This window comes from Podarcis gaigeae, assembly GCF_964106915.1.
Source record: "Podarcis gaigeae genome assembly, chromosome: 9".
In the NCBI taxonomy this organism is placed as follows: domain Eukaryota; kingdom Metazoa; phylum Chordata; class Lepidosauria; order Squamata; family Lacertidae; genus Podarcis; species Podarcis gaigeae.
In genome coordinates, this window is record NC_139685.1 from 28492515 (window position 1) to 29524256 (window position 1031742).

Consider the following 1031742-nt stretch of genomic DNA (forward strand, 5'->3'; position numbering starts at 1 on the left):
CAGCTTGTGCTTTAATGAGGATTGTGCAATGTATTCTGCCATTTGTATTGTAGTGTGCACTGCAATGTAACTGATGGGAGAAGTCTTCCATCTGGTCAGGTAAAAGTTGAAAACTGTCACTGGAGAACTTTAACTGACACAGATGAGGAGGGGTTGGAGATAGAACTCTCAGTATGCAAATGAAGGATAGAATATGTGCATATTCTGATTGGTGGGTACAGGTTTAGAATTTTCAGTTATACCATTTGATTGGCTGGGGCTGGACTAGAGGGGGTCAGGAGAAGTGTATATATAGCTGAGTACTAGTCAATTTGGGTTAGTCTGTAGTGGCCAGAAGGAGGCAGCAGAGGAAGAAGGAAGAAAACCTGGAAGGAAGCCAGAGTTGCTCTGTTGTTTGAAGACTTGCCGGGGTAGCTGAATCACTTGGCTTAGGATGAAGAGATGAGGGGAAGAATCACAGAGAGAGAAATTGAGAGGCAGTTTGGAATACCAAGCTCTGGTGTCTGGTAGGAGATCCAAAGGAAAATTACACAACAGGGCAGCAAAATCAGAGCTGTGCTTCAGAAGGTGAGTAGAGGCAAAACAGAGGCCTCAGAAAAAAGCCAGGCGTAACTGGGGTGCAGTAACTACTACACCAATATGGCAAAAGAGTTTTAATAATGTATCTAAGTGCTTCTTCATAGTTGTCTTGGTGTACTGAAATAAGCTTTCATTATTTAAAGCGACAGTAACAAGTTAACAAAGTGCACACCCATTTCCAGAGTCTCCTATTTCAAGTACTCCCATAAACTTGTACAATACATAATCACGAAATAAATACATGTAGAAAAATTGTTGTGTATATCTGATCTTTTAGCATGATTTTAGTTTACAGTTACCAGGGGTTGGGGTTAGTTAAGGGTGCAAAGTGTATAAATGATATTAAATGGTGGTAGTGGTGTGGATTTAGGAAAATCACTGGAGAAGAGGTTGGGGAAAATATCCCCTTCCTTCCACAATCCAGGCACTCTTTGAGGAAACTGATTTTCTAGATCCACTTCAATCTGAGTTTAGGGTCAGTTTTGACAAAGAAACTGCTTTGTTCTCCCTGTATGATGAGGTCTGTCAGGAGAGAGACAGGGGAAATGTGTTGATGTTATTTCTCCACAACCTCTCAATGACTTTCAATACCATCAACCCTGGTATCCTTCTGGAGTGGTTGTCTCAGCTGGAGGTGGGTGGCACTGCTTTGTGGTGGTTCCAGTCCTACTTGGATGGTTGTTCCATCCAACCTTGCCTGGCTCTGCCAGGCAGAAGAGACATACTGAAGAGTGTCCTTATGTGGCTGGAAGCTACCACTGACAGCATCCAGCAGTAGCCAGTGTACCTCTTCCCCCACCCCCCAAACCCAATATGTTTCAGGAGCAGGGATGGTGTGTGGTTGAGTCAGCACTGCATCCACTCCTGAGCTAGCAGTGTTCCATCACTTGTTGGGTAATGGCATCTTTGCTGAACCAGCCAGGGAGCTGGCATTGTGAAAGAGATTTTTTTCTTTGCTGGCATGATTGGTGGAGCTGTAGATTTGGTTCCAGCTACACCATTCCATCAAGCCCTGCTGCTGTCAGCCAGGAGCTAGGATTGCAGCATAAAACATCAATCCTGAAGGCAGCAGTGGGGAGAACTGAATATGGTTGAACTCATCTCATCTAACACGTGCTAGTTAAGGTAAATCAACACTCTTGCACTCCTCTGCCCTTTTCTGTTTATTTTCCTCCCCTCTTTTCCATTTTACATTTTCCCTCTGCGATAAACTTCGAGGTAGCATGACCAGCTCTGGGTGATTTAAACCTTGTCACTGCCTGTCAGAAACAACTGTGAATTCAGGGATTTTATGTAAATGGTTAATTATATTCAGAAGCAAGGGCACTTTCTATTGTAGTGGGATTCATGTGGCCACTTATTCCTTGAAAAGGGAATAAATTAAAGATGAGGCATGATGGAAACAAAACTGTAATTTTATTAACAAGCACTCTTTGAGGGATAAAGCTTAATAGTTACACTAGAAAAGGCAAAATACTTATTTTTAGTAAACACTATTACAGATTCAGCTAAGAACTCTACTTAAAACTTTCCTCTAGAAGACTGTTTTTATTAAATCCTATTTCTCCTAGAATGGCTATCAAGTTTACCCTGACAGTAAAACGTCTCTAGCCCCTTTCTGGGATTTCTTCATTTCCCTATGGAAATTAAACCAGTTTGTCCTTCCTAACAATCCCTTAATCATCCAGCTACTTCCCTAGCCAGGCCCTATTTGTCAATTAAATGGTCAGATTCTACCTTTTCACGCTCCACTCCCTCCTGATTGGTGGTTGTTATGCCATCTTGATTACTCCATCCTGCCAGGATTGGCTAGTGGGTCTCTAGGAGGATGACCAAAGGTCTGTCCATCACACCCTTGCCATTAGCATATTATTCTCCCGTGTTTGAAGGGCTCTGCTTTCCTTGCATCCATATCTTCCCCACTCCAGCCATGGCAGAATCCCTTTGGAGTTCTGCTGACACCAGAAATCCAACTTTGGTAGGGCAAGGGCTGCAGATGTTTTCACAGATAGGGAGTGGATGCCCAACATCCCTCTCTAAGGGTAGATCTCTCTTTCTGCCCTTGGAGACAGAGATTTGATGCTGCCAATGACCCTCCCAAGGATCATAGCATTGGAACACAAATAAGATAGCAGCATAAAAGCATCCCAATCCAGACTGACAGTAATAATAAAACAGAGAGTAACAGCTATTTTAAAACTCCAGACCAGCTTGTGCAATGAAAAGAAAATTCCAACACAAAGGAATTTAAAGCCCATATAAAAGCATCAGAATGGTTGGTGGGGAGGGAAGTAGACCCTTTGGGAGGGACGGTGCTTTTTTCTGGGGGGATGCATACCCCTAAATATTTTGTGATTCTAACAGAAGAAACTAATTTTTTTTCTAAATTAGTTTCTTCTCTAGCATGGTGAATTGTCAGTTCCGTTGGTACCCCCGATGGCAGCCTCATTTCCTGTCACAGTGTTTCCTGAGTCTCAGACGGAAGCGGGCGTTTAATATGTGAAGTAGGAGTTGGAATCTAGCATGGTGATTGGTCACTTTCCTTGTTACCACCTCCAATGGTGGCTTCATTTCCTTTCCCAGTGTAAGGCATGTTCTTTGTATTTTTGTACCCCTGTATTGTACCCCTACACATTTTAATTTTTTGTAGAAAAAAATCACTGGGAAGGGGGATTTCACAGCATCAGAATACATGGGAAATGCCAAGACCTCAGTTTTCACTACATTGAAAAACACATCACTTTTTCTTGTTACTCATGGAGACTTAGCCTTGTTTTCTCCAGCAGCATTGCAGGTTTAGCAAATAAAAGAACTGAGCAAATCTATCTTTTTTTCATCTGATGGTGTGGACAAAAGTGCTTTGGGGTACATTGAAGCAGTATTGCAGCAGAAGAAGAATTTGTAGGAACTTCCATCCCGGCAGGGCCTCTTCCACTGTCTAAGTTCCACCTGCCTCTTTTTTGCTCTGCATCAGTGGCCTGATATCACTTATCCTAACACAGCCCATCAAAGTGACAGAAACTCTGCAAGACATATGATAACAACCTGGTGGAAAAGTGTCAGGAAATGACTTTCACCCTCCACCTCTCCTTATGCCGTGTGGGAGTGATGAGAACTGGAACAGATAAAAGGGCCATTTTCTTGCAGAACAAAAAGGGCTCACGTTTGTCATCTTGTCCAGACACATGCAAGCAACACACAGAGCTTCCTTTGACATCACAGTCATTTGTGCTTGGCGTAAGATGACCCAGAAGCCCAATAGCACACAACTATTGAAAGGATAGGAAGGAAGCTGGTTGTCTTTTGCAGCTGGTCAGTCAGTGCTGCAAACTGGGAGAAGGGATGAGTTTGGGTGCTGGATGTAAGCTACATGTAAGAGATTCAATGTTCCCTATCTCCTAACCATGGTTAAAGGATTAAGAAGAGACTCCTGTAGCTTCACACAGGCTTGGAATGACAATTTAGTACCCTCAGGCAGCTACCTACCTACTGGATGCTCACCAATGATGTCTGCTACGGCTTAGCATATTGATTAATAATAATAATTGTTATTTTATTAAAGCTTTTTCATAATACAATAAAAGAAACTAATATAAATAAAAACAAAAACAGAGAAAGAAAAAGAAAACACAGAAAATAAAGGGGTGGAGAAGAAAAAATTAAAAGGACTTCCAATTTTCTGTCTGTCATTTACATAAAAGAAATTATTCTGCTTTCTGTTAGGCAATAATTCCACAATCTTCAGACCCAAATGTCTCCAATACAATTTGCTTTTCACGCAAAAAGTCCAAATGAACAGATGATTAATGGGAAGGTACACCGCTCAGGATGAATACACAATGTCACATAACAGCCCTTCAAACACACCAGAATAAATGCTCAATAAAGACCATAGTCTAACCTCTGCATAAGCTTTGTGTGAGCAACTCAGGATAGGTGCTCCATAAAAAGTCATCTGGAGAAGCCCTTTATCTCTTTACGTGGGCCAATTTACACCATATATTTAAAACAAATTCGTTGTCCAATTAAAGCAGACTGCTTCTCCCAAAGCATCCTGGGAACTGCAGCTTGTTAAGGATGCTGTGAATTGCAGCTGTGGTGGGAAACTACAGTTTCCAGCATTCTTTGGGGGGAAGCCATGAACTTTAAATGTCCATTGAATGTGCTTTAAATGTATGATGCACATCTGTGCTCACTCTATCTTTATACATATACTCCCATATAGACAACCCATATCTGTAAATGTATATCTTTTTCCATAGATGTATGCTGATAGAGTTGTCTATATGCATGTACAGAGATGATCCATTTTCACAAAGTCACAGGTGAAGCAGACAAGCGAGTCAAACTAATAATCTAATCTGCTGTGAGTGCCTCATCCTGGCAGCCAAATGTTTCTTGGGCAAAACGATGGCGCCACAGCTGTTGTTTTCCAGGCCAATTATTGCACAGTTTAGCACATTTAAAGAAATATCTTCTGAATGTTTCACATATTGATTGTCGGGACAGGCGAGGCGGCATGCCTCCCTGTTGGCAATGAAGTGACAAGCGGAGAGAAATTCTCAGCTCTCCGGAGTTTTATCAGTCTTTCAGCTAAACATTTGATTGGGATATTTACACAGTAGGTAACGATTGAAGCAGTTCACACTGTGCATAAATACACAGCCCCAGTGACACCTCGGAGACAAGGGCAATGCCAGCGGGGGGACTTCACTGGCACTGATCTCAATCATTTAAAGGTACTTTTTTGCCATGAAGGGCTGAGTCAATTCCTAATAGGATTTCAAGGCTCCTTGCATCTCCTAAGAAACTTCAGTGGCTCAAAAGTTCAAAGTCTTCTGTGTCACGGAGATTTGCTAGCAATTTTCAGTTGACTTTCGAAAAGCCCGCAGTTCCATAGGGTGCCATGATTAACCTTTAACTAGCCTTGAATATGCCTGGTTTATGTTATTTGCTCTCTCCTATTGTTATACTGATGGCACGGATTCAGGGCCAAAGAAGGTAATTTGTCACGCAACGCATAAGTTGTGGAATGCGCTCCACAAGTCATGATGGCCACCAAGCTGGATGGCGTCAAAAGAGGATAAGAGAATTCATAGAGGTTATCAATAGCTATTAGCTAATAGGTGTCCTGCTCTACCTGGCAGCAAGTCAGTAAGTCCCAAGTTCAACAGGTAAGAAACACGGTCAGAGGTAAGTCCAAAGTCCTGTAGCATCCCAGCCCAAGGTCCATCAAGATGAGCAGTTGAGCAGGCACAGAACCTCAGCTCTGCTGCCCTTTTGTACTTTTATTATTTATTAATTGAATTTATATACTGCCCTATACCCAGAGGTCTCATACTTTGCATGCTGATTGCAGCATCTGGGCTTGATGAGTCATGTGCCCCTCACCAGTTCCCAGCCTTCTCCAGCTGAGGAATCACACCCCTCCTCTCAGAGCTAGAGAGCTGTGGACCCATGGCTGTCTCAGCCTCCTGGAGCGCCCCTTCCGCTGCTCACTATACCTCAGAGCCCATAGACAGAGGCCTCTCTGACTCTGGTGATGAGTCCTGCTGCTCTGGTTTCTTGGCACTGATCCCCTTGCCATCCTCCATCACCCTTTGAGTACTTCCGTCCCCATCCCTAGCTTGCCCCGGTGTGCCCCATTCATGGCTGGATTGCACCAATTGCCAGGACTCCTTCCTGTCGCCCTGCCAGTTTATGACAATTGGCTGTGTTCTGCCTCTGAATGACAGTTGCTGGAAGCATCTTCCCATTTGTATCCAGTTGCTGTGCCATGAGTTATTGCCAACAGATTTACATGCATGTTCATGCAGAGGCTTCAGTCCAAATACACAGTACCATACCCAGGAAAGCATCCCTGCCAGTAGGTCTGTTTCCATTGAAGCCTGATCACACCACTGGGCTCTACTAAGGTCCTGGATAATGTCAAATAGCTCTTTATTAGCATTTTAAAATTAAATACACCATGCCACAGTTTGCAAGCAATAATAGAAATGGAAAGAGGCAAAATGCTAAAAAGGAGGCTGAATAGAGATTGTCAGCCTTTGCAAAATCACACTATGATTACTCATGATATTAGAAGACTTGTCATTTCAAAGATCCCTGTGAAAGAAGGTCTACTCTAAATGACTGGCTGCAATGATGAGACAACTAAAATGTGACAAAATATTGAGACTGTCTGTATTCCACAGCTGCTAACTGTACGTTCCCAGCTGCTGGAACTAGGATGTGAGTGTGTGTAATTACTGTATTTACTCAAATCTAATGCTCACCATTTTTGGCCAAATTATGTTGCAAAAATTAAGGTGTGCATTAGATTCGATGGAACATTAGACTCAAGTGAATATGGTAGGTACTGCTGTCATTACAAGAAAGCCAAAAACAGCAATGATTTAAAACAACCATGAGAGTAATAGCCTTCACTATTCGTGAAGAAATGATGGGAGATGGGAGAAAGGGCAAAGAGAGGTCAATTCTACTGCAGGGACTCCTGGCTCCCTTTTGCTCCCTGCCAGCAGAACCCAGGCTGCTTTCTGTAGGGTCTGCAGCTACTTTTCCCATGAAGAGTCAATGACAGTGAAATGACCTCAAATAAGAGGAAATTCATCTGGGGACAGAACAGGCAGCAAACATGGCCCCTGATCCTAAAGTGAGGATAATGGGGTGAGGAAGCTTTGTCTGTAGCTGAATGGAGGACAGTGAATGGCTACCATGTACTTGAATGACAAAGTGTACAGCAAGGATCTTAACCATACCATCCACAAGGAAGCAGAACCTGTCCCTTGTCTATGATGTCTAGGCTTTGGTCCCAGCTCAGGGATGTCCCTGAGAGTCACAGTTTGCATTCTGACACAGAAATCAATTCCCCATTTACTTCTTTTCTTTCCCCATCTGTATTATCTACCCATCTGTTCTGGTGCTGGTGACACGGGCTAGTTACAGCTCACCTGGTCTACTGCAGTACCCTCTGCATGGGGCTGGCCATATTGACTTGGGATCAGATGGTCTGGAAAACTGTCTTCTTCCACATGAAGGCTTAAGAGCTCCAGGGGAAGTACTGTTGCTGTCCTGTAGGCATATGATGTGTTTTTGGCAGGTAAAGCACAATCTGTACATGGTACCCAGAGCTGAAGTGGTGATTTCCCCAAAGTGCCTCTTGGCACCTCTTTGACTCGGACACCAAAAAAGTGCCATGGACAAGTGTCTACTAGAAGTGAAACTGATCTCCCTCTCTCTGACCTTGCCATGGAAGGAAAATATCAGGGTGGGGGAAGGTAGAGGGAACACCAGCGAGAGGAGAGGGCAAGCTTGTAATCAGAGGGAATGATTGTGCTGGAACACTGCAATCCCAGTGCTTCAGAGCACAAAAGGAAATACCGTATTTTTTGCTCACTTTTTCCCTCCTAAAAAGTGAGGGGAAATGTGTGTGCACCTTATGGAGTGAATGCAGGCTGCGCAGCTATCACAGAAGCCAAAACAGCAAGAGGGATTGCTGCTTCCACTGCACAGCGATCCCTCTTGCTGTTCTGGCTTCTGAGATTCAGAATATTTTTTGTTTGTTTGTTTTCCTCCTCCAAAAACTAGGTGTGTCTTGTGGTCTGGTGCGTCTGGTGCATCTTATAGAGCGAAAAATACGGTACCTTTTAGTTCTCCCTAACCCCAAATCAACATGGTAGGAATGGTGAGTTTTGCTGAGGAATGCCGGCTGCCACCTCTGCCCATCCCAGAGGTATGCTTTTCAAGCATGAGAAATGGCAGAGGTGGCCTCAAACTGCTAAATGGGAAGGCCAAGCTCTGGAATGCTCATGCACATAAAGTGTGCAGGGTAACGCTGAAAGCATTAACCAGAAAGCATTGTCACAAATGTGAGATGCTCAGTAGTTGCCACTAGGACAATGGGTAAAAAAGAGAGGCTGCCATGAGGGCTCCCTCATCACAGGGAAATAGCTGAGCCATAGGAATAGAAGCACTTCACTATTGAGCAGTCTGGCGCCCTTGCCTCATGTTTAATATTCAGCCACAGAAGTGTGCAAAATAACTTAGACTTCCTCCATTATCTGAATAGGAAGCCTGTATCCGGAATAGCCAAGTGATCTAGTATTGAGTTTTCTTGGGTGATTAAAGTAAGCAGTCAAACCCCAGAGTCCAATTGAGAATTCACACAGGTTGCACAGCAAATAAATAAAAGCAAAACACTCTAAATAATCTTCTCCTACATAAACTTATAGGGAAGCAAAGGTAGAATGTGTTTCTTGCAAAACGCCAACTTGCAAACTTACTGCACAATGTGATTGTTAATGACAAAAGGTGCACTTTTGGGTAGGAAGAAAGACCCCCAGACAGAAGGAACAGTAAATACAGAAGCACCAGACGGAGGAGAAGCCAGCCGGCATAATATCCCAAAGAGCATTTAAACCTGATTTTTTTTAAAGCATCTCTATGAGCTTCAGCTGAAAAGTAATTAGAAAAATCTAATCAAATGCATTGAGCTACTCCATTAGACCAAAAGTTATCAAAAACGCCACAAACAGTTGAGAGAAAACAGAGCAGAGCGAATGCTTGTGGGGAAAGTACTGTGTTAGCATGAACATTAACTCAGCAGAGAGTGACCTACTTGGATATCCTAGACACCATCTGTTCCCACAGATTTTCTGTTCTCCTAGGATAAAAGTTGGGGGATTGTTCACAATTGTACACCACCTGGCCCGATAAGAGTTGGAGAGACCACTTTTGTGGTTGCTTTCATTTGCTTTCAGAAGGCTCAGGCAAACTGAATGTGAAGCAGCAGTTAACATCTTAAAGGGGAAATCTTACGACTCAGGATGACTAGAGAGAGAGAGAGTCACTGGCCACTTGGGCGAGAAGCATCATTCAGAGCAGATCTGTGCAGACTGGCTGTGGTTACCTAGCAGTCAGGTTGCTTACACTCAGAGCATGATGTGACAACATGAAGGATCCTCTGATTTATTCTAAGCAAAGGAGGAGGATGTTGCATGTATGACCTTAAGCAAACTACTTGAATGGCGGTTAGGAGCTGCCAGCAAAACATTAGAAACTAAACAAAAAGAGAAAATAAGTTGCAGTGTAATAAGAGGAGGGGGGAGGGGCCACCTCTTCCAGAATCTGAATAGCCTGCTTTGTCTCCTAGTCCTTGACACACGCAGGGACACACACAACCCTCCTGACAGCATTTTGGAGCTGTTGCAACTGACTGCATGTAGCTGATCTGTCTTGAGCTCAGCTGTGGCTTGGTTTTGCCTGATGTTTGAGCACGAGGCAGCACAGGCTCATTGAAAAAAGAGAGAAGACACTACAGCAGGATCAAAAGGACATGACCTCATCCTGATAGCATTTTGTGAATGGGGTGGCCACCATTGCACACATGCCTCTCTCCACCTGCACAGTGCCCTGGCCTCTCCACTTTCTCTTTCCTGCCATGACCTGGTCACTCTGCTCTCCCCTCCCCTCCCTCCTCCCCTCCCCTCCCTCCTCCCCTCCCAGCAGCTCAACAGGCAGGATGAGGTCCATTTTATCTTTCACCCCCCCTTTTTTTTACAAGGCAAAGTGATGCCCTGGCTGGGGCGCTACCCACCCACCCTCTTCACCCACAGCCCAGAGGCATTCTGGGGAAAAGCATGGCTAATGGAATGGTCTGGGAGATGCTTTAGTCCAGCAACATCTGGGCAGTCACATGTTTCCCATCCCAGATCACTTGAAGTAAGGGATTTTTTTCCAGTCTAACCAGATGGAAAACCTATTTTTTTTATTATTTTCTAGAATCTGTTATGACTGCAGGTGTCAGTATAACATTGTGAATGTACTTTGGGGTAGCCCTCATGACAACTGCAGGTGGTGCTATGGGACATTGAGAAAAAAAGGAATCCCACAGTGGGAAGTGACATGGAAAATCTCCAGTGGATTGGCTCTGAAAATCCGCAACTGGGTTGATGTCTTTTCAGATTCTGACAAGTGTTATAGATGTTTTTGGAGCTGTGAAGGTGTAAGAAGAATGGAGCAACAGGAATAGCTTATTCCAGTGGATGGGTGCCCACAAGGGGTCTCTTTCAATGTAAATTCAAACTGTATGTTCTTGTTTATTATGCAACCATTAAGCACCCGAGAGCTCCTCTTCTTCTCAGTCCTCTTAGCATGTCACTGTCATTAATGAGGAATCACATATCCGATCAGCTGCTTATCATTTTTAAAGCTGTGTTGGCTTTGTGGTTTTCATTCTGGGAGTTCTAGATGATCTGATTGAACAACATTGCCTCTGGTTCTCAGCATCTTGTCAGCATTACAACCACCTGAATCCCAAAGATTTAAGAACTCCAATCTATTCTATAGTTGCTGTGCTGCCACAGATGGTCCCCCCCCCTCTGCAAGCACTGTGTCTCGATGTGATGCACTTAATAGCAGATAGATAGATAGAACAGAAGGCAATGTTGATACTGAAGGCAAGTGTGCATATGCTACCCATTCACATTTTGTCACATGGATTTGCACACTCTTTGTTAAAAAGGTAACATAAGTTGTGCATAGCTCATGAAGTTTTTTTTTGTGTGTGTGTCTCCACCCTTCTATCTGCTAACATCTTCATTAAGTTGCTTGCTTTGTGGTTTACATGACCAAACAAGATCAGCCATGCAGAGATAACAGCACACAAGCAATGCTGCAGTATCAGGTGAACACAACAAGGGCAAAGCAATGACTAATGAGCACTGATAGTTAGCCAGGGTTGAGAGCAAGGAGTTGAGGCAGCAATAGCCTTAGGACTTCTTGTGCATCAAGAGAAATGAGAGTTGAGGGTTTTCCTCATGAGAATCAAGATTGTGTTAGTGAACAAGATGTTACTAGCCAATTGTAAAATGTCACTGGCACTGCCAAGTTATTTAATAATCTTTTTGAAGCATGTTGTTTTGGTACAAAGGTAGTGAGAGGGCTGTAGCTTGTGCCTAAAAGAAGATCCCAGGTTCATTCCCTGGTACGCAATGTTTTTTTCAGGGGGTACTCAAGGGTACACAGTACTGGCACCTCTTTTTTTCATTAAAAAGTGTGGCACTTAGTATAACATGGTGAGTACCAGCACCTATTTTTCTAGGAGGAAAAGCACTGCTGGAACCTTCCGGTAGGGCTGAGTCTCCCTGTGAGAAACTCTGGAGAGCAACTTCCAGTCATTGAAGGCAATACTAATGGACCAATGGTGTGACTCAGGAGGGGCAGCTTCCTATGTCATATCAATAGCATATGATAAAATGATGGATTCTAGCCCAGTTCTGACTTCCAACATTTGCCCTTACTTGGGGAGAACAGATAATGGGACACAAGCCAGATTCTGCTGACTGTGACAATCCACTCTGCCATTTCTTAGCCTGCATGCAACAGGTGGTGGCGGAAGACAGAACAGAAAAGGACCCACTAGGATTCTTTTATCCCATCTACAACTGTTCTTTCCTTGCAGGGGGACACTGGCTAAGGAGGACTGTGCTTCCATCCACTTGAAAATCTGAGAACTGGATGAAGTTTTCCTTCTTCTCCAGTAATGTCCTCTCCCACAGGTAGGCATTTCCCCATGTCTTTCTGAAAGCGACACATAGTTTTTCTCACATCAACCTGAGTGGCTGAGTGCCAACAGGATTGGAGCCAAGAGAGAGCCACTAAGAAACAAGAGTGAGGTACCACACACTTTGGTGACCTTTTCAATCTCACTGGTAAGCAACTGGACCAGACTGCATTTTTTTTTACTGGAACAGTGGCACTGCAGAAGAACATATTTAATCTTTCCCTTGCACTCCTATAGCACTCTTCTGGAAATGCTCTCTTTGGGCACTGCTACTCCACTCAAAGTCTGTGACTGCTTTAAAATGGGGAGGGGAGAGTTAGGTGACCCAATTACAGATGCCCCAAATTACATCTACCGTATTTTACTATTGGTAAATGTCTAGTGCTCTGTAAGACATGATTAGTCTATAAGTGGCTTTTAAGCTGTAGTCTAGAGACTTTCCAGGAGTTCCATGGATCATCATTATAATAATGAAGGAAAGTGCTGAAGAATCAGAGCTTTCATTGACATTTCCATCACATGCTGAAGAGGCAGCACCATTTCCAGTTTAATGTCAAATGAAGAGCATCTTGTCTCTTCAGTAGTACACTTGCTTGGACCACAAATGTTAAAGAAACCCTGCTGGGACAATGATCCAATCTGTACTTATTCAAAATTATTGCAAATTTATTCCTGTCACACAGGGGAAAAATGTCTTTTATGGGCCAAGGGCTGCGTTGATAGTCAGGCAGCTCTTCAGCTGTCACATACCAATGAAGGGCGTGGCCAACATATGTGCACAGACACACAAGATATTCTCACTATAGATGCACATTCATCACACATATCTGTACCCAGACATATGCAGCACACCCACCTATTACACAAGCAGTCTCATAATACTGCTAAACACTCATACACTGTCATACCCAGACACACAAAACCAGCATTTCCAGCTCTCTCCACCCCATTACATGGGTCGGGTTAGCTGGAAACATCGCTCTTGTATTTTCCACAGGATTTGTGCAAAGTTAAAAATGTGGTTTCCACTCCATCCACCCCACTTCAGTGCTGATGTGAGATGGGGGGGGGAATGCTGCCTTATACTCTTAAAGCCCACCCCTGCTCTTTATCTCTCTTATCTCAGCGCTGTGATGCTTAGTGCTAAGATCAGACATAAAATATCCTTCTACCTGTATTTCAGACAGCAGCCAGAGGGATCTTTTATCTCAGCACTGAGTGCCACAGCACTGAGATAACTCCCATCAGGACATAAAAGACCCATTTAGCTGCTCTTTAGAAAGGATATCTGAAGAGTAGTCAGAAAGATCTCTCATGTCCATTCTCACTGCTAAGCACCACAGTGCTGACACCAGAGATAAGCCCTCTGCCTGTTCTTTTTTTAAAAAAACAACCATTCATTCATTGGAGGGAAGGTGAGAGAAGATGCTGCTTTTTATCTCCATCTCAGTGCTGTGGTGTATTGAGAGCAGATCCTCTCTAAAAAAAGAAGATGTGTGTTTTACCTGATCCCTCTGGCTGCCCTTTAGAGATCACACTCTATGGAACACAGAGCTTTATCACTATATCAGATCAGGAGATAGTGCTGTGGGTGTTCGCAGGCCACAACCGGCAGTCTGTCAGGCTGGATTTGGCCTGCAGGATACCACCCTGGCTGTGAAGCAAGACCATGCGGAGAACTGCAAAGAGCAAAGAAGAAGAAGAGTTTGGATTTGATATCCCGCTTTATTACTACCCAAAGGAGTCTCAAAGCGGCTAACATTCTCCTTCCCTTCCTCCCCCACAACAAACACTCTGTGAGGTGAGTGGGGCTGAGAGACTTCAAAGAAGTGCGACTAGCCCAAGGTCACCCAGCAGTTGCATGTGGAGGAGCGGAGACACGAACTTGGGTCACCAGATTATGAGTCTACCACTCTTAACCACTACACCACACTGGCTCTCAAACACAATACAAACAAATGGAAGGAGCACTGCTCTAAATCTTTGCTGAAGCTGTGCTAAAATGCAAAGCACAGCCCCGCCTCCTTCAACACTGTACATTTTATTAATGGGTCTTGACTGCAAATTCATGGAAAGTAAGAACATTTTTCTTAAGAAACTGTGCAAGCTTTTCATCTTCCTCTGCAGTACACAGCAAGCATGGGTAGCTTGAAGATATGAATGACTGAAGCTGCCTTATGATAAATGGATAATCCACCCCTAAATTAGAGTCTTGTCCATTCTAACTGGCCTCAGCTTTCCAAGATCCCAGGAAGGATCTTTCCCCAGCATTTCTATTGAAAATCCTTTCCCTTGCGGGTAGTAGGGTTTGATCTACAAAGCATGTGGCTCCAGATGTTCACTTCAGATATCTTAGTTTAATTTCATGTCTTCTTTGTTCCATATTTGTGTGCATAGTGGTTCGTGGTCGAGAGCTATCACAAGTTCTTGGTGGGTTCCCGCAGAGGGTGAAAATTGGCACCTGGAGAGGAATAATTCAAAGAGAGAGAAATTTTCAATGGGGAACACCTCCTGGTAGGAAATGGCTGACAAGCGGCACAGAGATTGTCAAGGGTTGTAGCTGACATGTGTCTATTTTGTTATGTTTTCATCAGACAGGAAGCCACAGTTGGGTGCATGGGAGACACTCACAAAGAAAGTACAGTGGTACCTCGGGTTATATACGCTTCAGGTTATATACGCTTCAGGTTACAGACTCCGCTAACCCAGAAATAGTACTTCAGGTTAAGAACTTTGCTTCAGGATGAGAACAGAAATCGTGCTCCGGCGGCGCGGCAGCAGCAGGAGGCCCCATTAGCTAAAGTGGTGCTTCAGGTTAAGAACAGTTTCAGGTTAAGAACGGACCTCCGGAACGAATTAAGTACTTAACCTGAGGTACCACTGTAGTGGTGGGCTGAATGTGATCTTTGGGCTGAAAAAGCCCCCCCCCCCATTCCTGCCATAAAGGATGCCATCCTTTTTAATGACCCTTATAATTTCCTTGTCCCTGTTACCCAGCAGCCAATCCCTTATTTATGGATGATAGCCCCTGAGTTCCCTACAGAAATTCATTAGGTTACTTTTCTGGAACATCCAGCATGAGAAAGATTTCTGTGAAACTCAAAATCCCCTGTGACATCTTTCAGACTGACCAAAACCAGCAACAGTGGTACCTCGGGTTAAGAACTTAATTCGTTCTGGAGGTCCATTCTTAACCTGAAACTGTTCTTAACCTGAGGTACCACTTGAGCTAATGGGGCTTCCCTCTGCCACCACACGATTTCTGTTCTCATTCTGAAGCAATGTGCTTAACCCGAGGTACTATTTCTGGGTTAGCGGAGTCTGTAACCTGAAGCGTCTGTACCCTGAAGCATCTGTAACCCAAGGTACCACTGTATATTGTTTTGCTCATGGAATCACAGATTTGGAAAGGACCTTAAGGATCATCTAGTCCAGCCCCCTACAGTGAAGGAATATGCAGTTGTCCCATAAGGGGCTTGAACCTTCAACCTTGGTGTTAACCACACTCTAACCATCTTATTCCTATTTGAAGCATCATTTAAAGCAGCTGTAGTGTGACTCTTCATGCTCTTCCTGAGTTTCTGCTGGAGAAATGCTTAGATGAGAGATACATGCTTGCGCTTTTACCATCATAAGGACTAGATGCTTTCTTTTTTTAAAGAAACAGAAAGCTGTGATTCTCGAGAATATCACAATTTTGAGGAAGCTTTCTGGTGAAACCACTTAGATAAATCAATCCAGAAGAATAGTATTTGAAATCAAGCCTGAATCAATGTGGCACTTAGGAAAGCTGCTAGGTTCTTTCTCTGTTTTAATTTTCCAAAGGTTGGTTTAAAATAGCTTTGTTTTCTCCCAGCGCTAGACTGTCTGAGGATGGGTAATTCCGTCTCAGTGCAGTGATATACTTAGAAGCCCTTCAGTTTCCTTCTCATCATGCACTCCTATGACTATGTGATGAATACAAATAATGGAAAACTTTCCTTCTAGCATAGGGCACATGTTAGAGCACTGGCTGCTATTTTTAGCATAGCTGCTGCTTCTTTTTTGAACGAGTGGTGTGCCAACACTATGGCAAATAGAATGCTACTGCATCTTCTTAGATCCTGCTTATTTTAATGCCAATCACTCCCGACATTTTTTTTATTGTTATTCAGCTTGTTAAGCAGCTCTCTGGTTCATAATTATCTGATTCCCCTTCTTTATTCTTCCTTTACTGTTCATAATAGGTTTCAAAATGCCATTGTAATAACAAAACGGTACGGATCACAGTGTTCAGCCCAGAAGATTTTATGCCATTTAAGAGATGGCAAGGGTGTCCTTAATTGGCTAAAATGTTGCTATTTAAAACAGTGCTCTGTTAAACACTGTATGCCGTGCTCTGCATAAGACTTTCCTCTTCGTTTTCTCAAACAGACTTGAAACAGGAGAGAAAAGAGAATTGACTCCTTGCTTATTGGCTATCAGATGTTAGGGCTGTATGAATAACGTGAGGAGGGGGAGAATATGAATTACTGCAGTATTTAACAACACACACCTCTGGCAAACACAGCTGGCATTCTCCTTGAGTAGGGGGAAAAACCGTATTTCCACGACGTTTTAATGTCAACCAGTCTTTTTTATACTTCCCACTTAGCAATACACGAAGTGCGCCCATCTTTTCTACTATGTAAGAACCCCTATTTTACATTACACCCCTCACCCGCTCTGTCCCGTTGCTATTCTGGGTGGTGGTCAGAAAGCGGGAGGGGTAGCCTCTTTTCTAAGTTTCAGCAATGGAATCCTATTTTCCTTCGGAAATCTGGGGGGAACTGATATTAGAGAGGAAATGCCCCCAATATTATCTCCGACTTTGGGAAGTAGTTGAGGTTGCTTTCCAAAAGGAGGAGAGAGAAAAAGTCCGCCTTTCTCATATATTGTCGAGTCCAAAGGGGAGGGGGAGATGTAGAACGAGGCAGTCTTTTCTTGTCCTCCCCCTGCTGTTTTCCTCCTCCCCTCCTCTGTGAGGCGAATGCACGTGCTGCTCTGGGGGATTCGGGTCCCGAGGTACCTCCTTCCCACCCCCCATGCTGAGCAAATAACTGTACGAGGAGCTTTTAATAGCACAGCCTGATCAGAACTGACTGCCGCTCTCCTCGCTTCCAGGCAGCCCGTACTTCCTTCTGTAAAGCTTCCAGCCATCGAGATCCCATCCGGAAAGTGTTTAATTAAAGTGATATTTATCCAAAGTATTATTATTTTTTTTAAAAAAAACAAAAAAGCAAAAAAAAAAAAAGCAGCCAGGCAAACTTCTTCCTTTCTTCGTCTTCTTGACGCCACCCTTCCCAGTCCCGTGCACAAAAAGTCGTTTAAAATGCTATAAAGCACCGTCACATCTTCAGGTGGCAACGGTCCCTCAGCGACCTGCAGCCTCCAATCCGTGAATGAACCTGGCTGGTTTTCTGAATGAGCGAAAAATGAATGAGCGGACGCGCGAATGCATGAATGAATGGGGAAAGCGGGGAAAGAATGAATGGGGCTGCGCTGGAGGCGCGCGCGCGCGCTCACCCTCCCTCCTCCCCAACGTTCCAGCTTTACAACTCTGCCATGAATGGAGGCGCCAGTTCCGGCGAGCGCCTGCTGGAGGAGCTGTGGCTACGTCGCCCGCTTCGGCGGCAGCTGGAATCCCCTCGCAGCGCACGTGTCCGGGGAGGGGGAGGCCAGGCGCCAACGCTAGATGTCACCTGGAGGCAACAGTGGTGGCGGCGCGGAGGGGGGGGGGCTGCCGCTGTTTGGGGAGGGGGGCTGGCTATGTGGATGGCGGCTGCAGCTGCAGCAGCGGCGACGGGGCGGGCGATCCGCGCGGAGAGTAAAGGAGGAGGAGGTGGTGGAGGAGGAGGAAGCGGGGGATGCTATAAAAGTAACTCGCCGTGGCACATGCACACTTGGGCGAAACTTCCCCGTCCGGGCAAAGAGGCGATGGCAGGAGCTCGGGAGAGGAGAGGATCGACGGCAGCAGCGACGGGCTGGCCGCTTGGCATCGCGGCGGAGCCCGAGGGGGGGAAGGAGGCGCTTTAGCATCCTGCTGCCTCCCCTGTGCCCCCCCTCCAAGCAGCCCCTCTCTCATGCCGGCTAGGGCACAGCCAAGGTGACGCTCCCTGCCAGCTGGCGGCGGGCGCCCCGTCCTGCCCCGCATCACACCTTCCCTCCCCAAACTTCGCAGCCCCGGGACGTGCGCGGCTCCCTCCAGGCAGCATGCGAGGCAATGGGAGCGCGCTGAACGGCTCTTCCCCGCCGCGGGACGGGCTCACCTTGGACAGGCCCCCCTGGGTGGCTTCCACCTTGGCCGCCATCCTCATCTTCACCATCGTGGTAGATATCCTGGGCAACTTGCTGGTGATCCTGTCCGTGTACAGGAACAAGAAGCTGAGGAACGCGGGTGAGAATCGGGAGGCGAAGGCGGGGTGGCCAGGAGGAGGAGGAGGACAGAAGCCAGGAAAAAAGAGGGATGGAAGACCAGGAGAATCGCCTCGGACGTGCCTAGGAGCAGCAGTTGGGGAGGGGGCTGTGCTGGAGCGGAAAGGGGAGGGGGCAAAGCGGGCAAGAATGGCAAGAATGGCAAAGCCCTCCTATCTTGGTGTATGCTTTGGGGGGGCGTTGATGCACGACCCCCCCTTCCTTCGTTTGCTGTGATTGGAACGGCGAGTTTCTCCGGCGCGCCAGGAGGAGCCGTGCGTGCGCTTTGCTTGCCAGGCTCAATCGAATAGTGCGGGGCAGGCGGCGAGGGGCATTCTGGGAAAGCAGCGCTGTCGGGCAAAGGCAGAGAGCGAGCGAGAGCGCGAAGCTATCCTTGCCGGGAGATTATATCAGAATGGGCGCGCGAATGTTGGGGGGGGGGGGGGACGATATTGCCTTTCCTCTTTTGCCCATCCTCCCGGCTCCTCCTTTCCTCGGCGATGCGCCTTAGAACTTTGACGCGGCTTTGCATTCCTTAAAGAGTGACCCCCGCTGCTCCCCGGTTCACTGCAAGGCAACGATTCCAGCTTGTGACAGATGCCGAAAGCGGTGCATGTGATGGTTTCACCTCAGATCAGTGATCAAGAGGCAGCGTGTATTTTTAGTGACAGCCACACAAAAAATAACACACCACAACCTCAGCTGCTATTTAAAGTTCCGGCTCAATATATGATCTAGCATAGAGCAAGACAAGAATTGTTTTTCCCCCAACGATGCCAGAGGTGGGGTGGGGGGAATACTTATGTTGTCCGGAGTGGTGGAGTCTACGTTATTGTTTTTCTTTGGTAGATGCTTTTTAATAGATCTGTATTGAACGTATTTGTGCAGAATGAAGGCGTGATGGTTGTGAGATAATTCTGCAAACTCGAGGAACGTAAAGCTAGTGCTGAGGTAAACTCAGTGGCGATAAGCTCATTTTACCCTCTATCCACTTGTTATTTACTCCTTTTAACGACTGAAACCATCTGATAACTACAGATTTTAGGGGGGGGGGCAGGAGAAGATCAGTGATGGTCTCTTGAACAAATCTGCCTTAGTTTATGGATTATTGGTTAGACAGACAGGGAAATTCTCCTTCAGAGTCATTCTGCTTTATCATGTCAGACCAGCTGGTGTGCACATATACTAAATCTATGCACTCAAGCCCGCTTTTAAACTTTCATTGAGGGAGGGGGGAAACAACCCACAGAGAGGCGAAACACGTGCAGGGATTTGCGTCAGCAGACCGGGCAGAAAATTTGCTTCCACATTTCTCCACCCACCTTTCCGATATTGCAAAGCACTGGTTTGTAGTCTTTAATGGAATGGCAGGATTTTGTTGGACGGTAGTACCCGGAGACCTTCGTTTGGGAGTGTTTGTGCTGTTTTTGAAATCTGGTAAGACAAGATAATTAGATCCTGAGGACAACTTTGCAAAGCTCTCCTATTCGCCTGAAGTTTTTGTGATGGCCATAGGGCTAATTTCAGGACTCTCTGGTCTTCTAGAATAATTCTAACTTAAATGGTTACTGAATGAGTTTGTGGGCACTTTTTGCTGTGAAAATAATAAAGGGTTTTATTTATAACCCCCCCCCCCGCACATATATGTTCTTTAATTATGACATAGCCAGAATTTTGTTGGTTGAATAAAGGAGAATATATAAAGTTGGATTCAGACATGATCATGCTTAGATTTCTGTGAGTCTATTCTAATCATAACTAAGTTTGGATATAGTAACCCATAGCATTAAAAGTGTTGTCCTTTTGAGATCTGCTGGAGCTGTTCATTCAAGTTAGAGGGATTTCTGCACTTGGAAGTTGATGTACATGAAGGATGATAAACATTGTATTGTATTACATATATGAAATAAGAACAACAAAAGTGTTTGCTTTTCTCAGCGTTTGAACATTAATTTTAGATTTCATTGGGGTTGCTGCATACATTACATTATTTTCTACATGGAAAACACTTCCATGTTGCAAATAACACATGAACCATGTATGGATTCTTATGTGGGACAATGCAGTCTGTGCATTCCACACTAAGTGTGTATATGCATATCGAGAAACCATGGTTGGCTGCAGCTTCTCAGGGCATGCAAACCATATGTGAATGTGGGAAACATTAAACCTATGGGATCATTATGCATGACAATTTATGTATATCTTGCAAATTACTTCCTAAATGAATGTTCTTTTATTCTAAAGCAGATGACATATGAAATACTGTTGTAAGAAATCGATAGGCACATACACAAATGGATCACAGGTTTGAATCATTTGCTGCTTCTAATGTCTTGTTGAGTTTTTCTGTAGAACCCACCAAATCAAGCTTCTCCTAAGTGGGAGGGCCATAAATGAGTTGTAGTCAAATTATCAAATTATCCCCTGATTGTGATTCAGTAGATGATCATAGTGGGCTAGATGGACCAATGGCATGGCTCAGTTTATAGAATGGTATTTAAGTATCATGGTTCCTTGGGTGTTCTTTCCTAGAACTGAAATAGTCTTGATTATGTTGTGGCAACATAATCCTGGACACAGGGTGGTTTGACCCAAGAGGTTAATTCCTGCTGCTTCCTGTAATGCAATTGCAAAAGTTGCAAGGGCTAGAATGTGCAATAGTATTCTCTCCCTCATTTACAAGTCAGGGCCACTTCACACATTATGCTTTTCAAATTAAGATGATTTATATCTACATCTAACACAGGCATGTGTACTCTTTGGGAAACTCTTGTCTGGGAAATGTGATGGACTGCTGCTCTGTTAACTGCTTTTAGCCAGCAGATCGTATCAATCTTTTGCCTTTGACCCAGTGGGCAAGGCCACTCTGCCTAGTGTGTGAACTAGAATCCTTGTGTGACACAGAGATTACAAGGGAAACTTGAGTGCTCTCGAGTAAATATATATACCCATATATATTTGTTCTAATTAAATGCTGGAACCTGTGGGGTCAGGAGTGGGGTGTCATGGCTGGGAGATGGTCAGTTGGACTTCAGACTTTCCTAGAAAAAGCTACCACTGTTCAAGGAACAGCTCCCCCATTTTAAGAGACATGTTGCTCTCACCAATGACAATCACACACCTGTCTACTTGCTCAATAGCATCGTGTTTCTTTTTTCTTTTCTTTTGCAATATTGCAAACTACTAAAAGTGTAATAGTACACAACTGTGAGATACAAAATTCTTGGGATCTTCAACCACAGTTTAGTAGGTCTTGGGAAAGTGACAACCATAATTAACTTAATAAGCAGAACAGGTCCGTCTTCCTCTCCTCTAATATAGCAATTTTAACTTTTTATGTAAGTTCCAGTAAAATGACATTTAAAAGACTTTCAATTAATTAAGCTTTCTGAAATAATAACGATGTTCCCTTTTATTAAGACACTTTTGGTTTGTAGATTATTGAAAAGAGGGAAGTATTTAAAAGCAAATATCCACCAAACGGCTTAGAGCTTTTGTTACAATCAAGTGGTATATACATTTTGTTAAATAAACAAGCTATTCTTATCATGTGGGAGATTTGCTGTCACATTCTGAAATATAGTATTAGGCTGTAACTGTTATAAATTCTGTGATTTTGAAGTCTTCAGTCACACATGCATATCTGTGCAACTTTACACACTATTAAAAGATAATACACACTATTAACAGCAAAGCAAGTTAGGATTACCAATGTTAGTGAAATTGCACACCAGCTGAAGAGTATATTATCATTTTGTGGGTGTATGAGCAAGGATTTTCATTTGGTTCTGTTGGTGCTACTTAATGCTTTGAATAATCATAATTTTATTATATACAACATACATCTATCCTTTTATTTTTATTTGCTAACAACAAGGAAAATGCAACTATTTGCAGAGTCAAAATGGAGCTTTGTATATTAACCTGGCATTACCATTGTGAAAAACTGGACATTGGCTGGACTGGCCCACATGGATCAGGTGAGGGAGGAACAGAAGATGCCTCTTGAAGAAAATGTAACTCAGTGAAGATTGCTTTTGCTCCTCTGCCAAGGAAACACAGATTAAGACAACGTGGAGATGGTAGTGGTCAGTGGGGGATCCTTTTGTGTCTCTGTTGTTTCTATCTCATTGCAAAATGGTTGAAGAAAACGTCACAGTGGATATCTGGACTTCTTTTATTGACTTTGGATTAACAAAACAGAGAGACAGACAGGACTATGCACAGTAGAAAGGCCGTAAAAACACCTTGACAAGAATTGGTCTCTCCTGCCCGGCAGTCAGAACATTAGTAAGAGCCAAAATGTGCTCAAAACAGAGGAGTCAGTATTCCTAAGAAGTTATGTCCCAGCAAGCGAGGCGCCTCTTGATACAAAGAGCTCCTTCATAGTCACAGGCATGGCTTCAGTAGATGCTCTTCTAGACAAAGGAGCTGATGATGCTACTGGTAGGATCCTCTTTTATTTAATGTACTTGACTGTCAATAAGTTTCATCTGATCTCTTTTTGGATTTAACAGAACCCAGGAGAAAAGTCCAGTCCCTTTTGCTTGCAAGTGCTCTCCATGCTGTAGTTGCTTACACCAGAACCCTGTTATCGATGTGTTCAATGAGGTCTTGCATGTATGGGTTGCCCCCTTCATTTCAAATGGGGACAAGCAGATTTGCATGCGCACACACAAGATCTGCTGCCTCCGTTTACATGTATGGGATAGGAAGGGTTTTGTGGGTACATGGGCTTCCAATTTGATCTGATTTACCAGGTTGAAGAACTCATTTCCCCCCTCCATATCTGCTGGATTGTAACTTTTCTACAACTTGCAGAGGATACATAGAAGGCATAAGGATTTTTATGTGTGAACAAAACTGAGCCTAGAGGTCTTCAATTGATTTACCATTATTGATCCATGGGTATCTGTGGTTAGTTGTCTCTTTATCGCGCATATTTGCAAAATGGCATAACCCCATAGAACACAACACTTTCCTGTTATGCCAGAATGGAACATTTCTTTTGAATTCAATGGCTAATTTTTGTTTCACAATTACTGTTAATCATTTGGGCAATGCTGGTTGAAGGAAAGGAGGGAAGGGCAAAACCATATTAGTGTTCTTGAAAGTGTCTTTCCATCTTTTCTCTACTCCTTAGCCCAACACCAGAGAGAGAACCTGCAGTTACTTCATACCCCAAACCAGGGTTGGCTATCTCATGAAACAATCTGAGGCCTGGCCAGCCATGTGAAATTATAATCAGTAATAAGAAAGTGAAAAAAGTATTTTTTTTCAAGTGTGTGTGCGTGTGTGTGTGTGTGTGTGTGTGTGAGAGAGAGAGAGAGAGAGAAATTCCACTCTTGGAGTTCCATGTATAAAGTTCTGGGTGTATCCTGACACACGTACTGTGTGAAGTTCTCACAGTTAGTTGATGCCCAGTCTTTTTATTATACAGCTTTACTCCCCATGAAAGGGATTGGTCGCACTGCAGAATGTACTTATGTCCTACATGGGCCACCATCTTCAGATTGGAGTGATCTGCGAGTGTTGGACTACCATATTGGCCTTTCTGCAGCTCCATGAGCTTTTCCTTAGAATCAGGACAGACGTGACACCCAGACATGGCTGCTTCCTCCCAGAAGGCATCTGGGAACTGTTTGCTTGGGCAGATCCAGGTCACAGGAGTGGTTAAAGAGCAATAGGGTGGTCTGTGTAGCTCAGTAGAGACTCTGCTTTGCTTGCAGAATGTCTCTTGTTCAATCCCTAGTAACTCTATTATGGGGAATATATGCCCTGCCTGAAACCTTGGAGAGCTATTACAAGTCAGTGTAGATCCAGTATCTTTAAGCCTTTCTGACCTGGGACCCACCTTTAACTCAAATATGCATTTGGGGAACCAAATTCTACATTTTTTACCATACATTTCTATGGTGGCTGAAGACCAGTGGTGCAGGCAATACTGAGTGAGATGGACCAGTGATATAAGGCAACTTCCAATGTTTCTAATTAGCAGTGACGTAATCCTGTGCATGTGATAGTCCCTCCTTTCTTCCCTGCCAGAAAAGGGGACAATGGGAATGACTTTCAGATTGTCTGCCAGTCGGAGGGAAGAAACCACAATTCAGCACATGCTAGCTTCATCTTTGCTTCTTTTGATTTGGCATTCACTCTATTATGGAAATTCACTACTATGCAGATATCAGGCTGATAGGTTAAAATTAGATCCCTGGAGTTGAGAAAAAGAAAAGAGCAAATGAAAAAGAGCTAGGACAAGTGTGCACAACTTGTGGCACATCAACCTTAACAGCTGGCCCAACAATGTGTGGTGGCCTGAATCATAGAATTGTAGGGTTGGAAAGGACCACAAGGATCATCTAAGTCAGGCTTCCTCAAACTCGGTCCTCCAGATGTTTTTGGCCTACAACTCCCATGATCCCTAGCTAGCAGGACCAGTGGTCAGGTATGATGGGAATTGTAGTCTCAAAACAAATGGACAACCAAGTCTGAGGAAGCCTGATCTAAGTCCATACCCCCAGCAATACAGGAATATTTAGCCCAACATGGGGCTCAAACCCACAACCCTGAGATTAAGTGTCTCATGCTCTACTGACTGAGCTATCTCAGTCGAGGGCTAAGAAGTCTTTCCCAACAGCCTGGAATTGCAGAATTGAGGGAGGAGTCTCACTTTCAGGCTGTGGAGGGAAAGTGGGCTCTAGTATGGCCTGTGAAGATGTGTTCACCCTGGCGGGTTTTGTGTTATACGCCCATTAAGGAGTATTATCCCATGTACCTGCATGTTAGATGTCTGTCAGTACACTCCTATGCAGGCCTACTTGGAAGTAAGTCTCACTCCGTTCTGCGACTTTTGCTCCCAGGTAAGTCTGTATAGGACTGCAGGTTCCAGAAAACAGGAATGATGTCAGATATGCTTAAACACTGTTCATATTCTCCTCTGAATATTAATATCCTTATGCCTTCATTGTTATTCATGCAAAGTAAGCAAAACCTCAAGAACAAAGGAATGGAGCAAATGTACACCACATTCTATAGAATCATTATTCAATTATTATTATCATTATTCTTAAAAAAACATATTTGAAATATTAGTGACTAGACCTGCACACCTTGCACAAACAAAATACCCTCGTTTGGGTGAACAGGGTTCAGTCGTTTGGCATTTTATTACAGTGAATGGACTTGCTGCTTTCAGTCATAACGCCCCCTTTTGCAATATCTTGTGTCTTTTTCCTGTTGCTCCCATTTGGCACAGGCTGGGGGTGGCACTGGGCTGCTGTAATCTGCTGTTGCTAAATACAAAAACAAACACTCATCCACAGTACACACAAGATTGGGGAAATCCCTCTTTTTATATAATATCCAGATTAATTTTTGTCACACTAGAATCCTTCCATAAAGAGAACGCATGCTTTAAACCCATTCACAGAAAAGCTTTGACATACAGCAAAAAGGTTTATTCCAGGCTCAATCAGAAAAAAGAAAATATATTTATTTGAAATATGTTAATTTAATGTAGGGTTGCTTGGATTCCCCCCCCCCCCCAGTTTGGAGGGACCAAGCTCATTCTTTTTGCACACTCTTGATATGAAGCACAAAGCAACCCAAAATAGGTTTGTCCCACTCTCAGTTCCCAGTTCCCTTGCACCTTTTGACTGAGACACAGCAGCCCAGTTACACAATGTTGATTGCTTTAAACCTTCTCATTAACTATTGTCATTTGGAATGTCAATTGGACCAACTTTGTAGCCTATGACTCCATGTTCTTTTGAATGGGCATCACTTTAAGGTTCCCTTGTAAGTATATGGCTGATTAACCTCTCTGTGCAAGTCTCCCCCCCCCATCTTCACTTCCCTCAACCACCTTAACCTTGGTTTAGCATTGTATCTGCACCATTACTAACCATGGGTAATTGAAATCAAGGTTCCTTCCTTCTTCTTTTGAGGATTGGCTATGATTTCTTGGCTGTGATTTCTAAGGGCAGCATTAGATGCAGTGCTAAATGTAGTTAAGGCTGACAGAGGAATGGGAGAAATTCATGCCGGAAAGTGGAAGAAATTCTCAAGGCCTACCCTCAGTTTGCATGGCTTGCCTTTGGGCCTTTGTTTACAACAGAAACAGGCAAAGTGTACCCAAACTATAAGATCAGCGGGATCATGTAATACAGCAGGGCTGGGGACTCTGGGAACTTCCAAATATATCCAAATATATTAAAGCTCTCACCTTCAATGACCATTGGCCATGCTGGTTGGGGCTGATGCAAGTTGGGAGTCCAAGGAGGACCACAGATTCTTTATCCCTGCAAAGCAACTTTGCTGGATGGGACATTTTTTCAGGAAGGAGATTGCATAATTGAATGTTCTCCTATCTAATATACCTTTATCTCCTTTTTCGTTAACATGGGAGGGCATTTGAGTCTTCAATCTTCCATCTCCAACAGAAGGATAGTCTTAAGAGCTGCACTCTGTGATTCTGTTGATTATGGAGCTTGGCTTTCAGTTTATTCTAATGAACTGTTTAAAGATGTAATAAGATGCCCATGATGGATAGCTCAGGCGATAGAGCATGAGATCCTTAATTTCAGGGTCAAGGGTCTGAGTCTCACATTGGGCAAAAGATTTCTGCATTGCAGGGGGTTGAACCAGATGACCTCTGTGGTTCCCTCCAATTCTATGATTCTAAGTACATGCAAGTCTACATTAATATCCTGATTTTAAAATTAAAGACAAGCCTCTTGATTTTCTGGGCTTGTAGAATTGGACCTGGGTTTCTCTCTCTCTCTCTTTCTAAAATATGTGTGATATTTTGAATATCAGCATAATTAACTATTCCTCTGCATAGGTATTTGTTGAAAGACCAATGCCAGGCGCAGAGTTGAAATGCTATTGAAAGGAAAAACCACAAGCTGCCACTTTCAACCACATTATTCTTGATTTGTACTATGAGTACAAATTGAATTCTGTTTCTAGTCTTATATATAATATGTCTTATTTTTCATAAGAAACAGATTTAATTTATTTTTATTTTTTGCTATTGTTGTCTTGCATTTTGGAGTAAGTACATCCTTGTCATTACAGGTGCCTTTTGAACTGCTTCTGGAGATCCTCAACAAAAATGGAGGGTTCAAGAAACACCTGGATCATCAGAAACACCATTTTACTTACAGAGCACCAACTCCTAACATACGGACTCAGGATCTGAAGAGAAGCAAATGAACAGTGGATGGCAATGAGCATTTGTGTTTCAAACTTGCCTACCACCCAGTAGCATAAATGGTAAGAACATTGTGTATGTTTCCAAGGGGGTGGGTTGACACTCTGAGAGGTTGAATTTTGTCTGTGGGTAGACAAAACTGAGAATAATATTTTTTTATTTATTTTTACAAGTTTCTATTCTACATGTTTTTCCAAGAAAGACTCAAGGTGGCTAACAAATAGCAATAAAAACAGAACAATTGTAATCCCACTAACCCATGCATATGCTTTGAAATTTAATAAGTTATCAAACCTGTTTGACAAGCTTCAGTAGCACAAAAATGACAGAACTGAAGAGTCAAGGAATTCCAACAACCACCAGAAGCGTTAGAATTATGAGGCCTGATGGACTTTTCTTGGCAAGGGTGGCCTGAGACATTTTTGCACCTGATATGAAATGCCCTTGATGGGGGCAGCATGAGGCACCACAAGGACTTCCTCTCAAGGCAAAACCCTTGTAAAGCCTCACTGCTGGGTGGGTGGACAAAGCTGGGTGGTGGAACACCACCTCTCTTGCTGACTCTGCAAGAGGGGAGACATTCTGCAGAGCTTTGTTGCCAGCCTCTCTCCACCCCTAGGGATGGCAGGAGAGCAGCGGCAAAGCATAGCTTCTCCACTGGTGGTGGAAATGTTGGATGCCACCTCTTGCGTTTCTGCTGCCTGAGGTACCTGCTTCACACCTCCATATTTGTGGGTCGGTTGCACTACTTGGCAGGGCATCCCACAACAGAAAAGGCTGTACCCTTTGACAAGATTGGCAGATTTTCAGCATGGCCCCAGATGATGACTGGAACGTGCAGGGAGGCGCATACATAAAAAGGCAGATATAATTTATAAAGTGTGCCTGCTATTCAATTCTGAAACTCAAAGTCTTGTACTCTATAAAAAGCTCCCAACGCACAAGCGGTTAAATGTAGCATAAGATGTGCATGAAATTAGGCTGCACTTCCTTACGTCTAACAGTTTCTTTGTTTCTGAACCGAAGGTTAGATGAAATTGTTGCCATCAAAGGGAGCCAACCATTCTTTTTTTTTTTTAAATAATATTTATTAAGATTTTCAAAAATACAGAAAGAAAAGATTAAAGTACATTCAAAGCCTTATTTTCATACACCCACTTTCCGGGACTCCCTCTTTCCCCCACCCCTACCATATTCCCCTATCATATTGTTGGCTCCACAAGCTCTCAGTTCTAATTAAAACTTAATTTGTTTAAACCATTAGTCGAATTTAAATTTAATTTTGTACAATCCCCATCAATACCCTTACTAACAAAACAAAAGTTCTTTCCCCAGGGCCCACCCCCTTTCCATTCCACAATTTCCCTTTTTTTAAATGATAAAGACACCCCACACAATAAAAATATAAGAAAATGAAAAATAGAAAGTGTAGTAAGTAAAAGAAAACCAATTCAGAAAATAGTTGACAAGCCTTTGGATTCTATTTCTCTCCCCCCCCCCCCGTCCCCGGTTTAGTTTCCCCCTGACCACCAATCCATGTTGTCTGCCTGGAATTTTTAAAGTCCATAAATCACATTTTTCCCCCAACTCCTTGCTGGCTTTTTCTTTTTATAATTATTTTTAGAATTGTTTTTAAACCATTTAGCATCAAATCTTTAATAACGCTCCCCCTATTGTTCTTTCCAAGTTGTAGTCCAGTTTCCTCTTGTTCCGCTGCTAAAACGTTCTAGTTCAGAAATTTAGTAAGTCTGCAGGGGTTATTGTTATTCAGGAACAAAAACTTGCGTTCAGTCCCTTCCTTTCTTCAATAGAAAATTCTATTGTCTCCTTTAGCTGAACACCCTGTAGACACAATATTGTTTCCGTTTTGCAGCTTTCCCAGAAGATAACCAGTCCTGTAAAATTCCGATGGTATTTTTCCACTTACGACCTTCTTTGTAATGTCCCGAAGCTCCTCTAGGGGGATTATTGTAACTTTGTTTTCTCTAGTCCAAAAGTCCAATTGTTATCCATGTTTTCGCCATTTTGTATCTAAGTTTTAACGAGTTGTAACTAATTGTAACAAAATTTAACCAGCAAAGTCCTCGTATTAAAGTCCTCTTTGAATTTCCGACTTTGACAGCTACTTTGACAGCTGTCAAAATCTCCTTCGCTTTTCACCAGGCTCTCTCCTCAATCACCCCGGTTCCCAGGGGGGGGGGTTGCGTTTTCCCTCTCCCTCAATTCTTCCTCCAGCACAGTTCTTATAATTTCCCATCGTGGAATTCTTAGTTTTTATCAGCAATACAATTCTTTTTGGACCTTGGTTTCCCAGTCCTTGTTTTGGAAGGTTTACAGTAGGGAGGGGGACTGACTTCCTTTTTGGATCCCCCCCCCCGTTCGTATCAAATCCAAAAAAAATTTCTTTTTTTTTTCTCCTTTTAAACCCGGTTTCCAAATTACTCATGGGTTGTTGTTAAAAGTCCGAATTCTCAATGGAAGAAGTCAGCGCTCTCCGCCGGATGGCATGCGGCTTCGCTCGGCAGGGATAGCAGAGGACTCAAAGCACCACGCTTCTCCCCGGCACCCGATCCGTAGCCTTTAAAAAGGCTCCTTCACGAGTCGGGAGGGCGCTAGCGGTGCCAGCCGAGTCTCCATGTCCACGGCCTCCGTGGCCGTGGTTTTTAAGGGTCCCCGCATCGCCGGTGCGGTAGGACCCAGCCCCTGCCGAGCAGGCTCCCTCCGGAGCTCGGAGGGAGTCCGCCATTCGGCGATGGCGCCAACCCGGAAGTCTGGGGAGCCAACCATTCTTCCTTCCCTCCCCAGCTGTCACTTCATGATCTCTTTCTTTGATGCTCAATGCTTCCGAAATCCTTTAGCTCTTTACTATTATCCATTTCTCTTTCCATTGGACAATATTAACCATGGCATTTTGTTTATTTATTTGAAATATTCCATTCCCGCCTTTCTCCCAAGCTGGGATTCAAGGGGGCTTACAACATTTGAAAACAACATTATGAAATGCACAGTAATAAAAACAAGAATTAAAATATACCAGAACACCTTTAAGACCAGTAATTTTCCCTGTCTGCAGCCGTGTGATTGGCATCCCCCGAACCTAAATTTTTGAAGACCTGTCTGAATAAGAAGGTCTTAGCCAGCCAGTGGAAGGATGACAGTAATACACATATGTTTGTTGGGCAGTACTTTGGCTTTTATTAGATTTTGTTTGATGCGAGCATCATTTCTTTTAGTACCAATTCAAATCTTCATGTTCTTACACCTGTTCAGCCAGAACTGTGCCAACCACACAGAGGAGGATGGTTAATCCCATGGTATGCTCAAAACTAATAAAAAATCTACAGTGGCAAAAAAAAAAAAGCCATAAGTACAAGAAGCCCCCAAAGTGAATTAAATTGCTTAGTAGCATGGAATGTTGAGAGACTGGGGACAGGGGGACAGGTAGTTACTGTTCAGGTAAAATCCAAGGTAGATGTGCTTCATTGTCCCTCAATTGCAGGATGTAGGGAAATGCTCTTGGAAAATAGTGGCATTTGACAGCCCTACAGTAGCACACTAAGTCAGGGGTGGGGAGCCTGTGGTCTTTCTGATGTTTTTGGATTACAGCTCCCATCATCCCTCATCTTTGGCCATGCTGGCTGGACTGGAGCTAAGGGGAGTTGGGAGTCCACCAACCATCTGCAGAACCTCAAGTTTCTCCATTACTGCTAAAGGCATTTTACAACCCTGCAGTGATTCCTAGAGGTATTATAGATTTGGGGTGCAAGTGAAAGCTGAGAGGCTACCAACAATGTTACCATGTTATCCATTGCTCTCATCTGCTACATTTCAGGTTGGGCTAAAAGAGGACAGATTATAGTAGTCCTCACAATGTAGTCAACTGTGAATATTTCAAACAAGAGGACTACTTAAACTTTTCTTGCAGACATTTTCTGAGGCCCAATCACTGAAACTAGTTCAGATGAGTTTTACTCTTTTAAAATGTTCAAAAACATTTTTGGAAGGGTGGAGTATAAATTTGATTGATTGATTAATTAATTGAATAAACTTTAAAAAAAAAAATATTGCAAGACTCAAGTCGGAGCAGGGAATCCAGTGTCCCTCTCTCTTCCTGACTGTCCTTGCTGTCAGCTACAGGCCCAAATAATGTGCACACACACCAGGGATATAGTGCAGTGTCTTGTTGCAATGCCCCAACTGTACATTGTGTATTGCTAAAATGCAATTTTCTACTTGTAAAAACCCCAATAATTTTTCTTTTTGGCAGGGTTGCTCAGCCTCCCCCTTAATGGTTTCAATTCAGTGTTGGTACTGACTGACGTATCGAATTTAATCTTTTACTCCCAAGTGCTTTAAACTAAATCCTCTGTGTTATTTCACACACACAAGCTAGTGATATATTTTTCTGATCTTTTAAAAAAGCAGCTTCTTGTTCCTATGTATGCATTTGTCATTAACATTCTGTCCTTCTGCTTGCAGTCTGTAAAAGTAAGTGTGTATACAATTGCAATCTTTGGGTGGTTTTCAACTAAGTACACCCATTGAAATGAATGAACATGACCCACTGGCCTCAATCCTATGCTCGCTTAGCTGGGGAAAAAACCCTATTGAACTCATTGGGACTTCCTTCTGAGTAGATATAATTAGGCTTGTGTTTTTGGTCACTTGAGCCACATGGAAATGAAGACCTTCCTCTTTAAAGTTTCTGGAGACCTTTCAAAGTCTCCTGGAGGAGGATGTTAGCAAAACAGCTTTGGGGAATGTATCACTGGTGGGCTCAACACATGCTATCTGATATATTAATTCTCCAAGTACAACAGAGGCCTCCCTCTGAGTGTCTCTGCCTTATAGAGTAGCTATAGATGCATCAGCAGAAAGAGAAGAAATGTATCTCCACAAAAGTGGATGAAAAAAGACAGAATTGCATAAAATGTGCATACGCTAAAATAATAATAAACATCGGAATGCAATAAATTTCACAATCATGGGCTGCAATCGTATAACCTATGTGCTTGCTGCTCAGAGGACTGATGGTCAGTTTCAAGGTTATTCAGTAGAAGATGGTCCTTTATTTGAAGAGCTATCAAAGGACTGTTGTCTGTAAAGTAGGACACATGGCCACCCTAACCACCTTCAGGGTGGCTTCCAGAGACAGGGTCTTTTTCCTGGTGGCACCAGCTATAGAGCTTCCTCCCTGGGCAGGTGTTTCCTTTGGTGCTGTCTTTGAGGCCCCAGACAAAATCAGTCCTGTTACATTCTATCTTTGTAAATACATTTAAACAGTATGGGGTGCCCTTTTCATGAGCTTTCTGCTGTTCAACTGTCATTTAATTGGGATCTATATGTGCTGATTCTATCATTTTTATTAGATGCCTTCTATCCTACGGTTTTTATCTTTGTATTTTTGTTAGGGTTTGTTTAAGCTTCATTGTAAGCCACATCGAGGCCCAGTGGCGTAGCGTGGGTTGTCAGCACCCAGGGCAAAGCAAGTAATTTGCGCCCCCTAACCCGTGGATTTGCGCCCCATAACCCTAACCCCCAGATGTAGCGCCCGGTGTGGCCGGCCCCCCCTGCACCCCCCACGCTACGCCACTGTCGAGGCCATTTGGCAATAAAGTGAGACATGCATTTGGATTTGTGGAGGGACATTTTAATGCCTACATTGTGATGCTTCCCTCTATGAATGTAAACATTTGTAAACATGTTTATTTTTTAATGTTAACATGTTAACCTTTTAAAAAAACTTTTGAGAGTTACACTTTGCACAAGTGAGTACAATCAACAAAGTCTGGTTGTCATTTGAGTCTGTTGCAATCAATAGACCTTAGTAGGAATGATGTTTCACTCCCTTGCTTTCAATAGCAGTTAGTCACAATTAGCCTGAAGTGAATCATCCCCTTGATCGCTTTCCTACTTTTTATCCACATTTATGTTACCCTTTCTGCTTTTCTTTTCCATGTTTTGTTGTTTAAGGAAGTTTTTAATGTTTGATGTTTTCACGTGTTTTTAATATTCTGTTGGAAGCCGCCCAGAGTGGCTGGGGAGACCCAGCCAGATGGGCAGGGTATAAGTAATAAATTATTTTATTCATTCATTCATTCATTCATTCATTCATTCATTCATTCATTTTACCAGTCCCTGTTTTTGTAGCCCCACTATGCCATATGCTAGTAAGTGGTCTTTAAGCCTTGTAGAAGAACAGCAATCTCTTTGTTTACTATTTCCTAACCTACTAAGCGACTCAGGGGGCAAGGGTGAGACACATTTTATTTTGTATTTGGGTTGTGAACAGATTCAAGGTGGGAACTTGCTCAGAGTAGCTTGTGGCTGCCTCTGTTCTGCTAGCAACAGTTCAAACAGAGTGCTCACCACCAGTGGGTGACATGGTGGGGTGACAACACTTACCTGACCTTCTGGCAGATGAGTGATGGCCATGTATCAAGAGGGTGATGACAAGGTGACGGGGAGATCAGTGCAGTGCAATCATATTGGCAGGAGTGCCAGCTTGACTCCACCAGTGTGTTTGCACCATACCAGCCTCCTTGCTGCCTCTCCCCTCGCACTATGTAGCAGTGATTCAGCTGTCGGGAGGTCAGGTAAACCCTGCCACCCTATCCTACCATCTGGTACTGGTGCTCACCTAGTTGAGTAACACACTTTTTGAATTCTTCACCCTTCAGTTCAAAATATTTGTATCCCTCACACCATTGTAAACTTTTATTTTTAAAAAATGTTGCAGTTCATACAACCTTCTCATTAAAGAAATGCTGTGTATATTTCCAGGCCCTGAATGACATTAGAATCAATAAGGGGTTTCAAAATTTGATTAGCATAGCAAAGTTCCTCTAACTCTCTTATCTCTCAGTTGGTGGCGGTGGTTTTTCCCATTCCAAACACTTAACTTGTTTTCAAATGCTTAACATCATTTTTAACAACTCAGAGTCCAAAAGTTTATCTTGGGCATAAAATTTTGTTTGAAGCGCTTCTGTATATGTATGAAATGTATTACAGATGCAACTGATGCAACATCAGACATTAAAGACAATCTTTTCAAAGGTAGAAATCATTGTGACATGACTCTTTCTCTTTGACCCGTCCTCGTTTAACTAGAAGCAAAGTTACTTGGAAATGGATTTTCCCGTTCTAGCTGTCTTGAATTGTGTGTGTCTCGTGAGGTAATTGCTCTGCATGTGCAGTTTGTTAAATCTCTAAGTCAAGAATATCTAAGTCAAGAAGACACTTAATGATGAGCTCATAAATGTTGCCAAAGGGCCTGTGATGAGCCCAGCTTGTGGCAGCTTGTTCTTTTGTAGTCTTCTGTCAAGGGGCAAGGGGATTTTACCACACATCAGGTGCAGCTATGTGCTAAAATGTACATCTGTATCCGTCTCCTGTCTCCACAGTCACTGCGGCCCATTTTACATAATGTATTTGTGGTGTAGGTATTTTACCTTGGTTAACAGATTGTGTGAGAACTTTCCATGTTGTTATCAGTGGTCTTGATGGCATCGGCACGAGAGTGCGTATGTGATGAAGGAAATCCATGGATATAGTTCCACATTATGGAAAAGATATGTGTAGATGTAGTTTATTAATGCTTGGGCCATCGGCTATTCACATATAAGACAAATAAGTAAAGTACAAAACCCAACAGGATAAAATACTGCAAAAAAAATAATAATTAAAAATTGCTGGGAGTGGCCACAGTTGTTTTTTGTGGCAACGAAGGATACGTAAACTTTCATCCCAAGACCATGCTCGATCCTGTCAAAAGTTGAAGATAAAGGAATAAAGAAGGGCAATCTAAGTTTACCACATTCTTTAAGGCTTGGAGATTGCAAAAGTTTATGAAGGACAGTTGTGGTCCGCATTGTTCAACATGGCAGCCAAACCAACTCAAAAGATCATGCCAGTGACACAGGTGCTCAGTCATATTGCAATGACTGGAAAAGGAAGCAGCGTGGGAATGTACAATAAAGGGGATAGGGAATTTGAGGCAAGTGCTCCCATCTTCCCTATCTGCCTTTGGGGCTTGCTTGAGGTAGATTGATCTATGCACTTTGAGAGCTACAGTGGTACCTCGAGTTACAAACACCTCAGGTTACAAACGCTTCAGGTTACAATCTCCACCAACCTGGAAGAGTTACGTCAAGTTGAGAACTTTGCCCCAGGATGAGAATGGAAATCATGTGCTGGCGGCGCAGCAGCAGCAAGAGGCCCCATTAGCAAAAGCACGCCTCTAGTTAAGAACAGTTTCAGGTTAAGAATGGACCTCCGGAATGAATTAAGTTCGTTACTAGAGGTACCATTGTATTCTGTCTGGAGTACATGGTTATATGGTAAGCCATGCTTTAATTCTGATTTTTTTGGGTACAGTATTATAGTTAATTTATTCATACACTCTTAGAATGAGGAGATGCATTTAATAATGAGCTGTTAGAAACTTTTGGATAAATCCTATTGCTCCTATGCTGTATGAAAAATGAAGGGTGTGATTGAAGCTTCAGAGTTTATCATTATCACTGCACAATGGAATTTGGGAACACAAAATTCATCTAATTCTTACAAATGGCAAATCATTGTCTGTATGTCTTCTCTGCTGTTGCTGCTGCTACTAAATAATAGTAGTAGTAGTAATGAGCCTGTACTATGTGCTTTAGTATGTGAAGCATGCTGAACATTCATTAAAAGGTAAAGGTACCCCTGCCCGTATGGGCCAGTCTTGCCAGACTCTAGGGTTGTGCACTCATCTCACTCTATAAGCCGGGAGCCAGCGCTGTCCGCAGACACTTCCAGGTCACGTGGCCAGCGTGACAAGCTGCATCTGGCGAGCCAGCGCAGCACACGGAACACCGTTTACCTTCCCGCTGGTAAGCGGTCCCTATTTATCTACTTGCACCTGGAGGTGCTTTTGAACTGCTAGGTTGGCAGGCGCTGGGACCGAACGACGGGAGCGCACCCCGCCGCGGGGATTCGAACCGCCAACCATACGATCGGCAAGTCCTAGGCGCTGAGGTTTTACCCACAGCGCCACCCGTGTCCCAAACATTCATTAGATTGGCATAATCCTTACAGCAGCCCAATGTGTCAGTATAATTTTCACTATATTATAAATGAGAAGCAGAATAGCTTAAGGCCCCCTCGTGGGTTCACAGCAGAGTTGAAATATGAACGGAGGGTTCCCCAAATCATAGCTGAGTCTCTTAACTAAGGAACCATGTACCACTGAAAAATAACAGAAAGGTTTCTATGAATAAGATAATAAAAGGGAGTCTGTGGGTTGGATCTGAAGGTTTTCTTTCTCTATTAGAAGAGGTTTTCTTCAATGGCAAGAGTCTTCCATTGAGAGAAGGAGTCATCATGCTAAGAGAATGAGACCTTTTATCAGAGGGAAGACTCCTTCCACTTGAGGAATGGAAGGATGTATGCTATGAAGAGGCGTAGGAATGGTTGTTTGGAATCTCCTCTGTTTCTTGCAGACTTAGTAGTTATTTCAATTTCAGAATGAATAACTGCCAATGAAATCAGCCATCCTCAGGACTTGGCACAGATTTTTTTTTTTCTTGCTTACTGATGTTCAGTTTAGCTGATCAATACCATCCTTTTTGTTAGCAAGACATGTCAGCTGCATTCAAATGTTAGCTCTATTAGAGTAGGTATGGGAAATTTTTAGGTCCCCAGATCTTGCTGAACCAGAACTCCCATTTTCCCTGGCTATTGTCTGTGTTTGTGGAGGGACAAAGTTTTCTCACACCTGGGTTAGAGTGTCACGATACGAAATTCTGTGAAATGAGCAGGTATCTATCAATCAATCCAATCAATCAATTAAATACCTTTATTGGCATCACAGTTTCAAGTAACTGGAATATTAAAAAGACAAGGGTGAAGCTATCAAGGGTTATATGGCCACAAATGAGCAGGTATTTATTTGTACAGTTAGTATAGGATCGCATGCCTGGGTGTTTTCCTCAGCACTGTGTTGCTGTTTTAATGATGCAATGATGAAATTGTCTGACTGAATATTCCCAGTTCTTGAAATCAGTTGAAGTCACTGATTCCTCATTATCATTGCCAATGGCAAGATTTCACTAGTTTATTGGTCCTTTTATTTTTATGGGCATTTTTGCAGGTAAAGTTGGCTGTGACTGATATCAAGCATGTATCCAACCTGTTTCCTGACTGAATAACCAACCAAGAGGCATCTTGTCACAGGAGTAGCAGGCACTAGGCTCAGTTATTCGCTAGCTCTGAATTGGACCACTACAAATGAATAAGGTAGTCAATTCCTTAAGACCGCTAGCCATTTCCAGGTAGATTTAATCCTGTGCTTCACAAATCCATTATAATTCTTTTAAGGAGAGGTAACAGAAGCTTGTGGGACGTGGGTGGCTCTGTGGGTTAAACCACAGAGCCTAGGACTTGCCGATCAGAAGGTTGGTGGTTCAGTCCCCGCAACGGGGTGAGCTCCCATTGCTTGGTCCCTGCTCCTGCCAACCTAGCAGTTCTAAAGCACGTCAAAGTACAAGTAGATAAATAGGTACCACTCCGGCGGGAAGGTAAACGGCATTTCCATGCGCTGCTCTGTTTCTCCAGAAGTGGCTTAGTCATGCTGGCCACATGACCCGGAAGTTGTATGCCGGCTCCCTCGGCCAATAAAGCGAGATGAGCGTCGCAACCCCAGAGTTGGCCACGACTGGACCTAATGGTCAGGGGTCCCTTTACCTTTAACAGAAGTTTGGCGAGTGAGTTGGACACAATCTGTGTTCAGTGCTCCAGGATCTTCTCACAGCTTCAGCTAAGGTATATTTATTAAGACTTGTGCCAGAAAGATACAGAAATGAGACCTTGATTTTAAAAGGGAGGGGAGCACAAAATTACTTGTTTAACAGAAAGCCTAAAGTAGCTGTTTCACCTTATACAGCAGGGTATTTTTGCAGGCTAAGCCTGGATTCCATGAGTGGGAGAGGACAGCGTCCCTTTGGGACAACAAAGGTGGATACAAGACATTTCCCAAATCATGTTCTGTGCCAGGAGGGAAGGGTTGGTGGGACAGTGGCTGGATTCAAGAGATGTTAAACCATGCTTGGGATAACACTTACATAGGGCAGGGATGGGGAACTTTTGGCCCTCCAGATGCTGCTGAACTAGAACTCCCATCATTCCTGGCTATGGGTCATGCCCTCCGGGTTATAATTCAGTAACATTTGGAGGGACAAGGTTCCTCACACCTGACACAGGGAACCAGCTATTAGCTCCTGCAAATTTTACTAATCCAGGCAAAACAAAAGGAAAGAATCAGAGTATCCATCTCTGGGCTTCTTGCTAGTCAAGAGAAATATCTCTGTATATTTGAAAGAGACACACACACATTGTCTGTGTGTCTGCTCGCTTGAGAAATTATGGCTGAGGGTGTTTCTACCAGTTTTGGTTAAGAAAAGCTGGTTTGTTCTCCCCATACTGCATAAAAAAATGGCAAAGCCATCAACATCTCTTACAGGTTTACCTGAATAGATCAGGCCCTGAATGAATAAACCAAAGCCAGATGTAAAGTATGAGTCTTAAAATCCCTTAATGCTGAGTATTTAACTAATAACATCTTTAAGGACTCTGTTGTACTCATAGAGGGATTAAAGAGTTAAGAAGGAAATAATGCATAATTATGGGTGAAATGAGTCTGTGTTTGATGATTGAGTGGGAAAATAGAGGCAGTTATTCTGGATTAAGTAACGTGCACAAATATGTACAGTTATGATAGAATCCTGTGAGTGGAATTTTTCTCACAGTATGTTTATTTGAGTGATGGAGTTGTGACACACATCATTAAACAATGCTGTTCAAGATGAGAAAGAGATTTCTTAAGAAAGAAGTCACATCATCAAACACATAGCTTTCAGCAGCTCCAGCCTGGCCAGCTAGTTTTCTTCTCACCAGCTCTATAAATAACCCATTTGGAAATCAAATGTTCCAATCAAAACAAGACTTCCACAAAGCTTGGTCTTTGTGTTAAAAGGTTGTATCTGATTGAGTCCTTTGTGATAGAGGTCGCCCCCAGGAGAGTGCCTGCACCACTGCTGCTGTGCTGCCATGCCAGCAAGGACTGTTGAAAGTAACTTTAAATATTGCAGATCACTTCATAATGCTTAAGTATTTGCTGCACTGAGATCGCAGCAAAGCATTGAGATCACCAATGTTGCTCCTGAGAAAGAAAGCCAGGGGCCAAGGATGCAATACGGTGGCCTCCTGTCAGGGACAGTTTGGAAGCAGGGTCAGAAAGAGAAGAGGGAGAAGACTGGAAAGAGGAGGTGTTGGAAGATGAATAGATAACAGGGCTTATTGTGCTGGGAGAGTTGGTGGCAGAGATTCCAGAATCAGATGCAGAAGCTGAAGCAGGAGAGTGAAAGGAGGGAGGCCAAGAGGCAGAGATGAGACTTGCTGGTGAAGAGTCACAATGTCTCCCCCTCCTGCTGCAACAGGCTCCCCTTCCCTGCTGTCTCCCAGAACCAGAGGAGGTCCAGAGAGCTTCCTTTCCTTGCTTGACTCAATTGACTGAGACAGATAGACTCCAACTATAGATTCAGTCTATGCTCCCCACAGGGATGTCAGATACCAACTTTGCTGTCATTTCAGTGCCAAGTGACTATGTACTTGTTCACTTAGATACTTCAGATTTTCTGATGAGTGACTAGTTTTAGCTTCCCTTTGTTTCTTGATACTTTTAGAACAGGCATAGGCAAACTCCGGCCCTCCAGATGTTTAGAGACTACAATTCCCATCATCCCACCCTGACCACTGGTCCTGTTAGCTAGGGATGATGGGAACTGTAGTTCCAAAACATCTGGAGGGCCGGAGTTTGCCTATGCCTGTTGTAAAAACTTGCTTTTTGTTTCATTAATGGTTATTATTACTGTTTCCATTCCACTGGTATCAGTATTGAGCAGTGTGGCCTCTTGTTTATGTTTTAAAGAAATTAAATAGATGTTAATTGCAAAGATCAAATAGCTTAATTCAGTCAGGAAATCCATTTTTTGTTTCAAGGTTGTGTTATGTGTGTCTCCTTTCAAAGTTTAATATATATTTTTATTTCTGTAACTATATATTCCGTTGTGCATTCTGAATCACTTGACATCTTTATAGAGAAAACGTCTCCGGAGTATTTTCATTGGAATTATATCTGTTACACTCTTGGAATCCTACAATTCTATTAATCTGATACAGCAAAGTTGATCATTTTAGGAATGTAATGGTTAACAATAAGGCGTTTCAGATAATTGCTGCAAGCTACCCACTCATAATGTGATTACATTTCCAAATTGTTGGTGCTGATGAATATAAATACCACACGGGTAGTGATTTTGTAGCAGCACACCTCCAAGGATTTTTGTGTGTGCCAATTCTAACTAGGTCATCCTTTCTGTTATTGGCACCTAAACATATTTCTGCACAAAAATAATTAAATAAAATGTTTTAATAGTATTCTGTTTTCGAGTATGAGATTTTCATTAATCTGCTTCTTTAAAAATGAATGGCTCTGGCTGACTTTTAAGATTATCAAATCTGAATACTTTGACTGCAAGCGAAATTAGTCTTATAAGAGCTTTGCTTGAATCATAATAAATTAAGTCTACTAGGGTGGGAGTGGAAGTTCTTTAATATGCTTTCCTTAGCACATGTTTAGATTCTTCTCTCAATCCTGTTTTATCCTTTTCCCTTCTCCCACACCTACTGCCCTCACTTCAAGAATTTGTATACCCCAGTTACTTTGCTAAGTAGTACTGTGTTTTTACAATGCAGACATAATGTTTGTTAAGATGTTAAAAGAAGGCCACAGGCTCTATCCTCTCTTCTCTTCTCTTCTCTTCTCTTCTCTTCTCTTCTCTTCTCTTCTCTTCTCTTCTCTCTGAACAAACATCCTTCTCGTTGGTTTAAACCATAGTTTAGCATTGCATCTTCACTAGTATTTACCTAAAAAATATTGACGTAAGAGATCTTTCCTTAACCAGTGTTGGGACAACTTTTGACCATTTTGTGATATGCCATGCTTGCTTGGCAGCCATTTTGTGACTGGTGCTCAGGGCACTTTTTTAAAATTCCCAGATGTACCCATTCACCCAAAAAGGTTGGTGATCCCTGTTCTAAATTATGATTCAAGTATGCCAAGAAAGGAAAAAAGATTTTGAATCAGAAGAGATGGAGCCAGTGAATCTGAGCCCCCACCAATCTCTTAACGATGTTGAGAGATTACTAGCGTTCCATTGGCACCTGACGTGCCCCCTCCCGTCTCAAGCAATTTAGACATTGTGACTTGATGTCAGTGCTTGTGGGGGCTGGGCAGTAACAAATCATTGGCATTTCTCACCTTTACATTCCTGAGGCAATTATTTCTCTGCAAAGGACACAGAATTACACATTATTAACTGTGACTGGAGTCGGGGGGGGGGTGTTGTCTTTCAAAATTGCATCTGTAAGCTTCACATATATTTCCCCCAAATGGCTTATGTGTCAAATTGCTATATCAAATTGTGTAGGTCAAAACATAATCCCTAGCAATGATTAACTGTTTCCCTCAGTCTCTTCAGTGGTAATATTTCTAATAAGTGTTACCCTTAAGAATTAAACAAATGACTGTAAAAGAAATAAAGCAGGGGTAGTATTTTGCCTGAACAAAATGTTGTCAGAGAAAAAGTGTTTCTGGCCATAAACATAGAAACAAATTCAATTTACCTGCAATATAGTGTTATTATGACAGGACCTTAATAAAAGTGCTTATTGCTTTCTTTCAGTGAGAGGGAAAATCTGCTATAGCTAAGCTCTTTGGATATAGTAAATAAATAAATCTCATTGTGTTTAATGTGATTTACTGCATTTCCCTGAGAGTAAGTACCATTGAATTAAATGAGGACTTTATTCTGAGTAGGCAAGTATAGGGTTGTTCTGTTAATTTTGCTTTAAGACTTCCCTTGTCACTGGAAAAGGGTCAGAGTGGGAAGGTGAAATATTTATTTAAAAATAACCAATTCAGCTGACAGTGAAATATAGTACCAGCCTTGGTGCTGTGCCAATTCCTTTTTATTTAATAGTGACAGAGTGATGGCAATATGCATAATGATATTCCATGATCTGACGTGTTGGGATTTTTCCTATACCAAAGCTTGACAGAAAGCCATGTGTGGGCATGAAACTATTATCTGTCAAAATGTCACTGGTATTTTATCAGAAAGAAGAAAAACAGGTAGGTCCCATTAATTTTATATTTCTTTTTCGTGCTCCAGACTTTTGATCTGTAGTTCTATTATTTTGTAGTTGCTGTTTTTTAATTATGGTATGTTGCAGCAACCTGCCTTCAACATTATTTTTAAAAATGGAAAGGCACTTTCCATAAACACTTTTAATGACTAATACAGTTTTAAAAGGCCAAAAAAGAAGAAAAGTTGTCAGCTAGAGGACCATCAGTTGTGATAGTGGGGCTGCTGGACAACTAGAAAGGTCCAACCTACCAACTGGTTCCTCTCCTCCCATCTTCCACTTCTGCAAGCAGGGCTACATGGTATCATAAAGGCAAATATAATTTGCCCTAGAGCCTTGACACAAGTGCTGTTAATGTATAGGAGAGATCAGGACTGTGGAAGGTATTTAAGCTGGTTTGCTGACCATTTGTAATCATCTCCCGAATCTCCATAGTGCTTTCATTCCTGACGTGTTACTGAAGAGTTTTCAGCTGCTTTTAGGATTTGTGACCCCAGCGGAATGTTCTTTCATTGCTCATATTGGCAGGGAATTTCAGAATTCTCTTCACTACAGCGGTACCTTGGTTCTCAAACAGCTTGGTACTCAAACAACTTGGAACCCAAACACTGCAAACTTGGAAGTAAGTGTTCCAGTCTGCGAACTTTTTTTGGAAGCTGAACATGCTCCATTTTGAGTGTTATGCTTCTGATTTGAGCAGCTGGGGCGACCCGGTCAGATAGGTGGGGTATGATGATGATGATGGAATAGGACGTCCCTATTTTCATCAGAGAAATGTTGGAAGTATGAAGTCTACAAATATTCATCACTAGTCTGCTATATATAGGATGCATTTAGCACAATAGTAAGAGATATAGTGGCATAATGAAAAATACTTCCAAACATGCTGTGTCTGTTATATTTCCGCAGTCTGTAAGGAATATTTATACTGTCTCTTGAGATAGATGAAGCCTGAAAGGATTCAAGAGCCCAGATGGAGTGCTTCAGACTGAAATATTAAATGCAGCAGAACTCTAAATCTATCAGTCAATCAGAGTGATGTTTTATTTACATGAACTCAGGTCCTTTCTAGATCATCATTTTATGATGCAATGAATACATAGTTGTGAGTCAGTTGTTGTGAGAGATAATGCCTTTCCCTTGACTAATGCATTTGTTGGAGGGAAATCACATTTCCCCCAGCACTCAAGCTGCAATGAACTGTAATATTTGGGGAAAGGAAAAAATAGAGCATAGATCATCTATTTAGCCCTCTTCCTTGGCCAATTTATTGCAAGAAGTTGAGATATTATAAATTCCTGCTAGGTCCAAGTGAACACTGCTTTAGCACTCAGTAAAATCTCTATCTGTGTGGCTAAAGGGGCAAAGCAGATATAACCCCCCCCAATCCCTTTTTATTTCTTAGCTGTTGTGAATTCTTAATCACTGGTTTCACATCTAGAACAATAGCTTTTGATAGCACCACTGTCTTCAGCTGACAATTATGGAGCTTCTCCAAGCACAAATAAAAAATGTTGCTTTGTGCATCAAAGAGATGATGGGGGAAGAGGAGGAATACAAAGAAAATGAAATCTAGGGAATGTGGAAAAGACATCTTTCAGAACCTTCTACTAGTCATCAACATGATTATAATTCTGTGTGATTACATTGAAGTTGAAGAAAAGGAAGTTGACATGCTCCTTTTTATACTTGGTGTAGTATAGCTTTGAAAAATGAACAAGTTTTGAGCTGTAATCGGTTCGAATCCCCAAGATGGGGTGAGCTCCAGTTGCTCTGTCCCAGCTTCTGCCAACCTAGCAGTTCAAAAGTACATCAAAGTGCAAGTAGATTAATAGGTACCACTCCAACGGGAAGGTAAACAGCATTTCTGTGTGCTGCTCTGGTTCACCAGAAGCAGCTTAATCATGCTGGCCACATGACCCAGAAGCTGTACGCCGGCTCCCTCGGCCAATAAAGCAAGATGAGCGCCGCAACCCCAGAGTCATCCGCAACTGGACTTAATGGTCAGGGGTCCCTTTACCCTTTACCTTTAAGGTTGTCATTTTATTTCTGACTATAGGGCTTTAAAAAAAACACATTTCCCAAGCTGTAGTGTTTATATAATTTTAGTTAAAAAATATTACACTAAAACTACAAATGTATAAACCAACATGTACATGCAGATCTTGCTGTCAGAACCTTTGGAGGTTAACTTGTCATCCACTTTTCCATAGAAATGCTATTATCTACATTCACACAGCTATGAGGAGATGGGTAATTAGTGATTTACAGAGAATACATATATTTGTCCTGCCCCAACGAGAGATAATATAGCCAGATCCAGTTCAACTTTGAAATGTAAAATATCAAAAATTACTCTGAATACCTCATCCCAAAACTTATGAATATTAAGCTTTAATGCATTGCCCTCTTAACAAGAACTCAGAATGCAGCTTTCCCCACTGTCATGGGAAATAATACTTGTCACTGGAAAAGGAAATGTGAATTGAACGAGGTCATTGACACATTAGTAGAAATAAGGAAAACATTTTAGTATTGTTCATTTACAAAAGAAGGCCTGAGTTTGTCTTGGATATCTTTTGGGTCACAGCCTGCTCCAGCCTGAATTTGACACAAGTAGAAAGGATCTATTTCTCTGTTGTCATAAGAATTTTCTGCCCATAAGCAAGTTTGTCAAACTACCCTCAATAGTCATTAACTGGGTCTTTTAAGATAGATGTTATCTCTCTTAAAGCCAGTTATCTCTACATCTTCAGTTGAATGTCTGTTGTGTAAAGGTCCAGTGGCTTAAAAAGTAAAGTATTTCTTCCGTACTTCTCTGCGCAATATGTGTTTATGGCTTCTTCTTTTTTAAATGAACATTGTTTAAAAAAACATGGTGAGGTCACTATGGGAATAGTACAGTTCCAGCTGACAGTCATGCACTGCCCTCAGTCTGGTATGTGAAAATCTTGCTCATGGCAAGCAAACTATGCCAGGGATTCAGGGAATGCTCTGATTCTGCCATGTAAGATAATGCCGCTCTAATTCTCATTCTACTTACACATTCCAAGCATAATCAAACCACCCAAAAAGAAACATGATTATTTCGTGTGTGTGTGTGTTATACCCCACTTTTCCATGAGAAAGCCTATTCCACTCCAGCCTATAGGCTGAGCTCTGAGAAAATTAACACAACCCAGTTCTGCAAATTTCAGCTTGTTTCTGATGGATCAGCCTGTGTGATACCACCAAGAAACCTCCTTCTCTGTTCTTGTATTTCCTTTAAAAAAAACAAGTTTCCTTTAATAAAAGGCAACCCAACAACAAGCAAGCAAAAAGAATGAACGAACATTCACATGCCACATTTAAGACTGGAAAAGGAAGGCAGTCCTCCTGAAGAATAGTGGGCACAAGCAGGTGGCTGAGTCAGCACTTTGATTCACCGCATTGTGCGTCTGTTATTACCATTGTAATTTGAAGCTTGAGCTTTTGATGCGAACTCTGTTTCTCCCTTGTATGTCTTCATTCTTTGTCGATTTAAACCCAAGGGGAGTCTCTTATGTTGTTCAAGGTGGGGTTACCTTGACAACATCATGGTACAGTTCAGCGTTGCACTCCAAGTTTCTAAAGGCTGATTTGGTCAAAGCTGCAGTTAACTTTTTTTTTCTTGTATCTTTCTTCATAAAGACTCATTTTCCCCATTTATGTACATACTAATTTGCATTAATATGGCGTGTGCTATATTTGCACATCAGTAGCACCAGGGGAAAAAAAAACTTTCATGATTTTCCACTGGTTTAAATGATTTGCATACCCTTCAGCTAAATTCATTCCAAAGTTGTACAAAAAGAAAACAACAAGGTTTGTTTTATGTTTGATAAACAAGAGGCTTGCAGGGCTGAAAAGTGCTAGCCAAATCTGCAAACCCTTTCTAAAGAGACTGGAGGTATTCCATCACAACAAATGTTAGCAATGTTGACTTTGCCCCTCAACCCAGAAAACACATTTTCACATTTATATGTTTCTAAACAGTGCATGCACACACAAAAATAGAGTTGAAATGCTATTTCTCCTAATCCAGGGGTTGCCAGTGTGGTGACTGTGGGTATATTTTTTTGGTTTTATGCTGTGGTTTTATGTTGTGGACCGCCCTAAGACCTGTGGGTATAGGGCAGCATTAATAAATAATATGTTTTTATCAAGGCTCAGACTGATTCTACACTATCAGACTTTTTAATGTAGATCCCTTTGAAAAGCTAAGTGTCTGTGTGTGTTCATATGTGTTCTGTGTTTGTGGGTGGGGAAAAATAATCCAGGGGAGTGTAGAATGAAGTTACCAGAATAAATGGCACCCACAGCACTCATTCAAAAATCCAAATGTTCCCATGGGTCAAAAGAGCCACTAATCTGTGGTTGCCATGAGCCAGTTTGATCAGAAATGGACATAAGTGTATCAATGTCACATGTGCAAGAAACTGGGCTACCGTATTTTTCGCTCTATAGGACGCACCGGACCATAGGACACACTGGACCATAGGAGGGGGAGAACAGGGAAAAAATCTCCCCCTCTCTGCTCAGCACCCCTTTAGCAAAGCGGCAGGAGAAATGGAGCCCCTTCCATTTCTCCTCCCGCTTCCCTGAAGGGGCGCTGTGCAGCTCTTCCTCTCTGCTGAAGCCAGGAGAGTCTTGCTCTCCCGGCTTCGGCAAAAGGAACCCGAAGCCTTTGGAGTGTAGCGCGACTTCCCGCTGTGTTCCAAAGGCTTCAGGCAGCTATCCCTGAAGCCTGGAGAGTGAGAGGGGTCAGTGCGCACCGACCCCTCTTGCTCTCCAGGCTTCAGCGAAAGCAACGCAAAGCCTCCGGAGCACGGAGGGAGTACTCCCTCTGCGCTTCAGAGGCTTTGCGTTGCTATCACTGAAGCCAAGGAGCCTGCATTCGCTCCATAGGACGCGCACACATTTCCCCTTAATTTTTGAAGGGGAAAAGTGCGTCCTATAGAGCGAAAAATACGGTACATTTTACATGAAAAGAAAGCTGATCTTTGCGATAGTCTACTATTTCAGGCTTGTATTTACAAATCTGCAGGTCTTAGCTATACTGTGTTTCAGTTATGGTTGGAAGATGGCAGAGCTGCATAGCAGGAGGTTTTCAGAAAAGTGTTTATCGTTATTGAAGCAAACCTTCCCAAAATAGACATGTGATATTTAATTAACACATGCACACTTTAATTATGGATTTTTCCACTGAACACATTCACAATATGTGCAGTCCTGCTGGTATATTTATCTTCAGACAGGATTTTGAAGGGATCCCCACCAAGCGCCTCAATCTGTTCTTCCTCTTTGGTGCCTTTTTCTTTTTCCTTAAAAAAAAGAATCTATATGATTGAAATTAACAACAGCCTGCCAAAACTCTCCTTGAGTCTTTTCAATTTTTCTTCATTTAAATGATAGATTTGTCTCATTTAACTGTGTAATAATGGGTATTCAAAAAATAATGGTGCAGTGCGTTGGAGGTGAGCTCTTCTGTTGAATGTTTCGTCATACTCTCTATTCAGATCTGGCTTTAGATTGGGGTTTGTGTGTTTAGAAGTGTTGTGGCCCTATTTATTGGTGAGGATTCACCCATAATAATAATAATAATTTATTATTTGTAACCCGCCCATCTGGCTGGGTTTCCCCAGCCACTCTGGGCGGCTTCCACAAAGACCAAAAATACACTAAGATGTCACACATTAAAAACTTCCCTGAACAGGGCTGCCTTAAGATGTCTTCTGAATGTCAAGTAGTTGTTGATCTCTTTGACATCTGATCTCCCTTTGTAAAGGGAGAGACCCATGTGGGTGGATATAAAATTGGGCAGTGTTGCTGCTGACCTTTGGTTTTAAAAATATTGAGACTTCCTGGGTTGGGCTAGAGGCAGAGTCTAGGCAAGCTATCAAATGTAGTCAGGTCAATGAAGGGATGGATATGGCAAGTCATGAAACCTACTGGCCACAGTTCCATCATAGAGCACACATTTTTCAGGCAAAACATCCTAGGTTTAATCCCCAGCATCTCCAGGTAGGACTGGGGAAGACCCAAGGAAGTTTCCATCAGTCAGTGCAGATCAGCCCTGCTCAACCATTTGCCTTTTAGATGTTGATGGCTTACATTTCCCATCGTCCCTGACCATTAGCAATGTTGACAGGGCTGACAGGAATCACAGAATAATAGAATTTTAGAGTTGGAAGGGTCTGAAGTGCCATCTAGTCCAACCCCCATCAATGCAGAAATCTCAGCTAAAGCATCCATGACAGGTGACTATCCAACCTCTACTTAAAAACCCCCAATGAAGGATACCTCACACTTCCCGAGGGAGTCCATTTCACTGCCAAACAACTCTTAATATCAGAAAGTTCTTCCTAATGTTTCGTCGGAATGTCCTTTCATGTAACTTAAATTCATTGGTTCAAGTCCTACTCTTTGGAGCTCACTTCATATTCCATGTGACAGCTCTTTAGATATTTCAAGTTAACTATCCTATCTCCTCTCAGTCTCCTCTTTCCCCGTCTAAACATACCCAGCTCCCTCAACTGTTTCTCATATGGTTTGGTTTCCAGACCCTTGAACATCTCAGTTGTCCTCCTGCACACTTTCTAGCTTGTCAATATCCTTCTTAAATTGTGACGACCAGAACTAGACACGGTACTCCAAGTGTGGTCTGACTGAGGCAGAATAGAGTAGGACTATTACTTCCCTTGATCTGGTCACTATACTTCTGTTGATGCAGCCTAGAATGGCATTAGCTTTTTATCCCTGTTGTATCACATTGTTGTAGTCTAAATCATTTGGAGGGCACAACACTGAGGGAGACTGGTGTAGTTGCACCATTGGTCTGATATGATATACAGTGGTACCTTGGGTTACGAACTTAATTCATTCCAGAGGTCTGTTCTTAACCCAAAACCGTTCTTAACCTGAGGCACGTTTTCGCTAATGGGGCCTCCTGCTGCCGCTGCGCTGCTGGCACGCAATTTCCGTTCTCATCCTGGGGCAAAGTTCTCAACCTGAGGTACTACTTCCTGGTTAGTGGCGTTTGTAACCTGAAGTGTTTGTAACCTGAAGCATTTGTAACCCCAGGTACCACTGTAAAGGGAATCACCTGTGTTCAGAATGTGGATTTTACTGGGTTTCAGAAAACTGTAGCAGGACGTGTGGTTTGCCAACCTAGTAGGCAGGCTACAAGCAACTGTAGGTACCTGGCTAAAGACAGAAGGGTTAGGGAGACCCTGGCTCTGTAAGCAGATTGCACTCTTGATATGATGGTTAGTTTTTATCTTCTTATTTTATTTTCTGATTGAGTTCCATAAGCCCAGCAACTGAGGCCTTGTCCTGTACTTGCAGTTCTCTGAACTGGCATGCCCATATAGAAGCACATTTCTTTACATTGCAAAAAATAAAATAATAAAATAAAAACCATTTGATACAGCTTCTGTTTTACAGTCACTGGACAGCTGAGGCCATTATTTTTGCACCATTCAACCTGTCAGATTTCATTAGCTTACTGTCTACAGAGAACTCCCTCTACAACCAATTGCTTGTTAATTCATCTACAGCAAACTCTAAGGGAGTTCCCTAAAAAGCAATTTTAGGCAAAGTATTTGATTTATACATCCTTTGGCAGCACTTAGCCAAAGTTCAGCAAGCGTCAGATGTTTGCACTTGCTCACAAGAGCATTGTGAGATTATTTTCAAAATCGTAAACTGGGGTGTGGGGGAATCTGTTTATGGTCATTTGGAGTGGAGGATACCATGTTAGAATCTGTGCTTGCTTATGATATTCTGCAAGATACTGCACAGAAATCCTCTTTGTCCTCCTAGAGTACTCATCTTCTGAAAATTGTTCTTGATGTAATGTGACACTGTTAACTTTTTGTTTGAAAATTGTGTGTCAGACCCAGAAGTGATTCATACAGAGTGTATTATTTTGGATTGTTACAGAGAATCCAAATACATTTCTATTAAATAGGGCGTTGTTTGGGGTTTTTTAAAGCTTTATTTTTCATTATATCCGTCACAGCTGTCTTCTACAAAGTATACTGAATATAATGATAACAGATAGCAATTTGATTCTGTAATGGAAAGTTGAATACCAGAAATTGTTTGTGGCACAGAATCTATTAGTTTCATATTGTTCCTCAGAGTTCTGACTAGTTCCCAGGTTCTTGTTGTTTTTAAATTGAAATCCCACCAATCAGCTGCTGGGCAGGGAAACAGAAGTGGGGAGTGAATGATGTCCTGCACTTCTGCAATCCCTACCAAACAGCTGATTGTAGTTTGCTTCTTTTAAAGTGATAGATGACCAGGAGGTTTCTTGGACTTGGCTGAACTCTGTGTACACAGCATCCAGGATGTGATGAGCCCTCACCCTGCAAATGTGTGGACACAAATTTGTAGAGAATGTACAAATGCTAAGATACATGTATGGATGTAAATTTAGATATAACAACTATAATTTAAATAGAAATAATACAATACAATAATACCTCTCGCCCTAGCAAAGAAGACTGTAACCAGCCGATCTGTGTACTGTATCTGCTTAGTCTGCTGTCCACCTGCTGGCTACTGAAGGGCCAGTTGAAAGCCCCTGCTGTTTTTTCCTCTGATTTTTTTAACTGAATTTGGATTGGACAACTCTTCAAACAGAGCATGCTTCCAGGCAGATGACTCTAATAAAGTTGAATACACAATCACCCCAAGCTAAATAGGATTGCAACCTAATTCTGCCACTGAAATAAATAGCACTCCGGTTCATGTGGATTGTGCATTTATATTTTGCTTTTTATTAGTTCAATAAGTGCTTAAATGTAAAGGGACCCCTGACCATTAGGTCCAGTTGGGCCCGACTCTGGGGTTGCGGCACTCATCTCGCTTTATTGGCCGAGGGAGCCGGCATACAGCTTCCGGGCCATGTGGCCAGCATGACTAAGCTGCTTCTGGCGAACCAGAGCAGCGCACGGAAACGCTTACTTGACACTAAATACTTATCAATATCTTTGTATTTTCAATAGAAACTTTACAAAAGGGTATGTGCATCTGTCTGCTGTAAAATGAAATGAAATACTGTACACAGAATTAATCCTTTCCAAGAACATTAATATTAGCAGGAATATAACTGGAACAGTTCTAAATAATAATTTTAGGACAATCTCTCACTGATGTTCCCAGATTCCTGTTGAAAAAATGCAAGTCTTCACTGGCAGAAAGGGTGAACTAAAAAGAGAGTTCACTATATAGTACTTATTTAGACACATCACATGTTTGATATTGTTCATTGATCTACGGCTGTAGGGATCATTGAAAGAATTAAAACTCTGGAAATAATTTGTAGATGCTTGAGAAAATTCGACAAATAACTATAGGATTGTCATATATTAGGCTCTGATCCAGTAAATGTTTTCTACATTTTGCTTTTCTTGTTGTTTGATGGGTTTTGAAGATTAATGAGTGAGATATGACGGAACTGAATTCCCAGTATTATAATGACCAACACAACACTTTAGCTTTCAAACAGTTTCAGGGTAGCAGGTGAGGGTCAACAAGAATAGCATGGATCTGAAGTTGTTCAAAAGCATCCAGCTAATTATTATTTGTATTCTTCGAGTGCTGGTATATTAATGGTTTACTTTCCACATGAGTGGATGTTGTTGCCTCAATCACCTCAGAACATTAGAGGCTTATCTGAACTTTGCAATGATGTGTTGTTTAATTAGGTATTTCCATGTATATTATGCCCTCAACTGAACATCCAAGGGGGGAAAGGATCAAAACATACACAAACATTCACTTACAAAAAGCCTGGAGGGAAAACACACTTTATTAATCTTAGCATTATAGTGTGTGAGAAAAATGACACAGACTCTCTGAAACAGCAAAAAAGTAATCTGACCAATTTGTCAGGCTGCAATGGCAAACAGATGTTTAGGTTCATATAGGCTTTTTGGGACCCCCACACTCTACATAACCATCCAGGGGTCCTTTACCCATAACACCCCCACCCTCCTCATAGTAGCTGTTTTCTGACCGGTACCCCCAGCAGTCTCTCAAAATCTGAAATGTGCTCACTGGTCCAAAAGGTTTGGCGACCCCTGCTTTAAGCCACAATAGATATTTTTAAAATCTTGGTTTCTTTGAGGCCAGTGGCTGCACATTTGGGGCCCTCAGGAAGAAGATAGTTGGAGCTTAGCTTGTAGTTAAATCTGCCTTCTGACCTTTTCACAAAATTTCAGTCTTTAGAAAATCATTAAAATAATTGCTTAGAAATGCATTCAAGCAGCTGTAATTTACAGTATCAGTCACTAGAGGGGAAAATGGTCCACAGTTTTGGAATGAAGAACAATGCTCATACAGTGCTTTCCACCTTCCCCACTATTTCTATGAATAGCAAGCTAGGTATTTTAAATAGGACTTGCAAATGTTTTGAGACAAGGATGTCAAGCGATTGTTTAAATGCTTCATAACGTCGTAATAACGATGCAAACCTCTGACCACTGAAAATGAAGCCATGTTGGTGCTGAAAATGAAGCCATGTTGGGAAGTGGGCTGTGGGGGTTCTTGTAGTCTTTCCCTGTTCCACTACAAATCCCCCACTTCTCCTATTGGCTTTACTATAGTATTATGTCTGCCCCAGTGCTGACCATGGTTAACACTAAGCAGATACACTCTTATGGTTTGCCAGCTTGCTTCACACCCTAGTGATATGGTTTGCCAGCTTGCTTCACACCCTAGTTTCAAACTTTTGTAAAAAACAGCAACAACATGGGAACCATGGTGAACTTTATTATTGCTCACACCAGTGCAGACATGAAACCATAGCAAAAGCCAACAAAGGAAAGGAGAGAGGAATGCATACCAGAGAGAGGAGGAGTAGGCAGTGAGGCCATTCATGAATGCAAAATGAACTGTCATTTCAGCCTCTTTGTATATGCTGTGAATGAGCGCTCATCAATTTCTGCCTCATAGCTTGCGTAGCCTAAGTTTGAACCAATAGAATTTGGTTCAGTAAAAGGTGTGGTGCGAAATGGAACGGCATCAAAAGGACATCACCCTCCAAAACCTCCCGATGCTCCAGTTTTGTGTGTCCAATGCATTTCAGTGTTTTGACTTCTGTGTGGGTAAGATCATATTCTATTATCTTGGCCTAGCAGCTTCCAGAGGACACGTTCTTTCAAAAACTAAATGTTGATGAAAGACAACAGGAGTAGCTGGGCACAAGATATGGGCTGACTCTTACTCGGTGCTATCAGATGGGTTTTCCCATACCCACCAACTGTCCTGGAAAAAAACAGGACATCCCATTTTTTTCTCACGAGAGGATGGTGGCAAAAATGGCTGCTGTGATCTCACACAATTTTGGGCCTGACTCTTGCCCCCCAAGAAAATGCTTTGGGGGGGGGCAGCGATCTCATGTGGGTCATGTGACCCATGCTGGTGTGTGGCCCTGGAAGATGGCATCCCAGTTTGTGGACACTTTGTATTGGATGGTATGGTTTGCTCTATTCCATGGCTGATTTGCCCCCATATGAAGCAATGAATCACTTAGGTCCATGTACTACATAGTTTAAAAAGATGGTGGACCAGAAGTCATTAAATGCTATGCATCAAGGTTGTTTTCTCAATAGATAAGAAAGATTTCTTTTTACACCAAATTCCATTATAATGGTTGGAATAATCCCCTTTACCGGTCCTTCCTTTTTCTGTTTTATCTCACTTTTTGAGGTGTCTTGTGCCAATAGGATCACTGTGCAGTGCTAGATATCACCCTTCTGTGGCCAATATTGCCATGTGGGCATTATCAGCCGTTAGTTACTGACGTATTTTTTGCTTCTTTGCAAAAGGGCGAACTTTTCTTATGAAAAATCTTAGCTATCTTTATGGTATAATGCTAGAGCAATGCATGGTACAGTTTCTGTATTGTTGCTGGTTGTGGTGTGCACTTAGTTTATTGTTAAGCATAGAAATAGTGGTGTTCAAAAATGGGTTCATCCCACACAAAGACTTCCTGTAGCAGTTAGTGGTTTTTGTTCAGTGCACACATTCGGAGATTTTGATAAGGAGCTCTATTCTATTCCAGCAAATTATGTCCATGTAATCTGTAAGAAACTGGGAACATACATTTTGTTAATCTAGTAATAAAGATTAAGAGCAATTTAAAATGGATTAACCCGCATCCCACAAAATTGAACTCTTCAGTATGTGGTGTTGAGCTAGCAGTTTTATAGCATTGAGAGTAATCCTCAATCAGCAAAAATGTCATTAAAAGAACTAGAGAATCTGCTTTTATAGAAAAAATGAATATAACATTATTTGCAAAAATCTGCACTTTAATTCTAATTTTCCTTAATTCACAAATTAATACTCAGCCTTCCCCCTTTTTGGGTGATATGAGCTGCTAGATCTTGAACAGAAATCTTCAATTAATTGCCCAGACCAAAATAGACTGTGACCTCAGTGAAAGCTACGGGTTCTTTTACAACATACACACCAATTCAGGACACAGTGATGATTGAAAACACCATTGGGGATCCCCAGTATCCATGGCTGAGATTCTCACCTACTCACCCATGGCAGAGATCCTCAATTGCAGCTTGAGAACACGGAGGAGAGCAAACAGGCAGTTTCCCATTCAATGTGATTGTGTATGAATGGGGAGCATGGTTTGTAGGTGCAAATGCTGGTGTAGAAAGGAAGTAAGGAAAAAGCTTTGGTGTAGGTCACCGGGAGCCAATGTGGTACCCTATGTGATATCCATCATCCTCTACCATTAGCCATGATGGCTGGGACTGAAACGTGTTGTACTGCAAAACATCCGCAGAGCACCATGTTGACAATCCCTGACCAAAGCTTCTTCCTTCCTTCCTTCCTTCCTTCCTTCCTTCCTTCCTTCTTTTCTACTCTAGCATTTAGACCTGCCAACTATTGGTATGACTTTCATTATATAGATAAGGAAAGTGCAGTGCAACCCTACCTACGTTTACTCAGAAGTAAGTCTTGTTGGGTTCAATGGGATTTACTTCCAGGTCAGTGTGCACAGAATTGTAGTCTCAATAATCACCAATATATCCTAGATTCATATAGGTAGCCGTGTTGGTCTGACACAGTTGAATAATATATATAAATTAAAAATTGTCCAGTAGCACCTTAGAGACCAACTAAGTTTGTTCTTGGTATAAGCTTTTGTGTGCATGCACACTACTTCAGATACCAATACATACCAATATATCCTGTGAACTTGGGCCCAACTCAGTGCACCTGTCCAACAGTGGGAGGGGGGCTGTTGTGTGTGCATGACATCACATGCACAATGCCCGACCCTCCATCAGGCCACATCTGCTGGGACGTGCTGGTGCCTGCCAGGATACTCTGGCGATCGCAGCGGGGGGTACAGAGGGTGAAAATTGCCCTCCAAGCCTCCCTCCTGGTGGTCTGGCACTCTGGTAATTGCAGCAGGGGAGATAAGCACCCTCCGAGCCTCCCACCCAGCATGGTGTCACTCACCCAGGGGGCGGGATGGCGGCCACATCAATATTGGGGGGGGGGGCTTAGACCCCTGCCTCAAAATATTGAGAGGGCTGAAGCCACTAAGAACCAATGTCTGGCTATGCTTATGTAGGATTGCACTGTGATGCAACTTCATGGGCCTTAGTTCTGAATACACATGCATAGGATGATACTAATGATACTATAAGGATGGAATCGTATGTACACTTAACCATGGATTAGTCTTATTTGACTTAAAGGGACTTGCTTCTGATGAAAGATTGGACTGCAGCTATCTGTAGTTCTAAATGTCCTCTAGTTTCTAAGATTTCAGCAAAGCCCTATTACGTGAAGGCCATTTATCTGAAAATATTATATGTTCCCCCCTGCCGCTGCCCTTTTTGGGTGTTCCACACACTGCCTATTGCACATGCTCACTAGTTTAATGTTTTTCCATATCATTTTTGGATAACAACATTAGTTAATTAAGATGATCAATTATATAAGCAGCTCCTACCAAAAATACATCAGAAACGTTATACTGTTCCAGCAGACACACTCTCTCTCTCTCTCTATTCACACACACACAAACACACACAGCTGAGAAATAGCCTTTGTACAAAATTGCTGAGGCCACATCACAGATTGAAAACCCATTTTAACAGCACCCAGAAGTAGCTTCCAAATCCAATTAGCCCACTATGACCTAGCTAATCCAACACAGTTCTTTAAAAAGGAGTTGTGTACTTTTCATTATAACTTCTTATTTCTTCTATAATAATATACCATATTTCTGCAAGTCTGCCTGGTTTCTACTCCTGAACTGCTTTGCTGGTGTAGCTGGACGAATGCAGATTACAGCAGGAGGTGGATGCAAAGCTGATAGACTGCGTTCAGGGAACCTGTATCTTTTTGCCTGCAAAAAGAAACCCCCATTAGATCCTTTGATGTTATGCTAAGAACTACCCAGAGGAATATCACAGCCCTCCCCTACTATAAGGAGCCAGTAGGACTTTGACCTAAGTAGCCGTTATATTCACCCCAAATTCATCCCAGACTTCAGATTTATTCTAAAGACAAGTATCAAATTATCAAGCATCAAATCTATAGTGTCTAACAGGCCAGGAAATAAATGGTCTAGAATGAATGTGGATATATGAAGGCAATGGAAAAAAATATGTAGTTTCCTATCCATTCAGCTACTGTCTATCTTTGTATCTGCCAACATCTCAAAAACACTTGCAGTACGATATTCTGCTCCTCACTTAATCCAAAAATACCGCCTGAGCTTTTTGACAAACAGCCGACTATCTGCGAGATTCTTTGTACTTTTCAATTTCTGTAGCCTTTCAAGGGATGGTAGTTGCTTTCAGCTATGGAAGATTTTTTAAAAATAAAAAATAAATCACAGTTTAATATGTTGTTTACCAATTAGTCTCAAATTCAGTCTGAAAACCGCAAGCATCTTTGATTTAAATCAGGAGTAGGGAACCTCTTTTAGCCTGGCAAATCTTCCAAGGTCACATTCTGATGATGGGTGGGGCCAGAGACAAGAGGCAAGGCAAAAGTAGGTGGGATAATTTTCGTATTCTAAGGTATTTTATGTAATTTTATGTATTTTCCATACATTTTATGTGTTTTATATTGACTGCTCCATTAGTCTTAATGAGAATTGTCTGTAAAATATGTTAAATGCCCATAAAATACATAAAAGCCTAAGGAAGTGTGGAAAGTGTTGGAATGATAAAAATGATCAGTTATGGTTGGTGGATGGGTGGAATTTGCTAGAAATAGCCTTATGAACTGCTTGAAGGAATCTGGCAGGTCCATGAACTGGGAGTTCCCCAACACTGATTTAAATAACAACAAAAGCCTGTCTAGGATCATATATTCCAGCTTGTATAGTCAATGAGGATCAATAAGATGGATTTGTTAAAATCTTGTCAACTGTTATCTTGACCCTGGTTTTTCTTACCTTACTGCATGCACAACTTGCTTCTGGCTCTCTATTTACCACCTCCAGTTTTGACATACATTGGTACCTCGGGTTAAGAACTTATTTTGTTCTGGAGGTCTGTTCTTAACCTGAAACTGTTCTTAACCTGAAGCACCACTTTAGCTAATGGGGCCTCTCACTGCCGCCGCTGCACGATTTCTGTTCTCATCCTGAAGCAAAGTTCTTAACCTGAGGTACTATTTCTGGGTTAGCGGAGTCTGTAACCTGAAGCGTCTGTAACCTGAAGCATCTGTAACCTGAAGCGTCTGTAACCCAAGATCCCACTGTATGAGCAAGGGAGTGTGGGGTGGCTACACCTACTCTTGACTGGCCAAGGGTAAATGCAGTCCTCAGGCCCAAAAATATTGACTAGCCCTGAGTTAAAACTATTTCCAGTTTCTGATGAATTTTAAGAACATAATTATGACATCTCAAAGCATTCAGCGTGGTGGAAAGCCTATAATCTGTATCTGGCTTACTACAGATCTCAACGTTTTGTCCTAATGCTAATTCAATCTGTCCTCACATCACCTCCTCAATCTTCCTGCTCAGACTTTTTCTCCACAATGTCCAATTAAGACTCATTCCTTGTATATTATTAGAAAACTATCCTGCGGCATTAGTGTCAAAGCTTGTAGAATGCCAACAAATTCCTTTGGTCATTGCATATAGAGGCAGGACAGCTATTGAGCTCTATCCTGAACAGTTGCTAGCGCATTGATTCATATAATCTTAAAGTTGGAAGAGTCCTTGGAGTCACCTGGTTCAGCCTCCTGCTCAGAGCAGGACTTACAGTGCCAGATACAACTACAGTAAATCTGGCAGATGATCATCTGACCACTGCTTAACTTCTGCAAAGGTGAGACCACCATCTTCGGAGACAGTCTGTTCCACTATTGAACAGCTGATACATTCAAAGGATTATCTTGCCAGAGAGAAGGAATAAACATACCATACAAACCTTGTCCTATCAAAACTTGTTGCATAGCATGGTAATGCAATCCTGTGACTCTCCTACCTGATGTTGATTCTTCCTGTACTGAGTTTCTCCAAGGCTCACTAGCCATCATTGAGAGAATGTGTTGGACCAGATGAACTGGGTACCAGTTGTCCACCTGAGCCCATCTTAATTATTTGTTTTGGTTCTTTTTCATTAGCACTTTTTGTTATAGCTTCTGCCTGTGGGGAATAAGACAGAGAAGAGCATTTTGTCACTTCTGGGTTCTGTTTTATTTTCTCAGCAGAGAAAAGGTAGACCGGTCTATTACTCTCATTTCATTTCTTGTGTTAGTGGGACATATTCCTTTCTGTCCCACTAACACCAGGTTTACATCATTAATAATAATAATAATAATTTTTTTATTTATACCCCGCCCTCCCCAGCCAAGGCCGGGCTCAGAGCGGCTTACAAGCAATAATAAAAACAAGATGAATGATTACAACTTAAAAACAAAAATAAAATACAACATTAAAATAATGGAACATTAAAATATTAAAATGTAGCCTCATTGCAGGAGGAGAAGGAAAAGGAAAAAAAAGAAAGGGGAAAAAAGAGAGAGGGGGAGGGAATCAAATTGGCTCCAAGCCAAAGGCCAGGTGGAACAACTCTGTCTTACAGGCCCTGCGGAAAGAAATCAGATCCTGCAGGGCCCTGGTCTCATGAGGCAGAGCGTTCCACCAGGCCGGAGCCAGAGTTGAAAAGGCCCTGGCTCTGGTTGAAGCCAATCTAACTTCTTTAGGGCCTGGGACCACTAGGGTGTTGTTATTTATGGACCTTGAGGCTCTCCGTGGGGCATACCAGGAGAGGCGGTCCCGTAGGTACGAGGGTCCTAGGCCGTGAAGGGCTTTAAAGGTCAAAAGCAGCACCTTAAATCTGACCCTGTACTCCACCGGGAGCCAGTGCAGCTTGAAAAGCACTGGGTGAATATGCTCTCATGGCAGAGACCCCGTGAGGAGCCTCGCTGCAGCATTCTGTACCCGCTGGAGTTTCTGGGACAGCTTCAAGGGCAGCCCCGCATAGAGCGAATTACAGTAGTCAAGCCTGGAGATGACCGTCGCATGGATCACTGTGGCCAGGTCGGGGCGGGAAAGGTAAGGGACCAACTGCTTGATGCGGCGAAGGTGGAAAAATGTCGCCTTGGCTGTTGCTGTAACTTGCGCCTCCATGGAAAGGGAGGCATCAAGGATTACACCCAAACTCTTAACGGAAGGCAATGGCACTAATTGGGCCCCCGCAAGAGAAGGGAGTTGGTCCCTCATCCCCATGCCATCCCGACCTAGCCATAGGACCTCTGTCTTCGAAGGATTTAGTTTCAATCGGCTCCCACGAAACCATCCAGCCCCAGCTTCCAAGCATCTGGTCAGTGTGTTCGGGGCCGAGTCGGTGTGGCCATCCATCAGCAGATAGAGCTGAGTGTCATCAGCATATTGGTGACAGCCCAGCCCAAAGCTCCGGATAATCTGGGCAAGGGGGCGCATAAAGATGTTAAAAAGCATCGGGGAGAGAATTGCGCCCTGCGGCACTCCACACACCAAGGATTAAAGAGAATGCTTGTAACCATTCAACTATATCTATATCTTTATACCTTGTCTTTTGCCAGTTGACTATAATTATTGCTAATAACAATAAATAAATAAATAAATAAATAAATAAATAAATAAAAAGAATGCAGCTGACAAGTGAGGATGAATTAAAGTAGCCAACAACTTAACTGAAACAACCTTCAAGTTCAACCCAATAATTTTCTTTGAAAGCCATAATTAAAGAGACTTTAATGCCACAATTGAGAAAATCCTCTCATGTACCTCTGCCCACCATACTTCAGATGACCATTGCGGAGAGTGATTTATGCCATGCTGAGCTTCTTGGGGGAAAGCATGAGATATCAATGCCACACTTCAGATTGTTACTATGGCAACTGGTAAGCCCTGATGTGGCTAAATCTAAGACAGCCTAAGATATTGTAAACTGCCCTGTGATCTTTGCATGAAGGGTGGTATAAAAATTAATACATAATTGTAATAATAATTGAACTCTAAAGAACACTTGGAAAAAGATAAGCAAAGCCACTTAGACTGCAATTTTAAATAGACTTGCTTGGAACTGAAGCCCATTGAACTCAATGGGGCTTAAGAGTAAATCTGGATAGGTCTGGGTAAAAATGGATAACCTGATTTAAGTTATATTGTTGCTTTCAAATAGCAGTTTACCAAACTTTGGGACGACTAGAAGAACATCTCCATCTCTTCCAAATTTTGGCACCTGTCCCTTGACTTCATACCTGTGGAACATATCCAGCAACCTAATTTAGCCACATTATTGCTTGTAGCAATTAAAAACTGCAGTAAGCCAAATTATGATATATACTTTTTCATGCACCAGTCAGCATGGCAGTGCTAGCTTTGAAATGACTGTGTTTAAACTCCTTCCCTACTGTGCAGTCTTTAATTTGTTCCTATGGCTAAGATGATTATGTTTTATTTGTATTGCTACAACTGGAAATGTGTTCCTGTAATTAGGTGGTTGATATATTCATCAGTTTCACTGGAAGTTAATTTATTCAAAGCAGTCTCATTTTTTATTGCCCGGAAAAATCTATGTACCATATATTCAAATCCACACCCAATGTAAAGACCTATTTCTTTGTGGGCAGCTTGTGCACTAGAAAAATGAGCCAAAAGTGACTTTTCAGAAGTCAGTCACAGCCAGAGCCCCCCACATCCCTGGACCACTTCCAATATTATTTTGGAGGGTTCCTCAAATCCCCTGGAGCATCTTTTCCTTCTTCTTTCCGTTGGTAGAGTAAAGGTAAAGGGACCCTTGACCATTAGGTCCAGTCACGGACGACTCTGGGGTTGCGGCGCTCATCTCGCTTTACTGGCCGAGGGAGCCAGTGTATAGCCTCCGGGTTATGTGGTCAGCATAACTAAGCCGCTTTTGGCGAACCAGAGCAGCACACGGAAACACCATTTACCTTCCCGCCGGAGCAGTACCTATTTATCTACTTTGACATGCTTTTGAACTGGTAGGTTGGCAGGAGCTGGGACTGAGCAACAGGAGCTCACCCTGTCGCGGAGATTTGAACCACTGACCTTCTGATTGGCAAGTCCTAGGCTCTGTGGTTTAACCCACAGTGCCACCCGTGTCCCTAGTTGGTAGAGTATGAGACTCTTAATCTCAGACTCATGGGTTTGAGCCCCACGTTGGGTGAAAGATTCCTGCACTGCAGGCTGTTGGATCCTCTGTTTAGTTTTCATTGGATACAAAAAATCCCACCTCTGCTTATGAATGGTGTATGTGTGACGTTATTAACCCCCCACCCATCTGCAGCCCTGTGCCCTAAACATTGTCTCCAGGGAATCAGGATACTGTCTAGTCTCTAGAGAAGCTTTCTTTCTTTTATTTTATTTTTGCAGTGTATGTGTGTGTTAAGGGCAGCAGGAGCAGAAAAGTACTTCTGCTTCCACAACATAATGTTTTGGTCCAAGGCCAAGCCACTGAGAAAGCAAAGCAAAGAAATTTTTAGTGTATGAGTGGCTCTGACTGCTTCTCAGTGATTTCCCATAGTTTATTGACACCACCTTTGTATTTATCTGAGGATTTGAGTGGCTTCTTTGTCAATGATACCACACGGAAGGTGAATTCAATAAAAGCATATAACAAGAGGTTAGCACAGCTGAAAAATGTTCAGGTCACTTGGTGAAACAGGCTATTGTTGCCATGCATAGAGTGAGTGTTATTAAATGGATGAACCTGTTGAGCTATGCTTTAGAACAAAGGTTATACTGAAATCTAAATACAAAGCTATTTTCCATTCGGGAGGGGGTTGTTTAAAAAGTGTGTCAGTACTGCTTTAAATTTTGAGAGCATGCCAGCTATTAGTCTCACTTCAAATGAATGTCTTGGCAGGTACGTAAATATTGCGTGTAATTTATTGCATGAAGAAATAAGTGCCTGGAAGAACAATCTGCCTTGGCTTTTAACTCCTGGCTCAAAGCTGTTTAGGATTTAAAAAAATATATTACAGATGTAAATTAAAACTTCATGAAGCAGTCAGAATCTGTTTCGGAGAAAGTTATTCATTGAATTAATGACTGCTGAAGTAACTGTATCTATTCCTAGCAGTAGTCACTGTATCTATTCCTAACAGTAGCAGTGGTTGGTTGTGGGAAGAACCTTTTCCAAAGCAATTCGGAGTTTCACATTTTTCCCATGCAATTCTACCTTCAGATGTGCAAAGTAATTTCTCCAAATGTGACTTCAACATTTTAACTCACTGCTGCAGAATAGAATCTGATTGTTTTAAACTATTTGGTCATCAAAACAAACCAACCAGTACCAAACAGCATTTGCAATGATCATTAAAATTACATTCTCCCACACAACTGGTGGGATTTTTTTTTTTTTGGACCCAGTGCACTGCAGATGGATTCAGCCCTCCAGTGCGCTTATGAAAGAGGAAACAAATTTGCTGGTGCTTTGTAGCTAAAAAAAATTGCAGGTGGGATGAAGGGTCCAAAAATAAATCAGTGGCCCCACATAAATAATAAGATGTCTGACAGACAGAATGCCAACTGGTTAAGCTTTCAACATAATAGTATTTACATACTAGGCAAGCTTGATGTTCAATTTCTGCCTGCCACAAAGTTGTTAGTCGCAAGACCCCTGCTTTCCCCAAAACCAGTCCTAAACCATGCAAAGGACTTGCAGCTGTAAACCAGCTTTTAGTTCTTGATGCAAAACCAGATGTGGTATTTCAGATGGCTGTGTGTGTACTTTTCACAGCTTAACTGCATCCCTCCCCCTCAAAAAAAAAAAAATGCACACGCACCACCACACCAAGAGGCTGGATAACAACAGTGGATTATATTGTGGGGTTTTCATACACCGCAGCATGATCAATGTCATGCATTATGGGTGCTGTAGTCCAACATCTGGAGGCTACCACATTGGCTACTTGTAGCATAGACAATTCTGAACCGGTTGGAGCAAAAGTCCAACTCAGTGTAAATTTGCACCCTATGTTCCTTTTGGGCTGAGTAGACATGTATAGGATTGCATTTGTCCAGCATACCAAAAAGGAAAGGAAATCAATGATTTTGAATTACAGTACTAATCAGCCCTAAGAACAAGTTATTCTAGGTTGTATCACCATCTCTGTATTCAGTTGTCCAAAAGCTCTTATATTCAAGTGATTACTTTCCTTCTCTGCTGCATTTGCAACTACTTCAGAGTGAGATCTGGGTCATCCACAGGGGTTTAACACATGAAAGACCCCACTGCTAGTTAACTACTGTACTATAGCCACCACATGGGGATCTTTAGAGCACTTTTGTCTGTGTTAGCTTGCAGACAAGAGGGGAAAGTATCTGTTTTCATCCACTGAGTGTCATGAATAGAATGGTTAGCTGCCTGGGAGACACATGGTGTCTTAAAGCTTACTGTGTGGTCCTTATGTGGAGGAACGTGCCTCTGGCCTTTCGCCTCAGGATTAAGCCCTGTTTTTCCACCCACCCCTTTACAGCAATGTGGCTGCCAGTTGTCTGACTCTATCCTGCATAGATTCCAACTCCTAGGGGCCAAGGCAGTTCCAGCCTCCCCCAATGTATTTTTTGAGAGTTTTAGGCCCTCTCAGTTTTCAGAGGCTGTTCAGCTCTGCCCTGGTTCCTCGCGGCATCATGCACATGAGACCAGGACTTTGCACTATGTCGCATTGTGCTTCCTCAATCCTCTGGAGAAGCTGGCGCCTCTGCTATCCTGAGTGGTTGTTACCCTGTGTTGGAATTCACATCTTCTGCAAGTTGGATCTTTGTGGGAAATGAATTAATATAAATAGTTGGAAGCACACTAATGGTTTGTGGTATTATGAGACTGTACTTATAGCTGCTAGCTCAAGATTTGTATTATCTTCATAACAAACTGACCTAAAAGTATCAAACCAAATCTGAATTTTAAGCAAGAGTTTTAAGGAGCAAAGCACATGGAAATGAACTGATAAGTTCTCACTTTTGTTGGGATATCTAGAACAAATAACATTTATGGGTGGAAGTAGATGTTATAAGAAAAATAGCAATCTTGTCAAATTCTCCCATTCTTTCACTCTTTCTCCTGCATTATATTCTGCAACTTACCCTGTATCTTAATATTGTTGCAATGTGCTCTACTATAGCCCTGTTCAGTTTTATACCTGTGAGCATCAAATGCAAGAAAGTGTCATCAAGAATATATGAGATAGGCCTTTCTCCTATATGTGCAGACCAGCTATGCCCTTCAGACAATCTGTGATTGGCATCAGCCTGAAGGGGAATATAGAAATATATGTAGGGCTCCCTCAACAGAGACAATCATATTGATTGATCAGGATTTATGTTGACATGTAAGGAGACCTACATCTGTGCTCATGTAGGCACCCTCAGATTGCTGCCAATCACACATTGATTGGGCCCCCGTGTGGCATGTCCAGTCTACATTTCAGAGTCTGGGAGGGTCACATGATCTGGATAGTCCTTTCACATATCTGGAAACTATGGGTGTCACTTACATATAGGACATCTATATACAGAGCACATGTACGACAGCATGTATGAGGAGTGCACTTGTATCTGTTTTGCCATGCATATGAGTGCTAGGAATCGGAGACATGCTACATACTGTCTGAAGCAGACATGTGCATAAGTGTGACAGTGGACATGCACTTTGTCACAAATTTTTAAATGTGAGTAACATCCTTGAAGGTGATTGTAAAGCATGATACAATCTGTATTCTGCTTTTCCCCAGGGAATTCTCAGCTCTCATGGGCTGTTCCATCATTTGTTTCGCATGGGATTGATGACCAACTGTCCTGTGTGTTAGCTCCACAGACATCCCACTCCAGTTGTTGGTATTAATCTTTCCTCTGAGCATCTTGTGTCAGTTTTCATAATAGAAGCTGGACAGGATGATTCTGGTAAATGTAATAGCCAGGGAAATGCCATGTAAAAGCAACAATAACTAACTTCTGATTTCCATGATATGCTTTGCCTATACACATTTGTAAAAGTCCCCACCTCAGATCCATTTGTGTTAATACTCTGCATCTTCTATCTTCATCAGAAGAACATAATGGCTTCTGTTGACCATTACTGTGTAGTGGCCGGCGGAGTTCTAGTCATCAGATGACTAGCCCACACAAGGAAGTTGACTTATTACACCTTTTCTCCTCCCATATTTTTCGCACAGTAAGATATATCCTATGCTAGTAGACTACTCCCTGACTTCCTCCAAGGCCCAACAAAGGAACCAGACAGGGGCAAGGGTGCCGACTTGCCCCACACATTGTTGGGGCACATCATGTGATGCATCACGTTACGTGTCATGTGACACATCCCGCCCCCACCTAGTGCAACATCATCAGGGAGGCAAAGTGGGGCTGCCGGGGTCCACGCTCTGCCTCCTCCTCCCCACGTGACATTGGCAGGGAGGAGGTAAAAATGGGGTGGGGGCTGAAGACCCCTCAGCCCCCACCACTTGGCACACCTGCACAGGGGCTGTTCACAGACACCCATGCTGCCTGCTCCACTGGTTTCATTCCTGATATCCATGAGGATTCTATGTGCCTAGACAAACCTATAGAATGGGCATATCACTGGTTTCTATAATTATTTATTCATCTTATTGGTAGCTGTACCATTTATTGCAGCTCTGCAACTATGCCACTTTAAAATGATAACAGTTCCAGCTTCGTTCCAAATGAACTAAAAGGGATATAGTTTTCTCTGTATTTTGAGTTTTAAAAGTTGGTGAGGAGAAAATAACCCAGAGCTACTGTCCATAAATACATTTCAAATAGCCCTCAAGAAGATGAATGATATACTGGAACAAAATGGTATCATTTTAATTCAGTTTGCTTCCAGACATTCTGTTTTAATGAGAGGATCAGAGTTCAGCCTGACTGCTTTGGTATTGAAAAGGAACAGATTAAAAAGGGAATCAGGAAAATATACAAAATTGCAAGTTTTCTCATCCCCTGCCAGAGCTAAGAAATTCACAATTTGATTATGTGTGAGAAGAAAAAGGAAGAATAAATGTTTTAAAAGTGATATAAGCTTCACAACAGCCTGCATTTCTATTCCTCTTGGTACTATTTTGTGATTATAGATGCAACACACTGTACATTACTTTTACAGTAATAGCAGGACTATTAAAAACATGCATACAGGCAGTAACTGCAGTAGGAGTCTGCCTTTGTGTCCTTTAATTCTGTCTTATAACCCTGAAGGGCATTGTTCCTTTTAAAGAAGCTTCTTGCACCGCGCCCCGTTTTCTGTTGCAAGTGTACAGTGCCAAATCAAAGCTGCCTATTCCCATTGCCAATGGAGTAATTGCAATTATGCTGATAAGGAGCAAAAGCCCAAGTGCAAGAACTGTCAAACATAATTTAGTGTAACCAGTATGTGGCTGGAAGCAAACCAGGGACAGAAAAGCAAAGTGTCTGACATTATTTTTTCTGTGCAGAAGACATTGGAAGAAGCACTAGCAACAAATGTCGGAGGGACAATACTGGGAAGGCAATGGAGAGCACAGAAAGTCACAGCTGAGGCATCAGCTACTTCTTGCAAACTTTGAAAATCTGTTTTACTCCATCAACTTTTTTGTTGCACCCATATCATCCCACTTGCCTAATCTCTGACAACATTTCCCAAAGAAATGACATTGCCTCTTTGAGCTTTCACAATGTGTGACAGCTGCAGGACTTAAACCCTTGGTACATGTGTGCAGTTAATATTCCAAGTATTGTGCTGAGCTTAAAGAGATGAGATTCTTGCTCCTGGTTCACCTTTCCTTCATGATGGGATAACTAGTCAGTGCATCATCTTTACCCGTATTGACAGAATGTGTAGTTCTGTAAAGAATCACAGTAACCTATGAATGACCCATAGTGCCTCAAACATTCCCAACTGGTTGTTGTTGTTGTTGTGACATGGATTGATATCCCAGAATAGCAATCTAAATCGTATAGATCTTATCACATGCATAAGTAAATCTTTAAAATTACACATGCAAACTTAAACACATATAACTCATATATGTGTTTCATTAGTAATGAAGTCTATAATTCATTAGGAATGAAGTCTGAGTTGGTTTTCTAGTATCAGAGAAACACAAAACAACTTAAATAAAATTTATTGCATGCTTAAACACCTTAAACAAAACATATTCTAGTAACATACTCAATACAACTCCACCTTAAGTACAAATAAGAGCAGCAGTATTAATAAGAAGGGAAGGCTAAGTAATCAAGGTCCATCCACCGTAGGAAACAAAAGGAGAGAGTTGGCAGATCTTTCTCTAAAGCATAATATTCCAGCAAGTATCAAGTATGCATAGTATTTGACAGTTTTCAGAAAGCAGGAGTTCCATGTCCCATTTCCCACCACAGGGAAACCTGTCTGCTGGTGAGGTACAGTCAATAAAGTCACTTGAGTGTTGTTGTTCTATCTACCATTTGGATTAGATGTCAAAAGTGGGAAGAAAAACAAAAAAAAATCCTCTGAGAAGAACCTTTGAGATAAACATGCTCAGGACTTGTAACAGCACAGCCTCACTTTCTCATATATATGCACCACACTGTAATGTTGTTGAGGCCATCAGTGCTATTTATTGTATATTGATATTTTGGATTAGTATATATGTATAGTTTCTTAAATTATTACTTATTACATCACATCATATTTTATAAACATTTTTGCCTTCTTTGTTCATGTGGTTTGGTTCGTGGTTAATTAAGATGTGTTTTTTTATTTTCTGGAAAAACAGAGTGCAAAATGTTTCTTGGTGTAATACTCCTCTCTACACCCACACACATACTTGCAATTTGGAAGATGACTGCAATTAGCCAGTTTGTTCTAACAAGCAATGCAAAAGGAAGTGGATTGTATGAGAGCCTCTGTCCCATTCAGTTAAAGAATATTTTTGTCACTTCAGTATGCCTTAACAGCTGCTTATGCCTTAATGTTATATTGGAGTGAATCTCTGCAATCTATTGTTTAGCCTGTTTTAAAAAGGAAACCTGGCATATTGTTTTGAGAAGTTGAGATAGTGATTCATGCAATGGTTTCATGTCCAGAGCGGGAAAAGCCAACAAATCACTATGGTATTCCCTTCTCAATATACACCTGGGCAGGAGGTAGCCTGTACCATGTGAAGTTTGTTATTTCTCTCACACACCACCATTAATTCTGATTCTTAAGATCCAGTGTGGTGTAGTGGTTAAGAGCGATAGACTCGTAATCTGGTGAACCGGGTTTGCGTCCCCGCTCCTCCACATGCAGCTGCTCCTCCACATGCAGCTAGACTTTGGGCTAGTCACACTTCTTTGAAGTCTCTCAGCCCCACTCACCTCACAGAGTGTTTGTTGTGGGGGAGGAAGGGAAAGGAGATTGTTAGCCGCTTTGAAATGCCCTAGGGTAGTGATAAAGTGGGATATCAAATCCAAACTCCTCCTCCTCCTCCTCCTCCTCCTCCTCCTCCTCCTCCTCCTCCTCTTCTTCCGGATGCTCATTTGCATTCTGTTCCCACCCAAAATGTGAACAGTTTTATTTCTCATATTACAGCTCAAATATCACTGATGCACAGTGTACGATGATCTTCTCAGTGCTAACCTTAGCCAGGTCCATAGAGCAAACTCCCTAAAAGGACTCACTTATATAGAAACATTGGATGATGCCTAATATCAAAGCAGCCTGTTGGTTCATCTAGCTCAACATTGTTGACAGTGACTTGCGGCAGCGTGCTGAGATTTCAGACCAGAGTCTTTTCCCAGACCTACGTTGAGATGTCAGGGACTGAACCTGACATCTACCACCGAGCAACATCCCTTCCTTCTTCACCCATATGAGCCTCCTTGTAAAGATCTTCAGCTTTAATGTTTCGCTTCCATCAGAGATGTGGACAGTGACACAGGACAGCACTTTCTTGGCAGTAGCATCTAGGTTGTGGAACCTCCTTTCTTTGTGAACTCCATGCTATGGGCCTTCTAATGCTCTTAAAGACCTTTGGTTTTGAATGATTTGTTGCTGATCTGCCTTATTGTATTTGTTGTTGGAGGCTGTTTTCCTGATTCTTTGCTGTATTTTACACCTATTTTGCTTTGTTCAGACTTCATCTGTTTTTATCTTGCGTTTCACTTTGAAGGTCTCCGGGTGGAGAATCAGCCTAAAATGTATATAAGCAAACAAATACCTGCAACATGAGTATTCACCAGTGTTTTTTTTTCCTTAAGTGTTTTCAGTCTAAGCTAGGCTTGTCACCTAAGTATGACAAAAAAGAAAAAGAAAGAAAAAGGAGGACGATATGGAAGCTGAGGACTAGCTCAGTCGGTAAAGCAAGAGACCTTTAATCTCAGCCACATGTTGAGTGAAAGATTAGGTGAACCTCGTGGTCCCTTCCAACTCTACAATTCTATGAGTCTATGAAAGTGTGTATCTAAATCAAATTGGCATAATTCTATGTTGGAAGCCGTGGAAGCCCTGTTGGACGTTCAGCTTCCAAAATAACATTCGAAAACAGGAACAGTCACTTCCAGGTTTCGATCGTTCAGGAACCAAAATGTTCGATAACTAGGGTGTTTGAAAACCAAGGTACGACTGTACCTTGTTCACCCTTCTTAAGTTTTCATCTTCAAACTGACCTTGATAGCTCCTCAAAAGGAGGACTGAAGACTGACAACCCTTCTCATAGTGAACTATCCTTTGTAAAGTAGGACACTTGGGCATCCCAGATGAAGCTTTGAGATCCATGTGATTTGTCCCTTCCAGAGACCAATACTTGTAATTATCCAACTCTACACATCCAAGTGCTGTTTCTATCCTCTGCTTAACCTGTTTAGGTTCTCTATAGCCTAATCTTTTGTGAAGAAAAAGCTGGTAATTTTGAGCCCTTATTCTGAATCAGCTAGCTGAATTGAGTTGATTTAATATTTGAATCCAACTTTTCCAACAACAAATATTAAGCTCAATAGCATTAAAAAACCCAAAGAAAACATTGCAATCACTATAACCCAAACCTGTTGCAGTTCTTGGCAGCACAGCCTGCAAAAGCAGCAACTTTATATCTTTTAGGTTTTATTTTTTATGTCACAGTCCAGTTCCTGCTCCTAAGACCTATTGAATGGACTGGCCTTCATGCATTGTTCCTGGAAATGCTGCCAACTACTATGTGGAACCTGTTTTAGATTTGCATATCCTTAGGGATTGCTCTTTGAAATAAGTATTAAATCTTCATTGGTAACAAACATATTTACCAACAATGCAAACAAAGGAGAACCAGCATAAAAAGAGCATTGAAAGTTCCCGCCTCAGACAAATTGCTTTTGTCTTCCAAACGGAAATAGATGACTAGAATAAGCTACTGCAACATTCTCCATGTTCTTTAAAAGCAACAAACTATCAAATAGCAAAGACATGGTGAATTATCATTAAAATAATTTTAAAAAGCAGAGAACCACTGCATATTATGGCAACTGTGTCGAATCTACATTAAAGTGCTCCACAACTATTATCACGTGATGATGAGACTCCATTGTGGTGGCTCAATATGCAGTTGAGGCAATTTCCTCTATGCCACCACATAATTTTTAAGACTCTATGTGGTACATGGCGTGTATAGCCTTAAAAATTCGGTGGTGGCACAGTAAGCATCCGTATGATGGCCTAACATGTGCACTGTTAAGAAGCTGGTGTTTTACACAAAGAGATATATGGGGAAAAAACATTGTCCACTTACATCAGGGCTGGGAAATGCATGGCCCTTCTTGTTGAATTCCAACTTTCATTTGCCCAAGTCAACATGGCCAAGGTCCAGAGATGATGGGAGTTGTTCCCCAGCAACATATAAAGTGCCACAGATTCCACAATCCTGATTTACATGGAGGAGACTGTCTTCCTAACCTAGAAGGCCACTCAAGCTGCTGCTGGAGAAATGTCTGATATAATTCTGGATGGTTTCCTTTTCCTGAATCTTTATCAAGGAAGAATCTCATTGCCCCTCTGCTGTTATAAAGATGTTTAAAGATAAAATATTCTTGCAGCCCTGAGGCAATTACTGTGGAGGAGTCAAAGAGTGTTTGTTGAACTGAAGAAAAATAAAAGTACCTAGGAGACTAGCTGTCCATAAATCTTCTCCCCATCACCATCATATCAGATAGATGCCAACAAGAAATGCATTTATCAAATAATATTTGATGCCACATTGTTGTTATTATGTGCCCTTGGGTTACCTCCAGCACATTTAATGTCAGAATAATGCACTCACTGAGGTGAAACTCGCAGGGAGCATTATCTTATCCAGTTGTTTTCCATTTGATATCTTATGACCTGTGTTGTTTGAAGAGAAAATTGAGAGCACTAGGGCTCCAAAAGAGAAAACCCTCAGCAACGGATTCTGTGCTGAAGGAAATTGGAGGGTGTATATGTATGTTTGTGGAGTCCAATGGCCTTGATGGATGCCACAAAAAGGGCCTGGAGACAAAACAACCGCATCCTATGTCCTTGAAATTAGCTGTAAATGCAGTGGTATATTTTAAAATGCTCTTGCTTGTCATGACAACCTCCATAACCATGTGCCAGAGAGCAGGCCAGCAGTGAATCACACCATTCAAATTTGGAGTTAACTCTTTTATTAGCACACTTGACTGTCAGGTCTAATGAGCACAGCAGCTCATCCATGGTAGGCTTTTTCCCATGAATGAGTTGCTGATGTTAAAAGTCCTCACCTCCCCACAGCCATCTAAGTCCCCTCCTCTCCAGGGCTTTTCCCAAGCAATTGGAGACTACACCTGGTGAAGCCTGCCGCTGCTCCACACATTTCAGCCCTCTTCTGGTTCTGGGAGATGGGGGGAAGGGGAGCATGTCACAACAGGAGGAGGAGACACCCATGACTCTTTACTTACTCATCTCTGTCTCTTGGCCCCCTCCTCCCACTCTCCTGCTTCAGCTTCTGCCTCTAATTCTGGAGCTTTTTTCTGCCTCAGACTCTCCCAGAAAAAACTCACAGCTCTGGCCTAGCTACTTTCCCCACCTCAGCAGCTGCCACTTGAGGCAACTGCCTCACTCTGCCTCATGATAGGGCTGGACCTGGATCCTAGTGCTCAGTCTTATAGACCTGTTGCCTCAGCAGAGACAATTGGATCATTAGCCTACATTTTTAAAAATCCAATTCCATAATTGAGCATTGATTCCAACACTTATATAAATCATAGTTAAAACTTCACAGTGAAACTCTAGGCATGTCTACTCAGAAGTAAGTTCCATTGAGTTTAACAGGGCTTCCTCCTAGGTATGTGTGATTACAGCCTCAGGAAAATTAAAAATGAGATTGTAAGTAACAAGTTGCGGATATAATGTCTCTGAGATGTATTTTACTTGCTTCCTTGTTTATGAACCTCTCTGACATTTTGCTATCCCATTTTAAAATGTTCTTCTGTCAGTGAGCTGTTCTTGCTTGATTGTAGGCACATCACCCCGTAGAACACCAGCCAGTTCACTGATTCATATCCATTATCAGGTGTCTTGTATGTGCAAATGAGCTATTAAACAAAGCAAGCCATAATGGGGAGTTGGTTCAATAGAGCTAAGCTGACAGCAATACTGTAAATCTCACAGAAACACACCAGACATTAAGGGATGGATACAAGAACTCCTATAATTGGCAGCTCACTAACAGGCTGCAAAGGAAAATAAATTTCAGAAAATCTAGAAAAGAACTGTTTGAGGAATCATACCCACTGCTCAATTCATCACCCTGAGTGTGGTATCATTATTTTCTTGGTGACTGTTTCTTTGTTGTATTTTCATACTCTGTATGTGCATTGCTATTTTTTTATTCTATTTTGGTTTATTTAATTATTTATTATTAAAGGGAGGCAGCATCTTTGGTTGGCGGAGGCAAGAAGGGAAACTTTTGGAAGTTAAAATAACGTGTGAAAATTTGGAATATAACTAATGATGAATGAAAAAAAGAGAAGCAAACAGCATAGACACTACTTGTGTTATCACCTCTCATACCAAACCTTTTAACTGAGTCAGTTCACATGTTTAGCTTGTGAGGAATCTACTGGTGCACATGCGAAGCACCCGCATCTCAACTAGCACAGCAACAGCATGGAAGTTCACACAACCTCTTCCATGCATAGAAGGGACCTGTGGAGAGGGCCATGTGGCTGTGTGGACATGTGTTTAGCCCAGTCCTCGGCTGTGTTCTGATGCTATGCTTTCATAAGTTCTGCACATTTAATATACATGAGGAGTTATATGTGCATATAGAGTTCCTCCACTTGACCCTGGCCCAGTCAGGGTCTGTTGTCATACAGAGCAGCTGTATGCTCATACATTGGTATGCACAATTCTTCTCAGTGTGTATCCAACTCATGCACATTGAGGGAGCATTGCTGCAGTTGTGACAGTGGCAGAGAGGGAGGCCAGTGACTGTCTCTTTCTCTGTGTAGAGAGAGGTTGTGAAGCACTTTAGAATTTCTATTGTGCAGTTGTTGTTTTTAATAGAGAAGCAGCTCCTACATTTATAACTAATTTCAAACAGCTTGGAAGATATGAATGCAGCCTTTAGGAAGCAAGTTGTACCTGGCCACACTGCCCTTGGGCTTAGATAGTGTGATGAGTTATGTTCAAATGATGTGTATTTCAAACAAAACATAACAAAATGCATTGCCAGTCGATAGTAGCAGGTGGAACTTTGGAGCTATTGTCCCACATGTCACAATTACTTACAGATTTCAATTACATAAAAAGTTCAGACCTAGATTGTCTTCAATTTATACACAGAGTTAATTATCCCATATTTTTTCCTGTTGGTGCGTTCTTTCTATTTTTAGCTCCTTAAGTGGAGAATTTCCTTGTTGTTTTTCTGCTTTGTTAGATCTTCTTAAATAATAAAGCAGGTCTGGAGACTCTACATGTGTATCTAAAAAAAGGATGGTGAACTTAAAGCGAAGGTTCAGAGGGAGAACAACTGTGTTCTTACTGAATATTTAAAATGAAACTATCTTTAGCTGTCTATATATAGCCCTTCGGTTTATGTTCAAAGGCATTCTCCCCCTTGCATTTTTCTACTTGTATTTATTTTGAGAGACAAACTGGCTGATCCTGCTTTGCTTATTGAAGCAGGGGCAATGATATTCATGGGTTGCTGCACACAGCCTTAACTAAAGGTGCACAGTGTATTTTGTGGCCACCACCAGCTCAGAGTTGGGTTGACTTCTATAGTCATTGACTCCATTGCCGTACTGCACTTACCATCAATAGGTTTCTCCTAAAGTTTAGCCAGAATTCACCCCCATGTAATTTAACCCTTTAGATTTAATCTTGCTTTTCATGGTTGCAGAGAATAAACCTTTGCCCTCTTGGATGTGACAGCCCTTGCACATGTCCCTTCAGTTAACTCGTATCCAGGCTATGCATATCCAGTTCCATTAACGTTTTCTGGTAAGACAAATTTTCCATACCACTGACCACCGTATATAGAAAGCATTTTCAGAGCACTACGGACAGCAGTTTCTAATACAAGAAACTAGAGAGGTGTACAGATCATGCTAGCAACTATTGTTGTTATTAATAACAATTACAAGAACAATTAATATAGGCATTCGCACAGGCACGGTTGACTACTATCATGCATAATGATAGTAGTACTCTACTTCACAAAATCCACATGAAAATGTGTCAGGATAGAACTAGTCAAATTCTGATGCAGAACTGTGATTGACTGGGAATGGGTCTGTCTATTCCTGGTAGGGGGCTGGAAAGAGGGGTGCTTGGCAAGCAAATCTCTCCTTGCTGAGCAATAGTAAAGGTAAAGGGACCCCTGACCATTAGGTCCAGTCGTGACCGACTGTGGGGTTGCAGCACTCATCTCACTTTATTGGCCGAGGGAGCCAGTGTACAGCTTTCGGGTCATGTGGCCAGCATGACTAAGCCGCTTCTGGCAAACCAGAGCAGTGCATGGAAACGCCATTTACCTTCCCGCTGGAGCAGTACCTATTTATCTACTTGCACTTTGACGTGCTTTCAAACTGCTAGGTGGGCAGGAGAAGGACCGAGCAACGGGAGCTCACCCCGTCGCAGGGATTTGAACCGCCTACCTTCTGATCAGCAAGTCCTAGGCTCTGTGGTTTAACCCACAGCTCCACCTGCAATGCAGGCTATTTTTCTCCAAGTTACAGAAGCAGTGAGTCTAGGATAGCCTAGTAACATCACTGAGGCAAAACCAATGCCATGATTTAGCTGATGGAAACCATTTTTTCATGGCTAGGAATAGTGGTAGTGGTTTTTGTCTGGGTAGTTCCAATGCTTACACAAGGGGATTGTTCCAGTGCTTACCTGATCTCTCAAGTCTTTCCTCTCCACTGTATAGAGAATTGCCTTGTTATATTGTGTGTGGATTATGGCTTTGTTTGAGTTGTGTTTAATAGGAATGATGATACAGTTAGCAGAATCACTTAATTAAAGTAAATGGACCCCAGAGAGGAATTCTGGCAACATTTCACAGAGCAAACTAAACAAAGCAGTATTTGACTTGAAGAGAAAGAAACAGAGGGGTTTAGTCTTTTAGCGGCAGGCCTTGTTGAGAACTGGGTTAGAATCAACTAAATATTCACAGTAAAGCTCCCAGACACATACACAAGCACTCACAGCTACCTCACTAAGAATCATGCTACCTCCCTGGTTGCTAAGAAACACCTCCACCCCACTTCCTTTTGACCAGTTTGCTCACTGACAACCAGATTAACCCTTAAGCTGCAAACTGAATGATCCCTGAAGTTCCACTTCCAACAGATACATCAGTTATAAGATTTTTTGATATTTATGCAGTATCATCAAATGTACAGAATGCATTATTCAGTTATGCAAACAAGCACTGGCCTTACCCCTTGAGGGGTTACAAACTAAAACTGTCACTGAGGAAGAGAGCAAGGGAGGAATGCTGAAGATAATAATGTGAATGTGAGGAAACGCACCTTGTGCGCCTTGACTTAGAACAATATGTTCACCTTGACTTAGAATAATATCAGATTTGTCCAATGGGAAATGGAAATATACTGCTCTTGAGTACTGGAACAATTGTACACTGAAACAGCAACCTTTTGAGAGTTCTTTAGGCTTTCCTATAAAGAAGTATTCACAAAGTAGGAGAAGTTTCTATGGAATAAAGGAAGGCTCTCAGCTTTTTCCAGTTCCCAAGCTGGGCATTGAGAACCTCTGTGCATACATTTAGTAGTGCACAAGATTTATTCACAAGCACTGTTGAATGCATGTAGGCGAGAACAGAATTACAAGTGCATACTCTTCCAGGGATTCCAAAGCATGCCATGTTTTGTAAACTTGTCTATTGCAGAATATCTGCTATCTATCTTTATCTTTTGCTGTGAGTGGGGAAACGCCTGAAGGAGTGTTTTTGTTGGACAAATGGCAGAAAAATAAAGCTATAATGTACTCTTCTTACTCAGCCTAACTGTGATCTTAAAGTATGGTGTGTATTATCTACCACATATTTTAGAAAGTTGTCTGTTTGCCTTGCATTTGGGTACCTTAAGATATCATAACCCCATTTTTCATGGTGGATCTTGAGAACAAGGAGCAAGTTGTCCTCTATGGTTGGATGTAAGAAGGCAGACTGAACCTTTCACAACTTCACTGATTTAAGCTGCTTATTTCAAAACTGCACTGATTTCTTTGGTGTTTAGAATTCCTGAGCAATATAGGTATGAGGATGGTGTGTGTGTGTGTGTGTGTGTGTGTGTGTGTGTGTGTACATCACATGTTTTAAGCCGTACTGAGAACAAACACAATGTTGACTTCTTAGCATTGGATGCCTCCATATTGGTGACAAAAATGAAAATCTACACAGCTGTGAAATTCTCAACACACTTCCAAAATGATTAGCTGAGATAAACTGAGAAAGACAAGAAACTATTCATCTTAAATATCATAACAGATTAAAGTTTACACAGCACACAGTACTTCAAATATCTGCCAGACTGCAATTACATTGTGCTGTTTGTCAGTGATTATTGAAGATATTGAAATGAGTGGTAATATATTGCCAGCAGTTCCTGGCATCTGAAGCCTTCACAAGGCACCAGAGAATTCAAAATGCATTTTAGCCCATAGTTTCTTCCAAATCTAACATTCTGGACCTTATTCAACTTAAGATGCAATATATTTTTCCTTAGGAAGAATGGTGGTCAACACTTTGCAAAATTACAAGAGTCTTTGTAGGAAAACGATCAGACGTGTGGCTTTGATTTAACTCATGTTTATAAAGTTTTCCCATAATTAGACTTGCATAATCAACTTCCTTTCCAACCCTAATATTTACTCCCAAGAGCACACTAAATAAATCCTCAGCAAAGTCTCTAAAACCCAACACCTGCATGATTGTGCAGCATCTAATCCCTTTTTACTCAAGGGGACTCAAGGGGATCATGCTTTGCTCAAGACTGGCACTCCCTGTAATCTGTTCACAATCCCAGTCTAACGTTTCAAAAAGAGAAGGAAGGGAATATCTTCAGTGTGTACCAGTATATAAGGGTGGGCTGGGTTGGGGTGTGTGGGGAGGACTCTTAGGATTCTAGGGATCTTGAATGTTGGGTATCTCATAAGCAGCCCTTCTGGCCTCATTTTTAGCTTGATGGTCAGGCTTTAGCAGCTAGTCAAGTCTTGTTAGAAGGCTTTTGTCTGGAACAGTCTGCCCTCAAGGCTATCTGGGTCCCTTCCTACATGACTGGCAAGTTCCACTTGTACCTTCTGCCAAGCAGTCACTCTGCTGCCCACTAACGTGACTGCTGTACAACTCTCCCAGCTGAGCAACAAAAATAGAGCCTTGTGAAAATTGCTAAATAATGTAACATGTAAGACCTATTTTTAGATGGGGAGATATGTTGGAAGACACGTGCTTGAATGCTTGAGTTTGAAGCCATTCACATTCTCTTGCAAGGCCACCTGCAGCGCCAGATTTAATTTGTTAATCAGAAGTCAATCCCACAGGCCCCTGTCACATAATTAAAATTTAATATGCACATGGAATTTTTGATACAAGTCAGGTTTATATATAGAACCTGGATTCTAAAATAGGCATTCCACATCTGAGGGAGAGGTTATCAACTGTAAAATGAATAAAACTTCCCTAGAGTAGGTGTGGAGTTCATACAGTGTTTCCTTATCTCTTCATGGCTGGAGTGCCATTTCAGAGGGTGAGCTTGAAGGCTGGTGCCCTGGCCAAGCTCCAGTCATGCAGAGCTGTGTGCAACCAGCTGAGCCAGAGGCTGGCTGGCAATGTGGATACTGGGCGACTTGCAGTTGCTGACATCTCTCTGCATTGCATTGCTTTTCATTGGATGAACACCTGAGACAGCAGTCCTTTGCATGCTTGCTCAGAAGTAAAGCCCATTATGTTCAGTGGAGCTTACTCCCGGGTTTAGATTGCATTCTGATATAACTAGCTATACACAGCTATGCACAACTAGTTAGGAATAGCTACTTGCAGCTAGAGATGAATTTTGGTGTGTGATAGAGACTGGCTGGTTCATGAAGAGTGGCCTGTACAAGAGACCCCCCCCCCTCACTTCCCTGTGATTTTTCTTCCTCATCCTACTACTGTGGATTTAGACACCAGCATAGAAAACACATCCTGTGAGGAAAGGTCAAAGGTATTGTATATGTTTAGCCTGGAGGAGTAAGGAAGACATGATAGCACCCTTCACATACCTGAAGGGCTGTCAATAGAAGAAGACAAGAACTTGTTTCCTACCGCATCAAAGCGCAGGGCTAGATCTAATGAGCTTAAATAAGGTTGAAGAGTCTTGTTGGTTGTCCGCATAGTTCAGTAATGGGACTAGTTACCTAGAGGGATGGTGTGGGTTCTCCCTTGCTTGGGTGTTTTCAAGCTGAAGTTGGTGCAGAAGCTCTAGAACTGGATTCCTTGCACTGAGCAGTGTGGTTGGCTAGATGGCCTACAAGACCGCTTCTAGCAATATGATTCTCTGGTTCTATGAACTTCTTCTATTCTTAGAAATTGAACATCTCGGGCTGGATCTACACATATATCAGAACAGGGTGGTACAAATATTTTATGACTTCAGACCTGTAGTTGTTGGCAGGGCAGAGCAGACAGTGTGCCATAGCTAACCTGACATTGGTTGCCAGTTACCAAGAGGGAGGGGGCAAAGTGGTGGGGGACGTGGTATGGGCATGGTGGCTTCAGACTGCAGCAAAGGTGGTGGTGAGGACTTTTTTTAATGCACTTCTTTGTAAAAACAACCACATCCAAAAAAGTAAAAGGAAGAAACACCAAATTCCTTGCAAATAGCAAACTAGCACAGCAAGGAGTGAACTATTCCCCCCGCCCCGCAGTGAGTTTATAATATATGTGAACATTCAAAATGATACCCCACCCTCTCACCTGCAGTCCAAAGTGGAACAGCCCACTGTATCCCTTTCAGATTTTAACCCCTCACTTATTTATGTATGTAGGCAATGTGTTACTTCTGTCATGTACAAAAGCTGTTAGATAGATGTATGAAGTTGGGAGGTCAACTGGAATGTGCTTTGGTTAAAACAAACCCTACCGTTGTAAATTTATCAATTTCTGTATGCTTCATTTTCAGGCAATGTCTTCGTTGTCAGCCTAGCCATCGCTGACCTGGTTGTGGCAATCTACCCATACCCTCTGGTCCTGACATCTATCTTTCACAACGGATGGAACCTGGGATACATCCACTGCCAGATCAGTGGGTTTCTTATGGGCCTGAGTGTTATTGGATCCATATTCAACATTACTGGAATTGCAATTAACCGATATTGCTACATCTGCCACAGCCTCAAGTATGACAAGCTGTACAGCGACAAGAACTCTTTGTGCTATGTAATACTTATTTGGGTCCTGACATTTGTTGCCATTGTGCCCAATCTTTTTGTTGGGTCGCTTCAGTATGATGCCAGGATCTTCTCATGCACCTTCTCCCAGTCGGTGAGCTCAGCATACACAATAGCTGTTGTGTTTTTCCATTTCATGCTCCCAATAGCCATAGTTACATTTTGCTACTTGAGGATATGGATCCTGGTCATTCAGGTACGGAGGAGAGTTAAACCCGACAACAAACCCAAACTAAAGCCACATGACTTTAGGAACTTTGTCACCATGTTTGTGGTGTTTGTACTCTTTGCTGTCTGCTGGGCTCCTTTGAATTTTATAGGCCTTGCAGTGGCTGTCAACCCTGAAACAATAATTCCCCGAATTCCAGAGTGGTTGTTTGTTTCCAGTTACTACATGGCATACTTCAACAGCTGCCTTAATGCTATCATCTATGGACTTTTGAACCAGAATTTTAGACGAGAATACAAACGAATTATTGTGACAATTTGTACAGCAAGAGTTTTCTTCCAGGACAGCTCAAATGATGCAGTCGACAGGATGAAAAGCAAGCCCTCACCACTGATCACAAACAACAATTTAGTCAAGGTTGACTCGGTGTGAAAAGAGAAACCTTGTTAACTGACAATTTATAGACACTCTGATGTACTCAAATGTCAAATCTATTAGCCTCATGGTTCAAGCTCTGCAATGAGACACTGGTCCTCTAATGTACAATTGCACTCAGATGAGATTATATATATAGTATTTTTGAGCCAAAGTAACAGTTTTTAAGGTAAAGTTCCTCCTATTGCACTACATGCTATGTTTCAATACAGTGGACATGATCCAGCCAACGTTAAGCACCTCAGACCCATCAATGCCAGAGGGATAGTTAAGCATACAATTAATATCTGAAATTATTCTTTTCTTTCGGTTGAGTAATTCCTAGTGATTCGCTGATACACAACTGTAGGCTATTATGGAATTAAAGAGCAAATCATTGTAAATCTTTTGTTTAATTTAAGTAAGCACTAGCGATGGATTGGAACTAACAAAGAAATGTTACTTGGATTTTTAAAAAACAAACAAGCCAGGCACCACCCCAATCTTTGTAAACTATAATCTAATGCTGCACAGCATAAGCATAAGTACATGTAACTAGAAATAATAATTTTTAAAAAGATACAAGGAACTGCTGGTAAATTATCAGAGTATATACATCGCTGAACTACAGGATGAAAAGTTGTTGAAAAGAGTTCTGTATGACAGGGAAACTTAATTTGATGGAGGAACAAAGCCTCCAGAATCACTCAGGTGTGTGTATGTGTGTATAATCTGGACAATGAGTACCAAGGATGAAAGGCCTTTCAGGCAGGTCACTGAGTCTCACTTCAAAGAAGAAACCGAGGAGCATCTTCTCGGTCATAATATGGCTGTTGCCTGTTCAAATGATCTTTTGAAGTATTGAGATTAGAGAGATGCATACTAAACTGAATCCCCGTGCTATAAAACCTAGAGGACAGTCAAAAGACTAAATGAGCGTACGTGGATGAAAAACTAATATTTTCAATTTCGCATCTTGCAATATTTCCAAACCTAAACATACTCCTAACAGAAGGGGTAGAATATGAAAGAGAGTGCTGTTGCCCTTGCACCCTGGTTGCAGGTGTCACAGAGGAATCTGGTTGGCCACTGTGAGTACAGGATGCTAAATGGGTCTTTGGTTCAGATCCAGCAGGGCTTTTCTTTTGTTCTTAGGACTTGGCTCTTCCTTTCATCAACGAACCTCTCTTTTATCAAAGTGCCAAAAACTGGCAATGATCTGTTAGCGTACCTCGATGTTCCATATAGCACCTGTCGTTATCAGCCTAGAGGGAAACAGACATTTCTGGGAAAGCCTAAACCTGTGATCATCATCATCATCATTTGTAATTTGCATGGCAAAATAACCAAACAAAAATGACCCCTAAGAAACTAGTGGGAGCTTCTCTTGCAGTGCAAACTGCAGGCAGAAGGACCTTGATCCAGATACAGACAGCAGTGGGCAAGAAAGGGTTAAATCGCATGCTATGGTCTGGATCGGGGCCTCCATGCTGACAAGTGGTGTATTTGTTTGGGGGAGCTGCATTCAGGACAGAACTTGTCCCTACATGCAGTTTGTCCCTTCGTCACCCACTAACCTGTATCTTCAAGCATGGTCCATGATGCTGCATATAAGTTCAAACAATCTCTTAAGTCGAGAGGGGTGGGGGAATAGTTTGATTTTTTTTTAATTGTAAGTTATAATTGTAAAGTATAGCTAAACAGATTTATCAAATCACTTCTATATAATATATTCTCAATTATTTTGTTTCCATCACTAGATACAATGCCTTTTCAAGCACTAAATATTCATCATACTCTATAGAGCTCTGTAAGATCTAGGCATACGATAAAAAAAATATCTATTTCCTGAGGCATAATATTACTGCGCAATTTAATGTAGCTCATGCGGCAAATGAATATACGTTCGTACATACTTGAAACTGCCACATGCAACAAAATAGGTGTTTTTATCTTAAAAACAAGAGCCTTGTGTGTTGTTCTTAGCTCACTTTAAGTCTGCAACAAGAATTAACAAGAACTTTTCTAGGTAAGAACAAGCTGGTCAATGCATTTCTCAAGGCACTTGACTCACCATTGTTTACACTCAAACCATTCTTGCCAATCAAACCACTGTGTAAATAGTCAGTGCTCTCCTATTGTGACATCATGTGGTATGATTGACCAAGTAAATTCTAGATCACAGCTTCCTCCAGTGTGATTCCATCCTTAGAGGATGTTTTGTGGTGTATTGACATTGCTTTGTATGTAGTGATATCAGAACAATAAGGTGGCCAGACCATCTGATTTTCATCATATAAGAGAAATACACTATTTAAATTCTTTCAAAACTCTTGCCTTACTTAAACAATATTATGATTAATAATATAGTAATATTTTATGATGCATCTGACAAAGTAACATAAATGTAGTTTCAGTAGCCTGATTAGTATTTAGAATCTTTTCTGAAGAGCTGGTTTCTTTTTCATTTCCCCTGTAGAAACTGGTAGATCAAATTGAAAATGTAAATGCCCTAAAATAATTGCTAGGAGTAATCAGTGTAGAATATTGGAGGAATTAACAGTTTTGTTTTGTCCCTTTATATTTTGTCGGAAGCCGCACAGAGTGGTTGAGGTAATCCAGTCAGATGGGCGAGGTATAAGAAACAAATTATTATTAATGTCTACACAGAGGTAAGTCCCATGAAGTTCAATGGAACTTGCTCCCAGATAAAGAAGTATAGGATGGCAGCCTAAAATATGTATTTATTATAATTCTGAAAATATTGATTGCTATGCCAAAGGACTATATTTTGGGGGAAAGGTCAGTTATTAAAATGGTTAGCATTTTCAGATCTGTTACTTTAAAATATTTGTATTAAATATCAATTCACAGAAAATATGCATGTTGGTGATGTTAACAACCTGCTAAATATAGCAATAATTTTAAAGACGTATTCTGTTTTCTTTGCTTGGTTGTGTGTTAAAAAATGCCTCCAATTTAATGCATATGACCTGCTGAATGGAATCTTTAAAAATGTTTTTCCTGGCTTCTTTTAAACTACTTTCCCATTTGAAGGTTTATTTTTTCATTAAAAAAAGCAATACATTAACGAACACTTCATTAACCATTCATTTCACCACATTTTTTCTCATAATTTTTATTTTTATTGAGTGACCAGAGATGAAACTTTTGAAAGTGTTGTACACAATATATTACAAATTATGTGTTGGCTTTCTGAATATGTTTTAAACTTGGCTTATGTTTTTTGTGAGTGTCATTCCGGAAGGAATCTACCAGGCCTTTAACACATCCCCTTCCCGAGTTCAACATATACTTGAAATGGGAACCAATTTTCCTAGAACTCACCCTTAAATCTGAGTACAAACAAACTCTAAATGGCACAAATCATTTGGCTACACTGCCTGGCAGCAGTTCTCTGGGGTTTCAGACAGGGAGTATATTCCCTCTCGTGCCTGGAGTTGTCAGGGATTGAACCTGGTATCGTCTGCATGAAAGCATGTGTTCTGCCCCTTCCCCTGAAGGTCTACAATTTCCTTTGGTGCACTTGAAACTTCACTTTCTCCAAGTAACCCAACAAATCCACAAATGGGTTCAAGAGAATTGTATATTCATTATTGAACTTTGTAACAAACAATGCAATCCTAACCATGTCTACTCAAAAGTAGGTGCCACTGAATTAAATGGGGCCTACTCCCAGGTAGGTGGTGTTATGACTGGAGGCTCAAGCTGCTGGGTCTAAGTCCCACTGAACTTAATGAATAGACTTGTATAGGATTAAACTCAAGATCTACCCCAATATCTGATTACTTTCGAGCATGGCCACTACAGATGTAAACACGTTCCTCTCTCACCACAACTCTTCTAACATTTAGTAGAATGTTAATATAGTAGAATGTTAATATACTGTAATGCGTTTCTATCATGGCATTATACCCTTGTGTGATCACTGACAGTGAAACAAGAGGGGATGACTTCCAAACCTTTGCTCATATCTCCTGATTTCCTGCCCCCCTTTCATTCCTCATCATGGTTCTTTATCCCAGCTATTTGTACAAAGAATAGACAGCAACTTTGGAATAACATAAAACTTTCGAAACACACACAGCTCCTGCAGACCAACGCAATAACTCCCTTTTCAGTGGTAAGACATGAAAAGAAATGTTAATTCCTACCCTCTTGAATTCAAATGCCCGTATCAGATTGCATTTTACAAACCGTACCAAAAACTAGCACCCAAAGCCAACTTATTTGGCAATAAGCCATACACATTTATGGCATTTTCTCTGGGACACTGTTTTAAATTCTGTAGGATCAAAAGTTATCCTAACCATAGGTGACCTTTCTTAATAACATGGAAACATGGATGGTGGTGGTTGATGGCTAACTTTGCCATCAAGAGAGTCTGAAAAGATGAGCTCATGTCTTGTAGTTAACCTTGGATTGGTGAAGTATTCTGAGCCTGTTTAGGACAATTAGAAACACAAGTGTTATGAAGCTCCAACAAACCAGCTAAATAGTGTCTCTTTCTCCTCCTTGCAAGGTGTGTCTATATTCTTCCTGTTCTGCGCAATTGCATTTGACCATAAATACAGCACATGCCACTGGGAAAGGAAGGCGTTTTGGGGTGGGGGGAGAACTCATCCCTGACATCAGCACACACTGTTCAAGAAAAGCGCATGGTACAGTTTCCCTAGGACTTGCCCTCTTCTGGCTGCAAGGGTTGACTGCATATTGGAACACTCCATGCTGTGTTCTTAAAGCACCCAACCTCTTGTATCAGCATTGCACTTGCAGGGAGTATCTGAGATGGGCAAGCATGAAAACATTGCATGGCTCACCTGCTACCTGAACCGATACACTCTTCCTAGGATGGTGTTTCTCCTATATGTATTAATTGGTTCTGAGTGACTGAAGTTAACATGTCTTAGGGGGTTTCCAAGATCCAGGGCTTTTATTAAGAGCCAGGACAGCTGAATGCCTACACCTGACATGTGTGAACCCCAAGGGGTCTTGTGCTAGTCCAAGTATTGACTGCTGGTAGTTCAAACACATATTTGAGATGCTATGAATATCTAGCTTCAGTTCACAGCTTTGCTGATGTGTTTTTGTGTATGTGTGAAATGTGACTACTTTTGCATGGATGGCACACTGTACCAAAGTTACACCCACATGAAATGAACTCCTTCAGATCAGAAAAGCTTCCAAAGAGCACTGGAGCATTCTGAATGACTCCAAATGCATTCCACTCCCATTTCCTCCGTTTGCACTCAGTATGCTCTTACCAGATTTCCTCGCTCATTAGCTGAGCACAGCAGGCATTGAGCCGGCGCTATTATAATGGGTCAGGGCGTTCAGGAAAACACCTTTGACTTTGTCATGATATTCAGCATGATGAAGTCATAGCTTGCTGATTCAAGATGTCCTGACAACAGGAGGTAATTGTGAGGGTTGCTGCTTTTCATTTTGGCATGTGAGATGTTCCGTGATGGCTCCTTTTAAGGGAGTGCATATTTTAATATAAAAAGAACAAATAGCAACAAGGCTTCATCACAACAACACTCAAATGCTGCCCGGAACTTCTGTAACATGTTTGAAAGTAGCCTCATCTATTTCATTGATTATGTATTATTACTATTATTAATTGCCCACACTTCACCCCAAGGGTGGGTTGCAACAATTAAAACATAGTATTAAAAGCAGTTTAAAGCACATTACAAGCACAACAAAAGGAGGGTCCTGATACTGTACACCACAAGTGTCAAAAGCCAAGGTACATAGATGTGTCTTCAGCATTCACCAGAAACTGTATAATGAAGGAGCCAGGCACGACTCTGTAAAGTTTTGCCCAAGTTTTTAAATGTTTTCCCTCCCAGTGTTTCTAAGGAGAGGAAAGGAGATGGAAAGGTTTAGCCACACTCCTGAATGTCTCTCAATATTCCTTGCCTGCCCTGTCCCTTATCTGCCCTGAAACAACCTCTTTTTCACCATACCAGCACTGGAGCTTTGGCAACAGTGGAGTAGGAGAGTGCAATATCGGATCTCCCTCTCCAACATCAGAGTGGAACAGAAGAGCTATCCTATAGCCTCTGAGATGGCCTCTGAGGAAGCATACTACTGCAGCATTAATGAATTTTATCCCCAAGTATCAATCTTGAGTGCCTTTTAGTTCATACTTTGAGCCAAGAAGCAGATCATGAGATTCAGAGAACTGAGACATTTGAAGGATAATTTCTTTCTGAGCCACATATTTGTCTGGGAGATAAGGATCAATGGCATTTGCATTGGAATTTACAGAAGTTGAATTTCTCAAGCATCTCTGTTAGGAACTTGGCGCTGAGGATTTATTTTCAGCCTAGAGTTCAGCAAAATTTATGAACTAGTGAGACGCTCCCCTTTCTAAGCCAAAAGAGTCACATGAGGGTAATTAGTCATCTGAGGAGTGTAATGAGTCTGAATTACATCATTAGTTTATTGTGAGAGCTTACCATTTAGCTACTCAGCACCACCATGAAACTAGAAATTCAGTTACGAGAGAAATACTGGCAAGTCGATAAATCTGAAGACAACAAGGAGAGCAACATGAGCCAAGAATATGAAGCAGGAAGATTTGTGTCTCCACCCAGACACTCTCAGGATGCAAAAAAAGAAGAAGTCTAACTTCAAAACATTCAACTATGTAGTGTTCATCAATCATCTCTCTGTTTAGCACAACATCTGTTACTCCTTCCTTTTTTTACTTAGCATTTTCAAACAATTTACTGTGGGCCCCAGCAGAGTGAACAAATCAGAAATTTGTCAGACAAATCAGTTGCCTGCTGTGTAAATTGCACTGAGTTATGAGAGCGCAAGGGCTAAATAGGATCTCCATAAAAATGAATATAGCACATTGCGGAAAACTGTTCTTGCACATTTACACCCATGAAACACAGTGCTACGCTTCTTTTAGATGCCTTGCTTAGATTCAGGACATATAATTCTTAAACATTCAAAACAGTGCTGGAATGTAATAGCAGTGTGTTAATGGACAATTTTGTCATTTGCTATATGCCCCTCCCTCTCTATATCTGCACCTGTATACTGATGGGCTCCAATCCTATACCCACTTACATTGAAGAAATCCACTGTGATAGATAAGTGATGCTCTCTTAATACTCTGAAATCTTGCTTTCAGGGAAGAGAAAATGCTGACATTGTCAATTCGACAACTAATGGCTTCTATTTGCCTCAGGATTTCAGAGACTCAAGGTTAATATGGCCCCATGAGCTCTTCGTTTAAGGAAATAAAACTTCAGATTGGATTTTGTGGAATGTGTTCTCTCACTCTAATTCTGAGATGATGCAAACAATACACAATCAGTGACATTACATTTATTGGATGGTTTTACAATGCAGTCCATTTACACCTGCTGGAGAACTGTGAGATATTGATTTACAGTGGATCATGTGCATGTCTGCTCATGAAGTTAGGTCCTCCTTCATGAGTTAACTTGCACAAAGGGGAAGAGAATGTACAAGGGACTCCTGGAGCTGCATATCTGGCCCCACCTCTGGTGTCCCATGACTCCACCCAGCCTTGGACATCGAATGCTAAGAAGCCTTTGCACGTTGACCTCTATGCACATAGATTCTTTTGGCTGGTGACTGACCTGTTTGTTCTGTGTAAAATGCAGATGGGTACAGTATTTTCTGGCAGACAATGGCGTATATGCCACTCCAGAAATGTGATACTATATCCAATTGGGGGAAATGGCAAATATTAATTAGCTTTTCCATACCAGGATGTTTTTTGTTACCATCCATAGTGCTTGGGGTCTGATCACTGTAATTATCATTCTTACACCAAAGCTGGGATGCAATTTTCACGGTCTTAGATGTGTGCGCACGCTCACATTTCATTTCCTCTGAACTCACTGCTTCCACCCTGACGCTGTCCCCTGCAAACTCACACATGTGTGTTCACATACCCCTGCCAACTTAGGATATCATTTAAAACTTCCAGTGAAGGATACTGTAGTCCTCAAAAGCTTGTGCTATAATAAACGTGTGACAGAGCGATCCAAACCCCAACTCACTGCACAGGGAGGGGGATTTTGGAAGAGGTGAAGGTGCCTCTCTGCTTAGCTCTCCTTGGCTGTATTGGGCTCTCCAGTGGGAAGGCTCTGCTAGAATGGAGGGCCTGCTGCTGTGGAAATCCACATTCTGCCCAATGAAATCCCTAATGGGCAAAGCTGGTGGTGGTGTTAGGTAGCCTAAAGCCCTGAAGTGGGGCATTTGGGAGACAGGAAGGGATGGAGCTGTGGTGGTGAGCTCAGTGAGCTGAAAGTTAGGGAAGGGGAACCCAATATAGGTTCCTTCGACCTGGTGGGGGGGATGACAAGTGGTGCTGCTGTGGGTGTGGCAATAGCTGTGCAGTTTCACTAAGCTTCTCTGCTTTCCAGGTTAGGATTGTATCTTTAGACCTTTGAGGTACCGAATGCCTTAGTGTTTTGCAGAAGCAGACTAAGACACCCTTCAGACATCCTTTTCATCTTGCACTCGTGATAATCTATGCTTGTGGTGGTATTGGGGCAGTTTTAATATTGTTGGCGATTGCAAAAATTTCAGGGCAGATGCATCCTTTCATTTCGAATGAGCGCACATTCCTTAACTTCCTGCTGAAGTGTGGTAACCTTTCATACCACAAACGTTCTGAGCAGTTGCTGTTTTAATCCCACTTCTGTTGCATTATAGTGCAAGAGTGCCCTGTCCCACAGAAATAATGTAGATCAACACTGGGAAAACATTGCAGAACAACTAATAAACTGGAATGATGTGTGGGCAGTCCAGTGTCAATCCACCACTAATGCACTATTATTATGGCAATGACACATTGCAGTTAACACACACAAATAAGCCCATCAGTCTGCTGGGCTTCTAAGAGGGCTGTCTAATAATAATAATAATAATAATAATAATAATAATAATAATAATTATTATTATTATTTTATAATTTATATCCTGCACATCTGGCTAGGTTGTCCCAGCCACTCTAGGTAACACATATAAAACATAATAAAAGCTTCCAGATACAGGTTGCCTTCCGATGTCTCCTAAAAGTTGTGTAGTTGTTTAGCTCCTTGGCATCTGATGGGAAGGCATTCCACAGGGAGGGCATCAATGCTAAAAAAGCCCTCTGCCTGGTTCCCTGTAACTTAACTTCTCACAGTAAGGGAACCATCAGAAGGCCCTCAGAGCTGGACAATTCTTAATGTAGCGTCACCCCATGTCCTGAGAGAGGCATAAATGGCACGGGGAACATCAACATCAGAGCTTCCTCCCAGGTAACCTTGAGGTTTCCATATTACTCGACCATCATAGAGTACGATCAGATACAGTCTTACCTCGGGTTACAGATGCTTCAGGTTGTGTTTTTTCGGGTTGCAGACCGCCAAAACCCGAAAGTACCAGAATGGGTTACGTCCGGGTTTCGGCAATCATGCATGCGCATAAGCGCTAAATCGCGCTTTGCACATGCGCAGAAGTGCCAAATTGCAACCCGCACATGCGCAGATGCGCCACTGCCGGTTGCTAACGCTGCAGGTTGCGAACGTGCATCCCACATGGATCACGTTCGCAACCCGAGTGTCCACTGTATAGTCCTTAAAACATATTTGATCTGAGGGACACATCAGGACAGGTGATGTGAAAGTCACGAGATTAGTCATATTTCCTCATTTAGATTGGATGTTTACTTCAGCCAGCTTTAAAAGCTTCCTGAATGACTTACACTTACTCCATGACATGACAAAACAAAAAAAAAACAAAACAAAAACCCAGCACCCTTTAGTGTTTACAAATTAGTACGGTAATTCTGCCTCTCATAGGGAGAATTAATGAATCGCCCAGCTTCCTGGAAGTCATTGCTATAGCAACGGAAAGAATATACTGAGCACGTCACCCAGTCAAAATTATTCCAGGCATGTGACTCCACTCTCACATTCTCTCCTTTGCCTTAGTTTTTAGCCACAACAACCAATGGAACTCATTGTCTCGGCTGAGGGTACTTACAATTCTCATTCAGAAAAATGGAAATTACATCCCACAGGGAAATAATTGGCTAGTGTATTCAAAGTGATATTTAAAATTTCTTACTTTGTTTATTTCATTGCCAGCTTTGTCCCTCTTGGTTTAGCACCACCAGCAGCCATCTCTTGGCAACGTCAAGCATATTTTTATATCCAGACCCACCATTTCACACACAAAAAATTCTTTATCACCTTCACTTCATCCCAGTTCCTCTAGCCCAGCTAAATGCCAAATCCAGTCATGGGAAACCTGTAACTCCCCTGGTGCTATCAGAATTATGGGCTTCCCAATGGGGCATCTGGTTGGCTTCTGTGAGAACAGGATGCGGGACGAGATGGATCCCACTGGTCTTATGCTGTATGCTCTTCTTATGTTCTTGTGACTCCAACAACCATCAGCCTGAGCTAGCACAGCCAACAGTTATGAGAATTTTCATCCTGCTACATCTGAAGAACCACAGGTTCATCAGCCCCTGGTCTACTCTATGCTATTCCTCCACCAAACCTTGCCTGTAGGTCCCCTGCCCATGTAAGGGTCACCAGTGGTTAGTTCCTTCCCTCTGTCTCCATCCACATTGCCTGCTGGTGTTCTCCCTTCTGTGGGCTTACAGAGACAGGCAGAGGAGTGGATGGATGAGGTCGGAGGGCCAGAGGCTGATCTAGGAGAAAGGGGTAACCATTTATGGGGTTTCGTTCCTCCCAAGAAGCAGGAGTCAGAGTTGGAGGATGGTGAGGGGTCTGAACACTCGGATACCGGGGAGGAGGGGCAGGATATGGGGAAGGAGCCAGAGCTAGAGGAAGAACAGGACATGCCTGGGGTGGAGGGTGAGATTGTGCCTGCAGGGAGGATGGTGGCATCAGGGCTCTGATGAGTGTGTGGCAGAGCCAAGGGGCCAGGAAATTGGTCCAGGAGAGGGGACCAGCAATTTGGGGGGTTTGGTGCCACCTACAAGACAGGGCAGAGGGAGGTTCAGAGCAGTTTGAGGTGGAGGGAGCCTTGTTGGTTGTGTTGGAGGCAGAGGAAGAGACTGTTCAGGTGAGGGATGAGCCAGTTGAATCCCTGCCATTCCCCCCCTCCGACTGACTCCTAGAACCTGGAGGGGTTGAAGGGGGAAGAGCAACAGCTGCTTTCATGTAGGAGATGCTTCAGGTTGTGTGCATGTGCCTCGTCAGATGAGGGTACATAAACCGGTGAGGGGGTCATGGTCTCACTGTTGCTGCAACTGCTCTGCAGGGCAAAGACCTGGGAACAGCTGACTAAAGGCTAGAATTTTTTTGTGTGTGGGTATCCGGAGCACCATGGAAGTTGCTTTATTTTCTCCATAAGGATTAACTATCAGACATATACCTTCATTGGCTGGGGTTGCCCAAGACAGTGGGCAGCATCCCACCATCCTCACTCTCTTCCAGCACCAGGTTGGGTTGGCAAGCACAGCAGCAACTTTCATGTAGGAGAAGTTGCAAGGTGCTTGTGCTTATGCCATCAGACTAAGGTACTTAAGTTTGTAGCATGGCCACACTGTTGCTCCAACAGTCCAGCTCAGAGCACAAGCCTGGGGAGGGGTGCCAGTTGCCTAGACAGTATGTGGCCAGCTTAGCGCACTTCAGCACTGTAAGTTCATGCTTTGTCAATAAACAAACTGATGGTTGCTTATCCTCATGGATCTGGGTGTGCTTAGGACATGGGCTCCCTACTCAGACGTGGACTTAGGGAAGTACAGCCAGTTTGCGGTGTTGCAGGTCTTGGTGATGGTGCCAAGGTATGTCATGAGGTCCACGTCATTGCATTGACCATAGAAATGTGTTTTGAACTTGTCAGTGCTCAGCATAGGCAGGCAATGGCAGAGAGCATAGGCCTCGGACAAGATCTCGTGGCTGAAGGGCACCACCCCTGCTTCCGATGCTTTAACATACTCCAAGATGAGCTCGACAAGGCTGTGAAGCATCTTTATGGCACTGTGCTGGGCAATGAGATGCTTAGCCACTGTGGAGTTCTCGCCACTGCCCGTCGCTGTCATCCGTGCAACATGATCAACCCCAATGTGCTCGACCTCCTCTGTGGCCAGAGTGTACATCAGTTCAGCAAACAGCATTGTAGCCTCTCCATTGATGATGAGACACTGATAAGCAGATCCGGGTGTTTCGTCATGGGGTTCAGCTTGAGGAAGAGGGGGCTCTCAATAATCTCACACATCTGCACAGCGGGGGAATGGAATACTAACATCGGGTACCATGACTATGATGTGGAATGAAAGGCAATTGCTGGGGGGCACCTAATTTTGGCATCTCACAAGGCACTGCTGAAATTTGAGACCCCATGTTCCACCACTGCTCTGCTCCTCCCTCCCTTTTTATGTATAATCCATGCCATCATGCTAACAGTATGCAGTAGCTCCCCTCCATACGTTCACTGAATGCACATAAGAAGGAACAGAACAGTGACCCCAATCCTACCTCCATCTCGTTACAACCATTGGGTCAACCCCCAACCTACAAGGGTTTGGCAGAAGATCTGATAGGAGTCTCTTTGCACAACTAGCCCATGTCACACCCAGATTCTGTGCATGTGCATAGATGCACATGAGACCGTTCCTTATATTTTCCTGAAGACATGGAAGTTGGTGCACTTTACCCCATGCTGTGAACATTTGTGGGAATAATGTCTAAACAGGGCTACTGTGTCAGCCAGTCAGTTTCACTGCCATCCTTTCCATAGCTTCAATACAATAGAAATCTTCTTTTTAATTAAACACCTTCTGTTAGAGGGCTGTCTTTCAGAATTCCCATGCTGTAAAAAAAACAAAAAACAAAAAACCAACAAAAAACACACACCAAACCCATCCACACCACAACACTCAAGCCATTACCAATAAACACACAGCATATGTTTGGAATAAGGCTCCTTGTTCCGTTTGACATGCACTTCAGTTACAAGCTTGTGTTATGAATGATAGGAAATGCGTAAGATGCCACCATCACTAATTTACACCTACAACTTAGTGTAAAGCAAATGTGTTCTCATTTAGATTCCTGCCATCTTCTCAGGCTCTAAACTATTTCAGGCAATACAAAATGCAGGATCATAAGTGGAGAGCTTTCCAACAACTGACAAAATAATATGTTCTTCAGTTGCTATGGTTACTATCCATAGCTATGGTAACTACTGTATTCCAGGAAAAGTTGACATTTGGTAGATCTCGTCTGAAGTGCAGAGTTTACAGAAAGCCATTGCCTTCCAAATGTGATCAGTTACCAGTGGATCTGACTTGCTGGAGTTCTTGTTGTGGGCATTCCTCTCCAGAGCTCAGATACTTAACAGGTTTCAGGTAGCCCTCAGTGGTGGGAAGCCTTAGGCGTGCAGGGCCAAAGGCTAGCTAGAAATGCTCTTGGATTGCAAGAATCCCCTTTTCTTGATAGGATGGAGGGTGTGTGTGTGTGTGCGTGTGTAGAAACCTGACTTTTGCAAGGATGGAAGATAGTCTACTGTACAAAGGTCAGAGTCTCATCCATCACTTGACCCACCTGTTACCGTGCCCATTTTGGGCTTCTGACCACACCCAACACTGGTGTGTGGCCCCAGGGAGGCTGCACACAGAGGAATGTGGCCCTCAATGTAAAAAGGAGTCTCCACTCCTGCTCTTAACAGGAGCTCTGGTTAAATATGCCTGCCTTCCAGGTGCAACATATCCTAATTCATTAAGAGGAGGGAAGGAAAACTAGCAGCCTCTCCCTCTATGGGCTTCAGACCACATGGGTGCCTCTATTTCTGTCCAATTCACTTATTCTGCCCTCTGTGTGACTATTTTTATAAACAATTTAAAGATGCAATCCTATGTCTGTGTGAGTAGAAATGGGGGAGAAATTTGATTCAGGTCTTGTTTAAAGCTGAATTTATCAAGTCAGCCCTCTCTGAAACAATATGTGAATAAAATCAAAGGTAGCCTTTGAAATTCGCACTTCTCTGAATTTTGTGATGCACTTCGCCACCCAAACCATTTTTTTAAAAAAATGCATATATTAGGGGAAAGTTTGCATAAAAATAGGAGAAAATGAACTCAGAATGAGTCTGAAGCCCCACATAGGTCTGAAGGTGACATTGTATTGCAGAAAGGATCTACAAAGTGGTCAAATCTCAGCATTGGAAAGGCAGTGGCAAAACAATCTGAGATGCCCTGCTGAGGCAAACAAATCAAGGAAAAAGTACCTCAAACACTGTAATTTTCAAAATGATTCTGTGGAATTAAATTAAAATCTACTTTAAGTTGCATAGTCAAAACTGAAGAGAGTTGTTTCTTTTGCTTAGCAAAATACTAAGGAAAAAGGTAAAGAAAAAGGTCAGGGACTCTGGAATGTTTACTTTGTCTTGATTTTGGTGGTGAAATTAGGGAGGTGACAAATTAATTGTATCATATAGTGGCCGAATCTTTGTGTCTAGCTGACTATGAAATGATTGTTTCAGATGAACCAGATAACTAATTGTTTGTGAAGAAGCCCCAAGGAATTTGACAGCTGGGGGAACACAAAGTGAAAAACCTAAGACTGATGGAGGTGCCATCAGATTGGTACCAGTTTGGTGCCAAAGTGTCAATACTGCTGAGTGAGACACTCCAGGTGTGAAAAGGGGGCAAATCATTACATAACATTCTGTCGCCATGTTGTTGTTGTTCCTTTATTACAGCGTTTCAGATTTTTACAGGTATTAAGTTTGGTATGCTGAAATGTGCTGGGCTTTCTATTTCATATTTGTTCCTGACAAACCCACATTATTGTTGCTTTAAAAAAATAATCTTATTATATAATAGATTTTTGTATACAAAACTGAACAGATGTGTGTTCATCAAGAAGAAGTAAGGTATAAAAAGCCCAGCACACTTCAGAGTAGCAAACATGTAACGATAAACTTCTGAGATACTTTAATAAAGGAACAGTGACTTACAGTTTTTTTAAAAAAAGAATACCTTTGTTCTACTTTGCTTTTTCTTGACTTGCTCCCACATTTTTCTGGAATATGTACGGCTTCCTTCTGTTCCCCTTCATTATATGTATGAACCTTCTGTATGATTTTGACACTTTTTATGTTTGATGATACACTTAAATTTCTCTTTAATCTGTTTTGGAAACAGGAGTTCTTTCCACACATTTATTTTTAACACACTATTTACCCAATCCACTTCTGTAGGCATTTCTATAGATTTCCATTTCTAATCTGTGCATGTATCTCATAATGCACACTTTCTTTCTCATCACAACAGGGATTCCCCACTCTCAATATTTTTTGTATCTTTAAAAAAACAAACAATCCCAATAACATAAGGAATGTGCACATTAAGGACAGCCGAATGTTAAATTGACAAAACTGTGCAGTGTCTTTCTTTTATATCCATTGTCTTTCAACTATATCCCAGCTCTGTGATTTCATGGAGTCAACCTTCTGCCAACAGACCTTCTCTAGAGTTGCAGCTGAGTGAGGTGTATGCATAGATTGAAACAAGACTGCCGGTCCTTTTTTAAAATGAAAGTTTTCTGAATCAAGAAGAGCTTAGCATGATAAATGTGCAAAAGCGTGTCCGGATACAGCTGTTTGAGGGTGGCTAAGCCTATTTCCCCACACCCGAGGTTTAAAATAGCTACCTAGCATTCCCTCTCAAGTTTCTAGCTGAACGCTGCCTGTCAAAAGTTTGGGGGGTGGGGAAGGGTTAGTCATCCTTATAGGAAACCAGAGAAAGTAATTAAATCTGTAACATTTGGCATGAAATCTTTAATTGCAATTAAATAGGATTTCCGCCCCTTCCCCCAACACTACTCAAAGAAAGGGCCTAAAAGCTGATGAGGGAAGAACAGAAATTATGCACATTTGCTAATGCAGAATATGATGCACCCAGTCCTACAAAGCAGGGAATTAACTTCTAAATCGTCTTCTTTCGAACAATAAACAACTTCCATGGAACCAAGCAAAAGCAGCTAATGTGCCATCTTGCAGGAAACATTTCGCATTCGCCACTCCTGCTTCATTTGAAAGTCAAGATTTCACAACATTCATATCCCTCAAGTGGAAGAGCATTAACGCAAGGCTCCTTCACCTCTCAGAAGATAAGTGCTCCTCAACAGCTGTGAAAGTGTACAGAAGTATCTGATATCAACAGAGGCTTGTTGGAAGGACTTGTTTCCTATTTTGTGGGTGGAGTTCAATGTGTACTAGCAAATTCAAGTTGCACAAGTAAAGCGGATTTGGTGCTCTTCGACAACAAACCCACTAACATTGCCCTCAAATTGGACTTTTTGTAGTATGAAAAGTGATGGGGAAATGCAACGGAAAGTGGAGGATGACAATTGATGTTGTAGCACCTCCTCATGACCAAATCACAATGAATGCTCAGTAAACAGTTGGTGGTATATAACTTCCTTACAACACTGTAGATACAGCTCAGTACGAATTCTATATAAACATGTTGTCTGGGATCTACATTCTACTGTTTCTCCAAAGCTAGGCATGTTTAGGTAGGATCATGATAGGGAATTCCAGGTGAAACAGGAGGCCAAAAAAACAAGATTAGGTAGGCAAGTGGGATCTGCAACAAAATGTTGCAACACAGTGTGGCCATTCTCAGGGTTCTAGCCAGTCAACCAGCCATGCCTTTTTCAGGATGTTTCTTTCCAGTTCCCAGGATTTAAATTTTTTGGTGGTGGGGAGGCCATAACTGTTAAGTGGTATAAGAGTGCTTTAAATGTATGGTGTGCATAGGACCTTAGCCTTTCCCCTCTAAATGTTTTTATGTGTATGCAAAATTTAGGTTTCGCCCATTTGTGCTGATACCTTCCTCTTGCGTCCCTGTAGTCTCATTTTCACTGCATTGTTAACATTAGTCAGCACCAGAATTCATAATTAATATATGATACCTGGGGAGAGATGGTAAGAGAAAGGGCGGGGTAAGTTACCCTGAGTTCAAAGATGCAGGTAATATTTTTTAACTTCTGAGTTTGACAGGAGTTGTGAAAAACATCTCGGTAAAGTTTTCGCTAGCCTTCCAAGTTTTGAAATGAGCTTGCTTTGCGACAGCAAATCAATATCCCCTGCTAAGGATGTTCATGTTTTTGAGCTCCATCTTTCAAGCAGGGTCAATTGAGTCGGGCTGCCAAAGCCCTGCTGCTAGTATGAGTCCTGGCCCACTTCAAGACAGACAAATACCACCTGCCAACAATTGAGCTTACACATTTTCAACATGTCTCTTCCCCCGCCCCTCAGATTTGAACTTTGAAACAGTCAAGGGGAACTGCCTGGATCTACCTGAACATTCAGATTCTTCCAAGAAAGGGGAAAAAATAGTTTCTCTTTTCTACTGCCAAAATGTTGTTTCAAAAGTTGGGAGCCACCCACACTCCGCTGAGCGGTAGCAAGATGACAGGGGGCTCCGGGCGCTCACCCAGGGGTTGTGCTCCTTTGGAGAATTTAAGACATGGCAGACTGTCATAGCTTTAAGAAATATGGTTTATTCACCTTCAGTCTGCATGGAGGGAGTCCAGATCTTACGGTGTGGTCATTTCAAGAATTGCTTGTTCCCCACAGCAGTGCAGCACTGGAGGCAAAGGCATCTCTCCCAGCCAGCCTTCAGCCAGCCTGCCCAAGATGCAGCTCTCTCCTGGTTCTCCTCCTCTTCTTCCCAGCACACCTTGCTAAAGACATTCTTGGCAACTTCTGTCTGCGCAGGCTCAAGATTCCTCTTACACCAACCATCAACACCTTTTGTCATGTTAATGCTTCTATCCTAGGTGAGGCCATGTCTTGGAAAAGAAGCTTTGCTTGTATTTTTCCACTGGGCTGCAATCTTCCCTTCAATACTTCAGACAATCAAAATTATACCACTTACCAACTTCTAGGGTTTACCCCCCCTAAAAAAAATTACCTATAACAATATTTCTATAGTATGATGGGTTTGACCAAGGGGTTTTACAGGAAAAAATATACTTCAAATATTTTCTAAAGAAGCGTGTGTTTGTGAGGCAGGGGACTTCAGTGCTGGTCAGTGTGTGAAGTGTTTGCTGTGGGATGGGATGTGTACAATGCTGCATTTTAAAATCTGCTTTCACCCAAACTGGAAATAAAGATATAGAATGAGATTTTTTTAATTAACTGGAAAAAAGAGATTAAAGTGTTGATTTCCAGCACTTTTTAACTTGCTTTATTTGTGGAATTTTTTATTGGATTTGTTTGAAACTTGGCACTTCCATAGACCACATCACATAGATCATGCGCACCACATTTTAGATTATTAGCCCAACAGATACCTTTTTTAAAAAAACACAAGCAATTGTGTTTATAATGAAGGAACCTTGGTTTTGCTATTTACCTTAACTCTAACTGCAGTCCTTTAATTTCTAATTGGCCACAAAGACCACTGACATCAGAGGTGCTGTGTATCTCATGAATGGGCCAAGCAATCATTTGACTGAGCTGAGGAGCCAGTTTCTGTTGGCCTCAGATTCCCATAAAAATGCAATGCTTCACTCTCAGTCTTTGTCTGTTGGAGCCATTTGGCCAGAGGACCAAATATGTGCTCTCTCAGAACCTCTTTTCTGTAAGGAACTCCGTACATGATCTGAAACCCAAGACTCAAGCAGGTAACATGTAACAAGCTTTTTGCCTTTTTTATTTCACTGTTCATCTGTGTGTGATTCTTCTGTTCCCCTTCCCTCTTCTTTTTTCTTAAATAAACATATCCTTTTTTTTAACTTGCACATTTGATTTTCTTAATTTAAAAATGGTTTTCTCATGCTAAATTTCACAGTTGTTAAGCTATCATTCTCCCCCTGCCCCGCCCATTATTATTTTTTACAATAGTTCACAAGATTTTGTGACCACTGGGTTTTGAGGGAAGAAAACAGAAGCTCCTCTCTATTTCCCCCCAGAGTCAAGCTGAGCTAGAGCTGAGTCAGGCTCAGAAACTTTTCAAGCAATCTGTACAGCCAGGGGAATCTCAATATGTTCATCCTGACTGGTAGTAGTCTATCATAGTTTTTGTGTGTGGTGTAGAATACTTGCTAGGTGTGTGAGGGGATGGAAATAAGGAAAAATCTTTCCTTCTAGAGCTGCCACAGGTTGTTAATGTTCTGACCAGTTGCCGTACATAGCAGATGGGCTTAATTCTACCTGATGGGCCAGAAGTTGTACAGGTGTGACTGAGCTTACCTGTACATAGTTTTGCCGCTTGTTTGTTATCTGGGCCATAGCCAAAATGTTTAATGCAGTGTATGTGTAGGGTGAGTAACCAATTGTAAATTAATTGTAAAGGGCAGGACTACTCAACTTCAGTTTCTAATGCCAGCTATCCCCCCCCCCCAAGGAGCTATGTGAGATATATTGTGAAAGTGACATGGTACCCAAATCATTCTTCATCTCCCTTCTTCTTCTGTGCCCCAATGCAGAAATGCAAGAGAAAGCTCAAAGACAGCATGCCAACTGTCCCTTCCCCACCAATAGCTTTTGCTCTCATAATGGTCACTGCCCTTTGATGTTGCTCAAAGGCTCAAGCCTAGATCTGTTTCCTCTGAATATCTGCTGATCTAGTGTCTGCTCGAGCATGAAACAGCAGAACATGATGATCTGGCTCCAGTACCCGTCTGCCCTGTTCTAAGCTGTTTATCAGTCAGTAGCTGAGCCAAAAGAAGATCGAATTCCTTATTTCATGGGTTGGCAAACTAAGGGGCCCACTTGCCTCCTGGATCTGGCCTGTGGACAGTCTGGGAATTGCTGCGTGGATCGCCAGCACACATTCTTTCCCTCTCCCTCACATGGTGGTGGAGCCTCCTCCCTCCCTCCTCCTGGCTTCTCCCTGCCCTTCCTAGAAGAGGAAGGGGGCTGGGCTTTGTTGATATCAGCAGCAGCAGCGCTTGAGCAGCCGCCATTTTAAGCAGCCCCTCTCCGGAGCCCTTTCGCGCACTGCTCATCACCTCTCCTCTGCCGCCAGCCCCTGCCACTGGCAAGACACAGCTAAGCAGCCACTGGGGTTCATCTGGTGTTGTGGAGAAGGGAGGGGAGTCATGGGGGGGATGGCTTATAGTCTGGCCCCCCACAAGGTCTGAGGGACAATGGATTGGGCCCATGCTGAAAAAGTTTGCTGACCACGACCTTATTGCCTCTTCCAGCATTTCAATAGGAACAGGCTGATCAACAAATTCATCCACCTGCTCCTCTGATCTCTCCTTAGTACATTTCCATTTCTCCACCTAGGTTCAGAAAACCTCTCTCTCAGCTTCCTCACCTATCTGGCAACCCCCGAGGATTCTTACACAATATCTATTGACCTTGCCAGTGTGCTTCTTTGTAATTTATGCTGGCATACTGACACCCGATTCAGTTTTTCTCTTTTCCATTGTTCATTAGCTATTAACTTCCTGGCTACATTCATGTTAATGAACCAGAAAATGAAAAGGGAAATAGCTTGCTTTAACTTTATTGCTCTACCTATGATCCCTGAAGAGCTTTATGTTGTTATTGTTTAATAACATCAGTTGCTTTCCTGAAGGATTTATGAATTATTTCCTTTGACACATACTTAAACTGCAATGAAAATATGGCATTTAATTCTATCCTTTTGTTGAATCTTAGGTATGGCATGGCATGGAGAGAGGAGCCCCACATTCATGCTGAATGATTAAGGTGGACACTGGCATTTCCCATGCAGGAAAACAAAAGATATGTGGCCATTAGACACACTCACTACTACCACTACCACTTCTTCATCCATCCATCCATCCATCCATCCATCTCTCTTTCCAACCTTCTGTTCTGTTCTAATTTGTTACTTTCCCCCTTCCCCACCCCCAAATCCCAAGGTATGCAGTGAAAATATAACATAAGAACACATAGTCAGCACATGATATGGTTTAAAATAGAGCAACCAAAATCTCTGGATATTTGCTAAAGCTGAAGATTATTTTATTCTTCGTGTAATCAATAAAGTGTACCAGTCAGTTGTAAATGAGTCTTTGTATCTCTGTCCTTTAGCTAGTCATATTTTGGTCGATTTCTCTATTAGGGCCAAATGCCAAACTCTTCTTGAATTAAAACAATTCAATAAGAATGCCCCTTTCAAGTCATTCCCAAAACCCAGCTATAACAAGCCTAACTACTAACAATAAATAACCAACAAGAGACTTAAATGAAATATCTACATTATGAACCTGAAATATATTTAATAAAGCTACTGCAGGGGCTAAATGGCTTGTTGACCAGTGATATTGTGTATCTCTAGAAACTCTGTCTCCCCAAAGCCCGAACACCTTAACACAATGCTACCATTTCTGCTGTCAACATCCTCACCACATCTTTGCCAACAGAGCGAGCAAGATAAAGAGATGGGAGGTGCCATTTTTGTAATCCTTTCAAGGAGAGTTCCTTTGTAGACACTGGTGTAGATTTGAACAGAAATTTATCCTATATTGCTGCCCAGCTGTCCTCATCAATATGTATATTCTAGTCCATCATTCCATTGCAGAACTGACTCTTATAACATTAATCCCTGCTTCAGTACCCCTTTGGAGAAATGGGTTACTCTAAAAGTATTATGGCTGCAAGCCTTCGGCCAATGATATGCTCCAACTTCTGCACTTAGAACCAATCAAAAGCAAGCCAGAGTATCCAGGCCAAGTGAAGACGGGCAACTTAATTTCCATGACTCACACCACACTTCCATGCAAACTAACTCACTCAGAGGCACATATGCTTTCCTTTTAAACCCAATTCATGCAAGCCATTGTTCACTCACATCTCTAAATATAAAAACATTGGTTGCAAATATAAAAAGACTGGCTGCAGTTCAAACACAGCTTGCACCCATCGCTACTCCATTTTAAAAATAAAAATAAAAAGAGGTTTGGAAGGATAGCAAGCTTTTCCAAACTTCTCTCAGGCAAATGTTAAGTGACTCTTCTCTAAATATCTGATTCAAAGAGCAAGGAGAAGGAGAAAGATTGAGCAGTGATGAGCTGTGTAAGAAATTGATAAGCTCCATTCCCTAATCTGCCTTAATTTTAGCTGGATCTTGTTCTCCCACAAACGTCTATAAACATCAGCTCAGTGGACCCTATATAAAGGTAAGAATGCTAGGGTTCTCTCATATCTTTTTAATTTGAGCACTGGGACTGACTGCACCTGCCTTTCTGAATCTGAAATAATTAAAAGATTAAATTAAAAGGTCTGTTAAGGTGAATGGGGCACTGCCCTAGCAACATCAGTCTGCTCTCAGCCAGCTGCTACCCCCTGCCTTCTCACAACAAATCCAAGAGACAGCTCTGGCTATTAGCTTCCCTTTCCACAGTCTCAGTGTTATCATTGTCGAATTCAGTAGGGAAGAGCAGAAGGGCAAAATCAGGATTAGTTGGTTCTGTTTACCGTTAGCTTTAAAATAATAGCACTAGCAACATTGCATTTTTCCCCCTATCAGTAACTACATGTCATGTACAGCTGTGCAAGAAGAAAGCCCAGTGGCGTAGCGTGGGTTGTCAGCACCCGGGGCAAGGCAAGTAATTTGCGCCCCCTAACCCGTGGATTTGCGCCCCCTAACCCTAACCCCCAGATGTTGTGCCTGGTGCGGCCGGGGCCCCCTGCACCCCCCATGCTATGCCACTGAGAAAGCCCATTGTGTGGATTCCTGCTCATGAGCAATAGCTCTGTGGGGTCACAAAACCCAAAGAACCACGGGTCCTATTCATGCGGCTCTCCAGCTCATGTGCAGGAGACCTGTCAGGTTTTCTTTGGGCACAACATGCTGTTACTGAAAGAAAAATGTGAGTTCAGCTCTCTAACCATGTGCCAATGCAATGTGTGAATTGGGCTTATGTGTGTTAGAAACTGGGGTTGTATCCAGCAAAGTTATACTCAGAATAGACCCACTGAAATTAATGGACCCAAGTCATGTCTGTTATTTTTAATGGGTGTATTCTGAGTAGGACTTAGATTAGATACAGCCCATGGCACCTTTGAATGGGATTCCCACTTAGGGTTTGATTGATATATTGGAAGCCCAGGATCAAGGTGAGTCTACTCATATCTATGTTATTCTCTCCTATTCTCAGAAGGCAATAATCTCATGATGAACAGCAGGCCAAAGTATTAGCTTGCAAAGCTCCAACAATTGGAGAGGGGAACCACATACAGGATCTGTTGGGGCACACAGTTTCTCAACCACCTGGAGATAATCATGCAGAATCTTCCTTCCGTACTGTCTGTGCTCCCCAGCTGGATTGGGTTGATAATATAAAGTGAAAAACCTCTCTTCTGCCACATCCTTCTGTGCCATTTGAAGATCTATTGCTGTGATATAATTATGCTATCAATACAAGGCCACAGATGACTGCAGCCAACTTGTTCATTACTGCAGAAATGGGCAATAATAGGGGAATTATGCAGATATAGATGAGGTACTGTACCATTTTTTAAATTATTATTGCATGCAAAGTTTGTGCAGTAGACTGTGATGGATGTGTTATACGCAGGAATCAAGATAAATTGATGGTTGTTTTTTAATCTGGGTTTTGATGAACATCATCTGTTTTAGATAATAATCATGTTTTCACTGGGGTTTACATTCATCTTTTCCCTTTTCCATATCTAATTTCTCTGTAATTGCTCTTTATCATTTTGGGGGGGGGGGGCACTGAAATGTTTTCCAGTAGTAAATCAAACAAAAATATTTGCTTTGTTAAATATCCAGCGTGGAAGAAAATAATGCCTTTTCCCCCAAGTCATGTATATGATCATTCTGTATATTAACCAAAATGCATTTGTTACAAAAGTCTTCTCCCTCTCTCTTACAAGCCTCCTACTTTTCGTGCTTTTTGGAATTGTGTGCCTTTGTGTCTTCTGCATTTCACCTTTAAGTACCTCCCATCCATTTTGAACTACCTTCTGTTTGGGGATTTCTGACCTTGAGATCTCACCCGGTTGATGAGGACCAAGTCCAATATAAATGATCTCCTTCTTGCTTCTTCTGAAATTTGTCAGCAAGGCAAATGCCAACAGGAATCTGTTGGACTTTACATTCTTGGCAGTTTGAGTTACAGCAGATATTAGGGTAGTTGAAGTCTCCCATGGCTACAATATTTGTCCTTTTTGAATGTTTGGTAATCTGCTGTAGGAAGGCATTATCCAAGTCTTCAGTCTGGCTTGAAGGTCTCTAGCAGACACCCATAGTAAGGTCACTGTTGTTTCCCTCTCCTACAATTTTTACACATATACTCTCAATCTGCCTTCCATGTTCCACGCCATGAATCTCTTCACAAATGTACATATTCTTTACCTATAATGCTGCTACTACTCCTTTCCTGTTTGGTCTATTCCTTTTGAATAGGTTACACCCCTCAATTTCTATATTCGTGTCATAAATCTCATCCTACCAGGTTTCAGTAATGCCTGTTAGATCATATTTGCCACCCTGTATTAAGAGTTCAAATTTGTCTTGTTTGTTTCCCATACTCTGTGCATTGGTATAGAGATAACTGAAACCACGAGTCATTCCTTCCAGTTGCTTCCTTCTTGCAGCTTCCTGCCTTTTAACATTGCTGCCTCCTGTGCAGCAATGAAGCTATTACCCCCAAGACCAGGTGTTTCCCTGTCTTCTGTAATACTGTCTCTCTCACCCTCATGATTTAGTATAAAACTCTCCTGAACAGGTTCACAAGACTCTTAGCAAACATACTCTTGCCAACCACTGTGAGGTGCAATCCATCTCTTGCCAGAAGTCTTTCCTCAAGGAAGTGGCAACCATGATCCAAGAAGCCAAACCTTTCCTGCACAGCCAGTGTATATTCCTTTCTTCTTGGGCCACGACATTCAACAGGAAGGAATGATGAAAAAAATCAAAGTCAACAATGCTTGAAGCTTCAAAAGGCCAACAAACACTGGGCTGCTTTAATGCCTAGAGTTCCATACATTCATACAGCAAAAATGCCCCCTAGTTTCTCCCTGCCAGCCTCAATCAACCTCTCTTATTAGTGAATTCTGGAAATGGTAGTTCTGCATCAGGGGGATAAGGATCACGAACCTATTCTCAGCACCCTTAACAATATACAGTTCCCAGGATTCTTTTGGGGAAGCCATGACTGTTAAAGTGACATTAAATGTATGGAGTGGATCTGGCCAGAGTGCTGGAGATTTATGTTCACTGTGACTCAGCCAAAGCTACATCACAGGCTGTTGTGAGCATATAATGGGAGTATGGAGAGCAGCATATGTTGCCTTGAGATTCTTAGAGGAAAGGCCAGATAAATGAATGCAATAAATAAATATATCACTGCATGCAATAAATGCAATAAATAAATAAATATATCACTGTATGGTAAACTGGGTAAACTGGCTAAGCTGGTGACCCTACAGTTGTTGCTGAATTACAACTTCCACCAGCCCCAGCCAGCAGAACCAGTGGGCAGTGATGGTGGGAGGTGTAGTCCTGCAACATCTAGAGGGCCACAAAATTTCCACCTGTGCGCTACACTTTGGCTATTGCACTTGTTCCCATGATACCACCATGCATTGCTGTGTTGGGTTGGGCCAGAATGAATATAACACTCTTTAAACTAGGGAGAAAGGAAAACTGCATTTCTTGTCTCTTGCCATGAACCAAGGTCATCTCTACGAAATATCTGAAACACAATCCCAATCTTAACTAGGTCAAAGGCCTCTCAGGATCAAAGCTTAGTAGGCATGACTCCCACACTGAATTTCCTGAGCACAATGTCTAATGCTTAATATTAGCACCAGCATTATGAAGTAGGCCTGTTTGATCTGAATGGACATGATAAGGGGAAAGCTATTGTGAAACCTTTTAGCCATATTTTATTATCAGTGCTTAATAAAAGAAGAGGTTGATAAGAAGTCTAGACTCCAATTTTTACACTTTCAAAGGGGAGGCACCATTGAGGGTACGTGAAAGAGATCTTTCAGAGCAGACAACTCTGATAAATTAGGGCATTGGGATATAGTTAACAGTTTCTCAGTGGTGAAGAAATGTACCTAACCAAATAAGGACTAATAACAGGATGCACATATATTCTCAGGTGCCTTGGCTCTTGTTTAGATAGAATGGTGTAACATAAATCTCCATAATGAATATATATCCTAAACACTTTGGGATGGTAATATTCTCAGCTTGTAATGTTAAGACCTTCCAAAGAATATAATTTTAGATTTAGGCCTATTTTAATTTCAGTGAACTGCATTATGCTGAACTTTAATATTTTACTCATTATTTTCATTTTAAAAAATATTCTCCCAAAACTTGTTCTTATGTCAGTTTAATTATACACAAATAATCAAGGTTCATTTAAATGTAATTGGTCAGTTAATTAGATAAAAAGAAAGAAACTCATCAGCTACATTAAAAAAAATTCAAATTCTTATGTGTGCAACACCACACATATTGTGCTCATATTCCCGTGAGAATTCTAGCTGCTGTGTTTTGAACCAATCAAATCTTTCCCCAAAGCAAATAAATAAAGATTTGATAGCAGCTCCCATGTCCAGTCTCAATGCAAACTAAAGCATGCCACACTGTGGCTAGCTCCAACATCTCTAGAAAAGGTGCAATATTTGGTATGCCGGTCTAAACCGGGCGTCGGATTTAATAACAACAAGGGGAGGGGAAATATCCATTGCTGAAAACAAAGGATGGTCTGCAAATGTTAGATAATCATAATAATAATAATTAATAATAATTTCTTATTTATACCCTGCCCATCTGGCTGGGTTTCCCCAGCCACTCTGGGCGGCTCCCAACAAAATTAATGATAATAATAATAAAAAAACGATAAATATAAGACATTAAAAACTTCCCTAAACAGGGCTACCTTCAGATGTCTTCTAAAGGTCAGATAGTTATTTATTTCCTTGACATCTGATGGGTGGGCGTTCCACAGGGCGGGCGCCACTACCGAAAAGGCCCTCTGCCTGGTTCCCTGTAACCTCACTTCTTGCAGTGAGGGAACTGCCAGAAGGCCCTTGGAACTGGATCTCTGTGTCCAGGCTGAACTATGGGGTGAAGACGCTTCTTCAGGTATACTGGGCCAAGGCTGTTAGAGCTTTAAAGGTCAGCACCAACACTTTGAATTGTGCTCGGAAACATACTGGGAGTTTATAACTACCGTTCCATGAAGAGGAGATCCATACTGCTGACTCCTTTCTTAATTTTTGCAGAGAACTAATGAAGCCCAGTAATACCAGATGGAAGGAACTTTGCCTGGGGAAAGAAATTCTGGCATAACATTTTTTGGGGGGTTAGTGAGAAAGGGAAGTTAAAGTGTTGATCATGTATTCCAGGTCTTCGAAGTGTGCTTTAATGTAAGAACAGGTGCAGAGAGGGCACACCCTGGGAGAAGAGGGTGATGGTAGATGAAAAGGAAAAGAACCAGCCAAACCCCAGGGTGTGACTGCTCGAAACTGACAAAAAAATTTGGATCAACAGCTTTGATTCACAGTGCCTGGATTTGACTTTCCTTTGTGCTGTCTGCTTCTTCGACCATTCATGTGCAGAGAAGTGTCACCTACCTCTCTCCCAACTGTTCAAACCCCACAGGCCTCAACGAGCCTTCCAATACTCTTTGCAACATCCCTGAACTGGCCAGGGAGCCTGCTTATGAAAAAAGGAAGGGCTGGCATGGAACATTCACTATCTTTCCTGAAATCTGAGCACTGATTCAAAGTTCTTATTTGACCCCAGGTTGTTATTTAACCAGAAGTTAACCTTGAAACTATCGTTTAGCTTTCGGTGTGAAACCAATTGCTCAAATAATAGGGGCAATTGATGAAGACTGAACCACATTGCTATCCAATAGCAAAATGCTGTCAGCTTGCATGCTCTATATCAGAAAAACAATGCATCAGGTAATGTGGGGATTATTCTGTGCACTTCACATGAAAATTTGTGGATTTGATGGACTTTCGTATGTAGAACCCTGGTTCCCAAAGGAAGCACTACCACACCCGAGGGTGGGGTAGGATTACCTGGGGGTGCTAAGAGGCAATGAGGTAGCAGTGGGGGCACTGGGGGTGTAAATGACTATCTGAAAATTAAACTAAATGGTTTTAACAGGATTGTGAATAAATGTGCAATTGATTGGTACTGTTTTGAATTTTATTGTGTCGTTATCTTCCATCATGGCTTGTGCAAATTGCTATTCTGAATAATGTTTTTATAGGGTGAGGGACACTGGGGGTGAGCTCATGGAACCAAGAATGTGGTGGGCCCAGAAACTTTGGGAACCACTGGGGGGGCGATTTGCCCCTCACGCTGAGGGGGTACGCTCACCTGATGCATCACATGATGTGTCAAATGATGCTGCCTGGGTCGGGATGTGTGGAGGGTGATCTCCATGCCTGCTCGTCCCAGTCGCAGCTCAGCAACCTGGCAGCCCAGGAGCTGGGCTTCAGCTGAGACGAGCGCAGGTGATTGTTGCTTCACTTGTCCTAGCTTCTGCCTGGGTCCTGGGCTGCCGGCAGAGGGTGCCCAGCTGCAGGAGGGGGTGGCAGTCCCCTCAATATTAGGGTGGCCATTGCCCTTGCCCAAAAATATTGGGAGAGCTGAAGCCCCCTTTGTCCCATATACCTGGCACCACTGGGAACCACAGATCTAGAATTATCAAGATAGCAACAGAACATGAATCAGGACCTCCAATGTCCACTTTACATTAACAGCCTGGAGATACTCTGGAAGAGAGATGGGGAACCTTTTTGAAGGCTCTAGTCCCTTTCTGGGCAACCTTCCAGGCACTCATGCCAATGGAGGGTGGGACCTGAGGTGAAAGTGGGTGGAGCAATGAATGCAGATTTTATCTTTGCACTGTAGGTTAGCTTTTTTCACACACCCTTTTCTGTCCTTCAACCAGACAAGCAAGAGGCGTGATCAAAGTCCAGGGATACATCCCAGCCAAGTGAAAGAACCTGGGGTATGAATGAGGACCAGTGATGGGTGTGGTCCAGGAAGAGTTTTGAGGGTTAGACAGAAAGACCTGGAAGTCCACATTCAAAGCTTGCACCTGACGTTATCCAGCCCTGATGTAGAACTCACTTGTGAGATCCCACCCTATGATGACATTTTGGATTCCTAAAAGATTCCCTTGCTTTGCTGATTCCAGGCCCTGGTTCAGCACTAAAACCTCAAAGAAAGAGTGAGGTCATGTTTATCAAGCTGGAAGCATTAAAGGAAGGCTCTGATATATTTTAATGCTGATTTCTCTCCCTCAGGCAGAAAATATTCACTTAAGCCATTGATTGTGTTCCTTAGCATTGTGGCATTCTCATTAATATCAGCTACTGTACTGTGCTCGTATTGATGTATTATGAGGAACCATTTAAACCTAATAAGTTTAATCAAATATGCCATTTTAAAAACAAAAGAAAATAATGTTTGTTTGGAAATCTAATGCTTTTGGCAATGGAAGGGGAAAAATGAGGCCATACCTCATCTTAAATTCAAAAATGTATATAGCAGTGATTTCAAAGCCCTCAGCAATAACTGTGGAAATGAAAATGTTCAAAATGCAGTGAGCTCGACATTATGCAAAACTAGAGAGGCAAACAAAGAATGCTGCTTGGAAATATATTTATTTGTGCAGTGTTTTAAACTGACACTTGTAGGTCTGTCACAGGTAATTGAGTTATCTGCCATGAGACGGCAATTGCTTTAGGGACATGAAAGAACAGCAACAAAATACAGTATAAGGTTCACCAGTGGAATCTAAGGGCCTTCTTTCAGGTGGGCTGCAGGACTGGTATGGGGAATCTCTGACTCAGAAGCAGGAATGGAGGAGAGTGTCACTGATTCCACCTCTGTAAGCAAATTTGCACCTCTCAGACAAATAGATGGACTGGAACATTATTATTATTCAGATTTTGTATTTCTCCAAATTTTACTCTACTGTACTCAGCTCAGAAAATGTACCAAGGTGACCTGCAAATTCATGGAATGTTCCATATTTTAAAGAAAGAAGGAAAGAAAAATGTACCAAAATACCTGTGAACTTCTAGCTCATGTGTCTTAAAGGGATTTCATCAATTCACTGAATAATGAATGGAAAAACCTGGTGTAAATAGACAGGTGAAGTTAAGCTCTCCTCGATGGGTTTACGTATTTCAAAACACATCCGTTTGAACATATATTCACTGCCTTTTATGTACTGATTTTACACAACAGCACAACTTCTGAGCGCCTTTGATTAGGTGACAATTAACTAGTACCAGCAAACTCACACTTGCAGCCTTTCTACTCCCCAAGAAAGAAATATCTCCTTGTATAACCATTAGCGTTTGATGTGGATGTCATGCAATGCAGACTTCTCAGTACAATTAAGCACCCACTTTTCAAAGTTCAAATGGTGGCAAAAGCTCTACAAACTCAAATTGGGTTAGAAATAATCTAATAATCTTTATATCCTTCTATCCACCCACTTCCACAGAAAGTGACTTTTGCTTCTACCAGTTCAGAAACGGTGTCCCTATTTGTTGCTCAGCACAATGCAGCTGTCACCTTTGGTTTCTACATATGCCAAAGGATGCAGATGCCAACAGTAGCAATGTATCAAAGGGCATGACATGGCACTGGGTAAGAAAAGAATTATGGGCCACATCTGACAGTCAAAAGAAACCAGCTGCATGAGAATGAATGCTTGCAGCTGCAATGAGTAGGCTTCATAGCCAACAGATATGGAAGGGAGCTGACGGGAAGGCGATTCTTATAAAGATGGTGGGCTGGCTTCATTATTGTAGCTAGGAACAAAGACTTCGGCAGTGGGCAAAATAAGTGACTTACCTTTCTGAGTATTTTTGCTGCAATCAACAACAAAAAAAGAAATTGGTTTTTTCTCCCTTTTATCTGGCTTGTGGAAATATTAAAACATGGTAACTGAGAGATTAAGGGTTTATTTTTTTAAAAAAAGTGGTGATTTCATATATATATATATATATATATATATATATATATATATGCAGGTTTTGGTGTCCTCGGGTGTCTTCCCGTGTAAAAGTTGGGGTGTCTAGGCGACGTTTCGACGAGGTCTCACTCGTCATCTTCAGGCTGGTGCTTTCGGCTTCTTGTTACTGGAACAGAGCGGGATCTCAATGTTTGAGTTCCTATAAATACTGTAGAGGGGGTGTGGTGTCTAGCCTCCAATGTTCTGGGCAGAGAGGAAGTTCCCAGGCTAGTGTGCCTTTTCTTCTTTTGTTCCTTAATTACTTGAGAGATACCTTGAGTGATTTCTTGAGTGATATCCTGAGTACCACTTAGGTGGGTCATTAGGTGTGGATTAGTTGCTAAAGTCTTTGTGTCTTGACCTCTTGAACTTTGTGAAGAGTTTTCCTGAGAAGATGGCTGTATTGCACTTAGTTGTGCTTTGGCTTGGCTTCGTGTATAGGGGCGAGCTGTGGTTTTGTGGCTTGTGTCAGCCAGATCTGTGTAGGGATTGCAGGGGGGTGCAGCATCCGGAGGTGCCACCATGGATTGGCTACTGGATGGTGTCAGTAATTCATCTGTGGAGAGGGTCTGGGTTTGGGTCTGGTGTGGTTGATTGGTGTTGGCGTTCTGTGTGCCTCTGGATCTGGTGTCAGTTTTTGTGGGGAGGGCTAATTTCCAGATGTCTGGCAAGCGGGATGTGTCGTCACGCTTGTTCATGTTGTGAGGGTGTTTCTCTATCTCGATGGCTTCCATGATTATTCTCTTGTGGTGATGTTCCGTGTTAAAGAGCAATTTGGAATCTGCAAAATTAATTTCGTGTCCTGTTTCTTTCATGTGTTGGAAAAGAGAGGAAGTTTTTTCTTCTTTTTTGACGGCATTCTTGTGTTCTGCGATACGTGCATTTATTCGTCTGTTTGTTTGTCCAATGTACGTGGCTGGGCAGACTTTGCAGGGTATTTCATAGATCCCTTGGTTTTCCAACTGGATTTTATCCTTGGGGTTTCTGAGGATATTGGCTATTTTTTGGTTGGTGCAAAAGGCTGTTTTGATATTGTGTTTATGGAGGATTTTGCTAATTTTATCTGTAGTGCCCTTGATATAAGGAAGGAGGGCCATGCCATTGTTTTCTTCTGTGTCTTGGTTTTTGGGGGGTGTTTCCTTTTGGATTAGCTTCGTAATCCTGTTTTGCTGGTATCCATTGGCAATTAACACATTTGAGAGATTCTGTAACTCAGTTGTCAAGTGGTCTTTGTCAGCCAGGCGTTTGGTTCTGGAGATGAGAGTCTTGGCTACGGAGTTTATTTGTGCAGGGTGGTGGTGTGATTGTGCATGTAAGTAGCGGTTGGTGTGTGTTTTTTTCTGGTAGATAGTGTGTCCTAGGGAGCCATCAGGTTTTTTGTAGATTAGGACGTCAAGGAAGGGAAGTTGGTTGTTGGCTTCTATTTCCATAGTGAATTGTATTTTGGGGTGTAAGTTGTTGAGATGTGTGAGGAAGCTATCCAGTTTTTCCTTCCCGTGTGGCCAAATTACAAAGGTGTCGTCAACATATCTGAGCCAAAGTTTGGGTTTGTGTTCTGACTTGTCTAAAGCATTGGTTTCAAAGTGTTCCATGTACAGGTTTGCGATGACCGGTGAGAGGGGTGATCCCATAGGTGCTCCTTCTATCTGTTTGTATCTTTGTCCATTGTGGATGAAGTACGTGTTGGTTAGGCAGTGGTTGGTCAGGTCCAAGATGTATTCGGGGGGATTGTATTTGTTTTGAATAGCTGTCAAGGCTTCATTAATGGGCACTTGTGTGAAGAGAGATACAACATCGAAGCTCACAAGTAGGTCATTAGGATGTAGGTTTTGCTTCTTTATTGTTTCTATGAACTGGAAGGAGTTTGGTACGTGTGAAGAGATGGATTCTGCATAGGGCTGAAGTTGCTTGGCGAGAAATTTAGCGAGATTTTGTAGAGGTGAGCCTATGGAGCTGACTATTGGTCTGAGTGGTGTTCCCAATGGCATGGCCCTCCTTCCTTATATCAAGGGCACTACAGATAAAATTAGCAAAATCCTCCATAAACACAATATCAAAACAGCCTTTTGCACCAACCAAAAAATAGCCAATATCCTCAGAAACCCCAAGGATAAAATCCAGTTGGAAAACCAAGGGATCTATGAAATACCCTGCAAAGTCTGCCCAGCCACGTACATTGGACAAACAAACAGACGAATAAATGCACGTATCGCAGAACACAAGAATGCCGTCAAAAAAGAAGAAAAAACTTCCTCTCTTTTCCAACACATGAAAGAAACAGGACACGAAATTAATTTTGCAGATTCCAAATTGCTCTTTAACACGGAACATCACCACAAGAGAATAATCATGGAAGCCATCGAGATAGAGAAACACCCTCACAACATGAACAAGCGTGACGACACATCCCGCTTGCCAGACATCTGGAAATTAGCCCTCCCCACAAAAACTGACACCAGATCCAGAGGCACACAGAACGCCAACACCAATCAACCACACCAGACCCAAACCCAGACCCTCTCCACAGATGAATTACTGACACCATCCAGTAGCCAATCCATGGTGGCACCTCCGGATGCTGCACCCCCCTGCAATCCCTACACAGATCTGGCTGACACAAGCCACAAAACCACAGCTCGCCCCTATACACGAAGCCAAGCCAAAGCACAACTAAGTGCAATACAGCCATCTTCTCAGGAAAACTCTTCACAAAGTTCAAGAGGTCAAGACACAAAGACTTTAGCAACTAATCCACACCTAATGACCCACCTAAGTGGTACTCAGGATATCACTCAAGAAATCACTCAAGGTATCTCTCAAGTAATTAAGGAACAAAAGAAGAAAAGGCACACTAGCCTGGGAACTTCCTCTCTGCCCAGAACATTGGAGGCTAGACACCACACCCCCTCTACAGTATTTATAGGAACTCAAACATTGAGATCCCGCTCTGTTCCAGTAACAAGAAGCCGAAAGCACCAGCCTGAAGATGACGAGTGAGACCTCGTCGAAACGTCGCCTAGACACCCCAACTTTTACACGGTAAGACACCCGAGTACACCAAAACCTGCATTCCTGTACCCGTGAAAATCTACGAAAGCAAATATATATATATATATATATATATATTCTGAAATTCAGACTTCTAATCTAATCACAAAATTATGTATATATTTACTAATAAGTTTTAATGATCGGTTTTTGGAGAAGCACATTGTTGCAAAATTGTGCAAGTTTTTGGTTCTCACATTTTTCCTATATAAAATGTAAATCCAATATATGTATTAATTGATCCTTAATTTGCCAGTACAGTATGCAAGAAATATGCCTTTGCATATTGCATCTCTTATAGGAGCCAGATTCAGTGGCAGATTCTGTTTTGCTTCTGTGCTGTCTGTGAAATATAGGCCTTGTGCAAATTTAATGTGCCTTATAGTAGTGCCTAGGCTGCATATTTCTTTCCAGCACAAAGGTTTTCCATATATGGAAGCAAGTATCCTAGAATAATACTGAATAAAAAAAAGCACAACAATTTACTAGCTGTGGACCAGCATGCTCCACAGCTATACCAATAATAAAGACATTATATTAATTAAATGCAAATTCAAATATTAAGGCAAGCTGCTGCCCTCCAGCATATGATAATTTTTCCATCTTCGTTATTCAGGAATTAAAAGGAAACCTTCAGAATGCAAACTGAAACTGGTGTAATTTTGTTCTTTTTAAAAATGAGTTGATTAGCTCAGACCCAGTGGGGAACCCTGCTATTTTCCCTGCTGTCACACTTCTTACATTTAGGGAAGAAGGCCTCCAGAGTTTAAGAAAATACAGTCTGCTCATGCTCAAAATTTTATTTTTGTTCAAACTGTGCCTGGTACTGAAACAAATTTCTGGACTTGCACATAGGGACCCTGAAATCAACCAGCAGTGGAATCATGTTTATTTGTAAGTAAGTCCCATTGCATTTGATGAATTTACTCCCAGGGGAGCTGTTAAGTTGTGGGTGAACATATCAGACGACACAGTGATTCTTCAAACAGCTCTTGTTTATTCACAGGCCAGAACAGAACTGAACTGAAGGGTTCAGCCAGCCTGCTTATATAGAGCGCCACTAGAACACAACAGTAATCATTTTCTGTAACTATCCAATCACTGAACGTCACTTTCGATCCCTTATTTGCATATGTGGACCTGAACTATCTACAGTATCCCCCTGCTGGCCCACTTCAGTACATAACAGGAGCGTGCCTAAGAAAGATTGCAGTGTCATCTCAATATGCTGAAAGTATTTTTTGTCAACAGGCAGGTTGCAATTCAATCTGAAATGGGCTGCAGCACAACTTGTTCCTTTAAGAAACAAGAAACCTCTCCTTTTAGAAAAAAATTGAAATCTCTCCTGGATGTTGACATTCTGACTGCATTCTCTGTGACCATACTGATGGTGGTGGGAAGCGTATTTTAGATCCCAGCAGCAATGAATGTGCACTCAGCCAGAGAGGTGTGTCTCCGCTGGGGTCACAGGTAGTCCTGGCATATATGGACATCTGGGGTCCCTGATGCAGTCAAAGTTGTGGAAGTTGAAATGCGTCTTAGTATTATATCTAGCTGACACATTTCTAGACTGTCCTTCAACTGATCTTCACAGAGTGGTGTGCAGATTTTGTTAATACACAGAATAAAATCTCAATGATAAAACTGCAAAACCACAATAATGTGGAAATGCTCACAAGCAGCCCAACACTCAACTATCAGCAACCATTTAGTCCTATTATAAGCCGCCAAAGACAAGGAAGAGCAAATAAAATCTCCAGTTGGTAATGGAAATATATCAATGAGGAAGACATGCAATTCTCCACTGAGAAGGAATTCCACAACCATGGCACCAGAACTGGGTCACACTCATGGTGCAGGGCTACATCTTTATTATTTGTGCTATTATAAACATTAATCACTCATCCTTCATTTGCCATAACAATATGCAATTCCAGTGCTATTTTTCTAGGAAAAGAGGTGCTGGAACTCACCATGAACACCTCCCTCGTTTCTTTTAGAATGGCAGTGGTGCCACCTGAGAAGTGATGGAACTACGTTTTGGGGAGTTCCAGCTGGAAAAAAAAAGTCCTGTGCAGGGCATCTCTCTCTCTCTCTCTCTCTCTCACACACACACACACACACACACACACACACAACAACAACAACAACAACAACAACCTAAAGTGCCTAGTTGGGTCTGCAACAGGTAAAAAAGCACGTTGAATGCCTGCTAGAATAATAATGACTTAATGGCGTGCCAAAAAGCCCGCAGAGAAATGGCCCACCTCTGGCAGGAGGTTCCATAGCCTGGGTGAAGCCATGCAGAAAGCCTCCTCCTCCTCCTTTTTTGGGTTTACACAATGGAACCCATGGTGGAAGCAGCACACTCCAGGAGCCTCTGCAGCAACACAAGGGATGCTGGAGATTATGAATGGGACCAGAAGCTGGGAAAGAGGAGCACGTACCAGCATTCTGATATTGCCCATTCTTTGACTAAGAAGTCCTGTGGATACAGGGGAGGAGGAATATTCATTTGAAGGCATCATTAAATACTCTTTCTGAGCTGGGTTATGCTAGAAAAAAACCATTTTTGATTCTTTTGCCCTCACCTGCAGAAATTACACTAATCTTAAGGGCCCCATTACAGTTGTAGTTAGAGTTAGTGTATTTTTGGTCTTTGTGGAAGCCACCCAGAGTGGCTGGGGAATCCCAGCCAGATGGATGGGGTACAAATAATAAATTATTATTATTATTATTATTATTATTATTATTATTATTATTATTATTATGAGTTTCACCAAGATGGATTTAACCAATAATCCAATCAAGATTATAATAATGTGGCTGGACAATATGAATATATTTCATACTTAGAACAGAATTCCTCAGTTTGGAACAATCCTAGACTTAAAACTACAGATAGATCTTGCTTGAACTTCTATCCCCCTCCCCACCATAAAATAACCAAGATGTTCTTGCCATCCTTTCCCCTTCTATAATATTTAGATCACTTCCATGGGGATGTGGAAAAACTTATTTTGAATCTGAAGTTCAAACTTTCACTTTTCCCAAAATAATATGTGAACCAAAACACAGCTTTTCTTCAAAATCCACACTGCTCTGAATTTTGTGATGCAACTCTCCAAACAAATAGTATTATGGTACTAATGTGCCATATTATGGTATTGTGTGCATATAAATGCAACTATTAGTGAAATGCATTATATTCGGAGGAATTGCTTGCAAAAATGTGTATACTGTATTAGGAACAACAGCATACAATAATGTGTCTATTAGGAGAAATTTGCGCTAAAATGCTAGTGAATTTTCAAGAGGACTTTAAAGAATTAATAAATCCCAAACTGATGTAGAAACGTGAAGAATTTAAGAACTGAAACTGAGAGAAATCTAAATTGACAGATTTGTCCATCTTTGCTGCTCAGTCACACATTTAGCTGGAGACTTAAGCTACTCCTATAACCTCACAATAGCTGCATCTCACTGTAAATGCATTTAGTTAGTACGGAACATTGGCTTCAGTATATTGCAAGTTATTGTGAGAAAATTCCTAACCCCCACTTGATTCTCTCAGGCTAAGCAGTATTCTCGAGGCACAAATTACCATCCAGACTAAATAATGGCAGAAAATTCTGGCCTCTGTTCAAATATCCAATATTGGCTGCAAGCTAAAATTAATTCAAATTAATCTGCTCCACAGAATTTATTGGGCCTCTCCACATCACCTAATGTATTAGATTGCCAAACACATACTCTCTGGCAATGCAATTTCCCGTTGGGGAGAAGAGGATGCAAGATATGTAATCTTGTCCTAAGGTCTAATTATACCTTAGCTAAAACAGGTGCATGTGTGTTTTTGTGTGGGATATGATGAAGGTTTTCATCAACGGAAATGTGAAATTCTGCTTCCATACTAATATGGATAATGGAGGAAAAAATATTTGGTGGAGGTGGGCATGCAGCAACTATCATTATACACTCCAGAAGGTAGCACCTCTTTACTATGAATGCCTCCCCACCACCGCCAAGATGAGAGATCCTGAATAAAGGCCATGCAGCAATGGAAAGGCATAATGCATGCCTAGTGATCCTTGAAAAGCTTTCGGAGCTGTAGCTGCTTCTTACTGTCCCCTTTTGCTAGTGGCAATGCAGAACTGCAAGATTATTTTTAATACGTCTCCTTTCAAGAGCAGCTGAGTTTAGGCTGCATGTTTCCTTTTGTATTCTCTCTGAACGCAATGGCAACAGCATTACAGTCAGGGCTGCAGTACTCTTCTGCGCAGACTCTGCAAGTCCTGACAAGTACTGCTAACCATGCAACAAACCAAAGAATTGCCAAGCATGCAGACATTAGAAAGCAAGCATACTACAGCACTGAGCAGGCTTCAAAAGTGTAGATGAATACAGACATGGAAGAAAGTCAATTATGCTGTGTTTGCCTTTGCCTCACAACACGCTATTGAACCTCATCCATTCTTGGACTACCTCACTGGGCTATACCTCAGTTTCTCCTAAAGACCCTACATAGCTAGATCGTTTTGATATCTGACTTCTACCACACCAGCCTAGACCTTGCCAGGTGGCACTGTGGTCTAAACCACCAAACCTATTGGGCTTGCAGATCATAAGGTTGGTGGTTTGAATCCACGCGATGGGGTGAGCTCCCGTTGATTTTCCCCAACTCCTGCCAACCTAGCAGTTCAAAAGTTTACGAGTGTGAATAGATAAATAGGTACTGCTGTGATGGGAAGGTAAATGGTGTTTCAGCACACTCCGGCTTCCATCACAGTGTTCCATTGTGCCAGAAGCGGTTTAGTCCTGCTGGCCACATGACCTGCCAAGCTGTCTGTGGACAAACATCAGCTCCCTCGGCCTGAAAGCGGAGATGAGCGCCACACCCCATAGTTGAATTTGACTGGACTTAACCGTCCAGGGGCCCTTTACCTACCTTTTACCTTTATATACATAAAAACGTAAGGGTGTCATTGTGCAGCCCCCATTGGGGGATTAGTAGTGCACATCACAATCCTGGATTTGCATCAAGTCAGAGTGCAGCCCCAGTTAGAGGATTGGAGTTGATTTAATATTTGTACTCTTCTTTTCCAATGACAAATGTTGACCTCAGAGTGGCTCACAGTAATCACAACAGCATTTAAAAAACAACAAACATTGCAATCACTATACTATCAACCACATTAGCATATAAAGCAAACGGCAACATTAATCAAAACAATTATTACAATTCAATCAAGTCATAGTGCCTTATGGCAATCCTGGATTTGCCTGAAGTCAGGATGAGGGAGGGGATCAAGAGAGAAGGCAGGTTGCACAACAGCAGAGGAAAGGTGTAGCTTTAAATGACAGCAGAAGTTTGAAGAAAGCAGGGATGGACACATAGGGAAATGGAGGTTTTGCAAAACAGCAGAAATTAGAAAAAAAAGCAGCATGGAGGAGACACAATGTATGGGAGTAGGAAGATGCAGGAGGTCACCATGGGGGTTGTTTGTGTGCAGAGGGGATGCACAAAAGGAAAATGCATGTGGATGAATGTAAAAATGGGTGCAAAGTGGGGCTGCAGATTAGAATAAAGAAGTGGCTTCAGAAATGGGGTTGGGAAGGTGAAAAGTGAATTTAGTGGTTGTATGGGATGGGAAGAGAAAGCTGTAGAGGGTTAATTTGAGGGTGGCAGGGGAGTTGGCTAGTGGAGCGAGCAGGGGTGCAGCTGTATGTATGTATGTTTTTGTGTGTGTGTGTGCATTTATAGTGAAAACCCACCTTATGAAAGAGCTGGGCTTCAAATGTAGTGAAGGACTCACTGCTCTGTGCTTCCCCCTCACCCCATGCTTTCATAAATATTTTCATATAATTGAAAACTCAAATCTATTTCATTTCCCGATTTTAGTGAAATATAATTTACAACCAAAGATTGCATTTCTCGTGAAGTTCCTATCGATCCAGCGCTGCTGGTCTATTGGTGACTCACTTCACATTTATAAGAAGATACTATTCTTATATTACTCATATCCTCAACTGAGGTGTGAGCTCATAACAATTAACAACAAGAAACCTAGCCAGCTTTTCCAGGGAGGCTAGCATACTTCAGTCCTGACCAGCCTACATAAGGTTTCAGTTAGCTCTAGCTGCTCACAGAGACAAGATAACTTGTGGCTGCCTTAGCATAACCCTTTGGAGCTGTCCAAGGTCCTGTATTCTCTCTGCTTGACTCAGACTGGGGACTGGACAGTGCTTGTTTTCCCCATGAGTCTCAAGTGCCCACAGAACTGGTAACTCTTAGAATCACAGAATCATAAATTGTAAAATTGGGAGGGACCACCAGGGTCATATAGTTTAACCCCCTGCAATGCAGACCACCATCTTTGTGGCTTGAGAGCACACAGCATGTATGTTGCAGTCCTACATGATTTGGGGCCAGTTCTGGATAACAGTCCACCTTCTTTTTTATTTTAAAAATAATTTTATTTATAATTTTTCAACTAATAAACAGTTCGACAACATTTCAAATTTAGCAAGCAATCATTCCTCCTACAACTTCTCCTCCCTCCCCTCCATGGTTCCCTCAAATTTTCAATTTATGTTGCATATTATAGTTACTCTATTCTATACCTTTGTCTTATCTCACAATAAATAAATAAAAATCACCCACACTGCTGTTCTTACTCAAATCCTATTTCAGCAGCCATTCTTCTTGGGTAGGTACCACCTCAACACACCATTTTTGTGTGTATAATATTTGTGCTGCCATGGTTGTGTAAAGAAATAGATTCATCTGTTGGGGGGGGATTTCTGCTTCAGTTATCCCTAGTAAAAAAGCTTCTGGTCTTTTTGGGAAAGTTGCCTTAAATAGCTTTTTCAACTCATTATAAATCATCTCCCCAAAGTCCTTAGCTACTTTGTTACTCATTTGTAACATAAGTCTTCTTTACATTTCCAACAAAGATTTGACGTTGATTTATACAGTTTGGATAATTTACTTGGTGTTAGATACCATCTGTATATCATTTTCATAAAATTCTCCCTCAAGGTAAGACATACAGTGAATTTCAACCCAAATTTCCCCAACTTTTCCCATGATTCTAATTCTATGTTGTGCCCCACATGCCTAGCCCAATGGACCACAGTAGATTTAACCTTTTCATCTTTGATTTGCCATTCTAACAATAACTTATACATCCTCGATATCACTATTACTCTATTTTTAATTAGTTTGCATTCAAATTGGAACTTTGCAACACATCAAAGCAACACTTTTTATAGCATTTGAACATTTCATTCAGGTGGCTGTAATGCAACCAGCTCATTACCCAATTTCTAATATCATCAAACTTTTACATATTTTTCTGTAAAATCTAATAGGTCTCCGTATGTTTTTGCATGTTCAATTTCTTCTGGGAAATTGCTACTATGCGTGAAAGCCACATCTTTACTGCTGAGATTCTACCCAATAGTGATAATTTCACCCTTCCCCATATTTTCAAGTTCTTTCTAACCTTTTTCCATACTATGGCATAATTATCTTGGAATATATTGGGGTTCTTAGCAATCAGCCATACACCAAAGTATTTAATTTTTTTCTCAATCTTTATTCCACTTAACACTCCTAGTTCTGCTTTTAACTGTGGTTCTTAACTGCATCACAGTTAAGAACTCCACCTTCTTTTGAAGAAATCTTGCTGATACTCTCACCTCTCAAACATCTCCCTAATTTCAACCTGTGCTTTATGGCAACAAGGGTGTAAACTGAAGCTTGATTTTGTTAAGACAAATAAAAGACATAGCCATTTGCAGCCTAAAGACATCTAAAACCACATCTGTTCAAACACAAGTTTCTTGTTCTGCAGTGGGTCTCTTGAATAAAAAGAGAGAGATGTCTTACATTTATTGCAAGCAATGGCTTTATATTGTGTGTCCTTGAAAGCTCTTGGAGTTAAATACCAGTTAGGATCACAAGATGGCTGCAATTGGTATTGCTGCTTGAGTTCACTACTTTTGCATGTCTCTGTGTGTAACAAAGCAACAAACACTACACCTATTCTTAGCTCACTGAGGGTGCAATCTCATCCATGTCTCTTGAGATGTAGGCCATATTCAGTTCAATGGGAAATACTGCTACGAAAGTGTGTACGGCATTGCAGCCTGAAGCACTTGTTCCAGTTCTCCCTATTAGTAGCACAGAATTCTTATAACACTGTTATCCCACAGCACACATTGCACTTCAGCGCTGAAACAAGCCTTCAAAAATTAATTTAAACCCTTTTCTATGGTGGCACCTGATCTCTGGAATGTTTTCCCCCATCCCAAATTTGAGAGGCTCTATCTATAGTGCGTTTAAAATACTGGAAACGTACCTTTTTGTATAGGCATTTCCTGGTTGTTGATTGCTGGGTTGCACAGCTGGACTGAACTACTGTTTGTTCTGTACTATTCTTAGTATTTTTGGTGCTTTTATCTGCTGGTTATTTGTTATATATAGCTTGCACCCTGCAGGGGTCACTTCAGTGCTGCTAACACAGCATTTTGACTTCCTCCCAGAGGCACACTCCATTGTCTCTCAAGACAGATGAATGCTAACAACAGCAGCAGGAAGCAGTCCGTAAGTTGACTAAATAAATAATAATAATCACAGTTACTTACATACACCCTTATTGGTTTCCCCATAGCACTGTTATATCTATCAAAAGAGTCATCTATCCATTCATTTAATCAAGAACATCATGCGTTTGCTTTTAATAAAATTCCCATGCAAGAACAGTCATATTACCGATAATGTTAAACAATGAAAACACAAAATTCCTTTCTCTCCATTAATTTCATCCCTGATCTTATGACGGTGCTCCAGTTCTTCATTCTATTTAGTTCTATTCTCAGTTGGCCATAAGCACAAGTAAAACATTTGGCCTACAGTCTTTAACTTTCCAGTGAGGTCAATCCTATTTATAGAGAGTGTTTTTGTGACAGACAAATGGAAATGTTTTAGGAATCCATTGTTGCTATTGTAAAAAGTTCACAGAACCGCTCTTCCAATTAGACTAATAGTTCACCTAATCCAATATCCTGACTGTGACAACTGACCACGCCAGGTGCTCCAAAGGTACATTGAAGGCCATTCTTCACATGAGACCATTCTTCACATACAGCAAACAGTCTTGTGTGGCAGCCACACAAGTTTGCAGCAACACTGAAAGTCTGGATTTCTAAACCCATATACTAGGGAGTGGGATTTCCTACCCGAATAAAACTGTTTGAGATTGCACTGCACAGGACTTCGGTGGCTGTGCTTAGAAAACCATGATCTGAAATACCACACAGACATGGCTATCTGTCCTTTCCGATGAAGGGAGCTTGTACATGTTCAGGTGTCCATATCTCAGGGGTTTCTCATTGTATGTGGCACAAAGTACTTTTTTGATCCTTGAGGCCAACAGCAGGTGCTTAATGGATTGCTCCCATCTTTCTCATTTTTGCTTTTGTGCTGACTAACCAAATTATTTAGTGGATGTTTCCCTTGAAAAAGAACCAGGGAGAAGGAAATCCATGCATTCCTCTCACCATATGGCAAAAAAAATAAACTCAAGCAAGGCTCAGTTGTAATCTAGGGAAAGGAAGTCAGTGAATGACACATACATCAACAATAATGAGAATGCTCAGCTAAATGAATCATGAGTATATTGTGTCATATATAATCACTGACAAGGCAGAGCAGCAGGGAGAACAATATTTTATCGGATGCAAAGAGTTTTGCAGAGTATTTAATCATAAAAGCACCGTACAAAGGGGTTTCCCTGTGATCAACAGATCCTTTCATCATTAAGTGACATGTTATTCATAGGTTAAACAGCCAAAGGTAAAATGCTTCCAGATAACTCTCTTTTTTGGGGTCTCAGTGGGCTAGATTCAACTCCATAGTTTTGCTAGCAGGACCCTCTCCTCTCCCCATCCGCCTCCACTGGTCAACTCCCTTGGCAATGTCCCCCCCCCCCCCAGCCAGGATTGGCTAATTGACGAGGCTAAGTGGGAACCTCCAGGTATCCAGCTTGGGGGGGGGGGCAGCGAAGCCAGCTACCTTGCCGGAGGTCTAGTAGTCTCCAAGGGGTTGCTGCGCACGACCATGCAAAAGCCGCCCTCCAGTTAATACGGGGAGCGGTCATTCTGTCAGACAAGTGGAGAGAATGTTTGTTATAGCACTACATTGGATTACAATATTTCAATGTGGTTTTTTTTAATAATTGGTGAACAGCATCTTTCATGCTGGTTTATCTTCTGAAATGACCTGTCCTGATCATTTCAGAAGACACCCCTTTCAATATGACTCATTTGGCTTATGGGTTTGGATGTTCAAGCCCAAACCATTGTGTGTGTGTGTGTGTCCTCACAATGAAGAATAATAAAGCTGTAAGATGAAATTTAGGATGAATCTTCTTTTTTTTATATAAAATTTTTATTAAGGTTTTTGCATTACAAAAAATAAAGAAAAAGAAAAAAGAAATAAGATGAATCTTCTACAGCAGGGACAGATGTAGCCTGTCAGAGGTTATTGGAATCCACTCCTAATAGCACTAGCCACCAGATCCAGTCGTTAGGGATGATGGGAGTTGTGGTCCAACAACATCCAAAGGGTTATATGTTCTTCATCCCTGATCGTTTGAGTTTATTGAAAATGAAAATCATTTGAGTTTATTGAAAATGAAGTTCTCCCCTCCATTTGCCCAAGTCTACCTACTGTGATTGACAACTGAGTAGGGAGGCGGGAAGATGTGAATCTGAATTTCCCTCACAAATAATCACTATACTTAAATGTGGTAGCAGATCAGATAACCTGGTTACAGTGGATTATTTTAAGTAGATGTTTACAGAATTATAGCAAGTGTTATATCCATATGGATTAAGGTTTCATGTATTCCAGGGTTTGTGATGCGTTTGGATTTTTAGTGGGAACCGCCTCAGGGTTCATGTTAGGTCATGGACTGTTTACATTGCAAGAAAGCCTTGAAGATTTTGGTCAGAGTGGTATGATATTACAGTGGTTTTGTGGGTTCTTTGTGTGATGCCTGGGAACTTGCTGAACAACAACAGGATTTCAGATTAACAACACAAGAACCAGATGGTTGGGCTAATATGCAATCTTAAACATAATGAGAGAGATCTGTTTTATTTGTGATAATTAGAATGAGGATTTAATGAGTAACTAGGAGTTTTTCTTCTTCTTTTGATTACTTATTATTTTCAAGGAACAAAATAATTTTATGTTGTATTGAGAAAGTACTTAGTTTTGGAGCAGAAATGGTCTGGTCTGAGTATAATTATGTTTTTTATTTTATTTTAAAAAGCCATGCAACAAAGAGTTTTCTAATCGCTGCCTCAGTATCTGAAGACAGGCATGCCCAACCTGCAGGCCTCCAGATGTTTTCACCTACAACTCCCATGATCCCTAGCTAACAGGACCAATGGTCAGGGATGATGGGAATTGTAGTCTAAAACATCGGGAGGGCTCAAGGTTTGGGGTGCCTGATTTAGGATGAGAAAACATAGGTTCAGTCCTTAAAATGCCAGGCTGATAACTGTCTGCTCACTGGTGACAAACTTCCTTATCCATTTACAGTTCAATCATTTTCAAGTCTATTCGGAAGTAAGCCCCATCCAGTTCAATAGAAGTTAAACTTGAATAGGTGTGTTATAGACGATTCACAGTTATGTAGGAGTGGGGATGGAGAATAAATATAATTCAGTTTGCAAACCGATTTAATTCAAAAATAAATAAATCACACTTTCTGAAACAATACATGAGCTGAAACATAGACATTCTTCAAAATTTGCAATTCTCTGAATTTTGCAGTGGAATTCTCAACAAAGTATTGTGAACAAAAATGCATGTGGTAGGTTAAAGTGTCCATATTTTTGACATACATTAGACAAATACCATAAAAGTGCATTATATAAGGGGAAAATAATCTGCAAGAATGTGTATATCAGGAGAAATTCACTCTAACATGCTGATGAATTGTCAAGAGGGCTTTAAAACCAAATCACAAACTGATGTGGAAATGTGGAGAAATGAACTTAAGATTGGAAAAGTGAGAAACCAAGCATGACACAGTCACCCATCTCTACCTCAGAGTAAGTCCCATTGAACTCAGTGGGCTTACTTCTGAATAGTCAGGAAGCCTCATAAGTTCCCAATCGACATTGAAATATGACCTGAATGTCCCATCTTCTCTCTCCAAATACCATTGTGGATTATAGCAATATAAAACTAATAATGTCATGCAATGGGTCTCTGCTTTTCCTATCCCTTACAATCATGGCTGGGATTTAGGAACCCTTTATAGAATTTAGCCACCTGTTCACTGTTCCAAATTCCTAGCAAACAATGGTGCTGGTGCTTCCATACAACACATATGCGAAGCTTAAAGAGTTTACTTGTTGCACAGAAGTTTAGGTGGCAATTTTTGCTTTTTGAATAAACTTCTCTATTTGTGTAAGCAGCTCCTCTCTTTTTCGTAACCAGCATGATAGCACTATTTTTGAAACTTGACATGGATCCTATGATATTGTATTTTGAGTGCTATCATTGGCATCTCATTAAAAGGATAGAAACAGCTTTCTCATGTAGCAAAGCAATAATTGATTGATCATCTCAAGTAGAGCATCTGTGGAGGTGTTGTTAGTCTTAATGTCGAACCCCTCAGCATCCCCAAATCTATCTTGTTAACAAGCCCCTGCTGTGGGATCTTTTCTAAGTGGTCCTTCACTTTTAGCTTTGAATTGGCTCTGAACCCTGCTGCATCACAGGTAACAAGTCATTCTCAAATTGCCTCGGCCAGTGCTAAGACAGCCATGATATAATGCTTCATTACAAAAGCACAGCAGGCCTATAAATGAAGGCAAACAGGGCATAAGGGTAAGTTTACAAATGCACGTTTATTCCTTGATGTCTCCAACCTCAAGTGACAATCTTGTCGTGTGCAACAATTGGTGCAGAAAAGGTTTTCATATTGTCTCACCTCGTTGCTCAAAGCCAGGATTGGAGAGGCAGCTCACAGATTCAGTTGTCAGTCTTCAAGTGATACTCCTATGCATGCATTTCTCCTATACAGTGGTACCTCGAGTTACAAATGCATCAGGTTACAAACGCTTCAGGTTATAACCTGGAAGAGTTACCTCGAGTTGAGAACTTTGCCCCAGGATGAGAACAGAAATAGTGTGCCTCAGGTTAAAAACAGTTTCAGGTTAAGGATGGACCTACGGAACCAATTAAGTTCATAACTAGAGGTACCACTGTACAAGGGGAATGGCCAAGTGTGCCAACTTGAATAAAATATTGGGGGCAGATAAGCCCCCTACATAATCAACCACATGACATGGTGTACACACACCATTTGAATGGCAATGCCCATCAACTTGGGGGAGGGGCAAAGAACCCTCAGCTCCTAAACATTGGCACCTATGAGAATGGCATGGGAATAGAGTGGAGTTATGCTTTTATCCTCATCCCTGACATCACATGTGCTTATTGGAACAGCAGTATGTTGCATGCAGTTGTTTGTAAGGAAAACTCAGCATTTGAGCTCCTGCTTCTGTGCAAGAACTTAGCACAATCGGGACAACCAGTGTCACAGCTGCAGGAAGGCCCTATCACATGAGCAGGAGGGTGAAGGTTTCCTTACAGACAACAGGCAGTAAGGAAGCATGGGTGATTTGGGGTGGGGCTGAAAGCCTACAGCCACTTCCCCAACAACTTGCCATTGCTCTGCATACAAATAATGCATTCATAGGGCTGGTCCCTGCCCCCATCTCTCTCTCTCTCTCTCTCACACACACACACATTCAGTTAGGTTTTCAGGACAAAAGATACAGGCTGTCTTGATCTGTGTTGCTTTAACAGGTCTGGCACACACGGCAGATATGTCCCATGGCAGCCAGAGTGAATCACTGGGATAAAACTGCCTTACATAAACTCATCTAGAGATTTTTCAGAGAAAGCCTGCCAGATATTTGGCCTTTACAGTCAGCCACTGAAAATAAAAAGAGAAGACAAAATTGTCAGGCAGATGGATCTCATTCATTTTTACTCAGAAAATAGCCCCATTGTATTTCTTGGGGATTTCTCTCTCTCTCTCTCTCTCTCTCTCTCTCTCTCTCTCTCTCTCTCACACACACACACACACACACACACACACATATATGGAAGGATTCCAGCCTTAATCAGTTAATGTTTTCCTCCCAGAATATTTCATAAATGTCTATTCTAATCCCCCACTCACATTTTTACATTTTCTCAAAGAAAAGAAAAAGGTGAGCCTAAACCCAACTAAGAATTAACTTAAGTTTTAATTCTAAGGTTTTAAAAGTCACTTTTACATGAGGAAAGAAGAAAGGACAGCTGTGCAGTTTTGCCCCATGGTACAGGTAGAATAAGTTAGCATTTATACAGCAATCTAAAGCATGGGTGGGGAACAATGGCCAAATGTCCCTCTATGTCTCTCTACCTGGCCCTTGGACCTCCCTCAGTCATCCCTACTCTCCTCAGATTGCCAATCCTCAGTAGCCCTGCTTTGTACTTCCCTTGAATGCTTCTGCCCAGCAGAAATGTGTTCTTGAACTCTGTTTGCCTAGATGGAGGGTAGAGAGAGGGGTCTATGCAGAAAGCAGCCTACTATACAAAGATAAGAGTCTCTCACCCATGATATTACACCAGCTGTCAATAAACTATTCTCTCAGTTCAGACCTTTTTTGACAGCTCTTTCGTTATTCTGATAAACACTGAAGTTTCATTTAAAAACCTCCGCCGAGTTTCGAAGTGTCATGCCACATTTTCTACAACATTTAACAGCTGCTTATGAAAGCACTTCCTAATGATCACAGCTCATCATTCCTGGTGGTAGCAGCCTCTTCCTCCTCTAAAAACAAAACAAAAACCCAGAAGTGCAAAATTCGTAATACAAGTTCAGCATTTACAAGTCTCTTTGTTATTGTAAGCAAAAAGCAGTATATACAACTCTTCTAATTAAAAGAAACAAAGACATAAAGAAACAGATGTACTTAAAGATTCAAGTAGGGCAGCAACCTTCCCCAAACTGATACTCTCCATATTTTTTAAACTACAAATCCTATAATCTCTGACCATTGAATATTCTGTTTTGGGCTCATGGGAATTGTAGTCCAAAACATCAAGCTAGTATCAAGATTATTAACATATTGAGATGTTTTAAAAGTAGAGCAATCTGATATTAAGGCGGATTAAAGAAATACAATAAACATATGGGACTTTTCTTACTTGAAGGGCACAAAAACAGAGGCAACTGTTACCCCATATTTTTCTCTGAAGATTTAAGATCATCTTGGCTTTGAGAAAGTCCTTAGATTTTATAGAAGTCAGTAGTCAAGCCAACACTGGGAAACAAGGGGCAGATCAAAAAAGTTCAGTGTGCATATGTGTTTGTAAGAATGCATTGATGCCCTTTTCACCCAGTATTCTTCATATGCAACACTGTTCCCATTCTGCTGCAGCCTGCCTTCTGCACAAAACTATGTAACTTGCTTTACTGTCCAGTATTGTAAAATTCCATAATCTACATATTTTATGTTGCCATTATATTATTCTACCACAATAAAATGGGGTGGGAGGAGAGACATAATCAACTACATATCATTTGCAGACTAAATGCAGCAACAACAGCAAAAACTGATCGTATTTATTGGATTGATTTCCATTCCAGACATGGGACAAATAAGCAAAGATCAACAATTTCTGTTTCCATTAGGATTCACCAGCATTCCTAACTTGTGTATGTATGTGTGGATGCTATGTAATATGCCATCGCATTTAGTGTGAGCACAAATTGGGGTACACTCTTTGAGAAAGCACTATCTTTATTTATCCAGCTGAATATCTATGGCAACTTTTTATGTTCCTTGCATGATAGTCTCACTGCAAAGTCCTTGCTCCGGATCTCAGCTCGACTATGGGTGCACTGAATAGTCAAAGCTAATATTTCTGATCCCAAGCTCCATATTGATAATGCAAGGCTAATATCGGTCTCTCATACAGGGCTACTGTATGAATCACTTTGAACACCAAGAAACAGGAACTATTATGACAACAATGACTACAACGATGACTCTTACTACTACTTAATAATGATTAATGACCCCTTTTTGTCCTTTAGCTATACTCATAAGCAAGTTTATTTTTAATACATGTTTATGGATGAAATGGAGAATCTTATCCATTATAGGGATTGTGAATGCAAAACTAGTATGGAGAAATTCTTCTGAATCCATCAGTTTGCATCTTGTAATAATGCACATGGTGCCTGTGCCATTTAGGAGTTATCTTGTTGGATATCCTAATCCAGTCTAAGCACAGCCTATGGCCTTCTTTAATTTCAGACATAGATCTCTTTCTGCAGCCACCACCTTTCACCTATGATTGCTATTCCTTTGGCTGTTTGTTGATGCTTCTGGGCTTCAATAACCGACAGACTGGAAAAGGAGCAGTTCACAAATAATGGCATATGAATAATTCAGCGCTAGGCCATAGTACATGAAAATGCAGCAGAAGCAATTGAGTTGTTTGGGTGCATATAAATTGTCAGCCCTGTTAGGCAGGTGAGCTTAAACTCTGGACATTTTTTCCCTTTGCACTGCCCATAGGTAGGGCTAAATGACTGAAGCATTGAAAGAAAAATACACATTTTGAAGTGGAAATGTTGCTGGAGAGTGAAAGGGTTAAACAGCACTCCACATATTTATTTATTTTTGCCAATTAAATTTTATTGATTTTCAAAAATAATAATTCAGAATATTGTTTTCTCATTCCAAAGCAACCTCTTTCTTAAGAACTCCACACACCCCTTTACAAAACCAGCTATCTCAATTTTGTCAGCTGCAGTTGTGTGTCGCATTTCGTTCTGACTTTCAGTGTGGCATGCCAAAATGCCAAAAGGCTGCATTCGACATACAACTTGTGCCCCTTTGGAAACTGGAATGATTTGATGCAGTATGGTTCCATGTGAATGTTAGAATTCCTGCTCTGTGATTGCAGTCATGGGATTGTTGTCTATCACATGACGGTGTATGTTTTGACTCCACAGAGTAGAAAGTGACGGAGACAGGATGTTCGTGCTACTGTGTTCCGTGAAGTGGGACTATTGTCTTTTGTCCTTTTTCTTTTTGCTGCCTGATGCTAGAGAGAGAGGGAGTCATGTTGCAGTGCTCTGTGTGTGTTTATATGTAAATAAAGTAGATTAGCCAAAATGCTGAGTTGCTGAGGTCTGTTACGCAAGCTGCGAAGACTCTGCGGATCCCTAAGTGTGCCAATGTCTGTTGGCATCGGTTGCTGTGATGTTTGGGCTGAAGAAAGCTTTTGAAGCTTCCGAACGATCGACCAGGAGGGAGAGAACATGCCAGTCAGGCATGTGTCTCTACCAGGGTCCTACTCGAGTGTAGGATGAGCTCCTGACAGTGAATGCTGTCCTAGACATCTTACCTACATCCAGCCACGCACACACACACACAGCCAGAAGTATGCACAACAGGTAAGAATATAAGGAGAGCCTTCTGGATCATTCTACTGGCCCATCAAGTCCATCATCCTGTTCTCACAGTGGCCAACCAGATGCCTGTAAGAAACCTGCAAGCTGGATTCAGGTACAGTAGAACTCCCCCCCACCCTCCTGTGGTGTCCAGCAACTGATATTCAGAAGCATTCCTGCCACCAGCTGTGGAGGCAGAGCGCAGCCATCATGGTGGGTAGCCACTAATGGCCTTCTGAGAGCCAGTGTGATGTAGTGGTTAAGAGCGGTTGTCTTGTAATCTGGTGAACCGGGTTCGCATCTCCACTCCTCCACATGCAGTTGCTGGGTGACCTTGGGCTAGTCACACTTCTCTGAAGTCCCTCAGCCCCACTCACCTCACAGAGTGTTTGTTGTGGGGGAGGAAGGGAAAGGAGAAGGGTAGCCGCTTTGAGACTCCTTCAGGTAGTGATAAAGCGGGATATCAAATCCAAACTCCTCCTCCTCCTCCTCCTCTCCTCCTCCTCCTCCTCTTCCTCTTCCTCCTCCTCCTCCATCATTTTCTTTTAAGGCCATCCAAGTTGGTGGCAAATACTGCATCTTCTGGGAGTGAGTTCCATAAGAAGGACTTTATTTTATCTGTCCTCAGTCCTCCAACACTCAGCTACATTGGATGTCCACAGGTTCTAATGTAATGAGAGAGGGAGGAGAAACTGTTCTCCATCCCCATTCTTCACCCCATGCATAATTTTATAAACTTCTATTGTGTCACCTCTTACTTGAAGAACCTGAAATTTTAATCAGGTGCACTACAGTTCACATCATGCTGGCTAAGGCTTATGGAAGTTGTAGTCCACAGCTGAGGGGGACCATGTTAACTATCCTTCCTCTAAGTTCTAGGAGAGGCTTTAGGATCTTTACGATTACTTGCTACATTCTACTTTTGTTTTTGACATCTTAAAAGTTTAGCATTTTCCTTATCTTCTATTATTTCACACATTTTCCCAGCACATCAGAAGAAAATACTGGATTTCTAAAATATACTGCTTATAGGTTTGCCAAACTAAGATGATCATTGATTAGGATAAGAGAGGAGTTTATCATCAATTTCATAATTAAATTAAATAGTTGCATTGGGACATTTTATTTGGTACTGTACAGACTTTTTATATATTAAAGAAAAAGAGGGAGGGACAAATGAACCCAAGACAGATTAAAATGACATTTAGGTTTCTTATCTCTGACACTCAGATGGAAGCAAAGCAGGGAAGATTTTATACGATACAGGAATTCTTTGATTGCCCACCTTGAATGCTCAAGTGAACAAAACAAATCTCCATTAAATTATAATATAAAACTCAGATGAGAAATAGTTTATCCATTACTACAATTTATCCCATTTCCCCTTCTTAGTAGTGTTAGGATGCTAGTCATAATGAACACCTATTTTCCTACCTCTGACATTCTTACAAAAATGTTTGGTCCAGCACATTACTAGCCAGCTTTTTCTTAGGTGTATGTGGGTGCACTGGGTCCATGGAGTGAGCCTATCAATCCTGAAAGAAACAGTACAATATTTCAGTCTTTGAAATAATCAGATTGTTTTCCTTCTAAAGCACTCCTTCAGAGGGAGTGTAACCTCATCAAGAGCAAACCACCTCCCTTCCATGCAATCTAGGGAACCACCAACTAATAGTGCCCCAGTCTTACCTGGATTGAGCTTTAGTTTGTTGGCTCTCATCCAGTCCATTACTGAGGCAAGACAATACAGTATATCCACTTGCACACCTGCAGATATCAAGGAGAAGTAGAGTGTCAGCAGCATATTGATGACAACATACTCTAAAACTCTGGATAACCCCACACAGAAGTTTCATGTAGATGTTAAACAGCATAGAGCATAAAACAGAAGTCTGTGGAACCCCACACTGAAGGCTCCATGAGGCCGAAGAGCACTCCCCAAGCATTACCCTCTGGAAGCAACCTTCCAAGTAGGGAGGCGTGGTAAAGCCCTAACTGCTCCAGAAGGATACCCTGGTTGATGGTACCCAAAGCTCCTGAGAAGTTGAGGAGAATCAACCAGGACACATTTCTCCTATCTCTCCCAACAGAGGTCATCATACAGGGTGGCCAGAGTAGTTTCTGTGCGAAAACTGGGCCTAAATCCTGACTGAAGTGAATCTAGAAAATCAGTTTCTTCCAAGAGCTTCTGCATCTGGTTTACAACTACCCACTCAAGAGAGGAAATTAGCAGGTAATTACTTTGATATTCTGAATAATACAGGGGGAGTTTTTTGAGGAGTGGTTTTACCACTGTCTCCTCCAAGCAGGCAGGTGCCACCCCCTCTCACAAAGAGACATTAATCACCTCCCTGGCCCAGCCAGCTAGTCCCTCCCTGCTCATTTTTATCAGCCAAGAGCAGGGGTCAGCAAACTTACCGCACCTTGGGCCGGTGTCTCCAGCGTCGATTGTGTGGCGGGCTGGAGGGCAGGGGGGTACATGCCCATGCGCACACACTATTTCTGGTGCTCTTCCGGGTCAGAGGAGCACCGGAAATAGCTTGTGCACATGTGCATGGACCTCCTCCAACCTGGATGTGCACTGGAAATAACACTTGCACATGTACAAATAACACTTGCATATGCGCACAAGCTATTTCTGGTGCTCCTCCAACCTGGAAGTGGGCAGCTGTGCAGCACAGCACTGGTAAGAGCGGGCAGTGGCAGTGGGCGGTGGGGGTTGCCGCAGGCCAGATAAATGAGTTCCTCAGGCCTTATCCAGCCCACGGGCCTTAGTTTGGGGACCCCTAGCCTAGAGGAAAAGGGTCCAGAGCACAAGTGATTGCCCTGACCAGTCATCATTATAATCTCCCATGAAGATTGGCAACTTCTTTTGTTTTTGAGATTGCCACTAACTTGAACTCCAAAAACTTCTAAAATAATATGAAAAACTATCAAACTCCACTGTGGAGCAGTGAGCATTCTTTTTGCAATTAATTAACTAATTTAAGCACATCTTAGAAACAGTACCATGCTTAGCAGCTGGTGAGAGCTTATTATTTTTGAGGTGGAATTGGCTGATTCTACAGTGTTTATAACCATTGATCTTCTCGCTCCCTTCTCTGCCTGTTGGAAGGAGACAAGCGGCCAAGACAGACGGTCTGAGAGACGGTTTTGGCATCTGACATCAGTCACTTCTGACTTATCTCTGCTTGGGCTTGGATTAGCTAGCAACTGTCTCCACTTAGGAGCTCAGCCTCTGAATATGAATTGTTTCCCCCACTTCATCCAATTCAGAAACCCTACAGAAGTTAAACAACCCCACTGACCACTGTATTTCTTACTGACCACCAGACAGGAATTTACCTCACTGTTGGTCATGAAGATTTAGTGGGGAAAGCACAAGAGCTGGCAAAAACAAAGTCATTTATGCTTGTTGTAGTCAGGGATTCAAATGAGCATCCCGCTTGTGGACCTCTCAGAATTTCAAAAGGATTTTCAAATGTCAAATGCAGAAAACATGTCTTTAAAAAGCGCCTTTATTATTTTCTCCCTACAATACCACAGCCATAGATGTTTCTTTAATGTCAAGGAGGTATTAAGGCTCTGCACTGTAGAAAATTGCTCACTGGTCGTCTTCCACCCCCATGTACTTCTTTCTGAATTATTGTACCAGAACACAAGGCAGACATTGTATTGGACCACATTTGGTGCCTTTATGACATGTCTGACTTGTTTATTAATAATGGAGATTAAATTAATCCTCCTTGCAATCAGTGGTTTTACTTGAAAGGCTAAAAAAAAATGAAACAAATGAAAATGAAATGCCAGCAATGCATTTCACAGTGTCAGCTCGACCTCTGATTCAAATAATTAGGCAAAGCTAACTCTACGTTAATGTCCCTTACTTTAGAAAGCAGAGATGCCATAGTTGCCCGATTGCCTGGCAAGGCTATGGTGACTTTGAGGATATAATGCCTGTTGTGGTGTAAAGCTCTGTTTTAAAAACAACAACACTTAAATGCACAGAATTGTGACAGGGAAGGTGCTCAGGAAGTAGCAGAGGCTATCACCACACAAGATCAAATCCTCAACAGCTATTAAGTGAGAGGCTCTGTTCCTGTGAAGTGCTGTGCACCATCCAACCTTTTAAAAGGGGTTTTCATAGTTCAGAACCCCCAAAATAGCCCCTTAGTGTCACCTCCAAATTGTTTTGGGGACAGATCTGGAATGCAATGGCCCCCGGGCAGCACAGGGTGGCTCACCCTGAACCAAGGTTCACAAGGTGGATTGGAAGGTCCATTCACAGCCCTAGTAAATACCAAATTATTCTCACTTCTGTTTCCAAGGTGACTGGACATTACAGCTTGCTTACAGAAAAGGCAAAATTGTTGCTTGGGGTATGGCATTTACAGGAGAAAGGACTTTAAACACTTAAAAGGAAAAGCTGAATCAGATAGCATTTTATTCTCATCCTGCTAGCAGGTGTTGTGAAACATAATGTAATATGGAAGAAAAACTATTAACTTTAAAGACGTCTTTTGCAGAATAAATCTGGTTGGTTTCTCATATCACTAAAATGATGTGCACTAAGAGATTACTGTTAGTGATGTATCAGTTTCTTTCTACTGAAGGAAGGGAAAATAATATCATTATTCTTACATTACATACCTACATTTTCAGCCATTGAGCTTCCTCCATTTTTGTTCTTCAAAGGGTAATAAACTCTTTCAGGGAAATAAATGCAAATGTGGTGAAGAAGGCTCCTAAGATTTGGAATAAGGGAGTTTATGCTCCCAGTTGCATACATTGTTGAGCCTTGGTAATTCTGGGCGCTTTCAGTATTTGTAGGTTCTAAATGTTCTATCACTCTTCTACTTCTCATGCCAGGAGGACCTTGGGGTGTCAAATTTCAGTGGTGCCCTGTGCCATACCAAAATTCAGCATGCACACACCCAGTTCTCATGCTCCATTCGAAATCATAGTTGTGGAATCCCCTGCGGCGCTCCCAAGGCTTGGCACCCAGTGCAATTGAACCTGGTCGTGCTTCTCTAAATCTGCTTCTGCCTGTAGCCCCTGGATATCATTGGGCTCTGGGATGGCTCCAGGCCTCTGGGAGCCCTTGGGCACAAGGTACTAGAGGGCTCCCAGTCCTGTCCCTTTTATCCTCAGACCGAACTGTTTATTCACTCTTGGCTCTACCCTATGCCTTTTCATCTCTGCTTCTTTTCAGTCTCAAAGATTTACTCCAAAAGAAAAATAGGAAGCCTAAGGCTGTGGCTCTTTGGGCTGTAACTGTGGGCTCATGGAACTGAATGATTTATACCATAAAATAAAATAAATCCCTGCATGCAGAAAACTAGAATGAAGGCAAAGCTAGATGAGCTTGCTTCTCCCTGACATTTAGCTTTCTTTATCAAGGGGATTTTATTCTGTGAGGTAGCATTCTGTTATAAGACTCCCCACTGGCAAACTGATGTGATATTACCCAGATACACTTCAAAGGTGAATCTAGGGGAGAATGACCAGTTCCCCCTGGTCTCCCAATGACCAGTCACACTGGGCATGGAGATTCTGGGGTATCACAGCAGGCGCTGCAACGGAAGGTGAAAGGTGGGGTGTGCATGCCGGATTTTGCCATCACACAGGACGCCACTGTAGTTTGAGATGCCAAGGTCCACTCCTTTACAGCTTCATCAGCCATGTTCTAATGGGAGCTGCATTTCTGTGGACTATATTTTAGCATGGAACCAAAAGTTATACAGTGGTACCTCGGGTTACAGACGCTTCAGGTTACATACTCCACTAGCCCAGAAATAGTACCTTGGGTTAAGAACTTTGCTTCAGGATGAGAACAGAAATCGAGCAGCGGCAGCAGGAGGCCCCATTAGCTAAAGTGGTACCTCAGGTTAAGAACAGTTTCAGGTTAAGAACGGACCTCCAGAACGAATTAAGTTCTTAACCTGAGGTACCACTGTAATTATATTAAATATCCCCTTATTGCCATGTTTTGATAACATAGGAGCCAACTCCTAGGGGCCGAGGACCCTTTGCCCACCCCAATAAAATATTTGAGGGGTCCGGGCCCCACCAAAGGTGATAAGAATTGTCATTCGAATGCTGTGTGCGCACTGTGTCATGTGATCAATTATGGGGGCGGAGCTTACCTGCCCCCCAATATTTATTCAAGTTTGCCCCTCTCTTTGATAAGGCATATTTCTTTTCTGTTGTAATCTTTAACCCCATCTCTTTTGTGAATGACGATCAAGCATTGCTTCCTTTTCAACAGGTTTTTAAGATTCAGTAGCCAATCAGCACATTCTTCTCCCAACAGATGCAGCAGGGGGGGGGGGCTCCTTGTACTTCACACATGATCCACCAAGTTAGAAGACAACTTCCAAGTGTCACAGTATGTACAAGCCTATCTTCAAGGAAGACGTGAGTTGGTTCATAACGCTGGCTGGTGCTGGAGAAAGTTTTAAATCTCTAAATGCCTGGGGAGTAAGTGAAGTCTGAGCTGCACGTTCATGTGAGGGGTCATATTTTATGCATCAATTATGCAGTACAAAGAAACCTAATGGATGCAAAATCACTATGAAAATAAATTGCAAGTTGGTTTTAAAAAAGTGAGTAGGGGAATGTTATCTTCAAGTCACAGTTTTGTATGCAAGAAGAATGCAAATTGGACATTTATAACTATGTACTTAACAAGAGTTGCTTTCCTCTCATTGACTCCACCTCAACTTTTTGCATGGAGACACCCTAATTTTGCAGGACCTCTCTAGGGATGCTTGCCTGGTGCCAATATTTTTTTTCTTTCAGTTGCTAGACAAAAGTGTTTTCTCAGGTGTTTAAGGATTCCAAAAGTTTAGCTGATGGTTTTGTTTTATCTGCTGGCTTGTTTTATCACATGTTTATTGTTGTCAAAAAACCATCTTGTTAACCAGATTTACCATTTCCATGGAAAAATCTGGGAGATGAGAAATGCACAGAAATGGTAAATCCAGATTCAATGATGCCAGTAATTTGATGAGGACAATATCAAGTATGGACACAGCACAAAACTTGCATACATGATCAGCACCGAGTTTACAGTAAACTGCCACATGGAAGCACCATTAGCTGAGTGCTTCCACCAGTCTAGAAAAACACAGGGGGTAGCTGATGCATTTTTTATTTGCCAAAGAGCATCGGGGAAGCCATTGAGGTGAGTTCCAACAGTCAATAGATTACACAGGCTTATATAGACTCATTTCCTTGCCTTTGTTTTACACATGCATAGAAGTTGAGTCATGTACACAGCTACAGCAGAAGAAAGGGGTGCCTGTCTTATCAGGGCCGGATGCCTGGCTCATCAGGCTGGGCCTTATTCCTCACTAATATTCCAAATACTTGACCCTCTGTTGGCTGTGAGGAAAATGTGTCAGCCTTAGACCAATTAATGTTTATGTGGATAGCTTTAGAAGGAACACAAAAAATCACCCTTGAGTCTGTTTCTCTATTTATTTATGTTGACAGTCCTGGAGCTCATAACCGTAACTTAAATCCCATGCACGAATAAAATCATTTAGGGATTATTATTATTCATTAATTTTGGTGGGGCATGGCGGTTTTAAGCTTTTTTATTGTGTAAAATGCTATCATTTTATTCTTTTTGTAAGTGGGTTTGAAGTTTTCTACAACCAAGCAGTACATACATTTTATGAAATAAAATAAATAATAAATAAATCTTGCAGTGGCCCCATTAGGAATGGGCAAATTTCAATGTTTCTTTCTTTTTCTTTCAGTCTTAAGTTCTTGGCTCCACAGCCCTCATGAATCTTCATCAATGAATTTCCCATAATACACAAATTTCTGCAGAGCCATTTCCCCTAATACAACACATTTTTGTATGTCCCCCCCACCTCACTAACATAAACATTTTTGCACAGACTACAGTATATGCCTTTCTGTAGATGTTACTTGGCTGCAAAATTTGGAAAGATGGTTGCGTTTTGTTTTGTATATTGTTTCAGGAAGTGCAATTAAGGTAGGTTCACCTTTAAGTGCAAAACTGAATTGAATTCTGTCTCCATCCCTAGCATAGCCCATATGGCCAGATTTGCTTTCAGTGAAAACAAGTGATGGAAAAATCACTGATCTATATTTTCTCCTCTCTCTTTTTAGTTTCTAAATAACAAAGAAAGATGTTAATTGCCTTGCTTAATGGCTGCAGCAGCAGCTGCAAGCTACGTACAAACAAGAAGGGGAAAAAGAATAATTAAGACTGCTTCACTGATCAATAAGGGTTGAAGACACAGATGCCTTTAAGGAAATCAGGTTCCTACAGAGGTGTGCTAATTACTGTATTCCCGTACATAGGGGAGACTTCAGGCTGAGCTGAAGACAGCTTATTAGATATTCAGTCTTGGGTTGGATCATTACTGCTTTGTACGATTCAGTGTGCTCCAGGCAAATTAAGCCAGCCTCTTTTTTTATTAATGGAAGAAAGAAAAGAACACGTGTGTGTGTGTGTGTGTGTGTGTGTGTGTTTCAAAGCCACCTCAAAGCAAGGAGGAAACAAAAGCAGATCAAAATGGAAATATTGCAAAAATAAACCTCCCACAAATGTGGCCTTAATTCTTAGGAACAGATGTAGGCAAGTGAATATGTGGGTTTGTGGAGTTCAAAACAGGCAAAGTTAGTTTATGGCCTAAACAGTTGGCCAAGCAATTCCCAAACTGTGTGCTAAGGCACAGTAAGACCACTGTGCTCCAAAAAAGCAACTAATTCAATCATCAAAATATATTGTCAATACCCATCCACAGATAAGGCAGACCACTGTGTCTACCTGATTGATTGCTCCTTGCAATTGACTGCTCCTTCCCTCTATTGGGTGCCATCAGAGCATTTAAACACTCCTTGATACAGATAGTGGTGACAGCAGCACTCCACATCTTTGGGCAGCTGTTAGGAACCCCAAACCTCAATACGGCCATTCCAGTATTGACCCCTCTGACCCACCCATGTTCTTTGGCCTGATCTTGCCAAACAGCAACAGGAGGAGACTTAAAAATGATCATTTTGATCTTCCCACAAAACCTCAGAGCAGCTGTGGATGTATCCAGTGGGACAGATCGTTATCTCCCACCGCCACCACAAGCCATGTTTGACAAAGACACAACCCACAGAGCTCCGATGATCAGCTGATCATTAGTGCTGGTGAATCCAAGAGTGCAATGGTTTGGTGGCGCTAACTGCAAACAGATGCTTTATCTAGATGGAAATGCTGGACTTCCTTCTTCCAATCAAAAGCCCTGCCTAACAGTGCATCTCATGCAAAAACCACAGTAGCTGATCCCCTCTGAAGGGAGATGGTTCTTACAAAGCAAGCATCTTTGGCTAAAGGTGGAGCAGCCCTCCTCTTTTAGTTCAGAAAAATGTGCTTTAACTTTTAGATATTTTGGAAATACTGAAGCAAACGAAGGAAGGAAAGAGACAAAACTCAGCAGGAAGTTCTTCTGCTCAAGGTTTGAGGGAATGAATAGCAGCTGAGCATGAATAAAACCGATACTTCAATGGAGCTCACTCAAGAGAATATATTCACATGGGGCGGCAAAGCTACCAAAGTTCATATTTGCTTAGCTTGTCCCCCATATACATTACAAAATAAGCAGCTACTAATCTCTACAGCAGAGCTTTCCAAACTGTGTGTCATGACACATTAGTGTGTCAGCTGCAGTGTGTAGGTGTGTCATGCAAGTGCTGGAAAGGGGTTAGTTTAACCTCCAATTTGCTAGTAAAACTGAATTACTGTGTCACGAAATGATGCATGTCTAAAAAGTGTGTTGCCAACATGAAAAGTTTGGAAAGCTCTGCTCTAAAGTATTCTCTACTTCTTACTGAATTCCAGATGGAATGCACGCACCTGTCTCCATCCTGCCTGTAGAACTCTTGCAATCTATCTAATCCATATCCCTTCTGGGCCTGAGCCCTACCCCTTCCCACCAGCTTGTGGAAATCTTACTGGAGCCTTGGTGTAAGACTCCTCCATCATAAGGATAGTGGCATCCCGGGAAAATTAGGTTTCCCAGGGTCCCCACTACCTGTGTTGCTTCTGATGTAGCATTCCAGAAGAAAGGGGTGGAAGTTTCACACAGCAGCCTCCCATGACACCTCCCTGCTGCCTTCAAAGTGGGAGGAGACTTGGGGTGGAGTAAGGAATGTTAAAATTCTGGAGATGGGCTTCGAATTCATATTGGGAACAGCAAGCTGTCTTCTGATTTTTAAAAAAGGAGGCACTGCTTTATTGTACTAGGGGAAGACAGGACCATAGGGAGCTGCCTTATAACAGGTCCAACTATGTCTCCATACAGAACAGTATTATCTACTCAAGGGTGGCAACAGAGAGGTATTTCCCATCACCTGTTGCCTGACCTATTTAACAGGAGATGCCTAGGACTGGCCGTGAGACCTTCAGAATGCAAAGCGTAAGCTCTGCCATTGACTTGCGGACCAGGAGGGCACAAGTCCAGATGTGAATATGGAGCCCAAGCCAAATGCCTCCATAGCTAGTCATCTCTCCACTGCTGCAGATCATTCTCCCTCTAGTGGGTGGGAAGCTGTCTCCCCCCCACCCAAGCTTTATTGCTGGGGTTGTGCATACTGTGTGCATGTGCTGTAACTGTAGTTTGTAGAGGGGTGGCCACACCCCCTTTCCCCTTCCACATGCCCACTCTTGATGAAGGCTTCTTGCTCCTGTTGTAAGCCTTGATGCAATCAGAGCGAGAAAGCCTGGCAGGAAACTTCAGCAGACACTTTCAAATTAACTTTTTTTCTCGCGGCCTGGTTTCTTATGCACTTGCTTTCTCTGCTGGGGAAACCCTGCTTTTTGCCTCGTGCTGGCAACGAGTTCAGCGATGATTTGATATGCACGCCGTCTTCCCCCGCATTCTATTTTTGAAACCTCTCTCCTTCTCCTTCTCCTCTCTGCTGATGAGAAGCTTTGATCCCCTACTTACTATATTCTGGGAGTGCTTAGCAGTTTTTGCCCGTCAAAGAGGCGCTGAGCCGGCTGAAGCAGCCAAGAGTCACCAGGGTATCGTGAGCCTTTGGGCCTTGTTAGAGGGCGCTGGAAGAATCTCCCTGCCTTACTTACTACCTGCTGCAGTAAGCACTCTTCTGCAGACCAAATATTGATCAAAACCTTTTTAGAAGAGCACTATTTTACACCAGGATTTTGATAATATTTATCCTCCGGTAATTAATTCCTTAGAAGGAAGGATGAAGCAAATCATGGCTGACAGTATTCAGTCACACAAGCAGCACAATCCTATGCCGTGTATAGTATACCTGTTTAGACTGATGTAAGTCCCATTGGGAGAAGTTTACTCCCAGGTAAATGGGTAAGGGATTGCACCTAAAAACAGATTAAATAATAAACTGCAGATTAAGCAATGCTACTTTTCTAGAAAAAGAGGTGCCGGAACTCATCACAAACACCTCCCTTTTTCTCTTAGAACAGCAATGACATCCACCTGAGAGATGCCGGAATTGAGTTCCGGTGAGTTCCGGCTTTAAAAAAAGCTCTAAGGTTAAGTAAAGTGGTACCTTTGGTTACGAACGTAATTCGCTCTGGAGGTCCGTTTTTAACCTGAAACCGTTCTTAACCTGAGGTACCACTTTAGCTAATGGGGCCTCCCGCTGCCGCCAGCGCACGATTTCTGTTCTCATCCTGAGGTAAAGTTCTTAACCTGAGGTACTACTAGTGGAGTGTGTAGCCCATGGTGTTTGTAACCTGAGGTACCACTGTATTAGGAAGAAGAGGTGAGGTTTTGCTAGTGTTCATCACTTAACAGTTGCCGCCAAACAGTAGAGGCTACCACTGATGGCATATCTGCTGACAGTACAGGGCTGGACCTATACTGACTTGTTTCATGTTATTAGAAAGATATTAGATATATCGTTCTAAAATGTCATGGGGCATACATGTAAAATGAACCGTTTCTTACCTTGCAAAACACCATGAATGTGAAAAGTTGGATGTCATGTGTTCATATGGTTATCAAAACCCTTCCTTAACGTTAAAAACCATTAATGTAGATCTGCCCCAGGGCAGAGCTCAGCTAGCAAAGGGTTTTCAGTGGGCCTCCTCTGGGTCTATATAATAATGGGTGGTGAATACCGAGCTACATTTTGTACAGAATGACTGAAAACTGAATTACATACTGAAGTGGAAGAACAGAGATTGACACAGAAACAGATTGTATTTAAACACACACAAAAAACAGCAACAAAAAAGCAACCACAGACACAAAGCAAAAGTAGAGGCCCATGCACATCTGTAGCATATGGTGGTAAAGAAAGGAAGACATTTTTACAAATAGTCATTTTTTTAAACTCAACAATTAAAAGAACACTTTCCTCAAATCTTTAGGGCTTGGGAGATTACCCATTTGATTTTGCTACCTTTAGGCATGGAAGCAGAGAGCAGTCAATGGTAGACATTCTCACAAATTGTACATTCTCATAAACTTAGTATGGGTCAGTGAAGTGTGGACATCTCTTTTAAAAATATGTATTCATTTAAACCATGTATATAGTACCCTTCATCCTATTTATGACTGTAGAACACGACCAGCTTCCAGTTTCAGTGAATCAGGCTGAGCAAAACTAAAAACAAAATCATAGGTTTCCGCTCAGGGAAAACACCTGAGAAATTCTGAGGGAAGCAAAACTCTCTTCAATCAGCCTAGAGGAATTATTCATAGACATTCCAGCCGTCCCAAACTGCAGCTGTGGTTTTCAGCCTTTGAAAGGAAACTAGGCTGGGGGGAACCTACTCAGAAAAAAATAGTGGCAGCGGTAGAAAAATGTTCACAGAAAAAGGAACTCTCAGAACCAAGAACTCCAGCAACATTTTCCCTGTGCTGTAATACCAATTGCTTCCATGAAAAAATAATCAGTTCTCTTCTTCATAATGAAAAAGTCTCACACACCAAGAATCATTCATTTCTTTGAGCATATTCTACTCATACCTTTTATAGCTGACTTCTTAAAACCCAGAGTCTTGCAGGCTTCCTACTGAAATGAAGCATGAAACTTGAATAAAGATGGCAGAATCCCAAGACTCTATTAGCTGGACCACAATCACCCTCCCTTTGTGCAACAGACACAGAGAACAAAGTTGTGTGTGTTTTGGTGATGGGCTAAGATTAGATTGTGGTGTAAGACTCCGGCTGCTCACACACCATGTTCCCCACCCCCAAGGAATCCTGAGAATTGTATTTTGTTAAGAGTGCTACGAATTTACTCTTTGAGGAGTAAATTAGTTCCCAGGATTTGTTGAGTGGGTTTAAATGTATGGTGATCTGTGTGCTTGCCTGTTGCCTGTTATCCAGGAGCTATTGGTTAATGGGCAACTTCAACACTGCTACTCACACTTCTCATAGCTGCTGATCTTTATGTCAAAGCTGACTTCAACAGTCCTTCAGGTAGAGGACTCCTTCAAACAGACAACTGGACACACACCACTCTTTAAAAAAAAGTTTTTATTTGTACTTTTTGAATTTATACATTTCATTAATTTTACAATCATTTTAACATTTCAAACTCTGACTTCCTTCCTCCTCTTTCTGCGGATCCTTACATTTATTTTTTAATATCTTCTGCTTATCCAAATTCTTTTAATTTGCTCATTTAATTATCTACTTTCAATATAAACTCTTTTGAAAATGTGGGTTATTACAATAATCCTGCCACTGTTTTTATCTCTTTGCAATTTATCTGTAAATATTCAATAAACCATTTCCATTATTTTTTAAAAAGTTTGTTATCTTGATTTCTTATTCTTCCAGTGGGTTTTGCCATTTCTGCATATTCCATAAGTTTTTGTATCCAGTCTTCCTTTGCTGGGACTTCTGCTTCTTTCCATTTTGGGGCAAGCAGCATTCTTGCTGCTGTAGTAGCATACACAAATAAATTTCTATACAATTTAGGTAGTTCTGTCCCTATGATTCCCAAAACACATGCCACTCTTTATCAGGGAGAAGCTTGGACTGCCTTGGCTGAAATAACAACAACAACAACAACAACAACAACAACAACAACAACAACAACAACAACTCTAAATAATCTCACTTTATATGTATAGTTTGTAGGGGATTGGGGGGGAAACCACACTGCAGTATTTTGTCTGAAACAAAACTGATATACGAAGCATTTTGCTTGAAATAGTGCAAAGAAGCAACCAGGAAGATATATAAAAGTCTTCACAGCCTCAATAAGACACATAAAGTTCTATTTATTGAAAAACTGTGGTGCTGAGAGCAGGTCAAGAAGGACCGAGATAATGCACAGCAGAAGTTGCTCTGTGTTCAGGGAACTAAAAGAAGGCTTAATACAAAATATTGCATGCATTCTAAATATAAGCTTCTGGAACTGTGAGCCATGGGGCAGCTTGCATGTGGGCAAATGATAATGAAAATGAGAAATCTGGGGTGTATGGCATGATTCTGCCCTAAAATTAACTTCCCTCTGAACCGCTGGAAATGTTTCATCTGTCAGACAATGTTCCCCACTGCCAAAGTTGGATGTCAAGTTCCATCCCTAGGAAGTAGCTTTAAAAGAGCGGGGGGGGGGGCAGATCCAGAAATAGTAAAGAGAATTTGATAATGATTTAGGGCATGAGAGGGAGAAGCAAGGAGGGCATTGAGATTAAAGGGGGGTGGATAACGCAGGGCCCTGGTAAGAGCTGTAGCTGGGTGTCCAGCAGCATGTGTTGAAATTCCCTGGTGCAGAGGAGCAGAGAGCAGTCTTCCTTTCTGGGTCACATCCCATAGGGCGTACTGAGAAGAATACTGGGTAGTCGGGGTCAATGTGGAACTGGATGCAAGGTTATGTAAGTTATGAGGCCAACAAAAAATCACCCTGTTCAGAAAACGGCTTCAGCACTGGTCTAGAGCCAACGGAGAGCTTAAAAGCAGGGATAGCGAACCAGATGTTGGACTCCAACCCCTAACAACATGGTGGCCAATGGTAAAGACAATGCGAGTTGGATTTAAACAACGTCTTGAGGTTTTCTCCCCTGACTTAAAGCATCCTGCAGGGTGGAGTACATCCGAAGCCCCACCTCTTCAGAGAAAATCTGCTCAGGAACAGAGCCACGCTCTATTCTGCAGGTGGCTGCTCTGCTGCCTTTAGTCATGGAGCACGACCCGAAAGGTGCTCTTAAGTTGTAGGTGTGTTGGCCATGTCTTCTAGGGCCGATGGAAGTTGAAACAGGTGGGAGAAGCCATGTCTGTCTCCCACTGCATCAGGATATTTTATAAGAAAGCATCTGGTGTCTGCATTGTGATGTGGAACCAAAACTTGATGCAGAAAATCAGCTTTTAAGTTACTTGTAATCTATTTTTGCCCAAAGGTATATTTAGGGTTTTTTAAAAACAACAACAACAACACAACACCCTACTTTCATGATGATGGGATGCTCTTTTAAATTGTTTTAAGGGCTTGCAGTGGGGAGGGAGGGTGTAACTATTAAAAATAAAAAGTTCCCAAGTGATATGAGTGTATGACACTACTGGTTTTGGCCCCACTGTGGTCTCCTTGGTAAAAATTCTGTACTGTTTCAAAAGCCAGCAAAGCCATGATCAGAGATCATAGCAGGCAAGAAACCCTTCACATAATTTACTCTCACTACTTCCACTAGTTTAGAACCTTTGTTTTTAAAGATCGCTTCCAGCATGGTTCTGAAGAGTATTTAATACCAACAGTCCATCTCACCATCATAAAAAGAACATGGGTGATGCCCAGCATAGGGTGAATGGGCTCAGTTTGTGCAGTGGGGCTCCTCGCCACTGCAGCACAATGTGCAACCCAAAATCTGCTCTAGAGGGTTCAGGGGCGCCCTTGAGCAGATTGGGGGGCACACTGAGAGCAGGAGGAGAAGAACAGAAACCATTGCCTGAATTGATTTCCATAGTGGACACCTTGGATATGCTGCTTTTTAAAAACAACCCCCTCCCCAAATAGTCCCAACAGCAAAAAGACCACAGAATTTGTTCTTGAACCAATTAGAGTAATTTTTTGTTTAATGCTAGCACACTGAGCAACAGCAGGCTAGCTCACAAACATCCAGTAGCAAGAAAATAGCCCATATTTTATAGCAAAGTTCTTTCTTGGAGTATGTAGAAATTATAAGCGGAATATTCAAAATATTTTCTATTAAGGGTGGGGACAGCTCTGCTGGTGAAGGCCAATGCCTCATCTAGTCCAACATCCTCTTCTCACAGTGGCCAACCATATGCCCAAGAGAACCCTTCTGTCCCCTCTTCCTTAAACAAGAAGTTTAAGACTGACATTCTTTTGAGGGAAACCAATGGGGTTTTTGCAGTTCTTTGTTCTTCCTGGAAACACCACTTAAATTACAAGTTTTGAACCAGTCAAATGTAGAAGTTAGGTGGCAGCCATATCTGAAATGTAAACTACTACGGGTTTGCATTGAATTGTATTAATTGCTTGATGAATTTGTTTGTTTTTAAAGCCGTATTCAAATGCTACTGTGTTTTTGATACTATTACAGTCATTGTAAGTTTGCTAATTTTCAGTGCTGCTATTATTGTGAACTACCTTGAGCTCCACATAGCGGTTGGCATAGTGGGATACAAATATTAAATCAAATCATAGCAAATGGCAGAAATCTGTTTAACCAAACTATGGCAGCAGATTTCACAAAAACAGGGCTTGCTTCTCCTTCAGCAACCTTTCTTTATTCACAGAACTCTGGTCTCTGCAAAGTGCTATGCGCTCTGCTACATGTTCAGAGCATTTCCCAGCCTGCACTTATTCACCCAGAAAGCTCTGTTTTCTCATACGTGTCAAAGTCATGAATCTAAGCAAAACTGAATGCAAGTAATACATCAGAACACAAGAAGACCTCCTGAATCAAGGCAGTTTCCCATTTAGTTCTGCTTTCTCTTCTCACACTGGCCAACAAGAAGCTTGTGGGAAGCCTGAAAGCAGGACCTGAGAGAAACCCAACTTTCCCATTCTGTGGTTTCCAGCAGCTGACATTCAGAGGCATAAGGATTCTAGCCATGAAGGCAGAGCAAGCCATTATGGCCAATAGTTACTGATTGCATGGTTTATTGAATATTTGCAAATAAACTGTAAACAGAGAAGAACATTGGCAGGATTATTGTATTAACCTGCAGCTTTATAAGAGCATATATTTAAAGTAGATGAATAAATGAACAAATTAGATGTTTTTAGATGTTCCGAATTGTTTTAAATATGTTTTTATTTCACTTTAATTGCATTATTCTTTGTTGTTTGCCTTGCTGAACTTCTTTGGGTAGGATAGAAATTTAATAAATAAACCAGTAAATAAAATAAGTCGCCCTTCCACTATTTCCTGCATGCTGAATCCAAGCCATTTATTTCAAGGACCCAACCTTCTCCTCTTGGATAGTGAAACTGATAAGGTACAGTGAAAGCCGTGTCAGGTTCACTCGTTCCCACCACAATCACACCAGGTTCTTTAATTAAAGTATGATGTATTCAAGGAAAATGTAGAATTTGCATATATCAGTACAAGTGACAGCAATGTATTCTTTTTCTACCCCTGCATACAAGGTAGGATGAGTAAAGGAAAAAAGGACAAGGCATGTACTTTGCATTGCAATGAATTTTCATTAAACGTCTAAGGCCCTTTCAATATGCTTCTATTCTGAAACATGTCCTCTGTTTCTTTCCATGTGACTGAATTCAAAAGCCCACATTCTTGTGTAGTCCTTCCACTCTCTCTTTAACTAGGTCAAAATGCACATGTAACATTATACATTTTTTATCAACCTAGCTTTCTGACCTAAATGGCTTATAGTTGTTCTTGGCTTTGAGGCAATCAGCTGGGGTGTGCAAAAGAATCCTTCTTATAATTCACTAAGTTGCTGTTATTGAATGATGTCACAAGCATATGGCAAGGCTTCAATGAATGCCTGTGCTCCATGGTGACAAAACAAAAGCATAGCAAATACCCAAAAGGAATGTCAATAAATGTGTATATTGCAATATATAAAGAACACTATCCAGATATGCATTTCCACTTACCTAAAAAGAAAAAGAAAAATTAGCATAGGAATAGACAGAATTACATTCAATAGCTTTTATGGATTATTGGAGCACGAACCCAGTGCAGATAACCACCATTCTACAACCGTTGCCATAGGCTATGGTTGCCATATGTACAGAATTTCCCAGACATTGCCGGGATGCAGCCATCAGAAACAATGTCCAGGCAGAAATCTCTGGAATGTCTGGGGAAATCTGGATGTCTGGCAACCCATGGCATAGCCTTAAAACTCCTCAACGAAACTAAAAAAACCTAAAGAAAACTCAATAATCTTGGCAAAAACGAAAGCTCAGCAACTTTGCCCAAAAAAGCTCAGCAACCCTACCATGGCCTAAAGCCCAAAGGAGGTGTCAATAATTTGCCCATGATAACATACAGTGGTACCTCGGGTTATATACGCTTCAGGTTACATACGCTTCAGGTTACAGACTCCGCTAACCCAGAAATAGTGCTTCAGGTTAAGAACTTTGCTTCAGGATGAGAACAGAAATCGGGCTCTGGCAGCACGGCAGCAGGCCCCATTAGCTAAAGTGGTCTTCAGGTTAAGAACAGTTTCAGGTTAAGAACGGAACTTCAGAACGAATTAAGTACTTAACCCGAGGTACCACTGTACTTTAGCTAGGGGATTCTCGCAAGATCACCTAATTAGAGATGTGAGGCTGTAACAGGAGTCCTTCCTGCAAGCAGAGCTGAGGCCTGGCTCAAAGCATGGAAGACACACAAAACATTGATCCTTTTCAAGGACTGAGCTCCGCTTCAGGGTGACAGAAAGGAAGGAATCCCTAAATCAAATTCTAACATTGATCAAATCAGGCTGCAGAGTTAAAAAGAGATAAAACACAGGGAAATAAAAATCCTACTAAGCCAGTGTGTTACTAGAGCTGCAGATACTGAGAATCAAGTCATACCGCTTGTCAGTTGGAGAGACCATGCATTCTCAAGTAACAAATGTCAGGTGGAGCAGAAATGCAGAATCCACTGAGCTCTGCATTAAAGTGCAGTACTTGCTCTGGAGCAACAGGTTTCTCAGGTGTGTAGCCCAGATAACAACATAGTTCCAGGTGCCTAGCTTCAGAATCGCTGCATATTTGCTGCTCCGGAGCAGAAAGTTCTGGCAAGGTTGAACAGATTCTTTCTCGCTCTCTTCAATTTCCTTTAGAGACAGTGTGATATTTATCCCAGCTATTGCACAGAAGCAATCCGATGACTGGTGGCATTTTCGTTTGGTTGTTTAGATGGCTAACCTTTCTGCATAAGAATCAAATGAGTCGGGGGGCCAGTAGGGATGTCAGAGAATTACAATCAAAACACAAACAGGTGGGAATTGTTGGTGTTCTCTCATCTGTCCCGTATCTGGAATGGAAATCATGTCTGGATGTGTGATTGGGATTTGCTGTTACTTTTGTAAACGGTGGTGAGTTTCTCCCCATTTAAATTGTGTTTTCTGTGTGTTGAACTGAATGAATGGTGTGGAAATAATGACTTCATAAATTACATTAAATTTGCGACTTACACAGCTAATTATATAAATTTAATTAAATGGTAGACGGTGAGACAAATAACATAGTGTTTGCTGGAAACTGAACTGCAGTGGGATGGAAACAGCGCTGACTGTGGCAAAGAAAGGCTGGAATAAAAACCACAGCCTTCTTGCATCCCTACTAGTAGCTTCTAAAAGTACCCCTTGATATCCATTTGTATTGTGTATTCCATATCTTCCCAGCCCAAATTCTTTTACCACTACTACGTGCACTTGCTAGCATACCCAAGCAGCTCCCGAATGCAACCATCTAAGCCCCTTGGCAAATTTTTACCTTTCAGAAACCTCTCATGTTATAAAAGCTGCCAGACCAAACATTTCCATTACCCAGTGTTGTGCCTTTGGACACATGCTAACAGAAGCAAATGCTGTGGGCACCAGCCACAAAATGGCTCTGTGGAGACATGACATAATGTTTGCCACATCTTAAAAAAACCCCACAACCCATTAAAACAGAAAAAGAGGCAGGGCCACAAAATGGTGCAGGTATCCCCACCCATCAACCACCCTATCAAAGGGTGAAATGGTATCTATGTCTGCCACCACATGATCACTTAAAGAGGGAAGGACTTTGCACCTTTCGTTTGTAAAGAACCAAGGGAAGGGTAGGCATTGAATAAAATGTGAGCAGGTTTAAGGGGGCATGTTCAATATAGGAGAGGCTGAACCCTTGCAAATAGGAACTGGGCAGGAAGAGCAAACAGTCTTTCATGCATAGCGGATTTTTAAAGAAGATATTTACTGAGATTTTTCATGGTCACCATAGAAGTTCCTGGCAGACACACTGGTGCCCATTGGTACAATGTTGGCAACCCCTAAGACCAAAGACTGATGCCACCACTATGACCTATCCCATATGCTTCCCTGTTAGTTGTAACTGAAGTGTCATTTGCATTAACTAGCAGTGGCTTTCAAGCATTTCACATAGAGCCTTCAGCCTGGAAAAGCATGTGCACTAGCCCTAAGCTATGTTCTCATCCCATCCAACCCCTGGAATAGAATTGTAAACATTCAGCCCAAGACTTTCTGCATTTAAAGCATGTGCTGCTGCTGTTCCCACTTAGAGATGGAATAAAGATGCTGAAATAATCGGTTAGCTGTGTTTTTGCAGGGACCACCAGTGGCAGTTCCTTTGCCACCAACTACTGATGTGAGTCTGCGGCATGTGAGCTCTTGTGTCCTGAAAGCATCTGTGCAGCAAATAAAAGAGCAAAATAAAACCAGATGGACTAAATAGTGATGACACTTTTCTCTTGGGTTTCACTTATTCACCTCCCAGGAGTGTTGAAGGGTGTTAATTAATCAGCAAATGTTTATTCAGCACTTTCGATGTAGACATTCTAAATATTTTTATTTCTGCCTAATCTCAGCAACCTACATAGTGACTCATCATGAAAGCCCCCAATGATAGAATGAAGAATTGAATATTTACTATGTCTGCAGGAATGGAAGAATCTCTTCGGTTTCATTCCTACATGCAAGTAAAGTATCTTCTGTTAGGATACTTTAGCTTGGTCATTGCTAATCTAACAAGCCCAATCCTTTGTGACTCTGCTTAAAATTTGTTTTCTAGATCGCAGAGTAATTTAACTTCCGTCTTAATATTATAAATGTATCCAAATGGTTTGTGCTTTGAAATGGAAGATTATTTTATTTAAAACATAGCAGGAATTAGTAATGAGGTACAAATATAGGTTTTTGAAAAGGTAGATTTACAATGACAGTGCTGGTGATGGGGCTTCCTTGCTGCTTTGGGAGCCATTTTGTCCTTACCTTGTGGGGTGTGACAGCTGCCCATCAAAAAGCATGAAGAAATGCTGGCCATCAGTGTACCTGACCCCCCTTTAAATAAAACTAAAAGGAAGAATTTGTCCTTCAGCAATCTAACAAGAGAAACCCTTCAGGGATCAGGTTGGGGGGAAAATAGATAAATACATACACAATTTTGTATATATGTGCGTGTGTGAAAAATTGGAAGTAAAGTGTGAATAGTTTCAGCTCAGCCCTAAAATAATCAGTGGCACATTTGAAGAAAGGTCATGGTTTTCGCAGCATGGCTCCGTAAACTTTAATCGTTTCTGGACAAAAACTACATCTTCTTTGTGTGTACTGTGCTATAGACAGGCTCTCTGCTGTAGAAAGCCACTGCAGTACATATATTCATACAACTTGATTTCCTCTCCCTTTTGCAGAACAGAAGGGCCACTGCTTTTTTTTGGAGAAATGGTGCAAACAGCTCTGACACCAGTCCTTTCCCCTATTAAATGAGTTCTACTCTCAATGACTATTTGTTGTCCAAAAGAACAGTTATTGTAATTAGACCCATCATGAGAGCAACCTGTGCCACTATTGAACAGTGTAATTTAGACATGAGGCAGAGCTACTGGCTTCTGAAAAGTGCAAATTAACAATTACGCATAATAGTACACACTTCAACACACAAGATTTAAGGAACAGAGTATAATTATATGTGCCTAACATACTTAGGAACCAATATATCATTCGTTCCACTTCTGGTATTCAGGAGGCTTGAGCTATTGCTTATGAAGCCAAAATGACGCCACACAAAGGCAGGTTTCAGCAGACTTTAGAAAACCCTAAATGGAAAAGAACCCTCAAAATAACCTAATGAGAACTGAGCTTCTAATGTGACTATGACTGCTGACTATCTACATGGATGGCAAGGCGGGGGGGAGGACAGGAACTGTGTAGGAAGAGGAATGGAATGGAGTGTCAAAGAGAAGGGAAAGGCTGACTGACAGGAACAGTAAACAGGAACACTCTGGACTGCAACGTTTTGTTGCAGGCCCTGCTTGTGTTCTTCTCAGGTTGGCCAAGCCCAGAGCATTCAACCAGACTCCAAAATTGCCAAGGAGGTATAATTTTAGACATTTTCTAGAGTTTTCCAGTGCAGCAGGAACTTGGTTATGGGGTTGCTGCAAATAGGTAAGATTAATGGAACAGTGAATTATGAAGGTGAGCAAAAATACTCCTACCATTGAGCAATGGGCCCAAGTGACCTGAAAAAAGGAAATTTGAGATATTGCAAAAAACAGAAAAAAATGTGCTCAACCTGTATTTGGTCTACCGCTTCAGACTACTAGTATGGATTTGCATGAATGAATTCTCCTCTGTTTAAAATAATTCCCTGCATGCAGGAAGCTAGCTGGTCAGGGGAAAACCTAGAGCTCAAGGGAAACCTACAAGTTAAAAAAAAAATTAGAAGGAGTTTGTTTTTCGTTTGTACAGAGGAATCGTGCAAATCCTCACTGGCAGTCTGATGTGGAACTGTCCAGGAACAGTCTTGCCTCTTCAGAAGCTCTTTCTTAGAACTAGCTCTCAAATAAGACTAGGAACTGAAAGTGCAAGAACTTCAACCTCTTTGCTTTCTGTTGCTGTTGTTTGTTTATATTAAATTTGTGTAGCGAGTAATGTGCCGAGATTAAGGATTTCTCAGTTCCTTCCTCACATTTGCAGTCAACAGTTTCAGTGAGGAAATCATGTGGATATATCCTTGCAGTGTGGAATGAAGCACTTCAGTGATGTGAATAATTATATATTGTCTCCGTGCATTCCAGTCTATAAGGCTGGATGCAAGGGAGCACAATCATACGAGTGGAACCTTGCTTGTGAACATAGATAATAAAGAGGGATTGTTAAAAATGTTTAGCATCAGGGATGCTTTGTTTGTTTTAGAATTAAAATGCTCCCCTTTACACATAGAGGCGCATGATCCTCTCTCTTTTTTTGCATGCATAATGAAATAATATTTATATAACAACAACAACAATAAGCTCAGCTATAAAGTAACAGCCTTTGGTTTTACCAAAATCTAATGCTAGAGAAAGCATTGTGAATGCACATGTTTCATCTACTTGAATGACTATTATTTAGATTTTAGATAAATGATTTTATGGGATGCATGTGTGTATATGTGTGTGCATATTGTTAACTGCATATTTTAATAATTACGTATTTTAAAATTTGTTGCAATTTATATTTGAAAACAAATGCATGGAACATCCCTTTCTACCCAATTAAAATATATATTTTGCAAACCTGTTTAAAAGGCTTACTTGCCATTTTTTATCATACCAGATAAAGAATATTTCCACGTGATACTTTTAAAGTCATGGATATCAATATAGTGTTACCTCGGGTTACAGACACTTCAGGTTACATACGCTTCAGGTTACAGACTCCGCTAACTCATAAATAGTACCTCAGGTTAAGAACTTTGTTTCAGGATGAGAACAGAAATCGTGCTCAGGTGGTGCGGTGGTAGTGGGAGGCCCCATTAGCTAAAGCGGTACCTCAGGTTAAGAACAGTTTCAGGTTAAGAACAGACCTCCAGAATGAATTTAGTTCTTAACCCGAGGTACCACTGTATATTCAAGGTCAGATTCAACACCCGGTGACTTTTGCTGTAAAAGACAGTATCAACCTGTAAATAGACAGAGAGAACAATAGAGAATGCTTTCGCACACTCAGGCTGCTGTTGCTGGTGGCTGACTCGCAAAAAGGTCTGGGTCATTCATGGCCAAAAGGAGTGAGATGATGAGCTCAGAAAGAGCATGGTGTGAGCCTGAGCTTGCTGGCTTTGCACTGTTTATAAATGAGGATATGAGCACTTTAGGTGATAAAGCGACTTGCCTTATTAAGAATGTATAGCCCACAGGTATTTCACATGAAGCTAGTTCCTTGGCAGCTGCAATACTAGGCAGATTAAAAGAACTATGAGGAAATGAATTGATCCGACGGAATCCAAGTGGAACCAACTTTGCAAGCAAGAGAGTAATAAATTTCCGCATGTACGCCTCTCTTGCCTAAAGGTGATGAGAGGTACATGAGCAGCTGATGATAATATGACATTAATAAGGCAAAAAGCTTTCATGAGGGATGATTGGACTCTACTTATAAACAGCATATCAGCAACCCTGAATAAATGCTTACACCCTGAGCAGGAAAAGACAGACCAAAAAATACCAGTGGGGCAAAAGAGCATAGTTCTAATAGGCACATTAAAGAAGGTCACTGCAAATTGAATGCAGCTCCACAGCTATGCAGTACCTCAGTTGCTGATGATGTTGATCCTCTCATGTTCCATCTCCAAAGGTACTGGAAAAAAGTGAATGGAAACTCTCTCTTTTCTCAACTAGATGATTATGTAGAGACAATAGCAGCAGCGTCCAAGCCAAGCCAATTCCAGACATATTTCCAGAAACTTTGTTGTCGGAACAGAAATACATTAGCTATGTTAGTCACAGCAACAGAAACTATATCCAATCCATGGGATCTGTTGGTGGTGGTAGCAGCTGATATTGTGGAGTGGAGCCATGAAGCTGCCTTTCAGACACTGGTATGATTGCTGTTGACCTGGAGGGGCCTGAGAGTGGGGCAACGATCAGGCTGTACACATACACTGGTGGGACCAATTTGACATTCCTTCTGGGGCACCCATGCTGTCCCAACTTTGCCATTGCCCTGCTCCAGCACCAGTCCTGTCTAGGTAAGCTACAATGATGTTAGTGGTGGGAGAGAAGCTACTGTCTGTCACACCACAGAATTGCTTAATTTCACAGCAACCACTTTGGGTATGCATCAGGCTAGACGTCTTTAAACCTTTTTTTCCCCACCAATAATCTATTGTGTTGAGTCCAATTCTTCTATTTATAAAAATTAGCCTGCCTTTTTTCGAGTTTCCAATTTGCTGGATATACCTTTGTTGATATTTTGGGATGGGACTTTCACTCCATGATGTGCTCTACTGGCAAAATTGTTTACATATTAATTTACCGGTACCCACATAAGGAAAACACAAAGGCTATGAGAGCTTCTAAAATGGCCTCAGTTTGGGGTTTGAATTTCTAGCTTTTGTCAAGCCTTGATGGTACCTGATCATCTTGCATCCTCCCTCTTTTGAGATTACTGATGAATTCACCTTGAAATCTGATTTTCTGCATGTGATTCTCACATTGAATAAGTCTGGCTTATATTTTTTTAAAGAAACCTTTTGCACGCAGCTAGATAAAATTTCTTTATCTCACCTTTCTCATTCTTTCAAGGTTTTCTTTAATAATTTTATTAGCATACCTATCACGTGAATGCTCAAAATCAGATAAGCTTTTGCGACACTGCATTCTACATATTTTGAAGAGCGATACATTTTAATTTTTATTCTAAAAACACACCTCCAAACATTACAAAGCTGATTAAAATGCACACAGAACCCTACTCAGGGATGGCAGCTTCAATAAAATATTGGGGGAGGGAACCAGACACCATTTGAATGGCAATGTTTATTAACTTTGGTGGGGCCCGGCCCCCTCAAATAATTTAGGGGGGGCAAAGGGACCTAAGCCCCTAGGAATTGACTCCTATGACCCTACCACCACCAACATCCACCATTTGATAATACAGTAAGAACAAATAAATTATCATTTCATATTGATGGGGAACACACACATACACAAACACACAAAGCTATCTTGCTTGGAGTCCTCTTGGAAAAGTTTATATTGCCAGTTCTGTTTCCTTAACAAGCTTGATATCAACTGCATGTATCTAACCTCCCAGGGGTGCCAACTTGAATAAAATATTGGGGGGGGGGGGGAGCTCAGGTAAGTCCTGCTCCACTTACATGACAAGGTGCATGCACACCATTTGAATGGCAATGTCCATTAACTTGGCGGGGGGGCAGTCCCCTCCAATATTTTATATTGGAGCCCCTTCAGCCCCTAGGAGTTGGCTTCTATGTGGCTTACTTAGGGTGAAGTTGGCTATTTTAAAACAAAACAAAAAAACAGATTCTTATCCTGCTTCTGTTTCCAGCTGTACCAAAAAGCATGTGCACTCGCAGTTAATTCCTCTTCTGCTCAATTCCTGAGATACTCATAACATTTAGTTTAATCAGCCGATTAGTGGCTGGTGAAGTCTCACTCCTTTCAGCAGCATGCTAGGCCCTGAGATAAATTTAATTAAAGATGCTCATAAGTGTTCAAAGGTTCAAGACCTTAACGGGATATTTACTGAACAGTTACTATTTCTTTTCAGAGTGTAGTTTCAAAGCAGTTGCTTGTGGTTTTTCCTTTTTATTTCTCTTCTAATCCCTGAATCGACAAGTTCAGTACAGCAGAGTTGGACGTTTCACTACATGTGTAAGTCCAAAGTGTAAATAGAGTTTGAATCCTCTGGTACCAAATCTGGCCAGATATTTTCTACCACATTCTACAGATGCACAGTATGTGGACATGATTCTCCCACGAGTTGCCTCAGAAGCACTCTACAACTGCAGAAGGGAGCTATGAAAAAGATATTTGATAATAATCTTTATCTCCCTTTTTCTAAATTATAGTAAAAATATTCCCAAAAAAGCATCAGAAACTAGGAGGGTGATTTGATTTCTATCTGTATCCACAGCTTTGGGAAACCTACAAAGGTTTCAGGGACATCCTGTGTCCTTCCACTTCAGCTTGTTATTTGAGAGTGAATTAGATCTGTTACAAACTAAATTCTCTTTTTCCTGCATTCAGTATAATGTGGAATCTAAAAAAAAAAAAAATGTAACTTTTTTGAACTTTTAATAGAAGTGGATAAAATTTTCAGGAATATCAACCATTCCAGCCTGCCAAATGCAGGTTCTTTTGTGCAAGGCACCTTTTTTTAAAAAAAAAAAACTTCTAATGGAAACGTCTATAACATTCTCATTTTATACCCAAATTGGATGCAATTTGCAGTTGTAGTCATCCCTTCTGAGGGCTTGAAGCCTGTCAAATTTCTGAATGGTATCCACAGTGATTATCCGGCATGGGTGGGTGGGTATAATGGGAATATAGGGTGGGGGGAAATAGCAAGGATTTAAAGAAAATACAGGGTGGGTAAAATGTTGCTCCCAGAAAGGACCGTTTTACCACAAGGATTGCTTTTGGTGGTGGTTTTTTCTCCTCTATGGATTGTTGGGGCTAGATTCTTTTCTCCTTGGGGAGAGAAATGGCTTTCCTTTGACTTGCACAGGAATTCTGAGAACTGTAGCTATGTGAGGGAAATAAGTGTCTCCAACAACACTAAGCACCAGGGCTTTTTTTCTCAGCTGGAACGTTCCAGAACAGGTGGTCCCCAGAAGTGTGGGGGGAGAGATCTGACCAGCCTCAGCAAAGCTGAGAACTTTATATAGAAAAGAAGAAGCAATGTGCATATGGAGGGCATTTTCTAGTTTTACAATGCACTTACTTAGCTAGTCACAGTCACACATATTTAAAGTGCATGGTTCCTGTTATGAATGGACCTTGGGTCACTCCCCTGGAGTCCCTGCAGCCAATCAGGGCTGGGTGGAGTGCCAATCATTCAGGAGGGAGTGCAAAGTTGAAGGATAGAACCTGGCAGTTTACAGTTAGATGAGGCTTGGAAACTATTTAGATGGGACTGGAAAGGGCTTGGCTAAGGGGTTAGCTGGGTAGTCAGGGGTTTAAAAGGCAGGGCAAACTAGATTGTTTCCTTCAAGGTAAGGAAAAAATCCTAGAAGAGGGCTTTACTTGGTTAGCAGAAAAAATAGCCATTCCAAGAGGAATCAGATTATTTAGAAACAAGTTTAAAGTGAAAGTCTTAAACAGAGTTTTTAAAAAACTAAAAATAAAATCATGACATATGTAAAAGTGATTCTGACTGAAACAAAGTGCTGTCCCTAATCAGAACAACCATTAAGCTTTCACTTTCATTGAGTGTGCATAAATAAATATCCAGTTTTGTTTCCAAATTGCCTCAGTTTTATTATCAGTTTAAGGGATAAGTGGTCACAGGCTTACCTTTTACATCAATTAAAGTCTTTGTTGTGGAATATTAGTCAATGCTACTACATGCAGAGAATCCCAGACCTCTCACATCTCACTGGAAGGCACTGCCTAATTTTAAAACACCACAAACCTGGTACTGTTACTATACTCCCAACTTTATTGAAGAGGTTTGCCACATTCTCCCAGAATCCTAAGAACTGTAGTTTAACCCTCATAGAACAACTACTCCGAACACCCTTGACAAACTTCCTGATCCCGTGTGCATTTTCTTGACAGCAAGCCTCACTTGCTGCTTCTCTGCAAAGTGTGCAAAAGTTTGTCGTTTTAGCCTGCTTTGTAGATCTCTCTTGTCCTTCCAAAATGCCCTTCAGCCTAAAGAAAACTTGATGTGCTGTCCCTGCTTTGGGGATTATGCTAGGGGTTGCCATTTCTCTGCCAAACTATTAGGCGGTGAAGAGAATGCCCTCAGGTCCAATTCAGGAACCTTTCTCTCTCTCTCTCTCTCCCCCCCCCCCCACCTTACCTCAGCAGCTGAGGAACCTTGAAGGAAGGCTCATTTAATGCAAGACTGCTTTTGCATGCTAATACAAATTCTGCAAGACAGTCCGAATTCTTCTCTGAATCTCAAAACTTCACTACTTCAGCTGCGACCGTGCAAACAGACACTGCCTGAGGCATAGCAAAGGTCGCATCCTGTGGACCAGAGCCATGTACAGTGGTACCTCAGGTTAAGTACTTAATTCGTTCCAGAGGTCCACTCTTAACTTGAAGCACCACTTTAGCTAGTGGCGCCTCCTGCTGCTGCCACACCGCCGGAGCACGATTTCTGTTCTTATCCTGAAGCAAAGTTCTTAAACTGAAGCACTATTTCTGGGTTAGCGGAGTCTGTAACCTGAAGCGTATGTAACCTGAATCGTTTGTAACCCGCAGTAAAGGTAAAGGTACCCCTGCCCGTACGGGCCAGTCGTGTCCGACTCTAGGGTTGTGCGCTCATCTCTCTTAAGAGGCCGGGAGCCAGCGCTGTCCGGAGACACTTCCGGGTCACGTGGCCAGCGTGACAAGCTGCATCTGGTGAGCCAGCACCAGCGCAGCACACGGAAACACCGTTTACCTTCCCGCTATAAAGCATTACCTATTTATCTACTTGCACTTATGGGTGCTTTCGAACTGCTAGGTGGGCAGGAGTTGGGACCAAAAGACGGGAGTTCACCCCGCTGCGGGGATTCGAACCACCGACCATACAATCAGCAAGTCCTAGGCACTGAGGTTTTACCCACAGCGCCACCTGCGTCCTTGTAACCCACAGTACCACTGTACTAATCTGTTGCTTGATACTGTGCACACCTAACTGCACCCCTGTCCTGTTACAGGGATTTGTTGGGGTGGCCTTGTGGAGGCATTAGAGCATGGCAGGGCTTCTTATAAGCCAAGGGTCATTTGCATGCAGAGGAAGTGGGGAAACAAGAGGGAAGCGTAATTGAAGGAGGTTTGTGTGGTGGACAATACCAAAAGACTCACTTGCTGGTCAGGAATTTGTGTTCAAACCCCATGCTGGGGGTGGAAAGCCTCTCAGAGTAGCTGGGGTAACCCAGTCAGATGGGCGGGATAGAAATAGTAAAATGATGGTGATGGCGGAATGAAATGTTAGACAGTATGACAATCTGACATTGGAAATTAAGATAATGATGATAAACGATTATGTCTGCAAGAATGGCTAAGTTTGATCTCTGACTTAACCCGCAACAGATTTCCAGATGCACATGGCCCTTTCAGGTTTGTCCATGAGTTGCAAATAACTCATTTAACGTGTCACTAGAAAGGTCTCAGGGAACCAGGGAATGATTAGGATGGATGAAATGCAGTAAACAACTAGCTTGCCAAGTCAATCATACAATAGAAGGGGCATCAATTCCCCATTAAGGTGTGGAAGTTATTCTACCTCTTAAAAGAAAGGAAGAACCTTCACTGAATTGTAACTGGGTCACCAGTCCTTTCATGTGACTTGCGCCACAGTAGCTTCTTATAATTCTAAATAAAAGCAGTGACAGTTGTAAAATGTTAGCACTTACACATTTAAATTTGTTTGTTCCCTCTCACTCCCACATACAGTTCTTTTTATTTAAAGATTAAAAAAAAAAACCCAGGCCCAAATATGCTCGAGATATTTAACCTTTAAAATGCTGTTGCTCTACTTTTTGAGTTCGGCATGGTGTTTTTTTCATGCTACTCTCATTTTGCCTTCTAGTCCTTTCCCAAGTTTCCTACTGTGCTTGTGCTGTTGAAAGCTCTTGCGCTGAGCAGGAGACAGCAGGGCTCTTAAAAGCAAACTTGGGTGGTGACTGCCGACAGAAGTGAAGCCAAAATGGGGCCATTGAGAAACGAGATTGTTGAGTGTCACTTGGAAGAGATAATCAGAAAACTGATTATGTGGGTCCATGTTGAAAAGCTTTCCTAGTGTTTACAGGTAGGGATGTTGTGGTATAAATAGCATTGCTCTTGGCTTCTTTCTGTTCTTTGCTAATTCTGTCTTTTAAGCACAGTGAACATGAAACAGCTATTGCCCCAAATGAAGGTAGAAAAAGCAGCAAAGCATGGCCTGGGTTCACTCTGAGTTGCGTGTGGAGGTCCCCAAGCCACCCCTCAAAATAATTCACAAATCACACATAATTTTTGTTTAAGGTTTTTGGCATAATTTTGGCTACAACTTTATTAAAATACATAATCTGTGAGTGGTTGCTTAGGCATTGGTTATGACTATCTGTCCCCCCGCCTGGGACAGAACTGACTTTCCGAACTCCCTCGAAAGCCAGTGAAGGGGAAACAATATTGGGGATCAGTTGAGCTGAGTTACAGCCCCTCACCGCTCACCCAACCTGCTCCCCAAGGCTTGCCGGCCCTGGTCCCATTTCAGGGATTGGACGAAATCGTGGCAAACCCCAGGATTCCTTTAATGGAATTCCCTTCCACACCACCATTGGAGGGGCAGGTCCAGCCTATCCTTACCCCTCCTCCACCAATTTTTATAACCAATGCCTAACCGCAACCTTACAAGTTATGACGAATTGCTAAGTAGTGGGCAAAAAACAAATGGCACCAGCCAATCAGCCAAATGGACAAAATTCCTACTAGGCCCCTGCCCCAACAGCAGACGACCCCATGACAGGCATAGCAAGGTCAACCGGAACTCAGGGCCGGCGGGCGGGTGATCCGATGCACTCAGCGAAAGAGAAAGCAAAAGCTGAGTGCCCCAATATTTAAAGCCTTTGGTCCCACCCCCCAAATTGCTACATGCAATTTGCCCCAGCAACCCGGCCACCCCAGGCCCTCACAATTTAACCTGCCTGGCAACAGAGGGTTGGCCTGGCAGACCCCACCACAACATGTGCTCTCATTTCAGAGAGAACACGCTTTGGCTGAGGATCACATATATGCAATGTGTCTACATTGCAGGAAACAGCTGGACAAGGGGGATGGTTCCAGGGCAGTATATCACCAGCAGTTTTCTAAGGCACTTAAAAAGGCAGCCCCAGTCCCTCTTGCCCAAGGAGGAGTCAGAGTCAGAAAAGTCAAGCAAGAGGAGAACAGGGCAGAGCAAGAATCAGAGGTATCAAATCCAAACTACTCCTCTTCTTCTTCTTCTTCTTCTTCTTCTTCTTGTGTCTGCCTACTGCCTCTCCCTCAGCCACCCTACAGCTGAGGGGGAGGCAGTGGAGAGTCTCCAAGCATCGGAGAGGCTTGCCCCACCTCCATGGGAAGATTGCCCCACCCTCATGGGCACAGGTTGCCCTGCCCCCATGGGTGGATCGCCCTGCCCCTGGCTGCAGGACACGCCCCGCACCAGGCACCTGAGCGAATAGCTTCACCGCTGCGTACACAAAGCAGCTGCAGCATTACACTATGTGGGATTTGGGATGGGGGAAAATATGGGTCCACAGATGGGACATTTCCAGTCCCAACTCATCAATAGCACTGGGAAGCGTACTATCTTATGACAAAGTGCCTCTAGGAAGGCTGTTTCTGGGGGGGGGGGGATATCCCTTGCCCAGTCCAGCCTACTCTTCAAAGGAAAACAAGTTGCTTCATCGGTGTGCAGTACCATGCAAACTTCCGGGGGGGGATCACTTTTAGTTCCTCCCCCAAATCAGCTTTAAATGAGTCATTGAACTAAACCTTTGGGGACAATTTGAAAAATGGTAGCTTTCTTACCAAAAGGCATCTTCCTCTGCTCTGTTATTTTCAGACCAATTTCCTTCAAAACTCTAGAGATTAAGTGAATCTTCTTTTGACCCCAAACCTGTAAATGTTGCCCTTACAGCCTATAGGAAACCCTCTGAAGTGATCTTTCTGAAATTTGGCAGGATTCAGCCTTTCAGGAGGCACTAATATGCCTACTCATTCCATCCAATTCTGCCAAAGATCACAAAGTGATAAATGCTCCCCACCCAGTCTTACGGTTTTTAAACATTGACTATCAATCCCAGCTTCCAGAATGACTAATAATGAATGTTTCTAATCATGAAAGTCTGTTTCATGACTTTCAGTTTTTAATGACAGTTCAAGAAGACAGAGCACTTGTTTTGCATTCATAACGTCCCTTGTTCAATGCTTGACATCGCTAAATCTGGCTGGGGAAGACCTGTCATACTGGACTAGATCAACCAGGGATCAGATCTGGTACTATGTAGAATAGGATGTTCCAGTAAGTTGCCAGATGGAATGCTGGAAAGTTGTTCATAGAGGAGGAGTGCTGGAACTTAATACAGTGGTACCTCGGGTTACAGACGCTTCAGGTTATAGATGCTTCAGGTTACAGACTCCACTAACCCAGAAATAGTACCTCGGGTTAAGAACTTTGCTTCAGGATGAGAACAGAAATTGTGTGGCAGCGGGAGGCCCCATTAGCTAAAGTGGTACCTCAGGTTAAGAACAGTTTCAGGTAAAGAACAGACTTTCAGAAAGAATTAAGTTCTTAACCCGAGGTACCACTGTACACAAAAGTGGGAGCCTATAGTTTAAAGGTAAAGGGACCCCTGACCATTAGGTCCAGTCGTGGCCGACTCTGGGGTTGCGGCACTCATCTCTCTTTATTGGCTGAGGGAGCCGGCGTACAGCTTCCAGATCATGTAGCCAGCATGACTAAGCCACTTCTGGCAAACCAGAGCAACGCACACAAATGCCGTTTACCTTCCCACTGGAATGGTACCTATTTATCTACTTGCACTTTGACCTGCTTTCAAACTGCTAGGTTGGCAGGAGCAGGGACCGAGCAACAGGAGCTCACCCCGTTGCAGGGATTCAAACCACCGACCTTCTGATCGGCAAGTCCTAGGCTCTGTGGTTTAACCCACAGCGCCACCCGCATCCTCAGCCTATAGTTTAAGACCCCTCATTTTGGCAAATCCTTCCTGCTGCTTCTGAAGCTCTCACAAACTATCTATGGCACTTGTCAGTCAGCAGGAAACAGTGGTCTTTGATCAATGAAAACTGAGAAAACAAAGAGAACTAAGCATTTTTGAATTTGTCTCTGATAAGTATAGTTTGCTAACAGGAAAGCCGCCAAACCAAAACACCAGGTGTGAGCTCTGTAGCAGCTTTTAACAGGACCCTAGCAGCAATCTAAAATAAATGCAGAGTCGCCTAGAACAGTGTTTCCCAACCTTGTGCCTCCAGATGTTTTTGGCCTACAACTCCCATCATCCCTAGCTAGCAAGACCAGTGGTCAGGGATGATGGGAGTTGTAGGCCAAAAACATCTGGAGGCACAAGGTTGGGAAACACTGGCCTAGAATGCCTCAGGGAAGTGTCAAAAGGGAGTTGTGACTGTCTTGTTCTTCCTCTCCCCACATTTTCTAGGTTTGTCAAGCAGAAAGATATACATTTTCCTATGGCTACAGAACGGAATCATCAAATCGTCCCATTTTTGCAAACACTGTGAGGTTTCTTTGCTTTTTAAAAAATAATAATCAAACGGTATATAAATTTTATGATATTTTTTTAAAAAAAAAACCACTTTGGGTAAGATCCAGAAAAGTAAAAAATGTCTTGGACAGCACTTTAAAAACTACGAAAAAGTGACTCTATAATGAAAAATATTAGGAAGAAAGGTTTGGAAAACTAAACATGGCTAAGTCTATATACATTTTAGGACATGGTAATTTATGAAAGGTGGCGCCACGTTCAAACTTACCATGCTCCAACTATTTGGTTGCCCTTTGTGGCAACTTCCCAATGTCATCTCTAGAGTGGTAAAAACTACAAAGTATTCTTAATGCGATTTATAGTCTGCAGTTCTATTTTTATATTCCTAAATGTATTTATAGCCAATAATCTGTGCAAATGCTGTTAGTATTCTATCCACAACATTAGAACTGCTTTTCCCCTTGGTCTATGCCCTGTTGTAACTTCTGGTATATAGTTCAGATAGTTCTTAAAGTGAAAAATCTAATTTAATCACACGTTCAGGGCAGATTTGGACATTATGTTGTTAGGAAACTGCAAACTTGGGTGAAAATCAGTTGCATTTCAACTCTTAGGGTAACTTACAGATCACCAGTGAAAGAGTCTTCTTGTCTCTAACCTACTAACAATAAAGCTGGCATCATAAATGCTCTTTCTTGAGAGCAAGTCTAATTGAAGTCAGAAGGATTCACATCCAAATATGTGCATACTTAAGATCAGATGCATCCTCAAAACTTGGAAGATTTCCTTATGTGCCAACTGGAAGGGAATTTTGATGGAATTTTAATAAAATGGCACATTTTCCTGCTTTTTCTGTAGACCGCTAAAAGTGACTGCTTATTTTGTTGGATGAAAACTGACCACACATACTTGTGTGTTTGCTATTGTGACATGTACCTTTTTTAAACTACATGCAGATGCAAACAGGAGGCAATTTCGATCAGCACCACAATGCATAGGGAGGGTGAGAGATTAAATCATCCCTTGCAAGCTGTTATCCAAGTCTAAAATCCCCAACCCCACCTCAATGCAGCAGTTACATACCCCCAACATGGGACATCCCATTCCATTATTATTACTATTATTATTATTATTATTATTATTATTATTATTATTATTATTATTATTATTTTATCTCCTTGGCTTGGGGGCTGGCTTAAGGGGGCTGCAAATAGATTTTTTTTCTGGAATCAAACAACATGGAAACAAGGGCTAAACATCGACTATACAGTGGTACCTCGGTTCTCGAACGAAATCCGTTCCGGAAGCCTGTTCCGCTTCTGAAATGTTTGAAAACTGAGACGCAGCTTCCCATTGGTTGCAAGAGCGTCTTGCACTCAGTGGAAGCCGTGTCGCATGTTCTGCAAAATATTCGAAAAAGGAAGCATTTACTACCAGGTCTTTGGCATTCAAGAACCAAAACGTATGACAACGGAGGCATTCGGGAACCGAGGTTCCACTGTATTCCATTAGCTTTCTGGGACTGGCTTTAACTTGATGCAAAAGCTCAAATATAATGTGGAAATTAACCATTAGGGCAGTGGAATAAACTGCCATGTGAATGCAGCCTACGCCTAAGCTGTGGCTGTTTAGGCAACAGGATAATGGGGTCTGGAATGAGATTGCCTCTTTATTGGCTCCCATATAGCTGAAGTTGTCTTTTTGTTGTCTTTTAGCACCACAATTTCACTCTCGACATGGGGGAGAAATGAAAACAGCAAAGTGTACTCAGCGGGGAATACTGTGTGTCATCTTCCTAGTGCAGAGATTAAATAGAGTGAAGTGAGAGAGACTGCAGAATCAGCATAGCTTTCTGATTGTCACCACTTCAAGTCACCTGGGATATGGTATTATGTGTGGGACCTGCTTGAAAACAACCGTTTGTGCTGGAACACTTCAGAAAGAAGGTGTTAGACGGATTTATTGTAGCACACAGTGAAAATGAGTACTTAGCTCTTGGGATGCTAGATTTCGAAGCAATTTATTGCAGCATTATTTTCCTTTCAATTGATATTAGGGACATTTAGTATTGACATACACAACACTTAAAGGTGACATCAAGTCACATAAAAGCCAGCAACATTATCACAGAAAAAGACATCCCTCTCCCCAACTCATCATTCTCAATTTCCATCTTTTATACAGTCATTCTAAAAGTCGCTGTTTTCATACAACCCTTTCTTTAGTAAGTGCTGGCAATTTACATAGACAACACTGATTGCAGAAAATACTTCCCAGAAAAATCAGCTGCACCTGTTTGTAGCATGTGTTTTCTTTGTTTTCTTTCCAATTCAGTTTCCAGGGTTGGAATAAGCAGAGCGGCAGCTCACAAATCATGAGCAAATTCTTCCTGCCTCTACTGATCCATCCCATCAGGACTATGGGGAGAGCCCACCATTTAGTAGAAGGGTGTGTGGTTTGTGGGTACAAGGTTCCATTTTGACTCACATGCATTTCCAGTCAAAGGAGATCAGGTTACAAGGTGGCAAAAAGTCTCTCTCTACTTTGGAGAGCTGATTTGTATATCACCCTATACTCATAGGTCTCAGGGTGGTTTACAAAAGAAAACCACAAAAACATAAAATACATAATAAAAACAACCCAATAACCCCTCTCCCCAACACATTTTTTAAAGGGCATAACATTGCATGTGCTAATTTGATTTCTTGAACCAAGTTTATAAGCAGCAATTACTATAATTTGAATAGAAGTCCTTCCCATATTGGGAATACTGGACCTATGAGCCTGCTCAGGCTGCTACTGAGATGATAAATTGACAAGCTACTCTGTGAAGCACCTCTCAGTAAATGTGGCTGCAGCAGGGCTTAATAGGAGAGAGAGGTGCTTCACACAGTGGTTTAGCAAGCTGTTCTGCGAAGCACTTTAAAGCACCATTGCTTTAAAGGCTGTGAGGTGCGGGGCATGGGGTGAGCTGTGAAGGAGGGGTGGGGTAGGAGCAAAGGGAGGGGTCAAGTGGGAGGGAAAAGCAGTTGGTAAAGGGGTTGGCAGGCAGGTGGGGTTGGCAAGCAGAGTGACTAGGTGCAGCAGCCCCCAGTTTTCCCATTTAAATGTAATATTTTTGAAAAAGCTTATAACAGAGAGAAAAAACATTTTACAGGGACCCAATCTACTCCTGTTTTGCATATAAGATGATGTACAGGTCAGCTTCAATGATTCGAGGGATGCCTTCTTTTCACACAGGTCATTAGTGGTGTGTGAGCGACTGATAGCTTCTGTTTTCCCACTTAAAAATGTGTGATGCTTTCCGTTTGGACACATTCCAGGCCAAACGCAAAAGCGTCGGGATACTGTGTCCCTGACAACATTAGGCTGACAATGAATAATGCCTCTGTACTTTCCTTTTCTTGCTTTCTTTCCCTCCGAGGTACCCCTTCTTGATTATATTTCAGCAACAGATTAATGAATGACAAAATACATTCACAAGAAAAGAAAAATTCGTAGCTGAAGGAAAGGGTGTCATAAAAGTGAACGAGAAATGGGCGCGCCTCCTCAGGAGATGAAAGCATTACCAGAATACCTGAACAGTTTGGATATGGAGAACTCAACCCCATAGGCACCATAAAGTGACACAACCTGGGGGGGAGGAATATACAGTGGTACCTCTAGTTACGAACTTAATTTGTTCCGGAGGTCTGTCCTTAACCTGAAACTGTTCTTGACCTGAGGCGTGCTTTCGCTAATGGGGCCTCTTGCTGCCTCTGTGCTGCTGGCACACAATTTCCATTCTCATCCTGGGGCAAAATTCTCAACTTGAGGTAACTCTTCCAGGTTAGCAGTTTGTAACCTGAAGCATTTGTAATGTGAGGCGTTTGTAATTTGAGGTACCACTGTATGAATACTGAGAAGCAGAGTGCTTCATTAGAATTGCAAAGGAAATGCAAATATTATATTTTACTCATTTTACTTGTGGAAATGAAGCCTTGCCATAAATAGCAGGTGAGCAGTAGCAGCCGGCAATGCAGTGTGGATAGGGCAGCATTGCTCTTCTGGTTTTCCGACACCGCGGGTCACTACCAGGTACCAACAAGAGGAGGAGCAAAACAGCAGGGAGATCAGCCTGGGCGCAGCATTGGGTGTGTCAGATTGGCTTCGCCCCTCACCCTGTGGCCTCACTCCATCCCCTCCCAGGAACCATCGGACATGCGGGGCATTAGGAAGCCAGGAGAACAAGACAGCCCCATCCACAGTCTCCCGCCAGCTGCTACTGTGCAATAACTGTCCCGAGAGCTAGAGAAGTGACAGGTGGGTGTTGACACAAGAAAGAGAAATGGCAATTGTGAGGAAAAGGTCAGTGTAGGAGAGCTTGCGTGGCAGTTACGAGTGTTGGATTGGGACCTGGGAGACTTGGGCCAGTCATTTTCTCAGCCTAACCGACGTCACAGGGTTGTTGTGACGATATAATAGAGAGGGTGAGAACCATACAGTCATACCTTGGCTCCTGAACGCCGCAAACCCGGGAGTGAGTGTTCCGGTTTGCAAACGTTCTTTTGGAGCTTCCTGCAGCCAATCAGAAGTGACAAATTGGTTTTCGAATGTTTTGGAAGTCGAAAGGACTTCCAGAACTGGTTCCATTTGACTTCCAAGGTATGGCTGTATATGCTTGAACTCAGAGGAAAGGTCAGGTATAACTGTAATAATATTAGCATCCAATGGTCTTGGGAGACAATGGAAGTGTGTGCCTTCACTGAGAGCCAGTGTGGTGTAGTGGTTAAGAGCAGTAGATTCGTAATCTGGGGAACCGGATTCGCGTCTCCGCTCCTCCACATGCAGCTGCTGGGTGACCTTGGGCTAGTCACACTTCTCTGAAGTCTCTCAGCCCCACTCACCTCACAGAGTGTTTGTTGTGGGGGAGGAAGGGAAAAGAGAATGTTAGCCGCTTTGAGACTCCTTCGGGTAGTGATAAAGCGGGATATCAAATCCAAACTCTTCTCTTCTTCAAGGGTAAAGCCAAACCATTGGAGAGCTACAGTGCCTGCTGTGGCTGTAGAGACTGATATGGTAGAGATATGTTTTATTGCAAGTGAGGCAGGTGAAGGCATCCAGTTTTGCTGCTACAGGTGCATCAGGGTGAGTCTTCTCTCTGCTCTCCTCCCAGTGGTCATTTCTTCTTTAGTCACATAACCTGACTGTCTGCCTCCAGACACTCCAATCGTCTGAAGGGATTCCCACACCACAGAATTAAAGTTTCCAGCCTTAGTGTCACATTTGCAGACATCTTTGTAATGCAGAGTTGGTCTGCCAATGGCCTAGTTAGAATTGAGGGAATGGGAAAGTGGGGGGAGTGAGAGATTACCTCATTCCATCGGTGAGGTAGCTAAGGGGTTGGGAAGCGTTGTGTGTGCTAGACTTTACCAGCCAAAATGTGGCTACAGGCTTCTAGGAAAGATAAACAGTAACTAACAACTGGAAGCATTCAAAGTTCTTTACATATTAATAGGGTATTTCCTTCATTGCTTGAGAAGGCCACAAGGCTTTACTGGCTATTCTCCCTCAGGAAATACAAGACATTAATCCTCAAAGCACATATTGGCTCTTACTTGCTGTCAGGCACAACCTACAGAATGCATTTAGCATAATAACAGAAATGGTTGCCATAGTTACATGCAATCTGCACTGTGTACAGTATTATTTTTTTTACTGCGTTTTGATAAACATTGCCAATTTTTAGGCCATCCTTCTGCACTCGCTGCGTTTTCAGCTGCAGACATGTAAGCATGCATATAATTTTCCCTCCACCAAGGACTACATCAGAAAATACATGTACAACACTTGATTTCTCTACAGAACAAAGAGCAGCATGAAACACTGGACCCACACACTTCGTCCTCCTTCTGCCAGTTATCTACCTTGCCACCCACAGCCTCATTCATTTTTAGTGACAGAGGTGACCCCACTTGACCAAATAGTGAAGAAAGCACATTGCTTCATCAGTGGTAGTCAACCCCCATTTCTTAGGACAGGGGTGCGGAACCATTTACCAGCTTGAGGGCTACATCTTAATCCATAGCTGTCAACGTTTCCCTTTTTTTAAGGGAAATTACCTTATTCCAAATAGGATTCCTCACAAGAAAAGGGAAAAGTTGACAGCTAATGTCTTAATCTGAACAACCTTCTAGGAGCCACCTGGGCCAAAGCCACACATTGGTGGAACAACAAATGTACATCTTTCCCTTGTACAGTAGGCCACACCCTACATGCACACCCTATCATTGAAATTCTACTCAATATTGATCCAGAGTAGATTCCAATGTATAGTTAACAGAGTAAAAACTTAAAACATGTTGCAGGATTCCCAGAAAATAGACCAGAGGCAACCGTATTTTATCCAGCTGAGCTTTTCTGCTATTGAAGGCAAATGAGCATAACGGTCACAAATCCAATACATTCAGGATTGGCATTGACCATAAGAAATCCCGTTGCAGCAGACTTACCTTAAACTTACAATAACTTATAATAAGTCTAAACCTTAACACTAAGCATACTATGTACAGAACACCACACCTGAAGGAAAAGAGATAGAAAGAGAAAGTGAAACCCAGGCTCCTTCTGGCCTTACTTTTATAGTCAGCATGACCTTGACAGAAGAGAGATAAGAGAACCTGTTTAAATCAGCTATACTCAGCTTCTCTGAAGATATAACCCAAACATCATTAAGCTTTTGCTTGTTTCTCTCACACAGAGAAGCTTCCAGAACCCTCTTAAATTATTCAGAATAGGCAAGATCTCTACACATCAGATCAATACCTTCTGTACTGAGAAATGCAAACTGACACACACCCCTCTCCATCTACCATCCAGAGTTCAAGAATACTTCTAGCCAAACATAAATGCCTGGGATGCACAGCAAGGCCAGAGAAGGGTTGTGTCCTGTGGAGAGCTGTAAAAGCCTCACCAAAAGTCCTGAAGGGCTGTATTCAGTCCCTGGGTCTGAGGTGCCTCTCTCCTGCCTGTGGCTCAGTGGAGAGAGCAGATATAGTGCATTCAGAATGTAATTGCAAAAGTAAGGCTCTTAGGCTGGGTGTGAGCATCACGTAAGGCAATGGTGTGGAACCTCCAGCCCTCAGACTTAATTCAGCCCATCAGCTCCCCTCCCAATTTGGACTGTGAGGCCATTTTGACCAAGCCGCACTCACTTGCCCTCCATCCAGCAACCCATGTCACATCATGTGTGGGGCAGGAAAAGATGTGGCTGGGTCAAAAGGGGATTTGCAAAGCCTCTGGAATTTGTCCAGCCCTGTGCATGGCTTGCCAACCACTTTCCAGGCCCGGCCATCTGCTGATCACTGGTTGGATCCAGTTCCCCACCCCTGATGCAAGTGATTGGAGAGCATCCATCAGTCAGAGTATGAATACTTGCCTAAGCAGACCAAGGTCACATCTGCACTACACACTTAAAAGCACATATCACACATTTAAAGCACATGGTTTATCCCAAGGAATCCTGGGAGCTGTAGTTTGCGACGCACAGAGTCGCAATACCCAGCACCCTTAACAAACTTAATTCCAAGATTCTTTTGGTGAAGGCGTGTTATTCAGATGTGTATTAAGTGTCCCTTAAACGTGGCTCAGCACTGTCTCAGTGTAAGGCAGCTTTATTTGAATAACGCCGGCACTGAACACAGTTAAGTACTTTTAACTCCTACCCATTTCAGTGGAAGAATTATACAGATCGTTAGCTTCTGCACTGTAATCAAAGGCATGCTGAAATAATGGGGTTTCCTAATATAAAAATGCCACTGGGATTATTCCCACCTACTTAAGATCAAGCAAGAGCAGCCACATTTCTTTGTATCTCTGGAGAGATGTGTTCGGCATGCATAATTTTGTCCAATTGACTACAGTTTCGAAATGAGAGCAGTGCATTGCATTCTTCTCCGTGGAAGATGGACAATGAAATGTCTGAAAATCCTGATGCAGCAAGGACGACTATTCTGTCAAGTACCTGGCTTGTCGGTTATAGATTGGAAAACTGCTCAGCAATCTTGTCAGGCTGCTTGTACAAACATATTGATTGCTGTAAGTGGTGTTGAAGGTCCATGAGAATTATTTGCTTTGGCGGGCTTGGGTCAGCTTTGCTTGCTGTACGCATTATGCCCAACCATGACAGCTGAATATTTTCAGTCTCTGCTGTCAGAGATCTTTCTGAAAGATAATTCTTAGAAAGGAACGATATTGGTCTTCAGCAGAAAGAAAGTAATGGCATTGAGCAACAAACTGATATATTGTGGCATGAGCCTTCTTGCATCTGCTTGCATGATTAATATGTGCTAATTAGATGCTGCTGTTTAATTAAAGGAGCAGGTGCACAGTTTGGGATACTTCTGGATCCACCATTGTCATTGGAGGCACAAGTGGCACTCAGGGCTTTTTTTCAGCCAGAGTTCACGGGAGCTCAGCTCCGCCACCTCTCAGGTGGGCGCCATTGCCATTCTAAGAGAACAAGGGAGAAGTTCATCGTGCTATCTGGCACTTCCTTTTCTAGAAAAAAATAGCACTGGTGGCACTGAGTACCTTCCATCAGCTTTGGCTGGTGGCCCAGTTCAACTTGATTGGACAAAGAACCTGGCTTGTCTACAGAGGGCCTTCTCGGTAGTGATGCCCACCCCATGGAACGCCCTCCCATCAGATGTCAAGGAAATAAACAACTATCTGACTTTTAGAAGACATCTGAAGGCAGCCTGTTTAGTGAAGTTTTTAATGTCTGTCTAACTATATATGAACCTGACTTCATTGCAAAACATTACCTCAAAAGTGCATATATTGTCCATCTACCTAGTGCATATATTGTCCTCCAAGTTTTTCTACCTAGTGATGAGTGAGTTTCACCAACTAGATTAGTAATGGGCCTTTCTAAACCAAACTTGAGTATCTGCAACACTGTGGACTGGTATTAACAAGAAAATTCGGGAGCAGGGAGCCTGGTCTACAAGGAGCTATGCAGAAAGAAACTCCCGAAAAGGCAATACATATATTTACTGGCAAAGTATCTATTCACATGGAGTGGAATTCAGGGAACACATCAGGTAGAGATAGTTGCAAGAGAATGATGTACCAGGTAGGTACGACTTACATTATACAGCTTCCCATGCAAAGACCAAGGTCTGATCTGGAAGCATTTGTAGCTAGGCTAGGTCTAGAAAAAGCAAAGGTTTATCTGCAGATGTGGCCACATTGGGCCCTTAAGAGGATAGTTGTGAGCAGCTCTGCAAGGGGCTGAACTCATGCAGATCTTGAGAACAAATGCTTGATTTTCAGGTCATTCGGCTTATTATGCATCTAGCTTCTGTTAAAAATGAAAAATAAAAGTCACAGAAGGATATTTCATTACCTTCCAGTGCAACTCTGCTTTAAGCCTGAGAGATGAAGGCCTGAGTAGGAGAAAGGAGAATGAATCAGACTTTAATGTAATTTAAACGATTTCAAAGTCATTATGAGTGATGGGGATATGATGGAGAAAATCCATACAGTACGAAAATGTCAGCTCTAGCTGTAACTGTAAAATATCAGGCTGAAAATTAAAACGAAGATGTTTGTGTTTTTGTCAACTGTCCATTATTGAACAGCTTTATTTAAAACAAAACAAAATTGGCCCATAAAAATTAAATAAATGTTTTTTGAGTTTTGACTAATTTTTGCCTTTGGGAAGAAATTTACTATAGCTAGATTTTTGCAGAAACAGCGAGTGTATTACATTTGAAGATGTCATTTAACATTTAATAATGAATAAAGTGCTGGGAGCTAACTTACAAGGTCAATTATATCCTTTGGGATAAATATTGCTTAAAACAATAACCTTTAAAAGTTTTTTAGGGTTTAGAATGGGAGTCGGACACAACTAAATGACTAAACAACAACAACAACTGAAGTCTGTCTTTTGCAAAAAAAAAGAATAAATCTCTGTGAGAGAAAGGTTTACATTTGAATTTAGTACTGAAGAATGGAAATTTATCTGAATTAGATAGCTTACGTAATTGAATTTTAATTGTATTAAATGTGCTATTGATATATGTTGATTTGATTGTAAACCACTTTGAGAGCCAGTGGCAAAAATAAATAGCAAAAAAGCAAAAATAAATAGATAATAAACTCCATTCCAGTGGTTCTCAAACTTTTTTCTCTGGACCTGAATAAAAATTTGCCACACCATTTTTATTATTATTATTGATAAGAAATACTTTGGAAAACAAAAAGAAACAACTTCTAGCAGTGCTTGATTTATAACATAGAACTTTATAACATAGAACAAGTACTTTATAATATGATCATGAGAAATCCAGAAAGTATAAAACAATGCAGCTACATAAGAAGATAAATCATTCCCGGACTTCCGGAGGCGGCGCGAAACAGCAATGGTGGTCCTCTTTACTTTGTGAAGAGGGGCTCCGCGAAAAAGGGTCGTCCGCTGCGGCAAAGCGGAGACCCATCAAGAAAAACCGCAGGCAGAGCGAGCCTGCGGCCGTGGGACTCGGCGGGCGCCTTGAGCCCCCCCAGAAATGGAGAAGGAGCCTCGTAAGAGGCTCCGGAACGCGAAAGGGGGAGCGGCGCTGTGAGTTCATCGCTCTTTTCGCGGAAGCAAAGCCGCGCTGCTGCTGCTGATGAGCGCTGACCTTTCTTCTTGAAAATATCGGAATTGGAGCAACATACCCGTGAGTAAGGGGCTTAAATTTTTAACTAAATTGGAGAAATTCGGCTGAAATCGGGAGGCGAGTAACAGGAAGTCCGCCTCCCGACCCTGCTAATCAGATCAAAGCAAGGGCTCTGAAGCGAGCTGAAGTGCTTAAAAGGGATTGTAAAAGTGGAAGAAAGAGTGCATTGATAGATTTTGCATTTTGAGGATAAAAGGGAAAGAATTGTGAAATTTATGGACTTTTGCCCTCTGGATCTGTCCCCCTATTTTTGAGCTAAACGGAGTTAGAAGGGGTAACCCCGTCGTCGGGCTGCCAGCGTATAGAAGAGAACTGTCAAACTGCTGTCAAATTGATGACATTGTAGCAGAGACTTAAACTGTTGCATAGACTGAGATACTAACGTTTAACATTGTTGCTGGGACCTCTCTTGACACCTTGTGGCTTGATTATAAGAAACTGGAAGCTTTGGAAACCTTCCTTTTGTGTTTTGGAATTACAAAAATCTAACATGGGGAATATAGGAACTTCAATGGCGGAAAATAGTTCTTTCTTTCTTTGAAACTTTGAAATACCCCCCCAGAGGATTGTGGAAACATAGTGGCCTGGGAATTGAACTTTATTGAAACTCTTTGTGGTTTAATTGTTTATACTCTGGACTTGTCTTTCTCATGGGACAAAAGATCATTTGACCTTGAATAGAGGCAGGTGTGGAATGAGCGGCTCAGGGAGAACAAGAGCAGCTAAAGCCAAAGATAAAGAAAAAGAGAAAAAATCTGGGCAACTTATGCAAACAACTTTAACTCATCATCGCAGATCATCCGTCCCAACTGTGCTGACAGCACAGGAGGTGGAATTTGTACAGCCTGCTGCAGAAGATATGGCAACTGGAGGATCTGAAACAGTCTTGAAACAAATTTTGGAACAACTGGCAGTTCTAAATCAAAAAGTGGATAATCAAACATCAAAAATTGACCAAGCTACATCCTCTATTGGCAAATTAACTGAACAGGTTTCGCAGCACACCCAGGCAATTGAGAAACTGCAAGGAGCTACGGCTGAAAATTACAAATTAGTTGTGGAAGCCAATCAAAAAGCAGAACAGGCGAACATAAAGGTTGATGAGATTAAAGGGGAAGTAAGGCCTCTGAAAAGACAGGTAGGGGAACAACAAGCCTACCTGTCATTGGTTGAACTGAAAAGTAAAGAAAATAATCTCAGGATAAGGGCCATCCCGGAACTGGAGAAAGACAACCTAGAGGGATTTCTGACACTTTTGTTCTCCAAATTTTGGGGAATTGAGGAAGATAAGGACTTTAAAATTGTGACAGCCTTTAGACTGGGAAGATCTGTAAAGAAAGACAAGTCCAGAGACTGCTTAGGTATTCTGAGATCAAGAGAAGAGAGGGATAAGATATCAGGCCTACATTTCAAGAAATCTTTGGAGATAGAAGGTAAAAAGGCTGAAATTTACAGAGATATACCCAAATATCTCTTGGATCTTAGGACCACCTATATAGACTTGACCAAATTGTTGAGACACAACGGAATTCCTTATAGGTGGGAGTTTCCACAAGGACTATCATTTACTTACAAAGGAAGGAAAATAAAAATTAAATCACCTGAAGACCAGCAGAAGTTCCTATACGACCACGAGGAGGACCTGCAAAAAGGAGCCGCAGCTTCTTGGCCTCCACCACCACTGGGACCACCTTCAAAAGTTACACCATCTGGATCTGGACCAGCACTACCACCTCCGGGATCGGAGGGAAACCTAGATACCCCATTGTAGGACCTGCCAATTGAACCAGGATGTCTCTGCAGCTTCTTAGCTGGAACATAAATGGCGGAAATTCCCCGGAAAAAAGAAGAAAAGTTTTTCACATTTTGAAAAAAGAACAATTGGACGTTATTTGCCTACAAGAAACACATGTGACAAGGCTCCACAGAAAAGTGCTAATTAATAAAAGACTAGGCCAAGAATTTATTTCTTCGGATAAAGTTAAGAAAAGAGGAGTGGTGATATATGCAAAGGAGAGCCTGTCACCGAAATTTTTATTTAAAGATGAACATGGCCGAATTTTGGCGATTGAAATACAGACACAAGGAGAAAAATTTTTGATATTAGGAATATATGCTCCAAATGAGGGAAAATCGGAATTTTTCAGGAAGCTGCATGAGACTATGCTGGATTACTTGGACTACAATAACATCATTATGTTGGGTGATATGAATGGGGTTGTGTCTGTAAACATGGATAAGTCACAAAGTGTCAACATATCGAAAGATGGCAGACTACCTAAAACTTTTTTTGAAATGACTGACAATATGGACTTAATTGACATATGGAGGGTTAAGAACCCTCTAGGGAAAGAAGGAACTTTCTTTTCTGAAGCTCATCTGACATGGACACGAATCGACCAAATATGGACAACTAGAGGACTGGCACCTAAGACTAGAAAAGTGGAAATCTGCCCAAAAACCTGCTCCGACCATAATGCTTTGAAAGTGGAACTGAGACTAAATACAACCGGATCCTTTAGATGGAAAATGAATGACACCATATTAAGAGATCAGGAGATTGTTAAGAAGGCCCAAAAAACTTTAAAGGACTATTTTGAGATAAATTTGAATACCACCGTGGAAAAAAGAATAATCTGGGACGCAAGTAAAGCAGTCATGAGAGGGTTTCTAATACAACAAAACACGATTAAGAAAAGGCTCTGGAATGAAAAGAAGGAGAAGATATTGGAGAAAATAAGAGAAGGAGAGAAAAAATTAAGATCTAGGCCTAAGTCGAAGGATGTGCTAAGAGAAGTGAAATTTTTCCAGGCGCAATATTCGAAATTGATAAATCAAGAGGTGGAATGGAAAATTAAACAAATGAAACAAAGATCCTTTGAATCAGCGAATAAGTGTGGGAAACTGCTAGCATGGCAGTTGAAAAAGAGACAAAAACTTAATACAGTTACAAATCTAGAGATTGAAGGGAGAATGGTTCAGAAACCTGAGGAAATTAGAAAGTGTTTCCAGAGATATTTCAAAGAACTCTACTCACAAGGGCCGCAAAAAGCTTCCGAGGTGGATCAATTTCTTAAAACTAATGGATTACAAAAAAGAACAACCCTGAATTGTAACATCACACAGCAAGAAATTGAAAGTGCCATTCAGAATCTCCAATTGGGCAAGTCTCCAGGCCCTGATGGACTAACCTCCAAATACTACAAGGTTTTAAAGGATTATTTGATACAACCCTTGATGGAGGTTTGTAACCAGATCATGGAGGGGAGGAAGGCACCGGAAACGTGGAAAGAAGCTTTCATCACATTGATACCTAAACTAGAAACTGAAAAGACTCAGCTTAAGAACTACCGCCCCATCTCACTCCTAAATGTGGATTACAAAATTTTTGCAGATATCCTGGCAAGTAGATTTAAAAAAGTATTAAATGAAGTGATCCATAAGGACCAGGCTGGCTTTCTTCCTGGTAGGCATTTGTTTGACAATACAAGAAACATTATTGATATTTTGGAGCTTCTACAAACAAATCTTAACACTAGAGCGGTCTTAATCTTTATTGATGCAGAGAAGGCCTTTGATAATATTTCTTGGATGTTTATGAAGAAAAATTTGGAAGGGATGGGAGTGGGGCGGGGGTTTGAAAATGGTATAGAAGCAATCTATTCAGAACAAAAAGCTAAATTGATAGTAAACAATGTGGTGACAGAGGAGTTTAAAATTGAAAAAGGGACACGTCAGGGGTGCCCCCTATCCCCCCTATTGTTCATCTCAGTTCTGGAGGTGTTGCTAAACATGATTAGAAAGGACCGGTTGGTCCAAGGAATTGAGGTCGGAGTGAAACAATATAAATTGAAAGCATTTGCAGATGACCTGGTATTAACATTACAGGAACCAGTCTCTAGCACTAAAAGAGTGTTAGAATTAATTTCTGACTTTGGTCGGGTGGCGGGGTTTAAGTTAAATAAGCAAAAAACTAAAGTTTTAGCAAAAAATTTGACAGTTACAGAAACAGATGAGTTCTCTAAAGAAACAGAACTAAATGTGGTTAAAAAAGTAAAATACCTAGGGGTGCATCTGACCTCCAAAAATTTGAATTTGTTTAAAGATAACTACGAGAAATGTTGGTCAGAAATCAAAAGAGATTTGGAAACATGGTCAAGATTGAAACTTTCCTTGTTAGGCCGAATAGCTGCTGTAAAGATGAATGTATTGCCGAAAATGTTATTTTTGTTTCAGGCCCTACAGATCGTGGACAAGGTGGAATGTTTTGGAAAGTGGCAGAAGGATATATCTAAGTTTGTTTGGCAGGGCAAAAAGCCCCGAATAAAGTTTAAAATATTAACTGATGTGAAAGAAAGAGGGGGATTTGCCCTGCCAGACTTGAGGTTATATTATGAATCTGCAGCCTTCTGCTGGTTGAAAGATTGGATTTTATTGGAGAACACTGATGTCCTAGATCTGGAAGGGTTTGATAATGCGTTTGGGTGGCATGCATATTTGTGGTATGACAAGGTTAAAGTGCACAAATTGTTTAAAAACCATATTGTCAGAAGAGCAATTTTGATGGTCTGGACAAAATATAAAGACTTATTGGAGAGTAAGACTCCGAGGTGGCTCTCACCGGTGGAGGCCAAGGAACGTAAGAGACTTAACATGGAGGCCCATTGGCCTAAATATTGGGAAATAATCGAAAAAATTGGAGACAATTGGAGGTTGCTGAGCTTGGAAAAACTGAAAACCAAGGTGCGAGATTGGTTGCACTATGCTCAAATTCAGGAGGTCTTTAAAATAGATAAAAAGGTTGGATTCCAGGTGGAAAAATCGAAACTAGAGACAGAATTGTTAGAGCCAAAAAATAAACTACTTTCGAGAATGTATAACTTGCTGCTTAAGTGGAATACACAGGATGAGACAGTCAAATCCGCCATGATAAAATGAGCACAGGATGTGGGGCACAACATTATGTTTGTAGACTGGGAAAGGTTATGGAACACCGGCTTGAAATTCACGGCATGCACTGCCTTGAAGGAAAATATTATGAAAATGGTATACCGGTGGTACATGACCCCAGTCAAGCTAGCTAAGATATACCATCTGTCTAACAATAAATGTTGGAAATGCAGAGAGGCGGAAGGGACATTCTTTCATCTCTGGTGGACTTGCCCGAAAGTGAAGGCCTTTTGGCAGATGATTCATAATGAACTAAAAAAGGTACTTAGATTTACCTTACCTAAGAAACCGGAGGCCTTTCTTTTGGGCATTGTAGACCAGAGAGTACTTAAGAAAGATAGAATTTTTTTTATGTATGCTACCACGGCAGCTAGGATCTTGATTGCAAGGCATTGGAAGACACAAGATCTACCCACGCTGGAGGAATGGCAATCACAGTTGATGGACTACATGGAATTGGCCGAAATGACTGGCAGAATCCGAGACTTGGGAGAAGAAACAATCGAGGAGGACTGGAAAAAGTTTAAGGACTATTTGAAAAAACACTATAAGCTGTATGAATGTTAAAAAAAATGCACCTTTTAGGAAACTCTAGCTTCAGCAAATGTAAGTTAATGAAATGGAAATTAAGACACAAGAATTTAGAGGTAAAATAATGAAACAACTTTATTGTGTTTAATATAAAACGTACAAGAATTGAGTTACAGTATATTTGAAATTAGGGAACATGATAAAATGGAAGATACAATAAGCTTTGAAATAAGTTAACAAATTGCTGATGTTTTATATTACAGAGAATGCAGGGTTTGGAGGATGCGGGGAAGTCCTTTAGATTTGATGAAAAAAGAACATGGAAATTTGTTATTCTTCTATTCTATTTTCTTATATCTATCCTTTATTCTTTTTTCTGTATTTCTTAAACTCAATAAAAAATATTATAAAAAAAGAAGATAAATCATTCCCAAAATATAATGCTGATTGTCCTTGAATCTTCCCACCACATTTACCATCCTAACTTGCCACATGACACCAGTGTGGCATACCACACCCTTTCAGAACCACTGATTTATACCAGAGCAGTTTTGCATGACATTCTTATCAATATGAATTTATCCAGTTTTGATGCATTACAAATTGAGGACCATTCCTCTGAAGCTCCTTCCCGGCTTTAAGCAAGATTCTGCATTTATACTATCAGGACTGTCATGAAATTCTACTCAATATTGATCCAGAGTAGATTCCAATACAGTGGTGCCTCGCAAGATGAAATTAATCCATTCAGCGAGTCTCTTCGTCTTGTGGTTTTTTCGTCTTGCGAAGCACGGCTATTAGCGGCTTAGCGGCTATTAGCGGCTTAGTGGCTATTAACGGCTTAGTGGCTTAGCGGCTATTAACGGCTTAGCAGCTTAGCGGCTTTAAGAAAAAGGAAAACAACTCGCAAGAACTCGCAAGACATTTCATCTTGAGAAGCAAGCCCATAGGGAAATTTGTCTAGTGAAGCGACACAAAAACCGAAAAACCCTTTCGTCTTGTGTGTTTTTCGTTTTGCGAGGCATTCGTCTTGCGGGGCACCACTGTATATAGTTAACAGAGTAAAAACTTAAACACTTGCAGCATTCCTCCAAAAAATAGACCAAAGGCAACCGTATTTTATCAAGCTGAGCTTTTCTGCTATTGAAGGCAAATGAGCATAACGGTCACAAATCCAATACATTCAGGATTGGCACTGTCCATAAGAAATCCAGTTGCAGCAGATTTAACTTAAACTTACAATAACTTGTAATAAGTCTAAACCTTAACACTATATACAGAACACCACACCAGAAGGAAAAGATATAGAAAGAGAAGTGAAACCCAGGTTCCTTCTAGCCTTTCTTTTATAGTCACCATGACCGTGACAGAAAATATAAGAGAACCCATTTAAGCCAGCTGTACTCAGCTTCTCTGAAGGAATAACCCAAACATCATGAACCTTCTGCTTGTTTCTTTCACACAGAGAAGCTTCCAGAACCCTCTTGAATTAATTAGAATAGGAAAGATCTTTACACATCAATACTTTCTGTACTAAGAAATGCAAACTGACAAGGAATCTGCTTCAAAGGCCATTTTTTGCAGGTTCCAGGAGATGACGGAGTCCCTGAGCTATGACACCAGACCACACCTCATTGAAACTCTTGAGCCCTGGGAGTGAGAGTTTCATACTAGGCTCCCAATGAATAAACAGGGCAGGGCCATAGCTCAGTGGCAGAGCATCTGCTTTGCATGGAAAAGGTTGCTGGGTCAATCCCCCACATCTCCAAGGAGGGCTGAGAATGTATCCATTCTGGAATAGTGGAGAGCCTGTGCCAATCAGTGTAAGCACTATTGAGCTAAATGAGCCAATAGTCTGACTCAGAATAAGGCAACTTTCCTCTGTTCACAGGCTCCTTTCCTTTCTGTAAGCCATTTCCTTAAGGCCATGTGACTGATGGCAAGAGCTTCGCCCTAACCCCAAAGCTAGGAGTGTCTGAATGGATCCTGTGTGTATCCGCAACTCACCGAGCCCCCCATACAACCACCTCCTAGAGAAGAACTAAATCTTTTTTCTTCTGTAAAGGCAATGCACACTGTTCTAAATGTGCACAAGTGAGGTGTGACCCCAAATGACACGTCCAAACCAAGATTTGGAAAAGGGAACTTTCATCTATTGCAACTAAGTAAAAAAAGCAGATGAATCATGGTGCACTTACAGTGGTACCTTGGTTCTCAAACTTAATCTGTTCCAGAAGACCATTCCAAAACCAAAGCGTTCCAAAACCAAGACACACTTTCACATAGAAAGTAATACAAAATGGATTAATCCATTCCAGACTTCTAAAAACAACCTCGAAAACAGCAATTTAACATGAATTCTACTAACGAGATCATTGATCCATAAAATGAAAGCAATAATCAATGTAGTATAAAAAAATAAGACAGTATTATTATTTTCTTATCTGCACTGATGATAGTCATTGTTTGGATGGGGGGCTTTTTTTCTGCAGTCACAAAATCAATCAATCAGTAGCTGAAATGGGTTCCACACAGTCACAAAAACAAATTAACAAAAAAAATGCAAAATAAATAGCCATACGCAGCTTAATCATATACAGTGGTACCTTGGTTCAGGACTTGGTTCCTGAAGTCCGTTTGACTTCCGAAATGTTCGAAAACCAAGGTGCAGCTTCTGATTGGTGCAGGTGCCCTGGAAACAATAGCCAACAGCCGCATCAGATGTCCGGCTTCTGAAAAATGTTTGAAAACCGGAACACTTACTTCTGGGTTTTTGGCATTTGAGAACCAAGGTGCTTGAGAACTAAGGCATTTGAGAACCAAGTGTGATGGGATAATGAGCTGCTTGTGTGTAAAAGCTTGATCCCGCTGGGGTTTGGCCGGTCATCCAAACCCAGGCACTAACGGAGCCCCCAAAAGCATGACTCCGTCAGTCGCTGGTAGAATCTGACAGTGGGCGTCTACGGAACTTACGCCAACATAAAAGCTGTTTGACGGACATGCGCTTTCGTGACTCTCTGCGTGACAGTTTCCGGCGAAGGGAGGGAATTCCTAAAGGGGGTCTAGTTACCTCTTCACTATTCTCACTAGAAGCGTCTGAGAGCCTCCCCTCCGCTGTAACTCCTGCACTCCCCCTGCTGGTTCCTGCTTCTGCTGCAGAGTCTCTCCTACTCTGCTGGAGCCTGTCCAGCACCTCTAACTCCGATGGCAGTTCCCTGACATCCACCTCCCCCCCAGGCCCCCCTTCACCCCCTCCCGCCTCCTCTCCCACTGGCGGTGAGGGCGGAAAGCCCCTGAAAGAGCAATCCTCGTCATCAGAGGATTCAAACACTTCTAGCCACGGCGTCCCGTCTCTCTCCCCGTCTTCTTCTTCTTCGTCGGAGGCAGCTTCCTCACCCACCCCTGACTCTGGGAACCCTTCAAACTCTCCCTCCTCATCGGTGGTCCCAAAGTGTTCCCTTCTAAATCGTGCCACGGGTTGCGGTTTTCTTGGGAAACGCTGATGAAATGTTTCTATTAAGATCTCGTCATTCACTACCTCTGCTGGCACCCAAGTGTTTTCCGACTCTACTTCCCCCTCCCATTCTACCAGATATTCCACCTGATTCCCCTTCCACCTGGAATCAATGATTCCTGCCACGTTCATGTCACGCTCTCTCTCTTCTATCACGAGCGTTTGGGTGGCCTCTCTCTCACGCTCCCCCCACTCACGTCCCTCTCGGTACAGCGACAGTAATGACCTGTGAAATACTGGGTGTAATTTCATGTGACTGGGCAGTCTGAGTTTGAATGCTACTGGGTTGACCTGCTGTATGACCTCAAAGGGTCCCAATTTCTTGGGTCTCAATTTCTTACTCCCACCCTTGAACGGTAGTCCTTGGGTGGACAACCACACTCGGTCTCCCACCCTTATGATTTCACCTTCCCTCCTATTTCTGTCTGCTTGCTTCTTATATTTTTCCTTGGCTCTCTCTAAGTTAAGTTGAAGCTGACGGTGGATCGCTTCCATCTCTTCAAAAAAATGTTCCGCTGCCGGCACGCTCCACCTCTCCCCCCCCTCTCCTGGGCACCCATAGTTTGCCAGGAAAGGACTCATCCCTGTGGACACATTCTCCGCGTTGTTGTAGGCAAATTCGGCCAGCGGTAGCTTATCTACCCAATCATTTTCTCTGTCCTTTACATAACACCTCAGGTATTGTTGCAAAATGCCGTTTGCCCTTTCCGCTTGCCCATTAGTTTCTGGGTGTCGGGCAGTGGAGAAATTGAGTTCTACTTGCAGTAAGCTCATAAGTTTCCTCCAGAACCTGGAAGTAAATTGTTTGCCTCTGTCACTGACCACCCTCAAGGGGGCGCCATGCAACCTGAAAATATGCTCTACAAACAACTTGGCGGTCTCCTCCGCTGTAACCGCATGTGAACAGGCTATAAAATGACACATTTTGGTTAATAGATCTACCACCACCATGACAGCTGTTTTGCCTTTGGATTTTGGCAGGTCCGTCATAAAATCTATGGATACTGCCTCCCAAGGCCTTTCTGGCGTGGGTAAGGGTTGTAATAGCCCCGCTGGCGCCACCCTCTCTCCTTTTGCTCGCTGACACCTGTCGCAACCCCTAACATATTCCCGCACGTCCTCCCTCACCTTGGGCCACCAAAACTCCCTGGTAACCAACCACATGGTTTTGTGCTGTCCAAAATGTCCCGCTGTGGGGGTGTCATGCAACTGCTTGAGTACTCTGCCCCTCAGTTCCCCATCTGGTATGTACAGTGCCCCTTTGTAATACAACGCCCCGTTCTTTTCTTCAAATCCCCCTGTGTTCTCTTCTGTCCTCCTGAGTTCTCTGAGTTTCTCTTGGGCGTATTCATCGTTCTCCGTACCTTCCATCAGTTCCCTTTGCCCCACCAATGCCGCCCCACACACCCAGCGGTCTTCGGAGATTACATGCCTTGCCTCAGGCGCTCCCTCCCCCTCTAAGTACTCAGGTTTCCTGGAAAGGGCATCCGCTCTCACGTTCTCTGAACCTGGCACGTAACGAATCTCAAAGTGGAATTTGGAGAACTCCTGGGCCCATCGCACTTGTCTCTGGTTCAGGACACGGGCTGTTCTCCAATATTCCAGATTTTTGTGGTCAGTTCGGACTTGAACCTTGTGTTGCGCCCCAATCAGCAAGTGCCGCCATTTCCGGAATGCTTCATGAATGGCGAGCAGTTCTCTGTCGTACACTGTGTAGTTCCTCTCGGATTTGTTCAATTTCCGCGAAAAGAATGCACACGGTCTCCATTCCGACGTATCCTTTCCCGGCTGGAGAAGCACGGCCCCCACTGCTCGGTCTGACGCGTCAGTCTCCACTCTCATTGGTTGTTGTAGATCCACGTGCAGAAGCTGTTCTTCCGATGCAAACGCCTGCTTTAGGCGTTCGAACGCCCGCTGCGCTTCTTCCGTCCAAACAAATTTCTTTTTGCTACTAAGACAATCTGTGATGGGCGCGGTCAAATGGGCAAAGTTTTTGATGAACTTCCTATAGAAGTTTCCGAACCCCAGGAACCTTTGCACGTCCTTCTTGGTCTTTGGTGTTTTCCATTCCAGTACCGCTTGAACCTTGCTGGGATCCATGGCCAATCCCTTGTCAGACAACCGGTACCCCAGGAATTCCACCTCCCTAGTATGAAACTGACACTTCTCCAGTTTCACCCACAGCCGGTTTTCTCGCAGTTTGCTCAGTACCTCTCTTACATCTCGCACATGCTGCTCCTCATTCTCTGAGTACACCAGGACGTCATCTAAGAACGCTACGCAGTTCTTGTAGAGCAATGGCCCCAGGACGTGATTCATGAATGATTGAAAACAGGCGGAGCCTCCTTGTAATCCGAAAGGCATAACGAGGTACTCAAACGCCCCCAAGGGGGTGAACATAGTGGTCTTCCACTCATCCCCCTTCCTCACACGTATCAAGTTATATGCCCCCCTAAGGTCCAGCTTGGTAAAAATCTTCCCTTTTCTCACCTGTGTCAGAATGTCATCAATTCTAGGCATAGGGAAAGTCACTGGTTCTGACACTGCATTCAGGGACCTGAAATCACACACAAGTCTGGGCTTGCCCGTGTTTTTTTTGTCCACAAAGAACACTGGACTGCCCCCCACCGCTCGTGACTCTCTGATGAAACCTCTCTTGAGATTCTTGTCAATGAACTCCCTTAACTCCTGCATCTCACTGTCTGACATTGCATACAGCTTCCCCACTGGCAATTGTGCTCCTGGGAGTAAGGTAATTTGACAGTCAAAGGGTCTGTGCGGGGGCAATTTATCCGCTTCCTTTTCGCTGAATACGTCAATCAAGTCAGCGTATTGTGGTGGCACCTTCCCCTTGTCCATCACTTCCACCCCTGCTAGAGTGGCCCTGCTGCCTGCCTGGGCCTCTCCCTCCTTGCAGTGTTCTAGGCAATGTGCTGATCCAAAGGAAACCACGCGCTGATGCCAGCCTACTAGCGGATCATGTAGTGCCAGCCAGCTCATTCCCAAGATAATAGGGGCTCCTCCCAGGGTGGCTACGTTAAACGCTATCAGTTCTGTGTGCCGTGCCACCCTCATTATCATTGGTACAGTCTGTTGGCTCACTTCTCCTCCCAACAGCTCCCTCCCATCAATCGTGGTAACCTGCAAAGGCTTACTTAATGGGATAGTCTGTATCTGGTGCTCAGCTGCAAACTCCTTACTCATGAAATTACATGAGCTACCTGAGTCCAATAGCGCTCTTATCTTTAGTGGGTGTCCGTTTGCCAGTTCCAGCAACACCTCTATCACAAGTGCTGGTCTTGGGGGTTCCGGCGTGGGCACGTTCACTACTCCCTGGCCTGGCTGCTGTGCCCCGATGTTGGCAACCAGGCGTTGGCTTTTACTTGCTCCTTCATTTCATCCTCCTCCTTCCCCCCAACAGTTCCTGCCATCCCTTGCCATTCCTTCCTTTGCGGACAGACTCTGGCAAAGTGACCTGGCTGTTGGCAGAGATAGCATCTCTTGCCGCTCTTTCCCTCCTTCTTCCGCCCTTCACTGGTGTTTGAAACTGTGCGCGCGCGCGCTGCTCCAAGTTCCATCGGCTCTGCTGGCGGGAAAGGCTGCTCCGGAATCTCTGGAATGCGGAAGTCCTTCCAACGTTCCCCCTTTCCTTCCCGCTTTTCCAAAGCTCTAGCCTCCTGGCGTGCTCCTATGGACAGCGCTGATTTAGTCAGCTGGTCCATAGACTCCGCCCTAGGCGCCCGGGAGAGTTCATCTTTCACTGCCGGAGAGAGACCTTCTTCAAATAGCATTTGAATAGGTTCACTAGCAAGGTTCCACCCCAGTCTATGAATCAGCATGGTGAACTCAGTCCAGTACTCACGTACAGATCGGCTCCCCTGTTTACAAGCCATCAACTCCCTGCGCACCATCCCCTGCTCAATCTCGCTGGAAAACATCAAGTCCATGGCGCGAAAAAACTTCATTGTGTCCTTTAAGATTTCATTATTGGCTGCCATCAGGGGGCGAACCCAGTCCCTCGCCCCTCCCTCTAGATGGCCAATCACGTACGCCACTCTAGAGTTCTCATCGGGGAAGTCATCAAACAGTAGATTGAGAGCATATTGCATCTCTGTTCTAAAGGCTTGATAGTTCCTGGGATTCCCCCCAAATTTCTGCACCAATCCAGGCACCCTTCTGGCAAGTGGGGTGGTTTTCCCCTTATCTGCATCTTGAGCCCTCCTCTCCTCCAGCCTCGCCGTTTGCAGTGCGAGCTGGACCTCCAACGCCCTGTACCTTTCTTCCAGGCTTGGATCTGCTCCAGCTCCAGCTGCCCCGGTTCCTGCTGGTTCACTCATGATGCCCTCTGCTTGCACAAACAGCTTTCGGAGACTGTCAGATTGCTGTGATGGGATAATGAGCTGCTTGTGTGTAAAAGCTTGATCCCGCTGGGGTTTGGCCGGTCATCCAAACCCAGGCACTAACGGAGCCCCCAAAAGCATGACTCCGTCAGTCGCTGGTAGAATCTGACAGTGGGCGTCTACGGAACTTACGCCAACATAAAAGCTGTTTGACGGACATGCGCTTTCGTGACTCTCTGCGTGACAGTTTCCGGCGAAGGGAGGGAATTCCTAAAGGGGGTCTAGTTACCTCTTCACTATTCTCACTAGAAGCGTCTGAGAGCCTCCCCTCCGCTGTAACTCCTGCACTCCCCCTGCTGGTTCCTGCTTCTGCTGCAGAGTCTCTCCTACTCTGCTGGAGCCTGTCCAGCACCTCTAACTCCGATGGCAGTTCCCTGACACCAAGGTACAGTCATACCTCCAGTTGCGAACGTGATCCATGCGGGAGGCACTTTCACAACCCACAGCATTCTCAGCCTGAAGTGCCGCATCTGCTCATGCGCGTGACGCAATTCGGCACTTCTGCGCATGCGCATGATGTCATATTGCGCTTCTGCACATGCGGGAGCTCCGAAACCCAGGAGTAACCCATTCCGGTACTTCTGGGTTTGGCACACTCCATAACCCAAAAACACACAACCCGCAGCATTCATAACCCAGGGTATGACTGTACCACTGTATATGATTAATCTACGTATGGCAGCAGAGGCATATATAAGATTACAGGTGCATTTCATTGTAGTCCTAACACATTCATAACTCCACGCTAAAGAATTTGAGATTCCCTATAGTAAACAAAGGAAAAGGAGTACAACAGGCTGTCCTACAAATTCCCAAAGATAGAAATAGATTGTTAAATAATACATTTTTCTGGCTCAGATTGAGGAACTCCTTGTCCCTGGAGGGATGCAAAAGAGCTCTTAACCAGAAGCAGCCAGATCTTTTTGCCTCCAAGGTTTTCTCTCCCCCCCCCCCCCACACACACACTTTTTCAGCTCCAGCTCAAACATGCTGGAACCGCTCTAGAAAGCTTCATGACCTAAAATCTAACAAAAGCTTTCCTCACATGAGTGTAGAGTGAAAAAGATGCAGTGGAGCTCAAAAAATGGCAACCATTTCAGAAGTACAACATTGCATTGTACATTCAGGTATGTTACTGCTATGGGACGCCGGTGGCACCGTGGGTTAAACCACTGTGCCACTTGGGCTTGCTGATCGAAAGGTCGGCAGTTCAAATCCCCATGATGGGTTGTTCTGTCCCAGCTCCAGCCAACCTAGCAGTTTGAAAGCACACAGTGCAAGTAGATAAATAGGTACCACTCTGGTGGGAAGGTAAATGGCATTTCCATGCGCTGCTGGTTCGCCAGAAGCGGCTTAGTCATGCTGGCCACATGACCTGGAAAAACTGTCTGTGGAAGCGGACAAATGCCGGCTCCCTCGGCCTGTAGAGGGAGATGAGTGCCACAAACCCAGAGTCGTTCACGACTGGACTTAATTGTCAGGGGTCCCTTTACCTTTACCTTTACCTTTACCTTTATGTTACCGCTATTAAAGTTTAAATAGCATTTATTTATTTTTACCACTGTGGCAAACCAGCAGTAAACCAAGCACTCTTTGGGGGCAACCTCACCCACAATGCCCTACTCTGAAAGGACCGTATGTTTTGTATGCTTCTTCATCAGAGCAAACCATTGCTGGGTATGAGGCCTACAAAGACTCAGTATGCCTATGTTGTTGCAGCAGGACAAAGAAAGGAAAAGGAGCAGGAGGGAGGAGGCAGTGGCTCAGCCTCAGGCAGAAGAACATCTTGTGTTAAGCTTGATTTTTTCTTTTCTTTTTTGCTTTTGGAGAACAAAACGGAAATGTGTGCTTCTCCTGCTCCCTTCATTTCCATCTCCATGGCACTGCTTATGCATAGAGAGTTATTTGTATCTTGCAACGTTCCTGCAGCTGCTACCTACCCATTACCTTTCGCTGCATCATTACTATCCCTTTGCCAAAGGAATAATGAGAAATTCACTAAAATCTTTGCTAAGTATGTAAGTCGAACATTTATCTATAAAAAAGTAATTTTTTTAATCCCAGTAGGGATGGAAGGAAAATTTTAGATTTCTACTGTCCCATCTGCTCTGCATGTAAATTGTAGAAAACAGGTGCAACACTAGCTAAACAAATAAATAACCTTACAGTGTAGTAGTAATGAAGCACCTTAACTCTTGATTTAGGGTAACAAGTAAAAGGTAAAGGTACCCCTGCCCGTACGGGCCAGTCGTGTCCGACTCTAGGGTTGTGCACCCATTTCACTTAAGAGGCTGGGGGCCAGCGCTGTCCGGAGACACTTCCGGGTCATGTGGCCAGCGTGACGAAGCTGCTCTGGCGAGCCAGCGCAGCACATGGAAACGCTGTTTACCTTCCCGCTAGAAAGCGGTACCTATTTATCTACTTGCACTTGACGTGCTTTCAAACTGCTAGGTGGGCAGGAGCTGGGACCGAAAGACGGAAGCTCACCCCACCGCGGGGATTCGAACCGCCGACCATGCGATCGGCAAGCCCTAGGCACTGAGGTTTTACCCACAGCGCCACCCGCATCCCCCAAGGGTAACAAGAGTCCACTATAAATGGTTACACTTAGACTGAAATCCTGTATTCGCCTACCCAGAAGTAAGTTTAGAAATGGGGAGGTTTTCAATATGGGGCAGAGGATACAATCAAAATACCTGAGGGAACACAAAGGATTTTAACCTGGCAAGTAAAAGACAGGTGCCATTGGAGGGTCTCTGGAGAAGGCATTCCATAGATGGGGCACCACCACTGAAAAGGCTGTTTTCCTGGTAGTGACCCATATTAACCCACTGGGCAGATGAATATCTTAAGGCCCAGGCAGAAATATGTCAGAGAAAGGTTCCAAATCACATGTATGACTTTGCATATGCAGCTGAACACACAAAGGCCTCCTTGCTGCAGATATTCACCCTATACATGTGGACATCAATGGGCAGAGAAGATCAGCATGTGGGACGTCAGAGGCAGGGCCAATCGGTGCAGCGTGGCTCATACATCGATTCAGTGTGTGAGCCTTTTGCGTGAATATGGCTTGCGCTAGGCAACTAGTGCTAAGGAGCAAGCGACTGAACAAAGTGAGACACCGTAGCAAGAGGTCCTGTTGGTACGCATTGGGTTCTTTTGCACGTTTGATCATGAAGAAAAGCTCGTCCTCGTAATAATCTTGAGGAGTTCCGCTAAGAGCCACCAAGATGTTGGCTCCTTCTGTGTCATGAATTTGACACAGCATGTGCCTGGCACACCCTCGTAGTTGCCGATAACCTGTCTAAACACCTTTTCAGCATGATTGATGGAGGGAAGCATGAACTGCTGATGAAATTAAATCTTAAAGAACTCTGAAAACCTTTTGATGTTCAGCTCATTGTTACAATAAGTCAGGTGGTTCCCAAGATTCTGGAACAATTTCTGTGGCATTGACTGGGCTTAACCATTCAAGCTAGGCAGTGCTTTGTGAAACCAAGTTACAACCAGTTAACCACAAAGCTGTTATCCCAGTTAGATGTTCTCTTTTCACTACCTGAAAACAGTTGGCCCTTATTTCAAGCATACTATGGATGTGACGTCTATCAAGCTGCCTGTCAGGTGGGCAGCCAAGAAGCAGATAACAAGAAGGGTTCTTACTAAGTTGCCTGGCCAGGACGCAGGCCAGGACGGTCTTTCTGTTATATACTTTACGAGGCACCTGACCCTCACCTGAGGCCTACTGAGGCATCACATACCTATTTCCCAAGCTACCAAGCCCCACCTGGGCTATTTCGCTTTTCAGGTCAACTTTACAGGGTTTCATTTCTGTTCCTCTCACCAAACCTTTCTTTTATGGCAAGTCTATAATCCTGATTCTGGAGGAAAGCACACAACCCCCCCCCCATCCATTATTTTCAAAATTTTGTCCATACAAAACACCATGCAATTTGTTGTGATTCAAACTGACCTAAAATCTCTGAGCTTTCTGTTCTACTACTCTCAATGCACTCCAGGTCCTAGGAGAAGGGGGGTCAGGAATGCTTTCTAATGATAACGTGTTTCAAGCTTCTCACAGGCATCTGGTTGGCCACAATGAGAACAGGATGCTGAGGCTAGGTGGGCCACTAACCTGGTCCAACAGACTCTCCTCCTCTGAAACTGGGGTTTTCAAGCTGGGAGTTGGCACTGGATAAGCTTAGACCAGAGTTTCCCAAACTTGGGTCTCCAGTTGTTGTTGGACTACAACTCCCACCATCCCTCGCTAGCAGGACCGGTGTTTAAGGATGATGGAAAATGTATTCCAAAAAACAGTTGGAGAACCAAGTTTGAGAAACGCTGGCTCAAACAATGATATTTTCACTTGGAAAATAGAAAGCAGAGAATATTCGGTCTACCTCTGTCATGGTTTAATCCGCCTTGACATTTGATCTCAAAAGTGTAATGCTGATAATATATTTGCAGAGTAGCTCTTATCCTTTCATCACTTTAGTCTTGAGACCAGTCACATTCCCTTCTTATTAGAAGTACTTTTCCATGCCTATTAATAGGAATATGAGCATGGATGAGAATCACTAATTATATAGTTACCTTTTTTAGCATATAATGAAAAAGAGTGGCACAATTTTAAGCTTGTTATGAGTTTGTAGGTGCCAGACCCATTCTAACCTCTGAACCCAACAAGTGTTAAAATATAAGCCAGGCCTAGCTTCCTGTGTTTAGGTAAATTGCCTGGGTGATGGGCCATTTTAAATGTGTTTTGGGGAGAGGGTGAGAGGAGAAGTTATTGTTTTGTTTTCTTGTTCTTTTTTCATTATGTATTTTGTGGTTTTATTTTCAAGCTGTGAACCATGCTAAGATATACAGATGAAGGATGGTATACAAATGTTGTTGTTGTTGTTACAAAGGAATGGTGCTGGGCCATTAATAGAAAACAAAGGAAAGGTAATGGATCATTACGTAAGAAAAGGAAAGGTGGCTCTGTGTGAGACAGCAAATGAGGGGGGCTGGTGGGGCCCCTCCTTCAACTCCCTCCCGCAGATAGTGAGAAGGACAAAAGCCAGATCTTATAGTTGAAAGTTGGTAATGTGACCTAGAAGTAAAGCTGCAGACTGGAAGACCAGAGAGGCAGAGTACCATATTTGATTTCTGATTGAATCCAAGAATGCAGCTGTGTCCTGTTGCACCAGAAGTGGTTTAGTCATGCTGACCACATGCAGTGGCATCTTCCTGATGAAGCGCAGCCCGGGACATTCACAAATTAGTCCCAGTGCGCACTAGTGACACATATCATAAGACATGTGCACGCTCAATCAGCAGAGTATAGCAGAAACAATCGTGGAGCATGAGTGTGTGCATTCTAAGTATTTCTTAAGCAACATATGCAGGACAAAGCAATCATGGCATCCTCTCACTTCTTCTCCAAGAGAAAGAGGGAAAGAAAAGTGCAAAAGTACAGTACAGCGGAAGAGATAAGACTGGCTTCTGTTCTCACACTTTCCAAGCCTAGAAAGTAAACACTGATATGTGATGTAACATTCACACATCCAGCAACAGAGGAGTGAAATGCTGACAGAAGGGGGGTGCGGTAGGGGTGGTCTGCCCCAGGTGTCATCCCTGAGGGGGGTGACATTTGGCGTGCCGCCAGACCATGCACGGGCAGTGTGCTGTTGCCCCGCGCTCCCGGCTGGAGGAGGCAGGCAGACAGAGGAGAGGACAGGACAGGAAGGAGGCAGGCGAGCAAACAATGGAGGAGGTTGGGAAGGGGAGAGGAAGGAATCGGGATTGGTGGGTGCACCTTTCATTCCGCCTGGAAGACGAGTGCCTACAGCTCCATACGCAGGTTCTGTGCTGCCCAAATGGTTCGCCCGCCACCTCCCCCTCAGCTGTAGGGCAGCTGAGTGGGAGGAGACAGGCAGACTCCTTGGATGCCCCACAGAGCATCCTGCTCCAGTTTGCCCCTCCCCCGCGGGTGGCTGGCCCTGCCCCTGGGAGCAGGGCACGTGTGCCGCCCCAGGTGCCTGATCGACTTGCTCCGCCGCTGGCCACATGACCTGAAAAGCTGTCTGCATACAGACGCCGGCTCCCTTGGCCTGAAAGTGGAGGTGAGTGCTGCACCCCACAGTCAGATTTGACTGGGCTTATCCATCCAGGGGGTCCTACCCTCCCTTGTAGGCTCAGGTTGTATATATGTGTAAGCAAACCATGTATCATAAAGACACCACAGTCTCTGCTTTGCCTCATTTTCAAAAGGAAACACGAACCCAGGGAAAGTCCCTGGAATGCCTGGAACTTCACAGCACTTAGAGATTGGCGTGGCATGCAACAAGGTGTTACTATGGCATCATCCACTGGGTTAGGTATCTAGGAAAGGATTTCCGCAGGGTTAATCTACCAAGCTTTTAAGCCTTCCTTTGTCTTGTTAACTCACTCCGTATGCCACCGAGCTGATATATGCAATGACACATTTTGATAGATCTTCTGTGCCAGCTGCTGATTTTCTCTTAACGCAAGAACTAGCATCACAATTGGGAACAGTCAGTCAAGTTTGAGTTTATTAAACACTGCCCCCCTGTGCCTTACTGAGGAATATGTTCTGTTTTAATTTAAATGTTTAACTTATTAATGAACTTAAGTCAATACATTTGCAGTCGATAATGCACTAGTCCAGCACATGTGACTACTTCCATTGACCTAATCATCATTAAGCTGGTTAAGGGACGCCTACTGCATATCTGTGTAACCCCCAAGGATGGAGGTTTTGCATTCTTCGTAATGCAAAATAAGAAAATTCTACACTGTTGCAGTTAGATCCTGCTGTTAGCCTGCCCAACTGGCATCTGATTGGCCACTGTGATGCTGGCCTAGATGGGCCATTGGCCTGCTGCAGTAGTGTGTGTGTGTGTGTGTGTGTGTGTGTGTGGTGTGTTTAGACTAAGAAAAATACAATATCACTTTGGAAAGGGAAGTATTTCCACAAGACAGCTTTTTGGTGGATTCTCTAGTGGTGAAGATATCCCCTGAATTCCATCTCCAGGTGATGAAATAGATTTTTAATCACATCCTAGAATATGTTGCATTTTTCCATGGAACAGTCAGATATTGATCTCATGCAGTGGGTACATATTTCTTTTTAAAAAAATTAAAATCCTCATGAGTAAATGATGGAGAAGATTCTTAATATTTCTCTATGAAGCATTACCATGTAACTTCACCCTAAATGCCAGTATATGAAGCCCATGTTGTTTCTATCTGAAATGCCCAAGGTTATGGCAGCTGGGAAACAGCAACTCACAACACCGACAGAACAGTAGAGCAAAGGGACAGAAACCAGAAGTTGGAATAGTAGAGTCAAAGTTCTTGAACTCAAGTTATGCTATGTCCATATTAGCACTTCTGCTGTCTCATCTTCAGATCAGCCATTGAGATTTGCATGAGATTTGCAATGCAGCCCCACACTGTTTTCTCTTGGGGGGGGGGGCTACATTACTTTAGCACTGGTTTGTCACTCACCAGGCTGTGTTTGGTATTAGAGACAGAAAGTGTTCATTATTTCCTGTTGAGTAAGATGGAGTGGTACTGGAATTGTTTGATGCAGAGAACTTGTCTGTGAACTTGACAATTAAGAATTAATATTCTGGCTTCATAGAGGTAAAGTCAGAATGCATGAGCAGTTATTGTAAGAAGTGTCACTATTCTGAATTCTCAAATCTGCAGTACTGAATTAGTTCCTTATGAATGCAAGTAATTCACTGCATTTCTAATTCCCTCGTTACTTCAGCATTATAGGAGACAGGCAGTGCAGGAGGCAATGAAGTTCTCGACTAAAGTTGAAATTTCTCGTAATAATGCAAGGGGACTTCAAAAAATATATTTGCAGCCTCCACAAAATATCTTTCAGCCATACCCAAAATTACACTTCCTAGCAGTAATCAGCCATGAAGCATTAATTGAAGTGCAAATAATTGTTATTGATATTTGGGGGGCCTTTCTGCACTTATCATTTATAGTGGTGCAATTGCTGGGGGTTGGGGAGGTATTCTGCCATGTGGCATCATTACAGTGGTACCTCAGGTTAAGTACTTAATTTGTTCTGGAGATCCGTTCTTAACCTGAAATTGTTCTTAACCTGAGGTACCACTTTAGCTAATGGGGCCTCCCACGCCGGAGCACGATTTCTGTTCTCACCCTGAAGCAAAGTTGTTAACCCGAGGTACTATTTCTGGGTTAGCGGAGTCTGTAACCTGAAGCGTCTGTAACCTGAAGCGTCTGTAACCCTAGGTAACACTGTATTCAGCTAGTATTTCAGAATAATGTACTCAAAAAACTTTTTTCCCCTACCTCAAAAAAGCTGACTTTTATGAAAGATCCAGAAGGGATTCTTGATATTTTCATTTGTGTGGCATGTGTACAAGCATTGTCTTGGTTGCTGTATGGAGGGGCTTGGTGTTAGTGGGCATGGTTTGGGAGATGGTCTGTTTCGGGCCACTTCCATCTGACTGGTGCGAGCTGTCAGTCTGAGAGCATAGTTCAGAGGAAAGATGTGCCATTAAGGGATGATGGTATTGGGTTAAATTACTGCCCAGTCTCTATCTGCAGACAAACTCTCATCATAATAACCAAGTTTGCCATTTCTCAGTCAGACATATAGTTTCTCTTCTAAACTCTCATACTCCCACAAAATTAGAATTTTGTAATACTAGGCATTAAGAGCCACAAAAAGTCTTATAACTCCAAAACTTACTGGCTGGAGGAATGTGAGGGTACATAAGGAGTGTGACTACAGCCACAAACTCATCCTCTAATGACAATGACATGTGACTGAAAGTGCAGACAATCAGCTACAATTTTACTCTTAAAAACATTGTATCAAACAACAAGTATAAATGGAAAGTGTGGAAAGGCTCTAATACTGATGTGTTGACGCTAACATGTATTGGAGCAAACTCCAGATTCTTCAGGCAAATGTTAACAACCAAAGAATTCCAGAATCCCATAAAACTACCCAACATTTCAAATCAGCATCATATTACTATGAAAGGATATAAAACATCCTGGCATCCTAGTTGGTCATAAAGTTCCTAAGTCAGATTCAAGTCCAGCCACGTAGATTCTGGTTGTGACTCCAGGTTTGTCTCAGAACAACACAGAGAGATATGACTGTTTCATTTGTGGATATGGTTAAACTGTAGTTCTAGAGATGAAAATAGACCAATTTCTAGCAGCTTCTTCCTTCTGCTATCAATCTGCGCCATATATGTAGATAAACGGGGCTGGAGAAAGCAACTTCATATCATAATGTTTCTGTTCCTCTGTCCATCTGTTTTACAGTTCACAATCACGGGAGTTGGGGGAGTTTCCTCGAAAGGAAATACAGTATATAAAACAGCATGGATAATGAAGACTTCTAGTTTTCCTTGACTTAGTATCATCTGTTGTCTTTTTCCTATACACCAGCCTAAGGTCTGTGGCATCGATTATCATCTATATTTAAAACCATATCTCAAAAAAGATAATCCCAAAGTCATCACCCAGATGGCTGTCACTGTTCTGTCACATCTGTCTCTGAGAGAAATGTGTCCTGAAATAACACTTTCCAAAGTATTTGAGATGTAATGGAAACAAAACCCCCAAAATGAAAAGCTATCTGCAGTTATGTTACTTATAATTGCCATCCTTTGACTGTTTTGCTACGGGTTCTGTTGAAGTTGTAAGAGTGGCAGCGGAACAATGCACAAAGCCTATGTAGCAGTATAGAAAATAACACCATTGCAAAGACAGAAGCACATGTTAAGATCAAGAAACTAGGCCTCAAGGCAATGGGAATCTGGCACTTAAAAAAAAATGAAATGGGAAAACAGAACCTTTACCCACGATTCTGACTTCTTTAACCAAACTCTTCTGAGGTTATCATGGTAAAGCATATCTACCAGGGCTCTGAATTATGAAGGGAGTCAGGTTGATTTGGAGATGTTTGTAATATTTCCTAGTCACAGCATGCTGTTAACAAAGTTTCTTGAGGCGTATCGGGACCTCTCTAAGCTCCGGAGCAGGGGTTGGGAAGGGTCGACTTCGCCTGGGTCGGTTCACTGCAGCAGAGATCCCTCCGTGGGCTGTATTGCGATTTCTGGTGCTGCGGAAGCGAGTCCCCACACCACGCTGTGCTGGTTTAGCGCAGTGCGCAGGGACTTGCCGAGTGGGCGGCTCAGTTCAGGGGTGGCTCATGGGCTGGTTAAATGACCCCCATGGGTCGCTTATGGTTCATGGGCCTTAGGTTGCCGACCCCTGCTTCTGAGGCTCTCTGTATCTTTGGGTTTTAAAAAATGCACCATTGTCCGCCGCCACCCCACTTCCTGAGAAATAAGACCAAGACAAACAGGGAAATGCTCAGCTCTCGAAAGGAGAGGACATGAAGAGGGGAGAAACCAATAAGGATAAGGAAGGAGGTCAATTGCATGAAAAACAGCAAAGGTGTGAACAAAAAGGCACCAGTCAAACAGCACTAAAATGACATGAAAGTTCAGAGTGGGGAGTGAGTATTTTAAAGTATTTTTTCAGATGCTTTGAATGTGTTACTTTTGAGCAGAGTATCGTAAGAGTTTTCTGCTCAGCCCAATAATTTTCTTTTCTACTATTTTTAATACATTTGTCACTCCATAATACACTCCATGCCTTACCTCTATGTAGCAGCTCCCCGCCTCCAAATGTTTAACAAATATATATAACTATATATAAGGGTCGGGTGACTTCTGTTTCAGTGTATCTGAAGAAGTGTGCATGCACATGGAAGCTTATGCCCAGAACAAACTTAGTTGGTCTCTAAGGTGCTACTGGACAATTTTATTATTATTATTTTGATTGTGTCAGACAAGCATGGCTACCTACCTGAATCTAAATATATTTATGAACACGCAAATGGTGATGACCCAAAGGAAATGATATAATCACAAAGTCAATGCGGTTGGTTAAAGACCATTCAGCATATTCATGCTGCTCTTTAACTGAGTAACTTGATGGGTAGCAAAACCACCATTATATAAGATCTAATTCAGAAGCCATCCCAGCAATAATTTCTCTTTTGTCTGGCTGAAAGGAGACCTCAGCTTTAATTCTACTGTCAGCCTCCAGGAGCAAAGTGCAAATTGCACAATTTTGCTGCATTTCTCCCCCAAATCAACAGTAATGATACTTATTAGGAAAATTACAAGCTGGTAGCAGGATATCAGTTGAGCCTTCTAGAAGTAGAGCGGCAAACCTTCTGAGTCAACATCCATAGGACAGGGCTGCCTGACTGAGAAAGGATCCGCTTGGGATAAGGCGGACAATATGTCCAATTTATTGAATGAAATTTAACCCAGAATAACATTATTTGCATGACACAGAGATGAAAATGGTAAGAGTTTGGACAAAGAAGAACAATCGAGGAGTATGTGAGATTGCCTGTAAAACAAATAAGAGAAACCCAAAGCTCATTCTGAAAGGCAAGGAGGGCGAATTTCACCCACAGCTTCACCCTCTGCAAAAATGTGTCCCACTTTTCTGCTGGTTTTCAAGGGGAAGAGGGAACATTCTCCCATTGCAATGTAGCCAGATCAAAACATCCTAGTCATACTAGTTCACTGGCTGGGGCCAAATATGGAGACAAATTCATATTTTAGGCTTCAGTTCTGTACACACTGATGCAAGGAACTCAGAAGTTGATATGTAAGTTGTGCTGTGTTTTCAATATGCACCCCACTCTAAGTAATAATGTGATGGTACATGCCATGGGTCAGCAAACTAAGGCCCGGGGGCCAGATACAGCCCAATTGTCTTCTGGATCCAGCCCGCCAATGGTCCAAGAATCGCCATGTGGATTGGCATGGATCTGATTCTGATCGTTTGGGCTACGCCATTCCCCCCCACACACACACACACCGCGGTGGTGCCTCCTCCCTGGCCATGTGGTGTAGTGGTTAAGAGCAGTGGACTCATAATCTGGGGAACCGGGTTCGCCTCTCTGCTCCTCCATGTGCAGCTGCTGGGTGACCTTGGGCCAGTCACACTTCTCTGAAGTCTCTCAGCCCCACTCACCTCACAGAGTGTTTGTTGTGGGGGAGGAAGGGAAAGGAGAATGTTAGCCTCATTGAGACACCTTCGGGAAGTAATAAAGCGGGATATCAAATCCAAACTCCTCCTCCCTCTTCTTCTTCTTCTTCTTCTTCTTCTTCTTCTTCTTCTTCTTCTTCTACTACTACTACTACTACTACTTCCCTCCTCCAGGCTTCTCCCTGCCAGCAGCAGCAGTGTGGTCGCTCAAGCAGCCACCATTTAAAGCAGCCCCTCTCCGGAGCCCTCTGCTGCCACCACTGCCATCTGCCCCCCCCCCCGCCCAGAAGGTCTGAGGGACAGTGGAACCAGCCCCCTGCTGAAACATTTTGCTGACCCCTGGTATATGCCATCTCTCTTTGGATGTTGCAGCAGGAACCCCCCCACCCCAATCATTCTGTTTGTATAAACTTCACACACACACACTCACACACTGCATACGCCACATTTCTGTTATAAATTCACAGAAAATCAACCATACATCGGATTTGCACTGTTCCATTTTTATTTTACTCCATATGACAAGAACTAACAAAGGGGGGTGACTTAGTCCTGGTCAGCCATAATCCCTTCACCGTCTCAGCACATCCACACGAGCCCTGCCCATGCCAACCCTGATGATCCCAGACAGAAGACAATCAAGATCACAAAGAACTTGCATATGGGAGTGGATTCAGCATGGACTGAAACAAAGGACAATGATCAGATCTTCCCTCTGGGGGCAGGAAACTGCAAACTCCCCTTTGTCTCCTGGAAGTGACTCATTGTTGGTTTCTGCTTCCTTCACTGAGCAGCGAAGTGCTTGTCACAAGACAATGTTTACATTCCACAGTCAAGTGCTGTTGGGTTTTCTCACGGGAAAGGAGACTGGATGTGACGTACACTGGTTTCCTGTTTTTCACTGTTCTTTGCAGTTCAGTGTGATTCTCTCCGTGCTTTAGAGGAGAGAGGATGCCTTTCTCTGCTCCGGCAGAGGGAAGATGTTTTTCTGTAAATTACCAGCTTTGAAGTGTAAATAAAGTAATATAGAGCATGTTGGCACGTACTTTTCATCATTCCGCTGTGCACTGGACACTGCTTATCTCCAACATTTGGTTCCGGGCCCAGAAAAACGCAGTGTTTTGAGAATGGACTCCAGAAGTCGGGCTCCTGGCAAAGGAACAAAGGAGCAAAGAATTGGAGTGCCGGCAAAGGATCGGAATGCAGAGGGCCGGATCGGACGATATCTCTGCGCGTCAAGATGATTTGATGAGGTATGTGCTACAGCTCCGGGCAGCCTGCCAGCTTCTAATTAATGGCTTTATGGCTGGACTTTGAACTTTTATAGCCGGTTTTGCCGTGGCACAGGCAAAAGGCTAGAAGGATAAATTTTTCCTATGCTGGGGGAAATCGAAAGTAAAGCAGCTGCAGCAGTGTCGCAGCATGAATTTAAGACAGCAGAGAGAACTTTCACTTTTGAACTTGCCTTTGGAATGCGGTTTGAAGCAGCTGCAGATAAGCGAAGCAGTTAAGCAGAAAGGCACAGGTTCACAAAGCAGAGGCTGTTTTTGAATTTGCTTTTGGATTGAAGCAGCTGTACACAGACACAGCTTGTATGAAGCAGCCTGATTTAAAGCAGCAGAGATGACGCAGAAGGCTAATGCCAAAGTCATGATGGCTAGCTGCAGAAGGCTGGATGAGGCAAGTGGGGAATTTGATGCCAATCAGCCAAATGCTCAACTCACAGTAGCCAGTGATACTGCCATGATTCTGAATGAAGCAGATCGCCGGGGTGCTAGCTGCATGGGCAAGGGGGAGACTTCACAGTCGTCATCCCATAGTGCAGTGGAACCACCAGATGGCGCCAAAGCTTTGAAGGCAGTGAAATGCTACTCGTGTGGACGTCTAGGCCATATGAAGAGGGAATGCAGATATCCCAGGGCCAAGACAGAGCAGCGCAGCGAAAGCTCATCGCGTGGAAAAGGCCGAGGCAAAGGCAAAGGTCCGGTGTCCAGGACAACGCAGCACAAGGCAATGGTCTCACGCTTCACTCCAAAGGTTGCAGAGGTCCAGAAGACATCTAGATCTTTCTTCGTTGTTGATTCAGCGGCGACCCACCACATGTGCAACGATAAGCGACTGTTCGTGTCTTTTACACCGCAGGAAGGTGCGATTCACCAGGCGGATGACCACACAATTCCCAGTAAAGGCTACGGAACTGTTGTACTTCACAGTTTGGACTTATCGATACAGGATGTGCTTTATGTGCCAGATGCCAAGCATAATCTGCTCAGCGTTGGACAGCTGAATGAGCGGAAAATTGACGTTTCCTTTAAGAACAAAAGGTGCATCATCACAAAGAAAAATGATTATGTATTGCATGCTGAATATGTTGATCGTTTGTATGTTTTGTATTTTGATGATGTTGTGCAGGATGACACTTGTTGCATTGCAGGTTCTAACAAAAGTTTGCATGCAGAATGTATTCACGATTTTCATCGAAAATTTGGTCATTTGCATTTTGAGGCAGTATCTAAAATGCCTGCCTTGGTTGAAGGTATGACTATTAAACCCTGCAGGTACCACATGAAGTGCAAGGCATGCGCAGCAAACAAAGTGAAAATGGCTGCGAAAGGTAAGGTGTCTAGTAGGCAAGCTACAGAACCATACCAGGTTGTTCATGCTGATTTGGTTGGACCACTAGCGCCCTCTTTGGGTGGAAACAGGTACTTCATGGTTCTCATTGATGCATTTTCCAGGTATATTTATGTGTACAATCTCAAGCAGAAATCAGAGGCTTTTCCAAGGTTCAAGGAATTCTGTGCTTGGTTGGGAAATGTGCATGGTAAGAAGGTAAAGACTCTTTTCAGTGATCGCGGGGGAGAATTCACTTCTCAGCAGTTTGAAGCTTTTCTGACTGAGAAAGGAATTCAACACGATTTGTCTAGTCCTCGCTCGCCATGGCAGAATGGACTTGCGGAACGAGCAAATCAGACATTGCTTCAAGGGTTAAAAACCTTGCTGCATGATGCCAATCTTCCAGAGAGTTATTGGGCCGAAGCTCTCTCATGTTTCACTTACAGTTACAATCGCAGGTTATCTTCAGCGATTGGTTGTACCCCCTATGAGAAGATGTTTGGCAAGAAGCCATACATCAAACACATGAAAATTTTTGGTTCTGACATGTGGGTTCACTCACCACAAAGCTCCAAGTTAGACAAGCGTGGATTGCATGGTATCTTTCTAGGTTATCAGAAAGGGTCTTACAGAATAATGATGACTGACTCTAAGGAAATTAAGCTCACAAGAAGTGTTGAGTACAATGCCAAGTGGGGGGAGAATGTGGGAATTTTCCAATGTTATCCTGATGACAGTGATGAAACTGAGGATAGTCAAAAGCAACCGCAACAACCCACACCCACTGATGAAGGTTCTGATTCTGAGTCTGAAACTGAATCGGGTGATTCAGAGGATTTCAAGAGTGCGAAAGCCTCTATGCGACCCTCTGAAAGCTCTGATCAAGAATTGGAGGAACCATTGTTCACAATAGGTCACTTTTCTCCTAAGAAGGAAGAGGAGAGTGTTGAAGACTTAAGGCTAATTCGCAGGTCACAGAGAGCAACAAAAGGCAGACCTCCAAAGAGATTTGCTGATGAGTTTGCTAAGATAGCAGTAACAGCTGTTAAAAGCACCAAGAAGGTGTTTGAACCTTCAAGTTTCCAAGAAATCCAGGATTTGGATTCAAAGGAAGCTGAGCCATGGTTAAATGCCATGAAGGCTGAGCTTGATTCCTTGGAAAGGAACAAAACATGGGACCTTGTTCCAGTAGTTCCAGGAATGAAACTGCTTGGAAGCAAATGGGTCTTCAAAGCGAAGACAGATCAAAATGGCAAGATAGTCAGACACAAAGCCAGATTGGTAGCCAGAGGTTTTGCACAGGTACCAGGTGAAGACTATCACGAGACCTACTCACCCACCGTGAGGTATGAGAGCATTAGGCTTATGCTCAAGCTAGCTGCAGAAGAGAATCTACACATTAGTCACCATGATGTGAATACAGCTTTTCTGTACGGATCTCTAGATGAATCACTTTATATGCTTCCACCTGATGGCGTACAGGTAAAACAGGGATTTGTTTGTGCTCTGAAGAAGTCCCTTTATGGTCTCAAACAAAGTGCACGGTGTTGGCACACAAAACTCACTGAAGTATTGTTTTCTCTAGGTTTTAAGCAAGGGAAAGCTGATCCATGTGTATTTGTCAAAGAGGAGGGGCAAAAGAAACTGTATTGTTTGTTTTATGTTGATGATCTTTTATTCTTTTGGAAGGATGTCACAATGTACAATAATGCCCTAGCTCAATTGAAAGAGCACTTTGACATAAAAGATCTTGGTGAGGTAAACAACTACCTATCCTTGGAAATAGAGAGAGATCAAGATGGTAACATTCTAGTACACCAGTCACGTAAAATTGCTGATGTGTTAAGCAAACTAAACCTGATGGATGCTAACCCTGTAGACACACCGATGACAACAGGTTATCAGGTAGATGACACTGGAGAAACATTTTCTGATACTACACTGTACAGAAGTGTGCTAGGCAAGCTAAACTTCATTGCCAGATGTTCAAGACCTGACATTGCTGTTAGCTGTAATTTGCTAAGCAGACAAGTCAACAATCCTACTGTTAAGGATTGGAAAGCTCTGAAACGCATAGCACGGTATTTGAAAGGCACTATGCATTACAGACTGAGATTTAACAATCAGAAGTCTGGTGGTCTTGAGATATTTGCAGATGCAAGTTTTGGAAGTGACACTACAGACAGGAAAAGTACGTCTGGAGTTTGCTATAAGTACAATCAGGGTCTATTTGATTGGTCATGCAAGAAGCAAACAACAGTTAGCTTAAGTACTTGTGAAGCTGAACTGAATGCACTGTCTTATTCACTTAAGGATTGTGAATGGTTGTTACAATTGTGCAAAGACATAAAAATTCCTGTCAAATGTCCAATCCAGGTTTACCAGGACAACAAAGCATGTTTGGCTTTGCTGAATTCTGAAGGTTGTAAGCAAAGCACGAAGCACTTGCAATTGAAGTTGCAACATGCTAGGGAACGTATTCAAAAGGGACTCGTAACGGTGTCCTATATGCCAGGTAATGAAATTCCTGCTGATGTATTGTCCAAGATTGTATCAAGGGATCAACACTGTACCTATGTGCAGAAGTTGGGTTTGTACTGATATTGTACGAACACGCTGCCCAGTGATGTTCACAGAAAGGGGGAGGATGTTGGTTTCTGCTTCCTTCACTGAGCAGCGAAGTGCTTGTCACAAGGCAATGTTTACATTCCACAGTCAAGTGCTGTTGGGTTTTCTCACGGGAAAGGAGACTGGATGTGACGTACACTGGTTTCCTGTTTTTCACTGTTCTTTGCAGTTCAGTGTGATTCTCTCCGTGCTTTAGAGGAGAGAGGATGCCTTTCTCTGCTCCGGCAGAGGGAAGATGTTTTTCTGTAAATTACCAGCTTTGAAGTGTAAATAAAGTAATATAGAGCATGTTGGCACGTACTTTTCATCATTCCGCTGTGCACTGGACACTGCTTATCTCCAACACTCATGGGGAGGGGGGAAGGGAGGAACCAGCCAGGTGACAAGACACTCAGGTTACCACCAACTCCTCCCTCAACCCCTCCTTTCTGTAATGTATGCATGATGTTTCTGGGGGTGGGCTTGATCTAGAGGAGGGGAATTTCAAAAGTTTTTATAAGACCTTGCACACTATTCTTCGGGGTCTTTCCTCTCTCCTGCAAGTGAGGGGAATACCCTGTTGCAACAGTTCAATAAAGGCCAAGCCTACAGGCTGCTGTTTTGCTCCAAGTTATCCTGGTTGGTGTCTTTGTTTTGTCCAAGGGAGCCCTCGGATTTTTCCTGTAACAATGTGAATCCAAGAAGAAACAGATTTAGGGGCGCACAACCAGTTCAGTTGCACTGGGCACAAATCCTTGGGGGTGTTAAGTATTGTTGATTTAATTCACACTGAAATGGGAATTGTCTGTGTTTTGGTGAAAAGGTTTAACATGGGGATTTTCCATGGGGCTATATTAAAGCAAGAAGAGCTCTCTCTGAATTTCTTTTACAGGTTGATAATTAACTGGTTGTTGTTCTCTAGCATCTAACACTTGACAAAGGTATTGAAGCACCATTTTGAAGGGAGTTGCCTGTTTAGTCTTTATCTGAGCACCACAGAGAACAGAAGGAGGTGACAATGGCTCTTTCAAAGCTCACTCCAAGAAACTGCATAGCCTTAGGCAGGCTAAGGCAGGATGGGATGGAGAAAGAGAGTCACAGTTTTGATTTTTGGCGGTATCATATATTTCTAAGATGCTGAGCCTGTGTGGGACAGCACAAGACATTGTATGGATGTTTGGGATGTATCAATGTGTTTTGTTATGTTATTGAAGAAATTTCTGCAAGTAAACTTTGAATAATATTTTTATGGGTCTAGATAATGATTTATTCCAAAACGAGCCAGTTCTTATGCTTTTAAACATTCATTTTAACTGTTTTTAATTGAGAATTGTAATGTTTCATATTGTATTTTTGTAAACCGCTTAGAGATTTTCTCACAGTGAAGCAGTATGTAGATTTTGTTAAATGAAATAAAGGAAAATAAAGGAATTAGGCTCCATTCCTAACCATGTGCATCAAAGATGGGAAACCACCACACACACACCCCAGGAACTGGAAGCAGAAGTAAGAAAAACTTGCTATAAAGTGTTTTCATGATCCGTATTATGTTCTCTACTCTATTGCTGCAACACTGCTCAGGTATTCTCCAAAATATAGAATATTTTATTCATTCTGAAATAAATGAATAAATGTTTACACAGAAGCAAGTCCCACTTCATTCAAAGGAACAAACTTCCACTTAAGCATGCACATGATTGCAGCCTCTTAAAACAAATATACAGTGGTAGCTCAGTTTACATACGCTTCAGGTTACAGACTCTGCTAACCCAGAAATAGTACCTCGGGTTAAGAACTTTGCTCCAGGATGAGAACAGAAATTGTGCTCTGGCGGCGCAGCAGCAGCAGCAGGCCCCATTAGCTAAAGTGGTGCTTCAGGTTAAGAACAGTTTCAGGTTAAGAACAGACCTCCGGAAGGAATTAAGTACTTAACCTGAGGTACCACTGTACTCTGATTTTATTTTTTTTGTCTAAGAATCTGCCCCCCCTTAAAAAAAAAGGTTTGTAAAATGTCATTGAATAAATTGCATTTATATTCCATTCTTTTCTCCAAGGAGCTCAAGGTGGCATATATAGTTCTCCACGTCCTCATTTAATCCTCACAACAACCCTGCGAGGTGGGTTAAGCTGAGATGCAGTGTCTGGCCCAAGGTCACCCAGTGAGCTTCATGGCCAGGTGGTGGATTATGAACCCTGGTTTCCCATCATTGTTGTCCAACTCTCTACTGCACTGGATGCTAGGCAGTGATAACAGAACCCATCTTCAATAGCTTCTTAATGGCTATGCTGATGAAAGCACAGAGTAAATGAGCCTCCTGAGCTGTTCATTTTATGTTTGTCATGCAGGGATGGGTGAATCTGTCCATTTAGGTTTCTCTCTGTTTTTCATTTGTCCAGTTTTAGGTTCATTTCTCCCCAGTTTGTGGTTTAAAAGCAATAGCAGTCCTCATCAGGGTGTTAGTGCGAATTTCTCCTAATATATACATTGCTGCATGTGATTCTCTGTTTTCCCTAATGTGGTGTGTTTTTTGTATATTTGCAAATATATGCAATTTTATGCTTACTTTATCTTAGCACATGCATGTTTGTACACATTACTTGGCAGGAGAACTGCACTGCAAGGTTCACAGAAGTGTGGATTTCAAAGTGTTACATTGTGTATTATTATTATCTCCATTCTACTGTTCACACACTCTTCTGTGTGGAAGGTAGCCTCATGTTTTTCCAAGCAAATAATATTCATTCCCCCCCCCCAATATTACTCAGTCCTATACTTCATTGACATTTGATGATAAGGATTATTTGAAATATATCACAAAACAGGGCTGTACTAGCAAGCTTTCCAGCCGATACAGCTCTCCCACCCTGGCCTCAGTCCCTTTCTAGTCACCTCTTCCTGCCATTCTCTTTGGACACACCAAGTACATGCCCATTATTTATGTATTTGTTTCCTTGAATTATATCCCAGCTTGCCCCAAAGGAGCTCAAGGTGACAGACATGGTTCCTCCCCTCCTTATTTTACCATCACAACAACGCTGTGAGGTAGGTCAGTCGAAAAAACCATGACTGGCCCAAGGCCACCCAATGAGCTTCATGGATTTGAACTCTGTTCTCCTAGTTTTGAGTCCAACACTCTAAACCAGTGCGCTCGTTAATATCAGCATCAACATAATATTAATATACTATAATATTTTTAATCAAACCATTAATATTAATACATACTAATTTTCATTAATGTTCTAGAGATGAAGCCTAGTTGTACCATAGAAACCTGCCTTGTTTCAGTAAGCCTTTGAACTCTGTAACCTGAAGTGTCTGTAACCTGAAGTGTATGTAAGCTGAAGCGTATGTAACCCGAGGTACCACTGTAATCACAGCGAGAGAACAAAGAACACGGGGGGCCGCTAGGGGCGCCTTGGAAGATGGTGGATAATAACATCTATCCAGCCCGCAAGAGGTAATTTGAGGCTGATTATGGGGAGTAAATCAGTCTCCCTCATCTCTCCAGGGAATGGAAAGACGCAGTTTTCACCCGCGGATGCCATAAATCACCCCCGAGTTCGGAAGAAGGAGGGAGTGCAAGGCACTGGGTGCACAACCCTCGGCGGGTCTCGGCACTCCTCCGAAGCTGCTTCCAGGAGTGAAACTAGTTGCATTACTTAAAAGGAAAAATTTGGAGAAAGCTAACGCACATGCTTCGAGAGAGGCAGGAGGTTTTATCTGCTAATAATTTGGCCACTGAAAGGAAGAAGATTGAGACGGAAGATTACATCAAAGTACTACAGACATGCTGGTATGTGTAAGGCAACGGAACGGAAAGGGGGGGGGAATGACTTTTTATTTCTTGTTTCATGTGATTATCTAATAACACTCACCCTCCCTCAGAAAATCCGTCACAATAACTAATTGGCAAATAGGGTTAAAAATGAGCTGTGTGGGGGGAAATATGAATTTAAGGTTTTATTCTGTGAAGGACTTAGAAAAACAAAGGCTCCCTTTGTGACGCAGCAAGAATTGAGATTTGATACAGAAGGACAGACATCTGTTGCAGGGAGTTTGGTGTCTTAGGGAGGGCGAGCTGGAGATTTGTTATTTGGATGGAAATGTGAACTGGAAGAGGCAGCCCTCCTGGAAAAGACTAATTTACGATGCAACAGGTCTGGAAAGTTAACGAACGGACTTTTAGACTGTATTTCACCGGAACGGCAAGATGGCGATTGCCCGCTCGAGTGGAAACACCTGGACTATTGGATAAGAGTGATTCACGAGAGAGTAATACAGAATCCACACAGAAAAATAAATAACTGTTTTTTTAACCCACTTGCGGAGATAACTCAGAGGTGAATGAAAAGGAAAATGAGTAATGACAAGGACTGAGAAGAGGGACTAAAAATATCATTGTAAATATGAAAGCAGCAGAAATATTCGAGAATTGGACTCCTGCCGATCAAGAAGCATGGGTACCCCCCACAAAAATTTTACAATTGGGAAATAATTGGATTATATGATGTGTATTGTTATAATTTGGATTAATTGGTTTGATATGTTTAATTTGGTAAATGGAAACTTAATAAAAAATATATTTTTTAAAAAAAAGAGAGAACAAAGAACACATCTCCTATAATGGTGGTACTCCCAATTAAGGCTCCCACCCCTTCTGTCCCTATTAATCTACGCCACTTCTACGTTTTGTAATCTGAGCTTGTACCCTCTCTACTTTCTGTTCTGCCACTTTCTGAGCTCTCCATGACTTTGGAGGGGGGGTGAAATAGTACCTCAGATTAAGAACTTTGCTTCAGGATGAGAACAGAAATCGTGCTCCAGCAGCGCGGCAGCAGCAGGAGGCCCCATTAGCTAAAGTGGTCCTTCAGGTTAAGTTTCAGGTTAAGAACGGACCTCCGGAACGAATTAAGTACTTAACCCGAGGTACCACTGTATTAAAGTTTCTAACTGGTAAGAAGACTCCTTTTCCATTATTCTGCTTATCTACTGCCACGGAGGAGGAAGCCGATTTCCTGAAGCCTGACAGTTGCCAGCCCATAATTGTGTCCACCTGAGAGGTGCCAGAACTGTGCTCTGGCTGAAGAAAAGCACTAGTCTGAGCGCATCCCATAGTAACGTTACACAAAGTGGTCATGTTTTTCAAATGTTTAGTGTCAGAGATTTTTTTTTAAGCACTCTGGACATGCTCAGAGCAAGACAGACCTAGAACTTTCCAAAACAAAAAATAGCTATTTTTATTTTCCCTTCTCTTATAATAGTTGGCCTTTCACCCTTTCCCCCAGTTTTCTTTCTGATGCTGAGGAGGTTGCTAGTCTCTCCTCTCCATTACTCTAGTTAGAATTTACTCTTTAAAAATGGCAGCACCTATCGAGTACCAAGTGCTATCATGTTCAGGGACACATCTATTTTCCAGGGGAATTTTGGATGTGAGCGTTTCTGCTGCTTTCTGACAAAGCAAGACATCCCAAAGTGTAACTCCGAGAAGCTGGAGAAATGGGTGACAGTTTTATATTCTAAAGTTAGCCAATTTTGCCTGCAGGCACTTCTACTGCAGCTTTGTTTTTGCTGTGTGAAATTCACGGATACACATTTTCCTATCTGAGTAAGTCATTTTGGCACAGCGGTAGCAACATTAAACAGCACATTTCTGTACAGTGGCTCGGAGGCACTAGTTTTGGGGGAGGTTTTTCTTTTAACAGCTTAACAAAACAAGCATAGAAGTGTAAAGGTTTCGGAAGAAGGCAAAAGTCTCAATGAGTCGAAAATATGGCTGCACTGAAATGTATTTCAGAGCCCAGTGATATCTATTTAGCTGTGGAGAAGATAGTAAATCCTTTAGGTCTACTCAACATACAATTAACATTAAAACCCAATAGAAATTACTCAGTTAGGATTTTATTACAGCATAGATAAATTTCAGTGAATAATACTTCATGATACATTTTAAACAGAAGAAATCATATCTACACAGACCCAAGAAAGCTGGTATATTTAGGGTCAGATTTTTTTTTTTCCTGTGGAAATGCCAAAACATCCCTGAGAACCATTTGTTGGTTTTCAGCTGGGATTTTCAGCAAAGGCATAAAAGTATCTGGAGGGCAGTGGAATAGGATTTTATGTTGGCGTCTTCAGAAATTATTGAGATAACACTGTCAGTTTTATAATTAGAAGGAAAAAAACCTGCGTATTTCTGCTTGCCAGATAGGCAGAAGAAAAATACCATGGTCACCCTCAGGAGAGAGTGAGGGAATCAATGTAAGACTTAATTCAAGTTCTTGGGCTATTGTGTGCCAAGAACACTTAATGTAAGAGCTGATTATTTCCATAGAAAGCATTTTTTTTCCAGGCATCAAGCTGCAGCCTTCTCTTTATCAGGAGAGAAACAAACATCAGCATTCATCACCCATTTGTGTGTACAGCAAATGCCATGTTGTCTGAGGCCGCATTACACCATATGTTAAAGAGCTACCATCCCACATGAAATAAGAATGGCTTCTCCAAATTTCTGGGAACTGTGGTTTATTATAAGGTTGCTGAGAGTTGTTCGGAGGTCCCTCTTCCCCTCACAGAGCTACAATTCCCAGAGTTCCCTTGGAAGGGGGATTGATTGTTAAACCAGCTCTTTAATCTTAGTGGGTCTCTTTGGAATTTGTTCAAATGATGTTATAATTCTGATCTCATTATTGTTACCAAAAAATGCACCTGTTATTCATGGACCTTATTATGAAACATGGAGTAGTTCTCCAGAATTTATTGTTATTTCATGAAACAAAATCACCTTAACCTGGTCAAGCCATTTTTATTCCAAGAAGAGCCATGGTTTAATTTCCTTATTAAATTACAGTACCCAAAATGAGGTACACCAAACACATTTCCTTCCTTACATTTATCCCACTCTTTCATTATATCTTAAATACTTGTTTTTTAAAAAAAAAATGTGACTATTGGGGGCAGATTGACTTTTTGGGGTTGCTCCAATGTGTTGCTGAGAAAGGAATGGATGATAAGGTAATCAGTAGCTAGATGGTTGTTTTCTTCCTCCCCTGTCAGAGGCAGTATCCTTATGGAGACCAGTTGCTTGGAATCACAAAGGTCTTGCTTGTGGGCTGCCGATGGGCTTCTGGTTGGTCACCGTGCGAATAGGATGCTGAACTAGATGAAACAGACTCCATGTGAATTTTGTCCAATACAGTCATACCTCATGTTATGTTTGCTTCAGGTTGTGCGTTTTCAGGTTGCGTCCCGCGGTGACCTGGAAGTACCGGAAAGGGTTACTTCTGGGTTTCGCTGCTCGCGCATGCACAGACACGCAAGATGACATCACGCACATGCGCAGATGTGTTCTTTTCAGGTTGTGAACGGGCCTCCGGAACGGATCCCGTTCGCAATCAGAGGTACCACTGTATTGTTAAAATAAGGCTTTCTCACAGTTATAAACCAACTGTCTGAGATAATGTACCTTTAAATGTGTCCGAAGTGACCTCTTTACATCACAAGTGAAGGTGGGTGAAGGAAACTGGCTGAAGTTAAATGAGGGAAAATTCCAGTGCAGATTTCAAAAGGTTATTGGTTGTTTACTTGATTCGTGTATATTTGGGCTCTTATCTGCGTGTCATGCCATTTGCTCAATATAGAAAAAATAATGACTCACTTCCTTTCATATCTGGAGGGCCAATGTGGGAGGGGAAAAAACCCCACACTGAGCAAACGAAAGGCTGAGCTATTACAGTGCAAGGTGATTTGAGAAGAAAGGAAAATCAGCCTTTGGGATCAGTGCATCTCATCAACCACTGAAATAATCCTTTCTGCGATTTGTGGCTCATTGGAAAGACCAGCGCAAACCAGTGCTTTGGTACAAAATAGGAGAGTAAGGTTTGGTCATCTCAACTACCATTTCGTTACTCAGTTTCCAAGATATGCTTCTTGACTAACAGCGTTTCTCGATGAATTTCTGAATGAGTCTTGATGCTAAAATGGTAGGGGGGAAATATTATTTCTCTCTGTTGGCTGTCTATGCTTTTTAAAAAAACAAAAACAAAAAAACCAGAAGCCATTTGACCATATTAGGCTAATTTTGCTTGACAGATTCAGTTCATGCTTCAGCTGCCTGAGCAACTGCTGCCTTCATACAGTTAGCACATTCCTCTGACATTCCTTTGAGCAACTGAAATATCACAGATTCAAGGTAGCCTACATAATCGGAGTGCTTTATTTTTTGAATGAATTTTAATGTGGAATTATCATATAAATAAACATCTGTACTGGGAACCGTTTTGCTTGTTCTGTGACTAAAGTCAAATCAAATGACAAAACCCAAATAAATGTTAAAAGAAATCAGTATCAGATCTTCTGACATGTTGTATCTTGTTCATATTTGATATTTCTTCACAGCATCACTGAACTAATTTTCCAGGGTTCAGGCAAATGAAACCAATGAATAGAGGGAAGGAGGGGACAGGAGGGAGGAATACACACCACGTAAAGAACAAGATCAGAAATGTTCCATTTTGCTTGTGCACCAAATTTAAAATAGGATTTCTCTCACTGAGCTACTTTTTAGTGGTGGTGTTGTTTATCAAATTTATTAGTCACTATTAATGTCATGGCAACTCAAAGTGACTTACAATAAGCACATATGAACACATACATACATTAAAACCAGCATTAGAACAACCTAAAGGACAATTCAGGTTTTTCTAAATATAAAAAAACTAATATCCCACCCATGAAAAAAGCCAAAGGCCTGATAAAAGGCTTAGAGTTTTAAATGAATATGCTGTTCTTTTCTAAGCCGGGGAAGCCAATGTGATAGTTCACACTTGCTGTTGGACTCTGGCTTTCATCAACCACAGCCTCAGTGGCCAATGGTGAGGAATAATGGGAACTGTAGTCCAACAACATCTGGAAGGAACTACAGTGGTACCTCGGGTTAAGAACTTAATTCGTTCTGGAGGTCTGTTCTTAACCTGAAACTGTTCTTAACCTGAGGTACCACTTTAGCTAATGGGGCCTCCCGCTGCCGCTGCACAATTTCTGTTCTCATCCTGAAGCAAAGTTCTTAACCTGAGGTACTATTTCTGGGTTAGCGGAGTCTGTAACCTGAAGTGTCTGTAATCTGAAGCGTCTGTAACCCGAGGTACCACTGTACATTGATTACCCATATATTTCTGGGCTCCCCAACATGGTGCCTGGAGGCATCCATGTGCCTGCAGACACACACACTCCATTAGTACTTCCCAGTTTTGTTATATGAAGGGTTTTTTATTATTATTAATTTGGTTTTAGCAGCCTGCTGTGCAAATGTAAAATTTACACCCACTGCTCTGCCCACATTTGCCTCTGGCCTTTACAAAGTTGCCCAGAAGAAAGTACAGCTCCCCAGTCTCCATTGAGATCTCATACAGTATAATCCTTATTTTAAAACAGCTGTGTGGGTTGGTAGTTCATTTCTGGACACAGCTCAATGTTGGTGTTTAAAGCTGTAAATAACTTAGGCCCCAAATATCTAAAAGACCACCTCCTTCCCTACAAACACTCTTGGGTGTTGAGATCAGCAGTGGGTGGCCTTCTCAATAGTCTGACCGCCCTTAGAAGCTTCGGGTCAATAGTCTGTCCGGCCTTAGAAGCTTGGGGGCATGCATTTGTTTGCTGGATGGGGAAGACACGCCACTTTAGTTTGACCTTTGATACTCGCATAATCATCTATGGCCCCAGAAAAACTGGGACATCCCCTCCCCCCCCTCATGAGAGCACAGTGGCCATTGGGGGCGCCTTTGTTGTTGTTTAGTCGTTTAGTCGTGTCTGAATCTTCATGACCCCATGGACCAGAGCACCCCAGGCACTTCTGTCTTCCACTGCCTCCTGCAGTTTGGTCAAACTCATGCTGGTAGCTTCGAGAACACTGTCCAACCATCTCGTCCTCTGTCGTCCCCTTCTCCTTGTGCCCTCCATCTTTCCCATCATCAGGGTCTTTTCCAGGGAGTCTTCTCTTCTCATGAGGTGGCCAAAGTATTGGAGTCTCAGCTTCAGGATCTGTCCTTTCAGTGAGCTGAGGGCGTTTTGCTCTCATGCAGTTGCAAGTTGAGATCTCGCTGTTGCCAGTGTTGAATAGTACAAAGCACGTGAGGAACAGAAGTTGGAGTAATGTGATGGTGTGGTTAACAACCTCATCTATGAAAGAAGAAGATTTACTTTCATAGATCTATATATGAAAATGGCAGATAAAAGTTGGTATATATCTCAAGGGGGGAGTTGCCTTTGTGTCTGCCCATTCAATAGTTCTTTTAATGAATTCTAGGTTCCCTATAGGTGTGTTACTTGCACGCTGTGTGTGAATATGTAATAAAGTGAATCTGAACTTAGCCATGCTGTTCACGCCTTTAACTACAGACCAGAACAGAGGGAGGAAATTGAATCAAATAGCTTTTTAGGGTTTATTTTTAGCATTTTAAGAAGACTTTCTATATGTGCTGGAGCACCATGGATTTTCTTCCAAAGGACATTTTGTTAATTTCATGTACTCTGAAATGAATATCAGCAGAGACACATCTGTACCAAATAACCTCGCTTCACTCAAAATTTAACTTTTAATTCGCTGCTCTCTACAGCAGGGACTTTATTTTTTCTCCTTCAAGAAATCTGTCTCAAAGAGCTTTTCTTCCGGGGGGGGGTAGATGAAGGTGAATATGTTCAATTTGATATATTTCACTCCTGCCCTTGAACTAGGAGATGGTGCTTCAATTTGTAGCACAGGATAAAGTATATTTGGGAAGGCAGGAGTAGAAATCCAGCTGGGTTCTACTTCCCATCTGACCTCTTTTTCTTCTTCCTCTTTTCTTTGTGCCATTGTATTAGAACTTTCTAACACAAATTCCTCTGGGCCCTGAATTCTCGATGCTCAGAGGAGCCTCAGATCAGAAGGGGAGAAATTGATTACCTTGTAAGAACTCTGCAATATTTATTTATTTATTTATTATATAAATAGAGGAAACCATGTTTAAAACCAGGCTTGCAAGCACAATTGCTTAAAAATAAACTCCACTGAAATCTGTGGGAAGAAGGTTTCCAGGTTGCAACATGGGAAGAGTTTGTATACCTTAGATCCCCTGATCAAACAGAAACAAGGGGCATTCATTGACTGTTCCACCTGTTCCCTCCCAGTGTCGTATCCTGCTTCCTTCCCCACATGCTCTGATAGGGTAGATAGCCTCAGGCCCAGGGGCTGGGTGTGGCCCTCCGGGTCTCTCTACCTTGCCCTCAAAACTCTCCCTGGGCCACTGGCCTGCTCCTCAGGCCACACCCTTCCCTGGTTGGAAGGTGTCCTTGAACTTCAATAATGCCTCTTGCTTGTCTGGATACAGGATGCAGAGGGGTACATGAGCATGCATAGAAACTAGGGGGAAATTTGCATGCATTGCTGTGCCCATTGTTTCTCTGGCTCTGCCCACAACTGGCATGAAAGCTGGCCAGAAGGTTGGCCAGAAAGAAAGGTGGTCCTCAGATTGAACACTGTTTTCCAAACCCAATGCTATGGTGAGCCAGACTCTAGGTAGGAACAGACACAAAAGTCAGTACCCAAGTGGGCACGCACAGGAAAAGTCACAGCTGCCTTGTCTCCCACAACATTGGAAGATTTACATTTTTTTGAAAATCGCCTATATATCAGCCTACTGGCTGGGCACAGAAGAGCAGGAAGGTGGATCATTGTGGCTGTGAACATCCATGGAAGAAGGGAACAAAGGAACATTCATGAAGGGATTTCAGCAGAGCATTTAACATCCTGTCAACCATCCTTTTAGCCCCTATTTTTATGTATAGAAGAGCCACCTTGGCCCAGTCAACTTCAAGGTTGCATGAACTGATCTGCTTTTAGAATGCAGGTTAAAACATTCTAGTCTCAATGACATACCAAACCTTGAACATTGGGCATTCAGGAACGAGTTTAAAAGTTTCCTGAGCAACACTTTCATGAAGGTCAATCCTAAATGGTCTGCAACCATTAGTGAAAAGAAAAAAGAAAAGGCACACTACACAATACAGTAGTGTATTTGCTTAAAGTCACCCTCAGTTTAAAAATACGTGTAACCCTTTTCTCCTTTCTTCTGCTTGGGACACTAGTGTGTTATTCCTTGTTCCTCAAAGATACTGATCTCTAACTTCCTCTTGAATTATCAGTGGAGAGGAGTAGAGAGGATGAACTACCGGTATTTTAAAAAGCAGAGAGGTGCATTCAACAGCACACTCTTCCCAGACAGATTACTAGTGTCAGTATGCACATGGATCCATAATCGTGGAATGGAACTGGCACCAAAAACCTTGTGGCCCAAAGGCAAGACTCCGACTAACTTAACAATACTGACATATGACGTCAATGCACATGTTATTATGCAACATTGCATGCCATTCAGCTTGGCTGTACATTTATCTAGGAACAGCTCTCAGAATGAAATTCACCAGGAAAGGAACGTTTAAAAATCACAGCTAGACATCTGTATCGGACATGAGCCAGAGAGTTCAGTGCATGTGAAATATCTAATCAGCTTATTCATTTTTAAAAAATGAAATTGAGGGTTTAGAGGCATGTTTCTCTTTGAAATACAGCATGTTCCATATATAATATGCAAGCTTATGGGCAGCTACCCACACTGATTACTCTACAATAACTCTGTTATGGTAATTTTATTTTTTGCTTTGTACTCAAGTAAAAAAAATAAAGGGCATATGGATTTATTGTTCATCACATGTGAAAAATTAGATTCAGACCCCATTGTGTCTTATAAAGAGGAACACAAAAGAAAAATTAATGCATGTGCCCTCCGACTTCTGTGAATTTTAAAGCCAGGTATGCATGCCGGGACACAAGTTTATACCCCAAGATAAGCAACTACTTCCTAGAGTCAAGACCTGCTGGAGATGAGTTGCTGTTCTGATTAGGCCTGATTCTCCTGTGCAGATCCTGTTTTTGCTGGCTCGCTCCTGTCACACCTTTGTCAGAGCCCTGCCTGTCCTTGACACACTCAGTCCCAATGGGGCACCAGCCTCCATTGAGTAGGATCTAAGCATCTGTAATAAATATATAGAAACACTCTGAAGTGTCATAATATACAGTAAATTGGGCACTTGGACCATTTCCAATCTCCATCAGCTGGAAAGAAGAAGAGGGGAAGACCTGCAGGTCATTTGCCAAAGCTACAGGTGCAATTGCCACATGTGCTGAGCGTGTGAATCAGGCTGCTCAAACTAGAACGAGCCACTCCTATAAACTCCTATCTGTGCCCCATTTTGGTCAGTAGTGTTCATGAAGGATGAATTCAAATTGGAACAAAAGCAGGGGGCAAAACTCAACAAAATTGTGTTGACAGTAGCTTATTATGGGTTGCTGTGTTCTCTGCAATGTGTTGACTATTTAAATAGTCCCTTAAATAGCTGGTAGGGGGTTGCTCATTGCATAAGGGAACGTGTAAGGAAGCTGAGCAGCCAAACTTCAGCCAAACTTCTTCATTCTGTGAAATGTTATGCAGCAAGCAAAGCTAAGCCTGTCCATTTGAAGACAAAATCAGTGGGAGGTCAGCAAAGCACTGTATCCTAATTGCCTTATATTTGTGACAGAATTATTAAACAGAATGAAAGGTCTCTCAAGTCCAGATTGCCAAGTGGGTACAAAGCAGCAAGGAAACTTTCTTGCTGAGTGGCTGGAGGAATGAGGGTGAATACCAATAGCAAAAAGAATGAAGTGAGATGAAAGCAGATTCCAGATACACATTTGAGCTCTGCAGAAGGAAATGTCATTCGTTGTAAGGAGCCAACTTAGAGCAAGAAAATGTCAGGCAGAGGGTTAAATGCCCCTTCCCAGCCCCCAATTTCCCCACCCCAGAAAAGGGCCATTAAGCTGATATTGCACATGTTCCCATGTAATCTGTAGTCTGGCCCTTATAAAGACAGAAAAATTATTCTTATTCTTATTTATCAAATTTGTATAGTGCCTAACTCTGTCTTCCACAAACACTTTTAAAAGGACATAGAATGTTAATCAGACAAAGGCCTGGTAGAAGAGGAATGTTTTTGCCTGGTGCCTAAAGATGCTTATTGACAGTTCCAGGCAAGTCTCCCTAGGGAGAGCATTCCCAAAATGGAGGGTCACTGCAGAAAAGGGCCATTCCCACGTTGTCACCCTCTGGATCTCTCGTGGAGGAGGCACACAAATATATCTCAATAATTTTTAAAAAACAAAACAATAAAATTTCCACATTCAGCCCTGCTGCTCACGATAATAATAAATGTCAACGGTTTACACAGTATAAAAAATAAACATCTTGAAACTTTATGTCTTAAATGCAGTACATGCATAAGGCAAATGAAAACCAAATATCAAAATATATCAACAGCAGCAGCCATTATGCAACATAATCACAGAATATATCTTAAAATCTCTGTAATATTAAAAGGTCTCAGCATGTAATAATACAATCAGATGTAATGTCAAAAAACAACAAAAAACTTGTTCTTTCCACTCCACCTCTCACCTAAAAGTAAATGACCCCTGGATTGTTAAGTCCAGGTTATGTGAATACAACTGTCCTCATCTCTGACCAAGGGGCATTAAGTCCTTCCCCATCACCAGGCTATCATTTCATGGGTGTTGGGCACTGCCACCAACTCATCTGGTTGCTACTCCACCTTCCTATGTGGGAGGGCTCAGACTCAATGTTGATTTTCCACCATGATGTCATCATTGGAGGGATGCTAAAGCTACAAGGGATGGGGGGAAAGGCTGATATCAAACTACAAGCAATTCTGATGAAGGTTATCCTAACAGCTTTTGAAGTTGTTATAGGTATGGGAAGGGGCTGATTGACTTAAGGGGAATTTGGATCAGCCCCTGTATGAGTCAATGAGTCACAAGGTTTTTCCAAATCAATGTGTCACAAAAGACTTCTAATAAAGGCTCGGGGGAGGGGGATAATCTCTTTCCAAATCAATGTGTCACAAAAGACTTCTAATAAAGGCTCGGGGGAGGGGGATAATCTCTTTCTTCTTCCCATGAGAAGGCACTGCATAGTTTGTTATTTGGTGGGGGGGTTAAAAATGATGGAGATTTTTTCACTGTCCGCTTCCTCATAATACATTACATTTTAAAAAAACAAAAACATTGTCCTTGTTATATACTGCATTGTAAAAATGCATTGTATTGTGAATCCCCCATCTAAAGGACACCATTCAGGATGCAATATTCAGAGTGCGAATTTGAAACAGAATTTGGAAATGATGGACGAACTTCCTGAAAGCAGCTTAGCCAGTTTAGTTCTATCTTCCAGTCTGCTTTCAGCAATGTATGCCCAGGGTGGCAAACATGGAGAGAGCGAAAACCCAACCATTTAAGGTATCTAAAAACTTTTTAAAAAGAAAAAAAAATTGAATGCAGATGCAGAGTTGTAGTCAAGCAACACCTGGAAAGCCACAGGTCTTCCTGGCATATGATACATTTTGATTACCACCCTCATATCATTCTAAGGATAGCCATGTATATGCATAAATAACTCCAGCAGGAGAAGAAGAGTCAGAATGAGGCCCTCACCACTGGATTATCTGAGAGTCTAGGTTTCACTTGGTTTATCTCCTTGTTCATCCATCACCTCTTATTCTACCTGAGAAGGAGAGGTGGGACATCAGGGATCATTCCACTGTCTCAGGAACACTGAGAGGCCAGCTGTCATTTGGCTCCTCCCCTGTCTGAACTGTTTCCTTTGAAGCTAGTCTTTATAGAAACATCTATAAAACTGGTATAACATCTGAAGAAGTGTGCATGCATATGAAAGCTTGTACCAAGAACAAAATTAGTTGGTCTCTAAGGTGCCACTGGACAATATATATATATATATATGCAGGTTTTGGTGTCCTCGGGTGTCTTCCCGTGTAAAAGTTGGGGTGTCTAGGCGACGTTTCGACGAGGTCTCACTCGTCATCTTCAGGCTGGTGCTTTCGGCTTCTTGTTACTGGAACAGAGCGGGATCTCAATGTTTGAGTTCCTATAAATACTGTAGAGGGGGTGTGGTGTCTAGCCTCCAATGTTCTGGGCAGAGAGGAAGTTCCCAGGCTAGTGTGCCTTTTCTTCTTTTGTTCCTTAATTACTTGAGAGATACCTTGAGTGATTTCTTGAGTGATATCCTGAGTACCACTTAGGTGGGTCATTAGGTGTGGATTAGTTGCTAAAGTCTTTGTGTCTTGACCTCTTGAACTTTGTGAAGAGTTTTCCTGAGAAGATGGCTGTATTGCACTTAGTTGTGCTTTGGCTTGGCTTCGTGTATAGGGGCGAGCTGTGGTTTTGTGGCTTGTGTCAGCCAGATCTGTGTAGGGATTGCAGGGGGGTGCAGCATCCGGAGGTGCCACCATGGATTGGCTACTGGATGGTGTCAGTAATTCATCTGTGGAGAGGGTCTGGGTTTGGGTCTGGTGTGGTTGATTGGTGTTGGCGTTCTGTGTGCCTCTGGATCTGGTGTCAGTTTTTGTGGGGAGGGCTAATTTCCAGATGTCTGGCAAGCGGGATGTGTCGTCACGCTTGTTCATGTTGTGAGGGTGTTTCTCTATCTCGATGGCTTCCATGATTATTCTCTTGTGGTGATGTTCCGTGTTAAAGAGCAATTTGGAATCTGCAAAATTAATTTCGTGTCCTGTTTCTTTCATGTGTTGGAAAAGAGAGGAAGTTTTTTCTTCTTTTTTGACGGCATTCTTGTGTTCTGCGATACGTGCATTTATTCGTCTGTTTGTTTGTCCAATGTACGTGGCTGGGCAGACTTTGCAGGGTATTTCATAGATCCCTTGGTTTTCCAACTGGATTTTATCCTTGGGGTTTCTGAGGATATTGGCTATTTTTTGGTTGGTGCAAAAGGCTGTTTTGATATTGTGTTTATGGAGGATTTTGCTAATTTTATCTGTAGTGCCCTTGATATAAGGAAGGAGGGCCATGCCATTGTTTTCTTCTGTGTCTTGGTTTTTGGGGGGTGTTTCCTTTTGGATTAGCTTCGTAATCCTGTTTTGCTGGTATCCATTGGCAATTAACACATTTGAGAGATTCTGTAACTCAGTTGTCAAGTGGTCTTTGTCAGCCAGGCGTTTGGTTCTGGAGATGAGAGTCTTGGCTACGGAGTTTATTTGTGCAGGGTGGTGGTGTGATTGTGCATGTAAGTAGCGGTTGGTGTGTGTTTTTTTCTGGTAGATAGTGTGTCCTAGGGAGCCATCAGGTTTTTTGTAGATTAGGACGTCAAGGAAGGGAAGTTGGTTGTTGGCTTCTATTTCCATAGTGAATTGTATTTTGGGGTGTAAGTTGTTGAGATGTGTGAGGAAGCTATCCAGTTTTTCCTTCCCGTGTGGCCAAATTACAAAGGTGTCGTCAACATATCTGAGCCAAAGTTTGGGTTTGTGTTCTGACTTGTCTAAAGCATTGGTTTCAAAGTGTTCCATGTACAGGTTTGCGATGACCGGTGAGAGGGGTGATCCCATAGGTGCTCCTTCTATCTGTTTGTATCTTTGTCCATTGTGGATGAAGTACGTGTTGGTTAGGCAGTGGTTGGTCAGGTCCAAGATGTATTCGGGGGGATTGTATTTGTTTTGAATAGCTGTCAAGGCTTCATTAATGGGCACTTGTGTGAAGAGAGATACAACATCGAAGCTCCTAGACACCCCAACTTTTACACGGGAAGACACCCGAGGACACCAAAACCTGCATTCCTGTACCCGTGAAAATCTACGAAAGCAAATATATATATATATATATATATATATATATATATGCAGGTTTTGGTGTCCTCGGGTGTCTTCCCGTGTAAAAGTTGGGGTGTCTAGGCGACGTTTCGACGAGGTCTCACTCGTCATCTTCAGGCTGGTGCTTTCGGCTTCTTGTTACTGGAACAGAGCGGGATCTCAATGTTTGAGTTCCTATAAATACTGTAGAGGGGGTGTGGTGTCTAGCCTCCAATGTTCTGGGCAGAGAGGAAGTTCCCAGGCTAGTGTGCCTTTTCTTCTTTTGTTCCTTAATTACTTGAGAGATACCTTGAGTGATTTCTTGAGTGATATCACTCAAGGTATCTCTCAAGTAATTAAGGAACAAAAGAAGAAAAGGCACACTAGCCTGGGAACTTCCTCTCTGCCCAGAACATTGGAGGCTAGACACCACACCCCCTCTACAGTATTTATAGGAACTCAAACATTGAGATCCCGCTCTGTTCCAGTAACAAGAAGCCGAAAGCACCAGCCTGAAGATGACGAGTGAGACCTCGTCGAAACGTCGCCTAGACACCCCAACTTTTACACGGGAAGACACCCGAGGACACCAAAACCTGCATTCCTGTACCCGTGAAAATCTACGAAAGCAAATATATATATATATATATATATATATATATAATTTGTTAATAAAGAAATAATAATGCAGTGCAACATAAGAATACTGAATCTGCATACAAAGCTTAAAAATGTATATCTGCAGCCACAATATGGTTGCTGAAATGAGCATGGTCAGAAGAAATGCTGCATTATTTTGACTTTTCCATTATCCCCTCTGGGCTGGCATGCTGTTCCTGACTGCTCTGTTTGCTCAGCTCATTCAGTCGGACGACATGAGCCCTTGTCCGCATTACATGTGTCCAACAGTGCAAGCTGAAAGCACAGTACAAGCCTTGCAGAAATCAAGAGCAGCTTCTCCATAGGCATAACTGGCTCAATTCAGCTACGATGTAAATAGATGCAAGGCCATGGGAGGTAACTTCATACAGCAGGCCAAAATTAGAATCATTACACAGTTTTGGTGTGAACAGTGAAAGCACAACCAGTCCAACCAAGTCTTTGAACTTTTCAGAGATGTCCAAGGAAGTCGATAAAAATGTTCTTCTGCTATTAGCCCAAAGCCAGATAAGACATGACAGCTTGCAATGATCTATGTATTATGAGAAGCCTTTTAGCTAGCTAGGCCATACAAGACTTTCATAAAATGAAATGCAACATTACTATTTGAAAATGGATTAGTAAGGATTGTTGTTGTTGATATATTTTTCAGTTCACACACACACACAAACACACACACACAGAGAGAGAGAGAGAGAGAGATTCTTATATATGCTAATACATATATGATTATTAATAACCTACTATATTCTGTATAGACACATTCCAAATATCAATATATTTACCCAAACAAAGTCTCTGCACCTATAAGCAATCCATTCCTATGTTGCGAGTGCCGTCATGTCTACGACCCATTGATTAAAGGGGACCATATATTAGTTCTTCCAGTTCATCAGTACCAGTCTTTGGGCCATAGTTAGGGCACATAGAATCCATTTTTTGTTGTCCAGGTGTCAACTTCCATATAATAGATATATAGTTCAAAATAATGTTTTCCTCGGAGAATTTTAAGTCTTTCTGTACAGTCATATTTATACAGTCCAACACCTTCTTCCAAAACTTATTGAGAATAGGACACTGTAAGAACATATGTTTCAAAGAGGCGTTATCCTTATTATATCTCCAGCAAAAGGCTGCATTAGACAGTACTTTTCTATACAAAGGTAATGGAGTCCAATAAATTCTAAATATTATTTTCTGTTATTTAAATCTTAGTTTAAGATCCACCGATATCTTTGCTACAGAAGCTAATACATGGTCCCACTGTCTAGCTGGTATAGGCACATCCAGTTCTTTATTTCAATAATTTCTTAAAGTCTGCATATCAAACTTATTATAAACATTTATGGAGCCTATCTCTCTATTTGAAAAGCAGCTGGTGGAGTCCTCTATGTGAGTGTAGCACTGAATCCTTTGACAGGCAGCACAAACATTCTGGAATGGCCAGTTTGGGTATAAATACCAAAAACCTGATCTATACTTGCCTTGCCAACAGTACTATACAGTGGTACCTCGGGTTAAGTACTTAATTCATTCCGCAGGTCCGTACTTAACCTGAAACTGTTCTTAACCTGAAGCACCACTTTAGCTAATGGGGCCTCCTGTTGCTGCCACGCTGCCGGAGCACAATTTCTATTCTTATCCTGAAGCAAAGTTCTTAACCTGAAGCACTTTTTCTAGGTTAGCGGAGTGTGTAACCTGAAGCGTATGTAATCTGAAGCATATGTAACCCGAGGTACCACTGTATTATCAACAGTGTACTATTATCTGTTGACCAACAGTGATCCATAGTATAATATCTAGTACAGAGTTCTTCAACATTAGGTCCCCAGATTTTCTAGCACCACACCTTCCTTCATTCCCGAGCACCTTAGAGGAGAGAGGAGTGAATAATAGAATAATAGAATTGTTGAGTTGGAAGGGACCCTGAGGATCATCTAGTCCATCCCTCTGCAATGCAGGAATATGCAGCTGTCTCATATGGGGATCGAACCTTCAGCCTTGGTGTTATCAGCGCCATGTTCTAACCAACTGAGCTATCCAAAGGGGAATTCCATCATGTCCAGTGGCATGGTGTTAGAGCTTGCCCATAAATCTTGATGACAATGAGTCCAAAGTTTGCCTTTTTTCAAAACAATCTTTCTGATCTTGTAAAAAGATTATGTAGTTTTCCTGGATGTGGGGGGTGGGGGCATATGTTGTACAATATGAGACATATGCATGAACTTCAAAGTTCTGTTCCCCCGCCCCTTAAACCGTACCCATGTGACAGTGCATAAACCTGAATATAACCTTCTAGTCACTGTTTTCACATACAGCCATTCTGTGGCATCGTTATGAGAAATCAGATCTTTTGCTAAAACTATGTTGAAGAAAATAATTTGTTTAAGATGTTTAGCTCAAGACAACTTAAGATTTTTATTTGTTATATATACTGTAGCTTTTTAATTTGGAAAAGAATACTTGTATGTATTTGACATTGAGGCACTTTAAGCCATTTTGACCCTGGTTTTTCTGTTTCCAGACAGAATACTCTACTTTAGCAGTTGTAACTCAGTCTCATAACTGTTTTTTCTCTATATGCGGATGCTTTTAAAATGATGTTGCAACAGGTAAGCGTTCATTATTTCTCCTCCTCTTTTTAACTTTCATATAAATTCTTCCCTCACCTCATCAAGTCAGGGAAATCTAACATATTTTATTAATGTCTGGACAAGGAGCTCCTCCATAGAGGCTATTTTTGTGTTAAGCTGTTTCTAAATATGTAAAATACATGAATGAATGAATGAATGAATGAATGAATGAATGAAAAAGCTTTCACGTTATTGCCAAGAGGTACAGGAGCTCCACAAGTGTATCCCCTATAATATCCCCAAATCCCCCTACATTTAAATGAATGAAAAAACTATTTGGACTGGGGAGTTTTATGTCTGTCCAGAAGCCCTTACATGATGCAAAATCATTTTTTAAAAAAACAAACAAACAAACAAAAAATACCAGTTTGCATGATAAGTATTACCTTCCTTGCCCATTTCATGTAGAGATTCAAAACTGGAAGAAATGATGCAGTAAATTATCTCAGTTTTGTGTGGGTGGGAGTGGGTGTGTGAATACTAAGACAATTTATATGGCAAATATTTTGGGCCCATGAAGTATAAGCATATCAAAGGGAAGAAAGGGATGGGCTAGAGTGAATGTACCTGAGCTGTAATGATCCCAGGGAGGCAAGCAAGCCTTGATAAGAATTAATTACCCTTTTGCAGTTTTATGGCATGTTTATTTACAAATTATATCCAGAGCATGGCTCCCAGCTTGCTGCCATTGCAATGAGTTGGTCACTCTGAGTCTCCTTCACAGCAGGAAGGACGCCAAAGTCCAGCCCTCTCTCTTCTGCACTTCTGTTGCATTCTGACTTTCTCAGCTCTTCAAGAACTGCCCGCTGTCTCTCTGCTGGTTGCCTAGCAACCCTCCCACTGCCGTCTATCTCTCCCTCTTTTGCAAGCTGCCTGTGTCACTCTGAGTCAGGGAACTCTTGGTAAAGGGGGGTCGAGCCCATTTCCTCCTGCTCTGTCTGCAATCTTTTGTCTCCAGAGTCAGACTCTGTCTCTCTTTGTACTGGCAATCTTTCATCTCCTGAGTCTGATTCTTTGCTGGCACTCGATTTAGCCATGTCCCTGACATGAATCCTGCTTGAAAGGGTATGTTCACTAGCTCAAGTAGTTAGTGGAATTGGAGCAAGAGCCAGGCTGCCATGCAGCCAGGCAGGAGTATGGGATCTTTACACCAAAGGCTGAAGCCAATGGCAGAGACTGGTGTTGCCAGTGCTGGCTGGTGCTCATTGGGACTAGCGGGATGGAAGGTAGGAAACCAACAGTAGATGGAGCATCACTTGCTCCCTTGATGCACATAGAATTGCCAGCCTCTTGTCTTGAAAAGGGCCTCAGCTTGTAAGCTATTAGTGAAAGATGCCACACATTTAGCATTTGGTTCTGATGTGCAGGCAAAACATTTTCACAACAGCAGCAAGAAGTTATTTTGCCACTGGCTTTCTGCACTTATGATCATCACCATCTGTACCTCTTGTTAATTTCACAAAAAAGTCTCTCCCCCCCAACCATGTCTTAAAATTAGAACAGGTTAGAACTTTTGTTGTTTTCTATAAAGATAGATACAACCCACACAAATTTATCTCTGCTACTCATATCCCTCCACAATAACAGCACTACACTGGCAAAAGAAAGCCATAGTGTGGCTCTGGAAGAGTGTTTTAATTGCACCCACCACAGCACATAGTAGATCTGTATATATGCATCTTAAAACTAAGGATTTTCCTACCAGTCATACCTGGATTCTGAAACGTTAATCACTGCATCGAAAATGGAAATAATATATTCAGCAGGTTGGGCTGCTGTGCTAAAATCACACCATTGTCCATTTTTGTGTTACTAAAGAGCTGCTGGAAAGGTAGGAGGGGAGAAGGACTGGAAAGGGGAAATTTAATTCAGTTTGTATTTAAAGGTGAACTTACTAAATTCACATTTTCTGAATAAATGTCCCTACTGAAACACATTTATCCTTTGAAATCCATACTTCTCTGGATTTTGCAATGCAGTTCTTCAGCTATTGAATGTGTACAGTGGTACCTCAGTTTTTGAATGTCCCGGAACCTGAACATTTCGGAACCCAAACGCCAGAACCCCGGAAGTAAATGCTTCTGTTTTCAAATGCACCTCGGAAGTCTAATGGCTTCTGCAGCATGTACATGATATTTTTCCTCCAGTTTTCTGCAGACCTCCCTTTGCACCTCAGTTTTAAAATGTTTTGCAAGTCAAATGGTCTTCTGGAACAAATTATGTTAGAAAACCAAGGTACCACTGTACAAAAATGCATATACTAGGGCACAATGTGCTTATAGATGCATATATAAGTGAAAATAACATACCAAAATATCTACGAAAAATTGCATTTGTAAAAAAATATATGTGTATATTAGCAAAACCTATCGCTAAAATGCTGAATTTTCATGAAGATTTAACAAGCAAACAAAAATCACAAATTCTGAGATCTGGCAGAGTGATAGATCAGTGACAGCTAGACTGGGTATCAACAGTGAAGATTGATCTCTATGACAGCAGGTGATGGAAAGGTTTTACCACTGGGGAAATGTTTTAAAATTATTTTCAGATTGAGTTGCTGACTCATAACCCACCAAAATTTCAGCCAGTTGATGCCCTTTACTCAGTTACATATGTTTTGAAGCCACAGTGCTTCCATACATGACAGTATAGCTTTTTCTCTCCATGTAAACATGATCTTTCTCTCTGTAGGAAAAAAAAGTGATGTAGTGCTCACAGATTCATTACCTGGGTGGCTTTTAGTCAAGAATATTTCCTGAGTAAGGTCACAGATAAGTGAGCAGAATATTAATGGAGCCAACACTGTTTGTCTAGAATATTATATGCACTAATTAAGGGTCACGTTGATGTCTGATGCAATGGTTGCATAGCTTGTAGCAATTTAGAACAGTGGCATTAGGGTAATGGATACTTACTGTACCAACTTTGCCTTTATTAGCAATTAGGCTACTTGGGGAGGAGGAAACCATTAATTCAAACTTTTACAGTGTGCCTATTATCTGCTAGCCCAGCACTCTGAAATGTTGTTTAAAATGCTCTAACTGGCATAGAAAAGCATTGGGCTTTTGACACTAGGCCTGAAAGTCCCAATTCTGAAGGTCATTTTGTCTATCTCTCTCTTCACATCATATCAATCCCTACCTCATGTATATGTATATCCTTAGGGCTGCCATACTGTTGTTTTTGCAGAGTTCCGTACACAGCAGAAGGATGAGCAGTACATGCCACATGCTTATTTTTACTTTATTTACACTTCAATGCTGAGAGATTACAAGTAGGCATCTTGCCTCTGCGAGAGCAGAGAAGCAACTCCTCTCTCCTCGGAAAACAAAGAACTCCGAGAGAACTGTGAAAAACAGGAAACCAGTGTACGTCACATCCAGTCTCCCATTCCCATGGGAAACCCAACAGCACATTGACTGTGGAATGCAAAACAATGTCCCGTGACAAGCACTTTGCTGCACAGTGAAGGAAGCAGAAACCAACATCCTCCCCCTTTCTGTGAACATCACTGGGCAGCGTGTTCGTACAATATCAGTACAAACCCAACTTCTGTACATAGGTACAGTGTTGATCCCTTGATACAATCTTGGACAATACATCAGCAGGAATTTCATTACCTGGCATATAGGACACCGTTACGAGTCCCTTCTGAATACATTCCCTAGCATGTTGCAATTTCAATTGCAAGTGCTTCATGCTTTGCTTACAACCTTCAGAATTCAGCAAAGCCAAACATGCTTTGTTGTCCTGGTAAACCTGGATTGGACATTTGACAGGAATTTTCATGTCTTTGCACAATTGTAACAACCATTCACAATCCTTAAGTGAATAAGGCAGTGCATTCAGTTCAGCTTCACAAGTACTTAAGCTAACTGTTGTTTGCTTCTTGCATGACCAATCAAATAGATCCTGATTGTACATGTAGCAAACTCCAGACGTACTTTTCCTGTCTGTAGTGTCACTTCCAAAACTTGCATCTGCAAATATCTCAAGACCACCAGACTTCTGATTGTTAAATCTCAGTCTGTAATGCATAGTGCCTTTCAAATAGCGCGCTATGCGTTTCAGAGCTTTCCAATCCTTAACACTAGGATTGTTGACTTGTCTGCTTAGCAAATTACAGCTAACAGCAATGTCAGGTCTTGAACATCTGGCAATGAAGTTTAGCTTGCCTAGCACACTTCTGTACAGTGTAGTGTCAGAAAATGCTTCTTCAGTGTCATCTACCTGATAACCTGTTGTCATCGGTGTGTCTACAGGGTTAGCATCCATCAGGTTTAGTTTGCTTAACACATCAGCAATTTTCCGTGACTGGTGTACTAGAATGTTACCATCTTGATCTCTCTCTATTTCCAGAGATAGTTAGTTGTTTACCTCACCAAGATCTTTCATGTCAAAGTGCTCTTTCAGTTGAGCTAGAGCGTTATTGTACATTGTGACATCTTCCCAAAAGAATAAAATATCATCAACATAAAACAAGCAATACAGCTTCTTTTGCCCCTCCTCTTTGACAAATACACATGGATCAGCGTTCCCTTGCTGAAAACCTAGAGAAAACTATACTTCATTGAGTTTTGTGTGCCAACACCGTGCACTTTGTTTGAGACCATAAAGGGAATTCTTTAGAGCACAAACAAATCCCTGTTTTACCTGTACGCCATCAGGTGGAAGCATATAAAGTGATTCACCTAGAGATCCGTACAAAACCGCTGTATTCACATCGTGGTGACTAACGTGTAGATTTTCCTCTGCAGCTAGCTTGAGCATAAGCCTAATGCTCTCATACCTCACTGTGGGTGAGTAGGTCTCGTGATAGTCTTCACCTGGTACCTGTGCAAAACCTCTGGCTACCAATCTGGCTTTGTGTCTGACTATCTTGCCATTTTGATCAGTCTTCGCTTTGAAGACCCATTTGCTTCCAAGCAGTTTCATTCCTGGAACTACTGGAACTAGCTCCCATGTTTTGTTCCTTTCTAAGGAATCAAGCTCAGCCTTCATGGTGTTTAACCATGGCTCAGCTTCCTTTGAATCCAAATCCTGGATTTCTTGGAAACTTGAAGACTCAAATACCTTCTTGGAGCTTTTAACAGCTGCTACTGCTGTCTTAGCAAATTCATCAGCAAATCTCTTTGGAGGTCTGCCTTTTGTGGCTCTTTGTGACCTACGAATTAGCCTTAAGTCCTCAACACTTTCCTCTTCCTTCTTAGGAGAAAAGTGGCCTATTGTGAACAATGGTTCTTCCAATTCATGATCAGAGCTTTCAGAGGGTCGCATAGAGGCTTTCGCACTCTTGAAATCCTCTGAATCATCCGATTCAGTTTCAGACTCAGAATCAGAACCTGCATCAGTGGGTGTGGGTTGTTGCGGCTGCTTTTTCTTATCATCAGTCTCATCACTGTCATCAGGATAACATTGGAAAATTCCCACATTCTCCCCCCACTTTGCATTGTACTCAACACTTCTTGTGAGCTTAATTGTCTTAGAGTCAGACATCATTATTCTGTAAGAACCTTTCTGATAACCTAGAAAGATACCATGCAATCCACGCTTGCCTAACTTGGAGTTTTGTGGTGTATGAACCCACATGTCAGAACCAAAATTTTTCATGTGTTTGATGTATGGTTTCTTGCCAAACATCTTCTCATAGAGGGTACAATCAATCGCTGAAGATAACCTGCGATTATAACTGTAAACAAAACATGAGAGAGATTCGGCCCAATAACTCTCTGGAAGATTGGCATCATGCAGCAAGGTTTTTAACCCTTGAAACAATGTCTGATTTGCACTCTCGCAAAGTCCATTCTGCCATGGCGAGCGAGGACTAGACAAATCGTGTTGAATTCCTTTCTCAATCAGAAAAGCTTCAAACTGCTGAGAAGTGAATTCCCTCCCACGATCAGTGAAAAGAGTCTTTATCTTCTTACCATGCACATTTTCCAACCAAGCACAGAATTCCTTGAACCTTGGAAAAGCCTCTGATTTCTGCTTGAGATTGTACACATAAATATACATGGAAAATGCATCAATGAGAACCATGAGGTACCTATTTCCACCCAAGGAGGGCGATAGTGGTCCAACCAAATCAGCATGAACAACCTGGTATGGTTCTGTAGCTTGCCTACTAGACACCTTACCTTTCGCAGCCATTTTCACCTTGTTTGCTGCGCATGCTTTGCACTTCATGTGGTACCTGCAGGGTTTAATAGTCATACCTTCAAGCAAGGCAGGCATTTTAGATACTGCCTCAAAATGCAAATGACCAAATTTCCGGTGAAAATCATGAATACATCCTACATGCAAACTTTTGTTAGAACCTGCAATGCAACAAGTTTCATCCTGCACAACATCATCATAATACAAAACAAACAAACAAACGATCAACATATTCAGCATGCAATACATAATCGCTTTTCTTTGTGATGGTGCACTTCTTGTTCTTGAAGGAAACGTTAATGTTCCGTTTATTCAGCTGCGCAACACTGAGTAGATTGTGTGTGGCATCTGGTACGTAAAGTACATCTTGTATCGATAAGTCCAAACTGTGAAGAACAACAGTTCCGTAGCCTTGACTAGGGATCGTGTGGTCATCCGCCTGGTGAATCGCACCTTCCTGCGGTGTAAAAGACACAAACAGTCGTTTATCGTTGCACATGTGGTGGGTCGCTGCTGAATCAACAACGAAGAAAGATCTAGACGTCTTCTGGACCTTTGCAACCTTTGGAGTGAAGCGTGAGACCATTGCCTTGTGCTGCATTGTCCTGGACACTGGACCTTTGCCTTTGCTCTGGCCTTTTCCACGTGATGAGCTTTCGCTGCACTGCTCTGTCTTGGCCCTGGGATATCTGCATTCCCTCTTCATATGGCCTAGACGTCCACACGAGTAGCATTTCACTGCCTTCAAAGCTTTGGCGCCATCTGGTGGTTCCACTGCACTCTGGGATGACGTCTGTGAAGACTCCCCCTTACCCATGCAGCTAGCACCCCGGCGGTCTGCTTCATTCAGAATCACGGCAGTAACATAGGCTACTGTGAGCTGAGCAATTGGCTGTACAGCAATCTGAGTGGCAACAGACTCCCAACTTGAACCCAAAGAATGTAGTATCATGAAGGAATACACAGCCTCTGGAAAGGTGAGTCCTCTCTGTTGCAGCTCATGTCTCAGATTCTGCATCTCCATCAGATGTGCACGCACATCTCCACCTTCAGCAAGAGCCATACTATGCAGCTTGGCATAGTTTTCCTTACTGAGCCTAGGAATCCCAAAAGCATCAGCCAGCCTTGTGCAGCTACCCATCCCTGCTGCATTAAATCAAGCTGTGTCACTGCTGCTTCAAACCTCATTCCAAAGGCAATTTCAAAAATACTTTCGGTTTCCAGCCTCCCCAAGCCTTTGCCTTAGAGCCTTTGCCTGTGCCCGGCAAACGGCTCTAAAAGTTCAAAGTCCAGCCATAAAGCCATTAATTAGGAGCTGGCAGGCTGCCCGGAGCATGAGCACATACCTCTCATCAATCATCTTGACGCAGAGAAGATAACATCCGATCCGTTTCTCTGTTCCTTTGCCGGAACTCCGACTCGACCTCCGGAGTCCATCCGTCAGATTGATCGCGTTTTTCTGGGCCTATAACCAAATATGTTGTTTTTGCAGAGTCCCGTACACAGCAGAAGGATGAGCAGTACATGCCACATGCTTAATTTTACTTTATTTACACTTCAATGCTGAGAGATTACAAGCAGGCATCTTGCCTCTGCGAGAACAGAGAAGCAACTCCTCTCTCCTCGGAAAACAAAGAACACCGAGAGAACTGTGAAAAACAGGAAACCAGTGTACGTCACATCCAGTCTCCCATTCCCGTGGGAAACCCAACAGCACATTGACTGTGGAATGCAAAACATTGTCCCGTGACAAGCACTTCGCTGAACAGTGAAGGAAGCAGAAACCAACACATACATCTGGAATTTCCTGGACATATCCAGGATCCGTCTGGAATTTCCAGAAACCAACACATACATCTGGAATTTCCTGGACATATCCAGGATTCGTCTGTTGAAAATAGCACCTGGGTGAAATTTCAGGGGAAATGTCCTGGAAAATGTGGGTGTATGGATTTTCACTTATTGAAATATGGCATTTCTTCCATTATATTATTCAAGGTGGCAGGTTCTACCCAGGCACTGACCAGAATCAGACATTTTCAGCAAGGCAGCTGCATCATGTGCCCCTGGGACAATTTTTCTATCTTCATAGAGAATTCATCTCAGGCTTCTGTGTAACACTAAATTGAACAAAATGTTCATAAGTTGGAAATGGACATATACTTATCACAGATATTTGGCCTGATACAGCTTGACTCTTTTACTCTGTTATGTGATCTTCTGAAGGGTTTTGTTGTTGTTATTTTTAGTGAAGAGTGACATAGAAATGTGATAGATAGAGGATAGATAGATAGATAGATAGATAGATGATAGATAGATAGATAGATGATAGATGATATAGATAGATAGATAGATAGATAGATATAGATAGATAGATGATAGATAGATAGATAGATAGATAGATAGATAGATAGATAGATAGATAGATAGATAGATGATAGATAGATGATAGATAGATAGATAGATAGATAGATAGATAGATAGATAGATAGATAGATAGATGATAGATATAGATAGATATAGAGATAGATGATAGATAGATAGATAGATAGATAGATAGATAGATGATAGATAGATGATAGATAGATAGATAGATGATAGATAGATAGATGATAGATAGATAGATAGATAGATAGATAGATAGATAGATAGATATAGATAGATAGATAGATAGATAGAGATAGATAGATAGATGATAGATAGATAGATAGATAGATAGAGAGAGAGAGAGAGAGAGAGAGAGAGAGATAGATAGATAGATAGATAGATAGATAGATAGATAGATATAGATAGATAGATAGATAGATAGATAGATAGATAGATAGATGATAGATAGATGATGATAGATAGATAGATAGATAGATAGATAGATAGATAGATAGAGATAGATGATAGATAGATAGATAGATAGATAGATAGATAGATAGATAGATAGATGATAGATAGATGATAGATAGATAGATAGATAGATGATAGATAGATAGATAGATAGATAGATAGATAGATAGATAGATAGATAAAGATGATAGATAGATAGATAGATAGATAGATAGATAGATAGATAGATAGATAGATGGATGATAGATAGATGATAGATAGATAGATAGATAGATAGATAGATAGATAGATGATAGATAGATAGATAGATAGATAGATGATGATAGATAGATATAGATAGATGATAGATAGATAGATAGATAGATAGATAGATAGATAGATGATAGATAGATAGATAGATAGATAGATGATAGATAGATGATAGATAGATAGATAGATAGATAGATAGATAGATAGATGATAGATAGATAGATAGATAGATAGATAGATAGATAGATAGACAGACAGCATAATGACTTGCACCCTGATTCACTGATCAATGGACCAATGTGTGGCAAAAGTTTCACACTAATTTTCTTTGACATATCATTTCCATTTAATGTTGGGTGTCACACAGTTGATGTCTGTTCTTATTATGTTCCAAACAATTCACCCAAACCCAAGTGTAAAACTTACCTCTTTATATCAAATATAATTGGCTCATTCGCACTGACAAATGACGGTCGTATCTTGTGTGCTAAGCACACAAGAAATAACGCGTACACATAGGCCATAGGGAACCAAAGAGAACACTTCAGAGTTGGAAGTTGTAGGTAATGAGTGTGCAAAAAGACAAAAAGAAAAACTAAGAAAAACGAATCCTAATGGTATTCCACAAATGTAACTCATCTCTGTGAAATATTCTCTCTACCTGTGTTTCAAAGCTATAATCTGAGATTTGAAGCTATTAGGAAAGAAAGGTGTTGACACTGACTGCACTGCAGAGGATTTTTGTATACAAAAGCCCATTGGAACAAGTACCAGGATGATAGGCAAAGGAATACAACAGTTTAAGAAATCTCATTGATTTCATTGAGAAGTAACCTTAGCAGAAAATGTAAATCTGACCTCTGTAGGGGGAAAGTGAGCGATCCAACTGTTCTTGATATCAGGAGCTGAAAATAAGCTTACATAAAAGGAAGTGATTGCATTCCAAGCTAGAGAAGATTCCTTGGGGAATGACACATCATTTGCAATATAACTGAGTATTAGGAGTGGGAGAAGTTTGTATTTCAAGCTGGGTAATTGTGGATTTCAGCAACATCTCTGCATAAAATGCCAGTGTGGTATAATGGGCAGCGTATTATACTAGGTGTACTCTGATAAAATCCCCACTCAACCATGCTTCACGGAGTGCGCAGTTTTGTAACTGCCTCTTCCATTGCTACCGCCAGCATGAAAGATCAGGGTAGGAATGTCTCTTCACTCCTGCTTGTTATGCTGTGGCTGCTGTGGGGTTTACCTGCTGAGTAAACACACTGGACATCTGTGATTCCAAGATGGAATTCCTGGCATTTCAATCATCCAATCAGGGAAGAGCTGCCGTGTTCAAAGCTTAGCATGACAGGCTCGTTACAGCACTTGCTTGCTTGCTTTCCTTGGGCATGCAAACTGTAACCTCAGTACTGCTATAGAAAAAACCATTCATTTGATTTATGGCCACAGTAGACACTGATAAAGCTGGCTATGTCAGAATAATACAGTATTACTCTCCCATTGGTAATGAGTAGCATGTCCATTTAAAACTAGGTGAGAGCTCCTTGCAGTGAGAGGAAACCTCTATAGACTGGTTGGTATCACAGCAATATCAGCACATATTACTTCATCCCATAGAAATGATAAGAGCATGTTTCGAGCAGTCCTTGTCACCCACATATTGTAAAGTACACTGGTGATAATAGGATCAGTGGTATTAGCTTGTAAGGCTTTTGTTTTCTGTTCTCCCAGGATCAAAAGCAATGTGAATACAAATCTGGGGAATCAGTTGGAATACAAGCAAAGGCTGTGTTCGGGCTACCAGTTCTTGTAGAGATCATTATGGCTCAATAATAGCCAAGTGTCATCTGGATGTCTAAAAAAAGGGCAGAAAGAGAGAAAATGAATATAAAACTGCATATAATTACAAGCAGTAATATGTAGCTTGTAAAAGCTTTTTTCTGAGTCCAGTGTTTATATCACAAGAAATTAATAGAATGACTACAATAGAGAATGCCGCAAGATGGATTGCCTTAAATATATCCCTAGGATATTTTGCTGTTCTCAAAAAGAGTCTGTGCAAATACAGGGCAGAACAGATACGTTCCATTCTTAAACTTTCTAACACATACTTGGTCTGTTCCTGTTTAGGAAGAAATCATGTTTCTTCCCAACAAGAGATTTAAAAAACCAAACTCCTGCAACAATAAATACACATATTATATTTCCAATGTCCTGGTTGTATCTCCAGAAAACTCAGCACTAAAGTATTTAATTATAGTACGATGTGGGCTTTCTGTTTGTGTTGTGTGGAAAATGAATTCAAAGAACAGAATCCATTATCTCTAACAGCGAGGAAATATTTACCACTTCAAATCTTCCATTTTTGCCCAGTTTAGACATACTCTTTTATCCCTGAAAATAACCAGGGGAGAAAAAACTCTTGAGCAGAGTGACTTTGTCATGTCTAAGGCTCACTGGAAGGTTTTATGTATTTATCTTTTAAAACCATAATTGACTTTTTTTATTTAGTATATTGTGTCAACTGGGGACTCAGGTGGCACTGTGATCTAAACCACTGAACCACTTGGGCTTACCAATTGGAAAGTTGGTGGTTCAAATCTCCACAACGGGGTGAGCTCCCATTGCTTTGTCCCAGCTCCTGTCAACCTAGCAGTTCGAAAGCACAACAGTTCAAGTAGATAAGTAGGTACCACTGTGGCAGGAAGGTAAATGGCGTTTCCATGCAGTCTGGTTTCTATATGTGCCAGAAAATACACATATCATGTAACTATATAAGAAACATATATGTAGAACCAGTTTGGCGTAGTGGTTAGCATGGACTAGCACCAAGGGGACCAGGGGTCAAATTCCCACTCAGCCATGAAACTTTGGGCCAGTCACTGTCACTCAGCCTAACCCACCTTGCAGGGTTGCGGTGAGGATAAAATGGAGAAAGGGAGAACCATGTGCATTCTTGAGGTCTTGGAGCAAAGATGGAATAGTAGTAGTAGTAGTAGTAATACAAAACAATACACTGTATAATACAAAAAGCAACATCGGAAGAAATTGGACAACAGAAAACGGACAACCCAAAATGATGGGAAATTAAACAAAGAGAGCTGCAATGTACACTTCTCTACATGTATGAAGGAAATTGCAAGGCAACCCCTCACTTAGATTTTACTTCCTTTCAGGTCTTGAAATGTTTATTCAGTCCAAAAAGTTGGAAGGGAAAGGATCAGAATGTCGCTGTATAAAATAATCCCCCACAAGTCTCCTCTCATAAATTCCAGGCGAAGTCTGACCTGAAGATGCTACTGTACATTAATCTCTCTTTTGGCCCATTTCCAGCTAGCAAATGACCCTGGCAAAATGCACCAGCTAGGATTGATTTTGTAATTCAATTAATTTCAGAAACACATTCATTCTATTTGGGATTTACATTCAAGTGGACTATAATCCACAGCACTAAATCAAGTAATTTCCCTCAGGTCTTAGAGAGTTAATGCCCCAAACAATTTGGGCATGTCAATGAATGCAGAAGGCTAGGAATGAACCATCACTTAATGAGCTGTCTCTTGGCTATCTGGCTGTCTCTCAGGTTTTTTCATCAAGTGGTCTGCTTCCTGGACACTGTCACTTACAACTATCGTTATTATACAGTACCAAAGCATGGCTAAAGCAAGAGGCATTTACATGAATCTAAGGCTTCATAGGCACCATACATTTCAAGCGCATCCTCCCTACACTCAGGAATCCAGGGAGCTGTCCTTTCCCCCAGTCCCAGCACCATTTTAGAAATATATATATTTCAGACATTCAAAAACAACAACAAAATATATGAATGCAGGAAACACATTGACATAACACGAATGACAAAAATACAGGAAAATAAAAATCATAAAGAAAACTACTCAACTGCTATATACAGCTCACCTCTGTTGGGTCGTACACTTAAAGACAAGCTAATCTCACGTATGCAGTTCATGAAAAATACTGAACTATCTATTGCTTTGACCCTGTTAAGATTATTTAAAATTAAATAAAATCCATCTGGCTTCAAAGCACTTCCAACAGCAAATCTGGATTTGCATTTTCCTGTACAGTGGTACCTCAGGTTAAGTACTTAATTCATTCTGGAGGTCCGTTCTTAACCTGAAACAGTTCTTAACCTGAAGCACCACTTTAGCTAATGGGGCCTCCTGCTGCCGCCGCGCCACCGCAGCATGATTTCTGTCCTCATCCTGAAGCAAAGTTCTTAACCCGAGGTACTATTTCTAGGTTAGCGGAGTCTGTAACCTGAAGCATATGTTGTGGTTCGAGGGCCCAACCCCCGCGAAGTGAAATGAAGACACAAGGACACGTGATATAAGGTTAATGGGCTAGAAAAGGCCACAACTTTATTGATTACAGCAATGAAAAGGTATTGGCTTAGGCATTGGATCGAAACAAGTGGGTTTATTCACCAGTAGGTGGAGCCAGTTGATGCTAATCCAACTATAGGCTCACCCCTGCTGTCACCGAGGGTCGTGCCATGACCTTCCGCCAAGCAGGCATCGGACAGAATACACGACCGCCAGATTCCTTTAACGGAATACCCCTAAAAATTGAAGGCATAGGCGATGGCCACACCTAGCACTTCGACACACCACAACACATTATTCCAATGCCTAACGTACCCACCAATACCACAAAAGTTGTGACGATTGCTACGAGGTAGGCGAAAAAACCAAAAAGCCTAATGCCAAATGGAAAAACTCCTACCAGGCCCCCCCGGACAACCAGGGCGAGCAACCTAAGGTCCATAGCAAGGCCAATGACCTAAGCCCTAACTAAAAGGGAGTGGAGGGTGGGTGACTCATAACGGGACGACGATGGGGAAGGAATGAGGCCAGAGAGAGGCTGGCGCTGCAGTAAAAGGCTGCTGAACACGCCCCCTCCGCGGCACCTGGTTGGGTGGCCACCGGGGGGCGTGAGCGCCAGCCAGGTGAGCTGGAGGCAGGGGCAACGCACCCTGCTAGGCGGTGCTCGGGCTCCCGCCCACAACCACTCCCCTCTCTTTCAGGGAGGAGAGTCTTAACCTGAAACATATGTAACCTGAGGTACCACTGTACTTTATTTGCCTAGGAAACAATATAGGTGATCCATTTTTCAACAAAATGGTCCTAGTCCCTTCAGCCATGTCTCACCCATATCATATGTAGGCTACATCCCATGCCTTATTTAGTCAGTCATCTAATGTTGAAGACCAGGAGTTCTCCAAATTGTAACCAATTGCCATACAAACTGTGTTCAACAAATGTAGAACCTGTTGTCTGTTAAAATTGAGTCCTAACCCATAATTCCAAGAAGGCTTAACAAACTACAGCTCTCAAGATTCTTGGTGGGGGGTGCCATGCATTTAGACGAGGGGATATGACCCTGATGTTGGGTAGTCTATAATGCACACCCCCTCACGGGCTTCCTGCCACACACTTCTGATGTAACTGTAGCCATTTCTTTAGCTTGCATATAAATGCCATGGCACACTCATTCTCTGTTCCAAATTCACTGGCACTTTGCACACCCCCAAAGCACCAGCAACTAACCTGCCAGGAGCTCATGTAAGCATCTCCATCCCACTAAACCATCTGAGCCACAGTGAGTCTTTTTTCACTGCTTACCTACATGTCTAGAAAAGATTTGGCTGCATAATGCCTGTGTCAAAAACACAAGAGCAAAGACAGGGGAAAGGTGGCAACCCTCCTATCAAGGAAAAAGGTTATGCCCGAGCATATAACATTCTAATGGTGGCGTGTGACATATGCTAATTTATCTGTCAAAATTCAACTTGCTAGCGAGTTTTCAGGCAGGACTTCACTCTGAGTTATAGAGACTTTTAGAAATCATGACCTTACGTTCTTCCTTTTTATCTATTGTCTTTTGTGCCATTTGAGCCACAGCAACAGTTGAGGGTTCTTCACAGGTAAACATTTAAAATATCAAGCCTGATCTGATAAATTCAACCATTTATCTACACTTCAGCCATCTCACTGGCTGTCAGTTCTTCTGTTCTCTCTTGGGTAATCCACAGGTATAATACAAAGCAGCCTTCAGTGACTGACTGACAGATTAAAATATTAACAGTCATACTTCATACAGTATGTCGATACCTTACAATTTAGCCTTTAATATATGCATGCTTCCTGTAATTCTTTCTCATGTATTTTTATACAATAGTTTCATTGCCTACATTGACCTTTGATGCTGAAGGTCATTTGTTTTTAGAGTCAAATGCACAAATGGAGCCAGCTCAGCATGAAACCATATGTGATGTTTATCATAGAAATTGGCATTGAGTGCAAGGGCTTACTCTTTTGTCTCCCAGAATGGTTCTGATCCAGATTGTGGGCCACTTGCCCCTCAACTTTCATTGGAGTTCACAGAAGCTCTAGCTGAGAAACTTGTTGCCCAGTGCAAACTGAAGGCATGCTCATGACTGCAATTAAAGTCCCCTCCCTTCACAACAGGGTCTCAATCTGGATCAGACCGCATTCCTCACAACTGGAAGGGAAAAGCTTGCATGCATGCATAAGCTATGCGAACAATTTCATATGTGGTTTGATCCTCAGTTAATAAATCAATTGAGGCAATGACTTCATCTTAATGTACAAGTCCCTCACTCTTCTGCAACATGCCATAATGATTTTAGTGGCTTTAGCATCCATCCAACAAGCAGGTGTAAAATCAGTGCTGGGCAAACACAGACATGCTGAGCTTGGAATGCTTTTGTGCTCCTTGAATGTTGGAGTCGCATCCTCTGTTGTGTGCAGATCCCAATGGTCTAACCTCAATGTTCAGTGACTGCAGTGCTAGGTTTCGTCTTTCCTACATCCCTCATGTTCATCACCTGAGGTCCTTCTGGTGCTTCCTCTGAGGGAGGGGTGAAGGGTAGCAAAGAGAAGATGGGAGAAATTCAATTCAGTTAACATTTAAAGGTGAGTCAACTTAATCTGCACTTTTCTAAGCTATATGAGAAATGGAGCACAGCCATCTTTAGACATTCACACTTCTCCCTATTTTGCAATGCAGTTCTCCAGACATGTAATTTGTACAAAAATGCACATACTTGAAGTAATGTGCACATAAATGAATATATGATTGAAAACAACATACAAAAATTCATTGTAGTAGGGGCAACACTTTGCAAAAATGTGCATATTAGGCAAATTACATGCATACACTTGTCTATTAGGTGAAAATTGCAGATAAATTTTCATGAGGACCTTTAAAAAAAACAACCCAATGCAAACTGGATTCCACATTTCCCCAATGTGGAAATGTAAAGAACTGAATTAAAGATTAGGAAAATGGGAAAATGAGAGAAACTGAAATTGACAATTTCACCCATCCCTAGTAAGAAACCAGTGCTGTGGGGGTGGGGGGGAGATGACACAGTCCTTCATCCTGTACCTCAGCTGAACTCCTAACAATGGCTTGAATCCAACACTGCCATTTCACTGGCACAACAGAACTTCCCCATCTCCCCTCTCCTGCAGCCTTTTGTGGAACTTCAAGATCTGCTCCAGAGAGTTAGTGAACATCAAGATTAGGATAAGGCATGGGGAAAAGATCAATATGCCATTTATGAAGAATGCATTCTGACCACTGTGTTGGAATTCTGTGCTGTACTAGTAATTCTATTATCATGATAATCCATTAATTAATCTATCAATCCACCCATTAAGTGTTTATTATGGTTGACTAAACAAAAAGTGAAATGTGAAATATAAAATATAAAATACAAATCAAAGCCTAAGAAGAAACAATTATTAACCACAGTAGCAAGTCTAAGAGATATAACAAAAGTTATATATTCTGCCATCTGTTCAGTAATAGACTTATTAGCCACCTTAAGGAAGATACTCAAAAGCCTTTCTGAGGGCCAACTGGAAAACCTCCTGAATAAGAGGATAAACATTCTACACCCCCTTGTTAAAATGTAGAACAGGAGAGAAACTGTTTCAATCTTTGACAGCATATATCCTTCAATGAAACTTTGACACATTTACCAACTAGGATCTTAGAGGGTAAACCGTTAAAATGTGCCAATGAAATGTCACTTCTGTACTTAAGTTCACAGGTCCCTGTCTACCTTACCAAGAAGTGATTACAAGTCATGTTAACAGCAAAAAGCTCAAATGTTATAATGATGCAGCATGCAGCAACAGACCCAGAAGGACTGGATTATACTGATACTTATTAATATGCCAAATGAGAAATAGGGGGAATATTCAATATCCTTGAATATCTCATAACCATAAATACATTATTCATTAATGGAGATATGCTTTGTTGTGTTTGAAATTGAGCAGGCATTTCTCAATGCTATTCCCCCTCCCACACAAACCTTCCTCTCTTAAGGTGCAAAAGCTAAGAACTTTGCCAAAATCTCAGCATCTTTGAAAAGCAGAACATCTTCAACTGCACAGGGCAGATGAGTTGGTGACAGATGCTCCCATTCCTCTATTAGTAGTGCCAGATTTAAATATAAGCTAAACAAGCTATAGCTTAGGGCCCCACTCTCTTAGTAAAGGTAAAGGGACCCCTGACCATTAGGTCCAGTTGTGACCGACTCTGGGGTTGCGCGCTCATCTCGCTCTATAGGCTGAGGGAGCTGGCGTTTGTCCACAGACAGCTTCCGGGTCATGTGGCCAGTATGACTAAGCCGCTTCTGGCGAACCAGAGCAGCACACAGGAACGCCGTTTACCTTCCCGCCGGAGCGGTCACTATTTATCTACTTGCGCTTTGACGTGCTTTCGAACTGCTAGGTGGGCAGGATCAGGGACCGAGCAACGGGAGCTCACCCTGTCGTGGGGATTCGAACCGCCGACCTTCTGATCGGCAAGCCCTAGGTTCTGTGGTTTAACCCACAGTGCCACCCACGTCCCATCCCCACTCTCTTGGGGGCACCCAAAAATGTAAAGAAAAAACTGGATGTACATTTCCAAAATATAAGATAAAAATAATAAAAAATAAAACCTACATACAGCAACAGTGTTTTATGTTGTGTAGGCTCCTATGATTACCATATAGCATATATTCAACACAAAAAGCAGAGAAAATTGTTTATTGACAAAGGACAGCTGGACATATAAAGGGCACCATTACCTTCAGTAGCTTAGGGCCTCATCAAACCTAAATCCACCCCTGTCTATTAGTACATGAGTATTCCTGGCTGGATGAGAAATCATGTATGCAAAGGGGTACTGTATATGTGATTCATCCATTTGATCCAGCAAGCCCAGTCAAATTCTCTAAAGAGCATACAGTAGCTGGGTTTTCAGGGTAGGAAGAAAGGGGTTGTATTTCAAACCCTCCTGTTAACACATTCCATACAGAAGAGCTGGTCACTGCTTTTCAAATTATTTAATTTCAAGCTGAACCAAAGCAGAGGGGCTTTTTTCCTTGAAACATTTTGCCTTTTTCGCGCCGACCTTTCTTCTTGAAAACATCAAAATTGGCTGCTACATACCCGTGAGTAAGGGGAGTTAAACATCAGAAAAATTTGGGAATTTGGTTGAAATTCGGCTGAAAACGGGAGGCGAGTAACAGGAAGTCCGCCTCCCAATCCTGCTAACCAGATTAAAGCAATTGCGCAGAAGAGCGCTGAAGCGCTTAAAAGGGACTGTAAAAAGTAAAACGAGGGTGCATTTGACAGAAGTGAAAGCTGGAAATCTTTGCAAAAGTTGTGGATTTTATTTTTGGGACCTTCTTCCTAATTTTGAGCTATGTGGAGTTAAAAGGGACAACCCAGCTATCGGGCTGTCAGTGTGCAAAAGAGAACTGTCAAACTGCTGATACTGTTATTTAAACTGATACATTGACTGAGACACTAGAGTTTAAACATTGTTGCTGGGACCTTTCTTGACACCTTGTGGCCTTTCTTCAGGAGAAAGAAAGCCTGGGGAAACTTCCTTTTGTGCTCTGGAACAACTAAAGATTTAACATAGGGAATATAAGAACTTCAATGGCGGACAAGAGCTCTCTCCTTCCTTGAAATTTTGAAATACCCCCACCTAGAGGATTGTGGAGATATAGAGGCCTGGGAACTGTACTTTATTGTGATTCTCTGTGGTTAAATTGTTTACACTCTGGTCTTGTCTAACTTATGAAACAAAAGAAAATTTGACCTTGAACAGAGGCAGGTGTGGAATGAGTGGCACAGGGAGAACAAGAGCAGCTAAAGCTAAAGAAAAAGAAAAGAAACCAGGGCAACTTGTTCAAACAACCCTATCTCATCAACGAAGATCATCCGTCCCAACTGTGCTGACAGCACAGGAGGTGGAAATTGAAGAGCCTGCTGTAGAGCCTGCTGCAGAAGATATGGCAACTGGAGGATCTGAAATAGTCCTGAAACAAATCTTGGAACAACTGGCAATTTTAAACCAAAAAGTGGACAATCAATCATCAAAAATTGACCAAGCTACATCCTCTATTACTAAATTATCCGAGCAAGTTTCTCATCACACTCAGGCAATTGAAAAATTGCAAGGGGCAACGACTGAAAATTATAAACTCGCTGTGGAAGCTAGTCAAAAAGCAGAACAGGCGAACAAAAAGGTTGATGAGATTAGGGGGGGAAGTAAGGCCTCTGAAAAGACAGGTAGGGGAACAACAAGCCTACCTGTCATTGGTTGAATTGAAAAGTAAGGAAAATAATCTCAGATTAAGGGCTATCCCAGAACTGGAGGAAGGAAATCTACAGGGATTTTTAACACTTTTGTTCTCCAAATTCTGGGGGATAGAGGAAGATAAGGACTTTAAAATTGTGACTGCCTTTAGACTGGGAAAATTGATAAAGAAGGACAAGTCCAGAGACTGTTTGGTTATTTTGAGATCGAGAGAGGAAAGAGACAAGATACTAGGCCTACATTTCAAAAAATCTTTGGAGATAGAAGGTAAAAAGGCTGAAATTTACAGAGATATACCTAAACACCTTTTGGATCTTAGGACCACTTATACAGATTTGACCAAACTGTTGAGATACAACACAATCCCTTATAGGTGGGAGTTTCCGCAAGGACTATCATTTACCTACAAAGGAAGGAAAGTAAGAATCAAAACACCGGAGGACCAACAGAAGTTCCTACACGACCACGAGGAGGACCTCCAGAAAGGAGCTGCAGCTTCTTGGCCTCCACCACCACCGGGACCATCTCCAAAGCCTACACCGCCTGGATCTGGACCAACATTACCACCTCCGGGATCGGAGGGAAACTTAGACACCCCATTGTAGACCCACCAATTAGACCAGGATGTCGCTGCAGCTTCTTAGTTGGAATATAAATGGCGGAAATTCTCCGGAAAAAAGAAGAAAAGTATTTCATATCTTGAAAAAAGAACAATTGGACATTATTTGCCTGCAAGAAACGCATGTGACAAGGCTCCACAGAAAAGTGTTAATTAATAAAAGACTAGGCCAAGAATTCATCTCTTCGGACAAAGTGAAGAAAAGAGGAGTGGTGATATATGCAAAGGAGAGCCTGTCACCGAAATTCTTATTTAAAGATGAACACGGCAGAATTTTGGCGATTGAAATTCAGACACAAGGAGAAAAATTTTTGATATTAGGAATATACGCCCCAAATGAAGGAAAATCGGAATTTTTCAGGAAGCTGCATGAGATTATGCTGGACTACCTAGACTACAACAACATCATCATGATGGGTGATATGAATGGGGTTGCGTCTGTAAATATGGATAAGTCGCAAAGTACCAACATAACGAAAGATGGCAGACTACCTAAAACCTTTTTTGAAATGACTGACAATGTGGACTTAATTGACATATGGAGGGTTAAGAACCCCCTAGGAAAAGAAGGGACTTTCTTTTCTGAAGCTCATCTGACATGGACACGAATCGACCAAATATGGATAACTAGAGGACTGGCACCTAAGACTAGAAAGGTGGAAATCTGCCCAAAAACCTGCTCCGACCATAATGCTTTGAAAATGGAACTCAGACTAAACACAACCGGATCCTTCAGATGGAAAATGAATGACACCCTACTAAGGGATGAGAAGATTGTTAAGAAGGCCCAAAAAACTTTAAAGGACTATTTCGAGATAAATTTAAATACTACTGTGGAAAAAAGAATAATCTGGGACGCAAGTAAAGCAGTTATGAGAGGGTTTCTAATACAACAAAACACGATCAAGAAAAAGCTCTGGAATGAAAAGAAGGAGAAGATATTGGAAAAAATAAGAGATGGAGAAAAAAAACTAAGATCCAGGCCCAAGTCGAAGGAAGTGCTGAGAGAAGTGAAATTTTTCCAAGCACAATATTTGAAATTGATAAATCAAGAGGTGGAATGGAGAATTAAACAAATGAAACAAAGATCTTTTGAATCAGCAAATAAGTGTGGGAAACTGCTAGCATGGCAGTTGAAAAAGAGACAAAAACTTAATACAGTTACAAATCTAGAGATTGAAGGGAGAATGGTACAGAAACCCGAGGAAATTCGAAAGTCCTTCCAGAGATACTTCAAAGAGCTTTATTCACAAGGGCCACAGAAAGATTCGGAGGTGGACCAATTTCTTAAAACCAACGGATTACAGAAAATACCTCAGGAAATGAGAACAACCCTGAATAGTAATATCACACAGCAAGAAATTGAAAGCGCCATTCAGAACCTCCAATTAGGCAAATCTCCAGGCCCCGATGGACTTACCTCCAAATACTATAAGGTTCTGAAGGACTATTTGATACAACCTTTGTTGGAGGTTTGTAACCAGATTATGGAGGGGAGGAAGGCACCGGAAACGTGGAAAGAAGCCTTCATCACATTGATACCCAAACTAGAAACTGAAAAGACCCAGCTTAAGAACTACCGCCCCATCTCACTCCTAAATGTGGATTACAAAATTTTTGCAGACATTTTGGCAAGTAGGTTTAAAAAAGTGCTTAATGAAGTGATCCATAAGGACCAGGCTGGCTTTCTCCCTGGTAGGCATTTGTTTGGCAACACAAGAAACATTATTGATATTTTGGAACTTTTACAAACAAAGCTTAACACTAGAGCGGTGCTAATCTTTATTGATGCGGAGAAAGCCTTTGACAATATTTCCTGGATGTTTATGAAGAAAAATTTGGAAGGGATGGGAGTGGGGCGGGGGTTTGAAAATGGAATAGAAGCAATATATTCAGAACAAAAAGCGAAATTGATAGTAAACAATGTGGTGACAGAGGAGTTTAAAATTGAAAAAGGGACACGGCAGGGGTGCCCCCTATCCCCCCTATTGTTTATTTCAGTTCTGGAGGTGCTATTGAACATGATTAGAAAGGACCGGTTGGTACAGGGAATTGAGGTCGGAGTGAAACAATACAAATTGAAAGCATTTGCAGATGACCTGGTATTAACATTGCAGGAGCCTGTCTCTAGTACTGAAAGAGTGTTAGAATTAATTTGGACTTTGGTCGGGTGGCGGGATTTAAGTTGAACAAGCAAAAAACTAAGGTTCTAGCAAAAAATTTGACAATTACAGAAACAGATGAGTTCGTGAAAGAAACAGAATTAAATGTGGTTAAAAAAGTAAAATACCTAGGGGTGTATCTGACCTCCAAAAATTTGAATCTGTTTAAAGACAACTACGAGAAATGTTGGTCAGAAATCAAAAGAGATTTGGAAACGTGGTCAAGATTGAAACTTTCCTTGTTGGGCCGAATAGCAGCTATAAAGATGAATGTATTGCCAAAAATGTTATTCTTGTTTCAGACCCTACAGATCGTGGACAAGGTGGAATGCTTTGGAAGGTGGCAGAAGGATATCTCTAAGTTTGTTTGGCAGGGCAAAAAGCCCCGAATAAAGTTTAAGATATTAACTGATGCGAAAGAAAGAGGGGGATTTGCCCTGCCAGACTTGAGGTTATATTATGAATCCGCAGCCTTCTGCTGGCTGAAAGATTGGATCTTACTGGAAAACACTGATGTCCTAGATCTGGAAGGGTTTGACAACGCTTTTGGGTGGCATGCATATTTGTGGTATGACAAGGTTAAAGTGCACAAATTGTTTAAAAACCACATTGTCAGGAGAGCAATTTTAATGGTTTGGACAAAATATAAAGACTTATTGGAGAGTAAGACTCTGAGGTGGCTCTCACCGGTGGAGGCCAAGGCACGTAAGAGACCTAATATGGAAGCCAATTGGCCTAAATATGAGGAAATTATTGAAAAGATTGGAGACAATTGGAGGTTGCAGAGCTTGGAAAAACTAAAAAACAAGTTGCGAGATTGGTTGCATTATGCACAAATTCAAGAGGTCTTTAAAGTAGACAAGAAGGTTGGATTCCAGGTGGAAAAATCAAAACTAGAGACAGAACTGTTAGAACCAAAAAGTAAACTACTTTCGAGAATGTATAACCTGCTGCTTAAATGGAATACTCAGGATGAGACAGTCAAATCCGCCATGATAAAGTGGGCGCAGGATTTGGGGCATAACATTATGTTTGAAGACTGGGAAAGGTTATGGAACACCGGAATGAAATTTACGGCATGTAGTGCCTTGAAGGAAAACATTATGAAAATGATATACCGGTGGTACATGACCCCAGTCAAGCTTGCTAAGATATATCACCTGTCTGATAATAAATGCTGGAAATGTAAAGAGGTGGAAGGGACATTCTTTCACCTCTGGTGGACCTGCCCGAAAGTGAAGGCCTTTTGGGAAATGATTCATAATGAACTAAAAAAGGTACTTAGATTTACCTTACCTAAGAAACCAGAGGCCTTCCTCCTGGGCATGGTGGACCAGAGAGTGCTTAAGAAGGACAGAACCTTTTTTATGTACGCTACTACAGCAGCAAGGATCCTGATTGCAAAACATTGGAAGACACAAGATTTACCCACACTGGAGGAATGGCACACGCAGTTGATGGACTATATGGAACTGGCCGAAATGACTGGCAGAATCCGAGACTTGGGAGAAGAAACAATCGAGGAGGACTGGAAAAAATTTAAAGACTACTTGGAAAAACATTGTAAGTTGTATGAATGCTAAAAAACGCACCTTTTAGGAAATTCTAGCTTCAGTAATGTTAAATTAAAGAAATGGAAATTAAGGTACAAGAAGTCAGAGATAGAATAATGAAACAACTTTATTGTGTTAAAATGAAAACGTACATGATTTGGGTCATAGTATATTTGAAATTGGGTAACATGATAAAATGGAAGATACAATAAGTATTGAAACAAGTTAACAAATTGCAGATGTTATGTATCACAGAGAATGCAGGGTTGGGAGGACGAGGGGAAGTCCAGTAGATTTGGAAAAAAGAATAAGAAAATTTGTAACTTTCTTTTTCTACTTTTATAATATGCTCTTTATTCTTTTTTCTGTATTTCATAAAACTAATAAAAAATATTATTAAAAAAAAAGAAACATTTTGCCTTTTTCAGGGAGCGGGGAAGCGCCCTTCCCCATTTTGGAAAAGTTTGGGGGTCACACAAAGAGGAGCCAAAATATTTGTCTCCTTTAAAGTGGCACTTCCAATGTGTGCTGTGATCCTCGCCCTCTTCTGGCAAGTGAGAGCAGGGGGGCTGCACACCACTCAACATTGTAGGTGGCATTCTCTGAAATGGCTCTTGCCACTATTTTCAGTCTGGAAAGAGAGGGGAAGAATTGCAGTGTGTGTTGCACCTTGCTTAGCAGGGCTGACTCACAGATGAGGCAGGGTGGTAACGCAACCGGCAGCACTCCATCTACCCCCCCCCCCACCGGAACATCCCCCTCTCACTAGGTTTTGGCAAGAGGAGGGCATTCCACTGGTGGCAGAAGTGGCGGGGCAGGCAGGGCACGTTGGTGGGTGGCAGGACTTGGTAACCCCGGGGCAAAAGGTGGCACATTCCTGTTTTGCATCAGGTGGCAAAATGGGATAGGCCACCCCTGATGGTTGGCTTCCTTTGGCAGCCACTGTTGATTTCTAGAAGTGAACATTTTCCTCTGCAATGAGCCCAGCTTCATCCAAAGGAAACACAATAGGAGGTGATGTGAGGTTCGAAATGCAGCTCCTATAATTCTTATACCTTATTACTAGGTTTGTCTGCTTTTGACTCTGGCTTCACTTAGCTATGCTTCTGGCCCCTATTTGGTTCTTTGCCACCCCTCCAGTGGATCAATGGCCCTTTAGAGAAAAAGGTTTTCTTTTTCTTATATTGAATTTTTATTAAATTTTGGAATTTTTAACAAATTAACTTCAACTTTAATACATATTTCCATCAATAGTTTGACTTCCCACCTTTGCCTCCATGATGTTTTTATTCTCACTCTTTTTTTCCTGCTGCATTATGTAACACATTTATGTCTCATAATTATTTCCTCTATTACAATTGTCATCCTTTCCCTTCCACTGCTTAAATTTTAAATCCTGCTCACAGCTTCATTTGACTAGAATACTTCCTAAAATAATCCAAAAGGAGTCTCCACAATGAAAAAGTTCATCATTTTGCTCTCTGATTCTTGCTGTCAATTTTGCCATTTCCAAATAGTCCATTACTTTTAAGATCCATTCTCCCTTGGTTGGAACTTCTCCTTCCTTCCATTTCTGTGCATATAGGATTCTGGCTGGAGAAAAGAAGTTTTCTGACCCCACTACATTGGGTACTTGGACAGAAGCAGGCTGCTGGATCATATTCTGTGTGAAATAGCTAGCCATGCTGCGGTTTGCCTCATAGAGCATCAACACACTCAGCCAAGGGGCAGTGATGGAAGGACAGTTCTTAGTGGACCACTCACTGGAATACCATTTGTACATGCAGAACTATGTGGTTGAAAAGCCATGTGTCACTATTCCCATTTAAAAGAGAGTCATTTCTATCTCAAGGAGCTGTCTTAAATTTACCACCAGCAGTCAGTGAAAGTCCATTGTATTTCTACATTTTAATCTCTCTGTTAAACAAAAATAGATTGTTTCAACAAAGAAATAATAGAGCACATGCCTATTTTAGAAGGACAATGTTTCCCCACATCAAAGAAATTGTGATATAAAAATGATTAATGCAGATATATTCATCTGCTTATTATAGTTTAGAAAGGTTAACTTTTTAGATCTCAGTTTTGTTGTTTCCCAGTACCTTTTGCAATGCTTTACCACACTTTTCCCCATAGTGATTGATATGAGAAAGTAGCCATTTATAGCAACTGCTATTATTGCAACCTGCATCAGGCCCAGTGCCATCACATGGTGACAGTAGGGCCAGCTCAGGGTCCTGGGTTGATCCTAGGCTGGCTCAGCCCCCGACCCCCGACTCCACAACTTATTTTGGGGCATGCTGCTGGCAGGAAATCAGTGGCACATCTTCAAGTCCATCTTCAAGAAGGTGGAAAGAGCAGCTCTGCACCAGCAAAGTGATGCTGATGTTCTCCACCTGGTGTAGTGGTTAAGAGCGGTAGACTCATAATCTGGTGAACCGGGTTCGTGTCTCCACTTCTCCACATGCAGCTGCTGGGTGACCTTGGGCTAGTCACAATTCTTTGAAGTCTCTCAGCCACACTCACCTCACAGAATGTTTGTTGTGGGGGAGAAAGGGAAAGGAGAATGTTAGCTGCTTTGAGACTCCTTAGGGTAGTGATACAGTGAGATATCAAATCCGAACTCTTCTTCTCCTTCTCCACCTAATGCAAGCCTCCTCTTCAGCCCCAAAGGAATTGCTCTGTTAGTCCTCTGGCTGATAAATGGGGCAACATTCAGAACATCTGAATGGTTCAGATCATTGACACAATGAGCACCCCTCCCACTTCATGTCCCAGAGCTCAAGGCAATTAAACAAGCTAGGAGATGGTTTGAACACAAGTGGAGGACAACTCCAGATGAATGCCACTGAACACTGAGGAGAGCTCATTATCAGACCTACTTAGTGGAAGTGAAGACAACAAAGGAGCATTACCTTGGTATCAATCAATCAAAACTTTATTAGCAAAGCCAACAGGCCACAGCTATACAAGAATTAAAAATAGAAATAAGGATAAAAGGGAGAAAAGAACAAGCAAAAGGAGGTCCGTCTGATGAACAAGTCTGTCACTCAGATGGTGGCCCTCAATTTCATAGCTCTTTCGATGTACCTCGCGACCTTCTCTGTTATCTGACTATCCGTATCAGATAAGAGGAAATACAGTGTGATGTCTGGTGAACGGCCGGGGTTGGAGAGAATGAGTGGAGTAATAATCTCATTCCTTAGGTCTTTGTAAAGGGGGCAGGATAGGAAGACGTGGGACACTGTTTCCGTGTTACCATCTCCACATGGGCAGAGTCGTTTTTCAAATGGAGTCTTTTGGTAGCGACCTTCGAGTACGGCAGATACCAAATACCTTGGTATCCTTCTGAGTTGTGAGTTGGTGTCATTGCTTTCTCTTGGTTCCGGTCCTACTTGGATGGTCATTTCCAGAGGGTGGTACTTTATTTTGAGGAAACGTGACTAGTCAGTAGGTTTTTGCAGCAAGCAAAAATTATTTTCCTTTAACCCAGGCAGAGTTCTGATGAGTTAAAGCAGTGATTCATGTAATTTCAGCAAGCCAATTTAGTTATAAAAGAGGATTTCAAAATACTGTCTATGACCGCCTCTTTAACATTTTATCAATCAGTCAAGCACACTATTGCAGGACTCTGTAATAATACTTCAGCTTTATTAAGCAAAGGAGAATGGGTTAGAAACTTTGCTCCAAAAATGCATTTGACACCCTGGGAATAAAGCAAAGTTGTCTTAAGTGAAATGTACCATAGTATAATGATAGGTGTGAAATTCCCAAACCCTTCCAAACAGGGTTGATAGTGGTTTTTCATTGCCATTCCTGGCTTTTTCTTCTGGAACACAAACATGTTTATAATTTTTTGCCAATTTCTAATTACCCAGATGAAGGGAGATTAGGAGTACCTGAAAAAGACTCAAGAACTTGAGGAATACCATCATCTGTGTTGTTGCAATCCTTCCTAACATGGAAAAATGAAGTTTATTCCACTTACATAAATCATATTTAACATCTTTAAGCAATGGGATGTAATTTAATGAGTACAAGTTAAAATGAGTTAATTAAGTTGAACATCCAAATATCTGAACTCTGTATTAGAGATTGTGATATCAACAACATTCTTTAACTTCAGTTGACTTCTATTTTAAAATTGATATATTGAAAATGGGAGCATTGTCTAAATTAGTTTGAAATCCTATTTCTGCTTTTGAGACGGGGAGTTGAGAAGCAATGAGGGCTGCAGGTAGCAGAGAAAAACATGGAGAGAGAGGGAAATGTAGAGAGGGAAATAGGGTGGCAGAGAAAGAAAGAGCAAGATATTAAGACGATGAGAGAGAGGCAGATGGTGGCTTGAACCATTCTGGATTCTGGCTCCACCCAGCACTAAAGGTGCGTGTGAAGGTCCCCCATCCCTGGTTTAGGGAGTGAGATATTAACAGATTGTGTGCATTCATACTACTGTAATTATTTGAGGCTGTCTTGTTTTACAGGAAGCATATGACTTTCCATACTCCCTTCATAGTGTTGCTACCAAGTATTAAAGTCTGTAGCTGATGGAGTTACACTGTACTGTGTGTTTTACATTAAATTGTGTTTAAATGAAATACTGTTTTATTGCATATGAATGTTGTTCTTCACTCTGAGATTGTGTGAGCAATGAAGAATGGATGGTAAATAATGTGAATGAAGTAAGGAATCAGATTTCAAATTCCAAAGGAACTGTATACAGATGCATGCAAATTACCATTTGCATCAAATGTCCAGGGAGCTTGATGGAATTTCAAGTGCTAAAAACTGATGTTGATATTGTTATTTAATTAGTTGCATGTAAAATATAGCCTGAATTCACTCTCTCTGTGTGTTGCTACCATTGCCTCTTCACTTTTCAGATTCTGTTTAAAAATAATCCCATTATATCAACATTTATTTGTTAAAAAAAGTAATTATCTTGCTGTTTTCACGTTGGTAAAGATATCCCAAATCAAAACAGAATTTAGAGTAGTTCGATATATTTATATAGGAAGGATGTGTAACCTCATCTCTTAGGAAATTGATTGCTCTGACAAACATTTAAAGAAAAATAAATTATAATTTGTGTGAGATGATGACACACAATGAACCGTCCAGTTAGAAAAGATGGTAAATAATTTTTAATCTGCCCAGAATTTTGACTGTCATCCATTGCTGCTCATTAATACTGCCATCCTTTGCTACACAAAAATACTGCAATTTTTCTACTCTCTCTATGTTGCAGTGGTGACTAAGACTCAAAGACAGGTACAATGCCATGATCTCCAGGAGGGCATCCCAAGGACCATGGGATATTGTAGGCATGCACAGAAGATGTTTTGCAGGCAGAGGACATCCACCCCCACAGACCTCTTCACTTTGGTTGTGGAGACTTCTGTAGCTCTCCCTCCTCTGTCATCTGGGTTCCAATGTCAATAAGGAGGAGGAAAGAGCATGTAAGAGAGATTAAGAGAATGCTTTCCCACCCCCCAAAAATGGAGGGGATGCATGCCACCCCTAGAGCTGACACATGTGTTATTTCCCCTCCATCTGCCCCCTCTAAGAGTTGGTGCTGAGCTTTAAAGCCCTAAATGGCCTCAGCCTAGTATACCTGAAGGAGCAGCTCCACCCCCATTGTTCAGCCTGGACACCGAGGTCCAGCTCCGAGGGCCTCTTGCCAGTTCCCTCATTGCGGGAAGTGAGGTTACAGGGTGCCTTCTCAGTAATGGCACCCGTCCTATGGAACACCCTCACATCAGATGTCAAGGAAATAAACAACTATCTGCCTTTTAGAAGACATCTGAAGGCAGCCCTCTTTAGGGAAGTTTTTAATGTTTGATGTTTTATAGTGTTTATAGTGTTCTTTTGGGAGCCACCCAAAGTGGCTGAGGAAAAAATAAATTATTATTATTATTATTATTATTATTATTATTATTATTATTATTATTATCTACATGCTTCTGCTTCTGACCTGGCAGGCATAAAACCATTGATTCTCCTTCCTTCACACTCATAGTGTGAGGAATAACATTTTTAGCAAAAAGCAGTCTTAGGCTACAGCCCTATCCACATTCATCTCAGAACAGTAAGTCGCACTGAAAAATGGAGAACTAAAGGGATGAGAATATAACAGCTGTCTGAAACCCTCAACAGAATTGCACCTGTTTGAAAGTGAAGATATGCAGCAACAATTTGTTGCAGATCCCACTTGGGCTTCTGAACACCACATGCTGGGGACAGTCAACAAGCAATGGTTATTGTCACCATGTTAGATGACCCTGGGTTTCTTCCAGCAAAGCAACTCTTCTGTTCTAATGCTAGATGCAGACTCATAAAGTCTGACTCATAAAGTGACCTTTTCAAGGTATTTTCTCATATCATTTCAAGAGTTTGTGACTGAAGAATTACATTTCTCTTAGGTGATACTTGGAAATCAAAGTAACTGAATTTGGCTAACGAACTGTAGAAATGTTTGCCTATCAAGAGCCCTCCAGTAATAATAATAGATATATGACAACACATCATACACATAAAATTATCAGGGCTTCACCTCAATAGTCAATGAACATATCAATGTGTGTTGGGGGTTTTTATTACAAAAAGAAAAGAAATGGAAGTGCAATAAGCTTTGAAGGTTAACCTCAATGGAAGGAAAAGGCAAAGTGTTAAGCTTTCCTCCCCTTTTCTTTAACATTTATTATGCTGTAAACAGCTTTCCCTGTATGATCATCCAGACCCATGGGGGTTTCTTGCCTGATCTAGGAGATCAAAATGTACTGCAGAGAAAGTATGCTGAAGGCACCTAGTTTGGCTATTCAAATATAATTATTACGATTTTAAATTGCACATAGCTACATGTAAAAATATATCCTCAGATCATGCCCTTGGCTGATGATACTAAACAGTCCAACAAAAGCAGTCATATATTGGGAGCAATCCCCCCTCCCATCCTTGTTTAACATATTTTGCTTGGTATTTTACTGTTTTTGTAATCACACCCACCCACACACTATTCCCAGACCACCCACTCTCACTGTCACTTTGTCAGATGTTCTTCTCTACCATGTGTGCTGCCATGTGCCTGGCAGCCTTTCTTATCAGAGATGTCCTGTTTCTTGATTCATTGCCCTTGAGAGCAACATTGGAGAGATTTTCTGTTGGGACATTTCTGCCTTTCTCTAGGACCTCAAATACATAGCAAGACAACATATCTGCAGGTGCTGCTTAATGGCTTAACAGATGCAGCAAAGACTCTGATTTTTCCCCCAGCCAGAACTCACCTGAACTCATTTCCGGCATTTCCTAGGTGGGCGCCATTGCCATGCTAAGAGAAAAAGGGAGGTGTTCAAGGTGAGTTCCAGCACCTCTTTTTCTAGAAAAAGAGAACTGCAAAGACCTATTCAACAAGTTGGGGGGGTAGAGTTTGGTTTACATCGCTCACACAATTTAGGGTTGTGATCTGCCAAACCAATTTTGCCTACTATGACTGTCATGTTAATCACTGTATACTGGATATTGTTTGGTTCTATGTTGATAACTGCCCTGGGAACCCTTTGAGGAGGAAGAATATAAATGTCACCAATAATACATGAATAGAAACCAGTGACATTCCATCATGACATCCAGCCAATTCCAGAATTTAATTCACATTAAAATTGTTGCCTCCCCCACAACCTTGTAACCATTAACACCCCTTGACTTCAATAGCACTTCTGCTGTACGATCACAAAATAACTGAAACATTCTGTATGTTTTCAGGGACACATTTTAACAGCCAAGTTCTGTCTCGGTAATCTTTATATTTGCTTATCTTTTCCCCAGCCACTTCCACCTTTGACTCCTCCACTACTCTGAGGTTTTGCCAGTTTAATTCCACTGCTTGACATAACAGCATAGCTCTACTCAATGTCAAGTCAGTCAAGAAACATCTTCACCATCCAAAATTATTTCTACCCATGTCAATTTGATCTCTTACTTACAATTTCCTCAGCTCTACAAAATAACAAATTCTTAAATCTGAGAAAAACATTCCCAGAGTTTCTCTATCTTGCCAATACAGTCAAACCTCAGCTGTCAAACGTAATAAGTACCAGAAGCCCGTTCGGGAACCAAATTGCTGCTTCCGATTGGTTGCAGGAGCTTCCTGCACTCAAGCGGAAGCCACATCGGACGTTTGGCTTCTGAAAAACATTTGAAAACCAGAGCATTTCCTTCCGGGTTTTCGGCATTTGGGAGCCAAATCGTTCAAAAACAGAGCCGTTCGAGAGCCTAGGTTTGACTGTACCTTGATTTAAATGTATATATTTTCATTGTTACATTACTTTTAAGAAGACAGTACTCAAAATTTTCCTTATAATTATTTCTCTCTTCAGCAGACAAGTCAAAGGAGTTTCAAAAGTTTAGCATCGTCAGTGCATGCCACGTTAAGAAAAATAGCATTTTCTGCACATGTGGCTCAGCATCTAACTGCATTGCCAACAAGGAAGTTTGAAACTGTTGTTGTTGTTCTGGATGTCTAACTAGCACCAGCCAGGTGCGTCCTACAAAGAAACAGAATCCACCTGAAGGAGCATCAACAAAAAGTGCAATTTATATCAGTGCATGGTTCTGACAAGCTTAGGAATTCCTAGATAATAATAATAAAATATTTGGTTCCTATTGTTATTTATTTAATAACATATAAATATTATTGTTTGTTTGCTTGCTTGTTTGATTGATTGATTGATTGATTGATTGATTGATTGATTTATATACCACCCTTCATCCAAAGATCTCAGGGTGGTTCACAGAATAAAGTACAAGATAAAACGCAAGCCAAAACAAGAACCCCTCCTTTCCACAGACACACCTAGTTATTCATTGGCACCTCCTCCCACCACCACTCTTAACTGTGTGATTTATGATACTTTCAGTAAGCAGGGAAATTATATCCTATCCTGAAGACAGTCAAGGTGAGTAACAAGCAGGGAAGTTGTTAGTTATTAAGCTTTGCAGAGCTCTCTTATTAATATATGGCATTACTTAGACTTGTCCTTCAGAGGACACCCTTACTTTTTTATTCTGGCATGTTTTCTTTTCCTGCAGATTGTATTAGGGTGATCCCTAATGGACTTCAAGTAAAGCAATCGGAGAAGAGGAGCAGAGCAAATATCACAGTAACCTTAATAATCAAAGTACACATCAGGAGGGAACTTTGCTGAGTCATACTGTGATGAAAAGCAAGAGGTCACACAAAAGGCAGCATTTTTGTTAAGAAAAAAAAGGTCATAAGTAAATAAAAGATTTCAACAAAGCTTTTTTCTTACTGTGCTCGTAATTGCGCCATAGTCCCCATCACACCCCTTAATTTTAGGACTGGCTTATGGCATCCTAAGTCAGACTACGCAAGAAAGTGGGTTCCAATTATGCCTTCCTCTTCTTCATGATCTCAGTCACCATATCTCAGCCATGTGAGTTGTTAGATGAGTCATCCACCTCAGTGGTACTGCTTCACCAGTGGTGCTATTTTCCTGTCTCCTTAACCAAGGTAACAGTCCTCAGATTCTCAGTCCTTATGCGAACAATCCAGTGAGGAAGTGAACCAGCCCAACAAAACTGATCACATACCCTATTCTGGTGTCCGGGTGATTGTGTGCAGAGCTAAAGCAGGGATGGGAATATATGTAAGCCCCACTCCTAATTCCTGACTGTCATTAGCCCTCCAGCTCTGTCAGGATAGGCTTGGGTTGGCAGCCCCCAAAGCAGGAAGTGGGAGAAAACCAAAGGGGGAGCTGACTGGTGGGAACTAGACCCAGAGGAAGGGGCTCTCCCCAGTGTGCCTCAACTTCATCCAATTCAGAACAGACAATAGGATTGCTGTCTCCTCCCCCTGGCCTCCTGGCAGAGCAAAAAGCATCAGTGTATGCTGGGGGACACTTTGGGCAGCCAAGGGTGCATCATCGAAGAAGAAGAAGAAGAAGAAGAAGAAGAAGAAGAAGAAGAAGAAGAAGAAGGCGGTGGCATCTGGAGCCTGAATAGGAGGGTGCAGTATTTTCACCCACCCCATAGGAGTGCTCATTTACAAACCTGACATTCTCACAGAGCAAATGAGTCATGCAAATGAGTGCATCAGGCCTCATCTTTGAAGGTGGAGCATGGAAACCGGACTGTTTTCAAGGGCAGTCCCATGTAAAGCGCATTGCAATGGTCTAACCAGGAGGTTACTAGAGCATGGAATTCTGTGGCCAGGCTAGTCCTATCCTGGAACAGCCTTAACTAGCAAACCTAGCAGAGCTAGAACTAGGCATGTGGTTTCATTAAAACCATTTGGATTTCCAGTGACAAGGTAAAGTCTAGGGATGTCTAGGGATATTTGAAATCTAGGAGCGCAGCTCCAGCCAAAGCAGGCTACAGAACCAATTTCCAAATCCCAAACCTACCACTCTACCTATTTATAGTTAGGTGCAAGTTCAGGTTCTGGGCAAATCACCCTTGATCAAATAGCACCCTTTATTTGTATTATAACGTATTGGTATCTCCCATGAATTAGGCAAATCAATACAAATAACACAAAACAAACCATGCCTTGGGGATTTTTTTTGGGGGGGGGTTAAAGATTTTGTAACTCTAGGAAGGCAGATTTATCTTTGACAGACCCTTCCCCCCCCTTCTGTTTCCCTCTCCTTCAATTATACATTTCCTATCACAGCCGTGACGTTAACTACAAATAAACTAGGCTGTCAGATATCATAAAATCAGTGCATCTTAAAATACCAAATCTGACTATTAGTGGGACAATGGCCACCTTAGGCTACTTGCAAGAAAACACTTGCGCTGAGTCACAATCAGGCTAACACTCGCTTGGCTAATTTGGTATAGTATAGTTATGAAAAATCAAGTCTATGAAACAATGAAGGATGTCTTAATTTATAACCTTGACAAGTTATTGTGGGGAAACAAGTCAATTTATACTATATATTATTCCCTTCTTTTAAGAGCAGCAGCCTAAGAAAAGAAAGGAAAAAGAGAAAGGAAGCAAGCTAGCTAGCTAGCTATAAACATATATTTTCTCTTTCGTTTTTTGAAACATATATTTGGATCTTGGGGTCAAGTCAGCATTCTGACCTTCTGATAGAAATTATTTCATGACTGAAATAGCTGTAGGTCATATACATTATGCATCAGGTTGCCTAGGAATATATCCAATGCCTGTGCAAAAAATCCATGATGGCTCCTTCATGCTACAGAGGAAGAAAATATCAATATCCACTGGTCTGGTGTAATGGAATACAGGATTGAGCATGAATGTCTCCATATCTGGGAAGGGAGTATAGTGAATTTACCCAGTCCCTCAACAATGAGATTCAGTGCTAATTGCAAGTAATTGTCTGAAGGACACCCTTGCCCCCAGAGAAGGGAAGAACAAAGATGCTTATGAAACTGTCACCATCCAGGTCCCAATGTGACCTCTCCCTCTCCCAACTGTCACCACAAAGATGTCTGAAGGACCCTATTGCCCCGAGGGAAGGGGAGAAGAAGAAGAAGCAACAGCTTTTTCTAAACCAACCACTTGTCTTTTTCCATTATTTTGGAACTGTTAAAACAATTTCATGCTTATTCTTGTAATAATATTATTATGTGAACCATTTTCTGAAGTCTGCCCAGAAAAATGGTATATAAATACTACAAATAAACAAAACTTGAGTGTTCCAACACACTTCTTATAGTTTGCCTAGTAGTCTTATACAACAGATCTGTAAGGTGGGACAATATTATTATTTCCGTTGTGCAGCATTGACCATACCCTTAGGTTATTGGACTTATTCACTACTCACAATGGGAGGTATCTTGGTTTTCTTATGCTCAGATTTAGTGACCTCTCTCTTTTCTGGGGCAGATGTGCCAGTTCTTTGTGTGCAGGATAGCCTAGTCTGCTTGTGAGCCTTTGAGGAGTCCCAAATATCACAAGGGGAGAACATCAACATTGTTAGTAATAGTGTCATGAGCTGCATTGTGTCAGCAACTTATATGTGCCTAAGGGTCTGGGAATGTTAAAGGACACGTCCAAAAGGCTATGGCAATCCCCATGTGAGGAGTAGGATCATATAAAAAAGAATTTCTGCACAGTAAAGTAACTCTTAAGCTTAATTTCTCAATAGGTTTGCAGCAAAAGAGGAATGTTAAGTTTATTTTCTTTGGAGAGTGGGAAGTCTTCTAGCTGAGTGATGTGTTAATTTGCTGGTGTGAAATAAGATTCCAAAGTTCATTCAACAAATCCATCCCTACCTATTGTTTACTGTGGCACTGTGTGACATGACACACAGAAAATAGATTTGCTTCTGTCTGCTCATTAAAAATGAGGAAGATCTGCTGTGGGCAGTAACCATGATTAGAGGCTAAAGGAGAAGAGTAATACTGAATGTGTTAAATATGTTTCATTTGGATACAAAGGGCACATATCACCCACAATACATGAATACAGTGGTGCCCCGCAAGACGAATGCCTCGCAAGACGAAAAACCCGCTAGACGAAAGGGTTTTCCGTTTTTCGAGGCACTTCGCAAGACGAATTTCCCTATGGGCTTACTTCACAAGATGAAGAGACTCGCGGAATGAATTATTTTTGTCTTGCGAGGCACCACTGTACATGAATGGAAGAAGGGAAAGCGTTGGAATTAAACCAAGGAAGAAAAATGCAAGGAGTGGGTTCAATGTATTGCACTTTGGAGAAACTACAATTGAGGAAAGTGGGCACAAGTGGGCATTTTTAATGCCTGATGTTTTCCCATTTTTATATGCACTGTAAGCCACCCAGAATGGCTGGGGAAAAGCAACCAGATTGACAGGGGGTGGTGGTGGTGGCAGGAACACTGGATTAGCTCCACTGGTGAATGCTGGCCTCACCTCCCAGTGAGTCGTAGCAACTCAATTGCCAGGAGGTCAGATAAGCATCTCTGTCCCACCAAGCCTTCCACTACTGGTGGTGGGTGTCTTTATTTTTATCAAGTAGGCTCCTGATGAGGGTAGGTGCAGAGCTCACTCTACATCATGTAATGAAGGAAACAAGCTACATTGCTAATAGAATTGAGAGCCAGTGTGGTGTAGTGGTTAAGAGCGGTAGTCACGTAATCTGGTGAACCGGGTTCGTGTCTCCGCTCCTCCACATGCAGCTGCTGGGTGACCTTGGGCCAGTCACACTTCTTTGAAGTCTCTCAGCCCCACTCACCTCACAGAGTGTTTGTTGTGGGGGAGGAAGGGAAAGGAGATTGTTAGCCGCTTTGAGACTCCTGAAGGGGAGTGAAAGGCGGGATATCAAATCCAAACTCTTCTTCTTCTTCTAGAATAAAAACTGGGGTGTTAAAGGGTTTACAGGTTGTGACACACATAGACAGATTCCTTATCACAATAAAATGTCCCCTCTTCCAAACAATATTGGCTGAGCTGCTGTGATATCACAAATGCTCAAGATGTTTTTGCTGCTGATGGGGGAAAGGATTGATTCACATATGCAGTCACCCACCTTATAAGAGAACCATGTTTGGGCTGCTCATTGCTGTTATTAAAAGCAGCTTCCAACTTGATTTCAGTGAATCGATGCCCATTCTCTCTCTCTCTCTCTCTCTCTCTCTCTGTGTGTGTGTGTGTGTGTGTGTGTCATAGTTGGAATCTCCTAATCCAAATGAGGAGCCACACAAACAATCAACTTGCCAGGTGGAGTGCCTCCTTCACCCCCAGAACCCCTGTGATTCCTTGTGTGGCAGATGATGCATGTACACTCATGCTTTGTGATGAGATGTTTCAGGTTTTTCTGTTTTGGTTTTAATAGATTTCATAAGGCTAGTTGCCTGGGGAAAGCAGGGGATAAGCAAAAACATAATTAGTTGTGGGGTGAGACAGTTCTGGTCAGTCTTGGCAACTGTTACCAAGGGAAAGCAAAAGGGTCTGGCAGTCTGCAACACTAAGGAACAGCATGGGAGCATCACCTCCCAGGAAAACCCAGGCAACACCATGGCAACATAAAGGACTCAACCACAGTGTTGGAATGTTGGTTTATTGTACAAGAAAAGGTACAGACTTCTAATATGATGAAGAAAAGTTATTCCTACCCTCTTTTGTAATCAAAGTTGCTTCAACTAAGGGATTTGTATAGGCTTCCAACTTTCCTTCCTGAAGTATGACCTTGGAGCATGGCCTTGCGCTTGTCACAAAGGTTAAGTGACAAACTACTGAGATGGCAATAACGTGTGTGTATTATGAATTAGCCAATACATGAACCATCATGGGTAATGCATACTTCCTATCTGGTCAAAGCAACAAGGTGGCGGCACAGCTCCACTCCCCCTAATTTGGTTGTTGTTGCTGCTGCTGTTACTGCTACTACTACTAGTAGTAGTACTACAATGACTCTTTAGGGAGCACAGTCAGCTGGTCTAGGGAGGCAGGGCCTGCAGCAGAACAGACTTGTCGCCCTTTACCTGATACAACAGTGATGGCCAAACTTGGCCCTCCACCTGTTTTGGGACTACAACTCCCATCATCCCTAGCTAACAGGACCAGTGGTCAGGGATGAAGGGAATTGTAGTCCCAAAACAGCTGGAGGGCCAAGTTTGGCCATCACTGTGATACAATAGCCTTCATTTGCTTGTAATAGGACTGGGAACTCTCCATGGTCCTGAAACCCACTACAGTGGTACCTCTGGTTACATACTTAATTAGTTCCGGAAGTCTGTTGTTAACCTGAAACTGTTCTTAACCTGAAGCACCACTTTAGCTAATGGGGCCTCCTGCTGCTGCCACGCCGCCAGAGCACAATTTCTGTTCTCATCCTGAAGCAAAGTTCTTAACCCGCGGTACTATTTCTGGGTTAGCGGAGTCTGTAATCTGAAGCGTATGTAACCCAAGGTACCACTGTATAAGGTGACCTTAAGAGGTTGGATAAATTTCATGCATCCCTTCTGAGGTCATTATTAGGACTTGCAAACTCTCTAAAATATGAATCAATATGTTGTGAGTTGGGAATATGTACTCGGGTTACATATGCTTCAGGTTACAGACTACAGGTTACAGATTATTTATGCAAATTGATTTCCTCTGGAGTTAAAGATCTGACTGGGACAAACCTTGTTATGCTGAGCTCATATTTTGCACAATTTGTATATGGTGTCTGTTTGATAATGTGTGGTTTGTTATGCCTAATAAAGGGTATTTGTTTGAGAAACCCACTATATTATGACCTGCTCAAGATACATTTTTGGGAACCTGAAATATACTCAGAGTTGCAAAGTGATTTCATGCCCTTTATTCAGCTCATAGTGGTGAGGAGGAATGAATGAATGTCCCCTCAAAGTATCTGCTTTATATACATTCTTTACACAATGGGCTGCACATGATTGGCTAATTCCGGAATTCTACTGTAAGCCAATCAGGTTGTGGATTCACTTCTATCTGGAGCGTGATTGGGTGGTTCCTGCCAACCAATCATACTGCTGCATTGTTCTAGGACCAATCAGACTGCTTCATTCTGAATCCTATTGTTCTAGGACCAATCAGACTGCTGCAATTTGAATCCTATTCAACTCAGTACATAACAGAACTTCTCTTCATGTCACACCAGTTAAGGCCTTCTTTACTAAGACTTTACCTAGGTTGCATTCACACTAATTTCCCACCACAGGGAACCAGCAGAGGGCCTTCTCGGTTGTGGCACCTGCCCTGTGGAATGCCCTCCCATCAGATGTCAAAGAGATAAACAACTACCTGACATTCAGAAGACATCTGAAGGCAGCCCTGTTCAGGGAAGTTTTTAATGTGTGATATTTTAAAGTATTTTTAATCTTTGTTGGAAGCCACCCAGAGTAAACCCAGCCAGATGGGTGGGGTACAAATAATAAATTATTATTATTATTATTATTATTATTATTATTATTATTATTATTATTATTAATTTCCCTCATTGCTAATGTCCACATTATATCAGAGCTTTCACATGACGTAAAAGCTGTTTCCAGAAATCCAGTGGAATAAAGTGCGAGTTTAGTGCCCATTTCCAAGGTATTTGCTTCCAGAAAAAAATATATGCTTTTTAAGGCTGAAAACCCATAGTAACTCTCAAGTTCTTGATTATAACTTTCCCTGGTGCCTGCTCTGAAGCAGCCCTTCAGTAGAGGGTCTTTCTTGCCGCCTTTTCCCCACTCCCTAGTTGGGGCAAGCTTTTCCTTTGCTTTGTAGACTGCTGCTGCCAGAGGCCATGACTGCCATGAAAGTGAGAGGTGAAAGGCAGGACAAGCAGAAAAGGCAATGCACTTCTTTCCTCCCCCCCCCCCCCCAATTTAAGAGTTGGAGGCAAGTAACAAACTGTGGGAAATAGGAAGCAGTGGGGGGAAGGAGATCCAGAGGGCAGGAAAATGAGGAGGGGAAGCATTTGGGGCGTCCAAGGAGAAAACGAAAGGGGATGAGGAGGGACCATCAATCTGTACCAGCAGAGCAAAACAAGGAAACAGGGCAGCCTGAAGGCAAATACTGAAAGAAGGGAGGTGGGACTAATTGAGGTAAAACTTGAAGAGAGGCCAGAAAAACAGGAGCTCAGAAGCACCATGACTGTGGCAAGCAGACTGAAAAGAGTTTTAAATGAAGTAATCCATAAAGACCAGGCAGGCTTTCTCCCAGGTAGACACATGTTTGCTAATACAAGGAACATTATTGACATCTTGGAACTTTTGCAAACAGACATAAATACAAAAGCAGTGTTAATTTTTATAGATGCGGAGAAGGCCTTTGATAATATCTCTTGGAAATTTATGAAGGGAAATCTAAAAGAAATGGGAGTGGGACGGGGTTTTGAGAATGGGATTGATGCAATATATTCAGAACAAAAGGCTAAATTGGTACAGTGGTGCCCCGCAAGACGAACGCCTCGCAAGACGAAAAACCCGCTAGACGAAAGGGTTTTTCTGTTTTGGAGGCACTTCGCAAAACGAATTTCCCTATGGGGTTGCTTCACAAGACGAAAAAATCTTGCCCCCCGGCGGGTTTTTTTTTTTGCTTTTTTCGCCCTTTTCCTAAGCCGCTAAGCCGCTTGTCAGCTGTTCTGCTGATAAGCCGCTTAACAGCTGATCGCTGGAAGCCGCTTGACAGCTATAGCACTAATCCGCTAAGTTGTCAATGGGCTTGCTTCGCAAGACGAAAAAACCGCTAGACGAAGAGAATCACGGAACGGATTAATTTCGTCTAGCGAGGCACCACTGTAGTTAACAATGTGGTTACAGAAGAGTTTAAAATTGAAAAAGGAACACGACAAGGCTGCCCGATTTCCCCTCTGCTATTTATATCGGTTCTGGAGGTGCTCTTGAATATGATCAGAGGGGACCGGTTGGTGGAAGGGATCCAGGTCGGAGCGAAACAATATAAACTTAAAGCTTTTGCAGATGACCTAGTTTTGACTTTGCAGGAGCCAGAATCTAGTACAAAAAGAGTATTGCAACTGATACAAGACTTTGGTCGGGTAGCGGGATTTAAATTAAATAAACAGAAAACCAAGGTGTTGGGGAAAAACTTGACAGATACAGAGTCAGAACGGTTTCAGAGAGAAACAGAACTAATTGTGGTTAAAAAAGTAAAGTACCTAGGGGTAAACATTACAGCAAAAAATCTGAGTCTGTTTAAGGACAACTATGAAAAATGTTGGTCTGAAATTAAGAGAGACTTGGACAGTTGGACAAAATTGAAGCTTTCTTTGTTAGGCCGAATTGCTGCTATTAAGATGAATGTATTGCCAAAAATGTTGTTTTTGTTCCAAACATTACAGATTGTGGACAAGACGGAGTGCTTCCGGAAGTGGCAGAGAGACATCTCTAAATTTGTCTGGCAGGGCAAAAAGCCCAGAATTAAGTTTAAGATATTAACTGATGCGAAAGAAAGAGGGGGCTTTGCCCTGCCAGACCTAAAGTTGTACTATGAAGCCGCAGCTTTCTGCTGGCTAAAAGATTGGCTACTTCTCGAAGACACTGATGTACTGGACTTGGAAGGTTTTAATAATGCTTTTGGTTGGCATGCATACTTATGGTATGATAAGGTTAAGAGCAATAAGGCCTTTAAGAACCATATTGTCAGGAAAGCAGTATTTAATGTCTGGATAAAATACAAAGACTTATTGGAAAATAAAACTCTGAGGTGGCTTTCACCTCTGGAAGCTAAGGCCCGAAAAAGACCCAATATGGAGGCCAAATGGCCAAAATATTGGGAAATATTAGAAAAAGATGGAGACAATTGGAAATTGCAGAGTTTGGAGAAAATGAAGGATAAAGTGCGAGACTGGTTACACTACGCTCAGATTAAAGAAGTCTTTAAAAATGATAAAAAGCTAGGGTTCCAGGTGGAGAAATCGAAGTTGGAAACAGAATTGTTAGAACCAAAGACTAAGGTATTATCAAGAATGTATAACCTGCTGTTAAAATGGAATACACAAGACGAAATGGTTAAATCGGCTATGATAAAGTGGGCTCAGGACATTGGGCATAACATTATGTTTGAGGACTGGGAAAGGTTGTGGACCACTGGGCTGAACTTCACTGCATGTAATGCTCTGAAGGAAAATGTAATGAAAATGATATATAGATGGTACATGACCCCAGTTAAACTTGCCAAAATATACCATATGTCTGATAATAAATGTTGGAAATGTAAAGAAAATGAAGGAACATTCTTTCACCTCTGGTGGACCTGCCCTAAAGTGAAGGTCTTCTGGGAAATGATATATAATGAGTTGAAAAAGGTGTTCAAGTATACCTTTACTAAGAAACCAGAGGCCTTCCTTCTGGGCATTGTCGGCCAGAAGGTGTTAAAGAAGGACCGAACATTCTTTATGTATGCAACAACGGCAGCAAGGATACTCATCGCTAAGAGTTGGAAAACTCAAGATCTACCCACGCTGGAAGAGTGGCAGATGCAGCTGATGGACTACATGCAACTGGCCGAGATGACTGGCAGAATCCGAGACCTGGGAGAAGAGAGGGTTGAAGAAGACTGGAAGAAATTTAAGATTTATCTACAAAAATATTGTAATTTGGTTGAATGTTAAGAAGGATGCTAGATCATAAATAATTGCCTACCACTGAATTAGATCCGAATTTGACGATAAGTGAGATTAAGGAAAATATAATTTTTTTGGAGAACTGCTAGATTCTATTTAAATGAGCGGATATAAGATTGTAAACAAGATGGTAATTTGCTTAGGAAAACCTTTTTTAACGATGTAAGTGAGAGCGGGAGACGTGAGGGAGTCCAAAGAAGTGATGAAATTATGCTATGATATAAATAATGTTGTTTATTATTTATGCATTTGTATTCAAAAATCTTAATAAATATTTTTTTTTAAAAAAAAAGAAGAAGCACCATGACTGTGAATGACATTTAGCACAACATGGTGCTCTATTGGTTAGAAAACGCAGCGTGAACGGGACATCATAAATCAGAACAGAAGCCCTTCATTATAATCAGTGGAACTAATTCAATAAACCCCATGGGTGAACACACCCTTAATGTGACCTTACCAGAAGAGCTTATATTTGATGTGACCTTACCAAACTACTGTAATTATACTACCAATTCCTCTGCGGTTTTAAAACCCCAGAAGAATACCGTCCTGGGAAACAAAGGGAGTCTGGTAAAGAAAATCTAAAGAAGAGAACAAGCTACATCTGTTAAGATGAGGCACGTTAAAAACCTACACCTGGAGCAAATTAGATTAGCCACTAGCAATAATTAGTCAGGCCCAAGTAACCTAGTCTCTGGTGCTTACCATCTGCTGATCCTGCCCTACCCTGGCAAGGATTAACTTTTAACTTCAAATAACAAAAGGCTACAGCGAGGGGGGAAATCAGACTAATTTGCTATGCTGTCTGTGACAATTTTGCTGCTTTATTATAAATATATAGTTATAAACCATTCCGCTGTTGGAACACAGACCAATGAGTCCAGTGAACAATAGGAACAATGGAAAGCTAATCCGTTGCAAATAGTGAATACTAACACAATGTTTAATGTTCCAAAAGCAAAGAAAATGTGCATCTTCAAACATAAAATGCTGAATACTTGTGTGTGTGTGTGTGTGTGTTCTGCCCGCTTTTATCAATTTAGAAGAAATAGCTTATTTTTGGCAGGCAGCCAGGCAGGCAGCCATGATTACTGCACAGCAGCGCTCTGGGTCCCAACTGAGATCCTGGTAATGACAATCCTTATACTGAAGTGCTTACAGTTTGCCTGAATAATACACAGAGAGGATGTAAACATTGCCACCAATTTTATCTCAGGTGATGCAAGCCATCCAAAATTATTGCAGAAGCCCATGCCAGAATGGAGTGTCACCAAAGGGTTAGAGGACACACCAGACAGGAATCTAGACAAGAATATCTCTCTCTCTCCCTGCTATAGAGAATGTGGAAAACTCAGGTTTATTGTGTACCCTGAGATCCTCTCCCATTGTTTTTTTTTAAGCTGACTATTCTTTTGTTCTTTTGGTTCCCTAGTGTGGTGCTAGGATATAACTCTATGTGGCTCCTGAGCCCACTTCCCACTGCACATCTTTAATTTAAAAATAATAAAAATTTCAGTAGACAAACAAAACAAATCTGTCTGCTTCTGCAGATCCCTTGCTCTGATGTTGTGATGCCAAATGCTTTTTTGTGAATCCCCCAACACCTCTCAATTTGTCTTTTTAAATTTAATTTGTTCAAAACTGATCTTCATAAGAAATGATAAAAATTACGTAAGTAGTGCATTTGGCAAGTATTACTTGCACTTTCTTCTCAGGAATGTCATGGGCCTAGGCAGGCCGGGTCGTCCTCTTATATACCGGCTGGGATTGACAAGGCATCTGACCCTCACATGAATCTCATAGCTTGGGGAAAATAATTAGCATCACACGTCATGTGCATGGAAGTTGCCAAACCAATTAACCAACTAGAAGGATTACTGTTAATAGCACCAGTTTTCCTATAACTTGATATTGCTGGATAGTTTTGATGAACTGCAAAAGCATTTTTAGTTTGCTTTCTGTTGCCGCCCTGGAACTTTTCTTTATTAGTGCCACTTTGTTTTTTTCCGATTCCTTGCAAATGAAGGAAAGCAACTTTTCTGCTTGTATATGTTGATAATATAATTTTGGTTACTAAGGACAAACAAGAGTGTACAACAACAAGACTGGGTGCAGGCCTGGCCAGGACATACACGTCCTGACTGTGACAAACGTGACCTGCTTGCTTGCTTGCTTGATTGATTAACAGTTGTTGGGAACTTCAAGCTCCCTGCTCTCCCTTCTTATGGTCTTTTTACTGGGCCTGGAGACTCCAATAGAGAGCATTCCATTTCAAGAAGGAGGGCAAGTGGGCACACTATCAAATGACAGGGCAGGAATTACATGGAGCAGGGCCTTTTCACTGGTGGTGCCCATTGTATGCCTTGCTCTTCCCAGACCTGCTCTCTTTTGGCCTGTATTTTGGAGCTTTATAATTTAGGAAGACTTTGGAAGAACTGGTTGACAAGTCTTATCAGTTGCTGATGTATGAGCAGATTTTATTTGCTGCTATTCTGTGCTTCTGGTGCACCAGGGTTTACACCAGTGTAATAGAGTTCGCCAGGATGCCAGAAGAGATACAATTTACAAGCTTCCTCCATTTTGTGCACAGCAGGGGGTGTTCAGTCAACAGTGCAAAGGCTGAGCTGAAGCATTCCCTGCTGGTTACCTGCTTTCAGCAATAGGGGTCACTGTTTGGTAGTACCCAATTGGTTAGCTGTCAGATTCTAGAGCTCCCTATTGGTGGCTCTTAGGTAAATCACAAAGTACAGTGGTACCTCGCAAGACGAATGCCTCGCAACATGAAAAACGCGCAAGACGAAAGAGTTTTCTGTATTTTTAGTTGTTCCGCAAGACGAATTTCCCTATGGGCTTGCTCCGCAAGACAAAACGTCTTGCGAGTTCTTGCGAGTTTGTTTCCTTTTTCTTTAAGCCGTTAAGCCGCTAATAGCCGTGCTTCGCAAGACAAAAAAACCGCAAGACGAAGAGACTCACGGAACGGATTAATTTCGTCTTGCGAGGCACCACTGTACAGAGTCCATTCATAAAACACAGTGTTCATTCATAAAGCAGTAACATAAATCTCCATTGCTACATATTGGGTGTATATTTCAGCAGGTGAACATACAAGTTTATGGCCATGCTGCAGTGTAGTGCTTATGCGACTGTGAATAAAAGGTGCCTGGGCTCATTGTCTCGGGGTTTGGGGGGGGAGAGGTGAGAAAACTGATTTCCAATAAGTGCCTCACCCTTATTTCCTTAACAAGCCCTTGAGTCTGTCCTCTGAGTGGTGACACCACGGACCTAGAAGGTGCAGGGCTTGTCAGTCCAACCCCTGCACAGTCTCATCAGGGCTGACCTTAAGGCAATTGGAGCAAATGGGCCAAATTGGGCACTGCGGGCTGCTCCAAAGGGAGCCCCTGCACCAGGGCAATCTAGATGGATTTTATTTATATCTATAAGATTTTGCAGACTTTGGCTGTAAACTGGGGCCCTACCAAAAAAAAAAAAAATCAAGTTGTGCCCCACTGCTTCAAATTGGGCCCCACTGGCTAGCCCTGAGTCTAATAGTTGCTGGGCCTGGGTTGCCCTGCCCTCGCATGAAGTCTTGGGTTTGCAATTTTGGGAGAGGGGAGACTGCGACACTGGGGAATGGGCAGGCTGGCGAGGCCCCCTAGATTTAGAGACCCAAGTTGCCCTGCCCTCGCATAAAGTATTGGGTTTGCAATTTTGGGAGGGGGAGACTGTGGCACTGGGGAGAAGGCAGGCTGGCGAGGCCCCCTAGATTTAGAGGCCCTAGGCATCAGCCTACTTAGCCTATACATAAATCTGGCACTGGTCATAAATTTATTTTAAGTAGTCCACTTTCAGGACCATCAGAATATGATCTGAATTGCTTTATTTTTCCTTGTACTGGAGTCTTTTCACCATTAAGCTTAATATAAACTTTCCATCTTTCTCCTGGTTCAAAATGTAGGCATTGTCGCACTGTATTGCACTGACTATAGAACCACTAATGGGTTTTTTTAGGTTGGTAATCTGAAGAGGCATTTTTTCCACATCAAGCCCACTTTGGAATGAGATTCGTCTCTCGAGTCGGAATGGATGATTTGGTTTATGTTCCCATTAGCAACTCTGCTGGACTGTATCCAGTAGCAATCAGCAGCATCGACTTGTAGCTCAAAATACCAATTTATGGGTCATTGTGTCTCAAGATTTCCTTTATTATAGTCACAATATTCATCATCTACATTCATGAATTCAAAATCTCTTTGCGTCCCTAAAAAAATAAAAAATAACCACCCTTAACCTCATTTCATTTGTGTAACTTTTTGGTGTTGACTAGCCAAGGTAGTCTTGAATAGTTTTGTAACAAAAAAGTGATCACGCTGCAGTTTGCATGACCAGCAGCAGGTGGAGTGAGCTAGAGAAACATAACAGGCCAGCAGTAGAAGTGAGCAGACTGACAGAGCAAGCAAGTGAGAGAGCAGGTGGGGAAAACAGGGGGGCTTTTCCATGTACCCTCTGTCATTGTTGCTGCTGCCACCTACCTACCTACCTGCTTGCTTGCACATCAGAGAGAGGCATGCCTGGAGTCTGAGCAAGCAGGTGGCTCAGCTGTGTATGGGCCTTGCAGGTGGGCAGCCCAGGCAGGCCCTCACATGCTCCCTGTCATTGTGACTGCAGCCATGGTTTGAAGTCTTTCTCCCCTTAGTTTGGCACTGCCCGAAGGATCTGTACATGTGGTAACAGCTACAAGGGGATCTTGGGATTGGGGCAAGCTGTTGGGGGAAGGGAAGTTTGGAGCAAACTGTGGGGGAGGGGAGGGGGAGTTTGGGGTTAACTGTGAGGGAGGGGATTGGTAACAGGGGGTTAGGCAGAGGATAAAGGAGCTGTTAGGGTATGGGGGTTGAATGATATACGTGGGGTTGGGGGTTGGCAAGGGTTTGAGGGGGTCGACAAACAACTCAATCAGGGGTGGTAGCCCCTAGTTCCTTTAAAAAAACATCATTCACTAAGTTAGTAAAAAATGATGAATCATTATATGAAAAATAAACAGAACTGTGCCTCCAAATTGGAAGCAGTATTTTCTCATTCCTGAAAGATAATTTTTGAAATCTGGCAGCAAGGAAACAGAGTCTGTAGATTCTTCTTCCTACTGCTGGCTTTTATAAGTGCATCTTTAATCTATCATAATAAACTATGATACATGACATACTAGTGATGCATTCATTAAAACATCTAGTAGGAAGGAGAACCTGAAGGCTCTTTTTCTGCAATACCACAAGATCTTGGAGTGGAATCATCTAGGATTGAGGCGGGCAAGATTTTTGTCCCTGCCATGGTGGGTGGCTGGTTGGAGGCATGTGCCAGTAGGCTTGAAGCTGGTGATGGGCAGAGCTTGGATTGATAGTGGGTGGACAATAAATACTAATTGCAAATAGCCATATACATTCACAATCATTCACACAAACAGTCATGGGGAGGGCACATACTGGCAAGAGACATTAAGCTCTCCCCTCCTGGCACACCACCCTTCCCATCACAACTGCATCCCACCCAATCCACCAACCACCAGTTTGATGTGCTCAGGGAGTGCAATTTACATAGAAAGGATGTTGCATGGGAATGACCATTCTCAGTTGTCCTTCCCCAGCTCATCAAATAGCTCTTGGGTATATTGGGGGATCACTGTAGCACCTGTAGCACTGTGCATAGACTTGGGGTACTGCAAAATTCAGTGGTGGGGGAATTCTGCAGCAGAGCAAGGTTTTCACATACCTTCTGAAGGGCTGCAGTGAAGGCTCCTCAGGGCTGCATGTATCCAGCAGGTTACCTACAAAAAATATATCACCTCTGATATTGTTTAATCCTCTGTGATGCGGATCACACCATTCCTATCTTCCCATATGGATGCTTCTATGAAGCAAGGCAAGTGGGAAGGACCTGATCTGCACACTTCAGGATCAAGTGAGTTGTGGACAGGCCCAGAATAACTTGGCAGATGTGGGAAGCCAGTCTGGATCCAGACTGAACTCACTGCAGAACTGAGCCCCTTCCCAAACCCAGTGCTAATTTCTATTTTGACCTCAGCCCTACGTGTGTTATCAGACAACATATACATATTGTCAGGGTTTCAGAGACAGAGAGCGAGGGGGAAGGGTCCCAGGGTGATGAGGAGGAGGACGACAACGACCCGAGGTTGTCTCAGAGTCCATCAAGCGATTCGGAGGATTCCCAAAAGGGAGCCCCCCTGGCCAGGCCGAGGGGCGATAGAGGGGGAAGCAGTCAGAAGCAGGAGAGCAGAGGGAGAACCCCCAGTGGGAGTTGGAGATCGGGACCGGCTCCTCTGTTGGAACGGAGTGAAAGGGGTGGAGTTACCAGTGTGTCAGAAAGAGCAGAACAGGAAACAAAGGGGGGAAAGAGTTCGGAGCAAGACGTCCTGCCGGGAGGGGTGGAGAGTAGCACCGAGAGCAGCGTAACTGTCGAAAGGAAGGTCAGAGGCAACGTACGCGCACCAAGTTCAAATGTGGAGGCGCGCGGAAGTGAGGAGAGTCCTGGGGAGGAGCCTGGTCCCAAAGCGCGAAGGAGGGGGGAGCAGGCGTCAGAGGACTCAGCCTCTGGGGAGTCCCGGAGGGAGGGAACACAGGGGGGCAGGAAGACCCTGCGGAAAAGGAAGGAGAGGAAAAGGTGGAGCAGTACAAGCCTCTTAAACTGGTGCAGAGGCGGGACGGATTCAGAGGGGACTTCTACGATCTAAGAGTAACAGATCCGGAGCCACGGAGCTTGGATGTAATGCCAACAATGTTCTTCAATAAAACCTTTTGTATATAACTTGGACTGGACTTTGGTCTCTTGTGAGCTGGGACCACGGGTGGCCCTGACACATATACTTAAAGGTAAAGGGACCCCTGACCGTTAAGTCCAGTCGCAGATGACTCTGGGGTAGCGGCGCTCATCTTGCTTTACTGGCCAAGGGAACCGGCATTTGTCTGCAAACCAGAGCAGTGCACAGAAACACCATTTACCTTCCCTCCAGTGCGGTACTATTTATCTACTTGCACTTTGACATGCTTTCAAACTGCTAGGTTGGCAGGAGCTGGGACCGAGCAACAGGAGCTCACCCGTCACGGGGATTCGAACTGCCAACCTTCTGATCGGCAAGCCCTAGGCTCTGTGGTCTAGACTACAGTACCACCCGCGTCCCAGACATAGACATAGACACACACACACACACACATGAGCCCTTGACAATGTATGGGGCTCTGTATACAAAGCACTGTATGGGGAATTGTTAGAACTTTTAGAATGGAACACTTTGAAATGCACACTTTGTGTCAGGTATCAAGGTATTGCGTCACCGAATATTTATACCTCTCCCTTTCAAAGGTTCTTCATTCTCACTGCCTCATGCAGTGTGTCTTCTAGACAGACTTTCAAAAGGCACAATTGGCAACATGCTGAGTTTGGTTCAAAAAAAAGTCTATCATCTTTCTTGCGAGTATGATAGCCAGTGAATGCCTCTGAAAATCTGCAATCCATTGTCAGGCTTGTCATGCGTGCAAAGATATAAGGCTTTGGTGGAACAAAGCATACAAGTAGGGTAATAATGTTGTGTAATATGAAAGCTGTTTGGGTGATATCTATTTATTGAAGATGTTCTCATGCTGCCTTTGTTGAGACTGTTCACATTTTAAGGTTCATTTTAACATGAACCTCCTAATTCACACCTCCCAAATCAATATGCAAACTGAAGCACAGCTATCCTTCAAAATTCACACTTCTTCAAATGTTGTGATGCACTTCTCCAACCCCAGGAATGCATAGAAAAAAGTGTTTATTAGTATATGTGTGTGTATATATATAAATAAATAAATGGAAATGGCTTATTGCCTTTTAAAAAATATTGGAAACTACTGGTAAAAACATATATATTAGGCCAAATCGCATTCAAAACTTGTATTAGGAGAAATGCACATAAAATCGGGTATAATTTTTTGTGAACCTTTTAAAAAACATGAAATAAATCTAGAACTGAACTTAAGTATACTAGAATGAGAAATGGAGGGAAAGCAAGATTGACAGACCCATCTATTCCTAAACCATTGCTAGTGAACCATATCATCATGGTGTACAATAAAACACACAAATCCATTAAAAATACTCATAAATAAAATACTGGGAAACCAGCAACTGATGAAACAGACAGCCCATCCAAAATTACTTAAATTATATTTAAACCCAACAGCAAAAGCAGGTCATTTTTTTAACCCTTCAAGTGAAAGTCAATGGAAGGAAAAGTTAATTATAAAGATCTTTACAAGAAGCCTGTTTGCGTTTTGATTTGAGCAGATGAATGGCTATGTAATATGCTATAGAGTTCTCTGTCCTTCTGTGAACTCCAAATGCGCACACTCAAGATTGCCACCAGCCTAATGAAATGTACAATGGTTGGTAAAATGCGGTACTCATGCACTATAAGCTGCATCCCATAACTCTAGGGAAGAGCGTTCTTAACAATCGTTGCCTCCTAAAATCTCAGCAAGCATTTTGTTGCATTGAATATGGCTCCTTGTGCCCATATTCCTCACAATTAAAGGCCCTTGTGAAATATCTAAGGCTGAGGCAGCTAACCTGTGGCCCTCCCTATGTTGCTGGATGAAACTCTCGTATCCCCAGCCATCATGACCAAAGGTCAGGGATCCTGAGAGCTTCAGCCCAGCAATAGCAAGAGTTCCACAGGTTTCCCACCCTCCCTGCCATGTTCTGTGACCTGCAGGAAGCCAGTTTCCCATAATTTGTTGAGCTCAACATCTCTTCTTCACAAGTTAGCATTCTTCTTCACAAGTTAGCATTCTACCTCTGCCTTTATTAAAATTAAAGTATTTTGAATCACCAAAGCCTATCAAATTAAATCAGCTCCTCTACCTTTTGAGCACAGTTCTAGCCAATGGCCATGATAAACTTGCAGCAATAGTATTGATAAAATAATACACAACATCCATCCATAATATAAGTCTTCTCAATTGGTTATTGACTGAAAGAAATAAACACAATATCCATGAGGGAAGAGAGAGAAAACAGATACACCAACAAGATTAAATCTATCTTGATTTCAGATTAAACCTCTGAAACATCAAAACAATTTATAGCTATTGTCTCTAACTCCCTTTTCCTGATCCTTTCTTTCCCCCAGCCAGTACATAGAGAGCTACTCCTAAGCTTATGTTAGATTCAACCCATTAATGGCTTGGGACTGGTTTACTTGCTGTGTTTTCATGATGATGATTTCATGTATACCTGGGAGTGTGTGTGTGTGTGTTATCTACCATTGATTAAGCAGTTTATTCATCTTCCCTATAAGGGGCCAACTGGTAAAAGATAAATATGTATTTGTGGGGAGCCACCTAGAGGCTCACTTTGTACCAAGGAAATTGTGACCAAGGAAAAAGTTACACATTCCTTCCTCCCTGTCCACCACTTCTCTGCTCCAACCAGAGCCTTCCTATAGAGGGTCCCCTCTTTTAAAAGAGTCGTCACAATGCATGTGCACAGAATGTGTAGTTTGGCCCTGAACTCAGTCAACTAACTCCCAAAGAATATGATTAGAAATTGGAATAACAATAAAAAATGAAGATAAACAGAACCTAAGAGGAATTCTTTGCAATTAATAATTGCAAGCTGTTTCCTAGAATATATTATTAAAATCAGGTTGCCAGAAATGTGTTGCTTAGAACAGACCTTTACAGAAAGGCTGTCAAAAAATGTCTGAAATTTTCTTTATTGGTATAGTTGGTGTCAGAGAAACACAACAAAAACCATACTTTTAAATATTTAGCTGCATGCATGCAGATTCTTGCAACCCACAACAATATTTGCACTTATTTTAAAATCACTTGCAGCTTTATAAGGCTGATTTAAGCACGTCCCCATCTGCCCAACACCTTCCTTACTTTACAAAGAAACACCAGTCCTTGGAAGGTTGCTCAGCCTCATTATAATCCTCTCCCCGTCCATCGCCATAATCTTGCCCAACATGCAGATATCTTAAATATATGTATTTTAACCTCTTTAGCCCTTAAAAGCTGAGACACGTGTGCACAATGCTGCTTTTTTCTGTTTTGCATCTTTAAAAAAACTGCTTTGCAGATGGCTGGGGGAGGAGGAGGCAGCTTGTAAAAGGGATGAGAAAACACCCCTTTCTCTCAAGCCATAAGATAATGATGCAAAAATAAAACCATCAGCTTTCTTCCACATGGTGAATTTGGGGGCAAACCTTTTCCCTTTTTTCCCCAGTCCCACATTTTGCTTTGAAGTCAGAGCCTGATACCTACTTAGGTAGGTCCTTAATGTATCTGTTAGAGTAAATGTAGAGCTGTGGGCAAGGGGCCCTGGGTACAAAAAGCTGACCGATTGTGCTTTACTATTATTTGTTCTGGATATAACTTGGGCATATCTAGAGGTAATTTGTTGCTGCTATAAGCAAACCAAGAAAGGGGTCCAGACAAAATGCCTTGGAAGAGGCCCGACTTCCCACTCACTGGAAAGTTGGACCACTGGAGAAAGAGGGAGGCAGCAGTGATGCTCTGCTGCCTCCATTAAGCAACGCGGCACTTGGCATCATCTCAAATGGGAGAAGACTTAAAGGGTGGAACCATATGAGGGTGAGCCCAACTGAACAGCTGTTGTTGTTGTTGTTTTTAAAAAAGGCTGGCTGGCTTCCTTTCCAGGCAGAAGCAACCATGAAGAGAGATGCTGCCTATTAATTAGCATCTGACTCTCCTGGAGAAGATGAGTAGCAATACTTCAAGGATAGCAGCAGCAGCTACCACCTCCTCCTTTTCTTTTGCACTTTGGGCAATGTTGGTGATTCCTGATGTTTGGAAACAACTTGCCACTGGAGTCTTCTTTTGCTTTTCCTTACCCAGCGTGGATGGCGCTGTGGGTTAAACCACAGAGCCTAGGACTTGCTGATCAGAAGGTCAGCGGTTCGAATCCCCGCGACGGGGTGAGCTCCCGTTGCTCAGTCCCTGCTCCTGCCAACCTAGCAGTTCGAAAGCACGTCAAAGTGCAAGTAGATTAATAGGTACCACTCCAGTGGGAAGGTAAACGGTGTTTCCGTGCACTGCTCTGGTTCGCCAGAAGCGGCTTAGTCATGCTGGCCACATGACCCGGAAGCTGTACACTGGCTTCCTCAGCCAATAAAGTGAGATGAGCGCCACAACCGCAGAGTCGTCCATGACTGGACCTAACAGTCTGGGGTCCCTTTACCTTTTTACCCAACAAAAGCAGGGATCTAGGTGTAAAGGAGTTCAGGCAAGACCTAATTAAGCTTTGTTACAGTGAAGGGACTGGAGAAGGCTCTGCCTTTTCCTTTAGTTAACCAAGTATTGCATGTGTCACTTATATCTAGGTTACTTCTCCTGTGCTATATATACCTGCTCCTTATATAATACGGGGTCTGTGTTAATTACATCTGCTGTTTACATAAAGTTTCATTTGGGGCATATACTTTAAGGCAGCATAACAGGAAAGCAGAGGGAAGCTTCTGCAAAGTCCATCTCTTTCAGAATGTGTGTTTCTTAAAAAAGCTTGATGTGCCCAAAAGGTGACATGGGCTAGCCCTTCACACACTGCTGAAGCTTCTGTCAGCCATGGGCTTGGTAACAGTGAGAAGGAGACCTACATGCATTCAAAGGTATGTGTGGAGAGTTCCTCCATGTCCCAGGATGCCCCATCAGTACCCATGGATACAGAGGACCACAATCTCTACCAATCCTACCTAGAGATGCTGCAGTTTGAACATGGGAGCTTCTGTGTTCAAAGCAGATATTCTACCACTGAGCTATATAGTCCTTCCCCTAAGCTCCAGTTCCTACCTTTCTCAAAATAACAAAAAAACATGCTTTGGGTGGTGTGGGTGGCCAGTGGGCATGGATGGTCAGTGGGTCCTCTGGTAATGGGGAGTTAGAGCTAGTCCACACTACCCTGTGACCCCTTCACACGTACTTTTGACATGTCAGGGCTTTCATCTGAATCTCCCAAAGATGTTGAATAGGAAGAGAACAGGGTTCATTTTTTTGTTCCCCTAGCAGCAGAAGCTGGTGTGCTCTTTCACCAGGGAATCCTGGGTTGAGCTTGTCAGCCAGGATAGCCAGGCCCAGCCAATGTCCAGAACACAAAATGAGATCTCCACAGCCTCTTGCATGAACTGTGAGCTCTGTTCTGTTGTGATAAACACACTGAGGACCAGAATGAAAAAAAATCAAAGAATTAGAAGGGATCCCAAGGGTCTTCTAGTCCAAATCCCTGCAAAGTAGGAATCTCAGCTAAAGCACACGAGACAGCATACTTGATGCAGGCAAGTTACTGACATGGTTAAATAACTACATTTTCTATGTACGTAAATAGCCAAAATGCTGGCCAATTAAATTTCATTTTGAGATAAAGGAATCCATTGATGTTAAAGATCCATAATGGCCCCTCACCACTTTTTGGGGGTGGCGGCATTTGCTGCCCCCTTGCTCTCTGCCTCCAACCCAGGCAGTCAGAGACTGCTTGCTTGCCTGCCATTGGTCAGGAATGTCCCCACAGTCAGTGGGATTGAGGGGTGGACTTCTTGCCAATCAGAGGCCCCTCTTAGAGGGCAGAGCCTTGCTGACTGACAGGGCAAACCATTAATGTTAAAGATCCATAATATGCATTTATCATTTTTAAGTGAAATACTGAGCTCATACATTTTTATCACAGCAGTAAAAACGATGAATAATGTAGCCATTTAATTTAGTCTTCTTTGCATTTGTGGGATGCTTTCTAGCAGATCATTTTTTAAAAAATAAAAATAAAAACAGTTATTTGATTGAGTTGTTGATGTTTTTTAACCCAGGGTTTTGATGGATTTTTACCATTCTGATACTATTCATGCTGATAACAGCTTACTTATCACAATGAAATATTAAATAATCAGGTCATCTGGTGAATATAGTTTGAAGGACACAGAGTGGTTTGGAATGAATGTGAATCTTTTTTTTAATGCAGACCTCCAGGTTGCCACATTAAACTAAAGTGACTCTACAAAGAAACTTCGGAAGCTGCCTTATACAGTGGTATCTCGGGTTACAGACGCTTCAGGTTACAGACTCTGCTAACCCAAAAATATTACCTTGGTAAGAACTTTGCTTCAGGATAAGAACAGAAATCGCACAAAGGCGGCACAGCGGCAGTGGGAGGCCCCATTAGCTAAAGTGGTACCTCAGGTTAAGCACAATTTCAGGTTAAGAACGGACCTCCGGAACGAATTAAGTTCTTAACCTGAGGAACTACTGTACAGAATAAGACAATTGTTCCATCTCTAACTCAGTAAGGTCTATACTGAATGGCAGAGGCTCTTCAGGATTCCAGGCAGAAAATTCTCCCTGCCCTACCTAGAGATGCTATAACCTGAGCCTGGGGACATTTATATTCAAGGATGAAGCTCAGTCATCACTGAGCTATAACCCTTCCCCTAGAGAAGGAATATGGCCCTAGGGCAATGTGTGGCCCAAGGGTTGCATACGGCTCTCAGCCTAATTTCAGGCTTCAGAAAAGAGCAAAGTACCCTTCTCCTGGCAACCTGCTGGGCATGAAGGGTGGGGAAAGGTTTCATAAAGAGAAAGAAGAGAAGGAAGTGGAATGAGTAAGGGGAAAGTAATAGCTCCACCCACTTTGGACTCTGTCCCCCCCCCTCCTCATCAGCAGGCAACTCCTGAAATAATCCAGCCCTTGAGAGACAAAGGTTGTCTATCCATTCCATGGGGGGGGGAGCTTGTGTTCTGCTCTCCTTCCCATCTCTTGTGGCATGATTTCTGATCTGTTAAAAAGGTAAAGGCCCAGATCTGAAATAGTCAAGGGCAGGGGTGCCAACTTGAATAAAATATGACCAGGGGCGGGGCTTAGGTAAGTCCCGCCCCTGCATAATCGATCACAAGATGCAGCACATGCACACCATTTGAATGGCAATGCCCATCAGCTGGGTGGGGGGAGCTGACCCTCTCAAATATTTTATTGTGAGGATGAAGGGACCTTGGACCCTAGGAGTTGGCTCCTACGGTCAAAGGCAATAATTAGTTTTGTGCCGCATAAATAGCCCAAGAGAGTGAGTGGAGATGCTCATTCACATCTCCACTGCAATGTACAGTGGTACCTCAGGTTAAGTACTTAATTCGTTCTGGAGGTCTGTTCTTAACCTGAAACTGTTCTTAACCTGAAGCACCACTTTAGCTAATGGGGCCTCCTGCTGCCGCCACACCACCAGAGCCCGATTTCTGTTCTCATCCTGAAGCAAAGTTCTTAACCTGAAGCACTCTTTCTGGGTTAGGGGAGTGTGTAACCTGAAGTGTATGTAACCTGAAGCGTACGTAACCTGAGGTACCACTGTAGTTGGGAACAAGAGCCCTGCAATGCAGATGGAGATTACAGAGGCTGAGTCACAGCCAGACGTGCACTTCAGTATGGAGACATACTCAAACTGTGTCTGTGGGTCACTCTCAGTCTGGTAAGAGAATCTGCATGCCTGAGTCTACTTCACCATGATGCTTCCCCTAACTCGATCAGGACTTCAGGGGTCCTTTGCAAAGACACTCCCGGCTTTAATAACTGCAGTGAAGCCGTCAATGTGACAGTAAGGGGCCTGCTATGATTGTTCTCTCTTCCCTCCAACCATATCAATCTACATTAGTTATGACTTTCCTTGTTTGGTCTAACTATTCATGGTTGTCTGTCAGATGTTTTGTGATGAAAGGTAAAGATTGCCGGTGTGGAAAGCTAAGGATCCTGGCTACTATATGACTCTGCATTGATGAGCCTGGATTTGCTTGTGAAAGCAGAAATGCCATTGTGTTTCTGGTTGCCTGGAAACAATGCAGGTGAGCCAAGGCAGGTAACTTCTGATAAACGGAGGCACTGTGAGAGCAGCACATTTAAATGGCCATCCTTGGAATCATCATATCAGGTTGTCATGCAGCTCAGCTGGAATCTGATCATAATGGTTTCGAGGGAGATATTTGAAAGGACACTTTTTGCAGAGTTGTACAAATTTTGGAACTGAATGATAAGATGTTTGTTGGTGAGGTGGAATCATACTCCCCCTGAGATCAGTTTTTCCACACATGCACAAATCCATCAGAGTTTTATCTGACCATTTTTCACTGAACTAATTTTGTTTTATTTAAATCTACAGCGCTATTGCCACATCAAGGTCAGGACACCCTTCTCCAATACTTCCTCCTCCTCTCCCATCTAATACGATGAACACAAAGGCCGGCAAACAAAGATGAGTCATTTTTGGCATTGTCCTGTTTTCGTGAAACAAGGAGATATCTTTGCTGAGGGTATGTGTACTTGTGCATGAGAGAAAGAGAGATGACCCCAGGAAAAAAAGGAGGAGGAAGATGAAAAAAAGCCATTTCGCAATGGAATAATGACAATAGCTACTCACAAGACCCCTCTCCACCTTCAAATGTGGATTGCAATCTATCGGTCATTTTCTTTCAAGCATCATCTCCCATTATATAGCAGCACATGCCACAGAAATTAGCTGACAAGCAGAACCATTGAAACAATTCTTTCATGCTATTCCCTAAAGGTAAAGGTAAAGGTACCCCTGCCCGTACGGGCCAGTCTTGACAGACTCTGGGGTTGTGCGCCCATCTCACTCAAGAGGCCAGGGGCCAGCGCTGTCCGGAGACACTTCCGGGTCACGTGGCCAGCGTGACAAAGCTGCATCTGGCGAGCCAGAGCCGCACATGGAAACGCCGTTTACCTTCCCGCTGGTAAGCGGTCCCTATTTATCTACTTGCACCCGGAGGTGCTTTCGAACTGCTAGGTTGGCAGGCGCTGGGACCAAGCAGCGGGAGCGCACCCCGCCGCAGGGATTCGAACCGCCAACCTTTCGATCGGCAAGTCCTAGGCACTGAGGCTTTAACCCACAGCGCCACCTGCGTCCCATGCTATTCCCTACTTTATGGTAAAGTCTAAATAAACTATGAATCATTATTAAATAAATGCAAACTCTGCTGTGGAACATGAGGGCTGTGTGAAAAGCGGCCCGCATTTCTTCTTCATTCTTGTGGAAATTGCTAGTTGATGGGGGGAAAATGTGTTTTCTTAAGACTTCTAATGCTCTGACATGACACATAGCCATTGTAGAAGATACATTAAGCCATAGCTATCTGCACATTGTTATCTAAAAGGAATGTTTCGTGTACTATGAATTTGAGCAGATAGGAAAAACTTGGTGTTTTCCCAAATGGCAAATTGTGTGAGCTTAGCTTTGAGGAACTGACACAGCTTCAGAACTCACACGGCCAACCTATTCCATTCCACAAATTCAACCTCTTCATTTGTAAATAAACAGATATTGCAAGATACCAAAAATCTTCAGTATTCCTCAGAAGGAAATATCCTGGAACTGCCTACTGCTTCTCAAAAGTGGGGAATGTGAAGGCTGAAACAGCAGAATATATCAAATAGCTATAAAAGGATTGGTGAGCTGGGTACTAACTCTTGAATCAGTGTGTGGATAATGTCATTATATAGTTCAGTCATTAGGTGGAGTCAGGCATTTCCTGTACTGAGAGATTCAGTAAAGCAGTTGTCTAACTTTCTGACAAGGATGCCCTCTACACCTTCCATAACAGAGAGATGTGAGTAGAGTTTTTATCAGTATTTTTCATATGATCTTTAAAACTCTGAACAGTTTGGGTCCCAAGTACCACTGGGATTGTTTCCTCCCTTTATGAGCCTCCTCCATAGCTTAGACTTTCTGGCGGGGTACTTCCACTCGTCATTATGAAATTAGATTGATATCTATAAACAGCAGGGCATCTACAGTGGTGGCACACAAGTGTGGAACCTTCCCCCTACTAGGTCTGTGTTACTAGCTTCCTTCTGGTTTTTGAGACTAGTTTAAGAGCTTCTTATTCACTCAGGCTTCTGGGGAATAAACTTTTGTACTTCTACAGTTTTGATACAAAATAAGAAAAATGATTCTTCTATCAAGTCTATGCTGGATTGCTTTATGAATTCTATGGTGATTAACTGCCTTGTAGATACCATTAAAAGAAAATAAGGTACAAGTATGTCAAGCAAACCAAGTGGTTAAATTGGAATGTTCTGGGCCCTTCTAAAAGAGATCTTTTTTCCTTTTCTTTCAAAGGCAAAATTGTATGTACTATATTCTCAAAACTTTCCCTGACCTTTGAATAAGTCATGTCAGAAAACTAGCTAAAAATCAGAGCCAACAGGTTGCATTTGACAAAGTCATACTAACAGCAGATGCACTGAAATCAATCAACTTGATTAAGTTAGTCCATGGATGTATCTACTCGGAGTATGGTTGGATAGATCTAATCAAACATTTTCACATTAAATGCAATGAAACAACTATAAAAGTTTTCACACTCATTCATGTGGATATATCTCAGCTAATTTAATTTATAAATCTACTTAAGACACAGAAGAATAAATAGTTAATATATGGGAGTTTTTTAAAAAAAGAAAAAAAAATACATGTATCCTAGGACAAAGTGCTTCAGAATTGCAGCAAAATCCTATTGATTATTGCACACAGTCATGTGGCAAATATTTACAGGTTCCTCAAGATTATATATGAAAAGTGTTTCCTATATGAAAAGTGTTTCCTAATCCTAAAAACACTGCTATGGGTGTTATTTCTGGCCCTATGTATTGATATGTAGTCATTTTATGTGGACAAGTCAACCTATGCCATAGCCCTGCAAATGAAACTTCAGCTGTTAGAACCAGTAGCTTTTAGCACTTTTTCATGCAAGATGTTAACATTTGTACATAGATGTAGGAGGCGACATCTGAAATGTGAAAGACAAAGGCAGTGATGTATTTGGAGTTTTAGAACTGCGGTTGGTATATATACACATCAATACGTTTTGTATGCAATGACAGCGCAGTCACTTATTTGAAACCTTGAAAATCCAAAATGGGATTTCCCTTTTGATTCCCTTTTAATTTTTTTATATAAATATTTTTATTTCAGAATTTCCAAGACTGTCTGTACAGAAATGGCTTATCAGTTGGGGCAAAGCTGCTATGCTGGCTTCCTGGCAGGTGAGTCTCTTGCCTACTAGGAGAAAGGAAGGAAGAGGCGAGGTGGCAAGGAGGTCAGCGTTGTGCAAACACACTAGCAATGCTGCTGGATTGGTTCCTGCTGGAGCATTCACACCTTGACCACCTCCCTACCCCCTTGCCCCCTCTTTCCCAGTAAACAATAGTGACCTATCTGCCAGGAAGTTGGAGGAATGGCTCCACTCCACATGTGTTGTGGAATATACTCAAACTTTTAGAAGGCATCTAAAGGCAGTCCTGTTTAGGGAAGCTTTTAATGTTTAATCGGTTATTGTATTTTAGTGTTTTGTTGTAAGTCACGCAGAGTGTCTGGGGGGACCCAGCCAGATGGGCGGGGTATAAATAAATTATTATTATTATTATTATTACTTTTTAGGATCTTTTTTATTTTAAGATTGATTTCTATACAATGCAGTACAAAGCCCAAAGAAGTAAATCCCAAGAAAAAAGTCTAGCAGGAATAACTTGGCAGTGTTAATATTCTTTCTTATTTTTATAGCCCACTTTTCCTCCAAGGAGCTCAAGGTAGCATCCATGGCTCTCCTCCTCACCACGTTATCATCACAATGACCCTGCAAAGCAGGTTAGGCTGAGAAATAGTGACTGGCCCAAGGTCACCCAGGTGACTGGCTGCATGGGGATTTGAACCCTGCTTTCCCAGGTCCTAGTCCAATATCCTAACCACTGCACCACACTGGCTCTAAATTAATATCCACCATCAGGATGCTGATCAACCTCATCTCTAGTTGTCCATGGAAGGCCAAAGGTATTTGTGACAAACAGATGCAATAATATTTGGACCGGCATCACCACCAGTTGGTAGGAATAGTTACAAGAAATATTCATGATGGTGAATGGGTTTATGGAAGAGGAAAGTTTTACCTACTGGATGGCATCTGCCAAGCTGGAGTTCGGAACTGCAGGGAAACCAGGCATTCTTTTAGCTACAGGATACATTCGACATTCATTATTTTTGGCATTCCCCTCAGTTCTTGTCCTTTTCAAAGTACTCGGAAGAATTTGTATTAGTAATGATCGCCTGCACAGTCCCACAATATGAGGAAATAAGGACACAGATGAAGCCAGAATGATATCATGCTTTCCACGAACCAGAATTTTGCACTACATCTTTTTATAATTCAGCACAACGTCTTAACTTCTTGAAATCAACACAACCCAAAGAAAATCTCTTTAACCCTGAAGTGGGTTAAAATTAAGTACTGGCATTTTCAGTTTCAATAGCTCTGAAATATGACATCCTTTGGTTAAAACTGCAAAATGTTCCAATAAATATGTTCAGCTAGGATAGAATATAAATTAGATGAACATGCCTGACATATAAAAAAGTTTATACATTTTCTTTTAAAAAACTTCAATCCCTTTATTTTATTTTTCCTCAGAAAGAAACCCAAATTAGTTTACAACCAGAACCAGCTAGAACCCAATTGCTCCACCCCAAATTTATTGCAAAACTGATCCATCTCTAAAGGCATAACTGCAGCAGGTCATTTGCATATGATCTGTTGCTTGTCATAGCATCTCAGCAATTTATTGAGGGGTGGAGGGAGGCTATCATAGAGCCTTACAACCCCCAAGCTGTTTCATAATACATGGAGACATCTCAAGGTTACCCTCCATTAACTGATCAGGCCATCAGTGTTATTGGTTTCTAAAACTGATTGGTTTATAAAGGGGGCATTTCTGGGAAGGTAGGTACCACTACTAATGAATCCTGAAGGAAGTTCCATGAACATATATTGAGCCAAGATGAGCAGGCTGGAGTTACTGGGTGTAATGAAACCTGCTGGAGGGGAAGAACTAGTGGGACACTTATCTCCGGATGCAAACTCTATGGGAAGGAAAAAGAAGGGTCATAGAATCATAGAATTGTAGAGTTGGAAAAAGTTGGATTCCAGGTGGAAAAATCGAAACTAGAGACTGAATTGTTAGAGCCAAAAAGTAAACTACTTTCGAGAATGTATAACTTGCTGCTTAAGTGGAATACACAGGATGAGACAGTCAAATCCGCTATGATAAAATGGGCTCAGGATGTGGGGCATAACATTATGTTTGCAGACTGGGAAAGGTTATGGAACACCGGTTTGAAATTCACGGCATGCACTGCCTTGAAGGAAAATATTATGAAAATGGTATACCGGTGGTACATGACCCCAGTCAAGTTAGCCAAGATATATCATCTGTCTGACAACAAATGTTGGAAATGTGGAGAGGCGGAAGGGACATTCTTTCATCTCTGGTGGACCTGCCCGAAAGTGAAGGCCTTCTGGGAAATGATCCATAATGAACTAAAAAAGGTATTGAGATTTACCTTACCTAAAAAACCAGAGGCCTTCCTTCTGGGCATGGTGGACCAGAGAGTGCTTAAGAAGGACAGAACCTTTTTTATGTATGCTACCACAGCAGCAAGGATCCTGATTGCAAAATACTGGAAGACACAAGATTTACCCACGCTGGAGGAATGGCAATCACAGTTGATGGACTATATGGAACTGGCTGAAATGACTGGCAGAATTCGAGACGCGGGAGAAGAAACAACTGAGGAGGATTGGGAAAAGTTTAAGGACTATTTGAAAAAACACTATAAGTTGTATGAATGTTAAAAAAAATGCACCTTTCAGGAAATTCTAGCTTCAGCAAATGTAAGTTATCGGAATGAAAATTAAGACACAAGAATTCAGAGGTAAAATAATGAAATAACTTTATTGTGTTTAATATAAAACATATAAGAATTGAGCGACAGTAAAATTGAAAATAGGGAACATGATAAAATGGAAGTTACAATAAGTTTTGAAATAAGTTAACAAATTGCTGATGCTTTATAAGACAGAGAACGCAGGGTTCGGAGGATGTGGGGAAGTCCTATAGGTTAGATGGAAAAAGAATATGGAAATTTGTTATTTATATCTCTCTTTCTTATAACCACTCTTTATTCTTTTTTCTGTATTTCTGTACTTTTAAAAAAGCAATAAAAAAAATGTTTAAAAAAAATAGAATTGTAGAGTTGGAAGGGAGTCTGAGGATCATCTAGTCCAGCCTTTCTCAAACTGTGGGTCCCCAGATGTTGTTGGACTACAACTCCCATAATCCCTAGCTAGCAAGGCCAGAGCTCAGGAATGATGGGAGTTGTAGCCCAACAATATCTGGAGACCCACAGGTTGAGAACCGCTGATCTAGTCCAATGCAATGCAGGAATATGCAGCTGTCCCAAACAGGGATCGAACTTGCAACTTGGGCACTATCAGCACTATGCTCTAACCAGCTGAGCTATTCAGGGTGTATGAGAGGTGGTGTTACTCTGTACGAAAGAGTCCAACGAGCTATAAATACCAAAAGGTTCAGCCTCCTCCACAGAAGTGATGTAGATAATGAGACAGCAGACACAAAGAGTAATTTAGTCATGGAGAAAAACAGTTGTTCCCTTGGCCAAAGTACCCAGGGTGACCTTGAAATGGAGAATGAAATCAAGGAGGTATCAATGAGAAAGAAGTAAACAATTCTAGATACTCTAAATGATTATGCCCTAGAATTGACCAAAGGAATGACAGCTCTGGATTTAAGTGGTGTCCAAGATCTGGTTTAAGATGCAAGCTTCGTTGAACCAACTGGAAACAGTGATTAGAGTGCTATCAAATTCAACATATATGTAAGCAGACAATTGCCAAGGAACTCCAACTCAGTCACATTTGACTTCAAAGAGGGTACTTTTTAAAAAACAAGTGAATTGGTGTGTTTTTTTAAAAAAAGCAGCTGAAAGGGAAAACCAGCTTCTCAAGATGATTGAGGGGGCCCGATGTGATGTTGTGAGGAGCCTCTGAAAATTGAGGGGGCCCAGCACCCCTCAAAAATACATCTCAAAACCACGTGTATCTCAAAACCACGATAGTAGAAGCCCATCTAGAATGTATCCTGCAGACCAGGGCCATCAAGACTCCAGCGTGGTTAATGGGCAGAGTCAAGGAAGATATTAGAAGCAAGAAGGTTTCTGTCAGAAAACAGAATTCATGTCCAAAAGAGGAGAACAAAAGAGGATACAAATCTTGGCATAAAAGATGCAAGCATTGGGTGCACGCGCGCGCACACACACACACACACGCACACACACAAAAGAATACAAAGAGCAGATTGCTTAAATCCATAAAAGGCTAGCCTTCAAATACATTAGTAGTAGGAGACCAGCTAGGGAAGGATGTTGGGCCTTTGGGTGAAAAGGGAGGGTGTGCTAAATAAGGAAAAGGAGTGTTATTCTAATCAAACTGCAGTCCAACTTGGGATCACATGGTGAAGGGTAGGCTAAAAATTTCCTATATAAATAAATGCCAGGGTATAATTGCATCCTCCGACATTACTCTTAAATGGATTGAAATGTGCATATAATGTATTGGCTTTTATTATTATGTTTAAGCATCACACGTCCTGGAATCTTAAGGGACAAATAAATAAATAATATAGAAACCAACTTTAATTAATCTCCAGCCCCCCCAAAAAAAACGAGCCCAAGAAAAAATGCCTTGCTTCTGAAGGCTTACAATGAGGAAAGAATATTGTTGCAAAATATTTATTTAGTTCCACAAATCACATTTGGCAACCGCTGGTTAATAATAAATAAGGCCACTGACCTTCACATTGGACTTAGACCTCAGGACATCTTTTCAGTATGTTTGCTTTGTATGCATCAGCCCCAACCACCGCGAACAAGCAACTCGCTCACCACGGAAGGATCAGAGTCAGTACAAAACAGACTACATTATTATCAGCTGCATGGAAATGTAGAAATACTCCGTATTAACATTTCACAAAAAATACATCATGCAGAGGGAAAAAGACTAACAGTGCAATTTGAGGCATGTCTACTCAGAAGTAACTTCTACTGAATTCAGTGGAACTCACTCCAAGATAAGCATGTATAGGATTATTGACAAGGAAGTAAGTGCTGGATCAGGAAGGGAGGAAGAAAGAGGTGGTTTTGTTCTAATTCCAAATCATTCTACCCATTCTGTAGTATGCAGTGCTGCAGGTATTAGAATTTGGGGCTGTACCACTTCAGGCTGAAGGTGTGGAAGGTGTCATGGTCATATTCAACCACATAAAAAGCTCTTGATGAGTAGCAATAGGGATAACTCAAAACAGTATTAGGGCAAAATGAAAACAAAAATGTGTACACTAATGAAAATCTCATACAAAAATGCATTACATTCTCGGAAAATTTCTTGCAAAAATGCACAATACAGAAAATTGCATGGAATAACGTGTGTATTGGGAGACATGCATCTACATGTTCTAAAAAATTGCAGACTTATAGAGAAATTACTGAACTTCAGACTGGGGAAAAAACGATAAACGGAGAGAAACTGAAATTGACAGCTTTCCTCCAGTGTATTCTCCTATAATATTTTGGCACAGAAGTTGATTTTTCATAGACAAGCAATGGAAGTTTATTACACAGATGATGAGGCTCAAAGCACATTTTACAATGTGCAAAGCTAAAAGAATTTTTTATTTGTTGTTGCAGTGTTCTCACCTCAGTGTCTATTATGCTGCCTCTGCTAAAGAAAGCAGAACGAGATTAATAAAAACATTTTTCTTATTTAGTTGTACTTTAACTCTTGCTCCTTTAAAAAGAAAGAAAGAAAAATAGCTTTCATCTTTCTACAGAGTTCTTTGTAAACTGCTGTAATAGCAGACAGGCTGTATTCCCCCCCAAATATAATAAAAATGTACTAAACATGAACAATGTCTTAAAAGACCCAAGTACACCCCCCCTCAGCAATTCTGACCCGCCTATGAAGTGTTCCTTGGGGATAGCAAAGTCTGTGTGTTTCACTTTCTCTCCCCCCCCCCCATATATTTATACTGCCACTCATTCTTGATGCTACAGGGAGTAGGGATTATAAGAAATTAGAACAATAGCCAAAATAGCAATCAAAAGACCAATAAACAACATCTGAAACAAATCCAGGAGACCAAATCCACAGAGAAGGCTTCTGGAGAACTGGAACCTAAGATGCTGCTTTGACAGAGTGAAGCCCTTGGTCCATCTCTGTCGGAAATGGGGAGCTAGTAGCCTCCCAGGTAATGTGAGAGTCTAACTTCCACCGGTCCCCAGACAGTACCCTCAACCATCATGGATGTTGCAGTTCAACAACGTCTGTGGGATCACCAACTCCATGCTTTGTGGAAACTGCCCTGGGAAACTTGATTGATGGGTGGTACGTAAATACTTTTAATAAACAGAGCCATGGTTTTCAGTCTCAACTGAAAATGCCCACACTCTGATCACCACCTAAATCACCTCTGACAGTAAAGAGACCCCAGGAAGACAGCAATAGCAGATGACTACAGTGTACAGGCAAGCCAATATGGCAGCATGTCTTTCTTGAAGCATATATTATATCCCCTGCAAGCAGAAGCCAATGTAGTGGAGCAGTGGAAAAGGTCACAATGCAGTGGCATTGTGTCATGTATTTTGTACTCCTTGACATTACTGGAGAAGAGATAAGAAGACTCAGAGCTGCTGCTTGCTACTGAAAAGGGGGAATCACACCAGGGAGTTGAACTTAATAGATTTGATAAATGTGCTATGGATTTTTTTCCCCTTGCAGCTTAGTGGGGTTTTCTTTCTGCTGAGTAGGACTGATCTGCTGCTCTTTTTTTGAGAATTTAGGTTTCTTTCTTTTTTTATTGTCGCATTATGCTTTCAAGTTTCCTGGTTGCCTAAAAGTGTCTTGAGTAGATTCTAAACAATGCTTCCCAACCTCCTGGGGTCACATTTGAAAATTCGAGAAATAGTCCAAGAGCACTACCAAAAGGATCATTTTGTAAAAGGAAAGCTGGTGGTGATCAGACCTCTCCCCTCCCCCCGCCAAAAAAATAAACCCACTCAGGCAAAACATATGCACACACCCCAAAATAAGTAAAACACTGACCAAAAGTAGGCAACACTCCTCAAACAACAAAATTCAAAGAACCACAAATTTCTTTAAACAGTAAAAGGATGGAAGGGCAGAGATCTTGGGTGTCCCCAAGGGGATGTCTGAGGATACTGCAGAATGTTATGGACCAGATACAAAATATTTTCATAACTCAAACCCAAATAAGTCATACTGAATAAATAACACTAACCCATATTTTATCATTACTGTCTTGCATCAGTAAGAGACTTATTAGCCAATACCATGGCTTGCCCAGATTCAGCTAGCCATATTTGCTACAGAAATGTGAGTCATGCTGTCCAGAATACTCTGGCTTATCCCTTATCTCAGTGAACACACTGTCTTGTGGGAAATCCTCTTTCGAATGAGCCAGCAGCAGTATGCAACTCATAAGAAGATATACACCTTGAACAAACCCTTTTTGGAAACAACCAGCATATATTTATTCCATCTCTCTCTCTCTCTCTCTCTCTCTCTCTCTCTCTCTCTCTCTCTCTCTCTCCTCTCTCTCTCTCCATGTTTGTGTATTATGAGAAATAAAACACTTTTGAGTTCCAATAAAAGGGTTATATAAATTAGGAAGTGTCTTGCCCTGTTGTGTTCCCTTTACAATGCTGAAATTTAGGCATACACATTCCAAATATGTTTCTGATTTGAACTAAAACACTCTTTAAGCAAGAGATTATGCCAATGGTGCAGTATCTTAATGCACAGAAAATGTGCCAGCAGCATTATGCAAGTCATAAGAAGATATACACCTTGAACAAGTCATTTTGGAAAGTGACCAATATGGGCGGTGGGAGAGAGAGCATTACTCTTGCACATCTGTCTACCTCAGTGTTCAATGGAGCCCTTTCACACATTCAGCCACAATAAGAGCCAACTCCAAGAGGCTGTGGGGGCTTCGACACCCACAATAAAATATTTGAGGGAGGCGGGCCCGCACAAAATTGATGGATATTCCCATTCAAATGGTATGTGTGCACTGCATCATATGATCAATTATGCAGGGTGAGGCTTACCTGGGCACCCACAATATTTTATTCAAGTTGGCACCCCTGTCAGCCACTATTATTAACTGCAGAGAAATTGAATGTGACAAAATTATTTGGGAAGGCTAAGCAGAAGAAGCTGGTCGTCCTTCAAGGAAGACGCTCAGATTACTTGGAAAGCAAAAGAAGAAAGGGGGGGCGAACTTTGTTTGAGTTTCTTAGGTGAAAGTCCAACATAAAATATATTAAACCCCATGGAAATCAATAATCTTAGAAATGCAATCCGATCATCCGTAAATTCTCCAAAGTAATTTCAATTTGTTTCAATGAGGCATACTCATGAGTAATTGGGGTATAGGATTTCAGCCTGTGGACTTTAGTTTCAGCTGCCTGAGGTGAAGGACAAGATGCTGCCCCATTGAATTCCATGTCTTGGACTGGCAGCTGAATTGTCCTTCAACACTGATGAAAGGATAGCATCCTCCACCTCACCTGGGGAAGAAGACCAGATGAGGGACCCCAGGAGAGGCCATGTGGCAACAGAGAGGAGTGTCTGGGGGCTCAGAAGATATAGCCAGGAACTGCTACTGCCACCCCCTGGACATCAGCCTCCTGGTGTGGTTATCTGACTCTGTCAAATGGTAGAACTACTCCCGAAGTATCAACCATTTTAAAGCAAACAAGCAAAAGCACCACAAAAGACCTGATGCTTAATCCCACGTACGTGAACCATTGTATACCAATTACAATTCTCTTTTTCATGATGGGTCACGTGTTATACTGGAAAGAATTATTTCTGCTTTTGATACCCCCCAACCCCTGCCCTCACAGATACAGAAACAATGTGCCCCAGTGAGATGGTGTTTTTACAATAAATAGCCTACAGACTTTGTCAGTGGTTTTTAATCTTTCTTAATGTTACCCTTCTGCCTGTTGCTAAACCTTTTCAACCTTTTCTTCCTCGTTCTGAAGTTTGCTCTTTTAAAGTTCAGTGCCATTGAGAGGCTCCTCAGAGATTCATTCATTGTTATCTTATTTAATCTAATTGTGCGCAGAACGTTATTGGCCTCATATTACCTCTTGTTTATATTGTTGCACGCCATCCCAGTCTCTGAGCAGCGCGATATTCCAGCGGATTCCAGGTGCTAATGCAGGGTTTGTGTTTCCTTTGGAATGAGGGACAGCGGAAACTGTGGTGGCTTAATGATATATGGTTTATTTGCACACACCTACAACCTGAGTCTGCATTGGAGGGATTCGCAGCATTAACCACTCATCCTCCCAATTACCCCATGGGGTAGGTTGGGCCAAGAGGTGGTGATTAACTCAATGTCACTCAAGGAAATTTATGCCAGAAAAAATATATATGAATATGAGTCTTTCTATTACAATTCCAAATTCACTACATTACGTGGGTTCTCATACACTGAGTAGAACAAAACAAAACAAAACAAAACAAAACAACAACAACAACCATTTATTATTTATACCCCGCCCATCTGTCTGAGTTTCCCCAGCCACTCTGGGTGGCTTCCAATCAAGTGCTAAAAACAATACAGCATTAAGTATTAAAAACTTCCCTAAACAGTGCTGCCTTCAGATGTATTTTAAAAAGAAGATAGCTGCTTATATCCTTCACATCTGAAGGGAGGGCATTCCACAGGGTGGGCACCACTACCGAGAAGGCCCTCTGTCTGGTTCCCTGTAACCTCACTTCTCGCAATGAGGGAACCGCCAGAAGGCCCTCGGTGCTGGATCTCAGTGTCCGGGCTGAACAATGCGGGTGGAGACACTCCTTCAGGTATACAGGACTGAGGCCATTTAGGGCTTTAAAGGTTAGCACCAACACCAAGAAGACAAATACAAGGATTCTAACCCCTGGGTTGGCTTCATAACATCATTTGAAGTATTTGCATTTACAAAAGACAATAAGAGTATGGGGTTGGGACTGGATAATAGATTAACTCTTTGCTCCCACTGATTTTCCCCTGCAAATAACTCGCAGACTGTTATTAGCCAGTTTCCTCCCAAAAACCAAAAGCAAGTTGGGAGAAAAACTTGAGATATTCCTTAAGGGAACCTCAAGCACATGGAAAAGATTAAGAACATACTCCTCTAATCCTCTAATTTCCGCATACCAATGCCCTCCAGCCCCCCAATTCTATGACTTCAGGGAACATGCTCTGCAAAGGCATTGTGTAGCTTAACCCTGTGTTCAACATGGATGATACTATACCAACCTTGCACATACCAGCCTTTGTCATGCTAAGCCAATTGCAGCCATTCATTCATTCATGTATGGTGGCCCACTAGGGACTCCTCTTGTTTTGGTCATCATCCTTAACTGCAAGCACTTGGCACTCCACACTAAGGTTGATGGGCTGGACTATTCAGATTGGTGGGTAACAACCAGTCATGTAAGCTTTCCCTGTACATTGCAACATAACTGCAGTGCTATGCTTGGACTCATTCTTGTTGAACCAAACCAGCCAGCAAGCCAAGAATGCTTTGAAAACCAAGCACAAAATCCGTAAGGAAGAAGGAGTGAAACTGTTACACATCACAGCCTGCATGCTATGCCTAACATCTATCAGTGGTTCACACATTCAGCTGTGACTCATCAAGTGCTAAGTCATCGACTGACAAGATATAAAGCTATGAGCATGTTTGCGTGTATCAGCAAAAAACAAAAAGACTTCATCAGAATCTGTTTGCATATTTGCAAGCTGGAAGAAGTAGCATAGAAGCTTCCTTTACAGCAGCCAAACCTCACAACACATTAAACATCTCTGACTCTGCTTCTGAGAAACAAAACAATCACCAAGTTCAAAATATAAAGGATGGATCAACTGCAACCCACAATTCTGGTGGGAATAAGAATACTCCTGGCTCTTGCCCAAATGGGAAGGCCAGGTTGTAACATACATTCAGGTTATTTTGAACACTTGTTTATCTGAAACCACAATATGGACCTGTCTGTCTCTGTATTTTATAAATAATAAAATAATAAATAATAAATATTTATAAATAATAAATAATAAAATACACTGAAAAATTATACTTTATAGCCACAGCAATGTTTGTGTAGCAATACTAATATACAAATAATCAGAACTGCATAATCAGAATGTCAACAGTTATGCTCGCATCCTATTTCATACCAGAATGTACCCCCCCCCCCAAAAAAAGAAACCTCTTAGTTTTGTGCTTACCCTGTTGCTTAAATGGCAGTTTGAGGTCCTCTTAAAACCTCGGTCTACCTTTAAACCCCTCCAGTAAAGCAACGACTCATAAGCATGAGTCAGATAAGGAATTCAGTTTTATTTCCAGTAAATTTCAGCTTGCATCTTCTTCATGGCAGTCACCTATGGCTGACAGCATTTATTCTTTCTGTCGCATGTTACATGACTTTTGGACTCATCTGAAATGTCAGTTCACTCAACAGTGCTTCAGATGCACTTGTAAAATTTATCCTCTTTCAAAAACAAGCCAAAAGGCTATATTGTACATTGCAACCAAAGAACATTAGAAAGGAATGTATTTGGGACCCATTGGAAGTGTATCCTGAGGGAGTTCCAGTTCACCTTCAGGAGCACATGATTTTTCACTTGCTCAGTAGTGCCTACATGCTGTGTGTCTTTGTGTCCCTGTCAACGTGTCTGCTGCATGCGTTTTTCTTCCAGAGCAGGGGTGGGGAACAACTTGTGGCGCACCAAATGTTTTTGGAGTCTGACTCCTTGCACCCTTACCATTGGCCATGCAGACTGGAACTGAGGTGGGTTGAAGCCCAACATCTCCTAAAACCTGGAATAAAGAAATGCTGTGTGAGTTTTTCCATCTTGACCAGTCAGGTCCTTCTCCCTGCCTTGTAGGCCTTTTCCACCTGGCCTGGGAGGGCAGGGACCTGACCACCTCTAGCTACAGAAAGCTGAGGCTATGGGGCTGGGGTATTGTTTAGCAAGAGTTGTTGTTGTTAGTTTTCTGCATCTTTATTTTAGATCTTCTTGTGATTTGTGGGGAAATTATTTAGTTTGGTTGTGATTTTTTTATGTTTTACTTATTGTTCATGACTCCTTTTGATATGCCGTAGTTAAGTATTTTTTTCATGTTGTAAGCTGCCTTGAGCATGGTTCGAACTGTGGAAAGGAGCATGCAAATACAATTATGTATTTATCCATAGACTGTTTGGGAAATTAGGCTCCTCCACCCAGAACTGGTCAACAGAAATGCAAGAGGTAGTGCTCCACCACCTGCTTCACCAGCTCTGCCTCTGCTGGTGAGAGGAAGGCGCTCCAGTGTATGGCATTGCCCCCAGGCAGAGAAGCCGAGTAGCCAAGCTTTACAAAATGCCCTGGCTCCTGTCATAGGCACCAACTCCTAGGGGCCAAGGCAGTTTTGGCCCTCTCCCATTGTATTTTTTGAGGGGACTGAGCCCCCTCAATTTTCAGAGGCCATTGGGCTCCACCCACTGTCTCCTCACAACATCAGACACGCAAAATCAGGATGTCACACAATGTCACATCAGACCCCATCAATGCTCTGGAGAAGCTGGTACAGTAGACTTACTATGGATTTTTAGCTTCTTAAAGGGGTTGCTTGTGAATGGTCCTCCTAGTTCCATGTCCTCTCTGTTGGATTAGAGTGCATACATTTGATTTTGGAGTACAGCACAACAGGACAGAAATATTCCTTTTTACCACACTAGAGATGTCAATTCTAGCAAGTTTTAATTTACAATTATTTATTGAAAGTTTCAAGTTCCAATTATTACGGGGAGGGGAGTTCATAAGGACAACAGAATGGAAATTATGTTCTGACACAATAATACTTTTTATTGCTTGCTTTCCCAATCAAAGAAATGTACTGTTGTTCTATTAGCCTTAACTAATGGCACCCATGAATAATATAAAGTACACTGAAAAACAAATGAGCCATTTTGGATGGATTATTTTGCTTGGGCTTATTGATTAATGGAAGGCATTCAAGCAGGCAGTCTGGTGAAGTATTGCTAATTATTTTTTGGAGTTCAACTCTTTATTGATTTGATCCTATTAAGTGATATTAATTTTGTTCAGCCTTTGTAAAAACTGCATTGTTGCAGAAGATATTGGGAAATGAAAACATTATGCAGGGCTTAAAGTTGGATCGCACAAAGTAGAGTACAAAGACATATGAAATTTCCTTTTTAAATATTGTGGAGAGGAATTGGTATGTATTGATGTGAATAGCAACGCTGCATAGCTGGATTAAACCAGTAGGTTCCCTGGTCTCATCCTATGTAATTACACAGGATCATTTCTGTCCAAATAACCTAACAGAGTAATTCATAAAAGAGAGGTATTCAGCCTCAGACATGCTCTGTATACAACAATGTACATGCTCTGTATACAACAATGTTAGCATAAGAAATACCTTGGATCAAACAGTACAGACAACATGTGTACATGGACAGAGACCTGGTGCCAGCTTGGTTGTAGAACTTAATCTGTTCCAGGAGTCCATTCCACTTCTGAAACAGTTCAAAAACCAAGACGTGGTTTCAGCTAGGCTGCAGGAGCTTCCTGCATTCAATCGGAAGCCATGGAAGTCACGTCGGACGTTCGGCATCCGAGAAACGTTCACAAACCCGAACACTCACTTCTGGGTTTGTGGCATTCGGGAGCCAAGCCGTTCAACTACCAAGGTACCACTGTACTCAGGAAAATGCTGGGGCCACCACTGCTATGCTACCACTGTAGCTGATACTGCTCAGCTGTGTGGCTGCAGGGGTCTTGGGAGACAGCCTATCCAGCTCTGAATGCCTTAGCTCACTGGAGACACCAGGTTATTCATGCTGGCTCTGCTCTTAGTGTTCATGTACCATGTGTGGACAGTATCAGTGTACACGTTCGCAGGGTCATATTGCCCAGCAGGGACTGGGTGGTACAATCTGGCAGTGATGCTGAGCTCCTAGCCAGCACCACCATGTTAATTATACCAGTACAACCTCTGACAAATGTACATTGGGGGATGCCAGTAAGTGTCAGGAGCTCGTCCTACTCTCGAGTAGGACCCTGGCAGAGACACATGCCTGACTGGCATGTTCACTCCCTCCTGGTCAATTGTTGGGGAGCTTCAAAAGCCTTCTTCATCCTGAACATCACAGCGACCGATGCCAACAGACATCGGCACACTTAGGGATCCTCAGAGTTTGCGCAGCTTGCGTAACAGACCTCAGAAACTCAGCATTTTGGCTAATCTACTTTATTTATATATAAACACACAGGGAGCACTGCAACATGGCTCCCTCTCTCTCTAGCATCAGACATCAAAGAGAGAGAAAAACAAGGACAATAGTTCCACTTCACGGAACACAGTAACACAAACATCCTGTCTCCATCACTTCCCACTTTGTGGACTCAAAACATACACTGTCATGTGATAGACAAAAATCCCATGACTGCAATCACAGAGTAGGAATTCTAACAGTAAGTACAGGTGGAACATGGGTGTCTGGAATACAGGTACAACATGATCACTGCTACCACAGGTGGGTAGTCAGGTAGCCAACAAAAAAAAAATTCAGGAGCAATTGCCACTAGGGAGGGCATGGTGCTGCCAGGCTAACCTCCTGAGGGCAGCTTGCTCAATGTCCCCCATAACCTGTAGCCAGACCTCCATGTGTGGTGAACATTAGTATAACTGAGAAATATTCCTAATCTAATCCTCCATCCACTGTTCCACACACTCTTTAAGACAGCAGTTATCCCTTGATAAGCATTATTTATTGTTTATTTACTGTTTCAAATTTATAACCCGTCCTTCGGAGGAAGTGCAGGGCAGCTCCTAATAACATAATTATATACAAATGATTTTTAAGCAAGCCTATAACATATTGCAGGAGACAGTTAAAACCAGCAATATAAAAATGTCGTAAAACTATTGGATGTGCACAGCTGGGGATGTCGCTCCAGGAAAGTCAGTGAAATAAGTTTTTCATGCTGCATCGATTTGGGCAACATTTACAATTGGCAATATCCTTAGTCCTGAAAATTTGGAGCAGGGCAAAAAGCATTGCCTCTCCACAATTGTCACCTGCCAGTGTCAGGTGAGAAGGCTTACTCCTTCCCATCTGCTGTCTAGTGGAACTGAGTTATGGATACTATGTGACTTGACTGGTCTACCCATTCCTTTTACTGTTTTGATGCAGTTGAAATGTCATTCCTCATGACATTTCCAGCGCCCACACATTTTCCACATATTAGTCTGCAAAATGTGACAGTAAACAAACATCCAACATAAACATGGCACTCTCCTTGAGTGGGAAGGTTGGCTGAGAAGGGTAAGAATGATGCATACTGAACATATGTTTTGCCATCTACATCCGCCAAGCAGCAACTTCAGAGTTTTGTCATTGATAACAAAGGCAGTGAGAAAGACATCAGGAGACTAACATGAACGTGGCCCTTCCTTCGCTGTGCCTCCTGATGTCTGTCTTCATTTTTGGTCTCCCTCACATCTGTAAAACTGTAGCTTGCGGTACACATATCGCAAGGGCTACCAACCTTTTGGAGCTCACAGACACCTCTGGAAACAGGGAAACAGTTGTGGGCACATCGCAGGCTTTGCAACCAAACACGTACTAGGACTTATTCTACTGACTGTAATAAAATGCTTAACTCAAGCCTAATTTTAGTTGGTGCCAGGGAAAACCTGTGAGGCAGCATTTTCCATGGGTGCTGCAATGGACACACTTGCATACAGCATCTTTGTGGCTGCCTCCATCATCATGCCATGTCACCACATTGTCAATCAATTAAAAGTATGAGAACACCTCCTTATCTCTCTCTCTCTCTCTCTCTCTCTCTCTCACACACACACACACACACACACTTAATATTTATTTGGTTTTGTTGACCTTTTCAGTTCAGGTGTTCAGTCATGAAGTCAATGAGTGGATAAGATGGCAAGCCTACCAATATAAGGAATCCCAAAACTTTCTTCAAAAAAGGCAAAAGACCCAAATCTTCCATTGGAAATGCCTAAGGTCTTAGGCTTTCCTAAAATAGGATCTGTTGCACATTCCGGTCATGCAAAGCACTGTAACGTCTAATGCTCGCTAGCTGACCTGATTATTATCTGGTTTATGTCATGCCTCTTCCTTTCTTCTCTTCTTCATGCAGAATGAGTATGAGTTCTTAATACAGATTCATTTGCAGATCACACCAGATGCTGGGCTTTTCCTTATTAAATGTAAAACACTGAAAAGCCTAATGACGCAGAGTGGCAGCTTTCACTGGTATCTATCATGATTAGGGGGTAAGTTTGATAGCCATAATAATAAGCTCATTAGCAGAAGAGTTCATGATAGGTTGCCATTTATGACTGCTTGACCTGCCAGTCAGAAATCTGATTAGCAGTAAAATAAATCCTACTATTTTCCCTCCCACCCAAAGTCGTGTTGGACAAGGGAGATTTATATTGACCTTAAAACAGATGTGAACTTATCTTAGGTTAATCATTATACAGGGCCATTTATCAAGATGCAAGTATAACCCATGAAAATTCATGGAGCGGAACTGATGTTTTCTCTAACTGTACCTTGACTTTTTAGAGGACATGTTCTAAAATGCTTCAGTTGGGCTGGAAACAAACTAAGCAACAGTTCTTTCATTCGGATTCACACAAGCATGTACATGAGGTGATGACTGGTGCAAATGTGTTAGACCATCGCAAACATCACAACACTGATGAAACTTTATTCTCATTAACTTTAATGCCTTTCAGTGGGATCAGTTCACACATTCAGCTGACCATCATCAAATCTACAGCACACAGGTGTAGGAAAGTCATATATGTACACCTGTAACCTAGCCCTTTGCCCAGTGATATTTTTCTAGAAAAAGAGGTGCCAGAACTCACCATTAATTCCTCCCTTGTTCTCTGATAATGGCAATGGTGTCTACCTGAGAGGTGCCAGAACTGAGTTCCAGCTGCAAAAAAGCCCTGTCTTTGCCTAATTTGAGAGAAGGGGAAATAGTCTTAAGTCCCCTCCCAAAGGCTTTGAATCCACTGGTTCCTTTGCCCCAGGATACATTTCTGTAGCGAAGGGATGAGGAATCTGCAGCACTTCAGAGCTTTGTTGGACTCCCAAATCCAATCAACCACAGCCAGTATGACCAACAATTAGGGATGATGGAAGCTGTCATCCAACAGCATCTGGAGGGCAACAGATTCCCCATGCCAGCTATAGCAAATCCAGCATTTGACCATACAACAAGTTTAACAGGATTTGAAGTCCAATCCTCTTCCTGTCTTCTCAGAAGTAAGGCCTCCTAAGATCTCCAAGATTCAGTGTGTCAAAGTAGCATTCATGCCTTGTGAAACTTGGGACTTAAGTTTAGCAACATTTTTGTGGCGGAACTTATTGTAGACTCTGGTAACCCATTGGCACCTGTGTGCATTGTTGTTGGGGTTTTGGATACCTACCTGTTACTATTTGAAAACATAAATAATAAGAAGCCAAGTGCTTTAAGATTGCCATCAGAAAAACCTTGCTTTTATGCCATGTGTTTTGTTTTCATTCCTATTGCCAAGTGTTCTTGTATGATTAGATGTACAGATCTGAGAGAAGAAAGGTATGTGATTTTGATAACTGGTGTGTGAAAACAAGAAGATTGTTTCTGCAGGTGTTGCCTGAAGCATGCTCCTTGTCATTCAGTGGCACTAAAGGTACTTCAGTACAATCAATTGTCCCTAGAAGAACTCAGATCTGTATTTCTTCCTGCACAGCTTGTTGAATGGTAGGGTCAAGTCATTTGGCATCACTTCTAGTTCAAAATGCTAAAAGAGCTAAAATATTGATGGGAACACATCAGCACATAAAGTTGTTCCAGAAAATGCTGGTGTGGCAAGACTTCTGTAAACCTCATTTTTTTCCCTCAATGCTTGGGAAGAGTTGTGTTTCCAAGAGCAGACTGCATACAGATATCCTGCAAACAGTACAGAGGCCCAGTCTGGGTAATTATCACCATTTGAAATTAAGGAGCTCACACTATGCACAAAGTCCCTACTCTAATGAGACATCCAGGGTGAAAAAGTGAAAACCTCACCCTCCATCCATGTGGGGACATTTACAGTCTCCCTTGAGTAGAGTTTGATTCATGCTCACTCCCGCTGAAATAAGTGCACTCAGGGGTACCCTAGTGAAAGCTCAGTACATTTATATTTTGCCTTTCATCAAATGATGCCAGGGTAGGTAAACAATGTTAATTAAAACAACCATTAAAATTCAATGAAACAACACATCAATAATAAAACAGGTAAAATAGCAGTAAAGCCAAACATATCTAATGCATTAAAAGGTAAAGGGACCCCTGACCATTAGGTCCAGTCGTGACCGACTCTGGGGTTGTGGCACTCATCTTGCTTTATTGACCAAGGGAGCCGGCGTACAGCTTCCGAGTCATGTGGCCAGCATGACTAAGCCACTTCTGGCGAACCAAAGCAGCCAAAGCAGCGCACGGAATCACCGTTTACCTTCCCCGCCAGAGCGGTACCTGTTTATCTACTTGCACTTTGATGTGCTTTTGAACTGCTAGGTTGGCAGGAGCAGGGTCCAAGCAATGGGAGCTCACCCCGTCGCGGGGGTTCGAACCACCGACATTCTGATCAGCAAGTCCCAGGCTCTGTGGTTTAACCCACAGTGCCACCCACATCCTGTATCTAATGCATTAGGGATTAGCTATGGTGTCTGAGGGGGGGGGGGGAGAAAATGAATACAGTTGACTTAGGAAATCTTGGGATGGTTGCTAGATATGTAAACTCATTGGATGCTTCCAAAACCAGTTTGCTAGCATCAGCTTTGATTATGTGGTCATATGCTGATTAGCTGAGTGTGATAAAACTTCAGTAGCCAACTGAAATGGCCAGCAATCTGTTATTTGCAGCACATTTGGGAATCAAACAGCAACAAAAATGGTGTGAGAAGGGAAATGAACAGCTCAGGAGGCAACACTTTTGGTGTCTGGGCTCATTTCAGCTTTTACCAAATGGAGGAGAAACTGATAACATTTAAGAATGGCGAAGTATACCATGAAAACACAATAATTTATTTTATGGGGAAATGCTTCCCCCTCAGCTCTGTACTGATAGCAGTCAAAGTCACACATGAAAAGACAGTCACAATTTTTCCAAGGCTTGTAATGAGAAAATCAATAAGGTTAAATCTTATAGTGGTCCCAGCTGATGCACTTATCTGCCCTCAAAACATTAATTAATCAGGCTGTATGTTACTATAGTACTAGTTCACAATAATTAAGCCAATGCAGCAAGTGCCACTTTGTGACATTGTAAACTTCACAATGTAGCAGCACCTGGGAGATGATTTTACCAAATCTATTTCAATCAATGAATGCCAGTCTTCACCTTTCTTTTTCTCCCTTTTGGTTGCAGAATAATGTGCATATGCATGGAAATACTCCAGATGAAGATATTGTAGGATTTAGGTCATCTCTCCAGCTGTCCCTGCTTCACAGGGAAAGTTCTTTTATTTTTGTACATGTCACTAAAATATCGCTGGTCCTACTTGGTCTTTATTTTCATTAAATGTACACATACATCTTGGGGTTCCTTGCTAACATCATCCCAGAGTTTCAGACAGGCGTCTTTTCCATTCCTACCTGCTGATGCCAGGGCCTGATCCTTTTGCATGCTCTACCAATGAGCAACAGCCTACTTCTGTCACATTCAATCCACCAGACAAGGGGCCATTTCCTGCAAATGAACCACTCCCATTTATTCCACTACAATGTAGAACAAGGCACAGGGACCAGTCTAATGGTTCAGGGAAGGCTTTGCGGAGCTTTGAAGGACTATTGTGGCTCAGGAACAAAGTGTGGGGGGATATTGGCATGGAAGTAATATCTGTAAAACATAGCATAGATGGGAGGTTAAAAGAAAGGGGAAAGGAAGATAAGCAATAAATGATCTTATGAACTGTGGAGAAAGTAGGATGTGATTAAAGAGAGATAAGCTAGAAGTTGAGGGCTTCAAATGCCAAAACTTACTTGGGCTGCAATAATTTGAACTCTCCACACTAGCTGCCCTAGTGTGGTGCTAACCAGGAAAAGACACCGAAAGCCATAACAAAGGATCATCTCATGTTTAGTGCAGTATCTTTGATGCAGGGGTATGTGGAATTTTATTTGTAAACTGTAGTAAAGATAAGATCAGGTAGTTAAGTGTGGACCCCAAACATAAAAATACATTTGTATCATTTCAAGCATGCACATAGAAGCATATAATTACAGTGGTACCTCGGGTTAAGTACTTAATTCGTTCTGGAGGTCCATGCTTAACCTGAAACTGTTCTTAACCTGAAGCACCACTTTAGCTAATGGGGCCTCCTGCTGCTGCCACGCTGCCAGAGCACCATTTCTGTTCTCAACCTGAAGCAAAGTTCTTAACCTGAAGCACTATTTCTGGGTTAGCGGAGTATGTAACCTGAAGCATATGTAACCTGAAGCGTATGTAACCTGAGGTACCACTGTATACAGTTGGAAGGGACCCAGAGTGTCATCTAGTCCAATCCCCTGCAATGCAGGAATGTCAACATGAGAACCCATGCTCACAAAACCAGCTGTGCTTGCTCTTTCTACTATAAGAAAAGTTTGATTTTCTCAATAAGGGTGGGGGACCTGTGGTCCCCTCCTGATATTGCTAGAAAACCACTCCCTTCATCCCTAACCATTGGGTATTTTGGCTAGGACAGATGGGAGTTGAACATTTTCAGGGCCACAAATTGTCCTGCTCTACTAACATAAGGAAAATATCTCTCTTTTATGGCTGAAACTTCTAGACTTGTATTCGACTGATGTGCATTGCTAGGAATGGAGAAATATGCTTTACACTGAGTTGCATTAAAAGTTAATCATCATTTAACCTTTCAATTATACAAATCTAATGAACCATAACATTTTGATTAAAAGGCTTCCATTTAGCAGCCCCATTTGCAATATGTTCATGATCCCAAAGCAAACTATTTGAATAAGCATTTGCTTGAGTTGCTCTTCATCATGAAAATCAAATTTAGAACATTCTCCATCAATTAAATCATTTGTTTTGCAGGGGTTCTGCAATACACCAGCAATTAGCTATGACATGTACTGATGTACTAGTTATAAAGATAGTTGATACATGTTATAAATGTCATACTAAGGATCAAGAAGATAAAATGATCAAACAGGAAAATTGGAACATTGTACTCTGGACAAAGTAACATATAGAGTATTTTTAATTATTTATCCGAGCCCTGTAGAGAAAATAGTCTTTTTTAAAGTATTATTTACTGAGGTAAAAATAGTTTATTTGAATTGCATGGGAGTTTCAGTGTGTACAATGCAATATAAAAAGTTTACTTTGAAACACTAGTAAACACAGCTGGTGGCTGTCTGACTGGTTGTTGACAGGTACAGAACACCTGGCGAAAGCTATAAGAAAGGAGGGCCTGGATGTTTACACTGTGTCAGCGGACTGAAATTCAGTACTTTTGATTAGTCAATTCAGTAAATGTTCTGCCTCACCTTCATTGGATGTTAGAGCAGAGATGGAAATGGTGGAACGCCACTGGTTTGGTTACACTGGGTGCAGAGCCTCAGGAGCTCCACAGAGGGTGCCACAACTATGGTATAGAATGGAAGGCAAAAGGCAGGGAGCACCAAATTTTGGGGGTCACACAGGGTGCCACCGAAATTTCAGACTCCAAGATCCTCCACTGGTTAGAATAATAGAATCACAGAAATGGTATGATAGGGGACAAATTCTAGTCCTCTTTAAACTGATTGGCTGGAGGGAGAGAAAAACTGGAGCATAAATAGCTGCTCTCCGTGTGAAGAGAGCTTGGTGTTGCTGGTCAGTTAGTCTTGGGGGGAAAACTGAAGAAAAGCCAGTAGAAGCTTCAGCAAGGTGAGAGATAGCAGGCATTTGAAGAAGCCCAAAGAAAAGTCTTGAAGTACTGGAATCACTGGCTTAGAATGAAAAGGAGCTAAGGGAATAGGGAGATTTACTGAAGAAAGTCTTCAAAGGAACAGGAGGGCAGGAGGGCAGCAATGAATGTTGAGTTCCTGGAGCAGCTGAACTAGAGGGAGAACTTCAATTGAAGTCCTGAAGGGAAAGGCTGTGCCTCCGGTAGCAACAGGTCACCCTGAAGACATCCAGCAAAGCCCTCAAACCTTTGCTATGGTGAGATTAATTGGGGAGGAGTGGCTCAGGGTTAATGGCAGTTTGGTTTTGGTGAGGGACTGAACGTCTCCAAGTCATCTTTGTAAAACTGCAGTAGTGTGATGCCACAGTAATTTCAAGCAACAGCTACCTCAGTAAACATCAGTATCTGAAGGAACAGCAGCTTATTGAACCGCTCATCCACATTTCCATAGCTGTCAACTGTACCGCTTTGAATGGGACGTTCTGGAATTACAGAAGCCATCCTGGCTTCTGATTGGGATGTTCTGGTTTGGCTCCAGTGAGAGTGTGGCCCCCAAAGACACACTTTTGGTGGGCATGCTCTTACATGAGTCATGTGACTCGCTCAGGAACATGGCTCATGTAAGAGCATGTCCTGCTTTTCCTCTGCGACCTGTTGGAGGGTATGCCCTTCTACTTGTTCTGTGCTTGGGAAGCATGGGTCCAAGTGATTTTGCCTTGGCCTGTTCTGGGAGGGTTCACGCTCCCCTTCAAGGAACAGGTTCATAGTTTGGATGTACTCCTGTCACCGGAGTCCCAAGTAGCTTCTGTAGCTAAGAGTGCTTTGCTTAGCTACTGCACTGAGGTAAAAGGATTGAGAAGGAGCAAAGCAGCTAGCATTATGTGAGACCATGGCCAGCAAGGAAGTTGCCTCTCTCATCTAGGAATCAAGAGGTTGATGGGGCAGGTGCTGAGTGGTCTTATAATACTGTGAAGGTGTGTAGGGGGGGGGATATTTGCTCACCGTAATCCAGAAGTTGCACCAACCTTAATTTGGTCCAGAAAACTTTGTACAAAACTAAGCTAAACTGGGATTGATCTTATTTCTTTCCTTTTTAAGGTAGCTATTATGTAAATAAACTATCCATCATTTATGTCTGTCTTTGTGAATTCTTAAATATCACAAGTAGCAGACCTTAAATGTAAGGATTGACCTGAAAAGGTTTTAAAGTATGATTTTAGTTCACACGGGAAAATCACTTCTTCAGAAGCTTAGCTTAAAACTCATCTGTACAAAATAATGGTAGCTCCTAATGCATTTTTCTTTTCCAGAAGTTGTTACTTTGTGCATTAACCTTTTGCTCCCCCATGATCCCCTTGATCATGATGTGAGAACATATTTTCGTAATAAAATAGGATTACAAATTATTATTACATGTTATCAGTTCCCACAAACCCTGCGGCATGAGTAACCGAGAAAGGAATAAAGTCAAAAATTGATAGCAAAATCATTGAGATATTTAAAAAGCTCTTGCCCTAAATTCTATCACAATTACAGTAGTGTTAAGGATAATTATTTAATTGTACATCGAAATGAAAAATAACTCTGTAATGTCTCTATATGTGTACTGTGAAACATGGCATGGAAATCTCCATTGCAGCTAAAGGAGAGCTGAGAAGAGAACCTAACAGGTAATAATTAAATGGGAGTGTATCTTTGTGGCTAAGTCACAAGGGTGTTTAAATCAAATGAAAGATATGGTTTTACAAGTCTATGCATATGCTAATCTGTAGGTCTCCATTTCGGGTGTGTAAGTCTTTGTTTCTCAAGATACTGGAGATAATGGATGTGCTAATTTCTCCAGTCTAGGAAACCTAGTTGAGAGACGTGGGTATGTTTAGACTGGAAAAGAGGAGAGTGAGAGGAAATTGATAGCCATCTTCAAATCTCTTAAGGGCTGTCACATGGAAGATGGAGCAAGCTTGTTTTTTTCCTACTCCAGAGGCTAGGACCCGACCAATTCCAGCTTAACACCAGGAAAAACTTTCTGGCAGTTAGAGCCATTGGACAGTGAAACAGATTCCCACAAGAGGTGGGGGAACTCTCCTTCCTCAGATGTTTTTAAGCAGAGCTTGGACAGTCACCTGTCATGTATAATGTAGTTGAGACTCCTGCATTGCAGGGATTTGTAATTCGTGACCCTCCAGGTCCCTTCCAACTCTACAGTTCTATGATTTCTATGCATTTTAGCCACATTGCTAGAAATCCTGAAATCAATGAGGGACAACAGTGCAATAACAGATATTGTTTTCAATATATCATGTCACTTACTGCAATGTGAAGAATTAGGCTACAGGGAAATCATTTTTAGAAACTGCTTATGTCTCATCAGGAAGGACTTCAGCAATCAATATTCTTCTCTATAACCCAAAATCCATGCATCCTCTGCTCACACAACCTCAGGTTACAGCAGAGGCAGAAATCAATATTCACTAAGCTTTGTTGAGGAATGCTCTTGATGAATGGCTGCAAGACAAGAGAGAGCTGTGTCGCAATCTCAAGGGTTCAAAGAATTTCGCAAGAATTATATCTCAATCCTTACAACAGCCATGTCTGGGAAGTCAATATGTTATCCTCCATATTAAAGATATGGAGAATCACTTAAAGCACATTGATGCTACTTTAACAGTAATGGATCTCCACAGCAAGGATCTCAGGAACTGTAGTTTAAGGGTGTTGGGAATTATAGCTATAGGGGGGGAAACTATAGTTCTCATGGTTCTTTTTAGGGAAGCCATGACTGCTAAAATACCATAAATGTGCTTTAAATGAATGGTTTGGATGAATGGATCATGCTTTGCCCTCTAGCAATGTTCAACAGGTTCTAGGTAGGTATACTAGCATACTAGGCAAGTAGCTATGAACTAAATTTCCCTGGAGTCCTGGGAAATTTAGTGAGTGGGTTCACCTGAGGACCTGAGGTGCTCATTCAATTGGTCTGCATTTTTGAGGTCAGAACTGGGGTCTATCAATAGGTCGTCATCTGCCAAAGAGCTCATCCTTCAAAGTGAGCTACTCCATCTTCTGTAATGGACACTATTCTCCCTGGTCTTTGTGGCTTTGCCACAACCCAAAATTGGTATCATGTCCCTCCCAAACTACCATGCTCACAAATGCTAAAATATGGCCCTGCCACTGTGTGGTATTCATTCCTCGCCGGCCCCACATTAATAGGAAGTGGGCTGTGTTTAAAACAGTTCTGTAATGTAGTTTGATCTTCTGACGGAACAGTGTGTCCTTGCCTTTTTGCTCATCCTTCTAGCAAAATCTGCTCTGTGACATGTGACCCAGAAAAGCTCAGCGCACATCAAATCGACACAGTAAGAAGAGAAGATGCAAGCTGTGAAGGTTTAAAGATAAAACCTCAAGTGCATCTGCATGCATCCCTTCTCCTTTGTGCAACCTGATCAATGTGGCTTTGTGGTCTTAGTGGTCAAAAAGAGAAAGAAAGGACTTCACTCAGATCCAAGCAATCCCAATGTATGTCCATAATGAAGCAATGACCCTCTTCAGTGGAGTCTTAATTAGCTTCTAAGATGTGGGAAAATAAAGACCTCCCGCCTCTTTCTCTCACCTCCAGCATGAATTTGAGCTTGAAAGGTTGGTACCCAACATCTGCTTAGAAATTAGAAAGGTGTTTTCTGACATATGATTAGCACACTTGTGTACCCTCAAGTCACCCTTTGTGCTTTTAGCTTTTCAAGAGGAAGATTGGATGAGGGAGGTAATACAGAAGTAAACAGAGGAAAATGTGGTGATGGGCAAAGTAGCCTTGTGTTGTGCAGAAACCTGTCTTCCAATTTCTTTTTTCCTCCCCAACTTCAAACAATGTTTTTACTTGAAAGGGGGAGGCAATAGATCCAAATTTAAGTAGAACATCATCAGAATTAGAATAACAAAATATCTGTCAAATGCAATGCAATTATCTTTCAAAATGAATTAACAATAAAAGAGGGTAAGAAGGAGCAATAATCTATATCATAACCTTTGTCAATAGATTAAAAAATAATTTAACCATTCTTGCCAAGCCCGGCTTCGAAGCAGTATAAAACCACAACCTATTACTGTTTGATCTTTACTCTATTTAATAAATGGCTGCAAATTTGTTTCAGGGTTTTCTTTGCATTTCTTCTGTCCAGGGCATTAACGGAAACATAGAGAGATGTCTGCTTTTTGCCAGATGCAAAGCTGGTCATGGGATTCACCTGGAATTCACCTGGAAATCTAAAGGGGAAGCAAGATCTGTTGTGAGTGTTAATGCTGTGAGTCCCTCCCCCACAATCCTATGCTCAGGTTGTGTGTATATGTGTGTGTGTGTGTGTGTGTGTGTGTGTGTGTGTGTGTGTGTGTATAAACCACAGTGTCATGGACTGACTGGACACAGAGGAATGGTGGGAGGCATTAATTGGGGAATCCCCAAGGGAAGAAAGTTCAAATGCTGGGAATTGGCAGTGGGACATTGATGAGTGGTTAGAGGGAGAAGACTGGGAGGAAGAAGAGGAATCAGAAGCTGGAGAGGTAACAGGGTTTAGTGAGGAGGGAGAGTCTGTGACAGGGAGAAGTCCAGAAGCAGAGGTGGAAGCATGAGAGCAGGGATGCCAAGCAGCAGAGATCAGTCAGGCTGGTAAAGAAGTAAGGGCATTTCCCCTTCTGGTCTCTCAGGACCAAGAGAGGTATGAAGTGGGAGGAGGAAAGGCAGGCATGCCGGCATAGTCTGAGATTGCTTGGGAAAGACCCCAGAGATAAGGAGACTTAGGCAGCTGTGGTATGAGGATGACCTTCGGTCACCACAACTGCCTCATAGGGGCAAGGTCTACAAAAGAAGAGTTACTGTGCTCCCTAGGCCTGTTTCTTCTATTAAAGAGTTAACTTAACTGACCTTCAATACAAGGAAACCAAATCCTGGGGAAGTGCTTGGAATCCCTGGAGCCTATTGCTGCTCCAAGATTGGCATAGCATTCCAATTTTCCTTTTTGCTTTCCTTTAAAAATATTTACAAAGATGTTAATGAAAAGCACTAAACCAAAAAGAAGAAGGCAGATTTGCACCCCACTGACAGTGCTTTCATTTTTTTTTTATGACATTCAAATGAATAGCACCTACATAAATATGCACGGAGGGCAAGGATAAAATTTAAGAATGCTTGGCTGAATATTGGCTAACGGAGCTGGACTTTTCGTGATAAGGGCTGCAATCCCCCAATCACTTTCGAAGAGACCAGTTGGTAAGGTAAGTCAGTTAATAAGGATTGCAGGTGTTAGCTATATGAAAGATGAGAAAACCATTCAGAAACACCCCAAGTAGGATTTGAAGAAGAAAATGAAGAAGGTGCGAACAGGTGAAAAATGCAGATACCATTCTGATATTTGCAGACTACCTGCTTTTATGCAAATAATGAGCCGCTGGGAGGACAGTTGGTGACACACACACAACAATAACAGTCTTCTGTTTTGTTTCGGGAGAGAGAGCACATTGGTGGTGCCGTACAGATCCTGTTTGCCATCTTGCTTAAGCCTCCAGTGAAATATTACATTGTTAAAAAGTGCCACTGGCTTGTATAGGCCATTGTCTCTGTGTTCAGTTGTCCCTTCCATTTCAATGCACAGGCAGCTGACAATGGCCCAACTCTCCTGCTTTAATTACTGTGTTATTTTAATGGGATTGTTTGATGGCATACTTTAATTATGGATATTTATATTTTAATGTTTAACTGGTTTCTATACTTTACAAAATGCCTAGAAGCCTGTTTTAGCATTAATCAGTACAGTGGTACCTCGGGTTACATACGCTTCAGGGTACATACACTTCAGGTTACAGACTCCGCTAACCCAGAAATAGTACCTCGGGTTAAGAACTTTGCTTCAGGATGAGAACAGAAATCATGCTCTGGCGGTGCAGCGGCAGCAGGAGGCTCCATTAGCTAAAGTGGTGCTTCAGGTTAATAACAGTTTCAGGTTAAGAACGAACCTCCGGAATGAATTAAGTACTTAACCCGAGGTACCACTGTATATAAATCAAATACTAATAATCACAGTGAAGCCCCCACCCCACCGAAGGAAAGTTCTCTTGTTATTGTTCAGTTCTTTAAAATTTCTAAGAAACACCTAAGAAACATCAGTCAGAAGGCTGATCCATCTAGCTCACAATTGTCTACACTGATTGGTAGGTTTTTCAGACAGGATTCTTTCCCAGATCTTTCTAGAGATGTCAGAGATTGAAAGAGGGACCTATTGCAGGCAAAATACATGCTCTACCAACCATTAGGCTTCAGTCTTTCTGACACTTGATGAACAGTTTCCTTCCATCAACAGAACATAGTGATCCTCCTACAAATGCTGTGATTCCCTCCCCCCCCCCAGCTATTACTTTTATGGGAGAATGAATCCTAGCATTAAATACAAGGTAGACCTTTTTAGGATATATTTTCATACTGAAATATATATATTAAATTTAAAAATATGCCACATTAACACAGCTCTACTTAAAATAAGAAATATCCATATTTTTCCGCCTTAGTGGTGGGGTGTTTTTTGGTTGGTCATGCTGACAAGCATTTACTTAAGCAAGAAATTGATTCTCCGTAATGGAACTAGGTCACAGTCAAGCATATTTTTAGCAGTTTTAATTTTCTGTCTCTAATAGGCATGCGGCCTTTAAAAAAAAAAGTATGCATAGTATGCACATATAAATGTTTAAGCACTCATTTGATTTATGGCTAATGTTCAATGCTTCAAGCATGAAGATAGCAAACCCAAAACAAGAAGTCCCTTCTAAAATGAATTGCTGATTCAGAAAGTGAAAAGGAAAATCAAGCTCCAAGCACAATCCAGTTTGTAGTTGGTCAGAGAACGAGTAGCTGATGGGATCTTGCAACTTCTCCCACCAAATGAGAACTCTTTTGGTCTGTTATGAATTTGAGGAATCAGTCTAGGGGATGCCCTGAGTCTCAGTTCTTCTTCAAGCATGCTACAGGTGTCTGTTGGTGTTATTGTTGAGGCAGGATTTAAATGGGGAAATAGTATAAGGGAAAAGATTGTTCTTAAAAAACAGAAGATCCTAATCACATCTCATTTAGCCCTGGGCATGTGGCTTCCAACATATATAAAAGCATAATAAAAGATTAAACATTAAGAAACTTCCCTATACAGGGGTGCTTTCATGTGTCTTCTAAAAGTTGTGAAGTTACTTATTTCCTTGGCTCGGGGATCACATAACTCCCTACCCTCCAACATTTCTCCAATGAAAATAGGGACTTTCTAAGAAAAAGTGAGACATTCTGGGATCATTTATAGAGAGAGAATGACAAAACTAAAAAATGTTAATGCTAGGAATTGATCCATGTTTCCATTGCATGCAACAGTAATTATGTCCTCCAAAACTTCCTTGTCCGTTTCTGTATTCTTGGCTGCATTTGGATCTAAGGCACTGCATGTTTATCTTTTTAGATGTCAATCCTATACACATTTACTCAGGTGCAAGTCTCATTGAACTTAGTACAACTCCATGGGCTCACACTTCATATTCTGAATGTCAGAGGATATGGCTTCCCTACAGCACAGTTCTCTATGTGTTTATGCAGAAGTGTTCAATGGAGGATACTCAAAGGTAAGTGTGCAGAAGATTGCAGCCTTAATTCCTTTTCTTTGTAAAAATATTTCGTATTTGATGTGCAACAAATCATTGCCCCCATATCTATCTATCTATCTATCATCTATCTATCTATCTATCTATCTATCATCTATCTATCTATCTATCTATCATCTATCTATCATCTATCTATCTATCATCTATCTATCTAGTACATATGTTCCATGTCCAAAGAAATCTTATTTCTCCCAAGCAGAAGAGGAGCTTCTGACTGCTGGTTGCCATGGGAGAAATGGTGAAATCACAAAGTAAATAACAAATGATAATCCTGTGCAAGGATTGCTCCCCTGTGTGTGATTGTCCTTTGCCATTTTCTTTTTGTTTTCTTCTCCTTATATCCCCTTCCATTGTTTGTTGGTATTCCTATTACTTTGCCTGCCTGTCCAAATCAGACTAAAAGGTTGCTTGGGCGGTAGATCTCACATCTTATCATTTTTAATTGTAAAGTACCAGAAAGAGCTTCTTAATCATGGTAGCAATCTCTCCCTCTCTTACACCTTCCCTCTCTTTCTCATGGTCAGAAAGTGTAATCATGCATACATAGGACTACCAGATTTTTAAATGGTCAAGACACAGGTTTTTGCTGGTCAACGGTCAACTGGCAATCCTGATACTATATACCAAAGCCTAACACAAGAATGGGTGCATCTGTCAATTTCAGGTTCCATCAGTGCCTCATATTTCCATACTTGATGTTTCCACATGACTTTGCAATTTTTTTGAAAAATAAAAAAGTCTTCATGAAAAAGCTTCAGATGATTATTGAGAATTTCTCCTTATAATTTCTCCTACACATTTAAGTATGCATTTCTGCCCAATTTACATATTTTTGTACATATTTCTTGGCTGGAAGAGTGCATGGCACAATTTAAGGAATCGTGACCAACTCTGTTGAATAATGTGGCAATATTATTAAGAGCAATAATTGGTCTAGTTATTGGATTTCTTACCCATCCTTCACCATAAGGTCCCCAGGTAGGCTACAGGAAGGGAAAAAATACAATATTGAAATTTCCTAAAATAATCAGAAGAATAGAGTGCATCCTAAAAATTTGTCCTTCAGGTGTCAAAGGGCAGGGTAAAGAGGTGCCTCTCAAGCATACAATGAAAGTCATATGTTTAAAGTGCCACAGGCATGTTAGTGGAAAGGGAATGCCACAGCTTAGCGGCTGCCACAGTGGATATTTTTATCTCACTGCTAGGCCTCAACAAGAGTCAGTCTCTGGGATGTATGCATCTGGATGGGTTGAGGGTCAAGTTTCAAGGGGATAAGTAAGGTGACAATAGAAGGCTTGAGGCAAGAGAATAGTCAGCACTTGGGACCTTCTGTATGCAAAGCATACTGTCAGGGGCTGGACTGAAGAGGAATGGTGGGGACTGCCCCCGCTTCTCATGAACCTTCCCAAGAACAGGAGGACAGTACAGTGGTACCTCTGGATGTGAACGGGATCCATTCTGGAGCCCCGTTTGCTTCCAGAAGCGAACGCAACCCACGTCCACACATCTGCACATGCTTGGCTCACGATTCACTACTTCTGCACATGCGCATGACGTCATTTGGACCATCTGCGCATGCGCGAGCAGTGAAACCCGGACGTACCGTGCTCCATTTCTTCCGGGTCGCCTCAGCACGCAACCCAAAAATACTCATCCCAAAGCTACTTCAACCCGAGGTATGACTGTATAGATTTAGAACAGTGGTTTGCAGAAGGGCATAGTTCAGGGGCTGCAGAGCAGAGAAGCTGGGAAATATTGGAAGAGGAACAGCAAGAAGAAGAAGAAGAAGCAGGGGAGAGACAGCTGACAGACTCAGGGTCTTTGGAAAGCATTCCTGACCCACCCCCCTCCCAGGACCAGGTGTGCATTGGGGGTAGTAAAACAGAGAGCTCAGAGGCAAAAAGCCAATGCAGGGGTGATGTAGAATAGGAGAGATGTAGGGGGGCAGGACTTTACTTTGAGCAACGCCATTATTTAGGGAAGACTTCAATCCTCCGTCTATCTTTGTGAATAGTAATAAATAAAGTGTTGAGAACTTTGACTGTTTCTCTGCTTCTTGGCTGCTATCGTGGGAAGGATCAGATTCCCTGAAGCCTGACACATACACTCTCTTCACTGAGCTATGGTCCTTCTGGATGAGTCTCATGAGAAAGGGTGCTCACGCAGCTTGTCCAGAACTGTGACAGCATCCATTGGCCAGATTAGCAGCCTGCTTCCAAATGCTGTAGCCTTGGTCTGTACAATTCCGTAAGACTCCATTCTCTTCCCTGCCTTCTCTTTTAGTACAGTGATGGAACCATACCTGGCTTTCAAGGTGAACAACAATGATGCAGTGTACTAGCTAGAGAAACAACAAGCTCGGAAGAAATTCAGCTTGGTACCAAAAATAGACCATGGCTGTCTTTCTACATTTCAATATCATTCAGGGCTGGGCATCATTCCTATGTGGCCGACATCCAATCTTGCATCTGTTTGCACAGTGCCTGCAAATCTCTCCTGCTAGAGAAAAGCCGATGGAAGCAACTTTGTTTTAAAATCATGTTCAGTTTGACAAAGGGAGGAAGAAGAGATTGACAATAAGTAAATCAAGTCCATCAGTGCTTTTTTAAAAAAATATAAACGAGAGACGCTAAGGATGCAGTGAAAAGCTTCAGAAAGCAATCTGAACTGTATATGGAAGTCATGGGAGCTAAAAATAGCAGGATTTTCAATGTCGGCTACAATACACCAAGGCACAATGTGAATCCTACCGAAAAAGAAGGATCCTCTGAATACAAAGGTTATGGGAGCTTTTCTGCAGCAGAATTAAGTGTTTAAAATATGCAGCCCATGCAGAAAAATGTGTGAGTTAAAAATAGGCAACACACATGATTCCTCGAGTGAAATGAAAAGGCCTCTTTATAGAGCAATAATGAAAAAGCTACAGACCAAAAGAATTGTTCACATAAATTTGCATTAATAGCCTTTTTGTGATATGAAATAGATACAGCGAGACAAGAACAGAGAATGTACCAAGGGAGCTGTGGCTGTCAAAGGTTTGAAATGTTAGACTGGAAATGGCAAGAAGAGGCAGAGAAATCCCAACCTGAGCTCGTTATGAACTCTCTTAGGGGTAAGTAACCTAGAGTCTCCATATGATTTTGCACTCCAACTGCTATCAACCCCAGCCAGTGTGGCCAATTGCCAAGGATCATGGGAAATGTAGCCCAACGTCATTCAGGACTGGGCAGCATTCCTAAGTGGCTGGCCACCCTACCAATCTTGCATCTGATTGTAGAGGGCCTGAAAATCTCCCCTGCCAGCGAAGAGCCAGTGGAAGTAACTTTGTTAGAATGGCCAGCTCACAACCTGGAAATGCTGCATAAATCTAATTCTTTTAGCTCATCTTTCCATCCATACAGAGGCGGATTTAGAACAGTGCAACTGGTTTCACCACACTGGGTGCTGAGCCTAGGGGGTACTGCAGGGTGTCACAACTATGACCTAGTAAATTGAGCAGATCGGAAGGCGAGAGGTGCAGGGTACCAAATTTTGGCCTTGCACAGGGTGCCGTTGAAATCTGAAAGACCAAAGTCTGCCCCTAATCCAAAGGAACCTCAAGGTCATTGAATGGTAAAACACAGTGCAACAGCATAAAGTTAAAGTTAAAGGTGCCCCTGACCATTAGGTCCAGTCGTGGCCGACTCTGGGGTTGCGGCGCTCATCTCGCTTTACTGGCCGAGGGAGCCGGCGTACAGCTTCTGGGTCATGTGGCCAGCATGACTAAGCCGCTTCTGGCGAACCAGAGCAGCATACGGAAATGCCATTTACCTTCCCTCCAGAGCTGTACCTATTTATCTACTTGCACTTTGACGTGCTTTCGAACTGCTAGGTTGGCAGAAGCTGGGACCGAACAACAGGAGCTCCCCCCATCGCGGGGATTCGAACCACCAACCTTCTGATCGGCAAACCCTAGGCTCTGTGGTTTAGCACAGCGCCACCCATGCCACCTGCGCCCAGAGGAACCTCATGGTCATTGAATGGTAAAACACAGTGCAACAGCATATCAACCATTTTAAATAAACAGCAGAATCATCAGCAATACATGGAGACCAATATGATGCTCTAATGCAAACACTTGGCAAAATGTGGCACAAAAAACCCAACCTCATAGCATCCGCAACAAACAAGTCCTGTTGACTTTCACAAGACAACAGAGGGTAGCGGCCACTGCAGAAAAGGCCCTGCTCCTGGTAGATATCAGCTTGACTTAAGATGTGCAAAGTGTCTGAATCTAGAACCAGCTGAAGATGGAATATGGTGCTCACTGAAGCATCCCGGTGAACAGTGGCTCTCATGGTACGAAATCTGTCTGGGCAATGTTTAGAGATGTTGCAAGTATTCCACCCGAGACATCTGTGTAAATGAGCAGAGTGAAGGAGCAGGACCCAAAACGCTTCCCCATATCTAATAGCACTTCTCAGAACTGCAGAATGTGTTTGTTCCCCCCGCCCAAGGCATGTGAATGAAAAGGGCTTTGCAGGATTGCGAATCCTATTCCTTATCTATTGTCGCTGTAATAATCTTCAAGCTGAACTATTAGAGCTGAGAGAGGGAGCAGAATTGTAGCAGCAAAAACTGTGGGGCTTAATAAAAAACCAACAAAGCTCTCCTTCAATTGACTAACATCTTAATATCGCAACTCTGCGAAAAAAGGCTAAAGCAATTCATGTGCAGAAAAAAGTGATCATTCCTTATCTTTTCAAAGCTAGCTTGCACATGCAGGCACATCATTTGATTTCTTGCTGCTTGCTTACTCATAACTAATAACGTAAGCTCTTCTCAGCTCAAACTTGAAGGGGCTTGTTAACTATGAGCATTTTTCTTATTATTATTACTATGTATTTGTTAAATTTCAATACCGCCTTTCATCCGAAGATCACAGGATGGTTTTGAGCATTCAGAAAAATAGTTCATCTGTTTGTGAAATTTCCACCGAGGCTCACAGTGTCAATAATGACACACAGATGTTGCCAAATCAAATTTACCTGTTGATGTTGTCCCCGGGAACTGGAATTCCCAGTAGCAACCATGGGGGTGGAAATTCATCTGCCCTCATTATCACCACCAAAATAAAGCTTGATTTGTAAAACAACTGAGCATTAAGAGCTGGGCACATTCACATTCCAAATTATGAACTTCTATGTTGAAATATACTCGGAGTCGAGAGTGGATTTCATACTCTTTATTCAGCTCATAGTGGTGAGGAGGAATGGAAGTTCCCCTAGAATGTCTGCTTTATAAACATTATTTACACACTGGGCCCCACGTGATTGGCTAATTCCGGGATTCACCTGATCAAAGATACCAAAATAACTGGAGTAAATTTATTGAATATTTAATGAAGAATTGTGGAGAGGTGAAGACACTAGCAGGATTGACATAATACCTCCAATGTATAATAGTACTACTATGAGAATGATGTGCACGATGGAAAGGGGTCAAATATACCGGTTGTGGGGAGGGAGGGGGTCACGACTCGGCAGAGTCAAAGGGAATGTATGGTGTTATTACAATTTGTTGGAAAAGAATATGTAAGGAAAACAATAAAAATTCACTTGGGGGAAAAAATTCCGGGATTCACCTGTAAGCCAATCAGGTTGCGGATTCACTTCCACCTGGAGCTGGATTGGGTGGCTCCTGTGGACCAATCAGACTGCTGCATTCTGGACCCTATTGTTCTAGGACCAATCAGACTGCTGCAATCTGAATCCTATTGTTCTAGGACCAATCAGACTGCTGCCTTTTGGATCCTATTCAACTCAGTACATAACATATGTGATCTCTCCTCAGAACACCTGACCACCTACAGCTGAAAATTTGAATAAAGCATTTGGAGAAAGTGTTGTGTTTGAAGTTGTACACAAAATAACTGCTTGTAGAAAATAGCTTATTAATGCACACAATCCATCACCTGATGCAGATATAAACTGGTCCACTTCTGCCACTAGATGTTTCTACCTTTTTCTGGGGACTGGAGAGCATACATATCAGGGATGATGCCAAAACTGGTCTCCCCATGGTTGCTGGTCACCTTCCCCATACTCGCCACATATATTCAAACATCATGTTTTAAATCACCTTAATTTTCCTGGCAGCTTCTTGAGCATAGCAACTCACAATGTGTCATTCTATGTGGCGAGTGCATCTATATAGGAATCTTTCTGCAACCAAAGGCCATTTTAAGCAGCATCTCCATGGAAAAAGGCCTTAAATGTATCTACTTATTGTATTTTTTCTTGCTGTTGCCATTTCCTAAGTGAAATGTGATTCTCAAATTGTAAGCAAAGGGCAGGAATTAGCAATGCAGATCTAAGATTCTCTGGAAACAACCCAGCTAGTTCTAGACTGAGGAATGAATGGAAATAATTATGGACTCTATTCTTCCTGTACCTTTAATGCATGCCCTCCTCCTTCTTTTATTCTAAATTTGGTTTAAAGCTTGTAGAAATTAATAATGAGCTCATTTACATTCCAATAGGCTCATTATCGTTTGGGCTACTGCTAATTTGTAATCCACTGCAAATAAAGGACTCCTTAGAAGCAAGGCCCTCTTTTCCCTGTCTGTGTAGCCCATAATATTCATTTTAAAACTCTATTTTCATTATTCACTCGTTTATTTTTGCTGTCACATTGCATTTGCACTCAAAATATCCCATTTGGCTCCCAAGCTATATAATAAAAAAGAGACTTGCATTATTATTATTATTTGAGACATGCTTTGTGTCCAGCTGCTAGCTTAAATGCCAGTGTGCCTTAAACACCCCGCTATCAGTTTAAATAATCTAGGATATCCTGTGGATACAGCAGGTGGGGACCATCAGCTATTCAATGGGAGGAGGAAGGGCTTTGATGTTCTACAATGTGTGTGAACTATAGGGACAATGAAATCAATAGTAATACTTTTCAGTCCCATTCATTTTGATGGGTCTTCTCTAAGCAAGACGAAATCTGGATCTAAATTTTCAGTACGGTGCAACTCTATATTGGGAAATGCCACATGACATTTCCTCCTGATCTCTGCCCAGTGTGGCCTAGGGAAAATAAAGGGGGGAGAGAGTTGATAATACCACATTAAAATATCCAAAATTTGAGTCAGATTGTTTTTCCCTAGAGCAGAGGTGGGGAACCTCTATCCCATAGGCCTGTTTAGGCCCAGCAGTTTCCATGTGGTCCATGAAGCCAATTCAGCCAAGCTACAGAGCATATCCAAAAATAGAATAAAAACATCAAAAAGCTCCCAATACAGGGCTGCCTTCATATGTCTTCCAGATGTGATATATGATGTCAGGTGTGGGTCACTTAAAGACGGGGCTTAGACAAAAGTGGTGTTGCAGGAAGCACTGGTCACCCTTGTGTTGCTCTTCTCAAATCCCAACTATCAGCTGATTGTCGGCATTTGGGTAGCTCTGTGTGCATGGCTTCGCCAGTGGCAACAATCAGCTGACTCTTGTTGCTTGGGGAGTGCTGCACACACTGCTTTGCCTGTCATTTTTGTTATGATGTCACTGTGCCATGATGTCCTTGTGATGTCAGCGGATTGACCACCCACCTGTCCAACTTGGCCCCTGCAGGTTTGCAAAAATAGTGCTGGTGTGCCAGATCCCATTTCCCACCCATGCCCTGGCCTAAGAGAAAGAAAGAGGAATAAGCAAAAGCTTGCTACCACCTTTTATCAACTTGAAATGATAGATTGGGTCCAGCCAGATTCTGTGCCCTGTCCCTGAGTTACAGCATAAGACAAACATCGTGACTAAATATTTTAAAATTCAAACCACTTCAACACTTATTCTTGTCTTAATAATAAGCAAAAATCCAATAATAAGCAAAAATCCAATAAAACAAAGGTTACTGGGCAGGTTGTTTAGACAGTAAGAATTAACCAATGGTCCTTTTTAACTAAGTAAAATGATGCTTTCAACACTTCTAGCATCACCCTCAGTATAGTTTTGTCCTAAGTTCCAGGGCAGTGGGTTTAAAATATTGGCCACTGCAAGAAGGCAGTTTCAAAAAAGACAAAGTGGGCTATTATTATAGAGGGTCGTGAACCCAGCAACAGTTGTTTTGGATTTATGCCTCTGTCTAGGTTGTTCTTACACTCACTAGCAAATTGTAGGTAATTTTTAAATGCTGGAATTAGAAAAAGCTGGGTACTTCATTAAAATGAACAAAGTCAAGCAATTATTCTACAAACATTTGGAACATCTGCATTAGATTCTGCCTCTCTCCTTGTGGATTTGCAGCCCAAGCTCGAGAGCCCTTCAACTGCATCTTCAAATATTTGAAGGGCAGCCACAGATGATGGAGCGCTGGAGCAAATTTGTTTGCTGCCACTCCAAGCATAGGTTAAAGGAACTTATAGCAAGTCAGACCATTGGTCTATCTCCCTCAGGACTGCCTGAGAGTTGCTCTCCAGAGTTTTCAGACATGGTTTGTCTTCCAACTCTACCTAGAAATGCCAGAAATTGAACCTGGATGCTTCTGCATGCAAGTCAATAGGTTCAAATTACCAAAACAAAAACTCAGGGCAGGAATAGGTCACCAGTGCTGTTTCTATTCACATAGGAGATTGGAGACAGGGATGACAAAGAGAAGAAATTGGCAGGAAGTTGGTGTGGGTACAAGAAGGTAATTGTACTAGGAACAATCCTGTGCAGAGCAGTAACCACAAGAGTCATAGTTCAGTGACAGAGCACACATTTTGCATGTATAATATACATAGGGATGAAACATTAACTGGTCTTATTTCTTGGTTTCACTGTATAATTTTCTCCATCTGCCAACCACCTTGTAACCAGTCCCCAAAATACAGGCCTAGAGCATGTTCAGTTCCAACTTTTCTACTTTTGCCTCTGGGGCATAAGGTGGCAGCCCCATAAATGTACCTTAGGGGTCCCAGGTTCAATCCCTCTAGGGTCCAGGGGAAGCTGATGAGGAAGACCTCTGCCCTAACAACCCTAGAGGGTCTTGCCAGGGCTGGGCTTAATAGACAAATAACCTGCCCTGTTAAAAGGCAGAAAGCTAACAGGAAATCTGCTTCCATTATCTGGGGCTCCTTTAAATTTCCCATTTCCCTCTGGATTTCATCAGACTGTGTACACATCTGGATGATACAACCTGATCTCTGTCCAAAAGAATAGAACCTAGCACTGTAAACACTAGGTCAGCTGCCATCAATATCCTTCAGTAAATTAGGTAGCAGAAGTGATACTTCATTCAAATGATTTTCTCCACTGACTGTTAACCAGATGATATGTCATTTTATGGTATTTGACTCTGGGAAACATTCCCTCATCATGGCTGTCTACCTCCACCTAGTGCTAGAAAATATGTACAAGCCTTAGGAAAGTGTCAAAAATTGATTACTCAATCAGCCCTTTAAATTAAACTCTGTCTGGCCCTTTGCACAGATATACTTCTCCACCAATTGCAGTACGATGCTTCAGCCAAGTAATCCATATGAAAATGCACAAACCAGGGCAACACATGCATCAAAATGAACAAAAATAACATGCATGGCAGCATTGTAGTATGGAACACTGCTTTGCAAAAATGTGTATCTTAGGCAAAATTATATACGAAACATTGTGTCTATGGGGAGAAATTTTCACTAAACCGCTGAAGAATTTCCATGAGGACTTTAAAAAAAAATTAAGGATCATAAACAAATGTAGAAATGTGAAGAACTGAATTTAAGATTGGGAAAATAAGAAACCAAAATGGACAGATTGCCCTTCTCTCATCATCTCCAATGTATCTCCCCCATGTAGTTCAGGTACTAGCTGCTACAGCATCTCCAAGTATTGTTATGAGTTTGAGGGAGAGGGTTTAGGCTGTATCCCTGAGCCCTCTTCTAACTCCTGGATCCAGCACAGATTTGATTCCTGGAATAGCCAGGCTAGCTTCCTGAGGGTAAGGGTCTTCAAAGTATGGGCCGTTAAGGCAACAAAGGAAGTGGTTCTGTGCTCAGTGTCTCCCTTCCCCCTCACTCTCTCAACTCGCTGGTAGTTAGAAGGACAAAGGCCAAGGTTGGGAGCTGAGTTGTGTGAACTAGAAGCTGGAAGAAAATTTGAAATTGAAGTGGTGTGCCACAGTATGGCGGATTGCGAGGGGCCTTGTCTCACTAGCTCACTAGGTTAGATGCTTCGAAAGGCCTCATCATTTGCTGCTGACCATCTGCGCTGGAAGGCATTACTGGAACGAGCACAAAACTCTTTTCTCCTTTCAGTACATTCTCCCAGTGCCTTTGAAATACAAAGCAGGAAAGACAGGGAGAGAGTGCTTTGACAGCCACTAATGCAAAGGAAGCAGTCCTAATAATTGCACAGGCATCGCCCATCCCAGCAATTGAATGACTGCTGATGTTTCCAGTAGCATCCATTTCTTTTCCATTTAGTTCCTCAATTGCCACCGCATTCATCTGCGGGGGGGGGGGGGGAGAATAACAATGGTCAACTCTTTTGCGTTCTGTTTTTAAGGGACCATCTTCAGGCACATGTTGCCACACATGCTGTAACTTGCGCTTAGCAGAAACCTCATATGCCTTTCAAATCCTGTTCTGTTCTTTCAGTGAGTGATGAGAGAGAAGGAACATAGTGAACTCCTTAAAGAGAAATGTTGGTTGCAATAAAATAAAATAAAAAATCTAACAAGAGCAGAGGGAGCTCAGTATTATCTGCACTGACTGGAGATGCTAAAGATGTTTAAAACTGGGGCTCAATCACTGAGTTATGGGCCATCGCTTAATGTTATGTGGACGGCAGGAGGTCCTTTTCTGTGTGTATCTATCATCTATCATGGGGACATGGGTGGTGCTGTGGGTTAAACCACTCAGCCTAGGACTTGCCAATCAGAAGGTCGGCGGTTCGAATCCCTGCAACGGGGTGAGCTCCCGTTGCTTGGTCCCTGCTCCTGCCAACCTAGCAGTTTGAAAGCACGTCAAAGTGCAAGTAGATAAATAGGTACCGCTCTGGCGGGAAGGTAAATGGCATTTTCATGTGCTGGCCTGGTTTGCCAGAAGCGGCTTAGTCATGCTGACCACATGACCCGGAAGCTGTACGCCGGCTCCCTCGGCCAATAAAGCGAGATGAGTGCTGCAACCCCAAAGTCGGCCATGACTGGACCTAATGGGCCCTTTACCTTTACCTTTACCATCTATCTATCTAGGTGGGCAGAAAATTAGCCTTTCCACACCACATTTCCTTCAGGGGACAAACTCCGGGACACCATCTTCCCAGACACCATCTCCCCCCCTTTTTTTTTTAATCATGAGAGCATGGTGGCTATTTTGGTTGCTCTGATCATGCATGATTTCTTGCTGCTGTCCCCCTACCCCCAAAAAAAGCAGTTAGGGACATGGAGCCCACCTCCCAAAAGCATTTTTTCGGGGGGGAAATCACACAGTAGAATTGTGCAAGATCACGGCAACCAAAATGATCACTATTTTCTCATGGTAAGAAACAGAATGTCCCTGTTGGATATGCTGTACCTTTCATTAACATAGCATTTGGGGTGGCAAATTAATGAAAAAATTGTGAGAGATTTCAACCTGCTACTGAAATTCCAAGCCATGTTTTTCAAAGGTGTTGCATATGTGTTTCATTTTTAAGACAAGGCCCTTTAAACTGTTCATTCCAGTGACATTGCCCATATTACCCTTATCTGGCATTTACATAATTCCAATTTTAAAATCTGAATCCCATTTCTGTAGATTTGATTTTTACCAGCTTGATTAATAGCAGTCTCAAGAGTGACATTAGTTGCTGCCTGCTTAGGTTCTTAATATTTAAGGAGTATTTCCCCAACATTCACTCATACGTCTGCTGTTTGTGAAAGACTTGACAGCTAGTATTATATTGTAATTATATGTCTGATTTGGGAGTCTATGAACATTTTCCTTTCCTTGACTGCTGCCATTCTGATTCATAGCTTTGTTTGCTTTTGGAGGGATCAACACAGAGAAGGAATTAGACATTTACTAATCAAGGAAGGAGCTTCTGGTAGAGTTAGAATGATGAGCGTCATCACTTCCAGCCACACAGAGTTCAAAAATACTATCATTCCTTGAATGCTAGCTGTATAGGAATAAAATTAGAGCTGCAGAATAACTGCTCTCCATGGGGAGAATTATAATGGCATCCAAACATGTCTTTGGCATATTGGGCACCTTTCCAGTTTCATTTACACCTTGTATCTGTGCAAAGATTGGGCTAATTCCTTACACACCTTCCAAGAAATAATGGTATTCCTTTGGTCAATGCTAGTTTGACAAGTTCAGCAAACTAACCTCTCAGCTGTCATAAAAATAACTAACAATTTAATTAAATGCCATTTTAATAGACTGCTGTATTATGTAGTCCTCTGTATTGACATGTCTGAGTTTGGCATCGTCTAGAGAGGGAGGTATTTTCTTACCTACGCTATTAACACACCCCAACTTGCACTCTAATAATAGTTTTCCTGCACCACTGCCAGCACATCATATCACTTACACCCTTAGCTTGCCAATAGCCCTGGTAATGGGGGGAAGAGCCAAGAAATGAGCAAAAACGTTACCCGTGGCTAGGAACCAAAAAAGACTGTAAATGTAGCCCATGAAACAAGCCTTTGAAAAGAGAGCAAAAATGTGACCCACAGGTCAGGAGCCCCAAAATCAATGAAAACGTGACAGGCAGGAAAAGTGACCCAAATCATAACCCGTGAGTCAGGACTCCAAAAAATGACTGAGAAACATATCATAAAGGTCAGGATTCAGAAAAATGAGTGGAATTATGACCCAAAGTTCAGGAGCCAAAAAAAATATATGAGTGAACCAATTGACCTGAAGGTCAAGAGAACAAAAAATGAGTGAAAAGGTAACCCTCTATTATAGAGCTGAAAATTAAGCAAAGAGCTGACTCAAGGGTCAGGATGGGGGGAAATGAGTAAAAATGCAACCCCATAGGTCAGCAACCCAAAATGTGACCTTGGGTCAGTAGTCAAAAAATGGGCAAAACCTTCATGTGCAGTTAGGGAGTGAAAATGACACCCCAAAGTGTCTGGCGGATCAGTAGCCCCAAAATTAGAGATAATGTGAACTGTAGGTAAGGACTCCAAAATAAGGGTGAAAATGGGGCTTGTGGCCTGGGTCTTGAAAAATGTGTGAAGATGTAACTTGCAGGTCAGAACTAAAAAAAAATGAGCAAAGAAGTGGCGTTTAGTCATGATTCAAAAAACGAGCATGACATTAATGTGCAGTAAAGGAGCTGAAAAATTAGAAGGAACCAAAGGTCAGCAGAAGTTTGCGCTCATTTTTCAGAGTCCTGATTTGCAGGTCATCATTGTGCTCACCTTTGGGAGACCTGGCCACAGGTCACATTTTTCCTTATTTTTCAGAGTCCTGATGCACAGGTCATGTTTTTGTTCCCTTTTTGGACTACTGGCTCTGGCTAGCTACACAAGGAAGTGCTACGTCCTTTTCTGAGTGACCTTTTCTCCAGATTTGCCAAGATTGTCTCTGATTTCTCAGAGTCCAACAGAGGTTCTCCTTTTCAGAAGCCCTATCTATATTTTACAAACATGTGAAGGCATTCTCAAGGGCCTTGCTCCTAGATACAAATGTGCACACTAGCTATGCTCCTGGACAATGTGTGCCTGGTATCAGTTTGAAGCAGGCCTGCATATGTATGTAAGGACAGGAAGCGTTGTCAATCAGTCAGGGGCCCGGGGCCCTTTCAGGTTGGGGGAGCCCTACACACACATAGGCACTCTGCAAACTGATGCCACTCGTACCCCAGCAGGAGTGGAACGGTACTTGCTCACTCGCCGTTGAGAGCCTCTTCACACATCTGTAATGAGTGCCTCCACTGGCGCTTAATACTCAAATATGTAAAGACTTCTCATACTTGATGAGGAAAAGGTGGAGGGTGTTGCCTTGGTAGTAGCAGGAGTGGAAATTGTAGAAAAAGAAGAGTATAGTACTACAGTGTTAAAGGTATAACAATAGTTTAATGTTGTGAATTAAGCCAATTCTCTAAACTTCATGTTTTAAAGATCACATTTGCCATACAAAATGTTTTATATTTTCAAATTATAGAGTTCTCTCCATAATTAATTTGTCCTTTCCAAGCAGTGGAAGTGGAAGAGAAAGGAAAAACACTTATTAGCAACCTCTTAAGTGGATGAATCTATGGTGACAAAATTCTCTAGCAGTGTTTCCCCCCTCACAAATGCACAATGAGAGGCATCACCTCATCTGCCAGCTGTGGGGAAAATGAGATGCAATTAAGAACATTAATCACAGCTCTGGAAAAGGGACTCTCTTCATAATGCACACTGCTCTTGCAGATGTGCATCTGCTGGTTACAATATTTCTCCACAAGACGCTGCATATTAAGCTTGCAAAGTGTTTTACACCCCACTGACATCACCAAGGCATATAAAGGAGGGTGGGTGTTTTCTCTATTGCCTCTCTATAATAAAAATGTAAAGATGACATTGCACAGCCCGCATTGGAGGATTTGCATTGCCTCATCATAATCCTGGATTTGCACGAAGTTGGCGGGGGGGGGGCGTAGAGGAGCAAAAGAGAAGGCAGGTTTCACAATAGCAATGACCGTGGCATGGGAGCAAGAAGGGAGGAACACAGAGGGGGGAAAGTGGTGGTTGAGGAGTGTATTATGAGTCTGTGGCCAGGTCTACAGCTTTTAAAAGTCGAAATAGTTTCTAAAATACCCTATTATTATTTTCTGAAATCTCCCACGTTTCATAATGCCTGTGGCTGCATACACACCTTTCAGATGCCTTCAAAGCATATGGCTTTCCCCAAAGAATGCTGGGAAGTACAGATTACCCCTCACAGAGCTACAGTTCCCAGCACCCTCAACAAACTACATCATTGGCAGAAGTCCTTTGTTTCAAAGGTGCTTTAAATGTATAGTGTGTGTGCTGTCTCTGTCTCAAAAACAGAGGAATGTGAGGCTTAAACTTATGAATGCATTAAAATTTTGAGAAAGGCTGTTACTACCCATACTGTTTAATTGCACTCTTTCCACATGAAGAAAAGGGTTCATACAGCTGTTTCAGCAATTTTTGTGCCAAAAGAAAATTGCTCAAAAGACATTTTAATGACTTTTAAGATTTGATCTCTCTTAAAGAAAAGATCTTTTGATGGCAAGGAAAGGTAAGCTTCTTTATTGGGAGAGAAACAATTTTGCTAGATTGGAAGAGACAAGCTAATTTAAAAGCCAAAATACTTTGAACAAAGGTTTGTTTTAGGCATGGATAGATTTAGAGGGGGGGATGTGGAATGTAAAACAGTATTTTAGCACTCTCCATGGTACAGGTGTCAGACAAAATGTGCCTTTAAAGTCTAGTCAGTATCCTGTTATAAATCTGATTTTCTACACCACAATAATATATTCTCACTTGCCAGTATTAGAACATTTAGTTTTCTTTTTTGAAGTCTTTCTAGACTTTTAGGTTTGGTCCAAAGAACTGCACAAGTATGTCTGCACACCAAAGTGAGCGTTGGACTTCCTTTCTTGAATGGCAGCCTACCTTACTGGGTGGTATTTGATATGTGGGAAAGGGGCAAAAGCAGTTTCCAAAATGGCAAGCTGGTCTTTCATTCAGCGATAGATTGGAACAAATAACAATCCAAGGGAAACCCGAATTGCTGTATGCTCCAACTGAGCACTAGACAGAAGATTTCCCCAGGAGAAAGCAGAAGAAGAATGCAAAGTGTGGATAAGCCCTCAGAGGAAAAAGTCATCAATTCTGCTTGGCATGTCCAAGCACACACTTGGGGGCTCCTGGAGTCAATTTTGTGTACCCAAAATAGCTCTTTGCATCTCAGATAGAAAACAGGATTACAAATGCAAAATAATTAAAACAGTGACAGCCACTTAAGGCTGCAATCCTATGGCCCCTGGGAAGGTATCCTATGGACCAAGGGATACATTGGAGCTCCCACACTGATGTAGAAGATGGAGATTCACTGTCAAATCTCTCCATCCTGCAGCTGTGGAAACATTTGATGCCCTAAAGCTCTACCCTATAACAGGTATAAAACACATTTTCTTTACTAATGTACCTGAGTCCCAAGTTTCGTCATGTGTTTAGATTTTCTGGATGACTTTGTTGGTCGTAGTACTGGCTGGCAATGAACTATATCTCTCATCTGCTGCCTCCATTATGAAATACTTTTGAAGAATGGAGACAAAAAATAGGCTTCTTCTCAGAACAGTGATCAAGCAAAGGTCCACACAAGGCAACAGGCTGCATAGAAGGAAAACTGCAGGGGATGTGTCTGAAAGCGACAGACAGCTCAATCAGCTTTTGAGTTATAGTATCACCAGAAGCAAGTGACCTCACATCTCATCACAAAATGTGCCAGATAAATCCGCATAATGGGGAAACGAGGGCATTGTTAGCCCGTATCTGTAGTCTGCTACTGGCAGACTTGTTCAGAATACAGGTTTCTTTCATATAAATGTAAAGGGACCCCTGACCATTAGGTCCAGTCGTGGACGACTCTGGGGTTGTGGCACTCATCTAGCTTTACTGGCCGAGGGAGCCAGCGTGCAGCTACCAGGTCATGTGGCCAGCATGACTAAGCCACTTTTGGCAAACCAGAGCAGCACACAGAAATGCCATTTACCTTCCCGCCAGAGCAGTACCTATTTATCTACTTGCACTTTGACATGCTTTCAAATTGCTAGGTTGGCAGGAGCAGGGACCGAGCAACAGGGGTTCACCCCGTGGTGAGGATTCGAACTGCCGACCTTCTGATCGGCAAGCCCTAGGCTCTGTGGTTTAGACCACAGTGCCACCCGCATCCCTTTCATATACTCAACACGAATTCCTTGTGCCTTTCTACATGATGATCATCCCTCCCCTTCTTTATACTACTTGTTTTTTGAATGGGATCTGAACAACTTTCCTCAAGATCAGGTGCGATGCAATACTTTCCCAATACCACCATATTTTATAACTGGAAGAATATAATTTTTCACCTGCCAGTTTTTCCATTTCTGCAGTGTAGAAGTACTTCAGTAAGTATTGTTCACACCCCAGTCATCCACCAATAAAACCACTCTCCTCTCATCACAGGCTCAGTTTAGATTTTTTCCCTCTTTAAATTTATTTGTAGGATTTCTCACCTGCTGGTCAAAGCTGGTTATTATTATTTATTTTCATTTGATTTATTACCTGCCTTCACCATAAGTTCTGAGGGCAGGTTACAGCAATGTAAAAATACAATTCTAAAAGCAACGAAAACAATTTACAATCAAAAGAATAGCATAAGCCCTAAAAACATATATCTCAGGTGTCAAAGGCCAGGGTAAAAAGTTGTGTCTTCAGCGTAGGACAAGAACTATGCAATGGAGAGGTAATTTCATAACTTAGGGGCGGCCACAGAGGTTGCCCTTTTCTGGGGCACCACCACCACCCCTAAACCTATGAGGGTGTGGAACTACCCAAAGTGGTATTTTACATACTAATGAAAAGCAACAGCTTCAGGAAAGAAGAAAGAGGAGACCTATTGCATGGCATACATTTCCCCCCTCCCATGAAAGTTCTGAACAAAACAAAGCTCAGTCTCGTGCAAAATCTGATGGTCCACCTTTTGGTTAGTTATTTCTTATATAAATCATTGCTTGGCTGTTGCCCCCCCCCCCCCCCCTGTAACTGCATTTAACAAGAGACAATTTAGCTTGGAAAGGAAATTTAACGGTATCAAGAAAAATGAGTAGTTGCAGTGGATATTTTTTTAGAAATCTAGTGCAGTACAGAGGAAATGAAATGCACCTATGGAACAGCTTCCCCAATGATACTCACAGAGCACCTTTTGTGTGTGTCCCTTATTGGCATCAGGCAAATAACTTTTAATTCAACTGGGCTTTTAAATTGTGCCTTAAATCCAGGCTGTAGGTTGTTTTATGCTGCCTCGATGTAAGAACTTTTCTGTATTTTGTCACTGATTTGATTCTCATTCTATATTGTGTGTTTAGGATTTTGTTGCAAGCCACGCAGGAGCAATGAGGCGGCGATATAGATCCAAATGAGCAGTCAACATCAGCATCATGGTGAAATCCATGAATCTTAAATATTGCATTTATGGCTGAAATCATACTCTACTCTGTAGAGTTATGCTTGCCAAAACTCACTGAAATTTTTCATGCTTAGGTGTAGACAATATCCACGTAGGATATGACCCATTAGAACAGTGGGACATGCATTTGTCAAGCAGTGATTGGCTCAAGTACATTCATTCCCCTTTGTAATTTGAATACACATCAGTCAGTTTCAATATGAGCACCAGGGTGAAAGGCATTTGCCACTTTGGGGTTATTATTTTTATTGCATGCAACAGGTCAAACGAGTTCAGTCTTTGTTTCAACCCTGCTAACTAGCCTTTTCAAAAACCACAAGGTCACAGAACCTCTCAGAGATTTCTCAGAGAATTGCAGAGCTTCTTGTCTGACATCATCTTCTGTTGTCTTCCTTACGTTTAGGTCACTGGACATTTTTTTTATGAGGTTTTTTCATGAATCCAGTCTACAAACCCAGTCACATTAGTGTAAACTCCCGGTTGACCTGGACGAGCGCATCCCTCACCCCAGCTGGTAATACCAACCAAATACCAGGTTCTCTGATGTTCACATGAGAGAGGACCACCTGAATCTCCCTAGAGAGAGAGAGATAAGAAACACATATATTGTCAGTATTTTGGCCATGTGAGAGTCCTGGTCTTGAATGGGACATCCAAATTAACAACTGCAATAGCAGCTCTTTTCCTGAGTAGAAACAAACCACAACAGGGGCGGAAACATATTCTTCATTAGAGTAGCGTCACCAGAACTCAAAAATAATCCGTTCATAATCTGTTTAAATGTAAAATGGTGGTAAATCTCAAATGCATTACAAGCGCTGATCTCAATCCAATGAACTTTAATATTTTTGCAATTAAAACCAAGGGTAAATAAGAGTTAATTTATGTGTGGTCTGCAGAATTGGCATTAACTAAGCACCCAAACCCATGTCATTTCTTCACATGTTCATTGTTTGATGCTACCTTTAATTTTTCAAAGGAAATGAAAATGGCCTTCTTGCCAGGCAAAAGCACATGGAATGATTTTACTTTAACCCTTTAGTCAGTGCCAGCAAGTCTGCTCACTGTGCCATATGTGTAATGGAGCCTTTTTGTCCCGGCTCATCTACAGAGAACAATATAAAGCAGGACCCACCATATTTAATCGTTACACTGATTTCCTGAAAAGTGGGACAGAAATGGCCGGTTCCACTTACACTGCTACAAGCCAAAGCAGATGTTAAAGATTAGATTTCTCAAGTCATAAGTTAGCTTGAAAAGTAAATGGAGAGAGAATACATGGTGCAGATTGTCCCATGCTTATTTCTTTAACTATTCCCAGGGAACCATGGGAGAAAAAGAAGAGGAGAAGAAGAGAAGAGTTTGGATTTGATATCCCGCTTTATCACTACCCGAAGGAGTCTCAAAGCAGCTAACAATCTCCTTTCCCTTCCTTCCCCACAACAAACACTCTGTGAGGTGAGTGGGGCTGAGAGACTTCAGAGAAGTGTGACTGGCCCAAGGTCACCCAGCAGCTGTGTGTGGAGGAGCAGAGAATCGAACCCGGTTCACCAGATTACGATTCCACCGCTCTTAACCACTACACCATGCTGGGAGCTGTAGGAGGAGAAACAACAAGGGATTTCTAGCAGGATTCTCATCACCTTCATTCACCAAACTACCATTCCCAGGATACTTTGGCAATTAAACTGGTCAACATTTGTAAATTACGTAAATCCTAGGTAACACAAAGGAGGCTTTTACCTTACAAGCGTCCCTGCCACCTTCTCTGTAGCCAGCGCACATCATCTTGTCAGTTATCCTGTGTTCTTGGTATCGTGACTGGCATTCTAAATTGGATATTAGGGGGATGCGGACTTTTTGCAGGGTATCTTGTATCTCACCTACAGTGTTACAAATGATGGAAACAGGACACAAAGCAGGAAGGGGAGAGAGATGTCAACAATGTTCCCAATTCCTCCTAGCTCAGTAATTTCCAGACTGTGTGCCGGGACTCCCTAAATTGTCACAAGAAACTAGAAGCTCCCAGGAGCCTGAAATATCCACCCACCCACTATGTAGGTTGTCTGCTTTATCTGTTCACATGCAGAGAATGACCGTAGATCAAGGATGCTGCATTGGCCTTAGATGACCTTTGAGGTCCCTTCCATATCTATGGTTCTATGCACTGCTCTCACATGTTTCTTTTCATGCAACTTCCACTGGTTACAGAACTGCCCAGCCTGCACATCACTGGTGTGACTCCTTTGGGGAAATCAATTTGAAAACACTAAGCGCATCATTTCTAATATCAAATTAAGGCCCCACGTATATTACACATTTAAAAGATTTATATATTTGTAGGCAGTGCAAAATTGAATGCATTCTAGATTGTGTATCAGTGCAATTGCTACGCTGTTGGTCACAGGAAACCCTCCCCTCCAGAGCATGTGAGCTTTTCCCTGGCATGACTTCATCTTTTCTGGATTCAGCATGATCATTTCCATAAGTATTTCACATTTCTTAGTTTTATTTTTCCAATACCTCTCTCTTTTGTGTAACCCCATCCAGTCACCCAGCAGTTGGTGAATTCTGTATTCATTCTGTCTTCAGATGGTAAGCATATAGGTTGCTGTAAAGCTGAATTTCCATTTAAAGGAAAAGTAAATAGTTAAATTTGGAGGAAAGGGTATTCATTTAAAATTACATCGCATTCCTGTAAGAATGCCAATCATAATTTTTACTTGGTTGGAACAATAGCTGGTTAAAAGCTACTGCAGTCAAGTTACTTTAGCTTTAGTGGTAGCAATGCTGAGTTCCTTAAGATAACATTTAGGATTTTGCAGTAAACTTAAAAGTTTCACGTACCACTGAAGTTCATCGGCCTGTCCAGTTTCATTAAAGCGATGTCATATCCTGTCTCTGAATATTCATACTTAGGGTGGACAATAATCTCTTGAACTCTGAAGAAGGGAGTATCTTCCTTTATTTCTGACTGCTTCCAAATGCCCGCATAAACACGCCAAACATCTGTTACCAGAAGGCTAAGCAGAGAAACAATTTTAAAAGATCAGGCTTATTTAAAGCTTTGAATATGAGGCTGTTTTCTATTGATTTAGAAAGGCTAACCTAAGATCCATGCCACACAGAAATCCAGCTATTTCTTTGTGTTTTAAAGCACTGTATTGTATTGCATTCTTTTCATTTCTATTCTTGTAGCAGCTAATTCTCTTCCAATACTCTTTGTGCTTTTTTTGGTGCCTCATAACATCTGGAAGCCATTTATAACATGCCCATGCCTTTCTTGAAGCCTTAGTAGTCTTTCCCTTCTTCTCATAACACATAAGAGCATGGTAATACATAGCTCTGCTGGATCAGCCCAAGGATCCATCTAATCTAATCTTTATAGTGGGGTAGCAGAACTGAAAATACCATATTTTTTGCTCTATAAGACTCACTTTTTCCCTCCTAAAAAGTAAGGGGAAATGTGTGTGCGTCTTATGGAGGAAATGCAGGCTGCGCAGCTATCCCAGAAGCCAGAACAGCAAGAGGGATTGCTGCTTTCACTACGCAGCGATCCCTCTTGCTGTTCTGGCTTCTGAAATTCAGAATATATATATATTTTCTTGTTTTCCTCCTCCAAAAACTAGGTGCGTCTTGTGGTCTGGTGCGTCTTATAGAGTGAAAAATACGGCAATGCCTATATATTTCACATCTGGTAACCAATGCACCTATGGAAGTGCATACTCAATGCTGACCAAACTAAGCCTCCTAGAGCACAATATACACCAGGTAGGTTAGTTTGGTCAGAATTAAGTATACACTTTGAGAGTTAACACTAAATACCAAGGGTCAGCAAACTTTTTCAGGAGGGGGCTGGTCCACTGTCCCTCAGACCTTGTGGGCAGCCGGACTACTTTTTTGGAGGGGGAACGAATTCCAATGCCCCACAACTAACCCAGAGATGCATTTTAAAATAAAAGAACACATTCTACTCAAGTAAAAACACACTGATTCCCGGACCATCTGTGGGCCAGATTTAGAAGGCAATGGGCCGGATCCGGCCCCTGGGCCTTAGTTTGCCTACCCATGCTAATTAGATTACTTCTGGTAAATGAGACACCATAGCTGCTAGAGGACCATGTGTCCCAGATTTTTTTAGACTTGTCTACCCATGTACTATTTGAAACCAAAGGGATGCATTGGTTGCCAGGAGTGATTCCCCCCCCCCAGCCCTCCTACCCTACTATTAAGTTTTCCCACTAGCAGTCCAGTAATTTCATGTACAGTCATCTCTCTAGTGAGATAGACAGTTTTCACCAATACTGCAGGGCAGGGATGGTCCAAGATATTTTGCCACCTGAGGCAAACTATAGAATGATGCTCCACTGTCATGTTTTACTCCTATAAAAAGAGGGTTTTATCTCACATACTTTCAAGCTCATGGGAAGAAAAGGCAAGCCTACTGTGCATGCACTTACTAGGCTTGTTCATTTGCAGTTTAGGAGAAGGTGCCACCAGCTCCACACATCCATAGCCAAAAATGCCCTCACAGTTTACTGACCTAAGTGCAACACCCCACACAATGGTGAGAGAGGGAAAGCAAGCAAGCAAGCACAAGAGCAAGGCTAACACACACAAAGGGAAACAGTTCACCTCACTCCTTGCATCCTGGATTAATGGGGAGGCACTCACTCACTCAAACTACATGAGAGCAGGACTAACGGCAGAAAGTGAGGGAAGCCACTCATTCCCACTTTTTCTGGAACAAGCAGCCAGAGAGTGGTGGGAGTGCAGGGCAGCGACTCCATGCCATTCAGCGGGTGAGGAAGGAAGAGGAAGGAGGCTGGAGGCAAAGGTAAAGGCTCAGACAAAAGTGCCACCTCAGCTGGGTTGAAGGAAGCCAGGTGGGGGTGGGGCAGGGAAGGAGGGCAGGCAGCATCGCTAGGGGTTCGCGAGGCATTGCTAGGGGTGCGCAATGGCCAACCACTGCATGGACACTCTATGGCCTCAGCTGTTTCTAGACTTGCTGCTGCTGTTGCTACCACCCATTCCTGGGTCTCTTCACATGGTTTTCCCCAGGCATCAGATGCCTGCAAAATTTAGCACAGAGCCGCTATTTGTGGGAAATGTGCTTTGTTGCTAGGCCACCGGTGCTACTGAGAAACATCAAACATAGCATGAGGGGGCATCCATTAGCGTAATGGGACTTCTCCATCCTCCCCTCACAAACATGCATGCAGCAAACCTACTCCAGGAGGTTGGGGAACCTTCCGGAACAGATCGAGGGGTGGAAGGGAGAAACCAGAAGTCCCACTGGACTAGAGGAGTTCTTCTTGCATTGGACATAACTGGATCTCACCCACTGTTTTCAAGGCTCATCCCTTGCAACTTAGAAACATTTAAACAATTCGGTTTTGCTTACTTCACAGAGGTTTTACTCACTCTTCTGTACAATGGGCTGCAGTCACTATCCATTGGTCACTGATGATTGCACCACCACACAGATGACTCTGAAGAGATAACTTTGCGTGCAAACTGACTTGCCAGGGCCATTCTCCAGAAGACGAATTTGTTCCTCCAACAATCCGTCCCTTTGTCACAGATTGCTTCACACATTCTAAGAAAATACTTAAATCTCAACAATGTTTTTCTAGCACAAATAGTTTTTACCTCATAGTTTTTGTTTATTGCAACAGCTCACATAGGTTGATTAAAATGATAAAACTTTGAAGTTTTTTAAAATAAATTAATGATTTATTTTAAAAAAATAAAAACTTTCTCTCTCTTGGACTATATGTGGGAATTTACCACAACAGGCATGCAAGTTCAGTTACACTGAGGCGAATGAATTGACCCAAACCTCCCAATGGTCTTCTAGAATTTTGTCACCACTATATTTCATCACTGATACTCTGAATTAAGATTATCCAAACTCCTAACGATTCTAGTTCTCCTTGTATCCACCAGGTGCAATCTTGTGTATTTCTCAGGCCTTTGTGGGATACATTATTAAGACAAAAGGACTCTGTGGCCTGTAACTTACAGGCAGAAGACCAATTAAATCCACCATGGAGTCCTTTCCCTTGTTTTCAAAGTCAAACTGGATGTGACTTTAGGAAATCAAATGCTAACCAGACATGACTTGGGACAGCCAGTCACTTACATCCTGATGCTTTCATTTTAACCAAGCATCAGGTGTGGGACTGTCCCTTCCCACAAGGATTGGAGCAGTAGTGCAAAAGCAGAGTAGTGCAAAGCTGCTGTCAACTCCAGTAAGGAAAGTGATACATTTTCGAAGGTGGCATGGAACTCATGATATCTAACCATTCTCAGTCTCCCTCACCAAACAGTAAGCTTCCCTATCAGAGCTAAGAGTTAAATGAAGAAACTGGAAAGGGTGAAATTTCTACTCCAGTGCAGGTATTCTCAATCAAGTTCACATATATTAGTGAAAATAAGTTATGAACGTGCATTGTGTTAGGAAAACTGCTTGCAAAAAAAATGTGCATTTGAATCAAAACTGAATGCAAAATTCATATATTAGGAGAAATGTCACCTAAATGTTGATGAATTTCTATGAGGGGTTATAAATAAATAAGTGGCAAAACTGCTTTGGAAATGTGAAGAACTAAATTTCAAAATGGAAAAATAAGAAACTAAGAGAAATGGAAATTGAAAGATTTGTCCAAGCACAAATTAAGCTCTGAGAGGCCTTTTCTATGCAATCCCTTTTAAGAAGAAGAGTAAACACAAACCAGCAAACAGAAGCTGATGGGCACTTGATAGCTAGACAGAACTAGCCCAGAAATGTTTGTACAGAAATGTTTGTGCAGAATGACCACAGAAGGTTCAGGGACATGAGCAGCATTTTGAACAGACAGACTCTGGTACATTAAACAAAGGAAGTATGCTTTACAAAGTTAGAAGAGATATCAGGGTATCTATCAAAAGTTGTTAATTCTGGATTATAGGCAGCTTTTGTTCCTGAACTGGGCCACACAGTCTGTTTATATAGCCTTAGGTTATTCTATATTGCTGTATATAAACTTACAGCAGAGCCTTGCAGATTAGAGACCTCAGAGGAGACAATATTGGGCAGTTGAACAAAAATTCGTAGTGTTATAGACTTGGTTGTCTCACTGGTTACTTCAGTTGGCACCAAATAGGAATTATTATGTTATGCTTACCTGTCAAATTTGCTCATATGATAAACCATTGTGTGTCAGCCATCTGTTATAATGAAATACTAAGCACTACTGCATGAAAGCCCTTGTCAAATACTATTGCATGTCAGCTTGCAAATACCATTAATTACTGATATTTCAAACATAATAGAAGGCCAAGAAGGTGTAGCAAATTTCAATATTCAGCAATCATTAAAGCAACAAAACAATATATGAGGAATAGCGAATATACAATAACGAAGAAGGTAATTTTAAGGTAGGAAATTTTGAAGGAAATCCGTTTTGCCTCTGGTGAGCACCCAATAACTATGCAATGTGCCTAGACTAAAATTTAATTAATTAACTGGGAACTTTAATGGCTCTTATATAGGACAAAACCTTCAACGAAGCATATAAGAGGCCTGATGGAACATACCAAAGATATCCCAAGAGAAGTGGCTGGCAGGGTGGAATAGTGCTGCGCTGCTATCATCCCAACAGCAGTGAGTGCTGCCAAAATTTAGCTGGATGGTGTGGGGGGTAGGGCAGGGTGTCAGCAAGGCTGGGTGTGCATGGGCACACTGGCAGATGTGCTTGATTGGTTCCACCAGAGCACCCACACAGGTCTGCCTCAGCACTACCCTCAGCACCATTCTGGTAAGCAGCAGCCATGCCACTGCAACACTTTGCCACCAGGCCGCCTGCCCCGCTAACCCGTCTAGCATCTAGACACCCGTCTAGCTTCCACAGCCAGCCAGCCAGATGCTTTAAGAAACATACAGAAACGTTAACCACATACTTCCAACTCTGACTCACCAAGTCTGTCTTTAACCTGACACAATCTTAAAGAATAGCCAGAAACCTTTCCCGTCTCAGTCACAATTTTATTCGGTGCCCCATCGGCAGTCATTCTTAAGTAGCATTTACATTTGCTATCAAGAAAAGAAACGAAGGCGGATTCAATTTTTGAATATTGCTCAACAAGGAAAAGTTTATGGGTAAATCTTAATATTGTGGGATGTTCGTTTGTTGATTTATTTCAGAAACTTACCCTTCTCGGTTGCACAATGTTGGGTCTGAATCGTAAGTAAAAAACTGGCAGCGGACCGTGTCTGTACAAAGCTGTTGGCATTCCTTGATTCCTTTGACATAGTCTGCCTTCACTTGCTCCCCCAGAAAGTTTAAATTGTTGTGAGCCATAACATGACAGGCTGCCATTTTGTTCGTAACCATTGTAAACAAAATAAAAAATAAAAACAGTGCGTTATCATGATAAGGGCAAGGAATTCATCTGTCAGGGCTGCTGACAATCATGAAATTGTTTTGTGGACAGCATACCAGTAATTTATGCATTACCTGGTGTAGCTGTCCGGCAGCTTAGGAGACTGAAACCTGACTTAACTCGTCTTTCTACAAAACTCTCCGGTGTGCCATTTCTCGATTTCATCATTTGGCAAGTAAATCTAAAGCAAAAACACAAACACAAACTCATCAGTGATAGTATTGATCACATACTGAAAGTGCTTCTAGGCCTCTTCAGCTGCATTCTGAATATCCTCTGATTCTGTAAACCAGAGTTTCCCAAACATGGGTTTCCAGCTGTTTTTGTACTCCAATTCCCATCATCCCCAGCTAACACAGTCAGAGGTCAGGAATGATGGGAATTGTAGTGCTGAACAATCAGGTGAGTGGAGAAACAGGAGCCAGGCTGCCACATGCACACACCCCAGATATTCATTGACTCATCCACAAGGGCTAAGGATAAATATTTCAAAGAGATTGTTACAATTTTAAACATGTTATTAGGAAGCATGATGTCTTCAGACTACTTGATAGTAATACTCACTTTGGGTGTTTTACATCTCCATCACTATCATAAAAGGTAAAGAATAAGCAGACTGGGTTGTAAGTGCAAATTGTTCTGCATACAAAGGCATCAGGTGTCAGAATTCTTGCAACTGTAATACCAGAAAATTCCTCCTGAAAAATTTCCATCCGACAGTCTGCACAGAAAATGAATGTTAATAGTCAAACTCATCCATGAAATCAAGAAATACACATACATATAATATCACTTTGGTCTGAGAGTTGTGGAATCAAATTCTCCAGAATTTGTGTATTATGACACTGTTTGACCCTTCATTCCCTGAATCCATATTCTCAACTCAGCAACAAAGCTCATTCAATGGCTTGTGCAAGTCATTATCTCTTAGCATAACTACTTCACAAGATTGTTGTGAGAATAAATAATCAAAAAAGGATAAGATATGACTATATTATAACTCAAATATGTTATTGCTACAATGGATAATAACCTTTACTATAACCATTCTCTTTCATAGTCACATCCACATCATCATCTTGTGCGTGTCAGAGCCCTGCAATATTTGGGGCTCCAACTGGTGCCCTCCCAATATTGTTGGACTACAACTCCCATCATCTATGACCATTGGCCATGTTGGTTGAGGCTGATGAAAGCTTGAGCCCAGCAACATCTAGAGGTCACCAGGTTGAAAATGGCTGCTGTATGGGACATGTATTTATTTACACCTATGGCATTGTATCAAGACACCCTACAATATACTCTCCCTACTGTTTTCTTTTAATATATACATATTTATTTACCTGTATTGGCACCTTGACATGCCTTTAATGAGAATCCTGACATAACGCCACTTAGATACCTTATACTGGTTGGTGTTCCCTTGGCACTATACTTCAAGTAGCATTTATTGCTGAATGAGAAAGGAGATTTAAACTGTTAGCATGAAATAGGAACCCAGTCAAAGGAATGGAAATAATTATCTAGCCTCAGATTGATTGTTTTCCAAATTTGTTGCCTTCCTCTATATCAGGCTTAGGGACCCTTTTTCAGCCTGAGGGCCATGTCCCCTCAAGAACAAACTTTAGGAGTCTGTATGCCAATGGTGGGTGGGACTAGAGAAAAAGGCATTCAACGCAATTGATGTGACTCTTACCTTTGTACAATCAGCTACATTCCAACCAAACAAAAAATGAGATTTTTCTACACAGAGAGACACAGACACATCTCTCAGTCCTCAATCCAGATAAACAGAAGGCATAGTTCAGGGATATAGTCTAGTCAGGGAAAAACAGACCAGGAAGCTATAGAAGGAAGCTAGGAGGCGCATGGTCAAGGGAGAGGGGCAAGGCCTGAGGAGAGCGCCAGATAGAGAGGCCTGCATTAGAGAAGCAAAACCCAGATAGTTGTATGTTTTGTTTGGTTAAATGCTTTACCAAAGGAAATGATTCAGAACCTGATCCATCTCCTGAAGTGTGGGAAATAGAGGGCAACTTGAAAAAAGACCAAAGCAGGTACTAATTTTGATTGTGTGCTTCTGGATTTTAATTCTTATTAGAATAGCAATCCACAAGCATCATCCAATTAATCAGAGTGACAGTGCTCTGAAGGTAGATAGGTATCAGAATAATGCTGCTATAAAATATTTCAGCATGTGAAGTCACTAATAATGCTATACTCATATGCATTCTGCTTGAAAAATGATTGCAATAGAATGCTGATATATGTGCATCAAATTATACCAGCATAAAGGTAAAGGTAAAGGTATCCCTGCCCGTACGGGCCAGTTATGTCCGACTCTAGGGTTGCGTGCTCATCTCGCTCAAGAGGCCGTGAGCCGGCACTGTCCGAAGACACTTCCGGGTCACGTGGCCAGCATGACGAAGCTGCTCTGGCGAGCCAGCACCAGCGCAGCACACGGAAACGCCGTTTACCTTCCCGCTATAAAGCGGTACCTATTTATCTACTTGCACTTAAGGGTGCTTTCGAACTGCTAGGTGGGCAGGAGCTGGGACCAAACAACGGGAGCTCACCCCGCCGCGGGGATTCGAACCGCCAACCATGCGATCAGCAAGTCCTAGGCACTGAGGTTTTACCCACAGCGCCACCCGCGTTCCTATACCAGCATACTGCTTGTCATTTTTAAGGAAATAAAAGAAATAGAGATAAATAAATGTACAAAATAAATGTATGAGGGTTCAATTGTTAAGTTTTGAACAAGGAGGAGAAAAAGCACAAGGACTTGCCATTCTCTGTAAGGTATATTGCAAACCGATTTGAGCAAGATTTTTTTTCATTTCATTAAGATTAGTGAGTAATGCAATTCCACTGTGAACAATCTGTATTTGACTCCCAAAGTGCTGGGTCATTAGCACATTTAAATCCACAGCAGAGAATACTGAAACTGACTGTTCTGAAATAAATTAATTCAGCTTGTGCTATTGCAGACAATTTAATACCATTTTATGACAACAGAAAGTACTGTTAGCTACTGCAAGAAGGATGGATTTAGGCAGCAAACACTACTGCTAATGCAATCCTGTGCATGTCTACCCAGTAGTAAGTCCAAATGAGGTCAAAGGGGCTTGTTCGCAGGTATATGAGTAGAGGATTGCAGCCTTAGGGTCTATACACCATGAGCCAAAGACCATAACTAATTTATATAATCTCAACATGGCCAGCACAATTTTATAAAAACTGACAAGAATACATGATCTGTACAGGAGAGCTTGGGGGATTTTGAGCAGATATCTAAACTCTGAGTGCAGAAATGTGAGAATTGTCTTTAAATACTTCCTTTCATTGAAGCATGGAAATTTTCTGGTTCGTTGTGTTTTATCTGGATTGAATAGTATGCCATTCTCTGGTGTGATGGTTGGCAAGCCAACAACAGGTAGGCCATTGATCATAGCTTGTTAAGGAGCAACAAACCCACAACCCCTGGTTCCATTGGAACCTGAGAACTAATTCAAGTCATAACAGTTTCAGAACCAACTTTAACTAGATGGGTGCAGAGGGCATGAATATTACAGCCTAATGACCACATTTATTACCCCAGAAGTAATATAAGAAACAGTATTTATACCCTCACACTAGTACAGGGACCTGAATCCAGGCCAAGGGCTGGCATAGCAGAAGGCTTTGATGCCATTATGTGGGGTGGGAAAATTTATGCAGCCTAAAGGCCACATTGCATGGTGGCCAAATGCCAGGGGTGGGTAAGTGACAATTTGTTACCTTTAATTCTATGGGCAGATGATTGATCCTGGAGCAAACAGCCTGTGGTCCCTGTTTTCCTGCCTGGCAAAGGCATCAGAGTCATTGTAGTCCACTTGCCATATACAGAAAAACGAACTATCTGATCCATAGTACTGAGAAGTCCATTGGGTCCAATTAAAAAGCATATTGGCATTATTTACCGGAATTGTGCATCGTGAAATGAAGCTGTGGTGTATGTGAAAAAATGACAGTGATTCTCATTGGTGCATCTTTTTTGGCAGTGGTCATAGCTTTCTTCAGTGGTTATATTGTAGTTTTCTCCTCGCATATCCAACCCTTCATGGACTTCCTTGCTGCAAGCTGGAGAGGGGCAGAAGGACAACAGCAATCTGCAAATGCAGATGAACACCAATAGCAATGCATCTAGAGGCATCTCTCTCTCCCAGCAACCAAGCTTCAGTGCCGTACCCCAAGGCCCACACTGCTCTGTTTCAACAGTAAGTTTGAGAGGCAGAGGTCCAGACTTCAAGGGCAACTCCTAGATGCCAGTACTAGTTCCAAGGGCCAATCCCAATGCATCACACCTTCTAAAGCCCAGGACCCAGATCCAACTTCTTAGTTACGTGGGCTTCCACTGAGCTGACAGCCTCTTCCCCCTAGATCTCAGAACTTGACAGCCTGGGAAGCAGATCCTACTCAGGCAGGGCAGCAATTTACATGTATAGCAGTAGTAGTAGTATTTCACAGTGGGATTTCCTTCTGAGTAAAGATGCATAGGAGCAGATCCTTATTTCCCCCACCCCACCAGGGACCAAGGTTGAGAAGTAGGTGGTCCTAGCTATTTGTCAATCACCTGATGTCTCATTGATGTCAAGATTTTGCTTGCATGGTTTGAAATCATACCATGAAAGCAAAGGCACGGTGCTTTGCAAGCCCATTTGTCTGGTCATTGGCTCTTGCATGGGCCAGTGCATAGTGCTTTGCAAGCCCAGGGATCAAATGATTGTTGACACTTACAGACCCCAGTGCACAGAACTTTGCAGGCACCACTGATTAGTTGACTGCCACTGCCTGAAAATCCCCTTTCAGCCAATCCATGTCCCTACCTGCCCCATGTGTGACATCAGATATAGGGTACCAGGTGTAGGGCAGATGGGGAGGCCTGGAGGGGGGAATTGGGCCTTCAAGCTGGAGGTTCCCCACCACTGATGTAGACAACACTGAGCTTGATGGCTCAATAGTCTGACTTGGTATAAGGCTGCTTCCTATGTCCCTTTGGCTGCTTTGTAGGGTCTCCGAAGCAGCAGACCTTACCAGTGACTCCAGGGCATTGTTTCCGGGAATGTCCAGAGATCACCCCTTTGGTGGGTATCATTGGCAACGCTTGAGTATCAGTCTCTTTCAGGAAGCACGCAAACCTGACATTAAGGAAAGGAGAAGAGAAATAGATTATAGAATCATAGAATCAAAGAATTGGAAAGGACCCCTTCATTTATAGCATGCATTTATTTTTCTTCCCCTTTATCTAGCTATTTATTTATAGTGTGGATTTCTGAACTATGCAAAAAGAAAAAAAGAAACCCCTCCCTGGGTAAAAACAAACAAAATGAACCACCAACCGTCCCCTCCTAAAACTGTCCCCTGCCACTGAAATTCAATTACACCCAGCTTGGGATAGGAGGTACCTGTCTTGTTCGAGTATATTATTTCATTTTATAATGTATACAAATCAGAAAGAGCAATTATAAAAGCAGACAAAGGTTAATGTCACTTGTATATAGATGCCACTAAATGAATGAACAAATAAACAAACAAATCAGAGATGTAATGTGAATGTTACCTTCCAATATCGTTCACCCAGTCTCCTGGAAAGTAGGAAAATAATAGACACTTTGGGTGATACGTGCACACCATCTGGCAGTAGTCTGCATTGGGAGCATAAACCTTAGAGATATCTCCTCCTTGAAAATATGTGTTTTCGTAGATTTCAGACACACATTCTGAGGCACAAAAATGCAAAATGTTAGCCTATGTTCATGGTACATAGTTGTTGCTGTTTTCCAAAGCAGGGGTAGATAGGCAGAAGATGGCTGATGTTAGGCTTCTAGTTGCTATTAAAAGCTTTTGCCATAGTCCTTTTTGCAATATTTTGCTTATTCCTGGTTGCATTTTATGTGTGTGTTTTTTAAAAACGAGTGAGGGTATTTTGCACATTTTGTGCATTTTCTGAGCTCATTTTCAAATTGCGAGGTTTGGAGAATGGCAAAATCCAGCGGACTGTTTTGTTACGTTTCTGTACAGTGGGTCAGGGAATGCAAACCGGTTTTGTCAGCAGCAAAGTGTGGAACAAATGAAATCCGCAAGCATCCCTACTTCAGCCACCCGGCCACTTTCAACCCCTGCACTTCAAGTTCTTTCCGTCCCATCGACCCTTTTCATTTATAAACCAGCTTTACGTTCATGAGATCCTATGAAGACACAGGAAGTTAAAAACCATAGTCCCACTGAGCAAACAGAAACCCTTGCACCAATGGGATGCATCACACTGTGCTATTTTTAACACAACCCTATTTGTTAACCTCTACAAAACTACAGTTCCTGTTGCTCCTTTCTGAGTTTTTATATCAGGAAAAGTAGCCATGCCTTTATAGGTGGCCAGAGCAGGTGTAAGTAGACCATTATGTTATGGCTGGAGTAGATGGAAGCTCATTGCTCCACCTCATTATTTATGAGTTGTAACAAATCCCCACCCCCAATCAGCTCCAAGGCTAGCCCAAGACATTTTGCTGCCTGATACAAAAATAATATTTTTTTAAAAATGGCACCCTCCTCTATTTCATGCACAAAGACCTACTGAACTGGCAGTTAAATTTTATTTCAATGCTGGCAACAGAACAGCATCTGCCCCCACAGTTGACAAGTTAACTTACTGGTGCGTACCCTCCAAGTGTCCAGACTTTCCTGGGGCATTCCTATAATTGCCAAACCATTCCAGCTTCTGATTTGATCCTGGAATGTCCCATTTTCCCCTCCAGCACTGTCACTGTTGGAAACTTTCCTAATCACCAAAGGCCTGTTTCTTTTTTTCTTTTTTAAGTAGCGGGCAATTGAGTGTTTTAATCTACTGTAATTGCTCAAACCTAAATTCTCCAGTACAGTGGTACCTCAGGTTACATATGCTTCAGATTACAGACTCCGCTAACCCAGAAATAGTACCTCAGGTTAAGGACTTTGCTTCAGGATGAGAACAGTTTCAGGTTAAGAACAAACCTCCGGAACGAATTAAGTACTTAACCCAAGGTACCACTGAATAAATTTAACAAGGTCCAGCAAAATTGTGAGAGAGGCACCATTAGTCACCACTGAAACCCCCAGCTTCCTCTGGAAAAAAGCATTGGAGTATGCAAAATATTTTGAAATTTGGCTACCCTAGAATTAATAATTCAGAGTATTTGGATTTCCTCCAGTATTATTTGTTAGATAAACTATTACCGTTCCACATTTTATTTTCTGAGCTTGGTCCGATGAAGTCATTTAGGTATATCTTTACAAATATTCACATACAAGAAGCAATCTAGAGGTACTTACCGCTAGAGACTGAAGAAATTAATAGAATGAAAGAACATGTTTGTGAAATCCATGCCATCCTAAAAAATAAATGCAATAAAATATTCAATGCCTATTTTAAAAGTGTGCTATAAGGAGGGATTTCTCAAAAGCTCACATTTCCAAGGTCTCAGAAGGAGTTTAACCAAATGGGCATCAAAAGTTGTCATTAACATTGCTCAGTAATTTCATAAAGTATAGTGCTTTTATTATATAAAGATGAATAATTTTTGTTCCCATCTGTTTAAACTATCAGCTAAGATTTATTATAATGAGTTACTGCAGTTAGTGCTGTACTTTTATATCAGCCCATTGGTTGATTAAATAAACAATTTTTAATATATGTTGTAAGCTATCCAGACTGCCTAGGGAAACCCAGCCAGAGGTATGGGGTTTGTTTTTATTATTATTACTACTACTACCACTACTACTACTACTTTTGATTTGCTCCCAGCTATCTAATATAAGCCCTGCAGTAGATGTATATTTTATTTGAAAGCAATAAAGGAAATTCATTACCTGGAGATAGTTGCTGCACTTGTAACTTTTCTTTCTGAACAAATGCAATTTGCAGTACCCAAAAATGGGGTGGAGAGGGGGAAATGTACACATTCCACTTGTGATAAGTCGTGGGGCCTCTGCCAATGTTTATCTGCCTGTGATATTTACTTTTGAGGAAAGCTCACACAGTAAATACTGCTTCTGCCTTCTTGAAAGTGATTCTCAGCTGACGTAAGCTGACCGGTGACACAGGAGGGTTTTTTTTTTCTTTTCTGAAAAATGTCATTTTCTCTCATTTATATGAGCTAAGCCATCTGGTGTTTACTATGGGTACTACATTGCATTGGAGCAGGAACCGGCAAGCCACTCTAGTATCCCTGCCAAGAAAACTCCATGGACAAAGACAACAGGCATATGAGTGCCTGGCGTGCTCTGGTCCATGGGGTCACGAAGAGTCAGACACAACTAAACGACTAAACAACAACTACATTGCATAGAAAAGGAATGCATCAAAATCTACAACATGGCTAGGGAAACTAAGGCCGGATCCAGCCCAATCACCTTCTAAATCCGGCCCGTTGATGGTCCGGGAATCAGCGTGTTTTTACATGAGTAGAATGTGTCCTTTTATTTAAAATGCATCTCTGGGTTATTTGTGGGGTATAGGAATTCATTCATTTATTTTTTTCAAAATATAGTCCGGACCCCAACAAGGTCTGAGGGACAGTGGACCAGCCCCCCTGTTGAAAAAGTTTGCTGACCTACAAGAACATTCAATATACATTCCTCACATATCCTCATAATGGCACCTGCCTCAGGCCTGCCAGTTTTGGCTCTCATGAAAGGGCAGCACAATTTCAGTTATTTAATTTATTGTTGGGGGTGGTTTTGCCAGGAGAGGCACTTGTGGGATTTTCTGCCTAAAGTGCCGAAACAAGTAGGTCCATCTTCCGTTCTAGGTACCTTGACGTTTCTGTCAGGAAGCAGCAGGTCCTGATCCAGTCCACTGGCGGAGGAAGAAGAGTGCAGGGGGAGCCGACCACCCCCAGCAGTGTGATCCTGGTGGAGTGCCATCGTGGCTGCCCCCCCTGCCTGTGTTGTCCCCCCCCCGCCCCCGGGAAGCATGCCGCACACCTGCGGGCGGTGCATCACGCCCCCAGGACACATGTCATGCCCCTGCGGACGACGCACCATGCACCCGGGACGGGTGCCAGCCCTGCCCCCACCTGCTCTCCACCCCCAGGTGCCAGAGCATGAAGATCCAGTCCACAAGCACACACATGTGAGCATGTGCCCACACAGGAACATGTCCTGTTCTCTCCAGATTGATCAATACATTGGCACCTCTGGTTGTAAACGGGATCCTGTATTTTAAAATGAGCTTAAAAAATATATCTGCAGATGCTTGTGTGTTTTTATGCCAGGCAGAAGACCAGCTGGTTAAAGACTTTGGCAGATGTTTATCCTCCTGGACAAGGGCCCCCCTGATTTATAGCAGGAGCCAAAATTCTCAAAGTTGTAAAAGGGAATTATAGGCTGGGAGCAAAAAGGTTACACTGACCCCACATATTACAGAATACAATCAAGCTGCAAAAACACTGATTAAGAGTTAGTAAATAGTAGGATTTATTGTTTAAACAGAAAATAATACCATGGGCCTCCCATTAGGCTTTAGCCACATTTTCCTAAGGTTAAAGGGCAAGAGCTAATAGAAACAGCAGCTGGCTTGAAATGAGGATGTAAATTTAAGGGATTGCTTTTGGAAAGTGTTTTTACTAAGTTCCTTTTTACTTTGAAAAGGCCTTTGCTTCTAAAAATCTATATATGTTATGTATGAAATATATTGGCTTAAATGTAATTATGCAAAGGATTTAGAAAGTAAGAAATGTTAGATTCTTATGTTAGATTCTTATTTCATTGATGGTGTGTGAGAATGTGAACCCAAGATCTGTTTTAGCCATCTGTTTTGGAGTGAATAGGGCAATAGGGCAATAGGGTAATAAGGGCAAAAGGTGATCTGGTAATTAAGGTGCCTTGTTGAGGCAAATGTAAGATATATGGCTACTTGTTTGCCATTTATGGATAGAAGGAGATATAGCTCTTTGTCTCTGCCTATTATCACAAAAGGTAATAGGAAATGGATGTATCTTTTATGATTGGTTCTAGCAAAAGCCAATAGGAATTTCAACCAGGCTGATTGGACAGAGGCAGCCAAAGGAGGAGCAAGGGGGCTGGGCTGAGGAAATATAAGTGCTGGCCATCAGGGCTGGAGTGGGCAGAGCTTTGGTAACCATATACCACTGTGTCTCTCATTTATTTGTCTGACAAATAAATTATTATTTTAATTTCTCTATTGCTGCGTTGAATATTTTATTCCAGCTAAGCATTAACCACAAGCAGGGTGCTACATTGGCTTCTCGCAGTGAGGGAACCGCTAGAAGGCCCTCAGTGCTGGACCTCAGTGTCCGGGTAGAATGATGGAGGTGGAGACGCTCCTTCAGCAGTCCCCATGTTTTGCATGGGCAGATTTATGACTGATTAAATTTTGGCTCAGTTCTTTGAAGAATCACCTCCCTCCACATCAGCCTGCTTATGCACCAAGGCTTTTTTTCAGCTGAAATTTAGTTCTGGCACCTCTGAGGTGGGAGCCTTTTGAGAGACAGAAATAGAGGCTATGAGCAGAGATGCCAAGGAGGAAGAAACTGAGTGACTCTTGCCCATTGGTATTTTTTTTAAAAAAAAATGCAAAAATGTGTCGCTCATCTATTTCAGGGATGACCAGCTTCTTTATCCTCAGGGACCACTTTTATCTCCAGACATAGGAGTCTGAGCAACCCAACCCCTGTCACAGAATAGTCTTGTAAAGCTAGCCATCTTCTACAACAAAGATGGAGAGACTGTGGCCCTCCAAATGCTGCCCCCATCATCCATCACCAGTAGTAATGGTATCTAGGACAGATGGGAGTTGGGAGTCCAATGGCATCTATGTGGTCCAGGGTTCCTCAACCCATTCTAGAAGAAAAGTCTTGGAAGTAGGGATGTAAGAAGGCATCGCTTTCCATTCAACCGTCTTTGTCAAATGCAAGGCCGTTTCCATTCTACTGCAGTTTGCCTTCTGCCAGAACCTGTTATTCACTGTGCTATCTGCTGTGGCAAAATTATCTAACAAGCATAATTTATGTGACTATGTAATGTACATAAATTATGCTGTCATGATGTTATTCCATCCCCTTCATTTCAGTGCAAATGACAAAATGCAAATGGGTGTGTGGGTGTGGGTGTAATGAATTCTGTATTGTTTGCAGACTGAAAGCAACAAGAACAACAAAACTGATCATATTCACTAGATGATTTCCATAATTTAACACTGGCAATTTCCACTGTTTCCATCAGTATTATTTTGTGTGTGTGTGTCATGTTCAGTTTTATTAAACTGATTTCAGATTGTTTTTGAAATGTTCAGGAGGTAGGCAGCAAAGCAGTTGAATTTACACAGGTAACAAACAGCAATAAAATGAGTAATGGGTAAGAAATGGAAGCAGACACACAATGTAAAGTTGTAAATAACTGTTAACTAGAGCTGGGTAATAGCTGTATAATGCAGCATGTATATGTGTATACATTTATGAACACTTTAGCCTACTGGCCATTTCTACCTTAGTTCCCTTAGCATTAAAGGTTCAGTCTCTTTTCTGGAACACTCCATGTTTCTGACATTCTTGGTCAGGTCACTTGCACTAAAATAAAAGTGTATCTGTGTGTGTGTGTGTGTGTGTGTGTGTGTGTGAGAGAGAGAGAGAGAGAGAGAGAGAGAGAGAGAGAGAGAGAGAAGTGGATAACAGACCACCATGTATAACGATGCATGTGTGTAAAATCCATAAACATTCACTTGGAAACTTTGCTCAAGTAAAGTCTTGTGTGCTTTTTGAACAATTTACTTAGATACCATCCTCAGGCAAAATCACATAGGATATAACACTTGATCTAGACTGTAAGGGACCTTATAATGTAATTGGGCAGGGGCAAACCAGAGGCTAAGCAGGAGCAGATCCTCCATCCTGTCTGTATGCTTACAAAACATAGGTCTAATTTTTCTCATATATTCAAGGTCTTTAAATATTGAAATGAATGAGTTTTAAAAAAATAAATAAGCATACAGTGGTACCTCAGGTTAAGTACTTAATTCGTTCCGGAGGTCTGTTCTTAACCTGAAACTGAGCTAAACCTGAAGCACCACTATATCTAATGGGGCCTCCTGCTGCTGCTGCGCCGCGGGAGCACAATTTCTGTTCTCATCCTAAAGCAAAGTTCTTAACCCTAGGTACTATTTCTGGCTTAGCAGAGTCTGTAACCTGAAGTGTATGTAACCTGAAGCATATATAACCCGAGGTACCACTGTATTGCTCATCTTCTTTAGGATTAAGGAAACTCAGCTAGTGGCAACCTAGGCTGAAGCCTACAAATTGCAAAGACAATTGGAATAACCCATCATTGGAATAATCATCTGCTTCTAAAATGCAGCTGTTGGCCTGTAATAAGCAACAACACAATCTTGGTTAAAAAAATGAAGTCCAGGAAGGGTTAGGCAGTCTGAAACAGTTCTAATGCAAGGTGGTAAGGAATTTCCCTGAGGGTTCTTATTTTAACTTATTTTAACTTATTTTCTCTTTTTCAACTGAATCCAGATGCCTTTATCTGGACGAAGAATCAGTTCTCCTACAAGGTCAAGTTGATCACGTCGCTGTGCACTTTCAACAGAGAAGCGCCGTAGGATGGTGGCTAAAATAGTCTTTTCTTCCATCTGTGCAAAGCGCTGACCTGCAGAGGAATTGGAAAGCAATGACAATATACAATTAACTAGAGCAATAATACATATTTATTATTATTCAACATGAGTCATGTGATGTTGAGGTCAGGTTCTCAGATTAATTTTTAAATCCTTAAACACTTTTCTGTAATTATACAAAACCACCAAACAAACACAGAGAGGGTAAGGCAGTGGAATTGCAGTAAGTGAAAAACTGGAAGGGAAGGACTGACAATATTGATGTAGAAATAACTTTAGACTGAGGTGCATTCACACTATACATTTAAAGCACTATGATACTGTTAACAAGTCATGGCACACACACCCCCAAAGAATCTTGGGAACTGTAGTTTGTTAAGGATGCTGAGAGTTATTGGGAGATGTTGATTCCCCTCACAGAACTACAATTCCCAGAATTCTCTAAACAACTCGTAGCACCCTTAAACTACAGCTCCTAGGATGCTTTGGAGGAAGCCAGACTGTTTAAATGGATATGACACTGCTTTAAATGCCTAATGCCAATGTCTAAATAATCTTCCCCTTTAAACACTCCCTGCCACTGACTGATTGCCCTTTTTTTCCTTTCCAGATACAGATTTTTGACTCTCATATGTACCAATACAGTTCCTAGGCCCAGCGGAGAAAGGCACGTATGCATATGGGTGCCGTCCAGCCGCGTTCTCAGGGAAAAAACGCTCGGGTCTGAATTCCTCAGGCTCTGGGAAGACATCAGGGTCTCTGTGCAGTGCAAAAGGCAGAATTAGGGCATCTACCCCCTTTGGTACCCTGAATCCTCCTGCGAAAAAAGAGCAGATATTCATTAAATTAGCCCTGAGCTTATAGCTATAGCTCATCAAGCCAGAAACCCACTTGGACTACTTACTAATATAACATTCTTCACTCAGTTTGCGAGCAAAAAGTGGAACAGAAGGGAAAAGGCGAAGAGCTTCTTTAATAACACAATCCAGATACTGTAGTTGCTTCATGTCGTCCATTGTGACATGACGATCAGAGTTCCCTTATAAAACCAGTGGCAGCAAGACAAACATGTGTTATTTATAACCAGCAAAACATGCATCCTAACCCTGAAGTTCTCACAGCTATTTTACATGGTGATGGACCAGGGGGCAATTTTAGGTCTAGATCAGTTACTTCCATAATTCATTTCTGTGCTTATTCTCAGGAAGTTAGCCTGGATAGCTTTAAGTCAGCACACTTTCCTAAGCTATGGGTTATGATAAAACAATACACTGACTCATCAAGACTTCCTTTTTGCTAACAGACACTGAAGCTGTGAAGACCACAGCACATCTTATATAGGAATCATAGAATCATAGAATTCAAAGGGATCCTGAGGATCATCTAGTTCAAACCCCTATATTGCAGGAATATGCAGCTGTCCCATACAGGGATCAAACCTGCAATCTTGGCATTACCAGTGTCATGCTAAACAACTGAGCTAACCAAGGCTGGGCTAACTGAGCTGCCCAAGGAGATCTGGTTAAGAGAGCTACACCAATGGATGGTCATTACTGGGTGAATAGACAGGATCATATGCATCATGGATTCTATATACAGAATGATGAGTAAGCCAAGTCAGTGTAGGCCCCACCAGAGAGGTTTCTTGTTTAAAGCTGTCCTCTGAGAGCTGGAATGGGGAGACTGTGGCCCTCCAGAAGAAGTTAGTGGAGTATATATCCCACCTTTCCTAAGCACTGGCCATTCTGGCTGAGGCTAAAGCAAGTTGGGGTTCCAGGAATGTCTGCAGGACCATAGGTTCCCCACCTGATTTAGAGCAGTGGTGGGGAATAGGAACTGACCAGGGGACCAGACCCTTACTCTTCTCAGTACAGATCAATTTTGAAAGTTGGTGGGGCTGCCCACCATTCAAAGTTCACAGGATCTTGCTGTAACCCCCAACCAACCAATTGGCAATTACAGAAATCTCCTTTGATGCCTGTTTGCAGATGCTGCATGGTTTCAAAAACTACATCTGCAAGCAGACATTTCCCCCCTGTAGACAGCATTGCTGTCTAGGAACTTCTTGGGGCAACCAATCCCAGCAGTCATTCTCACTTTAAGCTCCCTCTGTAACCACAGCCTTACCTATTCCAGACTCTAAGTCACATATGACATCAAATGTGCAGCAGGTGGGTGTGGTTTGAGGAAAAACAGCCTCCTGGGCCTAACTGGGGTCTGTGCTGGGCCAAATTAGGCCCACAGGCCAGAGAGTCCCCATATCTGCATTAGAGGAGTCAGGTGATACTCATGAGCACTTACCTAGAAGTAGCCCTGTACTCTAAAGGATTATTTCGAAATTAATATGAGGACCAATATAGCAAAAAGAATTATCTGGAACGCAAGCAAAGCAGTGATGAGAGGATTCTTGATACAACAGAATGCAATTAAAAAGAAAAGCCAGAATGAAAAAAAAGAGAAAATCTTGGAAAAAATAAAAGAAGGGGAAAGGAAATTGAGATCAAAGCCAAAATCACAGGATATCTTGAAAGAAATTAAATTATATCAGACACAATATATGGAGCTGATGAACCAAGAAATAGAGTGGAAAATTAAGCAAATGAGACAGAAGACTTTTGAATCGGCTGATAAATGTGGTAAACTTCTGGCTTGGCAAATAAAGAAGAGACAAAAATTGAATACAGTTACAAATCTAGAAGTGGATGGAAAGAGTATTTATAAACCAACAGAAATTAGGGATTGCTTCCAGAAATACTTTAGACAATTGTATAAACAAGGTCCTCAAAGTGATACGGATATAGAACAGTTTTTGGAGAAAAATGGACTGAAAAAGATCTCTCAGGAAAGTAAAAGGATTTTGAACCAGAAAATAACAGAGCAAGAAATAGAAGGTGCCATTCAAAACATGGCATTGGGCAAATCTCCAGGACCGGATGGATTGACTTCTAAATACTACAAGATTCTGAAAGAGTGGTTGATACAACCTTTGAAAGAAGTTTGCAACAAAATTTTGGAGGGAAAGAAGGCACCAGACACGTGGAAAGAGGCTTTTATCACACTTATACCAAAGACTGAGACAGAAAAGACTCAACTTAAAAACTACCGCCCAATCTCCTTATTAAATGTGGATTACAAAATCTTTGCTGATATTTTAGCGAAAAGGCTGAAAGTAGTTTTGATGGAGGAGATACATAGGGACCAAGCAGGCTTTCTTCCGAGAAGACATTTGTCAGATAATGTAAGGAATATAGTTGATATTTTGGAAAAACTGGAAGTGAATACTAACACTAAAGCTGTTCTGATATTTGTGGACCTTCCTTTCTCAACAAGCATTTTAAGTGGGGATCATTGATCCCGGTCTACATATGGATTTGTAACTGTTTTATATGTGATGTTTTTAAATTGTTTGTATTGTTAAACACTTCCAAGATATTTTAAAGGAAGGACTTCATAAATGGAATTGAATAATTAGTAAATAAGCAAGCATGCTTCAGTGCCTTTATAACCACCAGGGGGCAAATACACAACAATACTGCTAATTTTTTACCAGTGGATAAAGTCACAGTTTAATTATATTCAATAAACTACCATTAACAATCTGTCTGGCAACTGTGTGAGAGTCGCAACCAAACCAGCCACGCTCCCCTAAGTCTGCCTCTGCGTTGGCAGACCAACTCTGCACAACAAAGACATCTGCAAACATGGCATGAAGGCTGGCAATATCTGCTCTTGCAGATGACTGCAGTGCCTGGAGAAATAATAATAATAATAATAATAATAATAATAATAATAATAATAATAATAATAATAATAATAATATTTGTACCCCGCCCATCTGGCTGGGTTTCCCCAGCCACTCTGGGCGGCTTCCATAGAAACCAAAAATACTGTACGCTAAAATATCACACATTAAAAACTTCCCTGAACAGGGCTGCCTTAAGATGTCTTCTGAATGTCAGGTACTGTAGTTGTTTATCGCTTTGACATCTGATGGGAGGGCGTTTCACAGGGCGGGCGCCACTACCGAGAAGGCCCTCTGCCTGGTTCCCTGTAGCTTTGCTTCTCGCAATGAGGGAACCGCCAAAAGGCCCTCAGCGCTGGACCTCAGCATCCAGGCAGAACGATGGGGGTGGAGACGCTCCTTCAGGTATACTGGGCCGAGGCCGTTTAGGGCTTTAAAGGTCAACACCAGCACTTTGAATTGTGCTCGGAAACGTACTGGGAGCCAATGTAGGTCTTTCAAGACCGGTGTTATGTGGTCTCGGCGGCCGCCCCCAGTCACCAGTCTAGCTGCTGCATTCTGGATTAGTTGTAGTTTCAGAGTCACCTTCAAAGGTAGCCCCACGTAGAGCGCATTGCAGTAGTCCAAGCGGGAGGTAACTAGAGCATGCACCACTCTGGCGAGACAGTCCGCGGGCAGGTAGGGTCTCAGCCTGCGTACCAGGTGGAGTTGGTAGATAGCTGCCCTGGATACAGAATTGACCTGCATCTCCATGGACAGCTGTGAGTCCAAAATGACTCCCAGGCTGCGCACCTGGTCCTTCAGGGGCACAGTTACCCTATTCAGGACCAGGGAGTCCTCCACACCAGCCCACCCCCTGTCCCCCAAAAACAGTACTTCTGTCTTGTCAGGATTCAACTTCAATCCATTAGCCACCATCCATCCTCCAACCGCCTCCAGGCACTCACACAGGACCTTCACCGCCTTCACTGGTTCTGATTTGAAAGAGAGGTAGAGCTGGGTATCATCTGCATATTGATGGACACCCAGTCCAAACCCCCTGATGATCTCTCCCAGCGGCTTCATATAGATGTTAAAAAGCATGGGGGAGAGGATGGAACCCTGAGGCACCCCACAAGTGAGGTCCCAGGGGTCTGAACACTCATCCCCCACCACCACTTTCTGAACACAGCCCAGGAGGAAGGAGCGAAACCACTGTATAACAGTGCCCCCAGTTCCCAGCCCCTCTAGACGGTCCAGAAGGATGTTATGGTTGATTGTATCAAAGGCCGCTGAGAGATCCAGTAGAACTAGGAAACATCTCTCACCTTTGTCCCTAGCTTGCCGGAGATCATCAACCAGCGCGACCAAGGCAGTTTCAGTCCCATGATGAGGCCTGAATCCCGATTGGAAAGGATCCAAATGGTCCGCATCCTCCAGGCGTGCCTGGAGTTGTTCAGCAACCACGCGCTCAATCACCTTGCCCAAGAATGGAAGATTTGAGACTGGGCGATAGTTGGCCATACTCACCGGGTCTAAAGATGGTTTTTTAAGAAGCAGTTTAATGACCGCCTCTTTCAGCGGATCTGGGAATGTTCCCTCACAGAGGGAAGCATTCACCACCCCGCAGAGCCCATCGCCCAGCCCTTCCCGGCTTGCTTTGATTAGCCAGGATGGGCAAGGATCAAGGAGACAGGTGGTTGGTTTCACGCGTCCAAGACAGACAGGTTGTGCAACCACAGCAGTGACCAGAGGAGGAATGACCACTGGGAGAAGCATAGAGAGAAGAAATAATAATAATAATAATAATAATAATAATAATAATAATAATAATTTATTTATATCCCACCCTCCCCAGCCGAAGTCGGGCTCAGGGCGGCTAACAACAATCAAACAGTCAAATAATCACACATTCTAAAAATATTTCATTATAAAAATTAATTAAAATCAAATTGATGGCAACCAATTAAGCAAAATTCTGTGCAGGTTGCCAGAGGAGGGAGTCAGGCTGCGCCCTGACCAAAGGCCTGGTGGAACAACTCTTTCTTGCAGGCCCTGCGGAAAGATGTCAGGTCCCGCAGGGCCCTAGTCTCTTGTGACAGAGCGTTCCACCAGATTGGAGCCGCAGCCGAGAAGGCCCTGGCTCTAGTTGAGGCCAGCCTAACCTCTCTGAGGCCTGGGACCTTGAGGATGTTATTATTTGGTGCCGTTATTATTTGGTGTTATTATTTGGTCCAACACTTCGGGTCCAGTGTTGGACCATTTCGATCGGATACTCCCTACTGATGTGGATAGATTCCTCCAAGTTGGTAGGCCCACCACCTGCCTCCTTGATCCGTGCCCGTCTTGGCTGATTAGGGAGTGTCCAGATGTTGTGCGGACCCCCCTGGTTGAAATTATCAATTTGTCCCTTGACACGGGGACATTCCCAGGGGAATTGAAGGAAGCAGTGGTGTGTCCACTCTTAAAAAAAACTTCATTAGATCCCTTAGACCTATCCAATTACTGCCCAGTTTCAAATCTTCCATACCTGGGTAAGGTAATTGAGAGAGCGGTTGCTGAACAGCTTGGTAGGTTTCTGGAAGAAACATCGGCATTAGATCCATTTCAGTCCGGTTTCCGTCCTGGTTTTGGGACAGAGACGGCTCTGGTTGCCCTAACAGATGATCTCCGTAGACAACTGGATCGAGGCGGGTCAGGACTGCTGATCCTTTTAGATTTGTCAGCAGCCTTTGACATGGTCGATCATGATCTTCTGGACCACCGCCTTGCAGACGTGGGGATACAGGGCATAGCCCGTAACTGGTTGTGCTCTTTTATCTCTGTTCGGGGACAGAGGGTGGCACTAGGGAGGAAAATGTCGTCGCGTCACTCCTTGGTGTGTGGAGTGCCGCAGGGCGCAATTCTCTCCCCGATGCTTTTTAACATCTTTATGCGCCCCCTTGCCCAGATTATCCGGAGCTTTGGGCTGGGCTGTCACCAATATGCTGATGACACTCAGCTCTATCTGCTGATGGATGGCCACACTGACTCGGCCCCAAACACACTGACCAGATGCTTGGAAGCTGTGGCTGGATGGTTTCGTGGGAGCCGATTGAAACTAAATCCTTCGAAGACAGAGGTCCTATGGCTAGGTCGGGATGGCATGGGGATGAGGGACCAACTCCCTTCTCTTGCGGGGGCCCAATTAGTGCCATTGCCTTCCGTTAAGAGTTTGGGTGTAATCCTTGACGCCTCCCTGTCCATGGAGGCGCAAGTTACAGCAACAGCCAAGGCGACATTTTTCCACCTTCGCCACATCAAGCATTTGGTCCCTTACCTTTCCCGCCCCGACCTGGCCACAGTGATCCATGCGATGGTCATCTCCAGGCTTGACTACTGTAATTCGCTCTATGCGGGGCTGCCCTTGAAGCTGTCCCAGAAACTCCAGCGGGTACAGAATGCTGCAGCGAGGCTCCTCACGGGGTCTCTGCCATGGGAGCATATTCACCCAGTGCTTTTCAAGCTGCACTGGCTCCCGGTGAAGTACAGGGTCAGATTTAAGGTGCTGCTTTTGACCTTTAAAGCCCTTCACGGCCTAGGACCCTCGTACCTACGGGACCGCCTCTCCTGGTATGCCCCACGGAGAGCCTCAAGGTCCATAAATAACAACACCCTAGTGGTCCCAGGCCCTAAGGAAGTTAGATTGGCTTCAACCAGAGCCAGGGCCTTTTCAACTCTGGCTACGGCCTGGTGGAACGCTCTGCCTCATGAGACCAGGGCCCTGCAGGATCTGATTTCTTTCCGCAGGGCCTGTAAGACAGAGTTGTTCCTCCTGGCCTTTGGCTTGGAGCCAATTTGATTCCCTCCCTCTCTTTTTTTTTCTTTTCTTTCTTTTCCTTCTCCTCCTGCGATGAGGCTACATTTTAATATTTTAATGTTCCATTATTTTAATGTTGTATTTTATTTTTGTTTTTAAGTTGTAATCATTCATCTTGTTTTTATTATTGCTTGTAAGCCGCTCTGAGCCCGGCCTTGGCTGGGGAGGGCGGGGTATAAATAAATAAAAAATTATTATTATTATTATTATTATTATTATTATTATTATTATTATTTGCAGACCGTAGGTTTCTCTGTGGCGCATACCAGGAGAGGCGGTCCCGTAGGTACGAGGGTCCTAGGCTGTATAGGGCTTTAAAGGTTAAAACCAGCACCTTAAACCTGATCCTGTACTCCACCGGGAGCCAGTGCAGCTGGTATAGTACCGGGTGAATGTGATCTCGCAGCGAAGACCCCATAAGGAGTCTCGCCGCGGCATTCTGCACCCGCTGGAGTTTCTGGGTCAGTCTCAAGGGCAGCCCCACGTAGAGCGAGTTACAATAATCCAGTCTGGAGGTGACCGTCGCATGGATCACAGTGGCTAGGTCAGGGCGAGAGAGATAAGGGGCCAACTGCTTAGCTTGGCGGAGATGAAAAAATGCCGCCTTTGTTTTAGCTGTAATCTGCGCCTCCAAAGAGAGGGCGGTATCGAAGATTACACCCAAACTCTTAACGGACGGTGCTGGCACTAATTGTACCCCTGCAAGAGGTGGGAGTTGCCCCCTCGATCCCATATCGTCCCGCCCAAGCCAGAGGACCTCTGTCTTCGAAGGATTTAACTTCAACCGGCTCCCACGTAACCATCCAGCCACAGCTTCCAGACATCTGGTCAGTGTGTCTGGGGCCGAGTCAGGATGGCCATCCATCAACAGATAGAGTTGGGTGTCATCAGCACCATGGTGCATCTGCAGCAGCACAACCAAATGCCTTCATGTGCCCCAGCTGCAACAAAATATGTCTCTCCCGTATCAGTCTCTACAGCCACCACAGGCTCTGCAACCTTCCAACAGTTTGACTTCACCCCCAAAGGGACACACCTCCAATGTCTCCCAAGACAGATGGATGACCACCAAACTACCAAGTCATCTGATAGAAAGACCCTTAACGTCTTGTCTTTGTTCAAAGACCTTCACATACATTAGTTTGTTGTGATCCTTTAAATAGGGGAGAACAACCATCACTCTTATACAGGGCATTCTGTACCTCAAACATGAATGTATCCACTTCCTCTCGAATGTCCAGGTAGTTCATCTTATTCCCATCATCATCAGTGGCATTCAGAAGCATATCGAGAAAAGCTCTCCTGACTTTCCGCCTGCTTTGCTCACCAGTGCTGACAGCATCGCTTCTATGCTTCTCCTGGTTTTTTAGTTCTTGAGCTTTTTCTGCAATAACCTTAGACAGTCAAAACAAAAGAAAAGTCATTCATTTCTCAGGTTGCATAATCCAATGTGTGTACTCCCTGCAGTGTCATATAAAGTGATAAGCTATCTCAGTTGCACCCTGGACCTAGCGAAGTGCACTGCGCTGACAAGGAAAAAAAGGAATATATCCAATTGCACCCAACTTGTCTAAAGCGCCCTATGGACACTGCCATGGGCAAAAACCTTCTTCTAGGTAATAAAATCAGGATACAAGGCATTTCAAATATCTCTGTAAAACCTGTCTGGATGTAAATGCACTGCATTAAGATGGATGCCTGACTGAGTAAATCTAATGAAGGTCATCTTATCCCTTGTATCAAAAGAATTCTAAGTGACAACTCCTCACAGAGAGAGTGATTTTAAGCTGAAATCTTACCTGCATTCTGAATTGGAAAAAACCCACTAGGGAGAAATCGGTTTCTTAGCAGAGCCTACCTTACAGGCATGTGGTGAAGATAAAATGGGAGGCCTCACATACACCCTGTGAACAGGCCCTGAACAGGGCTCTTGAGCTGGGAGAGCCACAATTGTGAATATTAGCAGAAATCACTTTGATATTGGTGTCTATAAAACATCATGCATGAAGAGAAAATGCAACAGCTTACGTTATCAGTAAAGTTATGAAGTATCTTCAGGGTCCTGTGATGTTCTCTTCCTTGTGGGAACATGAGGTACAAAAGGTCAGACCAGAACCAAGGAGACCTCTGTCTTTTATGAATCAGATCAGTCATCCTAGGGTAACAAGCAACAACACTTTCTAGAAAAGTGCTGCAAAGTACAGCAAAGAGCCCAGATTTCTTCCAACTAGGTTGTCATGTAAAGAGGCAGAGAAAAATAGTTTAAATGTGAAACAGATATGCCATGGCATACAGCTATTGCCCCTATCGCCTGCAGGGTTAATGTGGCTTCTACATCAGCATTCAACCCACAGAGAGGCCCAGTTTCTGCTACCCAGATCCAGAAAAGAGGTGCAGAGAGGAAGCTCATACAAAGCAGACAACAACAACAACAACAACAACAATAATAATAATAATAATAATAATTTATATCCCGCCCTCCCCAGCCAAAGCCGAGCTCAGAGCGGCTATCAACAAAAAAAATACAACATTCTAAAATCATTTCCTTTGAAGGTTTATCATGCAGATAGTCAAGTTAAAGCTGAAGGTAGTCTGCATCATGGAAGGGAAAGAGACCTTTTCTCTTAGTATTTGCCTTCATTGAAGAAGGGCGGGACCTGCAGCCCTCGAAATGTGGCTAGAGTCTAACTACCACCTTTAATTTCCTGCTGCTGGAAAAGATCATAACATTGACACCTACCTGTAGACAGCTTGAACATACTCGGAATCCTTATTCTGTTGTGCTCCTATGTTCTTGCCCATAGCTGTTTCTAGGAACAGGAGAGAAAGAAATCAATTAAAGAATCATTTGCTTACAAACCAAAGAGTGGGGCATAAAAGGAACACAGGGAGCAACCATATATCAAGTCATGCAGACTTCCAATGGTTTTCCAAGTTTCAGAGCCAAGGTGTTTCCCAGCCAGGATTTGAACCCAAGATCTGCTGCACTCTACCACTGGTCAGTTCATAGTCAAGTGTGTCTTGTGCTAACACAGCACCACTACTACAGTAACTGTATCCAGAACTTCTCATTTCCTCCCATAGTATTGTGCGTTTGTGTCCCAATCATGACCTGTATTCAGACTGATGGCAAATCAACAATTAGTCAAACTGATCACAATCTGTTATTATATTTTCCAGCTCCATCAGTGTATATTTTAAATCCCTGTTCTCCACTGGATTATTCAATCAGTATTTAAAATGGATAACAAGCTATTCGTATTATGTAAATGTGCCCAATTTAGGAAGTGAAATGTAAGTTATATGAACAACTCTTCTGGTCAGACCTCACCAAAGAGTCCATTCTTCCAACAAATGAGCAGGGATGTTTAGACCTCATTCACTGCAACATTTTGGCAGCAGCTGCAACACTTACCACAAATTACATCAAGGGTACACAATGTGATGTATAAAAAACAATCAAATGGCTCCTTGTCCACATGCTTTTCAAGTTTCTGAACAAGGATATTGGCTTGTTCATTCATCACTTCAAGGAAATCGTCTAAGATGGTGAAATGAAAGGTGGGCGTTAACATTTTCCTTCGGGACCGCCATTTGCTTCCAGTGCTGCAAAACAAAGACTTAAATTTTATTTTTCTCTACACAAACAAATTTCAAAACAAAATGCATGTAATGTCTTCAAGCAGAACCAGCAATACAATATTGCAGTGCTCTTGCTCAGGTTTCCAGTCACTTCATTCTGCCTTGCCTCCAACTGGTAATTTCTTTCTCTATCATTCAGCCAACATTCCACAGTCACCGAGCATGCTCAGTCCTCAATGAGCTGTTTTCCCTTGGTTTTTTCTCTGTCCCATCCAACACAAAAAGATTTGCTATTGCAAACCCTGGGGTTCCCCTGAACCTGCTGAGACCACCCTCGTTTGGGCTACATAAAGGTGTCATTTTGACCACATAAGGACCAGTGCTCGGTGAAATGAGATCACTAGTATGATATGTTCATGCACTAAAACACTTTTTCAAACCCCCAAGTCATGGCTCTAAAATGCCAATTCTGGATTCATCAGTTAAGAAGAGTCCCCTCTTAAGGCTTTTTCCTCCCACACTCTTATCTCTTTCCTATTCCAGATACCAGGCAGAACTTCCAGTTCACTACCTCAGTGCCATGGAAGACTTACATTTCCAGACTTAATACAGTCCTGAACTTTACTGTTTTGGAAATTCCTTCCTGTCAAAACATCTGTTTCCAACTTGCAACATTGCCTATTTCTCAGCAATTGGTATTTTAGACAGATAAAATGACCTCAAACCATCTACTGCTTCAGGAAGCATGTGCAGATTCCCTCAACCAGTTTTATGCTCCTTAACACAGGGGTGAGGTTCCAGGTTTGCCCATGAGGCCATTTCTCAAAAACCAGGCTCACTTTCCCCTCACATGATGCCATCTATGTTGGACAGCTAGAGACATCGCTGTAAATGAACCATCAGGAGCCTAAAAGTCAGTATTAATCAGCTGCTTGGTCCTGTCTTCAAGCCCACTATAATAAGCTACACTACTGTGTTCTCAGTGAGGAACTCCACAGGGCAGGTGACCTCTGCCAAAAGCAGGTCTTGAAGTCAGCACCAATTGGCTCTTCAATACTTCTTTTCATGATTAAAAATTAGTTAGCACAGGTACTGAAAAGGAGGGAAATGGAGCAGGACTGCACCTGAAGCCCCATCTCCAAAGTCCACACAATCAGCAGAGCATCTGAAAGGGGCCTCCCATCTGCAATAAACACCTCTGTGCACAAGAAGAGACCCTTTTCACACAATCAGTGGCATGTTGGGGGTATGGCCTATGATCTCAGTCTGGCTTCCACCTTCATACATTCATTAAATGTGTGGGGCAGGCCTTGAGAACAGGACTAATAGCTCAACCAGTGCCACACACTCCACCTACACAAGGCGTGACAAAAGGGTACACTGCCTCACCCATGTTCTGGGTTGTTTTTGATTTACCTTGTTAGAAGTCCTGTGCCCAGCCAAGGATGCAAAAACTTGTAGGGATCAGATTTTGTAATATGCTTAGAGCTACTCAATACAACCTGCCAACAGAAGAGACGGGCATAAATTATCGACTTTGCCCTTCTATGCTATCTGTTCAATTTGTCCTTAAAAGTAAGTCAACTATCTGAAATAGATTCTATTTGAGTTCAAAGTCACTTAGTGATTTAGTGGGCTTGACTAAAGTGGTTTGCAAGGCAGGTTTGTTTTATCTTTATATTCCAATGTTGATTATGCCCCAAGGTATGACAAATCCTGAAATCAGAAACTATATTCTCTAATCTGCATGCAAGTTAGGTTCGTTAGAGACTAATGGAGCTTTCTCCCAGATAAGTGTGCATAGATTTGCAAAACACACACTAGCAATAAAGCCCCATGAGACTCAATGGAACCTATTTCTGAGGAAATTTTCACAGGATTGCGTTGATAGTACCAGGCTGAAAATGAACTTTACTTGGATACACTGAGCAATGTGTACAGCTCCATCTATCACCATTTTGATGTCTGCTCAGATTATACCAGGTCACCAGATGAATGTCAACATTCTTTCCCTATTTTCTCTCTCTCCGTGCAATAATCCAAGGCATGCATATGACAGATTTAGGATTTTTCTCGCAAAAGTCATTCATGACATAATAATGCCAAGGGTCAACCTAGAAAACCGCTACACAACTTGCAGTCCACTAAGGTAAGGTAGCCAAGGTGATGGATGATGTGTGTGAGGAAATGTGTGGGTGGGTGTTTCTACAGTTTTAGCAGACACTCTGGCCCTATTCACTACCCATTCCAGCAGAGGAAGGGGGTGCGGTGGGTGTAGTCTGCCCTGGGTGTCACCACTGAGGGGGGTGACAAAATGCCAGGCGGCACTCACCGTGGGGCCTGCAGTGCACCCGAGCCACACGTCTCTCCTGGGAGAGACATTGTGGTTTGGCGCGTGCAGGCTCCGTGCTGCCCAAACAGTCCACCCGCTGCCTCCCCCTCACCCCCCAAGCTGTAGGGCTGCTGAGTGGGATAAGGCAGGCAGACTCCAGATCCCCATGGTGCGCCCCGCCCCTATGGGTGGCTCACCCTACCCCTAGGCACGCCACCCCAGAAGCCCGAGCACAGTGGTGGAGCTACAGCCCCCAGAGCGGAGAACAGGTGGGGGCGTGGCTGGCGCGTGTCCCGTGGGCGTAGCGCACTGCCTGCGGGGGCGTGGTGCATGTCCCGGGGGCATGGTGCACCACTCATGGGGGCGTGGCACACAGCGCAGGGGTGTGGCACACCGCCCGCGGGGGTACAGCATGCATCCCAGGGTTGCACGGCATGCGGTGTGTATCCCGGGAGGGCGCGGTACGTGACCTGGGGAGTGGCCGCAATGGCACCCCTTCCCCTAATGGCACCTGGTGTGGCCCACTCCCCCCCCCACCTTCGTCCGCCAGCACCTGAGCGGCTTCCTCCACCACTGGCCCCACCCACTGCTGACATGGACGCATTGACAGTTTAATCCCCGCAAATGCAACCCTGGGTGAGGGGGGTGGGAGATACATCTCCTGCCCTGCTATGAAGAGCAACAATGGGAGACTCACCTCTACAGTATCTGGATGATATAATACTAAAAAGGGCAATGGCCCTACCCAAAGGAGTAACAGTGGGATATTCCGCAACACTTCAGTGGAACGTATCACCTGAGAAAAGGCACCTGGAAAAAACATGCATGCAGTTTGAAAATGAGAAAGTGAATGATCTCACATCCATGCTACTTGTTCTCATGAGAACAGCACCCACTCTAAGCTAAGATTAATAGTTACATAGCAGGAGACCCTTCTACCCAAATTAAGATTGCAAGAGATGAGGGGCAGATTCCAGCCTCCCTGATGTTCAAAGAGAACAATTATGTGAAAGTCTAAGTCTATAGTTTACATTTGCTTAGAATTCATTTTGACCGTATAAATGATCCCCATTTATGAGTGGTTCCATACAAAGGGATGATTCCACATGATTAATGGGTAGTGGGCCCCATTCTAACATTGCACCGGGTTGCTTGGCTCTGTCCTCCAACCTTGTAACATATTGGGAAAGCATTTGAGGGGAGAGCTCATGGAGGCCCCAAGGGCTTCCAGTTACATTGCAAAGCCAACCTTGCTCTTGATACAAGGCAAGGTGTTGCAGTCTTGGGAGCAGGCAGAGCAGCACAAACGTGTTTCCCTTGACTTAGCATTGTTGATAAAAAGCCTCCTGACAATGACACCTTGTGTTGGAAATACCTGAAGATCCTAATTCATTCCTGTTTGTTTGTTTTTTTAAAAAAAAAATAATAATCATGTGTAGAAAATCTAAGTAGGACAGGAAACTGCTGTAGTTTCTTGCTGCAATTATGTTTACTGTCCTTTTTGCGGAGTTTTAATTATGCCATTGTGTTTTGTCATAGTTTCATATTGTGACTGCCCTGGGGATATACAGTTTCATGAAGGGCATGCAAATGCCATAAACTGATTGTTCAAGAGATATCTAAAAGTTTTGCAGTTCAACTCCTATGGGTCATGCCACACTATCTTGTAGCTTGCCTGTAGCTCGGCCCAAACGTGCAGCTGTGAATACAAATGAACAGGGAGGGCAGAGGTTGTCAGTGTGGTGCCTGTGGGTGGCCATGTACCCACAAAGCCCTTCCTGGTACCACAAGGTCCCCTTCTCTCTCCCCCCCCCCCATTGAAATTTGAAAGGATTCTGCTGTAGCCGATAAAATAGGAGTTGGCACGGAGGTGGTGCCTCTCCATTCGGCAAATGTGCCCACGGGTCCAAAAAGGTTGGCAACCACTGACATAGTGGCATGAAAATGCAGTACCCCCACCCCACTCACAGTTCATTATCTACACAGGGCTTGTGTTCAGTACTGTAATGGAGAAGGGGCAACCTTTTGAGATGTTTCCAACATGCCTTAAACAGGTTTCAGGCAGCCTATTAGATTTGGTTGGGATGTGGAGGATAATTACTTCCAATATCACCAGAGCTGATTAAACATGCTACAAAATATGGACTTCATACTACAAAAGATAATTGGCTCCAGTATGATTTGCCTACATTTAATGGAGTTCTGAGTACTTCCTCATTAGCATGTTTGCTTTAGGCTTCAGGATTTCTTTAAATCTAACATTTTAGCTCTTTGGGGAACCACCAAGGATCCTAAACAGAGCATTCAGAAAAACTTGCAAACTCGTTTTATGCCACCCACCACCTCCTCCTGATGCTGCCTCATTCTTCAATCACATGAGAGTTTCATCCTTCTCTTTTATTTCCTCCTTATTTTTTGAGATTTTTTTTTCCTTGGGGGTGACCTGCCCCCCCCCCCGCTTTTCTGTATAGTTTCATCTGGAACAACTGAAGATACAGTATTTTATTCGATAATAAATTAATTGACAGTTGTGCTTTTAAGAAAATAAAAATCAACCTGCTTGCTTGCCTTTTTTAATTCACGTAATACACTCACACAACAGACATTGCACAAAAGGAAATGACTGAAGTACGCGTCGGTCGGAAATCCTTATTGAAATAAAGAGCAAAAGAAAAGGCAGAAGTGGGAGATGAAGTGTAGCGCGGCGCGGGTTTGCTGGTTCACAGAGCTGCCTTTCTGCGCTGCTTGCGCGCATCAGCTGCCCGGAGGAGAGGGAGGAAGACGGCGCCTTTACCTTTCCGATCGCGGTCAAGGAGCAGCGCATTGCCCAGCAGCGGGTACCAGGGACGGATCCCCGGGATGTGCTTCAGCTCCCTGTATTTCCAGTACTGGTCGAGCACCAAGCGGGCGAGCAAGACAGCCAGCAGCGTGGCGAGCGCGGCGAGCAGAGCGAGAGCCCAGGAGAAGAGCCGCGCGCCCTCCGGAGCCATCGCCCAAATGCCCATCGTCGCCCACCGCGGACGGCGTCGCTCTGCTCCGGGAAGCGGGACGTTTTGCTGAGAAAAGAAGCCCCGGGGTGAGAGGAGGAGGCGGAGCCGGCGAGGGGCAGGACTGTGAGAGGGGAGAAGGAGGTCACGGGAGGGAGACGCGGGCAGGGCAGAGAAGGACGGGGTGCGCTCTGTCTCCGTCGAAACAGGATAGTGGCATGGAGGTGATAGGCGAGGATAAAAGGAGCGGGCATTTCTCAATACAGTGGTACCTCGGGTTACATACGCTTCAGGTTACATACTCCGCTAACCCAGAAATAGTACCTCGGGTTAAGGACTTTGCTTCAGGATGAGAACAGAAATCGTGCTCCAGCGGCGCGGCAGCAGCGGGAGGCCCCATTAGCTAAAGTGATGCTTTAGGTTAAGAACAGTTTCAGGTTAAGAACAGACCTCCGGAACAAATTAAGTTCTTAACCCGAGGTACCACTGTACAGTTCTGGAGGTGAGGTCCGTTCTTAACCTGAAACTGTTCTTAACCTGAGGCACCACTTTATAGCTAATGGGGCCTCTCGCTGCCGCTGCATGATTTCTGTTTTCATCCTGAAGCAAAGTTCTTAGCCTGAGGTACTATTTCTGGGTTAGCAGAGTCTGTAACCTGAAGTGTCTGTAACCTTAAGCGTCTGTAACCCGAGGTACCACTGTGTTGGAAGTTCTTGTGGCCTCTTGCGAACCAAGAACTCAACACTGATAAAGGTGATTCCTTCACATATGAGTGTCATCTGTTGGTCTTTGTTTTCTCTTTACATTTGATAATGCCTAAACCAGGGGTCTGCAACCTTTAAGACAAAAAGAGCCACTTGGACCCGTTTCCGAAGAAAAACAACAACTGGGAGCCGCAAAAACATTGCAACATTTAAAACAAATATAACACTGTATATATTGTTTCTTGCCTTAATGCTATATATACAGGATCGTGCAGTCAGCTGTCAATCTCAAGAAAAAAGGACAAATTAATAGCTAATTAAAATATTTAATTTACAACCAGGTAACCAGGTTAATGGGACGCAGGTGGCGCTGTGGGTTAAAGCCTCAGCGCCTAGGACTTGCCGATCGAAAGGTTGGCGGTTCGAATCCCTGCGGCGGGGTGCGCTCCCGTCGTTCGGTCCCAGCGCCTGCCAACCTAGCAGTTCGAAAGCACCTCCGGGTGCAAGTAGATAAATAGGGACCGCTCTGGCGGGAAGGTAAACAGTGTTTCCATGTGCGGCTCTGGCTCGCCAGATGCAGCTTTGTCACACTGGCCACGTGACCCGGAAGTGTCTCTGGACAGCGCTGGCCCCCGGCCTCTTAAGTGAGATGGGCGCACAACCCCAGAGTCTGTCAAGACTGGCCCATACGGGCAGGGGTACCTTTACCTTTACCTTTAACCAGGTTAATGGGACTTTTGCTCCTGAACCTCAGTGCTCAGTGTCTGCACATCAGGGCTGTAAGACGTCACCTTCATTTTCACACAGGCTTGCAAGCTGTCATCTGTGAGGCGTGATCGATGTTTGTTTTTAATATAGTTCATGTTGGAGAAGACCTGCTCACATACATATGTGGAACCGAAGATCGACAGGACTCCAAATGCATACTTTTTCATGTTTATATAAGTGTTGGGGATGGCATTCCATGTTTCGAATACAAGTTTGTCCTGTTTGGGAAGGTTTTCAATATCACTCCATTTATGATTCTGAGCCAGAATGGCCTTCTGACGGGCAACATCCTCAAGAGTAGCGGTCAAGCATTTGAACTTGGACACCCATATATCTTTGTCGGCTATATCGGCCAGTTCCAGCTCAAGATCAGGTTGACTTACACCTGGAAATGCAGTCATATTCAATAGAGATGGATCGATTGCCAGGGGAGTGACAGGGAAGGATAATGTGTTTTTTTCCTCTCTGAAACCACAGAATCGTTTCCCAAACGAACTTTGCATTGCGGTGATTGCAGACTTGAAATATTCCAAATTTATCACCCAATAATCAATGCCCCAAAATGCCATAAAAAATTAATCAGGGCCCCAGTGTACCATAAATCATAATCAGTGCCTGATGTAAATAATAATTAATAATGAGGGCCCAATGTCATCCTCGTCATTATAAAAATACCTTTTTTGACACTTTTTATTATTTCTTTGTTCGACCCCTCAGAATTACTCCTCCTCATAGAAATAAACATTACATTAACAAGTTACCTTTTTTTGAGTGTGTGTTCTTCACTCCCCTTCAAAACAGTGACCAGTGTATATGCCCCCTTTCAATGCAGCCTGCTTACAAAGGTGCATAGGCGCCGACTCCATGGGGCCTGAGGGGGCCCGAGCCCCCTCAAAAATTCGTTTGGGGGGGCTCCGCCCCCCCAATAATTTAAGAAAATTATTACCGTGTTTTTCCGGCATTCTGCCTCAAGGTCTTACTGCCCACCCTGCTCTGTTTCCTTGCTGTGTTTGCTCAAACGGAACAAAGAGCAGGGAAAGCCCCTCCCCTCCGGGCAGAGGGAAAGCAGAGTGTGTCTCTGTGCTCCGTGCAGGAGGGAGAGAGAGAGAGCGAGAGAGAGCGCGCGAGCTGGCTGACTTGGGTGGGTAGGTGAGGGAAAACTTTTGCCTTCCTTTCCTCCCTCCTCCTGTTATACCCCTCTCCTGCATTCTTAGCCAGCTGCTTCTCTGCACACCCCTCTCCTGCTACGTGTCCCTTCTGTGTTTTTCCTTCCCTCCCCACTTAAAATGTGGTTAAAAAGCATGGATCCACATGGATCCTCAGGATCTTTGCATTGGGTCAGCCCAAATTCACCATCAGATCACATAGCATGTCCATGGCTACAGCCTGCCCCCCCCCCCAAATCACGCACCCACTGTTGCCTGGGGCTGCAATGGTGCAAAAACATGGTTACAAAACATGGATCCACATGGATCCTCAGGATCTTTGCATTGGGTCAGCCCAAATTCACCATCAGAGCACATAGCATGTCCATGGCTACAGCCTGCCCCCCAAAAATCACGCACCCACTGTTGCCTGGGGCTGCAATGGTGCAAAAACGTGGTTACAAAACATGGATCCACATGGATCCTCAGGATCTTTGCATTGGGTCAGCCCAAATTCACCATCAGAGCACATAGCATGTCCATGGCTACAGCCTGCCCCCCCAAAATCACGCACCCACTGTTGCCTGGGGCTGCAATGGTGCAAAAATGTGGTTAAAAAGCATGGATCCACATGGATCCTCAGAATCTTTGCATTGGGTCAGCCCAAATTCTCCATCAGAGCACATAGCATGTCCATGGCTACAGCCTGCCCCCCCAAAATCACGCACCCACTGTTGCCTGGGGCTGCAATGGTGCAAAAACGTGGTTACAAAACATGGATCCACATGGATCCTCAGGATCTTTGCATTGGGTCAGCCCAAATTCACCATCAGAGCACATAGCATGTCCATGGCTACAGCCTGCCCCCCCAAAATCACGCACCCACTGTTGCTTGGGGCTGCAATGGTGCCAAAACGTGGTTACAAAACATGGATCCGCATGGATCCTCAGGATTTTTGCATTGGGTCACCCCAAATTCACCATCAGATCACATGTCTGTGGCCACAGCATGAAGCACAAAAATGATACATCCACTGTTTCATTCAGAATGTTTTTTCCCCTTGTTTTCCTCCTCTAAAAACGATGTGCGTGTTATGGTCAGGTGCGTGTTATAGAGCGAAAAATACGGTAGTTATATTATGCTTTGTAAAATCACAAAATTATGTTGGTATTTTTTATTTTCCTTGTTTGATGATAGTTACCTTTTAAAATACATTCAGTAATGAGTTAAAACAAATAATTATTACGGTAGTAAAAGAGGCGGCGCGAGTAGTTTTGCTCGGTGCGTGCGACTGGCCCAGCCCCTCTTTCCTTTTCCTCTCTTCTGCTCTCCCGCCGGGCGCCTGAGGGAGAGTTACTTAGCGGTTCTGAGGAGCCGCTGTTGTTTCGGCAGGGGAAAAACCGCCGCCCGCGAACCGCCGAGCTCCCTCTATCTTTCCAGCCTCTCTCTCTCTCTCTCTCTCTCTCGCGCTATGGCCAAGGAGGAGGAGAAGCCCTTCAGCCAGTCTATGGCCAAGTGGCGGAGGTTCATCTACAACCCCAACAGCGGCGAGTTCCTGGGGCGAACGGCCAAGAGCTGGGGTGAGGAGGGCGAGCGAGCGAGTGCGGGCGGGCGGGGAAGGGAGGGGAGGGGGCGGCCGGCACGAGGGGCAGTGGGAGGCGAGGCGCGGCGGGCACTTGCCTTGCCCACCACGCATCTCTCTCCTTCTCGGTCTCTCTCCCTCCCTCAGCTGGCGAGGGGGCCACGAGGCGGGCGGCAGCAGCAGCAACGGGCCGGGAGCGGATCTTAGAAAACTTCCCGGGGCAGGACCCCAGTATGGGCCCCCCCAATATTTTTTATAAGTCGGCGCCCCTGCAAAGGTGGGACGACAAAGACCAGCAATAAGCTGTTGCATAACGTTCCCCAAGGAAAGCGTTAGCTATTCACCAAACTTTCCCCTGCTTAAGTTTAAAAAGGGGCTTCAACCAACTAAAAAGGGGCTTCACGCAACTAACTCCCACGTGGAATTGCCTATAGTAAGATGGCGGCCGCCTCAGAAGACCACATGGGCAGATAAGATGGCTGCTGGGGCGATCCGGTTACCCAGCAACAGCACAGCTGCTTCCGATGCTTTTAAAAGCAGCCGGCAAAGCAAGCGTTGGAGCGCCGAAGCCACCTCACCCCCACAAGGAGAATGCTGCGCATGTGACCAAATAGCGAGGACTTACTTTGCTAGAGACAAGCCCCCGACGCTACCACAAGCCTCCCTCTCTTCCCGCCGCCCAGCCTCCCAAGAAAAAAACCCCCACTTCAAACGGTCACAAAGCACAAATTCCACGCGACCGCGACTTGATCCGCCCACAACCTGATCCGCCAGGCGCGCCGAGTCCTCCCCAGGAAAGGTAAAATGCGGCGATGAGCTTGCGTAGCGCGCTGGGCTCCCAGCAGCGAATCGACTTGGATAGGCAGCAAGCAATCCAAACGGAGAGGTTTTCGGCGCGATCAAGGCGCCCCCAGTAGATAAGGGAGTGATCCAATCATAAGCGGCTTTTTGCGTGTTTCCGCCCAGAAAATGTGCCTCCTCCCCTCGCCTCCGCCCCGGAGCCGCAGCAAAGGGGTTAAAGAGCCGCATGTGGCTCTGGAGCCACAGGTTGCCGACCCCCGGCCTAAACGGTTGAATAAATTAAAACTGGACAAGTCTTGGCATGCATGAGTACCATAATAGCCATAGGCGTTGCCAGGATATATGTTGGGGGGGGAGCAGAACCGAGTTATCTGCAAGGTGATTGGTCAGTTAGTTAAGTATTTTTATTTACTTACTTGATTGGGGGGGGCAGCTGCCATGGGTGTAGCCAAGATTATTTTTTTGGGAGGAGCAGGACTTTTGTTGGAGGGCAGAACCGATGCGAATAGTCAGTTAAGTATTTCTATTGTTTTCCTTGATGGGGGGGCAGCTGCCCACCTCCCGCTACGCCCATGATAGTAGCTTAAAACTCTGCAGTGTCCTGGGGCAGCCAAATAGCACAGACGTCTGGTCCATCTGGCTCAGTATCATCTAAACAGACTGACTGCAATTATCCAAGGTTTTGGGCAGGAACCTTTTCCAGACCTATCTGGAGATGCCAGGATTGAACCTGGGACTCTCCCATTGAGCTACAGCCCTTCCTCAAGTTCCACATAGCTGATAGCCGGGTATTGCCCTCATTTTGCAGAAGTCCTAATCCCTTTACTACCTCACATAGATGCTGAGGCAGAAGATCTGTGGAGCAGTATGACCACATCCACTTCTATACCTTCTCCTTGCACTTACACTCCCATATACACAAGTCCAGTGTGTCAGAGCACTTTCATTCACAATTTAATGCAAAAAAAACCCCTAAATTTCTGGTGTGCGCTTGAACCCCTCTCATCATATATACCGTAGTAACTGTCTGGGAGCAGCCTTTATCTTCATCCTAGAAAAAGAAAATGTTTCAGATGGAGCTTTTGCTCATATAAAGGTCAAGAGATGGGGAAGGCGCCTTCTGTTAAATTTCCACCTGTCAGGCTGTTACTATGCAGAGAATCAGGCATAAAAGAAAAAAGAAAACATAGCAATGCTATTATTGCCATTGTTTTCTTACCTCATCTGTCCAAAAGTTTCATGAAGCTTAAAAGACAGCTATGTAACTTAAAAAATCTCTACTTACGCAAGCAGTTAGGACAGATTGTAATCTTCACCCTAGATCCAAAAAGCCAGCAGAGTATTTACCCAGTGCCAGGAAATCTTGGATACATCCATGCTTCGGAACCTATTTAATCCTTATCTCTCCCCCTCTCTCCATGTATTAAAAGTTACATAGGGTAGCCATAAGATGGTATTATTCCCATTTTCAGCTGCTATGTGTCATTGGTGGTGTGGCACCAACTAGGACAGCACAGGAGTGGCATGCGTGGTCAGAAGAGGACAACAACTCCAAGGTGGGGAGCAGAGGCAGACTGGGGCAGTGACTCAGATGAGCAACCCATGCCAGCAATCCCAAGCATCCCAGAAGGGAAGGGAGAACCAGCAGTGCCCATTGCCACATCACCTCCAGAGCAAAATATTTCTATGGTAGTTGAGGAGCTGACCAGCCAATCAGTGGAGCTAGCTGGGTCAAAGGTGGGGAGATAGTTTGGGGGTTGGATTAGAGTCCTGCCCAGTGTCAGGAATGCTTGGACACAAACATCATGCTCTGGAATCAATTTAATGGATGATTCGTGATTTCTACCTTAATCCCTTAACTTTAAAAAGTAAACCAAAAATATTGGCATACCTGCATTTAAGTGAGAGGGTTGATTATAGTCTGCAAACTTCTTCTTGATTGGATACTGCCACTCCTTTATCCAAAGCAATGAATCATAGAGCAGACAAAAGGTGGCTTCTCAACACCACATAGTGTTGGATGATACTGAGGTCACTTCCAGAGGACTTCTTTAATAAGCATTCATCCTGATTTGTTTGCAGAGAGAATTCTGGCGAGACATTGAGAATTCATCCTGATTTGTTTTAAGGGACATAACACAACATTGGGTCAAGCAAGTGTTATTCCAGGCTTTCCAGTGTGCTTTCACCTTCCTTGTTGTAAAAAAAACACCTGATCTTTTGAGGACGCAGGGCTGTTTTACAAGAGCTCCAAATCAGCTTTAATTGTTCAACCTGAATTTGCTGGTATGAGATTGAATTCCAATTCAAAATGCAGACAGTCTGGCAGCACCCTGATGATTTAGTTCCATTCCAAATTTCTCTCCATCAGGACAGAGGGGTTCCCAAATTAATTTTTTTAGTCTGTAAAGGCAGATTTCCACTACATGCTAAGAACAGGATTCCCAGAAACACAAAGCAGCCCTCTCTCACTCCTGAAGCCTTGAAGTCTCCCTCTTGAGAAGGGAAAGGCAAACCTGGATTGCAGCTGTTTGCTTTTAAAAAGAAACACCACCACCATGGTTAATAATAATAATAATAATAACTTTATTATTTGTACCCTGCCCATCTGACTGGGTTGCCCCAGCCACCCTGGGCAGTTTAAAAAATAAGTCATAGTCGCATCAGGTACTCTGAAAAGTCCTGCTATGAAAACTGAAAGTTTTTACTGAAGTAGTCCTAATGCAGTGTGGTAAGGAATTTCCCTGAGGTTTCTTATTTTAAGAGCAGGAAGTTGATCTCCTTTTCAACTGAATCCAGATGCCCTTATTTGGACGAAGAATCAGTTCTCCTACAGGGCAGAGTTGATCACGCCGCTGTGTACTTTCAATAAAGAAGTGCCTCAGGATGGTAGCTAGAATCGCCATTTCTTCCATCTTTGCAAAGCGCTGACCTGCAGAGCAGTTAAAAAGCAATTACAAGATGCAATTAACCATAGCAGTAATGCATATTTATTGTTATTCAACACATCACACTGTGGTCAGGGTCCCAAAACTCAATTTTAAATTCTTAAACAATTAAACGTTTTTCGATACAGATGTATAATCAAATCCACCCAAACAAACAGTGTGTGGGGAGGGGCAAGCCAATGGAAGGAATGAAAAAGTGGGAAAAGTAGAAGGCAGGGGCTCATAGTATTGGTGCAGAAATGACCTTTAGACTTAGGTGTGTTTGCACTGTCCATTATAAAACTAACCGCCATGGCTTTCCTAAAGAATTCTGGGGACTATGATTTGTTAAGGATGCTGAGAATTGTTTTGAAAGATCAGTGATAGAAGCATACTGTGCTCTGGAGTTCTGACTTTTGACTCTCACACATACCGATACAGTTCCTTGGCCCAGCGGAGAAAGGCACATATGCATACGGGTGCCGCCCAACTGCGTTCTCAGGGAAAAATCGCTCAGGTCTGAATTCCTCAGGCTCCGGGAAGACAACATGGTCTCTGTGCAGCATGAAAGACCCAATTATGACATCCGTTCCTTTGGGTATCCTGAATCCTCCTGCCAAAGAACAATGGATAGTTGTGAAAACTTCTCCTTGTAAAACCAGCCATGATAGCACTAAGCTTATAGCCACAATATATCAAGGCATCAAGTTGCGATGGTTCCATATTTGTGGAATGCTCTCCCCAAGGAGATTCAGCTGGCGCCTTCATTATACATCTTTAGGCACCAGGCAAAAATGTTCCTCTTTAACCAGCCCTTTGGCTGATTGACATCAGATGCCCCTTTAAAATGTGTTGTGGAAGGAGGGGCAGATTACTGGGTTGCTTTCATTTTTATTATGTATTTTTTATTTTTTTATATTGTAATTTTATGCTGTGAATCTTCCCTGAGATCTACAGGGTATAGGGCGGTATACAGATTTAATAAATAAAGTAAATAAATAAATAAACCCACTTGAAATACTTACTAATATAACATTCCTCACTCATTGTACGGCCAAAAAATGGAACAGAAGGGAAAAGGCGAAGAGCTTCTTTAACAGCACAATCCAGATACCGTAGTTGCTTCAAATCGTCCATTGTGATGTTACGATCCGAGTCCCCTGATAAGATAACAAGAGGCGGTTAGAGAAACATGTGTTATTGATTACCAGCAAAACATGCATCCTAACTTTGAAGTTCGGACACCTATTTTTAAAGGATGGTGGAACAGGGAACATTTGAGGGACTAGTTCAGTCACTGTCATAATACATTTCTGGGCTTAGGATGCAAGTCAGCATGTCTTCCTAAGCCAGAGGTTGAGATAAAGCATAAAAAGCATTAGGCCAGCTTCCTGACTCCAGAACGGTGTTTTGTCAGCAGGAGTTGCCAGTTGCTGAGGCTACTAAAGGACAGAGCTTCCAAGCACTCATAGCCCCACTCTGCTAGCAAAATAACTAACTAAATAACTAACTTCTATCTCTTTTGTTTTAGGTATGAGACTAGCTGCAATCCTTTTATAGGTGGTCCCTCTTAAGAGAGCTAAACCAGCGGAGCATCATTGCCTGGCGAAGGGAAAGGATGCTATGCATCATTGATTGTATCTGCAGAATGTTATCTGGGAGCCTTTGAGAAATATGCCAAGCCAGAGTAGACCCCACCTACAGAGTTTATTATTTAAATGTTTCCTGTTAGACATGGAGGGCCAAGTGGGTATGATTTGGTGAAAACAGCTTCATGGGCCAAACTGGGACTCATGCTGGGCCAAAGATACTGGACTTATATGAGCGGAATTCTCTGATCTGGCCTCGTACAGAGTATGAATAAATGAGCCTTCCATACCAATAAAGTGTTTCAAAGTTTTACTGCAAGCTGTCTTTAAACCTGTTACAAAATACATTGTAAATACAAATCAACACATCGCTCTTAAGCAACAGGCAATTTGCTACAATTCTCTGCAAACGGAAATCTCCACAAAATATTTTATGCCGTTAAGCTTCAATATTTTACAAGGGCTTCTCCGTCTCTGCATTAGAAGAATCAACAAATGTTCATGAGTACCCAGAAGTATTCCTGCATACCATACTGTTAGGTTTCCAAGGGGTTGCTCGTGCGCAAGCAGGCAAATCTCTCCCTGGCTGGCTGCTAATGTAAACTTTATCTGTCCGGAGAGCCACTCACCCGTGGCTGACTCAATCAGTGGCGTAGCGTGGGTTGTCAGCACCCAGGGCAAGGCAAATAATTTGTGCCCCCTAACCCGTGGATTTGCACCCCCTAACCCTAACCCCCAGATGTTGCACCCGGTGCACCCCCCACGCTATGCCACTGTGTTCTGATACTGTTGCAGCATGCAATCAATCGCTGGCAGAATCCGTGAGTGGGCGTTTCTTAAACTTCTTCCAGCAAAGAAGCTCCTTGACGCCCAGTCTCCGCCTTCCCTCTCTGCGCGAAAGCCTTCTGCACAGAGAGGGCGTGGGCAGCAGAGAACCCCTTCCTTCCCCGCTTGTCCCAGGCAAGGAGTCGTGGGACCACCTCCCCACTTCCGACTCCTGCACCCCCTCTCCACTGGAGCTGCGTTTATTCTCTTCCCCAGAAGAGGAGCTGCTTCTCCCGATCCCTGGAGGCTCTCTATAATCCCTCTGGCTTTTGCTCTCTCCCTCCGGCACTGATGGCAGTTCCCTGACACATACTTACCCAGGTGTATACCCACAGAAAAGAAAAAGAAACTTACCAAAAACCTCATCAAGTTCATGGTGAACTTTTCTTTGGGCTTCTGGATGACTTGCAAGCAAGTAAATACACCACTTCATGGCAGAAGCAGAAGTATCATGACCCTTGAAGGAAAAAATGAAAGAGGCCTGATGTTTATCAGAAAAATGGGATCCTCAGCCATTACAATGATGTCCCAGTCCAAGGCCTAAACAAAGTATTTCACACCCTCTGAAACTCACAGCAGTTTTTCTTAGCACAAATCCAAAATTTGAAGGCACCAGCCACATACACGAGTAAGTCTTGTAAGTGTTTGGGGAGGAATTAAGGAAGACCAGGTGCTAGGGTTTCTTCCAGGCCTGGTCACTTTCCATGTGCTAAAGACAAACTGACATTCCTGAGTCACTCTCATATCTGAAAAGATCTTGGTAGGATGGTTAACACACCTGTCTAAATATGAAACAAACATACACACTGAAGCTTGGCTTTTAGGTACCTTAATTTTATTTTATATGATATATGACATGTGACATTTTTATCCCACCTTTCCTGCTTTCACACAATCCCAAATGTGTCATGTATAAAACAATTGCATATTTCATAGAAAAACAATCTCTTGTATAAAAACATGCTTTCCTTTGTTTTTGCTCATTGCATTGTAGCTGACCCCCACTTCCCATGTCTCAGTCAATTGAAAACAAGTGAATCCCCACGACGGGGTGAGCTCCCATTGCTCGGTCCCAGCTCCTGCCCACCTAGCAGTTCAAAAGCACCTCAAAGTGCGAGTAGATAAATAGGGGGAAGGTAAACAGCATTTCTGTGTGCTGCGCTGGTGCTGGCTCGCCAGCCGCGGCTTAGTCACGCTGGCCACGTGACCCGGAAGCTGTCTTCGGACAAGCGCCAGCTCCCTGCCTCTTGAGCGAGATGACCACGCAACCCCAGAGTCGGTCACGAATGGACCTGTTGGTCAGGGGTACCTTTACCTTTATATCTGGATTTGGAATTGTTTTATACATTGTATTCTTAAATTCTTTGTATTGTTAAAGCACTTCTGAGATATTTAAAAAGGAAGGAATTCATAAATGGAATTAAATGATTAATAAATAAACAACCATGCCTCAGTACCGCTATAACCACCAGAGGGCAAACACACACAACAAAGTTATCGGTGAATCAAGTCAGGTTTTAATTATACTCACTGAACTACCATTAAGTAATCTGTCTGGCAGCTGTTTGTGTGCAAGTAGTTCTTTGTTTTCTTTATTAAAGCAAATTAATATCAGGCAATGATTTATTGCATGCCCATGTATTGTTAATGAAATAAGATGCATCATTGAGAATTTATTTAGGCTCCACTGGAAGAGAATACCAGACTAATCGGGTATGGCAAATGCAAGCTTACCATCTAGCTAAGGGCAGCTTCAGATACATATTTTCTACAGCAAAGTTTTACATGTGTTAAATTAGCAAACACATATCTGAAACACTTATTTTCAATTATTTTCTCTTAACAAGCTCAAACCAAGCCTAGGTACTTTTTTTCAGCACTAAGCTGAAGTATGCTATGGCAGGTCTCATGTGTAGACATTTGCCTATAGCCAGAGATTTCTTGACTTGTAGAATAGCCTCTTAACACTTACACCTCTCTATTTGCAAGTAAACACTATTGAGTTCAATGGGGCTTACTCCCAGATATATGGGTACAGGATAGCATCCTTAACCACCATGCTATGCCAGCACTTTTGTCCTTGAGTAGGGACCACTCCCACTACTGAAACTTATAGTAGCCAGAGTTCTTGGTGTGCTTTTTTCTTAGCACTCTTGTACTGGGCATTCTATACCTCAAACATGAAAGTATCCACTTCCTCTCGAATGTCCAGGTAGCTCAACTTCTTCCCATCATCGTCTGTGGCATTCAGAAGCATATCAAGAAAAGCTCTCCTGACTTTGTGCCCGCTTTGTTCACCGTTGCTGACAGCATTGCCTCTATGCTGCTCCTGGTTTTTTAGTTCTTGAGCTTTTTCTGCAATGACCTTAGATAATAAAAATAAAAAAGCCATTCATTTCTCAGATTGCAGGATCCAGTGTGTGCACTCACTGCAGTACCAAATAACACGACTAGCTGTTGTCCCCTGAACCTGTGCTAGGTCTGTATACCCAGTTATGAAGATGCATTTGCTGTCTTGGCAATAACAAACTGTTGCTGGTGAGGCACAGTGGATAGTGTTGAACTGAAGCTTGAGTTTGAATCTCAACTCAGCCATTAACTCCAATAGGTAGCCTGAAGGTTGAGTCATTCTCTCATAGCACAGCCTGCCTTGCAGGCATGTGGTGAAGATAAAATGGGAATTACCACATGCACACTGTTACCACAGGGAAAAATATAACTATGGTGGATGGATGGATGGATGGATGGATGGATGGATGGATGGATGGATGGATGGAATGAATCACATAAACTCCAGAAAATAGTACTCTTCATGGCATGTCATCCTGGACATTCAGGAGCCAAGGGGTGTAGAAGAAAATGGGTGTCACTTTGGTCCTGCCCCTCAATGTCTCTAAGCTAACCTTCATTCATTGAATGCAAATGTGTGAAGGGAGCTTGGGAGCACAATTGCCTGAATACACAACACTCTTTGCAATCTGGAACACTGATAATGTGGGGATCCAGATTTCAGAAGCCTTGTAAGCGAGTTCAGGTAAAAACACCCTCAAGCCGTCATTAGATGTTTTCCCTAAACACACAAAGGCTGGGAGTGGAGAGAGCAAACTTTTGCCCACACATGCCCAGCCTGACATACTCTGAGCAGGGCTCCAAAGTCTGGGAGGGTCACAATTGTGAATACCTTTTGGTATCTGTGCCTATGAAATAGAAAATGCAGCAGCTTACATTATCAGTAAAGCTGTGAAGTATCTTCAGACTTCTGTAATGTTCTCTTCCATCTTGAAACATGAGGTACAGAAGGTCAAGCCAGAGCCAGGGAGACTTCTGTCTTTGTTGAATCAGAACACTCATCCTAGGGAAACAAGCAACAGAGCTGGGTATATCCCTAAGAAAATGACGAGAAGTACAGGAAAGAGCCCAGATGTATTGCTACTAATCTGAGCAAATTAGTGTCAGAGAAATATGGTATACATGTGAAACAGATACACAGAGCCCCAGATCAGGACATACAGCTTGGGCCATTTTCAGCCCCTCCACTGCGCTGGTCACCTCCAGTGTTAATGGGGCTTCTACCTAATCATTCAACCCGGTTCGCACAATCCACCTCCAAAAGGAAGGGTAGGAGGAAGATTGTACAAAGTAGGCCTTTGCAAGTTTTTCATGCAGACAGTCAAGTTCAGGTTAAAGACTGAAGGAGCATTTCCACCCCCATCATTCAGCCCGGACACTGAGGTCCAGCTCCGAGGGCCGTCTGACGCTTCCCTCACTACGAGAAATGAGGTTACAGGGAACCAGGTAGAGGGCCCTCTCAGTAGTGGTGCCCACCCTGTGCAACGCTCTCCCATCAGCTGTCAAGGAAATAAACAACTATCTGACTTTCAGAAGACATCTGAAGGCAGCCCTGTTTAGGGAAGTTTTTAATGTTTGATCTTTTATCGCTTCTTCTTCTTCTTCTTCTATTATTATTATTATTATTATTATTATTATTATTATTATTATTCTGTTGGGAGCCACCCAGAGTGGCTGGGGAAACCCAGCCAGGTGGGCAGGGTATAAATAAATTGTTGTTGTTGTTGTTACAGTGGTACCTCAGGTTAAGAACTTAATTGGTTCCAGAGGTCCGTTCTTAACCTGAAACGGATCGTAACCTGAGGCGTGCTTTCACTAATGGGGCTTCCTGCTGCTGCTGTGCCGCTGGCCCATGATTTCCATTCTTATCCTGGGGCAAAGTTCTTAACCTAGAGCAACCACTTCCTGGTTAGCGGAGTTTGTAACCCAAAGCGTCTGTAACCCGAGGTACCACCATATTAATATTAATATTATATCTGCATGGTGGAAGGGAAAGGGGCCTTTTTTCCATGTAACCCCCCAATAAAACACTGCAGATCAAGGCTCTGCTTCAAAGATGAAACCTGTGGCCCTCCAGATGCTGTTGAGACCCCAACTATTAGCATCCCTGACCATTGACAGGCCACAGGTTCCAAATCCTTGCTGCTGGAATGCGTCATCCCACTAAAAACTACCTGTAGACAGCTTGGACATATTCGGAATCCTTATTATGTTGTGCTCCTATGTTCTTGCCCATAGCTGTTTCTAGGAACCGAAGAGAGAGAGAAATCAAACAAAGAATCATTCTCCTAGAAACCAAGAATGGGACATAATCGGAGCAGAGGGCCCATCAATGTTGACAGAATTTAAATGAACAACAAGCTACTCACGTTATTTTTTAAATGGCATGTGTCTAATTTAGATAAATTGTTACAAGAAGAACAACTCTTCTGGTCAGATCTCACAAAAATGTCCATTCGTCCAACAAATGAGCAGGGATGTTTAAACCTCATTTACTGCAACACTTTGACAGCAGCAACTGCACTTACCACAAATTACATCAAGGGCACACAGAGTAATGTATAAAGTGCAATCGAACGGCTCCTTGTCCACGTGCTTTTCAAGTTTCTGAACAAGGACATTGGCTTGTTCATTCATCACTTCAAGGAAATCTTCTAAGATGGTAAAATGGAAGGTGGGTGTTAACATTTTCCTTCGGGACCGCCATTTGCCTCCAGTGCTGCAAAACAAAGACTGAAACATGAATGCCTTCAAGCAGGACCCGGAACAAAACATTGCAGTGTGCAGTGCTCCTGTTCAGGTTTCCAGACACTCTCTTCTTCTTCACCCCCAACTGACCATTTTTTTCTCTAACATTCAACAGCCCATAGTCACTGATCATGCTCAGTCTCCAATGTGTTTTTTACTGATTCTTTCCACATTGTCTCCCCATGCCTGCAATAAAGATTTGGCACTGGAAAATTTGGGGTTTCCCTGAACCTGCCGGTGCCCCCTTCCCTAGGCTACATAAAAGGATGATTGAGCACATAAAGAACCGTAACCTAGCAGACTGAGGTCATTAGTATGGCGATGTTCAAGCAATACACCACTTTTCAAATCTCATGGATCTCAATGCCAATTCTGGATTGGCAATGAGTGGTCACCTCCTAAGGCTTTTTCTTCATAAACTATTATCTCTTTCCTGCTCCAGCCAGCAGCTGAAAACCTCCAGCTCACTGCAGATTCTCCCAACTAGTTTTATGTTAATACAGGGGTGAGGTTTCAGTTTTGCCCATTAGGCCATTTAATCTTTGCCCTCACATCAAATCATAGAATTGTAGAGCTGGAAGAGACCCTGAGTATCATCTAGTCCAGCTCCCTGCAATGCAGGAATATGCGGCTGCCCCATATAGGGATCAAACCTGAGACCTTGGTGTTATCAGCACTGTGCTCTAACCAACTGAGCTATGCAAGGATACATGATGCCATCTGTGTGTGACAGATAGAGATGAGGCTGCAAATAAACCATCAGGAGCCTTAAAGTCAGTATCAATCAGCTGCTTGGCGCTGCCTTCAAAGCCCAACCAGTGGAGAACTCCATAGAGAGCAGCTGACCTCTGCTAAAAGCAGGTCCTGAAGTCAGCACCAATCAACTCTTCAGTACTTTTCTTGAGAATTGAGCAAGGCTACACCCACCAGCCCACCTCCAAAGTCCACACACTCAATAGGACATGTGCAGGTGTTGTGTGGCCAGTGGACTGTCATGGGTGTGGCCTGTAACCCCAGTCCCACTTCCTCCTTCACACATTCATTATACAGTGGTACCTCAGGTTACATACGCTTCAGGTTACATACGCTTCAGGTTACATACGCTTCAGGTTACAGACTCTGCTAACCCACTTTGCTTCAGGATGAGAACATAAATCGTGCTCAGGCAGCGCGGCAGCAGCAGGAGGCCCCATTAGCTAAAGTGGTGCTTCAGGCTAAGAACAGTTTCAGGTTAAGAACGAACCTCCGGAACGAATTAAGCACTTAACCTGAGGTACCACTGTACACATATGTCAGGACTGATAACCCAACCTGCTCTGAACGCACCAGCTACATTGTATTCCAAAGGGTAGGACAAAAGGGTACAATTCCCACTTATGTTCTGGGTCCGTTTACCTCGTTAGGAGTCCTGTGCCCAGCCAAGGATGCAAAAACGTGTAGATAAAGGGTTTTGCAAGATGCTTAGAGCTTCTCAACACTACCTGACAACAGAAGCAAGGAAAAATGTAACTTCTTGACTTTGCCTTTCTATGAATCTAACTTGAATCCTACACTCTTTCTCCTGATTGCCTGATGGACTCACTAGCTCCCACTGGTTGCTGGGTCACCAGGAGGCAGACCCAGAGTCTGTCCGCCATAGGGCTCCCTTCTACAACTTGCGCTTTCATTCTTTTACTTTTTAGACTACAGAGTAAGGATGTGAGGACCTGTGAGTGCACAGCTCACGCACACATCTGTTCTGAAAGCTCAATCAATGTGTGGAGGTCAAAAGGACATCCCAGGTCACCTGAACTTGGCTCAGCTCATTCCCCATCTAGTGTATACCGGGAATTACTCATGTACTTTCAAATGTTCTTGATATTTGCAAAAGCAGTTGAGGTTCTCAGAAAGGTGCATGTTGCACTGAAAACCACCTTTGGCATCTGTTCTTGGCTCCTGCTGCATGACAGGCAGCCAGGGGCATCGTGTCATTTTCCAAGTGGAAGGCCTGCCTCCATAGGGAGCTGCAGACAGCAACACAATCTGTCTCCAACATGATTGTCAGATGCTTCTTTCCCTGTGTCAACTCTGTTTCCCTATCACCATGTCCACCTTTATTTGTAAGACTATTTTTAGCAGATTAATGACTGTGCTATTAAGCAAAAGGGGCCTGATTCCAGCCTGCCTGAGGGCCCTTCCTTCTGCCAGGAGGTCCTAGTCTGTAAGTAGGTTGGCTAGTTGCAAAATATGGCAGAACTCCAGCACTTTTAATAGCTGTGTTGTAGAAGGAACTTCAACAGGTGTCCTGCTGGAATTTTCTCTTCTGCCTCACTCTTGCAAGTGCTGGAGATCTGCCCACCCACCCATGAGGGCTGCTGTGAACCCATCTTCAAGGAACGGCTCTCAACACACGTACCCCCTCTTTATTATTTCTTCATGTATTCCAGAATGTGGATTATAGGGCTAAAGCCTAGAATTCCAAGGAAGACAGCAGCCATATTTCTTGCTCCCACCCATTCAGCCCATCTGCTTCAATCTACCTCCTTTGTTTGCTGTGGCTGATAGGGTGTCAGCTGTGCTTCAGAGAAAATGAGGTGGGGGGGACAGATGATGGGACTGGGAGAGCAAATGTGCTTGCTCTTCCTTTTGCTGCACTGCATCATTTAAATCAGGAGTGGAGAGAACCTGTAGCCTTCTGGACTTTGTTGACCCCAACTCCCATCAGCCCCATTCAACATGGCCTATAGTCAGGAATGGAGGGAGGAGGATCCAAAAACATCTGGAGGACCATCTTGCTTTAAAGCTCTTTGTCCAGCATAAGTGGCAGCAACCCTAGACCTATTCCATGCGACTGGCAGTTGCAAGTGATTTAAGATCCTGCCAAAGGAAGGGGGGAGGGACTTCGCCCAGTTTTAAAATAAATAAATAAATAAATAAATAAATCAGAGCAGATATTATGGCATTTGCTTTTGAAAAACACCACCTCCACACTGTTGATGAATAGCACTCAGCTAAGATCTTCAGACAGAATATCTGCATTAAGCATAATCCTCATGCTCATCCTACAAAATGAAGTGCAAGGTTTTCTTGAGTGCATGCACTGGAAAAACTATTTCTCTCTCTCTCATGTTCTTGGATTACAGTAATATTTTTCAGAAGGATCGCAAATATGATCTGGCACCTTTCTTTATATTTCTTAGAAATTAAGCCCTAGCGGCTTCCACAGGACTTATTCCCAGGAGTCTTTAGACTTCAATCCCCTCTGAGTCTATACAGAAATAAGTTCCAATGAATCTAATGGAGCTTGCTCCTGGTCCTATTCATCATCCTCTCCAGGCATGCACTGTTTGGCAGATTATACTCGGGGGGGGGGGTTGGTAGTGCTGCAGGGGAGTTCCCCAGCCATGCAGTAAAGTCTAAGAATGACAACCTCACCTCTACAGTTTCTGGACGATATAAGAGCACAACGGGATGTGGTCCTATCCAAAGTTGCATCAGTGGGACATTCCGGAAGGGTTCCATGGAAATTATCATTTGCTGAAAGAAAGCTGGGAAAACATGCATCCAGTTTGAAATTGAGGAATTCAATGACACCACCTCTACACTACTTGTTCTCATTTCACGTACTCTAAGCTAAGATCAACAGCCACACAGTAAGAGAACCCTCTTCCCAAATTCAGATTGCGAGAGACAAGGAGCTGATTCCAACCTCCCACTTTCACATAAAGTTCTAATTTATATAGCATGCTCAGCCATTCCCATCAAAGGGCATATTCAGATTTGCTTAGAAATCAATTTGACCATATAAAATGAGGCTCTTTTATGGGTGATTCCATACAAAGGGGCACTGCGTGATTGATGGGTAGTGTGCCCCACTATGACATTGCATACAAAATAATCCATATTTGATTATTGTGACCATATAAATGGAGAAAGGGAGCCAGAAGTAACTGTAAAGCAGATGGATCAAGAAGCAATAGATATGTCCTGAACAGACAACCTCGGTCCTAAGTGATTTAAGTACAGAAGGTGAGGCACAAATAAGACCTGCTATATATACTTCTAATGAAAGTCTATCTAACTGGTCAGTCAATGTAGCCATGATAGAAGAAACATCTTTACCTAAGCAAATACATTCCTATCATAAAACTTTGCGTTTCACGAATTCCTGGAAAAATCCTGATCTGGCTTAGCTAGGTAAGATTCTAGAAAGGAATTGCAGCTAATTAAGAACTCTAAATTTTCTCTTTTCTAAAACAAGCATTTTAGCGCCAGTTATTTAACCAAAGCCTGTTTCCCTACTAAAAGCTTTTATTCAAGTGATGCCAACTGCAATAGGTGCTATAACAGGGGTAGGCAACCTAAGGTCCATGGGCCACAAGCGGCCCACAGGGGTCATTTAACTGGCCCACAAGCCACCCCCAAACTGAGCTGCCGACTGGGCAAGTTCCCACGTGCTGCACTAAACCGGTGTAGCGTGGTATGAAGACTCGCTTCTGTGGCACTGGAAATCACCTTGGCGCATGAGCAGACGCCAGAAATCGTATCTGCACACATGCAGACACTGGAAATAGCAGGCGCACACGCTCACACACACACATGATCCAGCCCACGGAGGGATTTCCGCTGGAGTGAACCAGCCCAGGCGAGGTAAACCTTGCCAACCCCTCTGCTATAACAAGGTAGATTATGAAGGCAGATTCTGTATCTGTGGCCACTATTAGGTGTAATTGTTAACCTGCCCTTTATATACTGATTCAAGAGAGATTTCTGAATATAACATATGGAAGTAGGAACACTGAGGGCCCATAGTGTAAATAATGTATATAAAGCAGACATTCTGGGGGAACTTCAATTCCTCCTCACCACTGTGAGCTGAATAAAGAGCATGAAATCTACTCTCGACTCCGAGTATATGTCAGTTGGCGGCTTCCTTTCTCGAGGACAAAGCGGCGCAGCGAAACAGAGGCTGCAAACGCGGTGGGGAGGCAAGGAGGAGGAACCCCGAGAGGTTCCTGGGGAGACGCTTTCTGACGAGCAGCTCAACCCAGGCAGAGCTTAACGTGGAGGCCTCATTTTCTGAGCCGGGCGAGGGATGGTGAAGAGCTGCTGGAGGAAAGCTGACGTGTTGGCTCGAGGGAGGAGAGCGAGAAAGCCGGGCAGGGAGGGCGTCTGAGGCGGAGCTTGAGAGAGTGCTAGTGCCTGAATGGGCTCACAGTGGAAACCTAAATGGGTCTACTCCGAAGTAAGCCCTACCGATTTGCCGGCCGTGTTGAGGGCGTTTGTTTTATTATTCATTAAATTCCTGCGGCAGAAGAGCGTGTGCAAGCTCCCTGTTGCAAGCCAAGCTATGTCTACAGGCATTTTGGCACCTGAAACAAAACCCATAAATAAATTGATTCCCTTCCTTTAATGTTTTGAAATCTTATCTACAAATATTACAGTATCCCTTTTATAAAACTGCGAAGTCTTTAATCATGTATCACGGGACTTATTTCATTTTTGTTTTCTGCTATAGCATAACACTGCTACCCTATGGGATAATAAACTGATAATAATGATGATGATGATTATAAGGATGGGTGCGCTGGATTTTAGCAATACAGTGGTACCTCAGGTTACATACGCTTCACGTTACATATGCTTCAGGTTACAGACTTCGCTAACCGAGAAATAGTGCTTCAGGTTAAGAACTTTGCTTCAGGATGAGAACAGAAATCGTGCTCTGGCAGCGCAGCAGCAGCAGCGAGAGGCCCCATTAACTAAAGTGGTGCTTCAGGTTATGAACAGTTTCAGGTTAAGTACGGACCTCCGGAACGAATTAAGTACTTAGCCTGAGGTGCCACTGTAAATTGCACACTACAGTAAATCTATAAATCATACCTGTGATTCTTACATTACAGGGGTGTTGGACTAGGTGGCCCTTGGGTCGCTTCCAAATCTACAATTCTGTGAAGAGGAGGAAATAAAATGTGCATTTCCCAGTGGGGAAAACTTGCTACTTTCTGTTATCCAACTCTGGACATCTAGCATCTGGATGATGATGATGATGTTGCTTCTAGATAAGCAGGGTATATACAGAAATTACCTACGACCCTATTTATGAATTTCCAATTTTTCCCAAATTATGCTGCACACACAAGATCACACCCTGGAATCAATATTCTCAACTGATCTGGAGTCCGGACTTTCTGGCACTGGTGGGATGAGGAAAAAGCTCTTTCAAAAGTGCAATGTGGAATATAAGAGTAGTTCAGAGAATATTAAAGGAAAAAATTACTCACACATCTGCAGTAAAAAAAAGGGGGGGATCGCTACCTCAAAATCATCCCGATATTGCATACATGGAAATGGTTAAGGTGCGTTTCGGAACAGAGACGGGGCATCTCACCTTACTGAAATTAAGATACATGGAAAGGCAGAATTTCAGCCACCTCCAGGGAGAAGATGCGTTTGGAGGAGGCGCAGGGAGGCTATTTCGCAATGCCTCCTATTTGTACCTTTCCAGAATGTGTCACAGTGGGCAGGTGAAGATTGCCAAAACCTAGTAGCCTATTCGATTTCTTTCGCCCCAGCTGCCTGGGAAAACTCCGTGCGCGCTTTCTCTGCCTGCCTGCCTGCCTGCCTGCCTGCCTGCCTGCCTTTTACCTTCCCCATCGCGTTCAAAGAGCAGCGCGTTGCCCAGCAGCGGGTACCAGGGACTGATCCCCGGGATGGGCTTCAGCTGCACGTATTTCCAACACTGGTCCAGCAGGAAGCGGGCGACCCAGACGGCCAGGAGCAGGGCGAGCGCCGCAGCCGCCCAGGAAAAGAGTTGTTCACCCTCCGGAGCCATCCTTGGCGAGAGCAGCCGAGCAGGGATGGCCTCCCTCGGCTCCAGGGAAGCGAGTTGCTTGGAGAAGAGGCTCCAAGGTAAGGCGAGGCGGAGTCCGGGGAGGGGAAGGACTGGGAGAGCGAAGGCATCGCCTCCATCTCTCTTAAACAGTGAAGACTTGGGGGAGGTGGAGCCAAATTGTCAGGGGATGAAGCAACCCCTCTTTGGGAAAAATGGTGTCTGCCCTGGGGGCTTGTTAGCTTAAGAGAAAAGGCGAGCAACAGGAGAGAAGGGTATGAAATCAGGCCAGGGCCAGACCTGGCGGAAAGTGGACCTAGAGAAAACATTTTTCTTCTTCTTATGCAGCACTAGAGCACATCAAGGGAAGCTGAATGATGCAGGATTTTGGAGAAGGAAAGAAAGTACTTCATACAGCACACAGTTTATAAACTATGGCCATCGCTCCACCGGGAGCCAAGGCTGACCACCAACCTAGGCGGCTCTGCTCAGCAGATGATCAGGTTGCGAACCACCCTGAGATGTATGGATGTATACAAATTTTAACAACAACCACCACCACGACCACCAGAGACAGTGCCAGATTTACATACAGGCTGAGCTGCATGCGGGTGGGAGAGGCTGGGCCTCGTGCCAACGTTTTTGAAAAGAAAAAATATTCGAGGTTATAAATTTATAAATACTTTCTGTATCAGTGCCAAAATTTCAGAAAAAGGAGAGAGATGTTTTGTTTCTCATGATCAGATGCTATTAAGTTTGGGTTTCCCCAGGTCCCCTATTCCAGGGACTCCAGTGGCTTTAATCCAGGGTGCTGGGCTTCTGTTCGCCTTCCTCCCCCCCCCCCCCCCCGCACCATGTCTTCTTTAAATGTACTGTACAGTCATACCTCATGTTACAGATGCTTCAGGTTGCATTTTTTCAGGTTACGGACCTCCGAAACCCGGAAGTACCAGAATGGGTTACTCCCAGGTTTCGGCAGTCTCGCATGCACAGAAGGGCTAAATCGCACTTTGCACATGCGCAGAAGCTCTGAATCACAACCCACCCGTGCGCAGACACACAGACGCGGGTTGCGAATGTTCATCCCGCATGGATTGCCAGCCGACCGTCCACTGTATTGTCCTTTACTGCTGCCACCAAAAGCAGAAAAATTGGGAGTGGGGGCTGTATCAGGTCCCTGAACTAGGGAGGCAGACACTCTAATATAAGATAATAAAGCCGGAAAGGATTTTGGAGGAATCGGTGGGTGGATTAAATAAATTGGCATTTCTTTATTCTGGGAATTACCCGGTATTGTGGCCGCTTGTGAATGAAGAATATATGATACAATAAGGTAATGCCTTGCCATATGAGTGTCATCTGTTGGTCTTTAGCTTACTACTATACTACATTTCGCAGTGCCTCAACATTTAACAAAATACAGTGGTACCTCGGGTTACATATGCTTCAGGTTACATACGCTTCAGGTTACATACGCTTCAGGTTACAGACTCCGCTAACCCAGAAATAGTGCTTCAGGTTAAGAACTTTGCTTCAGGATGAGAATAGAAATGGTGCTCTGGCGGCATGGCAGCAGCAGGAGGCCCCATTAGCTAAAGTGGTGCTTCAGGTTAAGAACAGTTTCAGGTTGAGTACAGACCTCCAGAACGAATTAAGTACTTAACCTGAGGTACCACTGTATAGAACTGGACAAGTCTTGACCTGCATGGTTTCCATAGTAGCTTTTAACTCTGCACTGTGGCCTGGGACAGCCAAGGAACAAAGAAATCCACAGGCAGCCTCACTTAATGTGCACCATGTCCAAAGGTTCTGAAATGTATGAATAAAACAGTGAAAAGTATACATCTGCTCATCCACTTCCCTACAGATTTCTCTTGATGAATGCTTTAGCTGAGATTCCTCCATTGCAGGGAGTTGCACTTGATGACCCTTGGAGTCCCTTTCAGCTCTACGATTCTATGAATGGACTTGAGTTTCAGAAAGAATTCTTGCTTTATCTTCATGTTTTCATCACAACATGTCAAAAAAACCTACCTTGCACCAAGTCAGGGTACTGTTCCATCTAGGTCAATATTGTCTACACTGACTGCCAGCAATTCACCAGAGTTTCAGGCAGGAATATTTCCCAGGCATATCTGGGGATGATGGACATTGAACCTGGGATGTCATGCATGCAACGCGGATGCTCTCCCACTAAGGTACAGCTCTTCCTCATTATTCACATGGCTGATAGCCAGGTGACCTCTTCATCTTGCAGAAGCCCTTGAATCCCTTCATTACCCTACATTGGTGCTCAGGCAGAAGATTTGCGATACAGCGCAACCACATCCACTTGTATTGCTTCTCCTTGCACGCCCACGCCCACATGCACACAGATATTTTAGTCCACTGCGACAAGAGCTCCTTAATTCACATAACTGCACAAACCTGAATTTCTGGTACACACTTGAATCCTTCCCATAAAATAGCAACAGTCTGGAGGTAGCCTTTATCTTCATACCAGAAAAATAAATCACTGCAAGTGACGCTTTCGCTCACATAAAGATCAAGAGATAGGGAAAGCTTCATCTATTAGATTTCCACGTTCCGGGCTACTGCTATGCACAGAATCAGGCCCAGTGAAAGAAAACACAGCCATGCTATTGTGATCTTATTTAGGAAAACTTATCTGTCCAAAGGTTTCATAGGAATGCATAATTTAGGAATGTCTACTTACATGAACAGTTGGGACAAGTTGTAATATTCACCCTAGCTCCAAGAAGCAAGCAGAGTGTGCTCAGTGCTGGGAACTCTTGGATATACACACCATGTTTTAGAATCCATTTAATGGATGATTTGCAATCTCTACCTCACTTTCTCAACATTTAAAATTAAACCAAAAATATTGACTTACCTCCGTTAAAGTGAGAGGATTAAAAAAATATAATCTGCAGAACTTTCTCTTGATTGCAATACTGCCACTCCTTTATCCAAAGCAAACAAGCACAGAGCAGACAAAAGGTGGCTTCTCAAATCCCCGTAGACATATTGTTGGATGACAGAGGACCTCTTTAGTGAGCATTCATCCTGATTTGTTTGCAGAGAGATTAGACAGAGGACCTCTTTAGTGAGCATGCATCCTGATTTGTTTGCAGAGAGATTAGATGAGATAGTGAGAATTCATCTTGAATTTGTCCACAAAGAGATTCAGAGACAAAATGAGAATGCATCCTGATTTGTTGTGGGGAGATACAACAATTGTATCAAGCAAGTGACAGTGGAAGACAGGAGTGTCTGGCATGCTCTGGTCCATGGGGTCACGAAGAGTCGGACATGACTAAACGGCTAAACAACAACAAGCAAGCAAGTGTTAACCCAGACTTCCTAGTGCATTTTCCTGTCATTTTCTTATTGCAAAAAGGCTGATCTTTGGGGGGGTTTCTTTTGCAATAGCTCCAAAACAGCGATAATTGTACCACCTGAATTTGCTGGGATTGTATTCTGCCCCCAAATAGGAAGCACTCTATTTAGATCCATTCCAAATTTCTCCCCCAAATTGCAATGTGGTATTATTCACGATTATTTCTCTGGTTTGCCAAACCAGATCAAGCAAACACAGTGATCAAGTCCATCAAATCATTATCAGCGGCCTGTGATGACACATAGGAATTTGCATATGATGCCTATAAAAGTCAGAAGTAAAATGGCAAATGCAGCCCTTCACACAGAAAAGCGCAATGAGAGCTCTGTGATGCGGGTGACTTGTTAAATGTTCCTGTGAAGCAACTATAGTTCCTGTCTTCATGCACTAGGTGGTGCTAATTTGCCCTGGGTCCACGACAGGCGGCCCTGAGATTGCTGTGGTGCTCATGTCTAATCTCTACTTCCAAGGTCTTTTATTATATTTATGCATCATTAAAATATATTATATATATTATCAATATTTCTTATGTGCATACATTTCAAAATACAGGAGTTTTAAAAATTAAAACACACTGCTTTTTTTTCTTAGGATTAAGAAAAGTCATATAGTGGCAACCTAGATTGAAGCCTACAAATCCCATATCCATTTGCAATATCCCATCAATTGAACAAGCATCAGATTTTGGATTGCAGCTGCTGGCTTTTAAAAAGCAAAAACACAGGTTTGGTTAAGAAAGAAGTCCTAGTAGCATTGGGCAGTCTGAAATGTCCTGCACTGAAAACCAACAGTTTTTACCCAATAAAAAAAAGTCCTAATGTGGTGTGGTAAGGAATTTCCCTGAAGTTTCTTGTTTTAAGAGCCAGAAGACGATCTGTTTTTCAACTGAATCCAGATGCCTTTATTTGGACGAAGAATCAGTTCTCCTACAGTGCCGAGTTGATCGCGTTGCTGCGTACTTTCAACACGAAAGCGCCGTAGAATGGTGGCTAAAATGGCCTTTTCTTCCATCTGTGCAAAGCGCTGGCCTGCAGAGGGGTTGGAAAGCAATGACAAGATACAATTAACCAGAGCGATAATACATATTTATTATTATTCAGTATGAGCCATGTGACACAGAGGTCAGGTTCTCAGGTTCATTTTTAAATTCTTAAACACTTTTATAGTTATACAGATAGTGGTGGACTTACAGCCACTGGTAGGATTGAGTGAAAAACTGGAAGGGATGGATAAATGGTGTACAAATAACCTTTAGTTCTAGGTACATCTGCACTATACATTTAAAACACTATAATATTGCTAACAGTCATGGCTTCCCCAAAGAATCCTGCAAACTGTGGTTCATTAAGGGTGCCGAGAGTTGATGTTTTTTACTCTTTTTAATCCTTTTTTTGCTCTCTTTTTATTCTTTATTTATTCTTGTACGTACCAATACAGTTCCTAGGCCCAGCAGAGAAAGGCACATATGCATATGGGTGCCTCCCAGTTGCGTTCTCAGGGGAAAATCGCTCAGGTCTGAATTCCTCAGGCTCTGGGAAGACATCAGGGTCTCTATGCAGTACATAGGGCACAATGATGGCCTCAACCCCTTTTGGTATCCGAAATCCTCCTGCCAAAGAACAGATAGTCACGAAAGTTTCTTCTTGTAGAGCCACCCAACACTGAGCTTACAGCCACAGCAGATCAAGCCACTTGGGCTACTTACTAATATAACATTCCTCAAGCAGTGTGCGGGCAAAAAATGGAACAGAAGGGAAAAGGCGAAGAGCTTCTTTAATAGCACAATCCAGATACCGTAGTTGCTTCAAATCGTCCATTGTGATGTTACGATCCGAGTCCCCTGATAAGATAACAAGAGGCGGTTAGAGAAACACAACTTATTTATAACTAACAAAATATGCATCCTTAACCTTGATGGTCTAACAACTATTTTATATGTTGATGGAGCTGGAAACAGTTTGGGCCCACTAATTCATTTCTGTGCTTTAGGCTTAGGGTGTAAGTCAGCATGTCTTCCTTTCTGCTAGCACACGGTGTGACCACATTGGAGCTGCAAAGATCCAAACTGGGATCTGTATTTGTGGACCTGAGGTTCCCCAACTCGGTGTTAGAAAAGCTATGTGATATTTATGAGCACTTACCTAGAAATAAACCTGCATCCCACCTTTGTCCAAATTTTATACCCACGGGAAAGGAAAACTCACCAAAAACATTATCCAGTTCACGGTGAACTTTTCTTTGGGCTTCTGGATAACGAGCAAGCAAGTAAATACACCAGTTCATTGCAGCAGCAGTGGTATCATGACCCTTGGAAGAAAGAATTAAAGAGACATAATTTTTTCTATGTGAGACAAGAAGCTATAGTTAGAACTGGATATGGAACAACTGATTGGTTCAAAATTGGGAAAGGAGTATGACAAGGCTGTATATTGTCTCCCTGCTTATTTAACTTATATGCAGAATTCATCATGCGAAAGGCTGGGCTGGATGAATCCCAAGATGGAATTAAGATTGCTGGAAGAAATATCAACAACCTCAGATATGCAGATGACACAAACATGATGGCAGAAAGTGAGGAGGAATTAAAGAACCTTTTAATGAGGGTGGAAGAGGAGAGTGCAAAATATGGTCTGAAGCTCAACATCAAAAAAACGAAGATCATGGCCACTGGGCCCATCGCCTTCTGGCAAATAGAAGGGGAAGAAATGGAGGCAGTGAGAGATTTTACTTTCTTGGGCTCCATGATCACTGCAGATGGTGACAGCAGTCACGAAATTAAAAGATTGCTGCTTCTTGGGAGAAAAGCAATGACAAGCCTAGATAGCTTCCTAAAAAGCAGAGACATCACCTTGCCAACAAAGGTCTGTATAGTTAAAGCTATGGTTTTCCCAGTAGTAATGTATGGAAGTGAGAGCTGGACCAAAAAGAAGGCTGATCGCTGAAGAATTGATGCTTTTGAATTATGGTTTGGAGGAGACTCTTGAGAGTCCCATGGACTGCAAGATCAAACCTATCCATTCTCAAGGAAATCAGCCCTGAGTGCTCACTGGAAGGACAGATCGTGAAGCTGAGGTTCCAATACTTTGGCCACCTCATGAGAAGAGAAGACTCCCTGGAAAAGACCCTGATGTTGGGAAAGATTGAGGGCATAAGGAGAAGGGGACGGCAGAGGACGAGATGGTTGGATAGTCAAAACAAAAAATTCCTTCTAGTAGCACCTTAAAGACCAACTAAGTTAGTTCTAGGTATGAGCTTTCGTGTGCATGCACACTTCTTCAGATATCTGAAGATATTTGTTTTGACTATGGCAGACCAACACGGCTACCTATCTGTAAATGGTTGGATAGTGTTATTGAAGCTACCAGCATGAGTTTGACCAAACTGCGGGAGGCAGTGAAAGGAGTGCCTGGCGTGCTCTGATCCATGGGGTCACAAAGAGTCGGACAAGGCTAAACAACTAAACAACAACAACAACAATGTTTTCTCAACAACAACAAATTCTGAGCCATTATATTGATGACCCATTCAAGGGCCTGAAAAAAAAATAGTTCCAATCCTCTGGCACCTGCAACTGTTTTTCATAGCAGAATTCCAAAATTCAAAGGCACCAGCCTCATACACAAGAATGAATACTTCAAAATTTTAAGTGCATTGGCAAGACTAGGTGCTGGGTCACTTCCCCTGTGCCAAATGCAAACTGACACTCCTGACTCACTCCCATATCTGAAAAGGTCTTATCTTAGTAGAATGGTTAGTACACCTATCTAGCTATGAGACAGATTTCCCCTAGCTTCGCTTCCAGGATACGACTTTAATTTATTTTGTAACCTACCACTGCTTCCCATTACTTACTCTTTTTGGAAGTGCCTCCCTCTAGGCAGCAGGCAGGTCGTCTTGCCTTTGGGGGCACCCATTGTAGACCTTCCTTACTCTTACAATGCAATCCTTCTAACATGTCTACTTGGAAATTCAGTTCATTGGGATTGCATCCTTAACCACCACTCTCCTCCAGCACTCTTGTCTACCTCAAACATGAATGTATCCACTTCCTCTCGAATGTCCAGGTAGCTCAACTTCTTCCCATCGTCATCCATGGCATTCAGAAGCATATCGAGAAAAGCTCTCCTGACTTTGCGCTTCCTTTGATCAACATTGCTGACAGCATCGCTTCTATGCTTCTCCTGGTTTTTTAGTTCTTGAGCTTTTTCTGCAATAACCTTAGATAATAAAAACAAAAAAAGCCGTTCATTTCTCAGGTTGCATAATCCAATGTGTACAGTCCCTGCAGTGCCAAATAAAACAATCAGCTATCTCTGTTGGACTTAGCTATGTCCCTGGCTATGAAGACACACTTGATGTACCAGCAATAACAAAATGGTGACAGTGAGGCATTGTAGTTAGTGTTGGACTCAGGTTTGAGTTTGAATCCTGACTCAACCATGAGATCCATTAGGTAGCCTGAATGTGGGATTCCAAATTCCAGGAGTCTTGAAAGTGAGTTTAGGAAAATACACCTGCAAGCCTTCATTAGATCTTTGCTCTAAATGAACGAAGATTGGGAATGGAGGGGGTACTGTCAGCAATGTTGGGGGCTGGCCCAACCTGTCCGTTTGCAAACTTTTGCCCACACATGCCCAGGCTAACAAGCCCTGAACAGGGCTCAGGGCTCAGGGCAGGGGGCATCATTGTCAGTCTTAGCAGAACACACTTTAGTACCTGTGTCTATGAAATATAATGCAAAAAGAGAAAACTCAGCAGCTTACATTATCAGTAAAGCTGTGGAGTATCTTCAGGTTCCTGTAATGTTCTCTTCCATCTCTGGACATATGATACAGAAAGTCAGGCCAGAGCCAAGGAGACTTCTGTCTTTCTTGAATCAGAACACTCATCCTAGGGTAACAAGCAACAAGGCTGGGTATATCTCCAGGAAAGCGATGAGAAGTACAGTAAAGAGCCCAGATTTCTTGCTACTAGGCTGAGCAAAGTTGAGTGCCTTGTAGAAAGGCAGAGAAATATGGATGACACGTGAAACAGATAATCTGAGTTCCAGTTCATGACACAGAGCTGGGGCAGTGCTCAGCTCCTCCACTGAGCAGGGCATCTACATAAGCCCATATAGAGGTCCGATTGTGCAATCTGCTTCCCAAAAGGTGGGTGGGGATGAAGATCATGCAAAGCAGGCCTTTGCAAATTTATCTTGCAGACAGTCAAGTTCAAGCTAAAGGCTATCTGCATTGTGGAAGGGAAAGAGTCTTTTTCTCCATCTAGCCCCCTGTAAAAGTATTTGCGGATCAAGGCTCTGCTGGAGAGATAGGGAACCTGTGGCTCTCCTGATGCTGTTTGACTCCGGCCACCAGCATCTCTGACCTTTGGCAGACTACAGGTTCCCCGTCCCTGCTGCTAGAATAATCACATTGGCACCTACCTGTAGACAGCTCTGACATACTCCGAATCTTTATTGTGTTGTGCTCCTATGCTCTTGCCCATAGTTGTTTCTAGGAACAAAGGAAATAAAAATCAGTTAAAGAATCCTGCTCCTGCAATCCATGAAAGGTTGTGAAGGTTGTGAAGGTTGGGTGGCCATCTGTCAATGATTCTTTAGCTGTGATTCCTGCATTGTAGGGGATTGGACTAGATGACAGTTGGGGTATCTTCCAACTCTCCAATTCTATCAATTTATGATTTTTAAAAAAATAAAAAATGGAATGTGCTCAATATAGATGACAAACAACTCTTCTCTTCAGGCCTCATGAAAAAGTAAATTCTTCCAGAAATTGAGAGGGATGTTTAAACCTCATTTAGTGCAACACTTTGACAGCAACCGCAGCACTTACCACAGATTACATCAAGGGCACACAATGTGATGTAGAAAAAGCAATTAAACGGCTCCTTGTCCACATGCTTTTCAAGTTTCTGAACAAGGATATTGGCTTGTTCATTCATCACCTCGAGGAAATCTTCTAAAATGGTGAAATGGAAGGTGGGTGTTAACATTTTCCTTCGGGACCGCCATTTGCCCCCAGTGCTGTGGAAGAAAAACTTAAACATTATCTTTCTCTACACAAACAAATCTCAAAGCAAAAAATGCAATGCCTTCAGGCAGGACCTGGAACAAAACATTGCAGTGTGCAGTGTTCCTGTTCAGCTTTCCAGACACTCCATCCTACCCCCACCCCCACTTGCCCCCAGGTGGCCATTTTATGAGGTTGCAGAGGTACTGAACAGGAGAGAAATAGAGCAGGACTGCACCCAAAGTCCACACACACGGCTGAGTATCTGAAAGGGGCCGCCCATCTACAATAGACACCTTTGTACACAAGGAATGGTTCTTTTCAATAGCACACATGCAGGTAGAGAGTGGGCAGTGGGATGGATTTCAGGTGTGCCTGACTTGGGACGCGGGTGGCGCTGTAGGTTAAACCACAGAGCCTAGGATTTGCCAATCAGAAGGTCGGTGGTTCGAATCCCCATGACGGGGTGAGCTGCCATTGCTCGGTCCCTGCTCCTGCCAACCTAGCAGTTCAAAAGCACATCAAAGTGCAAGTAGATAAATAGGTACCGCTCCAGCGGGAAGGTAAACCGTGTTTCTGTGCGCTGCTCTGGTTCACCAGAAGCGGCTTAGTCATGCTGGCCACATGACCTGGAAGCTGTATGCCGGCTCCCTTGGCCAATAAAGCGAGATGAGCGCCGCAACCCCAGAGTCAGCCACGACTAGACCTAATCGTCAGGGGTCCCTTTACCTTTACCTATGACTTCATCTCCACTTCCTCCTTCACTCATTCATTATACATGTATGGTGAAACTTGTGAACAAGATTCATTGTTCATCCAGTACTGGACATGCCACCTATGCTGTGTTCCAAAAGGGTACACTGCCCAACCACATTCCAGGGGTGCTTTTTCCTTTACCTCGTTAGAAGTCCTTTGCCTAGCCAAGGATGCAGAAACTTGTAAGGACGGGATTTAGTAATATGCTTAGAGCTACTCAAAACAACCTGCCAAGGAGAGAGAAAATTTAAAATATATTTGAGTTCAAAGTGATGGCTAGTGTTTTAGCAGACTTGACCACAAATCCCCCTAAGCTGTTTGCAAGGTAGGTAGCAGCTCATTTGCTTTCTGTTTAGTTTCCCCGAGTTTGATTATGCCCTAAGGTATGCCAGATCCTGACATCAGAATGGTAAGAACCTCTAGAGCGCCCTGAAGCTCTGCAATCTGACCATGGGAAATTGTATTGACCAAAGCACTGTGCACCACACACACAAAATAGCAGGAAGGGGAATGACTCCCACTGTGACCCCACCTCTTGATCGCCACACATTGATTCAAAACTACAACCCATATTTTGAGTTGGCTCTGCTCCTCTTACATTTTTGACTTACACTTTACCGCTGTTCACCACCTGCTACAGCACCACCCACTAGGCATTCTAAACCCAAGAGAACGGGGCCTTTGGTGGTGGTGAGTTCTCCAGCCCTGCAGAGAAAACTAAGCATGAGAGACTCACCTCTATAGTGTCCGGATGATATAAGATGACATAGGGCAGTGGTCCTACCCAAAGCTGTAGCAGTGGGACATTCCGGAAGTCTTCAAAGTAATTCATCATCTGCCGAAAGAAGGCTGAGAAGACATGCATCTGGTTTGAACAGGATAAATCCAGTGATCCCACCTCTAGGCTACTTCTTCTAATAAATTTATCGCATAGTCTAAACTAAGATCAAAAGCCACTCCACAATAGACCCCTCTTCCAAAATTCAGGCAAGAAGCTGGTTTCAGCCTCCCACTTTCAAGTAAAGTTTTAATTTATGTAGCATGCTCAATCATTCCCATCTAAGAGTATATTTAGATTTGTTAGAACGCAGTCTGACCATATACATTAGCCCCTTTAATGGGTGATTCCATACAAAGGGGCTCCACATGACTGATGGGTAGTGAGAGATTGATTATTAGATTAACCTTTTATTGGGGGCACAGGTCCCGCTACACCTCTGAAAAAGTGGCCAGTTTTGTCTTTAGAGAGGTAGTTTTAGTTTGTCGGGGTGATAAGTTAAATTCTTCAGGGGAGCAAACTCTTATCTGACAAAATATCTGTTTCTGATCACCATTTTAACTGTGAATATTTTTTTTAAAAAAAGTATTGTACTCATCTTCTGCAACGCCTCTCGCTAAACAAATAAATAATGTTTGTATTGTACAGTGCTGAAATGAGGCGATAAAACGAAAAGCAAGGTTCCAAAACAACCACCGCAAGCGAGGAGATCCGTTTGGGAGGCGGAGGGCGGCTGCTTCACATCCTATTTGTGCCTGTCCCAGAAGCGTCGCGTTGGGCAGGTGATGCCTGCCAAATCTCAAGAGAAGGGAACTGGTTGCCCCCCCCCCTCTCTCTGTCGCCACCCGCCTGGAAAAACTGCGCGCGCGCTCTGCGCGCCTGCCTTTGGCAGCAGGAGGGAGAGGGCGCCTCGCCACCTGGCACTAGCCTTTTACCTTCCCCATCGCGTTCAAAGAGCAGCGCGTTGCCCAGCAGCGGGTACCAGGGACTGAATCCCGGGATGGACTTCAGCTCCATGTATTTCCAGTACTGGTCGAGCAGCAAGCGGGCGAGCAAGACGGCCAGCAGCGTGGCGAGCAGGGCGAACAGGGCGAGCGCCCACGAGAAGAGCCGCGCACCCTCCGGAGCCATTGCCCAAAGGACCATCATCGCCGAGCGCGGACGGCGTCGCTCTGATCCGGGAAGCGTTTTGCTCAGAGCAGAAACCTCAAGGCAAGAGGAGGCGGAGCCCGGGAGGGGCAGGAGCGCGAGAGGGAAGAAGGAGGTCACGGCAAAGCAGAAACCGGCGGGATGGGTTCATTTTCCATTCACACAGGGCGGAGTGCCCTCTGAAGAAAGGTGGCTGCCTTGGGGCTTGTTAGCTTAGCGAAAAGGCCACGTGAGGTATAGACTCGTGCGAGGCCCGATATAGAGAAAAGTTTTTCCTCCCCTCTCATATAACACGAGAACTCGTGAATTTTGGACTGGCAAAAGAAAGGATTTCACACAGCGCGCAATTTAAACTGTGGAATTGGCTCCAACAGGAGCCATGGCTGACCACCAACCTGGATGGCTTTAAAGGAGGACTGTGGGTTAAACCACAGAGCCTAGGGCTTGCCAATCAGAAGGTCGGCGGTTCGAATCCCCGCGACGGGGTGAGCTCCCGTAGCTTGGTCCCTGCTCCTGCCAACCTAGCAGTTCGAAAGCACATCAAAGTGCAAGTAGATAAATAGGTACCACTCCAGCGGGAAGGTAAACAGCGTTTCTGTACTCTGCTCTGGTTCGCCAGAAGCGGCTTAGTCATGCTGGCCACATGACCCGGAAGCTGTACGCCGGCTCCCTTGACCAATAAAGCAAGATGAGCACCGCAACCCCAGAGTCGGCCACAACTGGTCCTAATGGTCAGGGGTCCGTTTACCTTTACCTTAGACAAATTCAAGGCTATCTGTGGCTACTAGCCATGATGGAGGCTATGTTCAGCCATCATGGCTGGAGGCAGCATGCTTTTGAATATCGTCTGGAGCAGCATGTGCTTTTGGGTCCTGCTTGCAGGTTTCCCACAGCCATCTGGCTGCCCACTGTGACCAGAGGCAGAAGCATAGGCGTAGGCAGGGGGACAGAAGGGCAGTTGCCCCCCAAATAAAGTAAATAAATAAAAACACAACCAGCTGACCAATTGCATCACAGATAACTCTCTTCTGCTTCCCTAACATAAAGCCTGCCGCCCCCCCCCCAATAAATCCTGGCTATGCCCATGGGCAGGATGTACAGCGAGTGCAATGAACCCTGCTTCCTCTCTCTCCCACTGAGGCAGCCTGGTGGAATGGCTGCTTCCCAGGTGATAATTGGGGGGAGAGGAGGCCTGAAGAAGCTGGCCTGTCGCAGCAGAGCAGATGGAGTGAGCCCTTGTTCTTCTCATTTTCATAAGAACATGTAGAATATTCAGAGTCAGACCACTGGTTCATCCCGTTCAGTGTCTACACTACTGGCAGCAACTCACCAGAGTTTCAGGCAGGAATCTTTATGCTATCTGGAGATGACAAGCATTGAACCTGGGATGTTGCACATGCAAAGCAGATTGGAATTGAGCTACAGCCCTTTCTTGTATTTCACATGGCTAACAGCCAGGAGACCTCTTCATCTTGCAGAAGCTCTGAACCCCATTATTACCTTACCTCGATGCTTAAGCAGATCTGTGGAGCAATGCAACCACATCCACTTTTCTTGCTTCTCCTTGCACACCCACAAACACTTTCCATTGTGTCAGAGCTCCTTAATTTATTTACCTTGACTGCACAAACCTGAATTTGTGGTATGCAGTTGAATGCCTCCCACAAAGCAGCTGCAGTCTGGAGGTAACCTTTATCTTCATGCTAGGGAAAAAAGTAAACATTGCAGATGAAGCTTTTGCTCACGTAAAGATCAAGAGATGGGGAAGGCTATTCAATTTCTTTTTTTTATAAATATTTATTTAAAAAATTTGTAAAATAAATACATAGATAATAAACAACATTGCTTATATCATAACAAAATTTCATAACTTGTTTAGACTTCCTCACGTCTCCTGCTCCCACTTACATTGTTGAAAAGTTTTTTCAAGCAAATTATCATCTTGTTTACAATCTTATATCCACTCATTTAAGTATAGTCTAACGATTCTCCAAAAGGTTTGTATTTTCCTTGATCTCACTTATCATCAAATTCCAATCTAATTTAGTGGTGGCCAATTATTTATGATCAAGCATCCTTCTTAACATTCAACCAAATTACAATATTTTTGTAAATAAATCTTAAATTTCTTCCAATCTTCTTCAATCCTTTCTTCTCCCAGGTCTCAGATTCTGCCAGTCATCTCCGCCAGTTGCATATAGTCTATCAGCTGCATCTGCCACTCTTCCAGTGTGGGTAGATCTTGAGTTTTCCAATTCTTGGCAATGAGTATCCTTGCTGCCGTTGTTGCATACATAAAGAATGTTCGGTCCTTCTTTAACACCTTCTGGCTGACAATACCCAGGAGGAAGGCCTCTGGTTTCTTAGTGAAGGTATACTTAAATACCTTTTTCAACTCGTTATATATCATTTCCCAGAAGGCCTTCACTTTAGGGCAAGTCCACCAGAGGTGAAAGAATGTTCCTTCATTTTCTTTACATTTCCAACATTTATTATCAGACACATGGTATATTTTGGCAAGTTTAACTGGGGTCATGTACCATCTATATATCATTTTCATTACATTTTCCTTCAGAGCATTACATGCAGTGAAGTTCAGCCCAGTGGTCCACAACCTCTCCCAATCCTCAAACATAATGTTATGCCCAATATCCTGTGCCCATTTTATCATGGCCGATTTAACCATTTCGTCTTGTGTGTTCCATTTCAACAGCAAGTTATACATTCTTGAAAGTACCTTAGTTTTAGGTTCTAACAGTTCTGTTTCCAACTTCGATTTCTCCACCTGGAACCCTAGCTTTTTGTCATTTTTGAAGACTTCTTTAATCTGAGGGTAATGTAACCAGTCTCGCACTTTATCCTTCATTTTCTCCAAACTCTGCAATTTCCAATTGTCTCCATCTTTTTCTAGTATTTCCCAATACTTTGGCCATTTGGCCTCCATATTGGGTCTTTTTCGGGCCTTAGCCTCCAGAGGCGAGAGCCACCTTGGAGTTTTATTTTCCAATAAGTCTCTGTATTTTGTCCAGACATTGAATACTGCTTTCCTGACAATATGGTTCTTAAAGGCCTTGTTGATCTTTACTTTGTCATACCATAAGTATGCATGCCAACCAAAAGCGTTGTTAAAACCTTCCAAATCCAATACGTCAGTGTCTTCGAGAAGTAGCCAGTCTTTTAGCCAACAGAAAGCTGCGGCCTCGTAGTACAACTTTAGGTCTGGCAGGGCAAAGCCCCCTCTTTCTTTCGCATCAGTTAATATCTTAAACTTAATTCTGGGCTTTTTGCCCTGCCAGACGAATTTAGAGATGTCTCTCTGCCACTTCCGGAAACACTCCGTCTTGTCCACAATTTTTGGCCACAATCTTTGGCAATACATTCATCTTAATAGCAGCAATTCGGCCTAACAAAGAAAGCTTCAATTTTGTCCAACTGTCCAAGTCTCTCTTAATTTCAGACCAACATTTTTCATAGTTATCCTTAAATAGACTCAGATTTTTTGCTGTTATATTTACCCCTAGGTACTTTACTTTTTTAACCACAGTTAGTTCTGTTTCTCTCTGAAACCGTTCTGACTCTGTATCTGTCAAGTTTTTCCCCAACACCTTAGTTTTCTGTTTATTTAGTTTAAATCCCGCCACCCGACCAAAGTCTTGAATCAGTTGTAATACTCTTTTTGTACTAGATTCTGGCTCCTGCAAAGTCAAAACTAGGTCATCTGCAAAAGCTTTAAGTTTATATTGTTTCGCTCCAACCTGAATCCCTTGCACCAACCGGTCCCCTCTAATCCTATTCAAGAGCACCTCCAGAACCGAGATAAATAACAGAGGGGAAATCGGGCAGCCTTGTCGTGTACCTTTTTCAATTTTAAACTCTTCTGTAACCACATTGTTAACTATCAGTTTTGCCTTCTGTTCTGAATATATTGCATCAATCCCATTCTCAAAACCCCGTCCCACTCCCATTTCTTTTAAATTTCCCTTCATAAATTTCCAAGAGATATTATCAAAGGCCTTCTCCGCATCTATAAAAATTAACACTGCTTTTGTATTTATGTTTGTTTGCAAAAGTTCCAAAATGTCAATGATGTTCCTTGTGTTAGCAAACATATGTCTACCTGGGAGAAAGCCTGCCTGGTCTTTATGAATTACTTCATTTAAAACTCTTTTAAGTCTGCTTGCCAAAATATCTGCAAATATTTTGTAATCCACATTTAAAAGGGAGATGGGACGATAGTTCTTGAGTTGTGTCTTCTCAATTTCCGATTTTGGTATCAATGTGATGAAAGCTTCCTTCCACGATTCCAGCGGGAAGGCTATTCAATTTCTACATCCGAGGCAGCGGCTGCACACAGAATCAGGTCCAGTGAAAGAAAACATGCTCATAGTTCAGAAATCTCATCTGTCCAAAGGTTTCATAGGGCTTAAAAGACTGTTGTGTGACTTAGAAATATCTACTTATGTAAACATTTGGGATAGACAGTAACCTTTACCCTAGCTCCAAAAAGCTAGCAGAGTATGCCCAGTGCCAGGATACACCCATCATGCACCAGAATCCATTTAATCTCCCATCTCTCTACAGATATTAAAAATTACTTAGGTTAGGTATGAAGATGGTATTATCTCCAGTTTCGGCTGCCATGTGTCATGGGTGCTACTGCACTAACTAGGGCAGGAGTGGCAGTGGATCATCTCCGACCAAGGAACTCTTGTTCATTGCCCAGCTCTGGAAGGCACTCATACAGCAGTGAGATGTGGAGCTGTGTATGATGAATCTTTCCATCTTTGTGCGTATAAAAGTCTCACCGCTGTGGTCATGTGTTGAAATAACGTTCCATAGTCCTTTTCTAATTGTATATCCATTCTTCTTAGCAGGAAAAGTTCCGGTTTCAGTTGAATGTTAACTTTTAAAATCTTCTGTATCAATGTATGTATTTGCATCCAATATTTCTTAGGGTGTTGTTTTTTTTTACAATTCCACCAGGCATGATAAAATGTCCCTTCATATTCTTCCCACAAATAACTGCAACACCTTTGCACATTCTAAGTAAATTCACCAGAGTTAGAAAGCGTCAATACATCTATCTATCTATCTATCTCTATCTCTATCTCTATCTATGTCTATATCTATATCATCTATCTCTATCTCTATCTCTATCATCTCTATCTCTATCATCTCTATATCTATATCATCTATATACCATAGCACAATGTAAATCTTAGCCCTTTCATCCAACTTTGATCTCTCTGCTAGTTGTGAATGAGATAACCACTGGAATCTATAACCTTCCATTGTTAACCATTCCCTTGTTTTAATTTTACAGTCTTATTGACTCCACTCTAATAGCTCTTGATAAGTCAACCCCAAGGGTCAGCAAACCTTTTCAGCAGGGGGCTGGTCCACTGTCCCTCAGACCTTATGGGGGGCCAGACTATATTTTTTTTGGGGGGGGGAATAAGAACTGATTCCTGTGCCCCACAAATAACCTAGAGATGAATTTTTAATAAAAGCACAAATTCTACTCTTGTAAAAACATGCTGATTCCTGGACCATCTGCTGGCCGGATTTAGAATGTGATTGGGCCGGATCCGGCCCCTGGGGCTTAGTTTGCCTACCCATGGTCAACCCTTTCCCTATTGCCTCTTTTCAATATCGGCTCTGGATCCATTCCCTTCCGGCTTCCGCTCTGGTCATGGGACCGAGACAGCTCTGGTCGCCCTAACAGATGATCTCCGCAGGCAGCTGGATCAAGGTGGGTCAGGGCTGCTGATTCTATTAGAGCTGTCGGCAGCCTTTGACATGTTCGATCACAAACTCCTGGACCACTGCCTCGCTGACATGGGGATCCAGGGCACAGTCCTTCAATGGCTGCGCTCGTTTCTCTCTAGTCGGGGACAGAGGGTGGCACATGGGGGGGGGACCTGTAGTCGAGCCAGTCCTTGCTGTGTGGAGTACCGCAGGGTGCAATACTCTTCCCAATGCTTTTCAACATCTTTATGTGCCCCCTTGCCCAGCTTGTCCGGAGTTTTGCTTTGGGCTGTCATCAGTATGCTGATGACACCCAACTCTATCTGTTGATGGATGGCTGTGCTGGTCCCGGGGGGAAGGTTACCATTGGCGTAGTCAAAGTCCGGTCCTGGGTCAATAGCCTGGAAACAGTTCCGAAGGAGCGGGGCGAGGTCCGAAGCAGGAAGCCGGGCGGGGACAGGAACACTGGAGGAACAGGACTGGATGCTGGCCGAAACAGCTCTTCATCGACGTTGCTCCTGCAACCTGGGACCGGGCTGACTGGCCTTTATCTTCTCTGAGGCCAGGGGCGGTCCCGGCCCCCAGGAGACCCGCCTCTCCTGGCCTTAAGGCGAGCACTCCTCCTGGGAGAAACCAGTTCCCTTCGCCTCTCTGCCCTGAGCCTCTGCAGTTCAGGAGAGGCTGAAGGGTTACTGGGCCCAGGGGGAGACTCACCTGCAGGCACTGAGTCCTCAACCACCTCTGGAGCCAGAGTGGAATCACCTGGTGCTTGCTCCTGAGGATCTGGCACAGGTGCAGGCGCTTCAGAATCAAGGCCCTGCCCCAGTTCAGCCGGCCCTGGAGGCAGGGTCTCCTGTGCAGGCTGGGATTCCTCTGGTTCAGCCTCTGATTCGGAATCCCAGGCCATCACAATGGCTGTCCTGACACACTGACCGGATTTTTGGAAGCTGTGGCTGGATGGTTACGTGGGAGCCGGTTGAAGTTAAATCCTTTGAAGACAGAGGTCCTTTGGCTGGGTTGGGATGATATGGGGTTGGGGGGCAACTCCCATCTCTTGCGGGGGTGCAATTAGTGCCAGCACCATCCATTAAGAGTTTGGGTGTAATCTTTGACACCTCCCTTTCCATGGAGGTGCAGATTGCAGCTATAATAAAGGCGGTATTTTTTCATCTCCGCCAAGCTAAGCAGTTGGCTCCTTACCTCTCTTGCCCTGACCTAGCCACTGTGATCCACGTGACGGTCACCTCCAGACTTGATTATTGTAACTCGCTCTACGTGGGGCTGCCCTTGAGACTGACCCAGAAACTCCAGCGGGTGCAGAATGCTGTGGCAAGACTCCTTACGGGGTCCTTGCCATGGGATCACATTCACCTGGAGCTATACCAGCTGCACTGGCTCCCGGTGGAGTACAGGATCAGGTTTAAGATGCTGGTTTTAACCTTTAAAGCCCTATACGGCCTAGGACCCTTGCACCTATGGGACTGCCTCTCCTGGTATGTCCCACAGAGGACTTTGTGGTCTTCATACAAAAACATCTTGGCGGTCCCAGGCCACAGGGAGGTTAGGCTGGCCTCAACCAGAGCCAGGGCTTTTTTGGCTGTGGCCCCGATCTGGAGGAACGCTTTGTCACAAGAGACTAGGGCCCTGTGGGACTTGATAACTTTCCACAGAGCCCGGCTTTGGCTGGGGAGGGCGGGATATATAAAAAAAATATGTATTTATTTATTTACTTACTTACTTACTTACTACTACTACTACTACTACTACTACTATATAAGAAGCTTATTGTGGTGAAATCCATGAAGGTGTCTTTGTACATAACCTAGGTTCATATCTATTCCAGATTCTTAATACGGCACATTTAATGAAGTGATTTTTGAGATCCACATTAAGTTTATCATACCACAAATACCCATGCCAGTCAAACGTTAAATCATGTCCTCCCAGTTCCAAGTGTGTTTTATTTATCCAATCCTTTATCCACACTAAGCAACAAGTGGCAAAGCACAAATTCAAGCCAGGTATGCCTAATCCTCCCCTTTCCTTTGCATCTTGCAATACAGTCCCACCTTGGTTGACCAACGCTTTGGGACTCAAATGTTTTGGCTCCCGAACTTCCTGCAGCCAATCGGAAGCTGTGCCTTGGTTTCCAAACATTTTGGAAGTCAAACGGACATCCGGAACAGATTCTGTTCGACTTCCAAGGTACCACTGTACTTTAATTTTAACCCGTGGTTTCTTCTGCCATAAAAACAGATTAAAACTTTTTGCCATTGTTTAAATGATGAATCATTAGTCAAACATTTTGAAATAAAAACCTCATTCTAGGCAAAACATGCATCTTTATCACTGAGATTCTACTCAATGACAATTTTATCAGCTCCCATCTTGACCTGTCTTTTTTTATTTCAGTCCATGTCTTAACATAATTATTTTGAAACAACATACAATTCATATTTGTCATAGTAATACCCAAATATTTTACTCCACCCCCAATTTGAAACCCTTTCTTCTTCATCAAAACCTTCTGATCTTCTGTTGACATGTTGCTTGTCAATATTTTCATTTTCTGGTGAGTAACCTAAAAGCCTGCTAACATACCAAATTCATTTAGCTCAACCATAAGAATTTTCATTCCCTGTCGCAGATTTTCCAAAACTAACATGACACCTGAAGATATCTGAAGGCAGCCTTGTTTAGGGAAGTTTTTATTGTTTTATTGTGCTTTTAATTCTTTTGGGAGCCACCCAGAGTGGCTAGGGAAACCCAGCCAGATGGGCGGGGTATAAATATATTATTAGTATTATTACATGAAGTCATCATTATAAGTTTCTTTTCTTATCTTTACTCCGATAATTCTCTCATCTTGTCTAATTTCTCTAAGCAAGACTTCCGAGACCAGGATGAAAAGTAGCAAGGGAAATGGACACCCTTGCCTTGTCCCCTTCTATGTCTCAAAGGGTTTTTATCAGGTCCCTATTAACATTTATCTAGACTATCTGGAAGTATAAATCGATTTTACCCATTTAATAAAGTTATCTCCAAAGTTCATATCTTGCAATACTCTAAACAAAACAAAAATACCCATTTCAAAGGCTTTCTCTGCATCCAAAAATATCAAAACAGCTTGCCTCTCATTATGAAAATTCAGATATTCCAAAATATCAAACACATTTCTGGCATTGTCTCTTAACTGTCTTTTAGGCAGAAATCCACATTGATCATGATGATCAAGAACCTGTAAAATCGTTCTTAATATTTTGGACAAAATTAATGTAAATAACTTATAATCACTGTTCAATAAATAAGTTGATAGTTTTCCACTAATGTCAAGTCTTGAGCTTCTTTAGTTAAATGTTTCTGTGAAGCCTTTGAGTACTAGGTGCTCCTAATCCCATCTTGGTCCATGATAGCCAATAAGAAAAGATTGCTCTGGCGCTCAGGTGTAATTTCCTTCATACTTTTTATTATTATAGTCATACATCCTTAAAATACTTCAGTATCTATATTTCCCTACTTATGTGCATAAATAATGAATAAAGGAGTTTTAAAGAATAAAACAAATTGCTCATTTTCTTTAGGATAAGAAAAATCAGCTAGTGCAACCTAGGCCAAAGCCTAAGAATTACAAAGTTATTTGGAATATCCCATCAACTGAACAAGCATCATCTTCTGGATTGCAGCTGCTAACTTTTTAAAGGCAACAGCACAATTTTGGTTAACAAAAAGAAGTCCTAGTAGGGTTGGGCAGTCTGAAATGTCCTGCTGTGAAAATCAAGTGTTTCTTCTTAAGTAGTCCAAATGCAGTGTTTCTTATTTTAAGAGCCAGAAGACGATCTCCTTTTCAACTGAATCCAGATGCCTTTATTTGGACGAAGAATCAGTTCTCCTACAGGGCCGAGTTGATCGCGTTGCTGCGTACTTTTAACACAAAAGCGCCGTAGAATGGTGGCTAAAATAGCCTTTTCTTCCATCTGTGCAAAGCGCTGACCTGCAGAGGGGTTGGAAAGCAATGACAAGATACAATTAACCAGAGCAATACATTGGTACCTCAGGTTGCAGCCACTTCAGGTTACAGACTCCGCTAACCCAGAAATAGTACCTCAGGTTAAGAACTTTGCTTCAGGATGAGAAGAGAAGTTGCGCAGCGGCAGCAAAGCGGCAGCAGGAGGCCCCATTAGCTAAAGTGGTGTCTCAGAAGAGTTTCAGGTTAAGAACGGACCTCCAGAATGAATTAAGTTCTTAACCCGAGGTACCACTGTAATACTGTACATATTTATTATTATTCAGTATGAGCCATGTGACACTGAGGTCAGATTCTCAGGTTCATAAAAAATAATTGAACACTTTTCTATACTTATACAGATGGTGATGGATTTACAGCCACTGGCAGGAATAAGTGAAAAACTGGAAGGGGTGGATTAATAGTGTAGAAATAACTTTTAGATCCAGGTACAACTGCACTATACATTGGAAAGTGAAGACAAGATAGAGTTAACTAGAGCAATAATATGTATTTATTATGATGTTTTAGCACATTTGTAATATTCTGTTGGAAGCCGCCCAGGGTGGGCCAGGTATAAATAAAATTTATTTTTATTTTTATTTTTATTTTTATTTTTATTATTGCCACATGACACTGAGGTTAGGCTGTCAAATTCATTTAAGAATTATTAAACACTATTCTATTATTATTCAGATGTTTACTCAAAATTACCAAGAAGGTAGTATGGGGGAAGGGGCAATGTATATAAAGCCACTGGAAGGAGTGTGTGAAATGCTTGAAGAGGTTTAGCATCATAAAATCATAGAATTGTAGAGTTGGAAGGGACCCTGACGGTCATCGAGTCCAACCCCCAGCAATGCAGGAATGTCAACTAAAGCATCCATGACAGAAAGCCATCCAATCTCTGCTAAAAAAACAAAACTCCAAGGAAGAAGATTCCACTCCCTCTTGTGGGGAGTCTATTCCACTGCCAAACAGCTCTTACTGGTCTTCCTTACGGATAGACATAATCTCCATTCATATAACTTAAACTCAGGTGCATTCACTTCAGTTACTTACTGTTCTCAAGAGTGGTTTGACAATCTGTCGTTCTGCCTAGGGAACTTGGAACTATAGCTCTCTGATGGAAATAGAGGTTTCGTAACAACTCTTAGACCCCTTAACAAAGTACAGCTCCCAGGATTCTTTGGGAGAAGCCATCACCATTTAAGATGGTGTAATATTGCTTTAGATGTGCCATTACCTCAGGTTGCCTAAAGCTAGGGCCAGTCCTGACAACAACAATACATTTGTAGGCCTTGCTCTAAGTACAGTGGTATCTCGGGTTAAGAACTTAATTCATTCTGGAGGTCCGTTCTTAACCTGAAACTGTTCTTCACCCGAGGTACCACTTCCGGGTTAGCGGAGTCTGTAACCCGAAGCATCTGTAACCTGAAGCGTCTGTAACCTGAGGTACCACTGTACTATGACAAAAGTCTCCCTTTGAAAGATCAGTAATGGAAGCATACTGTGCTCTGGAGTTCTGAAGAGATAGAGATTTTCTTTATTCTCATACATACCAATACAATTCCTGGGCCCAGCAGAGAAAGGCACATATGCATATGGGTGCCTCCCAGCTGTGTTCTCGGGGAAAAATCGCTCAGGTCTGAATTCCTCAGGGTCTGGGAAGACATCAGGGTCTCTATGCAGTGCATAGGGCACAATTATGACATCGACCCCTTTTGGTGCCTTGAACCCTCCTGCCAAAGGAGAAGAGATATTTGTTAGTCTCTTCCTCCAGAACCACCCCCAATAGTACTAAGTTTATAGTCACAGTGCATCAAAGCATTAACCAACCTGAATTACTTACTTATATAACATTCCTCACTCAGTGTACGGGCAAAAAATGGAACAGAAGGAAAGAGGCGAAGAGCTTCTTTAATAACACAATCCAGATACCGTAGTTGCTTCAAATCGTCCATGGTAACATAACGATCGGAGTCCCCTGAGAATAAACGTGTGTTATTCAGGCACCTATTTTAAATCAGGGTGGAGCAGGAGGCAGTGTGGGGTCTAACCCACTAAACCGCCATAAATCATTTCTGTGCTTATGCTTAGAACCAGCTCATCAGGGCTTCCTTTTTGCTGGCAATAAGGTCTGACCACACTAGAGCTGCAAAGACCACAGCACAAAAAAGCATGAGGTCTGGCTCCTGACTCCAGAATAGCATTTTTGTCAGCAGAAGGCATTGCTAGGAGAGCCAGTGTGGTGTAGTGGTTAAGAGCGGTAGCCTCGTAATCTGGGGAACCGGGTTCGCGTCTCCGCTCCTCCACCTGCAGCTGCTGGGTGACCTTGGGCTAGTCACACTTCTTTGAAGTCTCTCAGCCCCACTCACCTCACAGAGTGTTTGTTGTGGGGGAGGAAGGGGAAGGAGATTGTTAGCCACTTTGAGACTCCTGAAGGGGAGTGAAAGGTGGGATATCAAATCCAAACTCTTCTTCTTCCCATCTGAGAGGTGGCAGAACCAAGTTTCAGCTGAAAAAAAGCCTTGGTGCAAACTCTTCTTCTTCTGCTAGCCTCTGAGGCCACTAGGGGGCAGCACTTCCAAGCGTTCATAACTCTCCTTAGCCAGCAAAATTAAAAACCATATTTTTGTTTTAAGCTGCAATACTTTCCTAGGTGGTCCCTTTTAAGAGAGTTAAAGCAGTGCAGCATCATTGTCTAGTGAAGTGACAGGATGCAATGCATCAAAAATTGAACCTGCAGAATGTTATCTGGGAGCCTTTGATGTGCAGGCCAAGACAGTGCCGCCAATACCTAAAAGGTGTAATGTTTGGAGCTGGAGGGGAGATTGGCCTAAGCACTCGACCTTCTGGCTGAGGTTAAAGGGAACTGGGAAAGTCTGCAGGACCATAGTTTCCCGACCTGATTTAGAACAGGAATGGGGAACTGGATCTGACCAGGGGGCCGGACCCTTAATCTTCTCACCACGGGTCAATTTGGGTGGGGCGGCCCACCTTTCAGAAATCACAAGGGCTTGCTGTAACCTGCAATCAACTGCAATTGCAGTTGCGGGAATCCCCTTTGAGGTCTACTTGCAAATGTGCTTTGGATCCAAATCACCTTTGCAACCAGACTTTCTTCCTCAGCAAACATTGTTGTTCAGCTGACGGCCACCGATGGAGAAACCCCTTGCATGCTTGGGAACGCCTTAGGACAGTTAATCCCAGTGGCCATTCACCCTTTAAGATGCCAATTGTCCTCTTGTAACCACATCCACCTCTGCTCCAGTCTCAAAGTCACAAAGGACATCAGGTGTGGGGCAGGTGGGTGTAGTTTGGTGAAATCAGCCTCATTGGCCAAACTGGGATCTGTACTTGTGGCCCATAGATTCCCCATCTCTGTGTTAGAGGAATTTTGCGACATTTATGAGCATTTACTTAGATAAACACCTCTTTACCACATTTGCCCAGGTTCACACCCGGAGGAAAGGAAAACTCACCAAAAATTTCATCCAGTTCATGGTGAACTTTTCTTTGGACTTCTGGATCACACCCAAGCAAGTAAATGCACCAATTCATGGCAGCAGCGGTAGTATCATGACCCTTGGAAGAAAGAATTAAATGTCTACAAAATTCAGATTTATTTATTTACGGCTATTAGCCCATAAAATATGTACAAACATAAAAGCACAGAAACATAAAAACCAATACATCTAACAACAGAAGGGGAACACCACGATGCAAGGGTGGGTCATTGAGCAGTGACAAATAACAGCTTGGGGCCCGGAAAGATCCAAGGGACGGTTCACAGAAAAAGGAGAACTGGAGACGAGATCCGTCATGCACTCTCATCATAACTGTCCGATTAGTTTTTGTTGTGGTGGTTTTTGTGTGTGAGATAACCGCATTCAGGAATCTCGCCACCTGCAGAGTTACAGAAGGATCTGTATCCTGCAAAAGCAGTGCGGCATGTGACTCAACAGGCCTGCCAACCAAGCGCAGTAAAGCAGGACCCAGGAATTTAGTCCTGGCTATGCTATGTAAGGGACAGTTGAACATTATATGTGGAAGAGATTCAACTGATTTCCCGTCACACTCGCATAGCGGAGACACCAAACCCTTGGAAAATCTGTGGCTCAGCAGGTTCGATGGAAAAACATTGAACCTTGCACGAATAAATGCAAGTTGGTGTGGTACAGATGAAAGAGATGACATATATGATGGAAGGCCAAGTGATGGGGTTATTCCATGATACCTGGGGGAGCAGACACCCCCACCCCTGGAGAGGTTGTGTTGATTTTCAATGTCTGCTAATCTTTGCTCGATAAGGCTTTTGGCTGAGCGTAGGTTCATCTTTAAGGAGTCCGCTGGGGAAATTCCAATGCTCAGAAGTTTGGCATGGATTTTTCCTACCCACGGATTAACAAAGTCATCCCGCCAGAGGCACTGAAAGAGGTAATGGTCGGGAAGCCTATGCCAGCTGGACAGCCAGTAGCCAAAGACTCGCTTCCAGATGACAGTCTCCAATGATGCAATCCATAGCTCCAGATGTATGGCTGCATTGCTCACACACATGGGGAGTTTCAGGAGGCGACGGAGAAACTGATTCTGCAATGTCCCCAGCGATGTTAAATTGGACCCTGGGGCCCAGAGTGGGGCAGCATAACAGAGGGTGGAAACCACTTTTGCGTGGTACACCTTCAATGCAGAAGGGATGTGGGAGGCTCCATCGACCACAAAAAATTGGAGTAGAGTGTAAAGTATTGTTTTCCCTTTGTCCAGTAAATACTATATCTGTGGCTTCCAGCTTAGGTTGTAGTGAAAAAAGACTCCCAGGTATTTAAATTTGAAAACCTGTTCTAATTGGACTCCATCTAACTTCCAGCTGTAAGTTTTCCGAGACCTGGTAAAGACCAGTACTTTAGATTTTCCATGATTAATTGTCAGATGGTTGAGTTTGCAATAAGCCGCAAAAATCTTTAGAGCTCTGCATAAACCGACTCTAGAGTAGGAAAGGATCGCTGCATCGTCAGCATATAGGAGCAGAGGGCAGCGAAAATCAGCTAGGCGGGGGGCATGAATGTTGGCTTGAGACTCACTCAGGAAGAGCTTCATGTCGCTAATAAACAAGTTGAAGAGGAGTGGGGAAATGTCTACAGTTTTATCACACACAACAAAGATATCTCAGCTGCTGGCCCTTTCCAGGACCTGAACAAAATATTTCAAATCCTCTAGCACCCACAACCTTTGGTTTTGCACAAATCTAAACTTCTAAGGCACCAGCCACATACACAAGAATGAATATTTCAAAAAATTTAAGTGTATAGGCAACAGCAGGTGCCAGGGATTCTTCCAGCTCTGGTCACTAACCATGTGCCAAAGGCAGACTGACACTCCTAAGTCATTCCCATATCTGAAAAGGTCTTCTCAGAATGGTTGATATGCCTATCTAGCTATGTTTTATTGTGTTTTTAATATTTTATTGGGAGCTGCCTAGAATGGCTGGGGCAACCCAGTCAGATTGGCTAATACTACAACAACAACAACAACAACACATACACTGCAACTTTGCTTCTAGGGTGTCACCTAATTTTATTTATATCCTGTCCTTCCACTTAAAAAATTAGTCCTCAACATAGCTAGCACTCAAAAAACAATCAGAACACATAAAATAATTACAAGCCAGAAAACAAAACAAAGCCCAGAAGCAGCATAGCAGAGCATCCTCTGTCATGGCCCCAAAACTCTCTCTCTGCAGAGGTGCATCACATGTTTCCATGTGAGGTAGCCACTGAAGATGCACCTCTTGCCTTGGACATTCAACTGATGAGCAATTATCATTAGAACCCCCCTACATTCCAACTGGAAGGGACGTGAGTGGTGCTGTGGGTTAAACCACAGAGCCTAGGACTTGCCGATCAGAAGGTCGGTGGTTCGAATCCCCGTGACGGGGTAAGCTCCCATTGCTCAGTCCCTGCTCCTGCCAACCTAGCAGTTCGAAAGCACGTCAAAGTGCAAGTAGATAAATAGGTACCGCTCCGACAGAAAGGTAAACAGCGTTTTAGTGTGCTGCTCTGGTTCACCAGAAGTGGCTTAGTCATGCTGGCCACATGACCCAGAAGCTGTACACCGGGTCCCTCGGCCAATAAAGCAAGATGAGCACCACAACCCGAGAGTCAGTCACGACTGGACCTAATGGTCAGGGGTCCCTTTACCTTTACCTTTACATTCCAACTGGTATACATATAAACTGGTTTGTTTATATGTATCTATTGTGTTGCATGGGATGGGGTTGGCTTATTTGCTGTAATGTGTTGTATTATCCCTTTTTAGATATAAACTGCCCTGGGACTTTACAGTGAAGGATGGGTGTAGGAGGACATGAAGAAGTCAACCAGCCATACCAAAATCAACAGAAAGTCCTCTGTACAAAATTGTCTTCCTCAGGTTGGTGAAAGATGAATAGTTGAAGAGGCATGAACAAATACTCCTAGTGGATAGAGTTCCACAACTGGGAGTGGGAGCTAAAAAAATTGCTCTTGTAAGCCCCAACTACCCTGGCAGCCACAAAAATACTGCAAGAGGGTGCAAAGCAGGACTGGTGAGGGGCATTGTTTGGAGAGTGTCATGAACCCCTGACAGAGGGGTCCGCATGGACAAGGTTTGGCCCACAGGCTTGAAGGTCCTCATTTCTGTTTGAAATGACCACCTGTGGTCAGAATTATTATCCCCATACTGTAGTTACTGGCCTAAATGAGACTGAGTTGCCAGCATCCAGCTAGGAAAGAGATTCAAACCAGAGATTTCCTGAGTTCTGGAAGTCACTTACAATGCAAGCCTCATACAAGGTTCATTGAGCTCTATGGGGTTTACTCTTGGGTAAATGGGTAGAGTTCTGCAACCTAAACCAGCACTGGGCATTCTATACCTCAAACATGAATGTATCCACTTCCTCTCGGATGTCCAGGTAGCTCAACTTCTTCCCATCATCATCGGTGGCATTCAGAAGCATATCGAGAAAAGCTCTCCTGACTTTGCGCTTGCTTTGATCACCGTTGCTGACAGCATTGCTTTTATGCCGCTCCTGGTTTTTTAATTCACGAGCTTTTTCTGCAATGACCTTAGATAGCAAAACAAAAAAGGTGTTTATTTTTCAGGTTGCATAATCCAACGTGTGCACTCCCTGCAATACCAAATAATGCAATGGTTGTCCCCTGAAATAAGTGATGCGCTGGGTCAGTGCACTGTTAAACTGTGATAGATGGATTAATGAATGAAGGGAATCAAACAAACTACAGGCAATAGTAAGGAAAAACATAGCAGCTTACATTATCAGTAAAGGTGTGAAGTATCTTTAGGCTCCTGTAATGTTCTCTCCCTTCTTGGAACATGAGGTACAGAAGGTTAGGCCAGAGCCAGGGGGACTTCTGTCTGTGGTGAATCAGATCACTCATCCTAGGGTAACAAGCAACAATGCTGGATATGTCTCTAGGAAAGTACCATAAAGTGCATGAAAGAGCCCAATTTTTTGCTAGTAGGCTGAGCAAATCAGAGTGACATGTAGAGATGCAGAGAAAAGTGATTCACATGTAAAACAGAGCCCCGTTTGGGACATACAGCCACAGCAGTGCCCTGCTCCTCCACTGCAAAGATGCAGTGTGAATGCAGCTTCTATGTGAGCATTCAACCCACATAGAGGCCCTGAATTGTGCTATTCAGCTCCAATGAGGGGCAGGGAGGAAGATCACACAAAGCAGGCCTTTGGAAATTTATCGTGCAGAAGGCTATCTGCATGGTAGAGGAAAGAGACTTTTTCTCCGTGTAGCCCCCAGTAAAAGTTTTTATGGATTAAGGCTCTGCTGCAGAGATGTGGAACCTGTGGCCCTCCTGATGCTGTTTGACTCCAGCTACCAGCATCTCTGATTTCTGACAGGCCACTGGTTCACCATCCCTGCTTCTAGAAAGGAGATCACATTGACACCTACCTGTAGACAGCTCGGACATACTCAGAATCCTTATTGTGTTGTGCTCCTATGTTCTTGCCCATAGCCGTTTCTAGGAACAGGAGAGAAAGAACTCAATCAAAGAATCATGCTCCTACAAACCAAGAACAGGACATAAAAGGGAGACCTTACTTTGAGTCACACACTGGCCCATCGAGCTCAATGCTCTCTACACTGACTTCCCAGGTTTCAGAGAGAAGTATTTCCTAGACTCATCTGGGGGTGCCAGGATATGAACCCAAGGTGCCCTGCATGCAAAGCACTGAACCATACGGTCAAATTGTAGTACTACTGTACTAATACCACACCTGTGGTCATTGTCTCCTGGGATTCCCTTTTGGTCCCAAAGTATGTGTTCTTGTGTCCCAGTCCTGACCTGCATTCAGACTGACTACAAATCAATTCAATTTGATTACAATTTGACAATGAACTATTTCCCTTCTCTATCAGTGTAGATCAGAGGTTTCCAACCTTTTTGAGTCCACGGCTCCCTTGACCAACTACATTCTTTCTGTGGCACCCCTGTGGGGTTCAGGAGCCCAGTTATGTGATCCCTTGCTTGCAGAGCTGGCAGCCTCTCACGCTTTTTCAAACACCCTCCCTTGTGGAATGTTCCCTCAGCCTTCTCTCTCCTCTCCTGCCCCTGGTCTCTGAGCTGCCCCCCACCCCATTCCAAAGAGAGGTGCCTTCTCACACTGCCCCACAGGGGCCTGGGAAGCATCCCTGGGCAGCCCCAGAGGCACCATTTGCCTGGGGAACTTGTAGCCAGGGCTGCTGTAACCAACAACCACACAAGCCTTTGGGAGGCAGAGACGTGAGAGGGCATCAGAGGGGAAGAAAAGATGGACGGAGGCCAGTGTTGCCTGCAGTACCCCTGACCATCATTCAAGGCACCCCAAGGTGCCATGGCACACAGGTTCAAAACCACTGGTGTTCTCCACCGTGGATCACTGAATCCACATTTAAATGAATAACAAACTATTAACACTGGAAAAACAACACTTCTGCTCAATTCTTCCAGAAAATGAGCAGGGATGTTTAAACCTCATTTATTGCAACACTTTGACAGCAACCACAGCACTTACCACAGATTACATCAAGGGCACACAATGTGATGTAGAAAAAGCAATCAAATGGCTCCTTGTCCACATGCTTTTCAAGTTTCTGAACAAGGATATTGGCTTGTTCATTCATCACTTCAAGGAAATCTTCTAAAATGGTGAAATGGAAGGTGGGTGTTAACATTTTCCTTCGGGACCGCCATTTGCCCCCAGTGCTGCAAAACAGAAACTTAAATGTTATTTTTCTCTACACAAACAAGTCTCAAAATGCACACAAGTCTCAAAATGCATTAATGCCATCAAGCAGGACCCGGAACAAAACATTGCAGCACGCAGTGCTCCAGTTCACTCTATTCCTCCTTGCCCCCAGCTGGCCATTTCGCCCCCCCCCCAAAAAAAACCATTTTGTTAAAATGAGTTAGCACAGGTACCAAACAGGAGGAAAATGGAGCAGGACTGCATCCGAAGCCCCATCTCCAAAGTCCATATTCAGCACAGCGTCTGAAAAGGGGCTCCCATCTGCAGTGAATACCTCTGTGCATGAGGAGGTGCCCTTTTCACATATTCAATAGGGCATGAGGAGGTGGACACGTGGAGTTGGAACTAGAATGTTGAGGGTGTGACCTATGACCCCAGTCCCATTTCTTCCTTCACATATTCCTTATATATGTGTTGAGGATGACTAACAGCTCAACCAGTATTGGACACACCAGCTACACTGTGTTCCAAGGGGTGCGACAAAGGGGTACACTGCACACCCATGTTCCAGGGGTGTATTTTCCTTACCTCGTTAGAAGCCCTGTGCCCAGCCAAGGATGCAGAAACTTGTAAGGATCGGATTTTGTAATATGCTTAGAGCTACTCAATACAACCTGCCAACAGAAGAGATTAAAAAACGTAAATTGTTGACTTTGCCCTCCAATGCTGCCTTCACTATCTAAAATATATTCTAGTTGAGTTCAAAGTGACAGCTGTTGATTTAGCAGTCTTAGCAGCTCCTTTGCTTTCTCTTTAGATTCCAGAGCTTGATAATGCCCCGAGGGTGTGGTAGGTCCTGATATCAGATTGGTATTGAAGTATTTAAGATCCTTCTTAACTTCACACTTTAAACCTTGCGCTGGACAGATAAAATCCTTCTAGGATGGGCTGTTGTCTTACACCACCCATAAAACACTCTTAGCAGCTTCTAGAATTCTAATCTTCCTCTCAGGAAATCAAAACCAGGCTGCCCTGCCTAGTTCAATCCCACTCTAATAGTCCAACCGTATCTGCCCACAGACAATCCTTTTGTCCAGCATAAGTGGTAGAAACCTTACACCCAGTCATTCCTTGAATCTGGCAGGTGGAATTCTTTTTAATCCCTTTAGCAGCTGCCATTGTCAAAATCCTGCCAAGGAAAAAAGCCTCCACCTGCTTTAAAAAAATACATCCAAACAGATATATTGGAAAATGCATATCACTATAATAGGATTTACTTAAAACAACAACAACTGAACAAAGATAACAGCACTCTGCTGATGTTTTCAGACTAGTGGATCATTAACAGAATATTTGCATTAAAAACAATCCTCGCGCTGACAGTACAAAATGAAGTTCAAGGTTTTGTACAGCTCAAGCTTTACATAAGCAATTTATCTCACTCCTGTTCTTGGGTTGCAGAAGTACTTCCAATTTAGCAGGATCCAAGATTGGATCCAGCATCACTGATTATATTTATTAAGAATTAAGTCCTAGCAGCTTCCGTAGGACTTACTCCCACCTAAGAATGCAGAGGACTGGTGCCTTTAATATGCAATTGCATCTGAGTCTTTTCAGAAGTAAGTTCCAAAGGGTCTATTAAAGCTTTCTCCCAGGTAAGTGTGCATAGGATAGCGGACGAACCTAAACAGATACCCACTACTGAGCAAGCTCCATTAGAAACAATGGAACTTATTTCTGAGTAAAAGAGGAAGAGGTATATAAAGCACCTGGTAGAATGGGAACGCTATGGCTGTTGGCTTACGTTTATCTTCATGGGGACATGCTGAGCAAACCCGCCTTGGAAGACGAACAGAGTTTTTAGGTTATCTTCTCCAATTAAAGACAGCTGACTGAGTTCTCATTCAGACTGCTTTATGGAAGTAATGAAGCAGGGAAGTAATAGTGGGGAAGTAATAGTGCCACTGTATTCTGCTCTGGTCAGACCTCACCTGGAGTACTGTGTCCAGTTCTGGGCACCACAGTTCAAGAAGGACACTGACAAACTGGAATGTGTCCAGAGGAGGGCAACCAAAATGGTCAAAGGCCTGGAAACGATGCCTTATGAGGAACGGCTAAGGGAGCTGGGCATGTTTAGCCTGGAGAAGAGGAGGTTAAGGGGTGATATGATAGCCATGTTCAAATATATAAAAGGATGTCACATAGAGGAGGGAGAAAGGCTGTTTTCTGCTGCTCCAGAGAAGCAAACACGGAGCAATGGATCCAAACTACAAGAAAGAAGATTCCACCTAAACATTAGGAAGAACTTCCTGACAGTAAGAGCTGTTCGACAGTGGAATTTGCTGCCAAGGAGTGTGGAGTCTCCTTCTTTGGAGGTCTTTAAGCAGAGGCTTGACAACCATATGTCAGGAGTGCTCTGATGGTGTTTCCTGCTTGGCAGGGGGTTGGACTCGATGGCCCTTGTGGTCTCTTCCAACTCTATGATTCTATGATTCTATTCTATGGAGGGGGTGGTTTATTTCAAAGGTGCAGCAGCATTTCTTTTTTTTTACAGGAGGTATTCAAGGGTAAGAGGGACACGGGTGGTGCTGTGGGTTAAACCACAGAGCCTAGATGTTGCTGATCAGAAGGTCGGCAGTTTGAATCCCCGTGATGGGGTGAGCTCCCATTGCTCGGTCCCTGCTCCTGCCAACCTAGCAGTTCGAAAGCACGTCAAAGTGGAAGTAGATAAATAGGTACCGCTCCGGCGGGAAGGTAAATGGCATTTCGGTGAGCTGCTCTGGTTCGCCAGAAGCAGCTTAGTCATACTGGCCACATGACCCAGAAGCTGTACGCTGGCTCCCTCGGCCAATAAAGCGAGATGAGCGCCGCAACCCCAGAGTTAGCCACGACTGGACCTAATGGTCAGGGGTCCCTTTACCTTTATTCAAGGGTAACCAGCACTGCCACCTCTTTGTCATTGCTGTTAAAAAGTGTGGCACTTATTGTAACAACTTCATGGTGAGTACCGGCACCTATTTTTTTCTAGAATAAAAGCAACGTGCAGCAGGATCACATATTGTGATCCACATCCTGTCCCAATGATGGAATTAGGCCTGGGAGGGCTAGCTCCCATCCATACCAAACAATTTTTTCTAAGCCTGATTGCAGTGTGGAAGGCAATTTTCAGAGAGGTGCAGCAGCTGTGGAGGAAAGAGTTAACGCTCCCCATGCATCCTTCCCCTACCCTTTTTTTTGAAGGGAAGCAGGGAAGTAATAGTGGGGAAGTAATAGTGCCACTGTATTCTGCTCTGGTCAGACCTCACCTGGAGTACTGTGTCCAGTTCTGGGCACCACAGTTCAAGAAGGACACTGACAAACTGGAATGTGTCCAGAGGAGGGCAACCAAAATGGTCAAAGGCCTGGAAACGATGCCTTATGAGGAACGGCTAAGGGAGCTGGGCATGTTTAGCCTGGAGAAGAGGAGGTTAAGGGGTGATATGATAGCCATGTTCAAATATATAAAAGGATGTCACATAGAGGAGGGAGAAAGGCTGTTTTCTGCTGCTCCAGAGAAGCAAACACGGAGCAATGGATCCAAACTACAAGAAAGAAGATTCCACCTAAACATTAGGAAGAACTTCCTGACAGTAAGAGCTGTTCGACAGTGGAATTTGCTGCCAAGGAGTGTGGAGTCTCCTTCTTTGGAGGTCTTTAAGCAGAGGCTTGACAACCATATGTCAGGAGTGCTCTGATGGTGTTTCCTGCTTGGCAGGGGGTTGGACTCGATGGCCCTTGTGGTCTCTTCCAACTCTATGATTCTATGATTCTATTCTATGGAGGGGGTGGTTTATTTCAAAGGTGCAGCAGCATTTCTTTTTTTTTACAGGAGGTATTCAAGGGTAAGAGGGACACGGGTGGTGCTGTGGGTTAAACCACAGAGCCTAGATGTTGCTGATCAGAAGGTCGGCAGTTTGAATCCCCGTGATGGGGTGAGCTCCCATTGCTCGGTCCCTGCTCCTGCCAACCTAGCAGTTCGAAAGCACGTCAAAGTGGAAGTAGATAAATAGGTACCGCTCCGGCGGGAAGGTAAATGGCATTTCGGTGAGCTGCTCTGGTTCGCCAGAAGCAGCTTAGTCATACTGGCCACATGACCCAGAAGCTGTACGCTGGCTCCCTCGGCCAATAAAGCGAGATGAGCGCCGCAACCCCAGAGTTAGCCACGACTGGACCTAATGGTCAGGGGTCCCTTTACCTTTATTCAAGGGTAACCAGCACTGCCACCTCTTTGTCATTGCTGTTAAAAAGTGTGGCACTTATTGTAACAACTTCATGGTGAGTACCGGCACCTATTTTTTTCTAGAATAAAAGCAACGTGCAGCAGGATCACATATTGTGATCCACATCCTGTCCCAATGATGGAATTAGGCCTGGGAGGGCTAGCTCCCATCCATACCAAACAATTTTTTCTAAGCCTGATTGCAGTGTGGAAGGCAATTTTCAGAGAGGTGCAGCAGCTGTGGAGGAAAGAGTTAACGCTCCCCATGCATCCTTCCCCTACCCTTTTTTTTGGGGGGGTGAAATTACACACATACACCCTAGGAAAACAAACCTTGGGGGGGAGGGAATTGGGGACTAACGGAAACTTGTTTTCCTAAGTCCAATTGCCCCATGGGGAGAAGAGGGGCAAAGAAGGGAAGAGAGAAAATGGGAAGGGGGTGTGTGTCAGAGAGAGAGAGAGAGAATATGCAAATTAACAAGAGAGTAGAAGGATGGAGTGAGAAGCGTATGCAAGAATAGACCAAGGTACATGCTTGTGCAATGTGTGTGAATGGATGGTACAGGAGAGAATGGGGTGGCTCTGCTCCCACTTTGGACCTATTCACCATCCGCTTCAGCCCCACCCACCACAGGCATGCATGCACCCCTTGGCAGATTATTCCCAAGGGAATGTGCCCTTTGGTGGGTAGGAGTTCTCCAGACCTGTAGTAAAGAGTAAGAATGAGAGACTCACCTCTACGGTTTCTGGATGATATAAGATAATAAAGGGCAGTGGTCCTACCCAGAGCTGTAGTAGTGGGGTATTCCATAACAACGCAGTGTAATCCATCAACTGTCTAAAGAAAGCTGGGTTGGGAGGAAGGAAATGCATCAGGTATGAAAATAAGAAATTCAATATCCCACCTCTATGCTACTTGTTCTCATGAGAATAGCACCTACTCTAAGCAAAGATCAACAGCCACATAGCAGGAGGCCCCTCTTCCTAAATTCAGATTGCAAAAGACAAGGGACTCCTTCCAACCTCCCATCAAGTTTAAATTCATGTAGCACGCTCAATCAGTTCTGGTAAACACCAGAAAGTATAAGAGCACATTTACATTTGCTTACAACTCATCTTAATCATATAAATAACCCCTCTTCATGGGTGATTCCATATAAAGAGGCTCCCCATTGTTAGTGGGTAGTGGGCCCCACTCTGGCACAGCATATAAAATAACCCATATTTGATCATTGTGACCATGTAATTGAAGAAAGGGACCCAAAAGCAACAGCAAAGCAAGTGGCTCAAGAAGTAATAGATCTGAACAGAACAGACACCCTTAGTCCTTTAAAATGACATGAGTGCAATAGATGAGGCAGGAGATGTTGTAGCCCAGCAAAGAGGACCTGTCATATATTCTTCTAATGAAAGTCTATATAACTGGCCAGCTGATCCAGCCATGATAGGAGAAGATACATCTGCACCTCTGCAAATACAGTCCCCATCTTATAATGGAGTATTAACCGTGCTTGTAAACGATTTTGCTAAAGCTGATTCAGTTGAAACAGAGGCTAAAACCCCTTCATTGTGTGGTGTTTTACATGATCAATGTTTTTTGTTTATGCAAACAGCAGATAATTTATTTCACAGAATGTGGGTGTTGCAAAACAAAGTTTCAGGCCCAAGAGCAACAGCTGGCACTCTGGTTGGGTAAGTGGAGAGGGGGATTTTGATTGGCACTTCACAGTCAGGCTAGCCCTTATTAAAGAAACTGGAGAAAGCCAAAATGATGGATTGGCGGACCATCAAGACTGGGCTCAGTAAGTTCTCTTCAGATTCAGCAACCAAACAATTAAATGACATTTTCCAAGGCTGGAAAAAGAATTCATACATTGTGGCAAATGTGACAAAAGAATGCCACATTTTTTATACAAAGAAGAACAGCAGCAGCTCACATTTCTAAGTTTGGTAGTTGTCAAAAAAAAAATGTCTACTACGGTAGGCAGAATATTCAGCATTGCAGAATTGCTCAGGAGGCAAAGAATGTATAAAAGAACACCTTTTTTGAGAGTTGGATAATAATACTTCTAAAAAATTCTAACCATACCAATTTACTCGATTCCCAAGATAGATACTTAAAGTATTTGATTTCCTGCTCTTAATGTAGCTACTTTATGTAACATGCTCTTAACAGTTTGTTTGGAAACACTTTGATTCACCTAGGAGATTTCATGTAACAATTTTGGAAACTGCAGTGCCTACTTTTAAGTAAAACAGCATTCAGTTGAACTTGCTCCTAAGCCCTTTGCAGGTTCTACGTTTGAAGAAGGAATCTCAACATGAATAGGGGCTTGAAGCTATATACATATCAGCTCCCTTTCCCAATGCCCCTTTCTATGCACCAGCCTTGTCCACAACATCCCTGACCTCCTCAAAAAAAAAAAAAAAAAAGTTCAGGCATGCAGGTTCCTAACCATAGGGAACATTTTTAATGCATTCAACTCACTGTACTGAGAACGTCCTTTAAGACATATCCACTCAATTTAGGAAAACCAAGGTGCAAGAATGTTGAGGTACAGTAAATGAGACCAAAACATAAGAAGGGAAGTCAAACGCAGCAGCCCCATTTTCATTGGGGCCAGTACACTGGGGGATGTTGATGATACTTTCTCTCTCTCCTGGCATCTGTCTGTCTTGGGAGACAATGGAACTGTGTGCTTTCGGGGGTAAAGTCAAACCATTGGAGAATTACAGCACCTGCTGTGGTTGTAGAGGCCAGTACAGGAGGGACATGTTTTATTGCAGGCAAGATAGATGAAGGCATCTGGTTTTGCTGCTACAGGTGCACCATGGCATTTCTCCTCTCTGCGCTCCTCCCAGCAGCCATTCCTCCTCTGGTCACTGACTGTCGGTCTCCAGACATTGCAATCATCTACAAGACATCCCCACACAATGGGGTTGATGCTGCCAGTCTTCACGTCACGTTTGTAGACATCTTTGTAACACAGAGTTGGTCTGCCAATGGGGCTGGGTGCCTGTAGAGCACATTCTTGGGGGTCCTGCCATCTTCCATTCTGTGGACATGACCAAGTCAACAGAGACAGGAGTGCAAACATGCTGGGAACATCGGCGTGGGAAAGCACATCTTTGTTTGTCCTGCCATGTGACTCCCAAAATATTCCTGATGCAGCGCATGTGGAAGGCATTGAGGCATCACTCCTGGCAGCTGTAAGCTGCCTACGACTCCCTTCCACAAAGCAGTGTGCTCAACATGCAAGCCTGGCAGACCTTCATATTGGTCTTAGACATTAGCATCACATTCTCCTGGAACCTTTGGGAGAGGTGTGCCGTTGCCATAGCTGCCTTGCCAATATGCTTGTCCAGCTCAGTGTCAATGGAGAGGTTGCTTGTTATGGTGGAACCCAGGCAAACAAAATCACCTACCATTTCAAGCATGTGGTGTGGAGTGCTGGTGATGTTCTGATCCAGGATGGTGAGGCCAAACTCCATGCACTTTCTTCTCCTGTTGGAATTCTCTGTTCAAGAACAATGCCTGAGAGGCCTCTAAGAAAGCTGCGTTCCAATACACAGTTAGGAGACAGCCAGTGCACTAGGTTAGTTCTCACTAGGGCTGGTGGGGCAGAAGGCGGGGAGCCCAACTGTAGTTGGTAAAGGTAAAGGTAAAGAGACCCCTGACCATTAGGTCCAGTTGTGACCAACTCTGGGGTTGCGGTGCTCATCTCGCTTTATTGGCTGAGGGAGCCGGCGTACAGCTTCCGGGTCATGTGGCCAGCATGACTAAGCCGCTTCTGGCAAACCAGAGCAGCGCACAGAAACACCGTTTACCTTCCCGCCGGAGTGGTACCTATTTATCTACTTGCACTTTGACGTGCTTTCGAACTGCTAGATTGGCGGGAGCAGGGACTGAACAACAGGAGCTCACCCCATCGCGGGGATTTGAACCGCTGATCTTCTGATCAGCAAGTCCTAGGCTCTGTGGTTTAACCCACAACACCACCCGCGTCCCTAACTGTATTTGGAGTCAGACCCAATGACAGGCAGAGGAAACTCCCTCTACTTTTCCCCTTATCCTCATCCTCCCTGCCTAGTTTTGGAAGAGCAGCCCGGAGACTTATGAGGATACCCCCAATAAATCATTAGAGGGGGGCACACATCCACCCAAGTTGATGGGCATTGCCATTCGAATGATGTGTGCACGCCTTATCTTTTGATTGATTATGTAAGTCCGGGCTTACCTGGGCCCTCCCAATATTTTATTCAAGGTGGCCCCCCTGTTCACAAGTGCAATGCGGAATACAAGAGAAAAGTTTAAAGAATATTAAAATAAAAACCAGCCTTTTCCGGTAAAGCATAAACTCACACATTTGCAGTAAAAAGATGGATGGCTGCATCTCAGCCACACCTCAAACAAGAACAAGACTGTGGGGCATCTCACCATAATGAAATTAAGAGATAGAAGGACAGATACAGTGCCCACTTTCCTGTGCCTATCCTAGGAAGCGCCGCTCCCTTGTGTATTGTTCGCCGCTTTTAGTATACAAGTCACGATCGACAGACGCTTATTTCCAAACCTTGAGAAACCAGGCTACTTTCGTTCCCCCCCTCGGAAAACTCTTGCCAAGCTTTGCAGCCGCTTCCCGCCCCCACCCACCCCCCCGTCGGCCTTTACCTTCCCCACCGCGTTCAAAGAGCAGCGCGTTGCCCAGCAGCGGGTACCAGGGACTGATCCCCGGGATGGGCTTCAGCTCCTTGTATTTCCAGTAATGGTCGAGCACCAAGCGGGCGACCCAGACGGCCAGCAGCGTGGCGAGCAGGGCGAACAGGGCGAGCGCCCAGGAGAAGAGCCGCTCGCCCTCCGGAGCCATCGCCCAAAAGCCCATCGTCGCCCAGCGTCGCTCTGCTCCGGGAAGCGGAACGTTTTGCTGAGGAAAGAAGCCCCGGGGCGAGAGGAGGAGGCGGAGCCGGCGAGGGGCAGGACTGCGAGAGGAGAGAAGGAGGTCACGGGAGGGAGAGGCAGAGCGGGGTGACCTCCGCCTCTAGTCAGAGAGTGCAGGCGGGGGCGGGGAGGAAGAGAGTCACGGGGGTGGAGAAGGGTTGCCGCCTTGGGGCTCGCTAGCAAAGTGAAAGCGCGAGCAAGAGGCGACCTGGGGGGAGGTCTGAAGTCACGCCAGGCCTGAGGAAATGGATCGAGAGAGAAGTTTTCCTTCCTCTTTCATATAACACTAGAACTCGTGGACACCCAACGAAGCTGCATGTTGGGAGGATTTAGGACCAGCGAAGGAAAACATTTCCCCACCCATGCAGAATTGGCTCCCGCAGCAACCATGGCTGACCACCAACCTGGATGGCAGACACGACTAAACAACTAAACAACAATAAAAAACCACCACAAAAAGGAAATTAGGCAGCCTCTCATTAATTATTTCTGGTATTCTCTGACTTCCTAAGTGAAGGGGTTGCTAACCTTGCTTTTGCCAATGGGCACATTCACACTTGGCCCCAGCCTTCAAGGGCTGCATGCCACCCACAGAGAGAGTGGAGACAGAAACAGAAGTAAGCAGCTTTCTCTTCTGTGGACAGCACCAGGGGAGGGGGGGGAATCATTCCTCTGCTCATCACATGATTGATCTGATGACCAGGGAGGAGGTGAACTGTATTCCTATCAGGGTGCTGGACTGTGCATCATCACCAAAGTATTGTCCTTTTGCTGCTGCTACAAAAAGCAGTGGGAGTCCAGAAAATTTGCTTAAGGGGGGCTGTATCAGGTCCCTGAACTGGAGGGGTTACACACCCCTCCAGGATAATAAAGCTTGACAATATTTAGGAGGATTTGCAGTGGCAGGATTGGGTGGGAGGGAATGAAGAGTGTACATTTCTTTATACAGTGGTACCTTGCGTTACAGACGCTTAAGGTTACAGACACTTTAGGTTACAGACTCCACTAACCCAGAAATAGTACCTCAGGTTAAGAACTTTGCTTCAGGATGAAAACAGAAATTGTGTGGCGGCAGCGAGGGGCCCCATTAACTAAAGTGGTATCTCAGGTTAAGAACAGTTTCAGGCTAAGAACGGTCCTCACCTCCAGAACGAATTAAATTCTTAACCCAAGGTACCACTGTACTGAAAATTCTTGAGGCCTCAAGAGTGATTAAAATAATTCTTTAACATATGAGTGCTGTCTGCTAGTCTGCTGTCTCTTATGACATTTCACAGTGCCTTGGTATTCAACAAAACATATAACTGGACAGAACTTGACCTTTATGAAAGAAAACATGGCAATGTTGTTATGATCATAGTTAAGAAATCTCATCTGTCCAAAGGTTTCATGGGGCTTAAAACACTGCTGTGTAAACAGTTGGGACAGATTGTAACCTTCACCCTAGATCCAAAAAGCCAGCAGAGAGTGCCCAGTGCCAGGAACTCTTGGATACATCCATGCTTCTGAACCCATTGAATCCGTCTCTCTCCCTCTTCATGTATTAAAAGTTACATTGGGTAGCCATAAGATGGTATTAGCCCCATTTTCAGCTGCTATGTGTCATGGGTGCTGTGGCGCTAACTAGGACAGCGCAGGAGTGGCATGCGTGGTCAGAAGAGGACAACAACTCCAAGATGGGGAGCGGAGGCAGACTGGGCAGTGACTCAGATGAGGAACCCATCCCAGCACTCCCACGCATCCCAGAGGGGAAGAGAGAACCAGCAGTGCCCATTGCCTCAGCACCTCCGGAGCCTACCATTCCTATGGTAGTTGAGGAGCTGACCAGCCAATGGGTGGAGCTAGCTGGGTCAAAAGTGGCGAGAGAGTCTGGGGATTGGATTAGAGTCTTGCCCAGTGCCAGGAAATCTTGGTTACACACATCATGCTGTGGAATCCATTTAATGGATTGTTTGTGATCTTTATCTCAGTTTCTCAACAAATAAGATTGAAATAAAAATATTGACCAACCTGCATTACAGTGAAAGGATTAGTATTAATTATACTCAGCACAATGTCTTGTTGATTGGATACTGCCACACCTTTATCCAAAGCAGGGGTGGGCCTTAGGTGGAGAAACAGGAATTACGGTATGACTTCCTGCTCCTTACCAAGTGTTGCCATGCCACCACACTGCCACCATCACTGGAATGCCCTGGCTCTTGCCAAATAGCATGCAGTTCTTCTTGTCTTGTCTGCCCATGGGAAGATGAATAGAAACACTGTGTGCAAGAATGCCCCAGATCTCACTGATCTTGGCAAGAGCCAGGGTATTCCTTAAGGTGTCCCTACTCATCTTCTCTGTCCACCCTTGGTGAGAGAGTAGAATACTCTGCAAGGCAGCGGAAGCGGGGGGACGGTCCACCTCTTGTGCTTCCGCTACTTGAGACAGATGCTTCACCCCACCCCATTGGCGGACCGGTTCTTCCCTGGACACCCAAACTTTGGCAATCCCTGTGTTAGAAGTGGATGCACTGGAAACACCCAGGGAAGAAACCAGAGCAAGCAAGCAAAGTTTGTCAAATCACTATCAGTGACCTGTAAAAGCCAGTGCGTTACATTGTAAATATTGAGATTATGCAGCCCAACAGCTGGAGATGTCAGGTTGTAGGTCAGTTTGCTTTATCTGCATGAGAAAGAGCAGACAGAGAGAGAAACCTACAAGTTTCCTGGATGGCCCTTCTTCTGCTGCTGAATGCAACCTGTTGAGGTTTCATCAACTTTTCATTAGTTAAATGCTTCCTTCCAGCTTAAATGTTTTAGATCCAGCAATCCAGTCCTTTCCTTGACCCGCTAAGGTGTGTTTTTGTACACTGCATATATGAAGGAGGGTCTTGAGAAATTCCACTAGGACTTGACTGCTTGCACCTAAATCAGTCTAAGTGTCTGGTTCACTTTCTGGATACTACTGTGCAACCACACAATGACCTCTTAATCACCATCTTATACTGGAAAACAGTGTGCACAACTCCACAGCTCCAGCAACCACCCATAACACAAAACAGAATGGCTAAGTCCTATGATGCAGTTGCATTTGCCCTTATTCTTTGGACAGGAGCCTAAACTATTTGTTGTATGCGTTCTTCAAACCAGCCAGTGAAGTAATGAAAGAGATCAACAAAGCCAAACGGATAGGTGCAGCTGACTACAGACTGATACCCACACACAGCCTAGCACAGCTTCCCCCAACCTGGCTGTTTTGAACCACAACTCCCATTAACCCCACCCAACGTGCCCAACATTGGGTTAGAAATGATGGGAGTTGGAATCCAAAATATTTGGAGGTCACAAGGTTATATATCGTTAATCCTAGACACCCTGGCATGGGACTCAGGTGATAAATTTGTCCTCACACACAGTCCACTAATTTAAAACAGCTGCACATCCAGATTGTTGAGATTTCAATATAAACCTGGTGATTAATTCCTGCACCAGGAATCAGATGCTAGCTCCGTCATGCAAGCACACAAATGAAGCCACACTTTCAGGAATTATTTCACCTGCTCATCCTCGAAAACAACATCTGCCAAGCAAACATCAGTCTCTATGCAAAAATAATAAATGCACAGAAAACATGTCAAAAATGGTAGCATTCAGAAACCAGTGTTTGACTGTTCCTGTTTTTCAGTACACTCTGTTTCCTACATGAAAGCCACATTCTACAAAAAGATAACTCCCAGGAAAAAACCTGTGGTGTGAACTTGCTGAACAACAATGTATCAGCAAGTTCGAACTACAGTGGTACCTCGGGTTAAGTACTTAATTTGTTCTGGAGGTCCGTTCTTAACCTGAAACTGTTCTTAATCTGAAGCACCACTTTAGCTAATGGGGCCACCCGCTGCCGCCGCGCCGCCGGAGCACGATTTCTGTTCGCATCCTGAAACAAAGTTCTTAACCTGAAGCACTATTTCTGGGTTAGCGGAGTGTGCAACCTGAAGCGTATGTAACCTGAGGTACCAGTATATATGTTTAGGCCTCAATCAAGGCCAAGTTTCTCTCTGCCTGTGTGTGTGTGTGTGTGTGTGTGTGTGTGTGTGTGTGTTGAAATGAACATAGCATAGCTATAAAAATTGTATCACCCCCAGTTTCTGCTGCCGTGTGGCATGCGTGCTGTGACGCCATCTAGGGCAGGGCCGGAGCTGTCATTGCAGAGGCTGGATTAGATTATTCTCGGCAGTAGAAAAAGAGGTGCTGGAGCTCACAATTAATGCCTCCCTTGTTCTCTTATAAAGGCAATGGCACCAACCTGAGAGGTGCTGGAACTCAGTTCTGGCATGTTCCATCCTTAAAAAAAAAAAGCCCTGATCCTCTGTGTTTCTTCCAACTCTACAGTTCTATGAACAATGGCCCCTGCTCTGCACCCGTAAAAGTAGAGCAGGGGAGGCATATCAAGTTTGGGGACACGTTATGCCTGTCTATGTATTCTAGTCTCTGCCAATGTACCAGTTGAACTTTGTAACCTGTACCTTGAACTGATGAAATAATCACATTCTGAATTATAAAATAAACTTGGGGGATTTCCCAAGCCGAGAACTCGGGTCTTTGGTCCAAGAGTGGGAGGCAGGAGACCACAAATGTTCAATCTACTTACCCTGTTAAACATTTGAAGATACCAATTATTTGTGAAATGCCACGAAATGTTTATGCAGTCATGTTTTAGATAATAGTAAACAAATTACTGGTTATGAAATTTCTAAAATAATCTGTTTAATCTTCTTTTAAAGTAATTGGAAGGAAATGTAGATAATAAAGTAGTCCCTTCTACATCTGTATTAACTGCAGCTAGAATGTGCATCTCAACCTATGGGAGGAACCCCTCCACCCTTGTCTGAATATCTTTTGGGGGTTGAGATATAGCTACAATGTATAAGCTTACGAGAAAATAAGTATTGTTTCAAATCAAATGTATAGAAAAATGGACATTTTTTAATTTCCTTAGAAGGAGGAGATAGTACAGAAGCTACGCAAACTATGCAAACCTTTCTTTCTTTGTTGTGTCCCAACAATTTCTAATACTCCAGAAGTAAAATAGAAGGAGATTAAGGACAACTCTCCAAATAACTATTTAGAAATGCTTCAATTATGCAACTCCAAACTAAACAGAAAAACTAATTGAAGAGGCATGCTCAACATCGTAATACATTTCTAACATACCTGGTTTGGCCTTAATTTGCCATAATCCAAGATAAACACTCAATATTTGTATTAGCTAAGTAGCAGCCTAGATCCTTTTCTAATTAAAAAGTCAGCTATTACTCACAGGATCTTCTTTTTCAAAAGCAGTGTAAGCATACTTTAAACGTTTTAATATTTCATTTAAAACCCAGTCTCTTACCCATATTGCAAATCATTTGGCTTTACATTTTTCTTTGTTTGTTTTTTAAGTATGTCATGGTCTATTTTAGCAGCAGCACGCTCATTCCTACTAGTTGCAATTGGTATCTCTTTATCTGTGCTTGATGATCACGAGCATATCATGTTCCATCGGTTGCTTTCTGCTCCCCTTTAGTGCACTTTTTCTGCTGCTGCTCTCTTATTTTCTAAAATTATTTTAGTAAATAATTATTTCCTTATTATTTCTGTAGTTTGCCCTTCCTTCCTTTCTGGCAACCAGAATGAATTGTTCTTGTGGTTGGTTCATCTGAGATGACCTAGAAGTTGCCGTATTTTTCGCTCTATAGGACGCACCCGACCATAGGACGCACCTTGTTTTAGAGGGGGAGAACAAGAAAAAAAATTATCTCCCTCTCTGCGCAGCGCCCCTTTAGCAAGCGACAGGAGAAACGGAGCCCCTTCCATTTCTCCTCCCGCTTTGCTGAAGGGGTGCTGTGCAGAGAGGGAAAGCTGTGCAGCGCCTCTCCAGTGAAGCGAAGCCAGGAGGGCAAGAGGGATCGGTGCGCACTGATCCCTCTGGCTCTCCTGGCTTCAGCAAAAGCAACGCGAAGCCTCCAGAGCGTGGAGGGAGTGCTCCCGCTGCACTTTAGAGGCTTCACGTTGCTTTCGCTGAAGCCATGGAGCCTGCATACGGTCCATTAGATGCACACACATTCCCCCTTAATTTTGGGAGGGGGGAAAGTGCGTCTGATAGAGCAAAAAATACAGTATTTTCTGCAATAACCTTTGCAAACACTATTACACAGCAAGTGCCAGAATGACAAATGTGAAATGTGTAAATGTGTAAAGTGCAAAGGCTTAGGTACGTCTCCTGTTGTGCAGCAGCCGATGTCCACGCACCCATTAAGAATTCACCATATAGTTATCCTACAGAACTGTGGTATACATGTCTACTTCAGAAGTCTCTTTGTGTTTAATGGGATTTATTCTCAGCTAAGTGGGTACAGGCTAGCAGCCTAGGCTTCAGTTGAGAATTGACATTGGGGAAAACAGAGTTCTTGTGCTTTAAACAGCTGCATCTCCAAGATCAGAAACAGCAGCTTATAGCTGACTTGCCACGGTAAACCTGAGGTTTTTGGTTGGGTCAGTCAGAGAACTAGTAATGACTGTACTATCTCACCTTTTGTGTTATGCCATGCAACCCATGGCAGAGATTTTCTGACTGTCTCCCCCAGCTCTCAGAGCATTTGAAATCCCACTTGTCCAAAAAAAAAAGGTTGGTAAGCTCTGGCAGTTTAGCTTGTCCAATTTCCACATAAAGCACACGGAACACTTGTGCCGTCCAAACTCTGGTCTCTCCTATATGAAAGGTATACAGACATAAAATGTATGATGTGCTCAGTGCATGAAGAGTCATTGCTCCACCAAAAAAAAAACACAAAACCTGATATGCTCCATTGACTGAACAAGGTGGGATAAATTATTCTGTCCCACTCCTTCTTCCCCAATAACACTGGTACTTGGGATCAGCTAGTGAAATTAATTAGTAGTGGGTTCAGGACAAACAAAGAAAACTCCAAAAATGACCAAGTTAAACTATGGAATTAAATTTCACAAACTCATAATGGACACCAGCACATATTGGATATTAACAGATAATTAGTCCTGTAACAATGGGGACAAATCTGAAATTTTCTGTGGTTTATTGTTGTAGATCATGGCATTAGTGCAGTTGGCATAACTTTTCATCTTCAGTTGTGACAGTCTTTATCAATGGGGGTGGGGAGAGAGAAGAAAGACCGATGATTCATGACAGCCAAGACATCCTATCAACAGTAAGATGACTCCTGAATTTTTCCAGCTGAACTTCAAGGTGAATGAGGTGCTTTTCTTCCATACTTCTGCTGACTAGGGCTTCTTCTGAAAACCCAGGAAAAGATGCAAGCAACCAAGAACTATCAAGAGCAGTGAATGCCTTGCATACATTTCTCTGCATACAGATGGGAAACTATGAGCCCTTTTAAGTGTTCACACAATGGGAGGGAGAAAAGCAGCTATAGATCTTGTAAGTATAACCAGGATGGGTATCCCACATGGTTGGCCTCTAGATCCTGTAGGACTACAACTTACATCATCCCTAGCCAGGATGGCCAAAGTTTAGTCCAAATAACATCTGGAAGGCTGCCCCTGGTGTAACTTTATTCCAATGATTATCAAGACAGCTTGCCTTGCATTTTAGGAGACAGAAAATTAAAAAAGGAGTAGAGTTGGAGTGGCTCTTGTGCACAGTAGCAGCAGAACCACGCTAATACACTGCCTTGGTCATCTCACTGTTTTGTGCTTTTGATATTTCCCTCATTTTTCTAGAGCCTCCCAAAAAAGGCAGAGTATGGGACATATGGGACACGGGTGGTGCTGTGGGTTAAACCATGGAGCCTAGGACTTGCCGATCAGAAGGTTGGTGGTTCAAATCCCCATGACGGGCTGAGCTCCCGTTGCTCAGTCCCTGCTCCTGCCAACCTAGCAGTTCGAAAGCACATCAAAGTGCAAGTAGATAAATAGGTACAGCTCTGGCAGGAAGGTAAACGGCGTTTCCGTGTGCTGCTCTGGTTCGCCAGAAGTGGCTTAGTCATGCTGGCCACATGACCCGGAAGCTGTACGCTGGCTCCCTCAGCCAATAAAGCAAGATGAGCGCCGCAACCCCAGAGTCAGCCATGACTGGACCTAATGGTCAGGGGTCCCTTTACCCTTTTATGACTAACATGCAAGTCACAGGCTATTGCTGCTGCAACCAGACTGCTCCCTGAATTTAGAGATAAAGCTGCCTTTTCAGCATTTCCAGTTTCTTTCTCAGTTAAGAAAACAGTCTGCAGATAGGCAAACTTTGCCTTCTCCAGTTATACAGCCACAAATACGTTTTGAATACCCGCCCCGCATCCTGCAAATACATTTCTCATCCATTTCCTTGCCTTTCTATCTCTGACATAGTTTAATGGAGTTGTTATTTTTTCTTCAAATACAGTGGTGCCTTGGGTTAAGTACTTAATTCATTCTAGATATCAGTTCTTAACCTGAAACTGTTCTTAAGCGCCACTTAAGCTAATGGGGCCTCCTGCTGCTGCTGTGCCGTCAGAGCACGATTTCTGTTCTCATCCTGAAGCAAAGTTCTTAACCCGAGGTACTATTTCTTGGTAACCTGAAGCGTATGTAACCCGAGGTGCCACTGTACAGCATTTGAAGAAAGCATGCGCTGCAGGTGAAATAGCCCCCTTCAAAATTTCCAGTAAGGAGATCAAGCCCTAAAGTTCCTCCCAGTTTCTGGCTCTTCCCATAGCCAGCCAAGGAGAGTTCATAAAGCACACTTGGCAAGACACTCAATGGAGCACTGAATTACAAGACTCTTCAGAGCTAATGAATTATTGCCCAGTACAGTCCTCTCAGACCAAAAGAAATGGAAGCAATTCACAGAGCTGCTATTATGTCCTGCCAATTTAAAAATTAAATCACTTCTTATTGGAGGAGCTGGATAAAAGTATTTGACCAAAGTGGCTCTTGTTTTCAAGAACATTTTTAAAATAAATGTGCTGGAGAACAAGACTGATATGCTTAGTTAAACATTTATTTTAAACCAGCATCTGCTACAGGGACAAGTTCTAACTCATACCTTGGAGACAGTAGCAGGAAAGGACAAAACCACTGCTCAAAAATCTTTCCTTCAGTCATGTGACTCAAGCTGTTATACAAAGCTTTCTTGACCACTAATACAGTTTGAATGCAATCTGGATTTTAATCCTGGCCTCAGCAATGAAGCATTCTGATCTAGTCACATGCATTTCATATACGTAAGACTTGCGTGGGTGAGTTGGCCAGTCATTTTTAACAAACAATGTTTCTTCCCATGCATGGGCCTAGTCTTTTGGCTAAATGGCAAGAGTTATCACTACTGTAAGGAAAATAGCAAGCCCTCCAAAAGGGTTCTGTACATATTTCCACAGATTCATTGGCTCATGAAACAAATTTTTAATAAGGTTGCTGAAGTACTAAATAAATCAATTCATTTTACATTAGCAGGTGACATCAAAGAAGTTCAGGAAGGAAAAACTCAATAAACAGAATATCAGTTGCAGCCCAGCAAGTGGGCTAAGTCCATGAGGGTCTATGATATACCGTATTTTTTGCACCATAACACTCACTTTTTTCCTCCTAGAAAGTAAGGGGAAATGTCTGTGCATGTTATGGAGGGAATGCCTACGGGTGGCATGCCTACAGATTTTCCTCCTCTAAAAACTATGTGCGTATTATGGTCGGGTGTGTGTTATAGAGCGAAAAATACGGTAATTTTGCTGCTAATTCTTTCTGAGAACAAATCCATCTGAGCTATTTTACAGTGCTTGATGTATTAATTACTGGTAATAAGTGATTATCCTTCTAATTATCTCTAATTATCCTTCACAGGGTGACCTGCCAAATTAATAACAAAGGTAGGAAGATGCAACAATGGTAATCAACAACAAATAATGTATGATTAAAGTAAAGATATAAAGATACATTACATAAAAATACCTTTGCAATTCTTCCATTTTGATTTCCACAGTTAGTTTACACCTCAATAAATGTACTTTACCAATTTTCATATTTTTTATTATTTTACATATTAACTATGTGAATTAGGGTATAAAAAAAGGTAAAGGTACCCCAACCATTAGGTCCAGTCGTGACCGACTCTGGGGTTGCGGCGCTCATCTCGCTCTATGGGCCGAGGGAGCCACCGTTTGTCCGCAGACAACTTCCGGGTCATGTGGCCAGCATGAGTAAGCCGCTTCTGGTGAACCAGAGCAGCGCACGGAAACGCCGTTTACCTTCCCGCCGGAGCGGTTCCTATTTATCTACTAGCACTTTGACGTGCTTTTGAACTGCTAGGTTGGCAGGAGCAGGGACCGAGCAACGGGAGCTCACCCCGTCGCGGGGATTTGAACCACCAACCTTCTGATCAGCAAGTCCTGGGCTCTGTGGGAACTTATTAAAATGATGCAAGACGAAATCAAGGTACCTTTATGCAGTGTGATATAGGCTGCATGCACACTAACCCATTTGTTTTTCTCAATCTAGAAGCATTCATGTTAGCCCCCAACATGCTGCTTTCTATCTAGATCAGGCATCCCCAACCTTCGGCCCTCCAGATGTTTTGGACTACAATTCCCATCATCCCTGACCACTGGTCCTGTTAGCTAGGGATCATGGGAGTTGTAGGCCAAAACATCTGGAGGGCCGCAGGTTGGATATGCCTGATCAATATTACTTCCATATCCTACCTCTTGGTTAGGTTATCCATACATTTTCATCCCTTTACATGCCCCAGGTGAATGGAGAAGGAAGAAGTTATTGCTCTCTTGGTATATATGCCCTACCATGTCAATGGACAGGTGTGGGTACATCTGGCTTCAAATGGACACACTGTGGAGTAATGCGCAAGAAATATACAATGACTTCTATTTTCAGAATGAAACTAAGTTTCTCAAAAAGTGCTTTTGGGTGGGGGGCAAAAATATGCAAACAAGTACTCAAGTCTCCATTGATTTTAGAATAATATATTGTGTCTATGCAACAGTAATATATCACCAAAGGTTCTTGATGCAATTTGCACAAAAAGGATCTTGATGGGATTGCATCAAAATTTATTTTTTCATGGTGTTCAATCAATGTGCATTAGCTAAATTTGTGCATGAAGAAAACTGCAGCAACTTATGCCTACCTCACTTACAAAATTAATTTTAGAGATTGCCCAAGCTAAACCAGAGAGAAGGGATAGATTTTTCTTATGGAACCATAACAAAAAGAGTCCAGGAATTAAATCTTATTATCATAATATTCAAGGGTTTATAGACTGCATTACTACAGCTGAGCTAAAACCAACTCCACTTTCAGTGGAGTCACTTTCATTCCTGTGGAAACAATTCCTGGTTTTTGCAGTGTTTGCTTCCTCAAAATTTCATTAGAAGGAAATGTGTGAAAGCCCTGTTAAGGTTTGTTTTAATGGCTCTAAGTTGTTTTAATGCCTGTGCAAACCGCCCCCACTCCCCCACCAAACTTATCTGACCAAGATTGGGGAAGCTGGCCAAAAGAACCGAAGCAAAGTCTAGCTCAAATTCCTTAGCATGCTTCTTTGTGAATAGAGTACCCTTCCTCCCAAGGCTTCATAGTTCTGTAGGCTGGCTCAGATAATTAAAGACCAGCCTCTGGGGGCTTTTACACAGTTCTCCCTGAGCCCCAGAACTTTGATGAAAAACAGGAAAACTATTTAAATTTTGTGCAATTTGTTTAGCTGCTTTATGAAAGCTTCCCTTGTTCGCAACAGAAAAAGAAAAGGAAAGCTAATGACAATTTGGCTCAGCTCTACTTGTACCTGGTCCACAAACAAACAAACAAACAAACAAACAAACAAACACAGAACAGAACCAGGAAGGCACTCTCTTTTAAACTTGACTTATGCCTTTAGAAAAAAATTGGCACCAGTTCATATTCTGTTTTCCAGATATATGCCACTGTCTTGCTAATGAGTTTTTGGTGAAACAATTTTCAAGCAGGCTGTATGCAGAGACACAGAACACTAAGGCACAAAACTACAATATTGGAACACCATCCCTTCTCATAATAGTTGGGAGTATTGCAGAGTTCCATAAAGTACAGATCAGGTTGGTTGGTTGGTTGGTTGTTGTTTTTGCCTTCTGCTATATGTTATGAAGCAATTTGAAATCTTCTTCTAGCTACAGGTGGATTTCTCTGGAATGATTTGGCATGGAACTGTGAACCTGCAAGCAAAAACATTAGTAGGTAATATTGTGGGTCAAGTGGATACAGCGCATTTGAAACAAAAGGGTTCATGCTCAAATTCTTTTGATGAATGATCTCTCCTAGCCTTATTTTCCTATCAGTAAAATGGGAATACAGTGGTACCTCGGGTTACAGACGCTTCAGGTTACAGACTCCGTTAACCCAGAAATAGTACCTCGGGTTAAGAACTTTGCTTCAGAATGAGAACAGAAATCATGCAGCGGTGGCACAGAGGCAGCAGGAGGCCCCATTATCTAAAGTGATGCTTCAGGTTAAGAACAGTTTCAGGTTAAGAATGGACCTCCGGAACGAATTAAGTACTTAACCCGAGCTACCACTGTAGTAGTGTCTTACGTCACAGGAAGCTGATCGGAAAATACACAAGTTGAAGCCAATATTATGTTAAGTACAGATCAACTATTTGAGACAGAGCAGGGATATGCTTTTGGTTTTGAACTGACACCCAGTCCTGTGCAAATTAGGGGCAAGAGCATAGGAGGGGTAGGAAGGGCCTGCAACCTCATATAAGGCTTGTGAGAAGAAGCCAAACTTGTTATTAGGGACCATTGGGATAACGAGTCCTTGTTTGAGGTGCGCAAGTTTTCATTTCCCGCCAGCTGTTTCTGGGGGTGCATCCTTTCTTTCCCTGCACATGGTATTAGTGTAGTGATCAGGTGGGATTGCTAAGAGGAATTATAACAAATATAGAGTAAGCCATCTGTGTCAGCAATGAAAGCATTGCGTTGACTGGGTTTAAACTATTTTGATATGATTCTTGATCAATCCACATCTCTGCATCCCTGTTCCATTTCTCTTTCTTCACCAGTCACTGTACACTGCCAGTTGCCTAGCCAGGCAGGCATCCTGGGCCATAAAGATAGTGGGCAAGTTTCTTTGAAGTAGCCTTTCCAATATGTTAATCTCAGGATGTTGATCTTAGGGCCTGGAAAAAGTTTCACAGGAAGGTGATAAATATGCCTATCTCCTTGCCATCCTTTCATCCTCTCCTGTTTACTCCTGTTTGTGATCTCCAGAGTTTCTCTGGTCCTCTTTTATTTACTCTCAGATTATGTATGCATGCCCAGAGCAGTAGTCTTTGTAGTTAAAAGAATTTCCTTGGATCTAACTTTGTCCCCACATGGGGTCTGTTGAAATGCTCAGAAGAAATCTGATTGGTTCTTATGAACACTTTGTAAAAAGTTCTTTGGTGAATAAAATGACTTGGGCCGAGGGGTAAAAAGACACACAGAGAGAACACTATACGCACCCTTCCCAGAGTCTTGCTGGTTCAAGCCTCTGTGTGTATTCTTATTAATCAGAGTTCAATCCTTCCTTTACTTTGTGAATGCCTCAGGTAGTAGCAAGAGCAATCTCTCTATTAACCCTCATTGGGGATAAGTCCAGTGTTGCAAAGGGGAGAAAGAAGAGGCTTGCCAGCCTGACAAGTAATACCCTAGGTGAGTTCATCAGTCAGGTTGACTTCGATCACCTTGACGAATTCCAGTTTCCTAATGATATCTACCTGATCCACACCCTTCCTGATCCTTGCCAGAGGGATTTCCCTAGTGTTGGCACTGCCCTTCTTCCTAAGCCACTTGTTTTCTCGATTCCACATCTCCTGCAATCCCCAGTCCTTCAAGTTTCTGCCTCATTCACATCATTGCATTTCAGTCTACTGTCAAATTGATGCTGGATCTTTCAGCCAGGCCAACTCTCTCCTCTTCCCCCTTAGCTTTCTAACCCTAGGGGCCAAACTTCACAATGCATCATGAGAAAGCACACCAGAGGTTGTTTTTTTTTTAAATTGCAGGCATGGGCAATCCTGATTTTCACCAGGACAACATACACAGAGGGGGACTATTCAGGTTTATTTCTTCAGCCCCAACCACAATGCTGATATGACCCAACGCCCCCCCATGCTGCTTTTAACTTTAGAGGAAAAGCCCCCATTAGCACAAATGCTGGGAAGGGGAGCAACTGCAAATGGAAGGATTAAATCATGTCTTCCTGAGTGCTGTGGATCCCATTAAAACCATGCTTGTTATTATTTTTTAACACTAAAACCCTTTTTCTAATTTAGCATCACCTGCAGCTCAACTCAGTCTGCCTGCCTAGCCAGAGCACTGTTTCTGCTTCTTGCCAACATGCAGCTACTTCCACTTGCAATCTCAAATCCCCCACTCCACCAGACTGCTCTCTCACCAGCTATACTCTGCCCCCGCCATTGCCCTTTCTCACAGGCTTTTAATGAACCTTAATTCAGGTTCTAGTGAACCTGCTGCCTATGTCTACCCACTTTCTGTCTCTTAGCATCTTACCCAGTGTCCTTTCTGCTTCTCAGAATTTCTGCCTATGCACTGAGTTCCCTCTGTCCCTAGACCTTGCTTGAGAGGTTTTATCAAAACTCACTACCCTACAAGGATAATCATGGGCAGCAGGAAGTAGAATACCTCTGGGGATATTTTGTTATTAAAAGTAGTCTGTGCAAGTGCAAAAAAATACATTATTTCACATTTAATAGATAGCTAGACAATATGTACTGACGGTTGCTGTATTGCAGCAACAAAAATGGGTGTGTTTTTCTGCAAGCATTGTCACCTTTCACTACATCATCAAAGTTAAAGGATTGTTTTTCAGTTAATTTACTTTTTACACTGAAGAAGAGTCTCCATTTCTTGTGTATTTCACAAACAGAACAGTTCTGGAGAATATGCTTGGGCTAGGAGGTATTGTAACCTGGTATGAACAGTCATGCTACACGTACACAAGATGAGTTTATGAGATCTTAAAATAGCAACAACCAATTTCTGTGGCAGGAGAAAAGGGCTGCTTATCATTGGTGCTTTCTAGTGGAAGGTAGCCCTCTGCTGGCTCTCTGCTAATACTACAGCTGAACCAGTGACTTAGTCTTAGATGAATTAAGTATAGCTACAAACTCTTGAAAAGAGCCACCCTAAACATCTTCACTTGGGGCTCCAACTGAATAATGGAGTTTACTCAGGCTGCAGTAGTAAACACTAAGTGAATAGCTGCTTTGCAAAAACTGACCAATTTATTGAAAGTCTATGGCCAATTTATCAAAAATCCTGGATTGTACCAAGGCATAGAAATTAGTATAAATCCAGTAAAGAAGGGACAGGGTCCTTCCAAATGCTATTAGAGTCTAACAACATCTGGAGGGACCACATGTTCCCTGTCCTTTCTTTACTGGATTTATACTAATTCCTATTCCTTGGAACCTCATTCACCCCCAGCCAGCATAGCCAATGGATGAGGATTGTGGGAGTTGTAGTCCAACAACATCCACAGGTTCTCCATCCTTGCTGCTCCACTAAATTTTGCCTGCTGCTGCACCTCTTTCATACAGAGGCAAACTAGTATAAAATGGTTTGCAGCATTTGTTTTTGGGGCTCAACTTGTGATGCAGAATACAATGCTTATTGCTCAATTTACCCCATTCTCCCACAAATGCTAATATGATGAAACTGAGTATCACAGTTCTGAGGGGATTGACATCTTCTGCTACAATCTTCTTTTCTTTAATAAAACAGAGGTCTTACCTATCAATACCCCATGACCTGTCCACATTTGATTAGCAAAATCCATAGGAGTCAATGATATTTTATGAGGTGTATCTGACTGAAAGAGAAAAACAGATTTTTACCCTTTATAGCATTCGGCCGCCCCCCCCCCCCCGCCACAAGTCAAGGGCAAACAGTGACTATGTCTGCATACACGCTTTATTAAAGCTCATTTGGAGTACATTCTTTCCCTCAAAGAATTATGAGCCCTGTTGTATACCGCCACCGAGAAACAATTCCCAACAACCCTTAGCAAAGCAGAGAGCCCAGAATTATTTGAGGATAAATGTGCTTCCAATGTCTGTTAAAGATATAGCATGCATATAGCCCATGGCATGAAAAAGAGCTATGAAGATGTAACTATTCCACAAGGAGCATTGAAAAATGTCCAATACTAATTCCACTTTCCTGTTCAGCACTAAAGGCAATAATGTGGTTAAACAGTGAGCAAACATTCAAATCTTTGCAAGTGGGATATTCTGGCTTTGGATCATTCTCCCACCCTCTACACCACAAAACAGGGTGTTCATTCCACACACATGCACACCACAACTTCTCAACATCTGGTGTCATTTCTTATGAGGCTGGGGTGTGGGTTTTTTTTGGGGGGGGTGTCCTTTCTTTTTTTCTAAAAAAAAATTAAGCACCTGTAAAACAGGGTTGTCCCAAAGTGTAGAGTAACCACGTCAGCTAAAAACTCTGTTATGCATGGTTAGCATGGTTTGGGCTACAAAGCATGAGAATATGAAGACTTCTAAGGAATGCTATCTGGAAGGCAGGAAATAATTCCTCCCAGAATTGCAAGACTGCATACAACTAAGCACATAGGAATAATCTAATACAGTTTAACAGGGAATAAAAGAGTGGTATTCCCACCCCATTTCAATTCCAGTTTCTTATTAAGAGTCTCAAAAGCTTTCAAATACCTACCCGAAATGTGTGAGTAGTATTGGGTCTCGAAAACTGATCTATTATGACAGTTCGCTCTCTAAGTGGCCGCCGTTCTGCACCATCAGGTACCGCGCTGGAAATTCTGCTATGAGGATACCTTCCTTTATGCTGGAAAATGTTTGGGGTAGGGTTGAGAAAAAGAAGCAAGTCCATCACTGGGAAAAGTGTAAATTATTATTAGCAGAAGTATGCTTTTGCTTTTCAGCTGATTATTTCTTGTCTTCCCAAAAGCTAATTTTCCATTAGTCACAAAACACTGAGAAAAGAGCTTCTAAAACTATTTACTCAGGCTTTTTCAATTGGGTTTCAAATGGATTAGAAGAGACAGATACAAGCAGAATTAAAAAGGCTAGGAAGGATCTGCAGCTCCTGTCTGCATCTATCTCTGGAAGCAGAAGTGGGGTGACTGGCCCCAGAGAAGGTAGCAAGGGTCTTCTCCTTCCCCCAGTTTTTGTTATTTTTTCAATCGGTGGTGAGGTTGAAAAGTAAACAATTCCATCTTTTTTTCTGGCCTTAGTTTACCATTCACAAGGTTGGAACAGCTGTTTGCTTGACATGCTAAGGCTGCTATGACTTACTTTGACAATTCATATCCATAGTGCTTAAACTACATTGTAATATTTGGCAAGGTAGTTCCAATTCAGGGAATGCAAGCTAGATATTTCCCAGCAGGAAAATGGGTAGCTGTTTAAACAACACTGTTAACTAAGTTGCCAACAAAGAACAAGCATATGGTGCAAAAGTGAAGCAATTAAAACACAAAACAAACTATCATGCAGTAACTATGTGCAACAAATGAAGCAATATGGATAAGTGTCAGTGGAGCAACAAATTGAATAAAGATCCTTGAAAAGTTACAGAAAAATACATTTTGCTGAAACTATTAAAAGTTATGACGTCATGCTGATTTCATGTAGAAGTTAGAATGAGAGAGCATGATTTTTACAAGGCCACTCAGCAAGCTTCATAGATGGAAGGAGAATGGAACCTAATTTAATCATTTGCAAGCCCAGCAACTAACAATTGTACTTGCTTGATTTTCTCTAGGATTTAAAGTGCTCCAATGACAATACTATTAAATTCTCAACTGAATTGCTAATGGTATAAAACAAGGAATGACAACACACACACACTCTCTCTCTTACAAAGCCTAGCTGCGATCCAGGAACAGAAAGATATTGCTCAACGGCATCTGATGTAATCGGTGGCAGCTTGTTCCGGGCTGTAGGCAGAAGTGGGGAGGACAAGCGATCTAAGGCAGTACACCTGTGGGCCAACAATAAGGATACATGAGATTATATGTATTTCACTTCCTTCCATCACTGCAGGAACTATTCTTAATTATCAAGGGTGATCAAGGGTCTGGAGACCAAGCCTTACGAAGAGAGCTTGAAGGAGCTGGGTATGTTTAGCTTGGAAAAGAGGAGACTGAGAAGAGATATGATAGCCATCTTCAAATATCTTAAGGGCTGTCACATGGAAGAGGGAGCATGCTTGTTTTCTCCTGATCTGGAGGGTAGGACTTGAACCAATGGCTTCAAGTTACAAGAAAGGAGATTCTGACTCAACATATAAAAAAACTTTCTGACAGTAAGAGCTGTTCGACAGTGGAACAGTCTCCCCCAGGAGGTTGTGGACTCTCCTTCCTTGGAGGTTTTTAAGCAGAGGTTGGATGGCCATCTGCCATGGATGCTTTAGCTGAGATTCCTGCGTTGCAGGGGATTGGACTAGATAACCATTGGGTCCTTTCCAACTCTACAATTCCAACAACAACAACAGAATTCCTGTTAATTGGAGAGATATAGTATTATGTTCTTTGTGAGAGACAACACATCCCTTTAAAATATGATGTTCTCCAAAAATGTGTTGATGGTTGATGCCAAAGTCATACCACTGCTCACGTTTCCCATTGACTGTACCTTAATTGTTTCCCTTAATTGTCAAATGGAACCATTTCAAAGATCTGGCCATTAGTTTTTAGTGCACACTCAACTGGGCTGCAAGCTTAAAAATAAATTAAAACCTACATCAAGTCAAATTCAGTGCCAAGAATGGCTGAATTCTGCAACCTGAATGCTGCCCCTCAGACCTGAATCTTGTTTCTGTGGAAATAAAAATATATATATTGTCCAGTAGCACCTTAGAGACCAACTAAGTTTGTTCTGGGTATAAGCTTTCGTGTGCATGCACACTTCTTCAAAAGTTGGTCTCTAAGGTGCTACTGGGCATTTTTTTTTATTTATTTTGTCTGCATCAGACCAACACAGCTATCTACCTGAATCTAGTTTCTGTGGTTTCACCAGCCACTGTTGACAGCTACCCTCAAAATGTGTAGGAGGGAACAGAAATAAAAGAGGGTTGGTCTCGGTGCCTGTTTCTGAGATGCAACCACAGGGTGGTGAAACACACCCTGACTAATGCCCATGCGTCACTAAGGTCATGAAAGTGAAGAATACAAATGAAGCCTCACAGTTTTGTCCCCCTAAGGACTTCATCGCTGTAAACATTGGGGGTCTTTGAGCGCAGAGGATCTGTAGCTATTGATGGTAGCCTACGGTGGCCTGCTGCTTTTCTAGAGGATCCAAGCAATACTCGGGAACATGAGAGAACACTACTGTCAGGAATTCGCCCCAGCCGATTTCGTGCTGAGTTAACACTGGAACCCACTTGCGGCTTGTCTTCCTGCTCATTCCTGAAAAAGAGCAATTTCAGCAAATGTAGTTGCCACTTATATAAGATTCAACCCTTCTGCAGCCTGCCCCAAAAGCCCTTTCCCCCGTGGAAGAGAATATGCACTTTAATTATACTTTATATTTGAAATAAAATAATTTCACCAAGGCCCAAAATTAAAACACATAACATAAAATTGAATGTTGACTTCAGAAAGGCTTCATAGAACCGTATGTTGAGGTATAGATTGAAAAATAAATATAGCATGCACTGTGAGAGTGAAATGTGATCTCATAAGTCTTTGCAACACATACTGTATCTTTTCTGTTAGCCCAGAGTGCCTCTGTTGCAGTGGCTTGGCTTGGATTGTCATGACACCATTTAAATCGCTGTGTAAATTGCTGGGAAACCGGTGGATCTAAAGAAAGCAACAGAAGCAAATCACTTAATGTTTCCGAGGTAATTTATCAATATGTCTGAAGGCCTAAAACATGTGCAACATTGTGGGTGAAGATGTGCAAAGTTACCTAATGCAGATGCTGAAGAACATTTCATCCGATGCAAAAAGCATGTATGAAAACATGAAGAAATGGATGTCAATTCTATACTTATCCCCCTCTCTTTTTACACAATAACACAGAATTACCCTCCAGGACAGGTCTTATTAGTGTAATTTTGTTGAGACATATCTACAGTAATACCTCTGGTTACGAACCGTCCTCCTTATGCACGCTTCAGGTTACAAGTGCCATTAACCCGGAAGTAGATGCTCCTGGTTGTACAGTATTTTTCGCTCTATAACACGCACCTGACCATAACACGCACATAATTTTTAGAGGAGGAAAACAAGGGAAAAAACATTCTGAATGAAACAGATGATGTATCATTTTTGTGCTTCATGCTGTGGCCACAGACATGTGATCTGATGGTGAATTTGGGGTGACCCAATGCAAAAATCCTGAGAATCCCTGTGGATCCATGCTTTGTAACCACGTTTTTGCACCACTGCAGCCCCAGGCAACAGTGGGTGCGTGATTTTGGGGGGGCAGGCTGTAGCCATGGACATGCTACGTGCTCTAATGGTGAATTTGGGCTGACCCAATGCAAAGATCCTGAGGATCCATGTGGATCCATGCTTTGTAACCACGTTTTTGCACCATTGCAGCCCCAGGCAACAGTGGGTGCGTGATTTTGGGGGGGCAGGCTGTAGCCATGGACATGCTATGTGATCTGATGGTGAATTTGGGGTGACCCAGTGCAAAGATCCTGAGGATCCATGTAGATCCATGCTTTGTAACCACATTTTTGCACCATTGCAGCCCCAGGCAACAGTGGGTGGGTGATTTTGGGGGGGCAGGCTGTAGCCATGTACATGCTATGTGCTCTGATGGTGAATTTGGGCTGACCCAATGCAAAGATCCTGAGGATCCATGTGGATCCATGCTTTGTAACCACGTTTTTGCACCATTGCAGCCTCAGGCAACAGTGGGTACGTGATTTTGGGGGGGCAGGCTGTAGCCATGGACATGCTATGTGATCTGATGGTGAATTTGAGGTGACCCAATGCAAAGATCCTGAGGATCCATGTGGACCCATGCTTTGTAACCACGTTTTTGCACCATTGCAGCCCCAGGCAACAGTGGGTGCGTGATTTTGGGGGGGGCAGGCTGTAGCCATGGACATGCTATGTGATCTGATGGTGAATTTGGGGTGACCCAGTGCAAAGATCCTGAGGATCCATGTAGATCCATGCTTGGTAACCACATTTTTGCACCATTGCAGCCCCAGGCAACAGTGGGTGGGTGATTTTGGGGGGGCAGGCTGTAGCCATGTACATGCTATGTGCTCTGATGGTGAATTTGGGCTGACCCAATGCAAAGATCCTGAGGATCCATGTGGATCCATGCTTTGTAACCACGTTTTTGCACCATTGCAGCCTCAGGCAACAGTGGGTATGTGATTTTGGAGGGGCAGGCTGTAGCCATGGACATGCTATGTGATCTGATGGTGAATTTGAGGTGACCCAATGCAAAGATCCTGAGGATCCATGTGGACCCATGCTTTGTAACCACGTTTTTGCACCATTGCAGCCCTGTTTTTGCATCAGATCATTGCTATGTGATCTGATGGTGAATTTGGGGTGACCCAATGCAAAGATCCTGAGGATCCATATGGATCCGTGCTTTGTAACCATGTTTTAAGTGGGGAGGGAAGGAAAAATATAGAAGGGACAAGGAGCACGAGAGGGGTGTGCGGAGAAGCAGCTGGCTAAGAATGCAGGAGAGGGGTTTAAAGGGGGGGGAAGGAAGGCAAAAGTCCACCCACCCACTCAAGCCAGCCCCCTCTCTCTCTCTCTCTCTCTCTCTCTCTCTCATCTGCATGTTTTCCGCTGCCTGCCGAGTCCCCAGACGCAGCAGCAGCAGCAGCAGCAGCACCAGAGCAGAGCACAGAAGCTCTACTTTCCTCTCTACTTGCCTGGAGGGGAGGGGATTTCACTGCTCTTTGTTCCGTCTGAGCAAACAGCAACCGAAACAGAACAGGGTGGGCAGTAAGACCCTGAGGCAGAATGCAGGAAAGCAGCAGCCTCCTCTCCTCCGTGACGGCGCAATATGATTTTTGCCTGATTTTTGCCATGCACTTGGGACAAACGGCTCCAGGGACCACACATTCACTCTATAACATGCACAGACATTTCCCCTTACTTTTTAGGAGAAAAAATCTGCGTGTTATAGAGGGAAAAATACGGTAACCTTTGCCCCGAGATGTGAGCAGAAGTCACACTCCAGATTTGAACACACAGCAGGAGGCCCCATTGGTGAAAGCGCGCCTCAGGATAAGAACGGTTTCAAGTTGAGAATGGACCTCCAGAACGAATTAAGTTCGTAACCAGAGGTACCACTGTACAGGCCACAAGTAACGCATGAGTTATCTTGCACATATTGCAATCAATAATAAGAATAATGATTAGTAGAAAGAGAGATGTGCACAGGAGTGGGTGTTTAATTAAATATCAACCTGTATAGCAACTGCTGCAAAAAATTCTTGCATCACGTTTACATGCTTGCATCGATTACATGAGTACTTTCTGTGCCAGCATCAGTGGCCCTAAATGGAAATACTGGAACGAGCCACGAGCAACAGATGCAATAGGCCTCTTTTCATACATGGTCTTGAGAGCTGGCCACAGGCTATGTACAGGCTACGTGGAGAATGTGAAAACTGGAGCCTTCAGCATTACTAAATACATATGATAGGAATTCACTTTTCTTTCTTTTTCTTTTTTAAGCTCTGTGGCTCAAGGACTGCAATGCATTGTGTCAAGGAAGAGTGCTAAGCAGAACCAGAGGTTTGTCTTGATTGTGTTTACGTATACACACAAAATAAACACATGCACATAAACATCTAAAAAGCAGCTGCTGCCTATCAGGAAGCCTAAAGGCTAAAAACAAAAGGCCAGTTGTGGAATGCTGAAAATCAGTACAGTGGTACCTCAGGTTAAGTACTTAATTCGTTCTGGAGGTCCGTTCTTAACCTGAAACTGTTCTTAACCTGAAGCACCACTTTAGCTAATGGGGCCTCCTGCTGCCGCCGGAGCACAATTTCTGTTCTCATCCTGAAGCAAAGTTCTTAACCTGAAGTACTATTTCTGGGTTAGCGGAGTCTGTAACCTGAAGCGTATGTAACCTCAAGCGTATGTAACCCGAGGTACCACTGTATACGTCATACAACCAGTGCTTTTCTTCTGGGTACACAGTACCAGCACCTTCCCTCCCCCCTGCCCCAAATGTTTAAAGTGTGGTACTTAGTTGTTACTTACTGTAACAACTTCATGGTGAGCGGTGGCACCTTTTTCCTTTAAAAAAAAAAAAGCAGCACTACATACAAAAGGAATGGAGAGGAAAACATCACACAGGGCCTGGGGACTGGAGAAGTTGTGTGCTGCTGATGAAAAAGAAAATAGGATTTCATATGCTGACTAATGACAGCTAGTAGGAAGATAGTTTACCTGTGGTGGGACAAAATGCAAACCAACAGATGTGCCTCGAGCCTCTGACCCTCTTGATGGGGGTACACTTGATGTATCCATTGCAACACGGGAAATGGATAGATGTGGTAACTTATTTCCAGTAGCTTTCAATTTCTCCATCTGTTTGTCATTCTCTAGTTCATCATTAAAAAACACACCCAAATTTCAATCAGACATAAATGTAAACGTTTGCTTTAGCATAGTAAACTGGTGAATATGTAACAACTTTATGCACAGATAATGCTGACTGCCTCCAAACCATAGTTTGGAAATCAAAGCAAGCCTTGGGAATACATGTTCCTCTTACCATTTTACTCTCATCTCAGGAGTCAGTGCTAACCATAGGCCCATATTACACATGTGCACAAACCATAGTTAACACACTTCATGGCCCCAAGTATTGTATGTGAACTGGGCCATGAAGACCAATACAGAAATATGATACCATACATATGGATATGTTAGCATAGACCATCTCTACTGCTGCACAACACCCCCAGCCTCTGTGTCTCATTCTCAAAAGAAACAAGAATCCAGGGTAAGCACCTGAGCAGTGTGAGATTCCAGGACTTCCAGGTGCTTACCCTGGATTCTTGTTTCTTTTGAGAATGAGACACAGAGGAGACTATGTGGTTTATTTACAAATACAGTGGTACCTTGGTTTATGAACTTAATCCGTTCCGGAAGTCTGTTCTTAAACCAAAGCATTTTGAAACCAAGGTGTGCTTTCCCATAGCAGTGGGGGACTCAATTTACAAATGGAACACACTCAACAGGAAGCGGAACATGTTCTGCTTCCAAGGCAAAGTTCACAAACCAAAACACCTACTTCCGGGTTTGCAATCCAAGTTGTTCATAAACTAAGATGCTTTTAAACCAAGGTACCACTGTATATACAACCTGAGTCTACAATGGAGGGTTCACAGCATCAACATCCCCAAGAAGCCTCACTTCCCCCATATCCACAGCTTCGGATTCAAACACTTCCTTTCTTCACTTAATGGCCCATCACCCAGGGTATCACTTCAATAAGAAGCTAGCCTGGTTTACATTTTACCACTTTCTGCATCCAGGGGTTATGAGGGTCTCGGCATACAGTCAACTCTCCCAGTCCCTCCCACCACCACAATTCATAACAATACATTTCTAAATCATATTTAGAATGCGTTGGAAGTCCTGGAACCACAGAGATCATATAAAGCATCAATTTTTAAGAATGTTTTCGCAAATGGCTTTTCAGTTACCTGTGATAGACGATTCCCAGTGTTTCCTTATTAATTCTTCCAGTACTTGAATTACATTCTTCCAGACGTGATCGAAAACTTCCGCAAGCACAGCATCTTTGATACAGGCATTGGGGGAAATAGGAGGAATGCCATGTTTAACCCTCTTTTGGGCAAGTTGATATATCTTTTGCTCCAACTTTTCATCATCACTAATGATTGAAGCAAATTGAATCTTTATTACCAAGCACTACTAACTATGAATAAAAAACAGTCTACTTCTATTTACACAATCCTGTTATATAAAAAAAGGCGGCACAGTGCTACTTCAAATCTGCCAAACAATGAGCATTAATTATGTAATATTCAAATTCTACAGGGTTTAGGGATGCTTACTACGTTGTATAAAAAAACCTATGACATGTCTAAGACATGTATGTAAAAAAGCATGAATCTATGCACATGTCAAATGTGTTTCTAGCCACTGGGTCATACAGATTAGCCCCAACCCCCCTATCATTTGATCATAAACTACTCATACAATCATAGAATTGTAGAGTTGGAAGGAACCTCCAAGGGTCATCTAGTCAAACCCACTGTGACAGAAGGCACATGTGTGCTTAATGTTTAGGGAGGTTTTTAATTATTGAAGTTTTATTCTGTTTTTAGTGTTCTGTTGGAAGCCGCTCAGAGTGGCTGTGGAAACCCCGCCACATGGGAAGGGAATAAATAATAGAATTATTATTATTATTATTATTAATGTGTCTGTTTTTATTTGGAGAAAAAGCAGATTTGGAATGTGCTTCTGATCCAGACTGGGGGCTCCACATGGGTTTTCTCCTGATAATTGCTCTTTCCTGGCTTTTTTTTTTTTTTTGGCTTTTTTTTTTGCATCTGAAAGTTGTTCATTGCAAACAGCAACTTTGTATTCAACAGCAGCCTGGTAGGGACCATTTACAGCTGCAAATTGGTGCAATGGTACAATCTGGATTGGAAGTCCACAGCAGATTGGAGACCTAGAGATTTCTCTTTTGTAACCAAAATAAACAGCAGGCAGGTTAAGTACACTTGTTTAAACACAGTCTGACATGATAGTATTTGCCATTCTATAATAAATGAAACAGTTCCTAGAGGTAAATCTGGTTCTTTTTAAAGTACATTATAATCCATTAAAAATCAAACATTTACAGTTCCTTGTTGTCGAATGCAAGATACTCTTCAATTTTTCCTTCTGCATCATAGATTTCTTCTTCCAAGAATGAATATACAGGTGATTTCGCTAAAGAAATTTCTGGTAATTCAGAGCTGAATGCCTTCTGCACTGGAAAAGCTGCAGGAATCAGTTTAGAGCCTGAGATGCATAACCTAAAGACAGAAATTTAAACACAGAAGGGGAAAAAGGTGCAAAAATAAAATGTACAGTAATCTTTTTATAGGAAAGTAAAAGTAAGCAATTAAAGCATTTTTTAAAAATGTCACGAAGCAAAAAAATACAGGCTAGAAATACAGCAACTATCTCAGATTTTTCAGAGATGTCTTCCAGTGGCTTTAACCCAGTCAAGAAATCAGAATTTTTCCAGATAGAAGAAAAACAGGAGGAAGTTGTAACTGTGAGAAGCCATGGGATTCTTTTGCTAATCACCGACAACAGGCGCCTGAGCACTGCTTTGCAGACCTATATCCAGGACAAATGTCTCATGTTGCCAATAGTTGTCCAATGTATTATTTAACCAAGAAAATGGCATAATACACAGTATGAGATTTGCATTAAAGATCAAAGCTTAATAAATAATAGCTGTTCATTTCGCTAAGGCAGTTGCATTCATATTCTGGGAATATGTAAAATGTGTACTAGAGCATTTTAATAGAAAATAAATTCAACCAAACAGAAATAGGAATATGTCTGCATTAAAATAAAAACTTACTCTTTCATACTGCTGGTGATTTCACTCAGGGTAGGTAAGGATCTGGAGTAAACAGAGCTGGCAGTTCTACCCTGGTAATGCTGAAAGCCCTCATCTTTTGGGAAAATAAGCTGTTTTCCCAAAATCCTGAATAAAATAACAAATATAGGGTTGGCTAATGAAGTGAAAAGAAAATGCAGATACACGCAACACAACTGAACCAATATTATTTTTTCGAAAAGCACTCTGTAGTATAGGAAGCCAGAACTTTAAATAGTATAAGTTAATGCCAATCTAATTCCCCCCACCTTTGGGAATAGTAAAGTGTCAATTCTGCTCTATGCCAGTGATGGAGTTTTGTTATCTCAGAATAAAATCGGACTTAGGAGGATGCTGGTTAAATTTGGACAGCTGTGTAAAAAAGAACATCTAAAAATTACCATATTTTTTGCTCTATAAGACACACTTTTTCCCTCCTAAAAAGTAAGGAGAAATGTGTGTGCGTCTTACGGAGTGAGTGCAGGCTGCGCAGCTATCCCAGAAGCTTTCACTGCACAGCGATCCCTCTTGCTGTTCTGGCTTCTGAGATTCAGAATAATTTTTTTCTTGTTTTCCTCCTCCAAAAACTAGGTGCGTCTAGTGGTCTGGTGCATCTTATAGAGCGAAAAATACGGTAACTATGATAAAAACCAAGGTCACTGTATTTGGCAAGAGGACTACCAAGTCCAGGTAGACTCTAGATGGTCACACCCTTGATCAAGTATTCAGATTTAAATATCTAGGATTACTTATCGATGAGATAAGGTGGACTCTAGATGGTCACACCCTTGATCAAGTATTCAGATTTGAATATCTAGGATTACTTATCGATGAGAAGTAATCATGGAAACACAATCTGGAAGCAATTAAGCTAATACTGTATCTGGCCGTTCTACTGGGCAGCTATATAGGTTCTTCCATTCAAAGGGTGGGCAGTTAATCAACTCACAAGATGCTCACTACTCAAGCTAACACATAAGAAGCAAATAAAGTGCATATTTGGGTGAAAATGCTTTTAGAAAGAAATTATTTAATCCACATGCATAGACTTGCCTTAGGTGAAGTGATCTGTTAGTCCAATCCTTGCATTCTGCCTTTAGGCTCTCCGTTTGGGAACTCACTTTGCCTTCAAACAACATTTCATCCACATCCCAAAACAGCTGATGAACTCTTTGTGTATTAGCTTTATCAAATTCCTGGGGAATTTTAAGTTAATATTTTCAAATAATTTTTCTATACATGTTTGAAGCTGAATAAAATTACATATTTGTCACTATAGTTATTTAGGAAAAGTTGCACATCTTTTAAATAGTGTTTTTATTCAGATACTGGAACTCTACCAAAACAGGTGAAGCTATCCTCCTTTGGTCTAGGGTTGGCCAAATTTCCGAGAGCTACGTTTCACCAAACATGTTACCTGCATCACTCTCTCACACACACTTCCCCGTATACAGCAACATACTACACATACATACATACACACACTCACTCACTCACTACAAATGCAAGTGCACAGCACACCCTCTCACACGCACCATACTCATATGGACATCACATGCACATCATGCACTCAGGCACACTCACCTCCCCCAATCCCAGCACTGTGATAAGAAGAAAGATAAGGATGGGTGAACTATTCTTCTTTATCCCTAGCACACTGCTGTGCTGAAGAAGAAATGACTCCGGTTGGTATTCAACTAGGTTTTACTCACAGAAGACCCAATGAAATGAATGGACCTAATTTAGTCCCGTTCATTCATTTCAGCAGGTCTGCACTGATTAAAATTTAGTTGAATGCCTCACACGTCACAGAGCTGGGCTTGCCAGAGAGGTTTGAACCTCTACTCTCTGCCTGGCCCTATGATGTGGTATAAACCACTTCTCCTAGTTCACTGCTGTGATGGGAAGGAAGATGTGGGCTTGCATGTTAATAACGCAAATGGCTTCACAGGCCTATGAGCCCGCAAGTATTTTACTCCTTCACTATCAAAGAAAATGGGCTCCAAATAGCATGATCTTATGGACAGTAACCTGCATCATTACTGCAGCTAGCACTGCATTCTTTATTTGCAAAGGGAAGAAGAATCACCTGGCACTGCCCCGGGCTGTTAAATTCTTCCTGTCAGTGTTGAAAAGGACTAGTTTGCATGGGCAAAACAGCTTCTACAAAATGCTTTTGACCATATGAGGAGACGAGTGGTGTGTGGGGCAGGTAGCAGCATGGGGAAAGGAAACATCAACTGTTCAGGTAGGTTTGGGGCAGCAACATCTGCTTCAGGACAGAGGTGCTCAGATTTGGAATTTGAAGCTGTGGTCTTAAATTTGCATAGTAGCAAGTTCCTCGAAATGACCTGAGCAAGGTTTACAAGAACGTTTCAAAGTGAAGGTAAAGGAGAATGTGAGAAACAAAACAGATTCATAGCAAAAAAATAAACAGCAGAAGAGGGTGAGGTTAAAGTTGATATAAATGATGAATACTAAAGTAAAATATTTTAATTTAGAGTATAGAAGAGCACTGAGCAGGGCTTTTTTATGCTGGAACTCAGTTCCGGCACCTCTCAGGTGGGCACCATTGCCACTATAAGAGAACAAGGGAGGCGTTCACGGTGATTTCTGGCACCTCTTTTTCTAGACAAGTAGTACTGGGACTGAGCTTTAAAAAATATTGGCTTAGATCACAGGCCGCTGATCCATGGTATTCAAGACTACAGCTCTCATCTTCTAAGACCACTGACCATGCTGGCTTTGGTTGTCCAACAACATCTGGAGGGTCAGAGATTAGCTACCCCTGATCTAAATCAACCATATTTACACCTAGCTAATCAAGATGACAGCGCTGAAAGCAGCATGCAAGGCAGAAACAGTGTTCAGTAAGGAAGGTAAACAATAGTTTAGCAAGCCTGTATTATTCCATGCAAAACAACATTAAGTCTCAGTATAGTCAAGGAAGTCATCAAGCGGAAAACTAGTTTCTAACGTAGCTGAGTATAAAAATTGACCTTGATTTCCAGCTAAGTGCAATGGAGGACAGGACATAATATAGGCAAATAAAGATTTTTTTTCAGGAGAGGATACACAAAACCTGTTAATAAATGCTAACATACATCATCTCTCCAGGAGTAAACAGAGCTTCTTTCAGTAGATGGGCCAGTGGTGCAACTCTGAATCCCAGACCAAGAATTATTCAGGTCTGTTGGCGTTGTCCGTCTGCTTGATGAAAGTGATGAAACAGAGACACTGTGGATGAAAAGAAATTTCAAAAGTAAGTCACGGCATCGTGGCTCATTAAGAAAGAAAGCAATTGTGTTTCATTAAGGACTTTGTGGCACCACAAAGACTAACTCCCCACCCCACCCCAGAAAGCCCTAAAGAGCAGCAATAGTAGCCATTGATTGACAGATGTGGGCAAAAGGTCACTATCTCATTCAAATATACTGGCAAAATTTAAATATGCAATTCCCCGTATAAAATGAAGCTCTGTTTAGCATTAGGGCATGAATGGAAAAACTGTGGCCCTGCAGACCAGCTTCCAATTTCCATCAGCCTTAGCCAAAATGGCTAATGATTAGGGATGATAAGAACTGCATTCCAACAATCACAAGACTCTTTATGATTCTGTTCGACTTCTGAAACGTTCAACAACTGAAGATCAAAGGTTAGTCAGCAAAGTCAATGGAGAAAAAAGAAGAAAACTCCCCGGTTCAGCTTCCGAAAATCATTAAAAACCGGAGCAGTTACTTCTGGGTTTTCAGCATTTGGGAGCCAAAACGTTCCAAAATGGAGGCATTCGGGAACCAAGATTTGACTGCACTTAGTTTCCTAGGTGGTGGGTGGGGTGGGGTTGTTGCAAAACCTTGCTAACAAAATGAACACTTTCATGTGTAGAAGATTTGCACTACTCTCCTTTTAGACCATTGTTCTGGCCCATTCTTTTTCCTTAAAGTAACCTTGAGCATTCTTTCCCCACCACAAAATCTTAAAGAATAATGATTTCAGCAGAAAATGCAAGTCACAATACCAAAAACTAACTAGGATTCAAACATCTACTTGGGCTCATAAAAGGAAATTGCACTATCCGTAAAGAACTTACAACCTTTTTTCCCCCTCCACTGAAAGCTGAATGCCACACTACAAAATACTTTTGAAATTCCCCAGTTTCAAATTGCCATGCTATAATGTATATAGGACAGGTGCTGCCCCAGAAATGCTACAATGCTGTGATCTCCAAAATCAATTTCATTCATACACACACACACACACACAATTTTATATTATTCTTTTAACACGTACTTATGTTGTTATTCAAATAATGTCAGACATAAACACATACAATGTATATTTATCAATGGCTTCTTGCACGCTTTTGGTAAAAGGTGCTGGAAGGCCATCTTCACTCTTTCCTTGGAAACAGCGGTCTGCGTCTCCTTTAGATAGTCCTTTTCTGGAAGAAATGAAGGGGGGGAGAAGCCAAATTAATTCAATTTTCTTGTATGTAGTTAAGATTTCAGCTCTTGTCCCCTTTTGCCAACACACATTCTTCCTAATGTCAACTTCACTGTGCAGGAGTCAGATCTCAAAATACCGTATTTTTTGCTCTATAAGACCCACTTTTTCCCTCCTAAAAAGTAAGGGGAAATGTGTGTGCATCTTATGGAGCAAATGCAGGCTGCGCAGCTGTCCCAGTAGCCAGAACAGCAAGAGGGATTGCTGCTTTCACTGCGCAGTGATCCCTCTTGCTGTTCTGGCTTCTGAGATTCAGAATTTATTTTTTTTCTTGTTTTCCTCCTCCAAAAACTAGGTGTGTCTTGTGGTCTGGTGCGTCTTATAGAGCGAAAAATACGGTATATTAAAATTTATAGTCGTAGGTGTCTACAAGTTCCACCTTGAATCCACACAGGCGTGTGTCTCACTGGGTATTTACTTACCTATGGCAGTAATAGGAGACTGGGGTTCACATTTGAATTGGACCCTATATATAAGCATTTAGCATACCATGTATTCATGGCTACAGAGTGTTCTGCTAATACTGCCTCTTTGGAAGTTGACCATGTGAAAAGCCATGTATTATAGCCTGCCCTGAATCACTTATAACATAGGACTTGTATTAGGCAGGAATGTCCCTGGTCAGCAAGAGGGTTTTTTTCTGGAGGGCCACTTTGAGAAGTGAGCAAGAGGCTGAGAGACAGCACCATAACCCCCATCTCTACTCCCTAAACAGGCCTACCAGGATGAAAGGTATTCAGTCTGTCAAGGAAATTTGCAGAACACCTTAAACTTTGTGTTTACTGTTAATATGTTACTGCCCTTAGTAGAACTCTGGCAAAAAGAGAGGAAAGAGGCAGACTTCAGGGAAGCTGTCCTGTGATTGCTAGATTCTGTTTATGCCTCTTTTGAACTGCAAGAGTTGTTCTGCATTGACAAAGGTTTGATTTCTTTACATCACCCCTGACTGGGGAAAACTCCTGTAGCCAGAGCCACTCTCCTGAAAACCTCCTTTTGTATTTATATTTATTACTAGGGGCCATCAGTGCTATTTCCACCTGAGAGGTGATGGAACTGAGTTCCTGGTATCTCCCCCTGAAAAAAAGCCCTGGGGATAGTTATGGCCAGTGAGTTCTGGCTGAAAAAAAGCCCTGATTTTACCAAATGAAATGGGCTTGGGAAAGGAAATAGTGTTGTGGGAGAGGGTAGAGGAGAGGGGGTATTATTTGGTTGTTTTTTGTTCTTGTTTTTATTATGTATTTTGGTTTTTGTCTTGTATTTTTATGTTGCGAACTTCCCTGAGATCTACGGATGAAGAACAGTACACAAATTTAATAAAATCAATGAATAAATAGTTGAAAATTATAAGTTCTCCTCCCCTCCCCTGCTACGAAGTCACTTCACATATTATAAGAAACAAATCCATGGGTTGGTTTTTTTAAAAGAAAAAAAAATCCATGCAATAGGGGAGACAATCACCAGTTTCTTAAGCCATGTAGATATGCCCCTTCCAGTGAATCACTATTTTTTTAGCATGCACACTTCTGAAAAATAAAATCTTGTGACAGTTTAAAAAGAAGTCTCTTTTCTTAAAATACAATAATGTCCAATGTAATACATAATGAGTTTTCACAATGTCACTATTTAGATGAAAATCTAGGCTGCTTTCTTCCGTGAAGTACAAGTTTGACTATTCATTCACTCATAATACAGTTAATGATCGACAAATTCTTCCAATGAACATCTGAAAGGAAAATCTGGGGCCTGCCACTTCCTTATAAAAGGCACATACTGTTGGAGATGGGATAATGATCCTGAAATCATATCCCTGTAATAATATACTTTGTGATAGCAGTACTATATAGGGAGCCCAACAATTTTAAAGTACAGAAAAAGGTATGGAAATACAGCACCAGAAAGCATGCTAAGCTCTTTCATTCAAAATTACTCCTGCGGATAGGCAATCACATTGCACTTGTTACGCTTAGGTCATACAGGGTTTTAAATCAGTACTTGGTTGGGATGGCTCACCCTGTAAACATTTCCCCAAACGTAGCATAGCCCCACCTTAGATTCAATTTGAAATAATAATAAAAATAGAGCATTAAGAATACTGTACAAATGCAATGGAGGGAAGATTATTTTTCTATTGCACCATTAAAATATCATATTTACATTTTAGTATTTCCAGTATTTCTGCACTGTATTAGGGTGTTTACAACCCTATCTGGAAATGCAGCATTTACAAGGCACTACAACAGAAACATAGGAGGGGCCACACAATGCTTCCCCCCCCACAATGCTTTTTTCTGCACAAGGCTAGTGCATGTTAAGGCCCAGTTTACTGCTCTGCATATGAGTAGGTGGATGACCAAACGGCCAGAGACCCATGAGCTGAGAATATGGATATACATTTATAGCCATCTTAAGCCTCATCCCTTCTGACTTACCCTATAATAACCAGCTCTGGCTCCGGTTGTTGCTCACGTTGCTGAGGGTTGGAAGCCGCAGACAAATGGCAGGGGCAACGTACCCCGCTAACAAAGCGCATGAAAAAGCACAGTCGGAGAAGGCTCTCTGTCCCTCCCTCCTCAACAAGCTCTGCTCGCTCCCTTTCACAAACACACAGTGTCGTTTCATTTCAGCACATTGTCCTCCATCTCCCTCTAGGAGAGGTGTGTGTGTATGTGTGTGTGTGTAAGAGGGGAGGAGAAAGAAGGGAGGTCTTGCAGTACTAAGCTGCTCCCAGAGGCTGTTCCAGCTTTGCTTCTGTCTCATGCTCTGTTCCTAGTGCTTTTCAAAGGGCTGCGCTTCCCAGATATAAACACATCTTGTGGAGAACAGCATTCCAAAACAGCTGCATTGAAGGGGAAGGGCGAGTGCAATAATGTACAGATAAGCAAAATCTACCAGTTACGTTTTTGCTACAGTGTCTGCAATCTGAAAAGGTGTGTCTGGCTTGCACAATAATGTACTTCTGTCACAGTGTTGATTCACAATGCATTTGTCTGATGCTGAGAGGACATGGATATCATCTACTACTGTCTAGCTGGAATCATATCCTGAGTCTGTCAGCAGGCAGCTTGAGTAAACAAAGGCAGCAAAACGTTATTTAGAATTATACCGTTATTTAGCATTATGCCATTTCTCCTGGTGTTCATTCCTTTCTGATCATCCAAAATATTGTGACAGCATCTGGACCATGGCATGCATGAGAGAGAGAGAGAAGGGGAAGGGGGATTGGAGATTCATGATGCATCCCTTTCATTGGAACAGAGCCCTTTCATTGGAACAGAGGGGAAGGGTTTATAAAGTCCTATGTCTGAAATGCCAGATTTCCATCCGAACAGTCATACACATCAGAAAATACAGAAGTGGGGAGATTTGGTTCTTTTCAAAATTGTGCAGTTCATACATATTTCCATTCCTTGCAGGTAGGAGAGAGGTAGGGCAGGTAGATGTTACAGTTTAGATGTTAGATGTTACAGCTTAGATGCACATCACTGGGGCCTAAAATGGGCATTTGCCTGCGATCAAAACATGTATAATTAGTGCATTCATGTACAGTATTCCCTAACCATAGTCTAAAAATGTTAATGTACATACATACCCTATTTTGAACGTACAGTGGTACCTCTGGTTATGTACTTAATTCGTTCCAGAGGTCCGTTCTTAATCTGAAACTGTTCTTAACCTGAAGCACCACTTTAGCTAAAGGGGCCTCCCACTGCTGCCACACGATTTCTGTTCTCATCCTGAAGCAAAGTTCTTAATCCGAGGTACTATTTCTGGGTTAGCAGAATCTGTAACCTGAAGCGTATGTAACCTGAAGCATATGTAACCCGAAGTACCACTGTATTATCACAAATCCACAGAAATGTTGTGGACAACCTGAATGAAATTTAGCCCACAATTTAGGAACCTCTGCACTAGGGCAACAGCTATTTGATGCACTTTAAATGCACAGTCCTCAAGTTCTGTTATGCTCTTGAATCCCTCCCACGACATACTGACAGTCTGGAGGCACCATATGCAGTGTTTGCTTGCAACTGACGGAATTATATACCAGTACTATTTTGACAAATGTGGAAGATCACAATGGGAAACTGAGGCACCTTATTCTAGGCTACTCTAAGGGCAGATGATAGCATTATCAAAAAGAGAGTTCTAGATGTGTAAAAGAATGCTACCTCTGCAGGGGCCCAACTATGGTAGTTGGTGATGTGCGGGGCATGTGAATATACTCAAAACTTTTCCTCTGACTTTTATTTGCCACATGAAAGGAAAAACACATCTACATTTTTGATTGGCAAAATGGCACAGTGGAGAAAAGATTAAATACTTCACCCCTCTGCTGCTACACCAAAGAAACTCGCAGTCTTACCATCACCACCACCCGCCACTGCATTTACCGGTAAATTTATTCATTTTTGAAAGGAGCTATAATCCGTGCACTGCTCTGGTTTCACCAGAAGCGGCTTAGTCATGCTGGCCACATGATCCAGAAAAACTGTCTGTGACAAACGTCGGCTGCCTCGGCCGGTAAAGCGAAAATGAGCACCGCAACCCCAGTCGTTTGTGACTGGACTTAACTGCCAGGGGTCCTTTACCTTTTTATAATCACAGCACTTCAACATCATGCATTGTTTACCCCATTCCATTAGTTTCACGATAGAACAAATGTTAGCAGCACATCCAAGTGGTACTATCACCCCTGAAGAATTAGGTCCAATCTTACGTCTTTTATTAGAATGAAATAGAGAATGTTACTTGATGCCCCAAAGCTAGAAACAATTAAAAAAAAAATTTAAACTTTTACTTGGCTTGCCTGGTGGTGCTTAAGCCCATTTCATGAGGAGTGATGCTGGTATATTTTCTATTTCTTCTGCATTTCTTCTGCAGAGGACAGTTTAACTCTACTGCAGAGTTTGTTCAGCCTACTTGTGTCCATGTGTTGCATCCTTGTGCCATTCCTTCCCTCCAGCCCTGCAATCCAGGAGGTATTCCATTACTGTTTCCCAGTACATCTGAACCAAGAAATGGAATGTTACCAAGTTTGTAACAAGCCACGAACAAAGTTCAGACTGGTTTAAGATCTTGGCTTGCTCCAAGCAAAGTATGCAGGTTGAGCTACAAAAGGGAAACTACAGTTAAACTATACTTAAACTAAACTATAAATGCCTGACATATGCACATCCAAACCATGCCATCATGCCTTGAAAATACGTTTTGTTTTCGGCAGTCATGATGAGTTTACGCATCACCACTAGATGGCGCCATTAATTAGATTGTTTATACTATAGTAATTCTAGTTTTCTTCCCTTGTCCTGTCTAATTGAAATGAGCATACATTGTCTCTTATTTGTTAGCTTTTAATATATTATGGACAATTTAGACATTCAAGCAATCTGTCGAATAAGAAACCTATAGAGAGGTTTCCTGTCACATTACTTTCTTGTCTCTCTTCCTAGGGTAATATCTCTTCCCACTCCCACCCCCCGTATGCAGTCATGCAATTACACCTTTATATTACACAATTCCAGATGCCTTTGTACTTAAACAAAACCAACCAACACATACTATATACAAATTCTTAATTCATTCTATAGATTTTAATCCAGTTACGCTACTACAATCAAATTCAAGTTCATCAGATAAATATCATGCATTTAAAAAAATTAATCATAAGCCACTAAATCAAATCCAGAATTCATAAAGAATATAAATATTCATTAATTATGTAGATAGATTCCTTCAGGTCAAAACAAGTCATTCAAGTATTTGTGGCATTGATGTTTTAATTTTTACTTCCAACATGTTGCTTCAATCAGTTCTATGACTAGGTTCATCTAACTCATTACTCATGCAAATAAATCAGTCATTAAAAAATATTTTTAAGTTCTTGTAGCTACTTCCCCAATTAAAATAAAACCCCAGCAGTAGAATCAAGTACTCAAGCATCCAAATTCATCTATCTCAACCTTTTATTAATTAGCACATCCATCAGAACTTGTGTGCAATCCAACCCCTCGTCACTGACTTAATGGAGTAGAAGGACCAGCATACCATTCTAGGTGGTGGTGGGAAGCCTTCTTCCCATTTACTCCATATCTTCTGTTGCTGCCTTCAGAGTTCCTCAGCATTTGTTGTTGTTGTTTAGTCATTTAGTCGTGTCCGACTCTTTGTGACCCCAAGGACCTCCCGCAGTGGAAGTTTGGAGTTTGGTCAAACTCATGTTAGTAGCTTTGAGAACACTGTTAAATCATCTTGTCCTGTCGTCCCCTTCTTCTTGTGCCCTCAATCTTTCCCAACATCAGGGCATTAATTAGCAGCAAAGCAGAAGCTTGTGTGTTACTCACATCTGTTCCCCATCCCCCCCTCAGCTGAGATGCTAAATTATGCTACTGCAATGTGGATGGGTTCAAAGCATTACCCCAAGATAATCATAGTTCTCCCAAAGCCACCATTTTGGATTCCAACAAAAATCAAACATACACTTTCTCTGTCTTTCCAGCTTGCAGTTCTTCCAGCTTTTGGCTCACATAACAGGCCTTGTCCTCCATCTGAGTTGATGGAGGGGTAGCCTCACCCAGATCCACTTCCTTTGTTCCTCCCTAATGGCCCATCACTCAGGTGATCACCTCAACAGGAAGCTAGCCTGGCTTATATTTTGACACTTGCAGGTTCCAAGGGTTAGCAAGGTCTCTACATACATCCCGCACCTCAAACTCATAACAAAGGTTAATTATGATTAGCTATACAGCAGCATATGTATTAAGAAAGAATAGTGTCAATGGGGGAAAATGACTGCAATGTATTTTGGATATAAATAATTTATAAGTCAAGAAAAATGCAATCAGCTTAATTAACTGTCACAAAAAGGAGACTAATTAGTGTCTTGGTAGAGGTGTTTTATTTCTTTGGGATCAGATAGGAAGCATTTACTATAACAAGATCAAGTGTCCCTGAAACAGAAGGGATGGAAGGTTGAATAAAAATCTTGGAAATGGTCCATGTGCCTCTAAGAATGGTAAGAATACAATCTTATAACAAGGCACAAGCTGCAGATAGCAATAATCTCTCCATCATATTACTGGTTATATTATATAAGACCTGGTAAACATCGGTCCCTCCATTATGTGAAGTAAGGTAGGCTGGAATTAGAAGCAGGATCCTTCTGCTATAGTGCCATTTGAATAAAATCTACCTGATGTAACTGGTTAAAAATGTACCACCCTCACTTTTTCTTCATTATTTTAAAATTGCATTTGAGAGTTCTATTTTCTTGATGTGATATTGTCTTCTCCCCAAACATGACTTTTTAGCTATGTGATTCAAAGCAATGCCCTCTTAAGCACTTGTAAATTTTGGTCAGAGTAACAAGTTTTATACACTTGGCTTGGCTACTGAAAATATTTATCATGATCTTGTTTTTATGAAATATGTGCTTTCCCTTGGAAGAAGTTTATTGGAAATGTGTTAGTAAGGATGTCTTTCTAAAACTGTTTATTTATACTCCAACTATGTCACTTTACATCTAATGTAGAGATGTAGGGATTCTGGAGCTACTTTAAGAGAAAAGGCAAGGAGGAAGTTATTACCAGCAATTCTAAAGAGTATCTACCATACTGTTAATCCATACTGGAATGTTGACACTGCTGTTATGTTTTATTTTATTAATGCCAGAAATCAGGCCAGAAAAAAGACAGAAAAATTACTGGGATACAATGAGTTGGCATCAATATCATCTGGATGCTCTGTGAAACCTGAATGAACAAATTTTGTCTATTCCAGGCTAATTGCCTAACATAAAAGCAGCTGATATGATGCTCATCCCCATAAGAACCTTGAAGTACAATTAAAGTGGTTGCTAGACATGAGACTTCAACAGAGGAGTCTGATGCATCTGCTACTCACTCTTGTAATAATGCAGATATAATGAAAGGCCTTGCTGAGTTTTCTCAAGTGGATTTATTATTCAGTTTCCAATGAATTCCAAGCTGCCCTTGCAAAATAGCACAAGTACATCTCACCACCACTTCCTCCTCCTCTATAATCATTAATAAAAGAAGAATACATTTTAAATCTTCTTGCTGCTGTCAAGAGGATGTGGTTTTTGCCTATATTTTGGAAGCAATATTTTGGAATATTGTGTTGTTTTTGTTTCTGAACAAAAGGTTTCATTCAGTGCTAGCCCCCCTCAGAGTAGAAATAATAGTAGAAATAATAGTAGAAATAATAATAATAATAATAATAATAATAATAATAATAATAATAATAATATAAATTATACCCTGCCCATCTAGATGTATTGATGTTAATGGACATGCATAACATAGGTTTCAATATACTCTGAATATAACTTAGTTGAATTACAACCTAGTGCTTATTACTAAGCTATGCTTGAGTCTTAGCGACCAGACTCCAGAAATGCATCAGTGAGTTGCCCTTTCCTCTCTCTGGCAACTACCCTTGGCCTTGACCAGCAAAAAGATTCTGAGTTCTTTGTGGCCTTGGGATGTAGGAGAGATGTTTGCCATGTCGTCTTCAACAGCCAGGGGAAGAACGGAATTACCCCTCCTCCCTCTTATCTGAAATTCACAGAGAACTTGGGGAAGGGTGTTTTTCTGTTATCACTGGGTCTTTTTGGAAGACAGAATCTTACCTCGCTGACATCTGCAAAAGCTCAGCATAAGGAGAGAAATCACATACCTTTCAGGAGGACTGGGTCGATGGCAACCACAAACAAGGGCTGGCAATGAATAAACCATGCCAAAATCTGTGAATCCCTGTTAGCAACCAAATCAACAAGGCAGAGCTGTTTTGTTCATTACCAGGGAGCATTTACAATTGAAAGCAGAAAAGCTGTGCAAAACATGTCTGTTGAATAGAGGAACGAAACCTCAGGAGTAACATTACCGGAAAAAATGCATGCCCACAAGCACATTGTAATCACATCAGCTATTCCCATGATGCTCACAACATTTGCTTGCAACTGACTTTCACTCATCAAAACCAAACTTGCTGCATGTCTAGTGGTCTTTGTTTTAATTTTTTTTACTTTATATTCCACTTTCCTATAAACACCTAATACTGAATACAGTACTCCATAACTTTTGTCAGCAGTGTTTCCCGTGCTTTTTTACAAGGCTTTCCATGCATATGACGAAACTGTGAATTTGTTCACCAATAAGGTCATCCATATTGGAAACTTGTACATATTGGATAGCAGCAGTCTGTGATCAACCTATAAATCTGGCGAACATGAAGTTATATTTTCCCCTGCATCAGGCACCTGCATCTAATGGCCTAGTTCACAAGTGCATGCAGATCCCTTGATGATGGCTGACTGTCTGAACTGGCTCCACTCTGAAACACTAAATCTGAGGTGACACAAGATGGAAATTTTACCTATGGCATTTGACCTGTGTAGGGTCATTTATACATACAAGTCATCACTTGATGCTTTGAGATTTCAGATGATGCATGTGCAAGCATGAACTGGCCCAATGCCTCCAATAGCTATTTATAATTAATTCACATAATGGCTTTTGCACATATTTTCAAACTAGGTTAACTACTTCTGCATCTTGAACTAACCTACAGTGAGTGGGCAAGCAAATTGGTTCATGTGCCAAGATCACCTGCATACATTAACATCAGCAATTAGAATTTTGCATTTGGCCAATGACACACCAGGAATCAATCTGGGCATATGGCAAACACATTTCCACAAGTAACTGAAAAAAATTGAATTCAAATGAAACTAACTGGCAATATACTCTCAAAACTTTCATGTGAATTTATGGTTAATTACAATATATCTTAAATTTGAATTGAAGTGCCTATTGACAAGCTACATTATTTTTTTCAGCTTCAGTAAATTGCAAGAGGCCTTTCCAGTTCTTTTCTTAACCAGAAAACGCAAACCCTGCATGTGGACTTCTCATCGGCGACTCTTGGCTGTGATAAGGCCTGGGTGCTGACCAGATGGACATTTGGCCTGATCCAGCCATGCTTCTCTTATGTTCTCATGAGTCAATGCATTCCACACATGGCTGAATAACAATTGAAATAAATAGCATATTCTGGAGTCTAGGTAAACTTGAATTGGAACTCAGGGTAAGGAGGCTGCAATGATCAATATTTTATTAGCGTGTTTCTTCTAAAAGCTTAAGTGGAAATGTCTAATTAAAAAAATGCTAATGTGAAGGTATAGCCTTTCCTCTTCTAAGAGGCATATCTTATTCCCTCTTATGTATCTTTTTCTTTTCTAAAAGGCAGACAATGCAGGTTCACCACATACCTTCCTAATATGAATAAAATATTTGGTTTGCTATTAAACATATGCAAAGAAACTCAGCATCAAGAGAAGCATGTCTGGAAATGTTAAATACACCTTAGCAAACGTCTGGTAAAACATGTATAGTTGTCATCAGGAGACCCAACTTTTAATGTTAATTAGTGTTGTAGCTGTTAACACTTGGTGGATATATTTATAGATTATATAAATCTGCAAAGATATATTTCCAGGGCTCCGAGTGGAGGGCATTTGCCGTACGGCATGGTTGAGGCTCATCTGGAGAGCCCATCGTACTCCTGCATGGCCAGGGGATGGGATGGCTACCTGACACCCCCTCTCTGGCCACAATGGACCTTTCAGGTATGGGCAGGCAGCACCCACAATGCCAATTGGGAGTAAGGGCATGAGAGCTGTGCTCAGCCTGCCCCTGGCCTATTTAAGAGTGCGGCCAAGTGCAGGCTGCCCTCTTGGTTGACTGTCGAAGGATTTTCTTATTCATCCACCCACCCAGTCTGTTAGGGGCCCGCCCAGTGGAGGAGTGGGTGAGTTGCATATGGACCTTGCTATGGTTTACTCAGATGCCTTATTTGCAGCCAGGGAGAAATTTTCTCCTGCAAGCAAACTGGCTGGCTTGCAGGTTTTCACCTACCTCATAGCAACTGTCACAACTTTAAAGGATAAATAGCCTGTTAGAGGGGTCCTGGAGGGGCGGCTGTCTGGGAATCTGCAGGGAGACCAATGGGCCAATGCCCCTCTCCCAATGGTGGCCTATGCAGGTTTGTGACACCTAATCCATGTTGGGGGTGACTCCTCATGGGGCTCCTAAGCTGCCTGATGCTGGATACATGCCCAATGCCTTAGCCAAACCTACTATTTCCCATAATCAATAAAGTTGCGGCCTAATTGAACCCAATATCAGTCTCCTGTGTCCATACATTTAAGCCTCCTTTGCACCAGCCACTAGGGCTGGGTGATATCTGGTTTTCAGCATCGTGATGTATATCAACAGCTAAACATAGTGATATACTGATATATCACAAGGTCTGAAATAAGGATAGAGCTATGTAGCAGCATTGGCTGGCTTCACAGTTTCCCCTGCATTGTGATTTTTACTGGTGCCTGCTCTTGTGATTCATTGCCCGTTGCAGGAGGCAGGGGAGAGCTGAGCCGGCAGAGTTAACAGGGGCTGCAGGAATTGAGAGGAGCACTGGCTGGCTTCATGATTTTTCCCACACTGTGATTTTTGCATAGCACACACAAACATATCATAATTTGTGATATATCTCCAGGTCAACAAAACTGAAACCAATATCATGATATGGACTTCAAATCTTTTTTTGACTATATATCAATATATTGCCCAGCCCTATCAGCCACAGTCATCATGCACCTTTGGTGACAATGGGTGCCTCCAAATTCATATGAGGAACATAATACCGCAATAACCATCTTGTTAGATCAGAGCAAAGGGCCCACCTAGACACACCTTCTGTTTCTGACACTGGCCTGTCATAGGCTCCTATGAAGCTCTGTAATGGAAGGCAACAAGTTTCTCCCATTTGCTCCATGACATGTCAATCAGAAGTCACAGTGCCTCGGGAGAGTGATAGCTCTATGGAGATTGGTCCTGAAACACAAACGCGAGGGTATGCAGGCACTACCTCTAGAACAATTTCTCAAGCAATGTTTTAAAGTCTCTAATGTATCACTTTTGAAGCTATTGATGCAACAATACAAAAGGGAAGCAGGTCATTCTTTAATTTATGAAAAGGTCCGTTGACTGGCTTTTTTAATCTGTTGAAAATTGACATTAGTAACTGTGGGCATTTCCAGATATGAAATTAAAAGTACTTTTGAGCTTCACTGCCTTTATCTATATACACGTGAGAATGCTAATAACATTAGAAAGAAAGTGGATAAGAACTCTTTTTATTCTGAATTTATAGCGTAGCCAATAACTTTTGAAATGTTTTTACATGCGCAGTTAGCACTCATATGTTGGTCACAGCACACAGAATTTCTCTCCCACATTAAAAGCTTTCATACAGGACACAGGGCAGGAGAGACTGAAAATTGTTTTGTATCATATTGCTTCACAGTATGTTGTAGAGCACCTTTAGAGCTATGACTGGCAGGTAGGGTCTATATTTATGTGTAAATGGAAGAAGCTTAAATGCACTGAACATATATAAAAGGAATTCAAAACTCCAAACCAGGAACATACAAAGCACATTTTTTTACAACTCTATCAATTGCACGTTTACTTGGAAGTAAGCCCCACTGAGTTAAATAGGCCTTACTCCCAAGTAAGTGAACATAGAATGGTATCCATGGGAACTGTGTAGGAAAATATCCTGCAAGTTGGGAACTAGAGTATGAGGTTTATTCAAGATGAACTGGACCACCAGAAAAAATGAGATCTTGCATTTGCAATCTTAGAAATAACTTAAAACCTTTCTCCAGTTAACAAAGCTAGCAAATCCATCACCACCCCCAAAATACAAAGCTGTCTCTCTCAAAATAAAAAGGTCTATACAGCCTCATATACACAGAAAAGCATTTTGCAAAGTGCGCCCGCCCGCCCCCTTGTAACCTGTGATATTAATATTAATACCATTAACCAATTTTATTATGATTATTAATTCACGACGTGGCATATACAGTACTGTATTCTCTTCCCAAACGATGAAGAAGTTACCACCGTCTGTACCTGATCAGAAACGCAGGGAAGCGGAGTTAGTGTCTCCTCGCCCCTTAAAGAGAAAATGTATCCATTGGGAAGGCAACCAGTTGGCCAAGTAGCTACATCCACCCGGAGATTATGTTACCGAGGGTAAAAGGGTCTGCATTTCCCAGGGCGCCCCACCTCGCGGGGTCCCCACGACTCCCACTTGCCTGGGCTCCGCTGCCTCTTCTGGGGGGTCGGCGTCGGGCGCGCCCTCCTCGCCGATGTCGGGCAGAGTGACGAAGAGCAGCTGCTTGCCCGCGGGCGCTGCCCAAGCCCCGGGCTCCCTCGGCAGGGACGCCGCCGCCGCCGAGCGCGGAGAGCTGTTGCCTCCGGGGGACTTCGCCGCCGCCGCCCCGCCGGGAGCGCTTCGACTGGCTGCCGCTATGCTAGACGAGCCCCCTGCGGGTTGCAAGGCGGCGGGGCGAGCGGGCAGAGACACCAGCGGAGGCGGAGGAAGGGGCAGCAGCGCCTTGGGCTGAGGCGCGCTGCTGGAAGGGGAGGCGACGGAGGCGGCGGTTGGCGAGTAAGGCGGAGAGGAAGAGGAAGAGGGCTTGAAGAGTTTGGCAAACACGGTGCCCAAGTCGAGCACCGCCACCTTCATGGTGCCGCCTCCGCCCGGCCCGAGGAGCTTCTCAGCGTCTCCGCGGCAAGAGCGCCGCCGCCGCTTCCCTCAGGGACTCGGGGAGCGAAGGAGCGCCTTCTTTCACTCAGCCGCACGCTCGAGCGACGAGGCACGAGACTCCGCCGTCAGAAGGCGGGAGAGTCTCCTGGTCTTGCGGCTGCCTGGGGCCTGCCTCGCTCACTAGTGCCGCCGACGGAGGGCGGGAGCGCCCGTTGCTAAGCTAAACAAAAAAAGCGAGCGAGGCGCCGGCAATTGGGCACTTAGGAGTAGCAGCAGCTGCTTCTGCAGCCGCGCGCGCCCTGGCAGAGCTCGAGGCGTCGGGAAGGAGGCGAGCAGGGAAGGGGCGTGCGCACGTCGGCGCCACAGCTCTGCCCAAACAGAAACCTGCAGGCTTGGGCGGGAAGCCCTGTGGTCCCGCTCTTCATTGTTTCTTTGGAGGTACTACTTCCCATATATTTTAAAGTATATTCCACATAGTTTCAGCCCGGTGCTGTATAGACATTTCCTTATTAGTATGTAAAGCTTGGTAAAAGGCCTAAGTCTCACAAGAAGCAAGTGACGAGGGTCAACTGTTTCTCCCTTCGGACTGCAGGTGAAGGGCTGGGATGTCTGAATATGTTCTTCCCCTTTACAACAAATAACTCCCTGCCTCTAGAAAGCCATATGCCTCAGCAAAGGATCCCAACCAAGTCTTCTCATTCATTAGCAGACTTGTAAGGAATGTGCTTGGAGAAATATTGTAAGAATGTGAGACCTCATCCTGAGGCCGTACAGTGGAGTCTGCCTGTTTACAGTGGTACCTCGGGTTACATACGCTTCAGGTTACATACGCTTCAGGTTACAGACTCCGCTAACCCAGAAATAGTGCTTCAGGTTAAGAACTTTGCTTCAGGATGAGAACAGAAATGGGGCTCCGGCGACGCGGCAGCAGCAGGAGGCCCCATTAGCTAAAGTGGTGCTTCAGGTTAAGAACAGTTTCAGGTTAAGTACGGACCTCCGGAACAAATTAAGTACTTAAGCTGAGCTACCACTGTAGCTTAAATCTGCTTAAATCCACTGCTTAAATCTGTGAGATGTTCCCATTCTAAGTGTGCCACGAGGTTCCAACCCTTCAAATATATTTTATCGGATGAATTTGGCAAGAGTAGGGTTGAAAGTCTGTCGTTTCGGGATTGGGTGTGAGTTTTCAGGAAGCCCACTTTTTTTGCTTCAGCTTCCTTCCCTGGGTACATGGATCTGTAGCAAACTTTGTTGACCCATCATGTGTAAAGAAGCCACAGGAGTTGTTTACACATTAAAAAATAATATTCTTACTGAATATCCATGAAGAAAAAAAATCTTTTATGTAAGTTGCATATTATTTAGTATATCAGTGAATAATTGTGTATGATGTGAAACCAACAACCTAGATTAAAACACATCCGGCTGTATTTAAGTGCCATAGGAATAGAAAACTGCTAAGCATTTCGCTCAGAAGTAAATCTGAGTTCAGCAGAATTCATTTCCCTAAGAAATGTGTTTAATAGCACAGTTCTGTGCATTTTTACTCAGAAGTACGGCCCACTGTATTTAAAGGTAAGACAGTGGTTTAAGAGTGGACCAGTGGGCAATTTCTGTTAGACCACATAATACCAACTGGTTGCCTGGATTATTGAAAAGGATGCTGAACAAGTTAGACTTTGGTCTGATTCAGGTGGTGCTTACATTCTTAAATTATAATTTACCGGAATACTCAGCAGATTAGTTACACCTTAATTCTGAATAGAACCAGATCATGTATTTTTGGTTTATAAACTTAAAACACATAATTGGATTTTGGTTTTTAAAAAGAGTAAAATACGCAAGAATGATCAGCTGAGTATTGTTAAGAACTGCATAATGCATTTATAGCACGTCTTGACAACTAAACTGTGACACAAAAAATGTGATTACCATTATCTAACAAGCTTTATTTTTCAAGAAAACTATTTCTTGTGCTGTGAAGAGAGCAAAGCAAACTCAAATTTCCAGAAAAGCTTTTTCTTTCTTTTTTAATAGCAGGAATCTGGTCTTAGAAAAAAACCGCCTTAGAGAAACATATTACGGAAACAAGATTTGACTGATCTGTATAATCAGTTTATTGTGCAATAAAGATTCAGTGGGCCCAGGGCAAAGTTAGATGTGACATTTGTGCTATTACCAATTAACATGCAAGATTTGTTTCTTTGTAAATCACCACTAGGAGATGGGGATAGACAACTAGAGACACAAATACCTCCCATTCTGGCATCTAGTGGTACTGATCTCTGTAAATGTGAGAGAGCATCCCATTTCTGGCTTTCAATATTAAAGCTGCATAGGAGTGTACCTAGGGGTTGGTTAGGTTCGCCCCTGCTAAGGGCATAGTCCCAGAGGAATGCAAAAACCACATGTCTCTGCTGTGGCTCGGAGTCTGCCCACCTGCTCTCTGGGCCACTCCTCCATTGCTGTGGCTGCCTCAACAGAGCAGTGCAAGGGACATACAGCTCCTTGCCAGAGAATGGCGGAAGGGAGCCTAGGTATGCCACTGAATGTGCAAATAGTGAACTGATAGTGTGAATTACAGTTCACTTCTAAGTATGTTTCCTAAGAAATAAGTCCCACAGTATTCAGTGGACATACTTCAAAGTATGCACACCCAGGACTGCAGCATTGGCCATCATACATGCGTACAGTATGTTTGCAATGTGGCATGTGAAAACTCCACACAGTTGATCACAAATACGCTGCAAATTTGTGGTTGATATAGCCCACCGTTTCTGTCTTTCCTTCCCCCAGTCTAAAGATATTGTTGCCTTTAGTAGCCATAGCCATTAGCTGTGTGCCTCTGTGCAACCAAATGCAGATATTGTCTGCGCTGCAGCTGGCTGAGCATTCAGATGCTATCTTTCTTCCTACTGCTGATTTTGATGGAAGGTGTATTTCATTCATTGTGGCATTCTGAAATCCCTAACTGGCTGGCAGCATCTCCAAGCAGTTTGCACAATAATTCACACATCCATAATGAATGTTTGGGAGTGTAGTTGTAAGAAATTTACCATAGTATCAATATTTAAAACTAACTGCCTGAAACAAAAATAAGCCAGTTAGCCCTTCTACATGACAGCGTCCAGGTTTTTGACACATTTCTTTAAAGTTCAAAAACCCAGGAACCGTATAAATACAATACTCTATTTATCAGGCTAAACTAGCCAAATGTTTATGAAAACATTTTTCACTGCATTAGTTCAGTGTGTTCACAATTCATGGATACATTTGCTTTTGTTTTCTAACTAATAGAACTATTTTATTGCAATTTATACTCAGTGTGCAAGTTCAACCATACTGGCCAGCTGGAATTTAAAAAAAAATGCACCCCAACCATAGGAAATATTGGAAACAGTTACTTTTGACATGGTCAAGGCCTTGGGGTGCCCAGCAGATTCTCCCTGCTCAGTGGATCTCTATGTTTTAACACATATTGCTCATAAAGCTCCTCTAAGTTTCCCAAAACAGCTTTGTTATGTGGCATCAGAGAGGCATCTTTTCAAGTACTTCACTTGGGTGCCTAAAACTGGTGACATGGTTCTCTTGAGTACATGCTGTTTGTTTTATTCTACCAGAGGAATTTAGATCTTTATGAGCTCCTCTTTAAATAGGAGAAAGTATAATCTACCTGGAAAGAAACCCGGCATTACCACCTTGAAGCCTCCTCAGCTTTCATGGCTTAAACTAGACAAGAGAACTTGTCACTTCAAGTGAAAAGAGGATCAGAAAGATGAGATGAGCGCATCACAATGGCGATAATCCAATTACTGTAATTAAGGAATCGTCACATACCAGTTCATCTGCAAACAGGATCCTTTATTTTCAACTTTAGAACTTCTGAAAGCGTCCCTTCAGACACAATTTTTATATATACAAAAACTATTATTGTTTCTTTAAAATTTGCCCTTTCCCCTAAATTTCATAACAATTTAATTACCAAAACTGCATATTTTTAAAAATCAAGTTTATTCAAATAGAATATTTACAACCTGTCACTATGTACCAAAGCTGGGGGAGTTTATTCAAGTAAGTATAAAACATTATATATTTTTAATATATGTGCATGTAGTTACTGTATGGTTTGAAATATGTATCTTCTTAATCAGGTCATAAACAGGTCTTGTTGATTAGCATATATTTAACACTGAATCTGAACAGAAAGGAGAAAAATATAGTGAAAATATATAGACTTGACGCTGTCCTAATGAGTGTCCATAGATGCTCCCAAAACTGTGGCATCTAATACCGAAAGAAATATACAAAATATATTGAAATGAATATACAAAAATGAGTTTCTTTAGTAACAAAATAAGAGACCCTGTGTGGTAATGCCTGTTTCCCCCCAAATTTGTTTACACTGGATTTACTAAGGGACCATAGTGATAAAGTAATTGAACTTATTTCTTTCTTTTTGGTTGCCCTATTTTGTATGTGCCAAAGCCAAAGAGATTGAGAAGGAATTCCCTTAGTCCTACACACACAGAGACACTTTGATAACCTGTACAGTCATAAATCTCTCCTCTGTTGAGTGAGCTGATCACTCACACCTTTTGTCTATTCCAGGTGATTTGCTAGATGAAGCATGAATCAAAAAGTAGAGTAGGTACTCATGCCTATTTCCCAGAGAATATAAGCAGTAAACAACTAAGTTTCACACAGAGTAGACCCACTGAAACCAATGAACATGAGGTTGGATCCATTAATTTCAGCTCTATTCTGAGTAAAATAGGGAGGGGAAGGGATGAGAAGAAATGAGGTGAGTCAGCACTGAAAACTCAGAATGAAAAACTACATAACATTTTTTTAAACAAACTTTTTTTTCAACAATACAGATCCATTATTATAAACCTGTTAAGTCTATATGCCTATTAACTATCACAAGGGACAGCCAATCCACCATATATTATTTAACTGTCATACCATTATCTACCCTAGGCATCAAGCCTTATCTACATTTTCTGCCTCCAAGCCCTGTATTTTCCAGCAAGAGGTATCAAGACTGCCTGCTGTAGAACAACTTTTCTCCTGTGGGAAGAAGACACAGCAGAGGGCGTTAAACAGAGCTCTCATCTGGCTGGGTAAATGATTTTCCCTTTCAAGTCTCTGTCCCCTCCTATGGGGTGGTGAGGGGGGATGTTGAGGCTACTATCTCTATCCTCTAGAACACTTTGGAAAGTTCTACATTCATTAGGTAACAATTTATATTTTTCCTGCATTCATATTATATATTTTGGGTAGCATTTTGACTGCTAATTCAAGCATACAAAATAATTTACTGTAATCCTTTTAAAAATGTCATAGTACCCTGCTACTAGTTTTAAGTGCCAATTTTAACTGCTGGTAAAATGCACCATGACGGTCTTTCTGTACTGGCCACTCCAAGATGCAGCGAGATTTGAACATCGCTCTTCGTAAGCAGAGTGCGTTTTTCAATTTGTAATCAGGAATGTCATGCCGAAAAACTAGAATGATGGAATCCCGACTCTGTTCAATGGCTTGCTGTATGGCATGATATACTTTGAACCTGGACAGAAGACAAAGGGGATGAGAGCTAATTTGGGACATGACAATATTTCACTTACAAATGTATGCAATTGTTCATTTTCTCTTACGATGTAGTGACTCTGAGTCAATGGCAAAATGCTAACAAAAACAATCAATGTTCACAGACTAGGGCATGGGTAGGCAAACTAAGGCCCCGGGGCCGGACCTGGCCCAATCGGCTTCTAAATCCAGCCCGCGGACGGTCCTGGAATCAGCATGTTTTTACAGGAGTAGAATGTGCCCTTTTATTTAAAATGCATCTGTGGGTTATTTGTGGGGCATAGGAATCCGTTCATTCCCCCCCCCCTCTAAAATATAGTCCAGCCCCCCACAAGGTCTGAGGGGCAGTGGACTGGCCCCCTGCTGAAAACGTTTGCTGACCCCTGGAATAGGGTATTCAGGTGGTCTTGTTTTTAGCTGAGGGTTTGATTATAATTGCACTCTACCTATGGTGCCCATGGTTCTACCCCATTGCAACACTGTGAGGTAGAGGTTAGGCTGAGAGGCAGTGATCATTTTTTCAATGAAAACTGTTTCCAGAAGTGTTGAGATTCTGCCATGAACCACATGCAAGCAATTATGAAAGAGAAGTCAAGGACAGCTTGGGAACAACCTGCAACTGCTTTGAAGCCACATTTGTTTTAAGCCACAGCTTCTTCATGCCACAGCCAGTCAAGGAAGGATCTTGCAACAATCATGCAAATGTTATGATGCCCTGTAGCTAATACGTTTTGGCTATGTGACAAGATCAAATAATTTGGACTGAATGCCAGAAGCATTGCCCTTACTCTAAATGCACGAACACTGCCACCTCTGTTTGCAACCTTCCCTAAATATATGAGAGTGGTCCCACCCCCAGCTTGTGACCTCTCAAACCCTAGTTGCAAGAGCAAATAGTTATTATCCTCAGGGATGGTTCCCGATTCTCGAGTCCTGACAATCTGAGTGCAACATATGGATTGCCTGCAAAGAGACTCGGTACAGTGCAATATATTATCACCTATTCCTGCTCACAAAAGGAAGAATGGATTTAAGGCATTTGAGACACCAAGAAAATACATCAATTCAAATCATTATTTGAATCGTTGTGCTTCCAGTTTTGAGTTTGCAACAATTTAACCATTTATTTCCAATTTTATAATTCACTTTTTCCTGTACAAGTGTGCATGCAAAAGTACAGCCCAGAAGGGGTCAAGCCTTTGTGAATGTCCTAATAAAATTTCCCAAAAGCTCAAAGACCTTGTAAGATTTGCACCACCTTATAAGACTTCCACCACTATCTTCTCATTTCCCAGCCTCTTAGGGCCCTTACAGGACATCTTTTCCACCTGAGGACTGGGACAGAAGCTAAAAGTCCCAGAAACTGCAGGAAACTGACACTGCATTCCTCGTTTCCCCCAAAGAGACAGCCCCAAAGATTCTTTGACTGAGAATCACACCAATTTAAAGGTTGGAAGCTAGTTTAAGATGGTAGTGAAGACATGCTCTAAAAACAACAACAAACAAATGGAATGTCAGTTATTAAAATAATTTTAGCTTACCTTTTGCACCATGGATCTTTTAAGAGATGTTCAGTTACAACAAATATAATTTTCCTGCTCTTTTTTATACTGTCAATGATTGCTTCGAATTCAGATATTCCAGCTTCAAAATCTCGTTCTTCCAAGCAAAACCTAATTTCTGGTTGACTGTTTTCTTCAAGAGGAATAAAGTTTTTGGATACCCAGTTCCTGTCTTTTTTGGCATGAATGATATAGGCATCATAATCAAACTGTAGCAGTGGCCTGTCTAATTCTCTGTGGCCAAAGACTCTGTTTACAGTCACACTCCAGAGAAATTTGATTCTCCACCCTTCAAAGTGGACGAGTAGGACTACAAAGATGAGGAGCAGTACCAAAGAAGTGCTCACAATGTAGACCAATTTAAAGGGTGCACTATCACATGGTGAGGTATCAAACTGTGTAATCCTGTTAGCATGATATTTAGAAGGGGTGTTGCAGATATAATTATTTAATCCTTGGATATATGTTATGCTTCCATTGAGCCAGTTAACAAACCAAGCTATACTGTCACAAGTGCAGTCGAAAGGATTGCCCTCCATATTTATTTCCTTCAGATTTGTGAAAATTCGCCCAAACACTTTTTCGTCAACAGCCGTGATAAGGTTCTTCTCTAGGAAGAGTGAGCTCAGAGATGCCAGTTCATCGAAGACAAACTTTGGAAACAAATTAAAGTTATTTTTTCCGAAATTCAAGCTTCTTAATTGAGATAAGCCACTGAAAGCCTTTCCTGGAATCTCATCAAAGCCATTGGATTCTAAATCAAGTAAACGCAGGTTTCTAAGACCTTTTAAGAACAGAACAGGGCCATCTGGGTTGGCATGCTTCCACAGTCGATCCAGATTATTATGCTGCAAATCCAGAATTTCAAGCTGGTGGAGTCCATCAAATATCTCCTCTCTCATATTAGCTATGTTGTTGTTACCAAGATCTAGGATAGTCAAATTGCTTAACTTACGGAATGGTGAGGGAGAGATGGCAAGATTACTGCAACCAACCTTTCTGAGTCTCAGCTTTCTAAGGGTTGGAGTGAAAGTGAATGATTCACTTGTCAAATTCAGATGACTATTGTAAGAAAGATAGAGAGTCTCAATATTACTGAGACCTTGAAATTCATGGCCAGTGAGGTCCTGCTTAATATTATTTAAACCTAAATCCAGAGATGTTAATTGTCCCAACCAAGAAAAGCCCCCAGCCTTCATATAAGTGATTCCACATTTTGTTAGGTTGAGAAACTGCAATGAAGAATTAGCAAGAGATGAAAAGGTTTTCTCTGTTACTACAGTCAGATTGCACTCGCTTAAACTCAAGTTTTTCAAATTTTCTAAACCTTTAAATGTATTAGGGGTAAGTTCCAGAAGTTTGTTGCCATCCATAATAAGGCACTGTAAATGTTTTAACCACTGGAAAGCAGAATCATTAATTTTTTTAATATTAGAGTTTTTCAAATTCAGATAATTTACATTGTGCAACCCATAGAGGGAATGAGAATATATATATCTAATATTATTATTCATTAGATTCAAACTCTCTAAATTTTCAAAATAAACAAAAGAACCATTTTCAATGTGAGACAAATCATTTTTAGATAGGTCTAAAATTGTGAGGTTTGTTTCTTTCATTCCACTGAAAGTTGAGTTGGAAATCTGTGAAAGCTGCACATGGCTCAGTGAAAGATTCTGAATTCTTGTTCCTGATAATTCGGAACTAAGATTCTTTGTGCGATCAGGTCCCAATGGAACATTGTCAAGGAGAAGACCATAGAGATTACCAATAGCACGGAAACATCCTGGATGAAACTAGAAAGATACAAAACAATGGGGTTACAAAAACAGTGGCTGCATGAAATTAGCCCTGGACTGAAATATTCAGCTTATTCTGTTTCGGGATGTGTGTGACTGATTAATGGCAGAATTTTGTTGGGGAAAAACAGTATTTGTCATAATGTAGCATTGTTCCCATTGGGCCACCTTGGGCACCATGCCACCTTGGGGGCCCCTTTCTTTCTTCCCATATCACTTCCAGCCTGCAGGAACCCAGCCCTCAGATGAAGAGAGACAAGCAGGTTGGCAGGCACATGCACAAGACCACAACCACAGGTGTTCTTCTGGAAAGATGTTCTAGCCATTGTGGCCTGTGGTTGGGCCTCTGAGCTAACTGTCTTGCAGTCTTCTCTCTTGTTCTTGCAGTAGCAACAGCTGAATCACTGTGGGCTGGATGAAAACAGTCCAGCCACCATGGCCACAAGGAAAATGAAAGAGAAAACTGGGAGGCAGGGCTCTTTCCAGACATTGTCCAAAAATTCATATGGTGCCCCGCAAGACGAATGCCTCGCAAGACGGAAAACCCGCTAGACGAAAGGGTTTTCCGTTTTGGAGGCGCTTCGCAAAACGAATTTCCCTATGGGCTTGCTTCGCAAGACGAAATGACTTGCGAGTTCCTGCGGGTTTCCCCCCCCCCTTTCCCCTTTTCCTAAGCCGCTAAGCCGCTTATCAGCAGAGCTGCTAAAAGCCGCTAAACCGCTAATAGCGCTAATCCACTCAGCTGTCAATGGGCTTGCTTCGCAAGACAAAAAAACTGCTATACGAAGAGCCTCACAGAACGGATTAATTTCGTCTTGCGAGGCACCACTGTAATTCTAATTCATTGCTTATCTTCAACTTGTTCATACAGTGGTACCTCGGGTTACATACGCTTCAGGTTACATATGCTTCAGGTTACAGACTCCGCTAACCCAGAAATAGTACCTCGGGTTAAGAACTTTGCTTCAGGATGAGAACAGAAATCATGTTCCAGCGGCAACAGGAGGCCCTATTAGCTAAAGTGGTGCTTCACGTTAAGAACAGTTTCAGGTTAAGAACAGACCTCCAGAACGAATTAAGTACTTAACCCGAGGTACCACTGTATTTAGTTTCAACTCTATGTAAGCTGTGTTCCCTCTTATGCAACAGGACATGCTAATCAAAATTCTTTAAGATGCCAATCATATAAAGAAAACAGCGAATATATTAGTATTTTTACCTATAAGGTATTTAAACAACTGCTCATTTATCAAATTCATTTTTAAATAACACAAACCAGTATTATAGCCTGCTAAGGTTATCCTAACTGAATACAACTAACATCTGTACAACTAACATCAATATAACAAGCCCAGTTGTATGACATTTACCTGCATTGGGGGGTTTGATGACAAGTCCAGTTTTTTTAACGAAGAGTTTCTAAGAAAGTCTAGGTCTTCTTTCCTCAATTCAGTAATTTTATTCTGAGACATCACAAGTTCCTGAAGACTCTCCAGCTGTTGCTGGGAGCCTAGTCTGGGAGTACTTAAATGATTGTGAGAGACATCGAGCAAACTCAATTTCTGAGGAAGACAAAGGAGGAGAAAGTTATGTCTTTTCCCTCATCTCACAACTAACTGCATAGCTTTTAAACTCAGTTTTACACTGTCTGGTTAGAACATGTCAAACGATGACTGCAGCATGTTTGAAACGCTGTTTCAGATTGCATCAAGTTTTATCAGTTAACGCTATCACCCTTTTAAGCTTGCAATCCTTAGGTGTCTTGAAATAAAATATAATAATTCTATCATGGGAAAGGATGGATGATATCTTTATTCACTAAATGTATTTCAATACTATAGCTTTCAAACTTTCTTTCTGCACAGGATACATGGGGATTGTGCTTAATTTTCTCTTTTTCTCTCTGTGTGCAAAGAATTTACGTTTGTATTCACAAATGACAAGTTCAAGATTCCTCAGGAGAAGTCATGAAAGGTGAAACTAATTCAAATGTGCTAGATAGACAAGTCCTAGAAGTTTGTATGTATTGTGAGTGAATTTAATTCTAGGATTTCAGCTGGATTCATGTGCAAGTTCACATTCATGTGCATGTTCCAAGTTCATGTGCAAAATCACAAGTGAAAGTTGCTTCTTACCTTCAGATTGATGAAAGGCTCATTTTTTATTTCCAGTATATTGAATCCCAAATTAAGTTCTTTCAGATTGCCACAGTGAATAAAAACATCGTCAGGAAATTTATGCAGCTGATTATGTCCCAGCTTCAAAACTTTTAACAAAGGCAAATTCAAACACAGTTCTTGGTGCAGTTTAGAGATGGTGTTGAATCCTACATCTAAGTAAACAAGCTGTCCGTACTTTGTAAGGTTTGCAGGTGGAAGTGTTTTTAGCTGGTTATGGGAAAGATCCAAAACTGTTATGTTGGTTGGGAGATCAGAGGGAATCTGAGTCAACTTTAAATGACTACAGTCTGCTGTACTATCTGTAATTTTGCAAACACTCCCAGCTGATTCACAGTGAACCCAGATGGTCAAGAGGGTGAAAGACAAGCATATCCAATAAATAAAAGGCTTCCTCATTTTCCTGAAAAAGAAGGTGCACATTTAACATTAATGTTTGCTTTTCAATAGATAAAATAAAATACAGGCTGAAGAAATGCAAGTAAGGCTCAATAATTTATATTTCTGAAATACAGTGGTACCTCAGGTTAAGTACTTAATTCATTCCGGAGGTCCATACTTAACCTGAAACTGTTCTTAACCTGAAGCACCACTTTAGCTAATGGGGCCTCCTGCTGCTGCCGTGCCGCCGGAGCCCGATTTCTGTTCTCATCCTGAAGCAAAGTTCTTAACCTGAAGCACTATTTCTGGGTTAGTGGAGTCTGTAACCTGAAGCATATGTAACCCGAGGTACCACTGTACATCATCTAACTTACAGCTGACAACCCTAACACTACCATCCTTTGTATCTTAAATGATCACATATGGAGAAAGTTGAATACTGGACATATAAATGAGAGGGAAGGAATGTTTCCTCTCCCTCATCCATCTCCATGGTATGCTCAAATCTGTCTCTTCCCAAGCATTTCTTCCAGGTGAGATGACAGGTAGGAAAGCTGAGTAAGGTCAGGCCATACCAAGGAAATGTGTTCTCTCCCTTGAGCAGTTTGCCTTCTAGAGGAGGTCAGTAGGAAACACGGGCTGGATGTGCACCAAAGAACAGAAACGTACGTGGTGACTTAGGTTTAGCTTTTAGGAAAGCATGTATGGAAAACAGAGAGAAATTGTGAAGAAGCAAAGGAAGGGCCTCCCCCACACACACACTTCTTTGGTATCTCTTCTTGCCCCTCAGGTAGCACAAATTAAATAAGATTGGCTAGGTAGAAAGTCGCCAGTGTTTTTGGCAGGCCCCTTTGGTAGGGATACAGTTGTGTGTACAAAGCCTTGGTTCAACTGCAGTGCTGAACAAAAGGAAAGGAAGTATTTTAGGACATTTAAGCAAAACAATTGCTGACTTTGATTTTCTCTCTCACACACCAGGTCCCACTGGTGCTTTGCTGGGTATTATTTTGACTAGCAGGCTTAAGCACTGGCACTGGCATAGCCAGTGTGGCTTACAGGGGTTGAGTGTGTTGAATATGTGTGCCTGATACTGAAAGAAAGGGGGGGGGGAATTCTATAAAAAGGGGCTTTAACAGTTTGACATCTGCTTTTAAGTTCCTCTCCTTGTTTCATGGCCACAAGTTTCAAAGTTCTGTTTATTTAAAAAGATCCTAGTGTTAACCTTGATGCAATATTCTTATACCCCAAATGCTTAAAAAAAGGAGACTTATCATGCTGTTCTCTGCATACCCTTTATACCTTTGAAGCACATTCAAAGCAATTTCCCTGCTCAAAGCATTCTGGGCATGGTAGTTTGTTAAGGGTTGCTGGGAATTCCAGCTCTGTGAAAGGTAAACCACAGTGCCCAGAATTATTTGAGGGGAAAGAATGTATTTTAATAACTTGGAGCAAAAAATGGCTTCCTTTGCACTGGGTATGATCATGGAGTTCTGCTTATCTGAATCAGAATTTATGTCATTCTAAAAGACCATCAGCACCTTACTGGAAAACAGGCTTGCAAGTTACCAAGCATGTTCACTCATCATTTCGTCCTGGAAAGCCAGGACCATGTCCCCAGGGCCACCTCTGTACACAATGGAGGAAGCAACAGGTCCTGGTTTTGCACTAATCTTTTGTCATTCACATCGTAGACCAGTCTGGGGGAGAGGGGTTAGGAAGTGCAGAATACAGGACCACAAAAGGATAGAGTAGCTGTCATAGATCCAGTAAGTTTAAGCAAGCTAGTGAGTGTAATGAGGATCTAAGTATAGCAGGAGCTTAGGCTAAAAGGCTGTTCAGTATGGTTTAGAACAGTGGCTCTCAAACCCTTTTTCTCATGGAGCACTTGAAAATTGCTGCAGGTCTTGGTTTTTCTGCCATAGAATTCAAACTGTGATCTAAGAGTGGCTGGGGAAAACCAGCCAGATGGGCAGGGTATTATTATTATTATTATTATTATTATTATTATTATCAATATACAATATAAAAATAAAATATGCAATTAAATACAATTAAAAATCAACATGGATGTTTAACATGATGGGTGTGCTATCTCCTGTCTTCAGCCACAAATCCACAGATATAATGCAAACCACCTGAGTGAAGCTCGTGGATCACAATTTTGGAAACCCTAGTATAAAAACCTGAGAAATGAAGTAGGGGGCTAATTGAAACAAATCCTATGTAAACTGGAAGGGTAGGGTGGGACCTACCAATACTTTTCATTGGTACCTTATCTGTCTGCAAGGGACACTTCCTGCTTTCTGGTGCTTGTCTTTGGTAAATCACAGTCCCTAATTTGCCTTTAAAAAACAACCACAACCCAGGACTACCCTTCCACTATGTTAGTAAGCTGACCATAAAAAGGAAACTGTTGGGACTAGCAATCCTGCTTCAGAAGCCAGTGGTTTTTGCAACCTAAAGGCTGATCCAGAGCACCTTGCTTATTCAGCATTCATCCTGATTTGCTTGCTCAAAGCTGGGGAGACTATGACCAGTCTATACTGAACCCTCACCTTGATTTGCTTATTGGAGCAGTTATATAACAATGCACATTCGTACAGATTTGCTTGAGGGGTGTTGACATGTCTCCCTGCTAATCATTCGCTCAACCCACACTTTTCAGTGCGATTCCCCCATCACTTTCCTAACAACAAGTCGATTAAATAAAAAAGTGGGTTTGTGGCACTGGGCCAAACTTTAGTTGTGCAAACCTAAATTTCCAATGTCTTCCTCAAAATAGTGTGCAATTCCCCTTGAACAATTCCTCTTAACAAGCCGGGGCTGCCAGTTTTTCAAGCCTCCAGCACTTGGGACCATTTAACCACGATTGTGATATGCAGGAAGCCACAACTGAAGCACAGTAGCAAAGGATTGGTTAGTAAGCTGGCAACACTCCACCAGCAGGCAGAAATGTGCTTTCAGCAGTTTGTTACACTGAAAATAGAAGGAAGGATGGCCACGGAGTCTTTGCTGTATACCACTTGTCACCTGCAAAATACTGAAGGATCTAACAAGTGGAGAGAGCCTGAACAAACCTGGACTGAACTTCTCCAGCTGCTGCTGTGAACCCTGAAATCTGGAACCACCTCAGCTGAAGCCTTTGCATGTTTTTATTCAGCAGTAAACATCCCAGAAGCAAACACTGATTTTAAGAGGACTTATGCACTACACTAGATTTCACTACCACAGATCATGGGAACAAGACCCTTGAAACAGGTTAATATAAATATTGCAGATTACAATGTGGCTAGGATTTTCATGTTAACCTTCAGGAGAACTCTCCTCTTCTTTAACAATCTACTTCTTGGGACCTGGGAAGGGGCTGCCTCTTCTTGATTTTAAGCTCTTTTTCTTGTTTTTAATCAAAAGACCTTGATTAAAGTTTGAGCAACACCAGACTATACAGAATATACCTTCCTAAACTCTCAAAACAAATACTTGTTTCTTTTCTGTGGAGTTACTGCAGAGAAAATGTGTATTGCTTCCTCTTCTATTTTTATTCCAGCTTAGTTTCATTTGAGGTCTGCCAAAATTGCTACAACGTTCTAAACATCCCTCTTTGAATGCCGGTTTTTGTTTTGTTTTGTTTGTTTTTGCACTCCAACTAGAATGCAATGCCTTTTTAAAAATTGCAAGACTGAAACTGAGTTCAGGCATGAATGAAGGGCCTGCAGGAGGCTGGAAGGAATGAAGGAATTCTGTTCTGAAAGCTGGCCCACAAAAAATAACTACCATGATAATTATACTTACTTTATATTTCTTTGCAGCCTGATTGTTCTCCACTCTGTTCAAGCAACTTCAGAAGCTGATCAACACATTCCTGGCACTGCAGTTCTTTGCTAACTATCTCCAAAACTTTCTCTTAAATATACCAGGAACTCAAAGAAGCCTGCACAATCTGACTCATCTGGAACAAAGGAAAGAAGGCAGGACACTGGAGTGGCAAGAAAAGCAGGAAGAAAGGAGCAAGCCTCCTACTTTCGTTTTCCCACCTCCTGCTCTGCAAACTTCAAGCACAGCCCATCTGTTCCTTGTTCTCCTCTGCACTTTAGAACTTTCAGATAGCACATGTTAAGTGACCCACAACAAAAATTTCACCCTTGAAGATTTGCTTTTCTTGGTAAAACACACTTGCACACACAACTGGAGCATGTTTTTAAAGCATGCTGAGGATTATTATTATTATTTAGATTTCTTACCTGCCCTTCACTACAATATTCCACGCTGGGCTCTGGCAATTTAAATTCATTATTAAAACAGTTTGAAACAAATTACAACCACAGGAATAAGATACATATATCTGTTGTCAAAGGCCAGGGTAAACAGGATTGAAAATACCCTTACTTTAGCACTTAGGGAGTTTGAGAGCAGTTTTCTTTATGCTGCATGCAGCCAACAAAAACAAATCTTTAATCATGCTTTATTCAGCCCATTGAATTGACCTGATCTATATAACAGGGAATGGACAGGGGTGGCGCTGTGGGTTAAACCACAGAGCCTAGGACTTGCCGATCAGAAGGTTGGCAGTTTGAATCCCCACAACGGGGTGAGCTCCTGTCGCTCGGTCCCTGCTCCTGTCAACCTAGCAGTTCGAAAGCACACCAAAATGCAAGTACATAAATAGGTACTGCTCCAGCGGAAAGGTAAACGGTGTTTCCATGCGCTGCTCTGGTTCAAAAGAAGCAGCTTAGTCATGCCGGCCACATGACCTGGAAGCTGTACGCCGGCTCCCTCGGCCAATAAAGCGAGATGAGCGCAGCAACTCCAGAGTCAGTCATGACTGGACCTAGTGGTCAGGGGTCCCTTTACCTTTTATATAACAGGGAGGAACCTCTCCCTCCACCATATGCATTCCTTGCTTAGGGTAGAGCACCCCTCAGGTTATGAAGAATGCCACAGAAAAATGGTCTGTACTGCCCTATAATTGTCAATAGACTTGTTGCTGCTCATGCATGCATTTATTTATTTTTAATTTTGCTGCTCATGCATGCATTCTCCTCAAAATGCCATCCAATCCCCACCCCAAAGTAACCTGGATTAAATGGGAAGATATATGGAATTAGGACTGGTTTTTTAAAAAAACCTTCTTCACAGGGCTGCTGATGCTAATCATGATGTCCTCACTGTGGAACTCCAGAGTAAAAATATATATATATAAATTAAAACCAGAAAATAATACCAAACTATATAAATATATCTGCACTTACCCCAGCAGGCAAAACATCAAGGGAAAGGCAACCATCCCATCAAGACAGTAAGAGCTGTTTGACAGTGGCACGGTCTCCCTTCTTTGGAGTTTTTAAAGCAGAGGTTGGATGGCCATCTGTCATGGATGCTTTAGCTGAGATGCTAGCATTGCACGGGGTTGGACTAGATGACCCTTGGAGCCCTTTCCAGCTCTACAAGTCTATGGTTCTATGACATAGGCATTACAACCTTTGTACTATACCTATCAATTTTAGGGGACCCGGGTCCCTCAAATATCTTATTGGAGTGGCCCCTAGGAGTTGGCAAGTACCACATGAACAGGACTATAATGTAACCTGGTGGCCTCGCCTGTGTGTGCTGCAGAAGCCCACCAAGGAATCCATAGTGCAGCTGAGAGTATACAATGTCAGGCTTAACATTCCATATGTAGGAGTGTCCAGTTTAAATAAGGAATCGGCATGTGCAACACCACACGGTTCCGTTCTTCGTTATTTCCCAGGATCATGTTTAAATGAGACTAGAGCCAGTGTGGTGTAGTGGTTAAGAGCGGTGGACTAGTAATCTGGGGAACCGGGTTCGCGTCTCCGCTCCTCCACATGCAGCTGCTGGGTGACCTTGGGCTAGTCACACTTCTTTGAATTCTCTCAGCCTCACTCACCTTACAGAGTGTTTGTTGTGGGGGAGGAAGGAAGAGGAGATTGTTAGCCGCTTTGAGACTCCTTCAGGTAGTGATAAAGCGGGATATCAAATCCAAACTACTACTACTACTCTTCTTCTTCTTCTTCTTCTTCTTCTTCTTCGACTTTGCAGGGCCGTTGCAGCAAAGTGAGGTTTGTCAGATGGACTCAGAATCCATATTAATCCACACGATGGCTTGATAGGAATAAGAAAAGCAAGTTGTTGACAGGATACCTTGATTCCACACCAGCTTAGGAAAACCTAGGAGGCACGGTATGCAATTGTATTTGTACCATGTATTCCCCATTAGAATGTGTGCCACATAACTGTGGCCTTCACCCCACACTGTTCTGCAGCCCTAAACTGAATCACTTCACCCAAGGTGAGGGTTGTTTGTTACAAAAAATGAGAAAATACAGGAGATCACAGCTCTCTGTTCTCTTGGCCAGCCTGACTCAATTTCAATGGCTAATTGGAAGGGGAAGACAGATTTTACTCTGATACTAAAGCTGTAACTGATTAATCTACCACACATACCTGTAATGGATAGAGATGATTAGGCCACGATTATTCCTTAAGAGACAACATACTACGGCTATTTTGATTGGGACCAAAATTGTAACGGGTGAGTATATAATGTATGTATTATGTACTTTTTTGTGATTTTATATTGTGATTTTATCTTGTGAAGCACCCTGAGACCTGTGGGCATAGGGTGGTATACTACTATTACTATTGCTACTAATAATAATTCATTCCAAAATATGAATGTTTAATATAAAATAAAAGGTAAAAGCTATAGTTATTTTAAGCCATTAACAATAATAATAATAAAAGTGGAATAAGTTCTTTCGTTTCCTTGCCTTGCCATTTGAGGCAGAAAATGAAAGAAGTGGCATTTCATGTGTAAGGAAGTATCTTTTTTGTATGCATGATACTGTCTGAATGTTGTCCTACACACTCATAAAGAGCTTCCCACTTTTGTCTGGTTTACCAGTTTGCGGTGGGCTCTGTTTTTAAAGCATTAAACAACAGTATCAGGATCACTTCCCATTTAAGGCTGGATGTACACCAATGGTTTGTATTCATGTACTGGGATCCACATGAAGTGCTACATAATCGGTTCCAACATTTAACTGTCATTTTTCTGAGTGTATTCATCTCATGCTTGGGGGAAATGTGGCTATCCCAGCAAGTGACCTCATGGTGGGGGAAAGCAGGGGCAATTATTCGGCATATATGGCACTTGTCATCTAATTGAGATTTCAAGGCTGTATATCCCTACATTGCAAGGGGTTGGACGAGATGACCCTCAGGGCCCCTTCCAACTCTGATTCTATGAGATATCTCTGAGACAGCACTGTGCCTAAGAAGGCTCTCAAATTATATAGCCCTCCAGTTTTTCCTTTCATGCTGAGAAGTTTTCTTTAACTGCTGAAGGGTCCTCCATGGCCATGTTTCTTGAGGTTGCAATGATATTATCAGAAAGGATATGGTATCAGCAGTGCCCACTAGACCTGGTTGAGGTCATGAGGGCATTGCCAATGGGGCCACTGAGCATGGCCAAGGTGTACTAGTTTTCTCCCTATCTTGCAAAGATACTGTGAAAACTTAAGAACTGCATTGTTACAAATACTTAGTACCTTACTAAACTATGTGTCAGGAGTGTGTGCGGGAGCCAGGCCCTGTGACCAGTAGGACTTTGCAGGACTGGGACCTTCCTAAGTTTGTTCTGAAGAGGCAAGGCACGGCCGCACAGGTGAGGCTGATTGGTAACTCACAGCACCTGGCGGCAAGAGCCAGGAAGGAATATAAGGTCAGCATTTCCCTTCAGCTCTTTACCACAGCAACATGTTCCCTGCCTTGCTGCGTTTGGCTCCTTGACTCCTTGCTTCTTGATCCTCGGACCCCTGACTTCATGACTCCTTGCTTCCTGACCCTTGGCTTCCTGACTCCTGGCTTCTGGACTCCTGTTCCTGCTCCCACCCCGCTATATTGTCCCCGGTCCTGACGTCCCCAGCCAGGACTTTGATCGCCCGTGAACCGGACCATGACACTATATGCTATGATGGTAAGCTATGAGATGCCCCTCCCTCCAAAGTCTGCACACACTTTGGTATTCAAATGAATTTTGCTCAGAGTAGACCCGCTTTTAATAACTATGACTGAGTTAGAACTATTAATTTCAATAGGCCACCTATAGTGTGTTGTGATCAGAATAATAATGATAATGAATGAGAGAACAAAAGCATCCAGCAGCACACACAGGCTGCAGTCCTAATCCCAGTACTGCTATAATGCCAGTGATAACATTGGTTAAAAACATCTCCTCCAAAGTAAATGGAAAACTTAGGAACACACACACACACACACACACACACACACACACACACACACTGATTTCAACAGAAGCCTCCAGAATTACCTCTTCCCTTCCACCTTACCAGTTTTTCCTCACCCCACACATGTATTCTGGCATAAGTGTATGGTATGCAGTCCTACTCATAGCAGACCCATTGAAGTAAATAGACATGATTGATTTAGGTTCATTAATTTCAAAAGGTTTTCTCTGAGAAGAACTTAGTTGAGTACTGCAATGAATGCTCCAAACACAAATGCAACGCTCCAAACGTACGTGCAAAGAAAGTTGTACAGGATTACTTTCAAATTCAAGAGAAATCTCCAGAATTCTTTCTCCTCATTCCCATTCCCCTACTTGGGGGTGGGGGGCGGCGGGGATAGGTTTTCTATGCAAGCAAGTGCCCACCTTTTCTCAGAACCATCTTGGCAGAGGAGGAAAGATGTGCTATTGCATAAATGGATTAGCCGCTATTTCTGCCTCCTTAAGTTTTACAATAAAAGCAATGGGCTTTACAGTAACCCCTGCATAAATGAGAAATCCCCTGTACTATCTGTAGAAAAGTCTGTTCACTGTGTGTTCTGATACCTTTTCTTCTAGAGAGAAAAAGCCCTGTTTGCCAATATGTCTGATTCTAATGTGGTGTCAGTGTCATTCTCTTGATTGTGGTGAGAAAAGTGTACAAAAGAAAACAAATATTAAAAGGTGGCTCCCAAATCTGCTGAAAATGGGGGGGGGGGGGAGAGAGAGAGAGAACAGAAAAGAGATTTGCAGGAATGAGTACCAGAAAATGGGGTAGATAGGATGTACCGTAGGTAGTTGCTTGTGGATGATGTCTGAAATCCTGTGCAATACCTCCATCTAGTGGTTTGCAAACAGTGCTATGTGTCAACATAATGTTTACATGGGTGGAAATAATAGCAATCAATTACTGTGCAAGTACAAACTTGTTTATGTCTGCTTAAGAGCTTAACTGAAATTTCTCAGAAGAGGTTTTCCTGAGCAGCTTTGTTTTGTCCCTGCCCCTCAAAAAAGGCAGTTCTGCACAATGATATTCTCTAAATATCTGCCACCTTTTTTGTGGAAGGAACTATTTCCTCCCTCCTACCTGTTCCTCCCCATCCCCATACCCTGGAATGATAGTAGGGCAACATTAACCTCTCCGTATGGGAAGCCCCTGCAGACAGACAGTTGAGATGTATATCCACAGCAGCGACCAGAGGAGGAATGTGCAGAAAGAAGAAACACACAACTGGACACCTTCCTCTGCCTCTACAACAGTTTGATTTCACCCCTGAAGATACACTTTTTCGTTATATCTTGGGATAGATGGATGCTAACAATAGTAGGTCCAGGGGCATTGTGGTAAATGCAAAATGGAAGCCAAACTACCAGCATAGCTACCAACAACACCCCCCCCCCCAAGAAAAACTTAGGAAAAAACAAAGATGTACTGTTGTTGATCGCATTGCATAGAATCAAACTGACAACCATTGTATCTACTCTAATGAGCTTCTGTGCAGTCAGTGAGAAAACATACCACAAATAGATTTCTAGGAATTCAGTATAAGCACAGGGCCTTCAGATGTGCACCTAATTTCTCACTGACCATGCAGCCCAGCCTTTGCCTCACAGAGGAAGAAAGAGAAATGGTAACAGGAGAATTAATGGCACTTTCACAACATGCTTAAAAAGTCTCCTGCTTCAATCAGTCTTGAAAGGAGAATGTAAACATCTATATTGGCCTAAAGGCTCATTGACAGTACAAGTGCCCCAACTCTACTTGTGCATTACTATGCTCAAGGATTTATTTTTGCCCATATTTTTAAGCAAAGTGACCTGGTTTGCACTTCCCATACACATTTCACAATTCTCCCATGTATTGCGATACAGTGTTTGTCTCAAAATAACAAAAAATGTGTGCAAGAATGTGTGCTTTAGATTAAAATGCATATAAAATGCCCATTTTAGGATAAAATGCATAGAAACATGTTTATTTGGGGCTAAATTGTGCAGATCCTCTGGAGCAGATATAAAAAGCTCCATGCACAGAAGCAGCCTTGAGAGCATGATATGTGCTCCAAACAAATGTTGAAGCTCAGGAATGAAGAACCCTGTATTGACAGGGAAAACAAACTCAATCTGTATTCAGTCTGGAACCCACTAACTCTGGGTCTGCAGAGGTAAGCACCTTTGCTGCGCTGTATTTCATTTCATCTCATCTCATCTCCTTGTTGTCCCTTGAGCTCTTGGTACAAAGGAATTTGCAGCCCACTGTTCTAATCTAGAACCACTAGATGGCAACCTTAACTTTGCACAGAATTTAAGCATGCTAGCGCGCGCACACACACACACACACACACACACACACACCAAACAAACCTGAGGATTTTGTGAATACAGTTGTACCTTTGCTCCAGGACGATTGAAACCCAGAAGTGAGCGTTCCGGTTTATCAAACAATTTTCGGAAGCCAAACATCTAGCACGGCTTCTGCGGCTTCCAATTTGCTGCAGGAGCTTTCTGCAGCCGATCAGAAGCCGCGCTTTGGTTTCCAAATGTTTTGGAAGTTGAATGGACTTCCAGAACAGATTTCGTTCGACTTCTAAGGTACGATTTTACAAGCAGTAATTCTTCAGGCCAAATAAATTCCATGTTCAGAGTCATACTGAATGGAAGTTTGGCATTAATTTCACCAGAAGAAGGGCTAATACTTAAGAACTGTAGCAACACAAATATAATCCACAGATGAAGTTTGTTGAGAGCGATTTCTTTACCTCAACCTTCCCCTACCAGGTGCAATCTTTCTTTCTTTCTTTCTTTCTTTCTTTCTTTCTTTCTTTCTTTCTTTCTTTCTTTTAGACTACTACAACCACCATCATCCCCAGCAAATGCGGTCCCAATGGCTGGGAGAAACTGATAAAATACCCCTTCTGCCCCAGAATCTGATGTGGTCAGTTTGCATAAGCCTTTGCACGGTGCCCTTTTCAGAAACAAGATAGGATATTTCAGACAGCCAGGAGCTTAAAAACAGTAGTGTCTCAACAAGGGACCAAATGTTCAATCTTTCTGTGTCTTTTACATGCACAAAGACACACAAACACACCCCCCCTATACTGCAGCACTTTAGCTCTAAAAAGCCCGCTGTATTGTATGTTGTTAATTTGAAAACAAAATGGTGGCAAAGAAACTGGGAGGCAAAGGTGGCCAGGTCCAAAGCTAGAAGGTGCCAGCACTCAGGAGTAAAAATAAGTTAGTGGCCTTAGAATAAAGTCTTAACTCCTTTAATTTGATCCTACTCAAGGTATCCTTGAGAGCCAGTGTGCTGCAATGGTTTAGATGAGTGTTCCCCTAGGATCTTGGAGACCAGAATTTCAATCCCTTCTCAGCCATGAAGCTCACTGGGCCAGTCACTGCCTCTTAGCCTAACCTATCTTACATGGTTGCTGTGACGGCAAAATGGAGAGAGGGGAGAACAGTATGCCACCTTGATCTCTCTGGAGGAAAATTGGGGTGGAAATGCAATAATTTTAAAAATCCAAGGAACATCTACATAACGGTATAACATGAACTACTACATTCAAACCACATGAAGAGCATTACAAAAAGCAACAGATTTTATACAGCCACTAACTGCTTCAAGTGTACTATACAAATGAGTGGCAGCTATCTAAGCTCTTAAAATGTTTCCTTTAAAAAATAAATAAATTTTATTAAGGGTTCTAGAAAAAATATATACAAAACTTGATATATTTCCCCATTTTTTAACCAAACCAAGACTTGTTGATATATGCAATAAAAACACAGAAGGTGGGGAGAATAAAGAAGGGGAAAAGAAAGAAATATAAAGAACAGAAAAGAGGTTAAAGAGAAAGATAGAAAAATAAGAGTCAGAAAGTAAAGAACTTCTAATTCTTCACCTGTCCACTATATTAAAAAAAATAAATCACTTCATCCAATCCATTATAACACCCCACAAGCTCTTAAAATGTTTCCAGTAGGAGCATGGAGGGAGAGCATTTTGTCTAATTCTGATAAAGTCTCAATGCTTTATATTTATCTATTTATAGAAATTTGTTTTATTTATCAGTAAAAAAAACAGAAACCTTCCCAAACTGTTTTGCAAAAAGATGCATACAAAATATAACAGTATATTAAAACCACTAAAACAACAATACTTCTGTTAATTTAAAGATTGCTGGAACCAGCACAAAGCCCACAATAAACTGCTATCAACAGACCACACCAAAACCACAAAACAGTACAATTTCTAATGGTGAATTATTTTGTGTATTATTAACAACAGAAAGAGCCACACTTCTGAATAAGTTCAGTGTCAGTCTTGACATCTAGGGGGACCCAATCCTTGTCTATAAATTCATTTAAAATACTAGACTATTTCATCTAAGATGCCATCAGAACTGCACACATAAGTAGATCATTCTTATCTATGAATACAGCAGTGAAGTGAAATGTTGCCTCTGTGTGTGTGTGGTTGCACTGTGCATGCTGTCAAATGGAATAGCTGTCAGAGCAAATTCATTTGAGAGCTTCAAGCCTCGAAAGCCTCCATTTACAACACAATGCATCCCATTTTTGCTGACACTCTTATGGTTGTCATTCCTCCCTACCCTTCCCCATTACTGCTAATACAACCCTATTTTCCCCTGTCTAAATTAAACTGTAACAAACTGATTGCCAAGAGAACAGGCCAAGGTCAATGCCCGGAATATTAAAACAGGAGGAAACTAATCTCAGCCCTCACTCTAAAATAAAATGTTATAAGAAGCCTGTGGGTGTTTATTCAAAGCTAAATTCCACTATGCTCAGTACACCTTCCCTCAAGAACATTTTGATAGGATAGCAGCCTTGATAGGATTGCAGCCTTGCAGCCATCAGAGGTAAGCCTCAATGGGCTCTATGTGGCTTACTTCCAAGTTAGGGGTTGAAGCATTGCAGCCATTGTTTCTAGACTGTCATACTAGAGTTAGAAACACAATTTCTACCTGAATCTTCCCAGCTCCTATTCCGTGAAGAACTTTGGTTTACTACAAAACCACAACAAATGTGTCTTTGTAAATGGGCATGGCACCATGCACTTAAAAGGGCAGGTTTTTTCTTGCTACATCCACTCCAGCATGGTTATAAACTGAGTATTGGTACCACATTTTTCTACATGTGTCCATGGTAACCCCAATAATGCTATCCCGCCTCACAACATATGAGCAAACCCAAATATTAGTCACAGAAAGCAGGGGACAGACAACGCCCCCTCCATCCCATATCACTTATGTTTCTACTTAATGATAGTTGCTATAACAATAATCTATTAAATTGAGTTAGGTGTTGAACAGAAAAGCATTTATCCCCTGTAAAAGCAGCAAATATTTGTTCTGTGCTTACAATAATGCAAGTTGCAGTCGTACCTTGGAAGTTGAACAGAATCCGTTCTGAAAGTCCATTCAACTTCCAAAAAGTTTGGAAACCAAAGCACGGCTTCTGATTGGCTGCAGGAAGCTCCTGCAACCAATCAGAAGCTACGGAAGCCCCATAAGACATTCGGCTTCCAAAAATAGTTTGCAAACCGGAACAGTCACTTCCGGGTTTGCAGCGTTTGGGAGCCAAACCAAGAACTAAGCTGTTCGAAAACCAAGGTACAACTGTATTAGGAAGTATAAAGAGTAGCCATAGCAAATGCTTATAAAACACACTGCATTGTTATTTATTTGTTTATTATTATTATTATTATTATTATTATTATTATTATTATTAATTTGTTTATTATTATTATCTACAGCCAAATCCTGTTTTGAAGTAAATCCCACTTAAAAGCCAATGGGACTAATTCCCAAATGAGTGCATTATGGGCCAGGCCTGCTACTCAGAAGAAAACCCAATTAAATTCAGTTTAAATGCACATAGGCTTGCACTCTTGGAGTTTATCTGAGAATGGGTCACTGCCCCTCCTGGCAATCTGAAATGGCACCTCTGACAGAAAAGGAATCCTCCTTTTGCACATTAGCCTTGCCATCTCTTGCTTGCTAGGGAAATACTGAAGTGAAATGTCTCTGTGTGAATCAATAACCCCCATGGTATGGTCAAGGTCAGCAAGACCAACACTGGAGTGGATTTGCTGAGCTAGCGCTGGGTGTGCAATTTTCAGTTGCATGGCTAAACAGTTTTCCTGACATCCCCAGTTTTCTTCTTCTCAGTTGTCAACACTTTCGGGGTTGGAGAAAATGCATAGAATATGCTTCTTTGAACCAGCCCTGCTTTTTCCACTTCATTTTCTGACACCCATAAATGTGTGTACCTCAACAGATTGGGAAAAATAATGCTAATAAAGGAAGTGAAGTCTTCTTCATTTGCATCATTCCAGTAAGTTACACAGTGCTGTACTTTATCATTCGGGTCACATAAAAACGAGAATTTCAATGTCACAAGTAAAGACCACCAGTATAGTAGCTGATGGGACTATCAAGAATGTCTGAGAATCAAGATTTTCTGAAATGACTGAGAATGACAGTACTGTGACTTTTTATAAATAGGTTTCCATGATAATTCTATATAGGACCAGGAAAGGATTCTTTCTCTAACTCCTCCCCCCTGCAAAGTCATATTGTCTAGTAACATTGGGAGATGTGGAGTTGGTGTCTTCTTGCCTTTCTCTGCAAGATGTGGCTTGGATCTCCCGCTTAAATAACCTTAAGCTATTTAATAGGACTATTTCGATAAGCTATTTCGATAGGACTTGCCGATCGAAAGGTCGGCGGTTCGAATCCCTGCGGCGGGGTGCGCTCCCGCTGCTCGGTCCCAGCGCCTGCCAACCTAGCAGTTCGAAAGCACCTCCGGGTGCAAGTAGATAAATAGGGACCGCTTACCAGCGGGAAGGTAAACGGCGTTTCCGTGTGCGGCTCTGGCTCGCCAGAGCAGCGATGTCACGCTGGCCATGTGACCCGGAAGTGTCTCCGGACAGCGCTGGCCCCTGGCCTCTTGAGTGAGATGGGCGCACAACCCCAGAGTCTGTCAAGACTGGCCCATACGGGCAGGGGTACCTTTACCTTTACCTTTATTTAATAGTAGTTCAGTTTCCTGCTTGTGACAACCTTATTCTGAACTGCAGTTGCATAGGTTGCCCTGCTGGGCAGCTATTGTATTGGGTGAGCCTTCCTGTCAGAGAACTGCCATCAGGGCCGGAGGGAGAGAGCGGGCTCCAGAGGGATTCCAGAGAGCGTCCCAGGATGGGGAGAGGCAGCCCATCTTCTGGGGAAGGGAATCAGCGTAGCACCAGTGGAGAAGGGGGGCAGATGGGGGAATCGGTGAGGCGGTCCCATGACTCCTTGCCGGGGACCAGCGGGGAGAGTAAGGGTCCTCCGCTGCCCACACCCACCTTGCGCAGAAGGCTTCCGCACAGCGAGAGTAGGCGGAGGCTAGGTGTCAAAGAGCTTCTTTGCTGGAAGAAGTTCAAGAAACGCCCACTGACGGATTCTGCCAGCGATTGAGACAGCCACGGGCGAGTGGCTGTCCGGACAGAAGAGGTTCACCCAGGCAACCCAGCCAGGTGTGGCGCCGGTTTACACACGAGCAACCCCTAGAACCATTACACTGCCTTTGGGCAGAGGTTGGACTAGATGCCCCCTGCTAAACTCTCAGATCCTGGGCAGTGTGTCATCATACCCCAGCTAGAGTTTAGATGTTTTTAAGAGTGTTCTGGAATACTTCCAGAAAAAAAAAATATCCATGGCATCTCAAGTCAAACTGACCCAGCCTACAGCTGAACACCGGATACTGTGAAAACTGTCTGTAGATTTGAAAACACTTTGAAGTGCTCTTAGAAACATGTTCAGTCTTAGAATATTAGACTTTTAATCATTCTAAACTACACCATTATACTGTTGAAATGCTGGCATGATATCATGCTGTGTGATGTCATAATGAAATATGTATCAGTGAGCAAGCTCCTATGTGCTTATCAAAAACTTCTAGGTGTCAGGGACTGGTTGGATGCAGATGAATGGGGGAAGGACCAACTGGGGAGCCCCCAAGGGAAGAAGGCTCAGAGCCTGGGTTGGTGGTGGTGCGAAAATGATGAGTGATCATAGGGAGAAGACTGGGGGGAGGAGGTGGTGTTGGAAGCTCAAGAAGTAACAGGACTTAGTGAGCTGGGAGAGTCTGTGTCAGAGAGAAGTTCAGAATTAGAGGCAGAGGCAGAAGCTGAAGCAGGAGAGTGGGAAGAGGGAGGCCAAGAGAGAGAGAGAGAGAGAGATGAGTCAGGCTGGTGCAGAGTCACAAGTGTCTCTCCCTCCTGTTGTGACAAGTTCCCCTCCCCACCCCTTGTCTCCTGGAACCAGAAGAGGCATGAACAGAGCAGAGGAGAGGTTGGGTTCACACAGGCACAGTCTCTGATTGCTTGGAAACAACCCTGAAGATGAGGGAACTTAGACAGATCCAGTCTCAGCAACTGATTCATGGGGCAAGACCTACTAGGAATGAGCTGCTGTGCTCATTAGGCCCGACACTCCACCAAGTCTGTGCAGATCGTGTTCTTGCTAATAAAGAGTTAAATCTAACTTTGAACAGTGTGATTTAGTGCCGACTCGCTCCTGACAGAAGGTTAAATGTAGCACATTGATACCAAAACATGTTGACGCTGATGGAAATGCTTTAGATCAGGTTTGAGGAAGCTTTTTTCAGCCTGAGGGTCACACTCCCTTCTGGACAACCTTATGATGATCACACACAAGTAGTGGGTGGAACCAGAGGCAAAAATGGGTGGAGCAACATATGTAAATTTTACCTTTGTATACAGTAGGCCAGTTTCTACACACAGCCCTCTATTCTCCATCCAGACCCACATGAAGCATCGTCAGAGCCCAAGGACACTTATCAGCCAGGCAGATACATTTGAGTTACAGTGTGTGGCCAGTGATGGTGGTGGTCAAGGAGTGTGGCCTGGGAAGACTTCCAAGGGCCAGAAAGAGAAGCCTAGAAGATGTTGTCCTCTGCAGTGTAAGGCGAAATTCAGCCAGGATGTAGGGCAGGGCAAGGCAAGGCAAGGCAAGGCAAGGCAGTGTTGCTGCTGCGAAACAGAGCTCTAAATTTGCTTCAGCAAAGAACAAGCTGAAACTGAACACTTACATAGTGATAGAGTCAGTTAAAGGTAAAGGTAAAGGTACCCCTGCCCATACGGGCCAGTCTTGACAGACTCTGGGGTTGTGCGCCCATCTCACTTAAGAGGCCAGGGGCCAGCGCTGTCCGAAGACACTTCCGGGTCACGTGGCCAGCGTGACATCGCTGCTCTGGCGAGCCAGAGCCGCACACGGAAATGCCATTTACCTTCCCGCTGGTAAGCGGTCCCTATTTATCTACTTGCACCTGGAGGTGCTTTCGAACTGCTAGGTTGGCAGGCGCTGGGACCGAGCAACGGGAGCGCACCCCGCCGCAGGGATTCAAACCGCCGACCTTTCAATCGGCAAGTCCTAGGTGCTGAGGCTTTAACCCACAGCGCCACCTGCGCCCCTGATAGAGTCAGTTACAGCCTGATTATTAGCACCACCTGTACTGCAAGTTTGGCTTAAAAGGACCCAGCCTTCTCTAGTAACCTCTTGCGAAGGAGCAGGGGAAGCTTAGGTCTCCAAGGGTCTTGTACAGTGTAGTCCACAGTCAGTGGATCACAGTGCCACCTCCTTGGGACATGGATGTTCTTCCCTTTAAGGTTCAGAGTCCTCTTCTATACCACCCAACCATGAAGGATCCAACTCCTGGTCATTGACAGTGGGTCATATCTGGCCTCTGGTCCTAAGGATTCCTACTCCTGCTTTAGACATTATATAAATATTAGTGCATGAACAAGAATATTAAGCAAAAGAAAAGCAGTTTGAATACAGTTAAATTAGGGAGAAAACAAGAGACTTAAAACACAACATTCCTGTTGGCTGGAGAACTGACAGAACTCAAGAGGTTGCAGCTAGCACAGAATGCAGCTGCTGGATTGGTGAGATGGGACCATGCCATCACCAGTCTTGGAAGTTTTGTACTGGCTGCCAGTGAGCTACCAAGTACAATTTGAGGTGTTAATACTAGCCTACAAAGCTGTGAATGGCTTGGGGCCCAAGTACCTCAAAGGGCAACTCTGCCAATATCAACCAGCTTCACAGCTCTCCCACTGAGTCAGTCTTCAGGCCCCATGCAGCTGCTTTCAAAGTAAACAAATTTTACAAGTTGGTCTGGCTTCACTCCTGGGAGCCACAGCAACAACCAGGTTACTCCAGCATACTTGAGGTACGTGCTAACATAGGGAAATACTTCAGGAGGTAGCAGCAGGCTAGTAAATCAAAAACTAAATGACTTTCTTTCTCTCTCTTTCTTTCTTTCTTTCTTTCTTTCTTTCTTCAGATGTCTCACAGTAAGTCAAGTCAAATTCCACAGAATTTCCAAATAAAGGTGCTTAGAATCACTGAGCTGGCATTAAACTGTAAGTAAAAGTCTGAAGGACAGAGTTTACAAGTTATAACATCTATTGGTTAAATGAAACCCAGCACTTGTGAATAACATACCTAAAACTGGAAAATAAACCTCACCTGGTCATCTTTTTCATCAAAATTAGCTCTGTATGGTATGGCCTCGTACACTTGCTTTGCAGTAACTGAAGGCTCAGACTCACAGTGGAAGGCTTGTGACCTGCCCTTGAGCCATGCAATCAAAATTCCTTCCTTTTGTAATAGGCTGGAACACAAAACTACCGTTGCATAATTAAGCCATTGAGCTAAGATTCATGTCAAAAGGATGGAATTTGGACACTGTTCTCAAAGTGTCTGGCTTTGAGGAGTTTTGCATAGCCTTTTACATGGCATAGCAACTATGCTCCAGTAACTTAGAGACAACATTTTCCAGGCCTCCCCCGCCCCTGCCCGCCTCCACAGATGCACCTGCATAGAGGACTCTGGAAGTAAGAAAGTAAGACTGCCAAACAGCTGCACTGCAATATCTCCTTGATTCATGAACAAAATGTTTGCTGATGTGTGCCTCACATTCACACCAACACCATCCTGCAAAGTCTTAATACCTATATTGTCAGTGTTGCAGCAGCTTTAAATTGTTCCTTGACACCAAGGCTTTTGGCACAGATCCCTGTTCCTAGGCCCTTCTGCAACTGAGCTTATAACTTAGCATGTGTACCAGAAAGAATTGCTTCCCTGTTTAGCCCTGCCTCCATTTCCTTCCTCCTCTTCTGCTTTCCCTCTGTGGAATTTAAAATGTAAGCTCCTTGGGACAGAGACTTGTTCTCTTATAAGCTGTAAAGCAGGGGTGGGGAACCTCAAGCCCAGGGGCAAATGCAGCCTTCCGGGACTCTCTGTTCCACTCTTAGGACTTTCCTTTGTTGTGCCCACTTCCCAGGCCACACCTCTCAGCAGCCCTGCTCTGTGCCCTCCTCAGATGCTATCTCCAACTGGAATGACAATATCTTTTGCTTTCTTTGATAGAAAATGAAATGATGGGGGTGGGGGTGAGTGACAATGTCTCAGGCTTTTGGGTAGCTGGGATGTAGGGACATCCATTATGCTGACCACTCTTGACTTTGACCCTGTCTACCCCTGGAATTAGGGACGCGGGTGGCGCTGTGGGTTAAACCACAGAGCCTAGGACTTGCCGATCAGAAGGTCAGCGGTTCGAATCCCCGCAACGGGGTGAGCTCCTGTTGCTCAGTCCTAGCTCCTGCCCACCTAGCAGTTCAAAAGCACGTCAAAGTGCAAGTAGATAAATAGGTACCGCTCCGGTGGGAAGGTAAACAGCGTTTCCGTGCACTGCTCTGGTTCGCCAGAAGTGGCTTAGTCATGGTGGCCACATGACCCGGAATCTGTACGCTGGCTCCCTTGGCCAATAAAGCGAGATGAGTGCCGCAACCCCAGAGTTGGTCACGATTGGACCTAATGGTCAGGGGTCCCTTGGTGATGGGGGAAGAACTAAAAAGCCTCCTCTGTGTTTATCAAGTTTTTTTCTCTCCTGTGTGTTGCCAAACCCTGCTTTTACAGTGTACAAGAGGGCAAGTCTTTGCCCCAAGGAGCTCACGCTATAAAATTCTGCAGAGAGAAAACAGAAAAGGACAAAGGAAATGGAGGCAGGGCTAAAGAGGCTCAGTCTTCAGCAATTACAGTTTGGAAAAGTCATATCCCTCTGTACATTGTGGGAGAGCCACTGCAGCTTCCCGCACTACACACAACTGGTTCCCATGTGCAAGTTAATGATTTGATAACTGCAAGCAGTGACATGGCTGAGAGAGTGACCAATGACAAATAAAAAGCAGACACTGTGTTTTTCCATGGAGACTGCTCTCCTATTCAGCTATGAGTCATCCAGTGTTGAATAACCCGGTGAATAGAATCCTTGTGATGCAGATGCAGATGCGAACCTGCTTTTACTCTTTGCTTTGGTAAATTACTTACTACTATAAACCAGTGATTAGGTTAGGGCAGTCTCACAGAATACGCAGGAGAACCTGTGCCCTGCCAGACATTGTTGGGTTCCAGTTCCAATCAGGCCCAGCATCCACGTCCAATGGTAAGAGATGATGGAGTTAGAACCCAACAATATTTCTAAAGCTGCAGGTTCCCCATTGTCCCTGGCAAAGCAGAACGGTGCAAGCGAGAGGACTGCAATTCACTTAACATGTGATTGCACACAACATTCCCATAATACAAAAGCTGCTTGTGCACAGAAGGTGCTAGGCTAAGGTCAACAGACACGTGTTGTCCCACCACAAGGCCTTACATCATGTGCAACTATTTTTCATTGTTAGGGAACATCACAAATGCATCTTTATGAGAAAAGAGCATGAGAGAAAATAGGCAGTACAAATAAGGTTTGGAAATGGGCAGCAGGCAAAGAGAAGCATGTCAAAACTTAAGACTGCAAATGGAAATGTACACTAACATTCTGACAGGCAGCTACACGAAAAGAAAATGGAAATAAAAACACTGCCATGTTCAGGAGAGTTCCCAGGGAAAGAGATTAATTTTGGAATAACAAAATGTTGCTTCTTGGTCTTTTGAAGGAATGACATCTTGATTTATATTATGTTGGCATCTGTGTATGAAGCACAGGGAGGGGGGTGAGAGAGAAATTAATGGGGAAAAGGTATCTTAAGAAATTCCTGAATAATGCAGTACTGCTTGGTAAAAGCTTTCTTTTTCTTTGCAATGCATAAATATTGATTTAGTATTATGCACAATTATTCGAGTTATTCTAAGCTCAGTTTTCTTAAAATTAGTGCCATGAATATGACTTACATAGATCAGCCAAGACATCCATATTCAAAAAGTGTACAGACTTCAAGTAGCCATTTAGCCTTCAAAAACAATTGCAGGTTGGCCCGTTAGAAAGGAAATGGAAAAGTAACAAAAACCCAATAAAATTATTACTATGATACTTTTTTAAAAAAATAAACAAAATTAAACCTGTCAAATATTGTCAAGTGGCAAACAAGGCTGTCAAATATCCTGTTTAGATGTTATCCCGATGCCCTGACATCTTGGTGGAATCTACGCGCACATAAAAAACGCTGTGAAAATGCTTTTTTAAAAAGTGTTTTGAAAAATACATTGAATTTTCCATAGTTCACTTTCGCTATCTAGTGTCACATTTGTATATTACACTTTACAACACATTTAAAATGTTTTATTTACAGCTATATAGCCGAGTCCCTTATAATAACAATAATATATTATTTATACCCCACCCATTTGGCTGGGTTTCCCAAGCTACTCTAGGCGGCTCCCGATAGATTAAAAACAAAATAAAACATTAGACATTAAAAACTTCCCTAAACGGGACTGCCTTCAGATGTCTTCTAAAAGTCAGATAGTTGTTTATTTCCTTGACATCTGATGGGAGGGTGTTCCACAGGGCGAGCACCACCACCGAGAAAGCCCTCTGCCTGGTTCCCTGTAACCTCACATCTCACAGTGAGGGAACCGTCAGAAGGCCCTTGGTGCTGGACCTCAGTGTCCGGGTAGAATGATGGGTGTGGAGACATTCCTTTAGATATACTGGGCTGAGGCCGTTTAGGGCTTTAAAGGTCAGCACCAACAAGAGCAGTAGGAAATATTTTGAAAACTATCTAATCACAGTGGGCGAGATCCACTATCAGTCATACTCAGAGAAGGGCTACTGAAACTATGAGTATGATTTCCAATTAGATAACTCTAGATTGTTGAGGTATTGTGGGGGAGCCCTAGGTGACTTAAATATCTATGCAGAGGCTGTCACTGGGCTGCCTCAAAACTCCATGGCTACCACAAATGGGTTTCTCTCAAATAGTCATCAGTCCAACACACTGGACAGGGTACACCCTTTGTAGCATTTACCCCAAGTGATATGAGGGATAGACCAAAGGTGGTGTTGGTGGTATGCATTCATTGGACCTGTTGAACCTTGCAATGGAAGCAGCAATTCCCTGTGGGCCCATTGGAATGGCCTGCCTTTGGAAACTGATGGAAAATGAGGTGTTCTTGACTGCTCTGGGGGATTTTCCATTGGCGAAAGCTGAGGATTCTGTTGAAACCCAGATCTTGCTATTGAATGGCAAAATGAGACAGGCTGCTAACTTGGTCACTCCCAAGAGTTCTCTCCAGAGTTGGGGAGCCTGAGTGGCTTCTTGGTATTCCGGCAACCATCTGAAACAAGCTGAAAATGAGCAAAAATGGTGTAAGTCTCACATTGAAGTTGACCAAATATTGGTTATTGCTCATAATCAAGCAAAGCATGTGGCAGCAGGAGCTACAAGGAAGTCCCTTTTTGCAGCTTGCGTTGCATTCTCTTGTGATGAGCTGGCGGAATTATTCTGGACACTCTGGACCAGGCATAGGCAAACTCAGTCCTCCAGATGTTTTGGGACTACAACTCCCATCATCACTGGTCCTGTTAGCTAGGGATGATAGGAGTTGTAGTCCTAAAACATCTGGAGGGCCGAGTCTGCCTATGCCTGCTCTGGAGGTTACCCATTCCTACCAGTGCCATCCAACCACTGAGGCAAAGTAAGGTGACCACGTCAGACAACAGGATCTACAGAGGCAGCAAAACCCAATACATATATTTACTCCCCCCTAGTTCCTGATGTAGATCTTCACTCACCCCTTCCCTGGCGGGGAGGGTGGGGTGCCATTTTGTGGTTTGCCTCAAGCGCCAAAATGTCTTGAACTGGCCCTGCTCCCACTGTGGGGGAGGGCCCTCTGGAGCATCTGAGGGCCCATTGTGATCAACTAGCTTTGAAGATAAAGGCACTCGGCTTCGGACTGATCTTGATTCTGCAGTGGCTGCAGCTTGGACTGAAGTAGCTAGTGCCAGAATCAATGATGCATTATGGGATCAGTTCCAGCTTATACATTCAGCTGACATTAACAAGGTGCTGGTGGCAACAGATCTATCCACATGCCCTCTTGACACCTATCCCTCCTGACTTATTAACTCTAGCAGAGGAGTCTGACTTCTGGGTCCAGAATGTATGTGTATATGTGTAAAATCAATTGTGTGATCTCCATAGTTAGGCCCAGCAGGACTTAGCCAATTTCCCATGGTAAGCATAAGGAAATTTGTGCACCCACAACACACTCTCAAAATTTGAAATATACCACTGGCCCAAAAAGGATGGTGCCCCCCCTCTGTATTTTGTCCAGTATATTATCATACAGTACTCTGTATTGGAGATATGGTCCATCCCTGATTCATGCACATGTATGATCCCTGCATGTCCAACTGTACATGTGGAGAGTTCTCCATGCTTTCAAGAACTCTGGAAAAGCAGGGTTCTCAAACACACAAACAGTTCCCCCCACCTGTATAGTTGTACATAGTAGCAATAGCAAGGAGGTATTTTTATAAAGTCCAGTGTGCATGCATAAGTTTAGGGGGCAGAGCCTAATGGGGTGTACAATCAAAACAGTTACCACTATATTGTCAGCACATAAATAACGGGAAAGGATTGTGGTTGATTAACTTTTGGGGCATAGCAATTCTCACAGAAATGGCTGCTGCAACAGCAATAGAGTTTATAAACTTTTTAGTACAACTACAATTCTAAAGAGTCCCAGTAAAAACAAGATGGCCTAGTCCCAAGTCAAGGTATCTAAGATTGCCAGTCTGTTTCTCTCTCTCTCTCTCTCTCTCTCTCTCTCTCTCTCTCTCTCTCTCTCTCTGTGTGTGTGTGTGTGTGTGTGTGTAACACACTGTATATTAAACAACCATAGAAAGATTAGACCAGCAAAACTGTTGCCCAGTGAGATTTGATCAGAGAGGTAGCTTAGCGAGAGAGCTCTTAACTGTGGCATGAAAAGGTCAGTCTGAAAGTGATACAGGTCTATTTCAGGACACTCTTTCTTTTTAGCCAGGATCACTAGAGCACTTGTATTATGCAACACATGATAAACCTGTAAAAACACAAAGGGCACAATCCACCAGGGACTTCTCCTGTGCAAGCTTCACTAAAATGAATGGCTATGGTGCACCATCCCTACCATGAACTGCAGCCCCCATGCTCTTTCTGTACTTTGTCAGTGGAAATTACTGCAGACACAGAACGCTACCCACAAATGATAATTGATAGAGAAATTTCCCGTCCTCCCCACTTCCCAGTATCATCTTCTTTTACTCTTGACAACGTAAAGGAAAGCACTGGGTGGAAACTGGATCAGAGTGATTTCAGAGACTAAAATATGTCTATTCGCCAGTAGTGTTCCAGCGGGTTAGCCATGCAGCTAAAAAAAAAAGTCTCATGGCAGGTGAAAAACTAACAATGCAGTCCTGTATACCCAGGTATCAGCCCTGTTGACTTTGATGGGACTCATTCCCAGGGAAGTATGCATAGGATTGCAGCCTAAAGCAATATATTGCAGCATAAGCTTTCCTGGTCATGGAGCCTATTTGTCAAAGTAGTCTCTGGTCCACAAAAGCATACTCCGCAATCCATCTGTTAGCTTGTTAGTACAAACACTGAATGCTTTGATTTAGCTTGCCACCCACACTTTCTTATTACTTCCCTTGCCTTCTCACTCCATTCCCAGCCCTGCCACACTCAAGCATTTGCAACATCTGCACTAAAACAGCAGAAATAGAGTTGTCAAAATTCACCCCAAGGAATGATCAGAAAGTTGCTGGACGTCAATATCCCGGGTTTAAAAGATAAGCAGCGATGATTCATTTTTTGAATCTCTGCTGCTGAACGGTGATTAACACGTCGTTAATGAGCTAGAGGCTCTGACAGGGACAGCTCTCTAAGGATGAAGCTGGGGTATCTCCTTTCACTCAGCTGTACACTTTGCTCTGTGGTTCCACAGAGTCTTACACTTTGAGTCCCATCTTCATGCCAGTGACAGGCTCCCTCTATGCACTTGGCCATATAAGGCCCACCTTCTCTGCACCTGTCTCACTCAAGCCCTTGTGGTTTGGAACATAAAGGAGACAGGCTGCCTTGGGCTTTTAGCCTGTGGACTTGCGAGGTTGGCTGGGAGCTGGGGAGAAGCAGTTCATCCCACCCAGGAGATACAGTCATATTTGCACCACCCCAAGATAGCCTGTCTAACCAGTATCCCCACACTAGAACATTACATAGGCAACTAATGGAGGGCTGCATGAAACAGCAGAGAATCTATTATTAGGTAAAAGGGTTTAGAAAATTCATTCCATAAATCAGCTGAAACCACCAAGGCATTTAAGTCAAATTCTGAAACAAGTTCTAAAAACAGCGTATATGAGAAATAGACTAAAATAAACACATCTGTCCCCAGTCTCTGACTATGCAGCCAAATAAAAATATCTTACATAATTTCAGGGGTAACCAGGCACCCGGAATGCCTTTTGAGTGCCCAGTCCGTCTGCCACACTCAGGATAATATTCAGAAGCTGCTCTTGGCTATAGTACACAGAGTTCAGAGTAGGATACGGGGAGAGTCATTAAGGTATATGGGGACCAAACCAAACTTCCGCATCCCCGAAAATATGTTTATTTTAATTTAACACATCACTCTCTCATTCTGCCCTAAGCTAAGTCTTCAAGACAGTTTTGCGATCTAGCAAAAATAATATAACATAAAATCCATACCAATCCAATTAACACATGGAATCTTTTGAAATGAACAGCTGTGCAGTAAGCAGTCAAGCACATCAACATCACTCACCAAGGAAAGGTTAGAGTTAAAAAAAGAGTCATTCTTTCTATGAGGGTTTTTATTTCTTTTTGCCACAATCCCCTATGAAACTGCATTATATGCACCTGAAATCATTGCATAATCCTCCATTTTCCTCCCATACTCTGTTGTTTCCCTTGGGTTGTGTCTAATGGTAATGCTCAGCTATTTTCAGCGATTTCCCCCCTCTTCACTGCAGCCTCACACACTCCCATTAAATTTGCTCCAGGGGGTTAGGGAACCATCCAGCATAGATTTGGGAGACAAGTGGTGGACCTAAACATGGGGGGGGGGGATGCTATAAATAAGTCAGAAATTAGATCGTTATAACAAAAGAAAAAAAATCTGTATGGAAAATCATGTTTTAAAAATCCCTGCTCTCTGGCGCCATCTGGTGTTACATGTTTATAGCACGTTCAAAACGCTGTTTCTTTACCAATGTAGCTGAGTCCATGGAGTGCTGCAGGGTGAAGGAGGAATCACCAAAAGCAGCTTCCCTGTTTGGCTGATGGATGCAGCTTGATCCCGCCATGGTTCTTGATGCTGATCTTTACTCACCCCTTCTTTCCTGGTGAAGGCGTCATTTTGTAGCTCACCTCAGGTGCTGAAATGTATTTGGCTAGCCCTACTTCTGAAGTGAGCCCTTCATGTCCTTCGGCTTTGAAGTCTTCTGCTTCATCTCCTGAAGAGGATTCTGGTTCCTGACTCAAGGAACTTCCTATACGCAGAACTTTAGCTCTGTGTGTCTTTTGTACCTGGCTCTGGTTGGAGATCTTGAGGTTCTAGTAAAACACAAGTATTTAATGTTTTGTATATTCTGGAAGCCACCCGGAGTGGCTGGGGCAATCCAACCAGATGGGTGGCGTACAAATAAATTATTATTATTATTATTATTATTATTATTATTATTATTATTATTATTATTATACAAATCTAAAGTCTGCCCACCCATAACTTTGCTTAAGTTATTGTACATGTGCATAGTGGTTAGGGTGAGAACTGAGACTCCAAAGACCTATGGGATAAACAGAACAGGAGTGTGCACTGTGGAGATGGGAGGCAAGAAGAAAAAGCAGATGTTTGATGGATCTAGTGCAAAGCTACACATTTTTCCCTGCCAGAATGCACAGCAGCATCCCAAAACAGTTTGAGTCAATATGTGTATATGCATGAAACACAGTGCAAAGGTTTACAGATACATAAAAGCATCTTTGTACTACCATGTGAAATGTTTTGCTTTACAGTCATCAGAATGCCTATCAAAGGATAAACACGAGAAACAGTTCCCCTTCAAAATTATAAAATGCAGAGCAGATTCAACTGAATAACAGCTTCATGACTCATTACCCAAGTGGGCAAAGACAACAAGGAAAAAGTACACGATTTGCCTATTTAATATTGAGGACCAGTTACCAGAAGCATGCAAAAGAAAACAATAGCAGCCATTTGCTGGCCTGTGAACAGTCAAGAGTGTTTGCTCAGAAGTGGGCAAATTTGTGGAGAATTTAACACATGCAATTGCTGGAGAGCATTCCACGTTGTTTTTAAAGCATGTGCATATTCAAAATATTTAGCGGTAATAAATAATAATAATAATAATAATAATAATAATAATAATAATAATTTATTATTTATACCCCGCCCATCTGGCTGAGTTTCCCCAGCCACTCTGGGCGGCTCCCAATCAAGTATTAAAAACAATACAGCGTTAAATATTAAAAACTTCCTTGAACAGGGCTGCCTTCAGATGTCTTTTAAAGATAGGATAGCTACTTATTTCCTTCACATCTGAAGGGAGGGTGTTTCACAGGGTGGGTGCCACTACGGAGAAGGCCCTTTGTCTGGTTCCCTGTAACCTTACTTCTCGCATTGAGGGAACCATCAGAAGGCCCTTGACGCTGGATCTCAGTGTCCGGGCTGAACGATGGGGGTGGATTAAAAATTAATAGTTAATTTTTAGAAGTGAGATCTTGAAATCTCTTCCTACAGTCCCAGATGTATGGAAGAGGGTTACTCAGCAATGCCAATGAGGAAATGCAGTATCCTCATATACACATCAAAGGTGCTTTCTCATTATTATTTCACCTGTTCCAGAACTAAGAATTGGCACTAAAATTAGGCTGCGGACATCTTGAAGCTGGATATATCACTCCTTGCAAGTGGATATACTGTATGTGTGTGTGCTGGGTGGAAAAGGAAGCAGAGAGAAAGAGACAGCAGTGAGTTCCAGTGTGGCATAATGGGGAAAAATGGGTACAGCAAGTGAAAACTGAACACAGCCTGCAAGTGTGAGGGCAAACACAAGAGTAACTGTGAATAAGTCTACTGAAGTGAATGGCTTAGCTGTACATATTTCTGGACTGTATATGCCCAAACATGCATACAAAGAAAAATGACGATAGGAAATGTCAGAGAAAGATTAGGCCTTTGGGACTACGTATGGCAACTGAAGTTGAAAAAAATGCAACTAATAATTTACAACCACCAGAGACACAATGACAGAAAAGACAGAGTATGAAAGAAAGACCAGCGTTGGTCACCGAGAAGGAAAAAAGATGAAAGTATGTTACAGTGGAAAATCAATAGGGAATGGGGGGGAGGATGTACGAAGAGGAGATGGAGAAAAACAGAAGAGAAATAAATACAAGCAGAAAAAATAAACACAGAAATTTTTTTGACATAGAAAAAGTTATGTAAACACAGCTACTTCGTCCAGTAAGGATACAGTAGCTCAGTGAATATAGTACGCATGTCAGGATGTGAGGTAACAACATCAACAATAATATATAACATCAATAATATCTAAGGTGTGACCACACTTGGAATATTGTGCACAGCTGTAGACCACATTCACAGCACACATTTAAAGCATCATAATACCACTTCAAACATCCCCCAGAGAATTCTGGTAAATGTGGTTTGTTCAGGGCCCCTTTTCCCCTCACAGAGCTGCTGTTTTCAGAGTGATTCTCTTCACAGGAAACTCTGGAAATTGTAGTTCTGAAAGGGCAAAAGGGGCCTCCAAACTACCTTCAAACAAAATATTATTCCCATAATTCTTTGGGGGAAGCCATGACTGTTTAAAGTGGCATCAGTGTGCTTTAAATGTATGCTGTGAATGTGGAAATGTTGAGAAAAGGACAACCTAAATTATCAAAGCAATTCTCTTGTGAGGAAAATGGCAACATCTGGAGATTTTTTGTTTACAGAAAAGGTGAGCAAGAAGGGATGTTATAATGGTGTATAAAATTATGTGGTGAAAGCAGACAGAAAAGTTTGTCTCTCTCACACACAAAGCAAAACTCAGTGATATCCAGTGACTCATAATGTTGGAAGATTTAGGGCAGACAATAAGGGATTTCCCCACACAGTGTATAGTGAACTACAAAATTTGCTCCCACAAGGTAGTCACAATCACTCAATACTACCTCATAAGTATATGCATAACAATGTTCTAATGGTTTAATAAGTAATAATTGATGGCTATGATCATTCTCTTTTTTATAATTTTATTTATAGTTTTCATTTATATACATTTTAATAGTTTAACAATAGTGCTAACATTTCAAACCTCAAATTCCTTCCTCCCCTTTCTATGGTTCCTTAAATTTTATCGTTTCCTGTGTAAATTAACTTATTTGTTTATTCATCTATTTTGATTATATATTCTTTTGAAACTGCAGGTTATTCCAGTAATCCTGCCAATGTCTTTATCTGTTTAAAATTTGTTTGTAAATAATCAATAAACCATTTCCATTTTTTTAAAAATAAAAAGTTTTATATCTTGATTTCTTATTCTTCTGATAACTTTTGCCATTTCTTCATAATCCATAAGTTTATGTATCTATTCGTCTCTTGTCAGGACTTGCTTTTCTTTCCATTTTTGGGCAAATAACATTCTTGCAGCCGTAGTTGCATACATAAATAAATTTCTATACTGTTTGGGTATAATTCCCAGGAAAAAAGCTTTTTTTAAAAAAAGTCCATGATCATTCTCAGTCACTTTTTAAAGTGGTACCTTGGGTTACGAACTTAATTCGTTCTGGAGGTCCGTTCTTAACCTGAGGTACCACTTTAGCTAATGGGGGCCCCCACTGCCGCCGGTGCACGATTTCTGTTCTCATCCTGAGGTAAAGTTCTTAACCCAAGATACTACTTCCAGGTTAACGGAGGCTGTAACCCAAAGTGTTTGTAACCCAAGGTACCACTGTACTTTACAAGGCTTCTGGGCTTTTCATATTCCATCCCTTCTCACCCTGCCAGCTTTTTAAACCTGGATTTCCACAGATTAAGGCAATTCAAATATAATGGACTAGATCACCACAGTACAAAAGGTATCGCTATCAAGTGTGGAATAGAAAGCATTGCACAGGGCAAGATTAAGCTCTCAATGAATATTTTGAAGAGATCATATCAATCAAGGGAATTGCTCAAAGTGAAGGCTGCCACCTCCTTGTGACAAACCAGGCACTTCAACTGGTGTTAACCTCGATTTCTTATCTGTAAAGAGAACAGCAATTATTTGGTTTAGCCAACCTTCACCTAAGAGGAGAGGAAGAAGAAAGAAGAAAGCTACATAGGCCTGCTAATTCAGGACTAGTTCTCAACTTAGTTTTAAGGTGGAGTTTTCTTATAAGACCCAGGACTTATGTTACCACAACAACATTGGTTGTTGACAACTGTTTCTTTTTATGTTGATGGCATAATATAAAATTTAAAAAAATAATGAGAAAGAAAAAGAGAGAGAGAGATAATGGGGTTATAATTATTAATAAAAACACTCCTAGGCCAGAAGGATAAACAGCTATCTTATCTTTAAAAGACATCTGAAGTTTTAAATATTTAATGCTGTACTGTATGGTTTTTAACACTCGATTGGGAGCCACCCAGAGTGGCTGGGGAAACTCAGCCAGATGGGTGGGGTATAAATAACAATAAATTGTTGTTTGTTTGTTTGTTTCTGACAGATAAATGTCTACCCAGAACACACTGGTAAATGACCATAATAAAAAGACTTGACTTGACTTGACTTATAAGACTCTAGTTAGATGCCTGATGCTTTTTGAGCAACTTATGTTCTCCAATAGCAAATGCAACCCGCCCCCACAAAAACCCCATTAAATCAATACAATTTAACCTCTAGAAAAAAAATGTCCTATTTTAACTCTAAAAACATGGTAGAAAAAATTGGAAATAAATTATCACTATGATTTTAAAATGTGTACAGTATTAAAAGAATTTCCATATATTTATCTATTCAGGTTCAATCCTGGAAAACAGCATTGCAAAAACCAGAGAAGTGAATGTTTTCGTTTGTGCACTGCTTCAGAAAATGTGAATGAGGTAGGTTCACCTTTGAATGCAATCTGACTCTAACTTCTCCCCAAATTTATCCATACCTCAGAGTAACTCCTATTGAACCTAATGGGATTCTTACTTTCTTTGGCATGGATGGTATTCTGATTTTCTAGTCACATGTTTGTAAGACTGAATCGTTCAATTGTTGCTAGGTGGCAGCACACTCATGGAATAGGATATAAACCAATGGGTATTTCTACACTTCCACAGGGATATACACCTGTGCACTTCTGCTTTTTTTGTGGAAACTGGGAGTCTGGTAACTTCAGCAGAGAGACATTGATCGACTGTGGGAGATCTTAAAACAGTCACCTTAGAGAAATGCTAAGGTGTACCAAAGCCATATTAAGACGATTTCATTTTAAATGGATTGTGTGCAAACACAAAAGTATAGTGAAAACCTATTGAGGCAGACAAATGTGGACCATTTACCAGCTTAAACCAAGGTTGCACAATTTTTGCACAAACAAATATGTGAAAATGAGTATACAGGCACCAGATGACGAGGAAAGAGAAGCCCTTGGAAGGATGAGCGTGTGAGTCACTAAAGGGCCTGGAGCCTACTTAATTCTGATCTGGCTTTCCAAGTGCAAGGCAGCTCAGATTCTATGCAGGACGAAGAATAAAATCACCAGCTATTGCTTATTTGCATATGTCCTTGTTTAAGTGCATCTGCCACAGCTAAGGCTGCCAGGTCACAACCTAGAAATCCTGCCTGTCTCATTAACAGCTCAGCAGCTGCAGAAGAATATGTAACCACAGCTTCTCCTGTCCTGCTCCTCCAATATCCAGGTCTCATTGCTGACCCTGCTTGTCTATCTGCTCTGGGATTAAGAAGATAGTGGGAGGGAACTCCAGCTTGCATCTTCCTTATTATTGCATATTTATACTGCCCTTCATCACAAAAAAGGAGGCGCACCTGGGTGAGGTGGTGGTGAAAAAAGGGGACGGATAAGGAGAGAGGATACCTTGCTCAATCATGGTTTGCAATTTGGAATATTCATGCAATGAGGTTATTTAAATCAGGAAAAAAACTTTTGAAGCAGAAAAGCTACACCTCTGAATAATACTACAGTGGTAGCTCGGGTTAAGAACTTAATTCGTTCTGGAAGTCTGTTCTTAACCTGAAACGGTTCTTAACCTGAGGTACCACTTTAGCTAATGGGGCCTCCCGCTGTCACCACGCCGCTGCTGTGCGATTTCTGTTCTCATCCTGAAGCAAAGTTCTTAACCCGAGGTACTATTTCTGGGTTAGCAGAGTCTGTAACCTGAAGCGTCTGTAACCTGAAGCGTATGTTACCTGAGGTACCACTGTAGTAGCTGGAGAAAGGGCTATTGCTTAAACATTGCGTGGACCCTTGGTCTGATCCAGCAGAGCTCTTATGTTCAGCTGCTGGGACATGGTGCAGAGTAGGAGATAAACAGCCATGGGAGAAGAAGTAGGACTTGAGTGTGTGTGTGCAGGTACTGGAGAGTCAGGAGATGAGCAGGACCTGGGTCTGCTGAACCAAACTCTCAAGACTGGTTGTTCAGACTCTGGGTCAGAGAAGAAGAATGCTGATCCAGAATTAGGGATAGGTGAATCTGTCGTCTTTGGGTTTCTTTCAGTTTTGGTTCTCTCCATTTCTCATTTCCCCATCCTCAAGTTCAGTTCTCCACCTCCGTTCACAAAAACTCAGCAGCAGTTTAGTGCAAATTTCTTCTAGTATTCCTGCCTTCATATGCAATTTTGCAAATTTACACATTTTCACAAAGCAGTTTTCCCACATATGTCTTTTGTATGCTGTTTTCAAATGCCTTTTATGAGCACTCTGTCTTAGCACATGCATTTTTGCACGCATTCCTTGGCTGCAGAAGTGCCTTGCAAATTTAGAGAAGTGCAAATTCCAAAGAATGGCTAAGCATATTGGTTGACATATTTATTGTTATAGAAAATGTGAATGTGGCAGGACTGCCTTTAAATGTGAACTGAATCAAATCCTCCCCCCCCCCATTCCTAACCCCTATTTCCACCCACCACAGGATGGGTTATGTAGATTTCACCAATAAATGCAGTCTTCATCTCCCCCATCCCTGTATAGAATGTAATGCATTAATTTGCTCTGTGACACGTGATATTCAGGAATCCAAATGAGGGTATTAATTACACAAGTCTGTTACCAATTCACATAAATAGATCCATGCAGAAAAGGAATGACTTTGACCCTCAGGTGCAGAATAGTTATATAAAGTAATTTCTTATTAAGAACTTAATCCGTAAGAATTTATGAGGAGTCCTGCTAGGTTTGTCTAATCCCTTTTCTAAGACTGCCCAGTCTGGTGTCATGCCCACAAGGAAGACAAGTCAACAGAAGCTTTTACCTACTGCTTGCTCCCACCACCTGGAACTTAGAGGTTTACTCTGAACATGGAGACTTCACTAGACTCATGTAATGTGCTTTATATGGGGCTGCCTTGGAAGATGTCTCAGGCACTCCATTTAGTTTAAAGCAGATTACTAATTGGGACTGTCATTAACTCTGACCATATCATACCAGTACTTTGACAGCTGCACTGTCTCCTGGTTTATTTCCAGGGTCAGTTCAAAGAGCTAGTTTTGACCTTTAAATCTCTTTCACAGCTTGTAACCATGATAGCCATGTGAGTGACTATACATTAAGTTTTCCTCCTCCTAGTCCCTTTGCTATTGGAGGTGTGTCAGGTGGCTATCGGAGAGAGGGTCTTTTCAGCGGTAGTTCCCCAACTTTGGAATGCTCTCTCCAAAGAGGCTTGCCCGATGCCTATCTTTGGCATGAGGTGAATATCCTTTTCTCCCCCCCCTCCCCCAACACTCACTCAAATGGCACCTGTTTGGTTTGTGGTCTATGCTTCCTGTTTTAGAACTACTGCTTTTAGCTTGTGGACACAACAATTGAAATTTATCTTTGATCTCAAATCTTGAAGGGTGGGATAGAGATGTTCATAAGAAGCTGTCAGGACTGGTTGTTGTCCTCTTCAAATCACCACACAAATGCTTCTTGTTCTTTTATAACTTTTTATTGCGTATTAACAAAACAATCTTATAAACGGTTCTTAACTATTATTCCTCAGAGTCACTTATTTCAGATACCTTCTGAGCTCTGCTTCTCCGTGACCAGCCACTCTCAAAATGTCGAACGCGCCCTTCCTTTCGCTTTCCCATTCTTTTCTCTAACCTCCTCACTAGAGCTGGCTTGTATCTCCCCTCCTCTGAATCTGAGCTAGAACTTAACCCTTGCCTTTCCTGGGAACATCCTGTCCCTCCCTGTTGTTCCTGTTGCTCTCTTCTATTAGATTCACTGCTCTCCTCCCCCCCTTGGGGAATGCTTTCTCCCTCTGAGAAACTAGAAACTTCTAACTCTTCCCTGACAAGAAGCATAGCTCTCATGGCTCATAGTAGCTGTTGAGAGGTATCTGTGGACGTGTTGAATTCTTTCATAAAAGCATCAGCACTCTAGATCATTGCATCTTGGAAAAAATGCACAAATTCTATGCTCTGTGAGGCACTGCAAAGTGGCTGCAGTCCCCAACCATATATGGGATCCAAAGACTGCTAGTTTTGGTAGATTTCTAAAAACCATCATTTTACCGGCAACATCTCTGGGTGTAGGCCTCTTGTGGGTGTGTGTTTTAAAGTTTTATCAGCTAACTGTATAAAAGGATTGAAGTTCTACTGACAAACCTGGAAGATTTCTAAGTACAGTAGTCTGAACTTACTCCTCCACAGTACCAAGAAAACTACTGAATTTAAACCTAGTTTCTAAGGAAACTCCCATATCTTGCTTCTCTAACATTTCACAAGATGATCAAATATTCCACCTTTAACTCTGGGGGCAGCAGAAGTCAGGTAGAGTAGAATTTGTGCAGCCAGAAAGAGCTGACTTGCCTTGTGACACTTTAGATTACTGGCCTAACATTTGCCCAAGGCTTTCCTAAAGGAGCAAAAGCCAAATGTATGGTGTATTTCAAGCATATGGACTTTATCAGGCAGGCAGTCTGTTTTGCTGCTACTGTCTGTCTGCCAGGGCTAAGCCAGCAAATCTGCAAATACATATTAGTGTTGGCTGGTGTTTCAATCTGACGGCAAACATCACAACTCAGTTCCTCTTCATTTAGGAAACGAGGTGGCCAGTTCTAAGTATGTGAGCAGATTGGAAAGGGCTAGATATGCAACTGCTAAGATCCATGCCATTTCCTTTCCTTACCTCCAGACATTTTCTATCACCCAGACTCAAATTGCACTGCCTCCAACTTCATAGTCCTCCACTGACCTTCTCTCACTGTCCCTCTGCATCCTGGCTCTCTACATTTCTTTGGACACAATGCAATTCAACCATTCTCCTACAATAGCATCTGACTCATACAACTCTTTCCTCTATACTATATAGCATACCACTTCCTTATAAACGTTATAATACTATACTATATGTATGAATTACTAAGCAATACTATACTACAGTGGTACTTCAGGTTAGGTACTTAATTCGTTCCGGAGGTCCGTTCTTAACCTGAAACTGTTCTTAACCTGAAGCACAACTTTAGCTAATGGGGCCTCCTGCTGCTGCCACACCACCAGAGCACGATTTCTGTTCTCATCCTGAAACAAAGTTCTTAACCTGAAGCAATATTTCTGGGCTAACGGAGTCTGTAACCTGAAGCGTATGTAACTTGAAGCATATATAACCCGAGGTACTACTGTATACATTATACTAATGTCAGTAATGACTTTTTTAATGCAGTACCACAAAACATTACCTTGTGTGATACTGCAACAAATATCCTGGTAAGAACCAATTCAGGCACATGTAAATTGTGATTCATCTAACCAACCACAGCCTATCAACCATATATTGTGGCCAACTAGGTGTTCAATAAATCTTGACTTTTTACAGTCTGCCTAGCTAGGACTGCAAAAATGGGGGATTGTTAGCCACCAGGGAGGTGACCTGTGTTTTGCTTGATGAGTCTGAAGTTGCACAAATCTGGTCCAAACAGATCAGCTCATTTGCACTTGTGCAGAAAAGAATTTGTCTCTCAGATGATGACATAAAAAATAGGTTAGTCCGGTGTGATCTGTCTTGGACAGACCTGCATAATTTGTGATCTATTAAGTCAACTACAGCCCAACAGTGACGTATTGTGCTGTGGTGATTGGTTAAGTTCTCTGTTTTCATAGTTCCAAACAGACAACAAAAATAGGAGATTTATGCAGGTACTGGTAGGCCATCATATATGGCAAGCTACGTTTGGCTTGGGAGAATGTTCTAGATGTTTTTCTTCAACTGGTATTCAGAAGCTTTACGTACTAGTAAAACAAACCAACACACTCAGGGTGGCCAGGATAGCTTCAATGTGTTTATTGTGCAACATAAGCTATTATCTATTACTATCAAAGGTTTAGCACCATAGTATTTTCCAGATGAGATATCAGAACTTAGAGCCCAAGTCAAATAAGAACCAAAACACAGAACACTGCAAAAATATACTAGGCGTTTATAGAACCAGACACTGGCATGACAAGAAACAGTTAATATTTTTTCTGTAGCTCAGGTACACTAATAGAAAGTCTTGCCCCTGACCAACAACCAGAAGATAGCAATCTTAATCAAATTGGAAATAGGGCATATTCAGTGCAGTTCTCTCGCTGCATCGAAAGCATTTGAGGTTGCAGTAACATAACAATCGATTCAATGTGTATTTACTCAAAGACCACTCTTTTTAGTGGGGCTTGCTCCCAAGTTGCTGTGCATAAAATTGCACCCTTAGGGAAATGTTAGTGTATTTTAAACTTACCGTATTTTTCGCCCTATAGGATGCACTTTCCCCCCTCCAAAAATGAAGGAGAAATGTGTGTGCGTCCTATGGGGCGAATGCAGGCTTTCGCTGAAGCCTGGAGAGCGAGAGGTGTGCACTGACCCCTCTCGCTCTCCACGCTTCAGGAAGCTATCCCTTGTGGGCCCGGGCGCACAAGGCTTTGGGCAGCAGTCTGCAGCGTGAAGCACGGGGCGCCCTCCGGAGGACGCCCCGTGCTTCGGGCAGATGTCCGCAAGCCTTGCGCGCCTGGCAGGAGGTCCCGCGGGCTCGCAAGGCTTGCGGGCAGCAGCCTGTTCTGTGGGCTGGGGTCGGGGGAAGCTCGGGCTTCCCCCGCCCCAGCCCCGCAGCTGGGGGGGATAAAAAAATTATTCATTTCCCCCCCAAAAAAACGAGGTGCGTCCTATGGGCCGGTGCACCTTATAGGGCGAAAAATACGGTATGTCAAGCACTTTTGTGTGTTCACATATACTAGTATGTATTAAATTTCAGAAAGCTAGTGACAAAATAAATTAAATGCTGAGTTTTTGGGACATTCTAACGTTATCTTACACTTTTGCTTTGCCTAATTACTTTTCAATAAATTTTGACTTATCTCATGGGATATTGGAATATATTATTTACCAATCAAGACATGTGACATACAGTGCTGACATTTACTGCTAAGTCTCAAGGCCTGCCAAATAACATTACCTTTAGCCAATGCCTGAATTTGCTTTCCAGTGAATGTGGTTCCTAGGTAAGCTTTGGCTGTTCTAAAAGCTTCTTACTAAAGGAATGGGCAAGCTCTTTTGTAACATTTTAATAAAAAGGCACTACTGTTGGGAATTAAGAAACAGATGTTTAATAATTAAAATTATGCCAGCTAAGATAATTTGGAAGTAAACACATGTTAGGTTGATGAAGCCATCTAGGAAGGGGAACGCATGTTTGCTAACATATGTTGAAATCTTTCCTTTTTTTCTTGAGGCTCATCAAGCATGAATAAGAAGGAAAAATTAAAAGAGACATGCAGCTGCCAGTATTATCATTCCCCCGCTGTTTTTAAACTTTAAAGCCATTTTCTTACCCCTTAAGTCGTCTTCATTTGTAAAATGTGAGGTACTGTTTATTAAATTTTCTGGACAAACTAGGGTCTTGATGTGGGCCTCTGGTTGATCCAATCAGCTGCAGCATGTGCATATTTAAAATGTTGAGATTTCATTAGATACAGAGCAAGTGAAGATGGGTAGCAAACAGAGAGTTTTACATGCAATTTTATTGGGGAAGTATTGCCAGGGATCCAGGAAGGTAACAGAAACAGCTACTGTACAAGCAAGCAACCAACAGGTCTACTGAGAGACTGGTGACCTGCAAGATCAGTGCTATGTTTGTTTTTCTGCCTGGGGACATATAGAAGTAAACCTGCAGCAAGTACAATCTGACATCCCAGCTGGAAGAGAATATGCAAGGGCTTAACACACACCTATCTATCAGCAGAGATGCAGAATTTCTAGATATAGCACAGGAAGTGTTTTTAGAAGGACATGGGGAATCTTAAAGGAAAAGGAAGACAGCACAGGGAAGAGCACACCACACAGGAGCAAAATAACCAGATTCTCTGTGGCTGATTGCAGGGCCTTCCAATAGACAATGTTTTTGCACCACTGGATCAATAACAGTTACTGTAGACTGCACAGAGCACCAAGGAGAACTCAGAGGACTCTGAATAGGAGGAACCATGCAGTTGCTCCAAAGAGATGTGTGGTGGCAACTGGTGACTCCCAAGCGCCCTATCTAAAAAAACTCTGTTGGATGAATAAAGACTTCTCTGCTGAGCTCAGATTTAAAAGGGATGCTTAAAGAAAATAGAAGGAGGAGCAAACCAGCAAGGACAAATATATAGCCAGAGCTTGTATAGAAAATGTCAACAGAAGGGCTAAGCTCAGAAAGGTCTTAGGCTTGTAAGAGACATTGAAAACAACAAAAGCGGGGGGGGGGGTGTTGGGTTGTATTTTGAGCATTAAGAGGAAAAAGGCACACTTATTTATATTAATTCAAGTTGCTTGGTTTTTTTCTTTTTGGTTTTCAATAGTTTTATTATGTAATTCAATATCATGAACAATAAACTCAACGGCATGTAAATAAGATAAAATTCAGTGCAACCTTCAGCTTATCGAAACAAAGAAGTAGATAGGCAAGTGGGTGTGTTGTAGGGTGCGACTGCATATTTTAGGTAATGAACAGCAAAGAATAAAGGTCTTATTGCTCCGTATTGCCAGGGACCAACAGTATGCTTTCATTTGTTAGGTTACAAATGGGCAGACAGAAAGCTTATAGATTCCAAAAAGGGGGCAGTCCAGTCTGGCCCTTGTGCATCTACATCATCATTATCGAAATAAACGAAGTCTTGCCAAGTGTTCTGAAAGGAGTCTGTGGCTTTGTGATTTCTTAAGGTCGTTAGATGGTTTTTAGTTGTCCTGTAACAGCTAGGTTCCAGGGCTTTCCATTCAAATGTTGGATGGTAACTCCGACTGCATCTTCCCAGTGTTGGGTGATAGTGAGATGTTCTGCCACCAACATGCAGTGTATCATGTCTTTCGAGAGATCCTCTCAACCCCACCCTCCAAGAAAGCAGCAAAAAGACAAAGATGTGGATCTTTTAAGTCATTTTGATTCTTGCAACAGGAAACAAGAAGGTAAATATGAAAGATAGCCTTTCTAACAATGTGTGGCAGCTTGGGTTTGTTAACTGATATACCCTCTCACATTACAAATTTTATATAAACCACTTACAGGATTTTGCTGATTAAACAGTATATAAATCTTGTCAAATAAATAAATAGATTCAAAAGTCATATCCTGAGGTTTAATCGTATTTATTTCTCAGATAAACAAAACAAGCATGTTTTATTTAAACTACAATTAATATATCTGTTAGAAGGAAGTGGATTGATCCAGTAAAGTTTTCTTAACTAGTTGGCAGATAGCATTTTTTTCATGTTATTTTTCCGATTGTTTCTATTTTTATCATGCTTCCCAATTTTTAGTAAATAAACTAAAAAAAAAAAAATCATTTTCTTTCATGATGGATTGTTCATTTAAAAACAACAACAATGCCTCAAACCAATACAGTAAAAGGCAAGGCTATTTTTGCTTAAGCAATGCTCTGTACAACACCTGCTGAAATGGATTAGCTCCCCTTATTTAACAGTTTCCTCTAGTGTTTTTAAAATAGCCTTCTTAATATAGTCTGTTCTCTGTTTTTCATTTAAGGGTGATTATACTAACTCTCCTTAAAACGGATCACTTCAGCACTGTGGCTAATCCTGTTCAGTCGAGTTATTTTCCAGAATGCAAATACAAAGCTTTCTATTGTGAAGTTATCAATACTGTTGGTTTGTCACCGTTCCGTTTCCCCACAACCTTGGAAAATTAAATATTAGTCTTGTCCGCTGAAGTCTGTTTCGGAGAGTGGGGGGGGGGATGGGAGGAAACGGTATTTTTAACCATCTCCTCCTAACCTGCCAACGTTCCCTTAGCTGCTAATTCTCTCTGACACAGACAGACAGATATCCCTCGGGAAGCATGTTGAACACACTGAAGGTTAAGGCCAGAGAAGTACAATGAGCTCGGGGGGCAGCCAATCACATTCGAGGAAGCTCTAAAGATCTGATGCCTCTGGACAAATAGTACAGCATGGAACTGACTGCGCATGAATAGAACATACATGTTGCTGCAAGTGCCTTGACTACTGGCAGAGGCTACAGGTGGATCAGATAGACGAGAAGGGGCAGTACAACCTCTGTATACAAGCAGGTGGCACATTAACTTGTTTCATGCCAGCCAGCATCGAGTGAGCTGTCTGACTGCAACGTTTCTCAGCAGCTGGAATGCTGACATTTCAAGGTACTGGCACCTTTTTATTTGTTAAACCAAAACCTTGTTCTCATTCAAGGACTGATTTGATATATATATATATGAGACTGCATGAAGCTGAAGGGGGAAATCACACACTCCCTCCCCAAGCATGCTTTTTCTCCTGTGCTAACTGCTAAGTTGTAACAGGTTTGTTTTCCCTCTGTGGCTACAGCCAGGGTAGGATTGTCCAACAAGAGAAACACACACACACACTATTCTGTTTCTGTTGATTAGCAGAGAGACTTCTTTTCAGCCATATCAGATACAGAATAGGTTGCATACGTCAGCTTGGTTTATTGTTCCTGTTGCTTCTGTTATAACTTGGTTTTATTTGCTGCATCGAAATGGGTTTTTGTTACAGCTAGATGAGCAACAAAAAGGAGAGAACTAAAAGCTAATCTTCCAGCCGTGTGTCTAAACTCTTTTCATGAGAAGAAGGGAATGACGGCTGTGCTGGGGACTCTCTTCCAACAATGAAGCTTAAAGTTGTGGCATGGTACTAACCCAGCCCCCCACCCCACGCCCCCCACGCCTTCCAGATGTTTTGGACTACAACTCCCACCAGTCCTATCCAGCACAGCCATAGTGCTACTAAACAGTTCTGTTTATCAGTACAGCGCTGCTCCTCCAGGACATTAATGTTTTATCCAATCATGTGACCAGCTGGTGTAAAACATGAAACAATGTCCTTCAGTTTTCCTGAGGGATAGTAAAAGATGGCATAGTGATTAGGTTGATAAAATGAAAACTTTCCCTGCTTTTTTCAAAAAAGAAAGGCTCTGTGGATGTGAACCGTAGAAAGTGCTTATTCTTTTGCTCCCTGTTTTCCTCCTGTTGTCCATCAAGAGCAATTAACAGTGCAGCAAGTTAGAATTTTATCCAGTGCCCTCAGGGGCTATTGTTGGCTGCTCTAGAGTTTTGAGCCTAATGAATCCAGATGCAATTCGGCTATTAATGTAATGAGTTCTCAATAGTATGTTGTCTCATAAATTAAAATGCCATTGGGTTCTCAATAAATAATTACAGCCACTGTGTTGAAGGGCACATTTGCATGACAGCGGTCTGCACTCTGGGTTCAGGCCCTTTTAACACACCATCTGAAACAAGGACACGTACCTAGGAGGAAAAACCTGAGTAGTTTCTCCATTCTGGGCACCTTTCTTAATATATATGGGAAACCAGCCTTGCATACTGCATAGCCAGAGTTTTATTCCTATCAACCTTGGATGGTGGGTTAAGCATTAGCATGTATATATATTAACAATGAGTGCAACAAGCCCTGAAATAAGCAATGCAGGAGGTAACATGTTAGTCCTCCTGAAACCAACTATCACTACAGCAGCTTAAGGCTGCAGTCCTGGGCTCACTTTCCTGTGTGTAAGTCCTACTCAGTCAAATGGGATGTACTTCTGAGTCGAGTTACATAGGACTTCAGGGTATGTGGTGTGTTTAACACTCCCAGATTTGTCTAGGATCCACACATCACTTAAGCTACTATTTCTTCCTTCTCATACAGAAGGAGTTTTCAGGCCATAGCTAAAAGGTACAGTTTACAAAGATACTTTTTTCCTACGTGCAGATATATATTTGTAACAATAGCTGGCAACAGGTTTTCAAGGATTCAGATAAGGATCTCTCCAAATCCAGTACCTGAGATCATGTTGAGTAGGGATCTGGTGAATTTAATGTGAACGTTTCCATGTGCAAAGCACTACTGAAAAACAGTTCCAATGCCAGGGGGATGAAAATAAATATGCATAGGACCAGGGTGTAAATTGCCTTATATGCATTTGCAAGGATTAATTGAAAGCCCACCATTTTACAGTACAGTTTATAAACTTCCTAAGGCTGCAGTCCTAAACAGGCTTAACAAGGCTTCTTTAAGCACCATGGGGTTTACTTCCTGCAGGCACGTGATTCTTAAACAGTGTGTTTTGCCTTCACATATACAGAGCAATGTAAAGTTGCATTCTTTTTACCAAACTGTATGACACAATCATGGTATACATAGGATGAAGATGCCCTTCTGACATGGGTGTTGCTGTTTACCCGGATAGGCTGTGGAGGAAGCCAGAGCCATGCTGTTGCAGAAAGAGGAGCACTGTACTGGGGTTGCCAATCCCACTGGAGAAACTGCTCAGCCTTACCCCATCACCCTGCCCAAGCCCTGTCCAGATAAGCAGCAGTGATGCCAGTGTCAGGAGGGCAGCTTTGTCCCACCATAAAATTAACCAGTGCTATTTTTCTAGAAAAAGAGGTGCCAGAACTCACCATGAATACCATTATGCTCTTATAATGGCAATGGTGCCCATCTGAGAGATGCCAGAACTGAGTTCCAGTGAGTTCTGGCTGAAAAAAGCCCTGCAAGTAACTGGTATGTTATATTACAACTATACAAAGCCATTGGTAAAAGGAGAGAAAGTGGTAACGATCTCCCTCAGTGGCCATTTCACTTGGATACAAAAGAGGGACAGGTGAGACTAGTTGGCCAAACGGCCTCCTCCATTGGCTCTGTTGGAACCAATCACCATCAGCAACAATTCCACCTGACTGCAAAAGTGGAAGTGGTCATATAGTGAGGCCTCCTCCATTAGATCAGCTGGGACCAGATCACATTTCTCCACTTCCAACCCAGAACTGTCTCATGTAGCAGCCATGGAAGCAAGGTATGCTTATGTTTTTCTCCCATCCTTGTTCCTTTCCCTTGTTGTATGGCACTACTGAATTCTAAGCTGTTGCTATAAACTTAGGGTGCATTGGCATAAAATTGATACATAAGTGTTTATCATACACAAGAAACAAACTACTGAAGGGGGTTGCAAGAAAGAAAGGAAAGATGGAAAATTAAGGTATTTGTGACATAAACATAATGCAGTGACATGGACCCTGCAACACACTCAATTATATTAGCTATATATCGTTAGATTGACAATTATATATAAGATTAGTATCTATATTATCCAGGAGAATGGATATTCATAGTTGCATGGAGATATATATATATAGTGTGAGAGAGAAGTAGATCGAGCCATTGTTGGAAAGGTTCTGTGGATCACAGACCTTGTAGGCACCAACCTATGGATCTACTCCTAGAGTCCTGATATGACAGATCTTCCTGCTCACATGTAAGTTTCCTCCAATCAGACATCTGTGCTGATGTCCATGAGGCAGAGCCAGTGGTACATCCTAACGCAGGGGTGTGGCCCCACTCCTTGATCAACTCATGAGGAACACTTCATATGCATAATGTATGAAGGCGGCAGATGTCTCAAAGTAGGTATATACTTGGCCCTGAATCTCTGGTCTTCTGGTCTTACTACTAGAATAAGCTATATTTTACAGTCTGTAGTCTATTTATTCTATGAGATTGTTGCTGTAGAATATAGGTAACCAATGTGGTGCCTTCCTGGTGTTGTGGGACCCCAGCTCCCGTCAACACCAGTAAGCACGGCTAATGGTCAGGGATGGTGGGAGTTGAGTCCAGTAACATTTGGAGAGTACCACATTAGCTACACCTGTTATAGAAAGATTTTAGCATTGCACAGGGCACCACTGAAATTTGGGAGCCCAAAGTCCACTACTGCCACATGGAATAGGCAAAGGGGTGGATACGGTGTCAAAGGAGTGGGGTGGGTCAGGTGTGGGCAAGTTGGCAAAGGGTTAGGTGGGGTTGGCAAGCAAATTGTACAAGCCCATAGTAGCAGCCCATAGTGTGTGTGATGGTTTGTCAGTGTGCAAACCACACTGGAAACGAATATTTTATATGTGTTAATGATTTGATTGCTAGATTTCATGGATTTGTATTGTCAATAGTGGAAAACTGCTCTGGGGTGCATTTTGCGACACCCCCCCCCCAAAGTAAACTGGTTGTCTGTTTGTTTATATAACACATAAATGAAAGAACATGGGCACAGATTCCCAGCTTTGACATTTCTGTGGAACAACTGGTCTAGCTCAGAGGTGAAGAAGAATTTCAGCTTGCTTTTGATTCGTTGTCTCCCCCCCCCCCCCCAGTTTCATTTCCTAATAAAGAAAGTATTCCCTGGCGAAGTTGTTCAAGTCGGTAAATGTCTGCTCTAAATCGACAGTGCTGCATTTGTGGTTTGCTTGCTTACATAAATCCCTATCTCTCCCCATCCCCATTTTCAGCAGTGTAAAACCGAAACCATGGTAACAATTCTCACCTAGCTTGGGAACAGATATCTATCTATCTATGCACATATATACATAGACTAACGAAAGTGGTAGCTATATACCCCACTGTGTTCAGTGGAACTTTTTTCTGCTTCTATCCTCCCTTTAGCGGACGCTTAGCTTGTAAGCCTTTGACATGTAGTGTTTTCCCCATCAACGCATGACAGCTAGTATTGCCACATTTTTTGTTGATGCTCCTCAGTTTAAAAGACAAATGAGAAGCAGATATCTGGAGGTTACTACCCTCCCCACATTCAGCCCTGCAGCTATTCAAGATTTTAGGGCAGGGAGCAGTTATCACTAATAATAGAGGGTTCCTAGCCACTATTTTCCTCAGACATATCCACCATAACAACAACCACACTTTTATTTATTTCACAAGATACATATACTGCTGGAGTGTAAGCTCAAAGCAGTTTATAAAAATAACACAATAAAAATATCAGTAAAAAGAGTAAAAAAAAACCACATAATTTGAAAGGATTAAAAAAACAACAACCAGTAAGCAAATAAAAATCATTTTAAAACACATGTCCACATTCTACATGTCTGGGTTTGCTTACACAAAATGTGGGGGGGGGGTTTCAGTCCTGTCAATGGTGGACTTTGAACTTTCAGATTTCAGCAGTGCCCCTTGAGAAGCCAAAATTCAGTGCCACCTGCCTTTCACATCCCATTCTAAGTCATTGTTGGAGCACCCTCTCGACTTGGCACCCACTGTGGGCGAACTGGTCGTGCTTCCCATAAATCCACCTCTGGTCTTATTGCATGAGCAGAGCAGACCTCTTTCTGTGCACGCAACAGCTTAGTTCATTCCAGCCCTATATGCTGTGTTGCTCTGAGTGAAAAACTTCCTGCTTGTAGAGGTTTAGCAAGCCAGGGAGAAAGTATCAGCCTAGACCTCCCTGGCATGCCATTTTGGTATGTTCAGGGTGGTTTTTCACACAAAACCATTCAAATATGCAGGCCCCTTACCTGGAGTGGTACAGGCCAGCTAACCGTTTGATTCTGCTGGGTCTACAGCCCCCTTCAGGCATAAAAACACGGAACTGTGGTGACTTCTTCTGTGTGTTTGGAGCTCTGGTTTTCTCAGGTTCCAAAACATAGGGATCCCCTCCATATATACAAGGCTCCCCACTGCAAAGAGTTGCTTTCCAAAAAATGGACATGGGGGGGGGGGTGAGCTAGCACATGGGGAGAGCTTATGTAAACTGGTCTTTATGTGGTAAGCTGGAAAAAGAGTAGTGTGTGATTCTCAGGATAGACTACAGACTATCCTACAGACTATAATTTTCAGCCACAAAGTAAGGAATTTGGAGGGGATTTGTGATGAAATGACCTGTGTTTGCAGACACAGAGAAAAAGAAGATATGGAACTGTTGCACAGCACAGTACAGTGGTACCTCGGGTTACAGACGCTTCAGGTTACAGACTTCGCTAACCCGCTTCAGGTTACAGACTTCGCTAACCCGGAATTAGTACCTCGGGTTAAGAACTTTGCTTCAGGATGAGAACAGAAATTGCGCGGCGGTGGCAGCGGGAGGCCCCATTAGCTAAACTGGTACCTCAGGCTAAGAACAGTTTCAGGTTAAGAATGGACCTCCAGAACGAATTAAGTTCTTAACCCGCGGTACCACTGTATTTAGTAGTTGAGGTAACCCTGCATTATTTCTGGAGACAAATGGCAGTGAGCCACTGGGTACCAGCTGCCTCTGATTTCCTTGAAACTAAGCTACATTTTCAAATAATCACTCTCGTGTTTCCCCAGGGGACTGCTGAAGTTTATTCATTGGCTGCTTAGGACACTCTAATTGCTTATCACAGTTTCTCCCATTCTGCCAGTTTCTGCTGGACACTCTTGCTAAGGCACAACCATCAATAAATCCCTCTATTAAAAGTCTGCTTATCCCTTTGTGGGAGGAAAGTTGTAACCATGGCAACGTTCTAATACCTCTGTAACAGTCAGAGGCTCCTCACAGCAGTTGTCATCGTGTCCTTGAATTTATTTTATTTTTTTCCTCCCATTGCTATAACTTCATCTCTCCCCCCCCCCTTCCCCCCTTTCTTTTTGCCAGCTCTGTTTCTAAGTTCTGCCTGGACATATTCCAACCACCAAGACATTGCCATGGGGGGGGGGGCAGCTATGCCCTTTTGTTTTCTCCATTCTGTATGCTAGCAGGCACATCAAGTGATATACGTAGAAGGGCAGGGCGGAATTGCACTGTGAGAGATGCACATTCCAGCACTGGTGAATGAAAAGGCAGGGAGAGGAGTCTGAAATGGCAGGTGTAAGCCCAGCCCTACCATTAGGCCAAGTAAGGTGGCTGGCACAGGTGATGGGAATCTATGAGAGGAAACAATTGTGTGGTTTTGGAGGACTGAGCTCTATGTACCATAATGACTTGCCTTGCACTTTGCAAGCTAGTCTGCCGTCCTCAGGTGCAGCAAAGGACACAGTCCTATTGCCAGTGTTGCTGCTCTGGTATGTGGAAGAAAGCCTATATTACACACACACACACACACACACACACACACACACACACACAGCCACAATCTGCATGGTAGTTTGTGGTGGGGTCTAAAATCAATGTATCCAGTCAAAATTTCTGCTTAGGGCTTAGGGCAATAGTGTCCACATCATACAATCATGACCGCTCAATCCCTACAGGAAAACCACATTTTCTTGAAAGGCTCTAGATCAATTGCCTATTGGAGGAGGAAACTCATGTTTCTAACACAAGACATGCCACTGAGCCTAAGGGTAGCTGCTTATGCCAGCCAAACTCTAGCAGCTTTTCTTACAAAGACTGATGACCCAAACACTATGAAATTGTGCACTTTATGCCAGTGTAAAGTTCCTCCCACAGCATAAAGGGGGATCTCACCACCATCTGGCGCTAGCACTAGAACCTATCACTAATCCATTGCAAGAGCTTCCTTCAGGACTGCTGACCTGGTTCTCTGCTCCAGCATCTGTATGGCCCAGCCTTGCCGGGTATGGACTATTATGCTGCTTTTCTGGAAATCAGGAAGGAAAGGGGTCCATGTTGTGCTATCCCACCAGATAACAGCTTTTGCAGCTCCTGCAAGCCATGTGTGAGCTGGTCCTTTAATATTCCTAGTAATTAGCAGAAGCTTTCATGGAGCTGCTTCGACACATACATATTTATTAGTTGTTTATTCATAAGGATGGAATTCCCCATCTCAGATCAAACACCAGAGATGGAATTTCCATATCATCCTACACTAGCTGAACCATGATAATTTCAAGCTGAATCAGTTCACACACATTCCTTGTTGAGTTACTGTATTGAGTAATCAATGGAGTATGTGCATTTATAAACTAGCCTGTAGATGTTCTGAGGAGGTGTTTCATGCTGCTTAAAATATATCTGTAGTGTGGCTCATGTCATAGAACCGTAGTGCTGTAGGGCCTTGTGTACCTCCCACTCAGACAATCCATTACTATATATCATGGAAAGACTAAGGAAGTCTTCAGATTACAGAAGCCAATAAAACAAAAGGGAGGAAGATGTGCAATTGCCTTACTAATGAGAATTACAAAAGGCAGCTGATATTGCTGAAGAGTAGAAGTACCATGCAGCTGTCCCTTAAAAAGGTCAAGGATGTAGTTTGTAGCTAGGCTATAACTTCTTAAAGCACCTTCCAATATAAAGGCTAGGGACATATATCTACTTGTGCAAGTTGACTCGCAATCTGATGGCTCAGACATGTAGATACACAACTGCTACAGGCTTACAGAACATATTTATGAGGACTATACATCTGAAGGTTTTCTGCAGCTATTGACATCAGTTCTTCATTGGCATACAGATGGCTTATTGCATAATAGGCCTTATTCATTTCTAAGCAATATATTATGGTGACCTTCCCCAACACCTGCAGAAGAAAGAGTAATTATCTTGTGGAAGCATAAGCCAGTAGTTGTTGAACAAGTGTACAATGAACCTCACAGCAGTTTAACAAAGTATCTGACTTGCATTGGGGTGGTGTACTAATTATTTACAATGTAGATTCATGAAATGACTCAAGGAGCCAAGACAAAAAGTGGGAGAAAAGCTTTGGTACACAATCACAGGATCTTGTCATGGGTTTAGGTTAAGTGCATAGCAGGCCACATACTTCACAGGCAGAAGATATGCTAAAAGGAGTCTTCCCTTTGAGGGCAGAGGTCATCTGAACACATTCTCCTGTGGCCAAGCCAATCTACAGCAAATATTGTACAGTATGCTGGACAGAGCTCAGGCAAAGCTTGTCTTGAATGACTATGGGGAATTGAAGCCCGAACTCAGGCTGAGCCTGAGCCTTGTGAGCTGTCCACAATGGGAACATTTAGAGTCACTTCCATGTGAATGTACTTGATATCACTATGTAAGTCATGCACTAGAATTTCTCTTGTGGTGGGAAGTGCAACTCCAAGTGACATTTTTTAAAATCAATGCATAGATTTCTTACAGCAAAAATGAGCAGTTCGTGGCACATTAATGATACAGGAATGCTTAAAACCCTGATTTTTTAAATTATAGATTTTAAAAATCAATTCTGGATGACACAAGAATAGAAGTCTTAAGGGCCCATTTAAACAGCAAAATGCCAGATCAATAATGTTATTTTTAAATGAGGCATTCAAAAACTAGAGGATAAACACCAGTTTTACATTTATTAGATTCCTGCAAGCAATGCCACCAGACTGCTTCCATCAGTACAGTGGCATCAAGCTTGCTGCTGTGTCTCTTGTTTCCATAGGTAAAAGGAAATAAGGCCTCCCATAACAGAATTCTCCATTTCCATGGTTTGGCTTATCAGTGGCTGCTTGGTTCCTACCGAAGAGCAGCACATAAAATATGTGACTATTTTGGGATACATATTACTGGGGGTTAGATCATTAGGTTGGTTGAAAGGGAATTCAGTAGCCATGGAGTCAGAAAAACATGGGATTTTGGATTTAGGCATATGGATAAATAATGACAAAAATGTAGGAATTGAATTGAATGGGGTGGGGGATTTATGTTGGAAGGCCTGTGAGGTGTGGTCAAGGCATAGATAAAAGGACATGGGTGGATTGTGATTTCGGAATTTTAATCAATTATAAAATGTATATCCTAAGACTCAAGGAGGATCAGAAGATATGGGAGAAGGTAGTCATAGAGAGGAGAAATTAATTTTTGCACAGGTGTCTTTTCCTCAAATATCAGCATCTTTTGGTCTGTGTCCTTTCTGTGTAAGGTAACATATAGCTGTGTCATAGCAAAAAAGAGTAAGTTCTTGTAGCAACTTGAGCATTAATTTCTACACCACTATTAATTTGTTTTATCCCACACTCTAAGGTAATTTCTTTTTTGAAAATTCCCATCTTGCCTTTAGTACGTTTTAGTGCACAATTTATAGGTTACCCAAATAACAAGGTTCTTTCCAGAAGGGTTACAATCTAAGGCAGGGACAACAAAGATGGGAAGAGACAATATGGCCAGATGGAAGTATTACACAAATTGGATGTGCAAGGATTAAGTGCTAACAAATTGCAGAGAAAGTAAATCTAAAGTGAGTGGGTCAATAAAAGGTTTAAGAGGAAGTTGACTTTGATAATGGGTTGGCAGGCAGAGAGGAAAGTGGACAGAGAAGGGGAGGCTATGTAGAAATGAGAAGTGGAATGCTGGAAGACTGGAGAAGAAATGGTGAAGGAAATGGGAATGGCAGATTAAACTGAAGGAGATAGAGGAAAATAAATTATTGTTGGGAAGCAGAAAGTGAGGAAGAAATTTACATAGTCAGAAGGTAAACTGGAGATCCTTAAGTGGAATTAGAGGAGCATTGAAACTGATGTGGGAAATGACAGGGAGAGAGCATTTTTAAATAACTGGGTACTTGAACTAGGACCTCTGTGGTCCAAAGAGCCTACACTACTCAAGGAACAGACCCCTTTGCACCAGGGTTGAAATCCCCATTTCAGCCCATCAGCCTAGGCAATAAGACTGCAGGGAATTGTCAAGACAGGAGGAGGAGTGCTAACATCCAAGGCAGAGACTTGCCCCTTTAAGGTCTTCCGTTGCTCAAGGATGAAATGGCTAATCAGGCCGCAGATATATAAAAGGCTTCATTTCACCCTTAGACTTTCTTTTTGGAGCAAGTTGATCACCCGGAGCTTTCCATGGTGCTGAAGCTAGTGGGCTGCCTTGCCCAACGATCCTCTGTGGGTTTCTTGTTAAGGTCAGGCCAGCAACATGGTATTAGGAAAATTATGAAATACAAATTAATTTTTTATCCCCTTCACTATGTTGTTGGTTCATAGATGAATACACTTTTATAGAATACATCGGTTAGAAATTAATTCAGAGTTTGTTACCAGTTGCCTGTTTAGTGATAGTTTTCCATTTTTATGCTATTGAAACACCTGCCAAAGATGACTTGGTTTAACATGTTCTGAGCTTATTAATAATGAAAGTTGATGCTGCAAATTCAGACTTAATGAAGGAGGCAGATATTAGATCACTTTATGGAAGTCTTGTGGCCAGTAATCACATCAAGCCCATGTGAACTGGAAGAAGTGCAAAAATATAGGTATGCTGTATTAATTGCCTTCAAAATGTAATGCTGCCTGTATCTATGATAAGTGAGTTGAAATAAAAGTGAGTAAGTAGTGGTAGAAATAATTGCAATTATTTTTATTTTGTTTATTTTTTCATAAAGGGTGGGTTTGTGTCTAAGTTGCTGGCTCTGTCTTTGGTAAGAGGTTCATCTTTACTTAAGGACTCCAGCTTGTTTGGCAGTCATTGACTCCAACAGAGTGGGGTCAACTATGGGTCCACTACGGCTTCTGAGTTAGAGGAGAACAATGTGACAACGTCAGACCAGAGCAGTAGTGGCATAATGGAATTCTCTTGCATGTGTGCTTCTGGTTGATTACGTACATCTGGTGCTGGCCCTGAGGGCAATTCTCTTTCCCACTCTGAATCCCCAGCCCTCATCCTCAGATACCCCCTCTTCAGATCCCAGAGTTATGAAAAAATTGGAATTTTAGGCCAGCAACATTTGGAGAGCTACAAATCCCCATCACTGAAATAAATGAAACTTGTGAATGTTTCTGTGGTGCATGTGCACACACGCGCGTGCACACACCCAAACAGTGAACCTGTCTCACATGGGAGTCTAGTCAAGAGGAAAACATATGGACAGGACCTAGGACAGCTCCAAGGGGTCATGCTAAGGCAGATATAGCAGATGTTCTCTCTGCAGGGAGCTAGAGTCAATGGAAGCCTTATGGAGGCTGACCAAGCCTAAAATATGGTATGCTCCATCTGGCTGGCTGCTTAAGGCACTTGCCTTATTTGGTAGCCTTTGATTTCTGTGAAGCTGGGGAGACAGAGATTTTTGCAGAAGAATCATCCTCCAAGTCTGGATGGTGAAAAAGCTGTGTCCTTTAGCTGCGAAGGCACTGAATAAGGTACTGGTGGTTATTCCCCCATGGAAGTAGTGTGAACCTCCTCCTCTTCAGTCCTTCACCACAATCTGCAAGGTGGACAGGTATGGGGTCATGACAGCCAGTGGCAAGACCAATAGAAAGAAGATGTATCAATTGACTTTAGTATGTAGTCTTCTGCCAACCCCCCTCTGTAGCAGAGGAACTCCCTGCATGTCTGCCATTTCAATTACGTCTTTATTTGCTCAAAGCTGATAGGGCCATTGCATCCCTAGTTATAGTTTTTCTCTGTGAATTAAACATCCAAGTGTAACTGACTGTAGCAACATTTTCATGACATTTAAAAAATGTCAAGGGGGAGCTGTTCACTTGATGGGAATGGTATTCATTTGCATTGTATTTCCTTAATTACTGTTGTACTATGACAAGGAAATGTGAAAAATAATGAGCAGAGACTCTCTATAAAATAAATGATATACTATTATATAAACTGCCTAATCTGTTATTATCATCATCTATTTAAATAAAAAGAAATTGGTGAGAAGGCAAAATTTTAATTTTCAGTAAAATGTGGATACTTCTACATGGATGAAATCAATCCAAAAATGGGACTGAGCTTTTTACTTGTGAGCACTGGTCAACTTCTGGCGGTAGAGTCACTGAATTAAACAAAGAGAGAGAAACTGGCTTCAGGCTACTGCTAGTTAGAGCTGTGTACCAAACCTGGTCAGATCCTGAACTGAATCTAGCTGATTTGGGTTGACCTGGTATTTAGTCAGATAGGATTGTGGCAACCCTGGATTACCCCAGGCTGGATAGGGTCCACCCAAAGCAATCTGTGGGTGTCAAAAGCAGAAGGAGGGGTGATATAACAGAGAAGATGGGGCAGATGCACAGACATCTCCTCCCTTTCTCCTAACTGCATTTTAATTAGGGTTTAAAATCCAATTAAACATGAGGTTGGGAGGGGGAAGAAGATGTACACAACAGTCTCTGAGTGCCTCCTCTCCCCCCTCCCTGGACTACATCTTTAATTAAGGTTTTGAACCCTAATTAAACACCATGGAAGGCCCCTGAATCTGCTCAGAGCACAGATCTGGGTTGAATCAGCTCAGGTTAGATCAGAGCCACTCTGAAGCACTGGATCTGCTCTGATATAGGATTGGATGGTTGTGCACAGCCCTAGAATTTTTGCATGACTATTGTGATTTTGGATAGACCACTGAATTCTTGCTACTTGCTGGGATTGCTGAGAAGAATGCTAAACAATGTAGATTTTGATCAGATCTAGCCAGGAACTTAATCCAATCCTTAAGCAAAATGGCATACTCTGGATCCCTTAAAATTTATTAGTTGTGCCCTGAGGACATCCTGAAGCACCATTATTTTATAAATGTAAAAGACATCAGTGGACTACTACTGTATTCAGTGAACTTTTTACAAGGTTAGTGCTAGTGCAAGGGTTTTTTGCAAGGATTAGTGCCCCTACACTATCCCCAGACCTGTTCCATAGGGTTGGGGAGGAAATCCTGAACAAGTTTAAGGAGCACAGATGGGGAGGTAGGGAGAATGTTCTATCCTGCAGGGCAGGAAATCATTGCATTGACAGAAGGTTTACCTTAGCATTATGTTGGAAATAATATTGGGATTCTAATTTTCTGTTGTAGAGCACACAAGATGCTGGTCTTCAGAAACCCTAGCCTAGGAAACCACAGTGAAAGTGAGCAGAATTATAAGAGAACCCCTTCTTCAAACTGGGAAAGTGTAAAATTCTGGCTTAGCTAACTTTGACCCCTTGATTTACAGCCCTGTTCAGAGGCGATGAAAGGGGATCCCTTTTGGCAGCTTGGGTGGACAAATGAGAAGAATTTGGAGAACAATGAGACAAGAAAGAAGTTTTGGGTAGGGAAGTACCTGCACTGTCTGTTCCTTATGGTAGTGTGGGCAGCTGATCCCTTTCCTCCACAAAATGTATTCAAGACCAGATGTGCTCCCCCAACCCAGCTAGAAAGCCATGTTCTCACTCTGTATTGGCTTTCTTTATCCTCCACTATGGCATTTTCCATTATGTCGTCATGATGCCAAGCCTGATTGGCTACATGGCCATCTGAAATCTTTACATCAGAGTATGATCCCCAATTGGCTGTGATTGTGTTGTGAGGAAGGAGATCCCCAGTGATAGGAAGAAGTGACTGGTGCAAGCAACAGCCAACAGGCATACACAAGATAAGCATTTGGCAGTCTTTGGAGAAAATGTATACGTAACTTCCCCCAAAAAACCTCCTTTGCATACTGAAAGAGTTTCCTGAGGACTTTCAGTGCAGCTGTACTTGAAATTAGCTGTGTCTCATCGAAAGAAGATGAGCTGATAGGTCTGGGAGTTCAGTGAATCAATGCAAAACAGTAGATGACACACAGTGATCCCTGAACAGGGTGCATTGCTGATGGCAAAGAACTCTCTGTGATCCGCAAAAGCACTCAGGCTGTGAGAGCCTCTTTGACCCTAACTATTGTGTAACTGTTTTACTGAGTGTATCCTTTCAGAACACATGCTGCTTCATGTTTGCTTCCTTGCCATGGAATACCTGGGATACTTTACAAAGGTAGAAATGGCAATATTTTGAATGGAGGTGTGTGTGGTTTTTCTTTTCTTTTTTTTTTTTTAAAGCCCATTGAACAAAGTTGGATCAGTTACAAAGCTCATTGACTGAATAGTACACTCCTTTCACAGCAATTGTGCACCATTTGACTCCAATTACATCCCAAAGAGGTGTGTAAGGTATGGCAAAAGTTTTTGTCCTGGGGAAGTTACCCAGGGTTCAGGGATAGTAGTGCCTCTGTGCTGCAGTAAATTGATCTTCCTTTGCTTCCATTAACTCCACCAATGAACAGGATTTGATTCTCCTCACAAATGGTGGGAACTGGCTTGACTTCAGATTTTTATCTGACCCGCTTTGTATTTTAAAAATATGCTGACGGGGGGGGGGGGGAACCACTGAGAGAGATTCTGGGTGATAGGAGGGACTCTTTTTTTCAAAATCCTGTGTAGAATACAGAATCATTTGTATTTAACTGGTATAGAAAAGGACTGGTTACCCAGTCTTCAGGTGGGCAGCATTTGTGGCCCATCATAGCAGGCCCTCAGCTCCATGCAGAAAAGGCCTCACCACTGAAGCCTGACTGTTGAGGAATTTTCCCTGCTCCCCTCTGCAAGGGAGGGTGAGGTGGCCTGCTATCCTCAAGATTTAAATTGGCCAATTAGGTGGCCAGAGGGGCTGGTGCTTCGGTGATGGACCAGAGTGCAGCAGTCTTCACTCTGATCCACTACCCACCTATATAGGCCTGCTGCGCCCAAGTTCAGGATTGCAGTGGACCGAAGAACAAAAAGGAAGCAAGTTTTTTGAAGATCAAAAGAACAAAGAAGCAAGTTTTTGAAGTTTTTGAAGATCGAGCCATGAGAATGGCAAGGTATAAGGCATAGTCTCGTAGTGGAGGAGCGGTGTCCACATGACCAGGAAGAAGCAGAGAACATTGTGGGACAGAAAAGAAAAAATCCACTTTAACGTGGATAGAAAATAAGTAAAGGGCTGAAGACATCCTGCCCACTTCACGTAGTAAACCATTGCCAGTAGTTTACTATGAATGTGGAGATTGCTCCCACTTGATTCTTGCCCTAGTAGAAGTGAGAGCCAGAAATTAGGATCCCTGGCTCAGCATTGCATCTGAACCAGAGTTTGTGGTTTGTTTTGTTTCACAAGAATAAACATTGGCTTAACATCATGGTTTGTTTGCATAGGCAGTTTGCATGGAGCAGACATTTTCCAATTTGGGGTGTCATTCTGCTAGATAATTGGTTAGTCAACACATCCACCACATCACTACCTTTACTTCTCCCAGGAAATGGGCCATCACCCCAACCCCATTCCGGCCTTTGCTTTGGAAACATTAATTGTGGGGGAGTGGAAATGGACCAACTTACTATTTTGCTCAAATGTCATCTTCGTATTCATTCCCTGATGACATTCCAGCCTATTATGTTTAGCACTACCTCCTTTCTTCTACCTTCTGAATAAGGGTGAAAGACTCCTCAAAAAAAGAGGACTTTTTATCTAGGACCCCTTCAAATATGACTTACTTACCATTTGTGTGCTAAGCTGGTTTGCTTCATTTCCTTCCAGAATAACCATCCTGCTATCTCAGTCTGCGAAGCAGTTGAGACCTGGACTGGACGGGGGTGAAAAGGGCACATTTGCTTGAGAAGCTAAAATAAGTCATGGCAGGTGGGGAGGATGCTGACTGTGTGGAGTTTCAGCCTGCCTGCTGGGTTGCCAGAGAAACCAGAGATGTTGCTGCTGCAGAAGCAGTAGGTAAACCAACTGATATCAAGGCCTCGGAGGCAGGGATGGCAAAGAAAAGGAGGTAGATAGATGGAGGAGAGGAAGTATAGCAGATGGGAGATGGCACTAGATACATCCGGGCTGGGAGAAACCAACTGTAACTCTATGAGGGATAGCCAAATCTGTCAATTTTGGTTTCATTCCATATCTAATTTTTCCAGCCTTAAGTTGAGTTCTCCCTATTTCCACACCAGTGTGTGATTTTCCTCCACCCCTATGAAAATCCACCAGCATTTTAGTGTACATTTTAAAATGCAGTGTTGCCAAATATACACATCTTTGCAAAATAATTTTGCCAAATACAATATGTGTATATTTTCACTGCTATATGCATTTTCATGCACAGAATCCCTGGTATATGCATTTTGTATACACATCACTTGGCTGGAGAATTGCCCTGCAAAATTGAGAGAATTGTAAACTGAGTTCTGGCGAATTCCAGCTGAAGAAAAAAAGCCATGACCATCCTTAATATGCTTCCTAATGCCATGACTCAGGTCAGAGAGGGAAAGGGAGCAGTTATTACTGAAAAATATGACAGTTAAAAAGTGCCTTCTCTTCGTCTGTGAAAGGCAATTGCTGCTGTGTATTTTATTAAAGAATTGATTGAAGGTGGAGTGGTTTTCCACTGGGACTGTGATACTTGTGGCAAGGTTAGCCCTTTCCTCCTCTCGCCATGGTACCATCAAAAATCATCCCATTGCTGCTGTCATCCTCAGAAGTGAAACTTCCATTTGCACCAATGGAAGGTTCCCTCCTGGCATTGCTCAGAGTCAGGCTGTCGTATTCAGGAGATGAAGCACTGCAGTCCAAGGAGAACAATTTCCTTCAGCACTGATGAACCCACTCCTTTATGGAAGGGGTGGGATCCTGGTCCAGTCATCATCATCATTTATTCAATTTATACACCGCCCTATACCTGGAGGTCTCAGGGTGGTTCACAAACAAGAGCACAACATATAAAATCAAACTAAAAACAATAACCCCCAAAACACACACACAAAAAAGAACCACATTCTAATAGGGTGTTGGATGTCAATAAGATCAACCAAAGGATGCCAATAAGATCATCATCATCATCATCATATATTATTTATACCCCACCCATGACTAACTATCCTTGGAAAAGGGCTGCTAGGCACATAGAGTCCAAAACATGCAGAATAGGGGTGGTCATGGTTATTGGGTGTATTAGTAGTGGCAAGTGGTTAGCTCATGCAACCTACCTCACATATTCTTTGAACATGTGGAGGGCTGTCAGGCTCCCCTGTGGTTTGGCAAGAAAGATAGTTCAGTCTGTTGCTAATATATTCACTACAAAAGAAGAAATCCACCTCAACTGCTGCTTTGGATTTCAATAGCTGTGATTCACTTACAAACAATAACTGTTTTCCTCTGCAAAATCCTCTTTCTCATTAAAGAGGTACAAGCTTTTGTTTGATTAGCCTAAAGTCTTGTGATGTCCCTCACCATGTCTAATTCCCCTTTTCATTAACAATGGGAGCATTTTTCTACCCCAGTCCATTTTTGTTACATACATCTGCCCTGCTTTCCTTAAGGACCTTGTTGATTTCATTTGTTCATAAAGTTATAGATGGCAGAAACTAAATCTGGATGTTTTGTTGTTCTGTCTCAGGACTCCTGCAGGATCAAAATGGATTTAAGTTACCCTGTAGATGCAGTTGTGCAAATTCAGCATAGTGAGAGAGGATGAGAATACATGAAAGCCAACAGTTCCGGGGGGGGGGGGTGGTATTTGAATGGGAAACACACATCTTTGTTCTTAGACAGTGTTAGACAAAACTAAGATGAAATGCTGCTATAATTGAACATGGTTTTGGGGTGAAAGCACATTCTAAGGGAAATGTACTGGCACATGTTGGTTAATACAACAGTACTGTAGCTTTGGACTTTATTAAAACATGACTAATTCCAGCTCAGCTGGGCTGTTCTCAGTCTTCTCTGTGTTTTGGCAATCAAAGCCCCCATATTTTCCCTAGATGAGTCTGAACTGAAATGCATTCATCATAAAGGCTTAGCTTCTGTTGTTTGCAAATGAACACTTCAAATAATAGTTGTGGGCAGAATCCTTTCTTGTATTTGAAAATAAATTACTTACTATTGAGTCGAGCGGTTTGTGATATCATTTTCACAATATCTCTGTTTTTCTAACTGATCAAAACACAGCGTTGACTAATCTTTTAACTTCTGAGTCCTTCCTCATTTAGCACCAGGACCCACCCTCAGGTTTGAGTAAATTATAATTAGAGCATAGTTGGAAAACAGAGGGTGGTATTCAACTAAGATTTACTCAGAGAAGACCCACTGAAATTAATGAACTGGGATAGCGCAGTCGATAGAGCATGAGACTCTTAATCTCAGGGTTCTGGGTTTGAGCCCCACATTGGGCAAAAGATTGCAGGGGGTTGGACTAGATGACCCTTATGGTCCCTTCCAACTCTATAATTCTATGATTCATTACATGACTAAGTTCGTACCATTAATTTAAATTGGTCTACTCTGACTAAAACAATATCAACTAGAGAGTTTAACTGTCCATGATGTTTCTGAGTTATGGCATTTCATTTAGTGGCATTTATAGGACACAAGCAGGTATACAGCTATAGTTAATAATCTTTGAATGCATGAAACAGATCAGGTCTGGAAGCAAACTAACAGACCAGCAATTCAAGAGCAACTTTGACTGAGCAGAGACCAGAGTAAGCATCCTCATAAGACTAGGTAACACTTGCTTGTGTCGCATGATTCCTTCTCATCTAGTAGTGTTCCACCAACCTCTGGTGAATGACTGGTTACCCAACCTTATGGCGTAGGGATATTTTAAATAAATGACGGGTGAATTCTGAAGCCTATGTTCCACCATAACATGTTCTGCTGTACTCTTCCACGTGGACCATCAATGTGCTTGAGACTCGTACGTTTTGTAGTTTTGCTTTCAGTCCAGATGTATGTATGTATTGCAAGGCATCGGTGTTGAACCCTAACATTTCTGTATAGCCAACATCCATCTCCTATAATATAGCTTTTATTCCCTGAGACAAGATAGTTGTCTGACAGAAAGATGGAGGTTTTTAAAGCAAAAAACCAACCAATCAGCCTGTCATCTATTTGCCTTTCAGCTCAGAGAATTAGCTCATTGCTAACTGGCATTCTGTGGGTGCAGTTATCTAAGATCATAGGTAGCAGCCCTGCTTGATCACACGAAAGCCCCACCCATTCCAGCATCCTGTACTCACAGTGGCCAACTAGATGCCTATGGAAGTTGTGAAATGTCATACAGCTTTCTCCTTTGTTCAAAAGGATTGCATCTACTTTCACTCCATTTAGCACCTTGTCTGTAGCAATTCTGAGTCAAAGTGTTCAGGTTTTGCGTGAACAATTACAGTGGTACCTCGGGTTAAGAACTTAATTCGTCCCAGAGCTCCATTCTTAACTTGAAACAGTTCTTAACCTGAAGCGTGCTTTCACTAATGGGGCCTCCTGCTGTCGCTGCGCCGCTGGCACACGATTTCCAATCTTATCCTGGGACAAAGTTCTTAACCTGGAGCAACCACTTCCTGGTTAGCGAAGTTTGTAACCCGAAGCGTCTGTAACCCAAGGTACCACTGTACTGACAAATACTATTTGGCATTAATAAAACCAGTGGGTTAGCCACATTGAACCACAGTTATTACTCTGCCGTTGTGGTTATTTACATGTAGGTGCCACCATGTGCACCTGAGTTCCCATCTGATTATGTTGGTATCCTGTGGAAGGCGAATCAAAGAGCCTTCTGCCAGGTTCAGCGCAAGTGTAAATGGAGGGAAAGACTCTCGGGGATCGGCTGACTTACTTAACTCTCTCAGCCAGTAAGGAGGAAGAGCAGAAACTGCTCTTTCTTGCACAGATTACCCAATTGTCATTTTGTTCTGGCTGACAGCCATAGCACCTGGCTCTTTGGAAATCATGCAACACAGTATTGTTCAGTCTTGGAACAGCTGCTTTTGCCTAAGACAAAGGTAATCTGGAAACTCTTTTAATTATACCAAAACATCAGTAGGTAGACTATTGAATGCTGTATTGCATCCCTGGTCCTTTCCAGTCCAATGAAAATAATAAGATTGCAAGACTAGCCCTTATCTTTAACACCACTCTAACCTGGAGGGTAACATTTGCATAGGATTGCCCACTATTATGGATAATTTATAGCTTGCTTCCTATCATCACTATAAAATATGGGCTTTTTAATGCTGATCAAATGTCTCTTTTCATCAAGAGAAGGATGTATTTTGAGTTATAAATTGATTCATGTTGTAAATATATCATGATATCAGCACTGTAGGCCTGCATTTACATATTTTTATGTAAGAAAAATATGTGATCTTAAATCTTCTACGGAAGGCCACAAATGTAGATGTCAGAAAGTTGGCAAAATCTTGTGAAGGTCAGTTTGGATGGGAGAAAATAAATTTTTAAGGAACCTTGGTTCTCTTGGCAGGAAAGGAGTAGACAGGCTAAGGACTGCTGCTGGCTGGGAGACTAAGAGTCAAGGGTAGAAGCAAGGCAAGAAGAACTGCAATGATATATGTAAATTGTTAGTCTGGATTAACTTGACAAGCCTTTGTCCACATCTTTCTGGTGATGCTCAATGCATGATGGCTCTGTGTCTTTCCTGCTGAGCTGTCACACTAAATCATATATGGGGAATATATTGCTGGCCCAGATGTTGTAGAACTCCCATTCCCATCAGCCCCAGCTAGCTTGTTCAATCATCAGGGATGATGTGAGTTATAGTCCTACAACATCTGAAAAGGTACAGGTTCTCTATACCTATTGTAAAAGCAAGTACCGTACTTTTCCTTGTATAAGACGGGGGGGGGGGGGGTTAACTGAAAAAGAAGGTTTAAAAAAATGGGGGCGTCTTATACACGGTAGTGGGTATGGTAGATGGGTGATTGGTTGCAGCTGCGAACTGCAGACTGTCATTGGTGATTTGTAGTGTGATTGGCAGCTGTGGGAAATGGGTGTGTGATTGTTTGCTGTGTCAAGGGCTGCTGAGGATTGGCTGCTGTTGTGGCAATTGTGCTTTCTATTTACTTCTGCTGTAGGCGATCGGGCAGACGCTTGTAGCAGATGTGAGCAATTGTTAGCAAGTGGGGCGAGCAATTGCAACCATCGGGTTAGTGATTTACTGCATCCCCCCCCAAAAAAAGCTCATCAACTTCAGGCCATTTTATGAAATTGGAGTCCCCCAAAATAGGGGGCATGTTATACATGGAAAAGTACAGTAGATAAAATGATCTCAGTCGAAAATGAAAGACTCCTCAATGAAGCCGCAGTCTATAAACTCTTCTCTTTCTTGTGAGCTACACAAAATCCTCTGCGCCAAACTCCACTTAGTCGCATCTTTCTCCTTTAACACATTTGTGGAAGGCATGGATTACAGATCTGCCTTTAAAAACTATGCTTTTAAAGGACAATGCTTTAAAAAACAAATTTTTACTGTGAGTTTCAAATGGTACAAGTTTCTCTTCAATGAAATCTGTAGAATTTGCATGCATTTACTATTACAAACCAAGCACTATTCAAAAGTGTATGTATATTTTGAAAAGTCTTCTGTGATCTTCAGATATTCTTATGAAAAGTATAAGCATAAGATCCACATGCTTAGTAAGAGATATGAATCAGTTCCGATCATTAGACAGAATACATAATCGTTGGAAGTCTGTCATACTTCCAACAGATGGTGCAATTGTGCACATGGACAGTATAAGAATGAGATTAGAAATTAATCCCATTCAAGAAATAAGTGTGCCTAGTGACATATGAACAACAAAACTGCTTCTAACATTTTGCAAACAGGAGAAAGGCTTCAACATTGGAGATGAAGAATGTTTGGAATACAAAGACAAATTCAGTTTATTTTCTTTTAAAAACAGTCCAATTAACAGCTGAATTTGCAATTATTCATCTAAAAGGGAGACAGTTCTAATGGTGATGGTTGAAGGACAGCACAATAGGAAATGATTAGACATTTGTCTAAACATGAGCAAAGCAAGAATGGAAAAGTTATTACCTCTTGAATGTGGATGAGAAGAAATAGAGGCAAATGGTGAGAGGCACAGACTTTAGCACTCTCCTGAATCTTATTTTCAGTGATGGGTTTTATGAAAATAAGGTGGTGCAGACAACCTAACCATGGCACATCAGCGCATTTGCACTTTATTCTGAAAGTGTGCCAAATGCATTTACAGTAAAAAGCATGGTGTAAACACCACCATAAAACTATTTGATTAATATAGGATTTCATAAACTATGCTCCTCAGGTAAGGCCCTGGTGGACTGTAATTCAGCACCTGCCAAAGTGATTTATTCATCCCCGGTCTTGTTTAAGTCCTTTGTTTTCCACTGTGTAAAAATCAACAGCACTCGGTTATTGCTGTATGTCCATCCTCCCTTCCCAATGAAATGCTTGCCCCATTTTTCTTAGTGCTGAGATGAGTTTTTAAGGACATATGGACTTAACAGTAAACAAGAAGGTCAGGGTGCATCCCCTGGTTTCTGCTTCAGTAACAGAAGCTCCAGGGCAAAATGCAGACAATATAGGTTTCTTCTCTGCTGCTTTGTTCTTGGAATATGTCTGCAGTTCTGCACTGTTTTCCATATGGAGCTGGTGATGGCACTGGAGTTCAATGGAGAAGGCTTCAATTTGCTTTCATATGCTGGATATAAAGCAAGAGGATAGCTGCTCATCCGTGGTAGTTGCTTATTGATTCACCATCATCTGACCTTGTCACGGAGAGGGATCTAGTGAGAGAAAACTGCCTTTGGGGAACTGTCATCTTGAAAGTATATTCCTTGCTTGATGCAAAATGCTCTAGATTTGTTGACCTTCATGGCACACTGTTAATCTTTATTCTGGCAATGGGACATAAACAGTGTCTTTTTTGCGAAGAGAGTTATTGTGTTTTTATTGTGTTTTAACTGGCATGGTTATGTCACGGGGAGAAATTAAATGTAACTAGGCAAACATGGTGTTCCCTGCCCTGAACTGAATCCAGAAAGAGTGGACCCACTGAAATCAATAGGATTTAAGTTAGTCCTAACTTGAATCCCAGTGACTTCATCTGGCTTGCTCTAAACATGACAAAGGGGACAAAAACCTACCTATCCAAGAGTAGGTCCCATTGAATTCAATAGGGCTTATTTATCATTATTTCTTATTTCTCTGCTGGCTCAGCTCTCCCCTGCCTCCTGCAAAAAGCAAGGGATAGTATGCAGATGACCAAAAATAGCTTTAGCATATGTAATGAGACAAGAATCCAATATCTTAGTTTTAGTTCCAAAAAGGTTTGCTGTAGATCTGCCAGCAGTGCCCTTCAGCTCTCTGTATTGGACAAACAGGCCAAACCCTACGCCAAAGGATAAATGGACCTAAATCTGACATCAGGAATCACAAGACAGAGAAGCCAGTAGAGGAAAACCTCAATCTCCCAGGATATTCAATACAGGATCTCAAAGCAGCTGTCTTATTACAAAAAATAAATAAATCAGAAATAGACTTGAAAGAGGAGTTGCTGAATTACAACTTATTACTAAACTGAAAAGTATGGAGAGACCTGGTCTGAACAGAGATATTGGATTCTTCTCTCATTACATATGCTAAAGCTATTTTTGGTCATCTGCATACTATCCCTTGCTTTTTCCTGTAGGACTATTTGCAATCATTGACAGTCGCCAGTTTACCATACCCATTGAGCCAATCACCCATCTCCCTCTCACTATATATAAGGGTCTGGTGACTTCTGTTTCAGTGTATCTGAAGAAGTGTGCATGCACACAAAAGCTTATACCGAGAACAAATTTAGTCGGTCTCTAAGGTGCTACTGGACAATTTTTTTATTTTCTCATGTAAAGGTAAAGGGACCCCTGAGCATTAGGTCCAGTTGTGGCCGAATCTGGGGTTGCGGCACTCATCTCATTTTATTGGCCGAGGAAGCCAGCGTACAGCTTCTGAGTCATGTGGCCAGCATGACTAAGCCGCTTCTGGCGAACCAGAGCAGTGCATGGAAACGCCGTTTAGCTTCCTGCCGGAAGCAGTACCTATTTATCTACTTGCACTTTGATGTGCTTTCGAGCTGCTAGGTTGGCAGGAGCAGGGACCGAGCAACAGGAGCTCACCCCGTTGCGGGGATTCGAACCACCAACCTTCTGACCGGCAAGCCCAAGAGACTGAGTGGTCTAGACCACAGCACCACCCACATCCCTCCTAATTTTCTCATGTAGAGAGTTACTATGACACCATAAATACACCGTCAGATAAGGCCTACCTATTTTCTCCTGATTCTGCATTTGCATTACCTTGGCAAAGTCAGGCTGGGGAACCAATGAGTTCAGAATAGTTGTCCTCTTTTCATAACACACAAAGAAGCCTCATGCAAATGTTCATTCAGGATGATTCACTTTCAACAAATCCTGGTGGCAGCTTTTATGCAGAAGTCTAACCGGTTACTTGCCAATTACTTGGGTATGTCCATCAAAAAACCACAGGGGAATGCACAAATTATCTGTTGGGGATCAAATACCCCCCCCCAAAAAAGCTAGGAGTTCTATGGAAAACTAGGAATGCAGAAGCTATAACAAAAGAATGAAAATGAGCGCTCTCTGAGGCATAGTGACAGCTTTTGTTTTCCTCACTTGTTGTATGGAGATGCTATATAGATTTATGAACAAAAGCCGCACTGGACCTTACCCATTAGGCACAGGGCTAAACAAAAACAACATACTGGATTGGACTGATTTCAAATGTTTTGTGCCTAAGGCATGTTTATGAGCAATATTGTATTTGGCAGAAAAGCAATTAGGCTAGGGAGGCACGGTCTCTATGTGTAAGTTGGTGAATTGGACCTCTCTGTTATTTAAGCTTACTGCCCCCCATCCAGGTATAGCCATGGTGCATTTAGATAGTAAGCTATAAGGCTTCTCTTAACTATACCAAATGCCCATCTAGTCTCCAGTATAATGTTCTCATAGTGGCCATCTAGATGCTTATGGGAAGCCTCCAAGAAGGGCATGAGTGGAATAGCAACCCCGCCCTTCCTAGCAATTCCTATTCAAAGGCATACTGGTTTTGGTATGGGAGATTTTAGCCACCATGACTAGTAACTGTTGATAACCATATCCTCCATTATTTTTTTCGAGCAGTGTGATAACAGTGTTGGAAATGAGCCTTGCCATACAGATGGGAACGTGTGCATCCTTGTCAGCAATGTTTATTTTATTATTTTAATTTTTACATCCTGCCTTCTCCATATGCTCAAGATGACTCAATTTTGAAGAAGAAAAATGTATACCAGAAAATAATATGCAAAAACTGGTATCTGACTCAGCAGCAGGAAATAGCAACTTTAGCTAGTGTTCCTTCTTTGAACAGATGCATTTTGCAGTGTGTGTGTGTGTGTGTGTGTGTGTGTGTGTGTGTGTTTGAAGGAAGAAAGTCTACAACTGAATCTCCATCAGGAGGTAGGTTAATAGTGTTAGGCCTTTGAGCCTGACACAAATAGTCAGATAGGCCAGATGGATTGGCTGGAGGTCGATAGTGGGTAACACATGACACAGTGGATGGTGCTGTTGCTGAAGCAACAAGGTAGCCAGAAGACTGAGAAGCCGACTTGGGAGGATAGTTTCTTTAGATGCTGGTGTGTCTTCATTAGCTTGTGAAGTCAGCTGACCATTTCCAGGTGAGTCAGCTGACCAAACTCAGATCGGTTTAGCGGCCTAGAGGGTTTCCTTCAATCACAGAGCTTAGACGGCCAGTCTGACTGAGTGCATAGGCTAGATCTCTAGTCTTATTCAAAGAAATAGAATTCCTTGGTCAGAGCAGAGGGAATGACTGTTAAATGAGTTTAAGATTCTAAAGTAAATACATCTGCAATGTGGCTCCAAAAAGTAAAGTGTGGTTGGTTGGCTTGTTTACTGTTTGGGAAAGCCTCCAGAGAAGAAGCCAGGATAAATGTTGAAAGGGGGAAAGCTTTCGACAAACCATCAGTTTAAAACCAATTGTTTGAGAAACCACAAAACAGAGGCCTTGTTTTAAAGATTTCTATTTTTAAAACTTCCACTCCTCAAAGTGTTTCATCACATAATTTCAATGAGGCTCACCCTGCAGAATTATTTGAGACCAGCCGACTTTGTTTATGCCATTCCAGGCTATGATGTGCTTAGAAGCCGAGTTTGCAAAAAGCTGTAAATCAAGCATGGTAGCTGTTCTTTTTCCCCCAACTCACTTTTCCTGTACAGTACCCACATTCGAGACAAGACTCCCTTTGTAGCAGTTTAAACCTCCATTTGGTAAATATTTGATGCCATGAACATAGGTTTTAGAGGGAGCAGTTAGTCAAAAGAGGTTTTTAAAGAGTGTAAAGCATGTATTTCCTTTCTTGTTCTTTTCTGGGGCTTTTAAAACCTCAGGCCTAGTTTCATTCTCCAGCTCTGTCAAAACAGCAGGATTTTTAAAAGGGAGCTGTTTTCAGCCATTAAACTTAATATACCAAGTTAATCTGACACTCAATGGAGTTGAATTAATGTTGAATAATTTCCTAAAGAAACAGCAGCCTTCTCATTGAAACTGTCCTGCAATGAACTTGGACTACATGATCTAAAGTGATTTTTCCAGCCAGTTCCACCTATGCAATTGGTTGTGAAGGGGAGGGGATAGATGTGCAGGATTGTACAAATGCAGCCCTCTTTCAAGTTGATTTAGGGCCCATCACACCCTCCCTCCATTTCCACTATGCCTCTTCTACAACCGTGGAATGGCGGTAGTGGGAACAGATGTTCCTCAACTTGATGAACCACAAAACTAAACAGTTGGTTTCATGGTCTTCTGAATGAAAAGATAGGGCATAGCCATTATATGTAGACATGTTGTTGACACCACTAAAATGCTAGGGCTAGGGCTACTTCATAGAGTACAACACACAGTTCAAGGCAGCAATGCATCTGAATACCAGTTGCTGGAAACCACAGGAGTGAAGAGTTATCTTGTGTTTGAATCCTGCTTGTCAGTTTCCCACAGACATCTGGTCGGCTTCTGTGAGAACAGGATGCTGGACTAGATAGGCCCTGATCCATCAGATTTTTCTTATGTGAGCATTCCTAGCTATTATCAGGAATGTTCTTATGTGCATATGGGGTGTTAGGGGAGGGGTAGTACTTCTGGTGGAGGACACATTGTGCTCCTCCTGGGGTAGTTTGTCCACCTTTGGTCCCCACCCTGCACTCAACTCTCACCTGTGGCTCCTAGATGATGTCAGCATATGACAGTGACCACACCCTAGGAACGGCTTTGACTGGATGACTGAACCAGGTGAGGCTGGTTGATAGGTCTCAAACCTTCAGTGAGTTAGGGACTTCCCCTGCATGTGAAGACAGGCTCTAGTGCATGGAGCAGAGGAGACCAATAGTGGGTTCAATGGTCAAGAAGGCAGTTTCTGTGTGTGCTGTTTAGGAAAGTGAGGGGCAGATGGGGCTTGTCAACCTGGGAAGGTAGCCCATCTAGGAGAAGGAAAACTCTGAACCTGAACTTAAACCTCTGCTGCCTTGTGGGACACCTTTGGGAGATGGAAAGGCTAAGGAATAAATCCTACACATATCCGGAGTGAAGTCCCTAAGATGGAGCCTTGTATGCCTCCTTCCTTCAGCCAAGCTGGTGTCAAACATAGTGTTCTGCTTTCCTTTAGACTACATCTGTGAGACCAGTAGTGGGGTCTTGTCATCTAGGTGGCCCAGGACCTCCATACACACTGTCTCTTGAGACAGATGGATGTCAACAACTTGCGTGCAAAGTGATGCACACACGAATATACCAGGATTGTAGTGACTGGGTGTGAAATTGCTACTTTGATCATGGACATTAATTACTACTCACTATATTAGTCATCAGCCAGTTCACAAGTTACATTTTGCAACATGAAAATGTACCGAGACTGCTGGCATGTACAGAAACAGACTGTTATTATCAACAACCCTTAGAACACTTTACTTTAGCATTTTCTCAAAGTTAGTAACAGAAATGCTGACTGATACAAGTATATGAATTTTTCCATTAGAGTCCTACTTTTGTGAGAAGACAAAACATAGCAATCATTTAAACACAGAGAAATGCTGAAAAATAAAACGAGTGTATAAGCAATTAGGCATAGGACCATAATCATACCTATGTGCTGGAGCAATTCAGAGGTGGTAAATTAGTTCTGTGTACATCAATCATAAAAGTTGTCTCCTTAATTATACATGGACTCATTCATACTTAATTATTCCCAAGGATGCTTAATTAAGTGCATCATCATATTAAAAGTTTGAGGCATTTAGCTCTTTGAGTTTATACTTGCTGATCAGACTGTGGCTTTATTTACTGATGTTAATGGGCAAAGAATCATAACACACCAGTTCCCCAAACTTGTAGAGTGGCAAGCATTCAAAAACAAATTTGGTAAGTATTTGAAAAATACTGCAAAATCCAAACATTATGCAAGAGAGGAAATGCGCTACAAATATTTAAACACAGAGTATGAAAGAAATAATTATAAAGTGGGAGAGTACATAAACAGTACATACATAGGAGAGTACCATTGCAGAAGTCAATACAAAATTCATGCTCTCTAGGATTTAATAAAAAATAAACAGTCCTCACAATGAATACTCTATCTGGTCCACTGTCTGGCACTGGCCCTTTTTGCAAAGCTCATTCATGAGCCTGTGATATGAGATGAAGAATTTTCTTTCAGGTTGCATTCACATGGCAGTTTATTCCAGTTTCCCAACATTTCCCTACCTGTTAATTTCCACATTTTGTTCGATCTTTGACACAGTGTAAAAGCTACTACTGGCAGTGGCATAATGTGAGTTGCTGGCACCCGGGACAAGCAAGCTGCTGCCGCCACCGGAGCTAGGCGGAGCTGCGCAGCACAACTTTCTATGTTGCTTGCTAGCAGAAAAAATCCTCTGACACTGTAAATTGTGGCAGACATTGGGCACTGCATTTTAAAAATCAAGATGGTGGCCACTCAGGGCCAGTTGGAGCCAATCAGCCAATTGGCACCCCTCCAAAAAGGCCACCACAGCCTGAGCTCCACAGTTGACAGGGGTTGGGTTTAATGATTGGGGGTTTCAGGGAGACAAGGCATCAGACCTCGTGGACTCAGCCAGGACATATGGCTCCCAGCAGAAACCCAGGTTTGCTGGGTGCTGACATAAGGGCTGGCTACCATTTTAACTGGAGATGCTCTGCCACTCTGTGATAGTCTCTGCTGGCTCCTATCATGGGAGAACTCACACCCCTATAGATATTAGCTGGGGTAATTATAATTGCTAAAGCACAGTCACTGGTTAACGGTCAATTAAACAGGTTTTTCATTATCCTAATGTGTAAAGAGGAGGAAAATGCTGAAGAATTTCTTCATATATTTTACATTTTTATAGATGAGAGAGGCCAAAGTCATCCTATTTCTAAAGTCCAACGAGGAACACTTTCTTTATTCCAAGCCCCTTGATACAGTTTTGCTCATGCATTTGGTCTCATTCCTCACAGGAAGTCTGGCACAACTGCAAAAGCTACAAAAGGGATATTCTTTCCCCCAGAGCACTCTACAAATATAAAATATTGAGCTTACTTGTCTTTATGAGATAGCATGTGGATCAGTTAGTTTTCCTTTCCTTTATGCAATCCTGTAACAATAGTCGTCAAGCCATTTAGCAAGCCAAAATGCTTTAATCCATAGCAAATTTGTACAGCTGTTGTTTCAAAACATGCTAAAAGAAAGGAAGCAGGCAGAAAGTTAGAGAAATTTGCCTGCATCTTTATGAGGAGTAAATCAAAGGGGTTTTGCACATATTTTTAAACTGCCAGACATGAGTCTTTGCTTAGAACTGTTAGTAACTCTCCCTCTTTTTGAAACAAAATTATACTTTTAAATGATTTACACACACTCTTAAGTGAAAATCGCACCTTGATCTGATAACAGTGCACAAAAATGATTTACATTCATTTAACACATGCTTCCTCAGAGAAATTTAATTGAGGCATCTGTTTATGGATAGGCTACAGAGAGAGATAGATTAGATGATAGATAGATAGATAGATAGATAGATAGATAGATAGATAGATAGATAAATAGATAGATAGATAGATAGATGATAGATAGATAGATAGATAGATAGATAGATAGATGATAGATAGATGATAGATAGATAGATAGATAGATAGATATAGATAGATGATAGATATAGATGATAGATAGATAGATAGATAGATAGATAGATAGATAGATAGATAGATGATATATAGATAGATATAGATAGATATAGATAGATAGATATAGATAGATTAGATAGATGATAGATAGATAGATGATAGATAGATAGATGATAGATATAATTTAAGTAGTTGCTATATTTTTTAAAAAAAAACAACCATAAAATTATAGTTGGAAGGACCACCTAGTCCAAACCTCTGCAGTGTATACGAAGTACAGTAATGCAAAACATCATCATTATTAGGTATTAATATATATACTGTACCACTTAATGCCAGAATAGACTTGTGAGTGGTTTACAAGGCATTATGAATATGAATCCAGTTTAACTGTGCAGGCTTTATGTCAGTGTTGCAAGTGAAGGCAATTGTGTTATTTATATAATCCCTCTTCACGCACTTGCCTGAATTCATGAGGGTCTTGGGAGGGTAGAGGGGCAGATACATAGGCACAAGCCCCATACCCAGTGTCCACACAGGCTCCTCTTAGACCATTGTACAAAGATCTGAAATGGTCTTGTATCTGTGCTCAGGCTTCCATGTTTATCAAGGTTATCAAGGCTTATTGAGGTTCCCAATTGCATGGTGATATATAAATACCTAAAAAAGGCTGATCGCCAAAGAATTGATGCTTTTGAATTATGGTGCTGGAGGAGACTCTTGAGAGTCCCATGGACTGCAAGAAGATCAAACCTCTCCATTCTGAAGGAAACCAGTCCTGAGTGCTCACAGGAAGGACAGATCCTGAAGCTGAGACTCCAATACTTTGGCCACCTCATGAGAAGAGAAGACTCCCTGGAAAAGACCCTGATGTTGGGAAAGATTGAGGGCACAAGGAGAAGGGGACGACAGAAGACGAGATGATTGGACAGTGTTCTTGAAGCTACCAGCATGAGTTTGAGCAAACTGTGGGAAGCAGTGGAAGACAGGAGTGCCTGGCGTGCTCTGGTCCATGGGGTCACGAAGAGTCGGACACGACTAAATGACTAAACAACAACAACATATAAATACCTTCAGCAGAACACACATAAATGCTTGAAGGTCTGAGAGGCAGAATGCCTGAGGCCAGCGAGGTGGGGCTTTGGGGCATGCTTCTACAGCAGCACTAGATTTAGGGCAGTGCGGGCGATTCCCCTACACAGGGTGCCAAGCCAAGGGGATGCACTTGAGAGCATGCACAGAACAGAAAACGGGAGGGACGCCAAATTTTGTCCTCAGTCTGCCCCTGCCTACAGCTAGTTAAACCTTTTCATGTTCCAGGTGACTGTCTGGAGATGGCTACTGTAGAGACTATTCCACTACAGACATCCTACAATGCAATTAATTCCAGAGTTATATCAATCAGACTTAGGATTCTTACTGTAAATTGCAATTATATTTCTGGAATGTCAATGACATTGTGGTATGTCCCATTCATAAATCAGTATCCTGATCTCCCCATCCCCTTCTACCAAATCAAACCATTTTTTTCCTAGGGAGTATTGTTACAATGTTAAATGTCCTGTTCTCCCTCTGCAACACACTATTTCCTTTCTGGCATGTTGTTAGGTAAAAGACAACACTTTTACCTTAATAGGTTAGTTTACAGTAATGAGACCAAATCTCTTGAGTAGCTGAGTCACCAGTGAGGTTTAGCTGCCACCCTTAAGCAAGCTCGAGAAGGGAGGAGGTTCTCCTGGAGAGCCAGCTACAATACAGATTTACTATTAATCGTAATCCCTTGGGAGCAATTGCTGGCATCCTAGCAGCTGTTGGTTGCTTGTAAACATACTGCAGAAGCACGAGGAGGGAGGGAGGGAATAAAAATGGAATAGCTAGACTACATTAGTCCAGCAGATTGCATTCTTCCACTGGAGAGTCATGCAAGTTAGATTTGGAATAGGGCTATGTCAGATCAACTTCCACGGTTCCCTCCCTCCCTCTCTGCACTGCAATTACAGACAAGTGCAATATATTCCTGGTTTCTGCCTGCTGTAATGAATATGATGCAATTGCTGAACCGCTGAACTTGTTCCGAGGATGTCTCTAAGAGATTTTTTCCCAAGTGACCCTCTGCATACCTTTTGACTGGAGTGTGCCACTTGTAGATATTATCTATGTGGCCTAGAAGTGTATGAATCCCACTTATACTGAGTAAGACTATTGGTTTGCCTATTCAATCTGCTCTCGTTTGCAGGGATTTCCAAAGGTCGGCCTGAGATCCTTTTCAAAAGAAATGCCAGGGGTTAAATTGAGACTGTCTGCAGTACATAAACAAAACTGTATTAATTTGGAAATAATTGGTATTAATTGGGTTAAAATGGGAAAATCAATAAAAAATAATTGGCAAAGAGACTGTCTGCTGTACCACTGAGCTAAGGCTTCTCCCAAGGTCAAATGTCACGTTTCAACTGAATCAACCTCCAGGTCAAAGTAGGGCTTCAATTTTATCAACGGAGGCAGGAAATGCTTGTGAAGATGGCATGTGTACATAAACCTGTTGACTACAGTTTGCTGGTAAACTCTTTGCATTGCTAATACTTGTTGACAGCAAGTCTTGATTGCCTTACAGACCCGGCCTGCACATCCGAGCTCAGATTCTAGCAAACAGGGTGCTATTTTCCTTTACTAGCAAAATCTGTCCTGTCAGGGTGAAATGATAATGCAATGCTAAGCTTGTTTACTCAGTCTCTCCACTGAAATGTGAGGGACCACAGCTTTCAAAAGAAGCAGGGAAAGCAGGCATGCAAGTAGGATGAACATATGAAATGTATTCAGTTTTACAGAGGAAAGGAAATTTGGAGGGATGTGGCCAGAGTCCAAGTCCAGTTTAAAGAGAGAGCACAACGAGAAGGGATAAATAGTATTTCCATTAAAATAATAGTAATTAAGTTTGAATCACAATATTCAAACCAGCACATGCTAATTTATGTAAATCTATATATATATTTTAATGGGTGACCCATGTTCTCTTTTTTTGTGGATGTAACTACAAAGGACACAGAGCTATTTCTCCCCTACGCTTCCAGGTCTTGTCTGGAGCAAGGAGATGTGTATCACTCCCTTGGAGAAAACAGATGTAAAACTGAACAATGTGTTCAGTGAATTTGTAGTCCAAATATGTCGCAAATCCCACCAGGTTCTTCCTCAAGGGAAATATAAAATACTAGTAAGCTGGAAATGGCTGCATTTTCACATTGCACTCTTTTTGGGAAAGATTGACTGCTGCAAGCAAGTATAAAGGGAAAGAAGCAGTTTCCAACTTACTGGGTTTGTCAGATTTCCCCCGAGAAAGAACCTGGTGTGATTCAAATTTGTTGGGACTACCGTCTACTGTGTTACATAATAAGTTCATTCACATCTGTTGGCTTTACCTCCAACCTCTTTTGTTAACAGCAATGCAAAGGTGTAAAGATATAGATGTCAGCAGGCATGGCAATGTTCTAACACAACAAGTTCTGCTTCTTTTAGAATAATGCAAGAACAGCCCTGCTGGACTGGACTGGACTTGGATTGGACTAAAGGCCCATCTAGTCCAGCATTTTCTTCTGAGTTTTGTGAAAGGATATGTACAAAATGCATGCACCTGGGTAAAGTGTGCATATATTAAATGCATATATTAGTGAAGATAATATACAAAAATGCATTATATTTGGGGAAATTGGTTTGCAAGAATATATACTGTATATTTGCATGTATATATTAGGAGAGATTCACATTAAAATGCTGTAGAAGTTTCTTGAGGACCTTTTTTATATACAATGTAGATATATAGGGAAAATGTAGAAATACAGAGAAATATAGAGAAGTCAACTTCAGACCTGAAAAGTGAGAAACTGGAAAAACCTGAAAGGCGCAGATTCTCACATCCCTAGTTATAACCCTGATTATGCAGGAATCCAAATAGTATGGAGAGCTTCCATGAATGCAGGAGACTTGCAACTTCGGACCTTTATCCTCTAATGCATGGAGGGTTGTAAAGAAGGCAAAGTGATGCACTGACAGAGGCATGGCCTGGCAGTGTGCCACCTCTCTCCTTTGTGTGGTTTTCATCACGTGTTGTAAACTGAGCACCTATCTAATGTTATAGATTTTTGACATCTGCTCCCATTCCCTTACTCTTTCACCTGCTCACTCTGTTCAGATGCGCACACAAACACCATTTTGTAGTGGGGTCCCACTTAAATACTTGCAAAGATACACAGAAATAGATATAGAGGCATCTTCCTAGTCCCTCATTCTCTCACCTGCACAATCTGGGAAGGTGCCTGCTTGAGAATGGAGTGTTTTAAAGGCCCTCCTTCCCAGAAACACACCCTACGTTGCCGTTTTCCACAGAGCCTCACTTGTCACTTGAATTTCTGAAATGCATTAACATACGAAGACATATCATGGGCAACGAGCTACTGAAAGCAATATCATTTAGCAGCAGTCATGCCTGCATTTTAATTATTGTAAGGCTTGGTCATATAAACGATGGCCAATAAATTAAATGCTGGCAGTGGGCTGCTTCATTCTATTAGGAGCAGATCTTGTCAATGCAGGGTGATGTATTTAATGAAACTGGGAGCTCAGGCATATTAGCAATAGCAATAAAAGTCCTATGAAGTGACAATACATTTAACCATGCTTTATAAGGTAGGCTTTAAATACTTGCTCTTGGAGGCTGCCAATTAACAAAAGCAATATTTTCTGTCCCTTTATTTAAAATATGTATATCCTACCTTTCAAAGTGATAGATTAATAGCTAGCTAGGTTTTTGCAGCATTTTGTGCAACTTCTCATTTTCATATAAAAAAACCCAAAACGATCCTGGATGGGTCATAAATTAGATTGCCCTGGCCTCAAAACTGATGGTCATAATCCTGCATACCTGACTATCCAGGAAGAAAGGTATGTGGAAAGTCTTGCTCTGTGAAGGCAACATCATCATCTTTTCAGAGAAATTTACAGTCTGCAAATAAAAACATCCTAAAGATCCCAGGCCACAGAGAAGTTAGGCTGGCCTCAACTAGAGCCAGGGCTTTCTCGGCCGCGGCTCCAATCTGGTGGAACGCTCTGTCACAAGAGACTAGGGCCCTGCGGGACCTGACATCTTTCCGCAGGGCCTGCAAGACAGAGCTGTTCCACCAGGCCTTTGGTCAGGGCGCAGCCTGACCCCCTCCTCTGGCAATCTGCACAGAATTTTGCTTGATGGTTGCCATTAATTTGATCTTAATTTGATTTTAATTAATTTTATAATGAATGTTTTTAGAATGTTGGACTATTTTGATTGTTGTTAGCCGCCCTGAGCCCAGCTTCGGCTGGGGAGGGCGGGATATAAATAAAAATTATTATTATTATTATTATTATTATTATTATTATTCAGAAAAGACCGATCAGCTAATGAATAAGTTCACATGTCATACTTATGCTTAGCTTTTGTACCTTTAAAAATGCTTAGTAGAGAGCATGATTTGAAACTAGTTATGGGTGAATTGGTCAATTCTGGGTTTTCTCAGTTTCTAATTTTTCCAAACTTATGTTCAGTTCTCCACATTTCCACATCAGTTTGCTATTTTTCTTATGTCCTCATGAAAATTCATCAGCTTTTTGGTGTTAATTTCTACTAATACATTTCTCATTTTACCCAATACATTACTACAAAATAGTTTCCCCTAATAATTTAGTTTTGTTTGGTATATTCCTTAATGCATGTGTTTTTATGCACTTTATTATAGTATATGGATTTTGCACACATTACTTGGCTGGAGAACTGCACTGGAAAATTTGAGAAGTGCACATTTTTAAGGATGGATGTGCTTTCTTCACTGCCTGAGTCAGCAAACCCATGCTGTGAAATATGGCTTGGTTCTTAACTTGTTCTTTTCTTATTATGGCTGCTTCTGAACCTATCCACCAGTGCAATTGGTTTGGCCCCCTAAGTTGTGAACAGTCTCTGAAATTCTGTCAGGAATTACCACAGAGTAAAACACCTTCAGATTGTTAAAACAATGTTGGTATGGGGAGACCTGGAGATGCCAGCAGATGACTGCATATAAATAATATCCTAGCACCATTTCTCTCTCAAATATGTATTCTCTCTCTCTCTCTCTCTCTCTCTCTCTGTGTGTGTGTGTGTGTGAGAGAGAGAGAGAGAGAGAGAGAGAGAGAGAGAGAGGGAGGGAGGGGGAGAGAGAGAGAGAATACATATTTGTATATACACACACAGTTTCTTAGCATCACTGTACCTTCAGTCATAAGTTCTTCCTATATCTACAGACATCCCTGATGGAGTAACCATCCTTAAGCAAATTTCTTCCATAGCCCCAACTCTGTTTAAAGATGCAAAGTTTAGCCTGCACCTATTCTTCGGCAAGGTAGGCTCATTAGTAATGCAATCCGTCATTCCTGCCCCTCCCCTTCTGCTTCATGGTGACCTTTTCAGTGTTTGAAGCCTTCCTCTGTCATGCATTAACATTTGGGTAGGCGAACAGGCATGTCTGAATCAATTTAGAAAATCAAGAATGGTGGGAATCTTCCCTTTGCTGCTGCCTATACTTGACACACCCTGCATTTATCAAAAGAAAAATAGTTTCAGTGAATATGAAAATCACAGAATGGTGGAGGTAGAAGGGACTTTGGAGGTCACCTCACCCAACCCAGTAGCAAGATTTCTGACAACATGTTTATCTAGTCTCTGCTTAAATACCTCCAGTGAAGAAGAGCTCAAGTGTCAATTCTGAGCCGTGGCCAAATAGTGTGCCCAGGCAAACAAACACAGGTATTCATCCATTGGAGAAGGAAATAGTGATGACGCACATAATTATTTGTAGAAGGTTGCAGGTTAAAGACTTAGTATCTTCACTTAAAGGATCTCATGTGGTGCAGGTGGGAAGGACCTTGCCTTGATATCTTAGGAAGTTGCCTTATACTGAAGCAAACAATTGGTCCATCTCACTCTGTACTGTCTACAGAGAGACAAGCCAACCTCACCACCCCCACATGACTGAGGAACATGTGGCCCTCTAGATTTTCTTGGGCTCCAGTTCCCATAATCTTTGACCATTGCACATGATGACTGGTGCTGATGGGAACTGGAATTAGACTCCAACAATATCTGGAGGAACACAGATTCCTTACCTGTGACAATGATTCGCCAGAATTTCAGACAAGGGGCTTTTCAAGCTTCACCTGGAGATGCCAGAGACCCAACCTGAGTCTGCATGCGAAGCTTGTACTCTACCACTGAGCTACCATGGAGAACAACTGCTTGCTGGAGTAAATTGGACATATGGCCAAATTAAGTATAATGCAACTCATATGTACAGAGAGTATTAAGAGCAAGGCCTATAAGAATATAGCTAAGGAAACATCAGTAATTTGCCTGTTACCCATCTGGCCAGGCAGTAAAAAGGGACAGAATGGAAGAAGAAGAGTCATAGTGAGTAATGACCCTCATGCAGATTTATGGAAACAGTAACAGTCTGTCCCAAATCATGTTGTCTACTGTGTGTGTAGACACTCTTTCCTGTGCCAAAGTGACTTCATTTCTTCTATATACTCCTCCGCATGACAGAAAAATTCTTCAGTAAGGGAGAAGACATGACTAACAACAGCATGCTGGATTTCTTCAACTGGATTCTTAATATTTGAAGAGCCTCTACTTCTAATCTGCCTGCCTGTACAGTGATAACGTCATTCCTGGGTTTTTCAGGCTTGCGTCAGTTTCCAGCTATGCCTTCCCTTTTTATAGCTGTACTAGTACAAATGATATCAAGCCGCCTTGCTTCATGATAACAATGGAATACTTTTTGCAGCAGTGTATTGATAGGGAGGTTAAAATTAACTGTCACACTAGAGGTTGTCACCCAGCTTATCTTGTAGAACCAAATAAATGGAATAGAATGGAAACTCTGCAAGGTTTTGTTATTGCATAAGGTCATCTGTCTGAACTGACATTGTAAGTTTCAGGTAGCTGATCTGCATTGCCTTGCAGTAGGGTCACTACAGTGAGCTTCCAAGTATGGCAATTTCTTAGCTGTGCATGCAAGCCTTTAGTATCAAGACTTGGGCTCCAAACCACTGGTCTGGAGGGTGTCAGGCCAGAGAATTTTCAACAAGCTCTGTAAGGAAAGAAAACTGTACATTAGCCATGGAAGCTTTCTTCCACCAAAGCTTTCTTCTTGCACCAAAAGGCAAGAGGAGGTCAAGTGATGCCTCCCAATCAAAGGGAGAAAAGACCCAGTTTCAGCAACTGTGAAAGATGTGAAATTCATGCAAGGGATCATGAATGGAAATGGATAGAAAATAAAACTGTCAAGTTTGTAGTGCTGTTATATGAATCTATGGTGTGTCTACTATTGAAATGGTCCATTTCTGGTCGCAACATGTCAAAAAAGACGTGGAGCAGGAAATGTTGAAGAAAATGGCAGCCAAAATGATTGGTTGAAAAAGTCCAATGTTTAGCACTTTTTTTGCTTGGGGGAAAAAGATGAAAAAATGGGGATATGACAGAGTGTATAAAATTATGCACGATACAGAAAGCAGACACAGCACTCTCTCTTTCTCATATAAATACTAGAACCTGGGGACATTCAGCGAGGCTGGTGTCAACAGGCATGGAGGGAAAAATGAGCCTTTTCCTCCCTTGTTGTGGTCCTGAATAAAATCCCTCCTCTGAAGCTGCTGTTTACAGCAGGAGGAAATCACCCATTGGACCCTACCGTCATTCCAATAATTTGTAGCCCTCTAGATGCAAAAATGCATATAACATCATGTCTACTTTGGACCTGAGTATCAAGGAATCAGATTTCTCCAACCTAGAGCTGACTTTCAGAGATAGTTGAGCCCCGACTGGTATCCAAATGCTGCAATTCAATATTCACTTTATGGGGAGTAAGCCTCATGGAACAAAGTGAAACTTACCTGTGATTAAATATGGTGCAGGACTGCTCTTGTAAGTAAGGTGCTCCTGTTGGTAAATTTCAGTGGGCACATACAAACATACGGCCTGCTCCACTAAGGTATAGAAAATACTAGGCTCTTTTCACTTTGCTTCCAGTAGGCATACAGGCTGTCAAACAATTACATTGGCTTGTGCCTTCAGGCTCACACTATCAAATGCAATGCCACAGAACAATAGAAGCCAATTTCTTTATATGATTCTATTTAACACTCCCCAAGCTAGTTCACTTGTGCTGTTATTAAAATCAGTTCAGAAGCAAACTTAGAGAGAACCCATGGCACACAATCTCACCAAAGGGAGGGACGTTAAGATCCCACTAATGTCAACAGAAGAGACATAAGCTTGTGCTTCAGTATCACCTATTAAAATCAACAGGACATTAAAAGTGTTTAACCATGGCCTCATGGTTCGCAGTGGGCTATGGCCTGATCCACACCTCAGCCTGTGCAGTTATCTAAGAGGCTCAGGTTTATTGCTGTAACCTCCTTTGGAACAGCTCTCTTTGGGGCAATATAAGTATGTTACATAAGCCAATAGTTGATGAAGTTTTCCTTTGAAGTCTCTCTATACTAAATAGGCTTTCTTAAATAGGTTCACCCACATTGCACTCTTCTTCCCAATCCCAAACTTCTGTAGTTAAATGAAAGACCCAGTGATTTCCCCAAAACTTGCTTTCAAATACAATGTCAGTATTTTTCACAAAAAAGCGACCCAGAGTCACTTGCAAAGTGAAATAAAGATTAAAACCAAGTATAAAACCAATAGATAAAATAAATAAAAAGCACATCTATAATATATATAAAAGGGGAGATCTAACCCCCAACCCACTAAACAGATGAGCAGAAAAGAGGCCACAAATATATCTAATATCCCACAGATTAAGAACCAAAAACTTGGGTCAATAGAAACTTTTTTGCCTGGTGTCTAAAAACTAATACTTTTATTTTAAGAACTCCTTATGAAATTTGAGAATACAGGAATAAGCAGTGCATTCTGAAGCAAAATGTTTCTATATCCAGTTAAATAATCACAATTCTCCAGGATTATTCATTGCACTCATAATGACTATACTGTTTGAGTAGAAAAAAAACACGTTTCAGAATTGTTAAGGGGAGAAAGTTAATTGGAGAACTTAAAGGTAAAAGTAAAATTAGATCATTGATTGGTACTGTTCATCCAGTGCTGAGAGAGAGAAATTATATATGAGGTTAATGGAGCTCCACCAATTAGGTAGAGTTCTCTGTTAAATAAGACACAATAAGAGCTGGTAAATGCAATTAACAGTGGAAACAGAAGGGATCTGTGGCTCTTAGGCCTCCCAAGTTGATGCAGTCAAATTAAAAATGGCAGTCATTTTAATTTTCAGTCTGAAATTCTACCCACTGCTAAAATACTTTGCTTCAAATTCTGGTGTTCTCCTTAGATAAGGTAACTGTATTTGCCAATTTTGGAAGACTGAAAATGAGACATTTCTTCCACTTTAAGGCTGCAGTCCTATACATGCTTATCTAGGAGTAAATCTTACTGAATTCAATGAGGCTTACATATAAGTAGACACGTCTAGGATTCTGATGCTGGTTTCTGTTTAGTTGTATATTTTCATTCATTGGCCTCCCCACTCCTCTCCAGTGTGGGCAAAAAACATGTATGACTCCTTTGACAATGAGCTGATGGTGCTCAACAAATTATAACAATGCCAAACCATTTAAAGTTATTTAATCTTATTTGCTCAAGATATGAAAACTGTGTGCTATGGATGTTAAAAATGGTACTGGTTCACACAATGTCATAAAAGGGATGATGATGGTGTGATGACCTTGCCAAATTGTTATTGTAATTGGCTAGCAAATGCTAGTGATTTTTTTATTTAGTTGACAATTTAGACAGTAGTGGGGGAAAGTATTTGTACACTTGCCAAGTTTCTCCTTCAGTCAGGAAAGTGGTGGCAATATTATTTGTAGGTGTTGCTTTTTCTTACCTTCTCCTTGTCATTTTTGGTGTACAAAAGTGATATGTTGTAGATCTATGTCTTCCTACCTGTGTTGTTGCTCTTCAGTAGAGTTGCTCAGATAGCTACCATTTGCGCACACAGCGTAATAATCCCTGCCATCTTCACACAAGGACAAATGATGATGTTCCCTGAATATACTCGCCCTGGGATCTGCGTCCTAATTCTGAATTGCAATGAGAGAGCTATAACATTTAGAAGCTGCTGTGATGAGTTGGGACTATCACATTGAGAGTGTTTCCCCCCCTATCCACCAATCATGGCAAATCACACTTTTATGAGCAGGCTGACTCATACTGTGAGTTGCTCTGAGCCATGTGGCCAGGATGTGTGCTGTCTCCATGGCAAGGATAAAATCTAGACAAGCTCAGACTCTGAGCCACTAAAGTTGATGGGCAATTATGTAAAGTGAATGCAGGTTATGGATCTTCATCAAGAAGAATAGACTGCCCCTCCTGGAGAGAAAGATGTGCAGGTGAACAAGTGTATTACCATTCCTCAAATTCCTGTGCACAACTGAAGCTTTGAAAGTGAATACTGATAAGTGACTCAATAACAAAAGTTAGTCTTAACTGTCTGTGCTTTCGTATTCAAAGAGCTGCTTCCCAGGACTTGAATGTTCCCATATCACCTTCCCTAATACAAAATCCTGTTAATACCTAGCACTGGGAGGGATCAGATGAGCTGCTGAGAATGAGTGCTTTGCACAGCAAATGGCACTCAGTGAATTACTGGAGGCTAATATTTATACAAAATCCATTGCACCACAAAAAAACCATAAAAAATGTGCTGCGTGCTTCTCCTCTAACTGCCATTCTACCCCTAGACTGCGCAACTTTTGAAAACTGGTTATTATACTAATCTGCTTGTAGTATATCAGAATACATTGGGCTGAACCATTCACCTTATTCATGTACTGGTAGTGTCCTGAAAGTTACTTTTTCTCCAATTAATGAGGAAAGAAACTGAACATAAAGGTTATCAGAGGGGAGGGAAATGAGTGGGGTACAGAGCTCTTGTGCTCAGTATGCTTTCAAGGAGGCCAAATGGTTTTTTGTGACTACCCTTTCTTTCGTTCTGCAAATCACCTCTTTCCAGATCTGTACTCTGAAGCCTTCCTGAAAACCCCACGATGTCATTGGTCAGGCTCTCCTCTAAGTGCAGAGGGCAGGTGTGCTCTCTACTCTGTGGCTGGCTGCTGTTCATTATTATTATTTTAAGTGATAAAGAAAATCACCTTTCTGCACTAATTCCCTTATTTTAAAAAGGAAAAACCTCCCTTAAAAACAAGCATAGCCAGTGTGCTGGTTTCAGGTTCTCAATATCCACTCTCCCCAACTATCTATCTATCTTTATTTATTTAAATGTATATACTACTTGATTGTGAAACACACACACACACACACACACACACACGTTTACAAAAAGAAAGAGAGAGAGTTTACAAAAAGATATGGAAATCAAGGGGGGAACCCACAACTATACTTTAAAACATACAAAAGTTTGAAATACTAAAAAATACAAAAGTTAAAATACTTCCCACACTTCATTTAAAATCCAGGGGAAGGTGTTATAAAGAAACTTCTCCCCTGGGGCTTTCTGAGATCAGCAACCACAGGCAGTGGGGAAGCTGCAGAGTGCAGGGCAAATGTTTAATGGGAAGAAAAACACACATACCCTCCATGACTACCTTGTAATATTAGCCCAGCCTTGCACCCACTGAAAGCATAAAGGAGTTCTAACGTACCCTGCAAAAGAGGCAGAAAGGTGGAAACTTCCTTTGCAGCTGAAGAAAACTTTCAAGAAACTGGAGAACAGTTTTTGACACAGCACTAGTTGTAATTATTCAAGACACAAGAGCATGCTCATGTGCTTTCTTCAGAGGGCAATTAGGAGCTTGCAGGGGTGATTTTAATTGGGTTAAACCACACACACCCCACCAGCACCACAGCCCTCAATGGATTAGTCCCCTCCCACAGATCTCCTAACATCCCATTTGCTTTGACCTGATACAGGAGCACCCCACTGTTGCCAAAATAACATTTAATGAAAGAAGCAGCCTTATATCTGCAATCCAAGAAGAAAACATAGTGAAATAAAACCTAGGTAACAAATATGGATAAAACATTGAAACATCTAGAAAAGTTCTTGGTTTTCGTCTATATACATTGGTTGAGGCTGTAGTTTGCAGGACCTAGTGTTAGGATCTTAATATGTACCCAGGGAAAAATTGCACCCTTGCATATGCATATGTCTAACTCAAACTGATGTCTCAGAGTTGTTAGAGATGTAACTTTTCAGTACTGCTTGCAGGTTTCCTGCATGCCTTTGGCTGGCCACTGTGAGAACAGGATGCTGGACTAGATGGGCCATTGGCCTGATCCAGTAGACTGTTCTTAGGTAAGTGCTGTCTCCATGTGCCCTATGTAGATCAACATAAGTACTTTTGTGTAGGATCACTCCAACCCCAACACCATGTTTTATTGCTGGACTTGCATTGGACAGAAACTGGGAGAAACTAGAAAGGTCTAAGAGTGGAATCTTGCTCCAAGCTATGATACTAATACAGTGGTACCTCGGGTTAAGAACTTAATTCATTCTGGAGGTCCGTTCTTAACCTGAAACTGTTCTTAACCTGAAGCACCACTTTAGCTAATGGGGCCTCCCTCTGCCATGCGATTTCTGTTCTCATCCTGAAGCAAAGTTCTTAACCCGAGGTAATATTTCTGGGTTAGCGGAGTCTGTAACCTGAAGCGTCTGTAACCTGAAGTGTATGTAACCCGAGGTACTACTGTATATAACCCAATAATGTCCAGACTACTATGCATTCTTTTAGAGAAACCTCAGTCTGTGTTCCTACTCTGGCCAAGAGTACTTATCCTTAGGGCAATCCTAAGAGTAGAGATGATTAAGAGTCCACTTATTGTTTTAGAGTGCCCTGGTGTTCCTATTATAAACTTTCAGTCTTTTTTTCCTTGCAGTACATAACTGTTTTGTAAACTCTCCAGCATTATTCTGCATTGCTTTCAATATATTTTTATTACTCTCCATCCATCTTCTCAAGCTGAACAAGCAATGTTTCTTGACACTTGGATGGTGACTTTTGAAAAGCTCAACTTATCCCCAGAACCCTGATACCATGAAGAGAATGAGATTGGACTAACGTGAAATAAATTTTGAGACATTATATCGAAAGGAAATGGATGTTTTGTCTCCTGAAGTGATAGGAGGGCAATTTAGAGTGAAAAGATTTGAAGAATGCAATCTGATAAACCGGATAGGGGAAGGAGGCAGAAGGAAAGAGCAAGAGGTGAAAGGAGAGTTCCAAGGAAGGGGATTCTTCATTGAGCCATTATTTCATTTATAGATCTTTCCTACCACTGGTACACAAGTACACAGGAAGCCTTTTCAGTTACAGTACGCAGTATGGCAGGGGTGGAGAATCTTAGACCAGGGACTAAATCTGTCTCCTGCACCACACCCCAGGCCTCTCTATCGGGCCCTTAGAACTCTCTCTAGGTCAAATCCCTCACTGGGCCGTGTTTGCATCCAAATTATTTTTGCCTGGCTGGAGTGTGTCCTGGAAATCTGACAATGTATTTTGCTTGTCTAGATACAGGCTAGGCAGGGTTGGTGTGTGTATAGCAAGGAGCTTAGTGTACAGTGGTAAAATTTACATTTGTTGCTTTGCCTCTGGCACTGCCCACCATGTAACCTCCAGAAGGTTGCCTCAGGCTGAAACATTTTCCACATTCCTGCAGTATGTCACAGAGGTAACCAAGAAAGAGCATCAGATGTATACTCATGTATCCTTTGTGGTGTTCTCTACACAACCAGTACTTAACTGGCAAGATATGCTTGGTGCAGCATAACCCCAACCAGAGGAAATCTTAGAAAGAGTTATTTCTCCTGCAGAATGAAAAACTAAATACTCATATGCCAATGCTCATATAACCAATGGGGGGGCACCGTAGCATAGCTACGTCTACCATTAGGCATCATGAACCACCTTGTCCGTAGTGGCAGACCTCAGGTTGCCATTAGCGTGCATTATTGTTTGTTTGTTTGTTTGTTTGTTTGTTTGTTTGTTTAAGATTTTATCACCCTGGGGGTGCCATTGGAATTTTCTTCCAATGGCACCCCAAAATGCCTTGGGCTATTTCTGCAACTGAATGCAGCGTTCTTATTTATGATAAATGATAGATATAGATAGATAGATAGATAGATAGATAGATGATAGATAGATAGATAGATAGATAGATAGATAGATAGATAGATGGATAGATGGATGATAGATCCCACTTTTCACTACTGTTCTCAAAGCAGCTTGCAACAAGAAAAATATCCAAAATAACAAAATTTAAAATATAAGTTAAACTTCAGATATTTAAAATCTCAGAAATTTTAGAAAGAGCATTGGGAAACTGCTAACACATCAGAGAAGCATTCATTATCCAAGGCCCTCCTGAAATGAAACTCTTTTAACAAGGCATCTGAAGCTCTGCAGAGATGATGCCTATTTGACAGGAGGAAGTTCCATAGAGTTGCACCCACAACACTGAAGGCATGACTTCATGTTGGCATGAGTCATGCTTTTAAGTCCATGGGGGACCACTAATAGTGCTTCCCCCAGACAATCTCAGCAATTGACTTGGGCCATACAGAGTAAGGTGGTCCTTAAGGTATTCTAGACCTAAGTTATTCAGGGCTTTGTGCATTGGTCTAATAACCTCGAACCTAGTGCAGTAGTAAATTGGAAGCCAATGCAGGGCTTCCCCGCCCCCCCTTAACACATGTCATATCTCATGTTGGTGGTCTGTTCTCATTACCAGTCTAGCCACAGCATTCTGCACCAGCTGCAACTCCCAGACCTTAAAAGCAGCATGCAGCCTTTATGTGTCCAATGGATCTGTCCAATACAGCACTTTGAGAGGTTTCCTAAATGAATCAATTTTAGTTTCCTTTCTTTTTCTGAAAGAATCTGTAATGTATCCGTGTGGTTTTAAAAAGTCTGAAATCCTCAAATATCAGGCAAATAACAAAGATGCTACACTTACATTAGATGCTGATGAAGGATGGAAAATAAATTACTTTCTGACACCTACAGAAACATACTTCTTAGAAATGCCTCAGACTGCCCACACATGGTATCTGATGCACCTACAGCTGCTTGTTATGTAACTAACTGTCCCCTTTCTTTGGATGTGATAATCTATTTGTTTAAACTTTCAGATCAGAACATAGAATCCTTACCTCCCCCACACAGCTTTGAAAGGACGGAAATTCAGTTATTATCAAACATTTTGAAAATTAGCTCTCTGGATTGTGAGTCATGCTGTTAATCTCTTATTACCGTTTGGTGATGTGACTATTCCAGTTTCCTTCATACAGTATATGCCTTCACATTTACTACAAAGGTACACAACTCCCTCTCCTCCCCACACCTCCACTTTCTTCTGTAATTGAGTTTAGATTAAAAACAATGCTCTGTCTCGGTTGCTTGTTGTGGGTAAATGTATTACAGTAGGAAGGCGTAGCTGAAGGCCAAGTACAAATAGCTGTAACTTTGATTGTTAAGAGAGGAAAACAACTTACTGCAGACTTCAGTGTACCAATTTAGGCCATGGAACCCACATACTTGGAAGCAGGTTTCATTGAACTCAGTGGGATTTTAACCAGAGCAGCCATATCCATCCAGAACATTCACTTCTGCCTCTGTTTACAGAGGTTGCTACTATGGAAGATGGGTTGGATTCCTCAAAAGCTCAGGTAAAACCCTACTGAAGTAAACCAAAGGACTTTTTGCAGATGCTCTGAGTTGTAGTTCTCATGCTTAATAGCTCTTGGCAGACAAATTAATGGAAGCTACCTGTAAGTTGGTGGCCATCATTGCAACAACATCCTGTGGCCATCAGCAGCAGACAGCACGGTGCTGCTGCACTGCTCATTTGACCTGCCTCTGGCTGTATCACTGCTGCTCACTGGGATGGACAGAGGAGCAGGTAGAGGAAAGATCAGTGCAGTGCAAACATGCCAGCAGGAGCAGCAGAATGGCTCTTCCAGGGCTTTTGCACCATGCTGACTTCCCCTTGTCCCCTCTCTATCCCTATATTCAGCAGCAATGCGGCCGGAGGGAGATCAGGTGCATGGTGCAATTCTATCACACGGTCCACTGCTGGGAGCAAAGAATTCTACAGGTTAATTATGAGTTTTGTAAAGGACAGCCCCTTCTGTCCTGTAACTTTGTTCTTTAATTTCCTCACTATTTTTAATATTATTATTTTTTAAAAAAAACCCTTAACATTTTGAAATGCTCATTTAAGAGTGCTGATACCCCTATGAGCACTTGGCATGCCTTGCTTCACCACATCCAAAATTGAATCAGGCCATGTTACCAGCAACACTTGGGGGCCACTGCAATCCTGTTCATCTATTATGTGCCTTTAACTTGGATGCATCCAATATGTAAGAACTGGCATGTGCATGAAAAAACTACAATGCCTATGCCACTTGGCTTTACATGTATTTGGGCTTGTTGACAGAATAGTTACAAGATGGCACAGAGCAGGAGGAATGTGGGAGTATTTTGGAGGAAGAAGATTAATAGCTAAATATTTTTACTAGAAATTGCTTCGGGGTTTATGCTTATGCCACCAGTTCTGCATTTGTGAAGAATCTGTTGAAATACTTGTTGCAGTTTCAAAATACCGTAGGTAAGAGTTGGTGCAGGGAGGGAACCTAGTATTGCATTGCATGCTTACCTATACCCCATTTCATCTTCTCCACCAAAAACAGAAACACACACTGTTATTTGCTTGAGTTGCAAAAGTTTTCATGTGCTTGTTGTTGTTGTTTAGTCGTTTAGTCGTGTCCGACTCTTCATGACCCCATGGACCAGCGCACGCCAGGCACTTCTGTCTTCATGTGCTAAATGGTGCTTAATATGGGACCTGAGATTGAAAAGCGAAAAAGGTCTGCAGTGCATCCCCCCACTCTTCTTTGTATTCTCCTGTTTCTTGTTCGACAAGTCCTGCAATTTGGGTGGTTTGATTTTCTCAAGTGTTTGATCAATATGATATTTGAGTGGATTCTTTGAGATTCATGGTTAAGCAGGAAAAGGAACTGTAATCTAATTCAATTCAGATTAATACCAAATCATAGTGATCTCACAGACCCATGTACTCCCCAACTTCATCCCTCCACACCTGTTGCACGTTTCTTCCTCCATTTCTGGTTTTTACTAACCATACTTTATCATGCCATTTAAACTTGGAAACTTTGGTTAGAATCTTGCCTTGAAACTATGGTTTGAAGTGTGTTTGTGGAGTCACCACTTACAGCTTGGAAAGCTAGTTAAAACCATTGGCTAGCAAAGCAGCTGCCATACTTGGAGGGGAGGAGTGGCCTTCTCATAAGATGTCAGTGGGTATTTCATCTCATGGGACCTTTGAAGGGGGCTGGCCACCATCCTGCCTAGCCTTCTTCCTCCCTCCTTGTATGGAGTGGCAAATCCAGTGGCTAAAGCAAGGCTGAGCAACATAGTAATACCAGTAAGCCAGGCCTGTTGTCACCAAGGCTGTGTATACCCTGTACTTTTAAAGCACATTCATAGCATATTCCCCACCCTCTCAAATAATTATGGGCACTATGGTTTGGTAAAGGTTCCTTGGAATTGTAACTCTGTGAGGGGTAAAGTACAGTGCCTAGAATTCTTTGAGGGAAATAATGTGTTTGAATGTGCCTTATAGTGTGTAGAAACAGCATAAAATTGAGGTTCTTAGGCTGCTTCCTAATTATCTGTTTCTTGAACATTCATTCTAATTTGTTTACGCAAAGTTTAAGGGGAGGTTTGATGACACCACCTAATTATTGAGGAATCATTCTGTGTTGTTTGCAGGAAGGTTATATGAGAATAAAGCCATTCTCGCCCCACACTTTTCCAGTGTGCTTTCCTTATTCAGGAAATTTGGGGAGGATGCAAATTTATGGTGCAAGAACACCAAAACATCTTCCATCATGGAATCTGAATTTGATGGATGTGACGGAATCCCAACTAAAATAGAGACAGCCTTATAAATATCAAGCTATTCCACATGAGTTACTTGCCCTATTAGTGGTTCGGAGAACATCTGCATTTGCATCATGGTGAAATAGCCAAAAACCTTGCTTGACACTCACAAGGGAGTGGATAAAAAAGACCTTTTGCAAACTTGATTTCTGGTGGGGAAAGGACATACATACACTACTGCTGTTTTATAGCAAATTGATTCCAGGATGGGAGTGAGGATCAAGCCGCTTTCAGATCTTTGCACAGATTAATAAAAAAGATAGGGATCTACTTCCCATTAGGCAGTTTACCATTTTATTTTTTTGTCAAAGCTGTTTCCAAGAAATACAGCTTTGTGAAATGGAGATACTAAGCAGCTCTTCGAAACCCAGGATATAACATCACCCTGAATGTTCTGTAGTGAAAAGAAATCAGCAATATTGATGAAATGCTGTCAGACTGAAACTGTTGCTTAAATAGTCCATTCGATGGTGTAGTATTCATAGACCACATTTTGCCTGCATGCTGTTAGAACAGATTTTTAAGATATTCGTTTTCATTATATATTTCTTCACTATATGTGCTTTATATAAAGAATGTAAGAGGAACTGCCTCCAGGTATGTTCTCACACATAATGCAACACACTGGCAAGGGGAAGAAGACAAGTTGTCCTGGAGACAGCTTCCCATAGTGCCTTGCTGAAAAAATATTCCACTCTTTTTTCTTCTTCTTTCAAATATTCCCCATCAATTTATTATCAAAAGGGAGAGAAATACTCATGAAAAGAATGCACTGACCTTTCTTTAGCAGTGGCCAATGGATTTTGTTGGGTATCCTTTCTTTCATTCTATAAGTCATCTCTCCAAGTAATCTGCATTCTGCAGCCTCCCAGCTGCCCACCCAGCTTCAGGGCTGCTGCTAAACTTCAGGGAGGACATAGTCATGTCCTGATCAATGGCCTCACCATGACCCCCCCACACTTTCTGCCACCCTTACTTTTGTTTTAAAATATTCTTTGCTGCTGTGATAGCCGCCTTGAGTCTCGTCGGGGGGAAAGGTGGGGTATAGCTATATAATACAGTGGTTCCTCAGGTTACATATGCTTCAGGTTACATACACCTCAGGTTACAGACTCCGCTAACCCAGAAATAGTGCTTCAGGTTAAGAACTTTGCTTCAGGATGAGATCAGAAATCGTGCTCTAGCAGTGCAGCGGCAGCAGGAGGCCCCATTAGCTAAAGTGGTGCTTCAGGTTAAGAACAGTTTCAGGTTAAGAACGGACCTCCGGAATGAATTAAGTACTTAACCCAAGGTACCACTGTAATAGTAGTTGCACCTACACTGGAGGCTTCTCTGCCACCTCCCTTGGCACCTGGACTTTGAGAAAGGGCATCTTCAGATACAAGGAGGCTAGAAGAATGCCTGTGCTGCTATTGCAGTTTGTCACAGCAGCTAGAAAGACATATATAGCTCTCCAAGTTTAAAGTCTTTCTAGTTGCCGTGGCACACTGCAGAGGTGGCACAGCCAATGCCTCTTCACCTTGCTCAGAATGCCAGGTGATACGAAGGACCCCCATGGTCCTTTCTCAAAGCCTGGACAAGGCAGGGCAGTGGAGGGAGGCAGCCAGCTAGTATAGCTGAGAGCTGGGCCCAGTAGGGAGTGAATGGACAGCAGACTGAGCTGGTAAGAGGCCCTTCTGAGTGCTGAGTCCATCAGCCAGTGCTCAAGATGTATAAAAAAGAAAAAGAAAAAGTGAAATGATTTTACATTTAGTGGGGTCTTTTTAAAAAGGGAGGGGGAGGGAAGGAAGGAAGAAATTCCCTTAAACAACACCAGTGAGCACTCTCAGGTGCTCAGTAACCAGCCTTGTCATTTAGTTAAATCCTAGGGGAACATGCCTCCTGTAGAGTAGATGTTGTTTCCATATAATGTGATCCCACATTTGACCAAGCTTGGTAGAATGCTTATTACACCAAAAAGACACTTCTGCCCTCTACTGCTTCTTATAATGTGGAAAAAAACCCAACTTGCACTCCAGATTTACGCATCCTTCCAGAGAAGATCCACAAATGTCTGCTTTGTATGTCGAACTATATGATAGAAGAGGAACCATGGCCCCCTGTGTCACTGAGGGTGGGATTCTATGGTACCTCAGGTTACATACGCTTCAGGTTACAGACTCCGCTAACCCAGAAATAGTGCTTCAGGTTAAGAACTTTGCTTCAGGATGAGAACAGAAATTGTGCTCCGGCGGCACGGCAGCAGCAGGAGGCCCCATTAGCTAAAGTGGTGCTTCAGGTTAAGAACGGACCTCCAGAACGAATTAAGTACTTAACCCGAGGTACCACTGTATTTGAAACTAGGTTCTCATTGGTTTGTTGTCTATATAGCAGAGCAGAACAGAACCCATGCTGTTAATTTCAGCTTGTATTAATTAAAGCCAGAATTGCCTAGCTTTAATCTGCAATAGGTCCAGGTGTTTCTCTAAAGTTAGCTTTGTCTCTGTTTCTCAAACTCTGGTGCAGGGGGGGGGAAATCTGTCTTCAAAATGCCATCATTGCACTGTGGGACAGGGAAACAGACAGACAGGCATATAAAGAGCCTCTCTAGCAATGCTACTCCATTCCGTAGCTGTGGTCAGATGGACCTTATACCTGTGTGCTGTGCAGTGCTGCTTCAAAAATCACAAAGTGCCACAAAAGCACAAGGTACCAAAAAAGAAAAAAGAGCAAGGTCAGTGGTTCTATAAATATTTTGATTAAGACATTTTTGGAATGATTGTGAATTGTTGCACTTCAGGGACCTAAAAGAACACGGACCTCTTTGTGAAAAGAATGTTACCGATAAGCTGATCTGCTCCTTATCAAGTTGGCTGTTAGAGCCGTGTTGTCAACCAGACATTTTAACATTGCTCAAGCATGATGTCCAATAGTATTTATACCTTACCAAGAATGACTGAAGTTAAACACTGCCTCTTCTCAAAACTGACCATTATATTCTAACGCCCACAAACAAAGTTTCCATGTTTTAAAATGTCTGAACCATGAAATAAGGTTTGATGTCAGGATTAGACTTGAAAGCTCTCATAATCATGTTACTTTTCTACTTTAAGAGAAAGATACGTAATGAATATGTTTTATATACCTTTTAAATATTTCTCTCTCCATTCCTCCTCCTCCGCTTACATTCATTTTGGGCAAGCTAATGATTAATAGTGAGATCCATCCAAGTTGATACTATTTTCACAGTGCTTTTGAACTTTGGTATGAAGCGTTGGTTAATATTTTCCAAAAATGCTACCTTGGAAGTCTGAATAAAACTTGTTCTCACTGCTAGGGAAAACTATGGTGGGCCAGTCTTTTAAGTTGTAAATAATTAAAGTGCCCTCAAATTCACTCACAAATGGCTGAAAGAGGGTTGTGGAAGTAACCCAGAAAGACACCTGCTATTTCATTAGGAAATCCAGGTTCACAAGCCAATGAAAGTGTGGAGACAGTGAAATACACTCCATAATGTGTTATGTGTTAATGCACTCTTTTCTCTGGTTTTCCTGGCTCATGAGTTTGAAGAAAATAGAAAAAAGTAAGCATGATGCTCTATTATTATTATTATTAGTAGTAGTAGTAGTAGTAGTAGTAGTAGTAGTATACCCCACCCATCTGGCTGGGTTTCCCCAGCCACTATGGGTGGCTCCCAAAAGAACACTAAAAACAGAATAAAACATCAAACATTAAAAGCTTCCATAAACAGGGCTGCCTTCAGATGTCTTCTAAAAGTCAGATAGCTGTTTACATGCTTGATATCTGGTGGGAGGGCTTTCCACAGGGCGGGCACCACTACCAAGAAGGCCCTCTGCCTGGTTCCCTGTAACCTCACTTCTCGCAGTGAGGGAACTGCCAGAAGGCCCTCGGAGCTGGACCTCTGTGTCCAGGCTGAACGATGGGGTTGGAGACGTTGCTTCAGCTTTGCTCTTTGTTGATTCTCCACATCTCCCTCTGAATTTACATGAGTGAAATAGGAAGATAGGCGAGAATACAACTATGAACTATGTTACAGGTTTTTTTGCCAGAAGGAAATAATCCACTAAGCTCCTGATTGCTATACCCTCTCCAGAATTCCTTTATTTAGTAAAACATCAGACTGAATCAAAGTACCAAACACTGTTGGATTCAACTTATGCTAACAAGCCAGCCCAGCCTGGCATAACTAGCTGGGTGTGACTCATAAGAGGGACAAACTCAGGGCCGACTTTACCCGGGGTTGCAAGGGGTGTGGGACATATGCTAACGACAGCCCTGGACACACTCATAGGAATGTGGCTCATAGGGGGCCGAGCTCCTTCACTGAAAATTTCAAAGGGAGGGTCCATCCTCCACAGCCCCACAGAGATAGCGCCCCTGTATGGAGCCTACATACTGGGAGCATGTCTGTGAGCAGGCTTGAAAATGCAATTTGTTTTCAGTGGGGTTTACCTCTGGGCGTCCAATATTTATCCTGAATGCTGAACAGTGTGGCATTAAAGAAATCTGGTGGTGAATAAAACATATAAAGGTACCGGTATTTGTGTGTCTTCAGAAGTAAATAACACTTTCCTTATTCTTTGTGGATCTGTCTTTTTACATCATGGTCCCAAGGTTACAACCTTTCCACCGCAACAAAAGCCTGCCAATATCCATCCTACCCAGGCCTTTAGGAAACTTGGATGGATTTGCTAAGATGTTGGGCTTTCTCCTTTGCGGTATTTAGTTGTTTAAATTATTTTACGTATGATTGTATTGATTAAATTGCTCTTAGCTGTGCGGGCATTATTGAGCAAAACACCACAACCAAACTGGTATATAAATATTTGAGAAAGAATAGCATGCTTAATAAATTGTTGCACAGACTTCAGTTGACACATGGGCCCAATCCTTTGGGAAGCTATGTTGCGAAAGCCCTGGCATTGAAATACTTAGGAACCACTCAAGAGTACTGTCTATTACTGAAGCAAGCTAGGCAGGCCTAACCCTGTCAGCTTGAATGAAGGTCCCCTTGGAGGCCATATTTAAGCCACTGTGAAATCACTGGAGGGAAATTCAGGGTACCTCTTAAATAACAAGCTCTTACCATTCATTTAACTGGAACTTGCACAGCAAAGCTTCCCGGAGAGCTTTACCCATGATCCTTCTTCACAGGACTTTTCAAAAGTATAATGTCTGTGAGCTAGAAATAACGTATTACATACAATAGTTCTCACTTTCACAGAGGACATTGGGGAAACTTAAGAGTGGGTCATCTTTCCTGAGCGACCCATATCTTCTTGGGCATATTATATATGCCAGACTCTAGGAATTAACAAAGCTATCAAATATTTCTGTGCCTGGCACTGATTTTCATTGCTGAAACAACATATGAAATTCTGTAGCAATGCACAGCTGTGGCACTGCAGCAAATGAACTGAATATGCTATACAGTGGTACCTAGGTCTACGAACAGTCCTGTTAACCAACTATTCAGTGAACAAATTCTGCAAAACCGGAAGTAGGTGTTCTGGTTAGCGAACTTTGCCCCGGAAAACGAACAGAAGCCGAATGGTAGAAGGGCACTGGTGGCGGGAGGCCTCAGTAGGGAAAGCGTGCCTCAGTTTAAAAAATCTTTGGTTTAATAATGGATTTCTGGAACGAATGAAGTTCGTAAACCGAGGTATCACTGTATTTGAAATGCAAATATGGACAGAATCTTAAATAGGTGAAGACAGCTCATCTACCTGTTTTAACCCTAATCTGGACAATGGGGTCCAGTTTTTGTGTGTGTGTTTTAAGGGGGGGAAATCTTTATGCCTCTCTTTCCCCTTTTTAAAAGCTCTCTACCTCGCACAAATCATTAAATCAGTGACATACTGGCTTGACAGATTTTCCTTATGCCAAAGGAACCTTGGGATTTGTGCACCGTACATACTAATACACTTGCATGGAGCAGATTAAGAGATCTCTTACAGCTTTATTAGCATTTGTACTAAACTATTATCTTTTGTGGGGAAACAATGACAGCTTAATTAGCATAGATAGAACTGGCAGATGTAGTAAGGGACTGGATTTTAATGCGAACTTACCTTTCCAAAACATGGTGCCAAATTTGCACTTCTCCAGATTTTGAAATGCAGTTCTCCCCACCCCCACCCCTGCTGCCCAAGTAATGTGTACCAAAATAGCCGTGTACAGTAGGGGAACATATGCATAAAAATGCTTGTGTTGGTGAAAATAACGTTAAAACGCATTATATTGAGGGGAAATACATTTGCAAAGTTGCGTATATTAGGCAATATTGCATACAGAAATACGTTAACTTAAAATGCACGTGAATTTTCATGAGGGCTTTTTTAATTTAAAAAAATCAGACCAATGGAAAAGCGTGGAGAACTGATCTCTGTGAAATATGAAAAACGGAGAGAAACAAAAAATGACAGATTTGCCCACCCCTATTTGTAGCATAGATGTACTTTGCCCCTCTTCTTCCTTCTCCCCTACAATGCCTTTCCCCTTTTTCATTTTTTAAGGGAAATGTTGTAGTGCCATTGTTGCAATCCAGTTTAAGGGCTCATCCACACTTACCTTTTTGCCCCAAGCTTTCTAGGCACAGGTCTGTATTTTAAAGCTATATACATGCTCCACCACCCCCAAAAGCACTTTCCTCATGAAAACTTGCTCTTTAACATTGAATTGGAACAAATGGCAATTTGGGGTTTCTGCAAATTGCTGTTAGCTCCAATTCAGCAGTAAATAGTGGGTTTTCATGGGGAAAGTGCTGGGGAAAAGGGGGGAAAAAAACCTGCATAGAGCTTTAAACTGCAGACCTGTGCTTAGAAACACAGCACAAAAGGAAGTCTGGCTGAGCCCTAATTCAGACCGCTTTAGACTCACCCACTGAAAACCAATGGCTTATGGTTATATTATACAGAGGCTCATGACCCACTGGTTAGGCTGGCAATACAATCACCTTATATGGCCAAACTATTTCTCCTCAAATAACTAAATGTGCCAGGAACTCTATTACCAGTTGACACACAGAGAACAGGGCTTCCTCTGTAAAGCCGCACACATGCAAAGGAGGCATACTGGAGAAAGGTGCCATTATATGAAGGGGAGTAAATTTCCCTCTCGTGCATATTACCATAGTTTTCATGTAGAGATGTGTTTATTTTAGGTACTACCATATCAAAACAGTGATTCGCGTCAAAACGTACCACCTCAGAGAGATGGCTAGTTTCCTTTGAAATTACACAACACCTCAAAGGGCTTCAATATGTAACTAAAACCACGAGCCATATTTAGAATAGGAGAAACAAGCTATAAGGATGCATATTATCATTAAAGGAGTTCCAGTGATGTGTAGTTCATTGTCACTTTCTGACATTTGATTCCTTTCTCTGACTTGTATATAACTAATGACTTGTCATTTCTGTCACACTCAAAATTCTAGTAAAATGTGGAGGGGGGAGAGATTCTTATCCAGTTAGTAACCTTAGTTTATCCTACAGGTACATACACAACACTAAATTCTTAATTCACAATTTTCACCTTTTGCTATCAAATTACACAAGAACTTGATCACAGCGTCAGAAAAAAACTCATAAAAATACCTTCTAGAACAGAGGTTCCCAAACTGTGGTCCATGAGCTTCAGGCTGGTAGGCAACGACCTAAGCCTGGGCTTTAAGAAATATATTGTTTCAGTCACGTTTAGTGAAGCAATCAGCATTTCCCTTGTCTCTTTCATCATCTTTTACCCAGCCTTAGCTGCAGTAGCCACAGAAGGCAGGTAGCTGGCATACACATCAGGATTTATGTCTATTCCCGCACTTTCTCTCATTTGGTGTTGGTTGTTTGTGTGCCAAGGGCCCTGATTTGAAAGTGGCTGGTCTCTAGGCTCTTTTTGCCTCTGCAGGTCAGAACAGACACAGTACAGAGTATCTGCTAGATGAGGTCCTAGCCTCATAGCCTGATGTTCCAAGGAGGACCAAGGTTCCTGACACTATGTGTAAACAAGATTTTCCTTCAGTGGAGAATCAGGACTCACCAACAGCTCTTTCCCAGCTCTTTCTCCTCTCTGAACATTCTGTTTTATGTTGAATGCTTTTCCCTAGCCCAACTGAATTTGTCCCAACTATTTATGCATATAAATCCACAGATTAAAAATTTTTTAAATGCCCAAGGTGAGTTCACTTGCCATGATAACAAGTCCATCCCTTCGTATTTGTTCATGGGTCTCTTTGAAAAGCTATCCTAGAAATCTTAAAATGGAACACTAACCTAGTACTCAACTCTCACTGGCAAGGTATGCATGGAATATAATAAAACATGAGACACTTGGTTAGGATTATTGACTTCACTGCAGCGATGACAAGACAGATCAGCTCCCCTAGTAAATCCCTAGTTTGTAAACAAGATTCACAACCAGTGAAGGATCCCTTTCCTCTAAAATCATTTTGACATGTTAGCTTTTGCAATCTGCTTTTTAAAAAAATTAAAATGTGTGTTTATGTTAAGTAGTTTGAGGTATTATGCATGATGGGCATTATAAAAAAAGACTAATTTCCCACAGTGTCAATCTATAGCCATCATTTTACACCTTGTGTTTTACTAATTGCAACTCTATGTTGTGTATGTGATTACGTGTTCAAAACTAAATATTGATCCGCCATTAGCCCTCTTAAATTGAGAATAACAGCATAAATCCAAGATTCATATTCAAAATCTAGAAGCTCCATTCACAATACATTTTCTGGATTTTTTTGTAAAATTGCATTAGAAAGAATGGCCAGGAAGTAGAATTGCAGAGAATAGTTCAACAGTGGTCATGTGATACTAAGAGCCAGTATAGTTTCACCAGGCTCCATAAAACTACTGAGTCTGTCCTGAACAACACTGTCTGCCACCCAGGCTAGCAGCAAAGCTGCTGTGCACTTGCCTTCTCAGTACAGTTCTCCAAAATGGGAGCCATTTTGTATGTGTCAGGTAAAGCATCATTAAGTTGTCTTAAATGACTACGATTTATTCTTTTAGAATCAGGCAGGACCTTAATGTAGCAGAGGAAAGACTTATGCCAGGCTTCCTCAAACTTGGCCCTCCAGATGTTTTGAGACTACAATTCCCATCATCCCTGACCACTGGTCCTGCTAGCTAGGGATCATGCGAGTTGTAGGCCAAAAAATATGGAGGGCCAAGTCTGAGGAAGCCTGACTTATGCCAAGGAGGCATAAGATTGTACAGGGGTACCTCGGGTTAAGTACTTAATTCGTTCTGGAGGTCCGTACTTATCCTGAAACTGTTCTTAACTTGAAGCACCACTTTAGCTAATGGGGCCTCCTGCTGCTGCCACGCCGCAGGAGCATGATTTCTGTTCTCATCCTGAAGCAAAGTTCTTAACCTGAAGCACTATTTCTGGGTTAGCGGAGTCTGTAACCTGAAGCGTATGTAACCTGAAGTGTATGTAACCCGAGGTACCACTGTAATTCAGGCTCAGCTTTAGCCTCTGCTTTTGTGTGAGTGAGGTTAAGGACCACAACCCTTATAATTTAACTGATATCAGTGCTGTCCTCCCAATTGTCAACATCCTCATGGATGCATGAGTGAGAAGTCATCCACAGTACATTATTCTTGGCTCTGCTTATCTTCAAGACCTCCTCTTACAGTACTTCCCCCTACTTGCATTCTTAAAATGTTTGTGAAGATTCAGTCTGGTCTTTGCAGCAGGTGAACAGACACACAAGACTGAGACATGCCATCTCAAGTTGTTTGTGGCTGTTTGCACATTACCACATACATCTTTCTCTAGTTTCAGGTTAAGCAGCAGAGCCTTTTATCAGGGAAATGCCATGGAAACATGAGAGGAACTTAATTTTTAAAGCCATTGATTGATACTTGCTTGACAACCGTAAACCACTGTTACAAAGACGTTGAAAACACAATCTCTTTGAAATTGCTACAAAAACCTAGAATACAAATGTGCATTCATGAATGGCCCATTTGGAATTCAGATAAATAAATGAAAGTACAGTATGGGGAACCACCATAAACTGCATTATCTGAACCACCTTGTTTTGCATGGACCTGGTTTTTAGTTTGGATTAGGATGGCAAAAATTCTGTAACTCAGTGAATGTTGTTCAGGCATGGTCAAACACTAAGGGGCTGAGCCAGTTGCCTGCTGCATCCTCCCCACCCTTTTCTGCCAGTGGGAGGTCCCCCTCCCCTTTGGCAGCTCTCCCATGAACAGATTAGCTGTGCTTGCCACATAGCACACACCAGGAACCAACTGGATCAGCCTTTAACTTTCTTCCCAGTTTGGATATTCAATTACCCTCAAGAATAATTATAGCAATCCTATATCTAGAAGGGTAATTTTATTTCCTGTAATTGCTACTTCACTAGGAGGATTTGCTCTTCTGGCATTTGTTGTGTAGCGATGCCAGTTGCATGCAAGGGCAGATAGTCATATCAAAAAGCAATGCGATTTGCAGTGCTTCCATATATATATATATATATATATTCATTCATAGAAGCTGTTCTAATTTTTCTATTAATTTCACATGCCCCAATTTCCCCAGGGTAGGAGAATAATAGCATAAGAATGTGCTTTGAAAAGTGCACCCGCATGTAACCCTTCTGTGGGTATTGAAAGGTACTGCCAATTTTACTGAAGTGGAATTTGGACGCTTCTTGCATGGGGCAAATAGCAACTGGAAGCAATAACATGCAATCATGCACGATGTGAGGATAAAAGCATCTGTCTGGACTGGAGACAAGCTGTGTGGAATGTCTGCCACTCTTGTCCTCAAAGTGAGGAGTGATAGACATGATTGTCATTATGAGTAAAGCTCCAAGCAGAGAGACCGACAGCATTAGTTCATGGAACAAGCTAACATCCATGCCTCTCTGTTTAAATGTAGACTAGCAACTATGGCAAATGGTGATTTTAAACATAGCTGACTATAACTGAAGCCTGGATTGTGAACACCTGCCAGATCTTGAAACTCTGCAACTTGTGGGGTGAACATGCAGCAATAATGTTTGGGTTACCCAGGCCAAACCAATATAACATAGTCTCTGGGTGGGAATGTCACTGCCAATTCCTATGACTATTCAGGGCTAATATGGAGAAAAAGAGAGGTCGAAGAAATCACGTGGTTCCTTAGAAATTTCCTCAAGCTTTCTTATCTACCATTTTTTAGTTATGCAGAAACAGAAGTCTATGGTGGTTGCCATCCTCTTTACTTCATTTAATACATTCGCTCCTGCAAGAAAATACATGTCCATTATGGGTCTTAGCTTCCACAGAGTGGAAATAGTGCAAATAGAAGGTAATGAAATTATTTTGTCTTGCTTAGCCCTGGCTAACTTTGAGAAGGGTACATGTGTGAAATGCTGTGTACCAAATCAGGCCCAGAACATATTCAGGCATGAGGTTTACTAGGCAGCCTTTCTGTGTGTGGTTTGCTTTCCTTGTCTCTCTACAGCATGGTCTCCTTTTTATGACACTGTGGGTTTCTGAATAGGCCATCATGAGCAGAACCTACAATTCTGTGTACTGTAGCTCACAACCCAAATTGATAAGTTTGGCAAAGTGTGAAAAATTATAGTTACTGCGCATGGTAAATGCAGAGGTGATTCCAAAAAAATGGTGGAGGAAATAAAGCAGAAGTTAGAGTAATGCCCTGCCCTGCATATTTTGCAAACCACTCAGGATTTTGATAGAATAATGGCTAACAAGCTCCTCCAATGATGCAGAATCACAGCCTCCCTAAATAGGAAGACATCTGTATTGCTGCAATGTGTTTTATGTGGGGCTGCCTCTGAAGATGGTTCAGAAACCTCAGTAGGTGCAAAAGATGATAATGCCTTGTCTTGCCTCAGTAATGGGACTGGATGGGAGCCAATAAACTGAAGCTCAAGTTAGTGGGTGGTTCCCTAGACTAAGTGGATGGGAGGTTGCCTGCTCTTGATGGAGTTACACTCCCACTGAAGGAGTGTGCACACAGCTTCTGGATCCATTGCTATTCACTGAGGCTCAGGTGGCCTCGGTGGCATGGAGTGCCTTCCATCAGCTTCAGCTAGTGGCCCAACTGTGTCCCTTTTTGGACAGGGATAGCCTAACAAGATATTGAGTGTATGGTGGCTCCATAACTTTGTACAATTCTGTTTAAGGTTAGTACAAACCACTGAGAGGCGAATAGGGATTTACAGTACCATCTCTCTATTTGCTGTACACTTTACAGTCGAGGAGTTCCTAAACTAATTGCAGTGAAGTGGTATTTGTAAGTGATGCAAAGTAATTACATGTCAGTAATAAATTGTAGAAATTGCTATGTGCACATCTGCCAGCAGCTTTTGAGTCAGCAGCAAAATCAGCAAATTGGTACTAAAAAAGAGACCATACTGGTCAGTGCCCATGGGCCATGTTTCAGGAAAGAGAATTTGAGTCATAGTAGCTGGCAGTGTTCTCTGTCTGGAGCTCCTAAGGCTCTTAAAATCAGCTAGCCCCTCCCCTCCCAAAATACTTGATTATTTGCTGCTAATAATAATTATCCCACATTAGAAAATCAAGCAATTGGAGTAAGGCCCAAGAAAAGCAAAACACCAAGACTTGCATCCTAAGATATTGCTACATGCAACCCCAGTCTCTGAACAGCAAGAGACTCCGGGGGTTCCTGCACTTTCCCAGGGTTCACTTTCCTAGGAATAAGGGTCAATGGAGACCATGGTGTTCTTAGGATATATGGTTTTAACTACACATATACAAACTGAGCACAGGGTGAAGAAGCTCACACCCCAACAGATCTTGCTTCCCTATTAGGTTCCAGCCAAGCCCCAAGTCCCAAACAGAACAGAGAAGCTCATAACAACAACATGCATAGGAATCTGATGCATATTTACTCAGAAGTAAGCCCTATTGTGTTCAGTGAGACTTGCTCCCAAGTAACTGTACATATATCATTGACCTTAAGGAAGTTCATGGATGGAAAGAGTCCCTTCCCCAACAAAGACCCTGTGAAAATCTTTCTGGAGGGTTGGGAGACCTCCTGGACAATGTGGGGTGCTGCATGTTAACTTCCATGACCTTCTTCACTCCTTCAAGCCTGATTTGGGGGTTCCCACAGCAGTTTCTAAGCCTAGCTCCTCATTGTTCAGGAAGGCCCTCGACCCTCCAGAGGGGCTTTTCAGAGGAGCACAGGGATACAGGGGAGGCCAGTCCACCTATGCGGTCAGATGAAGAAACTGCCTCAGGTGACGGGATCCACTGTGGCAAGACACCCCAATGTTGATCTCCCCCCTGCCACACCTTGTTCCTGATAAAGATCTTCCCACATCTCTTCTTCCCTGAAAGGGAGGGGTGTGGCATTTTGTGGTCCGCCTTGGGTGCCAAAATGTGTTGGGCTGGCCCTGGCTTGTTGGCTGGTTATTGTAATTCTGCAAGGGGTAAACTGCAGCACCCACAATTACTTGAGGCAAAGAATGTGCTTTATAGGTATTGTGTGTACACAGCCTTAGTCATAGGAGCCAACTCCTAGGGGCTGAGGTCCCTTCAAACACCCCCCCATAAAATATGTGAGGGGGCGCCCCCCCAGGTTGATGGGTATTACCATTCACATGCTGTGTGTGTGCTGCCCCATGTGATCCATTATGCAGGGTGGGGCTTTCCTGGTCACCCCAAAATTTTATTCAAGTTGACAACCCTGGCCTTAGCACAGGGGTATGGGAAGCCACCTCTTGGAACCCTTGTCATTTGGGCTATTTTGGTTGCAGTCCTGCATGCTTATTTGAGAATGCATCTCAGTGGACCTTCCAAGTATCCATACATTGGTCTGGACTGCTTGTATTGAGCAAAATCTACAAATGCTTGACATAGCTATAAAAATATGTCTACTCAGCACCTCTTTCTTTGCTGCCTACGGCAGCCACTTCTTAATAAAAATGCATTTTTATCAATATATGAGCACTGACACCTCCGTTTTACCAAAATGAAAAAAGAGAAGGAAAGCACTATGTTTCTACCATTTTTAAAATGAAAATGTTGTGGTGTCGTAATGTAGCATTGGTGCAACCATACAAAGTGAAAGTGTCCACAGCTCTTCAGACTGCTACAAGTCAGAAGGAACATCTAACTGGGAGATAAAGTACGTACAACTGCAGAATAAGGCACTATATGGCAGGATGTAAGCTCTGAGAAGAGATGTGCAATAGGCACTAGGCATGTCAATAAGTTTTATGCAAACTCACATAATATCCTTCAGTATCCCCACAGATCTCTCAGCTGTGCAGAACTCACCAAATATGTGAGAAATACTTATGTGAGCTAACAGAAATTCTAAAGGTTCCATTTCCATCTCTGCATCTCTGTCCCAAGATAAAAAAGCTTCATTTGTTGAATGCGTTGGAGACCAACCATTAAAGGCCTTTCTGGAAAAACAATGGTGGAACTCCGAAATAACAGTGCTAGTAACATTCTGTCTACATTCCACATTGAAGGCAACAAATGTTAAGATCTCTTGATTTACACTTTTAGGATGAATACTGGATACTATTTATTCCCGCCCCCTTGCCCCACCACCCCACATTTATGGAAGACCATTCAAAGAGTGGTCACAGCGAAGTTGCTCTGGAAAGAGTATTATTGTTGATAATATTTAGATAGGCATTTCAATCAATATTTAGATAGGCATTTCAGTCAGCAAGGGGATTCCAACAGACATAAAGAGGGCGCTTCAGAATAAGCAGACGATCGCCTTATAAACATTTTACAAGCCTCAGACCAATTTTCTACACTTGCCACTTCATACAATAATGAAAGAGAAAGAGGGAGGAGAGGAGGGAGGAAGAAGAGAAAGAGAAAGGGACGAGGAAGACAAAAAGAGAAAGAGAGAAAGCTAGTTTCAGAGTGTGTGTTAACACTGGCATTTATTATTTTATGCTGCCCATAGGATAGGGCTCTAACATTGCCCAACTCCACCTAGGTTTGGAGCAAACGACCCAAAATCTCCGTCGCGTCTAATTAATGGGAGATTGGCAATATCTGCGTGAACACCCACCCCCTTTCACGGTACTTATAAGACAAACAGCAATTAACCTCCTGTGTTGGGGGGGGGGGGGAGAGAGGATGAGATCCGCACATGATCAACCATGCTTGGTGGATAAGTCTGTTGGTTGTTGCCATGGCTACAGAAAGCTAGTGGAACCCAATGAGCTGTCTGCAGCAGTGCTGAAAGGACCAGCCATTTTGCGGGCGGGGGGGGGGAGGGGAGTAAAGAGAGTGTTAGCATATTATGCTGGGCTTTAGCGTGGAGTACACAAAGCGCGGGGGGGGGCCGCGTAATTTATTGCGAGGAAACTGAAGAAACGAGCCCATTATGGGTGTAATTAATAGAGCCGGGAATGCCTCCCAGCTGCCATTTTGACAAGCTGCCTATCGTCGCTGCTCTCCCCCCCCCCACCACCCCCAGCTGAGAAAAGGTGGAATGCAGCGTGATAAAGGGTACATATCTCAGTCTCGCGCGCGGGCAGGGGCTGCTTTTTGTGTGTGTGCGTGCGCGCGCGTGTGCGCGTCTTGTTGGGGTGGGGGCTGGGTGGGAAGCGAGGCTCTTCTGCAGTTATCTCCACAGCTCGCCGGCTGGGCTCTCAGAGCGCGAGCTGGTGACCCAAAAGAAGGGTGTTGCCCTCTCCTCACAACATTGATCCTGCACGCTGCCTGCCTGCCTGCCTGCTGCTGCTGCTGCTGCCGCTGCCGTCGCTTCATGCAAAACACACCCCTAGCTGAGAGCAAGCAAGCAGGTGTGCAGCTCAAGACGAGCTCTGTCTTGTGGTGTGTGTGTGTGTGTGTGTGTGTGTGTGTGTGTGTGTAAGTGTAAAAAAAAAAAAAAAAGCCCTTTCAGGTTTGTATGCACTTCCTATTAACAGATTGCTGTCTTGGGAGCATCTGGCTGTGGATTTAGTCGGGGAAGGAGGTTGCTGCGCCTGAGCTGCTGGCGAGAAAGGTAAGCTTTTGTTCGCCTGCTTCCAGTTTGTAGCCCTGAAGACCCTAGTGGTATATGTCTCTGTGTTATATTTCGCTTGCATTAAGTTGTTTCAAAAAAGAAAAAAAAAAGCCGTCCATGTTGATTTTACATTCAGTTGCCCGGGCAATTATTTACTTTGATGTGTAACGTGGAGAGAGAGCCTTTCTTTCAATAAAACAGATAATCGAACTGTCAGTCTTGGCGAGCAGTTGCTGTTGGGATCTGTGTTAACTCCCCCCTCTCACTTCGTTTCCACATTCAGAGATGATGATGTGCATTGGGGGGGGGGGTCTTCTTTTGTACCACCACTGTCCCAACTCTAGGAAATCATCAGTATGCCCCAGGACTTGGGGAGAGTTTTAAAAAGTATAACCATCTGAAGCCCTTGAAACCCCTCCATATTGCGGTGTTGACATTCTGCCCGGCGTGAATGTTGCTATATAACTAGATTGGAAGAGCACCGGCCACCCCTTGCCCTCTCCACCACGGCTCTTGTATTGCATTGCATTGTTGTAGTATGTAGGTCATAAGGGAAAAGAGGCGTTCGCACTCGTCTTGTGGGCTGCACGCCCCGTTGCTGTGTTTGATTAGTTTCTGATGGCTGTGCTGTTAAGAGGCGCGTAAGGTAGGAGAGAAACAGTTCACACCTCCTTTTCAAAGAGCTCCCACAGACCCACACTCAGGCACACACACGGAGCACAACACACCCATTGTGCGCCTGAGTTGGGGGCTGGCTTGATAGAAAGGAAGCCAGTTCTCCACATGGACCACAAATGCAGCTATACTGGGGTGGAGAGCAAAACTCCTTTGAAACACAACCTCGGTGGCAAGCTGCATGTTAAGAGCAATATCGGGGACAAAGGAAATGAAAGATACACACATGGAATGTCTATAGACCTTACTGAAGCAGAGTGGTTCTGGCATATGTCTAGGTGCTAAACGTATAGGCTTTTGGTTTCTTGAAATAACTCGTAAAACTGATCAATAAAACCGCAATCTGTTGACATAGCGTAAGGCAGATAATGTTTAAATTATGGTAAAGGAGAAAATTGTACTCACTCCAGGTTACTAGTAATAGGTGGCTGTTGTTTTGCCAGAATGCCATCATTTTTGGCTGTTTAGAACGTTGTTGAAAACCTGGAGTGCCTTTCATGTTTTTATAAAATTCCATGCTTTCTCAAAGCACTACTGGATAATCTTTAGAATATACTTAACATAATAGAATCGCTGCTAGATTAAACATTGCAGACGGCTGCGCCGAAGTCAATAGGTAAATTAGTAACAAAGGTAGTATTATGTGCTGGTGAAGCAATAAAGATGCCAAAGTCCAATACATTTTCAGATGTCTTTTCCGTATATATATATATATATATATATATATGAGCATTTATTAAATGCAATTGGGAAATGCTGTACTCAGGTGTGCACAGAATTACACATGCACATTTAGAGTCGCTTGTCTACCAAGTCCTTTGCAAAGCATCTTCTTTGTTTTGTGTTGTTTTTTAGTTTCATCTCCAAGCACTTAAGTTACTTGAACTGGACTGTTTTATATTTCTTGTCTTTTGTTACACTTCAAGATCTTTCAGATATAGGACCTGACTGCCCCCCCATCCCTTTCGCTATGATGTGTCATTCATTCATAGTATCACACAGATTCAATTTAACAGGTATTTATTGATTCTGCTCTGTGTCAAGTCCATTGTTAAACACTGAGTGCAGCTTCACACAATCCTTTTCTTTTTTTTTAAGGATGGCATTTTTAACAGGGACTAATGTAAGTATTCTGTGCAGATCATAATGAATGAAGTTTGTACACACAAGTTGCTCTGTGTGTGTACACAGTGTACACGTGCTGGGGTGTGTTGACATTTAATTTTGTCATAGAATTCCCTTGCAACTTGATAATGTATGGAGTGCCTTGCGTTAAAGAGTTTTCCCAAAGGATTCCAGAAATGGTATTTGAATGGAGCTGTGCTCATTGAAACATACCTTCAATTTAAACATGGATTTCTTCTTGCTTTTAATAGCACGTTGACCTCGGTCATAAGTAATACACTGGAGCCTTAAGAGCTGTCTGCACATTCAGAAAAATCTAGTCACATAATCCTGGAGGACCCTAACAACTCCAGAGACAAATGTGGTTTAATGAGGGAAAGATATGCCAGGAGAGATCGGGGAGAGACTCCCCTCTGCTAAATTCTCAAACATGTACAGGGGGTTCAAGAAGAGTAATGTCATTTCTTCACTTCGCACTGGATTTACAGACACTTGGAAGTAATGGAGAATATCATTCTTGCTCATTTTTTTTGAGTGCCTTCAAAAGCATGGCACAAAAGGAACCAAGTAGTTAATTGCATAGTGGGGAGAGCAGAACCGTGCCCAGAGGCTGCACCCACTCTGTCTGTGTTGCTTCATCTTATGAATTGGAAAGGGAGATGTCTGCAGAAGGTAGCTTGCTATATGTACCTAGGCTTCCCCTGCTCATAGTGTGGAATTAGGGTTCTGTGTTGTGGAGAGGAGCCTAGGCACAAACAGGCGACTTACCTTGTACAAACATTTCTTTTGCCCAACTCATAGATTTCAAGGGCTGGTGGGTGCGGCAGGCAGGCAGAGCTCCACTCATCCCTTCACACAATTGTTAATCTTGTGGCAGGAACACCCAAATAGGGCTCTAGCCGCTCAAAATAGAGCTCTAGCCTCTGTTCATCAAATAACTTGGGGCAGTGGCACAGGTGACCAAAAGCAATGTAGTTAGGCCCTTAGTCTAGCTCAGCTGTAGTATCCAAGCTGGACTGGAGTAAAATAGCCACAGGTTTATGGGGCACAAGCGCAACAAGGCAGAGCAGGGAGGCAGTGATTTCATTCCATTCCCTTGTTTGCTCTGTTTCATGTAGAAAAACAGATGGTGCTACCTGCTTTTCTGTGCCAGTGCATCAACCTTTAAATAAATATATGCCTCATCACATCTAGTTGTTTTCTTAAGGCAGTTGGATTGAAAGGCAGACTTGTTTTTGGGAGGCCAGATGTTGGCAAGCTGATCAAGACTTATTCTGGAGATGACAAAAAAATGGTGGTCAGTACACCTTATTGTTACTTTTATATTTTGTCTTCCTTCGAAGGAGCTCGAGGCAGTATGGAAGGTCCTTCACACATCTGGGGGAAATAGTTTCTCTGGGCACTCAGGAGTGTACTTCAGGAGTGGGGGAACCTGTGGTTCTCCAGATGTTGCCTGGTTGGTAGTCAGGAATGATAGGGGTTTCAGTCCTAATAGTATCTGGAGGGCCACATGTTCACCATCCCTATGGTACTTAGTTTTTGTGATTGTACCTAGAAATCTAAGTTGTGCTAGGGGCACTCTGCTCTTGGCTACTCTTTGTGTCAGCCTTCACCATAGCTCTGACAACTTTACAGTGGTACCTCAGGTTATGTACTTAATTCGTTCCAGAGGTTTGTTCTTAACCTGAAACTGTTCTTAACCTGAAGCACCACTTTAGCTAATGGGGCCTCCTGCTGCTGCTGCACCGCCAGAGCCCAATTTCTGTTCTTATCCTGAAGCAAAGTTCTTAACCTGAAGCACTATTTCTAGGTTAGCAGAGTCTGTAACCTGAAGCGTATGTAACCTGAAGCGTACGTAACCCAAGGTACCACTGTATTTATGACACTATAGGCAATCCACAGTTTTTTCCACAGGGGTTACTTTCTGGACCCCCATACATTTTGGTGGGGTCTGCGTAAAGTGTTTTGCCCACCCCCGTTCTGCCCCTTCCCTCCCTGCCCCCGTTCCACCCCCATTCTGCTATTTTAGTGATGTTTTGGGGTTACTTCCTGGTTTGGCGCTGGGCGTATGTGTGTGATCGCACATCCATCGGTCGTTGCTTGTATTTGTAGGCCACCCAATCACCAAGTTCTCTGGAAGCATTTCAAATAACAGTAAACACATTTTAATACAACCATAAAGCACTGAAACAAAAGATATTTAATGCAGTGTTAGCAAGATGATACAGGTGACCAGCTTATCACGCAGCTGCATGGACAGCTTGGTAAACTGCCTCTTGGTAAATAGTCATATGCATTAATTAATTCACTTGATGTTCCCTGTTGTCCAGCACTTGTTGTGGGAGGGCATTAAACTGACATTTAATGGAATTCCATTCATGTCCAGCTTTCGTACACCTGTAAGTTACAGAAAGGCAGAACCTACAGGAGCTGTTCTTTACTGACAAGTATATGGATCTTATAATCTATATTTGTTTGTCAATATGCACATTTTAATGGACAGTAATTTACAGGCATTTGTCTAAGGCCTATTTTTCACTGAGATTGTAAATCTGTCTGGACTGTAATCCATCAGAATGCAGGTGGGATCTTCACATGCACCTCCCTAACAACAGCAAAAAAAATTAAAAAGAGCCCACATGCAAAGACTGAGAAGGCTATGCTAGAACTCTACATCTCCCTGACATGCCAGTTCTCAAGGTGGAGGAAATTTATGTGCATTGGAGGAGCATTCAATCATGTTGAGCCCCCCTTCCACCCCTGCAATCTTGAAGTAGTAACACAGGTTTACCACCTGCAGTGAAAACTGGATGTGTGTCTCTAGCAGCTGAATATACAGAGCTCTGAAAGCAAAAATAAGACAAATGATCACGTGAAATATCCCAGCTTTGGCAGTATGGCGCTGTTTTGTAGCAAGTTCAAGTCACACAATGTGCAGGAAAGAAAGTATTTGGATCTCAGGATATGGTGTAAGATCCAGTGTTAGTCATACTAACATTGATCCATTGAAAGAAAGGGATTTGACTGATGTTCATTGATTTCACTCTTGAGTATGACCTGGTTGGGTATCACCTATGGTCTGGAGGCACATGAGGTCATCATCTGGTTGGTGACTGAATGAGTGGCTGCCTAGGAACCACTAGGTAAAGGTAAAGGTACCCCTGCCCGTACGGGCCAGTCTTGACAGACTCTGGGGTTGTGCGCCCATCTCACTTAAGAGGCCAGGGGCCAGCGCTGTCCGAAGACACTTCCGGGTCACGTGGCCAGCGTGACATCGCTGCTCTGGCGAGCCAGAGCCGCACACGGAAACGCCGTTTACCTTCCCGCTGGTAAGCGGTCCCTATTTATCTACTTGCACCCGGAGGTGCTTTCGAACTGCTAGGTTGGCAGGCGCTGGGACCGAGCAGCGGGAGCGCACCCCGCCGCAGGGATTCGAACCGCCGACCTTTCGATCGGCAAGTCCTAGGCGCTGAGGCTTTAACCCACAGCGCTGGAAAGACCATGCCAGCCTTTCCAATTGCTCTTTTGTGTGAGGATTGTAATACTTCATTCTGTCACTTGGTCTCCTGCTTTGCTAGGGTTTATGAACAAGACAAGCTGTGCTCTAAGTTAAGGCAGTAAATGGAATGAAATAAAAACATAAACATATTCCCGTTCAAAAAGTACACAGATTTAAAGCTAACATGTTTAGTGTTTTGCTACCAGGCCACAGAGAGAGAACACTGTCTCCATTTATGATTACAAATTTACTTTTGGCTTCTGTACTTAGAACCAAACTGCACATGACATTAAATGTGTGAAAGCATTTACTTTGCATGTTCTGTATTCACTAAATATTGGCTGCGTGGTGAGAAGAAAGAGCAGAAGTGGGGGACACTTGTCATTCCATCAGGTCTCAAATGCAAATGAAGAAGTTGGCTTATGTTATGTTGTGGTTTCTTTTCTGTCTCTGTTGACTTTCCTGCTCATCTAAGTGGCTTTGCCATTTGCGCAGACTCTCATACAACTGATTATGGGAATGCATACAATATGTCAAGGATGGGGAATCTGTCACCCACCACATACTGTTGGGGCATAATTCCTGCCATCTCTGTCCATTTGCCATACTGGCTGGGATTAATGAGAGTTGGGAGTCAATCAGCACCTGAAGGGTCACAGGTTCCCCATCCCTGTGATATGGGCATGCAAGATGTCCCACTCATTGCCATGCTCAAATTCTGACTCTGTTGACAGACAGATGTCAAAGCCATATCTTTGGATCATGTGGATCATACTAAGTCTGCCTGTATTTTTACAGTAATCACAAAAGTGTGTTGAGAAATCAAGTAAACAGCACTGGAAAATATATGTTTAAAAACTACTATATTATCTCTGTAAACATGAACATTTTAAATTTATGTTGGAGGCATTCCCATAATTCACTCGAGGGTATGATTCAGGGTTTTTGTCATCAACCAATGTCTCCTAATAGTGCAAAATCTTACTGTAATTATATATACTAATAGCAAACTCCTTTGAATGTGGATTCTTAGGTAGCCCAAATTGCGCATATTTCCAATCCACACATGAGATATCAGCAGGCTGGGGGGAATGGGGGAATTCCAAAGCTTGCAGAAATACAAATACATAAACAAAACAAAACCCAATATCTTGGAGGGGAGACAAAATATTTGATGGAGTACATTTTCCAGTATGTCCCAACATGGCCTTTGAGAACAGCGTGGGAGGCCTCTTGGTGGTGATGCCAATAAGCCTTACCTGTTTGGTGGTAACACCTGGAAGTCCCCTAATTATGGAACTCCATCCCATGGAAATATGATTGACAGTCGGTGAATCTGCCTTCTCGTAGAACTGCTACTGCTTATTGAATTGCTTGTGCCCTGACAGGTAATATGTCACATTCAACAAAGCTACAAATCAAGAAAACCCAAAACAAATATGTTTTTTCCTGTTCATGCTGAACTTCTTACTGTTGAATTTTTTCTTTCATTTGAAAAACAACTTGTTTCTGAACAGTGTTCTTATGTACACCTTTTTAACAAGAAAGAAGCACTGATTTGGGTGCAACTGTGGATTTGATGTTTTCAAGTCAAATGTTAGACGTTTCATCAGATAGGAAAAGAAATTCTATTTGAAAAAGCTGGAGCATATTCTTTTTATTTCAGTATTGCTTTGCTGAAAGATCTTCCCCAAGACTTTATGCAAAATTATGAACACACATTATTTTTGTGTGTGTACAGTTGTGGTTTACCTTTCAGGTTTAAAAGAAAAGCATTGTGTTTATATGACACTTCAATGGCCAAGTTGTCAAGGTAAAAGGTAAAGGTACCCCTGCCCGTACGGGCCAGTCTTGACAGACTCTGGGGTTGTGCGCCCATCTCACTTAAGAGGCCAGGGGCCAGCGCTGTCCGAAGACACTTCCGGGTCACGTGGCCAGCGTGACATCGCTGCTCTGGCGAGCCAGAGCCGCACACGGAAACGCCGTTTACCTTCCCGCTGGTAAGCGGTCCCTATTTATCTACTTGCACCCGGAGGTGCTTTCGAACTGCTAGGTTGGCAGGCGCTGGGACCGAGCAGCGAGAGCGCACCCCGCCGCAGGGATTCGAACCGCCGACCTTTCAATCGGCAAGTCCTAGGTGCTGAGGCTTTAACCCACAGCGCCACCTGCGTCCCGAGTTGTCAAAGATGTGGGATATACTGCATTCACCCTATTATCACAATAAAAACCCTGTGATTGTTAATCTGCTATCAAGATTCCTTTAAATCACAACTGCTTAAAATTTACTGTATTTTGTATCCCTATAAATGAGTTCTTAAGACCAACCTGCTTGAGTGAAGGAGGACAGCAAAAAAGAGTGTGTTGTAGAGAATAAACAGAATCAATATCAGCAGTGCTCATACTAGAGTGGGGGAAATGGAACAAAGCCCTGCAGGCATATAAAAGCAGTAAAAGCAATCGATGGCCTGTTAATTTATAGAAGCCATAGCTTGCTATGAGAAAATAACAGCTATGACTGAAGGTCAGAATAGATGATTGAGTCCTTGGAGTTTAAAACGGGATCGGTTTTAAATATTTCGAGGAATGAAAATCCAAAACAATTCTAAATTCTTGCTAAACAGAGGAAGGGTGTGTTTACAGAGTCTGAAAGAAATACTGTACTATATATTGAGATGGAAGCATCAGCATATGACTACGTTGATCATTATCTGGTTTTAATATTCCAGGAATATGGTCTTATGTGGAGAATCATTCAAGTGGGATATGTGTAAGAATAGGTAAGGATAGAAACACTGTAGTTAGATTTGGGTTTTAGGGTTACCACAGAATAAATACTGGGAGGCCCAGTATACATATAGGATGGGAATGTGAACCCTTTAGGAGAGAGGAATAATTCCCAGTATGAAACCATGTAGTCTACAGACTGGTTCTCCACCTTCATCATTTGAAAGGATTGCTGAAGTCTTGGCAAAAGGCTAAAGTTGTGATAGTGTGTATATTTCTCCTGTTGTAAGCCTTTGCGGGGGTCTTACATCTGAGACTTTAGGGCCCAGTGTGCCACAGTCCCTGCACTATTTGGGCTAATTGCATGCAAAAGGAATAGTGAACCGAATCTTTTGCTCTACAGTTCAACTTCTGCAAATGGCTGGGCGGTGTGCTTCAGCTTTCAAGCCCAACAGGGTTAGGTGTCCTGATGAGCCAATAATGGCCCACCTGGCTTGGCCTTCACTCCTTGGTCTTGAGACTGAGCTGCTGTATTCTGTTTTGGAGCCCTGCATCCTCACTGCCCTGACACGCCTTTAGGAAAGCTAATTGTCTCCATCCTCCTTAAAAGAGTGAAAAATATTGTATAGGCTGCACCTTTCATTTCTCCACTGATAGCAAAAACTATTCTCCCTCATCAGCTGTGTGATTACATTTTATTGTCAATCCATGGTATAACAGTTTTAAAAGAGTGTAATGATAACTGTGTGAATTCATGGGGCATAGTGTGAGGAAAGCACCCAAAAGAAGTGTGCCTCTGTTGACCTACAAAATGAATGAATGACAATTTGAGCATAAATAAGTCAGTCTTCTAAGACCATAGCTTTGACATACTTTGGCACACACAGTTCTTTGGAAGAGCTGTTTTCTTTAGGAGTCAATTTACAGATAGGGTGTCATGTAACTTGACCTGCAATGGAGATTTCTATCCCATCTTTAAACAAGCACAAGAGAGAGTTTTAATTCCCGTTTTGCATAGCTGTACGGTTGCACGTGTTTCGAACCGACACAACATCTGATTCACAGAGACGTCTGGTAGCTGATTTATGGTTTTGCTTACACACAATTCCAAAATTCAAGACACATACAGTATTCTCAGGACTACTAGCCCTAGGAGAAATTTCTGTTGAAGTCTGCACCTGTTCAAGCAGCACATGTCAGCATGAAATACAGTCTAGTTGTATGGTGAAGCATAGGGGGGGGAGCATAGTAAGTTAACTGCTGTAAAATACAATATTGCATTCTTATGACAGTAAGACTTGGAAGTCTAGAGAGCTTAAAATTAACTCCTGATTTAAATGCAGCAGATGCTGCTTTGAAGCCAATTAAATATATTTTAGAAAGTTTCCTAAAAAGTGAGTGCATCTAAAGACTGGTGTGTGTGTTTACAAAATCAGCTAGTTGGCTTTAACAGTTGCGTCCATCAGGAATTATTTCTTAAATCGATGTGCAGGTCAAATTCAGTGGTAATAGGACACTGTAGTTAAATATTTCACTTTTTTAACATATATACTTCTTGCATTTGGTTTTCTTCACAGTATGATCTTTTTCCTTTTTTAAAAATACGCCCCAGCCCTTGGTGGCATTTGCTCAATTGATGTGGCTTTCAATAAAACCAGCACTTTTCCCCCCAGGGGGTACTCAAGAATATGCAGTACCGGCACCTTGTTGTTGTTGTTGAAAAGTGTTGCACTCACTGTAACAACTTCATGGTGAGTACTGGCACCTATTTTTCTAGATAAAAAAGCAGTGAATAAAACAATCAAATAAAATACATAAAGCAGCAACATATGGTGGATGCAAGTTCAGCAGCAAAAAAATTCTAAAATGAGGGTCTACCAAATTTGTAAAAAGTTTCTGTCCTGCAGACAAATGCCTGCTGAAAGTTTTAACTGGGTGGTAAACAATTGGAAGGCTGAAGGGGCTCTAGCTACTGTTCAATAATCTGGATGAAACCACAGAAATGGCCTCTTGCCCCCAACCAATGGTGCCTCAGCCATGAGCAGGAGGGGGATTGCAGTCAATTACAGTGGTACCTCGGGTTAAGTACTTATTTTGTTCCGGAGGTCCGTTCTTAACCTGAAACTGTTCTTCACCTGAAGTACCACTTTAGCTAATGGGGCCTCCTGCTGCTGCCACGCCACCAGAGCACAATTTCTGTTCTCATCCTGAAGCAAAGTTCTTAACTCGAGGTACTATTTCTGGGTTAGTGAAGTCTGTAACCTGAAGTGTATGTAACCTGAAGTGTATGTAACCCAAGGTACCACTGTATTCCAAATCTAAGCCATTTAAGGCTTAAAAAGTAATCACCAATTCTGAATTGTGCCCCCAACAGTGCAACTGTTGTGGAACAGGTATGCATGCAGGTCTCACTAGCTGAGCTCAAAGCCTTATCCAGAAAATCACTTGTTAGGCAAGCATTCACATTATGAGTCAAAAATTTTCATTGATACCTCTGGGGAAATTTCCCAGCTACAGAATTTTTGCCCCCAGTGATGAAAATACCCATGAAAACCCTTTGAAACATTGCAAAAAGGCCAACAAAGAAAGAACAAATGCCTACCTTATCCTCTGCCCCTTTGCAATGGGAGATAGAGAGAGAAAATTGGCCATAGTGAATATGGAGACCCAGCCATTGAGTGCAGTGGCTGGAACTTATTTCAGCTATTTAAAATGGTCACTTGAGGATTTGGAAATGATTCAATGCCATTTAAACTAGTTTTGAATCTCTGAGCAAAAGTGCAAGTTTCCATTTATTGTTTGTTAGTGGGTGGGGCACGTTTGTCATTGCAGGTTAAAATTTTGAGGGGGTAAATAAACATGTCATGAAAGTCATCCTTGAACATCTTCAAGTTGTGCTATTTCAGAACTTTGCTACGTAGGATAAACTCTTCCTTAAATGAAGAGATCTGCAGGCTGTGTTGCTCTTTGGTAGGTAAAATTCTCAGTTAATTATAAGTCTGAACCCAGGTTTAAAAAGCACATCTAAACAAAAGCACAACAGATTTTAACCTATTTACCATTTCATGTGTTTTGGGCAAGCATTTGCAGTGTGGTCATTCCATATGAATTCTCCACAGGGCAACTGCAACAGAGCCACATATCAGTTTCTTCTTATTTGTGCATCTGCACAATGCAACACTGGGTCGTGATAGTGACATGACAAAATGCAGACTTTTTTCTTAAAGTGTAAAAAGTGGGAGTGAGGGGAAGAAACCTCAGCCTTGTCCCCTTACAGTTAGATAAACTGAAATTAACAGAAATCTCTCTTCCTCGTGCTCTCAAAAAAGCAAATGAAAACCTTCACCTTGCGGGGAGGAGTGTGGAGATAACAAACAAGACTGAAAAAATAGGAAGGGAATTTCAGTTCACTGTTAAATTTCATAACAGTTGTGAGGGGGTGTGGATGCATTGAAAGGACACAAGTCACAGTGCTTTTTTCAGGGGGTACTCAAAGGTATGCAGTACCCAGACCTCTTTTTTGTTGTTAAAAAGTGTGGCACTTACTGTTACAATTTCATGGTGAATAGAGCACCTATTTTGCTAGGGGCGAAAGCAGTGACAGGTCACATTCTCGGAAGGAATACAAAAAAAGATGGTTGGAAGTGATAATCTCCACTAAACTCAGGTGAAATGTTTTAAATCCAAGGGATTGTTTTCTTTCCCTGTCTGATGATGCTCTGTAACTCTGTCCTGCTGATCTATGCTGCCAATTTACCATTCTTCTCCCTAGCCATAACAGAGACTTCCGCTGCGCTAACACTAAACCAAAAATTCCATCTTAATAAGCCAGAACATGCTCTAACAGCATCTGCCCACTGGTGGCCCATTTCCTAATGTTTTGTTCCTTTACACGTTGTTGTTGTTGTTGTTGTTGTTGTTGCTGCTGCTAATTCAATTCATTACCCACCTTTCAACATCCCGTCCCAGGGCAGGTTACAACAATTTAAAATTCAATATTGAAACTATTGAAACAAATGGTGTGGGTGACTGAAATAGTAGATCAGAAACATTTGAACAGGAAAACACTTTCCCTTTAGTTAAGGTGAGAATTGTCTTCTCTGGTTGTACAACTAAGTACCATTGTTAAATGGTGCTGTAACAAAGACAAGCACCGTATGCCATAAAACGGTTATTTTTTTTAACGGGCAAAAAAATTATGTACTTGTAATAATGGGTGAACCTCCCCCCTCCAGGCTGAATTTGGAATGGGCTGGCCTAATTGGTCTTATTTATGGAAAATAATTCATTTCATTTTTTAACACAATACAGACTCTGCCATGACCCACGCAATGTGATCTGTAGTGCAGCAGGGCCAAAACACCAAATCCCATTCTGCTGAGCTGTTCTCTGCCACCCTGTTTCCTTCTCCAAAGCCACCCAGGCAGCACTGATGGGGTTGTTTTGCAAGAGGACTTTTGGTGAAACCTCCATTTCTACCTGCTACCTTGAGCACCAAAACAATAGTGTTGAAAGGCACCAAGGACCATAGGCAATGTAGTTTCCCATCAGTGCACCTGAGCTCCTCATGCCCATTGTAAATATTTAGAGGTTCTGGCAAGTTACATTTCCCAGGGCTCCAGATACCTGGGAAGCTGATGTTTCAGTGTTCAATATTCTAGGGAGGAATTGAGGCTTTCTGCAAAGGCTCCCCGTTATTGTGCAAGGTAGGCTTTGCATAAGGGAAGGGGCTGGCTGAGTGCTGGTTTTCATGAACTCATATAGCAAATTGTGCTGGTCTAATGGTGTTGTTCCTGACAACCTAGCGGTTCAAAAGCACATCAAAGTGCAAGTAGATAAATAGGTACTGCTCCAGCGGGGAAGTAAACAGCGTTTCCATGCGCTGCTCTGGTTTCACCAGAAGCGGCTTAGTTATGCTGGCCACATGACCTGGAAAAATTGTCTGCGGACAAACGTCGGCTCCCTTGGCCAGTAAAGCGAGATGAGTGCCGCAACCCCAGTCGTTCACGACTGGACTTAACTGTCAGGGGTCCTTTACCTTTTTTAAAAATGGTGTTGTGGGGTGGAGGCGCTTATCTTCCTAGCAACTGAGTTGTTGCTTGATACTGAGAAGCGGGCAAGGCAGCAGAGAGGCCACCAGTTTAGCCTTCCTGCTGCTGCATTTACACTGTGCTGACTTGCCTTCCAGGAGATCAGAAAAGCACCTCTGCCCCATCATGCTATCCACTTCTGGTGTTACGCTTACATTTTGCCATTCAGCATCTTCACAAGTCATCAAAAAAGGTTCCTCTCTTTTATTGAATCACACCAAGCATCTAACTAAGTAATTTTGTTACGCTTTCTAAGGGTGGAACTAGACACTTGTATTTTCACTGCTTAAATGCTTCTATTTAGTAAGAACAAATCATCTTCTACTGCCTATGTAGCAGAATTCCAGCTATATAGAGAACAGGTTATTTGTAAGTTCTGGCCATGCAGTGAGTCTAGCATACTTTACCTGCACTCTTTCAGAAATGTAGGGTGCTAACTGATGCTGCCTTTAGCAGAGACGGAGCCATGGCAGTATGTCTCCTCCTAATGAATTGTGATAATGTTGGAAGTCTAGTCATGCAGGACTTCACAGTGTGGTGGTCGTTGTTGATTTGGCCATCATTGCTCTAGTGTCCCAAGAATATCTGTTCTGATATGGGAAGGAATTTAATAATGGACACCTCCCCACAGGATTACAGGCTTCCAGTGTACCCAATAGTGCAGGCAAAAACTGCCAGTTGCACTCCCAATTACTCAGAAAAGAGCTCCAATGTCCTGTCCAGATTATTCGCATTAGACTTTTCTAAGCACTGACCGTGCAGGCAATCATCACCTCCTTCCACCCAATGTTGGCTCCCCAGAGTTTCCGAAATGTAATTTGGTCTTGCAAATCAGTGGGCAGAGTGTGATTTATCAGCAGTACCAGCATAGAATCCCTAATCTCCTCTTGTGGTCTCAACATCCACTTATCTTTCCTCAGCCACAGAAAAAGCACAATATACTTCCCACAAATGCTTGAAACTAACACAACCTGCGCTCCCATTAGTGGTACTCTGAGGAGAACTTCAGTGGCAAACAATATCCATCTCCTCTCTCTCTCTTTTGCCTGCAAAAAGCTGAAGTAGCACATGATAACATACCAAATATTAAATATGTTTATTTGCCAACAAAAAGCGACCCCAGCATTTGAATTATTGTATTGTTTCTTTACCCCTCTCCCATGTTATTTGTTAAGTTAAAGGGCTACATGTGAGTACAGGTGCATATGGATAAGTCTCTCATATATACTATACCTCAGTGCCAGATGAGAGAATCTAGGTTCAAACAAAGAGTGAAATTACACAACCTTATTCTTGTCAAGTGGGGGGGGGGTCGTGTCCCACACAACAGTTTTCAGCTTTCTTAATTATGTGGCTGCATAAGTTGCTTTCACCATACCATGTGCTGTTTTCTAAATCTGGATTAAACACTCAAAATACAATCCTCCCCCCTCACCCGCTTGCAGTATTTGATTGGACTTCAAGTCAAGGTACCTTTCATTGAAATTCTTGCTCAGTTTAGAGTAAAGTTTTCTGTGTCACATACACATATATACATACTGTGCATATTTATATGTGTGTATTATATACTTGCAGTTTGCATATGTGTGTGTCTTTCTATATCATATTTATTGTATAGGATTTATTACATCATTGTTATACCCTATCCTTCCTCCAAATGGCAACTAATATCTTAAAAATTTACGTAACAATACTATTAAAAACATAAAATAACAACAAAACCAAAAAAGTATTCATCAACCAGCTTCATCTAAGTCCGTAAAACCTGGGCAAAAGTTTTTATAATTCGACTGAATATTCCTAATATGAGGGCATCAACCAAAACTCACCTGGCAGGGATTTTCATATGTGACACGTGTGTCTGTCTGGTTGGCAGTCCTCAAAGCTGGCATCCAAAGCTGTGGTGAAATAGATAATTTAATTCCAGGTAAGGGATTACAATTATCCTCGATTAATTATGCTCCTATTTTAAATATTCAGTGTTTTGGGGAGTTGTTTTTTAAAATAACAACAACTTATGCTCTTGGCTCTTGGGCAGTCAGTTAGCTCGGGAACATCCTGTACCGTCTGTATTTGGCTAAGGCAAGGGATAAGTCTTTACTCCCCCTCAGTCCAGATAAGCTCCATTAGTTCAGTTGCAGAGTCAGGTTTACCACTTGACTGAAGAAGGCACTGACTTTTCTTTTTATGGTGCATCTGTCTTCATCCCAAGTGCAGCTTCTTAAATATATGTAATGGCTTGTCCTTTCTGAGTTCCCAAAGCCCAAAATAATTTGGAGTTGAGTTTTGGTAGGAGTAGGGTTGTACTCCCATAAACTCTGACCACCACAGGAGGGCCACAGGTTCTCTAAATCTGGGCTAGAGCTGTGCTGAAATGTTAGCCATACAATCACCTTCCTGAAGTCAAAAAACAAGAAGAGAAGACTGGCAGGCAGCCCTCAGACCAAATCATATACAAATACAGGAAATACAGGGATGTGTATTTAACCCCACTGTTAAAATTGGGTTTACATTCTGGGGGGCCCTGTGCATAAGCAAAAACCACATATTTGGAGAGCACCCTCTAAATGCTTATTTTTCCCCTTGCTCTCCAGTGTTCTCTCCCATTCTCTCTCCAGTTCAGAGCAAAATTAGTTGAAACTCTGGGGTCTGCTGGAGGTTGAAAGATGCTCCTCATGCATCAGCTGATAGGTGGGAAAGCTGAGCAGCCTAAACAAAGCCCTGCTGTGCCTCCTGTCTCTTTGGGGCTTCTTCCTCCCTCACTGACATATCCAGAGAGGTCTCCTTGTGAGCCACGAGGACACTCTAGCTCTCTCCTGCCATTTCTCGGTGTGGTTCTATTTATTTCCCAGCGCCATGCGTATATGTGGTTGCGTGCAAATGTTGGGATACCTGTATGGGGTGGGAATAGGAAAACGATAAATTGCCGATTCCAGAGTGCGCTCCTGCCCCAACCCCAACATTAACCTGGAGCGGTCAGATGTGTCCACTTCGTAGGATCATAGAATTGTAGAGTTGGAAGGGTCCTCCAAGCCCTTACAATGCAGGGATCTTTTTGCCCAAATGTGGGGCTCAAAACCAAGACCCTAAAGATTAAGAGTCTCATGTGTTTACCACTTGAGCTAAGATCATGCCTCACTGAATTCCTCCTGCATTCCCATGTTGTGCATGATCCTGTAGGTCCTGAGGAAGTGTGGAGGGTGGGAAACAGTGTGAGGGTGTTTTCTTCAGCTTTCCACTGGCTATGCTTGCTGATGAGAGGTCTCGTTAGGGCTCATTGAGACCTAGTAAGGAAAGTGGTAACTTCCCACCCACCAAAAAGTTTTAAAGAGCAGCAAAAAATTCAGGGGGAAATGTTTTTTTCAAGAACTGCAGGGTGGGACAGGAACAGCCTCAGGTTTGGCACTGATACATTTTCTGCCGTTTCAACACCCTAAACTGTCACTTGGAATATATCAGTGATACTGTGATACTGTTATCGCTTGCTCTTCTTACTGTGATGTGTGTTATGATTCCTTTTGCTGCTTCATAAGTTCCTCAAGACTGGAGCATCTTTATGTTGTGCCATCTGCAAGGCTTCACATTGTCCATGTGTAATAACAAAGCATAATTCATTACTTTGGATCTTCACAACAGCCCTCATAATAGTGAGCAATTCTGTAGCAATTGCCTTCCTTTGACAACTGTGTCATCCCTTAGTGAAGATTGGTATATAGAGTTAATTCACTGCTGTTTCCTAATCCACTAATTAGAATAGATGTGACAGGTTTTCCTGCCTCGGTACTTTAAGGAATCCCTACAGCCTGATCTCTTCCAATCTGATTTTGCTTAAGCTCATTTTCCAGGTTGCCAGTTCAATTTCTAACAGACTGGCAGTGTGTGATATTTCTAGTTAAAAGAATGCTGTTACTCTCCTGGTCTTAATTGTAAAGGCTTCCATTTTGTGTTTAATTCTCTGGATGATGCATTGAGACTTTCCCCCTGATTCATTATCTCTGATACTTGCAAACTGATACTTCCCACTTTTTTTTTAAACTTCCCTTTTTTACAAGGTTTAACTTGGCTGGCCCACATCCATCCATTAGAAATGCGCAAGTAACACTGAACTTTCCTTAGCAGAATTGTTGTGCTATTTGTAGAAAAAGGAGCAGTTTTACTAGTGTCATTTATTGGTTTCTAAAGAATAAATCCAGCAGAGCCATTTAGTTAATAGCAAAATTATGTTTATGAGAGACTATAAGCAGTGCCTTTCTGGATGAGACAGAGGTCTAACTCAGCCAGTATTCTGCTTTCTTAGCAGCCATCCAGATGCTTCAAGATGCTCTTGAGTCAGCCATGAAGCAAAGTACCGTATTTTTCGCTCTATAACACGCACCCGACCATAACATGCACATAGTTTTTAGAGGAGGAAAACAAGAAAAAATATATATTCTAAACGAAACAGTGGAAGTATGATTTTTGTGGTTCATGCTGTGGCCACAGACATGTGATCTGACGGTGAGTTTGGGGTAGCCCAATGTAAAAATCCTGAGGATCCATGTGGATCCATGCTTTGTAACCACGTTTTTGCACCACTGTGGCCCCAGGCAACAGTGGGTGCGTGTTTTTTTGGTGCAGTCTGTAGCCATGGACATGCTATGTGATCTGATGGTGAATTTGGGGTGACCCAGTGCAAAAATCCTGAGGATCCATGTGGATCCGTGCTTTGTAACCAGGCTCTCTGTCCCTCTCTTCTCCCCACTAAGTGGCTCTTCTCCCACTTTGCTGTTTCAAAGTGAGCAAAGTGAGCCACGGAGGAGGGAAGGAAGGGGAACCATGGATCCTCTGCTCACGACTGCAGCAGATCCCCCCGCCATCCGTAGGCATTCGCTCCATAACACGCACAGACATTTCCCCTTACTTTCTAGGAGGAAAAAAGTGAGTGTTATGGAGCAAAAAATACGGTAATTCCTGGCTGTCTAGTTCTGAGGCCTGTAAGTTAAGAATGCATTCTTATAATGACCCAAGGGCAAAGAGAGGGTTTGCCTCTTGCAGTGATCTCATAGCAGAACTGTAGCAGGGGCAGAAAACCTCTAGCCCTCTAGATGTTGTTTGACTACAACTCCCATCAGTCTGCATGGCCCAATGGTCAGGGGTGATGGGTGCTGAAAAATATCTGGAGGGTCACAGGTTCCCTGTGCCTGCTTTTGCAATTGCTTTCCCTGGAGTTTCTGAGGCTAATTTGTTCCCATTAAGATGGACTGGTATCTCCCAGTGTAGCAATTCACCATAACTATGAATGGCAGCCTTTAGGTTATATGTGAGAATGTAAAATATACAGCAGTTAAACTGACCATACATAGGGAAGCAGCAAGTTTTATCTCCCCACATCTGCAAACAGCAGCTGTTTGGATTTGCCTCATCCATCTTAATGGGAATGATTAAAAATAAGCCCACACTTTTCTGCATAGTCAAAACTGGGGCGCACATCTTCCAAGACATGCTGCTTGGAGAGCCACACGGCCTGCATCTCACTCTCACCCAAAATGGCCACCGAGATCTCGTGAGAAAAAATGGGATGTCCTGCCTTGTATTCCGTTTCTTAGTTACACTTGAGTGTGATGCTATAAATTCTAGGCTATAGGGCAACCCCCAGGACTCACTTTTAATACAAAGTCTGCCCATCTTCACGCTGCCTAAGTTTTAAGATAGTGAACTGTTTGCTTGGGAAGAGATGTTCTGTTTCTCTGATCCGTTCTGCTGTGTGGCAGAGAGCTGATTGCATCACATTCTTTGTCTCTCTTATTTATTTACAGTATTTTAAAAATACAATGCATGTAAAGAGAATTGACCTTGTTAGAATTAAGGAGCAATTGTTTGGCAGCACGTCCAGGTGCCTCATTAAACAATAGGCTTCTGTTTGGTTTATATGCTGATTTGCTCTGTATGTGTTATTAACTGTTAAATAACATTGCTACTGAAGGAGCATTTTACAGGTGTGAGCAAAGGTATCCCAGGCTCTCTGAGAAGCTTCTGATGCAATCTCAACATACCTCTCTAGCTCAAATTAAAATCCAAGCTAGAGAATAACTTCTGGCTCTCCCAGCCAGCCAGCCACCCCAATCCCTGAAACCTCCTCTTCCATTCCCTCTCCATTTACTGGGTGGCAGAACAGGTGTGCCCCAGCCATGAAAAGAAAGAAAGGACCAAGTTCAGATCCCACTTTTCTTTCTAGAGTATGGTGGCCCTTGGAATTTCCCAGGAAATTTGTTGAATATCTGAAAAGAATATGTGATGTTCAAACAACGCTAGCGGGGTTTCAAGAAGCACTGTGAAAGTTGAGATATATTGTTAAAAAGAAATAGATAGGGGGAGGGAAGACTAATGGCAATAAAAACAGAAGAAATGCATAACTGAGAGGGAAAAACGGATGACTGTCAGAAGCTTAAGGAAGTCCAAACAGAGCTAAATTTGTGAAAGATTTGTTAAGATTGTACATTTGTGTTGAAAAATAATAAAAATTATTTTTTAAAAAAAGGAATTTCCCAGGACCTACTGGCACTGCAATAGCATGGCACGCTTCTGAATTTGGAGTAGTGCAGAAAATAAACAAAAGTATTTCTGAAATTATGGGAAATAGTTCAATTTCATTCTTCATCAATCTGGTTTGGGGTGGAAGTGATCTTGCCCAACACAGTCTTTCTCTCTTTAAAAAAAAGCACATTTCATTTCTTCAAAAACGCATGGGCCTATTTCAGTGGTTCAGTATGCTGTAGTGGTTAGAGTGCTGGACTAGGACCTGGGAGACCAGGGTTCAAATCCTCACTCAGCCACGGGGCTCACTAAGTGACCTTGGACCAGTCAGTTTATCTCAGTGTAAATGACTTCATATGGTTGTTGTGAAGATGGAATGAGGAGGGGGAGAATCACACCTATCGCCCTGAGCCCTCTTTGGAGGAAAGGTGAGCCATAAATGTAATAATAATACAAGTAAATTAAATACATTGAAATATTTGTTTGCCATTCAAGTTTGTAAGGAGCACTCAAACTACAGCTTTCCACCTTGGGTATCATGGCAAACTGAATTGGCCAAATATCTGAAGTAGGACATCAGTCTCTCAAAGTCCTGTCAGCCATATTCTCTCCATATTGCAGATGAGGATGTGAGAGGTTGATAGAACAGTGACTTGCATAAGGCCATTTGATAGGGTTTGTGATGGAAGTGAAATTTGAATCTTGTCCTGCAAGGATCACAACTCTCAGACTTGGTATATATTGCTCAGGCTGTAAATAGCAGCATAATGTTAGAATCAGGGCATAATCTAAGGATAAAGTTGCTCCTTGAATACAGAACACATTATCTTAGCATACTACAAAATTAATTGTTGACTGTGGGTTAACTGAGGAAACCAGAAGCATATGTGGTGATATATGTGGAGCTATGCTCAACTGAAGACATTTGACGGGATCTGTGCATGTTCCTGTCCAGAATTAATCAGTTGCAGCTAGATAGGTGTTAGCTGTAATTGTTTTGGAATTAATCAAAATGGTGTATTAATGATTAACCAGTGCCATTGAGGTAGGACCAAAATATTTCACCCCTTTCTGTTGACTACCTATTGCAGATAGAAGTTTATACATATGGAAGTTTGCAAAGCACAAACAACATAGACCAGGCAGTGCAGGTAAGATTAACTACTTTCAAGGGTCTACTAAAATATATCCTATGAAAATAATGACCTAAGTAATGGGATCTTGTCTAGACTATACAGCAAAGATTCCTTATAAAGATATGTGTGAAGAATGCCCCAAGTTTGATAGGCCTTTCAACATAAAGATGCAACTGTATAGATATACTCATCAGTAGTCCCACTGACTTCATTGAGCTTTATATGTTCCTTATGGACTGTTTTCAGATGACTTGCATGCTTCCACATGCATGAAGATTCCATCTGCTATATTCAGCACCTAGCCAGAAGAGAAATTGTTTTGAACTAAGGTTCTGCATTATGATAGTTCCTTATACATATTATAAGCCCACTGATAACAACGGTCCTGCCTGGCTTTGGACTGGAGACATTACAGCCTCAGGTTAGCTGACAGTAAAACTGCATAAAATTGCATATCTGTGGATACATACCAATTAAAAATATATATAAAGCTTTGGGCTTTTAAAGGCTAGAGAACACAGAAAGTTTGTTGACTTTCCCCCAGTAGAACTCCAGATCTTCCTAGTGTTCCTATTTTCCAGGGACATCCCTGATTTAGCGAAGCCATCCCAGTTTCTGATTTGATCCCACTTTTCCTTAGGATGTCCCTATTTTCATTGGAGAAATGTTGGAGGGTATGGAGTTATCCGACCCCTGAGCCATTGGAAGCCAATCTTGTATAGGGAAGTGTTTTTTTTAATGCTTAATGTTTTATTATGTTTTTATATATGTTGGAAGCTGCCCAGAGTGGCTGGAGCAACTCAGTAGGATGTGTGGAGTATAAATAGTAAAATTATCATTATGGAATGGGACATCCCTATTTTAATAGAGAACTATTGGAGGGTATGGAATTTTCTTAATTTTGCAGTGGTGTGGTCACTGACTTAACAGCTGAATATACATTAAGAAGAGATAACACATATTTCCTTTATCAGGAAAGAGTATTGCTTCTGAGTGATGAGTTTCTCCAGTTTAGATGATAACTTAGAACACTTTACGTTAACATGAAGAAAGCATTCATTTGAATTTCATTCCGTCTAATTTACAAGAAGAAAAGTCCCATTGCCACGTTGTTTGCCTGTGCTCTGGAAGGCCAATTTTTGTTTTGTCCCATTTCTCCCCAAAAGCAGTAACTCTGCTCATGAAGAATGCCTCCATATATATCAGTGGCATTGTTAACCGAATGGTAGCATGTAGAACTTGACAATAAAAATGTACTGCTGCTTCCTGTGAGAGGGAGGCGTTCCAGATACGCTTGAAGCATTTGTTGTTGAGATGAAGTCCTTGCAGGGCTGTCAGTGGGATATTTGGCCTCAGCATTCAAAATGTCTCAGGCCACCTTGGGGCTGTTTGACCTACAGGAAACTGTTGGTGGGGACTACCTGGACTGCAAGCATTATTTTAAGCACGATTCCCTCTGCTCAGTGTGAATAATGTAATGTGCAGTTTGGCCCTAAGTGGGTTGTGGCTAGTGCATATGTGCACACATAAACAACATAAAGCCACCCCTCAATTGTAAAATAGCCGCAGTGATTTAGAAGGGATGGGTATCAGAAAAATGAGGACAGCGTGGATGTATGAGTTTGTAGCCCAGCAGAGCTTGATTTCTAAAATTCACCCTGAACACACTTGGATGTCTACCCCTCTGAAATTTGACAGCCTAGGTGATTTCTTTTCATTGGCAGCACACACTGCAGCACACAGAACATTTTGTCGTTCTGAATGGCTCGTATATAATCCTTGTCACCTCGCACCTATCTTTTCTTCTCTCCTTTGTCCTTTTTGGGTCACTAGCAGCACTAGCCAGTCATCTCTTACTTTGATCCATCTTTCTGAATTGCCTCTAAGGCAGACCTGGGATCCACCAGGGGACTAAATGATACATGGCATTGTTAGCCTGGTGCTGCCTTCAGGGTTTATAATAAAAGCTCATTTTTAGGTGTCCCATGCCACGTTTATAGCCTGAACACGGTTGCTTGCAGTTAGATGACTTTTCTAGACTTCCTGATTTCACATTTAAGATCCAAATGTGCAAATACTGACTTAACACAATATTACCAGGCATTCTACACAGCCCTGATCCTCTACCCGGACTTTGACATTCCTTTTCAGAGGGAACAATGGATTCTTTTCTGCAGGATGGCAAAATGATCTCCCTTTTACTCCAAGGCCTAGTTCTCACAAATAGTAGACAAGGCAACTGATCTGTTTTCTGAACTGTTCTACTTAGATGAGGGAATTTATTTATTGATGGTATGTTTTCCCTGCACATAGAAAACTGATATGTCAAGACAGATGGCTTCACTAGAATCCTCCCTGGTATCTACTTTTCTGTGTGCAAGGATTTTACATATAGAGGAGTATTTGATATTATGAGCTATCATTTGCAGTCTGAAGTAATGCATTTGAGAAACAGGTTGGCCACCTTATTGTTCATTGTGCCTTAGTTATGGTAACAAAGGTCCAGATTCCTTGAATATGTCCTTTGAAACAAATCGTCCTTCCCATTGCTAAGTAGAATAAGCTTTTGTGATTTCCCGACATCTGCTCCTTTTCTTATCACCCACAGCTTTGAGTGTGAAGCCAAATAAGTGGTTGCAGAAGGTGCTTAATAGAGCATTCAGCATTCCCTCCTAATAGGGAAAACCTCTGTTGTGCTTGTCTGGATGAGAGACAGAGGACAGGAGAAAGGGAGCCAGAGTGCTAAACTATAGGTGGGGTACCTGTGGACCAAACTTGCACCCATCCTCTACTCAAGCTGAGGAGGAGAGAGATGACAGCATAATCAGTTGGGCAGCCTTCTGTCTAAGGAAGGATGCCTTTGAAAGTGGGGATCAGTCCACCTGTCAGCAACCTAATCTGCACCTTCAGAGCTTCCCACAGCTTAGCACCTTCCCATCTGAGAAGAGAAATGAAAGTGTTCATTGGGCCAGCTGCCAGCTAACTTGATCAAAGCTATCAAAGCTGTTCCTACAGAAAACATCTATTGGGGTCCCCTGATTGTTACCCCACCGTCAGACATGTACTCAAGGAAATTACAGGAATGAAAACATGCTATAGATGACTGCTTTGGTAAATGGTTCCCATGGCATCTGTGGATACCCACCAATATTTTTTTCTTCTCAGGGGGGAATAGTTATTATTGGTCAAATTCTTTAATTCAGTGCTTCCATGCAATTTAATATATCATGCAAGGGGGAGAAGGTGTTTGCATATTTGGGAAAAATATATTCAGAAATGAAGGTTGTCTTGGAAGGCTCAGAGGACACCAGTCTGAAAGCTAGAAAATAACATTATTATTTTTCTTAAACAAGAATGTATCAGGATGTTACAGAAGTTGGGTCCCAGCCCAACTCTCTGCCAAGTGGTAGCAAGACTCCAGGGGGCTCCTGGCACTCACCCAAAGGAATCTGTGTTCCTTTGGAGAATGGAGACACGGCAGAGACTATCATAGCTTTAAGAAATATGATTTATTAATATATTTACACCTTCAGTCTGCATGGAGGGAGTCTGAATCTTACAGCAAGAGGGGCTTCTTCCTCACAGCAGTGCAGTATCTCTCCCAGCCTTCAGCCAGCCTGCTCAAGATGGATCCCAGTCTTTTTTTCTCTCTCTCTTCTCAGCACACCTTGCTCTAAAGACTCTTTTTTCCTGTCACTTGAAATACACACCCCACCACCATGACAACCTCTATCTGCCCAGGCCCAAGATTCTTCCTAGATGGGCCATCAAACCTTTTGTCATGTTAATGCCTCTATCCCACGTGAGGCACTGGCTTAGAAAGGAATCTTAGCCTGTATTTTTTCCCACTGGCCTGCAATCTTCCCTTCAATATTGCAAATAATCAAAATCTTACCGTATATTAATTTGTAGAGTTTAGCCCCGCCCCCACCCCAATAGATAACAAAAAAACTCCTTGACACCATCCAGATATAGCTAAGTCCATTGCCACCAGGTGACTAAGCTATATGATGGATGCTATCCATACAGGTGATTTAGGAATAGTCAAGTACATCCAGAAGTTCTGTGGTTGCCTTAAAAAGGTCTCTGTTTCTTTCTTACTGCTCTGGAACACTACCTTCAGGTAGTTAAACTTTACAGTCATAGCCTACCAGTGTCATTCGGCCAAGAAGTCATTCATATAACCAAGGGCTTTGAACTTGTTCCTAACAGAATTATATTTCTATTCATGATTACATCATATGATAGGGATGAGGAGCCTGTGACCCTCCAGATGATGAGGCACTTACATCATAAATAACCATTGGCCTTGCTGGTTGAGGTTGATGGGAGTTTCGGTTCAAGAACATCTGAAGGGTCACAGCTTCCCCATTCCTGGTACGTCGTTTTCTCAGTAGCGCTACGGAAATGGTGGTTGCAGAGAAAAGCAAGTGTGTCTAAGCCCCACTGACAATTCACAGCACTTACAATCCAGTCCTAAAAGTGTGCAGCTTCAACAGGATTTCTTTGTTTTATCACAGACTTAAACACAAAATTAAAACCTGTGTTCTATTGATTAAGCAGGCCTCATAATTTGTAGACCACACCCAATAACACAGCCTTCACAAATCTGATTCCATCCAAATGTTTCAAGTTGCAGCTTCCATCAGCCCCAGCCACCAGAGCTGAGGCTGATGAGAGTTGTAGTCCAAAACTTGAAGGACACTATGTTGGCAAACACTGCAATGATGGATGGGATCCGGAGATGACTTCCATGGGTGTAAAGGCCTTTCCATGTGTGCAAGACAACCTCACTGATTTCCACTAATTTCCCCATTCCACTGCAGTCTCTTTAGTCCCTCTGGAGTGGCTTTTTGGGTGGTATGGGGAGCTGGGGTGGGGGGAGGAAAGCCTTCTTCAGCAAGCAGAATTCTACTTGTGTGGCTGCAGATCAAAAACTATATTATTTACCATTTGCTTTGAAGCAGAGCTGTGAAGATCCCAAATGCCTGATTATTCAGAAAACTAAACAATTTGATTGCTGACTCTTAAGCATTTCAATTCACTCCTAGGATTTTCAAAAGTGTTTCTGCTTATGACAGTATGCAGAAAGGAGTTGCTTGTTTTAGCTGTTGTCTGCAGTAGGCAGTCATGAAGTAGGTCAGTTTTACTGGACTTAAGGACTAGATTTTGGCATTCAAATGTCTCCAATTTTATTTTCCATTTGCTTTTAACTGTTAATGGGAATAGTTATAACACCCTTTCAGTAAGTGGTCTGTTGCCCACAACAGTCCAGCCAACCCTTCTTTATTTACTAGAGAATATTTACCACCACCCCTCTGATGTATACACCATTCAAGGTGACTTAGATTAGTTAAAAGCTGCAATTTGATAGTAAAACCATAACATAATTAAAATACAATAGAGATCAGACATGACAGATTAAAGTAATCTCCCAAGCATTGCAGAAGCTTGCTGGAATACAAAAAAGTTCACTAGTTGTTGGAGAACAGCAAAAGTGGGGACCACTGAAACTCATGATGTGATGTGTTACACAGCTTCCACAAGGAAGTCTTCTCTGATCACCGCAGCCACCCTTCCACCATATGTGTTGCACAGGGAAGGACATCTCCACCAGATCTTGGGCAGGGGACATGTTGAAAACACCTTTCTTACCTTCTTGCAGGAGAGGCCCATATTCCACTCATAGTCATACGTGCTTTCACAGAAAGAGAAACAAGTGCAAAGGACCAGCAGTTGGTCTGTGGTGTGGCAAGCTCAGGAAGTGGCCTTTCCAAAGGTTTAATTTTAGTATAAAACTGTCAAGGGAGTGCAAATATGTGGGAGGATCTAGAACAGGGTTTCCCATACTTGGGACTCCAGCTGTTTTTAGACTACAACTCCCATCATCCCTAGCTAGCAGGGCCCAGCGGTCAAGGATGATGGGAACTGTAGTCCAAATACAGCTGGAGACCCAGGTTTTGGAAACCCTGCTCTAGGTTCAGAGGCAGCAGGGGCACCAATCTGAATAAAATGTTGGGGAACCCAGGTAAGCCCTGCCCTGCATAATCAATCACAAGATGTGGTGCACACACATGATCTAGAAGCTAATGGCAAAATAATTGCCCATAAGTGGCCAGCCTGATGTATCTTGGTGTTCTCAAGCAGAGTGTGGAGGTGATAGCTTCTCCCTGTTTCTCCCCAGCATCTGGCATTGCAAGGTATGTTGTCTGTGAATGTGGTTCTATTTTGCTATTATGGCTAACAGCTGATGGGCAAATGCATGTACGACTGACTTAATACTTTCCCAAAAGGAGTGGGGAACCTTTGGTCTTAAACATTGTTGGACTACAAATCCAGCTAGCCCTGACTAGTGACCATGCTGGCTGGGGTTTATGGGAGTTGTTAAGCAACATCTAGGGGGCCAAAGGTTCCCCATCCCCATTTTAAAACGTAGGGTGTAGCAAAATATTTGGCAAGCAGTTGTCTAGATTTAAGGGTGATGTTTCTGGACTTCTTTTTTTTGGCATGGCTGTTTTCAGAGTTATGGAAATCTGTCATGTCCTGGAGACAGACAGGCTGGCTGCAAAAATTTTAATAATATTTGCGACCTATAAAACATATTTCTTGAAATCGAGCAAAAGCGAAGAATTATTGTGGGCAGTTGCTGCAAATGATTAACTCACCCCAAAAGTGGTGCTACTTAACAAGCTTAGTAAATGCTATCAAAGTGACAGATAAGATAGATTTACAGCAAAACAATCAAGTTGCAAGACTGAATTTTGTGCGGCTGGTAAATGAGGGGATCTGAAGGTGGATGGAAGCTGTCTGCTTGAGGAGACTGTTTCAGGGAAAGGAAAGAAATATAGCTCTGCAGAGCATCATACATTTGTTTTTTTCTTGCATCTTGCTGGCTGGGACAAGTGTAGCTGTATCTCCTTAGTGTGGAAAAACCCCAAAACAGCAGTGTTGAAGGAGAAGTGGAGCAAGCAGCCCAGTGTAGTATTTAGGGCTGGAATGAACAGGAGTAGTTCTTTGAAAAGCAGCTAGAACTGGAACTTATTCCTTGGTGAAAGATAGAACAGGGAATTGCTGTCTTGTCCAGGCAAGAACCAGGTGCCTGTCTGCATACACTGGTATCTCAGGCTACAAACACCTTGGGTTACAAACACTTCTGGTTACAGACTCCACTAACCCGGAAGTAGTACTTCGGGTTAAGAACTTTACCTCAGAATAAGAACATAAATCGTGCGCTGGCAGTGCAGCGGCAGCAGCAGGAAGCCCCATTAGCTAAAGTGGTACCTCAGGTTAAGAATGGTTTCATGTTAAGAATGGACCTCTGGAACAAATTAAGTTCTTAACCAGATGTACCACTGTATTTAATCCAGGAGTCATTCAATCCTGAGCTCTTTTACTGGATATCTTTTATGAATCTTGATTTTACAACTCCTGTAACAAGCACATATATTTGAATGATCCATTGCTTAACTGAGATTCTCCTAGTGTCCTGTATTTTTATTTTATGTATTTATTTTTACATTTATATCCCACCTTTCCTTTTTTAGAGTTCAAGGAGGCACATACCGTTTTCTCATTTTCCCCATTTTTATCCTCACAGCAACCCAGTGAGGTATGTTAAGCTGAGAGTGACCAAGTAGGGATCTGAATCCTGGTCTCCTAGATCTTGGTCTGACACACTAACCAATACACCTTACTGGCTCCTGAGGCATTTCCTAGAACAGATGTAGCCAACATGGTGCCCTCACAGAAGTTACAGACTGCAAGTCCCATCATCCCTCACTATTGGCCATGCTGGTTGGCACTGATGGGAACTGTAGCCCAAAACATCTGTAGGGTACTATGTTGGTTACTCCTGTTCTGTAAAGTTTGCCTGTACTTTTAAGAGAAGGAAGTTGTCAGTCACATGGACCGGAAGTTGCAAAATTATTGCATGGGTTGTTTAATGAAGTGCTGTTTGTGTTTGCTTTTGAAACAAAGCTTTTGAGCATTACTTTGCAAACAACAATAATGTTGCAGAACCACTCCAAAATAGGCAACATTCGATTTTCATTTGTGGTCTTGGTGATATTGATCCTTCTGTTGCCATTCTGAGTGCATTAGATGAGGAATGAGCTGAACCAGAAAAAAATCTCATCACCCAGTTTTTTTTTAATTTTTCCAGTCTTAAGTTTCGTATGTCCCACATATGTTAGTTAATTTTCATTTGCATTCTTGTGCACACTTCTCCAAATACACACATTTTTGTAAGCAATTTCCCCTAATACAATCAGTGTTTATTTTCAGCAATATCTGCATTTCTTTGCATGCATTTTCCTCTAATATACACATTTTGTATGCACTCTTTGGTTGGAGAGCTGCATCACAAATGTTGGAGAAGTGTGAATTTTGAAGGGTTCATTCATTGGTTCATAAAGTGCAAATTTGATGGGTTTGCATTAAAATATGGACCGAGTAAATTTCTCCCCATCCCTTGATATGAGGATCAGTGAGCTAATTTTCTACCTAGTGGAAATAAAAGTCCTGTGAAGGGCACTGCAAGATAAACTGTTAGAGATGAGGGTTGCTTCTTGGTGATGAAGGGTTTCCCAGTTAGGAAAGATGTTTGTAGAGGACATCCAGGAAAGTTCTCTGGCATGATGGCATATAAGAAGGCAGCAATTTCTGTTCCGACCTGAATTTGCCCCACAACCATTGCTGGTTTCTGTTCCATGGCAGTTTGAGTAAAGGTAAAGGGACCCCTGACCCTTAAGTCCAGTCACAGATGACTCTAGGGTTGTGGCGCTCATCTCGCTTTACTGGCCGAGGGAGCCAGCATTTGTCCGCAGACAGCTTCTGGATCATGTGGTCAGCATGACTAAGCTGCTTCTGGCAAACCAGAGCAGCGCACGGAAACACCTTTTACCTTCCCACTGGAGCAGTACCTATTTATCTACTTGCACTTGATGTGCTTTTGAACTGCTAGATTGGCAGGAGCAGGGACCGGGCAACAGGAGCTCACCCCGTTGCAGGGATTCGAACTGCCAACCTTCTGATCGGCAAGCCCTAGGCTCTGTGGTTTAGACCACAGCCCCACCCGCGTCCCTTGCAGTTTGATTATTACTCCATTATTCATCTTGCTATCTTCTACTTAATGTAAGTTGCAAAGTATTTTCCTAACTTACATACATTTTGATGCAAGGGACATGTCAAAACATTGTTTTCATTAATTACATGTCATTTGTGGACATTAAAAAAAACCAACAACAGTAATGTAAAAAAAATATTGATTGTATTCTCCTGACTCATTTCCATTCCTGGCCACTGCAAACGGCAGCAATTTCTTCTTCCCTTTCCATTTTAAATCTCCCACATCTATAATGATGGAATATTGGGGGGTGGGAGTCTAATTAATAAGTTAGTGTTCTTTATTCCCCAGTGTGAAAATGGTGTCTGGACTGATCCTCTGGAATCAGGAAGTTGAGGGTTTGAATCTCATCTTTTCCATAAACTTACATAAGCTGCCCCCCACCTCAGCTTCAGTCACCCCATTTACAAAATAAGTAATATTGATTTATTTTACAGGATTCTTTCAGGATAATGTGCACTAACCATTTGAACAGTCGAAAGTGTTATATATAGACACAGATATTAAAGTTGTTCTTGTTTTAATGTACCCGATGAGTATGCTTACCATAGTATCCCAACATGAAGAAACCCTCGGCAGTTGTTCCTTCTCTGCAGTAGTGAATAGGTGGGCAATTGCAATACCAATTGGCTCCTCATTTCCCTTGTCACATAAACGCTATAGAGTCAACAATCATTCTTAGGTCACTAAGCATTCAAAAATAGAAGGGTTGCAGATTCCAAACATTTTGTTGCAAACAGGAAATAAACTTCTGGTTTCCCTTTTAGGAAGCCAAGTGAGCCAGTGAGATCTAAAAGCCTTGGAAGCAAAATAAAGCATATAAGAGAAAGCTGCTCATTCAAAGAATCTGGGTTGATGCTATTAAAAGGAGGCACAATATTTACAGTATTTTCCAGGCTGGTCACCCGATCCAAGAAAAATGAAGTCAATCAGGGTTTATTTCTTGTGCGGCATGCTGCTTTAAATTGTCTGAAAATTGATTTTGCTCAGCATTGCAAGTTTGGATGTGGAATCTGAACAGTGAACAAAGTTGTTGTGAGTTTCCTGCCTGTGTACTTTTCTGGTTTCTCTTATTGCAGACAAACCCGTCCGGTGCTGAAAATAGCTCAAATGCTCCTAGAACAGTAGCTGCAGCCAGCAGCTGAAATTCTTTCATGCTCTTATCGCCCTCTCTTTTCCTCTCTATTGCAGGTTCTTGTTCTTCAGTTAAACTTAGACCTTTACAGAAGCTAAACATTAAGAAAGGACCGAGTTAACAAGATCTTGATGTACAAGAACAAAAATATTAAAATCTCCTACATCTGAAAAACAAGAAGACTCGTCTGACCGGTAATTTTCTCTTTGTGTGTGTGCTTGTGTGTGTGTGTTAGGGATTTACAATTTCATTCTGCATTCATAGCTGGCATTCCTTGGTCATTAATTAACATACTGTAAGAACCTGCCATAGAGAGTTGGTATTTCTTAGAGAGAGAGAGTCTCTTTGAAATCTCAGCAAACTAAGGGTGTGCAGAGGCATGTGAGATTTATGCTGTGTACTGCTAAATAAATAGTAATTCAGGAAATTTAATGAAATGCTAATTTTGTTTTTAAGAAAAGAATTTATTTTTCCTATTAATTTCTTTGGTCTGGTAATTGCCTTTGAAAAGGTCTGAAGCAAACTAGTCAGTGACTTTCTTTTTAAATTGTTTGCTGGCTTTCAAGTACTTGAAACTCGGAATACTATAATTTGCTGCCATACTCCATTTCTCCTGGAAAAAAGGGAGGGAAATAAGGGAATGTAATTGTATATTTCTGAGTTGATCTGTATTTCCTTAGTCCTTGGTATTCTGATACAGTAAATGTTCAGAATTCATTTCAGTATCTGCAGTGACAGCCGTCGCCAGCCTTCCAATGACAGCCTGAAGTGGGTACAGGAAAAGCTTTATCTCTTCATTTTGCTGAAAATATACTTGCTATGGGTTGCCGCCGCCTTTTGCCTTCAGTTTATTAATCTCTTCTCAACTTTGCCTTGCAACATGCTTCTTGAATAGCAAAAGTATATAAGTAGGTCCACTTGCCTTCCTGAAATCCTTCGGTCGTGACCTGTCCCTTTTTTCTGTCAGATTCCTTGGTCTGACCACTGTCCAGCAATGAGGTGCAATGATGACGGGTAAAGCTTCCTTATGCAAATGTTCTGTTGGCTTTGAAAAAAGGCACCCACCTTAGCTGAAAGGTTGGTGGGTAGACTGCCAATTCCCAGGAAAATGTGGATGAAGGGAAGGAAATTGTTGCTAGTTATTTATATCCTGCTTTTCAAACTAGTTTTCTAAAAGAGCTTCACAATAAGAGCATAACAATAAAGCACAGTATGAAGATAAAAGCATAACAGCATTAAAAAACCAGAACAGAGAAATAAAAACAGCAGAAATCAATCATAAAGCCCTTTATGGAATTAAAATGTTTTACGAATTCATCTAAGAATAGGAAGGGTGGGCTTATTAACCTCCACGCCTTAGAGAGGGAACATCATATCAACAATGCCATCACCACTCATCCCTGGAATCTTTGACTCATCTTGTTGCTAATGATAAGCCAGAGGGTGAATCTAATGTTGATTTTAATTAAGGCTTGGGTCATTTTATATGATAAGGGGCATAACGTGCAAATCCAGAAGGGGTGTGATCTCTAGTGAAACCATTCAAAAGAAGATGACTATTTTTCAGAAGAAGGTACTATTGAGAAAGAGCTGAAAAAGCTTAAAGATACCTTGTGTCCACCCTACAAATAGTAGTAGTCTTGTAGGTACTTCCTCTTGTTTTTGTTACTTTCACAGTTGGACAGACCTATGGCAGGGGGAGGAGAAACTGGCAAGTGCTTTGCACACCCTACTGCAGAAATATGATTATTACTTACAGGGGCAGAGCAAGGTGGGGGCATGCCGCCCCGGGTGTCATCACCGAGGGGGGGTGACATTCAGTGTGCCTCCCACCTACCTGGGGCCGTCAGGGGAAGGGGGTAGTTGCGCCGCTTTGTGCTGCTTCGTTTTGACAGCCCTGCGCTTCCGGGCTGCTGGAGGAGGCAGGCAGGCAGAGGATGGGAAGGAGGCAGGCAAACAAACAAGAGGAGGGTGGAGGGAAGGAGAGAAGCAGAAGCTCTCTCAACTCAGGGCCCAAACCCTGCAGCCCCCCAAAAAGCTTAACAATTTTGGTCAATCCTTCCCTTAAAAACCTCAACAACTTCTGGCAATGATGATGGGTAGATCACAGCCAGTCTTTTTATACTGTGAGTAGATCACAGTCTCTTGGGAGTCCAACTAGATTTCAATGGGGGGGGGGGGGTAGAGAGAAGAAATTTTCCACACCGGGTACCACCTAACCTTGCTACGCCACTGATTACTCATTCAATTTCCTACCTGCTTTCCACCATAAACTCCTTGTGCTGGTTACAGCAATTTAAAAATACGATATTAAAATCAGTTTAAAACAAATTGCAGTCAAGAGAATAGGGTGGGTCCTACAAACATATAACTCAGGTGTCAAAGACCAAAGTGAAAAAGTGAGTCTTCAGCATGTGGCCGGAAGCACATAATGAAGGTGCCAGATGAACCTCTGTGGAGAGGGAATTCCACAATTTTAAGTGCAGCCACAAAGAATGCCCTATCCAAGCCCCCAAACTTATGAAGGTGGTGGAACTGCTAAGTGGGCCTCTGCTGCTGATCTTAATATCCAAAGGGTGGGGGTGGGGGGCTTTAAACACTAATGTGAGCACCTGACTGCTTCATTTTGGAGCAAACTGAAATTTTTGGGTCATCATCATGGGCAGCCCATGTAGAATACATAACAATAATCCAGTCTGGAAGTTACCAAAGCATGGAGTATTAGTTTTCTTGAAAATAAAATTTGAATTAAAGGATTTATGTGCCGAACAGTGTCTTCTACATTATTATTTTCTGTTTAATATTTAAGTGACCTCACTTAGTTCATAAAAGCCAAATTACATACACTTAAAATTCTTCTCCAATTGGAACCAAGCAATGCCAAATTGAAGTCTAAGGTTGCATTTTTTAAATATATCAAACTAATATTGCTCCTGCAAATAGAGGTCTGTAACTGAAATGTTGATGTAACCTGGAATCCAAACACTATGAACACAGCACTGTAGTTCTTCTGAATGAAGGAGAAATCTCTGGAGAGGAATGGAATGTCTTTCTTTTAGTAAATATACCTCTGCATTCATAGAAAACAAGTGGTAACATTCTGTGCAGGTTTCGTCTTTGACAGTGTGTTCTTTGTTCACTCTCCAATGGTGGTGTCAAGTATGTTAGTGAAAAAGTAATACGAAATTTCCCCATTTGCATTTTTTGTTTAACTTACCTGTTTCACTCCCAGGGAACACTGTAAGCCTTCAAAAGCTCAGTGCTATGAGTAAAAGGAGTACTTGGCATAATTGACTTTGACCCATTTTGGACAATTATTCTCTGCTTCATAAACCACGGTTTATTAAGCCAGGAATGAGTGTTGAGTTGAGCACTCCTGGCTTATTTTTCTGGTTTGTTAACCAACTTTAAGACAGATTTCCCTGATTCAACCATAGCAAGGAACTCTGACTCAATACAAGCTGGATCTTTTCACTGGCATCTGATGTGAAGGGTGGGAAGAAGCAATTCCTGGCTTAATAAACTATGGCTTTATGAAGCTGGTAATAATTGTCCATACTGGGCCATTACCTGAATAAGACTGCAATGCTATGTACTTAACCTGAACACAGAATGTACTTTTGAGTAACCATGCAGAGGATTGTAAAATGAACTGCCTCCTGTGTCTTTATAAATATTCAAATGAGAAAATGCACACATGTGTGTTTTATTAGGTTATTGACAATGAAAATGCCACCTCATCTTGGAATGTTTCTGAATTTAGTTTCCAGTATAAAATTAATACAGCACGTTGTAGAAATATTGCTTTCAAAAATGTACCGCTTCTTGAAAATCCCACCCCACTGATCTGTCCAAACCATCTAACATACGTATGGAGCTCTCTTCACCCCAAACAGCATTTTTAATAGAAAATGCAGGTTCATATTAGGTACATCTTCCAATTGCAGATTTGCTTCTTTCATTGACAGGAATGGAGTTGCTTGTGGCTACTAGAGCCTTGTGTGCACAGTGGAGTCTGCCCTGGTCTCTGGATTTGGGTGCATGGATGGAATCCAGTTTCATAGGACTATGTCAGCATTTCCCAAACTTTGGTCTCCAGCTGCTATTTGACTACAACTCCCATCATCCCTAGCTAACAGGACCAGTGGTCAGGGATGATGGGAATTGTAGCCCATCAGCTACAGCTAGAGACCCAGGTTTAGGAAACCCTGGACTACATGATTGATAAGATAGTTTGGATGGACGTGGGAAGGATAGATAAAGGTTCAATGAAACCTAACAGTAGCTAGGACTCACAAGGCTTAGGGATTGCCCATACCTTTTGCCCCACTCTTTCCAGACATAGGTCCGTGAATTGCCATTTGCTCTGATTCAGCTTTAAAGAGTAGAGTTTGTGGGGGAGGGAGCTCAAAAAAAATTTGTATTTAGGCAAGGAGCTTAAAGCACTAGCTATGCCTGTAAAGCATGGAGGACAGGTAAGTGTGGATAAGCCCTTAGTTATGAAATATAAGTGTTAAGGGGATTAATATGGAGCATGTGCACGAATAATGAAGGATAAAATGTCTTTGAATTTAAGCATAGTGCATTTTCCTTAGTTTAAGAAAGCACAACCAGCTTCTTTCACATAATTTGGGGAAAGGAGCTCCCAAGTAAGTGGCTGCAACATTGAGGAAGCTTGAAACTTGGGGGGGGGGGGGGAATTAACACAAATAAAGCATTGAGGTCAAATCAATAGTTGGAAATTTACTGCTCATTCCTTTGTATAAGTTAATAGTTAGTAGAAGAGAAAATAAATGTCAGAGAGGGGAGTAACATTTGCTTACATTGAGGAATACATTGTAGGGTTCAAAATTGTGTAGAAAGAAGGGAAATCTCTTGGTTTTAAGGGGTAAGCTATATGTTACAGATCAAATGTGTGTTATGAATTCACTGGAGTGACTTTCTTAAAATGCATACAAAGAAAGCACATTCCCCAGCTGGGTTGGAGATGAAAACAAATATTATTTCTGTTTTTATTTATTGTAAACTGCTCTGGGTGTTTTTTATATAGAATGGATTAAATTAATAAACTAAACGAATGGCACTAAACTTGGAAATGGAGAAGCTGGGAATTAATAAACAAAGCTAATGAAACATGTTTGGAGTGCCATAAGGGAAAAGCAATTGTGTGTTTTGGATCTGTGGGATTTGGAGCCGGTAAGCAGTGAGGAATAGTTTACACAACTCCTTCTCTTTGCTGGTGCTTCATTTAAAATAGTCACTCATTTTGCTTCTTGCTTGCTTGCTTGCTTATCTATCTATCTATCTGCCTATCTATCTGAAACACCTCTTGGGGCTTCACACCTGTGCGTTTTATAAATCACAAAGTAGGGATGGGGGAGATGTTTGATTCAGTTTGTCTTTAAAGATTAAGCTAGCCAAATCTGCACTATCTAAAACAATACATGAACCAAAACAGAAGCAGCCTAGAAAACTGCACACCTCCGAATTTTGCAAGGCACTTTTCTAGCCAAATGACATGTACAAAAATGCATATACTTGGATAAAATGCATATATTGGTGAAGATAACGTACATTCATACATTGTATTGGGGAAACCTCTTGGCAAAATAAATGTATATTTGGCAAAATTGCATACAAAATGTGTCTATTAGGAGAAATTTGCACTAAACTGTTGTTAATTTTTTGTGAGATATGGAAATTTGGAAAACAGAACTTAAGAATGGAAAAGTGAGAAACTGAGAGAAGCCAAAATTGACATATTCACTTACTTAGAGCCTGAAGTTTTTAGTAATTTGGAGTAAGTGCTTGCATAGGACTGACTTCTGATTACACTTGTTTAGGATCAAGGTATGTGTCAGGGAACTGCCATTGGAGGGACAGGTGGTGGACAGGCTCCAGGAGAATAGGAGAGAATCTGCAGCAGAGGAAGGAACCAGCAGGGGGAGTGCAGGAGTCACAGCGGAGGGGAGGCTCTGGGATACTTCTAGTGAGAATAGCGAAGAGGTAACAAGACCCCCGTTAGGAACTCCCACCCTTCGCCGGAAACTGTCACGCAGAGAGTCACGAAGGCGCATGTCCGTCAAACAGCTTTTATGTTGGCGTAAATTCCGTAGACGCCCACTGTCAGATTCTACCAGCGACTGACGGAGTCATGCTTTGGGGGCTCCGTTAGTGCCTCGGTTTGGATGACCAGCCAAACCCCAGAGGGATCAAGCTTTTACGCACAAGCAGCTCACTATCCCATCACAGCAATCTGACAGTCTTTGAAAGCAGCTTGTGCAAGCAGAGGGCATCATGAGCGAACCAGCCGGAACCGGAGGAGCAGGAGCTGGAGCTGGAGCAGGTCCAAGCCTGGAAGAAAGGTACAGGGCGTTGGAGGTCCAGCTGGCGCTGCAAACGGCGAGGCTCGAGGAGAGGAGGGCTCAAGATGCGGATAAAGGGAAAACCACCCCACTTGCCAGACGGGTGCCTGGATTGGTGCAGAAATTTGGGGGGGATCCCAGGAACTATCAAGCCTTTAGGACAGAGATGCAATATGCTCTCAATCTACTGTTTGATGACTTCCCCGATGAGAACTCTAGAGTGGCGTACGTGATTGGCCATCTAGAGGGAGGGGCGAAGGACTGGGTTCGGCCCCTGATGGCAGCCAATAATGAAATCTTAAAGGACACAATGAAGTTTTTTCGCGCTATGGACTTGATGTTTTCCAGCGAGATCGAGCAGGGGGTGGTGCGCAGACAGTTAATGGCGTGTAAACAGGGGAGCCGATCTGTACGTGAGTACTGGACTGAGTTCACCATGCTGATTCATAGACTAGGGTGGGACCTTGCTAGTGAACCTATTCAAATGCTGTTTGAAGAAGGTCTCTCTCCGGCAGTGAAAGATGAACTTTCCCGGGCGCCTAGGGCGGAGTCTATGGATCAGCTGACTAAATCAGCGCTGTCCATAGGAGCACGCCAGGAGGCTAGAGCTATGGAAAAGCGGGAGGGAAAGGGGGAACGTTGGAAGGACTTCTGCATTCCAGAGATTCCGGAGCAGCCTTTCCCGCCAGCAGAGCCGATGGAACTTGGAACAGCGCGCGCGTGTGCAGTTTCAAACACCAGTGAAGGGCGGAAGAAGGAGGGAAAGAGCGGCAAGAGATGCTATCTCTGCCAACAGCCAGGTCACTTTGCCAGAGTCTGTCCGCAAAGGAAGGAATGGCAAGGGATGGCGGGAACTGTTGGGGGGAAGGAGGAAGAAGAAATCACGGAGCAAGTAAAAGCCAACGCCTGGTTGCCAACATCAAGGCACAGCAGCCAGGCCAGGGAGTAGTGAATGTGCCCACGCCGGAACCTCCAAGACCAGCGCTTGTGATAGAGGTGTTGCTGGAACTGGCAAACGGACACCCACTGAAGATAAAAGCGCTATTGGATTCAGGTAGCTCATGTAATTTCATGAGTAAGGAGTTTGCAGCTGAACACCAGATACAGACTATCCCATTAAGTAAGCCTTTGCAGGTTACCACGATTGATGGGAGGGAGCTGTTGGGAGGAGAAGTGAGCCAACAGACTGTACCAATGATAATGAGGGTGGCAAGACACACAGAACTGATAGCGTTTAACGTAGCCACCTTGGGGGGAGCTCCTATTATCTTGGGTATGAGCTGGCTGGCGCTACACGATCCGCTAGTAGGCTGGCATCAGAGAGTGGTTTCCTTTGGATCAGCACATTGCCTAGAACACTGCAAGGAGGGAGAGGCTCAGGCAGGGGCCAGGGCCACTCTAGCAGGGATGGAAGTGATGGACAAGGGGAGGGTGCCACCACAATACGCTGACTTGATTGACGTATTCAGCGAAAAAGAAGCAGATAAACTGCCCCCGCACAGACCCTTTGACTGTCAAATTAACTTACTCCCAGGAGCACAATTGCCAGTGGGCAAGCTGTATGCAATGTCAGACAGTGAGATGCAGGAGTTAAGGGAGTTCATTGACAAGAACCTCAAGCGAGGTTTCATCAGAGAGTCACGAGCGGTGGGGGGCAGCCCAGTGTTCTTTGTGGACAAAAAAAAACACGGGCAAGCCCAGGCTTGTATGTGATTTCAGGGCCCTAAATGCAGTGTCAGAACCAGTGACTTTCCCTATGCCTAGAATTGATGACATTCTAACACGGGTGAGAAAAGGGAAAATTTTTACCAAGCTGGACCTTAGGGGGGCATATAACTTGATACGTGTGAGAAAGGGGGATGAGTGGAAGACCACTATGTTCACCCCCTTGGGGGCTTTTGAGTACCGGGTTATGCCTTTCGGATTACAAGCGGGCTCCGCCTGCTTTCAATCATTCATGAATCACGTCCTGGGGCCACTGCTCTACAAGAACTGCGTAGCGTTCTTAGATGACGTCCTGGTGTACTCAGAGAATGAGGAGCAGCATGTGCGAGATGTAAGAGAGGTACTGAGCAAGCTGCGAGAAAACCGGCTGTGGGTGAAACTGGAGAAGTGTCAGTTTCATACCAGGGAGGTGGAATTCCTGGGGTACCGGTTGTCTGACAAGGGATTGGCCATGGATCCCAGCAAGGTTCAAGCGGTACTGGAATGGAAAACACCAAAGACCAAGAAGGACGTGCAAAGGTTCCTGGGCTTCGGAAACTTCTATAGGAAGTTCATCAAAAACTTTGCCCATTTAACAGCGCCCATCACGGATTGTCTTAGTAGCAAAAAGAAATTTGTTTGGACGGAAGAAGCGCAGCGGGCGTTCGAACGTTTAAAGCAGGCGTTTGCGTCGGAAGAGCAACTTTTGCACGTGGATCTACAACAACCAATGAGAGTGGAGACTGACGCGTCAGACCGAGCGGTGGGAGCCGTTCTTCTCCAGCCGGGAAAAGATACGTCTGAATGGAGACCGTGTGCATTCTTCTCGCGGAAGTTGAACAAATCCGAGAGGAACTACACAGTATACGACCGAGAACTGCTCGCCATTCATGAAGCATTCCGGAAATGGCGGCACTTGCTGATTGGGGCGCAGCACAAGGTTCAAGTCCGAACTGACCACAAAAATTTGGAATACTGGAGAACAGCCCGAGTGCTGAACCAGAGACAAGTGCGATGGGCCCAGGAGTTCTCCAAATTCCACTTTGAGATTCGTTACGTGCCCGGCTCCGAGAACGTGAGGGCGGACGCTCTTTCCAGGAAACCTGAGTACTTAGAGGGGGAGGGAGCGCCTGAGGCAAGGCATGTAATCCCTGAAGACCGCTGGGTGTGTGGGGCGGCATTGGTGGGGCAGAGGGAACTGATAGAGGGTACTGAGAACGATGAATATGCCCAAGAGAAACTCAGAGAGCTCAGGAGGACAGAGGAGAACACAGGGGGGTTTGAAGAAAAGAACGGGGCGTTGTATTACAAAGGGGCACTGTACATACCCGATGGGGAACTGAGGGGCAGAGTACTCAAGCAGTTGCATGACAGCCCCACAGCGGGACATTTTGGACAGCACAAAACCATGTGGTTGGTTACCAGGAAGTTTTGGTGGCCCAAGGTGAGGGAGGACGTACGGGAATATGTCAGGGGTTGCGACAGGTGCCAGCGAGCGAAAGGAGAGAGGGTGGCGCCAGCGGGGCTATTACAACCCTTACCCACGCCAGAAAGGCCATGGGAGGCAGTATCCATAGATTTTATGACGGACCTGCCAAAATCCAAAGGCAAAACAGCTGTCATGGTGGTGGTAGATCTATTAACCAAGATGTGTCATTTTATAGCTTGTTCACATGCGGTCACAGCGGAGGAAACCGCCAAGTTGTTTGTAGAACATATTTTTAGGTTGCATGGCGCCCCCTTGAGGGTTTTGAGCGACAGAGGGAAACAATTTACTTCCAGGTTCTGGAGGAAACTTATGAGTTTACTGCACGTAGAACTCAATTTCTCAACTGCCCGGCACCCAGAAACAAATGGGCAAGCGGAAAGGGCAAACGGGATTTTACAACAATACCTGAGGTGTTATGTAAAAGACAGAGAAAATGATTGGGTGGATAAGTTACCTCTAGCAGAATTTGCCTACAACAACGCGGAGAACGTGTCCACAGGGATGAGTCCCTTTCTGGCAAATTATGGGTGTCACCCCCGGGCATTCCCAGGAGAGGGAGGGGAGAGGTGGAGCGTGCCGGCGGCGGAATATTTTTTTTGAAGAGATGGAAGCGATCCACCGTCAGCTTCAACTTAATTTAGAGAAAGCCAAGGAAGAATATAAGAAGCAAGCAGACAGAAATAGGAGGGAAGGTGAAACTATAAGGGTGGGAGACCGGGTGTGGTTATCCACCCAAGGACTACCGTTCAAGGGCGGGAGTAAGAAATTGAGACCCAAAAGATTGGGACCCTTTGAGGTCATACAGCAGGTCAACCCAGTAGCATTCAAACTCAGGCTGCCCAGTCACATGAAATTACACCCAGTATTTCACAGGTCATTACTGTCGCCGTACCGAGAGGGACGTGAGTGGGGGGAGCGTGAGAGAGAGGCCACCCAAACGCCCGTGATAGAAGAGAGAGAGCGCGACATGAACGTGGCAGGAATCATTGATTCCAGGTGGAAGGGGAATCAGGTGGAATATCTGGTAGAATGGGAGGGGGAAGTAGAGTCGGAAAACACTTGGGTACCAGCAGAGGTAGTCAATGACGAGGTCTTAATAGAAACATTTCATCAGCGTTTCCCAAGAAAACCGCAACCCGTGGCACGATTTAGAAGGGAACACTTTGGGACCACCGATGAGGAAGGAGAGTTTGAAGGGTTCCCAGAGTCAGGGGTGGGTGAGGAAGCCGACTCTGACGAAGAAGAGGAAGACGGGGAGAGAGACGGTACACCGTGGCTAGAAGTGTTTGAATCCTCGTCGTCCGAGGAGAGTTCCTTCAGGGGCTTTCCGCCCTCACCGCCAGTGGGAGAGGAGGCGGGAGGGGGTGAAGGGGGCCCTGGGGGGGAGGTGGATGTCAGGGAACTGCCATCGGAGGGACAGGTGGTGGACAGGCTCCAGGAGAATAGGAGAGAATCTGCAGCAGAGGAAGGAACCAGCAGGGGGAGTGCAGGAGTCACAGCGGAGGGGAGGCTCTGGGATACTTCTAGTGAGAATAGCGAAGAGGTAACAAGACCCCCGTTAGGAACTCCCACCCTTCGCCGGAAACTGTCACGCAGAGAGTCACGAAGGCGCATGTCCGTCAAACAGCTTTTATGTTGGCGTAAATTCCGTAGACGCCCACTGTCAGATTCTACCAGCGACTGACGGAGTCATGCTTTGGGGGCTCCGTTAGTGCCTCGGTTTGGATGACCAGCCAAACCCCAGAGGGATCAAGCTTTTACGCACAAGCAGCTCACTATCCCATCACAGTATGAGTGTGTTTCGCAGTTCAGTTTCGTAGGCATCCTATAGCCTCAGCTGGTTTTTCTTTTAGTCTGACAAGTTCCTCATTATTAATGAATTTATTTAGTGAACTTGTGTGTTGAGCCCTGGATATCTCTTCCTTTAAAAAAAAAAAAGATTCTATCCTCCTGCTTGAGCCCTCATGCTACCTTTAAAACCTTTAGGCAGCTTATCCACCTTCAAGAATCGGGGGGGGGGGGGAATGCCCTCTGTCGCCAGGACAGGTTTAGAAATTCCTAGGTCCATGCTCTATGGAGCAGGAGACCACTCCCCCTCCACCAGTTTATGTACCTTCCCTCAACAGGCTGTGTACAACTGGAAACTACACCTACATGAAAGCTTCCCCTGCTTATCCCTTTTAAATCCCCTCCTGGTTCTTGGAGCCAGTGGTTCAAGAGAAGGTGAGGAAGCACCTGGTCTTTCACTTGCCTGACTTGCCTCTTCTTCCTCCTCTTCTTCTCACCCATTCTTTGTTCCACGCTCAAGCTCTAAAACTTCCTACCCTCTGACTCTTGTCTCCTGGCCAGTCCAGTTCCTCACAAATCACTGACTCCCTCTCCCAAGTCACACTCCAGCCTCCCTCCCCCTAGTGCACACTCATCATCCTGCCAACCCCTGACAGCTGGTATGGAAGAGAGAATGAGAATGAGAATGAGAATGAATGAATATGAATTGGTATTGTGACAGGCGTATTGTAAGAGAGTATTGTTTTTCTCTTCATCTAGGGTTATTGAGGAATTGCTTTTCAGCTCATTAGTTAGGCACTTTCTTGTACATTTGTCAACACGCACACCCTCCTCATTTCTTAATTCTCTGTCACTTTCTGCGGCATATCTAGAAATAACACAGAGAGAAAGAATGCAGAGGGATGGTGTTCAGCTGAATCACTCTCTGGGTTTTCAGTGATGGAAATAACGTCTAGACCACACCCTATTTGTCTGGGCTTCTGACTTCTAGTTTCTGCGTAGTTGGTTGCTGTGCATATCCTACTTTTGGCCCCACTTTTTGAGACTCAGTCTCGCCACCTACCCAGGTTCAGAAGAAGACATGAGCATAATCCCAGTTCCCCTCTGCACAGAGCAGAACCACCTCTTGTCTACATTGATTCTAGCATAGCAGGTCTGAAATATTTTTATTTGCATATCCTCATTAGTAGATACTCGTGTATGATTCACACTACGCTGAATCAGTAGCAGAGCTACAGTTCGTTTTGAAACCAGAGTGCGCCCACAGTTTATTCCTACTCATTCACCTCCTATGCAAAGTCTTTTAAACAGCAGTGAAAATTACATAGTCGTGAGAGCTAGTGAAAATTACATAGTCGTGAGAGCTAGGCTGTATATTTGTAGTAAATGAGGAGCAAAATAGATTGAGTTGCAAAAGTAAAGGGGGGGATCTTCTTAAGAAAACAGTTTCCAGTCCACAGATGTTCAGATGAAGCCTTCTGTTGGAGCTCTGTTTTTTCTCTTAATGTTGTTTTCAGGAAGCCATGTGTGTTTAACTAAGGGTGTGTTCAGGCTTTTGCCTCAGCATATGAATGCTATATCTGTGGAAGGGGCATAGGTCCTGCCCCCAACATCCCCTTGCTTCTTGTCCCACACCCTCAGTCCTGGACTTTCCCTACATTGAGTGGGGAAGGTCTGCAAATAGTGGGTAGAACACCTTACATTATCAGGGATCTTACTTTACCAGGGTCCCTGATCACATAGATGGTTCTACTTGCACTCAGGCAGGAACTGAGAGGGAAGCAGTACACACATTGATGTGGGCAACAGCTTTGCATGCATTCTCCTGTCCACCCTTTGAACATTCATGTGAACACCTGAAGACATCTTTAAGGCTTCAGGCCTATACCTACTACTCTGGGAGTACCTTTACCTTTAGTAGAGAGATGTGGCTGGCGCTGTGATCTAAACCACTGAGCCTCTTGGGCTTGCCGATTGGAAGGTCGGTGGTTCGAATCCCCGTGATGGAGTGAGCTCCTGTTGCTCTGCCCCAGCTCCTGCCAACCTAGCAGTTTGAAAGCATACCAGTGCAAGTCGATAAATAGGTACTGCTGTGGCAGGAAGGTAAACAGCGTTTCCTTACGCTCTGGTTTCCGTCCCGGTGTTCCGTTGCACCAGAAGCGTTTTGGTCATGCTGGCCACATGACCCGGAAAGCTGTCTCTGGACGAACACCGACTCCCTCGGCCTGAAAAGCGAGATGAGTGCCACACCCCATAGTCGCCTTTGACTAGACATAACCATCCGGGGTCCTTTATCTTTACCTTACTCTGGGAGTAAGCCCATTGCTTTCACTGGGGTTTACTATTGAGTAGGCATGTAAAGGATTGCACTGTAAAACTCATTTTAAAGGTTAACATACAGTAGTTCTCTGTGGATGCTGTTGTGCTGTTTCACAGCAAGTGCTAAGCTTGTTCATGCCTCACTGTGCGAAGGTTATATCCAGCACTTCTAAAAATCACTCCCTGAAAGCACAGTGCTAATTGTCTCTCCAAGGTTTGTAGGTCTTCAAATGTTAGCCTCTCATTAAATCATTAAATTATCGTTCATATTTGTCTAAACGAAGTAGCTGAGCATTAAAAATACATTTGTTCTGGTAGAACCATTTCAATTTCCCATAGACTGGCCAATGGACTTAACTTTAAATTTGGTGCATACAATTGTTCTTGCAATATGATGGTGAACACATAGCAATGCATTAACATAACAACATATATTTGGAAATATTTTATATAATTTCTTTTTTTTTAAGTGCTGAATTGTGGAAACAGGAGTGCTCATTTGTTTAATGAACAAAACTGCCTGGCAGACAAATCATGTTGCTAAATACGGTCAAAATGATATTTGCTTCTCCTTTAAACAGAGCGAGAGATCTCTCACACCAGCATAAGTCTTACGCCGTAAGAGTCTCTTCCCAGAAACTTCCTTCTATGCCATTTCCATGCTGGTTTGGAAGCCAGAACCACTAGTGTGTGTGGCCAGTCACACAGTCCTTCCCATCCAGTCACTGCCCTCTCTTACACAAGAGCCTTACACAACTGGAACACCCCCACACCCCATGTGAGTCTGAGCTTCCAAATGTTAAAAAGGTGGGGAAAAGAGCTGTGGAGATATGATTCCTGCACTGCTTCAATATTGTAAAAAAGGGCCTTAGATTACCTACAAATGTGAGTTGTACACATTGCCTTATGTCAATATCGTCGACCACTGGGCCACCCTGGGCATGTAATCCTCCCTGAAACATCACTGTGGTTATTGGTGCATTAATGCAGCTGTCTGAATGGCCCTGTTTTCCCTTAAATATTTCCTTATTCATGAAACAGCTCCCATTTCGCCTTAAATAGTGAATAACCCCATAAATAATTTTGAACCCTCTGAGGTTAATACAAAATTGGGAAAACCCCACTTTCTGGGGATCATAAAATAGGTAAAAGCACACCTGTTAAAACAGAACCTTGTGCTTTGAACCTCCTTATACTGCCTACCACCTGATTCCACAAAGAGTCCATTGATTTAGCTGACATTAAGAATGACAGAACTGGGTTCATTTTAAAAAAAACAACACACACACACACCACCTAGACACTCTCTGAAAGTATCCTGTTTCCACATGTATAAATACAAGGTCTCACCCAACAGTAGTTCTTAAGCAGGCTTTTTATTATTATTAATCTTGTCAGAATATCTGTCTCCAAAATGTGCTGTGGTTTGTAGATAGTTTTACAGGATTTTTAAATTTTTAATTTTTAATTCTCATACATATGAAAGATTTGTACAGCAAACCCTTAATAAACACACACACACACACACACACACACACACACACCATAGACATCTCACAAGAAACAAGTGAATGTCAGGGAAGGCTGTTAAATCTCTGAGCCATTATTCATGGCGTTGCATTATGATATGTGTGCATCAGCATGGGCAAAGCTTGTTGAAAATGATCCATACTGCATCTAAATCACCCTGTTCAATACTGTGTGTGCTTTCGGCAACACTGGCACTACTTTTAGCAGCACCTACATAGTACAATGTTAGTGCTGCTGTCTGGTCAGCACTGGCTAGTTTCTTTCTAAGATACGGATAGGACTTAGCTGAGTTGTTTGCACCACTTAACAGTGGGAGCCACAAAATTCAAAATATGAAACCCACTTGTCATCTAAAGGATCTTCAGCTTCCCACACCTTATCATAGCTGCCTTCAGGCATTCAGGGTGAATGCAAGAGGGGACCTCACATGTAAAAGCAACCAAGCCCCGCCCCACAGACACCTGTGTGCACATTTGCTATGCCCCCCACCAGCCAAAGGGGAAGTTTGTGTCTGACTGTGTGAATGTATGAGGGCAATGCCCCTTACACGGGGCCATGAATGCTGATCAGCGTGGCTTTCTTTCCTCATGGAGTGAGCCCTGCTCACATCTGCACGCACATAGACCCTCCTAAGACTGACTGTGACAGCATGTCGGTCAGGGGGTGTGACTGGTGTAGGTGTCTAAAGGGTAGGTAAGGGTGTAGACTAAGAGTTAAAGCTCTCACCAAGCCCTGATCCAACTTCAGTTCCTGCTGCTATTAATTATTATTTTTAAATAATTAAATGGAGCATTAAGTGGGATATGCACAGGTGAAATGAGGTCTACTCGCACAATGGAGTTTTCCCCGTCCTCCCCACACACACCATGCCCCCCAAACCTGGGTTTTCCCCCAACCCTCCTGTCAGGGAACTGCCATCGGAGCCAGAGGCGGAGGGAAGGCTCCAGAGGGATGCCAGAGAGGGTCCCAGTAGGGAGAGAGGCAGCCCATCTGCTGGGGAAGGAAATCGGCGTAGCACCAGTGGAGAAGGGGGGCAGGTGGGGGAATCGGTGAGGGGGCTCCAGGACTCCTCGCCGGAGACCAGCGGGGAGAGCACGGGTCCTCCGCTGCCCACACCCTCCCTGCGCAGAAGACTTCTGCGCAGGGAGAGTAGAAGGAGACTCGGCATCAAAGAACTTCTTTGCTGGAAGAAGTTCAAGAAACGCCCACTGACGGATTCTGCCAGCGATTGAGACAGCCACAGATGGGTGGCTGTCCGGACAGAAAGGGTTCACCCAGGTAACCCAGCCAGGTGTGGCGACAGCATACGCACGAGCAACCCCTAGAACCATTACACCTCCATAGCAGGCTTAGAGGGCACAAGGAGAGGAGAGAGGGGAATCTCATTGCACAAGTGGCCCTTGTTCCACTTGCACAACAACTTAGTTGAATCCAGCCTAATGGCTCATCCATGAACTTTCATTCTTAATTGCCACCCTGCGCACACACAAACACACAGAGACAGTATTGGGATAAACTTATTAATCTATCTCACAGATGTATTGTAAGAATTACTGATATGTGTATGTGTGAATGTTGAAAAGCACTATGTAAGCCCTGTGCATGATTTGCTGTCAAATACCTAAAGATCTGAAACGGTTGTACCTGCTGCATCAATGCAGTGTAAACTTTTAAGGAATTGACTTAATGCAGTTGTATATATAAAAAGCCTGCTCTGTTCCTGATATTTAATAAACATTCAGTCTGTTAGGAAAGTAAGCCGCCTCTTGTGACAGCCATAGGTTTCTGTCAGCCTTAAAGTAGAAGAATGTGTACTTAACAATTATACAACTCAGTACTTTCAGATCTGACAAAGTGTGGCAGTTTCTTCTCATTTAGCTAAAATGCATGCTGTGCTGTAGAGAGGTCTTCCCAGTGATAAGCCTCACAGCTTGGTGACTGAAACTGACAAGAGGGAGTGAAAGTAGAATATTCAAGCAGTATTTTTAGTACCTTATGCTGGGTTTGTATTATATTGGTACGTGACCCCATGTGCATCCAGTCATTGCATTTCATTCACCTAAGGGCAAACAGATGTTCCGGAAGTCTGTTGGCAGCTAAGCCACTTCTTCTCTATCGACATAACATTGTAAATGATAGCAGGTTGTGCAATTTATGGCCTGGCAAATCTCTGTCTGTAGCCATGAACAACCATATTGTTTAACTTCAACCATAGGCACCCCTTGGTCCATGGCAGCTGGTGATCATGGACCTACAAATGCAGAAGCAACACTGGCTTGTCAAAATAGGCATAACTTGAAACTGGGAGGCCCACAACAGAAGGAACAATGCAGAGACATCCAACGTAAAAATATGAAATAATTATATGGAGATCTTATACTGAAAGGGAGTGCAGCACTAGGTTGAAGGGCATCAAGTTGAGGAAGGCTGATCTGTACAATTAATTGAGACACTACACTACTATTCTCTGAGAAGCACGTGATTTTAATTTTGTGAGTTTGAAGCTGGCTTTATGAAGTTTGATCACTGGTTCATCAAGTTGAGAGCTGTTTACTTCAACTGTCAGGCTCTCCATAGCAACCTTTCCTAGTTTAGTGCCCTCCACATCTTTTGGACTATGGACGAATCTACACTGATTGGTTATAATGTTAAAATATGTTATTAAAATGTGACACCAGAGGGCACTGTAGAGCAGCAATCTGTCAGCAATGGAAAATTGCATTGAGTGCTATATTACATTTTTACAGCGTTTTTACAGATCAGTGTAGATCCAGCTTATAAATCCCATCATCCCTGACCATTGCCAATGCTGGTGGGCATCAATGGCAGTTTTAGTTTTAAACATTTGAAGGGCACCGGGTTGAGGGGACCTGCTTTAGGGTATTAGGCATTGCTGATTCTGAGCTCTGTTTCCCAACATCCTTTACCTTGAGATTCAGGGAACATGGGACCTTTTCCTTGCAAAGACATGTGTTTTCCAATTCTGAGCTATAGCTCTGAGTTTTAGGTCATCAGATGTAATAGTGATAATTTTATATGGTATTACTAAGTTTATTTCACTTATAGAATGTAGGAGGCCCACAAATTCCTCAAATCAAATGCTGTAAATTTTAAATTTGACTGGTGTAGATTTCAAGTTGCACAGTAAAGATCATGGGGGGAAATTGGATGTTGAAAGGGCATGCCTTCATGTTCCTTTGATATTAAGTAAATATACTCTCCTTCGGAAAAAAGTGCATTACTTCTATAAAACCATCTTTCCTACTTTATATTACTAAAGTCACCAGTGGATAAAGTTCAAAGTAATAGCACTTTCCTCACTACAAGATGCTGTTTCAAGCAGCAGTATTCATCAATATTTTATAGTGCTGACTAAGCCAAGCTAGAAGCAAATTGCTCGTGTTCTCTTTGCCTGATGGGTTTCCTTGTCTTATCTAGTAATCTTTTTGTTTCTGATGGAAATTAATCAATCTTCACAAGGCCACAGCTAACTCTTGCTTTTCAAATCATGCAAGTGTTACTTCTCCTCCTCTTTTCCTAAATGCTTCTTTCTGGCACATTGCAAAACAGTGGTTTTTCCTTCTGTGCAGATATGTGAGGCCAAGAGCCAAAATGGATGTAATGCAGGATTTGTTAATAGGATGTTCCATATTGTTGTTGCTGCTACAGTGTGTGATACTTACATCAGGACTGAAGTGCTGGTGGAAGTGAATTTTAACCTCTTTGCCTGTGCTGTATTTCTGGTTAAATTCTCATGCCACCCAAAAGAACTTCTATTTGTCATGTGATCAAAATATTATGTGGGTATTTGAATTATCAAAAGATTAGCTGGTAACTAACTTCTTCTTACTACAGTAATTGATTTCCACCAGAACATAAGATGAGCTTTGCTGTAGCAGACCAAGCATCATCTAGTCTGATATCTTTTTCAGCCCCATAATAACCAGCCAGATGTTTCTCAGAAGCCAGTGGGGTGTGTTTTTTTAGCAATATACTTTTTAAAGGAATAATTATTGCTATTATTATTACTTTATACCACTTACACACAAAAATTACAGTCCACTTTTCCCCTCCAAAAATGAGTTACTCAAAGAGGCTCACAAAACACATTAACAGCAATAACATTCCTTCCTTGACTTCGCTCATTTACCATTCTGGCATCTTCTTGTACTTGGTGTGTAACTTTCCTGATCTGCGGTTCACGATTTATCTGAACTTCTTTCAAAATGATTTTACGTAACTTCCAAATGTTCTAAAGGAGCTTGGCCCTTATAACTTTCCTGCTTAACTAATTTCTTCATTTTTGAGGTTCTCTCTTCTTCTTCTTCTTTCAAGTAATTGTGAGCGTGTCAGACTTTCTTCTTACTTACATGTTGAATTTCACTGCAGTCTGGTCACTGTTCCTGACCCATTCAACAATGCTTACACCCCACATCAGGTCCTCAGGATTAACTCAAAGGTTGCCTCTGCAAAATCACAGACAGAGAGAAACAAACATGATCATTAGGTCTAATTAGGATCAAATATTTAGTAAGCTCTGGTAGCTGAACCTCATGTACTCACGGAGGCTGAGAAATTGTTTGGGGGTAATGTGCTGTAGAAGTAACAACTGAAGTATGCATGGTTGAATAAACCTCTTCAGAGATTTTTCACCCCTTGTGGAATGTCTTTTAGCTAACTAGAATTTTTTCAGACTCAATATATTACTTTCCCACCATTCTTGACTATCTACATCAAAATGCATTTGCAATATAAATACATGCAGAAGAAAGTGTGAATTCTGTTGTCGTTTGTAAGTATAAGTATATAGCCACCCCAAATGTCAGAAAACAGGAAACTTAAATAATTACTACTTACATTTTTCCTTTAAAATGTTCGTTTTCATCAAGCTGCATAAAAGTGATAAAGAATTTAAAATAATTACTCACACACACAAAAATTAGTATCTCCCTGCTTATATGTAATTTATGTGACATGGGACAAGAGCTGGGCTGATACACAAAACAGCCAAGTGCTAAACTAATTTGGGCTCATCTGGAATTGCAAAAATCTCTGGAACTTTAAATTAGTTTTGTGAAAGCATGGTCTTGGGTCCAACAAATGTACTTGAAATTAATGCCTCTTTGGGACAATGCATAGTTGTTGTTTTTTGTTGTTGTTGTTAAACTGCAGTACCTTCACTGCCCCTCTTCCCGTATGTAAAGTGAACTACAAGTGTCGTGCAAACAAATAATTCATTTGAATGAGACTCAAACAGTAATAGTTTCTACATATTAGTCCTTCAAACACTGCATTGTTATAAGGTCATAATTGATTGATGGTACCCAGGTGGCGCTGTGGTCTAAACCACTGAGCCTCTTGGGCTTGCCAATCAGAAGGTTAGCAGTTCAAGTCGCTGTGACGGAGTGATCTTCCCATTGCTCTGACCCAGCTTCTACCAACCTAGCAGTTCGAAAGTATGCCAGTGCAAGTAGATAAATAGATACTGCTGCAGTGGTAAATGGCATTTCCATGCTATCTGGCTTGCCTCATGGTGTCCCGTTATGCCCGAAGTGGTTTAGTCATGCTGGTCACATAACCCAGAAAGCTGTCTGCAGACAAACGCTGGTTCCTTTGGCCTGAAAGCGAGATGAATGCCGCACCCCAGAGTCACCTTTGACTGGATTTAACCATCCAGGGGTCCTTTACCTTTACCTTTTTATCTATAATTGATTGCTTTGTGGGCTATTAGTCTGGACTGTATGTCTTGGCAGACCATCGTGTTTTCTTATTATATGTCTGCCACATAGGGGCTGGGGTGTTAAGAAAGAGAGGATGGAATTTTGTGTTTCTTCTCTCATCAGCATAACCCATGTTTAAGTGTTGTCTAAGCAGTTATCCCAACCAATGCTAAATAACTAAGCCAGGGATTGGTAGAGAGGGTCCTCCAGGTATTTTGGACTAGATTTCTCAGCAGCCCTAGCCACAATGTTAAATAGTTAGGTGCAATGAGATTTCTAGTCCAAAAATCTGGAGGGCATCATCATGTTGGTTATCTCTAGTTAAGAGTTCCATTGCTATGTCTGCATCAGCACTGGGAGAACTGTGAAAGATTTCGACATCAATTCACTCAGACTAAGTTCTACCGAACACAGGAGCAGCTGGAAAAAGTAAAGCCTTGCAAGGCACAAGGAGGATCTGCTACTCCTGTCCAACAATTGGATGTTTCTTGAGACACTATCGTGACATAGCTGCATATCCCTGTATTCTACCTCTACAATTCTGTGATTCTGATTCATTGTCAGCCACATAATATGAGAATATGGTGATTAACAGAGAACAAGCAAAGAAACACGGTGTTCTGCAGTACAGCAAAGTTTAGCAAGCAGTGTTCTAGTTTTCCCTGAACTCAGCTGACACTGTTCATACCTTCAAAGAAACTGTGAAAGGAGGAATGGCTTCTGGTGTCTCACAAGAAGTAGAATTCATGGGTTTCCTTCAGGACTACTAGAAGCCACTGATGTTCTCTACAGGGAAATGCCATGAGTTCAACTTGTCACAAGTAGTGGGGGGGGGAGAAGAATATTAAATTTATCAAGTTTCTTTTACTTCTTTTTTGGAAGTATGAACCAGTTCTTAGATTCTGATATTGATTCTTCTAGGCTTTGTTGTGTGGTGTTCTGACTCGCTTATGTATATTCAATATAAGCAGCTGGCAGCTGGAACTGAATGTTAAATATATAATCAGCAGTCCAGACAAGGCAGAATACTAAAAGGGACAAAAAAATAAAAAAGGAAACCAAATCTATTTGACACTCTTCCAGATATAATAAAGAATATTGGCCCAGGCTGCCTCTGTAAGCCTCTCAGCTACTGGGTTTTTAAGATCAATGTCACTGAGCAAGCAAACCTCTCAGGGTGAAAGGGGGGAGAGAGAGAGAGAGAGAGAGAGAGAGAGAGAGAGAGAGAAGCGCGCAAAGTTTGAGAATTGGGGATCTACATCTTCCCCAAATTGCATCTAAAATTGGGCTCAAAGGGAGTCGACTTCCATGACATGATCAAATCCCCAAACCACAAAAGAAATTATCTTTGCAACCTAATGATGATAAAATTTAGCAGCTGAGCCAGCGGCATCCACTTGAGATGCTTGAATGTAAATTATATGGGGTGGAAGTAGGTCAGCGATTTTCTCTAACTATCCTTTAAACTAAAACAGGGGGGGGTGGGAGTCTGGAGGTAATTCATACAGCTTGGAGAACCGTGAGCACTCTCAAAGCTGTTTTGGATGATGAGTGGGGTAAAGGCGCTTTAAATAAGTACATGGCAGAAACTGAGCCACAGAAACAGAACAAGGGGACCCTATAACCAGCGACAGAGCAAGCTGATCAGGCGCCTGGGGCTACATGCATGTCCTGCGCCCAGGGGTGGGGCCAGCCACCCGCAGGGGTGGGGCCAGCTGGGGCAGGACACTCCCCAGGACTTCCGAGGAGTCTGCTTGCCTCCTCCCTCTCAGCCGCCTTACAGCTGAGGGGGAGGCAGTGGGCGGACCGTTTGGGGCAGCAAGGAGCCTGCGGGCGCCCAAGCCACCGCGTCACTCCCAGGAAAGATGTGTGGCTCGGGTGTGCTGCAGGCCTCACAGTGGGTGCCACCTGGCATTTTGTCACCCCCCCTCAGAGGTGACACCTGGGGCAGACCGCCCCCACCGCCCCGCTTCCTCCACCCCTGCCCATAATGTATGCTGTAGCGCTGAGTGCTTCTGTTCCGATCAGTCAGCTATGAAGCTCAGCCGGTATAACAGAAGACTCTTAATCTCATGGTCATGGCTTTCAGCCCCATGTTGGGCAAAAAGATTCCTGCATTGCAGAGGGTTTGACTAAGTGACCCTTGTGGCCCTTTCCAATTCTGCAGTTATATGATTCTTCACAGTACTCATCTAGTCCATCTAGCCTGGTCTCTCCCCCCACCCAAACTAAAAGAATCAAGCAGCATTTCATGGGGCCACTAAGTATGTTCTGTCCTCTTTGCAAAGTTTTGAGGGTTCTCTTCTCCTCCCTTAGTGTTTTCTTCTTCTTAACCTGAAGTCCCAAAGATATCTCCCTCTTGTGCATTGGTGATGAAGGCAGAATTTGGTTTGCTTGGTATTTTAAGGTGAAGCTAGCTCACTTTGCACTTCCCAAAGCAGTGTGCAAACCAAAACACAGCTGTCCTTTAAAATCCACACTTCTCTGAACTTTGTGAAGCAGTTTTCCAGCCCAAAGATGTGTTTGTTAGGGGAAGTGTGTGTGAAAATGTACATATTGGTGAAAGTAATACACGAAAATGAATTATATTAAGGCAGGGGTTGGGACTTTCAGCTCTTCAGATGTTGCTGACACTACAACCCAGCCTGTGTGGCTGATAGTCAAGGCAAATCGGAGTTGTAGTTCAGCAACATCCTATATTAGGTGGAATTGCTTGCAAAAATGAGTATATTGGAGGGAGCTGCAAAAATTATGTTAGGAGAAATGCACGCATAGATGCTGATGAACATTTCTGAAGACTTGTGTGGCAAACTGAGGATAAGGTTTGTGTATGAGTGATGCCATTTTGACTACATAAGTACAGTGGTACCTCAGGTTAAGTACTTAATTTGTTCCGGAGGTCCGTACTTAACCTGAAACTGTTCTTAACCTGACGCACCACTTTAGCTAATGGGGCCTCCTGCTGCTGCCGTACCGCCGGAGCACAATTTCTGTTCTCATCCTGAAGCAAAGTTCTTAACCTGAAGCACTATTTCTGGGTTAGTGGAGTCTGTAACCTGAAGCGTATGTAACCTGAAGCGTATATAACCCAAGGTACCACTGTAACAACACTCATGCCTGAACACTGGAAAAGGGGGAAATACTATGAGAATTGAACACATACTGTTGGATGTGGACTGAGAGAATGTTAATGGACTGGGTCTTTTGCTCAATGCTGCTCAACATTGCACCGCTAATTGTCATTAAAGAGGCAATGAGGAGTAACATAAATCACTTATCATTGATGTGATGAGGTGGAACAAGATGAAGGGGGCAGTATGAAGAACATAAAGCAGATGCCTATCTTGTATTAAGCTAATAGCTAGCATTGTAGTTAATTAATGCTAATGCAAGCAAAGCCAGTGTTCGCTAGTGCCTCTCAGATGGGTGGGTGGGTGTAAAGAGAGCATCCAGTCCTGATGATGTTCAGAAACAGAATTCAGAATAGGAAAATATGGATAGGCGCATGCTTGAATCTCAGTGATTTGTGTCACTAGAGAGCAGGCATAGCCTCCACTAACCAGTTTCTATCTTATTTCCAGAGATGGATGAATTACTCTGTTCACATGACTTCTACATGTGTTCATCCTTAAGCCCATTCCACTCTGCTTCTGCACTACTTTGCAAAAGAATGTTATTAATTGATCATTGAAAGCAAAATAAGAGCATTTCATTAATGACCATACTTGGTTTCATGTTTCTGTTGTTTATATTCGTACTAAATTTATTTTTGGCAAAAGAAATGGTTACCCAAAATATTCAATGATTGGATCTATAAATGCAAATGCTTCCTCCAGATCACATTTAGATAGATAAATTCATCATTCTAAAGCATTTTGCCTCCAGCTATGCATTTCAAAGTGCATTCTCTCCTAAAAGGCACATTCTAAAGAAAATTATTTATACTTTTTGGAACCACAAATTGTGAAAGTAAATTGGAAAGTATGAAAGCCAGTAAATATCAAATCCTAACCATGGCCACTGTCCGGAGGGGCTAATGGAGCAGTGGGCCTGCTGCTGTATCTGCAGCCCTGCAGTCCACACAGATCAGGGTGGAAGGTGGGATGCAGGCAAACTGCTCTAGCAGCCTGGAACTGATGCAGCAATCAAGCCCAAATCTGGGCTGATGCCATCACATAGTAGCAGTGAGCCTGGACCAGGATCCAATGACTTAGCACTTCACCACCCCCAAAGTCCTCATCTTGGAGCTTTCCACCGATTTTTCTCTGAGAGCCAGTGTGGTGTAGTGGTTAAGAGCGGTGGACTCGTAATCTGGGGAACCGGGTTCGCGTCCCCACTCCTCCACATGCAGCTGCTGGGTGACCTTGGGCTTGTCACACTTCTTTTAAGTCTCTCAGCCCCACTCACCTCACAGAGTGTTTGTTGTAGGGGAGGAAGGGAAAGGAGAATGTTAGCCGCTTTGAGACCCCTTCGGGTAGTGATAAAGCGGGATATCAAATCCAAACTCCTCCTCCTCTTCTTCTGTAGATATCTGGCAGAAGCACTTTCAGTTGCCTGCATGTTCAGCAGGTAGAATAGGGCAGAGCTCTGTACTGACAGAAAATTATTCTAGTGTCACTCAGTTACAGGGGATAGCAGGTCTCGGCGGAGAAACACCTCTGCCGAATTGACAGTCCCCCCTCCCCAGCCCGATGCAAAGTGGGGTTGGTCGTTCTGGTCAAATCAGAATTTGCAAATATTGCATTTCTTAAGCGATCCCTATTTATTTGCTGTTGAAAGCTAATCTAGGAGCTGTTTTCATCGTGTGAAAGTTTCAATGTTCCAAAATGTTACCCAAGGCAGACATGCAAGAGCTGTTTGGAAGGCGGTAAGAAAGAGTGGGTGGACCAAGGCTAGAGAGAAGATTGCAGTAGTCAAGGCAAGAGGTGATGGAGGAATTCTTATTCTTATTATTTTTTGCCAAGGGGACTGGCAGGGAGGCTGGAAAGTTGTAAAACTGGTTTGGTGACAGACTGGGTGGCAAGGGAATGAGAGAGTGAAATCAAGGGGAAAGCCAAGCTTCTATACTGCTACAGTTGTACCTTGGATCCTGAACGCCTTGCGAGTTGAATGTTTTGGCTCCTGAACACCGCAAACCTGAAAGTGAGTGTTCCGGTTTGCGAACGTTCTTTGGAATCTGAATGTCTGACGTGGCTTCTGATTGGCTGCAGGAGGTTCCTGCAGCCAGTCAGAAGCTGTGCCTTGGTTTCCGAATGCTTTGGAAGTCAAACAGACTTCCGGAAAGATTCCATTCAACTTCTGAGGTACCATTGTGTTGCAATATATATAAGGATACAGAAGGATTTAATGCAGTGAAGCCTAGGACCAAGTTGAAACTGTTCAGACTCCCTTGTTATTTTTGTTGCTGCCAGGAGGTACAAAGTTGCTGAACTTAAATGGAAATGTTGTAGTTAGTATACTATACGCTGCTGTTTTATTACTGCTATTACTATGAAATTATTCCTACGCGTGTAAATTGCTTTTTGAGCATATTTTTGTGTGGAAAGGCAGCATGCAAATAAAGAAATGATAGATTTTAAAGGTCTTTATGTGTGTTAGAGTGGGATCCATAGAGAGGGAGAGAGAATAAAATATTATATGTATTGGGCATGGATATGACTGTTTATATGCATTTAATGCTATGTTTGTTGAGGAATCTGGAAGCATGACAGGAAGATCCAGGATTTGAATGCACAAAGTTTTCCAAGTGTATGAATAGGCCACAATATATAATCGCATACGGCTTTCCAAAGAATCATTGGCATCATAGTGTTACTTTATAGTGCCTGCCCACTAACAGCTGTAGAAAATTCTCAGCCATGTATTCCTTAATATGTATTCTGCAGGCTTCTTTCTCCCTCATACCCGTATCTAACAAGAGTAATGTTCCTCTTTGGGCAACTAAAGGTGATGGATCTAATAAATATTAACACTTGCCTAGCTATAAAAACAGCATGTTAGAATCAATCGGCACTTTACGCTACCCTTCTGTTAAAAGATTATATCACAAGAAATGTAGTTAGTTTGGGGGGGGGGACCAAGATTTTTGTACGGTGCTCAGCCTCTACTGGCTGTAAACAACATATCAGTTACATTTCTCAATTGTAATAAATTCCACACAGTGAAATAACTCAACCTGATATCCTGCCAGCACATAGGGAACCTTATAGCTGAATGTGGAGTTATACCTGAAATCTAGAAAATAGATTTCCATGTAATAATAATAATAATTTATTTATTTATACCCCACCCATCTCGCTGGGTTTCCCCAGCTACTCTGGGCAGCAACGGAGGAAGCTGCTCAGGCGCCTGGGGCAGGGCACTGGGGCAGGGCAAGCCACCCATAGGGGTGGGGTGAGGGCGGAGTGAACCATCTATAGGGGTCTGCCTGTCTCCTCACACACAGCCACCCTACAGCTGGATGGGGAGGCAGCAGGCGGACCTTTCGGGCAGCGTCAAGCCTGCGGACGCCCCAGCCACCACGTCTTTCCCAGCAGAGACGTGTGGCTCAGGCACGCTGCAGGCCCCGCAATGAGTGCCACCCAGCGTTTTGTCACACACACCCCAGTGGTGACACGTGGGGCGGACCACAGCCACCGCACCCCCTTCCTCCGCCCCTGGCTCTGGGCAGCTCCCAACAGAATATTAATAATAAAAAGCGACAACATCAAACATTAAAAACTTCCCTAAACAATATCATTATTATTGGATTATTGGCTGTGTAGCAGGAAGATGGTCCCTTGCACAGTGACCCAAGACCTTTGCTTGTTGCCTTAGAGAGCCACTGCCAGTGGAAGTGAACCAGTTGGGGGTGGCTCTGTGCTACATAGTATTCCTGGCTAAGCACATCTAACCATCCATTTGTTCTATTTTTCAGTTGCCTTTGTAGTCAATTTCAAGATTTTGATTCTTTATTTGCCTGCATGATTCCTCTCTCTCTCTCATGGGTGTATGCGGATGGATGGATATGTTCACGATAATGACCACAGTCATGATTCAGTGTTATAAATTGTCCTGCTGTAAAAAGTAAAACAAAACCAAACCTGGACCAGTAGATTGTCCAGTAACCCTCAAGCCTGACACCCCAGATTGGGTCATCTGCACCAAATTTGGCCCTGTAACCCGTTTATTCCCAAACTGTTGGCCAGGACAGACCAGTGTGTAGTGAGAGGAGCTGAAATGTGTCATGAAAATTAATTCACCACTTGTGGATGCATGTACTCTATATTCGCTTTGGAGCAATAAAAGAAAAGCCCCATGTAGTGCTAGTTGTTTTTCCTCTATGTCAGTAATAGTCTCCTGCTAGCCCTATGAATAGAGAAGGCAGTAGCACTTTGAGCTGTACATGATCAGGGAAGGTTTTGCTGTTTTCAAAAAGGTTCTAGGTGTCTTCTTCCTCTCACAGCGAACAGGCCTAGCTGGGAAGAATTGACTCTCTAGCCACTTTCTTCACTAGGCATAACTTTATAATTTTCTGTCACATCATCCGTCTAGCCATCTTCTTTCTTAACAACCCCCCCCCCCCAAAAAAAAGAAAAACATTTTTGCCTTTCCGCTCAGGGAAGGTGCTCCATTACCAAGAATTGTTTTGAATAAAAATTGAAAAATCTCTCCATTTTTCAGCTTTTCGCAGTTCATCTCCTTTTCCCCCCAATTTTCAGTTCTCTACAATTGCATATCGGTTTGTGGTTTGATTATTTGCTTACTTTGAAAATGATAACCCACCAGTACTTTAGTGTGAATTTCTCCTAATGTACACATTTTTATGTGCAATTACATACAAGGATGTATAAGGAGAAATGCGCCGTTTGATGTTGGAAGGTGGAGAACTAAATTTAAGCCTGGAAAGACGAGGAACTGATACAAACCAAAATGGACTCATTTGCCTGTCTCTATAGCAGGAGGGGGAAAACTGGCCTTGGCAGGAAAGCACCAGAGATTTTGAGACATATTAATGTTTTCTCGGTTGCAAGCACTATTGACTCTTGGGGCCAATGTCACATTTCTAATAGTTTCACCCGCTCCCTAACCAGATGGTATGATGAAGAGCTTCATTAGGTTCACTAGAAGGAGGGAATTACATGCATGCACATTCACACTCATACACAACCCATTCTCAAAATTAAGTACTTTTGACTGTAAAACTCATAGCAACTTTGGGCAGTGGTGGGGCTTGATTGTAGAATGGAACCTCAAAATGGTTTTTGGAAAACCTTCCAGGGAGAAAGGTTTCCCTCTTTTTCCACATCAGTAGCCTGGTGAAGGGATGCAGGTGGCGCTGTAGGTTAAACCACAGAGCCTAGGACTTGCTGATCAGAAGGTCGGCGGTTCGAATCCCCGCAATGGGGTGAGCTCCGGTTACTCGGTCCCTGCTCCTGCCAACCTAGCAGTTCAAAAGCACATCAAAGTGCAAGTAGATAAATAGGTACCACTCTGGCAGGAAGGTAAACGGCATTTCCGTGTGCTGCTCTGGTTCACCAGAAGCGGCTTAGTCATGCTGGCCACATGACCTGGAAGCTGTACACCGGCTCCCTCGGCCAATAAAGCGAGATGAGCGCCGCAACCCCAGAGTCGGCCACGACTGGATCTAATCTTACCTTTACCTAGCCTGATGAAAATTGGGGTGCTCATGCCCGCACCCCTAAAAAGCGCAAGCTTTTTAGGTAAGAATGAAAACACTGGGAGATTGATCCTGGATCTCCAACTCCTCTTCGGTTTTGTCCCTAAATTAAAAGTTTTGTTTTCCATTTCATCTATTTGATGGGTTTTTTTGCAAGGGCTAACTTTTGCTCCCCCCCCCCTTCCCTCTGCCCCCACATCATCATGGCCTTCATGCTCATCAGTCTTATGTTAGAAAATGGATTCTACTAAAAAAACTAAAAACTACTTTAGATTACATCCAACATGCAGAAAATATTTGCACACCATGTGCTCACAGATGGGGCTTTAAAATTGCTTGATGTGCATAATTACTAGAAATCTGAAAAAGTTTATTATCACTGATATTGCTGATGCTAAGAGCAGTGGGTGTTTTTGTGGGGGTTTTTGGTAGCTACTTGGAAACGTTTAACATTTTGTTTGTGAAGCGAATTATGTTCTGCACATGTCAGCTCTTTCTCAGGAGGTCTAGCAAGTCACTTCATCTACATATGCAGGAAGTTTCTTATTACCATAAGTTTGTTCTCTTTATGTTCCGTGCAGTGAGGGAAGATGATTAGATTCCCCTCCCCACCCCCACTTTTTAAAAATATATATCCTGCCTTTCCTCCACGGGGGCTCAAGATGGCATGTGTGGTTCTCCCTATCCTTATTTTATCCTTGCAACAACCCTGAGAAGGTAGTGAGCTTCGTGGCTGAGTGTTGATTTTAACCCTTGTCCCACACTCTAACCTCAATACTACACGGCCTCAAGTAGAAGAATGACTGTGCATCATTATGGAAGCCTTTCATCCCCACTAATATATGAAACACTACGTACTGGTATTTGTCAAGAATTGACAGGCATTTTCCTCTTCCAATTACCATGGCAGGCTAACATTGATTCCAGCCCACTTCTTCTAAGAGGAAGCGAGGAGGAAGATTTACTGACTGCAGGAACTGCCCAGGATGGAGAGGCTGTGTCTCCTCCAGCAACACTGGAAGCTCTCTGCATCTGACATGTGCAGGACTTTGTTTTGTGCCCTGACGGTCATATCACAAAGGCCTGGTCCAAGTAGACAGCAGAATGAACTGCCACAGTCCAAGGGTGTGTGCTCCTTCAGGATTGTTCTGGGTGGGGAAATAATCTTCTGGATTTATGGCCAAGTCAAGCTTCAGAATTGTTATTGTCTCTTAATAACAGGAGGCTTCTTGCTTCTTCTCACAGGCCCTAGTAGAGGTAGCTTGATCGGAGCCTGCCTTAGAATGAATGAAACAGCTCCTTTCCTCCCAGGTGAACCCTGACAGAACTGCATCTATGTCAAAAACAAAAGGACAAAAAGGAACCTACAATTACAGTGGTACCTCGGGTTAAGAACTTAATTTGTTCTGGAGGTCCGTTCTTAACTGAAACTGTTCTTAACCTGAGGTACCACTTTAGCTAATGGGGCCTTCCGCTGCTGCCGCGCGATTTCTGTTCTCATCCTGAAGCAAAGTTATTAACCTGAGGTACTATATCTGGGTTAGCAGAGTCTGTAACCTGAAGCGTCTGTAACCCAAGGTACCACTGTAATAAAAAAAGACACTGAATACAGTGGGACTTCCTTAAGAGTAAATGTGCATAGGATTGTGCTGTAAATAAGTCCATCACTATAAGCTGGTCCCTTTCTATAACACCGACTTGAGCAATTGCTTTGGATGCTTTTACTATATAAAGATATGTTCAGTTCATGTTCGGTGACTGACATTTTGGTAAGCCGAATAATTTGTTTTAGTTTAGGATGGGGTGGGGGAGAACACCAGAATAACATTAGGCATGGGAAAAATATCTGGAATGGGCATCTTAGGGAGGCTTTAGGAAAAATAAAACAGTAACAGTCTGGCAAAACATAAAGAAGTAAAAATATCTACAAATGTGCCCAGTTGCAAATTGCTGGGATTGAAGTGTCCTTTACACTTTGTGGAACAGTCAGTGAAATTGTGCGGAGTCAAGCCTTGTCAGATGAACTATAACTCTGTATCATATTTTGTGGTCAAGAAAGAAGAAAAAGTCAAGTTGCATCTGAAATGCACTTCTGTAGTGTGGCAGAATATCACTTGTGTTTTATCAGTGGTAACATATACTGTAGCTTTCAATGTCACCACTAATGTAGTCAAACTAGGCATTGAGATATTTGTCTTTAATCTACTAATAATATAGTAGGAGTTTGCCATGAGTGAGATGTCTTCATATGGTTCTGAAATAAGAAGCATAGCGTGCGTGTGTTTGTGCAACATGAAAGGCTGAATTTCCTAAACTTATTTTTGAAATGTTTCACATATGTTCTGTATGGCACATGGAGAGGGTAACCAAACAGCTCTGTTTGCTTTAGTTGTGCACATGTAAAAATGAATGGTCCTCATTGGGAAAGTGCATTACCATTTATATCAATAGCCATCTCACCAGCTTCATGGGTTTTGGATGAAGATATGGTACAGATACACATCTGCATCAACTGCACACAGAGGAGACTATTGTCATCTATATGTTGGTCTGGGGCAATGGAAACTAAAAACCTATTGTAATTCTACTCTGTTGAAATAATTCAGATAAATGTATCTATTAACTGTATGCTATGTGTTGCCTCCAGTGCTGCTACCAGCAGAGAGTGTGACTCATATGAATTAAAAACAATTGGATAAATATAGGCTTGCAGGTTCCACTTAGAGTCAATTGACAATATACATTTCTAACCCATTAACTAAGTGTCCAAATTCTTTGCCAAATTAGTTCTAATATTTTAGGAAGTCAAAGTGTGTATTTATCATAACTGGTAGCCTGTTTAATCCTGCAGGAAAAATACTTAAGCCTATCAAAGAGGGATCAAACCCCAGCTCATTATGAACTCCAAACAACCTTGAGTAAGTTGCTATCTTTTTGTGCTTGCAAAAAGGTGGCAATCCCATTCAGGTGTGTAGGTCTGTCTATCAGTCTGATGAGAGTTTCCCCTATTCTGCCACAATTTTCCCTTGGGCTGAGTGCAACCCTGGGCTTGAAAAAGGGTTCCCCATCTCTACAAAGAGCATGCTGAAGCACAGGTTGAAAAAAGCCTTTTTGTGCTGACGTGATTTAAGAGTTTGGTGTATTGGAGAATCAAGGAAAATCTGAAAGACACCAAACAAAAACCACCCCATAATAAATGTTAAGCTTAGAATTACTTTAAAGGGCTCAGCATTTGTACACACACACACACACACACACACACACTTCTAGTATCTTGTGAAGTTGTTTGTCTGCCGACCTGATACCATTATTAATGTAGGTGTATGGAATGTCATGAAATTTATTCTTAAACGTGACAGGAAGGAAGGAAGGAATATTTATTTATTTATTTATTTATTTGTTTGTTTGTTTGTTTGTTTGTTTGCTTGCTTGCTTGCTTGCTTGCTTGCTTGCTTGCTTGCTTGCTTGCTCAGTTGTAAAAAACAAAAACTCAGAGTGGTTTATAAAAAGATGAAACAAGAAAACCAAGCGGAAATTCACAATTAAGCTTTAAAAACATACTTTTTTGGGGGGGGGAAAGAAATGAATGATTCTGAGAAACTTTGACCTAAAAGAAAAACTCTTCAACAGAAAGTGGGAAAGATGGATGAATATCTTAAATAATCTCCCCTAGCTTCCCCCCCTTTTTTAAATGTAGCCAGCAGATGGAAAATTGGAAATTTTTCTCTGTTTCTTTTGTCTTTCATTTTCTGTTGCTTCTCTCTCTCTCTCTTAATCTCTCTCTCTCTCTCTCCTTTGTCCTTGTTTCTTTTGTCACTTCTTCTTCTTCTTCTTTTGGAATCCTATGTTTGGGGCCTGATTAAGATCCAGGGATTGTGTAGGCCCTGGATGAGAAACAGGGTAAGTCAGTCTCCCCAGAGTGAGAGGCTGGGAGGAGAAAGAAATCTCAGCTGAGAGCTGGGACGGGCTGCTGCTACCTTCTGAGGGTGCCAGGGGCTGAGAATTGCTTTTAGGAGAGGTCTCCGTACTCTGTATTTTTTCAGTTGTTATCTTACTCTCTTGTGAAGAACTTTAATAAAAATCTCATAACGAAACAAAACATACAAAAGTTGAAATACTGAAACAGATTAAAATTACCCCCCCCCCCCATTTTACAGTTGCATTTCTTCCCTCAGAATTTGCTTCCCCAAGTTGCTATAAGGATCAGCAGGTACAGCAGACAGAATGGATGCCTGTTTCTGGGTATTCTCTCCATATGAAATGCAACCACAGTGTGGTGATGAGAAGAGTAGTGTGTGTGTAATTAAATAGGGAAATGGATGTGCACATAAACCTCAGCAGTTTTATTACAGCTTGTCTTGCCAGCTGGCTGCTTTTGCCCTTTCTTGCTCAGTAGTTTGACTCATCTATTCTTATATATATATATATAAATGTTACAGGTTTTTTTGTTATGGGGGGAGGGCCATAGCTCAGTGATAGAGCATTTGCTTTGCATGCAAAATGTTTCAATCTCCTGCATCTTTAGGTAAAGTCTAGGAATGTACCCTTTCCTGAAATCCTGGAGAGTTGCTGCCAGTCCATGTACTCACCAGGATAGACCAACAGCCTGACTCAGTATAAGGCAGCTTCCCATGCTCCTAAAACAGGCAAAAGTGGAACTTCAAAAACAAAACCTTGGCTGGTCTCTCTTAAAACATATTTAGAACATACTCAAATGTAGAATTCTTGCACTGTTTAACTTGTCTTTTCCTTATAATTTATAAAAGCTATCGGTCAGGGATGGAGAACCTTCCAGTTATTGGACTCCACCTTCCTTAGTTCCAGGCAGCATGGCCAACAGTCAGGGTTTTCTTTATTAAATTTCTTTCTTTATTAAATTTATACACCACCCTTCATCATAAAATATCAAGGCAATTCGTAGAATAATAAGAGCTATAGCACAGAGAAATCTTCAGGTGCCTTATCCCTGCTATGAGTTATTATTGACTTAATAAATGTGGTTTAAGAAACAAAGGTTGCCTCCAAGGCTGTCAGTATTTTGTGGGAGGGATTCGAGTGCATACCAGAACTTTAGGTTTATAAAGTGTTCTCTTGCTTTGCCCCCCCCCCAAAAAAAACACTTTAAAAAAACTGCTCAGAATTTTGTGGTTAGGAAGTGACAGAGAAATAAGTGGGAAGACATGTAAGCGTAACACAAGGGAATTAGGATGAATTTAGGACAAATTTTCATTGTCATATAACCTCCCCATGAACAGATCAGAATAAATGCTCATTAAAGACAGGATATAGTCTAGCATCTGTGTACGTTTTGTGCAAGCAAATTTGGATGAGTATTGAAGAAACAAGTCTGAATGGGCCCTTAAGTTTTCTGTCTGTAAAAATATAGTTAGATATCTCATCAATGAAGGGATTTAAAAAAAAAAAATTAGTTAATAGAGGGGTTTAATCTTACAGCAACATTGTTTTAGTCATTTTGGATGGTAGTCCTGAGATATTAATTTCCATAGATCTGTAAAGCAGTTTGAGAACCTTATTGATTTTTTTTCATTCATTCGTAAATAAATAAATAGTGTACATAAAAACTTTGGTAAAGAAGCTGATTAGAAAAGTTTATAAATGGGGCCAGACCATCTAAATAGGCATGTGACATTGAGATAGCAGTAGTGATTATTGCAAAACCAGGAAAAGGGATAACAGGTTAAAAAGGCTGTGCAATTATTTTGGATAGTTTTCGAGTTTTGAAATGCATAGTAAAGCCTTTTCTCAAAGCCTTTCCTAAAACTGCTTTTGGAGAGAGTTTTTAAAAGGGGGAAAGTGCAGTTCAAAGAAAGTAAAATACTTTTCAGACCTAACAGCTTAAATTGGAGAGTTATAAATATATTCTTAATCTGTCCCTTTGAGACCGATGGTGCTTGAAAGTGTTTTGGCTTTGGCTGATCATACCTCAAGCTTTCTTCTTTGAACACGAAGGCCCATTCCAGATTCTTGGATGGAAAAACACATACGGTACATTTAATCACTGTGTGTTCTGTGCTGGCCCCGATGCAGTGCCACCATTTAAATATCTTATTGCCTTAATGATTTAGGGGGGAACTTGTTTGGAAGCCTTGCTATGGGGCATGAAGCAAAGTATGAGTTGGTGGTGTGAGAACTCCAACCCTGCCTTTGCACAGGAGAAACAGCCAGGTAGGGAAATTTAAAAACAACACCCAAACAACTCTAAGTTCAAATCCCCAAAATGCCATAGTAATGTATGAGAGAGTGGTAGTGTCTGCTTTTCATACTTCTCAAAGCCTAGATTAAAACCTAGTTTTGAATTAGCCTTGGCAATATCTCAGAAAATGCCTCCACAACCAAGGACCACATAGCTATTATAGCAATGGACATTCTAGTTTAATGAATCACTGAATCTCCCAGATGTAGGCTATTGTATATCCAGTCCTCGAAGTGCAACCAGAAGCACAATTGTGAGTAGAGGATATCTGGACTCTGGTAACAGTTCAGTATTTTCCATGTGAATTTATATGTGAGCTGCCTTACCGGTTCTGGGACCAAAAGGTGAGGAAGTAAATAAATAAAATGTTGATTTCACAAGAATAAATGATACCACTCTGTACTGCTTTGGTCCGACCTCACCTGCAGAACTGGGTCCAGTTCTGGGTTCCAGAGTTTAAAAAGGATATTCACAAACTGGGACCATCCAAAGGAATGATGATGATGAAGGGCCTGGATACCTAATCTCATGAAGGAAAGATGGAAGAAGCAAGTGTATATTTATCCTGGAAAAGAGATTGTTAAGAGGCAATGTGCTAGCAATTCTCAAATATGTGAAGTGCTATTACATAGATGATGGGACAAAGTTGTTTTCTGATGCTGCAGAGGGTGGTATCTGAACCAACATGTTCAAATTACAAAGAGGGTGATTTTGACTAAACATTGGGAAGAACTTTCTGGTGGCACACCTTGTGCCATAATGGAGCAGACTGCCTTCCTTGGATAATGTTTAACTCTCCATCACAAGGGGTTTATAAGCAGCAGTTGGATGGTCACCTATCAGGGATATTGTAGCAGTAGGTTTTCTGCATCAGCAGGGTTCTGATGATTTTTGAGGTCCATTTCTATCTGTATGAGTCCATGAATCAATTTCAGTATGTGTGTGTGTGCACATGCATGAAGGAGAGAAGACTTGGTTTTGAGATATTATCAGATAATGGAAAACAAGGTTTGGATAAAGCCTATCTATGCGAGAGAGTACAGTCAGAAATATTCCATAGATTACAGGTCTCTGTGTGATGAATGGGAATGGTTGAGAGAGAAAGAGAGGTTTTAAGCATGCCTGGTAATGAGAGGCCTCTTGAAGCAGTATAGCTTCAAAGAAAATGAGTGCCTTGTGGTGTTCAGTATTCTGAGATGAAATTACAGGCGAATAGGCTGGAAGCGTGGAACTTTGACAGATATTACAGGCGTGAGGAGAGCTTAACTGGAATGCTTAATAATAGATATTTAATAGGTTCAGCGGTATCTATTTTCCCTCTGTGTCTACTAGCTGCTTGAGTGTTCTGATGTCATACCCGCTGCTACTACTGCTTAATGCTGAGTACTGCCTGCTTTTATACACCCTTCAAGTACAGTATTCTATCAGACCTCATAGAATGGTCTTGTTCATAACTTGCTGACTGCCATGTTATAAAGACTTTGCTAGTGGCGGCTTCTCACAGTATGAATTTCACTCCTAGGGCTGTTCATGCTAGGAATTCCACAATAAATAACTAAGTTAAATTTCTGACATAGATATTGCTGTCCTGCTTGTGTAAACAATTACCCCTCACCTTCTTTACATCTGATTCACTCTCATTTGCTTTCTACTACATGCACAGAGAGGGGAACACTGGCTGATGTACAAACTGTTGGCAAATTGCACAGGGAACTAGGATGAGAGAGAAAGTGAAAATGTATCAGAATGCACATCCAATGTCTGTCAGTACTGCCTTATTCTCACTGATGTGCCTTCGTTTCAATGGTGCTCCTAATGCATAACTATGCATGGCCAAAGCTGTATTAGGGTGTGCATTGGCAGAGCCTAAAGTGCTATCTAAACAAAAGAATGTTGAACACTTTCCAGATTAAATTTGGCTCCACTTACCTTCTCAAGTTGTGCATCAAGGCAGGGCAGCAAAAATGAATGAAAACTATAGTGTGACAAGCAATATCATGCATACATTTGAGCATGTCAAATGTCAACACATACTAGTCTGCCACTGTCTCAGAATGTAACCTAAAGGCACAGGAGGTCACCATCTGCTGAAGCTAAGGAGGTCTGGGTCTGGTCAGTTCCTGGATGAGTGACCACCTGGTAACCACATGTGTATGTCCTTAGGTTCCATGACAGAAAAGGGCAGGATACAAATATCAGAAGACTGCTGGGGTCTGCCCTGCCAACACTGCTAGCATCATCATCACCTTTCCTTGTGGGGACATCGCTGTAACTGAAGGCTTGGGTGACAAGTGGTGCCAGGCACTGTACCCTTCTGAGAATGCACCAAGATGTCATCAAGAGGCTACACCCAACTGAAGAGAGAGAGTGTGCTGTGTGGCTGTCTCCCACATCAGCTCAGCAAGCTGGAGATTTACACACCACAGTCTCCCTTTCCAGTTGCCCCACACGTTGGGAGGAAATATAGCTGTTCATAAACCCCAGCAAGGCAAGATGCAGCAGGTAGAAAGCTTAGGAGACATTGAGAGTTGGGTACATGGACATGATGATGGAGAAGAGGTCCTGGGAGAAAGGCAGGAAGACAGAACACAAATAGAAGGGAAAGAGAGGTAGATTTCTGAGAAATTACAGAGAGAGGTCAGAGTCTCAGGGGTAGAGGTAGCACCCCACCCCTTACCATTCCAAGCACATACAGGATCTTTGAAATTGAAGATGGACCTGTCCTAACTGAGGATTCAACAGGCAGCTCTTCCCCCCGTGAAGGGACATTTCCTTAATATTAACCAGCAATAAATAATACTGCTTTGTCTGATTCCTTTGTTCATTATATCTTGAAACCAATGGACCAAGGGGTGTTTGGTATATCCCTCCCTGATATACCCCTCAACAAAAACAAAAGGCACATCAGCTTGAGTTTTACAAAAGCAACACCAAGAGACTAAAGAAAAGGAAGTTGAAAGCAGCACTGCCACCCCCTGGACTGGTTGCAAGTAAGAAGGCAGGCAAGGCAAGGGATGGCTGAGGGCAAATGGATGGACCCATGGAGGCCATGCTCTTTCTCCCTGGCTGGGGGTGATTACCAGTTGCTGCAAACCGCAGGAAGGGAGTGTGATCTGGTCCTGCTTGTGGGCTTCTCAGGCATCTGGTTGTCCACTGAGAGTATAGAAAACTGGACTAGATGGACTATTTGTTTGACCCAGCAGGCTGTTCTTACATTCTTGTGGTTGATGGGGCAATTCTCCATAATGGGCCAGCCTGCACTCTCTCTCTGTGTGTGTGTGTGTGTGTGTGTGTGTGTGTGTGTGTGTAAGTAAGTACGTATGCTTTTGGATTCTCTGTATATGGTTCTGATTAGGTACTAAGGTTGAAAGCTTTTCCTTAGGGATGGGAGAAAGAATATCTTAATATAAAGGACACCCCTCTGGGCTGTTCTCTATCCAATCTACTTTTACTTCCTTGCAGTTGTTCTGAGCTGCTCTCTCTGTGACCTTCAGCATGTTTATATGAAGCCTTCCCAGGTTACAATTTTAGTCATTTTAATGACTTGTAATAGTAATCCTCTGGCTAAGAATTAATTGTAACTTGGAGAGCAGCCTTCAGTATAAAAGCTAGGTATATTTACCTTTGTCTAGTACTGGAAGATCTAGGAGAATGTTAAAGAATTGGAGCTCCTGCTTTTATCTATGCCTGCATGTTTACAAAGCACAGGATAAAGGAAGGTATAATTATTCACATGAGGCCTTGGCTATGGCCCAATGAGTTTCTTTAAAAAAGAAACAAAAAAACCTTTCAAATCAATGTTAAACAATCAATTTTTTTTTCATTAGTGCACTGTATACCATTGTTGTGATGATATGTGCCAAAAGAGCATCCAATTGCTCTAGCTTGTTACATCAATATCAGAATGTGTTCCCTGGCCTGCATGCTCACACATACCCTCGGAGAAGCTCTAAAAGACAAAAACAAATCCCAACCCAATAGCTGCTTTCAAAGTATGACAACAGAATAACACCAGAAAAGTGTCAAGTTAATTATCTCTAGCCAAAGGACTGAATCAAAATAAAACCTATTGTACAATCTTTCTTTTGATTTTTCAACATGACCTGAAAGGGGCAACTTCATGATTGTTCACTGTTCAGGGTTGTTGTTTTTTTTTTCATCAGTTTAGCATTCAAAAGGTTTTGGCTGTGATTTTTTTAATGTTAGTGATACTGTAGTAATAGGAGCTGTTGTTCTCTAATGAAAATGGGAAGCAGGCTTCCAGTACAGTAGAAGTTTTTCAAAGGCTAAAGTATGATCCTATTAGGGTCAGAACTCTTCTTTTCCATTGCTGAACTGCATCCATGTTGTTTGACTCCAGCTAACAGTTGGGAAAAATGCCTTCAACTTTGCTTTTTTCCTTTAAGCATAGCACATTTGAGACTAAGCATATTTAAGGGATGCTAACTTTTTCTTATACAGTGGTACCTCGGGTTACATACGCTTCAGGTTACAGACTCTGCTAACCCAGAAATAGTACCTCGGGTTAAGAACTTTGCTTCAGGATGAGAACAGAAATCGTGCTCCGGCGGCGCGGCAGCAGCAGGAGGCCCCATTAGCTAAAGTGGTGCTTCAGGTTAAGAACAGTTTCAGGTTAAGAACGGACCTCCGGAATGAATTAAGTACTTAACCCGAGGTACCACTGTAGCTCAAGTTCATATATTTATATTTATGTTTAACTTTCATGCTGATTCATTAATACCTTGTTAAGTTTGGCACATTTACTTTAAGAACGTTGCACATCTAAGGACTATATTATTTTTGCAAAATTGTGACTGCATTAATTCAGCCTGGTAAGATTAAGCTGGAGACTTCTTTGCTGCAATTGCCAAAAACAAGCTAACTTACAATAGTGTTTAATCCCCTTTTAAAAAAAAATATCTAGGCAAATGCAACAAACCAAACTGGATAATAACTTTTATTAGGACCAACCAAAAAGTCACAAAAATAAATTCTCTAGAACTCCTTGTTAGGCAAAACATTGCATGAAGGAACATTTTTTAAAAAGTTGAACCATTAGAATAGATGTTGTAGCTATGATGCCAGCTTGCAGACCCAGTTCAAAATCTAAACTGGGAACTGAGTGAGTCCAGTTTCCGTACATATGTTTTACCAATGTAATAAAATTGGAATACATCAAATATAAGGATTGTCAACTGGCCAAGAGATGGCCATGTCTGGTTTGGCACAGTGCTGTTTCAATTCCATTTTTTAGACACCTCAAAATAAATTCTCTTTTTATCATACAAAGATTAAAAAGAATAATAAAATACTACAGTAAAATGCAACACAAAAACACAAAGTAAGAAACAACCAGAACTTGTTCTGTAGAACTCAGCAAGCAAAGCTTTCGGGGGGGTGTTGATACAGTATGTGCATGACTATTTGCTATTGTCAAGCTGTGTTAAAGGCACAGCAGCAGCTGGTGTCAGTAAGGAAGCTTACATCTAACGTGCTTTGTCAAAAGCAAGTTTCTTAAAAAGTCCTATGAAGTACACTACAGTGGTACCTCAGGTTACATACGCTTCAGGTTACATACTCCACTAACCCAGAAATAGTGCTTCAGGTTAAGAACTTTGCTTCAGGTTGAGAACAGAAATCGTGCTCCGGCGGCGCGGCAGCAGCAGGAGGCCCCATTAGCTAAAGTGGTGCTTCAGGTTAAGAACAGTTTCAGGTTAAGTACGGACCTCCGGAACGAATTAAGTGCTTAACCCGAGGTACCACTGTATTATCCAGTAATAAAATCTACCTCTCTGTTGGCTGGATATGCTTTTACCTCACAATCTTCATCAGTAGGTTGTGCATATACATCTGCATTGGGTTATCTGCTCTCATACAGTAATTCTAGTATAAACACCTGAGAGCATCAATGCTCTGATAATTTGTGAAGACACCGCAGACGTGACTGTGTGATTTAAACAGCAGTCAGTCAAGTGAACAGCCTGAATTCCAGGCTTAACAGCTGCTCAGATAGGATCACACTTCAAACTGAATGCTGGAGCAACTCCTGGTGAATGATGGCCCTTTAAGGACTTTAAGGCCACATACATAACTCTTCTACTAGTAGATGGGTATGAGCTTTGGCTGAGGTCCTCAAACCACTGACTTCAGAGTAGTGCACTGGCAGTCACCTGCTGCTTCTTCTTCTTTTGCAGTCCTTTTAGCCATAATTACAGGCCCTAAGGAGGTCTGGTTGGATTCAAAGAAGCTTCTGTTTAGGGACCTTGGTTCGTTTTGCCCACAGCAGACTGGGAGTTCCTGCCAAAATCTGCTTGTTTACATTAAAATTACCTTGGGATGTGAAAAAGAAAAAGAAAAAAATCATCTGCAGCACAAGTTTTTCACAGACTGGAAGGTGCTGTGATAGGGAGCTATCATTGCTCGTGGTACATCTATTCAATTCCCTTCCTGCTTCACTCAGGGTGCTCCTGGACTGCTGCTGTTTTCAGGATTCAGTTGCATACTGGCAAATTCAGGCAGCACAATTATAGTTTATTGGGAGATCTGGCGGAACAAACCTGTTTCCTCAAAAGATCTGACTTTTTGCTAAAAAGGAAAGTGACCGGAAAGTATGGAGTAACACTTGCTTTGACACAACATCATGTAACCGCCCTGCAAACACATCAGAATGAATGCTAAATAGCCAGATTGTCTGCAGGCACCCACAGTCCCCGGTCAAACAGATTCTGCAGATTTTACAAAATTATAAAACCTTTTTGATGAGATAGACTAGTGTGGAATAAAAGCATGAATTATGCATGTAATTTGAGTCTTGCACCAAAAAGAGATTTTGTGAGTGCTTCATTTGAGCACTCGCTCATTTAGCTCCCCCTTCACTGTTTCCTGCTCCAGTCCCTTTCTTTTGGAGTAAGGGAAGGCAGTAGTGGCAAGTGGTATGGAAGCTTCAGTAGACTTTGGTTTTGCGCCAGGTATGGGACTGAGATTGTCACTTCCATAATCCCTATTGAGGGAACTATTTACATCAAAGAGGAAGCTCTTCTACCTTGTAGAAATGATGCCAGTAGTGTTAGTTTCCCAATGTGGATTCCCTGGTGGGATGAGCACAAGCACTGTTGTGGCCCCTGATTGCTTGCTGCCACCTTCCCCTAGCCTAGGTTGAACAACTGGGTCCTTGGTATAGGGGGATGTGGTTGTTCTCATCTTGAAGACTTATAAAGCCCTTTTGCCTCAAATTTGCTTTATTGAATCCTTGCGGCACCCCTAGTAATGATAGTTCTATCACAGTTCTTCACAGCTTGTGACCTGCGAAACTGAACTCAGCCCTCCATCCTTTGTATTTCAAACCTGGAATACCCCTGGTTTCAGTGTCTCTGGCCAGCACCAAAAAACAGGAGATTTCTCAAGCTCTATTGTGGACTACGTTAGGGTTGCCATATTTCAAGCAGTGAAAATCCGAACAGAAAGGTTGTTGCACTTCTTTTGCCTGAAGTTGATGAGCTTTTTTCGGAGCAAGACCACACTGGGCACTGCTGATGAATGCGGTATTCCAAATATGTCCAGAAGTATGGTAATCCTAGACTACGATAAAGGATTTGGCTTAGTGGACCAGTCATAAGTGGTGCTAGAAGTTGTGGGGAAGAACAAGACAATGAAGAGGGTGTGATACAATGACTACTGCAATTGACACAAGATTGTGTTGCAATTGTTTAAAACCTTTTTTGGAAAGAAACTACTTTTGCCATTTTTATGGACATTTATTGTTTATTTACAGATAGTTGCCTTGGTGATATTGTGATGATTGCAAAAGCTCTAGGGGCAGCCATTGTACCAAATGCACTGTTTTGAGAATCATAGAATTGTAGAGCTGGAAGGGACCATGAGGGTCATCAAGTTAGGATTCTGGCAAGACTGTCACCAGTTCCCTTTGTGCCATCTCTATTCTCCAGTAGTTCAGTACAGTAGTAGACTTCTGTCACCATCCATCTTAATGACATGAAACTGGCAAACTGGTGATTTTCTGAGCTAGCAGATTTGAACAAGACTTTTGCAAGGCTGACTACATATTTCCATTAGCATTCCAAAACAGCTAAATTTGCAAAGTTTGTGTGCCATTTTAGATTTCTGTTGCCACAGCTGTCAAATGAGGTTTCATGTCAAATGTGTCCCTGATTGTTCCCTATTTTCTTGCACCTTAGGGTTTTTTTTTAGAAGTCTTGATTCAACTCATAAACATCTATCTGTATCATCAGCAAACCTGCATCAGCAACAAAGGGTCATTTGGAAGCTCTTAGCATTCAGGTACCAATGTATCAGTTTAACAAATGTTGTTCAGTTAACTTGCCAATTAAGTTGTCCCCAAACCTAACACTCAGCTCCCCATCCACAGACTGACTATCCATTTTATGTAAACAGCTATTTAAGCTTTGCCACATGGTCTGCATGGGGCTACAATGTCAGGCGAGACCAGCAGTTTGTTGGTTCACAAGATAATGAGGTTTTTAGGTGTCAATTTAGCTGGGAAAATTTCTCTTAAGATCCCTGACAGAACAAAATATAGTGGCTGAAGACTGGAAATAATTATTTAACTTGTGTTTGGTCCACAGAAAACAGATATTTGGAAAATTAACTTTAAAATTATATGTTAATTTTTCTTTTCATCAAAAGATTTACGCACACTGTTAACCATATTATGGCTCCAGAAAGCCCCTGCTTTTTTGGCATATGGTTGTCCTGGGTGCTTAAAGCTGAATGATGGTCACAATTTGACATAATGTGCTTAGTGTCTCATATGATCTGTGGAGACCTACCTTCTTCCTGGATTAAAATTGCACCCTTGAGACAGGATTACTGGAAACCTTGAAGCTTAAAGTTCACAGGGAAGCAGGCAGAGACCAGCTTACAGCACCTTGAACAGCTACAAGAGAAGTTGTATTGGCAGGGAGTGAGAGCCACCTGAAGTCTTATGTAGGATGCCCAGGCTTGAAGCATGGTAGGCTCCACAATATAACATGTTAAAGGACTGTCCTGTTGATTTGTAATCTTTGGATTGTGTGATGTTGGGGAGGCAGAAGAACTGGAGGACTCATATTTTGATTAGTGATTATGACTGAACTGTTTGGAGGACCTTGAATGAAGCCCCAACAGTTCTCCCCTTACCACCACCAAGGAAGTGTCCTGAAACTTAGCCTCATTCAAGGCTTCCACCAAGCATTGGGATCATTGCACAGTGTAAATAGTTAGAACATAGTTAGAATAGTTAGAGAGCCAGTGTGGCGTAGTGGTTAAGAGTGGTAGACTCGTAATCTGGTGAACCAGGTTCGCGTCTCAGCTCCTCCACATGCAGCTGCTGGGTGACCTTGGGCTAGTCACACTTCTCTGAAGTCTCTCAGCCCCACTCACCTCACAGAGTGTGTGTTGTGGGGGAGGAAGGGAAAGGAGAATGTTAGCCGCTTTGAGACTCCTTAAAGGGAGTGAAAGGCGGGATATCAAATCCAAACTCTAAATGAAGGGCTGGTGAAACAGGGGGAATGAGTTTACAGTGCTGGGTAGAAGGCCCAAGAAAAAAATTATACAGAAACTAGGGGCAGTAGTGATTGTATGCTGCGGGCAACATTGTTTGGCGTAGAAAAATAGGTGGCATGCTAGAAGGCCAAGTGAGAACAGATCCAATAATTCAGGTGGCCAAAGGAAGCAGGACAGAATTGATGTTGGGCTGAAAAGTAGGAAATGGATGAGGAAAGAGATTGAGGAAGCAAGAGAGAGTGGCCAGGAAGAGAATATCAAAATCCCATAAAGACAGGATGGGGAGTGTGTGTTTGTCAGTGTGTAGGCAGGCAAGGGGAGCCCTTGGGGGCTTTTAGCCAGAGAGGCCAAGCAGGCAATGGAGATTGCAGATGAATTTCATATATTGATTGAACTTGCTAAGCAAATGTTTGCTGCAGATCTCTAGGAATGCATTATTTCAGCAGGGTGAGGGACAAAATCTTTATTGTTCAAGGTCAGCTGGAACCAAATCCTTTGTCTGTTGAGGAGTAAGCTGATTTTGCTAGCTATTGGTGCTTGACCCAAATAGATGTTTTTCCCCAGAACAGAGGCTACTTTTCAGTTATGACCAAAATGAAGGCTTACCAAGCTACTTTAATAAACTCCTGTTAGGAAATTGGAAGATGGCCAAAACTACACCCTAGAATAATCAGAACGTTCATCTTGAGCTGAAGCTTAACATGATCTGCTAAGGTCTTTTTAAAAGGAAGTTATTTAAATGTATGGATATGATGAATTCTGAAGGAATTATGGTACTTTAAAATCAAGAGTGAGTTTAGCAGCTTTCCTGTACCCTAGCCACTCTTTCCAAAATAAATATTCTTGCTAAAGCTGGCTATCCTCTGGTTTAATAACATGCGCTATTATTTATTCATTAAACAAGGAAAATGCAGTCAGAGCTGCTATGCAAAAACACAGAAATAAGATGGTTCCTTGTTCTGAGGAATGCAGAATCTAAGAGAGTTTAGACTACATACTGTGGCCACGTGCCATTTGCTCTTCTGCAAAATAGCCAGCATACACAATTTAGACTATTTAGACATTATGCTAATAAACTGAAAAAGCTATCCCCTGCCTTTAAGCCTGAGTAGTCTCAGTAATAAATTGGGAACCATAGCAATTCACATGATACATTTCATGGCTGTATGTTTGTGCTACGAGGAAAATTGGTGAATATGATTGTGTGATTGCAAGAATATTTGCACTCAGTTTTAGTTGTTGCCCCACAAAATAATGTAATGGATGCTACCTGTAGGAGGCAAGAAAGATAAAGAAGGAATGATTTCTTGATTAAGTTTCAGTCAGGCAGAAAAGCAGTAAGTTCTGGACATAAGTTCTGCACGCACACCATTTGAATGGCAATGCCCATGAACTTTGGGGGACGGTCCCCTCAAATATTTTATTGGGGGGGTGAAGATCCCTTGGCTCCTATGAATTGGCTCCTATGCTCAGCAGCTGGTATGCAGATTCACACTGCCTCTGGCACTAGTAAGCAATGAATAGTAGGTATCAATAGCCCTGCCCTCTTCAAATTTTCCTAATTCCCTTTTTAGGCTATACGAGTGGTAGTGAGTTCCATAGTATGAGCACATGAAGCATAGAACATTTATTCTTGCTTTTTCAATCTGCCCCGTTGAGTGGATGATTCAGTGGAACTTTGGCTAATGAATGGTTGTTGGTGTGTGTGTGTGTGTGGAACTGGAGCAATCAAATCTCTTGACCATTTTCTTCTGTACTGTAACCTGTACAGTGAGTACAGAAAACAGTTGATTATCTTTCTAAGAATTCTCTTGGGAAGATCACCTGACGATTCTGAATGGCACTGCTTCACAAATGCTTCCTCCTACATTAGTTGAGGGGGTTGCAGAAAAAAACAAAAACTGACTTCAGTGCAGATCAGGATAAAATTTCTATAGGCTTGAGGGACAGAGAGAGAGAGAGGAGGATGAAATTTGTGTTTATATCTATCTGATTTTAATTGCTTTAATGAACTGTATGTTTTATTTCTGTACCTGCTTTCATTCATGGTAGGAGCACAGGACTGTCAGGTTTGGGATGGCTGCAAGGCAGCAGGGCCAGTCAAAGAGCTGATAGCCTTATTTTTTTCCAAAATGTGACAAGGGTGGAATGGGTACTTTTAGGTTCTTTCCTGCAAGTACCCAGCACACAAAGGTAATTATGGATTACAATTTGGTAGTCAATTAGAGTTCAAAGGTGCAGCAAGGGTTGTTAGCCAAAACTCTCAGGGCAACAACATTTCCAACCCCCCAAAGACAATTCCATAGTTTTGGCAACATTCCATTGTTACTTTTGGAAAATGCTTTCTGACATTCATTCTTAGCATGTAGCAAACCATTTTCACCTTATTTCATAGCCACATATCTCTGCATTTATATCTCTTGGAATTAGATGAAGGATGGTGGCACTTAACCTGTTCAAAAATCCTGCATCCTGTGGAAGCTGGAAACAATGGAAAGCTTCTTGCTACACCCAGGGTGGTTTCCTGTAGCCACACTTGAGACACAAAACGTAAAATCTCCCCTTGCAAAGAGGCTAGCAGCCAGACATCCTAAAGCAGCACAAGTTGAAATATTAAAGGGAGATGCATCTTGTGTGTGAGTCATCCAAACAAAACAGTGTGAAACCAAATAGTTACTAAACATACTGAGCCAGGAGGCAACTGACTGCTGCTGTGGATCAATATAGTTCAGTTTGTGTTGCCTCTCCTGCTACATTCGTCAAAGTGAAAGCAAACGCTTCCGTGGACTTTTTCAGTACTTTGATTCTGGAACAGAGACGGAAAATGATGTGGTGCCGTCTTTGCGAGAGTTTGGCAGTGATGATTTATATGGACATGGTGGCTTTTCTATGATAACCTGTGCACCTAGATTGTTATGGGTGAGTACTGCATAGCTATGCAGCCGTGACTTGTTTATGTTTTGTGCTTCCTTCATTTTACTACTCTTTCCCCCATACTTGCCTTTTTAAAAAGGGTCTGTTCAGGTTTATAATTTTCTTTCTCTCTTTCATATGAAGATCTGTGATGTTGATTACTTTAGTAGCATAGTCAGATATATGCAGATGTAAATCCACAATTATTTAGAACTATAGTTCATATTCCTCAATCTTCATTTAGATGTGATTAAAGGAGATTCATGTTTATTTTTGAATACAGTACTGCAAAATAGGGCAGGCAAAGATTCTGGTAGGAACACCACCATAGGATTTTTGCAGTGCTGAAGGCTGGTGATGGAATTATCAAAATATAATGCTCAGTCTGTTTTTTCAGGTGGCTATATGTATCGCTACATTGACTGCCTGGAATATAATAAAACATCAGTTGTCCTGAAATGGAGAGTACAGTCCCCCTCCCCGCAAAAAGCAGGATTTATTGCATCTTTATGAATGCAGTCTTTGCTGTACAGTTGTATTTTAAAGCTGTGTGGACTGAAGTCTTTAGTTTCTCACAATTAGAACACATTAAAGATATGCAGTTCAAAATTCACTATGTATCACTGGCTTGCTCTTTACCAAAATAATTTGTTGTGGCATAACTGGGAAAAGGCCATAGCAGTGGGTATACAGCTGAATCCAAATCCTATGCATAAGCAAGCTCCACAGAGTCCAATGAAGTTTACTCCAAAGTAAGTGTGCATAGGATTGCAGCTTCAATGGCTTATCCAAATGATAATTCCAAATTTATACAACAGACTTCCACCACCCTGTAAGCTACAGCATCATAATATTAAGCAGTTCTTGGAAAATGCTGCCATTTTCACCAGTGCTCCAGAAAGTAGCATATATCACTCTGACATTCTTAAGGAAATACTGGTCTTTGACAGTTGTTGTTGGTTGATATGTTTGAGAGCGCCAGACATACACTTCATAAACAGAGCATTCTGATCACCCCATAAATCATTAAATCTGCTCCCCAGAAAAGGAATGAAGAAGCATGCCAGTCTTTCATTAACTGCCCCTGCTGCACAAATCAAAATGGTACATTTATTGGGCTGACGAGATCAAAGAATTGCTTCTGAGCCAATGAATAGCAAGTCCTCCATATCTCAGTGCTTAACTTGATTAATCAAGCAAAGTTCTCGTATTCCACCAGCCTTCAGACTGTAATACAAATGTCCTGCCTCAGCCTTCTCTAGGTACAAAGATATAACTTCTACACAATCACAGCTGTTCTGTCGCCTCCTGTCTGCCACCCTGTAATGTAATAGTATAATCTCCTCACCCCCTTCATTTTAATGCTGACAGGCCATTACAGTTCGTGATTTACCCAAGCATATTAACCATAACCATGTTATGCTGTGGGTGCCTGCATATGATTTATTATCAGATAGTAGTCATTTCTATTTACATAGTCACTTAAGTTTTTTGAATTACTACCTGCGGAGAACCGGGCCCTCTTCCCTTTATACCCACCTTTCTGAGCTATAAGGAAAAAAGATCTCTACTGTTTAGAGGGGGAAATGCTTATATCACAGGAAGGGATATTTGATCACTTGCAAAAAATGTCCTGATGACCTACAGATCCTTGAAGAATATCAAAGGAAGGCTGTGTCTTTCATGGCATTTAGCCATGTACAGAGGTAAGAAAGCATACTTAAGTTCTACTGATTTCAGTGGGGTTTTAAGCATATTAACTGTATTCTGGGTTGTATCCATTGAGCAAAATCCAAAGCTCTGTCAGCTTAGTTGCTCTCACAGAGCATTGCATCCTTATTTCCCAATTCTTATAAACAACTCTCGCATATTTTGCCCTAGCAGTGCCTTTTTCACAGGATTGTTTTCATGTAATCTAAACAAAGGCTATATCACGCATCTGGGAAAATCCAGAATGCATCAATAGGTTTTGTAATTTCAGGATGGATTGAGGTTGTGCAGGTGTCACTGACATTTTAAGGGTATTAGATCCATGGCTCTGTCAGTGCATGATGTAACACTTTACAGGGCAAGAAGTGCAAGTAGGTAGATACGTCTTTTGTAATGTGACATTATTTTGTGACCTGGTTTTGTAATGTGGTGTTATTTTGTGACCTGGTTTCTGACAGAGATCAATAAACACAACACAGACACAAAACTCCAATACATATACATTAGTTCTATATTGTACTCACAAATATGAGCATATACTATTATTAAAACAGGAAAAAACTCCAACACCAAACGCTTTCCTCAAGAAATTAAAAACTACCTGCATATGAACTTGAAAAAGATATCGTATTGACATGGTTGTATTTTTCAGGATAATTCTGCATGCACACACACACACACACACAGAGAGAGGGGGGGGGGAGGGAGAGAAACCTTTAGCAGGGAAAGTCCCCATTGGTGACTTCATAGTGCTAACTGGTTCCTGCTTTCCCCATAATTAGTTTAGAAGAAGAAGAAATGCTATGTATTTCACATCTAGTTTGACTGTCAGATGTTCAGTATGGTTTTGCCTATGACTGCATACAAAGTAATGTCTTTCTTCTTCTTTGGCAATCACTTGTAGCCTAGTAAGATTGTCTTCCATAAACACGGTTTTAGCAATGAGTCCGTAACTGACTGTGGAGGCCAATTCTGGATCCACACATCCTTCCACAGTGGGGAGGGACGTTGGTTTCTGGGCAGGAGTTGATCATTGTGTGGATTTGCCAAGTGTGACTTCCTCTTAGCATGTTTCTCCCGTGCGTCCTGAGTTCGAGTGTCTTAAAAGTCCATGACACCTTTGGTAAAGGCTGTTCTCCAACTGGAGCGCTCACAGGCCAGTGTTTCCCAGTTGTCAGTGTTTATACTACATTTTTTTAGATTTGCCTTGAGACAGTCTTTAAACCTCTTTTATTGACCACCAGCATTACGCTTTCCTTTTTTAAGTTCGGAATAGAGTAGTTGCTTTGGAAGACGATCATCAGGCATCCGCACAACATGACCAGTCCAATGAAGTTGATGTTGAAGAATCATAGCTTCAACACTGGTGATCTTTGTATGTGTAGCACAAAAATGTAGGGTTGTGTTTTTTCTCAGTCCAGAATCATTCACACTCATCCTCAACATGCTGATTCCAGATCCTGCCATCCCCAAGGGTGGCTGTGGTTACTTGCTGCACATTTGAAAACCCACCACTTGAATAAAGAAGGAAGTGGTGATTGCAATATTGGTAAATGCTTACCCACAACTTCGTTGGGCAGGTGTGGAGACCCACAGACAGACCATTACTGTGACTGCCCATTGCCAGGGCTCTGTCTGCTCCCAGCCATACCTGTGCTCCTTGTTTTTGGCTTGCCCCTCCCTGTGTTTCCAGCTGCTGGTTGGCCCCATCAGCAACTTGCCTTCCAACCCATCTTACCACACCAGGCTTGACTGTGTAGCCGCCTCCTGCCCAAGCCAGCCCCTCTTCCATACAGGTGCAGCCCAAGTGTCAACTCTGTTTGTTACTATGTCATTAGATGCAGGGTAAAAAAGAATCAATCTGCAATGCAACAAGCTTTTGTTTTGGGAATGAACCACTTTCTCCAGAAGTGCTTTTTGGGTGCAATAAAATATGCAGCAGAACTAGATTATATGTGGACTGTGTAGAAAAAACAAGCACTCAGTCTCCATTGTTTCTAGAATAAAACACTGTGTGTACACAGCCTAAGAGACGGGGATTAAATACAACAGTTTTCTTAATTAGTGAAGATGCTTTCCTGAATGGACTATTTATCTGCAGGATGGAGTCTGAGACGTGCTTTTTAAGGGTGTATATGAGAAAACAGCCTTTTCCCGGCTGATGAAGGAAACATGCAGTTTTTGAGATGATTAGACAGAGAAGAGAGAGAGCTGTACATTGGTCCAAGCTGAAGGCTCTTTTGGATACAGTTGCTGTTTGGGGATCTAGTGTAGGACTTATGGCTGTGCTGTGTGCTGAGGGACTTTGTATACCTCAGCTATGGTCCTCCTGTATATATTTGTGAATAAAACATAACAAATATAATAAAAGACACTGTAAGTCTCTATTGCATGTTTTCTCTTATCCTTTGGTGGCTGAATGCCGTAGCACTGCCCACAGACTTCCCCTTATTGAGGAAGTAGAGAGCATTAAGAATAGACAAGCGTTTCCTCTTGCGTGTCTCACTGCATTCTTTCCCTGTTCTGATTCAGCCAAATATTTCATCTGTACTGTTTAACTCTGCATTTCTATAGGGACCCCAACTTCTTGTGGGCATTTTCAGTTTCAGATTGCTCTCTGTTCTTTTAAATAACATGCCATTGAATAAGCAGTTATCAAAATCTCTGGAGGTTGTGGTTCAGTTCTTCTTGCTGATTGGATTGCTGTTTTCATCTTGGACAGCTCCTTCTTGTCCTTTCCTCTTATTTTCCCTCAGAAGATTCCCCCTCTTTGTGTTTTTTCCTCTAATGTTAATGGTGCTTTGAGCTTCTTTTGCCACAGTAGCACCAACATAGAAAGTGGAACAGGGAGTATATAAAAATGGGCCTTCCTAAATGGCTTTTGCCCTGTATATCTGAAAGAGAGTCTCCACCCCCATCATTCAGCCTGGACACTGAGATCTAGCTCTGAGGGCCTTCTGGCAGTTCCCTCATCACAAGAAGTGAGGTTACAGGGAACCAGGGTCTTCTTGGTAGTGGTGCCCTCCCTCTGGAACACCCTTCTGTCAAGAAAATAAACAACTACCTGACTTTTAGAAGACATCTGAAGAAAGCCCTGTATAGGGTCGTTTTACTGTGTTTGATGTTTTAATTTGCTGTAAGCCACCCAGAGTGGCTGGGGCAGCCCAGTGAGATGGGTAGCATATAAATTATATTATGATGATGATGTGGGAGTTTGGAAAATGTGCATAAGAGGCAATGTGAGAGAAGTGTATAACGTTATGCATTTTGTGGAGAAAGTGGTTAGAGAAATGTTTTTCTTCCTCTCTTATAACCTTAGAACTTGTGGACGTCCAGTGATGCTGAATGTTGGCAGATTCAAGGCTGACCAAAGAAAATGCTTGTTCACGCAGCGCATGAATTTGCTTCCAGAAGAGGCAGTGATGGCTACCAACTTGGATAGCTTTAAAAAGACGAATAGACAAATTCATAGAGGATAAGGCTACTAACCCTGATGGCTATGTTCTACCTCCCCAGTAGGAGGTGATAATACTTCTAAATACTAGTTGCTGGAAGCCTCAGGTGGGGAGAGTGTTGTTGTGCTGAGGTCTTGCTCGCAGGCTTCCCATTTGCATCTGGTTGGCCACTGTGAGAAAAGGATACTGCACTAGATGGGTCACTGGCCTGGTCCAGAAGGCTGTTCTTAGGTTCTTACTACACTTGCTGGTGTGATACTACGCTCGTGTTCTGTGATTTTCCAAAGTGCAGAAATCAGCGTGGGGATCGGCACAATCACCACTGTAGGTATTTCAGGTATCGACTCAATGCTCAACGCTCAATGCTCACCAAGGCCTTCATCTGGAAGTGTCCTTAGATTATGAGTGTCCACCATGCTTTATGAATATCTGCCCCACTTTTATTGACCGCTGCTTTTAATGAGGTGTTAGCTATGATGTCACATTTTTCTGCCTTGTGATAAATTCTGAAGCAATGTTGCCACTTGCAGGATCTATTAGGTGCCTCGGTTCTCTGCTTTTAGTATTCTTTTTTGTCCCTCAGCAGTTTTCCAGTGCATTAATTCACAGTTAGGCTCCACTGGTTTACAGGATTCTGTTTGGAGATTGGGCTGTCACACTCTGCAGAGAATCAATTTATTTTTCAAATCCATGTACTTAAGACGCAGATTAAGCTATTAAGAAGCATGAGAAGATCATTTAGCAAAATACCTTTTCTTGACAATATTGCCTCAAACAGAAGAAACCCTCACTCTAATTATGCTAAGGATCACAAATAGCATGGTCCTTGAAATGGAAGAGCATTTCTATTTTGGCTAATCATTCAATGGCAATATATGTACTGCTTTTGAAAGAGTGCAGCTAGATAAGCATAGATGGAGAGATGAGCCCACTGCAGATCTACATCCATACTTGTGGGGCCACACACCTGTTGGAAGTGCAACAGCAGTGATCATTCAGTTTGTCACTTAAGAGTTAATTCTGTCCATGTTAAAGGCAGCTAACGAAGAGGGTGTGGTAGTGCTGCCGGGGTTGGCTGGGGCTGCCAACTTGGCCCCACAACCATGGGTGCCCAGGACTGTGGGTGCTATGCAGTGTGCATGGCCCTGGCACTGAAATTTGTGGGTGCCCGACCCCTTCATGGGGAATTTTGTGGGTGCTCGGGCACCCAGTGCCCCAGGAAGTTGGCACCTATGGTGCTGGCAGTGCTTACCAGCCAGGCAGACTGCTGTGATGTTTACTGGTTGTGCTGTTCTGAGGGAGTTTTTCCTCTGTCTGTTTGGTTGAATGTCTCTCTGCTGAAGTAAGGAAGACAAAGGCTCTGTGCTCCTTTCCCCTCAAATTATACACTGCTTTTGTTCAATAATGTCATCAAAAAGCAGCACTCAAGAATAGGGATGGCAGAGAAACAACATAAAAAACTAATCCATCATTAGTTTCTACACTGCCCAAATTAGGTGGTCAATCTTTTTATGAACATTCATGGTTTTCTTCCACACCAAATAATTTGTGAAAATAATTGTCAAAAACAACTTACATGGTTTTCGAAACTTAGTCCTACTTAATTTTCCTTTGTCACACCTTACCATAACCTTTCACCGTTGTTTTTCTTTCTTTCATTGCATCTGATTTGACGTCCTGAAATGTGTATTCCTTCCTTGTCACTGGGGTGCTGATGGGAACCATTATCCAACCCATTCAATCACTGTTATGTTTCTTAAGCTGTCACCGCTTGATATCCCTCTCATTTTATCTCTGTAGCTCTACTGCATGCGGTGGGCAGGGGTGAGAGAGGCTGCCCAATGCGTTTTTCCATCCTCCTGCGCTATAAGACTTTGGTAGCAGGGCTAGACCAAGTTTTCTTTGACCTCAGAAGACTTTTGGTTTCCTGCCCATCACCTCCAGGGTGGGGATTGGGTGGGGGAATGGGCAGTGACATTCACTGCAATCCTTTCAATGAAATGGGTCGCTCATTGGCTTCACGCTCAATGTTGTCTAGAGGTCCATTGCTTCAGGCAGTGCAATGCTGAGGTTAACAACAGCATCACTAAACAAACAAACCCCACTGTGCTGTGGTGACAGAAGAAAAGGGAAAGAGGAGAGATTCAAGAATAGCCATGTAGCACAATGTGGGCTTTCTTGGTTGGCCAAATAGCTGAGCTATAGCAGTGTACAGAGAGTGTACAGTGGTACCCCGGGTTAAGAACTTAATTCATTCTGGAGGTCTGTTCTTAACCTGAAACTGTTCTTAATCTGAAGCACCACTTTAGCTAATGGGGCCTCCTGCTGCCGCTGCACCGCCGGAGCACGATTTCTGTTCTCATCCTGAAGCAAAGTTCTTAACCCGAGGTACTATTTCTGGGTTAGTGGAGTCTGTAACCTGAAGCATATGTAACCTGAAGTGTATGTAACCTGAGGTACCACTGTATATGTGAGTGGCAAGATACACATACATACTCTCCAACATTTATCCGATGAAAATAGGGATGTTCCATTGCATAACAATAATTTTACTATTTATACCCCACCCATCTGACTGGCTTGCCCCAGCCACTCTGGGCAGCTTCCAACATATATAAAAACACAATAAAACATTAAACATTTTTTAAAAATCCCTACACAGGATTGGCTTCTGATGGCTCAGGGATAGGATAACTCCATACCCTCCAACCTTTCTCTAATGAAAATAGGGACATCCTAAGGAAAAGTGGGACATTCCAGGATCAAATCAGAAACCAGGATGGCTTCTCTAAATCAGGGACATCCTTGGAAAATAGGGACACTTGGAGGGTCTGCACATATGAGGGAAGAAAAAATGGTCAGGGCAGAAGTATTTACAGACTTCAGATACCATGGAAATTGTCTGTAAGCCCAGCAGAAGGCTGTTCTGTAGCCACTTTTGGCAAGCCCACAGCAAGCGTGTGACAAGATTCAGTGGAGCAAACATGTCCAAGTGCCTATTCTGGGATGTAATGGTTAAGTACTCTTATATTGAGCCAACCCTACCCCATGAAAATACCTTTAGAGACAAATACAGTGATACCTCGGGTTAAGTACTTAATTCGTTCCGGAGGTCCGTTCTTAACCTGAAACTGTTCTTAACCTGAAGCACTACTTTAGCTAATGGGGCCTCCTGCTGCCACCGCACCGCTAGAGCCCGATTTCTGTTCTCATCCTGAAGCAAAGTTCTTAACCTGAAGCACTATTTCTGGGTTAGCGGAGTCTGTAACCTAAAGCGTATGTAACCCGAGGTACCACTGTACAGGTGGGACTTAGAAACAGCTTTATTCAATGAGGCCCTACGTTTCATGTGTTCAAAATCATGTAACAGAACACTGATTTTTAAAATGAAAAAGTAGAGCACTGATTTGCTAGCTTCCCTCAAAGTACCAACATGGCCTTGGAGAAGAATTAACAAACTCTTGGGCAAGTGATCGCTTAGAGGGCATAAAAGAGTAAAGAAAGCAGGATGTACATCTTTGTTGCTAGAATTCATGTTCTAAAGGTGTCAAGATGTCTTCATTTGCAAATTGATGTAGCCCACTGTAGTTCATATAATATTAATCTCACTGTATGCAATATTTAACAGAGAAATGCTTAAAGGCCCCTTCAAAAGTTGGCTATTCTAGCATACTTGAATTTAATCCAATTTAGTTTTCTCAAGGCTAATTGGAATATTGATTGGGCAATGCATCTTGCCTTTAAGTAACTGAGAACCTTTAAAACAATCTATTTTGGTATATGTAATTGTTTTCTATGATTTACTATAATTTATATATTCCAAAAGTGGTGAACCTTTATATTCTCTGAAGAACTAAACTGGAGTTTTCAGTGTGTGAATGCAGTTTCTTTGTGAGGAAGACGTTCTATTTTCAGTTTATTGGGTGCGTACAAATGTCAAGGTAGACCATGGCTTATTGTGATGGGGCTGAACTTAACCTCACATGCTGCCCACCCCTTCAGGCTTTTTCTTCCAGTTTTCTATTACTCCTGGCTAGCGGTGTCACCCAAACTTCACAAGCCATAGTTTATGAAATTGGCTTGTTTTTGTTAACCGTAGTTAAAATTTACAACAGTTTAGGGTTCAGACAACATGCATTAATCTAAAACAGAAGCAGAGGCTTCAGGTATCCTCCTTTGAGCTGCAGCAAAGGAGAAAAGAGAGAACAACTTCAAAGGCCACTGATTCCCTATACTTCATTGTAAGGAGAAAAACATGAAAACCTCTTGGAGGCTTACTATAAAGGAGAATGAGATGGTTTTTGTGAACTGTATGCTGATCCAGAAAGGTACTGAAGAGACATTTCAGGAAGCTGAAATAAACTCATCATGAGTGGGTGGCAAGGACAAAACAAAAAGTGGGGGGAAGGCAGAAAACTAGCAGGAGTTGTGTGGGGCTGGACAATAATTACTGAACAGTCAGAAGAAAGACATAGGACATTTACCAATCAGTAGGTTTCAGTTTTTATTTTAATGACTATATTGAAAATGGTTCTGAATTGCCTTCTGTTTCAAAACCAATAGGGAGAACATGTCACCTGCTTGATTAGTTGCTTGAGACTGATCTTTATATAAAAGAGAGAACATTTTTTGAAGGCCAGTCAGAGGTAATTATAAATTGGTAGCTTGGTCTTGCCACCACAATAGGCTGCCAGTGTCAAAGTGACATGGTTGCAAATTTTGTTCAGTTACTACAGAAATGAGTAAAAGCAAGCTGGCTCACTTAATACCTTTGATGGCATGCCTATCAGCTTAGCTGTGTAAGTATATGTCCATTATGATACATGCTAACCATCCAACACACTATCCTCCAGAATGGTTTTTAGGGGGACAATACCATAAAATTGCACATGTGGTTCATGTAAATGCTTTAAAACATTTTTTTAAAGGGTAAATCAAAATTTAAATTTCCAGGTGTTCATTCAGGAATGCCAACAATCTAGGGTCTGGTTTCTTTTTAGAAGAGATAGTTTTGCTTCTTTTAGTATATAAGCATAGAAAATGTATGTTTTCATTCTTTTGTGGTAGGAAACTGAATCAAATGGAGAAGCTTCAGGGTTGTTTTAACTGCATATAAATAATTCCACATACCTCTTGCGTAGAGCCTTCCCAGAGAATTTTTAGTATGGCAGTTGTGCAATTGTTACATGTACAAGGTCCAGGTGTTTTTCCTGATTGCTAGATTTGTCTTGCAGATAACCCATTTCCCCAGCACTCGAAAGCACAACATTGTCTCGCTGGGCAAATATAATTTGCTGATCACTGGTTCCTGCAAAGCTGATTTTCAGAGCCTGCAAAGCATGGGCACAAAGGAAAATGGCTCACCTGATATCATTATGTCCTGCCCACCTGCCAAAGAGTTTCAAATACCTGCAGTGCTGCCCAATCCCTTGCAGCCATTCTCCCCCCCCCCCCCAGTTTTATGGACATTTTGTTTTCTAGTTCAATGTAGGCTGTATGAGCCATCTCTCTAATTATGGAGCTCACATCTACCCCTTAGACAAACTACACTTTGATTATTCCATCATAAGAAGACAGTCTCCATTCTTGCTTCTCTTCTGGGTGGGGCAGAATTACAGTACATGCACCTAAGACAGAATCCTCCATGGCCCAAGTATGTTGCTATCAAATGGAGGGGGAATAGTTTGTTTTTATGGTTTAGAAACTAAGCCCCTTCAATGCTCAGCAATTTCAAAAAGAGGCTATGAAGTACATGGATATGCTGAATATTTTGCTTCCTAACAAACAAGCTATTAGTATTCATTCTGAAAATGCTGCTTAACATTTTATCAAGAGAGATGATTTCATATTTATGTGGAATTTATTATTTATGATTTGGTATAATCCAACAATAAGTTGCCGCAGAAATATTTTTTGAAGCAGCAATTTAGGAAGAACACATGTATTTGTAAGCAGGTTGTAACAATGTTCAAATTCCTTGGAACAGCACATATAATGCAGCTAGGCATTTGTGGGATTGTATCATTGGCTTGAATTTTTGGATGGACCCAATTGGGAAGACTGCTGGGGGGTGGGATACTTCCCCAACTGCTTAGTCCCCAGAGCCTGTGGAGCAAGGGTCCATAACAGTGTTTTTTTCCTAATGGCAACTCCCCTTTCAAATGAGTAAAGAGATTTGGGCAGCAGCAGCAAAGATGCCTACCAGTCCCAGCACACCAGCAGGAATTTGTATTATTTCTGGCAAGGAGAGGGTACTCCAGTTGTTCCAAGCACCTGTATTCAAATGTGAGCATTGCTGCAATATAGCCCCATAAAATAAAATTTGCCATGACTTTCAGGTGAAAACTGAAATTTCAGAATTGCAGCTTTCTCTCTCTATCTTTTTGTAACAGAGCTGGAAGCAAAGCCTGAGTTCCAGATCTACCCAACACTAATTTAAACACAGACATAAGTAGACAACTTTGGATGAAAGATGGTCTTACAGCTATGGCGATGATATGGGGTTCTATTTCTGTTTTGCCATGGCCCTCCTGTGTGACCTTGGCAAGCCACTCCAGATTTAGAAAAAAACAACTCTGCTACGCAAGATTGGCACCTAAATAATTGGCCTGAGATTCAGAAATGCTAAGCATTTAACAGCCTCCATTGATTCTCTGTGGCCTTGAGTCTATTAGGAGCCATAAATAGTCAGCATCTCTTTCAAGGTAGCTGCTTGCTCATTTCAGAATCCAAAAGCAGAAGAAAGGGTGCCAGTTCCTCAAGGTTCTCTCACACCTGCAGTGGTGCATTCATGGGGAACTGGCCTTTGACAAGGATGCTCTTCATCCATCTGTGTTCCGTTGCTCATTTCTATAAAGCAAGCTTGGCTAACCTGTGGGCCTCCAAATGTTGCTGGACTCCAACTCCCATAACCCCTTGCTGGCTGGGGCTGATGGGAGTTCTGGATGGCCATAGGTTAGGCACTCTTGCCATTAATATATATATAAATAATGTTCAACTCTTGAAATGAAATTCTTTGTAGGTTTTTTCTGGTTTTGGTTTTTAAGAAATACATTAATACCATTAGGTCCAGTCGTGAACGACTCTGGGGTTGCTGCGCTCATCTCGCTTTATTGGCCGAGGGAGCCGGCGTACAGCTTCTGGGTCATGTGGCCAGCATGACTAAGCCGCTTCTGGCAAACCAGAGCAGCACACGGAAACGCCGTTTACCTTCCCGCCGGAGCGGTACCTATTTATCTACTTGCACTTTCACGCGCTTTCGAATTGCTAGGTTGGCAGGAGCAGGGACTGAGCAACGGGAGCTCACCCCGTCATGGGGATTCGTACTGCCGACCTTCTGATCGGCAAGTCCTAGGCTCTGTGGTTTAACCCACAGCGCCACCCGCGTCCCTAAAATAGTTTTTACCTCATGGCAAATACAAGTGCTACCTTATTGCTTTGCTATGTTTAGCAGCTCTTTCCTAGATATATTTTTTCCCTTGAAAAACAGCAGGGCCATGAACAACTCTTAGGTCTTTTGCGCTCTCTTGCTCTGTGTGTGTTTGTGTGACTGCAATCGTATCGTTTTTTTTAAAAAAGAGACCTCCCTGATGCAAACCAGTGGATTTGGTGGAAACCTAGTAGACTTGCAAATGGTTCTGGGCTGGTTTTCATATCACTGAGACAGCAAAGCTATTCTAATATTAATTCCTTTCCTGCTTTATCAGAGTGCCCTCCTGCTAAAATGGGCAAAATGGGAACAAGAGTGGGCCTTCTTGGCAGTGGCCCCCTGCCTTTGGAATGCTCACCCCAAGAGATGTACACCTTCTAGCCATTTGCAATCCTTCTTTCCCCCTTGCAAGACTCCCCCCCTTTTAGTATTTTGATAGTTTAAGCTACAGTAGCGAGTATTTGGTGTTTTGAAGTACCATCTTTCTCAGCCGTTGGCTTTAATATTCCAAACAGGGATTTTGTGTTTATTTAGTTTTCTGATTAAGTTGGAATTTTGTCAGTGAAGTTGATTACATGTATTTTGAAAATTAGTAGCTTGTAGGGTTGTATGCTCTGTTTTAACTGTTAGTCGCCTAGAGGCATTTTGCAGTAGGTTAACATATATATTTAATTAACAGTAACAGTAATAAGCTATCATCTTTGTTATGAAGATTTTCAAATGAGTGAAGTGACAGCAGTATAAACTGTAAAAAACAAACACCAAAATGTATTTTCTTTCCTGTTTATATCCAGCACCAGACAGTCACTTTGAGCATATGTTTAATTATTATTTTTTCCACAGGGGAATAGACTGATAAATAATATCTAGATATTTAGAATTAGACTTAAATAAGAAAAATTACAAACATTATCGAACTATTGTTTTATAAAGGCAAGTTAGCTCATTCAAATTAAATTGAGGCTCTAATAAACACCCCAATTTAACAAAATGACATAAGAACAATTTATTAACAGGTAAATTTGAGCCAAAATTATTTTAACTAAATATATTTTACACATATAAATGGTTTTCATATTTCAAAATAATGCCCATGTGACATTAATAAAACTATTACTTACAGTTTATGACAATTTTACGAATTCCATGTGGATAATTTTGAGCCATGCAGTCTGTGCTGGAGCAATCAGCTCTAACCTCTTCACACACTGAGTTACTCAGGTACCTAGTTCCTCCCAAGGTGAGAGGAACTGGACATACTAAGCCTGACAGGACAGCTTGCTCTATAGTATTAACCCCTTCGTGCATTAATTAGACTTAAGCATGTTGGTTATATGAGACTGATTATCCTGCATCTTGCACATAGTTTGGGACATTCCTCACGCCACTCTAGTTATGCAACTATTTGCTGAACCCTTGTTTGTATTTTTGAGTTAGCCACATTAGGCTAAATCACAACTGTTGTAAAGTTCATCACACATTTGAAAGTGCTGTAATATAAGCTGATAATGAGGATTGGTGGGTTTTTAACTTTCAGACAGTAGCTCTAGTTCTTCCATATAGTCATGTTGCTAAGTAGAAAGTGGGAAATAAGAGTCTGTGATTGTTTGTCATCGATTCTGACAGCCAGCTCCAGAATCTGTCTATACTGGATGCTACAAAAGGGAAATGAAGAGGTTTTCCAGATTGGTCCAGTAGCAAAATATATATGACTTTTAATAATCATCAGGTATAGATGCAGACTGAATGTCCTTGTTTTTAGATAGCAGAACAAAGAAATACAACTGAAGCAGGTTGAGCATGGACAGCAATTTAAAGCTCAGAATTAGAATTAATCTCTTGTTTCATGCCCATAATGATTATAGATATAGATATAGATATTGCTGCCCTACCCATTTCATAACCTGCTGTTAAAATGCACGTTTAGAGGGAGGCATCCACTAAATGGTGTCATAAAATTGTCTTAGAGATGTAGTTTTACTTACCTAACAAAACTATTAAGTCCAGAGAAAAAAATGAAAGTGGATTTCTTAAAATGCATGCCACTGTGCACAAATGTACGCAATAGAAAAGAACGACATAATCATATAAAAAGGCAATTTATATTTCTTGTTCATTTTTGCTTCCCTTAGTAGGCAGCCATGTCATTTAGTTTGTACCAGATTATACGAGATATAAAGGAGATACTGATCAGCACTATAAGGAAGTATGCCTTTAAAAAACGTATCATTTTTTTATACCTGTAACACACTAAGGGCTTTTACAGTGGTTTTGTTAAAGCCTCTCGCAATAACTGGCTGAGCTGTCCTAATGTCAAAGAAGGCTGGGGTATGGAAAGGTATCTGGCTGTCAGGGCCAGGCCAAGGCTGTGGGTAGCCATATCCAAATATAGGCTTGGAGGCCCTTGAGTTCAGTGAACGCCTTGAATTGGAAAGTGGCAAATATAGAGCCTGAAGTTCAGCGAACAGAACACATTGCCTTGTTGACTAGGCAGTGGCAAAAGGCCAGGATTCTGGTATGTTTTTCAGGTCTGGTCAACCAAAACACAGCCATCCTTCAAGATTCACACTTCTCCAGCCAAGAAAAGTGTACAAAAAAAGCATATACTATGGTGAAGTGTGTGTGTGTGTTCATGTATATATTACTCAAAATAATATACAAGAATGCATTCTATTAGGAGAGATTGCTTTGCAAAAGTATTAAAGAAGGTTTGCACAAAAATGCTGGTGGACTTTAAAAAATGCAGGAGGACTTTAAAAACAAACAAACCGCAAACTGATATGGAAATGCAGAAAACTGAACTGGGATGCTCACATTTTCTCTCTCCACATCAGACTATGGGCCTTCATCCATCTTATCTCCACCCTACCTGCCTGAAATGCATTTGGTTTGCCCACCTGAAAAATGGTCTGCTCTCAGGCCTGAGCATCTGCTCGTGTGAGCCTTATTTGCAAAGCCTTGCATGCAAAAGTCAAATGAAAAGTGTGCTTGGAAAATTGGCGGCTTTCCCACCATTGTGGAACTCTTAATTCCCTGCAGGAACTTTCATATCTTCAAAGAGAGAGAGAGAGAGAGAGAGAAAGTTGCAATATCATCCTATTCAAGCTGGTTTCTGGAGACTAGGATGAAGCTGGTACTGGATGCTGTGAAGAGGATTGCACTCTCCTTTTCAACTGCTGGTGTTTTGGGCATGTATTAATACATGCTATTATTGTTGGGCTTTGTTTCAAATGCATAATGCCCTATGCAGAGTCTTCTAGGCAGGACAAGACAATAATCTAAACAAATTAAAGATAGAAGCAGCCTTGCATATGAATGCAATAGAGGTCAGTCAGTAGTTAGCATACACACTGTGGTAATAGCTTCTATCATCTGGGATAAAAGGCATTAATAAATGTAATAGCGCAGGCAGAATTTCTCCAGAGTCATATTAATGGGAAACATAATTAATTGCCTTCAACCTCCAACTCCCATTCTGCTTCTCTCTCTCTCTCTCTTTTTTTTTTTACTAACTTCTCCAGAGAAATTTCCATTCTCCTGAAGACCTCTTTCAGAATGATGCCTTCTTTAATATTTCACACATGGCTTCTAGCTCCAGACCTAATTCGGCTGGTAAATCACATTTTATTGAAGGCTTTCTATCTCAACAGATCTCTATGAATTAGTGTTCTTAACAGTATTAGCAGATTTCCTTTGTTTTAATTCATTCTGCTTTTTCAGCAACTAAATGCTGATGCAACTTATTCCTGGTCACTAATTAAGATGTTAACTGGAATAAAATCTTTACAACATTCCTGATCATTAATTAATTAGAAGAAAATTGAAAGGGTAGCTATGGATAAATGTTGAATCTGAACAATGGTAGAAGAAACAAGTAGATAACTGGTTCAGTTCAGGCTTGAAATGAAGTAAATCTCCAAGGTTTTTAGGCTTAACTGCTAGCAATTGTTAAAGCCAAGCAGTTATTTTAACTGTTCATAATCATGTGAGTTTTTCAGCCCTGCCAAGTTTAATTTTCGTGGTCATGTTTACTTTGGCTATTTATAGGGGGGGCAGAATAGCAGATATTTTGCTTTTAATAGTGACAAGACTTGCAGGACTATATTAGGTATAAAACAGGAGGCAGCATTGTGTGTACAAGTTGAGTTAACAGTAGAAGTAAGGTCTGTGAGTTTTGGGGGTCTTCATGTAGCTGAAAATTGCAAGTGCTGTCAAAATTGCCATTGGATTGATGTAAAATACGGTCAGTGCTGCAAGTGTGTGAGGGCACTGCAGTCATACTTGGGAGGACAGACTGCCCTGACATCTTGTGTGATTCTAATAATAATGCATGCAGCTTTTAGTTTTTAATAGCGTAAATAGGCTTAGCTCCATCTTGAGGGTCACACGCACACACTGTGTCCACAACATAGACAGTATTGTGTTACTGCTTCTAAATTCTTGAGGGGTTTTTTCAGGCAGCACTTAAGGTGACCTCACATAAGTTGAGTGCCACTGCCACAATCATTTTGCTAAACCACTAGATTCTTCAAAGTCGGGACAACAAACTTAGTTTGAGAGCCTCACTAGGGCAAAGCAACATTTTGTGGAATTGCTTGTGTCTAATTCAGAGACTGAAAGAGGCTGGCATGCTTGAGTTACTCTTTAAACAGCTGATTATACAATCTGCTTTCTTTTTGTTTCAAGCACAGCAGGGTAAAGGGGCTAACTTTTCTAAACCAGGGTGGGGAACCAGAAGATGCTGTCTAACATCATCCTGACCACCAGCTGTGCTGAGTATGCTGGCGGGAGTAGGAGCCCAACAACATCTGAATGGCCAAGAGGTCACCACCCCATTCTAAAAGTGAACTTGACCATTCTTACTTGGCAAGCGTTCTAAGTTGGATCTTAAAAATTTCATCACTTAAATATTCAGAGTGAGATGTAGACTTTCCTAAGGGAAAGTGCTGGGGAGGGGAGGGAATTGTTCCTCTTGGACACATCCACAAAATAGATCAAAAAGTGGAGAACCAGAGTCAATCCCACTTCCCAACCATAGGAAATGACTGGCTATGTTTTCCCCATCTCTGCCGGTTGACAGTATTGAGAGCAAAGAGTCAATCCTTGATTTCCACGAGCTTTCTCTTAATAACTCATTGGCTTTGCATGGTTCATTTCTTCCTTGCAGAAGACACCAGCTGCCTTTGTGCTCCAGTGAGTAGAAAACGAGCACCTGGTCTCCAAGGCTCCTGCTCCAAACCTTCTGGCAATCACCAGAGAAGCAGGACCAAGCCATGTTAGTGCACCAATTCATCTTCCTGAGTTGGCTTTCAAATCTGGCATGATGGTACAGATTACAAGCTGTTATGGCTGTTATTAAATTCATTTTTGCTGCAGGAGAATCTGTGGATTGGACTTTAAGCTACCTATTTGTAATGTCTAGGAAAGGCAGTGTCTTATGTCTGAGAAGCAGCTACTTGATTCTTTGATATTTTGATGGGGGAGAAAGAAGAAAAATGTCTAAATAAACGCATGAAACCAGAAAGGACTCTCAGTCTGTTCCCCATGTTTTAGAGAGCTTGTGCCTGGCCACTTTTTAATTGACAGTGCACATCTATATGTGCCAGACCCTTTTGACATAATGTAGACAAAAAGAAGAAGAAGCAATGTCCAAGGATTACCACTGTCCAATTAATTTTGGGTAATGAAAGAATGCATGGGAGCATGAAGAAGCCAGATAATATAAAGCAAATTTCAGGCTGTGAATGTGAAGTAGGTGTTTATTCAAAAGTTGTTTTCTTCCTGTTTAATTTCGAAGCCAAAAAAATTGCATGCACCATCTGAATGGCTAAATAAACCCTAATTTGTTGGAGATACTTAGAATCTAAAAAGAACTCTTTATTATTTGCTTCACTGTAAAGACCTATTTTTGCAGCTATAAAAACCACTCATGAAATGTGCATATTGTGCTGTCAATTTGTGTCACTTCCTTGACATTTTTGGTCTGACACACATGGTTTGGTTTTCAGAAAAATGGCTTAAATATCTTGGGCATGAGTGGTGGGGAATCCATATAAAGAGACAGGACTTAGCACATTTCAGCACTAAAGGTCAAGGATCAAATTGCCACCTTTCAGCACACAGCTTGTCAAATGCCTTTATGCTCTGTTGCTTTGTTTTCACTTAAAAGGGATAGTGTAATGGCGCAAAGTCTGCCCAGCATTGCTACTCAGTCCAATGGCTTGAGGCATACTCAGTGAACACAAACACATCCTTTAAGTACAACAGTCTGTCTTACCTTGAATTCTTTCCATCAGATCACCTGGTGTCACTCGATGGTAGTAAGCGTGGCAGACTTGTTTCTTCATTCAGTGCGCAAAATTCTGGATGTTTATGTAGAGTAATAAATATATGTCTCAGATGCAGGGCACATCTGATATTTCGTGGTGTCCCATCTCCTCCAGTGTCTATATGGAGTCCGTGTGTTCTGTTTGAAATGCTTGTAAACTGCTTAGAACTGCTTTTCTAAACTGTGAGGCAGTATATAAATTACCGCAGTTAATAGACCCCCCCCTAGTTTATATTTGCCTGTTGTTGTTGTTTCCAAACTACCCTTTGTCCGAAGAACACAGGGCGTCTTACAATATTTGTTGTTGTTGTTTTGTTGTTTAGTCATTTAGTCGTGTCCGACTCTTCGTGACCCCATGGACCAGAGCACACCAGACACTCCTGTCTTCCACTGCCTCCCGCAGTTTGGTCAAACTCATGCTGGTAGCTTCCAGAATACTGTCCAACCATCTCATCCTCTGTCGTCCTCTTCTCCTTGTGCCCTCCATCTTTCCCAACATCAGGGTCTTTTCCAGGGAGTCTTCTCTTCTCATGAGGTGGCCAAAGTATTGGAGCCTCAGCTTCACAATCTGTCCTTCCAGTGAGCACTCAGGGCTGATTTCCTGAAGAATGGAGAGGTTTGATCTTCTTGCAGTCCATGGGACTCTCAAGAGTCTCCTCCAGCACCATAATTCAAAAGCATCAATTCTTCGGCAATCAACCTTCTTTATGGTCCAGCTCTCACTTCCATACATCACTCTTGGGAAAACCATAGCTTTAACTATATGGACCTTTGCTGGCAAGGTGATGTCTCTGCTTTTTAAGATGCTGTCTAGGTTTATCATTGCTCTTCTCCCAAGAAGCAGGCGTCTTTTAATTTTACAATATTCAAAAACAAAATTACATACCATAATAACTTTTCTTTCTTTCTTTCTTTCTGTCTTTCTTTCTTTCTTTCTTTCTTTTTATTTTTTAAATTATTTATAAACCGCGCATCTGGCTGGGTTTCCCCAGCCATTCTGGGTGGTTCCCAACTGAATATTAAAGCACAATACAGCATTAAACATTATATGACGAACAAATAACAATAACGAACAAAAAGAAGAAGGCTCTGCCTGCACCCACAGTTTAAAAGGCCATAGATTGTTTAATTAGCCAAAGGCCTGGAAGAGGGGGGATGTTTTTGTCTGGCATCTTAAGGTATGAAATGAAGGTACCAGGTTAGCCTCCCCAGAGAGAGCATTCCACAAGTGAAGAGCTTGTGGCCCATTCTCGTGTTGCCCCCCTCTGGACCTCTTGTGGAGGAGGCACATGAAGAAGGGCCTGAGATGGTGATTGCAGGGTCTGGGTTGGTTCAAATGGGGAGATGCAGTCCCTGAGGTATTGTGGTTCTGAGCCCTTTAAGGCTTTATAGTTCAAAACCAGCACTTTGAATTGGGCCCGGAAACTAATTGACAGACAGTTATATTAGGGTTACCAGACATCCCCGGTTCCCGTTGACAGTCCCCGGATTTGCAAATCTGCCCCCGGGAAACATGGCAGTGGCAGCCTCAGCAGCCCAGAGCCAGCCTGATAGCGCAGTTGGCTCTGGCTGGCTTCAGGAGCTGCTCGCTGCTGTGGCATCCACCATTTTTCCTAGCCAGAAGTCTCCATATGATGTGTCTTGTGTGCATATCATGTGTCTTGTGCAATCTCCTGTCCCTTTCCCCCTTTGTTTTGACTGATCAGGGGAGGCTCGGGAGTTGCGGCCAGCCAGCCATTGCCCAGTTTTTTAACTGCATTTATGTTTCACAGGGTGTGAAAGAAGGGCTTTGAACCTTTATACAATATGCATGATGCTTGGGCCCAGGGTCTTTTGCCTCACCATCCCCACTACTGACTCCCTGTTGCTACTCAGCTTCAAAAAATGCCCCCGGATTCATTGCAAAAAATCTGGTAACCATAAGTTATATGCTCAAACCACCATGCCCTGATGAGCCACCTGGCCGCTGAATTCTGCACCAGCTGAACTTTCTGAATCATATTCAGAAGCAGTCAGACCTATATTGAGGTGCAGAAATCTAACTTAGAGGTTACCAGAGCATGTTAGGCTATCTCTGTTCAGATAGGTGCACAGCTAGGCTACCAGCCAAAGCTGATGGAAGGCACTCTGTGCCACCAAGACCACCTGAGCCTCAAGCCACAGCAATAGATCCAGAATTACCCCCAAGCTGTGTACCTGCTCCTTCAGAGGAAATGTAAGCTCATCAAGAGCAGGCAACCTCCCATTCATCCAGTTTTATCTGGATTCAGCTTCCGTTTGTTGGCTCTCATCCAGTTGATTACTGAGGCAAGACAAGACAGCATCATCTTCACCACAGAACACAACATGTCCACTATACATTTTTGCACTACAATAATGCCAAATAGCGAAAATGTATATAACTTCAGCTGAGCTAAATACAGTTTATGTAAACGAATCAAAGCTCTCAGTAAAAATCATGTTGACATCCTCCTGTACAAAGAGTTCTGTACTCAGTGTGTCTTTGCTGAAGCTTGGTGTGTAGCATTGCATTTTATAGCCTGTTTTCATGGTGCTACTGTTTGTTCAGTTCCCAGCTAACAGAACATTTTAAAATGCTGTCTCCCCAGCAGCGAGGAAACACTCCAGGAATCTGATGCTTTCAGGAATAATTTGTGGCTGTTAAGGAAACCAGCATTGCAATCCAAGACTGTTTATTGAAATAGAACAAAACAGACTGGACTCTCATTTTAATCTTTGAATAATTGGAGAGAATTTGATGGGCTAACTTGAGTCTCGTTTCTCTCCAAATTGAATGACAAGAAATTTTATTAGGCATTCCATGAATTCCTGCAATTGTCCTTTTCTTTATTATTCACCTCGGTCTGTGCTAAAGCTTTTATATAGATGGCAGCTATTTTACTCTAAATATGATAAAGGGGATTATGCTTTTTGTCTTGAGTTGTGGACAATATTTTTCATGGCCATTGAAAAATGATTTGAATTGTCAGAATTCCCTATTTGTTAGACAAATTGATTTATTTTATTTTTAATATATTCAGTATTTCTTACATGAGTGTTACTGTAGAAAAATCAAGTGATTGGCAGTTCAGTGGAAGTTGTGGAGTTTCCACCATCTAAAAAACTGAGCACTGGACACAGTCCTTTAAAAGTGCAGTCCTAATACATGTCTTCCAGAAGCAAATGAGTATGGGGCTGCAGCCCAGATCTCCTGAACCTCAGAGAAAGAGATATGTCTGCTGCTGCTCTTCCCAACCATTCTCTTCCCAGACTTGCCATCTACCTCACCTCATCTGCTGTTGTTTTTACTTCTTCAGTAAAGAACAGTTGGTGTGGAAGGAGGCAGGCAGCAGGACCATGGCAGGATGATGCAAGCCTGCCTTTTTGCCTGCATTAGGGAGAGATTCAAAGGGCTGCATCCAGTGTGCATTTTGCAGGCTGACAACCCAAGGAGTTTACTACCAGAATCCCTGTTCATGTCAGCTGGCATTCTGCAGAGTCGTAGGTTTCTAGAATGGAGTGCTTCTTTCCTGTTATTCATTTTTATTTACTTAATCAAATTTATAAACTGCTTAATCATCAAAGCCTCAAAGTGGCTTGCATAAAACATACATTAAAATTACTGTGAAAATCAGATATTAAAAAGAAGTTAACCTTATTTGTTTTTTGAAAATGGAAATGAAATCAGTTTTTAAAATGCACATTCAAAATAAATAACATAGAATTGCATGTCAGATTTACATGGCTAGATAGGCTTGAACCAATTCCCTCTTTTTTGTAATAGGCATTGAAAACAGTACAATGAAGAGGCCCTGCCTAATATCAATCAACAGGTTCAAAATGAACACTAGGGACTCAGCTACATTTGTAAAGATAAAACACTTTATATGTGTTATAACACTGTGACACCAGATGGCACTGTGGAGTCCAGTCTTTTGCCAACGGGATTCCCCTGTATAATGTTTACAACACATTTAACTGAATCACTTCTTGGATGTGTCTAGATCCAGCCTAGGTAGCATCTATAAAAGTTCCAGTTGCACAGATAGAAACGGTCCAGTGGTCATGTATAATAGTTCAGTGGAGGCGAGTCCATTCGAAGCACTGCACCCAACCACCTCAATCTTAGCCACCATAAGTCCTTTGCTGGCTTCTTACCTACAAGTTCAGAGGATGGTACTGACTGTCAGCCTCCTCCTCCTCAAGGGCAACTCAGTGTTGCCCTTGTAGAACTCAGCAAAGGGAGAAATGGGAACAAAACTACAATTAGTTGGTTCCAGCCATCACTGGTCCTGGCTCCACCTGTCTGGCTGTGGCTCCATCTACTGTTGGCCTCCTGCCTTATGCTCTACCAGTCCCAATGGGCAGCAGCCTACACTGCAATAGTTTGTCCCTAAGGGCCTGGATGCTAATAGGCTGTGGTAACCCAGAAGCAACATGCTTCTTACAAATCCCAAAATTCTATTCAAGGGGTTGGGGGACAATCTTTGATGGATGTAACATCACCGGTAGCACCTACCTGTGTTCCTGACACAGTTTTGCTTACTTCAGCACTATATGCAATAAACAGAGTCACAACATCACCCGTAAAGGTAAAGGTAAAGGTACCCCTGCCCATACGGGCCAGTCTTGACAGACTCTGGGGTTGTGCGCCCATCTCACTCAAGAGGCCAGGGGCCAGCGCTGTCCGAAGACACTTCCGGGTCACGTGGCCAGCGTGACATTGCTGCTCTGGCGAGCCAGAGCTGCACACAGAAACGCCGTTTACCTTCCCGCTGGTAAGCGGTCCCTATTTATCTACTTGCACCCGGGGGTGCTTTCGAACTGCTAGGTTGGCAGGCGCTGGGACCGAGCAACGGGAGCGCACCCCGCCGCGGGGATTCGAACCACCGACCTTTCGATCGGCAAGCCCTAGGCACTGAGGCTTTAACCCACAGCGCCATCCGCATCCCACATCACCCGTAGTTAAAAGCAATTTTATCAGCCTTTAGATAACATCGCTCTGGCTCCTTTTTAGTTGCTATTTCATGTCTTGTTTCCTGTTTGTGTATTCGTTTGTGTTTTGAATGCCATGGAGCATCAAGTCCCCAAACGGAATACCACAGCTGCTGAAACCCTTCCAACTTCTTGGATTAATGTATTTATAATTTGCTTTCAGTGCATGTTAAGTATCTGGCAGGCTCGGTTGGGACCTGATTCAGCATTCCTTGCACTCAGTGATTTTTACTGTGTTGAATCAATGTCTTCAGAAGCAGTAATTCATACACAGCCAATAGAAAGAACTACCTCAGCCTAACCACATTCAAAATGCAACATTAGCGCTTGAAACATAATGTACACCTTGTAAAAACCAACATATGACCTCATGGTCCTTTTTACAAAAGTACAAAACAGAGCCTTGGTCTCTGCTGTTTCTCCCCTCAATACAGTCACCTGATTGAGGGCTGCAGTGAGCAAGAAAGACCCTGCTGATTGTCCCACTCACAGCAGAAGCTAGGAGGGTGGTAACTTGAGAGAGGGCCTTACTGGTGGGGCACCCTAGTTATGGAACTTGCTCCTGGTGGGGGGCACCACATCTTCCCTTACGGTTGACATTTTTAAGTGTGAGTGAAGACTTTCCTATTTGTCCAGGCATTTGGATCATGAAAGCTGTACTGTTTTGTTGGAGTGACTACGGGGGTTGTTGCTGCTGTTGTTCATTTTCTCAAAATTATTTGGGTTTTATTTGATACTTACATGTAAAGTAATGGTGGTTTTGGTCTTTTATGTTATGCCACCCAGGCTGAAGCATTGCACATATTAAAAATTAAGTCAAAACTGTTCTAATAAATAAATGTCTTTAAGTTACGGACAATTTTGGAAGTGTGAATTTAGACAACATGCAGTGCCGTTCTAGGAATGTTTCCTCATAAATGCCACGCTATGTTCTAGGGAATATTCTCCTTTTTGGATTGCAGCCCAAATAGGGTATCCTTTCCAGTTCCGGACAAAGTTTGTAATCATTTGGTACGCATGTGATTAGAACACAACAGAGGGTGAAACATCACAATTACATTTGTATAGAAGCATATTGGGGGCCTACCACCACACAATGAAAGCTAAATACAGCAATCATTGACAAGATGTAGAGTTACCAGTAACTCTCCTTTATCACCTCCACCACCACCTCAAAAACATTTTATGCCCTTGTGATAAATTAATAGATTGCTTTTGTGTTTGACAGGAAAACTGAAGACTTCAACAGCAAATCATCCAGAGTCAAAATGAATACAGGTATGCAATTCCTATAGTGGGGCAGGGGATATTAAGTTTAAACTCTTTCATTAAGCATATTGTTCAAATGCAAGTAGAACTAGCCTAATTTGCTTCAAATAATAACTGTAAAAAATATAGATGACTTATCTATGTGTATCTACTTATATGTCCTGCTATGTATAAATATATGGATTTATACATGCATATGCATGTGTGTTCCATTTCAATATATTTTCTGGTATTTAGTAAAATATATTGGGGCACAATGCACATGTACATAGTCCAACACAGTGGCATAAATCAAGACACTTGTGTTTATGGTGTGCTGTTTAATTCTAAAATGATTGCGCTGTGACTTACTTACAGTGCAATCCCAGACATCAGAAGTAAGCTCCATTGAATTAAATGGGACTTACTCTCAGGCAAGTTTGTGTAGGATCACAGTCATACTTTGCTGAAAATTCGTATTTTTATTGGTGCATTTCTAAACACCTATTCATATTCCTAAAATTCAGTTTACGATACATTGCATACTTGCCTTTTGAGACCACTATGTTTAACGTTAATCATGGGTCAGAAAATGTGGTAGTTAGCGATGGTCATGAATCCTGTTTGGATTACCATATGTATTTAGAAAAATTATACTGTGCTGCTTCCCCCCCCCGGGTGGGAACTCAAATCAACTAACAATAGAGTGACAGAAATAATCAAGACACTATCAAAGGACATGATAAAATAAAATTATGATAGAATCATCCTAGATAACAGGTTACCAGTTAAGCTTCTTGGGGGGGGGTGTCTTTTTATAGAGCCAAATTTTCAGCAGATTCCGGAAGCCATTGATGGAGTATTTCAGTGTTGATGGAGTATTTCAGAGCATTGGCACCTTAACCAAAAAGATTGTGTTCCTTCTACCCTTCCTCTGAACTTAAGTCAGCAGTGAACTGGAAACAAGGCCTCAAATATTGAACAGCATGTTTTCTTCTTTCTACATCAGCCTTACTCAACCTTGGCTCTCCACATGTTTGTTGGAGTACAACTTCCACTATCCCTAACTAACAGGACCAGTGGTCAGGGATGATGGGAGTTGTAGCCCAACAACAAACACCTGGGGAACCAAGGTTGAGAAAGCCTGTCCTACATCACACACACACACACACACAATGTTGCAGTTTCTGCAATCCTACATCACATGGGGAGTGGCAACCATGTTGTAGCTGTAACATAAGAACTGGCCCAAATCCTATTAATTTCAATGACAGAATCTAAGTATATCCTTAACACTGAGGAATAGCTTCTATTAGTGGTGCTGCTATCTCCAGTGTGATTAACAGCACAATTCTAACCATGTCTATTTAGAGGTAAGTCCCATTGAATCCAATGAGCCAGTGTGCTGTAGTGGTTAAGAGCGGTAGTCTCATAATCTGGGGAACCGGGTTCGCGTCTCCGCTCCTCCACATGCAGCTGCTGGGTGACCTTGGGCCAGTCACACTTCTCTGAAGTCTCTCAGCCCCACTCACCTCACAGAGTGTTTGTTGTGGGGGAGGAAGGGAAAGGAGATTGTTAGCCGCTTTGAGACTCCTGAAAGGGAGTGAAAGGCGGGATATCAAATCCAAACTCTTCTTCTCTTCTCTTCTTCTTCAATGTGCCCCATTGGATTCAATGGGGCTTACTCCCAGGTAAGTGGGGTTAGTGTTGCACCCAAAATTGGCTAAAATCCAAGCATTTAAACTTAAAGTGGGTTGTTGTCCAAGCTGTGCGTAAATCCTGGTGGCTTCTAAGCAGACAAAATTTCAAAGAATTTATATAGTGGTAGGACTCTTCACCACAAAATGTCTGGGCAATCTGCAGACTCACTGCCTTTTTTCCCCACAGATGGATAATGAATGGGTCAAACTTAATTTGCTGAAATATATCTTTAGTGTCCTCCAATAAATATTATAGGCAGGAATGTGCGAGGATAATATGTGTGATAAATGCATCTAATTTAAAAATGATTAAAGAAGCCAACTGTTATATAATAAATGAAAGACATAAATACAAACCACAGCAAACTCACACAGCCCTCAGAGACTGCAAAAATCTGTGAGGCTTAACTTTGTTACTGTTAAACTATGATGATGCAAACTTCTTGCAATTTATCCAATATGTTTCTGTAACGCAGCAGCAGGCAAAGGAAGACCACCCACAGTTTTGAAGAGCATTTTCTAAACTTAATAGCATGCACTCTAGAGGCTTCCTTCTGCCACCATCACTGCTCCGTATTCCAGCTACTTTTGATAGGAAGCCCACTCTTCAATGCACTGAATATTCATATTAATGAATTTGCATGGATTCTTTCCCCTTTAAAGTTACCTGCTGAAGAAACTTTGATGCTGAAGAAACTTTGGCTTGCAGCTGCTGAGAGTTTGTGATCGAATGAAACTGACTTTCCCTTTAGCTTTAGCAGACATGCTCTGTGTAGACAGGTTCCTTGTCCTCGCATAGGTTTAGGATTGATCACCACAACTCTTAAACTTCGTATAATTATGCAGTGAGAGATTGTGCCATGTAGTATGTGGGATGTATAGTAGCCATGTGTTTAAGACACCCAATATGATCGTCCTGTTAGTGGCAGCTTTATTCTAAATTTGGGCTCACAATAGATGCTCTCCTTCAACTGACTACAAAGAGCATACATTCCCTGAGCTGGCAATTTAAAACGTGGCCCAACATCATGATGCTGACTTGGCTGTTCCCTTGCAAAGAACGGGCCACATAAATTACACCTGATTGAGCAGCTAGAAATTGCTGAGATGGGATTTTGATTGGATCCAATGCACCCAAAGGATGGTTGAGTTTTCTGCCGTCCCTTCAGCTATATTCTGCTTTGCAAGGACCATCCAACCTTAGGAGCAAACTTACCCAGGATTGCCTGTTTCAGCAATGTGCATATACCTTGGGGGAAGAGAGCACGCAGGCAACTTTGCAGCTCATGATGCCCCCAGTATTTCAGAGAACAAAATGAATTCAAGACCTTTGTATTCATCATTGTCCATCCAGGGTATAGGCACAGATATCAATGGGAAGATACAAAGAACTGCCAGACATTAAAAATGCGGCATTCTAGAGGATTGGAGTCTTCTCCCCATTCCGTACTACCTTTAAATGAACTATAAATGTTCTCCTTTATCTATCTAGCTTATCTGGAAGGCACTTAGAAGGAGAGGATCCTGTAACAACATAATTTAGTTTCTTCCTAGATATCTCCTGTTACACATATGGGGAACACACCCATTTTAGTAATCTGTATCAAAGTATTCCATGAATGAACATACCAAATCACACAACAAATCCTACTTTATGACTCAGATCTTTTTTAGGGCCGCACAGTGTGTTCTTTATTGAAAAAGTAATGTTGTGTCAATTTTGATCTTCCGTTTTAGTCTTTTTGTGGTGAGTTAGGTATACACAACAAGTGGTCTTTCCAGTACTGGAAAGCACATGATAAATCTATCTTGGCTTGGGTATTCTTTGGAATGGCAGTAATAATTAACTACAGCTTCCCCAGCCCTTCGGTATGTATGTACAAAACCCAGAAGATCAACAGCAATTTCTAACCGCATGAGTTCTATGTCCACATTTACATAGTTCACTTAACTCCACTTGATCTGTGTTGCATGTGCCTGCTCTCTCTATGTTGTGGGCCTGTGTCATTTTGTGCTTTCAGATAGTGGTGGGTGTGCTCGCAAACGTGCTGCCATGTCTGTCAAATTAACAGCCGTGAAGAGAGTTCAGAGTTCTCCAAACCTATTGACAGCAGGTATTAAATATTAACCATGGAATGTCCCACTTGGGTGCCATTGTGGCATGGTTTCTGTACAGTGTTGGAGCTGAATATCGTGGTTGATAATGAATGTGGCTGCAGCTGCTGCTCATAACCGTTATTACGAAATGTTTCTGTCCTGCTGATGTAATCTTAAGCTATGTCCTTGTGGGAACTTCTCAGGCATTCTGGGCTGTGTCCACTGAGAACTAGACCAGCAGTGCACATGCCTTAATTTGAACGAGAGCTTATCTGGGCTCAGCCCCAGAACTTATTTTCCACACCAGAGCTCATGTGAAATAATAGCTTTTGAGTAGTGTGCAACCAAGTCAGAGTAGACCCATTGGAATCAATGGGCTTCCCTCCCCCACTCCCATTTGAGGGAGAGTGATCATGTGAGCTGGAGCCATAATCAAGCAGAGGTGTTCTTTAAAGAACAGAGGGGAGATATGGGGTATCCATCCACACTTCTATGCACTGATGTCTTTGGCAGTGGACGACCAATGGCACATAATTTTTTAAGTGGGACTAAGTTAGTAGTACTAATTCATTTTTTTCCTATTTTATCACTGTGGTTGCTTAGCTAGAAACTGATTGAAATCCCTTGGGGATGGAAGAAGGAAAGTACCATAATATTCTCTATAAAATGACAGCGCAAGTGTCCTGTAACGCCAGTCAGTATATATTACAAGATATATGAATGCCAGGCCAAATTTTTATAGGAAGACGTTTTCATGCATCATCACCAAATTGGAAGCAATGTAGCATTTACAATATTCTCAGTACTCTTCAGAATGCTGGGTTGAAATCATTCCCTTTGGCTGTTAGAAACCATAAACCAGGTTTCAGAAATTAATGTGAGTTTGGCCATTGAATTTTACCCTTGGGTAAGTTTTGCTAAGTCAGTGCAGCTTACACTTTTTAAAGGTTTCCAATGCCAAAGTAATAGAAACCATGTTTGACTTAAAGGTTTGTGGCCATTTTGCTATAAACATTTAAAAGCAGCTTTTTAAAGATTTGCATTTGGCAGTAGCCCAAGAAAATGAAGAATGTTAAAGTGGCAACTCTAGCTTCATTGTCCTGGCCTTTCATCATAAACAGATTAATTATGCAATATAATACCTAGACAAATATTCATCAACAGAAACAGATCTCAGTAAAATTTCCAGCTACAAATCATTAGTGTTGGTAATAGTCACCTTAACTGTAAAGTTGAGAAAAGTCTTCTTGCAATTTTATACTCAATTACAATAGCTCTGGAAAGCAACTAGAAAATGACATGGGCTGAAAAAGAATAGTATCATTTAATTTAAATCTAATAAAACAGCAATAAAACTAATACAAAATAAAGCAGAACCACAGTAGCCCTGAAGTGTAGCCTTCAGAAAGTGTGAATTAATGGAGCCATAAGCATTGATTTATTTATTGTACCTGTGTTCCACTCGCCCAAGTTGTGCATAGGTAGCAGAAGAGAAGTGGAATTTCAGTTAATCAATGCATGTTTTGTAGCTCCTTACTAAGCTAACATAAGGAAATTTGCAAAGGGTAAATTGGGTACTGCCTCATGAAGAACATGCCCTTTTCAGCCTACAACTACTATCATATAACTGTTTTAAAGAGATTGATTCCATAGAACAGGCATAAGCAACCTCGGCCCTTCAGATGTTTTGGGACTACAATTCCTATCATCCCTGACCACTGGTCCTGTTAGCTAGGGATCATGGGAGTTGTAGCCCCAAAACATCTGGAGAGCCAAGGTTGCCTATGCCCGCCATAGAGCAAATCCTCTGCAATTGTATATATAAAAAAAATTCTAATGCATTTTAAAGCACCCTCACATAATTGATCAAAGACTAACAATGGAGCAGGGATTTCAATCAATTTCTATCAAGAAGGGCACCATGGCAGAGGTTCATACATTGTCTATCAATAAGGTCACAGACAATGTTGCTGACAATAGTAACGTTAGAATGCCCTGCCTTAGTTTAGTTTCCCCCAAACTTGTCCCAAAATGCTTTTAGTTACCTTGAGATTTGAATGGTTTTTCTATTGCTGGCATCTCTTAAAACAAATTGACCTGGCAAGGTCAAATGGGTCCAATTCCCCTGGCCTGCACATAAGTTTATGATATTGGGTTGTTAATAATAGCATAATAGGTTATGCTAGGTTAAGGAGGCACTGTGCTCATTATGTGCTTCTGAACATAGAGGAAAAAGGAGTATATGTGTTTGATGCTCACTTCTGTAGTGCTAAACTATGGTTTAATGTCTCATCCAAACTGAACCAGTGTGAAATTGAAGCAAAAGTGCTGTTGTGTTATGCTTGTTCACTCTTGTTTTGGGCCACATAACTTTAATGAAGGTTAGAGGGCTCTTTGACAGAGCAAAAATGGCATAATGAGCCATTCACTCTGATGCTGTGCATATTTACTTAGCAAAATTTACTTCAGAGCTCAGCAGTGCTTATGCCCAACTTAAATATGCTTACGTTTGTGGTCTTTAGAAAAAAAGATCCTTGGCTACATATGCCGGTATAGTAAGAGTCATTAAAGTATGTGTGCCAATAATTTTCAGTAAGTGAATTACCCCTTGTCTACCACCGTGGTATCAAAGCATAAAGTAGGAATGCTAACTGTACTTTCCACATATTAACTTTGACGTTCTCTTTCTTTAGGACTTGATTCTCAGTCACCAGATTCAGGTAAATGGGTTGCTGTTATTTTAAGCTGAATATAACAACACTGTGAGTGGAATAAATAAGGCATGCATTTAAACCCCCTCCCCACTGTTTCTCTAGCCAAACTGTACTAATTTTGAGATTCTAAATCTTGAACTAAAGATTTTTGATACGTGTGAAAGGCTTTCTTTTACATTTGCTGGCCTTTATATAATGAATGATAACCTAATTTTTTGCTTTCTTAATGGCTTTTTTAAATGCAGACCACTCATCCAAAAAGACCCTACATTACATACCAACATTTCTATGTAATTTAGAGCAGAAAGCACTCATTATCTTCAATTTACGAAGTGGTAGCGAAACAGAAGAAATCTGTTCTTGCAGGTGTATAACTGGATGTTTTTAAGGTGCCAGTGGGCATAGAATGGGTAATTCTGTAAACTTACACCAGAAAGACTGTACTGCTGCATGAGATATAATTTGGAACAGCTTTCAGTTAATAAGGGCTTTACTGGTCCTTTTAGCCAACAATAAAGCTGCTAGCTGCAGCGATCAATCTAATCCTACAGCATCTCTTTTGGGTAGCTTATAGTTCTGAATTTTTCCATCTTCCTAAAGGAAGCTATGTACTGCGTATACGCTTTGCGTTTCTTCACCTCTCCAAGTCAGTGTTTGCCAAGCATCTGAGTCAAAGGCAAACTATACCCTTACACCCAAATCACTGTTTGGAGGTAGAACACAGGCTCTGCATGCAAAAGGTCCTAAATTCAAACTTAAAGCACTACAAATATGACCGGGGAAGATTCCTGTCTGACACCCTGGATTGCTGCTGCCATTTGGTATGCCCACTGCTTAGCTGGGTGGACCAATGCTTTGATTCAGCAGGAAGCACCTTCCTATGACAAAATTTAAATTTAGAAATAAAAGCTTTGCTCCAGCTTATACCTGTTGTTCAAGGACAGGATTGAGCGTCATGAATGCCACAGAAATGCCATGAAAAATACCAGCCCTGTGACTTTTCCCTAGGAATGTTCAACATATGACATATCATTATCATTTCCTCAACCCCTCCATGCCACTGACTGCTGCTTCTGCAACACAAGGAATCCATAGATCTCTTGAGTATCATTTAGTGGCAAAACAAGTCATGGTGGCAGCCATTTTTGCTGGAAGCTACATCTAGGAGGCTTGTACAAATGTAGTACACATGCATTCTCCTGAAGTGACTGAGGGCAGATGCATGTAAAAACCAGACCAAGTGTGGCAAATAAGTAAACGACATAAGCAAAAGCTGAAGGATTGGAGCATCTGGGAATGCTGTTCTGTTTTGAGCATTCATTTGTTTTTTACTGTTATCTGAATAATCAAGAACTAGCCTTTCCTCTCCCAACAGTTATAATCCATGTCTGGGATTTATCTCATTTTACCCACATAGCTACTTTAAGGCATAGATTTGGCTGAAGGGTACTGATTTGCCCAGGGCCCCCTAGTTAAGCTTCATAATCCAGAGGCAATTGCAACCTAGACTCCTCACCTGCCAGGCATATACAGCTACACTATATTTACGGTGCAATCCCATACATAGATCCTCATTTCAAGTCCCCTTGAATTCAGTAGGTAAATTGGGTAAAAGACTTTGGGGTTAAGAGACTTATATAAAGAAAAACAATAGAAAGCAACACCATCATGAAATCCTGACCTAGTCAGGAGCTCAGCAGAACTGCTTCTGGCTTCCCATGATGTTGTCATATCTAGTATTTTCTAGGCATTTTATATATATTCATTATAAAAACAACATAGCCTGTGCCTGTAGGCCTATAGTCCTATTAGGGGTTTTTCCCCCAGCCATAATGCACCAGAACTCAGTTCCAGCACCTCACAGGTGGGCGCCATTGCAATTAAAAACGAACAAGGGAGGTGAGTTCCGGGACCTCTTTTTCTAGAAAAATAGCACAGGGCATCATTTAAAGCAGGACAGGATAGAGAGGGAACAGCAAAACAAGCAAAAACAGGCACTTTCCCCCCATAAAGTCACATTAATGACCATACTGCCTAACCACTTAGGAAGATAGTTATAGGAGAGGAAGATCCAAATGGCAATTGGTTCCAACTGAGCCAATGGAATGGACCAGCACTTGTCTGCTATCTTCCTCTACTGTAATCTGGCAGACTGGCTGCAAATAGTATGAATGTACCCTTTGTTATTGACGTATTTGCATTATATCCCTTAGACTTCTTTCACGTTTGTGCCACATCATCTATATTATGTTGATTCCAGTCATTGTAGAGCTCATTTCAGTTACTTGACATAATCAAAGCAAAGCTTTTGTCAGAAATAAATTTGCTTGGATTTCTTTTCATATAAAAGCTTGGAGATCATTTAACAGTGGGAGTAGAGAAACACTGAATGGCGACACTAGCAGCTCCTCTCTTGCAGCAAAAGGCTTTCGAAGTGTCCGGCCAAACCTACAAGAAAAGAGATCGCCAGCTCAGGTAAAATGGCAGATATGCAGTCTCACACTCTGAGATTATGTGAAATTCTAAAGTTTAATACTGTGATTTCATGAAGTAAGGAGAGGCAGTTTCCATTTGATTATTGGTTTTTGGGGTGCTCTCCTGACATTATTGCATTGGTTTGTAGTATGATCTCTGTTTTGGCTGTGCATACAAATACTGGTTTGGATGCACAGCTGCTGCTTCACTCATGCACTGAATTCCTTTCAAGGAGTAAAGCACAGCTATGCAGTGTTCATCAGGTTGAAACATATGCCTGGTGTTGGAACAACAGCACAGTTATTTTTTGTAGCCCAAAGAGTGACATAAATTTGAAACATTCACCCATTCTACAAATTACTTAAGATACTCCCCCCCCACTCACCCACACATGCACGCATGCGCGCGCGCGCGCACACACACACACACTGTTTCTATTACTGTAGACCAGAAAATTTAAGGGGCTATACATCAATTTCCATCAGAACAGTCTGTTGGTTCCAGTGATCTATCTTGTTAATTTTCATCTCCATAATTTAAAGGTGATAACTAGCAATATTGATCCCAAGAGGGGGATGCTTCATATTAATGGGTCAGTATTGACCTCACAATGAATTTGCAATTAATATATGCATCCTGGCTTTCCAAACATCAAAATAAAATGTTTACAATCTGGAATGATGAAGAATGTGGAGGCCTGATTCAAAACCATTGGCTGGATTTGTGTCGGTATCTCTGTTTAAGAAGTGACACGTTTTATCTCTGTTTACTTTCCTGCTAATGTTTTGCTTTCTCTCTTTCTCCTGTAATATTTATTTTGTTGCGTGGATGCTTTTGGCACACAAGGCCCCCCCACTTCCTCCTAGGAAAGAAAGTTTGAGTAGATCTGGAATAACTAGCCACAAGAAGAGCGAAATTAACTCCCGGTCCGTAACAACCAAACAAACTAAGAAATCTCCTGATGCTGACCACTGTACTAACAAGGAGTTTATACGGAGGGCAGTTTATTCTAAAAAATCTAACAGCAGTGTGTCCTACACACACAAAACCACTAAGCCACTGGCCTCTGTTTACAGCACAAAAACAATAGCTGGAATTAGAACGAGTTTCCGCCAAGGCCACAAACAACCAGGTCAAAAACGTAGAGTTTCTGCCCTGAAATTAACTAGGGCACGAAATGCATCTAGTAGTATTCCTTCTTGTGTACAGCAGCAGCCTGTGCCTGTTGAAGCACCAGCAACTCCACGGAGGCCTGTCTCACCTGTATGTAACCCAGTACCTGAGATACACAAAGCATCTCTTTCCATTCAGATAGCTCCCATCCCTGATAATAAAGCGGCGCCTGAAAGCCAACAACATCCACCTAGGCTTTCTCCAGACACTTCAGAGACGCCTCCAAACAATATGCAACAAATGTCTACAGTTCCTTCCGCACAGTCCACAGAATGCAATGTGGTATATTATGTTTCTCTCTTGTTTATTTTAGATCTTTCCTGTGTCACCTAACCTTTTTCTCTTTAGTCTACTCACCTGGCTCTGAGTAGTGGTTTACACTTCCTGGGTAAAACTACCTGAGACACCGTATTGAAAACAGTGTTGCTGTTTGTTTATTTTTTATTGGTTTTGAAAGATGTTTATGGGCTGCCTTAGTACACGGAGAGAGGGAAGGAACAAGTGATGTTTAGGTACCTGCTAAGTGCGCACCTTATTGCCTGTGTCCCAGGTATTGCAAAATTCAGTTCTGTAGGGAAAGCAGTCTGAGTGACACCTGAATGACACTGCTTGGAGGTATTGAAATCCTAAAAGGAAGTGTCTGGGATCCAGAGGGGCATGTTCTCTCTTCTATGTGTGCATGGCTTTTCTCCCCACTTACCCCCGCCTTCCTCCTACAGACCCACCCATCAAAAAAACAAAAACAAAACCTGTCTCCAAAGGTTAGGAAACACACCAGCATATCATTCCATTAAGTACAAGGGGCTGAACAAAAAAATAAATAAATCAGGAAACCCTTCAACCCTGCCCACCTCTGTGCACACAAAAGTCCTTTGCACATGTGTGCCAATCTACCTGGATTCCAGCTGTTGTGCTTGTTTTGCCATGGTGAGAATTCTGTGGTCATTCTTCACAGATGAAATTCTTCTTTAATTACACCAAAAGGGCATAAAGTGGCTGTACAAGATGCATCTAAATCCAGCCCTTAGTGCTGCACAGATTACAAGGCTTCCACAACAAAGGCAGAAGACTGAGCTGTTAATTTATGTAGGTGCTTGAATTGCTAGGGATATTGGCATTAATTACATTTTGAGTGAGTGTGTTCACACTTCACACAAGGCTGCTCTGATGGCCATGCTCCTTAGAGGCTCTGCTGTTTAAAGCACAAGTTTGAAAAAAGCACCCCTATGTTAATCAGAGGGGTTATCTCTGCCCCTCCACACAAACCCCAGTCACCCATAAGATACACCTCACTAGAAACAGGATCATTGAACAAGGCCAACCGTTCTGATGTCTTCAGCAATCTTTATTATTTTTGAGGGCACTCTTTGATATACTAAATGCAAGCAATGTAACGGTATGGCTAACAGAAAAGTATTTCATAAAGAGTCCAGTTCCAAAAGGATAAAATACTCTGACATCAGAGGAGGAGGTGTAGCAGTGTGGTGGTGGTGTTTCTTTCTGGTCTAATGACTTGCCAGATGCCAGCGCTCGATTGTGATGATATGGAGAGGGTGCTATTTAATGTTTGAGCCAAGAAATGCAACTGCCTCAGAGCTGATATGAGGATTCATAATATTAGGATCTGCAAATTCTGGAATCTGATCTGATCAAGGCTGCTATAGAACCATTTTATTTATATATTTTACAAATGAGTTACCATAAATCATTATACAGACAGAGCTATGGGAAAGCTAAACAATTGTTACAACTGTATTAATATTAGTACAGGTGTTGCTTTTATTAATCAGAATAAAAGCAGATAGGTTGGTTGTCATGATGTTTGTGTCCTGAATCCCTAGAATCAAAATGTGAAAGCCCAGGATCCAAAATGGTCCCAACTAGTTTAGTGTGCCATGGTGCGGGGAGCATAAAACTGGCATTTGCCCAAGGGGGGGAAAGACCTGGCTCAACATGGGAAACAACTTTTGAAGCTGACTTCAGTTTCAAAAATAAACTCCAAATCCCATAGGACAGTTTGGACCCCAGCCAAGATGGAAGATGGAGGCAAGCAAAACATATGTGCCAATCTGAAGAGGGACTTTTAAACGAGCAAGAGGGTGATTAGTTTGGGCAGCAGACAGAGCTGAGCATTCTTTGCCATTCTGCCTCTGCTCTGAGAAACTGGAATGAGTAAAAATGGCACATTGGGGGCCCACACAATTGAAAAAGCAAGTGGGGATGTTATTACTTGAATCGCCTGGAGACTTGCATTCCAGTAAGGAGTTACTTTTAGTAGCCTCCAAATGTTACCAGCTTTTGTAAAAACATTTCTTTTGGCAATCTCTTGGTAAAACATAAACCAAGGCCCAGCTTACATTTCTCCAGGAAACCAGGAAAGAAGCACTTGTGACTGGGGGAGGGGGGCTTTTTTTGCTTTTCCTGCTTTTATTATGTGGTGGATGGCCTGTGGATTTCACTGCAGGCTCTCTTTATGGAAGCGGTATGAGCCACATTTATTTCTTCCATTTTTAGTATGAATCCGCCTTTTTGGGAGAAAGCTGGGTTGGGATTTTCAACACTGAGCCAAAGCGTTCAGGAAATGCATATCATATATATATATCACGTCTTCATGAAATAAAGGCACCTTGCAATTTCTGATAAAAAATATGGTTTTAGTAGTACATTAAGGGCAAAATCCACTAAGGAATTTTTAGTAAAGCTCTCACTTATTTTGGTGGGGAGCTCATAGGAGAAATTACTAGTGAATTCCATATCAGTAAAATAAAATGAGTCTGTCAGGTTCATCCATCCAATCATTTACTTTGCCACAATTAAACCTTAGGTATCCCATTTAAAGCTCTCATTGGCATGCAGATCATAACATCTACCAGGTATCTGATTTTTTTACATATTGGTTTGGGTCACAGTTATTGTAATGGCAGTCAGGGCCAGTCCTACTGTTAGGAAGAGTGAAACATCTGCCCAAGGCAGCTGATTTGGGGTGTCGTGAAAGGGAAGCAATTTGTTATTTTCATTTATTATTGTATTGTTACTGAAAATGTAAGGTACTGTGGCAATTCCTGTCTCTATGATCTGACTAGTCTTGAATACAGTGCACCCTGACTGGGAGTGGATTGCCATTTTCTGTACTGCCTCAGGCACAGAAATGTTCACAGGTGTTATGAGTAGGTATGCAATAATTGGATAGGGAAATGTGGATTTACTTCAGCAATGAGGTTAGACACTTTACAGAAAGTTTGAAGTGTCAGTAGAAGAAAAATACGGAATTGAATTAGTTTCCTTATAGGGAAAGGGCAGATATAAGACCTGTTGTATACGTCTCAGTAAAAAGCAAAATGTATTTCAAACTTCTAGTTTTGAGAGAAGTTATAGGACATGTAAACTGAATCCTAATGACAAGTATGTTCATGGTTCTAGGTGAGTGCCCAGACAAAGGTGAGAGAGCATGTGGAAAGGGCCCCATGTAGTCATTCCTGCACTAAGAATGTGTGCTTACTGCTGCACTAAGAAGTGTGTGAACAGCATGGAGATTCCTGGTGAATATGCATATGTTAGAGTGCCATTGTATCTATCCACAAGAATTTAAGGTGTGCTTATGTTTAAGGGAAACCACTAGTTGCAGATGCTGCAGTATACTTGCATGCAGAGGTGTGCAGTTGAGACAAGTGTTGTTTCTTTTAGATTATAAAACATGTATTGTTGTTTTGACGCAAGATGCCTGGATTTGTATTTATGTATTTTGGAAACTAGATCCCTTTCTCATCTGTGGGAGGGTGGAAAATACACATAATTTTCACAGTGCGTAGGAAGAGCTCACCATAGCCACCAATATTGTAGTGCAATGTATTGGAAAGATAAGCCAAGTAGGTTCGTATTAGCATTAAGATGTAAACATTCCATAGTTAAAGATTATTGTGAAATTCTGTGTTACCAATTACTAGATCATGGATGATTGCCCTACATGTCCAAAAGAGGATGTGCTTGGGAAAGCGCAGAAGATTGAATATTTTTTAAAAAGAAAAGGGGGGCTTGGTTTTTCAAAACACAGCATATTTTCATGCAGCTGTTGGTGCTGTTCTTTTGTATTATCAGAAGTTTACAGACATAAACAAGGGACCCAAAGGAATACAGGTGTTCATAAAACTAGACTAGTTCTGTGAATTGAAGACTGAAAATTGGAAAAAAAACTTTTACACCTAACTTTAAGCAACCAAATTTTAAAATATTGAGCATGACCCTCTTAACAATTAAAGCAAGAGGTATTTTTACCCAAGTGTGTGTGTTTGTTTGTGTGTGTGTGTGTGTTAAAATCTGAGTTTTGTGTGCTATCCTTTCTTATGTGTTAATTAACAACAATCAGTTCACTTTTTCATCTTAGAATCTTAATCGTGTCTTGTTCCTTTGAAGCAAGGCCAGCAATTTGGTGTCATTATCATGCACCCATTCACAAACCTCTTATTAAAATCTGAAATTGTCCACAGTGCTTATAATATACCTGTATCTACATACTTAATGTTAATTGCCTATATAAGCAATCTGGGAAAATATCTCGGTGCAGAGATTTGTAATAAGCATACTGTGCTTATCCAAGGCCACTGTCCAAAAGACTAAGGGTAGTCACAGCGTGTTTGGATTCAAGTTTTTTGGGGGGAATTTCCATTTCACAAATAGTGGCCTCATGAACATGTTGTTTTTTTGACATGGAAAAATCACAACAAAGTGACTTTTATCTTCCATACTTACATGGTGATAATTCCTTATGAATATGCCCCTCGTTCCCTATATCCTAGAAAATGTTAAAGATGTGTAGGGTATCAGTTTTCACCATGTTATGAGGAATTGAGAATGAATTTTTACAACAGATAAATTCTTGTGGTGCTTTACAACTACTTTTCTAAAAAATGTAGCATGTGAGGGAACACTTCTTATCAGACTAATATTTTTTATTGGAGAATGATTACAAATCAATACACAGTGTATATATACTTCCTGTGGAATTCAGGTGCATGCAGAAGACATTTAAACAAGTGATGGTAGGAAACAGCCTATAATAATGCATGAAAGACCTTTCTGGGAAGGATCAGCAGCAGGTCAAGGTCAGGTCAAAGTCTGAGCAATGAATATCTAGAAAGGAAGATTGGGGCAAAATCAGTCTTGCCTTGCATGGGGCCAGTGTGTTGGACCAGTTGTCTTCCACCAATTGCAGCCTCCAGTCATGGGTCCTTGGCCGTAGAAGTGCAATGATACGGTTTTAATCATACTATTTTATCACTGATATGCTTGCCACCCTGCCTATAGTACATTAAAAGAAAATGAAGTATGAAGAAACCTAAGATGTGTTGTATCCAATACTACTGTTCTGCTTGCGAAACAGAACTGTTCCCCCCTCTCATCCCCACTACTGTCCCCTGCAAACCCTCAATATTTGTCAACTTCACATTTACCTGTTTCCATTGTAAGATATTTCTAATTTGAGAGTGTGCTATCTGGAATTCCATGACTTCCATATACATTGCTCTCAGTTCCCGGGCCTCATACTCACAACTGAATGTCCTGTTGTTTTCTAAACTCTGCATATTCAGTGGACAATTTCTCAGCTTGAAAAATAAATTTCACTTCATAGAGGAAACATGGCTTTAGGTCATGCTCACTGTTCATTCATTCATTCACTCACTCATTTTATTTGTATGCTGCTTTTTCACACACACACAAAAGCCATGCTCAAAGTGGCTTGCAACAAAGTAAACAGGGATGTATTTCAAACACTACAAAAACTGTTTTGTAATAGCACAGCGAAACAATAGCAACTATTATAACATACCCCCCAAATTCAGAGCTATAAATATAAAAAGATTACTTAAACAACATGCAACATCCAAAATAAAAAATAAATAACAGTTTCACCTTAATCCAAGAAACACAATTCCCATGATGTTCTTCAGTCCCTTCCCTGCAGAAGCTTCTTATAGTGGGGAAGCTGGAAACACCCCTCCCATTATGTTCCTGTTGACACTGTTACAGATTTTATAAATTAGACCTGGAAGTTACATACATACATACATACATGCATACCGGTACTTATTTATTTATTTATAAAACATTTTGCTATATTAACTGCTTAGGAACATCAGGTTTCCTCTGAGTTGTCTACCCTGCTGCCTTCAAGGTTGTATATTAACTTTCTGTGTACCTTTTGAGTAGCAATGGTGATTACATCAGTCTTGGGTTTTTACCTAGTAAGCATTTTCCATGGTAGCTTCACTTCCCAACCCCACTCACTCTTTTTGTTTTCTAGGACTATCTGTGCTATTTAAGAACCATTATTTTGCCTTCATTCTTAAAAGGAAGTTTCCTCATTTTTAGTCAACCAGTTCAGGGTCATCAGTCTGCTGACTTGTGAATTTTAGACTTTACATTTTTTTAAAAAGGTTCAACCTGCAGCACAGACATTTGCAAATTTGAAGTTGTGATTTCTTTTAATTGTAAAAAAGTTTTACAAAAACTTACTTTGTACAAGAGAACTTTGTGTTAAAGTGTACTGAGGTCCAGGTTTTAGGTCAATTCAGATGACTGGTTTATTGAGTGCTACTGAGTGTTGATCCCAATTTGTTTATACGGAAAACAGACAATGCTGGCTATCTATGCTTTCTGATTTGTTTTTGTTTTTAAGGAGGCTAGATATTGTTGCCTTAAGCAAACGTTACCCCACGCTTCCAAGTGCATTTCTCTATCACTTCCCTTATTGGAAAAAGTCAGACTTTGACGTAAAATGGGTTTGTTGCACGTGGTGCATGGATATTTGAGCAGGTGGGCAGGGATACTTATGAAATGGGGCATAACCAGGATTCAGTCCTGCTTTAGCTTCATTGTGTAGAGCCCCCTTCTTATGCATAGTGTGTGAAAGCGGCTATTATTGTGATACATTTTGCCATTGGCTGAGAAGGTCAGCTGCCTAGTCCTAAAATGAGACACTTTGGTTACTACTATGGAATTAGTGATATGGCTGAGAATCAAGCTTACTATTGGTCCAAAGGGAAATTCCAATTTTGTATATGGGAAGAAAAACCTTTTAAAGTTTGTGGCAGATAAACAGGCGGAACACTATTTGAATTAAACGTCAAACAATTAAAATATTGGAAATGAACATCAGGCTTACTCCAACACACTGTAGTTTCTGGCATTGCTTCCCATTAATACTTGACAAATTCACTTACTGTGTTTTCTTTTGTAATACAGAGTTTGTTTATTTCCTAATCTATTTGACTGTGTACTTCCTAAGACTGCTAGAAAACACATGGTGTGTGGGGGTTTTTTTTGATTTCTGAGAACTCTTGTACACAACAAAAGGGTAAGGAAAAGAGTAAAAAAATAAATTTAGTAATATGTTTATTTGTTCTTTTGTTTCTCAAAACTCAGCTTGGAAACCAGAAAGTAACTGCCAATGTGATGGAGGTAAATGCTTCACAGACACACAGACAAACTTCAGCAGAAGCTTCGCCACTGCCTCCTTCACCACCTCCTTCATTGGTATCGATTAACAGACCCTCTCTCTCACCCGACAGTGGCACCCACCCCGTAACATCATATATTTTGCCAACACGGGATGATTTTTGGCCGTCACGCTTGTATAGAACCCTGGCCCTTTCACGTTTTTCATACGCATACCCTTTCCTAGCTCCTGACAGTACTATCCACAGGACTGAAACGGCCTCTGTTATGACCGACTCAGCCATGAGTGAGTACTCCTCTCGCCCGGTGAGCGAGTCCTCCACTGCCATTCTAGATGATCTCCAGAGCTGTAACTATGATACTACTGACTGTTCTGAAACACCTTCCCCAACCTTGAGCCAGATGTCTGCTGTGTCAGATGCCACCACCTTAACCACCACTGCTGCCAGAGCTCATGTAATTATCCTTCCTCTTTCCTCCTCCCATTTTGTTCAACCAGGCTGTCAAAGTGGAAAAGAGATAATCCTTGTTCTTGTCCCTTTTACTCGATGAGCATGCTGGAAATGGCCTACTCAGGTTCTATAACGTTCCTTAATGGGAAAATTTCAAACTCGCTACATGTAAACCCAATCTAAATTTGCTGGTCAATAATCCCAATACTCTGGAGGAGTGATGCTTCCTGTGATAGATGTGATGGTAGCTTCCTTGGATAATTAGTCAGAAGCCTGAAGTGCTCCTGAATCACTCGCTACATAAAAAGTAGTATTTGGAATACTCTTCCCCAGGGACGTATCAGCTCTTAGATAAATATTTATTATCCTCATTTTCCCAGGCCTTAAAAAAGCTGAACTTTATTTTATCTGCTGCACTGCTTTTTAATTATATTGTGTTTAATAATTATTGTTTTATTCTGGATTTTTAAAAATACATGACAGCATTATTTTATTTTTTTAAAAAAATGTAACAGTACAGATAATTAAAGTATTCGTAGTTAAGGTTGAGGTATAATAGTATTTTTTACGATACCTGTTTTAATTTTAACCTTCTATCTAGAAGTTCTGATCCATCAATTTAGAGGCATGTTGTGGAGACAGGTAGGTTTGTGCGTGGTGATGTGGTGAACAAGAAGCACAAGGTCACCTGTGTTCCTTGTTTCTCCACAACATCCTCTCACCCCATTTGGATCTTTCCTACCTAAGAAATGCACATGCAGTCTATCGGGGAGCATGGATCCCACTGAAGTGTGAGAATTGTAGAAGTTGTCTTTTGGTTGTAATGGTGGTGCAATGAAACAGGAAGCACAAGACACACACAGTGCATGTTGGAACAGTGCCACAGCCAAAGCAGCTCATAGTAGCAAGGGGAAAGTACTTTGCACATTCTTGGAGATGCTGTCTCATTTATCTCTGCTCCTTATGTTCCGGTGCCAAGCATTGGCAGTGCAACAGACTCTTTGGGGATTTGCTCTGGAAAACTCTTGCTCAAATTAAGCCCTGAACAAATCTTGTAATGGTTATTCTTCAGTCTCACTGTGCTAAAAAGGAAGCGACATTTGGAATACAGGCAGAACTATCTTAAGATGTTAGATAAATGCACATGCAGATAGAATGCTCAAACAGAATGTTAGTACAACTACAAACCTGTCAGAAACTACTGAGCGACCAATATGATGTATGATGTATGCCTCAAAAATGGATTTTAAGGTGTTTGATTAGTACAGCACTTAACCCAACCTTATCTTCCATTAGCAGTGATCACTGACTGCATGAGTTTGCTTCTGATTTTCGCTTTTTCTCCAACTAACATTTCCCCTCTTAAGCATTCTTGTCTTCCAGGAATAAAACTATGGATATTCTGACATTCACTTGCTACAAAATGTATTGTTTCTTTTCTTTTCCAGGAATGCATTTTCTTTATTCTTAAGTCACTTCCCTCCAACTGTTTAAATACACATGTCCTTATGTATAACTCAAAAGTCTAATACATGTGATATATACATACATCAGTTAAAATCAGCAACTTGCTTAGTTAATTTCAAATGAAGCATCCTATAGATACAGGTCACACTCTTAAAACAAGCTGGAACATGCCTAATATTTTATAGGTCACTGTATTACAAGATAATAAAACAGTAGATTCTAAAAGACTTTTCTGAATGAAAGGCCGTTATAATCTAGTATCATGCCGTAAGGGTTAACATGACAAATGTAAATGGAATCTTTGGTATACTTAACAAGAATGCTTGAACTCAGTGGGATTTTAATCCAAGTAAATGGGTACAAGGTTAGAAAGCTTGCATGACTTCAGGCATGTGACCTCCTTGCTATACGTAAGGTTACAAGTCAACCAGAAGTGCTAAGGAAAAGCAAGTTGGTGCATCACACAAAGTAAGGTTTCTTCATCTATAGCCATTGGTTTCTAAAGCTGCAATCCCCTACACACTTACACATGAGCCAAACCCCATTGATTTCTGAGTAGACATGCACTGAAAAAAAGCTTCAGTGCTACTCATTATTCTGATTTTATAAAGCAGCATGTTAAGTGGTTTGAAAAACAGCAGCTGTGTGATCTTAATAAATCAAAGCATGCCTCAATATTGGCAGTGACTTATCCCCCCCCCCCAAAAAAGGCAAGATGTGTGACAAAATTCATTGCCTAGAATGTTAACCACATAACAATGGATAACTTTGGCCATGTATTATATTTTTAGAACATGCTGTGGGTTAAACTTGACCATCACATCTAGTTTGCATCCAGATTCTGGCCACAATATTTGAAGGAGATTTCAGCTCTTCTTGCTGGCATCTTTTTTCTTTATCTTCAAGTGAATGGCAATAAGATTTAAGCACTTGGAAATGGAAGAGAAAATTGCCTTCAAGAGAAAATTGGAAGTGCAAGTTTTACTGTCTCTTTCATTTTGTACTACTTTGACCTAGGACTTTCTTGATGCCTTCCCATAATTCCAGCATGCTGTTTTTTGTAGGGGGAATAGAACAGGGTTGCATAGGGAACATAATCCTGAACACGGACTGTTATAGCTAAGAATCTGACAGCTGGATCTTTGCTATAGGGATAGCAATTCATCCTTCACCTTTTGTACATGGATGGTAGGATTTGGACAGTTCTACGAATAGTTTACTGGGATGTGATTTTTGCTTTGTTTCTTTTCTACCTCTCAGGCTCAGATAACAGTGAATGGGAACTCTAGTTCAGCAACCAGTCCCATGAGCCACTTTCAAAGGCCTTTTTCCCCTTCAGGATATTCCCCACCAGTCTCACTCAATTCAAGCCTGGTTCTCCTGCAACAGAGCAGAACAATGGGTGAGTTCCCACATAAACAAATAACATACATTTATTTTAAAAAATTAAATGGTGTACACCAGGGGCGCCGACTTATAAAAAATATTGGGGGGGCCCATACCGGGGTCCTGCCCCGGGAAGTTTTCTAAATTTTAGACGAAAATTAGTGAGTTTTAAAGTTTTTTAAAAGTACTTTAGAGTCATATGATCAACATTAGAACCCCGAAAACTCGACTCTCTATAACTCCACACTCCGGGAAACTCGACAAGCCTGAAACACTTTTTGGCTTTGAAAAAAGAAACAAAACATAAACACGCACGGTATTTTCGTAAAAAGCTAATTTAATTTGCAGTAACAATTATGCTTATAGACTATTACAGAGCAGTGAATATATAGCTCTGAAAAGACTGAAATGATATTTAAATAAATCCTAAACTATCATTAAAAGAATAAAACATAAAATATTGCTGTCGCACAGTAATAGCACTTTGATTAATAAGTAAAATAGCTAATTTAAGCTTACTTTGAATAAGGCTGAGGCTTCATTAAATAAAAATAATATCTCAAAGTTAATGCTTTAATACAGTTAATAAAGTTAATACAGTATGCCTAATACTGTATGTAAATACTGTAATACTGTATGTAAATAACGGGCTTTAATTGGGTCTTACACCCTAAAAATAAATTTAAGTATTTGAAAATAACTAATACAGTACTATAGTAATATAGAAATACAGTACTAAACTAGTACTAATATTTCGAAACTGAAAATTTAACATTCTGTATGTATTTAATTCTCTATTTTATAAAGATTTTTAATATCTGACAGTGAGTTTGGAGTAGCCCAATGCAAAAATCCTGAGGATCCATGTGGATCCGTGCTTTGTAACCACGTTTTTGCACCACTGTGACCCTAGGCAACAGTGGGTGCGTGATTTTTTTGGTGCAAGATGTAGCCATTAACATGCTATGTGATCTGATGGTGAATTTGGGGTGACCCAATGCAAAAATCCTGAGGATCCATGTGGATCCGTGCTTTGTAACCACGTTTTTGCACCATTGCAGCCCCAGGCAACAGTGGGTGCGTGATTTTTTTGGTGCAAGATGTAGCCATGGACATGTAATGTGATCTGATGGTGAATTTGGAGTGACCCAATGCAAAAATCCTGAGGATCCATGTGGATCCGTGCTTTGTCACCACGTTTTAAATGGGGAGGGAAGGAAAAACACAGAAGGGACAAGAAGCACAAGAGGGGTGTGCGGAGAAGCAGCTGGCTAAGAATGCAGGGGAGGAGTTTAACGGGGTGGGGGGGAGGAAAGGAAGGCAAAAGTCCCCCCCCAAGCCAGCCCTCTCTCTCTCTCCCACCTGCATCCCTAGAGCACGGAGAGGAGGAGGTGGTGGGCTGGAGCCTGCACGCAGTGTGACTAGGAAAGAATTAGAAGGAAGGACTCAATCCTTTCCTTAACCCTCTGCTTGCCAGGAGGGCAGGGGATTCCCTACTCTTTGTTGAGTTTGAGCAAACGCAGCAACAGAAGCGGGTGGGCAGTAAGACCCTGAGGCAGAATGCAGGAAAGCAGCAGCTTCCGCCTTCCCTCCGCCCGATCTTATTTTTGCCTGATTTTTGCCTATTTTTGCTCCTGCGCTCCGGCGAGTCAGCTCCAGGGACCACACATTCGCTCAATAACACGCACAGACATTTCCCCTTACTTTTTAGGAGAAAAAATCTGCGTGTTATAGAGCGAAATTTACAGTAATAATTTTCTTAAATTATTGGGGGGGTGGAGCCCCCCCAAACGAATTTTTGAGGGGGCTCGGGCCCCCTCAGGCCCCATGGAGTCGGCGCCTATGGTGTACACTGAATAATGAAATGTCCCTCTGAATGACACTGCTCCCTTTGTAAGCCATGAATCTGGAGGATATTTCTCTGATTTCTGCAGGGGATAAAGTGTGCAACATAAAAACATTTTCTTAAGCTATGGTGGCAAGGGTGTGTGTGTGTATGTGTCACTTTTATATTGCTGGCAGCAGCAGAAGCATCATAGCTTTGCTGGCAGCAGAGGTGCTGATTTGGGTCCCAGCCCGTGGGTACTTAGCACTGTGTGCTGCAACGTGAAGCTGTCACATTGCTCTGTGTGCCACAGCTGCCTTCTGGTGCCGCTTCTGTGCTTCCGCAGCGGCGGCAGAGCGTGTGCATGTCCACGCCCACAGCGGGCCCTGACAGAAGCCCTGCAATGGAGGGCGAGACCCTGGCCCAGTCAGTGCCGCAGGCCAGGCACCCACAGTGAAAAGTTTGCAGGTGCCCAGGAACCCAGGGCCCCCTGGAGTTGGTGCCAGTGGCTGTTAGTGACCCAGCCACCATTTTCTTAACCCCTAAATTACCCAGAATCATTGTCATCCCAGGGCATTTTATGGGGGCATGTGAGGGACACTGCAAAAATATAGGTGCTGCCTCTTGTTATCATCTGAACAATAAGTTCCCAATATTGAACTCATAATATAGCAGAAATAAATGTTTGCCCCTTAAAAAATAGCAGGGAAATGGAAAGGGTGGAATGAGGTAGGTCAAAAAGTTTCTAAAGATTCTAAAAAAATAACTAGACACTACACAGCTGGAACCTTCTAGAAAGAAACAGAGCATGTGGTGTGCTACAGAGTTTGAGTCCCCCTGAGCACAAAGGCCCAATTCATCCAATATCTAGTATCATGAAACATCTTCCTAATCCTGTGTCAGTTTGCCACATTGAAAGTACCTAGTATGATAATGCAGGTGAAGCATGTTAATTAAATGGTTATACAGCGCTGTGTTAACATTATCTTTGTAGAATCCACAGAGACATACTCACAGCATGCTCATTCTGTTGGCGGCAGCAGTACCACCAGCACAATACCAATCTGCAGAACTTCGGAGGAAGAGAAGAAAGTCACAGTCATTAAAGCACCACATTATGCAGGGATTGGCCCAGTCGATGAATCAGGAATCCCAACTGCAATTAGAACGGTAGGAAATGTTGAGTGAGTGAGTGTGGCTCTGTGTGTGTGAGTGCATGAACACGTCGTACAATGAAATGATTGTTGGTAATGGCTTTTTCACATTCTTCTAGGCTTATATAATGTGTAATAGAATGTGCATAATCAGGGGACTCGTGATTATAATTCTGTGAGTAGTGGGGAAAGGGGGAGGCTGGTGGTGTATAATTGGAGAGCCTTGACTTTTTTTTTTTTACTTTTCATTGCAAAGTTGTCAGAAGATCTGCCGCTTTCTCTGTGTTTTGTTTTCCTTTCCTTTGCTCCACCTTTCCTTCTTTTGTTTATTTTGCCTTTGAAAAGTTTCCTAAAGTTTGGTGCATTTTGTAACTTTTATCAAGATGTCCTTGCATGCCTAATCCTTCCTTGTATTCATGAGTTAACAGTTATAAGATGAATGAATTAATGTACACGTACACACACACACACACACACATTTATTTAACCATTATCACCAGGAAGCCCAGTGCAGAACTAGCTCTCCTTTGCTGAGCGGGTGGAAAAAGCTCTCGGGTCAGCTTTGACAGCTTGCCACTAGTTAGTGCTTGAGTGCTTTCAGGATGCCACACTGAAGTGTTTTGTTTTTAGCTATGCTGAAGCATTCTTTCCACGCTGCTGCCCCGGCATCCCCTTCTGGCCGGTCCAGGCGGCAGCAGTAGCAGCTGCAGCTCTTGTAGGGAAGGAACTGTTTGCCGGTCTGAAGGAGTTCTTGCTGCTGCTGCTGCTGCACTGGCTGAATGAAACGACTAGGAGCCAGGATGAAGGCAGCAGAGCCCTTGCAGGTGAACTCTTTGGGAGGTGCAAGGATATAGCAGCTGTGGGTATACTTTGCCGGCCAAGACCAACATACGGATATGTAGTGTTGCCAGGAACAGATTCAGTGGAGAGGGGAACAGGGTGGGGTGAGAGAGAGAAATGGAATTGATGGAGAAAAAGTGATAGGGAAAGATTTCACTCTGACTAAGTGGTAAGACTGTGGCTTTTTTAAAAAATAAGGGAGGGGAGAAGCTCAATCAGTTCTTGCTTCCTTTTACTATGGCTGTGATCTAGCTAAGTCATGTAAAGTGGTTTGTTTTTTTTAATGACTAACTCTCACTATAACAATTCTGAAGATATTTCCATCCCATTTCACAGAGGCAGATCCCTCTGTGTGTGTCTTTTTAAAAGAATCACAGACTAATCAAATAGGATGGCTATTAGTTATATAAGAGCATGAATTAAAATCCTCCCAACTGTACTTAATGGGCCTGGCCCATTGCCAGCTATATATTTAAGCCTCCAGATTCTCTTGATCTCTTTAAGATTGGCTATGAAATTCCTCCCATTTTTTGATAGCTGTTTCTATATAAAAACATGTTTTTAGCTTGTAGAACTATTATTGCATAAAATGTTATAAGCTGATGTGATTTAAGACATGCACAATGCCGTCCTAGGTATGCTCATTCAGGAGTAAGTCCTACTGACCTCAATAGGACCTACTCCCAATTAGGCATGTATAGAATAGCAGCTACATAGTTTGCTCAGAATGTCATATAAACACAGAGGCATGTGTTAAGTGACCACAGAAACACAAACTAGATAAGGTGGCGTGCTTAATGTTCTGCAGCATCAGACTGTTTAGAGTTACTTTTTAATTTTTCTGATTGCATATTCATCTTAAGATCCATGCAAAGCAAAACAGCACAAGTGTTTCAGATGCAATTGTATTGGATCATATATCACTGTACTTGTCCATACATCTTGCTGAGTTCAACAGGGCTTGGTACTGTTATTGTTGCTGTGTTCTGTAATTTAGTACAGAGAAAAGTGTGCATTATCATGCACATCTTTTTAGGAGGGATGGTAAATAATCAAGTGTACACCACATTTCTGCCTGAGTTACCAATCCAGCCAGAGTTAGTCTGCAATTCTAGGTACACTTACCAAGGAGTAAGTACTGCTGATCTCAATTGAAGCCTACTTCTTTGTAGCTGTGCACAAGATCACACTGTCAGTCACTGTCTCACTTTCATTGAAGCCAGCAGAGCATATTAGTTATTGTGATTAACTTCAATTTCATATTATGCTTGTCAATTAGAATGGAAATTAGGAGATTTGATTTTTAAAGGAAATTTGGCAAATCAATTTGGCTCTTTTATTCAGTGTAAATATACCCTAAATCAGGCACCAGTTGTCTAGTTGATATACTTTCTCCTTTTCAAGTGGTTTGCTGAGCTTGCACCTTCGCTGGGAAATTGGTATGCTTGTTAACATTCCAGCAATGTGTCTGAATGAATCATGGAATACCAATGTGCACAGATGTCAGATGTGCCTTTAAAAAGTAGCATTGAAAGCCACCCATAATTGACAATGCTGGATCAGTTTTCTAGCTGTTCAAGTGGATATAATCGCTTCTGTCTTATCTGGATTCATCTGCAGTTCTCCTTCATCCAGCCCGTAACATTTGCACAAGCACCTAACTTCAGCTCCCAGATCCAGTTTGAAAGAAAAATAAAGCTGAGAGTGCTCAGCATATTGTTGACACTGCACTCCATATTGTCTAATGATCCCTCCCAGCAGCTGTATGTGCTTATTATAAAAAAAGTATTGTAGATAAGATAACATTTAAGTAGTGGACACTTAACAATTGGAGGATCAAATGCATTGCCCACTAGAAATATTTTGGTTGCAATCCATTAACTACTTTCAGATTCTGTAGACATTCCTTTTTTAAAAAATGATTTACAACAGGAACACACATATGCACACAAAATGTTGGAAGGGATGCAGAGATCTTCCCAGCGGATTGTGTGCCTATTTGGCAGAACTCAGTACTCCAACCACAGCGGAAGATTGCTTTGAACACCATCAAGCTGTTCCTTTATTGACATTAAGATTGCCATTTGTAAAACTGTTTTACAACAGCCTCGGATTCCTACTGGAGAGTGTCCATGGCATCACTGATGGGGGGAAATGACTTTCCCAATTTTTTATTCTGCCTTTTAATTTTGCATTGGCGGTGTATTCATTGGTCTCTGTTCATTCATTCTAAGCTGAGTACAGATTGGCATAGACCAAGAAGCCGAGCTGTTGGGTAGTGTAGATTGCAGCAAGGAAGCAATTCCTACTCAGTGGCATCCAGGAGTGTCAACTTGAATATAATATTGGGGGGGGGGGCAGGGAAGCCCCACTCCGCGTAATTGATCACAAGTCATGGAGCGCACACAGATACCATTTGAATGGTAAAGCCCATCAACTTTGCAGGGGGCCCCAAATGGACCTCAGCCCCTAGGAGTTGGCTCCTATGGTGGCACCATGGAAGGCATCTTGGCCAAGGGAAACCTATAAACTGGAGATGGGGCTTCCTTCCATATATTTTAAAGGTGGCAGCTGCAGAAGATGCACTTGTGCACACTTCAGATGCAAAATGCCAACTACCAAAAATTGTTTAAAGGTATCCTTAGGAAAACCGGAATGTGGAATTTGCTCTTTATTGGAAGGACAGTGCCTATTCAGATATTAAGCTTTTCCTTAGATTTCATTCTGTCCATTTGTAGGAGCATAAATATTGTAAGCTTGCTTGTCTCTGTAGTAAAGTGTGAAGTGAGAAATCTAGCTTCTTCGTAAAGCAAAGCAAAGCTGCAGTAAAGGGAGGTTTCAGCAGTATAGTAAAGATGTCTACTGTATACTGAGCCAGTTTTTGAACAAAGATATCTTTCAGCCAAGAGTTTGGAAATGCATATTTTTGCAGCATGTAATGCCTGCCCATTTAAGAACCCTGGTCACTTTCCAAGAGCTTACAGCAATTAAGCTCACTGTCAGCCTCTGACATAGAAAACCAAATTTTCAACCTTGAGTAACTAGTTCTTCAAGGTAAATCTACAAGGTGCAGCTTAGACAACTATAGGTGCCCTATAGTGCATTACATCATTGTCGTTTTTATTCTCTGTGTTAACTGTTGGTCATTGTACAATCCAAAGAGCTGGAGTGCTAAGTAAATTGAAAATTAAGATAAAGATATCTACATTCATGTTATACACCCAGTTTCAGATACTGAGTCATCTTAGAAAGACTCCAGAATTTTGGCTTTGTAAATTTTTATGTTTCATTTCTTAAAAAAATTCCATATCATATATGAGAATGTGTATTATGTCATTTCTTTAGTTTTTGGCCAACGACTCATTAAAATGTATTCCAAGTATAGTTACAGATATTCAATTATTTTAATGTAATACATGATAGTTTTCTGCATATTGAGCAAGATAGACAAGCAAACTTTGCAGCGTTCAGTTAGCTGCAATGTACAAAAATAATGGGAACCAAAAATTTATGCAACTCAATCATTTCGGATTTAGAAGCAGCTTTTGTATGTAGAGGTCTTTGGAAAGTATATATAGAAAACTGAATGTGAAATATTAGGATACGATGTGCGGATAATAGAGGGATACATGACTTCAGATCAAAATAGAACTGTGTTGTCTGACATTTTATCAAGATCATAGGATTATGCATTACAGGGAAGGAATGAGTGTACAAATTTGTAATCTTTGCAGCTTGCATGCATCACTGTTTAAGGTGGTTTTGCAACTGGCTTTTGGTGTGCACTGTTTCATTTTTTTACTGGCACTACTCTGTATTTTTAGAAGTTGTGATCCTTTAGGTTGCCATGAATGACCATGCAAAAAGCGTCCTTGTGCACCAGAAATGCAGCCTGAGTTTCTCATCCACTTGTTCCCCAAAATGGGCAGTTTTGTAGCTGGTTTGCACTGTATGATTTCTTAAAGCTGTGTCTGTAGGTGGCAGACTTCAAGATTAACTGTTTTTCTTGTAAATAGGTCTTATTTTGCTTCATCCATGCTACATGTACAGACAGATGATGAATTTTCAGGAATAGAAAAGGTTTACTGTCAGTTGAACATAGTGGACATAAAAAAAAATGAATGCTACTGTTAACATAATTGATGTCATTTCTTGTTGTCTTATGATTTTCCCCCACTGACCCATTGAATATTTAAATGCTGTCACCCAATTTATGAGCAACCCAATTTCGCTTTCCAAAATAAACTTACCTTTTGCCAGGGCTTGGTATGAGTGTTTGCAAAAGGTGCTTGTTAAACACTTACTTGTAGGACTGCAGAACTCAGGTCAGCTAGAACCCCAGATATAAGGGCTCATTCAAACCTTATCAAAATAGAGAGGTTAATGCCCTCATCCCACACAGGTCTTCCTGCAGTTTCCCCCATGGAAACTTCCACAGAAAAGCCATTAATATTTGAAGTTCGTCAAAGTTACCAACATGTCCCTTAGACGCATTGACAGTGAAGGAATTCTGGCAAGTGATAAATAACACCCCACCTCTTCAGCAGCCAGTAACGTGGTGCTAAGATGGGGAGAAGCACAATGTGATGCTAAGCACTATGAAAAGATAAAGAATTGAATGCAGTATTGCCACACATGCACATATACCGATGGCAAACTAGAATCCACTATTGTGTCCAGCTTCAACATTGGTTCTAAGCATTGCCTGTTTCCCTACGTTTTAAGCTGATGGATTTAAGATTATTTTCTTCCATATTGTTTTCAGTGGAACAAAATAAGCTTACATCCATGTACAGCTTAGTTGTCTGCCTAGCATTTACAAGATTCCCAGGATTTGGTAATAAGAATTTTTAAAATACCCTACACTGTATCCAATTATAATGCTTTTTTTTTTTAAAAAAAAAAAAGAGTAAATGGTGAGTATATTGGCTGTGCCTACAAAGAGAATAAAAGATGCTTGCTGTCAATGGATTTGACTACCACTACAAAGGATCTTATCTAGAAAAGAATCGAGCTGCAAGAAGTTTTGTGTAGCTACTGGATTGTGTTTTACTTGTAACCAACAATCCATTATAATTGCTTCACGGTCAACCTTCTGATTATTTGTACGACAAAGAGGCCTTTCATTTATGTGTGAATAACTAAATCCGGTCCATCCGGATTTGTTTGACTTAAGCAGTGTTGGAATACTGTAGCTAGCTTTTCTGTTTTTTAAGTGGGCTTTTGCCCAGAGAAAATTAGAAGCCTGTTTGCACAAAGCATTGCTTGATTATGGATTGTTACAAAGGCTAAACAGAATGTAGGGCAAAGAGGAGACTCTCCACTGAGAAGAATAAATGCCTCCGTTAGCTGTGCATTTCCTCATTGATCATCACTCCACGGCATTTATTTCTTCAAGCCTCTCAAACAATACTTGCATCTCTTCCTTTTTTTACATCGTTGCTACAGTCTGATTTTATAATTGTGGTGCTTAATTCTTTTACATCAAAGGAATATGTCCAGCAATTGAATACATTTCAGTGCAACTGAAACTGCATGCATTGGTGGATAACGCTAACGCCTAATTTAATTACTTGCCTTTGTAGTAATGATGAATCTTCATGTAGAGCATTCTCACCATCCCTCCTTTATTTAGCCCCAATAAAAGGTGGCTATTCCTCCATGTGCTTAGTCTGTGTGTGGAGGGATGGCAGGACTATTCCTGTTGACCATTGGAGCACCCCACTGACCCTTCCCTCAGAACATGCATGTTCACAGCTGATGCATCCCCAAATGATCAAGGATCCCTGTAGCACCAGGCTGATAATCACATAAGCACCAATTTTGACTTGATATATGTTGAGGTAGGAGCAGTCATCCAGTCCTGCGCTTCCCCCTACCCCTCTCTATGTAATCACGTGAAATAGCACCTACAATGACCTGTTGTGCTAGATCATTTGTACTATATTTAGGCCTTCTTGCTGAAAACAAAGGAAAGGACTAATGCTTCACAAAGACAGTTATCTATAAAGATGGGTTATTCCCCCCCTCAGCTGATCCTGAAAGCACTTGAGGAACTTACTCGTTTTCCAGTTGGAACACTTGGTAAGGCTTGGTTTGGCCATTACTGTTCCCCATTCTCCCAAGACAAGAAACCTTTCCTTGGGTAAAGCAGGGGTGAGCCAAGTTGGTTTCTCAACAACCCATGGAGTAGATTACTGTTCAGAACCTGAAAAATGGATATTTGGATCCTTTCCAACCTTGTTTACACTTCTGCCAAAGGGGAAATGTAACTCTGCTAGTCCTCCTGGACCTCTTGGCACTCATTGTCCTCATCAACCATAGTCTCCTTCTCAGGTCATCTGGCCAGAGTGAGACCCGAGGATGCAGTGCTATGGTAGTGCCAGTCCATTCCAAAGGGATGAGGACAAAAAGCAGAACTGGGGGACTTCACTCTATGGCCTTTGGCCTGCGAGGTGCCACAGGATTCCATTCAGTCCCACACTGACATAAAGCCCTGGGGAGAAATCATATGGAGGTTAGAGTTAAGTAGTCGTTGGTATGCTGATGACCTCTCATTGTAGAGAGTCTGTAGAAATCCTGAACAGAGGTTTGGAGTCAGTTTGGGGATGAATGAAGGCAAATGAGTTGAACATAAAGGTCCTGTAAGTCCTGTAAATCTGCTGATCTGGATAGAGTTATATGGCTAATGCTGGATAGGATTGTACTCCCACCAACCCACCCACCCCCTACACAACCAGGTGCACAGTTTAGAGGTTATCCTGGACTCAGCTCAAGGTTGGCTATGTTATGCTCCCAGTCATTTGAGTATTCAAGCAACCCAGCTTCAAATGCTCATTCCATCCCTAGTTTTCTAGTCCATTATTTTCCACAGAATTATTTCTTTGGAGCAGTTCTGAAGGTTATCCAATCCAGTGCCTTGAAGTACTGAGATACCAATCATATCCAAACATTCCTAATGAAGGAGACATTAAACAGTACTGTAAAAGACAGAGCTATATCATCTATGACCCATTAAGCCAAACACAATCTGAGAGTTGGTCTTGCTCCCTATATGCTGATGCAGTCGTTGCAGTCACCAGGAGAACCATGTCTTATGGAGTCATGTCCCCAGGGTGGTGACATGGGCCTGGACTTTTAGTATGGAACTCCCTTCGGGAGGCTAACAGACAAGTACTTTTGAGATTTTGGTGCCTATTGGAGAGGTTTTTATTCTAGTAGGCATGCAGAGAAGGAGAATGCCCACCTGGTCATTATCAACTCTGGAGCAGTTTAATGATGATTTAATAGGTTTACATACTGAATTGAGATTTTATTATTGTTTGTTCCTTGCTTTTGAGGTTCTTTTCTGCAAATAAGATGATTTTTAAAATCACTTTATTATTTTTGTATTATTAATACACCTATCAGCTAAGTATGAGGACCCATCAAAGGAGTAAACGACCCTCCTAGTTACCTCTATTGTACATTAATTCAACCTATTGTGTAACCAATTTAATCTTTGTTGTTGTTTTCTTGCTAATTGTTTAAACTTTGTCATTTTTAGACAGTTGACAGGCCGAAGGATTGGTATAAGACGATGTTCAAGCAAATACACATGGTTCACAAGCCTGGTATGTCCAACTTCCTCTCCTTGCTGTATTTTCATACATCTTGCTGTTTTGCTGTCAGATAATAATATATGCCAGTGGTCATTCAATAATAAAATACCAAGGTCCAGTGGGCACTTTAAGCCAAATAAGTATATTCAATACAGCTGGTGCATTTTTCTGTGGGGAAAACTTAAGGAATTCTCTAACAGAAATTAACATTTTAAAGAAGTACAGAAAAATAAGAGAGGTTACAATGAGTGTGTTAGGGAAACGAAGTAGCTCGGGGTTTTGTGTTCATCCCTTAGAATTAGCTTGGGAAGATTTTCATTGCTGTAATCCTGCCAAGGCAACAAATCAAATAAAGAGCTCTTAATTTTTTTTCTTTCTTTTATAAATTCAACAAAGTTAATGATAAAATGATCCTAGCCTAGGTATGGAATCATTTGGTTCTCCTCTTGGTTTAGTTATTGTAAAAGGAGTCGCTTTGCGTAGTAAGTACTAAGAATAACATTTAATCCAAGAATAAAAGACAGTGACTGCTCCAGGGTTATGAAGGGAGTTTCATGGCTGAGCAGGGAACTGATCAAATAACAATAATTTATTGATTAACCGAGCAATCCTGGAGGAGCAAAGGGGAGAGGGAACTAAAAGATGGACATGGCAGCCAAAATGGAAGCTGAGGGGAGCACTTTTGCTGGGCTTTTCAGCGCAGTGGATCACTATATTTTGTATCTACGCCCTCCCCACCATCACCAAAAGCACTGGAGAAATTAGCTTCATGGCTCCAGGTTAGCATAGATGAAAAGCCTAAATTCAGTCCCTCACAGGGAAACAAAACATCCTTGGATCCAGCAGATCCATAGTTGATTCTGTTCCATTCTCATAATGCTCCACACACTGTGGCCATAGGTTTGCTATCACAAGCAAGAACACCAAATGGGGGTAGCTTTCTATCCACCAAGCTTTCTGAGGGTACAGTAGGGAGCCTCCACAATCTCAGTCTATCCATCTCCACTACCAAAGGACAGATACCTAGGCCTTTTCCTAATTACACCCCCTCTGCAAACAGGCAATACCAGGAGGTCAGGATTGCCCTCTTAATCTACATATACATTACAATGGCACCATCTTCAAAAAAGCCTTTCCGGATGTGTGTGAAAGGTGATGCTGCCACCTGTTGCATTTGTAAATTCCTGTTTTAAAATAATTAACATAAAATCCCCACTGCAAATAAATCAGGGCCATATTTAAGTTGATTACATATTTGTTGTAGATTAACTAACGAATCAGCTAAATATTCCATACCTAACTGGAAGGGCCATAGCTCAGTGATAGAGCATATTGCTGTATTTCCCTCTCAAGTGACAGAACAGCTGTATGCAATCCAGGATTGGTAGCATTTGAGATAGACTCCTGAAGTATAAAGCTGGCTACAATTTGCTTGTAGTTTTACAGTATTTGGGATAGTAGAGCTGCCTTGCTGTTCTAAGCGGACCAGTGTTGCACCACTATAACATTTATCTTTCTTTTTGTAGATGATGACACAGACATGTATAATACTGCCTATGCATATAATACTGGTAGGAATTATTCCTTCCCTTCATGAGTCTGTTCTCGTTAATTTTGGCGATTACCTAACCTTGTAGGCCCATCCTTCTTGTGCTTGTGTAACTGCAGTTTTTATTGTTGTGTTGTGGGATCTCAGTGTATTGTTGTCATTTTGATATTTTCCTGACACCTGAATGATTGTGTGTGAATTCTTTTTCCAGCCAAATAGCCCAAAATGTATTTTCAATGGTGACCTTCCAGTGCTTTGATTTTGTACTAATTTGGACAGATTCTGGCTTTGTGAACAGTTTCAAAGCAGAGCTTGATTACTAGCATAACCTCCATCAACATGCATTGGGGATGATAAAGGTAGTAGCTGAGAATACTGCATTCTATGCATAAAACATGGGAACAATCCAAAGTCATATATTTTTGTGTCTCATTAATTTTAATATGAGAGAGTTAACACTGAAATAAATAAATTCTGCTCAGGGCTAAACTATACATTATGCTAAAGGAGCAGGTGGGCAATTGTTATTTGGGCAATTGTTATATAACAACACACTGTCACATTTGGGTCAAAAATTGCCTGCTTTCTGGCCATGTAGCTAGGAAGCATAGGAAAAGCCCCCTGCACCTGTAATTAATTAAAATAAATCCAGAGCTGTATCTGCATGCTCTTCATTAAGTGTAATGTGTAGTTTGGCTCTCTGTTTCGTTTAATTTTCACTAGATCATCCCCTTTACCATGGGACAAAACATGAATCCAAAACTCAAGCTTCCACACTGTGCATTCCATTAAAGCTGTCAGCACGTTGCTTTTGCAACTGCTGGAAATTAAAATGAAATTGTCAATATAACAATAGAAAGTGACAGAACAGCGGTCGAAGGCTGCAAATTTCTGTAAAAATGTACATCAAGCCAAATAATTGTGAAAATATATCAGATGTACTTATTGATTAGAAAAACTCTTTAAAAATGTGTTATACATATTTGCAAAAATATGCAAAATGGTAATGCACCATAAAAATGCAACTTCCAATTTAAGTTCACATCACAATCTGCATAGATTCAATCTTCACTTGCAAAAAAATTACATTTATGTGATCTGCTTGGGTGACTGTCCAGAACTAATGCTGATAAATATTATATTACTAACCAGAAAGGCATTTTTACAAAATTAACAAAGGCATGCTTAAATTCAAGCATGTGTGTATTTCTTTTTCAGTTTTCTGCTAGCAAGCAACCACCAAGATAACAATGGCAGCCAGAAGTAAATTATCCCAACTGTGGCTATGCCTCAAGGCACTTCCAGATTTTAGAGAAATGGGAACAGAACCCTTTATCCATGTATCAAGTCCACCTAAGGCATGATAAACCACTTGCTTTGGACTGTAGAAATAGGGGTCCTGTCAAGTCATTGATATGGCCCTATACCCAGGTGGTGTGCTGCATTTCACTTGATGGTTTACAAGTTGTGCAAGCCATGCTTACCATGAATCAATATGGGACTTCTGGTACCAAAAACACTTCTTTTGATTGAACAATTGCCCAGAGGCACCCTTTTTCTTAACTTTTAGGAGTATGTTGTTTGCCTCAACTTGATCTACTCTTTTGAACCTGGCTCCAGTTGATAGAGCTCAGGGTTCTAGTAAAAATCAAAGTAGATCTGTCAAGCCTGAAGTCTGCCCATTCCAGTCAAGACCAGTCGTTGCAAGTTCCATTGAATTTAGTGGGATCTACTTCCAATAAATGTGTTTAGGGACTGAAATGTGTGTCGTTACATACCCTTCTCAAAGATAGGTCCACAAGTATCCTCTGTGTTGGGTATATGATGTGGAATCCAAGGTGGCGGCGTACAAGTGGATGACTCTTTTGTTCTCATCCTGGAAGCCGTGGTCTTTGGAAATCTGCCCTTCTTGCTGCAGCCTTCCACACCACATGCTAGTCTGTTCTAGAGGATGCCCTAGTCTCTAGGAGTCGATGTTTAGGGGCACAGGCTGTTGCAGAGGAAAAGAAGAAGCAAGAAAATTCCATTCTGTAAACTCTATGCCATTCATGGAACTGAGGATATAAGCCAAGAAAAACTACCATTAAATTCACATTAATTTTTAAAAACCCATAATTGAATGTGGCATATATGTATTATATCAAGTGATGTTAATAGTTATATTATGGCTTTTTCTGTTTTGTCATTTTATTAGGTAACTTTAGCCCATCCTTTTCTGCTCAAGCACACCCTGCTGCAAGAACACAGACATACAGACCGCTGACGAAAAGTACTTCTGACAATGGCACGGAGGCCTTTAAGGTCTCGTCCCCTGTACCTCCACCACCCCCAGCACCACCAATTCGCCCACGGCAACGATCTGCACCAGAGAAGTAAGCCTTGCAGCCGTTTTGTAGCAGTCAATCTAGAAGCAGCAAATTCCATGAGGCATAATGTGAGAGGCATTATTTCAGGCTCTTTTAATATGTAAAGCACATAAGAAGTATTTTTATACTCACTGCAAGTGCTTTTACATAGAGTGTGCCTTGCTTCACCATAAATAACTTAACAATCTAAACTGCTCCACTCACACCACAAAGAGCTCATAACCCACCTACTCTCAGTAGCCAGAAACATCATAACCAGACACTGGTGAGACCTGTCAGGAGTAAGCATGGACCAAGGGTATCAAATAGTATGGGAAGCAGCCTTATTGGAAAAACTAACCAATAAATTTAAACTCACACAGGGACAAATAGAAGATGACGCCTTCATCTCGGTATGGCTCCTTTATCACATACACAGCCCAACAAGACAACAACAAGAATCCCCCGACAGCATACAAATTTATTACGCTATTTTTGTGATACACAAACAACATGAGGAAACTTGGTATACTTGTTTGTATAACATTTTTCATGTTTATAAAAGCCAGTTTAAAAAAAAATCTAAACTGCTGCATTGCCTCTTGACTTTCAAATACCATAATGTCACTAATTATGCTATTGCGAAGCATGGTTTTCCTTTCTATGAAATCTCTGCTTTTAGTGTCAGTTTTATTGTGATTTTACAAATGGCACATGGAGAAAGTAGGCTTGCAGTACCCACAAGACATTTTTTATATATGAATAGAGCTTGGTGGGAATGATTTAATTCAGTTGTCAACTTTATTTTATCTTAGAAATGAGTGGGACCCTCCGGATAGAAAAGTAGACACACGCAAATTCCGTTCAGAACCAAGGAGTATTTTTGAATACGAGCCAGGGAAGTCTTCTATCCTCGAACACGAGAGACCGGTAAGTGAAGTCGGTTTGTATTTAAACATGACAAATAGTTTAATGAGTTCATTTCTAGTCATAAAAGCTGACATAGTTTTAACGGATATCATTAGATGCTTTGAAAAGAAATGAAAAGTACTGAACTCTTCTTAAAGAGATTTGTTGTGGTGGTTGAAGGGTTCATGTTTTTTGGCTGAAATGTCGCAATTTTGGTTTGCTTGCCACATTTGACTACTTTGGATTTTTTTAAATGTTGGACTCAATCTGAAAAATGTTCTCGTTTGACTTGTCACATAGGTAAGCAGTCTTATAAGCTCCTAGTTGCAGAATGAATGTGGGGAGTTTGTCACCTTTGTAGCAATTTTACCAGCACATGTATAACATGAAAGTTGTTACACATTGGGGGGGGGGGGAATCCTTGTTCCTAGGCACTCCAGAAAAATTAAATCCACAAATGTGTTTTCATTATTTATGCTTAATGAGGTCTTCACAAATGATGGCTCAAAGCACACTAACTTGTGGCTAAATGTCTCTGTTGCATTTTTTAAGCTAGGGTTCATATAAAATTATTTAAAAGCATGTTTAATAAGGCTGATACTTGCAAAATTACCACTAATGTTCCTAGTAACTCTATGGCATACTCTGCTCATTGACTTTTATTGCATATGCGTAGTCTTGGGGGACGTGTGCTTTGCTCAAACGTACTAAAACACAATACTGTCCTTGCAAAAGTAACATCTTTTATACCTTTAGTGGACACAAAAGCAGTATCTTTCTTCATTACCCAGAAGGTGGTCTAGCTGAGCTGGCTTTAACCAGACCAGTACAATTTATGTTGCCTAACTTGGATACAGCAATTGTCTTTAAATACTCAGCATTTTTAGGGTTGATCTTTAGCATTCTAATATATCATTTTAGAAGTTGTAAATGATTTTATATTTCCACTGTTCAGGAATTAAAATACTGATCGATGTAGGTACCCAAATGCTGAATTTTACTTATGACATGTTACTTTGTGGCCATTGCTTTTGAAGCCAAATTTTACCATAGCAGTTATATAGCATATAAACTGCACTGAATGGGTATGTCTTAATATTTCCCTGTCTTATCGGTTAAACCAGTTAGGGGGTAGTTTCCAGTTTTTATTTCTCAAGTATGATTAATAATGAAGGTTTCGGTGGGAATGTAGATTATTTGTCACAAATGCAAATAACTTGTATCAGCATATCATGCATGATGAAATTTTATATACATGCGGGATAAGTGTAACTTAATATTTGGGAAGAATTAAAGTTAACATTGGCCAATTCCGACCAGCCAACGTTCACAATAATAGTGTGCCATTCTTTTTTTTTTTTAAGTGATGAATTAACTGTAATCATCACATCTATGGAAACTTCTGAAGGCCAAGCATAAAAACCTGACCCTATATTGATTTAAGAAAATGTCTGTGCTTTGCCTCCTATCAAGGACAGGCACATTGTGCAATCTGAAGGAAGTTGGGGTGAAATTATATGTTATGAGAAATACAAGATCGCTGCTGAAAATTACCATACTTCTGCTCTCTACAGTAACATGGAGAAATCAGTCAATTTCCAGTCTGTGTCAGTATTACATGTGCGTATTCATAAGTTCCATTTCTGCATTAATCCCTGCACCCCAAACAGCCCATTTGGGGAGTTTCTGCTGGTAATGGCAGAGCTCCCCCACTGGCAGAGCTGAATGGAGGGAGCCTTCTGCCCTATCCAAATCCTCTCTAGGACAGCAGATTAGGGGTTTGGATTCCTCTCCTCTGCGCCACTTCAGAAACATTTGTAATTAAAACATTCTCAAATTACTATCCTCGTCTGGTATTCAACTTCTGCAGTAGAAATATCATGGAGCAAAAAACCCACCCAATACAAATAACTCTGCATATTGAAATGTTTCACAAATGCACCCTTGTTTAGTACAGTGGAACCTCGGCTCCTGAACATCTTGGGAGCCAAACGTTCTGGCTCTGGGATGAAGAAAAACCAGAAGTAATTGTTCAGTTCTTGAACGTTCTTTGGAAGCCAAATGCCCGGCGCGGCTTCCGCAGCTTCTAATTGACTGCCGGAAGCTGCTGCAGCCAATCAGAAGCCGTGCCTTGGTCCCTGAACTGTTTTGGGAATCGAACAGACTCCCAGAACAGATTAAGTTTGGGAACCAAGGTTTCACTGTAATGCCTAGCAAATCCTAAATTAATTCACTTTATTTTTTACCAGATTTCCCCCTTGGAATAAAGCTTTAGTTATGTGAGATTCATCATTGATGTAATCTAAATATAACCATCTCCCCAAACCCTGCTTGCACTTGTAGCTGGCACTGATTGCCGAGGACTCCAATTCACGTTGTGACAAATTGAGTAAGTTTGTTTCTAAATGTTCAAAGGGAGCTGCAAAACGCTAAATGTTTCAAAGAACTTTGGAGGTCTGGATCTTAAACGGCAGCTGTGGTGTTCTGACAATCGCTTCCTTTTGAACAGACTCTAAATCAATTAGCACAGAGCCAAGTTGTTAATGTAACATTAATTTTGAAGTCTTCACTGTACAACTGATGTTAATTGTAAAACAGTTCATTTGCATAAAGTAATAGGCAATGCCTTTTTGTGTCAGAGCTGCAAAATTTGTGGACAAAAGAAATGCAATCTACAGAGTGCACTATAATTGGGACTTTGCCTTTTTATAGCATGTTCATGAAGTGGGAAATTAATTCCCATTACCTGAGGCTGTAACGCGAATTGAAATCTAATATGGAGAGAATGGGCATAAATGTGTGTGTGTGTGTGTGTGTGTACACACACACACACAGAGAGAGAGAAAGAAAGAGAGAGAGAGAGAGAGAGAGAGAGAGAAAGACTGACTATTTTCTGGCCCAGAAAGCAAAAGAATGTGGTTTTGCACTTTAGGGATATCACTTGTGTTTGCATCATGAATTCACCCACATTGCTTTCATAACTGGATCTTAGAATCATAGCGTTAAAGGCTCCAGATTTGCTTCCTTGGTGTATGGTTGGCACCTCCTTCTCTAGAAAGCCTCCTGTGCTTTTAACTGCTTATGACAGGAAGACATTTAGCAGGTGCAACTTCTAGCATAGCAGAAGTTTTGTGTGTTGAAATTCTTTTGGTCACACAGCTGTTAAAGTTGCCCGAACCTTGCTAGAAAAGAAAATGGGAGCATACCCTGCTTTTTGGTGGTAATAATAATAAGTACTAATAATGTTGACTAGAGGAAAAAATGCAGTTGTTCTTAGCTATGGTTAGTAACAACAAGCCAACTTCAAGCAATCATTTGTGAAGATGGCTTGTTTTCACTAACCATAGTCAAATTTAAGCATGTTTAGGATTCAGACAACATGCTAAACTGTGGTTAAGTGGGGGAGGGAAGAGGAGGAGGAGAGCACAAGCCAGAGGGAGGCCACATTCATTCTCATAAGGGCCGATTTTCACCAGTTTCACCATTTTGCTACATCAAATATCAGTGCTTTTTGCAAAACACATGGCCCCTGTAGGCATAGGTTATAGAGGTTTTGCTTCAAGGGCCTGTTGAATGCTAGCTATTTGGAAACCACATAACTGCCCATGATGCCAATGTAACATTAGCAGCCCTGGATACTTAAATGCATCACAGACTTGTTTTTTCAATTGATGAGTTCCTCCAAAAAGATAACAGAAGAGGGAAAGAAAGGCACCAAACACAGGATCAAAAGGGGAGGAGACTTCAAAAGCATACAGAAAAGAATGCGGTCCTCAATGCATTTATTCCTCTCTTTCAAAAAGGGACCAAAACTGCATTTTGAAGTATCTCAAAAAGCAGGGGAAGGCACGGTGTGGAATAGTTTGAAATCAGGGTTGACCCTGAGAAAGAATAGTTATACTAAAAATGTGTTGGGTAATAAATTATCTTCCGCACAGCTTTTGAGAGCTCCTGCCTTATCATTCCTCTAGCAAGCTAAACCCCAATTCCTCCACTTTCCAAGAGCTCTGCTGCTTTCCTCTGTTTATGGAGAAAAATGTAAGGAAGTTAGCTGTCAAAGCCAGGAGGTACACAGAATTCCTTGTGCTCATATGTTTTTACTCTTCAGAATGTATATTATTTTTAGCAGTAGCTTTAGAAATATGTACTTAGAAATAATACCAAAAAATATGTATTTGATCCTAAAAGGCGCTTTGTATCAAACAGGTGTGCTATTTCAAACGTCTCAAAACAGAAGTTGAAAGTTCTATATTTTAGTATGCCATGTGTCAAAATCTATAGGTATTTATTTTGCAAAATTTATACACTGCCTGTTTGTAAAAACAACAGTGACCTCAAAGCAGTTCACCAAATAACATCAAATAAAAAATACTTTAAAACATATAAAAAGTAAAAATACCAAAACAGGTTTAAAACTCACACCAATATATTTAAAGCCTCTGGGTAAGCTTGCCTAGACAAGAATGCTTTTACCAGGCATCATAGGTATGATGATGCTTATTCTTCATCTTGAGTTAGAGGCTCCTAAGCCAACTCAGAGTTTGACTATTATAGAAAGCCCCTCCCCTCCAAAACAAACAAGCAAACCCTGCAGCCATCCGTGCTGGGGTTGTGGCACAGGAAGAAGAGGCAACACCAACTGCCTTCCTCTCTACTTCCTGGCTACTGTCAACAGCAGTGCATGATGCCTGGGAAACTGGAACACCACAACAAGATGGGAAGGGAAGTCATGGGAGAGCCACTTTGAGAGTAGAGAGGCACAGAATCTCTTTACTTGGGATCCCCTGTATCTTGTGAGATTTGGAGGCGAAAATACAGGGAGGCCTATATAAGGCCTTATCACATGTGGCTTGGCCTCAGTTGACCAGAGATTCCAGGCAAGCAGTCTGCAAACATAGATAGGTGCACTGCTCACCAGAACAAGCTGAAGCTGCCATTTACCACATAACCATATTGATGGTACTTCCCAATGCTTGCTTTTAACTTTAAATAATATGTGGGAGATCCAGTTGAGGACCTCTCTCAGTGCCCAGTCTAGTTTGGCCCCAAGTCCAGGGTAAAAAAGAGGAGCAAATACATTTTTAAAGATGTCATATTGATACCTTGACAAAGTGCTTTGCTTTATTCAGTATGTCAGAAAGCAGCATGGATATCTGTCATTTCATCAAAGGAAGGCTATCAAATGTTGCTTGTTACAAGGAACTGCCCACCCAAGAGGCCCATATTGCACAGGGTTGGGTGTGCAATTCATAATTGACAGACATTTTTCTATGTTGGGTTTGTCACATCATTGATTGAAAAGTATCAATTACTTGGAGGGGAAATAGAGCTGTTTTGGGGGGGGGCAGCCCTTGTTTTGTTGAGCCCTTTCAGTTATTTCTGAGTCTGTTTTTGGCTCTCAAGGTGCTTATATTCCATGTTCTCTGTCAAAATAACTCTCAGTAAGGCTTACAACTAGTGCAGTTTTATGAAATTCTGCAAGAAAAAATAAAATCTAAAATGAGACATCACTGAAACAGCTGAGCAACATGAGTGCTGCATCAAAAAAAACTCTAAATGTTTTTCAGTACTGAATGTTAGCTCATACATGTCCATCCCTGAAATATATTTAGAGCACTTTTTCCTTTAAAACAAATTATGATTTTTCCCAACATCTGTTTGTATGCATGTTGCATGCATGAGTACAGTTGCGCAAATTCTGCGTTTTTAAAGAAGAAAACCCCATACCTTCAGCTGACAGTTTGTAGTCCTCCCCCAAAAGCATATAAAGAGAGGAGGCATGTGTAAATTAGTACCAGGACAAAAAGTGGAGATATGTATCCAGGGTTCTATTTTTGATTGAGACCTCAGTTGCCTCTTTATTTATGCACACACAACTTATTACATTTTGACAGTGCAGATCAAGTAACACAATTTTTTACTGTCCTGCTTACACACATAGCTGTATGGAGTTGCTGTATTACTTTTTGGGGGGACAGCTTTTAAAATATGTATAGTGTATAGCAGGGGTGGGCAACCTAAGGTCCGTGGGCCGGATGTGGCCCAATCGCCTTCTAAATCCGGCCTGCGTACAGTCCGGGAATCAGCATGTTTTTACATGAATAGAATATGTCCTTTTATTTAAAATGCATCTCTGGGTTATTTGGGGGGCATAGGAACTTGTTCATTATTTTTTTTCCAAAATACAGTCCGGCCCACCACATGGTCAGAGGGACGGTGGACCAGCCCACAGCTGAAAAAGGTTGCTGACCCGTGGTGTATGGGCTTACCTTATTACAAAAATCAGAAAGGCAACATTGGCTCACCAGCCTGTTATCAGGCTCTGGTGGGTTACCAGGATTCTGCACAGATGTTGTGCCAGTTGGCAAGTTAACAAACTAGTTGAACGAACCTGTTTCACAGAATCAGAATTATAGAGTTGGAAGGGATCCCAATGGCATCTAGTTCAACCCCCTGCAGTGCATCAACAGCAGCTAAGGAATCCCTGACAGATGACCATCCAACCTCTATTTAAAAATCTCCAATGGAGAGTCCACCACCTTTTGAAGTAGTCCATTCCCCTGTCTTACTGTCAAAGTTATTCCTTAATGTTTAGTCAGAATCTCCATTCTTCTCATTTGAATTCAGTGATCCAGATTCTATGCTCTGGAGCAGCAGAAACAAGCTTGCTCCATCATCCATATGATGGCCCTTCAGATATATTTGAAGATTGCTATCATATCACATCGCAGTCATCTCTTCTTCAGTCCCTTTGGGTTCCATCAGTCAACCAGCTGCAGTTGTACACAATGTTAGATTGTGTCAAAAGCTTATCTACATGTAAGTCTAGATCTAGGACATTCTCCACAAATTTCTGTAGCAGTTCCTTTTAGTCATAATAACTAAATGGAGTCTCCATATTCAGAGACACCTGTGAGCTAGATGCCTTCCTATTATCCATGCCCTTCCCCCCCCAAAAAAAATACATTTGACTCAATTCAGATGGAATGATCTCAATCTGATAAATTATGGTTTGTTGAACTAAAAATGAGGGTTATGCCACAGTGCTTCCTTCCTACCTTAGTGCAAGACTTCCAGAGTTTTCTGTTATATCCAGTTTCCTATATACATATAAACAGTGCTTTATACACAGGCTGCAGTCCTCTTGTTTGTGAACTGGTGCAATCTGTGGTTAGCAATTTTTGCTAGCCTTAACCACAGTTCTCTGATTTTTATGTAAGGAGTTCTGGAAACCTTGCATCAAATCATTCAGGGGAGAGAGAGAGAGAGAGAGAGAGAGCAGAAATTCTTGTTTGTTGCTGCCCTCTACAGCACAATAAGTGAATCAAAAGGATGTGTCCCATGATGACTGTGGGGAAAGGGCTGCTTTATTTGACTATGTATTGATGATGCTCTAAAATGTTGTTCATCACTTTAAAGAGTTGCACACTAAAGACAGACCCTCAGTGGAAGCACCTAATCAGCTGTAGCTGCCTTCTTCACAAACCATCACCACTGGGGGTAAATCAGTGTGCTGAATGAATATCAAATTGCCAGGAAAATAAATATGAATAACATATATTTTATTATTTCATTCATGTACTGCCCTTCCTCCAAGGAGCTAGAGGCAGTGTATGTGGTGCATCCTTCCTTTAATTTTTTTTATTCTCAAAACAACAACATAGGAAATTAGTTGAAAGGAAGTGGTCGAAGGTCACCCGGTGAGCTTTATGGGTTAAAGGGGGTTTGAACTAGGTCATCTCACTCCAAATTCAACACTCTCTAACTACTTCATCATGATTATTCAGACACCTGATTATTTATTGAAAGGGGACATGGGAATGGGTGGTTACATTTATTCTCCCATCCCTGAAAAGTCATACATGCTGTCCAAAATTGACAGCACTAGCTGCCTGTCTGGCCAAGTACCATGAACTCACCCTAGATGCTGTATATGGCTCCCATCTCTCCAAATAACATTTTTATTCAAGTGTCAGGTAGTGATGCAGAACTTTTCACACAGAGAGACGCACCTGTCAGTACTATATGAGTAGCTTATTTTATAATGGCTGAAGGAGGTGGTTGGGCTGTCATCATCCTGCATACTACTTCAGAATGCTCGACTTCAAAATGCAAAATTAACATGCTTTTCTTGGGTGGTCCAAATTCTGCCCCAAATCATGCATTTACCTATCATTGAGAGTTACATAGATCCTGAAAAAGAAAGCATATATACTGCATCCCCGAATGCAACCAAACATGCTTCTATTTGTTGTATAATAGTGCTTTTTAAAAACAGAAACAGCAGCACAAAGTAATCTGATGTAATCTTCTTTAAAACCCATCATATTTTCTGTATTGTGTGTACACAACAATCCTTTGGAGGACAAGCTGAAAAGGAGGAGTTCAAACAACCAGTGTGACAACTCTCAAATCAAATCTCACTTCACCATGAAGTCCCCTCCATCCCTTTGTTTTTGTTTCACTCTTTCTTTCCTATTATTTGTGTTAATGTCTGTGTGTCATCAGTGTGCCATGTCATTTCCAACACTTTGATCAGTGTGTGCCTTTTCCTCCCCTTTCTCCTTCACAATTCTTCCAGACGGGTCGCATAAACCCAGATGACATAGATTTAGAAAATGAACCCTGGTATAAATTCTTTTCTGAGCTGGAGTTTGGACGCCCGGTAAGTGAGGCTAGAATATTAATAGATAAACTTTAGGAAATAAGATGCAGTTTATACTTTTCTAGATCAAATTGCCTAGATTCCAGACATGCTTCAGTAACTTAAAAAAGGAATAATAGATGCACACCGTCAAAGGTCTCGTGTGTTAGATATTGTGGTTGTGGTATATACATTTGGAATGTTTGAAGAAAATCCACTAAAGCTCAGAGAATGTTTCATAATAATGGCTCACCAAACTGAACTTCCTTTAATAGTTTTTCCTGAGCCCTTTACTATTGAAAACAGAGATGATCACTAATTTGGAGTACTGATTCCTGAGACTAATATCTAGATGACAAGAAAAACATAGTATGTTACACTTTTTATTAAAGTTTTACTATGCTTGTTTAGATTTAATAATGAAATTGATCATTACTCTAATTAGACCCTAAGAGATCTTCTGTCATAGTTGCAGAAACACAAAATCAGTGATAATGAAATAAGTAGAGAAAGAGACCACCATCTTCCACACTGCACCACAATGTTAACAGAAATGCCAAATACAGAGGATGAGTATGTCTGGGTCTGTACCTTAGTCTGGTAGGTGATGATCAGTGTAGTTTGTATCAGAATTCAAAGAGCAAATTACCGAAGCATCCCTAGCTGTTCATTCAAGTCCAACGAAATGAATGAAGGTAGAAGGGAGAGAAGCAGAACTTTGCACCCCAGAACACTTTTCCCTCACCCTAAAAATCAGCAGAGATCTAAATAGGAGCTGGTGATATATTTGAATGGTTTTTCTTGACATTTGTTTGTCTTGTAAGAATTAAGGCGGCTGATTTTAAACTAGGCAAGGGTTTAATAAGATGGTTGTATACTTTCTGTTGCACATTCTCCACATTCACTATTCCCCACATTTTTGTTATGTTTGTGCCACTCTTGTAATCTGTCCACACTCAGTTTCTAACTATGTTCACCTTCTCCACATGTTCCATTCCTTGCTGCCATTGATTCTCCTCCATTTCATCTCGCAATTCTGCTAAAATGATGCAGCCTCCTAAAAAGCTTTTGGATTATGTTCAAGACAATCCTCCAGGTCTTTCCAATGAGGTAAATTAAGCATGTTTCTTCTTTCAATGATTAAAACTCGGGAACGGCATACATCATGAGTTCTCTTTCGCTTGGTTTCTATGTAGTGCTCACAGACACAACTCCCTATAAACAGCCCTTCTAATTAAGTACAATTATAACTCGGTTTCTTTCTAGCATCAGTGGAGGGTCCCTCATACGGGCAATGGGGCAGCACACTGCACTCTCTTGTCCTGACTTGTGCATACAAGACATACTTGCTTCTCCACAAAGGTCCATTCTGACTGCTGCACATGCTCATTGCTCTTCTTCTGACCTGTTCTGTGTCTTGCCGCCGCCTCTGTGCCTTCCCCTCTTTCTCTCAAGGGAAAGAACTAGGTGGTGTTGTTCTTCAGTGTGAAATTGCCTTAAGCAGGATGTCCAGGTCCAGTGCTCTACTTATTTACCCTGGAATTTCTGGGATTTGCACAGTGGACACAAATCAGGACACAGGGGTTGGAGTTTTGGTGGAATGTTGTTGCTGGTGGCTGCTCCCAGCAAGTCATGTTGCCTAAGAGTACAGCTAGGCAGCAGCAAGAGAGGGAGAGGTTGGTAGCTGGCATCTCTCAGCAGACCAGTGGCACATGTGAGAGAAATGGATTGGAGGAATCAAGACAAGGAAAAGCAGATACTAGGCAACTTGGCAGTGGCCCCTCTCTCTAATCCAGCAGCATAGAAAGTAGAAGGCAGTTCTTGTCATCTAGAATAGACAATATGCACATCCTCCAATTTGAGAGCTTTGGTATCCTTCGTGTATTAGAATGTAACAGAGTGTAGCAGTATGAATATTTTACAGTTTAGCAGGACCAGAAAATGAGCCTTCAAAATAAAACAAACAGGACTGTTTTGGTAATATTCAAATACCTCGATGGTGTTCTCCAGGTACCGTTAACTTGCATTATTGTATATCTCCTTTTCACTTTTAAAAATAAAATTTGGTGATGATTTGGTGATGCATTTTGCAGCTGCAAATGACAGCTGCAAATCAGTTAGCACCTGCCCCCGAACAGGCAATTTATAATGAGTAAATTAGTTTGCTCAATGTCACAAAGATTGTGAAAACAGTTTTCCCTTGAGACATTAAATTCAGCAGGAAATGTATTTCCACCTTGCTTAAAGGAAAATGAGGCCTATTTATTTTAGAAAATGCAAAGTTAAACAGTTCTGACGTTTTCTCTCTCTTTTGTTGTCAGTTTAAAACAAGGCAGTGGTTTAAGATTTCCATGAGACAGCAAGAAAAGATAGGGACAGCATCGAGGGGGTGGAATGGGAAGCAATTTGAAGAAACATTTAAAATGCTGAATCATTTCCTGAAGCGATTCTAAATAGAGTAGCCAACATATTTTGCCCCTATCAAAATACAAGACAGATATGGAGGTTTCTGTATGTCTGAGGAAATCTTGAGGGAAACTTAGTACCCTGCATTGCAGAAAGTTGGACTAGATGACCCTCGAGCTCTACAATTCTATGATTAGCCAAATTTCTTGGAAATGTGTGGCTTTCATATCTCTTCATTGTTCATGAAATGCAGTATAAGCAACATTTGAAATTATGTGGGCGGTCGTATGTAGGCGATTTTACACATTCAGGCAAGAATCTTGGCTTAAGGAAATGTTTTGTGCATGAGATGGATGCAGGCTGGCCCTACCTTTAGGCAGAGTGAGGCATAGGGAATAGCCACAAGGTTCTAAAGAATAGAGCAGTGCATACCATACAGCTTGCCGTTTCCCCCAGGTGGGGTAGACCATACTGTCCTACTGCAAGTGTTAACATAAGATTCAGCTGCCTGTCAAATGAGCTTCTGGAGATAGAATCTTAGCCTTCACTCCCAGCAGTAAAATGGAATTGGTCAGCCCTGGCTGCATGCTGATGCACAAGCAGTTAAACAAAACAGGAAAGGTATCACTTAATATTCATTTAAACCCAGAAGGATGGTTTATTTCTCTTAACAAATCAACCTTAAATCAAGGTTTGTTCTTGGTTTATGAATCCTGGCTTGTTAGGGAGAAACAAACCACTATTCTATATTGTTAAGTAAGCTATCACCTTCATTATTTGTTTATTCATTTCCATGAAGCAATGAAATTGGTGACTAAACTCAAATAATTTTTTCACATCTCCAATTCTAAAGCTTTTTTCTCTGCAAACTCCACTGGAATAATTCTCATTTCATCATATGCTGAAGACACATTTCTTTACCTTGGTCTTTGATACCTGAGAGTTGTTTTAGGACCTACCCTATTCTTTTTTGATAGACATTTGCTTAAACTGATTTTAATATTATTTTATATTTTTTAAAACTTGCCCTGGGACCTTATGGTGGAGGGTGGGTAAGAAATCTAAATACCGTATTTACTAGAGTCTAATGTGCCATCGAATCAAATGCACACCTCAATTTTCAGAACCTTGAAACCAAAAAAAGTATTTGCTGACAAATGTAAATGTGCTATTGAATCCAATGCAAACCTTAATTTTTGTAACATAATTTGGCAAAAAAGGTGATCATTAGATTTGAGTAAATACAGTAATAATAAATAATAATAATACACATAGTGTCTTGTCTCATCAGCATCTATTTCCTGATCAAATTGCTGTGTGTGAACTTTATTAAAATGTTACACTTTTAAAGTGCATACTAAATTTATGTTGATCATTTTCTAGGTTTCAAATGCATTTCTATTATGTTCAAAGATACTACTTCTCTGCCTTTAAAATATGATCTTGGATACTTGTTGATAACGACTTCTGCATAACTTGGTTTCCAAGGGAAAAATTTGGAGATGTTGAAAATGTGTATGCTGCTTTGGAATTTTAGCTCCCACAGGAGGCAGTGATGGCCACCAACTTTGATGGCTTTAAAAGAGGGTTATAATAATAATAATTTTATTATTTATACCCCGCCTATCTGGCTGGGTTTCCCCAGTCACTCTGGGCGGCTACCAAGAGAACACTAAAAACAGAATAAGACTTCAAACATTAAAAACTTCCCTAAACAGGGAAATTCGTGGAGGAAATGGCTATTGATGGCTACTAGTCACAGTGACTATGGTCTACCTCCACAGTTGGAGGCAGTAGGTCTCTGAATACCAGTTTCTGAGATCTGAAGGAGAGGAGGTACACTTAGGTCTTGCTTGTGGGCTTCCCACAGACCTCTGTGAAAAATGGATGCTGGACTAGATGGGCCACTGGCCTGATCCAGCAGGCTCTTCTTATGTACTTAAATATCTCTGATAGATCTTGTTCTTGGGTAACAGATTACTTTTGTGTCTTGTTACTGAGGAGGGACTGTAGCTCAGTAGTGGAGCTCATGCTCCACATTCAGAAGGTGCCAGGTTTAATTCCTAGCTTCTCCAGCTGGCAGGTGATGGGAAAGGCCTGATACCCTGGAGGTCCATTGTCTGTCAGAATGGACAAAACTGGCAGCTAGCACATAACAACTTCCTTTGTTTCTGTGTTCTACTATACAATGCATTTGTAATGAATGCCAGTTGTGGTAAAAGACCTTGATGTCAGTAGTCAGCATGTTTAGGGATCTGGAAAGTGTCTGCAGATTGGCAGGGACTCACTGCTGACTGGATCCCCCAGAATAGCTACTAACACTATAAGAGGCAGAGCAGATTCAGCAGTCCACTGGCCTTGTCTCCTGCTGGGCTCCCAGTCCCCACTGTTAGGGTGGTGCACAGCAACAAGGAGGAGGACAGAACACAGGAATAGTCTGGTGCCCAGGCTCAATAAATTCTGGAGTTCATTCTGGGTGGGTGGTGATGCAAAATCTCTTTTGCTGTCTCTCTCGGCACAGCAAAACAAGAAATTACTGAAGTGATATATAAGAAAATTAAAACGTAAATACGAATACAAGCTCTGCTGTCATTCGCCGAAAGTAAATGAGTTCACCCAGATGCAATGCAATAGCAGATTGCTTCCTATAATACATTTTATGTGTGATTTCAGCCTGACCTCCTGCTTTTCCACAAAGAACAGTAGCACACAGTGTGAAAATTCTATTTTCAGTTCCTTGGGTCATCTCTGAAATTACATAGCCTGAATGTAAAATATGCTTAATATGTGAATGCATAGTTTTGTGCCCATGAAAAGATGTCCCTGGGATAACATGATTCTTTTTCTAGCTCCCACAAACTGTAGTACGATGTGTGTCTAATTCCAGCGCAAGCTTTCACACCAGTTAAGTGACTAGATTAAAAATAGTGTGTCACTAAGGACTGAACATATATTGACAAGTTTTAAGTATTTGCATTCCCAAAGGTCATTCAGCTGTCACTTCTTAAGCAACGCAAAAAGTCTTTAGGTTGGTGGGATCAACTCTGCTCTTAACATGAAGTTAAGAAGGTCACCAAGTGGCCGTGCAAGTTATAGATGTGTAAGCTATGTATACAGAGAATTTCAAGCTTTCTTTGACATTAATACTTTGGTAAGTAATTATAGGATATCTCAAGTCTCTCATTTACTGATTGATTGATTGATTGATTGATTAATGTATTTATCTGAGGTTTTATAGCTTCCACCTTTTAGCCAATGTAAATCATAGCACCTATCATTTTGGGAACAAGCTTAAAAAGGAACAGTTTGCTGCTTGACCTTTTTAACTTTGAAAGCTGCCTCACTTCTAATTTTTCAAGCTTCTCTCGGTGTGATAAATTATGGTGTTCCTATAGTCATTGCATAGTGATTTCTTATGAATTATACCAGTGAAATCCCATATAAAAGGCTAACTGTCTTGCTTGTTTGTGCCTCCAGACTTCCTTATATTACAGTCCAACAGATAGAGGCTTGGGCAGACCTTCTAGGTAAGAATAACTTTGATCAATGAAAGTAGGGGGGGCTGTACAGAGATTTCAAGCTCATCTATAGAGCAGCTTGCATTTGAAAGTAACTAGACTTGGTCTTCCTCCTACAGGAAGACATTTCCATATAGCCTTTTTGGGTAAAGCACAGACTCCACCCCTCCCTATTTTTGCTATGCCCAGACTGATATGCATGTTTCTGGCTGGGACTCCTTACCTCAGTACAAATCTAATAATCTGTTCTTGTCCCTTTCTGTTTGAATATGAAGCATAATTTGTCCTGATGCTCCACACACCATCAAATTTTCCTCCTCTCTGTTTTCAGCATCTCCATTGTTTGCATGCTCGTTTTGTGTTGTTTTTCAAGTGCCAAACCCATGAAGTGAAAGGATGTATGTTGCTGCTAGCCATGTTTATCGTGCATTCAGATTAAGAATAATGTAATCACCAGCTCTCCATTAGGCTTATGTCTGTAAATTATATAGCAGCAGTAGAAGCCTTCCTTCTTGCCTGGAAACCATGGTTTTGGAAAATGCTTTGAATTTATTAAGGTACCCCCTAATTGGAAGTGAAAAACAGTCAGGTTACACTGTCACTATCACTGGACTTGTTGCTGTTAGTGTCATGCAGTGCTTCAGGAAGCATTCTGTTCTTCAACAAAATCATAGTTTGGTCATTATGTTTCACATTTTCCATTCAGTTGCTAAAGTGCAAAAGAGATGCTGTAGGGAACTGGAACTTGTGTTGTATTGTTTTGTGTTCTGTCAAAAAGAAGAGTCAAGGCCACAAAGTTGTCAACCAACAGACCCCAGCTCTGATTCTTGCCAACTTAAAAGAGCTTGAGACATGTAAACAAATAAATCGGGATCAAAATGAGATTGTTGTCACACTATTTGGGCTAATCATCTTGTTGTTTAGTTTTTATTAGTAGCACGTAATTAAGTCAGCACTGGCTGATGAGTACATCACTGAAGTTTTTTTAACACGTCCTGTGCAGTGACACTCATACTGCCTATTTCCTTAGTTCAACAAGTACGGCAAGTGACTACAGGAAAAGAAGGAAGTCTGAGCCAGCAGTACCTCATCAGAAGGCACACAGTGATCAAAATGCAAATCGGGCTAGTGTGGGCCATACAAATACGCAGAGCACATATTCTACACTTAGGAAGCCTGTTACAACCTCTTCTCCATCGTCTCCATCAAAAGCAAAAGGTAAGAAATTAGCACAGTTGTAAACAGGCTACGATGTAATTATACAAACATTCCTTATAAACTGCAAAATATTGTTGAGCTGTTGATGGATGCTGAATGCTATTAGATGGTTAAGCATTCACTGATCTCTCAAATGTCTACAAGCAAGAAGTCAAAATTCTGTGCTTATATTTATATTCATCCTCTGGGGTTTGGGTATTTTAAAAAGTTCTCTATATGAAGATTATTGTGTTTTTTGTTTTTTTTAAAATGCAGTCAGAATTTGTGACTGTAATGTATGACATGCCATTTAATTGCATTTCTTCTGTTGTCTGGACAGAAAAGAATGCTCTATTTTTGAAGATATAAAGAATGTTATACCTTCTGTCATACACAAGAGTTTGAATGAGGATATGGATCTCAAAAATAAATGGGGGCACACACACACCCCTACATACAATAGAAACCTCCTAGTAGGCTATGGCTGTGGCTACTAGAGCATTATAACAACCAACTCTCATTTGTTCACTGTTAAACTGAATCCATCTTACCAAGGTGCAGCCTCTTAAGGGAAAGATAGTTTAGACGTGTCTAGGTTAGAAGTCTGTCTCTACATTTCTTGCTATGCCTTGCTCTCAGTTTCTGAACAGGAAGTATGGTTCGACTTGCCTGCTTTGATTGCCCTAAAGAGGTGACATGATCACTGCGTATAAACTCATGGATTTTCATACGGTCAGAAATGAGACAGTCCTGGTAGACATGCTGGAAACAGGTGCTCTGTCCTCCCACCGCAACCTATAAAAATATTTAACTGTTAGTAGAAGCATGAGATTCTATTTGCTGAACCTTTAGATTTTAACAGTGCAATCCTATACCTGTCTACTCAATCAAAAGTAAGTACCATTGATTTCAATGAGGCTTACACCCAGTAAGTGTGTAAAGGATTGCAGCCCAAGGTCTAATAAATGCTTAGATCTGTTTTTCATCCCCTATGCTTTGGTAATGCGTATCTTACATTAGTGCTTAATGCTAGGTTAGGAAGACTAACTGCCTTCTCTCTGTTCTTTCTGGCATGTGCTGATTGCCTTATTTCCTATCTGCTTTTGAATCTGTTAATTTCTGGCAATGTCTCTTTTTCACCATGCTGCTCTGTGGATTATAAAGGTGGGGATATTAGCAAAGTGTGTTCACCCCCTTCCAGTTACTCAGTGCCCAACTACAGCAGCTCAAATGAATTAGATTACTGTAGAACCTATGGACAGCGCTTGGCTGTGCCAAGTGACTCAAGAAGGGCAATCAGCTACAAGAATGGCTGGCAAATGTCCCGTCAGAATGCAGAAATCTGGAGCAGCACGGAAGAGACTTCCTCTCCCAAGCGGAAATCTCGCAGTTGTGATGACCTGCTAGCAGATGATCATTGTAGCTTTCCTGACCCACAGAATAAATCGGAAAGCATGGTGTCTTTGTTATGTGAGGAAGATTTGAAAGGTGGCTCCACACTTACCTGGGCTTCCCCATACGCTTCTGAAAGCCGTGGCTCCAGTCACTCACGGGCACGTCATAGATCAGCACATGATGCTCCTGGCTTCCTGAAAATGTATAAGAGGATGCACCGTATCAATCGGAAAGACTTGCTGAATTCTGAGGTAATCTGTTCTGTAAAGTCCAGGGTGTTGCAGTATGAAAAGGAACAGCATAAAGACCTGCTGCAGGGCTGGAAAGACTCCTCAGCTGAGGAAGTGCCCAGAGACATGGTGCCCAATAGAATATCTGAATTTGAAAAGCTGATTCAGAAGTCAAAATCAATGCCAAATTTAGCTGAAGAAGCACTGTCAGCAGTAACCCTCCTCGAACCCCCTAAAAATGGCTTCTGTACAAAGAGACGGTTTTCCATCGAGTCCTTGCTGGAGGAGGAAAACCAAGGCAGACATGCTACTCAGGTACAACGGAATTACAAATCTAAAACTCTGGTGCCAATTCACATTGAAGTGACTAGTGAGGAACCGCAAAGATCTAATCTGGACTTTTCAGACAGTGACCAAGATGGGGTGGTCTCTGACCTCAGTGACTTTATACAGATAGAAGGCTCTTCCTTTTGTAGTGAAAGTGATTTTGACCACTTTTCCTTTACGTCGTCGGAAAGCTTTTATGGATCGGGCCACCACCACCACCACCACCACCATCACAAGCATCTCATCAGCTCCTGCAAAGGGAGGTGCCCAGCATCGTACACCCGCTTCACCACCATGCGAAAGCATGAAAGGGCTAAACAGGAAACTACCCCAGAAGACCCTAGAAGACAAGACTCGGACTCTGGCCTCTCTAAGATAGCATTCCTAGTCAGCCCAGTGCCTTTCCGGAGGAAAAAAACTGCAGCCCCCAAAAAGCAGGCTGAAAAGACTAAATGCAAATCAGCTGTCTTTGACGCTCTGGACTCTGCGCTTAAAGATATCTGTGACCAAATCAAAGCAGAAAGAAGAAGGGGAAGCTTGCCTGACAACAGCATCTTGCACAGACTTATTTCTGAGCTGCTTCCAGACATTCCCGAGAGGAATTCCTCCCTTAAAGCTCTTAGGAAGAGTCCCATGCTCCAGCCTTTTCATCCACTGCCTCAAGATGGTGCTATTCATTGCCCTTTGTACCAGAACGAATGTGGAAGATTACCACTTAGTGCCTCTTACCAAGACATGGAAACAACCAACAGCAGCAGCCAAGAAAATGATAGTGCACTATGTTTCCAAGGTTGATTATCTCCTTTTCTTTATGCTTGTGATTGAGTCATCCACCCCCTATCCTTTCACTTCCAGCCCATTGTCATTGCGTTTATATTGTGTTTTTAGAAACAAATTGATTGTTGTGCAAAAAGTCGTAGGAGTGAAAGGCTCGTTGCTGAGTGTAAAATTAAAGCTACCTGTGCATAGAGATGCAATTATCAGATCTTCATAAGCTTCTAAAATAGTAAAGTTGTGGTTTATAATGGAAATGAAGGTCACACCCTTGAAAATCTGCTCCCAAGGAAGTGATGTAATTTCCTCACCCAGAGTTTTTAAAGGTAGGAAGATGCCTATGATCAGGACAAAAATATCCCAATAAAATGCATAAGCAGTAGACCATGGGAAGCTATTAGAGAAGCTATGTTGTGCAATAATAGCATTAAACAATGCAAGAAAAGCTGCTTTTTTAATTGGTTCTAACTAGGCTCACAAAGAGTATGCACAGTTATAGCTGAAACGTATTTTTACGTTGGTATATATTAATTACACAGAATACTATTCTGAGACATTCAACTCTACAATGGCCTGTTTTACACATAACACTAATCTATAATTTAACACTATGTGCACAAGCAGCAGCAAGCCTCAGGCTTGTGCACTCACCCTCCCTTTCTCCAATGAAGAATTTGGAAACATCCATTTTTAACTAACTAGTTTTCTCTTGGATCCACGCTCAGTGTGTGCTCTGGTTAGTTTAAACTACGGGTTGCTGAAACAACTGTAAGCTGTTAGGTGAGGAGGCTGAGCAGCCTCAACAGAGCTCCACTGCCCCTCCAGATCACAAGAAGACCCTCCCTGGAGCCCAAAGAGCACATCCTCTTTAGGCTGTGGGGAGGGTCTCCTCACAAGCTACTAGGACTTTCCGAGTGCTCTCCACTTATGTGCATATTCATTCCGTAAGCATCTATCCTGGGGGTTTTCTTTCTAGAAATAAAAGTAAGGGTAGGGATGATCTGAGTTTTAATTGTGCAGTTCAGGGAGGACTTTTACTCCTCCTCATAGGGACGTGGGTGGCGCTGTGGTCTAAACCACTGAGCCTCTTGGGCTTGCTGATCAGAAGGTTGGCAGCTTGAATCCACACGATTGGGTGAGCTCCCTTTGCTCTGTCCTAGCTTCTGCCAACCTAGCAGTTTGAAAGCATACCAGTGCAAGTAGATAAATAGGTACCGCTGCGGTGGGAAGGTAAATGGCGTTTCCGTGCGCTCTGATTTCCATCCCGGTGTTTCCGTTGTGCCAGAAGCAGTTTAGTCATGCTGGCCAAATGACCCGGAAAGCTGTCTGTGGACAAACACCGGCTCCCTTGGCCTGAAAGCAAGATGAGTTCCGCACCCCACAGTCGCCTTTGACTGGACTTAACCATCCAGAGGTCCTTTACCTTTTACCCTACCTTTTACTCTTCCTCATCTGTTCTACCACTGTAAATTGCCCCCAAATATGCTCTTTGGGGAAATGGCACCTTCCTCGGGGAACAGGAGCTGTGGGAGTGATTTTCAGTGAGAAAGTGGCTCAGAGATAGATGTTGCAGTTGCGATCCTAGTTGTCTAGTTCTGGACTTATATAAAAGAGGAATGCATACTTATTGATAATCTGAAAAATGTCATGTAGTTCACCTTTCTGTGATTGTGGCATGTATCCGATACATTCCCTTGCATGTGGTTCCATATTTAAAATCTTATGATTCATTGCTATGCTTTTCTTACCCTTCGCATCCTTAATATCTCATACTTCTGTTCCTTTAGTTGCTCAAATCGCTGTTGTACAAGTTAGAATTAGGGTGCTCTGGTTCTGCTTTTGCTCTTTATTTGCTCAAGTTCAGTTTTAAAGCATAAAGTATTAGTGGAAGAATTTCCCACAGTTCAGTTTTTAGCTTCTGTTTGTCCTTTTCATTTGTTGGTTTCTATTTTTTTAGCCCCAACTTGCATTTTGCATATAATTTAGATGTAGTGCCCCTTCAAATAGAGCCCAACGGCTTTATTTTTAATTAAACTGAATTTCACAAAGTGGCATCTTATTTTCAGTAGACCAGGAGTCTCCTGGGAACTATTCTGCTTTCACGGATGTGGGTCGATGTGCTCCAAAGGAAAGAAGAGGAACTCCAGAGAGAGAGGTATTTAAAAGAAAATGAATAATTTAAAAGAGTTTGAAGCCAAAAAAGGCATTCTCTGTAGTTGTCACTGACATTTATAAAAGTCCACTGTTTATCAATGGTACTTTTTCTTGCCCAGGTGCTACAAAACAGGTACCATATATACTCACGTATAAGCCGACCCGAATATAAGCCTGCTTTCAGGCTGCTCGTTCCGCTGATGACAACAGCGACAAAGGCGGAGGAGGAGGAAGGAGCAGCCCAAAAGGACCCTCACTCGAGTATAAGCCAAGGGGGACTTTTTCAGCATAAAAAATGTGCTAAAAAAGTTGGCTTATAGTCGAGTGTACATGGTAATTTATTTGCCAACACAATGGAACTAGGATGGAAAAAGGAAAGCTAGAAGATAGCGAGATTCTGGTCCCCAGCAGTCTTGATGTTGTCTCTGAAGGCCTAACAACCTGTAATGAATTGTGTCTCCATTGAGGGGGCTCCATTGACATATACATATATGTGAGATTGATGATTATTTGTCAATCTCAACAGTGGCTGGCGTGGCACGCTAGCATTTATGGAGTAAGGCTCACCCTCAGGTTCCCATTGCACATTTGATACTCACAGGTACCAAATTAAATAGGTGCCATACCATGCCTGCCAAACATCCCAATTTGAGCAGGGCAGTTCAAATTGGGAGGCTTTGGAAGGGAGGTGGGCAAGGGCAGGCAGGTGTGAAAGGAGAGGCAGACAATGGAGAATGGATTGGTGGGGCGAGAAAGACTAAAAAGGATTGACACGTGGTCCAGAGATTGACAATTGGGGGGATCTTCTAATCTGGCGTATATATAGGCCACAATCATCGGACTCTGGCCTATCTGTGACTCCTGATTCCTTAACACTCTTTAATCATCCTGTTAAAAAAAAGTTCATCCTGATTTTCATCCCCCAGATGTTGGAAAGTATGCCATGCAGTTAAAAAGCAATATAAAAGTCTCTTAAATAAGTTAACTGAATAATAGACAGATCATTTATAGCATAAATGCTAATAAGAGACACTGGAGACACTATTATTTTAAAATGTTAGGCCTTTTACTTAGGGGTTTACATAAAAAAGATTTTTAAATGGTTTCCTTCTTTGCAAAGTTTTCGACATAATATTTAAATATTTATATTAATGTAGACTCAATTCTTTCCCTCCATTTCAGAGACTGCCAGCGAGAGCAGTATATGATTTTAAGGCTCAAACCCCTAAGTAAGTATTAGTGACTGCTGTTTTTCCTTTAAAAAATATTATGTATGTTGGAGCTGTTTGCAGAGAAAACAAGAGCTATATGTAGGACTTTTAATTGCTCTAGATGAGTCTGTATATTAGATGTAGTTAAACTATTGTGGGCTAATTGTGGGATATTTAAGCATTCTACAGTATGCAAATGTTCAGTCATTTAACTTGAATGAGTCTCTGCAGTGTTTAACTGCAAAATAATGCATGGAATCATTCTCATGAAGTATTCAGCTATATCAAAGGCATAATAAATTTTAGGAAACATAAAATGTTACTTGTTTTTAAAGCTGAAGGGCGATATATATTGTTAGTAACTTAAAAGTCATTAATTTCAATGGATTTACTCTTAGTTGGATAGCAACTGATAACTCCCCGTCACAATACAGGAAACAGTTTTAAAGTGAACTATGGATATTTATGTGCGATACTAAAAGTTCATTTTAGCTCCATTTGCACAATGGGAGCACATGAATGGATGCTGCTAATGCAAATACAGTGGTACCTCGTTCTACGAACAGTCCTTTTAACAAACTATTCGCACAATGAACTCCGCAAAACCGGAAGTAGGTGTTGCGATTAGCGAACTTTGCCCTGGAAGACGAACGGTGGAAGGGCACCGGCGGTGGGAGGGAAAGCGTGCCTCGGTTTAAGAACACTTTGGTTTAAGAATGGACTTCCAGAACGAATTAAGTTAGTAGACCGAGGTACCACTGTATGGTGTTTTTTCCTGCTTGCTTGTACATTGTAACCAATATTGTTCTTTTACATTCCTGTTCAGCAAGAGAAATACAAAAATTGAGGAGGGAACCAAAACTAAAGAATGACTTGCCTTTTCATAATAGAAGGGTATTTCTGTTGCATAAGAAAATTTGTGGTTTTTGTTTGTTTTTTAAAGGCTGACGTTTTCAATAGCACAGTACCAGGATTCAAAGCAGAAAGTTTCCTGCTGAATATTTGTACAAAACGTTTTGAATTTAGGCTCTGTTAATTATTCAAAACATGACTTGAGTTAACCATAGTTAGATGTTGTATATACACCATGCAAACCATAGTTAAAGCTGTTTCTATATCTCCTTCCTTGCAAGGGTTGAGCATGTCTTGCTGGTTATTCGCTAAACATGCCTTGCAAACTAAACCATGTTTGAGAACTTAAAGCAAGTTCTCACAGAAAAAAGCATCATAATTGTTTTTATGTTTGCACTAGGCCAATAACATCAAGTAGGGTTTATGTGCTCATGACTCTCCTTCCACAGACATGGAGGAGGAGGAGTAATAATAATAATAATAATAAACATTCAAATTAGATCTCAATATAAAGATCATTTGAAGTACAAAAAATCCAAACAGCTAGCTTAACATTACTGTTTATAAATATCTGTTACAGGGAGTTATCCTTTAAGAAAGGCGATACTGTCTATATCCTCAGGAAAGTGGATCAAAACTGGTATGAGGGCGAACACTATGGAAGAGTTGGGATTTTTCCAATTTCTTACATTGAGGTTTGTGTGTATTGCCATCTTTTCCCCCCCTTCTGTGTTAGCTTTACAGAGTGCTTGCGCAAACTGAATAGACTGATTTAAAGCAACCACCATTCTCTTTCCAGAAACTTCTTCCCCCCGAAAAAGCACAGCCAGCAAGGCCACCACCCCCAGCACACATTGCAGAGATTGGAGAAGCTGTTGCAAAATACAATTTCAATGCAGATACAAATGTGGAACTGTCACTGAGAAAGGTAAGCAATGACTAACAGCTTCTTTGTCAAGTAAGCATTTAAACAGTATTGTTATTCAGAACTAAAATTACCTGAAGTGATGGAACGGAACGCTACTGTTTCACGCTGTGGCTGGTGAGATTTGTGGCTCGTTGAATAAGGAAACAGGTGAAAAACAAGAGACTAGCCAACTTTTAATAGTACCTAGTGTTTCACACATATTTGAAGTGTTCGAAATAATTCACATACGCTGTCTTGCTAATCTCTTTAAAAGGGTCCTATAAGTTAGACAATATATTGTTTGAAATAAGTGCTGTTGTGCTCAGGTCCTTCCTGCTTGGAGACCTTTCATAGGCGCCTGGTTGGCCAATATGAGAACAGGACTCTGGACTAAATAGGCCTTTGGCCTTATCTAGCAGACTCTTCTTATGTTTTTACATGTGTCTCACTTTTCCAGTGTGTTATAGCAACAGTGGAAAATTAAAAATACAATCATATAAATTGAATTAAATAAATAACTAGAAACTGTCTCCACTAGTAAGAAAAGTTGCTATAGAGAGCAATGGGGGGGGGGGAAGGAATCATTTTTAAAATTATCCTTCTGGAATAAAAATCAGGAGGAACAATTCCTCAGTTCCACATTATTCTCATTTTGTGGTTGTGGGCCATTCTGAAAGTACCAAAACCCACCTGGTTGAGGTGAGCTTTGGGGTTGGAGTTTTCAGGCTCGCAACTCTCGCTCTTTGTTACTACACTACCCTGAAAGACCTGAAAGATTGGGTGGTAATGAACATGTGATGCATTGTAGAGGATTATCACATCTAAGCTTCCAAGTTTTGCTTTCCAGGGAGACAGAGTAATGCTCCTTAGACGGGTTGATCAAAATTGGTATGAAGGCAAACTACCAGGAACCAACCGACAAGGAATCTTCCCTGTGTCCTATGTGGAAATCATAAAAAAGAATGCCACCAAAGGAGCAGATGTTTCTCCTGTTCCTCCAATACCCCAGAGTTATTCCAGCGACAGAATACATCATTTAAGTTCAACTAAGGTAAGGAGAACTTTGATCTTTTCAAACATGTCTAGAATATTCCTATGCACAGACCTCGAGCCAAATTAACCAGAGGAATCGGTACATATTTATTGAAACGATCAAGCACACAGCACTACTACACTTACAACACTTTCCTCTATGAAAACACAAATGCATAGTTTTTTGTTTGCAGTATTTATATCAAAAAAAGTTCTCCCTGTTGTGTTACCTTTATGTTTTAAAAAATGTTTCCTTTTTGTTTTTTAAAAAATGATTCTCAGAGTTTGTTAGCACTAACCGTATTAAAGCCAATGGAAATCCACTTCATTTGCTACCATTTATTGTAAGCTGCTTCCACTTCGTCCAGTTTCTTGCTCCCGTAAATGCAATGTGGATTGGTCAAATTGAAGGTTCCTCTTTTCACGTGTATAAACCTGTGATGGGAAAGAAGTTTGATTGAGTTTTCAGGTTAAGGTGAACTTACTGGTACTTAATTTGCACTTCCCAAAACAATGCCTAAACAAAAACTAAAATGAAGCTATCCTTCAAAATTCACACTTCTCTGAATTTTGCCTTCTAGTTTGCCAACCAACTGATGTGTATAAAAATATGTATAACGGGAGGAGATGTGCGTAGTAATGCAACAGGCAATAATATTACTATCGCTTAGTAGAAGTGGCAGCAACCCACAGGTAGCTTTGAATAGACTGCCTTGGTGCTACAGAGGCATCGGCATCCTTATACAGAAATGTATGGTGCCAGTGCTGTGTGCATTTCACTGTCCTTTTTGTTGAGGACCTGCATGGGCAGCAGCAACAGTTCATCAGAAATTATTCTGCAGTCCACTGATGGATCACAATCTACATCCTGTCCATCAAGCTATGTTTCTGTCCTAAAATCATATCTCAAATCTCCAGCTCTTGTAATGTCAGATGTTGAACAAAAGAGGATTAACACTATGATAAACTATTTGAATGTAAGGTGTTACTGTCATTGTGATGTACTATTAATTGCAGTTTCTCCAACATTTTAATATGTGCAGGTGTCAGTAGGGTATTTTGCTAGTATACAGTTGCAGCTAGCAATTGATGGACACTCTCCACCTAAATGTTTCATAACAAAAGAGAGAATAGACTCTCTTACTACTACCACCACCACCCACCATAAAATCTCTTCAATCCATGAATATATTGGATTTTAGTGGAGAACTATCACTTTATGTCTCATTGTTCATAATATTTTCTATGTATAGATGATTACTAGAGGGGTGCTAATTGAAAAAGCTTTAACATTTTGCAAACAGAATTCATTTTCTCCCTCTCTATGTGTCCAAAACATATGTCAACTAGCAGTTGAGCTCTTTCCATCCCCACTTCTCTTCTTCTCTTCTGAGCACCAAAAATATAGTTGATGAACTCTTTTAATGTTTACCATGTAATCAGTTCAAATCATCCTCAAACCCAGAGGTTCTCATATTGTGGCCTACAGATCACTAGTGGTCGGCAAGCTCCATTTGTGTGGTCTACACAAAGGTTATATTTCAGTAGAGATCGCCTGTACTTGGCCCTGCACCTGATTTTTCCTAATGACTGAGGTCAAGTCTCTTTTGACCAGGGACAGATGTCTCAAAATAGCAAGGCTCTGGCCTATTACTCATGACCTTCATTTTTTTAAAATGCTGTTTACTTATTTTCCCCTAAAAATTACCAGTTAAAAGGACTTTTCTCAACCTCAGACACCTCATTTCCACAATACTGCACTGGTGGTGCTGAAGAGCTAAAAGGTTGTAGTAAGTAGTCGTCTGAGGCCCCCAGCAATAAGTGGTCCCTAATAATGTTAAAATTGAGGACCATTGCTCTAACTGCATCACAGAGAAAATTATGAAACTATTTCCTCTCCTTGCTCACTTGCCCTTTGTCAGAAGAGCACAGAGAAGTGTGCACAGGCCTGCACACACCCTCCCATAGATCCAAATGCCCTACTTGTCCCCACAACCATACATACCAACTGGTCCAACCAGGAGTAGCCTGTATCATGGAAAGAGAAGAGTGGGCCTATGGGATCTATATATGGCTGGTGCCCATAGTGGCTGGGTATTTTTCACTGAGACCTGGCTGAGAGCAAGCCTGGAAGAGAAAAAGAGAATAAAGATCTCTGTCAAGCCTCCTGCTCAAGGGTCGCTGAATCCTCTTCCCTGCAAGACTGTTCCTCAGAGTGGCATCCTGATACTGTGTCACCCCAGCTGTGGCAGCAGGGTTGAAAAGAATGGCAGTTGGCTACCAGCTATCGCAAGGAGCTCTGTCTCTCTCTTGCTGTGCAGAGAGGGAGAGGGAGGGGGAAAGGCTACTGTGAGGTAGATAAAACCCTAGAGAGCTGCTGCCTATCAGTACGGAAAATACCACGCTAGATAGACCAGTGGTCTGATGCTGTATAAGGTGCCACCCTTTACCCCTAGAGTTGATTTCAATCATTCCAAGAATTATCTCAAAAGTTTTTCTTTTCTTTTCAAATGAAGGATTAATTTTGAGTTTTAATAACAAAAACTACATTTTCAGTATTTACTGAAGCAATGGATATCTACCGATGCAATATACGTATGAATCCCAACTCTTCCTGTTGTTACAAAAAGGACCTTTATTTTGCCAGAAGGAAACTTCAATCAATATTTAATTTTACAATATGATTCAGCCAATAAGGATATTCAAAATATATGGCTGTGTGTGTTTACAATAATTGTCTATGATGTGCAATAAGTAGCATCGGAATGCTGTATACTTTTGAAAGACATGTAATTATACGTCAAATGCAGTATGCAGTTGTATTTAAAATGTTTCTGCAAAGTTTCCATGTCAAGTGATGATTTTCTTTTAATGCTTGCACAACCTGAGATTGCCCAGTTGGTGTTAATATTCACTAGTATTTAATAGTACCCCAATCTGAGCTGCATTTATATTTTTTTGACAGCACCACTCTGCTCTAAAAATAAGAATAGCCATGGTTTGGGGAATTCTGGCAATAACATTTGGACCGTTAGTCATAGGCTTACTAAAGGACAGTAGAGAGAACATAACTCTCATGGATCAAATTCACTTCATGAACTCAGTGATTCAGATCTGTCTTGATGTTTGACATTTAAGCTCTGGGCATGAACCTGATACAGTTTCACTTTTCAGATATGCTTTCTGCTCTTCTGATTCATGTGATAATGATTTCAGACATTTATGCTCAATGAAATAATATCCTATGGCCAGGAGATGTCATAGGTGTGTGTGTGTGTGTGTGTGTGTGTGTGTGTGTACACACACACACCTGAGCCCATTGCCTTTTTTTTACTTTGTTTTAATTTCTATGCTTTCCCTTATTTCTCAAGTTGGATTCCAAAGCATCATCCCCTCCTCTCAGGTACCGATCCTCTCCTTGTCCAGATTCTAATAAAGGGAATCTTCAGGCTGTCACCGATGAATGGTTGTCACTGACTCTTGCCGTCACACCTTCAAGTACACCTTCCCCAACTCCTCCACCTTTTCCCAAACTCTTTCTTTCTGATTTAGAGGAACTTGGCACTCTAGCTTTGACAGGTCCGCAGAGCGTGCTGGGGCATTCAGATCATATCACTCCTCAAGTAAAGCATGACCATTTTGTTCCAATTACCTCACCAAAGGCTTCCCACTCCTTCCCTGAATCTCCAACTTCACCTCAGCCATTTTCTTCATCTGCCTGTAAATCACCTCCTCCAGCAACCTGGTTTCATGACAACGTGCGTAAGCCTGTTACCAATAGTGTAAATCTGCGCGAAAGTAAATGTAGCAATTTCAGAGAGCTGAGAGGAAGCCCCACCACCAAGGAAAGGAAAAATTTCTCACAAACAACTCCGGAAGTTCAAGGAATAGCAGGCCCTGCTCTTGTTCTCTCCAAAGAAGACCCATTATTCAGAACCCTGACGGAGACTGACGAACCAGAAGAAGAAATCTGTGAAGAGCTGCTAGCGATAATCCAAGGGGGCCGGTCAAAATGTAAAGATTCAGGTTTCTACAGGCGTGCCCCTGATGTAACAGAACAACTGGCAAGGCTTCACATAGAGGAAGAGCTGAGCCATGACAATTTAGAGTCACTCATATCAGTTAAGAGAGAACCTATGATACCTTGCGAAGGGGACAGTTCACCAGATACTAAAAAAGAGGTATTTAAACTTCTTAAGATAAACTCCTACATTCTCATCATGAATTCAAGTCTTAACTTTCCGTTGTGTGTGTTTCTGCCTGCATGTGCCTTTCTAGTATAAACTGCAATATTTTGAGAACAGTAGAATGCACATTAACGCACAAGCCCTCTCTCCAGTTCTTTTATTTTGGAGATGGGAAGAAATGTCACATTATAATTTAGTTTACCCTAACTGAATAAAGTCTCTCCTTCCTTCCTTCTGGAGCTAGCCGCCATTAGTTGCGGCTGTCATCAGGAATGAAAAACCATTGGTTGCTTTGATGGGCACTAAGTAGTTTGGCACAACTCCTGGTCAAACTAGAAGACATGCCAATGTGATCATACTTTCCTAGGGAGGAAGGAGTGTAAAATCTGTCACCCCCATGCAATTTCCCCAATACAAATGCTCCACCACCAGACCACAGCGGCCAATTTGCCCCAGAAGGGGAGATGCTATTTGTAGCTATACCATCTCTTCTCCTATGGCAAACAGAAACTTCTGGCTTTTAATAGATAATTAACACCTCTCCTTCTACACACGGCACTGATTCAAGTCGCACCACCGTGGGATGCTACTTATTCAGAGACACACACCTTTAGCATGCCATCTAGTTTTGTCTCAAAAACTTTACAGTAAGTCATTCAGGAAATGCCCATTTATTTATAGGTCACTCTCTTGTTCAGAAGTGACCAACATGTCCTCCGGATGTCATTGGACTAAAATTCCTGACAGCCTCAGCAAGCATTGACAGTAGTCAGGTAACAGTAATCCAACAGCATTTGGAAGGTACTGCATTGGCTACCCTGATCTAGTTAACTTGAATAATTCCCCATAGGTTTCTGATATAAAGGAAGCATTACCCAGAATACCCATTAAAGTTAATGCTGTTTTATACTTTATACCTACACATGGTGTGTATAACACTGAATTCCTTGAAATGTGAGCAAGCCACAAACAACTTCTGCTTACCCCACCACATGAAGGGTGAGGGTAGCCAGTTTACACAATCATTGAGCACAGAGCTTTGCTTGATAACAAAAAAAGAACCATCTAGCTTTAGAAACTGCCAACTGACAGCGGTTGAGTCTGGCGCCAGCGCCGTTCTAATTAGTCCCTGGTGGTTCTACTGAATTTTAATCAAGTTGTCATAAAATGTTTCCCACAGTTTTACTCATAAGAAAAGGGGGGAGGATTTTTGGCTTGTAAGATTGTCTTCCGTCTAATGTTACATCTCTCTTAAGAATTTGTATGTAGCATCCCAACTGTGGAACCAGCCATTTATAATGTTTGTTTTCCAGCATCACCACTGTGCACACACAGGCAGCAAAAACAGTGTGTGTGTTGTGGTCCCTGGTCACTTGCATTCCGCTAGACTTGCTCCCAACGGTGTTAAAGCCTGAACCTGCATGGAGTGATCAGTTTGCATGACAAAACATGCTTCAGGCCCTTTTCTGAGAAGCAGAATATGCCTTCACCACCTGAAAGAATACAAGCATTGGCTATCCTTGTCCAAGAGAGACAAGGGCTGCAATCCAGCAAACATTTTCCAGGCATACTTGTTAACTCTACATGCACAAGCCTTTTCTTTTCCTCCCTGACCTTCACTGTAGACTGCTTTCTAAATGTGGGAGCATTTAAGAAGCAGCTTGCTGCACTGTGAGGTGCAGGAGCAGGGACCCACTATGCCAGGAACAGGGAGCTGCTATTCAAGTAGGCAGATAGGAAACAGTCCTGCTGAGCACAGAGATCGATCCATGTATTTCCAATAATTGCATTGTCCTATATGTACTCAATTAACCTTACTGAACACAGCAATGAGTGGGAAGGTTGGGGGTGTCTCATTTCCTTTCACTGGTGGTGGTGCAGTATTCCTCTCTCTGCTTTATTGCTCCCTTTGTAATTGCTCTTCTGCTCAATTACTGTCTTTCTTTAAATGTTTAAGCCAGCTTCACTTCCCTATGAGACGCAAGCACCTTCTACCTCTCCTTCTTGCCTTGCTTCCAGTCCTCCATTTCACTCAGCCAAAACATCTTTCTCTGAATGCATTTCTACATCTTCCAAGCCTGCTGTCACCCACTCACCCCCTCTCCTTTCCAAACTGTCGTACAGACAGGAGAAACATTCGCCAAAATTAAAGGTAACAACAATATCTGTTATAATATGAAATGCTGCATGCCTTCTCAAATGCCTGACATTCGGGAAGCCTGGAGGTTAACCTAATAATTTAAAATCAGATTTGATGGTGACTAACATTTAATGACATAAGCATGCAGTCAGATCTAAACGTTGCAGCACCAAGTATTTAAATGTACACCATTCACCAAATACTCCAATCTTCAATACACTGGTGCAACTGAGCAAAAGTTATGTCACTACTGAAATCAGTGCATCAGAATTAGGACATGCCAAACAATATATATATAAATCAGCAGAGATAAAATTTTGGCACATAGAATCATTCATAGTCCTTACTTCCTACAATTTTTCTTGTATATGTCTAGATTTTGATTCCTCCTTAATACTACTAAGACATTTGCTATACAAATTTTTATCAGTAAGGACTTCATCCAAAGCCCTTCATCCAATCTGCTGGGAAATCACTATTGACTTTTATGGTGTGGACTTTTATCTACTCAGCTGGTATAAACATAAATAACTCATTAAAATCCTGAACAAGCTACCTAGCATGCATATGTATTTCTTACTCTTATAGCAAGCATATTCATTCCTATTCTTGAGAGCCAAATTACACTTGCCTGCCTGGCTTCCCAGCCAGTTCTAGGAGTACACAAAGCCAGGCTAGAATTGAGACACCAGCATAGCTGGGATCCCCATACACATGACAACTTACTAACTAGGGAGAACCATGGTCTTGGAAGTCCCGATGGGAATGGACAAGTGGAAGAGGCTATCACAGGCCTCAGATACCTTGCCATTCCTACCAGCAAACAGATAGACAACTCTTTTGATAACACACCTAGTCTCATAGGAAGGGACTCAGGAGGCCCAGGGCTTCTTGCCAGGTTGGTGTTGTGTCTCATCATGGAGCACCTGGTTAGACTCGGCCTAGGTTGATACCACTTCCATATTGCTCAAAGCATGCATAGCAATCCTTCTGAACTCACATACAGACATTTTAGATCAAAAGCATACCACACATCTGGAATCATGTGGGGGGGGGGGAGGTGTAGCCAATCTGAACTGAAATCTCATTATTCCCTTTCATTGAATTATGCTATTCCTACCAACACTGGTCAGCCACTCACAGTGGCACGGTCTATTCACAGATATCCAATCCACCATTGCAGGAATTCCTGCAAGAGAATATTATTCATGCACTGCTTATGCTGCTACGAATCCAGTTAGCATTTTAGCCTGTTCTATCATTAGCAGGTACTACAACTGAAACAAGAACTAGTGTAATGGCACTGAGAAATAATAAATCATTGCTTTTTGACTCCAAAAAAAAATCACTTTGTAAGAGTGCTTTTGAATTTTGCAGAAGGAGTATGTGACCCACACTGTCTGCTTCAACACTTATTGGAATGTGCAAAGGCACTCTTAGAATCCTGTAATTGTTTATTTTTTTTCACACCCATCTTCTCAGTCAAGCTTTGGAATCTAATTTAAGGAGGCATCAGCTTCATCTCCCTTTCATATATCACTTCCTCTCTACTTATATTCACTCATGCAAAAGACACATTGAGATGCTTAGAATGCAGGTCAGATTTTCGCAATGAGCTCCTTTTAATCTCTCGAGAGTTATAATGCCTCAGCTACTAATATTTTCCTCCTAGCTATGAGTGCTGTTTGCTTTTGAGGTTGCTCCATTATTAAACTTGAAAATGTACAGTGCTGCATTTTGTGATAGGATCTTCTGCCCCAGGTAGACTGGTAGGCATTGCAATTTTTAAGTGCTTGAGGACGGGGGTGGGGTGGGGGGAGTGTGGCATTAAGGAAAATGATCATCATAGCTTTGCGCCACAGTGGATTAACAGATGTGCATGTCTTTTTGCACAAGGGCATTTTGGAGATTTGAAAGCTGGTTTGTGCAGCTTGCAAGTGAGAATGATATGACAACAGTAAAATTGCCCGTCTAGACTTTTAGATGAATTGACCCCCATGTTTATGGTTTTTCCAGGCCGATTTAAAAAGAGAGATATTTGTCATCGGCAAACCTCCTCGTAGCCCTGTTATGACAAGGAGATCTTGCAGCTCGCCAGTCAGAGGGCACAGCTATTTACATAGGGTATGGTACCATATGGCCCTGATATTGCCAGGTTTCCCCTAGCATAAGGAATTTGGTTTCTCATTGTGAAGTCTGGGGCTCACATGCTTAAGTAAATTCTCTTTAAAATGGAAAAAGCTTAAAATGGAAAATGGAAAAAAATCTCTTTAAAATGGAAAAAGCTTGAGTGATAAAAGTGTGGAGGCCACAGGAAGCTGTGCTTGATTTGGACCGTTCTGCTGGGGAATTGTAAATTGCAAGTATGTGTGAAACAGCCCTAAAAAGAAGCAATTTCTCTAACCAATCTGTGTTTAACTCTCCCTTCCTTCTTAAGTAGTTCCTCTCATTTCTAAGTATCTTACTTATGAGACCATTTGCAAAGGCTAAATAAGAAGACCTCATTCGTAATGTCTGTGTTGCTGTTCCTTGTTGTTTCCAAATGCATGATCGCACACACACACACCAAAATATTTTGCTGCTATGGCAACATATGTTGCACTCACTTGACGCCATGCCTTTTCATCGCACTGATTCTCTGAGCTGCCATCTGCATCAGCTTTTTCTTGCTTATTCACATTAAGCTGCATCCTCTATACAGTACAATCTCTTATTATAATTGTCCATACTCTGTCTTTGAAAGTAATGTGTGTGATTTCTGCATTTTATGTACAACCAAATGTTATACATATTTGAATCTAATCATTTTTGTATACATTACAAACTTCATTTATCTGAACTACAAGAGAAGGAGTCAGGGATGATCATGTTTGCATTAAGAAGTTTATGTTTGAAAAAATGTAAGTGTTCTTATAGTGTTACAATCATGTACAGTTACACGGAAAAAATATTGGATACTTATTTATGAGGCTTAATTGTAAGTAGCAAGGGCCTTTTACTAAGAAAGCTACCGGTATATTCTTTTCTCATCAACCATTTGTTGACCATATGATCCCGAGACTTGATTACTTTACTGTACTCTTGATAGACCCATCTTGAAGACTAGTTAGCGTCTATAATTGGTACAAATCATTGCAAGTCCAGTCCTGCAAGTCCAAGGACTACCTTTCTCTCACATTTAAGATGGAATTGGGTTATACTGATCTGAAAAAGCTCAGACTACATTGTTCACTTCATGTCCATCATTTGTGGTCCATTCATAAAATCAGGATCCACATAAAATCAAACTATGAGACAGTTACATAAATATACCCTAATAGCTGTTCTTTTGAACTGTGAACTTCAAGTCATGAATCCTAAACCATGGATTCCCTTTTATATTTTGAAAACTTCCATATTTATTTTGTTACACTAAGTCTGCTGGGTATTTATGTATGTTTACTTACCTTTCTGTTCAATAAAGGCAGTTTCTTTTATGTTAAAAATATTCAGTTTGTTTTTCAGAACTTTAATGCCAATCCGTGGTGGGAAATGAAAATTGCTTTTCAGCTTTTTATACTGGCTTTGGTTACCATTTTCCCCTTAAAAGGCTACATGTTGATAATTTATCTGCATTCTTTTAATAATTTTTTTCTCTTTTCTCATTCCCTATGGGATAGTTTATTTTTGTTTTTTTAAAAAAAAACCTTCCACAGTCCTCTCAGAACTAGGCAGTATCATTAACAAACATAGCATGTGGTAGTTGCCAATTAGATATCTGAGAGTACTTTTGCAAGAATGTGGTATTGAGCAATCATAAGGAATGGCTGCTTGTTCGGTCAGTGTTATTCACACTGATTTGCTTTCTGCTTGTCTGAGGCTGCTTGTTTGGATTAAAATTGTATATTCATTTGTGCATTTTATAGACTAGCAGTATATATGACACTTAACAGCTTTCTTTGGCATGGTGATATTTATGCTGATGATAATTAAGGTTGCAAAAGGTGTTAAAGAAATCCTAGCATCTCCTCTTTTCTTTTACGCTTTGGGGGTTGGTTTGCTTTGCTTTTAGTTGTTTAATTTATTTGTGAAGCAGACAGCCAGTAAATGAGGCCTGCATCACAAATATCCTACTTGGCTCTATGTGCTTCTGCATTGTGACCTTTAGCTATTTGTTAAACTGTTTTTATATGCAGCCTCAGGACCAGTAATATGGGGAGGATTGTTGTTGTTGAGCACTTGGTGAGCTGTGCATGGTGGTCCTAGGGGTGCAAATTATATAGGACTGTGGAAAGCTATACCTGGATTTGTAGCCATTTATACTCTTATTACATTTCAACTCATTTCATTTCAGCCACAGCGCCCTGTGTTTGCTCATGAAAATATACACAGTGGGGGGGAACCGTAAGTATTTTAATCTACTAAAGTTTTTATCTAAATGACATTGGTAAATTTCTAGTGTGGTTGAGTAGGGAGTATTTGCCATCCCAGAAGCTGTCTACTGAGGCAGCTTGCAACCCATGGCACAGCAGTGCATGGACAACATATGTGTAATGATATGGGCAGTGTTGGCTGTCCCTTTAAAACATGCTATCTGCCTCTGACTCTCACCATTGACTCATACATAGACCCATGACCCATACTGCCATTCATTAAACGCTCCTAAAACTCAAGAGCTCCTGTTCATGCACAAGAAGCATAACATCAGCAGCATCCCTTTCAAAGTGAGTTGAAGTTGGGTTGTGCACTTTGGTCATGAACATTTTAGAGAGCTTTTTCAAAACTCTATGGCAAGGAACAACTCTATGTTGTTATCTTCAGTCAAAGTGATATTGGGTATTAGGCAGAAGTGGGGAGATGCAGGCTGAGCATCGCTGCTGGTTACTGAGAGGCAAAGGGATGAAGTACAGGCTGCTCAGTGCAGTGTGAGCACAATGGCAAAGCCAATCTGCCACTGCATCTACATCACACTGAGCTTCCCCTGCCCCTCCCCATCTCAATAACCAGCAGCAACACCTAGCACTGGGAAGCTAGGTGAGCAATGCACCACCTCACTAGTACTGTTAGCCGGGTTGGAAAAACTCTCTGAATGAGACCTTGGAAAGCTGCTCTGCCAGTCAGGAGAAACTGTACTGGCTAGATGGACCATTGGTCCTGCTAAGTAGAAGGCAACTTCATTTTTTGTGAAAATCTAGACAGACTTCATTTGCACATAACAATGCCAGTGGAAGTTGTGCAAGTTGTGTAGCTGGTGTATTGCATCATTTTATTCAGTTGCCGAAAGCTTTCCTTTTATAGCTCCTTTGGAGTGTTAAAATCTGAACATGTATCACCATTACTGAAAACAACTTAACAGTTGTAGTTGAAATTCAAGCACACACAAGTAAATGTCATGCTAATTAAGTTGTTACACTGAATATTCTGGCACCTCTTAGTGGTGACAGGCAACGTACAAATTACTGATCAAATTCACTTTTGGCACTTAATGCAATTTTAATCTCAGAAATGAGTTCTATTTCCAATTATGATGGGAAGTAAATTAGTTTATGAGATTTATACATAAATACCTCCTTTGTTGATGTGTTGGACATAGTACTTAAAGTAGGAAAAAGTCAAGAGTTAGCCTGCAAATGGTGTAGAGAGGGGGAGCTTTTGTAGACCAACTGCTTAGAACAACAAATGGGGAGAGTGCTGTTGCACTCAGATGCTTCTTGCAGGCTTCCTATAGGTTTCTGGTTGACTACTGTGAGAACAGAATGAGCCTTTGTTCTGACTTGGCAGGGCTCTTCTTATATTCTGGAAAGAAGACATGACTGGTTGTTCCTGTTCAACATTCTCGCTAGTCGGTCAATAATTTCTAACAATGAAGCATAAGATCTGAACACTCAGTATATTAGATCTATTTTACTTAGTTACTGCACAACCCTGTAACTCTTCTTACAGCATAGTAATAACAGCAGACAATAAAAAGAATGCCAGTGCACAATCCATCACAGTTGGGCACATTTCAGTCCATTAAAATTTAAATTCTCCAGAATCCTAGGATGGGACAGCCTTACTAGGGCTCCTTCCTATATACACATGCACCTTTATCTTTTAAGGACTGCATGAGCTCTCCATCACTTGTGTGATGCAGCAAGAGAGGACTCAGTGGACATAGGTCTGGTGCTGTCACAGGCACAAACCAATAGGTGCCTTGCCCAGTTCACATTTCATCTGGCATTGGCAGATTGCTGAGATGAACTAAGGAGGAGGTGGTAGGGAGAATACATTTGTTTTCCCTAAGGAACAAAGTATTACAAGTTTATCTTTAAGAAATGTAGTATCCACACAATAGATACTATGGCTTGGCCCTAAGGAAGTTAATTTAAGTAACTTCATGGAAGGAAACATTCCCTATCCTCATTTTCGCCATGCAGTCAATTATGCCCCCTGAAAGGATGGGCTAGGGAGTGTCAGGAGTCAGAATTAAGCGCAGGTCAGCAATAAAAAACATGGTGTCAGTGCAGTTAAGTCTTTATTCAAAAAACCAAAACAGTGCAGGCCTAGTGATCCCAGCAACTCTTCCCTAGGCTTGGGCAATATATCACCCAGGACCGATATGAGGGTAAGACTGTGATGGTGGTTTCACTCAGCGGTATATTGCTAGTGAAACCACCACAGTTCCTGAGTCCCTCTGCTACCAGGACAGCAAGGTAGCAGGCAGGACAGCTTATTTCTCCTTTTCTTTAAACTGCTTGGCTGAGGAGCACGTGGCTGCCCTCACCTCAGCCAAGCAGTTTTATGGAGCCCCAACCTGCCACCAGCTGGCACGAGCCAGTGGTGGGGTGGGGGCTTCGTTAAACTGCTCCTGCTCCCCAGCTGAGGAAGCATTCTTCTACTTGCACACAAGTAGGAGGATTAGGGATCTCAGGCTGATGTGTGCAAATAAGACCCTGTCATTCTAGCATGTGCATGCGCTGGATGAACAGAGATTCTGCTTCATGCTGCCTGGCTGAAAGGGCCGTGCCAGCAAAGGCAAAGGGAGCCCTGATGACGGAGCCTGTCAGGTTCAGTCTCAGCACTCCTTCCATCTTCAGGCAAGGAAGGGGGAGAGCAAGCAGCCTCTTTCTCTGAGGAAAAGGAAGCCACTTCCCTCAAACCCCCACTCCTTGCCAGCAAAGCTGAAGGAGCCCTGCAAACAGAGCCTGTCAGGCTGTGGTTGCAGGGCTCTCTCCATCTTGGGGAGTTGAGGGCTAGCTCAGCTGGGGGCTGGGAGCCTTCGTGCCAAGCAGCGGGCTGGGGCCAGCTGCATTCACCCCAGCCTGCAAAGCCCTGGGGTAAAAGCACCTTAGTCCCTGCACAGTGAGAGCTGAAGCGGTTTCACCCAGGGTCTCACAGGCTGGGGCCAACGCAGCTCTTTCAACATAGCGATATATCGCCAAACTGTGATGTTTGGCTGGTGATACACTGCAATGCTGAAAATCTAATACTGCCCAGCCCTAGTCTTGCCCCAATCAAACAGCTATGAGGACTGAAGGTCCCCACCTTTCCACCACTTTCTAAGGCTCCACCTCTGCAGGGTCTTCCCCAAGCAGTCACAAACTGTGTCTGCACAAAACCAATCTCCGTTCTTTTCATTTCTCTGCATGTTCTAGGATACTAGGGGGAGGGGAGCTGGTCACAAGAGGAGGGGTGTCTCCCTCAACTCTGCCTCTTGCCCAACCTCCTCTCCAGCCTCAGAGTCAGAACTTCTCTCTGCCACAGCCTCTTCCTGCTCACTAAAATCTGTTTTCTGCTTCAAACACCACCTCCCCCCAGTCTGCTCCTCCTCCTCCCTCGGACCATTCATTGTTGTCCCACCACCAATCCCCTGGCTCTGGGGGTTCCCCAGGTGGTGCCTCCCACCACTCCTCTGCATCCAGCCAGTCCATGAGAGGGAGCTACTGGGGGAGGGGTGGGAAGCATCCCTTCCATGAACTAACTTATATTCAAATCCAAGACTAGTTTTGGATAACTCCTCCTCCTTCGGTAGGCCTCCCCACACACACATATACAAACTACTCGTCCCACATTGTTCAAGAGAGTCCCCTGATTCTCCAGATAGACTTTGGTGGGTGCAGGTAGTCACAGAGATTAAGGGACAGGGAACTTCTGTGACCTTGGTGAAGTTAACATACCTTAGGATCCAACCTCTGTGGAAAGATGTCTAGATTCCCTTGGCAAATTAGTAAACAACTGCCTGGTTATTATATGAAAATACAGTCATGTACAAGAGAATGGGAAGGAAGATATAGGGAAATGATCAGAGGTTAACTGTAGCTGATTGACAAGCTAACCAAATAAATAGTAAGTTAGAATAATTTGCATTTCTATAGAATATTCAAGTGCTCAAAGTACTCCATATGCATAATGAGTTGTAGTCTCTACAACAACCTGTAAGCAACCTATTTTTAACTTCAAAGGACTATTATTTAACAAGCTTTTCCAGCTAAGTAAAAATGAAAGCTGCTCATTTTTTTTTCTTTAAATGCATCCATTTGTCCTGTTTAAGGTTTCAGGTTCTGTATAACTATACTCCTAGGAACGAAGATGAATTGGAGCTCAGAGAGGGAGATGTCATTGATGTGATGGAAAAATGTGATGATGGATGGTTTGTGGGTATGTTAATTTTAAATTTAGTAGTGCTCTAGGATATTTGTGCTACCTCAGAGATTGCATAGCAGGATACTCTCAGTACTTTGTGGCTGGCAAATCAGACTTCATGAGATACCTGCAGTGACACTAAACCTGTTAGAATCTTTTCAAAAACCTTTGGTATGAATTGTATCACACTGTTTAGAAAGAATGTGGCAAGCATTAATTCCTTCACACACACAATGCATATCATCCCCTTACCCAGAGTTCTGCAGATGCTGTAAAGCACGCACAAAGGGCCAGCTCCAAAAAATGTTTTGAGCTTCCCAAATCCCATAACCATTTGTATCTGAGTCACTGATAATGCAGCAGTATGCCAACCAGTGTAGGGTGTTTGGGCTCTTGCATCCCAAGCATGAGCTGTTGACTGGCAAGGTTTACAGATGACCACTATATGAGACTTGGCCAAGTCAGAGGCAGTGTGTATTCATCTTTCTGCTTCTAACTGGCGGGATTGCTTGCTTGACATGAGAGCACACCCTCAGAATTCTCTTGCACCACTGAGATTGCAATATTCAGAGCTCAGTGGCTCCCTCCATTTACACCTCAGCAAATGCCTGGCATTGACACATGCTAAGCATTGGTCATAGAAGGCTTCCCCATTAACTTTGATGGAACAAGCATTTGAGTAACACTTGTTCCCTGTTAAGAAAGCACTGTCCAACAAAACTGAATATAGGACTTGGGAAGAACCATGGATGATATCAGAGGTTTCTTCGAAGTTTCAACTGCATCTACCTGTACTGCTGAAGAGTCAAGCTGCATTTTAAAAACATCTTGCCTCCTCATCAATGTGAGCTGCTGTAATTAAAACTTCCAAGAGTTCTATGTTTTTCCTGTTTTGCACCTGCAGCTTAGGTGTAGGAAACTTTGACTCTCCAGATATTGCTGAACTACAGCTCCCATTATCTCTTACCACTAGCCATGCTGGCTGGGGTTGAAGGGAATTGTAGCTCAGTGACACCTGGAGGGCTAAAGATTCCCCAAACCTACCATGGCTTTATTGAATGTGATATTTAATTCCCTTTTGCAATGTATTATTCCATGTTTTCCAAATTACATAGCTGAATATACTAATGAAGGATGCTAAAATGAAACATAACTATTTTCTCTAGAGAACAATATGTTACCACTACTGCCATGTTTCACTTATTACTTCTACTTTCAGGAACCTCCAGAAGAACAAAATTCTTTGGTACTTTCCCTGGAAACTATGTCAAGAGGCTGTGAAATGTTGCTTATTTTTTTCCTACTTATTTATGCTGCATTTCTGCAACACATCTGCATATAAAGCTGCTAGAAAACATGCTCCACCAGTCTTCTGTTATGCTGCTTTGCAATTCCAGGTAGAAGTCATCTAGTTCATCCTCACCATTCCCATCCTCATCCGCCAGCCAGCAGTATTACCGTTAACAGCTACAATGGGATAACTCAGCTTTTATGAAACAAGAAGAATTAGTTCAACCTTTAGTACATCTTTTTCTGTGTGCATTAAATATTTGCCTGCCCCTACCAATCTGAAATATGCCAAGAAGAAAAAGCTTAATGGAAGGTACTTTGTGACACTCCAAGTGGTTATCCATATCATTTGAGGGAAATTGCAGTACTGTCCTTAAGAAAAATGTTTTATCTTCTTTCACCTCATATATAGAACAGGTTGTGGCTTACTACTTTTCAACCATTGTTTTGAGTTTTCACATTCTTTTTAAGCTCAGCAGCATATGTTGCTTTTACGTTGCTGTGTCACACATTTGCCTGTTTTTAACTCATTTGCAATATAGAATAATCACTCAGACATATAGCTTCCATGGCCTTGTATGTTGCAACATATGCAGAGTGGTTATAAAATTTTGAGCAGGAATAATTCAAAAGGGGAATTGCTCTTAATAGTTGACAAGCCATGACTTCTGGTTGGATCTCAAAGATTTCATGAGGCTTGAGTGAATGGAGGTCATACACTGGTTAAATCCCCTGTTTCCACAGCTAAGAACAGCTTCATGCATGAAGCTATTTGCAAATACAGTAAGCACAACTTGCACTTCCTGCATCTGTACACATTAATGTCCAGGAGGGCATGCAGATGTTCCTAAAGCAGTGTTCTCTCTCCATAGAGAAAATATGTGAGTTATACATCTTCTGTATTTGCATATGTTAATGCCCTAAGTCAGGAGAGAAGTATGCATGTCTTTGCAAGAAGAAGTAGATCTTCCTATTGCAAGTGCAGCATACACCTCTGTCTCTCTCTACAGGGAAAATGTTTAAAGGCCCCACTTCCAACATCAGCTATATGGGCAAACTTATCCCAAAGGAATCCATGTTTACTGCTTAATATTAAAGAAGTGTACAAAACAAAAATACTGGGAAACAATTAAGCAAACTAATAATGAAATTGTTGATGTTGTATGCTTCTCTACTACATCAAAAATAACCTGAGTTCAACAGAATATCTGAAAGTCTAGTACAGTATTCAACATTCATTTATCATACAAAGTTTCATGCAACAAAAAAACCAATATCCAGTGCACAATTTTACTGCAACACCGAGTTGGGGGAATTCTGCAGAAAGTATCACACAATGCTTTTATTTTTTCCTACATATGTATACACATTAATAAACCTGAACAATATTTCCTTCCTGGCCCTCCAGCATTAAAAGAAAGAAACAGAAAGGCACAAAAATGAACACAGGTACATTTGGGTGGATGTAATGAAATAGTATCAAATATTTGAATTTAGTATTTGTTTTCCTTATGCAAAGAGAGGCATCAATAGTGTATGAGGGAAAACACATGATTTCCCGCATCAATGGCTTTATGTAAGAGTCCAGATTTGGTTTTGCTGGCACCATATAGAAGGCAAAAACAAAACAAAATCCTTTTCTGGGTAAAGGACAGATCTTCTCACAAATATTTGTAGTCTTGTAGCATTTTGTACATATGTTTGGTTTTTTTGTACAGAGCCATTTTATTGTTGGGGTTTTTTTGAAGAAGAAGAAAACCTACCCCCTTCCACTAATAAATATCAACATTTCCTCGTCTTCTTTACCCCGTTCCTCCTCCCAAAGTATAAGCACATTTGGATAGTGCAATTCTGTAAAATAGCATTTGCTGCAAAAGTTTTATGAAGTATAATATGGTTTTACCAGCCAAATCTTTAAAAAATGTACATATGTCTTTATTATGGAGAAATGTCAGTAAGACAGACAATAAATCATATTTGTGCAGCATACCTTTATTACTGCAAATTTCATGGCAAAAGCTTTATATTTCAAAGGCTTTCCATTATAAACTAGATGTGCATGCAGCTTTGCTGTGAAATCAATACCTATCTTTGATGCCATTTATGATGGAAGACTTAAATGTCTGTTGCCTGTGATATTTTAAAAAAGCACTGTTTCTATTCTCTATCTGATTTTAATAGAACATTTTTCATACCTGGCTTTCAGGTAATTGACTTTGAATTATTACATGCAAAGGGTCTGTGTTTTTTCCCTTGAATAGACTTCTAATAAAATTTGCTTGGAGTACACTGCTATGCCTTTTTGATTAGCATCCTTACTGAAAAGCATCACACATTTAAGTTGAATGTGCTGGAATTAAAATCCTGAACAGCAAGGTTCATTATCCTATAAACAACAGAGGCACCAGAGAAAGCAATGACACAGTGCCTTTTCTGCTGCTGCTGCTGCTGCTGCTTCTACAACAAATAGGATATCATTTACCCAGTGTGGTTCCTCTTTATCACATAAACAGGACAATGGCCTATATCCACCAACAGCATACAAATAAATATGCCTAACTTGACCCAAAAACCTATCCCACCGCACAAACATGCAAACAAGTCACACTGCAACCAACTGAACGCAACCAACCGAATTCTGAACCCTCCAACCTCTCGCAATGGCAATATCTAAACAAAGGACCTATCCACGTGTCACACTAGGCAACAGAATGAAAGAGCAACACCCCCATCTTTCTCCTTTCTTCTTTCTCCCCTTCTCATTTCCCCCAACTGTAATTTTCTCTGTTTATTTGCCTTTTTTGTTTTGTAACACAAGAAAAACTTTAATTAAAAACTAATTTTAAAAAATAGGATATCATGACCCCAGGCAATGATGTAATCTGGGGAAATAAAGAGACTGTAAGAATATAGGCATTATGCTGAAGCTAAGCACAGCACACATGCACAGCTAGCAGGAAAACGGTCACACTTTATGGTTGATCTGTGTGTTCAGGAAAAACAAAGTATAGTTCTTATACCACACATCAGTCTACAAAGCTCAGAGTATTTTAAATGCAAAGAAAGAAACCTACAGCAAATGTTTCATCCATTTTTATCAGGAATAATCACAGAGAGAAAAATGGGTGGAGATAGTATATGGCATCATTGTGTCATACAAAAGTGTTGAATGGCAAATGCTGATGATAGCCATACTGTATGCAGCAATTGTTTCCCATCCATTAAACATGACTCATCTTCAAGCATGGGGAATAAGAAAGGGAGTAATAATAAACAACAAAGTGTTAAGCTGCTCTACAAATACAGTATATTTTCTTGGCCATAGAATCCTGGACTCTGAAGCACTGCAGCGAATCTGTGTCCCACATTTTAATATTGGCATGTCCCAACAGCCCTGCATAGCATTCAAAGGAGCATCATGCATACTTTGCTAAAAGGTTTATTCCTAAAATGACCACTCCGCAATAATTAATTTTGTGCACAGAGTGCTACTGTCTGGCTTTTAAAGTGTAGAAGGTCCCTGTAGAAAGTGGAGCTTTAAGTCAGGCTTGCCCACCTGTCAAAATAGTCCTCCACCACTCTAGCCTCTTCTTAATTCTTTTGCACATTTTCTGACTTTCCCTATGCTAATCTGTCACAAACAATAGTAGAAGTTAACCGCTTCATTATCACCTCTTACCTGCAGAGCAAGTAAGGTTTGCCAATTACTGTGATGCATCAGCAGGTTTCCTAATTGTTGCTCCTTTAAAAAAGGTCCTGGAGCTGTGCTCCCCTCCATTCTGCCTCCACTATACAGTCTGTGTTAGTTAGAGCATGGTGCTATTAACACCAAGGTTGCAGGTTAAAGTAAAGTGAATAATTTAAATCCTGGAAATGGCTAGATTCTAAATAAAAAAAATTCTTCGGGACTCTTAAGTATGATGGCATACAAGGTACAACATTTGAGACCTTCAAATTAGCTCAGTTGGTTAGAGTGTTGTCAGGGTTTCAGGGACAGAGAGCGAGGGGGAGGGGTCCCAGGGTGACGAGGAAGAGGACGACGATGACCCGAGGTTGTCAGTGAGTCCGTCAAGTGAATCCGAGGATTCCCAAAAGGGAGCCCCCCTGGTCAGGCCAAGGGGCAGTAGTGAGGGAAGCAGTCAGAAGCAGGGGAACGAAGAGGGAATCCCCAGTGGGGGTTGGAGATCGGGACCGGCCTCTCCGTCGGAACGGAGTGAAGGGGGTGGAGTTACCAGTGTGTCAGAAAGAGCAGAACAGGGAGCAGAGAGGGGAAGGAGTTCGGAGCAGAACATCCTGCCGGAAGGGGAGGAGTGTAGTACCGAGAGTAGCGTAACGGTCGAAAGGAAGGTCAGAGGCAACGTACGCGCGCCAAGTTCAAATGTGGAGGCGCGCGGAAATGAGGAGAGCCCTGAGGAGGAGCCTGGTCCCAAAGCACGAAGGAGGGGGGAGCAGGCGTCAGAAGACTCAGCCTCGGGGGAGTCCCGAAGGGAGGGAGCACAGGGGGGCAGGAAGACCCTGCGGAAAAGGAAGGAGAGGAAAAGGTGGAGCAGTACAAGCCTCTTAAGCTGGTGCAGGGGCGGGACTGACTCAGAGGGGACTTCAAACATCTAAGGGTAAAAGATGCTGAGCCACGGAGCTTGGATGTAACGACAACAATGTTCTTCAATAAAACCTTTTGTATATAACTTGGACTGGACTTTGGTCTCTTGTGAGCTGGGACCTCGGGTGGCTCTGACAGTAAGTCCCCTCCCAAAGAACGCAAAATTTTTTTTTTTGCAAAGCTCACAAACGGTGACAGCCATGAGTGCGGAGGATCAGCTGACAGCACTGCGAACTACAGTTTCCGAACTCACTGCTGCAGTCCTTGCGTCTCAGAAGAAGCATGACGAAATGGAGAAGCGCTGCCAGGACCTGCAAACAAGGTGGGAGCGTGCAAACAGGGAAGGGTTCCCAGGGTCCAGATCAGAGGGCATTGGACTTGGAAGGTGGGGGGGCAGCCTAGTCACCCACTTCGATGGGAACCTGAAGCACTACCCCAGTTTCAGAGCAGACGTTTTGTATGCATTACACTTGCTTCGTCATGACTTTAAAGATGAGGAGGAGAAAGTGGGGTTTATTATTTCTCACTTGCATGGGCCGGCCAGAGACTGGTTGCGCAATTTGTGGCGTGAAGATGGCCCTGCCCGCCGCGATTCTGATGAATTCATTAAAGCGATGGATGCCTGCTTCCAGTCAACCGTAGATTTGGATCTTGCACGCAGGGAGATATTTGGACTGCGGCAAGGCAAAGCCACTGTGCGTCAGTACCATTCCAGATTTTTTGCTTTACTGACTGCGTTACGCTGGGAGAAAGACTGCACACCTGTGAGGGATTTGTTCTGGGAGGGTCTCAGCGGTCCCATAAAGGACGAACTTGCCAGGGGAGACAGACCTCAGACCCTGGAGGAGGTGGTGCAGAGGGCTCTGGCGATTGGGATACGTCACGAGGGACGTCCTTGGCACAATGAGGAAGAACGTCAGGTGCGTCCACCAGCGAGGACGTCTTCTTTCATCCCCAGGGAGTTCAGTCAGTCACATCCCTCGCCGCTAGGGAGGCAGGGGGAGGAGCCGATGGAACTTGGTGGTGCTAAGGCTCAAGCAACAGCCAGAGCCCCAGTTTCCGGTGCAGTAAAGGCGAAGCCTCCTAGAGGGACCAGGAAGTGTTACATCTGCGACAGTGCACTGCACATGGCGAAAGAGTGTCCCCAGAGGCTCCAGAAGCACACTGCAGCTTTAGCGACGGTAGCTGCAGAAGTGATCCAGGAAGAGGAACCTCAGGGAAACGACAATGCCTGGCTGCAAGCAGGATTGCTGGGGCTCAGCCAGGCGAATCTGTAGAACAGTCCCCAGCGTCTTTGCAACCCACAGACCCTTTACCACCCAAGCCAGCGGTGCAGCTCACTGCAACACTTCAGTTGCCAAATGGGACCACCCTAGAAGTGCCCCTCACGATCGATTCGGGGAGCAACGCCGATTTCGTGGGGATGCAATTCGTCAAGCAGCATCGCATAGCGCTTCTGCCCGCCACAACGCCTCTGAACGTAGTCACGGTGGATGGCAGGAAATTGCTAGGAGGGCAAGTTGTGCAACAGACACCTCCCATGGTGATGCGGATAGGAGATCACCGAGAAGTCATTAGCTTCAATGTCACCCAACTGTCTGACACGCCTATAGTATTAGGCATGAGTTGGCTGGAGAGACACAGTCCTGCTGTAGCGTGGTACCAACGCCAGATCACCTTTTGCTCATCGTACTGTGCTCAAAATTGCATCCAGTCCTGCCAGGAGGAGGGGGCTGAGCACCAGCTGCGACTTGGCATGGTCAGGCAGTACCTAGCAAGTACGAAGGGTTCCTGGAGGTTTTCTGCGAGAAGGAAGCTGACCAGTTGCCGCCCCACAGACCTTATGATTGTGCCATCGACCTGGTGCCGGGGGCGCAGTTGCCGACTGCAAAACTGTATTCCATGTCTGAGGACGAGATGCAAGAGCTCAGGGAGTTCATAGAGCACAATTTGAAGCGTGGATTCATCCGGGAATCGAAAGCAGTGGGGGGCAGTCCTGTGTTCTTTGTAAAGAAGAAAGACACGCCCCAAAAAAGACTCATTGTGGATTATAGGTTCATAAACAGTATGACCAAGCCCAAGGCCTTCCCCATGCCCAAGATAGATGATCTCCTAGCAACCGTGAGGAAGGGGAAGATTTTCACCAAGTTGGATCTGCGTGGAGCGTATAACCTCATATGCATCCGGGAGGGCGATGAGTGGAAAACGGCCATGTTCACGCCTCTGGGCACGTATGAATACAGAGTTATGCCGTTTGGTCTCCAAAATGGATCTCACGTATTCCAAGCCTTTATGCATCACGTGCTAGCGGGACTCCTCTACAAGAAATGTGTGTGTTTCCTCGACGACATCCTGATCTTTTCGGAGACGGAAGAGGCCCACGAGAGGGACGTAAAGGAAGTCCTGCAAAGACTACGGGAGAACAGGCTCTACGCCAAGTTAGAGAAGTGCCAGTTTGATGTGACGGAGGTGGATTTCCTGGGCTACAAGCTGTCCGACAAGGGGCTGGCCATGGACAGCGTCAAGGTCCGCGCGGTGTTGGACTGGAAGAGCCCACGCAATCGGAAGGAAGTCCAGAGATTTGTCGGCTTCGCCAACTTCTACCGCAAATTCATCAGAGGTTTTGCAAAGGAGACAGCAGCGATCACGGACACTCTGAGTTCCAAGAAGAAGAGGTTCGTGTGGACGGAACAGGCGGAGCGCTCTTTTCGGAAGCTTAAAAGCCTTTTCGCCTCCGAGGAGCAGCTGCTGCACGTGGATCCAGGCAGGCCCATGCGAGTAGAGACCGACGCGTCAGACAGGGCGGTTGGAGCCGTGCTCCTGCAAGAAGATCCACATGGGAATTGGAGACCCGGTGCCTTTTACTCCCGAAAGCTCAGCAAGGTGGAGCAAAACTACACCATATGGGACAGAGAGCTGTTGGCCATTCACGCAGCGTTCAAAGCGTGGCGACACTTCCTCATAGGAGCCAAGCACACAGTACAGGTCCGCACGGATCACAAGAACCTAGAGTATTGGCGCACGGCGAAGCTCCAAAGCCAGAGACACATGCGCTGGGCGGAATTCTTCGCGGATTTCGACTTCCGGATAGAGTACATCCCCGGAGATTCCAACGTTATAGCCGATGCGCTATCCAGGAAACCGCAATATCTCGATGAAGCGACACCAGTAGCAGCCAGGCACATTTTCGCACCGCAGGCGTGGTCGTGCGCTGCCATCACAGTAGATCTGGACGCGGTGCGACGCGCGTTGCAAGTGGATCAGTTCGCACAGTCCAAAATGGAGGAGTTGCGCAGAGGTGTGCAGAGTGGCGAAGATTTCCAACTACGCGACGGGCTGCTAACTCGCAAAGGTGCCCTCTACGTGCCAAGCGACGAGCTTCGCGCAAAGGTTCTGCAGCAGTTGCACGACGCCCCCAGTGCGGGCCACTTCGGCAAGGAGAAGACAATGGAACTGGTGGCAAGGGACTTTTGGTGGCCTCGGATGCGTGGAGAGGTAGCGGATTACGTCGCCAGGTGTGACACTTGTCAAAGGTCCAAGCCAGTACACCAGAAGCCAGCGGGGCTGTTGGAACCGCTGGAAACGCCACAGCAACCGTGGGAGAGGGTAGCCCTGGACTTCGTTACTGACCTGCCCAGCTCCAGAGGGAAGACGGCGGTACTGGTGGTTGTGGACCTGTTCACCAAGATGGCGCACTTCATTCCGTGCGCAAAGGTGGCGACGGCGGAACAGACTGCCAAACTCTTCATTGATCACGTGTTCAAGGTGCATGGGCTGCCGCAGTCCATCCTGTCCGACAGGGGGCGCCAGTTTGTTTCCAATTTTTGGCAGAAGCTTTTAGGTATCCTGAACGTCAAGATCAACCTTACGTCGGCGAGACACCCACAGACCAATGGCCAAGCTGAGAGGGTCAACGCGATCATGCAGCAGTACCTGAGATGTTACGCCAATCAGCGACCCGCAGCTTGGGTGGACTACCTGCCGATGGCAGAGTTTGCCTATAACAACACGAAGCACGCGTCCACGGGGGTGACGCCGTTCTTCGCGAACAACGGTCGTCATCCCAGAACCTTCCCGGGGTTCGGGGCACCGAGAGAGGGGGTGCCGCAAGAAGCCGACCAGTTTGCAGCGGAGCTGCAGGAGGTGCACGAAGAGTTGCGGAGACATTTGGAGCTGGCCAAGCAAGCATATAAGGTGCAGGCAGACAAAAACAGGAGAGCGGGGGAGGAGATCCAGGTGGGGGACTGGGTGTGGTTAGCGGCCCAAGCGATGCCAGCCAAGTCGTTGGCCAAGAAGAAGCTAGGGCACAGGCAGTTAGGGCCGTACCAGGTGGAGGCTAAGATCAACCCTGTAGCCTTTCGACTAGCCCTCCCCGAAGGTTCCAGAGTGCATCCGGTATTTCACAGGTCGGTGCTCACCCCCTACAAGGCACCGCACAGGTTTCAGGAGTCTGAAACAGTCCCGCAACTACACACTAAGTCACAGGAGAGGGAGAGGGCGCCTAGGGCCGAACCACTCAACGAGGTCACAGAAATCCTGGACTCGAGATGGGGGAAAGAGGGGGTAGAATACTTTCTAGCCACAGAGGGCACTCCAGCCAGTGCCAACGGTTGGGTGCCGGGCTACGCTTTAGACGAACCTCTTCTAAAAGACGAGTTCCATGCCCTTTTCCCGCATAGACCCATGCCAGCCGAGTACTTTGATGACTGGCTCTTTACGCCCACACTCTCAGACAGTACTTTCCGGGGTTTTTCTTCAGCCGAGGAGAGAACGCCAGAATCTAGCCCACCCAGGGGATCGTGCTCAGGGGTGGACACAGAACCCTCTTATTGGTGGGACGAGCAACCAGAGGAGGACTGGCGCAGGAAATGGCTGACGGGACCTTGGCCGGCAGCACCAGACGAGGTACCAATGGAAGAAGGAGAAGAGAACACTTTGGGTCAAGAACCCGAATTCGAACACTCATACACCGAACTGCAAGCAGAGGAAATGGAGGTACACAACCTGTATCCTGCATCCACCTCCGAAGAGCTGCAGCTCCTACAACCCGCACCCGATGGGCGGGAGGGGGGAAGGGGGGGCTTCGAGGGGGGGATGGATGTCAGGGTTTCAGGGACAGAGAGCGAGGGGGAGGGGTCCCAGGGTGACGAGGAAGAGGACGACGATGACCCGAGGTTGTCAGTGAGTCCGTCAAGTGAATCCGAGGATTCCCAAAAGGGAGCCCCCCTGGTCAGGCCAAGGGGCAGTAGTGAGGGAAGCAGTCAGAAGCAGGGGAACGAAGAGGGAATCCCCAGTGGGGGTTGGAGATCGGGACCGGCCTCTCCGTCGGAACGGAGTGAAGGGGGTGGAGTTACCAGTGTGTCAGAAAGAGCAGAACAGGGAGCAGAGAGGGGAAGGAGTTCGGAGCAGAACATCCTGCCGGAAGGGGAGGAGTGTAGTACCGAGAGTAGCGTAACGGTCAAAAGGAAGGTCAGAGGCAACGTACGCGCGCCAAGTTCAAATGTGGAGGCGCGCGGAAATGAGGAGAGCCCTGAGGAGGAGCCTGGTCCCAAAGCACGAAGGAGGGGGGAGCAGGCATCAGAAGACTCAGCCTCGGGGGAGTCCCGAAGGGAGGGAGCACAGGGGGGCAGGAAGACCCTGCGGAAAAGGAAGGAGAGGAAAAGGTGGAGCAGTGCAAGCCTCTTAAGCTGGTGCAGGGGCGGGACTGACTCAGAGGGGACTTCAAACATCTAAGGGTAAAAGATGCTGAGCCACGGAGCTTGGATGTAACGACAACAATGTTCTTCAATAAAACCTTTTGTATATAACTTGGACTGGACTTTGGTCTCTTGTGAGCTGGGACCTCGGGTGGCTCTGACAAGTGTGATGCTGATAAGGGTTTAATCCCCATACAGAAGAGCTGCATTGCAGGGGGCTGGACTAGATGAGCTTTGGGGATCTCTTCCAACTCTGTAATTCTATGATTAAACTATTTTACTTGGCTTAAAAATCTAATTTTTATTTGACCCCTCAGCTTTTGTTACATCCCAAGCAATGCCTGCAAATAAATACGGTTTAGTTATTTGGTGGAAAATCAGTTATTATGGTGTAAGTATTACAATTTAAGCAATAGTGTGGGAAGATGTCAAGGCAAGCAAAGCCCGTATCTCAACAATGACAATTTAAAAACAATCTGATATTTCACAAAAGAGTGGAGGAAAGCACCAGCTGGAGCATTATGCTGTCCTTGTTTGTATGTTTTATCCTTCATTCCACAATCTAGACCCTATCTTTCTTTATCTAGAAATAATTTTTAAATTCATGTATTGTGCCTACACTCCACACATTTAAAGCACCTCATTTGCCCCGAAGAATCCTCATAACTGTAGTTTGCTACAGGTGCTGGGAACTGTAGCTCTGCGAGGGGTAAGCTCTAGCTCCCAGGATCCTCTGAGACAAATAATATGTTCTAAAGTTTGCATTGTTTTCTCCTCCACCTGCAATATGTTCCTTACTAACAACCTTGTGAGGTAGGTTAAGCATGGGGAAAGTGACTACTCCAAGGTCAGCCAGTGAATTTCATGAATGGATGAGGAATTTGAACTTCAGTCTACCTAATAGCAGTCTAACACATTAACCATTATACTACACTGGCTTCAACAAAGGGAAGGAACTGCAGAGAAATCAGACCAGCCAAGAATACATCAATAGGCCAAAGAAATTGGAGTAATAACTCCTTATACTGTATAACCTTTTCTGGCCAAGTTTGTACAGTAATCTCTGCAAATCAGAGACATATCCTTGTTGGCTATAGATTCCTCCAATAACCCTCAACAGCCTGGCAGTGTGGTTTGACCTAAAGTAATCCTCTCCATTCACTACACAAAAGTTGGTGGGAAGTTTCTACAGTTCTTATATAATGCAGTGGGAATTCTTTAATGCCTGCAATGGGTTAACAGGAACATGGGGTGCACATTTAAAAAACAAAATGATCTGTCACCAAACATGAAATAGCACAGAGCTATCTGAAGAAGCATTAAGTAAGCATCTTTCCAACAGGGTTTTAGGTCACTGCTATTTTTATTCCCTTGGAAGAGCTGCAGGTATGTTAGTGGGGTAGCCTTGAAACTGGCAGAGTTGTGACAACAGACAAAATATAAGCGTTTAGCTACTGAACTGTCCTTCAGACAATGCCTTATTCTTAAATGTGCAAGGCAAAATGTGTTCATTTGGCAATACCCCAAAAAACATCAATTCAAATTCCTTGAAATACTAAGTCTGTTTCAAGTTCCTGCCAAACTAACCGTCAACTACATGTGGTTTAAATACATTCAAAGTAACACTAAAATGCTGCAAAGCCTCTCAAAGTGAGAACCAGTTCAAATTTATTCTTGTATTTTTATAATAATATAGCTATAAAACTTGTGACAAGCTCATCATCTAATATGAACAAATTAAGTGGACAAAAGGAACTAAGATGCAAAACACTCCTCTTACAGGGAAGCACTGTACAATTGCCTTAAGGAAAAGTCACCTCTCCTCAAAATGATAATTTAGAGCCAGAAAAAGCCAACCAAAAGAATCAAATCACATATACGCAAAGAAGCTTTTTGATTTTGGAAAAAGGCAAGAAAGGGGAGGGCATGACAGAGGTGTACAAAACTATGCCTCGTGTGCAGAAAGCGGATACAGTGAAGTTTTGCCTTCCTCTCTCCAAGGTCATCTAACAAAGCTGAATGTTGGAAGACTCAGGCCAGATAAAAGGAAGTACTTCTTCACTCAGTGCATAGTTAATAGTATGGAATTCACCTTCAGAAAATGTAGTGGTCACCAACTTGGGTGGCTTTAAAAGGAGCTTTGACAGATTCATGGAGGATAAATCTATCAATGACTACTAGTCATGATGGCTGAGTACTACTTCCAGTATCAAATGCATTACACCTGAACACTAGTTGTTGAGGAACACAAGTGGGGAGAGTGCTGTTGAACTCATGTCCTGTTTGTGGGCTTCACACCGACATCTGGTTGGCCACTGTGAGAACAGGATGCGGGACTAGATATGTCCTTGGATTGAGCCAACAGAACTATTCTTTATGTTCTTAGGGATTTTTTTTCACAGCTGCCATAAATTTTTATCTGTTTAAAATCAAACTCAAGTGGGTTTTAGAATACTCTTAAGCCAGTTTAAATCAACAGATAAGCAGATGGTTAATGAGGTAAACATGGGTCATCTGGAGGCAATTACCCCAAAGCTGTAATTTGGCCTGTAAGCCACTAGCTGCTGTCCACTGGCACAATGCACAACCACATTATTGGCAACCTCTTATTCCCACCAAGAGAGAAAGGTTGTAAGATATTTGGAGGTGTGCATAATTATTTTCAAACATGTGATTTGCCACCCTTCCACAATCCACAAATACATACAAAATGAAAACACTGCACCGTGTCAAACAATAAAATCTAAACTGCAGATAAAAGCAGTAAAGTGTAAAGGTACAGTTGTTAAAAATGGTTAAAAAGCTCTAGAAAACAAGATAAAAAGAGTTTTGCCTGGTGCCTACCAAAATAATGTTTTTCCCACTCCCATATCACTTCAAATGGCAGGGGCACCCAGATAAAAGACTCTGATTTTGATCTTGGTGTACAGGCAGGCTAACGTAATCCTTCAGGTATCCAGACATCAATCCATTTGGGGCTTTAAATGCAAGCACCAGCACTTGAATTGTTCTTGGAAACATACCAGGAGTCAGCACAGTTGTTCTGGGCATTGGAAAAGCACAGGCTAATAGCTGTATTTTGTATTAACAACAGTTTCTGAATAGTCTACAAGGGCAGCCCTGCATACAACACATTACAAAAGCCAGCTCTACCATTAGGCAGATTGAGACAGACATCATTAGGTCAAGTGCTGAGGGTCAGGAAATGACAGAGCTGTGTGTGCCCCACATGGCCTGCTCTGTGCCACCAAAGCTAGCCTGTTGCATTCAGGTACAATGGAGGATGTTGTCTCATTGCTAGTGCCAAAAAAAATTTGACTACCAGTCTGGCTGGAATATGGTGAGGCACCACCATCTTGCGCTTCTCCTGAGTCAGCAAAATGTCTTTGGTCAGTCCTGCATTGCAGCAGTGAAATCTGGAGATTATGTTGCATGGTTGACAGCCTTCCTCAACCTCAGGTCCCCACATGCTGTTGCACTACAGCCCCATCATCTCTCATCATTTGCCATGCTGGCTGTGGATAACAGGAGCTGTAGTCCAACTGGAGACCCAAGTCTAGGAAAGGCTGCTCTACTGACAACACTCTTACCTCACCTTTGTTGTTGTTGTTGTAGTAGGGATGGAGAGTCTCTTCGAAAGGATGACACTTTGCACTAACAAGATACTGTCAGCACAACAGAAAGCAGTTGCCCATCTTTGCCACTGTATCAGGGAAGCGGGGAGCTATGCTGAAGCTCTATTTGAGGTATTCACTGGGGGGAAATGGATATCCATTTCAATTATACTATCTCAAGCTAAACACAAGTGTCACTACTTAATGCTACCATTTAAGCTAACTCCCCTTCAGAGAAACACACACAGCTTCCTGGTGTGGCTCCCCTCCATTACATACACAACCCTACAAAAAAAACAAGAACCCACCGACAGCATACCCATCAATATGGCTAACTTGACCCAACAACCCTCTGCCTCACACACGCAAACAAAACACACTGTAGTCAACTGAAGACAACCAACCATGCCCTGGGCCCTCCAACCTCTTTCACCACCAATGAAAACTAATAAATTAATAGAAAGAGAACCTACTCATGTGACGCTGACATAAAAACCTTGCACATACGCTATGTAAAAGAATGAAAGTTCACTACCCCCCTTCTCTTTCCCCCCTCACTCCCCACCTCTCTTCTCTCCCAACCTTATACTGTCTGTAACATTAGTGCCTCACACTGAATATAACTGATCTGTATAAAGGATTATATGAACAGAAAGCAGAGACGCTGTATGTACTTTCCTAACCTAATAAAATCTTTAATAAAAACATTTTTTTAAAAAAAATGAAACCTACACAGCTTCTGAGAGTTCACCAAGCATTGCTGTCATGTTTTCAGTCTTCTCACTCTATCTTTAAAGCCTACAAAACTCTATCCTTAAAGACAATAAAACTCACTTTATATCAGTGGAGAAGAAATAAGATAAAGATTTGCTGGTGGTTAATTGTGTTTGGAAATGATAGTGTTTCCTACTTTGAGTCTTCAAGAATGAGGTGGGGTAAAAGGTCTAAATACATAAATAAAATACTTTTATAAAATGCAATTGCTGAATATCTCTCTCTCTCTCTCTCTCTCTCTCTCTCTCTCTCTCTGTGTGTGTGTGTGTGTGTGTGTGTGTGCTCACCCTACATGTCATGCAAAATGTTTGAAACCAATAAGAAACTCAAGGAGAGAAAATGAAACTGCAGTGCCAAAGCACATAGGCAGCTCCAGGAAAGGGCTATTTATGCTCTGCAGTTCTGCACAACTTAGCTCTGTAGCAAGCGCTGATTCCGGGATCTTGTGTACAATGTGGAATTCTGGGAATGTAGTCTGTGATAATCCATGGTTGGGTGATGTCATATCTAATCTAGGTTCTGGTACACAGAGGTTTCCCCTGGAGCAAAATAGCATTCACTTGCTGAGTGGCACTGCAGAACTGCTCCTGAGTGACAACGTGGAACGTGTTAAGTTTCTTTTTTGCTCTGCACACTTCGTTGGTCAGCTCAGCAGTACATTTTGTCCCAGAATAGTTACATGGTGACACAGATGCCAACTATTGGTTCCTTTTCTGGACTCCCAAAAATCCTTTCTTAAAAAAGAAAAAAAAAGAACCACAACAAGAGAGCTGTTGTGATTGTAGTACAGTGGTACTTCGGGTTACATACGCTTCAGGTTACAGACGCTTCATGTTACAGACTCTGCTAACCCAGAAATAGTACCTCAGGTTAAGAACTTTGGTTCAGGATGAGAACAGAAATCGGGCTCCAGCGGCACGGCAACAACAGGAGGCTCCATTAGCTAAAGTGGTGCTTCAGGTTAAGAACAGTTTCAGGTTAAGAACAGACCTCCGGAACGAATTAAATACTTAACCCAAGGTACCACTGTAGTTATGAGACTGAGGTACAAACCAGTAAAGGTCTGCTTTGAATCTCTGTCACAAAATCACCAAGTGGTTTAAGTAAAGCAAACCCAATCCTCACCCATTGTCTCCCATCTTAAATAGGGGGCTAATAATACTGACCAGCTTTACAGAATTGGGGAAATACAAGACAATCCAAGGATATATCTTCAAACATTTTAGGACAATTCTTAGGGGGAAACCATAACTGTTGAAAGGAATATAATACTGCTTTAAATATATAGTGCCGATAAGGTCTTTGAAAAGGGCTATCACATAATAGTCCAAATGTATTTTCTTCTGCTCCAGCAGATACAACCCAAACCAATGGATTCAAATTACAAGAATAAGGATTTAGACTAAACTTTAGAAAAAACTTACTGATGAGGTGTGAACTGTTTGACATTGGAACAGACTGACTCAGAAGGTGGAAGAGTTTAAGCAGTGGCTTGGGAGCCACCTCTCAGGCATGCTGTAGTGGTAGGTTTGTTGAACTGTAAGGGGATCGGACTAAATGACCTTCACTGACCCAAATCCAGGATTCTATGATCTGATGAAGTGGACACTAGTGTCTACAAAAGCTTATGCCATCATAAATGTGTTCTTATTTAAGGTGCTGTAGGCCTGTTTCTTGTTAATAAAGCCTAAGTGAATGAAAAATGTTCTGCCCTGGTCTTATTTGAAATCTCAGAGAAGCTAACAGAGGTTGCTATGGGCTTCTAATCCACATCTGGGCAGCTGCTTAGCTTCAAGAATGCTACAGCATTAGGTGTTCTCAGACCATTTACTGGGCCTAGTTCCTGTGTTAATTTGCTTTTCTGCAAAGCAGATGGCTTTGAGTACTTTCCTGAGGATGTACCATTATTGCTCATAATAAATCTATAGCCCTGCTTTTAAACTGCACAGATTTCACTGAGACAGATTAATGAAGGTGGTTATTTGGGTGACTGGACAAATAACAACTGTGGCAATTTCAGGAATATCACAGGGGGTGCAGCAGTCCTGCTCCATTAAAGTCAAACATTGTTTTTTTGCCAGCTGGTTTTCATTTTTCATTTTCTTGGTTAAAATACGGATTGCCTTCTATGTTAGCTATTAGTCACCTATTTTTGGCTGCCCTTGCCCCAGAATAATTTCATATCAGAGATATTGTGGTAAATTAAAATGACAGCAACCAAACACAGTTGCTTATTGGAGCATTGTTTAAAGGGGGGCCAGGGCTAGCATCTGTGGTGTGCCCTTTGAAGGCTCTGTGGGGCTGCCCAAGAATCAGGGCTGGCCTAAGGCATTTTGGCACCTGAGGCAAACCATAAAATGGTTTCCCACCCCAGGCAATAAGGACTGAAGGAACAATGGGAGAATAAATACCTACTTCAGAAACAAGGGTGGGAGGAGACCAGCAGTGCCTCCTATTTGCCAAGAGCAGCAGCAGCAGCGGGCAATGCACTTGTCCCCCTGCAGATCCAGCCATCTAAGGTGGTCACCTCACCTTGCCTCATGGGTGGGTTGGCCCTGTCAAGAATGCTGCACATTGATCTACACTTGGTTATGAGCCCAGCCTGGAAGAATCCAGTGGGTCAAAGGTGTGGCCAACAGAATCTGGAGCTTACTTGCTTTTCAGTCAGTTAATATGACTCACTAAAAGAATCCAGAGCAAATGCTCCATCATTCAAACTAGAATTTCCTTCCAGGGATAGGCTATGTCCCAAGAACAGGAGGCTGTAATGTGAAACAGAAAAGAATACATGAAGTGCCCCAAGACGCTTCAGGATTCCAGCTACTATAAGACTTATTAAGGACTTATTTTGCCAGTTTGTTTCATTGTCACTGATTCATTTGTTGTCTTCTTCTTCTGACTTTCAAACTGACAAAGTTTGATATCTTTGAACAGGTAAATTTAGCCTCTTCTCACACCTCTGTTAAATGCCACAAGACATGAATAACAACTATTTAAGAACTCTGTGGACTTTGTGCATTCTACATTCTCTCAAAATTCTGACAGTGCAAACAGAGACTGTAGTATTGATCCAGGTAGCTTATGGAACTGTACATGATTTTAGTTCCCCAAGGATGTGGATAAACTAACCATCTTTAGTACAGTAATGACAGGTGTCTCCAAAAAGTCAAAGATCAGAAAGCAATAAGGTAATTTTGCATTCCTGGAGGGTTTAGCGTGCAAAACCCAATACAATCATGAAAACTGAGCTCTTGTACATCCCATTAACTTCATTTGGAGGGTTAAGAAGAAGTGCTTAACTTTGGCGAGAATGTGCCATAAGTGTTTGCAAAGGTAATATCACACAGACAAGTTCAAGCACAGTGTGAATTCCTCCTCATATTTTACTGCATTTTTCGTGATGTGGCAACAGCCTTCTCAATTGCTAAAGACTGAACTTTGAGAACAACAACTAAAGACACTAGGCAAGACACATTAGGATTTTGTCCTCTTCTTACCATCTCATATTTTTTGAATTGGTCCTGCCTATATTTCTCACATGTACTTCTCCAAAGTAGTTCATCAGTAGAGCCAATCCCTGTTTACTCTAGAAACTATTTTATCTGGCAACTCTATTTATGAAACACACAGACCCCCTACCCTAAGATTCAAGTTTCATTCTGCCTTGTGTGAGTGGGCATGTTTGCTTATGATTTCAAGCAACAAGCTGGAGCAGCTCCCTCCATTTACTCACAAGTGGGTGCACCAGGTGGCCTTTTCAAGGTCCATGTTTGTTTTCCTTGTTCGTCTTTGCCCTGTGACTGCTTCCTACATGTACATAGTATGCTCACAATCTCATGAAAGATGGCGCAGGGACAGACAAGAGGCAATGAAACAACGAGGAGAGAGGAGAGGAGAGGAGAGGAAGGACTGATGCAGATCCCTGGTTAGCCTCATACAACACTATGTTGAAAGAAGAGAGGGGTGGAACCTTATATCTTATCTACAGCAATCTCTGAATGACTACATATGTCAACTCACTGAAAAGCCTGAGTATGACTAACTAGATTCTGTATCTGCCAAACTGCTGGCTTGTGTCCCATCCCCAGACTGAAAACATGTCACCATATTTGTCTTGCAGCTGTTGCTGTTTGTTAAAGGCCAATAAACAAGGCCAATTTTTCTATGGCAACCATGGCTAAAGCATTAGCCATGTCCCCAATCAAAGCTGTGAAAAAATGTCACCAAGACTCAAATGTTATCAACTGATTTATCCCAGCTGTAAAAATGTAAAAGAACCTACATCCCTACTGACCAGAGTCAGTCCTACTGCCTCAGGTGTCACAAGACTAAGCTGTCATAGTAGGTTCCAGAACACACAATGGCACTTCAGCAGGCTGGTGTTCGTTTCAAAAGAATTTTTATATTTCATACCACTTAACAAAAACATAAACAAAAAAATTGGAAAATGTCTCCTTAAGATTTTCAGTTATGAAGACAGCAGATATTAACAAACTGGCTCAACCAATTTCATTCAGGTCATCTCCAAACTGTCAGTAAAAGGTAAAGGTAAAGGGACCCCTGACCGTTAGGTCCAGTTGTGGCTGACTCTGGGGTTGCGGCACTCATCTCGCTTTATTGGCCGAGGGAGCCGGCGTACAGCTTCTGGGTCATGTGGCCAGCATGACTAAGCTGCTTCTGGCGAACCAGAGCAGCGCATGGAAATGCCGTTTACCTTCCCACCGGAGCGGTACCTATTTATCTACTTGCACTTTGACGTGCTTTCAAACTGCTAGGTGAGCAGGAGCTGGGACCGAGCAACGGGAGCTCACCCTGTGGCAGGGATTTGAAACCGCCGACCTTCTGATCGGCAAGCCCTAGGTTCTGTGATTTAGACCACAGCACCAGTACTGGATTCAAATGCATACCAGGAAATTTAGATTTGCTCAATTAAAGTGGATTAAAGCAGTCTGTCACCCCAACACAACAAAGGCATTTTTGTAAAAGTGGGGGTTTTGTGCTTAGGACAGTGACAGGGAAATGCACTAACAATGAATGGGATGAACGAACGATTAACAGGAAGGCATACAAACGTTGAAGCAGCAATTTAGACTAAATGCTCGATGTCATAGCAAACAAATCTGAGCAGCGTAAAGCAAACAACGAATGAATATTCAATAAAGACTGGCCTAAGGCTGAACACTCACCCTATATTTCCTCCAAAGAATCCCGGGAGCCGCAGTTTACACCTCACAGAGCTACAATTCCCAGCAGCCTTAACAAACCACAGTTCCCAGGATTCTTTGGGGAAAGTCATGTGCTTTAAAGGTGTATACAGCTATATTCTAACCTCCATGCAAGTAAATCAGGCTGAAAGTTCAAAGAGGTAATCTGGAGGAGCCTTGCAACAAACAACTATGTAAATGTTAAAAATGGATTCAAAATACTTTTGAGAAACCAAACTCTGGTCTGTCTGCACACAGATTCTGATGCTATGTGCTGGGAAGGTAAATTATAATCAAATCAAACCAAGCAATCGTTTAGCCCAATAGTTTCTATAGGTACCATCAAGCCTAATTCCAAAGTCATATGATCATGTCTCACTTCAGGGATTAAACGTGATACCTCACTCCAAGTAATACAAGTAATTAACTACTAATTTACAGCCCTACCCATCATGAACTGTAATTCATTAACTCCCAAAAAGTAACAGATCCTCATCAAGTGCTTCAGGCAGCTCATCTTGGATGTCATGGAAGGATAGCATATTGTTAGTTATTTCATCTATTATTGTTGTATTTTTATTTCCATCAAGAAGCACATGTGGGATTTACTGTTTCAAGTGCCAAAATAACCTGGCCAGCCTTGAATATGCTTTGGGTTGCCCTGGGCAAGATAAAGACACCAACAAATGTAATCAATAATAAATAATAATATTCTGCACCTTGATTTAGGGTATGTCTGCATCACTACATATTCCACATCCAGTATGCTCCTACTGCTAGTTTTTGAAGCCACGTTAGCCACAATCCATATCAATCCTGTAGTTTCCTGTCAAATACTGCTGATTCATGTGTTACTTCTAAGAGACCACCTTCCATCCAAGCAGAAAACTAACAGCATTCACTTAGTACTTCAGAATGGTGTGAACAGCTTCATTAATTGGGAATTCAAGCAGGTTGCAAGGGAAAACTTAAAAGATTGTGCATGCTTGGTGAAGACATTCCTGCCCCATCTCTGATGCGAACACCATGCAAATATGGCTTGAAACACCACGGGGGGGGGGGATATATTTGCTACATTTAAAACTGCTAATGTGAACATACCCTTAGGGAGAGCATTATTTGTTATTCTGCCTTGGGCTGCAAAATGTCTTGAGCAGGCCGTGAGTGCTTCATTGTAAATGCCTTCTTCACCTGCTTTGCAATTTTGTTCTGTGATGGTAACCATATTGGCAAAAAAAACCTTCATCATGAAGAGGGGGGGGGGAATCAAACCTTTACATTACACCAAATCACGTCAACGGCATCCAGAGCATGAATTGGGGACGCCTAAATTCAAATCCCTTTGCAGCTCTGAAGGTCACTGCATGGCCTTGGGCACTCTTGTCATACAATCCACCTCACAGGGTTGTTGTGAAAACAGAATATGATACCCAGAGTTCTTTGGAAAAAAACCAGAATGCAAACTGTGTGAAATTCAGCCTTTTCTCTTGGCCAAAAGGCAGGACAAACACACTAAGAAATAAGATGAATTCATGAATAAATCTTATAGTAGCAATTTTAAATATTAATATGAAGAAAAGAGATGATGTGGGAAGTGAATAGCAGGGAAATGAGTGCTTGGCAAACTGTCTCTTTTGCAAACCAATTATTTATATAAAATAAATATATTGCCATTTTTAATTATTATAAAGTGCCATCAATATGCATGATGAATTTACAAGGGAACAGGGACTTTTCCTGAATAACTTAACCAAAATTCAGCACATAGGAATCAAGGGAGAAGAGTGGAGGGAGGCAGAGGCAGAGGCAGAGGCAGAGGCAAACTAAGGAAGACTATGTATTTATTTATTCTGAGGTGCGTATTAATTGACTGGCAGGACAGCCAGAGAGTTAGAGAGCACAGATTCGGTGGTCAAGAGATGCACAATTCAATCACCACATCATCAAAAAGGAAGCCGGCCAGTTTTAAGAGGCCAACAGGAGGCTGTAACCCGAAGCCCCACTGAGTGCAGGCTTGGGAGACTCCTGGGAAACAGCTAATAAGCTGCTTGGGAGTTGTAAAGTCCACAGAGCAGTGTCCAGGTTTTAGTTTACCAAAGTTGGTACTGCTCCCCCCTCTGAGTGGAGGCAGCCTGGGACTGCTGACGTCACTGAGGAGCAGAGATAAAGGGGTGATATACAGCAGCTGGAAAGCAAAAACTTCTGAGGCGTGCTGGAGAGAGGCTCTACTGCTCAGTCCAGGGAACCACCGCTAAGCTGACAGGAACCCTTTCTTACAGAGATCTAGGGAGGAGGAAGAAGAAAAGGGAACCATTAAAGATACCCTCAGAAAATTGCTGAAAAATGCCACAGAACGTTGTCCTCCCAGGACCGGCGCCGTGGGGCTTCAGGCTGACAGGAGGGATAGATTTTAAGCAGCCGTTAATCATATCCAGGGTATGTCCTTTTCCCTTTTCTTTTCTTTTTCTTACAATGGCATCCTTGAAGTTGTGGAAGTGTGGAGTCTGCAGGAGGTGATGGTGTCTTGCTCATCCTCAGACAAGACATGCTTTGCTGAATGCTTTGTATTTTTAAAGAACACAACACCGGTGGTTGTTAATTTTGCACTGTGCAATCAATGGTTGAAGGGTTTCTTTTAATATGCTTGTCAAGAAGAGTGAGCAGACTTGACACTGCTATTTCTTCCCATGCACCCCTTACTCTGATGTAGTATTCATCTACCCAACCACATGAATGATTACCAGTGCAATCCTAGATATGTCTCTTTAGAAGAAGAAAACCACTCAATTCAATGGAATCACTCTCAGGTAAGGGGACACAGGATTCACTGGACTGCAGTCCTGTAATCCGCTTACCTGTGACCCCACTGAATCCAGTGGGATTTGGAATAGGGCCAAATTTGCAACACAATTTTGCAGTGCAGTGCCCCCACCCCCCACCGCTTAGCTTCAGACAACCTGGAAGAGGGCATTTATAGAACTGCTTAGGAGAAGGTGGGACTACACCTTTTCCACCCCTGCCCCCTCCCCATAAATTCTGCTAGAGAGCTTAAGCTTGGGTCTGACTGCCAGCCCCAAACTTGAGCATTTTCTTTCTACATGAAGGGGAGTCAGGGTTTGGAGACTAAGAAACTGGAGAACGTGTCTTCTTTTCCTTTGCTTCCTCCTGTAATATCTTGATTATTCACACCTCCACTGCTTTCAGAGCCTTCCTCCCACCTCCCCTGTGGACATAAATGAGAGAAACCTGTAGAAAACAATGGATAAATTCAATTTTTTGCATACTTGAGTTTCCTCCTCAAAAAAAGCAAAATGTAGCAGCAAATACAGGAGTTCCTAACCATAGCATTAATGTGAACCTAGAACTTCCATCTCTGATGAAATAAGATGTGTCTGTTCTTGCTTTCTCCATATAGGCTCAACTAGTATCATATTCTGTATGTCCTGGAAACTCACAGGTTCTTCTTGGACCATTTTGGGGGTTTTCTTTTAATTTACAAACTTGCATACTTCAATCTACCCAGGGCTCCCTCAAGTTTATAGAAAACACCTCCTTATTTTTGGTTGTGCTGTTTTGCTTTCAAACTGAGAGGTACACAGCCACCCACTTCACTTCACCTAACTGGAACTCTAATGTGCATATGATAACTTGAAAATTAAAAAGGATGTTGTCTTCCCTGTTCAAGCACAAAGATGGCATATATAAAGAATGGAACATCATGCAAACTCTTCAAATGAAACCCTTATGCTACTTATTCTAGTGAAAAGAAACTCAAGGAGTCAGAAATTTGAGGTAGAGAAGCCAGAGGGGCAGAATCCTTTTCTAGCCCACTGCTTTTCCATTTCATCACCTCCTCAAGCCACTCCAGATGTGCATCTCCATACAACAACACAGCTGGGTGTCAGTTAACTAGTTTAACTAAGTTGTACAAAAGGAATTTGCAGGATACCTTCTTGGGGAAAGGAGCTATACATATTCATTTTCACATTTAGGGTAAGTTCACACAAAATCAGCATAATGAGAGTTCACGGGGAGAGTGGGGTAATGATGTAATTAGTTGTGCCTAATAAGGGGACAACTGAAGGATCAAATGTAGACATTTCTGAGTGCTATCTTCAGATATTTTTCAAAATGATTACACACTCACTCTGTTGGTTTGTAACTGGGAACTTGTTGACAAGTGGGATATACTTCCCTAAAGCAAATCAGGTTAGTAATTTTATTGAGTTCATCTAGGAGCAACTTAACATGTATATTAGAATGCTAACTCAGAGAGTCTTCATACTGAATCAGTTAAGGTTACTTTGCTGACTTCAAAAATCAGCAAAGAGGTGATATAGTTTTAGGATTGATTCATTAGCAACAAACTATTTCAAGGCCACGCCATCTGTACACAACGTCCTTTACAGGAGCATAAATCCTTGTTGAGCCATCCAGACTGATATACATTTTTGCCCAAACATGCACAGCCACTCCATATATTTATCCTGAGGCAGCATTCACAAGGATGTGGAATGTTGACATTGTGGACAAAAACTGTGAGACCTAATTTTGGAATTCACATTTCTGCATTTTCCATTACTTTATAATGCTGATCAAATAAAGTCAGTGCCAATGCCTTATGCAAGAACTGTGATTTCAACACCTCTCTCATTTATTTCATTTTACTGCATGCATTTTACTGCATGCACAAGTAGAATTAATTGGCCACAACCTTGAAGACCTCTATGGACTGAAAGATAGGATAAATATTTGAAATAAATAACAAAAATAAAAATGCTCCTGCTAAAACAAAGTAATTTAAATCTCACTGAGGTCAATTGAAATGACAGGCACATCCTTAACTGACATCAATAGATCTTTGAAAAGTGATTAACAGTACAGCCCTTTGTTGGCTTACTCATAATAGATTCCCATTGCATTCAGTGGTGATTACTCACAAATAACTACGCACTGGATCGTAGCCTTACAGAGCAGATCGTGCCCTTTAAGTGTTAAAAATTCCATGATATATACTTTCAATATCACTATTTTACAAACAACTTCAGTTTCACTAGATGCTACAGATACAGCTAGTATTCCTTGCAGAATGAGAATATCTAAACGTATTATCCTCTCAAATTTGTTGTCTGATTGAAAAAGTACAACTACACAAATAAAAAATGCCAGTGTAAGGAGTTGAAGAATTATTGCTGACTTAACAGTATTTCAAATGAGAACTCTTGAGTTAAGGTACTAAATTTAGGGACTTAAAGAAAAACCAACACAGCTAGCTAGTACCATAAACAAAGAGTAGTTTGTTTCACCAGAACTCCATGCACTCTGAGTGTTTAACCTTCATAAAATGCACAAAGCACATGTAAGCTGACGTGGTGCATACTTATGGCATCTGACATGGACACACTGGAGAAAGGGAAACAATGTCTGAGCTTAAAAACAATAGAAGACACTGTGGAGTTTTTGGACTCCTATTGCCTTTTATGGCATTATAAGAGGGAAGGACTTTCCATTATCTCTCAAGAAAAGTATTTTAGTAACGCTAGGCTTCTTGCCTGCATTTGTTTACAATAAGCTCAGTCAAGTTTAAAGTTCTATTAACAAAAGAGGAGCTGCATTTATACCTAATTTCTGAGAAGTAAATTGTTTGGTATTATCTGAGTCACTGTGAGACAAGTAGCTTTGGGAGCTGCTGAACAAGACTCATTAACTGTCTGTTTCAAGGCCTACTGCTCCGCACTGCAAGGCGTGTTTACATAAAAAGACAAATGTGAAGACGGATGCCTTGAGTTTTACTGGTACATCTGTTTGATGTTAACATATGTCAACTACTTTGATTCTTTTTCTCATTTATATGTAACAGTTCAGTATTTAGAAATGGATCTCTAAAGTGCGGGCCCAAGCCCCGGAATACTTTAAATCAGTTCAATAAAACATTAACTCCTTGATCCAAAATATATGGATTTATCAGAGCAAGTTCTAAAATCAATGGCCCTAAAGCAGCTTAGGTTAACCATTTTTAAGGTAACTGGCTTGAGGGTATCTTGAACTATCCACGTGCAAACCATAGGAAATATACATGGGAGTCAAATTATTTTGTTTGAGAAACAAAACACCAAACCGTAGCATTTTATAACCAAGTACAGGATACATATGCATTTTTGATAACACTGTGTGAACACAAATTTAAATTTGAACAGTGGAAACACAGTAAGTGCACAGTAAATGGAAGTGTGAACACAGCCACAGTTACAGTTTTAAGAATACATTTATCTCAGGTTGAATGTCTGCATGCACTCCAAATACCGGTAAATGAAGTTGAGCTCCTGGATAATCAGACTTTCCCTATACACTTCAATGGAAGGAACAAGCTCTGTGTGAGCATCCCTTTGCACATCCAGAACTGAACCATTATTTGAAGTGAGTGCTGGAACACCTGAAGATTGAGTGGGATCCATATATACCATGGACAAGGAACCTGCAGCCCTTCAGAAGATGCAGTTCCTGTCATTCCAGGTCTTTGGCTACATGGTGGGACTGACTGAAGTTATAGCTCAACAACATCTGGAGGGCTGCAGGTTCCCCATGTTGTACACATTAAAGGGAGCCACACCTTCAAAGAATAATTGCATCAAGGCAATAGTGTCTACCATACATTGTATAGTTTTAACTTTTCACTATCGGGAGCTTTTAATGACAACTTATTGGACTTTTCTAAGTAAAGGTATTTACGGATGAGGGACTTATTTCCTAGTGGCTCAGGCTATCATTTTAAGAGAATTGTACTGAACCCTTAGGAAAATGATACAGGACAGATCTATGTTTTTCAAGATGAAGATGTACATATTTTTTTTAAAAAAAAATTATTTAGCTATGCCAGTTTCCCATCAATTTGTGACAAGACAGCATGATCATTCAAAAATAGCTTTCAAATTAAGCAATAAATCTTTTTGGAATTGATTTTCTAGTAGCGTAGAGTTTTAAACAGACCATAGCAAAACAGAGTAGCCTAGTCAATCAGGTAAAGACTTCACAAGGGAGAGACAGAAGGGGCTACTACCACCTGTTTATCTAGAGAAGTGATGTCATAATCAAAAAGCTATCTGTGGTTACCCAAACCAAATACAGTAAGACAACCCTCTGGAAGGTTTCAAGCAAATGTAAAACCTCAGGGCAGATAATCCTGACAAGCTAAGTATAGAAGTGGATTGATCTGCAGCCCAATCGTTAACATACTGCACTGCTTGCTTGAAGGCCACCAAAATAAATGCAACTAAGGCAAAAAGAGCAGTTTGTGGATTAATCAAAGCATGCTAAGAGACAGTTAAGCACATCAATGCAAGAAGCAAAATATTTCCTTGTCTAATAACTGTGAGAAGCTGGATTTACAGATTAGGCAATTGACAAGTAGATTACAATTATTGTCATGTTTCACAAAAAAGCTTTATCAAGCAATGATGCTTCCAAGCAATAGCTCTCGCTCTCTCTTTTGAGAACCAGGATACACACATCAGTAAGAACCACACATTAGTAAGGCAGACAACTTTTATTCCCGAGTAGGGCTGGTGAGCACTAATGGCATGACAGGTAGAAATCCAACATGGGTATGCATAAATTTTTTTAGCACATCAGAAGCTTTTTCAGTCACACTAGCTTTTCACATACGAGGGGCGAATTATGTAGACAAGGACTCTCCTATCTGAAGTGTTAACTGGTACATTAAAGGGAAGGCTGCACCAGATGAGATTTCTAAATGCCCTGTGCTGTGCATGGCATTGTACTGAAACTGCAACATAACAGAAATTACCCCTAATTATAATTTAAAAAAATTATAATTTAAAAAAATAAATCCCCAAAGTGAGACTATATTCTCTGTTTGGTCACTTTGTGACAATGACAAAAGTTTGGAAACTATTTCAGTTGTCTGAAATCTTTATTTCTTGCTACAATTAGAATCCCACCTTTTCACCAAGGAGTTCAAGGTGGTGTACATGCTTCTCCTCCTCTCCATTTTATCCTCACAACAGCCCTGTGTGGTAGGTAAGACAGAGAAATAGTGATTGGCTCAAGGTCACCCAGTGGACTCCATGGCTAAGTGGAGATTTAAACCCTGGATTCCCAGCTTCTAGCCTGACACTCTTACCACTGTGCAACACTGGAATGTGCTGAGGAGGAGATCAGGTCTGGAACTTCCAAAACCCTTAGCATTTGCTCAAGCCAATATATCACTTGCTAAACTCTGTATCAGACATACTTCATGTCTGGTATTTTTTGAAGAGAGAAATATTTCTGGAATTCTTCAGCCTTCTAGAAAAGGCTTGTGCAGTTTAACATTCTCTTTCACAAGGAGAGGTGTAGAAACCAATAGGAAGGAGTGGTTCATGGCAGAAACTAGTCCCAAGGTTGCCAGGCCGCAACCATCACCCACACCAGACTTGAGTGAGCAAAGTTTGCTATTTCCTCTATTTTGTAATTATGACAAATTTCAAAAGTATTAAGCCAACCACAAAACCTGTTACATGCATAAAACTGGATAAAGCACAGCAAATTATATAACCTGTGTGCCAACCATCATCACCCCATCCATATGCAAAGCAAATAATGAAAATATTAGAGAGCAAGTTTCTGTTTTATACAGCCATACTGCTAAACAATGGCATTATAATTCCTATAAAACAATGAGAAATCTATATTACCATTGAAGATAGACTTGTTGACTCATGGTCCCTTGCTGCACATTCCATGTCATGCAACATAATGTAGATGACAGTTGTCTGTCCTCACTGGCAGCGCCAAAACTCTTCTGAACATAAGCTTTTTTTAGTATTTTAACTCTTGACATGTTTTAAACTATTGCCGTATAATTTTATTGAGTTTTTTTTGTAAACAGCTTTGTTTTTTCTATAATCAACAGTGTATAAATTTTATGAAATAAATAAATAAATGCTAAAATATCAGCTAGCACCAAAATAATAATAAAAAATAGAAGCTAATGCTTACATGCCTGTCACAATCAACTACAGTTCATGCTTGAAATTAAGTGAAGTTCCACCACCTCCCTTATTTGTGTCAAAATAAATTGCGCTGAAATCAATACAACTTCTTAGGTGGAAACAGGTCTACTTATCATTTAAAAGAAACATCTTGTGTTTCTTTCAGATCACTCCAGGAAGCAAAGCTTCACAAGCCAATTTGTGCCCTGGTGACATCATTATAGCTATTGATGGCTATGGCACAGAGAACATGACTCACAATGATGCACAAGAGAGAATTAAAGCAGCGTCACACCAGCTCTGTCTGAAAATTGAGAGGTAAGATTTCACCATATGCTTGGAATACAATACAGCGGTACCTTGAGTTACAGACACTTCAGCTTACAGACTCCACTAACCTAGAAATAGTACCTCGGGTTAAGAACTTTGCTTCAGGATGAGAACAGAAATCGTGCAGTGGTGGTGCAGCGGCAGCGGAAGGCCCCATTGGCTAAAGTGGTACCTCAGGTTAAGAACAGTTTCAGGTTAAGAACGGACCTCCAGAACGAATTAAGTTCTTAACCAGAGGTACCACTGTAATGGATTCAATGTTTCCCATCTAACTTAAAGTTTGCCATTATCTGATGATTACAAACATTTATAGCCATGGATACAATAGATTTAGATGTTCTTGGCATGATAATGTGGCAAGATTGCCATGACAATTCCTAGTCCTGTTTCCCTTGGTGTAATATATCTTATGCAGCTTCTCAGACTATTTCTAACTAAATAGTCCCACTGATAAACAGCACTGCTCCTTACAGGTTCGAAACAAAATAGTACTTAGTTTGGCCTTGAAGGGAAGGCACACAATGGAATGAGGCTGTCTCCCAGGCCACCCATCAGTGGGTGATTTGAGAGCAATAAATGCTAGTCAAGGGGCCAATCAGGCAGAAGCTAGCAAAGTAAGGACAGGGAGAAAGCATGAGCACAGAATAACCTGCTGCTCAAGAGTGAGCTGGAATTGGATTGGGCAATGTTTAGTTAGTCAGGGCCCTGCAGGACTCAACAAGAGGAGTGTGAGACTGCAGAAGCTGGAGACAGTAGCTGGATAAGATAACAAGAAATTCAGCAAAGGAGTATGACTCTGAGGTATAAGGAAAGTTGTCTCCAGGCCCAAGGCTGCTGGTTCAAATTCCAGTATGCTATTGTCCATGGAAACTTGGGGCATTGCTTCTTCTCACAGACACCAAAGCAACCAAATTCTAAATCCCAGCTCAATTTGAAGTAAAGGGCAAAAGTTTGCATTTCACCTAACTGCATTGTAAGATATAGGCCACCCATTCTATTCTTGATGTTACCATTGTCCTTACATGCTTCAGCTTTTCCACTGTACACATTCTTACCAAGCACAACCTTTTCTTTTTTTAAAAAAAAAAACCAAAACAGGTTGATTGTATCCATTTTATGTTTTGTTTAAAAACAAACACTTTGGATTCAGAAGTGGCTCACCAGTTGGGACGCAGCCACTTTGCTAGCTTCCTGGTAGGTGTGTTGCTGTTGCTTACTGGGAGGGACAAGGCAGTGGGGAGGTTGGTGTGGTGCAAACACACCAGCAGATTAGTGCCAACATCCCCACTGCCTCTCCCCTCCTCTCCCTCTGAGTAAGCAACAGCAGTCCATCTGCTAGGAAGCTGGTATAGTGGCTCCACCCCACCCAGAAAGTCACTCCTGCCTGTACTGCTATGGGGTGCTCCCAGATAGGTATTTATTGAGGGATCAGTGCTGCTTCGGCAAAGTTTTTCACAGCATCCATACACATTGACTTCAAAATGCCAGCTTGCATCCCACCCACATTTAATTTAGATTTACCCTGTCTGAGACAATTCGGTTAAGTTGACATAACTTGTTGCCAATGACGCATTTGCAATACAGTGGTACCTCGGGTTACATACGCTTCAGGTTACAGACTCCACTAACCCAGAAATAGTACCTCGGGTTAAGAACTTTGCTTCAGGATGAGAACAGAAATTGTGCTCCAGCGGCACAGCAGCAGCAGGAGGCCCCATTAGTAGCTAAAGTGGTGCTTCAGGTTAAGAACAGTTTCAGGTTAAGTACGGACCTCTGGAACGAATTACGTACTTAACCCGAGGTACCACTGTATTAAACCCCCATTTGGAAGCATCATTAGACTTTCACAATTCCTCTTATCTTTCTTTTGCCACAAGTAAGCTTACAAGCATTATCTGAAATTTTCCCTACTCAACAAAAACTAAAGGACCACTGTCCTATTTTTCTTTAGTTACCAATTCAGTACTGTCTACTTTTCATGTAATATTTAATATACAAATAAACAGTTAACTTATTTAAAATATATGTTTTCATGTTGTGATAAAAGGGAGACAAAAGCTTTGGGGGCTTTGGGATTACATAACACATTGAATGCAGATGTGCTATATTAAGGATTCTTCATTTTTCACCCTACAGGGCAGAAACAAGAATGTGGTCTCCACAAATAACAGAAGATGGTAGTCCACATCCATTCAAAGTAAACTTGGAAGCTGAACCACAGGTAGCAAATCACTTTAAATCAGCAGCATTCCCATTGTATTTTGCAGCAGCTTACTTACATCTTTATTATGTTTCCCAACATCTAGTTAACCTCCTGCTAAACATAAGATATCTTAAAGCAGTACATCCCTATACTTTTGTATGAAAAACCATTGGAAGCTGTAAGATTCTTACATCTGTTCTGGACATGATCTTGAGCCATTCAATTCTTAATACCTCAGATGTTCCAGAGCCAAGTCCCGACACTGAAAACAGCTTCTAGGGAAAGGCCCCAAGGACCCCTGGTTAAATTTACCCATCCTCACTCACCTGAGTATCACACCTAATCCAAATAAGTCTACTGTCTTAACCCAGGCCACATCCGCACCATATATTTAAAGTACTATTACTGTATATCACTTGAACAGCCATGGCTTCTCCCAGAGAATTCTATGAATTGTAGTTTGTTAAGGGAGCTGAGAATTGTTTGGTGACCCCCTGCCCTCGCAGGGCTACAATTCCCAGAGTTTCCTGGGAAGAGGGACTTATTGTTAAGCCACACTGGGAATTGTAGCTCTGTGGGGAGAACAGGGGTCTCCTAACAATTCTCCACAGCCTTAACAAGCTACAATTGCCAGAATTGTTTGGGAGAAGCCATGACTGTTAGTGGTATAGTAGTACTTTAAACGTATAATGTGGGTGTGTCCCCAAATTGAAATTTTTAAGTCTCAGAATTCCGAGGGAGTCTTATCTTCCTTGATCAGGCAGAAACCCTCTACTGTATTCTCAGCCTAGTTGATTTACAGCCATCCTGGATGTAACACTGATGTAACTTTCTTAACAATGCATGCTTATGGTTAGTTAGTGTGTGACACTAAACCGATTACCTATTCGGGTAGCCATTATTCTAGATGAACTGATCTGAAGTAACTTGTGATATCTGTTAGGGGCACACCACACCGTGAGCTTGAATAGTAATAATATTTGGAAACTAAGGCACGCATAATAGAAATACTGCATTGTTTGAAATCTCAGTAAAAAAATAATATGTCAAAATCAAAAATACTGAATTCATTTTACAATGCTGAAAATGGTCTTTTCAAACCACACATTTTAACCTATACAATGCCATCCTGATAAATAGGCCAACTGGTTTATTTGAAAATACTCTTCTGATGCTTGTAAAATTCAAAAGATGTCCACCATTTAGAGCTATCTGTGTGATTACGCCCCTAACAGCTTTGTTGGGACTTATAAATTATGTGCAGTGATTACTATTTAAATTTGGTCTTGAGTTCTCAGTGAATTTATCAGACAAATCAGACAAATTTTAGAGGTTTATTCATATGATAAATGCAAAAGCTGGACTGTTGTTTTTCTGTTGCTTGCTTTGCCATTTACACTTTGTGCACATGGTGATATTTCTAGAAACTAAAATTAACTCAAACTCATTGCTGCAATGATATACTTTTACAGTAAGACATTACAAACATGATGTTGTTATAATATGTAGTCTTTATGCACTTCCATCTGTAAACTAATCCCAGTTAAAAACTAGTTGATTATATATTTATCAAAGCTAATTTACATATACAGTAACATGGTTTCTGGCTATATAGGATTTACTTGCATTCTTAGAAATGCACCTTGATTCCACAAGCACATTTACTTGGAAGTAAGCCCCACTGATAGTATAAACCTTTGCATTTATCAACCATCCCATTAGGTTGATATACCAAACAAGTGGAAATCTTGCTCAACCTGTCTGGCTTTTGAGATATTAACAAGTATTTCCCACATATTTTTAAGCATATCTTCTCAGCTATATGGACAAAGGGTGGGTGTTTGAATAAAAAAATACAACTGCAGATGTTATTGTTAGGATGCTGATGTGCTAAATATGGCATGCTATGGGTTTGCTGCATTTGCTTCTAGCTACAGAATGTGCACAGCTGAAACACATGGCTGAGTTTACAATATATTTCAATGCCAGGTGTGCCCACACTATTTAAAGATTAGTTTACTAAATCAACCAAAATGACTCAAGCAAGTGAATAGCCTTACTTAAGTAGGCTGTAGATCTAGGTTTTTGGTTTCAGTGGCACTTTTGTCCTTTGACTTCAGTGATATTGGAATAATTCTATTTAGAACTCCACACTAGGGTGTTTGCTTATATGCTGGGTCTTTTTCAGTTTAGTCTTGTCTACTTTTAGAACACTGATCTAGCGCGCACATACCTATTATGTGTCCATGTCTTTTTTACTGAAGGTTAAGCTGATTTGTGGCTGTGAGACTTTTCAAGCAAATATGCCTAGACGTTAGTACATGTGGAAAATAGATGCATTTTAAAAAATTTAAATGGTTATTTAGCCTTTTCATTTCAAAAATTGCTGTGGGCTCTGCCAGACAGCTTATTTATTTAGCATAAATCTTGATTTGCTTGCACAAAGCTTATGCAGAAATTAGATTATTTCTGGTCTTTATAGAGCATTTGTTCTGATGCGTTTGTGGGAGGATATACTACAGGGGTCAGCAAACTTTTTCAGCAGGAGGCACTGTCCCTCAGAGCTTGTGGGGGGGATGGATTATATTTTGGGGGAAAACATATGAATTCCAATGCCCCACAAATAACCCAGAGATGCATTTTAAATAAAAGGACACATTCTACCCATGTAAAAACACGCTGATTCCCGGACCGTCTGCGGGCCAGATTTAGAAGGCGATTGAGCCAGATCCGGACCCAGACCTAAGTTTGCCTACCCATGATATACAACAAGGAGAATTCATCTTGATTTGCTTACAGTGTGTTTATACATCTTCCTGTGAATCATTTGCTTATTCTATGCTATTTACCTATCACTTTCCAAACTGAAAAAGTCAGATTTTTTTTTTAATGGCTATGTTGTGCTAGAGTACTTTGATCCACACTAATTGCACAAACCTAAATTTCCTGAAATGTGCTTGAATCCCACCTGCAAATTATTATTAGGATTGTCTCAACACTAGCCTCTAAGTGGTAAACAATAAGGTTACAAAAAATTCAATAAGCACAAATCAGGTTAAAACATAAAATCAGAAAATCTTAGCATTAAAATGCCTGCTAAAATAAGAAGTACCAGAAGTTAAACAGAGAGGCAGACTGTTTGATCCCAGCGAAGAGCATATTCCAAAGAATTGGACCCACAATACTGAATGCATAGCTATGAACTGTGCATGTGAGCTATGGGGGATCACTAACAGTGACTCCCCCAAATATCTCAGCAATTAGGCAGGGATATAAGGAATCAGTGGTCCTTAAAATATCTGACCCCAATTGTTGTCTTGCAATTGTTGAGATTTGATTAGAGGCTAGGAGAGGATATGTTTAGTAGATTTTATCCTTCCTCACATTGTTGAGTTCAGCAGAGTGCCATTCCTTTGCCACTTAAAAGGGAGCTTGTATAAGCTAGTTTTAGCCTTTTAACATTAATAAACCAGGGTGCTTTAAGGCAGGCTGGATTTTCCTGATATTACCCACCTTTTCCTCCCCCTCAAATAATAACCACACAATAGGTTTACTGGAAAAGTTAAAATAACATTTACTCACCCAGTCTACATCTTCAAGAACAGCAGTTACAGCAGCAAAATGTAGGCAGGCTTAAAATGCTATTTAAGTTACTAAGATACATTAAAGGCTATCTTAGAGATAGAGTCTGAGCTGGAGGTTACAGGTATTATAAGAAAAAAAGGTGTGCCCAGGAAGGGAGGAGCATACTAAGTTATACCTCTTCCTGTCAGGACACAAAAGGGAAGGGATATCACAGTCCTCTCTAGTAAGAACCGAAGGAAAACTCTATGAGCTTCAGCCCCTATTATGTGCCTAGCTAGAAAAACATGAATTTTTGATTTGACAGCTATAAATATCCTGCAGTAATTAATACAAGAACCTTGAACCTGGCCCAGTAATATATGGATAGCCAGTGCAAGCTTTTAAGCACTAGAGTCATGTGCTGGTGGTAGTTTGGCCCTACTAGCAATCCAGCTGCAGCATTTTGACCCAGCTGGAGCTTCCAGACTGGGCCCAATGTTGACTCCACAGAGAGCCCTGTGGCCAGGGCAAGCAATCCATGTCCAAGACTGACTGAAAGTATCCTTTCACAATTTAATCTGAAACATGTTTACTCTGACATAAAGCCTACTGATTTAAAGGGGACCTACTCCCAAATTAAATATGCATAGGATTGCAGGTTTCTGTTATTTAATCTGAGACAGAGAACCCCCTCCCCAATCCCTGATAACGTCTAGCAATCCAAACTATGTCATTACATGTGTAATGCAGAGTTTTGCCAATACCATGTCCCTTTATTGGATGCAATTTGCAAGGACAAATAAACTTCAATGACAATGTGAGTTGACTCATATTGGGATTACTAGAAGTTACTGGGGAAGACAGAGGGCACAGTGGCTGCTAATACTGACTGCACCTCTTATGTAATATCTAATTACAGCCATACTTAGCTGCACAGCCAAATTTACAGTTTCTTCTACAGAAATTAGCAATGACATGTTATTGTCTATAAGTATATATCCTCCCTATACTCCTCCATATATTTTCTATGGTGAAACACAGGATGCTTGCTTAGTGGTTTGCAGCAAGATGCGTTTTATTAATAAGTAGCAGCATTGCCAATTGTGCTTGTTATTGGCTTTAATGTGCATTGTAGCTTTGTGTATTTTGTCTGCCTGTTGTGCACAGGAATTCAAGCCCATTGGTACAGCTCACAACAGAAGGGCCCAGCCTTTTGTTGCAGCAGCAAATCTTGATAACAAAAGACAGGTGGTGAGCTCTGCCTATAACTCTCCCATTGGGCTGTATTCATCTGGCAATATACATGATGCTCTTCATGGACAGCTGCGGGGCCTTATCCCTAATTCACCTGCAAAGTAAGTAAGATACTCTAAGATGGTCTTTTGCTGCAACATCTTTTTAACTGGCTTCATGGTCTCAAGTCCAGCTCTTGCTATTCTTTTTTCTTTTTTTCCTGATGCTCAAAATATACAAAATGTTATTCAAAAAATTTACCTCTAAAATGAATCTTCAAATAAGCAAGACCAATATTATAGACATTTCTCTTTCAGGGGGTTGGCTACACAAGACATTATTATTATTACGCACATTCCAGCCAAAGCTAAATACTGAAGGCACATCCTATGTGCATGCACACACAAGATGCACACAGGAGCAAGCCCCATTGGTTTGACTTACTTCTGAGTAAACATGGATAGGATCAGGCTGCAAGTCTTATTGATTGCAACAGGCAATATATATAAAAATGGTGTGCAGCCTCATCCTATGTGTACACATATGTAAGTCCCACTGTGTTCAATGGGACATATTCCAAAGTACGTGAGCTTAGGCTTGTAGCCTAAAAAGTTAACTTTGGCTTGATTGTTCCTATTGTTCTCTTTTTCTCACAATAACATCAGATGTATTAATGTTACTACTATATAACTTACAACTCAATAATTTACAACATGTATGTTAACTAATCTTTTCTGGAAGCAAACATGCTTGCTTAAGTTAAAAACAACAACCCTGTATTTCCTTTTCTTCTTCTTCTCCAGGACTTGGGCTACTTTGAACACAAGCATAACATTCGGCCCAAACCTTTCATAGTCTCAGGCCCGAGCAGGTTATAACTTCTCTGTGTAATCTGTAACTGGGTGCATGGTGTTTTGTTTTTTAATGAAAACAGTAACAATGCTATTTCAGTATGTTGTAAAGCCTTCTAATGAATAAACGCTTGCTTTGCAGCACCTATAAATCTGAGATCAAATGCCATCAAATGCCAAAAGAAACACCTGTTTCATTTGTCATGGAGAATAGTAGTGAAAGGGCACATTTTTTGTGCAATTATTGATCAAAGTCACAACAATCTGCCAAGCAGTAATATGCCTGCAATCAGGTTAATTTCAGCTGAACCTACATCAGAGAATTATTTGGCTCATTACAGAGATCAAAACTGAAATATCACACGTAACATTACTTACAGGGCTTTAAAATATGTAATAACATACATACAAACAAACTACAACAACACTATGATGTTGGGCTAGAAGGGAGAATGAGAAAGGAGGGAAGGACCTCATACGGAACCTCCACAGGCTAAGGCTACCCAGTGTACATCCAAGGACGCCAGTGGATAAGAACAAGATGGCACTCTGATGAAATAGAGCAGGGATAGTTTGATAGGGATGTTTCTGTCCTTTATGGAATGCTTAATGATGATTCTTACACAATTCTTCAATGGAGGATGTGACGAGGGTTGAAAATGGAGAGCTACATATGTTTATGTCCTGCAGGGAGCTGACCATTTTGCAGTTAATGTGTCATTAACAAATTACACATTGATACTCTCATTTTCTATTTCATAGGCAAATGATACTATTTTGATTATTTGGTTAGATTGTTTTACACATCGCCTTTCATCTGAAAATCTTAGGGGTGGGTAGCAGTTAAATTCAGTAAAATACAGTTCACATCCATACATACTATTAAAAACACAATAAAAGCAAAATAAGTTACTAAATGTCAGTGACCATTCCCCCAAGTCTAGATTAAAAAGCTACGTTTTGAGCTTTTTAGAGTAAGTGCCAACTGAATTTCAAGGGACAGGGAGTTTCAAAGCCAGGGTGCCACCACAGAAGCTGGCATGCTCATCACCACTCCTAGTGCTGAAGCACTAATTGCGGGGCAAGGGCTGGTGCACAATTGGACTGCTGGGCAGAAGTCCAGAAGACCAACATCAGGTGGAGCGAGATATGACGACAGGTGGAACCACCTTCTGACTTTTTGTAGGCAAGAAGGCAGGCAGAGTGCCTCACTTATAGTTTTATAAAACATTTAATGTGTCAACATGAATAGAAGTTATTAATGTTGCAGTTGCTGTATAAGGGATTATTATTATGACCAGAATGTAACTGAAATTAATAAGATTTTGGAACGCAGAAATAAAGAAAATCATCAAACCATCAATTCTAGCATGCGGGGGGCCACCTTATCTCAATTATATAATTCGGTATTTGAACGATTGGTATTGGTAAGTGTAGTATAAATTGGTATTGTTATAATGAGGCTATTATTAGATTGTAATTGAAAACTAATAAAAATTATTATCAAGGCAGGCAGGCAGAGGGAGACTGGCTGAGATCAGTCTGAGGTTGTTGGGGCAGTACCTCGTATGCCCTAGGACCAGCGCCAACAGGCAATAGCTAAGGCCTCCCTCGCCAATCTCCCGAGTTGTGTTGTAAGAATAAGTTGTGTTGTGTTGCAGAGTATAGTTCCATGCTGAGCATAATTTTTGAGTTTACATAGCAACATAAAATATCAGCTGGTGGGCATCTGAAATATTTTGCTAAATGCACTCCTCCTCTTTCTGCAGCATTCGTGAGCAGTGCCCTATTGCTTCTAACAATACCTGGCTGTTAACAGTGCACTTCAGCTTCTGGAGTTAACAGCATCATTATTGACAAGCTTTGCTCATGCTTTCCAAACATGGATCCTGGTTTTATTTCTGAGTAACGATGTGTGGCTGTATGGCTATCCCCTTGTATGGATATTTAGCTTGAGTGATCTGGCAACTGTAAAGTTTCTTACTTGCTTTGGCACATGTGCAGCTCTTCTGGAATTCTTTGTCTTGCCTTTGATGGTAAGGAATGCACTTTTCTTAAGGCAGTTGACAACATGGTCCTACTTAAATTCCACATGGCATCCCTGAGGGAAGTTAGTTCAACGAAAAAGGATCCATGATGTAGACAAAGCTGCCATTTAGCTGTGGGTGATATTTCCCTCTTTAAAATATTTGTGACAGTAAACACCTGAAATTCAGTGAAAGATTACAAATAATGAATATTGTGAATGTCTGAAAACTCAAAGAGCTATCAGTAGATGCAGCAAATAATCTACATGTGATTGCCATCAGTCACTAAAAGTGGTGAATCAGAAATCTGGTTTCAATGTTCCCAAAATTTGGCATTGTGAATGTTCACCAAATTTGGGACATTAAGGTTCCAGTCCAATAATTTTACACCCTAACAGTCTGGAAGGCAGTAATATGCACTGAAATCAGTGGGGCTTACTTTTGAAAGAGGCATGGGATTGTTCTGTAAGGCTGCAGTCTTTTGCACACATGCAGAGTATAATTTCTTTCTGACGTAATATGTTTAGTAGGATTATGCTGCTGTAGTATTTACATATTAGTCCTACAGCATGTTTATCCAGAATTAAAACTTTATTATTTTTGTTATATTTCTGCTAAATAAGTCCACATCCTTAGAGTAGTTTCACTTATCTTAAGAAACGTTAGTGTTGGCAATAGAGGATGTGCAGCTGAACTGTCTGTTCACTCCCCACAGTTTCCGTCTAACAACTAAAAAGGGAACTTACACACCTCTCGTTCCCTACTATGGGCACCCCATGGGCATCTCACCATGGGAGAAATGTACAAGTTGCCCATTTATTTCTTGCCAATTGCCTCCTGCAATATTCAAAGTTACCCCTGAGCTCCCATTTTAAATTAACTGTTGGTGATCAAGGGGGTTTCTATCTGTCTTAGTAAACCATGCTTAGGAGGCAGATCGTGCCATATAACTATTATAGGGCTTGTCCACAACTGAGCATTACTGGGTATTTAGCTAGTAATCCACTCCCCATCCCATTCGAATTAGACTCAAGTAGTCCACCCCACATATATCTGAATTTGTGCATAGAAATTTATAAAATAATAACAATATATAATAAATACATTAGGAGCAACTTGAGTCTTTCCTGTTCATACTACTAGGCATTCCCTTTTGTGTTTTGCCTCAGATTCTCATTTGTTGATTCTATTGGTAATGTTCCAATGGCTTTTAAATGGGTAAAGAAGGCACAGCTTTTCCTACCACAGTGAGATTTGTGTCACATAGCAATTCTGAACCAAGAAAAAAATATGTGGTCAACTGCTAATACAGTCCTAGTCTATGTAGTTTGTGTCTTGGACCATTGAATATTTAAAATTGAGGACTCTAAATTAAAAACTGACAAAGAATGCAATCCAAATCGAATGCAAGATTTTGTAATCCAAAACGAATGCAAGAAGAAAATCTGACACATCTGATTATTTCTGTGGCATCAAAGACTAAATAATTAACAGATCTTCAGACTTGCTGTATTAGCATACTGGTGCTTGGGATGACTTGTGGTGCCATTACCTCAATGTGTTCTTAGGAAACAGATTCCACTAGTGCTGTTGCAATGCTGTGAAAGCATCATAGTTATGCATTGGCACAGTACTGGAAATATCAGTATTATCTCACGAAGTTGTTATTTTATACATACGATTGGCAAGAGAAGTTTTAACTTCCAAAATTTCTTCTGATTCTGATTTACTGTTCGAATCTGGCCATTAACCTGTGCCATCCTTGATGTAATTATGTGCTGAAGGAGGTAGTATGAGACAAACAAACATTTGATGAACTATAAAACTTCTAAGTTTTGCATAATAGTTGTGATCTCTTTAAAATTATGGCAAATTATACTCAGTTGAAAAACACACAAAAGTTGTGTTTCATAAAATGTGTTTTTCTTGCATTTGATTATTTTGGGTGCTTTTGTCACTCTGGAGAATACTTCTGCTCCCTGTTATTCATCTTCTTTTCCTCTCTGGTTTGCATCACGTATTTTTGTGTACTGGTTTTTGGCACAGTGTTTGCAGCACTCCTTCCGGTATTGACGGCGGCAGCGGACGTAGCACACCCTCTTCAGTTAGCACTGTTAGCACTATCTGTCCTACCGAATTGAAAGCTGCAGCTAAGATGGCCCCCAACATTCCTTTAGAAATGGAACTGCCTGGTGTCAAGATTGTACATGCTCAGTTTAACACACCTATGCAATTGTATTCAGATGACAATATTATGGAAACACTGCAGGGGCAGGTTTCTACAGCACTGGGGGAAGCCACCCCGATAAGGTAATCCAAGCCACAATGTATGGTTAGCTTATTTCTAAGGCATGAATAGTGCTGCCATTATTGTTGCTTCATTAGTCGTTAAGGCTTTTAAATATATCGAAACCATGCCAATTTGAAAGTCAATGTGAAATTCTGAAAGTCAATGCCTATTTAGTCATCAATTTCAGTGGGATAAAGACTGCCACCTTGGTGAAAATGTTCTATGGAAGATGTGCAGATGGACAAAATGTAGCCTAAATTGAGAATTATTAGAACCACTGTGTCATGCCAGGGAGATTAAAAATGAAGTTTGGTTAGGTTTCATATAAATGTTTTTAGGTTTGTGAAAATTTTATGCATTCTAACTTGTGTTTAAATTAGGGACAAATGCTTGAAAGAAAATATTGTGACTTCCTAGGGAAATGAAGAGTTTTAAGTTTGGTTAAGTTTTTATATAACTGTATGCAATTTGTGTAAATGTTACTTTGATATGGGTATGTAGCTCCCCTTATGTGTCCAGCTCCTACTTTGTGATAGTTTGACAACTAGAGACTTGATAACAAATCTCAATCTATATGCACTCAGCTTGTAAACAGTCACAAGAGTCCCATAATTGATGTCAACAGGAAATGAGACATTCAGATAAATTGCCATATGTATAAATTACATTTACATTAAAGTATATAGCAATTGTCCTGCTAATCTGCTGGAAACTGGGCATCTCTAAACTTTTAGAATTTTGTGTGCACTCACAAAGTAGCTACATTTTCTGGACAGTGATTCCCTGGGGTGTTCATTAAGTGAACTGACTTTACCCATACTGCACTCCTGGACTAAATATTTATTTATCATATTACAAGTAGTGGCAAGCATGCTTTTGGGAACCATTCCAGTAAAAAAAAAGCTTTGAGTTGTTTTTGTTGATGGGGTTCATTTTCACCAAGTATGAACTTGGAAATGCCATATTATACCCTAGGGGTATTTTGTGTCTGGTAACTAATAGAAGCTTTTAACCCTTCTTGTGGGATGCTCTAGTTGCCTATAAGATGATTATTAGAAATCAAGAGTTAAATCTAAAGTGATTAAGCTTTAATTTCCTTTGGAAACTGGTAAACTTCATTTTCTGAGCTTTATATTTGTTCTCTGTGTAGATTTTATTTTGCACGTTGCTAGAATGGAACATTATCTGACTTCGTTCAGTTCTGTGCCTTCCACTTTTGTTTTAAACAATGCAATTATAGTGAACATTTACTGGTTAACTATCTCATACAGCTCATTGATTTTTCAGTGACCCAGTACCAGCTGCAGTGCCCCAGTCTGATGTGTATAGGCTGCTACATGATGATCAGCAAGGATCGAGTAAGCCACGTCAGTCCGGTTCCTTTAAGATTCTCCAAGACATGGTCTCTGATGAATCTGGTTAGTTGCCATTTTTGTACGGCATCTTTCTTCACTTACATTGCATTACATTTCTATGATGCAGCCAGGCACGTCACCTCCTAGGGGCAGAGGTTTCTTCGGCCCCCTTAATATATGCTGGTAGGGGGCCAGCCCCCCTCGATATTGAGAGGGCGGAGGAGGCTGAGCACGACACATTTCAGTGCCTGCCTCCTCCTGAGCTTGAGAAAGGAAGCTGCACGATGCAACTACCTCTCCTATGCTCAGGAGGAGCCAAGCACTAAACTGTGCTGCACTCGGCCTCCTCCTGCTGGTGCAACATTGCACATGCATCATGTGCCAGGCACATGACATCACTCACATATGATGTATGCCAGCCCCCAATCTTGCATGCAAGACAGCGTCTCTGGATGCAGCCACTGTGCTGAAGCTAAGCAGGTTTTGGGCTTGTTAATTACTTAACAGGAGGCAACTCAGGACATCGCTTACACATTGTCAAAAAAGAAGGAAGACATCACCAAAAAAGGGCACAAGCTTGCATAAAATGTGTGTGCCATGATTAACATATACAGATGTGAATTAAGAAAGAATTACAATAATTTAGCTAGACGTAAGATACTTCTCATTACTGTGGGGAACACTGTGACCAGGTGACCTGTGTGCCTACTCAACCTGTTGATAGGAAACTTCAAGGTTGCTGTTCTCTCTTCTTACAGAGATGGGAGACTTGGATTGGAGTGCACTTCAAATAAAATATTCCTTCAATGGGTGGGCTATCCCCTGATAGCCATTCAAATAGAGAACTGTAAACCTTGAGTTCCATAATGGAAGAAAGGCACTAAATAAAGTAAAGCCTAACTGAAACATGCACAGTAATACCAATATCAAATGTTAACCAAGAGAGTTAAACATATGCAGACCATGTGTTCACAGTAAAAATGAGAGAGGGAGATAAAAGTAGCAGCATATATCTATTGCTTAATTAAATGGAATCCCCTAACTTACTGAGCAGTCCCATAACTCAGAAGTAAATCCAATTGTGTTGAATGAGGATTGCCTCCTAGTGTTTATTGGAATGTGCCTAAGGGAGAGAGGCTATAGACATGGCACCTGCATATAATTAGTGAACTTCTTTTTTAAAAACAGCTTAAAAATTGAGGAAATCACCAATATTATGCCAGAGAATTTGGGTGGTTAAAATAATAATCAAACTTCATGTGTTTTGTTAGGGAATCCCTTGGGGTTTTTTTGGTTTATTTTTTGTTTTAATACTAATTAGCAATCTCATCTAGTAACTTTGCAGATGAGAATGTGACACTAAGGGAGTATTTTTAATAATTTTTCTCCTATGCCATTTTCTCCGTCTAAATTGCATTTAACCCAAGACACTTAGAAGAAGCCTTGAGCTCTGTCCTGTAAACAAAAGTGGCATCTTTTTCTTTTTCTCCAGATGGTCGGGCCCCTGCTATAAGGAGTGTGAAAGCACCAGTAACGAAGGTACCTGCTGCTGGGGGAAGTGTGCCAAAGGTGCCCTTGTGTGACAAGTGTGGAAATGGAATTGTGTAAGATATTTTATTTTAGTTCTAATTGATTCATGGCATAGGTCTTTGGAAAAGTTCACATCAATCTAGTGGTGGGTGGGTATCTGTGATTTCTCTTTCATGAAGTTAAACAAAATTCAAAGCATTCATACCTCTTTATAGAGCTAATTTTTTTATTACACATTTTTATGCATTTTGTTTTATTTTGTTGGTGCAGCATATATTTTTAAAAGGTTACATAAGGTTTGGGACAATGCTATAAATAAAGTCTGCATAGCCTGTGTTGCTCTAAACGAAATGTTGGCGAAGCTTCTTGATTTTACATGCTCTTCTTAGCTCCCACTGAAATTCAACCTCAGCAGGGTGCCTAACAGATGCTGTACAGATTGGCTGTAACAGCATATGACCAGGAGCTGCAGAGGTGAAGGTATCTGAAATTTACTTAGTGGTTTTCATCAGTCAAATTTTGGCTTGCAGGCATCTAGGTATATTTTATTTTTATTTTTTATTTTTAAGAAACCCGATTTTGTATATTCATAATTGAACTTTAACTTCTTTTATTTTTACCCCCCCCCCCTTTCTTTGATCTACAGTGGCACAGTGGTGAAGGCACGTGATAAGTACAGGCATCCTGAATGTTTCGTGTGCTCTGACTGCAACCTCAACCTGAAGCAGAAAGGCTACTTCTTTGTGGAGGGGCAATTATACTGTGAAGCTCATGCACGAGCTCGTATGAGGCCCCCAGAGGGATATGAAGCCGTCACTGTTTATCCCAAGGCTTAGCTGTCCAGAGAGACACAAATACCTGCATGCTCACATAAGGCACTATCCGCTTACAGCAGCAATACGACTGAAGGCAATCCAGCATTCTGCTTTTTAAAACAGGGAGGGAGACAGGATGGAGAAGTTGAGAGAAGGATGATCATTCTTGTAGCCCATGTTGGTATCTATGGGGTTATTTCCCAAAACATTATCACTATGGCTGCCAGTGTAATCCAATGAGTTATAAATCTGACATGCTATATTAAGATCCTTTGCAAATTGAGTTCATGTATAATACTATGAGTAATCTACAGTGAGAGAACCATACTGTATTTTTAAAATGTACCTCTGTTTCTCTGTACAAGTGCAATTAAATGGCTTTTTAAAAAAATACATGTTCTGCAGCAGCATTTACTCCCCAGGTGTTTGTTACCTTCATATCCAGTGGAAGTGGGAAGACACATTCAGGAATATAATGTCTGAAGAAATATGACTTGTGGTGGTAGAAGCAATGGTGGCAAATATCACAAGTTTTTAAAGAGGAGTGAAACAGAGGCAGATGTCTCAAATTAGCAGTTGTTGCATCTGCATAGGGCAAAATAACTTCAACTTCATACATTTTTGGAAGAAAACTCTGTGATAAAATAAATTTAAGCTCGTGTCTAGAGAAGTCAAGTGCAAGACTGTTGACAGGTGATGGCTAGTATGAAAATTGTATATATACCTTAATGTTAAGACTGTAGCCTACTTTATCTCCCTAAGGCATTGTTATTGCAATGTTCTGATGTAACCTATATCTTCACCTGAAGGAAAAACATCAGTCCTCAGACCCTTTCTAAACTTCCTAATCCAGGCCCCCATCTAGCCTCTGGCGCTATCCCCAGGCCACATCCCCCACCTGAAAATATGCCCCTTCTCTGGGAGACACCAAAATGATTTTTGTTGGGGAAAGAGTAGTGGTTGGGAGTACATTGAAAACAAATACATGAGAAGAGATTCCAAAAAGTACTTGTGAATTGAGTTCTCAGAGGAAAGGAAAGAGCTGGAGAATAAAGCTATCAGAGGGCACGATGCATATCGTTTTCCCAACAGAGACACAAGTAGCATAAGATATGTGAACCATGTTTGGTTGTGTGCCAGAGGTTTCTGCCAGCACACGGCACTTACTGTGGGGTCATTCGGCAAGTTAAATACAGGCTAGCTGTAGATGTTGGGGGAGAGATTAACTCTGGTGAGTTACCTTACAAGGACAGGTGTTTGGTCTTCCCAATAATAAAAAATCTACATTGTCAGTGTGGCAATCCACACAAAGAGAGCCCACACAGATGACCAAACTATCCTAGGGTACCTTGGTTATCTGTATCAACCTGCAGTGGAGTCCAGGGCCCCAAAGGCAACAGCAATGGCTTACTATATTTTGAAGTCAGTGAAGTAAAACATTATCATCTATAGAGGCCTCCCTGCCTTAAATCCAAAGTCTAAAATGACTGAATTGTACAACTGTCAACCTGCCAATTGCAGTGGTCAACTGAAAAATTGCTGCTATCTGGGCCAAACTATGCCCATCAGCTCCCTTATGCTATGTGTGGGGGAAAATAAAAGCACAGTTGCCACAGCAACTAATAAATTTCCTAAGACAGGCCCTACCATGTCAAGGTACCATTTCTTCAGCTGGAGGCTTAAGCAGTAGGGAGTGCACATAGAAACATAAGAAACTGCCTTATATTAAGTCAGCCCATCAATCCATCTAGCTCAGTATTGTCTACACTGACTGGCAGCAGCTCACCAGGGTTTCAACCAGGGACCTTTCCCAGCCCTATCTGGAGATGGCTTGGGGTTCATCCTGGAACCTTCTGTAAGCAAAGCAAGTTATAAAATTTGCTTTCACCCATGGGTTACAGGAGGGATAGGTCTCACTGTGAACAAGAAAATCTTCCTTCTCCAATGAAATAGATATTGAGCCTGCAGTCACGAAACACTGACATATAAGACTCAAATCCTGCTATATTAAAATAAATGAGACAGAATCTTTTTGTTCTCTATAAGAATCTACTGGAATGGAAAGGAGAAGTGTTGCTGCTGCTACCACACAACAATGGTGACATCATGCCAGGTCTAATTTTATATGCTAGTCAAAACCATTATAACAAACAAAGGTACCGGCAAAATCACAATGCAGAGTAAACTTTTAAATATAGCAGTAACATATACGCTGTTGTATAATATTGTTGGGATCGAGCCCAGCTGGTTGGACTTCTCAGCTGCTGTGGAACAGGTGTAGGAAGGGTTTTGCTAACCGTGTTCTAAATGCTAGAACTATTTGGAGACCCTTAATAGTGGGGCTACATTACAATATTTCCTGTAGTTTAAGAGACCTGAACTTAAAACAACCAAGAAATAGTGTCCCTAGTTTTCAGATCTTTATAATTTTAGGAACTCTCTCACCACCCCTTCAACTTTGGTTTCCTTTTTTTGAAGTTTTCAAACAGATAAAACTTTATTATTATTATTATTATTGCTATTTTTCTAGAAAAAAAGGTGCCGGAACTCACCATGAACTTCTCCCTCGTTCTCTTATAATGGCAATGACACCCACCTGAGAGGTGCCAGATCTGAGCTCCATCGAGTTCTGACTAAAAAACAAAAGCCATTATTATTATTATTATTATTACATACTGGTTTAATGGCTGGCAGAATTTCAATCTGATTCTGTTCTACGGATTCTTCTATACTTATTGCATTAATGTTTCAATCTGCGATTTCTTATTTTGCACAGTGCCACCAGCCATGAGAAGACTTGGATCTTAAAAGGCAAAATAAAACAAGAATAAGAACCACCTTTTCGGACAAATGAATCTGGCACAATTAACCTACCGTAGAAACTCATAATACTGTGTGTCCTTCCCCCCTGGGTGCTCAGGTGCTTTGCTCTACAACTCCCCAGGTGACAAAATCCGTTTAACGAACATCTAAAATGACGGTTATTTCAACTTTTCGAATCTACCTCAGAATTTACCTCAGAATCATGCAGGGGTAGCGCGCGGCCTCCAGGGGGCGTAGCGAAACGACGCGTGACGTAGAGAACGCTGCACAAGCAACCTTCCCTCGCGCGCGCCCCCCCCCCCGTCTCTATGGAAACACGTTCCTTAGCAACCCCAGGTAGCCGAGTGGCGGTTAGAAAGCCTGAGAGGCTCAGTTTGAATGGGACGAAGCGCACGCGAGGAGGAATGATGAGAGCCGGTGTTGGCTATAGTGAGTCAGGCGGGAGAGGGGAGGGGTTAAAAGTTAGCCGGGCGGGCGGGGAAAGTTTCCGGCAGGAGACATCTATATTAACAGTATTAACGCAAACTGCGTTGCAGGAACCCAGGAGTGCGGCAGGATGGGCGCCCCCAGTTTCGGGAGGCTGCGGGAGGAAGAGAAAGGCTCTCCCCTGGGGCGCCAAGACGCCTCAGCTGCAGGTGAGCCGACTCCTCTCACCTGGACGTCGACAGGCCTATGATGACACTTTTATTATTGTTGAAAATGCTGCCCTGTCCTCCTCCCTGGTTGGTGTAGGGATGCTGCGATGGGCAATGATGTAATTTCCTGCAACAGCACAGCGCCGTGGTGGGTTATTGTACCCACCCTCTGTGAGATGTTTCCCTGCACCCTCCCTCCATCATAATGTGAAAGTAACAGTTTTTTTAAAAAATCATTACTAACAGACTTCAGCATCCAGATGCGCCTTTGCACCTCTCTCCCCAAACTGCTTACTCCAGCAGTAACTTCAGTGGTAAAGTACTTCACTTCCACAGCTGTTCCTAACCTCCAAAACTAAGGTGCCACTGAGTGCCAATTTTCTTTTTCCTGTGGTCAGCAGGGCAATGTCACTTATTTATTTATGGGATTTATACCCCTGCACTTTAGTTTAAAACAGTGTCTCCCAAATGTGGGTCTCCAGCGGTTTGGGGACTACAATTCCCATCATCCCTGGCCACGGGTCCTGCTAGCTATAGGGATGATGGGAGTTGTGGTGCAAAAAACCAGCTGGAGATCCAAGTTTGGGAAACACTGGTTTAAAAGGCTGTTGGAGGGGCCTACCAAAATCATTACTAAGATGGCCCACAAAGACATGACACATGGGGAGAAATGAATGGGTGGGAGGGAGGGCTGTCGGTTTCACCCTCCATAGGCAAAAGCCAAGTGGGGGAGGAGGGTTTAAGTCAGCCACAGCAACAAAGGCTAAACTGGCAGGAGAACACATCTTCTTTGACCCTGTTGAATACTATTACACAAAAGCAACAAGCTGTGCACCATAAATGATTCCTTATGGCTGTGGAACATTTGACATATAGGCACATGGACTCAGTTGAGAGAATCATAGAATTGTAGAGTTACAAGCCCCAGCACAGCAGGAATCTTTTTGCCCAATGTGGGGCTGGAACCCACAACCCTGAGATTAAGAGTCTCATGCTCTACTGCCTGAGCTATCCAGTGGCAGGTCTGTTCCTATATTTTTCTCTTATTTCTCAGGAATAAAATATTCTGGCATATTTTCTTGTATCAACCAGATTATACGATGGCAAATTTACTGCTGGATATAGTGTTTCAAACAGGCTTAGGACCTTTAATATGTAAATTTCCAAGCCTTAGAAATTATGACTTTTATGGAGGTAACAAAAAAGTAACATATTTGTTCCCACTTTGGCATGAATACTGAATATGCTTACTAAGAACGAAACAGGCACATAAAAATACAGAATGTCGGAAGGAACAAGTGTAAATATGCATTAAGATGTTCTTGATTTAGGGAGCACACTCTTGGTCTAGGTCAGGAATAGTGATTACGTAATCTTCCAAAAGCTGTTGAGCTCCTACCATTGCTGACCACTGACCATGCTAGCTGGGGCTGATGGGGTTGGAGTCCAATAGCATCTTAAGGGTCATAGATTCTCCACTCCTGGTCAAAGTATTGAAGTTTAAAGCCTCCAGACGTTCCAACATTATATTCTTCAGGGCTTATTGCACTGATTTTTCAGATAAATCTGCTTCAGGAAGAGATGGGCAAGTCCAGCCACAATCAGCATTAAAAGTAAGTTTATCTGTTTTGGATTTTGGGGGGCAGGCTGAGGGATAATATCCTTGCTAAAATACATACATAATGGCTAGAAGAGAAGGTGGTTCAGTATGGATTTTAACCTTACTAAAGTTCTTTAGGCTGTTCCCTTGTTCTTACATAATATGATGTTAGGATTGTCCAGCCTGTGCTCCTGCAGCTGTCTACCAGCTCCATCAGGTACACCAGCTGGGACCCTACTTGCCGGCACACTGGATCGCCATAATTTTACATGCTCTGGTTACCTCCCCGCTTGGACTACTACAATGCACTCTACATGGGGCTACCTTTGAAAGTGACTCAGAAACTACAACTAATCCAGAATGCGGCTGCCACACTGGTGACTGGGAGTAGCTGCCTGGACAATATAACATCAGTCCTAAAAGATCTACATTGGCTCCCAGTACATTTCTGAGCACAATTAAAAGTATTGGTGCTAACCTTTAAAGCCCTAAATGGCTTTGGCCCTGTATACCTGAAGGAGCGTCTCTACCCCCATTGTTCAGTCTGGGCACTGAGATCCAGCTCCAAGGGCCTTTTGGGGGTTTCCTCATTGCAAGGTTACAGGGAACAAGGCAGAGGGCCTTCTCAGTAGTGGTGCCCGCCCTGTGGAACATCCTTCCATCAGATGTCAAGGAATTAAATATTTATCTGACTTTTCGAAGACATCTGAAGGCAGCCCTGTACAGGTAGGTTTTTAATGTTTGCGTTTCTTTAAGATAAAGAGAGAACAGGGGCTTGCCTCATTATCCTGAAACATTTGAATAACCTGATCCAAAGATAAGACTTTTCTTTTGGCAGCAATGTTGTGAACATAGTACAGAATTCAACATGCACAATACAGATATCAAATATACCTAGATCAACTGTTTTCAAAACTGTACATGGCCTAAAGAGAGATCACTGTCTAACAGAGCAATCGAATTCCTTCTCTGTCCAGTTTAGCCAGCCAGCAAAGAGGAGTCCCACCAGCAGGAGTCAGTGGAAAAACTCAAAATGTGTTCTGGGGGCAGAGATGAGCTGGCATGGGATCCATAGGATTCTGAGCAGGTCTCAGTACTGTTGTGAAGTGGCAGAGACCTGATCTGGGCCTGATGGCTGTGCCATCTTGGAGTTAGATCAGTGATCAGGCCTGGATTTGGCTCTGCCATTATGCCTTGCCATACCTTCAACAATTTCCTCCTGCTACAATGGTATGTGGTTTATATCTGGTAAGATAATAAATAGCAAGTAAAGATCACAATCTAGGCATAGGAAGAAAAAGTGCAGACTATTGCAGAATATACAGAATATGTCTAATTAATTAATTTTACAATATAGATCTTACAACAGCAGTTGGATTCATTTCAAGCCCTTCGACAACAAACTTTGCAGAATGTCAGCATGGTAAGACCAAGCCCTAAACAAGGTTTAATTCCTCATTCAATGCACAACCTTTCTAAAGGCCTCTAATATTCTCATGTTGCTTTTACATGTCAACTTTTTCTTGTTGTTCTCCTGCTATGGATCACCTCATCCTCTCAAAATTCCTTACAATGATCGTCTGCCACTTGGTTCCCAATTCCAGATAGTAGATAAACTGCAGGTGGCTGGCTACTGTACACTTTGTATAAATGACTGTGGTGAAGAAGGCCATTTCAAGTGTCAAATCACCTTCCCTTTACTTTTTCCAATGATTCCCACTCCTACAAGATATGGTTCTACGTATATATCAAAGTTCTGATAAACTTTGGGGTTTTCCCATTGTGGAAGCAAGAAGGGACTGGTCATGCTTGCCAACAATATATGCATATATAAATATTATTGTTAAGTTTTTTTCAGAGGTTCCACAGTAAATAGTATAGTCAAAGATACCATGGTTTGCTATCCAGCAACATATCCGATAATAAGTAATACTAAATATTTAAATTCTGCAAATGCTGTAGGGTGGGGTGGTGGTGGTAATTCCCACTGAACTCAGTGGAACTTACTTCTGAGTAAGTGACATGCATGCAGTTGTACTCAAGTATTTTTAAGAATAATAATAAGTTGCTACCAGGCTTAAAACGTCGGTGTGGTTCTCCCATTATTAGCGGGCTAATACAATTCCCACCATCCTTGACTATTGGCCATGCTTCTTGGAGATGATACAAGCTGGAGACCAACAATGTCTTGAGGGCCACAGCTTCCCACCTCTGTCTTTAAACCAATATAAAAAGGATGAAAGCAGGAGAAGGATAACTAACTCATTTCCTGTTTCTTCAGGTTCAGTCTGAAATCAACCATATACTTAATAAAAATATAACTGATATGAAGAGTCCAGAATTTATTCCAGACAATTTACTTTTGACCAGCTCGCCTATCAACACTACTATGGTATGTGGGGTTGTTTTGCTTTGTTTTGTTTTGCTGACATTAATTATATAATGGCATTTTACGGTTCAAATCCCTTAGCTGAATTTACCATCATTTCTGATCCAGAGAGCAGTCCATGTAAAATACACCACAGCGCTCCATAAAGTAGAGAGCAAGTGTACTGCCATTTAGGATGTAATTAATTCTCCTTGACTTTGTGACATTATAATCTTGGACATAAATGCCCCAGTTTTCTGAGGTCAGGAGCTGGAGTCAGGCGTAGGTCAGCAATAAAACAAAAACACGGTGACAATGAAGATAGCTTTTCATTCAAAGAAACCAAACAGGCCTAGTATCCAAGCAACTCTTCCCAGTAGGTCTTGCCCCAATGAAACAGTTGCAAGGACTGAAGGTCCCCACCTTCCCACCACTCTCTATGGCTCCTTCTCTCCAGGGTCTTTCCCAAGCAGTCGCAAACTGCATCTGTGCACAACCCAATTCCTTGTTGAATCACTCTTTGCTTCTCCCTACTATTAATGATTTTTTAAATGCCTTAAAAGCTAGTGTACAATTATTATATTCAAACAAACCAACCCTGCCCACAGCCCTACCATCTTAAATAACAAGCACCCACACACAAGAACTCAAGATGGAAAGGAGAGGAGAAGGGTCACAAAAAGGAAAGGGAGGCAGTAACTAGAGGTCATAAATTGGGGAGGACTAGCATACTTTCAAATGCTGTTCAGACAGTTGCAAAGAGAGAAAGGTGCAGGTGTCAGGAGGCAGTGATTGTGTATCAAAACCTATATTCCCTCGGTTTCCTCGGTTGTTAAATACTGAAGGCCTTCTGATCTGACTGTTATCCCCTTCTCCCTCTCTCAGCCAAGAGGGCATCAAGAAGCGCTTCCGTTGAAGAAAAAACTTCATCTTGGTAACAGACCAGGTGCCAGTAATTGTCTACAAACCAATTTCAACACTGTATTTGGAAAGCCGGTCACAGGTGAACGCATTCCAGATCAGGTTCTATCAAAATATATAGCAGTTGAAAACCATGCCCCAACGTGTAGAAATAAAGGTATTCTGCCTTGGAATACTGACCAAATATTGAAGAGGTCTGCCAACAACTTTTCCTCCCCATCTTTTGTTGGTTTGGAAGCAGAAGAGAGGACTCTTCGAAGGGAGAAGAAAAATCAGGATGAACCTAAAGTGTGTGTTGCATTCCGTAAGTATGAGGAGGAAGAGGAAGAGGAGTCCTTGACTGAGAGTGTGAGTTCTTCTTTCAAGGATACGAAAGAGGACGGCAAAAAGACCTGTAAGCATTTTGAACGTCAAAACTCTCCTAATGTTATGAGTGGTAAAGACAATGATTCTGGTTATCTGTCAGAACAGGATCTAATAGAAAAGGGAATGTCATATGAGGATTTTAAACCTAGGGGGATTTCAGAACTAGAGGATTCCGATGAGTTGCATATTAAAGAAAATATTGCACAAGCAGCATATGATAGAAAGCAGCAGATGAATTTCCTGTCCAAATACAGACCAACAAAGATAGACCAACCAAGGCAGCAGCTTAGCACAAACCAAAAGCTCGGAAAGCATCAGGAATTCTGTGGTGCTGTGTCTGATGAATATGCTAAAAAAGTTAGATGGTTAGAGACATCTGACAGAGAATCTGAACATGTCTGTAATAAGGTGATGAGCCATGAAGATGAAAATGAATTGAAACCTCTTACTGACGTTATACAGTCACTGACAGAGCAAAATTCAAAATATCAGAAGCAAATCAAGGATTTGCATGATGAGAAGAATAGTCTTCAAGAAAGGCTAGTTAAATCTGAAGAAGATTGCAAGGAATGCCTTAAAGAAGTGAAAAGACTCCTGAAGAAATGCAAGGAGTTTCAACAGCAAAAGTCAGCTCTGGAAGAAAAGCAGGAGCAGCTTTATTCTGAGAATCAACGTATGATGTCTGAGATAAATGATTTACAACAGAAAGACCAGAAAACACAGGAAACCTTGGCTTTTTCCACACATGAAAAAAGCGATCTGATTGTGTCCTTAAAAAATTTGGAAAAACAAGTTTCAACTCTTCAAGAAGAAAATAAGAAGCTAGGTGGGGAAGTACTTCAGCTAACAGACAACAAGGGTTTGTTAGAAAAGGTAGTTGGAGAAAACCAGAATGAAATGCAACAACTGAAGATAAATGAGAAAACTACACTATCGAATCTGGAGGCTCTTATTAGGATGACACAGTCGCTTAAAGATGAAAAACAGAGTCTTGAAAAGGCATTGCAGGAGGTGCTCACTGTGAAAGAAGTCCTGCAGAAGGGGCTTGAAGAGGCCCAGTCAGGCAGAACTAATACTGAGGAAAAACTTTTGATGGAACGTAAAAGTACAAAAATAGAAATCGGAGTTTTGAAAACTAACTTGTCAAACATGGAACGAGAGTGTGAGAGGATGAGAATGGTCGTAGCAGACATGACAGACGAAAACCACATTCTTAAAAAGGAGCTGAATGCATATAAACAGGAGGCTTCTGATTGCAGAAATAAAACAAGACTACTGAGCGAGCAGCTCCTGCTGATGGAAAATGAAATACGCTCTACAGAGAACGAGAGAGATGTGTTGCAGTTTGAAGCACGCCGTCTCCAAAAGAATAATGCCAGCCTCAGGGACCAAGTTACGGCTTTGGTCGATCAACAATTTAAGCAAAGGCATAATTCCAGAAGCCAAAAGCAAAACGACCAATTTGCAGATCCCAGTGAAATCTGTGAAGAAATATCTAGCTATCAGCATATTTCTTTAATACATAACTCACCAGGTATGTTTTGCTTTCTGATATGTGAAATTCAACTCAGTTCTAAGTCTTTATTATTCTGAGGAAAATGACAGTTAGTATCATCCTTAGGGTTAATGTAAAATAAAGGAATAAATGCTTAGATTAAAAACAACAAGAAATCACTGCCAATGCCTGAAATGTTAGAGTGCAATTCATCAGGCCTTTCCCCTCCCACTCAGGCAAGACCCTTGGACACGTGCAAGCCAGTCATTTCTTGAAGTGCACCCAGGTATATAACTCATATAGTCATTAGTGGTCCCCCTTCTCAATATGCCCTTGGCCCAGAAGTATTACAGACCTGAGCATGAGGTCTGGACACAGCTGGACTTGTGTGGGAGAAATATTGTGCACTCAATCTATAGATATTTTCAGCCACAACCAGTACTGAGAGAAATTGCTAGGTATAGCTGATTTTTAAAACACATTTGATTTTGTCCGTGTTACATATAAAAAAATTCAATGAATTCAGCTTTTTACAAATTTATAGTTCTGGTAAGAAAAGAGTTTTTAAAGTGACTTTTCCTCTGAAATGTGTGTAGAATATGATCCTGACAGATACTTTTTACTTATTTAAGTCATAAACAAACTGGGAGAAATTTATTTAATGTTGATAAAGAGCTGATCATAAAAATTATTAGCTTTGATTGCTTTTGGAATTGGTTTAAATTAACCTACCATCAGTGAAATATTAGCATTAGCTTCAGTGACTTATTTGATTGATTCCTGAGACACCATGGTTATATAGTTTGTAGATACCACAGTCTCCAACAGTGAATTGCTCAGGGGGGTTTTTCTTAAAGAAAGCTGTCTTTTTTTCCAGGCAGTTCCAGACAAACTCCAACAATCTATCCTTCAAAGAAAGCATAATAAAATTTTCTTCTTTGAAACCTGTTTTTAAACTCTCCTATCCATTTACTACCATTTCCCCTTAAGTCTTTGAATAACAAAATGGGATGATGTTTTACAGGTAACTAATGATAATGAAGTTTTACACCTCTTTTTTCACATCATATTGTTGCCTAATCCAGTATAGTATAGTATAGTATATACATATCTGATGGCTAAACAAGCAATAATGTAGCCTGATGAACTAGCAGAAGCTACAGAAATATAACATGAAGTTCTAACAATACCTGGAAACAAAACCACCACATTGAGACAACTATATAGGGAAGAGTGCATCAGTCAAATATGTTTCATATCCTACATGCATCAAAGTAGTTTGTATTACTTCCAAAGAGCAGGCCATATGAGAAGATAAAAATATTTCCTTTTGACATTAAATCCTGTTAGCTCAATCCAATTAATCATTGTAAATTTTGGTAGCAGCTATGCACAATATACGCATTTTAAAATGCTTTACACCACAAGCCTATGCCTGCCTGCTCAGAAGTAAGATGAAATGTATGTAAAACACAATCTTATATATTTCTATATGAACGCCATAGTGAAGTTGCACTAATACAGTGGTATCTCTGGTTGCGAACGGGATCCGTTCTGGAGGCCCGTTCACAACATGAAAAGAGAGCAACCTGTAGTGGCATGTCTGCGCATGCGCGGGTTGTGATTCACCGCTTCTGCGCATCCGTGAGCAGCAAAACCCGCAAGTAACCCTTTCCGGTACTTCCGGGTCACCGCAGGACGTAACCTGAAAGAACGTAACATGAAGCGGACATAACATATGACTGTATTGACTTACTGAATTAATAGTTTCTAGGACAACCTGTTACCCTCCAAATGTTGTGAATTTCCAACAGCCCCCAGCCATTATGGTCAACAGTCAATGGCCGATGATGGGAGCTATAGTCCACAACATCTGGAGGGCACCATGTTGATTTCCTTTGCTCTCGGATGACCCCACTGTCATGGTCAGACCACTTCCTGGTGAAAAGTACCAACTTACCCCTTTAGCACTGGGAAACCTGTTAGAATGGCTTGCATCTGGAGACTTGAGTCCAATGGATTCCTGAATGCTCTGGGAGATATTCTGGTGGATAGAAATGGTGATCTTGTGAAGGCCCTTGTCTCACTAAGGGCCCTAAGATGCAGAGGACCAGAGATATGATTGCTCCTGAGTGCCCTCTCTGACAGTGTGGAGCATATTTGGCTTCCTGGTACACTGGGGAACTACATGCAGTGAAACAGGTTGGATGATTGCCAGAAAGCAGGTGACGGAAATACTACTGCAAAGACAACTGAACATGCATTAAAGAGCACATAACCATGCTTGCTGCATGGCAGTGAAAGCAGCAAAGGCAACCTATTTTGCTGCTTCCACTGTGTCCTCAAGAAATTGGCCAGCAGAACTCTTCAGGGTGGGCCAAGACTGTTAACACCTATAGCGGTGAATGAGGCTCAAGATACCAACCTCTGATACCTACCTCATTTTACCAACTTCATTTGCTAAGATAACTAGCTATTCCTGGATCAGGATAGCTTGCACACAGTTGTGCATGCATCAGTAACCTCATGGCTTGATTACTGCAATGTGCTCTTTGCAGGGCTGCCCTTGGGGTTGGTCTGGAATCTGCAGCTGCTGCAGCCTGCCAAGACTAGGTTGCAAACGACCACCATATAACAGTTTGCTTGCAGGATTTGTACAGGCTGCCGATATGCTACTGGGCTACGTTCAAAGAGTTGGTTCTAACATATAAGGCCTCATACAGTTTAGGACCAGCTTGCTTGAGAGATCGCCTTAGCCCTTATATACCCAGTAGATCACTGTGGTCTGTTGGCAGATTTCTTCTGTAAATTCCAAAGATCTGAGAAGCCTGCTCAGAGCAGGGCTTTTGGTGTGGCTGCCCCTTCTGTGGAATAGTGTTCATCTTCCCCAACTGGATAAATGGATCTTTTATGTGGATGTCTGTTTAGTATTTAGCTTTGTTTAAAATGTATCTGCTTCTTTGAGAGTTTTTATTAGTTTTTGCTGTTTTTATTGTATTCACCTTGAGATGATTCTGTAGATTAATAATGATCACAGACTCATTGAAGGGACCCCAAGGGTAATCTAGTGCAACCTGTTGCAATACAGGATGGTTATATTGTTAGCAATAATATGGCCAGGGTCTATATTTTTCTGCTACATATATTTCTATAGTCTATGAAGCATGGTATACAACCCAGCATGTTCCTTTGACAGCAGTAGTCAGATTTTGAAAAACTGCAAATCTTTGGGCTGTTCCTTGTGTTTCTTTTGTGATTTGTTGGCCACACCTTCAGGTTTGGCCAACCTTATATGCATGTATAGTATAATTGGTACTGAAGCTGAAGCAAATCCAAACCACTGGTGTCTAGGACTTTCTACATAGTTACACCAAGCATATATGCAGTTACTGTCAGTGGCACCAGTCTCTTCAATAGACCTGCTGCTATGTGGAGTCCATATAAACTATTTTACCACACATTCTGTTCAGACTGAATGCCACATCTGTGCAAATAGTGTTCATGCCAGGGGGTCATAAACATACCCACTGCAAAATACAGAGATACTATTTCAGACAGACTGCTGAAACAGCCTCTGCAGTATTTACATATACACAAAAAGGCCGTAAAAGTTTATGAGTGACTGAATATTAATGTTACTTCAGTAGAAAGAGTGATAGCTTGTAAAAAATTCATACCCTTTGGTGTCTGCCCATAAAAATTAATATGTGAACCCATTACACCTCTTCTGACACAATGCAACAATTTCATTTTTTTATGCAATGGTGTATATATCTGTATTCTGACAATTGCATTATATTGCAGATAAGCAATCAATTCATGTCTATATTTGCAAATCTTGCGGAGGGTGGATTTATGTCTGTCATAAAAGTATAAGAGCATTAATATTTTAGGGCCTTTTTGTTTACAATGTGAATTCTAATTTCATTCATTTGCTTTTTGGAAATTAATATCTTGATGGTGTCAGAACACACCTAAAACAAGCTTCCCTCCAATTGTAATTATACCTAATGCAATTTCCTGTGCTCTGTGCGCACAGGATTGGGCATCACCTTCCCAACTCCAATGCCAAGTAAATTGTAGCCAAACAACTCTGTTCCATCCTTTTGTAACTGAAATGGAGCAAGCCTCTGCTTAGGTAGATTAACAGACTTAGGCAATTTAGTTGCTCTGTATTTATGAATACAGAGAAAAATCCACATGAAAAAAACCATACAAGAAGAAAGCTTCCAGTTGTGGTTACAAGTACTGCAATAATCAGGATGATTGTTCCACATTTAAATGTGAAACAGATTAAGTATATAAACTTGCTTGTGTGTGGCACTTACCATGTTGTCCTTTACTGGAAGATGATAGCTGTTGCTGAAATATCTCTTTCCTAGAAATCTACTATCTCCACAGAACTTTCCTATACACTAAGGGCATAGGTCAAGGTTTAAAAGGTCTTGCAAAGGCAGGGATGTTGTCTGTCAACAGATTACACCCTCTGTCCTCATCTTTGGCAGAATCATTGAGCTCCTGTAAGGCTAACTTTTGAGTACATTGAGCGCCCCACTAACTCACCTAGGAAGAAGAGAAGGTTAAACTACCCTGTCTCTCTCAAGACTGCATACTATATTATTTGTTCCTAAACATCTAAGGGAGAGATATATACTTATCAAACAGGGAAGGAAAGTTTGTTTTACGTCCTATCAGCTGTGGGAATTCCACTGCAAATAATTAAGTTGGTTAGTTCATTAGATCTTAAAGCTATCTTGTCTTCTTTCCTAACATTTCCAATTTGGTAGAATGTGGAAAGATTTCTGAAATCCGAAAGAAACTGGAAGAGGAGGAACTGTATACAGAAAAGAAGCGCAACACCACCAAGAAGCTCTACAGTGCTTTTTCAGTCAGCTGCACCACATCCGTCATAAAAGAGTCAGGTTTTCCAACTGCTGTGCGGAAGAAATATAGCACTATTTGCTCTGCTACTTAGTGCTTTAAGGGTTATGCCCACAGAAGTTAAGCACTACTCTATTTTCTAATTGTTGTGCCTGAGAAGCATAACAAAGAGCAGAGCAATCAGAAATCCAAGTACTATGAAAGAAACAAACTTGAGGTTGTAGATGAGAAAGAGATTTGAGGTGCACACACATAATACATATTTATGGTTACTTTTATACTATTCCCATTCGTTTCAGCTGGAGCTTTTTCCTCAAAGAATGAAACACCTGACAATGTTTTGAATGATATTTTATGCTATTTCAATTCCAAGAAAGGAGGTAATCATCTGAGCTTTGTCATAATTGTTCACTGAATATAAAAGGAGGCAAACTGGAAATAAAGACAATTTATGGTGAAATGTAAAATCTGAGTATTGTACCCAAACCAGTCTTCATTTAAAAATCTTTGCATTTAAAACACTTGAAAGAGTTTTATTATTGCTGTGCTTTATATCAATGTTTCTTTGGACACTATTTGTAGTTGGTAGAGAAAAACAAAACTAAAGTAGAAATTAAGGGTACCTTACAGGAAACCATAATACTTGGTCATCCTATTAAGGACATCTTAGCTAATTATTCATATGAGTTATTGAACATAATAAAAGAGGCAAACACTTTTTTTTTAGTTCATGCATTTAGGAAATGGACTACTTAGAAAATTCATTTCCTCTTCTCTTTTTCATAGGAACAAATGCTCCTTCTAAGATAGTGTCTGCCGTTTATAGTTCTTCCAGTAAACCAATAATGTTTTTAAATAATAATAATAAAAACCCTGCTACCCAGAGTAGCAGAATCATATTTTAAAGTTGACCAAAAGCATTTTAAACAGATCTGTTGATTAATCACCCACTGCATTCCTATCAAAGCAATAATAGCATTGTGTCTAGATTATGGTTACCAGATGTCCCCGTTTCCCAGGGACAGTTCCCGGATTTACAAATCCGTCCCCGGACAAAATCTTTCCCCGGAATGTCCCCGGATTTCATTTAATGTCCCCGGATTTATATTTTAAGTGTTGTAGATTTATTAGTAGAGAATGAATGTTACGTGATTGGTTCAACAGCACAAGACACATCATATAGGGACTTCTGGCGAGGCAAAATGGTGGGCACCACAGCAGCGAGCAACTCCTGAAGACAGCCTAAGCCAACTGCACTACCAGGCTGGCTCTGGGCTGCTGAGACTGCTGCTGCCACCACCGCCACTGTCGAGGGGGAACCGGGGACACCCGGCGCATCAACGGGGAACCGCTCACACACGCGCACACACCATGACCCAAATTGAGCTGGGAGCAAGAACACCTGGCCGACTGCCCAGCAGCGCTCCGGGGCCAGGAAAACCCCGGAGCCAACACAGGGAGGAGGAGGAGAGGAGGAGGAGAAGGAAGAGAAAAAGAGGAAGGAGGAAAAAAGAGAGAAGCCCTGACCTTGCCACACCGCTGCCACTGCTGAGGAATAGAGGTAGGAGAGCACCGGGAGGACAAGGACACATCGCCGAGCCCAGGCCCAAGCCAAGCCTACTCCATGGCAGCTAGCGCTTCAAGAGAGCAGGCCAGGGCCCAGAGGAAGGCCGCGTGACAGAGGAGACCACAGAAGAGAAGATATTACTTCTTAATTTTCTTTAAAAATAACTTTTTAATAACTTTTCTCTTTTTTAAAAAAAGTGTCACTGGATTCTTTGAAAAAATCTGGTAACCTTAGTCTAGATTGGAATAGGGGGGTAAGGAAGAGAGATCTGCAGACTTTAAAGGTTCACCATGATAGCAAAAGAAGGGAGGAAATGGAACACTTGAGAGCCAGTGTGGTTTAGTGGTTAAGAGTGGTAGTCTCGTAATCTGGGGAACCGGATTCGCGTCTCCGCTCCTCCACATGCAGCTGCTGGGTGACCTTGGGCTAGTCACACTTCTCTGAAGTCTCTCAGCCCCACTCACCTCACAGAGTGTGTGTTGTGGGGGAGGAAGGGAAAGGAGAATGTTAGCCGCTTTGAGACTCCTTAAAGGGAGTGAAAGGCGGGATATCAAATCCAAACTCCTCTTCTTCTTCTAGTCTCTCACCATGGAGCTTTTGGAGTTGCAACCATGGGAAGGGGGCTTTGGGGATCTGGATTCCCAGATATTCCTTAAATCTTCAACTTTCATTTTAGAAACTCTTAATTTTTTGGGAGGGGGGGAATGAGAACGTGATATCTAGTGTTAGACACACTCAGAGTAGACCCACTAAAATCAATTAACTTGTGTTCATTGTTTTCAATTGGTCTACTCTGAGCATGACTCACAATGGATATCACCCTTTGTCTCACAGCACAGAACCAGCCCTTATCTGCATGCCTATACTCTAGATTCCATTCTTGTAGCCATACTAGAGTGTTTAGGAACCCAGCGAAATAGCTTTTAGTAGATCAATGTCTATTAACTAGGACCAGACTAGATGTCCATAACAAGATTTTGTAAATGGTTGGACATAAGCTTGAGGTTCATCAAGTGCAAGTATTTATTTTTGCTAGTGCTACATACAATCAAAATAACATTTATACCAAAATATACTTCACATTTTATATACATTATTTGTAAATATATTATCTATTTCTTTATATGTATAAAGAATATATTCATAAAACATTGCCCTGTGTGGTAAACAGTTTTGGCAAAAGATAGCCCTATTTTCCATATTTTCCACATTTTTTTTATTTGCTTCAGATACCCTTGAGCTGTTAAAATGCTACTGTTTGCAGAATCTAAAAAGTTCATTCACCTTGCTTTGGGTGCAGCTAATATGACATCACTTGCGGATTCGTGTAATTGGTTGCATTTAATGATCTGAAATTCAAATTTGAAAGAAAGGTGTCAGAGCATTTAACTGAATTGTGACTTTTTGCTAAGATAAATAGCCATTTCTTCACCCTGGCTTTCTCACATCAGTTCTTCATTGTCAAACAAGATCTTAACCCATCAAACTAGAGCTTATACAGTAGTCAGTAACATATTCTATTCTTCATTTTAAAACCTATGGAGTTTTTTTAAAATAATAATACTAATAATATAGTGTATTATGCAACTTTTGATATAATACTATTTTCCCATAGTTGGTGAAATTGTCTTAAACAATGAACCTCTCCATAGCTGTATTCCAGGCCACTGAAATAAGCCCTGGTTTAGAGGTGAATTAATGGATGGATGGATAGGAAGGAAGGAAGGAAGGAAGGAAGGAAGGAAACTTTACAGTTTCAGCCAGTTGCACAATGCTAATAATACCTTCCTTTCACTTACATTTAAACTGGCAACCTGCTCATTCCTCCACCCCACCTAAAAAGGGTCATCATATTCCTTGCAGTACTAGGGGCACAAATTCATTAGATTTGTATCCCACTTTTTAAGGTCTATATGGAAGTTGGGCTCCAAAACACATGAAGTGGCATATCTGGCAAACAGACCTAAAGGAATCATCATAACCACTCTTCATATTACAGCCGCTATATTAAAATCAGTTTAAATCAAGCCATATTTTATGAAGCAAATCATTAATGTGCAGGCATCTGGTGATGCCTTCCAATTGTTAGGATTCTATGATTCTATGACTCCTGGGAGCCAGACAGAGAAACCTAGAGGGGTGCATTCAGCTTTAGGAGATTGAGGCTCCCCATTCCTGATCTAGAACGTAAGGAGAGAAAATAGATCAAAGTGTCCATGAGTATGTTTGGAGTATATTACCCACAGCAATGAGTAAGTAGTAAGAAAATTCCCACAAATAAGAAGAATGGATTCCAGACCAGAGAATGTTGTTGAAATATACTCGGAGTTGAGAGTGGATTTCATGCTCTTTATTCAGCTCATAGTGGTGGGGAGGAATGGAAGTTCCCCCAGAATGTCTACTTTATATACATTAATTACACAATGAGCCCCACGTGATTGGCTAATTCCGGGATTCTCCTGTAGGCCAATCAGGTTGAGGATTCACTTCCACCTGGAGCTGGATTGGGTGGCTCCTGTGGACCAATCAGTCTGCTGCATTCTGGGTCCTATTGTTCTAGGACCAATCAGACTGCTGCATTCTGAATCCTATTCAACTCAATACATAACAGTTATGTCCCGACAGAAGGAAGCCAGTGGCGGAAAAAGCCTCTTGGGCACCTGGGGTGGTGCGCCCAGGGACGGGCGAACTACCCATAGGGGCGAGGGGCACCGCACCACACGGTGCCCATAGGGACAGGCAGAGGTGGAGCTTGTGGTGGCAGCGTGCATTCCAGGGATGGTGCTTAATAATAATAATAATAGTAATAATTTTTATTTATACCCCGCCCTCCCCAGCCAAGGCCGGGCTCAGGGCAGCTAACAAGCAATAATAAAAACAAGTTGAATGAATACAACTTAAAAACAAGATTAAAATACAACATTAGGGGGGTACGCCGCGGCAAAGCGCATTGCAGGGGGTGCTGCCCGTGGTGATGTCACCCCCCTCAGGGATGACACTCGAGGCAGACCACCCCCACTACCCCCACCTTGATCCACCTCTCAAAGAAGCCCCAGCAAACCTTATCGCAAACATTAAGTAATTAAAGGTATGTTATACTTACTTTTCAACATTTAATGACATAATACTTCTTACTGGTCTGCTCTTCGGTCCAGGAGAAGGATGAAATACCCGCCCTTGTTTATTGGTTGTGACAGGCTTTGCCTGTTTAACGATGTAAGGGTCTACGGAATGGGTTGGATAAGGATCAAATGTGCCTGCTTTCATGCCCCCAGGCTGGAAAGGATAAAGAATTTTGATAAGTTGGTAACAAAAGTACTTCACACAAAAATACAGAGACTGAAGCAGCAGTTCAGAAATATTATTTCACAAAACACAGTGTATTATGTAAATAACCAGGCAGCCAAAACCCAAATGCTTACACAGAAAACCTGCTTATCACAGCCCCAAGCAGCACAGAATGATGTACATTTATGCTATTTCATCCACAAAAGTTGTGCACAAGAGTGAGTTTCAGCAGGTGTACTGTGCATGGCTACCTAGATGTAGGTCACATTCTGTTAGGTGGAGCTAACTCCTGGGGAAGTGTACATTTAATTGCATCTTTACTCCACTACAATGAACTCCACTACATTTTACAGGTGTCACCAAAAAAATCTTAGTCAATTGTGTAACTTTTAGTTGATTAATTAAATTAGCACATAAGTAAAACAAATAGTTATGAAGCAAGAAAATACTTTTTTTTACACTGATGCACAAGTGTGTCGTTATGGCATCTTAGAAAAGGCATTACAACCAATGTAAGAGATAAGGAGGAATGCCTCATAAAATAATGCTGCATTTTAAAAAAAAAAACTATTCTGTTTAAAAAATTAGCATTGGTTGTTTTTTTTTAATAGTTATTCAATTTACTGGAAGCACCATTTTAATCAATTTCAATCAATTTCCATTGATTAATGTATCAAAACTTTGGAGCCCTAATAAGTTTACTTTGTATATTAGCACCTTCAAGAAAGAGCTGAAGAAATTAGATACATGTCAGATAAGACCTAAGAATAACAACAAATCACTTCAGGACTTGTGGATATTTCCCACTTACTTTTAGCACCATCTTTAAACAAAGAAGAAGAAGAAGAAGAAGAAGAAGAGGAGGAGGAGTTTGGATTTGATATCCCACCTTTCACTCCCTTTAAGGAGTCTCAAAGCGGCTAACATTCTCCTTTCCCTTCCTCCCCCACAACAAACACTCTGTGAGGTGAGTGGGGCTCAGAGACTTCAAAGAAGTGTGACTGGCCCAAGGTCACCCAGCAGCTGCATGTGGAGGAGCGGAGACGCGAATCCGGTTCCCCAGATTACGAGACTACCGCTCTTAACCACTACATCACACTGGCTCTAAACAAAATGCTATTTGATTAAATAAATAATTGTAAAATCCATTTTTCAAACTTATTTATGTTTCCACCATTCAAAATAGCTCTCTAAACTGCAACAAAAGTAATCACACCCATCTCTTTCTAGCTAAATGAAAATGTCTGCAATAAAAATTAAATGACAAAGAAGAAACGTTTTTAGAGAACAACTGAACCTTCTTTGCAGGAGAAGTTGGCTTAAATGGATGGGTAACTGGTGCTGGCGGGGGTTGTTTCTTTGGTGGTGGCAATGGTTTGTCATCATGGTAAGGATTTACATCAAAATATTCTCGTGGGTAAAGATTCAACTTGAAAGCTCCACCTTTCATCAAACGGTGGTGTTCTTCACTCATTTTCTGTGTAAACCAGAGAGGAAAGATATCACATTGAGTACTTCTAATTAAGATTATTTTCAATAGGGAATGACTAGGAAATAATTTATGGCTGGAATCCTATGTTTACTTATCTGATAGTAAGCCTTATTAAACTGAACAAACATATGCACAGGACTGCACTGTTTGAGATGATAATGCAATAAATGCTACAAAGTAGATGCAGATGTGCAACAACATTAGTGATCTGAACATGCCAGGAGTGGGACACCTGTAGTTCACCATCCCAAACCACTAGCCAACAACATCCATCCATCCATTGATTTTAAAGCCACCGTTCATCAATCAGATATCAAGGTGGTATACAGAATAAGCCCAGAACAAAATAAGCCCAGGTAAGACCTCTGGAGGGGTAAAGAGTCCCAATCCATGGTATATGTCAATGTCAAAGGCTTATATCGGAAGGCTAACACATGATTTGTACCAAATGTGTACTGTGGCAGAGCTGCAGAATGGAGGAAATGATATCTTTCCTTCTTGATCCAAATAATTAATGCTTATAGGAGAAAGAATAATCAGCCTAGCTTTGGACTGCCTCAAATTAATCATTGGGGTTGCTGGAACAGTATCATATTCCTCAAAAGCTTCACACAGGTACCATGCAAACTAGATATATGAAGGGTATGATCCTTATTGAAGTAATAGGAAACAGAGAGCAATGCTTATAAATGTAAATGGATTTTTTCCATTTCCCTGCTTTTCCACTTTCCTAACACCTTCCAATTTCCCCCCCCAAATAGCAGGGCTTCATGTCAGTGGTTCCATCTGGGACAAACAAGTGGGCTCCAAACGCAATAACTGTACCAATGGGCCACTATCCAAATCTCCTAGCTGTTGAGAAAAGGACTTGAGCAGCTTATATCCAAAAGGGACGTGGCTTAAGTTCATAGTAAACTAATTTCAAACATATTGTGGTTGGCTCAGACTATGAGTTCAAGTTACAATGTTAGGCCTAAGAGGGCTCTAATGGGGTGTATCCCCCCCAAACACCCCCCCCCCAAGACAGTAATCCATCAAAATGATCAGGTCAGTCTCAGTACGGGGCAGAGAGGGCTGTATACCTTGCTACCTAGCACATTGCTGATACTAAATAATAAACTATGCACATTTAGAAAGTACTAATAAAAATTCTTATAAAACAGAAAGAATGCTACAGTGGAACAATTCCCATTTTTTAATCAGCAAGCTGAAACAACAAAGAGCTAAGAGTCTTAACTAGTTCATTTTACAAAAGAAATATGATTTATGTACAGTCTCATTAGTACAGAGCAAACTAAGATCTGGTCATGTCAAACAGGGTAATGTTCTCTGTTCACAGACATTAATTAAATGGAAATCCAACAGAGTTTTACCTTAAAGTTTATCCTTCCTGTGTCATACAGTTCCACTGAGTGTGGGTATGGTTTACCTATGGTAAGATTTGCATACCTGGGTAAAGAAAAGAAAAGAATGGTGACGCCAACATTCAAGAAAACATATCAGAGACTATTACAACTCTAGAAAGTTGATGTCATGTTTTACCCGTAGCCAGTCCCCTTCTTCCCTGGATTGGTATACAGATTCTTCCCAGGTGGAACATAGGGCACTTTGTCTTTTGCTTGCGCACTGAAGTAAGCACATGGGCCACCGATTGTTCCATAGTAGGTTCCTATACCACAACTGAAATAATAATTAAAAAAAACAAATAAGCAAATATTTATCCATTAAATTTGCAACTTAATTATGTAAGAACAGATGAGGAACCTGTGGCCCTCCAAATGTTGTTGGACTGAAACACTGCTGGCTTATGCTAAGAAATATTGCCTTAAGTATTGTGTCCAAGGTTTTCCCTCCAGGGACAAAAGGTTCGTTGATTCAGTAAAGGCTCTCATCAGTGGAGTGGGATGCTATTTTCAATGAAACACATCCACACACACACACACACAGAGAGAGAGAGAGAGGCAAGCACTCTATGCCACCTCCTGTGCTGATCTAAAGGGTCCCTCAATCCTCTAGAGCAACTGGGGAGGTGATGGGAGTTTCAGGGTAAGAAAATGAGCATACATAAGCTGCCTTTCTTCCCCAGTGACCACGACTGAACTCAGTTGGACTTCCTTCTGAGTAGTTATGTATAGGATAGCACTGCAAGATGCTCAAAACCTTATTCAAACGTCTGTATTTGCCAGTGGTTGGCTGCTTATTTTTATTTAGTGCTGCATTTTAATATTAATATTTGGTTTGGTTAGCAATGAAAGAATTAACGTACTATATCAGACCAGAAGCCCCATCATGCTCAGAATCCCTTTTTCCCCCTGACAAGGGCTAATGCCTGGGTTATCCTGTGGGAACAGAGGACAACAGACAGCCATCTCCAAATGATTCCCCTTCATCTCTCTGCACGTGCCTTCGGCTGCCATAGCTGCATTCTCATATTGTATCCTAGAAATGGCTCCTGGGAAGTTTGAGAAAGTTTGTAGAAATTAAAATAAGCAGCCCCAGAGGGGGAAAGGCATTTGTGGCACATGTGTCAGTGGAGTAAAAGACATTGGTCATTTCTTCTTCTATATTCCTCTCCAAGCCACATTAATCCACTGATTACCAACTCTGTCGAGAACTGCTTCATTTTCAGGGTCACTAAATGAAAGACCTAATCTAGGTCTTCCCACAAGACCCTGGCCTGTAATTTAGAGCCCAAGGCATGCAAGCTTCCCTGGTTCCTCTATGAGAAAGAACTAATCTGTGTGTTCATGAACACTGAACATTTTCCATTCCACTAGCTGTTTATTCTTCTTTCATAGAAAAGAAAAAATTGTGATGCACAGTGGTGGTGGGTGACATAGAAACTGTGGGACTAAAGGTATATACAGTGGTAGCTCAGGTTACATACGCTTCAGGTTACATACGCTTCAGGTTACACACTCCGCTAACCCAGAAATAGTGCTTCAGGTTAAGAACTTTGCTTCAGGATAAGAACAGAAATTGGGCTCCGGCAGTGCGGCAGCAGCAGGAGGCCCCATTAGCTAAAGTGGTGCTTCAGGTTAAGAACAGTTTCAGGTTAAGAACAGACCTCCGGAACGAATTAAATACTTAACCTGAGGTACCACTGTATAAAATTCAGAAGTAAATACATTTATTTTAGCAAGAAATAAAAGCCTAATGAAAGAATCTTTCAAGGTTTCTAAAGTTACATGTAAAAATAAATAGAACCCATATGAGGACCAAAATTAACGCCTTTCCCCAGCACTTACGGATATTTCTCTCCATTACTAGGAAGGAAGGGTTTGCTCAGGTTTTTCTTTGACTCTGCCATTCGGTATCTTCTCCTTAGCTGAACAGGATTCAAATAGCTTTCACCTTCAAAAATTCTTGCATATACAGGGTCAAAGTAACCTGCCTGCGTAGCTGCCTTCTCTTTGTTACCCCCTGGTAACATTTGCTTGTTCTTGCTTGCAGCTTCATTAAAGGGGCCTTTAAAACAAGTTAGTGCTGTCAGTTTTGGTTTAATGGGTGTGGCTTTACTTAGTTTTAATTTTTAGATATTTACATCTTGTGCCAGATTTCCAGACTCTTGAACTATGTAGAAGCAATCTAGGGCATGAACTGCTACTACATCTATGCCAATATGGCATTACAATAAGCTATATATCTTCAAGATGCGCTGAAAAGTAATAACCGTGAACATTTGTTCTAAATTAAAGACCCTGACCCTGCCTCCAAGTAGAGGGTAGTAATATGACCATACGGAATCCCTAGTTAGAGATTTTTGGCCCTTTTCCCCTGTAAGAATATAATTTGTTTCTGAGGAATAGACGCCTGGAATAGATTTTAACACAATCTAAAGATCTACTACTACACCAAAAGGAATGCTGTTGCAAAAATATTCTCAGGGCCCCTTAGTTTGAAAATTATTGAGCCTAGAATTTGGTTAGCCATACAGAAGTTTAACTGAAGGATGATGGGGCAGAAAGTCCAGTCAGATCTGGACAAAACCACAGATTGCCTCATTCAGACATAACAAGAAACCATAATTATCACAAACTAGGAAGTGAGAAAGGTCAACTGTGTCCTGGTTCCATTTGAACAGGGTGTTTTTCCAAGCAATAGCAGAAAAAGACTGTCTTCAAAACACATTTCCCAATATATATAAAATAATTTTAATCACATAGGAGAATAACATCATGTAGGGCTAAAAGAATTGGGGATTAAACTGCCCATGAACTGGTAAAGAAAGAAAAGTTCCTCTCCGATAATCAGGACCCAGATGGAAGTTATTATTGTTTTATGAAATATTCTAATTGCAAAGAAGTATGCGTGAATTGCTTTCAATCCAAGTACTTTTGTAAGAAAAGTCCCCAATTATTGTGGAAGAAGTTTAGAGAGGCTACTTTCTCAATTCTATGTGGTGGCATACAGTGCAGAACTCTAGTGGCACCCTTTGTAAAGCATTGGGACACCTCTATCCTGCCTAATAGCCACAAACCCACTGCCATTTCCTATTACAATATATAGACATATGTTGCTGTTGTTGTTTAGTCGTTTAGTCGTGTCCAACTCTTCGTGACCCCATGGACCAGAGCACGCCAGGCATTCCTGTCTTCCACGGCCTCCCGCAGTTTGGTCAGACTCATGCAGTTTGGTCAGACTCCTCTGCCGTCCCCTTCTCCTTGTGCCCTCAATCTTTCCCAACATCACGGTCTTTTCCAGGGAGTCTTCTCTTCTCATGAGGTGGCCAAAGAATTAGAGCCTCAGCTTCAGGATCTGTCCTTCTAGTGAGCACTCAGGGCTGATTTCCTTCAGAATGGATATGTTTGATCTTCTTGCAGTCCATGGGACTCTCAAGAGTCTCCTCACCACCATAATTCAAAAGCATCAATTCTTCGGCATATAGGCTGCACTAATGTAATTGGCCAACAGCATGATGTAATTGGCCAACAGTGCCTTCTTCACTGCAGTTTTACCCAAGTTCCCATGCTGCAAACTGGATTGGTTAAATAAAGCAAATAAACTAACAAATACTGCTAGCTACTACGAAAGCAGTGCTTCCAACTCATGCTGCTATACATATGCAGTGTCCTGGAAACATTGGCACAATTTTAAAAATTATGTTGGCCTTTATTCTATACATTTGAGGCTTACACAGTGAAAGATTCATCAAAGCAATTTTTAAACATTTCTCATGTTTAATGAGGAGTTAATTTCAAACATACCTGTTTTATTTTCCTTGCTATAACCCGTTCATAGTTTTGAAGTTTTTTTCCCCAGAAAGAAAAACCACAGTATTGTAAAATGAGAAAAAAATATACTTACGGTTAAATGGTGAGACATATTTATCCCCAATAGTAACATATTCCATTTCACTAAAGAGGCCAATCCTCTCCATGTCTGATTTTCCTGTTTCTGAAGGCATGTTTACTTTTGTGTGATAACCCCGCTACTCTAGAATATGTGCAGATGCCTTACAATGCCTAGAGAAAAAGAGATGGATTCATACATGTCAGTTTTCAAGACATTTACAAAACAATCACTGTCAATTTACTGCTGAAAATACTGGTTTAAACAGACAGCAGAACTTAGTAGCAAATTTAAAATTAAGATACAAACAGAATTTTTAGTTTCTCTTTGGCACAGCGGATGAAGCAGCAGTAAATTCATTTGAACCTATTTTATCAGATTCTCTGATCCAACTGATGTATTGCTCTCCCTCACGCTCATACACCTAGAATTATACCACCAATCTGGCATGTACATAGCTGATCGTACTTTTTGTCAGGAAATATACCAAGCTCGGATTGGGCAAATTGAAGTACAGAAATGGCTCAAGCCTCACCTCAAACACAAATTCACTGCATAGCCATAGGCAAGCCCCTCATTCCTTCATCTGAAATATAGATGGAGTGTTGTAAGACTTGAGATAAGGAACGTGAAGCAAAAGTGCTAATATAAATAATATTATGATGAGGGGGGAAACAGCACTCTGCTGATACCACGTGTCATTTGGAATATGCACTCATTCCCAGACGGAAAATCCTGACAAGGGGGAGACCAACCTGGACCATCCCTTTGGCCGCCTAAGGTGCAGCTGTTCCAATGCTTGCTTTCCTCTCCCCCCACCCCATTCATTGTTGTTTTTTAATCCATCTTATATATTAATATGTGCAAAGATTAGTATTTTTATGTGATTTATGAGCGTTAATATAGTACTGGATTTCAAAAATCCATTTATTATTATCTGTTTCATTATGCTGGCAGTTTAAGCAGATAAAAAATGTTGATTTTTATGTTGTGGATATAAAAGTCTTCCAAATATTGATCAGCAACAAACTACTAGGGATGTGCATCATATTCAGAAATCTGGTAGGATCTGGATGAGGCAACACAAATCAAAATAGGGACCACTGAAGCACTTTGTAGCACCTCAGCAATCCAGATTTTTAAAAAACCATGCAGACAAGCATCTGCTAAAAGCAGTGCAGTCTTGAGACACCAATTCAAAAGTTCAACAGCCTCTTTGCAATAAGCAGATGGAAAAGTATGGGAGAGCAAAGTGTCATCTGCATATTGATGACACTTCTACCCAAACCTCCCAGCAGGTTTATATAGATCATTAATAAAGCATAGGAGAACGGAATCCTTAGGGAACCTCCAGGCTTGGGGAAACTTAAGCTTGCAAAGAATTGCACCACCTGCTGAGAAAGAACTGTAGAAGAAAAAGAACGTCTGCCACAATCCTAAATGCCTATGAATAAAATGCTAAAGGTAAAGGTAAAGGTACCCCTGCCCGTACGGGCCAGTCTTGACAGACTCTGGGGTTGTGCGCCCATCTCACTCAAGAGGCCGGGGGCCAGCGCTGTCCGGAGACACTTCCGGGTCACGTGGCCAGCGTGACATCGCTGCTCTGGCGAGCCAGAGCTGCACACGGAAACGCCGTTTACCTTCCCGCTAGTAAGCGGTCCCTATTTATCTACTTGCACCCGGGGGTGCTTTCGAACTGCTAGGTTGGCAGGCGCTGGGACCGAACGACGGGAGCGCACCCCGCCACAGGGATTCGAACCGCCGACCTTTCGATCGGCAAGTCCTAGGCGCTGAGGCTTTAACCCACAGCGCCACCTGCGTCCTAATAAAATGCTAGTCGTACCTTATTAGGCATAAAGCAATAAAAGCACCATGTAAAAAAAAAGAAGCACAAATTCAATTGTGAGCCCTTGGAAGAATAGAAAGGGCAAAATGGCAAAATGACTGCAGTCCACCCGGTGCCCCGGGAAAGGCTTAAGCGCACACGTGTAATGCTGTATCCATACACATGACACGCATTTATCGTTGCACGTTAAAGTTTCTCTTCACAAGGCACACACACACTTTTAGGGAGGAAACTGCATTACATTTAGGCTAATTATTCCTTCAGTTTGCACCATTTATGCCTCACAGCTGTCGGAAACAGGCCTTGGAGCCCTTGACTTTTTGTTGTTTATTAAATTTGTATACCGCTCCTCATCCGAAAATACCAGGTTGGTTCGCAACAGAAAAAATACAAATTTAAGGATACGAAAAACATTTTTAAAAACTGTCGTCACCCACCTTCTTTCTCTCTCTCCCTCCCTTTCCCCCCACCAAGATGGGCCACTCTGGCTCAGCAGCAGAAACTTCCTCGGTCTCCCTCTTCCATCCACAATGAGCGCCAATTTCTCCTTTGCGCAGAAGCGTCCCTTTGTTGATGCGCGGTTGCCATGGATTCGGGTAAGCACCATCATTAAATATTTCACTTCCTTCCTTCCCCCCCCCCCGCCCGCAGCTCTCGTATGGCACAACCCGAAAGGATGACGGGAAATGTAGTTCAAGAGCCCGGATGACGGCATACGCAAGCCCGTCGGTGGCTTTAAAAAAAAAAAAAAACAACGCAGAGGGGTGTCTTTGCTTTGCCCTGGAGAGGCAGCGAGAGGGTGACGTGTCAGCTCGTTAGGGGCGTGTGCAGAGGAGCAGCTCTAACCTTGCCTCAGGTTGAGTGGGAGGAGCCATGCAACCGCCCCTGAGCGTGCCGTTGACGGACGTGGTAAGTGACGCGGGTAACCGCCAGTCTCCCCGCGCGAGGAAGGGGTCGCTGTGAGGGGAGAAGGAAGAGGAGGAGAGGGGGCTGGGGGACGGTCGCGATGCTGCCATGTGGCTCCTCTGCCAACAAAACAGTGCCTCCTTCCTGGGGCATAAATTTAACTCTGCCCTGAAGCCGGTGGGCACTGGTGTTGGCGTGGCCAATGAGAGGATTCCCCCTAGTTTATTATCCCCTCCATCTCCCCCACCACCAAGAATATGGAGTAAGGCGGAGGAATGTAATAAGTGAACCAAGACCTGGAAGACAAAAGTTCAAATGCCTACAGGGCCATAAAGTTCACATTGGGCCAGACATCGTCTTCCAACCTAACCTACCTCACAGGGTCGTTGTGAGGATGAAATGAGGAACCGTGACTGCCATTTTTCTTTTTCCCTCCTTTGGGGATTCGTGGGGTGGGGTATAAATGTGATGGTGAAGAAAAAATCCAGCCTGTCCACGCCCAGTTCTGAGTTGGGGTAATACAAAAAGAACACCAGCCCTAAAGTAGGTACAGAGTAGGTACCACTCTGGCGGGAAGGTAAACGGTGTTTCCGTGCACTGCTCTGGTTTCGCCAGAAGCGGCTTAGTCATGCTGGCTACATGACTTGGAAAACCTGTCTGCGGACAAACGTTCGCTCCCTCGGTCAGTAAAGTGAGATGAGCGCCAGAACCCCAGAGTCGTTCGCGATTGGACTTAACTGTCAGGGGTCCTTTACTTTTTACTAGGGTTGCAATAAACAAGATGGCATGTAATACATATAAGATGCAACCTTAAATAATGATCAAATAAAGCAGTTATGGATTACATGTTAATAGGAGCCAACAGAAGAGGCCTGTTGTGGCTATGGCCAGCATTTGTTGCACACTTCCCGCACATAGATACTAAATGAGCTTCCCTTAGCAGATGGGAAACTGGAAAATTTGGACATTAATATATAAACATGGTGTCTAGCACAATTTTCCTTGAGCACAGTTGCACCTTTTTTATTCAGTCTTAAGATTAAAAAAATGTCAACTGGCTTTTTGTGATTGCTGTCATGGCCTTCTCATGAGACTGGATCTGAGCATTCCTGAGCACTCAAATCTCAGTTTGAGTCCAGTCCTGCATCATATTTCAATTCCATTGTGAAGTAGAGGTGTACTGTATTAGTTTCATCTTATAAATGAGGTTCAGCACATTAACAACATACCGTTTTGATGCATGGAGAGTAGAATTGAGTGTTAGGCATGGGCCACACTCCAATCACAACTTGTGAAAATTTACAACCAAAGCAGCAGCACTTCATACTAACTCAACTTTTTCTTACCCTCCAAATAGGTCATCTTAGAGACTATGGACATACTTTTTAGAATAAGAGGAGGTCTTGATCTGGCATTTCAACTTGCCACTACTGATGGTGAGTCTTCATATCAAACACTGCGTTACAATATTATTACTGAAACCAATGTAAGGAAAATATTTCATTTTAACCAGATTGGCATGGGCAATAAGCTTTTTGTGGGTCTAGGTAGGAATATTTTTTAAGGATCCAGATACAGTTGCAATGCTTTGTTAGCACAACAGCAGCAGTGGGTCGTTTTGCACTGTAACTTTCTCTGGTTTTGCATCAGCATATAAACATAATACAAAGCAGCAGAAAGTGAATGAGCCAATGTTGGTTTTATGGGCAGCATCCAAAGTTACTTCTGTAAGACATAAACCAGAAAATCAGCACAAGCACTTGTGCCTCTGATTTGTTAAGTGGTTTGCTTGAAAAATTAGTTGAAGCTGAGTGATTCCATCCTCCTTCCCAAGTAAAGGATACCACAGAACAGAAGGCAGAGCACATGCTTTGCATGCCAGAGGTTCCACATTCAGTCCCTGGACTATTTCCCTTTAAAAAGGTGAGATAGCAGATGATGGGGAAAACTTGTACCTAAGATACTGGAGAGTGATTACCAGTCAGACAATAATGAGGTAGATGGGCAAGTAGGTCTGAGGCAGTTTTATGCTTTCACTTTAGCAAATAGTTTTGACAACTAAAGGAGATTGAATTTCTGTGGAAATAATGAAGCTTCAAATAAATGTGTTTTAAGAATATGATGGCTAAAGCTGAAGTGGCTGTCTATAGGGTACTTTTCATATACTAGTTTACTGGGCTCATTTCATTACTGTGCACTGCTAATTTTAAAAGCAGAATTGAAATGTTTATCCTGTTTTGTATACATCAAGCAAAAGTTTGCAACATATTGCTCACTAATAGCAAGTGATTCCTGAGTCACTTTTAGGAAGCACATGGACTGTTGTTAGTTGGTCATAAGCCTATATTTCAATTTGTACTGCTTGTGTAAAAAATCTACATTAAAAAAAACTTCTTATAAGTCGTGTGTGTGTGTGTGTGTGTGTTGGACAGGCCAACATGAGTGACTAGGCTGCAGAAGTGACAGTGACTCCTCTGCTCTGTGCTTTGCTGCTATATGACTGGGGATGGAATTGTCCTGTAGGATAATTGTAGAATAAGTGCAACATTCTTTGGCATGACATCAGATGTATTAATGAAAATCATATATAAAAGTTAGGTCACATGTATGCCAAAAGGGGCAGGTTTCCAAAGTTCCCCAAGCAGCTTACGCCATTGTCTTTTTGCTCCTTTTGTGAGGAAGTTCTTTAATTCTAAACCTTTACTTTCATTGAAAAATCACAGCTTCTTGTCATACACAGTGAGAGAGTGAAGAATTACTATTTCTTTTTATTCCATCATGCTTCAGAATATTTAAAGTGTGCAACTATCTCCCCAATTCCTTTCATCTTCTTTGTTTTCTCTGTGTGTTTTAGATTCGTCAACAAAAGAGGCACTGAAGTATGTTTTTAGTGATCTTTCAGCCAAACTGGCTTCAGATGTGCTGGTATTCAGAATCTGTCACAGCTCGGTGTATCTGTGGCCAAATAGTGGGAAAAATTCAGTTGCAACAGAGCTTACAGATGATTCCGCATGTAAGGAGATACTACGATTTATTCAGTGAGTATAGCTCAACAAAAATAAGAATGATTTTTGAGGGTTCTGATAGTATACTCATTTCTCAGAATAAGTTGATTTTATTACTGTTTTTCAGATTTGAGCAGGAAGATGATAACAAACGCAGGTTTTCAAAAAAGAAAGATAAAAAGTTACAAGAACTGGTATGTTTACCTTTCCTTGCTATGGCTTTGTAGAACTGAGTGAGTGAAACCATTGTGACATTTTTATAGCCAAATCATGCATTTGGTGTAAATGCAGAAGTTTACACATTCAGATAAAGTTTTAAAATCACATCTGTGATTGTTGACTTGCAGATCCTAACATGTTCCCAGCAGATCTGCCTGCAACAGATCATAGCAGTCCTGCTGTTTTGATATAATACTGCACTAGTGGATTGATCAGTCAACTCAACCCCCTACCCCACCTCCTTGCAAGTCTGTGGGCCAAATTAAAGGAGATGGTAGATATCTTTGTCTCTTAATTTCTTTTAAATGCAGTTACAGGGCACCTAATTTGGATTGGAACTGTGATGCTTAGAGGAAAAAGGTGTTTAACCCTTTTAACATGGTCAATTTTAAGAATGATATTTTCCTCCACAAAAAATATTTTGTGCTTTGTTAAGGAAAACAAGGGCAGTAAACTGCACAGCTTGCACATTTAAATTTTTATTATTTACAGCAACCTATAGTAAATATAGATCTTATGCTGGAAATGACAACTTCGTTAGATCCTCTTTCTCCAATCATTGAAAAGGAGAGCAGGGGGCATCACTACATAAGCATGACCTTGCCAGTTGATGCTGTTGTCTCCGTGTCTCCAGAAGAAGTGTGGCGGAAGTAAGTAGATTATGTATAAATGATGTGCTTGAGTTTTTCTATTGTATGATCTTTGCATATTTATCATGCGAAGGTGGATATATCTCTGCTGAATTTTATAACATCCTTAAATCTACAGTTGTAATAATTAGGGCGAAAAGAAGTGTGCTGAATTGTTATCTTGTTACTCAGAAAAGTAGATGCCCAAGAAGCAGATTGTTCAGAAAGACTGAAATACCTAAAGGTGTGCATTACATAACCCAATGTTATAACTAGAGGTTATGCACTTGGAAATAAATTAAAATCTCTTGGCAGGGAATAGTTATCTTCATTGGGCTTGAGAGAAGTAGTATTTCAGCTACACCATGATACGAGAAGAAAAAGGCACAGTGTTGGTAAACTTTGGGTAGTGCTAGTTTATATTTATGCATACAAAATGTTATAAACCCTTTAAAAAGTTTCTTCAAGCCTAAGCAAGGAAGAGATAGTATGCAGTACAATGTAATCCTGCCATGTATTGCAATGGAGCATGCATCCTCCGTTTTCAATATATAGACTGCCATTTATATAAATATTAAACTGACTAGGTGCCAATAAGCAGGCTCATTTTACTCTTATATATGTGCCAGTATGTCATTATTGAATTTAAACGAGTAGTCCTCAATCTGTATTGGTTTCTTTCAGTTGATTCCTGATACGGTCTCTGTCTGCCATATCAAAAGCTGCTGATAAATCTAAAAAGGCTACAAAAAGCTGTTTAGATGTATCCTAAGTTTTTTATTAGACTCTCTAATCTAAAACATCGACCAATGTGCAAAATCCCCGGTCAATTCTGTCATCTTGAGCACATGCTCCATGCCTTCTTTCGCATATGCACACTCACCGGTCAATTCTTATTAACCCCAGTATTTATGTATAAAGTGTAGCAAAGCAGCTTATTAAGGGACTTTCTCTCCATCTCTTGAAGAATACACATAGTTTGAGAGTAAGAAAGTAATTCTGATTTTCTGGTGTTCTTAAATAGTTTCATCAATATCTTGCAGTGTACGAAGTCTCCTGGTGAATGCGATTCATACTCAGCTAACTGATATGGAAAAGTGCATTTTGAAATATATGAGAGGAACAACTGTTGTGGTGCCTGAACAATTTCATTTCATGCTACCAGGAAAAAAACACCTTGTAACAGTCTCATATCCTACAGGCATTTCTGATCAGCAATTGGAGACTTACAGACAGGTACCTTATGTTGAAAGATTGTTTGGATGGTGATGACCAAAACACGGCATAGTTAATAGTTTTACTTTATATAATTATTAATAAAAGTAATCTATAGTTCCCTTTATTAAACTAAACTGGCCTTTAAAAAGTTATGTTAGGTTCTATGTACTGAAGTTCATTACTATCAAGTGGCCTATGTCTACTGCCATACAGATTATGATGTATACTGTTTTTCCGACTATGATATTTTTAAAATAGCACAAGAGTGGGGGACTGTTTTCAGCTTGAAGGTCACATCCCTCCATAGGAAACCTTCCTTGGGCTGCATGCTGATGCTGGGTGTGTCCAAAGTGAGTGGATCAAGTGGATATAACTCAGGTGCTTACGTTTATAAAATAGGCTACCTCACAGCCATGCAGAAATCAGTTTTCTTCATTCACTTTTGCTTCTCCAACCTCCATCCAGTTAAGCAAGAGGAATTATACAGGAGACCTTCCAGCTAGGCAAAAGTCCTCAAGAAATGTATGGAGCACATCTGGTGGGGGTGTGGCCTGAGGAGAGTGGGTGTGTCTTTTCCATATACAAAGTGCTCTGTATTTGCACAGGGATTCCTTATAGTGTGTGCTGGGCACTCAGTACAAACAAAGGCAGACATTGCAATATATGTGTGTGGCTACTGCCAAAAACTGTAGTGCAGCATTGCTCCTTCCTCTGGTAACATGCACAGAAATGAAGGATGTAATGTGATGTCATCAAATTCCAAGCTTTCCCTTTTCCTGCGCTATTTCATGGGTTGCTTTTGGGGGGTGAGAGAAAGTTGGAGCGTGATGCTGTCACATGTTTTTTCCTCTACATATTATCCAGGCAAAGAGAAAGAAGAAATGCTAGGTTACTGGATTCCGTGTCGTCCGCACATCTCTCACACCATCTGGTTCTTCCTTCAGAGAATCTGGGTGGCTTGAAATCTGCAAAGGCTTTTCTGTTCCCTATGGATACACTCTCACTCATTTTTACCTTGCTTTTAGGAATTACATAGACGGTTTAATCTACCGTTTGACAGACCTTATTTCCGAAGGGCTAATGCCTATCATTTTCCAGATGAACCATTCAAAGATGGGTATCTCAGGAACCCACATGTACATCTCAACCCACCTGGTATAGAGTCTGGGATGGTGAGTTTCATTTGTACTTTCTCTCATCTAATGGCCCAATAAGGAAACAGGTACATATGCTGACCTCATTGCAAGAGAACTGGGAGGCTCTTCTTGGGAATTTCAGTTAACATTTTGTCATCGATGGTTCTTCCTAGTGCATGCATACTAGTTCCTGTCCCCTAATTTGCAAACAAATTCACTGTCTTCTACTGGGAAATATACTGGCAGTATTGAAAGGAGAGGGGAGACAGCACAGAACACACGATGGGACTAGCTGCTCTTAGACAGCTCTCCCTGGACTTCTTTCTCAATGGCTGTTCCACATGGTTATTAAACACTTTATGACAAATTATGAAGAATTACTACCTGATTCTGCTTGCTTTCCTGTTGGCTCTCCATCCTTTTTTCCCTTTAGTAGCATATTGTTGTTGGTTTTCATGGCCCCCAGAAATCTTTAATAAAAATACTTTTAATAAAATTAGTAACAGCAGCAATAAAAATACCAATTTGAAATACAAAATTACTATCATAATAATATTCTGAACCTGACATGCAGGACTACAATGTGCTTTTTCTTTCCTACCCAGGTGTATGTGGTATATGGCACATATAGTTACCATCATTACATGCAGGATCGTATTGATGATAATGGCTGGGGCTGTGCCTATCGGTCTCTACAGACTATATGCTCATGGTTCAGGCATCAGGGATACATGGACCGATCAATACCAACACACAAGGAAATTCAACAGGTACTGTAGACTTCCAGGTTTGTGTTCCTTGAAAAACAACAGCTCACAGTGGAATTGTATGTTTGGGATAGCTCACCTACACTTACCAGACTGTATGCAGTTTGACATTTCTGAAGCTTTCATTTTGAATGATTGGGTGCTCCACTTTTTGTTTGTGCCCCATCACTGCAGCACTGAGCTGGCAAACCTGTGTCTGCATTCCACTTTAGATTGGAAATGGACACTCGCGTGATAAAAGGCTCCTGCATACACCATGTTGGGCAGAAGGATCCTAGCCTAAAATTACAATTATATACATTTTCTATTTTGATATTTATCATATACTGGCTAAAAGCAAACTTTATTATGGCAGGGACAGTTTTGGTGTCAGATGTAACATCTTAAGTCAATTTTAGCCTAAGAAGCTTTTCCACAGCAAACCTTATGTTAATAAAATTGCATATCAATTGTGATGAATAATTATTTAATTTTGTAAAGATATTTTCCCCTCTTTACCCCGTTTCTAATAAACCAGATTTAAAATAGTAGTAGACAGGTAAATATTATTATTATTATTATTATTATTATTATTATTATTATTACAGTTATGGTACAAATGACTTGTTACTTTTGTATTTTCGTTTGTGGTGGTTCCAAAGGCTCTAGTTGATGTTGGAGACAAGCAACCAGGATTTGTTGGATCACGCCAATGGATTGGTTCTATCGAAGTGCAGCTTGTACTGAACCAACTCCTAGGGATAACTTCAAAAATACTCTTTGTCAGGTAAGAATGCTCATGGGGAAAACTGAGGAAGGGCTGCAGCTCAGTGGCAGAACACATGATTTGCATGCAAAATGTTCCAGCTTTAATCCCCAGCATCTCTTGGTAAAGATGGGAGTTAACTGCTTCTTGAAACCCTGAAGAGTTGCTACCAGGAAGTGTAAACAATACTGAACTAGATGGATCAATGGTCTGACTCAGTGTATGTTTTTATAGCAGACATAGAACACCTTGGAGATTTAATGTGTAGTTTATGTGCTGTTTTAAGTGATTGCAAAGAGAAAAACCAAGCTATATAAGTTCCTAATTTGTGTTATGAAGAGTGCAGCTTAATACACTGACCTGTATGCTGTATAGTTTCATGAAGATTATATAACTATTGGTAACTATTTGAAGTAGAGACATCACCTTGCCAACAAAGGTCCGTATAGTTAAAGCTATGGTTTTCCCAGTAGTGATGTATGGAAGTGAGAGCTGGACCATAAAGAAGGCTGATCGCCGAAGAATTGATGCTTTTGAATTATGGTGCTGGAGGAGACTCTTGAGAGTCCCATGGACTGCAAGAAGATCAAACCTCTCCATTCTGAAGGAAACCAGCCCTGAGTGCTCAATGGAAGGACAGATTGTGAAGCTGAGGCTCCAATACTTTGGCCACCTCATGAGAAGAGAAGACTCCCTGGAAAATACCCTGATGTTGGGAAAGATGGAGGGCACAAGGAGAAGGGGACGACAGAGGACAAGATGGTTGGACAGTGTTTTCGAAGCTACCAACATGAGTCTGACCAAACTGCGGGAGGCAGTGGAAGACAGAAGTGCCTAGCGTGCTCTGGTCCATGGGGTCACGAAGAGTTGGACACGACTAAACAACAACAACAACAAACTATTTGTCATAGGTGGCAATGCCAATATCATTCCTTCCAATATTTCTCTAATGAAAATAGGAAAGTCCAGTATACCATTTATCTGTTGAAGTACTTAAAGTGAGGTGGTTTTTTTCAACTGAGAATACTACAACTTACACATTACCAGTAGTTCTGACTACCGTGTTTTCAGGGGAATGCATTGCAACACACCTTAGGTGGGTACTGCTGAAAGCAATGCTCAAAACACAGGTCAGGGGGGAGGCAGAGGGGGCTCAGTCTTTTGTGACGTTACTGCTTTTAGCGGGCTGTTGTGTGCATGATTGTGAGGAATATAATGGATTGGAACTTGGGCTTTTATGAACCCCCCACCCACAATTTAAGCACTAGTTGAAAACAATGACAATTTTTTCTTATAGCCAAGGGTCTGAGCTGGCTTCTCAGGGAAGAGAACTTGCTAATCATTTCAAGACTGAGGGAACACCAGTGATGATTGGTAAGATTTTAAATACCACCCAATCCACATTATCCCAACTTTTCTATTCTAAATATGCTACTGACCCTTTAAAAGTAGTGTGTTGGCTTTGGAGATTCAGGTTACTTTCTTAACCCCTATCTTGGGACTGTGCTACTTTAGCACACAGATAAGGGATTGCTTGTTAAATGTTTGAATGTTCTGCAACTATTTTTCCTGGGAGAAAATAGCACATCCAGGAAAAGCTGCTTCTACCAACATTTTCCTTTTTATAAATGGACACCTTTCAGTCATGTGATCCTCTATTTGCATTTGGAGGTGATGTAGTCTTGGGAAGAACTGTATCATGTGAGAATTTGGAACACACGGCTCAGAATGTAAAGCTATGTCTGTGGCAACTTTTTTCACTACTGACAATGTTGAGTCTATTAGTTCAATGTTCCATTTCCAAAGAACATCTAAGCTATTCCTGAGATATGTTTTTGCTGATCCTTACTGTCTAAGAAATCTATTATTCAAAATAATGACCTTAACTTAGAAACTGAAAAAGGATATTCTTTCCCCAATTGTTTTTAAAGTCTGCAGGATATACTTAATGATTTCCAATCTGGGAAGCTATAAATTGAGTAACTTCTTTTAGACTGCAGTCCTATCCTATGCACACTTTTCTGGGAGTGGACACAACTGGACATCCTTCTGAGTAAACACACATAGGAATGCAGTGTTTAAAAGCAGAGCTTGTCAGGGATCTTTAACAAAAACCTCTATCACCACATGATTGTGAATCATGGTCTTTCTTTTGTTTACCTTGCTTTTTAGATAGCTTTGAAGTGGCTTAACAGCAGTAAAGAAACATCTGGCCTGTGATTTATTTTTATTTTTATTTCCTTTAATGAAAAAAGATCTTCTGGAGTCTTAAGCAAGATAAGAGCCCCTGTAGGTGACCTTCGTCCACTAGTTGTTTCTGTCCCATCTTACTTTGGAAAGTAAGTCTAATTAAGTCCCACCTTAAGAAATAAGATGGGGCTTAATTAAACTTACTTTTCAAGAGACCTTGTAATTATCCATACAATTTGAATGTCTTCCTTGCCCTCTGTTTTCACAAATGGCACCTGTGGCAAAGATGTACTGCACCCAGGCATGTTTTCAGATGATTTCCACATCAACTGCCAAAGGTGTCTCCTGTAATTTTAGACATTCTATTCAGTTTCCAAGGTCCAAGTTTGTAGAAGAGGGAGTGGGAGCAAAATGATTCAGTTCTCTCAGCCCCAATTTGAACATCACAAGAGTGGTGCTGTTCACATGGTGGAACAACACAACTTCCATTCCCACTAATGGGATAACACAACTTATCAGCTGGATAGTGTACGTCAACATCCAATAAGATAAAGGACCTACTTTTACAATTTTATGCTTTAGCCTATGTTTGCCCACTTGATGTGCTCTTATGTCAGCCTCCAGAGACAGAAAATGCAGTGTTCACTTGTTCCTTTTTTCATCTGTTCAGCACATTGTTCTCAACTTGCTGTTGACACTAAAAAAAAACCCTGTTTTATGCAGATGTTTCATACTGTTTGGGCATTTTTTTAAGACTTCCTAACCTCTAGAAAAGACTTTTTTTTTAGGATCATACATGATGTTTTCTTATCAGTTGTTTTGAGTGGTTATATTGCTGAAAACAAAACAGAGTGCAATTCTAAATATACTTACTAAGGAGTAAGCCCCATTGAACACAATTGGAATTCCTTCTCAGTTAACTTATTTTATTTTCAGTCCTGTGCATGTTTCTCTATAATAGCTTATTTCCTGCACAGTTCCATTTTGGCTTCTTTCAGCCTTTGTCCAGTTTTCTTCTACCATGCATTTCCACGAAAGGCTTTTAGAATTGACTTTTAGATGTTCAGAAATGAAAATTTCCTGCTTGACTTCAGAGGATCATTTAAAAGTATGATTAGCAAATGATAATTTTGTCTTTGAATGTACTGTCTTACCTCTCCATCTTCTTTCTTTCCTCTTCTCTATTCAGGTGGTGGAGTCTTGGCTCACACAATATTAGGAGTAGCATGGAATGAGATCACAGGGCACATAAGATTTCTGATCCTGGACCCACATTATACCGGAGCAGAGGATCTGCATATTATATTAGAAAAGGTGAGACTCTGCCTTCACATTCCAAATGCATATGTTAATACTGAAAGAGAATATTTTGTGACATGTTTTAAAAAGTCTGCGATTCACTTCTCTATCATTAACCATGACTTTTTGCTTAATCTTTACCTGACAAATGGTGATGTAACTGTATCTTGTTTGGAAACAAGCTATCTTCAAACCATTGTTTATGAAGCTGGTTTGTTGCAATAAGCCATGCTTAAGATTAATTACAATTTAGGCTTCAGACATAATTTTAAACAATAGTTAATCAAAAGTGGGTGCAAAAGTTTCCAATCTGGCCATGATGGGGAGAGAAGAGGAATTGCAAGCCTAGGTTTCCTGCTGCACATTCCCAACAGAGCTGAATAAACCAAGAGGTGTTTCGTTATCCTTTGTGTGTATGAATTAGTAGAACAAAACCTCTGACATTCATATCAATTTTACTAAAATGCCAGCTATTTTATTAGAAGCAACAGACTTAATAGTGTATTGTTTTTCTTCTGTACAGGGCTGGTGTGGATGGAAGGGTCCAGATTTCTGGAACAAAGATGCTTATTATAACCTGTGTCTTCCTCAACGACCAAAAACTATTTAAATGGCTATTTAGATGATCATGGTGAACTACCGGAAGTTCTGTAAATACATATAGGTACACAAACACACTTAAGCAGTGATTATTTATTTTACCTTAACATAGTATTATGTTGCTCACCACCTGTTAAAATAAATATGCTAATCCAATATATTAGAGTCCAAATAATGGGAGGGGGGGTTCAAATAAAACCTGACTATTAAACATTGTTATTTCCTAATAGCTGGCTTTCCTGCATTTATAATCTGATCCTAACAGTGCAATCCTATACATATCTGTTCAGAGTATACACTGTTCAACAAAATCATGTACATTTTAATCCTCTGTTTGAACACTGGTTAAAGGTGATTGTAAAGTGGATCTTGGGACCTCATAACAATGCTAATTTTTAATATACCATCTTTGTTCCTCTGCACTCCTTGAGTGTGTTTGTGTGTATATATGTGGAGCATTTGTTGTGGAAGGAACAAAATACCAATCACAAAATCAGTGCTAGATGTCACATAGTTACTTGGGGCATAGATGGTAGAAAGAGAGGGCACAGTTTATACATATATATATTTTATTGTGTGAATACAGGAATTAATATTTTTTAAAATCTTCTTCAAGAAGCAACCCATTCTCCTTCTTAGAAGGCACTGTTCAAAATATTTGGTTTTGAGATGCAGACTTATTTCTTTGTAAAGTTCTTGGTGTTCACACGTCTTCTTGCGGTAATTGGCTTTCACGTGACATCGAAGACTTCATCTTTATTCTGTTTAAATGCAAAGAGAATATTTGTATTTCATATATAAATCGTGCATCTGAATTAAGCATTTGCTAACCTATACATAGCACTCGGTTTCAGCTTGGCATATCTCAGTCTTAGAAATCAGTTTTGTGGGAGGTAGTTGCTTACTCCCACTCCCTTTGGCAGCTTAGATGCTCTCCCCCCACCCCTTGCATACAGATTCACCATGGCAAGGTTGTTACAGCTTTCTTTTCTGTTTAGAACATTTTATGTCATTTTTCCAACTTATATAAGCAGTCAGCATAATGACCATAGAGAGTTTTTAAACAAAAAAAATCCCTTTAGAACTTTAACAAAACAAAACAAAAGCAACGCTTGAACACACAGAACAAATCATCCAATTAAAATGAGTGGAGATGACCAGGTATACAGTAGCAGCATAAGAACACAATAATATGGCTATGAACTGTAAACATTTTTAAAAATTGTTTGGGGCTGTGTTCTCAAAATGTCAAGAGAGGCTGCGGTAGCCTTTAAAAGAGAGTTGAGAAGGTATGGGCAGGGGTACCTTTACCTTTACCTTTTGAGAAGGCCTAGGCAGATACGTGAAATACCTGTTACCTGTCCTGGAAGGAGCCCTTCTCCTTAATTCTAAGTACATATTGCTGTGTGGTGAGGAAATGACACTTGGTATATAATGTTATATAAGTGTGCAATTGTATTCCTCACATTGGAGGAGGTAATATTAAATGGGTGCTGTTTAAGGAGGACGGATAGGGTTCCTAGACTGGGACAGTAATACTAAACACTCTTACTAGGAATTTCCACTAAAATCGAGTGGGCTTACTTCTGAGTAAGCCTGTTCAGGATTAGGTTGCATAACTAACAGTATCTGACATATATTTTGTACTTGCACTACTGTGATTGAAGTGTCCTAGGGCAGGGGTGAGAAACCTTGGGCTCAGGGGTCAAATATGGCTTTCCAGGCCTTCCCATCTGGTCCTGGGGCTCTCTCCAGGCCACACATCACACCAGCTGTGCTTCATCTCAACCCCACCCTCCACCTGAGTGTTTTTGCATGGCTGGGACATGCCCTTGAACTCTGGTTTCTTGCTTGCCAGGTTAGAGGGGTGTGGGTGTGTAAGCTAGCCTACTATACAAATGAATATGTCCTTTTCACTGTGCCTGTTTGATACATCTTTTATCAGATAGAAGTTGTGTCAGATAAAACATTGTGCTTTGAAGAAGCTGCCTTGTATCTGTTGTCTAGTGAAAGCTAAATGCCATACCATTTGATCTCCTCCTCTTCTTGCTTATGGATCTCTTGCTTTCATATACTCGTTTCTGTCTTGCCTCTGAGTCTTTAAGCAAGCTGTCATCATGCAGAGAGTAACTATGCTGTGTTATTGCTTTCCTGTTTTGAATGTGTTTCATTTTCCTGAGGAACTGTGCACAGTCCAAAAATCCAAAAGCCCATGCAAGGTCTTCTGCTGTTTCACCATTCTTATTGCACAAGCTAAGAAAAGAGAATTAAAACAAAATCAATACATTTGACTGAATGATTATTATTATTGATAAAGTAAAGTGAAATAACAAGTGTTAAGTGAACTATTATGAATTTTAAAAACACTTTTAAGAGTGCAATTCTCTAAATACCCAAAAGTGGGTCTCAATGAGTTTAGTTGGGAATCCTTTGCATTGTTTTGGGGGAGTAAATTACATTGAATCCAATAGGACCTACTTCTGGCTAAATGTGTAAGAAAGAGCTACATGGCTCTGATCTAACTAAGGGTCATGATTGTTATGTTGAAATCAACATGACAATTTAGGCATAGCTAATTTTAAGCCCCCTTGATTTCAGTAAAACTTAAGTATATCTAACTAAAGTATATCGGGACCTAAATTTCCATCCTTTACCAAACTTGCCTCAAAGGCCATTGTAAAAGTTGTGTGCAAGTGATTATTCGTAAATTAAACTGCAATTCGAACTTGTACAGCATATTTAATCAAAATAACTCCACTGTAATAATTCCCCTCCCCTTGCATTGTTTCCCAAAACTAAAGAAAAGAGATCAGTAATAGCTATTTTTGTTGTTGTTGCTAACTTTAGGATTCATATTCTAATCTCCATTCACATTTCCTCAATATAAACACCATAGCTTTGTTTGGATACATTATGTGATTAGTAATTGAATTTGTACACTTACTCAATGTCAGCATGACTGGCAACCAGCAAAGTGAGACACTCCAAACTCCCAACTTTAGCTGCCTTGTGAATTGGAGCTTCCCCAATCCAGTCCTGAATAAATAGAGAGGTTTCCTTTTGTAAGCACAGCCATACATAATGGTTGTAATCAGTTACTATAAAAGTGGTGGGGATCTCTAGCGTAGTGCTGTACTACTTAAAATTGCCACAATCTCCAATCCAAAAATCCTTATCTTTAAGGGCACAATTCACAAACCAAGACCAAGTCCTGCAACAGAATTAGACATACAGCCCACATTTCTCTGGATTGGGCCCCACTGGGAAAATATGTGCATTGTAACCAAACTTACTCTCTCCCCAAATAGTGATTTTTTACATTTTGCTATACAATGGCACCTAGTATATGCTAAACCGGAGTACTATCAAAACTATTCTAGCATATCTAGCTTTGCATCAACCTTGTTCGTAGTGTTAAGTGTTACACTAGAATGGACAGCTATTGTTTAAGAGGATGGGGTCTGTTGGAACCGGACTGCCTTCCTGAAAAATAGAAAACAAAATACCTGTTGGTTCAGATTGGCTCCTGTCTGCTGTTGCCAAAGTAGGAAGAAAGCATGTCCTCCACAAGCAGCCAGATGAGCTGGGGACTGACAAAATCCATCAGCAGCTAAATTCACTTCAGTCCCAGCTTCCAGAAGGTGGCTCTGCCCATCAGCCTACAAGTCAGATAAATGTTTGAAACATTTATTGTTCCTAGATGTGATTTACCACCCTCAGTAGCAAAAGCCAAGGTTCCCAATAAATTATGATGAAAATGATGAAGCATTTGCTGCATTGCAGAAGTATGACTTCTCATTGATCTTAAAAGTCTGTGAGTTTAACCGGCAATGTTAACATCTAGAAATCTAAAAACACATTTAAAAGGCTTTCCAATCATTACCTCTGTGTTGCAATCCAACAGTAACATTATTTCTTCTTGCCTTCCTCCAATACACTTGTGGCAAAAGTTGTGGTTGGATTGGTTGACTTCCAGCACAGCTTTACTCTATCCAGTGAATCTAACCCAAGACTGGCAGTGCCAGCTAAAGAACAGAGACACACTCTGACTGCAATCCCGCCCTCTCTGCTGGGAGCTGTCTTTTGCACGTACACAAACAAGAGCACATGCCACTCGACCCGCCTTGCTGTGTCCTGATTGGCTCCTGCTGTTGCTTTCCCCATGCATCCTGTGTTTGCTATGCTTATGAGATGAGAGGGAACAGGAAAGACTTATGGCAGGTGGGGCAGCCATGGAGCACAGTACAGCTGGACACGTATCACACACCCACACACTCAGCCACCCGCAGTCTGCCCCCCCTCCCCTTGCAGCATCCTCCAGAGAAGAAGGCAGGAAGCAAAACAATCCCTCTGTAATAAGCATTGACATTTCCTTCTGAAGTGGGTCTTGGACAAAATGCATTTGAGATACTTAAGCAAAGAAATAAGGCCAGAAACCAGAAAAGATAATGCTGTAAAGCATTAAAACAGTCAGCTACTCATAAAGGCACTAAAAAAATGAATAAGCAACACCATAATCGCTTACCTGGATATAGGGAAGGAGGTAGCCAGCTGAGCCTCTCTTAGCAAGGTGCTTCAAAAGAGTGGATGCTATCACAAAGAAGTCTGGCTGGCTGGGTGTCACTGCTCACAAAAGCTCTGAATGAAGGGGCATCCATAGCAGCTCCTCTCTTATTTAAGGTATGAGAAAGCCTATTGGGGAGTGCTTCTTCAGATATCCTGGACCCAGATCATTTCAGCCTTCATAGCTCAATGTTATAGGCATGTTTCTTTAAAGAGCGTTCAGTGGGGCTTAGCATTTATTAGCAAGTGTGTTTAGGATTGCAGCATCAAAGGTTAAAGATTAATACTGAATTGGGCTCAGGACCTCATGGTAAGCAGTTCAATGGTTTGAGAGCTGGGAGTTATACCTGCTAGAACCAGTTAGCCAAGGATAAAGCTATGCTGGGCAGCCTAATGGGAATCTTAAGTTCTATGATCAGCCACAGGCTCTAGATTTAAATGCCTTTAAACTGCAGCCTGTTTCTATAATAGGTGAAGCAAGAAGTCTTACAATGTGATTGGTCATGAAAACACTTGAACCCAATAATTCCATATGCAGCAGATACTAAAGTGGTTCACTACTTCAGCACTGGTGTCTTAAATGTTTGAGAGGATCTAGGTGGAAGTAATGAGCAAGAAAATAATTTGGATTGATATTTGTCCATGTTCCAGGAAAATAATGATTAAAAACTAATTGCTTCATATATGTTATCTCTAGTAATCCTTACAACAGCCCAGTGACATAGTTGAGTGCTGTTATTTTCATAGTACATATAGGAAACAAAGAAATAGTGGCTTGCCTAAGGCTGCAAACTGGTTAATGGCTAAGAACCAAACTATAGATGTGGCTAAGATCAGTAAACAGGAACTCAGTCGGCTGAGAAGCTGGGGTTTTCTTCACCCCCATCATTTTCCTGGTTTTAAATTACTGCTTCCTCAAGTTGCTATTTGTGTCCCATGTGGGGGAAATGCATACATAAGTTCATTCTGAATTAGTAAGGGGGGGTCTCCTGACCCCCAGAGACAGTCAATGGTTGCCAAGCACAGGATCTTTCATCCACGCAAGCCAACTCATTAGTTTGGGATAATAGTTGCTCTTGCTACCCTTTGTGTTTCTTATGCCGGACTTGGCTAAAGTATGTTATTATATATCTCCATACAAGTAAACAATAGAACTGGAAACATCTAGAACCACATACCATCTAAATGGAAACCATCTAGCACACTGTACTGACTTAAAGGCAATAGAAGGCATAAAGAGTTTATTCAGATAAGGGAGTTAAGCAAAGAAATATCTAACAATTAGCAACTAAGATAGTAAACGGAGATTATTTTTACATCACAATCCCTCACATTTTATTATGGGTGTGTATGCCAGTCTCCTGCAGGGACCACTGTAGTATATTCAACACATTAAGTTAAGAGAATAGATTCATGTAGACTGCCCACAGGACTTAGTTTTTTAAATTTATAAAAGTTTATCTGGCCTATGATAAAAACTAATTCTAAACCTAGCAAATACATTCACTAAAGTTGTTTGTCCTCAGAAATATTTCCTGTCCCATGCACACATGCAGCATCTTAGTTTGACGGCTTCTTGATGAAACAGAATCAAGAGCTAATTCAGTCTGGTTTCAATCCTGATTTTTTGACAGAATCGTTAAGATGCTACATAATGAAGCAAGAATAAAGCTTTGAATCTTGCTTCTTCTCTTGTCTGGGTTTTGTGTAAAGGGAAAGATGTGTGCATCTCCCCGCTGCCAATTTACAGAACAGCTAGAAATGTAAGAGAGAACAATTTACACTTTGTCACTGCCGCTGTGCTACCAGCAGTGAGTCCTAAATATTTTAGCACATATCTATAACTCAGGTTTCCCAGCACCTGACACTTTCTACCTTTTATGAGTAGGTAGCGCTTTCCTGTAAAACACTATAGTTGTAATTTTAAACTAGAAGTCTTAACAGTCACAGACATTGAAGGATGCAGTTTGCATACCGCTGCATTTCCTCTCAAATTGACCATCTTGCACGGAGTCACTGCAGTGTCCCACCTAGACAGGAAGGGCAGAATTAAAACATCAAATTTGTGCACCTTCCTCCGGAGATGCAATTTGGGGTAAATTAGCATTAGCCACAAGCACAGCAACATAACAGAATAAAATTACTGTACTTCGGTAATAACAGAACTCCCGCAATCAAAGCCATGCAGCGAAATGCTTCAGGAGAGCTGGTACTGTGAGCAAACCATAAGGCATATATATCAATTGGAATTAGCTATTACAAGCCAGATTATTCCAGTAGCTTCCTGCTTCACATGCTTGCATATGCTCAGAGGCACTCTTCTTTTTATCATCACTTTCCCAGAAGCCCCTCTTGATTTTGGCTAGGTTGCAATGTTGTAATTATGTATTTATTTGTTTGTTTATTGTGACGGACTGCCCTGTTTTGCTGCTGAGGAGACAACGAAATGCACCCTCGTCGCAGGCAGCTTCTGGAGTGCGCGCACATTACCCTGTCATCCCTTCTCCTTACCGGCACTGAGGAGGATGAGGAGAAGCGGGGCGGGGCTGTCTGTGACCCGACCGCGCGCGCGCGCCCCTCGTTTGCCCCGCCCTCAGCAGAGCGAACAAAGGATCCCTCGGCGCCTCCTTCCCACAATCCGCTCCCCGCCAAGCGCTCGCGCCCGCCGCAGCACTCGAAGAGGCGGGGCACAGGGAGAGGGCGGGTCTTTCTGGGAGGCTCAAAGGCGGCGTTGCCAAGCAACGCGAAGCTGGCAAGAGGCGGGCGCTGAGAAGCGGGAGAGAGAGTGAGTGAGCGAGTGAGTGAGCGCGCGCGCGCGCAGTTCGCCATGGGAACCGGTGGTCAATTCAGTGAGTCGTGCGCGCGGGGGAACCGAATCGGGCGGGTTCATTTTCCCTTTCTCTCCTTCTCTCCCTCTTCTCTCCCTCCCTCCCTCTTTCTCTCTCCCGCCCCCACGCAGACAACAAAGCGCCTGGTTTTGCCCCCTCGCAAATGTTACAGTGGTATATTTTTAAGTACTGGGTTTCGAACGCTACTTGAAGTCACACACGCATCAGAGCCCGCGGCTAAATCACAGGTGCACGGGTTAATTTTGGTGGCGCTAGTGCACTCTGCGCATGGTCAGAGGGCACACCGCAGTCTCGGCGACCACCCGAGCACCATCCCCTGGCACGGAAAGTGTTCTGAGCCCTAGAAGCTCCGGTTCGAATTAAGACACTCCCGCCTTTCCCTGTTTCGCTCAGCTGTTGGAGGCAATTCCTCCGACGAGACGTGGGGAAGGAAAGGGACACCCTCGCCCTCCAGATTTCCGAAGGAGGGGCGAGAGGCAGCCATGGTCACAGAATCGTCATCATCATCATCATCATCATCACATCACTGACCACCATCATAATAAGCTGAGAGGGTCCATATAGTGATGAGGAAGTTCACTCAGGATCGGGGACCTTCTAAAACACAGGATAAGTCACCAGTGCGCCTAGGTTTTTTTTCTTCTTCATGTCCTACATGTGTGAGAATCTCCCTTTGTAAACAAAACGTCCCTCCAGACTTTGACGTTAATTCCTTTCGTCTGTGAACAAGGCATTTATTTCCACAGTAATAGGGTCAGGAAAGTCCTTTTGACCTTAGCAGGACTCTTTGCTAGGATCCTGGCAACAGACTGTTGGCACAGATTGATACTGGAGTAAATTTTAGGCACTTCTTGTTGGCCTTTGTCTCGAGAGACAATGGAGTGCGCCTCCAGGGGTGAAGTCAAAAGGCTGTGTTAGGACTGAAGTGACGCCCCCAGGGTGCAAGTCTGGTCAGTGTGTATGGAGATCCTGGGATGTTGGTGGCACTGTGGTCTAAACCACTGAACCTCTTGGGCTTTGTCGATCAGAAGGTCAGCAGTTCGAATCCCCACTACGGGGTGAGCTCTTTCCCAGCTCCTGCCAACCTAGCAGTTCGAAAGCATGCTAGATACATAGGTATCTGCGGCGGGAAGGTAAGTGGTGTTTCTGTGCACTCTGTTTTCCGTCACGGTGTTCTGTTGCGCCGAAAGCGGTTTAGTCGTGATGGCCACATGACCCGGAAAGCTGTCTGCAGACAAACTCTGGCTCCCTCGGCCTGAAAGCAAGATGAGCACTGCAACCCCATGGTCGCCTCTGACTGGACTTAACCATCCAGGGGTCCTTTACCTTTACCTGGGATGTCCAGATGGTAAGACCCCTGCCCCACTCTCGGCCTTGCTGATGTGGTCCAAACAAAGGCTGTTAAAGGCGTTTGTGGAACCAGGTTGGCTGCAGGAGTTGCCAGGAGGTGTACAAGATGCTATCCAGCAGTCTTAGGGACTCCACACTGGAATTGTATAGGGTTTACTCCTGAGCCTTTTCTTCTCCCAAAGATATCCCACAGGGCAGTGGAGGTTCAGGATTAGAGTTTTCTTTCTTCTAGATTCCCAGGTTGACAAGTCTCACATGCCCATCCCTTCCCTCTCTACAGCATGTGCCGAAACCACCTTGTTGACTGTTGGGCCCAGTAGCGGTCTTGTCCTCTCAATCTGTCAGAGCCTGTCTTCACATGCAGGGGAAGTCCCTAACTCAACAAGAGTTTGAGAGCCATTGTGTGGCCACTGTTGCATGCTGACAGCTTCTAGGAACCCCCAATGAGAGTTGAGTGCAAGGAGTGTGCTGCCTTGAGCTTCTTGGGGAAAGCACAGGTTAAAAACATACAAAATAAATGTCATTATGTTCCAGGGAAGACTTGCCAAAGGATTTGTTGCTACCATAACACAATGGAGGAAAGCAAAACTATGGAACCTCATAAGATTTTGCACCGGGCCCTGTCACACTGAGAATGTTTGTGCTGTTCTGAATTTAGGATGTGTTTTATAAAAACCAGATGACAGAACGGAGGGAAGTCGATGACTCGCTAGAGCTAAAAATTTATAAAGGGAGATATGATGTTATTATAACGTTAAAAATGGAAAAGCAATAAAAATATTATGAAAAAGAGAGAATGTTTGTGCTGTTCTGCAGAGCCCAAGGCAGGGCAGAGCAAACTTTTTTTAAAAAAGTATACAATATGACACCCCCCCCCAAAGTTTGCTTTCTCTTATCCTATTTTGAGCCCTTGTTAGTAAAAGTTTTCAATTGCCTGGAAATGTGTATGTATGTAGCCAACAGCATATCTGCTTGTTTTCAAATGTTGGATTAGTGGTATGTGTAGACATCAGGCATCTCTCTCTTTTTTTCTTTTTTTTTTTTGCCTCCTGTTTCAAATCAAGCCTCTCAACTGTTTGGAGCCTGGCCAAGATCAGGCAAAGTATAGAAGGTGCCCTTCATATAAGAGGCCTTTGAAAGTTTCTGGCACTGTGCGTTCCCATAAAGGTAAATGTGGGTAGTATTAAAAATCAGCATGAGATGTTCCTCTTAAGAAGAGAACCTTAGAGGATTAGATTGTAGCTTCTGAATCTCCCAAGCCTGGGCATTTACTCCTAATTTATTCATTTATTCCAGAAAGAAAGTGTTTGAAAGAAAGAAATGGAGCTGACCAGTGAGCCTCTGCCTCAAGAAAGTAGAAGCGAGACCATTCTCCAAACCATCTCAAAGCTCCAGGTTTCTGAATCAGGAGAGTTCAAACCTGACCCAAGTAATTATTATTCATTAAATTTGTATACTGCCCTTGATCTGTAGATCTCAGGGTGATTTACAGCATACAAATACACTACAAAAACACTGAATACATAATAAGAACAAGAACAAAACAAACCAGTAACACACACCCCAACCTCCCACAAACACATTTAAAAGGATCTAGGATGTTAGTCAACCAAAGTCCTGGTTGAAGAGAAACATTTTTTCAACTAGCACCTAAAGGTGTACAGTCATCCCTCGGGCTATAGACGCTTCAGGTTGTGGTTTTTTGGGGGGGTTATGGACCCGCCGAAACCCGGAAGTACCAGAACGGGTTATTTCCGGGTTTCGGCGATCACACTTTGTGCAGAAGCGCCAAATTGCAACCCGTGCGTGCGCAGATGCGGCGCTGCAGGTTGCGAACGTGCCTCCCGCACGGATCACGTTCGCAACCCGAGCATCCACTGTATAATGAAGACTCTGGTGCCTAGGCTGTTCGATTTTTCATTCCATATCCCATGGATGGTATCATTAAAAAAATATATCTGTTCACAGTAGTTGACTGGGGCTGATGAGAGTTGGAGTCTCACAACATCTGGAGAACACAGATTCCCATCTCTGCTGTGAAGTAACACTCCTGCGCACTGCAGCTTCTGAGCTGAATGAAAGCATATTCTTTAGTAGAGATGTGCTGCTTCTTTACTTCATCCGTTGTGGTGTATAAGCAATGTATACACCATTTACACACAGCCTTTTTTGTTGCAGCCTCTAGCCCACACCCAGGGTGAGGATGAATGAAGGGAAGAGATGGTGCTTGTGTTTGTGTGAATGGATGTGTGTGTGTGTGTGTGTGTGTGTGTGTGTGTGTGTAAGGGGGGGCATGGATGAGAGGGAGTGTCCCACACCCACCCACTTCTTGCTTTGGTCCCACCTATCACCACCAGAATTGCAGCCCTTAGCTCTGAAAAGAGTGTCTTCCTCTGGCTCGTGGGATCTGCTACCACTTTCCTAAACAGAGGGAAGAAAAGAACCTCCGGTTAACAAGGAGCTTTGTTCCTTGATCTTAATTTTGCTTCAAGGTCAGATTTATTTTCCAGGAACATTTTGAAATCATTCAGGCACATTGACACAAAGAGGGCAATCTGTGCAATGTGTGCATGGGCCTGCTTTCAGGATTGGGCCCCTCAGGTGCCAAGGAGTGTTGTAGATTTTTTTAAATAAAAAGAATACACATACAGTGAATGCTGGGTTTGTTCCGCAAGCATATTTCCTGGCAGATGGTGTGGTCAGCTTTGATATTCCTGTGGATATGGCTGTTGAAGGTAAGGGGGCTGAATTTTGGCTCTCCTTCTCCCCATATTAATCAGGCACTTAAAAATTGACTGTGCCATCTGTATAGCTGGTACACGCAGGCAGAAATTGTTGTGTACGGTGATCTTTGGATTGGGGCCACTTACTTTGGCTGCAAGCCCCAAGTTGTATTTCACAGGATGCATGCAGACAATATCAAAAGTCCGAAGACTGTTTAATGCAGCTTGTAGTGTAGCAAAACAAGAACTACGTCATCTCATAGGTGATGATAATGCAATGAATATTGTTTTAAAGTTTCAGGATCAAATACTATTTTTGTTTTTTGCTTTTTAAACAGAGATTTACAGTCACGAGTATCTGCTTTCAAGGGCTGAATTGTTACTGGAAAAGCGGATTAAAAATGGAGATCCTTTGGCTTCTTTTCTCAGAGGGCAGATGTATTTTGAAGAGGTGGGACTCACACACCATATACATACAAGAGGAAGTTTGAAATTGTGTTGAACAAGTATCAGTGTTGAAATGTGGGATTAAGAATTCAGATGCCAATATGTTAGGAAAATTCACAACCATTTACCAGGTCAGATTGGTGTAATATGCTCAAACTGGCTCATTTTCTATCTGCTGTAAGGGGAGAAATTTCAAGGGGAAATTTAAGGGGAATCTTCCTGTCCTGCCAGGAAGATGCAGAATTTCAAGTTTATTCATGCTTTTATATTGCTCAGGACTTATATTATTCTATTCAGGCTTTACATCTTTATTTTTATTTTACTGATTTCAGTATGTGCTAAAATTGGGCCCAACAATTTAAGGGACAATCCAGTGATTTGCCAGAGAGATTCAGAATTTTATGTTGTTGTATGTAGTTTTATTTGGGTATGGGTCAGTTTTATGTAAACTTATGTCATTTTTATGCAGATCTGTAGTTTGCTAACATTCATGCTTTGTGATGTCCAATGGCTTGATACAAATGAAGAAAATGAAATCCATTTAGGACTCCACCCATTTCTCCAGTGATCCTTTGTGGCTCAGTGGGAACCCTGATATCAGCTCAGACGTGTCCAGTGACCTCAGTGAAGGAAACTGCTCTCTGTACACAGCCCATCACAAAAGCACACACAAAGCTTTGGGTTCATGTGACTTGTTCTTTCCAGTGGTTTCTTCCCAAGAACCTCTCTTCTGTAGTGCTTGCATTTCTGTTTCGGGGAGCAGGCAGGGAACCTGGCCAGTTTAACAGGAGAACAAAAACAGCTAGTTCTTATTCCAAGGTTCTCTGCTGAAAGTGACATGCATCTCTCATGGCTTGGATCCAGGCATTCCACGTGTTTTATTAAATAGTTCGCATAATTTCCATATTCCAGGATGTCTAGTTGCAGTTTCTGGGTTGGATTTTATATTTTCTTTACAATATTTTACATTAAAATGGCACAATTGTATCCCAAAGGCTTCAGTAGCTAGATTTAATCCTGAGTATTTGATCTCTCATTGTTTCTTGCACAGGGATGGTATGAAGAGGCACTGCAGCAGTTTGAACAAAACACAGATTTTCAGTCCATGTATCAACTAGGCGTAATGTACTATGATGGACTGGGGACCCCACCAGATCCTGTAAGTTGCAACCAGATTGCCCCCCCCCCTTGGTTATTCTTTGGTAACAACTTTTCTTACTTAACAGCATGAATTTCAAAGGTGCAGATTAATAAGCAAATGTCTGAAGCATAACATCATTGGGCAGAGCAAATCTGTGGAGCCAGAAAGCAGAGGATGCTTCTAGACTGTTAGCCTTTTCAGTTGGCAAATTCAGTCACTGATAAAGTCAGGTTGTGCAATCATAGTTTATTGGGGGGATCTTGCCCCCCCAAACACCCAATTCTGAGAGCGCTGGTGCTTTTTATTTATTAAATTTCTATAGCGTCCTTCATCTGAGGATCAGAGGACAACTTACAATATAAAAAACACAAAAATGCATACCATAGTAACAAACAAAAGCAATAACCCAGCCCCACAATTTAAAAGGCCATAGATTGTTTCGTCAAAGGCCTGAGAATGAAAAGGAGGTCTATCCATGGAAAAGGTGGTCTAAAATATTCTATGGCCTCTGAGAGGCCCTACTGAGAATCATAGGAATGTTCCCTAAATATGGTAGGCAGAGTCCAATATTTTCACAGAGAGACTTTCTTGGTGCTTTTATTATGATCTTTTGGGTGCTAAGTAAAAAAAAATTTAAAAAATCTGTACAAGCCTTTTTAAAAAATCAGGCTCTCAAAGTCAGATCTGTAATTTGCTGTACATTTGTGCTGCTGTCTTGGTTTTATCTTTTTCCCCACTCTACTGGTAAAAATAATTTTATGCAGCAACTAATTGTTTTAGACTTTTTGTGAGCAGCCTGGAGAACATGTACCAGGTGGCCTACCTAGAAGCTGGGTAGTATGCAATGCTACTACAGTGGTACCTTGGTTCTCAAACTTAATCTGTTCCGGGAGTGCGTTCAGAAACCAAGGTGCGGCTTCTGATTGGCTGCAGGAGCTTCCTGCAGTCAGGTGGAAGCTGCGTTGGACATTCGGCTTCTAAAAAACGTTCGCAAAATGGAACACTTACTTCCGGGTTTCAGGCGTTCAGGAGCCAAAACATACGAGTACCAAGGCGTTCGAGAACCAAGGTACGACTGTAGTTCTGTCCCTGAGTGCTGCATTCATGCTAGAGCTAGAATGTATGCATATGTGAATTCTGATACAAGGGTTTTTTTTAAAAAAAAATGAAAATGAAGAAATTTATATGCTGCCCAGTTAAATTAAGTTTTAAAAGCCAATTACTGTATTAAGTTTCTGATTGCCAGTCCATCTTAATCATATGAAATATTTCCTAAGGTCACTAGAGGGCAATATATTTGTTACATTGTGGGGTGGGGGTCATTGTAAATTCCAAAGGAAACACTGCACGTGAAACCAAATGAAAGAAGCAGATAAAATTGTGAGGAAATCAGGCACACTATGCATCTGGCTACATTTTACCAAACCCTTTCTGTTTTAATCAGATTGGTACTTGTAAAAAAAAAAGAAGAAAAAAGAAAGATCACTACAGAGCATGCTCTAGCACATCCTGGGGAACTGGGCTGTTCTCCAAGTCTGTTGGCAGCTATAGAGAGGCAGGATTTTCCAGATGTGTTTCTGGGTTCCCATAGAAGGTGAAAGTAAGACCAAGAGGGTTTTCACGCAACTGCTTGCGGGAAAGGACGACGACAATCAGCACACAACTACTCTCTGATTTGATGCCACAGAAGAGAGTCTCAGGAGTACGCCTGCCTAAACACAGGCATTCACCACCTAAAAAGAAATCACTGTTTCTATACTGCAAGGGTCTCCCAGAGCAGTGCCCAGCAAACCAGTAGAGCACAGTATTTAATCATGTATATGTTAAAAACAGTGGCGTAGCGTGGGTTGCCAGTGTGGTGTAGTGGTTAAGAGCGGTAGTCTCGTAATCTGGAGAACCGGCTTCGAGTCTCCGCTCCTCCACATGCAGCTGCTGGGTGACCTTGGGCCAGTCACACTTCTTTGAAGTCTCTCAGCCCCACTCACCTCACAGATTGTTTGTTGTGGGGGAGGAAGGGAAAGGAGAATGTTAGCCGCTTTGAGACTCCTGAAAGGGAGTGAAAGGCGGGATATCAAATCCAAACTCTTCTTCTTCTTCTTCTTGTCAGCACCCGGGGCAAGGCAAGTAATTTGTGCCCCCCAACCTGTGGATTTGCGCACCCTAACCCTAACCCCCAGATGTTGCGCCCGGTGCGGCCGGCCCCCCCTGCACCCCCTCACGCTACGCCACTGGTTAAAAACATAAGCCATAAAACCATCTGAAATCAAACAGGCAGTAAAACCAATCTCCGGTCAGGTCCTAGCATGTTGATGGCTATATTTGGAGATAGATACGATCACTCAGGCAAACATCCATGTGTATCACATACCTTACTTGTGGATTCAATGAAATACGTGTAACCCAAGATTCCATCCATGTAGACAACCCTGTTTCCAGCCAATCTGACTGGCTGCTGCGAGCCACACAATGATTGTGGCTCAAGCTTGCCAGAGAAGCCTCCCCAACTGGAATACATTTCTGCCTCCTTAGAATGGCAGAAGTATCATTTCCCAAAACTTTGCCTTGATCCTAATAGTCCTATGCTAATAATAAATAATAATAATTATAATTTATTGTTTCTACTCCACCCATCTGGCTAGGTTTCCTGATACACAAACCTTTCTTCCCACAAACTTTCCCCCTGGTAACAAACAGTTACCCCCTTGGTAACTGCTACATTTAGTGGAATGTTAATGTTTTTGTTAAGTTTGCCAATATGGATTTCATATGCTGTGTTTGGTCGTTTTGTTATGCTGTGTATTTTTGCTGTTTTCCTCACCTACAGCAAAAGGGAATTGAATATATGGAGAAGATTATCAACTCTGGTTCCCCTAAAGCAAGGCATTTGAAGTTTGCCGCTGCCTACAACCTTGGAAGAGCTTGCTATGAAGGATGTGGAATTGAGATTTCAGAGAAAGATGCTGAACGGTAACCTTCACGAGACACCTGTGCTATGTGGATGCACTTTTGAGAAAGGTCACATGCGTTAATGCCTCTTTCACGCACACACGCATCAGTCTTTGCCTCGTCACACCACATAGCTATTTTACTGGTAGGAAATGTGCATTTTCTCAGCACGGAGACGAGGGGCTCAGTCTGCCATTTTCCCACTTCATTGTAATTGCATCTGGACACTGCAATATAGAACAGCCCTAAAGCAGGAGTGGGGAACCTTTGTTGTTGTTTTTCACTTTTCAAAGCCAGTATTCACTTAGGAGTAATCTGTCAGGTGTCATTGGTGGGCAGGGACAGAGCCACTTTGTCCGTGCATGCTATCACCTTTTAAAATACATTTCATTCCCTTCTCCATCACCTCCACATAATGGGTTTGGCTGCCAGGAGATGGAACAACAGATTAATTTTGCCAGAGGTCTGAGCGATAACTTACAGAGGGCTTTTTAACTCTCCACCTTCCATTGCTTCATCTGTCTTGGGCTGGATCTAGACACATCAAAGAAGCATTTCAGTTTAAAGCATTGTAAATTTAAACAGGGAAAACAAGTAGAGAAAAATGGGACTCCACACCGCCATCTGGTGACACAATGTTATATTGCACATAAAGGTAAAGGGACCCCTGACCATTAGGTCCAGCCATGGACTACTCTGGGGTTGCGCCGCTCATCTCGCTTTATTGGCCGAGGGAGCCTGCGTACAGCTTCCAGGTCATGTGGCCAGCTTGACTAAGCCGCTTCTGACCAACCAGAGCTGTGCCCGTAAACGCCATTTACCTTCCCGCCGGAGAAGGTACCTATTTATCTACTTGCACTTTGATGTGCTTTCGAACTGCTAGGTTGCAGGAGCAGGGACTGAGCAACGGGAGCTCACCCTGTTGTGGGGATTCGAACCGCCGACCTGCTCAGCAAGCCCTAGGCTGTGGTTTAACCCACAGCGCCACCCGCGTCCCATATCGCACATGCAACGCACATAAATCGCTTTTTCTTTACCAGTGTAGCTCTGTCCATTGCTTCTCCCTTTCCCTTTATTCTTCTGCCCACCCCCATATAAAATCAGTCAGTGAGCCACAGGTTACCTATGCCTGTTTTAAGAGGAACAGGCCAACCATGCCACTCATGTTTTTCTATGTCTTCCAGTTTATGGTTTATTGCTGCAGACCACGGGAACCCAAAAGCAAGTGTAAAGGCTCAAACAGCCCTTGGGATGCTGTATTCAGCAAAGCATCGAAAGGATCTGAAAAAGGTATGTGTCCTGCTTTGGCTTACATCACAAAGCTTGGTTCAGGTGTGCTGTCCAGTTAAATGAGGCTCTTGTGATTTAGTTGTGGCAAGAATCAAGTGAGTAGTACAAAATACTTGTGTATCCACAACTGGTTTGCAATGAAAGGTTGCCAAGCAATTTAAGGTGTTTCTTAAGTACCTGGTGCCTTTTAACATGCAGCACTTTTTGCCAGGGGAAGAAAGTTTTACAGCAGCACTGCCCCGATCCGCTTGTAGCTGTAGGCAACTAGGTATGTGTAAGAGCTATTTCAGGGGTCAGCAAACTTTTCAGCAGGGAACCAGTCCACTGTCCCTCAGTATATATATATTGGGGGGGATGAACAAATTCCTATGCCCCACAAATAACTAAGAGATGCATTTTAAATAAAAGCACACATTCTGCTCATGTAAAAACACCAGGCAGGCCCCACAAATAACCCACAGATTCATTTTAAATAAAAGGACACATTCTACTCATTTAAAAAAATGCTGATTCCCGGACTATCTGTGGGCCGGATTTAGAAGATGATTGGGCCGGATTCGGCCCCCGGGCCTTAGTTTGCCTACCCATGAGCTAGTAGCTCTTTGTGAAGCTACATCCCCATTTGCATCAAAAGATGATCCAGCCATTCTGACACTTATGAGAACTTATCAGTATCCAGCTGCACATTGGCAGTGCATGTAGAAGCCTGGTTATACAGGCAAATCCTTCTTCCTTGATTGAGGGAAGAAATACCTATTATTTTTTCTCTATGTGAATAGGGTCTCCCCTCAAACATGCTTGGTATATTAAACCATTTACTACCTTTCAGAATAAACTAAGAGGCACACTAGCCTTTCACCTTATCTGAATTTAGGGTACCGGATACCCATCTCACTTAGGATCGTTGCCAGTGCAAGAAGTGAAATGTGTGGTTTACCCCTCAAGCCATTTGCTTCCCTGAGTTTTCAAGCAAAACACACTTCCCCCATTTAAGCCATTTTTGCCTTAGCTTTCAAATACCTAGGAGAAAGAAGGATCCAACTTGCACCAATATAAACTCAAATCATTCCCCCCTGCCCCAGAAACTGAGCCACAGCAATTATGAGAATAGTTTAATGTACTGTTGTATACTACCCTTCAATCGGCAGATGAAGGGCAGTGTAGAAATAAAATGAAGATGATAGCAGCACTACAAAGAAAAAGAATGAAGTTGTACGTTGGCAACAGCAAAATTCATTTTCGACCCTTTGACATTTGTGGCCAGGTTTGCGTAATGAAACACTAATGAGCTGCGTGGGTTGGCACATCAGACTTGAATCTCATGATAACAGCATTAGTCATTTGAAGGAAGGCTTGAACATCCTGGGGTAATTTAACAACCAGTCTTTTCTTAATGCCATGAGCTCAACATTTCAAAAAACAAGAAGCCATTAAATATCAGAGAAGTTCTGCATTTATAACTAAGCAAAACATCTGGCAGGCTGTAAATAGAAACATTGGCTTGCTCTTTTTAAAAGACTGTGTTCTAAGATTAAGTGCTCAAACACACTTCCACTTGTCCCACTGCTTTCCCCCAGGAAAACGTGCTGTTTACCGCTGAATCAGAACAAAACATCAGTTGGGTTTTCTGCGGATCAACATTTGTTCCGATTCAACAGCAAGTTTTCCTAGGGAAAGCAGCAGGGCAGACAAAGAACCTCTCGTACCTATCAAGCACAGGGCAAACAGAAGTGTGGTGGACAAGCCCCAAGAGTCTATACCGCAGTTGGTAGCTGCCCATACCCTACGCCAGAAGTGCTGGCGTGTTCACTACCATTTTCACTGCCATTTATGCATATGCCTAAATTGGGAATTGCCAACATTTTTGGGACCGTGAACAAGCAGAAGAAACTGTGACGGGCACCACGTATAAACTCCGCAATCAAGGCCACACCACAACCTGTTCTATGGGCTGCAACAGAATGTTTCTTTCAAGCCTGATTTCAGCCAGGGCAGGGGACCCTGTAGGAGTCAGCAAAAGCCCCTGTGGGAACCACATTGGTACCCCCTAGTCTATGTAATCCTGCCAACCTAGCAGTTCGAAAGCACGTTAAAGTGCAAGTAGATAAATAGGTACCACTCCGGCGGGAAGGTAAATGGCGTTTCCATGCGCTGCTCTAGTTTCGCCAGAAGCAGCTTAGTCATGCTGGCCACATGACCCGGAAAAACTGTCTGCGGACAAACGGTCAGCTCCCTCGGCCAGTAAAGCGAGATGAGCGCCACAACCCCAGTCGTTTGCGACTGGACTTAACTGTCAGGCGTCCTTTACCTTTACCTTTTTTAGTCTATGTAATAAGAGAGCCCTCCAATCAGTTGGCTAAAGTGCCAATGACATGTAATTTAATGGCCGTTATGTTATGGTGATTACAAGTCTACATCTTTGCCTAGCCAGTGAGGCTGCTCGTAAGTGTATTTTGTACAGTACAGATTCAACCATGTTGCCACTATATATGTTTCAAAACCCCATTCTTTCTCCTACAGGCCTTCTTTTGGCACTCAGAAGCTTGTGGGAATGGGAGCCTGGAATCACAGGGCATCCTTGGTCTTATGTATTTTTATGGGCACGGTGTACGTCCAAATTTGAAAGCTGCTCTGGAGTGCCTGACTGCAGCCTCAGATCGTGGGAACGTCTATGCTAAAGGTCACCTGGTGGAATATTACTACAAAAGGAAATTTTTTACAAAAGCAGCTGACTTTGCCAAAAGGTAAATTAATTCATTAGTAATTCAAGTGGAAGCTGATGATGAAAACAAAGGCACTATTAGATCAATTCCTAAAGAACAGATACATAGAAATATGGTACCTTTTAATTTTTGTGTTGCTGATCTTAAAAAACAATTCTGCTTGTTGCAACTAAATTTCCTCTCTGCTTGACTCGCCTTGCTTTCTCCAGCAAAAGGGAAAGATGGGGGGGGGGGGAGAAGATGGACAATCAGTTTTATGTTTTGCCCTTAATATCCACTAAATTCAGGATACTAGAATTTAAGTGGGAGGAACACATGAGTTTACCCAGGAAAGGCATAATTATCTAGATCATATCTGGTGAGGCATGGTGGTAGGACAATTTTCTTCATGTCACTATTCAATAAAGAATTATTTTACTTTCCAGATCGCATGTTCAAGTGCTAAAGTAATCTTCTAGCTCAAGGGTTTTTTCAGCAATACATCCAGCTTCAGTTTTAAAGCACTTGGATGTCATTTGAGAATGGAGAAATGATTCAGCACTCTCATTTTTGCCTTAATGGTTTTGTTAAATGATGTCCTTAGAACTTTGGGAAATAGCTACCATTCCACTTGTTCCTACCTGGTTTGTGACAAGAATGATACAGCTAACCTTTTGCCTAATGGTGCCTGTCTAAGCATGCTCACTCAGAAGCAAGGCTCACTATGTTCAGTGGGGCTTACATCTAGGAAAGTGTACATGGGTTTGTAGCCTATATCTGACATTTCTGGGAAGAGTCTGACTCTGGAGACGAGGGAATGCAGTCACAGACAGAGCAGGAGTGGGTTAGTCCAGCCCCCCTTCATCAAGAGTTCCCAGACGCAGATAGAGCAGCAGACTCAGAAGGCTTGCAGAGAGAAGGGAGGAGTAGATGACATCGAGGGGATTGCTATGCAACCAGGAGGAAGGCAGCATTTAGAGGACTCTTCTTTTGACGGGGGGGGGGGGGGGAGGAGTCCACCCTCCTTGTCCCCGAACCAGAAGAGCTGAAAGGGAAGTATGAGAGACGAAGGACTGGACTTTGGCATCCTTTGTGCTGCGAAAGTGTGACCAACTTGTGGCTAAGAGCAGCAGGCTCGAAGCTGCTCTCTGGATGTTAATTGTAAATAAACATACCGTCAAACTGCCAGAAGGTATCTGAAGAAGTGTGCATGCACACGAAAGCTCATACCAAGAACTAACTTAGTTGGTCTTTAAGGTGCTACTGGAAGGAATTTTTTTTGTTTTGCCAGAAACTCGTTAATTCTTATCGGAGCTCACTTGCCTGCCTGAGATCATTACAAGAAGTCACTATACTACTGTGAAATCTTTGGGCCAAATTCAACATTACATTATTCACATTGCCTGGCCTTGTACAGTTGATTTCATTTTTTGTTTAACCCAGTAGGGGCTGTGTCCCTACTTGCTCTGCTCGCCATTCCTCCACATTTACTCCAAAGTGGTTGCCCCTTCCCACCCATGCAACTACTAAGCCTGGTTTTCACCACCACAACCCCATTTCTGAAGCCACTTCTCTATTCCTTTCCGCAGCCCTGCTCTGCACCTGGTTTTGCCTTCACTGCCATGTCCATTTGTGGGCTCTGCGTCCTTTTTCTCTCACACAGGAGACGGCTGGAGAATGGAAGAGGGAGATGCTTGAGTACAATGAGAAGGGAGGGACTCTGAGAAGAGAGAACATGCTGGTGTTCTGGGAAGGGAGAGCAGGGAGGAAGCCCCCAATTAGGACTGGTACCATAGTAGGGGGAAAGCCCTATTTCCTCCCAACCCCCAGCATGCTCTCAGTCTGGATCACCACCTTCCCATGTCAGTTATTTGTTTAACACACAGCCAAACAATTTGAACACCATCATTTCTGTAAGTTGACTTGAGTCCCATCAGGGAAAAAGGTGGGGTATAGATAAATGTATAATAATAATAATAATAATAATAATAATAATAATAATAATAATATCATCATATAGTCTGGCCCTTAATTCTCCCAACTTATAATGATTAGCTTGCTTTGCTATGAGATCACAACGAAATTCTAATCTCCCACCTCCTTCTGACAGCAGCAGCAATGCCAGCTTTTGCAGACCCTTCTCGTTCTAATGCTGTTTTGACCAAGAGCAAAAGGCTCTTAGTATTTAACGTCCCCTCCATTTTTTTTTCTGGAAACAGAAACAAAAGCCCTATCAACATGCTTTTCATCTTCAGGCAAATGAGCATGAGAAGACAAGATGCGTGGGGGCGAAGACTATGACACAAGCCTGTCTCTGTTGCTGTTTCACAAGGAATATGGCTTTAACAACCCTTTGCTTGTCTCTTGGTTCATCTGCAAAAAGTGGAGAAGGGGCATGAGGATTTTAGCACAAAAATGCACCAATTATACAAGTTATTCCTGCTTCTTCCCTTAAACATCAACATGTAAGGACGTTGTCAGGCTGAGGTTTGCGTGGGTAGGCCGCCACACCAACTCCAGTATTTAATAAATAAAAATAAAAACAAGTCAACAGGGCAAATGACAGGCAGGCAGGTGAGCAAACAAGCAGTGCAGTGGCAGGCAGCTCTGATAAATTTATTTAATGGCGGGGGGGGGGGGGGAGGCACATCAGAGAGCTGTTTAGCAAGGCACTCTGAAGTACCTCCCTCCAGCTGTGTTAGCATTCCAGAAAACTGCTCTTTAAAGCACCTCCCCATTGTTTTAAAAGGGGTTAGCAGAAGGTGTGAGGAGAAGAGAGATAGCAAAGGGGTGGGTGAGGTGTAAAGTGAGAGGTTTGATCAGATGTGGAAGAAGAACAGTTGGCAAAGTCCTAATGGCGGCCCCCAAGTGTTCTGAGAATAACTAAACTTGTATTGTGTACGTTGTATTGTGAATCCAAACAGGACTGCAGAAAATGATGACGTTGAAAAGTTAGCAAAGGCAACAGACTGCATTCCTTTTTATATAAAGAGAGGGCTTGCTATGGCTTCCTTCTACTTGGCTAGATGTCTCCAGTTTGGCCTAGGAACACAACAAGATTTAGCAGCAGCTAAAAATTATTATTCTAAGGTACGTTGCTTTAACTCTGTTAGTTCTTTGAGGCGATATTATTTGGATTTTCATTCGAAATACTTTTTTTTAAAAGTGTGTGTCCTTGTAGCTTTGTAATGTAAGTTTTATATAATACAATGAAGGTATAAAGTTCATTTGCAATTATGGTCACTCTAATTCATCTTTGTGTTTATAGGCATGCAGGCTGGATCCCGATCTGGCTTCTGAACTTGAGCTACTGGCTAATCATGGGAGAATTTAGAGCATCATTTTGATGAATCTGAGCAAGTTCCGGCAGTTTGTATTTATAACGACAAATGTCAGTTGTCGTTCAGCTTTTGATAAATCATGGTTATTATTTCAAGCATTTTAGGCACATAATGTTCTGATTATCTTCATCTAAAAGTAAAGCATTGTATGACTTATTTTCAGTGTTACGAAACCATCCAGTTTTGGTCAACATGCATTAAGTTCAGAACTGTAGCTCTGTTACCTGGTATCAGGGTAGGATGCAGGACTGTCTCTCACCATTTCTGACAATTCGCCATGCTGACTGGGGCTGATGGAATCCAACAGCATTAGGAAGGCTGTCCAACCCTAGTTTACTTAATAAAAAGTGCATCATTAAATGCATCTTTCATTGCCTACAAATACTTAAAAGTTTTCAAGGCCAGCTTATTAACTACCCCTCGATTCTTAGATAATTTTTCTTATTTCAGTCATCAGTTGCAGCAAAAGAATACTGGAATTAAACAACTGAACCATCCTTTACATATAAAACTTTGTTGAAAAGTCCCATATCAGACCTTTCTAGTATGGCTGAACAGTAGCACACCCTGTAGATGCTGAAGCTTTACAATTTGGTCACCGTCTGTTTGTCAAGACATGCCTCTTGGGCAGCTGCATGAAACTGGTGAGCACTAAACCCTCTGCCCTGTGTAGGTTGGTGTATTGCAGAATCAAAGTAAACCGTGAGCTCAGGCATGTGGAGTTGATCACTGACACACTGTGACATGTTGTGTGCATTTGAAATTGTACCATAAAAGTCCCTTGCTACTCAAAAAGCTATTGGGCATTTTTCAAGGCAGTAGTGGCTATGTTTTGAGCTGGCAAAGGATTAAGGCACTCACTCATGGAAAAGCAATGGGGCTGTACTGTGGCATTTTTCTTAAAGCAGGAGTCTCCAGCAGTGAATTGGCAACCTTCGCATTAAATCCAGATGTTCTTTTACCAGTGCTTTAAAAAGAGCCATGTTTAGGAAAATTGCCATATAGATGATATCAAGAGGGGATGAAAGGTTTAAGTGAACAGGTTATTAGTATAATTGTTTATGCAATGAATGCCAAGTCATTCATTCATGTGATTTACGACAACATTAAATCTATGTTCATCACCTTGCAGAATCAGTGCAATTCTCTCTGAAAGCAGCACTTTGACCCACTGAAAGTGTAGCTTAATTATGAAACACTACAGTTCATTTTTGTTATTTATTGCTTACAAAGGCTCCAAACTATGGGAAATCTTTGGTAAAAATAAAAACAATAAAATTTACACAATATCTTTACATATATTGCACAACAAGGCTCTTCAATACAACAAGAAAATAGAGGAATGTTCATTATCCTCAGCAAGGAAATTAACTGTACAACATTCATTGGTATACCACTAAAGCAAAATGCCTTTCATAAATGTTTTAAAATACTCTATAGTTCTTATACCTTATATTAACATTTACATTTCAATCTGCATCTTAAACAGAATTATTCATGTAACAAGTTAAATAAAAGCCAGAAACTACGCAGTGCTGGCATTCTACCGTATCGTCAGTTCTTTCAAGTCTTGTTTGCTCCATGTAGAATTTAAAAAGAAAAGAAAAAATACAAATTTGCAGTAGTCCTCAGCCAGCCCTCTGTGGAAAAGAGGGAAATAAGTTACATGTCTGCTATTAAGAACAGACATGTCTCTAGTAATTCACTTGTGCAGATTCAAACCTGAGCTGCTTTAAGCTGCTCTAAATGAGTTCGCAACTCAGGACACAGTTCAATTAGCAGCAATTCCAATAACACCTGGAAAAGAAGAGAGATTAAAAGTGTTTCCCCCCTCTTTCTGAACCGGTAATTACAAACTTGGATAGCAAGTCATTAATAGGTGCAGAGATCAAGCCCACACACCCTGCCCCCAAGGGCTACCACATGGATCCCACAGTGGTCAATTCAGGGACAAGAGGCATTCATGGAAGGAAGCAGTCTAAAGTCCACAGATTATTGTGGGGCCCTTTACGCTTTACGCAGAGTGGCCGTCCAGTAAAAGCCTTTTCTAAGGTATTATACCTGGTTCCACAAGATCTCGCTGGAAGCTGCCACGCAACTCTGGTGGTGGGCAGGGCATGGCCCCATGGGATTCCACCACCCCAGGCGGCTGCTTCAGACTACCTCATGGCCCTGCTTGGCCCTGTCTGGAGGCTACAGGTTGTCCACTATGTACTATGGTTCATTGGCTGTTTTTTTAAAAAAACAATTTGCACATCTGGCAGTTGTAGAACCACACATGGAAAAATGCTCTTGGTAGCCCTCTGGGGAGGACCAAATCCTTATTATTCATCAATGTTTACTGGCACCTACAGGGCGCTGCACAGATTTTCGCATACCTACGAAGACCTCAAGCATTAGTAAATTTATCAGGTTTAGATTATCCCTCTTCCTCCCAGTCTAAAACAAAATCTCAAAGGGCACAGACCTTCAAGGGGATTTTATCTCCCAAATTCCACATTTCCCTCAGTGGATTTCGCCCATCCCTGGTTAAAACAAATTCTGCAAGTTAATTCTAAAAGGTTAGAGGATAAAACAGCTACTGTTGTAGGCCAAAGGGTAAATGCCAGAAACTAACACCAAGAATCCGAGTTCTGAGGTCTGAAGGAAGAGTAATTTTAAGTAACAAACCCATGCAATAATGTGCTGGTAACTCACATAAAGAAGATGCTTATTGGCCTTGGTTTCTTGAAGTGCATTGAAGACTTTGATTACACCATGGCGAGCATTTTGCTGACCAACAAGACTCTGTAGTGTATCTGAAAGAAAATATATTTAATTTTGGTGACGCATCTGCTAATGTGTTTTAAGAAATTCAAATGAATTAAAAATATATATACAATGAGTAATGTAAGCTGTGTACTGAGATACTGATTCAAAAGCCTGCACATCCAATAGATTCCTGTTATCTATCTTTTAAAAACAAATCAGAGATTTTAACATCAAGAAGAATATACTATGGAGTAATACACATGTAAAGTGCCTTTTTATTTTCAATATTTGGGAGCAGTAGATTTAGTTCCTTATTACCTAAATGCCACCCTGACTTCTATTAAAAGAAACAGTTCTTCTACCCACAGAGTAACATCTGACAGATGTCAGGGATCTGTATAAAGGTTAAATATGCAACTCTCTCTGTGTGTGTACTTGGTTTGCTTAAAATTTAATCTCATAGAATCTCATAGATTTGCTTATTAAAGTGGGCAGAGTTTAACTCTGCCTGTGGAGCGTTTTGAACATTCTAAGGGCTAAACAAATGGTAAATATTGTTTATTACCATAATCTCCTTTGATTCATTACATTCTGAACGTTAACATGACATGTGATTTGATATGCTCACCTGGAATGTTTTCAAGTAATTTTTGCTGTGCTTTCTGTTTCGTCTCCCGGCTTTGCTCTTCACTTCTGGGCTTTGAGCTGGACGCCAGTTTTCCATTTGGCCAAAAAGCATCTCGGAACACATTGATGTAGTAAACAAGCATTGGTTCACTGAAGATCCAATTTACAGTGTCACGAATTTGCCTTGAGGGAGAGGCGTCAAGAAGAAATGGTCGTAATACTATAGCCAGAGTAGACATGCTTTTAACCCACTTCAAAACTTCCTAGAGACAACTTGCACATCAAGCAACAAAAATAGGGTTTCCATGAGGCAAATATCCACCTAGATACAATATGTTGCTTAGACCAGTGTTTCCCAGCCTTTGGTCTTAAGCTGTTTTTTGACTACAACTCCCATAATCCCTAGCTAGTAAGACCAATGGTCAGGGATGATGGGAATTGTAGTCTAAAAACAGCTGGAGACCAAAGGTTGGGAAACACTGGCTTAGACAATACAGCAACTTGGACTAATCTAAATGTTACTCTTACAACTGCAATACCTAAAATTTGGAAAATAAAAAGGGGGAAGAGAGGGAGAGAGAGCTAGGAACAGGATAGCAGCAAGCAGTGAAAACTAGGTTTGAGTAAAACAATAATTGGCAGTAATAATAAAATTATACATAAATGCAGCTATAATAATATTAACTATAAAACACAAACTTTTTAAGTTTTAACTTAAAATGTGATACTACTGTATTGTTGTGGAGGGGGAAGCAGTGGTTTATTTTTATTTTTTTTAAAAAGGTAGAGGTGAATCCCACTTCAAAATGTTTGAGAAGCACTGTTCTATGGAAACATGCAAATAGCTAGAAATCCTCCATTCTCATGCCCCCTCTGGTGGCTTCTAGTCACATTATATTTCAATGCAACCACTGTGTGTCTACATCTGATACTGGGTGAAGAATTCAGCATCCTGAAACTCTTATGCTTTCATTTAAAGGGTGGGGTGGGCAAGTTTCTAATCCCCAAAGCTGCAAGGACAGGTTTGGGAATTTGTAGGGCATGCCTGATGAAGTCTCAGAAGCTTGGCAATGTGCTGTGTAACTCTCATCTCCCCCACGCCTAACATAATTAGAATTATGCAAAGTAAGCAAATATATACAAATTGATGCAGATCACAAATTCGAATTTCCTTGGCACCAAATTTTGGGTAAGCCTGGCTCTCCCACCCACCCTGCTTTCTGGTTCAGCCCTGAGTACATAAGGCTTTGTGACATACAAGGCGAATGGGGACTGTTAAGAAAGATTTGACTGGAATTCTGAAACAAAGCTTGTGAAATTTAAACTTTCCTTTTCTACATACAAAGAAACATGCAGAAGCTAGTTTCTGAACAAACATGCTAGCCATGTCAGTGCTGTTGTCAGCTGTTCCTGCATCAAGCAGCTGATTCAGAGTACAATTCTAGAAGCATAGAAATCGTAATGCACTCACTTGTTGATGGTTCTTCCAAAAGTGATTTGAACTAGTGCAATTAGCGTCTTCCTCACCCACTTAAACACTAAAACAAACAAAAGCAAGCAGCACACAGAAGTCAACTCCAAGCATGCAGTTAGGGTCTACTCAAATACTCTTAAGTATATGTTCACGTTATGCTGTTTACTACATATAAATCCGCCCCCTTTTAATTACTACAAGTGATTATGTGACTTTTCCTACTCAGCAGCCTTCATAGGGGAGCCCAGACAATTTTTTAAAATGGCCAACCTTTCTAGTGTACAATTCTTTCCTAGTGCTTCCATTTGCACACAGATGGTTTGAATGTATCAGGATACAAAACTCATTTATTTATTGCTACCTATTTTCAGTGCTTTTTTTTCCTAGAAAAAATAGGCGTCGGTACTCGCCATGAAGTTGCTACAGTAAGTGTCATACTTTTTAACAACAAAAAGAGGTGTTGGTACAGTGTACCCTTGAGTACCCCCTTAAAAAAAGCATTGCCTATTTTACATTGAGGATTTTAACATATAGCATGCAACGCTAATACACGTTTTTCCATGTGGAAATTAGCTAAAGAGTTACACTGCTCAACATGCCCAACTTCAGAATGTTTCTTTAGAGAATTATTTCTGCAACACAGGGGCTGCGCATTAACACTAAACCATGACTAAGACATATGCAAATGAGGTGCAGGAAACCTGATTTATGTGGGCCACGGGTAGAACAACTTTACCTGCGTAAATGTTGCAAGTGCACCTACCCAGGTCACAACCATGCTAATGCTACATGCAAAAAGCACACATCTATGCAATGAGGTGCATGTAGAACATTTTACATACGCAAGTGCTTGATTTATGGCTCAAGTCATGTTTCCGACGGAAAACCACCTTCCCATATTAAAACCGAGCATGAAAATGTGGTGCATTTCTCTCATCCTGATGAGTGCACTCACAGAATCATAGAATTGTAGAGTTGGAAGGAACATCACCACGGTCATCTAGTCCAACCCAACAATAAACAAGACCACTGCTTACTTCCTCGCAGCTCAAATATCTCTCCTATCAGCATGAAGCAAGGCTCAGCAAGGGCATCCCGTTTCCCATCCACATCTTCTCCATAGTCAGACAGGTCGTCGTCGTCTTCAGCCTCCTCCTGGACAAACCAAACAAGCACAGGGTGGCAAAGGTGGTTCCAAAAGTTATGGCGGCCATTTTTGCTCTCCATCTAAGATAGCAATCTGAGGCTGCTCCCTCCGCCTAATGGTGGAGCCACCCACACTGTCCAAGTCTGTACCTCCAGCAAAAATTTATATGCCTGAGACAGGCATCACAAATTATTTCAAATTAAACATTTAAGTAAGAGGATACTATGTAATGCCCCTGCATATATAAATCAGCTGTCAGATCCAGATTTACGCCTCTACATCTTGTAGCCGTTCAAAGGCTGTCCACTTGTTTTATGCTAATGCCAAATCTTCACTCCCATAGTCCATTATCTCTTACTCTTTCTTGCCAATGAATTAGTAAGGACAGCCATGGTAGTAAAGGCTGAGCAGAAGGAGCCACCTTGATTTGTTAAGACCAATGGTGCTTCTACAGTGGTACCTCGGGTTACAGGCGCTTCAGGTTACAGGCGCTTCAGGTTACAGACTCCGCTAACCCAGAAATAGTGCTTCAGGTTAAGAACTTTGCTTCAGGATAAGAACAGAAATCGTGTTCCGGTGGCACGGTGGCAGCAGGAGGCCCCATTAGCTAAAGTGGTGCTTCAGGTTAAGAACAGTTTCAGGTTAAGAACAGACTTCCAGAACGAATTAAGTTCTTAACCACAGGTACCACTGTATAATGACAGAAGCTTTCTAGAATACTGCCTAGGCTTTGCTGCCCAGGATTCTTGAACTGGGCAAGGCATGGCTTAGACTTGGGTCTCATGCATGCCATTGTATGTGCTTCAATCACCAAGATTTGTGTACCTGGGCACAAGCTGCAATGGATTTCACAATAGCTTTCAATGGAGCTTGAACAGTTGGTGCCAGTGAAATGTGGAGATGGCACAAACATTTATTGGCAACGTGCACTACAATTGGCAGAGCACTTTAATATGCTGTCCATTAGTTCATGTATTTAAATTAATTCTGCAGATAGTTCCATCTGAGACGTTTATTCTGGGTGCTCATCTACCGTAAATATTGCTCTTTGCCCACTCACCTCTTGATGAGAAAAGAAATCACCGGGAAGCCTCTCCAAAAAAGAAGCGAGTGAAAAAGAAGATTTCTTTCCCTGGACATCGATAACCTTGAGGTGTTCTGGAGAAGGGCTTAAAAAGGCATAAAGTGCTTCACTCTGACAGAGCCTTTCATCAGAAAGCAATTTCTGTGGAAAAGAAAAGCCACCACAATTGTAATTTTCTTTTTTAAGCAGAGCAGATGAAGACTCTGCATGAGGGCAAGGAGTGCTAATCAGCACTGCCGATGTCAGCCAGTCTTAAGGGTTTACAAAATCAGCAGTGATTTCTGGAATCAATACACTTCAATAGCTCCTAGGCACATTCCTGGCAAGTATGTTAATTGAAAACAGCACAGGGGAAGCATCCTGTTTATGCTTTTCACACTGGTGCTGTCTACGTGGGAAGTGGACCTACCTAACAATGGCCTCAGAGAGTTGCTAAGGGACAATCTGTAGGCTTTGCCACCAGTGTGGTCAGTAGCTAACTGGACTTCCCCCAGTAGCTGCATGTCAATGGCATGGGTAGCTGGGTGCAGGCTGCACACCCCTCTCCTTGCATATTAGTCAATTTGGGGCCATCAAATAAAGCAAATCCCATCGCCCCCTCAACAGTACTTAAAATAAATTACTAAGATGTTTTACGTATTATTTGATCCTGAAAAAGAGTTACTTAAGCATTGGGGACGCGGGTGGCGCTGTGGGTTAAACCACAGAGCCTAGGACTTGCCGATCAGAAGGTTGGCGGTTCAAATCCCTGTGACAGGGTGAGCTCCCGTTGCTCGGTCCCTGCTCCTGCCAACCTAGCAGTTTGAAAGCATGTCAAAGTGCAAGTAGATAAATAGGTACCGCTCCGGCGGGAAGGTAAACGGCGTTTCCGTGCGCTGCCGTGCGCCAGAAGCGGCTTAGTCATGTTGCCCACATGACCCGGAAGCTGTACACCGGCTCCCTCGGCCAGTAAAGCGAGATGAGCGCCGCAACCCCAGAGTCGACCACGACTGGACCTAATGGTCAGGGGTCCCTTAAGCATTGGGGGAGGGGCTATAGGGCCAAGAGAACTCTAAAAGGATTTCCTAAGCATTTTTCTAAGGATTTCTAAGCATGGAACCCCTTGACTGCTTTCAACAGCAGTTTTGGAACTTCAATGAACTGCTCAGCAAACCAACCTATAGAAAATTTTCAGCTGCATCACTATTTGGTGTTGGAGAAAAGGGTTGATTAATGAAGTCTGGTCACGGTTGATGGCATGAGTAAGACGCAAGAATGTGGTAGGATTCTGAAACACCACAAAATCCATCGAAAGGTGAAGTGGGAGATGTGGAGCCCATCTGAGAGAGTACCTAATTTGTCCCAGAGAACGCAACAGAAAAGTAGGTGCTGTTATTGGCTACAGGCGCAGCCAACCAGAACAAGTGTCAAGAGCTGTTCACTACATTGGGCTGTATACTAGAAAAGCCACGTTTGACACCACCAGCCAGTTCTATGTACCTGACAAGTGTACTTCTTTGATACGCTAAACATATGTAAACCTAAGTTGCACATTTAAACAGATCCAAACATATGCATCATACCTTACTATATGCCTAGGCTTGCACTCAAAACACATTGAGTTATACATTTAAATAACATAGGCCTAAATCCAGAGCAATTTGGTCATACTAAAGTCACATAAAGATCAACAATTAGTTGTAAGTAATGCCCAACTGAAATGAATAGGACTTCAAATTCAGCTCGCTCTGGATTTGGATTGCAGTATGTGAAAAGGCCAATAAACATTGGGGGGAAATGTGAGAATATGCAATCAAGAAATTGAATTCCTTACTCTAAAGCCCATGCAAAAAAGGACAACACACCATTCTGAGTTGGTAAAATAAAACAGATATATATATTGTGATTGCTGCTTCTTTGATATCTTACCTGTAAGAAGTTATTTAACTGGTTCTTTGACTTCTCCATAAATTTCTGGTCTACTGATTTAAAGGGCAGTTTGCTGAGTGAAGGCAACTGAGCTTTTTTTAATGATGGGAAGCACTAGGTGGGAGGACGGGGAAAGAAAGCAAATCACAATTATTTCTCCATTTTAATTTACACACTGTCTTTATTTTTGTCCTGTTCTATTTAGTCAGAAAGGGAAGAACTAGTTTTCGGCTCCTCTGCCTGTACCCTTGATCACCTGCAGGAACTCTTCCATCAATCAGCCAAAAAGAGTAGCTCTAAGTGCAGTACTAGGCTGCAGAAATAAGCCAATGCCAGCTTAAGGCTCATTGGAACTAACATCTTGCAAAAAATGCAGAGTGTAATAGGTTATAAAAGGGTCAGGTCAGTGCAATTAAGCAAGTAGAAGAAAGCTGTAAAGCCTTCATACAGCCAGAATAAAAATGGCAAAATAAGAATGAACCAACAAACAGTTGGAAGGAAAAAGAATGAGCTATTGTGAAAATAATTTACTTTAGGTGTATATGAAAAGACAGAACAAAGCCTATGTTCACATTTGCCTTTCAGTGTCAGTTTAACATGTCATGATGCCTTCCGACCGCTGGCTGCTGTCACTCACACTCACATGCGCACGTAGTATGCCTTGCATGCTATGCCTCTTTGACTCTTGATGTGCTTAAGCCAACTCTCCGAACTAACATGAACACAGGATAAAAAGTTTTAGATACAGCATATAAGCTTATACTCTTCTAGGATGTTGAGAGCCAGTGTGGACTACGCTCTAACAAAACCAGATTAAAAGAACGGGGGGGGGGGGCACAATAACATAATGGTGTTTGGTGCTGCTCTGGGCTCCTTTGGGAGGAAGGGTGGGATATGAATTTAGTGAATAAATAATAAACACACAGAAGGCACCCTGTGGTTGGAATACTCCCCGTGAAAGTACCAGCAGCAAAAACACAAGACAACAAAGAGAAAATTGCCAGAAAAATGTTGCTGATAAGAATCAGTAAATGTAGTGAACGGGAGGGAGACAAAACACCAAGAGAGCGAAAACAAAACAGCCCAATTTTCTGCCTCACAAGAGCAGAAAAGGAGAAAGAGGAAGGAAAGGGGGCAAAAAAAAAAAAAGGCTTATGATCAGTGGAGTGATACGTTCTGAACTGCAGGAGCTCATGAAGATGACCCCCAACTTGATTCTGACCAAACTAAGCCGCCTGATATATATTTTGCTCTAGGAAGGTTTAGCGTGGTCAGAATCGAGCACATGTATACGCTTTCAGAGTTATTGCTAAATACATTACTTCTGGTAAATGAGCTAGAGGAGAATAAAAATTTGTGCTCCCAGGCTTTTTAGACTCGTCTACCCATGTACTACCTGAAACCCAAGGAGTGCATTGGTTGCCAGATCTGAGACCCCCCCCCCCAGCTCTCCTACCCCACTATTATGGAATCTGACTGCCTGGTACTGGAAAGGAGGTTGTTGTTTTTGTCGACAGACATGTCTGGCTCCTTCCCTACAATATGGGGGACAGAGGATACAAAAGTTGGCCATACAGAATATTAAAACTAAGCAAGAGCAACTTCCACATGTTCTCCATACCTCACTGAGTTTCCTATGTAGGCATTGAAACTCGCTGAGCTTTCGGAGCACCGTCCATTCCTTAGCTTCAACACTGCCAATCTCTTGTAAACTCACCATGACAGAGTAACAGGGCACTTGTTCGCCATTTTCTTCTATGACCTAAAACAGAGAAAGGGTTGTTTTTTGTTTTTATTATTATTACATCATCATCATCATCATCATCATCATCATCATCATCATACTAGAAAAGGATATGCATGCACACCTACACAGTTTTACACAAGAATTCCAAGAGCACATTCTCACTGCTGCACACAAATGGTTCTGTAACAAACTTTGTTTCATGGTCCAAGAGAAAGCCTTAAGATATAAAGTCCCATATTTGATCACAGATTCCAACAGACTTAGGGTGGATGACACATATTATACAGAACATGGTACAAGATGCATGGTGAACCTCTACCCATGCTTCCAATCACAAAATACTGGCTTTGTTCAATTCGAGAAGCAAAGCGAGCATTTTGCAGGTCACTCAATTGCACAAAGTGGATTCATACACACCAGGGATGAGGAGTGGGTGACCTGCTGCTGGACTTCAGTTTCACCCATACCTAGTCATTCAATGTCCATACTTGATGAGGGTGGTGGGAGTTGCAAGTAAATGATCTGCAGGGTTACAGATTTCCCATATACACATTGAACAGGAATGCAGTCAAGGTGGATCCTTGTAGGACACTGCTTGTCATCCAGACTTGTCCTGCAGTCAGCTGTCTTTACTGTGATCACAAGAAGCACTAGAAAAGCAGCCTTGTGAACTTTCACCAGGTTGCAGCCATGTCATCAACACCTCAAAATGAATATTGCCTCCTATTAACCTGCATCATCTACCAAAGCTAAAAGTACAGTACTGTAAATATTTTCCATACATGCCACATTTCTTAGCACATTTGGACTGCTGTTACCCTCACAGAAAAGGGAGGCTGGTGCACATTAGTCTTCACTTGCCTTGCAAGTGTCTCCAGACTATGCAGGCTGCAGCAAAGGCTGCAGTTAGGAAACCCTCATACTGGGACTGTCAGCGGCTCTCATCTGGTAGCCCAGGAATTATAAAGACAAGGAAAAGTTTCTTAACAGTCCTTTTTCATTTCAATCTTTACAGAGAGAGGCTATAGAACCGAGTCTCTTGGATAATGGCATTGTCTCGAGTGAATCTCCACCTCCCCATCTCTCCCACTTCCTCATTCGTCATTCTCATCACCTCCTCTCTACGGGTGCTGCTACGTGCCCTCTGTCTTTGAGCTCTTTGCTCTCCTACTTCTAAGTCTCGCCGGGTTCTGGGAGATGGAGAGTCTGGAATGCTTTCTAATGACAATGTGTCACCCGGGTGTTCTGGCTCTCCCATGATTTCTCAACTTTCCCCCTCATCTGCCTCTGAGCTGTGACCTCCCTCCAACCCCTGTTGTATATCTATACTGTCTTCGTCTTACTCCTCCCTGGAAGGGTCAGGATGGGGAGGCGGTCTCCACCATTCCTTTGCCCAGTCCCTGACAGGGGCATGGCTGTATCAGGGTCAGCAAACATTTTCAGCAGGGGGGTTGTACACTGTCCCTCAGACCTTGGGGGGGCGGGGGGCGGGGGAATGAACGAATTCCTATGCCCCACAAATAATCCAGAGATGCATTTTAAATAAAAGGACACAAACATTCTACTCATGTAAAAACACGCTGATTCCCGGACCATCTGCGGGCCGGATTTAGAAGGCGACTGGGCTGGATTTGGCCCCCTGGCCTTAGTTTGCTTAACCATGCTCTGTATGAACCATGTGGACTGTATATATAACAGCCATGGTTTGCAGCTCTTTTTTTGAACATGGGCAAATCATAGAGGACATGCATACATGCTACTTCATATACGTTACATGGTCATTAAAATGCTGCCTCTGCTGTAAGCCCCACAACATGCCTTGAGCTGCTCTCACAAAAGGAAGGTTGGGGCCAGGCATTAAAAGTCTGCAAAAGTGGATCTTTCCATATGATGTATATGCATTAAGGAAGCCACATTTCTCAATGTCATTCTGTTAGACATCTACTTCCTATAATTCAGCAATAATATTTTTAGTGGGGAGTAAAGGGAAATGTATCAGTAATTATTTTTTGGACAACAGAGAAAAAAATGTGCTCATGTAAACTTTTGACAGAAAGGTTCCACTTATTTATATATATTTTTTAAAAAATTAAACAGAAGGAAAAATCCATACTTCGCTGGAATTTATGAAGGCTTTCCACATGCCGAAATTCTCACACCACCAATCTGTCCTTTCAATGTGCAATTGAAGGTCACCGTGTTCTCGCTCCATCAAAGTGATTTCATCCTTCAGTTTAGAAACAATCTGCCAAGGAGGGGGGAAACCACTTGTTATTACCAGTTATCATATTTCTTTCTTTCTTTCAAGAAAATCTACACAACTATTGCAACAGATCACTCTGGTGCATGTACTGGAGGAAATAGATTAAAATGTGTAGCAATAAAGAAGAAAAATAAAAAATTGTCAGGGAGTGGAAGGGAAAGAGGCAAGGAATTTAGTAAAAGCTCCCAGCTAAATGACTCTGCCTTGACATAGAAGTACTGCTTAAAAGGTCATGCATAATTTGCTTAAGGTCACGTATAGTTCAGAAAGGAAAAGTAAATTAAGCCCTGAAACATAATGATAAATGAAGATTTAGTGCTGAGTTCATGAAAGATAGGGGGAAGGGGGAAATCACTACAGGAAAGTTTTTAAAAGATGCTGTGAACTAAAAAATAATAATACTTAAGATATTGTACAGCACTAATTCACTTAGATATTTTTTTGGGGGGGACACAGTAGGCTGTCAGACAGCTGGGGGGAAATGCACATTCAGCAACCTAATATATAATCTATGCAGAGAGGTCCAACATCATGGTGCAGAACTAGATTGTAAAGAGGCTTTGGAATCTTTGGACCTTAAAAAGCATGGTTATGCTACACACTATTTTTATGGGTACACACAGAATATTGTGTTTATCTGTAAAACTGTAACAAAGGCCAAGTGGCAATTGCATGACTTCAGATGAATGCATCACATAAGATGCATGAACCCAGGGATCTGACTTAGCCATGCCTTAGTTGTTATATCGCAGCAACATTGCTTTTGATGCTTTTGATGCTAATGTATGAAACCCAAGGATGCAATGAAGGATCTGAAAGTGCTGAGCTGGTACTGTGGTTGATTTTATTGAATTATGTGAGCAGGAAAAGTGAAATAGAATAGAAGAGGCTTATACTTGATCAAAAAATACACGAGTAACCAACTACCAACAATTTTTGATAAGCAACTCCCATAAAGGCAGTTATTGCTAAAAAAAAAAATGTTTTTATTGATTCTCCATTGTTCATGGTAAGAACAATAAAACAACAACAATAAAAATTTTAAAAAAACTTCTGGGTCATTTGACAACGTCTTACTCCAGAGGTTAGTTTAGTAGAACTCTCCACAGATTGCCATGTGTCAAAGGCAGGTTATGAACATGGTCCTCTTGCTGTATGAAGTCATGGAACAGTTGCCAAGTATTTTAAAATTAAAGAGGTTTGATTTCCCCTTGATTGCTCGTATCAGCCCAAAAAGCTGTTCTTACTGTTATACCAGTAAACACGTCAGATTAATTCCATGTGGCAACTTTTCTCAACACAGCTGCAAAGCACTGAATAATATTTTCCTGTGATATTGCAATCAAGCCACAAGGCAGGACCTTCCATGCCAACATCTAGGACTTGGTATCATTTTGTGTCTCATTTACCAAACCAAAGAGCAAGCACTGGTGCAGAACTGGAGAAGCAGACAGGAATGCAGGTTTGATTCTATGCCATCCAAAAGGCCCATAGACCCTCATGCAGCATTTCAGAAATGCTAGAAAGCCCCACTGTCTATTCCACATTGTCACTAAAGTTCATAGTTCAGCAGTGGAGCACCAGCTTTACATGCAGAATGTCCAGAGCTCAATTTCTGGCATCTCCAGTTAAAGAATTTGAGAAAGATCTATGCTTGAGTCCTTGGAGAAGAACCAGGGTCAGCTGGAACTGACAATTACTGGGTTATAAGCAATCAAAGATCTGATTCTGTGTCAGACAGCTACATATGTACTTATATTCACTGACAGAACAACACTGCAACCCGCATAAATTGCTAAGATCAGATTTTTAGGGTAGGGTGCTGAGAAGGAAACAATATTAAAGATTGTATATCAATGCCTTTGTAGAACAATCAGTGGCTAATGAGAAGCCTGGAAAACAGCATGTAGTAAAGTTAGTAATATTTAGAAAATTATTCTTTGGTCAAGCAAAGAGAGTGAGGCCTTGTGGGAGTTTCATCAGCCACAAGGACCCTGGGAAAGGAGTTGTGTATCTTTAAAACCCCAGACTAGCTGACTCCTCAGCTGAAAGGTTTATTAGAACCAAGGAAGTCTTGATTTAACACCTGTGTTCGAATGTGTGAACATTCCCCCTCCCAGTGATGCTATCTGTCCTTGAAATTGCTTGGGAATGTATCGCTGGTTAGTTTCTACGGAAGGGAGGAAGCCTTTGATTAAAAGTTGAATTCTAAATTGGCCCAGCTGTCAAAAGGTAAATTGATTGACCAGCAAGCCGATCATTGGCGCATTCAAAAATAATTTGAGTCTTATGATTGGCTTGAAAGTTACGACGCAGGTTGCGAATTGGGAATAAAAGATCAGAGGATTATCTGCTCTTTGCTCTTTGCCTTTACTCTGCAAACCGCAAAGATGCCAGGCTCTATTGTTCCAGCTTAATAGGCCACTATTCATCTTTTGAGGTGGAGATCTTCAATCGTCTTCGACTAGCAGAGTCCTAAAGAACTTCAACTGTCCTATCTTTGTGTTAGAGTTGTGAGTATGTAGACTTAGTCATACTATACCAATTTGTTATTTTTTTATCTGTAATGCTCAAAAGAAGTGCCTGCTATTTTAGCATGTTTCTTATGTTATTTTAAAATAAATCCTTTTAGTATGAAACTGTTTTAGTTGTGTGCCTTTCCGGGGGGAATAGCTAAGTCCTAGCCTTACGCCTGGTTACGCTCTACCGTAGAACTTCAGCCTGCAAGACTGTGGATACAGCTTGTGGAGTAGGGGGACGGCCGAGATAACGGGTCACAGCCTTCTCCCTGGGTTGTGATTTTGGGTCCCCTGGACAAGAGGGAGTGGTGGCAGCTCTACTGAGACCTATTTGTTGTGTTTGATAAAAGTAATACGTCTGCCAACCCTGCCCTGGTGCGTCCTTGCCTGGCCGGAGAGCAGAGGCAGGAGAAGGGAGGGGCAAGAGGTTGGAGGCGACCATTACTACACAGCACCTTCCAATTTATTTTTTGAAGTGAAAGCTCTCTAGAGTCTATCTATATGCCTACTCTGAAACACAGCCTGCCAGTATAATGCATATAAATAACAAAGCCACATACCTTTTTGTCAGGTTTTGGTGAACTGCAGAGAGAATTTAGAGCTTGTCTCTTATATTCAAGTCTGTCATTTAGCTGGCGTAGCTTATTCACAGCGTAACTGGCCTGCTCATTAATTCCGGAGCTTCCTTCATCAATAACTTCTTCACAAACTTGGCTCTAGAAGAGAAAGCCAACAGTGATCAATATATGTTAAAGTATAATCCATTAACTTGACTACCTGGTTTAACACACATGGTCTAAGCAGAAGTAAATAACTGTGCCAACTAGAATGAGATCTGGGTTTGAATCCCTCCTCAAATCACAAAGCTCACAGGTTTACCTTGAGCCAGCCACTATCTCACAGCCTAAATTACATCACGGTTGTTGTGAAAGTTAACATGATGTAGGACCATGAATGCTGCCCTAAAAGCGGTTTGATGGAAGACGTGTCTATCACTTACTCTTAGCCATAATAATTAAATGGAAACTCCAGGTTCAGAGACAACACACCCAGTTGTTGGGGCAATAGTAGGAAGAGCTATTGCTGCCTGGCCACTGTTGGAAACAAAGATAGACTAAGATGGACCTTTGGTCTGATCCCCTAGCGCTTATGATACATGTCCCCCAATATTATTATGCTATCAAATATTCTAGTTTTTAATCTGGTTTATCTTCCATGGCATCTGTAGCCATCACTCACCACTTCATCTTTGTCGTCAGATGTCATCTGAACGGTACTCCTCTCTTCTTCCTTCTTGATCAGCCTTTCATACAAATCGCTGACAAGGAACGATGGGTAGTACCTGTCCTTCAGTGTTTCATAAACATCAGTCTGGATTTTGTAAAACACCTCAATGCCTTTGTTGCCTACAAGGCTCTGCTGTATCTCTTTATACAGTGACTTTTCCACAGTAATCTCTCTGCCTTCTACAAAGAAATCCTGATAGATTTGACTCACAAGTTGAGGTATTTCAGCCTAAGGAGGAAGAAAAACCAACATGAAGAGATGCATCCATCATAATCAAGAGCCATGCAGTTAAATATATGCTTGTTTATCCTATTCGGTTCTCTGAAGAATGACCTTGGTTTTAAATATTTGTAAGCATACAGCAAATAATTATAATCCTAATCCAGAGTACAGCATACTCAAACAGAAAGCAAGAAGAATCACACCTTTATTCCTTTTCATATCAGCAACACATGGTAGGGAGATCACAGCAGCAGACTGTGATCTAAAAGATTAAGTGTTAACTGTTTATGTTTTTGAACAATCCATTTTCTTCAGTCATTTCATGAAATAGGGAATTGATTTTTAAATTTGGCCTGACTTTTGCCATGCCAGCACAGCTGACTGGACTGATAAAATATCTAGGAGCAGTTTATATGCAATTTGAATACTAAAGCCAATGCCAACTTTTTATACAACACTGGTTTACAATTAAAAGTCTTGCCAAAAATTATTTCCAATAACAAGGTATGATATACGTTTATCTACTTTGTACCTTGTTAGCGTTCTTCAAGTATTCCACGGATTCCCAATAGCTGATCAAAGATCTCTTATCCACTCTTTCCATGTATGTTCGGAAGTGCTCTCTGTAGGATGGGTTGCACAAAATATCCTCAAATTGAAGAATCTGGAGGGGGGAGGGGGACAATTAATGACATTATTTCAATTAAGTAATCTAGTTCACAGGTTACAAACCTCATTAAGCGCACTTATTATTGACAAAGTGGATTAAGGCTGGAATGATCAGCGGAGATAATCCAAGATTCTGGATTCATTGTTTTTTATACCTTACCATTTTCCCAGCACTCTGATAAATATCTCAGGAGACATTAAAAATATTTCATGGATGCAGAGATCATCAATGCCATCTCCACAAGGGCCCCTCTTAGCACATGCAAGAATGTTTTTGTGTATACTTGGTTCAGCAGCAGCAACTCCTTGTACTGTGTTGGAAGCCGTTTTAATTTATTACTTATTAATTGCATTTATAACCTACCCTTCTCTATATGGTCCCTGGGAGGAGTTGATACATAACTGCACAAAACATTTTTTTTAAAAAAGGTCTTTCTGAGCACCTCCGTTTTAAACCATTTCAAACTCCTTCAAAGCGCTAGACAAACATGAGTTTTGAATCCCCCCACCCCCCAGTTCCAAGGAAAAGTGTCGAGCAGTAAGGAATTGTATCCAGAAATTGGGGGGAATAACTCAGCAGCTCATCACACAGCTCTCTGGATAGACAACCAAATACTAAAAACATAATAAGCAATTGTTTATTCCAAAGAAGCAGATAGAGTATTCTGCTGTTAACCTCTTAAAAAATGGTGCGAAGGTACGCAATGTTGCACAGCCTTAAAGACAATTTTCATGAGTGTTCATGACACAACTGCTAAGACAATGCCCTACCTGATCACACACCAATACAAGGAATTAAGGAACACACTATAATAATTTTCCTTTGTGTATCTTCAGAAAGAGTGACTCATTCACCCAATCCAGAAGTTCTATGAATTTTGCAGAACTCCTCCATATAGTAGAGCCCTGAGGTGTGCAAAATTTATTCCATTCTCTTCTGTGTCACTGATGGCTCCATATGCAAGAGTAGCCCCCAACTCCACTTCTAATCTATACAATTTCCTGGTTGAAGAGCTTTTCCTCACCTCACCTTTAGTTTTGCAATCTGGAGCCATAGCAGTTATGTGTAAAACGGCCAGCAGGACAATCTTAGGCATGCTTACCTTTAAATAAGTCCCAAATAAATAGACAGGACTTGCTCACTGCAAACATGTCTGAAACTAGAGCATTAACAGCTTAAGCACTAGCTCATATAGCTTCACGCTGAGCTGCAAATGAGACACTGGAATCCACTGCTGTGCTGCAATTGTTACAGTACAGAAACAATGAACCTTGGGATCCAACATGCTCTAACCAAGAACTCAAGAAGCAACTTAACTGGAGTGGAGGGAAATAAACCTTCTAAAGTGTTCCTTATCAGCACAGTTATATGCCTGCTGATTTGCTATCTGTAACCAAAATCTAGTGGCTGGAAGGGCAAGCAAAATGTTCAGCATGAAAAGAATACATCTATTTTGGAGGCTCAAAGTATTTCCTGAAAGACCCCAGAAAAACATGGTTGTTCCTGTTCATTTCACCACCCGAATCAGCTATAGCTTCAGTGTTGATTAAAAGAAACTGAACTCCTCCTTCCTGCTAACAGCAATGCTGTCAGGTAGCTGGTAAGATTTGGCTGAGAGATGGTGGTTGATTTTTAGCCAGCAACAACGAATGCGGAACTGCAGCTGCAGAGACTGCATGCAAGAGCGCCACCTTGTTAGTAGAAGGGGAGCCCTGCAGGGGTGTCCTATAATAAATAATAATAATAATAATAATGTTGGTTGTTGTTTTAATTTATTTACCTACCCTACACCCTAAGTTCCCAAGGAGGGTTGCCACAATTTAAAAATACGACATTAAAACCAGTTTAAAACAACTTACTATCACAAAAATAGGATGCATCCTTAAAGTATACATCTCAGGGTTATGTTTTAGAGGCCAGGGTAAAGACAGCATTCAATGAGAAGGGCCATTCAATATTGGGGGTGCCAGATGAAGGTTCCACAACTTAGGTGCTGCCAAAGAGAATGTCCTCCTGCAGGCCACCACCATGAACTTCTGAATGCAATGGTACTACCGAGAAAGCCCCCTCTGCTGATCTTAGCACCTGAGAGGGTTTGTAGGGAAGCAGATGGTCTTTCCAAAATTTGGCACCTGAGTCGTTTAGGGCTTCAGACATTAACGTGAGCACCTTGAATTAGCTCTGGAAACAGGGCGGCAACCAATGCTCCTGCTTTAAAACAGGGGTTATGAGGGATCTAAACCCCAGAAAGTAACGTGGCCATTGCATTTTGGACACAGCAGGAGCAGGATTTAGTCGCTGCACATTTCCTGGGTCTTCACTCTCCCACAAAATTATTAAAATCTTGCTCTGGGCACTCGTGTACCCAATTCTTCCTGGCCTGGCCTTTTTTTCTAGGCACGAAAGGTGCACAGTGGGATACAGGTGCCACTCGTGTGCACTGGAGGTCCCACCACAAACATTTTAGACTCCTTTTGCACAGCCCCAAGCCACCACAAGGGGGACACGTTGTACCTGGTGGGTAGGGAATTCATAGCAAAATGTACCCTACCTCATTGAACCTAGCCTTGGAGAAGCCCAACAACCTGTTCTCAGACTGGCAGGGTCCTGAAAAGGCATGGAAATCTTTGGCAATGTCTGGCTCTCCAAAGCTAAAATGGAACAAGAGGGGCTAAAAATCTTGTTCTGGCCACTCCAGAACATCTACTTGACTCTTCTTGCCCTTCCCTTTTTCTCTATACGTTCAATTTACTCTTAAAAATGTCAGCGTCTCTGTAAACTGGACTCTTTGAAGAGGAATTTGTTATGCGTACCAGGCAAACAGATTTGACAGTTATTGACAGGATTCTTTTTCCCCTTTAAATGGAAGGAAGTAGAAGGCCACTCTCCCTCCGGTGATTCTTACTGCTAACCATCTTAAAACTAAATTCAGCCGCTATATATTTCATCCGCTTGTTTAAATAGCTCATTCCCTCTAAACCTATTTAGATACTTCTAAATCCCCAAGGCAGGGGGAGTCAAATCCAAGGGCATATAAAAAAATGCCACAGGATAATAAAAGCAAAAACACAATTCAGTCTGAAATATTATCGCAATGCAATCACTGGCGCTCTCGTTGTACTTTATTAATTCAGTACTGTGAGGAGTGGTACTCGTTTGCAAATATTTCTTCACAGATTGACTTGCTTTAAAGCAAGAAAGGAATAAAAAAATGAATTAGATGTATCATTATCATGGTAGAAGAGGCTGCGGTTTTTATGCTTTGGCTGCAAGCATTCATGCCAGTTTTACCAAATTTTTGCACAATCCTAATTGCATTTACTCAGAAACAAGACCCACTGTTGTCAGTAGAAGCTGCATCCAAGTAAGATGCTTTGAACTGCAGTCAACACAGATACAGTTTTTAAAATGCCTTCTCTTCCAAGCATGTGAAATTTGTATAGTCCTTGAACAAGGCTGAAATGTTCTCACAAGGTCTTGGAAATTCCAGTACCCTTGGTGCCCTGCAATAAACTGAAAGCAGACAGCTATGCTGGGACACAGGCAAGAATCCTGTCACGTGATTGGCTATAAACTAGAAGATCTAATTTTAGAGCTAGTCCACAGCTACGGTGTGTCCCTTTAAGCTTTTTAAAGTCAAGTAGCTTCAAACTAAGGGATGAAAATTCAACAGGTGCCCTTTAACTCTGCCGCATCTCAGGAGGAGTTGAGAGTTGAGATAATGAACCTTTCAGTATTGGTCCAGTGTATATTTACTCAGAATTAGTCCCACTGAATCCAATGAGACTTAATTCTAAATGCATGCACACAGAATTGCAGCCATGTGGTCCAATTGCGTCCACATTTACCTGGAAGCATGACAATTTGTGTTGTCTGGGGTAGTGTCCTTATTGTTGACCTGTGAAGTCAACATAGGACAACCTTCGCTGCTCAAATATTCTGCCAAAGCACAGCTGGAACATATCAATTGTTTTATTTTATTATGAAATGTGGCATGTGCCCAAATATATGATTCACATATATGTCATGACAAAATATTTGACAAACTGACTTAGGTAAGCTACTAAAATTATGTACTACATTTCAATATAGCACAATTTTTATAAGAAAGAGGGCCATTCTGGCCTGTAGTATGAGAGCCATTATGTTGACTATAGAACAGGAGTCCCAGCTTTTAAAGGCTTTCCAAAGAAATTGACAATTTCCACTAAAACTGCAGGAGGGGGGGAGGGGGAGAATACCATACAAAAACAGCCACATGAAAAATATAATTCTGGACGAGTATATGCTTTTAGGGACTTGCACCCTTGTTTGCAAGTTCTGCAACACTTGAAGAACACAGAACAAAGGTATCTTCTGGATCTCGTGCTGAGCTTTAGAATCAGTGAGACTCCACGCTGCTTTCCATAGTCAGTGTGGTGACTGGAAGTTTCTCTCTGTTCTTCCAAACTTTGACAATGCCTGGGGAATCCCCTGACCTCGTGCTTAGCCTTGGGAAACAGAAATAGAAGCACTGGCAAGGTCACAGTCCCTACAAATTTAATGTGATAAGGACAAATCCCTGCACGGTTGCACTGGGCTTCAAGAGGTGCTCCCGGCTCCTCTGAAACTCAAGAGCAGCACTGCAGCAAAGACCTCCGTGCTCCCACTTTATGGAGAGCAAGGGTCAACAGCAAGCAAAAAATTTTGGCTGGCTCTTGAAGCTAGTCAATATTTGTGAACGGTGCTAGAGTCATCAGAGAGAGTCAAGTGCAGGCCTTGCCAATGTCCCTGATAGCAGGCTCACATAAGATATTTTGAACTTTCCAAAGGAAGTGTAAGATAACAAGTACAGAATGCTTGCGGGGGAGAGATAAATCTCTGCATTGTTTACTAAAGCCACAACCTTTCCTTCGTGCAAACAGGTAGCCGCTGAAGTACTGAGACTCCTCCAGTTTGCCTGCATTTACTTCCAGTCAGGTCCTATAACATGATGCAGAAAAAGCTGCACCAACGCCACTCAGAGAGAGAGAGAGAGAGAGAGAGAGAGAGAGGGAGAGAGAAGAAAGAAAGAAAGAAAGAAAGAAAGAAAGAAAGAAAGAAAGAAAGAAAGAAAGAAAGAAAGAAAGACACAAACAGAGCCAGCATGCCTACCTTCTGGTTCTGTGGGCCATCACTATCATCAAAGATGCCATCTTCTTGCTGGTCATAATCAGGACCTCCCAGAAGCCTTATTCGCTTTTCGCACTGCTTTTTTGCTACAGTTAGTTGGTTAATATACCTCTTCATGTTCCGGGCTCTCAGATGGTCAGCTTTCATTGCAGCCGTCTCTTTACCTTTACTCTCTATAAAAACAATTGTTAAAAAATTAACTTTTTGAACTTAAAAAGGTCAGCATGTCAACAAATTTTGAAGAATGGACCCATATAGCAGACTTGGCTTCAAAAAACAAAAAAAGACCTTGTGGTAAAAGTCGGGACTGTCTCCTAGAGCCAAGGTATTACAGTTCACAAAAGTAGCTTTTCGTTTCTTTCCTTTATGCCACAAACAGCTAACAGAGAAACAAATTGTGCAAGCTGACTAATAAACTTTATTGGTCCACAACACTTTTGATCATCATAGAAATGCATTGTTCATAAACGGTTTACATGTTAGCTTTTTATTATTATTTTCACCCCTGAAACATCTAAGAGTCTTGTGGCACCTTAAAAATCAACAAACATATTACAGCATAAGATTTTCTGGGCTACAGTCGACTTCATCAGATGTTGTGAAAGGAGAATTGTTAAGGCCGCTCCACTTCTGGGTGGGGCGGTGTTGCGGGCGGGCCATGTGGCCTCCCACACACAGCAGGGGCTGGGCTAAGCCCCTGCATCATTGGGGAGACCCTGGCCGCATCACACACCCCTTCCCATTCAACATTTTGGCCTTGCTATGGATCTTGGCTGGTTGCCTGTTGAGGGGGCCTGGTAGGAATTTCCCCACTTGGCAAATTGGCACTGGCCATTTGGTTTTCACCTACCTCGTAGCAACCGTCACAACTTTTGTAAGGTTTGGCAGTTAGGCATTGGTAAAACCTGGTTCGGGGGAGGGGAGGTATGGCCATCACCCGCCCCTCCATTTTTAAGGGTATTCCATTAAAGGGATCCGGGATGTATGGATCTTGTCCAAAGCCCAGGTAGGGGCTAGGGCCATGCCATGACCCCATCAGGGACCCTGGGGGAGCTCTAGCTGATGTACAACAACAGAGCTCCCCCTATTGGTGGTTGACCCTTACTGGACTACCTGCATGGCGAGCAGATGTAGTTCCAGTGCCTAAGCCAATACCGCTCACATTCTGTAACCAATAAAGTTGTGGCCCAAATTTGCCCATTTAACCTAATATACTGTGTCCAGGTTCAACATGAGGGAGAGGCCTTGGGGTTTTGACATGAAACAGTGAGGTCAGAGAGGCATCTTCAAAACAAAACCGATAAAATGCACATCCATATAGGTTGGCCACAGTCTTTGTCCCATCAGAAAAGAAAATACTACATTCTCAGTAATCACTTATCTCTTCATAGTTAGCAATTTTCAAAAGATCAGTTGTATGTAAATCTTAGGTGAAAATAAGGAAGGAGTCAAGGGTGGGGGATGTGCTCTGGCTTCCTTGTACATGAAACACTGAAATCAAAAGTGAAGGATATTGATTAATTGTTTAATTGTAAGTGATGTTTCTACAGCAACCATCCCAAACTGATGAGGGCACTTGCTAGAATCTAAAATTACTAAAATAACCCCTCCTTAACAGGAATATTCCAAGATCTCGTGGATAGCTTTCTTAATTACAGTGGAACCGTGGTTCTCTAATAGCTTAGTTGACGAACAAATTGGCTCCCAAACGCCAAAAACCCAGAAGTAAGTGTTACGGTTTACGAACATTTTTCAGAAGCCAAACGTCTGTTGGCTATTGTTTCCAGGGCGCCTGCACCAATCGGAAGCTGTGCCTTGGTTTTTGAATGTTTCGGAAGTTGAATGGACTTCCGGAACAGATTATGTTCGAGAACCAAGGTACCACTGTATAATCAAATTTAACCTAGGTAACAAAGCTATGAGTTTGACCAAACTGTGGCAGGCAGTGGAAGACAAGAGTGCCTGGTGTGCTCTGGTCTATGGGGTCACAAAGAGTCGGACACGACTAAACGACAACAACAAAGCTATGAATATAAGTTTGCCAACTATTATTGATCTTGCTGGATGAAAACATGCCTCAAACATTCAGATCAGTTCTGGTGGCCATGAACGGACGGGAGAGTTATACTGTTTTTATAACACAACAGTTCTGATCAACCAGGAAACCATTTGAGCAGGTTTTAATTGTTCTTTGAGGCAAAATTCAGGAAGTCTCTTTGTCCTACAGTTTAAATTTTGTTTATACAAATGTCTAAAAATATGAGGATGAACTTTCAGAACAACCAGTGACACATGTGTTTTAAGATGAAAGAAAACAGGTGTTTCCTTCAGGGAGCCTAACATGGTTCTCAAGGCTAGTTTTGCTCCATTTAGCTCAGTAACAGAACAGAGTATTAATTGAAGATGTTTAAACAAACCCTCTGTTAACTACAAGAAAGAGATTACAAAATTAGCAAAAGAATATAAATGCCTGATCACAAACAGAACCAAAAAAAATCTGCATTTGTGGAAACACATCTGCCATAATAAAAAGTGAACCACTGCAAAGCACTAATTACAGAATAGTAAGTGATGAATTAATTAGCCTCCTTTATACGCTTCAGGTACTTTACGTACATTAGGAGCTCTCCTCGGGCACACAAGAGGTGCTTCTCGCAAAATGGCTGCTAACCAACTTCAAGTCCATGAGATACAAGTTACAAATACAGTGGTACTAAAGCCTTGGAAGTCGAACACAATCTGTTCCGGAAGTCCGTTCAACTTCCAAAACGGTTCGTAAACCAAGGTGTGGGCTTTCGATTGGCTGTAGGAAGCTCCTGCAGCCAAACAGAAGCTGCAGAAGTCCCGTCGGATGTTTGGCTTCCAAAAATAGTTCGCAAACTGGAACAGTCACTTTCAGGTCTGCGATGTTCGGGAGCCAAAACGTTAAAGAACTAAGCTGTTCGAAAACCAAGGGAGCGTACATGGTTCATCTCTCTCTCTCGCCAAGACATTTTGCTGCCTGAGGTGAAGGGGAAGGTGGCAGTTCACATACAGATGTCAAATACAGGAGCAATTTAATCTGAGACAAAAGTCTAGTTTAGGGGGTCCAGGACAGGTTATGTGGTGCACACAGTTCTCATGTTATTCTGCCTAGTGCAGAATATTCTGCCTGGCACATCCTCACAACAACCTGTAAAGCTGGGACAGAAAATAACTGGCCCAAGATTAGCCAGTTAACTTTATATTCAGGATTTGAGCCTAGGCCTTCCCAGTTCTATGGCTTGTCCACAAATGTGGAATCACACCAGCCTGACTTCCCCATAAAAGTAGAGGCGTCCTGTTATTCTGGACCTTTCCCTCTTTAAATAATCAAATCAAATCAAATACCCAAACCACAAAAAAAATCTGCATGTAAAGTGGAAAAGGCCCCGGACAACTGGCTATAAAAGAACAACAACCTATAAGCCTATCTCCCCCAAACATTCAAAATGAATAAAAGAGAAAAACTTTGATACTGTGCCCAAGATGCAAAAAATTAATTCAAACCATAGTGTTTGGAATTCGCAAGTTATTGTTTGCTTTTTATTTACCTTATCTATTGCTTCCCACAAGGCATCCCCAAATGCTTTACAATACAATACTTTTTGAGCTATTATAAATAATAATTTGAAATTTAAACACCTAAGCATTTCCCCCCTCAATCCCTTTGATCTCTCCTCAAGGCACAGAATCAAGGTGGTTTGTTTTTTTCATAACAATGCATCCTAACTAGAACCTTTTGGCCATAATACATCATTGGAGCACCTTTGAGGACTAACAAATTTATTACAGCATCAGCTTTCATGGATTCTAGTTCATGTCTCAATCACAGGATTCAAACATTTCGAACAGCCCCTATTCTACCGAGTATATTTACAAAACTGGATATATGCAACTTTTTTGTATTTTTTATTATCCATCAGAAATGTTTTTCTCATAGGTATAAATGCAAAAATGAGGAGTAGCATATTTATGCCTACTCAAAATACTAAAAAATTGAAATTCCTTCACCACCCACACCTAAATGATTAAGCTGTACAAATTGGTTCCTGTACACACAGAAGTGCACATTTTCGCATCGACTTAAAAAGCTAGTACAAATTGTACCTACTTACACTGAAACATTCAAGTGGAAGAAACTGCGTAGCCTCCTACAGTTACTGATTCTGAATCTCTTAAGCTCTGCGGGAGCAAGATCATTTGAAGAAGAAATGACCCCAGGTGGAGTATTTGTCCAAATTTTGAAAGTGAAGCCTATTCTCATACAGAAAAGTACAACTAACAAGGATCTTTTTCTGGCCCATAACCAAGTGGGTAAAAGAACAAGTAATTCAAGACTGTGAATCAGATCTTCTCTTGAAAACACTTGGTTGGCTGAAATTTGAGAATACCACCTTCCCCTATGCCACCTTCCCATTCTTCCAAAACTCTCCAATCTGCCACAAGTCCACAGCTAACTTTTCCCACAACAGCTGAGTAGAAATGAATATTCCATAAAGATTTTTCGCATTCTACAAAAAAGTCAAGAAACAGAATATACACAGATATAAAGATCTTGATCAATAAGCTTGACATTTAAACCACAGTTGTGACTCAGATGGGAAACTGTGGTTTTAAGAGACAGAGATAAAGCCAACAAACAAGAGGTAGGTGTGTGTGTGTGTGTGTGTGTGTGTGTGTGGCGCTCCAGCATGCTTTTCCAGTTTGACAACACCCTAACAAATTCCATATCCCTTGGGTTCGCCCTCAGCAGCCTCCACTATTGCCTGGTATCAATGAACTGGACAATCAAGGATATGGTAAACAAATATCTGGAAAAATTCAAAATAAAATGCAATCCTATATATGTCTACTTTGAAGCAAGTCTCTGTGAGGTATAAAGAACTTTGTATAAGTTGCAGCCTGCAATGCTGATCTGCAGAAACTTACTAATTTTTATTGAATTTATATACAGTGGTACCTCAGGATGCGAACGGGATCCGTTTTGGAGCCCCGTTTGCATCCTGAATGGAATGTAAGACGTGACGGCGCATCTGCGTGTGCATGGGTCGCGTTTTGCCGCTTCCATGTATGACGTCATTTTTAGCACCTGCGCATGCGCGAGCGGCGAAATCCGGAAGTAACGTGCTCCGTTACTTCTGGGTTGCCGTGGAGCGCAACCCAAAAGCGCTCAACCTGAAGCACATTCAACCTGAGGTATGACTCTACTGCCCTTTCATTTTTCCTTCTAAGCCAAATAGAACACTATAAAAATTAATACTATAAATACAGAATCAGAAGTGGTTTGAAAAATACACAGCTCTCAGTTGCTGCACTCCTCTGAACTTGGGACAGTAGCACTGTAAGCTCAGAGTCTGCCACAAAATTAAGTAAATATTTATTGATTTGATTTCCATACCACCTTTCTCCCAAGGCACTCAAGATGGTTTTCAATTTGAAACGCTAAAACAAACACATTATATAAAACATAGAGTGGCAAAGTGATATCGGGCCAACTGGTAGCCAATGGTATATGCCTGGGCTGCAGATACACTAAGCAGAGAAGACTTTTTTAAAAAAACTATTATTACTTTGTTATATAAACTTTTAATAAGTATTTTTATTCTTTAGAAGACACAGGGAGAATTATTTCAACAGCAGCCCATAGTAATTTCACAGGATGATGGAAATTGGAGAGAGCTCCATTTTCTGTCAAGGAAGGAAGGGAGATGTGCAATCAATTCTAAAAGCTGCACGGAAGAGGCTTTGTGACACACATTCAGTGTTCTTTGCAGCAATCTTTCTAATCATGCTGAGGGGGTACTTAAAAAGGACGTAATGAGAGAGATTAGTTGTCAGCTTGTCATCCTAATGGCCATTTGCTGCAAACCTCAAGCAAGCTGCTATGAAGAGAGAAACACTGACACATTTTTGAGGTAAGGGATTCTTACCTGCAGCTCAGGGAGAGGGGATTTCGGAGGGGAAGGACATTCTAGTGGACCAAGTAGCAAAAAAAAGCAACAACTTGGCTTGCAGCAACCCTTTTTTTTAATGAAGAAGTAGTAGTACAGTGGTACCTCAGGTTAAGTACTTAATTCGTACTTAACCTGAAACTGTTCTTAACCTGAAGCACCACTTTAGCTAATGGGGCCTCCTGCTGCCGCTGCGCTGCCAGAGCACGATTTCTGTTCTCATCCTGAAGCAAAGTTCTTAACCTGAAGCACTATTTCTGGATTAGCGGAGTCTGTAACCTGAAGCATATGTAACCTGAAGCGTATGTAACCTGAGGCACCACTGTACAGTCATACCTCGGCTCCTGAACGCCTTGGAAGTCAAAGGTTCCAGCCCCCGAACAATCGAAAACCGGAAGTGAGTGTTCCAGTTTTCAAATGTTCTTTTGGAAGCCGAATGTTCGACTGGGCTTTCGCGGCTTCCGATTGGCTGCAGGAGCTTCCTGCAGCCAATCAGAAGCCGTGCTTTGGAAGTCAAACGTTTCGGAAGTCGAACGGACTTCCGGAATGTATTCTATTTGACTTCCGAAGTACGACTGTAGTTAAAATGTTATTAGCGACACTAAAAACATCCAAGGGCACCATTTGCTATCTCAGCACAGACCCATTGGGTCTTTAATAATTGTATTCCTGAATATGAATTCTAGAAACCTAATTCCTGGACCTGGAGAGCTTAACCACAGTAGTTTGAGTACTGGTGATTATAAGGCTGGATTACTGCAATGCACTCTATGTGGCGCTTCCCTCGCACTTGGCCTCTATACTGCAGTTATGTGCGGAATGCTGCAGTATAGTTGCTGGTACAGTGAGCTTATAACACCTCTGCTCATTTGTTACCAGGTCATGGTCAAGGTGTTACTATTGGCTTGTTTGTTCCGATTCAGCTGTAAACAATGCATTTTCCCAGGAAAAGTGGCAGGGACAAACTCTGCTTGGACCTGTGCCTACAAATCACAGAACGGAAGTCTGCATGAGCCCAAGCCCAAACTGTTTGGACATGTATTTAAAAATCAATAACCCAGTGTATGCATTTTCTGCTTGCTAGCAGAAATGGATTCTTGTTGGGTACTATTTCTTTATTTTATTTAATAAAATGTATATACTGCTCAACTGCAATAAAACCTCCAAGTGGTTTGCAAGAAATATTAAAATTATCAGAAACCTTTAAACAAGAAATGGAAAAATATAAAATACGGTTGTACCTTGGTTTTCGAACAGCTTAGTTCTCGAATGTTTTGGCTCCCGAACACCGCAAACCAGGAAGTGAATGTTCCGGTTTGCGAACTATTTTTGGAAGCCGAACGTCCGAAGTGGCTTCTGTGGCTTCCGATTGGCTGCAGGAGCTTCCTGCAACCAATCAGAAGCTGCGCTTTGGTTTCTGAACGGATTTCCAGAACGGATTCTGTTCGACTTCCAAGGTATGGCAGCAAAAGATAATTAAAATTAACAGTACAGTAAAAAGAGATTAAAATACATCAACATCTTGCCTACACAAATGTTATAAGCAAGTGCTGAAAAAAGTACATTGAGGGTGCCTCCCTGATTGGTAGAGCTTAAAAGACTGATTTCTTATAAGTACAAATGGAGACCATGCCAATTCCACAGATCAAAGCAGTTGAGTGGGCACATACGGGGTAAGATGATACTGCAAGTAAACAGTGGGTTTTCCGAGGGAAAGTGGCGGGACAAAAGAAAAAAGTCTGGACCCATGTCTGGAAATCATGGATCTGAGCCTACAAATCACAGCACAAACAGAAGTCTCATGCCTATTGTGTATCCTCTCCACTCAGTATCTTATGAAATGGTCTTTCCAGTAAATGAATATATTCATAAATATCTCGCTCTTTGCAAAGGGAAGTTAACAACAAATACTGTTTATATTTTGCCTTTAGTACTATTTCAACATTAGGCTTTTTATGCAATAAATAACCTATTTCAAGTAACCCATTTCAAAGCATGCCTTTAGAAACAGGAACAAAGGAAAGATAACTAGAGTATGTAACAAAAATGGAACAGAAAATTATGCACTTAAAATGAAACTGAAGTAAAATGAAGCACGTCAGAAATCACATAAGGGCACACAAAAACATTCAAATGATTTTGGGGGATGAGCATGCTATTCTGGGATTCTCACTATGCCATTTATTTATCATTATTCATTAATCTTCTATTATGTTATTTATTTGCCAGTACTGATATTGGCAGTGCATTGTGCTTATCACAATGGATGGCCAGCAGGCAAAACCCCACAACATAACAGTCTGCCCTTTCGTCCCCAAATAACTAAAGTGGACAGATGTGAGAAGTGAACCAAAAAGCAAGTAAAATGTACCAGTCCTGAACAAAGGAACAGTCATCTCAGTAAAATAAAAATGATGTACGTGAAGCAAAACTGAAATGGATCAACCAACATTTAGAATGATGGAAAAGTTTTGAATGTGGTTCCATTGTTGTTGTAGAAAGCTGAAGGCTAAGAGAGGCATGTTTTCAACCAGCCTTCATTTTTTCATCAAACGAAAATACTTTGCTTAGACTCTCTCTGCATGTAGACAAATTTGGCATCAAAACAAAAATGGCCATATCCTAGGATATACATCATTTCAAGATGGTAAAAGAGGGTATGCAATATTACACAGTGGTACCCCCCTCGCATTTTGCAATGTAGCCTCCCCGCTATGTTTGCTTTCCTTATAAACAAAGTAAGAACTGTATTCTCATTTTACAGATGGGATAGCTCAGTTGGTACAGCATGAAACTCTTAATCTCAGATGGCCATGTAAAGAATTAGTTATAAGTTTTCTAGTTTTAAACACCTCCCGAAAAGACGCAACTTACCTTTTTGCCTTTTCAACTGTGGAAAGCTGCCGATAGTGGTTGCTTGAACTATTTCCACTAAAATCTGATACCTAGTTACAAAGAGAAGAATACAATCAGATCTTTTTGGCTTCATGGCTAATAGTACCTATAAGCAACAATGAAAGGAAAGACTTTTGAGTGAGGAGTGGAAAGGCTGAGCAGAGTTTTTGGTTTTATGCAGTATAGAGGATAGGACATTTTGGATTGGTTTAATGTTTACACCGACATCTCTACTACCAAAATTTAACATGCATCCCTCAGAAGTTATTATCACCATAACGGATTATAACAGTTATAACTCTCAGGGCTGTCAGACTGTAGCAGTTTTCAGAATGTTTTTGTAGTCATGTATACAATAATTAAAGGATTAAAAATATTACTAAGACCAGAAATCGTATGTTATCTAAATGTGTGGCTTACAGAAAGACTATAATCTTGCAATTTTGATTCCTGCCCCTCAGCTGAATAGTTTAAGGAAGACGCCCCCCCCCCAACTCATGCAAGCCAGAGGAAGGGGGTGTTGATCAACTGAGGGGCATGGAAAGCTGCCCACCCCTCAGCTGATCAAGCTCCCATACTGCTCGAGCCAGTGCAGTATGGGGCTGAGTGATGTATCTCATCTGCTTCTGAAGAAGAAGTCCAGATAAATTTCACACATCGTGATATATCAGTAAATTGCAGGATTTAGCTGCTGATGTATCACAATGTTAAAATCCAGATATCGCCCAGCCCTAGATTATATATCTGAGCCTCCCCCTTGGTCTCCCAGAACACACAGAGAAATGAAGTGGGCGGAGCAATGAGAGAAGATGATGGAGGCTTCGGCTGCTGGGGAAGGACTCAGGGGAGGAGAAGGGACCTTCAGTCCTCACAACTGATTCATTGGGCCAAGACATACTGGGAAGGGTTGTGGTGACCACTAGGACAGAGCTGTTTTGTTTCTTTCAATAAACAGTTAACTTCACTGACATCGAGTGCTTTATTGCTGACCTACACCTGCCTCCAGCTCCTGTCAAGGGTGAAATGAAAAAAAAACCAACAATATGCACAGAGAAATAAATAAGGCCATGCATGCAATCTGACTCCTGTGAGAAGCCTCAGGAACTCTATAAGCCATCTGGATTGGCCATGCCTGGTATAAATCCTATGAGTGTGGCCTATTCCTGTGAGTTCAATAAAGCAAAAACACCTGCCTCCAGAAACACTGGACTGGAGAATACGCACTTTGGATATGGGTCATAGTATAGCTACCCACGGCCTCAATTACCTGCATGCCATAAGTACTAACTAGAACACGCCTGTTCTCTCTCTGATACAGACTTTGCCCTCAATTCAATGAATGCCAATGGACCTATTTTGTGTCGAGTTTCCTATAAGCAAACATGGAATTACCTTAGTTGTTTGAGGAACTCAACATCCGAGTTGCTGTTAATAAGCTTGATGAACTCTTCGTAAGAAGGAGCATATGTGTAGGCTCTTTTGTGATGCTCGTTCACCTGTTCCCGGTACTCCATCTGAGCAAGCAACATTTGGTTGATGTAGTTGGGATCACTCAGGAGCTCTACCATGGGTTTCAGTACTGAAGTTTTAAAAAAGAAGAACGCGGCACACATGTAATGCTGCAGACATCTTCATCGAGGAAAAAAAAACCTGTACATTTTGCACTAAATATTATTAGCCTGACTTTATGGATACAAATGAACCAAATGCTGGTGTTACGTCTATTTCTAAAATTCTTAACAGCTTGATCTTATTTACTTGGACACAAATCCCAGTGCTGTTCCCAAGAAGTGTGCATCCTATTGTAGCCTTAAAGAACGTTTCCTAAAAATAGCTGGAGGTGACACACAACCTTAGAAGTTTATAATCACAGGAGTTTGGAAATTCAGTCTGTTAAAATACTGTTGCTTCATGCTTATGAAGTATTTCCTAGAACCCTGAAAAAAAATAGGAGAGCAAGCTTTAAATCTTTAATTCAATCCATTATAGCTGTAGTTGACTGATCGGCAAGTGCAAATTTTAGATCAGAAGAGCTGCAAATTAAGAGAATACTTGTTTTTATGCGACTCTTTTGGATTGATACTTATCCTGACACCATGGATTGCCCCTGACAGTCACTGTAGACCACTGGTCTTCAATTAGTGGGTTGGGTGTGATCCAATGTGGGTCACAACAGGAGAACTACCAACATGCAAATATATGGTAAAATGTTAAGAAATAAGTTCCCAAATGCATGCTTGTGTTAAAAGTAGAGCCTAGATCTGAAAAGTTTAGATAGCTGCCATAGACAATACGTATTGGCCAAATTGAACCAATGATATAAGACAGCTTCCTTTGTTCCTATGAGTAAAAGAATGAAAACAAAAATATAAAAATTTGCCTCTTTTTCTAAGAATTAATGGTGGTTTTTATTTCTTGTTGTAAATCACGTAAATTTGTTTAATGTCTCAAAGAGACAGTTATACTGAGGTTTCAGTAATATACTGAAAATACAGTGGTACCTCTAGTTACAAAATTAATCTGTTCTGGAGGTCTGTTCTTAACTTGAAACTGTTCTTAACTAGAGGCGTGCTTTCGCTAATGGGGCCTCTTGCTGCCATTGTGCCACCGGCACACGATTTCCGAATTCATCCTGGGGCAAAGTTCTCAGCTTGAGGTAACTCTTCCAGGTTAGCGGAGTTTGTAACCTGAACCGTTTGTAACCTGAGGCGTTGGTAACTTGAGGTACCACTGTACCATGTTTTTATATATGCTGGAAGCCACCCAGAGTGGCTGGGGCAACGCAGTCATATGGGCGGGGTACAAATAATAAATTATTATTATTTTACAAATATAATCATTGAAAGGGTAGGTGATTAAGCAACTAATCAGGGTTGGTTACCTGATTAGGGTAAGCTGATAGCCCTACTTAAAATGAAGTCACCTTTATTTCTAAATGAAATAGACATTTCCATTTATGAGTTCCAGAAAAAATGCCATATTAGATTGTAGCAGCAAAAAGCCTGTGACGCCCTGGAGACTGACAGGTTTATTGTGGTATGGGCCTTCGTATGCAACATTCATCTCATGCACCTGATGAGTCAGGCTGCCTTCAGTCTAATTGTATGCCTGCCCTCATTGCATGAAAGCCTTCACTGTGGTACACATCAAGAAAAACGTGCGGCTTTTTCAGTGGCTAAAATCTGTAGATCCAAAGAGAGATCTCCTGGGCTCCTCTAAAAAGCTATCAGAACAAGCAAGATGCAATAAAGTCAATGCATGCACAGGAAGGGTTGCCAAAGTGGCTCCCACAGGTTCCACTCCTCTTGCTAAAACCAGGCTTCAAAAAAGCATCCCATTGGTGTTGTGATGCTTGCCGAGTCGCAGTACAGCTGTACCTAGGCTCCCAAACGCCTTGGGGGTCCAATGTTCTGGCTCCTGAACGATCGAAAACCGGAATTGAGTGTTCCAGTTTTCGAACGTTCTTTCGGAAGCCGAATGTCCAACGGGGCTTCCGCAGTTTCCAAAGCTCCTGCAGCCAATCAGAAGCCACGCTATGGTTTCCGAACATTTTTGGAAGTCAAATGGACTTGCAGAACAGATTCCATTTGACTTCCAAGATACGACTGTATCTCCATGGTGCCCACAACAGTTGCTGCAATTTGCAAATGTGCCCACAGGCCCCCAAAGACCAATAACCCTTGTTGAGGAAATTTTAATCTGTTTCAACTATTTTAACTTTTGTATGTTTTGACATAGGGATGCGAATTTTTCTTGATTTTCTTGCTTTTTTGTGAACTGCTTTGAGGTTTCTTAAGACTCAAGCGGTGTATAAATTTTATGAAATAAATAAATAAATAAATAAATGTGCAGGCTGATTTTCTAATCGTGAGCAAACGCTTGACCTGGCCTATAATTACCTTTTGATGCAAGTATTTCTGCAAGGACTATGCGCAAGCTCAGCGAACGGGCATCCTTTGAGGGCAGAAGACAATACACCAAAATTTGAGAACATGCTTGCAGGAATCTTGCTTCTTCATCAGAGTTCCTCAAGCACGGATGCAATAAAAATGGCCGTGGCTGCTCTTCCAGTCTAAAGAGGAGCAGCAGAAAGTTAATCATCCTCTAGTCATCACTGCTTGAAGATTCCCGAACCATAAAAGAAGAAAGCCAGCTACCTATAAAAACCACTGCCCTTGTTGAATGTTACATGCAATATATTTATTTTTTTTAGTTACAGTATGACTTAGTTGTACATTTCCCCACAGGAAGCCCCTCCCTTCTTCTTTATTCGTTATAGAAAGAAAACAGCAATTTAAATCACATGGACTTTGCAATGTAAACAAAGTTATGAACATTTCTGAATTTCTTACACACACACACACACCCCTGTGGTTTCACAACACTATGCCATGGTGAGGTTTAGTAGTTTGTGGGGACAAGGTTTATGGGGACAAGCATCAGATCTCACATCCCTGTGTTCCCTCCTCTAACATGTCTGTGGAGGAATTTGAAAGGCTTCACTTCAGCTTTATGCAATCTATTGCTTTGAATAAACCAGATAAACTTTAAAAAGTTCAATGAATTGGTTCAAACAAACATATGCAAATGTATTTTTCAACAGCTCCAATGTCTATTTTACAGAATTTCCATACAAAGCATTTATCACAGATTTTCATTTTGGTCCATCTTGTTATTGAAAAGCCGTCAGCTTGTGAGGGAGCTTGCAATTTTCAGTTTGAGGCCTGCTTTGCAAATGCTGTAGAAAAAGGCCCAGACCAGGGCTTCATTTCCATTTCCAATCAGCCAGTAAAATACTTCCAGCGTATGCTTGCATAAGAGGGCCAGTATGCAAACATGTACTGGATAAGTTTATCTTAGCAGGTGTTTGAAAATCCTTGACGCAGCTCTTGCAATAAAATGCATGCAAGAAAGTATTCCATAAAGCTCTAACATGTTCTGATGTAGCATTTTCAGGCAGCAGGTGATATGTAAAAGGAGAGGCCTACCAGGCACAAAGTACAGCATTCACAACAAAGACAGAACAAAATCAAACATCACCTAAAATAAACATCATTTACAGTTCATGAAACACACCAGCCCAATTGAGATGCAACACCAAACCATGGTTTAAATCCAGTTTATTGGGAAAAGCAGACCTAAGTCCTGGGTTCACACACTTCCCCTCTGTCTCAGTCTTTGATGCATGAAGGGAAGAAGTTCCAAGTTTCTATTTGCAGTTCAAAACAACCCGCAGTCCTTATTCAAAGGAAAGCTATAGTTTGTGCAAACCACAGTTAGATCAAACTGTAGAGTAAAAGACATTGAATTATACATTCAGTTTCCTTTCCCCTAAATAAACCCTGATAATTAAAGAAAGCCGTCCATTCCTCTGAGCCCACCCACCCACAGCTTTCATAGCAAAAAGAAAGTGAGACTATGTAACTTCCCAATCACTGGGACAAAGGGCTCCAATACCCTTGGACTCTCCATTGTCCTGTGGGCAGGGTCGTCTTCTCAGCTGGCCAGTGAGTCTTGTTTTAGCTTCAATCCGGACTCTGAGGCAGGGCTGCGTTAACCGCTCCTCAGCATTCCGGATCCCACCTTCGTCGCCAGTTGTTGTGACGTGGGGTTTGTGATTTCAGCTCTCTTGACATAATATGCTGGAGACAGTTCTCTAGTAACACTTCTTTATTAAAGCAAACAAGACTGAGACTTGAGGAGGGGAGAGCTACATTTATAGGGACAGGGAACAAGCTAGAAAGGATACATTTTGGAGGGAACAATATCAGGCAATCACAGTCCTGCCTTTTGGAGGAAACCAATAAGACAGAGGATCCAAATACAGCAGCTTCAATGAACCAATAGTAGCTGTACCCTCTGGAACCAAAAGGCAGTTACTTTACCCTAATGCAATACAGACAATAATAATACAGATATATAATCCTTTGACTCAATACACAACAGTAGGAACTGAGCTCAGGAAAAGCACAGTGTAGGGGACACTTAGTCCAAACCCCTGACAAATTATTCAGAGCTGGCTAAGCATTCTCAATCAACCAAGGCTTTCAAGCCAGTCTCTGGAGGAACAATCCTGAACCAAGGAGAAGTAAGAAGCAGGCTACTTGTCTTCCCTCATCCTGCAAATTGCTCTGACTTTGCACATTGCACTCCATTGTCAAAAATATATTTCCTGAATGCACAAGGACAGCCTTGCAACCTCGGGCCACCATGGCTTGGAAAGAAGGATGGTGGGGCCATTTTGATACCTTTATCCAGTTTTGCAAAGGAAATGGGTCTCTTACCATTGGCTGAGACAAGCATGCTGAGAGAGGCATTTTAAAAGGCATTATACAGGAAAAATCTGTTTAGAAAGTAGGGTAATTGATCAAGGTGTGCAAGTGAGAGTCTTTTGCAAGGAAACCTGAGACCACATTCATGTTAGCCTCCTATTAACTCTAATTGCAACTATTACTTTTTTTTAAATCCTGAAACCATTCTGGTTCTTCATCATCTTGACAGTGTAAAGGGGCTCCCCAACAGGCAGTAGATAAATCTGAAAGATGTTTACGCAGCAGTAAATCTAAAAAGACATTTTTCACAGGACTGTACACAAGGCTGTAGCAAACTGCTAAGTAATTCAAAAGGGAGCAGAAGTGGCTGTACATCTCTTTATCTGCATTGCCTCAGCTTCTTAAGAGATTGGCAGAATTAAAGCAAGTTTGATCTGCTAGAACCGTTTTCCGGGGGGAAAGGTATAATTTAGGGCACTAGCAAGAAAACACAAATCCTATAGATATGGATGTTTCTGTTTTGTTTCATTTGCTAAGAGAGAGACCATCTAGCTACCAAGTCAGCTATTTCAGCTTTTATTTCTTAATTGCTTTAATATTTCTGGCTGGCCTTGAGACTATTTGCAAAGAAAAACCTTCTCATGTTTCCCATGCCTACCACATGCATTAAAATGACTACTGGAAAAGCTGTTAACAGAAGGGGAGAAAGAAAATGGCAACAGCAGTAGTCTTACCTATCTTTCAACCTAGTTTGCAAGGCATGTTTGTTCTCTGCATTTTCCTGCAGTACTTTACCAGGCTATCAACGGCAAGTTAGCAACTTGCAAGTGATCCCTCCTGAGGGTGTAAGCAAGAGCGAAGAGTGTGCCCAAGTCACATAAGCTATAATGAATGTGCAACTGGAACAAACTCATGTCTTGATTCATTACCTGAGTCTGTCAGAAAGTTAAAACTAACTGCAATTCAGCAAAGTGAGTAGCAAGTGTTAGGTTCTCATAGGTAAAACCGGGAACCATGGCAGGCAGAATCAGACTGGCAAGCCAGATGTTCCCCAACACTGCACTAAATGTTTGCATGGATTTTAAAACACAGTGAAATCCTGTTAAGTCTCCATGTTTTAATTCCCAACTGGGCATTCAATTGTAAATATCTAAAAGGGCACATATGTAATATTACTGTACTATACTGGTATCCCAGCAAGAAAGCTCAAAGCAGCTGCCCCATTTTTAAACACAGAACATCCTTAATAAGTAGGTTATGCAAAAGAAACATCTAGTGCCTACTTTGGTGATCTTTTTATTTGCGCATGCTATAGTTTTAGTCCTGCTGATCCTTTTTACCTGGCTTTTAAGATCCTGCTGCCTTTTAATAACTGTATTTTTTATTATTCAGTTTTGTTTTATTTATATTTTAATTGGGTTTTGAAATTTGCATTTTCCTCTTATGTGAAGCACTCTGGGAATTCATACTGAAGGCTGGAATAAAAATAGGTCAAGGAGCTTTCTTTCTCTGCTAGAGAAAGCCACATAGCAACCTGGTTCTTAATCTATTGCATCAAGAGCATCTCCAAGATAAACAAACAAACTGGCCAGGAGGTCATGCAGTGAGCTTCAATGCCACATGGAGATCTGCCGCATCCCAAGGACTCACATATACCAGCTACACAGCTATTAACTGGCCACATTCAATGTGCAACAGGTGGGGGGGGGGGAATACACAGTTGTGTTCCAAAAGGATGTAGTTCAAGAGATTCCAAGCAGTCGCCTAGCTAGCCCATGGGTCCAACCACACAAATATACTTTAATTTGGATTGGGGGGGGGGGTTAAGATGCTGCTGCTGCTTCCCTGTTTGTTGTGGTTTCTGTTAATCACCTTTGCCTACTAGGTACTGCCAATGACAAGGCAAAAAAAAAAACCAACAAAAAAAAAACCTACAAGAACAAAGAGGAAATTCCCTTTGCAAGAACATCAGCTTTCACAATATACTTCCCATGCCTATGTAGTGAACACACCCAAGTCAAAGGGATTCAGCTCCTAGTGCAAGAGAAGTGGACAACAAATATACAACTGCAATCCATGTCTGATAACACATCAGTGGCATTATTCTCTCTTTAAATAAATAAATAATAAATAAATAAATAAATACTCTTGCCAAGTTTTGCTTTCTGGCAACCTGCATAGCCCATCTTTAACTGAGATAAAAAAGATCTTAAATGACCCCACCCCAAATGCTTAATAATAATAATAATAATAATAATAATAATAATTTATTATGTATACCCCACCTATCTGGCCAGGTCTCCCCAGCCACTCTGGGTGGCTCCCAACAGAATAATTGGCGAAGTTTATCATTTTTAATACAGGACAGAAAACATTTATGAGTTTGGCCACAATTCTAACCTTGATGGGAACAATGCCTTGCCATGCACACGGCATAGAAGGTAAACCTGTAACATATGCACCAAAACAATAGAAGTTCATTATATATTTAGGTAGGAAAAGGAGGGTCCATATGCCTGCCAGAAAAGTAGGATCAGGCCTACACTTCCCATTGCCTTTCTGCTACTGACCAGGGCCTGTTCAGCTCAGTAGACTAGACACAGGCCAACCACAATGTATGAGATAGCAAGCGGCATAGATAGTCTCTGAGAGGTTTGACGTGTATTGTGACATACATGCCAAAAAAGTTAGTTATCATTGCTGTTTATCGTTGTTTCTGTTGGTGTTGCCTCAAAGGAGGCTTCACTATTCTTCATCATCATCATCATCTGTATTTATAGCCCATCTTTTTCTCTAAGCAGCTCAAAGTGGCTCCCTCTCCTTGTTTAATCTCCACAACAACCTTGTGAGGAAGGTTAGGCTGAGAGGCAGTCACCAGCCCAAGGCCCCCCAGTGAGCTTCACGGCTGAGTGGGGTTTGAACCCTTGTATCCCAGGTCCTGGTCCAGCACTTTAACCACTACACCACACGGGGTCTCTCAATACAGTTCAAACACAAGCAAAAGAGGAAGGGGAGAATAGCTGAACTAAAATGGAATCAGGGTGTTGTAGGGAATATGTTTTTACCTGGAACTGGCTGCTTTAAGGTCACAAAAGTGGGTTAACAAAGCTTTCACTACATCGCTGCAGATGACTTTAACTACATCAATGTGACTGAGCCTCTGTCGCAGCTGCTTGGCAACTTCCCAGAAGTCTTCGGATAGCAGGTGGTACAGCTGTCCCTCGTCTCTGCTGAGGTGACCATACCAAGATAAAATGTAATCTCTGTAGCTGTAGTCAAACACTGAAACCAAAGCAACACCAAAGATGAAGCAGAATTCAGACAGGAGCCATGGGAAAATGGGGGGGGGGGGAGTACTGTTATGAACAATTGGTGCTTGAAAACATTGGCTGCTTGCACCTTCAGCATATAGCATTTTCCCACCTTTCAAAAAATAAGAAAGGGATGATATAAGAAAAAAACGGCCTTGAAAAAGCTTGCTAGAGGTTCACAGAGTAAGACTGCAACTGCCATTTGTCAGTCACCTTACTAGAAATCCTAAATAGCTGCCTATAACTATAAGTAAAAATAAAATACGGTAATTTCCCACAGATTAATTTAATTAAGTACAACTGATAAAACACACTGTGTCACATGAAAACTAAGCTTTATTTTATTAAACTATTAACTACCTAGCTCTATCATACCTTTTTGGTTCGTCATGCCTAACTGCTTTATAGTCACATGTAAGTAGACACATCTTACTGAGTTACAGTAAAAAGCCTCATGCTGCTCACTAAGACAGCTGGGTTGTTTCACCTCCCACTTTTTTACATCTGTTACTTCCACTTTCACAGGAATGACAGTTTGCAGATTTAGATGCAGCATCAAATTAACAGACTTTGCCAGAGCAGTTACTTGATTAAGAAGAGCATGTGAAGAGGGGACAAGAGGCCACACAGGTGCAACACTTGTTCATGTAACAAACCTTACATAACATAAGAGGTGACTGAACCCACTATCAACTGTAGATGGGCATGCAATACAAAGTGTTGGCTGGTTTTGGTTCCAATGTAAATCCATGCGCTTCTATCCACAGCTCCTTAGCACCGAGCCTCCTATCTCTGGTCACTGTAGATCTCAACCCAATGCATAGCAACCACACCAATTGCCAACATTGCATGGCTGACTCTTCCTGCTCCACAATTAGAATGCTCATGGTTAAGCCCCATGCAAGGCCACTCCCTAGCACTGCAACACAGCCTTTGCAATTCAGCATTCGTTTACAGACAGAAGCTCTCTAAGAGACAACAAGAAAATACTATCCTTTATCTGCTGGCAACTCAACCTAAGCCATGTCTTCACTCTTTTTAATTAAATTATTTGGATACTGCCTTTAGAATATCATTCCTAGGCTGCACAATACATTTTATAAAACAGAGACACACTTGGGATATATCAGCATTGTATATTCTTTTGATGACAGGTTCCTGAGTTTTAAAAGCCAGCTATTACAGACTTTGCTTGATTGAATCACATCTCTTACCCGCAGTGTTTGTCCTAATTGCCTGCCTACACCAAGAAGAAACTAATGCAAGAGAAGTGGATCCTTGATCATTTTCAAAGCCAGCAGCACGGTTCTCCAGTACTGAATAGGTGATAATTTTAAAAAGGGGAAAAAAGGAGGGGGGAAATGACCATCTTGGCTGTGAGACCTTGTCTTGCAGGACTTTTCCGCCTGGCCTGGGAGGGCAGGGCTCACTTCAACCACAAAAACTGAGGCTGCTGGACAGACTCTTTGTTTTAGGTTTTTGGTTGATGTTGATTTTTTTGTATATTTATTTTAGAACTTCTTACAATTTATTTATTGGAAATTTATTGGAAATTGTTCGTTTTGGTTGTGTATTTTTTAATGTTTTCTTTATTGTTTATGACTACTTTTGTTATGTTGCAGTTCTGTATTTTTTCACATTGTAAGGCACCTTGAGCAAGATTTGAACTGTGGAAAGGTATGTATGTATGTATGTATGTATGTAATCAGTGCTATTTTTCTAGCGAAAGAGGTGTCGGAGCTCACCATGAACTTCTCCCTTGTTCTCTTAGAATAGCAATAGCATCCACCTGAGACATACAAGGGCTGAACTCCAGTGAGCTTTGGCTGGAAAAAAGCCCTGCATGTAATATAAACCTCCAAATGTAGAAAAGGAAGGAGCCAGGTGTGCTCACTATGAAGACTACTGTTCTTGTTTATTTGAGTGGTCATATTCTGCCTTGTCCAATGAAGCTTCAATTTGTTAGCCAGTGTCCAGCCTGTTGTGTGTTTCCAACTGCAGTCCCCCATGCCACTTCCAACTCTATTCCATAGGATCCCCTGATCTTTCACAGCTGAAAGGGAGAGTTGAGACCAAAGAGCACTCCATTCTGTTAGGGGAACCCCATTAATTGATCCAACCAACCATACATCTCCTTTAAACAATGACAGCACAGTTACTGACATTCAGATTCCATGCTACTAGTTGTGCAACCTGAATGTATCCCAAAGTACTGTGGGTGGGTGTGAGGGAGGTTCTTAAATTTTTATTTTACAAAATCCCATGGTGTGAAATATTTTTTCATCAAATAACTGATTATCTTTGAGTCCTACCTTCTTTCAGAGCTTTATCCATGTTATGAGAAATCATCAGTCTCCTTGACTGGACAGATTCATGTGCGTTTCCAGATAAAAGAGTCTGAAAGAAAGCAAACATGCACACACCTAAGACATGGATGAATGCAGTATTTAAATAATGACATTTGATTGTTAAATCCAGCAAAGCACACACTACGTTCGAGACATCTTGCCCAGCCTTCGAACTAACAGTGGTTCAAAAAGTAAATTTCTTTCCAAATCTGGTTTGCCAAAACTCCGAGCCAGTCTCCTGACTCCAAAAGTTGCTCAGTTTTTTAAATGACCAATTTGAAGCGAGAAAATTAAGTTATCATTTGCAAATAAAGACATGTAAACTAATAAGGGAAGAGAACCATGCATCTCCTAGAAATGTCAACCCACAGCAGATTTGACGGCCACAGTATGCAAGATAAGAATACAACCATATAAATGAAGTCACAAGCAGTCAACATTCAACATTTGCTGCCAACATGAAAGGGGGACAAACATGATCGGAATCACCTAGGAGGACTTCTTATACGGCTGAATGTGTCCAATAAATGTGCAACTCCACAGATAAAACCATCTCCCTCAAAGCTTCTCCATCTCCAATGACTCTAAAAGCAACACTATGCAAAAAGGGTGATTTAGTTGTTCACCCAAGTTAGCAGCAGTATTGTCTTTGAAGCGCAAGATGACCAGCAACACCTTTAATCACAACAACCCTCAGAATAGGTACCGTATTTACAGCTTCGTTTAGATGGTGTGAGGCAAGCCACCATGTCATAAATCACATTACATACACATACAAAAATGCAACATATATAGTATAAAAAAATTCATCGGTCAAAATATTACAGTTACTAAAAGCACCACTCCCATCCTACCTTGTATCCTGAAAAACTACCAGATGTGATGTAATGTGCGAAATCTGTAATCAGGATCTCCCTTTTGTTTTGTTCTAAAAGTAGCAGCTTGGGTGGGGAAGGACTCAAATTCGGCTGGGACCACTGTAGTGGGGAAGGGGGGGGGGTGAGTGTCATATATGGTAGCAGGTGTAGGGCAGGGCTTGGCCAAAATGCCCTGGTGAGCCAAATGGGGAGTCTTGGCAGGTCAAATTTGGCCCATGGGCTGGAGGTTTCCCACCCCTGTGCAACATGGAATGAAAGTGCTCTACATGGAAAGTACGGCCTCTCATTTCATGGGCATGCTGTACGCTGCTAACTGTATACTCAGCGTACTTCCTTCTTATGTACACTTCTGAATCACACTCAAGGGTTATGAACATATGAAACCACTTTATACTCTCATGCCATTGGCCCATCTACCCCCATACTGTCTAGTCCAACTGGAAGCTCTCCAAAGGCTCTTAAAACCAAAACATTAAACGCCACAATATAAAAAAAGCAATTACGAAAAGCAGCAGAAATAAGCACACACAGCATAGGCTACAAAAGAGGTTTTACTAAGAGCATTTGCTTGGCTTTGAAATGCCAATCAAAGCACCATTCCACATTTGGGCTGGACCATCAAGTAGGGAAGGCCCTTTCTCCTGCAGCCACCTGCCATGCCACAAATGTAAAGGGCACTCAAAGAAGGGCCTCATATGCTACAGTGCTAACCCTACTTTCCTAAGTCCCATTGAATACAATAGGACTTACTTCCAGGACGACATGGTTGATCTGTACTGTTATTGTATGGCAGGTACGTGTGGAAATGAACAGTTCTACTGGCTTCAAAAAAGGTCTAAACTAGGTCAACAAAGGAGCTATGGCCCTCTCCGCAAAGCATTCTCAGATATTCAGTTCAAGCAACCAAACACAGTTCTGTGCATATTTATCTCTCCCTCTTGGTTATCTTCAGTCAATGAAAAGAAACAGAAAAACCAGCACCACCAACAAGCCCATCAACTATTTCTAGGAAATTATGAGGAGGAACAAAAACAGGCATAGCGCCAGGAACATAAAAATAATGGACTGTCCACAAAAGAAACATCTTATTTCACTCTAGGGCCCAAATGAAAAACTCAGGTTGTGAAGGAGCAATACGAGATGAGTCACACATGCTTAATGTTAAATATTGAGACAATTAATATTCCTCAGTGGATCCTGCCCTCTCACTCTGGGTGTCAATTAATGCCAGATTTAAGTTTTATAATGAAGAGTTGCTGCTTCTAATAACATTTTGGTATTAGTTCTCGGGCCTGCTTTGGATAATGATCCTCTTGGCCAAATAAGCAGACATATGAACAAAGCTTTTGCCTGTGCCCACAGCCCTTCTGTTGTAGAAGCAATCAACCCAATAAGACTCTAAATAACTAGCATTTCCCATTTTGTACAAACTGGAAAACTACGGGTTACTAGTTTTCAAAGAAGCCAGGATGTAAAGCCAACTTCAACTATGGAAAAAGGCTTCTATGTTGATTACTAATGCTACAAAGGAAGGACTGAAGGGGTGGGCAAAGGTTTGTTCCTATCCAGGGCTTTTTTTTTCCAGCCAGAGCTCACAGGAGCTCAGCTCCAGCACCTCTCAGGTGGGTGCCATTGCCATTCTAAGAGAGAAACAGAGAAGTTCACAGTGAGTTCTGGCACCTCTTTTTCTAGAAAAACAGCACTGCTCCTATCTCAGCTTATTAAACTGAAATATATCGCCTATTCTCAGATTCACATACACAGGAAGGCCACTTTTGTGTTGCTTTAAGTACACATGTCTTAATTGCTTCCTAATCATTATTATAAAATGTATTATTATGATTATTAATTAAATTTGCATACCACCCTTCCCCCAAAGGCAGTCCCGTTGCTCTGTCCCAGCTCCTGCCAACCTAGCAGTTCGAAAGCATGCCAGTGCAAGTAGATACATAGGTACCACTGTGGTGGGAAGGTAAACAAGGTTTCTGTGCGCTCTGGTTTCTGTCATGATGTCCCGTTGTGCCAGAAGCGGTATAGTAATGCTGGCCGCATGACCAAGAAAGTTGTCTGTGGACAAACGCTGGCTCCCTCAGCCTGAAAGTGAGATGAGCACTACACCCCATAGTCACCTTTGACTGGACATAACCTTCCAGGGGTCCTTTACCTTTTTCTTTTACCTCACAACATAAACATAAAATGTAGAGTACACATATCTTTTATTTGGACTGGGATCTAAAAAGCTAATGTAGGGATATTTTATGCTACTTTAGGGATACTCAAGAGATTTCTGTTGTTGTTTTTAACACCCTCAGACCACCCTGTTCCAAATGCTGTATCACAAAAGTCCCCTCATTCAAAAGCAATTTACTATGATCACACAGAGTTGGATGTTCGGATCAAATGAGCCCACAGCATCTGGGAATTAGTTACACAATTATCTGAATCTCAGGCTTGAATGACAAGTAAGCTAATACAGTATTGGGTAACTTCCCCCTGAACCAAATAGCGGAGAAGCCAGGGTGTGGGTGGGTGTTACTTATTAGAATGAATGAACTCTGAATCCTTAAATAACATTTTTTTAAAAAAAAAATCATTACAAGAAATACTTCACTAGAAAGAGTACAGGCTTGCTGGGAAAAGATTTAAGCAATACAAAACAAATCTTATCGCATGGAACTGCTTCTCACTGACCTACAAGAGTGCTCTATTTAAAATGTGTTTACAGCAACAGAACTCACACCAATGTTGAAAAATTAGAACAAAAGGGGGGGCGTGGGAAATCTCAAGCCTGAAGGTCAAATGCTTCCCATCTCTCAGGGCTCTCTCAAGGCCATAACTTTTCTCGGGCTCTGTTGTCTATCCTCAAGTGCTTTTGCCTGGCTGAAATGTAAAACAGAACTGTGGCAATGCCTCTTGCCTGTCTGGATAGAAAGATGTGTTTATGTGGCTGCATCCACCACTAGTATGCAATATTGCTCATGAAGGAATGTGTTCCTTTGGCTGAATAATGTTCATCCCCAACAAACTAGAGTGACGTTCTGAGTTCTGACTACAAATACTTCCATTACATTTTATGGATGATATTTATCTACTTGGATTATTTATATCCCACCCAGAACGAGATTCTCTAGGCTGCCTATGGTAGCAATAAATAAATAAAAGTTACAATACAATTAACCATAAAAACAAAATATAGTACCCTGCAGATAATAATTTCCGGTCTACAAAACACCCACAATTTGAAATGTTATTAAAATGTCCACAAATCAATCATTACACACACACAAAAACCCAGATTAATTACCCCTTCATACTTTACCCATTTGTGCTGTCAATAGTTCAAGAGTAGAAAACAGGTGGATTTTTCCACTGCCACTATATTTTTACAATCTGAAACTGAAGTTCCAAAGCATGTCCTGACCAGAGTATCAAGCATCCAACATGAGAAAACTAAGAAAATCCAGGTCTGGTCAACGCCTGGAACAGAGACCTGTTGTGGGAACCTTAGAGTTCCAGGCATAGCTGTCAACGTTTTCCTTTTTTTAAGGGAAATTCCCTTATTCCGAATAGGATTCCTCGCAAGAAAAGGGAAAAGTTGACAGCTATTATTATTATTATTATTATTATTATTATTATTATTATTATTATTATTGTTTATTTGTACCCCACCCATTTGGCGGGGTTTCCATAACACAGCTATAGTTCCAGGATGTAAGAAAAGTAGGAGAAACAACCGTAAGAAAAGAAATAAAAACCAATATTGGTCTGGTTGCCTGTAACAAATAAGAATCTGAACCAGGTAGAACATATTGTATACAAGTTATTTCCACTCTACACACATCCAGAGTGGAGTCCCCTTGATCTCAGCCAAAATGCCGAGAAGCGATGCGGAGTCCCTAAGATGGTTGGATGATGCCTTGAATGCCTCCTTCTGGCAACTCTTGGTGCCAAACAAATTGCTCTCCTTTCCTTTGGGCCGGGGGCGGGGGGGCGGGGGGGCGTGTCTTGTCATCTGGGCATCCCAGGATAGGGTTGCCATATTTTGAAGAGCAAAAAAGACGATGCTAAGCAAATACAGTGGACGCTCGGGTTGCGAACGTGATCCGTGCAGGATGCACGTTCGCAACCCACAGCGCCCGCAACCTGCAGCGTCGCGTCTGCGCATGGGCGGGTTGCGATTCAGCGCATCTGTGCATGCGCAAAGCACGATTTAGCACTTCTGCGCATGCACGACCGCTGAAGCCCGGAAGTAACCCGTTCCACTACTTCCGGGTTTCGACGGTCCGCAACCCAAAAAAACACAACCTGCCTGAAGCGTCTGTAACCCGAGGTATGACTGTCAATGCAATTTGTCCCAAATTTTACCCCTGAAAAAGAGGACATGTCCAGGAAAAAGAGGGCACATGGCAACCTAAGCAGGACCTCCGTACAAACTGCCCAGGCTTGTGCTACAGAAATGTCGCTTCAGTTATTTCACCCCTGGAGGCACACTCCATTGTCTCTCAAGATAGATGGATACCAATAACAACAAATATGGATTTTGGAATTTCTCTTAAACACAGAGCATTCGCAACAAGTAAAATACCCTACTCTTTCGTGGTGTAAAATACCCTACTCTAAGCAGCTTTTATAAAATGTTATCCATTTTCAGGACACCTACTTCAGCATGCCACCAATGAACAGCAAGCAAGCAAGCAAACAAACAAACAAACAAATAAAGCAGAACAGGAAGGAAAAGAAACTAAGTGCTGCAATTATAGAGCCTTGGTCTGAGGGACTTTGTGATTTCCTTAGGATTTTCAACCCTAGCTGTGTTTGAGAGCCACTCCTTGCCCTGACTTACTCAAATGGCAAAAAGGAAGGATGCTCCCTCTTTCCCAGTCAGGAAACCAACCTTGCGCATTTTGCTAGTTACAAGATTGGCCTTTAACAAAATATCTGAAAATAAATGGGATATTGTTAAGGCCACCTATAAAACTGCACCGTAAATCTGTTGTTGTTGTTTAAAAAACCCACCAACGAAAGCATACCTGCCTGTGTCAGATAAAGATTGACAGATAGAAAGGTAAAGGAAAGGGGGAAGGATGCTTGAAAAGACTAGTAAAAAAGTAAAGGGACCCCTGACCATTAGGTCCAGTCGTGGCCGACCCTGGGGTTGCGGTGCTCATCTCACTTTATTGGCCGAGGGAGCCGGCATACAGCCTCTGGGTCATGTGGCCAGCATGACTAAGCCGCTTCTGGCAAACCACAGCAGTGCACGGAAACTCCTTTTACCTTCCCGCCGGAGCGGTACCTATTTATCTACTAGCACTTTTGGTGTGCTTTCAAACCACTAGGTTGGCAGGAGCAAGGACCAAGCAACGGGAGCTCACCCTGTCACAGGGATTCGAACTGCCGATCTTCTGATCGGCAAGTCCTAGGCTCTGTGGTTTAACCCACAGCACCACCCACGGCGTCCCCAGAAAAGACTAGAGGTGCGTACCATAAAGGAGAAAAGCAGCATTTATAAGGGAAGCTCCACCCCTCAAAAAATGACAGCTAGCAGAGGCACATAAAAAGTGAAAGGGCTGTGAAGGATTTAATTCTACTGCCTACAAATGCAAGAGAATTACATTTCCGCAAGTAATCAAGAGGCTGCTCTCATCTAAGAATGTTATCTAGAGACAGAATCCAAGCAACAAGGACAAGGAGCACCCACTCTTCAAAACTGGAAGGCAAAAGATAGCTGTTATCAATAAACTACACATTAGGTCACACTTCAGAATGAAACCGATTCTAGTGCTAAAGGCCAGTTAGCAGTCTAAGTATACAAACCACTAAGGATCCAAAAGTTTATTATATTCTATGACTATTACTTCACAAAGCCAAACAATAGTATATCCAATTAGCTCTAGCAAAAAGACAAACAGATTAAAAAGTATTTTATGGGTCCTTCACCAGACTTTTTTTTTGCAATACCCTTCCTACATAGCTAGGACTTGAACTGGAGTAATTTCATGGGGATTTTTTGAGTGTACTTCCAGTTAAGCTACATTAGCAGATAAAGAACTAGCAGTTTGGCCTGTAATGATCCGGGGAGTAACAGCAGCTACCTGTGGATCAGCCCTCACATCCCATGCGGCATGCTTTTGGTGGCACCTTCTCCATTTATACAAGGGTAAAACAAACAGCCTGCCATTTATTCCACCCTTGCTAAACAAGCAAGTATATTAAAGCCAAATAAAATAGTCTTGAACTTTAGTGGTTTGCAAGTGATGAGCCAAATCAATTCAAGTCTTGCAGCACAACAAAATCCATTGAGTTTGGAGGCCGACACCATTAGTGGATGTTACAGATAGGTAGCCGTGTTGGTCTGCCATAGTCAAAACAAAACAAAATTCCTTCCAGTAGCACCTTAAAGACCAACTAAGTCAGTTCTTGGTATGAGCTTTCGTGTGCATGCACACTGTGTATCTGAAGAAGTGTGCATGCACACGAAAGCTCATACCAAGAACTGACTTAGTTGGTCTTTAAGGTGCTACTGGAAGGAATTTTTTTTGTTTTGACCATTAGTGGATGGTTTAATAAATTACCCGGATTAACGATAAGACAGCTCTCATTCAAAGAAGTTCCCAATTAAAACTGCAGGCTAAGGCAGGTTCTACTGCAGAATTTTTCCAATTATACACACACACACACACACACACACAGAGAGAGAGAGAGAGAGAGAGAGAGAGAGAGAGAGAGAGAGAGAGAATAGACAACAATGCAAAATAATTTTGTCTGATATGCAAGGCAGATGATATAATCAGTAGGTTTCAAATCAGTGTATATTACTACTATGCTTATCAAATCATTTTGCTGTGATTATAGTAGCTGGCTTGTGGTGGCCAACAAATCAGTTGACCCAAATCATAGACACATAAAATTCAAGGCATTGTCTGTCCAATTACAGAATAAGTAAAAAAAATTACAAGTTTAGCTTCTATTTATATGTGAGCTCTCAACCAAACGTTCATCTACTGTGCTTCACACTGATTATTCCCCTCTGGATATAATTTGTAAGAGTATACTATGATGTGCAACAAACACATCTGTCTATTCTGGCCCTAGGATACTGCATGCAATCACAGGGTGGGGTACATTTTCCTTGAGAAAAGTAATATAGGAAAATTGTCGTGTATGAAGCAGGCTTAAACTCCTGTGTGATCAACATTATGAATTGTTTTCAGTAGATCTGACACTCTGCAATCAAAATTAGCTGTGGCAATTCAAACACTGTTTCCCACTTATCCTCACAGCAAATAAGGAATGACAGTTCTTCAGTACCGTATTTACTCAAATGTAATGCACACCTTTTTTAGCCAAATTACGTCACGAAAATTAGTGGTGCGCGTTTGATTTGATGGCACATATACATTCGCCAGCAAATACTTTTCTGGTTTCAAGGTTTTGAAAATTGAGGTGTGCATTAGATTTGATGACGAATTAGATTTGCGTACATACAAATCTGTGTGGGCTGCACCACTTCAGCCAGCATGGGTGTCTCAATGTAGAAAACTAGATATTCCGGAGCTGGTGAACATCTAACTTTCTACATTTAGGGAGCACAGGTGTGTGCGTGTTTTGGTATAGAGAAGAGATCCACTCTGCAAAGCTCCCCTTTGTAGTGGTAAACAAAAGCCTACCAAAAGTAAGAATGAAGTGCTGATCCTTCAATGTCATCAAAATCCTGTACAATATGGTGCCTTCATCCTCATCTGCTGCTTCTCATAATTGGGCCTCCCTTTAATGGCACCCCAAAAAAACCACTGCCATATAAGTGGGCTGTGTCACCCTGCCTGTTCAGCCAGCTATAATATAAAAGCCAAATGGACAAAAGAACACCTCAAATTAAACAACTGCATAGGGAGATATGTTTGTCTGCTTTTTATTCATAAGCACGTATTTAGGAACACACATTTGAAATTGGCCAGCTTCGCCTACTAAACCTGTTCTATTTATTTACTGTATTTCTGCATTGCTCCAAAGGGTTATCTGAGTGACACGTGGTTTAAATGAATAAAAACAGTGAGAAAGCAGTAACCCAAACGAAATACAACCATTGCAGGGCAGCATTAAAACCTATCAACAGCACAGACTTCCTAGTGTTACTTGTTGTTAATCCTACTTTGAACAAGTTTACCAGTATTAAGCTTGCAGGCCTGAAATAATCCTCTGCTACTTCGGGCACTGCAGCCAAAATAACTGGAGCAGCTGCACTGTCACTGCACAGGTGAATAATAGGAGACAGTCATCTTTCAGCAGGGAAGCGGGAGATGAAATTAGGTTTCAGGCCGCTAAGCAGGCACACGGGCAGTCCAGGTACACAGATTCCCCCCTTATTCCTATTTTGGTATGAGATATTGAGGTGGCGGCAGATATCAAGCCTAAACCATCTTACACTTACTTGCTAAATAATAATAAAAAGACGCCTGGACTCCAGTCTACCTGAACATACTATCCCGGGAGGCCTACAGTTGAACCCCAGATGTCTGGGGAAGGCTGAACATCTCTGCGATTCCCAAGTCGGGAAGAAAATATACTCTGTATGGGCTCAGAGGCACTTTTCACCCCACGGAGCTGAGAACCCAAGGAGAGAGCACAGTACACGGGCAACTCTGGGTTGAACTCCAGCCCTGCTTTGGAAGGCAAGGAATGCACTCTGAAAAGAGTCTGGAAAACTTAATTCGGCGCAAGGCAAGGGGTCCGTGGCAGGGGCACTTGCTTACCACGGCAGCTTGCAGTAAGGGAGCGGCGTTTTCCCTGCCCGGGTAGCGGCAGTTCCAGGCAGCGCAGAAATCCGGCGGGGGTCTGAGACGGCCGCGGCTCCGGCTGACGAGAGCCAGCAAGGTGCCAACGACGAAGGCGCTGGCGGCGCAGGCCAGGTAAAGGGCCAGCTGGAGCAGCAGCAAGGCCAGGCTGGGCTGCCCGCCAGCCTCGGCCGCCTCCTTGCCGTCGTCGCCCTCCTTCTGCCGGCCCAGGTGGAAGAGAGACACCGCCAGCAACAGCACCCCCAGTCCGGCGGCCAGCATGGAGCAGGGCAAGCCGCGACCAGTCGTCGCCGCCGCCGCCTCGTCGTCCTCTTCGGCGGCGGCGGCGGCGGCCGGGACGCTGCCGCTCCCGCACGACTCGCCGGGACTTTGAGCTGCAGGGGAGCCGGTGGCGGCCGAATCGAGCTGCCCGCTGCTGCTGGAGGGCACGTTAGCGGCGTCGGCATCGGGGAACATGCTGCTCCAGGCGTCTCCGGGAACCAGCGCATCTCCCGCCGCGGGGGCCCCCTCGCAAGGTCGCGTCCCCCCCGTCAACAAGACTCAAAGCCCCACATGGGCGCAGGCAGCCGGCCGGGCTCATGCCCGGGATCCCCGAAGGAACGCGCAGCTACAGCGACGCAGCCGGGCCGCGAAAAAAAGAAGCTGCTGCTGCCGCCGCCGCTGCGAGCGGCTCTCTAGTTCATCGCATCTCGCGCAGCAGCCGGCGGAGGCCCCGCTGAGCCTGTTTGCGCGCCGCGGCGGCGAGAGGAGGAGGCGGATGAGGAGGAGGAGGAGGGAGCGCCTGAATGACAGCAACTGCTGGAAAGCGAGCCATGTGTGCTCCAGCGGGCAAGGCGGGGCCAGCCGCGTAAAGGCAGCAGCTCCGGGCCAGCGCTTACCTTCCTCCCCTTGGCTGGTTGCGGTGTCAATCTTAGCGCTGAGATTCGCGCAGCGGCTCCGTCCTGTGGGTTTTCGCTTCCCAGGAAAAGAAAAAGAAGTGCTCCCTCCAGCGGAAGTCTGCAAATCCTCCTGCGTTTTGCAATGCCTGGTTGTGATTTGAGAAGCATGCAAAATGCGCGTGTTTCCAGCTGCATCCTGCAACCCAGCTACAAGATAAAGGGTGATAGCAGGGCGCTTTCAGCACCAAGAGTTATGCAGCCCAACCCTATGCATGGCCGTGAGTTCACAGGGTTGTATTATTGGAAGGTGTACCGTGGGTCATCTAGTCCAACCCGCTGCGCTGCAGGAATCTCAGCTGAAGCATCCATGGCAGGTGGTCATCCAACCTCTGCTTTAATATCTCCAGTGAAGGAGAGTTCACCACCTCTCCTGGGAGTCAGTTCCACTGTTGAACAGTTCTTACTGTAACACCCCCCCCAAAGGGTCTCTGGCACTGCCTCCTGCAGTAAAACCAATTGAGGAGATGATGGGCGGAAAAGGTATTCAGTTTGAGAGATGCATCAATCTAGACACACGGTGAATAAGATCACAAAGGCTGTGTACCTCACGTTGGTGGAAGCAGATACTTATACATATTGCAAAAATGCCTGAGCTCACACCCGATGCCTATAAAGGTAAAGGTAAAGGGACCCCTGACCATTAGGTCCAGTCGTGCCCGACTCTGGGGTTGCGGCGCTCATCTTGCTTTATTGGCCGAGGGAGCCGGTGTACAGCTTCCGGGTCATGTGGCCAGCATGACTAAGCCACTTCTGGCGAACCAGAGCAGCACACAGAAACGCCATTTACCTTCCTGCCGGAGCAGTACCTATTTATCTACTTGCATTTTGACATGCTTTCGAACTGCTAGGTTGGCAGGAGCAGGGACCGAGCAACGGGAGCTCACCCTATCGCGGGGATTCAAACCGCCGACCTTCTGGTTGGCAAGTCCTAGACTCTGTGGTTTAACCCACAGTGCCACCCGTGTCCCTAAAAGCTTACTAAGTGGCTAAAGTTCTGCACAGACAAGTGCATGCTAAGCTCTGATCTTCTCGCCACTTGTGGGGGCTCTCATGTTTGTTCCGTGCTTGTATTAGCAGTTTCATATATGGTTTTGGAAAGCCACCTAGCTTCCTGTCATGCTCTGTTGTTACAGTACCTATGTACTTTCCAAACCCTAAAAGGTCACATTTCCTGTAATTTGCTAAACTGGTAGATTCTTATCTCTGTTACCGTAGCAGTCTGCAAATTCATGCAAGCATAGCAAGGCTTCTGCTATACCATGTGGGGGGGGGGGGGCAGAACCACATTTACTACTGGCAGGCCAGAGTGTCGCCCATTTTATATTTGTGCAGCTGCTTATTCCTGCCTAAGTGTGGGACCTTACATTTGATAATTATTGCTAATTATTTTATATAACCAATGAATATAATGTGGACCTTATTCTCAAGTAAATATGCCTAGATCCTGCTTCAGGCTGTAACCCTAATGGCTGTTAAATTAAATGAGACTTGCACCATGATCCTATGCATTTCCTCAGAAATCAAAACAATGGGATTGAGTGATAAGCGTGTATTGAACAGTAGTCTTGCAACACAGGGGTTTGCACGTTTAATCGGAAGATTCCACTTCTTAATGAGATTTAACCCCAAATTAGTGACCATATTAAGGCTACTCCTTAACGCTTTTGGGAATGCAACTTAAACACTCAGTCAGCCATAACTCACTTGAAAGGGAAGTTTAAGGCAACGGTTGTGTAGATGCCACGAGGAATTTGAGAACCAAGAGATCGCATTATTTACACTGATTGTAGCAGATCTTATTTACAAAACCCTTTGAGCAGCCTCGTGAAGGAGCCATCGAAGGAGGAGGAAGCTCTTAATGTTTATAGCACACCTTTAAGGGGCTCTCTTGACGCTGGGTGATGGCGACAGAAAAGGCAAAAAGATCCGAGATCCCCGTCTAATCTGCGGGGATTACATGCTCTATTTGCGGCATTGCCAGTCGCTACCATTTATCAGACGAAGATTCGACCTTAGCTAGAGAGTAAACGGCTACGGCCGCCTAGCTAGCCTGCCGGCATATCCAAGATTAGCCGAGGAGTCTGCTGGCAGCCTGAGGGGACACCTTGGCAAGCGCCTCTAAAACGGCGGCCCCCGAGGCGAAGCGAGCGAGCTCAAGGCTTCCACCTGCTGCATTGGAAAGGGAACTATTACACATGCCCACGCGGAGACGGAAGCAGCCTCTTTCCCCTCCTCTCCCCAATCCCGCCCTTCCCGTGGTTACGCAAACACAAGGCCGGGCGGGAGAAGCCGGGCTTGGTGGAGAGCGCCAGGCGAGAAGCGCTCTCCGAAGGGGCCTCCAAGCGCCGGAGCGCTAGCGACGCCTTCTGCCCGCCCGGCCCGCGGTGAGTACCCGAGCCTTGCTTGCCCCAGGCTGCTCGCCCTCCCGCCTCCTCTGCAGGGAGGTGGGTGTCCGCGGAGCCGCTGCTGCTGCATAGCGCCGACCCGCCGCCTCGCCGCGGGCTGTGTAACCACAACAAAGGGGGAAGGTGGCGGACGTGTGCCGGCGTTTCCTCCGACGTATCGGAGGAGCATTGGCCGTAGTGGGGGGGAGGTCTGGCTTTTTCCAATCGAGGAGAGGAAAGGGTTTGCCCTCCAACCGACCCCGCCTGCATGCAACCAATTTTCGGTGCGTGGCTAGCCTACATGCAGTCTCCTTCGCCTTTTCGAGGAGCTCCTTAGTTAATCCTCCGTGCAATGTAGCTGCAATAATTATCATTAGGCTTTTGTCGCCAGCAAAGGTCGTTGCGGGAGGGGGGGCGAGTTGCGCGCGATTATTGTCGCTCCCATTGCGACCTGACGCATCGCGGTCACGACTCAGGAGGGAGGAAACCGCGCTCTTGACAGATGTCCTCCTAGGCAGCCGGAGCCTGTTTGGCTGTGACTGGGGAGGGCACGTGGCGTTTGAGATCTACCACGAATGGGGAATGCTTATGCCTTTTAGAAGAGTGAGCCTGAAGCCATCTCCCAGTGTTAAACTTCGCTTTGTGCAGGCAAAGGAGCGGTGGGCTTCCTGCGTTCTGGGGTGGACCTGGTCTAGATAGGTAGCAGAATACTCAGAGCTGGGTAGGTTGGGCTGTACTGCTTCAGATGCGAGTGATCGTGGGGAGGAAGTCTGTTTTGAATCCTTCATAATGTTAAACATACAAATGCCTCCCTGCAAGTAGAAGTGAAGCAGGGAAGCACATAGGAGACAATGATTCTAGCCCAGGCTTCTCCTTACTGTGCTAGCTTTCTACATGTAGGGAGATTTTATTTTTTTTAAAAAAATAAAAAGCAATTCAGCCACCTCACCAACAGTCTGAAGTGGTATAGATCATTCTACCATCTTCTTCATTTTTCTTTGCCATGGGCCAGGGAGTCCAGATCAAATAAAGCGGTATCCAGGCAGGCTGGAGCCTGCTTCCTTTTGTTTACCTGAATACATAGATACCTGTAGTGGTAAGATAAGAGAGTGGCAGAGCTTTACAGCATCTGTTAATATGGATCCTTTCTTTCTGTAAAGCAGGATTAGACAACCTGTGAGGGACGCGGGTGGCGCTGTGGGTTAAACCACAGAGCCTAGGATTTGCCGATTAGAAGGTTGGTGGTTCAAATCCCCGTGGCGGGGTGAGCTCCCATTGCTTCGTCCCTTCTGCCAACCTAGCAGTTCGAAAGCATGTCAAAGTGCAAGTAGATAAATAGGTACCGCTCCAGCAGGAAGGTAAACAGTGTTTCCGTGCGCTGCTCTGGTTCGCCAGAAGTGGCTTAGTCATGCTGGCCACATGACCCGGAAGCTGTACACCGGCTCCCTCGGCCAATAAAGCGGGATGAGCGCCGCAACCCCAGAGTCGGTCACGACTGGACCTAATGGTCAGGGGTCCCTTTACCTTTACCTAGCCTTTCATGTTGTTACAAAAACCGGGTGCCTGTCCCTCCCACTGCCGAGCAGTGGGAACTTTGTGTCTTAATCCGTATCCCAGTTAATCAAAATTCTAACATTTATTCATTCCTAAGGTTTAGGGGGAATGCCCCTTAGTCTATAGCAATATACCGTATTTACTCAAATCTAATACTCACCTATTTTGGCCAAATTATGTTGTGAAAATTGAGGTGCGCATTAGATTTGATGGCGCATTAGACTCGAGTAAATACAATATTTGTTGGACTCCACCACCCATCAGCCCCATCCACCATTGCCAGTGGTCAGGGGTGATGGGAATTATAGTCCAACAACATTGGGAGAACAGATACCCCACTCCCACTGTAAAACATACTTCCCATGACTAGAATAGTCCGGATCAGTGTTGCGTGCCTGCCAGCGTGCTTGCCTTCTGTGTATACACAGTTGGCATCACATGCATCTGTGAAATGTTCTCTGCATCCTCCCTCGCTTTCAACAATGATACTCAGGAAGCAACGGTGGCAATTATCAGACATTTTAAAAATTGTATTTTTCTATGTTGCATTTCCTTGAGCTTCCTATGGAAGCATTTTAGTGGCTTTCTATGCGAGACTTTGCCAGGAGCTGTCAGTTCAGCGTGGTAAGGTTTTGTGCACCTTTAGATTGTATGAAAATGTTAAGCTCAGAACAGAAACAAGCAATTCCATGCAATATCAAATTTCCTTATGAAATGGTGGGAAATGAAGCAACAAAATCCCCTCTAGGATCATTATTGTCTTTTTAAAAAAGATAAATGATTAACATTCTGCATAGACTTAAAGTTGGGCAGAGATACAGGGACGCAAACTTAAGCAGCTGTATAAGACCTCTAGCTCCACCAACGTTTCATATCCAATCCTTCTTCTTTAACTTTCCGCATGCTGGCAGAATCCCACCACTCCAAATGGTTAGGTCACATTGAAAGCGAAATCAGAACCTGTGGCCTATCACTTGAGTTGCTGCTTATGCTCCTACAATTGGAAGCATTCTAGACAATCAAGCGCAGAATCCTGGAGATTGAATTCCAAACCCTTAGTTGCACAGCCAATAAACCCTGTTGACGAGATCCAGCTCGCCATCAATAAGAATCAGTCTCACACAGAGATGGGTTGAAGAATTCTGGCTGCCTTAGAGCTGCTGCAGCACAGCCTTTATTGTGTAAAGTCAGGAAGATACAAAATACAAGGAATGCAACTTGTTCTCAGCCAGCAGATAAGGGCCATCACACTAGACCACGCAGACGATCAGGCCATGTTACGTGGGCCAATCATTAGGACAGCATGAGCTGTCCACACGTTGATCATGCTCCAAGCGGGCCTCCTGCTATGAAATCACCTTGCAACAATAAGAACTTTGCTCATGCTCTTATGTACAAGCAATCATTTTCCCACACCCTGTTCCCCATTGGGGTTGGGAATTCCACCCTCTTTGGCCAGGACATTTCATACTTACACCAGCTTTACGATCCCCACCTACTCAAAGCTCTTTCCCTCGCAAGATTTAATGTCTTATCATCTGCAGTTTTGCAAGGTAGATTTTTGAAAATCCCATACTCTGATACTGCCCTTGTGGCACAAAACAGGTTGAATGCATCACACACGTTTTGTTTTATTGGCCATTTTATGCAAAAATGTATGATAAGTATTTGGCCCCCTCATTGAAGGAGGGGATTTATCACACTGGCTCTACCAGGGTTTTCTATCTGCTGAACAATTGTAGTAATGACGTTGTGGAGTATGTGGCAAAATGTTTGAGTGACGTCATGAAATTACATCACCATAGGTCCTAAGAGCCATTTTCATACCTCACAATGTTTGGACAGCTTTATCCTAAAGTATCTCCTACTATGTTTTGTTAACTGTATTGTGTTCTGATCCATGTATAGAATGCACTTTTTCTATGCCAATAAAGGAGATTGACTGATTGACTTGTCGTTGTAGAGTGGGTTTTGAACCTATATTTTTTTAATTTCTCAGTTAGTAATTCTGGTGTTCCATCTGCAGGAACCGCATTTCAGCACCTTTTTTGATCATGGACCGTATGTATGAAGATGTGTCAGACTGTGAAGTGGATCACTCTTTCTTCGATAGTGACTTTGAAGAAGATGCGGCGAGGAAAGGAGTAACAACAAAAACAGATGAGAAGGGAAATGGTGAGCACACACAAATGGAAGATACGATTACAGGCAAACCTGGCTTGAACACGGAAACCAAAGTGGTGGAGGATAACTGTACTGAGGAAGAGGACAAAGCAAATAAAGATACAGAATCTCAGGAGGGAGAGGAATTAATCAATGGCGCTTGTGATCCTGAAAATGCTGTGTTGTCGTTAGCTTCTCTAAATTCAGAAAAGGCAAGTACATCTGGTAGGATTTCAGCACAAGGTAAAGGAACGCATGGAAAAAATATTTCCTCTCAAGTTGACCAAATAGTTAAAGCATCTGAGGAAAACTACTATACAGATGAAGAAGACAGTAGCGATGACAGCAGAAACCAGAGGGTTAGACTTAAGTTGTCTAAGCAGTCTAATAGTGCAAAGGTTAGCAAGAATATTGGAGTCAGTTCCTCCTCGTCTTCCTCCTCCTCACATTGCCTATCCTGTAGTTCTGATACAGACTGCTCAGATTCAGACGGTTGCTTGTCAGACTCATCCTGCTCTTCTTCAAAAAAGAAAAGCAAATGTAGCTTGGCGCTTCTTTCTCTGAGACAAAAACCCAGCCCAGGAATTAAATCGGTGGAAGTAAAACCCAAGCTCGGTGACTATGCAGAAGACTCTGAAGATACTGTGACTGATGTGACTCCTCTGTCGACTCCAGACATCAGCCCCATCCAGTCTTTTGAACTTGCAGCATCTAATGATAAGAAACTAAAGGTTAAAAGACAAGAAAATGTGAGCCAGGAGTTATATGGTAAGCATGAGGTGCAAAAAGCTTTACACTTTTGAGGAGAACAATTACAAGCCCTGACTGAATTTCTGTTTATCCTTAGAACCCGACTTGGATCACAAATGTCATCAAAAGGTCCTGCAGGAGGCTGTGGACTTGAATCATCTTTTGAAAGGTGACATTTTCTTAACTTTAAAAATATGGGATTTGCTGTCAAAATAATAACATTCTGATATAATATGTATGTCTCTGCTGTTCTTTCAGATCTGGATAAACATTTTCAGTTTTTCCCTTGAGTTCTATGGAACAGCAATTGTTAACAAAAATATTTGTTTGGTAAAGTTATTACCTACTCTATACTCTATACACGATAAATGTCTTTTCGATTTGTTTCTGTTTATTACATTTATATTGTGCCTTCTCTCCAATGAACTCAAGGAAGGACACAGAGTTTTCCCTGTCCATTTTATACTTCCATCAACGCATATAAGTTGCTGTGGAGGTTAGGCTGATAAATAATTACAGGACCAAGGTTTCCCCACGGTGCTTAGTGATTGAGTGGGTGTTTGAATCTGGGTCTGCCCGGTCCATCTGTGCAACAAGCTCAAAAGGTCACCATTGATTCCACTGGATATATTTTTGAATTCAGAGTAGTAGTAAAAATCTGCATGGCCATAGTAGCATAAATGACAACATATAACCTCTGAAGCAGACTCTTGATTCTATGTATGTATGTGTTTAAATAGTACATTGCTAGATAAGGTTTGTAGTTGAAAAGAGAACCTGAAATTTGCAGCTAAATTCTGTGGGCGGCTTAGAAACTAAAAAGGCAGTCAATGGAAGACACTTTTTTTTCCCAGCAGAGCTGCTATGGCCCAGCCAAAAAAATAACATTCAAGGGGGACTGGGGAAACTTGATTATCTCCTGAAAGATAAACCGGGTGTGGTGATCCTAGTTCACCAAGGCCCTCTCAACCCAATTTCCCTTCTACTCACTTTCGCCCCACAGCAACAACCAGATCTCATGGTTCATCATAACAATGGACACTCAATGTATATTTATAGTAAAATAAGTTATTATTTTCAAGTGGCAGTTTTCAGATGTTAGGATGCTTGTAGCTTATACATGTCAACTTTTTCTCTCCTAGCAGAGGTTCATTGTTGAATAAATTACTGAGAGGCAATAATCAGTGATGACTCAATGCTATGTATTTAATTAAGGTGGCTTTACTTGTTATTATCATTACAATTATCAAATTAATAATGAAACAGGAATTCAGCATATGCTTGTCTATTAGTTGGTGGTTCTGGTAAACACATCCAAACACCTTTCCATGTAAAAAAGGTGCATGTAGCCTAAAGCATCAATGCTCTATTGGACTCAAACTCTCTCAACCCATACAGAGCCTTAAGACTTTTTATCTCCCTGTCTTAAATTTGCCAAAGTATTGCACCCATGGTAGCAACTATTCTGAAAATCAACTAGAGGTATTGTTTTAGAGGGCAAACCGTGAATATGGGAAAACTCCAGGACTCTGTAAAACTTCCCTTCTTTACTGCAATAGAAGTTTAGTAGTTGTACTCCTTGGGAAGACGTGATCAAAAGTCTAGATGCTGCCTGAGAACTGTTTGAACACAATGTACTAAATTCACTGGTATGAAGTAGAGGAAATGTGTGCTGATCTCCTCCTGCAGGGCAGAAATTGATAATCCAAGCATATAAAATTGTCATGTGTATGATACTCTGCTGTTCAGAAGTGTCCTCAGTTGCACATAAGTTCACACATGCCTTTCCTCTGCAGGAACTATCCAGGTATCAGTCTTGGGGAAATAGTATCTGATATTAGCAACACAAAATTACGTACTTCAGTCGTAAACTGAATGTTACATTTTTCAGGCACTTTTGAAAGAAGGTGATAAATCAAAAGAGCGAGGGGAGGGTATTCCAATTAATTCTTGAAAATATATGATATATAAAAAGAAACTCAACATCACCAAAAAAATAAATATGGATTATTAACCGTTTAAGTCACTTTGATGTAGAATGGGAGTACACATTAGCTTAATCATGGTTTTTGAATGTTTAAAGATATTTTATCAGATCAAGACTGAAAAGATCTCAGATCATCATTGCTTTAAAATGTGATGCTAGAACACTATTCATATCCTTTGATAATGATAAATACTTGCTCATCCTCTTGCACTTGAATTCTGGATAGACTTATTTTCAAGGTAATATTTCTTCTGTTCTTGCATCACTGGTAATTTGGTTTATGAAAGGGTATGTTCTTTAACTGTTAACACTCCAGAAGAGCCTTGATAATGTATGCATCTTTTCTCAGGTGAAGAGAATTTTATTTTCTTTCTTGCCAGCAGCCCCAGAGACAACCTGAAACCTCATTTTAATGTCTGCTTTCTTCTCTCACATTGCATCTTGAGATTGTGATCAGATGCAGACTCCATCTGTCATCCAACTTTTCCCTTCTCTGCCTCCCCCCTTGCTCTGTTTGCCATCTAGCCTAATATAGAGTTCCTGCCTTCTAATTTGTGGCATTTGGGTTGACCTAATAAAGGTATTGCCCAAATACAGACTTTGGATTTTTTCCCCTTGCAGCCCAACTTCTCCTTTTGCGTACCTTTTTTCATGTCACATATTTACACAATGCAAAGACCACGCTGTTTTAGCCTCCTGTTTAGCCTCCAGTTTTTGTAATGCAAATATAAAAATGTTCTGTAGATGAAGGGAGCCATTTGTCTGTCTCTGAGCATAAGTGAGTTAGAATAGGACTCTTAGAACAGGCTTCCTCAACCTCAGCCCTCCAGATGTTTTTGGCCTACAACTCCCATGATCCCTAGCTAGCACGACCAGTGGTCAGGTATGATGGGAATTGTAGTCTCAAAACATCTGGAGGGCCGAGGTTGAGGAAGCCTGTCTTAGAATGCAGTTGGAGCTCTCTAAACACAGAGCTCTGGGTCAATTAGCGGAAGAGGCTGCTTTACGTCTCAGTAGCTCATTACAGTTTCTTGACAACTTGTATTGACTCAATTGGACATGCACGTCAATGCATGATAGGGAACGGAAGTCTCCCTTGTACACAAAACAATAAACGATAGAAATTAGCACAATAAACCACAGATTTCAGTCCACCCAGAGAGGACACTTTCCACATTATAACTCATTCGGAAGAGCAAGTACAGCCCAGTTTTGCAAAAGAATGGGAGGAATTATGTGTCCTGCGCTCTCTTTACAAGTTAAATGCAGCTAAGCTGCAGAATTTAGCATAAATAAATAATTAGCTATTAATTTTTTTTTTACCGAACTTCATCTAAAGATCACAGGATGATTTACAATATAAAAACAAAAAACTACATACCTAGAACATAAATAAGAACAATAACACCCCACCTACATGCACAGTTTAAAAGGCCATAGATTGCTTAATTAGCCAAAGGCCTGGGAGAGGAGGGTTGTTTTTGCCTGGAACCTGAATATAGGTAATGAAGGCTGCAGGTGAGCCTCCCTGGGGAGAACATTCCACAAGAGGGGAGCCACCACAGAAAAGGCCTGTTCTCATATTGCTGCCCTCCAGGCCTTTTGCGGAGGAGACACACAAAGAAGGGCCTCAGGTGATGATCGCATAGGCATGTCCTTTTGTTTTAGAAAAGTTTTTAAAAAGTTAAGAATGTAACCAATCTAGAGATAACACCAATATGACTTCAAATGTTGTGGAATGGTTATTGGCTGGAGTTGATGATTCTGGAATTAGTACAAATATAGGTAGTTTGTTGAATGCTTTCTATCATTTGATTACACTGCTCTGATATGAGATGTCCGGTGCCAATCTATTATGACGCACTGCTGATGTCATGTAAGCAGATTCTGTATTATGACATCCTGGCAGTAATCATTGCAGCATCAGAAGTGTTTCAAGAGTTGAACAGCAGGAAAGAGGATTTCTCCATACAATTAGACTTGATATAGATCAATGTGATGAAACATCCCAGGTTTCAGGAATTTGCTGGCAGAAAATAGGTGAGTGCTGTAGGCAGAAATTAGAGAGATGAATTTAAGGGGCAGCATCAAAGAGAGGTTACTTTAATGGGCAAAATGTTAAACATGACTTGGAATATGTAACTAAACATTTCTGTAGTCAAAATCAATCTACATTTATTTTGTACAGCACCTAGCACATAGTTTCATCCTAATCCTGGAAACAGTCTGGGTGCTGCCATAGACCACCTATTTAATAAAAATATGTATACTGTACACATGTTATATGTAAGCTCTGGTTTTAAGCCAGGATTGTCTCCAGAAGGATTTTGCAGTCCACGGATAGGTGCAATATTCTAAGGATATGTGAAGTTGTTCATGGTAGTCTGTTGTCATAGTCTTGGTTCCAGTGTCTTACCTGCAGAAGCTGATTGGGCAGGAAGAAATGTAGATTGGTTTTGGCTTATAGATAGGTAGATTGGCTTATAGTTGAGACACATAGATGTATTTATCCTGGGCAGGCATAGCAAATATCGATGGCATCAATTGTCATTTTATAGTGATCACAGCTTTCCAGTACAATTTGTAAGACATCTTTGTTTTGATTATCTCACAATTGTACATAAAATATATTTGATAGTGAAGTCCCTTTTAAGTTCAACATGATCACCCTTACAAAGTTTTAGCAGATTACATTAAGTACTGTATATCCCAAACTGCCAAACCAACTGGTATTGGTTTACAAATACCACCCAAAATATTTTCTTATTTGTTATCATTTTGCAAAAGTTGCCAAAGAACATGCCTGGGGCTTGACTCCTTGGTGCAGCTGAATCAGACAAGTCTTGAATACAGCTATTAAGCTCTGTGCTGATGTTCATGCAGATTATTTGTTGCTGGACGAGTCTCCTTTATTCCTAACCATCATCCCAGGTAAGGGATGATGAGAGCTATTGCCAAAAAACATCTGGAGGACCATAGTTTCCTTATCCCTGTTCCAGATTGTTAACTTCTACCCATGGTGAAAGGAGAAAACCTGGTGCCAGGTAACAAATCAACAATCTCTTAATCAGGGCTTTTTTTCAGCTGGAACTAACTTCCACCTCTCATGTGGGCGCCATAAGCATTCTAAGAGAAGGAGGGAAGTGTTTGTGATGAATTCCAGCACCTCTTTTTCTAGAAAATTAGCACTTCTCTGAATGAATCTATAGTAATTGTGGTGACAGAGTATTCTTGAGCACATTTTTGGCTATATGAAAACACTCCTATATTATTTGTAGGAGGGGGGCCAGAAGTGGAAAACTCCCTTCTTGTGCCTTAGGACTTTTTTTTTACCTTTGTTTATGATGGCATTGCTTATGAAGCAGAAGCCAAGTGTTCACAATATGCACATTTTTAACTGTTCTCAGTGAGGTGTAGGAAAGATTAGTCTTGCACAACTTCACTGTATATTATATCTAGCAACAATCATTTTAATCTACTAATCTAGGAGTTTTAAGATTTCACTTCGTTTCCTAAGGTGACCTTGTGTTTCAGTATTAAACAATACATTTTTAACTGTCCTCCATAGGGACTGTATGATAGAGCAAGACTGGGGTGCTTTATCCATTGCAGAGAACTAAAGCACTCTAATTTAGAAGAAATTATCTATGTAGAAGCTTCAAGCAATGAAGGGTTGAGATGTGTAAGTGACTCTTTAATATGCAATATTTAATAGTTGTTTTGCCACATTCCAATATGTAAAGCATTAGAACAGAACATGTAAAGGTTGTCACTGGCTAAATAACCACACAGCTGGTCCTCTGTGCACAAAAGTTCTTTGGACTTGTTTGTTTCATCCACATCTTTTTGTTGGCCAGGTCACAAACTATCATGCAGGCATAATTGTAATCTTTTGATGTAATTTCACTTACCTTACCTAGCACTCCACTGCCAGATACAAAACAGTTTTCTGTGAGTAGAAGGGCACCTTTGAATCAAACCTGTTGTATTTAACTGAAGTACAGGTGGAGTAGTGGTAACTTAGAATTGTATACTGATATATTGGGAGAAACTGAGCACATGGAAGAATAACACTTTTAATTGAGTTTAATTTCACACTGGCGTGAAATTCAGTACTAAGTAGTGTGAGAGCACCTTTTATTAATTTTGGGAAAACTCTTATCAGTTTTTGTGATTTTGCTGGAAATAAATCATTCCCTTTCTTCACTGTATGCACCTCATGACACTGTTCCCCTAGCTGCAACTCTTCTACCAGTTCTTGGTATTTCGCCTCTAGCGAAGATGGGTATTAGGATGGAACAACTAGCTCTCTTCTCTGTATGCATTGGCTTTTCCTGTTAGGTTTCTTTCTTAATCCTGGCTTATAATTACTTATCAACCTAGCAGTTTGAAAGTATGCCAGTGCAAGTAGATAAATAGGTACCACTGTGGCAGGAAGGTAAATGGTGTGGTGTCTCCATGTGCTCTGGTTTCCATCATGGTGTTCCGTTGCCCCAGAAGTGATTTAGTCATGCTGGCCACATGACCAAGAAAGCTGTCCGTGGACAAATGCCAGCTCGGCCTGAAGCAAGAAGAGTTCCACACCCCTTAGTCGTCTTTGACTAGACATAACTATCCAGGGGTCATTTACCTTTACCTTTTTTACCTTATCATCATTATTTATTATGTTTCTGTTCCACCCTTCCTCTCAACATAGCCCAACATAGCAATCAACTAAGCAGCAAGACAGTGCAACATAAAATAAATTATATTTAAAACATCAAGAATAGCTAAATGTTTTGTTAAATAGTTGCATACCCCTACAGCTAAAATCTCTCTCTCTTTCCATGAACTGTGTAGCCCTTTCCCAAAACTTATTTTCCTACTGTTTGCAGTTTATCATACTGCTTATTATTTCAATCTTGGTCACTAATGTAAGGGTTTGGAGAGTCACCTAGAAGCTTATCTAAGAGTAGTGGAGGTCCCTATCCATGCAGAGTTTCTGAACACACCATTCAACACACCATATCTTCCCTTGATTTCTGTAGGCTTTGAACCTAATTAAGATTTAAAATTTATGTACCACCTTCTGTCTGCTTTTACTCTTGCCATTTAAGTCCCTAAAGACAAATCAAACTTGTTCAACAATTTCAGGCTCTCTAACATCACTGTGGGTTTTTGTTACACTTACAAGGGAGTTGCCTGCCCAAGACTCACACCTTAAGGCTACCATCAATTGCACAGTTGTCTGCTTTGCTGCAAATTGGGAAGCATTTGATTTTAAATTCCAGTCCATGGTTTACTTTTGATAAACTAAACAGCAAAAAGTTACTAGAGGATATATATCTGTGCCAGAGGCCTCTGAAATAAACTCTGCCTACTGTAAACAAATCAGTTGAGCAGTCTCATATCCATTCAGCAGAAAGCAACAGTTTCTTTTCTTCATATGTGGTAGAATCATAGGTTAGAAGTAGGCAAGATACTTCCTTGAAGATGACCTAAGCACTCCTGAAATCATCAGTAGTCAAGGCTTTTGCTCAGAGACGGTATACTTCCTACAATGCTAGAAGTTGAATCATGGAAATGAAATCCTACAATCCCCAGAATGAAAAATGCAAGGCAAATGTCGAGAAATGTTTGTTTAAATATTTTGTGCTATTTGTAGGCCCTTTGCCATGTCACTTTGGGTTGCTTAAGCACACCTCTGTGCCTAACTCAATAGCACACAAGGTTGAAGAACAGAGTATCTGGTGTTTGAAACTCTAAAACATACTGTCCTTGGCTAATGCTCATGTTTCTTTCAGCAGTGTACATATTGCCAATGATGAGAAATGTAAGTTGATATAGTGTGGTTCTCCAAGTATGGAGAGACTCTTCCATAGCAACTGCCAGCGTAGGACATCTTAACTCAGGGATCACCAATATGGTACTTGTGGGTAGACTACATGTGACTACAGGGTCCCTTCCTGCATCCCTCTGCCTGCTGAAATTAGACTTGAAGCATTTTGCTATAGCTAATAAAATAGGTTGTGATAAGCACCCACAATAGTATCTCCAGTTTGCAAGTGTGCCTCTGGTTTTAGAACTTTATCTTAACTGCATGTACATTTTCAAAATTATCTATATTATCAGCTCACCATGTATTTCTAGATGTGGCCAAGTGCTCACATTGCCCAGTCCTAGCTCATGTTTAAGAATTATAATGCACATCAGGTCTTCATAGACCCAGCTTCACATATGTGTTGGATTCCTCCTTAAGTATACTTCTGTGCTATGTCATGACTTTTTATGGTTTACATGCATTCTGTTTCTTTTGTTTGGAAACAAATGAGAGTTGGTGTGCCTCTTACGCTTGGAGCCTAATATTGCAATCTTATGCACAATTTTGTAGAACCAAGTGCCATTAAACACACTGGGATAAATAACCTTGCAAAAGAGTGCACTGCAAGTATTCTTCAGTGCCATGGTAGTGGCAGTATTGTGTTTTCTCTAGGCTAGCCTTTCCCAATCTGGGGCCCTTTGAGTATTTGGACTACAACTCTCAGCAACACAAGCCAGCATAGTCAGTGGTTTGGAGCATTATGGGAGTCATAGTGCAGCAATTCCCACAGGACACCAGGCTGGAAAAAGCTGCTGTAAGCTTTTGCTACGTATGCAAGTGTTGCCATTTAAAAGCTATAGGCTGCAAACGAGGTAACCGCCTCACTTGAGTTAGCTGGTTAAATCTGAACTCAGATATTTCTGGATTTCAAGTGAAGATATACAACCCCCTTCATCTATGTTGGCTTCTCAAAGGTTTACTTGTTTTTAAAGCTTTTCTGCAGCTGGAGAAAAAAGAACAACAGAAGCTGGTCTTGGATCAGTCCTCTATAGGGTCAAGGAAAAACTACTCTTTCACAAATGAGGAAGTTCGGCAAATTGATCGGGAGAACCAAAGGCTCTTAAAGGAATTGACAAAGCACTCTGCAAAGCCCAGGAGCAAAAGTGCCTCGCTGAAGAAGCCTCCAGGCCCAGCACCGAAGATGTACCACAGTGCCATCAACAGGCAGAGAGAGCAGCAAAGGATTGACAGAGAGAATCTGGTTAGTTGAAGTTCTTTCGTTTATTAAGTGGAGTTTTGTACCTACTAAGTGCATCTATTACAACCTTCAATATGTCATTGAGCAGTGTCATTGTACTATTGCTATGATTTGGAGAGATGTGTCATTGTAACATCCGCCACATTCTGTCCATGTTCAACCCAAGAGGGAAGAGGCGGAACCAGCCAACCAGAAAATAAAAAGCAGTATAAAAATGGCATGCCCCCAGCATCCCTGGAAACACAATCACAGTCCACCATTGTGTGAACTATGAAGTCCACATGCCACCCACATGGAGAAGGAACCAGTGAACCCCCAGCAGTGATACAGCCCCCAACTGCAATACACACTACCATGGTGCAGCACACCCAGTCTTAACGGCTGCAGTGCCATAGTCACATCTCCCTCCTCATTGACCCTGTTCCATGCCCTTCTTGAGTACTTTCCCCTGGCTGGAATGTGTTCCTAAATTTTGATAATTTCTCTTGGGCTGCGTACACACTGTACCTTTAAAGCACATTCTTTCCCTCAAAGAATTCTGGGCACTGTGATTTCTTAAGGGTTGTTGGGAACTGTAACACAGTGAGGGGTAAATGGCGCCCAGAATTCTTTGAGGGAAATAATGTGCTTCATATACGCTTTAAAGGAATAGTGTGCATGCTGCCTTATTTGTCTGGATGCACAGTTGTGTGTAAACCTTTTGACTCTTTTGCATGGTTGAGATGCGGCCTACTATATAACAAGGGCTCCACACCTCCGATAAGGAGTGGGTTGGAGGGATCCCTATCTACCACACCCTAGGAAAAAAGAAAGTTAACTTGAGGAGTTCTTGAACTGTCATCTTGGTAGCAAGGAAGAAGAAAAACAAATTATGTTGTACTAAGAGAGTACATTAATAGTGTGTCAATAGCACGAAGAATGTAGCCCACAACATAAAATGAAATGGAAATAATTGAGGCGATAGCTAGCAGTCAGTTTCATTATCTGTATCTTTGCTTGTTCCATTACCATTGAACCATTGTTGTAACCATAGTAACACATATTGAGGCAAATGGAAACTCGCATTTCCATGTAATAGGTCTTTATCTAGAGCTGATCAAATAGTAATATAATGTAATTTTGCAAAGTATTATTACATGCAGGAACAGAGAGAGTTTGATTCATGGTCTGTCTGCTTTTTGCGTAAGAATTCTGATCTCTGCTAAGGGTTTATGAATCCTAAATTTGCAGTAAATTACATAATGTACTCTGCCTCTCCAATACTCAGGATTTTATTTTTAAAATTCCTATACTAAGAGGTCTAAGCACTTGATGCCTTTCCTTGTGTATCCCCACCCTGCAATCCCATTGCTCTGTTGGTCTCTTTCTGAACCTTCACAGGTTCAATTATATTCTTTTGAGGTGCAGCAACCACAAATGCATACAAATATTCTGGATGTAAATTCATTGCAGAATGGTTTGATGACATTATGATACTGTAATTCCCCCACACACCCTCTTAACACATCTGCAGTTGCATTATTCTTCATAGCATCAGATATATTGACATATACACATACTTGGTAAATTTTGTGCCATGAGGTTGGTCCATGTACATTTTCTTTATCAGGGCTTAAATTATCTGCTAAGAGTTGTAGACAGAAATATCTGTCCATGTTTTCACCAAGAGGCAAATGTATTTGTTCTTTGCTTGTTGGTTCTTTTGATATACTGTAATTGCATTGAGCTCATATTTCCCAGTTTTAGCAACCACATCCCTCGTGCTCTAAATGAAATAGATTGACCACACTTGTTCAAAAAACTAGTGATCTTTCAGAAGATTGACCTAAAAGGTTCTTTTTTGGTGAACTCTAACTACCAAGTGTTCAATTTCTGTTTTGGTTATTTAGCATTTCATTATAATTACCCAGGTTGCATTTATACTTCATTTAGTTATTGGTACATGGTTAGCTTGTCTTTAGTCATGGGTCCCATTCTAAAGTCAATTATCCTTTTAAATCTTTTTTTCTTCATATTGTATTTTTCTATATGCATTCCTACGTAGGGGAGCAGATCTTCCATGTTGTTTTCTGCTACCCTTCCTAGATAGAAACACATTTACAGGTTAAAACAAAGTTTATAGCTTATTTTGAAGTTTTCATTTTTCCTCACTTGGCAGGTGTCCTTTCAATGTGACTGTTCAGCATCAATGTAATTTGCTGGACTTGTTCAGATATAACACTAAGCCATGGTTTAGTGTTATGATAACAGCCCACAGAATGCCTCAGGCCTGTATCCTTCTCTCATTGGAGCCATGAGGAGAGGTTCAGAAGTTTTCACTTCCATTTTAGATTAACTGCAATTTGTCATGTCATCCAACAAACTAATTAATTTTAATGATGGGTTTTTTTTTCCTGAAAAAAGCCGAATAGTGGTTGATGAAGCTGGCCTGTTTCAGTTAATCATAAGGAAGATTAACCACAGTTTAGGGATCGGGCGATGAGCTAAACTGCAGTTAATTTGAAGTGGAAGTGGAAGTGGAAGCTTCTGACTTTGCCATAAGAAGGAACCCACAATCTCAAAAGTTATTGGGGTTTGCTCTTGTAATGCTAACCTATGGTTTAGACTGAGTTATATCTGAAAACAGCCTTTCTGACAATTGATACGTAATAGCCTCAGGACGCTCTTTCCTGACCATTGTGAAATAACTAGTTATATATAATATACCTTATAGCATAAATTTTTGTATGAGTAAAATTTCCACTTGCATTTTAAAGTAACCTTTTATTTTTACATTCCCCACTGCTCTAGATTATAGTCAAAGCCCTTTCTTTGCCATTTCTCGCTATTTCCCCTTAAAACATTGTTAAAGTAAGTATTTGTTCAGTTAGTGCAAGAACATTTTCCTGGGCTCTCCCCAAGCACCACATCAATAGCAATGTAAGTTTAAATAAATTTTGAAATCCTCAGTCTAAATTGATTATCTCCCCTGCCCTTGGTTTTATGAAGACAACTTTTTAAGCACCTTAATCCAAAATTTCCTTTACTATGCTTCTGTTACTTCTCAGAACCAAATATCAGACTGCAAATTTATTTATTTATTTTTTTGTTGAATGACAGTGGAACTTGTCCTTATATTAAGGAATATTTCAGTGCAACTGTTAGTAGTAGCAGTGATACAGGGTAGTATTTAGCTAAGTTTACTAAACAGGAGTAAAATGCTAACTTGCTAAATTGAGTTGAAATCCAATGCAAATTACCTCTGCAAATTAACCTTATTTGTTTATGGAAATGTTCCAGTTCATTTTTTTCTGGAAAGTTCACAACAGCACATATTTTTTATCTGTATTGGGGAAAATGAACCAGTGCCAAGTAATACAGGATATTCTTTGTGTTCTGGACATTTTTATATAGACAGCTGTTTATGCTGGACAAAAACCAGTTTCCTGTTTTTCCTGTGACTGTTACATGTAAACAGAATTGGCAACGTGAAGTACGTTGCTGTAGCTGAAGAGATTTTTCTTCTAGAAAAGCATTTCCTCTTTTTTATTATTACATTTTTATCTTGCCTTTCCCCCTTCTTCTGTGAGGTAATCCTGACTGCAAGATTTTGACTGGCCCAAGATCACTCAGATGTCTTTTAGGCAGGGAAGGAATTTGAACTTGGACTCTCCCTAATCCAAGGCAGACATCGTTTCCACAACACCACACTGAGACACAAACACACTATCTCCTCGCATACTTCCCCATACTAAATATTTAGATTTTATATGACCCACCAGCGGCATTAAGCAAAATGATTGCATTGATGTGTCTGATAGTTTTGGGTTTTCTGTTAGAGAAGCAGGGATACAAACCTGAAAATGTGGAGTTAAGGTACGAGATAGAAATTTTATTTCTAGTTCAACTAGCTAAAGAAGCTAAATTTAGATTTGAAATGTACTCTTCTGCCTCTGCTGTGATAAATAATTCTGGTTTCTGTTGCAAATTAAATTAGAGGAGACATCATATAAACAAAGCCAAACACCTGCCCAAGCGTCCAGTGGCCAGTTGTTTCATAATTCATGTGTAGCTGGTAGCTTCAGTGTGTGGTCTCCCTCACATTTGACTTCCATTTTGAATAAAGCACTGTTGGGGGGAGTAAGTTTGAGCTTTTAAAAAAACAACCGCATTTATTTAAGTGCCAAATATAAGAAAGAAGAAGGAAAAAACAAAGAAAGATCGGGGGCAGGGAGATGGAGGCAGAGAGTGACAATACACACTGTCTACACAAATCAAGAATATAATAGCTATCAGTACTTCCTTCAAAAACTAAACACAAAAGTCAGTATAAGCTATCGAGATAGGTATCCTCGTGAAATTGGTATTTTATAAAAAAATATGTTGAAGTGTAGCAAGGGTGGCGAGGCCCTCAGGCAGTTGTTCAATGGATAGTGTGTGTTTATTCTTTCAAGTTCAAAATACCTTGGCAACAAGAAGGGCTCACAGCTTCTGTTTTCCTGCCATTAATCCCCATGCTTATAGGAATATTGTTTAAGAGTATCTGAACATAAATTACAACAGGAGTGGTAACTGCAGCGATTAGATTACTATTTGGCCCTCTCCAGTAAACGATACTTAAGCCACAATACAGAAAACAACAAAATTCACAACCTGACCCTATTAGCTGATCTAATGTATAAACCCGACAATCACTCCAAAGTTTGACACTGCCTTTTTGTTTGAATTAGGCTGGTAGGAAACATAATGTGCTACTTTACCATTTAATTGTTTTATCAACAACATGGCTTGGTTTAGTTCTTTAAAAGTAAGCTGTTCTGCTGCCCATGATTCCCTAACACAAATTACCGGTATATCATAGCAAAGAAATGGTATTCAGCTTTAACTAGTTATGATAACTGCTATGGGTTTTCTCTAAACAAAAAGTAATATTTTTAACAAATTAAATTTAAGGCTTTTTTGAAGAGGCTTGAAGCGGTGAAACCGACGGCTGGTATGAGGCGCTCTGAACAGCTCATGGACTATCAGCGGCAGATGAGTTACCTCAGTTCTGCTCCCTCTCCAAGGCGAGGGAAGTCTGCCTTAAGCCACCACAGCCCTTCTCGTAAGCAGAGTTTGCGCTTTTTCATTATGTATTTTTTGTAATAGTGAATCATGCTTTCAAGTATACATGCATAATCCTGGATGTCTTCATCCCCCAGTCTCAACATGATTCAAATGTGTGAAAAGAAAAGAAAATTACTAAAGCCCAGTATTTACTCCCATATGCAACTTGCATTGCTCTGTGTGTGTCGCCCTTCATGTCCAGCTAAGCTTTGAGAGTTATATGGTGAGATGAACAAGTCCCATTCTCAGATTTTTCTTGCAAACAAAATGTTTTGGGCAACATGACTACCAAATTACAGCCTTCTAGCGAATGTTGATTATTTGTAGAGTTCATGTTCCCCCTTTTAAAGGAAGTCCGCATTACTTTTCATCATCTTCTAGTCCCCTGGAGTGTTTTGGGTTAGGGTTACTTGTGCACTAAATTTCAGATTATTATTTTTTGTGTTAATATTTTATGGAAAAGTTTTCCATTATAAAGAAATAAATTGACACAAAGAAAAAGAGAAGAAGAAAACAAAAAGAAAAAACAATATATGAATATTTACGGAGTGGAAAATCAGATTTCTTGATTCTGTGGGGGTACATTTCAAGAGCGAAATACACGTTACTGGTTGGATCCAAAGTGTTGCTCCAAATGTCCTAGATCCTCAGAAGTGGCTTTTTGAGGGTTCAGAAGACAGCAGCAGAAAGCAGGCATGGAGAAAGCCCCTTCCCATGAGCTGAGCCCCATTTGCAATTGTTAAGACCCTAACCCAATATTTCTGATCATAAAATGTGGAGTTGCTTGCATAGATTTTAGATGGCTTTGTTTTTCAAAATGGTAGAGTTATGCAAGCACCTTAACACTGTCCTCCCTTTTCTGTGTCCTTCCCCACAGGTGGTGCTTCGCGAGCATCCAGCCACAGTGCATCTAGTACCGTGAGTCGGAGAAGTGAAAGACCCGTTTATGACTCATCCAGTGGTGCTCTGCAGCGATTGAAACCCACTAGTATTCGTGCTGCCTGGCTCTAAGTTATTTGCACTTTGCCACCAGATTTTTAATTCTGATGTATTTGCAGGTTGCTGTAAAGGCTGTGCAAGAGTATTGTAATATTCACTGTTGGTGATTAAAGGACACTGGAAAGTGATATTAACTACAAACAAATACAACACTGATTATTATTGTTGTTGTTGTTTTTTGAGCAAGCAAGATCTTTACTATATGTGTTGGATAATATCTTCCCAATCAGTATTTCTGCTAATGATATATTTGTATAAGAAAAGTGGCACTGTAAATCTTATTTATGTTCTTCAGTCACAACTGAAGTTCAGATGTGAAGAGTAGAGGGTGGACTTCTAGCACTTTTGGACCAGTGTAAAAGTGTAAAAAAAATGCATTTCATTTTTCATTGTACAATAAACATTTGCATTGGATTAGTTGCTCAATCTTTTGTTTCTTACAGTGTAGCTGCTGTTTTTAATTTAGCACAGTCAATTTATGCAGTCTTCAAGGAGAATTACATTGCTGGTGTTCAGTATAATTATTTATGAGGTCTTGTGGAAATGGTAGAGTGACGATATGCAGTACAATTCAACTCCGTTTCTTTCTGGTGATTCTTAAAATGGTTCTCTTTGGCTGAGTGCTTTCAGATGAGCTTATGCTTTGCTGCTGCTTCCGTGCCACATTCCAATAATGATTTTTGATCAGGTCTCCATGCTTAATATTGATATATGTTATCTTTAAATGTTTGAATATTACATGTATCTAGTAGCAGTCAGAATGGAGGGGTGGAGGTGCTTATGTGACCCTCCCCTTGCGTTGCTGTGCCCTTACCAGGAGGAGCAAGATAAAGGCGTACCTGAGGCGGTGTGAACACGCTGGCAGGAGCACCAGATGTGTTTGCACCCCATAGGTCATCTTGCTTCTCTGCCTCTTCGTAAGGTGCAACCATGCTGGTGACGGGAGGTTAGCACCACCAACCTTCTATGCTGACCCTTACTACTTGTAACTTAAGCAGTACATTTGGTTTTATCCATTGTCTCCCGTTAAAGCTTGGCAAACCTTTTGTTAATTAAATGAAGCTCTCCTTTTTGTGGATTAAACTCAATTTTGACAGCGATTTTAATGTCTTAAGCACTAAACATTTAGACAGTGGTGTGGAAAAGAGTAGCCTCTGTGAACTAAAGCTCTCTTATTGACCTTGCAATGTAACTAACGTTTCAGTAGCTCTGCCAGTTTGAAGTATATGCATAATTATGCTGATTGAATGGTTCTTTATGTAGAGTTTCACTGTTTCTTGAATGAAGTACAAATGAGCAAGCCATCTTCTGGTTGCACTGTTTTTTTAAAAAAACTACTAAGCACTTTTAAACCTTTCCGTGACTTTTTTCTCTTCATAGAAAGCACAGTGTGTGCTAGCTTTAAACTGTATCATCTTAAATGTTTTACTTGATTGATTATGGAAGACATGAAACTTGTGTGTCACTCTTTTTAAAGCTTTAAGTAAATGATTAATTGAATTACATCTATGTTCAGCGTTGTACTTCCTTTCTGTGAATATTTTATCCAGATATAAACAAAATGAGGTAAATTTGGAGCTTAAGTTTAGTAAGTCTGTCATAGAGTCAAATTCCCTTCCTTCTTCTAATTAAAGTTCTCTCTCTACTGATTGCCAACTCTAGCACTCTGTAGTGGTTCCCCATTATTCTTTGATATAGGAAATAATATTTCCACCTGAAACACAAGTTCTATTGATGGTGTATTTTCTGGGTAGCTTTCTGGTTTGTTTGGAGTATGGTATGCCTACAACTTGCACACATTTAACTTAACATGCAGATTTATGCTCATGGCAAAAAATGGAAAGGTTGCAGGGTTCCAGGAAAAATGACTTTGGCAATCCCCACCTGCCACTGAACCCAGTGGCTTTTGATGTGATTTTGGCTTTAGTTGCAATCCCTGGAACGTAAACTCCATGTAATTTGCAGGCCTACTGTAAATTCTTGCTAGTATCAGAGAGTGGCCTCGCACAGTGTGAAGGAGCAAACACCACATTAACCACACAATATGTATGTGCTACAGAGAACCATAGCCTATCTCAGCTCTTTAGTATAAATGAAGCTGTGTCAGTTATACACAACCTATTTATGTGTGTGCAGAAAACATCTGATTTTAATGTACGTAATTCAGTGCATGGAGAGCCCCCCTGAGAAACTATAGTTGTTATCCTATGCAGATTTTGGAGCTTCACAGAAGAGTTAAACATGATTTGATGAATAAGCAGGAAAGGTTTAATCAAGGATTCAGAGGTAACTTAGGTTAGTGTACAGAGATACAGCACGCGTTCATTTTCACAAATACCTCCTTTCTGGATTTGACTGAATAGCTAGCTAGTTTGCCATACTGTGAGATACTTATTGGGAAAGGCCACTTGCAGGGCAAAGCTGTAATAATCCTATCCTGCTGATTATGTCAAGCATCTGCTAAGATGAGAGAGTCTCATATATTGAGTATTAACGAGAGGGCCCCAAAGTCCTGGTATAAGGCAGCTTTCTATGTTCTTAAAAGTGTATTGTTCTATGTATATTGGCTGCTTTCTGTTCTGTTAGCTTGAAGCAAGTGGTGATCATCTTGGAGGCAGAAACTGGTGTCTATGTGTTCTTCTCCTTTTGCCCACAAAGCAAGTTCTGTTTACATGTCTCACATAACATATGAGATGTCATTTACTTGCACAGCATCCGAGAATGTAGTCTTGACGTTCTCCCATCACTTCATTGAATTGTTTGCTGTTCATTTCTGCAGTACCGGTACAGTATAGTCATTGTCCCTGAAGTTCTGGTTAGTATCTTCTGCTAATTAAGGGCATCAGCAGTTTCCATGAAGAGGGTTAGAAATAATTGCCTGTTTGATGTATTTGCAGTCTAAAGTGCTTTGTCTGTAACTTTAGCTGGAAGCAAGATAATTATATTTCTGCTTCTGGTAAGACATCCAATAACATTGTCTCCTTTTTGGAAGGAACAATAATAGTGATAAACATTTGCAGAGATAAAAGCTGATAACAGTTTGCTCAGGGAAAGCAATGGCTACCTGTTATATGACCCATATGTATGTGTGTATGTTTTACAGTTCTACCCCCACTCTTCTTCTAAAGAGCTCAGAGCAGCTTAATGTGGTTCCTTGACAGCTTCTCATTCATGTGGCTTAAGGGTCAAACTAGCTTCAAAAGTTGTAACCGTGTCCTTCTCATTTTCAGACCATTTACTGGCAGGCTGTGCAACAAAACGAGTACGTAATACTGCTTTTAGCTAGATTCCCCCCCCCCCCCAACTTTAAGCTGCAGAATTTAAAGGGTAGATAGATATGTTCATTCTAAAATAGGCCCTGTGCTAGATTTGCACATGTGGTAGAATCCCAACCTTCGGTTGCTAGTACTAGTTTTCGTATTGTAAGGGTTTTTTTTTAAAAAAAAATAGGAAACACAGAAAAACAGCATCACCTACCTACTATCTGATGGTAATGCAGTCACTACGACTTCAAAATTCTAGCTTTACGTACCTCAGCTTTGCAAAACTCTGTTTGCATCCATCAGTAACTAACTCCTAGTGTCTTGTACATTTTTTTATTAATGACACAATTTAGCAGCTGGCCATAGTTAAGCATGTTTAAGGCCCATTGACATTTGTAGGTTAGTCAAATGTGTCTTGTTCTTGCTGACTGGTTCTCATAAGTGCTTAACTTTGACAACTGGGTCCATGAGATGAGGCCACCAGGGCAGCAGATCTTGACGTGAATCTTTCTTTTTTCCCACCACCCTCATTCTTGATGCGGATCTTCCTGACTCCCTTCTTCACAGGCAAGGATGGTGGGGTGGCTCCATTTTGGGGTCTGACTCTGGTGCCAAAATGTATTGGGCCACCCCTGAGCCAAATAACAAACCAGTGTTAAAATGAGAACAGTATCCACATTTTTCTTACCAAGGTAATGCCTGGGCCACAATGACTTGGAAAAATGAAGGCTCACTTTCATTCAGAAGTTTTCAATGCTGGGTTGCAGATTTGAAATCTCCCTTCTAATAATGTCCACAGCTCCTAATTAGCAGAGAGCCTTTCTAATTTGAAATCAGGGAAGGATTGCCAGAAACTAGGACAGCTGAAAGCTGTGCATCAGCATAATAGGGTGCTTCATAATTTGCTCTTTTCTTGTTTTAGGCTAAAGTGTGCTGTACATGGCTATTATGAGGCCTCTGGAGGCACTTAATTTAGCAGAATGCTCTTAACCTTGTCTTCAATCAGTGTATCGCTCAGAATTAACACACATCTTGATGATTATGATGCTGGAAAATGCATCAAAGTGGCCAAGGATTGAGGATGGTGGCATTTCAAGAGATTTAGTGGACTCAACCTAGAAATCTTATTTGGATAAAATACTCAAATGTCAGATAGCAAAAAAGGCACAGGGAACTTTGATTTATTTATTTTTTTACTTGAATGGCAATTCTCTATACTGTACAAGAACTTTTTGAATTATGCCTAGAGTTGTTGGCTACTGTGAGGTGTCATTTTTTTGCTGTCAAGCCCATATCATGTCTGTGGCTTACAGTGACAGTAGAAAACCTCTAATAATTTGTGAAGAAGGCAGCTGAGGGTTGAAATGGAGGTGGATGGTTGGCATATTCTTCCATTTCCAACAAAGGATTTCTTGATACTTTTGCCTGTGTAGGAAACAAACAACAGCTGTAGCAGCCCTTTCGTAAATATGAGATTTTACTGCCTCAGTTCCAAGCTAATCTCCATGTAGCAAATGCAATTACTGCATTTACTACAGGAAGCACACTGCTCTGTTAACTTACACATTGCCAAATGGCAACACATCATTTGTACAACTCTCATAATAGGATTGTTTTGCCGTCGTTTGGATGCATGATTAGCAGTCTGCCTTTGTGATTTTAAGACTTTCTCTGAACAGGAAACATTCCCTCTTATCCCAGCACCTGCAAGCTGGCAGCCTTCAGAGGCCTCTGTCTGGGAGCAGAGCAAGCAAGCGTAGGAGCAAAACCAACCCCAACTGGGCTGTCCAATTCATGATGCAAAGCTGCTTCAAGATTGTCTCATGCCATGTCTTTTTACAAGTCTTTTTCCCAGCTGTCATTTGGTATGGCTGGTACAAGTAAAGCTGCTTTTGAATTATGGTGCTGGAGGAGACTCTTGAGAGTCCCATGGACTGCAAGAAGATCAAACTTATCCATTCTTAAGGAAATCAGCCCTGAGTGCTCACTGGAAGGACAGATCGTGAAGCTGAGGCTCCAGTACTTTGGTCACCTCATGAGAAAAGAAGACTCCCTGGAAAAGACCCTGATGTTGGGAAAGATGGAGAGCACAAGGAGAAGGGGACAGCAGAGGACGAGATGGTTGGGCAGTGTTCTCGAAGCTACCAGTATGAGTTTGACCAAATTGTGGGAGGCAGTGGAAGACGGGAGTGCCTGGCGTGCTCTGGTCCATGGGGTCACGAAGAGTCGGACACAACTAAACGACTAAGCAACAACAACAACAAGTAAAGCTCCACTTTGTGTATTGTGGGAGCCTTTGAAGCTGCCCAGGGTGGTGTGGAGTGACACTCCTAAACATGAGAACTCTGAAGGCATGGATTGGGCTAGTACAGAGAATGTGTGCTATCTCACATCAGATTTGGCCAAAATGGCCTTTGGAAGAGCATCGTGTAAGCCCTGGTACCGTTTTTAATCGCAGAAGATGTGGGTGAATTAGGCACGTGCTGCATGTATAAGCCGTTGTGTTTAATATTTTTGTAAAAAAGGGGGGTCTTTTTTAAAAAGGTTGGGGTTTTTTTGGCACTTTGATATAACTTGGGGCTTGGACAAGCCTGCTGAGACCTTTTTCTTGTGTACGGATGGAGCTCCTCTTGCTAATTATCAAGGTTCTAGCCTGAATCACAGGCATAGAGGGAATGACAAGGAACAGATCCCAATACATTTATTATGCTAAGCAATTTGAACCTGAACTGCAGACCACAAAGTGCTAATCTATAATCCACTGTGGCAGGAGTTAAAAATAGTCTATTGCTGATTAATTTTCCATCAGCTTCAAGATGCTGCTTCCGCTTCCTATAATTACAAAAGCAAAATATAAACAACACTTGACAACGGTGCCACTGCACCAAAAGTGTCACAGGCAAGATTCCTCTTAAGCCATGTGTAGGCAAACTAAGGCCCGGGGGCCGGATCCGGCCCAACTGCCTTCTAAATCTGGCCCGCAGACGGTCCGGGAATCAGCATGTTTTTACATGAGTAGAATGTGTGCTTTTATTTAAAATGCATCTCTGGGTTATTTGTGGGGCATAGGAATTCATCAGTGGGCTGGAAAAGCTTGATTGCTAGATTGTTACATGTGTCATGGTAGGCAAGTATAATAAATGGCCCGTCGTATTTGATGATAGTATGCTGCCACATGTTCAACAAATACATTAAAAACACAAGACGATTTTGTTCTTAGTGCAGAAATAAATGGAATTGCAGTGCTTATCTGGTTCATTATAGCATGTGTAAAGTGGTTGAGGGGCCACATTCACCTTTGACCCAACCCTCTAGTGGGACACATGCCATTTTGGGTGTGTTATGGTGCGGTATCCCATTACCTCAACACATACTCTCACATGTGTATATGCAGATTATAGGATAGGAGACAGTGAACTGCCCTATTCATAACTGACCTAAGATCTTTCACCATTGGTTTATATGTGTCTAATCTGAATAAGAAGGATATTCACAAGTGCTTTAGGCTGCAATCCTATAGCTAGAAATTGTTGAATGAATCCACTAAATTCAGTGAGACTTACTTCAGACAAGGCATGTATAGAATTATCCTGCAAGTCTCTTTTTTAAAGAAAGTTATTTTCCTTTGCTTTCCAGTAATTATTTGATCAGGGCATTTAAGATCAGGTTGTTTTTCTTAAAAAAGTTTTCTTCCTCACTTCCCCCATTTTCTTGTTCTTCATATATTAAATTTCAGATAAGTCAACAGCTGCCTATTACGGTTTTCATGCACTTTCCCCTTAAAGTAGTTGAAAGTTGTTTCAAAAATATTTTTATTTATTTGATGTCTGTCTTGTTCTTACATGCATTCCCTCTCTTCTCCCTATACCTTATTCTCAGAATTGTTGATTGTTTTCCAGCTTCATAAAAAGTACCTACTGGGATTCTCATATTCCTGCCTGCCCTCATCTGAGCCTGTCTGGTTTTCTTGTGAGAACAGGTCCGTTCTAGCTATACAGGTACGACAACACCTGCCCACACTTAATCTTCACTTCCAGTAAGTGCGAAGGGAGGACAGAAACTAAAACTAAAACCTTTTAGTTTAGCAATTACACGAATGATTAAGCGCAAAAGATAAAACTTGCATAATTTATGTTACACAATTTTAAACTGCAAAAAGTGATTGCCTGATTTTAATCCAGAGAAATTACAGAAATCCATTGAAATTATGCTTCACTTTCTGTAGTTTGTTTATTTAAAGCACTTGGGCTTCATACCTGTATGACTGTACTTCCCATGACATATTTTTTGGCAGTGTTTGACATACGCAGGTCAGAACCATTCACATGGTGAATGGTTTTTTGGGTGGCACAAATGCAAGGTAACATGCCCATGTTTTCCACAGTCTTTGAAGCTACCTTTAGAAATAAGAGCCATGCAGGAAAAGAAAATTGGCAGAGCTTTGATTTAAATAGTATTTATTGAATTCACATTTCTAGTTATCTGAATACTGTGTAACTTGCCGCCTTCAGGAAACGCACTTAAATATAGGAATATATTAATGGATCTTTGTCAAATATATTTATATATACAGGTGCCTCTTTAGTTTTTCCATACAAAAGAGTTTGGCTGTAATCTAATGAACAAACCATTGATCTATCTTACAATGCTGCAACCTGGTCTCTGAATTGGATTTAACCCACGAAAGCCATCTCTATTTCCCTAGGAAATATTTTGTTGCCCGTTAAACCACATGTAGGTACCTTACAAAAGAGAACTTTCATTTGAATCAAGCCATTTGAGTCTTAGACGTATTTCTTGATCTCATCATACAAGACCAATACGAAAGCACCACCCATGCCTCTCAGCACATTGGACCAGGCGCCTTTGAAGAAAGCCTTGCCCCCTTCATCTTTAGCTATCTTCTTCCAGCAGTCGATTGTGCCTTTGTACATGATATCAGCTGTGGAAGACAAACATGGACAGGTAAAACATAGTTACATTACCTGGAGAAAAAGACCATCGCGATACTGCCATAATTCCCCACCCCTCCCAAGACCTGGAATGCAGTTCTCTGCTCTTTACTTGCTTCAGAAGGAGGACAATGAAACTATAATTTCACCAGCAGCACCACAAAGAAACCACATTCAAATTTGTCACCAGATTCTGGGAGTGAAAGAACCTTCCTCCCTTTGGTTTGTATACACGCATACTAAAACTCAGTTCTATAAAACAGGACAAATGTAGATAAATATAACTTGCCCAAAGACTGCAGAACAGAAATAGCACTGTACTATTAATGCACTTTACTACAAAATGTAAACATACACCAAACAGAAAAGCTGTAATATAAAATCAAATGGCATTGCTCAAGGAAACTGCAGCAATAATAATATTACGGTCAATTGCACCTGTGTCTCTGTTTCAATCTAACCTCTTAAGAAGGAAAAGTACTTTGTTTTTAAGGCTTCTACCTTCCCTTGAGAATTTAAAATGGAGGAATATTTTTTTAGCAACATTACAAAAATGTAGGGTTATTTTCTTACCTCCTTTCCTGCCAGACTGCATCATCATCCTACGTCGGACAGTGTCAAAGGGGTAGGACACCAGCCCAGCTACCGCAGTAACAGTCTGTGCTATCATCCAGCTTACTATGATGTGTACATTCTTTGGATCAGGCAGCATACCTACCATTGGGAGTAGATTACCCGAAGACAGGAGAAGGAAGAGGAAGAGGAAGAGAGAGGGGTGGGGAGAGGGTGTTATCAGTACCACTTTATCAATTCTACCTCAAGCAAGACCAATCATGCCAGTTAAGTTTTGTTTTACACCAAATCAATCCAAGTCACATGACAGAGATTCCTGCATTGCAGGGGGTTGGACTAGATGACCCTTGGATCCCTTCCAACTCTAAGATTCTATTATTCTAGACGTCAGCAGCTGCAGTAGAATTCCAAGGCGAGTCATTTTGCACGCTGCTTTGGGAAGACGTACATATACGCAGATGCTGTTGTGTTTTCAGTGCCTAGAATGTATAGCTTTATCAGATAGCAAGTGCATTCGTACAATCCTTAGTTACAGGAAAGTTTGGAGTTGTCAACCAAACAGTTAAGCCACCCTCAGATATACGTAGATGCTGAGTAGTCCACTCAATTAGCATCCTAGCCTTCCTCCAACAAGCTCAGGTGGCAAACATGGGGCTATCTCACTTTATCCTAACAGACCCATGAAATTAGGCCACTCCCAAAGTCTCCTTCTGTATACTTCAGGAATTTAAGCCCATATATTCACAGTTCAAATCCAGCACTCAAACTATTACACTACAATGACACTTTTTGGGAATTGCTTCTACTGCCAGAACTTAACAACAGAGTAGGAACCTAAGGAAAGGTATTTTTTTTACTAGGTGGGAATATTTAGCTTTATGTCTAGAATATCCATATGTACTGATCTCTTGGCCAGTTGGGCAAATATTAAGAGATGATTGGTTGAAGGAGACTGAGAAGCTTGTATGATGAAAGTCACAACAAGGGTAGGATAGGGTATCTGAGTAATGGGGCATGGGAAGGGCTGCCTGATTCCCTATGCTGGCAATTAAAAGAGCCTTACTAATCAGTGCATGGCCCTATGAAGTTAACTCATAACTACATATAATACAAATTATACCCATTATAAATATTTGAAAATACTTGGATGAGGAGGTGGACATTTAAGAACTGCCCTGTTTTCTTTCTTTCTAAGAAAAGGGAGAAAGATGAAGCACACTCCAGACTTGTCTTAACTAGAAATACTTACCAACCTATTGAAGCAAGAAGAACCCTCTTTTGGGAGCATGTTTAAATATTTCATATTCTACATTCAGGGAAAATGCTATAACTCATAGAATCTAGGCTGTGTTTTGCTACTCGGCTAACATCAAGTGGCTTCCCTTTCTTACCCTTAGCTGTATCATAGACGCCAAAATATGCTGCTCTGTAGATGATGATGCCCTGGACTGAAACATTGAATCCCAAGTAGAGACCCTTCAGGCCATCAGATTTGTAGATTTTGGCAATACAGTTGCCCAGCCCAGTGAACTGCCTTTCGCTCGCCCCTTTGCCCACATCAGCAGCTAGCCTGGTCCTGGCAAAATCCAGCGGGTAAACGAAGCAGAGAGAAGTTGCTCCTGCAGCACCCCCAGAGGCCAAGTTGCCGGCAAAGTAACGCCAGAACTGCTTGTGCCTGTCCACACCCCCAAGGAAGATCTGCTTGTACTTGTCCTTGAAGGCAAAGTTGAGGGCCTGGGTGGGGAAGTACCGGATGACATTGGCCAAGTTGCCTCTCCAGAAGGAAATGATGCCCTGCTCCTTGGGGATCCGTACTACACAGTCCATGATCCCCTTGTACTGCTTATCAGCTGTGATCTGTTGGCTGGCATGCTGGACCTGTTAAAGGAAGAAAAGGGATGGGAAGAAAGAGAGAGGGAGAGAGGGAGGGAGGTGGGAAGGAAGGAAGGAAGGAAGGAAGGAAGGAAGGAAGGAAGGAAGGAAGGAAAATCATTGTGGCACATTATACACAACTTCTCAATTGGAAGAAATAGCCAATCCTACCTTGGCACCTGCAGCTTTATCTTTGATTACTGTTTGGTGCCAAAGTTGGCCATCCGCTTGAGATTAGCATCACTTGCTACAACACCAGGGCATAACAGCTGCACATAATGTGCAACTATATTAACTTGCTTGACCATTAGAAATGGAAAGTGGAAGAACTGTAGTTGCACCTCCTTCCGATCAAACAATTAATCCCCCCCTTCACATATGAAGTTCTTGATAGGCTATGGACTAGCTTGATTTTCTCTATTATACACACACTTTCTTTTTTAAAAACCATGGTGATTCGGTAGCATATGCAGCATTAAAGGGAGACAGGCTACATATGCAAGACGTCATTCTTCCATTTATATGGCCCTCCCAAGAACTCATGTCCTTCAGTTGACCTCCAGTTAGCTATCAGGCCACTGATCCTAGTAGCAAATAGCACTCCCCCCGCCCAGTTTAGTTCAAATGAAGGAAGCTCACCCTGATACATATATGGTACAAAACACCGTTCCTTTCACAATAGTTTTTTAGTGTATTTTTTTTTTACAAGTTATTGGACTTAATGGCCACCTGCCATATACGTGCAAGCACACACTGAAAAGAAAAGAATAAAACACCCAAGATTTCAAGGCATTTCCCCCAATGCTCAGCACACTTGCAGATCTGTGCTATAAACAGAGCCAAGGAAAAAAGAGCTGCGCTGGTCTTGTGTAATCAGAACTGCACAACTGGAGTTTCCATATTTAGTCACTTCAAGCTCTAGCCCATCTGACAGTAGAATTCCTGCTCCACTCCTGAGTCACAGGAAGATCCTTTCCTTAGAGATACAGCCGAGCAACAGCTCTTGAGGGCAGGAAACTTAAGGCATCGCCATCACCAAACCATCACCACTTCTAACAAAGGACATATGAATTTCTAAGCCAAAAAAACAACTTGTTGTCCTTGTTAATCTGGAAAGAACGTCCCTACCAATTACTTTTAGGTCCACAGAACGATGCAACCTTTCCAGGAACAGGTGCGGGTTGACTTTTTGGGCAGCTTATTTTGTGCACGCGCAAGCACACCACTTTAGAAAACCAACCTCCTTACCTGTAGCAGCAGTTTCACTCTTTCAATAGGTGCTACGGCAGTTTTGGAAATGGCAGCAGCAATCCCACCAGCCAAGAAGTCCTTAAGGAAACTGAGAGCTTGGTCAGACATGATGGAGGCAAGTCAGAGCGACACACCAATCGCCCCCTCCTCTTTTCTTCCTTTTATTATTTGTTTTCCTTTTATGCTAATAGAGGAGCTGTCCACAGGCACCTCCCCACCCAGCTGCGCCCCCCCAACCTAAAGCACCCGCGTTCCAAATGGACGGACCCTTACCCCCTTTTCAACTATTTATAGCTCCCCCCTGGGTCTCGCGATAGCCGGAGGGGGCCGGCCGGGGGCCGTTCCGCGCGCACATTGGCTGGGACCCCCCGTGAGGCGAGGGCACCGGGGCAAAGCCGCCATGCTGCTCTCCCCTGAAGGGGCAGCCCTGGCGAGGGGGACGTCTCGGCAAGGGCAAAGTAAAGTTATCTGCTGCTCCCTGTTGGAGAGCGCAATGTCACGGCATGTGCTCGCACTATTATTAATAGCACACGGGGCGGCCCTGGCCGGGGGGGGGGGGGTGAGGGGCGAAACTGACACACTCTGGGCGGAAGAGTTAACCCTTCCACGGGGCGACCGAAGTTCTGGCGAGGAGGAGCGCAAGCGGCGCCGCGGGAAATGCGGAAGGGCACGAAGATGCGCGCTGCGCCCTCGCGCTGGTGGCGCGCGAGTCTGTGCGCGCTGTTACAACATATGAAATAAAAGAAACCCGCCCTTCTTCCTCCAAAGAGCTCAGCAGGTGGGGTTCCATTTTTTAGCCTGCACAGCAGCCTTATGAGGTAGGCTAGGGAAGCTGAGATACAGTGATTGGCTGAAGATGTATCTGCCCGGGGATGGATTCAGGATCTTCCCGGTCGGTTTCCTTCCTACTGGGTCACACTCGTTGCACCCAAACATTATTATTTTCAGTTTGTAAGGCCACTGCACTCTGCCTCGCAGTTCTATATCTATATCTATATCTATATCTATATCTATATCATCTATATCTTATCTATATCTATAATCTATATCTATATCTATATCTATCTATCATCTATCTATCTATCCATCTATCTATCATCTATCTATCTATCATCTATCTATCTATCTATATCTATATCTATCTATCTATCTATCTATCTATCTATCTATCTATCTATCGAAGTAGAACACAGACATTGTGGCTCATAGCCAGATCAGATCAGGTTCTTTATTATGCACTCCCTAGACCTGAACAAGCTAGTGGCCACTGACAGCCCTGTCCTCCATTCACCTGCTTTTATTTCCTATTTAGTATAATTAGGAGTGTGTTTTCATATGCCCTTTGCTTTGTCTTTCTAATTCTCTATTGCCTACTCTGGCTGGCAGCAGCCCACCAGTGTCTGGGACAGAGACCTGTCTCAGCTCATCTGCAGAGATCCTTTAAATGTCAACTTGTACCCTTGCCCATGAGAAGCAAGTGCTGAGCCATTTAGCCATGACCTTCCTCATGTACACATATGCTTTTGCCTTCATAATTTACTTATTGTGCATGGTGAACTCTGAAAAGTAATGAAGTAAGGAGTGTGCGTCCATATTTAAGATGCTGATTAGAATATGAAGGGAGACCAATGAGTTTTCTTGCAAAGCGCAGAGCTGCAGCTTTAAAGTTCCACTGAGAGAGAGTCTTTCTCATGCCAGCAGTTCCTCTCCATTCATGGATGTAGTGAGGAGGAGTTATTGCTCTTTTCCTAGTAGTGCCTTGAAAGGAGAACCACTGCATGTGATCAGAAGGCAGGTGTCACTTTTAGGTGGAAAGGAGGCTGGTGGGAGGTTCCAGGAGCATATGACTAGGAAATGGAAAGTTCATAACCCAAAATATGAACTATAAGTACAGGAGGTGCTTGTATACAGTATAATCCGGTCACTGCCTGACATCATGGATCTTGTGGATGTAGGCATTTCAATCTGGGAAGGCAGTCCATTTAGGAGAAGGAAAACTCTGACCCTAAACCTTGCAGAATATATTCAGGAGAAGAAAGGCTAAAGAGTAAACCCTACACAAATCCTAAGATGGCGCCTTGTACATCTCATTCCGGCAACTTCCACAACAAAGCTGGTGCCAAACATATTGCTCTGCTTTCCTTTGGACCATATCAGTGAGGCTGATGTCATCTGGGCAGCCCAAGACCTCTATGCACACTGCCCCGGCTTGCACCCTGGGGAGGTCACTTCAGTGCCGCTAACACAGTGGTTTGACTTCACCTCCCAGAGGGGCACTCCATTGTCTCTTGAGACAGACAGATGGCAACAACCATAAAATATTCTCATACTGTGTATACAGCATACATTTAAAGCACAATTCTCTAGCCCCTTCCAAAAACATCCTTGAAAGCACAGCCATACATTGGAAACTGAACAGAATCCATTCCGGAAGTCCGTTCAACTTCCAAAACATTCGGAAACCAAAGCGCGGCTTCTGATTGGCTTCAGGAAGCTCCTGCAGCGAATCGGAAGCTGCAGATGCCCCATCAGACTTTTGGGCTCCAAAGAACGCTCGCAAACCAGAACACTCACTTCTGGGTTTGCGGCATTTGGGAGCCAAAACATCCAAGTACTAAGGCGTTTGGGATCCAAGGTATGACTGTATTTTGTTACGGGTGGTGGGAACTGTAACTCTTAGCTCTGTGAGGGGCAACTACAGTTCTCATGATTCTTTGGGAAGAAATGCATTTTAAATGTGTTTTAAATTTATGATGTGTATGCAGCTTCACATCCTTTGCATTATTTGCTGGACAGGAATTTTCACAAAAGAGGCTCAGGCTGTGTGCGCACAACATTTTATTCTAGAATCAATGTTGACTACATTTTTTCTATGTAGTCCACACAGAATCTAACATATTTTTTGCCCCTGAAAGTTTGGGGGGTTTTTTGGGGGGGGAGCTCGTTGCAGATTGGTTCTGCATTACTCCATTGTGTGTCCATTTGAAAATGGATGTAGGAAATTCTGGCAATGGGTGGTATATACAAGAAGCACAATCACCACTTCACCTGCGGCATTTGCAGGGAGGAAAAGGCATGGAAACCTAAGTGTATCAAGCAAACACCTTTGTGGATGGTGCAAAGGAAAGGAATAGGAAAAGTTTAGGCACCATGGTTGTCAACTTCTGCTCTACTTGTGAACCAGTTTTCCACTTTAGCTTCCAGTGCAAAGTATGTAACGTAGACACCACTGCTATGTAAAGTAGTGGTGCAACTATAGAGAAAAATGGCCAAAGGAAGTTATTCATGTTTATCAAAGCTTCAGGCTATGTGTCGCTCTGATTTCCTATCTCTGCATTATAAAGCCCTTTTCTTTATTGCATAGAGCTACTTTAAATACGTTGGGCATCTCTTACAGATCATCACAGCCAACTTTTCTTGCATGAGAGTTCTTGTACTTTAAGCAGCTGTACAGAAGTGGGAACAGTTTGCCATTCTAAGGTGGCAAAAGCTCTCCCATGCAATCTTTAAAGGTACAGGAGTCCTGCCATCCATTACATTTTGTCACCCCAGATCAATGCGGTTTCAGTGATGGGAAGGATAGGGTTAATTAAGGGGAGTTTTGTTGTGAAGAGGCAAGGGACCTTATTTACCTGGGACTACTTCCCCTGAGTTGACCTGTAGATCTCTCAGTAAACTGGCTTATTTTAGCACTGGCCTTCTGAGGTCAGATGACTTTTCACCTGAATAATAAGGTACAAAGCCAAAACTCAAGGACTTCTGCTGCTTGGAAAGCAGACTGCTGTAGCAACTGGATTCTCTCTCTGTTCTAAGACAAGTGACCTGAAATAACCTTATAACATATTCATTGTAATATTATCCCTGCCGTGCATCTCCGGAGAGACCCGTTTCCATCTTAGCCATGCTAAAATCACTATTATCTACCTTAGCTCTGGAAGATATGAATAAGGAAGAACAATTTTTAAAACTTCCACACAATTCTGTTTCAAAATGTACATTCATTCCTCAGTGACATTCATCTTCTATTTTGTACCTGCAGCTAAAATGTTAATAGTTTCAGATTATTCTGGTATTTGCCATCTCTTCTGAAGTTCTAGCATTGGGACTGTGGCAGGAGTGAAATTGTCCAAGTGTCTAAAACACCTAATTCACTTATTGTAACTGCATTTATTGGGAGATAAGACCTACCATTGTCAAAGTAAGGTTTGCTTAACCGACAAGCAAAAGAAAGCCAACATGTTCTTTGATAGTTCATGATCACATCAAGAAATAAACTTTTGGGATGTTCAGCTTTTCTTATTCTGGTAATGTCCTCAATTGCATCTCGTTGCCCTAGTCCCAATGCAATATATACAAGCACCAGAAGGTTAAAAAAAGGTAAGGTAAAGGACCCCTGGAGAGTAAGTCTAGTCAAAGGCAACTATGGGGGTGCAGCGCTCATCTCACTTTTGGACCAAGGGAGCCGGCATTTGTCCACATACAGCTTTCCCGGTCATGTGGCCAGCATGACTACTGGTGCAACAGAACACTATGACAGAAACCAGAGCACATGGAAACGCCATTTACCTTCCTGCCACAGTGATACCTATTTATCTATTTGCACTGGTATGCTTTCAAACTGCCAGGTTGGCAGGAGCTGGGACAGAGCTACGGGAGCTCACCCCATCGCGGATATTCTAACCACTGACCTTCTGATCGGCAAGCCCAAGAGTCTCAGTGATTTAGAACACAGCGCCACCCGCATCAGAAATGGCACCTGGAAGCTCTGAGCCACATACTCACTGGTTGCTTACATAGCGAAGCAGCGACATGGCCCTTTCTCCTAACTCATATATGTAATATGCTCCAAGGAGACACATGATTGTGGTGATGCTTGATTTGCTTAATTCTTCCCCACAGACAGAAGTGATAGTGTGGCAGTGGGGAGATGTCCCCATGGTTGTATAGCAATGTAGACTACCAGCATCATATGTGATGGTTTGCAAGTGAGATAAAAAGAAGCAGGAAAGGGATGCAATGTGAAGGACTCCTAAGCAGTGTCTGGATCATAATTTTATGCATTATGGATATTCTGCAAAAGGTGATGCTTCATGTGAACTGCTCATACATTGGAAAGTTCATACAACCAATCTGATGTGCTGAAATGCATTGCATAAGGGAACTTGTGCTGGTGTCAGTATTTAAAACATAGCCATGCATGTGACTTCAGGAACAGAGCCAAGATCCCGGGTGTCTATAACGTCACCTGCTCTGTGTCAAGCTGTCACACAGAATGGTGAGCATAAATAGAACAGAACTTCTGCATGTGATTTCTGAGCAGTAACCTTTTCCTTTTTCATTTCTCCCCTTCCACATTTTGTCCAAAGGCTGCATAGGCTGCTGCTGAAGCAAATTAGCAACCTAGTGCCATTTTGTGTTCCTGTCTCTGTTGGCAACTTTCTAGCAAGCCTATAATGAAGTCAAGCAAGTTCGGAATCAGTAAAATTACAAGCTGGTAAATAAGCTAAACTAAACTCTGGAAATAGTTAGCAAGGCTATAATGAAGTTGAGTAGGTTAAGAATAAATTACAAGCTGGCTAAAACAATGAATAAATCACAAGGATCAAAATTTGGAAATTTATGTTGCACATATGGGGACAAATTCACACAAAAATGCTAGTGAATTTTCATGAGGATTTAAAAAAAGAATGGAAACTAACATGGAAATGTGTAGAACTTAAATTAAGAATGCAAATATTCGAATCTAAAATGGATATAGTCACCAATCCCTGGGAGGGATGTGCCTACATTGTAAGATTTGTAGGAGCAGTTACATTTCAACCGAGCTTTGCTACAGCTGAATATTTTTCTGCCACTAGATGGCAGAGTACCCATTGCTTAGATCTGATAAAGGGGGCTCTAGTACAAGAAAGTTTACGCCTCAAGCTCAGCTACGGGCGGGTGTACATTTGAGGGGCTTGAAGCTTGAACTGTTTTGGAGGCACTTTCACAACAAGCACCGAGACCTGGGTAGCCACTGTTATATTCTTTAGTGGGGTTGTTCCATGCCAGATTACCACAATGAAAACAAAAAAACTACTACATCTCGGATTTTGCTTAAAATTGCTGTACCGCAACCCTCCACTTTTACAACAGCTGACTCTCAAACTTCAGGATTGTTGAAATATATACAACAAATAGTGGGTCTATTAGACTCCATTTTTAAAAAGCCATATGGACTAAAGTAGCTTCTGGTGCCCCTCTGGGATTAGGTGCCCTGAAGCTTAAGCTTCATTAGTCTCATAGTGGATCTGCCCCTGTTCAGCATTTGGGCAGGTCCCACCCACCACCCAGATCACTTTTGCCACTTCAGCCTTCTGACCCTTATTGCAATGGGTAGGTGTGGGGGTGCTAGTAATGGCACACGGGTGGCGCTGTGGTCTAAACCACAGAGCCTCTTGGGCTTGCCAATCAGAAGGTCAGCGGTTCAAATCCCTGCAACGGGGTGAGCTCCCGTAGCTCTGTCCCAGCTCCAGCCAACCTAGCAGTCCAAAAGCACACCAGTGCAAGTAGATAAATAGGTACTGCTGCGGTTGGAAGGTAAATGGTGTTTCTGTGCACTCTGGTTTCTCTCACAGGGTCTGGTTGTGCCAGAAGCGGTTTAGTCCTGCTGGCCACATGACCCGGAAAGCTGTCTGCAGATAAACACTGGCTCCCTCATCCTGAAAATGAGATGAGCGCTGCAACCCCATAGTCACCTTTGACTGGACTTAACCGTCCAGGAGTCCTTTACCTTTACCTTTACCTAGTAAGGGTAGAGGGGATCAGAGAAGGGTGCCAGCAAAGGTTGGAATATTCAAATTATTGCTTCAATCAATTGCACTTATTGCATCGTATAATAAAAAGAATGCAACTTCTATTATTAATAATAGTCTTCATAATCATCGATTGGCTACAGAACTAAGTTACTTGTACTTATGTCCCATTGATTTCAGTGAGAACTTACAGTGTGATTGTATACGTCTATTTAGAAGTAAGGCCACTGAGTTCAATAGGATGTATGTACGGCCATGGCCCTGTATACCTGAAGGAGTGTCTCCACCACCTAGACACTAAGGTCCAACTCTGAAGGCTTTCTGGTGTGCCCCTCACTTTGAGAGGTGAAGCTACAGGCAGAGGGCTTTCTTGACAGTGGTGCCAACCCTGTGGAACACCCTCCCATCAAATGTCAAGCAGATAAGTAACTATACAACCTTTAGAAGACATCTGAAGGGAAGTTTTTAAAAGTTTAATTTTGTGTTATGTTTTTATATATGTTGGAAGCCACCCATCTGACTGGGTTAACCCAGTCAGATGGGTGGGGTACAAACAAATAAAAACAATAACAATAACTAGGTATTTGCCTAGCAGGAGTGGCTAATCCTCAAACCCCACCAAATGTTTCTGGGTGGCTAATCCACAGACCTCTCCCAACAATTCTGCATCATCTTTAAAAAAGGTGAACCAAAAACTCAGATACAAAGGCATTACAGTGGTCCCTCGGGTTACATACGCTTCAGGTTACAGACTCCGCTAACCCAGAAATAGTACCTCAGGTTAAGAACTTTGCTTCAGGATGAGAACAGAAATTGTGCTCCGGTGGCGCAGCAGCAGCAGGAGGCCCCCATTAGCTAAAGTGGTGCTTCAGGTTAAGAACAGTTTCAGGTTAAGTACGGACCTCCGGAACGAATTAAGTACTTAACCCGAGGTACCACTGTATATAAATACACCAACAACATTGGTTTGTACAATTGTACAAATTTTAGAAATGGGTTTTTATTGATTTTATAGTCTGTATCTTTTTTATCTTGTTTTTTTTTTTAAGTCTATGGGACCCCCAAGCCACTGCTTCTGCAATTTTGCATCAATGCAATAATAGTGCATGGGTGGTGTCCACACATAGTTTCACCCTATTAGTTTTTCTGCAATGCTCCCTCAATGTTATTTGTGTTACAAAAACTTACATGATTTCCGCAAGGAAGTTAAGGGACATATACTGATTAGAAACAAAGCAGTATGCACACCCTAAAACCTTTGCAAGCTGAAACAGCATTAATAGCTGGATCATGTATAATTGCTCTGATACCATCATAATCACAAATCATTAATAAAATGGCCAACTGGAAAGGTCCTGCATCTTTTGTGTGTTATCTCATTTCATCTCATTGTACAACAGTTTGAGAGTTTAGAAGCAGTTTAGAAATCTGTGAAACCAATCAAATAAATAAGCATAGCCAATTCGTGGAAGCAGCACATAGATGAAGCAACTGTTTATCTCCTCCTAACTGTTTAATAGACTTGATGGGGGGGGAAGCATAGCTGTCAACTTTTCCCTTTTCTTGCGAGGAATCCTATTGGGAATAAGGGAATTTCCCTTTTAAAAAGGGAAACGTTGACAGCTATGGGGGGAAGCAATCTGGGCAGATGGTTGTAAACAAGGTCAAACAAAAAATGAAGAAGTTCCTTTCGTGACTTCACTTAAAAAAAATGTTTTAAATGTCATGCATATGAAAGGAAGTTTATTCCGGTTGTTGATTTATATGGATCAGCAGGGAAAGGGGAATGGTGGGACCAAAACGACAAATCCACATTGCACAAGTAAACCCTTTCATTGGCTTTCCCCTAAGGAAGCCTGTCTTCCCCAGCTCTCCAGAAGTCAGCCCTGCCTTATCAGCTCTGCAAAATGGAGAATGAATGCCTTGTTCATTATTATCGCTGAAGTCATTCCTATTTATGCCGGTATTTCATGGATTATGTTTTTATGAAAACACTTTCTTGCCTGTGAATAAACACAGGCGCTTTAAAAATATTTGTATGCAAAATGTATTGAAGGCCATTATGAAAATGCTTTGCGAAAAGGCAGTAAGAAGCTTTTTGCAACCTTGAAAAAAAGAAGAAAAAAGAAGCCCTCTCACATTTTCTCTACATTTTCTTTCATGCTAAACAGTCCAAAGAAAAGGCCTTTTCAGAGTTAACTAGTTTCAGCGATACCAGTGTTTTAGTGTAATGAATAACTTTTCAAAGGGGACAATCACACATCGCTCAGTATGCCGGTATTTCTATTTCTGTGCACCACCAATGGAGGGATTTCTGTGGCAGAATTTCTTTCTCAGAGAAAGCTGAAGCGATCAAAACCCTGATTAACCTCTGATATTCACGTGCTGCTCTTGATCTTGGGGACCGAAGCTGTAACAAAGAGTTAATGGCAGCCATATGCTTGGGGTATTGTAGGTTCCGCTGACCCAAATGTGAACTCCATGAGTGACTGCAGCGAACTGCTGTTTGTTCCAAGTTTGGCGTGCAGATTACTGATGAAGAGTTTGAGCTTCTACTTGACAGAATCCCTCTTGATGAAGATGGAAATGTCAAATTTCCCCAGTTCATACCCATGTTTGATTCACAATTTACAGCCTCGACTTTTTGAATTTGTCATATGTCAATCAATTTCTGTTCGCTAGAGAAGCTTTGCAATAATCCACAAGAGCAGGTTCAGGCTATCTGGCCGTGTTGCATTTTATAGCATTTAATATTTTCAGGAAATGCAATTTGCCTCATTCAGTGACAGCTTAATTGGTGTTTAAGTACTGAACAAAGTTTGACATTCAGGGCATTTTCACACACAAGAGCTCAAGCGTTTTCACACTTGAGAGTTGAATCAACCTAGGCTTAAATTTGGTCCTTACCATGGAGGTAAAACCTATACGGGCTACAAGGCACTTGCAATTTTTATTCCAACTTGTCAAGTTTTGAAAATACTCACAGATGGCAGAAAGAATGTGAAAGTGGCTCAAATGTTGTGGTTGTTAGTCTCATGTGTGAAAATGTTCTTGTTTGAACTGGGAATATGTTTGCAAGTGTGACAAGTGAACAACTTTTTCAAAAGGTTTGTAAGACATACTTTTTTAGTGAAGCTTTTTTATTGAAGGTGTTTCTGTGTCTGACTGCTTAGATCTGCGTTCCTAGTGTTGGTTCTGTTATAATGGGCAGGTTATATGTTGGGGAAGGGTGTGCATATTGAGTCTTCCCTAGGAGATAAGTCCAGAGTTCTGAGTGAATGAGAATTCATTCTTTCTCAATTTCCCTTGAAGCTTCTAAATGCTTGTAAAAACAAGAGTGGTGGATATTGTGTCTGCCCACATACAAACCCATAATGTTTGCAATGGGTTAGGTTTATGTTCCACTCCCCATTTGATAAGACTTATCCATCATAGTTCTATCACAAACTACTAGTGATTGCATGTGTCTTAACCTTTTATGGGGACGAAACTAACTTGAGGATTCTTCTAGTATCCATGCACCATTAGATTTTTGTATTTTTTCAAAAGTTTTACTTTTCAAAATAAAATAGCCAACAATATTGGTTTAACATGGAACTTAAAAGCCAAATAAAGCATTCCATTACTGTATTTATCATTAGGATGCAGACCTGTGACTGGTGAAGGTATTTTATGTAAATGCCAAAACTTGGATTCATATGGCAGAACTGAAACACTGACTTAGCAATCGACAAATCAATTGCGCAGCCTGTCCCAATGTTATCCTGGTACAGGTCATCATATGGTTCCCAGGCAGCCTTCTCTCATTTTTCTTCATTTATTTAAGCAACACTGAATATTCCTAGTTGCATGCAGACACTCACATTGATGCCACATTTAGAAAGTGTGGGACTGAAATGCTTCTGTGGAATTGTAGCAAAGCTGGTTTCTACAAGGGCAGATTTAATTCTCTCCACAAAAATATTTTTTTTCTCCAAAGATTTTGGTTTTGAGAATGGGTGGAGCGGCACAAATTCAAAAGCAGCAACACATTTAAATTATATTAGTATCACAATACAAAGCAACAAAAAAAGGTCAAAAGCTCTGGCCAAAGAAAACTCTCTTTACCTGGAGTCTAAGGTTGTAATCCTATATGCATTTATCTGGGACCAAGATCACATTGAACTCAGCAGGATTTACTTCAGAGTAGAAAGATATAGGATGACACTGCAAAATTCAAAGGAGTAGCAATAAGCAATATAGGCCAAAGGAGGACATTCCAAATATGGGTGTCACCTGATCTCTGGTCCCCACTCTTCTCCCTCAGCATGCAGGAGTATCTGTAAGAGGTACTCTCCAGATAACTTTAAACTCCAGAAGGGGATCACTGGGATTGGAGTCTCAGAAAAAGAGAATGTATTTGGGTGGGAGGAGAATTGATACTGTAGTAGCAACCAAGAGGGGCTTCAAATTGGTTATGAACAGGTGCAAAAAAATGCAAACAATGGGTCCAGAAACATATTGGCTGTAGCCTCCTGAAGTCCTTCATTTCATGTCAAAAAATATTTGCTGGAGAATATTGGGTGCAGCACTACAGTGAACACCAGACTTGTCTAATTCCGGCTGTGTTATCTCAAAGAGAGAGAGAGAGAGAGAGAGAGAGAGAGAGAGAGAGAGAGGATTTACAAGTCAAATGATCCACTGTGCCTTTTGTCAGCCAATTAAAACATCTTCACTGGGACCTACAGAACTAACCTTTGTGTGGTCTTTGGTCTCGGATGGAAATGATCGCTTGACGCGTTTGGCAGTGTGAATTTTGAGACGGTACAAAATGTGTGTGGGAACTTGGGGGGGAGAAAAAAAGCCCATCTTAAAAATAAGTAGGATCAGGGTGGTGATGGTGAGGGGGGGGAGAGAAAGGTGACGTTAGAGATGCTGGTAAAAGTTAGTCGTGGTCAAGCTTGGGGCGAACAATAGCGCAGTGTTGTTATGGGCTGCTTTTACGACTTAGATATTCTTCCCATGTCAGTATAATCACTACTGGGAGGTAGCTCGATTAAGGATTACCATATCATTAATAGTATCTATGACTTTTGTTCAAAGGCTACTTGTGTAATGTTGCCTTGTGGATGAAGCTTCCTAATCCGCTGAGCTGCAGCTGTAGAGGAGGGCCTTCCTTAGAGGCGCCCACACTGACTTCCCTGTCCCTTGGATCAGTTCTCAAAAACAGACAGAAACAACAGTCAACTCAAAGCCAGAAAAAAGAAACATCCATTCTACATTTCCACATTCATCCGCAAGCTCCAATCCCTGCCAATGTCTCCCATTCATCTCTTCTCTAACATCCAGATCACCACTCGGATGGTGGCCAGATTAAAAGGGGAACAATGCAGTTTTAAATGTAAAGTTTGCATCTAATTTTTTTTTTATCCTTTTGCATGAGAAAAAGCACATTTATTCTGTCTGTCTGTCTATTGCTCAGCCTTTTCTTATTTTCTTTGGCAACGCAAGGCATGCTTGCTGCTGGGTGCCCAAGCTCGATGTGCTCCTATGCTGGCTTGGCTAGTTTCTCGCTACACATAACTGCCTTGAAATTGTGTATGTTCAGACAACACTCTTGGAGGCTGAAATGCTAAATATTAACAGTTTTGCCTAGTAAACCATGGTTAGAAAACAACCTACTTTAACAACAGCTATGATGCAAATATTGGGTGCAGATACATGGCCAGTAGAGGAAATTACTGTAGTGGGAAATAAATGTGGCAGGTGGGAATAAAACCATAAATAGACTTAGGACAGAAAGTACTTCTATGTAGGCTTTATGACAATCATCCACTTTTAAAAATAACAAGCAAACAATGAAGTGCCTGCTGTCATCTGAGTCCAACATTTGGAAAAGGAAATGTCAGGTCTGTGAATAAACAGCAGTTTTGCAGTTAAGTAAGCAGGCCCTGTTCACAGTTGCCTAAGCATGTGCTTGAGTAGACCCTGCAATAAACTTAAAGAACGTCTCTATCCTAGGTATTTCTGATCTATGAAAAACAGACAATTATTCATGTTTGCCACTTAGGTAACAGTTTAAAAGTTAGTTTGGTCCAAGTCATACAAGCTGCTTCTCATAGGACACTCTTGAAAAGATTTGGAATGCCGCCTTTGGGGTCAAAATGTGTCAAATGCTTTCTGGTCTCCATGGAATTGTTGGTTTCTCAAGCAACATATATTGCAAAAGGCTTCGTCCGTTAATTGTCTATACATTTTATTTACCTTTCTTTTACTGTGCAAGTTATTTTTCTGATATGGGTGCTTTTACACATTTGTCCTATATCTTTCTTTCTTTGTCTATATTTATTATCTAATATTTATATCTATATGCTTCACTAAGAATGGTTACTGGTTAGTCCTGATTCCAATGGAGCCATAACGACTCTGAAATTTTCAGTCCAACATTTCCCCAATGAAGATCTTGTTACTTTAGTGCTATTATAAACTTTTGTTTTGTGATGACATTGACTCCTTTGATCATTAATTAATTTTTATCTACAGCCAGCCCTATCCCCCAAACTCAGTGAAGATAAAAAACATTTCCCTGTCATTTCCTCAATATCCCATATGAGACAGAGTGTTACTATTCCCACTTTATCAATGGGATTATTGTGACTGAGAGATAGGACCTTATCTAAAGCACCTAATGAATCAATGTGATACATAGAAAGGAATATATGCATCAAAACACAAGTACCAGCTTCAGTTTTTCTATGGCAGGCTACACAAAAATTAAGTAAATGTAACATCACTCAATGGCTACATGTTACATCACTCAATGGTTTCCTTGTGCAAAAAACTGATCAAGGTTGAAACTTCATATCATCTGACATCACCTCAAAGGCCCTGATCCAGTGAGATGCACCCAGCAATCAGATGCCAACACTGATCACGCCTTCCAGCAAAAGAAAGAAGAAGAAGAAGAAGAAGAGTTTGGATTTGATATCCCGCCTTTCACTCCCCTTCAGGAGTCTCAAAGCGGCTAACATTCTCCTTTCCCTTCCTCCCCCACAACAAACACTCTGTGAGGTGAGTGGGGCTGAGAGACTTCAGAGAAGTGTGACTGGCCCAAGGTCACCCAGGAGCTGCAGGTGGAGGAGCGGAGACTCGAACCCGGTTCCCCAGATTACAAGACTACCGCTCTTAACCACTGCACCACACTGGCTCTCGCCAGTGTGGAGGGGATCTGGGGAGTTTCTAGCTGGATTTTGTTACTGGATGTGAGAATGTTTTCAAAAGACACACCCAAAAACTAATTTGAATCTCTCTAACACTTTTACATGACTGCTGTTAATGCAGAATTTAGAATTCAGGAGATAAACTGAATGTACACTGCAGGCAATGAAGTTTTTATGTTCCCATGAGCGCTGATTTAAAACAAAGATTACTTAAGCCTCTTTAATGAAATGCTAGGAGTCTCTCCTTTGGGCTAATTGTGACTCTCATGGTATACTTAACCTTGTGCTCATTTAGCACATTCTGGTGAATCTGGTATAGGAATGGCTTGTGGATGATACCAGGCCCTCCAAGTGTCCCTATTTTCCAGGGACAGTCCTGGATTTACAGAAGCTGTCCCGGTTTCTGATTTGATCCCAGAATGTCCCACTTTTCCTTAGGACATCCCTTTTTATCAGAGAAATGTTGGAGGGTATGGAGTTATCTGACCCCCCTGAGCCATCTGAAGGGAGCCCTGTATACGGAAAATGTTTAATGTTTAATTATATTTTTATATATGTTGGAAGCTGCCCAGAGTGGCTGGGGCAACCCAGTCAGGTGGGCAGGGTGATGATGATGATGATGAAATAGGGTGTCCCTGTTTTCATCTGAGGAATGTTGGAAGCTATGTGATACTAATAAAAAGAATAGTAATCATTGCAGTAAATGGCAGCTATGTGGCACTTTAGAGTAGGCCACATTCACACCATACAATTAAAACCCCATTATACTATAGCAGTCCTATCTTCCCCCAAAGACTCCTGGGGACTGTACTTTTCTAAGAGTGCTGAAAGTTATTAGAAAACCCCTATTTCCCTCGCAGAGCTAAATTTCTAGAGTTCCTTGGGAAGGGAGATTGATTGTTAAATCGCTTTGGAAATTGTAGCTTTGTCCCCTTAACAAGCAACGGTTCCCACAGTTCTGTGGGGGAAGCAATGACTGTTAAAGTCATATAATGGTTCTTTAGATGTAGGGTATGGATATGGGCACAGGCAGCTAGAGGCCTAAGGGCCTAATCTGCTCTCTCTCTGGCCCTCATAATAGCCCCATTTTTGTGTATCTTGCTTTCTCTGGATGCAAGCAGAGATAGCTTGCGAGATGCTAGCTGATGTCTCTTTCACTAATTCTTTCCTGGTATGAACAGAAATAGAGGCTATGACAGAATTCATGCCACCCCAATGTGCTTCAGTTGCCCACTCCCATGTATGAACCACACAAGGCCCAAGCTTCATGTGACAGAAATAGAATTTTATTATTACAGTTACAGTCCAGTTCCAGCTCACTTACAATATCCAGAAAATCATAAAACACAACAGGAATACACTGAATTGCAATTGGGTATAACAGAGACAATTCAGATATAGCGGCAGTTAAAAATATATATTAAATCTTGATCACTAAAATATAACCTAAAATTCTTATTTAAAACCTTAATCACATGTGACAGAAATATAAGCCAAGCAAAAAAAAAAAAAAAAAAAAAAAAAAAGGATGATGATGATGATGAAGATGAAGATGATGACAACTGCACTTGCACTTTAGCACTGAAACAAAAATTGGTTTGTTTTTTAAAGTAAGGGTACAGGTACCCCTGACTGTTAGGTCCAGTCATGGACGACTCTGGGATTGTGGCGCTCATCTCACTCTATAGGCCAAGGGAGCCAGCGTTTGTCAGCTTCCAGGTCATGTGGCCAGCATGTTGTTTTTTAAAGCTACACAAATTCCAAAGACAAAAGAAAAGGAATGGGTGGAAATAACCACACTGCAGATCATGTAATGGTGGAGGGGGAAGTAGCCAACACATAGTGCACTCCCACTGATCAGGGAGAGAAGGAACTGAAGAAGGACAAATCCAGTCTCTTGATCCCTCTCGCAAACTGCTAATTTGTGGAATTTGTTAAGGGTTCCAGGTATGCAGGGCAGGTGATGGTAGCAGTTCAAGCAAGAAATTCAGGGGGGGACAGGGATAGGGCTTCACCTTCCATGTCACAGTTGCCTCACAGACCATCATTGTTTCTTACCAGGCAAGTCAAAATCACTTTGCCAGTTCACATGCAAATCACCACAAACCAAGCCTTTTAAAAGAGAGAAGGACAGTGAAACTCTTGGAAAATAGCAGTCATTTTGGATCAGGCCAATGACCTATTCTGGTTCAGTATCCTGTTTTCACAGTGGGCAACCAGATGTCTCTGAGGAGCCTCCTAGCTGGACTCTCCCCAGTAATCCTTTCGACAGCTCTGTAAAGTAAGTCAGTATTTATCATCTTCATTTTGCAGAAATAAGACTGCCAAAGCTGGACCTCCTGCTGGCGGTGAGTTTTGAGCCATGGACTTCCTAGACTTGCAGCCCTTTCACTATTTCTAGGTGTGGAGTTTTTGTAAGACACCATAATTAACGGATGTCCAAAGGAATAAGAAACCTAGCGTTGTATACAATAAAATGGGGTGGAGGTGGATATGGGGAGTTGCACCACGATGACAAAAGGTTGGAGAAGCAAATCTGAATTCGGCTATAATGCCACATCATAACCACCTGCTTTTTAAGACAAAACTGTTACTGCAAAGGTGACATATCTGAGCTCATTAGCAACAGACGTTTTGGCGCTTGTGGACCAGTATAAAATTGAACTCATATTTCCATAGTATAGCTTTTATTACCCAGTTTAATTATCGAAGATCAGAAGTCTGGCTCTCTCCTATGCAGGTCCCACAGTTAAGAATTTACACGCTTTGTCCCCATATTTACAATACCTTTTGACTGAGATGTCTAAAACCTTTTAGCATAAGGTTTAAGCAGTGGACAGTCAGCTCTGGCACTTCTTAGAAATCTTTTCAGAGGGGCCATGTGGCTGAGTTCTAATCCGGGAAGAGCCACTGCCTCTCTGTGTGATCTGACAGAGTGACATATCACTTGACCCCGGTCACAGCAGCTGTAGACCTAGGTTAGAAAGTCAGGCCTGAACAGAAAAGCGGGCCATGCTATCTGTCCAGTCCTTTCCCTGCTAATAAATGAGAAGTGCTGTTTTTTTCCTTGTCCATTCCCTCCACAATTCAAATATATATTTATGAGGGGCAGGCGAGAATTTGAGCCCCCCTTTCAATGCACACGTTTTCATGGGAAATTAAAAACCTATACACTGGCTGTCTAACAACTCAAAACAATAGATACTCCATGTGCATACCTGAATCTTTAATTTATACATTTAACTCTGACAATTTATCAACTTCAACTCAGTGTCCTTGCAGAGGGGTGGGGCTGAGGCAAAAGAACTGTTTAAATGCATAGCTAGAACTCTGCCTAGCCAGAAATATTTTAATATATAAGGGGCATTTTTACGTATGAACACCTGGTTTTTAATCTCAATTTTGTTGAAATACCTGTTCAGATATTTGGATAGTGCACATTACTTTATACACTGAAATCAGGATTGATGGAATATTCTCATTTTTAATGTCAGCTGGTGATGGTTTATTCTTCTTGTTGCTGCTGTTTTAAAATTATAGTTATTATTACTATTTTACATTTAAATTGCTTTTTCTGTTGCATTCACAATATTTTTTAAAAAATAATAATAAACAAACAAATAATGGGAGCTTTGAGGAAAAGAGGCATATTTTTAACAAAGGAAACTAAAATAGCACCTTTAAAGCCAAGTTCTTTTATAAGCATGATAAAATATTGATGAAAAGAAGCCAGTTCTTTGTCTAAGCCTGCAGAGGGCGCAGTGCTTCTTCTTTAACCCTCTCGGGCATACAATTCTGTGGAATTCTTAAGTTGTCAGTTTAAAGTCTATCAAGGAGGCTGCACTCAAATTGTGCTTGTGTGTTTCTCACAGGCATTTGGCTGGCTCACGTGAGAACATGATTCTAGACCATTGGCTTGGTCCAGCAGGCTCTTCTCATGTTATTATGTTCATATATAGGAAAGTTGAATCCATATGGCGCGAGGGTGTGATGTGTTTTGTGGGTGGGTGTATCGATCAGTGTCCTAAACTTGGCTTTTCAAAAAGGGTACAAGATGTCAAATTAACATGCATTGCAAAATGAATCTATTCATTTATTGTAACGATGGCCATGTCTTCTGAGCGACCACAAAAACCCAAAACAATATCCGGGGTAATGAATTCAGTTTAGCAAAATCTCGTTTAGACACAAAACATGATTCCTATCCCCTCAGTTTTGAAGTGGTTATTCTATGCTGCTAGGAAATTATTTTACTTCTTTGGGCAGCCTAATTGACTCATACATATGTCACAGTGAGTCCTGTGGGGCTTACACCCAAGCAAATGTGCAAAGAATGGCACATTTTGATATTTCCATCCCAAATAAACGGGAGAATCTAGCTCTTTTAGCATACGTTTTCTCAGCTTGATTCTTTAGAGTTCTCCCAAAATGTAAGTATGAAGGACCTTCAGACAATATGGAATATATTTCTTACCGTCGGCTTCTTACAGAGTAATCTGAGCTACAGAAATTTCAGCCTGCCCAACAAGTCTCCAAATATAGTAGGTCTATTAAAAGTGCTGCAGTTGGGAGCTGGCCTTCTCTCATGCCAAATCATTTGACCTTAACATTAGCAAATATTTTGATTCCTGCTAGTGTATGTCTGAGCATAAGCCATCAAAAGGAATCCATATTGCAAGCTGTCCAGGGAGCCTGTCAGTCCCATGTTGGCAGCCCCCGGTCAATGAGGTCATCATCTTTGCTCACATTTTGCTTCTTGAAACATACGTTTATGCAATGTCCAACACTTACACATTTTTGGATAAAAGCATTAGGATGTATAAATACTATTTTGGGGGGAGGGGAATTAAAGTTGTCAAATGATAATATTATCCTAAACCACATACCAGTTATGTGGGTCATCATAGAGAGACTTTCCGTGCCCTTACATCTGCCAAAAGATTGATATTGACTCACTGGAAAGAGAACACTACACCCCCACCCCTTGATCAATGAATAGAAGATATGACAAATCTTGCAACATGTGAACGGGTTGCTTTTAGACGCATAACGATCCTTGGAATGCATTTATAAGAATTAAAATGACTCGTTAATAATTGTATGCTTGCGTGAATAACAGCATTACTTATATACCTATATATTTTGTTCAGTTTCTGTCACCTTTTTCTCCCCCCACCCTTCCATTTCTTTCACTTTATTTGTCTGCTGATATTTTTAAATTAATAGAAACTTTGCCCACCCTGAGTGCCACTGTCCACTTATAGCATGTGACATAGCAAAGCACGGAAGCAGCTGCGCTTCTGCTTCTGTCAAGGCAACCAGGCCCAGCCCACGCCGTGGTTCAGCATCGCTTAGCTGTGAAAGCTCATAGGCTGTCAGTAAGCCACGAAACAAGCCTCCACCTGAATATGTGAAAAGTTACACTTGTCAGAGTTTGAGGGTGGCGGGGAAAGGGCCATCCCTCCCATTAGGTAGAGGAGCAGCTGGCCCAGTGGAGGGAGCCACATCAGCCGCCTCCTTGCATTCTTTTTTACTGCAGTGGCCAGCCACAACATATCCTTCTGCTTCCTATACAGTGGTACCTCGGGTTACAAACACATCAGGTTACAAACACTTTGGGTTACAGACTCCGCTAACCCGGAAGTAGTACCTCGGGTTGAGAACTTTACCTCAGGATGAGAACAGAAATCACACACTGGCAGCAATGGGAGGCCCCATTAGCTAATGTGGTACCTCAGGTTAAGAACGGTTTCAGGTTAAGAACAGACCTCCGGAACGAATTAAGTTTGTAACCAGAGGTACCACTGTATTATATTTAATAGTTAAAATGAAACAGCTATGTTGGAATGGCAGCCTGTGATGTCTTAGTGCTTAGGTGCATGCGTTCCTATGTATATGCACTACAGTCGAGGTGCCTTTGCCCCGCAATTGGTAACGTGCCTTCGAGAGACCTGAGGAAGGAGGGCTGAACACCAAAGATTGGCAGATGCAGTGCGGTAAGAGAGGCCTGCACAAACTCTGCCTCCCTGAGAAAAATTGAGACAGTGTTTTGCCAAGAACAGGTACCAGAAAAATTGGATCGTTGTTCCTAAATAGGAATCATTGTAAATGTGTGGGTATTTTGGTCAGGTTTTTGAGAAAACGGACGCCATTGCCCTAGCACTCACCTGCAATACCAAAATAATACCAGAAGGTGGCCAACTTGCTGGAACTTCTATGGCAAAGCATAAGGAAGGGGGTCCATATAATAAGCTATAGCTCAGCAGTATATTTTGTGGTTGCATGCTGTTTCTCGACTGGGATAGCTTGAACACATGCTGGTAACCTCAAGGCTGGATTTCTGCAATGCTCTGTATGTGGAACTAGCCTTGTTTGTTTGTTTGTTTGTTTGTTTGTTTGTTTGTTTGTTTGTTTGATATACTGCCCTTCATCTTAAGATCTCAGGGCATTTCACATAAATAAAATACAGGATAAAAACAAGCAAATAATTAAAACAAAGCAGCAAAACAATAAACCCTCCCCCTTCCAACAAACACATTTAAAATGCAGTAGAATATTAATCAGCCAAGGGCCTGGTTGAAGAGGAACTTTTCCACCTGGCACCTAAAATATATATAATGAAGGCGCCAGACAAATCTCCCTGGGGAGAGCATTCCGCAAATGGGGAGCCACTATAGAGCAGGCCTGTTCTTGTGTTGCCACCCTCCAGACCTCACAAGGAGGAGGCACATGAAGAAGGTAATGAACACAGAGTATGGGATGGTTTATATGGGGAGAGGCAGTCCTTGAGGTCCTGAACCACTTAAGGCTTTATAGGTCAACACTAGCGCTTTGAATTGGGCCCAGAAGCTGATTAGCAGCCAGTGCTGTCAGGCCAGGATCGGTGTAATGTGCTCAAACAGTTTTGGCCCAGTGAGCAACCTGGCCGCTGAACTCTGACCAGCTAAACCATCTTCAGAGGGGCCCTGCATTTAACGTGTTGCAGTAATCCAACCTAGAGCTTACTGGATAATAAACTACAGAAATTGAGCTATCTGTCCCTACCCCTATTTGTAGATAGGAGTGTAGCTGGGCCATCAGCTGAAGCTGATGGAAGGCACTCCATGCCACTGAGGCCACCTGAGCCTCAAGTGACAGTAGAGGATCCAGGAGCATAGGAGCCAACTCCTAGGGGCTGAGGACCCTTTGGCCCCCGCCCATAAAATATTTGAGGGGCCTGCCCACAAAAACATTAATGGGCATTGCCATTCAAATGGTGTGCATGTGTCGCATCATGTGATCAATTATGCAGGGCAGGGCTTACCTGTCCCTCCTCCCCATATTTTATTCAAGTTGGCACCCTGTCCAGGAGTACCCACAAGCTATGTCCTTCAGAGGGAGTGTAACCCCATCATTAGCAGGCAACCTCCCAGCCTTGTTGGTTTCGCCCTGGCTAGGTGAGGGCAAGCTACTGCCAGCATATAACTCCTTGTGTTATACCAGTAACTGTCAACATTAACCACGTTCCATACACTTTACCTTTTTAGTCCCTTTCTTCAGTGGTTGGCAATGTGGGTCCCAGGGCCTGCAAAGGCTTTTCTCTGTATTGCTTCTCTCCCTGCTGCCAGGTACCCCTGACTGTTAGGTCCAGTCGCGGATGACTCTGGGGTTGCGTGCTCATCTCGCTTTATAGGCCGAGGGAGCCGGCGTTTGTCCACAGACAGCTTCTGGGTCATGTGGCCAGCATGACAAGCCGCTTTTGGTAAACCAGAGCAGCGCACAGAAACGCCTTTTACCTTCCTGACGGAGCAGTACTTGTTTATCTACTTGCACTTTAATGTGCTTTTAAACAGTGCTTTCTGTGGTTTATGTTGTGTATTGAGTCAAAGGATTTTATATCTGTATTATTATTGTCTGTATTTGCATTAAGGTAAAGTAACTGCCTTTTGGTTCCAGAGGGTACAGCTACTATTGGTTCATTGAAGCTGCTGTATTTGGATCCTCTGTCTTATTGGTTTCCTCCAAAAGCAGGACTGTGATTGCCTGATATTGTTCCCTCCAAAATGTATCCTTTCTAGCTAGTTCCCTGTCCCTATAAATGTAGCTCTCCCCTCCTCAGGTTTCAGTCTTGTTTGCTTTAATAAAGAAGTGTTACTAGAGAACTGTCTCCAGCATATTATGTCAAGAGAGCTGAAATCACAAACCCCACGTCACAACAGTTTAGACCACAGCGCCACCCGCATCCCATATGATAACACACCACTATTACCTCAGAGAAAGTGGTAGGGGTGGCCATTTTACAAGGGGGCTGGAAAAACCACCTGAAATCAACCCACGGTCCTTAGGTTGCTTACATCTGCGGTTCCTTTTAACTGTTGAAGCAGGCAGTTGTCTAGGAAAGCTTGTGCCACAGTAAGCCAATTAGTCCCTGAGGTACAATAGCAGTTTTCCTTGCCCTGCTGCTACAGAACACAACAGCACTGCTTTCCAGCTTTGCTTTGGTGAGGCATATCTAATTAGCACCTCCTTATTCAGCAATATCCTGTTCTGCTGCTTAATTAAGAGTCTCTTGTGGCACATAATTCTCTGGGCTTCCTGTCTTTCTTTAGAGAAGTACACAAAAGCAGCAGGATCCCCTCCTCACCAGGCATTAACTTGATGCGATGATGCTTTTTCTGAGAGACTTGACTTCTTGCCTTGTGCCTCCTCACCCCTTCCATGCTGAGATGCCTTGTTCCTCTCCCTCCCAGGGTCATGTCCTACACAGCATCCCCACTGCGGCATGCTCTGCTGGGTCACAGAAACATGAGATGACACTTTGAAATACCATAAACATAGCAGGAAAACAAAATAGCTGCACTCTGCACCCACATATCTAGATCCTTCTGGAAATACGATGGGACGCTAATGGCAGGGCCGCTTTAGGCTTCTGGTCCTCTTTCACCTTTAGGTGGGTACAGGATGGGACCTGTTGTTAACTTGTTGGATTCAGCCTCTTAAATAGCAAGCATGTTCCCAAGAACAGCCAGTGGATGCTTCTTAGGTTTCAGCCCTGGAAATATGTCATCTATGTTCAAGATCACATGAGGACAAGCGTCTTAAGTAAAAACTGTAGCTGTTCTTTACTAAAGAATAGGAAGAAAAGCAGCAACAACAACACATTTTCTGCATATTGCCAAGACGCTTTCTTTTAATAGTTTAAACAAACTAGTGGTTCTCTCCCCCCCCCCTTTTTCTCTTTTTTCTTTTGCTTATTGACATAAGCATTCATTTGCTAATTTGCAGGACATTAAACTCCACCACTGAGCCTCCTCTCTCTTTCCCGCCTCCCTACCCTGCAGTTCCTGAATGCGAGATAAATGCTTTCCTTCTTAAGGTTGCTTAGACCCTGCATGAGTCTCGGCACACATGTGTCCCCACCCACCCCAACCCAGTCTCTATCTTCTATATAAAAGTCAATGTTTTGATCGCCTTAAAGGAAATAATGAGTTAAATGGACCAATATTCTCTCCTTGGCTCTCAAACTGGGCCTTTTCATAAACGCCTCTGAGCACCTGCAGCAGCTAAGTCGTTTACACATACATAAATAAATAAATTAACAATGAATAAATAATTTAATCCTCCCGCCCTCCCCATTTGCACAATGACACCTTGCGGATTTGCTCCAAGTGAGTTTTCTTTCTTTCTTTCTTTCCCCATTTCTTCCCCCCCCCCATTTTCTTTCTTTTTTCCTGATAAAGTCCTCTCAGATACTTGCTGACTGTCAGGATAATTTTATTATTGTTTTCGCTTGATTAGTTCTGTATGACCTAGGTCGCCCTTAAAACCCACATCTCTCGTGGAGGCTCCCCAAAGGCTGCCTTTTTTCCCCCTTCCACCCCTTCCTCAAAAGGGATGGAAAGTGCCTGCCATTGCTCCGGACAAAAGCCCTGGAAGGTTTTTCAGTTATTAGTCTTCTGAAGCAGCCCCTTCCGCTCACCCAACCGCAAAAAAACCTCATTAGGGGGGCACCTTTATTTTCTGGCTTCTATACGCAATGCATGTAAGGGTTACATATGTCAAGTTTCTCAGGTCTTGGATGAATCTGAACATTCTCCCCTTTAACCCTGCAGGACTCTTTAAGTTGAGCCCACCACAGGGACTCTGCTGCATCTTTTCACTTCTACATTGTCTTGGCTCAAGGGCCACGGATCCTTTAAAAATAAAAAGGAAAAAGCACACACCCAGAAATAAAAACCTAAGATGAACTTGTGCACAACGGCATAGGTATTATGTTGCTGCACAGAAGTGAACTTTGACAGGTGTGCATCAACAAGCAGCAACAGATAAGCAGTGTTACCACGGTCTCATAAAAGTTTCTCCCAAAAAGCAAACCAAAAACCCACACCCCACTAAAAGCAACAAAATAATATTGTTTCAACATGAAAGCTAACATGAGCACCTGTCTGACAAGAGGATGAAATGCTCTTCAAATAAATTCACCCTTTCCAAAATATATGGGAATTATTTTCATAGAATACTATGAAAATACTGTGAGAATACTAGAAGGGTGAGAAGCTCATTTAAAAACAAAACATTTCCAGAGGGTTCGCTGTGTTAGGCTGCAGTCCTAGCCCATTTACCTGGGAGTTAGACACACTGCACTAAATAAGACTTAACATTGTTAAGTAGACATTGTTAGGAGGACTGTGTTGTTAGTCTGTTGCAGGAAGCAGGAAAAATGAGCCTTGTGGCATTTTTATGACTAAAAAAATTCTTCTGGCATAAGCTTTTGAAATGGACTCATGCCTGCAAAAAGGTCTACTATAATAAGGTGTTTTTGCTGTTTTTGCCTCAACAGAAGACTAACACAGCTACCTGGTTGGTTTGTTTTTTAAAAAGAAAAACCCCAAACCCACAGAACAGCTTTTCAGTCTTTCTGTGAAAACTGCCTATCATTTTGAAGAGGGTACATGTATTGGGAGGGGTGTGCCTTAGTTGTCTATATGCAGGAGTCAACCACAACGCGGTCCTGTGCACAGCTGTGCAAGTGCTTGTGTAAATTATAATAAATTGTTCTTTCCTGCTATGAAAGAACAAGCAAGCTGTGTTCAGTGGCAGATTTGGGGACCTCAAATTTCCGTGGCGCCTTGGGCGACACTAAAATCCAGCTCCCTCCCTGCCTCTTGTGCTCTGTCCTACATCACTGTTGCAGCGCTGTCCCCCCACCCCACCCCCAGTGCCGGTGCACAGTGTGCCACACCAGTTGTACTACCCTAAAACCACCTCTGCCATGAGTAATGAGAATGCTATTGTGTTATATCAAGTGAAGGTATACCTAGCTCTCTGGGGTTTTGTGCAGCTAGGGACCTGCTTGATGCCATTACATGACTTGCAGCTGGTATTGGACAGCACATGTTTTTGACTGCTGAAAGAAGACATTTGGGAGTATGGGAAGAGTGTGCAAAGCCCTCTGTCCATATTGCATTATTATTATTATTATTTGTCTTTGAATCCTGCCTGCCACCTTCCCATTGGCTCTTGCCTGGTCTCTGTCTCTCACTTCACCCTGTTGCATGGTCCTGGGGCAGTCCAGGCTGAAGGGTCTCTAGCCATGAGGGGTTTGTTTGTTCAATAACGCTTGAAAGCACAAGTGACCTCTGTATTAAGAAGGCTGCCGGTCACTGGGTAGACCCATGCTGACTGTAAGGCTCCTCCAGCAGTTAAGACAAATTCAAGGAGACTGAGGCCTGGTCCTAGCAAGCAGCTTTGTTCCTTACTCCCATGGGCAGAGAGAACCTTTGATTTCATGGGGATGATTATTTTTATTCTTGCCCAATCAAGGATGAAGCCCAAGGAACAAGAGATTGCCCCTTTCAGAGACGCAACAATGGATCACCTCCAGCCCAAACCACTGGGAAGTTTTCTCTGTGTTTTGTTGAGGGCTCCTGGAAACCAGCACTATACAACTTACTTAAAAGGAGAGTGCATCAGAAGGGGAGGCGGCATGAATCGACACATTGTGGGAAGACAAGATGGGAGGGAGACACACTGAACTCTTAACTCTGCCTCCAGATACTTCTCTGGCCAAGACTAACATTATTGTCCTTAATGGAAGGAAATTGAAACTACTTCCAAAGTAATTCTCAGTCTTTATCGCAGAAGGCTGAAATGAGCGGAGGCATTTCAGGGCTAGAGATGGAGACAGGAGGTTCAGAGGGTCAGGGAAATATCTGAGGGGTGTGTGTGTGTGTGTGTGTGTGTGTGTGTGTGTGTGAAACAAGGGGACAAGACTTTTATCCCAAAGCCATTGTAAATCTAAAGCAGGGTTTATCCTCCTCTGTGAAATGAAAATTGGGGCAGGGGGTGTTGAGATCAAGAACAACATTTGAGCCACAAAGACTGTCATGGGCCACTGGAAGTTTGCAGAATTATATGTAAATGACCTAAGTTTTGAATGTGGTGGCCTTGTGCTAATCCCAGAGAGAATATCTACTTAGCAAAAGAAAGTGAGGGAGGGAGGTGTGGTGGTTTTTGTCTAATTTGGTTAACAGTGGCCAAAAGTTGAATAAATTAATAATAATTTATATTTCCAGGGTAACACTATCTCTGTAATGCTTCTATGCTGCAGGAGTTTCTGAATGGCTTTGCGCCAGGAGAGAGAGAAAGAAATAGTCAAAGTTTTTTTTTCCTTCTTCTTTCTCTCTCCATATTCTATCTCAAGGGATGAAGAAAATGAGTGTAAGACATGTTTTCCAATAATGGGCGCCAGCCACTCAATTTCTGCCGCTTCTATATTATCCCTGTGGACATTTAACAAGCGCTATTTTCCTACAGCGCTCATTTGGATTTGGAGCCACAAGTGTGTCTTGACAAAACAGACAGTTATTTCTTCCCTGTCCTCAAATTGTCCACCAATATGACCTCTTTTTAAGTCAATCTGTCACACCCGGTTTTTCTGTGTTTACAGTTTAAATGCAAGAAATACACTATGCTTTATACTCATTGTAATGAGGATTTTTTTGTCTGTCTCAGGATAATGGAGCTGATGGCTCACAAATTGTGGGTCAGCCTCTTCCATGACCTTAGTAAACAATCCAGCTCAGATCTCCCTAAAGCCTTCAGAATGAAATGGAATAAGTTAATTTACCTTCCGTCAACTGATCCGGAAGCCCAAAACACACTGAACAATGTAAAATACTGATTGACACACATGTAGGGAAATATTTCCCCGCATAGCACATGAACGAATGCTGGTCTGGAACACAGCAAAGGTAAGTGCAACCTGAGGTAATAATAGGACATTAAAATACAGGAATATTTGTGGGGTGAGAGAGAACTACACTGCAGCATGATTAATACATCCGAATTTAGAAAGTAACCTTTAGAATCATTGGATTGCCAAAACCTATACTTTTTGTTAGTTTGGCAAATTTAAAATCATTTTTTTTAAACTAACAACATTTTTCTGGTGTTAACTCTTTTGAAGTTTTAGTCAATGACACTTCTGTGAACTGCTGAAAATGAAGTCTGTTTGTCCTTTACATGGTTTTAAGATCAAATATCTGTTTATACATAAGAATGAAAAAATGCTGTATGATGATATTACTTCAGTATGGCATGAATGATTTTTTTCCATGGGGGAAAGCATGAACTGTGAGCTCATTGGACAAAAGGAGGTATGTTAATGCAGTTTAAAAATAAATAGTTTATATGGAAAGAGAGAAACAGCGCAGATCTAGCATCAGCTGCCATATGCAAGGCAAACAGTGCTGGATTAGCAAATAGGCAGAGTAGCCTATGGGCCCCACGACTTTTAGAGGCCCCACGACAATGGATCAAAATAGTATTGATTTGATCTTGAGAGAAAATTACAAAAATGTATCAGGAGATAATCTGCAAGCCTAAATGAGAGACAATGACCTGGGAGACTAGGGCTCAGATCTTCATTCATTCATGAAGTTCACCTGGTGAACTTGGGCCAGTCACTGTCTCTCCACCTAACCTACCTTACAGGGTTGTTCAGTTGATAAATGGAAAAGAGGAAAACCATGTATGCAGTTTTTGAAGGGAAGGCAGGATATAAATGTAACAACAACAACATGGGAGTTTTGGTCAGTGCATACTTGAATTTTCTTTTTTCCTTATATTGAGATCTTATATGGAGTTTACCTTCATGGCAGCTATGCCTATGTACCTCAGCAAGATTTTGTTACCATTGTTCTGAACAATTATAGAACCAAACTGTCAAAAGCCCTTGCAGTAAGTATTTTTCTTCCTTATTTGTTCTGTGTTTTACACTCCCTTTTTGGTTTTCATTTTATATATGGTAACATTCCATTCAGCCTGCAAAAGGTGACTGAGAAAAGGCATGGGGATTTGTCTTTCAGGATTTGAGTACTTCAACTTCTTCATCTTTTTTAAAAAAGCTTACCCTCATTATGTAAGACGTCACCTTACTGTACAATGTAAAATTGGAGCCTTTTAATTCCCCTACAGGACTTCCTTGCATGTTTTGCATAAAGGCAGGAAGTGTACGATCTGAAAGCAAGTTAAAATCTCACTTCTTGCAGCCTCAGTGTATCTCTGTTGAATTGTAGCATTACTTGGTTGAAATGCATATATAAACAGAAGCACAAATTATGCTGGAAAGAGCTCTCACACCTCAAGTAGGCTTAGTAATCATTTTCTTTATGGATTCACTGAGTCATTGTGCTTTGTTTTGCTTATTTAAATATGTATACTCTGCATTTTCAGGAGCTTTCTCCAAAAAGCTGCTTATAATGTGTGTTTAAAACCAACTCCATCAGACAATACAATACAGTGGTACCTCTAGTTAAGAACTTAATTCATTCTGGAGATCCGTTCTTAACCTGAAACAGTTCTTAACCTGAGGTACCACTTTAGCTAATGGGGCCTCCCACTGCTGCTGCGCCACTACCGCACAATTTCTGTTCTCATCCTGAAGCAAAGCTCTTAACCCGAGGCACTACTTCTAGGTTAGCGGAGTCTGTAATCTGAAGCATTTGTAACCCGAAGCATTTGTAACCTGAGGCACCACTGTATAAAAATATGAAATGCAGTATAACTAAACAATAAACCAGAATAGAAAGTAAAGTACAGTAATAGAATATTCAAAAGATTAAAAAAAACCAACAAGAATTTTAAAATACAGTAATAAACAAATACTGGGATAATCCTTGCTGAAATCCCTCTGCTAGGAAATCATGAGACATCTTTGGACATAATTATAACCAGCCCTAAGTTCCCCACCTGCAACTAATAGTCACTTAAATCAAATGTGGATGAATAAAAATTCACAAACTTTGTATGTTTGCTCAGAAGTATGTTAATCTACAGCTATCTGAAACAGAGCAGTTGCTCCAGAGTTAGTGGGTTCTGTTTTCAATCCACTAGAATCAGATCAAGTAACATGACTGAATCTAGCATGTTAAGATGTGGAAGTCACTTCAGGAATCATCTGAGGGTGACAGGATCATGTAATTGGTCATCACTGCCCAGCTTCCCAAAGTGTATTGAATTATGCAGCAAACACCCAGGTCTCATTCAGACACTTGTTGTCTTCCATGGGATCACTGTTGGGGTGTGTGTGTGTGAAATTCAACTAGGATCACATGGAAACTCTAGCTATTTGAACTTTCACCTCTGCATGAGGTTGGGGGACTGGACACACACACAGCCATTGTGGTATGTGCAGTATTGTAGATCATTGTGGTATGTGCAGTATTGCATGTTGATCACCCACATGTGAACACCTTCCCCACACAAGCAATGGGACATGACCATAGTTTAATGGTAGAGTATATATGTTTTAGGGACACGGGTGGCGGGTGGTTTTAGGGAGCCAAGGACTTGCTGATCAGAAAGTCGGTGGTTCGAATCCCCGCAACGGGGTAAGCTCCTGTTGTTCGGTCCCTGCTCCTGCTAACCTAGCAGTTCGAAAGCACCTCAAAGTGCAAGTAGATAAATAGGTACCGCTCCAGCGGGAAGGTAAATGGCGTTTCCGTGTGCTGCTCTGGTTTCGGCAGAAGTGGCTTAGTCATGCTGGCCACATGACCCGGAAGCTGTACGCTGGCTCCCTCGGCCAATAAAGCGAGATGAGCGCCACAACCCCAGAGTCGGTCACGACTGGACCTAATGGTCAGGGGTCCCATTACCTTTATATATGTTTTACAGGTAGAAGGTCCAAGGGCTGCTGAATGGACCAATGGTGTGATTCAGTATAAGGCAGCTTGAAGAAATGTTCCAGCCGTGGGGCCCCAGGTGGACCTGGAGTCCAGTTGGTACCTAGTGCTTTCCCATGTGCAATGATGTGAGACCTCCATGGATGCCTTAATGGGGCAGTAGTAAAACAGCTCCATGGTGAGATCTGCAATGATCCATTCAACAGAACCCTTTCTCTGTTGTGGATGCTTTGGCTGAGATTCCTGCATTACTTGGGGTCCCTTCCAACTCTACAGTTCTGTGATTCAATAATAATAATAATAATTTATTATTTATACCCCGCCCATCTGGCTGAGTCTCTCCAGCCACTCTGGGCAGCTCCCAATCAAATGTTAAAAACAGTACAGCATTAAGTATTAAAAACTTCCCTAAACATGGCTGCCTTCAGATGTCTTTTAAAGATAGGATAGCTGCTTATTTCCTTCACATCTGAAGGGTGGGCGCCACTACCAAGAAGGCCTTCTGTCTGGTTCCCTGTAACCTCACTTCTCGCAATGAGGGAACTGCCAGAAGGCCCTCGGCGCTGGATCTCAGTGTCCGGGCTGAACGATGGTGGTGGAGACACTCCTTCAGGTTCTATGATTTCATGACATGCTAATATGATTGTGTGAATTGGCTCCAGAGCCCTTGAGATTAAATCCTATAAGGTTTGCTTCCAAGGAAGCATGGAGATCTCAAGTCCAGGTTGCAACAACAAACAACACCATATATACACCAGGGTATTCCCATCCCGCATCAAAGGACACATCTGCTTAAGTTAAAGTCTTGTGGTGCAACCTGACTCCTATCAAACCAATAGCAAAATAACCTACTGTACTAATTTTCGTGGTGTACGATACCATCCTTAGCCATTTGGCACAGGCATCTCCCCCATTGCTTAAATACAGTTTCCATTCCCCTTAGCTGTGTTTCTTTCTTCTTAAAATGCTTTCTTTAAAAAGGTAAAACAAAACAAACCTAATGTGCACCTAACCTTACTCCATTTGTGCCAAAATCAGAGCAAACATTTAGAAGAACTGCTGGCAGAAGGATGAATAAATAAGCACAGCAAACATATCTCAGGCTGAACCTTTTCCCAGAAGTATATCTTTATTTCACTCCACCGTTAATTTCATATCTATTTACAGTTGTGGAAGGAGGCCAGATAATTTATTCTCTTGAAATAATATAAATAGGTAATATGCGCAGGTGAGCTCGGCACTGCCTGGCCTTGGAAGGCATTTGGGGCCTTTAGGAACTGCAAGACACGGAGAAGGTCGATGGCATGGCAACACTGGGAAGGCAAAAGCCATACACTTCTCTCTCTCTGGCAGCTCTTTAAGACACAGGGACCCTTTTGGACAACCAGCTGGCAACACCAGACGTAGGCTATAGCACCGAAGGATGCTGGCCAGAAGGCAGGCTGAATGTGTTGGGGTGGGATTGGCCAATTAGGTTGAGGTAGTGGCGATCCAGACTTTGCACGGATGACAAGAAGGTGCTGCGCTGCTGCCCGTGGCCAGTGAGGGGCACAGGAGCGTTGGGGAGGTAAGGGAGAGTGGGGCTCCTAGCGGAGCTGTGCCAGGAAAAGGGGCCGTGTCCAGATCCCTGTTGGAACACAGGGTCATTGGGGCTGTGGCCCAAGCAGTCTGGAGGTGGTGGGAGCTGATAGGAGAAGTCTGGCTCTGGGAGAGATCCCAGTGAGGAAAAGATGGGTTCGGTGACAAAGCGAGCTTTGGACTGCAGGAAAGCCAGGATCCGGGCGTACTTGGTGTCCTTGGTCTCCATTCTCTCCACTGTGGTCAGGTAGTGAACTAGGTTCTTCATGCACTCATGGTAGCCATAGTGAAAGTAGTTGGCAAATTCAGCTAGAAGCTCTGTTGGAAAGAAAGAAAAACTGGGTTAGAGCAGTGATTCCTATTCACACAGAGGAAGCCCAAAAAGCCATTAACTGTTAATAACTCATTCTTGAACTGCCCCTCTTCAAAATCAAATTGACCCCTGTGTGTGGGGTGTGTGGTTTGGAACCATGGCTTGCCTACATGGGGCAGGAAGAAACTCAAACACCCCACCCTACAATCAACACCCTGTTTTTCCTGCCTCTTGCAGCAAATTAATGGGAACCTGTTTTGCCTAATTTAGTAAGTAGAGTTTGGAAACTAGGGCTTCCCAAGTGGGGGGTCTCAGTGGAGTGGCGAAGTAAAAAAGTAGGACAAGGCTCCTGCACCTTTGCAGGTATTCACCTGTATCTTCTTCACCTGACCATTTTACACATGGGAAAAGGTGCATTGGTTAACAAGGGCAACCTGTAGAAGGCAATGCAACAAAGGAGGCTTCAAGAATGTTGCTGTTTTCGGATAGGATTCAGCCATATACTGGCAAATTAAAGTTGCACAATTAGAGTTGGTTTGGTGCTGTTGTGTGACAAAGGGCTCATCCACACTTACATTTGTATCATGATTTATAGGCAGGGGGCAAAGAGGTATTCCTTTTGTCCTGCCACTTCCCCTGGGAAAACCTGTGGTTTACTACTGCATCAGAACAAACGTCAGATGGGTTTACTCCAGATTTATGTATGTACTGATTCAGCAGTAAACTGTGGGTTTTCCAGGGGAAGGCAAAGGGGCAGAAGAAAAACCTCTCAGACCCGTGCCTAGAAATCATGGGGCAAATGGAATAAATTGCAGGACAAAAGGGAGTGTGGATGAGCTCACTCCCTACCCCAGTGATGGGAAAACACACTGGAAAGTGTGAGATAACAATCGCTTGATGTGGCATTACATAACCTCCCCACAATAACTGAAAATGAATGCTCAGTACACATCCCATGAAGCCTAACAAATCAGGGGTAGATCAGCAAATACAGCATAAGAACAGAGCAACCCATGCTCTGCAGTCTTGCTAGTTAAGGTGGGAAAAGCAGCTATGTTTAAAGCACATTTAAAGCACATGTTCCCACTCAAAGAATTCTGAGCACTTTTGTTTCTTAAGGGTTGCTGGGAATTGCAACTCTGTGATGAGTAAACTACAGTGCCCAGGGATATTTGATGGAAATAATGTGCTTTAAAGTTATGGTGCGTACACAGCATCAGAGTGTACTGATAAATTCTCAGCCAACAATTTTGCACTGGACATCCCCCCTATGTAGCCAGGTATATACAAAAAATATACACCTATTTGAGTATATGTTCACATCATATACATCTGCTGAGTTTTAATGATTCATCTAGCTGATGAAGTGGGCTGTTGGTCACAGAAGATTGTGCCAGAATAAATGCATTATTTCTTCATTATTCTACATCTCACAAGTCTGTAAAATCCTTCCTTATCAGGGAATGAAGTTACCTTGCTGGATCAAACGAAATGTTATTTGAGTCCTGCACTCTTGTCTCCAAAACCACCCAGGTTTGGAAAGCTCAAAGCAACGCCTAAGCTACTGTAATGCACTGTCTCTAATCACGGAGAGCTTCACCTTCCATTAATTTGGTTACTCCTTTTTTTTGGGGGGGGGGAGTTTAATTCATGTAAAGGATTGTTTATTTATGTTCCATGCAATCCATTCACTGTGAGGTAGAATCACTGATTCCCAAATTACATACTGAAAACTGAGGCCACCACCCCACACCCATTTATCTGGGAGCAGGTCCCATTGTAATCAATGGGACTTACTTCTGAGAAGATTTATAGAGGATTGCACTGGGGCTCTGAGTCTAAGAGCTAGTGGGTTGCCCTTGGCCATTTAACACCTGGACCACTAATCTGGTCGTGAAAACGTTTGTGTCCAAAATCCCTCCCAGTGTCGCGAGCTGAGATTTCTTTTCCTCTCCACCCGTGTCGCCAGGATCCCCCAGTTTCACTAATGGGATTTCCCACAGTAAAGTGTGATCCATTCCCAAGGCTTCTCAGAGCTCAGCCAGCAGTTCCCGCCCAAGGGTCTTCTCCCTGCGCGCCTGCGTGGCCAGAAACGCACCGCCACTGCAGACGAGCGCGCCTACCCTTTTCTCTCCCCCGAGGGAAATCTGCAGAGTGAAGGGCCCGCAGGTACTGGACGGTCATCTCCAGGATCTCCGCTTTCTCCAGCTTGCCGGAACTCTGAAATGCACAAAGGCAGACAGGACTTCAGGGAGTTGTTTTCCAACCCCGTACACCCGGAGCTTTGAATCCAGCAGAATGCAGTTAACCTAACGACAAAAAGGCTTGCAAATGAGCAGGAGTAAGCCACACACTTGTTTCATTCACAAAGCTATGATCACGATCCCCTTATTTTGCAAAATGCCACATACACACACCCCTCTCCACGCAAAAAGAACAACAGCAGCAGCAGCCACTCCTAAGTAACCCCACGTACGCAAATTGCTTCCCCTCTGTTCGAAAAGACGCAAAACGCAACTTTGGGATGCGCACCTGTTTTGCCAAAGCCATTGGCACCGTCTTCCCGAGTTCGTTCAGACAGCGGTTGATCCGGTCCCTTCTCCTCTTCTCGATCACCTTATGGGAGACCGGGATCCTCTGGAAAATGCATGAGAACGACAGGCTTAGGCTAGACACACGTGTGGTATGGCAAGATGGAAGAGAGCATCGCATCAGAACGCGAAGTCGCTCCATCACCTTTAATTTTTCTTGACGTCTCCAGACACTTCTCTGCCCTTCAACAACCTACTTCTGCACAGCTTGGAACAACTCTTTAAGAGCCAGGCACTTGTGAGCTCCTCCTATCCAACTCTCCAAGCTTTTGACATACTGGAGACAAAAAAGAAACAAAAACCTCCCCAAAACTTAGCAATGCAGCATCCTTACTGCTGGAGACGATGATGGGCCCATCATCTGCTGATGGTACCATAATCCTAAGAAGGCAAACTGGGGTGGGGGGCGGCAAAGCCTCAAAGCTGAGATATTGGAAACTTTCATACGAGATTTGAAACGTCCAGATATATGAAGCGCCAAATACTGCAAGGTTCCTATATCTCAGGAGTTTCGAGACTTCGCCTCTTTCTTTCTATTTCCTGAGTTCTGGTACTGCCCCCCCCCCCATCCCACACATAATCTCAAGCCTCAAAACCGATGTCTAAGCCTGTGCAGCTAAGGGCCACCAGTTCCGTGAGGAAAGGTCGAGCCCGGTGGCAGCGCGCAGGGCACCTTCCCTTCTCCAACTCACTTTCCGTTCCTTCAATTTGGAGGCCATGGTGACAAGAAGCCGCTGCTGGGGGAGAAGCTCGCAGAAGGCACCCGATGTCCTCCTTCAAGTGGCCCAGGTGGATTGCAGAGCCCTAACTTCCAAGGGGCGGTTTATAAAGCGATCATTTCTGAGGGAGGGTGGGGGGATATATTCATGGCCTGCCTGATTCCCCAGGATTAGGGAAAGCAGCGTTAGGAGGAGGAGGAGGAGGCATGCATTAAAGATCAGTTTTTTAAAATGTGTGTATGTTCGGGTCTTCCCCCACCCACCCCACACCCCCAGCCTAAGGGGCGTGTAAGGGTGGGGGGACGTCAGATCAGCTTTGTCACTCCACGTGGCCCTTGAAAGGACACGTGATCGGCCCCCGAAGGGCATTTGCATGGCAACGACCCGCGCAGGGCTGAGGGAGCTGAGCGCAGTGGCGCGCCTGCAGGCTGCGAAACACTGGCCGTCTTCTTTCACTGGGCCGCCAAGCGCCTGGTCGGTCTCTCACACGACGGCCGCCTGTTTACAAATCCCAGGCACCCCACACTCTCCCCCCAGCCCAAGACACACATGCACACACCCTGCCGCCGCCCCCCTTCCCTGTCCAAGCGCTGACTGCATTTTAAAGCCTGTCCAGAGTCATTAAAGTAATTAAGTAAGCCCTTAATAGGCTGTTCCGCCCAGTTCAAGGAAGAGCCCTTGGAGACGGAGTGGGCCCGTTTGTTCTCAGGCTTTTCTCACACGACTTGGTGACACGTCCATCTTTATGAGAGATGGCAGCCAGGCCTTTTTGTTTCTCCCGCTTTATGTGGCGGGGACACCCCGGCAGGTGTGGGGACTGGAGGCTGGCACGAGATTCTCTCCCCCCACCCCGTCCTTTAAATTTTTCTCTCCTCCCCTCTGCAGACCTTAGGAGCCTCCCTCAAACCTTTGGCACACGACGGTCGTTTCTGTAGTGTGTGTGTGTCTCTCGAGGTTGTTATTTTTCCCCTCCTTCTCGCCGCTTTGGAGAGGCTCAATTTGTAGCCTATTATCCTATAGGAAAATATCCCATTGAAAAGTGTGAATGGTTTCATTGGGCCTAAATCTTAATAATGCGGGTCAAAGAAAAGAGGGGCAAAATAAAGAGGGGATCGCAGCTGGTCTGAGAGTGCATTATGTGGTGTCACCTGCGAGAAGGGTCGCCTACAGACCCCCTATTCATTTGCCTAATTTTGGTCAATTTAACAAACTTCAGGAGAAATTATTGTGGCATTGTTAGGGAGGGTAAAGCTTTCTGATCGAATTAACAGCATGTTTTGATCCGGTAAATGTCATTAGAAAGAAAGAAACAATCGCGTTTAAAGGGGCTGGGAGTGAAATGCGCCAAGTGGAGACGCCAAAGCGCAACGCTCACAAAGGGAGCAAGTAACTGCCACAGGGAACTTTTGTACACGCACATTGCTGAAGTTTTTACACAAAAAGGCATTATTTCATACTTGAATACGTCTAATCCAACAATTGTCTATTTTCTGCAAACATATTTTCACAGCATTGTTAACTTTTTTCCTAGGGCCTCTGTTCTGGCAGCCGCGCTTCTCGCCTTGAGAGCGCAAAGGGCTGTCTTTTTGGGGGGCAACAAGTTTGTCCGAGGGGGGGCCGGAGAGGGAATAATGGAGCTTGGGGAAGTTGCTTGCTTTCTTTTGAAAGGCTTGAAGAGGAAAATATCGAAAACACACAAACAGGAACTTGAGGAAATTAGCTAAAAAAGAGGGTGTATCCTTTTCCTCTCCAAAGCTTCGGAGCGCATTTTCGTGCCTCCTTCAACTTTCATTGGCACCTTCTTATTTAGTTGTATAGGGACACCCCCGCCCCTCAAACAAGCCCAATTTACACATCGACTAAATGAATAACAAATTCAACTCAGAATGTGACTATAGTTTGCACGTCCAAATAAAAACATCACCTAGACTTTGGAGATGTGTGCCAGTGTATCCAAACTTTAGTCCGTTCCATCGTGGAAACGGTATATTCTCCAAAGCAATATTATGAACGTGTTTTTTAAAAAAGAGTCAGAAATATAGTTTCAGAGAGACGTTCTGCAAACTGTTTTAAGAAATAGGTTTCTGTTCTCCTCCCTGATTTTTATAATTTTATTTTTAGATAAAGAAAACTGTGCCATTTAATATCTCCTAGAACTGTAGTTTTGGTTTGCTTTTGGTTATTTTGTATTTCTTTTTTTGATTGCTGCAAAATGCAAATTCAGATTCTTGTCTGTTTAAAGAGCTCTCGCTTCTTGATGCTTTGTCTGTAACCTGTTTTGTCTGCAACCTGATGGGTGACTAAACAAACCCCTACAAAATGTTATCCAAAACTGTGCGTGTCTTGCACGGTTCAGTCTGGGGGGGGGGGAGACACTCCTGATTGTTGTCCTGTTTGCAAGATACACTCTTTCAGAAGGCTTGTAGGTTTCAGTATATTCAATTCTGCACAATGGGATTAGAAACTAACCGTTATCATCCAAATTAACTAAACTGTGAATAGTAAATGTGGGAGCTTTATTTCTCTCCCTCTCTTTCCAGCCAGTGGAGATGGAGTTGATCCTCTTACTGTCTGTGTTAACCGCCAGCTGCAGGCACCTGCAAGGCAACCCCCTTTTTTTTACACCACTCAACTTGTTTATTTGCTTCTTTTTCCCTGCCGGAGAATTGTGTCTCGGTCAGGACAGGCTTGGATGAGGTGCAGGTTCAGGCTGACAATGGAAGCTAGAAAGGACACATGCAAAGTGGATATGACAGGGGTGATGGAGCTGGAGTGCTGGAAACGTTATGGCATATTAAGGGGAGATATTTGCTTTTACTTCTGATTTCTAACGTTACATCTCTGCTCAGACTAACAATGAGGGCCCCAGACAGACATTATGAGCTGCTTTGGAAAGCTCTTGACACATTTCTAGTTGGAGACTTCCAGAAGTATAAGAGCATTTATCGTTTAACTCTCCAGAAAAACACAAAACCCTCATCACACCACTCTTTTATTCATCATAAACAGTAGAGTGCACATGTTTCATACATTTAGAAACGGGTACTCCCTATGGCCATGATTTCATCTATACACATAGAAAAAGCTCCCTTGGTTTGCGATTTATTTTTAAGCACTTTAGCAATGAGGATTCAAGATAGATATAAATCTGGAAAACACTCATTTTTCTTTACACACAAAAAACAAGGCAGTTTGAATGCAAAGCAGTTCTTTCCATCCATTTATTTAAAAGCTGCAATCCTCTGTATATTTTACTTTGGAGCAATCTCCATTGAATAGAATGGGACTTACTGTGTAAACACACAAAGGACTGGACTTAATGCCTCACGCTAGCATACACCTGTTAAAGCGCTGCCGCAAATTGACACTGAATACCATACAGCTATTAATATATAATATTAATTATTTCTTAATTATGCGGTAATTGCATACATTAATGTTAAGAATGTATATGATACAGAAACATGACATAAACACATAAAAGCACTGACACCTGCATTTGAGCACAGTTGGCATACTTGGAAGACCCCCCTCCCCCCAATTCTAAACCTTATTGGGAAATTATGCTGTAACCTGCACTTGTTTTAATAGGCTAATATCTGGCAAGAGACATACCACACAAAAGCAAGAATTGTTTTTTGCTTTTACTTCAGCATTGCCTCTCTACGCGATCCTTCTTCCATAATAGCCGTTTGCTTCATTTAAAGAAGGATCTTTGATGATGGGGATAAAGTTATAGAGGGTCGTTCACAGACATAAATGCAAGTTGGGGCTGGCAGCGAAACAATAATTTCAAATGGTTTGGGATCTTTGTTGAGCTTCGCGCAACCTGATTTCAGGGCCAGTCCAACTGTTTTTGTTTTGTGTTGTCATGGAAAGAAATTGGATCGAGGTTCTAACACCCCAATCCTAGAAATTTTTACCAAGAAGTAAGTCCCACTGTAATCAATATGCACCTAATGTAGAGGCAGTGTTGTGCAGTGGTTAGAGTGCTGAGTTAGGAATCTGGGAGAGCAGAGTTCAAATCCCTACTTGGCCATGATGCTCACTGGGGTGACCTTGGGTTAGTAACTTTCTCTCAGCCTAGCCTACTCCACAAGATTGTTGTGAGGGAAAATGGGGGAGGGGACTGTGTATGCCACCCAGAATTCCTTGGCGGAACGGTTGCATGGAAAAATAATTGTAATCATGGCAAAATATAAAAACGAAACTTATTCCCACATAAATGTGTAAAGAATTGCAACCTATATTTCCTCCTTTGTTGTGTGTGTGTGTATGTAGTTATATAAGTTAACTGTAACAATACAGTGAACTGCCAACCTTCTGATCTGTAAGCACAAGAGGCTCAGTGGTTTAGACCACAGCGCTGCAACCCCTTTGACTGGAGAATCCAGGGGTCCTTTACCTTTACTCTCCAGTAATTGGATGTTTTATTTCTGGAGAATTCTGCAATCTCAGTCCAGAATCTGCTGCAGTCTTCCCACCTCCCACACCTCTGCTTGGGACCTTTGTAAGGATAAAATACCCCTTAAGGATTTACTCCTGCTCTCCCTGGTGACTTTCTGGGGGCTGCCGTTTCCCATTTGGGCAAAGGAACATGAATATATTTTGCTTTTGGTCTTTTCTGAAATATTAAGATTTTGCTGTCTAATTTTTTGTGTAAGTTGTACTTTTTAAATGTATTTTTGGTTGAGTTTTGTATTTGGGAATTATTGTGTGTGAACCGTCTTGGGGGCTTTTTTCGGGGGGGGGGGTGTTGAAAAGCAGCATAGAAATAAACTTTAACTATAGCACTAACCATCGAAGGAAATTATTAATAACTGCAAATTCAGTATGAAGTTATTTATGGGAGCTGCAGCTAAATACAACCACCAGTGCTAAATCCTAGGGATGTTGACATTGTAGATTTGGCTTGTTCTGGTGTATGCAATGCTTTTTGTTCTGTTTTGCAGCTGTGCGATTTGTGTTCATATTTCTAGTTACAGGTAGGTAGCTGTGTTGGTCTGCCGTAGTCGAAACAAACAAACAAAAATTCCTTCCAGTAGCACCTTAGAGACCAACTAAGTTTGTTATTGGTATGAGCTTTTGTGTGCATGCGTATCTGAAGAATTGTGCATGCACACGAAAGCTCATACCAATAACAAACTTAGTTGGTCTCTAAGGTGCTACTGGAAGGATTTTTTTTATTTATTGTGTTCATATTGTAATAGCCATTGGCTACAAACAATCAAATTGATTGGGGGGAGCCCACTAGCTAGACTAAAAAGCAGATCTGTTAGAGTCACTGGATTCTAGCAAGAATAAAAAGGTCTTACAAACTTTTGGGGGAATGTGGGAAGAAGGGGAACAAATGTTAACTTTGATAAGAATATCATCTTATCATTTCCGGCCTTTAAAGGACTTACTCCTAGCAGTTGTGAGGAGTTTGTGCAGGCGTGTCTGGTCTGGGAGCGGGGACGACAACAGCAAGGGGAGAGTGAGAGTGAGAGAAAGTGATGAAGTGGCTTAATGGTTAAACCAGCACCTTGAGTTGGGCTCAGAAGGAAACAGATAAGCAATGTTATTTGCAGAACAGTGGTCAGATATGCACATGCCACCCTGTATCCTTTTTGGACGGCAGCTATAGCGTTTCCCACCCACTGAAACTTCTGAGTCATCTTCAAGGGCACCACCACCTACAGTGAATTACAGAGGTCAATTTTAATGGGCTTTTAGAAATTTATTCCCTTGGTTTTCTTACACACACAAAAATCAAAGCAGCTAACAATCCAAACATTAAAAAACAAAGAACACCCATGCAAAAGAAAAACAGCAGAGCAGATTGTCAAGATGGGAGAGGAGAAGCAGATGGTGCCGTTGAGCAGAAAACTCCACATCTCTGTCCTCCCAAACTGTCTCTGAGCTTTAAAAAATACAAATCCATGTCTGAATGAACACCAGGAAAAACTGCCCAATGTAATATAATATATTTGCCTGCTTACAGTGGCATGTAGTTATCGTTGTCTAATGATTGCTCATCTATCAAAGAGGTGATATGTGGCATATATAACAAAAAAAAAAATTAATAATAATTGCAGTTATGCTGCTAGTAAACAAACCCTTTCATAGTAATCTGTTGCTGTAGCCAGTTTCCAATGCCTGCCTGAAGAAAAGTACCTTCTATTGGCTTCAAAAAATGCTCAAGTTCAGATTTGGGTGGAGGTTTAGAACAGAGGCTGTTCTAAAAGCACATCCTTTCTGCACAACTAGAGGCATGACCCTGGTAATGTGCTTGGCAATAAAGCTTTCATCATGAACCTGCTGAAGGCTCTTTCTATATGCCAGGCCACCTGCAAATATTTTCTTCTAGGGCCAGTTTTTTGAAATGCGCCAAGACAGAGATGGCTACAAGCCCCAATAATCTCCCTCTTTGTCTCCCCGCAATAATCTCCCTCCTTGGATGACCTGCACATGTATGTCCTGTGGGCATGAGGGTGGGGCAGCCACAGTCCTGTCCTGTCTAAAAAAATCTGATCTGAATTTGCTCCTATCATGCAACTATTAGAGAAGAGGAGCTCTGCAAAAAAACAGCTTGGCAATTCAACCAGAGCAAACCAGTATTAGCAGCCTGGGGTAGACAGGGTGTTCTTGTTCTCCTAGCTGTGTTTAGGAAATCAAGCAAGACTCCACAGGCTTGTACATTTCTTCTTCATCGTCCTCTCACATGCAAACTCGGCTAGTGTTGCCAATCCTTCTCTGAACCCTGGTTCCAGCTTCTGCCTGAAAACTAGCCATGGTTAGCATTAATATTGGCAGAAATGGAGCTGTGCAGGTTGATTACCTCTGAAAAGAGAAAGGAAGGGAGTTTGCATAGCAGAGGAGAAGGAGGGAAAGGGGAAGCATACAGGTTCTCTTGCTCTCTTAACCCTGGTTAAAGGTAAAGATAAAGGGACCCCTGACCATTAGGTCCAGTCGTGGCCAACTCTGGGGTTGCGGTGCTCATCTCATTTTATTGGCCGAGGGAGCTTCCGGATCATGTAGCCAGCATGACTAAGCTGCTTCTGGTGAACCAGAGCAGTGCATGGAAATGCCGTTTACCTTCCCGCCAGAGCAGTACCTATTTATCTACTTGCAGTTTGACGTGCTTTCAAACTGCTAGGTTAGCAGGAGCAGGGACCGAGCAACAGGAGCTCACCCCTTGGCAGGGATTTGAATTGCCAACCTTCTGATCGGCAAGTCCCAGGCTCTGTGGTTTAACCCACTGCGCCACCTACGTCCCTGGTTAGGAAGTCAGAAATCATAAATGTGCAATAGGTCAATGTCAAGGTGCTAAGGATGAGTGCAGAACCCTTGAAATATCCCAGGCATTTGATATTTTATGATCCCTGAATGGCTCACATTTAGTTAGAACTGCCTGATGCAAAATTTAACATGGCTGTGTATGCATTCCCTGTCCTGTAAATCATATGCCATTCCAGCAGATAAACTAGACATGTCTGGAACCTGAATGGCTCCTATATGTTTAAGAGCAGCTTGAGCTACAGTAGCCTTCCCTGGCTTGGTGCCCTGCAGATGCTTTGAAGTACAACTATAAACTGCCCTGAAATCTACAGATGAAGGGCAGTATACAAAATTTAATAAATAATAATAATAATAACCATGCAGGCTGCAGTAGATGGAAATTGCAGTCCGAGATGTGGGGAGGCCAGCAGGTTGGGGGAAGGCTGACCTATAGAAATCAGCAGATGAAACGTTTCAAGGCAATGAGATAAGCATTATTCTCCGCCAATGACGGCAGAAAGGCACCAGAGCGGAACCCAGTTAAAAGTTGGCAACCTTATAGTTCCTGCGGATTTGACCAACTATCCAAGGCAGAAATACATTTTTAAATCCAATTTTGGTAAATTTCTACCCAGTTTCTATAAGAATCTAGCTTCAAACCCAGGCATATAGGGATGCTCTGGTCATACTGCCACCAAGTGGACAATGCTAGACCCTAATTAACAGTTGTAGACATTAGGCAGCCTTCCCTCTTCTTAGCGATGAGGCCAGGTTAACATAGAAGGGGAAACAGCGAACAAAGTGCGGTCTGAGCCCTATTATCCATACTGTGGTTTCGCAACCGTCTTCCGAGTGTTGTTATTCATTTGCTGTGCCTTCTCTGGTTTTGTTTTTGTATCACTACTACTGATGCAAAACAATAAACGATAAGTGCAAATGATAACTTGACAACTCTACCAATCTCCACCACCCTCCAAGAGAAGCAGAAATGTATCATCTTGTTTTACTGCCAGAATTTCAACCCCTCCCTGACCTTTAATTTTTAATAATCACATTTATCCACAAAAAAGACTGATAAAACAAGGAGAAATTTGGTAAATGCGGCTTTTTCTATCCATACTGGCAAAAATCCATCCTTCTGAATTTCTGCCACTCATGTAGTTGTAAAAGATAAAGGAAAACATATGCAGTACCAATTACCCTATTTAAAAATATTAATTACTCTCCCGGAACTCTGATGGTGAGGCACAAATTCTAACAATAGCATTTACAGACTTTTAAAAGGGTCCAGTACAAGGGGCAGGATGTACACACACTCCCCATTAGGAATGTCGATTATATTATTACGGTAACCTATGCTCTTGTGCTTTTTACAGCATCTTGATTTGCAGACATTAGCAGGCGATAATGCTAACTTTGAAATCTTCTACTGAAATCTTCTACAGAAGGGTCAAGTTATATTCTGCAGGGGGACAGCCTAACTAGATTAAGAACAGGGACGGTAGCTGGTTAACATCTGTAACCCTGGTAGGGCTGTTCTGGTGCAAAATGCTAGATCAGTCCAAAATAAGAACGAACTCATCAATTCTTTGATTGTGCATGAGTGGGGCTGGCCTGGCATGCATTACTCATAGCACATATACAAACAGTGTGCATGCACATGAAAGCTCATACCAAGAACAAGCTTAGTTGGTCTCTAAGGTGCTGCTGGACATTTTATATATTTACAGATGTACAGCACAAAAGCAGTGACTAACCTAGACAGCATCTTAAAAAGTAGAGACATCACTTTGCCAACAAAGGTCCGTATAGTTAAAGCTATGGTTTTCCCAATAGTGATGTATGGAAATGAAAGCTGGACTATAAAGAAGGCTGATCGCCGAAGAATTGATGCTTTTGAATTATGGTGCTGGAGGAGACTCTTGAGAGTCCCATGGACTGCAAGAAGATCAAACCTATCAATTCTTAAGGAAATCAGCCCTGAGTGCTCACTGGAAGGACAGATCCTGAAGCTGAGACTCCAATTCTTTGGCCCCCTCATGAGAAGAGAAGACTCCCTGCAAAAGACCCTGATGTTGGGAAAGATGGAGGGCGCAAGGAGAAGGGGATGACAGGGGACAAGATGGTTGGACAGTGTTCTCGAAGCTACCAGCATGAGTTTGACCAAACTGTGGGAGGCAGTGGAAGACAGGAGTGCCTGGCATGCTCTGGTCCATGGGGTCATGAAGAGTCGGACACGACTAAATGACTAAACAACAAGTACAGCACCAGTTCCTTTAAGCATTTAGGCACAGGCTATAGCTCAGTGCCAGAGAACGTGCTTTGTATGCAAAGGGCCTCAGGTTCAATCTCTGGCATTTCCAGGTAGGGATAGGAAGGATTTCATCCTGAAACCCTGGGCTGCTGCCAATCAGTGTTAATAATCCTGGGCTAAATATATATATATATATAAATAAAAAAATTGTCCAGTAGCACCTTAGAGACCAACTAAGTTTGTTCTTGGTATAAGCTTTCGTGTGAATGCACACTTCTTCAGATACCTGTGCGTGCACATGAAAGCTTATACCAGGGGTCAGCAAACTTTTTCAGCAGGGGGGCAGTCCACTGTCCCTCAGACCTTGTGGGGGGCTGGACTATATTTTTTGGGGGGAAATGAACCAATTCCTATGCCCCACAAATAAGCCAGAGATGCATTTTAAATAAAAGGACACATTCTATTCATGTAAAAATACGGTGATTCCCGGACCGTCCACTGGCCAGATTGAGAAGGTGATTGGGCCGGATCCAGCCCCTGGGCCTTAGTTTGCCTACCCATGGCTTATACCAAGAACAAACTTAGTTGGTCTCTAAGGTGCTACCGGACAATTTTATATTTTTATATATATTTCGACTGCATCAGACCAACACGGCTACCTACCTGAATCTAGATTCCTGGGCTAGATAGTCTGAATTGGTAATATACAGTTCCCTGTATTCCTATGCAGGTAGCGGGGTTTGGTTTTGTTGTTTTTAACCACAGCCTTTAACTGTTGCAATGTTCAGAATTTGCACTAGCGGATAAGATGCTGACTAATGTCACAACTGCCATTCCTTGACTTAAGACCACGTGTCATATATCATATCCTTGCAGCTGCATCGCTGCAGATGGATCATCATTTAGGTCCTTTGTGCTGATGCCACATCAGGACTGCAGAGCTGTCAATAATGCAAAGTGATGCTGTATCAGCCAGCTCAAGAATGATGAGCTAGAGATTCTCTCCCACTTGCATATCCCACATCAGAGGATAAGACTGGCCTGTAAGAAGATTCTCTAAATAACAAATGGTTGCATCAAATGGAAGCTGTTATGATCCTAAATTCAGTTCAGTTTAAATTCCATTGAAGTTACTGGGGTTAGAGGCTGCGATCCAATGCACTCTTATCTGGGAGTAAGCCCCGTTGAACTCAGTAAGACTTCTGGATAAACACAAATAAGATTGTACTACTGAGAAATTATAATTATGCACAGTATTGCAGTCATAATAATTAAAAATAAGGTAAAGGTAAATCACCCCTGGACAGTTAAGTCCAGTCAAAGGTGACTATGGGGTACGGCTCTCACCTCACTTTTCTGAGGTGAGGGAGCTGGCATTGGTCCACAGACAGCTTTCAGGGTCATGTGGCCAGTATGACTGAACCGCTTCTGGCGCAATGGAACACTATGATGAGTGCCAGAGTGCACAGAAACGCCATTTACCTTCCTGCCACAGTGGTACCTATTTAGGTACTTGCGCTGGTATGCTTTCAAACTGCTGGCAGAAGCTGGGACAGAGCAACGGGAGCTCATCCCGTTGCACGGATTCGAACCGTCAACCTTCTGACCGGAAGCCCAAGAGGCTCAGTGGTTTACACCACAGCTCCACCTGCATTTAATTAAATATAATCTGCATTCCAATACTGCATTGTTTAGCTGATTAATTGATTGGTTTAAAAGCAACAAACATTTAGTATATCAGTACTATTATGGACTCACCTCTGTGTATAACTATTTGTATGAAATGTGTGCTGTCTAACATACTTTTCCCTGCTGAACACAGATATTTAATGCATAACAAAAAAAGAAAAATCCTGCAAATAGAAAGAGAGGTTAATTTGCATTTCCTTTTGTAAAAAGGAAACATACAGTTTTGAGCATCACAGGCAAGTTACAGGAAGTATATCTGATGGTGAAACTTTATATTTGGTGTTGGCTGCTGCCCCCAAGTGGTGAGAGAACATACCGAATTATTATTAATAGCGTTTTAAACAGTTGCCTTCAGTGGAATGCAGCTGGCTTTATAACCGAGAGAATATGGATTGCACCCAGCAAGGCAATCTGTATCATAAACAGATTCTTGTTTATCCATATGAGCCTCTCTTCCTGGGAGAAAAGGCAGAAGTAATAAATAATTTAAAATCCTCTAGGAAAGCTTTTCTTGTTGATTTTTATATACTAACTCAAACATATTTTTGTAGGAAAGATGACACACAGATATTTTGCATAAAAATAAACATTTCAGTGGAAGAGGAACTATCAAATAGTCTATCTAGGATGATAAGCCACAAAAAGTACTACCGGCACCCTTGTATTCTTCCCAAATTCTTTTGCAATGCGATTTTCAGTTGCAGCAAACAACTCAATTTTTTTGTAAGTATACTCCCACCTTCCAGCATGCCAATGAATGTAGAAGCACCACGGAATAACTGAGAACAATTTGGGAACTTGACACTTAAATTGTCATCAAATTAGATGCTATAGGACTTTAAAAAATTATGGAGAAATCCTAGATATGTCTACTCAAAAGTAAGCCCAAAAAAGTTCAAGGATACTTCCTCTCAGGTAAGGAGACATAGGAATGGATCAAATAGTAATGGAAAAGTTTTAAGCATATTAGATAGTTGTTGTTGTTTTTGCTGTTTCACACTGATATATAATCTTGCCTCAAACAGTATTGCACACATTCAGTGTACCATTAGCACCACCTCCACAACCCCCCCCTCAAAATAAAAAGGACCACAGACTCAAAGCTATCAATCCTGTTCTCATTTTAATGAATTTGATTTAAAACATGCTTCCTGTAGAATGGCTGCTAACAGATAGAGTGGCCTTAAGTGCTCTACAAAGACATCTGCCAGGACGGAAATGGATGGATATATAACATTTAGCAAGAGGCATTATTTTGGCATTATTTCCTCCGTTTTGCTTTAGGAAAGGAACCTTTCTTCTGGAGCAAAGGACAAGTGCTCCAGACAATTTGCAAAACGACTTGTAGCTTGGATTGTGTAAGCAACTGGTCAAGAAATGTACAATGTGGACAATCTCCTGAGATATATCCGAATGCCCTTTAACTTGCCTGACCCGGGACACAATAGGGATTACAAAACGAACATTTTGAAAAGCTCTACCGCAGATGTAATAAAAAGAAGAAGCTTCAAACTTACAAAGATATGAGCAAAGTAGACAGGTCTTTCTTTAATTCACAAGGGAGAATTACAGTGAGAAGGAAGGATAGGATGAAAATAGCATTACCAGTCTAGTTTTTTAAAACTATTTGAGTATAATATAGTGATCTGTTGTATACCTATGTTTCTTTTTCTTTTCCCTTTTTGAAATACAGCAATTTACTCCTACCTTAATTCTGCAAGTAAAGTGCTCTTCCTCTGTGCAATTTGCGAAACCATTTCAGTGTAGATTGCATAGTTGCGCTCTGTCTATGCTGCTTTCCCAGGTTGCCACAAAAGTAATGTCAAAAACTTTTTTTAAGTCCCCAAAGTCTCTTCCACACATCCCAAGGGAAACAGAAGCAAGCTGCATTTCAATTTTGTGAGTGGATTGCTGCTGTGTATCATTATTATTACTATTATTATTATTAATTAAATTTGTATGCCCCCTTCATCTGAAGATCACGGGGCGATTCACAACATAAAAATACAAAATGAGAACACAGAATGTATTTAAAAAATAAGAAATAAAATTAAATCAATACACCAGCACCAGATTCCTTCACACACACC

The 1031742-nt window shown here is 42.1% G+C and overlaps 19 protein-coding genes and 6 long non-coding RNA genes across 74 annotated transcripts; 8 read left to right on the forward strand and 17 right to left on the reverse strand.

Annotated features, from left to right (window-relative positions):
* Window positions 1-205: 205 nt before the first annotated feature.
* MTNR1A (melatonin receptor 1A) lies at window positions 206-84966 on the forward strand. Of its 4 annotated transcripts, none has more exons than XR_014568097.1 (3): window positions 250-567; window positions 1560-1704; window positions 3230-4114. XR_014568097.1 is itself a non-coding variant. In XM_083755939.1 (3 exons), exons 2-3 carry the CDS (start codon window positions 12122-12124, stop codon window positions 82053-82055), a joined length of 885 nt encoding a protein of 294 aa, XP_083612065.1. In that variant the 5' UTR covers window positions 253-567; window positions 12041-12121; the 3' UTR covers window positions 82056-84966. The 4 variants fall into 4 exon arrangements, 2 of the variants coding, with proteins under 2 accessions (XP_083612065.1, XP_083612064.1); XM_083755939.1 differs by lacking the exons at window positions 1560-1704; window positions 3230-4114 and adding exons at window positions 12041-12137; window positions 81187-84966 and having other exon boundaries at window positions 253-567; XR_014568096.1 differs by lacking the exon at window positions 3230-4114 and having other exon boundaries at window positions 206-567; window positions 1560-2485.
* On the reverse strand, window positions 57406-124509 carry LOC310852602. Its single transcript, XR_014568309.1, has 3 exons — window positions 124474-124509; window positions 59549-59709; window positions 57406-57450 (listed from the first exon to the last, which is right to left on the reverse strand). It is a non-coding gene; the product is annotated as an uncharacterized lncRNA (long non-coding RNA).
* Window positions 124510-339155: 214646 nt separating this feature from the next.
* On the reverse strand, window positions 339156-356001 carry KLKB1 (kallikrein B1). The gene is made up of 15 exons (XM_083755719.1): window positions 355905-356001; window positions 355368-355426; window positions 353620-353779; window positions 353094-353197; window positions 351980-352139; window positions 349364-349473; window positions 348585-348741; window positions 348095-348201; window positions 347790-347949; window positions 347555-347670; window positions 345018-345192; window positions 342441-342616; window positions 342117-342212; window positions 341337-341476; window positions 339156-340169 (listed from the first exon to the last, which is right to left on the reverse strand). The coding sequence occupies exons 2-15, from the start codon at window positions 355423-355425 to the stop codon at window positions 340014-340016; spliced, it is 1875 nt and encodes a 624-aa protein (XP_083611845.1). The 5' UTR covers window position 355426; window positions 355905-356001; the 3' UTR covers window positions 339156-340013.
* A 3266-nt stretch (window positions 356002-359267) lies between these two features.
* LOC310853069 (cytochrome P450 4V2-like) lies at window positions 359268-377251 on the reverse strand. Its single transcript, XM_083757237.1, has 10 exons — window positions 376961-377251; window positions 374864-374976; window positions 373251-373336; window positions 371668-371858; window positions 370993-371062; window positions 370281-370407; window positions 369379-369646; window positions 361577-361711; window positions 361310-361489; window positions 359268-360704 (listed from the first exon to the last, which is right to left on the reverse strand). The coding sequence occupies exons 1-10, from the start codon at window positions 377169-377171 to the stop codon at window positions 360544-360546; spliced, it is 1542 nt and encodes a 513-aa protein (XP_083613363.1). The 5' UTR covers window positions 377172-377251; the 3' UTR covers window positions 359268-360543.
* Window positions 377252-384723: 7472 nt separating this feature from the next.
* Window positions 384724-399454, reverse strand: LOC310852352 (cytochrome P450 4V2-like). Its single transcript, XM_083755783.1, has 11 exons — window positions 399220-399454; window positions 396007-396119; window positions 393988-394073; window positions 392373-392563; window positions 392019-392088; window positions 390721-390847; window positions 389669-389860; window positions 387850-387952; window positions 386107-386241; window positions 385515-385694; window positions 384724-385086 (listed from the first exon to the last, which is right to left on the reverse strand). The coding sequence occupies exons 1-11, from the start codon at window positions 399404-399406 to the stop codon at window positions 384914-384916; spliced, it is 1557 nt and encodes a 518-aa protein (XP_083611909.1). The 5' UTR covers window positions 399407-399454; the 3' UTR covers window positions 384724-384913.
* A 3807-nt stretch (window positions 399455-403261) lies between these two features.
* On the reverse strand, window positions 403262-411518 carry LOC310852350 (cytochrome P450 4V2-like). Its single transcript, XM_083755779.1, has 11 exons — window positions 411284-411518; window positions 410307-410419; window positions 409712-409797; window positions 408638-408828; window positions 408229-408298; window positions 407567-407693; window positions 406829-407020; window positions 405008-405110; window positions 404509-404643; window positions 404233-404412; window positions 403262-403831 (listed from the first exon to the last, which is right to left on the reverse strand). The coding sequence occupies exons 1-11, from the start codon at window positions 411495-411497 to the stop codon at window positions 403659-403661; spliced, it is 1584 nt and encodes a 527-aa protein (XP_083611905.1). The 5' UTR covers window positions 411498-411518; the 3' UTR covers window positions 403262-403658.
* Window positions 411519-420691: 9173 nt separating this feature from the next.
* On the reverse strand, window positions 420692-439793 carry LOC310852351 (cytochrome P450 4V2-like). Of its 3 annotated transcripts, none has more exons than XM_083755782.1 (12): window positions 438767-439793; window positions 436535-438394; window positions 435489-436474; window positions 431084-431169; window positions 430322-430512; window positions 429219-429288; window positions 428562-428688; window positions 428162-428353; window positions 424734-424836; window positions 423101-423235; window positions 422811-422990; window positions 420692-421236 (listed from the first exon to the last, which is right to left on the reverse strand). In XM_083755782.1, the coding sequence occupies exons 3-12, from the start codon at window positions 435624-435626 to the stop codon at window positions 421064-421066; spliced, it is 1395 nt and encodes a 464-aa protein (XP_083611908.1). In that variant the 5' UTR covers window positions 435627-436474; window positions 436535-438394; window positions 438767-439793; the 3' UTR covers window positions 420692-421063. The 3 variants fall into 3 exon arrangements, with proteins under 3 accessions (XP_083611908.1, XP_083611907.1, XP_083611906.1); XM_083755781.1 differs by having other exon boundaries at window positions 435489-435601; window positions 438180-438394; window positions 438767-439763; XM_083755780.1 differs by lacking the exon at window positions 436535-438394 and having other exon boundaries at window positions 435489-435601; window positions 439426-439711.
* Window positions 439794-450079: 10286 nt separating this feature from the next.
* FAM149A (family with sequence similarity 149 member A) lies at window positions 450080-484846 on the reverse strand. Of its 3 annotated transcripts, none has more exons than XM_083755665.1 (14): window positions 483972-484845; window positions 470622-470732; window positions 469396-469528; window positions 467345-467487; window positions 466274-466399; window positions 465537-465713; window positions 464370-464560; window positions 463105-463259; window positions 459413-459516; window positions 458899-459120; window positions 457574-457694; window positions 456408-456536; window positions 455457-455535; window positions 450080-451874 (listed from the first exon to the last, which is right to left on the reverse strand). In XM_083755665.1, the coding sequence occupies exons 1-14, from the start codon at window positions 484403-484405 to the stop codon at window positions 451801-451803; spliced, it is 2199 nt and encodes a 732-aa protein (XP_083611791.1). In that variant the 5' UTR covers window positions 484406-484845; the 3' UTR covers window positions 450080-451800. The 3 variants fall into 3 exon arrangements, with proteins under 3 accessions (XP_083611791.1, XP_083611793.1, XP_083611792.1); XM_083755667.1 differs by lacking the exon at window positions 483972-484845 and adding an exon at window positions 473224-473744; XM_083755666.1 differs by lacking the exon at window positions 458899-459120 and having other exon boundaries at window positions 450622-451874; window positions 483972-484846.
* Window positions 484847-488266: 3420 nt separating this feature from the next.
* Window positions 488267-601981, reverse strand: TLR3 (toll like receptor 3). Of its 4 annotated transcripts, XM_083755576.1 has the most exons (9): window positions 601910-601981; window positions 598007-598079; window positions 572054-572167; window positions 567187-567325; window positions 499727-499883; window positions 495512-495956; window positions 494747-494938; window positions 491557-493373; window positions 488267-489995 (listed from the first exon to the last, which is right to left on the reverse strand). In XM_083755576.1, exons 6-9 carry the CDS (start codon window positions 495950-495952, stop codon window positions 489767-489769), a joined length of 2679 nt encoding a protein of 892 aa, XP_083611702.1. In that variant the 5' UTR covers window positions 495953-495956; window positions 499727-499883; window positions 567187-567325; window positions 572054-572167; window positions 598007-598079; window positions 601910-601981; the 3' UTR covers window positions 488267-489766. The 4 variants fall into 4 exon arrangements, with proteins under 4 accessions (XP_083611702.1, XP_083611703.1, XP_083611701.1 ...); XM_083755577.1 differs by lacking the exons at window positions 598007-598079; window positions 601910-601981 and adding an exon at window positions 569073-569136; XM_083755575.1 differs by lacking the exons at window positions 567187-567325; window positions 572054-572167; window positions 598007-598079; window positions 601910-601981 and having other exon boundaries at window positions 499727-500000.
* Window positions 537254-787518, forward strand: SORBS2 (sorbin and SH3 domain containing 2; the record flags this gene model as incomplete). 24 transcript variants are annotated; one of them, XM_083755278.1, is made up of 30 exons in its annotated part: window positions 677903-677920; window positions 681941-682063; window positions 707203-707252; window positions 710944-711036; window positions 713713-713739; window positions 716084-716208; window positions 717055-717663; window positions 724801-725289; window positions 728013-728154; window positions 730958-731133; window positions 739504-739570; window positions 741085-741129; window positions 743302-743479; window positions 744268-744382; window positions 752943-753026; window positions 754059-754115; window positions 758889-758938; window positions 759960-760147; window positions 761291-762868; window positions 764919-765007; window positions 766189-766235; window positions 767650-767764; window positions 767869-767997; window positions 768824-769027; window positions 772380-773189; window positions 775153-775347; window positions 777352-777459; window positions 779669-779718; window positions 783848-783954; window positions 785159-787518. In XM_083755278.1, exons 3-30 carry the CDS (start codon window positions 707243-707245, stop codon window positions 785218-785220), a joined length of 5949 nt encoding a protein of 1982 aa, XP_083611404.1. In that variant the 5' UTR covers window positions 677903-677920; window positions 681941-682063; window positions 707203-707242. The 24 variants fall into 24 exon arrangements, with proteins under 24 accessions (XP_083611412.1, XP_083611409.1, XP_083611406.1 ...); XM_083755286.1 differs by lacking the exons at window positions 677903-677920; window positions 681941-682063; window positions 710944-711036 and adding exons at window positions 537254-537472; window positions 633891-634028 and having other exon boundaries at window positions 716153-716208; XM_083755289.1 differs by lacking the exon at window positions 681941-682063 and having other exon boundaries at window positions 677828-677920.
* On the reverse strand, window positions 602366-607244 carry LOC310852614. Its single transcript, XR_014568321.1, has 2 exons — window positions 606483-607244; window positions 602366-606240 (listed from the first exon to the last, which is right to left on the reverse strand). It is a non-coding gene; the product is annotated as an uncharacterized lncRNA (long non-coding RNA).
* On the reverse strand, window positions 724756-833304 carry LOC310852524. The gene is made up of 10 exons (XR_014568202.1): window positions 833180-833304; window positions 832858-832938; window positions 824273-824493; window positions 771014-771135; window positions 769308-769443; window positions 761627-761715; window positions 742886-743097; window positions 738019-738453; window positions 730979-731119; window positions 724756-728132 (listed from the first exon to the last, which is right to left on the reverse strand). It is a non-coding gene; the product is annotated as an uncharacterized lncRNA (long non-coding RNA).
* Window positions 807116-831228, forward strand: PDLIM3 (PDZ and LIM domain 3). Of its 2 annotated transcripts, XM_083755923.1 has the most exons (8): window positions 807116-807553; window positions 814274-814425; window positions 816574-816658; window positions 822241-822308; window positions 826362-826625; window positions 827893-828023; window positions 829453-829564; window positions 830137-831228. In XM_083755923.1, the coding sequence occupies exons 1-8, from the start codon at window positions 807461-807463 to the stop codon at window positions 830324-830326; spliced, it is 1095 nt and encodes a 364-aa protein (XP_083612049.1). In that variant the 5' UTR covers window positions 807116-807460; the 3' UTR covers window positions 830327-831228. The 2 variants fall into 2 exon arrangements, with proteins under 2 accessions (XP_083612049.1, XP_083612050.1); XM_083755924.1 differs by lacking the exons at window positions 822241-822308; window positions 826362-826625 and adding an exon at window positions 821372-821559 and having other exon boundaries at window positions 807124-807553.
* A 73-nt stretch (window positions 833305-833377) lies between the features above and the next one.
* Window positions 833378-845861, forward strand: CCDC110 (coiled-coil domain containing 110). 6 transcript variants are annotated; one of them, XM_083755617.1, is made up of 7 exons: window positions 833378-833464; window positions 833665-833763; window positions 835324-835376; window positions 836721-836786; window positions 837645-837755; window positions 838617-840552; window positions 845301-845861. In XM_083755617.1, the coding sequence occupies exons 1-7, from the start codon at window positions 833437-833439 to the stop codon at window positions 845486-845488; spliced, it is 2481 nt and encodes an 826-aa protein (XP_083611743.1). In that variant the 5' UTR covers window positions 833378-833436; the 3' UTR covers window positions 845489-845861. The 6 variants fall into 6 exon arrangements, with proteins under 6 accessions (XP_083611743.1, XP_083611745.1, XP_083611744.1 ...); XM_083755619.1 differs by lacking the exon at window positions 845301-845861 and adding an exon at window positions 841391-841461 and having other exon boundaries at window positions 833412-833557; XM_083755616.1 differs by having other exon boundaries at window positions 833413-833557.
* Window positions 845862-847960: 2099 nt separating this feature from the next.
* Window positions 847961-859474, reverse strand: CFAP96 (cilia and flagella associated protein 96). Of its 3 annotated transcripts, none has more exons than XM_083755997.1 (9): window positions 859317-859474; window positions 857569-857619; window positions 857049-857206; window positions 854990-855209; window positions 853284-853421; window positions 853115-853190; window positions 851547-851726; window positions 850065-850237; window positions 847961-848310 (listed from the first exon to the last, which is right to left on the reverse strand). In XM_083755997.1, exons 3-9 carry the CDS (start codon window positions 857146-857148, stop codon window positions 848262-848264), a joined length of 936 nt encoding a protein of 311 aa, XP_083612123.1. In that variant the 5' UTR covers window positions 857149-857206; window positions 857569-857619; window positions 859317-859474; the 3' UTR covers window positions 847961-848261. The 3 variants fall into 3 exon arrangements, with proteins under 3 accessions (XP_083612123.1, XP_083612122.1, XP_083612124.1); XM_083755996.1 differs by having other exon boundaries at window positions 859313-859474; XM_083755998.1 differs by lacking the exon at window positions 857569-857619 and having other exon boundaries at window positions 859313-859474.
* A 79-nt stretch (window positions 859475-859553) lies between these two features.
* On the forward strand, window positions 859554-873889 carry UFSP2 (UFM1 specific peptidase 2). 3 transcript variants are annotated; one of them, XM_083755816.1, is made up of 13 exons: window positions 859554-859788; window positions 861143-861221; window positions 862640-862823; window positions 862918-862984; window positions 863502-863659; window positions 864682-864874; window positions 865882-866028; window positions 866598-866762; window positions 867401-867525; window positions 868802-868878; window positions 870884-871008; window positions 871517-872882; window positions 872922-873889. In XM_083755816.1, the coding sequence occupies exons 1-12, from the start codon at window positions 859753-859755 to the stop codon at window positions 871601-871603; spliced, it is 1443 nt and encodes a 480-aa protein (XP_083611942.1). In that variant the 5' UTR covers window positions 859554-859752; the 3' UTR covers window positions 871604-872882; window positions 872922-873889. The 3 variants fall into 3 exon arrangements, with proteins under 3 accessions (XP_083611942.1, XP_083611941.1, XP_083611943.1); XM_083755815.1 differs by lacking the exon at window positions 859554-859788 and adding an exon at window positions 859818-859962; XM_083755817.1 differs by lacking the exon at window positions 859554-859788 and adding an exon at window positions 859863-860300.
* On the reverse strand, window positions 872145-876100 carry ANKRD37 (ankyrin repeat domain 37; the record flags this gene model as incomplete). 2 transcript variants are annotated; one of them, XM_083756091.1, is made up of 5 exons in its annotated part: window positions 875477-876100; window positions 875100-875252; window positions 874538-874629; window positions 873620-873846; window positions 872145-872354 (listed from the first exon to the last, which is right to left on the reverse strand). In XM_083756091.1, exons 1-5 carry the CDS (start codon window positions 875501-875503, stop codon window positions 872350-872352), a joined length of 504 nt encoding a protein of 167 aa, XP_083612217.1. In that variant the 5' UTR covers window positions 875504-876100. The 2 variants fall into 2 exon arrangements, with proteins under 2 accessions (XP_083612217.1, XP_083612216.1); XM_083756090.1 differs by lacking the exon at window positions 872145-872354 and having other exon boundaries at window positions 873597-873846; window positions 875477-876099.
* A 2691-nt stretch (window positions 876101-878791) lies between these two features.
* On the forward strand, window positions 878792-895305 carry LRP2BP (LRP2 binding protein). Of its 3 annotated transcripts, none has more exons than XM_083755940.1 (9): window positions 878792-879005; window positions 881652-881784; window positions 883417-883529; window positions 884577-884684; window positions 887491-887633; window positions 888797-888902; window positions 891423-891646; window positions 894529-894694; window positions 894873-895305. In XM_083755940.1, the coding sequence occupies exons 2-9, from the start codon at window positions 881676-881678 to the stop codon at window positions 894936-894938; spliced, it is 1035 nt and encodes a 344-aa protein (XP_083612066.1). In that variant the 5' UTR covers window positions 878792-879005; window positions 881652-881675; the 3' UTR covers window positions 894939-895305. The 3 variants fall into 3 exon arrangements, with proteins under 3 accessions (XP_083612066.1, XP_083612068.1, XP_083612067.1); XM_083755942.1 differs by having other exon boundaries at window positions 878792-878945; XM_083755941.1 differs by lacking the exon at window positions 878792-879005 and adding an exon at window positions 879326-879838.
* Window positions 887805-894595, reverse strand: LOC310852544. Its single transcript, XR_014568245.1, has 4 exons — window positions 894507-894595; window positions 893207-893274; window positions 891745-891824; window positions 887805-888146 (listed from the first exon to the last, which is right to left on the reverse strand). It is a non-coding gene; the product is annotated as an uncharacterized lncRNA (long non-coding RNA).
* Window positions 895306-896149: 844 nt separating the features above from the next.
* SNX25 (sorting nexin 25) lies at window positions 896150-949168 on the reverse strand. Of its 2 annotated transcripts, none has more exons than XM_083755500.1 (19): window positions 948222-949168; window positions 938558-938642; window positions 936000-936216; window positions 930562-930734; window positions 928055-928241; window positions 926642-926712; window positions 917778-917968; window positions 912507-912638; window positions 911705-911980; window positions 911026-911181; window positions 907797-907928; window positions 905558-905698; window positions 903937-904050; window positions 902005-902169; window positions 900835-900952; window positions 899795-899861; window positions 898325-898506; window positions 897643-897743; window positions 896150-896742 (listed from the first exon to the last, which is right to left on the reverse strand). In XM_083755500.1, exons 1-19 carry the CDS (start codon window positions 948717-948719, stop codon window positions 896662-896664), a joined length of 3087 nt encoding a protein of 1028 aa, XP_083611626.1. In that variant the 5' UTR covers window positions 948720-949168; the 3' UTR covers window positions 896150-896661. The 2 variants fall into 2 exon arrangements, with proteins under 2 accessions (XP_083611626.1, XP_083611627.1); XM_083755501.1 differs by lacking the exon at window positions 948222-949168 and adding an exon at window positions 947139-947303.
* LOC310852582 lies at window positions 930843-933247 on the reverse strand. Its single transcript, XR_014568288.1, has 2 exons — window positions 932604-933247; window positions 930843-932110 (listed from the first exon to the last, which is right to left on the reverse strand). It is a non-coding gene; the product is annotated as an uncharacterized lncRNA (long non-coding RNA).
* A 1312-nt stretch (window positions 949169-950480) lies between the features above and the next one.
* On the forward strand, window positions 950481-972684 carry CFAP97 (cilia and flagella associated protein 97). Its single transcript, XM_083755812.1, has 6 exons — window positions 950481-951585; window positions 955166-956070; window positions 956150-956221; window positions 964832-965100; window positions 970030-970180; window positions 971060-972684. Exons 2-6 carry the CDS (start codon window positions 955194-955196, stop codon window positions 971191-971193), a joined length of 1503 nt encoding a protein of 500 aa, XP_083611938.1. The 5' UTR covers window positions 950481-951585; window positions 955166-955193; the 3' UTR covers window positions 971194-972684.
* Window positions 972685-978078: 5394 nt separating this feature from the next.
* LOC310852558 lies at window positions 978079-1008902 on the forward strand. Its single transcript, XR_014568261.1, has 4 exons — window positions 978079-981901; window positions 981942-983870; window positions 999295-999366; window positions 1008888-1008902. It is a non-coding gene; the product is annotated as an uncharacterized lncRNA (long non-coding RNA).
* Window positions 978885-983230, reverse strand: SLC25A4 (solute carrier family 25 member 4). The gene is made up of 4 exons (XM_083756006.1): window positions 983090-983230; window positions 981361-981847; window positions 979970-980110; window positions 978885-979386 (listed from the first exon to the last, which is right to left on the reverse strand). The coding sequence occupies exons 1-4, from the start codon at window positions 983198-983200 to the stop codon at window positions 979229-979231; spliced, it is 897 nt and encodes a 298-aa protein (XP_083612132.1). The 5' UTR covers window positions 983201-983230; the 3' UTR covers window positions 978885-979228.
* A 5444-nt stretch (window positions 1008903-1014346) lies between the features above and the next one.
* HELT (helt bHLH transcription factor) lies at window positions 1014347-1030063 on the reverse strand. 3 transcript variants are annotated; one of them, XM_083756033.1, is made up of 4 exons: window positions 1029969-1030063; window positions 1017672-1017776; window positions 1017263-1017359; window positions 1014347-1015144 (listed from the first exon to the last, which is right to left on the reverse strand). In XM_083756033.1, exons 2-4 carry the CDS (start codon window positions 1017687-1017689, stop codon window positions 1014657-1014659), a joined length of 603 nt encoding a protein of 200 aa, XP_083612159.1. In that variant the 5' UTR covers window positions 1017690-1017776; window positions 1029969-1030063; the 3' UTR covers window positions 1014347-1014656. The 3 variants fall into 3 exon arrangements, with proteins under 3 accessions (XP_083612159.1, XP_083612158.1, XP_083612157.1); XM_083756032.1 differs by lacking the exon at window positions 1029969-1030063 and adding an exon at window positions 1018423-1018794; XM_083756031.1 differs by lacking the exon at window positions 1029969-1030063 and having other exon boundaries at window positions 1017672-1018031.
* Window positions 1030064-1031742: the final 1679 nt, after the last annotated feature.

Coding starts and splice junctions, on each gene's coding strand:
- MTNR1A (XM_083755938.1), top strand. CDS start 18,374: ATGCGAGGCAATGGGAGCGCGCTGAACGGCTCTTCCCCGCCGCGGGAC. Junction 18,558..81,186: donor CAAGAAGCTGAGGAACGCGG/GTGAGAATCGGG, acceptor CTTCATTTTCAG/GCAATGTCTTCGTTGTCAGC.
- KLKB1 (XM_083755719.1), bottom strand. CDS start 355,425: ATGGCATGGATTTCACAAACATGTTCTTTCATTCTATTAATTTCTTCA. Junction 352,140..353,093: donor ACAATGCCCTGGAGTCACTG/GTAAGGTCTGCT, acceptor GCCCCTCTCCAG/CTTGCAGCAAGGAAGTCCAT. Junction 345,193..347,554: donor TCAGGTTAAAGACAGACTTG/GTGAGTCAGAGT, acceptor GTATTTTCTTAG/AATGTGTGAAGCAATCTGTG.
- LOC310853069 (XM_083757237.1), bottom strand. CDS start 377,171: ATGGGCATTTGGGCGATGGCTCCGGAGGGCGCGCGGCTCTTCTCCTGG. Junction 373,337..374,863: donor ATCATCCAGATACTGTAGAG/GTGAGTCTCCCA, acceptor TTCTGTTGGCAG/GTTGTATTGAGTAGCTCTAA. Junction 371,063..371,667: donor TACCCTTGATGTAATTTGTG/GTAAGTGTTGCA, acceptor TCCTGTTCCTAG/AAACAGCTATGGGCAAGAAC.
- LOC310852352 (XM_083755783.1), bottom strand. CDS start 399,406: ATGGCTCCGGAGGGTGAACAACTCTTTTCCTGGGCGGCTGCGGCGCTC. Junction 396,120..399,219: donor CTTTGAACGCGATGGGGAAG/GTAAAAGGCAGG, acceptor ATGTTTTCCCAG/CTTTCTTTCAGCAAATGATA. Junction 394,074..396,006: donor ATCGTCCAGAAACTGTAGAG/GTGAGGTTGTCA, acceptor TTCTGTTGTCAG/GTAGTGTTGAGAAGCTCTAA.
- LOC310852350 (XM_083755779.1), bottom strand. CDS start 411,497: ATGATGGTCCTTTGGGCAATGGCTCCGGAGGGTGCGCGGCTCTTCTCG. Junction 410,420..411,283: donor CTTTGAACGCGATGGGGAAG/GTAAAAGGCTAG, acceptor ATGTCTTCTCAG/CCTTCTTTCGGCAGATGATG. Junction 404,413..404,508: donor GCTTGAGGAATGTTATATTA/GTAAGTAGCCCA, acceptor GTTCTTTGGCAG/GAGGATTTCGGATACCAAAA.
- LOC310852351 (XM_083755780.1), bottom strand. CDS start 439,636: ATGGGCTTTTGGGCGATGGCTCCGGAGGGCGAGCGGCTCTTCTCCTGG. Junction 428,689..429,218: donor TATGTCCGAGCTGTCTACAG/GTAGGTGTCAAT, acceptor TTGTTACCCTAG/GATGAGTGATCTGATTCACC. Junction 428,354..428,561: donor TTCACACCTTTACTGATAAT/GTAAGCTGCTAT, acceptor TTGCTATCTAAG/GTCATTGCAGAAAAAGCTCG.
- FAM149A (XM_083755665.1), bottom strand. CDS start 484,405: ATGAAGGTGGCGGTGCTCGACTTGGGCACCGTGTTTGCCAAACTCTTC. Junction 466,400..467,344: donor AACAGATCACTTCACCTAAG/GCAAGTCTATGC, acceptor TATTTTATTCAG/GATTTTGGGAAAACAGCTTA. Junction 463,260..464,369: donor CTGGGAATCGTCTATCACAG/GTAACTGAAAAG, acceptor ATGATGAACTAG/AGAATGACAAACAGATGGAG.
- TLR3 (XM_083755574.1), bottom strand. CDS start 495,976: ATGTGCACCTTCTTTTTCAGGAAAATGAGGAAGCCTTTTATTTATTGG. Junction 494,939..495,511: donor AGCCTTTCATCAATCTGAAG/GTAAGAAGCAAC, acceptor TGTCTTCCTCAG/AAATTGAGTTTGCTCGATGT. Junction 493,374..494,746: donor CATCAAACCCCCCAATGCAG/GTAAATGTCATA, acceptor GTATCTTTCTAG/TTTCATCCAGGATGTTTCCG.
- PDLIM3 (XM_083755923.1), top strand. CDS start 807,461: ATGCCACAGAACGTTGTCCTCCCAGGACCGGCGCCGTGGGGCTTCAGG. Junction 814,426..816,573: donor CTCTGTCTGAAAATTGAGAG/GTAAGATTTCAC, acceptor TTCACCCTACAG/GGCAGAAACAAGAATGTGGT. Junction 822,309..826,361: donor ATAGTCTCAGGCCCGAGCAG/GTTATAACTTCT, acceptor TTTTTGGCACAG/TGTTTGCAGCACTCCTTCCG.
- CCDC110 (XM_083755616.1), top strand. CDS start 833,437: ATGGAAACACGTTCCTTAGCAACCCCAGGTAGCCGAGTGGCGGTTAGA. Junction 836,787..837,644: donor CTTTGCAGAATGTCAGCATG/GTAAGACCAAGC, acceptor CTGTTTCTTCAG/GTTCAGTCTGAAATCAACCA. Junction 837,756..838,616: donor CGCCTATCAACACTACTATG/GTATGTGGGGTT, acceptor TCCCTCTCTCAG/CCAAGAGGGCATCAAGAAGC.
- CFAP96 (XM_083755997.1), bottom strand. CDS start 857,148: ATGCCTTCAGAAACAGGAAAATCAGACATGGAGAGGATTGGCCTCTTT. Junction 855,210..857,048: donor ATATGTCTCACCATTTAACC/GTAAGTATATTT, acceptor CTTGTTTTAAAG/GCCCCTTTAATGAAGCTGCA. Junction 853,422..854,989: donor AGTAATGGAGAGAAATATCC/GTAAGTGCTGGG, acceptor TTATTATTTCAG/TTGTGGTATAGGAACCTACT.
- UFSP2 (XM_083755815.1), top strand. CDS start 859,894: ATGTGGCTCCTCTGCCAACAAAACAGTGCCTCCTTCCTGGGGCATAAA. Junction 866,763..867,400: donor CACACAAGGAAATTCAACAG/GTACTGTAGACT, acceptor GTGGTTCCAAAG/GCTCTAGTTGATGTTGGAGA. Junction 867,526..868,801: donor TCAAAAATACTCTTTGTCAG/GTAAGAATGCTC, acceptor TTTTTCTTATAG/CCAAGGGTCTGAGCTGGCTT.
- LRP2BP (XM_083755940.1), top strand. CDS start 881,676: ATGGAGCTGACCAGTGAGCCTCTGCCTCAAGAAAGTAGAAGCGAGACC. Junction 881,785..883,416: donor AGAGTTCAAACCTGACCCAA/GTAATTATTATT, acceptor CTTTTTAAACAG/AGATTTACAGTCACGAGTAT. Junction 884,685..887,490: donor TGGGGACCCCACCAGATCCT/GTAAGTTGCAAC, acceptor CCTCACCTACAG/CAAAAGGGAATTGAATATAT.
- SNX25 (XM_083755500.1), bottom strand. CDS start 948,719: ATGTTCCCCGATGCCGACGCCGCTAACGTGCCCTCCAGCAGCAGCGGG. Junction 930,735..935,999: donor CTTAAAGCAGCCAGTTCCAG/GTAAAAACATAT, acceptor GCTCCTCTTTAG/ACTGGAAGAGCAGCCACGGC. Junction 928,242..930,561: donor AGAAATACTTGCATCAAAAG/GTAATTATAGGC, acceptor TTAAAACTTCAG/TACTGAAACCCATGGTAGAG.
- CFAP97 (XM_083755812.1), top strand. CDS start 955,194: ATGGACCGTATGTATGAAGATGTGTCAGACTGTGAAGTGGATCACTCT. Junction 956,071..956,149: donor TGTGAGCCAGGAGTTATATG/GTAAGCATGAGG, acceptor GTTTATCCTTAG/AACCCGACTTGGATCACAAA. Junction 956,222..964,831: donor CTTGAATCATCTTTTGAAAG/GTGACATTTTCT, acceptor TTGTTTTTAAAG/CTTTTCTGCAGCTGGAGAAA.
- SLC25A4 (XM_083756006.1), bottom strand. CDS start 983,200: ATGTCTGACCAAGCTCTCAGTTTCCTTAAGGACTTCTTGGCTGGTGGG. Junction 981,848..983,089: donor GAGTGAAACTGCTGCTACAG/GTAAGGAGGTTG, acceptor TTCCTTTAACAG/GTCCAGCATGCCAGCCAACA. Junction 979,387..979,969: donor GCAGTCTGGCAGGAAAGGAG/GTAAGAAAATAA, acceptor TGTCTTCCACAG/CTGATATCATGTACAAAGGC.
- HELT (XM_083756031.1), bottom strand. CDS start 1,017,872: ATGGAGCGACTTCGCGTTCTGATGCGATGCTCTCTTCCATCTTGCCAT. Junction 1,017,360..1,017,671: donor CAATGGCTTTGGCAAAACAG/GTGCGCATCCCA, acceptor TGTGCATTTCAG/AGTTCCGGCAAGCTGGAGAA. Junction 1,015,145..1,017,262: donor CCCTCGGGGGAGAGAAAAGG/GTAGGCGCGCTC, acceptor TCTTTCCAACAG/AGCTTCTAGCTGAATTTGCC.